At 44.3% G+C, this 1,047,042-nt stretch overlaps 1 protein-coding gene and 1 long non-coding RNA gene across 12 annotated transcripts; one reads left to right on the top strand and one right to left on the bottom strand.

The window, feature by feature from the left end:
• Window positions 1-169,608: 169,608 nt before the first annotated feature.
• On the bottom strand, window positions 169,609-836,505 carry LOC134339494 (adhesion G protein-coupled receptor L1-like). Of its 11 annotated transcripts, XM_063036065.1 has the most exons (27): window positions 835,598-836,505; window positions 750,814-750,878; window positions 624,186-624,340; window positions 445,762-445,975; window positions 371,636-371,745; window positions 317,600-318,400; window positions 294,964-295,260; window positions 294,286-294,389; window positions 290,714-290,899; window positions 289,767-289,805; window positions 288,575-288,758; window positions 284,621-284,743; window positions 273,746-273,951; window positions 263,701-263,874; window positions 251,739-251,948; window positions 238,768-238,988; window positions 234,612-234,678; window positions 233,661-233,752; window positions 228,898-228,900; window positions 218,049-218,090; window positions 206,673-206,699; window positions 193,372-193,540; window positions 186,957-187,085; window positions 185,166-185,262; window positions 179,501-179,629; window positions 176,283-176,300; window positions 169,609-175,348 (listed from the first exon to the last, which is right to left on the bottom strand). In XM_063036065.1, the coding sequence occupies exons 3-27, from the start codon at window positions 624,250-624,252 to the stop codon at window positions 174,609-174,611; spliced, it is 4,449 nt and encodes a 1,482-aa protein (XP_062892135.1). In that variant the 5' UTR covers window positions 624,253-624,340; window positions 750,814-750,878; window positions 835,598-836,505; the 3' UTR covers window positions 169,609-174,608. The 11 variants fall into 11 exon arrangements, with proteins under 11 accessions (XP_062892135.1, XP_062892124.1, XP_062892126.1 ...); XM_063036054.1 differs by lacking the exons at window positions 218,049-218,090; window positions 228,898-228,900 and having other exon boundaries at window positions 186,918-187,085; XM_063036056.1 differs by lacking the exons at window positions 218,049-218,090; window positions 228,898-228,900.
• Window positions 590,576-591,433, top strand: LOC134339282 (uncharacterized). The gene is made up of 3 exons (XR_010016373.1): window positions 590,576-590,682; window positions 591,179-591,264; window positions 591,373-591,433. It is a non-coding gene; the product is annotated as an uncharacterized LOC134339282 (long non-coding RNA).
• Window positions 836,506-1,047,042: the final 210,537 nt, after the last annotated feature.

The raw sequence follows: 1,047,042 nt of genomic DNA, 5'->3' as shown, positions 1-1,047,042 counted from the left end.
GGGAAAGGGGATGGATGAGGGGAAAGGGGGTGGATGAGGGGAAGGGGGTGAGGAGGGGTGGATGAGGGGAAGGGGTGGGGAGGGGTGGATGAGGGGAAGGGGGTGGGGAGGGGAAGGGGCGAGGGAGGGGTGGATGAGGGGAAGGGGCGAGGGAGGGGTGGATGAGGGGAAGGGGGAGCAAACGGAGGATTGGAAGTTGGCTGGGTGGGGGGGTGTGAGAAAGAGGTAGGTGGGTGTGTGGCTGGCAGGGATTAGGGAGGAGGCAAGGGAGGGAGTTTGGAAGAAGGGAGAGTGGGTGTGTGGAGAGGAGGGAGGGTGGGGCAGGTGATGGAGGGAGTGGTAGGGCGGCAGGAGATTGAGGGAGGGGTAGGGTGGGTGGGTAATGGAAGGAAGTTGAGTGGTTGTGGGAGGGAGAGTGAGGGTGGGTGATGATTGGGTGGGAAGGAGGGGAAATGATGTGTAGAGGAAGAGAGAGTGGCGTTTGGGAGAGAGGAGGTGTGGGTGAGAGGTTCTTAAATAAATATGAGTTTACTATGACTTTAGTGCTTTCCAAAGTATGATTCTAAAAGCTCTGGAATCTTCTTTATTCTGCGTTATTTGTAAAAGTGCTTTCTCATTGCTTAATGCGGTATTTGAACAATTGCTTTCTAACTGGTTAATTCTTACCTATAAATTTGAATGGAATTGCCCTTTATCTCAATGGATATAAAATAGTTAAACACCATGCAGCACCATCTTGATTTTCTTATTTCTTTATTTATCGAGATACGGTGGCAGAATGGGTCCTTCGGGTCACGCTGCCCAGCAATCCCCCGATTTAACCCCAGCCTAATCACGGGACAATTTACAGTGACCAATTAGCCTACCAACACATACGTCTTTGGACTGTGGGAGGAAACCGGAGGAACCAGAGGTGGTCACGGAGAGGATGCACAAGCTTCTTACAAGCAGTGGCGGGAATTGGTATTGTAAAGCGTTGCGCTAACCACAGTCTACTGTGCCACCTAATCTTAACTTTCTTGAGCACTCTCTATTCAAATTTCCTCTGTTCTACCAATTCTTAATAAAACGATCATGAAGCAACAAGATTTGTACCTCTTTCCTGGCTTCTAAAAGAATCTTGGTTCCAAAACATCAGAATCCAACACACATATGCTTGATCTTGGGGACAGCAGTACTGGTTTCATTTCCTTCACTCCACTTGTAACTGTTGCACCTTACAGTTGTGTGTTTTTAATACCATTTACAAAAATACTGGTGCCTAAATTGAGTGCTTGTTGTGCATTTTCTGAATTATGGACTAAGACTGGCGATGGGGTTGGGGGGGGGGGTGAAAGCAGACCAAGGAATACTCAGACTTCAGGGATGGGATTTTCCCTCTCAAGAGAGATTAGATGGTCTAGGTATGTATTTTCTGGAGTCTGTGAGGAATCCACACAGAAGCTGAGGTTAGCACTTAGATCAGCTATGATCACATCCAATGTTAGGGCAGGCTTGTGGGGCCTGGTAGTCATTTCCTGCTTCTGTTTTCTTGGATGTGGAGAGACTGCCAGCAACAGAATGACTCTTAATTATACAAGGAAGAAGTGCATGCCCTTCTAGGAGCTGTGTAAGCCCTTAGAAAAACACGTACAGGTTCCTGTTTTAAAGTCTCATCTGAAGGATTTCTATCATTAATCCATTCAGTTGACATTGTAGATTATGTGCTCATTAGAATTTGAAATTTAGAAATCAACAACAAGGAGGAAAGTAAGAAACTCAGTTAAATCAAGCACACCTGGGATATTGATTCTGAATTAATAGATCTGGACTACTGGAAGCTATTATTTCTGCAGCACAATCTTAATTCGCATTTTTTCAATTCCTAGGTGAGCACAGGGATCAGTGAATTGGGAGGGGGAGGGACAGTGGTGAAAGAATCTCAGGAGCTCGGTCCCCAGTGAGTGGCAAACACCTGGTAAGTATCAGAATTTCTGAAGAGTCAAATGGTGGGTTATCTGAGTTTTACTGTATGATGCAGGCCAGTTAAATAGGCAGAAGCCATTTATACAATGCAGGAGACCCTGTGTTATGACTGTTCAGGTAGGGGAAATTTCCCCTTAAGGAATTAAATTACTACCCAAAAAATCTGAGATGCAGAATAACATTTGGTCTTAGTGAATTTATGTGTGAAATACATTAAATGCTGTGGGGCAATAAGATTTGGGTATGGCATCACCATGTCAATCGGGTTTGCAGTCACAGCTGAGTCCCTCCTTTGCCATACTCCATCCAGTCCAAGGGCATGTAAACCACCACCTCAGTGCAGTGATGCCACTTTCTTCACCTACAGTATGGGGGGCATATTTGATGCATTGAATCATACAGAGTGCACAGTAGCCATAGCCAGCTCCTTAAAGTAATCCCTCGTACTTTGCTACACTTTCACTACTTCCTTCCAGTCGGGACATCTGAGGAGTCCATTTTTAGAAAATGGGGCTTCTCCCCCCACAATATTTGGAGACTCTGCTGCATCTCTATTTCTTTTTTTTTAATCCCCTTCCCCTCAGACAGAACAGCTGTTGTTTCCCCCTGTCCCATTTCTCTCTCCAGACCTACCCAGTTCCTCCTATTCCCGAGTTTCATTTTCTTTTCAGATTCCAGCATCGGCAGCCCTTTGTCGCCTCCGCCCTTACCCTCCCAGCTTCTGTCACAATTTCCATTCTTGCTTCCTCTATCTGCCTATCATCTCTCCACACAAGCGTCCACCCATCACATGCCTGCCCTTGCTCCACCCCTTCACTTCCTTATACTGAAACGTAGAGGGCAATAATGAGTATAAAGGGTGAAGGCTCTCGATCTGAGATGTCGACTGTCCATCTTGCTCCACCCTGGTTGCCGGACTCCTCAGTCCACTCAATATCTTGTTTGTTGCCACACTTTTCAGCATCAGCAGGTTGCTGTGTCTTCACCAATTGGCCACATCACCTGCTGAACTCCTACTCCACTTTGCTCCAATGAACCCTTGTGAAATCTTGTCCCTTTCCCTGATATTCCCACTTCTTAAACTCTTTCCTGATCTACGAGTCTTTCAGAGAAAATGCCTTGCAGGTGAGGCATGCAGCAGTGACTCATGGAGATGCAGGGTGTCGTTTGGAGACATCAATCACTCCTTTTCACCAACAAATGCTGTTTGACCCATTGACTGTCCAACAGTATTCTGTTGCCGATGGGGACTTGGGACTGCTTGTCTAGGATTCCCTGAAGGTTAATTTGCAGGTTGAGTCTGTGGCGAGGAAGGCAAATGCAATGTTAGCATTTATTTCAAGAGGACTAGAATATAAAAGCATGGATGTAATGTTGAAGCTTTATAAAGCACTGGTGAGGCCTCACGAGTATTGTGAGCTGTATCGGGTCCCTTATCTTAGAAAGGATATGCTGAAACCGGAGAGGGTTCAAAGGAGGTTCACAAAAATGATTCCAGGTTTGAACAGCTATTCATATGAAGAGTGTTCGATGGTTCTAGGCCTCTATTCACTAGAATTCAGAAGAATACCGGTGACCTCATTGAAATCTATCGAATGGTGAAAGGCCTTGATAGAGTGGATGTGGAGAGGATGTTTCCTATGGTGGGAGAGTGTAGGACCAGAGGACACAGCCTCAAAATAGAGGGGCATCCTTTTAGAGCAGCAATGACAAGGTTTTTTTTTGCCAGAGAATGGTAAATCTGTGGAATTCTTTACCACAGGCAGCTGTGGAGGCCAAGTCTGTATGTATATTTAAGGCAGAGGTTGATAGAGTCTTAATTGGTCAGAGCATGAAGGGATACATGGAGAAGGCAGGAAATCAGGGCTAAGAGGGAAAATGGATCAGCCATGATAAATTGGTGAAGCAGACTCGATGGTCCAAATAGCCTAATTCTGCTTCTATGTTTTCTGGTCTTATACGGCATGCAGAAGAACCACATTGCTGCATTAAAATGGGTTAAAAATATTGCAAGATGGCAGTTTTCCAGAAATGCAGTCCCTCCGTGACGTGGTGGTTGGCTGTTATATGCATTAAACTTGTCCCTGAATATTCCTGATAATATGGACTGTGCTCCAGTTCAAAGTGCAGGAACAAAGAAACCCATGTGTATTTATGCAAAACTCCATCAAAGGGCTTTCAACTGAGATAGTCATTAGTAAAACAAACAGAAACCTGGGGCTTGTAAATAGACACATTTAGTATAAAGGCAGGGAAGGTACATTGGAGTTAATTGGAGCGTGGCAAGAGCATCACCCAGATCTGGCCTCCAGGCATAGGGATAAATGTGGAGGCTCAGCAGGGATATGGGAGCATCTTAATAGAATGGATCAGGAATGATGCATTTTATCTGTAGGGAAACACTGGGTTTGTTTTCCTTCGAGCAATGGATTTTAACAGGAGACTTGATAGATCTGCTCAAAATTCTGACCAGTATGAGTGAAAGGAAGTCGTTCCATGGTTGGGGGCATCAGTTTAAGACTTTGGCAAAGCAGAACTCATGATCTTAAACTTGTGCACCTTTGGGGATGGTGGAAGCAGAATGAAGCTCTGCTTTTGGAGAGGAATTTGAGGGAATCAGTTACAGAGCCATGGGGGATTGGGATTACTGCACCAGGAGCCCTTTTGGATTAAGAGGTTTCCAACAAGTGAAAACATCTCTACATATACCCTGTCTAGTTCCCTTATATTTTAATAAGGTCAACCCTCATTCTTCTAAAACTCCAAGCAATACAGACCTAAACCATTTAACCTCATTGCATGTTTGGCACACTTACACCCATGACTGTATACTCTCTATGCCCATGACTGTGTCACCACCCTCAGCTCCAATCTGCTAATTAAATTTACAGATGATTAGATTAGATTAGATTATGAGGACACGCAGTCCTCTTTTATTGTCATTTAGTAATGCATGCATTAAGAATGTTCCTCCAGTGTGATATCACAGAAACACAAGACAGACCAAGACTGAAAAAACTGACAAAAACCACATAATTATAATACATAGTTACAACAGTGCAAAGCAATACCATAATTTTATAGAAGAACAGACCATGGGCACGGTAAAAAACGTCTCTAAGTCTCTCGAAAGTCCCTACTTCTCACGTAGATGGTAGCAGGAAGAAAACTCTCTGCCATGAGCTTCCAGCACCACAAATTTGCCAATGCAGCATCCTGGAAGCACCCAACCACAGTCCGACTCTCAGCCCGTTCGAAAACTTTGAGCCTCCAACCAGCCCTCCGACACCAAGCACCGTCTCTGCCAAGCGCTTCAACCCCGCCCCAGCCGCCAGCAACAGGCAAAGCTGAGGATTTGGGGCCTTCTCCTCCGGAGATTCTCGATCGCACAGTAGCAGCGGCAGCAAACCAGGCATTTCAGAAGTTTCTCCAGATGTTCCTCCGTGCTTCTCATGTCCATCTCCATCAAATCAGGATTGTGCACGGCCCCTATTTAACAAATACGATATCATTTCACCGGCGAGGCCGTGCGTGCTGTGTCGTGCCGCCATCTTCTCCTCCCACCACCCCCCCCGCATTGATTGGCCTTATCTCAAATAATAATGAGGCAGTCTACAGAGAAGAAGACATCGCCCTGACACAGTGGTGTCAAGAAAACAACCTCTTCCTCAATGTCGCAAAAACAAAGGAGCTGGTTGTGGACTGCAGGAGGAATGGAGACAGGCTCACCCCTATGGACATTAATGGATCTGGGGTTGAGAGGATGAACAGCTTCAAGTTCCTTGGCATCCACATCACTGAGGACCTCACTTGGTCTGTACATACCGGCTGTGTGGTGAAAAAGGCACAACAGTGCCTCTTTCACCTCAGACGGTTGAAGAAGCTCGGCATGAGTCCCCAAATCCTAAAGACTTTCTACAGGGGCACAATTGAGAGCATCCTGACTGGCTGTATCACTCCCTGGCATGGGAACTGTACTTCCCTCAATCGCAGGATTTTGCAGAGAGTGGTGTGGACAGCCCAGTGCATCTGTAGATGTGAACTTCCCACTATTCTGGACATTTACAGTGACAGGTGCGTAAAAAGATCACTGGGGACCTGAGTCACCCCAATCACAAATTGTTCCAGCTGCTATCAGCCAGGAAACGGTACCACAGCATAAAAGCAGAACCAACAGGCTTCAGGAAAGCTTTTTCCACCAGGCCAGCAGACTGACACAACTCATACTAACTCATGAGTTATACTGACTCATACTAACTCATACTGACACAATTGTATTTCTAAGCTATAATGACTGTTCTGTTGTATATCTTACTGTACATGCTATTTATTACAAATTACTATAACTTGCACATTGCACATTCAGAGGGAGACTTAACGCAAAGATATTTACTCCTCGTATATGTGAAGGATGTAAGAAATAAAGTCAATTCAATTATCTTCATTGGTCGGGATATTGAGTACAGCAGTTGGGGCATTATGTTACAACTGTAGAATGTAAGTGTTGACAAGGCCTCATCTGGAACATTTCAGGCATTTCTGATTGCCTTGTATAGAACAGTTTCATTAAACTGGAAAGAGATTTATATGGATGTTATCAGAACTGGAGAGTTTGTATTACATGGTGAAGCTGGACAGGCTACAACTTATTTCCCTGGAACATAGAAAATTAAGGGGTGATCTTAAGAGGTTTATAAAATCTCAAGGGAGATCGATAAGGTAAATAGTCACAATCCTTTCCCCAGGGAAGGAGAGCCCAAAACTAGAGAGCATAGTTTCAAAGTGAAAGGGGACCTGACGGACAACCTTTTCACACTGAGGATAGTGTGTATATTAAATGCCCTGCTTGAGGAAGTGGTAGAGGCAGGTACAATGATGACTTTGGAAGATACATGGATAGGAAAGATTTAGACTGATGTGGGCTAAATCCAGGCAAATGGGACTAGCTCAGTCAAACAGCTGGTTTGGCATGAACAAGATGGGCTGAAAAGCCTGCTTTCTATGCTGTTTTACTCCATGCCTCTTGATAAGTCAGATTGGAAAGTCCTTGCACCTTGGACTGTTAAATCATCAATCTGCTATACTATCGTTGTGGAAGTTCATGGCACAGAGAGGAAGCTGTTTGTGCAGCATGGTAGCATGGTGGTTAGCACAGCGCTTAACAGTACCAGAGACCGGGGTTCAATTCCCACCACTGCCAGTAAGGAGTTTATACATTCTCCCCGTGACTGCATGGGTTTTCTCCGGGTGCTCTGGCGTCATCCCACAGTCCAAAGACTTACCAGTTGGTAGGTTAATTGGTCATTGTAAATTGCCTGATGATTAGGCTAGGTTTAAATCGGGAGTTGCTGGGTGGCGTGACTCGAAGGGCCTATTCCACGCTGTATCTCAATAAATAAAAATAAAAAGCTAGACAACTAACTATGTTGATAATTAAATATTTAAGTGATGTTTGAGTAATCTTGTACATATACTGTATGATTAAGCATTCTTGTTCATTTAAATAATTCATTACAGGTTATATATAAAAAACGTTAATTGCGTATGTCATCACACTACCACTTGATACCTGCAGCCCTCGTTTAAAGTAAACACCAACTAGACCCTTATTCCCAGATTCTTGTGTCTTCATTGAATAAGTTTAAAGTTTTGAAGTTACAAAACATAACAATATGAACTTCTTAGATTAATGCCACATCACATTTCTTGACCTGTACTGTATAATTGTTTATCTAACCCAGTGGGTTGTTGTTATGTCTCCCACTCGCTGTGAAAAATGGGGGACACCTCCCTCTCCCTTGCGAAGGAGAGAGAGAACCTGTGGGTTGTTGAATTTCGGATGAAATGCAAAACTTTTGGGGTAACTTTGGTCTGTGTCTTTGCTAATGCTTAGCACGTGCTTGGGCTCAGTGATAGTACCAATGCACATTTTTTTTTGCTGGTTGGGGGAGGAGGGATCGTTGCTCGCTGCCTCTTACACGCAGGAGGGGGGAGCTGGGGGGGTTCTTTGGGGTTCTCGTATTTAACTGTTGTTCATTCTTTGGGGCACTTCTCTGTTTTCGTGGATGTTTGCGAAGAAAAAGCATTTCAGGATGCACATTGTATACATTTCTCTGACATTAAATTTGGCCTTTGAACCTTTGATATAATGGAGCGCACTCAGTAAGCGTACTACTTACACACTCGCATTTAAACACACACACACACACACACTGCCTTGCCATTCTGCTGTCACTGCGCTGAGTGAACTCTTTTCAATGTCTTCCCTGGTATATTCTCATAATGGGTCTTAAACTGAGCTGATACACTTGGGTTGGCTCTATAGTGCCTTTCCCACCATACAAGACGGAATATTCCATTTCTTTAGTAACGGGGATGTGTAAATGTGTATATATTGTTTGTATACTGTATTTAAGATACATTCTGTTTATTTTGTAATATGATTGCAACCATATTATGGGGGTGCTTCATATCCTTTCATGTTAACAAAGTTAACTTTGTTAATTATAGATGGTACATGCTAGTGCCTAATAAACAGGAATCATCACTCTCAGTAGGAGAGAGAGACAGAGAGATAGAAGTGGCCAGGAGTTCACGCTGGACAAAGTATGGAGCTGCTATTGTATGTTCTGGTAGAAATATTTTTATAAATATTGGCAGTTTTCAATATTTTCGTTAATTTCTGTAAGTTTGATTTTTGACAAAACCAATAAACACTCTTACACTAAGGTGCTAAGTGACTCCAGTCATTTTTTTTTAGTCATAACTCACGTATTTAACATACGGTGGTAGCAGTGGGTTGGCCAGTCGCAAGAGGAGCGTTTAACTTGGAGCGGAGTGGGATTGTGGTCCCAAGTCAGGAAACACCCGGAGGTGGGGAGTAAAGCTGATCCCTGGGAAACAGCGGAGACCTCAGAGGAGGAAAATCAGCATCCCAGAGCCAAACTCAGGCCGGAAGCAGAAGGGCCTTAAAGTGGCACCACCTCTGAACCCCCCCTCCCACCCCAGACAATCCGTTCAGAGACTTTTTGTCTGCCTGCCCAGCAGAGGAGAGATGATGCTTTTAGGAAAGAACTCCAAATCCTGCAATGCCATCTTATCAACAAGGTGACAATATTGTGAACTATCTCCTCAGGTTCGAGAGGATGTCCCGGACACGTCAATGGCCAGAGCCTGCTAGTGCCACTATTGACGGGTAAAGCTCTTGAATCCTATAATGCAATAGATGAAGAATAGTCCAAAAACTATCCTGCTTTGACGGAGGAGCAGTTGGGTAAATTTGATATCTCAGCAGAAACCTAAAGTCAATGCTTCAGTTCCAGTACTCTACCACCGGGGTTGTTACCCACTGAGGCGAATCATCACCTGGGAGTTCTCTGCTGCCGATGGATTTGACCAGGGTAGAGGTCCGTGTAGGAGACTGGTGAGGCCGTTGTTCTGGAGCAGCTGATGCAGGCTCTTACTCCACACACCAGAACATGGGTCCTAGAGCAAGAGTCAGCGGATGGTCTCACTACGGCCTGGCTTGCACTGCAGTACCTCAGCGCCTGAAAGAGGGCGCTATTACGGCCATCACTGCCAAGCAACAGATACTCTAACCTTCCAAGGGAATCTCAGGGTAACTCTGCAGAATTGGGGAGTGGGAGAAATGAGGCGGGGTTCTGAGTTGGATGATCAGCCATGATCATAATAAATGGCGGTGCAGGCTCGAAGGGCCGAATGGCCTACTCCTGCACCTATTTTCTATGTTTCTATAACCTTTGCTAGTTTTTTTAAAAGACTTTTATTTCCCACCACTGTCAGCAGCCAGGTCATAAGTTCTCTCAAGAGTTCAAAAGTACAAAGTAATTTTATTATCAAAGTATACGTATACTGTATACATTATACAATCTTGAGAGTTGTCTCGTAACAGGCAGCCATGGAACAAAGAAACCCAAAAGAGCCCATAGAAGACCTTTGAACACCCAATGTGCAGAAAAATACAATTCATTGCAAACAATTAATGCAAGCAAATAGCTTCCGAACTGAAGTCCACAGAGAGTCTGTCCCCAGACCGTTGGTTCAGAACAGAGTTGAGTAGTCACAAAGCAGTGAGCTGAACCAGCCAGTCCCTCGTATTAGGCCTGAAACCTTGACCTTTTCAATCTAGCCGGGCACCTAAATTGCAGTCCAAAGATCAGGTTCAGCCACTTCAAATGTGCTCTGGGGCCTGGACCCTGTTGTCTCGATTTGGCCTGAACCTGACCTTTCTGATTACCTGGTGCTTAAATCAATCGAAGGGATGTTACAGGCTATTGTTAGTGATAATCAGTTACCAGAAAAAGAGCGATTAACAAAGTATTTAGTAATTTTCCTCGTTTGATTAGCCACCAGCCAGAAGTCACTGAGGTTCACCAGCACCATTTTAAACTCGAAATTGGCAAGTTTGTGTTATGTATCAAGAGGGAGACCCTGATGATGGTGATAATGACTGTAATAATTGTGAGTATGGTCATGGAAAAAAGCAGAATGTGAGGAGAAAGAGCCTATGTTTATAGTAGTTAAAGTTAATGGAAAGCCTGTTAAAAAAAACTCTTTTAGATACTGCTAGCTCACTGTCATTAAGAAAAAATATGCCCTGATTTTGGTGTTGACTACAGTCACCAAACACCATGGTGACTGGAACTCTGAGCCACTGGCAGAGCTCACTATTGACCTGGATGACCATAAGTACTTGGTGAAAGTGGGGGTGCTAGAGAAGCTACCAGTTGACATGATTCTGGTGAGGGATTTGCCTGTTACAGGAGTTACTGAGGAAGGGAAATAGCCAATCACATCCATCTGTTAGTCCAGGAGTAGATCGTGCAGTTTTGTACTTTGGCATGACCCATGCTAAAACCAAAGCAATGGCCGGGCTACAATCTCTGCCTGATCTGGATGCCAGTCTGTGCGAGGGAGGAACCAATTGGCCTAGAAAGTCTCTCTCTCTCTCTCTCACACACACACACACACACACACACACACATATACACACTGTCACAGACACAATCACATACACCCACACTCACACAGAGGTACACACACTCACATACCCACACACACAGGCACCCACACACACATGCACTCACAGAGACAAACACACTCACACACACAGGCAAACACACTCACAGACACACACACACACACACACAGACAAACAGGCACACACACACACACACAGAGACATATATACACACACACATTCACAGTCACACACACACACACACACACACACACACACACACACACACACACACAAACTTAATGATCATCCTTCTGGCCCATCAAGCCACACCACCCCAACAACCTTCAATTGCCCTCTAATCTTTTTACCAGTTAACTTTAATTTACATTTCCTGATATACGTTCAGACAAACCCCTGTTCTTTAAACTAGTTAGCATGCATTTCCTTGCCTTGTTTGCCCTTCCCAGGTGCATCATCTCACACTACTAGTACCTCCAGCATTTTGTGTCTGTTGCTCTGGATGTCCAGCATCTGCAGAAGGTCATGTGTTCAACATTTGCTGCACCACTGCGAAGTTTCTTCGAGCTATACCTGCCCAGAAGAAGTTTAAATCTTCTCTCCGATGAGAGTTCAGTGAGACCCTCGCTGATTGCTCCCCTTCTGTGGTCTCTGCTACTCTTTGACTACAATCTCTTTGTCGCTCCCCTCTTACTCTCCTCACCTGCCTGTCACCTCCTTCTGGTGTGTCCCCCTCTTTCTCCCATGGTCCACTCTCTTCTCATATCAGATTCCTTCTTCTTCAGCCCTTTATCTCTTCCACCTATCACCTCCCAGCTTCTCACTTCATCTGCATCCCCACCCAACTGGTTCCACCAATCAGGTGGCTCTCCTGCACCACCCTCACCTTCTTTTTCTGGTTTCTCTTCCCATCCTTTCCAGTCCTGATGCGGAATCTCAACTTGAAAATTTGACTGCTTATTCCTCTCCATAGATGCTGCCTAACCCATGTGTGTTTGCTCTGGGTTTCCGGCATCTGCAGGATCTCTTGAGTTTAGATTTAATTCTTGTCAGCTACTTTGTACTCACTCAAACCAGTTCTGCATCAAACTGCCAATTTTCATGTCATTTGTAATCTACCAAACATGTGACAAATAAAACATATCTACTTATCGCCCTCAAATAAGTTCCAATCATTGATGTATACTCCAAAGACACTGGATGATTCACCTCTTCTTAGTTTGCCTTTCCAATTCCCTCTTTAAACAATAGTCCCATTGTTAGCAACACACATAAAAAATGCTGGTGAACGCAGCAGGCCAGGCAGCATCTCCCATTGTTATCCTGTTCACAGCCTTTGTATCTCCCCACCCCCCCACCGCCTACCCATCACTTGCAGCCAGACTGTTTTCAGAGCCCTACAAGGGACTCCATCAGGGCCTTTTGAGTGTTTACCCTCTCGAAAGACAGCCCGATGTTGGCCTTCAAGACAGAAATCAAAAGGTCGCCAAGTGCTGCAGGGATCCTCATTGCTGTAGCTTTACTCTCCCTTTTAAGTGGACATACAAGGCATTGAGTTCATCCGGGAGTGAAACATCACTGCCATTCATGATGTTAGGTTTCACTTTGTAGGAAGTAATGGTCTGCAAACCCTGCCAGAGTCAATGTTCATCTGATTCCGCCTCCAACCTCGTTTGGAATTGTTCCTTTGCTCTTGAGCTAGTCCTCCGCAAGTCATACCTGGGTTTCTTGTACAGACCTGGGTCGCTAGACTTGAATGCTGCAAAACTAGCTCTCAGCAGACTACGAACCTCCTGGTTCATCCACAGCTTTTGATTTGGGTATGTTCTTGTAGGCACAGACTCATCCACACCGGTTTTTAATGAAGTCTGTGACAGCTGTGGTGTACTCTTTCAGACTCAAAAGATGAATCCCTGAATACAGTCTATTCCACTGATTCAAAGCAGTCCTGTAAGTGGTCCAGTACCTCCCTTAGAACATAAGAAATAGGAGCCCATCAAGCCTGCTCCACCATTCAATAAGATCATGGCTGATCTGGCCATCGACTCATCTCCACCTACAGCTGGAGTCAAAAGTTTACATACACTTAGGTTGAAGTCATTAAAACTCATTGTTTAACCACTCCACAGATTTCATATTAGCAAACTATAGTTTTGGCAAGATGTTGAGGACATCTACTTTGTGTATGACACGAGTAATTTTTCCAACAATTGTTAACAGACAGATTATTTCATTTTTAATTGACTATATCACAATTCCAGTGGGTCAGAAGATTACAAACAAAATCAAAAGAAATCAGCCAAGATTTTTTTTTCTAAAAAAAAATTGTGGACCTCCACAAGTCTGGTTCCTCCTTAGGAGCAATTTGCAAATGCCTGAAGGTACCACGTTCATCTGTACAAACAATAGTACGCAAGTATAATCACCATGGGACCACACAGCCGTCATACCGCTCAGGAAGGAGATGCATTCTATCTCCTAGAGATGAACGTACTTTGGTGCGAAAAATGCAAATCAATCCCAGAACAACAGCAAAGGACCTTGTGAAGATGCTGGAGGAAACAGGTAGACAAGTATCTATATCCACAGTAAAACGAGTCCTATATCGACATAACCTGAAAGGCTGCTCAGCAAGGAAGAAGCCACTGCTCCAAAACCACCATAAAAAAGCCAGACTACAGTTTGCAACTGCACATAGGGACAAAGATCTTACTTTCTGGAGAAATGTCCTCTGGTCTGATGAAACAAAATTGAACTGTTTGGCCATAATGACCATCGTTATGTTTGGAGGAAAAAGGGTGAGGCTTGCAAGCCGAAGAACACCATCCCAATCAATAAGCATGGGGGAGGCAGCATCATGTTGTGGGGGTGCTTTGCTGCAGGAGGGACTGGTGCACTTCACAAAATAGATGGCATCATGAGGAAGGAAAATTATGTGGATATATTGAAGCAACATCTCAAGACATCAGCCAGGAAGTTAAAGCTCGGTCGCAAATGGCTCTTCCAAATGGACAATGACCCCAAGCATACCTCCAAAGTTGTGGCAAAATTGCTTAAGGACAACAAAGTCAAGGTATTGGAGCGGCCATCACAAAGCCCTGACCTCAATCCGATAGAAAATTTGTGGGCAGAACTGGAAAAGCGTGAGCGAGCAAGGAGGCCTACAAACCTAACTCAGTTCTGTCCGGAGGAATGGAACAAGATTCCAGCAACTTATCGTGAGAAGCTTGTGGAAGGCTACCCAAAATGTTTGACCCAGGTTAAACAACTTAAAGGCAATGTTACCAAATACTAACAAACTGTATGTAAACTTCCAACCCACTAGGAATGTGATGAAAGAAATAAAAGCTGAAATAAATCATTCTCTCTACTATTATTCTGATATTTCACATTCTTAAAATAAAGTAGTGATCCTAACTGACCTAAGACAGGGAATGTTTTCTAGGATTAAATGTCAGGAATTGTGAAAAACTGAGTTTAAGTGTATTTGGCTAAGGTGTATCTAAACTTCTGACTTCAACTGTGTCTGCCTTTTCCCGATAACACTTAATTCCCCTCCTACGCTACTATCCCTTTTCCATAACTTCTTGGTCCTCATGACTGGTGCTGCAGTGTTCTGTCTCTGTCCATACTCAGGGAGTAGAAGTACAGCCAGGTGATCAGACTTACCGAAGTGTGGGAATGGAATAGCGCGGTAAGCTCTCTTGATGGTGGCGTAACAGTGGTCCAGTGTGTTGGTTCCTCTGGCACTACAAATGATTCATTGGTAATAATTAGAGACCTTTTCAAGCTGGGCTGATTAAAATCCCCCAAAATGATGGGAAGGCATCAGTATATGCTGTTTCATGCCAGTTTATTGTGTTGCTGAGTTCATCCAGAGCCTATTTTACACTGGCCTGAGGTGGGAGATACACTGCTACCAAGATGATGGCTGAAATCTCCCGTGGCAGATAAAATGGACGACACTTGATCGTGAAGTGTTCCAGGTTGGGTGAGCAGCACTGGGACTGAACCACAGCGTTTGTACACCACGGGGAGTTGATCATAAAGCATACTCCACCTCCTCTGCCTTTGAAAGACTCAGCAGGCCTATCTTGGTGGTGTATTGTGAAACCATCAAGCTGTATCACTGCGTCCAGAAAGGCAGGGGGTAACCAAGATTCTGTGAAACAAAAAATGCAACAGCTTCCAATGTCCCTTTGGTACAGTGATCTTCGATCTTCAATTTTATTGAAGATCTTCGATTTTATTTAGCAGAGACTGTATATTTGCCAGTAAGGTGGTCGATATTGGGAGTGGAAGGCCAAGCTTCCTTAGATGAACTTTTAAATTAGAGTGGCATCGTCTCTTCTGCTGTCTGCACCAGTGACCAGAGACCATTTGATTTACATCGACTTTAAATACTGATAGATTTTTAAATCGCCTTAAAACGATATTACTAACTGTACAGACCTTAGATGTAGTTGAGGTTCTCAGCTGTAGCAGACTGAAATGGGAAACTGTTACACACAGCACCCCGCACGTATAGCACATATAAGATATCAGTAAAATACAGTCACACAAAATTGCAGCCACTTCAGTGGTGATGTCTGTTATCTGTCAAGTAAGGGACCGTGCACAATTCTGATTTGATGGAGACGGACGTGAGAGTACGGAGGAACATCTGGTAAACTTCTGAAATGCCCGCTTCGCGGCCGCTGCTACTGTGTGGTAACCGGAATCTCTGGAGCTGAAGGCCTCGAAATCCTCTACTTTGCTTGTTTCAGCGGCCGGGGCGAGGTCGAAGGCACTCGGCAGAGGATGGCACTCGGGAGGCTGTATCGGAGAGGCTAGTTGGAAGCTCGAAGTTTTCAGACGAATGGACTCAGTGTCGGCTGTGGTCAGCAGCTTCCAAGGCATCGGCAAGTTGACGGTGCCTGGAGGTTTATCGCAGGGAGATTCTCCTTTTTGCTGCTGCTATCGGGGACTCGGGGACTTTTGAGACTTTATTTACCGTGCCCATGGTTTGTTCTTCATCAAATTATGGGATCGCTTTGCACTGCTGTAACTATTCGTTATAATTATGTGGTTCTGTCAGTGTTAGTCTTTGATTTACCCTGTTTTCTGTGATATCACTCTGGAGAAACATTGTATCATTTCTTAGTGCATGTATGCATTTCTAAATGACAATTAAAAGAGGACTGAGTGTTCTCATAATCTAATTATAGTCCAAGACTTTGAGTCCATGAATATTGCAGCAGTGTGCAGTCAAACACAATATGGCTTGTCTTCTGCTGAGCGAACACTGGGGGGCAGCACCTACTCCAGCTTGAACACCGCACTGCACCATCTGCGGCATTCTGGTGGAGCACACCGACGCCAATGCCTCTCTCCTGGGTGGCTGTAAATAGGCGACACCGCGGCTTGAGGCCTAATCCTCACCATGACTGAGGCCATGCAACTCCCCTGCCACCTTCCAATAAATCACTACTTACTTTACTTTATTATCACCAAACAATTGATACTAGAGCGTACAATCATCACAGCGATATTTGATTCTGTGCTTTGTGCTCCCTGGAGTACAAATCGATAGTAAATAGTACAAATTTAAATTATGAATCACAAATAGAAAATTGAAAAGGGAAAGTAAGGTAGTGCACAAAAACCAAGAAGCAGGTCCGGATATTTGGAGGGTACAGCCCAGATCCGGGTCAGGATCCGTTCAGCAGTCTTATCACAGTTGGAAAGGAGCTGTTCCTAAATCTGGCTGTACGAGTCTTCAAGCTCCTGAGCCTTCTCCTGCAGAGAAGAGGGACGAAAAGTGTGTTGGCTGGGTGGGTCGTGTCCTTGTTTATCCTGGCAGCACTGCTCCGACAGCGTGCGGTGTAAAGTGAGTCCAAGGACGGAAGATTGGTTTGTGTGACGTGCTGGGCTGTGTTCACGATCCTCTGCAGCTTCTTCCGGTCTTGGACAGGAGAACTAAATCAATGGTCTATGTGTGTGCACACAACCCATTCTATCCTTCATCGAGGTTATTGTCCTTCATATGTACATGTATGCACAGGTGCAATGAAAAACTTGCACCCTGCAGCATCGTATTTTTATATTCACAAGAAAAACAGAAATTTAACATGTACACACTTTTCACTAAAAGAATGCAATTAGGACAAAATAGCAAAGTCAATTTTAGTGCAAAGTCATTGAAGTGGCAATAGTGTAGTGATTAGGGGTGTGCGGTCGGTTTAGGTGCTGAATGGATGAAGGGAAGCAGCTGTTCTTGAAGCTGATGGTGTAGGGCTTCAGGCTTCTGTACCTCCTGCTTGATAAGAGCTGCGTAAAGATGGCATGGCCCAGATTGTTGGGATCATTGATGATAGACGTTGCCTTCCTGTGGCAACACCTCCCGTAGATATTACTGATGCTGAGGTGGGAGGTGCCCGTGATGTATTGGGTTGAGTCCACTACTTTTTTCTCAGGTTCCTGTGCATCTGAAGTGCCCTACCAGACCATGCTGCGATCAATCAGGATACTTTCAACAGTATATTTGTTGGAGTTCGTTAGAGAGTTCAGTGACAAGCCATACCTCCTTAACAGCATTGTTAAAGACAGTGTGTGATTGCATCTGTGTGCTGGGTTAATTCCCAGGAGCTTAAAGCTGCTGACTCCACTGCCGTTCCCGCAATACAGACTGCTGCATTATTTGCCCCGCTTCCCCTTCCTGAAGCCCTTTAGTTTTATTGACATCGAGCTAAGGTTTAAACACCACTCAACAGGGTGCCCCTATCAGGCCTGACTCATCGCCACATGTGATGTGTCCAACAACAGCAGCAAATTTACATTTGGAACTGGAGCTGTGCATAGTCATGCAGTTACGTGTACAGAGAACAGAGCACACAGCCTTGAGGCGCACCTGTGTAGATGGCTAATGAGGAGACATTACCAATCCTCACTCGTTGAGGTCTGCCAAGGAAGAAGTCAACTATCTAGCTGTGGATGGAGATACAGAGGACCAGACTTGAAGCTTGATGAATGCTAAGTTGAACACCAAGTTGCAGTTGATGAAAAACAGGCTGATGTACGAGTTTCTGCTGCCCAGATGGTCCACAGCAGAGTGATTCAATTCCTACCAAGGAGTTTGTACGTTCTTCCTGTCACTACTAGGGTTCCCTCCAGGTGCTCTGGTTTCCTCTCTCATTCCAAAGGTGTACGGGTCAGTAAGCAGTGGGCATGCTATGTTGGCGCCAGAAGCATTTATGGGCTGCCCCAGCATGTCCCTGGACTGTGCTGGTCGTTGGCGCAAAATGACGCATTTCACTGTATTTTTAAATGTACGCGTACAGAATCACGCACCCAAGATGCTGGAGAAACTCAGATAAATATATCTAATCTAATCTGATCTGCTGTTGAACTGTTTTGGTGGTAGGCAGACTAAAGCAGATCCAGGTAATCTCTGAGGCAGAAGTTGATCTGCATCCTGAGTGGCCTCTCGAAACACTTCATTATGGTTGACTTAAGCACAATCAGACAGTCGTTATTGAGCAGGTGACCAAGCCTTTCATGGGCACATGCCTTTTCAGAACATCAGGCCACAGAAAGGAGACTGACTATGTCTGTAAAAACTCAGCAAGTTGGATCACACAGATTTTTAGTATTTGGGCAGGTATCAAACATGGACCAGATCTCATTTGTGGATTCACCCTCTCGGGGGATGCCTGATCGTTGCCCTCAGAGACAGATTAGAGGGTCATCTAGATATGTGGTGGGGGTGGGGGGAGGCTTGTGTGACTGTGTCATAGTTACCCCTATCACCGTGTGTATAAAGGATATTAAACTCACCCACAAGTGATGGGTCATTCCCGCTTATGCTAACTGATCTCACCTTGTCGGAAGTTATATTGTGCAATCGAGTGTCCACCAATGACTCCAGTTCAGTCTAGAACTACATGCAAGGTGCTGGAGAAACTCAGCAGGTCAGGCAGCCTCTACTCAAATGAATAAACTGTCCATGTTTCAGGCCGAGACCCTTTTTTCACGACTGGAACGGACGGGGAGAAGACTCCAGAATAAAAAAATTGGAGGGAGGGGAAGGAGGACAAGCTAGACACTGATAGATGAGGCCAGGTGGGTGGGAAACGTGAGGGGCCGGAGAAGAAGGGATCTGATTGGAGAAAAGGGTGGACCATGGGAGAAATGGAAGAAGTAGAAACACCAGTGGGGGGTGATAGCCAGGTGAGGAGAAAAGGTGAGCAGCTAGGGTGAGGAATAGAAGAAGAGCGAAAGGGGAGGGGAAAAAGATTACCGGAAGGAGAAACTGTTGTTCATGCCATCAGGTTAGAGGCTACCGAGATGGAATTCCCTCAACTGTGCAGAGAGTGGTGCGGACAGCCCAGCGCATCTGTAGATGTGAACTTCCCACTATCCAGGACATTTACAAAGACAGGTGTGTAAAAAGGGCCTGAAGGAGCATTGGGGACCTGAGTCACCCCAACCACAAACTGTTCCAGCTGCTACCATTCGGGAAACAATACCACAGTATAAACGCCAGGACCAACAGGCTCCGGGACAGCTTCTCCCACCAGGCCATCAGACTGATTAATTCACACTGATACAATGGTATTCCTATGTTATATTGACTGTCCTGTTGTACATACTATTTATTACAAATTACTATAAATTGCACATTGCACATTTAGACGGAGATGTAACGTAAAGGTTTTTACTCCTCATGTGTATGAAGGATGTAAGCAATAAAGTCAATTCAAATTCAATTCATATGAGGTGTTGCTCCTTCACCCTGAGTGTGGCCTCATCGTGGCAAAAGAGGAGGTCATGGACTGACATATGGGAATGGGAATCAGATTTAACATGGTTGGCCGCGGGGAAATTCTGCTTTTGGCGGATGGAGCGGAGGTTCTCCACGAAGCAAACCCCCTATTTATGCTGTGTCTCAGCAAGGTAGAGGAGGCTGCATCGGAAGCACCAGAAGCTTCACAGGTGAAGTGTTGCTTCAGCTGGAAGGACAGTTTGTGGCCCTGAATGGAGGTGAGGGAGGAAGTGAATAGGCAGGTCTAGCATTCCCGTCACTTGCAAAGTTCTCTGCCAGGAGGGACAAATGGGCAAGGGAATCAAGGAGGGAGTGATCCCTGCAGAAAATGGAGAGTGGGAGGGAGTTGGTAAAGATGTGTTTGGTGGTAGGGTCATGCTGAAGATGGTGGAAATCGTGGAGAATGATGTGTTAGATGCAGAGGCTCATGGGGTAGCAGGTGAAGACAAGAGGAACTCTATCCTTGAAGGTGATGGGGAGGTGGGTTGAGTGTCGAAATGGAGGAGGTGCAGTGAGGGGAGCATTAATGGTGGAGGAAGGGATACCTCTTACTTTGAAGAAGGAGGACATCTCTGAATTCCTGGAACGGAACGCCTCATCCCAGGAACCGATGTGGTGGTGCTGAAGGAACTGAGAAAAGGGAATAGCATTTTTACAGGAGGCAGGCGGGAAGAGGTATAGACAAGATAGGAATGGGTAGGTGTATAAAAGATGTCAGTAGACAGTTTGTCTCATAAGATAGAGCGAGAGAGAGATCGAGAAAGGGGGAAGAGGTGTCAGAAATGGACCAAGTGAATTTAGGGGAAGTCTATGCCTCCGTGCAGAATTTAAGCCTAGTATTGCCACTTTGCTTTCACAATAGCCTTCTGGAGGTCACACCTGGACACATGAGTATGTATTGTCAGCCCTGAAAGAAAAAGAAAAAGACCACACACGTTACCTAACGGCACCTTACATGTCCCCCGTAAAGCATACAAAATACCGGAGGAACTCACCAGGTCAAGGAACATCTAAGGAAATGAATAAACAGTTGACGTTTTGGGTGAAGACCCTTTTTCAGGACCGAGAGGGAAGTGGGGAGGTGCCTGAATGAAACGGTGGGGAGAGGGGAGAACAGGCTAGCTGGAAGGTGATGGGTGGGAAAGGTCTAGGGCTGGAGAAGAAAGAACCTGATAGGAGAGGAGAGTGGACCAAAGGAGAAAGGGGAAGAGGAGGGGGCCAGGGGAAAGTAATAGGCAGGTGTGAAGAAGTAAAAGGTCAGAGTGGGAAAGGGCTGGGGGGCGTGGATTTTGTTCACTGGAAGGAGAAATCGATATTCATATCATCAGGTTGGAGGAAATCCAGACAGAATATAAAGTGCTGCTGCTCCACCCTGAAGTGATCTCACCTTGGCACAAAAGGCAGATGCCTCCATCTCTGATTTAAGGGAGCATTTTGCACACTCTACACTCTGTCATCCTATACATGCCCTTTGTAATGCCACTGTAGAAACATATATAATGCCCGAGATTATCTCTAAATGCCCTTCAGTATCAGTCTCTGCCATCCCACGTACATCCTACACAATCAGCTTTCATCATCCATACATATTTATAGCATCATCTGACTCACGCATTGTATATCATCTTGCACACATTCTACACGATCTAAATTGCATATCCTTTGTTATGAGCGTCTGCCGTGCACTTCCCACACTGCAATCCTATGGTTTTCCTAAATACACTGAAATATCACCAAAGCCAAGCACCACACAAAAAAAAATATTTTTGGATCCGTCCTGAACATCAAAGAAATTTGGCCGATTAATTACTGGCTATGACAGGGTTAATCGTGTCAGATCATCCCTGCTGATTCCGTGTCGAGGGGGCATAAACTGAGGAGTTATCGCGAGAAAACAAAATGTCATGGGTTAAGGGTGAAAGGTAAAAAGTTTAAGGGGAACAAGAGGGGGGAACTTCCTCAGTCAGAGGCTGGTGAGAGCGTGGAACAAGCTGCCAGCACAAGAGGTGCATGCAAACTGGATTTCAGCGTTAAGGTTGGATAGGTACATGGATGGTAGGGGTATGGAGGGCTATGGTCCAGGTGCAGGTGGACAGGAACAGGCTGTTTAAATGGTTCAGCATGGACCAGATGGGCCAAAGGGCCCATGACTGTGTTGTACTTCCCTATGACCCAGTGACTCTAAGGTGTCCAGGGATGTTTTTCCAGCAGAGAAGTATTAAATCATAGTTTGCTTTTTGACTAGTGGAGGCAGGAATTATAACACTATTTGAATAAATTACTAAGAGAAAAAGAAAAAGAGCAAACTTGTATTTACATACGTCTGCCTCGAGTAAGTTGGAGCCAACAAGATAGTTCTGAAGTGCAGTAATTGGTCTAACGCAGAGAACGTGACAGCCAGTTTGCACAGAGCATACTCCCATATTCAGCACTGAGGTTAACCACCAGACAACCTGTTTTAGTAATGTTAGATATTGTCCAGGACTCCTCGGGAAACTCTCCTGGCCTCCTTCAAAATGGTGTCAGAGGATCTGTTATGTCCAGCTGAGGGGTAGAAGCAGTGCCCACTCTGCGGCGCCTCAGTCTTGGAGCAATTGCATAGGTGTTTTGCACAAGTCTCTGGAATATAAATCCAAGTTGAGTTTTTTGTCATATGCACTGGTACATGTATGCATAGATGCAATGAAGATACTTACTTGCAGTTACATCACAAGCACATTGCATCATTTAAAGAGCATTCATAAGAAAATACATAATTATAAATTATATACAATTTTCAAGAGTAAAACACAATAAGAACAATACAAAACTAAAGCGTCACAGACTAAATGCTGGAGGAACTCGGCAGGTCGAGCAGCATCCATGGAAAAGAATACACAATCAACATTTCAGGCCGAGGCCCTTCTTCGGGACTGGCAGTCAGGGCCAGGGAATTGAAAGTTACTGAGGAGATAGAGGGGATGAGAGGCGTCGCGGATGTAGGTGGGAAGGGACTGAACCAAGGGGGGTAGAATGGAATCGGGGTATGAGGACACGAGTTCAGTAGGGCTGGAACAGGCAGAGACAATAGGCCTGCCCGGACAGTCCGGTTTGTGGATTTTGAGTAGGAGAAGCGAGCAATGGAGGGTAAAGGATTATGAGTTTTGGTGGCAGAGGCTGGGAGTTCTCCAGAGTGGGTGAGGCCAGCGATGGTGCCTGAGACAGTTTTCTGATGGTGTGAAGTGCGATCCTCCTCGAGGGGTTGGTATGAGGAGGTGTCTGAGAGTTGTTGCCTGGCCTCAGCAAGGTGGAGCTCAGTGCACCACACTACAACAGCACTCCATTTGTCCGTGGGTTTGATGGGAAGGTTGGGACTGGTGCAGAGAGAGTGGAGAGCAGTGCGTTTGGAAGGGGTCAGGTTGGAGGAGGATAGAGGAGTGCTGAAATCGAGGTGGTTGATATCTCACCGGCAATTGGAGACAAGCAACCAACACTAAGCCCACTTTAGTGCAAAGTGTTTGGATTGGTCACGTTGCTAAACTGTATTGGTGATGAGGGTTTTGCAGGTTGGCCCATGAACCAAATAGTTGAAAGGAAATGGCTGTTCTTGAAGTTAGTGGCGTGGGACTTCAGGCTTCGGGCTTCTGTATCTTCTGCCCAATGGTAGCTGTGAAAAGATGGCATGGTCCCGATGGTGGGGACCTTTGATGACGGGTGTTGCTTTCTCAAGGTGGCACATCTTGTAGATACTACTGATGGTGAAAAGGAATGTGCCCGTGATGTGTTGATAGACTCCCTGCAGCTTCTTAGGTTCCTGTGTATTGGAATTGCCCTACCAGACCATGATGCAATCAGTCAGAATACTCTCAACAATACACCCACAATAGTTTGTTGAAGTGTCCACTGACAAGCCTCCTAAGAAAGTAAAGACTCTGGTACCTTTATGACCTGCACCTATGTGGGCACAGAACAAGTCATCTGATATGTTAACACCCCGAAATTCAGAACTGCTGACACTCTTAACCATTGATCACCTCCTTTCCCTTCCTGAAGTCAACAATAAGCTCTTTAGTTTTGCTAATGTTGACTCAGAGTTTGTTGTGGCACCAAGTCAATCGAGTGCCCTACCTGGCTTTGGCAGCCTTACTCATCGCCACATGTGATTTGTCCAGCAGCAGCAGTGAACCCAATCTTCAAAGATTCAAAGTACATTTATTATCAAAGTATGAGATTTGTCTTCCCCACAGAGTGTACAAAACAGAGAACCATGGAACCAACCCATTCAGAGAAAAAATAATCAAACATCAACCCCCCCTCCCCTCCCCACGTGAGAAAAGTTCATGCAAATGGTAACAAGAAAAACAAGCGAAAACGCAGAATATAGCACACAAAATCAAAAGAGGTACTTAGATTAGATTATGAGGACACTCAGTCCTCGTTTATTATCATTTAGAAGCTCATGCATGCATTAAGAAATGATACAATGTTCTCCAGAGTGATATCACAAAAAAAACAGGACAAACCAAAGACTAACACTGACAATACCGCATATTTATAATATAGTTACAGCAGTGCAAAGCAATACCATAATTTGATAAAGAGCAGACCATGGGAACGGTAAAAAACAGTCTCAAAGTTCCGATTGACTCCCAATGGTCCCCGATAGCAGGCTGCAGAAGGGAGAAACTCTCTCTGCCATAAACCACCAGGCACCGACAACTGTCGATGCATTGGAAGCACCCGACCACAGCCGACTCTCAGTCCATCTGAAAACTTCGAGCCTCCAACCAGCCCTTCGGCACCAAGCACCGAGCACCATCTCTGCCGAGCGTTTCGACCCCGTCCCGGCCGCCGAGCAACAAGCAAAGCTGAGGACTCGGGGCCTTCCCCTCCGGAGATTCTGGATCACACAGTAACAGCGGCAGCGAAACAGGCATTTCAGAAGTTTCTCCAGATGTTCCTCCATTCTCTCACGTCTGTCTCCATCAAATCAGGATTGTGCACGGCACCCTACCTGACAGATTATAGATATCATTCACCGGAGTGGCCCCCCAAGCTGCATCGCGCCGCCATCTTGTCCTCCTCCCAATTCGTTTCAGCTCAGTGCTCATTGTCTGTGGGTCGCTCCGATTCAAAAATCGCCCAGAAGTAGTAACGAAAAATCGAGCTGCCCGAACAGAACTGGAACTTGAACACATCATGACCTGAATTAGGGTCCAAATCTACAATCTGCGTCGATTACACCTTGCTCTGGCGTCGAGGGGGAGAGAGATCATTTGAGTGCAGGACCTTCCGCCGGAAGCATCAAGTGAGAGACCACCACACGCAGACATCGTCTCTAGCAGCTGTGAGCGAGAGGCTGGGAGACTTATGCCACATTTCTCCTGAATTTCTTTCTTCCCTGATTCCCTTTCCATAAGTTTTAATAGCAATTAAAGCCATTTGTGAAACTGATACAATTAAAAGGTAATTTAAATTATAAGCTGTAGTCCTTTTCGTCTATTGCTTCATTGGATATATCTAAATGAGAGGAGATAGATATCCACCTAAACCAAGAGCAAGCTTTGATCGATCGAAGCGCCAGGCCGATTTGGAAAGGTCGGGTACGGGCGAGACATGGCGGCAGAGTCCAGGTCTGGAGTGTAAAGAAACGACAGGGCCTGGGTCACTAAGTGAGGAATGACCCGAATTGTAACTGATTTAAAAGCTGGGCCAGGTGGATTGAAAAGGCAGAGTGTTGGGACCGGAGGCGATGGTCGGGCCGGTGTCTGGTCACTGCTCTGTGCCGTTTGCCCCTCTCTTCGCTGCACTAGGCTGTGGGCCTACTTCAGCTCTTCCGGGCTTCATATCTGCAAGCTCAGCACCATCTTGCTCCTCTGTGTGATGAACTGAGGCTGTGGGCCTGCTCCGGGCTTTGTGTCTATGGACCCACTTTCGTTCTGAATACTGTTGCTTGCTTTTGTCATTTGCACGATTTGTGTCTTTTTTTTTAACAATTCTTTTCTCTCTCCATGCATTGGGTGTGTGTTGGTCTTTTTTTAAAAGGTTCTTTTGGGTTTCTTGTTTTGTGGCTGCCTGTAAGGAGACAAATCTCAAGAAGCCATAGTTTGATAATAAATGTAATACTTTAGGCTCTCTAAGCAAAACCTGTGTGGGTGTCACCACTGAAGGTGGATTACACAATAAGGCAATAGGTTTTACAGTAAGGGAAATGTTGACCTCTGAATCTGCTGGGAGCCCACAGTCTGTTTTCTGGTAAGCATTAGCCCATCGCTGGGACAATCAAACCCTTTTACTGGGATTAGCCACAAAGTGTGTTAACTGAAAACAATCCAGGCTGCAGGAACCAAGTGTATTCTCTGCACTGAGGCCCAGTTCAATGGGCACTCTCACCTAGATCAGCACTTCGTCATTTCAAGTTTCACTCCAGAGACTGGAGCCCATAATCAAAGTGATTGCTGCCACTCAGTACTGAGGGAGTGCTGCACAGTGACAGCTCCCATCCTTCAGCTGAGGTGCCAAATTGTCTGCCCTCTCGGACGCATGTAGAAGACCCCCATGGTACTATTTTGGAAAGAAGTCCTGGTCAATTTTTTATACCTCGACCAACATCAGGAAAGAAACTGGTAATTTTGTTGATTGTTGTTTGTGGGGCCTTGCTGTGTTAAAATTGGCTGCAAAGTACTTTGGGATGTCCTGAGGTCATGAAAGGCATTATATAAATGTAAATCTCCCTTTCTTCACTGTTGGAGGTAGCTGCGCTGTACTTGTTTTCTAATTGCCTGACGCTGGCAGTAGGTGCCTGAGATAATAAAAACAACCTATTCCCCAGCACTAATATCTAACTTAATGAGCACTAAATGCATTAAAAAAATCATTAAAAATTTTAATTAACATTGAATTTGTATGCAACATGCTTGAGAGACATGGATTAATTTATTAGAAAAGAAAGTACTGAAGGCAGGAGTGTGAATAAGGGCAAGAGAACAAAAATGTTTTGAGCAGAGATCGAAGATCGTTAAAAATACATAGGCCTGTTTTACAAATGGCCTCTTCAAATTTACAGGATACCCTTACTGGATCTCCCAGCCCTGCCAGCAACCTACCAAGATTCAGTTCATCAATAGAAGTAACTGGTGTTGCTCTCAGCAAAACATTTTCAGCCCTTGCCGACCCTGAACAGAATGAATGCAGGATGCTGTTGTGCTGAGGAGTCATCCACAAATCATAAACACAAGAGACTGGAAATCCAGAAATGCTGGAGGAACTCAGCAGGTCAGGGAGCATCTAGAAATGAATAAACTGTCAGCGTTTCGGGCCGAGATCCTTCATCAGGACGGGATTTCTAGTGTCTTCCCCCTTCCTTTCCAGTCCTTATGAAGGGTCTCAGCCCGAAACGCCAACCGTTTATTCACTTCCATAGGTGCTGCCCGGCCTGCTGAGTTCCTCCAGCATGTGTTTCCCAATAAACACAGCAGCAAATATTTTGCTGTGGACAATAACCATGGAATTAATTGAAAACTATCTGGGAGCAGTCTTCCCAGTGGGTACATCTTGGGTGCACTGAGGGGAAATCCTTCCTGTTGGAACAACCCAACCTACCCATTACCTGTCCTTTATTCCTGGTTGGTGGATTATGGGATTCTCAGCAAGAGCAGAGGTGATCGAGTGATGTCAGTCAGCCTATTTACCACAGTGATAATAATGACTTAGATTGATTTTATCCAGATTATCTGTTTGTTATGATTCTCCACACCACCTTTTTTCTATGAAAGAAAAATTATTGAGAGAACATCCTTTAATTCTGTAATAAGTTCTGCTACTCAAGCTGCAAGTCATGGGGGGCTCTGTACATCTCTTTGCAACAGGAGGCCTGACTTCCTCATTGGCAAACAACACTCAGTACTGATCAGTAATAACATGTCCTCCTCACCATCAACACAGGCTCTACCACATAAGGCTGCGTGCTTAGCCTACTGTTCAACTCTCTTTATGCTCACAACTTTGTGGTTCAAAGATTCCATTTAATATCAGAGAATGTATACAGCATACATCCTAAAATTCTCACTCTCCACAGACATCCACGAAACAGAAGAAAAACCCCAAAGAATGAATGACAAAAAAAAGTAAGAACCCCCAAGACCCCTCCCCCTCTCATTCCAGCTGAAAGCGTCAGCACCCCCACCACCCTCCATGCAAGCAACAGCAAATCCCCCAAAGATCTACAGCCCATCAAAACCCAGTGTTCACCAAACAGTTCAACATGCCGCAGGCTCTCTCTCTCTCTCACTCACAAGGGGAGAGAGGCATCACTCCTTCCTAAGCACAGCTCCAATACCATTCACAAATTCACCAATAACACTGCCATTGTTGGCCGAATGATAGATGGTGATGGTGAGGAGGGAAATGGAGAATCTGACTGAGTGCTACCGGGATAACAAGCTAACACTCAGTGTCCGCAAAGCCAAAGAGCTCATCATTGACTTCAGAAAGGGGAAATCGTGTGAACAGGTGCCGATTCTCAACGTTGGGTCAGAGGTGGAAAGAGCAAGCAGCTTCAGGTCCTTTGGCATTAACATCTTGCATGACGTGTCCTGTGCCCAGCGCATTGTCTCAAAGAAGGCACGGCAGCATCTTGACTCTCCCAGAAGCTTCAGGAAATTTGGCATTTCACCGCAGACTGTAACGAGCCTGTACAAATGATACCATTGAAAGTATCCTTACAGGTTGCATCATGGCGTGGTATGGCAAAGGCCACACACAGGAACGCTGGAGGCTGCAGAGAGCGGTGGACGGAAACTGGTCCATCTCAAGCCCTCTGCACCACTGACAGCAGGCACTGCCTCAAGAAGGCAGCATCTATCATCAAGGGTTCCCACCGCTCACATTCATGTAGCTACCACAGGGCAGGAGGTAGAGATTCACCACCAGATTCAGGAATAGCCACTGTACTCTCCTTCAACCATTGGGCTCTTGAGCCGACCTGCACAAATCTAATTCCACCTCACGTAATAGAACTCTACGGACAACACTCACAACACGCTGGAGGAACTCAGCAGGTCAGGCAGCATCCGTGGAAAAGAACAGACAACGTTTCGGGCCGGAACCCTTCATCAGGACCTGCTGAGTTCCTCCAGCGCGTTGTGAGTGTTGCTTTGACCCCAGCATCTGCAGATTATTTTGTGTTTAGAACTCTACAGACCACCTCTTGCTCTAAGAGATGAATGGTCCTTTTTTCCCTTTTGCATTGATGTTTTATGTTGCAGTGCTCTTTTCCCCTCTTCAATGTTTGGTATAATTTATGTATAATTTATGATCTGTGTTGTCTGAGCCTGCATGCTGTTGTAAGTCAAGTTTTCATTATACCTCAACTGCATTGTACTTATGCACTTGGCGATAAATTCAACTTGACTCCTTCACTTTTTAAAGAGTCTCTGATGTTGGGGCAAATAAGAGTTGTCTATATAAGAGATTGACTGTTGCGAGTCCAGACACAGCTGCAACCTCCCTCCAACTTATCTTATGACAAAGAATTGTCAATAAAGAATTAAAGTTTGGAAATGTAGCATTGCCAACCCTATGTGAACCTGACTGAGGATTTCAAACACACGGCCAATTTAAAGAACAAGGTGCTGGTCACACATGGATGGGCAAATGAGAGGATCGAAGACAGAACACAGAACACAGCGCAGCATAGGATCAAACCCTTTGGCCCACAATGTCTGCATGATCGGTTTTGCTTCATTCCTTTTGTTTATATGTCTGACTAATTACCTTATAAATGTTGATATTCCACTACCAATCCTGGCACCCACCACCCTCTGTTATAAAAAAACTTGCCCTTGGCATCTCCCTTCTCTCTTCTGCTCTCACTTTAAAGCTACTTTTTCTAGTATTTGGAATTTTTAACTTGGGAAAGGGACTCTGATTGTGTCCCTCGTGATATTATAAACTTCTATTAGGTCTTGCCTCAGCCCCTGATGTCCCAGAGAATGTTGTCTTCACACGGTGAGCTTTGCATTTCCGCCAAGTAGCAATACAAATTCAGCCCTCATCCCTACCCTTGACCCTTTTGCTCACTATAACACCGAACCGACACTGGCCATTAATGCATGCACTTAATTCTTAGAAGTTTTGGCTGAAGCCAAGGAAGAAATTTCTACATCAACCCTGAAAAATTCCTGGTCTAGATCCCAGTGCTAGACAAATTGATCCTGCTGGGCAACCTCAAATCCTGGGGTGGGAAGCGATGTAATCCTCTGGCAGAAGTGATTGGCAAGGAAGGAGCAGAAATTCTACATCAGGGTCAACAGAGGCGTTGCAGCAGGATTTCAATGTCGAAGCTTTCAATGACCCAATAAAGTTGCAGTTTGCACACTGATAACCCAACCTTCAGCGGTTGCATACCCTCTACAATGAACGGACTGCTTAGAAATCCAAGCTGATTGGGTACTTGTGAAGAAACTCTTGGCTTTTAAACCAAGAGGAACCAACACTAGTTTGATGAGAAAAGCTGGGAGACTGAGGAGCTGATTCATCGTAAGTAAATGGTGGTCTCCACCGTCCTTCAAGGGGAAAGAACAGCTGCACAGGCACCTGAAGGGAGAGGTTTAGCAGAGAACACATGGCTTTCAGAACAGGTGGTGGATGACAAGAGTGTAACTCATTGACAGCTGTGACAGGCATGTGCTCTTCAGTGCTTTTGGGGCCCAAGGTCCCACCCCAGTGGCAGACAATAACAGAGGCAAATTTAGTAAGGTCAGCATCCACGGGTCGAGACAACAGAGACTTATGGAGAAGAGGAGTTCGGTGGGTAATAAAATGGACGAGTTCACGGCGCTAGCCAGGCGTCAGACAACATTTCGGGAGTGCAGTGTTATGTGTTTTACTGGAACAGGGCTGCACGAGGACATGCCCGATCAAAACTTTTCCATGGACGGCTGCCAGCCCATTCGGGCTGACCGGAAGTGCACTTGAGAGCGGTAAGTGTATAGGAGTTGGGTGCTTACTGTTCTGGTTAACAACGGATGGTGCAATCCGGGTCGTATTACGATCGAGGAACGTGTTTGGAGACTGGATATTGAACTTTTTGCTGTTGGACCCCGGCCATATTCCACCGAGATACAACACTGGGCGTCACGGGAGGTTGTTCCTGCCCGTGGCCATTGAACTTTGCAGCTCCTCCCGTGGAGGGTCAGACACCCTGAGCCAATAGGCTGGTCCTGGACTTATTTCCATCTGGCATAGTTTGCATTTTGTTGTTTGATTGTTTATGGTTTTTGTATTGCTATATTTATGCTCTATTTTTGGTTGGTGCGGCTGTAACGAAACCCTCGGGATCAATAATGTATATCTACCTATCTATCTATCTATCTATCTATCTAAGAGCTCTGCTACTCCAGATGTGAACTCCCTTGAATACATTCCATAGAAAGATACATCCCAGAGAAAGGATATTCAGGCCACCGAGCCTACCCATGCTGACTCTCAAAAACCTGTTTACACAAAACCTACTTTACTCCAATTTCTTGTACTCCCCACATTCTCACCAACTGCTTTGGGGGCTTTGGAGAGAGTTCACCAGGATGCTGCCTGCTTTAGAGGGCATGTGCTATCATGAGAGGCTGGATAAACTTGGGTTGTTTTCTCTGGAGCGGCAGAGGCTGAGAGGAGAGTTAATAGGGGTTTATAAGATTGTGAAAGGCTTAGATAGAGCAGACAGACACCATCTGTTTCCCAGGGTTGAAGTGTCTACTACCAGAGGACATGCATTGAAAGTAGGGAAGGGGGACAGTGAAGATTCAAGAGGTTTTTGTGAGTGGTAAGTGTTTTGTTCAGAGAGTGCCTGGAATGTGCTGCCTGGTAAGGTGGTAGAGGCAAATATATTAGAAAATTTTAAGGGATGTTTGGATAGGCACATGGATGTGAGGAAGATGGAGAAATATGGACATTGTGTAGCTAAGAGGGATTAGTGTCTGGATGTTTTAGATTTGCTTTTTAGCTGGTTTGGCACAACATTGTGGGCTGAATGGTCTGTTTTTGTGCTGTACTGTTCTATGTACCATGTCCGCAGATTCTACCACTCACCAAAAAATGAGGGGCAATTTAAAGTCACCAATAATCTGATCAACCCTCACGACTTTGGGATATGGAAGGAAGCTCAAGCACGTGGATTACAGACACGTGGTCACAGGGAGAACGTGCAAACTCCACACAGACAGCACCGGAGGTCAGGATTGAACCCGGGTCTCTGGCACCCCGATGCAGTGACTCTACAAGCTGCACCAATATGCCAGCCCTTTAATAAAGTCTTACCCAAAAACTGACCAAGAAGAAGTCAAAAAGAACCTATTCCATCTAAAGAAACAAGGCCTCGGCAGAAGACGGGGTAGCTACTGACAATCTAAAACTCAACACAGAATAATACAGCATAGTACAGGCCATTCAGCCCACAATGTTGTGCCAACTTTTTATCCTTCTTCGAGATCAATCTAACCCTTCCCTTCCACATAGCCCTCTATTTTCCTTTCATACATTGACTTTTTAAGAGTCTGTTACACTCAAAATGCTGGAGTAACTCAGCAAGTCGGGCAACATCAATGGGAGGGGAATAAACAGTGAATGGTTTGGGATGAGACCCTTCATCGGGACTGGAAAAGCCGGAGCAAGATGACAGAATGTTCTGGGAAGGGGAGGAGTATAAACTGGTGAGACTAGGCGAGGGGGATGAAGTAAGAAGTTGGGAGGTAATGGGGGGAAGAGGTAAAGAGCTGAAGATGAGGAATATGATAGGAGAGGACGGTGGAAATTGAAAGAAAGGGAAGGAGAAGGGGGCCGTAGAGGGAGGTGATAGGTACGCGAGGAAAAGACAGGGGAACCAGAAAGGAGAATGGAAAAAGAGAGAAGGGGGCGGGGGCCAAAATTACTGGAGGTTAGAGAAACTTCCATCTCCTTCTCTCTTTTTCCATCCCTCATTCTGGTTCTCTTCTCTTCCCACCTCCCATCACCTCCCTCTGGTGCCCCTCCTCCTTCGCTTTCTTCCATGGTCCACTCTTCTCTCCTATCTGATTGCCTCTTCTTCAGTCCTTTACCTCTTCCACCTATCACCTCCCAACTTCCTACTTCATTCTCCCCTCCCCTCCCCTAATCACCTACCTTCCCCCCTCCCTCACTTGGTTTCACCAATCACCTATCAGATTGTGCTCCTCTCGCTCTGCCCCAACTCCTTACTCTGATCTCTTCCCCCTTCCTTTCCAGTCCTGCTGAAAGGGTCCTGGCCAGAAAAATTGACTGTTTATTCCCCTCCATAGACACTGCCTGACTTGCTGAGTTCCTCCAGCATTCTGTGTATGTTACTTCAGATCTCCAGCATCTGCAGAACCTTGTGTCCTAAATCTTCCCAATCTGTCCATCTCTACCACCACCCCTGCAGAGCGTCCCATGCACTTACCACTCTCTATGTAAAAAAAACTACCTCTGATATTGCCACTGTACTTTCCAACAATCACCTAAAAATTATGCTGTCTAGTATTAGCCATTTCTGACCTGGGAAAAAGGTGCTGGCTTTCCACTCTGTCTATGCCTCTTAATCATTTTATACAATTCTGTCATTATCTTTCCCCAAATCCAGGCTTGCATTCCTTTGGCTCTTAGGCCAAACCAATTGAAATAGGCGCCATCTACAAACTTCTCAGAGCCAAAGAAACGCAAGCCGATAGAATTCAAGGGTCAACTGAAGGAGTAGCCAATCAGGACTGAGGCAAGCGAATGGGGGTCTATATAAATGCGAGCACACCCAGAGAGAAACACCAACAACTGCCCTTTGACGATATCACCTCGACTGGTGATGAGACGCCTGCAAGCTAACTACCAAGCTCAGCGAAGACCACAACGTCAAACGCCTCAACACAAGCCACATTATCCTAAATAAATGAAAGCTACCGATAGTGTTGAAAAAGTGCAATTTCTGACCTTCACTGCTCATAATCCATTTGCCCCTTCTCTTCAAAGCCCGGCAATTTAAATGGCCAGACTTCACTGCAGCTTAAAAAAAAACATTTTAAACACACTGAGAAGTGTAAAGAAATCAGTTCCGCAAAAAAAGAGGTAATTTTCCTGTGATTTCTTTAATTTAGACTGATTTATCACTTCCTGCAATTAATTAACAGCGACACTGAATTTATTCTTCCTGCAATTGCAGTTTTGTGCAATTTGTTTGCTGCCCATGAGATGGAGACAAAGATCCACCAGAAGAACAGGTAATTTCCAAAGCAACGCACACAAAATGCTGGACCGACCTCGGCAGGTCAAGTAGCATCTATGGAAATGAATAAACAGTTGAAGTGTTGGGCCGAGACTCTTCTTCAGGGCTGGAAAGATTTACCCACCTGGCTTCACCTATCACCTTCCAGCTATCCTCCTTCCCCTCCGCCCACCTTTTTATTCCGGCGCCTTCCCCTTCCTTCCCAGTCCTGAACAAGGAGTTCGGCCTGGAATGTCAAGTGTTCTATTTATTTCCATGGATGCTGCCTGACATGCTGAGTTCCTCCAGCATTTTGTGTGTGTTGCTCTGGACGTGCAGTATCTGAAGAATTTCTCGTGTTTGCCAGTAATTTCCTGTTTGGAACCTTAGTAACAGCAATTTTTTTTACATAGTTGCATCGTACATAATGCAGTGACGGGCATTTTAGCCCATTAGGTTCATAGAAGTTCTCTCTTATGCTTCACATCATTTAACAAGCCTATTTCATGAAATACAATCTAACATTTCCCTCCATGCTAATTAGAATCTTTGTCTCTCAGCTATCACGGAGCTGGAGTCAGCCAGTCTCATAAGCAAACATGAAGGCAGAGAATTGAGAGCAGTTTTTGGCCGTTTATACAAGAAAAAATGTGCCGGCATTGGAGAGGGCCCAGAGGAAGTTCACGAGAGTGATCCCGGGAATGAGAGGTTTAACATATGAGGGGCATTTGGTAGCTCTGGATCTGCACTTGCCGGAGTGGGACGATCTCATTGAAGCCCAATGAATATTGAAAGGTCTAGATAAAGTGGATGTGGAGAAGGTGTTTCGTATGGAGGAGGAGACAAGTGAAAGAGGGCACAGCCTCAGAATTGAGGGATGTCCATTTAGAACTGAGATGAGGAAAAAATTTCTTTAGTTAGCCAGAGGGTGGTGAATCTGTGGATTTTCTTGTCACAGAAGGCCAAGTCATTGGATATATTTAAGACAGAGGTTGTTAGGTTCTTGATTAATCAGGGCATTAAAGTTTACAGGGGGAAGGCAGCTAAATAGGGTTGAGATGGATATTAAATCAGCTATGATGGAATGGTGGAGCAGACTTGATGGGCCAAATGGCCTAATTCTGCTCCTATGTCTTATAGTCTTAGACGTCCTGGGCTGTGCAGATAGACGGAAACAATCTGAATGCACAGGAACGTAAGAAGCTGCAGAGTAGTAGACTCTGCCCCATCCATCACGGGCATATCCCTCCCCACCATCGGTAGTACCTACAGGAGATGCTGCCTCAGGAAGGCAACATCCAACATCAAAGGTCCCCACCATCCAGGCCTTAACGTCTTCCTGCAGTTACCATTCAGTTCTTGAACCAACCAGCAAAACCCTAATCACTACAGTTTAGCGCTACAGTGACCAATTTGATCATTTTGCAGTAAAATAGACTTTGTTCTGGTATTTTTATTATTATTTTGTTCTTTATTTTTATTGTCTGATATAGGAGGCAGGGTTGCAGAGAGTTGTACACTTAGTCAGCTCCATCATGGGCACTAGCTCCCATTGTATCCAAGGCACCTTCAAGGAGCAATGCCTCAAAATACAGCGTCCATTACTAACAACCTCCATTACCTAGGACATATCCTCTTCTCACTGCTACCATCAGGAAGAAGGTACAGAAGCTGGAAGGCACACACTCGGCGATTCAGGAACAGCTTCTTTCTCCCTGCTGTCCGATTTCTGAATGGACATTGAACCCACGAGCACCACCTCACTATTTTAAAAAAAATCTGTTTTTGCACTACTTATTTAATATACTGTATATGCTTACCGTAGTTCAAAGTTTTCCTTTCTCTATTATTATGTATTGTATTGTACTGCTGCTGCAAAGACAACAAATTTCAGGATGTGTGCTGGTGATATTAAACCTGATTCTGATTCTGATTCTAATCATGTTCCTTCTTGTAAAAATGTAATTTATATTTAATTTACATTATGTTTTTCGTGTGAGTGCGGCTTATATGATGCTGTGTGCCTGTGATGTTGCTGTGAGTAAATTTTCATTGCACCTGTGCATACGACAATAAGCTCCACTTTGACTTTGATATCACTGGGAAAACTGAAGCAGTCTGAAGTTCAAATTGATTGAGCTGCCTGTTAACGCCACTGGCAATGAAGGGTCTTCATCTCCGGCTGTGTGCAAAGCTTCCTTCAACATGTCAGAAGCTTCCTCTTGGTTTTCACTACTGTCAGTCATGCAAGTCCTGGGAGGAGACTCAGGAATACCGTTGCACTCAGATGTAAAAGGATTCTTCATTGCCGTCTCCACGACAGATTTTGTTTTACCAGTCAGGGTTGTTAGCCCTGAGCTGAGCCCCTGAACCTGGAGGACCAGTGGGCCACTCTTAGTCTGGCCTCTGGCCTTTGACCTGTTTGGCATGGGGGACCGTACCAAGAGCCAAAGCGCGAAGCCCTGACTCCAGCCGACGTCGCTCTCTGGGTCACTGGGGAACGCGAGGCTCCAAACCTAATGGCACAGTTGTGGTCCTCTTGGAGATTAAAGTCCAAAGTTCAAAGTATTATATATATATTATATATATTAACAAAGTATATTTACCACATACTGCCTTGAGATCCATCTTCTTGCAGACAGCCACGAAACAAAGAAACACAAGAAAATTGGTGAAAAACCCCACTCAACAAAGACCGGCAAACATCCCGTGTGCGAGAAAAGAACAAATTGTGCAAATAATTAAAAGAGTAAACACACTAATACACAGAACATGAACCACAGAGTCGCCGAAAGTGAGGCCACAGCCACAGAGTCATTTCAGCGATAAGGTGAGACGATGGCTCTTTGCCATTATTCTCAACAGCAATTGAAGATAGGTGGTAAACTCTTGGTCTTTTCAGTAACAAGACAGATCCTGTAAAAGAATAAATTAAAAAATAATCAATTACATAAATATCAGAAGGGGGAAAAGACAATTTGATTGATGGTTAAAATCATCCACAAGATTGTCAATTTTCCTTTTGGGAATGGAAGCTGGTGCGGTAAAAGACAAGAAAATGCAATGACAAGAAGCTTGCAGTAGGAAGTCCTGCAATGAAAGTCCAGGAAAGCAGACACTAAGAATTGACTACCTGGGTTAATAGCCTCTAGCCTGAATTTCTTCACCTGAATTAAGTCAAACGACTATAGAAGATTGTGGCAGTTTAAAAGGAAATTGCATTGTGTTTCCTGAAATGTTGGACTGAAGGAATGAGGAGCTGAATCCAGAACTGGCCGTGTCCTCAGGTTGTAATAATGCTCATGTTAAATTTCCCCAGTGGTGCATCTTTGTAACATTTTGAGAAGGCTCCTTTCAATTGAGCTTCATTGGCAGAAACTGACGAATGCACACCAGTGATGTAAATAAATGATTCACTAAGGTTCCTTAGAAAATCATTTTCAGTGATTTAAAATCAAGTTATTCACAGGTGGTGCTCTACACACTCTTATTAAAAATTTCATTTTCAACCGTATTTATAAAACTGTATTGAGTTATCATGTTTAAATACATCAATTATCTTTTATTGTGAGGAGAGAAAACAAATAATTCTCTCCTCTTACACTGACTGGTTTATCTGGCTCATGGAAAATGTTACATTTTTCACCCCTCTGCAAACTATTAACGGTGATGTAACTGTAACGAGTGCAGCATGTTGCACCGAAGAATAAATGTTTCACATTGCATAACAGTCTCAAAGACACATACTTGCCCTTGTCTTGCTCTGAGGTCACTTTGGCAGCCACCCTCTTGCTGGGAACCTTATTAACACACACGAATGCTGGAGGAACTCAGCAGGTTTGGTAGCATCTATGGAGATGAATAGATAATTAACCATAGAACCATAGAAACTACAGCACAGAAACAGGCCCTTTGGCCCTTCTTGGCTGTTTTTCTGCCTAGTCCCACTGACCTGCACACGGACCATATCCCTCCATACACCTCCCATCCATGTATCTGTCCAACTTATTCTTAAATGTTAAAAAAGAACCTGCATTTACCACCTCGTCTGGCAGCTCATTCCATACTCCCACCACTCTCTGTGTGAAGAAGCCCCCCCTAATGTTCCCTTTAAACTTTTCCCCCCTCACCCTTAACCCATGTCCTCTGGTTTTTTTCTCCCCTTGCCTCAGTGGAAAAAGCCTGCTTGCATTCATTCTATCTATACCCATCATAATTTTATCTACCTCTATCAAATCTCCCCACATTCTTCTACGCTCCAGGGAATAAAGTCCTAACCTATTCAACCTTTCTCTGTAACTGAGTTTCTCAAGTCCCGGCAACATCCTTGTAAACCTTCTCTGCACTCTTTCAACCTTATTTATATCCTTCCTGTAATTTGGTGACCAAAACTGAACACAATACTCCAGATTCAGCCTCACCAATGCCTTATACAACCTCATCATAACATTCCAGCTCTTATACTCAATACTTCGATTAATAAAGGCCAATGTACCAAAAGCTCTCTTTATGACCCTATCTACCTGTGACGACACTTTTAGGGAATTTTGTATCTGTATTCCCAGATCCCTCTGTTCCACTGCACTCCTCAGTGCCTTACCATTAACCCTGTATGTTCTACGTTGGTTTGTCCTTCCAACGTGCAATACCTCACACTTGTCAGTATTAAACTCCATCTGCCATTTTTCAGCCCATTTTTCCAGATGGTCCAAGTCCAAGGTTAACGTTGCAGGCTGACATCCTTCCTCAGTCCTGAAGAAGAGTCTCGGACCAAAACATTGACTATCTATTCATAGATGCTGCCTAGCCTACTGAGTTCCTCCAGCATCGGCAGAATTTCTCACGTGTGTGATCTTTCTTCCTTTCATCAGGTTCTCCAACAGGAAAATGAGGCCAGGTTTTCCACCTTCTTATTCTGGCATCTTCTCCCTTCCTTCTCAATCCTGAAGGAGGGTCTCAGACTGGAATATCAATGTGTTCATTTATTTCCATTGATGCTGCCTGATCTGCTGAGTTCCTCCAGCATTTTGTGTGTGTTGCTCCGGACTTCCGGCATCTGCAGACTCTCTTGTGTCCAGGTTTATAATGGCGGCAGAGAATCAAGAAGATTTCAAAGACTGCAGAGGGGAACTGACAAGGAAATGGGGAGCAAAAACAGGATATGGTTTAGTTATGACACAAAGCGAATAGTAAAAAATACTTTAATAATTGCATGCATAATAAAAAGAAATTAAAGAAAAGGAGGGTTTGATTTAGGACCTAAAGTGAACTAGTAAGCAAAACAGTACTTATTTTATTTTCTTTACTTACTCTTTGCTTACTAAACATTAAAAATAATGGGAAAGAGGGTAAACATTGTCCATTGAGCAGGGAAGAACTATCCAATCAGATAGGTCATTTGGTTTCTGTGTGAGTGGATTTGTTGGGTAGAGCAATGACTGAAGTGTGGGTCAAAGTCAAAGTCAAATTTATTGCTGTATGCACAGGTATACTACATGCAGGAGGCTTAGCTGCAGCAGTCTTACAGGAATACCACATCACATAAGCAGCATTCACAAAAAAAAATAAACACAATTTTCACAAGAAAGAACACAATTAAAGCAAAGTCAATTTTGGTGCAAGGAATCAAAGTGGTTATAATTTTGCAAAACCGTAGTGATTTGTGTTTTGCTGTCTGGAATAAGGAGCTGGTAAGGCATGTGATGAAGCCTCCAGCAACATTTCAAACCAGAATCATAAATAGGTTTAATATCACTGGCGTGTGACGTGAGATTTTGTGGCAGCAGTATATTGCAATACATAATAATAAACTATAAATTGCATTAAGAAGCACATATATATATATAAATGGATTAAATAATTAGTGCAAAAGGGGAACAAGAAAAGATAGTGAGGTAGTGGACATGGGTTCATTGTCCATTTAGAAATCAGATGGCGGAGGGGAAAAAGCTGCTCCTAAAATGTTGAGTGAGTGTCTTCAGGCTCCTTCATCTCCTCCTTGATGGTAGGAATGAAAAAAGGGCACGTCTTGGGTGAAGGGGGTCCCTTTAATGAAGGATGCCGCCGTTTTGAGGTGTTGCCTTTTGAATGTGCCCTTGATGCTGGGGAGGCCATTGCCCATGAAGAAGATGGCTGAGTATGCCTTTTGTGTCTTTGTCCTAGCTCTTCCATTCACAAATATCATGGTAAACTGCATCCCCTCTAACAGCAGGGCATCTCTTGGCTTGGATTATCATGTCTATCGGTGGTGCCTAGTCAACTCTGAGTATGTTTCTGGAGATTTCATCACATGCCTCCAACTAACCTATTCCCACACTCCCCTATTTGTCACCTTTCTACTCAAACTGCCTTGCATTTTTACAAAAATGTGAAACTAAGGCATCCTTTCCCTAATTTGTATGAATCTTCACTCAGTTGAACAGCCTTTCCACTATCACCAGTCAATATTGTTTTAAATTAAATTATACAAGGACAATTAAAAAATATATAACCTTTTTAAAAAACATCTTTCCCGTTATTCTCCCAGGAGATGCTTGCATTATTGTCCTGGAAACTACCTTTTAGTTCCTGTAGACTCCAGGCTAATCCTGGAGGCTTTCTAATCTTGGTTAGATCCGATTTTAATTTCCCGAAGGTTGGGTTGCATTCTGGCTGCTGTGACGGGAGCAAGTAGTCATTTTCCAATGCAACATGCACAGAATGCTGGAGGAACTCAGCAGGCTAGGCAGCATCTATGGAAAAGAGTAGACAGTCGACAGTTCAGGCCAAGACCCTTCTTCAGGACTGAGAAGGAAAGGGGAAGATGCCAAAATAAAAAATGTGGGGGGAGGGGGAGGAAGCTAGCTGGAAAGTGATAGGTGAAGTCAGGTGGGTGGGAAAGGTGAGGGCTGGAGAAGAAAGAATCTGACAGGAGAGGAGAGTTGACCATAAGAGAAAGGGAAGGAGAGTGGATCCAGCTGAGGAGTGAAAGGGGAATGGGCTGGGGAAGTTTGTTCACTGGAGGGAGAAATCAACATTCATGAATTCAGGTTGGAGGCTACCCAGATGGAACATAAAATGTTGCTTCTCCACCCTGAGAGTGGCCTTATCTTGGCACAAGGGGAGGCCATGGTTTGACACGTCAGCACGAGAATGGGAATTAGAATTAAATGTTTGGCCGCCAGAAAGTCCTGCTTGTGGCAGATGGTGCAGAGATGCTTGGCAAAGCAGTTCCCCAATTTTCGACAGGCCTCACCAATGCAGAGGAGGCTGTCTCGGGAGCACTGGACACATTAGATGACCCCAGCAGATTCACAGGTGAAGTGTTACTTCATTTTCCAACTAAAGAGTCATTAAATTGAACCATCAACTCTGTTTCTGTCACCACAGCTGCTGTCTTACCTGTTGTGGTGATTCCTAGCTTTACCTCATTGGTATCTTACTCATCACGTCCTCTGGGTGTTTCCTGACTGGTCGATAGTGCTGAGTTTTTAAAATCGATAGAGCTATTTTAGAGTAGCTGCACAAATCCCTCATGAGAGGTCTATAGTAAATGCAAAGTAAGTTGCCAAGAAAAGTAATGATCTACCAATAAATCATTTCAGTGATTCAAAAATTCAGCAATCTCAATTTTAATGTTTAAGAGATGTTTGGATAGGTACCTGGATGGGAGGGGTATGGAGGACTATCGTCCAGGTGCAGGCTGGTGGGACTAGGTAGATTAATGGTTCAGCATGGACTGGATGCGCCGAAGGGCCCCTTTCAGTGTTGTAGTTTTCCACGACTTTACACCTTCTGAACAGGTACGATCAGGTGCCCCATTCTGACTACAGGACTGAAGCCCAATGGGTGAAACAGTGATGCAGTTGGCAGAGACGTTGCCCATGTCCCAGCAACCAGGGTTTAAGCCTGACCTCCGGTTACTGTCCGGTGTGGAGTTTACATGTTCCGCCTTTGGCCGTGTGGGTTTCCCCTCCCACATCCCGAAGATGTGCACGTTGGTAGGTTTATTGGCCCATGGAAATGACTCTTAGCATGTCAGCAAGTGGCAGGGGTTGATGTGAACGTTGCAAGGAAAATTAATTGGGGAATGGGAATGCCTGTGAGCTGGCACAGACTTGGTTGGCTGGACGGCCTCCTTCTATGTTGTAAGGAATTATATAGAATTAAAAATAGAAATACACGGCAGGTAGCCGGCCACTGTAAAGAGAAGCAGAGTTAATATTTCCAGTCGATGACCTTTCATCAGATGATTAATCAGACCAGGGAACTGTTGTTGTTTGGCAGTGAATGTTGCCCGTACATACAGTGACATGCAAAAGTTGGGGCATCCTGGTCAAAATTTCTGTTACTGTGAATAGTTAAGTGAGTAGAAGATGAACTGATCTCGAAAAGTCATAAAGTTAAAGATGAAACATTCTTTTCAACATTTTAAGCAAGATTAGTGTATTATTTTTGTTTTGTACAATTTTAGAGTGAGAAAAAGGAAAGGAGCACCATGCAAATGTTTGGGCACCCAAAGAGATTTGAGCTCTCAGATAACTTTTACCAAGGTCTCAGACCTTAATTAGCTTGTTAGGGCTATGCCTTGTTTACAGTCATCGTTAAGAAAGGCTAGGTGATGCAAATTTCAAAGCTTTAGAAATACCCTGACTCCTCAAACCTTGTCCCAACAATCAGCAGCCATGGGCTCCTCTAAGCAGCTGCCTAGCACTCTGAAAATTAAAATAAATGATGCCCACGAAGCAGGAGAAGGCTATAAGAAGATAACAAAGCATTTTCAGGTAGCCGTTTCCTCAGTTCGTAATGTAATTAAGAAATGGCAGTTAACAGGAATGGTGGAGGTCAACTTTCCGAGAGAACTGTTCGTAGGATTGCGAGAAAGGCAAACCAAAATTCCTGTTTGACTGCAAAAGACCTTCAGGAAGATTTAGCAGACTTTGGAGTGGTGGTGCACTGTTCTACTGTGCAGCGACACCTGCACAAATATGACCTTCATGGAAGAGTCATCAGAAGAAAACCTTTCCTGCGTCCTCACCACAAAATTCAGTGTCATAAGTTTGCAAAGGAACATCTAAACAAGCCTGATGCAATTTGGAAACAAATCCTGTGGACTGATGAAGTTAAAATAGAACTTTTTGGCCGCAATGAGCAAAGGTATGTTTGGAGAAAAAAGGGTGTAGAATTTCATGAAAAGAACACCTCTCCAACTGTTAAGCAGGGGGGTGGATCGATCATGCTTTGGGCTTGTGTTGCAGCCAGTGGCAGGGGGAATATTTCACTGGTAGAAGGAAGAATGAATTCAATTAAATACCAGCAAACATCACACCGTCTGTAAAAAACGCTGAAGATGAAAAGAGGATGGCTTCTACAACAGGATAATGATCCTAAACACACCTCAAAATCCACAATGGATTACCTCAAGAGGCGCAAGCTGAAGGTTTTGCCATGGCCCTCACAGTCCCCTGACCTAAACATCATCGAGAATCTGTGGGTAGACCTCAAAAGAGCAGTGCATGCAAGATGGCCCAAGAATCTCACAGAACTAGAAGCTTTTTGCAAGGAAGAATGGGTGAAAATCTCCCAAGCAAGAATTGAAAGACTCTTAGCTGGCTACAGAGAATGTTTACAAGCTGTGATACTTGCCAAAGGGGGTGTTACTAAGTACTGACCATGCAGGGTACCCAAACTTTTGCTTTGGGCACTTTTTCTTTTTTGTTATTTTGAATCTGTAAAAGATGGAAGTAAAAAAGTAATCTTGCTTAAAATATTAAAGAAATGTGTCATCTTTAACTTTATGCCTTTTGGAAATCAGATCATCTTTTACTCGCTTAGCTATTCTCAGTAACAGAAATTTTGACCGGGGTGCCCAAACTTTTGCATGCCACTGTATAGGTAGCTCCAAAGTGATTGGTCCCGTTGCTCATCATGACCTCTAAACACTGGCAATGAAACCCAGTGCTGAGTGCCACTGTATATCAGATAGTCTCTGAGTTGTTTCATACGAATCTCTGTCAGCTGGAAGCAGCCCATTCACAAACTGAAAATTAAATTACCTGCAGATGCTGGAAGTCTGAGATAAAAACAGAACATGCTAGAAACACGCCTCGGGTTGGACAGCTTCCATCCCCGGTCAGTCTCTCTTCTCCCCCTCCCATTGGGTAGGAGGTACAGAAGATTGACAACACGTACCTCCAGGCTCTAGCCAGTTTCCATACTGGGGCTATCAGCCTCTTCATAGACCTCTCATATGCTAAAGGACGAACTCTTGATCTCTTAATCTACCTGGCTGTGGCCCTTTCTCTGTAACTGGGAGACTATATTGTGCATCCTGTTTTCTTTCTGACAATAGACAATAGGTGCAGGAGTAGTCCATTCAGCCCTTCGAACCAGCACCACCGTTCACTGTGATCATGGCTGATCATCCACAATCAGTACCCCTTTCCTGCCTTCTCCCCATATCCCTTCACTTCGCTGTATTTAAGGGCTCTATCTAACTCTTTTTTGAAAGAATCCAGAGAACTGGCCTCCACTGCCTTCTGAGGCAGAGCATTCCACAGAACCACAACCCTCTGTGTGAAAAAGTTTTTCCTCAACTCCGTTCTAAATTGTCTACCCCTTATTCTTAAACTGTGGCTTCTGGTTCTGCTACTGTGACATAACTGCGTATGCATGGCATGGTCTGTCTTGATGGCAGACAGAGAGAAAGCATATCTCTGTATTCCATCTGGCTCCATCATGACCCCTTCTGACAACTGCTTTGCCTGTGACCACCAGAAACCGCAGAGAGTTGTGGATGCCTCTCAGAAATCAGCTTACCCCCAGTGACTCTCCCGATACCTCTCACTGCCTCAGGTAACTTACGTACTTACTGTCCATTACACCGCTGGTGGTTAGGGCAGCAGCGAAGGTCCTCCAATCTCCGACTGCCCGTGTGGTTGCACGCAGATACAGAAGGGTTCTTCAGAACTGTTTCTGTAACAATTTTGTTTGACCAGTCAGGGTTGTTAGCCCTGAGCTGAACCCCCGAACCTGGAGGACCGATGGACCACACTTAGTCTGGCCTCTACCTTTTGACCTGTTTAGCATGGGTGACCCTACCAAGAGTCAAAGCATAAAGCCCTGACTCCAGCCGACATCACTCTCCGGGCCATTGAGGCACACAAACCTCTAAACTACGACAAGGTTATGCTCCCCTTGGAGGTGCCTGAATAAAGCAGCCAACATAATCAAAGACCACACCAACCCCGGACATACTCGTTTTTTCCCTCTCCCATCGGTTAGAAGATATAAAAACCTGAAAACATGCCCAGTCTCAAGGACAGCTTCTACCCCACTAATATCAGACTCCTGAGCAGATTGGCAGCATGTTGACCTAGTGGCTAGCGCAACGCTTTACAGTACCAGCAAACCGGGTTCAATTTCCGCTGTTGTCTGCAGGGAGTTTGTACGTTCTCCCTGTGACCGCGCGGGTTTCCTCCAGGTGCTCCGGTTTCCTCCTACAGTCCAAAGATGTACCAGTTGGTACTTTACTTGGTCTTTGTAAGTCATCCTGTAATTATGCTAGGATTAAAATCAGGAGATTGCTGGGTAGCACGGCTCAAGGGGCTGGAAGGGCTTGTTCCACACTGTATCTCAATAAAAAATAAAAATATATATATCTTGTATGATAAAATGGACATGGGCTGGTAATCTATCTCATTATAATTTTGTATTTTTAATTACAGTGTTTACACTGGACTTTTGTGGTAGTTCTCATTATTTCTCCTGTGATGTTATTGCTTCACCATATAAGCAATACATTGTGTAATGATCTGATCTGTGTGAACAGTATGCAAGACAAGCTTTTCTCTGTAGCTCACTATCTGTGACAACAATAAACCAATAAACACAACTCTGTTTCCCTGTTCATGGATGCTGCCTGAACTGCCAAGTGTTTCCAGCATTTTTGCTTTATTCTGGTTGTGACTTTTACTTTGATGAAGTTTGAGGTAGTTGCAGTCTGATACGACTGTGTGGTGCCGTCCAAATGGCTGGTCTTGAGGTAATAATTGGATGGGTGCCGATATAACCAGGGAAGGAGGAAAAAAGAAAGTAATTACGGTTCTGCAGGATGAAGTGCTGGAGAGGGAAGTCACTCATGAAGTTCGATCATTGAATCTCCTCGACAGGATCCAATGAAAACCGGATTCCCTGCTGCCCAAACGGACAGCGATTAGAGCCTTTCGGAACAATGCTCCCGCGTTGGCCAGGCAAGCTGGGAAGCTGTACGGGTGACGTCCACAGTCCAGGTTAATTCGGGACAGCTGCAAGTAGAGCCAAGTCAAATTAACTCACTGTTTCCTGTAGAGAGAAGCTCTCATTTCACACAGTGAGCTACTGAAGCATGCATCGCTTTGTTACTGAGAGGCTATCGTTGAAAAGGTTGTTGAAGAAGTATCGGAAAAGAGTGGCAAAGAAATAAGTTGAGGTAGTTTTAGCTTCACTGGTGTCCAGGTCAATGAAAAATAAATTTCCTCCCCCTTCCCTGTCCCCTTGCTTCTTCTCCTCACCTGCCTATCACCTCCCTCGGTGCACCTCCTTCCTCCCTTCCTCCCATGGTCCTCTCTCCTCTCCTATCAGATTGCTTCGTCTCCAGCCCTTTACCTTTCCCACCCACCTGCCTTCACCTGTCACCTTCTAGCTATCCCCCTCCCCCTGCAACCCCATCTTTTTATTCTAGCATTTTCCTTTGCAGTGCTGTAAAAGGGTCTTGGCCCGAAACATCGCAACACACATCAAAGTTGCTGGTGAACGCAGCAGGCCAGGCAGCATCTATTGGAAGAGGTACAGTCGACGTTTCGGGCCGAGACCCTTCGTCAGGACTAACTGAAGGAAGAGCTAGTAAGAGATTTGAAAGTGGGAAGGGGAGGGGGAGATCCAAAATGATAGGAGAAGACAGGAGGGGGAGGGATGGAGCCAAGAGCTGGGCAGGTGATTGGCAAAAGGGATATGAGAGGATCATGGGACAGGTGGCCTAGGGAGAAAGAAAAGGGGGAGGGGGGAAAAACCCAGAGGATGGGCAAAGGGTATAGTAAACAGCCGAAACATCGACTGTTTATTCATTTCCATAGATGCTGCCTGACCTGCCGAGTCCCTCTGGCATTTAGTGCGTGTCACTACGGATAACCTGTCTGCCACAGTGGTCTTTATGGAGCCTTGCTATGCATTCCCTTCATTACACCGGTGATTATGCTTCAAAGGATTCAACTGGATATTAATAATGTTTCAAACTTTAAAACATCTTTGGGCAACGCACAAAATGCTGGAGGAACTCAACAGGTCAGGTAGCATCTATGGAAGAGAGTCAACAGTTGAGACCCTTCTTCAGGACTGACGGCCCTTAAAATATCTTCCAGCATCTTATATCTAATGTTCCAGAGTGCAAGCTCTTTGATGTGCTGAGAAAGTCACCGTGATCTGAAGGAAGACAGACTATTCAGTCCTCACCTGTTAATTCAGAGAACATAGAACAGGCCCTTTGACTCACAACGTTGTGTCAACCATGATGCAAAATTGAACTACTGCCTTCTGCCTGTACATGATCCACTGCCTGCGTTGCTCCCTAAAATCTGCATCAGAATCAGGTTTAATATCACTGGCATACGTTGTGAAGTTTGCTAACTTTGCGGCAGCAGTACAATACAGTACACAATAGTAGAGGGGAAAAGACCATGCAAAAAAAATAGTGAGGTAGTGTTCATGGGTTCAATGTCCATTCAGAAATCAGATGGCAGAGGGGAAGAAGCTGTTCCTGAATCTTTGAGTGTGTGTGCTTTCCAGCTGCTCTACCTCCCCCCTGACCGTAATAAGGAGAAGGGGGCATGTCCTGAGTGGTGGGAGTCCTTAATGATGGACGCCACCTTTTTGAGGCACTGCTCCTTGAGGATGCCTCAAATGCTGTTATTGCATCTGTATCCATCAACCTTCCAGGCACCCACCAGTTTCTGTGTAAAAAGCTTCACCTCCACATCTCCTTTAAACTTTCTCACTTTAAAACTTTGACCCCCAGTATTCAACATTCCTGGCCCGGGATAAAGATTCTGAATGCCTACCCAATCTACGGCTCTCAGAACATCATAAGCTCCCATCCCTCAACCTCTGACACCCCAGAGAGAACAACTTAAGTTTTGTCCAACCTCTCCTTAAAGTTCATACTCTCTTATCCAGGCAGCTTCCTGGTAGACCTCTCTGCACCTTCTTCAAAGTATCTACATCCTTCCTGTAATGGGGTGACCAGAATTACATACAATATTCTGGGCGGGGGGGGGCGACCGAACTTTTATGCAACTTGACTTCCTGATTGATGAAACAAGCAAGATTCAAGATTCGGGTACCTTTATTATCAGAGAATGTATAAGTTATCCAACCTTGAGATTTGCTTGCTCACAGGTAGCCACAAAGTTGAAAAAACCCAATTAAAAAAAAAAAGACCAATACCCAACGTACGAGAGGGAAAAAACAAAACATGCAATCAATTGAAGCAAATGATGGCATTTTGAACCAAAACGGAGTCCTCAGATCTGAACCCCGGAGCAGCCCAAAGCCTCGCTTATCAGTTCATCATATTAGCAGGCACAGCAGCTGGGTAGTCTTCATAGCCTCAGGGCCATAGAGAGAGAAGTGACCATCGCGGAGAGTGAGCGAAATCAGCTCTCGCCCTGGATCCTGACGCCCTGTCTTTACAGTCAGTCTGGGCCAGCATTTAAACTGACCAAACAATGGGAAAACGAAAGGCTCTGCTGGTCTGGAGAGAGGAGTGAACAGGCAAGTTCAGTTCTACACTGCTGTGAAATCCGGGCTAAGTCCATTCAGCTGCTAAACCTTCCTGCCTAATACAGTTCCATCCATGTTTGCATTGACACAGCCATCTCTCAGCTTCAGTAGTGTTTGAAGTAGGCGGGGCACTTCCACGTTTTCACTGACCTTGGTACGCAGTCCGTCCGACGTCACTTCTCAATCCTTACCGCGTCTACCTCTGTAAGGATTTGTCCGCTTATCCCAGATTCCGGTCGCGTAGTGCAGTACGGGCGACCGGCGCTCAATTCCTGCCGCTGCTGTAGCGAGTTTGCACGTGCTCCCCGTGACCGCATGGGTGTCCTCTGGGTTCCTCCCCCAGTCCAAAGATGTACCGGTTGGTGGCTTAATTGGTCATTGTAAACCGTCCTGTGATTAGGTTAGGATTAAGTTGGGGGACTGTTGGGCGGCACGGTTCGTAGTGTGGAAGGGCCTGTTCCACGTTGTATCTCAACAAATAAATAAATGATTTCCCTCATGGCTTTTCTGTCTTCACTGCAGTATTAGCTTTTATTAATTTGCCATACCCCTGACGACTCTCACCAATTTTCACAGGTGCACCCTATCCAGATACATCACAGATTGGCATGGCAACAGCTCTTGCCAAGACCACAGGAAACTGCAGAGAGTTGTGAATGCAGTTCACTTCATCAGACACACCAGTCTCCCTCCACTGACCCTGACTTCACTTCCTGCAGACGCTCCCATTCCAGTCATTCTCTCTTCTCCCCACCTTCCATCGAGCAGGTCTGAATGTACAAAAGCGTGAGAGTGCATGCCACCAGATTGAAGGATATCTTCTATCCTGCTGCTGTCAGGCCATTGAATGCTAAAGATGAGTCCTTGATCTCTCAGTCTACCTTGTTATGGCCTTGCAATTGTTACGTAACCGGCAACAATGAATATCAACTGAGACAGGTTATATAAAAAAAACACGGATAAACATAAGGAAAAAAAAACAAATGAAAACTTTAACCAGAAGTTAACAGAAATGCAGCCGTTCACCAACTCGCCACTCGGCTCTGGTTCTTAAAACGTTAAATGCGAAAACAGTTCTGAAAGCGATACAGTCAGATATAGTTCTTAAAGCGATAACTTCGAAAGTCCAACAGATTTACACGTTCAATTGGGAGAGACTTCTCTGGAGAAGGATTTCTTCACAGACGCGACTTTCCTGCTGGTTCTGTCCACAGGATTCACAATACCGAAAATAAACAGTTTAAATCAAATTCCTTTAGAGAGAGAGACCTTTGCATGAACTCCATGCTCTTTTTGGCAAGAGTTATCCTCGATGCAGGTAGCTACTGCTCCAACAAAGACTCAGTAAGGTCGATCCTTTATTAAACTGCCAAACGATGCCGACTCCTCTCAATCCCTCGATCCTGTACTTCGATAAAATCTTCACTCTCCCTTCTACTGTTGGAATTGGGTAAATCAACACATCTAGCAAGAATTTCCAGTCCAATAATATGGTATCTTGCAACAGAACGCAACGCTCCGTTTTAAAAATGAAACTGCTTCACAAAAACAAACACGCAACAGGAACGGAGATACCGCACGTTCTACCTGGAAATCTACAAACTAAAAACCAACTCCATCACCTGGGTCGACCCTTAAATACTCCTGGTGCACATGTCATCACGTGACCTCACATCAGCGGGAAAATCACATCAGGTGACCTCCAAAAGACCAGTACATCATTCTCACAAAAAAAAACACAGATCTTGAGCATGTAACACAATGTATTTGACTCCCTGCACTCTGCGACTGCATTGCAGCTCAGTAAAACCCTGGATGGACCACACTCAGAATATTGTGTTCCGTTCCAGTTGCTTCCTTACAGGAAGGTCGTAGGAGCCTCAGAGATGGTGCCAGGGAGATTTACCAGGATGCTGGCTGGATTAGTGAGCATGTCTTACTGTATGTGGATAGGTTGGGCGAGCGGGGGCTTTTCTATCTGGAGTGAAGAAGGATGAGAGGTGACTTGATCGTGGTGTACAAGATGATCAGGGGCACAGGTCGACTGCAGTGCCAGAGACTTTTTCACAGAGTGGGAACGGCTAACACCAGGAAGCATAATTTTAAGGTGATTGGAGGAAAATATAGGAGGGGGGGTGTCAGAGGTAAGTTTTTTACACAGAGAGTGGTGAGTGCGTGGAACGTTCTGCCAGAGGTGCTGGCAGAAGCAGATACGTTTGGGGCATTTAATAAACCCACAAGGATGACAGAAAAACGGAGACCTGTGTAGGATGGAAAGATTAGATTGGTGTTATAGCAAAAGGTTTGCACAACATTGTGGGCCGAAGGGCCTGTACTGTACTAGTTTTCTATGTTCTATAATCTGCATTCTGATTTTTCTTGCACATACTGTATGTACGGAGTAATCTGACTGGTTGGCTGGATAGCCTCCATATCGTCAAGGAAAGGCGGCGTCCATCATTAAGGACCCCCACCGGCCAGGACATTCACTCGTCTCATTGCTACCATCAGGGAGGAGGTACAGAAGCCTGAAGGCATACACTCAGCTATTCAGGAACAGCTTCTTCCCCTCTGCCATCCAGCTTCCAACCCATGAACACTCCCTACTAGCTTTCTGTTTTTGTACTAATATTAATTTAACTATTTAATATACTGTACATACATTAGTGTGTGTGTGTGTGTGTGTGTGTGTGTGTGTGTGTGTGTGTGTGTGTGTGTGTGTGAGTGTGTGTGTGTGTGTGTGTGTGTATGTGTGTGTGTGTGTGCGCGCCCTTAACTCCTGATGGTGCCATCGGGGCACCGTCATGATGAGCTTTTGGTATGCTCATCGTACGGTGTGTCTAGGGCGTCTGAAACCTGGCGGAGCCCATCCCTCTCCAGGTTTTTTTTTTTACGAGGTCGAGTTGTTCGCTCAGCACTCAACCCAGACACGGATGGAGAGCGTGCAAGGGAGCCAGTCAGATTCGAACTTGGGACCTCTCGCCCCGAAGTCCAGCGTTAATGCCACTACGCCACCAGCCGGCTGGACATAGATTAATGTAGATACATATACTTCCTGCAGCTCAGCTTTTTCTATATTTATCATGTGCTGCATTGTACTGCTGCCATGAAGTTAACAAATGTCACGACATACGCCAGTGATATTAAACTAGGTTCTGATTCTGATTGTGAAATAAAAGCTGTTAGCTCAGTACTTGTGGTAATAATAAACCAATTTCTAATGCTGTAAATATCTGAAGAAATACAGAAAGTCAAAAAGGGTGTAAAATCAGCATCCAGATACACAGAAGCACACAGCAGAAATCTGACAAAACTCCTTCTGCGGTTGGATCCCCAGTAGAAGGCCGCATGTAATCAAACTGTTCCAACATTTGTATTCACTTCTTGATGAAGCTTTAATCACTGTCTTCATCAAAATGAATAATGATGTTCTGTGTGGCTGCTGGAGGCCTTATTTAATGGATTTTAGCTACCAGGATGGAATTATTGTTCTTGTAAATTCTTAATGAAGTTCACACATTTCTTGATATCCTTTAGATATTTTTCTTTGCATGTGGAATTATAACAGAGTTTGGGGGGGTAAACGACGAGGCTGGGTTGCACACTCGGATGCCATGACCTTGGATACAACAGGTGGAGGATCTGTGTGTGTTTAAACCACTAGAAAGATTTGATTGGTTTGGGAAAGAAAAATAATTTAATATGGTGGGTTGATGAAGAACAGAATCAGAATCAGGTTAATATCACTGGCATATTTTAAGCAATTTGTTGTTTTGTGGCAGCAGTACATCGCAATATATAATAATAAAATCTATACATTACAATAATTAAAAAAGTAAATTAAATCTAATTAAACATTCCTGATGAAGGGTCTTGGCCTGAGAAGTTGACTGTTTATTCCCATCCATAGATGCTGCCTGACCTGTTGAGCTCCTCCAGTACATTGTGTGATTTCTAGCATCTGCAGTACCCCGTGTCTTAAATTAAATAGTTAGTGCAAAAATAGAGCAAGAAAAAAGGGAAAAAAAATATTAGGTTAGATTATGAGGACGCTCAGTCCTCATTTATTGTCATTTAGAAATGCATGCACGCATTAAGAAATGATACAATGTTTCTCCAGAGTGATATCACAAAAAAGAGCAAGACAAACCAAAGACTAACACTGACAAGACCACATAATTATAACATATAGTTACAATAGTGCAAAGCAATACCGTAATTTGATAAAGAGGTGACCATGGGCATGGTAAAAAAAAGTCTCAAAGTTCCGATCGACTCCCGATGGTCCCCGATAGTAGGCGGCAGAAGGAGAAACTCTCCCTGCCATAAACCTCCAGGCACCGACAACTGTCGATGCATTGGAAGCACCGACCACAGCTGACTCTGAGCCCATCCGAAAGCCTCGAGCCTCCAACCAGCCCTTCGACACCGAGCACCGAGAACCATCTCTGCCGAGCGCTTCGACCCTGTCCCGGCCGCCGAGTAACAAGCAAAGCCGAGGACTCGGGGCCTTCCCCTCTGGAGATTCTGGATCACACAGTAACAGCGGCAGCGAAAAAGGCATTTCAGAATTTCCTCCAGATGTTCTTCCTTTCTCTCACATCTGTCTCCATCAAATCAGGATTGTGCACGGCACCCTACTTGACAGATTACAGATATCATTCACCGGAGTGGCCGTGCAAGCTGCGTATTGAAGTTCTGTAATGTCCATTCAGAAATCTGATGGCAGAGGAGAAGAAGCCGCCCCTCAAATGTTAAGTGTGTATCTCCTGTAGCTCCTTCTTGATGGTAGCAATGAGAAGAGAGCATGTCCTGGCTGATGGGAGCCTTTTTGAGGCATCACCTTTTGCAGATGTCCTCAATGTTGGGGAGGTTAGTGCCCACGGTGGAGCTGGCTGAGCTCGCAGCATTTTCTGATCCCTTGCAGTGGCCCCCTCCGTCCCAGATGGTGACGCAGCCAGTCAGAATGCTCTCCACAGTACAACTGTAGACATTTGTGAGAGGGCCTAATCTTGGAGACACGAGAGATGCCGGAATCTGAAACAATAAACAGTTTGCTGGAAGAGCTCAGTGGGGAAAGCAGCAACTACAGGGGAGGGAATTGTTAATGTTTTGGATTACGACTGATGCAGGTTTTTGACCTGTAACTTTGACACTTCCAGTCCTCTCACACCCCTGAATTCTTCTGGCATATAATTTAGGGCATATCTGATTGAAACGTATAAGATCCTAAAGGGATTGGACAGGCTAGATGCAGGAAGATTGTTCCCGATGTTGGGGAAGTCCAGAACGAGGGGTCACAGTTTGAGGATAGAGGGGAAGCCTTTTAGGACCGAGATTAGGAAAAACTTCTTCACACAGAGAGTGGTGAATCTGTGGAATTCTCTGCCACAGGAAACAGTTGAGGCCAGTTCATTGGCTATATTTAAGAGGGAGTTAGATATGGCCCTTGTGGCTACGGGGGTCAGGGGGTATGGAGGGAAGGCTGGGGCGGGGTTCTGAGTTGGATGATCAGCCATGATCATAATAAATGGCGGTGCAGGCTCGAAGGGCCGAATGGCCTACTCCTGCACCTATTTTCTATGTTTCTATAATCTTAGAATTCCTCCAAAAGGACCACAACATTGGTGGTTTGGAGGCTTGCGTGCTTCAATGACCTGAGGAACTACATTGGTTGGAATCAGGATCTTACACAAAATGCTGGAGGAACTCAGCAGGCCAGGCAGCATCTATGGAAATGAGAAAATAGTTGACGTTTCTGGCCGAGACCCTTCATCAGGACTGGAGAGAAAAGATAAGAAGTCAGAGTAAGAAGGTGGGGGGAGGGGAGGAAGGAATACAAGGTAGTGGGTGATAGGTGAAACTGGGAGAGGGAGAGGGGTGAAGTAAAGAGCTGGGAAGTCGATTGGTGAAAGAGATAAAGGACTGGAGAAGGGGGATTCTGATAGGAGAGGACTGAAGGCCTTGGAAGAAAGAGAAGGGGGGAGGGAGGTGATGGACAGGTAGGGAGATAAAGTGAGAGAGGGAAATGGGAATGGGGAATGGTGTAGGAGAGGGGTGCCACTTCTGGAAGTTCGAGAAATCGATGTTCCTGCCATCAGGTTGGAGGCTACCCTGACAGAATATAAGGTGTTGTTCCTCCAACCTGAGTGTGGCCTCATCTCGGCATTAGAGGAGTCCATGAACTTGCATGCCAGAATGGGAATGGGAAGTTGGATTAAAATGGGTGGCCACTGGGAGATCCTGCTTTTTCTGACGGACAGGGTGTAGGTGTTCAGCAAAGTGGTCTCCCAATCTACGTTGGGTCTCGTATACAGGAAGCCACAACAGGAGCACCGGATACAATGGATGATGCCAACAGACTCACGGACGAAGTGTCGCCTCACCTGGAAGGACTGTTTGGGGCCCCGAATGGTAGTGAGGGAGGAGGTGTAGCATTTGTTCCATTTGCATTCGTCCCCCCCCCATGATCTCCCTCCTGGCACTTACCCTTGCAAGCATTACAGGCAGTAAGTAAATAATCTTCTGCATGCGTGCTTTTATTTAATTGATCTGTAGTTGTGCACAGACGCAACAAATTGGCAACAAGTACGAATCTGAATGTCAGAAAATATCACGAATTGCACCAACAGTTGTGGCACAATTACGGGACGAAACAGCATGAGAAAGCCATCACAGATGCTAACAAGGACATGAGTGCGGTGCGTAGCAACAGTGAAAGATGCGCTGAATTTAAGTGAAAATATTGTGGCGGTGGCCTCAGTCGGGAAAGTTGATGAATTCGATAGCGCTAATGAAGACTGGGAGTCATATATCGAGAGGGTCGAACTGTATTGTAATGCGAACGATGTGGAGGAGCAAAAGAAAGCCCCTGCTGCTCTTAGCTTAGTGAGTACAAGGACGTACAGTCTCTTACGCAACCTAGTAACCCCGTAAGAGTCAGCAAGCAAGTCGTTCGATGAAATTATTACAATTTTACAAAATCATTTGAGTCCTAAACCGCTGGTAATAGCTGAGAGACTTAGATTTTACAAAAGGAACCAGTTGAAGCCACCCCCCCCCCGCGTGACGCTTTTATTTAATATATATGTAGGTGGGCACAGGCGTGGGCACGTGGCCAAGTGGTTAAGGCATTGGACTAGCGACCTGAAGGTCGTGAGTTCGAGCCCCAGCCGAGGCAACATGAGGCACTTAATCGCACATTGCTCTGCGACGACACCGGTGCCAAGCTGTATGGGTCCTAATGCCCTTCCCTTGGACAACATCGCTGTCATGGAGAGGGGAGACTTGCAGCATTGGCAACTGCTGGTCTTCCATACAGCCTTGCCCAGGCCTGCGCCCTGGAGAGTGGGGACTTTCCAGGCGCAGATCCATGGTCTCGCCAGACCAACAGATGCCTTTACTTCAGGTGGGCACAGACACAACAAGGTGAATCAAGGCAGTTCAGGAATCACCTTGCCTTGCAAAAGGCAGTAGAAATGTGGAGTCTCATTTACTGATATTGGCACAATTGGAACAAAGAGTGATGGATTTCTGACTGCTGTCAATGGGCATGGGGAAATAAAGTTGAGCCTCAGATCAGCAACAGTGTAATGGAATATCAGAATGGGACCAAGGGGCTGAATGCCTTTCTCCTGTCCTACATTTCTGTAAACAAAGCACCATTCTAGTCGCATTGTTAAATGCAGGAGCCTTCACTAGGGTTGAGTGACAGCCTCTGTTTCTGAGGGTGGTTCGGTTTTACCTTGGTTCAGATCCAGTGGGCCAGGAGCTTGTTTGAAGTTCCCACAGCTTCTGCTTGAATAGCATTGCTTCCTCTCCCTTCGGGTTTGGCCAGAGTTCTGTAACAAGGATGGCCTTGCTCTTGTTGTTTTTGATTGTTTGTCTCCTTTCTAATTTGTGCTGATTTATGTAAAAAAAAGGAGCACAGCAAATCTTTTGTATTATTATGGAAAGTATTGCTATCTGGCTATGAATAATGAAATTATAAACATGCTCTCGAGATGTCAGCCATAACTCGGTGTGTCACACTTGCAGCTCTCAGTCAGAAGGTCATGGGTTGTCGTCCCACTCCAGAGATTTAAGAACAAAATCTTGGTTGACATTTCAGCGCTGCGCTGAAGGAGTGCGACAGAATCTGAGATGAGATGTTAAACCAAAGTGCAGCCTGCTCACTGGGGTAGATCCTCTGATTACTGAGAGAGGAGGGGAGTTATCCCCAGGGTGTAGGACAGCATTTATTCCTCTACCAATGTCACAAAAACAGGCTATCTGTGCGTTATCATATGGTGATTTGGGGAGCTGGTACAGCATTGTAATGCTTATGTTACTAGACCTGCCAGAGAGAAGGCTAAACTGCAGACAAGGGTTCAAATCCCGCCGTGTGTCTTGTTAAGTTTAACTACCGTTCATTGAATAAATTCAGAAATTAAAAAAAATATATAAAATCTCAGTAATAGAACTAGTGGATTGCTGGAAGATACCTCCTTGTTTGCTAATGTATTTTAGGGAAGGAAATCTGTCAGCCATCCTTGCTGTGTCCAAAGTATTGCTGATTCTTAACTGTTCTCTGAAGGAGTCCAACAAGCTCAGCTTAAGGGCAAATACATGCTGACCTTCCTGGCAGTACCATTTTGAGAGAAAGAAAGCAGTTGATGCTGCATGTTGTAGGATGCCATACTGAGAATACTTCATTGACTGTAAAGCAGAGTGGGATGTCCAGAGACTGTGAAGAGCAAAGGGAAATGCTCTTGGATAGTTGTGTCCTGTTGACTCAGTTGGATATTTTTGGAAGAATACCAGGGAGATCTTGTCTTGTCCAACACTCCACACTTGCAAGAAGATAGTAAGTAGGAGCATCTAGCTGTGTGAGCCATCTAAGTCATTCAATCAGATTATGATGCATTGTCTTTGTCCGCTCCCAGAAATCTGACACTCTTTGTTTTGAATGAATTCAATGACGTAGCCACATGTTAAAGACTTCCAGATTCACTGCCCTTCAAGTAAAATAATTTCTCCTTATGACAGTCTAACATGTTCCACCCCTGTTCTGGGCTTTTCAGACTCCTTCTGTCCACACTACTGATCACTGCGCAAATGCTGAATGTCCTCAAGGTCATCTCTGGTGGTTTCTCATCTCTGAGCTCCCAGTCTCTCTTCACGTGGCAAGCCCACCATTCCAGGATCCAGCCTGGTGAGTCTTTCTTGCATTCCCTCTATGGCCTGTAGTCCCTTTTTTGTAGGTAAGGAGACCAAAACTACATAATATTCCAGATGTGCTCTCATCAAGGCCGAGCTACTCCTGAGCTCAAACATTCTTACAATAAAGGCGCCCATACCAATCGTCTTCCAAACTGCTTGCTGCACTTGCACGGAAACATTAACTGGTGAGTGCATAATGAAACTGAGGACCTTTTAACATCAACGTATCCCAATCTGTTATCACTTCAACAATTTTCTGTTCTTCTGTTTAGTACATGACTTTACATTTTTTGCACATCATGTTCCACCTGCCATGTTCTTAGCTTGTTTCTTTTCCCCTTTCTCACTGCCCAATAAGTGTTTGATGTTCTTTTTTTAATGGGTTCTTTTGGGGTTTATTTGTTTTGTGGCTGCATATAAGGAGATGGATTTCAAGGTTGTATAATCTATACATACTTTGATAATAAATGTACTTCGAACCCTCTTGATATCCTTCTTCTTACGCTCAATTCCACATCGTTTTGAGTAATCGACAAACCTGGTTCCTTCAGCCAAGTTGTTGGTCTCGATTGAACAGCTCAGGACCCGAGCACTAATCCCTGCTCCACCTCACTTGTAACACCATCTTTTCACACTCTTCTCTCTGTTAACCACTTGACAATCCATGGCAATATATTATCCCTCAATTCTGTGTACTCTGTCTTTCTTGACAAATTTCTTGTCTGGGACCTTGACAAAAGCTTCTTCAAACTTTCAGCAACCATATGCAGTTGCCTTCCCTTGTTTGTATTGCAGATCATATTCTCACTGGAGACACAAGAGAGACTGCAAATGCTGGAAAACTGGAACAACACACAAAATGCTTAAGGAACTCAGCAGGACATAAATCCGTGCCGGCTCTGCTCAGTTCCATTATTCATTTCAAAGTGTTTTCTTGATGCAGCATTCATTATAGATTCCAGAGTTGTTCCTTATCCTGATGTTAGGCTAATGGTCAGCCAATCTTCCAAAATTGGCTCTGAAGGTGATAATGGTGGTCAACTTTATCAAAACTTTTTTGGTATTTATAGAAAGTTTTACCAACCTGTCTAGTACCATTTTAACCATATTTTTCTTCCATATTCACCCTTGTTAGACTTGTTTGTCTAGTATATCTGCTGCTTTTTGTCATGCATTCTTCTGTGCTGACAGACATGAAGTACTTGTTTATTTTCTCTGCCAATTTTTATTCCCCAACAGAAGGTCTCCAATCTTTGTCTGTGAAGGTCCCCATTGACCTGTGACCCACTATCTAAGAAAAGACGTGCTAGCTTTTGGGGGAATCCAGAGGAGTCACACGAGAAAGGTCCCAGGAATGAAAGGGTTACATATGAGGAGTGTTTGATGGCTCTGGACCCATGCGCATTGAAGAATGAGGGGGAATCTCATTGAAACCTATCAAATATTGAAAGGCCTAGCTAGAGTAGATGTGGAAAGGATGTTTCCTATTGTGGTGGAGTCTAGGACCAGAGGAGACATCCACAGAAGGGCATCCATTTAGAATAGAAATAAGAATGAATTTCTATAACGAGAAGGAGGTGAATCTGTGGAATTCATTGTCACAGACGGCTGTGGAAGTCAAGTCATTTGTTTTATTTAAAGTGGAGGTTTATAGGTTCTTGATTAGTCAAAGCGTTGAAGGTTTTGGGGAGAAGATAGGAAAATATGCTGAGAGGGACAATAAATGATGGGATGGCAGAATAGACTCAATGGGCTGAATGGCCTAATTCTGCTCCTATGTCTTATGGAACCTAGGTAGCCTTTTCCTTTTTCCATTTCTATGGAGGCCCTTGCTTTCCCCTCCTCCTCCCACGTTATTCTCCTATCTTATCTTGTGTTTCTTTGTCGAGTTTTGACATACTCTTGCTGTTCTCAAACACCCCAGTTCTTGAGTTTACAGTTATTTTTGGCAACTTTGCAAGCATCTTCCTTTGATTTAATACTTAATTTCTCCTGTAACAGATGGGCCACATTTCCCATTGAGCTTTTGTGTTTTCTTTTGCAAGTTATTTCATACTTGCCCCTTACTGCACTTTTCCAATGACTCACTGCCATCTCGCACTTCTACATGGAAGGCACATGGGTCGCTGGCCTCTACTAGCTGGGGCATTGAATACAAAAACAGAGAGGTCATGCTAACTTTATGAAACTTTGGTTAGGCCTCAGGTGGAGTTACTGCATTCATTTTTGGGTACCACTCCATAAGGAAAGATATGACTGTAATGGGGAGGGTGCAGCAGAGATTCATCAGGATGTTACCTCGGGTGGAGCAGATTAGTTAAGTGGAGAAGCTGGGTCTCTAGAGCAGATAAAGTGATGTGTTAGAGATATATAAAATTATGAGTGTGTATAGATAGAGTTGACACCCATGTCAGAGGTAGATACATCTTGATAACATAAATCAAAATCAGAATCATATTTAATATCACCAGGATACGGTGTGATACTTGTTAACCTTGTGGCAGCAGTACAATACAATACTTGAGTAATGCCCTGGTTAAGATTTCCACTGCTATGCGGTGAGGTAGTTTATATTAGCAGTTTTCTGTAAAAGTAGTCTACCATGCTAGAAAGCCTGTTTTGGCTTTGGCTAAGATAAGGAGCCATGCTGTTCAAGTGAGGAATGTGCGTCAGGATTGTGGGATGTAAGAGAAGGTTCTAGAGAGCTGCGAGGAAGAGCTTTCTGAAGGACAGTGGTCTGGTTTGGGGTCTTTTGGCGAGAGCTGCGGAGCGGGGCACAAGGGAAGATGCTGCAGGAAGGAAGGTTCCCGCTGCAAGAATTGCTTTGTGTAGATGAATGGCTCCAAGGAGGAAGGGCCAGTATTCCTGAGAGAGAGAGAGCCAGTTTCCTTGAGATGGTCTCCGAGGGAAGTTTGAAAATGTGGCGGCTGTTTCCCCGCAAACTGTGGGTCCAGTGCGTGCGTAGGAGATACACCTCTGAATACTCCAGTATGAGCTCCACCCGTCGTGTGCACCTTGGATTCGGTCATAGAAACATAGAAACATAGAAAATAGGTGCAGGAGTAGGCCATTCAGCCCTTTGAGCCTGCACCGCCATTCAGTATGATCATTGCTGATCATCCAACTCAGAACCTTGTACCTGCCTTCTCTCCATACCCCCGATCCCTTTAGCCACAAGGGCCATATCTAACTCCCTCTTAAATATAGCCAATGTACTGGCCTCAACTGTTTCCTGTGGCAGAGAATTCCACAGATTCACCACTCTCTGTGTGAAGAAGTTTTTCCTCATCTCGGTCCTAAAAGGCTTTCCCTTTATCCTCAAACTGTGATCCCTCGTTCTGGACTTCCCCAACATTGGGAACAATCTTCCTGCATCTAGCCTGTCCAATCCCTTTAAAATTTTATACGTTTCAATAAGACCCCCCCTCAATCTTCTAAATTCCAGCGAAATCTTCGAAATTCCTTTTCTTTCCTTTTTCCTATTCACTGTTTGAGAAAGCTGAAATTGGCAAATATATTTTCTTTATAATTTTATACTTATACTTTATACTTTATACTTCATTGTCGCCAAACAATTGGTACTAGAACGTACAAACATCACAACGATATCTGATTCTGCGCTTCACACTCCCTGGATTACAAATATTAAGTATTAAAAATAGTTAAAATTAGTAAATATTAAAAATTTAAATTATAAATCATAAATAGAAAGTAGAAAAATGGGAAGTAAGGTAATGCGAAAAAACCGAGATGCAGGTCCGGATATTTGGAGGGTACGGCCCAGATCCGGGTCAGGATCCGTTCAGCAGTCTTATCACCATTGGAAAGAAGCTGTTCCCAAATCTGGCCATACGAGTCTTCAAGCTCCTGAACCTTCTCCCGGAGGGAAGAGGGACGAAAAGTGTGTTGGCTGGGTGGGTCGTGTCCTTGATTATCCTGGCAGCACTGCTCCGACAGCGTGTGGTGTAAAGTGAGTCCACGGACGGAAGATTGGTTTGTGTGATGTGCTGCGTTGTGTTCACGATCTTCTGCAGCTTCTTTCGGTCTTGGACAGGATAATTTCCATACCAGGTTGTGATGCACCCTAGAAGAATGCTTTCTAAGGTGCATCTATAAAAATTAGTGAGAGTTTTAGGGGACAGTTTTATGCGGTGTACAATCTTATTTCTTGCTGACTGAAAGTTGTGTATGGGCAGTATTTAAGCAGCATTCACTCAAATTGAGGTTCTGTTAATCCAAACATCCCAACTTCCCTGCTTGGCTGAACCCCAAATCATACTGACCCCTTCTCCCCACTGAGTCCCAAGGCTGTTAGCCGAGTTAGCCAGCAAGCCAGGTTTGCATATGAGCCTGTTGATAGGGTTACACATGATAATAGAAAGAAAAAGGAAACTGTGGATTACAGTAAGTATATATACTATGTGAAAAGTATTCACTCCACTTGGAAGTGTTCATGTTTTATTGTTTCACAACATTGAATCACAGTGGACATAATCTTGCTTTTTTGACACCGATCAACAGAAAAAGACTCTTTTGTGTCAAAGTGAAAACAGAACTCTACTAACTAATCTATATTAATTACAAATATAAAAGACAAAATAACTGATCGCATAAGCATTCACCCCCTTGAAGTCTGTATTTCATAGATGCACCTTTGGCAGCAATTACAGTCTTGAGTCTGTGTGGATAGGTCTCTATCAGATTTGCACATCTGGACACTGCAATTTTTCCCCTTTCTTCTTTACAAAACTGCTCAAGCAGTCAGATTGCATGGGGATCATGAGGGAACAACCCCTTTCAAGTCCAGCCAGAAATTCTCAATTGGATTGAGGTCTGGACTCTGGACTCTGGACTCTGACTTGCCCACTCCAGGACATTAACTTTATTGTTTTTAAGCCATTCCTGTGTAGCTTTGGCTTTATGCTTGGGGTCCCTGTGTTGCTGGAAAACAAATCTCTTCCCAAGTCGCAGTTCTCTTGCAGACTGCATCAGCATTTCCTCCAGGATTTCCCTGTATTTTGTTGCATTTATTTTACCCTCTACCTTCACAAGCCTCCCAGGGCCTGCTGCAGTGAAACATCCCCACAGCATGATGCAGCTACCACCATGCTTCATGGTAGAGATAGTGTGTTTTTGATGATATGCGGTGTTTGGCTTACACCAAACATAGAGTTTAGTTTGATGGCCGAAAAACTCAACTTTGGATTCATCAGACCATAGAACCTTCTTCCAGCTGACTTCAGAGTCTACCACATGCGTGCTGGCAAACTCTAGCCGAGATTTCATGAGAGTATTTTTCAACAGTGGCTTCCTCTTTGGCACTCTCCCATAAAGCAGTGACTGGTGAAGCACCCGGGCAACAGTTGTTGTATGTGCAGTCTCTCCCATCTCAGCCACTGAAGCTTCTGACTCCTCCAGAGTTGTCATAGGTCTCTTGGTGATCATGAAGGCAATCCTGAGTTCAGAAAATTAGGGAAGTTCCTTTTATCCCTATCATTCTCACCCAGAGAATGCCATGTGATGAAAGGATGGTCAGGACCCAAATACTGGAACATCCGAGGCAAGGATCGAGACATGGTATGAAACTGGAACTAGAATTGAGCACAAACAAAACGCTAGACAATATATCTAGTTGGGCTTACAACTGAGCACTGAGGCTCTGTCAGATGCTCTTTCAATACTCAATTCTTGGTACCCAAAACATGATTGCCAATTAGTGGGACAGTCCTGAACTCAGACAGCTATCCATACTCCGGAGAGTATGAGTGCCTAAACCCCACAAGCTGGTGCGGATGAGTGCGTCTTGTAACAGGACCCCCTCCCCTCCTGGTGGACCTGACTGCTCGAAGAGATGGTAATGGTAGTTGCGGATGAGCCCCGGACCCAAGATGTCTTTTTCAGGCGCCAGCACCTCTCCTCAGGTCCGGATCCTTCCCAGTCCATGAGGTGTTGCAAAACACCGCAAACAGTTTGTGACTTCAAAAGTCTTCTCACCGTGAAGACCTGTTCCCCATCGATAAAGCTGGGTGGCAGTGGGGCTGATGGTGGTGGGGCTAAGGGGCTGGTGAATTTAGAGATGTGGAAGGAGGGATTGACCTTCAGGGTCGTGGGGAGCTCAAGGTGTAAGCCACCAGGCTTACTTTCCTCAGGACCTTGACAATGCACGTGGGTGCCAACTTTCTAGACTCCACCCAGAGAGGGAACTCGTGGGTGGACACCCAGACCTGTTGACCAGGCTGCAAAGAGAGTCCCTGTCTTCTCCTTGGTTTCCTCCTTCTGAGTAGGGGCCAGCCAAATGCTTTAATCTCTTGTCCTTACCCATTTCTGCTTGCAGCATTGGGCAAGATCTTTGGCCACAGGAACCCAATCCTGGAAGAGTGGCGGAGGATAACCAAACTGACGCTCGAACGGTGACAGCCCATGCGACGTATGCTAAGGTGTTGTGGTGACCTCCACACACCTCAAATGGTCGTCAGGTCTTTCTGAGGCTGGGCATCTTGGGGTTCATTCCAGATCTTAGTTGCTGTGCTTCATTTGGACATTGGACTGCGGGTGAAACCCAGAGAAAAGGCATGCTGTTGTCCCAATCAGCTTACAAAATGCCCTCCAGCAATACAATGTGAATTGTGGATCACAATCCGTGACAAATTCCTTTGGGAATCCATAGATCCTGAAGACCTGGTCGTCTGTGCTACAGATGGTAGCTTATCTAAGGCAATGAACTTGTAGTCCTTCGAAAACTGATTGACAATTACCATGATGACAGTCTTCCCCTTGGGTGTTGGAAGACCTATGACAAAGTCCACGGAAATGTGTGCCTTTGGCATTCGGCCTGCAGATGACCTGTCTCCCTGCAGTAATAGCAGCAGCCTTGACTCCAGCGCCAGGACCTATCATTGGCAGAGTCCAGTGCAGCCGATTTGCGTGGGCTTGTCAGGATCTTGACCAAGAGAGTCAAGGTTGAAGTCTGATGTCGGAGAGTGGAATTTTGAAGCGTTGAGGCCGGGCTCGGGCTAACCCTCTTTAACCTCTTGATGTTGTCCCACTTTTGCTCTGCCAGATGATTATCCAGATGAATGGACTGGTTGATTCAAAGTCCTTTGCAGGTTCTCCCAAAGCGAGGGCATCCTCCAGCCATCTTGGAGTCTGTGGCAGTATAGAGTAGCCAAGGCCTCCCTGTTCCAGCGACTCTCTTGGGCCAAGGTCGGAAACTTGATAGTGTAGTCAGCCACTGACTGTCTGCCCTGTTGTATCTTCATTAGATGTTCTGAAGCTTGTCTTGTTTGAGTGGGGTGACGGAAGACCCTCCTCATGGCGGCTATGAGTTCCTCCGAATCCAAGCAAACTTCTGACCTGCCTTCCCAATGAATAGTGACCCAAGCCAGTGTTCTTCCAGTCAGAGGAGAGATACAGAAGGTCACCTCTCCACACTCCTTGGGGAATCTGGGATGGCTGGAGTTCATACACTAATGAGCATTGGTAAGGAAGCCTTGGCAGGAACCTGGGTCACCATAGAACTTCCTTGGAGTTGGAAGATGTACTGGCTCTGCAGCGTGACTAACAGGTTCACCCCAGCAACTCTGGCTTCTTTCTCATGAAAGCTGACACACAGCAACCTGGAGGTCGTGTATCTCCAGGTTCTGTCTGGAAATCCTCTCGCTATAGCTGGCCACAGCAGACGAAAGACTCCGATGGCCCACTGGGTCCATATTTGGCTCAATCGTATGGCGACGAGAGACCTTGACAAGGATGGTCTGGACCCAGATGCTGGAGTATCCGAAGCAAGGATCGAGACACAGCATAAAGCTGGAACGAGGACTGAGCACAAACAAAATGCTAGACAAGATCTCTAGGTGGGCTTACGATTGAGCACTGAGGCTCTGTTCAGGTGCTCTTTAAATACTCAATTCTCGCCGCCAATTAGCAGGATGGTCTGAAAGGGCCCCACACCAGCCATCCATACTCCAGAGAGTTGGAGCATCTAAACCCCGGAAGCTGGTGCGGTTGGGGGCATCTCATAACAGAGGATGGTAAGTACCTGGAATGCATTGTTTGAGAAGGTGATTGAAAGTGGCTGCTGACACTTCTCCTGGGCCAGGTGCTGGGAGGTGAGGTTAGTGTGGATGGCACCATGCGGCAGGGAAGGGACAAGCGGCCCATTTCCTCATTGTGCATCGCTAAGACCCTACAAAACAGAATTGTATTTGACGGACTCAATGGATCAGGCAGCAGCTATGGAACGAGGAACAGAGTTAACGTATCAGATCAATGGCCCTTCATCAAGAGTGGAATAGAGAGAAAACAAGTTGGTTCGTAGGCTGGATTTGGAATAAAAAGCATTAATACCAGCTGGTCAAAGAACACTGAGGCTGTCTACAAGAAGGGTCAGAGCCGTCTCTATTTCCTGAGGAGACTGAGGTCCTTTAACATCTGCCGGATGATGCCGAGGATGTTCTATGTGGTGGCCAGTGTGATCATGTTTGCTGTTGTGTGCTGGGGCAGCAGGCTGAGGGTAGCAGACACCAACAGAATCAACAAGCTCATTCATAAGGCCAGTGATGTTGTGGGGATGGAACTGGACTCTCTCACGGTGGTGTCTGAAAAGAGGATGCTGTCCAAGTTGCATGCCATCTTGGTCAATGTCTCCCATCCACTACATAATGTACTGGTTGGGCACAGGAGTACATTCAGCCAGAGACTCCAAGATGCAACACAGAGCATCATAGGAAGTCATTCCTGCCTGTGGCCATCGAACTTTACAACTCCTCCCTTGGAGGGTCAGACACCCTGAGCCAATAGGCTGGTCCTGGACTTATTTCCTGGCATAATTTACATATTACTATTTAACTATTTTGGTTTTATTACTATTTAATTATTTATGGTGCAACTGTAACGAAAACCAATTTCCCCCAGGATCAATAAAGTATGATTATGACTATGCCTATGACTATGATTAATGTAGAAAGGAGTGTAACTGTGTGTTTGATGGTTGGTGTGGACTCAGTGGCCCTCAGCCCTGTTCCCCTGCTGGATCTCTCAATTACTCTAAGAGACCAAGGCTGATTTTCAGAGCGCAATTTAACAACCAATGCATTGAATATTAAACCATGTGTGTTTCAGCTGGAGAATTCAAATGTGTGATAGTAACAAGCTGGTATACAATTAGATTAAATTCCAAATATCTGTTCCAGTACCCATTTCTTAAGTAGTTTTCCAGTTTTTCTAATTGCCAAACTATGTGTTTCTGCAGTTCTTGAAACAGCTCCAGATTAGGTGGATTTAGTAAATTCCCCTGTGCTTTGACAATAAACTTGATATGTTTCCATAAACACCTTCTTAAGCTTCCAGATTAATGACCTTTCTCGGGGATGATCTTATTTTCAAAGCTTCCCCTTGCACTGAATGCAGAAAGGCAGTTCTGCCAAATGGGGCTGAATAGAGAGAATGTCATCCTGTGCGTTGTGCGTTGGCCACAATCTCAAAAGATGGGGTTGGGTGTGTATGTCAGGAATAAAGAAAAAATTATTCATTCTGATCATAGTGAACCAGTGGAGTTCTCTACCAATTGCAGAATTTATTTAGTAAGAAGCCAGACAGATTTTTATACATTAAATTCATCACGAGGGAAGAGAGAGCGCGAATGAGACACTGAGACAAAACTTCAGCCAAGATTGTATTGAATTGTGGAGCAGCTTGAAAGACTGAATTGCCTGCTCCTTCTCCAATTTTTTTACAAAGTATTTTTGTTCGGGGTTGTGTCGGAAGCAATTACAGTTTCAAAAGGTCTTGGTCCAGGAGTTCAGCGGTTATTGAATCAAATTTAATTTATACTTCTTCAGTCAATGGGCCAAAGCTAAACTGTAATGTTGTGCCAATACCAAGAGAGACATGATAGACTGGGCTTGTTTTCCTTGGAGAAGAGGAGGCATATGCACTTTCTTATCATCGGAGAAGATATGGCATGTCCACAAGGATTCTGTCAAACTTCTACAGGTGCCCTGGATAAAGTATCCTAAAGGGCTCCATCTCAGTCCAGTGTAGCTGCTGCTCTGCTCTGGACTGACGGAACCTGCAGAGAGCAGTAAACACTGCCCAGTCTGTCACAGGCTCGCTGTTCCTTGCAGCCTGACCATTTTCACCGTGTGTTGCGTCAGTAAGGCTAACAGTATCAACGTGGATCAGAATCAGAATCAGAAACAGGTTTAATATCAGCAGCATATGTTGTTTCAGTGGCAGCAGTATGTTGCCATACATAATAATAAAACTGTGAATTACATTAAATATATATAAGTTAAGTCAGTTGTGCAAAATAAGTAGTGAGGTAGTGCTCATGGGTTCAATATCCGTTCAGAAATGAGGTGACAGAGGGGACGAAGCTGTTCCTGAATTGTTGAGTGTGTGCCTTCAGGCTTCTGTACCTCTTCCTCGATGGTAACAATGAGAACAGGGCAAGTCCTGGGAGATGGGGGCCCTTAATGATGGATGCCACCTTTTTGAGGCATCGCTCCTTTAAGATACCCTCTACCCTGGCCATTCCATTTTCTTTCTTCTACCTTCTAGGAGAAGGGAGAGGAGCTTGAAAGTCCAGACAAACCGATTCAAGAATAGTCTCTTCCCCACTGCTGTCAGACTTCTGAATCAATCACACATTCCTTTCCCGGCGGTGTTGGCATGTTCTCAACTCTTAGTTCTACCTCTCTTGATTACTCTGTTATTGTCTCTTTAACTTTTCTTTTTACGCAGCTTCAGATTGCACGTCTATCGTTGCACCATCACATTTAGCGCTTGTTGTTATTTCTGTTGCTAGTTACTTTGATCTTGTTGGGGCAACTGTAACGAAAATCAATTTCCCTCGGGATCAATAAAGTATGACTATGATTGTGACTATGACTTTGCTGTTCACTGTCAGCAAGCAAGGTACAGTATTTCATTGCACCCTGCTGTGTATTGACAATATACTCATCTAATCTAATCTGATCCAGGGCCGAAATGCTAATACAAGGGGGCATAATTTAAAGGTGATTGGAGGAAATTATAGGGGGCATGTCAGAGGTAAATTCTTTACCTAGAGAGTGGTGGGTGCATGGAACACCCTGCCAGGGGTGTTGGTAGAGGCAAATACATTAGGGCTATTTAAGGAACTTTGAGAGAGCACAAGGATGATAGAAAAATGGAGGGCTATGCAGGGAGGAAAGATTAGATTGGTGCTAGAACAGATTAAAAAACCAGCCCAACATTGTGTGCAAAATCAGATTCTAAGTATAAAAAATTCTGGGTACATAAAACTCTGAGAGGCATAGACAGGGTAGATAGGATGCAACTTTTCTTCAATGCAAGGTGCCATAGGTTGAGGGTAAAGGGGTAAGAGATTTAGAGGGGATCTGAGGGGGATTGTTTCACTCAGAACCTGAGTGGAATTCGGAGCTCACTGCCTAAGTGGATGGTAGAGACAGACACTCTCACAACATTAAATAAATATGGAAATGAGTACTTGAATCACCAAGGCAGAGCAGGCTACCGAACTAAATGTCTAATGTTGAAAATGGGGTTAGTATAGATGGGCACTTGATGATCAGAATGGAAATGATGGGCCAAAGGGCCTGTTTCTGTGCTGTATAAGAATGAGAAAATAACAGCAATATAATGCTAAAAGGTTGCAATAGTTTGATTAAGCCTTTTACTGCAATATCCTTGTATTAGTCGATGTAATTCGCTATTGATATGGAAAATCAGGTTAGGAGAGGTATGACACACGAGACTACAGATGCTGGAATCTAGAGCAAAGTAACTTAAACCATTGGAGGCACTCAATGAGTCAGGTAGCATCTGTCGAGAGAACGAAACTCCCCCTTCACTGATGCTGCTCGACCAACAGAGATCCCCCAGCAAAATATTGAACCGGGGGCAATATCTGGGAGGCCATTAAATTATTGTCGAAGCAAGCGGTGTCAACATTAAAAAAGATAATTTGCAGCATCCTGTGATCAGTTACGATGATCAATCTCCAAAAGTAACAGTTTTCGGGAGTCCACTTCGTAAACAATTCCGTTTTGAATTGAGCCGAGCAGAAGTTAGCAGACTCTGTAAGGAGGTCAGAAAAGTTAGCTTTCTGCAGCAAGTTTCACATCATTATGCTCAAATCTATCATGTTCCTGTAAACCTGAGATTAACATATACTTACTAAACCTAAAATGTTCTTCACTACAACCAAATGCCCAGGAGACTTAGTTCCGGGACGTGAGATATATCACTTTGTAGGATACTGTAGGTGCTTAGGTGGATCATAAACAGAGGTGAAGAACAGAAGGTTCAGCTCGGCTGATACAACCTGGTATTTTTATATTTAACCTTTAAACAGCCTGCAAGCTCGTGACTCCTGAATGTTACACCCTTATAACCTGTTTATTTACAGGAGATGCAACCTGGCTACAATTACAAAAATGCATCCAGGGTAAAATGCTGACAACTTGTAATTTACTGGGCTTTTACAACTATGGAGATAGAAATTTCTCCTATGTTCAATATACCCTTCTTCTCAACTTAACTGAATGGGATACTTGACAGTGTATATAGTGCATTAAGCTGCGGATGTCATTCCACAGAGTGCTGGTGAGGAATCTGTATTTGGTGTTTCACAATGCATTGTGCACAGTACGATGACCCTTGGTGTAGAAATTTTGGTCACTTGGCTGTCAACCTCCCCGTGAGATTTGAATGGATGAAATATTGTCAGCCTCCTGTTCTGCTCCCCTGTCCACGTCAACCCATTGACTTTAACTTCATTGCCTGTAACTTGAAGCTAATTTCTTGTCCCCTCTGTTTTGGGCTGAGCAGTAATCACAAACTGATTTTAGTGAACATGGGATCAAATTTTAAATCAGCAATACTGATTCCGCTAAAAGTTGTCATTGGAGAAAACAAAATAAAGTGAGGACACTCCCCGAATGCCTGACTTCAGACAGTCACACAAGATGACATTGTTAATCATCTTCCACAGCAGGGAAAACAATCTTAGAATTAAATATCTTGAATGGTGTGTATAATCTGACTGACCAGAATTTTGGTGACACACACAAAATGCTGGAGGAACCAATCAGGTCAGGCAGCAGGCATGGAAGTGAAGAAACAGTCGACGTTTTGGGCTGAGACCCTTCTTCAGGACCAGAAAGGAAAGGGGAGACCTGAGAACAAAAAGGTGAAGGGGTGGGGGGAGAAGGCTGACTAGAAGGTGACAGGTGAAGCCAGCTGGGTGGGGTAGGTAAAGGGCTGGAGATGAAGGAATCTGACAGGAGATGTGAGTGGACCACGGGAGAAAGGGAAGGAGGAGGGGAACTAATGGGAGGTGATAGGCAGGTTAGAAGCAGTAAGAGGCCAGAACAGGGAATAGAAGAGGAGATGGGGAAGGAAGCTTTTTTTTTACCAGGAGAAATCAATATTCATGCCTTCTGGCTACCCAGAGTATAAGGTGAGTTGCTCCTTCACCCTGAGGGTGGAGTTATCATGGCGCGCGCGCGTGCGCGCGCACACACACACACACACACACACACACACACACACACGCACACACACACACACACACACACACACACACACACACACTCACACACACACTCAACTGAACATCACTCCACTCCCTTTGCAATATTTGCTAATTTCTTTCCCAATTCCTGCTGAAACATTGTTTACATTTACATCATTTATTATTATATTGTAATTTGTCCTTTACTGTGCCTATCGTCTTGTTTATTAATTATTGTACTGTCTTGCACTGCTTTGTGCACTTTATGTAGTCCCGTGAAGGCCTAAAGTCTAATGTAGTTTTGTTTTGTTTCAGGTAGTCTAGTGTAGTTTTGTGTCGTTTCATGTAGTCTAGTGTAGTTTTGTGATGTTTCATGTAGTCTAGTGTAGTTTTGTGATGTTTCATGTAGTCTAGTGTAGTTTTGTGTTGTGTTATGTAGCACCATGGTCCTGGAGGATTGTTATTTCGTTTTTATTGTGTACTGTACCAGCAGTTATGGCCGAATTGACAATTAAAGCGACTTGACTTGACTTGACTTGACAAATGGAAGCCATGGACCAACATGTTGGAATCAGAATCAGAATTAAAGTCTTTGGCCATGTTTGGTGGATGAAGCTGAGGTGATCAATGAAGTGGTCCCCCAGTTTACGATGGGTCTCACATTGGAGAGCACTGGATACAATAGACGAGCCCTGTAAATTTGCAAGTGAAGTGTTGCCTCAACTGGAAGGACTATCTGGGGCCCCAAATGGAGATGAGGGAGGAGGTGAATGGGCAGGATGTAGCACTTTGGCTGTTTGCAGGGATACGTGATGGGAGGGAGGTTAGTGGGGAGAGATGAATGGACAAGAGAATCACAGAGGGAGCAATCCCGTGGAAGGCGGAGAGTAGGGGTGGGGAGATAAAGAGGAGTTTAGTGGTAAAATCCCTTTGGAGAGGACGGACTTGCGGAGAATGATGTGTTGGATGTGGAGACTGTTTGGGTGGTAGGTAATGACAAGAGCAACTCTTAAGGAGTGGGAAGATGGGATGAGTGGGGACGTCTGGGAAATGGAGGAGATGCTGGTGAGTAAGCATAACGGAATAGGTATTGGTATTGTAACATGTACTGAGATACTGTGAAAAGATTTTGTCTGTGTGCCATCCAGAATTGATTACATTGAGGAGTACAAAAGGGGAAAAACAATGTAACGTTGCTGTTAGAGAGAAAGTACAGAGCAGGTAGACAAGTAAAGTGCAAGGGCCATGATGGGCTTGAATGGGAGATCAAGAGATCAGGAATTCATCTTTTTAGTGTTTGAGGGGGTCGTTCAAGAGCAGTGGTTCCCAACTTGGAGTCCACGCATCCCTCGGTTACTGGTAGGGGTCCATGGCATTAAAAAAGATTGGGACCTTTATTTTAAAGTCTGATAACAGTGGGATAGAAACTGTTCATCCAGCCTGGTGGTCCGTATACTCAGGCATTTGTATCTGCTGCCTGGCAAGAGGAGGGACAAGAGAGAATCACTGGGATGGGAGGGGTCTTTGATTATGCTGGCTACTTTCCCAAGGCAGCAGGAAGTCTGAGTGGAATCAGCTGAGGATATTAGGCTTTTTTTAAAGGTTATGACAGGAACTATTTAATCGTCTCATTTCGTAAACTAATTTTATGAAAATTAGAATCAGAATCAGGCTTACTATTGCTGGCGCATGTCATGAAATGTGTAGTTTTGTGGCAGCAGTACAGTGCAAGGCAGAAGAGTTACCGTAAATTACAAAACATAACTAAACAGTTGTTGCTCCTTGTGGCGTGTTGGGTGGCAACCTTGCCATTTCTTTAGCATTTTTGTCTGTTTTTTTTACGAGACTGAACTGCTAGCTCGATGCTCAACCCAACGTCGATGGAAAGCATGCAAGGAGTCAGCCAGATTCAAACCCAAGGCCACTCACCTCAAAGTCTGATGTGGATGCTACTACCACTGGCTGGCTAACTAAATAGTGTAAAAGAGGAACAATGGAGTCATGTTCATGAGCTGTTCAGAAATCTGACACTGGAGGGGCAGAAGCTGTTCCTAAATCATTGAGAGTGTGCCTTCAAGCTTCTGTACCTCGTCCTTGATGGTAGTAATGAAAGGCATGAGACGCCAACTCAAGAAGATGTCTTTGATAGTGGGGAGGGTTCTGCCTGTGACTGAGTTGTGTTGAGTCGACGGTCCTTCACAGCCTCCCTACCAGGGAGTGACCAGTCAGAATGCTCACGATAGAGAAAGTTTATCTCTATTGGCTTTGCAACCAACTAAAAGTATGGTAGATACTTACAGTTGGTCCCAAAGCCAACAGAGGTGAACTTTTTGATAAGCTTGGGAACTTGGCTCCTCTTGTAAAATCAGAAGCGACAAGCCCTGGGTGTTATCCTTGATTCAAATTTGAATTTTAAATCCCACATAAAGAAAATGACTAGAACAGCATTTCTACATTGAAGAAATATTGCAAAGGTACCTCGGTTTCTGTCACGTAATAATGCTGAGAAACTAATTCACACCTTTATATCGAATAAACTAGATTACTGCAATGCACCTTTTACTGGCTTTCCAAAGCAAGCTATTGACAAACTTCAATTCATTCAGAGTGCTCCTGCTAGCGTTTTAAATAAAACCAGGATGAGAGAGCATATCACTCTCTTCCTAATTACTCTGCACTGGCTTCCTGCATCTTTTAGAATTGATTCTAAATTTCTCTGACTTGTTTTTAACACTCTCAATGGTGTGGGTTGGAGTACATCACAGAATTGCTGTCGTTTTATAATACTGATTGAACTCTCAGATCTTCTTCCACCAGTCTCTTAAACTTAAACAGTTTCTCTCAGAGGAAAATTGGCAGGTGTTACAAGAATTATCTCTTGTAATAATGATCGGGGAGGCACAGAGAGAATCTGTAATTACTGACAAGTACTTTTATTGTCTTAACGGAAGAACATGTGAACTTGCATGACCAAATACCTGTGTGAACACCTTCTAAGTTTTCCTGCCCTTCCATGAACAGTCAAAGAACAGAAAATATACCAGCTGAAAAGGAGTTTCTACTGCTGGCCACATGGTCCTCATCATCCCATTTTGAATCTTCACATGTCCTTGGGGCATTTCACATCCATGATGAGGAATTTCCTACCGAGTCATCACTGCAGCATACTTGATGTGTCTGCTTTTATATTTGTTCCTTACCAATTCAAATATTGCATTCCAGTGTCATTGGTTATAGGTCATGTGTATGACCTAACACCTTTTTATTGACTCTGCTCCAGGCCAGAATCCATTATTGCCCTCTTCCCAGCAAGTGAGAATCGGTAACTTATACTGTAGGTCTTTGTTCTCAATCGGCAACCAGCTTGAGTAATGCAGGGCAAATGCAGACCGTAGCAGTCACAAACCTGCATGTTATATCCAATCAAAAGAACAGCTCACTAATAGCTTCTTATTGGGAAAGTATCTCTAGTACAGCATCACCATGTCAACTTCAAAACACTGATGAAGACAAGCGACTTCAGCTCATAATCTGGAGAACATAAAATCCCTCCATTAAATGGCAGCCTCCATCTCCTTCCTCATGGCAAGAACAAAGGCAGTTGGTTTGTCTGTTTCCACTGTCCTTGATTCATTCCTAAACTGTGGAATTCAATACCTAATACTGTAAGGGATGGAGAGTCATTTGACAATTTTAAACATCAGCTCAAAACCCATTTATTTAACCTTGCTTTTAATTTACGTCTTTTTGTCTTTTATTTTCATGTTTGCACTTTATCCTATTGTAAAGCACTTTGACTTACATTGTTTGTATAAATAAGTTATTATTATCTGCAGAAATTTTTGTGAGTAAATATAGCAAATCTCCTCAAACTCCTAATGAGATAGAGCCACTGGAGTGACTTCCTTGAGATTGCATCAATGTTTTGGCCCCAGGATAGATACAGGAACTTGAAGCTACTCACCTTTTCCACCACTAGCCCCTCAGTGAAGACTGGTGCGTGTTCTGTCGACCTTCCCTTCTTGAAATCCACAATCAATTCCTTGGTCTTGCTGGCGTTGAGTCTGATGTTGTGACACCACTCAACCAGCTGATTCACCTCGCCTGTGTACGCCTCCGTGTCACCATCTGAGATTCTGCCAGTAACAGTGGTGTCATTGTCGGATTTAGAAGTGCTGCTGGAACTGTGTCTAGCCACAAGGTCGTGAGTGTAGAGGGAGCAGAGCAGTGGACCAAGCATGCATCCTTCAGGTGTTGGTGTTCTGAAGGGCCAATGCATCATTCACTTGTTGCAAGTAATTAGGAAGGCACATGCCTTCTATTGCTAAACAATTTGACAAAGACAAAAGTTAATTGTGTTTTAGCAGATCTATGCAGAATATTATGGAATATCGGTTTCCAATTTCAAGTTCCTGAGTGTCAATATCTCTGAGGACCTAACCTGGCCTGGCATATCGATGCAGCTACAAAGAAGGCACGACAGCGGCCATATTTCATTAGGAGCTCGGGAAGATTTAGTGCATCTCCAAAAACAGATGTACCGTGGAGAGCATTCTAACTGGCTGCATCACCATCTGGTATGAGGAGGTGGTGGGGGTGGGGTGGGTTACTGCCCAGGATCGAAATAAGCTGCAGAGAGTTATAAACTTAGTTAGCTCCATCACGGGCACTAGCCTCCATAGTAGCCAGGACATCTTCAAGACGCAATGCCTCAAAAAGGCCCATCACCCAGGACATGCCTTGTTCTCATGGCTACCATCAGAAAGGATCAGGTGAGATTCTCCGCCAGGTGAACACCAAGAATTTGGTGCATAATACCTCCAGAAAGGAGGTACAGAAGCCTGAAGGTACATACTCCAAGAATTCAGGAACAGCTTCTTCCCCTCTGCCATCTGATTTCTGAATGGACATTGAACCCATGAACACTACCTCACTACATTTTTTATTTTTATTTTTGCACTGCTTATTTAATTTAACTATTATATACACACATACACACACACACACACACACACACACACACACATATATATACACACACACATACATATATATACATATATACATACACACACACACACACACACACACACATATATATATATATATATATATATATACACATACACACACACTGACTGTAACTGGTGTTTTCTATATTATCATTGTACCGCTGCTGCAAAGTTAGCAGATTTCACGACATATGCCAGTGATATTAAACCTGATTCTGATTCTGATTCCTAACCCAAGGAAGGATATACCTATATCAGAGAGAATACAATAAAGGTTCACCTGAATGATTCCTGGGATGGTGTTGGAGTTGTCCCAAGTGAAGATTGGGCCTACATCAGAGATGTTATTGAAACACAGAAAATGTGTGTAGGCATTGACAGGTGCAAGGATAATGAATCTGCTGGCAGTAACATCTAGAATCAGGGGTCATAGTTCAAAATAAGTCCTGTCCATTCCTCTGAGGAGAAATGTCATGAGGATTTGAGACTCAAGATTCATTTATTATCAAAGAATGTATAAATTATAAAACTTTGAGATTTGCTTGCTCACAGGTAACAACAAAGCAAGAAACCCAATTTAAAAAAAGAAGAAAAATAAAGATCGAAGACCAACACTCGATGCACAAGAGAATGAAAAAAAGTGGGCGAGGATGGTGAATCTTCGCAGTCTCCTACCTAAAAGGGCAAATGTGACCAAGTTGCTGAGTATATTCAAGACTAATTCAGAAGCGAATGATGTTAGGAACTGAAGATAACTTGTGTGTCTTCACTAACAGCATTTGAATTGGTCTAATTGGTGCACAGACTCACTTACATTCAATTGTATTTGGTAGAATTGGAATGACTGGGGAAAATCATGTCCATAAATTTATGTGAAAATTGAGCAATTTTGCTAAGTTGATTTAGTTGGACTATGAAACATTATTCTATCAATATGGTTTCAGAAATGTAGAGGAGAATAGAAACCAACGAGTTGTATGAGCAGGATTATGACTTGCTTTCGTAGATGAAATCTGTAATTTTTAATAAATCCATTAAAAATATAGGCTTTAATATACCCAAGCATGATTAGTGTGGCAGTGGCCACTGCAGCCCTTAATCATTTAAAAAGTTTTGCTCAATCAAGGTGAGATTTAATTCTTTCCTGCAACTTCCCCAAGTCAGGAAAAATTTAAGATCTCCATATTTATTTCGTGTGGAATAGGCCTTTCAGGCCCTTTGACTCACACCGCCCAGCAATCGCCCAATTTATCCCTAGCCTAATCACGGGTCAGTTTACAATGACCAATTAACCTACCAGCCAGTACGCCTTTGGACTGTGGGAGGAAACTGGAGCACCCGGAGGAAACCCACGCAGTCACGGGGGGAGCGAATGAACTCCTTACAGGCAGGGGTGGGAACTGAACACAGGTTATCTGTACTGTAAAGCGTTGTGCTAACTACAACACCACCGTGCTGCCCCACGTTCAGTGTGGAAGAGTAGTTGAGGACCCCAGCGACCTTGACTGTGACAGGGAGTGCTAACCATGTTGGTTTGGAGGCGCAACTTGCTGATGATATAATCAGGATAGAGTTAATGCACTGATAGCTGAAATTAAATTAGAGAAGCAAAGTGAATTTGAAATTTCAGAATTCAGGGATGGATGGGTTCCCTTGAGTTAGCATTGAAATTGGAACAGCTAAGGGCATGGAAGTGCTTATTTACCAAATGAATGATGGTGATAGAAGACTTGCAGCATCGTTTAATCTCATAACGTTATAGCACTTTGGGGGAAGTTAGTTTTAGCTGCTGTTTTCATTGTGCAATCCCTAATGATTTCTTTTAATAGTGCTGCTGGCCACACAGAAGTGGCTTCAATCGCTTCCTCAGCTGCTGTTTGTTTGGAGTTTGCACATTCTCCCTGTGGCAGTGTGAGTTTCTCCTGGCTGCCTCGGTTTCCTGCCACGTCCCAAAGAGATGTGAGCTGGTCGAATATTTAGCCACTGTTAGTCACTCCTAGTGTAAGTTTGTGGCACCACCTGCGAGTTATTGATGAGAATGTAAAGAGATGAAGATCCATTTTAAACACAAGAGATTCTGCAGATGCTGGAAATCCAGGGCAATACGCACAGCTGATGAAGGGTCTTGCCTAAAATGTTAACTGTTTATTCCTTTCCGTAGATAGTCATAGTCATACTTTATTGATCCCGGGGGAAATTGGTTTTCGCTACAGTTGCACCATAAATAATAAATAGTAATATTACCATAAATAGTTAAATAGTAATATGTAAATTATGCCAGGAAATAAGTCCAGGACCAGCCTATTGGCTCAGGGTGTCTGACCCTTCAAGGGAGGAGCTGTAAAGTTTGATGGCCACAGGCAGGATGCTGCCTGACCTGCTGAGATCCCCCAATGTTTTGTGACAGCCACTTTTGGAAGGATCTGTAGGCTTTGGGGGGTGGTGGTGTGGGGTGCAGAAAAGTTTTACCAGGATGCACCCTAGATTAGAAAGTGTGTTTTATAGGAAGAGGTTAGACACATTTGGGCTGTTTTCTTGCATCAGCAGAGGCCCAAGGGGAGACCAGATTGAGGTTTATAAGATTATGAAAGACATAGATAGAGTATACAACGGGATCTTTTTTTTCTCAGGGTTGAAATGACGAATACGAGAGGGCACGGGTGAGAAGAAGAAAGTTCAAAGGAGATGTGAAGGGCAAGCGTTCTACACAGAGAGTTGTTGGTGCTGGGAATGTCTGGTGGTAGAGGCAAACAGAGTAAGAAGGCTTTTAGGTGCCGGAAATGAATAACTATGCAGAGAGTGGAAGGGATATGGCCACTGACCAGGCAGAAGTGATTAGTGGAGGGAAATGGCCAATTAGTATACAGAAGTGATTTGTTTAACTGGGTATTTGATTAGCTTAGTATAAAATCGTGGGCTGAAGGCCCTGTGGCTGTGCTGTACTGTTTCATGTTCTAATGACAGCTGGGATTAATGCAGGATTAGCGAGGAAGTGCGATTGATGTTTGGCAAGGACTCGATGGGCTGAAGGGCCTGTTTTTGTGCTGAGTGTTTCTGTGACTATGAACCTTGATGTCAGATGAGGATATACAAACAGGAAGCCTCTCCGACCTACCCTACCAATCCATGTCATTAGTTTTCTTCCTCCATCCCTTCACCACATTCCCTCATCACCAAATTAACCCCCTGCTTCTGTAAGTTCAGAGCTGTTAGAGAATACCCAGGATTTTTGATGGCGGGATGATGATGTGTTTCCAAGTTGGGATAGTATCTCAGACAAGAATTGCAAGTGTGGCCTTGCCATCTAACTTCTAAATGCCATGTGTTTGGGAGGTGCTGCAGAGGGCGCACTGATGAGATGCCACAGTGCATCTCGTAGGTAGCGCACGCAGCCAGCACAGAACACTGCTGGCGGAGGCACTGAACGTCCTCGGGTGATCCGGCACCAATTGTGCGTGCAGATTCCCTTGTCTTGGACAGGTGCACTAACTGCAGATGGACTGTCAGGACAAGGCCAAGTGCCTTTTGCATTCCCTTGTCCAGCTTTGGCTTTTGCTACCCAGCGTGTTCTGCTGTCATTGCTTGTTGTGTTCTGTGCTTTTTGCTGAACATGCTACATTGGTGCTGGAGAGTGTGGCAACACTTTTGGGCTGTCCCCAGCACATCCTTAAGATGTGTTGGTTGTTGGCATAAGTGATACATCTCACTGTAATGTATATTTCGACGTACATGTGATAAATAGATCTGAACCTAAATCCGGATCTAGTCACGACGATGCTTCTGAGTATCTTGTGATCTTGTGGCTGGTGGAGAATGAAGAACCCATCCAAACTACATCCTGTACCCTGTCTACCCAAGGACTTCTGAGAGGCCCTTAGCTGGGCATCAGCAGGTAGTTTCCTTGCCCACATTTATCTTGGGACTTCACTTGGTCCAGAGTTGATTTTGAGAATCCTTTCCTGAATGTCTCCCATAGAACTTCCAAGCCTGGTGGATCAGGACTGTGTTGGAAGTGTCCGAGACATTGACTGAAAAGTCTGCTTCTGTGGCCATGACTGTTGACCTATTGCTTGACTAATCTGTGGACACCTTTCCCAATTTAGACGGAGACCACAAGTTTTGAGAGGAACATTTTGCAGGAGTGATGGAGATGAGTCTGCTTTGAGCATTCACTGGTTTACCAGTCTATTAATAAAGCAGCTAACTAATCCTCCCACTGTGTGAGGCGTGATCTCGGCTGACGTTCCGGGTGAGCACTCAGGGAGAGATCTGCCAGTGGAAATGTTGCCTCAATGTCATCTGCTTCCTGGTGATGGGGCAATGAAAATCTCATGCTTAATGAAGGGAAGCTGGAAAGAGAATGGGTCTGTCAACAAAAGAGAGTGCTCAATTAAAGAGAAGTCTTGTCTGTTCCTCCCAGTTGAATATTAAAGGAAAACCCATTGGCATTATTAGAAGAGAAATGGAACATTCTTCCCTTTCGCTCAGGTCAATAATGCTCTCTGGAACAAATTATGTGGCCATTATCACCCTGCCATCAGAGACATGATACAACAGTCTGAAACATTGAAGAGAAAGGGAATGAAAATAATGTCTCCTCATTTACTGATGATCTAAACAGGCTGGAAATAAATTCTGGCTTCTTCCCCCTTCCTTTCAAGTGCGGTGAAGGGTCTTAGCCTGATACATTGACTCTTTATTCCTCTCCATAGATGCTGCTAGACCTGCTGAGTTCCTGCAGCATTTTGTGTGCGTTGCTCTGCAAAATAAATTGTGAGACAGAAACTGTTAACAAAGGAAAATGAGTAGTGAAAAGTTAACAGATGGTGCACGATCTGAGGAAATCTCTGGTTATCCACTTTGGGTGGAAGCATAGAAAAATATGGAGCATAATGTCCAAATATTGGTGTTTGAAGAGGTTTGCGTGTCTTCCCACAAGAAACAAAGATATTTAGCATGCAGGTAAAGTAAGTAATTAGGGAGCTCAGCATTTGTGCCAGATGGATGTAGTACGAAGATAGGAAAACTTCTTTCAGGTGCTAAGGGCTTTGATGAGGCACATCTGAAGCACCCTTCACTGCCTGTTCCCTTATTTAAGGAAGGATATACTTAGAAGCGGTGACAAAATGGATGTTGTTATGCATCTAGTGTGGTAGTGCAGTGAGTAGTGCTTGTCGCTCTCACTTTCTGCTTCCACCGCCGTCTATCAGTCTTGTGAAAAGGAGAGCTGAGTTTGTAAGTCTCTCCCTGCCGGTGCATAGCCAACAGCAAGTCTCATATAGTGCCTCCTCGTTGGCGACACACAGAAACTGAAATAGTTTTGGACTCAGGTTGGACTACAGAGGGCAGGGAGAATTTCTGACCCCTGCACACGTAGCATGCAGGCCCACCAGATTCCCAGCTATGGGTAAATAGCCCCACTGCCTTGTGGGCAGCCTCGGGAGAGGCGAAGGCTATGGGAGTAAACCCAGGCAACAAATCAGGAGTGGAGCCCTTAAGGCGGCTGGATGTCATTGAATATCCTTCCAGCATCTCCTGCAGCCAAATGTATTGCTTCATAAGCTTTCTTCTGGACTACACTGATGAGACCGAGAGGAAGGTCTTGACAATTGGGCATCTCAGGATCTCCATACCTTGCGCCCAGGCTTGTGATGATGATGATCATCACCCATTGTCCTTGAAGACAGACGGATGCCAACCAGCCACTTAGAAGCAGTGAAGATAAAGCGCAGGGATGAGGAGGATATCCTTTGAGAATCAATTGAATACATCTAGCCATGGGTTTAAATGAATGAGACATTAAAATATTGAGGGTTCTACAGAGTTACCTACAAAATAGATTGTGTGTGGGTCCTTGGTAGGGATATTTAGAATTTGGATAGATCCTTAATATGAAGGGGTTCATTTTTAGACTGAGGTTAGGAAGAATATCTTCACTCGTAGGGTTGTGGACCTTTGGAATTCTCACTCTTAGGGGGCCACAGTCGCTGAGTGACTTTGTCTTTTTGTGGCTGAGAGGGATGTTTTCTGTCTTCAAGAAAATTGAGGGAGGTAGGAATTGAGCAGCAAGTTGGAGTTGTGGCCAGTGATCAGACAGCCATGGTGTTGAACAGAGTAGCAGCTTCAATGTCAATACCGTTCCTTCGTCTAGATCTCTTACTGAAGGAAGGCTCTACCATCAGGGGAACCTTTACTTGGGATCTTGCTGTGTGAAAGCTGCCTTTCGCTTTGTAAGTTATGAATGGTCTAATGGTTTATGCTACATGTTTTTATAGTCACAGAAATGAGATTTGGCAGAAGGTGGAAACCTTGAGTAACAACACTGGAGAAACTCAGCAAGTCATTAAGCATCTATGGAGGGGAATAGACAATCGGTGTTTCAGACCGAGAGCCTCCTCTCCTTCTTCTGTTCCACATTCTTGTTGGGAACTTGTTTCACCTTTTTTAACTCCTGGAATTGCACATCACACACAAACTGCGATGACCCCAGAAAACATCCGACACAGTCAAGAAAACTCTCCAATGCCTCGACTTTCTGAAGAGGCTGAAGAGAGCTGAACTTTGCACATCCACACTCACATCCTTATATAGATCGCAGGAGAGAGCATCCTAACAGGCTGCATCACAGTTTCGTGCAGAAACAGCACTGTGGTGGGCAGAAAAGCTCTGCAATGGGTAGTTAAAACTGCCCATCGCACCACTGGCACAAGCCTACCCACCCTCAGGGACATACAGTACAGTGCAAAAGTCATAGGCACATGCAAAAAAACTTCTGTAAAGTGAAGGTGCTTTCAAAATAATGAAATAAGGTTTCTAAATATCAAAAAAAACTATAAAGATAAACAGTAAAAATCTAAATCAAATCAATATTTGGTGTGACCACCCCTTTCCTTTAAAACTGCATCAACCATCATGCAATTTTATAAGAAATTTGGCTGGTAGGTTGTTGCAAGCATCTTGGCGAACTTGCTACAGTTCTCCAGCAGACCTTGGCTGTCTTGCTCACTTCTGTCTCTCCAGGTAATCCCAGACAGCCTCAGTGATGTTGAGATCAGGGCTCTGTGGAGGCTATACCATCTGAAACCATATAAAAATTCTTGGGTCCTGAAGACATACTTACAGAAAGGTACCAGAAAAGGGCCAGTAACATCATAAAGGATCCCACACACTCTATACAGAGCTTGTAGCTCTCTAATGTGTATAAATTTATTGCGTTTTTTTGTGTTGCGTCAGATCCGAGTAACAATCATTTTGTTCTCCTTACACTTGTGAACAGGAAATGAAATCTTGAATTAAATTTAAGTTTTAATGCCTTTCTCTTGCTGGCTCAATATACAGTGTTGGTTGATGTAAAGAAATTGATTCATTATATATGCTGGTACTGAAATAGCTACAACCCCCATGTTCAGACCCCTCTCAACCCAAAACATTGACTGTTAACTTCCCATCATAGATGCTGCCTGACTAGTCGAGTTCCTCCAGCACTGTGTGCGTGTGTTGTTTTTGTAGTTTCTGGCTTGCCTCTCAGGTTCTAGAACTTTGTGAGCGACACCTTCTCATGTTTGTTATTTTGATAAGGAACACTGTGTGGCAGAAAAACATTCTGCTTCTCCACAAAATGGCATTTCTCATTGTGAGAAGAGTGACTTTTTCAATACTGAAGCACTGATTTATTCTCCACTGTTAGGGCACAGTTAGTGCAGTGAGAATGGCTCCCGGGGCAGTGTTTCATTCTGTGTATGAGATGTGGAGACCGCCAGCCTCCCGGATAACCAAAGCTGCACCATTCGCATCGAGCTGCAGCACCTCAGAGGACATGTGAAGGAACTGGGGCTGCAGCTCGATGATCTTTGGCTCATAGGAGAGACTGAGGAGCTACAGGAACGTAGTCACCCCTTGGCCACAGGAGGCAGGTAACTGGGCGACCGTCAGGAGAAGGAATGGAAATGGGCAGCCAGTGTAGGATACTCCTGTGGCCGTTCCCTTCAATAAAAAGTTTACCACTTTGGATACTGTTGAGGAGGACGAACTACTGGGGGGAGCTGCAACAACTGTGTCGCTGGGACTGTGGCTCAGAAGAGAAGAGAGGTGAAGAGGACTGCAGTAGTGATAGGAGATGCCATAGTTAGAGGAATAGAGAGAATATTCTGTAGACGTGATAATGGCATCAGCATGGTAAGTTGCCAAGTCTCGGATCGGGTCCATGGCATTCTCAAGGGGGAGGGTGAGCAGCCAGAAGTCTTGGTACATATTGGCACCAATGACATAGGTAGGAAAGGTGAGGAGGTCCTGAAGAGAGATTTTAGGGAGCTAGGTAGAAAGCTGAAACGCAGGAACTCCAGGGTAGTAATTTCCAGATTACTACCTGTGACGTGTGCCAGTGAGAGTGGTGAGTGCGTGGAATGGGCTACTGGTGATGGTGGTGGAAGCGGATACAATAGGGTCTTTTAAGAGACTTCTGGCTTGGTACATGGAGCTTAGAGAAATAGAGGGCTATGGGTAACCCTAGTAATTTCTAAGGCAGGGACATGTTCGGCACAACTTTGTGGGCCAAAGGGCCTGTATTGTAACGTAGGTTTTCTATGTTTCTATGTTTCTAATAAGGTGATTTGGCAGATGAATGCATGGATGAGGAACTGGCGCAGAAGGAAAGGTTCAGATTGCTGTATCATTGCGAAGGTACAAAAGGGATGGGTTACATCTGAACCCAAGGAGGACCAGTATCCATCCTTGTTAGAGCTATTTGGGAGGGTGTAAACTAATTTGGCAGGGGGATGGGAACTGGAACGATAGTGCTGAGGATGGGGTAGTCGGTTTACACACACAGGCAGTGTATAATGAGATTGCAAGCAAGGAGAAGATGATGATAGGGCAAAATAGCAGACGATGGGATGAGCTGCAATGTAAAATGGAGACAAAATCGAAAGGGGTGATGAATACAGGACTGAAGGTGTCATACTTGTATGCATGCAGTATACGGAATAAGGTACGCAGATGAACTTCTAGCACAGTTACAAATGGACGTGTGTGACATTGTGGGCATCACTGAGTTGTGGCTGAAAGAAGATTATAGCTGGGAGCTTGACATGCAAGGATACACATTACATTAAAAGGCAGGTAGCCTGAGGGGTTGGAGTGGCTCTGTTGGTAAAAAATGAAGTCATAGCATTAGAAAGAGGTGATATAGGATCAGAAGGTGTAGAATTGGTGTGGGCAGAGCTAAGAAACTGCAAGGTTAAAAAGACCCTCATGGAAGTTATATACAGACCTCTGAATAGTAGTACAATGTGATCTACAACTTACAATGGGAGATAGAAAATGCATATCAAAAAGGAAATGTTACAATAGTCATGGGGGATTTCAATATGAAGGTAGATTGGGAAAATCATGTTGGTGTTAGATCACACAAGTGGGAATTTGTAGAATGCTTATGGGATGGCTTTTTAGAACAGCACATGGTTGAGCCAATTCAGGTTTGGATGATGAATCAGCTATTCAGGTTTGGATGTTGTGCAATGAAACAGAATTGATTTGACAGCTTGAAGTAAAGGAACTCTTAAGATTCAGAGGATATGACAGAATTAATCCAGCAATTTGAGAAGAAGTAGCTAATGCCAGATGTATTAGTATTACAGTGGAGCAAAGAGAATTAAAGAGGCATGAGAGAGGAGTTGGCCAAAATTGTTTGGAAGGGGTCGCTGGCAGGGATGACGGCAGAACAACAATGGCTGGAATTTCTGGGAGCAATTCAAAAGGCAATAGAAAAGTATATCCCAAAAGAAGAAGTATTCGAAAGGCAGGATGTTGCAATGGTGGCTGACAAGAGAAATCAATTGGCTTAATTCTGCTCCTATTTCTTGTGGTCTTAATGCAGTCCATGTACCTTAATACGGTAATTGGGGTTTTAACAGTTGCACAGTGGGAAGATCAGTGAGAGTCCAGGAAAGGCCTGACCACCTTACAATTCCTGTCTGCGTTCTGTCATCCATCTACTGGAACAGTCAGAATGCCACTGGAATTTTAATCCATTAACAGAACCCATTGCCCAGACTGAGAATTGGATAGTATTCAAAGGGCTTGGTTCTCAGTGGGCTGGACACGAGGGATCGCGGCTATTTCAGTATCAGCATACGCAAAGAGTCAGCTCCTTTGTATCAGCCAGCTCTGTACACAGAGACGGCAGGGGGAAGGCAAGCAGTGGAACTGAAAAACAGCAAAACAAGTCCCCAGAACAGAAGAAGCAGGAGAAGGCCTTGACCCAATTACTTATTTAAAGCTTTTTTACAGTGAAGGATGGCAAGACAAAGACGGAATGCCTCTCAGACAGCGGAGAAACGATAATTTGCCTCCCACTGTGCGACAGCAAGCCAGTTCCAAATTCCAATGCTTGCTGGTTTCCCCCTCACCCTCTGAACTCTGACCTGCTGTCTCCAACCCCCACCTCCTCAACGCTGGGATTCATTCGCAGGGCCGTTACTGGGGGTTTGGGGACCGGTGGTGTTAAAGGCAGCATGACAGGGTAGCGTAGTGGTGAGCGTGACTCTATTAGAGCTTCAGGTGTCAGAGTTCAGAGTTCAGTCCTGGCATCTGTAAGGAGTTCGTACGCCCTCCGCGTGGGATGTGTGGGTTTCCTCCCAGAGACCACAGATGTACTGGTTAGTAGGTTAATTGGTCATTGTAAATTGTCCTGTGATTAATCTAGGATTAAATCGGGGGTTGCTGGTGCCACGGCTCGAAGGCTGGAGGGGCTTATACCATGCAGTATCTCTAAATAAATAAATAGGCTGGCTGCTGAGTGGCAAATGGATGAGAAAAATTATAACGTTAAATTTTGCAGGCTGTCAGTGTCCTGGGCGTGGCTCTATTACCATGAACAGAGACCTGCCCACCTCCCTGAAAGGGCTCGGTTGTGGCCGGCACGAGGACAAGTTAACGTTGGAAGTGGGGCAACTAGCAGAGCCATTGCAGGAGACCCAGGGTCGACACTGACTTCGGGTGCTCAGAATATAAAAATAGACTGTTGGTGCAAGAAATCCAGAATGAAAAAAAGGAGGTGCCAGAAATACTCAGCAAGTCAGGTTGTTGAATGTTGAATGAGAATCAAAATCAATACTGCAGGTCACAGACCCTTCATCAGAAGGGAAAATTAAATAAGAGGTGGAGGGAGAGGGAGATGTCTGGTGGTGTAAAACTGCAGAGATGGAGGGAGAGGGAGATGTCCCTGATGGTGTAAAACTGTAGTAATGGAGGGAGAGGGAGATATCCCTGATGGTGTAAAACTGCAGGGATGGAGGGAGAGGGAGATATCCCTGATGGTGTAAAACTGCAGGGATGGAGGGAGAGGGAAATGTCTGAGGGTGTAAAACTTCAGGGATGGAGGGAGAGAGAGATGTCTCTGATGATGTAAAACTGCAGGGATGCAGGGAGAGGGAGATGTCCCTGATGGTGTAAAACTGTAGTAATGGAGGGAGAGGGAGATATCCCTGATGGTGTAAAACTGCAGGGATGGAGGGAGAGGGAGATGTCTGAGGGTGTAAAACTGCAGGGATGGAGGGAGAGGGAGATGTCTCTGATGGTGTAAAACTGCAGGGATGGAGGGAGAGGGAGATGTCCCTGATGGTGTAAAACTTTGCTGGCAATGGGATAAGCTGTCAACCAGGTCACCTGGTTAATGAGTGACTGGGAGTAGTTATGGAGTGAGAATGTAGACAAAAGAACATGGGAGCTGCAAAATGCAGAGCAGGAGCCAGTCTGTGTGGAGTTTGCAGGTTCTCATTACATCAGTGTGGGTTTCCCTGAGCTGATTCACTTTCCTTCCACATCCTAAAGACGTGCAGGTTGTTCAGTTAATCAGCCACTATAAATTATTCCTTAATGAGTGGCTGAAGCCGGGACAAGCAGATAAAGTTCAAAGATTTGAAAGTACATTTGTTATCAAGGTATGTATACAGTATACAACCCTGAATTTCATCTTCCTCACAGACAGCCAAGAAACAAAGAAACACCATGGAATCCATTTAAAGAAAAACTTTGAACTCCCAATGTACAAAAAATAGCAATCATATTAATGGCAAAGATCACAGAATATAGTGTAGGTTTTCACAAATAAAATAGAGGAGGTGTCTTATATTTCAGAAAAGCTGTGGTAACTCATTTACTGAACACCAAAAAAGCTGAACTCAAAGCCTGCTGAAAACCTTTTACGTAATTCTGAACTAAATCGAGCCTGTGGATCTGAATCTCTGGAGCTTCGGGTGTAGGCCCAAAGCCTGAGACTCAGTCATCATATTAGCGGGGCAAATCTCTGTGAAGCTCACAGACGCAAAGCACAGCAGCTGGAGCAGAGAGAGGAGTGAACATTGTGTGGTTAGCGAACGGAATCAGCCTGACCATCGCCTCCGGTCCTGACACTCTGCTATTCCAGTCAATCTGGGCCGGCATTTAAATTGTCCAGACATAGACTGTGCCTCGCACTATGACCCGGGCCTCAGCGCAGCGATACGCTCTGGGCCTAGACATCGCTTGCCAGCCCAAAGCCGATCCTGACCCCTCCAATTTCGCTTGGCGATTAGGGCGATCCAACCTCGCACTTGGGTCAAGTGGGATGAGCTTTGAAACTCCCCCAGCTCGACTCCGCCTCACCGAATTGATCTCTCGAACTCTATCTCTGACAGAAACTGACACCATCTCCGTCTGCGACCCTGTCTCAAACACGTGACGCTTCAACTTTGCAAAGAACCAGCTCGGCCCATCCCCTGAATCTGCTTCACCTCCTCTCGCCGTTCCATTGTTTGCACTGATAGTTTCGCAGTTTACTTCAGAAAAGCTGTTATTAATAATGTTTTTAGTCAAATTTCTTGCATTTTGAACTACCAGTAAGGTGCTGCTTACCTTCAATAGTGACATCTTAAGCTGGAAACACTAAACCATAAAGTCACTGAAAGAGTCTAGGCACGTTGAGTTCAGTTCAATCTAGGGCTGCGTTGTTTGTTAACTGCACGCCAGTACATGGAAAGAATAAACATTGGGATTAATGGAGGATAGTTGTAAATGGATGGTTGATGGTTGACATAGACTATGGCCTCTAGGGCAGGGGTTCTTAATCTTTTGAATGTCACAGACCCCTTTGTCGGTCTGGTGAAGCTGATGGACCCCTTTGTCAGTCTGGTAAATCTACGGACCTCTTTGTCAGTCCAGTGAAGCCTATGAATCCCCTTGTCAGTCTGGTGAAGCTTATGGACCCCATTGTCAGTCTGGTGAAGCTTATGGACCCCATTGTCAGTCTGGTGAAGCCTATGGACCGCTTTGTCAGTCCGGTAAATCTATGAACCCCTTTGTTAGTCCAGTGAAGTCTATGGACCCTTCTCAGAATAATGTGTTTAAATATATAAAATGAAATGCATAGGATTGCAAAAGAAACCAATTTTTATGAAATACATTTATCAAATTATATAACAACAAATTTGTGATATAGTAATGTATGTGTTTCTTTATTAACACATTAAGTAACATGACCATACACTTAAAATATTGACAAGTTAAAATTAAATTTTAAAGACATATCAGTGTGAAGACTTGTTTTTTCGCTTGAATAAGAACATTAAACTGTGGGGTGGCTTTTGAAAAAGCAGCAAACATGTCATGTTGGACATCCAATCGATTTCAATTTTTTGTTTTAATGGATGCGTGTTGAAAATCCAAGGTTTGCAAAGATATGTTGTTGCCTACATTCATAATTGAAGGAAATGCTAAATTTCGGTGACAGCAGGGGTTCCTAACCTGGGTTCCACAGACACCTTGCTTAATGGTACTACTCCGTGGCATAATAAGTCTGGGAACCCCTGAGTTAGAAGTTAGTGAAAACAAAGATGTATTTTTCCCCATCCAAGTTCATGTGCTGCCGTCTACCTGCAAAGCCCAGGTTAAGAACTCCTGCTCTAGGGCTTATTCCCATACCCTCTCTCTCCATGATTCCGAATTTGATCAAGTTCGAGTTTATTGCCATTCACTGTACAACCAAACAAAACAAAGTTCCTCTGGATTGCAGCGTACCCACACAACATATATCATAGACAGCACCTAAACCACAAATATTATACTGTAAATAATAATAAAATACAATTCAAAATGAATGCAGTAAAGCCGCAGCACAGGTGAACTTTAAACAGTACAGTTAACAGCTCGCTGTCGTAGTGACGAGACCTCGGTGCTGGCAGGGTATCCATTAGTCTCACAGCCTGAAGGAAGAAGCTGTTACCCAGTCTGGCAGTCCTAGTCCTGGTGAGTCTGTACCTCCATCCTGATGGTAGTGAGTCAAAGGGATTGTGGGATGAGTGGTGGGGACCCTCGACAATGCTTTGGGTCCTGCATCTGCAGCACTCCTGGTAAATGTCACAGATAGGGGGTACTGTGTATTTACTATTTCAATAATACTTGAGTAATCTTGAATATACTGTATATATAGTTTAACTAAATATTCTTGTTCATTTAAATAATTAATTATGTGTTATATGTGAAAATATGTTAATTGCATGTGTCATCACGGTACCACGTGACACATGCGTGCCTTGCTTAAAGTAAACTCAAAGTTAGATTGGCATTTCATACTCCGTGTCTTCCTTTGAACTAGTTCAATGTTTTGAAGTTCCAGAACATGCGGGGGGAGACCCTGATGACCTCAGTACTGACGATGACTCCATAATGCAGGTGAATGTCTGTACATGTTGCTTCTCTGTTGCTGTATTGCCTGAGCCCAGTTTCCACAGCACAAACTCACCAGCTGGTAGTGAGGTGGTGAAGGAGAGGACCAGGCAGGACTTGTTAGGAGCCTTAAGCACACTCCCCCAGTAGCACTTCAGTGTAACATGGAGAGAGTGCTATAATTTCGGGAGTGTCATTCTTGTGGTAGGAGTTCATTTCGGACTGACAGACTGTTCCATGATGGCATTCAAAGAGGAATAGGACAACGCTTGGTTCGGAGCAGTGGTGAGTAGTTCGGTCTGATCACCTTGGTCATCTGCCGCCCACCAGTCAACATTTGAACATTTGGAGAAGCAGGTTGATTCATACAGTCATACAGAATGGAAACAGGCCCTTCAGTCCATCCTGATCAGACTAACCCTCATGCCCAATTGGCTGCGTTTGCATTATTTCCTCATATGCCTGTCTGAATGCTTCTTAAACGTAACAACTGAATCTGATTCCTTCACCTACTTTGGCAAAGTTTTCCGATGCCAACCACTCTCAACTCAGCTCTCAGATCCCCTTCCTCGCACCTTTACCCTCTGCCCTCTTGTATTGATAGCCTACCACTGGGAAAAGGTTCTGACTACCCACCGTACCTATTGCTCACATAATCACATACACCTCCTTAAGGTCTGCTTTCAGTTTCTTTCACTCCAGGGAAAAACAGCCCAGCATATCCAGTCGCTCCCCATAACTAACATCCTCTAGTCCAAACAACATCCTGCTCAATTGCTTCTATGCCCTCTCTAGTGCAATGTCTTTTCTATAGTGTGGTGAACAGCACTTCATGCAATACCCAGTGCTTTATAAAGTTGTGTCAGAATGTCCCATCTTTTATGTTCTCTGCCCCAGCCCATGTAGAAGGATAGGGCATCTGACGCCTTCACCAACCTATCTGTGTGTCACCACCGATTGTATCCTGATGGATTCTGGTGTGCACAGATCTGTGAGCTTTGTCACATTCAATACTTGCTTCAAAAGAACTTCACTGATTTTATAAAGTAGATATGGAAGGTCCTACATACTATAAATACTTTTATTGCTTTAAACAGCAAAGTAAGGCTGAAAAATGTGTCTATGATGAGACATTTCATGTAGATGCCTCTGGAACATCTTCCTTCTCTCGGAGCTTCCTCTCTACCATTTTTAATAGAGCTTTTGGCTGCACTTTGTCCATTTTCGATGCCTCTGCTCTCACCACCTGTCCTCCCTCTCCTCCGGAACAGGACAGGGGTAGTGTTCCCCTGGTTCTCACCTTCCACCCCATCAAGTTCCACATTCACAGATCATTTTCTGCAATTTCTGCCTCTGTCAAAGTGACTCCACCACCAGACACATCTTCCCCTTCCCTCCTCTCCCCTTTTGATGTTTTGCATTCTCCCTTTGTAACCCTCCGGTCCACTGTTCCATTCCTACTATGCACCTCCCTTCTTACAGCACTGGCCCTTTCACTGTATCCCTTCCCACCAGCCAGGGATCCAAGCAGTCCTTCCAGGTGAAGCAGTGATTCGTCTGCACTTCTTCCAATCCGGTGGTCTGCTTTCCTCGTTCTCAACGTGGTCTCTTTTGTACAGTAGAAACTACATGCAGAACAGGTGATTACTTTGTGGAATGCCAGCACTCAATCAAGTCAAATCAAGTTTATTCTCATCTAACTATATACGTGTATTGTATACTGTCATACGAGACAACGTTTCTCCAAGACCAGGGTGTCAAGCACAGTCGAACGTAACACACATTAACTTAGGAAAGTAAGAATTAAATCTACAAATGAATTATGCATAGATAAACAAAGTAAAGTGCATAAAAATGGTGAAACTATGTACAGGGAGGAGGGCAAACACCTACAGAGCTGGTGCAGTGATAACAACTTGATGCTTAATGTCACCAAAACCAAGGAGATGATCGTCGATTTCAGACGGTCTCAGCCTGAGCACACACCCCTCAGCATCAGCGTCTCCACAGTGGAGGAAGTGGAAAACATCAAGTTCCTTGGGGTGCAGATCTCGGACAATCTCACCTGGTCCAGGAACACCACTGGGATTGTGAAACGGGCCCAGCAGAGATTGCACTTTCTGAGGAAGCTTAAACAAGCATCACTCCCCACTGACATCTTAACTACATTCTACAGAGGCGTGGTTGAGAGTGTGCTGACCTTTTGCATCACAACCTGGTACTCCAGCTGCAGTGCTGTCGACAAAAAAGCCTTGCAGAGGGTGGTTAGGGGAGGAGAGAAGGTTATTGGGGTCTCCCTACCTTCTGTCCAAGACCTCTTTCAGAGTCGATGCCTCCAGAAGACACGGTACATCATTAAAGACCCCTCACTCCCTCTCCATGAACTGTTTGTTCTTCTGCCATCAGGCAAACGTTACAGGAGCATCAAAACTAAAACCACAAGGCTACTAAACAGCTTCCTCCCACAGGCAGTCAGACTGCTAAATAGCTGCTCCACCCGACTCTGCTTTGGACACTTCTAACTTGATTTTAACTGACATGTGGCTGTTGTGTTTTACTATTTATTGTTATGTTTATTATTTAGTGTTGCATTTGTTATGTTATGATTGCACTGCTCCTGGGAAACGCCGTCTCATTCTGCCCTGCAGAGCTGATGTACGGTTAGAATGACAATAAAGTTTTTTGAATCTTTTGAATCTTTGAATCTAAATTAAAGTTTGTAGAGCACAGAACATATTCACCAGCAGGGAGTTTCACACCACCTTATGGCCTGAGGGAAGAAGCTGTTTCCTATCCTGACCATTCTTGTTTTTATACGTCGGAGTCTCCTGTCTGATGGCAGAAAGTCAAAGGGAATGCCGGATGGATGGTTGGGATCCTTGAATATACTAAGAGCCCTGCGTATAGAGCGCTCCTGATAAATGTCCCCAGTGGATGGTAGGGGGACTGTTATGATTCTCTTGGCTGTTCTCACAGTCCTCCATGGAGGGACATCTCTGATCTTGCAGCTGATTTAATTCCTCAACCCACCCCAATTCTGGCCTGCCGGTCTGTGCCCTCCTGTACTGTTCCTATGAGGCCCAATGTCATCTTCCATCTGGGAATGCTGCAGTTGTTGGATCTGGAGATAATATTGTCCAGAAGTTTCTTTGGAAGTCAAGAATGAGGTGCATTTCTTTTGGTTGCAATCCTTCTGCACAGAGTCTTGTCATCTTCAGAAGTTTTCTGATGACTCTGCCATAGTTGGATGCATCAGCAACAGAGATGAGGCTGAGTACAGGGCTACGGTAGGAAACTTTGTCACATGGTGTGAGCAGAATTATCTGCAGCTTAATGTGAAAAAGACTAAGGAGCTGGTGGTAGACTTGAGGAGAGCTAAGGTACCGGTGACCCCTGTTTCCATCCAGGGGGTCAGTGTGGACATGGTGGAGGATTACAAATACCTGGGGATACGAATTGACAATAAACTGGACTGGTCAAAGAACACTGAGGCTGTCTACAAGAAGGGTCAGAGCCGTCTCTAATTCCTGAGGAGACTGAGGTCCTTTAACATCTGCCGGGCGATGCTGAGGATGTTCTACGAGTCTGTGGTGGCCAGTGCGATCATGTTTGCTGTTGTGTGCTGGGGCAGCAGGCTGAGGGTAGCAGACACCAACAGAATCAACAAACTCATTCGGAAGGCCAGTGATGTTGTGGGGATGGAACTGGACTCTCTCACGGTGGTGTCTGAAAAGAGGATGCTGTCTAAGTTGCATGCCATCTTGGACAATGTCTACATCCACTACATAATGTACTGGGTGGGCACAGGAGTACATTCAGCCAGAGACTCATTCCACCGAGATGCAGCACAGAGCGTCATAGGAAGTCATTCCTGCTTGTGGCCATCAAACTTTACAGCTCCTCCCTTGGAGGGTCAGACACCTTGAGCCAACAGGCTGGTCCTGGATTTATTTCATTGTTTACTGGCATAATTTACATATTACTATTTAACTATTTATGGTTCTATTACTATTTATTATTTATGGTGCAACTGTAACGAAAACCAATTTCCCCCGGGATCAATAAAGTATGACTATGACTATTTATGAGATATCCATCACAGAGAAACAACAGCGACTAACTCACTCCGCTGCAAGTAAGGTAGAACAAAGAACAAAAGAATCTTTCTTCATGGCTGTCTTTAAGTTGAAAATGAGCTCAAACCAGACACATAAAGAAATTTCTTTTGATAAGAACAGCCTATAAGACAGTTTGATTTTTATTGGCATGACATAGGCTTCCAGCCAAAGAAACTACAAAGAAAAAACATAACAGAACCATTTATGCTACAAGTTACTGAAAATCCACTGAACATTTACAGACAAACAGGTGACTATACAGACACAGATGCAAGCATAAAGAAAGTTAAACTACAAAGAAAATGACAATTTAGACCCTGACACAACACAGCCTTCAGTACTCAATACCGAACTGTACAACTTCAGGTAGCTTGATTCCGCCAGTCGTTCTCGCTGTAATTCATCTGTCACATTAGCTCGTCTTACTTGATTTACTTCTTTCTTCTTTTTTTTATTTTTCCCTTCTGGAATTGTCCACCCTGACCTACCAGATACGTTTTCCTGCTCTGCATTTCACAACTCTCACGTTTGTCAATGCAGACATAAGAGATCGAGCCGAAATATCAACTGTCCTTTTACTCCAAGCCCACAAATACCTCCAGCGTTCTGTGTGCGTTCACCAGCAACTTTGATGTGTGTTGCTTGAATTTCCAGCATCTGCAGAATTCCTTGTGTTTGCGATTTTAAATACCTCCAGATGTTTTTTCTCTTTTCTTTATGTCCTTTTATCTGTATTCTTGGCCTCTGAATGCTCCCTTTTACACATTGACCAGATACCTGAATCCCTAGGCGAAGCCGGTGTTATCCTACCCTGAGACATCACCCACCCTGCAGCTTAACTATTGCCCTGGAAAATGATCTTTTGTTTCTGTATCTCCAACTCAAAGTCTCCCTCCTGAATTCCCTCCACTTCTTCACTTTGCTTTTTCCACTAAAGGCACTCCTTAAAGCATCCTCCTTCGACCAATCTTTTTGTCATTTGCTGTAAGATGGAATTGTCAAATTTCTCGTAATCACTGCACCTTCTCCCCCTTTCCTCTTTTATCTCTTCCTTCCTGATCCACCAGCCCCCTGACTATATCTCTTTCCCTTTTCGCACTCTCTCCATCTGCTCATCACCCACACACTGGTTCCTCTCCCCACCTCCCTCCCTCTGCCCCACCTTCCTCTCCTATCAATTTTCATCACCTTCCGCCCTTCATCACCTGCGCCTGTTAGCTCCCAGTTTCCCACATAATTCCCACACTCCCCCTTCCCACCTGCCTATCACTCTCCGCAGCTGGATCCACCCATCACTTGCCAGATCTTGCTCCACCCCCTCCCTCCACATTTTATCCTGTCTCCCTACCTTTCAGCTCAGGTGAAGGATCTCAACCTAATACGTCGACTGCTCATTTTCCTCCACAGGTGCAGCCTGACCCCCGAATCCCTCCAGTGCTTTGTGATTCCAGGATCTGCATGCTCCTGATTCCAGGATCTGCAGTCTTCTGTGCCTCCACATCTCTTATGTAGTAACATTTCTGCGAGGGGCCTCGGAATATTTTTGCATTGTTAGAACTACCAGGGAAATGAAGTACAGGTTTTAGCTTTAAGATGAAATAATCCCTTATGGGTTTACACTCCCTCCCCCACCAAGACCTCTGCATTCCCCCCAGTTCTAGATGCTTAAAAATAGTCCTGTCTAATGACTCCATTGCTGACTGCCGTGATATCAGCTGCCTCCGTCTTGACATTTGGTAATTCCCTTCCTAAACCTTGATCACACCCTGCTCCTCTACCTTCAATCAAGACTGTAATGTATGGATCTATTTCTCTCAGAGCAATGACACCCCCCCACCCCCTTAGCAACACGTATTGATCTGTTGTCTGTGCACGTGCACTGTTCTGTCCCTCTCTCCCTCTCGCTGCAATGTGAATACACCATCTCCCACGTGTGTGTTTTTATTTAATTGATATGTAGTCGTGCACGGACACAACAAAGACCTCTCCTATTACAAGACCAGAAGACCAGAAGATATAGGAGCAGAATTAGACCATTTGGCTCATTGTGTCTGCTCCACCATTTCATCATGGCTAATCCAATCCTTTGCCTTCTCCCCATATCCCTTCATGCCCTGACCAATCAAGAATCTACCAGCCTCTGCCTTAAAATCACCCAATGACTTGGCCTCCATAGCTGCCTATGGCAATGAATTCCACAGATCCACCATTCTCTGGCTAAAGAAATTCCTCCTCATCTCCATTCTAAATGGAAGCCCCTCTATTCTGAGGCTGTGTCCTCGGGTCTTAGACTCCCCCACCAAAGTAAACAACCTCTCTGCATCCACTCTAATCGAGACCTTTCCACATTCGATAGATTTCTCCTTGTATGTTTTGATGTCAGTTTGCTAATGTTCCTGCAAAGTGCCTTGGGATGTTGGCACAGCAAAGAATCGCAGATATGCAGGGAAGTCAGATTTCTCAAAGGGTTTCCAGGAAGAGGAAGTCAGGTTGGGTTTGTTGTCATGTGCCCATGCACGCTGGGGTACAGGTGCTTGCAGTGGCACCATAGGCACTGAGGTACCGACACAAACATAAATCATACATATATTGTACAGCTGTGAAGATAAAGATTATGCAAAACAATACATTAGCACTAAAAAACACAATTAGATCCCAGGTAGTGCAAGAGGCAGTTTGTAGTGTTCCATTGCAGAGGTAGGATTCGAGTTGTCCAAGTTACAGAAATAACATGGAAAGATCTGAAAGCAATAAATGAGAATTTTAAAATGCTGTTTTATTGAGAAATAGATGGGATCTGGCAAATGGGGCTTAATAATAACTCAGCCAGTGCAATCCGAGCTCATGCAGGATGGTGCTTGACTGAGCAGAAATGGAAAACGAGATAGAAAGTGCTCTGTTTTGTGAGAGGGGTTATGATTCTCTCAGTTACACAGTTTGACTGTTGTCTGGGCTGCTCCATCACTGCCATCTCACAATGGGTTGTGATCTGAGAGTGATGCTCAGCAATCAAGGAGCCATCATTTCCATTCCCCTCAAGCGCTGAAATGTGTCTCAGTGCACTGACAATGGCTTGGATGTCGAATGTTTCTAGTCAAACCTGCCAGGGCAATGAAAAGGGGGAGCAAATTACAATCGTCCTCGTGCAAAGGAGCAGACGCTATCTTCATTCCAGGTCATACGTAAGGAGATGGCACTATGAATATAGGAACTTAGACACATTCAACAAGCTCTGTGCTGATCAGTATCTCAGCTGCATTTTACTCCAATCTACCCAACGTAGACTGGGAGACCGCTATACTGGACACCTACTAAAAGTGGGATCTCCCAGAGGCGACCCACTTCAATTCTACTTCCCATTCCCATTCCAACATGTTAGCTCGTAGCCTCCTCTACTCCCGTGATGAAGCCACACTCAGGATGGATTTGCAACACCTTAAATTCCGTTTGGATAGCCTTCAACCTGATGCCATGAATATCAATTTCTTGAACTTCTGGTAATTGACACCCCCCCCACCACCATTCCCCATTCCTGTTTCCCTCTCTCACCTTATCTCCCTACCTGCCCATCACCTCCCATGGTTCTCCTTCCCCTTCCCTTTCTTCCATGGCCTTCTGCCCTCTCCTATCAGATTCCACCTTCTCTAGCTCTTTATCTCTTTCACTAATCAACTTCCCAGCTCTTCCCTTCACCCCCACTCCCTCTCCCAGTTTCACCTATCACCTACCGCCTTGTACTTCTTCCTCCTCTCCCCCCACCTTCCTACTCTGACTTCCCCCCTTCTTTTCCAGTCCTGTAGAAGTGTCTCAGCCCGAAGCATAGACTGTTCACTGTTTCCCATAGACGCTGCCTGACCTGCTGAGTTCCTCCAGCATGTTGTGTGTATTGCTCCACCTTACCTTCCTAGATCTTTAACCCTGACACTCTTCACTTTTCTTCCTCAGTTGAACCCAACCAGCTTTTTTGCAGACTGGGGGAGAATGAAATGGTCTTGGGCAAGGTTTAATTGCTGCGGTTTGTGGCTTGGAGCCTACAGTTCACATTATGATAGGTTTCTGGTCTCACATCAAAGTTGCTGGTTAACGTAGCAGGCCAGGCAGCATCTCTAGGAAGAGGTACAGTCGACGTTTCAGGCCAAGACCCTTCGTCAGGACTCAGGACTCGTCCTGACGAAGGGTCTTGGCCCGAAACATCGACACTACCTCTTCCTAGAGATGCTGCCTGGCCTGCTACGTTAACCAGCAACTTTGATGTGTGTTGCTTGAATTTCCAGCATCTGCAGAATTCCTTGGCTTTGTGTTTCTGGTCTCTTCTGTTTTGGTGCTAATTTTGTGTAATTTTGATCAGGAGGAATGGCCCTGCGACCTGCACATAACGGAGACGCAGCACTGGGTCAGGCTGAACTGAACTGGACTGAATATATCTGGACTCTTTTAATAACTGTGTGGTTTAGTGTTGTATATTTTGTATTTTTGCCGTTTGCGTGATTTGTTCTTCTTTTGCACGTTGAGGATTTGATGATTTTCTCTGAAAGGGGTTCATGTCTTTTTTTGTTGCTGTATGAGGGAAGATGATTCTCAGGGTTGTATAATGCCTACACACTTTCATAATAAATGTACTTTGAACTTTGAGATGCGGTCTGGCCTTGGGTTATGTCCTCTTCTCACCCTGGACCAGGAGGGTCCAGTTTTAATGCTATTACTGCTTCCCTCTACGGACTCTAGCACATTCATAAAATATTGTGAATTCAATTTCTCCTAAAGGATCACTACATCTCACAGGAAACCAGAATTTACTTAAATATTTTCAATTACCATAGCTTGTTTACATTCCAGCACAGTGGAAGTTCAGGGCACCATGGCTGTTTATGATGTCCAAGTGCTGACCACAGTGTCTGCTGCCACAAATCACGTGCCCCAGAGGAATTATCATCGAAACATTCTGGGGTTACATCGGGGCAGCCCCTGGACTGCCAGGCCAGAATCTGAGCAGCCAAAGTACATCCACAATTCGCTCCAGCCACTGGTAATAATGCTGGTTGACTTGCAGGTTGAGTCGGTGGTGAGGAAGGCAAATGCAATGTCTGCATTCATTGCAAGAGAGTGAGAATTTAAAAGCGAAAGTGCAATGCTGAGGCATTATAAGGCATTGCTCAAGCTGTACTTGGAGTATTGTGAGTAGCTGTGGGCTCCTTATCGATGTGCTGCCATTGGCGAGGGTCCAGAGCAGATTGATGAGAATGATCCCCAGGAATGGAAGAGTTAACGTATGAGGAGTGTTTGATGGCTCTGAGCCTGTACTCATCGGCGTTTAGAAGATTGAGGGGCAATCCCAATGAAAGCGATCAAATATTGAAAGGCTGAAATGGAGCAGAAGTGAAGAAGATGTTTTCTATAGCGGCGGAGTCTAGGACCGGGGGCACAGGCTCAGAGTAGAACATCCATTTAGAACGGCAATGTGGAGGAACTTCTTTAGCCAGAGGGTGCTGAATCTGTGGAATTTGACTAGCACAGATGGTTGTGGAGGCCAAGTCACTGGGTATATTTAAAGCGGAGGTTGACAGGTACTTGGTTAGTAAAGATGTCGAAGGCCATGGGGAGAAGGCAGGAGAATGTGGCTGAGAGGGATAATAAATCATATCGGAATGGTGGAGCAGACTTGATGGGCTGGGTGGACTAATTCTGCCCCTGTGCCTTCTGGTTTTACGGATGTTACATTGTAGGGGTAGAGAATGCTGGTGAATAGTTCAGGGAGGGCATTAATTGAAAGGGAAATTAACTCGTTTTGTTTTGGATCCATGTTTATGAGTGAGTCTGCTCGGGGAAAGCCAAATGACTTTGGATTTAAGCTATTCAAAGTCTCCATCATTAGAATTTTCCCTCGTGCCACATTTGGATGTGTTGTAGATTGACCTTTTTTTTAAAAGCACCGTCAGAATGTAGAAGGTTAATTAGATAGACCTTGGTTTTGTTGTGGTGAGCATTTCAACATTCTTTTGAATTCAGGTATCTGCCACAGGCTGCCATCAAGACATTTCACTTAAAGCCAAGCTACCTATGTCATCTACTGTATCCAGTGCTCCTGGTATGGCCTCCTGTATATCCAGTGACACCTGATGTAGATTGGGAGACAACTTCACCAAGCACCTTTGCTCCATCCGCCACAAAAAAACAGGACGTCCCTTTTCCCCAGGGCAGAAATGGCTAACATGAGGGAGCATCGTTTTAAGGTGCTTGGGAAGTAGGTACAAAGAGGATGTCAGAGGTAAGTTTTTCACACAGAGAGTGTGGGTGCTTGGAATGTACTGCCAGCTTGAAGGTGGTGGAACCAGATACAATAGGGTCTTTTAAGCGACTCTTAGGTAGGTACATGGAGCTTAGGAAAATAGAGGGCTATGCTGTAGGGTAATTCTAGTCAGTTTCTAGAGTAGGTTACATGGTCGGCACAACATTGTGGGCCGAAGGGCCTGTAATGTCCTGTAGGTTTCTATGTTCTGTGAAGTTTATAGAGTAAGCAATGTTCGTGGTGATAATGAATACCACAGTAAATGCAGCGACCCGGGCCTGATTTGGCCTGTTGCTGACTCCCCCCCGCCGTTGCTGGAGCACCAGGTGGTTCTACCGTGAAGGCAATAACTTCCTTAAATTGTATGTCTTCTCCTGCCGAGCCCTGGTGGACGAGGTACCAGCCACTCATCTGTCAAATGCTCTTTTCAAAGTGCTTGGCGAGGAAGCAGCTAGCTGCCCTCGCAACGCTGTCTCTTTTTTTCTCGTCTGAAGATGCATTGCACTTCCTTTCTTACTAGTCCAAAAATAAAAGCCGAAAGCGAAATCACTTGAAGCAGCAGGCAAGCCATCTCCCCGAAGACTGCCAGAAGACGCAGTTGGCTCTTGAGGAGTAATTTCCAGCCGCCCTGCCTCCACATATTAAGATTCACTCAGCGTCAACAGGCGGCTAATTCTTCAGAGGCTAATTGGGATTATTGACAAAAGTGTCTGCAAATGGGGCCAGTGATAGAGGCAGGATCTGTCAGCCTCTGATAACAGACTGCCGGCTGAAGATGCAGAGCCAGGCAGGGGTGCGGGGGAGGTGATGGATGGAATCGATATCGGGCTGCGGAGTTACATCACCCGCCCTTCCTAACACACAGCGAGCGCCGGGAGCACCGTGCCGACAGGACCGAATTAGCAACGCTTGAGGGGCGAGCCTGTGATGACCTCGCCGTGTTGTGCCGGTTTGGAGGTTATTAAAGGCAGCTCCATCGATTCCTTGCTTCCTCCGTTTCAACTTGTTAGAAGTTCCAGGAGAGAAACTGCTGGAAACATTTGTAATGCTCTATTAAAATGCCCCGGCGTGCTGTTGCGTTTGGTCACCGGGCTCTGTCTTTTGATCTGAGAGATCTTCAGGGGCTACACTGATCCACCAACGCCCCTGATTTGAACATTTCTTATTATGATTATGTACCTTCGCATAAGACCCCCTGCACCCTAAGCTGGCAGAGACAAGAAAAGTCACTCAACAAGGACCTGACAACATTCACCCCACCCCCCACCCACAAAATTCAAAGAAAGTAACATTCAAGGTAAGTTTGTCATCAAGGTCATAATATACTACCCTGAAATTCATTTTCTTGTGGGTATTCACAGTAAATACAAAGGAAAACAATAGAGTCAATGAACAACGCAAAGGCGGCAGACAAAAAAGGCAATGTGCAGAGGACAACAATCTGTACATGTACAAAAAGAAAACAAAATAACAAATAAGTAAACAACACGCATTAAGAACATGAGATGAAGAGTCCTTGAGTGAGTCCAGAGGTTGTGGGGAAGGTCCAGTGTTGTTGGGGTGTGAAGTTATCCCTCAAACTGCCCCATCTCCGTGAAGACAGAGACCAGTCTCCTTCCTCGGAGAGTTAACAGCATTGCAGGGACCAAGCTCTCACCATCAACAGTTTGAGCGGTAATGTTAACTGGAATCTCAACTAGTTCAACTCAGTACATAGTTTGTCTACAAGAGCATGTTGGGTTGTGGTGGCTGTTCACATCAGGAGGAGGTAGAGGAAATATTATTATCTGATTGGATGAACTCAGCCTCAACAACACTTTGGAGACTTTATAGCATCTAACCATGCTGACACTACGCCCAACGCTTCTACTGCCTCAGCGGGCTAAGGACCATTTTTACAGATGTACCAGAGCAAGCATCCCATCTGGATGCACCACAGCTTGGCACGGCAACAGTTCTGCTCAAAACCACAAGAAATAACAGAGAGCTATAAACACAGCCCTGTCCAGCACATAAACCAGCCTCCCCTCTATCGACGCCGTCTACGCGCACATTTGCAGACAACATACGCTCTGTGGCCATTGTATTAGGCACCTCCTGACCCCAACAAAGTGGCTACTCATTGTATGTTCATGGTCTTCTGCTGCTGTAGCCCATCCACTTCAAGGTCTGACATGCTGTGTGTTCAGAGGTGCTCTTCTGCACACCACCGCCGTAATGTGCGGTTATCTGAGTTACTGTCATGTTCGTGTCAGTTTGAGCCAGTCTTGCTATTCTTCTCTGGCCTCTCTCATTGACAAGGCATTTTTGCCCATAGACAAGGCATTTTGTCCATAAATGCAAATGAGTCCAGCCACTCACTGGATTCTTTTTTTGTTTTTTGCACCATTCTCTGTAAACTCTAGAGGCTGTTGTGTGTGAAAATCCCAGGAGATCAGCAGTTTCTGAAATACTCAAACCACCCGGTCCCACACCAATAATCATTCCACGGTCAAAGTCACTTAGATCACAGTTCTTCCGCATTCTGATGTTTGGTCTGAACAACAACTAGGCACAGGTGCGTGTTTCAGCGGCCGGGGAGAGGTCGGAGGCGTTCAGCAGAGGATGGCGCTCAGGAGGCTGTATCAGAGAGGCTGGTCGGAAGCTTGGAGTTTTCGGACGGATGGACTCAGGGTCAGCTGGGGTCGGCTGCTTCCAAGGCATCGGCAAGTTGACGGTGCCTGGAGGTTTATGGCAGGGAGTTTCTCCCTTTTGTCGCCTGCTATCAGGGACTCGGGAGTCGATCGATGTGGGACTTTGAGACTTTTTTTTACTGTGCCTATGGTCTGTTCTTTATCAAATTATGGTATTGCTTTGCACTGCTGTAACTATATGTTATAATTATGTGGTTCTGTCAGTGTTAGTCTTTGGTCTGTCTTGTTTTCTGTGATATCACTCTGGAGAAACATTGTATCATTTCTTGATACATGTATGCATTTCTAAATGACAATAAAAGAGGACTGAGTGTCCTCATAATCTAAAAAAAAACGAGCCTCTTAACCATGTCTGTATGCTTTTACGCATTGAGTTGCTGTTACATGATATTTGCATTAATGAGCAGGTGTACAGCTGTACCGAATAAAATGACCACTGAGTGTAATCAAGAACCCCTTCCACTCTGGACATACCCACTCCAACCCACCCCCTCCATCCGACAGAAGATACAAACGTTTGAAAGCCCAGTCACCAGACTCCAGGAAAGCTTCTAACCCACCGTTATAAGATTTTTAATGGACCTCTCATATTCTGGAGATAAATTCTTGATCTCCCAATTCATCTCATAGTAGCCCTTGCACCTCATTTGCTTACCTGCACCACAGCTCCTCTGTGCAAGGCTGTATTCTGCATTTTGTTTTCTCTCTGCTGCCTCACGCACTTTGGAACATAAAACAGCACAGTACAGGAGCAGGCCATTCGGCTCAGCCTTACTAAAATCCATTTAGACAACATCCACTTCCCCAACCTCACCAACCTCACCAACCTTTCTTGTCACCTTTTCAAAAAACTCCATCAAGTTGGTAAGGCATGACCATCCCAGGACAAAGGCATGCTGGCTCGCCCTCATTAGGCCATGAGTCTCCAGATGCTCATATATCCTAATCTTAAGATGTTTCTCCAGCAATTTCCCTTCAACTGACGTGAGACTCACAGTCTATAGTTCCCAGGATCTTTCCTTGTCCCCTTCTTAAATCCAGGTACAACATTAGCCACTCACCAGTCCTCCAGGACCTCACCTGTGCCTAGAGAGGACACCAAGATATTGTTCAAGGTCCCAGCAATCTTGTCTCTGGCCTCCTTCAATAAGCTGGGGTAAATCCCATCAGGCCCTGTGGTAAATCCCATCAGGCCCATCTTAATACTCATCAGGAGGCCTAACACTTATGTATAGAAAGACTTGATTAGATGACAAACAAAAGCTTTCTGGGGGTTATATACACTGGAATTTAGAAGGATGAGAGGGGATCTGATTGAAACGTATAAGATTATTAAGGGATTGGACGTGCTAGAGGCAGGAAACATGTTCCCGATGTTGGGGGAGTCTAGAACCAGAGGCCACAGTTTAAGAATAAGGGGTAGACCATTTAGAACGGAGTTGAGGAAAAACTTTTTCACACAGAGGGTTGTGGTTCTGTGGAATGCTCTGCCTCAGAAGGCAGTGGAGACCAATTCTCTGGATTCTTTCAAAAAAGAGTTAGATGGAGCTCTTAAAGATAGCGGAGTCAAGGGATATGGGGAGAAGGCAGGAAAAGGGTACTGATTGTGGATGATCAGCCATGATCACAGTGAACGGTGGTGCTGGCTCGAAGGGCCGAATGGCCTACTCCTGCACCTATTGTCTATTGTCTTTCCACTGTATCAATATGTGACAATAATAAACCAATTGTTCAGGTAAACCAAAGCCAGAAGTAGTTGTTGGATTTGGACCCACTTTTCCATTTTAAACATCTACTCCTGAAGGCCCACGCCCTCTGTCACCACAGTATTCATTGTGAACCTTTTACAAAATGCATTGCAGCAATTGGCCATGACCTAGTCAAGTGGTGTATCAGAATACAAGTGCCTACAAATTCCTCTCTGATTGCAAGCTATTCTGATGTAGAAATGTTGTATGTATTGCCATAACTTTAAGGACAGTATAGTTGGGGAGGGGAGGGGAGTGGAGAATATTAGAGGTAGGTGTTTTGCAGAGAGAGGGGTGGGTGCATGGAACACGCTGCCAGAGGAGTTGGTAGAGGCAGATACATTAAGGACACTTAACAGACTCTTAGAGAAGCTCATGGATGAAAGAAAAATGAAGGGCCACGAGGGAGGGACGGGTTAGATTGATCTTAGAGAGTCGGCACAACATCATGGGCTGAAGGACCTGTCTGGTGCTGTTCATTGTCACGGGGCCAAAATCCTCCAGTCTTCGACTTCACCACACAGTGGAGTAAATGGGGTGCAGGAGTTTATGCTCCCACAGCCAATGGACTCACTTCCAAGGACTCTTCATCTCACATTCTCGACATTCATTGCTTAGTTACTTATGATTTTTTTTCTTTTTGTATTTGCTCAGCTTGATGTCTTCTGCACTGTGGTTGAATGCCCTGGTTGGGTGGTCTTTCATTGATTTTGTTATAGTTATTAGAAGGGAAGATGGCAGCACGACGCAGCTCGCAGCGGCCTCTCCGGTGTTGATGTCTGTTACTTGTCAAGTAGGGTGCCGTGCACAATCCTGATTTGATGGAGACGGACGTAAGTGTATGGAGGAACATCTGGTGAAACTTCTGAAATGCCCGCTTCGCTGCCGCTGCTGCTGTGTGATCCAGAATCTCCGGAGGAGAAGTCCCCGACTCCTCGGCTCTGCTTGTTGCTCGGCGTCCGGGGGCGGGGGGGGGGGTTGAAGCTGTTGGCAGAGGATGGTGCTCGGAGAGGTTGTGTCAGAGGGGCTGGTTGGAGACTTGAAGTTTTCGGATGGACTCAGAGTCCGCTGCGGTCGGGTGCGTCCAATGGTGCTGCATCGGCAAGCTGGCTGCGCTTGGAGGTTCGTGGCAGGGAGAGTTCCTCCCTTCTGCCACCTGCGTGGGATGATGAGTCTATCGGGACCTTGAGACTTTTTTTTACCGTGCCCATGGTCTGCTCTTTATCAAATTATGGTATTGTTGCACTGTTGTAGCTATATGTTATAATTATGTGGTTTTGTCAGTTTTAGTCTTGGTTTGTCCTGTGTTTTCTTGTGATATCATTCTGGAGGAATGTTGTATCCTTTTTTAATGCATGCATTTCTAAATGACAATAAACAAGGACTGAGTGTCCTCATAATCTATTCTCTAGATTTGTTGAGTCTGCCCACAAGAAAATGGATTTTAGGGTTGTTTATGGTGACATAAATGTACTTTGATAATAAAATCTACTTTGAATTTTGAACCTTGAAGAAGATAGGTTGGTATCACTTCCCAAGGGTAATTAGGGATAACCATTAAATGCTGCATTTACTAGCTGATTCCATGTTCCGTGACAGAGCAAAGCGGAGAGAATGGGACCCCTTAGATAATGCTTACAAGGACAATGTGCCGTTGAGGAAACTGGACGAGGTCTAATGTTGATTTGAGACAATAGTCTGACATCATTCCTTAGAGAAGTTGCATTTATGCAATATTAAGTCATAGAGGATAAAATCCAATGCTGCAGAATATTTGCCCTGTGGGCTGGATTCTCATTTCCAGTGTTGTTGGGTCACTAACAAAGAAGCTGTCCATTTATCTGAGTTTGCACACTACATCTGCTGTGCTCAGGTGTTAACTCATAGATCAATACATCAGCTCCGACTGAAGGCATTCCTGAGACCTCCTCACTGTTAATCCTTTTTGCCCATCTCCATAACAAGCAAATTTGTCCAAAGCAGATGAAGAAATAAAAGCTAATACAATGACAACTTTTGCAGGCATTCTGTTTATAAAGAAAGGCAATTTCACTTCTTCTCACCTGCCTGTTACATCCCCTGGGTCCCTTCCTCCTCCCCTTTCTCCCATTATCCACTCTCCTCTCCTATCAGATTCCTCCTTCTCCATCCCTCGACCTTTCCCACCCACCTGGCTTCACCTATCATCTTCCAGCTAGCCTCTTTCCCTCTTTCCCCTCCCCCACCATTTTATTCTGCTGTCTACCCCCCCCCCCACTTCCTTTTCAGTCCTGGGGAAGAGTCTCGGCCCGAAGTGTTGACTGTTTACTCTTTTCCATAGATGCTGCCTGACCTACTGAGTTCCTCCAGTGTTTTGTGTGTGTTACTCCATTTATAGAGCATCTTCAGCACAACAAGGTATTCCATGGAACTTTATGGGAGTTGTACCAACAAAAACCAACCAATGCTGAGGCATGTAAGCAGATGGTAGTACAGATAATTAAATGGCTGGATGAAGAGAGAAGAGACAGCAGATGCTGCAATCTGGAGCAATGCACAATTTGTTGGACATTTTAAAATTTCTTGGTATTATTATTTCGGAGGACCCATCCTGTGCCCAGCACATAAGTGCAATTATGAAGAGAAATTGACAGTGCCTCTACTTCCTTAAGAGCTTATGGAGACATCTGAAACTTTGACAAGTTTCTATAGATGTGTAGTGGAGAGTATATTGACTAGTTGCATCACAGCCTGGTATGGAAACACCGATGCCCTTGAATGGAAAATCCTACAAAAAGGGAATGGATCATGGGTAAAGCAACACCACCCGCCTCCCCCACAACCGTTGAGCACATCTAATTGAAATGCTGTCGCGGGAAAGCAAAGTCCGTCATCAGGGACTCACACCACCCAGGACACGCTCTCTTCTCACTGCTGCCATCAGGCAGAAGGTACCTGGACTCCCACCACTAGCTTTAGGAGCAGTTACTACCCTCAACCATCAGACTCTTGAACCAAAGGGGATAGTTTCATTTGCCCCAACATTGAAATGTTCCCACAACCAATGGACTCACATTCAAGGACTCTTCATCTCATGTTTTCTACATTAATTGTTTATTTATTTATTACTATTATTCGTTTCTTTTTGGATTTGCACAGTTTGTTGTCTTCTGCACTCTGGTTGAACCCAAGTTGAGCAGTCTTTCAATGATTCTGTTATGGTTATTATTCTATAGATTTATTGATTATGCCCATGAAAAAAATAATCTCAGGGTTGTATATGGTGACATATATGTATGGATAATAAAATTTACTTCGAACTTTGAGCCCAGCAGCATCTGTGGGAGGAAGGGAATTGTTGGCCTTTTGGGTCAAAACCCATTTCTCTTCCCAATGATTCTGACCCACTGAGTTACTCCTGCAGACAGTTTGTAGCTGGATGGCTTGGTAGGTTTTTAATTAATATCTTAAAGGAAGATAAAGATACTGAGAGATTTATACAGAGAGTTCTTCAGCCTAAGGTTCCTTCAACTGAAGAAACCTTCACAAAACCAACTGAAGGAATCTTCACAAAATACCCAGTAATATCTCTCTGGACAATATTTATTCCCGAAGCTTGACATTCTTCGTCTTCGAAGTTTACTTTGATTATGGTGATGTTTCTCTGACTTGGTACGGGTGTTCAGAACAGTTGGTTATTTTTAGTTACTATAATACTTTAATTTGCAACTTCTGTAAAGACGAATTAAATTAAAGTAGGTCATAAAAACAAGATGCAAATCTTCAAAAAGTCATGCTAACTTTACAATTTACTGTAGTGAATCTGGTCACCATAGTTACATCACTGACAAATGGGATTAGTTAATATTTCCTGAGCATTGTAAAGTGAAATGGATAAAAATATAAATTCTGCATGCCGCTCAAAGTTTTATTGATCAAATTAAATTAAAAAGCTTTTTCCCCCAGCAAAGCTTTAAGAGAAGTTTTTAGCTTTTACCAATTAAATAGAACTTGTCTTTTTGTTTAGTTTCATCTCTCAGTTCCCTGTCATATCTGTCATCTGGTCATTTTACTTTCCCTGGTGTTGTTTGTGGGAGCTTACTGTGTTCAATTTAGCAATCATTCTTTGAACATGAATAGCTATGAGTACATTTCAACAATGATCAATTGGCCATAAAGCATGTGGTGAATCTCTGAGACCAGGATAGGTCGTGCATCAGTTCAGATTCTTTCTCTCTGATCTTTCTCTTCATGATGTTTTAGAGCTGCAAGGAAGTAAAGAACATTCTTTGGGGGCACTCCTCTGTTTTCACGGATGGTTGTGAAGAAAAAGAGTTTCAGGATGTATATTGTATACATTTCTCTGACATTAAATGTACCTTTGAAACCTTTGGAAACTAACTTGGTCTACCCGGGTTATGTTGCACTGAATGGTGGAGTGTGGGACTAAATCTTATACTTTGCTTTCCCAGTGCAGGTCATATGGGAAATCCATTCAATTGCCATATAATGTCTTCACTGCATCTGAGCTTCCAGCATGAAATACTGTTGAGTACAGCTTACTCACAGAAAATGCAAAGTGCAACAATGGAACTCTAAACATTTTAAACAGTCACAGGTATGAAATAGCTTATGTTATCCATTGATATAACACGAGGACCAAAATTACATTGTATCATGTGGTTATCAATATTTATTATTATCTATAGTGGAGGTATAAAAGTAATGTTTAAGACATATGTGTATATATACAATTACATTCATAACTTGTGTGGCATAGATTGGCTTGAAGAAGGTTCTCTTCTCCTTTTTGTCCTATACCTATGTCTTATGCGCTCTCTCTCTCTCTCTCCTTGGGGCCTATTGGGTAGTTTTGTGCTGAGACAGATGGACTTTCGGGCTGTCATTGAGTTGTCCTCGAATGCAAGTCAGAATCAGAATCAGGTTTATTATCACCGGCATATGTCGTGAAATTTGTTAACTTAGCAGCAGCAGTTCAACGCAATACGTGATAACATAGAAAGAAAAATACTTTAAGAAAGCAAATCGATTACAGTAAGTATATATGTGTATATAGGATAGATTAAAAATAGTCCAAAAACAGAAATAATATATATAAAAAAGTGAGGTAAAATTCATGGATTTAATGTCCATTTAGAAATTGGATGGCAGATGGGAAGAAGCTGTTTCTGAATCACTGAGTGTGTGTCTTCAGATTTCCTATATCTCTTTCCTGACATTAACAGTGAGAAGAGGGCATGTCCTGGGTGATGGGGGTCCTTAATAATGAAATAATAATAAGAAGAATCGATAGCGATTATGGATTTTCAGTGGAGGATGAGAAGATCTCAATGAATGAATGAATGGATGATGGGGTTGCGCTGAGGAGGCCTAATCCATTCTTGCTCCTGCATCAAGTTCTTACATTCACCTGGTACCTTCCACAGCCTCAGAATACCCGGTTCTTTGTAGGAAATGGGTTAATTTGTGGTGCAAATCTTTGTTTTCATGGAAAAGCTGGGAAAAACTAATTTTCTCAAATCACAAATCTAGGCTTTTATCTTTATGTCCAAGTGGTTGAAGTAAAGTGTGTAGATTAGTCTGTAATTCCTGGTACCTCCAAGCAACTACATCGAGCCAGCATACCCCTCCTCTCCTACCTTTAGACAGGAGGCGGAAAAAACCAACTGGGATATTGTGAGTACCGATGGGGAGACTGGAATTATTTTCTTGGGGTAGATTTTGCAGGTGGGGGGGTGGGTTCAGCTGAGAAGCCCAAGCATGGCGAACAAAGGATCTATTTTCCCACTTCTCTTTGCCACAAAGGTTAGCAACTGGGGCATATGGTTTAAGGAACTTAGTGAAGACATGAGGTTGGGGAGATGAGAAATGAGTTACTTTTGCCCAGAGACTAGTGAGAGTGAGGAAGAAATCTTGGCATGCGTACAGAGCATCCAGTGAGCTCTTGTAAGTACCAACACTGTGAGGTGTGGCCTGAGAGTTGGAATCTGAAAATTGTTCTACTTTGGCCTGGCTTGGGCACAATGGGTCGATTAGCCTTCTCCGTGCATAACTGTCTGTTATTCAATGAAGTTATTCCATGTAATATGCGACACAAACCCTGTACCGAGTGCAGCCTGTGGGAGATTGGTCACTCCGTGCAATGAGCTCTGGGCCTACAGAGTCACCAACTTCCCAGATGATGGCCCAACTGCAAATCCTGCAAGGACATATCTTAGAAAGAGTCTGACACAGTAGAAATGAAGGTCTTTTGGCCCATTACGTCTTTGTCAGATAATCCAACTGGTCCTGCCTTCTAAAAGAAAATCGGGAAATGCTGGAAGCTCTTAGTGGGTCAGGCCTCCATCGGTGAGAAGTGAAATAGGATAACGTTTCATGTTGAAGACCATTTCTCAGAACTTTCTGTTCAGTTAATCTCACTCCCTGATTATATCATCTTCCCTCTGGGAGAGGCAACCGAATTTGTTTCCACCCCCCAATCATGCTGACAGTAACCTGGTGTACAGAAATAAATGCTCTTCATCTCACCTTTTGCTCACTTACCTGGCAACAATGATCTTAAATCAGTATTCACTGAACTCAATGCAACTCCCGTTGAATCCCCCCAAGCAACATCTGGAGATGCCACAGAGTGAGGGCAGCCATCCATCTTCATTCATCTCCGACTGTGACTTTGTCCATGTGTCTGGAGGAAGAATGGGTGACGCTGTGTTGTGAGGAGACTCGCTCCTCACTTTAACGTGGGGCAACAGTGATCCGCTTAGTATGTAGGCAATTTCCTCCTGGCATAGAGTCAACGATTCCTTGTCAATGCAGGATCTAGAGTCTTGTTAATCTCACATCAATTCTACCAGCGTATTCCTCCCAGTTGTCGCCAGCATGCAAGTGTGTGATAAAGTTCACAACTGGCTTCGCTCGATCCTTGGTTAATGACTCTCCTAGTTTTGTTACAGAAAGTTATAAAATGTTGGTATAATTGCCTCTCGAGGATTAGCCTCATTTCCAGACTTGCTAAGCGTATCGCAATCTGCTGAGATCTTGATTCAGTAGGAAACACAAGAAGGCTGTTAGAGGAAGGCCAAGAGAACTGCTCTGTGGTTTTGGTTATCTGACAGTTGTCCACATCACATACCCGTCAATAATGTGTTCATCAGAAGAGAATGCTATTGACCTTTCTTCACAATAATGACTTCATGATAATCAAATCCCACAAGTTTTCAATTGTAGTTGTACTCGTGAGAAATTTGGTTATTTTTAAAAATGTCACAATGCCTCTGATGATACAAATCCATGTGGGTATGTATTCAACAAGGCATCTCGCCAGTTAATGCCTTTCAACTTCTCATGATACAGAAGAAATATGATATTTTTCTGATAACGGGCATTGGTAAAGCTATAACTGCTCTGAATGACTTAGAAGGGCGCTAAAGGGACACCCAAGGAGTCTGCCAAGAGATCTTTAATTCATTTCAAAGGATTCAAATTCATATTTAAAGTACGTTTATTATCACATTTATTATCATCTGCTTACAGGCAGCTGCAAAGCAAGGAACCTGAAAGAACCCAATTAAGTAAAGACCAACACGCAAAGTGCATAGAAAGAGGTGAAAAACATAAATCATGCAAACGATAGAAGCGGGCAAAGGCATTCCGAACCAAGTTGCGTCCTGGGATGTGAATCCCGGAGCAGCTGCATTAGGCCCATCAGGATCTCAGTTCACCATATAGCGGGGCAAATCACTGCAAAGCTCGCAGACTCGAAGTGCATGGCAGCCGGAGCAGTCCCACAGCCTCAGCGCCGCGGAGAGGGGAGCGAACATCGTGGGAGAGCGAATGGAATTGGCCCAACCCTCGCCTCTGGTCCCCACACCCTGCCTTCCCAGTCTTTCTGGGCCAGTGTTTAAATTGTCCAAGCACTGGATCGTGCCGTGCACTAGGACCCAGGCATGCACTGATAGGCTTTGGGCCTCGGCCTTGCCACCCAAGCCTGAAGCCGGTCTCAACCTTCCCGAATCATCTTGGTGCTTAGGTCAATCCAGTTTTGCGCCCAGTTTAGGTGGGCGGGCATTGAAACCCCTCCGCCTCGACTCCTCCGAATCATTTGGTCCAACTCCATCCCTGACTCCGACACCGTTTCAAACACGTCTCTCTTCGACTTTGCCACGCACCAGCACAGCTCATCTTTCGAGTCAGCTTCGTCTTCGCTTAATTATTTATTCTTTTTTTTTTGCTAACTAGGTCCCACTGACAAAGCCGGCAACTGGGTAGGAATGGTGAGCTGCTTCAGTTTAAAGCACTGCAGCCTTTCTGCGGGACAGGAACTTTCGGGATTTAGGTGATGAAGGGTGGCAAAGCCGGAGGAGAACCTGAGGGTGGTGGTGTTTCCTTGCACCTACTGCCCTTGTCTGTCTTGGTGATGAGGCCACGGTTTTGGGAAGTGCAACTGGGTGAGTAGTTGGAGTCCATTTTGTGGATTAAGTCAGGGTTGTGAGGGTTGTAAGCCATCAGTCATTAGAAATAGGAGTGGGCCGTAGCCCCTCATTGTGGCTGGTCTCCTACCTGCACTATGCTCATATCCCTTAATGCACTGAATGTCCAGTAATCTAACCTCTACTTCGGGTAAATTTGACGATGATATTCCACTGTCCTCCAGGGCTGAGCAGTCCGAACATTCATGGTACACTACACAAAGGAAGTTGTCCTTATCTCACTTGTAACTGACCCACTCTTATTTTGACACCGTGAGAACCGCCGGTTCTAGACGCTGCATAGACTGCTCAGTCATTTCTCAAATGGCAAACCCACCATCCCAGGAAACAGCTCAGTGAATCGGTCCTGCAGTCTCACTTTGATAGGTGTATCCTCTTCCTTGGTAAGAAGACCTGATGTGCAAAATTCTCCAGAGTCTGATTTAACTTTAAGGCATCTTTACTCCTCTTTTTAAATCTTCTCGTAGCATACCACTTGCCCTCTTAATCACTTCTGCAGATGTTGTCTTTCGGTGACGTGCAGAAGGACATCTGACTATCGAGACGAGGTTGGACGGGAAGGGAGTTGATTCTGTGGTGTGAAGATGAGCGGGAGGCCACCGCATTGAAATGCCTGGGATGTTTTAAAAATTAGACTGTCTTCAGCCTAATGGTTTGATTGACAGGATGAAATCTACTCTGAGACTAGTGAGCAGTCATGAAATGTTACTGATGCTGAACAATGACAGGAGGACAAGGTAACGCTGAAACAAAGACGCATCAGAAAAAATAACATTAAAGAGAGGGGGCAGGGGAGCAGCCTTGGACTTCAGTGAGCCAGAATAAATTTGTAAACTGTTAATGACAAAACTCTCTGGTAAGCTTGCAGGCTTTTATGTGCGTAATTATTCTCAACACTAATGTTGTTAAGTGCTTTCAAGGCATTTCAATGTGAAGTGTATGTCAGGTAAATGCACTTTGCACTTTGGTAGTCCTAGTTCACAATTCTCTCAAGGTTAACTTGCAGGTTGAGTCAGTAGTAAGGGAAGCATAAACAGCATTAGTGGTGGCATTGAAAAAGCTGGAATACAAAAGCAAGGACGTAACACTGAAGCTTTATAAGGCATTGGTCAGATCACATATGGATTATCGTGAGCAACCCTGGACCCCATATCTGAGGAAGGATAGTGTCATACGTAGAAAAGTACAGCACTGAAAGAGGACTTTCAGCCCATCTAGTCCATGCTGAAACCACTTAAACTGCCTATCGACCTGTACCGGGACCATAGCCCTCCACACCTCTACAGTCCATCTACCTATCCAAACTTCACTTAAGCATTGAGATTGAGCTCGCCTGCTCCACTTGAGCTGAAAGCTCATTCCACACTCTTACGACCCCGGAATGAAGAAGTTTCCCCCATGTTCCCTGTAAACTTTTCACCTTTCACCCATTTGTGCCGGCCCTGGAGGGGATCCAATGGAATTTCACAAGAATGAGCCCAGGAATGAAAGGCTTACTGTACAAGGCGTGCCTGATATCTCTGGGCCTGTACTCGACGGAGTTCAGAAGGTTCATGTGGAATGAGTAGCCAGAGTTGGTGGTGGAGGCAGATATAGTACACTAAAAGCACTTGGTCAGAGAACAAGCAGAGAGATACCAGCATCATGCAGGCAAATGGATTTAGAATTTTTTTAGATAGGGATAACGTGGGCAGAAATGGCTTGTTTCTGTGTGTTATTGTTCTATGGCTATGATTCTGGGAGTATCTGAATTTAGAGCCTGAGTGCACTGGTGTGCTGGGACTTAGCCCTGACCCAGCAGGGGTGTGGGAATTGACTCTCGGCCCTGTAGGTGTGTTGGGATAGAAGAGTACAGCTCAGGAACAGGCCACTCGGCCCACAGTGTGGTGCCAAACCAGCTAAAAACTGAATCACAAACACCCAAACACTAACCCCTCCTACCTACACCATGTCCATATCCCTCCATCTTCCTCACATCCATGTGCCTATCCAAATGTCTCTTAAAAGCCTCCAATGTATTTGCCTCTACCACCGTACCAGGCAGCACATTCCCGGCATCCACCACACTCTGAGTGAAAAAAACTTACCCCTCACATCCCCTTCGAACCCACCCCCTCTCACCTTCAATTTATTGTTTCCGGTATGAGACATTTCCACCCTGGGAAACAGATACTCCCCGTCTACTCTATCTATGCCTCTCATAATCTTGTAAACCTCTATCAGATCTCCCTTCACCCTCCGCCTCTCCTGAGAAATCTATAAGACCGTAAGACATAGGAGCAGAATTAGGCCATTTGGCCCATCGAGTCTGCACCGCCAATCACGACGGGTCCTATTTTCCCCTCCCCTAAGATTATCCTGCCCCTCATGATAGCACACGCCCGCTAAACCAGGCAGCATCCTGGTAAACCAGTATGTCTCAGTAATAAGTGCTAACTTCAGCCCTGGAAACCAGTGGAGTGTGAGCTTCTGTTTGCATTGGAAAATATCTTCTGTGTATCAGCAGCGTCCGAGGGAGTGTTCGATTGAGCAGAGTATGAGCAATGAACATGCAACCCAGGACTCACAAGGTCTCTCAGTGTATTGTTAACGAGAGCATTTGATCTGAAAATCATTATAATGGCTTATAAAAGAAGAATTTCATGATGAATTTGTTCCCAGCCACTGACAAGAGGCTGGGGAGTTGATAGTTTTATTATCTCCCCATCCTTGGGCCAGTCGGCACTGAGATGAGACTGGTTATTTATTGAATCTGCAGTTCACATCTTCAAACTTCTGGCGCTTTGCAGGAATGATAAAGTACACCAGGGATAATCAAGGCTGGTAGAGGGTTTAAAAACGCAAACACGGGGAATTCTGCAGATGCTGGAAATTCAAGCAACACACATCAAAGTTGCTGGTGAACGCAGCAGGCCAGGCAGCATCTCTAGGAAGTGGTACAGTCGACGTTTCAGGCCGAGACCCTTCGTCAGGACTCAGGACTCGTCCTGACGAAGGGTCTCGGCCTGAAATGTCGACTGTACCTCTTCCTAGAGATGCTGCCTGGCCTGCTGCGTTCACCAGCAACTTTGGTGTGTGTTGGTAGAGGGTTTGCAGTCCCACCTCTGACGTTTGAGCAGAAGTTGTTGTGAAGATAGATTTATAGATTGTTGGGGGAAGTCCAGAACGAGGGGTCACAATTTGAGGATAAAGGGGAAGCCTTTTAGGACCGAGATTGGGAAAAACTTCTTCACACAGAGAGTGGTGAATCTGTGGAATTCTCTGCCACAGGAAACAGTTGAGGCCAGTTCATTGGCTATATTTAAGAGGGAGTTAGATATGGCCCTTGTGGCTAAAGGGATCAGGGGGTATGGAGGGAAGGCTGGTAAAGGGTTCTGAGTTGGAAGATCAGCCACGATCATACTGAATGGCGGTGCAGGCTCGAAGGGCCGAATGGCCTACTCCTGCACCTATTTTCTATGTTTCTATGTTTCTATATACGGTAGCTCACTTGGACATCAAGAGACTGGTGTCAATCGAAGGCTGAGGATATCCTGCCACTTTACCGCCATGGTTCGTGTTTCCTCCCGGACATTTGCGTGGTAGTGATGCTGAGATTCTTTGCCACATTCCGCCTGTGACACTGCACGAGCTGGTCCTCAATCAGGAATGGAGCACGGTGATGTTCCAAGGAGAATTGACTGCTGCTCAGACCAAAGATTTACTGCTCCACAGCGGGGAAGAGAAAGGACTGATTTAGAGCAGTCAGTGCTTTCCCTCAACTCATGGACTCTTCTATAATGTGTGCCTGAAGTGTCTCAGACCGAAAACTAAACCCGAGAAAGCCTGCAGACGCTAGAAATTCCAAGCAACACACATAAAATGCTGGAGGAACTCAGCAGGTCAGGCAGCATCTGTGGAAATGAATAAACAGTCAACATTTTGGGGTGAGACCCTTCTTCAGCGCTGAGAAGGAAAAGGGAAGACACCAGAATAAACAGACGGGGAGAGGAGAATGAGGCTAGCTGGAAGATGATAGGTGAAGTCTGGTGGGTGGGAAGGTAAAGGGCTGGCGGAGAATGGATTGATAGGAGAGGAGCGTGGACCATAGGAGAAAGAGAAGGAGGAGAGGTCGCGGGGGAAGTGACAGGCAGGTGAAAAGAGCTAAAAGGTCAGAGTGATGAATAGAGGAAGAGGGAGGATTTTTTTTACTGGAAGGAGAAATCAATATTCATGCCATCAGGTTGGAGGCTACCCAGATGGAATATTAGTGTTATGATATGCCCCCAACTGTGCCTGCTTCTGGAATTTTGGCGCTCTAACTCTCTGGAGTACGGACAGCTGGCGTGGCCCCTTTAAGGATTCAGGACCATCCCGCTAATTGTTTGTCATATTTTGGCGCCGGGATTTCAGTATTTAAGGAGCACTTGAACAGGTGTTCAGTGCTCAATCGTAAACTCGCTTGGATTATCACCCCAGCATCTTGTTTTGTACTCATAAGCTCCCTGATCAAATCCAGTTCATTACACAAACCTCAATTCAGAATAGTCTTTCCTCTAGAAGGCTCAACCAGGAGGTGCTCTAATAAAAACATCTCATTGGCATTCTATAAATTCTTTCTTGAGACCAGCACCATCTGATTTTCCTAATCTACCTGTATATTGAAATCCTCCATGGCTAATGAAACATTTCTCTTTTGACATGCATTTTCTTGCTCTTGTTGTAACTTGTAGCTCACCTCCTGGCTGCTGTTTGAAGGGCTGTATATAACTCCTATCAGGGTCTTTTTACCCTTGTGGTTTCTTAGCGCTACCCACAACGATTCTAATCCTTCCAATTCTATGCCACCTCCTTTTAAGGGTTTGATTTCATTTTTCACCAGCAGAGCCGTGCTGTCTTCCCCGCCTACGAGCCTTACCTTTCAATTCAATATGTATCCTTGGATGTTCCCAACTATGATCTTATTTCAGCACAACTCAGTGATGCACACAACGTCATACCTGTCAATCTCTAACTGTGCTCCAAGATCATCTCCCTTATTCTGCATACTGCATGCATTCCAATATAACACCCTCAGTCCTGTATTTGTCACCCTTTTAGATCTGGTCCCCATGTTACCCTACAACCTCAGTGGCTGGAAGTTCGATATCCAGAGAGCCAGCAATTGAATTGCCATTATCAGATCTACTGAGATACATTGAAAAGTTTTGCTTCCATGCCAGCCAGACACGTCATTCTGTATTTATGTGTTACAGGGTGGCATAAAATGAAAAAAATAACAAAGTGCAGAATATGCTGCAGTATTACAGAAAATGAGGAAGTGCAGTTCAGGTAGACAATGTGCAAGGCCATGGCAAGGTGGACTGAGAGATAAAGAGTTCATCATTTTTGTACAACAGATCCATTCTTGAGTATTATTACAGCAGGATAGAAGCTGCCCTTGAAGTGGTTAAATTTAGGATGCTGGTGGGTGCAAATTCAATAGTAACTTTTACAAAGGAACTGGATGAATATTAGAAACATAGAAATATAGAAAACCTACAGCACAATATTGGCCCTTCAGCTCACAAAGCTGTGCCGAACATGTCCTTACCTGAGAAATTACCTAGGGTTACCCGTAGCCTTCTATTTTCCTGAGCTCCATATACCTGTCCAGGAGTCTCTTAAAAGACCCTATTGTATCCTCCTCCACCATGGTCATCGGCAGCCCATTCCACGCACTCACCACTCTCTGCGAAAAAAACATACGCTAGACACCTCCTCTGTACCTACATCCAAGTACCTTAAAACTGTGCCCTCTCGTGCTAGCCATTTCAGCCCTGGGAAAAAGCCTCTGACTATCCACATGATCAATGCCTCTCATCATCTTATAACCTTTATTAGGTCACCTCTCATCCTCCATTGCTCCAAGAAAGAAAGGCCGAGTTCACTCAAACTATTCTCTCAAGGCATGCTCCCCAATCCAGGCAACATCCTTGTACATCTCCTCTGTACTCTTTCTATGGTTTCAACATCCTTCCTGTAGTCAGGCAACGAGAATTAAGCATAGTACTCCAAATGGCGTCCGACCAGGGTCCTATGTAGCTGCAACATTATGTCTCAGCTCCTAAGCTCAATCCCATGATTGATGAAGGCCAATGTACCGTATGCTTTCTTAACCACAGAGTCAACTTGCGCAACAGCTTTGAGTGTCCTATGGACTTGGACACCAAGATCCCTCTGATCCTCCACACTGCCAAGTGTCTTACCGTTAGTACTATATTCTGCCATCATATTTGACTTACCAAAATGAACCACCTCACACTTATCTGGGTTGAACTCCATCTGCCACTTCTCAGCCCAGTTTTGCATCCTATCAGTGTCCTGCTGTAACCTCTGACAGCCCTCCACACTATCCACAACACCCCCAACCTTTGTGTCATCAGCAGATTTACTAACCCATCCCTCCTCTTCTTCATCATTTATAAAAAATATGAAGAGTAGGGGTCCCAGAACAGATCCCTGAGGCACACCACTGGTTTCCAACCTCCATGCAGAATATGACCTGTCTACAACCATTCTTTGCCTTCTGTGGGCTAGCCAGTTCTGGATCCACAAAGTAATGTCCCCTTGGATCCCATGCCTCCTTACTTTCTCAATAAGCCTTGCATGGGGTACCTTATCAAGTGCCTTGCTATTTGAGGGAAGAAACAAAAAGATGTGGGGAATCAACACTGGTGCACCTCAAGGGTGTGTGCTTAGCCCACTATTCTACTCTCTCTACACCCATGACTGTGTGGCTAGACACAACTCAAATGCCAACTATAAATTTGTTGATGATACAGCCATTGTTGGCAGGACAAGAGGGCTTACGGGAGTGAAGTACACCAGCTAGTTGAGGGGTGTCGCAGCAATCACCTTGCACTCAACATCAGTAAGACCAAAGAACTGATTGTGGACTTCAGAAAGGGTAAGACAAGCAAACACACACCAGTCCTCATAGAAGGATCAGGTGGAGAGAGAGGGAGAGAGCAATTTCATGTTCCTGAGTGTCATTAACTCTGAGGACCTAATCTCGACCCAACATATAGATGCAGCTATAAAGAAGGCAAGACTGTGGCTGTATTTCATTAGGAGTTTGAGGAGATTTGGTTTGTCACCAAGAACACCCTCAAATTTCTACAGATGTACTGTGGAGGGCATTCTAACTGGCTGCATCACCCTCTGGTATGGAGGGCTACTGCACAGGATTGAAGTAAGCTGCAGAGAGTTGTAAAATTAGTCAGCTCTATCATGAGTACTATTCTCTGTAGTATCCAAGACACCTTCGAGGAGCAGTGCCTCAAAAAGGTGGCATTCATTATTAAGGGCCCCCACCACCCAGGACATGTCCTCTTCTCATTGCTACCATCAGGGAGGAGGTACAGAAGCCTGAAGACACACACTCATGATTCAGGAACAGCTTCTTCCCCTCTGCTCTCTGATTTCTGAATGGACATTGAACCCATGAACGCTAACTCTCTACTTTTTTATTTCAATTGTTTTTTGCACTACTTAATTTAGCTGTTTAATATATATGTTCATACTGTAATTCAGTTTTTTCTCTATTATTATGTATTGCTTGAACTGCTGCTGCAAAGTTAACAGATTTCATGACATTTGCTGGTGATATTAAACCTGATTCTGAATGGGCGGGCCTGTGGACATTTCCTCGGAGAAGCGTGCAGAGCTGAACGGGTGGATTGTCCCATGCTCGGCTATTGATTCTGCAACACCGCTGTTAATATAGTGCTGGTGATGAGTTTTTCTCTCCACTGGGAGCTAGTTAAAACTATTCAGACGTGGAAAATTGACTACTAGGAACTAGTTAATGATAGTGATCTGTGAAATTAGTTGCGATTAATTACATTGAGAGGACAAACGCAACCAATGTGGAATGAAAACAGCAGTGTCCAATATGGGAAACTGTGGCATCTGCAGCCCTCGAGTCAATAAAAGATGGAGCGAGAACGAGAGAGTAGGGAAGAGAGAAAGAAAGATGGAGACGGAGGAAGAGAGGGAGAATAAGAGAGAAATGGTGGGGGAGAGAGAGGAAGGGAGTAAATTAAGTGAGTGAAGGTGTGAGAGAGAGAGAGGTGCAACAGACAGAGGTCAATAAGGAGATAGTAGTTATCTCTGAGCAGGGTGAAGGACATCACAAGGAGAGAGGCTGCACAAATATAATGGACAGAGAGGGAACTTAGAGAGAAATGGAAGCAGAAGGGTGAGATAACAGAATAGACAGGAGGCAACAGATGAAGGAAAAAGAGAGAATAGTGAGAGGTAATAAAGGGAGTGTTCAGCACCGTTTACCAGCCTCTTGCCTGCTTCTACTGGGAGGAGGAGTCTGCGTGTGATAGTCTCTTGCTCATTGCTCCCAAGGGAAGACCCCTGCGTTTAAATGGTCTCTCTACTCTCTCTCTCTCCCTCCCTCCCCCCCCCCCTTCTCTCTTGATGCTGACGGAGGATGGTTCTGAAGTTATGGATCTGTGATTAATGGATTGGATTCTTTCAGTTTTACATTTTTATATTCTATGTTTCCGCCCTTTCTTTTTTGTGTTGTTTGCGTGATTTGTTTGTTTTTCTGCACCGGGGGGGGGGGGGGTTTGATGTTTTTGTTGCTGTTTGCACAATTTGTTTTTTTTTTCCCATGTGTGAGGGTAGGGGGTGAGGGGGGGTGGTTTGATGTTTTTCTTTGAAAGGCTTCCATGGTTTTTTCTTTGTTTTGTGGCTATCTGGAGAAGATGAATCTCAGAGATGTATACTGCATGCATAATTTGATAATTAATTGAACCTTGAACTTTGAAATGACAGCAAAGATAGAGATGAGGGGAGAGAAAGTGCATGATTGAGAATGGTGGATGGAGAGTATGAGGAGTCAAACGTTAATGCAAGGGAGGTGGAAAATAAAGGAAGGAGATAAATCAGTAACAGAGTCTCCTTATGACCCTGAATGAGATGGTGACTGGCCGAGAGAAGATTAGAGAGGGGAGGGTTCGGTGAAAGAGCCACCGGCAAAAAGCTGAGCAACAAATAAAGATGGGATGAGCAGAGGGAAAGAAGGAGTTAAAAATCAGGAGATTAAATATATAAATGAGTAGCTGGGAGCTGGGATTATAATAATTATAAAGTGTTTACACGAATATGAAGAGCAAGGTAGTGGAGCTTGAAGGTTGTGAATGGAATAAGACGGTGAATTAATCAGCTTAATAGAGAGGTTGAAGCCTGCGGGTGGCAGCGAGAGTCCCAGACAGCAGCATTTACGTTTGGATGGAATAATAATTGCCTGAGCACAGCAGCGCTGGAAAGATCGCTTACAGAACCACTGCTGATCTGAAGACATTTGGAAGTATTGGGGCTGCAATGGCAAAGGCAGGAGATTAATAACTGGGAATTCATAGACCTTGGGACTGGGGGAAGGAGGGGCTGTTTTCCTCTGAGGAATTAGTGCATGGGAAAGGGAATCAGCTAATTACCAGATACCTACAGTACAGTACAAAAGTCTTAAGCTCCCTAGATATTTTATATGGTTTCAACTGGCATAGCCTCCACAGAGCCCTGATCTCGACATCACTGAGGCTGTCTGGATTACGTGGAGAGACAGAAGCAAGCGAGACAGCCAGAGTCTGCAGAAGAACAGTGGCAAGATGCTTTGAACAGCCTATCAGCACAGTAGTGTATCTTTGAGAATTGATGCAGTTTTAAACGCAAAGGGGAGTCGCACCAAATATTGATTTGATTTAGTTTTTACTGTTTACTGCTCTTTATAGTAAATTTTTGATAGCAGAAACTTCTCATTTCATTATTTTAGAAAACACCTTTGCTTTACAGATTTTTTTTATGTGTGCCTAAGACTCTTGCACAGTAGTGCAATCACCCTAAATCAATCTCCTTTGTTGCCTCAATTCCGGTCCTCTGCTGAGAGGCTTCACACTGATCATCTTCCGTAAAGTTGAGCTCATCCAAAACTCTGTTGTCGTATCCTCACTCTTGCAAGATCTACTCTTCACCCTTGGGCTCACATTGGCTCTCTGGCCCAAAGCTATATCGCTGCTCTATAAAATTCTCATCTTTGACTTCTAATGTCCCCAGTACCTGGCATCCTCCACTCTTTACAACCTCTGATCTGCTCCACAATGACCCTTCAGACGTCCCTGACTTTATCACCATCGGCAGCTGAACCTCACTGCCCCAGCTCTGAATTCCCAATCTCCTCCTCCCTCACTGACTACACATTTATTTATTTATTGAGGTACAGCATGGAACAGGCCCTTCTGGCCCTTTGAGCCGTGCTAGCCAGCAACCCCAATTTAACCCTTTCCTAATCTTTGGATTGTGGGAGGAAATCGGAGCACCCGGACAAAACCCACGTGGTCACGGTGAAAACACACTAACTCCTTACAGGCCATGGTGGGAATTGAACTCAGCTTGCAGGTAGTGTAAAGTCCTGTGCTAACCACTATGCTACCGTGCCATCCCGATTTTTATATAGGAATGCCCTGAAACGTTTATGCAGGCTGTTCGGACAAGACGTACAGTAACTGCCTAACAGTCAGATTTCACTTGCCTTCGTGTGTTTTAGATCATTTTACTTTATTCATCATAACCGATCAGGGCCAAGCAATCAGGCTGAAGATGCCAAAAGGCAGGGGCTGATCTGTCTGCAGTGAGTAATTAATTATATTTTATATTTCTCCCCCAACAAAAATCATTTGTCACCTCTCTCTGCTTCTCCCTCCTTTGCTTCATCACTTCTTTCGCTTCATTCATTCTTTACAGCATCCCTTTGCTATCTTTCTCTCCTGTTACCTTTTCACTGTCATCCCATCTCTTTCTCTCCCTCGTTCTCTATGTCACCTACCTCCACTCTCTCCATCCCCCTCCCCTCTGCTATCTCCCACCTGTCCCGTCCCTGCCCTCTTACGTCCCGGTGATCTGTTCTCACTCACGTTCCATCAACTCCATCCTTCATCCTTGAATGGAGCTGAACAAATCAAGGGTTTAGCTGGACAAAGATGGAAATTATTAGTAGTTCCAATATTTCTTTAATAATATTGGACAAGAAAGGTTTTGTTTCCCGAATACTCTTAGGTGTACCTTATGGAGCTTGGGCTGCTGATCATGAAAATCACCATGAAATTTCCATATCACGCACCATTTTTTTAAAAATCACCTATGTTTGTTATTTATAACAAATATCCAGACCTGCCTCTCGGTTTTTTTTTGCACTACCTTACTTTCCCTTTTCTATTTTCTATTTATGATTTATAATTTAAAATTTTTAATATTTACTATCGATTTGTAATCCAGGAAGCGCGAAGCGCAGAATCAAATATCGCTGTGATGGTTGTACGCTCTAGTATCAATTTTTTGGCGACAATAAAGTAAAGTATTTCAATGCATAATTTATTGAAGGCAGAGTGGAGTAATGATGATGCTAAATGGCCACTCCTTTGCTTGCATCTTCGGAAACAGCTCTATTTCCATCTTTAATGTCTTTATTTTTCCCTTTCAGGGTTTTTTTGAAGACCCTGACCTGGAGTTACACACAGACTACGGTTCTTTGTGGGAATGAGACCCGCTCTCGGGGTTTCACAACCGGCCGTTGTTGATCGGCACGCCAAAGGCTCGGCCTAAGAGTCTGGCTCGGATTCAGAAGCCTAGGATCTCGGGGCTCTGGAGACGGGTGGATTGAGGGTCGGTGTCACAGCAGGAGACCCATGTGTCATCGGGGGAGTCGGAGTATCTGCGGTTGTGTGCCCAGTTTTTTGGGCACAGAGCTCAAAAGAAGCGATGTGGCAGACTGTTAACATCGTAAATCAATGAGTTGTTTGTTATGTCTCCCCACTCACTGGGAAAATGGAGACACCTCTTTCTCCCTTATTAGGAAGAGAGAGAACCTGTGGTATGTTGAATATCGGGTGAAATGTGAAGTCTTTGGGGTAACTGCAAGTCTGTGTCTTTGCTGTTGCTTTGCTCTCGCTTGAGTGCTCGGTGGTGGGTGCCAATGCTTTTTTTTGCTGGTGGGGGGAGGGGGAATTGTTGCTTCCTGCCATTTATGCGCGGGAAGCTTGGGGGAGGACTTTGGGGTTCTAACATTTAACTGTCTTTATTCTTTGGGGTACCCCTCTGTTTTTGTGGATGGTTGTGAATAAAAGCATTTCAGGATGTAATATTGTATATATTTCTCTGACATTAAATTGTACCTTTGAACCTTTGATAATTCGGAATAACTGATGCCATTTTGTTGGTCCACAAATCAAACAGTTCATCAATGACAGACAATTGGAAGAACTTCTACTGGGGCTAGAGAGCATCACACAAAAGGCATCCAAGGACGTTGTTGCAAATTTCATTGGCAGCTCCAGAGCACCAAGAGGACCATGACCTTCTCATAGGGTTTGGAGTCTTGTGTGTGTTAATACCAGAGAGCTTTGTTGGCTGGAGTCAGAGCTTTATGCTTTGGCTCTTGGTAGGGTCACCCATGCCAAACAGGTCAAAGTGTAGAGGCCAGACTAAGAGTGGTCCACCAGTCCTCCAGGTTCGGGGGTTCAGCTCAGGACTAACAACCATGGCTGGTAAAACAAAACTGTGACGGAAACAGCAATGATGAATCCTTCTACATCTGAGTGCGATGGTATTCCTGAGACTCCACCTGGGACTTGCATGACTGATAGTCATGAAAACCGAGCTACTGACGCAATGAAGGAAGTCTCGAACAACACCACAGATGGAGGACCTTTATTGCTGCCCTAGATGCCAGCGGCGAAATGGGCAGCAGGTATGTAGGTACGGAGCACTAAACTGCATGCAGCTGGTTGACAACATGCTTCAAGCATACAAAACTATGAGGTGCACCATGTCACTCAAGATTCACTTTCTGCATTCCCATTTAGACTTCTTCCCTGCAAATCCTGCTGCTGTCAGTGATGAGAACGGTGAAAGGTTTCACCGGGACATTGCAGTCATGAAGAAATGAAGAAATGGTATCAGGACAACAGGAATCCATCAATGCTGCCTGATTAGTGTTGGACACTTCAATGGGAAGCCTCAGACACTGAGAGCAAAAAAAAACATCAATAAAACATTTTTAGCTTAGTTGAACTATTGCAAAGCGTCAGCACCATTTTGCAATTAAACACAATATATTCAATAAAAGTTAGTTTCTTATTTCTCCAAATTCCTATGTGATACAAATAGTCCGAAATTATCTTTGTGTTCAGCTTCAAGCAGTCTATCATTAACAAAAAAAAATCTGATGAAAGAACATTTTCGAAGAAGTTTGTTGTCCAGTGTAATCCTTCTCCCCAGTTCAGAAGTTCTCTTGAGTATTAATTAAGGCTTGATCCATTCAAGATAGTTACAATAAGAAAGAGTACTTAGAAGCAATTCCTCTGGTGACGGGAAACAAAAATGTAATGTTAGATACGTTTTAGGCTATTTAATAGAAGAATTTTGAAGCATTTTCTCCGCACAGCAGAGAGTGGAAACTGGAAATCTTCCTCTTGATGACCAGTGGATGTTGAGAGGCAAAGTGCCTCTGCTTCTTCAGGAATCCGCGGAGATTCAGCATGTCATCAAAAACCTTGGTGAACTTCTCTAGATGTGTGGTGGGAAGTGTGCTGACTGGCTGCGTTATGGTCTGGTACAGAAACATCAATGCCTTGGAGTGGAAAATCCTACAGAAGGGAGTGGATTCAGCCCAGTACATCACAGGTAAAACTCCCCAACCATTGAGCACATCTACATGAAACGTTGTTGTAGAAAAGCAGCATCCATCATCAAAGATCCTCACGACCCAGGTCATGCTCTTTACTTGCTGCTGCTATCAGGTAGAAGGTACAGGTATCTCAGGACCCACAACACCAGGTTCAAGAACAGTTACTCCCCCTCAGCCATCAGGCTATTCAACAAAAGTTTGACGTCAGTGGTGGGTAAATTGATGTGAAGTACTCTTAGAGATGGTATATATAATTATCTGGATAGACAGGGTCTGATTAGGAACAGTCAACATGGATTTGTGCGTGGAAGGTCATGTTTGACAAATCTTACTGAATTTTTTGAAGAGGTTGCTAGGAAGGTTGACGAGGGTAAAGTGGTGGATGTTGTGTGTATGGACTTCAGTAAGGCCTTTGACAAGGTTCCACACGGAAGGTTAGTTAGGAAGATTCAATTGTTAGGTATTAATATTAACGTAGTAAAATGGATTCAACAGTGACTGGATGGGAGACTCCAGTGAGTAGTGGTGGATAACTGTTTGTCAGATCAGGCCAGTGACTAGTGGTGTGCCTCAGGGATCTGTACTGGGTCCAATGTTGTTTGTCATATACATTAATGATCTGGATGATGGGGTGGTAAATTGGATTTGTAAGTATGCAGATGATACTAAGATCAGTGGCGTTGTGGATAATGAAGTAGGCTTCCAAAGCTTGTGGAGAGATTTAGGCCAGTTAGAAGAGTGGGCCATTTGGCCCATTGTGTCCATGCGAGTTTCTCACAGAGAGATCTGTTTAGTCCCATTCCCTCACTCTGTCTAATTGGTTCTGTAAGTAATTTTTCTTGTGTCCCAGGCCCTGACTGATTCCATCCAACAGGCAATCAATGAATTCCTGAAGATAACTGCTGCCTGTGTTAAAACTGTTTCCTTGTGCTCTTGCTGGGTCCTGGACTATCCAGAAATGTCTCTCTTTGTCCTGTGTCTTGTATACTTCAATCAAATTCAATCTTTGCTCCAGGGAGGATATCTCCACTCTCTCCGGCCTAACACTGTAGCCTCGGAGGAATAGGTGAAACTATGAACTTACTTTGGTTTGGTCTATTGAAGACGGATAGAGATTGTGGAATGGTGGGTAGGATAGACCTTGCCTTTTTATCAAGAATCACTGAGAAAATATGGTCCAGAAACAAACTTTTCAACCCACTGAATCTGCACTGACTACACTCATTTCAGTTTTTATTCTCCCCACGTTCTCATTGACTACCCCCAGACTCTAACACTTTGGTCAAGATGGCACTGAGGTGCGGTGTCTGTTGAGGTCATGGCTCAAACTTGTTTTTTTTTAATTTTGTAGGGATGGCTTTGGGGCCAGAGAGGGCAGTAAAGAGTCTGGTTAGGATTTATGGACAGTGATGTTAGAGATCAGACCAGACTTCAGTCCTCTGCTTCATGTTCCAAGGCCAGCGACATGGATGTGCGACAAAGGGCATCTATGATCGGACGTCAGACTGGCAGATCAGTGTGGCCAAGGGATGTTGCCCCTGTAGGTCAGTTTGTCCTTGTCAGGTTCTTGGATCTGAGTTCTGTGCAGGCAGGAGGCGTGAGGGCCGGTGAACGCCGAGGTACGTGAGTCAGTGAGACCAGAGTTTGAAGGCTATTGTTCAGGGGGCTCATTCATTATCATTGGTCAGTCCTGGGGCTGATACCAATGACTGAAGCCTGAAGGTCAAACAGAAATCCAGGAGCCTTGGCCTGCGAGTCTCTACAGGTCCACCGAGGAAGCTGAAGCCCAATGTTTGTGAATCCGCGGGTCTGCTGGAGGCTGAAGACGCCTGTCCAGGGGTTGGAGGACGATGTGTGTTTTTGGGTGGCTGGGTCGGGGAGGAATGAGGGTTGTTTGTTTCGTTCCCATTCTGACATGTCAATCCATGGCCTCCCCTTGTGCCACGATGAGGCCACCCTCAGGGTGGAGGAGCGACACCTCATATTCCTTATATTCCATCTGGTTATCCTCCAAGCTGATGGTATGAATATCGATTTTACCTTCTGGTGTAGAAAACTTCCCCCCCACTCATTCCCCATTCTGATATTTACTTCTTCGCACCTGCCTGTTACTTCCCCTGGGTCCTCTCCTCCTTCCCTCTCCCCTACATTCCACTCTCCTCTCCTATCAGATTCCTTCTACTCAGCCCTTGGCCTTTCCCACCCACTGGGCTTCACCTTCCAGCCAGCCTCTTTCCCCTCCCCTCACCGTTTCATTCATGCGTCTCCCTCCCTTCCCTCCCAGTCCTGAAGGGTCACGGCCCGACACGTCGCCGGATTACTCTTTCTATCGATAGATGCCGTCTGACCTGCTGAGATCCTCCGGCATTTTGTGTGTGTTGATGAGGGCCGTTTTTGTTGCTTGTTGTGTTCTGTTTTGATGCGTTCCATTCTGTTCGTGCTGGCGCCGGAATTGTGCGTGGCGACACTCGCGGGCTGCCCCCATCACAGGGTCATGGTCATGTGCCCACCGTTTGCGCAAACGATGCCGAACGCTGAGTGTTTTGATGAGCGTGTGATAAGTGAATAGATCAGAATCCGACCCACACACTCTCGGTGCAATTGACAGCGGGGAATTCACTGACAGGGGAAAGGGTTAACAGGGAAAGAAGTTGAATCACACAAATGAAAAGACACAGAGAAAGTGAAGAACAACAAGCGTTACCTGCAACCGTGTTGCACATCCCTGCCTGGTCGCAACCCGGCAGTCTCCTCCCAACACGAACCATGAGAAACCTATTCCCCAAGTCCAACACTTTCAAGACTAATAAACGAGGGTGCTCATCGAAATTGAAAACATCGTCGCCTCCTTTAGTGCCGCCGTGACTTTACTCCCGGGTATCCTGGAGATTAATGCTCCTTTTCTGGAGACTCTGAAGACGTCTTGAAGGGTTGGGAGCTCTAACCTGAGTGTGGATTGCCCTGAGCCTGCGGAGTCCAGGGATGCGTTGATGAGGAGGCAGAGCGGGAAGAAAGTGTGGATAAAAATGTCTTCCATTATGTTTAATATTTTATTACACCCAGTGTAAACGAGTTTTGTAGCCACCGGGACTAGCATCCTATAAATTTATATCAAGTGATTTCTCCAGTTATTAGAAGGATGACATTGCTCCTGTGATTCAGCTTCAGGAGGACCATTAACATCTAAATCAGAAACTGCCCCAGCCTTGAATATTAAAAATCCCTTATATAACAAGGCGAGAGAGTGGGGAAGAAAAGAGCCCGGCACTTTGTGACATGAATTCAAAAACTGTGAAGCTTAACTAAATCAGTCAGAGTCGTGACTGTGCAAGGTTTGAACTTCATGCAGAAAACATTTTCTGGCAGGCTTCTCGGTGCTGCATGTTGACAGCTGCACCTCTAGATGTCAGGCATGGCCTGGCAGGAGGCTCTCCCGACTTGGTGGATGGGTGGTTCAGGCTCCTCTCCAGATATTTGGGCACAAAATTTGTATTTGTTGACATCCCATCATCTCATTCGTATCTCCACGGAGGACGCACAAAAGCACAGAAGCACACACTTAAAAATTTTGGAACAGCATCTGCCCCTCTGTGGTCAGATTTCTGGACACTAGCTACCCCATTATAAATTTTTTAAGGAATATTATTTATTTTTGTAATTTTTTGAATTCGTGCAATACAGCTGCCGCAACACAACAGGTTTCACACAAGAAAAGTCAGCGTTAACAAAACGAGCTCTAAGCAACTTCTTTGAAGGAGAGCGATTCACTCTTGCCCTGGTCAATATTTATAGCTCAGTCGCATCACATTGCTATTTGCTGTGTGGCTGCCATATTCCCTGCAATGAGCACCACCCAAAGATTGCAGCCATTTGGGACGTCAAGAGGAAAGGGGAGGGTGATTTCTCATAGGAGAGGAGGAGAGGGTGGTTTCTGATAGGAGAGGAGGGGAGGGTGGTTTCTGATAGGAGAGGAGAGGCAGGGTGGTTTATGAAAGGAGAGTAGGGGAGGGTGGTCTCTGATAGGAGAGGAGGGGGAGGATAGTCTGATAGGAGAGGAGGGGAGGGTGGTCTCTGATAGGAGAGGAGGGGCAGGGTGGTTTCTGAAAGGAGAGTAGGGGAGGGTGGTCTCTGATAGGAGAGGAGGGGGAGGATGGTCGGATAGAAGAGGAGGGGAGGGTGGTTTCTGATAGGAGAGGAGGGGAGGGTGGTTTCTGATAGGAGAGGAGGGGGTGGTCTGATAGAAGTGGAGGGGGGTGGTCTCTGATAGGAGAGGAGGGGAGGGTGGTTTCTGATAGGAGAGGAGGGGAGGGTGGTTTCTGATAAGAGAGGAGGGGGAGGGTCTCTGATAGGAGAGGAGGGGAGGGTGGTCTCTGATAGGAGAGGAGGGGAGGGTGGTTTCTGATAGGAGAGGGGGAGGGTCTCTGATAGGAGAGGAGGGGAGGGTGGTCTCTGATAGGAGAGGAGGGGAGGGTTGTTTCTGATAGGAGAGGGGGGAGGGTCTCTGATAGGAGAGGAAGGGAGGGTGGTCTCTGATAGGAGAGGAGGGGAGGGTGGTTTCTGAGGAGAGGGGGGAGGGTTTCTGATAGGAGAGGGGGGTGGTCTCTGATAGGAGAGGAGGGGAGGGTGGTTTCTGATAGGAGAGGAGGGGAAGGTGGTTTCTGATAGGAGAGGAGGGGAGGGTGGTTTCTGATAGGAGAGGGGGGAGGGTCTCTGATAGGAGAGGAGGGGAGGGTGGTCTCTGATAGGAGAGGAGGGGAGGGTGGTTTCTGATAGGAGAGGGGGGAGGGTCTCTGATAGGAGAGGAGGGGAGGGTGGTTTCTGATGGGGGAGGGTCTCTGATAGGAGAGGAGGGGAGGGTGGTCTCTGATAGGAGAGGAGGGGAGGGTGGTTTCTGATGGGGGAGGGTCTCTGATAGGAGAGGAGGGGAGGGTGGTCTCTGATAGGAGAGGAGGGGAGGGTTGTTTCTGATAGGAGAGGATGGGGAGGGTGTCTGATAGGAGAGGAGGGGGAGGATGGTCTGATAGGAGAGGAGGGGAGGGTTGTTTCTGATAGGAGAGGATGGGGAGGGTCTCTAATAGGAGAGGAGGGGGAGGATGGTCTGATAGGAGAGGAGGAGAGGGTGGTTTCTGATAAGAGAGGAGGGGGAGGGTCTCTGATAGGAGAGGAGAGGAGGGTGGTCTCTGATAGGAGAGGAGGGGAGGGTTGTTTCTGATAGGAGAGGATGGGGAGGGTGTCTGATAGGAGAGGAGTGGGAGGATGGTCTGATAGGAGAGGATGGGAAGGGTCTCTAATAGGAGAGGAGGTGGAGGATGGTCTGATTGGAGAGGAGGGGAGGATGTCTGATAGGAGAGGAGTGGGGAGCATGGTTTTGAAGGAGGCATTTGACTGTATTTTGGGTAGTTGAGAGTCCAGGGAACATTGAAGGCTGTACGTATGGAACTGGAAATTCTTTGTTGTCTTTACTGTTAGCCCACCTTCTCCCTCCCTTTCAGGTCAGATGCCGGATTTGACAGCTAACCGGCTGAGGGTCTCGAGGAACTGATTAACGTCAGCCATGGCAGCTGATGCATCTCAGTTCATGTTCGCTGCACAGTTTGTGGGTGCAGAATTCAACGCAGGGCATTGAGAAGCAGGAATATCACTCTCCGCTAACGCAAAGCAAGGCAGTCTGAAGGGTTCTCCACTAGAAAATAGAATGGGACATTGCTACAATTTATTTCCCACTGAGCCATTTTTCATTTTTAGATTGTAACTCGCCACCAATCAGTGGGGCAAATTTGCTGGTGAGTATCATAGCACCATTTGCAGTCAGTAAAGAATATTTTGCTTCCCACACAATTTTAAAATGTGCCCTTGCTACCTTTATGAAGGTAGAGCCATTTGTATTAACGAAGGACTTTATTTCCTTCACAGAGAGGAACGAGTGATGTCACTTCGACAGCACCGAACCTAACAGGCTGAGTGAGAGCCAGCACCTAACAAAGAGCATGTGACTTTGAATGTATGGCACCAGACATCTGATATTGAATATACGGTGAACATCAAGTATAAAACATTCCACACACTGAGGGGGAGGGGACAGTGGTTCTTGTTGTAGTGCGGAACCCGGAACCCAGACGGTCACGCACTCATAAACCATTAAGCACATATTCTGAATTGAACGGACCTGGAAAAGTGTCAGCCAGGCTCAGGCAGGCACTGCTGTTTGAGCTAATGGATCATTCTAAGACCCAGTTGGCTGACTTGGAGAAATCGAGCGGCTTTGGGCTGGGCAGCAAAATCTGGGTTTGGAGCGGGTCGCTGAGCAGTGTTCTCTAGGCCCAGAGCCTTTTGCTGCGCTTGGGTAGAGGTCCTAGTATGAGGTATAATAGACCGTTTGGACAATTTAAATTCTGGCCCAGATACACTGGCAAGACATCACTTGCTCTCCCGCGATGTTCTCTCCTCTCTCCATGGCGCCGAGGCTATGACGACTGTCCTGGCTGCTGTTCTCCGTGCCCACTAATATGATAAACTGAGAACAAGGCTTTGGGCCTACTCCAGGCTGCTGTGGGGTTCAGATCTAAGGACTCAGTTTGGTTTGGAATATTGTTGCTCGCTTTTATTGTTTGCATGATTTGTGTCCCCCCCTCCCCCCCACCGTCTCTGCGCATTGGGTGTTGGTCTTTTTTTAAAAATTGGGTTCTTTTGGGTTTTTTGCTTTGTGACTGCCTGTAAGCAAACAAATCTCAAGGTTTTATAACTTACCACAAACAAGAGAAAGTCTGCAGACACTGGAAATCCAACCAACACACACAAAATGCTGGAGGAACTTAGCAGGCCAGGCACCATCAATGGAAAAGAGTACAGCCGACGTTTCGGGTGGAGACCCTTCAGTGGGACTGATGGATCAGACGCTGCCTGGCCTGCTGAGTTCCTCCAGCACTTTGTGTGTGTCACTTGGATAACCTATAAACTTTGATAATAAATGTACTTCGAAACTTTGAAACAGGTTGTCGCCACCAGCACCCCTCCTGGCCCAGCCTACATGTGTTCCCTGCTCTGTGGCTGGTGCTTAATGCCTAGAGGTAAAGAGAGGTTAATTAATGCCCCATGCACTGAAAAGTAAAAACTTTGCACACATAATCTCCATTACCAGCAAAGCATTTGATATGCAATATCCTGTGTGGAAGTTCCACTGCTGACTATACTAAGGCGATCCTTTTTGATTATTAGGTATTGAAACTTTTTAAAGTTGCTTTTTATTTGGAGCTAAGGCAGAGTAACGGAGCCTTCCAGACCAATGAGCCCATGCCGCCAATTACACCCGTGTGACCATTGAACCATAGTCATAAGATACTACAGCACAGATACAAGCCCTCCAGCCCAATTGGTTTGTGCCCAACCATTAATTGACCTAGTCCCATTGACCTGCACCTGGATCATAGCCTTCCATGCTCCTGACATCCACGTGCCTATCGAACTTTTTCTAAAATACCAAAATCAAATTTGCGTCCGCCATTTGCGCCGGCAGCTCGTTCGACACTCTCACCTCCCTCTGAGTGAGGATGTTCCCCTTGTGGTCTGCTTAAATGTTTCACCTTTCACCCTTAACCCGTGACCTCTAGCTGTAGTCTCAATCATTTACCCTATCTAAGCACCTCATAATCTTGTATACCTCTATCAAATCTCCTCTCAATCTTCTAATTCTAGGGATATAAAGTCCTCACCTATTCAACTTTTCCCTATAATTCAAATCCCAGCAACATCCTTGTAAATTCCTCTGTACTCTTTCAATGTTATTTACATCCTTCCTGTAGATAGGGGATTTAAACTGCACACAGTACTCCAGATCAGACCTCACCAACATCTTAAACAACTTCAACATAACAACCTAACTCCTGTACTCAGTACATTGAGTTATGAAGGCCAATATGCCAAAAGCTTTCTTTGCGGCCCTATCTACCTGTGACACCACTATCAAGGAAATATTGATCAGTATTCCCAGACTCCTCTGCTCTACCGCACTCCTCAGTGCCTGCTCACTGTGTAAGGCCTACCCTGGATGATCCTCCCAACACCTCGCACTTGTCTGCCTTAAATACCATCCACGATTTTTCAGCCCATTTTCTCCAGCTGCTCCAGATCCCACTGCAAACTTTGATAGTCGCCCTCCCTGACCACTAACCTTGGTGTCATCTGCAGACCTGCTGATCCGGTTTACCACGCTATCATCCAGAACATTGATGGAGATGACAAAGAACAACAGACCCTGCACCGATCCCTGCGGTACACCACTAGTCATAGACCTCCAGTCAGAGAGGCAACCACCTACCACCACTCTGTCCAGTTTGACCCGCCACACACAAAGCCATGTTGACGATCCCTAATCAGTCTCTGTGTGTCCTAATACTTATATATCTGGTCCTTTGGAACACCTTCCAATAACCGTATTTAGACCCTATACACTATAATGAAGACCTGGAGTGAATTGCAAGGGAATAACTACAGCATCTCAGCTGAGCACCTGCCTTTGAGCACTTTACATCAAAGGTTAGTTATTGCAATACCGCCTACTCCCATTGACCTGCTCCAGGACCATAGCCCTCCATACCCCTATCGTCCATGGACCTATCCAAACTTCTCTCAAACGTTGAAATCAAGCTTGCATGCTCTACTTGGGCTGGCAGCTCGTTTCACACTCTCACGGCCCTCTGAGTGAAGATGTTTTCCCTCATGTTCCTCCTAAACTTCTTACCTTTTACTCAGTCCCACCCAACTTCAGTGGAAAAAGCCTGCTTGCATTTATCCTATCTATCTATACCCCTCATAATTTTGTATACCTCATCAAATTTTCTCTCAGTTTTCTATGTTCCAAGTAATGAAGTCCTTTCAATCTTACTGAACAGAGATGATCTGGGACCAGACATGTCAGAAATACAGTCTCTAACATCCAGCGTTGTATTCAACATCTGACAGTAGAGGCTCGTTGCTAAACTTCTGTTAACGCACAGGGACCACCAAGCAGTCAGAAAAGACTGAAGACAAGTTTGCTTTGAATGACTCCTTTGATGATATTGGCAAGAGTTCACGAACCTTTACGAGACGTTTGATGAATAATAGCAACTACTTGATTTGTACAGCATGGTTAATTTAGTAAAAAGTTCTAAGGCAAATGTTAGAAGCTAGACTGAACATGATTCAACAGAGAGTAAAGTGAGCAGCTTTACGATGGTCAAAGTAGGAGGTTTTCAGGGGTGCCTAAGAGGAGGGAAGATAGACAGAGAAGGTGGAAGAGGAGGAACCACAATCATGGGGTTTAAGCAGCTAAAGGAAAATCAGCAACAATAGCAGTGGTCGAATTGTGAAGGAGCAAGATTTTCACCGAATCCTAGCGTTATAGAGCATGAAAATAGACTTTTCAGCTCAACTGGTCCACGCTGACAGAGATATCAATCCAGTCACATTTACCCACATTTGCCCCATCCTTCAAATCCTTTTCCATCCCATGTACTGATCCAAATGTTTTTTTTGGAGTCAATTAATAAGGATGCGGTCTCGGGGTACTTGGAGGCACATGATAAAATAGGCCAAAGACAGTATGGTTTCATCAAGGGGAAATCTCGTCTGACAAATCTGTTGGAGTTCTTTGAAGAAATAAGCGGGACAGACAAAGGAGGATCAATTGTGTACTTTGATTCTCTGAAGACCTTTGACAAGGTGCCACACATGAGGCTGCTTAACAAGCTACGAGCCCGTGGTATTACAGGAAAGATTCTAGCATGGATAAAGCAGTGGCTGATTGGCAGGAGGCAAAGAGTGGGAATAAAGGCAGCCTTTTCTGGCTGGTTGCCGGTGACGAGTGGTGTTCCACAGGAGTCTGTATTGGGACCGTTCCTTTTTCCTTATATGTCAATTATTTAGAGATGGATTTGATGGCTTAGTTTCAAAGATTGCAGACAATATGAAGATAGGTTGAGGGGCAGGTAGCTTTGAGGAAGTAGGGAGGCTACAGAAGGACTTAGACAGATTAGGAGAATGGGCAATGAAATGGCAGATGGAATATAATGTTGGGAAGTGTACGGTCATGCACTTAGGTAGAAGAAATGAAAGGGTTGACTATTTTCTAAATGGAGAGAAAATACAAAACAAAACTGAGGCACAAAGGAACTTATAAGTCCTTGAGCAGGATTCCTTAAAGGTTAATTTGCAGGTTGAGTCTGTGGTGAGGAAGGCAAATGTAATGTTAGCATTCATTTCAAGAAGACTAGAATATAAAAGCAAGGATGTAATGTTGAGACTTTATAAAGCACTGGTGAGGCCTCACTTGGAGTACTCTGAGCAGATTTGGGCACCTTATCTTAGAAAGGATGTGCTGAAACTGGAGAGGGTTCAAAGGAGGTTCACAAAAATGTTTCCAAGATTGAATGCCTTGCCATAAGAAGAACGTTTGATGGCTCTGGGCCTGTATTCGCTGGAATTCAGAAGAATGAGGGGTGACCTCATTGAAACCTATTGAATGGTGAAAGGCCTTGATAGAGTGGATGTGGACAGGATGTCTCCTATGGTGGGAGAGTCTAAGACAGGAGGACACAGCCTCAGAATAGAGGGCGTCGTTTTAGAACGGAAAGGAGGAGGAATTTCTTTAGCCAGAGGGTGGTGAATCTGTGGAATTCTTTGCCACAGGCAGCTGTGGAGGCCAAGTCTTTATGTATATTTAAGGCAGAGGTTGATTGACTCTTGATTGGTCAGAGCATGAAGGGATACGTGGAGAAGTCAGGAGATTGGGGCTGAAAGGAAAATTGGATCAGCCATGAACAGACGCAATGGGCCAAATGGCCTAATTCTGCTCCTAAATCTGATGGTGTTATGGCCTTTTAAAAGCTGTTATTGTACCCGTCTTGAAAGCTTTCCCTGGCAGCTCATCCTACAGTATATATGTACCAACTCCTGGTAAAAAAGCATTTGTGCCTAATGTTCCTATTAAACCTTTTCCCTCTCACATTAAACCTTTGCCCCAACCCTGTATGTAACACTGACCTATGCGCCTTATGATTTTATACACCTTTAAAGATCTCCCTTCTATCTCCTATCTCTGGGCAAAATCCTAACTTGTGGATGAGGTGACCAGAGGCGTACAAGATGAGAGGAGGTATCTGATAAGGGGAAACAAGAGACAGATGATAAGGACAGGCAGCCCCCTTTCCCCAGGGTGACAATATAAGAGGACATACTTTTAAGGTGATTGGAGGAAAGTTTAGGGGGATGTCAGGGGTAAGTTTTTTACACAGAGGGTGGTGCATGCTTGGAAGTCATTGCCCGGGGTACTGGTGGAGCCAAATGCATAAAGGATGTTTAGAAGACTCTTCCGTAAATAGAGAGATGGATGAAAGAAAAATGGAGTGCTATGTGGGAGGGAAAAGTGAAGTGATCATGTAGGTTAAAAGGTCATCACAGCATTGTGGGCTGAAGGGCCTGTACGTTCTACGCCCTGTGTTCCGTCCATCCTCATTTCAGAGTCAGTGCGGTGCAGAAGTCTCAGGATCTGGAAAACTCAATACAAAGGCAGGGTGGGGTGACGACATAGAGGGATCTGAAAACAAAGAGAAGAATGTTACTCAGCCAGGAACTGGTGTAAGTCAGTAGGAACAGGACTGGGTTCTGGCCATAACCTCCCACCCTTTAATTCCTACTCTTTCCTGCCAGGGAGCTACCGGACTTGTATAGGGAAGGACATTATGATTGTCAGAGGCTCTGAGTTCCTGGGTGGACTCCACTCGGCACCCCTTCCTGACTCATCTCCCGCCAAGCTGAGAGCTCCTGCGAGCAGACATGATGATATTCTAATATCATTAAACAATTGTATTTGAACAGCTTGAGCTGTGACACTCTTTTGCTTTGAGAGCAGTTTGAATAGTTTAAGAGATGATGGATGCCTGGCTCCCAGTGGGCAGGATGAAGGAGAAACATCTTCCGCGCTGTAGCTCGAGAACAGGTAGTGAGCGCCTCTTGAGAACCGAGATGCCGACACCCTGAAAAACACAGAGACTGTTGCCGACTGATTCCCTGACAGGAAATCTGTAAAGGGTCAGGCTTCAGGCCTTGCCTGGGGAGAGCTGTCAAGGCATGTTTGAAAAACATAGACTGATAGGTAGGGCTTCACAGCGCCTCAGTATTTATGTTAGCAACAGCTCTGGGCCCAGCTGACATCTGGAAAGCCTGTCAAAGTAGGCCAGAGATGAAGTTACTCATCATGGAGCTGCTTCTGTGCAGAAACATAAACAAAAGGAAAGTTGCAGAAGTTACGTGTGCTGATGCACACAGGGAATTTTCCCTTTTATAAAACTTTTATACCTCTCTTGAGAAGTGAATGTACCAGGTGCCTTGGTAGCCTGCATGTGGGCTTTTCAACTATGGAAGTGAATTAGGTACTATCCATGCAATGGTTTTACCATCAGATGTTTAACTCAGAGCGTCTAGCGTCCTGTACACACAATGAGCACTTTTCCTGTGGTAAATTGTGGTAAATTGTGGTAAACTATCACCGCCAACAGTGAAGTGGCAAGCGAAGCTGAGGCTGACTTGAGGGTTGAGCCAGTGGGGTCGATGAAAAGTCGGAGCATGGCATGTTTGAGCAGAAGTGGTCAGAGCGAGGTTGAGTCATTGTTGAGACGGAGTCGGAGACAGAGTGAGTGACTCAGAGAGAAGCTTCGGAGACCATCCACCTAAAACGGGTGCGAGCTTGGACCAGTCTAAGCGCTGAGCTGATTCAGAAGGTCAAGTACGGCCTCGGGCTAGGCAGCGGGGTCTGGGTCCAGAGCGTATTTCTGCGGCGCAGTCCAAGTCCTAGTGCAGAGCACGACCCGGTGTTTGGCCATTTTAAACACGGGCCCAGGTAGACCCATAAGGCAGGGTTTCAGGACCAAAGGCAAGAATTAGGCCAATTCCGCTCGCTTGTCCATGATTCTTACGCCTCTCTCCGCGGCGCTGAGGCTGTGAGACTGCTATGGCCGCTACACACTTCATATCTGCAAGCTTTGCGGCAATTTGCGCAGCTGTGTGATAGATTGAGACTGAGGCAATGGGCCTACTCTGGCTGGTCCCCGTTCCAGGTCTATGGATTCAATTGGCTGTTGTTTGCATGATTTGTTTTTTTTTCTCTCTGTTCATTGGGGGTTGGTCTTTATTAAAAATTTGGTTCTTTGCTTTGAGGCTGCCTGTAAGTAGATGAATCTCAAGGTTGTATAATTTATACATTCTTTGATAATAAATATACTTTGATTTTTGAGTTCTGAATATTGAATGCCATATTTAATTATATGTTTCCAACACCATGTCAATATCATGTTTGATGCCATAGAACAACTCCATGAAAGTGCCTATACAGGTCGATATGGTGGCTAAGAAGGTTATGGAATGCTTGCTTTTATTAGTCGAGACACTGAGTTCAAACGTCAAGAGGTTATGGGGGAACTTTATAAAACTCTGGTTAGGCCACATCTGGAGTATTGTATACAGTTCTGGTCACCCCACTATAGGAAGGACGTTGAGGCTTTGGAGAGGTTGCTGAAAGGATTTACCAGGACGCTGCCTGTTTTACAGGGCATGTGCTAGCATGAGGGGCTGGACAAATTTGGGTCGTTTTCTTTGGAATGGTGGAGGTTGAGGAGTAATCTGTTAGAGGTTTGTAAGATTATGAGAGGCAGAGATAGAGTAGACAGGGATTATCCTTTTCCTAGGGTAGAAATGTCTCATATCAGAGGGCATGCATTGAAGGTGAGACGGGGAAGGTTCAAGTGGGATGTGAGGGGTAAGTTTTTTTAATCAGAGAGCGGTGGATGCCTGGTATGGAGGTAGAGGCAAATACATTAGAGGCTTTTTAGGCACAGGAACATGAGGAAGACGGAGGGATGTGGACATTGTATAGGTAGGAGGGATTAGTTTTGGGGGTTTCTTGATTTACTTTTTAGCTGGTCCGGCACAACACTGTGGGAAGGAGGGCCTGTTCCTGTGCTGTACCTTTCTATGTTCTAACATTTTAGAAATATTCAGGAGTTTGGAGGAACATGCAGAGGGGATGTCAGAGGTGGGTTTTTGACACACAGAATGGTGGGTACATGGAATGTGCTGCCAAAGGTGGTCGTAGAGGCAGATAGATTAGGGACATTTAAGGAATTCTTAGACAGGCAAATGGATGAAAGAAAAGAGGAGGGCTAAACGAGAGAGAACCACATTGATTGATTAATCTTGGAGGAGGTTAAAAGGTTTTCACAACATGATGGGCCAAAAGGCCTAACCTATTCTTTACAGCTCTATGTTCTAACTGTCAAAACTTATAAACGACATGCACAAGAGATTACTGATGCTGGAACCCAAGAAACACAAAAAATGCTGGGGGAACTATCGGTCAGAAAGCATCTATTGTTGTGGGGGAGGGGAATGGACTGTTGATATTTTGAGTAGAGATCCTTTATATCCTGATGAAGGAGTCACAGAGGCCAAGGTTTTAAAGCTTGCTGATTAGTAGTGAGGGGTTGAAGTATTAAATGCCGAGGAGTAATCTGCTGTGCAGGTGCTCCAAAACTCCAAAGCTGAGTGGAGAGCCCGTGAGAATGCATCTTGTATAGACCTTTTGCGGCAGTAGACAAATTGCAGTGGGTTCAGATCCCTGCTCAGGCAGCAGTTGCAGTAACTCTAGCCATGATCTCAGATCACTCCATAGCAGACATCCCACCCTGCAAAAACTCATTTCAGGGAGGTAGCGCCATCAATTTGCGGGAGACTTCCGGGAGAGGTGGGATGTCTGTAATAAAGTAGCTCCTTAGCAGCTGGCCAGCTAGTTTAAACAACGTTAGCTACGCTAATGAACGAATGACACCTGTTAAACTCACCTCAACATGTCTTTTACAGTCTTAACCCACCATGGGCAATAATGTTGCAAACAGTGCAGTGAGCAACATTGTCATTATTTTGACCCCTATTAGGCAGGGGTACACTTTAGTGTAGTCTGGGGTGATGTACGTTTTATATGTTTTTTGGAACACTCTACCATGGCGCGCTCGAGCTCGCTCTCTCTCGTGTTCGCTCACGCGCTCTCGCTTGCTCTCGCTCGCACTCTCTCTCATGGTCGCTCTCGCGCTCTCTCTTGCGTTCTCTCGCTCGCTCTCAAAAAAATTGATTTCCGTGATATTGTATATAATTTGCGGGCATCAGGGGGCCACTATTAATATGCGGGAGACTCCCGGAACTTCCGGGAGAGGTGGGATGTCTGCCATAGTAGGTGTGAGTACTACTAGGCCACAGCCACGAAGGAACTCACTCTGTTCTCTATGGGCAGTGGTATGATTACTGCCCTTTTGGTGCAGATTGAAACTTCTGACTGCAGCAGTGAGAAGTTGAAGATGTCAAAAGTTCAAAAGTTCAAAATTCAAAGTAATTTATTATCAAAGTACATGTATATATGTTACTATATACATGAGATTCATTTGCATGCAGCATTCACAGGGAGAGCAGAAATACAACAGAATTTTATGAAATACTATATATAAACAAAGGCTGACAAACACCAATGTGGAAAAGAAGACAAACTGCAAACTAAAATAACACTGAGATCATGGGCAACACACACAAAGTACTGGAGGATCTCAACAGGTCAGGCAGCGTCGATGGAAATGAATAAACAGTCGACATCTCAGGCCAAGACCCTTCTTAAGAACATGAGTTGTAAAGACTCCTTGGGAGTGAGTCTGTAGATTGTAGAATCAGTTCAGAGTAGAAACATAGAAACATAGAAAACCTACAGCACAATACAGGCCCTTCGGCCCACAAAGCTGTGCTGAACATGTCCGTACCTTAGAACTACCTAGGTTTACCCATAACCCTCTATTTTTCTAAGCTCCATGTAACCATCCAGGAGTCTCTTAAAACACCCTATCGTATCTGCCTCCACCATCGTCGCCAGCAGCCCATTCCAGGCACTCACCACACTCTGCGTAAAAAACTTACCCTTGACATCTCCTCTGTACCTGCTTCCAAGCACCTTAAAACTATGCCCTCTCATGCTAGCCATCTCAGCCCTGGGAAAAAGCCTCTGACTATCCACACGATCAATGCCTCTCATTATCTTGTACACCTCTATCAGGTCACCTCTCAGCCTCCATCGCTCCAAGGAGAAAAGGCCGAGTTCACTCAACCTATTCTCATAAGGCATGCTCCCCAATCCAGGCAACATCCTTGTAAATCCCCTCTGCACCCTTTCTATAGTTTTCACGTCCTTCCTGTAGTGAGGTGACCAGAACTGAGCACAGTACTCCAAGTGAGGTCTGACCAGGGTCCTATGTAGTTGCTACATTACCTCTCGGCTCTTAAACTCAATCCCACGATTGAGTGGTGAGAGAAGTTATCCACGCTGGTTTAGGAGCCAATCTGCTCCAATCTTAAATTTGCTGACGATACTATGCAGATTGGCCTAATCTTAAATAATAATGAGGCAACCTACAGAGAAAAGTCACCACCCTGACACAGTGGTATCAAGAAAACAACCTCTCCATCAGTTCGCAAAAACAAAGGAGCTGGTTGTGGACTACAGGAGGAATGGAGACAGGCTGACCCCTATTGACATCAATGGATCTGGGGTTGAGAGGATGGGCCGCTTTAAGTTCCTCGGCATCCACATCGCCAAGGATTGTACGTGGTCTGTATCTACCGGCTGTGTGGTGAAAAAGGCATAACAGCGCCTCGTTCACCTCAGACGGTTGAAGAAGTTAGGTGTGGGCCCCCAAATCCTAAAAACTTTCTATAGGGGCACAATTGAGAGCATCCTGACTGGCTGCATCACTGCCTGGTATGGGAACTGTACTCCTCTCAATCACAGGACTCTGCAGAGAGTGGTGCAGACAGCCCAGCACATCTGTAGATGTGAACTTCCACTATTCAGGTCATTTACAAAGGCAGGTGTGTAAAAAGGGCCTGAAGGAGCATTGGAGACCCAAGTCACCCCAACCACAAACTGTCCCAGCTGCTACCATCTGGGAGGTGGTACCACAGCATAAAAGCCAGGAGCAACAGGCTCCGGGACATCTTCTTCCACCAGGCCATCAGAATGATTAATTCATGCTGACACAACTGTATTTCTATGTTATATTGACTGTCCTGTTTTACATACTGTTCATTATAAATTACTATAAATTGCACATCGCACATTTAGACGGAGATGTTACGTAAAGATTTCTACTCCTCATGTAAATGAAGGATGCAAGGAATAAAGTCAATTCAATTCAGTTGATGGTTTGTGAAGTACAGGTCGACCTTCACTAATCCAGCACCACTGGGACCTGAGGAGTGCTGGATTAGTGAAAATGCCGAATTACAGAAGAATCACATTAAGCATAATCAGTGCCGGATTATCGAAGGAACAGGATTACAGGTAGTCGGATTAGTGAAGGTCGACCTGTAATAACTGTTCCTGAACCTGGTGGTGTGGGACCTAGGCCTGATGGTAGTAGCAAGAAGAAAGTATGGCCTCGATGGTGGGGTGTTTGATGGGGGATGCTGCTTTCTTGTGGCAGTGCATCGTTTAAATAGAACGTAGAACAGTACAGCACAGGAACAGGTCCTTCAGCCCACAATGTTGTGCTGAACCAATTAAATTAGTAATTACATGGCCAGCTAAACCAATCCCTTCTGCCTACACAACGCCCATATCTTTCCATTCATGTGCCTCCCTAAGTGTCTCTCAAAAGATGGTAGTGTTGAGTGCTGTATGATGATTCAACGGTGTATGCATCTTCACTGTCTGACCTGAGTGAAGAGACAAGGAAATGTTATCTGCTGTTGACCTGTTGGTAGGCGAAGTGGAGCAGATCCAGGTCACTCCTCAGGCAGGAGTTGATGTACATTGTACGCTACGCCTCGAAGCACTTCATCATGGTGAACATCACTGAAGCATGTAACCACGTTCTCCTTGAACACCGCTATGACTGATTCCTTTTTGAAGCAGGGTGGGACTGCTGAAACTAGAGGCTGAAGATGTCTGTAAACCCTCCATCCAGTTGATTAGCATGAGTCTTCAGTATTTGTCCAGGTACGTCGTTTGGACCAGGTAGATTCACCCTCCTGAAGCTCCTCTCGCAGTGAGTTCATAGGCTTATATAACAGGGGTCCCAGGTGCAGTGAGGCTTCATGAAGGTGCCTCCATGAATCTTGGAGAATGTACCAAAGGTTTTCAAGATGAAGAGTCTCAACCCAAAGTATCAACCGTCCATTTCCATCCGGAGATGCTGCCTGACCTGTTGAGTTCCTCCAATTCTTTTCGGGAACCTTGTGAACGACACAGGCTGAGGCTGATAGTTACAAGGCCTGGCACTTGAGAAGGTTTCCTGATTGGTATGGAGAGATTGATAAGCAGAGCACAGTTTGAACAAAGCCACAACTTCAGTATGATTTGCAAATGAAGGCTTGCATCTGGGGCTTTGTTGTATGAAATCAGTTTTGCAGGTTCAGTGAGTGGGGACAGAAGAGACTCACTACTGGTGAGTAAGTTAACTATTTACCTACAGGACCAGACAGACACTAAACGTTCAGTAAATCCTTCAAGTTACAAATACTTAACTAAAGTGTGCACTCGAAGCCTCTCTCTTTGTAGCACACTTCCACTGTTTCCATGGCACCAGTTGTGACACAGTCCGTTGGTGACCCAGGGTGAAAATAGACCGGGTACTTTTGGCACGTTAGATTTATACTCTACTGGCACGGTGATGTCATCAGCTGGCACTGTGGTGCCAAACAGCGGCCAGTGGAAGGGCTGCCACACTCCTTAAGCGGGCCAGTCCCTAGCTGGCATGGGAGAGCGGCTTTCGATGAACAGGTAACATTGACACTGACTGTAATGTTCCACCCCTTTGAACATGCAACATTGTGATATTTAGCCTGGAACTAGTATAACCCCTGCGGACGCCCCACTATGCTACACACAAATTGCAATGCCTTGTTACCCAGAATTATCAGCCCACCAGCTGCTACCTGGAGGTATAGAAGAATTTCTTTATCCAAAGGGTCTTGAATTCATTGTCACAGATGGCAGTGGAGGCCAAATCACTGGGTATATTCAAAGCAGAGGTTGGTAGGTTCTTGATTGGTCAGTGCATCAAAGGTTACGGGCAGAAGACAGAAGGATAGGGTTGTGAGTGACAATAAATCAGCCATGATGGAATGGTGAAGAAGACTTGATGGGCCAAATGGCCTAATTCTGCTCCTATGTTTTATGGTCTTATATCAGTGTAGCTCATCTGTAGATTGAAAGGTCAAAGGACGTCCCAATCCCAAAGTTTGAACCCATACTCCAGGCTGACATTCTCATGCCATCCTGTGAGGGAAGGTGGGAGGTGTATAGCACTGTGGTCATAGGCTAGCAGTGTGATCACAATGTGTCACAAACTCACAGTATAAACACTGTCACGGGCTGCAAAGTGGTGGAAATTGTGGCCGACAGACTAACTCTCCTCAAAAAGGTTCACCACTGCCCAGCTCTGGTTTTGCCAGGGCCATTCAATGCCAGATATAACCAAGCCATGGACTGGTGAGCTCATTTGTAGAGAGACAGAAGAGACTGCAGATGCTGGAATCTGAAGCAAAAAAAAAACAAATAACATGCTGGAAGAACTCAGTGGGTTGAGCAGTATCTGTGGGGGGAAGGGAACTGTCAATACTTTAGGTTGAAACCCGAGGTTAACCCAAGAACACTAGATTCTGGAATTGTTCCTGAGCACTGGAAAATTGCATATTCCATTCATTCTTTAACAAGGAGAGAGGCAAAAGATAGGACACTATAGGTCAGTTAACCTGATTTCAGTGGCTGGTAAGATGTTGGAGTCAATTATTAAGGCTGAAGTTTTGGGGTACATGGAGGCACATGTTAAGGTAGGCCAAAGTCAGCATGGCTTCCTTAAGGGGAAATCTTGCCTGACAAATCTGTTGGAATTCTTCGAGGAAACGACAGGCAGGTAGACAAGGGAAGAGTCCATAGATGCTGCTTGCATGAATTTTCAGAAGGCCTTTAACACGATGCAGCACATGGGGGCTGCTTAACAGGACAAGAGCCCATGATATTACGGGAAAGATACTAGCATGGATAGAGGATTGAGCCTAATCCATAGCAGGAGGCAAAGAGTGGGAATAGAGGAAGCTTCTTCTGTTGGCTGCTGGTGTTTTCAGGGTCAGTGTTGGGAATGCTTCTTTTCATGTTATACATGAATGATCTGGATGATGGAATTGATGGCTTTATAGTTAAGTTTTCAGATGATACAAATATAGGTGGAGGGGCAGATAGTGCTGAAAGAGCAAGGATGCAGAAAGATTCGGACAGATTAGGAGAATTGGCAAAAAGGTGGCAGATGGAATACCATGTAGGATAGTGTATGGTCATCCACTTTGGTAGAATGAATAAAGTGTGGACTATTTTACAAGCAGGGAACAAATTCAAAAATCTGAGGTGCAAAGGGACTTGGGAGTTCCCGTGCCGGATTCCCTAAAGGTTAACTTACAGGTTGAGTCGGTGGTACGAAAAGCAAATGAAATGTCAGCATTCATTTCAAAAGGATTAGGATATAAAAGCAAGGATGTAATGTTGAGGCTTTATAAGGCACTAGTCAGATTGCACTTGGAATATTGTGAGCAGTTTTGTGCCCATTATCTAAAAAAGGATGTGCTGGTATTGGAGAGGGTCTGGAGGAGGTTCACGAAGATGATCCCGGGGTTGAAAGGATTAATGTATAAGTTGCTGTTGATGGCTCTGGGCCTGTACTCGCTGGAGTTTAGAAGAATGAAGGGATTCACATCGAAACCTAATGAATAATGATAGGTCTATATAGAATAGATGTAGAAAGGATGTTTCCTGTGGTGGGGGGTCTAGGATCAGAGGGCACAGGCTCATAATGGAAGGACATCTCTTTAAAACAGATTTGAGGTGAAACGTCTTTCAGCAGAGAGTAGGGAATCTGTGGAATTCATTGCCACAGACAGCTGTGGAGGCCAGGTCATTGGGAATATTTGAAGTTTGATAGGTTCTTGATTAGTAAGGCCATCAAAGGTTACAGGGAGAAGGCAGGAGAATGGGATTGAGAAGGATAATAAATCGGTCTTGATGGATTGGTGGAGCAGACTCAATGGGCTGAATGGCCTAATTTTGTTCCTATGTCTTCTAGTATTATGGTACAAGTGGCAGTGCCAGATACAGATGAGTAGTGTGATCGGTGCTAGGTATAGGTTAATCAGTGCCAGGAAGAGGCAGTAGTGTAGACAGTGATGGGTGCAGGTGGGCATTGTGGAGAGTGCCAAGTACAAGTGGGCAGTGTGATCAGTTGGATGGTGTGGACAGTGCCAGGCATGCCAGGTATTGGTGGGCAGTGCCAGTACAGGTGGGAGTTATGAGCAATGCCTGGCATGGATTGGCATTGCCTGTCTACAACTGTCCAGGGACCTTGCTGTTGAATATAACTCTGGACACTGTAATCCAAAATAAAGCAGGAACATCTGTATCCAGAAGCACATCTAGACTTTTGGGAGTGAAGGCTCACCATTAGACAAGATTGGCCTGTGGCTGAGCAGATTACCTAGAGATCAATTCTGATCATTCTGTCTCTTTTGGCTGTCGAAGAATTCTCTGAAGCAGCAGCTGATGTAACAGGTCTTCCTGACAGCCATCACTGACTTTATGAAAGGAATCCAATTTTGTCACCTTGGGACAACCAAAAATATTCATGAGATGCACAGAGCCTGATCTCCTGTCTCCCTGCATGTTTATTAATTACTCCCAAACCTCTAAACTTATTAAACATCCACAAAGAGTTTTCTACAGACTGGTGGAATCACCACAGGAACTGCAGTTTGATGGGCCTGGTCCACTGAAAGCATTTGAGTGGCATTAAGTGTCAGGGCTTAGTGAGTTCAGGGTATTTATATCAGCTGTGGTGTACTGATGGATAGGACAGGGATGAGAGGCTGAATATTACCCTGCTGTTCCTATATCCTCGTGTGCTTCCCATCCAAATCACTGCTAACATATCTTAATTTGTGCTGAGTTCTGTTTGCCCAGCTCTTTGGGCTCACTGGTCCATATTGGAAAGTTCTGAGATAGAGACACAAGGGAATCTGGAGCAGAAGACAACCTGTGGGAGGAGCTCAGTGTGTCAGGCAGCGTCCGTAAAGGCAGGAAGGGTTGATGGTTTGTGGTCAGGTGGGGGATGGAAGGGGGAGATAGTAACAGAGACTGGGAGGGGATGGGTTGAGTCAACAAAGGGCTGCAGATGATGAAATCTGATAAGGAAGGAAAGTGAATATTGGAAGCAAATACGGGAAGGAGGTGGGAACACTTGGGAGGCTAATGGGTTAAGTGCGTGGGTGATGGGTAGGTGGAACCAGGTGGAAGAGGAGAAAGACATTGGGTAATGGGAGTTGGGCGAAGGTTGGGTTTGGAAAGAACAGGGGAAGATGTGGAAGGACTTGGGAGGATCAGAAGGAACAGATGGGGTACCTGAAATTGGAGAATTCAGGGCTCATTCCGTCATGAACATTGCAGTGTATGAGGTGTTATTCCTCTAGTTTGTCTTCAGCTTCATCCCGACCTCCTGAGGCTAAAGACAGATAGGTCAAAGTGGGAACGGTGAGGAGAAGTGAAATAGTTTATAACTTGGGGTTTGAGATGGTCACAGTAGGCAGAACTCCAAGGTATTTCTGTCACTTAAGATTCCTGCTTTTGTTTCTGTACCATTAACATCCTTGCCTTAAGCTATCAAATCCTAAGCCTGGAAGGACCTCCCTAAAAACCACTTGCCTAGAACGTCTTCTTCTGTCAGTGTTCCATTGACAAGTTCAGTGGCTTGGAAGGGAGGAAGAGAAGCTGAATGCATAGCCACTATTCTAACAAAAAGGGTTGAATTATTGGACACCAACTTGTCCATGTCTCATCGATACACTCTGCCTTTTTGCCCTGTTGTACTTGCCTGTTCTACTCCTATGTAGTCTACAAGTCAACTTTTGCCACTTCTGGAGGTGATCTGGGAGTTCAACTCTGTTAAGGTTGCTACATAGACATTCTTAATTCTTAATTCAGCAGCGCACAATCTGCTGGAGGAACTTAGCAGGTCAGCTGGCATCTATGGAGGGAAATGGACAGTTAACATGTCTGGTCAAGACTCTTCATCTGGATCTTTCATCGAAAGTATCGGAATGGTGTGTGAAGGAGATGTGCAGTGTAACCGCGAATGATTGTCTCTGATGTTTCTTGCAAGCGCAAGACCCTGTTGAACATTGATATGTAAGATGCGCCAGCCTGATTTCCTTGGTTGGTGGTGCAACAGGCGTCGGTGGAGCTGTGTGTGGCCTCGGTTGTAGTGAGAACCAGGCCTCAAGCCACAGGCTTGCCTGCTGCTGCGGTCCAGATGAGGAGATGTCGGAGGTGGTGTCGTCTGGCGTCCGTGCTCAGTTGGAGGCTGGTTTCATTGTCGGTGCTGCCCTCCAGTGTCCAATCAGTGGAATGACAAACTGGATTGCATGTGTGTGTTTGTCTCTGGACTGCTGGCAACAGTCTGCGGGACATGTCACTCAGGGTCTTGGGCTTTATATGTATTTTGCACGACTGTATGTGTGCTTGCTATCTTGAATGTGCTGTGTATGTTCTGCACCTTGGGCCCAGAGGAACACTGTTTCGTGCAGCTGTATTCATGTATGGTTGAATGATAATTAAATTTGAATTTGATTTGATTTGATTGCCCCTTTTCTCTCCAACAATGCTGCCTGACCTGCTGAGTTTCTCCAGCAGATTATCTGGTGCTTCAGATTCCAGCATCTGCAGTTTCTTGTGTCTTTCTGTTACTCACATTAATTTCCCTTTTGCAGAGTGGACCTGCTTCCGATGTGAGTTTGCTCCTTCTGGGTAGACAAGGAGGATAGACAGAGAATTAGTGGATGCTGTGTACTTAGGTTTTCAGAAGGCCTTTGACAAGGTGCCACACATGAGGCTGACTAACAAGGCAAGAGACCATGGTATTACATAGAAACATAGAAACATAGAAAATAGGTGCAGGAGTAGGCCATTCGGCCCTTCGAGCCTGCACCGCCATTTATTATGATCATGGCTGATCATCCAACTCAGAACCCCGCCCCAGCCTTCCCTCCATACCCCCTGACCCCTGTAGCCACAAGGGCCATATCTAACTCCCTCTTAAATATAGCCAATGAACTGGCCTCAACAGTTTCCTGTGGCAGAGAATTCCACAGATTCACCACTCTCTGTGTGAAGAAGTTTTTCCTAATCTCGGTCCTAAAAGGCTTCCCCTCTATCCTCAAACTGTGACCCCTCATTCTGGACTTCCCCAACATCGGGAACAATCTTCCTGCATCTAGCCTGTCCAATCCCTTTAGGATCTTATACGTTTCAATCAGATCCCCCCTCAATCTTCTAAATTCCAACGAGTACAAGCCCAGTTCATCCAGTCTTTCTTCATATGAAAGTCCTGCCATCCCAGGAATCAATCTGGTGAACCTTCTTTGTACTCCCTCTATGGCAAAGATGTCTTTCCTCAGATTAGGGGACCAAAACTGCACACAATACTCCAGGTGTGGTCTCACCAAGGCCTTGTACAACTGCAACTGTACTCGAATCCTCTCGCTATAAATGCCAGCATACCATTCGCCTTTTTCACCGCCTGCTGTACCTGCATGCCCACCTTCAATGACTGGTGTATAATGACACCCAGGTCTCGTTGCACCTCCCCTTTTCCTAATCGGCCACCATTCAGATAATAATCTGTTTTCCTATTTTTGCCACCAAAGTGGATAACTTCACATTTATCCACATTAAATTGCATCTGCCATGAGTTTGCCCACTCACCCAACCTATCCAAGTCACCCTGCATCCTCTTAGCATCCTTCTCACTGCTAACACTGCCACCCAGCTTCGTGTCATCCGCAAACTTGGAGATGCTGCATTTAATTCCCCCATCCAAGTCATTAATATATATTGTAAACAACTGGGGTCCCAGCACTGAGCCTTGCGATACCCCACTAGTCACCGCCTGCCATTCTGAAAAGGTCCCGTTTATTCCCACTCTTTGCTTTCTGTCTGCTAACCAATTCTCCACCCACACCAATACCTTACCCCCAATACCGTGTGCTTTAAGTTTGCACACTAATCTCCTGTGTGGGACCTTGTCAAAAGCCTTTTGAAAATCCAAATATACCACATCCACTGGTTCTCCCCTATCCACTCTACTAGTTACATCCTCAAAAAATTCTATGAGATTCGTCAGACATGATTTTCCTTTCACAAATCCATGCTGACTTTGTCTGATTACAGGAAAGATACTAGCCTTGATTGGCAGGAGGCAGAATGAGGATAAAGGGAGCCTTTTCTGATTGGCTACCGGTAACTAGTGGTCCATAACGGTCAGAGTTGGGGACTGCTTATTTTAACGTTGTATGTCAATGATCTGCCTGATGAATTGATGGGTTTACGGCCAAGATTGCGGACGATACAAAGATAGGTGGAAGGGTAGGTAGTGTTGAGGAAGCAGGGAGTCTGCAGAAGGACTTGGACAGATTAGGAGAACGGGCAAAGATATGGCAAATGCAATACAAAGTTGGGAAGTGTATGATCATGCACTTTTGTTGAAGGAATAAACGCATAGACTATTTTCTAAACATGGAGAAAATTCATAACTCTGAGGCACAGTCCTAATGCAGGATTCCCTAAAGGTTTATTTGCAGGTTGAGTCGGTGGTGGGGAAAGCAAATGAATTATGAGCTCTTATTTCCTGAGAATTATAATACAATGCAAGGATGTAATGCTGAGGGTTTATAAGGCACGCGTGAGCCCTCACTTAGAGCAGTCTTGGGCCCATTATTTAAGAAAGAATGGGCTGATATTCAAGAAGGTTCAGAGGAGGTTCACAAGAATGATTCCAGGAATGAAAGGCTTATCATAACTCATCATACGAGGAGCATTTGAGGGCTCAGGGCCTTTACTCACTGAAGTTTAGAAGAATGAATGGGTTCCCATTGAAACCTATTGAATACTGAAAGGTCTAGATAGAGTGGATGTGGAGAGGATGCTTCCTATGGTGGGGAAGTCTGAGACCAGAGGGCGCAGACTAAGAATAGAGAGACGTCTATTTAGAAAGGTGATAAGGAGGAATTTCTTTCACCAGAGGGTGGTGAATCTGTGGAATTTATTGCCACAAGGGCTGTGGAAGCCAAATCATTGGGTGTATTGAAAGTGGAGGTTGATATGTTCTTGATCAGACAGGGTGTGAAAGCTTATGGGGAGAAGTCAGGAGAATGGGATTGAGAGAGAAATGGATCAGTTCTGATAAAATGACAGGGCGGACTTGATAGGCTGAATAGACTAATTCTGTTCCTATATTTTATGGTCTTATGGGCCACGCGTTCAGCTTTGAAGCCAAAACTGATGCCCTCGGCCTCCTAGCCACAGCCATCTTCACCAGAGCTTGATGGGATCTTTAGTCATCTCTGCACATGGGGGGTGGGTGGAGGGAGAGATGAACCTTCACAGATATGGCATCTATTGGCCTGTCCATCCCTCTGGAGCACCACATTAGTTCATTTGTTTCTCATCTGCTGTCAAAACTGGGAGCCCAGAACGGCTGTCATGCTCCTGTACACTGAGGTTACCGAGCATGTAGTCTGAAGGGAATAAAGAAAGTTTGTTTAACATTACAGTTGAAATTCAGAGCCTCTGACAATGATACACTCTTTTGCAGCATCAGGATTCACCAAGCCTATGTCCTTTGAGACAACCAATGTAGATTACCTCCTGGACTATATGTGGCTTTTCTTCAGCCATTAAAAAAACTCTGACTGATCTTGTCCACACTGCGGTGTTGTGGTAAAAGATGGAAATGGACAGACACTGCCTTGCGTCGAGACCTTCATCAGCTGGAAGGAAGTCCACGTTACAGGTCTAGAGATCTGAAAAGGCATTAAGTTAGATAATTCCCCAGGGTTTGATCAATTGTAGCCTCAGATAATGTGGGAAGTCAGCCAAGAAATGGTGGGTTCCCTTGAGGAGATATTTGTCTCATCAATAGCCACGGGTGAAGAGGGCAGCTAACATTACATCTTTTTCCAAGAAAGGCTTCAAGGAAAAGATTGGACAATTAACTGGAGGGGATTCTGAGAGACAGGACCCGCCTGCATTTGGAAAGCCAAGGACTGATAACGGAGAGTCGAGTTAGCATGGCTTTGTGTGTGGGAAATCATATCTCATGAATTTACTTGAACTTTCCGAAGAGGTGATCAAGAAGATTGTAGAGGAAAGTGTGGCAGATGTTGTCTACATGGACTTTAGCAAGGCCTCTGACATGGTAGGATAGTTTGGAAAGCTAGATTCCAGGACGAGTTAGCTAGCTAGGTATGAAATCAGCTTGGCGGTGGGAGACAGAGGGTTGTTTTTCAAGCAGTGTACTAAAGGAGCAGGTGATGTGTCTGCTGTTGTTTATCATTTAGATTAACAATTTGGATGAGAATGTAGGTGGCACTTTAGTCAATTTTTGGATGACTCTAAACTTGGTGGCATAGTGGACAGTGAAGACGGTTACCCAAGATTACAATGGGATCTTAATCAATGGGATGAAGAATTGCAGGTAGAATTTAATTCAGATAAATCTGAAGTGCTGCATTTGGTGAGATAGGACCGCACTCACACAGTCAATGGTAGGTCCTTGTCGAGTGTCAAAGAACAGAGAGGGACGGGGATACAGACACGAGGATAGAGAGACCCAGGTAATTAATTCCTTCAGTGAGGTAGCATAGCTAGACAGGGTTGTGAAGAAGAAGGTGCTTGGCAGACTTGCCTTTTTTGGTCGGAATATTGAATACAATAGATAGGATGTCATGTTACAGCAGTAAGTCCATATCAGAACCAGAATCTGGTTTATTATTAATCGTGTGGTCCTGTTTACTCTTTTCCACAGATGCTGCAAGACCTGCTGAGTTCCTCCAGCATTTTGTGTGCGTGTTGCTTCAGGTTTATTATTGCAGCCATTGTCATGAGATCTGTTGTTTCGTGGCAGCAGTTACAGTGCAATACATGAAAATTATGGTGGTGCAGTGGTTAGCACAACGCTGTGCAGTAACAGCGACCTGGGATCAATTCCCACCGCTGCCTGTAAGGAGTGTGTACGTTCTCCCTGTGTTCGCGCGGGTTTCCTCCCACAGTCCAAAGACGTACTGGTTGGTAGGTTAATTGGTCGTTGCAAATTGTCCTGTGACAATTAGGCTAGGGTTAAATCGGAGGATTGCTGGTTGGTGTGGCTCGAAAGGGACGAAAGAGCTCCTTCCGCATTGTATCTCAATAAATAAATACAAATAAGTCAAAAGAGGAATACTGAGGTAGTGTTCATGAACTGTTCAGAAATCTGGTGGTGGAGGGGCAGAAGCTGTTTCTAAAACATTGGTTGTCAGTCTTCAGTCTCGTCTGTCTTCTCTGTGATGGAGGTAATGAAACCTTGATGGCTCTAACAAGTGTTGTGTATAGTTCTGATCACGCTGCTATAAGAAAATGGTCATTAAACTGCATATGGTGCAAACAATGTATTTATGAGGATGTTACCGAGACTGGAATCTCTGTTTTTGTGAGGCAGTGGCTCTACAAGCTGCCCCGTTCAGCTTTCGAAAGTCAAAGGAATACAAGCCAAGGTAATGCAGAGTCCTTGGTTTAACTTACTTGACCATACTTACTACTATGCCTCATCTTACACTTCATTTGTCAAACCGATAAATAGTAAAGATCACAGGTTTCCAAAAGCTGCAGGATTATTTTTTGAAAGATATCAGCCCAGCAAATAGGAATTAGTCTTCCAAAAGTTTTTTGGAGAGATCTTCTTATTGAAAAGTTAGATCTATAAATTGTTATACTGTATATTTCAGAGTTTTATTGGGAATGACTGTGTCCGAGTCATGGGAGTGGCTCATACATTAAAAATTAAAACAATGAAAATTATTTAAATTATGCAGAACACGTTAATATAATTAATCACAGCCCAGTTTTACTTTAACATCTATGGTTGAATAATATAGGAATTATTAACAAAACAGATCCTAATAAATTCTACAGTGGTTCTCTTTGAGATTGAGGGCCAAACTATTTATTCAAATACAAATCTTTGTACAGATGGTACTGCCAGAGAAGGATGCAGAACATATGGCCCTGTGGATGTGTTTTGGACTACATCCAGGCCAATAAATGATTTTCCCCAGGCCTCCCTGAAGACTCCAGCAGAACCCTGTTGGTAGGCGGTCTTACTGATCTACACACAGAAAGTTTACACCTCTTCGATTTTGGCAAGGTGCTTGGTTGTAGTTGGCAGCCTCTGTATATCTGCTGACTTGAACATCTCAGTAAACCCTTAATGCAAGCCGGTGGGCCTCCCTTAAAGAAACAATCAGCAGGCCAGACAGCATCTGCAGAGGGAGAGGCAGAGTTTGCGCTTCAAGTCAATAACCTTTCGTTGACTTAAAACTTTATTCTCCACTGATCATGCCTACCCTGCAAGCAGTTTTTGTAAAATAGTCCAGCTGGTTTTATAATTTTCTGTATTTATTTCAGATTTACAGCGGCTACAGAGTTGGAATCCCATGTTAATTGTGATGCTGGATGGAGACAGACGTGAGAGCACGCTGCTACTGTGTGGTAACCTGAATCACCGGAGCAGAAGGCCCCGAAATCCTTGGCTTTGCGTGTTACAGTGGCCGGGGCGAGGTCGAAGGTGCTCGGCAGAGGATGGCGCTCGGGAGGCTGTATCGGAGGCTCGAAGTTTTCGGACGGATGGACTCGGTGTCGGCTGTGGTCGGCTGCTTCCAAGGCATCGGCAAGTTGACAGTGCCTGGAGGCTTATGGCAGGGAGTTTCTCCCTTTTGCCACCACTATCGGGGACTCGGAGTCGATTGAATTGGGGACTTCTGAGACTTTATTTACCATGCCCATGGTTTGTTCTTCATCAAATTATGGTATTGCTTTGCACTGCTGTAACTATATGTTATAATTATGTGGTTCTGTCCGTGTTAGTCTTTGGTTTGTCCTGTTTTCTTTGATATCACTCCGGAGAAACATTGTATCATTTCTTAATGCATGTATGCATTCCTAAATGACAATAAAAGAGGACTGAGTGTTCTCATAATTTAAATAGCTGGTGAAGAATGAAGTTTGCTATACATAATGAAGTACAATCCTGCTATATGACGTATAGAGACCAAGTTTATGGGCTTACTCCAGCTGCTCTGGGATTCGGGTCTATGGACTCAATTTGGTTCGGAATGTTGTTGCTTCCTTTTATTGTTTGAATGATTTGTGTGTTGTTTTCTCTTTCTCCGCACATTGAGGTTGGTCTTTTTTTAGATTGGGTTCTTTCAGGTTTCTTGCTTTGTGGCTGCCTGTAAGCAGATCAATCTCAAGGTCGTGTAGTTTATACATACTGGATAATAAATGTACTTTGAATTTGAATTTTGACAACTACAAAAAAAATAGGCTTTGAAAAAGTGGAGTGAATAATGTTAACTAAACATAATTTGCAAAGAAAGGTTTTAAGTGTTAAATGATCGACATCTTAATATCCCTGAAGTGATAATGTTAGGTTCATAAACGCAGATTATTAGTAAGCCTCCTGGACTGGTAAGAGCTTTAAAAATGCTCTGTTCTAAATTAAGTTATCAAACACGTAAAAATAGATTTCATAGTTCACTGAACTTTAAGTAAATAAACCATTATTATCTTGTAATTTGGTTTCAATTTAAACATAAATGAAGCTGTTAATATACTTTGGCGTTGTGTCTTAATGTGTGTGACTAAAAGTAACGGTATATGTGTGATTAAAATACAACTTGTTTCATGTGAGTAGATGTTGGAAGGGATTTGCACTGGCAATGCCTCCCACCTGCAAAAATGTGGTGAGCCGCTGTGAATGGAGAACTTGCATGGATCCCCTTTCACAACTTCCGAAGCAATCCGGGAACACAGAACATAGAACAGTATGGACCCGTTGTCCCATGATGTTGTGCAGGCGTTTTATCCTCCTCCATGACTGATCTAACCTCTCCCTCCTACGTAGCCCACAACCCACAATCCTCCATTTTCCTTTCACCCATGTGCCTACCTGAGTGTGTCGTAAATGCCCCTAATGCATCTGTCTCTATCACCAGCCCCTGGCAGTGCATGGCAGGCATTTCTCACTTCCTGTGTAAAAATCTTGTCTCCGACATATCCCTCACCTTTAATAGATTTCCTCTGGTGTTAGCCATTGCTGCCCCGGGAGAAAATGCTGGCTGCCCACTTTATGCCAGAGCCAACTTATCGATGAAAGACGACGGGCCAGCACATTGAGACATCCGCAGAGGAAAGCTGCCGACTGCCACACTCCAGGTTACAGGAGTACGTACTAACGGACACAGTGAAGTCACCACAAGGGCTTGGCAGGGAAGGACCACAGTACAGGGTTCGTCCACTACTAAGCAGAGAGGGGCTGTGATGGGTGAGCTAGGGTTAAATGGGTGGGTTGGCGTGAAGTTGGTCTGGAAGGGATTGTTCTCTGCTTGTAACTCTAACTATGGTAGCGTAGCGGTAAGTGCAACACCATTACAGCTTGGGCCGTCAGTGTTCAGAGTTCAGTCCCAGCGTCCTCTTTAAGGAGTCTGTAGGCCTTCCCCAAGGAATGCGTAGGTTTTCTCCGGGTGCTTTGGTTTCCTCCCACAGTCCAAAGGTGTACTGGGTAGGTTCGGTGGTAATTGTAAATTGTCCCCTGATTAGGTTACGGTTAAATTGGGATTGTCGGGGGTTGCTGGCTCGGAAGGCAGTAAAGGTCTACTCTGTGCTGTATTACAAAGTAAATATATACATAGCTAGATAGATAAAACCTCTCTTAAGTGGCTTCCCTTGGTGAAACAGGCAGCCCGTGCTCTTCAGGGACAGTGGTGTCTGATTACTGCGGGAAGGTTAAATGGAAAAAGGTTATTTTCAAGACCGGCTTATGTTTGAATTTAACAATATTTAGGGCAGCTTGTTTGTCTGCACTATGTGCCGATAAGTCAGGTGCTCACAACCTGGGATGCAGTGTCATGGGCACAACACAGGTAGTAGGTTTCACTGCTCAGTGTGAGACTAAGGGGAGCGCACAATTTCCAGAATATCATGAAATGTATAAAAATTCACCATTCAACCCCCAGCCTCCACAGATGCTACCGGACCTGCTGAGTTCCTCCAGAATTTGCGTTTTGCTCCAGGTTCCGACATCTGTAGTCCCCTGTGTCTCCGTGAAATAAATTAAATAGGAAGCTTTAAAACACTCTCATTAAATGAAGGAGAATGTGAATTTGGAAGGTCACCACCAAATTCCAGCTGCTTCTATCAGATTCCTTCTTTTCCGGCACTTTGCCTCTACCAACTATCATCTCCCAGCTTCTCACATCATCCCACTAGCACCTCCCCGATTACAGTTCTTTCCAAAGGCACTTATTGAGAATTCCTGCATGAATACCCTCCAGAAATGCTATGGTCCTGCTGGATGGTTCCCAGTTTATAGAAACATAGAAACATAGAAAATAGGTGCAGGAGTAGACCATTCAGCCCTTCGAGCCTGCACCGCCATTCAGTACGATCATGGCTGATCATCCAACTCAGAACCCTGTACCTGCCTTCTCTCCATACCCCCTGATCCCTTTAGCCACAAGGGCCATATCTAACTCCCTCTTAAATATAGCTAATGAACTGGCCTCAACTGTTTCCTATGGCAGAGAATTCCACAGATTCACCACTCTCTGTGTGAAGAAGTTTTTCCTCATCTCGGTCCTAAAAGGCTTCCCCTTTATCCTCAAACTGTGACCCGTCGTTCTGGACTTCCCCAACATCGAGAACAATCTTCCTGCATCTAGCCTGTCCAATCCCTTTAGAATTTTATACGTTTCAATCAGGTGTGATTCTCAGTAACTGCAGCCTCAGTGGCTAGACAGGCTGAAGGAACTGACAGGCACAAGAACTGAGAACTTTTTATGCAGGTGGTGGGATAGCGCTGTACGAGGATAAAGGTCAGAGGACAGGCAAGGAAATGTGGAAGGTGTTGTATAGGGCAGCACTATGCAATAAGACACCTCAACCACTTGTCCATTCTGTGACCGGGAGGAGCCAGTGTACCACGTATACATGAAGTGTGAGAGGTTGTGTCCCCTGTTTGCACATCTGAAGGGGCTGCTCCTCAGTTTCTGGTTGTACCTCAGCCCCGAGCTCCTAATATATGGGCACCCAGCCCGGAAGGAGGCGGGCAGATCGTTAGATCTTCTGGTGGGCTTGCTCCTGGGCCCAGCCGCGATGGACATTCACGGGTTCAGATGGTAGACAGGCGAGGGCTCTTTTGTAGTTTTGCAAACAAATGGGAGGGAGGTGAAGGATTTACATTCACCAGTCAGAGCGTGAGCAGTATGTACTTGCTCTCCTGCTCCATTTCCAGGATCCTTGCCAGGGTCTTCCAATCTGCCTTCAGGCTGAACGGGATCAGTAAGACAGACGCAGCAGGGCAAGGATTCCCGGAGGGATTGCTGGCTCAGTGAGGCACTTCCACCCAGCTGGAAGGAGAGTAAAGGAAATCAGTGGGGCTGAAGTCAGAATGGGTGAGGACATTGGGTCTCTCTCCCCTGCTTGGGGTGGCACAGTGGTGTAGCGTTTCAGGCAATACTTCACAGTGCTGGCTGTAAGATCAGAGTTCAATTGCCATCACTGGCTGTAAGGAGTTTGTACGTTCTCCACGTAACCACGCGGGTTTCCTCCCACGTTCTAAAGATGCACGGTTGGGTTAGTGAGTTTGCCTGTACAATCCTCGCTGATTTGATTTGACGCAAATGCCGCATTTCGCTCTACGTTTCAACCTATGCGTGGCAAATAAAGCCCATTATTGGCGAGTCCGGGGGTCAGTACCGCAGGAACTAAGAAAATGCTGGAAGAACTCAATAGGTCAGGACACGTGAGTAGTCTCAAGTGGAGACACCAACTCTCCGTTTCCCTCCACAGCCACTGCCTGGCCCTCCGGGTTCCTACAGCCGTTTGTTGCTCCAAATTCCAGCCTCTGCACCCTCTTGTGTCTCCAGTTTGTCCAACAGTCTGATTGCCTCCTGGTTGATTTTACTGCCATTAGCACATTTTAAACATCCCAGATTAATTATATTTGGATTCCCAGCTGCCATATGAGTTAAACCCAGAATCAGGTTTTAAATCAGCGATCCATCCAAGTTTTTAATCTTTGATTAACCTTTGTGCTGCCGTATCTCGCGTGACCTGTTCACTTCTGGATTCGGACCAGCTGTCCGGGGGTTTGTCTGCTTGTTACTACCCTAACCATTTACTCTGTCAAGCACTGACAGTTCATGCTGAGTACTGGGAGTGACTGGGCCTGCCTGGACATCATTTGTTTTCTGCTGCTTGTTTGCTCAGAGACAAATGACAACACGAGACAGGAGATGGTCCATAAAGATCAGAGCCAATTCACGGCGTCAGAGGCCGTTTGGGCCATCGGATCGGTACTGCGTCCTGTGCTTTTGTGGTTCTGTGGGCAGTGCTCTAGCTGCCCACGTGGGAACGTATAACAGAGGTGTGTCCAAACGAAGAGTCGTAAGCAGGTTGGAGTTACATATCCCAGGGCTCTGTCTGAAGAGCAGCACCTTGGCCAAAACTTATCCCTGAACCAACATCATCGAAGGGAATTCTCCCACAACCGTTAGGCGTGTATTAATTGGTACCATGCCCACCCGATACCCCGTCCTTCCTTTCACTGTAAAGCAATGTGGGACATCCTTATGGTGTGGGAAGCCCTTGCTGGTGGTGTAGTAATTAACGTACTGGTGTTTCAGAGTCTTGAGTCATAACCTCACTGTGGCAGACAGCAACTTCAAATTCAGGTGAAGAACCAGAATTTGCAAAAATTATGCCAGTCCGAGTCATGATGACCAGAAGGAAAATCTACAAATATATTTAAGACAAGGTTGGATAGATTTTTGCATAGTAGGGGAATTAAGGGTTATGGGGAAAAGGCAGGTAGGTGGAGATGAGTCCATGGCCAGATCAGCCATGATCTTAGTGAATGGCAGAGCGGTTTTGACGGGCCAGATGGCCTGCTCCTGCTCTTATGTTCTTTTGTTCCGCAAGAATCTATCCAGTTCAATAACTATGCCCTATGTCTTATGTTCTAACTCCTGCAGGAAACAGGTCTGCATCAACACACAGAAAATGCTGGAGTAACTCCTCAGGTCAGGCAGCATCCCATGGAGGGTGATGAACAGTTAGTGTTTCAGGTGGACACCCTTCATCTGGACTGGAAAGAAAGAGGGCAGAGGCCAGGTTGGAAGGGCGGTGGTGGGGTGGGGAGAAGCAAGAGCTGGCAGGTAAAAGGTGAAGCCACATGAGGAGGGGAGGGCGAGGTGGGGAAGGGGCAAAGTAGGAATGATGTGAGAAACTGGGACGTGGTAGGTGGAAGTGGCAAAGGACTGGAGAAAAAACCTGATAGGAGATGAGATTTACCATCCTTACTTGATCTGGATCATTGGGAACTCCAGACCCTTGGAGCTGACGCTTACAACACCCTTTGAAGTGGTCTAGCTGGTCACTCTGCTTACACCCCACTGCAGCTTCTGACACAGAAAGAATAAACAGGAGGAGTGTTACCAACCTGTACCACAAATTTGAACATAGGCCTTTTTGCTCATCTCCTCCATGCTGACAAAGATGCCCATTTAAACCAGCCCCATTTCTGGTTTGATAGTAATGGTAGAGTGCCAGGTTAATTGGGTACACATTATAATGCTGATCATCTCTGCTGTTGATGATGGTACACAATGCCTCACGTGTGCCCAGTTCTGAGCTTCCAGATCTGTTTCCATTTAGCATGAGTGAGATGACACATAGCACGGTGGGTGCTGACCTTGTGTGCTTGTCTCCACGAGGACTATTCCATGGTCGTTCCTCTCATTGACAGATACACTTGCCACAGGGGGAGGTCCCTGGAACTACCTGCCACAGATCTAGCTCCTAGGTTTCTGCGCCAACTGGATCAGCGCTGCTGCTAACAATACTCTCTTGGTCATGGAACTGAAGTCCCCACCCAGAGAGTTCTGTGTCTTTTCTATTTCTCCCAAGGGATGCCCTTCAGCATCAGCTGGGGTAGGGCAGTGATCCTTGCCCCTTTTTGACAATACAATAAAATTTCATTGGGTCTTGAGTCCCTGTTGTGAAACCTCAGGGCCATTCCTACCTGCCTCTATCCCTCTGGAAGACACAGGCAACTGCAGTCCCCTAGAATTGGAAGCAACAAACAATCTGCTGGAGGAACTCAGTGGATCTGTGGGTGGAAAGGAACTATTCAGGTTTTATCTTGAAACCCTGTTTCACGTTGTCTGGTTTGTCCTATCCAATCTCCAAAGTCTTTATGACCTACACTTCACTCCTATACATGCCCTCCAAGTTCTGCTTTGAAAACTTTAAGCCCTCTCCTCTCAATGACAGCAAACAAAAGGGCTGGTCATTGACCTCAGGATGAGAGCAGCATATACACTCGTGTTTTACATCATTTACGCTGAAGTGGAGAAGGTTGCAAGTTTCAAGCTCCTAGGAGTAAAAAACTAGAATCATAGAGTTATAGAGTCATACAACGTGGAAACAGACCCTTAGGTTTAACTGGTCCATGCCAACCAAAATGCCCAATGCAAGCTAGTCCCATTTCCCACTGTTTGGCCCAATATTTTCTAAACCTTTCCTATCCATGTACCTGCTCAACCGTCTGTTAGAAGTTGTTTATTGTACCTGTCTGAAACACTTCCTCTGGCAGCTCAACCTACATAGATACCACCATTTGTATAAAGAAGTTGCCTCTCAATTCCCTCTTAAATCATTACCCTCTTACCCTAAACCTATGGCTACTAGTTTTGGGATGAAAAGACCGTGTGCATTCACCCTAACTATGATCCTCATAATTTTATACATCCCAAGCCCCTAATCCTGTACCCGATCCGCGTCTCCTCTCAGGCCTAAATATCCCTGGTCATCCAGGGTACCCTACTCCTACCAGCCTTCCCCTTCACTCTAACAAGATCATGCAGACCTTGAGCTCTCATTATCTCACCTTCAAAGTCCCCCACTTGTCTGTGGTCCCTTTGCTTGCAAATAACTTACTGTAATCAATTTCTGTAAGCCCTTCTCTCATACTATCAAATTTGTCTTGCTCCAATTTAGAACTTGAATCTATGGATCAGTTCTATCCCTTTTGATAATGATTTTAAAACTAATAGAACTCTGGTCAAAGTGCCTCCCCCCCATGTTACCTCAGACACATGCCCCACCCTATTACCCAAGAGTAGGTTGAGCATTTACTGTTCCCTAGTAGGGCCCTCTATATATTGCACAAGGAAAGTCTCTTGAATGCACTTCACAAATTCAGCCCCATCTAAACCCTTAACAGTATGGCCATCCTAGTCTATGTTAGGAAAGTCAAAATCTCCTACTATGACAACCCTATTACTCCTACAACCCGCACCATCTCCCTGCATATTTTTCTTTTAATTCCTGTTGATTTTTCAGGGGTCTATTGTGGGCATGTGGCCAAGTGGTTAGGGCATTGGACTAGCGACCTGAAGGTCATGAGTTCAAGCCCCAGCCGAGGGAACGTGTTGTGTCCTTGAGCAAGGCACTTAATCACACATTGCTTTGCGACGACACTGGTGCCAAGCTGTATGGGTCCTAATGCCCTTCCCTTGGACAACATCGGTGTCGTGGAGAGGGGAGACTTGCAGTATGGGCAACTGCTGGTCTTCCATACAACCTTGCCCAGGCCTGCGCCCTGGAGAGTGAAGACTTTCCAGGCGCAGATCCATGGTCTCGCAAGACTAACGGATTGTGGAAAAATGTGGATTCTTGCCTCACAATCTATCTCAAATTGACCTTCTACCTTACTGCCTACCATTACAACCCTCTGTCTGTAGCTGTATTCTTCGCATTCTCTTATTGTTATCCCTTGTACTGTCTCAGGTGTTGATGTGATGAAGGGATGGTGTGCTCTTTACTCTATACATGACAATAGTAAAAAAAATTACCAATTTACTTCCAAATCAGAGATAAGAGTGTGACCAATCCATCTAAAATTGTCAACATTTTAATCTTTCCTGTTTCCTGAGGAAGAAGAAAAACTTAGTCACATTTGTTTCCATGGCGAGGATCTCCTTTAGAATTTTCCAGCGGAGAGAGGTCTTGCCATCAAAGGTCCCAGAGATGATAGGAAGCACGAATTTTGTACGGAATATTTGCAATTTGTTTTTACTGAATTATCTGAAGGATAGTGTTTGGCTTTCATTGAGGATGTTGTTGGGTTTCTCTGCTTGCACTTTCCAAGGGAATGTGTGACATTTATATTTTCTCCATTTGGCTGCCAATCACAACAGCATCAGATGTTTTCTCAGGGCCAGCAATATTTGGCAGGGCGGTGGGTTCTCACCTTGGCTAATAGATCGTTGTTTATGAACTGATTTCAAAACACAATTTTGAATCTTGTACCAACTGACCAGAGTTTGACTCACTAAGGTCTGGGATGTGGTGTGGAGGTGTCCACACTCCCCTGGTGTTAGCTGAACGAGTTACCACAAATTCAGTTCACAACTGTAGACTCCCCAGAATAGAGTGTCCAGCATAGACCAACAAGTCTGTACTGTAGAGTCCTCAGTGTAATAGAATGCCCACACTCATTTTCCCACTGCAATATCCCCTTGGTAGGGTCTCTGCTGCAGTATCTTCTCTGATGTGGAATCCACAATATAGGATCCTCACTGTACAGTTTGAACCAGAGTTTCCTAACTGTAGGATCCCATTCTCAGTGGACTCCCCACTGTATCATCCTCGCTGCAGAATCTCTATCAGTCTCCTCAACCTGGAGACCAACATCAATACATCCTCTCTCTGCCGTGTCTTCATTGCTAGATTTCCCACTGTAGTAAAGGCACTGTGGTCTCCTCAGATTACTGCAGAAGCCTTGTAATAATATTCTGTCTGTGAATTCCCGACACATTGTAATATCATCGGCTTGGTGTCTGCTTGCTGCAACCCCACCTGTAGTCCCTGTGCTGTGACATCCTCGTGTTACAATCTCAACCACTGTAAAATTCTGGCAGACACACGTGGAGTAATCTCACTAAGAATGTCCACTGTTGAATCTGTGCTTTAGTATTCCGAGCCTGAACTTGTCTAATCTTTACTGTGAACCTCACTGCAGATAAATAACTTGTGTGTGTTGGTACGTTTGCATATGAAACTAAAATTGGTCGTGTTGTGGACAGTGGAGAAGACGTAGATCAGTTGCAGGTGCAGGCAATGACAGATGGAGTTTAACCCAGCCAAGGGTAGATGTTGCACTTTATCAAATATAAAGGGAAAATATTGAGTTAATAGCAGGACTTTTAATAGTGTTAATGTAGAGGGATTTTGTCCATATCCCCCAGAAATTGGCTATAAGTTGATAGTGTGGTAAAGAAGGCATATGACATGCTTTATTAGTTGAGGCATAGTGTTCAAGAGTTAGGATGTCAGAGCTTTATAAAACTTTGTTTAGGCTGCATCTGGTCACCCTACTTTAGGAAGGATATGGGGGCTTTAGAGAGGGTACCAAATCGGTTTAACAGGATGCTGCCTTGAGTAGAGGGATATGCTCTAAGGTGAGGATGGAAAATCTTGAGCTGTTTTCGCCGGAACAGTAGAAGCTGAGGAGAGACTGATAGAATGGTGGAAGGCAAAAGACAGGAAATTTTAGACCAGGTAGCCGGTCATCAAAGATTGGGACGATGTTGAACTTCAGAATTAAGAATTAGGGTTGGAAGCATTTCATAAGGTAAGATGAATTTCAGCATGCTTTCCTAAAGGGGAAATCTTGCTTGAAATTCATTGAGGAAATATCAGGCAGGATAGACAAAGGAGAGTCAGCGGATGTAGTTTACTTGAATTTTCAGAAGGCATTTAACAAGGCACTACACATGAGGTTGCTAAACCAGATAAGAGCTCATGGCATTAAAAGAATAATTGGACAGAAGATTTGTGGACTGGCAGGAGGCAAAAAGTGGGAACAAGGGGGGCTTTTTCTGGTTTGATGCTGGTGACCAGTGATTTTGGTGTTCAGATTGCCTTTTTAAATGTTATATGTCAATGACTCAGATGACGGAATTCATGGCTTTAGAGCTGTGCTGTCTGCCCAGTATGTAACTCATCATATTTCTCTGTCGTATCTTCCACAGCAACTTCTGCCCTATCTTCCTGCCTGTCTGTATTTATCGTACGCTCTTGCCCTCCACCTCACTGTGTGCCACACTGAGTTTATGCTGGATACAGAATTTGAAACTCACTAATACAGGTCACTAATACAGTTTCTGGATCTCCTCAGATTGACCCCGAGCCCCATGCATTGGTTCAAATGCAAGCAAGGGAAACCTTGTGCTGATTCCCAATTCTCGTCCACCCTCAGCTGATGAGTAAATACTTCATGTTGAACGATACTTGCCAGGAGCAGAGGAAGCTCTCTGGGTGGGAATTTCGAAGCTCATCACTGGAAGAATCTGGGTGGCCTCACTACAGGCCAAACTGGCTGAAACTTGAAGGACGTAGCTGTCGGATTTGGTCAGCAGCACAGTGACCGAACCAACAACAAGGATGCAACCGATTGACCGATAGATGTGGCAGTCTGAGACCACTGCAGCAGCATCTCCATTATGTTATGTGACACAATGATTATGTTAAATAGAATAGATACAGCCTGCAGCTCAGAACTTGCTTCTGTAGGTAGAACAGCAGAATTGTATTCCACCATAACATGCAACTTCATAGCCTGGCATTATCTTAGGCAAGGGTCCAACCCCTGTTAAATGGAACGAGATGCTAGAAACAGCACTGGCTGGTGGTTGTACTTATTGGAGCCCCTCAGTGTGATGGTGTGAAGGACAGAATTGACTCCACTGGTTATTGACAGGGTCTCAGTCATCAGTAAAACAGTTTTAACACCAACAATAGCTCTCTTAAGAGGTACAATGTCACGACAGTTGAGGTGTAACCTAAGGTCTATGCTCAAAAATCTTTAGTCCACAGCATCAGAAGTAGCACTCCTGGATTGGTCTGTTTTTATTGCAGATCTGCAGCATTTGTAGATTTTTGATATTCAAAATTAAAATACAGAGGGACTGTGTCTGCATTTGGTCTTTTGGCTAAATAATCCCTTGTTTTTAAAACACCTGTGAGTGAAGAAAGGTTACTTTAAAAAAAATAAACAGCTGATTCAGAAACAACTAGTTCCAATTATTTTTTTTTAATGAAAGTTGTACAATTGTAATGAGAGGGCCATCCTAGAACAGGTCACACTGAAGTACCAGGTCTGACATTCCATTATCACACATCCTGGACAGCGACACAGTGAGAAACCACAAGACTTGAGTGCCCAGCAGTTTAATTGGGGATGGCTACCCCTCACAACCCCACCTAGGGGTTCCCAACCTCGGGTCCACAGACCCCTCGGTTAATGTTAGGGGCCCATGGCATAAAAAAGGTTCGGGAACCCCTGACCCCACCTATTTCAGTAGTTACATTCCAAGCCCAAATGGCCTAAGGTCAAATGGAATCGCCACAGACTGGGACAAAGGAAACCACTGGTATGTACCCAGAACTAGGGGCGAAGCTGCAAGTGTAACAAACCCGGCAGCAAACGAGTAGAGTGGCAGGCCAGAACCAGAAAGCAATGGAAGACAGAATCACAGAATGATACATGGCAGGGAGGCCACTTAACCCATTGTCTCTACACTGAACCTTTCACAAAGTTAACCGGCCACTTCCACTACCCTGCTCTTTACCCACAAACTTGTCATATGTTTTGATTTAAGTCCAATTTTGGCAGTTACAATTGAATCTCTCCCACAACTCTTCAGTTGGCTAGTTTAAAGTTGCAACAGCTAATTGTGTGAGCAAGTGTTTCTTTAGCATCTATTTGATCAGTTGCCAATGATGGTAAAATTGCATCCTCTGGTGAATGAATGTCCCACCAGTAGAAAGTAAATCTATCAAACTTCTGATACATTGAAGTACCCCAATTAAATTTCCCTTCGGCTTTACAAACGCGTCCTCTCCGGCGTCTCCACAGTATGATGATTTGGGCGAGTTGCAATGAGGTGGATGTTACCAGGATTGAAGCAAGGTTCATACAGAGTTGACGGGGGAAAGATATGCAGTGCAGAGAGAAGTGAGGGGTGAAGTTGATGTTGGCATCAAAGAGACCATGAGTGGCATCTGAAAAGGATTCTTGCTCCAAATGTGTGCGTGTGTGTGTGTGTGTGTGTGTGTGTGTGTGTGTGTGTGTGTGTGCATGTGAGCACACATGCACAGTGTGGACGGTTGCAAGATTGTCTTACTATGGTCTTCCTGTTAGAGCCAGGCAATTTAGGAGTGAAAATCAGGAAGCACTTCCTCAAAGGATAGTAGGAATTTGGAACTCCCACCTTTGGTATGTTGGAGCTTTCCAGAGTGAGAGAGTGATGGGAAATGAAGCAAGGGTGTCTGACAGTAGATCATCCCAGATTCAACAGAACAGACGATGGGTTGAAATGGCCTCTTACATTCCTAGAAGGTTTAGAAGAATGAGTTGTTGTATCCTGAGTTCAAAAGCAAAGGGCAAATGGGTGGGGTCAAAGAATGGAATAACTTCTGGTTCTCTGTCTGTTGCCCATTTTCTGGGTACAACACTCCATCCCCCTTCCTACGGAGCGGGATGTGTCATAAGAACTGATAACACAATGGGTGGGCTCTCCCAGGAGAGCCAGTGCCGACTTGCCATGTGACAACCTGCTCATCTTGGGTTCAAGTGGATGGAGACAGATTTCCCCTTCCCTCCCCACCCAAACCCCCCAAAAAAATTGCATCTTAGGTCTGATCAAACATGGTAATTACCAGACTGTAGTCACATATACAACAACCAATATTTCCATTTTATATATTATTCTGTAGAATACATAATAAATAAACAGAAAATATATTAACCAGTTCATTGTCAGTGGACAGTCATTCGTTCCAATCACATTCAATATACATTAAATGCAATATATAGTATAAAAATCTGATTCTAAGCCAATATTTCAAATATTGCCTGGCCCTTTGTAATCTTACTTTATATTAAGTTAAGAATTAAAAGTATATAGAATCATTTAAAATGAAGGGTTTGCCACTTCTGCTTTTTTTTTGTTAAGAAGACCCTGTTAGTCAGCTAGGTTGTTTTTTTTTCCCTCATCATTGGCCAGGGGATCTCTGGGCTTTGAGGTAGTCTCCCCCTCCAATGTTTTGAGTCTGAGGTGGATTTGGAGTGTTTTAGTCTTATCTTGGAACTTGGACACTTGTTCCAGCACCAGTAGCTGTGTCTCACGTCATAGGAAGATACACACAACATTGTCCATGCCAGCTGAAGATTAACAAAGGTCACTTCCACTTCGGAGCTCTGGGTCCTTAGCTTGGCAGGTGACGGCTCTCTAGCTGCTCTCTCAGGCACTGTTCCATTGTGTCGTTTTTTGGCCAAGGCAGGATACAGGAAGAGGGAGGCCAGATGAGAACTGTAAGAAACACTGGTAGAAGACTGTGTTGAATTCTGGTTGCAGGAAGGATGTGATTGCACTGGAGAGAGTGCAGAAACTGGCTAAGCTGGGCAAAGGAGGCTGAAGGGATTGAACTGAAGGGGATCAGATTGGGGGAGTGCTGGACAGGGTGCAGAGGAAGGGCCAATTCCCTTTTGTGGTCACTCAGTAATGAGGGGATTGAGTTGACTGGTGGACAGATTGAGGAAAATTTTCAGCCAAACTCCAATTAGGGTGATGGGGTAGCTGGTTTCTGTGTGAGGGTCAATGACTTATGTCTGCTGCTTATCATTAGACCCAAGAGGTCATGAAGTTTAACGGAGTGTGTAAATGTGTGTGTGTGTATTATTTGTGAACAAGTGTATGTGTGAGATCTGGCTGGTGTGGCTGTACATGTGTGTCAGAACACGAATGTGTAAATCTGACTGATAACTAGCTGTGCACACAGGAATACTCTGTGTAAGAGCAGACATCAGCCTTGTGTGAAGCTATTTTATGGTAAGCTGGCTCTGATGCTGGCTGTGAATCAGTGGACACAAGAATAGTTCCCATATGTTATGATGCCTTTGTAGTCTGTGTTTTTCTGTGCTGTGGGAGTTTGTAATGATTCTAAGAACACCCTGACTGTCACACAAGGATAGTTGGCCTCTCCTTCAGGAACTGAATGGAACTGACCCTCAGCACTTAATAACAATGTGGTCCTGGTACAATGGGACTATGAAAGACCCCTTCCAATCGTGTGACTTTTCTCTAGGGCTCCACAACAAAGCTGGTCACGGAGGCTCCATACTAATGAGACAGAGCCACTCTCTGGGGCTCCACAACCAGAGTACAAAGCTGATGCTGGGAGTCCACCTCAAGCCTCAATGGATACTTGCAGACTGATTCCCATAGCTACATGATGAAGGAAAAGAGCTCAGATTTAATTGGCTGCCCAGTTATGGGCTAATGATGTGCATTCTTGCAACTTCTATCAGACCGATTGAAAGTGCTGTTAACAGACTGTGCGCGACACCCTTGTGTCTAAAGCTTATATTGGCATTTTTTTCTTTTTTTTTTGTTAAACACACACACACACACCATTGTAAAAGTCCCTCCTTTCTGAAGAGGGCAAAAGGCAACTTCTGAAGACTGAAGTCTGGTCTGCCTCCTTCTAAATACTCGGGGGACATGACGAGATTATAAAAGATTTTGTGCTCTGAGAACGCAAAAGATTTAAGAGGACATTGAACACTTTGTGTATATTTTTTTCTTTTAAAATTACACAGATTAACGATGGCCCACAACCACAAGAAAAGTGAGGTCCACCAATCGTCAAGAGCTTTTTGTCAAGTGGGAGTTTGACCTCTTTGTGTCAAAGGTCACTCCTTCACAACCTCCTGTGGATAATACATGTGCTATTGGAGATGGGAAACAACAACGCCACTCCTTAGATGTGCAACAGGGCCTGACCTCTGTCACCCAAGCAATGACGGGGTCGGCAAATGATTCCATCAGTCAGTGTGGCACACGTGAGGAGAGGAACTCAAAAGGAAAGCGAATGAAAACAAAACGTGGTTCTTTGCACGGAAGTTCATTTCTATTTACATCATCTTTGAGCTTTTGTGGACTGTGGCCTTTGGGGGAGTGGGGTCTGCCCTCCACTCTGCTTCACCCTCTGCCGCTGTTGACAGGCGGGAGGTTCGGCCCCTTGTGACAGCTGCCAGCTTACTTGCATCTTGATCTCCACCACCCAGACACCCCTGATGAGGAGGGAGAGGGCAGGCAGGCAGTATCATTGCCAGATAGGCCCAGGACATTTGTTCTTGCTGCCCTGCGAAACCCCTACGCTTTCTTCCCTCCGCCCTCTTGTCCTCCTCCTTCGCCATGAGGAGTGGGGGGAGGGCGGGGGTTGGGTATCTGAGATCCAGTGAGATGGCAGCACCAGCGATGGAGGCACGAGGGTCTTCCAACTGGAGTTTGGATCCAGACAGCTCTTGCGGCGAGAGGACCCCGCGTGTTGTGCCTAGATAGTTATCTGTTGGATCATCTACAGAGAGAGATCATAAAGCTGTGGTCCAGGCCTCTTCTGATGTAGTTTGGAGAATTTATCGCTTAAGACTCCAATAATCCCGCACACATCGTTAGCTGATGCTAAATGCCTGTTCCTGATTACACATCACAGCCAGCAGTGTTCCTGGCTGCATTACTTCTGCTGTTTGCTTTCCCCCCAAGGGCTGGTCAACTTCTTGGGAGTTTGAAAGCTGAGAGGCATCTTCAGTTTTAGCACTGAGTGTCTTGCCACTTTCAGCTGGCTTCTGAGTCACACCAAGATGTGAATGCAGGGACTGGCAATTTGCCCGTGATGGCAGGGTCGCTCCACTTCAACCCTTCCCCCCCTCACCACCACCACCTTTTCACTCCCACTGAAGCGCTGATGAATTCTCAGTCACCTTTAGTGGAACTAGGGATGATCCCAATTCACCCAGTTCCACCCGAGGTTGGGAGAAGTTGGCTGGAGGTAGTAGTTTATCTAACAGATGATCCCAAGGGTTAATACAGTCCAATACATCCAACAGCAAAGCAAGACCAGCAGCCCTGCTCCAACCAGGGTTGGTCCTCTGTACAAATCACAGCCCTATGTTACTGGCAGATCCAAGGGCACCCTCTACCCGGGTCCGTGAATTGCCCCCACCCCCCAATTTTCATTTCAGAGACTGGTTACCAGTTGCATTTGTCCGTCACCCTCCGACACGGCGCCATCCACGTCAACCGACACCACGTAGCCATCATTGCTGCCTCTCCTGGACTGGTAGTAGGCCTGTAGCTGGCTCCTAAACACCAGGTTGGGTCTGGTGCTGTAGTACATCTCGTCGTTGCCTTGGGATTGAGGGGCAGTCTCCCCCACTACCTCCGGGCTGCTGTCAGGGTAGGAAGAGTCTCTCAGGTTGGTCATGCTGGTGTAGAGGGAGTCTCTGTTTGGGGACTGGAGCTGGCCATCTAGCCCGTCCGTAATCTCAGCGGTGTAACTCTCTGACTCCTCCAGCTCGGGGTCGCTGTGGTAGAGCAGGGACTGGGCTCGCTGCAGGAGCAATGGTTCCTCCAGCGCCTTGTACATGAGCTCGATCTCAATGTTGTCTTCCTGGGTGAGGGAGGGGGCATCGGGGACGATGGCGTCATCCTCGCTGCTGGTGGCTCCCCCTCCGCCGCTGGCCGGTGCACCCTGCTCCCCAGGCAGGCTCTTGCCGCCGGGCCGCAGGTTGTTGTGGACCAGCTCGGAGATGATCATCTTCTCGAAGGCGGCGTCGCTGAGGTTGCGGCGGCAATCAGCCAGTGGGGTGCCTTCCGCGGCGAAGTCATTATTCCGGAAGGAGTAGCTGTTGTTGAAGTTGCCGTTCAGGGGGAGAGTGTCGACCGCGCACGGGTCCCTCGTCATGTTGACTGAGTGCTCTAGGACCAACCACAGACAGCCATTTGCTCAAAGCTGTGTTTAAGTCGCTCGATTGCCCCATTCACATTCACTCTCGCCTGGATTAGATCACCCCACCCTGGCCAACCACCTCCCCCACCCCCCACCCACAGAGAAGGGCTGCCGCTGACAGTGATAAACACAGTGCAGATATCTCCCTGCCACAACTTCAGAGGTCATAAGGGGAGTTCAGCTGAAGGGTCAGACACTGTAGAAGACTGCTTGTTAATGCTTTGATGCAAATCAGTTTTCAGTTGATGATCTCATCTTTACTGACTTAACCTCATCTAGATATTGCTCAATCTCTTTAACTTAACCTAGTCTAGTTCCGGGCCTGCATCTAACAGACATAACTTCGGTTAGTTAGCATTTTCTGACTGCTTTATTCTAACCAGGTGACTGCTCTCTCTTCGATTTAGCCTAGTCCAGTTAGTTTTCCAACTGACTCAATCTCGTGATTCTTCTCTCTATGACTGTACTCTGTCTAAGTGATGTATTAATGTATCCTTGCAATTGTCATCTTTCTGACCTAACCTGATCATCTGACTGACTTTATCATCCTTTGACTGTGGAGCCTCTGACTTCAGTGACGTAACCTAGTCCATTGATTGCCTTCTACCTGTCTGATTCCTCCATGCCCCTCTCTGCTAATCCGATTGAGTGGGGATATGTCAGAGAGATGATAACGTTTGTAAGGATTTGTGGCTGCAGTTTGGTATTTGCCTTGAGTTTGGCATCCAGCTTTGGTTTGTCATACGTAGTGTGTGACGCACAATAAACCGATTAAATAGGCAAAACTCAAGGCTGCTGAGGAGGCAAGCTAAAAAAGGGTAATTTTAAAAAACTAACAAATGTCTAAATTCACAGTGTGAAACATTTACATTCATCAAGGTAATGCAAGCTTAACTGGCGTACTTGTCTCTCTGTAGGTCCCTACATGGAAGCATGTGGAGAAATGAAGAGAAAGAGACAACAAGCATTGAGATAACAAAGTCACATTCAATCAGGCGTTTAATCAGAGCATTAATTGAAAATGTAAATATTTTTTAGCAGGAGGCACATGCTTATCACTGGTGATAATTGTTAATCATCAACACAGACAGTTTGAGTGCTACAACAGCCATTATTAATTACTTAGCTATTTGTCAATGTCCCAGCAATGTTAGGAACAGAGATTATTAATAACCATAGCCCGCTAGGGTCCTTGTTACACAGCAGGGGACTGCTGCCCACTGTAAGACTCTACAGCCTCAATAATCTTCCTTCTCACGGTTAAAGAGAGCATCTCTTTATTGAGCTACATGGATCTCTTATTGTGAATTGACGACTCCTGTTTCACACCCAGAGTTCCTCAAATTGCTTTCAGCTACGTCTGCAGGTTTCCTACTGGGCGATGTGGGGCAGTCAATTTATCCACAGAAAGAATTTATAAACAGTGATGAAGTATGTCTATGGCCTGATCACCTGTTCTGGCAATGTGGAGTGAGGAATAACCGAGACTTCACACAGGTCACCCCTTCACATCCAACTGGATGCAGCACTACTACCAAATTGAACAGTGGGATCAAGTGGGAGTTGGATCCGCAGTTCTCAGACTCAGTCTGACAAGCTTGAGCCCGAGGTCAAGTGGAAGCCAATTTGGAAGACCGTCTAACAGTGTTACAACAGTGTACGAGGCAGAGTGGGGATAAACATGACATGGCAATGAGAATTTTTTGAAAATGTATCTGTTTAAGGCAGGGGATCCCAACCTTTTTTTCTCATGCCATGGATCTCTACCATTAACCAAAGGGTCAGTGGACCCCAGTTTATGAACCCCTGGTTTAAGGGATGTGGGCATTGCAGGCTGAACCAGTATTTACTTGCCCATCCTCAGATGCCCTTGAGAATGTGACACTGAACTGCTGCAGGTCTTGAAGTGTGGGTGATACCCACAATGGTTTCAGGGAGAGAACTCCACAATTTTTGGGGCACCATGGTAGTGTAGTGGTTAGCGTGCTGCTATTACTGCCTGGGGCACGGGAGTTCAAATCCAGCGTCCTCTCTAAGAAGCCTACAAGTCCTTCCTGTGAATGTGTGGGCTTTCTCCAGGTGCTCTGGTTTCTTCCCACATTCCAAAGACGGATCGGTTAATAGGTTAATGAGATTGTAAATTGCCTGTGATTAGGCTAGGGTGTGGGCACATGGCCAAGTGGTTAAAGCATTGGACTAGCTACCAGAAGGTCGTGAGTTCGAGCCCCAGCTGAGGGAACGTGTTGTGTCCTTGAGCAAGGCACTTAATCACACATTGCCCTGCGACAACACTGGTGCCAAGCATACAAGCATGTGTGATTAGGACCCATACAGGGTCCTAATGCCCTTCCCTTGGACAACATTGGTGTCGTGGAGAGGGGAGACTTGCAGCATGGGCAGCTGCTGGTCTTCCATACAACCTTGCCCAGGCCTGCGCCCTGGAGAGTGAAGACTTTCCAGGTGCAGATCCATGGTCTTGGAAGACTAATGGATGCCTTTTAAATAGGGGGTTGACGGGCAGTGCAGCTCGTTGGACTGGAAATATCTCTAAATAAGTAAATAAAACTAAATAAATACATCTTGAACACAAGAGATTCTGCAGATGCTGGAGATCCAAAGCAACACACAGAAACTCAGCAGACCAGGCACCATTTATGGAACTGACTAAACATTTCGGACCAAAACCCTTCTTCATGATTCTGAAGGTAGAGGGAAGATGACAGAATAAAAGGGTGGGGCAGGAAGGGGAATGAGGCTACCTGGAAGGTGATAGCTGAAGCTAGGTGGGTGGGAAAGATCAAGGGCAGGAGAAGATGGAATCTGATGGGAGAGGAGAGTGGACCATTGGAGAAAGGGAAGGAGGAGGGGACTTGAGGTAAGTAATAGGCAGGTGAGAAGAGTTAAAAGGTCAGAGTAGGGAATAGAGAGTGGTGGTGGTGTGGGAGATGAGGGGGGGAGGAAATTTATTTACCGGAAAGAGATATTGATATTCATTCCATCAGGTTGGAGGCTACCCAGGTGGAATATAAGGTGTTCCTCCTCCACCCTGAGATAGGCCTCATTTTGACACAAGAGGAGGCCATGGACCGACACGTTGGAACAGGAAAGGGGAACTGGAATTAAGGTGTTTGGCCATCAACAAGTCCTGGTTGTGCTGGATGGTGCGAAGGTTTCTCAATGAAGTAGTCCGCTGATTTACTACGGATCTCACTGGTGTAGAGGAGGCTGCATCGGGAACACCAGACACAATAGACGACCCCAGCAGATTTGCAGGTGAAGTGTTGCCTCACCTGGAGGGACTGCCTGGGGCCCTGAATGGAGGCGAGGGAGGTCGTATGGGCAGGTGTAGCACTCAGGCTGATTTTGACCCAGTAAAGGTGAAGGCACAATGATATATTTCCATGTCAGCATGGTGTGCGGCATAGAGTGCGGCTTCCAGGTGGTGGTGTTCCCCATGTTGTTTCTGTCCTCGTTCCCCTAGCTGGAAGAGGTCTGGGAGATGAAAGGTGCTGACTGAGATGTCTTGGTTAGAATGGGGTTTCCCAATTCCAAGGTGTTGTTACATCCATTCATTATACGGCTGTAAGAATCTTCAAGCAGACAGCAGAAGGATGCCCACTCTATAGGAATGGTGGTTAACTTCTCAACCACTTTCTCAGGTAGACCATTCCATATACTGACTATTCTCTGGATGAAAAAGTTGCCCCTCAGGTTCCTATTAAATCTCTTCACTTCTCACCTTAAACCCATTTAGTTCTTGACACCTCAAACCCAGGAAAAAGACGGAATGAATTCATCCTCCCCTATACCCCCCATGATTTTATGCACTGCTACAAGATGACCTCTTATTCCTCATACTGCAATGAAGACAGTCCCAGCCTGCTCAATCTCTCTCCATACCCCAGTCTCTCAAATCCTTCATAGATCTCCCCTGCACGCTTTCCAGCTTAGGGACATCTTTGCTGTAGTAGGGGAACAAAAACTTAATACAATGCTATAAGTGTGGCCTCACCAACATCTTGTACTACTGCAACATGACACTCGTCAGCTTACACGATTCAGTTACACCTATGTGGCTGGGTGGTTGGGCTGTGAACAGGGACTAAAATTTCATTCCAAACCTGGAGAACTGAAGACTGTAGGCGAGGGAGCATTGTACCCAACAGATTCCGCCAGCAGTGTGTTGTAAGGGCTGGCACCGGATCGAGGCTGCAGAACAGGATTGGTCAGTAGATGATTACCCATCGTTCCTGTGAAGGGGAAAAAGAGATTAGACATCTTAGACAAGAGGAGGTAATGGTGGGTGCAATGATCAGCATCCAAACACCCACCTGAATGCAAACACATTGATTGCTTAAAATTGTAACCATGCTTTGACTTACAATTTTACAGGTTCATCCATCATTCTCTTTCAATAGATCTTAACTCCCCCTGTTTATCTGCTGTTCCCAAAGTCTCATCTTTGGGATTGCTTTTTATTAATCCTTTCTTGCAATACTTCACCACACATTAAATTTCAGCCAAAATCTATCCACGTTGAGCATTTCTTGTCTCAGCCTGCTTCAAGTCATTCAAAGTCTTTCCATTATTAATCAGGCTGTCTATTTTGGTGCTTTTTTTAATATAAATTTGAATGTTACCTTGGCTTTTTCAGTGTTTTCTTTAAATTGGCAGTGATCATTCTCAGCTCATAGGAGTAGATCGGTGATGGTTGAGTTGATGTTTTTTTAAAAAAATATAGACAATGGAATTATAAGCTCCACTATGGACAGTCTGCGAAAGTAAGTGGGTTGGGCATAGGGCTAGCAATCCCATTCCATAAAAAGCCCTCAGGTGAGTTACTGTTGGTGGCCAATGCCCCAGTAGGGGTGATGGACGTAAGTAAGTCATTAATGGGATTATACCTGGGCTGCCCTAAAAAGAAATATTTTTACTTGATATGGGCATGCCTGACAGTGTAGCATTTATTGTGCACCCTCAAGGTGGAGGGCGAGTCTTAGGCTTGAAGTACTGCCATTCTTCAGGTGACCATGCTGTTGGGGAAAGTGTTCAGGATTTCGGCCAAGTGATGATGAAGAACTGGTGACAAACATTAGCCTTAGAGTCCGCGTAGTGACTTCCAAGTGCACTGGAATGACAGTGGAGCTGAATGGGTTAATGGGATCTTGCCACATAGATGTCTTATAGTCATAGTCATAGTCATACTTTATTGATCCCAGGGGAAATTGGTTTTTGTTACAGTTGCACCATAAATAATAGTAATAAAACCATAAATAGTTAAATAGTAATATGTAAATTATGCCAGGAAATAAGTCCAGGACCAGCCTATTGGCTCAGGGTGTCTGACCCTCCAAGGGAGGAGTTGTAAAGTTTGATGGCCACAGGCAGGAATGACTTCCTATGACGCTCTGTGTTGCATCTCGGTGGAATGAGTCTCTGGCTGAATGTACTCCTGTGCCCAACCACTACATTATGTAGTGGATGGGAGACATTGTCCAAGATGGCATGCAACTTGGACAGCATCCTCTTTTCAGACACCACCGTCAGAGAGTCCAGTTCCATCCCCACAACATCACTGGCCTTACAAATGAGTTTGTTGATTCTGTTGGTGTCTGCTACCCTCAGCCTGCTGCCCCAACACACAACAGCAAATATGATAGCACTGGCCACCACAGACTCGTAGAACATCCTCAGCATTGTCCGACAGATGTTAAAGGACCTCAGTCTCCTCAGGAAATAGAGATGGCTCTGACCCTTCTTGTAGACAGCCTCAGTGTTCTTTGACCAGTTCAGTTTATTGTCAATTCGTATCCCCAGGTATTTGTAATCCTCCACCATGTCCACACTGACCCCCTGGATGGAAACAGGGGGTCCACTGAGTACAGAAGATTAAGGTGTAACCTTTAAGATGGTTAAGAGCTTTGTCATAGACATATAGTACAGAAACAGGCTCTTCCAACAACCAACTATTTATGCTCATCTTACTTTTTCCACCCAACATTCCCATGGATTCCCCCTGGATTTTTGCATCTTGCTTATGTTCTTGAAACAGTCTACAGTGGCAAACTGCATAATTCTGGGAGGTGGAAGGAGGCAGCACACAGAAGAAACCCACACATTCACAGAGAGAACACGTGTGTTTCCTCCCAACTCTGTGGTAAGAGTCAGAACAGAGATATACAATCTGATCTCCGCTGGTCAAGATTGCTATCATAAGGTACTTATTTCTATATTGTCTTACAACGTAGAGGGAAGTAATTTTGTACATCAAGTTCTCTTAGGCTCCTGGAATAATCCTCACCCCTCAATAATTTCCCCTGTGACCTAGTCACCCCACATTTACTTCCACAAAGGAACATAGAAACCCAGAGTTCTCCCCTATATATTTTGCAACTCAGGCCAATTTCAGAAAAGAGATCGTTACACTTATTAAGAGTTAAAATTGGATACAAAAGCTGAAGCCTCACTGATCTCCTTCTTTAAACTGAGAAGTGATCACTGCCAATTTAAACAAGAAAGTATAAGAATTTGAGGAAAGATTTTAGACTTGGGAATGGGGCACTGTCAAATTTTATAAAGAACTCCAAAGCAGTTCTGATTAATCTGCAGCCTGATTAATAAGGGTTGGAGGAGCAACACCTCATATTCCTTCTGGGCAGCCTCTAACCTGATGGAATGAACAACAATTTCTCCAACTTCTGGTAATTTCTACCCCGCCCCACCCAACTTCTCTCTTCCTCCATTCACCATCCTGGTTATTCTCTCACCCGTCCCCTCACCTGCCCGTCACCTCCTTCTGGTACCACCCCACTTCCCCTTCTTCCTTTTAGATTCCTTCCCTCTTCCTTTCCAGTTCCGTTCAAGGGTCTCATCCCTAAATGTCAACCGTGCATTCCCCTCTAGAAGCTACTGAGTTCTGAATTCCTCCATCATTTTGTCTGTGATAGTCAAGATTTCCAGCATCGACAGAGCCACTTGTGTTTATTAAGAGTTACAGACCTGAAGCAGTTGAAGATACAGACTAGTCTTGAATGGTAGGAAAGGTCTGAGGAGCTGAATGATTTTATGGAAACCTAAGACATTTATATTGGCCACTGATCACTGTAATTGAGTTGGTAGATCTAACAATTTAATGAGAAACATTTCCTTTTAAAGTTTCATGCCATGAGTAATGTGGTGCTTAAGTTACTGGGCTGAATCTCAGAGACATGGAACAAAGACATGTCAGAATTTCAATCCAAATTAATAAACAAACAGGGAATTTAAAACAAACATCAGAATTCTACTGGACTGTTGTAAAACCCTTTTATGCTCATTAAAATCCTTCAGGGAAGAATCACCACCAAGTTTAGTTTGTTTTATCTGGAGCGCTGGACGCTGAGGGGAGATCTGAAAGAGGTTTGTAAGATTAAGAGAGGCATAGTGTGGACGGGGTATATCTATTTAACAGGGATGAAATGTTTAGCACCAGGAGGACAAGCATGGAAGGTGGGAGGGGGTAGGTTCAAAGGAGATGCTTGGGGTAAGTTTCTTTAACTCAGAGAGACACGGATGCCTAAAGTGTGCTGCCTGGTATGGTGGTAGGGCAAGTACCTTAGATAGATAAATATTTTATTGATCCCAAAGGAAATTACGGTGTCAGAGTAGAATTACAAGTGCACAGATATATAAATATACCAATATGAGAAGAGAACTAGGAAAGAATAAAAAATAAGTTACCTCAAACAGTCTAACAGGAAGGAGTCATCACTTCCCTGGCTACAGGTTGACTCACTATAGAGCCTAATGGTTGATGGTATGAATGACCTCATATAACACACTTTGGAGCTGTGCAATTGTCTTAGTCTATGACTAAAAGTGCTCGTCTGTTCAGCCAAGGTGGCATGCAGAGGGTGAGAAACATTGTCCAGAATTGCCAGGATTTTCCATAGGTCCTTTGTTCTACCACAGCCGCAGTGTGTCCAGTTTGACTTCTACAACAGAGCGAGCCTTTCCAATCAGTTGATTGAGCCTGTTGGCATCACCCGTGTTGATGCCATTGCCAAAGCACACCACTGCATAGGAGATGGAAGGCGTACGGACATGGTGTAGGTAGGAGGGATTTGTGCTTGGTTGTTTTTGATTTGGTTTTTAACTAGTTCAGCATATCTTTGTGGGCTAAATGGCCTGTTTCTGTGCTATACTGTTCTATGTTCTATGCTTATTTGTCATTTTAATTCCTCAAATGAAAGTTAAATGATCTGCTGAACTGTTCAGTTCAGTGTCAAAGAGGGATGTGGAATAAATGCTGGCAGAGTCAGAGAGCACATCCCCAACATTTACCTCACATCAACAAGTCATTTATAGAGACTGTTAAGGAGCGCCGATTTAAAAAGGTTCAGGGTACGGATTTAGACGCCTCTGATTTGTTAACATGCATCAAAAAGGCAATGTCTGTCATCAAAGACCCCCACCATCCATGCCATTCTGTAGTGTAGTGGTTAGCACAACACTTTAGAGTACCAGTGACCTGGGTTCATTTCCCACTGCTGCCTGTAAGCAGTTTGTATGTTCTCCCCGTGACTGTGTGAGTTTCCTGTGTGTGCTCCGTCTTCCTCCCACAGTCCAAGGATGCACTGGTCGGTAGGTTATTTGGTCATTGTAAATTGTCCCCTGATTAGGCTAGGACTAAATTAGGGAATTGCCGGGCAGCATGGCTCAAAGGGCTGGAAGGGCTTATTTCACACCGCAGCCCAATAAATAAGTATGTAAACAAATAAATCTTTTTGCACCCACCATTAGACAGAAGCTACAGAAGTCCGGTCCTGCATCATAGAACACGCAACAGTACAGCACAGGAACAGGTCATTGGCAAACAGTGCTTTGCCAAACTAAATCAAGTACCCAATAAACTAATCTCATCTGCCTATACAATGTCCATATCTTCCATTTCCCACACAGTCACATTCCTGTCTAAGTGCTTCTCAATGTCCTATCATATGTGCATCCACCTCTACCCCTGGCCGTGGATTCCAGGCACCCACTGGTCTCTGTGCAAAGAAACATTTGCCCTGCACATCTCTTTTGAACTTACCCCTACTCAACATCAATGCAAGCCCTCCGGTATTAGATATTTCAACACTGGGAAAAGGTATAGCCCGTCTACTCTAACTAGGCCTCTCATGATCTTATGAGCCTCTATCAGATCTCCCCTCAGCCTTCTCTGCTCCAGAGAAAAAAACCCAAATTTGTCCAATCTCTCCTCATAACACATGCCCTCTAAACCAGGCAACATCCTGATAAACCTCTTCTGCACCCTCTCCAAAGCCTTTTCATCCTATGATGGGTGACAGAAATGAACACAAGATACTGATAAGAATATCACCAGGTTCAAGAACAGCTACTGCCCTTCGGTCATTTGGTTCTTGAAACAACCTGCATAACCGCAGTCATTACCTCATTATAGTAACACTAATGACCACTTTGTTCTAAGATGGACTTTTTTGTTATTGTGTCCTTTCTTGCATCATTTTGGATGATTTATGTTTATATTTTTCTTATGACCGTTGTGCTTCTAATACTGAGTGCCTGTGATGCTGCTGCGAACTTTTCATTGCACCTGTGCATGTACTATATGCTCGATCTTTGACTGCAAAAACTTACTTGTAGCAGCATCACGGGCACCACTGGGATGGGTCTAATGCCTTGTAGATGTCCTGTCTTCTCCATGACTGACTAATCACCAGCCCCACATATATAGGAACCCTGAAGCCCAACATGCAAGACCAGCTACCGTTGGATGATCACCTCGATTTAGGGTGGGAGTGCTGTTGAGGTCTCCCGCCATGAAGGAAGATTCTGACTGCTTCCGAACGGTATCATTCCACATTCTCCGGATCCGACTCTGCAAGTGGAGGTCAGAGTGTGTGTCAGCTGAAAGTGCAAAGTGCTGGCGGAGGGCAAAACACAACCACAGAAGACAAAGGTGTCGCAGGTCAACGATCCGCGTTACACAAACCGAGGAGGGACCCACTTCCACCCAGAAAACCCTGACTTCCACCGATAATGGAGATCGTGGACGGAGGAGCTGCACTGAACCTCCTGGGAAAATTTAGAGTGACAGCAGGATCTGCGAAGCTTTCCATATGTACGACAGAGCTGTTCATGACCATAAAGGCACAGAGGCCTTTACAACTGATGAAGTCCTCGGAAGTGCAGTCAACTTCCAGGACATTTGTCCACAGGCTAATTCAAAAACAACAAGGTGATAAAAAAAGATGGGCTGTGAAGTGTTAAAATTCTGGCCAGGACACCTGGGAGAACCTCCCATTTTTCCTCAAAATGATGCCCTTGGATTTTTACCATTAACTTGGAGTCTGCGGGGTTCCTGGTTTTATCTGAAGCTCCCCCCAATACCCCCCAAATAACATCGATGACTATTCAGCTGAGACTGATGCTCGAGTCCCTGGGGCAAGGACAGAAGTGATGACAGTAAACCATGGTTTACAGGCACGTGGTCAAATGCTTAACGCTCCTGGAATTATTTGCAGAACAAGCAGAGCAGGGAGCCGGAACAGAGACGGATTTGCACTGCTGAAGCGTGGAGAGGGGAAACAGGGACAAGACACATGACACGGTTTCTCAGACGATGGCTCCGGGAGTCTGCTTAACGAGAAAGCTAAGTTGGATGGAGGGCAGCTCCAGAAAGCGGTGTAACCCGGTCCGGTTGGGCCAAGCTGGAGGCCGTGAGCCCGAGATGGATAAGCACCATATGGTCCTCCCGTGTTCCTGCCCACCATCTCCAGGCTCAAAACTTAGGAGTTTCTTAGAGAAACGGAAAGAAGACTGGACCATCCACCCAGTATCAGTCCCAGGGCCGGACTGCCTCCCCAGTCACAGTCCCAGGCCTGGACCGCCTCCCCAATCACAGTCCCAGGGCCGAGGCACCTCCCCAGTCACAGTCCCAGAGCTGAATGATCCACCGATTAACAGTCGCGAGGCTGCACATTGCAGCCAATAACAGAGCAGGACTGCACTGCTGACCAAACCAGATGGAATTAGAGCACAAGGGTGGGTGGTCCATCGAAGTGGATGCTATCTGATGAGAAGAATCACCACCCCAGTGCTACTGTAGAACCTGTCTGTCAGTAATCCCGAGTTACTTCTCTACTGGTGTCAGTAGCCTGGTTGGAGATGGGTTTCATGGCTGGGGGGGGGGCGGTGGGGAAATTCAGAGGAAGGAATTGGGGTCAACACATGTTATTTGGGATTTGGTTCTGTGTGGGGAGATGTCATTGCTCATACACAAGGGACTATGGGCACGACATTGTTAGGGGATAGCTCTGGCTGCAGACAATTACCAACCAGCTGTGAAGGGGTGATAAGTAGGCTGAGAGCACGGGGGCGAGGTTAAACCCAGTCTCGTCAGTGATCCCGTCTCTGATGAAATGGATTCTTTAGGAAGATTTGTACCCACAGCCCGCTCACAGAAGATCCAATCGTCTGAGAAAACGGACAACCACACAACGTGGACTGGAGACAACCGTGTCAAACAATGACCTTTTCCGCCATCCTCCTGCTTGCTGCAGCATTCTGTACCTGAGTACCAGTGTAGTACCGGTTACTGTTCCGGATGGTGGAGGTCTTCAGGTTGCCGTGGGAGACTCCGGCCCCAGGGCGGCTGCAACAGTGGGCATGTCGCAAGCACTTGCTATATTCCTTGTGGACCTGTGGATGCAGTGGAGAGAGAGGGAGAGGTGACAGGGGCATAGCCAGCTGATACCACCACCGTGTTCCTCGGATAACTGTCCTCTCTTCATTGCTTGATCTGGGAATAGCACAGGGGGATTCAACATCCAGGATGTAAATGTTCCCCAGCTCCCTCTCTTTCCATTCTCACTGCTGCCTTTTTGCCTGACCAACTCTGCCTATAACTTTGAGCAATCACTCTTCAATGTTCTTGCCTTCATGGAGTTCAAACTGGATCTGGTGTTAGACTTTCTTCAGCTCCTTCCAGCCCACTTCCCTCAAACACTAGATCACTTCTTGTTCTTGGAAGTCCAAATCCACCTGGAGCCCCTTCCTCTAGTCTCGCATCTTCTTTTGACTACAGATGGCTCTCCCCCGCTTGAATCCACCCACTCTCAGCTTTCAGCCTGTGACTTTGCCTCTTATTCAGTGACAGCACCAAGCCTGGGAACTGGGACAATACCGTTGCGTTTCACACCAACCTCTAACTCACGGGGCAGAGCTGCAGCCCCCTGATCCCCTCCACGTTAATGGGCCTAGACCCTATTGCTGCACATCAGTCCTAATTACCCTGAAAATCACTGATCTGGCTTTGTCTGAATGCCCACATTCCCCCAACCACCTACAGTCAACTTCAACCTTCTGCCCTGGAGTCAACCCACCGCTGTAGCCTGTTCTTAATGCAGAGAACTTGTTTCTTCCTTAGCATCACAGCAAGTCGCTGGAGGAATATAACATGTCAGGTGGCATCTATGGAGGGAAATGGACAGTCGCATTTTGGGTCAAGACCCTTCATCTGGACTTGCTGAGTTCCTCCAGCACTTTTGTTAAATCTCTTCCTCCCTATACACACTGGGGCCAAGCTGGTCAGTGTTTAGACAAATTGCATAAATACATCCTGCAATCCCTTGAGTAAAAAGAATTAAAGGATTATTTCACTGAAATATTCAAGTTGATATAAAGCAGGGATCTGTGGATACCTTGGGTAAATGGTAGGATTCAATGGCATAAAAAATTGGGAACAACTGATATGAAGGAATTAATGACATGTACACAGATAGTTTACTAGTTCTCAGGAAAGAGCCCAGGAAAGAGTCTATGGAACTTCAAACAAGGAAAAACTATGAACATCTTCTGAAACAGCGACTGTGTCTGGGAGAGGGGCAACTAAAAATTCCAAAATGGTGGTTGATGGATTTTCATTCAAGTTTAGATGAAGAGGGACGTGGAACCAAAGGCAGAGAAGTAGAACTGACGTACAAGGTCTAAACAAATGCTGGAACTGGGGCAGGAGGCTGGTTCTGTTCATTTTGCTTGGAACGCAGAAGTGGAGTTTGGATGGGGTAGGGCTGAAGGGATGCGGTGGAGCTGGGGATCAGGGTGAGGTGGGGGATTGGGGTGAGGGTAGTGAGTGGGATTATCCAATACCACTTGATGTTTCTGCATACTGCCCCTCTGCCTCCTCTCTGGGTGGAAGGAGTGTATCTTGCTGCCTCCTCCAAAGATTTTGCAATCCCTGAGCTTCTGAAATGGGCCAGTGGTGAAAATTACTACTCGTGTAGCCCTCAGAGCCAGAGCTCTCTCAGACCGGTCACCTGGCACCTAGACTGCCTGCTGCCACTCTTCCAGCTCCTGGGTGTGACATCACACCTGTCCCCCAGCCCAATGGCTAGCATTTGAAGAAACCCGGCCACAGGTAGCCAGGAACGTTTTATCCTTGGAAGAGGAGAACGATTATTGGTGCAATGGAGGCACTTTATATTGGTGAGGGGCTGCTGGGGAGGCTGCAGAGCCATCTCTGTTCGCCATGTTAGTGGCATTTTTGCCAGTGCCGACTCACAGTCTGTGCAGTAAGTCCACCACCGGAGAGCCAGTGACCTGGGGTTCAAACCTGAACTCCATCTGGTGCCGCCTATGAGGTTTGTTCATCCTAAGTGTGGTCCTGTGGACTTCCTCCAGGTGCTCTGCTTTCCTTCCATATCCCAAGCATGTGCAGACTGGTAAGTCAATCGGCTGCTCTGTTGTCTCTAGTATGTGGGTGAGTGGCAGAACATGGCTGGTGTTGATGGGAATGTGGGGAGAGCAGTGATGATTGTAGGTTTAATGAAAATAGGTGGCTGGTAGTCAGTGTGAATTCAGTGTGCTTCCATGCTGTATCTCTCCATGACTCTTTCAGTCCCTTTTACTGTCTCGGTCTGAGCATCATTTGACACTTGTCAGCCTCACCTCCCTCATCCTCTCCTTATCCTTGACTATTCCAATGCTTCCAGCTGATCGACCACCCCTAGTATAGACGCCAGCTCATGCAGATCTCTGCGGTGTCCAAACTTGCACCATCCTGTTTAACCACCTCTGTTGACACACTGCTTCCCAGTTAAGTAATTCTTTGATTTCCAAATCCTCATTCTTCATTTCAAATACCTCCAGGTCGCTGTCCTCCCTTCCTCTGTGGACCCCTACAGTCTTGAAACTCGGGAATTTTGCTCTCTTGATTTGTAAGTACTACCCATGCCGCCAAGGTGCTGTGCTTGCAAATTCCTTCATTATCTCTCCTTGACCCTCAACCTTGCTCCTCCTTTAACATGCTCTTGGTTCAAGAGCTTCTTTAATGAGGCGCTCTTTGGTTTCCTAAGTCTTCCAACATGAAGGTTTAAAAAATGCAAGCTACGCCTACTGAAACATGACTCTGTGCAGTGATCACAGATGGTATCTCCTGATTCTGGGTGACAGGTAATGGTTAATGTTTCTTATAGACAATGGGCAGATTGCAGTTCGGTGTCTCCGTTTTATGCTCTTGCTCAAAGCCTTGGCCATCAGCAGAACATTACAAAAGTGACAAATGGAGCCTGCAGTAATATCAGCCATCCCTTTAGCTGAACACGTTGACCTTTAATGGTGGCCAATAAAGAGCATTTTCTCATTATGTGATGGACTGCTTCTGCTGCACCATCTGCTGCTGAGGGTACAGCCAGCATCCTACATCGCACTGAATGCCGATCAGTAACTGCTAGCTCTGCTATTCTAGATGGTGATAAATGGACCTAAGCTCTTCCTTTACAACAAGTGTCCTTACACTACACTCTGCACCCACTTACACTCTTTTGGACGCACATTTCTGATGCTGGAGTCGGCTTCATACTTGCTCACACTGTCCCCAGGCTTTCTACTAGTGCTCACTGTCTTTGGCTGCTCAGTTATTATCAATACCTCACCACCTATCACCTCCCAGCTTCTCACATTATTCCTTTCTCCCCCTTCCCCTGTGACCTGGATTCACCTATCACCTGCAGCTCGTGCTCCTCCCCCTACTCCCCATCTCCCTCCATCATATTTTCAGACCACTGCCCTCTTTCTTTCGTGCTTTCAGCCCGACAAATTGACTGTTCTTTTCCCCTCCATAGACTCTGCCTAACTTGCTGAGTTCCTCCAGCATTTTTGTGTGCTCCAGATCTCCAGCAACTGCAGTCTCTCGTGGCATCCTTGTCTCAGTTCTTTATTCCTTGATATCATCTTTCTTTCTGCAGTGTCACTGCCCAGAACTCACAGAGAATCATCAGTTTCACTGGTATCAAGTGTCCAAGAAACAGTTCAAAACCCGCACTTTGATTTTCACAAATTCACACCAGTAATGTGCAGTGTTAAACATATTTAATCAAGGAATGAGTTTAAATGCCTTGAGCCTGTTCACTTTCTCCCATCTGAAAGAGATGATGACTCTCAAACAAGTTCTCAGGCAATAAAATCCAATATACCACTTGCTTTCCTCACTGGCCACTGAACCTGTACATTAACTTTCTGATTTGTACTCAGGAAGACCGCGGTTTCTTGAACCAATAGCACCAGTATCTTTCACCATTTGATAAACAATCACTTTTTTTCCTGACAAAGAGGGTGACCCCTCATTGTCACAGAGACGCTAAGCTCCAAAGACAAGTGCTTTTTTATGGAAAGCTTACAGAAAGAAAAAAAAACTATTTGCAGCAACACACAAAAAGCTGGAAGAATTCGGCAGATCAAGCAATATCTATGAAGTGAAATGGACAGGAGATGATTTGGGTCAAGACTCTATTTGGACTGAAAGGTAAAGAGGAGACAGTCAGAATAAAAAGGAGAGGAGAATAATAATAAAAGTAACTTATTTGTAGAGCAGTTTTCATACAGACAATGTAGCTCAAACTGCTTTACAATGGGCTAAAGTGCAAACATGAAAATAAAATGCAATGTTAAATAAATAGGGTTTGAGCTGGCATTTAGAAGTATCAACTGGGTCTGCATCCCTTAGCGTTTTAGGTATTGAATTACACAGCTTAGGAGCGTAGTTCAAAAAAACCTGACCTGCCCATTATATTTTGAGGGAGATCCTTTAAATTTAAGAGACTTTCGGATGAAGACCTGAGAGCTTGAGCGGGATTATAAAGCAAAAATGGATCGTGATATACTTCAGTTAGGATGGGAGTGATATGTTCCCTCAGCTCTTCCTTCAGTTAGTCCTGACGAAGGGTCTCGGCCGGAAACGTCGACCGTACCTCTTCCTAGAGATGCTGCCTGGCCTGCTGCGTTCACCAGCAAATTTGATGTGTGTTGCTTGAATTTCCAGCATCTGCAGAATTCCTCGTGTTTATGTTCCCTCATCTTGGTTTTAATTAATAGTCCAGCAGCGATGATCTGAATGAGTTCAATAAAGTGGGCTGGAGCAAAGGCTGGCAGGTGGATCCAAGTGAGGATGACTGTTCGCCAGATGGAGGAAAGGAGAGTGGAGACAACGACACTGGTTGGGAAGTGATAGGTGAAAGTGACTAAGGGTGGCTTACGATGGAAGCTGAAAGATGGAGCATAGACTAAATGGAGGGAGGTGGATAGGGAAACCAGTAGGAGATAGGCAGATGACAGGGTGGGGGAGTGTCAGGAAAATCAGGTGGGGAGTGAAAGGAAGACAGAGGGGAAACAATTACTGGAAGGTGGAGAATTCGATCTTCATGCCGTCAGGTTGCACACTGCCCAGGTGGAATATGTGGCTGCTGTTCCTCTCGTTTGTGTTTGGCCTTAACCTGGCTGTGTAGGAATCCGAGGAGGAACATGTTGGTGTGGGAATGGGGAGAAAGTCTACCTAGCTTAATAAACATCTCCTGCAACTGATCATCCTCGCATTAGCATTTCCTTTCAGAGTGTGCCCTCTCTCGCTCTTACTCAGTTTCTTCTTAAAGACACTCACATTATCCTTGTGCCAATAACCTTCCACTTTCTTTTCCTGAAGGGAACACCACAGGGAATAGCATCAGTGGAACATCTTGGCGGTACACACAAATCATTTTCCTTCATGTGAAAGCGGCATCCATCATCAGAGATTCCCACCACCCAGGTCGCGCTCTCTCGCTGCTGCCAGCAGGTAGAAGGTACAAGAGCCTCAGGATTCGCACCACCAGGTTCAAGAACAGTTACTACCCCTCAACCATCAGGCTCTTGAGTAATAGGTGATAACTACACTTACTGGCCCTATCACTGAAATGTTCCTACAACCAATGATTTCACTTTAAGGACTCTATCTCATTATCTCATGCTCTCGTTTACTTATATTTATATTTATTGTCTTCTGCACTTTGGTTGATCTTGTTGTAGTCACTAGTCTATAGATGTGCTGAGTATTCCCAGAAGAAAATGAATCTCAGGGTTTATACAGTGACATATATGTAGTTTGATGATAAATTTACTTTGAACTATGAACTTTTTCGATGAGGTGCCAGTTGGTAGGTGAAAATTAATGGTTTAGAATCTCAGATGCTAGAGATTTGCTAACCAACTGGATGAAGGGAAATGGGTGAAAGTGGGTATATGTCATGGATCAACCATTGTACCTGAAACTGAACTAAGTCAAAAGGGCTGAAGGATATCTTACATTTCTTTACGACATGGAGGGAGGTAATATGGCTGTTTGGGTCTTTGCTGAAGCTCATTGCAATCCCCATCAATTCCAAGTATCTACAGCCTTTCAAATGCTCATTAACTCCCCTATAATTCTCCCATCACCCACCCACACAGTACGGACAATTAATAATAGCCAAATCACCAACTTGCACATCTTTGGGATGTGGGCCAAATCTGAAGCCCCTGAAATAAATCCTTCTGGTCCAGGGGAACATGAAAACTCCACACAGACAGTAACCAAGGTTAGGACTGAACCGGCAGTTGCAATTCCCTCATTCCTCTGTTCACTGGCAAAAGAGCTAGGTTCCGAAAATAAAATTCAGGACTTCGAAAAACTTCTTACTTTCTTTTGGAGAGCACAGTGAAAAATGAAGATGAACATTCCCTGGAAGGCATTGAAGGTGGTGAACAGGTAAGCCATCACCATGGACTCCTCGTTGATGAACATCAGGCCAAATGCCCAGGTGAGACCCAGAAGGAAAAGGAGAGCGATCGCACCCAACGCCCATGACCTAGGACACAGCAAGAAGCAGCAGTTAGTTTCCTCACTTGCAATTACAAGAAGTTTTTCCCATTAACCACAGTCTGCAATGGGGCAAGAAGGAAATGTTATTGTTTTGTCTGCACCACCTTTAAAGGTACTGGTTACAACTTCAGCTTGAACAGCAAAAAAAAAGATACTCGCTCACAAATGCTAAAACATTGCAGTCAGTGCCGATTTGAGTCCTGCTCAAAGAAGTCAAGTGTGCGGAAATGTCAAGAGTCCATTAGATCCAGGAAGATGATGTGGTGACGTGAATGGCTGTCGCTGGGGGCCAGGAAAAGTTCAGTGCAATTGTTAGGCTCTGCAGTAGTCAGGGAAACAGTCCCCATGGTCACACATACTATGGCTGCCACGGAGAGACGGAAAGGGGTGGCACTCCATGGCAGCCGCCATATTTACATCAGTGCGATACATGACCAAAGGGACGTTCTGTGCAGTAGGGGTGGGTGGGGCCAGGAAATCCACAGGCCATGATAAGAGCACGATTGGAGCTAACTTAATGTATTGAGTTCTCCAGGTGTGAGAACCCTCACCAGATATAGCAACGTCACAACAAGTTTAGAGATCTCAAAGTGCATCAAAGCTATACATCAAAATTATTCCTCTTAGACTCACACAAACCATACCACAGTCCACAATACAGCCATCCTCCATCCCCCCCACCCCCACACACACATACACCATTGACATTCTAACTATTTGGCCCCTGAGAGGTTAATTCCCCTCCATAGATGCTGCCTGACTTGCTGAGTTCCTCCACCATTTTGTGTGTGTGCTCAGATTTCCAGCACCTGCAGAATCTCCTGTTTGACCTTCCCCATATTCTTTATCTCTTCCATTGAGTCTCAACATAGAAGGAAGGGTGGGTGGGCATTTGCACTGGGGAGGGATTGAGTGCCAACGGCTCCCCAGGACTGGAGCTCAGTGAGGAGACAATCCAAACCCTTCCCTGTCGAATGCCTTCACCCCCGACTTCCCTGCCATGGACAGAGAAGTCATAAATGTATTTGGGGTAGAGCTTATGAGGAACGATGGCGCCTAACGGCAACTCCTTTGCTTGCACCTTCAGAAACAGCTCTATTTCTACCCTTAATATCTTTATTTTTTTCCTTTCAGGGTTCTGTTGAAGACCCTGACCTGGTGTTACACGCTGGCTTCGGTTCTTTGTGGGAATGGGACCGTTCTCGGGGTTCAATGACTGGCCGCTATGCGACATGCCAAGGGTTTGGCCTGAGAATCTTGTTCGTGTTGGGAAGCCTAAGATCTTGGAGCTCTGGAGACAGGCGGATCGAGGGTCGGTGTGACGGCGGAGACTCGTGTGATGTTGGGGAGGCCAGAAAATCTTTCGCTGTGGGCCCGAAGACCTGAGGTCTTTGCGATCTTCAGGCGCAGAGCTTGAAAAAAGCGACGAAATGGACTTTTAACATCGTAAACCAGCGGGTTGTTGTTATGTCTCCTGCTCGCTGTGAAAACGGGGAACACCTACCTCTCCCTTGCCAAGGAGAGAGAGAACCTGTGGGTTGTCAGATTCGGATGAAGTGCGAAGCTTTTGGGGTAACTTTAGTCTGTGTCTTTGCTATTGCTTAGCACACGTTTGGGCTTGGTGATAGTACCGACGCACGTTTATTTTCGCTGGTGGAGGCAGGGGGGATCATTGCTCGCTGCCGCTTACACGCGGGAGGGGGATCTGGGGGGGGACTTTGGGGCTCTCACGTTTAACTGTCGTTCATTCTTTGGGGCACTTCTCTGTTTTCGTGAAGGTTTCGCGAAGAAAAAGCATTTCAGGATATATATTGTATACATTTCTCTGACATTAAACTTGACCTTTGAACCTTTGAAACGTACAAGCTAACCTCAAACAGAAGTTGTATGAAAGCTGCCGGCTATGCTCCCTAACAATAGTGCTTCATGATTTCTACAATCTATCTGCATTGCCGAACATCATACATCTTCATTACTATGCAGTCACCTGCTACTTCACTGGTAAGGCGTCAGGCGAAGCTTCCAAATGCAAATCTTTGCTTATTTGCCCTTTCATTGTGTGAGGTCTCCCTGATAAGCAGGATACAGGGCAGGAAGAGATGGAGGACATGCAGTAAGTGGAGGAGCAGGAAACAATAGTGGTGAGAGAAGTGGCTGGCAATGGCAATATCATCCTTGTGGTTTACACATCACAGTGACACAGTGAAATGAGAAAACAGATTGATACATGCATGACACACAAAATGCTGGAGGAACTCAGCAGGTCAGGCAGCGTCTATGGAAATGAATAATCAACGTGCCGTGCTGAGATCCTCCGTCAGGACTGGAAGGGGGAAGACATCAGAATAAAAGGTGGGGGTGGGGGAGGGAAGGAAGATAGTCAGAAACCAGAAGGTTATAGGTGAAACCAGGCGGGTAGAAAAGGTAAAGGGCTGGTGGTGAAGGAATCTGATAGGCGAGGACAGTGGACCGTACGAGAAAGGGAAAGAGGAGGGGACCCAGGGGGAGGTGATACGCAGGTGAGTAGAAGTAAGAGGCCAGACTGGGGAACAGAGGAAGAAGAGAGGGTAGGTAATTTTTTTTTAAACTGGAAAGGAAAATCGATACTTGTGCCATCAGGTTGGAGGTTACCTAGACGCAATACGAGGTTTTGCTTCTCCACTCTGAGGGAGGCTGCTGATGCATGTTGCAGGGAGTGATAGTAGGCACTAGCCAGCTGATGCAAAGGGATTCTTGTGGGTGTGCTTACAATAGGATGGGTCTAGGCAATTGTACTGGCTCAAGTAACTCAGACGAAGATCATACATCGGCCGCCATTATGGCAAGGCAGAATACGGATACACATTGAGAGGGTTTGTGAACTCTCGGGCCTGGCTCACTAAATGAAGGGGATGACCAGGAAGATGGTGGGTTCTGTGTCCATTCCTTTCTGGAGGTTGTGTTGAGGCAGGAGACTGAGAACTCCATCCTGGAGATGACCTGTACTTCTTGTGCAAGGACTTGCTGGTAATCCCACTGCAAGTCATGCTCCAGTACTGGTGGCAAAACCTAAGGGAACCAACTCCTGTCTCACCTTGATCCAGTTGAGGCCTGGGCTCTGTAGCCTCAGATCCTTGGGAACAGAGATATTCCACCATGGAACAGCCTGGCAAGCTAACAGCGAAGGGAGCTAGCACTCACCAATTCTCCATGGGCATATGGAAGTAACCCGTGAACAGTTTGGGGGTGGCCAAGATCCAAGGTGTGGTAGCCATGAGAAGACTTCTCTTCTGCAGGAGCCACAGTTCTCTTTCGCAGGAGTGGACGTGTGTAAGATCCCTTATCCACCTCCTCACTGCCCCAGATGTGTGGAGGGAAGTGAAGGTGGGGGCACAGACCCATTTATTTGGGTTTATCAATGAACCTAGCCTTGGGTCAGGAGGTTACAACACAATAGGTGCAGGAAAAGGCTACTACACCTCACAAACTATCCGGCCATTCAATATGATCATGACTGATCTGGCCTACAACTCAATTCCTCCTCCTGCAAATTCCCCATCACACATAATCAACTGATCTTCCAAAAATTTATCTGTCTACTTCTCGAATTCCAGGGATTCACCACTCCCTTGTGAGAAGTTCCTATGGACCTGAGTTATAAATGACCGCCCTGTAATCTTGAAACTGTCTTTCATTCTAGATTCTCCTCCCGAGTCATTAAATCCTGATCATTAAATTTGCTGATGATACCACAGTGGTGGGGCTCATCAGCAAAAATGATAAAACAATATGCAGGGAGGAGGGCAAACACCTAGAGAGCTGGTGCAGTGATAACAACTTGATGCTTAATGTCACCAAAACCAAGGAGATGATCGTCGATTTCAGACGGTCTCAGCCTGAGCACACACCCCTCAGCATCAGTGGCTCCACAGTGGAGAGAGTGGAAAACATCAAGTTCCTTGGGGTGCAGATCTCGGACAATCTCACCTGGTCCAGGAACAGCACTGGGATTGTGAAATGGGCCCAGCAGAGATTGCACTTTCTGAGGAAGCTTAAACAAGCATCTCTCCCCACTAACATCTTAACTACATTCTACAGAGGTGTGGTTGAGAGTGTGCTGACCTTTTGCATCACAACCTGGTACTCCAGCTGCAGTGCTGTCGACAAAAAAGCCTTGCAGAGGGTGGTTAGGGGAGCAGAGAAGGTTATTGGGGTCTCCCTACCTTCTGTCCAAGACCTCTTTCAGAGTCGATGCCTCCAGAAGACACGGTACATCATTAAAGACCCCTCACACCCTCTCCATGAACTGTTCGTTCTCCTGCCATCAGGCAAACGTTACAGGAGCATCAAAACTAAAACCACAAGGCTACTAAACAGCTTCCTCCCACAGGCAGTCAGACTGCTAAATAGCTGCTCTACCTGACTCTGCTTTGGACACTTTTAACTTGCACTGGACACTTATAACTTGATTTTAACTGACATGTGGCTGTTGTGTTCTACTATTTATTGTCATGTTTATTATTTAGTGTTGCGTTTGTTATGTTATGATTGCACTGCTCCTGAGAAACGCTGTCTCATTCTGCTCTGCAGAGCTGATGTATGGTTAGAATGACAATAAAGTTTTTTGAATTTTGAATCTTGAATCTTTGAATCTACCCTGTTATGTTCACTCTAGATCTTAGATGTTTCAAAACAGTCATTATTTACTCTTCTAAACTTTGAAGAAAATAGATCTAATTTCCTTGGCTGCTTGTGATAGGATAAACCTCACATCACAGGAATTACATCAGTAAATCTCTTCTGTACTACCTCCAATGCTAGTATTTCCTTTCTTAAATAAGTGGACCAACACAATCTGTAGTACACCAGCTCTTACCCTACCAACAACCTGTACAGTTCGAACAATACTTCCCCCTTTTGAGACTCCAACATTATTACAGTAAAGATCAATAGTCCCATCATACTTACTGTACCTGCTCGCTAACATTCTGTGATATGTGAACAAGAACACCTCCATCCCTCCATACCTTGCGTATCTGCAACTTTCTCTTTTAATAATCTTGTTTTACATTCCTCTTACCAAAGTGTCTGACTTCACTTTTCCACATGAACTCCATTTGCCAGACTTCTGCCATCTCACTTATGCAATTGCAGGATCCTGGCATCCTGACCGTAACACGCCTTCCCACCTACAGTAATGTGCAAATGCCTTGGGCATATGTAAAAAAATTTTGTAAAGCAAAGATATTTTCAAAATTAATGAAAACTTTCTCATTATCAAAAAAATACTATGAAGAGCAGTAAACAGTAAAAAAAAAGAAATAAAATCATTATTTAGTGACCACCCTTTTGCCTTTAAATCTGCATCAGTTCTCTAAGATACAATGTTGTGCTGTCTTATAAGTAAATCGCTAGCAGATTGTTCCAAGCATCTTGGAGAACTTGCCACTGTTCTTCTGCAGACCTTGGCTGTCTCACTTGCTTCTGTCTGTCCAGGTAATCCCAGACAGCCTCAATGATGTTGAGATCGGGGCTCTGTGGAGGCTATACCATCTGAAACCATATAAAAATCCAGGGTGCCTAAGGCTTATGCACAGTGATGCATTTCCATGTCATTGGCAAACTTGAATACCTTACATTTTTCCTTCTCATCCAGGCCATTAATATAAACAGTAAATTATTGAGGATCAAGAACTGATCCTTGGGCACTTGACTAGTTACACCAATACTGCCTGAGAAAAGAACAGAAGAAAACAGAGAATGGACTCAGCTGAATACATCATGAGCATATCTGTCCCTACCATCAGGGACAACCAACTGCACAATCTTAAACCATTAGGTTAATGATATTATGGCCACCGAACCATTCTGCACAACTTTAAACCACTTGCTTAACAATGCTTTGACCACTTTGAACTAAAATGAATTTTTTTTTTGGTTTTATTTATTTACTTAGTGATACAGTACACAGTAGACCTTTCCTGCCTTCGAGCCTGCCACCGCCCCACAACCCTGACCATGGGACACTTTACAGTGACCAATTAACGTACTCAGTATGTCTTTGGATTGTGTGAGGAAACCGGACCACTAGGGAAAAACTTATGCTTCCCAATGGGGACTCCTTACAGAACGGTGCCAGAATTGTATTCCAAATTCCAGAACGCCCTGAGCTGCAATAGTATTGTGCTAACTGCTACGCGACATGGCGTGTTTTGTGTTCCTTCTTGTAAGTTTTGCATAATTTATGTTTAATGCATTTTCCTTGCGAATACTACTGCCATGATGCTATTGCCTATGATACTGTTGCAAGTTTTACCTGTGTATAAATGCAATTGTGCCCATGACAATAAACTTGACTTTGGCTTGTTTACTCTGCTTTTTCTGAGATGATCAATCTTCACTCCATGCCAGCATATGTCTATTTGCAATAACGGTGGACCGGTTTGAACATTGTCATATCGTCCATCCGCTGCTTGTCTGCTGACAGCATGGTGTTCACTATCTCAAAGTACTTCTCATCTGAACTTTTAGGGAATGGAAACCCTAAATGTGGATTATTCAAGCCATGTGATACAGCCAATAGCTGCCTGCATGTCTAGGAATCTCGTGCCCAGTGGAACACTGAAATCAAAGCTGTTCTTCTACGAGCACAGAACACTGGTGACTTCTCTGATCAGTAGTCAGATATATGGCAGAGCCTTGTGACTGGCTAGTCTAATGCAATGGTTAGTTATCAGGAGGTTGAGTGTCAATGAAGCCTTCACCTCCACAAGGTCATCTCTGTTGCTATACCTTCTGGAAAATTAATCCTGCAAAATTGTAGAGGCCGAGGCATGATGCATCAATTCTGAAGACTTGCTGCCATTGGAATCCTTGCTGATGGACATTTCCATTGCTCCTGTCTCAATGATTGAGTCACCGATGATGCCTATAGCCAAGCCTCCAGTTGAAAAGTATTTCTGGCAGTGTTCCCACTGAGGCAACTGTTGGGATAGTAACTCAACAGTTAAACTTGGCATCAAACACTCCCAGTTCGGCACCATCTGTAGATTATGGGAGGTGTGTGAGCATCCTGCAAGAAGTTCTGAAGTTGTCTTGTGGGCTCGCCCAACAAAATACTCCTAAAACTGCGAGTAAAACAAGAACAGTACATGTTGTATCAACCAACACACATCAAAGTTGCTGGTGAACGCAGCAGGCCAGGCAGCATCTCCGGGAAGAGGTACAGTCGACGTGTCAGGACGAAGGGTCTCGGCCTGAAATGTCGACTGTACCTCTTCCTAGAGATGCTGCCTGGCCTGCTGCGTTCACCAGCAACTTTGATGTGTGTTGCTTGAATTTCCAGCATCTGCAGAATTCCTGTTGAGTACATGTTGTATTCCTACTTCTTCCAAGACTGTTCCATAGCAGATATTGTCCGGATCTTTGAGAATTAATTTATGTCAAAGGGGCCTGAAACTTGTGTTGCATAATAAATATCATCAGTAGATGTGCCTCTGATCCTAATATTTATTCCAGGTGGCCCAATCCAATTTTTAGACACTGTCACAAGTTGCTAGAGGAACTCAGCAGGTCAAAGTTGAGTTGAGTAGGACATGTTGGAGTCCATTTGAAGGGACCCAAAATGTCGACTGTCCATTTCCCTCCCTAGACACTTCCTGACTTACTGAGTTCCTCCAGAATATTACGTGTTGCTCTTGATTCCCCTGTCTATAGTCTCTAGTGTTTCCTTCTAGGCAGTGATGTTGGTGTTGCATAAATAGTGATTTGATGACATAAATCCTTTGCTAAAATGCAAAGCAAAGCTAATTTCAGCACACAGAGGCTGACAGCATAACAAACTGAGCCAGAGCTGCTGCAGAAAATGGACAAAACAGCTTGCCACCTCTGGATATACAGCCTCATTGGCTGTTATAGCTCCTCAATACACCTTCAACAGCAAAGGAAAGGCTTGAGTCCAGACGGATTCAATAATCCTGATGGAGTGGCTACATGGAGAGGAATGGCCCAGTGAACAAGGGAGCACTTCCTCTGATAGGTAGGTAGGTATAAAATTATGGCCACCAATAGAGAGAGCAGTTTTTATTGTTGGATTGGACAACCCTAACTTCTCGAAATCAATGGACAGAAAGCAAAAATGTCTCATATACACCAGCAAATGTGTTTAGTCTTTTCCAAAAAAAAACTTTTATTGAGATGGCAACTTTAATTGGGTAGAACTTTCTCATGCATGGGAGCATTATCAAACAGTATCCCACACTGTCACACCGTAATATAAAAGTAGGTGACAGAAAGCTCAGTCAAGAATGAAAGGTTAATGCAGCAAATTGTGGAGAGATAGAAAGGTGGAAGGGGCTTATGGAGCAAAGCTAGTAGTGAGGGTGATAGATGGATAACAGATCAGAATGAAATAGCCGAGTCTCCAGCTAACAAAGCCACAGGTGAGTGTTACAGCAGTTGAGCTGAGACGGGAATACCGTGGAAGTATTACAAGGCAGCTTTGCTGACATTCTAAAAGCAGTGAAAGAAAACTGATGTTGGAGTGAAGTAATAACTGCCAATCTAAATTTTAATACAAATAATCCTGTTTTGCCAAGAGACGTGCTTAGATCTAGTTCTGCAGACTAAAATATTGCCATAGAGTGAAGAATTAATCTATCAACCTAACAAGGAAGCATTAGCTAGGTTAGATGGATGGTGTTTTTGATAGAGCAGTATATAGCTGAGATGTTAGATATACACTGACTCGCTCTTCTATCACTGATAGAATCTGCCCGCCTTTATCAGGCGTAATGAACAAGTACATTTGCATTCATATATTAACTGCACATGAAAACAGAAGAATTCCAGTTGCACAGGGCATGAAATGGCATAACCTTATCCCAATACTTGCACATTATAATATCACCTCCAAGTTGTGCATCATGCTGGTTCATTCCCTCACGGCCACACACCACACGTAGCAGCACTATGGGAACACCTTCAGCGCACAGACGGCAATGGTGTGAGTTGGATCACTCCCACCCTCCCCAGGGCTTCTGGACATGAGCACCGCATTCCAAATATGCCAATGATCCCACATCCTGAGGAAAGATATGGAACAAAATACTGGGCCCACACTCATTACATGGGTGCTGTGAACATTGGGGTTCATTGAACATAAGAAAAGATTACAGAAGCAAGTCATCTGTCTTTCAACTCACTCCTCCATATGGTTGACTTCAGCACCATTCCCCATACTACTATTTTCCCTTAGTACTAATTTTCCTCCAGTTCCCAATTTTTTATCTCCTTTCATCCACACCCTCTCCAACCCCTATCACCCATTTTCACCTATTTCCCCTACCCCCTCCTGTTTTCATCCATCTACCAGCCACCACACCCACCATCTCTCCCATCTGGTTCTAGTTCCATCTGCCCTTCACCTCTCCCCCTAATGGTTCTCATTATCACCTAACTGACCTATCGGATCACAGCACTAGTAGTTTATTACCCTGCCAGCTGTCTCCATCTTCTCTTCTCCACCCAACTCTATCTTCTCTTTCTTTTCCTGTCTCCATCCATCATCCTCCTGCCTCAGTCTCCCACCTCCACCCCTTTCCAACCCTACCTAGATCATCCTGCTCATTATGCTTCGTCCCTCCTTGGTCCACCTATCACCTGCTGAGCTGTCTCACTCCTGAGCTTCTCCTCTTTACACTACTTTCCCTCCCCATTTTCAGTTCTGATGCAGAGTTTCGATCTGAAATGTTAACAATTCCACCCCTGCAACAACCACCCCCAACTCCCTAACAGATGCCTTGACCCACTGAATTCCTGCAGCTGATTGTTGCTACAGATCCTAGTAAATTCAGTCTCTGGCGTCTCCAGGCACTTATCAATATCTCTTTTGAATTAATTTAAAGACTAGTTCTCCACAGTTCTCTGGGACAGAGAATCCCAAAGATTTGTCACATGAATAAACTTCTCATCTCAGCTTTGGATGCATTATCCTCATTCTAAGACTGTGGGCCTTAGCCTGAGGAAGCATTCTTGTCGGCTCATACAGGGACTGATCATCCAAGAACTCATCTGGTGAATCTTTACTGCATTGTTCTACACAAGTGCACCCTTGTGTAAAGAAAGAACAGGTTCTAAGCAGTTTGCTTTGCGATTCTTGGTCCTTCAGTTTCACATGGGATCAGTTATATAATCCAGCCAAATAACCTAAATTGAATTTAGGAGACGAGGGATAATGTTGCAGCTATATATGACCCTGATCAGACCCCACTTGCAGTACTGTGCTCAGTTCTGGTCGCCTCACTCCAGGAAGGATGTGGAAGCCATAGAAAGGGTGCAGAGGAGATCTACAAGGATGTTGCCTGGATTGGGGAGCATGCCTTATGAGAATAGGTTGAGTGAACTCGGCCTTTTCTCCTTGGAGCGACCGAGGATGAGAGGTGACCTGATAGAGGCGTATAAGATGATGAGAGGCATCGATCGAGTGGATAGTCAGAGGCTTTTTCCCAGGGCTGAAATGGCTGCCACAAGAGGACACAGGTTTAAGGTGCTGGGGAGTAGATACAGAGGAGATGGCAGGGGTAAGTTTTTTACTCAGAGAGTGGTGAGTGTGTGGAATGGGCTGCCGGCAACGGTGGCGGAGGTGGATACGATAAGGTCTTTTAAGAGACTTTTGGATAGGTACATGGAGCTTAGTGAAATAGAGGGCTATAGGTAAGCCTAGTAGTTTCTAAGGTAGGGATATGCTCGGCACAATTCTGTGGGCCGAAGGGCCTGTATTGTGCTGTAGGTTTTCTATGTTTCTATGTTCTAACCTGTTTTTGTTTTTCAGGGATGACTGGCGGCGTACTGTAACAGAGTTGTCCTTTCACAACGTCAGCATTTCATTCTGCCCTTCAGCCTGGTCACAACTGAGCTGGGAAAGAATGAACTGCAGTAGGTCAAGTAGCCTGTGGTGACCTCTCCAATCAATAAGATCACGCTTATCCCTAACATTAAGTTCCTTCATCTCCAAAAATATATCCGTCTTGGTCTTGAGGTACTAAATACTGATATATTTTTGGAGATGCATGAACTTAATCAGTCCTGATCTTGAATGTATCCACAGTCCTCTGAGGCAGGGAATTCTTAAGGTTTGCAATGCTCCTGAGAGAAGGAATTTCTCCACGCCACTGTCTAAAAGTGGCAACCAATCATCGCGAGACCATAATTTCTACTTCTAGAAGCTGCAACTGGGAAAAACCAACAGTCTCTCAGCTCATCGTTCATTTTCACCTTGATCAAGACACATAATACAACCTCTAACCATCCCAACAGCCAATCTTCTACCTAACCAATTGCACCATTTCCACTCAGCCAAATGTCCAACCACTACAGGACCACTGAACTATTGAACTAATCGTCCAGACAGACTACCCACACCCCCAACTCACTAAGGGTAGACCATCCTAGCACTCACACCAAAACCACAATGCCAGTTCAAGTATCCTGTGAATTCCCATCTATCACCTTTACTGATCTCCTGACCCGAAACCTTACTGAACTACCAGGCTTCTGACCTCTGTTGCTTCTCGGAGCTGAACTTCTCGATATCCTTTGTGTGTTGACGAAACATTTGAAGGAAAAGCCTTTCAGAGTGTGGAGCCCGTGCAGCGACGGATGATATCCAAAGTACATGATGTTTACCAGCTCTCAAACAAAGTTCTCATTGGCCAACCATGCACCTAGTCAGCAGCAACTTCTAGGAATCATTTATTTATTTATTGAGATACAGTGCGGAATCGGCCCTTCAAGCTGCACCACCCAGCAACTCCCGACTGAAATTAAGCCGAATCACAAGCCAATCTTACAATGACCAGTTAACCTATCAGCTGGTACGTCTTTGGACTGTGTGAAGAAATTGGAGAACTTGGAGGAGATCCATGCGGTCACCAGGAATTGAACCCAGGTTGCTGGTACTGTAGTGTATTGCTAACCAGTATGCTACTGTGCTGTCTCTGAAATTAAATCTTGTGGTACATATGCATCACTTACAGGTTGACAGGTCCTGCATGCCCAAGACAACTGATCCATACCAACTCTCTAGTAGATTTCAGACTGGCTAAGTATTTTGTTATTCATGCAGCAACCCAATATTCATTTACTTTATTTCTTTATGTTTACACTTTGAACAGAAGATTGTTTCAGAATCCAAGCAGACCCTTGAGCACAATGTGGATCCTGACATGACGGAAGGTTTCAGGGGCTCATTAGTAGTGTCAGGGAAGGGACAGTCACACACTCCAGTTCCTGTCCTCTGAAATTCAAGGTCACTGTTATGAGGTCACAGTGATGATTGTGATAACATAACAGGGTGGATGACAGTATTGCCTCAAGGCTTAGCTCATCTTTTTACCTTGGAAAGGTCAGTTCTTACCCTCTGCCCTTTCCTCTTGTACTGCAGTATCTGGAGTAGGAATTGGGTGACATAGCACTACAGAATCACAATACAGATCATCTTGTTCTTACATAAGATAAATAAGTTTCACTTTCCTGCTACTTCTCCAAACCTTTCCTTTTTTTAGTTATTTAACCTATCCCTTTTCAAAAGTTATGATCAAATGTGACGTAACTGCCCTTTCCAGGAGTCCATTCTGAATCACAGTGTCTCATCACCATCCCTGCTTCCTTTGGCAATTATTTGAATCTGATTTCTCTGATCAATAAACGCCCCCCCCCACCCCATTCCTAAAATGGATACAATTCCACCCCATCTACTTGACCAAAAACATGATTCTGAAGCTCTCTACAGAATCTTGCCTTCACGGTTTCCTCTCCCTCTTCATCTTGCATATACCTAATCTCCTTGATAACTGCAGTACTCCATTTACAGAAGCCAATCATTCCTGGAAATGCTCTCTTTTGTGGCCACTTTAAGAACTTAATATCCTTTCTAAAGCACGGGGAAGAGCTAGTTGCAATATATCTGCTGTGGTCATTCAGTATATTCTTATTCTATAGGGCCATTGTAACTTGTACATTAGGCCCATAATTAATCCCACATCATCAATATTACATGGGGAGGGGAAGAGGATTGAGAGCATTAGACAACAGGTGAGCATCGATTGCTCTAGGTTTGATACTGTAACACTAGATCTTACTTCAGAAATGGTTTGTCGTCCTCATATCTACAGAAGCAAAGAAAAGAGGTTCCATTAGAACAGGCACCATTGGCAGGAAATCATATCAACACTTGTACAATGACTCTGTGTAACCCAAGTTTAGTTGGACAGCATGAAACACCTGCTGCATTATGGCCATCTCTGGCAAACTCTATCAGGAGTAACTCTTCCTTATGATGAAGAAAGTTGCAGGAGTATTCAAAGGGTGTGACACCTTCAATTAGTGTCTATATTGTTGGCAATGGCACTTGCATTACTGGAAGATGTGAATGCATTATTTCTGCATATTTGGGGCAAATTTGTACCTCTGGAATTAGTACTTGGTCCTAAGGGCTCCTTTCTCTCAAGTACAAATGAAGATCATCTATTGGAGAGACTGATGATCAAATGGCTAGACATTACTGCATTGAAGCTGATTTTTCTGCTCATATGCATGCTGCTCTTCATAAAACGCTCCAACAACTCTTTTCGTTTCTGTCTTTATGTCTCCCTTGTAGTATAATCTGACATTCTCTTCCACAATACTGGGCTAATTCTCTAAACTGCTCCCTATGGCAGAGTTGCACATTCTCTGGTTCAAGAAGTTTCTTTTCTCTATATACATGCATCATCATGTGCAGTCTATCAAACCCTTCCAGAGTTCAATGAACCTTGATCAGATCACCCCCTCCCTCATTCCTGCTCAATCTTTCCTAACACCAACAAACTTCCAGTTCCGCTAAAACATTTTCAAGAAGTACATAAAAACACTGATTTAGAGTATTAATTTTAGAACTGTTAACACGACTCCAAATATATCCTGACATAATTGGACTTGGATTGTTTTCACTCAAGTGTCAGAGACTGAGGAGATGATATGATGGAAATATACAAAATTATACAAGGCATAGAGAGGGTAGCTGGTCAGTCTTTTCCCCAGGTGCATAGAAATGTCAAATACTAGAGAGCAAAGCTTTAAGATGAGAGGGGAAAAGGTTAAAGAAGATTTGTGAGGCAAGATATTTTCAGAGATAATGGTAGTACCTGGAATGTGAAGCCAAGGTAAGTGGTAGAAGCAGATATGATAGCAACATTTATGAGGCACTTAGACAGGTATGTGAGCAGTCAGGGAATGGAGGGATATAGACCATTAATGGGCAGATGGGATTAGCTTAAATTAGCATCTTGGTCGGCACAGACATGGTGGACAGAAAAGCCAGTTCTTGTGCTGTGATGTTCTACGTTCTGTGCCTGGAAGAGGAATAGCTGTGTGTGCTGTGATGAGGGTAGCTGGTATTACATCCCGAGGATGACCTTGTATGAGCATGGGACTGGCTGTACATGTGGGTTATGGACAGCTGATGTATTTTTCCATGAGGAAGTACTCTAGGAACTGTGTCAGAATTTACAAAGTGAATGCGGGCAGACAATACAGCTAAATTTTGATGTCCCTGGCTTGATTAGCCCCTCATCCTCTCAGTGCAATTATATCCTTCCAGAGCCTGTAATTCAGTTTTCAAGATGCACAACTTTGTGGAGGTGCCAGGATGCAAAGTACAAGAAATATCCAACCCTTCTGGGGATACATGAGAAGGAATCTTCTTTCCTTTCTTTGTTTTATTTTGAGATACAGCATGGAATATGCCATTTCGGTCCTTCGAGTCATGCCACCCAGCATCCCCCCCGATTTAACCTTAGCCTAATCGTGGGACAATTTACAATGACCAATTAGCCTACCAACTGGTAGGTCTTTGGACTGTGGGAGGAAACCGGAGCACCCAGAGGAAACCCACGCGGCCATTGACGGAGGGTACAAGTTCCATACAGGCAGCAGTGGGAATTGAACATGGGACGCTGGTACTATGTTGTGCTAACCACTATGCTACTGTGCTGCCCAAAGTCTCAAATAAAGTCTCTGGAACAGAATCCTTCTGGATTGAGTGGAGTACAGATTTTACATGTCTTGTTTGGTTCCTTGACATTGGCAGAGAGTAACATTGGTTGGGGACTGGAAGCAAACGTTGCTTATCAAGAGTCAGGCTAAAATATAATATCTTTGTGCACATTATAGAGCTATGCAGGATATGGGAGAAGATACCTACTCTGAAATTGCAGCTGGAAGCTATTTGGCTCACTGTTAACACATTGACTCATTTAGAGACCTTTGCAATTTGCCTCTCTCACTTGGTCTTTCTCATGGACTGATAAATATTCACTAAAGTTCCCCTATGGAAGTTATCATCGTATCGACTTCCAGCACCTGCTTACATAGTGTATTCCAGATCACAGCAACTTGTTGTGCAAAATACTGTGATCTTTCATCATTTTTGGCTCTCTTTAAGTGGTCCTAAAACCTCCTTAATCTACTCTCCTTGGAGAACAACCACCACATGACCATGTAACTCAAGACATGTATCATTGTTATCAGCTGAGCAAATCTCCTCAATGTTGCCTTTGAGGCTGCAACATACCCCCAAAATGTGGTACTCATACATGAGATGTGCAGTGATTTATAAAGGTTTATTGGAACCTGGCTGAGAATGATGTTTGAGAAATAATATGATCTTGGGCTTTGATCATTTTCAGCTGACAGTCCACCAGTTATAATGTCCCTGATGAAAATAGAAGCCACAGGATGGACAACTGAAGTTCACAGCTGTTGGAGACACACAATTTCCTGTGGTGCAGTGAGCTTGCTGGTACTCAGACTTAAGAGACCAGCAGATCACAAGATATAGGAGCAGAATTAGGCCATTTGGTCCAGCAAGCTTGTTCTGCCATTTCATCATGGCTGATCCATTTCTCCCCTCTCAGCCTCAATCTCCTGCCTTCTCCCTGTATCCCTTCGTGCCCTGATTAATCAAGAATCTACACAAAATGCTGGAGGAACTCAGCAGGCCAGGCAGCATCTAGGTTTCCTAGATACTGCCTGGCCTGGTGAGCTCCTCCACCATTTTGTGTGTGCTGCTCCGATTTCCAGCATCTGCAGATTTTCTCGTTTGTAGTCAGAATCTATCAAACTGTGCCTTAAATATACCCAATGATTTGGCCTCTACAGCTGCCTGTAGCAACAAAATCCACAGATTCACCATTCTCTGGCTGAAGAAATTCCTCTTCACCTCTGTCCTAAAAGGATCCCCTCTATTATGAGGCTGTGTCCTCTGGTCTTAGACTCTCCCACCATAGGAGGTATCCTCTCCCCACCTACTCTATCGAGGCCTTTCAACATTCGATAAGTTTCAATGAGGTCACCCCTCATTCTTCCGAATTTCAGTGAGTAGAGGCCCAGAGCCAACAAACGCTCTTCCTATGACAAGCCTTTCGATCTTGGAATCATTTTCATGAACCCCTTTCCAACCCTTTCCAATGTCAGCACATGTCTTCTCCCTTTCAGTTTTCTACAGTCTGAGACACAATGACCAGAGAAGACTGAATATGTGCTTTGTCTTTTGTGGCACCTGTTCCATTTTCAGGGAGTGCTGTCCAAAAGAGGAACATGTACAAAGTGCCGGAGTAATTCCAGACATTCCAGATGATCCGAAGTTGGAAATGAAAATGCTACCAAAGCACAATTGGAAAGCTATCATGTGAAAAAAGGGATCAATGTTACCCTCTATGTCTAATTTGTACTTCACCTGTCCCAGGAGAGTGTGATGTGACAGCATAAAGGAACTTTACTCTGGGTCTACACTGGCTATACTTGGGCTGGAAGTTTTCGATAGTTCAGGGTTGAGGAAGCTTTATCTTCTCTCTAATTCATGGGGTATCTGCCTCTAGGCAATATCTAATGGAAGGTAGGAAGGTAGAATTATGCTGTATATGTGTAGTTATGTCTGATGGGCTGGTGTTACAGCAGCTTCACTTTCTATCTAACCTGTGCTACCCATGTCTAGCTCTTAATACAAAAATTAAAATGATGCAAAGCAACATTTATTTAAAATGTTTTAATTATATAAGGGACAGAAAAATGCCCGACTTCAACAAATGAGGTAACCTTCCTATTTTTGTTGAAATATTGGACCAACCTCATTACTAATGGTGATATCATCGACTACAGCAGTTCACTTGTTTGATAGGGAACACTAATTTCACTAAAGACTAATTTTGGATGTGTGGTTTGATCATGTTAACTCTATTCTTTCAAGTTGAAGCTCTAATTTCTGAACTATGAATTCAAACTGAAACCTTGTAGCCAGTGTCTGCTCCACTTGATACTTAGATTTTCAGAAACTTTGACAAGGTGCCACATATGAGGTTGCTTAACATGATAAAAGCCTATGGTATTACAGGAAAAATACAAACATGGATAGAACATTGGCTGATTGGCAGAAGGCAAAGAGTGGGAATAACGGGAGCTGGTTGGCTGTCAGTGACCAGTGGTGTTCTGCAGGGGTTGGTGTTAAGGCCGCTTCTTTTAACATTACATGTCAATAACTAGGATGATGGAATTGATTGCTCTGTAGCCAAGTTTGCGGACGATACAAAGATAGCTGGAGGGGCAGGTAGTTTTGAGGAAGTAGGGAGGCTACAGAGGTACTTAAACAGATTAGAAGAATGGGCAAAGTGGCAGATGGAACACAGTGTTGGGAACTGTATGGTCATGCACTTTGGTAGAAGAAATAAAAGGGTAGACTATTTTCTAAATGGAGAGAAAATTCAAAGATCTGAGGTGCAAGGTCTTTGTGCAGGATTCCCTAAAGTTTAATTTGCAGTTTGAGTCATTGGTGAGGAAGCCAAATGCGATGTAAGCATTCATTTCAAATGGACTCACAGAGTATTGTGAGCAGTTTCAGATCCCTTATCTAAGAAGGGATGTGCTGACATTGGAGAGGGTTCAAAGGAGGTTCATGAAAATGATTTCGGGATTGAAATGCTTGTTATATGAGAAGAGCTTGATGGCTCAGTGCCTCTACTCACTGGAATTCAGAAGAATAAATGAGTGAAATACTTCAAATATCTAAACATTGTTGCTGCTAAAATCAACCTGCTTGCAACTGAGTCCCTATCACAACTCTGCATTAAAATTTATGCACTCATGAGGTTAATCTAACATTGTTCTCCAAGAAAAGGAACTGCTCAGGGCAGTTTTAATTGAGATGTTCAAAATGATGATTGGGTTTTTGAAGTGGCAATAAGGGAAAAATTGTTTCTACTGGCAAGAGGTTCAATACCCAGAGATAAATGAAAAAGAAAACAAGATTTTCAAACAATGTGTTATTAGGTGGGATGCACTGCTTCTAAAGGAGGCACAAACAGACTGAATTAGAATTTTCTAAGGAAATGGGGTAGATATCCTGAAAAGGACCAATTTACAGAATTATGGGAATGGAATGAATGGGAGAGGCATGCTATGTGGAATCATCTCTTTCGGTGATGTTTCATTCTTAGTGGTTTTTAGTGATTTCCCATTGCCTACAAATGCAAAGGGCCATTGGGTTACACAGACACATTTAGCACAGAAGATAGTGAAATATTTATAGTCAGCAGTAACTGCGTTGAGTGAAATGTTAGATTGCACATAAGCAGCTCAAACCTGGGGCTTCTTGCCAATGCACTCTTTAAGGCTTTTTGAAAAAAAATAACTTTTCTTTCCAATTTACTTTTTCACCACAAACCAGTTCAACCTTCACAGAAGCACTTGAAGCATGAGGACAAGTTAACCCCAAATACACTTCCCTAAAAACCTCAATCACACACACAACCAGGGAGGCCCACAGCTGGGGTGATGGGGTTATCATGTAAAAAGGCAGCTTAGCAGTCAGGGCACTGGCTCAAAGGTAGAATGATTTCAAATTCTATAATTATTAATGAATAATTACTGAACAACCTTATATAGGATGTTAACACCTTTTTCTTGTATAAAGAAATCTACAACTTGCTATTTTAGAGTTCAAACTGTATGATGTTAAAATTCTGTATGATGTTAAAGCTGTATGAGGGACTTAGATAAGGCCCTTGTGGCTAAAGGGATCAGGGGGTATGGAGAGAAGGCAGGTACAGAGTTCTGAGTTGGATGATCAGCCATGATCGTACTGAATGGCGGTGCGGGCTTGAAGGGCCGAATGGCCTACTCCTGCACCTATTTTCTATGTTTCTATGTTTCATGACCGACTTGAAAATAGCTTACTGTAAATGCCCAACTTGTTCACTGGTGTCTTGGGGATTCTTCTTACTTCATCCACCCACTCCCATTTAGTGACTCCAGTGCATTATGTGGCTATGCCCTTGGAGATGTCCCTGTTTGTTGGAACAATTAAGGATGGGGGGGGGGTGGAATAAGTGTGACTTGGTCTTTCTGCTGCTTGCACTGTGTTCCTTGCTCACTCTATATCTCCAAGTTGCTCCCTTATGCCTCTGCTTTCCTCTCTGTGATTTGATCAAGTCCATTAAACTGTTACATTGTGGGATCTCGCCTTGCTTGTGTGTAATGACCTGTGTTTACACATCCCAACCGGCATGCACTCACACACCAGCTCTCACTCTCAAATCACCTTTAACATAGTCTCCCAGTGGCTGGAAACTACATTCACCATGATCTCAAAATGGCTGTTGTCAGAAGGGACAATACCAGCAATTGAATGACAATATGATACAGTTGGTCTGTTTTGTCTGCAGAGCCGAAGTCTGGGATGGGTAAGAAGAGGACAGGGATGAGACAGTCTGCTGGACGGTGATACAAATATTCTCTGGATCAAAAGCTAAATCACACTGCTCACCACCTGCCAGGTCCTGACACAGATAAGGCAGCAACCACTCTGGAAGGCTTACAACCAGCTCTGGGAAATGGGTGGCTCTTGAACAAGAGGACATTACTTCAAGATAAGAGCTGGTTCTTAAAATAATTTTTTTTTTGCCTCAAAGGATTGTGAATCTCTTTCCTGAAGATGGTGGTGGCAGTATCGTTAGATATATTTAAGGTGGAGATTATTTTAAAAGAATAAGAAATTGAGGGTTGTGGGGAACTGGCACAGAAGAGGAGCTGTTAGATCAGCCATGATCATATTGAACGGTAGGGCAGGCTTGAGGGGACGAGTGGTTCACCAAAGCTCCCAAACCCTTAATTAGTTACATACATGAGATCTCATCAAACTCTGGAAGTCCCTTGCTGGTGTGTGTCTGTGGGAGGATGTACCAGGGGTTGGATTGTTGGTATGTCTGTGGGAGGATGTGCCAGGGGTTGGATTGTTGGTATGTCTGTGGGAGGATGTGCCAGGGGTTGGATTGTTGGTATGTCAGTGGGAGGATGTGCCAGGGGTTGGATTGTTGGTATGTCAGTGGGAGGATGTGCCAGGGGTTGGATTGTTGGTATGTCAATGGGAGGATGTGCTAGAGGTTGGATTGTTGGTATGTCAGTGGGAGGATGTGCTAGAGGTTGGATTGATGGTAGGTCAATGGGAGGAAGCACCAGGAGTTGGATTGTTGGTATGTCAGTGGGAGGATGTGCCACGGGTTGGATTGTTGGTATGTCTGTGGGAGGATGTGCTAGAGGTTGGATTGTTGGTATGTCTGTGGGAGGATGTGCCAGGGGTTGGATTGTTGGTAGGTCAATGGGAGGATGTGCCAGGGGTTGGATTGATGGTAGGTCAATGGGAGGAAGCACCAGGGGTTGGATTGTTGGTATGTCAGTGGGAGGATGTGCCAGGGGTTGGATTGTTGGTATGTCTGTGGGAGGATGTGCCAGGGGTTGGATTGTTGGTATGTCAGTGGGAGGATGTGCCAGGCATTGGATTGTTGGTACCGTACACCCAATGAGTACAAACTGCCAGGCAGAAACAGGTTTGAAATAGGTAGAAAGCAGGGCTCAAGCATGCTTCAGTCTTGCCAAGGAGTACATCTACTCATCACATGACAAATTAGGATTTCACACAGCAACATGAGGGGCTCTTCAAATAACACTCTCCTTAGTGGCCTTTAGTTAGCAAGGGGCTCTCTCCCCAAGGATTGATTAAGGTGAAGAACACAGATGCCTTTCTGGGCGAGTCCAAGAGGAATAAAGGAAATGAGAGATAGGGGAAGGCTCATATGGAGTATAACAATACCATCAAGCAAATGGAACAAATTACTGATTTCTGTGGTGTGAAATTCTGTGTAATTCTTTCAATTTCATCAACTTCTCCGTTTAAAAAGCCTTAAGGAATCCAGATAGCCCCAGATACATAACAAGCTTTCAAAGCAAAAAAAGCAGCCAGCTTTGCAATGATATAACAAGCCTTGTAAGATTTTTGTGAAACACATCCATGAGATGTTACAGTTTAGGGCAAGCACCAAATGCTTCATGTTCCTGTAATGTCCTTCTGCTCCAGTGATCTTCCTATATGAGCACTTTGTGTCCTCTACCAATGTTCAAAGAAAATCTGCACTAAAAATATAGGTTAGGAAACTTGAGCGAGTTCTGATAGGCCGAACTGGCTCAAGAGGATGATGTTCCTGTAGGTCCGTCTTGGAAGTTGCTCTCACACTTGTACATATATAGTCCACTGTAGGGAGTTCTTGCCTGACTGACTAAAAGTAAGAGGTTGAGACATTGGTCTCATCTGGAGCTGGTGTTAGCTACAGGATTGTTACTATGTGACAGGTGACTCTACATTGTGACAATTGACCAGAGGTGGAGAGGACAAATAAACTTTGTGCTGGAGAAGATGAAATAAAGCCTAACCTAGATCAACCAGGATGAGAACGGGGACACAAGTCCTGATGCAGCGTTTTAACCCAAAATATCGACAATTCCTTTCCTCCAATTGATGTTGCTTGACTTGCAGAGTTCTTCCAGAAGATTGCTCTTTTTTGAGAATTGGAATAGTCAAGCCAGTGATCTAAAAGTGGTGATGGAATTGGTTGCAAAAGTTTGGAGTTGTGTTTTGGCAGATGGCAATGACTTTAGTTCACTGAAGATAAAGCTGTCCAGGAACCATCAGGGACGAGTCAAGAGTAGAAATTGGGAAGGGATGGGTTGGGGGGGGGGTGCAATAATGAAGGATAAATCTTTGAATACTTTCCTAGTAATGGGATAAGAGTGGGATAAACAGGATTTGTTGGAATTCACTGGGATAAAATGGTAGATAAAAAAGTTTAGTCCTAATCAACTGTTACAGTAGAGTAATATGGAAGCCAGCTGTGGAAATGTGGAACTTGATGTGATGAACATATTTTAATGCTGATCGAATATCTTTAGCTAGTTTTACTAAAGTTAATGCCCTTTCCCCCAGTAAACATGGCTTTATCTCTCACCCATTGATTTCCCTTGATACTACCCCATCCTTCCTTCCCTCAAATACAAACATGATGTTCTTTACTGATCTGGCTTGAGCAAGTCAAGCACTATCCCAATTTCCTGGATAATAAGGATGAATAACTTAACTCAGGACAATTCCCCAAGGCATGAGGGAAGTAGACAGCTTCAGTTTCTGTTCTCCCCATCCATAGCCCCTTGTGTTCCATGATATTTTTAACAATGAGGCGCTCTGGGAATTCAGTCACTGAGGTGGAGATTCCAGTTTATATTGTTCCTTACCCACCAACCTCTTTACAGTTCAGTTCACTTTCCTTGCATTCATCACCTGTGGTTTCTTCATACTTCCCTAACAAGTTTATTCATCCACGAAAGCCTCCCTCTTCTTCAAATCAATTCCCTACCATTTCTCATCCTCTTGCCTTACAGATGGTACTCAGGCACAGGTTCCATCTCACTGAAAGTCCTTACCGAACCTGCCCCTCTTTCTAACTTTGGTCTGAATGCTCTGTGTCCCAGCAGTCTCCCATTACAATGCAGAGATCAGTTTTAACACAACTCTCACACGTTTATCCTCTGGGATGACAAAATAAGTAGATTCTTGATGAAGCCTTGAGTTTGCTTCCCATTCCATAGGATTAGGATTATGGCTGATCTCCAATGCCAGTTCATCTTCCTGGTCTCTTCCGGCTCACTTATCCTTAATCATCTTTCATAGAGTCAATTAGTTCCACATACCATTTTCCACAACTGTGAGTTGTTATCTTCTATGGTCTGGATCACCTTCTCACAACCTCTGAAGTGGTTGCTATCCTTTCACAGTATTCCAACACAGTCTACCATGGAACCAGTCTCATTTCTTACTGGCCCAAAGGAGCAATCACTGCTCCCACTCCTGTGATCACCACCAGAATCTGATCCACCCCTAACCCACCCCACCCCCATGTGATCTGCGTGCCTTATCTGGTAAGTTACTCCTGCAGGCACCTGCATTACGATGAGTCTTTCTGCCAACACAAGAACTAACTCCATGTGACTCCCAACCTGACCAGGTAATGAAGACACACAGTGGTACTGACTCTGTGATTCCCTGCCCTCGATCCAGACCCCACAAAGCCTTCACACATTTGGTTTTGAATCTATGAGACTTCCCCCAGACTCTGCAATGAACCCCTGACTCAGCATTGACCCTAAGTGATCCCTCCAAGATTTAGTACTGATACCATGGACAATGCCCTCCTAGTTACACTCTGTACTGATCCTGTAAGTTTAACTTCCATTGTACTAAGTGACCTGCAGGTGAAGAGATCCTTTGTGTTGCAATGTATATCCAAGCCTGGAGTGCCAGAAGCAGTAGATGCTGACTGCCGTTTTGAACTTGTATCAGTGGCCTTAGAGTCCTGAAGCACACCACCTACTGTTTGTGTTCAATATGCAGAGACTTTCTAGGTCAGATGGTGGATGGGCTAAGGGGGAACAATAATGACATTATGTACAAAGGCCCATTGCCTATTGCTTGCCTATTAAGCAAGGATCATGAAGCATATGGTTAGTTAATGACCTGGTGACCAGTAAACATTAACTTTTCATCAGAAATGCCAACACTACTAATTCCTTGTGTAAGAAACTCTGAGAACACGTAAGCATCTGAATGCAACACATTACCAACAGGAGAATTTGTTTCATGGAACATTCCCCTAAAGGATGTGTTAGGAACAGATTTACACACAATTCTGGATCCAGACTATAAGTTGTTAAGCTCCTGATTTTTGATAAACTCAAGTATCATTGGATTATGTGTCCAGGCCCCACGAAATCACATACAAGGCATCCTAAAATGCTCCATTATTGACGTGTGAGGCTGTCATTATCAAAGTGCGTCAGGCAGAGGGCTGGAAAACTGGAGAACAAAGACTTATATTCAGGCCAGAGGTGATTACAAATGTGAACAGAATCAGGTTTTAACTGGCCTCTTCCATAGGAAACATTTTTGTTTAAAGATGGCCACCGACGTAGCATACAGCATTGAAATGAACTTTTCTACACACACACGTCATGGATCCAGCTCTGTGTGTTAACCAACATTCCAGCGGATGGATAATGAGGAAGACAAGCTCTGAACTCAAAGCACTGGTTTGTTTTCTTACCCAGGCAAATCCATACTATAGTAGCCATCACATATGGGATAACTAGCAAGCATGAAAATTAATAGGAAAGGGGAACGGGAGAGAGAAAGAAGAAGGGTGATAAAGTTAACTCACTCTGAACATGCAGCATGCAGCAGCTTGGATAGGAGTTCACTTATCCACAAACCCCCCCCGTGTTACTTTCACACTTTAAACCGATGATCTGGTTACCCCGTAGCTGGGCCAGTGGATAAGTCACAAAGCAAATGGTCATAAGGCCCACTGGGCCCACGGAGTGGGCAGGTCTATGGGAAAGCCCAAGTGTCAGATCCATCAACAGCAACAAGTACTTGGACAGTGAGGGTCCTATGGCAGGTTTACGAATCAGTGAACAGGCGCAGGGCTAATGGTAGGCCCAAGGCCAACAAAAATCAATGGGATCTGGGCCAGAGTCAAGGCCTGTCATATAATATAGATCTAGGCACAAGTGTGAACCAGATAATTAACACCGGCAGAAGAAGCTGCTTTTAATTGATCATATTAACCAAAAAAAAAAAAAATCACATGATCCTTTATTCCGAATAGTAGTTCAAAATACTTATGGAAGACGTACAATTCTGATCAGCGATGTTAAATGAGTCAATTAAAATAGAGATGTCAATCCAGAACTCCTTATTTTCAATCTTAGTTCTCATCTTGTCATTCCATATTAGCTTTCCAGAACCCGGGGGGGAATGGTTAACACGTATCATTCAGCCCGATAAAATGGGTAACCCAAGTACTATGCCCTGCCTTTCAAAGCATCCCCCAGCCCAGGCTCTCTGAATTCCTTAGCCTGGCTAATCACAGAACTCTACATCTGGGACAAGGCTGTCCACATAAATTTATGGCACAGAAGGAAATCATTCACATCCAGGAATCATATGGGGTAGTGGTCCCCAACCATCAGGCCACGGACCGGTACCGGGGCGCAAAGCATGTGCTACCAGGCCGCGAGGAAACGATATGATTTGGCGATATGAAAGGATATAAGTCAGCTGCACCTTTCCTCATTCCCTGTCACGTACTGTTGAACTTGAACACCGCCACCCCCCCCCCCCGTCGGCCGGTCCGCAAGAATATTGTCAATATTAAACTGGTCCTCTGTGCAAAAGAGGTTGGGGACCCCTGATATGGGGTAATTCCAGCTCACTTCTCACATTCACTAACCAGCTGCTTTTCAGAAAGTCATGCATTCCTGCTTCCAACATTCTTAGGTTCTCTATCTTGCTCTGGGTGAAGATTTCCTTTAAATCTCCTGTCAGTGATCTTCTATTCACTTCACTGAATAGAAATAGGTCTGTAAACATTCCAGCCATCATGGACTTTACAGGTCTCACCAAATCTTCAAAGAAATGACCTACGCCATGTTGACATGCAAACTCTTGGCCCTCGTTCCAACCCTGGCTGAATGGGTCATCCTACAGCATGAACTGGAGTTCCTGCCATACATACCCAAGTCCTGGGCTGTCTACTGTAAATGAGTTGCCACTTATGTGTATCCTTCTGGGATTCTGTCTCCAAATACATTAGAACAACTTTCCTCCCTTCAGCACTTCGTCTACTAGTAGGCTGACCCATCCCAGCCTCATAGTACTCACCTTACTTCAGGCAATTGCAAAAAGACCAGACATACAAGGTTGGACAATCTATAATAGTCATTTAGTTGTTCCTCAATTATTTTTTAGGATAATCATGTGAAACATATATGTACTGTGTTGTGCAAAAGTCTTAGGCACCCTATTTTATGGTTTCAGAGGGTATGGCCTCCACAGAGCCTTGATCTCAACATCATCGAAGCTGTCTGGGATTACCTGGAGAGACAGAAACAAGCGAGACATCCAAAGTCTGCAGAACTCTGGACAGTTCTCCAAAATGCTTGGAACAACCTACCAACTGATTTTGTTGTAAAACTGCACAACAGTGCACCGAGGAGAACTGATGCAGTTTTAAAAGCAAAAGGTGGTCACACCAAATATTGAGTTAATTTTCTTACCATTTACTGCTCTTTATAGCATCTTTTTGATATTTAAAAGTTTCTCATTTCATTATTTTTGAAAGTATCTTCACTTTATAAACTTTTTTTTTACGTGTCCAAAACTGTTGCACAATATTGTTTAAAAAAAACAGTTGTTTCATGCCTCTCCGATCTTTCTCCCAAAAGTGTCCTGGAGATAATTGTTAATTTCCTAGATGATGCAGATCCATCAGAGAGCTCAGCACCTGGCTCTCCACTGCTAATACCAGGCATTTCATGTAGAGGTTTTCAGCTTGATATTGTTCTTCATCTCTCAAGTTGTAGCTGCACTCCCTCGTCCTGAAGCCACGGTTTACTTTCAAACAGCATTTAATTAAATGGTCCTATTACTTGCTATCCTGAGTTTACATGCTTTCCAACTGTGTTCTCCAGGGACGTTATAATCCATCTCTCCGTGCTACCAGGAGCCATTCCCTGCACCATTACTATAGACATTTACCTTCTGTCCTTTAGATTAGAACTGAATAAAATGCTAAATGTGTGACTGTATTGAATCTATACAGAACAATCTCTACCTTCTAGTTTCATCACAGATCATATCACTGTTGCCTTGACAGCTCTTCCTCTAGAATGGCTGTACCCCGGCACCCTGTCATGACCTCTTCAGGCCTTCGTGGCTTGCTGTAGAGCTTTGGGCTTCTGGGTTTCTTGAGTACCTGTATTTATTAGTTGTTAGAGCCGTAAGCCCAGGTACTTCCTGTTTGGTCTTGTCAGGATGATTAACTTTCCCAAGTTCTATGATTATTTAAAGGGGACTCTCATTGTGCTCTGTAATTGGGTTTGTGGAGAATTATTTGACTTGTAGTGTCACTCAGATGTGCCTCTGATGACCTGCTGTTATTGCCATGCCCAGCCACTTGTTTCCATCTCTTTATGGAGTGGGGGACTGCTGTTCTTCCGCTCCTGGGTTGAGTCACTGCCAGAGCTCACCGTGACAGAGTCTGCTGTCCTCCGTGCCTGGATTGAGTCGGTGCCAACGACCACCATGACAAAAAGAGTCTGCCGTTCCCCTACACTTTATTTTTAGCTGCTGCTTTATTTTGCACTTAATCAGTTTGCAATGCTTTGCACTGATCCTTGTTATCCTCTTCGTCCATTGTCCAGATCTTTCATACATTTCCTCAGCTCTTTCAATTGTTGATGCCATTGTCATGTCAACAATGGCCGTCAGTAGTTTTTCATTTCTGTTATATCTTATAATAGCACTAAAAGCCAAGTGCCTAAATCACTTCTCAGAACAATTCTTCCATTCTCATTCCCTCACTAATTTCCCTGTAAACAATTTTATCCCACATACCCATTGCTCTGTTCTCCGGCCACCCAATTTACAGTGGACAATTAACCCAACAAGAACCTGCCTGTTCTTGGGATGTGGGAAGAAACACGAGATTCTGGGGAAATCAAGGAAAACTAGATGAGGCACAGACTACACAATGAGCACCCAAACTCAGGATGTAACCCTGGTCTCTACAGCTGCTTAAGCAGTAGTGGTGACCATTCTAACTGATCATCGTGTTTATATCACCCCCTCTATAAAAATCCGTCTCCTGTCAAACTCATGCTCTCAGTGAACAGACCAATTTGCTGCTTCCTTACTGGCTGTTGCTTTGAATTGTTTCTTTTCCTCAGACAGTGGCACTTCCCTTTCAAACCCCTCACTCAGTCCAAATGAGGTAACTCTGAAGGACAGCACCAAGGCCTTGGAGATACTTGCCCCTTCAAGGTGGCCTGTCACTGAAACTGATAGAGTAAAGCTAGGAGATCCATGGGTATATGAACACAGGCAGTGTTGCAGCAGGTAAACAGCCTGGCCTGACCTGGAGTAAAGGGTCCAATTCAGCCACTGTATCCTTAGGGAAGACATTAAGATGCCACCGTAGAGTAATGGTTAATGCGATGCTATTACAGCTCAGGGTGTTTCAGAGTTTGGAATTCAATGCCAGTACTGTCTGTAAGGGGTGTGTATGTCCTCCGCGTGGAGTGCATGGATTTTCTCTGGGTGCTCTGGTTTCCTCCCACAATCCAAAGACGTACCGGGTAGATTAATTGCTCACTGTAAATTGCCCAGTGACAAGGTTAGGGTTGATTGGGTTTGTTGGAGGTTGCTTGAAGGGCTGGAAAGGCCTACACTGCATTGTATTGCTAAATAGGTAAAGACTGGCTGTGTACAAACTTACTTACAACACCATGAATGTCAACATTCCAATGTCCCTGAAGCAACAGGAGGGGGAATAGTCATAAAGAGCCTCAACGTGGAATCAGGTTCTTTAGTTCACAGAGTCAACATAACGCTGACCCACAAGATTCAAGATTTACACTCATCCTACCTTAACTCGCTTCATTCTGCCCACTTTCCCATTGACTCCCACATTCTACACACCAGGGACAATTTACAGCGGACAATTGAGCTACCAACTGGATATCCTTGGTAAGCAGGAGGAAACCTGAGCATCCAGAATGTGCAGCCTCTTATATATTGTAGACAGCAGCGGAGGTCAGGATTGAAACTGGGCCCTCTGGAGCCGTGTGGCAGTCAATCTGTGAGCTATTTCATTATGACTGATCAGCATATCCTGAGAAGAAAGGCTATCAGTAGTTTCAAAATCTATTAGCAAAGGAAAAGAGAGTGGACAGACATTACATGTGTGTTATACCTTTGAACAGCTGGACAGATTGAAGCCAATACAGAAATGTGGAATGACACCATATACAGCACAGAATACACTGTGAACCTCTGCTACACTCTTCTCCCTGGGGGCCTTCCCTAACCCATTCTTCAGTTTGCTCTCTGACCTTTAATATTGTTTGTTTTACCCCGGACGACTATCTCTGATATTTATTTGGTGTTTAACTGGACTATTATCAATTCTGTGGCTACAAAAGTCAAAGGCTGGGTGATCTATGCTGTAATTCACCTCTTGATTCCCCACAGCTTTTCCACTACCGAGGCTACGTGAATCGGGAGTGTGATGGAATACCATCCACTAGGCCGGATGAGCAAAGTACCGATAATATTTGAGAAGGGAACATGGCTGCTCACTTGACTGGCACACATTCCACCAGCTCTTCATTACGACAGAATGTACGCAAGAAACGAGGAGCCCCTCAAGCCTAACCTGCTATTCAATATGTTCCTGGCTGTTCTGTTCCAGACCTCATCTCCTCTGTGCCTGTTCCCCATACACCCCAAATCTCTATACCTTCAAAAATAATGTATCCACCTCCACCTTAAATACTGAGCTCACCTCCTCAACTCCTTATTCCAGTGCCTCTCCAGCGTTATATACAATCATCTGTCCTCTGCTCTTGCCCTTCTTGCAACTCCAGGACGGAGAAGGGAGCAGAAAAACAGAAACACCATCATACTTGCAAGATCCATTCCAAGACAAACACCATCCTGACTTACTGCTCCTTCACCACCACCGGGTGCAAAGTGAAGGACTTTTCATAGCCATTGGCACAGATGTGTATCGTAAGGTCTGAAGTGGTTTGAGAAAGGCACTCACAACTACCTTCAACCTAAGTATGGTTAGGCAATAAATCCTGACACTTCTCAGTAATGGTTCACAGTAACATGTGAGAAAGGGAGAGGCCAGCAGATGTCTAGAAAGAGAGCGGGCCAGATATGTTATACTGCAAACTCCTCTCTATCTATATGGCCAAGATGAAGGGTCTTGATCCAAAATGTCAATTTCCCTTCGTAGATGCTGCCTAACCTGCTGAATTCGTCCAGTGCCTTTGTGTGTTAACATCTTAGTACTACCCAGCTCAAAAAAAGCAATTAAACACATTAAATCCAAGCAAAAAAAAATTTGGTATTTTGTGATTTTCTTAAATTTGCTGATACGAGTTGTGCAAAACTTTAAGTGAGATTGAAAATTATAAATTTTTAAATCTTTTTCCTTTCTTGGCCTGTTCTGAAGCTCCTCACTTTACATCAGCAACTTGCAGGGTGACTGTGCCCAGGGAATAAGAATCATGAGCTAACGTTAGGTCAGCTGCTAAAAGCTCAGGCAAAGAAAAGAGGGAGTAGTTAGTGAGAAAGTGGAGAGTACGGAGAATGCGAGACAGTAAGATCAGCAACGTAAGATATACAGGGTTGATGAATAGCAGGGATTCTATCAAGATCATTTGTTAAACATTTGAACTGATTACCTTCTCTCATTGCTGGGCCTTTCTCTACCCAATCAATTAAAATGTCTTTAGCGTTCACCTAATATCAGGCCAATAGTATTGTGACTAACAAAGGTGCAGTGGGGAAACCCTCGTTCTACAAGAAAATTAGCCATAGATAGATGTGAAATAAACAAGGTGTGATTGAGACTCTGTGCAGCTAAGGGGTTAGAAAGGCAAATGGCCTTTGACTTTTATTGTAAGAGAGGTAGGGGGTGGTGTTTAGAAATAAAGGATAATTATTACAACTGTAGTGTGTTGGTAAGGTCAAACCTGGACAGTGTTTTGGCATCATTCTTTAAAAGAGAATATAATGTCATCGGAAACAATCCCATAAAGATTCAGAAGGCTTCTTCCTGAGATAATAGGTTGTCCTATCACCAATAAATGAGATTCACAAAAGAAATGAGATGCTTAGAAGAATGAGAGACGATCTTATTGAAACGTACAAGATCCTAAGGGGATTTGGCAAGGTAGATATTGAGATCTTTGCACCAATGGGAGAGTCTCAAACATAGGGATGGAGTTACAAGATTGGGATTGGTCAGTTAAAACCGAGTTTTATAGTAACTTTGTGCAGAGGGTGGGCAAATCTCTGGAATTAGATGTAGATTACCTGAAATTGAAAAGTTTCCCCTTTGGACTCAAAGAGATCAGCTCTGGCATTTCTCTGACCAGTACCAGAAGTTAGTAATCAATTTTTTCCAGTCCTGGCCAAATTTCAAAATGGAGTGAATGGAGGCTGAATAGGTGATCATTATGAGGCAAAAAAAAGCCTTCCCTTGTAACTTATCGTGGATTTTCAGTAATGTCTCGTAGGTGGGCTTAGTTAATGACTTCTGTCTCTTCTGTGAAACTTACCGAGCATCATAAAGGCCACTTTAAAACTTGTGCCATTGGAAGGTGATGGAGGGCAGACAGGATAAGAGCAAGGCTGTGAGAGGAGGTGGTGCAAAATTGGGAGGGTTAGGAGGAGGACAGAGGGAGAGGTGAGGGTAAAAAGAAGTCGAGGATGACGAGAACAAGGGATGGGAAGGAGAGTGGAGTGAGGGGAGAATGATGCTAAGGGTAGAAGTGTGGTGATGACTGTGCGAATAGATGGTGGGTTGAGGGTGATGGGGAGAGCAGGAGAGAGGAGAGGGAACACTGTAAGGGAGGGTTATAGGTGGGGAAAGCCAAGCTAATTCTACACTATGCTACACTTCATCGTAGTCATCTGGCTGAGCCTGTCCTATTTCAAGTCTACTCCTGGTTGTCTGCTGCAGAAGAGACTGAGAAAGGTGAAGATCTCCACAGTTTATATCTTCAGAAGTTAAGGTTGGTGAGCATGCAGGGAGAAGTTAATGAGGAACTATTTTCAGATGTAGGACAGAGATGGGAAAGGCTGGGCGAATGGAACCAATCTGCCTGCTGCAGTAGTGCTACCATCTCCTGGTAATGTCAAGTACTGCAGTTAGCTCATTTTATCCACACCCCCACCCCCCAGGGATGAACAATGATCTACCTCACTGTTCAAAGTCCAGCAATGGACAAAATGCTGCAGATCCAACCTTAAAATCCTCTGCTACCATGATCCTATGATCTTAAACCGTCTAATGGGCACATGGACGCATAAAGCCCTGATATACCCTGAATGGAGTCTGCAGACTCAATATCAAGTTTAGATTCAAGGTGCACCTGCAATAGCCCAAGGGTGGTCTCCATCTCAATTCGGAATTATTTTCTTGGGTTGGCCCGCATGTTAACTCTACATCTGTACCCACTGCTAAAAAACTAAATATTCATTAAGTTTTACATTTTTAATTTATCACCATCAGTTTCAAGGGGTCTCGGTTTTTTCCTGGATATTATTGTAAAACTCACCTTGGTTAATTTGATATCCCTTGCAGGTATCTGCTCATACTCCCTTCTTGTAGCCAATATTAAATGCTTGTCATTATTTGTACTTCTCTCCATGGGGATTTTGCATGTGTGCCTTTTGGTACACCTTTTCTTGTAGTTTATGTTCTTCCTTCTCCCTGTAGCTGCCCGTGCTTTTTTCTAACAAGATACATGTTGAATATTGGTTTTGTACACCCGACAATCTGTTGGTATGTTTGTCCATCAGCAGATTTGTCCAATTTACCTCACAACTTTCACTTTGTTGAAGCTAGCTCAAGCCATGTCACAGTGGATGTTCTGCTTTTGTGACATGTTGAATGCATTCACACTCTGATCATAATTAGTCAATCTTCAATCACTGAGCACATGGCTGCTCACTAAATCTGGATCGCTAATTACAAAATTTAAGAAGGACTGCCCCCAGTGTCTCCTTGCACAAATTGTTACAAAGATTAGCCTGTAGGAACAATTATTTAACTATTGGTTTATAGGATTTGGGACTTTTCTCAATGGCCCCCAAGAAGGTGGCAATGAGCCACCATCTTAATCCTCACCTGTCCTTCTAGTGATGGTGCTTCGACAGTTCTGAATGGTTCAGAGCTCCAGGATTTAGGTCCACTGACAGTGAAGGAGCAGTTATATATTTTCAAGGCAGGGAGGTGTATGGCTGATGGGGAACCTACAGGTGGTGATCTTTCTCCGTGTCTGTTGCTTGGCTTCCTCAGCGATAGAAGGGTTTCAAGGTGAAGGGGAGCACATTTTGTAGGTGGGACACACTACAGCCATGATGCATCAGTGATGAAGGGAGAGGGTGGCAGATCGGGTGCTAATCGAGTGAGCTGTGCTCTTCCAGATTTACTGAATGCTGCCCGTATTACAGTCAGCCAGAGTACGCGGAGTGTTTTCCATCACACACCTGGCTTGTACTTTCAAAAGGGCTTTGAAGAGTCAGAGGTGAAGCTCTTCCCTGCTTATCTGAGCTATGACATTTACCTGGTTACTTTGGATATGGGACTCCCAGGATGTTGATAATGGTGGACTCAGTGGCTGCTATTCAGTGACCAAGTGGCAGAGTTTCACTCTACTATACTAGAGATGTTCATTGCCTGACATTAGTGTGATGTGAATGGCATAATGTTATGAGCCAGAATATTGTCTGTGCCTTGACGTTCAATGTATTGAATATTGAACGTCAACACTTTTGTCCTTTCAACAGAAAGAGTCAATGGTGAAGCAGCTCGTTGGACCAAGGAAACTGCTTAAAGAACTTGCATGACCATGTCTAGGGGATGACAAGACTAGTCTCTTCCATAACCATCTTCGTTCCTCTGAGATATGATGCCAGTCAGAAGTGTTGTCCTCCTGATGCAGTGAATTCAGATCTACCAGCCCTCTGATCCCATAATACTGCTTTGCTGTCAAAAGTAGTCACTCTCACTTCTGAGTAACCATTTTAATTATTATGCCCATGCCCATTCAGTCATGTTGGTCAACGGTCTCCCCTTTTGCCACGATAAGGCTACTCTCAGGGTGAAGGAGCAACCCTTCATATTCCATTTAGGTAGCTGCCAACCTGAAGACATGAACATCAGCTTTTCCTGTTCCGTCCCTCTTCCCTCCTCTACTCTGGCCTCTTTCCTCTTCTCCTCACCAGCCTGTCACCTTCCCCTGCTTCCCTTCTTTTTTCCCTTTCTCCTTGGTTCACTCCTCTTTCCTATCAGATTCCTTCTTCTCCAGCCCTTTACCTTTCCCACCCACCTGGCTTCACCTATCATTTTCTAGCTAGAGTTTCTTCCCCTCACCTCACCCTTTTATTCTGGCATCATTTCCCTTTCCTTTCCAGTCTGGAAGAAGGATCTCAGCCCAAAATATTGACTGTTTATTCATTTCCATAGATGCTGCCTGAACTGCTAAGTTCCTCCAGCATTTTGAGTGCGTTGCTTAAGGAACATACATGGCAGGGCCTGGGGGATGACAAGAATAGTCTCCTGCAAAACCATCTTCGTTCCTGGTTGGAGTTGTTTTAATGTCAAAGTTAGTCACGCTTACTTCTGTTCAGTTGTTTTGTAATCAAGTCTAAATCGACAGCAGTGGATGGGCATGGTGAGTTCCTAGTACACTATCAACAGCACTTTCCTTCAAAATACTGAGATCAGAGTAAACAGGTAGAGTGGTGATTACTGATGTTTGCGCAAAGGACATACAGGGCAATATCCCATGACCTCAGGTAGATGCCAGTGGTTATAACTGCATAGGAACAGCCGATTCTGGAGTCCAAGTCTCTACACTACAACTGTGCTCATGTCTGGTTTCATAATCTTTGTTCTAGCCAGTGCTCTTGGCCATTCCCTGGAATCCATTTGGATGAAGAATGATTTCTGAGAGGATGGGATTCTAAAGAAGGAGCCAAAATGAATCAACCGCTAGGAACCAGGTAATGATAATTGTAACTATTTCAAGCTTCATTAATGCACTCAAGTTACACTCCTACAAAACAAGGACACGCATATAAGAATGCTGTTTCTAGATTACAGTTCGGCATTTAATGCTATTGTCCCACAGACCTTGGTGAACAAACTCCTATTCCTTGGTCTAAATGCACCATTGTATCCAAAATGTCTTGGGTTCAATCATCAACGAGTTTGGGTTGTTCCTGGAATCTCTGAGTCCAATTAGCTCCTTAGCTTGACACTACCCCTTAAGCCTGGACATGACAACACTGCACTGTACTATACCGACTTACTGGTTATGGAATCAACTTATTCTGCTTATTGTATACTGTTTGGCATTGAAAGATTTTTGTTTATCCGTTTCTGGGATCCGAATGTCACTGCAAAGCCATCATTTATTGCCTGACTTCAATTGTCCTTGAGGTGATGGCAGTGAGCTGTCTTTGACCATAAGACATAGGAGCAGAACTAGGCCACTTGGTAAATAGAGTTTGCTCGCAACCTCTTCTTAAGCCTCTGCAGACCATTTAGAAGTGCTGTCACGAAGGATATTCCAGACCCAGCGACAATTGAAGATCAGCAATATATTCCCAAATCAGCACAATGTGCAACGTGGAAGGGTATCTGCGGTTAGTGGTGTTTCCATGCATTTAATCTCTTGTCCATCTAGATGCTAAAGGTTTATCAGATGCTCTCGGTTGATACTTAATCTGCTATTAGGAAATGAGATAGGGTAGGCGACAGAAGTTTATGCTGGGGAACACTTTGCATCCAGCGATCACAATGCCATTAGTTTCAAAGTAAATATACAAAAAAGATAGGCCAGATTTGATGGTAGCAGAAAGGGTCTGACAAGTATGGATTGGGACAGGCTGTTTCAGGCAAAGATAAACTTGGTAAGCGGGAGGCCAAATTTTGAGAGTACAAAGCTTGTAAGTGCCTGTCAGAATAAAAGGTAAAGATAATAAGGGTGGGGAAGCTTGGTTTTCACAGCAGTACAGACAGGTAGGAACAAATGAGGAACTGTAGTATACTGTGTAAATCGTTTGCACAGCAGCCACTGTGTGCTGGTGGTGAAGGGTGGTTGATGGGGTGACAATCCACTGGGTTTCTTGGTTGTTGAGTTCCTTGAGGATAAGGTAGTACTAACTCAGGCAGGTGGAGAGCTGCACTCCTTGTGGATAATGGAAAATCACTGAGGTGTCAGAAGGAGACTCATTTGCTGCAGGATACTCAGCCTTTGACCTGCTCTGTGGCAACTTTATGTTGATGGTGGGCACAAAGTGCCACTGAATGTCAAGGGTAAATGCTTTGTCTCTCTCTTGTTGTCACCCTTGTGGTTTGAATGTTCTTGCCACTCTACCAGCTGATGTCTGAATGTTGACTAGTCAGTGGTGAAGCCATTTAGCCACTTCTGACGACAAGAGCCCGCTCAAACGACTTATCTGCTCCTGCTACTCTCAGAGCTTCCTCCAAGTATTGTTCAACATGAAGTATTTACTCATCAGCTGAGGGAGGACGAGAATTGGGAATCAGCACAAGGTTTCCCTTGCTTGTGTTTGAGCCAATGCATGGGGCTTGGGGTCAATCTGAGGAGATCCAGAAACTGTATTAGTGACTTGGATATTGTGTTTGGGGTAGAGTTTCAAATTCCGTATCCAGCATAAACTCAGTGTGGCACACAGTGAGGTGAAGGGCAACAGAGTACAATAAATACAGACAGGCAGGAAAACTGAGCAGAAGTTGCTGTGGAAGTTACTACAAAGAAATATGATGAGTTACAATTTGGGTAGACAGCACATTTCATAAGGGCCACAAAGCCATTAATTCCAACATCCAAATCATATAAAATGAAAAGAAGCATTCTGAACGCCAACTCCTTGGAACACCACTAGTCACCAGCATCCAACCAGAAAAAAAAACACCCTTTATTCCCACTTTTTGCCTCCTGTTAGTCAGCCAATCTTCTGCCCCTGCTAGTATCTTTCCTGGAACACCAAGGGCTCTTTTTTTTGTTTAACAGTCTCAGAGCTTTCCTTGCTTGTGTTTGACCCAAATTCCAGAAACCTTCATGAGGTCCAGAGCCAATCTGAACACCTCAAGGGTCAGGAACTGCGTTAGTGACTCGGATATTGGGGTTGGCCCAAAGTTTTCAACTTATTGTGGTACACAATGAGGTGGGCAGTAATAGGATACAACAAAGGCAGGAAGATTGGGTAGAAGTTACAGTGGAAGTTACTACAGACAGTTACTTCAGACATCCTGCGGATGATAAAACTGTTATTTTCCACATTATTTAATTAATTTAAATTTCCAGCTACAATGGAGGGATACAAACTCACATCTCCAGATCGTTCATGCAAGTCTCTGAATAATTATCAGCACAGTGTGATAACTAAAGAGCTATTTTGTGGTAGTTAAAAATTACTCCTTCAAGCTACCTGAAGTCCTCCATTTCATTCCTAGCTCCTGGAACCTCAGAAACAAAACATTTCCTGTATCTCTTTCTCCTGCCACTGGCCATGAGTACAGTACTGAGCTAATCATCCCTCTCCCTTGCTAATATCTATCCAAGCTAACCTGGAAAGTTCCTCAACCTGTTAACTGAAATGTAACATTTCACCTAGGTTCCCATTCTCATATCAGTGAATGTTATCAGCTCCGCTAATCCCATGGTATTATAGAGGTTAGCGATGGGGCATTCTGAGTTCAATTCTGGAGTCGTTCTGTGAGGAGTCTGCGCACGCCCTCCCCGTGGAGTGTACGGATTTTCCCTGAGTGCTCTGGTTTCCTCCCACAGTCCAAAGACATACTGGGTGGGTTCACTGGTCATTGTAAATTGCCCCGTGATTAGATTAGGGTTAATCAGGGTTGTAGGGCTGCTGGGGCAGCATGGCTTGAATGGCCTTTATGAGATACTCTGCGTCACTGATAATAAACCTGGTTCTGCAGTCAAAGGCAGATCACACAGATGGCATCCAAAATCAGGACTGACCCCAATTGCCTGGAGCAGTAAGGCAGACCCTCTACTAGCCATGCCCCTGTTTTGCCCCAGTCCCTGGTCGTCACTACATGGCATGTTTAATGCATACAACAAAAGAAATTGTACCGCCAGGTATGATCAGTTGAAGTAGGTCAGTTTACTCCACACTAAAATAGCACATACAATACACTCTCCTGTGACTGCACCAAATGGAGAGGCATAGTTGTGAAAGCAAAGGTACAAATGAACTTTGTATACTTGTCTTCACCATTCAGTCCTGGGTATCAGGCATTAGACAGCATTTGTCTCTTTGAATCGGTGACCCTACAAGAATAGTGCATCGTCTATAGGACAACTTTAGTTCATCATCCATTACTCTGTTTCAACAAGACCTGAGCTTTTAGGGAGTTAATATCGCGTTTGATGCACTGCTTCATCCAACATATCCTGAAATGGGCAGGGAATGGATCATTTAGTTTGTCAGCAGATGCGCTGAAGGGCCTGTTCCTGTCCTGTGCTGTTCTATGCTCTAACTGTGATGACCTGAGCAACAGACAGAGGGACTTCCATCGAACCTCATGTCTGTACATCCAGCGGGGAGAGGTGACAAGCAAAAGCAAAACCTGGAGTCCCATCACCGAGCCCTTGTACTACAATACAGTTAGATAGAAAATACCAGGGCTTTTTTTTTAACCTGGCAAAGATGCTCTGTGTTTGACATGTCACCAGATCATACCTAACTGTGTTGCATGTCACATGCCATTATAAGGACTGAGTGTGTTTTTTTCCACAGCTAGGCAACAGGTCTACCCTAGGTGAGATCCTGACTGTGGGCTAGCTTCCAGTAGTTCACAGGAGTTCTCAAACTTGAGAAGCAGAGACATCTGAACTAAGTTTCAAACATGTCCAGGCAGAGGTACAAGGTGGAGACAGCAGTTCCTTGGTCAGCAGCCAGCTGGCTCAGAGTGGAGGTCTATTCGTCTGAATGGATTTTCTTTCCATGCCCAGGACAAGCTTTGGCTAGTGAAAGGAACTGGCAAGTGTGGTTGGCAGATGTCAGCAACGTCAATGTCGGGGAGGAGGAACCCTGCAGTGCACATATGCAGCAGAGAACGGTGGATAAAATAAATGCAAGGGAAGAAATGCGATGCTGTGAGTCACAGGTATTTCAGAAAATAAAAAACTGAGAGTCTTGGAGGTCACAATGACCTTTGAAGCCCAAGAGCGGCCCAACTTTGAGAGGCAAACACAACCAAGAATATGTGAAGTATGTGGAACCTGTAGCTGAGAGCAGCCTCTGAGGAATTTCCAATGTAAATATGGTGCAATCCATAGGTCGGTACCTCCAATAACTGTTGCTTATGCCTCATTGCAAACCCCCAAGTTCATACAACTCCTAATGCAGAAGGCAAGGATAGCCCAGCTTTGCTGACAATCTACCTTCCTCTGGCCTCATGCCCAATCAACAGTCCTCCGCTTCAAGGACAAGAATATTCGTACATCATTATGAGTGGTTGAGGTCTGTGGACTCCCTTCTACCAGAGTTGGACTTCCCAGGAAGAAGACTGAAGAAAGGTGAGTCAGTCATCAGTGGGGTGGGGGGACGAATATTAGCTCTGGAGAAATACTTGGCCCTTGCTGTGAAATGCAAGATGCTTGGAAACCTTTCCTGCTTCATTAATGAGTAATGAGCTCTTGCAGTAAATCCTAGACCTGCCCTTTGCAATCTAGTATTTAATGGAATTCTGCCATTGTGCATTTCTCTGATCAGCACAAATAAAATCTCCCTCCACATTGCTCAATTCACCCAGCCAGTGGAACCTATGCATTCTTTTCCCAATTCAGGAGCCAACGACAATCTCCTTCCATTCACCCAAGCTACTAAGAATCAAGGACACGTTCTTCCTCTTAATAATTCTATGCTACATTCCCCCTTTTTAAAACAGCCTCCTTCTCCTCCATTCTTCCGCACTAAATCTCTTTTTCTTACCCACTCTTGATTCCTTTCACCCTACAACCCCACCTACCCTCCCAGACCCCGGCCACCTCACTGCCAGGAGGACACTTACTTGATGTTCTCCAGCCGGCTGGAGTCTGGTTTCAATGAACTGTTGCTCCGGACCATCTTGTGCAACGTGATCATGAGGAAGACCAGGTTCATCTGCAGGATGGAAACCACACCAAGTCATACTCGAATGGATCAATAATGCAATGAAAGAAGGTATAAAATCAGTGGAAGCACAACTACAGCAAGACCACATGTAGAGCAGAGTCTGCCTGGGTTTTATGTGTATTAACTGAGGAACCTTCAAAGAACATACAACACAGTCAGGAACTTGCTTTTAATAATTCTAAACCAAATCCTGCTCCATCTGCTGAATGATTTGGCAAGTTGAAATTGAATTTTAAAAAAAACCTACGTCACATCTTCTGGAATTTGGGGCTGGCTTCCTGATTACTATCCTTGGATCCAAGCCCTAAGGACAAGGTTGACACTCCAGTACAGTACTGAAGGAGTACTGTTGTAAGTACCCTTCGTATGTGGATTCCCAAATGATCTTCGGATATTCAATTATTTCACTTTGATGGATAAGAGCATTTCTCGTGTTCTGGACAATAATTCTTTCTGCAAACACCGCCACAAGCAGACTGCCAAGCAACATATCTCCAGCTGAGAATGGTGTGAAACTCAAAGATGAAAGGGGTTAATAGCATTGCCATGCATCTGGTTCTATTGTTTTTCCAAGTAATGGAGGTCATGGATTTGGGAAGTGTTGTTGAAGGAGCCTTGAAGCTATGTTGTAATGCAGCGTCGTGCTGCATCCTGTATATGGTCCACGCTACAATCAAGAAATCTCTACAGTGAAGGTAGGGGATATTCATATGACTAGATAACTTCAAATAAACATCCACACATTCAACAGGCAAGTATGAACACACAAACATACACAATAAAGGCTTATGAGTGAATTAACACAGATCCACTACGAAGCTGGCAAAGCACCATTATCCAAACTTACCATTATGACAAAGGACACAGGTCCAATGAAACTCCAGATGAAATAGTTGTCCACTCGCAGCCAGCATCTGTGTGTTTTGGAGGTGGGGTGGTGGGAGGATTGGATGATGAGAATTAGGAGGAACAAATGAAAAAAGTGGAGTGGAAAAGGAAAAAGGAATGGACATTGAGAGGAAAAGCATCGTGGAGATGATAAATAGGGGAGGAAAGCAGAGAGAAAGCATTAGCCCAGAGTGTTAGATGGAGTGAAACACAATGTTAGTGATAAATGTGCCACAGTCAGCCTCATTCACTGCCCCCTCATTGGTGATGGATACCCTGCCTTAAATATCAACTGTGACAGGGCGCAGAGGCATTTATCACTGAAATAAAACACTGAACCACAACTTAGCACTTGCCAATGGTCTGAAGCTTAGAGGGGAATATTACTCAGGAACTTGACTGGTTTAGTGCAAAGTACTAAATCCATAAGGCTGGGAGCTTTGTAGTTTAAACCAACCCCTCTGTAAACTAATCCAATCCAGAAAAAAAAACAACTACAGTTGCTGGAATAAAAACAGAAAATGCTGGAAACACTCGGCAGGTCAAGCAGCATCTGGGAGAGAGAACCAGATGTTTCAGGTTTCAGTTCTGAGATCCTCTGTGCCCATTTCAGTTCTGATATGACTGATTGGCACAGTAGGTTTGAGCTTCCCACTGCAAATTCACATGTATGTATAAATAACAGATTTAATTCCATCTGCATTTTAAAATTATGTATTTTTTCCTTACTTCATGCATTTTCACTGGAAGTTCCAGTCTCTGTGTGTATAATCGAAACAAAAGCCCGTTTCCCCTTTTGCCGATGCTACCTGACCTGCTGAGGGTTACCAACAATTTCTGTTTTTATGGCCTGTCTCAAGGCAATGCTGATTGGTATTCCTCCAAAACAAGACAATACTGCTCGCATGACTATTACCAAACAAAATCTGCTTCATGAAGATATTAGTACAGATGTTTAAAAGGGAAATTGAACATAAACGGTTTTAGGGGCTATATTATACAAAGAGACCAGGGAGACAGCTGAATATCTCTCTTTCCTTTTGTTCACTGTCTGGGATGTACAGTTTTCTATCACGTGGATACTCATTGACGGTATGTATCAGGATCAACCTTGCAGCTGAAGGGCAAAATAAAATCTTCCAATACACATTTAATGCACACCAATTACCCATGCTGTGCCTCCTTCACAAATATCTGCTCTGCTTAACAATTTTTGAAGCTTTATGGACAAAGCTATTTCAAAAGCTAAATATTACTGAAGTCCCCACAACACTTTCGCTGTTGCCATGGCAAACTGCAATCTTGACTATTATTGAAGGACAAATTTCATTCTGATAAGTGGCTGTTTTCAGTGATTTTCAAAAAGGGCCACAGACTGAATGATTATCAAAGTACCAAAACACTCTTTAAAGGAACATTTCTGAAAATCAGCAGGGTGCGAACAATCAGCTTCCGTTACATATATACAGACTGGAATACCTAGGAGAAATATATAAAATGAGGAGTGAATGTGTTATCTTGGAATGCAGATCAAATTAAATCTCTTCTTTGTTCAAAGTGTAGAATTAGGTGTAGGAGTAAGCTACTTGATCCCTTCAATCTGAACTAGATCCCCATCTCCTCTGATAGTAACCTCAAAACCTGCCCCCACATGGTACATAAAGAATCCACTTCTGCCTTAAAAACATTGAGATATTCAACTACCACTGCTCTTAAAGGAAGGTTAGATCCAAATACTCAAACCCCAAGAGAAATACAAATCTTACTTGTCCATTTTTTAAAAAATAGGTGACCTCATTGAAACAGTGATTCCTAATCCCACATTCTCCCATTAATGGAAATATGCTCCTTACATTCAAAGTTCAAATTTCGAAGTTTACTTATTAGCAAAATACCTATACTATACGTGTTGGCATGTGACCAAGTGGTTAAGGCATTCGTCTAGTGATTTGAAGGTTGCTAGTTCGAGCCTTGGCTGAGGCAGCGTGTCGTGACCTTGAGCAAGACACTTAACCACACATTGCTCTGCGACGACACCAGTGCCAAGCTGTATGGGTCCTAATGCCCTTCCCTCGGACAACATCGATGGCGCGGAGAGGGGAGACTTGCAGCATGGGCGATTGCAGGTCTTCCATACAACCTTGTCCAGGCCTGCGCCCTGGAAAACCTTCCGAGGTGCAAATCCATGGTCTCATGAGACTAACGGATGCCTATAAATACTATATACAAGCTTGAGATTTGTCTCCTTACAGGCAGCCACTAAACAACTAAACCCAACAGAACCCAATTTAAAAAAACTGTCGAACACCCAACGTGCAAAAAATCATGCAAACAATAAAAGTAAGCAAATAACATTCAGAACTGAAGTTCACAAAAGTAAGTCCACAGCTAGCATCCTCTTTCTTCAATCATGCATCTTATCTGGGTTACAAGCCTGATCTGTACAGCCTTTCCTCAATGGATGACCCACCTAATGCAGGTACTAGTCTCATTAGCCTTCTTTTGCCCTTCAATGAATTAACTTCATTAAAAAAGGAGACCAATTCTGAACACAACACTGCATACGGTCTCACTAATGCCCTGTACAACTGCAGCATAATCTGTCTACATTTTCAATTGCTTCACCAATAATCGATTTGCAGAAGATATGAAGACTACAGAAGTAAATGCCTGCTGATAACATTAAACACAGTGAAACATTCAATTTTTCTACAGCAAAATAGAGCGTCTCAGAGGGAATAGCCTTCAGGATGACCTGTAGGTGAAAGGTCAATTTTAAGGGTGAAATCAAGGGAACATGAACTTCCAGCGAAAGTAAGCAGAAGAAATTATTTTACGGATATGTTGGAGCAGGGATTGCTTTGTCACAGGAAGTGGCTGGGGACAAAACCCAATATTTGCTTCTCTTTCCAATTTGTTTATTTTTTTAAAAAAAACTGTACCCTCAATGCGTGAGGATTTTTAGCAAGGCTGTTTACTGTCATCCAGTCTGATCCTGCAGATAGTACTGGTCACTCTCCTGAACCACTGCCAGCAGTTTCATGCTCTGTGGCTCTGGTAATCATGAGGCTTGTTCAGATGGGTATGGGACAGGAGTTGAGTACAAGTTGGATGAGGTATGAATATACATCCTTTTCCCCAAAGTGCATTGGTGAATCATTTGGGAATGTGGAAGGCATTCAAATCTCTTCTCAAATCACCATTAAGGGATTTATATAGTGGATTATTAGTCCAGTAACAAAACAACTTCCTAATCGTACCCCAGTGTGAAAGAAACATTACCTTTTGGAAGTCCATAAGCTTTATTTAAACATAGTGCTGAATCAGAATATGATGATCACCACAATTGCTCTTGTGAGTTAAAACTGCTGGAATGGATCCAGAGTTTGATGGAAATATCTGAATAACGATCAAGGTCAGGATTTCAATCCATTATGTGGGAAGCAGAATAGGTTTCTTAAAAAACTGCTTTACATCACTGCAATAATTTCACAGTTCGTTGACACCTGACAGGAGATGAAGCTTTCTGCGATGTAATGGGATTGCTCAGATTTCACATCAAGGAAGCAGCAACCAACCCAATTGGTCAATATTAGTGTTTATACTCAACATCAGCCTCCTACCACACCCACACATACTCATTTACCCCAAAGTGCGCATCTTCTGATTCTGTTCTCCCTCTAGGTACCACTTCAATATATCTGCTGTTTACCTCAGTTGCAGCCAATTCCACATTACATTGCACCCTGGGTGAAAAAGAGGTTCCTCCCAAATTTCTTGTTAAATTTAGTGGTAACAACCTCATATGAAAAGCTTTCGTCTTTCAGATTCAGGTTCTTTCAAGACCTTTCATGCTGTCGAGGACTTTCTACAGGTCTTTGTTCTATCTTCTTTTCAATAGTAGTATCACTCTTCATAGTTTTCCTGATATATACCCAATACCAACTTTGTACTTATCCATTCCCAATTATTTATTTAATTAAATCTAATTACTTAATCATTGACAATCAATTCCTTCTATCATTCTGCTATGCATACAAATCCTATTTCTTTAACTACTTTGTGTCAGAATTTTCAACCTTTGATACAAAAACAGTTCATTCAATTTCACTTACGCCTTCTCAGTTCCATAGCTCCTGTAGTCTATTGCTGCTGAGATTCCCACCACCAGTGCTGGGAAGCAATAACCACAGAGGTAATAGTACTTCTTTCTGGAGTATTCGCTCTCAAAGACCTCAACAAGCATGAGGTAGAGATGGATGCCCTCAAGGCACATCCAGGAGAAGGCAGCCAGGAAGAAGAAATGGAGGAAGCCTGCAATTATTGGACACACCACCTGAAAAAAGAGAAACAAAGCAAGTGAAATTAGAACCTAGGATTGTGTGGAGGGGGGAATAGCAACTAACATTCAAATTAGGGGCAGGATTGAAGTATTTTAGGAAGAAATAGTAACTGGGAGTATGACTGACTTGAGTTGGAACACAGCTCCCTGACTGATATCAATATCTAGATTGGAAATGAAACCTGAACCAGTTAGAAATTGGGTTGAAGCTGAGATTTAGATAGGAAGTTTGTTGTGGATTTGAACTGGAGGTTGGGGAGTGCACTAGACCTGCCGTTGCACATGATCAGATGTGTCATATTATGAGATGTGTACAACAACAATGACAGCGATTAAAAATAATGATGACGGTATTTGTATTTCATTTATGCTAAAGCTTGGAGGGTGGCCCATTCTGAATTGTGTTTTGAAGAGCTTGAACATATTATGAAGTGGACTGGTGGCCCAAACTCATTTAAAATGAGATTAGTGCACTCTGATCCAAAAGCTTTCCAACTCCTAATCCCAGAAAGAACAAACATTCCCACCACCAGTGTTGGATGCACAATTGAAGAAGCACACAGATAAGACTTCATCCTTTAGTATACTTGCCAACTGGACAGAACACAATGCAACCTTCAGTAGACTGCACAGAAAGAGTCCATTTCACCTGATCAGCTGATGTTAACACTTATGTTGTGTTTGAATCTTTTTTCCATTTTCCTTATCTAATTAAAAAAAACCCTGTTCATATACTGACAACTTTCCATTAAATTGATCTGTACTGCTCCTAGATAATGAATTATATTTGAATTCCCTACATGTTTGTGTGTGAGCTCCATCTTATATTCATATTGCTTTTAGTCTTCCCCATAAGACTTCAGTAATTTTAAAGGAAGTCTGCCATGGATGGTCCATGCCTGGTTGCAAAAGATGGAGGGTTGGGCATGGGGCTAGCAACCCCATCCATCCTGTAAAAACCCAGAGCTGCAGATATGCCAACAGAACCTCTAAAGACCTAATCACTGGGAGAGGAAGGATCTTCGGCTTGCAGATGCAAGATGGTTTACAATTGGGTACAACTTGAAAGACTGGCCCAGGACAGAAGTATTGCCAAACACCCCGAACAGTACATGAGTCCAGAAGTCTTCTCACTGTGAAGAGCTGTTCCCTATCGACAAATCTTGGCAGTGGCAACACTGATGGTGGTGGGGCTAAGGGGCTGGTGCAGACAGGTTTTAATTTGGAAGTGTGGAAAGTGGGATTGATCCTAAGAGTCTTGGGGAGCTGCAAAGTGTAGGCTGCCAGGTTTACTTCCCTGAGAATCTTGAAGGGTCCAATGAACTTGGATGCCAATTTCCTAGACTCCACTTGGAGAGGCAAACTCTGAGTTGACAGGCAAACCTGCTGCCCAGGCTGCAAAACTTGTCCCTGTCTTCTCTTGTGGTTAGCCTTTACTTCAGCCTTCCGGTCGAAGCTAACAAAATCTCCCTTGCCCTAGTCCATCTCTCCTTGCAGTGGTGGGTGAGATCTTTGGCTGCAGAAACCTAACCTCGGCCTCCTGCTTAGGGAAGAGTGGTGGAGGATAGCTAAATTGGCATTCGAAAGGGAACATCTTGTGTGCTGAATGCCGTAAAGTGCGGTGGGCGACCTTTGCCACACCAAATAGTCGTTCCACTGGCCTGGTTTTTCAGAGGCCAGGCACCTTGGGGTACATTCCATTTCTTAGTTTACCAGCTCTGTCTGGCTGTTGGACTATGAGTGAAACCCAGAGGAAAGACTCGCTGTTGCCCCAATCAGTTTGCAAAATGCCCTCCAGAAATGTGATGCGAATTGTGAACCACATTATGACACCATGTCCACCAGAAAACGATGGATCTTGAAGACCTGGTGCAGGACAATTTCAGCTCTTCCCACCGCAGATGGTAGACTGTCCAAGGCGATGAATTTGCAGACCTTTGAAAAATGATTCACAATTACCATGATAACAGTCTTCCCGTTGGAAAGAGGAAGTCCTGTGACAAAGTCCACAGAGGTGTGAGCCCATGGTCTGTCCAGAACAGGCAGGGGGCGATGGAGCCCTTGAAATAGGGCATGGGACTCCTTGTCCCAGGCACACACCTCACATGCCTGCATGTACTGCTGACTTCTTTCATCATGCTGGGCCAGCAGTACCTCCTCTTGATAAACTCGAGTGTCCTGGCAATCCCTGGGTGAGCGGTAATTCTCGATGCGTGTCCCCGTTAGAGTACCTGGAACAGGATGGAACTTGGGTGACCAGCTGATTCAGAGGACCGTTCTCAGGAATCTCCCCTTGTGCTTGGGCACTGCGAACAAGAGTGTCAATTCCCCAATGAGCTGATGCTACCACCATGGCTTAGTGCAAAATGGTGGTAGGCTGCTCTTCTTGATCCGATTTGTCAAACTGACGGGATAAGGCATCTGATTCTTTGACCCCAGTCGAAACGTCAGGATGAAATGAAAGTGGTTAAAAAACTAAAACCACCTGACCTGCCTGGAACTCAGCCTCTTGATCTCCTGAATATAAGCCAGGTTCATGTGGTCTGTCCAAACGATAAAAGGGTTCTTGGCCACTCTAGCCAGTGATGCCATTCCTCCAAAGCTAGGAGGGAGGGAACGTCGACTCAGACTATGAGAGGCCTGCGTCGGGCATTTTCATGCCTTACAAGGCACAGATTGGAAGTCTGTGTGGGGCGCCACTCCTCGCACAGACACCAGAGAAATGTGTGGTTACGTGCCTTGCTCAAGGACACAAACACACTGCCACAGCTGAGGCTCGAACTAGCGACCTTCAGATCACTAGACGAATGCCTTAACCACTTGGCCACGTGCCCAACACAAAGCTAACTTAACCGCAAGAAGGTCTCAATTCCTGATGTTATAGTTCACCTTTGCCAGGGATATCTGCCTGGAAAAGAACGCACACGGGTGCAGTTCATAGTCCAAAGGTGTCCATTGAGACAACACTACAATGTCCAAAGCGTCCACGTCCACGATGAAGGGAAGGTCAGGGTTATGTGCAACCAGAATGGGAGCTGTTGTGAACCTCTGTTTGAGCACTGCAAAGGCAGCCTCTACTTTGGTAGTCCAAACAAAAAGGGTCTGTGGATTTCTTGGTTAGTGCCGACAGCCGAGTAGCCACGGAGCTGAATTTTTTGATGAACTTTCGGTAAAAGTTGGCAAATCCCAGTAATTGTTGGACTTGTTTCACACTGGATGATTGTGGCCAAATCTCTGACTACCTGCGCCTTACTAGTGTCCATCTTGAGCCAGCCATTAGAGGTGATGAAGCCCAAAACTGAAATGGTAGTTACGTGAAATTTGGACTTTTCTAGCTTGACGTAAAATACATGATGAAGAATCCTCTTTAGGATGTCGCTGGTGTGAGCAACGTGCTCCTCCATGGACTTCGAGAAAATTAGGATGTCGTTCAAGTAGACAAAGGCGTACTAATGGAGAACATGCTGGAGCACGTCACTTATAAAGGCCTGGAGAAATCCTGGCATGTTCACAAAGCCAAAGGGCATGACCAGGCACTCATAGTGCCCTGACAGCGTGTTGATTGCCATCTTCCACTTGTCACACTCCCTTATGCGAACCAGGTCAGAATCAGAATCAGGTTTATTGTCACTGGCATGTGACGTGAAATTTGTTAACTTAGCAGCAGCAGTTCAATGCAATACATAATCTAGCAGAGAGAAAAAAAAATAAATAAAACATAATAGTAAATAAACAAGTAAATCAATTACGTATATTGAATAGATTTTTTAAAATGTGCAAAAAACTGAAATACTGTATATTTAAAAAAATGAGGTAGTGTCCAAAGATTCAATGTCCATTTAGGAATTGGATGGCAGAGGGGAAGAAGCTGTTCCTGAATCGCTGAGGGTGTGCCTTCAGGCTTCTGTATCTCCTTCCCGATGGTAACAGTGAGGAAAGGGCATGCCCTGGGTGCTGGAGGTCCTTAATAATGGACGCTGCCTGTCTGTGACACCGCTCCCTAAATATGTCCTAGGTATTTTGTAGGCTAATACCCAAGATGGAGCTGACTAGATTTACAACCTTCTGCAGCTTCGTTCGGTTATGTGCAGTAGCCCCTCCATATCAGACGGGGATGCAGCCTGTCAGAATGCTCTCCACAGTACAACTATAGAAGTTTTTGAGTGTATTAAATCTCTTCAAACTCCTAATAAAGTATAGCTGCTGTACGCATATCACAAGTCTCGGTTTGAGAATACTCTTGTTGCTTGGAGAGTCTTGAGGGCTGTGTTCATGAGTGGAGGAGGGTAACGATTCTTGACTGTTATGTGATTCAGTCCTCTTTAATCAATGCACGGCTGCAGGCTCCTGTCCTTCTGCACAAGGAAGAAACCAGCACCGGCTGGAGAGGTAGTGGGCTAAATGAATCCCAGGGCAATAGCCTCCTTTATATACTCCTCCAGAGCATTTCTCTCTAGACCTGACACTGTGTGTAATTTACCCAGCGGAGGACAAGTACCAGGCAGTAGATCTATTGCACAGTCGTACGGTCAATGCGTGGAAGAGCCGAGGGCTTTCCCTTACCGATGATCTCTTCCAAATCCTTGTAGACAGAAGGGATTTCTGCCAGTTTGGGTGTTGCAATTACCTGCAACTCCTCCATAGTTCCACAAGAGTCTTTATTGAAAACAGAGGTCAAATCACAGTTCAATCCCTTGTCCAATCTCCTCAGACATTGGCAGTAATGGCAACAACTTTGACTCTGACGCCGGAACCTCTCATCGGCGGAGATTCTTATGTGGCCGATTTGCATGGTCTCGACAGAATCCTCAGTAGGCTGATACTGGCCTGGCTGTCAAGGAATTGCACAAGACCATCAACGCTGGAGACTGCACAACCAGAGCTGCCTTTATCGTCGCCGAAGTTTAATCAGCACATCCAGGTGAGCACTCGTGGAGATAACACACTTGACCACTGCTACACTCCCTTCCACAACACATACAAAGCTCTCCTTCGCCCAGTTTTTGGAAAATCAGATCACTCTTCGATCCTGCTTTGGCCGACGTACAGGCAGAAGCTGAAACAAGGGGCAGCCATAGTTTAAACCGCCCACCGTTGGTCCGACCAATCGGCCTCCATGCTGCAGGACTGCTTCGATGATATCAACTGGAACGTCTTCCATGATGAGGATGCCTCCGAGTTCACGGATGGAGTCACGTGCTTCATCCAGAAGTGCATCGATGATGTTGTCCCCCAGAAGGCGGTGAGGGTCTCCCTGAACTAGAAACCCTGGATCAACAGTTCCGCGCGAGCAGCACTTACTGTGTGACAGAGAGCTTACATTACCGGCAATCAGCTGGAGCTCAAGAAAAGCAGCTACGATCTGCGCAAAGCTATCAGGGCTAGAAACTATAAGACAGGGACAAGATTGAGTGAAGATTCACAATGAATAGCACACGTGACTTGTGGCGAGGGCTGCATGCCATCGCGGACTTCAAAGCCAAACGTTGTGGTGCTGCCAACATCGCGGCCTCTCCCCCAGATGAGCTCAATCGCTTTTACACTCGGTTCAATGTCACTAACTCTGAGCCTCCGAGGAAAGCCACCGCTACAACCTGCAACCTGGTCATCTCTGAGGTGAGGTACACAGATGTTTCCAACGAGTGGACCGTCGCAAGGCTGCGGGACCGGACGGCATCCCAGAGCGAGTACTCAGGATGTGCGCAGCACAACTGGCAGGTATATTTACAAACATTTTTAATCTCTCTCTCTCCCAGTGTAGAGTACCCTCCTGCTTCAAATTATCGACCATTGTCCCTGTACCAAAAAAGACTAAGGTAACATGTCTGAACGACTGGCGTCCTGTCGCACTCACCCCAATAATATGCAAATGCTTTGAGAGGCTGGTCAAGGATTACATTTGCAGCTTGCTACCACCCAGACTGAACCCCCTACAATTCGCCAACCAACACAACCGATCAGCAGATGACACAAGAGCCACTGCTCTACATACTGTCCTTACGCATCTGGAGAAGGATGCTTATGTGAGAATGCCGTTCCTGTACTACAACTCAGCATTCAACACCATAATTCCAAGCTCGACAAGAAGCTCAGAGACCTCGGCCCTGACCCTGCCTTATGCAGCTGGATCCTGGACTTCCTGTCAGATCACCGTCAGGTGGTAAGAGTGGGCTCCCTTACCTCCACCCCTCTGATTCTCAACACAGATGCCCCTCAGGGCTGTGCACCAAGCCTCCTCCTTTACTCCCTGTATACCCTTGACTGTGTCGCTGTTAGAGTGAATCTTTTTAGGCGGATGATTTGTTTACACTTAAATGACTTTGGCCACCAGACTTCTATTTGACAATGCGCTTCCTAAAAAGGTGTGAATACCAGATGCTTCTGGCACCGTAGTTTTGAAGACAGTATTATCTATACATTATAAATATTAATTGTCTTCTATGCTAGCACGGGAAATGCCAAATAAATGTATCGTAGACTTAACTCACATTCCTAAAGGCTGTGGATACCAACCCAGACATGTTGGCGTCGGAAGGAAAGGATGGTGTGATATTTTGTATGTAGCTTCAAGAGGAAGCATTGTCTATGCATTGTCTATAACTTTTTAAGTAGCGATTGCCTTTGTGTTTAGCATATAAATATCGAGCCCACGATGAGCTAGCAGACCTTTCTGCGGAAAGTGTCTCCGTCCGTATGATGCCTGCTGTACCTTGTTGTGTCGAATAAAGAAGCTGCTTTGTATCTACCAGTGACTCTGTCTCTCCAGTGATTTCATCCACGCTACTACAGTTGCCATCCACAGCTCTAATCTGCTAATTAAATTTGCCGACAACACTACACTGATTGGCCTTATCTCAAACAATAACAAGGTGGCCTACAGGGAAGAAGTCACCTCTCTGACACAGTGGTGTCAAGAAAACAACCTCTCCTTCAATGTCGCAAAAACAAAGGAGCTGTTTGTGGATTACAGGAGGAATGGAAACGGGCTAACCCCTATTGACATCAATAGATCTGGGGTTGAGAGGGTAAACAGCTTTAAGTTTCTCTGCATCCACATCACCGAGGACCTCACATGGTCTGTACACACCAGCTGTAAGATGAAAAAGGCACAACAACACCTCTTTCACCTCAGAAGGTTGAGGAAGTTAGGTATGGGCCCCCAAATCCTAAGAACTTTCTACAGGGGCACAATTGAGAGCATCCTGACTGACTGCAATACTGTCTGGTATGGGAACTGTACCTCCCTTAATCGCAGGATTCTGCAGAGACTGGTGCAGACAGCCCTGCGCATCTGTAGTTGTGAACTTCCCACGATTCAGGACATTTACAAAGACAGTTGTGAGAAAAGGGCCTGAAGGATCATTGGGGACTTTAGTCACCCCAAGCACAATCTCGTCCAGCTGCTACCATCCGGGAAACAGTACCGCAGCATAAAAATCAGGTCCAACAGGCTCCGGGACAGCTTCTTCCACCAGGCCATCAGACTGATTTGAGTACATTTTATGTTACATTGACTATTTATTTTTTATAAATTACTATGATTGCATATTGCACATTTAGACAGAGACGTAACATAAAGATTTTTACTCTTCATGTATGTGAAAAATGTAAGAAATAAAGTCAATTCAATTCAGTTGCTCTTTAAATACTTAATTCTTGGTGCCCAAAACATGATTGTCATTTAGTGGGACCGTCCTGACCCCTTAAAGGGGCCGTGCCAGCAAACCATACTCTGGAGAGTTCAAGCGTCTAAATCCTGGAAGCTAGCGTGGTTGGGAACATCTCGTAGATTATATTCCCATGTCTACTTTCAAAGAGGAAAGAGTCCCACCCTTGTAACTTCCTCTGAAAGGTCCAATGCTGCATTTCTGGTATAAATATAATAATCTTTTTTTAAAAACTTTCTGTCCAGTGTTTCTGCCCGTTTTATATTATGGAACTGTACATAATACTTCAAGTGCAAGCTAGCAAGCTTTAAAATCAGTTCAACTTCTCTAACTTTCAGTTTTACTCTGTAGCTCTTTGTGCTTGGCTTGCATTTACAAAAGATTTACTGTACTGTACCACTATTTTCCATGTTTGCCCATCTGCTTTTGAATCATATGTACATAATTAGAAAATAACAATCTAACTTGCTTACTCTATCAATACATTATGGTATCAAATTCATTTGCTATTTCTGCAAATTAATATTACGTGATCAGGGTCAGTTTTATGACATAGAAAAAGACTCTTAGGCCCATTGAGTCCACACCGACCGTTTACAATAGTCCAACGTTAATTCTTACACAATTTAGGATGCCCAATTAACCTACTAACCTGCATGTCTTCACCTGGAGGAAACCCATGTGGTCACAGGGCAGAGGTACAAACTCCATACAGACCGCACATGAGGTCAAAACTGTAAGATATTGGCTCTATTAGCCATACCCTTGTTGTATTCTTCCTCACCACTGACGGCCCTCCCAATTTTATGTCATCTGTAAATTTAGAATTTTTTTTATTCTGAAAGCCAAATCATTTTGAATGGGAACGATGGACCATTATCAGACTCAGTTTTCTATTTTTGGGTAAAAGGTAGTTGACCACTCTGCTTTTCTCTGAATGACAGCTTGTTAACCATTCTGTTACTCGTTCCCCATGTTTGAATTTATTGTTAATTCTGTGGCACTTTGTGAAAAGTAAATTGTTTTTATCCTCTGCACTAACCTAGTCTAATCTCTCAATTACATCCCCCCCCCCCGCCCTTTAGGAATTTACTCAGGTTGAACATGGAAAACTTCCTTTCGAAAGGCATGTAGGTTATTTATCATGAAGTATTTAGTTTCCAAATGATTTTATAATTTTATTGGAACCACTTTGATTATTTTTCATTTTATCTATGTTAAGTTGACCCCCAAGAACCAAGTGTGGCAAAACATTTCACCCTGACTAGCATTTAAATTGCTTTGTAGACCCGCAAGAGATGTTCTATCTTTCCACTTAAACATAGGTATTACATTAGCAATCCAATGTAACATCTTCTTTTCTAATGAATCATTGAATTTGTATAATAATGTCTCTGATTGAAATGCACAGATGTAACCTGTCCGATTACTGAGCTGAGTATTTATGTATTGGTTGGGTAATGTAACCCAGTGAAATGACACTCCATTAGTAACCCAGTCCACACACTCAAGTTAGGAAGTGAAATGCAGTAAATCTGTTCCTTTATATCGTAGCATCAAAAAATGACCTCGAAAGTTACTGAGCAGTTGAAAAAATCTAACTGGTTCATTACTGTGCTTCAGGGAACTTGCTGCCATAGCCTGCAAAGGTCTGCAAAGGAAATGGTGATTGTAAATGATATGAACAATTCATCCTCGGAAACAATCTAATGCTTCAAAACTATAATGCTCGGTACTCAGTATTGTATCTCAATGGTACTGAGAAATAGTTCTGATATCAGCCTTGGGGGTTTGCTGAATCTCGGTGAACAGTGGTGTTATTCACTTTTTGTTTAATACTTCATTTCTTTTAGACAGTCTTGTTCACAAAACACATTCACAATAGACATGGTATTAATTAATTGTTTAACTTTAACAGAACATTTATGATATATTTTTAATTGTGCTAGTTGAATTAATATTGTTGCCACAACATTATTAATGGCAGGGTGAAAGAGAAGTACCCAATAAGTGTAACTTTGACCAAAAAATGTGCTGGAGTTTTTGAATGTGTCCAAAGCAGAAGTTCTGCTCACTGATGTTTTTGACTGTCAGTCCTGGTTTGAATGCAGAGTAAACCTAATGTACTTCTAGCTTTCCTCTCTGCAGGATCTACAGCTGGGAATTATCTTCCGTCCGTGGACTCACTTTACACCGCACGCTGTCGGAGCAGGGCTGCCAGGATAATCAAGGTCACGACCCACCCAGCCAACAGACTTTTCGTCCCTCTTCCCTCCGGGAGAAGGTTCAGGAGCTTGAAGACTCGTACGGCCAGATTTGGGAACAGCTTCTTTCCAACTGTGATAAGACTGCTGAACGGATCCTGACCCGGATCTGGGCCGTACCCTCCAAATATCCGGATCTGCCTCTCGGTTTTTTTTGCGCTACCTTACTTCCCATTTTTCTATTTTCTATTTATGATTTACAATTTAAATGTTTAATATTTACTAATTTTAACTATTTTAAATATTTTAATGTTTAATATTTGTAATCCAGGGAGTGTGAAGCGCAGAATAAAATAAAATATCGCTGTGATGACTGTACGTTCTAGTAACAATTGAGTTACTTGACAATAAAGTATAAGTATCTTCAGTGATATTTGTCAACTTTCAATCATTGAGAACATTTAAAGTGATCAAATCTTCCCGAGCACTTTGCAGGGAGATTTATCAAATGAAATTTGACCCTGAGCCACAAAAGGTGTATCTCAATTTTATGGAAATTAACATTTAGATCTACAGTTGATGGAATGGTTAAGGAGTATGGTGCGCTGACCTTCATTAGTCAGGGGATTGAGTTCAAGAGTTGCGAGGTCACATTACAGTTCTATAAAGCTCTGGTTAGAGCACACTTGGAGCATTGTGTTCAATTCTGATTGTCTCATTGTAGGAAGGATGTGGAAGCTTTAGAGAAGGTTTACCAGGATGCTGCCTGGATTAGAGAACATGTCTTATGTGGAAAGATTGTGGGGCTAGAACTTTCCTTTTTGGCGTGAAAAAGGATGAGAGGTTACTTGATAGAGGTGTATAACAGGCATAGATAGAATGGACGGCCAACATAATTTTCCCAGGGCGGCAATGGCTAATACGAGGGAATAATTTTAAGGTGTTTGGAGGAAAGCACAGGAGATGTCAGAGGTAGTTTTTTTTTTAAAAACTGAGAGTGGTAAATGTATAGAATGCACTGCCAGGGTTGGTGATAGAGGCAGATACATTAGGGACATTTAAGAGACTCTTACATAGGCACATGGATGAAAGAAAAAATGAGGGTTATGTGAGAAGGAAATATTAGATTGATCTTGGAGTAGGTTAAAAGGCCAGCACAATATATTGAGCTGAAGTGCCTGTACCTCGCAGCACTGTTCTATGTTTTATGCATATTTTGATATTGCTATCAGCATAACCAATGCTAACTTATGCTAAGTGGTGGATGAATGGTGGAACTTGCGGACTGAACAGAAATCACCGATAAATAGATGTTTTGCATAGATATCCATTCTTCCTAACTAGCCTAGATTAATCTGATGAATCCTGTTAATCAGATGAAAATTTAGAACCCAAGATTCTCAATCAATCTAATTGTGGCTGACCCTATTTGTAGGCAGACTCATGGATCAGCCCCTACTACTGCTGAGCGTTCAATCTAAAATAGAAGCAGATGGCTGATTCTATTTTAATAACACCATCTTATTTTAAAATATTTCAGAATAAGATTTTTCTGTGTTTCTGCAGATTAAGGGAAGGTATTTCACATTCATACAGAGATTGTGTAAAACAGTACACTGTTACAACATACAGCATCCCATTTGCTGACTGTTCCCATTCCTCCAAATTTGGATCCAAGCAGGGAAGAATTCCTGTCGTACAAGGATGGTACAAAATGTTGCTTCTCATTAGTATGCAGGCAGATAACACACTAATTATAAGTGGCTACTCCAGAATTATTGGACAAGCTGTATACATCTGAAATCCAAGAGGTTGAACTGTTGTTTGTTCACCTCTCCTCCACAGATTGTAGAAGTTATTTAATATCCCGGGGATGTCTATGCAAGTTCCCTTGACTGACAAGAAATATCTTAGAAGTCATGGCTTGATGTTGTGACTAATGAAGATTTAATGATTTAGGTGTATTTATAGTAGACCCATTGCACTAGTTGTGACCACACAGGATTCAAGTCATCAGTTGTAACTACCTGATGAATTTGAAGAGAAATAGTGGTTACAATGTGGAAAGTAGCCACTGAGCCCCTCAAGTCTGTAAGAGTAAACATCTAATCCCACTCCCTGACACATTTGCTATAGGCATACAAACTCCTTCCAGTGCTTTTCAGTCCTGCCTCCATAGGTTACCACTAGGATGTCCCAAAACCTGATTGGGACTTGCTGTGTGAGAGGGATTTTCTTTGTGTTTAACTTCATCTGCTAATTATCTTAATTCCATGTTCCCTGGTTCTTGACCCTTTAGCCAATGGGAACAATTCCTCTTTATATGTTCCCTTTTTATAGCCTTCTGCATTTTAAGTACCTCTTCAGCCTTTACCCTTCCAATGAGAACAACCCATTTTTCCAGTCCCTAATGATCACCAAATCTCTCCTTATTGGAATAACCTTGGTGAAACTCTTCTACACACTCTAGAGCCTTTACATCCTTCCTAAAGTGTGACACTCAACTCTAACTGTAGATAAACCAGAAAAGGGTTTATCTCAGCTTCCTTGCCATTGCCTGTATTTATAAAGCCAAGGATCCCCAATGCTTCTTTAATCAAATTCAACAATTTACCCTCAGATCTCTTTCTGTGTGTTCAGTTAAAAAATTGTGCTCTTTTATTGACACTCTCTTCTCATCTTTGTTGCCAAAATATAACACTGCCATTCTTCAACATGGCAAATGGCATCTAAACCTTCAGCCTTTTTCTAACCTTTAACCTGTGTGACCCTGCCAATGAACTTTAGATCTCCACCTGCCGTTACCATTTTCCTTCATCTCACATCCTTATTATTCACTCTTTCCTCATTATCTGGGGAATGGCCATGCCCACCTGATATTGGGTTTTATTGATGCCGATTAGAAAGATGAGTTCAGCAATGAAGAGGTTGATGCAGAGGTTCTTGTGGATGGTGTTGCGATCGGTCTGAATCCCTCGAAGGAAGCAAAAGGTGGAGATGCAGATGGTGAGGCAGACCAGTGATATAACGATACCAACCCAGGTGATTACGGACAGCAGTAGTCTGTGCATTCGGTCTTCATACTGGTGGGAAAGCAGAAACTCAGTGAAAGAGGTTAGCATAGCGGTAAATAAAGCAGAAGTGGTAATGAGAGCTGGAGAGAGCCTGTGAGCCTAGACAAGTCCAGCCAAGGGTTTCTACTGCCCAAATCTCAAAAGAATCCCCTGATATTCCACTAGCCTGCCCCACAGTGAAACAAACAATATGCACTGGAAGAGAGGCGATTCACTAGTATCTGGCCCAACTAACCATCTCCCTCCCACTCCAAGACTCTACAGATCAAATGTAGATGCCCTGTCATTCTGACTACCATCAGTTACTTAGCAGAGCAAGAGGAATAAAGTTGTCTGAAAGCACCTGAGTCAGTACCTTACCAGCTAAGATATTTATTTTTTGAAATAATAGGGTCCCCTCCTTCACCATTTTAAATGCAGACAAGATGCTGCCTGACACACTGTCTTCCTGCAGTAATTTGTTTGTTGCTCTGCTTTTCATTTTGAGGAAACCTGGAAACTGTCAAACCTCATACTGCATCTTTATTATGTATTTTATTTTATCTCTTCAGAAACGGTGGTTATATACACCCAATGGGTGGGCCCAGGATCTACTTTCAGACTTCCCCAGTGACTGGGTTTGAAGAAACAATGTCCATGAGTCAAAGATTAACTTTGCATCAGCTCATATCCTGGACGATGGCAATCCCAAGGAAGCCAAAATTCCAAAGTGCTCTAGGAAGAGCAGTGGATGAAACCAAGAGAACAGTTCTACACAAGGAGAGGGATGGAAAAACTGATTTACATCCTTCCTCCTTCACTAAGATCAGTCCTGTTCATGACCCTCCTTATGTGGTCTCACCAAAGTCCATGAAACTAAAGACTGATCTCCCTAATTCTGAACTAATTTCACCCAGCGACAATAACATTCTTCCAATTTCCGAAATACTTGTTAATTCTGCCGAAGTCTTTTGTAAATCCTGCATATGTCAGATTGCTGCATATTCTTGACATACAACAGTTATTTTAAATGAAAAGAACTTGCCAAAATGGACAATTTCAAATGTCCTCTCATGATGCTCTATGTGCCAGATCTTTGTCCACTCAAACATAAATCTGACTTGTACAGCATGCTTGTTCCAAAATGATTTTTAACTCCCTGAAACTTTTGGAAATATATCCCTAGACAACTTAGTTGAGAATTAAATCGGAGCCAATTCTAAATCCCTACAAGAAACCTTTTGATTTTTGTCAACTCCTAGCTTGCCCTTCCTTCTTGTATTGGTGCTGAGCCATTATTAATTCTATAAAGCAATTTACCAAGGGAGCCAGCCTAGCCTGAGGCAAATCACTCATTTCCCTACCCACTTCCTATTGGTACAGCTATAATTGCTTTAAGAGTTGAAGTTAAATTTTGGTGTACACATGGGGACCAGTTGCAAGACCTTCATGACATCACAGGCCAGTGACTATAACCTGCCAAGCATTGAACTTCAGGAAATCAGCAGCAAGTTTGAGAGGCCACCATTTGCTGTTTGCTCTCAACTGCCCTATATTGCAAACAGCAAAAATCATGAAGTATTGGATATCTGAGACAGGAACAGGTTGGAAACTTGACCAATGAGAGACAAATGCTACAGAGACAGAGTGTCAAGATTGTGTCTTCCATCAGAACAGAAGGATCAAAATCTGAGCCTTTATTCTTCCATTCCGAAGAAGAGCAGCAATGGATATCACGTCTCCAATGAAGCTCAAACTGTTGTGTTGCTCACCCCGTCTTCCTACCATTTTAACACTGACATAGTTCCTCTTCATCTTACCTACCACCCCATGAGCCTCCTCATCATCCACCACAATTTCCACAATATCACTAAACATATCTTTACCCCCCCACCCCCGCTTTCCTCAGGAATCTCTCCCTCCGTGATTCCCCCGTCCTTCTCCGCTAATCTCTCTCCTGGTACTTATCCCTGCAAGCAGCCCAAGCACTTGACCTTTCATCTCCCCCCTCACCTCCATTCAGGGCCCCAAACAGTTCATCCAGATGAGGCAGCACTTCACCTGGGAATATGCTGGGGTCGTCTATTACATCCGGTGTTCCCGAAGTGGCCTCCTCTACATTGGTGAGACCCTACATTGGGGACCGCTTTGTCGAGCACCTCCACTCCATCTGCCAAAAGTGGAACTTCCTGGTGGCCAAACATTTTAATTCTGATTCCCTTTCTCTTCCAACATATTGGTCTATGGCCTCCTCTTGTGCCAAGATGAGACCACCTTCAGGGTAGCCTCCAACCTGATGGCATGAATATCAATTTCTTCTTCCACTAAAAAAAATCTCTCCCCCACCCCTTTTATTCTATTCCCCAATCTGGCCCCTTACATCTTCTCACCTGCCTACCACTGCTCCCTGGGTCCCCTCCTCCTTCCCTTTCTCCTACGGTCCACTCTCCTCTCCTATCAGTTGGCTTCTTCTCCAGCTTTTTACTTTCCAACCCACTTGGCTTCACGTATCACCTTCTAGCTAGCCTCCTTCCCCTCCCTCCACCTTTTTATTCTGGCATCTTTCCCTTTCTTCATCAGTCCTGAAGAAGGGTCTCAGCCCAAAACATCGGCTGCGTATTCATTTCCATAGATGCTGCCTGGCTTGCTGAGTTCTTCCCGCATTTTGTGTGTGCTACTTTGGATTTCCAGCATCTGAAGTCCTTTTTTGTGTTTCCTGCAAGTTTTCAGAAGGGGAGACAAATTCACTTCAGGACTTTTAAAGACATTCCCAAAACACTACTGAAGTGAGGGAACTGGTGAACTACATAGAATGCAGTAGCCAAAGAATGCCCTGCAGAGCTGAAAAATACTAGTCCGACTCTGCAGTACTTGTGATGTTGGTTGGGAAATTCTCTGCTATTCCTTGAAGTACCATCGTAGTTGTCAAAGAGTGTCAGGTCCTTCTGGGAGAGGGTCTCAGGATACACTACTAGAGGCTTCTCGCTGCTCAGTGCTCATTCTGCTTCAGGAGACACCTCTCAGGTGTGGTGGAACACCTTGCTCAGCTTTCCACATCGAGATAAAAAAAAAAGGCGGCTTCGGGCAACGTATCCCAAGGCCCCATCTCAGAAGGGCCTGGCATTTTTTGACAACATGATTTTTGAACTGTTTCTACATGTCTCCATTATACACACTTAAAATCTATTCAAATACAGATTACAAAAAAAAACATAAAAAATTAAAAATAACAAAATTCTAAAACTTTTTTTAGAACATAGAACATAGAACAGTACAGGCCCTTCAGCCCACAATGTTGTGCTGACCCTTAAACCCTGCCTCCCAAATATCCCCCCCCACCTTAAATTCCTCCATATACCTGTCTAGTAGTCTCTTAAATTTCACTAGTGTATCTGCCTCCACCACTGACTCAGGCAGTGCATTCCACGCACCAACCACTCTCTGAGTAAATATCCCCCTTGAACTTCCAACCCCTTACCTTAAAGCCATGTCCTCTTGTATTGAGCAGTGGTGCTCAAAGTAAAAGAAATCAAGATAGAGCAAAGAACTGAATTACCATGATCCACAGGTTGGGGAACACAAATGCAGGAGTTCACTATTTAGTTACCAGCTATCCCTGATGTAAAGCTGTGGGCTGGATGTAAAGGGCATTTTGACCTTCACTTCTGTCTAATCACTGTGGCGTGGAAAGCCAGTAAGGTTGATTTGGCCTCACCACTCGTCTCTCAGCTGGCACCTTTGATAGCTCACTGCTCCCTGAGTACTGCACTGCCAGTCAATTTAGATCATGTGCTCATATGAGGAGGAGAAGATCGCGGCGCGACGGCAGCGCACACGGCCACTTCAGTGGCGATGTCTGTTATCCGTCAAGTAGGGGACCGTGCACAATTCTGATTCGATGGAGATGGATGTGGGAGTTCGGGGGAACATCTGGAAAACTTCTGAAATGCCCGCTTCGCTGCTGCTGCTACTGTGTGGTAATCAGAATCTCCGGAGCAGAAGGCCCCTAAATCCTCGGCTTTGCTTGTTTTGCGGCCGGGGCGAGGTCGAAGGCTCTCGGTAGAGGATGGCGCTCGGGAGGCTGTATCGGAGAGGCTGGTCGGAAGCTCGAAGTTTTCGGATGGATGGACTCAGTGTCGGCTGGGGTTGGCTGCTTCCAAGGCATCGGCCAGTTGACGGTGCCTGGAGGTTTATGGCAGAGAGTTTCTCCCTTTTGCCGCCTGCTATCGGGGACTTGGGAGTCGATCAACTCGGGGACTTTTGAGACTTTATTTACCGTGCCCATGGTTTGTTCTTCATCAAATTATGGTATTGCTTTGCACTGCTGTAACTATATGTTTTAATTACGTGGTTCTGTCAGTGTTAGTCTTTGGCTTGTCCTGTTTTCGGTGATATCACTCCGGAGAAACATTGTATCATTTCTTAACGCATGTATGCATTTCTAAATGACAATAAAAGAGGACTGAGTGTTCTCATAATCTAATCTAATATTTTTAGATTGGGACTTGAGTCTAAACCTGACTCAGGTGCTACCAGTGAGCATCAAGCACCCTATTTTTGCACCCCAGCTGAGATCGGCAAATACTATACACGTTGCAGAACAAGCCGAAGATTTTCCTGCTCTGACCCAGGGTTACCATCAGATCTGTTATTAATATGCTGCCTCTTTGCACTTGAAACTTAGCTCCATGAAGAAGGCAATTTCAGAAATATCTGCTTTACTCATCTTAGTTATATCGCACTTGGATCCCTATGCTATTCTGGTCCAGAAGAACAGAACATTTTTCTTGAGTTCTGATGGACTGTTTTCAATTGTTAATGTTATTTCTTTCCACAGATGCTGTCCAACCTGTTGAGTGTTTCCAGAATGTTCTGCTTTTATCAGTATAGAGCAGCTCGGTTTTACAGAGCCTAGCATGCTGACAAAACCCTGGCTCCAGTCAATTAATAAGGGTGTAACTGGGGTACAGGGGTAGGATTTTAACGCTCAAGAATGGGTTGGTTTTAGAGGTTGGGTATGGTGTTGGCCATGGGCTTTAATCCATGAATAGCTAATAAATTGGACATGCAACATGAACCTTGTCGACCCAGATTTATCCTGGGTCCCTGTTGAGATTGCTGATTTAATTATATTCATCTCCTCATGAAGAATGACTTTTAAAAACCCTTTGAGATTTAATCCAGCGTGTATGGGTTTCACTGGAACTCCCCAGTGAAACTATTGGGAGAGGCACTGAATGGATGGTGAGATTTAAATAATGTAATCTCACTATAAATAATGTAGCTTCACACCTGTTCTCCAGAATAACTCTGGGAAAGGTTTTGTTCACAGGAACTGGCTCCTTCCTGTGTCAAATTTGGAGGAAGTTTCGTATGGATCAATGCTGAGGTTGCTGTTGCGCATCTGTATTTTTGGAAAGATTAAGAACGTAAATAACAGCAGTAGGCAGCAAATCAGATGTTCACACCTGCTCTCCCATTCAAATAGAGAATGGCTGATCTTCTACAAAAGCCCACGTTTCCGTATTAACATATCCTTTGATTTCATTATTTTTTAAAAATCTATTCATTCTGCGTGGGCAGACCAAATGTTGACACAATATTGTAGTCTCATCAAGACCCCATATAACTGCAGCAATTCGTATTGTACGATTGTACAGTTCCTTTTACATTGGAGGTCAATTTACCATTTGCTTTCCTAACTACATGGTGGGTGATCATGTGAAAAAAATTCTTTCACTCTCCTGACCTGTTGAGTATTACCAACGTTTCGCTTCCTGCAGTTGGGAGGTCTCAGCATGACATGATAGTGTAGTGGTTAGTACAATATAGTACAAACATCCCGGATTCAATTCCCTCCGCTGTCTATAAGGAGCTTGCACGTTCTCCCTGTGACCATGTGGGTTTCCTCTGGGTGCTCTGGTTTCCTCCCACAACCTAGAGACGTACTGTTTCGTAGGTTAATTGGTCACTGTAATTAGACTAGGGATAAATCAGGGGTTGCTGGGCAACACGGCTCAGAGGGCCAGAATGGCCTCTTCCGTGCTGTCTCTGAATGGATAAAAATAATTAAATCTCTAGAGTTATTGTGGGACTCAGAAGATTTGTCTGGGCAATATCAAGAGCCCCGGCTATTGACCTCATTGACAGAGGGTAAGGGGTTCATGACAGAGGAGCTGCTGATATCAGACACACTGTCAGCAGACCGACGGTCATTTCCCTGCTCGATCGTCAGGTCAGCTGGTGGCAGAACTTTGCAATTCCCTGGTGTCCAATGAATTGGTGTACAGCCACTCAGTAGCTGTCAGTGACCAAAGCTCTCAACTGTTATCCTTTACCCTCATTTAGCTGGAGAATCTGACAGGATTTCACAACCGGCCACACATAAATATACTGATATTCAATGCCTTGTCAGCTAATAGTACATTAACCTCAATACTGTATCATGTAGGACTGAAGTAATATTGTGCAGTGAAAGGTCAAGCAACTGATTTCCTTCTCTGGAAAGCATTAACGGATTGGTTAGCTCGACAGTCTGGCAGCTTTCATGCTTTGTTTCCTGTGGTCAGCTCACACATCACCTAATTTATTACATTCCATTTGACGCCGTGGTGGGATGTGATGGCAAAACACACAACTCCTGACATTGCCTGTAAGGGGTCTATACGTTCTCCCTGTGACCACGTGGGTTTCCTCCCACAGTCCAAGAGTGTACAGGTTGGTAGATTAATTGGTCATTGTGAACTGTTCCACGACTAGACTAGGGTTAGATCAGGGGATTGCTTGGAGGCGCGAATTGAAGGGCTGGAAGGGTCAACTCCAAGCTGTCGCTTGATAAATAAATAAGTAAATAAAGAAAGAAGGTGGACTTGCTTCTTTGGTGGGCTCCTAATGTGGCAGCGATTCAGAAGTTTCAATGACTTGATACTCCACACCAGTCACTGCCAAAGGAACCCACTACATGAGGTATGGGTGAAATACCTAGGATGCTGCCACCAGTCCCTTCATTCTGCTGCAAGCCACCTTATCGTTCCGTTCGCTCTTACAAATGGATTGGGTACTTGATGGTTGGCATGGACTGAGTAAGCCAAAGGAATTCTGGAAATCTGCCTTGATTGTTTCAGTGCAGTGCTTAACCCAAGAACGGTGCTGGTGGAGTCCAGCAACCACTCAATGGTGGCAAACAAAACAAAGAATATACAACTAACTGCTTTATCAATAACACTTTTTCTTGTTAAATTTATGGTAAACAACCACCGCAAACATTGGCGAGGTGAGTGAAAGTGAGGCTGAGTCACGGATTGATGTGTGTGGCTGCGAGGCGAAGTCGGGGCATATTTAAGCAAAGCGGGCGTGAGCAGAACAGGGCAAAGTTGGAACAGAGAACAGGTACCTTCCAGGCCCCTCCACCTGAACCGAGAGCAAGGTATGATCGATCTTGGTGCCAGGCCAATTTGGAAAGATCAGGTATCAGCTGAAAAATGGCAGCAGGGTCCAGGCCCAAAGCATATTGATGTGACAGGGCCCTGAATCCTAGTGAGCAGAATGACCCAATGTTTGGACGATTTAAACTATGGGCCAGATGGATTGACCAGGCAGGCTGTTAAGAGGCGAGAGTCGGGCCGGTTTTGCTTGCTGCTCTGCAAAGGCTGAAGCTGTGGCCTATTCCGGTTGCACCGGTATCTGTGTCTAAGGGCTCCACGACATCTACTCAACTCTGTGCTGAACTGAGCCTGATGCTGTGGCCTGCTTGAGCTTCATATTTATGGACTCACCTTTGTTCTAAACGCTATTTGCTTACTTTTATTGCTTGCATGATTTGTTTTTTTTGTCTCTGCACATTGGGTGTCCTCTTTTTTATGGGTTCTTTTGGGTTTCTGTGTTTTGTGGCTGCCTCTAAGGAGATGAATCTCAAGATTGTATAATGTATATGTACTTCGATAACAAATGTACTTTGAACTTTGGTCTATTGAGCATCCCAAATACAGAGAGGGTCTGGTGAAGACGTGGAGGAAGGGGAACAGTCGCATGCAGCAAACATCCATTCTGTAGCATGGGATATCCAGGATGCAAAGTTCAGTAAGTTTGCAAAGTTAGTTGCAAAGGTTCAGTAAGACTGTGGTTGATATCCAGATCAAATTCCAAATCCACTATATCAAAGCAACCTTGCCACTAATTCAAGGCTCACACCTCACAATCTAGGATTTTTCCCTTTTCGTTTTAAAAAGACACTTGTCATTTTTAAAACATTGACCTGGATTTAGCAGGAAAACACCTGCAGTTATCTGCAAAGCTGCAAACGTTATTTTGGAAGTCCTTGGTTGCAATGAGAATTGACATGTCCTGAAGTCACTTTATTTATTTATTTAATCTAGTAGCAGTTTGAAGTGACAGCTACAATTTGCTTTTGGGTAAGGCAGCTCATGAGTTATCATTTCAAACCAGCAGAAGCCATAACACAAATTATGAAACTCAATATATTAAACCTGGTGAACTGGCACCACAAAACAAATCACGAAAGCTGTTGGATTATCAAAGGGACCGGCTGACATCCTCAGGGGAACTACAACTTTTGTGGTGTGGTGGCACTCCAGTCATTTGCTGTGATTGATTCTGACCCCAGGATAGCAAACAACAGAACATGAATTTGAAACAGGTGTAGCCCATTCAGTTTCTCAAGTCTACTCTGTCATTTAATAAGATCATGGCTGATCTGATTAATAGTTTAACCCACACTCTCCTCAGTAATCCTTCACTCTCTTGCTTACCAAGTAATCATCTACCTCTACCTAACAAATATTCAAAGATTCCACTGCCTTTTCAAGAGTATGCCAAAGATTGAAAGAAAAAAGCAACACCTCATTTATGTTAAATATGCGATTCCCAATTGTTAAACAATGACCTCTATTTCTAAATTGTCTCACAAGAAATAGCCTCTCCAAATTCAAGATTGTTTAATGATATTTCCAGTACATAAGTATAAAGGAGAACAAAATAATTGCACTTCTCAGGATCTTATTTATTTCAATTAAGCCCCTGCTGAAACTTCTAAACTCCGAGGGATAGTCCTAGCCCTTTGAACTTCTCCCAGTTATTAATCAGTAAACGTTCTTAGAACTTGTATTCACAAATGGCTAGGAGTCCATTTGGAGACCAGCTGAATTTATGCAGACTATCTACTTATGCTGAACAATACCATCTACCTCAAACAAGAGAAAATCTACAGATGCTGGAAATCCAAGCAACACACACAAAATGCTGGAGGAACTCAGCAGGCCACACAGCACCTATGGATAAAAGTACAGTCGAAGTTTTGGGCCGAGACCTTTCGGCAGGACTATCTCCCTGATATTCAATTGTAATATATTCTGTCCCGCTTCCATTAATACCACTCTGAATCTTCCAGCATTTACGTAATAAGCAGCCATCAAATAACCTATCAGCCAGTATGTAATTGGGGCCCACGACAAAACCAGAGCCCCTGGAAGAAACCCATTCAGTCACAGGGAGTCCATGTATATGTTACACTGCCAGTGCCTGAGTTCAGGACCATACCCAGATCAATGGGCCTGTGAGACTGTGGCAATACCAACAGCACTATTGTGCTGCCTTGCATCCCTACACAGGGAGTCCAATAAGTGCATAATACTCCAGGTGTAGTCTCTCCAATGCATTACATAAATGAAACATCATTTCTCTAATTCTGTATTCAATCTATTTTAGAATAATACAGTTCATTGCCCACTAGCCTCCTTACTCAATGGTCAGCCATATCTTCCTCTCTTCTTTCAGCACTTTGAAGGGTTGGTTCCCTTTATGACTTACTGGCATGTTCTCTTATCCTTAAATTATCCATTACCCTATTGTACTGTATTTCTCAGGTACTCTGTTTACTCTTTGTTTAAAACATTTATTTATTTATTTACAAACGTTTGTAGATAAAGTGTGGAGTAGGTCCCTCTGGCCCTTCAAGTCCATGCTGCCCAACAACTCTGTTTAATCCTAGCCTAATCACAGGACAATTTATAATCAACCAACATGTCTTTGGACTGTGGGAGGAAACGAGAGCACCCAGAGGAAACCCATGCAATTACAGGAACCTACAAACTCTTTACAGACGGTGACGGGAATTGAACCCAGATCGCTGGTACTGTAAAGCATTACTACGCTACCATGCCGTAATATATCTTTTAAACTTCTGTAGCCTCCTTATGTTCTGTTCACAATTACCTTCCTGCTTAACAAGTATCTGCTGGGCAAACTAAATGGGTTGAGCAGCAGATGGTGGGGGTGGGAAGGGGGTGTACCTCCTCTCCCGGAAGTTCCGGGAGTCTCCTGCATATTGATAGCGGCTCCCTGATGCCCGGAAATGATATACAATATCCCGCAAATCGATTTTTTTGAGAGGGAGAGCGAGAGCGAGCATCCTGATTGGTCTCTCTTCGTGCTAAGTAGACCTGTCAGTTTTCTCTTTGGGCGGGCTTTACAGTCGACCTCAAGAATAATGACAGTGTTGCTCGTTGCACTGTTTGCAACAGTGACTTTTCTATTGCCCATGGTGGGTTAAAATGTAAAAGGCATGTTGAGGTGAGTTTAACAGGTGTCATTCGTTCATTAGCGTAGCTAACGTAATTTAAACCTGCTGGCTGGCTGCTAAGGAGCTACTCTATTGATGTCCTACGTGATGACGCCAAACTCCCTGTAGGGTTGCTTAAAGTTGTAATAGAATGAACATGATAATAAAATATAATATAATACATGTACATATTTTAATGTCACATTTCCTGCATATACCCAACTTGGCTTACAGATTAGGCAAAATCACTAAACAAAGTATTACATACACCCTTGGAGGTTGACCGGGGGCAGGCAGGTGGGGATATGGGGTTGCGGGGGGCAGGGGTGCTACCTCCCTGAAATGAGTTTTTGCAGGGTGGGATGTCTGTTTATATTAAATGTCAAAACTTGAGACCCCCACACTGATTCCTGTGGCATGCCATTTGTTATATCTTGCCAGCTGGTAAAAGACCCATTTGTGACCGCTCCCTTTTTCCTGTTCACCATCCAATCATCTGCCCATGCAAATATATTACTTCCTGTTCCCTAATCTTTCATTATCTGCAATGTCTTTGATGTGATACTTTAAATCTAAATACTTTACATCTACTGGTTTCATTCATCCATAGGACACTCCCTTTTCCAAAAAACTCCAATAATCAATCAAATATGATTTTCTTTTCTCAGAATTAAGTTGATTTTGCTTGATTACCTTGAAGTTTTCTAAGTGCCCTAATAACATCTTTAATAGTAGCTTCCAACATTTTCCCTATGATGAATGCCAAGCTCATTTACCTGTTGAATAATTACTTTCTAATCTCACGTTCATCTCATGCTCTCGATAATTATTGGTAATTTGTTATCCTTTTTTCTCTTTCGTTCTGTATTTGCAAGTTGGTTGCTAACCGCCCTGTTGTGTGTGGTCTTCGATTGATTCCATTGTGTTTCTTGTCTTCAATGTGATTGCCCGCAAGAAAATAAATCTTAGGGTTGTATATGGTAGCTTTGAACTTTGAATCTAATTACACTTTCCAAGAATTGATTAACATTAATACATCAACCGCCTCACTAAATACTTCTAAGACCTGAAAATATGGTCCACTGGAAACTTGTCAGCCAATAGCTCAAAAACTTTGTAAGCAGTCTTGCAAAGCTGCCCACATCAAAAGAAAACACATGCGAGAAAAGCAATACTCTGCAGTTCAAAAGTTATACAGCAACTTACCAAAATCTCCCTGTGAGCCATGAGCACCGCAAAATTGGTGAGGTGACTGCAGGCACAGGCGGTGTGAGTCTTGTTGCTTTCAATCAGTCGACAGCCTTGTGATGACCAAAATCCCATCATAGAACGCTCAGAGTAATTCCAGAAAGAACAGTTTGCGTTGAAGTGGTTTTCTGACTGAAAGACAATAGCATTTAAAACTCAGCAATTATAATTTCAGGTGCGGCTCAAACCCCCTCATCAACTTTTAGGTTTATTTTTCCCTTCCTGTTTAATCCTAGCATAGAATATAATTGCCTCCGATGCCTTTCCATCACTCTATTCCAGAACATTTCAAAGGTTTAACATCCTTTTGATATTAATCTCATTGTTTAAGTTTCCATTGTTGGAAACAACTTTTTTTTAATAATATGTTTTATAAGACTTGTAATTTTTAACATACTCATGTATTTTTCACACTTACTGACAGAAAACAGTATAGCAGGTAAACTAATGGTTTATCACTGTTATCATTTTTCATTGGTTACGTATCAGCACATTACCCACGTGATGTAATTGTTTTAATTATGTAGCATATGAAATTAATTCATTCCTATCTAAGGATTTTCTTTTTCTTATCCATAAAAGCGAAAGATCTTTCAGAAGAACCAGCTTGGCTTTCTTTTATTCTTTTGACTTACACCCCTTAACATTAATTGCCTTCTTAGCATCATTTCTCAGCTCTTTAATTAGTTTGCTTAGTAGTTGTATATTTGCTTGTAATCTAAAAGTAAACTGAAATCTTGGAATTAGGAGTGCTTGCCATTTTTAACTCCTGGAAGAGCCCTAATGATCAGACATTAAACAGAGATCTAACATCATGAACACCTTCACATTAAACAGATTCATAAAGAATCTTCTAACTTACTATCCCACAAAATGCCATAGGCTATAACCCCTCCCCGTTCACTCTTTCTATAGACTTAAAAGACGTTGGTGGCAAGAACAGGAAAACAGATTGTTATCTGAATGGTGGCCGATTAGGAAAAGGGGAGGTGCAAGGAGACCTGAGTGTCATTGTACACCAGTAATTGAAAGTGGGCATGCAGGTACAGCAGGCGGTGAAAAAGGCGAATGGTATGCTGGCATTCATAGCAAGAGGATTCGAGTACAGGAGCAGGGAGGTACTACTGCAGTTGTACAAGGCCTTGGTGAGACCACACCTGGAGTATTGTGTGCAGTTTTGGTCCCCTAATCTGAGGAAAGACATTCTTGCCACAGAGGGGGTACAAAGAAGGTTCACCAGGTTGATTCCTGGGATGGCAGGACTTTCATATGATGAAAGACTGGATCGACTAGGCTTATACTCTCTGGAATTTAGAAGACTGAGGGGGACCATATTGAAACATATAAAATCCTAAAGGGATTGGACGGGCCACATGCAGGAAGATTGTTCCCGATGTTGGGGAAGTCCAGAATGAGGTGTCACAGTTTGAGGATAAAGGGGAAGCCTTTTAGGACCGAGATGAGGAAAAACTTCTTCACACAGGGAGTGGTGAATCTGTGGAATTCTCTGCCACAGGAAACAGTTGAGGCCAGTTCATTGGCTATATTTAAGAGGGAGTTAGATAAGGCCCTTGTGGCTAAAGGGATCAGGAGGTATGGAGAGAAGACAGCTATAGGGTTCTGAGTTGGATGATCAGCCATGATCATACTGAATGGCGGTTGAGGCTCGAAGGGCCGAATGGCCTACTCCTGCACCTATTTTCTATGTTTCTTTGTTTCTCTCTAGAGAATTTCAATGGCTCGAGTACCATTGTGAGTGCTTGTAACGATAAGCTCAAGAGAGGATGACCTTGGTGACTGCAGGAAAGATCCTAAACAGTAGTGGATGGAATAACAGGTTCAGCAGAATTAGGATTTGGATGAGGGACAAAATTTGTTCAGGATACAAAGAATGCCCAGCTCTTCCAACAGTATCATAGAATTTTTCACATCTACCTGAGAGTAACAAAACAGGAGCTCTTTGGCCGATGTGAAGAGGTGTGGGCTGAACCTGTGATGTCTGTTTCTGAAGCGGGAATACTGCCAAAGCCAAATTAATATTGATGAACCAGGAGGGTGCAGAGAAACACTAGGAAACCAGTGCTCCCATTGCCTTGTTCAATAAAAGAAGTGAAAGGAAGAATCACATGGCGTGCATTTTTAGAGGATTAAATGTGTGCTAAGGGGAACACCAATGTCAAATCAGCACTCCCCCAGAGTGGTGAAATCTGGGACAGCCTTGCTTTAAGCATTCTTGTAACTTATGTACTATAAAAGACCTGTGTATTTCACACACAAATGCTGCTACTTGCCAGACTGGCATCAGCAAATTCACATGGAAATGGAGTATGCAAAAGGAGTCAGTGCCATTAAAATGATTTCTCCATGGTAGCCTCAGGGAGCCATGGAGAGAAGATCAAATGGAGCAGGGCATCATGAAAAGCAAGACAGATGGAGGGGAGGAAACGGGGTGGAAGAGGAGGGAACAACTTGAACATGGCTGCAGGTGGGAGTTGTAAACTACATTCATTAATTCACAGACATCCCTGTTTATAGAAAGGATCACTGGCAATGAATTTTACTAAATAAAAATTGTAGCAGTGATCTTCAACATGCAAAAACAATAATTCAGCATTGTGGAAGGGGAAACAATTTAAATTAAGGCGTCACTCCCTTTAGCCTTGTTGACCTGCATGCGATAATAATGGAGTTGTACATTGTGATCTTTTGATCCAATTTCTGCTGTTAAGGAAATAATACTCTGCACACATCCAAACCATGACGGAGAGGTGACACTGGGGTCAGGTAAATCGGGTCAGGAAGTGCCTAATTTACTGGAGGGCAGGACTTGAAGAAATGTCGGTACATGTGGGGGAAAAAAACGGTCTTGCATGCTGCTTATAAACCTGATAAATATATTGGACAATGGAACAATGTGAGATAATGTGCATTAATACCTACAGCAAGATAAAGTGCTTCAAAGCCAATTACGTTTGTGTCATCACTGTTTATATATATAAAAATGAAGCACCTAATAACTGTATTCTGAGAATCCGCAATCAACTACAACATCAATAACCAATGAATTTGCTTTATAGAAGCATAGAAACATAGAAAATAGGTGCAGGAGTAGGCCATTTGGCCCTTCGAGCCTGCACTGCCATTCAGTATGATCATGGCTGATCATCCAATTCAGAACCCTGTACCTGCCTTCTCTCCATACCCCCTGATCCCTTTAGCCACAAGGGCCTTATCTAACTCCCTCTTAAATATAGCCAATGAACTGGCCTCAACTGTTTCCTGTGGCAGAGAATTCCACAGATTCACCACTCTTTGTGTGAAGAAGTTTTTCCTCATCTCGGTCCTAAAAGGCTTCCCCTTTATCCTCAAACTGTGACCCCTCGTTCTGGACTTCCCCAACATCGGGAACAATCTTCCTGCATCTAGCCTGTCCAATCCCTTTAGGATTTTATACGTTTCAAATCAGATCCCCCTCAATCTTCTAAATTCCAGAGAGTATAAGCCTAGTCGATCCAGTCTTTCATCATATGAAAGTCCTGTCATCCCAGGAATCAATCTGGTGAACCTTCTTTGTACCCCCTCTGTGGCAAGAATGTCTTTCCTCAGATTAGGGGACCAAAACTGCACACAATACTCCAGGTGTGGTCTCACTAAGGCCTTGTACAACTGCAGTAGTACCTCCCTGCTCCTGTACTCGAATCCTCTTGCTATGAATGCCAGCATACCATTCGCCTTTTTCACCGCCTGCTGTACCTGCATGCCCACTTTCAATGACTGGTGTATAATGACACCCAGGTCGCGTTGCACCTCCCCTTTTCCTAATCGGCCACCATTCAGATAATAATCTGTTTTCCTCTTCTTGCCGCCAAAGTGGATAACCTCACTTTTATCCACATTAAATTGCATCTGCCATGAATTTGCCCTAACCTATCCAAATCACCCTGCATCCTCTTAGCATCCTCCTCACAGCTAACACTGCCACCCAGCTTCGTGTCATCCGCAAACTTAGAGCTGCTGCATGTAATTCCCTCGTTATTAGTATATTAATAATTAGTATAGTAAGTCATTAATATATATTGTAAAAAACTGGGGTCCTAGCACTGAGCCTTGCGGTACCCCACTAGTCACTGCCTGCCATTCTGAAAAGGTCCCGTTTATTCCCACTCTTTGCTTCCTGTCTGCCAACCAATTCTCTATCTACATCAATACCATACCCCCAATACTGTGTGCTTCAAGTTTGCACACTAATCTCCTGTGTGGGACCTTGTCAAAAGCCTTTTGAAAATCCAAATATACCACATCCACTGGTTCTCCCCTATCCACTCTACTAGTTACATCCTCAAAAAATTCTATGAGATTCGTCAGACATGATTTTCCTTTCACAAATCCATGCTGACTTTGTCCGATGATTTCACCGCTTTCCAAATATGCTGTTATCACGTCTTTGATAACCGACTCTAGCATTTTCCTCACCACCGATGTCAGGCTAACTAGTCTATAATTCCCCGGTTTCTCTCTCCCTTCTTTTTTTAAAAAGTGGGGTTACATTACCCACCCTCCAATCCTCAGGAACTAATCCAGAATCTAAAGAGTTTTGAAAAATTATCACTAATGCATCCACTATTTCTTGGGCTATTTCCTTAAGCACTCTGGGATGCAGACCATCTGGCCCTGGGGATTTATTTGCCTTTAATCCCTTCAATTTACCTAACACCACTTCCCTACTAACATGTATTTCCCTCAGTTCCTCCATCTCACTGGACCCTCAGTCCCCTACTATTTCCGGAAGATTATTTATGTCCTCCTTAGTGAAGACAGGACCAAAGTAGTTATTCAATTGTTCTGCCATGTCCTTGTTCCCCATGATCAATTCACCTGTTTCTGACTGTAAGGGTCCTACATTTGTCTTAATCAATCTTTTTCTTTTCACATATCTATAAAGGCTTTTACAGTCAGTTTTTATGTTCCCTGCCAGATTTCTCTCATAATCTTTTTTCCCTTTCCTAGTTAAGCCCTTTGTCCTCCTCTGCTGGACTCTGAATTTCTCCCAGTCCTCAGGTGTGCTGCTTTTTCTGGCTAATTTGTATGTTTCTTCTTTGGAATTGATACCATCCCTAATTTCCCTTGTCAACCACAGGTGCACTACCTTCCCTGGTTTATTCTTTTGCCAAACTGGGATGAACAATTGTTGTAATTGCCATTGCATCAACCCTTTAAGTATCATTTGCCAGTCTATCTTAGCTAATTCACATCTCATACCTTCAAAGTTACCCTTCTTTAAGTTCAGAACCTTTGTTTCTGTATTAACTATATCACTCTCCATCTTAATGAATTCCACCATATTATGGTCACTCTTACCCAAGGAGCCTCGCATGACAAGATTGTTAACTAACCCTTCCTCATTGCTCAATACCCAATCCAGAATGGCCTGCTCTCTAGTTGGTTCCTCGACATGTTGGTTCAGAAAACTATCCCGCATACATTCCAAGAAATCCTCTTCCTCAGCACCTTTACCAATTTGGTTCACCCAATCTATATGTAGATTGAAGCCACCCATTATAACTGCTGTTCCTTTACTGCACGCATTTCTAATTTCCTGTTTAATGCCATCCCCAACCTCACTACTACTGTCAGGTGGCCTGTACACAACTCCCACCAGCGTTTTCTGCCCCTTAGTGTTATGCAGCTCTACCCATATCGATTCTACATCCTCCCAGCTAATGTCCTTCCTTTCTATTGTGTTAATCTCCTCTCTAACCAGCAATGCCACCCCACCTCCTTTTCTTTCATGTCTATCCCTCCTGAATATTGAATATCCCTGAATGTTGAGCTCCCATCCTTGGTCATCCTGGAGCCATGTCTCTTTGATCCCAACTATATCATATTCATTAATAACTTATCTGCACATTCAATTCATCCACCTTGTTACGAATGCTCCTTGCATTGACACACAAAGCCTTCAAGCTTGCTTTTACAACACTCTTAGCCCTTATACAATTATGTTGAAAAGTGACCCATTTTGATTTTTGTCCTGGATTTGCCTGCCTGCCAGCCACTTTTACTTTTCATTTTACTACTTTTTGCTTCTACCCTCATTTTACACCCCTCTGTCTCTCTGCACTTGTTCCCATCCCCCTGCCACATTAGTTTAAATCCTCCTGAACAACAGTAGCAAACGCTCCCCCTAGGACATTGGTTCCAGTCCAGCCCAGGTGCAGACTGTCCTGTTTGTACCGGTCCCACCCCCTGTAGAACTGGTTCCAATGCCCCAGAAATTTGAATCCTTCCCCTTGCACCATTTTTGAAGCCACGTATTCATCTGAAATATCCTCCTACTTCTACTCTGACTAGCACGAGGCACTGGTAGTAATCCAGAGATTATTACCTTTGTGGTCCTACTTTTTAGTTTATCTCCTAACTCCCTAAATTCACCTTGTAGGACCTCATCCCATTTACCTATATCGTTGGTACCTATGTGCACCACGACCACTGGCTGTTCACCCTCCCACTCCAGAATATCCTGCAGCCGCTCAGAAACATCCTTGACCCTTGCACCAGGGAGGCAACATATACCCTCCTGGAGTCTCGTTTGCGGCCGCAGAAACGCCTATCTATTCCCCCTACAATCGAATCCCCTATCACTATAGCTCTCCCACTCCTTTTCCTTCCCTCCTGTGCCACAGAGCTACCCATGGTGCCATGAACTCAGCTGCTGCTGCCTCCCCGATGAGACATCTCCCCCAACAGTATCCAAAACAGTATATCTGTTTAATGTTGATAACATTAGGTTGATGGACATGCCCCGTGCTGGGACAACTGGGCAACTCCGGTCAGTTTTAACATTTGGCTAGGAGGGCACTTAGGTCCACCAGATCTGTCAACCCTGCCGGATCTTGTTTTAACTGAGATGAGGCATCTTTTTTTTGGGCACCACAGTAGTATTGTGGCTAGTGCAATACTGTTACAGCTCACGGTACTCCGGAGTTTGGAGTTCACTTCCGGTGCTGCTCTGTAAGGAGCATCTTCCCTGCGGTACATTTTCCCCGTGAAATTGTGGGTTTTCACAACACTCACAACACGCTGGAGGAACTCAGCAGGTCGGGCAGCATCCGTGGAAATGATCAGTCAACGTTTCGGGCCGGAACCCTTTGTCAGGACTCTGGGTTTTCCCCAGGTGCTCCAGTTTCCTCACACAGTCCAAAGATGCACGAGATAGGCTAACTGGTCATTGTAAATTGTCCCATGGTTAGATCAAGAGTCTAATGGGGTTGTGGGTTTGCTGGGGGTGTGTGGCTCAAAGGGCTGGAAGGGAAATATAATTTTCAGTACTATACAGAACAATCAGCCTCGATTGCATGCTTCAATGCCAGACTCAGATGAGTGTGCATCAACTGGAATAAACTGAAGTGTCACACAATACCTCAACATCATAATGGGCATTAACCCTTCACTTCACACTTACTTTAGTCACACACTGGAGATAAAGCAGCACAGAAAGAGATTGCATAGACTTCAAAACTCAAGTGTTGCAATATGTTAGATATTTGACAAAGAGATTTGACCTTGTTTCAATGTTGCACTGAGCTTGTACACCCAGAGATGCCTTTACCACTGCGGCATTAGTGGAATAGGTTTCCTAGCATAGGAGTGCTCTGTATATAAGAGCCCTCCCAGAGTTAGCAGTTTGTTGGCTCAAGTCTGGGTGTCACCTCTTGGACGAGACATTAAATTATGGCTCCATCTTTCTGTTCTCCCAATTATCATGCGGTCCACCAATAGCAAAACAAACAGATAAACTAGTGGCTGTCAAATTGTGTTAAATGGGATCGCGCTGTGCAAAACTGGGGGAAGAACAAGTTTGATCTTTCTGCTTTTATTATTCAAGTACAGCATTATTTCCACTAAGATAACACTGAGGCTACGTCCACACTAGACCGGATAAATCGGTAACGGAAGCTTTTACTCTTCGTTTTGACCCTCCATCCATACTGAAACGGCGTTTTCCTCCCCCTGAAAACGGAGCTTTTCTAAAATGCTTTCCAGAGTGTTTAAATCTGAAAACGCCGGTTGGGCGTTGCAGTGTGTACGGGGTAAACCTGTCGTCCTTTTCATCGGTGAAGAGACTATGGCTGTAGGAAACGTTTTCAGGGTGACCCCTCTGTGGGAGTGGGGAAGATGTTGGTGGGGCCACCCGGGGGGGTCTGTGTGTCCGTATGTGTAGTTATTGTAGTGGCTGTGAGGCTCGTATTGTGGTGGTGAAAGGTACTGGGGGGGAGCCATCATATTCCTCATCATTGCAAATCCCTCTGCAACAGAGTTAGTCAGTTTTTCAATGTTCGTCGTCAGCCAGGTCATACTGTCCGTGAACTCCCTGTCGGTTGCCTCCATACACTCCAGTATATGTTTTTTCAGTTTTAAGTCCTCCTGCGCGAGAGCCAACAGCTGCCCGTCGTTCGGCAATTTCCTTTTAAGTTTTTCTACTCTGTAACTGGACAAACGCGCACCAAGTATACCGTTTCCTCTTCATTTGTTTTCTGTGTGTCCTGTACATCCCCAGTAGGAGGAGATTCGCCCAAATACCCATTTTAATGTGGACGGAGGGCTTTTCAAAAATGCCTGGTGTGGACACCTATCATTTTTACGCGAAACTGGCGTTTTCAAAATTATCCTGAGGCTATGTCCACACTACGCCGGATAATTTTGAAAACGCCAGTTTCGAGTAAAAACGACAGGCGTCCACACTAAGCGCTTTTCAAAATATCTCCGTCCACATTAGGTGGATATTTGGGCGAATCTCCTCCTACTGGGCATGCGCAGGACACTCAGAAAACAAGCGAAGAGGAAACGGTATACTTGGTGCGTGTTTGTCCAGTTACAGAGTAGAAAAACTTTAAAGGAATTGCTCTTGGCTCTCGTGCAGGAGGACTTAAAACTAAAAAAAACAAGTACTGGAGCGTATGGAGGCAACCAACAAGGAGTTCACGGACAGTATGACCCAGCTGACGATGAACATTGAAAAACTGACTAACTCTGTTGCATTAATAAAGCACCTTGTTAAATGTATAAAACATCTGCATCAGCATTATCTTGTATTTCCATACAATGTTACATTAGGCTGTTACACATCTATTGTCAGAGAAATACTTGCATAAATAGGTGAACCACCTTCATACAAGCAAGGACAGAAAACAGGGCGAAGTGAGTATACTTATTCAGTAAGCTATGGGTCAAAGTATTTGGTGAGTACATTTCTAACCCTTCTGGCTTCAGTCTCGTCCGTCTGTTCTGAAATTGTTAGGTGGTGGCGTTCAAGAAAACAATGAACATCTGTTCCGGCACGTCATGACAGTGTTTTTAAATAGTCAAAAAAGCTCACTTTACAATTTAACTCTCACGCCGTTCACACTGACTGCGCGTCATAACAGCTTGTGCAGTACCAAGCAGAAGCAGAAAAAAGCATTGTTGTTGTGGTGTTGTCACGACAACGTTTTTAAATCTCTTCGTTTACCCCGTACACACTACGCTGGATATTAAGCATTTTCAGATTTATTCACTCTGGAGAGTGTTTTCGAAAATCTCCGTTTTCGGGGGCTGAAAACGCCGGCTCAGTGTGGACGGGTGGGCAAAACGAAGAGAAAAAGCTTCGTTTTCAAAATTATCCGGCGTAGTGTGGACGTACCCTGAGTGATGCACTTTGAAAGTAATTTATTGGCTGTATACAGTGTGAAAGGCACTATACAAATGCAAAATAAAACAATTAAATGGCTTTGAGAGCTTGCGAAATACATGACAATACAGAGTGGAAAATGTCCCACTAATCTCTGGGCCTGACCCGCTGGAATTCCACACTCCATGCCGGGCGAGAGCCAGAATCGATCACGGTGCTACTATTGTTTGAGATGGTCTGAGTGGAGTTGCTATGTGGCTGCCCCCCGTCTATCAGTGTTATAGGATTCTCTGGGTAGTGATTGAGAGTGGTGAGGTTCCAGCTCTTTATACCTACATCAAGGTGTTGCAGGGTGAATACAACTGGCTCCGTAAGGAAGACACGGCTTGATTCCTTGTTGATGGAGGCGGCGATGATCTGAGAGTTGACAACGATGGAGGTGCCCTGGCTGTTGATATCTGCTCCCATTCTCACTGTTGCATTCTCTGTCGACAGAAACTGGCCAAGGTTGTTGTAGAGAATTAATACCACCTTCACAACACCTGCAGGAAACACAACAGACTTCAGTAACACTCCACATTAACCGCATCAGAGTAGAATCAGTTTACTGAGGCTTACACAAGCCTTAGGACCTTTTACTCCTGTTTATGCAACATAGAGGGAGTTCTGACACTGCAGGGGCAGGCCAAATGAATGCATGTGCATTCAATGCATGCATCTGTCCCTCGAGCCTTGAAATAAATCATGGTGGATTCGTATTTTAATTCCATTTCTGCACCTCTGCATCACATCCTCTGATGTGTAAGCACAACAGAGTTCTACTACTCTCAGTTCTAACAGCTTTGCCTCTCATATTCCAATTGGGGAATATCTTTCTTTCTCATCCATATGAGTAAAAATGCTCTCTGACACAGCTAGTTAATGGCTTATCACCAACTTTAACCCTTTCTTCTGCACGCCCCAATCAGGGTGAAAACAGTTGCTCTCAATCAAATCTTGTTATAATGTTAATCACCTCCACTTGGGTCTAAAAGTACAATATTGCAGATGATCTATTATCAGATCTCTACTGCCACTCCGGTTGGAGGATCAACACCTCATATTCCTGACGAAGGGTCTCGGCCTGAAACGTCGACTGCGCCTCTTCCTATAGATGCTGCTTGGCCTGCTGCGTTCACCAGCAACTTTGATGTATGTTGCTTGAATTTCCAGCATCTGCAGAATTCCTGTTTACACCTCATATTCTGTCTGGGTAGCCAGCAACATGAAGGCCTGAATGTCAAATTCTCTAACTTCCAGTGATTTCCTCCACTTCCCCTTTTTCTCTCGTCCCATACAATATTCTGGCTCCCCTCTTGCCCTATCTCCTCACCTGCCCATCATCTCCTTTAGATGCCCCCCTTCCCTTTCTCCCATTGTCCATTCTCCTCTTACCAGATTCCTTCTTCTCTAATCATTTACCTCTTCCACATAATCTCCCAGCTTCTTACTTCATCACCCCCTCTCACCTACGTCTTTACCTTCACCTGGCCTTCCCCCATCAACTTCTAGGCTTGTACTCATTAACTACCAGTATCTCCAACATTCTGATTTTACCTTCGTTAGATTCTTCGATCTAGAGAGTTTCATAGGGTTGACCATGAGCTACCTTAACCCAGTTTTGAGGGAGTTGAAGTTGCCCACATGCCAATATTAAAAATGTTGGAGATACTGGTGGGTTAGGCAGCATCTGTAGAGAGAAAACCAGAATTAACATTTGAGTAGCACACACATAAAATGCTGGAGGAGCTGGTATTTCAGGCTGAGAACGGAAAGGAAGGGAGTGGAAATCGGACTGCTGGAAAATGATGCTGGAGAAGTGGTAATGGGGTCAAGGAAATGGCAGACGAACTGAATAGGCATTTTGCAACAGTCTTCACTGTGGAAGACGCCGGCAGAAAGGGTGGAAGTTCCAGGTGTCAGGGATCATGAAGTGTGTGAAGTTACCATTTCTATAGAGAAGGCTCTTGGGAAACTAAAGGGTTTGAAGGTAGATAAGTCACTTGGACCAGAATGTGCACACCCCAGGGTTCTGAAGGAGGTGGTTGAAGAAATTGTGGAGGCATTAGTAATGATTTTCCAAGAATCCTAGGGGGACCAATATCCTGGCAGGGAGATTAGCGAGGGCTACTGAGGTGACTTTAAACGAGAATGGTTGGGGTGTGGGAATCAAATTAAAGAGGCTAGGCGTGAGGAGGTTAGTTCACAACAGGGCGATGGGAACCAGTGCAGAGAGACAGAGGGGTGTAAAATGAGGGTAGAAGCAAAAAGTAGTAAGGTGAAAAGTAAAAGTGGCAGGCCGACAAATCCAGGGCAAGCATCAAAAAGGGCCACTTTTCAACATAATTGTATAAGGGCTAAGAGAGTTGTAAAAGAACGCCTGAAGGCTTTGTGTGTCAATGCAAGGAGCATTCGTAACAAGGTGGATGAATTAAAAGTGCAGATTGTTATTAATGAATATGATATAGTTGGGATCACAGAGACATGGCTCCAGGATGACCAAGGATGGGAGCTCAACATTCAGGGATATTCAATATTCAGGAGGGATAGACATGAAAGAAAAGGAGGTGGGGTGGTGTTGCTGGTTAGAGAGGAGATTAGCGCAATAGAAAGGAAGGACATAAGCCGGGAGGATGTGGAATCGATATGGGTAGAGCTGCATAACACTAAGGGGCAGAAAATGCTGGTGGGAGTTGTGTACAGGCCACCTAACACTAGTAGTGAGGTTGGGGATGGTATTAAACGGGAAATTAGAAATGTATGCAATAAAGGAACAGCAGTTATAATGGGTGACTTCAATCTACATATAGATTGGGTGAACCAAATTGGTAAGGGTGCTGAGGAAGAGGATTTCTTGGAATGTATGCGGGATGGTTTTTTGAACCAACATGTTGAGGAACCAACCAGAGACCAGGCTATTCTAGACTGGGTATTGAGCAATGAGGAAGGGTTAATTTACAATCTTGTCGTGAGAGGACCCTTGGGTAAGAGTGACCGTAATATGGTGGAATTCTTCATTAAGATGGAGAGTGACATAGTTAATTCAGAAACAAAGGTTCTGAACTTAAAGAAGGGTAACTTTGAAGGTATGAGACGTGAATTAGCTAAGATAGACTGGCAAATGACACTTAAAGGGTTGACGGTGGATGTACAATGGCAAGCATTTAAAGATCGCATGGATGAACTACAACAATTGTTCACCCCAGTTTGGCAAAAGAATAAATCAAGGAAGGTAGTGCACCCGTGGCTGACAAGGGAAATTAGGGATAGTATCAATTCCAAAGAAGAAGCATACAAATTAGCCAGAAAACGTGGCTCACCTGAGGACTGGGAGAAATTCAGAGTTCAGCAGAGTAGGACAAAGGGCTTAATTAGGAAGGGGAAAAAAGATTATGAGAGAAAACTGGCAGGGAACATAAAAACTGACTGTAAAAGCTTTTATAGATATGTGAAAAGAAAAAGATTGGTTAAGACAAATGTAGGTCCCCTACAGACAGAAACAGGTGAATTGATTATGGGGAGCAAGGACATGGCAGACCAATTGAATAATTACTTTGGTTCTGTCTTCACTAAGGAGGACATAAATAATCTTCTGGAAATAGTAGGGGACAGAGGGTCCAGTGAGATGGAGGAACTGAGGGAAATACGTGTTAGTAGGGAAGTGGTGTTAGGTAAATTGAAGGGATTAAAGGCAGATAAATCCCCAGGGTCAGATGGTCTGCATCCCAGATTGCTTAAGGAAGTAGCCCAAGAAATAGTGGATGCATTAGTGATAATTTTTCAAAACTCTTTAGATTCTGGACTAGTTCCTGAGGATTGGAGGGTGGCTAATGTAACCCCACTTTTTAAAAAAGGAGGGAGAGAGAAACCAGGGGATTATAGACCGGTTAGCCTAACATCGCTGGTGGGGAAACTGCTAGAGTCAGTTATCAAAGATGTGATAACAGCATATTTGGAAAGTGGTGAAATCATCGGACAAAGTCAGCATGGATTTGTGAAAGGAAAATCATGTCTGACGAATCTCACAGAATTTTTTGAGGATGTAACTAGTAGAGTGGATAGGGGAGAACCAGTGGATGTGGTATATTTGGATTTTCAAAAGGCTTTTGACAAGGTCCCATACAAGAGATTAGTGTGCAAACTTAAAGTACATGGTATGGGGGTAAGGTGTTGATGTGGATAGAGAATTGGTTGGCAGACAGGAAGCAAAGAGTTGGAATAAACGGGACCTTTTCAGAATGGCAGGCAGTGACTAGTGGGGTACCGCAAGGCTCAGTGCTGGGACCCCAGTTGTTTACAGTATACATTAATGACTTGGATGAGGGAATTAAATGCAGCATCTCCAAGTTTGCGGATGACACGAAGCTGGGCGGCCGTGTTAGCTGTGAGGAGGATGCTAAGAGGATGCAGGGTGACTTGGATAGGTTAGGTGAGTGGGCAAATTCATGGCAGATGCAATTTAATGTGGATAAATGTGAAGTTATCCACTTTGGTGGCAAAAATAGGAAAACAGGTTATTAACTGAATGGTAGCCGATTAGGAAACGGGGAGGTGCAACGCAACCTGGGTGTCATTATACACCAGTCATTGAAAGTGGGCATGCAGGTACAGCAGGCGGTGAAAAAGGCGAATGGCATGCTGGCATTCATAGCAAGAGGATTCGAGTACAGGAGCAGGGAGGTACTACTGCAGTTGTACAAGGCCTTGGTGAGACCACACCTGGAGTATTGTGTGCAGTTTTGGTCCCCAAATCTGAGGAAAGACATCTTTGCCATAGAGGGAGTACAAAGAAGGTTCACCAGATTGATTCCTGGGATGGCAGGACTTTCATATGATGAAAGACTGGATGAACTAGGCTTATACTCGTTGGAATTTAGAAGATTGAGGGGGGACCTGATTGAAACGTATAAAATCCTAAAGGGATTGGACAGGCTAGATGCAGGAAGATTGTTCCCGATGTTGGGGAAGTCCAGAACGAGGGGTCACAGTTTGAAGATAAAGGGGAAGCCTTTTAGGACCGAGATTAGGAAAAACTTCTTCACACAGAGAGTGGTGAATCTGTAGAATTCTCTGCCACAGGAAACAGTTGAGGCCAGTTCATTGGCTATATTTAAGAGGGAGTTAGATATGGCCCTTGTGGCTAAAGGGATCAGGGGGTATGGAGGGAAGGCTGGTACAGAGTTCTGAGTTGGATGATCAGCCATGATCATACTGAATGGCGGTGCAGGCTCGAAGGGCCGAATGGCCTACTCCTGCACCTATTTTCTATGTTTCTATGTTTCTATGTTTCTATGTAAGAATCACTAGATCCTGGAATGGTTCCGGAAGACTGGAAGATTGCAAATGTCACTCTACTCTTCAAGAAGGGAGAGAGGCAGAAGAAAGGAAACGATAGGGCAGTTAGTCTGACCACAGTGTTTGGGAAGATGTTGGAGTTGATCACTAAGGATGAGGTCTCAGGGTATTTGGAGACGCATGGTAAACTAGGCCATCGTCAGCATGGTTTCCTCAAGGGAAAATCTTGCCTGACAAATCTGGTTGAATTCTTTGAAGAAATAACAAGCAGGATAAACAAAGGAAAATGAGTTGATGTTGTGTACTTGGATTTTCAGAAGCCCTTTGACAAGGTGCCACACATGAGGCTGCTTAACAAGCTATGAGCCTATGGTATTACAGGAAAGACTCTAGCATGGATATAGCAGTGGCTGATTGGCAGACGGCAAAGAGTGGGAATAAGGGAGCCTTTTCTGGTTGGCTACTGGTGACTAGTGGTGTCCCACAGGGGCCTGAGTTGGGACCGATTCTTTTTACGTTACTTGCAAATGATTAGGATGTTGGAATTGATGACTTTGCTGCAAAATTTGCAGACGATATGAAGATAGGTGGAGGGCAGGTAGCTTTCAGGAAGTAGAGAGGCTACAGAAAGAAGACAGACTAGGAGAATGAGCAATGAAGTGGCAGGTGGAATACAGTGTCGGGATGTCATGATAGAAGAAGTGAAAGGGTAGACTATTTTCTAAATGGAGAGAAAATACAAAAATTGAGGCACAAAAGGGACTTGGGAGTCCCTGTGCAGGAATCCCTGATGATTAATTTGCAGGTTGAGTCTGTGGTGAGGAAGGCAAATGTGTTCTTAGCATTCATTTCAACAGAACTAGAATTTAAAACAAGGACATAATGTTGAGGCTTTATAAAGGACTGATGAGGCCTCACATGGGGTATTGTGAGCAGTTTTGGGCCCCTCATCTGTGAAAGGATTTGCTGACACAGGACAGGGTTCAAAAGAGGTTCATGTAAATGATTCTATGATTGAATGCCTTGTCTTGAATGGCCTGTATTCACTAGCATTTAGAAGAATGAGTGGTGACCTCATTGAAACCTATCGAATGGTGAAAAGCCTTGATAGAGTGGATGTGGAAAGGATATTTCCTACGGTGGGGGAGCCTAAGACCAGAGGACACAGCCTCAGAATAGTGGGGCGTCCTTTTGGAACGGAGATGAGGAGGAATTTCTTTAGCCAGATAGTAGTGAATACATATGTGAAATTCTTTGCTGCAGGCAGCTGTGGAGTCCAAGTCTTTATGTATATTTAAGGCAGAGATTGATAGATTCGTGATTGTTCAGTGCATGCAGGGAGAAGGCAGGAGGTTGGGGCTGAGAGGAAAATTGCATCAACCATGATGAAATGGCGGAGCAGACTCCAGGGACCAAATTCTGCTCCTATATCTTATGGTCTTTTGGAATACAGCCAAACGAAACAGCATTACTCCGGGGCCAAAGTACCAAAACACAGTATGAAAAGTCATGCACAGCACATTTAAGACAGCAGTAAAATACAGTCACACAAAAACAGAAGTCCTTGAAAGTAGCAGCAGTCTGCAGTCAAACACAATACATCGTGTCTTCTGCTACGCGAACACTTGAGGGCAAGATGGACCCCAGCATGGATGCAACCCAACACCACCTCCAGCACCCCGGTGGATCACACTGACTCTTGACACCTCTCTCCTGTGTAGTTGCAAATAGGCAACACCAGGGTTTGGGGCATAGCTCTCGCTACGACCGAGGCTATGTAGCTCCCCTACTGCCCACACCCACCGTTCGTCAATAAAACAGTGAATCAGACATTCCACTTGTCCAACGGGGTCTTGCGATCACAAGAAAAATGACTAAATTAATCCCTCTCTGCTAGAATGCACACCTCCTCGGTGGACTGACTCCTCTTTGCTGCAGGCAGCAGCACAGCCTTTACCAAGTCCAGCTCCTTCAATTTCCCTGCCAACGACCGACTGATGAGGTAGACATGCAGTATTTTAAGTTTTTAATGTCCAGCAGGGTCTCGTGATCGTAAAAACTACATTAAAAATGATAATAACACTTTTGGTTGGCCCCGTAGAAGTCGCTGCGTCCAAGCACGCCACCATCTTACTGTAAGTCATAATAGCACAGGATAGTAGCCAGGGTGTGAGTAAAATGGTACGCGATAGACAAGGGTTCTTTGACAGCCATCAAGAGGAGGGAAAGTTAGATAGACCAACTAAATACAGGCTTATCAGCCAAACATTAAAGATGGGTGAATTACTGGAATGTTAAGGGAGAACATAAATCAACATTTAGAAAGGCAATGGCTAATCAAGGACAGTCCACAACGATTTGTTAGAGTAGGTGATGTACAACTAACTTGATCGAAGGTGGTTAAAAAAAAAAGGTAAGTTAGTGAATCTGGCGGATTTGATGTGTCTTTAGGAAGTTGATCAAGAAAGTTTTTAAAAAAGCCCATGAAATTCTAGGGAAAGTGACAAGTTAGACTAAAAACTGTCCCAGTGAGCAAAGCAAAGGAGGTTGGAAGACGGGAGTTTTATTGACTGGAGAGCTGTATGTAATGGAGTTTTACAGTAGCAGTAATAGAAGTTTTGCTTTTTGTGATCATTGGGATACATCTGGACACTGAACGTTGTAAATGAAATGAACATTAGTAGTTTGAAGTAGGACAGGTTGGGTGAGCACAGAGTGACAAAGAGAATTATATCCACAGCGGTGTGATATAATGGATCTAAGGAAGGGAAGCAAGGAAAGGGAAGACATGATAAATGATCAGATGGTACAATATATAGATGAACACAGGGTTTGTGCATCTGTGCACAGATCACAGAAAGCAGTGAAATGGATAGGGAAGGTGATTTTAAGAAGGCATTTAGGACATTTACCATGCCAAGAAGGTTATGCTAGAATTGTGTAATACAACAGCAAGGCTACTGCTAGAAGTAATCGCTCCCCTTCCAATTATACAACATGAAAACTTAAGAAATAGGAGCAGGAGTTGGCCATCTGGCCTGTCAAGCCTGCTCCACCATTCAATAACATCTTGGCCGATCTGGCTACTTAACCATGTCTTAAATATGTTTATTAATGTGGCCTCTACTGCTTCACTGACAAAGCAAATTCCACAGGTTCACTGCTATCTGGGAGAAGTAGTTTCTCCTCATCTCTGTCCCAAATCTATCCCTGAACCTTGAGGCTCAGTCCCCTCAGTCTAGTCTCACTCATCAGGGGAAACAAATTTCCTGACTGTGTCTTATCTATCCCTTTCAATGGTTCTACCTAATATCAGAGAATGTATACAGTATACAACCTGAAATTCTTAATCTTCACAGATATCCATGGATCAGAAGAAAAACCCCAAAGAATGAATGACAGAAAAATGTTAGAGCTCTGAAGTCCCCCCCCACCCCTCCCAATATACAAGCAGCAGTAAAAGCATCAAGCCTCCCCCTCCCTCACCTGTTTCAGCAAAGAGCATCAGCCTCCCACCACCCACCATGCAAGGAATAGCAAAGATCCCAAAGAGACCATGATCTAAAGTCCATCAGAAATGACTGTTCAGCCTAACAGTTCAATATACCATAGGTTTTCTCTCACTAGCAAGGGAGAGAAAGCTATTGCTCCTGCCACAGCGAGAGGGAGATCAACAGCTCACTGTTTCGATGTTACAGTCTGCAGCCTCGCTTATTTTGACAGCAGCGCACACTGCTGTCTCGATGTTCAAATCTCCCGCGACACTTCGTTCAGCAACAGTGGTGTGGAACTGATTCGTCCGCAGGGCCGCACCCCGAAGGCACCCATCTTCCAGGTCGCTCCTGCAGCTATCGAAAATGCTAGACCGCTCGGCGAGTTCCAAGTGTGGAAACCCACTGCCGTGAAGAATCGCAGTCTGAGTGCAGCTATAGTTCACAGATCATAATTTTATATGCTTTAATAAGATCTCCTGAATTCTAGTGTGTATAGTCCCAGGTAACTCAATCTCTCCTCATAGGTTAACTCCTCATCTCCACAATCAATCTCCTTGGCACAGCCTCCAAAGATAGTATATCTTTTCTCAAACAAGTGGAACAGAACTGCAAGCAGGGCTCCAGGTGCAGCCTCACCAGCGCCCTGTGCAGTTGCAGCATAATTTTCTTGCTCTTAAATTCAATCACTCTACCAATGAAACCAACATTCCATTTACCTTCTTGATATCTAGTTGCACCTACAAACGAACCTTTTGCAATTCATGCGCAAGCACTCCCAAATCTCTCCACAAAATGGTACACTGCAGTCTTTCACCATTTAAATAATAAGCTGATCTTCCCTTTTTAGTTTCAAAATGGATGACCTTGCATTTGCCAGCATTGTACTCCCATCTGCCAGACCCTTGCTCGCTCACTTAACCTATCTATATGTCTCTGCAGACTCTCCGCATCCTCTGCGCAATTTGATCTTCCACTCAATTTAATGCCATCAGCAAACTTAGATACGCTACATTACATCCCCAGTTCCAAATCATGTATTGAGGGCAGTTGCATGACCAGCACTGACCCCCATGGCACTCTGCTCAGCACCGACTGCCAACCTGCAGAATACCCATTTATCCCAACTCTCTGCCTTCTATTGGTTAATCTATCCATGCTCCTACATTACCCCGAATTCCTTTCATCATTATATTATGGACAAGTCTTTTATGTGGCACTATATTGTGCTGCTGAGGGTTGCTAAGAATGATTACCACAAGAAAATGTTACGGAAACTAACCGGTTAGATTGGCTTTACTTCCTAGGAAACACCAAGGGGATGTTGAATATAAAGACATATGAGGCCAGGCAAGGTGAACAAGCCAGGAAGGAAATAGATTATTCCTTAACCTACAGAAAACAGAGGACAACTACAGCTAATCTGTACCCGTGCTCCAACTCTTTAATCTCCAGTGGTATTCTAGTGACAATCCCTTTGATAGAGGCAGACTACTGCCAGGAGCAGCCAGTTTGCTGGATCCACATAATCAACCATTGCTCTGTGACCTACTGAGCATTTTCAATATAATTTGTTCTGTGTGTGGGGCCATCAATGAGATATAATACAGTAGAGTTTTGGTGACGTTTCATGATTAACAGCCAGAGTTTAAGATGAAAGATTCTGAAACAAATTTAATTCCTACCAAGACAGCTGGACAGCTTAATGTACGTAATTAAATACATCTGAAAGGTGGAAAAGAAACTACTGGTCTCATGAAACCACCAGATCCTTGCATCAATCCAGTTGGTTCATCAGTGTCCTGAAGTGCGGAAAATTTGACCATTTCAATTGGTCTATCATTCTGTGACTCCAGACCCTCTACTATGTTTGGCTACTAACTAATTCTTAAACAATAAACATCAGCATTGCCAGCGATGTCCAAACCCCGAGTAAATTTTCCAGTTTGAGGAGAGCCAATTAGTTTGATTTGTGGTGGAAGCTGAACTCAGTTTAGTTTATATTCAGAATTCCAGTCGTGAGAGTGGAGAATGGAAGGAATTTTCACCATCAGCTTCAGCCTCTCGCCTAGAAAGTTTGTGAACTGAGGAAGTGTTACTCAGCGACGTGTTCTTAAGGCGCAGGCTCAAGCTGTCAAATTTGGAGGGACCCTTTAAAGCTTACAGGGACTCCATTAAGATCTAAGATAACCTACTGGATGCTTTTATGCAAAGAGACTACCCATATGGCTGAAGGTTTTCAACGCATGGTGGTGGGGGTGAGTGAAATTATGATACAGGGCAGGCTCCAAAAGAATAGGAAATGCTGGCTATTAAACTGACTGGTTTCTCACTCAGCACAAATAAGCAGCAAATAAAGTAACAGCTTAAAGATGCTCACACTTACCATTACGGCTGTTCTGCTTGATGGTATTCGGAGAGATATGGATAAAACTCTCTGTTAGATAACTGTGTGGAAACGTCACCTCCTTCACTTGTCCTTCAGTACTGAGGACGGACACTTCCAACACTAGGGAGAAAGGGAAGGAAAGATGAGAACTCTGAAAAGGTAGGGGGAAAGGGGGGGGGAGAGGGGAATAATGGGAGGGCTGGGAGGAGGGTGAAATGTAAAAAAGGAGAAATCCAGTAGCTGAATCCAAAACCAAGATGGTGAATGAAGGATACAATGACCCAGTCAACAGCGAGAACACGAGAAAGGCTGATACAATGCCTTCATGATTGGCAACTGAGGAGGGGCTATAAAAGGGAATGTTCCAGAATTTGGGCGGGGAGTGTGGAGGGGGAAACAGGGTACATAAAGATTTCAGAGCAAGATGCACAGAGATTAAATAGATAGTGTGAACAAGATGGTTAAAAGAAATTGTGCAAGATGCAAAGAAATGGCAAGGTTTTTGCTTCCTTTATCAAATGCACAATTCATAATCAGTCAAGTATCATATTCGCTGGAGCGCAGGTTAGGTGAGGTGTGAGCAGGGCTGGTGAAGGAAGGAGGCTATATCTGCAGATGGTGGAACAAAGTGTGTTTGCTTCTTTTATAAATTACTAATTCACAAATATTAAGTCACTGGTAAGGTCAGCATCCATATCCAATGTGGCTGTGACTTGCTTCTTGGAATCCACTAAAAATTTTCCCAACAGTATTAGGAAACAGATTGATATTGCATTTGATACAAATTGTTTGCTGGTCCATTTCAGAGCAGGTTAAAAGTCAACCACATTGCTGCAAGCCCACAATCACAAATAGTCCAGATTGAGTTAAGTGCATCCATCCATGAATCTGATGTGTTGGTGGGACAAAATACTTGTACATTAAAAATAAAAGTCTGCAGATGCTGAAAATCTGAAATATAAACATAAAAATGCTGGGAAAGACTCAGCAAGTCAGGTAGCATCCATGGAAAGAGAAATTGGGTTAATATTTCAAGTCCAAGACATTTCATCAGAATTGGGAAAGGGAGAAGACAACCTGGTTTATACTGCTGAGAAGATGGTAAAGAGATCAGTAGAAAAAGTCAACATCTCTGATAGGATTAATGCAACAGTTAGAACCTCATTATACTTCTTTGTGTTATGCGTTGTTAAGAGTAGAGCAGTGGGACATCCCTAGCAGCCTTTGTTATACCAATGGAAAAGTGAGCCAACAATCACAGGAGTATAATGGGCAGAAATGGCCAGTTCTGACACAAAGAAAGTCACCTAAAGTTGGGAGAATTTAAACAATGAGCCTGAAGGCCATAATACACCCACATGGAAGATGAGACGATGTACAGATAGATCAAAATGGGAGTGGGACGGAGAATTAAGGAGGCAACCTGAAGCTTAGAGTCACTCCCATGTATGCACTGCAGGCATTCCAAAAAGTGGTCACCCAATCTGTGTTTCTTTTTGACAATGTGAAGAAGACACATGATGAACACTGTGGGCACGTGGCCAAGTGGTTAAGGCATTGGACTAGTGACCTGAAGGTCAGAGTTCGAGCCCCAGTCGAGGCAACGTGTTGTGTCCTTGAGCAAGGCACTTAATTGCTCTGCGATGACACTGGTGCCAAGCTGTATGGGTCCTAATGCCCTTGCCTTGGACAACATCGGTGTCGTGGAGAGGGGAGACTTGCAGCATGGGCAACTGCTGGTCTTCCATACAACCTTGCCCAGGCCTGTGCCCTGGAGAGTGAAGACTTTCCAGGTGCAGATCTATAGTCTCGCAAGACTAACAGATGCCTTTACTTTACCTTACAGTACACTGGATTGGAGAAATTGTGCTACTTCATCTGGAAGTACTATTCTGTTTTGTTATGGAAAGTGACGGGATGCTGCAAATTCCATAATTGCATGGAAAAGGAGGAATCATTTGGTGGGGATGGAAGAGCAGAGCACTGATATGCAAAGGACGTGATCGCTTTGAAAAGCTGACAGAGGGATGTTAAGGGAATATGCGGTTAAAAAATATTACTGAAGCTGTCAAAAATTGTTAAGGATGATCTGCTGGAAATGGAACCTGGTGGACTGGAAGGTGAGGACCAAGTCAAGTCTGGAGGGGAGGGGATAAAATCAGTTGGCAGGGAAATGAATAAAATATGTTCATGGGTTCTGTCCACTATGGTAGAGGGGCATCCATGGTTCAGAAAAAACCCTGCATTACTACAGTGAGTCGTACCACAAGATAAAGTAACAGCACCTCATCCTCTGTCCACGTTTTGTATGCTAACTTACAAAAAACTTGTCTTCTCTATTTTTCGGATCTGACGAAAAGTCTTTAGGCACTAGTTCTGCTTCTCGTTCCAGCATTTTCTATTTTTATTTAGGAACTGTGTGTGAGCAATCTGCAGAGAGGGGCGTAGGGAGGAAAGAAATCTGACAGCAAGTCGAGTAACAGGTGACAGGAAAAGTGTGGCAGAATACGTAAGTAGGATTAGTTGGTCACTGGATGCTTTGGATGTCTTTAACTAGACTCGACGTAATCAGTGTGTTTGTTTACTTATCAAGTGAAGAGTCCATTCGGCCCTTCTATCTATAATAGCGACTGAGTGCAATCCTATTAGACTCACTCCTCTCCTCCTATCTTGCCTGTAGCCCATGCATCACCGCTCCTGCGCAAACATTAACTCCTTTGCTCTTTGCCACTAACTTACACCAAGAGGTGTAAGTTACACTAACCAATTGAACTGGCATTAGTTTGGGGGGATTTGAAGATAAGAGGCAAGAATTTCAAGTGACAATAACTAGCTCAAGGAGCTTGAGGAATAGATAATTTGACTTGGGCAAAAAGATCACAGAATATCCAATGAACAGGAATTGAGTTGAAATGATCTGGTATGCATGAAGGAAGAAGGGCATCTGGTAAGAGAAGCAGGGAAGAAGCAGCGAATGAGTAGTAGTTTTGGGTTTGAAATCGAACAAAAAGACAAGGTGATCAAAGTTTTCAAAGACATACTGACCCAGCAAACTTCCAGTGAATACAAAATAAACAATGGGAACTCCAAGAAAGGAAATTATAATCATAGTCATAGAATAGTACAGCACAGTACAGGCCCTTCAGCCCACAATGTTGTGCCGACCCTCAAACCTTGCCTCCCATATAAGCCTCCACCTTAAATTCCTGCATATACCTGTCTAGTAGTCTCTTAAACTTCACTAGTGTATCTGCCTCCACCACTGACTCAGGCAGTGCATTCCACGCACCAACCACTCTCTGAGTAAAAAAAACCTTCCTCTAATATCCCCCTTGAACTTCCCACCCCTTACCTTAAAGCCATGTCTTCTTGTATTGAGCAGTGGTGCCCTGTGGTGCCACTGTGGTACCGAACCATTTGAACTGCCTACTCCCCTCAACCTGCACCAGGACCATAGCCCTCCATACCCCTACCATCCACGTAACTCTTCAAACTTCTCTTCAACATTGAAATTGAGCTTTGTGCACCATTTCCGCTCGCAGTTTGTTCCACACCCTCACGCCTCTCTGAATGGAGAAATTTCCCCACAGGGTTCAAAGACTAGACAAGGGCAGAATAGTTCTGAAATACTGGGATAGTGCACTAACCTAAAGGGCCTATGTGTTAGGGTGTGGATTAACAGAGTCTTACTGAGCCATGGGGACTTCCAGTTAATAGCGTCTAGGCTGAAGGGTGAAAATGAATGATCATATAGGCTCAATGTCAGACAGAAAATTCAGGATTAGTGCCACACACTTTTATAGGGCTGCAAGAAACATCTAAATTGGAGCACGTTAGAAACACTTGGTGTGACAACAGAGTGAGGAAGTAGGTCAGATCCTTAAGACATCTAAATTCTGGGACACAGCACACTAAGAGCCTGGTGCTTTTGTGCATTTGGGGCATACTTACCAACGTTCTGGGTGGTGGCATTGACTCTTGCTGGCTCCTTCAGGTTGTCCGCCAGCAGGAATGCTCCCTCCTCCAAGATGTCCAGTAACATGGTTGCTGTATGAACCTGTTCTGTTGTGTTCATATCTTTCCAGGATTCCAGGGCCTCTGGTCTCAGGAGGTTATCCACAGTCTGTACCACAGCCTGAAACCAAACCACAGCTATCCTTAATAGAACTGGGTCACTAAATCTCCAGGAAAGCCTCTGAGATGGTGGCTAATCTCCAAGCTCGCTGTCACAAGTGAAACTGGAGAGAAAAATTGTGGGAGCATTGAAGAGATTTCTATTTACCATAAACATTTTTCAAAAGCTATAACACATTTGAGAGGATAATAAGTTGTTCAACAGAAAATTACACATTTTAGCTATTATGGGAAATGTAATGGTTATTTTGAACACATCAGCCTCTTACTAACAGTGGTGGAATAACGACAGGTAATTTGCTATGAGTGATATTGGCCAGGGCCCTGGAGACAACACTGTGTAAACATTGTTGTGGAGCCATTGATGCCCACTTGACAGGGCAGATGAGATTTTTGTTCAGTAACTTTTCAGAAGGAAGGCACCCCAGACAGTGCAGTGCCTCCTAAGCACAGCACTCAGATTTAAATTAAACTGGATTTTGAATTAAACTGTAAATGTGGAATTTTAACCCATAAATGACCTACACAAAGGTGACAATGCATTAAGCCTTTACAGGGCTCTGACATGTTTTTTTTCAGTTAAATAATGAAGTTCACTTTATAATTATGGAAACAAAGCCATAACTACAGGAGATCTGACTTTGGCTTTCCCATGGGAGGATGCTGGCACAGCCTGCATGTATTGGCCTAATTTATTCTGATCTCAGAAGGGCCTTTTTAAGTTATGTCCCTGAGCCGTAGAATGAGCTTCCATCCACCACCTTCTGACATTCAAAAAGAGTCATGATGACTTTTTACTGGAGAAGTGAAAATCAAAAAAAAGATACATTACTAGAAAGGCACAGGTTGTGGAAAGAACTAAGCTGAGATCTTCCACACAGTGATACAAGGATTTTTTGAAATAGTCTGTCCCGAGCCTTGTGGCCCATCAGGATGGTGCTTATGCTGGCCTCTGTAAATAAAAGGATTAATCAGGGCTGAACACTGACACAGTTGCACGCTCACGTACCTCGATGTATGCTCTGCAGGTCTTCTCCCGTCTTTGAATCTGTGCCCGTTCCATGCAGGCAGAGAAGGAACAGAATATACTTCATTAAACCACAGAAGCCACCCATCCTAATACTTGCAAGGCACAAGATCCCACTACAGAATAAAATAATACCTTGGAATGTTAACTTTGACCCGATTTTCTTCTAAATTTTCAGTTTTAAGGTCTGATTTGTTGTACTTAAAAAGAGGATCAATGGGAACAGGAGAAGGGTACTCAGTCCCTTAAATATTCCTATCCCACTTAACAGACCAAGATTGATCTGTACCTGATCCATTATCTACTTGTCAAACCTTGTATACCCTTTAACTGATACAAATCAATCTTAATCAAAGCATCAAATCGGCACAGTGCTTGGGGAGAAGACTTCTAGATTGCCACCACACTGTGTGGAAAAACTGATTCCTGGCAAGCCTGGAGTTATATTAATAGAAAGTGCTATCTTGTTTTGGGTTTAAATAAAATTCTTAGCCTACCGTTTTAAAGCCTTTAATCATCTTCCAATCTCAAACAGACACAACCGCAACTTCACCTCACCATAATCACACCCCAAACTTCAGGGTTATACTCATAAATCTGCACATCCTTAGCCAAGGTAGTGTGTTGAGATTAGGGATGTAGAGGGGTGCAGTGAGATGAAACGGGAGTGGGATAAGGGATGGGCATATAAAGTAGGATGAAGTAAGGAGTTAAGCCTACTAACACCCATTTTCCAACAAGGTCCTCAATGCTTTTTATCGCGACTACTTTTCATCCTGCCCCCTTTCTATACCCCTTCAACGCTTGCCTCTCTGATCCATTTTCTCTCTCTGTCCCGATTCATGTTCTCCACAGTCCTGAGCTATAGGACTTCAACATGCCCATTATCCCAGTTAGGACCAAAATCAATAAGGAGCAGTTATTCAAACCTTGCTGTAGCTGCGTCCTGCGGACTCATTCTCACTGGGTTTCAGAGCTTGCAGCTGAGCATCAAGGATATCCAATAGCTGCTCCATCAGTTTCACGGAAGAGCTGACGTCGCCTGCATAGATGGGCCCTCTGGTGTGTTGAGAAAGCTCTTGTGCGATATTACCTGCGTTCTCCCCACTCTTAATCTGCAGAGTAAATCAAAGTGGCCCAAGTCAGCAGAGGAATATCCAAGAGGCGCAAGATCACCGAACTCATACTGCATCTATGGAATTTCATAAACTAGCAGGCTCAGTAACTCTTAGCTTGTATCAGAGACTTGTGCTTGCCAACAGCTCTTGAACTCCCACTAGCTCAGGATCTCAATCCTGCAAGATTTTGAGGACTACGGAAGGAAATTCAATGGAATCCTTCAGTCAGAGTTGGCTTTGGTTCAATAACTTTCCTGATAATTATTTATGTCAATCATGTTGCAAAAAGAGGGAAAAAAAAATTAAGCTGGCCTTATAACAAGATTCTCTCAATGGACCAGCATTCTCAAGAAACAAGTTAAGCTGTTGATAATGTTAAGGCTAGCATGGAAGACCTTGCAACATGGCTACACTGATAACAGTATCTTACAGACTGCAAGAAAGTCACCCTCTGCTTTCTTTCGGTTTGTAATCTGCGTACTCTGTACTCTAACAGTGGATGCAATTTTATGGCAGTGCTCTGTTGACTACCCATTCTGCACTTCTCTATGTGGTGGTCTTCTCAGAACTCTGAAGTTGGTGACAGCAATGATGGAATTGTGGGATGTTGATGCAGTCATGTTCAAGGTCTATGATATGAAGGGGTTTGGTCCAGTTATATTGCTATACAGGTCTGAAGATGATTATAATTTAGTTAACAGTCCAATTCTCTATTCAGTGAGGGATTTGAGGCTAGGAAAAGCACTAAAGAATGAGTTGGGATGTATAATATTTGAAGCTTCATTACTAAATAGAGAATTAATACAAGTAAAGGAAAAGATTTGGGAAAGGGATAAAAAATGATAAAATTAAGTAAATAAGTACATAGGGATGGGATAATTATGTTTGGGGGCAGGAGCAAGCATGAACAAGTTAGGATATAAACACCTACAATGGTTGTTTCATAGGCTTACATACAACATTTTGGACCAGAAGAAATGGTCCAGAAGAGATTTATGGAAACTATTGTTACTATGTTTCTTAACAACTAATACCATTACTTAGCCTAATAGATTAGAATTACCACTGTACATAATTATCTATTTAAGTGTCTAATTTCCTTTTATATCATCTCAATGTGTACTTAAGAATGTATAAATAATTATACTTTTATACATATAAAAAAATGGAAAAGGTTATAAGTGTGGAAAAAGTACATGATACTTGTGAATTCCTTATCCAAATAAAAATAAAATTTAAAAAAAAGCTTCATTACTAGTGTGGTGGCATTTGACTTACGACCTCTCCTTTACTCAGGCAGTAGCAGTCACTGGGCTATCCTACTCTTCTGCAGATTAATCACACTTCAGTCTTCTTTCTTTAATTAACCGCATTTGAAAACGTTGGATGGAATTTGTGGTAAACTGCCCGCAGTTCTATATACATTCACCGTCATTTATCAAGAGGGGAATTTCCACAAAGCAATCCCTGAAGTTGTTGGGAATGTTTGCCAACAATTTCCCAACTGCACTCTCAGTGGGGCCATTGGAAGTTACACAATTCCCCTGCACCTACAGCTGTGAATTCACTTTCGATGAAGGAAACCGAATTTCTTCATTGATTAAGCAAAAAAAAAAATCATCTACAGTATTTGGACATGGACTGGCAATACTCAATTTACTGTCCACCCCTAGTTACCCCAGAATGTAGTTAAGACTCAACCACAGTGGTAAGTCTAGAGTTACATATGGTCAGGATGGTAAATTTCCTTTCCTCAAATACATTAAGAAACCAGATGGATTTTAAGAGCCATCTAGTGGCGTCATGGCCCCTATTACCAATTTTACTTTAAATTCCACATTTACCTAATGTCTAATTTAAATTGCCCATGGTGGGGTTGTTTTTTAGAATTTTGGTTTCATCACATAACTTCACTGCACTAGCACACATTTAGACATTTTTGATTGTTGGAATGTACCTGAATATTTGGCATTTTAGTCATAAATTCTAAACCTTTAAAAATAAATTTTCGAATTTGAACAGGCTTTTTTAAAATACAATTTTAGGATGCTTTGGTAAGTCGAAACATTCCAGTGGTTCGAGACTGAGAGCTGACTGAAGTGCAGTGACATGATTCAACTGCATAAAACTTTCTTAACGGTTATGCAAGTGTTGTTGGTTCTGTTATTTTTTTTCCAGAAGACACATGGTCTTGCTGTTGAGATGGATGAATCTCTGCAATGGATTCTCCTTGAGGAGGGTGTAAGGAAGTTAGTCAGTTGTGAATGTAGGCAGCAGATTGCTAGATACTTACTTTTGCCCATAATCAGCCTGGTTATATATTAATGCTTAAACCTAATTTTTAAATTCCTTTTTAAATACTAAAATCAACCTGCAGTAATGACACAAAATTACTCCATTAGTTTGCTGACATTTGGTGACTTGCGATTTCTAGCTGCAGTGTGTTTGGCAATTTGTATGTATCAGAACAACTTGGCCAGCTAACCTTCTCTATATTAATGTCATGACGTTTCCACCCCTTTGTAAGAACAGTCTGCACTCAGGCATGAACAATGCTAGTTACTCTGTCTGAGATAGCCACGTCCTCTTGGTCCTTCACCAATTAGTGATCTCAACCAATAAAAACCTATCCATCTGAATTTTGACATTTTTATTTGCCTATTTGGGGAAGAGAGTCGGTTATGCTTTGTAACTTCAAAACGTTAATTCAAAATGAAGATGGGAACCTGAAATGCAGGTGTAACTTTGTCTTTACTTTAAGCGAGGCACCTATTTCATGTAGTAGCATGATGATGCATGCAATTAATATATTTTACATATAATCCATAATGAGTTATTTAAACAAATATGAATGCTTAATCAGACAATATACACACACAGAAAATTACTCAAATATTATTGAAATATTAATTCACAACAGGGTCTAGTACTACTTTGGCTCAAGAGGTGTTTCCTTGTATCATTCATGAATGGCCTCATTCTAAATTTTAGAGTTGCCATATTTACACTGTACTCCCTGACTGGAAGGTAGGAGTTTACTAAATCCCCCATTATTTATTCCATCTACTCCAATAACCATCTAAATTACATAACCGCTTTGTGCTTTCACAGAGTGCAAGATCTGTTCATGCAAACCATGCTCATAATTTGAGCTGTTCAGCTCCAGTCTCGCTCTGATGAATTCACAAATAACACATCTTACTGAGGTAGAGGGAACACTAGACAAGGACAATTGGAGAATTATATAACTGTGCCCTAAACTCCCTGACTGCATTTTCCAGACTTTGAAGTGAAGACCATATTTATTCAGTGGTTTTAATTACTCAGCTACTAAGTTTAAGCATTTGTTGACCCCCTACATCTCTCTGCTCAGTTAGAATTACCTTCTGCGCTACTTGGTTTACCCAGGGCGAGGTGCAGTTGCTGAAGTCAGGTCCTCTTGGGTTCCAGAGTCCAAGTGAAACCACGCAGAGGTAGGAGGCTATACCTGCAACATAGAAATGCTTATAGTGGACACATCACAACTTCTTAGGGAGCTGTATAGAACCATTGACAACTTGGTGCTCACTTACTGAACTCCAGCCGATTAGTGGAGGCACTAAAACAAAAATTAAATCTTTGGCAATGAACGCCTAGTTGCATTTTTTGCCTGCTTCTAAACAGTTACTCAAACAACCGTACTTGCCCTTCTGCTGTGTTGATCAGATGTTTGAGGGGAAGCCCTTTCAACGAAACCGAGATGTATTGCTACGCTATATGTCATAGAGAGCGAGCACCAGAGGCATGGTACACTGGCGAAGGTGGGTTTGGTTAAGTTATGAAGATGGTGGATGATCTGTGTGGCAGGGCACGCTGTCAGGACTGGGGCACCTAGTGCCAATAAGCACAGGATTCAAGCACACTATGACAGGCAGTGCAGTGAAGGACAGTCATATGTATACTTGCATGTGCATTTAGACCAAAGATCAATTATTCATCAATAGATTTCTGAACATTAGCAGATCTAAGCAGCACCAAGCTATGCCATTCACTGTTCCAATTTACCAAAGTTGCTGGCTTACCTTTGGTCCCCTTGGGGCACGGACGCTCCACCAGAACTCCCTGCTGTGTCGATGGCCACTTTATTCCTCTGGTCTCCGTCGGTTCACAGTACCTCCGCGGCGAAGGCAGCTGGTTGGATAGAGGTGTCCGACTTGTGAAGGGGAATTTGGGAGTGACGGGGTGCTGCTCCGGGACCAGCTGGTTAATTGCCCCCACCGCGATGGTGGTGAGAGGGGCTTTCCTGGTGGTGGTTGTCGTGGTGACTGTGGTTGGCCTTGCTGCACCTGTGCTGCTTGTGGAAGCCATTGTGGCTTGTGCTACAGAAGAAACATTAATCATTTATTAGCTGTGAAACATCAGGTGAACGCACAGCAAAGAGATATTTTCATAACCCCTTTTACGGGATATGGGTATTACCTGCAAGGTTGGCATTTATTACCTATCCCTTATTGCTCGGAACATGGTGCAGAGCCATCTTTTTAAAGTTCATCTGGTGAAAGTGCTGCCAAAGTACTGATGGGTAAGGAATTTAATGTCTCATTCAAAGGCCGTTCCTCCAACAGTACAGCACTCACTTGAAAATACCTTGGAAAGGCATCTTACATAACTACTACCTTTACAAACAGCTCTATAAGCATTTTATTCTGAAGTCTATTATGAGAAGAGGCTACTAGGCAGACAGAGAAAAAGATTCAAGGATGTGCTGAAGGATTTCTAGAAATACAACATCGTTCTGACTTTCAGGAATCTCTACCTCATGGTCACTCAATGTAGAGAAGCAGCAGCATTATGGACTTTATCGAAAACCTGGAGGTCATGCATTGGCAATACACAGCAACCTGTGCAAGCAGGAGGAGACGTCCATCTGACAAATTACCCATGCACCTACACCTGCCACTTCCTGACCTACCCGAGAAACAGTCGGCAGCCCCACATTGGCCTAATTAGTCACCTTAGAACCCACTAAACTCACAGGTTATCCTCAATCAGTGAAGTATTTTTAACCCCTTCACGATCCTTCATGCATTACAGGCCCACAAGAAAAATCTTGAAAAGCCCACAAAAATCAGTGTGTAGCCTTGCTTGAATGAAATTAATCCCGATCTAGCAAGTTTGACTAAAGTTCTTCCTTCATTTATGAAAGTGAATCACTCCTAGAAAATTCTGAGAAGTGAAATTTTGAAATTAAGAGGACAATGTTGGTTTTTTGGCACAGTGCCATCTTACACCTGTAAAGCAGTCGTCAATTCATTCCTGTCAGTGATAGATTTTTTAAAATCAAAAGATGTAACCCAAAGAGTTAATGATTCAGAAGATCATGTTTGTAAATCAAGGACTTATTATTCTCTACCATGTTGACAGCTGAAATTCTCAGGTATGTTTAGAAAGCAACCACTGATAAATCCCAGAGTCTGCAAAAATCTTGAATTTTCATCCGTGCTGGAGCAGAGGACACTTTATTAAGCAGACTACTGATTACACAAGGCAAGAAAAAAGGAGTTGCCATTGGATCATGTTTCTTTTCTAATCGGAATTTGGCTAAACACTGGCACAAAAGATTGCTTTACATCCAGCAAATTTTCCTGATCTTTTGCGTCAAGTAATGTTAGAAGTGGTTCCACCCGCAAAATTAGTCATGCCTCCTAATATAATTCATCACCCTGGGGAGTATCTACTAATTCCCTCCATTTTGCTTTGATGCAAGGATACTTGTTGGCACATTTCAAAAGCTTTTGAATGTAGTTTAAAATGGATTACCAATCAGATTAGTGTGTAAAGTATCTAGAAACGGGTTTTCTGTTGTTTACATATTGTTTCCAGTTGTTTTAAATCAGAATACAGCTATGACTGGTGAAATTACTTATTTAGATTATAAACCAATTTTCTGCTGTTCTGCTGTACAATCTTTAAACATGTTAAATGCCATCCTTTAAAGTATAAAGACATTTCTTCCATCATGCTTTGTAGGCAGGTCCTGGGGATATTGTATTTTATGGATACATAAAGGAAGTTGAATGGCAACTTGCTGAGGAAACTCTTCTGCATATTAGAGCACTTTATTTATTTAGAGATACAGCACAGTACAGGCCCTCCCAGCCGTGTCATCCTGCAAACCACTGATATAACACTAGTTTAATCATGGCACAATTTACATGGACCAATTAACCTACTAGCCTTCAGACTGTGGTAGGGAACCACAGCACCCAGAGGAAATCCACGCACACACAGGAAGGAACAAATAAACTTGCTTACAGAGGATTCCAGAACTGAATTTCAAACTCCAATGTCCTGAGCTATAATAGTGTCACGCTAACTGCTACACTACCATGGCACCCGAAGAGCCAGACTTCTGACTATTTCCTTATTTGGAAATGAGGGGCAGAATTTCTCAATATGCTATAAACACGTCCTCACCATTCCTAAACCTCCACCGCTCATCTGTTTTAGATGCGGTACTGCCCAGAGGAAGAACTTCCAGGTGGCTTCTGAGACCGAAGGAGTTGGGATTCCAGACACAAGAGAAGTGAACACTAGAGGGTGGTTTAACCAAGGTTTAGAAGATGACGAAGAGTATGACTGTTAGATCACGCTTGGCTTTGATGGACACAGCATGAAATTTAGGTTGGAACTTAGTCTGCAAATTCCAGTTGCGCCCACCTAATGATTGAGAGCCAACCAAAGAAAAAAAATGTGTTTCATGTCAGAATAGAGCTCAACCTCATGCTCACAAAGCTTCATTCCTTCAGTCATCTGTTCTATTCTCACTACCCTCTGTTTCAGGTTGTCTGGTCCTTCCAACTCCAATCATTCCCTTTCTACATTTTTGACAATGTTACAGAGAGATTCTCAGTATGGTCTGATGACGATGCTGTTCAATACTGAATGAACAAGAAACCTTCATTCAAAATGCCTTTTCTCTTCCATCATTTTCAGAAATATTTGGTTGCTTCAAAAAATCTAAAAAATGTGTGAGCAGAATACAACAGAATATATGGAATGACATTAGTGTGACTAGAACAGAAATATGGCAATAGGCTTGAGACAATGAAATCTATGCAAAGGGACTGGACTAAGGTTAACAACAATGGTAAGGAATCTCCAGTGATGCATTCTGCTGGTCACCATAAATGAGCCATTACTCAGGGATACAGATATACTTATCAACTTAATTTCTGGTTCGGGCTGTCTAGTACCTGAAGTAGACTAGATGTTTAGAGGTGGAGAAGCTAGCCTTGCACAGCAGTAATTGAATCAACAAATGGCATCCAAACATGGGAGAATATGTATTTGTATCTACAGCTTTTTCATTTTAATTTTGTGTTTTTAGGTAGTTTTCCAGATTACTTCTCCTCAGGAAGAAACAGACAGCATCACCAATGAAAGAGAATATCTTCTGACAAATTTGGTGATAGATAGGACCGTCTGAGATGGTGAAATGGCAACAGATGTTCTACCCTTTGTCTTGCAGCACTGTAGGAGGGGTTGCAGCTGCAAAGACGACAAGAGTGGTCATCTCAATCCAGTCTGACAACATCTGATGATCAATCCCCAAACAGCTGCGAGATTCCGTCTAACCAGTCAACCATTGGGCTTGTATTAGAGATTAGAAATAAAATTCGGTGAACCTGAGAAGAACCTTCTCTTAACAGAATTCACCAACTTTACGCGGGATCAGTAGATGTACTTGATGGTCATATGGTGGTTAAAGGGCCTATGTGTGTAGGGCATGGTTCTATGAAGTTAGACACACAGAGCAGCTTAATCTCATTTAAACTGTGCCATTTCACACTATCAGGTAAATTACTTCAGTTTCATCCATCGTCCGCCTCCACCATCTCTGCTACCCAGACTAAGTTATTGCTCTTCTTCTTTGTTCTAATGAAAGGACCTGCACCTGAAATATTTACAGTTCCTCTTCACTGCTGTCTGACCTGCTGCGTTTGTCCAGCATTTTCTGTTTGTACTTCAAGAAAGCGCAGTGTTGAATTAAACTTAGAACGGATTTGCAGTTAGTTGATTTCATCCATGCCAGCTTTGTGGAACAGAAGAAAGAACATAACATGGGATACCAAAGCAAAGTCAAGCTGCCCAGGTTTTGTTCCAGCAGTTTTCCCCTCACATGTCATCAGGACTGCGATGAAGAAATGCAGGCAGATTCACACTGTGATTCTGTTGTAGTTAGTATTCTGTTATGGACTTATTGAGTATACCCGCAAGACAATGGACCTCAAGGTTGTATATGGTGACATACATGTACTTTGATAATAAAATTACTTTGAACATTGTGAAGACACTTCCACAAGGTATTTCCATATTAAATTAAAACATGACTGCTGTCTTGTATTCAAACAACAACTTTGATGTGAAATGCTAGCTGGAAGGAAAACTAAGGGAACTTGAAGATGCATAAGCAGGTCTAATTAATGTCACGTCTTTTAAGGGCTTTGCTACACCCCTCTGGAGTAGCTGGACAATAAAGACATCTATGTTAGAGCTTGACTGGTGGGGTGGAGATGCATCTCTACCAAAGGAGGTGTAAGGCACCCTTTCCCTCTGCTAGTCTACAGATCACGTTTGGGCAAGGTGTAGCACCTGGTTAGCCCCTCCACCCCTGCCCCCCTCGGATCAGGGTCACGTGAAGCCATTCGAGCAGGTGTTGGATGGTCATATCACTGGTGTACATCACGTCCTGATTATGCAACCACTGATGTCAGGCAGACAATCTCTGAAGAGTATTAATAATGGCTGGAGTCAACTGTCTTGTAGAGACGATGCCCAGAAGGTAATGGTAAACCATTTCTATAGAAAATTTTCCCAAGAAAAATCACGGTCAAGACAATGATTGCCCATATCATACATTTGAAATGGTACAGAATGAATGGAATGAATGAATGTTAGCGTATTGCATATTGATACAGCTCAGCCTTCAGTACCACAATTCCAAGCAAAACTCATCTCCAAACTCAGAGACCTGGGAGTCAAAATTTTCCTCTGCAACTGGATCCTGCAACTTCTTAATCAATAGACCACAGTTAGCAAAAATAGGCAATAACATGTCCAGCACAACTGTTCTTAACAATGGCACCCTACACGGCTGTGATATCATTCTACACTCTACTGATCGTGTACTTTTGACTGTGTGGCCAGATTCTGCTCTAACTCCAATTAAAAGTTTACAGATGATATCACTACAGTGGGCCATATCACAAATAACAATGATTCAGAGTACAGGAAGGAAATAGGGAGCATAGTAATGTAGTGTGTCATGACAACAATCTTTCCATCAATGTCTGCAAAATAAATGGTCACTGACTTCAGGAAGGGGAGGTGGGTGGTGCATGTGCTCTTATTTTCATCAACAGTTCTGAAATTAATAGGGCTCTCGGGGATAGAGCATTCTGAAGATTCACCAAAAAATCGAAGTACCTTTATTATCAAAGTATGTATGCAGTATACAACCCTGAATTTCATCTTCCCACCATCCTCTACATGAAGAACTACCTCTTTATCTGGACCTTAAATGGCCTCCTCTTATTGTATAATGGTGACCCTTGTTTTAGGCTCCACAATCAGTGGAAACAATCTCTTTGCATCCATCTTACTGAGCCATGTAAGAAATCTGTAAGTTTCAAAGAGATTTCTCATTCTTGTAAACTCTAGAGAATGCAGGATTAATATACTTAAAGAAAATGCTGAAATCTCCATAGATCAGGCAGCATTTGTAGAGAAAGAGCTGATACTCATAAGGGTGTTTCACCTGAAATCTTTCAGCATTTCCTGTTTTTATTTCAGCCTTTCAGCATCTGCAGTTTTTTTTTGTAATGTTCATGAAATATACTGGATTTTGTGGGGGGCGTGGATGTGAGAAAAAGGCAGCATGTTGGTAAAGAACTATTCAAATCCAAGGTGGACTTTTTCTAATGAATCCTTGAAGAATTAGGCAGAGCAGAGTTGGTATCTCGGGAAAACAGTGCCAGCCTGGAACATCATCCAAATTCAGGACATGTACGCACAATGTTCACGGTACAGGAATGATTGTTTATCTGAAGATAGATTATAAAATTATTTTTTATTCATTTGGCTGTCCCTTCCACAGCCTACAGTCCATGAACACTGTTCGCAACTCACTGGATTAGACAGCACAGAACTGCTCCTGCACTCTTATGACATGGAGGTGAAACCTTGAATTATTTAGCCATTAAATTCCACCTCTCTCAGGCAGCAATATACTGTAGTGAATTATTCATTCCATAGCTGGGGTTATTTTACTTCCAGTGAAGAGGCCTACATGCAACGGTTTTGCATTCTGAAGGCATTGCACTGCCAAAGCTCCATCTGTTTTAACCTTTTTTTGCTGGATGGTTGCCACAGTAACTGAAGGAACCTGATCACAGCCAAGTTCTATTCAAGAAAGTGACTGCTGTTAGCTCAGCAACCAGGTCCCAGCGAGGTCTGCTACATGTAGGGACTGCGATGGAAAATCTATCTTTCACCTGGTGCAAAGAATGTAGACTGCTTGATTGGCATTCTCTGTTGGGACTTAAACCAAAGTAACATCCACTCCATTATTGAAACGGTGAGGCTGGATGAACTATTTTCAAAGGAGGCATTGCATCAGTTCACCAAGCCAAACCTGATGCCATCTCCTCCTCACAAAACCCCCAAAGAAACCAGCGCTCGCAATCTCTCACCATCTCGTGTAAGATTCTGTCTTGAACACAAACCATCATGAATGCTGAGTGAAAGACCTGCAAAGCTTGTAAAAGTATCTTTGGTGAAAGGAACAAGCTCAGGGATTTTAGGGATAAGAGAGAGAGAGAAAGCATAGGAATCTGGAGGAGAACAGAGTGGAAAGATAGAGATTGGAAGGGAGGAAAAATGGGCAAAGGCAGATGGGAGGAAGGCAAGCAGGATCAGCAAGGGTAGGATGGGGTTACATGGAGAACAAAGGGAAGGATGGGAAGGGTAAGAGAGTGAAAGAACAGGATTAAAGAGGAAGGCAAAAAGTGAACAGTAGAACAGATAGAATAGGGGCAATGATTGAAGATGTGCAGAAAGATCTCAGAATCAGAATTAATATCACTGTCATATATTGTGAAACTTGTTTTGCTGCAGTAGTGCATTGCAATACATAATAAGTCATAAATTATAATAAGGAATATTGAGGTAGTGTACACGGGTTCTTTGTCCATTGAGAAATCTGATGGTGGAGGGGAAAAAGCTGTTCCTAAAATGTTGAGTGAGTGTCTTCAGACTCCTGTACCTCCTCCTTCATGCTAGAAATGAGAAGAGGGCATGACCTGGGTGATGGGTGTCCTTAATGATGGATGCTACCTCTTTGAGGCATTGCCTTTTGAAGATGTTCTTGCTGGGAAGGGCAGTGCCCGTGGCGGAGCTGGCTGAGTTTGCAACTCTCTGCAGCTTTTTCGGATCCTGTGCAATGGCCTCTCCATACCAGAAGGTGATACAACCAGTAAGAATGCTTTCTGCGGTACATCTGTAGGAAGTTACAAGATTCTTTGGTGGCATACCGCGTCTCCTCAAACTCCGACTGAAATATTGTTGCCGTTGTGCCTCCTTTGTAATTGCATCAATGTATTAGGTCCAGGGAAGATCTTCAGAGATGTAAACAACCCCAGGAACTTGAAACTGCTCACCGAGATGTGTGGAGAACTAGTAATGGACAATTAGTTGGAGTTTTGCCTAAACCCAAGGACCAATATTGAAAGCTGAAGAGGATCCACAACCATTTCTGTAGCATTGTGTAGAAGGACTTCTGAAATGCTATATGTGAACCCAGGAACATCTGCAATGCAGCTCTCAGCTGCACAGGTACTAGTACTATGGAAGCATCTTGCAAAGACTTAAACTACGACCTTACTATTCTTGGATCACAACACTGATGAATTTTGATGGCTGGGATAGATACTACTCACAGGTCAGTGGACTTATTGACTGAATGCCCCGTGTCAAGTCAAAACATCGTCTGCATTTCTATAATGCCTTTTACAACATCAGAGCATCCAAGTGCTTCACAGTCATTAAACAACCAATTAGGAAACATCCTTGTAATGACTAGTAATTACCTAGAGGGATGTTATTTCAAGAATAAATTTTGGGTGTCGTACCATCCTTTTTTCCCATAATATTAGCACAAGATCGACACAGTAGCAGAAAAGCCTCAAAACAGACACTGCATCTTAAAGAGAGTCCCTGCAAAGTACAGCACTTTCCCACTACTACAACAGGAGTGTCAGCTTGTATTGCATACTCAAATCCCTGGAGTTGGAATTATTGAGAAAAACAATATAACAATGTCTGTTAAGACCATTTGACTAGCAGTTCAGCTAATTGTAAGATCCCGGTGAAATTCTGAAACTGCAAAATTTACGTGCCTGAAGGGGGTAAAAAAAAAACAGAGTAAATTTGATAGCAGAGATCCAGATCTAAGAGAGGTCTTCAGGGAAGCAATCTGATTTACCCAGAATAAAACTAAATCTAAGGATGAGCTAAATGGGGATTCACTTAGTTTTGTTCATATTGCTTGAAGAATTAAAGTCAATCGGGCTGCCAGAATCACTTCTCCTGCTTAGTACCATTGAAAAGATTACATTTTAACTCTTCATCCAGAAGACTACAGTATTGACAATGCTTTCCTGCACTGAACAGGTAGCTACGTCCTGAAAGAGCTTGCTGAGTCACATTTGTGGAACAGAGGTTGCCAGATCTAAAGTATTTTCCTGTGGAATTCTCTGAAGATTGAATAAACGTCTAAGCTCAAAGTAAATTTATTATCCAAGCACATATGTATATATATCCACATACAAACCTGAGATTCATTTCCTTGTGGGCATTCACAGTACAAAGAAATACAATAGAATTTACAAGGATGTTGCCTGGATTGGAGAGCATGTCTTATGAGAATAGGTTGAGTGAACTCGGCCTTTTCTCTTTGGAGCGACAGAGGATAAGAGGTGACCTGATAGAGGTGTATAAGATAATGAGAGGCATTGATCGTGTGGATAGTCAGAGGCCTTTTCCCAGGGCTGAAATGGCTAGCATGAGAAGGCAAAGTTTTAAGGTGCTTGGAAGTAGGTACAGAGGAGATGTCAGGGGCAAGTTTTTTACGCAGAGAGTGGTGAGTGCGTGGAATGGGCTGCCGGCGGTGGTGGTGGAGGCATAAACGATAGGGTCTTTTAAGAGACTCCTAGATCGATACATGGAGCTTAGAAAAATAGAGGGCTATAGGTAACCCTAGGTAGTTCTAAGGGAGGGACATGTTTGGCACAGTTTTGTGGGCCGAAGGGCCTGTATTGTGCTATACGTTTTCTATGTTTCTATGTTTCTAAAGGGTGAGAAACAACTAATGTGCAAAAGAAAACAGACTGCAAATACATAAAAAATCACTGAATAAATAATACTGAGAACATGAGTTGTAGAGTCCTTGAAAATGAGTCTATGTTGTGGGGAGTGAAGTAATCCCCTCTAGTTCAGGAGCCTGATGGTTGAAGGGTAGTAACTGTTCCTGAAACTGGTGGTGTGGTACCCAAGCCTCCTGTACCTTCTTCCTGATGGTGACAGCAAGAAGAGAGCAGGGCATGGATGGTGGGGGTGCTTGATGATGGATGCTGTTTATTATGGCAGTGTTCCTTGTAGATGTGCTCAGCAGTGGGGAGGGTTTCTCCTGTGATGGACCTTTACCTAACAGGGTTCTATAAAATCAATTTTCTGTTTTGTTTCCCCTTTCACATCCAATTTCATTATTGTCTTTAAGGTCATGAATATAGAGAAGCTCAACTAGATTGTCTGCATCAACAGTGTGGCCTCAGGAGCAAACTGAGCGCACTGATGAGCTTCAAAACCATCAGCAAAGCTCAGGTCACAAGTAAATGTGACCTGAGATTTCTCATTTTCGAATGACTAAGAGGTAGGGACCTCGAATCGCATTTCAAAACTTCAGCGAATTGCAGAAAGAGAAAATAGGAGCAAGAGTAGGCCATTCAATTCTTCGTGCTTACTCCATTATTCAATACATTGATGGCTGATCCTCTATATTAATACCATATTCTTGTCTTCTTCCCATACCCTTGATGCCTTTTATGTCTAGAAATATATCGAAGCCTCTCCAAATATATTCCGGGACTTGGGAGTCTATGGCCTTCTGCGTTAGAGAATTAGACAGGTTTATCAACCTCAGTGAAGCAGTATCACATCTCAGTGCTAAATCTTCGGCCCTGTAACCTGAGATTGTGAATCCTTGTGCTAGATACCCCAGGGTGGGAAAACATCCTCCCTGCATCCAGTCTGTCGAGTCCTGTCAGAATTCAAATCTAAACTTCCAGATGACGTGATGTAGTGGTTAAGAAAATTTGAGGCCTGCGCTTCGTGCTTGCTGCTGCCTCATGGTTCTAACAACTGAGGTTCGATACAAACTCCAGTGTTCATTGTGTGGCATTTGATCAAGTGATTTTATAGGTTTCCCCACACATCCTCCATTTTCCTGCCACATCTCAAAACATGTTGGTTAGTATTGGTACATTATTGTCACACGTATGAAGGTACAATGAGAAGTTTGTCTAGCATGCTGAGCGTAAAGATCAAATCATTACACAGTGCATTGGGGTAGAACAGGGTCAAACAATAACAATACAGAATGCAGTGCAAAAGCTACAAAGAAAATGCAGTGCAGGTAAACAATAAAATCCAAGGCAGATAATGAGAAGATTTGGAGAGCTATCAGGATGCATCATGATTTGAAAAAGGATCTAGTGCTTTCCCGACATATATGACAAATAAACTCGTCTTGGGCTTCCTGCTGGTGACAGGTATTGATTTTAAGTGACGTTTTGATGACAAATTCTGCCATCTTCATCAAAGATGATGCCTGGACCTGTCTAGTCTGGTGGTATTTATAACCCCATCATTCGTCCCTTCTGATTGGTTAGTCCTCATCCAATCAGTTTTCCGCTGTCTCACCTGGTTTACAATCAAATTCCAGTTCTTACTTGGAGGAAGACCTTCGTCTTTGTTAAAACGCTTTTCTTCTAGTTTTATTTCAATGGCTTCCTTCACCAGGTGGTCTGAAAGTTTGTCATCAAAACGTCAGTTAAAATCAATACCTGTACCCATTGGAAGCCCAAGAAGAGTTTACTCACATCATGATTTGTTTGGCAACTGCTCTGAAAGTGACTGCAAGAAACTGTAAGGAGTTGTGGACACAGCTCATCACATCACAAAACCAGCCTCCCCTCTACTTCCTATTCCTATTCCAATATGTCAGTCCACGGCCTCCTCTACTGCTGTGATGAAGCTACACTCAGGTTGGAGGGAGCAACACTGTATATTCCGTCTGGGTAGACCCCCAACCTGATAGCATGAACATGGATTTCTCAAACTTCCAGTAATACGACCTCCCTCACCTTCACCATTCCCCATTCCCGTTTCCCTCTCTCACCTTAGCTCCTTACCTGCCCATCACCTCTCTCGGGTGCTCCTCCCCCTTCCCTTTTCTCATGGTCTTCTACTCCCTTCCCCATCCTCTAGCCCTTTATCTCTTTCACCAATCAAATTCCCAGCTCTTTGCTTCCCCATCCCTTCCTCCTGGTTTCACCCATTACCTGCTACCTTGTACTTCCTTCCCCCTCCCCCCACCTTCGTCCTCTGACTTCTCCCCTTCCTTTCCAGTCCTGAGAAAATGCCTCAGCCCATTCACTCTTTTCCATAGATGGTGCCTGGCCTGCTGAGTTCCTCCAGCAGTCTGTGTGTGCTGCTCCCCTCTATGAACTCTGTCTATGCTCCTTGCTGCCCCAGTAAAGCAGCCAGCATAATCAAAGACCCCACCCACCTTCGATATTGTTTCCTCTCTTCTCTCCCATTGGAAAGAAGATCCTGAAAACATGTACAACCAAGCTCAGGGACTGCTCCTATCCTGCTGTTATCAATCTTGGTAATTGGACTCTTGCACAGGAAGGTAGACTGACTACTGAAAATTACCCCTGGAGCTGGTGGGTTGCAAGGGAATCTGATGGAGTTAAAATGCATGTTGGAATGGTTTGCTGGGGGAAATAAAGGGGCTAGGGAAGGGGAAATAGGGAATGGGAATAATGAGAATGCCTTGAAAGCTACCATACACATGATATGGTGAACATATGACTTCCCTAGAGACTTGTGAGTCCTAGTGCAGGATTCCCTAAAGATTAACTTGCAGTTTGAGTTGGTAATAAGGAAGGCAAATGCAATGTTAATATTAGTTTTGAGAGGATTAGAATACAAATGCAAGGATGCAATGTTGGGGCTTTATAAAGCATTGATCAGACTGCATTTGGAGTATCATGAGCTGTTAAGGGGCCCATATCTGAGAAGGGACGAGCTGGCATTAGAGACAGTCCAGAGAAGGTTTACCGGAATGATCCCAGGAATGTAAGGTTTAATGGTCTGTGGTGCGTTTTATGGCCCTGGGTCTGTATTTGCTGGAGTTCAGAAGAATGAGGACGGATCTCATTGGAGTCTACGAATATTGAAAGGCCTGGATGGAGTCGACATGAAGAGGATGTTTCAATAGTGGGAGAGTCTATGTCTACAGGACACATTCTCAGAATTTAAGGACATCCCTTTAGAACAGAGATGAGGAGGAATTTCTTTAGCCAGAATGTGGTGAATCTGTGGAATTCATTGCCACGGGTGGCTGTGGATACATTGGGTACATTTAAAGCAGAGTTTGATAAGTTCTTGATTAGCAAGAGCATCAAAGGTTACAAGGAGAAGACAGAATAATGAGGTGAAGATGGAAAGTGAATCATCTAATGATCAAAGGTGATGCAGACTTGATGGGCCGAATAACCTCAAGTTGCTCCGATTTCTTATGACCATATAGTGTCTGTCATAAAAAATATAAAAATTCATGAAAATCCTTCCAATTCTACATTGCATTTAATACAAACCGAGTTGACCTAATCTCTCCTCATGCAGCAGCTTTAACATCATGAAAATCAGGCTGATAAAATATTTGATACATTTTGATTTGTCTCACATTTAGAAATTATTTCTAGGCTCATTATAGTTAGCTGGGAGAGCTGAAATACAATATGAACATTGAACTGTAAGACTTCAGATTACTTGCTTCCTGTGGCCCATCAGTGATCCTGCTTCAATTTTCCTCCTCTTCAATAACATAGCTATTTTATGGCTCTAATTTTCTAAGTTCATTTTTAAAATGGTGTCCAGAATGTACATTTTCCCTTTATTTTTGAGGCTTTGTCTTTGATGGATTGCCAGCTATTAAGGATCTGACTTCTGCATCTTTTGTGTTTTCTACCTCCAACGACCCATCCCACCATTTCACAGTCTTTATGATCTTTAAATCAGCATCTCTTTGTCTTACCATCCCCATTAACCTGCTGACTGGATGGATATATTTACAGTTTACCCCCATAGCACTCTGACCTCAGCAATATTCCTTATGTCCTACCCCTATCCTGTCTATATCTTAAAACCAACTTGTTTCCTCTCTGTAATCTTAACTCTGATTTTCTTTCTCCACAGACACTGCCTGACCTGCTGAGTAATTCCATCATAATTTGCTTTTATCCAAGGAATCATTCTGATGAATTGTTGTGACTCTCCTGCTAAATCAAGTATATAAGACCATAAGACCATAAGACAAAGGAGCAGAAGTCGGCCATTCGGCCCATCGAGTCTGCTCTGTCATTTTATCATGAGCTGATCCATTCTCCCATTTGTCCCACTCCCCCGCCTTCTCACCATAACCTTTGATGCCCTGGCTACTCAGATACCTATCAATCTCTGCCTTAAATACACCCAATGACTTGGCCTCCACTGCTGCCCGTGGCAACAACTTCCACAGATTCACCACCCTCTGACTAAAAAAATTTCTTCGCATTTCTGTTTTGAATGGGCGCCCTTCAATCCTTAAGTCATGCCCTCTCGTACTAGACTCCTTTTTTTTTCCGGTAAGGAGCCCAATACTGCACATGCCCCTTAATGTGGATTTTACCAAGGATTTATGTAATTGCAACACACACAAAGTGCTGGAGGAATTCAGCAGGCCAGGCAGCATCTACGGGAAAGAGTAAAAAGTCAATGTTTCCGGGCTGAGACCCTTCATCATCAAGTCAAGGTGGAAGAGAGAGCAACAACTGAAATTCCATCTTGGCATGAACATCAATTTCTGGAATTTCTGGTTATTGCCACTGCTCTCTCCTTCACAATTCCCCAATCCTGTTTCTTTGTCTCATGCTCCCAGTTTCACCTATCATCTGTCATCTGTCTTCCTCCACCCCAACCTTCTTACCCCTCCCTTTCCTTTCTAGTCCTGATGAGGGGTTTTGGCCTGAAACACTGACTGCTTACTGCTCCCCATAGATGCTGCCTGTCCTGTCGAGTTCCTCCAGCACTTTGTGTGTATTGCATTGGATTTCCAGCATTTGCAGGTTTGCTCGTGTTTATGTAATTGCAGTCAGACATCTTTACTCCTGTACTCAAATCCTCTCAAAATAAAGATAAACATATACATTTCACTTCCTAATTGCTGGCTAAGTAAAAAGAATGGAAGACAATTCAAACTTAACAATAACATTTTCATAGGACATGTTTACGATATATTTTGGTATTTATTCACAGGGTGTTGACATTGCTAGCAATGCCAGTGTTCATGGTTCATTCTCAATTGAGGCAACTACATTGGTTGGTCTGGACTCACATTCAGCAGGCCAGAAAAGGATTTATCTTCTGGGAAGGATGTTAAAGAACCAGCTAGGCCTTTATGATAATCTAGTAGTTTCATTGTCATTTGAGGTTATTAGCTTTCTCGTTCCAGATTTAATTACTTGAATTTACATTCAGTAGCTGCAGTTGTACAATCTAGATTTGTTTTGCTGCACCAATACTTCAGTTAGTCTTGATGAAGGGTCTCAGCCCGAAACGCTGACTGTACCTCTTCCTAGAGATGCTGCCTGGCCACCAGCAACTTTGATGTGTGTTACTTCAGGTCTATGTATGTTAGTCTAATAATTTAACCACTGTACTATCATATCGAAACAACTTATTATATTCAAGAGAACGCTAGCAATTCTTGCTCATCTTGAGCAATCCTTTATTTATCTATCCTACCATATACCTATAAGGTTCCGGACATCACCAGCAAGACCTGGATTTAGCGCTCACCCTTAACTGCCCTGAAGAATATGGGGGGTGAGCCCCCTTCTTGAACCACTGTAACCCTTCCAGTAAAGGTACTCCAAAAGAGCTGCTGGGACACCAAGGACTCAGACCCCATGGCATTGAAACTCAACATCAAATTTCCAAGTCAGGATTGGGTGCAAGTAGGAAAAAAACTGTAGATGGCGACATTGCTATGTGGTTGCTGCCCTGTTCTTCCCAGTGATAGACATTGGGAGTTTGGGAAATGCTGTTGGAACAGCCTGTGAAGAAAGTGCAGTTTGTTTTATAGATAGTATACAATGCAGCTACAAGCATACTGCTGGTGGAAGGAATGGCCGGTGGATGATTGGTGGGTGTTTGTCCTCGATGAGTGTTTTTGGAGCCATACCCAGAAAAGTGGACTGCATTGCAACAAGACCTTGACATGTGTCTTATACGTTGTAGAAAAGCTTTGGGGGCACCTGTTACAGAAATGCCCAGCCTCTGACCTAGTCTTGTAGCCATAATATGTGGACAGATAGTGTAGTTGAGTTCTGAGTCGAAGGCAAGCTTACTGATTGTGGGGTCCACTGAACATCAAAAATATTTCCTGACACTAGAACACAGAACAGAACAGCAGGGGAGTTGATTAAGGAGGTGAAGATGGCCGGGCATAGGACATTGTCCTGATGGATTCTTCTGGTGATGTCCTAGGCAGGAATGATTAGCCTCCAGCCATTGAAGTATCTTCCTATTGCGTCTTTTCTGGTTAGTGCCCCCTGACTTCAGATTTATCAGTGCTCCTTGATGCCACATTCAATCAAATGCCACCTTGTTATCAAGGGTAATCACTCCTCTCTGTAATTCAGTTCTGATTGTCCATGACTGGTCCAAGGCTTTGATGAGTTTTGGAGCTGAGTAGTCTTGGTAAAAAGTAAACTGAACATTGATGAGCGGGTTATTGGTTAATGAGTGCTGCCTGATTGCACTGTTAATGGTACTTTACATTATTTTGATGATCATTAAAAGTACATAGATTAAGTGATAATTAGTTTGGAGTTGTTCTACTTTCTGGTGAACGTCAAGGTTCCACATCATTGGGAAGCTGTCAGTGTTGGAGCAAATTGGTTAGAAGGACGACATTTCTATGGTGCAGTGTTCATTACTACAGTGGGGTTGCTGTCAGACCCCGAAGCTGTATCTGGGGATTGCCACTGTCTTCTGATGTCACATGGAATGAACTGAATTGGTCAAGGACTGGCTTCTGTGATGATCAGGGGTCTCAGAAGGAAGTCAGGATTCTGGGTCTCAGGAGGAAGCCAGGGTGAACCACTGTTCTCTGGCCGGAATGCTTCAGCCTTGTCTTCAACATTCATATGGCAGTGCTGCTACTGCTGAATATTATTGGCATTTCCCTCAATCTGATACGTTGTAGGACTGCTTGGCTCTGTCGACTGCACGGTGCTTAGCATACAAGTGGCCTCCTTTTGCAACCTCACCAGGCTGGCACTTCATTTTCGGACAAACCTGGTGCTGCCCCTGACATGCCCTAATTAAACCAGGTCTTATCTCTTGTCTTGACAACAATAGCAAAGTGGGACATATTGCTAGACCATAAGAGATTGAGGGGGTGTATATTCTTGTTATTATTGACACCTCGTGGATGCCCAGTATTGTGCTGCCTGGTTGGTTCTATGCCACTTATCATAACTGTGGCATCACACAACATGATGGAAGGTGTCTTCAATGTGAAGACTGGATTTGTCTCAACAGGACTATGTGGTCACTTTTACTAGGGCTTTCATTGACATATACAGTATACCTGCCACGGGTAGAATGGTGAGAACTAAGTCAGATAGATTCATCTATCATGTTGGTTTGCTCATGACCTGTCATAATCACACCCTGAACGCTATGTCCTTCAGGTCTCTGTTAGTTTAGTTAGTGCAGCTATACCCTTGGCAATGATCACTGAAATCACCTGCTTGGAGTACATTCTGTGTCCTTGTTATTTTCAGTACTTCGAAGTGTAATTTAACATGATTGAACACAGTTTCATCACTTTTTCAAGGAGGTGGTTCTTTTGTCCATATTTGATCTGATGCAAGATTTTACAGGGCCTGGAGTTAGTCCATGTTGAGAATTCTCAGCAATATTCCTCTGTATACCATTATTCCACCAGGTCTAGCAGGTCAATCCTGTTGATAGGGATGGGATGTACTGAAGAATTATGAAGGAGGAATCTTGTCTGGAAGGCATGATTCTCCAAGTATGACTGTGTAGGATTTTTGCTCAACTTGTCTGGACAGCTAACCTCACACTGGGTCCAGAAGAGGCTTACGAGAATGATACCAGGAATGGAAGGTCTAACATATGAGGAGTCTTTGCTCTGGGCCTGTCAAAGTTCAGCTGTCAGTGAGAGTGACTTTGCAAGGCTGACTGGGTTGTGAGAAACTTTACCCTATATGAATATGGTGCTGCGGTCAGTGCCAGGTGGTCAACCTGGTTTCATTCTTTTTCAGTATCATGGTTCAAATAGTGCCTTGAAATAACATTTACATGTGTGACTGTGTGCATGCGCGTTCACAAGTAGGCCAGACTGGGTAAGAGTGTTAGATTTTCTTCCTGGATGGACTGTTGTGAACGAGACGAGTTTTTATAACAATCTTCCAAATATTGTGATGATCAATAAGACTTATTTTCCTCTCACAACTTTCCGATCATTAATTAAATTTAGACTGCACAGCTACCATGGTGGGAGTTGAACTAAGGTTTCTGAGCTGTTAGACCAGGCATCTAGACTTAAGGTGTTTTTGTACACATTCATTTATCTAGATTGCTCTTACATTGGTAATTGGTAATTACTAATGCCCCAATTGTGATGATGAACAACGGTCTTGAAACTTCTGGTGAAGGTACTCCTATTGAGCTGCAGAATCTCAGAACTGGGCCCAGAACAATAAAGGAATAGTGATACATTTCCCAGTCAGACTGCTGAGTGACTTGGAGAGAACTCGCACTGGCGGCGTGCCTGTGCTCCTGCAGCCTCTCTAAGTTAGGAAGGTGTTGTCAGAGGAACTGAAGCAGAGTTTTCTGTACGTGCTACAACTGCAGCTACAATGTGCCAGTGAGAGATGGTGAATTTTCAAGAAAGTGGATGGGGAACCAGTCAAGCAGTCACTGCTTTTCCTGGACAGTGTTGAGCTGCTTGCTACCAGAGATGCCCTCAGTCAGCTAAATGGAGGTTATGCCATCATAATTCTGACTTCTGCCTTGTAGGTGGTCGAAAGACTTTGTGTCAGGGACATGCCAATTGCTGCAGAATGCACACTTCTGACTTACACAAAAAGCAACAGTATATACTTGGCTGGTCAAGTTTAGTTTCTGTTCAATGTCAACCACCAAGGTGTTGAATATGGGTCACATACAGATGGTAGCACCATTCCATATTAAGGGTAGGCATTTAGGTTCTCCCTTGTTGGTGATGGTCATGGCCTGGCACCTGAATGGTAACAATTCTGCTTTCCACTTGCCTGAATGTTATCCAAGTCTTTCTGTCGGACGATGTGTACTACTTCAGACCGTTCTCATAAAAAGATGAATTGTGCTGATGTAATGTCAATGAAGGAATGGTATTATACATTCAAGTCACGATGAAAAATGAGTTAAGCTGTAATAAAGAATCAAGGAGGCATTGTGTGAATTACGAAATGTCATACACAATGAATTCCAGTTAACTGGGGCACGTTGGGACCGGTACATTTTGGCCCAATTAAGCAGCTGTCCCAATTAGCTGAAGTTTCATAGAACTAGTTAAAAAAGGTATAAAAAAGACAAACTACCATTCAACTGAGTAACAGATTATGCCTTTGAATGAAATACAGAACAAGGTAGAACACTACCAATACCACTGGTGGTTGTCCGTCTTACTCAATGATAACAGGAAAGCTGTGCGGGAGAGTTTTTAAAGTGGAAAAGCCGTTGCACTGGGAAAGTTCCACTCTCTCGACCTCAGATGTCCAGATCCAATGGGACGAGTAGGCGTCCTGGTTGCGGTGGATGACCATGACTTCTTCGGTGCTTCGTCACGCTCCTCACTCTCCATGTAGCGTTGCAGAACTGCCTTCCTGGCTGTTGGATCTCACTGTAGATCCCATTTGCCTAGTCTGTCGGAGCTGGCTTCACATGCTAAGACATGCAAGTCCCTAACTCACTGGGTGAGACCCGTTGGTTATCCTAACCTGGTTTAGCCTGCCCGTCAAAGCGGTATACTGGGCTGTGGCCACTGTTGCATGTAATCAGCTACATGAAGCCATAGAATGAGTTGAGTGTCCAGTGGGGAACAAAGGGAACATTCTGGATGATTATTGATACCTTCAGATTTTTCGTAGTTCTTAACTTGTTGAAGTAGTGATTGTTTCATTTTCACTCTTGGCCATTTCTGGCATTTCCAAGTCTGAATGTTTAAAACCGCAGTGAGTAAAGCAGTTCCAAATTGTCTTGCTGCTAATTTCTCTCCAACTATCAGTGACAAAAATAACTGCTTTTTGAACACAAACACAAGCAACTGACACTATTTTAAAAACTGTTCACTCTAAGCATAGTGTAGTGTTTAACAATAATGTAGGTGCACATAACTGACTAATCTAGTTAGGACATATTAGACTGTCTCCTGCCCCAATCAAGTGGCATATTGTCCCAAATAAATGAAGGGAATCTTGGCTATTTTCACGATTTTATTTTATTCTTTAAGAGTTGTCCCAAATAAGCGGGTGCCCCACTTAACCGGAATCCGCGGTATATTTTATATAAGGCACCATGACGCTCCACAGTTTGTCTGTGAATTAAATAACTTTCACACAGTTGTTGTGGCCTGGATTTGGTGTGTGGAGGGTAGAATTCAAAACCCATGATAAGAAAAATCTCAACTGCAGTTTTCCTCCAAGCTATTTATGATTCTAAAGTAATTATTTTTTTCCTGGAGTGAAATATGATAGCAGCCATTTCTGGGTCACTGCACGTCGCTCTCGACCTGGCACTTCTGCATACGAGAGCCTGCAGCTTTGGGGAGATATGGGACACCACAACAACACTCCTTAAGTTCTCTCAACATAGTAATGGACTGAGATGCCAGAGACCTCATCTTTCACTGTTCTGGAACAGATTCCACCCTACCCCACTCTTAAAGAGTACTGCCCATGACTCCTGTTCCCCTCACCTCATAACACGCCACCTAGGCACAAAACAGGGTGATCCATCTCCCAAACTCTTTTCTACCATTACAGTCCACAATACAAGGCTCTGATTGCTCTCGCTAAAAATACCTGACCACAGTACAGGGCTTCAATCCCTATCTCTCCGCCATATCATAGAGCTCCAATCCCTCCCCCATTACGCCCCCTTTGCCACACTGCTGTGCTAGCTTCACTCGCTGGCAAAAGCATTTCTAGCCATCTAATCACTCCTATGCTAGTCATTGGGTCATTTCCCAGGAGAAAAATAAAACATACCACTTAATAAAACAGAAAGTGGTCCAAATATGTATTGTCAACCAAAAGCAAATTCTAAGACAATCTCACACCATCTTTCTATTCTCTGGCATCACCTATGTGAAGGAAGGTGATGCTTACAGTGCTATACAGCAGCTGATGTTCATTCTAATTAGGGAAATATTTAGGTTTGGTTCAAGTAACATCCATATTTTACAAATGTCATAGCATGGACAGCAAAAGGAGCTAGCCAGTGCCATTACCACAGTCAAACCGTTGAGAGCATACTCACCAACTGCATCTCAGTGTGGTATGGCAATTGTCCCGTATTGGACTGCAAAGCACTCCAGCGTGTGGTGAAAACTGCCCAGCGGATTATCCGTACCTAATTGCCCACCATTGAGAACATCTACCATAAATGCTGATTGGGCAGGGTGAAAAGCATTATCAAGGATGCATTTCACTCTAACCATGGAATTTTACTCTCCTCCCATCTGGTAGGCGCAACTGGAGCCTCCGCTCCCGCACCAGCAGGCACAGGAAGAGCTTCTTCCCTGAGGCTGTGACACTGCTGAACCTCACATCACAGCGCTAAGCAGTATTGCATCCATATTGTACTGTCTCAGTACTTTTATATTTGTGTGCTGCAGCACTTACTTTTCATTCACAGTTACTTTGTAAATAACACTATTCTTTGCATTTCTGGTCAGATGCTAAATGCATTTCATTGGCTTTGTATCTGTACTCAGCACAATGACAATAAAGTTGAATCTAACCTAATCTACTCTAATCTAAATCGCGTCTCATCCACATCCTGCAGAAGAGTAACCAATGGTGAAAACATTGAGTCAAGAGATAAACACCACAGTTCCAAGGTTGGGACATCTATAGTAAATGACTCATCCCCAAGTACATTCCGAGAGGAGAACAGTAAAGAAATTAAAACTAGAACATCTTCAATGAACAAATAGAAATGGGCCAACACTATGCAGTAAAACAGGATAAAATTGTTAATACAGGTGAGCCTGGTGTGACTCCCTACCATGGAGCTCCCACAAAACCTTAATAACTCATGGATTGGAGCAAAGGCTGCCTTCAAGGGCTGGTAATGGATGGGCTGGGTCAAGTGGTGCAGTCCTGAAAAGTGAGGTTTGGGATTTCCCCTCCAGCCAATGAAATGATTCTCACAAATGCTGTCAGTGACACATTTCCACACGCAGGGCCAGTGATGTTGTGGGGATGGAACTGGACTCTCTGATGGTGGTGTCTGAAAAGAGGATGCTGTCCAAGTTGCATGCCATCTTGGACAATGTCTCCCATCCATTACATAATGTACTGGGTGGGCACAGGAGTACATTCAGCCAGAGACTCATTCCACCGAGATGCAACACAGAGCGTCATAGGAAGTCATTCCTGCCTGTGGCCATCAAACTTTACGGCTCCTCCCTTGGAGGGTCAGACACCCTGAGCCAATAGGCTGGTCCTGGACTTATTTCCTGGCATAATTTACATATTACTATTTAACTATTTATAGTTTTATTACTATTTAATTATTTATGGTGCAACTGTAACGAAAACCAATTTCCCCCGGGATCAATAAAGTATGACTATGACTATGACTATTGTAATGAAGCTTTTGGCAGCGATCCCATTAACACTGTACTTTCTAGGCACATATGCCACACATTGAACAACTGTGAATGCATTGTATATTCAAAACTCTATTATAGATTTTTAGAAGATCATCTCAAGGAAGGTTAGAATTCTTCACAAGTTCCCTTTAACCATGGGGCCTCACTGGTAATTCATTCAATGCAACCAAAGGAGGAAAAAAGTCAAAATTATCAACCGGAGAGTTGAAAGGCGTGTAAGCCATCAAATTCCACACCACCACCCTAGTCCCAGTTGTAAACCAATGCAGCCCACAGTATGTCAATCCCAGCCAGAAAGCTGGCAAATCAGTGCAGCCCATGATATTAGCCCAGCCCCACTTGAGTTGCTGTCTTACCTATGGTTGGGTCGGGGGGTCCAAACTCCAGAGAGTATCTCAGCACGAAGCGGTTGTTCCAGACATAGAGCTGGTTGTCACGGGGGTTGTAGTCCACGGACGAGACGTACTGGTAGGGGTTGGGGAAGGCGATGGACACGGGCTCCTCGCGGTTGAGGTTGGTGTTGAAAGCGAAGTCGATCGTGTTGCCGATGACCTCGCTGTCATCGTCCTTGGACACGGAGCGCACAGCGTAGAGGACGCCACACACCATGAAGGCGTTGGAGGCCGAGCGTTTGTCGTACACCGTCTCCCAGGTGCCCTCAAAGCGCAGCGTGTACGGGTTGAGCTGACTCACCACCAGCTTGCCGTTGTTCTGCTCAGTGGCGTAGATGGCCCAGAGGCCGTTCTCATCCACTGCCAGGTCGATGTCAGTCTTGCCGCCCCAACGGTACGGCGATGTGTCGTGGTAGTTGGCGCCGCCAATGATCGCCTCGCCGCTCTTGATGCGCGTGCGCAGGTCGAACTTGACGACGTTGCGCGTGCGCTCCTTGTTGTAGAAGACGGCGCCATCGTAGACGACGAAGCCAGTGCCGTCGACACGGTGAGGCAGGTGATAGGTGGTGGTGGGGTGACCGGCCGTGTAGTCCTCCCATGAGCCGTACTCGGTCAGCGTGTCGGTGCGGTACGGGATCCAGGGCATGTAGTAGATGCGGTCGCCGGCCTGCAGTGGATCCTTGCACCAGGCGCCCGCCTCGTGCTCCGACTCGAAGACATTGGTGGGCTCGAAGATCTTGCGCAGGGTGCCGGGGCAGACGAAGACTGTGGAGCAGAATGGGATAGAGAGAGAAAGAGAGAGAGAGACAGAGCCGTCACTCTGATACCGCCGGCCGGGTAGGCAACCTGCACCATGTCCAACTCCCCCACCCCCACCCCGACCCCGGAACCGATCCAATCATGAGCTGGTATTCTGACCATTTGGGAGACGGGTTGTATAGCCCAGGACCTGCCACCGACCTGCTGCTGGGAAGGCCCGCTCAAGTTCCACCACCCACCCCTACAGCTTCTGGGAGAAGAGGGACATATATGTGAAATGGGAGGTGTGGGGGGGTGACCTGTTGTTGTATCTCCTCGGCTTGTTAACAAGACGATTCTACTCAACTTCATCATTCTGTGTGACCTCTGCTGGCCTCAACTCCCCAAATGTACCCGTTTCTCCTAACCCCAATCTTTCAAATATTTATCAAACTCCAACTTGCATGTGTGTAATAATCTGGCCTCCACCATCCTCAATGGCAGAAAATTCCAGAGATTCACTGCCTTTAGATATGACACTTCTACGCATCTCAGTTTTAAGTGAACAGTCTCTTATTTTGCAGTTGCGCATTAATGTTCGTGATTCTCCCGTTAGTGTAAATAACTCGACACCCACCCTGCCATGACCCTTTAGAATTGTCTGTGTTTAAGAAACTTAACCTCTCATAACCAGTTGGTTTTGCATGTATTCATAGTTCTTATATTTCCCGAGATTGAACATCACTGCCGGAGTTTGAGGCACCAATGTATCATTCTAATGGCCTTTGTTGAAATTAAGTCAAGTGGTGGGCGGGAGGGGGGGTGTAAGACTATTGTTGGCTTAATATTATCTGTCTTACAACACCTACTAAAGGTAATATGAACCCTATTATGTATAATAAAGCCATGTCATAAATGACTGGGAATCAAGTTTGAGAACCATTTTCTAATAGTTGATAGTCTAAGCAATACATAATTTTGGTTTTGGAATACAGCTTGGTGCTTGAGGGAGATGAAAAGGAAAATCGCCATCATCTTCTTCTCCTGATGTACATTCGATGATTTCTGTTGGAAATGAACCAGTGGAGTGGAGCATGTGTAGGGTTGGACTTGGCAGCATGCATATGTAAGATGCTGACACCTATTATCAAGTCTATATTTTCAAATGGCCATATCTTGTCTGCACTTATGGAACTGTACACCCTCAGAAAAGAGGCAGAAGGGAATAAAACCAAGAAAAAAAAGCCTAGAGTCCTTCGGTCTAACTACAAGTTAATGTATATTGGTCACAGCTGTGAATATAATCCCAGTTCTATGGCTCAGAGACAGAGGGGAGAGAAACAGAGTGACCCAGTGATTAGTGATTGAGAGAACCAGTAACACTGCATGAGAAAGAGAAATTCATTGACAGGGTACCGGAGAGATTCCTGGGACAGGAAGTAGAGAGATCCAGCAACGTAATTTTTCCACATCGGTGGGGTGACAGTAATAGGAAGACATTAATAAGCTTGGGGAATGAATGTATAATTCATAAAAGAATTTCAATATAAGTAACCATGATACATTTAGATATGAAGAACATGAAGGCCACATACTCCTTGGAAAAGTAACGTCTACATGAAGTATAAAAGCATCTTCCATTAACACACAGCCTTTATTGTGGTTAAAGTCTTCCAAACCACTTCATAGCAACTTCTTCAAATTAAATCTTACTGAACCACATAAGGTGAGCTGAGGACATGGGATGAAAGATTCAGTCAAAAAAAGATAGGTGTTAGGATGCATCTTGGAGCTATGGAGATGGAGAACCACAGGGCCTTGATAGCTGAGGAAGTATTGATCAATTTAAGGGACGCTCAGGAGGCTGGAATTGGAGGTGTACAGAGACTCTAAATTTGAAAGGCTGAACGAGAATTCAAGACGCTGTGTGGGGGTGGGTGGGAATACAAGGGCATTTATAAATAACGTGAGAATTTTAAAATTGAGACATTTAATGATGGGGATTAATAGTTATCTTCTTTATAAGCAGTAGTTTAGGATGGAGGACGTTTTGTGGGTTCTGCAAAGAGAAAGGGTGGTATGGAAACTGCAGAATCTTACACAAATGGGGCAGGAGGTGCACTCATAGGATGGGCACTTTGAATGAATGCACTTTTTTGTGTTTATGTAGGAAGTCTCTGCTAGTTAAGGTTTGGGATAGGATTTCAGTAGCAGATGAGCTTGGGCTGGGAAAAGCAAGTGAAGCTCCAGAGATGGAAATAGATAACATTTGTGATGACGCGGATAGATAGCCCTAAACGTCACCTGGTTACATGTGATGCCATTGTTGCAAACTCTAATTCAACCGCTTCAGTTAAGGGGTAAGGACAATTGCTTCTGAGTGGAGTTTGTGAGAGGATAAGACAGCACAGAATGACAATTCACTTCACTAACATTTAGAGGAAGGAAAATTTAATTCATCCAATTTTGGATGTTGGAGATGCAGTCTCACAGTTCAGAGATGGTGAAGGGGAGTATTCTCAGCCTACATGATAGATAATTGGAAGACTGAAAAGGATGGGTTAGATTGCTTTTAGAGTAGGTTAAAAGTTCAGTACAACAAGTGGGTTGAGGAGCCTTTAATGTGCTGTTATGTTCTATGTGGAACATTTTTGACAGCACGGAGTTGATGTAAAAGAAAGCATGCAGTACAGATCTTTGGGAAGCAGCAGAGATACTGATGTGACTGAAGAATAAAGAGATAGTGTCATTAATTCTATAGTTGTGACTGGATAGATGAGAATAGATAGGATACTTTGGTCCCTCCAAGCTTAATGGCAGTGGGGTAGGCTGGCGTCATTGAGTGCAGACAGATCAGGAAGGACAAGAAGAGTTATATTATTTTTGTCGCAATCACCAAGGATTTGTGAGGTAGCTAAATGTGACATGGCAGAAACCCGATTTGATGAATTCAACAAATTCTGTGGAAGATGGTTTATGGATTTGGCAGGCATTAACGCATTGAGTTGTGATGAAAGAGTGATTGGAAATGAAATAATAATTTAAAGGGATAATAGGGTCAAGGGTTGATTTTTGAGGAGGGGAACCTGACAAGATTTAAAAGAGGGAAGGGGGAGGGAGAGAACCTGAGGAGAGAGAACTGTTAACAATAACACACAAGCCAGGAAGGGAAATTGGCAGAGGAGCGGAGGAATCCAGGGTGCGCTTACACAAAAATCACTAAAAGAATCAAACAAAGCACTGGGATTCATTGCCAGAGGAATAGAACTGAAAAGTAGAGAAGTTATGTTAACCTTACATAGAGCCTTGATTGACCGCACTTGAAGTCTCCATATTATCAAAAAGACTCTGGAGAAAGTGCATAAATAATTTACTGAAATCATACCAGAACAGAAAGGTTCTACCTGTCAGGAAGGATTCAACAGGCTAGGGCTCATATCTAGAAAAAGATTAATAGGTGACTTGACAGACTTCTTTGAGATTATGAAAGGGTTCAAATTGTTTCAATATAGATAAGATGTTTTAACTCACCTTTGAGACCAGCACTGGGGAACCATAAATAGATAATAAATCCACTTTGGGAAAACATCGAGTGGGTAGAATATGGAACTGTAACCACAATGAGTGGTTGAAGCAACTGGAATTGATTCTTTTTAACAAGTGGACATATAAGTATGCTGGGGAAAAATAGTCAGACAAGTTGATGGAGTTAAATGAAGATGGGTTGGAGAAAGCTGGCGTGGAAAATAAACACTGGCATGTTTCATAATAACAGAAACAAAGTGATAGCATGATGGTGTCAGACAACAATAAGATAACTGATAAACATTGGCATAAATTGCTTGTAAAAGATCAATGGACATGTTGAAAAAACCAGTAATGTCCAGTTTTAAATCAAAAGGGCTTCATCTTTTATAATTTACCAACCAATTTCCAAAATTATCTTCATAACCTCCAGTTTCTTAATCATACAATAACATGATTGAGAAAAAAAGAAACCTTGACGGCACTCTTGCATTGGAAATATTTTAGTCATGAGGTTCCTGGTGAAGGCATCAGTGTTAAGGATAACTTTGAGGTGAGAATGTCATTGTAAAATGAGATAATATGAGTGTTTATCAATTGAAAAGGTTGGAGGAGAGAGGGTTATATGAGGGAAGAGGGTAAGTATTGGAGAGAATCTGAGTTCATTTTAAGGGAATAAAATAGTGGGGCAGAAGGTTGTGAGAATAAAAGGAATCATTTTGAGAGGGAGATTATTGAAGGGAGAGGATTATTGTGAAGGGGAAGGTTAGCTGTAGATTGGGCGATGAATATGAGGATCATTATGTTCAGAGAGATGTCTGCATGGGAAATCAGTGAGAGTATATATGTTTTATTTATTTCTTAATTTCCTTTGTACTAACTGTTTTGTCGACTCTAATCCACTCTGAAAAGAATCAATTACATTGGTGGGTTGGACAGTAAATCATACATTGGCCACATGATGTGAGAATGGTGAATTTGAGCCTTAGTGAACCTGATGGATTTCCATAGCAATCTGGTAATTTTGTGGGGGGGGGGGGGTCATTAATTTTAAGGTTGCATTTATCAGCTGAATTTAAACTCATGGCTGCCATGGTGGGATTTGAACTCTTGCCTATGGATTGTTAATCCAGGCCCCTGGATCTTTAATCTTTGAACTGAACAATAACCATTGTGGCACTAGAATATCCATCCAATGAGGGAGAGGATCATTCTGAAGAATGGTCAATGGAAAGAGAGAGAGTTGGTGTGAGGGGAGATGAGGGTGAACGTGAGTAGAAAAACCAGTGGGTTCAATGAGGTTAAAGGGTAACAACTGTGAGGAGAGAGGATTGGTGAGAATAGCCAGAACATGAGATCGTTGTAAAACTAGATGGCTACTGAGGAAAGAGCGTCACTGAGGTGATTGATGCGAGGATAGATGCTGGTGTGAGGAAATTGGCATTTGGATGAAGATAGATTGCTGTTATGTCTTTGAATTTTGCTCTTTGCTCCTTGAGGTTTAAGTCATTACCTATTTGAATGTTTTTACTTGCGTTGAGCTTGTCAACCCCATTTTAATTATAAAGAAAATAGATTTAAATATATAAAGTCTATGTAAAACTATTATAATAACTATTTCTGATACCTGAAATCATAGTTGCTGCCCCTTTTCAAGGTAAGAATATATCTCCTATGACCAGCAAATTTGTATACAGAATCCAAATAGGCTCTGATCTACAAGGCACATGGCAAGAATACAGACTTCTATATTTGTTTTTGTACTTCATCTTTACTATTAATTCATTTTTAGACTTCAATTATTCACCAGCAAGTCCAATATTCATTCCCTGTTTCTAATTGCTTTCATTTTCATTCAAGTAAGCAGCTTGATACTCCTTCAAGAGTGGCGGGAATTCAGAGTGGGGAAACAAGGATGAGCTAAATCTAGAAAAGGGCAATGATTTAATTTACAGTAAGGTGCAAGGGGATTACCTCTAAGAGGACTAGGACCTTGTTGTGGTTGAAAAAATGTGTAGCTCAACGGCCCGGAGACCTATGTTGGCTGGAGTTGGGGCTTTAGGCTTTGGCTGTTGGTAGGGTTGTCCATGCCAAACAGATCAAAGGGTGGAGGACAGACCAAGAGTATCCACTGGTCCTTGAGCTTCAGGGGTTCAGATCAGGGCTAAGAGTCCTGACTGGTCAAATAAAATTGGTAAAGAAACAGCAATGGAGAATCCTTCTACATCTGAATGTGACAGTATTCCTGAGACTCCATCTGGGATTTGCATGACTGACAGTAGTGAAAACCAAGGGAAAGCTACCGACATTAAGAAGGAAGGCCTGAACACTGCCAGAGATGGAGGACTTTCTTTGCTGTCCTAAATGTCAGTGCTGTAAAGGGCAGTAAGTAAGTAGGTAACAAGGGAATTAGTCTAATCTACTCATTTATAGGCATCGATGTATTTTTTTCTAGTTTTGCCTTAAAATGTCAAATTTTCGAATTGTTTATTTAGAATGTGTTTTTCAATTAAGTGTCTATTAGTGTAGCCAATGAACCACCGTAGGTTATGCCTGGTAACATGTTCAGAACCTTATTCAGCAGCTTGGATTGGCCAATAAATATATCCGTATTACAGATGGACATCCTGAAAATAAGTAAAAGATGAGTTTGCAGTTAGTATCTGAAAAAGCTTAGACATTCACCTTTTCCACTACCATTGTCCAAGGTTGTATTATGCTCTGCCCATTACAACCTCTACCTCCTTGTCAAGGCTTTAGACACCATCTCCAAAATCTTTGGCATCTGTTTGCCCTGAGACGTGGCAGAAGGAGAATGGAATGCATCACCTGCAAGTTTCCTTCAAACATACTAACTCTGCTGGGTTGGAAACTTATTGTTGTTTGTTATTTATCATGGGATCAAAATGCTGGAACTGTGCCTAACAACACTGTGGGGATCTTTCACAGGTGCTTGTATGGGCTGAAGAAAATTACCCCCACCAAGGGAAACTAGGGATGAGCAATAAATGTCAGCCTTGCCAGCAACAATCTCAAAATCTATAGATTCCAACTAGAATATATATAAATATCTTCCTGATCATTGCTGTTCCATTCAATATGACTCATTTTCTGTACTCCTATACTAATTAATTTATATTTCTCTACATTATTTGTTATTTTTGGCTCCAAGTGGCTAAAAAGATCAGAATCATTTTGAATATTTTACTTGCTCTGGCTCAGATTTGGCTTTAATTTGCCAATGTATAACAGTGCTCACATTCCATAAAATTTTATACCCAGAGCTATTTGGAGACACTGAAATCAGTTAAAGGCATGACGTGAATGTAGTTTATCCAGTTATTTCTGAAAGAAAATTATTCTCATGAAAACCCAATTCAAATCATTAAACTGGTCCTGCATTCCTGCACCGAAGTTCAATGCCAAGTTTTAGAGTATTCTCAATGTAGCATCGCACAGGCCAACATATTCTGCCCTGTACTCTCTATTTCCTGTTGTTGGGCCAAATTTCAATCAACATGCACTTCACCTCTTACTCTGTGCCCGCTTAGCCATTAATCACTGATGTGAAACCCTTTTGTTCTTCAAATGCAGATGGCATGCGCGAAGATGCGACTGCCAATTTGCAACTGGGCCAGTCTCTATTAACAGCTCAAAAATGATTGAGACTATTATCTTGTTCAATGGGTGAGCCTTGACGGTGAAGAGATCATTAGAGGAGGATGGTGGAGGTTGATTAGCTGCCTGGAACACTGCCCTCCCTGACGCCTGCCCTATCTTTACTATGGCTTTACAGTGGGGGAGAAAAAAGAAAGTATACATTTCTACATGCCTTTCAGAACCTCTGGACATCCCAATTGTTTTTACTTTAACAGAATTATTTTTGAGGTGTAACATAGGAAATAAATTTGCACACAGCAAGCGGCAATGAGGTAAATAACCAGATAATCTCTTTCTAAATATTGGCTGAAGGATGAGTATTGCCCATGATGACATGAAATCTCTTTTAAATAGTGGAATAGTATTTTTCACAACCACTTAAGAGGGCAGTTTAAAATTCCATGTGACAGGAGTCTGGTTCTGCACCTACATTCCCTGCTCAGGAACGGAACAATTAACCTTCATCTTCCGAAATGGAGATTACTTCCTATCTGACTGTGGCTGACATGTGTTCTCCATAAAAGGAAATACATTGGAACGTACTACAGGCATTCTGCTCAACAAATCCATCACTTTACGTAAGCTTCTTGCATCCTTAGTAACTCCATTAGCATAACTTTTTCCCTATATTTACTATTAAGTTTTCCTTAAAATACACCCATTCTCATCGCCACAACCATTCCATTGGTAATAAGTTTCACATTCTCAACGTTCACCGGATAGGAGAGTTTCTTTTGAGTTCTCAAATTATTCTGTGTGATTGCATGGTGGTTAGAGCTGCTGCATAGCTTCAGTGTTCTCAGTTCAAGCCTGACCTAGATGCTGACTGGGTACGTTTTTTTGCTTCTTGTGGTTGTGTCGGTTTTCTCTAGGTTCTTGGTTTCCACCCACATGCCAACGACTTGCTTGTAGGTTCATTGCAACATTCACAAAATGCTGGATGAACTCAGCAGGTCAGGTGGCATCTATGGAAATGAATAAACAGAAACACCAGAAAACCTACAGCACAGTACAGGCCCTTCGGCCCACAATGCTGTGCCGAACATGTACTTACTTTAGAAAATAGCCCTCTATTTTTCTAAGCTCCGTGTACCTATCCAGGAGTCTCTTAATAGACCCTATCGTCTCTGCCTCCACCACAGCCGCTGGCAGCCAATTCCACGCACTCACCACTCTCTGCATTTAAAAAAAACACCTAACTCCTGACACATCCTCTGTACCTATGTCCAAGCACCTTAAATAGCTGATGTTTCGGGCCAAGACCCTTCTTCAAGACTGGGAAAGACAGGGGAGAATGCCAGAATAAAAAGTTGGTGTTGGCGGGGTGGGGGTGGGGGGAGTGGAAGGCGGCGGGGTGGAAGGCGGCAGGTGAAGTCAGGTGGGTGGGAAAGGTCAAAGGGCTGGAGAAGAAGGAGGGGCACCAGTGGGAGGTGATAGGCAGCTGAGAAGAGGTAAAAGGTCAGAGTGGGGACTAGAGGAAGGGGGCTGTTCATTGTTGTTATGAATTATTCAGTGTTTAAATGGGCAGCAGGAGAATTGGGAGAGTGATAGGCATGTATGAAATACTGTAAATAGGGAATGGGATTCCTACAAACTGTCTTAGAGTCAGCGTGGACTTGAGACTGAACAGCTTCCTTTGTCGGAGTAGGTTTTTTTTGCAAAGAGTGGTGGGTTCTGTGCCAGGGGTGTTGATAGAGGCAGATACATCAGGGACATTTAAGAGACTTTCAGGAAGAAAGAAAAATGCAGGACTATATGGGAGGAAGAGTTATTTTGATGCTAGAATAGGATAAAGGGTTGGCACAATATCATGGGCCAAAGGGCCTGTACTGTGCTGTAGCTTTCTATGTTGCATGTCATGAGAAAAAAAAGGGGGGAAAACATGGTGTATTCATTTGCATTACATTAACAGTCCTCCGCCAATGTTCTTGCCCATTTTGTGCTATTAAAAGTGTTGTCCTTAGCTACTGAAAATGAATGTTTTTTTTCCAATCTATTGCCCTGGTCTTTGCGTTCTCAGTTATTGTGATGAAGTGCAATGGAAGTAGTCATCCCCCATACTTTCTTACTCTGCTCCAATTCATCGACAAGTACTTGGTGGAGTAGCGTACCTTCTTGTTTGGAATTCCATTCTCCTATCCTCACAACCAACTCTTAATTTTGTGTCCCTCTGATTATCCAGTGGAATTTATTTGCATGTGTTTGCGGGCTGCTCCTTTTCACTGAGTCGGGAAGACTCTATATTGTGGTAGCTTGTTCTGAAACAGGCAATGCTTTTACTTCATCCAAAGATATCCAATTTTTAGAAAATCTTTTTCATATTCTGAATGAAAACAAGGCAGTTTGATCATCTCAAAACTTTCTTTGGAGCTTGATTCACCAAACATTTACTTTTACTTTAAAACCATTATAGCTTCATTTTATACACTTCCTTAGCAGCATCTTTCAAAATAGAATGTACTAGATGGTGAGGAACATTACGAGCAAACAACAGCAGGAGCAAAATTAAAGGGATGTTTTTACTCTGTGCAATCTCTAATTATACACGGTTTTTAATATTGTGAATTATCCAGAAGCACTTCAGTAGAGCCTAATATAACACAGACCAGAAATATACTATTTGAATGTAAGTGTTCGTAGATGGTCAAGGAGGTGGGTTACAGAGAGCTTCTTAAAGGAAGGGGAACATGAGGTAGGTTAATATAGAATGTTATATCAAGAGAAGAGGGCTATCGAGAGATCAGGAAGGAATTTTCAAAATTCAGTCTAGCCCAGCTGAAAGTATAAACAGCAGCAGAGGAGTGATGAAAACTGGGGACAATCAAGCCAGAAATGGAAGAATAATGAGATATGAAAAGGATTGCATTACAGAGGGGATGGGGTGTTTCAAGAACAAGGATGATGATTTAAGGATGAGGCATTGCTGAACAGAAGTAATGTAGATCAGCTAGCATGGGATGATAGATGAATGGCACAGGATATGAGCCACAAACGTTTAGATCAGTCTCGCAGAATCGCTTCCCTTGAAGTATGAGTAGGTGGGTGAGATTATGGAATGGAAGTTAGTCATCTTGGATTTAAACATAAGGACAAAAAGATTATCCTGGCATCAGATAGAATGCCATGTTTGCAAACAGATTTTTTCATGTGAAATAGTCGCTGGGCATAAGATGGGAAAAATGAAACGGTGGCTGCGATGGTGGGGGAGGGGTAGTCATCAGAACACGAGGTGAAGAAAATCTCTTCCATCTTCCAAATAAGTATAAATTTATGTATTTCTGATATGCACAGAAAATGGTAGGACCTTAGGATTTACTGAGGTACTGGGGAACCTTTGCATACACATCCAAGAATATGAAACAAGCATGTATCCTGCATGCATTCTTAAAATGGGGTAGAGAATAGAAAATATTGGTTAGGCCACAGTTGGAGGATTGTGTACAGTTCTGATAGCCACAGTACAGTAATGATGTGATTACAGCTGAGAGAGTGCAGAGGGAATTCGCCAAGATGTTGTCTGGGATGGAGAGAAATAAACTGGCTAAGTTTTTTTTCTTTTTCCCCTTTGATTGGAAAAGACTGAAGGGGTGCCTGACTGATGTGGATAGAATTATGAAGAGCACAGATAGTGTAGATAGCATGAAACTTTTACCTAGCAGGTGCATCTATGAAAGGGGGGCTTTGGTTTAAAATAAGTGATAGGAAATTTGAAGAAGTTTGAGAATTTCCTATACGGAGGATGATTGAAATCGGAAACATGCTGCCTGATGATGTGATAGGGACAGATACTTCCACAAAATTAAACATTTAGAGAAGCATTTGAAAGGCCATGGCAAAAAAGAATGAGTTCTGGAGTTTGGGATTAGCATAGATAGCTATGTCAAACTGAATAACTAAAGAATTTTCAGAATGGAAGATAAAATGGATGGAGACGGACGTGAAAGCACAGAGGAACATCTGGAGAAATTTCTGAGACGCCCGTTCGCTGCTGTCGTTACTGTGTGGTCGGGAATCTTTCGGAGGGTAGGCCTCAAAATCCCCGGCCTTGCCTGCTTTTGGCGACGGAGAAGGAGGTTGAATCGTTTGGATAGAGATGGCGCTCAGTACTCGGTGTCGGAGAGCTGATCAGAGCTCGAAGTTTTCGGATGACTCAGAGTCAGATTGTGGTCGGCATGGCAGGGAGAGTTTTTCTTCCCTCTCCCGTCCGCGTGAGATGTGGGACATTTGAGAAACTTTGAACTTTACTGTGCTCATGGACTTCTTCATCAAGTTATGGTATTGCGCACTGTTGTATCTATATGTATAATTATGTGGTTTCGTCAGTTTTTTCAGTCTTGGTCTGTCCTGTGTTTTGTGATATCACACCGGAGGAAATATTGTATCATTTCTTAATGCATGCATTACTAAATGACAATAAAAGAGGACTGCGTGTCTTCATAATCATTTATTCTAAAATGGGTTTGAGAGAGACATGGGTGCGTTGTCATTGTGGGAAGCATGTGGATTGAGACAGTAAAATGCATCAATGAAATCTAGACTGGTATTCTGCTCCTTACCAAATTCCTGTCATTGTAATTGTATATTGCAATCATATTCCTTGGCTCTTCATCTGACTTAGTTTGTATTGTCTCCTCTCATGTACATTGAGGCTTAACTGCAACAACGTGGCCTCAAGTACTGCTTTCTTATATTCCCTAATGAAAGAAATCGCTTCCTAAATTTGCAGTTGTTGGTAATGGTCATGTTTGTGTTCTCTGGCACAGGACTTGCCTGCAAACAGAGGATGTACTTGCTACAAACCCACAGAATGTAGCAAATGATCTTAATAAACTAGATGTGCACTTCTCCAGGATTTCTTGATATCACGGAAGAGCAAACTCTGGCACTGATATATGTGGAAAGAGCTACTCCTCATTTTCCTCTGGGACATTAAAATCAACTGTCAGCCCTTCCCTTATCTCGAGGAAATGAGTACTACCCCTTTCAATTATTTGCTTCAGCTGCATCTACAAATTCAGGCAACGCTGCACAAATTTATGACGAGTGTTGCAATGGGTCATTGGTCATAATCTTTCAAGAATCGCTTGATTCTAGCATAGTCCGGGAGGACAGGAAGATTGCAGATGTCACTCCACTCTTTAAGAAGGGGGGAAGGCAAGGGTAGGGAAAGTGTTGGAATCTATTACTAAGGATGAGGTTTCATGGTACTTGGAGACTAATGACAAAATAAGTCAAAGTCAGCATGGTGTCTATAGAGGGAAATCCTGCCTGAGAAATCTGTTAGAGTTCTTCGAGGAAGTAACAAGCAGGGTGGACAAAGGAGAGGCAGTGAATGTCATTTACTTGGACTTGCAGAAGATGTTTGATAAGGTGTCACACATGAGGCTGCTTAGCAAGATAAAATCAAATGGCGTTACAGGAAAGATACTGACATGGATAATGGAATGGCTGACAGGCAGGAGGCAACAAATGGGAATAAAAGGGGCCTTCGCTGGTTGGCTGCCCGTGATTAGCGTTGTTCCTCAGGGGTCAGTATTGGGGCCACTACTTTTTGCATTGTTTGTCACTGATTTAGATAATGGATTGATGGCTTTGTGGCAAAGTTTGCGGATGATATGAAGATAGGTGGAGGGGTAGGTAGTGCTGAGGAAGCAAGGCAATTGCAGCAGGACTTAGATAAATTGGAAGAATGGGCAAAAAAGTGGCAGATGGAATACAGTGGGAAACGTATGAAAATGCATTTGGGTAAAAGGAATAATAGTGCGGACCGTTATCTAAATGGGGAAAAGGTTCAAACATCAAAGGTGCAGACGGACTTGAGAGTCCTTATGCAAGACTCCCAGTAGGCTAGTTTACAGGTTGAGTCTGTGGCAAAGAAGGCAAATGCAATGTTGGCATTTATTTCAGGAGGAATAGAATATACAAGCAAGGAGATAATGCTGAGCTTTACGAGACACCAGTCAGGCTGCACTTGGGATACTGTCAACAGTTTTGAGCCCATATCTTAGAATGGATGTGTTGTCATTGGAGAGAGTCCAGAGGAGGTTCACGAGGATGATTCCGGGAAGGAAGGGGTTAACACACGAGGAGCATTTGGCAGCTTTGGACCTGTACTCACTGGAATTTAGAAGAATGCGGGGGGCGGGGAGGTCTCATTGAAACCTACCAAATGTTGAAAGGAATACATAGGGTGTTTCCTATGACAGGGGAATCCAGAATCGAAGAGCACAGCCTCAAAACTGAGGGGCGACCCTTTAGAAGGGAGATAAGGAAGAATCTTTTAGCCAGAGAGCAGTAAATCTGTGGAATGATCTGTCACAGACTGCGGTGGAGTCCAAGTCCGTGCATATATTTAAGGCGGAAGTTGATTGTTTCCTGATCGGTCAGGGCATCAAAGGATATGGTGAGAAGGCAGGTGTAAGGTTAGTAAAGGAATATGGTTGTTCAAAGGTATAACTGGGGGTGGGGAGGTGGAGGGTGTTGGAGATAAAACTGAAGATGACTGAATCCCATCAGGATGTTAGTTTTGTCACTTGGTAAAATTTCATGCCATCATTTCACAATTTAGAGCAAGCAGAGTGCAAAATTGACATCTATTGTAGAAATTCTCCAGAGGTGTAAATTACTTCTGCCTCTCACCAAATGAAGTGCTGTGACATTCATTGAAGAGGTGTAGGAAACACCAAGGTTCTCTCGAACCCTGTATAGACTGGTACATAATGTATCTGTTCTGGTAGAAAGTCATCAATCCCAGACATTAACCCTGTTGTGTTTCCATAGGCGCTGCCTGAGCCTTTGGGTATTCTCAACATCTTCTGTTTACATTTCAGGTTTACAACATCCTGTGTATTTTTCTTTTGAGATACCTAAGTGTTGGTTTTGACATATTGCTGGGGATTTGAAACAGCGCAGGACTCTATTCAAACAGTTGGCGTCACAGCTGAATGAACCTTGTTGCTTGAGGAACAGGGAATAAACGTTTGAGGACAATCTGGCAGAATGGTCCAGGAGAATTGCTCATCATTTCACAGAAACTTGAGTTAAATCAAGAATCATTCTTACAGGTTGCGAACTGACTTTTGGCTAGTTTTTCCTGAGCAATGTACATAACAATTAGATTTTGAGATGCTGTTTACTTGCAGAGAAGATGATAATGGGGTTTTTTAAATTTCACATTTCAACTTTTTACTGTTAACTATGATTTTTAGAGGACATGGAATTGTGTATGAGTATGTAAATCAGATTAGCATTTTCTGACTAGACTTGCTATTGTTAGCACAGAAAAGGACTTGGAACACAAGGACCAGATGGGAATGCACTCAGGCACGAGCAGCATTTGGGAATGCATTTGGAGCCTATGATTCTCTGGGGAAAACGGGCTTGAAACAGAAATTAACAATTCTAGTTAGACTTGTTAGCTCTGTGAAGGCACTCAGAGCATGAGCACCATAAATACAACTGGGAAGACAGGAGAAGGGGGAAACAGAGATTCAGTAGGAAGTGTGCATTTGGAAAATGGATTGCCCAGGATAAGTACTTCAGTGCATGAGACAACCTTGCATTTAACAAGTAATAATGTGCACGAGCTTTCAACATTGGCATTTTACGGAAGCCTCGCAAACTTATGACAAGTCACCATAACATGACAGCTTCCAACAGATTCCCAATCAGAGTGTTAAAGGCTTTAATAGGGTTGTCAAAACTGATCTGATATAATCACACAGGTTCCCAACCATGTTGCCCCATATTTCTACAATTGGCTAACCACTTCCTATTTGCATTCTCACAAGAACATTTGGATAACAAAGCGACTCTTTATCAGCTAAATCGTGATTGGCAATGAAACAGTCCATCTTCTTCCTGTCCAATATTTTCATAACTTGCAAGCTATTTCATTCAAAGAATATTGAAAGGGAATATGATTGCCTTATCCAGAAGGCTATTCTTCAATTCTAGTGCAAGCCTAGAGAGAGGGCCATCAAGTTTGAATGTAGCTTAAACTCTGAAAAAGAAGTAGTTAAAATTACTTTATCATAGCTGTGATTCAATGGGCAGAACTCTTGAGTCTGAGGCTAAAAGTTTTAGGGTTAGAACCCTACTCCGAAGACTGGAGCACAAAATCTAATCTGATGCTTTAGAGCCATACTGATGCACTGATGCCTTTGGTTGTGATGCTAAGCCGAGACCTTGTCTTCTCTCCCTGACAAGCGCAATGTATTTCCCTCAATTAATATTTCCAGAGCAGAGGATCCAGGTGTAATCGTATTTCAGTTTGTCAGAGCTTACTGTGTGCAAATTATCATGATACATTTCCTGCACTGCGAAAGTGACTGAATTTTGAAAGTACTTCACTATCTGTCAAGCACTTTGGAATGAGCTGAAGATGTTAAAGGAGCTACAGTATATGAAATTCAAAGCTTATGATTTTAGATCCCTTGTGGCTGCTTTGAGTGGCAGTCGTGTAACTCACTCCCACCTGTTGCTTTATGAAGCCCAATAGACCCAGAGCATAAAGTGAGATGCAGATTGGAACAGATGAAGACCTCTTTTGAACAGTTGGATAGCATTGAAAGCTACATTTCCTTCTAATTCCTCTCCTTTTAAGTGACAGCTAAGATCAACCGTGATTACAATGAATCCCTTATTGTACCCCAGCTCACATCAAAACTAGTCAGAATATCACATCATGACTGCATCTCATGGCTGCACTGAGCACAAAGATACTACATCGTTTTTTTTTTTGTGTAAAGCTTTCTTTAAAAAATGGCATGTGACCACTTTAAACAAAATATCCTTAAGATAAAAGCACTAAATAAATAAATAAATTCAATCTTGCATCTGGTCCATCCAGTCAATGCACATGAAACTAAACAAAGAACTAAAATCATAGATAAAGAAAGATTACAGGTGTTGAAAAAAATAGAAAAAAGCAAGAGAGAGAGGAGCAGCGAGTGAGTTTGCCCAGGAAACCTGGTTGCTATGGGAAACATGAAAAAGGCGCTGGATAAAAATCAGGCAGATGGTATTTAAGGACACATTGAGGCACCCATGGGTGAGGAATATCCCTAAGGAGGTAAAACAACACATCCCGAATGAATTTTACACTTATTGATGTCCCCATGTTAGGTATGTGATACAGGCTAATGACTGCTAGTTACAGGTAGAGATAGAGTCAGAATTAATTTGTGGCTACACATGTGCCCCTGTTAGGGCCAGCACACCAGAGAAAGGGGAAAACGGAGTAAACAATTATATAGGTACAAAAACAAAGTGTTGGGGTTGGAACTGTGTATGTTATAGCTTTACCTTTTTGTTCCACTTCTATTTAAGCATCGGAAGAGAGAGAGTGAAAAGTGCAAGAAAAAAGAGAAAATAGATTAACATATTTTCGAGCACTGTAACCAGTGGAATAATTTTTCTGTTTTTTTTTAATGCTGACGATTCAACAAACCTGTCACAGAATAATGAAATTGTTTTGTTCTCGTTGAATATCCTTCTACTCCCAGAACTCAACAGCAATCTTGTGCAGAACTGATATTAGCAGCCAGCAGATTGTTACACAGTTTTAAGTAAGAGAAAGGGTTAGTAGGAGACCCGGAATCTCCACAGACTTGACAAGTCACATTTCACAATTCCTTGGAAAAATGATGACAAGATTGATTAAATGAGAACAGGTGGAATAACAGGGTCGCCAGAAAATGAGGCCTGAGTCATTACCTACTTTGACTGAATGAAACAAGAGGATCCATTAATCGAGGTTGCGTTTGTGCTGACCCAGTGTCCACAGGCAGAGCGCTGCATCTCACTTTACACTCTGCACCAACTCCAGTTAATCCTATTGGACTTCTGAGCAATCAATCACTCGGATAACTTAGCAACCAGGTAAATAGTGGGGGGAGGGTGCTTAGTGCTATTCTAACCATTAGCTGACCAGTTAAGGAGCTGATCTGTTTGATAGGATGCTACAGCATGCTTTGTGGGACATCTATAGGCATGGTGTTGGTTGATGTCAGCATCAATGCCTATTCTTAAATTCATGATGCTGTTCTGCGTTGACATTTGGGATGGCCCATTCATCATTTTCACACTTTAACTGTTTACTGTTTCATTGCCTCTCCAAACCATTCATAAAACCTTTGTAACCATTTTCACATGATCTAATTTATTATTATATATTGACTTGTGCCAACACAGACCCAATTATTAAAGTGAAAATATTTTTAATGCAGGTACTTCAAACTCAGCGGGCTGATGTAAAATCAATGTTGCCATAACAATTGCATGACATTGAGTCATCAGACCAACATTATGATCAGTGTAATGCACAGGAAATGTAATATATTAGAGAGTGAACATAAGTAATGAAATAGATAGTCTAACAGTCTGAATGGAGGACAATATAACATCGAAAGCAAAGGACAACTTGACAGTTAATGAAGAGAACAACTTAATGTGGAATCTAATGGACCGAAGGAGGTGGTTCTAATGGGACGAGTCAAATAAGTGATGGGAAAATGCAAAGGTAACGGCATTTCGTGAGAGTTTGGGTGTCTAGTTGAGAGCGTGAGAATAATCAAATAGACAATGGAGAAAATGTCCAATGTGGTTTAATCCCAAGAGCATCTAATTGGAGCACTTAATGGTATTGTGAGGTGGATGAATGGAAGGAGACAAATTAACAAAACGAAATGTCAAATGGGCAAAGTCTAATGAGCAATGGGCAAGTCCAATAAGAGATAACAGCTTGGGAGGAGCAACTGAAAAGGGCTTAATGGGTAATGGAAAGAGTGTATTACGTTATGCTTAGGAGAGTGAATCTAATGGACGATGGGAAGAATACTAATGGGATACGAGTCAAGAATCCAGTGGAAATTGCACAGAGAGTTTAATGAGTGGGATCTATGTGACAATATGAAGAATGCCTTACTGGAAACGGAAGGTGATTCCAATAGCATAGATGAAGGTGTTCCACGCTGAGACTATACAGGTGTAATTGGAAAAGAAATGCAGAGTCCATGAGGTGATGGAGAAGAGAGTGGAGTGGTGACCAATCTAGAAGTACTTTTGAGACTCTTGTCAGGTCCCTAACTGGTTGCTTGGTTACTCTGAATGATCTCAAGGAAATAATATATATAAAAATATATATACCTTTATGTGTTCTTTTTCCTGTTTTCTTTTGCAATGATGGGCAAGACAGGCATTTTGCAGTACAAAGATTTGAGGTCCAGTCATATAAACATAGTCAACACTGTAATACAATCCACATTGCTCTATATAATCATGATTTCTTGTGCTGTGATATCTTGTAACACTGCAGAAAACTGTGTGTGAACTGATGATTTGTACTATTCATCAATAGTGAATCATGAATATTGTTTATAATAATGTGCAGTACTTTATAACAGATTCCACTGTACAAAGAATAGACAATAAAAACAGTAATACATATGGGCATATGATAATGCATAATTTTGCAATCAACATTGCAATATTGACATTTAAATCATTCAAGAACACAAGTGTATAACCTATTGTTAATTGTTGTTTGCCCAATAAACAGATATATTTGAAACTTTTATTACATCTCTCACAATCCCAAATGTATTTATTCTTGTGAAATGCAGTTGAATTTACTTCACATGCACCAAAACAAGGAAAATGGCACAATGATCATGCAAAAAGAGGGAGAGAGAGAGAGAAAAAGAGGACTTGGAGTGAGAAACAGAACATTGCTATACCTGATAATGAGAAGAAGAGTGCTGAGATTTGGATATAACACACATGAAATTTCGTAGGAGTACAGGAGCCTTGGGTCCCACACCACCAGGTTCAGAAACAGTTATTACCCGACAACCATCAGGCTCCTGAACCAGTGTGGCTAACTTCACTCACCTCAACTCTGAACTGATCCCACAACCTACAGGTTCGCTTTCAACAACTTTATAACGCGTTCGTAGTATTATTTATTTTGTTTTTGCACTTCTTATTTTCTTTTGCACATCTTTATTTGTGTACAGCTTTTCATAAATTCTGTTGTACGTATTTTCTTTATTTTCCAGTAAATGCCTGCAAGAAAACTAATCTAAAAGGAGTATATAGTGACATACATATACTTTGGTAATAAATTTATTTTGACTTTTTCTAGTTAGCCAAAAGACATTTCTTCAAATACTACTGACAATTTAATCCTTACACGTGTAATGTCAGAAGTGCATAGGTAATGTAGATCAGCCTCAGGTTATGAACAGGTTTCTGCATTGATGCATGCATCATTGCGCCAAGGAAATGCGACCAACCTCAATACTAACTGCAATGTTCCAGATTACAAATGCCCAACAAAGATAAATAAGAATTTTAACCTTCCAGGATCCATAAGCAAATTGTGCTAAATTTGGATCGGTCTACCTAACATCAGTGGAATAACTGAATGAAGGGTATTTCTAGACAGAGGCTATAAACTCAATACCTAAGAGATTGTACCTGTTTATGAATGTAATGGGCAACTGGACTGAAGCAAACCTTATTAACTATTGGTGAATGGGACTGGAAAGACCCAGACATAATTATTCAGTTATAAATTCAGAACAATCCAAACTCACTATCTTGATGAACTGGACTGCAACTGTGCAAACTTGGTGCTTTGGACAAAGGTTAACATAGTCCAAAATGAATAGAACAGGAAAGTCTGCTGAGACTGTTCAGAACTCAGATAAATGGAGACTCGACAGCTTTTCAAAACATTGTTGATTTAGGTAAGGAACAAAATGTGACATTACTAACTTTGTCTACCACACTAAACTGGGATTGTGTATTTTGATGAGATGCAAACTAGTTTCAAGGTGCTTTGGACAGCTGGCATGCGCGTATGTGAGTACATGGAAGATGCAGTAGAATACGTATAAATATGTAATAATCCATTTTGGTAAATAAAAGTATAAGTTGAATAGTGATGGATCAAAAAATGTTGATTTTCAACATTAGAGAACAGAGTATACTTGTACATGAGTCACTTGAAGCAAGCAATGAAGAAGGGAAAGTTTAGGTTGGTCTTTATTATAGGAGGTTATGAATATACAGTACTGTGCAAAAGTCTTGGGCACTCAAATACATAACCAGGGTGTATTTGCAAACATGAAGTGGATAGCGAGTTTCTAAATCTAGTGGGTGGAAAGGATGTTGGGAATGGTAAGGGTCTAGCACAAGATGAGTGTGGGACAAGTGGTATAAAAGGAGTGTCAGGGTGGGGGTGGTGTGTTTGTAGACACACCCAGCCCTGAGATACCAGAAAAGATAATTTGATTCCAAACAATTAGTTTAATGATCATTACTGAATGTCTCTCTGGTGCTTCCCACTCCCTCTCCTCTCCCTCCCCCTTTTCAAAATCATGATCCCCATCTCCCTTCCACCTTTCCACTCTCAGTCCACGTTAGAGACCCGTATCAGAATCGGGTTTATCAGCACTCACATATGGCATGAAATTTGTGTTTTTATTTTGCAGCAGCAGTACAGTGCAAAACATACGTAAAATGACTGCAGTACTGTGCAGAAGACTGAAGCATCCTAGTGGTATACATGTGTCTAAGAATTTTGCACAATATTGTGGCAACAGAAATGTCTTACTTAGGACATTGTGTATAGTGTGGATTTCTTTAAACTACCAAAGATGGATTTTCCATCAGGTGATTGTTACAAAGTTTCACCATACTGATCCCTGGCATAGCAGGATGATTGTGTGAAAGACTGGGTGAAAGATTGGGTTAGTTAGTTTTGTATACAGTGGAATTTAGAAGGATAAAAGGAGATCTCATTGAAAAATGGGTGGCTTTGGAGATAGTGAGTGGCTAACATCTTCAATCTACAAACCTTTGGATCAGAGAATAGCATTTGTTGATCCCATTGTTTAAGAACAGAGGAAGAGAGAGTAAATATGTTGGCTTGATCCCACTGGTAAGGAAAATGCTGGGATCTATAATGTAATTATGGACCACTTTGAAAATAATAATTAGATTGAGCAGGACCAGCATGGATTTGTGAACAAAAAAACATATTTGATTAATTGCAACACACATAAAAATTGCTGGTGAATGCAGCAGGCCAGGCAGCATCTCTAGGAAGAGGAACAGTTGACGTTTCGGGCCCAGACCCTTCATCAAGACTAACTGAAAGATGAGCTAGTAAGAGATTTGAAAGTCGAAGGGGGAGGGGGAGATCCAAATGATAGCAGGATCTCCCAGTGGCCACACATTTTAATTCAACGTCCCATTCCCATTCTGATATGTCAATCCATGGCCTCCTCTACTGTCAAGATGAAGCCACACTCAGGTTGGCGGAACAATACCTTATATTCCGTCTGGGTAGCCTCCAACCTGATGGCATGAACATTGACTTCTCTAACTTCCGATAATGCCCACCTCCCCGTCGTACCCCATCCGTTATTTATTTATTTATTTATTTTATATATATTCTTATATATATTCTTTTTCTCTCTCTCCTTTGTCTACCTCTGTCCCTCTCACTATACTCCTTGCCCATCCTCTGGGTTCCCCCCCCCCTTTTCCTTCTCCCTGGGCCTCCTGTCCCATGATCCTCTCATATCCCTTTTGCCAATCACCTGTCCAGATCTTGGCTCCATCCTTCCCCCTCCTGTCTTCTCCTATCATTTTGGACCTCCCCCTCCCCCTCCCCCTCCCACTTTCAAATCTCTTACTATCTCTTCTTTCAAGTTAGTCCTGACGAAGGGTCTCGGCCCGAAACGTCAAATGTACCTCTTCCTAGAGATGCTGCCTGGCCTGCTGCGTTCACCAGCAACTTTTATGTGTGTTGCTTGAAATTCCAGCATCTGCAGATTTCCTCGTGTTTGTGTATTTGATTAATTGGGTGGAGGTCATTTAAGATGTGCCCGGAAAGGTTGCAGGGCAACTAGTTGGTGTGATGTACTTTTGTACTTTGCATGGTGTTTAGTGAGTGTCTACATGGGATGTTGGTCAGCAAGATTAAAGCACATGAAATAAAAGACTGGTTATTGGACAGAAAACAGAGTGGGAATAAATGAACTATTCTGATTAGTGCTGTACTGCAGGGACTGCTGTTTAGGCCGTGGCCTTTCACATCTATATGAAGGCAATGTGAAGGGTTAATTTACTTGCCAGTGGAAAGCTGCTTCTGCCATGCTGGTAGTTGATTAGCCCAATCGAGGGTGCAGCACCTTTTCACCATTGGTTGCCTTGCGTGCCATGGCACCAGTGTCCAGTTCCAGGCACTCCAGGGGTATGAGAATAGCACTGTGAGAAGCTCGTTCTCACTCCTTTGTCTCCAGGGGCTCCTCTTCAAACTGAGATCATGAATCATTGGTTAAGTATACTGCAGATGCAGGTGGGCCCACATGCACACTTAGACAACTATCTATTTGTTGAGTATTTAGTTTTGTAGTTGTGTAACTTGGGGAGACTTAAATGAAATACCTGTTGGATTAGAAGTGTTAAATTTTGAATGTTTAATGTTGTAGTTTTAATAACTTAGAGTGGCTTAGCTGAGGACTTGACTTGGGTGTTTTGTTGAATGTTTTACTGTTTGTCTGTAAGTAAATGGTTAATGTGCTTATTCCTAGTCTGCGTCTTTTGTCTCATTTACCAAATCTATTAACCTGCTTTCCCATAGCAATAAATGATTTGGCTGTGGAAATATCATCTTTACTAGTTTGCTGTGATATGAAATACGTGGGATTGTGATTATGGAGTAGGATGTAAACGTGTTTCATAGAGATGTGGCCAAGCAGAGTGAGTGAGAGATCATGGCAGATAGAATATAGGCATCCGTTAGTCTCATGACACCATGGATTTGAGCCTTGGAAGGTTTCCAGGGTGCAGGCCTGGGCAAGGTTGTATGGAAGACCAGCAGCTGCCCATGCTGCAAGTCTCCCCTCTCCACGCCACCGATGTTGTCCAAGAGAAGGGCACTAGGACCCACACAGCTTGGTATTGTCGCAGAGCAATGTGTGGTTAAGTGCCTTGCTCAAGGACACAACACACTGCCTCAGCTGAGGCTCAAACTAGCGACCTTCAGGTCACTAGACCGACGCCTTAACCACTTGGCCACGCACCTACACAGATGGAATATAATGTAAGAAAAATAGAGGGTTTCCCACTTTCATTTACAACAGAGAAGTATTTGTTAAAGAGAAATTGGTTTGATATTCAAAGGGCCTGCACACTAATGACTGAAGAAGAACAACCTACAGTGTATATAAAAAGTATTTACACCCCCTTGGAAGTTTTCATGTTTTATTGTTTTTACAGCACTGAATCATAGTGGATTTAATTTGGCTTTTTTGACACTGATCAACAGAAAAACACTCTTTTGCGTCAAAGTGAAAACAAATCTCTGCAAAGTGATCTAAATTAATTACAAATATAAAACTCAAAGTAATTGATTGCATTAGTATTCACCCCTTCAAGTCAGTATTTAGTAGATGCACCTTTGGCAGCAATTACAGTCCTGAGTCTGTGGATAGGTTTCTCTCAGCTTTGCACATCTGGGCGCTGCAATTTTTTCCCCCATTCTTCTTTACGAAACTGCTCAAGCTCTGGCAAATTGCATAGGGATCATGGGTGAACAGCCCTTTTCAAGTCCAGCCACAAATTCTCAATTGGATTGAGGTTTGGACTCTGACTTGGCCACTCCAGGACATTAGCTTTGTTTTTAAGCCATCCCTGTGCAGTTTTGGCTTTATGCTTGGTGTTATTGTCTTGCTGGAATACAAATCTCCCAAGGGCCAGTTCCTTCACAGACTGCATCAGGTTTTCCTTCCTTCGTTAAAACTCCCTTCCAGCTGACTTCAGAGTCTCCCAAATGCGTTCTGGCACACTCCAGCTGAGATTTCATGTGAGTTTTTTTCAACAGTGGCTTTCTCTTTGCCACTCTCCCATAAAACTGTGACTGGTAAAGCACCTGGACAATAGTTGTTGTATGTGCAGTCTCCCCCACCTCAGCCACTGAAGCTTGTAACTCTCCAGAGTTGTCATAGGTCTCTTGGTGGCCTCTCTCACTGGTCTCCTTCTTGCACAGTCACTCAGATTTTGAGGACGGCCTGCACTAGGCAGATTTACAGCTGTGCCATATTCTTTCCATTTCTTGATGACTGACTTAACTGTACTCCAAGGGATATTCAGTGATTTGGCAATTTTCATGTATCCATTTCCTGACTTGTGCTTTTCAATGACCTTTTCGCAGAGTTGTTTAGTGTTAATTTGTCTTCATGGTGTAATTTTTTGCCAGGATATACAGGTGTATTTTTACTACAGTTTGTTGAAACACCTTGACTGCACACGGTGATCTCCATTTAACTAATTATGTAACTTCCAAAACCAATAAGCTACACCAATGATGATTTGGTGTGTCATATTAAAGGGGGTGAATTCTTCTGCAATCAATTATTTTGGGTTTTATATTTGTGATTAATTTGGATCACTTTGTAGAGATCTGTTTTCATTTTCATTTTTGAAATCTTTTTTATTAATTATTATTAAAGAACAACAAAAAATACATTAAGATAATCAAGTCAATATGTCAATACGTACAATAAAGAATTAAACTAGCAAATAACTGATTAACAAAGCTAAGTAATATATCAATAATAATAAGAAAAAATAAAGTGTTAAGAATATATTTTTGAAAGAAAAAAGAGAGAAAAATAAAAGAACCCCTACTAACTAAGAGAAAAAAAACCCCTAACTAACCGCCCCCCCGCAAAAAAAACCCATTGGGAGCACAACCCTGGAGCTATATGTCATACAAGCTTCCATAAAAGAAAAACATCAATCCCTCAACTCAAATCCATTTAAACAAAAATCAGAAGGAAACCATATTAATTTACTCAAATCAGATGATATCACTATTATCAGAGATCTGTTTTCACTTCGACACGAAAGAGTCTTTTCTGTTTATCAGTGTAAAAAAAAGCCAAATTGAATCGACTGCGTTTTACTGTTGTAAAACAATAAAACATGAAAACTTTCAAGGGGGCTGAATACTTTTTATAGCCACTGTACAAGTGCTGTAAATGATTATCAGGGCAAATGATATGTTAGCCTTTATTACAAGATAATTTGAGTATAGGAGTAAGGAGTTTTTCCTGCACTTACTTAGGGCATTCATAAGACAGCCCTGGAGTTCTGTGTACATTCTTACTCTCCTTGCTTAAGGGATGTTTCTTGACATGGGACTGTGAAAATATACGAGACTCATTCCAGGGATAGTAGGTTTGCTGTATGAAACCAGACTGAGTAGAGTAGGACTGTAGTTTCTAGCATTTAGAAGAATGAATCTCTTCAAAACATACAACATTCCTAAAGAAGTTGTTAGATCTTGAAAGATGCTTCCCTGTTAACAGCTCTAGAATAAGGGGTCACAGCTAGAATAAGGGTTAATTATCTAGAACTGAGATGAAAAGACATGACTTCACTCAGGTGATGAGAAGCTGTTGAATTCTGCATCATAGAAGGCTATGGGAGGCAAGTCACTGAATATATTTGATAGATTTCTAAACAGAAAAAAACATTGCAGAGTGAATGAGAGATGAAGGGTCATCTCAAGCTCATAATGTTTCAGATTGAGACTGTACAAACTCAGGGCACTGAGCTACTGGACTGAGATTGTCCATTCTGCAGGCAATGGGTACCTCATAGCTTGACTGTGAAGTAAAGCTTCTTCTGTAATGTGCTATCAACAGGACAACTGCCTTAGAATTCAAAAGGAAATAAGCCTACTTCTATGGTGTGAAATCTAAACCTCCAGTGAAGGCACAATACAGGTTCACTAAGTAAAGCTTTTTCATGGTTACCTACCAATCACTTCTAGGGCAGGTATATCTTGGGTTAGGTACCGAGTGAAGTTTCTTCTAATTAATCCATGAAACCTACATTCAGGAGTAGGCGTGAGATCCAAACTTAGAATGGGTCCACGCTCTATCTCAAGTTCATTGACAGGAATATTTCTGACTTGCAAACCTGGACCAAGTGCAGTCCAAAGCTTCCCTTGGCTTGGGTCTCAGTTGGAGCTTTCTAATAATAGTTGCATCGTGCCAGACTTGGATGATAAGTTGAGGCCAGATACCAGAGTTCTGTTCTTTATTTAAAGATCCTTCAAGGTATTAGAACTTAGCAGTGTTACATTGCTACAGACTGAATTTCCCCCCTTCTTGATTTTGAAGACCTTGACTCTGGAGGAGTGTCCAATTGATGTAGTTGACAAATATTCAACTTATTGCAGTTATCAGGTCAGTGTCTTTATTTAAAGACAGAAGTAAGACCAAATATATGCTGCATAAAACATAACTTTGGATTTTTGCCTGTTGAACTACTGTATGTTGGAAAGATAAACAAAAAGGAATCACTTTGTCATCAGTCCTGACAAAGGGTCTCGGCCCGAAACGTCGACTGTGCCTCTTCCTATAGATGCTGCCTGGCCTGCTGTGTTCACCAGCAATTTTTATGCGTGTTGCTTGAAATTCCAGCATCTGCAGATTTCCTCGTGTTTGCGATATCTCTGTTCTTGGTGTGTTATTACTAGTTATTGCTATTATAAGTGTGCAATTACTATAATGGTTGTGTTGTCACACTGTTATGTATGTCACTATATCATTACGTGTTATCGCTTTTACAGGTTCGTTGTCTCATTATTAATAGTGATTTATTGTATTCCTGATGCATTATGACACAGTTACTGAAACATTACTGATGTATCATCATTACTGACATAATACGCATTATCAATGTTAGTAACACAGTGTTAGCAGTATTTCTTATGTCTTCACACCATTATTTTTGCGTCATTGTGTGTTAATGTTGTGTTCATCAACCTGTTACAGACAGGTGTGTTCACCATTAGTGGTATTATTGTTATAGTTGGGCTTTCACTATTATTGGTGAATTATCACTATCACTTTTACACGTTTCATATAGTTAATGGTGTATGTTAGCCCTGTTACAATGTCGATATATTTTATGCCAGAATGAGAAAGAGGAGAGAGCTGTGTTCGAACAATAATAAGCCTTGTTGAGTAACCAAAAGGGTTTCCTAGATGTGTCATCAAAGAAAATTTGGCACTGATTCAGAAGAGAGCAAGGTAGGTTATCTATTGGCTTCAAGTTCGGTTGAACAGATAAACTTGAGGGCGCATCATAATTATATCACTATTAATTATTTGTCATCACCCCATTGATAGTGTTTTACCACTACCTATGTTTTATTCTCACACTATTGTTGGTGCGTTATCACTTTTAACAGTGTTAGTTAACTTTTGTGCTTGAGCTGTTACTGTGAGGCTGTCTGTGATGTACAATCAGTATTATATAATTCACCACAGAATTGCTAATTGTTTTTCATTGTTGGTGCATTGCTGCTATTGGAGTCGTCTCTCTCACAGATTTGTTTTTATTATAACTGGAGTATTATACCATCACCAGTATCTTATCATGGTTACAGGTATGTATAGCGCTACTGATGATATGGTATCACTGTTAGAAGTGCAGGTCATATTGGTGGTGTGATCAGTATTGCTGCTAAGTTATCAGAGTGGTGGTATGTTACTACATTTTTGGTGTGTTATTTCATGAGTAGTGCATTATTGCATAATTAATGTTGTGTTGTCATCATTACCAGCGTCTTATTACATTCTTGTTAAAACACTATTGCACTGTTGTTGGGGCATTATCATATTATTGGGGTTTTATAGTGCTATTACTGATATATAATCATGCTGCTATTGGGAACAGTACCTATAAACTGAAATGATGCTGCTCAGCCATGGGAGAAAGATAACCTGGCAAACAATACGTAGTGACAGAAACATGGGCCAGAGACATATAGCAGAAGAGACGTGATGCAGTGGAGAGCTCGCCTTGTGGGGGAGGCATATTCCATTTCCCAGCATAATCCTAGTCCACTAGGACAAACACACACTAGTGATATGGAAAGGAAAGAGAGAAGTATTTGTACTTCAATTAAAGTGAAAGATCTATACAAATATGAGACAGGGAGTCTGCATTCTGTTTATTGCAGTAAAATATTAATTGTAATATTGATAAACTGCTAGTACATTTTGGCTTTGTTAAATTACATGGTGCACTTAGTGATATCGTGGTTGTGAAATCAATTCACAGCAATAAACCACTCAGCAGAGATCCCATTAGGAACTTCAGGTGGGGGTGGGGAAGAGGGAGGGTAGCAAGATTATCGAGTAAACTTGAAAGAGAGGGGAGATAGAGAAATGGAGGAAAAGTGAGAGTAAGAGGAGAGAAAATATCAGAGTGAGAAAGAGGAGAGAGCTGTGTTCGAACATCAATAACCCTTGTTGAATAACCAAAAGGGTTTCATAGACATGTGTCAGCAAACAAAATTTGGCACTGATTCAGAAGATAGAAAACATAGAAAACATAGAAAATAGGTGCAGGAGTAGGCCATTCGGCCCTTCGAGCCTGCACCGCCATTTATTATGATCATGGCTGATCATCCAACTCAGAACCCCACCCCAGCCTTCCCTCCATACCCCCTGATCCCTGTAGCCACAAGGGCCATATCTAACTCCCTCTTAAATATAGCCAATGAACTGGCCTCAACTGTTTCCTGTGGCAGAGAATTCCACAGATTCACCACTCTCTGTGTGAAGAAGTTTTTCCTAATCTCGGTCCTAAAAGGCTTCCCCTTTATCCTCAAACTGTGACTCCTTGTTCTGGACTTCCCCAACATCGGGAACAATCTTCCTGCATCTAGCCTGTCCAATCCCTTTAGGATTTTATACGTTTCAATCAGATCCCCCCTCAATCTTCTAAATTCCAATGAGTACAAGCCTAGTTCATTCAGTCTTTCTTCATATGAAAGTCCTGCCATCCCAGGAATCAATCTGGTGAACCTTCTTTGTACTCCCTCTGTGGCAAGGATGTCTTTCCTCAGATTAGGGGACCAAAACTGCACACAATACTCCAGGTGTGGTCTCACCAAGGCCTTGTACAACTGCAGTAGTACCTCCCTGCTCCTGTACTCGAATCCTCTCGCTATAAGTGCCAGCATACCATTCGCCTTTTTCACCGCCTGCTGTACCTGCATGCCCACTTTCAATGACTGGTGTATAATGACACCCAGGTCTCATTGCACCTCCCCTTTTCCTAATCGGCCACCATTCAGATAATAATCTGTTTTCCTATTTTTGCCACCAAAGTGGATAACTTCACATTTATCCACATTAAATTGCATCTGCCATGAATTTGCCCACTCACCCAACCTATCCAAGTCACCCTGCATCCTCTTAGCATCCTCCTCACAGCTAACACTGCCGCCCAGCTTCGTGTCATCCGCAAACTTGGAGATGCTGCATTTAATTCCCTCATCCAAGTCATTAATGTATACTGTAAACAACTGGGGTCCCAGCACTGAGCCTTGCGGTACCCCACTAGTCACCGCCTGCCATTCTGAAAAGGTCCCGTTTATTCCCACTCTTTGCTTCCTGTCTGCCAACCAATTCTCTATCCACATCAATACCTTACCCCCAATACCGTGTGCTTTAAGTTTGCACACTAACAAGGTAGGTTATCTATTGGCTTCAAGTTCAGTTGAAGAGATAAACTTGAGGGAGCATCATAACTTAGCCAGGCAGGGAGGTCCAGGGAGGGAATTCCAAAGCTTAGGATTCTGGCAGCTGAAAATGTCTGAGGATTTTGGATCATGTAGCCATTAAGTTTCATGCAGGTTGAGAAACAGAGAGAAAAATAAGTTATTTGTAGATGTTTGGGGCACAATCTGAACTGCTTTGCATTAAGGTGGCACGAGATTGGAGGGCGCAGCGGACACAGTAGAAGTATTCCCGTGCAAGTCCGGTGAAGAGCTTTAAAAAGCCAGTCTCCATAAAAGAGGGGCACTGTCTAGCGGAGCGGCCATCCTGGGAGCAGTTGTTGTCAAAGTGGTTTGAATCAGAGTGGTAAGGGTTTAGTTCAACAGGGCTTCGGCGAGAACAGGCGGAGGCAAGGTAAGTAGGTAAGTTCATTCCTTATTTATTTCATTTTACTTAACTCTTGAGAAAATAGGGGGTATGTCTACAGGGCCAGTGTTCTGTTCTGGGTGTCAGATGTGGGATCTCTGGGAGACTACCAGCCTTCCCAATGGCCACATCTGCATCAGGTGCATTGAGATGCTGCTCCTTAGAGACTGTGTTAAGAAACTGGAGCTGCAGCTCGATGACCTTCAGCTTGTAAGGGAAAGTGAAGAGGTGATAGACAGGAGCTACAGGGAGGTAGTCGCCCCGAGACTGCAGGAGACAGCTAAATGGATGACTGTCAAGCGAGGGAAGGGGAAACCTCAGATAGTGGAGAGCATCCCGTGGCCGTCCTTTTCAACAGTAAGTACTCCATCTGGACTACTGTTGTAGGGGACGACCTACCTGGGGAAGCAACAGTGGCCGTGCTGGAGGGAGGGTGAACAGCCAGAAATTATGGTACATATTGGTACCGATGACATGGGTAGAAAAGGAGAATAGTGAATCTGTGGAACGCTCTGCCAAAGGCTGCAGTGGAGGCCAAGTCCGTGGGTATACTTAAAGTGGAAGTTGATAGTTTCCTGACTGGTCAGGGCATCAAGGGTATGGTGAGAAGGCAGTTGTGTGGCATTGAGTGGGATCTGGGATCAACCATGATGGAATGTGAGGCAGACTTGATGAGCTGAGTGGCCTAATTCTGCTCCTATATCTTGTGGTCTAAGATCTGGATAAGGTAGGGAATTAATTTAGGAGACACCACCTACTCAAGAAAAGGGAGGTTGGAGATGAGGTGATATTAGAAGACAGAAGAATTTGCTATTTTGTATGGAGAGGGGAAAAGTCAATAAATGTTAAAGGGCCAATACTTGAAGGGAGGAAGTCTTTACCAAGTTCATTAATACAGTGCTCGGGATCAATCACTGGGGATTAAATGATCAATAATGTTATGTGAATCTGCTTGAGGGAGCAGGATAGAGAAAATTTACTAGCTTGAGATTAAAAAGGAGAGAAATGAAAGTTTGTACTTGGACTGGGGTAAACTTTAGAAGTTTGATTTAGTGGGCTAAATGGACGTAGCCAAAGTTAAAGGACAATCTACTGTCAAATATGAGATTTGTGCACCTTTGTTTGAGGTGAGGATGGGGATGGCTGAAAAATTTGCCTTGCAGTAGAGAAGACAAAAGCTAACTTTGGATTTTAAGATGCTCATGGAACAGTGAGCAGTTTTAGATGAGATTACGCGGTGATTATGTTTTATGCCAGATATGATGGTAAGTGTCTAAACCAGGTACAGAATCAGAAAATGTTGGCATGATCAGTGGGTCAGGCACAAGGTTAAATGTGAAACATTAACTCCATTCCTCTTTCCGCAGATGCTGCCTGGCCTACTGGAAATATATCTAGTTAGGTATTGGCCTGAAATGTTGACAGTTTACTTTTTTCCATAGATGCTACCTGACCTGCTAAGTCCCTCCAGCATTTTGTGTGTGTTGCTGTGGATCTCCAGCATCTGCAGACTTTCTTGTGTTTGTGATTTCTAGTAAGGATCTGTTTGTTTCTTGCAGAAGTGCTTTAGTGTCTAAAGGGCCAAAGGTAAAACAGTTGTGAATTAGGAGACAGTTGATAGAGAAGAGGTTTAGATAGGCATAATGACATGAGATGAAACAGACATTAAGAGAAGTGAGTGTGAGAATGCTTGAAAGAGGGGAAGGAGAAGCAAGGGATAGAGGAGAGGACGAACGAGGAAACAGGAAAAGGATATATCTGATACAAGGATATTTGTGACCTAACTCATGATGAATATCTGCAGGAAGTAGGCACATTATAGTAATCACATTTCCCTTGTCTTCCTTTGAAAACCTTTAAAATTGTTCTGGATGGACTGGAAGCAAAAGTAATTAGTTATGACAACAACAATCTGAGTATTTTCTCCAACGTAACTTTCAACAATGATAAGGGCATTGCTAAAATAATTGAAGTCGGGACATTTGTGTTTCACAGGCGCTGGTGAAATTTATCTCTGAATTTATTTTTATCTCGGTGTATTAGTTTGAAAGATGGGCAGAAATTGGATCAGTCGAGCTGGGTTGAGTGTGGGGAAAGACATTCTTTTCATTTGGAGATAAATGGACTTTGGGAGATGCCAAAGAGAGAGCAGATTTTGCTTATTTACAGCTGACTTGCAGAACTTGCATTGGTTCTGAACCTGCTCTTTCCTGTCTGAAGATGAAATGGATGCAGGGCTGGTTCATCAGACTTGAGAATGTCTGAGCGCAAGGTCTCTCCTTGTTATTCACTGGTTCATGTTTAACCTGGTGAGAAAACTGACAACGCTAAACAATTTTCTGCTACCAGCTTCTGTTCCATTCATCATTTCAGTTTCAACAGGTACATTTAATGTCAGAGAAATGTATACAATACACATCCTGAAATTCTTTTTCTTTGCAAACATCACTCATCCAGTTCACTGAATGCCAAATCAAGAGGGTCAGAAATCTAAACTGTTGTAAATGCAGAGGCTTTCATTATGAAGCGAGGATTGCCTTAACCTTTCTCTCTTACCCATTTGTGCTCGTGTTCATTTTGTTGGGTGGCGTCTTTGGGATATTGTTTTCCTAGCCAACATTTTTAGAGATAGTTATTTCATTGTGTTATTCTACAGGGGAAAGATGCACGTCTGTTATTTGCATGTTGAAAACTGAACGTTAAAGGCCATCCGATCGGGTCAAGCACAATACAGCAATTATACTTCCATTGTCACTCTGTGGGAATATTCTCCAGAATCAGGGAATAAACAAGGCTAGTCTCTCCTCTACTAACTTGAACATTTGTCCATGCATGGCAGAGTGAGAGATAGAATGGAAATGGTGTGAGAAAATGAATGAAAGGAGAGAGCGAGAAAAGATTGACAATCTTGCACTAAGGGAAAAAGGAGGGGCGATGGAGGGAAGGAATGTGGAAATAGCCTGACAGGAGAGGAAGGAGAGCAGACAATAACAATAGAAACATAAGTAACTGACATTCAGAGCATGGCTGTGATAGAGGGAAGCCACAGAGAAAAGATAAAGGATGGGACAGGTATACATGCATCTCTAAAAATAATCTTGATGTTAAGATTCAGAATTAGGATGGAGAGCAATTAGGAAGCTCATCCTGGTCTCAGCTCTGTTTATACAGTGCCAGATCTGCAATAGCAAAAAGTGATTATGCAGCTCCTTCTGGGGAGAAAGGTCACGTTAGTTCCTCCCAGACAGTGATGTGGAAACAGGGGATACAAGACAGAGCTGGAACAACTTGATAGAATCTGTGATTAATTCAGTAACAGTCCCTCTGCAGCATCAAAGACAAAAGGTTAGAGCTTGGCACTTTCTCCGAGAGCCAGGTTTGGTTCTCCTGCACCTTAACACCAACAAATCTTCGAACGTGTCATATTTTCATAATCCCGTCCTGCCACAGATGGGAGTGTACAGCAGTATGATGAATATGGTCTATAAATTTGGGCTTTTAAACAGGATTAAGAAAGTGGCCAGTACAGCAATTCGCCTCTTCTCTGTCACTGTTATTTTCACGTTGAAGTACATTGATCTTTCTAAGTCTTCTTGTCCCCAGTAATTCTTTAATAACCCTCCTTCTCTTCCTTCCTGCTCACATCTTGAATGCTCCTTTTGCATGCGTGGGTGAGATCCTCGATTCGAACAAATGCTTCTGTATACATCTACTCCCCTCTTTGTTACTCTGGGCCAAATGGTGCTGGTCACATCACAGCCAGGGCACATACTGCAAGGCCTGTCCTCCATCTCCACCTCCGCGCATGTGCTGCGCCCTTCAGCAACCAAGCTGAGCCACCTCTGTTTCCTCATTTATATACCCTGTCCTTCTGTAACAATGCTATGTGTTGGTGAAGTCCAGCTCTACCCTTTCTCTCGAGTTTCTTGTGAGTTGGTCATGGAGAGAGGGAGCACATGAAAACAGGCCCTACAGCCCACACCAACCCATTTGCATTAATCCCACCCCAACCCAATGTATTCCCCTTGCGTCTTAATCAGCTTCCTCCGAATTCTATCATTCTCCGACATCCTGGGGGCAATCTACTAGCCTGCCAACCAAAATGGCATTGGGATGTGGGAGTAAACTGGAGAACTAAGAGAATATGCACGTGAAAACTCCACAAAAACAGCAGCTGAGGTCAGGATTGAACCCATATGTCTGGAGCTGCAAGGTTACTTCTATCACTTGTGCTGCCCAAGTGGTTTAATCTGTCCCACTGGTTCCTAGTATAGCCAGTAACAAATTTTGTTTGTGTAATACAGCTTGGATAGTTTTGGTGCTACATAACTCCCAAGCTGTTATTTGTTTAAGGAACATCCATAAATAACATCAACAATATCAGATACCTCTGTTGGGCAGAGTGACAGGGAGAAATGGGAGTGCAGTTCACATGTAAATGCTGATCATTCTCTCTTAAGGAGCACCAGTGAGATGCCTAGGAAGTTTGTCTGATGTCAAGCCAGTCAAGTTGAATTTCGTTTAGTTAGAAGTAAACTTTCCTCATCTGTTTTCTCAGCTCCTGATCTAGCAACACCAGTTAAAAATTCTTACCCATGTCGTCAGATTCCATGGTCCTGTTCTCCCTATCTCTCCTCCAGTTCTCTGATCTTAAGATATATCTGGGACTTACAATGTTGACCTCTTAGGCGTTCTCAAATTTATCTACTCTCCTTCTGGGAGTGAAGCTTTGCTACTCAGTGATAAAGCTCTGGAATTGCTCCCTAAATCTGTCTGCTTCTCCACCTCTCGTCTGTTAAGACAATCCTTAAAATCTCCCTAAGCTTAAACCCTGCCTCCTAAGTTAACTTGCTGTCTGTACTATTTGCTGTTTTCCCAGTGATCAAAACCAAAGTCATAAATCTTTGACTGTAACCTGCAGTTTGCAAACTCCTCTAGCTGTCCAAGCTTTATGAGTGCATGATCACTGTTTCCCTTTAAGCACTGCACCAACCACGAGAGAGAGCTCTATAGAATGTGCTCCTTTAACCCATCTACCTTGCTGTCTCTTTTTTCAACTTATGAAAGTTCTTTAGATCTATCTCAAGGCTATTGTCTACTATCCTTTCTACCACTAATGCTTTGCTGTCCAATTTTCTATTTTAGTGTTGCTGACTTCTTTCCTGTATTGGTCAGAAACACTGAAATGGAAAAAAAAGCATTGCTAAATTAAAAGTATTGAATACCAGAGGTGGGATGTTACGTTGAAATTGTATAAGATGCTGGTGAGGGCTAATGTAGAGTACTGTGTGCAGTTTTGGTCACCTGCCTACAGGAAAGATGTAAATAAGGTTGAAGGAGTACAGAAAAAAATTTACAAAGATGTTGCCGGGTGGGGATGATCTGAGTTAGAACGGAAGATTGAATAGGTTAAGACTTTACTCATTGGAGCATAGAAAAATGAGAGGAAATTTGATGGAGGTATACAAAATTATGAGGGGTATAGATAGTATAAATGTGAGCAGCCTTTTTCCACTGAGGTTGGGTCATGGGTTAAGGGTGAAAGGTGAAAGGTTTAAAGGGAATTTGAGGGGAAACTTCAGAGGGCCGGGAAGTGTGGAATCAGCTGCCAGTGCAGGTGGAGCAATCACACTCGATTTCAACGTTTAAGAGAAGATGGACTGAAGGTGTTTAAGACTAGATGGGCTGAAATGCCTGTTTCTGCGCTGTACTTTTCTTTGACACTGTGACTCTATAAATATTGATCATCACTAGGGTGGTATAGCTGGTATTAATGCTTTTTCACAGTTCCAGTGACTGCATTGGATTTCCCTGGGTGTCTTATTTTCCACCTACATCCCAAAAATATTTGAATTGGCTGTTCTTAATTACCCCTAGTGTGTAGGTGATGGGTAGAATCTGGGGGAGTTGGTGGGAAAACAGGTTTTGTGTAATATTTTTTGATAGTGCAGAGTTGGAAGATCTGTTTTCATGCTGTGTTATTCAATGACTAGTGGGTAGAGGCCTTTTAATACCTTCTGGTATATCTGTATGGCTCTCTGGCATCTATTCCTCTCTGCACGTAGGATTGGCTACGTTCTTGGCTCTATCCACTTTTGAGAGTTGTGTTTCTATATACTCTTCTGTTATTTTTATCCCTTTCCCAGAGGCAATCTTCCATCCATCTTGCTTGCTAGTGAGGAATGTTTCACTAACTGCTGTCAATATTACTGCAGATGGAACAACTGGAACAGGAAGCAGGGTTCTGGATAGTTGCCCTCTCTGTGTTCTAATCAATCAAGGTCCACAGTAGAGATCTTCAGTGCCATCTCACTGATGGCTACGCCTTAAATTTCAGAATTCCCTCCTTTTCTGTCTTCCTTCTTTTGACACATAGCTGTTTTTAAACATAGAACATAGAACATAGACTAGTACAGCACAGTACAGGCCCTTCGGCCCACAATGTTGTGCCGACCCTCAAACCCTGCCTCCCATATAAGGCCCCACCTTAAATGCCTCCATATACCTGTCTAGTAGTCTCTTAAACTTCACTAGTGTATCTGCCTCCACCCACTGACTCAGGCAGTGCATTCCACGCACCAACCACTCTCTGAGTAAAAAATCTTCCTCTAATATCCCCCTTGAACTTCCCACCCCTCACCTTAAAGCCATGTCCTCTTGTATTGAGCAGTGGTGCCCTGCGGAAGAGGCACTGGCTATCCACTCTGTCTATTCCTCCTATTATCTTGTACACCTCTATCATGTCTCCTCTCATCCTCCTTCTCTCCAAAGAGTAAAGCCCTGGCTCCCTTAATCTCTGATCATAATGCATATTTTCTAAACCAGGCAGCATCCTGGTAAATCTCCTATGTACCCTTTCCAATGCTTCCACATCCTTCCTATAGTGAGGTGACCAGAACTGGATACAGTACTCCGAGTGTGGCCTAACCAGAGTTTTATAGAGCTGCATCATTACATCGCGACTCTTAAACTCTATCCCTCTACTTACGAAAGCTAACACCCCATAAGCTTGCTTAACTACCCTATCCACTTGTGAGGCAACTTTCAGGGATCTGTGGACATGTACCCCGAGATCCCTCTGCTCTTCCACACTACCGAGTATCCTGCCATTTACTTTGTACTCTGCCTTGGAGTTTGTCCTTCCAAAGTGTACCACCTCACACTTCTCCGGGTTGAACTCCATCTGCCACTTCTCAGCCCACTCCTGCATCCTATCAATGTCTCTCTGCAATCTTTGACAATCCTTTACACTATCTACAACACCACCAACCTTTGTGTCGTCTGCAAACTTGCCAACCCACCCTTCTACCCCCACATCCAGGTCGTTAATAAAAATCACGAAAAGTAGAGGTCCCAGAACAGATCCTTGTGGGACACCACTAGTCACAACCCTCCAATCTGAATGTACTCCCTCCACCACCACCCTCTGCCTTCTACAGGCAAGCCGATTCTGAATCCACCTGGCCAAACTTCCCTGGATCCCATGCCTTCTAACTTTCTGAATACGCCTTTTGGTCAAACCCTTGGTTACCTACCACTTTAGATTCACATTCTCTGTGATTTATTCTGTAAGCCACCTTGTTTATTTACAATGTTAATGATTTTTTTTTCTGAATGCAGCTTGGTATTCCTGCGCTTGTTGATATTGCACCGCTCCCCTGGAAAAATGATTGGGAGATGCACATAGAGTCGTGGAGCATGGAACCAGACCCATCATCCCCCTGACTCTGCTGAGCAGCAAACGCCTACTTGCACTAATCCTATTTTTTATTCTTCCTAGAGCCATATCAACTCCCTCTAAATTCTGCACTGCTTACAGCAGCCAACTAACATTCCAATCCACACATCTTTGAGATACAGGAGGACCTGAAGAAAACCACAGTGGTCAAAGTGAAAACAAGCAAGCTGCATATAGACAGCACCCAAGGGCAGGATTGAACCCAGGTTATAGGAGTGGTGATCTGTGCTACCATGCTGTCCACCCATTTTTAGACGGCTGCCAGCTGCCACCCATTCTTAATGCTCTCAGGTTAAGCTGTTAATAGTAACAAAGCCAGGTAGCACCCATTGAAAGCAAAGTAGCTTTAGCTAAAGATGCATTGAAGTGTTCCATTATCATTCACCAGGATCCCAAAGTGAGGCTTTTGCATGTACCCTAAACTTATTATTAAATATAATTTCTCACTTGCGCTTGGAAATGAATAGTTCAGGTCAGCTTTAGCAGTGGGACGTTCATAACAAAGGCAAAGTGTAAGATGGAGAAAGGAGTGGGCCTGGGGGTGGAGAGACAACTGATTGGTGCAAAGAAGCAGGGGTGGAACAGGTTAGTTTTCTATCATATGACAATAATGAGTCAAGAGCCTAGGACCAAGGCAAGATTATTGGGAGAGAAAGAACCGGGCTACAGAGAGAGATGGTAATGTATTGAGGTCATAAGGTTATTACTGGGGCAGCATTAGGATTGGTTAGGTGCAAATGTAATTTAAAATGAGGTGTTGAGTTTATAGGGAGCATGCTGGCATTAGTGGGGCTGAGGAGTGGGATGGTTGAGACAATACTGGGTAAGAGGCTTTGAGGAAGTCCTGATGAAGGGACTCGGCCGAAATGGCGACAGTTTACTCTTTTCCATAGATGCTGCCTGACCTGCTGAGTTCCTCCAGAATTTTCTGTGTTGCAAGAGGCTTTGAGGGACCAATTACAGGTTGCCAAGAAATTGGGTGGGTTCCATATGTCATGATATGCCAATATATATTACAAACTATTGGACAAGTTACTGTTAAGTTCTTTTTTTTGTCTTACAAGTCACAGATAAATTTGCTTGAAGTGTCTAGCAATGATTGCAGTGGCAATGAGCAAAATACCACCAAAAATGAGTTCACAAAATCCTTAAAAGTTACTGAAATGATAAATGATCCATTATCAGTGTCCTCTCTGTGGCCAGAATTGCCAGTATTGAGGCTTGACTTGGACTCATTTGGCCATAGTGGAGAAGCCACATCATTCACATGTCCAATACTGATCTCCCAAAGCAGAGACTCTAATTAATTAGAGTTCTTCCATGGGAAGATATTACCTGGTGGACAATGAATTAAGTGTTAAGAGGTTCATTGATACACCAACCCCAAGCTTCTCATAAGGCAGTCTCTCAGGACTGAGAATGACTTACTTCTACTCCAATTTTGTGGGGTCTGAGGTGCTGATGAGGTGATGTGGGAACTGCAGAACTTTTCACAGGTGGGGCAGGAGGTAACTGATTCAGGAGGGGCTGGGTGGGTAGTTTGTGAGGTAGTGCACTCCTGATTACACAAGCCCCCTGTGCACCCTGATACACATCCCAGGGTCCCTTATCATCCTGAATTTTCTCCACATTAGATGGCCATGGACCAGCCATTCCCTGGACTCGCCATTCCCTGGACTCAGGGGGAGATGTACCAATTCTTCAAGGAGAAAATTTGCACGTCCTTAAATCTTTGCCTTGGTCACAGAGCTAGTGAATTTCATGGCATATGCCTGTGATATTGAACTGATTCTGATTCTGACCTGGTAACCAAAATAAGAGTTTCTGTTTTGAGGATCTGGTGTCTGGCTTTGAACAACATGGCCTGCTCAACACAGTTGACTACAACCAGGGCCTCAGTGCTGGGCAAGTTGGCCTTGGACAGGAAAGTGACTTTGGTTCGACATCTTCTGGTGACCTTAAGAGGGATTTGTGGGGAAGAGTTTGGTGGTATTATTCCAGTCCTTAGAGATGCTTGTGATAGGTCGTATGCGTTTCAAACACATATAGGAGGGCAGGGACTGTTTCTTCCAGGTAGACCATGTGCCGGTCTCAGGTCTTGCATTTGAGATACCCATTTCTTCAATCAACCAAAGGCCCTGCTGGCGCATTGAAGACAGAGTGAATTTCACCGTCGATATCTGCCTTTGTCAAGAGTTTGCTGCCAGACATGGATGTGATCCATACTTTATAAAGTCTCACTGTGAATCTTTTTACTTTCTGAGCTAGTGAGGTGCGGCAGGAGCAGGTTGACAGAGACCTTTGGCTTGGCGAGGTTGTGTGTGAGGCTTATTCCCCCCTCCCCACCCTCACCGGCTTACTGCATGCAACAATAATTGCTTGGAACCTCCAAGCTGCCCACTGCCGAAATTAGAGGGGCTTGTCTTCTGGAGTGACATTCCCATGGTTGAGCAGTTTCCCATTAGTTCTTAAGACTACCTTAATTCTCATAGGAGGTTTGTTGGATGTTGAGAAGCAGCATGTTTGATGAGAAGGTTTAAAATAAGTTAGAGCAATAATGTGTCTGTATTGACAGTTGTCTTCGCCGAGGTTCACAATGTTGTCTATCCATTGGTTGGTTTCATGGCTTGCATGCCAATAAGGAGCAGACAGAGTAAAGATGGGTTGCTGTGGGCAGTGGACTTTGAAGAGTGCATTCCACAAGCCCTCCTGATTTAGTGAGATCAAAAATAGCTGGTGCTGCTCCCTCCCTACATTTTTCCTGAGAGTCATACAGTGAAGATTATGTCTACTGGGTCTCTGGAGAGACTGAATCCACACTCCCATTTGTGGAGCATCCACTTGGGGGAAGTGGATGAGAAGGACCTTGATGATGGCTCTTCCTATGACACGCAGTGGGGAGATCCCTCTGTCAATACCATAGTTGAAGATGCTGATGATCTCTAAGGTGCTCTGGCATATAGTCCTCTTCCCCCACGAAGCCATGAAGTTGTGACTGACATTCTTTGCCCTTGAGTGTTCAGATTTCAGCAGGGATGCCATTTGCTCCAAAAGCTTGTTATTTTTGAATTGGAATGTGGTCTTTGTTGGCCAGCAGTGACTGGAATACTGGCCAGAATAATTTGCTGTGGGATGGAATCAAGGATGGGGCTGTGATTTTCAAAGTGCTCATGCCAATGTTCATTGACAGCCTCTCTATATGTGGTGAGTGTACCCTGCGCTTAGCTCTTGGCAGACTGGTGCTTGCTTTAACAGAACTGGAGATTCCACATGCACCTTTACTGTTAGCAGGTCACTGAGCCTCTTTGACCTTCTCCATCCACCATCTGTACCTTGGGTCCTGCATTTTCTGCTGGACTTCTGTCCTCTGACCTATAGCCAATAAAACATTTTCTTTTCCATATTCATACTTAAAGTCCTCTTATAACACAAAGGTGGCCACTGTGCCCATCGATCTGTGTAGACTTTCAGAACTATACTATCCCCCCTCCCTGAAACCCATTCTCTGTCACATGCCTATCAATTCCTCCTGACTCTCCTGCATTCCACCTACACTAGTGATATTTACAGAAGCAAATTAACCTACAAACCAACATGCTGTTGGCATGGGGGAGAATACCATTGCACCCTGGGGAAACCTAGAGACAGGGGGGGGAATGTGTGAACTATATACAAACGGCACCAATTGAAAGGTCTATCTTGAGGAAAAGTGGAGTTTCCAGTGCAGGAGCTTCATACACTAGTGGTTTCTAGGCCTTGAAGTTTCCAGGCAGTTGTCGTTAAATCAGTCCTGATTCTCTACTCTAATCCCATTTATCTGCACCTGGTCTGTAGCCTTTTATAGTTTGGTTCTTTTAGGTGTTCCTCAGAATTCTTTTTTAATATTGTGAGAAGCTCTACCTCAACCAAGTCCACAAGCACTGTGTGCCAGATTCCAATCACTCTCTGTGTGAGAAAGATTGTTTTCAGATCCCCTCGAAACTACTTGTTCCCTTACCCTAAACCTGTGCTCTTGATATTTAGACACCTCTCTATTAAGAGAGATTTCCTATTATCTTCCGTATCTGTGCCTCTCATAATTTTGTCTATCTCAGTCATGTCCACGCTCAGTCTCTAGTTTTAGAACGCTACAGCACAGAAACAGATCCTTCAGCTCATCTAGTCTGTGCCAAACTATTATTCTGGTCAGAAAGGATCTTCCCCAACAAAGAATTGTTACTTAGCTTTGATTAGTCCATGTTTTCCTGCATTAACTCTGCTACTCAGTTTCTTCTCCCCACCCCCCCCCCACAGCTGCCTTACCACTGACAGTAGACTTAAAGTCCTATAATTATCCATCTTATTCCTGCTGTCCTTGTTGAATAAAGGAGTCACATTTTCTGCCCTCCACTCATCTGACATTCACCTGTGCTCCATCATTCCATTCAGGAAGGACACGTAAACCAAAGCTCTCACTTACTCCAAAGAAAACAAAACCAACATCTAGCCTCTCCTCAAAACTTAAGCATTTTATCCTAGACAACGTCCGTATCCATGCAGAATCTCCTCTGTGCTCTCTCCACTGCAATTATAACCTTCTTGTCTGATGAGCAGAACTATACACTGTAGACTTAACCAAAGTTTTATGAAGTTGTACAAGCACCGCCCTTCTCGTACCTCTTATGCCCTGGCTAAAGAAAGCTAGTATCCTGTATTACTTCTTCATTGCCTTATCTACCTGTACTGCCATCTTCAAGGCTCCCCGGACTTGTGCACCAAGGTCTCTCTGTTCCTCAGTACTCCAAAGGGACCTACCACTCATGGTATACACACTACCCTTTTTAGTCACATTGCACTATTTTAGAATGACATTCCATTTACCATTGCTCTTCCCATCTTACCAACCATTTAATTAGTGCCTATAGCATGTGGCCAAGTGGTTAAGGCATTCATCTAGCGATCTGAAGGTTGTGAGTTCGAGCCCCAGCCGAGGCAGCGTGTTGTGTCCTTGAGCAAGGCACTTAATCACACAGTGCTCTGCGGCGACACTGGTGCCAAGCTGTATGGGTCCTAATGCCCTTCCCTTGGACAACATTGGTGTCGTGGAGAGGGGAGACTTGCAGTATGGGCAACTGCTGGTCTTCCATACAACCTTGCCCAGGCCTGCGCCCTGGAGAATGAAGACTTTCCAGGTGCAGATCCATGGTCTCGCAAGACTAACGGATGCCTTTACTTTATAGCATAGTACATTCCACCTATCAACATGATCAAAAGCCTTCTCTCCTTCCTTGTCAGTCAAACCTTCACAGAAGGTTGTGTCTCTTCCCTCCCCAGCACTTAAGTTGCCCAGGTGGATTAGTTCTTCTCTCAGGATGTCAAACAGGGTCTCTTCCAGATTGGTCTAGCAGTCCTCCTTGGTTTCATCTCAATTCCCGGAATGGGCGTCAATGTACTGATTTCCGTGATTGAATCAAAGAGTCATAAAGTGTGTGTTGATTCTGCTGGAGACACCAGAGCAGCTCATTCCTGATGGTGAAGCTCACTCTCTGAGAGAAATATTCCTCTTCCAGTTTGTCCCTCCAGTAGAAGGTAGACCTATCACCTTGTACTCTGAGCTGGCCACCTCCTGCCGGACCTCAGGGTATGGCTGTCACTTTTGAAGTGTCTGTGTTCCTGAGCTGTGATAGCAGAGTAGAGTCCATCTCTGTCTCTGCAAGGATTGTCCACCAGGACCCTAACATTCCAGGCCCTGGGCCTCATAATGAGTGTAAGTTGTCTGTGTGTGGTTTTCTTTAACACAGTGTGACTTTAAGGAGCTGTGGCAAACTGGAAATCAATGGGCATCAAGGGGAAAACAGTCCAAATGTTAGAGTAGTACACAAAACATGATTGGGCATTGAGTTCCTCAGAGCATCCATCTGCAGTAGCTCCTTTGTGACAAAAGCTCAGATGAAGGAATATTCACTGAATGGTCGATTCTAGCTGTATTTCTCAGAAAATGAAGGTGAACATTCAGGCAAGGACTCATCAGTGGCAAAATACATTCTTGCAGTGACCATCTCCAACAAGTCTAGCTAGCTACTCTGGACATTCGGTGGCATTACAATCACCTGTTCCCTCTCAGACCTTACCCCAATCCACATCCTGGGATTGCTAATTAAAAACTCAATGGGCCTGTCCCACAGATAGTTTGGCTAGAAGAGAAGGCCAGGGGCTGGGTATTTTGCGGTGATTGACTCCAGGGTCTTTCCGCTGTCAGCACCGCACAAGTCAGGAGTGTGAACTAACACTCTCCACATACCTGGATGAGAGCAACTCCAACAATATTCAAGAAGCTGGACATGATCCAGATCCACCTGATTGTTAGCCTTCCATTTCCCTAAACCTTCATTCTCCGCTACTGTTGCACAGCGCCCGCAGTGTGAACTGCCCACAAGATGTACTGCAGTTACTCATGAGGTTACATCGAGAGCATCTCCCAAAGCCACAACCTCTGCCACAACGATCTTGCCGGTTTGTGCGAACACTGTGAAGTCAAAGGGGATAGCCGATGTTTCAGACTGAGTCCCTGTACTGGAACTTGGAAATGCAGGGCTGTTCCATCATTGCTGCTGGGTGTTATTCCTGGAACTTGCTCTGCATCAGTGGGAGAACCTTCACCGCTATGTCCGCGGTGGTTCAAGAAGGAAGTGCAACCTCACGTTCTCAAGGACAATGGGGGATAGGCAGTCATTACAGGCCTTGTCAGTGAAGCTCAAACACTAGCAAATCAATAAGGAAAATTTCAGTTCAAATCTTTCAATAACTACATTTAATGGTGTGACTAGTGAGCAGAATCTTCATGAATCGATAGACACAGCAATGACCAGCAGCCTGTCAGAACTTACTATCACAATTCTCCATTCTGCAGCAAGCACTCAATGTGTACCTTTAAGCAACTGGGGGAGTGGGGAGGGGTGTGTGGTGGTGGTGAAAGACTATGTCAAATGAAAAGCAGGCCAGGCACTAGTACTGGTGTGGTAAACCATATATATGTTGTAACTGGGTTAACTGTCTGGACACGGCCCTCTGCTGACTGCCCCTGTGGCTCCTCCCACAGATTCCTGTATAAAGGTGATTCCGCCTTGCCGCTCCCCCTCAGTCCGGGGGCAGACACTCACTGTGGAGGTTGAATTGTACAGCGAATAAAAGCCTTTCAGTATTTTACCCAACTTCAGTCTTTTGGAGTTATTGAAGGTACTTCAACTGGACTAATAGCTACATTGCTGTGAGCCAGACATGCTAACAATGTGAAATACTGTGGTCATAGATTAATTATTGCATTGGAACTGAGTTAAGTGTTTAAGTTTTTGACTGAGTAAATAACTACTAGGGCAAGATTACTAGTGTCATAGATAAGATTACTAGTACCGCGTATATCTGGGTAAAACTTTTGAGTGTTATTGAATTGATACACATATGTGCTAACTGGTTTGGAGGGATGAATGATTGTATAGGTAAGTATCCCTGTGTGCACACACCCATTCTGAAAATATCCTCCGTGCACACACCCATTCTGAAACTGGGGATAATATTAAATCAGTTCCCCTGGGATTATTCTCCTCATGTTCGTCAATTTCCACTGTACACTTCCAGCCTGCACTGGCTTCTGCTCTACCAGGCCTCCCATTTCCAACCTACTGTATATTCTTGTGCTTAAATCTCTTTGTAGCTTTACTCCTATCTATTTCTGCAACCGATCCCAGTTTTGCACCCCAACCCATTCAATATCCCCCAACTCGACTCAATAGACCCATGCCCAGTCTGATCTATTATGCTGAACACAAGCCTCTTCATTACAAGTACCTAGTCTACTGCAGCAATATTCCTCAATATCTTTTACCCTCAGTTCTCCAATTCTGTCTGCTTCAACTAAACTTTGATACTAGGGTCCAAACACTGAGTCTTCAAAACTTCAGACCTATTGTCACCACACAGACTGAGTGACAGAGAACATCCTAGTGGCCAACCTGCAGTCATGTAGGTTATCACACTTTTAATACTTTACAGTTACCTTTCTAAGACTAAGGGTCTGTACTCTGTTATCCCTTCAGGTAGCAAATTCCAGGCACTTCGAGCTAAATATTTACATCAGCTCACTTTTCAGCCATGGCCTAGCAGATGAACTGCTCTATTATTGACCTGTAATAAGATTCAAACCGATGCTGATTTGGATCTCTAGCTCCCCTTCCCCATAAATCAGCCATGATCAACTTCAACTGCATGGGCCCTATGTTCTAACAACTCTTCCTTGATTTCTTTCTCCCTCCATTTTCACTTCTTAAAAGGCTTACTTAAAATGTATTCACTTCAGGAAGGTTTGGAAGGATGTATTCACTTTTTCTTCGGCGGGAGAAGAGAGAGCAGCGCACCGTGCGTGCGCAGCCCTCCAGTGAAAAATGATATCGTATCCGTTAAATAGGGGCTGTGGACAATTCTGATTTGATGGAGACGGATGCGAAAGCACAGAGGAACATCTGGAGAAATTTCTGAAACACTCGTTCGCTGCTGTCATTCCTGCACGGTCGGGAATCTTCTGGAGGGAAGGCCTCAAAATCCCTGGCTTTGCCTGCTGTTGGCGACCGAGATTGAGGTGGAATCGGTCGGACAGAGATGGCGCTCAGTACTCGGTGTTGGAGAGCTGATTCGGAGGCTCGAAGTTTTCGGATGACTCAGAGACGGATTGTGGTCGGGCATGGCAGGGAGAGTTTTTCTTCCTTCTCCCATCTGTGTGAGATGTGGGACATTTGAGAGACTTTGAACTTTTTATTGTGCTCATGGACTTCTTCATCAAGTTATGGTATTGTTGCACTGTTGTAACTATATGTTATAATTATGTGGTTCTGTCAGTTTTTTCAGTCTTGGTCTGTCCTGTGTTTTGTGATATCACACCGGAGGAAATATTGTATCATTTCTTAATGCATGCATTACTAAATGACAATAAAAGAGGACTGCGTGTTGTCATAATCTAAAGGTGGACATTATCCAGGGGTTATTATCCTTGAGGCCGGGCTACTTCTCTGAACTGAGGAGATTTATGAAGCCATTTCAGAGGGCAGTTAAGAGTTGAGAGTCAACTATGTTTGTGGTTTTCAATTCACAGGAGGGTCAGACTGAATAGAAGTGATCATTTTTGTTCATCGAAGAACATTACTGAGCCAGATGTATGCAAAAATCCAGTGGATTTATGACATTTGTTGATGCCAGCACTTATTCTAGATTTCATTTAAATTTAGCAGTTTCTGTGATAAAGATTCAAACCCATGCTGATGGTCTGGAAACTTGACCACTTACTCAATTAATCCAGTAAATTAACCACTATTTTATTTTTCCGACTGGTAGCACACCTTTCCTAATATTCCCCTACTTCATCTCGTATTTTTTTAGTACAGTTCCAAAGTGTTTGGAGCTCGCAGCCCTGGCAGGCACTCGATACAATTATAGGTTTGTTGAGCTGCATTGTAACTCACTCTTACATGTCAGCTGAACAGCTAGGACTGCTGCAACCACAGGAGGTAAAGTGGTTTGCTCCCAACATAAAAACAAAGAACCTGCATTTATATAGTGCTTTTTGTGACCTCTGCTCCGCATCACTATTGTACTGGGGGAAACTGACACTGGTTTTCACGTAGTAATTCCTCACAAGCAGCAACACAATCGCAACCAGAGTTATAAAAGCGCTGATGAGGCCATTCAGCCCATCAAACCCACTTGTTTAGTAGCTGCTAGGATACACTTTTTGGCATTAATGCAGTGAAATCTTATACACCCACTGGAGGTCGCAATCTCCGGAGGGAAAGGCCCCAAATCCTCGACTTTGCCTATTGCCTGTTGCCAGGGCCGGGGTCAAAGCGCTCGGCAGAGATGGTGCTCGGAGCTCGGTGTCAGGAGGGCTGGTCGGAGGCTCGAAGTTTTCGGATGGACTCAGAGTCGGACTGTGGTCGGGTGCTTCCAGGATGTTGCATCAACAAGTTTGCAGCGCTGGAAGCTCATGGCAGGGAGAGTTTCTCCCTTCAACCATCTGCATGAGATGATGGGACTTTCGAGAGACTTTGAGACTTTTCTGTACCGTGCCCATGGTCTGTTCTTCATCAAATTACGGTATTGCTTTGCACTGTTGTAACTATATGTTATAATTATGTGGTTTTTGTCAGTTTTTCTTGGTTTGTCTTGTGTTTCTGTGATATCATTCTGGAGGAGCAAATTGTATCATTTCTTAATGCATGCATTACTAAATGACAATAAAAGAGGACTGCGTGTCCTCATAATCTAATTTATTCAAATTTAATACCTCACAGACCTCCACAGGACAGGCAGTGGCTGGATCATGTGCTGAAATCTCTGGGGTGGGGCTCAAACCCGCATCTCTCTTGCCTCAGGGTTATAAGTGTTCTCTAATAAGCCATGCCTGTTACTTTCATATCTCTGAGGACAGGGGCAATTCATAGCAGGCTAACTGAGTTTGCCTGCAGTTTGAGTCATGTGCAGGGGTAGTAGGTCCTTGTGGCTTCAAGGGGACAGCAGACGAAGCAGTGGAAAACCAGAAGACTTTCAAACCAGGAGCTGGCTTCCTTCTGTCACTGCTGGTTGGCCACAGTGAACCACCCAGTCTGGACCCTCCAGGGCAAATTATGGCTATCCAGATGAAAGTGACCAACAGACTTGATTTACCATTAAATTCAATGGAAATGCCAAGGAAGAGAGCTCTAACGTAGACTATCCCTTACAGTTACATCCTCAATGGGAAATGGGGGAAGAGATACAGTGCATTGAACCTGTTTCTTCACTCAGATTGGACCTTGCTTCAATTTAATTTACAACTATTGTCCCTCTGATACCTTTATCTACCCTTCAGCAAAATAATCTGCCAAATTCAGCATGAAGTCTGATTGCTCCCCTGCCCAGACTCCTCCACATTTCCTCTGCTCTCGCTCTGATGGAGGCCTTGCTACTTGTTCTAGACAAACATACAAGAAGAAATAGTCCCTCCATATCAACCATAACAAATCCCCTTAACATTTTAAACACCTCAATCAGAATACGTGGCATACAAAGGTGAGATCTGACATAATTCCTGCGTGTGAAAAATTTCTAAGATCCCTGCAACCCTGGTGTGTGGGGTAAGTATACCATCGTACTGCCTTGTTGTAAGAGTGTTGTTAGCGCCAGATCGAAGGCACAAAATACTGAAGAGGATAGTGGTGCAGCAGGTAGTTCTGCTGCCTCACAACATCCGGGATCTGGGTTCAATCCTGACTTTGCTGCTGTCTGTGGAGTTTGCCCATTCTCCCTGTGCCAGCAGGTTGCCTCCCACACCCCAAAAATGTGCGGCTTGGCTGGCTAGTTGGCTGCTGTAGTTTACGCACAATGTAGGTGGGTGCTTGGGAATCTGGGGGCAGAGCTGATGGCACATGAGAACGAACCTGTTACAGGAAAGCTTGGGGTAGTGGGTTGGATGGAATCCCTCTGAAAGGGGGCGTACACTCAGTGAGCCTCCTTTTATGTCGTAGGAAAATATGAAAACCAATTGAGATACCTTGACATTCGCCATCACAGGGAGAAAAATTGGGCCATTCTAGCCCTCGGTTAGTTCCCAGCTGATCTGCATCTTCATGCTACCTGTCCTTGGTTCCCTAACCTCTGATGGTCACATCCAATAAAGGTCGGTGAATTTTACTGTTGAAAGCTTCAACTGATTCTACATCCATTCACAACAGGGAAGGGAGGTCCATACTCCCAGTCTTGTGTGAAGGACCTCCTTGATACCAGCCTGACAACTTCTTCTTTCTCTGTTTCTTCAACTTATTGAACATCTTATTTACATTGACCTTTACATTTCTACAGTGAAGGTGTCTGGTTCTCCCAATGCCGTCTCCTCTACATTAGTGAGTTCTGTTGTAAACTGGGGGGACTGCTTCATTGAGCACCTCCGTACCATCTGCAATAAGCAGGACCTCCCATTGGTCAAATACTTTAATTCCAATTCCCTTTCCCATTCCGATGTGTCAATGCACGGCCTCCTCTTGTGCCAAGAAGAGATCACCCTCAGGGTGGAGGAGCAGCACCTCATATTTCGTCTGGGTACCCTCCAACCTGATGGTATGAATTTCAATTTCTCCCTCTGGTGAACCAAATTCCCCCCTGCCCCCCTCCTCTGTTCCCCATTCTGACCTTTTAATTCTTCTCATCTGCCTATTATTTTCACCTGGGACCCTTCCTTCCCTTTCTCCTATCTCCTGTCTGTTCTCTCCTATCAGATTCTTTCTTCTCCTGCCCTTGACCTTTCCCAACCACCTCGCCTTCCAGTTAGCCTCCTTCTCCTCCCCCCACCTTTTTATTCTGGTATCTCCCCACCTTCCCTCTCGGTCCTGAAGAAGGGTCTCAACCCGATAAGTCAAATGTTCACTCTTTTCCATGGATGCTGCCTGACCTGGTGAGTTCCTCCAGCATTTTGTGTGTATTGCAATGAAGGGAATATTTGTACAACCTTACAGCCTCAGTATTATTCTGGCAAATCTGTGTTATTGTCCCTTTTGGCTAAGGACCTGAATAGTGAGATCTATAATGATGGTGAAACCCTCAGTGCGTAAATCTACACACTGTGAAATCGATAGTAAATTCTGGAGATCTGTGGTTAAAAAACAAATTTGTCATCTGTGCTTCCCCCTTCCTCCATGAAGTGTGGTTTGCAGCCTTTATGGTCAAATCTTCAAAAATCCGTGAACTGATACAGATGTCATTCATTCACAATCTCTCCTTACATGAAAATAGCTCGACAGAGCTAACACGTCTTACACAAGGGATGAATGAAAGTATTTTTCTTTGTGCACCTAGCTGTACGTTTGCAGCAGCAGTGCAGGGCAGGATGGTAGCATAGTGTTTAGCACATCACTGTACAGTGAAGGTGACATGGGTTCAATTCCTGCTGTTGCCTGTAAGGAGTTTGTATGTTTTCCTGTGACTGTGTTTCCGCCAGATGCTCGTTTTTCTTCCAACAGTGCAAAGGCATACCAGTTGGTCATTGCAATTTGTCCTTTGCTTAGGCTAGGATTAAATTTGGGGGCGGGGGAGAATTGCTTTGCAGTGCAGCTCGAAGGGCCAGGAGGACCTATTCTGCACTGTATCTCAATAAAGATGTAAATAAAATAACTTTTCTACCCATAAATGACAATTTTATAAGAGTGGATTATAATTCCTTCACATTAGCAATTAGTGGTATTTAAGAGACATTTAGATAGACACACAAATAGGTGGGGGACGGAGGGTAATACCCAGGTATAGGCAGATGTGCAGGTTTTCATTTATTGAGATACAGCAGGAATAGGCCCTCCCAGTCCTTTGAGCCGTGCCGCCCAGCAATCCAAGCCAATTTAATCCTAGCCAATTCACAATGAGCAACTAACCTACCAACTGGTACACCTTTGGGCTGTGGGAGCAAACTGGAGCACCTGGAGGAACCTCACGCAGTCATGGAGAGAATGTACAAACTCCTTCTAGACAGCGGTGGGAAATGAACCCAGGTCATCTGGACTGTAATGTGCTAACCACTATGCTGTTCTAAATGGGTATCATTGTGGGCTGAAGGGTCTGTTTCTGTGCTATACTGTTCTATGTCAACTTAATTCTAACGTATTCAAATAAAATTATTCTCTAAATTTAAAACCTTTATGATTAATTTTCTATGAATATCCTAGTCTTTATTTTCGATAATGTAAATTGTACTTTTGCTGTTTATGAGAACTTCCCAACGTTCATCCGGCTAGATGTTATTACTTTTGCCAGATACCATGTATTCTATTGTCTGAGGCAAAGGCCATGGAAATCTACAGCTCTGGAATGGTCAGACCTTCCTGGGCACCATTCTTTAATCACTCCCTACTAGACACAAACTTAGAGCATGCTTTCTTTCCTGAGTTGCATTGAGTTGCAGTATTTAAGTGTGGTCTAGTTGGAACGTTGCACAAATTAGGCCAATGTTATATTCCAGTTCCCCTGAGATTTTTAGCAGTTAGAGCAGATAGATGGAAAACTGACAGCAGCTTACAATCAATCTTACTCCGTCAAGGACATGCTACCTAAATCTGAATCCTTCAGGTCATAATCTTTCCCTTCCTACAGTCACTGTTCGGGGAGGGGAGATGGAGTGAGAGTTTGATCAATCTAGTAGTTCTGAAGAGTGTACAATTAAAGTCTGTGGCTTTGTGTCCAACAGTGTTGGGTTGGGATAGGATGTGGATAAGCTTGTGGCATTTGGGGCTCCATCAAGTTTTGGCGAGGACTGGAGACAGTGCCTGCGTTGCACCAGAGATGGCCTGTTGACACGGGCACACTAATCCACCACATGGGATCCACAGCCTGAGCAATAGAGAATTAACACGCCCAGTGCTTGCAGAGTGCTGATCTCACTGAACGTCCTGACTGTAAACCAGACACAGGTGCAATAGGGTTGCACAGTATAGTTTAGACAATAAGGGATGCAGACCCGTGTCAGAATGTACTATGCAAATTTGGAATAAGGGGAAACAGAATATTCACTGGGGGGTGGGGAGTTGTGGTTGCAGACCCTCTCTCAGACTACACCATGCTAAGGGCTGATGGGAGACTCTCACTCGCTCGGGCTGCATCCCAAGGGCTGGGATAGAGGGGAGGAGGTGGGATGGAGAGTGCGGACCCTTGCTCTCTCAGCAGATTGCCCCGGATGCACGGGAGCCCTCCCGCACTCAGTCCCTACCAGACATGGGACTGGGTGGCACCAAGCACCACAGGTGCAGAGGTTACAAGGACTCTCAGTTTTACAGTACAGACAAACTCAAACACATGGTACTTTGATGCCCTCTTAAAGCAGCCGCCAACAGAGCCGGTGCTGTGCAGTCCTCTTCTCACTGCCCTGTGGGGAGAAAGGGAGAAGAACGAGGGAAGGTGCCTTGAAAAGAAGCTGTGAGCAGGGTTAGAAGGAAAGAGTTATTAGCACGCGCCAAGAAACACCAGTCAGTTTTCTCAGAACTTGGCAACAGGACTGTGGTTTGCTGGATTCAGTGCAGCTTTAGTGAGCATCTGCAAGGGAAGGCAGAGAGGACAGATGCATCGTGCTAAAACCAATTCAACAACAAGACCCGGCCAGGGGTGTCTGACCCGGCACCACCCGCTCCCTACGGCCTAGGGTGCTGCCTCCCTCCCCACCTACAGGTGCTCGTTTACTTGCTTGGGTGGTGCGGCTTTCCCACACAGCGGAAGCTCTTCAACAAAGGCAGTGACCAATGAAGTGAGAGAAAAATACGAATGGCTACTTACTGTAGGGGACGCACTCATATTGGATCTCCAGGTACTTGTAGGTTCCTGGGCAGGGGTCGGGGAAGACGTCGGAACCTGCTACCACCACACACTGCGTGCGATTGTTACACCTGTGCGAGAAACAGCGCCAGTTAACGATTGGCTGTGGATGTACTATGATGAATGACAAAGTTTTCCCAACAGTGCCAGAACAAGACTCCCCCTACACCTCCATATCAAATAATCCCAGGGAAGATACAGTATAAGCCAAAGTTAAGTTGACCTATTATGTAGTACAAACACTGAGTTACGAATATTCAACTTACGAAGCCCACCTGCAAATGAATGTGTAATAACATTATAGGAATATTCAAAAACCTCTTGTACGTACCTTCATTCGCTCCTACAAAAGGCAGAACTAGATTCCTGTCTCTCCACTTTTAGTAATGAGTCTTATCAGTGTTAAGTATTTATGATGCCACACATTACAATACTGTGATATTGAGAGATTTTTTTGTGTATTTTCCAACATACGGACAAAATCAATGTACAGCCATCTATAAAAATGGTACCTGATTTTTACTTGGGAATGGCCTGTACCACCAGGGTAGCAACACTAGATGTTAAATACAAAGTAAATCTACTTCCACACTGAAGAATCCCAGCAGCATTTAAATGAAACATCATGGGAAACTCCTATTCCAATGGGGCATCGTTCCAACAGTTTAATGCAGTGCTTCTCACTGCTCCTGTTTCAATGATCAGCCCGACATCACCGAGGCTCCCTGACTGAGGCCTGGATGGTGGAAGCTTTGCAATCCTTGCCTACCTCCCACTGGCTGAGCCGTAGGCCTCTGAGAGAAGGTTTAAAGACCACGATAAATCGAGGCTGCTCCAGTGGCAGTCCTGTGTCTCTGAACATTATACCTCAAAGGAAATCCCAAGTAATGAAGTGGCTAATGAGAGGGGGCATAGTTTTAAGGTAATTGGAGGAAAGTATAGGGAGATGTCAAAAGTAAGTTTTTTTACAGAGATGCACGGAAAGCACTGCCAGTAGAGGCAGGTACATTAGAGACATTTAAGAAACTGAAATAGGCACATGAATGATAAAAAAAATGGAGGGCTATGTAAGAGGGATAGGTTACAGTAGATTGATTTTAGAATAGAGTAAAAGGTCAGCACTTGGTGCGCCCCAGGGCCTGTACGGCACTGTATTGTTCTCTCTTCAGAAACCCTGCCACTCCAAATCGGACAAAAACACTTTGAGCACAGGAATTTACAAGGATCTGATCGGGAGGAAACTGGGTGCCGCAGCAGAGTAGCGGTTAGTGCAACACTATTACAGCTCAGGGCGTCAGAGTTCAATCCCATTGTCCGTTGTAGGAGTTTATATGTCCACCCCCGTGGAATGCGTGAGTTTCCTCTGGGTGCTTCAGGTTCCGCCCACATTCCAAATGTATACTGGTTAGTAGGCTAGGGTTAAGAATCAAGGGTTGTTGGTGACATGGCTTGAAGGACTGGAAGGGCCTATTCCACTCTCTATCTTTAAATAAATGAATTAATCAATGTAAGTAGCCGCTGAGCAGTTTTCCTCATGGTTACCTCGTTCCTACAAGCCACTTCTATCACCTTGTGGAACTGTAGGAGATGCAGCTCTGAAATTCCTGGGCTATAGTGCTCAGAGCAGAATCTGGTCATTCGTTTACTAGTGGGATCTACCTATGCATTGTTTTTTTATTTACATTATAACAGTAACTGAGAGGTGTATTATCCTGAGGAAGAGAAGGGTGCTACGCAATGTTGGTGATGCGATCTCTTGAATTCATCATCCTTACACTGTGACACTGAGCACCCTTTTACTGTGATTTGTCTGAATGCCAACATTACTGCTGAGATGTACTGCCTTGTGGTTAAAATGGGGGGTCCTCTGGCTGGGCATCAGGACTCTGAGACCCACAAAGACATTGGAATGCTGATAGTGGACCATTGGAAGAATGAAGTCGTTAAGAAGGAACATCTAGCAGCCAGCTTACTTGGGTAAGACTGATATGGGAATAGGAAGGGGTCATCTCATCTTGGAGGACACTTTACCATTCAGTTAATGTGTGGCATATACCTACCTTTATCTCAGATCCGTGAGCGCGTGGCCAAGTGGTTAAGGTCGTGAGTTCGAGCCCCGGCCGAGGCAGCGTGTTGTGTCCTTGAGCAAGGCACTTAATCACACATTGCTCTGCGACGACACCGGTGCCAAGCTGTATGGGTCCTAATGCCCTTCCCTTGGATGACATTGGTGTCGTGGAGAGGGGAGACTTGCAGCATGGGCAACTGCTGGTCTTCCATACAACCTTGCCCAGGCCTGCGCCCTGGAGAGTGAAGACTTTCCAGGCGCAGATCCATGGTCTCGCAAGACTAATGGATGCCTTTGATCTCAGATCCCCTGATATCCTCTGATTTAAGAAGAATTATTGCCTCATTCAGCAAAGAATCAGGGCTCTTGACCTGCCATGGCAACCACTGAACACCCATCTGCCCTCCAAATAACTGTCCATTCCATCTGCAATGAGACAGTTGCACTAAGGGTAATTTACAGTGGCCAGCGCAAGATCAGGATCAAACCCAGGTCACTGAAGGCCAGAATTAACATCACCATACAATCCAAATTCCAAGCAGGCTTTGCAGTAGAGTAGAAGTAATTCCTAATCATTCCTCAAGGTATTCGTGGTTTCAATATTTGTGGTATCTGCTAATCCCAGACTCCCGAACCTCAGAAATAGTTTCACCCAGCCAACGTCATCAGCTCCCTTTTAGCATAATTAAAACTTCAATCACCTCATCTCATAACTGTCAAAATTACAGAAAGTACAATTGCAGTTTCTATAATCGCTCCTTATCACAGACAGTTAGATGTACAGTGAGTAAGCAGGCTCTGTACGTGCAGACCTTTTTCCCACCTACACTGATCCAATTTGCCAACGTAAGGATTGTATCCCTTTAAGTCTTGCCTTCTTTAAATCTGTTTGTAAATACTTCTTAAGCATTGTAACGAAATCGACTCCATCACCTCCTCTGGCATCACATTCCAGATATCAACTTTGTTAAAAAAAGTACTCAAGTCTCCTTTAAAAAAACTCCCTCCTCTAACCTTAAACCTGTGTACAATTTGTTTTAATACCCCTCGCACTGGTAAAAGAATTTGACTATCTACCTTATCTATGACTTCTCTAATCCTATATACTCTATTAGGTCACCCCTCAGCTTTCTTCATGCCTGGCATAGCAAAACAGTCTATCAATCTTTCTCCTCAACTAAAGTCAGCACATCCTTCCTTAGATTAAGGGGCCCAAAGCTACTCAATACTCCAAATGAGGTAAATCATTGACACAAAAGGTATGTCAGATGCTGGAAATGTAGAGCAATACACATAATGTGCTGGAGGAGCTCAGCCAGTCAAGCACCATCTATGGATGGGAATAAACAGTCAACGTTTTGGACTGAGACCCTTCATCATGGTCCATATGAAGACATCCATAGATATTGCCTGACTGGCTGAGCTCCTCCAGAGACTATCTTTGCCCTCCTCGTCATTTGCAGAGGCGGAAATATGCCGCAGATCATAGGACACCAGAATGTCCTGAGGAACGTGAGACTTTGGGGACTATGTTTGCCGAACAAAGAAAATACCAGGACAGATAGTTAATTAAGCTCATTGAGAAGCTGTAAGAGATCACTTGAAAATAAGTTTTTGAAAGATTTCAGAAAGAAAATCAGAGTGGTAAGGAAGTATTACCAGCTTTAGACAAGGTAATACTCTTCCTGTTGACCACTGTCTTTTGGGGAAACTTAACACAAATAGAATTATCTTAACTACACAAGATTTTGATCGTACATATCTTTAAATGACTAAGTAATATACGTTGGAAGTCACAGTGCCACTGCCTCACATCATCAGGGACCTCGGTTCAATCCTGACCTTGAGTGGAGTCACATTCTCCTTGTGACCACATGGGCTTCTCCTGTGTGCTCTGATTTCCTCCCCCATCCCAAAGCCCGGTGGGTTAGTAAGCAACTTGGCTGTTTTAAACTGCCCATATTGTGTGGGTGAGTGGCAGGATCTGGGGCGGGGTAAGGATTGGTGTAAATATGGAGAGAATGTATAATAGGATTAAGGGATTTACTTACTTACTTTACTTTATTGTCGCCAAACAATTGACACAAGAGCGTACAATCATCAGCGATATTTGATTCTGCGTTTCGCGCTCCCTGGATTACAAATTCATAGTAAGTATTAAAAATTTAAATTATAAACCATAAATAGAAAAAGGAAAGTAAGGTAGTGCAAAAAAAGCCGAGAGGTAGGTCCGGCTATTTGGAGGGTACAGCCCAGATCCGGGTCAGGATCCATTCAGCAGTCTTATCACTGTTGGAAAGAAGCTGTTTCCAAATCTGGCCGTACGAGTCTTCAAGCTCCTGAACCTTCTACCGGAGGGAAGAGGGACGAAAAGTGTGTTGGCTGGGTGGGTCGTGTCCTTGATTATCCTGGCAGCACTGCTTCGACAGCGTGCGGTGTAAAGTGAGCCCACGGACGGAAGATTGGTTTGTGTGATGTGCTGCACTGTGTTCACGATCTTCTGCAGCTTCTTCCGGTCTTGGACAGGAGAACTTCCATACCAGGTTGTGATGCACCCTAGAAGAATGCTTTCTATGGTGCATCTATAACAATTAGTGAGGGTTTTGGGGGACAGGCCAAATTTCTTTAGCTTTAGCGTAAAATGGGTGGTTGGTAGAAAAGATTCAATGAGCTGAAGGGCTTGCTGGTGTATCTCTGTTAAAACAGGGAGCTTGTGTATCCACAGCATGATATAACAGGTAGATATAACCCGAGTCTTGAGGGCTGTTTTAGCATTCCTGTTACAGGAATATAGGAAAAGGAAGCAGGATTGGGCCATTTGGCTTCTCAAGCCTGCTTTCTCATTCAATCAGACCGTGGCTGATCTTGCATGGCGCCACAAAACACACCTTACATTCCCTCAGTGTAATCATACTCAAAAGAATTTAGAGGAAATTTAAGAGATCGTTGCAAGGGATGATTATATTTAGGAAGAGAGACAGACCTGGCTAACATCGTTTGGAACAAGGGAATATTTAACTGGGTTATAGAAGGTTATTAGATGTGTTGGCATGGTGAACATCTGTTTCTCTTGGCAAGGAAGTTGAAAGCTGGGGAGTGCAGGTTTAAGTTTAATGAGTAGATTAAGTAGAGGGGTGTTCAGGAGTAAAAAGATCATCCCAAGAGCAGTAGGTGATGAGGCTCAAACTCTCAGCACATTCAAAAGATAACCGGATAAACCCTTGAGCAGAGTCAATAGAAATGACAACGGAAGGGAGTATTAACTTAACAGTATGGACATGGTGGATTGAAAGCCTCCTTCTGTGCTACAAACTTCGAATTTATTTGGAATTCAGGCTGTGCAGATGGGCATTAGATGCAGCCTAACATTCTTAATCTGTAGACTCACTTCTTTTAATTCTCACCTCTGTGAGGTCTTGGTCTCAAAATCCGAAGAAGGGAAACCACAATGGATCCCCACTGGTCCTCACAACACCTCTGAGTAACTTTGTTTCTCCACCTCTCCATTGCATGAAGAATATAAAGGAGGGACAGATGGCTACATCTACAAATAGTCCTTGCACCAACCCTGATCCTTCCCCCCTGTGGACTCTGGTTATACTTCCCACTTCCTCAGGATAGCTGATGGCATATTCAAAGCCCCCACCCACCCCAGTCATTTTCTCTCCTCAACCCTCCCTTGCTCCCAGAAGCTTGAGAGCACATACCACCAGGTCCATGGACAGCTTCAATGCCACTCTTATGATTCTTCAATGGACTTCCTCTCCATGCTGTACACTACAACTGTAACACTATATTCTACATTCTGGTATTGTTTTGCCCTTTGTACTATCTCAATATACTAATGTTTGGAATGATCTGTCCGAATGACTTGCAAATCAAAATGTTTCACTGTATCTCAGTACACATAATAATAATAAACTCATTACCATTTCCTCCAAGAGGACCACAACCTTGTCATGGTTTGGAGGCTTGTGTGTCTTAATGATCCAGAGAACTGTGTTGGCTGGAGTCAGGGCTTTCTGCTTTGGCTCTTCGTAGAGTCACCCATGCCAATTAGATCAAAGAGTGGAGGACAGATTAAGGGTGATCTACTGGTCTTCCAAGTTCAAGGGTTCATGTCAGGGCTAACAACTCTGACTGGTAAAACTAAGTTGTTAAAACAACAATGAAGAATCCGTCTACATCTGTGTACAACTATGTTCCTGGGTCTCTACCTGGGACTTGCATGGCAGACGGTAGTACAAACTGGGAGGAAGCTAGTGGCATGATGAAGAAAGCCCTGGACACCACCAGAGATGGAGGACCTTCATTGCTGCCCTAAATGCCAGTGGCATAACAGGCAATAAGTATTACCAATTATCTTACTTCACCAGAGATATTTCAGTTGTCCTATGTACTCCTCCCCTTCGTCTCTGCAATCTAAAACTGTTTTTATTTTTTCTTTCCCAGTTATGACGAAGTGTTTTCAACCTGAAATTATAACACTTTACATTGGAAGTAAAAATAGAAAATGTTTGAGACACTCAGAAGATAGGCAGCATCTGTGGAGAGGGAAACTGACGACATTTTAAATGAGAGATCCTTTGTCAGAACTGGGAAAGGGAGAAATGAGTTAGTCTAGAAACCAGCAAAATGTGAGAAAAAGCAAGGGTATTTATCTGATAGTGTGAAGATGTGGCATTTGGGAGAATGTGCTGTGGTTGTGTGTTTTGTTCCTTTCTGGTTGTTTCATATCGGAACATGTTCAATGAGTGAAAAGGCAGGAAGGACGGTGGATGAAGATAATTCTGATATATTCCATCTATCTATTCTTCTATCCATCTATCTATTTATTGATCGAGATACAGCACAGAATAGGCCCTTCCAGCCTTTTGAGCTTCAGTGCCAGCAAGCTCCCAATTTAACTCTGGCCTAATCAAAGGACAACTTAGACAGGAAGAAGAAGCTTGTATAATGATTTTCATATATTTATATAATATCTGTTATAACTGTTGCTAACCAAAGATTAAAATACTTACCAGACCAGGCAGCATGTGTGGAACAAACAACAGAGTTAACATTTGGGGTGGATGACTGTACCTGTTCTCACTGATCTGAACTGTTAACTGTTTCTCTCCCCACAGATGCTGCTCGATCTGCTGAATATTTCCAGAACTTTTTGTATCCACAGTGCTTTGATATTTTTAAATTAAAGACCTTTGATGGCCTTTGGTCGGAGTATTCTGTGAATGGGAAGGAGGAGGAGGTAATGAAGAGATTTAGTTGGGGGTGACAAAGTAGTGAGACGGTGAAGATGGAGTGCAGGGCCCAAGATAGTTGAGGAATGATGCAGGGTGAGCAGAAGAGACAGGTGTGGGAAGAGTCTGTCTTGGGTGTAGTGGAGCTTGTCTGGGTTACTGACACCAGAGGCATTTAAACACAAGTGTAATTTAAAATACCTCTAGCTGCGTCGCAATTGAATATAAAGAGGTTCAACTGCATCTGAATCTTCATGTCTGCCACAGTGATCACAGTCAGGGGGATCTGATTGAAACGTGTAAGATCCTAAAGGGATTGGACAGGCTAGATGCAGGAAGATTGTTCCCGATGTTGGGGAAGTCCAGAACGAGGGGTCACAGTTTGAGGATAGAGGGGAAGCCTTTTAGGACCGAGATTAGGAAAAACTTCTTCACACAGAGAGTGGTGAATCTGTGGAATTCTCTGCCACAGGAAACAGTTGAGGCCAGTTCATTGGTTATATTTAAGAGGGAGTTAGATATGGCCCTTGTGGCTACGGGGGTCAGGGGGTATGGAGGGAAGGCTGGGGCGGGGTTCTGAGTTGGATGATCAGCCATGATCATAATAAATGGCGGTGCAGGCTCGAAGGGCCGAATGGCCTACTCCTGCACCTATTTTCTATGTTTCTATGTTAATACTGCAGGCATCTTCAGCAGCACTTGACATTTGAATCCACATTAAGGAGAAGTGTGAGTGTTGGGGTGGGGGAAGAGAGAGATAGGGGGAAAAAGATAAAGAAAGGAAGGGAGAGAAAGAGATGGAAAGAGAAAGATAAAGAAGGATGGGGAATGTGTAAGAGCTTCTCCATAAATTCAAGTACTTCCTATCCACGTAGGCATCTGAAGCTCAAATATACTTTTCAAGTCAAGTCAAGTCAAGTCAAGTCAAGCCACTTTTTATTATCATTTTGACCATAAATGCTGGTATAATACACAGTAAAAATGAGACAACATTTTTCAGGACCATGGTGCTACATGAACAATACAAAAACTGCACTGAACTATGTAAAACAACACAAAACTACACTAGACTACAGACCTACCCAGGACTGCATAAAGTGCACAAAACAGTGCAGGCATTACAATAAATAATAAACAAGACAATAGGCACAGTAGAGGGCAGTAGGTTGGTGTCAGTCCAGGCTCTGGGTATTGAAGAGTCTGGTGGCTTGGGGGAAGAAACTGTTACATAGTCTGGTCATGAGAGCCTGAATACTTTGGTGCCTTTTGCCAGATGGCAGCAGGGAGAAGAGTATGTATGAGAGATGTGTGGGGTACTTTTTGCTTTATGGACACAGCGTGTGGTGTAAATACCTGTAATTGCGGGAAGAGAGACCCTGATGATCTTCTCAGCTGACCTCACTATCCGCTGCAGGGTCTTGCGATCCGAGATGGTACAATTTCCAAACCAGGCAGTCCCCTAATTACTCACCTCCGATTATCTGACCCACTTTCTGAAAACCTCAGTTACTCGAGTGAGCCTGTCATTGTATCATAGCACAGATTTCCAATTGCACATTTCACTGAAGATCCACCTTGGAGGCTAACAATAAGATTATTTCTTTACTGAGGCCTCAGGCAAGCCAGGAATGCAGTGGTTTGGAGCTGTATAATGCATGAATGTGTGGGCCTTGACAAGTGGCTCAGAGTGAAATGTGAAGCTTTAGTAAACTCTGGCAGTCTACAGCTGTCAGCTGGTTGGCATGTCAGTAATTCCCAGGAGGCCAGATTTAAGTGGGAATCATTAAATATCCAAGATTTCCATGACATTAAGTACACAGGTAGAGTTCAGAGAGTTCTCAGGGAACACTAAGTGAACACGGGCTGAAGGACTATTGATGCACCACTCCCTTAGTGGTAGCCTGAGGGACCTGGCTCCATTGATGACTACTCAATAAGTTCTTCTTCAGCGGCGGTTCCTTAGGGATGAAGGTGATGTACTTCCACACCACTCAGAGTGGGGGACGTCTGTGCTTTTTGATTCCAGTATTTGATGAACACTAGTGACCAGACAGTCTCACAGATTGAGGTTCTGGATGAGTGATGAGAGGTCCAAAATATCTGGAGGCCATGTTCTGCTGTACAGCAACTGCACAACTCTCTTTCTGTCTCTCTCTGACACATACAAACACACACTCCAACCACACAAACATGCCATTGTCCTCTCCCCCAATGTCTTGCCCCTCCCTGCTTCTATACAATTCTAATTACCTCCTTACATCTCATCTCCCTATCCCTCTCAATCAATTCACCCTCTCCCCACACTTCCTCTCCCAGCTGGCCCTCTCAACTCCAGACCACCCTGTCTCCCAGCAACACTGCAATCTGAAGACTACAGCCTAACCACCCGACCTCTTTCCCAAAATCCTCAGGGGAACTGTAGAAATTGAAACAGTTAATGATTCAGGTTGATGACTTGCACCAAACATCACTGGGGTACAGTTACCATGCTGAAAAGGTCAAGGGGTTCAGGTGAGAAGAAATGTCTTCACTTTGAACTTACTGAGGCTTTGGAATTCTGTACCTAACAGTGCTATGACTGTCCTCAACCATCAGGCTCTTGAACCAGCATGGATAACTTCACTCATCCCAACACTGAACTGATTACACAAACTATGAGCAACACACATCAAAGTTGCTGGTGAACGCAGCAGGCCAGGCGGCATCTCTAGGAAGAGGTACAGTCGACGTTTCAGGCTGAGACCCTTCGTCAGGACTAGCACAAACTATGACACAAACTATGAACTCACTTTTAAGGACTCTATAACTCACATTCTCAATATTGGTTATTTATTTATTATTATTTTGCTTTCTTTTTGGTATTTGCACAACTTGTTGCCTTTTGAACATTGTTTGTCCGTCTTTGATACATGAAGTTTTTCATTGATTCTATTGTGTTTGTTTGCATTTGCTGTGAATGCCTGCAAGAAAATGAACTTTAGGGTTGTATATGGTGACACATATGTTCTTTGATAATAAATTTGCTTTGAAATTTGAACGGTGGGGCTCAGTCACTGACATTCAAGAAGAGGTTGATAAATCTTTTGATATTAAAGGAATAGAAAGATAAGGATTTAATATGAGAAAGTAATGCTAAGGTGAAAATTGTGCTAAATAATTGAATAGTGGAGTAGATGTGAGAGGTTTCTTGGCCTTGCTTCTGTCTCCTAGTATCTGCTGTTTATCTGTCCCTCTGTCTTTGTTTCACCTTTCTCTTCTTATTACACGAGAACATAACAACAGAAAGAGGCCATTCATCCATCAAATCCACACCAGTTCCCAGTACACCAATCCCAGCAGTCCCACTGGCCCACCTTCTCTCCGTCACCCTGCAGTCTATGGTCTCTCACCTGTCTGTCGGCTCTATCCTGCCGTCTGACCCTCCATCTATCTCCCTCAGCCTGTTTCCAATTAGTAATTGGTTTATTATTCTCCCATGAACCGAGATACAATGAGAAGCTTTTGTTTACATCGAGGTACAGTATCGTGCAAAAGCCTTAGACACATATATATAGCTAGGGTGCTGCAGACTCTTGCACTGTAATGTATTTGTAGACATAGAGCAGAGAACAAGTTTGTAAATCTGGCGGGAGAAAAGGACGCTGGGAATAGTGAGGGTGGAATGCTGCAGGAGGTGTGCGGGATAGGTGGCAGGGAAGGAGTGCTGGGGTCGGGGGGAGTTAGCTCGGGTGCAGCCCTGAGACACCAGGCAAAGTTATTTGATCCCAAACAATTTGTTTATTGGTCATTACAGAAAGTCTGGTGCTTCCCACTCCCGCCCCTCTCCCTGCCCCATTCCCACTCTCACTCCACAACAGAGACCCATATCAAAATAAGGTTTATAATCACTCACATAAGTCATGAAGTTTTTTTTTTGCGGCAGCAGTGCAGTTCGATACATCAAATTACTACAGCACTGTGCAAGAGTCTTGTGCTCCCTGGCTGTAGTACTGTAGTACAAAAGGAATACAAATCTGAATGCAGTATATAGTGTTACAGTTACAGAAGAAGGATAGACAATAAGGTGCAAGGGTTACGGCAAGCTAAGCTGAGGGATCAAGAGTTCATGTCTATTGTATAAGAGGTCTTTCCAGAGGTATAACAAGACAAAACCTGTCCTTGTGCCTACTGGTATTTGTTCTAATAGGTTCTCATGTTTCATGCCTCTGGGCTGCAGTTTAGAAGAATATGGGGAGAATCTCGTTGAAACCTATTGAATATTGAAAGGCCTGGATAGGGTGGACATGGAGAGGATGTTTCCTATACTTGGGTGAGTCTAGGACCAAAGGGCATAGCCTCCGAATACAAGTATGTCCCTTTAGAACAGAGATGAAGAGAAATTTGTTTCGGCAGAGGATGGTGAATAGATGGAATTCATTGCCACAGACAGCTGAGAAGAATGTCATTAGCTATATTTGAAGAGGAGGTTGATAGCTTCTTGACAAGTAAGGGCGTCAAAGGATACAGGGAAAATCAGTCACGACGAAATGGCAGAGCAGATTTCAAGGGGCGAATGGTCTAATTGTGCTCCTATATCTTATAATCTTACGGTCTAACCGCATTTTCCCCAATGGATCACTCTCTATTCCCTGGATTTCATGCCAGAGTTCCTCTATCTCTCCATGTCTCCCTTTGTCTATGGTCATTACAACAATGTAGATATAAGAGAAGGAGTTGGTCATACACGCTTCTCCTCCAAGCCTTGTCTGCTCCTCAGTGAAATCAAGGCTGAGTTGCTGCATTCACTTTGCCAGAAAGCTTGTTTCACACTATTTATTCCCAGCGGTGGTGAGTGTACTCAAGAGCTGAGGGTACATACTTTCCCAAAGGAGAATTCCTAGCTCTCTGAGGGAAGAGATCCCTCAATTCCGAACAATTCCTATTAATCTGAGGACAAACCTGAAAGTTATGAATCATTAGCGTTGACACATTAAGGAACTGCAAATGCAATTAATGTGCAAACTAATTAACAAATCAATTTCTCAATGTCTGCTCATTTTGGACAAATTAATTCAAAGGTTTTCAAATTGATTTCTAGATATTCACATGGATTTGGAAGTGCATCTATTGATAATTAAAGACATAGGTTGTAAATTAGTTTTACGTATTAAAATAATATGAAGTGATAAGTTTATGAATGAAAGCATGAATTAATTTGAAGCTGATGTGCGTGGAGCCTTGGGACCCAATGAGCGACTAGAATACTCTGATGGAGTTCAGTAGAGTCCAGGGTTAAATCCTCTTGCAGACTGAATTTCAGACAGTGCCTTCTCTTCCCAGATCACCCCTATTTCATTTGGTTATTTCCTCTCTCTCTTCTCATTCTCCTTTCCTACCCTGTCTCCTTTTCCTATTCTCTCTTTTATGGCCTTTTATCCTTTCCTCTCTCCCTCCTCCCTCTTTCACATCCCCCCTTCTCCCCCTCCCCTTTCTTCCCTCGTTTGCACTCCCCTATCTTGCTGTCACCGTAGCAGCCGATCGATCTGATAGCATCTCTGATTATATTCTGGGAACGAGAAAACATTTGACTCGCTCTATCAGTGAGCATCTTTCAAGATTTTCATGGATCATTTCTCATCTCTTCTACCCAGCTCGTGCCCTGGCTCTTTCAGGTCTTTTCTTTTGCAAGCAATCTGTTTATTTTCCATTGCTTTGTCAGGGCTCTCACACGCAGTTTTGTTCCATCTATCTAACCTGACAGTTACTCTTCTATCTCTCGGTTTACCTCTGCTCTAGTTGCCCAGCTCCTCCTGCTGTCGCTATCCATCTCAGAAAATGCAATATCATTAGGAGTCAACTAGATCATTCAGGTCAAAGCAGATGAAAATTCAATGCCGACATCACGTGGTCAGAAGACCGAAGTGAGAAAAGAAATTCTGGAAAACATGAGGACGAGAGGTGATACCTGGGATCAGAGAAAACAGCTGATGAGAATTTTAACTCCAGGTTGAGGGAAGGTTGGACTTTTTTGGAGGGACTTGTAAGTGTAAATGGATTGGTAACTGGTTTATTTTTGTCACAGGTAGCACGGTAGCTTAGTGGCTAGCTTTACAGTACCAACGACCCGGATTCAACTCCCGCCACTGTCTTTAAGGAGTTTGTACGTTCTCCCCATGACTGCGTGGGTTTCCTCTGGGTGCTCCGGTTTCTCCCCACAGTCCAAAAGACTTGCTGGTTGGTAGGTTAATTGGCCATTGTAAATTGTCCTGCAATTAATGTGAGGAGGGAGGAGAAGATGGCGGCGTGACGCAGCGCATGCGGCCGTTCCAAATGATATCGTATGTGTTAACTAGGGGCCGTGCACAATCATGATTTGATGGAGACAGCCGTGAGAAGCACGGAGGAACATCTGGAGAAACTTCTGAAATGCCCGCTTCGCTGCTGCTGCTACTGTGCGATCGAGAATCTCCGGAGGGAAAGGCCCCAAATCCTCGGCTTTGCCTATTGCCTGTTGCCAGGGCCGGGGTCGAAGTGCTTGGCAGAGATGGTGCTCAGTGCTCGGTGTCGGAGAGCTGGTCGGAGGCTTGGAATTTTCGGATGGACTCAGAGTCGGACTGTGGTCAGATGCTTCCAGGATGCTGCATCGGCAAGTTTGCGGTGCTGGAGGTTCACCGTCTGCGTGAGATGATGGGACTTTCGAGAGACTTTGAGACTTTTTACCGTGCCCATGGTCTGTTCTTTATCAAATTACGGTATTGCTTTGCACTGTTGTAACTATATGTTATAATTATGTGGTTTTTGTCAGTTCTTCAGTCAGTTTGCCATGTATTTCTGTGATATCATTCTGGAGAAACATTGTATCATATCCCAATGCATGCATTACTAAATGACAATAAAAGGGGACTGCGTGTCCTCATAATCTAATCTAATCTAATTAGGCTAGAATTAAATCATAGGATTGCTGGGCAGCGTGGCTGGAAGGGTCAGAAGAGCCTATTCCATGCTATGCCTCAATAAATAAATGCACTAAGATACAGTGAAAAGCTTTCTTGCATGTCATGCCATAAAAGTCTATCAAGGCAGCACAAAAGAAAACAAAAAGAGAATGCAGAATATAGTCGCAAACAACAGGAATTCTGCAGATGCTGGAAATTCAAGCAACACACATCAAAGTTGCTGGTGAACGCAGCAGGCCAGGCAGCATCTATAGGAAGAGGCGCAGTCGACGTTTCAGGCCGAGACCCTTCGTCAGGACTAACTGAAGGAAGAGTGAGTAAGGGATTTGAAAGCTGGAGGGGGAGGGGGAGATGCAAAATGATAGGAGAAGACAGGAGGGAGAGGGATAGAGCCGAGAGCTGGACAGGTGACTGGCAAAAGGGATACGAGAGGATCATGGGACAGGAGGTCCGGGAAGAAAGACAAGGGGGTGACCCAGAGGATGGGCAAGAGGTATATTCAGAGGGACAGAGGGAGAAAAAGGAGAGTGAGAGAAAGAATGTGTGCATAAAAATGAGTAACAGATGGGTTACGAGGGGGAGGTGGGGCCTAGCGGAAGTTAGAGAAGTCAATGTTCATACGAGGGGGAGGTGGGGCCTAGCGGAAGTTTGACTTCTCTAACTTCCGCTAGGCCCCACCTCCCCCTCGTACCCCATCTGTTACTCATTTTTATGCACACATTTCTTTCTCTCACTCTCCTTTTTCTCCCTCTGTCCCTCTGAATATACCTCTTGCCCATCCTCTGGGTCACCCCCCCCCGTCTTTCTTCCCGGACCTCCTGTCCCATGATCCTCTCGTATCCCCTTTTGCCAATCACCTGTCCAGCTCTCGGCACTATCCCTCCCCCTCCTGTCTTCTCCTATCATTTTGCATATCCCCCTCCCCCTCCAGCTTTCAAATCCCTTACTCACTCTTCCTTCAGTTAGTCCTGACGAAGGGTCTCGGCCTGAAACGTCGACTGCGCCTCTTCCTATAGATGCTGCCTGGCCTGCTGCGTTCACCAGCAACTTCGATGTGTGATGCAGAATATAGTGTTCCTGTTACAGAGAAAGTGTGGTGCAGGCAAACAAATGAAGTTCAAGTGACACAACAGCTGGTAGTCAATGACTTCCAGAGGTGACAGCAGGTGGAACTGCTACCTCACGATACCAGAGACCCAGGTTCAGTCCTGACCTGCGATGGGTGTTCTTCCTGTGACTGCAGGTGCTCCGATTTCCTCCCACATCCCAGTGTGTGGGTTGTTAGGTTAAATGGCCATTGTAAGTGGACCGTAGTTTGTGGGTGAGTGGTGGAAGCTGGGGGAGTTATTGGGATATCTATGTAGAATAAAATGGGATTATTGTAAGACTGTTGTGAATGGATGGTTGAAAGTTGGTCTGAACCTGATGGGCCAAAGAGTCTATTTCCACCTTTATTAGGAAGTCATACAATCAACAGAATCGTGCTGGGATAACTCAGCATTCCACTGCAGTCCTACATACCGGTCAGGAGCAGGATTAAGCCAGCTGGCTCCTTGACCCTACCTCATTGTTTAATAACGTCGTGACTGCAGCCTTAACTTACCACCTAAACCCAGTAATGTTTCGTTTCTGTTTATCAAGAAACAGCCACCTTCTTTAAAAATACAAAGATTTTGAAAATGCAAAAATTTAAAGAACTCCCCTCCACCCTCTGAGTAAGGGAGGTGCAAGGCCTCACCACCCTCTAAAGGTTTTGCCTCAGTTGTGTCCTAAATAGACGACCTGTTATTTTTAAACAATGACCCCTAGTTCTACCTCTTCTCCATCTCGCCAAGATCTTGTATCTTTCAATCTATTCCCCTCTCACTATTCTCAACTTTATCATCTACCTATCCTATCCCACCCTTACTTATAAGGCAACCTGCCCATTCATTCATCTGAACTGGAGTTTAAGAGAAAGTTGAATGACTTATTTTTTACCTTTTGCATTTTAACACCTTTATTAGCGATTTTACTGAATTTGTAATATCTAATTTTAATTCTTTGAAGCAATTTTGATTTTGTTTAGGTGTCTTTAAATATCTGGTTCCCCCATTTATGAAGGAAGGCAAGGCTCCAGTTTGAGTTGAGACCACTCCACCTAGTTCAAGAACAGCTACTTCCCTCCATCCATCCAGTTCTTGAACCAATAGGCACAATCTTAATCACTGGAAATTAGCAACACTTTGATCCTTTACACTACAATGGACTGTTTTTTTTTGTTCTAATTGAATCCTTTCTTTTAAAAATTGTATATAATTTATGTCTTTTTGGAAAACATCGCTTATTTGGTTAAACCTCAACCATCAGGCTCTTGAATCATTGGGGCTAAATTCATTCAACTTCACTCGTCACATTACTGAATTGTTCCCACAACCTATGGGCATACTTTCAAGGACTCTTCATCTCATGTTCTTAATATTATTACTTGTTATTATTATTGTTATTTATTTTTTGAAGTTGTGCAGTTTGTCATCTTTTGCACATTGGTTGTCCTGCTGTTAAGTGTGGCCCTTTATTCATTCTTTTGTCTTTCTTGAATTCACCAAGTATGCCCGCAAGGAAACGAAAGTCAGGTTTGTATATGGGGACATATATGTATTTTGATAATAAATTTACTTTGAACTTTGATGCTGTGTACCTGTGATGCAGCTGCAAGTAAGTTTTTTATGGCACTTATGCACATGACAATGAACCTAACTCTGACTTCTGTTGGTGCCTGCTGGTGTTTGGTTAGTGGGACTCTCTGAGGGATCTCCTTCTCCTTCACAAAACAAGCCACCCTCAACCACAAGGGATGGCCGCAAGCTCTTCCTTTGTGCCGCCTTGCTCATACATGCAGAAAGTCGGCTTGTTCAGACTACCACAGATACTACCACCAGGTGGCATGCTGAACCCGTCATATAGGGCACACTGCACGGAAAGAGATAGGTTGGCCACTGATTACGCTCAACTTGTATTAATTCCATTTGTACTCTTACCACACCTCCACCAACTCTCGCCTGATTCTACTCCTCACCTACACATTAGGGGTAACTCGCCCCAAAAACTCCTCGTTTATCTTGCAAGTGTCCAGAACAAATTCATGCAGTCACAGGAGACAATTGAGTCCTAAGCACCGAAAGACAGGTCAGCCTGTATGAGGAAGAAATGTGTTCCTTGACCACCTCATCCAGACCAATTGCGATGTTAATCTACGCTAATCACATTTGCCATATTAGACTCATCCCCTTCTCCTTCTCCCTATCCATGTACTGTCCAAGAACCTTTTAAATGTTGTAATTGTACCTGTCTCTAACACTTCCTCTGGCAGCTGGTTCCACATACTCACCAGACTCTTGCCCCTCAGATCTCCATTACGTTTCTCCCATTTACTTTAAACCTATGTCTTCTGGTTTTAAATTCCCTGATCCAACACAAAAGACTGACTATCTACCCTGTCAGATCACCCTTCAGCCTGCTATGTTCCAGTGAGGATAGACCCAGCCTATCCCAGCTCTCCTTATAAGGAAAGCCCGCCATTCCAGGCAACACATCAGTGTATATCTTCTCTATTCGTTTTAATGTGACCACGTTACCACATTTTTCAGGTAGTGGTGATCAGAACAGTGTATAATAATGCAATGTCCTAACCAATGTTTTGTACAGCTGCAATTTGCCATCCTAATCCTTGCACTCAATGCCTCAGCCTAAGAATGCAAGCATGTCGAAAGTCTTTCTCACTATCGTATCATAGACACAAGAGGTTCTCCAGATGCTGGAGATCTTGAGCAATACACATAAAATACTGAGGAAGACAGTGGGTCAGGCAGCGTTTAAGGAGGGGACATTTCATTAGGCTCTCATCTCAAATAACCAACTGTTTATTCCCTTCCACTGATGTAGGCAACAGTGACGTAGACTTGCTGACTTCCTCCAACATTTTGTGTGTATCACAACTCTTTGCACCTGTGTCGCCATTTACAGGGAGCCTGCACCCAATACTCCTGAGGTCCATGCCATACACTGTATATGCCCTGTTGGTGTTGGCTGTCCCACAGTGTATCACTTCATACTTGTCTGGATTAAGTTCTATCGCCATCGCTCTACTCAGCTTTCCAATTTATTGACCAAGGAAGACTTTGTCAAAAGAGATGCTAAAAATTGCGGCGCCATGGTAACATAGTGGTAAGCGCTATGCTATTATTCAGTTCCGGTACCATCCGTAAGGAGTTTGTACATTCTCCCCATGACCATGTGGTTTCCTCCAAGTGGTACGGTTCCCTCCCACAGTCCAAAGACATACTGGTTAGTAGGTAAATTGGTCATTGTAAACTGTCCATATTAGGCTAGGGTTGCTGGGCAGCACGGCTCATTGGGAAATAAACAAATTGTATGTGAACTAGGTGTAGCAACGTGATTTTTTCTTTTTTCCCCATATTTGTTACCTCCACAAAAAGAAAAAAATCACACTTGTGAGACATAATCTCCCTGCACAATTCCTAACTGCCTTTCCAAGTGAATGTAAATCCTATCTCTCACAATATTTTTTTCTCCCAATTATATCCCCACTGCTGATTAAAAGCCCACTGCTCTGCAGTTTCCTGGCTTATTCCTGCTATATTTTTGTATAAGAAGCAAAATTAACTATCATCCAGTCTCCCAGTACCTCACCCATGGGTAACAAAGGTATAGAAATATCCAGCAGAGCCCCAGAAATCTCCCCCCTTGCTTCCCAGAGCATCCTCGGAATAAGGGGTAGTATTTGGTGCTGTAATGTGGACTTTTAACTGGGATGAGCGTGGTCCATCACTCTAAGATACGACAAACATGCTTTTTTTCCACTGCTTTCCTCCCTTTCCCAGCTCTTGAGTCCTTCTCCCAGAGAACGAGAACTAAAAGCTAGAGGGCTTCTCTATAAGGCGAAAAGGAAACAAAATATTAAAAGGATCTGAGGGCATTTTTTTTCACTCATGATGAGTGTATAGAACAAAAAAATGGTTGAGGGAGGTACAATAGCAATATTTAAAAGAGACTTGCACCAAGGTACATGGGTAGGAAAGGTTTAGAGAAAAGTGGCCAAACATGGACGAATGGAACTAGCTTAGATGGGCATCTTGGTGAGCAGGAGTATGTTGGACTGAATGGCCTGTTTCCATGCTGTACCACTCTGAGACTCTTATCAGATCCCAGCTTCTCTGTTGCAGATTATGTGTCACAAGAACACGAGAAAATAAGTGCAGGAATAGGCCACATGGACTGGATGGAGTTTTCATGGAGTCTGAGATCTGAGGGCACAGCCTCAGAATAAAGAGGCTTCAGTCTGAGGGCTGAGGGTGGTGAATCTGAGTAATTTGATGGCCGTGGAGGCTATCATTGGGTATACTTACAGTAAAGCAGAGGTTGTTAGGTTCTTGATTAGTAAGGGTATCAAAGGTTACAGGGAGGTGGTGTGGTAAACCATATATATGTTGTAACTGGGTTAACTGTCTGGACACGCCCCTCTGCTGACTGCCCCTGTGGTTCCTCCCACAGAAGGTGTAAAGGTGTTTCGCCTTGCCCCTCCCCCTCAGCCCGGGGGCAGACACTCACCATGGAGGTCGTATTGTACAGCGAATAAAAGCCTTTCAGTATTTTACCCAACCTCAGCCTGTTGGAGTTATTGAAGGTGCTTCAGGTGGCAAAAGAATGGGATTGAAAAGTCAAACTAGACATGGTTGAATATTGGATTAGATGTAGTGGGCTGAAAGCCCTAATTCTGTTCCTATATCTTATTGTCTTATGCAGGGGCTCCCAACCTGAGCTTCACGGACACCTTGCTCAATAGTATTGGTCCCTGGCACAAAAAAGGTTGGGAACCCCTGGTTTTGTGGTTCCTTAAGTCTGCCCCAACATTCAATCTGATCATGGCTGACCTGTCCCAAGCCTCATCTTTTCTGTGAGTGCTCCCCACAGCCCTTAATTTCCCAAGCTTTCGTCAAATTTTCTCCCTCTTCCTTTAATGGCTGCACTGATTTTGCCTCCACGTCCCTCTGGTGTGCAGGATCCCAGGGATTCACCGCCCTGCAAAGTGGGGAGGATGTTTAGGGCAAGGAGCTCAGTCCACGTGAAGTTGCTGCTGAGACCTCGGTGCAGATTCTCTCTGACTCTGGGCAGAGACTCGCCACCGTGCTCATGTGCTAGGTTGTCTCTCCTTCCTGTGGCAGCTGCGCAGTTCCTCAGGGCGGTGTTCCCAGCTCTGTTACTGCCACTTAGGGACACTGTGGGTTGGCTGGGACAGCCGCTTAGGGATTGGGAGGGGAGGAAACCCTCCCCAGTTGAATTTGCACTAGATTGTTGTGTGGGTGTCTCCAACATGGAAACACCCACAGGCAACCCTCATCCCTTGCATCTACAAAGCATTTGTTTTTGTTGGTGCAGGTGGCAAAGGTAGACCTGGGGATTAGAGTTTCCATTTACAACATCATTGTTCTCAGTACACCAATTAGACAAGGGTTGAACCTGTTTTGATTGGATTTAAGGGGGCTGTGGCCCTTGCACTCACAGTCAACTCCACTCAAACTCAACACCCCAATTTCTTGATGCTAATTAATAAAAAGGGATGAGTGGAAGCCATGGGTCATGGTGTCGGGATAGGGAAAGGGGAGTGAGACACAGTGGAAGAGCAGGAATTTCAAATGAGGCAATTGGAGTTGATCAGGAACTGGCTGGACATGTGCGAATCACATTTGTTGGTGTCCTAGTCTGAAATTTTGGACTGTCGGCAGGATCCCACTCCAGGTCAATGTGGTTCAAACGCCCATACGTTCTACAGGGAATGACATTAGCCTTTGTGTCCTGCTGCAGGAATTACATCTGCATTACGGAACATGCACAGCTAGAAATGCTAGGATGAATTTCACAGTTTGAAGCACAGGAGGTTGGAACCAGGATTCACTCTGGGTTTAATCATTCTCCAACCATATGAGGCAGACTAAAGTCAGTGATGAGCCACCCAATTACAAGCCCTGCACTTGTACCTATACAAGGATTGTTTGATGGGACAAAGTAGAGGGAGCTTCACTCTGGCCCTAACACATGTCCGTAACCTGGGAGTGTTTGATGGGACAGAAGGAGCTTCATTCTATACTTAACACATGGCACTGCCCTGAGCGTGTCCTGATACGACAGAGTAAAGAGGGCACGTTATTTTACAGTATTCACCAGTGTGTATGTGATGGTGTGCTGTCTGGGAGACATTGCTGTGACTGCCACTGGAGGGTAGACGCTGATAATAAACAATCTTCACCCTCCCTCCCCTGGGCATCTTGCTCAGCTCTGCATATTGTCTCTGGCAGACAAACAACTTTTCCTTTTTACAGGAAGCTGCTGAAGCAACCATTGTGAGCAACTTGTTCCATTCTGTTCTGTGCCTGAGCACGAGGCTGAAGGTGGGAAGGATTTTATTCCCTGTTCTATTACTCTGCCCCCACAACACAAACAAACAGAGGACTTTCTCCACCTGCCACTGGGCTTTCTCTGCGTCAAGCGTTTTCATGTTGGAGGCACGCTTCCCTTCTCCCCGGTGATTAGATCATCCAGAGGGAATTGGGCTTCGGATTTAGTAACCTTACGTATCCCCCATTACCTCAGCTCCTTCTACTGTGACATGCTCTTCAGCAGAAGGAGGCGTTGTACATTCCAGCAGACAGTGTGGAATGAAACCTTGACCAAGAAAATCCCAGCCTAGTTTGGTTCAAACTTCATGTTAGAATCCATGTCATAATGATTTATCCCAGAGCATCTCCACTACTTGTTGGTTATCACAGTTCTGTACTATCTTACGGTGCTGAGCAAAAATCTTAGGTACATATACACAACGAGGGTGCCTAAGGCTTTTGCACAGTACTGTACCTTGTCCCAGGTCATGGATTTTGGGATCTGTACTGCAACAAAGATGAAGAATTGAAACAGATACGCATAGACTGATAGGTACGTAGAGAGGTGAACTGACACAGAGATACAGACATGCACATACATAAACACACAGGCACACATGCAGGGACACAAACAGACACACACACACACACACACACACACACACACACACACACACACACAACATAATTTCTTCAGCCAGAGAGTGATGAACCTGAGAAATTCATTGTCACATGCAGCTGTGGAGACCAAGACTTTTGGTATATCTCAGGCAGAGGTTGTTAGATTCTTGATTAGTCAAGGTATGAAGGGATACGGGGAGAAGGATCAACCATGATGAAATGGCAGAGCGCTCGATGGGCCAAATGGCTTAATTTTGCTCCTACATCTTATGGTCTTAGAAACGGATATCAAAATGTTACACTCTATCTCGATACCCATGACGGTAATAAATCAGTCCTGGTACTGGTAACCTGCCAGACCAGGGCTTCCCAACCTGGCGTCCATGGATCCCTTGCTTAATGCTGTTAGTCCACAGCATAAAACAGGTTGGGAAGCCGTGCTCCAGAGTGAACATGCTTTTGTTTCATATGCTGTATCACTTCCATCAAATCTTCTCTACTCCAAGAAGTGAGAAGTAAGAGCCCATTCTCTTTGCCTTCTCACTGAACAATCTTATTCCCCTCTGTTTTTTTAATGGATCTTACTGAATTTGCCATCACGTTACTTACATTAGAACAGCAACTCACACAAAATGCTGGAGGAACTCAACGGGCCAGGCAGCGCCAGTGGCAAAGGGTAGAAGATTAACGTTCCGGGCCGAGACCCTTCATCAGGACTGGATAGGAAGGGGAAAGGACTTCTCCCTGTCCTGATGAAGAGTTGCAGCCCAAAACATCAGTTTTTTTATTCTTTTCCATGGGTGCGGCCTGGCCTGCTGTGTTCCTCCAGCATTTTGTGTTTGTTGCTTTGGATATCCAGCCTCTGCAGATTTTCTCATGTTAGAACAGCAACTACTCTTCACAATACTTCCATTGTTCGCAAAGCCTTTGGGAACCTCATGAGACTGTGAAAAGCATTGGAGAGAGGCAAGGGCCACTGCCCTGGATATCGGGCTGTATAATCCTAAATATTTCACCATTACTGGATTGGACTTTTCCCAAGGTGAAACCTGATAACAACCAATCCCTGGGTGGTTTTGTCTCACTCCGGAAACTCCCTCAGGCACTGATGTGAGTTTGAGTGTTGGTCATTCCTGTGAGCAGTTGGCAACACTGCCCTGTATCTGGAGAGTAAGGCCCAGTCCAAGCATTTCTGCTCTGGCCACCTCCCTCAAAATTGAGTGCTGACTCCCCACCACCATTCTCCATCCCAAACCAACCCCTCCCCCAATCACATCTGATTACCCAATCGTCTAGTCCCAGCAAAGTTCAAAATTGAAAGTAAATTTATTTTCAAAGTACGTATATGTCACCATAATCAACCCTGAGATTAATTTTCTTGCAGACATACTCAGTAAATCCAAGAAACACAATAGAATCAATGAAAGACCACACCCAATGGGATGGAGAAACAATCAATATGTAAAAGACAACAAACTGGGCAAACACAAAAGAAAAATTATAATCAATAAACAATAAATATCGACAGCATGAAATGAAGAGTCCTTGAAAGTGAGTCTATAGATTGTATAACAGTTCATTGCTGGGGCAAGTGAAGTTATCCCTACTGATTGAAGAGCTGATGGTTGAGGGGAAATAACTTCCTGAACCTGGTCATGCAAGTCCTGAGGCTCCTGTACCTTCTTCCTGATGGCTGGAGTGAAAAGAGAGCATGGGTTGGATGGTGGGGTTCCTAGATGGTGGGTGCTGCTTTCCTGCGACAGTGCTCAGTGTAGATGTGGTCAGTGGTAGGGAGGGCTTTACCCATGATGGACAACAATAGACCATCCTCAGTTTCATTGCCCCTGACCCTAAAACCTGAATGACTCTGAAAGCCTGATCATCTCCAGTTCCAATCCATTAACAGCCCCATCTCCCAGTCCTACTAAACCAGGCCTCAGCCCAACCATAGATATTGACCTCCTCCCAAAATTTCTCTAGTTTTAAGTGTCTCCCCCACCCCCACCCCTCCTTCTATAACATCTGATCACCTTCACAGGTGAAACCACCCTTCACCCTCCTCAGTCACCTCCACAACTTAATCTTCCATAGTTTGACTTCTAACCTCTGCCACTCTCTCCCCCCGGGCCTTTCACACACTTTAACTTGTACATGTCAGTGCAACTGAGAGTGTATATGACCATTCAGGGGTGGAAGCTGAGTTTAGAAAGAAACATGCCAGGTCTTAAGAGGGCATGATGTTCAGGTCAGGTTGACATGGACTAAATGGCTAAAGGGCTCGTCTCTATATTGTAGTTTACTGTAATTTTATATTTCTATGAGAGGGAGAGACACAAACAAGAGGGATACAGTTACAAGGTGAGAGGGTGGTCATTTAAATCCATGTGAAGTTCTTCTTGCAGAAGGTAGTGAGTCTCTGGAATACTCTACCCCAGAGAGTTATGGAGGCTAGGTCACTGCGAGAATTTAAAGAGGAATTAAGGGCTCTGTGAAACTGCAACAGAGGCTGATCAGATGTGACCATGTTTAATTGTGGGGCAGGCTTGAGGGGGTGAATGGCCCACTCCCTTCCTACTTGCCTGTGACCTTGTGTTTTCAGTAGTGAACCCGTGGTAGGTGTGTGCAACAATCACATTGCACAATTTTATTAATTCTCCTCAGAAGGCACCCTGTCTGGATGCATCACAGCTTAGTGTGCTAGCTGGATAAGAAACTGCAGAGCTGAGGACACAGCTCGTCACATCACAGATTTCTACATTGCTCACTGCCTCAGAAAAGCATCCAGTACAACCAAAGACCGCACCCACCCCAGATATTCTCTATTCTCTCCATTGAGCGGAGATACAAAAGTCTTCCCTTTGGCACTTCCTTAATGAACTGAGCGGTGAAATAATCTGTATGGCTGGTACACAACACAGAAGTTTTCCACTGCACCTCAGTATAATGTGACAATAAACCAAATAATTAAATATTGCACAGCTATTACTCAGACGCTGCTCTTCCTAATGATGAAAGGAGTAAGCGGAGGGTCACAGTGATACCCCGAGGGCAGTGTTTTGGACTGGGAACCAGGAACACTGGGATAGGGTACCACTCTGTGGGACCTGGCATTCATACATACATAGCTTAATGTGAGAAGACTAAGGAGCTGGTGGTAGACCTGAGGAGAGCTAAGGTACCGGTGACCCCTATTTCCATCCAGGGAGTCTGTGTGGACATGGTGGAGGATTACAAATACCTGGGGATACGAATTGACAATAAACTGGACTGGTCAAAGAACACTGAGGCTGTCTACAAGAAGGGTCAGAGCCGTCTCTATTTCCTGAGGAGACCGAGGTCCTTTAACATCTGTCAGACAATGCTGAGGATGTTCTACGAGTCTGTGGTGGCCAGTGCTATCGTGTTTGCTGTTGTGTGCTGGGGCAGCAGGCTGAGGGTAGCAGACACCAACAGAATCAACAAACTCATTCGTAAGGCCAGTGATGTTATGGGGATGGAACTGGACTCTCTCACGGTGGTGTCCGAAAAGAGGATGCTGTCCAAGTTGCATGCCATCTTGGACAATGTCTCCCATCCACTACATAATGTACTGGGTGGGCACAGGAGTACATTCAGCCAGAGACTCATTCCACCGAGATGCAACACAGAGTGTCATAGGAAGTCATTCCTGCCTGTGGCCATCAAACTTTACAACTCCTCCCTTGGAGGGTCAGACACCCTGAGCCATTAGGCTGGTCCTGGACTTATTTCCTGGCATTATTTACATATTACTATTTAACTATTTATGGTTTTATTACTATTTATTATTTATGGTGCAACAGTAACGAAAACCAATTTCCCCCGGGATCAATAAAGTATGACTATGACTATGACTATGACTACAGCAGCATGTGATCAGACTGAAACTTTCCCACTGGTGGTCACAGAGTTACAGAGGATGAGCCAAGGTCAGGGTGTAACTACACACTTGGGCATTGCACTGACTTTGAGAGCTTTAGAGGAGAGAGAAGCCGAAGGGTTTTAATTTCAGAGTGTAGGGTCTGGTGGGATGAAAGCACTGTTAACTGGCGGTGGGGCTGGAGGTGGGGGAGGGCGCAGAGGGAAGTCTCTCACAGGCTGAATCTGGAAATGACTGGTGAGGTGGAATGAAGTGAGACCACGGAGGAAACTTGAGCTAAGAAAATCAGCTCTTAGCCAGAAATGTGGAGAGGGCCATGGAGAGATGGGGTGAAAGGGGACTTTGGACATAGAGACAGGGGGAGAGAGAAAAAGAGGACAGGGGGTGAGAGAGAGGTGAGGGAGACAGATCAAGAAAGATAATGTGTGACAGCACGGCTGTGAGTAAGAAAGAGGGATGAGACAGATAAAAGAATGAGAGAAAGAAAGTTAGAATGTGTGAGAGTGAGCTGGTGAGAAAAGAATGTGAGAGACATGGAGAGAGGGGTGATAGAAAGATGAGAGAGTGCATGTTTGGAGAGGTCAGGGTCAGAAACGTGTAAGAGACAGATGACAGACTATTGTGTGAGACAGAGAGGTGAGAAAGAGTGTGAAGGAGAGACAGGGTGGGTGGATGAGAGAATGAGAGGGAGGTAGTTAAAGGGACAAACTGGAAGGAAATGGGGAATTGAAAAGAAGAATCAGAGATTCTAGGGAGAGGCAGAAGGAATGTGTTTCATAAAGAAGGACAGTGTATAGGACTCGGTGATTTAGGTCATTCTTCCTCATTAAGTGAAGGGTTTATGTCGTTTCTACTACATGATCAAATTTCAGAATCAAATCCATTCAACATTTTAATTACAGTGTCTGGAAACTGGAAGCTCTCAGCCTCTGGTGTGGAGGTAATAGAATTCAGATTACACTCACTCTCTGCTGAGAGAGACACAGACATTTTACGTGCTTATAGCCTGCAGTGGATGGAACAGAGACATAAAGTATAGCAGCTCATTAGTACAGATTAACAATAAACCTCATTTACTTCGAGTGAGAACACTCCTGACAGGATTCATTATTCAGAATGGAGCTTCTGATCTGGTGATTCAGTGCCTTACTCACTGTGAAAACGTTTACTTTGTTTAGGCCCCCTGTTTATTCAGTGAAGGGAGGGTTACGTTTGGATTACCCTGCGGAATCCTTTCCTTACCATGCTATTACCCAACAATTAAAACTCACCTAAAAACAAGAGTGTTTTGTCACACGCACAGCTGGAACTCAATCAATTCCTGCCCTGCGAATGACAAATATTACCACATGAAGAGGTGTTGGATCTTTTGACTCAATACCTTTGTATTACAACGCAGTAGGGCCATTTGGTCCATCATATTCAAACAATCCACAGCAGAACGATTCTCAACCGCTGCTTGTAAGGGGTTTGTACATTCTCCCTGTGACCGTGTGGGTTTCCTCCGGGTGCCCCAGTTTCCTCCCAATGTGTGGTCAGTTAGTTGGTCACTGTAATTTGTCCTGTGATTACGCTCAGATTAAGTGGGGGGATTATTTGGTGGCATGGCTGTCATCAATGAGAACTGTTGACAATAACTTGAAGGGTAGGAAGGGCCTATTATACTCTGTATCTCGATAAATTAAAAAAAAATCCCATTAATCCCACACCCATCTCCTTATTTCCCTGTATTCCTACAACTTCTCATGTTGCATGACCATTAGCACCCCTTGGATTTTTTTTGCTATTAACCTACACTAAATTAAACTTTACTGACCAGCCGGTCAATCAACCTGCATGTCTGTGGGATGACGAAAGATCATCGACCAGTGAACACCCAAAGCAAAACACACGTGGTCACTGGAAGAACGTGAGAACTCCACGCAGACAGCACCAAAGGTTAGGATTGAACCTAGGTCACAGAGGCTGTGAGGGAGAAATGCCAACTCTCGCCACCACAGAGAAACCTAGAATATACACAGCGAAACACCAATACAGGGACAAGATCCAGACACAACTCTCCACCAGCTTATGGCAAGGTCTGCACACCATCGCAGACTTCAAAGCTAAATACAGTGGAGTTTCTAACATCACTGCCTCTCTACCAGACGAGCTAAATCTTTTTTACACCCGATTTAATGTGGCCAACACTGAACCCTGAGGTGAGCCCCTGAAGAGACCTGCAGTGTGGTCATCTCTGAGGCTGAAGAACGCAGGTGTTTCCAACAAGTGGGCAGTCGCAAGGCTGCAGGACTGGACGGTGTCCCAGGGTGCGTACTCAAGAGTGTGCGCGGCACAACTGGCAGGTGTGTTTACAGACATCTTAAATCTCTCCCTCTCCCAGTGTAGAGTGCCCTCCTGCTTCAAAACATCGACCATTGTTCCGGTACCTAAAAAGACCAAGGTAACATGTCTGAACGACTGGCGTCCTATTGCACTCACCTCAATAATAAGCAAATGCTGTGAGAGGCTGGTCAAGGACTACATCTTCAGCTTGCTACCACCCATAATGGACCCACTACAATTCACCTACCGACACAACCAATCGACAGATGACACAATAGCCACAACTCTACACACCATCCTTACACATCTGGAGAAGAAGGATGCCTATGTGAGAATGCTGTTCTTGGACTACAGTTCAGCATTCAATACCATAATTCCCTCTAGGCTCGACAAGAAGCTCAGAGACCTCGGCCCTCACCCTGCCTTGTGTAGTTGGATCCTGGACTTCCTGTCAGATCGCCAGCAGGTGGTAAGAGTGGGCTCCCTCACCTCTGCCCCTCTGACCTTCAACACAGGTGCCCCTCAGGACTGTGTCCTAAACCCCCTCCTTTACCCTCTGTATACCCATGACTGTGTTGCCACCCATAGCTCCAATCGGCAAATTAAATTTGCTGACCACACTACACTGATTGACCTAATCTCAAACAATAACGAGGTGGCCTACAGAGAAGACATCATCACCCTGACACAGTGGTGTCAAGAAAACAACCTCTCCCTCAATGTTGCAAAAACAAAGGAGCTGGTTGTGGATTACAGGAGGGATGGAGACAGGCTAACCCCTATTGACTTCAATGGACCTGGGGTTGAGAGAGTGAACAGTTTTAAGTTCCTCGGCATACACGTCACCGAGGATTTCACAATGTCTGTACATATCAGCTTTGTGGTAAAAAAGGCTCGGCCCGAAACGTTGACTGTACCTCTTCCTAGAGGTGCTGCCTGGCCTGCTGCGTTCACCAGCAACTTTGATGTGTGTTGCTTGAATTTCCAGCATCTGCAGAATTCCTCTTGTTTGCAGCACCTCTTTCACCTCAGATGGTTGAAGAAGTTTGGTACGGGCCCCCAGATTCTAAGAACTCTCTACAGGGGCACAATTGAGAGCATCCTGACTGGCTGCATCACTACCTGGTATGGGAACTGCACTTCCCTCAATCGCAGGACTCTGCAGAGAGTGGTGTGGACAGCCCAGCACATCTGTAGATGTGAACTTCCCACTATTCAGGACTATTACAAAGACAGGTGTGTGAAAAGGGACTGAAGGGACTCGAGTCACCCCAACCACAAACTGTTCCAGCTGCTACCATCCGGGAAAGGTACCGCAGCATAAAAGCCAGGACCAACAGGCTCCGGGACAGCTTCTTCCACCAGGACATCAGACTGATTAATTCATGCTGACGCAACTGTATTTCTATGTTATATTGACTGTCTTGTTGTATATACTATTTATTATAAATTACTATAAATTGCACATTTAGATGGAAACGTGACATAAAGATTTTTACTCCTCATGTATATGAAGGATGTCAGTAATAAAGTCGATTCACTTGAAACCCGAGCAGCATAACAAGGGCTCTGAAACTCAAGAAACCTCCCGAAGTCCCTGTAACTGGCATGTCACCGAAGACTCTAGCAAGTTTCTGCAAATGTATGATGTGGAGCATTCTGACTAGTTGCATCACTGCCTGGTATGGGGGCTCCAATGCATAGGACTGAACAAAATTTCAGAGGCAGCAAGCTCCATCATGGACACAGGCCTCCCCACCACTAAGGGGGGGGGGGGAATGTCCCTCCTCCCCCCACCACCAAGGATATCTTTAAAAGGTGGTGCTTCAAGAAGGCAGCATCCATCATCATGGCTCCTCACCACCTCTTCTCATTACTACCATCAGGGATGAGGGAAGGGGGTTTTAGGAAGAGCCTCTTCTCCACCACCATCAGATTTTTGAATGGTCCATGCACCCATGAACGCTACCTCTCTATTCCTCGTTTGCACTGGCTTATCTTTATTGTAACTTACAGTAATATTATCCTGTGTTGCCACAAAACAGCACGTGCCATGACCTAAACACAAGAGATTCTGCAGATGCTGGAAATCCAAAGCCACGCACACAAAACGCTGGAGGAACTCTGCAGGTCAGGCAGCATCCATGGAAATGAATAAGCAGCTGACATTCTGGGCCGAGATCCTTCTTCAGGACTGGAGAGGAAGGAGAAAGGCACCAGAATGAAAAGGTGGGGAGAGGGGATGGATAGAGGGTGATAGGTGAAGGTAAGGGACTAGAGAAGGAATCTGAAAGGAGATGAGATTGGACCATAGGAGAAAGGAAAAGAGGATTGGCACTGAAGAAGCTGCTGATATGCAGGTGAGAAGTGGTAAGGGGAAAGAGCGGGGAGTAAAAGAAGCGGCGGGGGGAAGGAAACATATGTCAATGATAATAAACTTGATTTTGATCCAATTAATCCGTTCTGTGGAGAGTTCTGAAGGGGTGAGGAGAGATCGAGAAGTGGAGCATTTCTGCGAAGCCCAGGGGTAACTAGAGGCTAAAGCTGTGGATTGAAGGGAGGAAGAAGCACAAAAGCTGGAGGCAGTGCCTGGGAGGTCACCAGTTGGTCAGGAAGCCAGGAGCGTAGGACGATCACAGAGGCATTTTATTCCTGGAGCCAGCAGCATGTCACAAAGGTGGTGAGAGTAACGTGGCGGTGGCAGGAGTGGGAAATGGGGATTTTATAGAGTTCAGGAGAATGTCGGAGGACATTGAAATTCAGTACAGAGACAGATAGCAGCATGAATGGATGACAGACATGGAAGTTCAAGATCTAACATTGAATTTAGTCTCACTGATGTCCATTCCCAGGTATTTCCGGCTCATTCACAATCTAATCAACTAGTGGTGTAGAGTTGGTGTCTTGGATGGAGGCTGACTCAAAGTGATGTCTCAACAGGTCAGCCTGTGATGAGGAACTGGCCCACAACCTGTAGTAGGTTCCTGGTCACTGACAGAGTGATTTAAAGAGTCATGGGGCATGCCATTACAGGAGGAGGAGATTTGTAGATGGAAAGGCATGTCCCACTGTGTAAGATGCAGCAGAAACCAATAATCCCAGAGCAGTGAATGGTCTTACTAAGGACACCAGAGCCTGAATGTGCCTGGTCTGTTTATGGATGTCTGAACCACTTGTACTTCAGATACATTTCAGTACACAGCCTTTTGGACCTGAAAGACTGCTCTCCTTATTTGAGGAAAGATATACAGTACTGGCTTTGGACACAGTAGAGGGGAAGTTTACCAGGTTGATTCCAGAGATGAGGGGTTAAACTATGAGGAAAGGTTGCGTTGCCTGGGACTATATTTGCTGGAATTCAGAGGAATGAGAGGCAATCTTGTGGAAACGTATTCAATTATGAAAGGGATAGGTAAGATCAAGGCAGGAAATTTGTTTGTGCAGGTGAATGAGACTAGAACTAGGGGATATAGCCTCAAGGATCAGGGAAATAGATTTAGGATGGAGATGAGAAACTGATTTTCCTAGACAGTAGTGCATCAATGGAATTTTCTGCCTAGGGAAATATACATTGTTGTTGAGTGTTGTCAATTCATTGTCGACTCATGGTGACCCTATAGATAGTGTATTGTCCATAGGATTTTTGTGGCAAGATATGGAAGTAGTTTGCCAGGCCTTTCTTCTGTGCAGAAACTGCTGCTGCCCAGGTTGGGACCTGGCTGGATTCAAACTCAGGATCATCTGCCTCAAAGTCCAGAGCTGATGCTACTACACCACCGGCCAGCCCTAAATATTCATTATATACAGTGTATATTTGTGGTCTTTTCATCTATTTCAAGGTCCAATGTGTCGTCTGTTCAGAGATGCTCTTCTTCTCACTTCGGTAACACATGGTTATTTGAGTTTCTTTCACCTTCCTGTCGGCTTGAACCAGTCTGGCTATTCTTATTAACAAGATGCTTAGGCACTTTCGACCACAGAAATGCCACTCACTGGAGGTTTTTTTCGTTTTTCGCACCGTTCTCTAAACTCTAGAGACTATTGTGCTTGAAAATCCCAAGAAATCCGCAGATTCTAAGATACTCAAACCATCCTGTCTGGCACCAAGAATTATTCCGCAGTCAAACTCACTTAGATCACATTTCTTCCCCATCCTGAAGTTTGGTCTGAACAACAACCGAAACTCTAGACATGTCTGCATTTTTTAATGCATGGAGTTGCTGCCACATGATTGGCTGATTAGATATTTACAATGAGCAGATGTACAGGTACCTAAAAAAGTGGACACTGAATGTGTTTAAGCCGAATTAGCTATGATTTTATTGAATGGCAGAGTAGGCTCTTATTTATGTTCTCATGAAGGGGTAAGTGTCCCACATAGAATGATTGGGTTGGGGGAGAATGTAATAATGTACACAGGGAAAGGATGTTTGGTCCTGAGTTCCTTCTGATTTGATAAGATCATGGCCATTTATTTGACTTAGCATCATTTTCCTACAGTAATTCCAACATTCTTTTATTCACTTAATAACCAAACAGCTGTCATCTTTATTTTGACTGAGCCTGTGGAGCAGAGAATCCCAATGATCCACCACTAGAAATCTTTCTTTCTCCCCTCCCTGGAATGGACAGTTCCTTAATTTGAGACAGCAACCCCTCAAACAGGGGAAAGAAATATTGTTCCTTCATCTACACTGCCAAATGTCTTATCCAGGACATGATATTAAAGCCGGAGATGAGGGGCGGATTGTGTAGGCCACCTGCTCGCAGCATTTCCTCGCAATGGGAAGTTGGGAGCTTCAAATGCCATATGTGACTTAAGAGAGGGTTCATCTCCGGGATGGATCCCCAACAAGCTGAGGTTGGATAGGGAGAGTAGAAGAGTGCAGGTGGTGAGGGACACAGGTAGGCTCTGGGAGATGACAAGTTTGAGCAGAAGTGTAGATACAGAAACGCAGCAGCTCCAGAGCCAACAAAGCAGTGCAGGTGTTGTGGTGGTCTTTGTCCCGGTCCGCTTCCCTCCCCGACTCCTATAACTCACAATGTCTTTGAGTCTTACTCCTCTCCCTGCTGCTTTGATTTGGGCTTCTGTTTCTACTCCCGCTGTAGCCTCTTTTCTTGTCTTCAGCCTACTGTTATTCCTTGTTCTCGTCCTTCTCCAGCTCCTACCTCTCCCCTCACTCTCCTGATCACCCTCCTCATGGCTATTCCTCTGGTCTCCACTTCCTCCTCCTCCTCTACCTTATCCTCATTCTCCTCTCCCTCCACTTTCTTCAACAACCCCTCCCCTTATTCCCCTCTGTCTTTTCCTCCTACCCCTTCTCTTGTTCTCTCCCTCCTCCTCCTCTTACACCTCCCCTTTTCTCCTCCTGCCGGTCTGCTGGAGTTCCTTTCCTTCCTCCCCCTTCCGCTGCCACTCTTGATCTTCTGATTCCTAATCCCATTCCTCTGTTCCTATGACACATTGCTTCTTGGCTGCTGTGTGACCTGACGTTGCACTGCTAATCCTTTGCCCTGCCCTGCTGTTCTGTGCTTCTGTAAGCTGCTTAATGTGTAAATCTCCATTCTGTTCACCAGATGTTCATTACATAACTAGATAAAAGGGCTGATACTAATCAGAACAGAGACCTTTACCCTTCACCATTCCGGATCAATCCTGTCCGACACATCCTGTGCTGTTACCCATGCAACCACAAAATGTGAGGTTCTAATCTGATCTTCCCTGGACATCAACCATCACCAACACTGCCAGGTCTGGAGCCATGGGCTGCATCTCAGCCTGGTATGACACCGTTCTGCTTTGGACTGAAGAAACTTGTAGAATAGTGAACGCTGCCCAGTCCATCACATTGACCCTTACTTACTATACTTATTGCCCATTACACCGCTGGGATTTGGGCAGCAATGAAGGTCCAAGGGATTCTTCATTGTTGTTTCTGTAACAATTTTGTTTACCAGCCAAGGTTGTTAGCCCTGTGCTGAACTCCCGAACCTGGAGGACTGGTGGACAACTCTTAGTCTGGACTCTACTCTTTGACCTGTTTGGCATGGGTGAGCCTACCAAGATCTAAAGCATAAATCCCTGACCCCAGCCGGCATAGCTCTCTGGTTATTGAGGCACGCAAGTCTTCAAACCATGACAAGGTCATAGTCCTTTTGGAGGATCACATTGCTCCATGCAGACCATTTTCAACAACTGTAGCATCAGGACAGCTAACAGTGTCATCAAGGTTGCCTGGCTATTCCCTTTACTCTCTTCTTCCTTCTAAGAGAGCTTGGAAAGCTGGACAGCCACTCACCTTTCACATCTCCTTCCTGGTGGACTGCCATGTCCTCAGACCCCTAATCTAACCTCTTCCATTATTGTCACTTTGGTTATTAGGATTTCTCTTTACACTATTGCATTTTGCATGACTATATCCTTCCATTGTTTTACACTTGTTGCAAATTTACCTCCCTGGTTAAAGAAATTCCTTCTCACCTCTGTTCTATTCTGAGGCTCTGCTCTCTGATCTTATGACTCTCCGGCTATTGGAAACATCCTCTCCGTGTCCACTCTATCTTGGCCTTTCAATATTTGGTAGTTTTCACTGAGAAACCCCTCATTCTTCCGAACTCCAGTAAGTACACGCCCAAAGTCCTCAATTGCTCCTCAAAGTTAACCCTTTCATTTCTGGGATCATTCTTGTAAATCTCTCCTGGACCCTCTTCAATTCAGCATATCCTTGTAACTGCTCACAACGCTCCAAATGTGGTCTGAGCAATGCCTTATAAAGTCTCAGCTTTACATCCTTGTTTTTATATTGTAGTGCTCTTGAAATGAATAGGAACATTGCATTTGCCGTCCTTACCACCAACTCAACTTGCTAGTTAACTCTTAGGGAATCCTGCAGAAGGACTCCCAAGCACCTTTACACATCAGATTTTGTAGTTTTTATAATATTGCTGTTATTATAAGAGCCTTCCCAACGTGTATGACAAATAAACTCTTCTCAGGCTTCCAGCTGGGTGCAGGTATCGATGATAATTGACGTTTCAATGACAAACTCTGCTATCTTCATCAGGAATTATGCCTAGGCATCTCGAATCTGGTGGTATTTGTATCTACTAAGTCCATTCCTCCTGATTGGTTAGTCCTCTTCCAATTAGGCTTCCACTCTCCCACCTTGTTTACAATCGAACTCCAATTCTTACTTAGAGTGAGACCTTCGTTTTTGTTAAAATTCTTTCCCTCTAGATTTGTTTCAATGGCCTCCTTTACCAGGCGAGGCAAGTCAGGAAATACAACAAACTATCCAAAGTACAGCCATTCCCACCACTGGACCCAGAAAGGATTGTCATCCATCAAACTGGGGAAAGCATCAACAAGGTGACTAGATCAGTCCTCACCAAGGGGCTAAAACTTGCTCTGGTCCTCTGAGCTCTACCTTGTTGGGACTACATCAGCAGAGTAGAGCAAGCAATCCAAAATCTACCACCAGATACCGCAGAGGAGGTAGGGATAGAGTTCTGCATGGCCCTCAAAAGAGCCACTTTGCTGAAACTGAACATTACAAAAGGACATTACAATTGAAAGCCTGAGAAGAATTTATTCTTGTTATTCTTTCCATGTGCATTGTCTACTTTGCGATCATATGGAGCAAGGAAATTCATTCCATTCTAGTGTATATTAAAATAACCTAAAATAACCTACTAACCCAGATAACAAACCTGCCACTTCTATGTCTTTCCATTTACTCCTGTCCCACATCTTGTTCCTATTACCACCACCCACCCCCCCCCGCCAGCTTGTCACCTCACAAGCTGCTAGCACACATTGATGAGACTGAAATTCCACAATTATTCCAGTTGATATATAAAGGAACAAAATACTCCTGCCAGGTATCAGACTGCCAGAGGGTACCTCAGTATTAGAACCTATATAAACAGTCGAAACTTTCTGCAGATGTACTGTGGAGAGCATTCTAATTGGCTACATCATGGTCTGGAATGGGGGAAGCTCCTGCACAGGATTGAAGAAAGCTGTGGAAAGTTGTAAACTTGGTCAGTTCCACCATGACCATTAGCCTCTGTAGTATCCAGGACTCTTCCAGACTCTCTTCAGCACCAACCGCATGGTCCAAGACTCAGCAATTCATCGCATCCCACAACAGCCTGAGAAAACAGAACCGGACAAGATTCCAACCTTAGAAGAGACAGTCAAGGCCATAGAGCAGCTGAAAAGTGGCAAGGCAGCGGGAGTTGATGGAATCCCACTTGAGATTTGGAAGCATGGGGGCCCAGCGTTACACAACAAACTCCACGAGTTCTTTGTCTGCTGCTGGGAACAAGGTAAACTACCACAGGACCTCCGTGATGTAGTCATCATCGCCCTGTAAAAGAACAAGGGGGAAAGTCCGACTGCTCCAATTACCGGGGGATAACTCTTCTCTCTATCACAGGGAAAATCCTCGCACAAGAGTACTCCTGAACAGACTGGTGCCCATCATTGCAGAAGAACACCTCCCAGAGAGCCAGTGTGGCTTCAGAGCCAACAGGAGCACCACTGACAAGGTATTTGTTCTCAGGCAGCTCCAAGAGGAATGTAGGAAACAGAACAAGGGATTGTGCGAGTCGTTTGTCAACCTTACCAAAGCGTTTGGTACCGTGAGCAGGGAAGGTCTGTGGTAAATCATGGAACGACTGGGATGCCCCCCAAAGTTCCTCAGCATGGTCATTCAGCTACATGAAGATCAGAGTGGCCAAGTCAGACACAACAACGACCTCTCAGAACCCTTCCCAATAGGCAACAGAGTAAAGCAAGGCTGCGTCCTCGCGCCCACCTCTTCACCATCTTCTTCAGCATGATGCTCGAAAGGGCCGCAGAAGACCTTGATGACGAGGACAGTGTCTTCATCCGATACCGCACCAATGGCAGCCTGTTCAACCTGAGGCGACTACAGTTCCACACCAAGACATTGGAGCAACAGATCCCAGAGCTACTCTTTGCAGACGATGCTGTCCTTGTTGCCCACACAGAAACAGCCCTGCAGCGTATAACATCCTGCTTCACAGAGGCTGCCGAGGGCTTCCGACTGGAAGTCAGCTTGAAGAAGACAGAAGTTCTCCATCAGCCCGCACCTCAGGAAGATTACCACCCTCCCCACATCAGCATCGGTGAGGTAGAGCTGAAGACAGTCCACCAGTTCAGCTACCTGGGGTGCACCATCTCGTCAGATGCCAAGATCGACAAGGAGATTGACAACAGACTGGCAAAGGCAAACAGCACATTCGGCAGGCTGTACAAAAGAGTCTGGAACAACAAGCATTTGAAGAAAGGCACAAAGATCAGCGTGTACAGAGCCGTTGTACTGACCACCCTCCTGTACGGCTCCGAGTTGTGGGTCACCTATCGTCACCACCTACGACTCCTTAAGTGTTTCCACCAGCGCTGCCTCCGCACCATCCTCAACATCCACTGGAGTGACCTCGTCACCAACTTCGAAGTCCTCAAACAGGCGGAGGTCACCAGCATCGAGGCCATGCTGTTGAAGACACAGCTGCGCTGGGCAGGGCACGTCTCCAGGATGGAGGATCATCACCTGCTCAAGATTGTGCTGTATGGCGAACTCTCCGCTGGCCACCGTGACAGAGGGGCACCGAAGAAGAGGTACAAGGACTCTCTGGGGAAATCCCTTGGTGCCTGTCACATTGACCATCGCCAATGGTCTAATCTAGCCTCTGATCGCGAGGCTTGGCGACACACCATTCACTGGTCTGTCTTCTCCTTTGAGCGCGCACGCAGGGCTGGCGTTGAGGACAAAAGGAGAAGGAGGAAGAACCGTGACACAGCAGTGCCAAACCCAGAACAGAATTTCCCTTGCAGCCACTCTGGCCAGGCCTGCCTGTCCCATATTGGCCTCATCAACCACCAGCAAGCCTGCAGAAGACGTGGGCAGCCCCCTTCCTAAATCTTCGTCTGCGAAGCCAAGCCATGAATGATCCAGGACATCTTCAATGAGCGATGCCTTAAAAGGCAGTATCCATCATTAAGGATCCCTGTTACCCAGGTCATGCTTTGTTTTCATTGCTACCATCAGGAAAGAGGTACAGAAGCCTGAAGGCACACACTTAGTCATTCAGGAACAGCTTGTTTCCTTCTGCATACAATTTCTGAATCGACATTGAACCCATGAACACTACCTCACTACTTTTTAAATTTTATTATTATTTCGGCGCTACTTATTAAATATAGTCCTCGTAGTGGCGCGTGGCCAAGTGGTTAAGGCGTCAGTCTAGTGATCTGAAGGTTGCTAGTTCAAGCCTCAGCTGAGGCAACATGTTGTGTCCTTGAGCAAGGCACTTAACCACACATTGCTCTGCGATGACACTGGTGCCAAGCTGTATGGGTCCTAATGCCCTTCCCTTGGACAACATCGGTGGCGTGGAGAGGGGAGACTTGCAGCATGGACAACTGCCGGTCTTCCATACAACCTTGCCCAGGCCTGCGCCCTGGAAACCTTCCAGGGTGCAAATCCATGGTCTCACGAGACCAACGGATGCCTATACATTTATATATACACACACATAATGTAATTCACAGTTTTTCCGATTATTATGTATTGCATTGTACTGCTGCCGCAAAGATGACAAATTTCACGACGTGTGCCAGTGATATTAAACCTGGTTCTGATTCTGACTCATTCTAGTTGGTACCATATGGCCTGTGTACAAGTGAGAGGATGGAAAGTAATGATTCATTCCCTGTAAGTGAACATTGTAAAATTTGCAGATGCTGGAAATCTGAAATAAAAACAGCAAATGCTGAACATAGTCTGCAGGTCAGGCAGCATCTTGTAAATTTTGTCCAAGGTGGAAGCAGGATCTTCAGCCCACTGAGTCCAACACCCACTTACTACCAATCCTACACTGATCCCATTTCATTTTCCTCATCCTACCACTGAACTACGCACTATGGGAAATTGACCTGCCAACTCACATGATCTTACGATGCAATGGGATCACTGGGGAACGTGTATAACTCCACACAGACAGTCCAGAGGTCAGGATCAAACCTGAGTCATTGAAGGGCAAGATAGCAGCTCTGCCACTGTGCTGCTGCACCCTCGGGAGGGTTCAAAGTTTCATTTATTATCAAAGTATGTATGCAGTATACAACTCTGAGATTTGTCTTCACCAGATAGCCACGAAACAAAGAAAACCATAGCGGTCATTCAAAGAAAAACATCAGACCCACCCCTGCACAAAAAAATTGTGCAAACGGCAACATTAAACCCCCCTCATGCAGAAAAATAAATCGTTCAAGTGGCACGGACATCCAAATCTCAACCCCTCTCCCCCAAACAAAAAAACTAACACATCTTGCCAAATGGCAACACAATCATCAACACCCCGCAAACGAAAAAGAAAATTGTGCAAATGGCATAAAGAATATCAAACCCCCTCACCACACAGAAAAACAAATCGGCGAGAACATCAAACCCCAACCCTGCCCCCCCCCCAACCCCACGTAAGAAAATCAGCATTTGCGTTTCAGGAGCAACAAATATCTGCTGGAGGAGCTAAGCAGGTTGGGAGCACCTGTGGGAGGAAAGGAATTGCCCATGTTCTTGGTTGAAATCCTGCAGGTAGTCCTGACTCGGGCTTTAAAATCTAAAATGTCACTAGCACCTTTCCCCCACAGATGTTGCAGGACTCACTGTGTTCCTCCAGCAGATTGTTTGTCCGAAAGATTCCAGATTCAGACCTCACCTGGAGTACTGTGTTCAGTTCTGGTCACTTCACTACAGGAAGGATGTGGATACTATAGAGAGCGTGCAGAGGAGATTTACAAGGATGTTGCCTGGATTAGAGGGAGTACCTTATGGGAATAGGTTGAGTGTACTTGGCCTTTTTTCCTTGGAGTGATGGAGGATGAGAGGTGACCTGATAGAGGTGTATAAGATGATGAGAGGCATTAATTGTGTGGATAGTCAGAGGCTTTTTCCCGGGGCTGAAATGGCTAACACGAGAGGATGGTTGGAAGTAGGTACAGAGGGGATGTCAGGGGTAAGTTTTTTACGCAGAGAGTGGTGAGTAAGTGGAATGGGCTGCTGGTGACTGTGGTGAAGGCGGATACAATAGGGTCTTATAAGAGGCTCCTGGATAGGTACATGGAGCTTAGTATAACAGAGGGCTATGGGTAACCCTAGCTAATTTCTAAAGTAAGCACATGTTCAGCACAGCATTGTGGGCCAAAGGGCCTGTATTGTGCTGTAGGTTCTCTATGTTTCTATTCCAACTCCTGCAGTCTCTTATGGCTCCATTAACACTTCAGGAGTTCTGATGAAGGGTCTGGAATCATTGCTTCTCCTTAGAAGCTGACTGAGCTAAGTATTTCCAGCATTTTATGATCTTATTTTCATCCAGTCTCAGATATCTGAAATGTGTTTTGGCATAAGTTCTTACGTATGTAATACACTATAGGTAAAGTAGGGCTTTTTGAACGATACATTCTGTGATTCTTGATTCAGATGTTACTCTTGTACAGTACTGAGTAACGAAAGGCAGTGAGACACTCTGGTAGTGAATATCTATGAACCATGCAGATGGTAAGTTGCTTTTGTTTTCAGGAAGACCGCTGTGAAAAATTAGGACAAACTGGTCATTGGGGGCTGATGCCAGTTAACACATAGGGTTAATGTATTCAAGGGAATGCAGAGAGCTGAGTCCAGAACTGTCCATGTTCTTGGATGAAATCCTGCAGGTAGTGCGGCAAAAAAAGGGAAAGGAAATAAAAATAAATTTGAATTTATAGCACCATTCATAACCTGAAGGTGCCTTGCGGCAAACAAAATATATTTGTAATGAAGGCGATATTGTAATGGGGATAGGCAGGCTGTTTTGTATATAAGCAACTTGCTAATAATGTCAGTGCTGTGATGATGAGATAATCCACTGTAGTAATGTTACCCCATGGATAAATTTTGGGGAGACAATGGAGGGAGCTCACCTGGTTGAGTTCAGAGAAGGTGCCTAGGGTGCAAGGACATGACTTGACACAGGCACCACATTGTGAAGTACATTCAGCGTGCATCAGATTTTGAATTGAAACCAAATTGAAGAGATTTTCCTCCTCACCTTGAGATGCATAACAGGATGCCCCAGGAATGATTTGAATCGAGATAATCAAACATGCTCTGGGATGCTGCTACTTAACATGATTAGGTGACATTAAAAAATGAGCTTTACTGCAGGTCCCGGGAAAGGCCAATGCTCAGGGGATTCAAGGCATTGTTATCACTGAATGCGCCAGAGGCAACATTAACCATCAGAAAAGGAAGATCAGCAGCAAATTAAAGAGTCTTGTTAATGTCGATGTAGAAATTATATCCTGGCTGTTTGTCAGGGAGGGTGGGCTGAAAACTCATTTGATTTGGTGTTGTTAGGTTACTAGACGACGTTACAAACATTAACATTGCTGGCTTTTTCTCTTCTTCCTTTCATCTCCTCCTGCTCTTTTCTCTGTCTACATAGACTCATAGAAAATTACAGCACAGAAACGGGCCCTTTGGCCCATCTAGTCCATGCCAAACCATTTAAAATGCCTACTCCCATCGACCTACACTGGGACCATAGCCTTCCATACCCCCTACCATCCATGTATCTATCCAGACTTTTCTTGTGTTGAAATTCAGCTCGCATTCACCATTTGTGCTGGCAGCTTGTTCCACACTTTCACAACCCTCTGAGTGAAGAAGGTTCCCCCTCATGTTCCCCTTAAGCTTTTCACCTTTCACCCTTAAACCATGACCTGTAGTTGTAGTCCCACACAAAGTCAATGGAAAAAGCCTGCTTGCATTTCCCCTATCTATACCCCTCATCATTTTATATAGCTCTATCAAATCTCCTCTCAATCTTCTCCATCTCTAGCTTCCTCCACCTCCTCTTCTTCCTTTCCGCTCCTATCCTGTTCCTGTTTTCTCTCCCTGATATTCAATATCCCTGCCTCTTCTTTTAGTCTTCTTGGAGTATTAAAGTCATTCAGGACAGGAACAAGCCCTTCAGCCCATCATAAACATGTTGACCATCAGGTACCCAACTATACTAATCCCATTTATCTGTACTTGGTCCATAGCCCTCTGTGTTTTGATAGTTCATGTGCATGTTTACTGTAGATACTACTCAAAGGACGTGAGAGCCTCTGCCTCCATCAGCACTCAAGCAGCACTTTCCTGATTCGAACCACCCTCTGGATGAAAAAAAAATCCCTTTTCAGTTCCTCCCTTAACTTGTACAGTATTCTAAACCCATGCCTTCTAGACTTAGAAACCTCTTCTACAGAGATATGTTTCCTACTCTCTAATCCATCCAAACCGCTCTTAATTTTGGCATTAGCAAAGACTGATATTTGACAGGAGCCTGTTCCTGTACTGTGTACGCACGTCCAGTTTTGTGTACCTCTGTCCAGTCCCCTCTCAGCCTCCCCCACTCCAAGGAAAGCACACCTCGTGAACATAGTCTCCATCTGCAATACTCCACCTCTTACGACATCCCTCTTCCTTGTCTTCCTCCTTCTTGCTCATTCTGTAGAGACCGACATTTAAAATTCGCCTAGGTGGATGAATGTTGGCAGTGGGCAGGAAGTGGAGGGGAAAATTGGGATAAATACATGGATGTGGTGTAGTTACAAAGGAACCATCGTGGGGAGAAACGCTCTGTGCCATTTACCTTATTGAGTCTGTTGGCTAACACCTCACTGGCAAGTTGATGAGGCTGATTTAAAGTTCTAGTCCAATGATCATTGGCCATTGGGTGGATTAATGGGTAATGATCCTACAGAAGCTAATGGTCCAAAGCATCACTGGAACAGAGCTTGGTGCTGGCAGTGAGAGAATATATTTCCAGCAATCAAATCAAAGTGGAATAAAAAGATTATATCAATAAAGTGGCCATAAAACTGATGGTTTGTTGTAAAAATGATTCCTGACTCTAATTTCAGTACTAGGGAAATTCTGGAAATAAGTGATTGATAACAGGGCACTTTGAAAATACTGACAGCACTGGCAGAGATTTTATGATATAGTAATTACATTTACAAATCTGTTAGAAACAGTTAGCGGGGATCCAGTGGATTTGATAAGTTTGGACTTGCAGAAGTTTTCAATTAGGAGCCACATAGGAGATCATCAACAAAATTGGAACACACAATATTGAAAATAACATGGAGAGGTGCAGTCATATAGCATGGAGTCTTACAGCACCAAATGAGGCCCTTCAACCCAGCACATCCTGGCCAGCCAAAATGACTTAAAGTAGTCCCTTTCGCCTACATTTGGCCCAAATCCCTCTAAACCCTTATCCATGTACCTCTCGAAATGTCTTTGAATTGTTGCAATTGCACCCACCTCTACCTCTTCCTCTCACAGCTCACCCACCTTCTGTATGAAGAAGTTTCCCTTCTGGTCCCCTTTAAACCTTCCCCCCCGACATTGAATCTATGCCTTCTAGCTTTAGACTCCCCAACCCTGGGGAAAACACCATGACGTTCACTTTACCTCTACCCCGATACAAATGGTAAACTGTTGCTGGATAATGGGACAAACATTTTACAGTAAGAAAGCTGAGTAGGTTTTTCCTAATTTTGCTGGAGTTTGAGGAAGAGAGGTTATCTCCGCTAGACACTATACTTTGAGAATAACCGGTAGGATAAATACCGGGAGATTATTTCCTCTAAGTAGCAAGCTTGGAACAAGCAGGATGAGTCAGAATAACCCATTCAGCGCTGAAGTGACAAGAAATTGCCTAATTAGGAGGGCTGTAGGTGTCATGCAATTGGCACCCCTGAGAAGTGTCGATGCTGTAGTGCAGGGGCGATGAACCTATAGCACATGGCTCAAGATAATACATGCAAAAACGTTGGCACATGGCCTGCAGAGCCACCCACGATTCTTTAAACCCACCTACAATAAAAATACATCATGATTATATCTACTGCAAATGAAGCAGAGAATTATTTTTACACCCTGTAAGCAGTGAGATGTTTTCACAGGAAATGTCTTACACCAGTTGGGTACCAGCCAGTCGATTTTCTGTGAGAACATGTGACATTGGATAATATGTTTTGAAATCCTCGCAGACCTGGTTTACGCACCAGTGGTTGGGTGGAGTTGTCCTCCGATCTTGGCAATATATATTTGTATATTTGGATTTTCAGAAGGCGCCACACATGAGGCTACTTAACAAGATAAGAGCCCATGGAATTACGGGAAAGTTACATACGTGGATAGAGCGTTGGCTGATTGGCAGGAAACAGACAGTGGGAATAAAGGGATCCTGTTCTGGTTGGCTGCCGGTTACCAGTGGTGTTCCACAGTGGTCCGTTTTGGGGCCGCTTCTTTTTACATTGTACATCAACGATTTGGATTATGGAATAGATGGCTTTGTGGCTAAGTTTGCTGACAATACGAAGATAGGTGGAGGGGCCGGTAGTGCTGAGGAAACAGAGAGTCTGCAGAGAGACTTAGATAGATTGGAAGAATGGGCAAAGAAGTGACAAGTGAAATACAATGTTGGAAAGTGTATGGTTATGCACTTTGGCAGAAGAAATAAACAGGCAGACTATTATTTAAGTGGGGAAAGAATTCAAAGTTCTGAGATGCAATGGGACTTGGGAGTCCTCGTACAGGATTCCCTTAAAGTTAACCTCCAGGTTGAGTCGGTAGAGAAGAAGGCGAATGCAATGTTGGCATTCATTTCTAGAGGAATAGAGTATAGGAGCAGGGATATGATGTTGAGGCTCTATAAGGCGCTGGTGAGACGTCATTTGGAGTACTGTGGGCAGTTTTGGTCTCCTTATTTAAGAAAGGATGTGCTGACGTTGGAGAGGGTACAGAGAAGATTCACTAGAATGATTCGGGAATGAGAGGGTTAACATATGAGGAACGTTTGTCCGCTCTTGGACTGTATTCCTTGGAGTTTAGAAGAATGAGGGGGGACCTCATAGAAACATTTCAAATGTTGAAAGGCATGGACAAAGTGGATGTGGCAAAGTTGTTTCCCATGATGGGGGAGTCTAGTACGAGAGGGCATGACTTAAGGATTGAAGGGCGCCCATTCAGAACAGAAATGCGAAGAAATTTTTTTAGTCAGAGGGTGGTGAATCTATGGAACTTGTTGCCACAGGCAGCAGTGGAGGCCAAGTCATTGGGTGTATTTAAGGCAGAGATTGATAAGTATCTGAGGAGCCAGGGCATCAAAGGTTATGGTGAGAAGGCGGGGGAGTGGGACTGAATGGGAGAATGGATCAGCTCATGATAAAATGGCGGAGCAGACTCAATGGGCCGAATGGCCGACTTCTGCTCCTTTGTCTTATGGTCTTATAGTCTAATCCATTTATACTATATAACGGCCAAGCATTCGGAGGACACAGCCCAAGTGAACAGTGATGTCTCCTCATACGGTAATGAAACGTTTTGCCAAGATCAGAGAACAACTCAACCCAACTATCACCGTCTGAGCTACACATTTTACAAGCTATTTCTGTACATATCAGTATTTGGACAGTAATTGGGCACAAGAACACCGCTGTTTATAAATGATGTTATTTTTCAATTTTTCTTAAAAGATTAATATTAATAATTTTTGAACAGACATTCAAAAATGCTTCAGTTATTTCAATTTGTCTCTTACAATTTTATTAATAGCAGAACAATGAATACACATAAATAAGCACGAGACTCATCTCATTTTTCTTTAAAAAGTGAATAATTATTGCTAGTAATTCATTAATCAATGATAATCCCTGCTCAAAATTACCATCGCGTGTGAGAGTTATTTAGAAGATAATCGCGAATTTGTGCACATGCTCTCAAAAAGGTTCCTCGTCCCTGTTAATGAGTTGCAGAATAATCGTATTATCAATCAGTTGTTGGATGAAGTTGAGATTCTAGAGGGAAGGGATCATTTCAGCATAAAGAGTAAACGTGTTAGCCTTATGAGTAAAGTTGCAGGCCTTGTTATTGAGGGCTGAGTAAGGCTGACATTGAGGCCAGGCCTGAAAGATCAGTTAATGGAAGAACGAAGAAAAGGGATGAATGTCATTTTTTGGTTGAAAGTCTGTAAAAGGTGGTGTGCTGCAGAGATCATTGTTGCTTATAATCAATATCAGTGATCTGGATGATGGGATCATGCGTAGTATATCCAAACTTGTTGATGATACAAAGCTGATGATATAAAATGTTAACTGTGAGGAGAATGTGGGGTGGGGTGTGAAGTGGTACAGACAGGCTGAGTCAATGGGCAGGAATTTCCTGTGGAAAATTGTTAAAGGCATCCTGCTTGCTGGAAAAAGAATTGGAAAGGCAGAATATTTTTGTAAATGGTGTGAGATTGAAACATATTGGTGTTCGCATGGACCTGAGTGGGAATCGCTGAAACTTGGCAGGCGGGTCAAACAAGCAGGACGAACGGCAAATAGTACTTTGGTTTTCATAACCTGAACATTTGAGTACAAGAGTATTATATATATATATATATATATATGTGTGAGATCGATACTTGTACTAGAGCGAGTGCATCAAATGTTCCAGGGATGGCAGATGTCATTTGAGTAGAAGATAAGCACAGAGGGCTTGTACTCTCCAGAGTTGAGAAGAGTAAGAGAACATCTCATTGAAACAAATAGTTTCTCCTGGGGCTCAGTGGGATGCTCCAAGCCCTGTGGGCATCCACTCTTTTGTATAACTGTCTGATCTCCCATTGCACATTAGGCTCTCACCACAACTGTTGAAGTTGGTTTGCCCACCTGCTCCGCTGTACAACCAGTGACTCCCATGACCTCACTGTACCACGCGCCCATTGTCCTGCTCCACAGTGATCTCCCACCTACCCTTCCACCCCAAAGTGTGCTGGGTTCATTCTGCGCCAATTCCCTCACTGTCTTGATACACTCAGATAAAGCCAACCACCATCCTCTACTTGTGCACTACCCGTTGTATATTGAGTGCTTGCCCACCGTGCATTTTTGGCAAGCTATGTACAAGCCCACCTAACCTGTGTATAATATGTCCCCTGCTGTATAATGTGTGCCTACCTGTCCTAGTCTATAATAAAACATATAGAAAAGCACAGCACAGGAACAGATCCTCAAGGAAAGATGGCTTCCGTCATCAACATTAAGAACCCCCATCTCCCAGGAAATGTCCTTTTCTCATTGGTACCCACAGGGAGAAGGTACAGGAGCCTGAAGGCACACATTCAGCAATTCAGGAATAGCTTCTGCCCTTCCGCTATCAGATTTCGGAATGTACATTGAACCCATGAACACACCTCACTACTTTTTTTTATTACTGTACCCTTTTTGCCCAACTTAATTAACTTTTAAAAAAATATATAATTCTTACTGTAATTTACAGTTTTTTATTATTATTTATTGCAATGCTGCTGCCTAACAATGAATTTTTCATCATATGCCTTTGATATTCATGTTGATTCCGTCAAACTAATTATTATGTCAAACTAAGTCAGTTAAACAAGAGATTGTGCAAATGATGGACACACAGAGCAACACACACAAAAATGCTGAAGGAACTCAGCAGGCCAGACACAACTAAGGAGGGGAGCATTTTGTGTGTAGTTTAGTAAACAAGTGCCTAGCTAAACTAATTACTTCTGGCTCACAATGTCCATATCTTCCATTTACTACTTATTCATGTGCCGACCTAAGGAGTTTCTTGAGCACCCTATTGTATTTGCCTCCAGCACCACCACTGACAGTGCGTTCCATGCACCCAACACTCTCTGTCTGCAGAACTTGCCCTGCACGACTCCTTTGAACTTACTTCCTCTCACCTTAAATGTAACTCCTCAGGCTTTAGAGATTTCAACCCTGGGAAAAAGATATTGGTGGTCTTCTCGTTACTTCTTCAAAAAACTCACTCAAGTTATTAAGTCATAACTTGTCTCACACGTGCTGACTGTCCCTGATTAGGCCATGATTTTCCCAATACTCATAAATCCTATCCCTAAGACTCTTCTCCTGTAACTTCTCTACTAGTGATGTGAGACTCACCAGTCAATAGTTTCCAGGATTATCCTTGTTTTCCTCCTTGAACAATAGAACAACATTTGCTACTCACCAGTCCTCCAGGACCTCTCCTGGAGCTGGAGAGGACATTAAAATATTGGACAAGGCTACAGAAATGTAATCTCTTGGCTCTCTTAACAACCTGGGTTATATCAGGCTTGGGGACTTATCCACCTTAAGGTTCTTTAAGAAACCCAAAACAACCTCCTTTTTCCTCCTCAGAATGCCTAGCATATCAGCACTAATCCCTATCCTCCATGTTCTTCTCCTCGGTAAATACTGATGCAAAGTACTCATTTAGGACATCAGCCACATTCTCTGCTTCTAAGCAAATGTCCCCCACTCTTTACTCTTGGGTGGTCCTACCCACTCCCCAGTTATCCTCATGCTCTTCATGTATGCATAGAATTCCTTGAGATTATCTTTAATCCTACTTGCCACTTACTTTTCACGGCTCCTCCTGGCTCTCCTATTTCCCTTCTTGATAATCCTGATGAGGTCCGTTTGACGTTCTCTTCCTAAACCTTACATACATTTCCTTTCACTTCTTGATAAAGTTAGTTTAAGCTAAGCAGGAGAAATTTGAGGGAAGATGTTGGGGGTAGACATTTATACACACGAGGTAGGTGTCACACAGAGGTAGGTGTCACACCTCTGTCACACAGAGGCGACAGCTCACAGATATCAGAGGTAGGTATTTTACACAGAGGGTGGTAGGTGGTTAGAATGCACTGCTGGGGATGGTGGTAGAGTCCGGTACAATGGAGGCATTGAAAAATAAGCTCTTAGATAGAAAAACATGGAGGGTTATAAACTGTGTAGGACGGTAGGGTTAGATTGATTGTGGACTAGGTCTACACTGGCCAGGACAACATTGTGGGCCAATGGATCCATACGCTACTATTCTATGTTCCATTTATTGTTGACTAAATTGTTGACCTTTCTCGACGTCCGAAGTTTCCCTGCTAAGTTCCTCCAGCATTTTGTGTGTTTTGCTTTGGGTTTCCAGCATCTGCAGATATCCTCGAGTTTGTTTGATCCTCTACTGTCACAGGTACCTCCACTGGCTGCAATGCTCCCCCACTGCCCTAATCTACAACCTATCACTCTTCCCTTGCTAAACATAGAGAACGTAGTCCTCTTGCTGAAGAGTTAATCCCTCTGGTACAACCTGCTCAACCTGTTACCCTCAGCCTGGTCACTGAGCTCTGCGGCTCACAGTACTGCACGCTGTAACCCCACCATGCCTGGTGAATGCTGTGCCCTTACCAGAGCTGGGACCTAATCAGCAACATTATCCATGTAATTATGAGGCACAGGGCAGGGACTCCATCAGCCCCTGTGGTAACTTCTAAAAACTAATTAGCTGAGAAAAGGTAGCAGAGTTTAAAGGCGAATTGTGTTGATCTGCAGAACGTGTTGCTTAATTAGTAACCAGCTCTCAGTCACTACTTCATGTTTCACTCTGCAGGCTACAGGATTGGAGTGATATTTATGCCATGTTTAATTATGCTCTTCCCATCGCAGTATTGTCACAAACTGGCAAGCTTCAAAGAGCAGCAACTTCACCAGATCTTATAATTCAGCGAGAGTACAGATTCGACCAAGCACAAGAATTGTTGTGCAGGCTAAATGTCATGTTTTTCTATAATGGAAAATGTAAGTCTAAGGTCGCCAATCACAGTCAGACAGATGAGAGGCGTCACCACAAGCTTTTCATCTGAACGGTTATTTGACTTGCAATCCACTGACACCGCTCCCTTCAGAGCTTTGGCGAGCTGTGCCCAACAATTTGAGAAACGGGTGTGGCAGGGAGCAGACGCTGGTGTAGCTGCCACATCTGTCTCAGGGGCTGGTGTGAAAGCTGACCTATAGCTTAATGCGGGACTACAGATGGTGTATAATGGGATAATTAGGTATAAAGATGTGAAAGCTGGTATTAACTGTACTATACCGCGAGGTGTCAAAGTACTCAAAAAATTGAAAATTCATAATGCATCGTTAAAGCGGCAGAGTGACACAGCTGGGGTACAGCCCCTCTCTCAGAGCATCAGAGGCCTGGGTTCGATACGGACCTAGGGTGCTGTCCGTGTGGAGTTTGTACATTTTCTATGCGGGCTTCCTCCCAATGTGTGTATAATACTCCGTGCAGTCTAATCAGTATTTGATAAAGTTGCAACATAACAGCCCAGCTCTTATATGACGTATAAAGACAAGCATACAAAATGCCTTCTTCACCTGTGTTGACACCTTCAGGGGAAGTATGGACTAGAACTACAAAGTGCCTCTGTTCATCCGACATTTCTCATCATTCACTTTTATTGTAATATGCTGGCTCTAAGCTCTTAACTTTTTTAAAAGATTTCCTACTTATCCGCTGCCATTTTACCAGCAGGCGTCTACGTTCACCAGGTTCTCTGCTACATTGATGAAATCAGCCTTTTCCCGAGATTTGGGGAAAGATCAGTCGAATCATGTGAGGCAGTTTTTTTTACTCAGACTGTGGTAGGCGCCTGGAACTGGTTGCCAGGGGTGAAGTGAAAGCAGAGACGATAGAGGTGTTTAAGAAGCTGTTCGTACTGAAGGAATGGAAGGAAATGGATTGTGTGCAGGCAGAAGAGACTTTGTTTAATCTCGTACTGGGTTCTGCACGGACAGCATGGGCTGAAGGGCCTGTTTCTATGCCCTGCTGTTCTGTATTCTTAATACCACAAAAAGAGAGTTGCAGGAGTAGGGAACCAGGTCCTTCGGTCTTTTACAGTGGTCGGGGAAAAATGGCAGCACTGAGATTAGTGACAGAGACTTGGGCTCCCAACTGTAGCACTGGGATAAGGGACAGAAACATCCGTGGGAAGAGGGATTGAGGACTGGGAACCATATGGGAGGAGGGACATGGACTGGGAACCAGAGTGGGAGGATAGAGAGAGGACTGGGAACCACAGTGGGAGGAGGGATAGAGGACTGGGAACCAGAGTGGGAGGAGGGATTGAGGACTGGGAATCACAGTGGGAGGAGGGATTGAGGACTGGGAACCATATGGGAGGAGGGATTGAGGACTGGGAACCATATGGGAGGAGGGACATGGACTGGGAACCAGAGTGGGAGGAGGGATTGAGGACTGGGAATCACAGTGGGAGGAGGGATTGAGGACTGGGAATCACAGTGGGAGGAGGGAATTGAGGACTGGAACCACACGGGAGGAGGGACTGAGGACTGGGAACCACAGTGGGAGGAGGGATAGAGGACTGGGACAACAGTGGGAGGATAGAGAGAGGACTGGGAACCACAGCGGGAGGAGGGACTGAGGACTGGGAACCACAGCGGGAGGAGGGACTGAGGACTGGGAACCACAGTGTGAGGAGGGATTGAGGACTGGGAACCAGAATGGGAGGAGGGACTGAGGACTGGGAACCACAGTGGGAGGAGGGACTGAGGACTGGGAACCACAGCGGGAGGAGGGATTGAGGACTGGGAACCAGAATGGGAGGAGGGACTGAGGACTGGGAACCACAGCGGGAGGAGGGATTGAGGACTGGGAACCAGAATGGGAGGAGGGACTGAGGACTGGGAACCACAGTAGGAGGAGGGATAGAGGACTGGGACAACAGTGGGAGGATAGATAGAGGACTGGGAACCACAGCGGGAGGAGGGATTGAGGATTGGGAACCACAGTGGCAGGTGGGGTCTGAGGATCAGGAACCAAAGTTCAAAGTAAATTTATTATCCAGGTACATTTATGTGACCATAGAGATTCATATTCTTGCGGGCCATACTCGATAAATCCATAATAATAACAACCATAATAGAATCAATGAAAGACCACACCATCTTGGGCATTCGACCAGTGTGACAATGAACTATAAAAAGAATGAATCAGAATCAGGTTTATTATCACCGCCATATGTCGTGAAATTGTTAACTTTGCAGCAGCAGTACAATGCAATACATGATAAATAAACAAAAAATGAATTACTGTAAGTATATATATGTATATTAAATAGTTAAATTAAGATAAGTAGTGCAAAAAAAAGAGTAACAAGAAGTAGTTGTGAGGTAGTTTTCATGGGTCCAATGCCCATTCAGAAATCGGATGGCAGAGGGGAAGAATCATTGAGTGTGTGCCTTCAGGCTCCTGTACCTCCTTCCTGATGGTAACAACGAGAAGAGGAGATGTCCTGGGTGTTGAGGGTCCTTGATGATGGAAGCCGTTTTTCTAAGGCACTGGTCCTTGAAGATGTCTTGGATAAGGAGGCTCGTACCTATGATGGAGCTAGTTGGTATATCTCACTCCTGTACATCCTGTCATCACCATCTGAGATTCTGCCAACAATCGTTGAATCATCAGCAAAGTTATAGATGGCATTTGTGCTGTGCTTAGCCACACAGCTATGGGTGTAGAGAGGGTAGAGCAGTGGATTAAGCACATGCCCCTGAGGTACACCAGTGTTGATTGTCAGCAAGGTGGAGATGTTACCAATCCGCACAGATTGCGGTCTTCCTGTTAGGAAGTCGAGGATCCAGTTGTAGAAGGAGGTACAGAGGCCCAGGTTCTGTAGCTGATTGATCAAGATAGTAGGCATGATGGTGTTAAACTCTCAGCTAGAGTCAATGAACAGCATCCTGACATAGGTATTTGTCTAGGTGATCAAAGGCTGCGTGGAGAGCATTGAGATCACGTCTGCTGTAGACCAATTGTGGCTATAGACAAATTGTAGTTGGTTCAGGTATATACCGAGGCAGAAGTTGATCTGGCCGTGGCCAACCTCTCAAAGCATTTCATCACCATAGATGTGAGTGCTACTGGCCGATAGTCATTAAGGCAGCTCACATTGCTCTTCTTGGGAACTGGTATAATCATTGTCTTTTGAATAATAATAATAATAATAATAAGAAGAAGAAGAAGAAGAAGAAGAAGAAGAAGAAGAAGAAGAAGAAATAATCAGCAATAAATATCAAGGTCATGAAATGAAGAGTCCTTGAAAGTGAGTCCATAGGTAGTTGGAACATTTCAATGATGTGGCAAGTGAAGTTGAGTGAAGTTATTCCCTTTGGTTCAAAAGCCTGATAGTTAAGGAGAATTAACTGTACCTGAACCTGGTGATGTGAGTCCTGAGGCTCCTGTACTTTCTTCCTGATAGCCATAGTGAGAAGAGAGCATGTCCTGACTATTAGGGGATCCCTGATGATGGATGCTGTTTTCCTGTGACAACGTTTCATGTAGATGTGTTCAATGATGGGAAGGGCTTTACCTGTGATGGACTGGGCTGTACCCACTATTTTTGTAGGATTTTCCATTCAAGGGCATTGGTGTTTCCATACCAGGCTATGATGCAGCCAGTCAAAATACTCTTCACCACATAGCTACAGAAGTTTGTCGAAGTTTTAGTTGTCATGCCAAATCTTTGCAAACTCCTAAGGGAGTAGAGGTGTAGCCATGCTTTCTTAGCAATTGCCCAAGACAGGCCCTCCGAAATAATAACACTGAGGAACTTAAAGTTACTGATCCTCTCCATCTCTGATCCTGCGATGAGGACTGGCTCAGGGACCTCCGGTTTCCTCTCCCTGAAGTCAGTAATCAGCTCCTCGGCCTTGCTGACATTGAGTAAGAGCTTGTTGATATGGCACCACTCAGCCAGATTTTTAATCTCCCTTCTATATGTTGATTGTTGCCACCTCTGATTCAGCCTATGACAGTGGTGTTGTCAGCAAACTTGAATGTGGCGTTGGAGCTGTGCTTAGCCACATAGTCATCAGTGTAAAGCAAGGAGAGCAGGGGGTCTAAGCACACAGCCTGTGGCACACCTGTGCTGACGGAGATTGTGGAGGAGATGTAGTTGCCAATGCAAACTGACTGGGGTCTACAAATGAAGAAGTCGAGGATCCAATTGCACAAGGATTTATTGAGTCCAAAGTCTTGAAGCTTATTGATTAGTTTTGGGGTGGGGGTTGGATAATGGTATTGAATGCTGAGCTCTGGTTGATAAAAGGCATCCTGATGCGTGCATTTTTACCGTGCAGATCTTCCATGGTTGAGTGAGGAGCCAGTGAGATGGCAGCTGCTGCGGACCTGTTGTTCTGGTAAGTAAATTGGACTGGATCCAAGTCGCTTCTGAGCTAGGAGTTGATATGTTTCAACACCAACCTCTCAAAACACTTCATCACTGTGGATATCCGGAGGAGGAGAAGATGGCGGCACGACGGCAGCGCACACGGCCACTTCGGTGGTGATGTCTGTTAAGTAGGGGACCGTGCACAATTCTGATTTGATGGAGACGGATGTGAGAGTACGGAGGAACATCTGGAAAACTTCTGAAATGCCCGCTTCGCTGCCGCTGCTACTGTGTGGTAACCGGAATCTCCGGAGCAGAAGGCCCTGAAATCCTCGGCTTTGCTTGTTTCAGCGGCCGGGGCGAGGTCGAAGGCGCTCGGCAGAGGATGGCGCTCGGGAGGCTGTATCGGAGAGGCTGGTCGGAAGCTCGAAGTTTTCGGACGGATGGACTCAGTGTCGGCTGTGGTCGGCTGCTTCCAAGGCATCGGCAAGTTGATGGTGCCTGGAGGTTTATGGCAGGGAGTTTCTCCCTTTTGCCGCCTGCTATCGGGGACTCGGGTGTCGATCGACTCGGGGACTTCTGAGACTTTATTTACCATGCCCATGATTTGCTCTTCATCAAATTATGGTATTGCTTTGCACTGCTGTAACTATATGTTATAATTATGTAGTTCTGTCAGTGTTAATCTTTGGTTTGTCCTGTTTTCTGTGATATCACTCCAGAGAAACATTGTATCATTTCTTAATGCATGTATGCATTTCTAAATGACAATAAAAGAGGGCTGAGTGTTCTCATAGTCTAATCTAATCTAATATAAATTCTACTGGACAATAATCCTTAAGGCAGGTTACCACATTATTCTTGAAACCTGCAGGTGGGTACCTCAGATTGCCAACGTGAGAGGTTAAAGATCTCAGTGAACACTCCAGCCAGTTGGTTGGTACAGGTTGTTAGTACTGTCACGTCAGCCTCAGAGACTGAAATCACAGGCTCAATGGGGGCTGTGGGAGCTTGTGACGGTTCACAGTGGAAAGAGGGATTGAGCGCTGGGAACCACAGTGGGAGAAGGGTCTATGGACGAGTAACCACAGTGGCATCGTAGCATATTGGCTAATGTAACAATTTACAGCATTTAAAGTTGAAAGTTATAGCATTATAAAAGTTTTAAACTTAGAGACGAATAATTCAATTGAATACATAGAATCATGGCGAAGTATTTAGAGAAGAGTACCGCACAGAAACAGGCCCTTCAGCCCACAGTGACACCTATTTAAACCAGTTTAGCGGTTAACACAATGCTTTACAGTACCAGTGACCTGGGTTCAATTCCCACTGCTGCTTGTAAGGAGTTTGTACGTTCTCCCCGTGACCACAAGGATTTCCTCCGGGTGCTCCAGTTTCCTCTCACATTCCAAAGATGGATTAGGGTTAGTAAGTTGAGGGCATGCTATGTTGGCGTTGGCAAGCATTAGCACACTTGCAAACTGCCCCCAGCGCATCTTCAGACCACGTTGAACATCGACACAAAGGGTGCCTTTCAGTGTTTCAATGTGCATGTGACAAATGAAGCTAATCTTTAAAATATTTAACAATGGAAAGGGGAGTGGGGCCACAGCAGTGGTTTGAGGGGCTCATGACTGGAGAATACCACAGCAGGAGTGGAGGTGGGGAAGGCAGGCTGCAGAATGGGGACGTGTCTACACATGCATGAAGACTGCCTGATGAAAATGCATCAACACAGGACAGCCATGCCACATTAATGTTCACAAGGTTCTCAATCTTTGTTCAGACAACAGATCTAATATAATGGGGAGAGAACGAAATAGGTTCAGATATCAACTTTCCACACTGTGTATCATTGCGAGGCGCAGTGACATTTGTTAAAGGAAGTGAAGATATCGTTAGGAATAAAAAAGATCGATTCCATTGTTTTCATCGCTCTGCCGTCCCTCGAGGCCTCACTGTAAAAGCAAACTGCAGCACGAAATGAATCGAAATTCCATTTCCAGTCATTCAGGGGCGAGTCATGCCTCAGAAAGCTGAACCAAACAAGACTGCTCCCGCAGGGACCCTCGAGCAGGCCTCTCCTCCACAGGTGTAGCTACCTCAGCCTTCCTGAACACCACTGCTCTCTCAACTGGAGCATCAAGGGGCTGAATATAACATGACCTCTCCTGGCACTCAATCTGTCTGACTCGCCTTCAATCCTCTGTGGACTCACTGTAGGCACTTGTTTTATGAGCTTCTCCCTGCTCAGCTGCAAAAGCAACCAAACTATAACATGTCCACGAGCGCTTCTGCCCACTGATGCTGCTGTGGATCTATCCCATGTGGGTGTGCTTTCACACATTTGCATATTACCTGATCCCTTTTTTGTGCTTCGGTAAGCAATTTGTAAGCGTGTTTCAGGTGTTTACGCAGTTGATGTTGGAGTTCACATGAGTGTGCGTGGGTGTGTTTTGTAGCATGTGTTAAAGTACATTTGGGATTAACTGCGTTGGGCCAATTGGTGCATTGCAGCCTTGAGTTCTACGTTCACACAAAATGGAATTAGTGCCATGTGGTATGGTGTGAGGATCTTAATAGGCTCATCTCCACATCTGCATGATAATATGGCCATTATCATCAAGAGTTATTACTTAATTACTGCCCATTACGCCACTGGCATTTAGGGCAGCAATGAAGGTCCTCCATCTCTGTCTGTATAGAAGGAATCTTCCTTGCTATTTCCATATCAATTGTTTTTTGACCAGTCAGGGTTGTTAGCCCTGAGCTCAATCCCCCAGCCTGGAGGACCGCTGGACCACTCTGAGTCTGACCTTTGCCCTTTCACTTGTTTGGCATGTGTGACCCTGCCAAAAGTCAAGGCACAAGGCCCTGACTCTAGTCAACATCACTCTCTGGGTCATTGAGGCACACAGGCCTCCAAACCCTCCGACAAGATTGTGGACCCCTTGGAGGATCAAGGGTCATTAACCCAAGAAAAATCATTATGAAATATCCTGCATAAAGCTTGCAAAGTCTGCAAAGTTAAATGACATTCAATCTAAATCAGAAAAAAACAGGCTCTTTGGCTCATCAGGACTATGCTGTTGTGTTAAAAGTCTGAGGGAATACTCTCCCAGTGTGCTAATTATGTTCATAAATCATGTTATATTTCTGTTCCTCCTGTACTTATCCTACTTCCCCAACACAAATTAATGCAACTCCCTCAGTCAAAGTGATAGCCTTACATTCTGACCACTCTCCACAATGGACTTAGTGTTGGTTCTAATTGTGTTCTTTCTTGTAAAAAATCTGTATAATTTATGTTCAATTTATGTTTTTCTTGTGAATGCTGCATATGTGACCTGGTTTCAATTACCGCCACTGCCTGTAAGGAGTTTGTACCTTCTCCCCATGACCCATGGTGCCCTAGTTCCCTCCCACGGTACAAAGATGTAGCAGTTGGTAGGTCAATTGGTCATTATAACCTGTCCTGTGATTAGGTTAGGATTAAATCGGGGCTTGTTGGGCAGCGTGGCTCAAAGGGATGGAAGAGTCTGTTCCACGCCTTATCTCAGTAAAATGTATGATGGTGTCTACCTGTGATGTTGTTGCAAGTAACATATTCATTGCATCTGTGGTCATGTGTATTTGTGCATATGGTAATAAATTCGACTTCGACTAAAACTTTTTTAATAAACTACCAATGTTGGACATCTGAAATAAAAACAAAAAAAAATACTGGAAGCACTCAGCAGGTCAGACGGAGATATAGAGTTATGGTACAGGTTGAAGGCCAAATTTTAATACAAGTTTAACAGAACTCCTTTGCTTTTCAATTCTGTTTCTCTAGAAACAAGCCCAGTGCTTCGCACTTTCATGGTTCTTCAAACCTTGTCACAGTTTTTAATAATTTGTGAATTCCTTTGCAACTATACCACAATTACACTTCTATTTTGCAAATCGTACCTTAGCACTGAATACCATTTCTGAGTTACGAACAGTGAATACTAAAAGTAGAACTTCCGAAGAAAGGTCATCTGTAAACATTATCTGTGCTTCCGGCTCTACAGGTGCTGTCTGACCTACTAAAAGTTTCCAGCATTTTCTTTCTTTTAATTTCAAATTTCCAGCATCTGCTAGATTTTATTTGCGACTTGATTGCTTTTAAATTAACATCCTTAGCACTTAAGCAACTTTGTAGCCCTTCAGCTTCCTTTCAATAAATGCTGTATCCAACTCTTGTTAAGCCCCACTGTTCGGGGAATTCAGAACAATGTGATGTTGTGAGTGAATAATGCACTGGAGCACAGAGCAAACAACACAAGCAATCAGCGGCTGCACCCTGCAACCAGTCAGTGGGAGAACAATGCACGAGGCCTGTGATTGATCAGTGACCAAACTGTTTGATATATCAATGTGTCAATGACGTGATTTCTCATTGTGCGCCTGGTGTGATCGATCTTCTGAGACCCGAAGGTAACAAAATGAAGAGCAACTAATTACTCTTCACTAACTAGTTGATGGCAGGCAATGCTGGTAAGCAAGCGTTTTCATCATGGATACTCAAGGAGAATGAGAATGTATATCCAAGGAGTGTCTATAAGTATTCACATTAATTTTAAAAAGGGGACCTGTGCTAACTAGACTCAATGATGTGTGAAAGGGAAACCCTTTGTCAAAAGATATATAATTAGGCATAATTATATATATTGGTTATATATCAAATCCTGGGTAGTTCGAAGTTCAAAGTAAATTTATTATCAAAGCATAGGCAAGCATCCGTTAGTCTCGTGAGACCATGGATTTGCGCCTTGGAAGGTTTCCAGGGCGCAGGCCTGGGCAAGGTTGTATGGAAGACCGGCAGTTGCCCATGCTGCAAGTCTCCCCTCTCCACACCACCGATGTTGTCCAAGGGAAGGGCACTAGGGCCGATACAGCTTGGCACCGGTGTCATCGCAGAGCAATGTGTGGTTAAGTGCCTTGCTCAAGGACACAACACGCTGCCTCAGCTGAGGCTCGAACTAGCAACCTTCAGATCACTAGACCAACGCCTTAACCACTTGGCCACGCGCTAACACATATACTTATCAAAGCATATACCTATTGCCATATACAACCCCGCGTGTCTTTTTTTGCAGGCATTCACAGTAAATGCATGAAACATAACAGAATCAAGATGGACCCAACTGGACGGACAAACAACAAACGTGCAAAAGACACGTGCAACTGCAAAAAGGTAGAGAAAAATAATGAATTATTAAGCAATAGGTATTGAGAACATGAGATGAAGAGACTTTGAAGGTGAGTCCATAGGTTGTTGGAGCAGTTCAATAAAGGTGGTGCTGAGTGAAGTTATCCCCTCTGGTTCAAGATCCTGATGGTTGAGGGATTAACACTGTTCCTGAACAGTTCAATAAATCACAAAATAAACACAAAAGGCAAGGACAGATCTGAGATTGTCATCAGACAATCACTATAGAAATACTTGGCAGAAAGCACAGCTGGGAATTTGGTGCATGTATGTGCACTGACCAAATGCTGGGTAATAAACTGGTTGCAGGGTTCTTTTATAATAAAATCAGGATTTAGGACATATGAGGCGAGAACTGGAGTTGGATATTTGGAATCAAGCCTGTTCCGCTGCTCGATAACATTGCAGCTAGTTTCCAATTTTCTACCCCTTTCCCCAAACCCTCGTCTCATCTACAGTCTGATAATCTCTCTGTGTTTTAGTACCCTGCACTCTGAAAAACCTCTGCCTGAAAATATTGCCTCCCAAGTCTCATTTAAACCTATCCCCTTTCACTTTTTACCTTTGTCTCTAGTTTTAGACTCTGCTATCCTGTTAAGAAAAAGACTGTGACTTATCTATGCTCCTCATGTATCTCTATAAAGTCACCCCTCAATCTTCTACACTCAAAGAAAATTATCTCAGCCTGTCCTGTTACTCTTCAAACCCTTCAATCTCAGGAACAACCTCGTGAATCGTTTCTTCACCCTTTCCAGCCTTCCTATAGCTAGGTGGCCAGAACTGCACACAATACTCCAAGTGAGATCCCACCACTAAGCACATCTTTCCCTCCCCCCCTCTCTTTGCATTCCGCAGGGATCGCTCCCTACACAACTCCCTTGTCCATTCGTCCCCCCCATCCCTCCCCACTGATCTCCCTCCTGGCACTTATCCGTGTAAGCGGAACAAGTGCTACACATGCCCTTACACTTCCTCCCTTACCACCATTCAGGGTCCCAAACAGTCCTTCCAGGTGAGGCATCACTTCACCTGTGAGTCGACTGGGGTGATATACTGCGTCCGGTGCTCCCGATGTGGCCTTTTATATATTGGCGAGACCCGACGCAGACTGGGAGACCGCTTTGCTGAACATCTACGCTCTGTCCGCCAGAGAAAGCAGGATCTCCCAGTGGCCACACATTTTAATTCCACATCCCATTCCCATTCTGACATGTCTATCCACGGCCTCCTCTACTGTAAAGATGAAGCCACACTCAGGTTGGAGGAACAACACCTTATATTCCGTCTGGGTAGCCTCCAACCTGATGGCATGAACATTGACTTCTCTAACTTCCGCTAGGCCCCACCTCCCCCTCGTACCCCATCTGTTACTCATTTTTATGCACACATTCTTTCTCTCACTCTCCTTTTTCTCCCTCTGTCCCTCTGAATATACCTCTTGCCCATCCTCTGGGTCACCACCCCCCCCATCTTTCTTCCTGGACCTCCTGTCCCATGATCCTCTCGTATCCCCTTTTGCCTATCACCTGTCCAGCTCTCGGCTCTATCCCTCCCCCTCCTGTCTTCTCCTATCATTTTGCATCTCCCCCTCCCCCTCCAGCTTTCAAATCCCTTACTCACTCTTCCTTCAGTTAGTCCTGACGAAGGGTCTCGGCCTGAAACGTCGACTGCGCCTCTTCCTATAGATGCTGCTTGGCCTGCTGCGTTCACCAGCAACTTTGATGTGTGTTGCTTGAATTTCCAGCATCTGCAGAATTCCTGTTGTTTGACTCCAAGTGAGATCTCACTAGTATATTGTATAGCAATGTAATGGCATCCTACCTGTTGTACTCACTGCTCTGACTGCTGAAGACAAGCAGGACAAACCTCTGCTTCACCACTCTGTCCACAGTTTATAAAATCTGTTCTCTGATTTTAGAATGTATCAAATACATGGCAAGGCAGGCTGGAGGGTGTGAATACTTATATCAAGTTTGATCATAACCAGAAAAATAATCAGCCTGGACTCAGATATCAAAAGAAAACATCAAAAATAGCTAATAATAATAAATTAAAGCAAATGGCAAACATCAAAGGGCAGAAATAGCTGGGAGAACGGGCAGGTAAATGGCAGATGCAGTTCTGTGACGGAAGGTGTGTGGTGTTGTATTCTGGACACACGCCTAAAACACAGACATCAGACCAAGAGAATGTAAAAATTGGCTGAAGACAGAGGATTTTAAGTTAGAAGCAAGTGGTAAGATCACCCCTGGAGTATTAGTCTCCTTATCTATGAAAGGATTTATTTGCCATAAAGGGAGTGCAGTGGAAGTTTACTCAACTGATCATTGGGAGCTGAAGACTGTTACATGAGGACAGATTGTTGATATTCATTAAAGCTAAGAAGCCGGGTTTCACTGAAATGTTACAAGTTTCTTTCAGAGCTTCAACCTGGATACAAGGAGGAAGTTTCTTCTAGCTGAGTGGTCTCAAGCAAGAGATTACAGGTGTGAGGCTACAGGGTAAGGGATACAGGTGAGGAGAACCCCCCACTGCGGAGGCCTGTGGAAGCTAAGATGCTGAACATATTTACGAAGGAGATGCGTAAATAAAATTCTTAGACACAAAAGGCATCAAAGTGTATGGAGAAACTAAGGGAATGAGATCCGTTTTCCTCCCACATCCCAAAGATGTGTGAGTTAGAAAGTTAACTGGCATCTGCAAATTGCCTCTGGTGTGACAGTGCATGGTAGAATCTGGGGGTGGGGGTAGAAGGTGGGCAGTTGATGAGAATATGGGGAGATTGTAAATGAGAGATCAGTCTAAATGGGAATTTGGGCCTCAAGCCTCTCAACCATTGAGCACACCTACATGAAATGCTGTCACAGGAAAGCTCCATCTATCATTAGGGACCATCACCACCCAGGGCATGGCCTCTTCTCACTGCTGCCATCAGGAAGAAGGTATAAGAGCCTCAGGACTCACAGGTTCAGGAACAGTTACTAACCCTTAAACATCAAGCTCTTGAACAAAGGGGATAATGACACTCAACTTCACTTATCCATCACTGAAATGTTCCCAAAACCAATGGACTCACTTTCAAGGACTTGTTCATGCTATTTATTGCTTATCTATTCACATTATTGCTTCTTCTTTTTGGATTTGCACAGTTTGCTGGCTTCTACACACTGGTTGAATGCCCTAGTTGGATGGTCTTCTGTTGATTCTATTGTAGTTATTATTCTGTAGGTTTGTTGAGTATGCCCACAAGAAAATGAATCTCAGGGTTGTATATGGTGACATATATGTACTTTAATAATAAAATTTACTTTGAACTTTGAAATGGAAAGACTTGTTGGGCTGAAGGTCTTGGCTCTTTCCATGTGTTAAGAAAAGGATGGATAACTTTAAAAGGAGTACCTTGTGAAATCATTCGATGTATGGGTCCTGGAAAGGTGGAGATGATGGGACCTCTACTAAGTAGGAACTATTCAGTGTTGCTTCACAGGTCCAGAGTCCTGCTTCCCAAATTTGATCCTGATCTTGGGTGCTAACTCATTGTGTTTGTACCTTCTTCCTGTGACTGTGTTGTGTTTCTGCTGGGTATCTGGTTTCCTCTCATACCTGCAGTAAGTTTCCCCCTCAGGAAAAAGAACCAAAAGCGGTGGGGATGGGGCATGTGAGAGAGAGAATAACTTGTAGTTTGACAGGAGAATGGGACTGACGGGATTGAAGTGGCGGGAGCTGCAATGGAGTTGATGGGCCAGTTGGCTCCCTTCCATGCTGCAATAAGGAAGAACAAGTAAGACTTTTATCCTAGAGGGTTCTGGAAAATATGCAGTGTTTGTCTCCTCACTTTCAGAAGGATGGAACATATGACAAGGAAATAGAATACTGAATAAGACCATAATACACAGAAGCAGAATTAGGCAATTTGTCAAAGTTCAAACAATCAATGTGCAAAAGAAGACCAGTTAGGAACATTAACAAAAAATGAAATAAGTAAATAAGTAGTACTAGGAACGTGAATTGTTTAGTCCTTGAAAGTGAGTCCATAGGTTGTGGAATTAGTTCAATGTTGAGATGGGTGAAGCTATCCATGCTGGTTCAGAAGACTGATAGTTGAAAGCTGCTTTGGCCGATTGAGTCTGCCCCATCATCTGATTATAGCCAATTTATTCCCCTCTCAACCTCATTCTCCTACTTTCTCTCCGTGCCCACTTCGCTGCCGCTGCTACTGTATGGTAACCAGAATCTCCGGAGCAGAAGGCCCCAAATCCTCGGCTTTGCTTGCTTCAGCGGCTGGGGCTAGGCCGAAGGCGCTCGGCAGAGGATGGCGCTCGGGAGGCTGTATCGGAGAAGCTGGTCGGAGGCTTGAAGTTTTCAGATGGATGGACTTGGTGTTGGCTGTGGTTGGCTGCTTCCAAGGCATCGGCAGTTGTCGGTGCCTTGGAGGTTTATGGCAGGGAGCTTTTCCCTTTTGCCACCTGCTATCAGGGACTCGGGAGTCGATCGGGACTTGAGACTTTTTTTTTACCGTGCCCATGGTCTGTTCTTTATCAAAATATGATATTGTTTTTGCACTGCTGTAACTATATGTTATAATTATGTGGTTCTGTCAGTGTTAGTCTTTGGTTTGTCCTGTTTTCTGTGATATCACTCTGGAGGAACATTGTATCATTTCTTAATGCATGTATGTATTTCTAAATGACAATAAAAGAGGACTGAGTGTTCTCACAATCTAACCTTTGACTCCCTTACTAATCAAGAACTTATCAACCTCTACTTTAAGTATACCTAATGACTTGGCCTCCACAGCCAACCATGGCAATGAATTCCACAGATTCATCAGCCTCTGGCTAAAAAATTTCCTCCTCATCTCTGTTATGAAGGGACGTACTGCTGTTCCGAGGCTGTGTCCTCTTGTCCTAGACACTTCAGCTATTGGAAACTTCTCTCCATGTCCACTTTATCTCGTCATTTAAATCGTCGATGGGTGCTATAACTGAGGTAGTACAACTAAGTGACTTGAGGTACATCCAAATTAATAACCATGAGTCCTGTACCCTTATCAGCTTCAAAAATTAACAAGGGGGTGGCAAAATTCAAATTTATCAACGGGGCCAGAAGAAGGATCGTAATCTTACGCAAGTGTAAAATACTGAAAAGTGTTGGAATATCACTCATCTTTTCACACAACGAGGTGACAGACACACTGATGCTAAGCACTTAAATATAAAAAACAAGAAATCTGCAAAGTAGGAGAGGGATCCAGAAGAAAGGGTACAATTTCTGAAACAGTGGGGTGGAGCGAGATTCAACAGTGCCTCTGTCTATCAGAATCAGAATCAGGTTTAATATCCTGGCATATGTGGTGAAAGTTGTTGACCTTGCAGTACAATGCAGTATGTGATAATACAGGGGAAAAAACTGACATACAGCAAGTATACAGTATATACAGTACGTGTATCAAATGGTTAAATTAAATAAACAGTGCAAAAACACATATTAAAAAAAAGTAATGAGGTAGTGTTCATGGATTTAGTGATCATTCAGAAAATGGATGGCAGGGGGAAAGAAGCTGTTCCTGAATCGCTGAACGTGTGTCTTCTTCCTGATGGTAACAGTGAGAAGAGGGTATGCCCTGGGTGGTGGGGTTCCTTAATGATGGATATTGCCCTTTTGAGGCATCACTCCTTGAAGGCGTCTTGGAAACTATGGATAGTACCCCTGATGGAGCTGACTAATTTTCCCTGCAGCTTACTTCGATCTTGGGCAGTAGCCTCCCCACTCCCACGCGATATCAGCCGGTGATGCAGCAGTGATTCGACCCATTCTCCCTGGAAGCTGCAGTGTGAAGAGTCTGTCTCCTTCTTTAGCCCAGGAAGCTCAAACATCTCACATACCGTCTGGATAATGTCCAACCTGACGGCATGAACATTGATTTCTCTAACTTCTGGAAATTTCTTCCTCCTCCCTGCTTCTCTCTTTCACAATTCCCCTTCCTGATTACCTTCTCACCCCTTCTCTTCTCCTCACCCGCCTATAATTTGCTCTGGTTCCTTTCAGCCTTCTTTTATTACATAGTTCACTATCTTCCATTAGATTCCTTCCTCTTCAGGCCTTTATCTCTCTCAGTGATTCCCTCCTGACTTCTCACTTCATTCCCCCCTCAACAACCATCTTCCTCCACACTTGGTCTCACCTCCTATCAGCCAGCTTGTACTCCTCCCCTCCTGACACTTTCTTATTCTGGCTTCTACCCCCTTCTTTTCAAGTCCTGGATAAAGGATCTTGGCCCCAAATATTAATTGATTATTCCCTTCCTTAGGTGCTGCCTGACTTCCTAAGTTCCTCCGGTATTTTGTGTGTGTCGCTCAAAGTTTCTAGCATCTGCAGAATCTTTTGTGTTTCAATTAGCCTCGATTAACCTTACAAACATCCCAAGAGGAAGTGGGTTTCGGAACATCTTGGCCCACTAGTGTTATTGATTGGATTCAACATCACTCAGACCACAGGTCATGTCACATCTGCAAAGCACCGCCAGCAGACGTTCCCAACCTGTTTAGTTGGCGCCAAGGTATAACGAATGGTCTGCACTGATTGATGCATTTTGTATTGATCTATTGGCAAGTTTTGCTCTGTTGATTGCACTTGAGGTTTAGCTCAGACAACATATTGATCAAAGCCCACGTATTACCACAGACGCTGAGGCTGTCAGACAACTTAGTTGGTCAGTACATCATCCTTCTTCTCAGATTGCTGGTATGGGTGGTTTGGAAGGCAAGAGGGGTGGTGAGGTTGTGAAGAGGGCTGAGGTGAAGATGGTGAGAGTGTGTGAGGAGGAAGGGGAAATGGGTGTGTGGAGAAGAAGGGAGGGCAGGGAGAAAATGGGAAAGAGGGGTGAAGGGTAAGAGACATGTTGGGATGGGGAAGGGTCTGGGTGGATGGGGGAGAGTTAAGATAGGAATGGAGACAGAAAGCAGGACAATGGAGAAAATGGGTGAGGTGGTGAAAGAAGGGGGGAGGAAAAGGGGATTGGAGAATAGGGGAAGGGATGGGGGATTTGGAATAGAGATAGAGCAATTGAAGGAGAGAGGGATAAGGGGAAGAGTGAAAGGTGAGGAAAGGAAGGAACAGGATAGGATATAATTGTGATCTGCTTTTTGCACCTGTTGGGATGTGTGGATGCTCCCTGAGCATGTCCTGAAGGGGAGCAACTGCATCGGAAATCTCATCTAAAGGCAGGCGAACTGGAAGTGATACAGTGAATCCGTATTCATGCTAAGTGGAAGTGTTTTGTGTGGAAAATCTTCACAGAGTGTAGGATGAAGAACTTGCACCTAAAATTGTTCACCATCTTCTAGTTCATATCACATTCTCCCTTAGAATCAACTGAAGAAATTCATGTAGACTAATACGGAGGTTGTCAGCACCTCAAGGCCAAACAAATTGCTGTTGGATAAGACCAGGGGTCCCCAACCTTTTTTGCACAGTGGACCGGTTTCATATTGATAATATTCTTGCGGACCGGCCGACCGGGGGGTGGGGGGTAACGGTTGCCAACGGACAAGAGTAGCAGGTCAAATACATTGTTTACCCCAAGAAAGACTACAATGACCATGAAGCCTTGCGCGGGTACCAGTGCGCATGCGCGTTCGTGCCGATTTCTTTTCCGCAAATTGTTTTTGGTGATTCTGTTCCGGGGGGGGGGTGTTAGTCATGACCTGAATATAGGTGATAAGTGGCTAATACACTCAATTTCGTTTCTAAAAGTGTTTATCTAACGAATTTAATATTAAATACACAGCGCATATGTTCCTCGCATGAATATAGCGATAAGTCAATTATCAGGGGAGGACAGGGGAGCTTGAAGTAAGTGTTGAACGAACTTCCAGTAGAAGTGGTAGAGGCAGGTTTGATATTATCATTTAAAGAAAAATTGGATAGGCATATGGACAGGAAAGGAATGGAGGGTTTTGGAATGAGTGCAGGTCAGTGGGACGAGGTGAGGGTAGTGTTCGGCACGGACTAGAAGGGCAGAGGTGTCCTGTATCCATGCTGTAATTGTTATATGGTTATATAAGTCACTTATAAGTCAATAGCATCATAACATTTTAAGTAACGTTTGGATATTAAACACGCAGCACATATTTTCCTTGTATGAACATATAAAATCATTGCAATGCACCAATATCGTTGAATCAGTGGGAGCCCTGGGCTGAATACTTGTTCTCCTGCAGCAAGACGGTCCTATCGAGGGGTGATGGGAGACAGCGATACTCGAATGGGTTCCTTATGTCCAGTCTATTCTGCAATTTAGTTTTCGTTGCATTCATAGCAAAGATATATGTTGGAAATGGAAGCAACGTTTTCAGTGCTTCCGTGTCTATCTCAGGATATGTAGCCTTGACTTTGATCCAGAATGCCGGCAGAGATGTTATGTCAAACATACTTTTCAACCCACCATCATCTGCAAGCTCGAGGAGTTGATCTCCTTCCTGCTCTGACATGGATGACGCATGCGTAATGCGCTCGCGTGCGTTCAAGCTCAACAGTGTCCGTGACAGGGAATGAGGAAAGGTGCAGCTGACTCATATCGCCAAATCGAATCGTTTCCTCGTGGCCTGGTAGCGCATGCCTTGCGGCCTGGTACCGGTCCGCAGCCCGGTGGTTGGGGACCGCTGGATAAGACCACAGTGTCTAGTCTGATATCGAATTTGTCACAGCCAGAGTTCCATCCTTCATATCAGACACAAAGAGTTGGGTTGCTCCCTCAGCTGAACATTAGATGATCTCTTGGCACTGTGCCCAAGATTTGCATTGGAGTTGTCCCTGGTGGACTGATCATTAGTTTACTTCTTAAACAACATTTCTAAACAGATTGTGCTGCCTGACCTGCTGAACATTTCCAGCAAGTTCTGCTTTATCTCCAGAGACCTCATCTGGTCATACTTCACTGCTGTTTTTGGGGACTTGCTTTGCTGATGTGTTTCCCAAAATCCAGAGAGCTCCCTGACAGTTGCCTCTTGTTCTGGTCTGGGGACAGATGCCCAGATGTTTGACCCAAAGGATTTGTTTCAAAGGCAAAATAGTGGAGAAAAATAGACTAGAATCCAGATAGGCAGTTCTTATACTGAGAGAAAAATCTGGTACATTGAGTGCTCTATGTCATTTCTTCTGCTTGACCGTCTATTTTTTCAAAGCAAAGTCACTGCCTCTTTAATTATTGTGCCTGTGCAAACTTCCATCCCTTACTTAAATTTAAATCATATTTCTGCCAACTCAGCACTTACCAGCACGATATCAGCATTAATTATATAAATAAGCAATGTGCTACAGTCCTCTCTCTTCTGTTATGCCACTGTACCATCGCAGTTCTGTTTCACAGAGCCCTTTGTCTCCAGTGCAGAGAACCTTCACAATCATCAACTACCTGTATTTCAATACAATGTTCTTGTAGATTCTATGGGTGTATGAATGGAAGGTTCCTCATCTGAAACATAACTGTTTCTCTCTCCACGGTTGCTGTATGACTTCATGAGTCTTTTTCCAGAATTTCATTTTTTATGTTTTATATTCTATCCCCTACGTGTAAGTCTAGCCTTCCAGGTTAAATCCCATCACTTTACCATTAACAACACACTGCACAGTTCCAGTAGCTTAACATGCTGTCAATTATTCCCATTAAAGACTGTTCAATTTGTCCTATCACAGAAATTCTATTTGTAATACACAGTCCTCCCACACCTTTCCTCTTAATGAAAAACTAACTTGTATCTCTCTCTTTCTCAGTTATGACAGAGGTTTTGTTATGAGTCATAGACTATTTCTCTCTCCACAGATGGCACCTGACCTGATGAGTTTTTCCAGGATTTTCAGTTTTTGTCTCAGGTTTTGAGCATCTGCAGATTTTTGCTTTTCATTTACTGCTAAGCTCAAATTTTCCCGGGATAAACTAGGACAGTAGCTTTTCTGAAGATCATGAATGTTGTATGTTAAGAAACTAACATAGCTGTATAAAATAATGAAGGGCATAGTTAAGGTGAGTACAGTTTTTTCCTAGGATTAGGGCATCAAAAACTAGAGGGAATACTGTAGGTTTAAGGTGCAAGGTGATTTAGTAGGAAACTGAGGGGCAACTTGTTTACCACAGTAGAATGAGTGGTCAGAGGAAGTTGTTGAGGCAGTTATAAGACCATAAGACATAGGAGCAGAATTACGCCATTCAGCCTGACATGGCTGCTCCGCCATTCCATCATGGCTGATCCCAGATTCCACTCAACCCCATACATCTGCCTTCTCACCATATCCTTTGATGCCCTGACTGATCAGGAAATGATCAACTTCCACCTTAAGTATACCCATGGACTTGGCCCCCACCACAGTCTGTGGCAGAGCGTTCCACAGATTCACTACTGTCCGGCTAAAAAAATTCCTCCTTGAATCCTTTCTAAAAGGTCGTCCCTCAATTTTGAGGTTGTTCCCTTTAGTTCTAAATACTCCCACCATAGGAAAGATCCTCTCCATATCCACCCAATCTAGTCCTTTCAACATTCGGCAGGTTTCAATGAGATACCCTGCATTCTTCTAAATTCCAGTGAGTACAGGCCCAAAGCTGCCAAAAGCTCCTCACATGTTAACCCCATCATTTCCAGAATCATCCTCGTAAACCTCCTCTGGACTCTCTTCAATGACAACACATCCTTTCTGAGATATGGGGCCCAAAACTGTTGACAATACTCCAAGCGTGGCCTTACTAGTATCTTATAAAGGCTCAGTATTATCTGCTTGCTTTTATATTCTATTCCCCTTAAAATAAATGCCAACATTGCATTTGCCTTCTTTACCACAGACTCAATCTGTAAATTAATCTGGACTTTGAAGTCCCTCTGCACCTCTGATGTTTGAACCTTCTCCCCATTTAGATAATGCACTATTGTTCCTTTTACTAAAATGCATTGTCATACATTTCCCAGCACTGGATTATTTTAATAACATTTAAAATGGACGGACAGGTAGTTGAATAGGAAAGATTTAGAGGGCAAAATGGGAATAGCCTAGATTGACATCTGGTTAGCATGGACCAGTTGAGATGAGGGGCCTGTTTCTCTGGTGTACGACTCAATGACTCCAACATCTCTTTTGAACGGAAAATGAAATATGACGCCTCGCAGTGTAATGATGGAGCAGTGTAGCAGGGATGGAGAGTACTCTATCTCTGGACGTGAGGGTGGATAATATTAAAAAAAGGCATAACTAAGGAAGCATAAAGGGAGCACTTGAAGGGTCATGAAGTCATGGTGCTCATGTTCAGCTATCGGAGAGTAAGGGATCGCATCTGTCTAACTGTGTGTGATGAAGTGAAGCAAGTTGTGGCAGTGAGGTACTAAGAGAGAAGTTATTGATTGCAGGAACTCTGAGGTGACCACAGGTTGAGAAGTAGACCAGTGAGACAAAGGAGTAAACTGGTCAGCGGACTCAGTCAGGGTGAGCTGTCTGAACAGCTCAGAGTTTCACAAGAGGCTGCCACAAACAAGAGTCTGAGGTAAAAGGCTCGGCACAAAGCATCACTATGCGGCCAATGTCGAGCGAGAAAAGTCCGCAGTTTTGGGGAAGGAATGCATGCTGTTTGCAGAACTGCGAAATGCTCTGAAGGCATGAGCAGATTAACCAGAGGGCCTCATTGCACTGTGCATAGAGCTCCAAAGTTGAGGAGATCTTCAGTTGGATGTCAACAGATACAGCTTTATTAATGCCAGTTCACTTGGGATCGCCAAAGCACATCAGGCAAGGTTGAAAATACTGATTTTAACATAGTACATAGAACACTACAATGCAGGAACAAGCCTATCAGCTCATCATATCTATGCCAACATGAAACCAAATTTAGCTAAATCTCTTCTGCCTGCACATGATCCATATCGCTCCATTCTCTGCATCTTCATGTGACCATCTAAAAGTCCCTTAAATGACGCTATTGCATCTGCATCCACCACCACCCCGGCAGCCTGCTCCAGGCATCTACCACTCTCTGCATAAAAAGCCTTGTCCCACACATCTCTCTCAAACCTTCCTTGTTCACCTCAAATGTATGTTATAATTGAAATTCTTGGAGACGCTATAGAACAGGGAATACAGTACAGTTCAGGAACGTGATATTATGAATATACCCTATCTCCTGTAAAAATTCTATTCCCTTTTCTCAGTTCCTTCGTCTCCACCGCACCTGTTCCCAGGATGAGTCTTACCTTTCCAGGAGATCAGAGATGTCCTCCTTCAAAGAAAAGAGTGTCCCTTCCTCCACCATTGATGCTGCCCTCATCTGCATAGCCTCCATTTCCCAGATATTTCTGTGCTCATCCCATCTTAACAGGGATAGAGCTCCTTTTGTCCTCACCTACCACTCCATGAACCTCCACATCCAACATATCATTTTCCACAACTGCCAGCACCATTAATGGGACCGTACCACCAAAACGCATCTTTACCTCTCTCCCACTCAGCTTTCCACAGGGATCGCTCACTCAGTGATTCCCTCGTCCTTTCATCCCTTCCCACTAATCTCCATCCAGTACATCCCTGCAAGTGCCAAAAGTGCTGCTACACTTGCTTCCTCACCTCCATGCAGGGCCACAACTAGTTCCTCCAGGTGAAGCAACACTTCACCTGTGAATCTTTTAGGGTCATCTATTGTATCTTGTGCTCACGATGTGGCCTCCTTTACACAGGTGATACCCAACGTAAATTTGGGGACTGCTTTGTCAAGCATTTCTCTTCCATTGCAAAAAGTGGGATTTGCTAGTTGCCAACCATTTTAATTCCTATCCATATTCTTGTTCTGGCATGTCAGTCCGTGGCCTCTTCTTCTGCCATGATGAGGCCACTCTCAGGTTGGAGGAGCAAAACTTCATACTCCATCTGGGTAGCCTCCAACCTGATGGCATGAACATCGATTTCTCCAATTTCAGGTTAATTTCTTCCCCCCCACCCCCACCTCACTATTCACGCTTCAATTCCGCACTTGGGCCTCTTATCTCTTCTCTTCACCTGCTTATCACCTCCCCCTTTTGCCCCTCCACCTTACCTTTCTCCCAGGGTTCACTCTCCTCTCCTTTCAGATTACTTTACTTTTTCCAGCTATCACCTCCCAGCTTCTCCCCCACCCACCTAGCTTCACCTATCACCTTCTACCTTGTCCTCCTTTCTTTCCCACCACCTTTTTCTGACCTCCTCCCCCTTCCTTCCCAATCCTGATGAAGTGCCTTGGCCCGGAACATTCACTGTTTATTCTTTTCCTTAGACGCTGCCTGGCCTGCTGAGTTCCTTCAGTATTTCCATAACACCATAAGGTATAGGAGCAGAATTAGGCCATTTCACTCATTGATTCCGCTCCGCCATTTCGTCATGGCTGATCCAATTTTCCCCTGCCTTCATGCCCTGACCAATCAAGAATCTATTGACCTCTGCTTTAAATATACATAAGGACTTGGCCTCCACAGCTGCCTGTGTCAAAGAATTCCACAGATTCACCACTTTCTGGCTAAGCAAATTTCTCCTCATCTCCGTTCTAAGAGGATGCCCTTCTACTCTGAGGCTGTGTCCTCTGGTCTGAGACTGTCCTACCATAGGAAACATCCTTTCCATGTCCACTCTGTCAAGGCCTTTCACCATTCCATTATTTCAATGAGGTCATCTCTAATTCTTCTGAACTCCAGTGAATACAGCCCCAGGGCCATCAGACACCCTTCAAATGACAAGTCATTCAAACCTGGAATCATGTTTGTGAACCCCCTTTGAACCCTCTCCAGTTTCAGCACATCCTTTCTAAGATAAGGGGCCCAAAACTGCACATAATACTCCAAGTGAGGCCTCACCAGTGCTTTATAAAATCTCAACATTACATACTTGCTTTTATATTCTAGTCCTCAATTTCATGTGTGTTGTCCTGCAGATAGCAATGTCTCTATTTATTTACTTCTGCAAGCAGCAATTTTAAGCTACCAACATTAATGCAGACCAGGTTAATAATATTGAAATAGGGACCATATAAAGTTGTTATGCATTTTGTATCATTCTGACTATCCCTGCTTCATCTGAGGTCTAGCTGTTTGGTCTGAAGCGAGATAGAACATCAAAAAACTTAATGCAACTGAAAAGGACTCAGCACAATGTTCTTGGGCCTCATTTATAGCCGGGCACGCGACCAGATCTTGCAACCACTGTCCTACCTTTGTGACATGATCTTGAAGGTGTCGGGAAGGTAACACTCGACGTTCTCCATCTGGAAGAGGTCGGCGTCGCAGATCTTGTTGTCAGTCCGCCCATAGTTGGCGCTCTCGATCATTATGACGTCGCTCCCCGGGCACCGCAGCTCGATGGGGTACCCTTCACACGCCAGCTCCCGGCGCATCAGACCAAATGGCAAGGCAGCCCGACTCAAACCTGGGGAGGAAGCAGAGAAAACACCTTGAGACCTTTAAAGCTCCTTGTAGCACCTGACTTTAGATCCTAATCAGGATCAGGTTTAATAACACCGGCATATGTCGTGAAATTTGTTGTTTCGTGGCAGCAGTACAATGCAGTGCATAATAATAAAAACTATAAATTACAATAGGGAGTATATATAAATCAAATAAGTAATGCAAAAAAGGGAAAAAAGACCATTCAGAATTGTCCATTCAGAAATCTGATGCCATAGGGGAAGAAGCTGTTCCTGAATTGTTGAGTGTATGTCTTCAGGCTCCTGTATCTCCTCCTTCACGGTAGCAATGAGAGGAGGGCATGTCCTGGGTGATCGGGATTCTTAATGATAGACGCAGCCTTTTTGAAGCATCGCCTTTTGCATCGCTGCGACCATATCTTGAGTTAGATATGGCCCTTGTAGCTAAAGGGATCAGGGGGTATGGAGAGAAGGCAGGTACAGGGTTCTGAGTTGGATGATCAGCCATGATCGTACTGAATGGTGGTGCAGGCTCGAAGGGCCGAATGGCCTACTCCTGCACCTATTTTCTATATTTCTATGTTTACCACACATACAGGTACCTTCAGTAGCACGAGAACATGTGCCACCAGGTTCAGTGACAGCTTCTCATCTAGTGTTATAAATCTCTTGCATGATAAAGATGAATCTTTCAATCTACCTCATCGTATTCCTTGCAATGTATTAGCTGCCTACATTGCACTTTCTCTGTAACTAACATATCCTGCACTCTGTTAGTGCTTTTTACTTTTCTACTACCTCACTGTACTTACTTATGGAATAATTTGACAGCACAGCATGCAAACAAAATATTTTCACTGTATTTCGGAACATATGACACTAATAAACTAATTACTGATAACCTTCCTGAGGAAAGGGAAGGTTGAGAGCTGATTTGGGAATACCAATGCACTGGATAACAAAACAAAAATAGAGCGTGGCTGGGACTATGAGCAGGCAGTTCATTTAATTGTGAATTATGATCTTAGATGATTTAAGAATAGCAGAATCTTAGATCATGGCTCACCCTTCATTTAAAACTAACCCATAGAAGCAAGATTTCAATGAAAGAGTGGAGAGTCTGTGGAACAAGGTCCTCAATGAGCAGCCAGCAAAAATTCATCCGAATATATATATTAGATAAAATTCTTTCAGAATGTAACATTTTAGTTTACAGTATATGGGCTGTCTCTGAGTAACAAATGGGTTTTGCTTTTTACAGAATCAGTAAGTTAGCTTGTGTCCATTAATTTGGAAAATACACAAAAATCATTCGATACGGTCAGACTCAGGGTAATTATCACAGAGATATGCCATGAAATGTCCGAGACGTAAAACAAATTAAGTTACAAATTTATTGACAATTTTTTTGCAAATCAGGAATAGTTAGGTGGCGTTCACAGACCGTTCAGGAATCTGATAGCAGAGGGGAAGAGGTTGTTTCTAAAACATTGAGTGTGTGTGTCTTCAGGCTCCTGTAGCTTCTCCCCGATGGTGGGAATCAGTATGATAACCATACCTTCTCAGTATTGTAATAAATGACATTACAAGCATATAAATAAGACTGATAAGAAAGGGCAATTACTGAAAGTGCGGAGGGAGAAGAAACTTAGCTCTGCCATTCATAGGAATAAAGATATGTTCGGACATCAGATCCTTGAATTTAATAATATGATGGGAGCTTGCTTGAATGTGGGGTGTCCGTAACCTGGAGACAGAACGTTTGATATATGTAAGTCAAAGTGGAGCCAGGCTGAAGGATTATGGGACCTTGGACTTAAGCAGATTTTCCAAGTGAACATCCATGAATTTCAGAGATTTGAGAGTTTTATAGCCCATCCAAATCTTTGTAGCCCAAGGGACTCTTTACAAAGAACTAAGAATTGTGTTCTGCATTTAATGAGTTGGTAAGCAACCTATCTTGAAAATCCATGGTTTTACCCATATTACCCTTGGTACCTTGAGCAGTCCCTTCGCTAATCAATAGGACTGAGGGTGTAACATAAAAAGAATATAGATCCTAGGACCTGAAACATTACATTGCTTTCTCCCTCACAGGTGCTGCCCGATCAGCTGAGAGTTCGGAAGCAGTAAACAAAATGCTGGAGAAACTTAGCAGGTCAGGAAGCATCTTTGGAGGGGAATGGAACAGCTGATGTTTGGAGTTGAGATCCTGCATGCTGAGAGTTCGAATTATTAACTGCAGAAATGGTGATTAAAAGTCCGAATATTAAACAGTTTGAAATTAGGAGAGAGTTGACAGAGAAGGCTGGACAGAGAGAAAAAATAAATGGAATGTAAAAGAAATCGGGACAAGCAAGCATGAGAGTGTGAGGAGAGACAAAAGATTTTCAGTCTTTTAGATTTTCATTGACTCTTGAATGTTCTAATGTTCTGAGCCAGAGACAAGGGTACTGCTAGTGTTGGTATAGTAACAGACGGAGGAAAATAGAAGCAGGGAATTATGCGGCAAAGAGTGTGTTGATGAAGTGCTGGGACAGAGATAGATGTAAAGACATTGAAAATCAATTAATTCACAGGTTGCATCATTAGCAATTTATGTGTTGTAGCTTCATCTGTACTTTAAGTGAGGTGCACACGCATCATGTGGTAGCGTGATGACGTATGAAATTTATATATTTATACATATAACCTGTAATGAATTATTTAATGCTTAATCAAACAATATTTTTTTTATTGAGCAGGTTACATGGTCGGCACAACATTGTGGGCCGAAGGGCCTGTAATGTGCTGTAAATTTCTATGTTCTATTGGTGTGGGCACGTGGCCAAGTGGTTAAGGCATTGGACTAGCTACCTGAAGGTCGTGAATTCGAGCCCCAGCCGAGGGAACGTGTTGTGTCTTTGAGCGTTGCTCTGCGACGACACTGGTGCCAAGCTGTATGGGTCCTAATGCCCTTCCCTTGGACAACATTGGTGTCGTGGAGAGGGGAGACTTGCAGCATGGGCAAACTGCTGGACTTCCGTACAACCTTGCCCAGGCCTGCGCCCTGGAGAGTGAAGACTTTCCAGGCGCAGATCCATGGTCTCACAAGACTAACGGATGCCTTTTTTTAATGTCCTATTGAGATACAGCGCGGAATCAGCCCTCACAGGCCTTTGAGTCGTGCCATCCAGTAACCCACTAATTTCACCCCAGCCTAATCACGGGACAATCTATTATGATCAATCAACCTACCAACGTCTTTGCTCTGTGGGAGGAAATCAGAGCACCCGGAGGAAACACACACGGTCACGTGGAGAATGTACAAACCCCTTACAGACAACAACAGGAACATATACAGGATTACTCACATAGTACTTAACTATTGAGTACACCACAAGCAACGAGGATTTATGTTGGTGGGTATTTTTAAAAAGAGGTTGACCAGTAAAAGCAATCACAAAACTGCTCTCTTGCAAATCCTGAGGCAGGAGGAGAAGAGACATCTTTTTTTAAGAGATACAGCATGGTAACAGACCAAATGAGCCCATGTCGCCCAATCTGGTAACAGTCACTCCACAACAGGACCAGTAAAAATCCTTCACTCTGCTCTTAGCTATGAAAAAGCATCTCCATGAATACAATAACCTGTTCCTCAGAGACTGTGCTTAATCGGTGCAGAACTGCAGAGGGCTTAGGAATGGCAGCGCTAGAATGAAGCAGGCCATGTGAAAATGAAAAATAAAAGTGTTCAGGAGACACTGACAAGTTCAATCAATCAGGCAGAGAGAGAGGAAAGATTTGCAATCTAAGGGCTGAACAGGCCCTGATGGATTGGAACAAGGAAACAAAGCAAGACGGGCCTGTGGCAAGGCTCAGATTAATGGGCCCCAGACACTGCCGGAACAGGCAGGCCTGGCTTAGCCTTTGGGTGGGAGGTGGGCCCAGACTGATCATAAACAGACCTGAAGCTAGCAGAGGGCCGGCTCCAGGTAGGGCAATGTGAAGCTGAGCACTGAGGCCTAAATCCTGGACCTTGATTTAAGCCTGTTGGTGATGTCGTTTGGCACTCAGATAGGGAATATCCAGAACATTTCAGAGATCTAAACAATATTTTCCTTTCATTTTGAAATGGAACATTGATTTTATGCTACGTTTTACCACATGCAATGAGTAGTTGGTACCGCTCAGTCTTTCGCAATTAATGCCTTATAACCTTCTTAATTTAGACAACTGATACACCCAACACCTCTACTTGTAACACTATATTACACCAGGCACACCTCCAGTGATATCGCCCAGACCCCTCACTGTCACAGTTTCACACCCTGCGCTCCTCACTTAACACTGACTCACTACACACTCCTCACTGTAACTGTTACATCCCACTACTCAGTACAACAATCTGATATTTGAATCTGAATTGAAATGATCTCTTACATCCTTCACATACACGAGGAGTAAAAATCTTTACGTCTCCGTCTAAATGTGCAACGTGCAATTTATAGTAACTTGCAATAAATAGTATGTGCAACAGGACAGTCAATATAGCATAGAAATACAATTGTATCAGCGTGAATTAATCAGTCTGATGGCCTGGTGGAAGAAGCTGTCCTGGAGTCTGTTGGTCCTGGCTTTAATGATGCGGTACCATTTCCCGGATGGTAGCAACTGGAACAGTTTGTGATTGGGGTGACTCGAGTCCCCAATGATACATCTTACCCTCATTGTCACACTCATATACTTCCCACCTGTGTGGGCATGTGGCCAAATGGTTAAGGCATTGGACTAGCGACCTGAAGGTCGTGAGTTTGAGCCCCAGCCGAGGGAACGTGTTGTGTCCTTGAGCGAGGCACTTAATCACACATTGCTCTGCGACGACACTGGTGCCAAGCTGTATGGGTCCTAATGCCCTTCCCTTGGACAACATCAGTGTCGTGGAGAGGGGAGACTTGCAGCATGGGCAACTGCTGGTCTTCCACACAACCTTGCCCAGGCCTGCGCCCTGGAAGACTTTCCAGGCGCAGATCCATGGTCTCGCAAGACTAACGGATGCCTTTATTTATTTATACCGCCCACCCTCACTGTAACTCAGATACCCCAACCCCTCACTGTAATGCTCATGTACCTCACAGCCCTCATTGTAATTGATACTCCCCACATCCTCACTGTAACACTGATACACTCCACACTCTTCAACGTACAAACAACATACCCCATACTGCTCCCTGTAACAAATCCTGCCAACCCCTTGGCCCACCCCACTCCATTGTCTGCTGTTTCATTCTCATTCCTCTCGATTGTGGGCAGTGACCATTGCTGAATGTTTGATGGCTCTCAGCTGACAACTCTCTTTGTTCCCTCACTGCTCCGTGCTGTGCTGAATTTCATTTCCACACATTGTTTTATGAAGTGTTTCCTCAACTTGAGAATGGGCTATTTCACGGATTTCCTCTCACCTAATGTATTTAGTAAGCATCCATCTCTGATTAAAAGGGAGGTCAGAGACCAAAACACAGTTTTGCTGAGTTAAACAAAATGATGATGGATCTTTCTGCGAGAACAGGAAGAATGGTGAGTCATTTTTTTTCCACACAAAGAGGCACCTTGGATGATGATCGGGAATCCTGCGAAAAATAGCTACAAGAGGTGGTGGATACAGCGCAGTCCATCACGGGGAAAGACTCTCCCCGCCGGTGAGCACATCTACAACGGGCACTGCCACAGCCCGATGGTTAGCTGATTTAAACGCTGGGCTGGGTGGACTGAAAAGACAGGGTTTCGGGACTGGAGGCAAGGGTTGGGCCTGCTCTGCTCGGCGCTCTCTGCAGCACTGATCCTGCTCTGGTCGCCCCAGGCTTCGTGTCTATGGACTCACTTTCATGCTGAATGCCATTGCTTGCACAATCTGTGCTTTTTCTCTCTCTGCGCTCTGGGTGTTAAGTCTTTTTTTAATGGGTTCTGGCAGGCTTCTTGTTTTGTGGCTGCCTGCAAGGAGGCAAATCTCAAAGTTGTATAATTTATATATACTTTGATAATAGATGTACTTTGAACTTTTGAACTTTGAAGCACCTCCACCATTCAATCCATGCTCCCTCTGTCTCCATCAGGAAGGAGGTGCAGGAGCCTAGGTCCCACACCACCAGGTTCAGGAGCTCTTCAACAATCAGTATCAGTGTATCAGTGTGGATAACTCCACTCACCTCAACGCTGAACTGATTCCACCACCTATGGACTCACTTCCAAAGACTCAACAACTCATGTTCTCAGTATTATTTATTTATTGTGGTTGAACAGTTTGCCTTCTTTTGCACGTTGATTTGTCAGTCTTTGCTTGTGTGTAGATTTTCACTGAATCTAATGTATTTCTTTGTCTACTGTGTATGCCTGCAAGGAAATTAATCTCAGGTTTGTATATGGTGGCATATACGTACTTTGATAACAAATTAACTTTGAACTTTGGAATGGTAGAAATTGAGGGGTAACTTTAGAGGTTAGCATCTGATTTGCATTTGTCCTTGTTTAAAGGCTGTGTGTGTATATACAGTATGTATCTGAGGGCACAAGGGAGAGGATGTGCCTCTATTTGTGTAAGCTGATAGACCCAGCATCAATATTTCACATGTATTCAACATTTTTAATACTGTGGAACGTCACAAGGAGCTTCATTAGAGCAAACAAAACTGAAACTAGAGATCACGATGCTTGGTCAAAGAGGTGGGTTTTAGGAAAATGAGGACATGTGAAGTCGGATCAGAAGTCAATCTTGATGAATCTCGAGTCTGCTTTGCTAATCAATGAGGCCAGTTTTGGTCGGATCTTGGCTCATCTTCATTTCCCTGCCTATTGTTCATATCTTTGGTCTGGATTATATTCAATAATTCAAAGTTCATAAGTCTCTGAAGTGAAGAATTCCAAATGGTTCACAGTCTCCTGCGAGAGGAATTTTTTCATGTCTCCACCTTAAATGGAAAACCTTGCACGCTGATATTATACTTTCCAGTCAAAATTTTCTTCTGAGGGGAAATATCAACCTTGTCAAATATGCTCAGAGTCTTATGTTTCAGTGAGAACACCTCCCGGACCTCTAAGCTTCAATATACACAGGCTCTCCAAATCAACCTTCACTCACAGGTTACTCCACCAGGAGTCAACGTGATGCTCCTCAGTGAGCAGCCTCCGATAAGGAGACCAGATCTGTGAGCAGTACTGCAGGCATGGTCTCACCAGTGCTCACCCTGTATGACTTACCAACAAGGCCAATGTTCCATTTACTTTTCTAATTACTTGATGCACCTGCATTCTGACTTTCTGTGTTTCATGTATGAGTGCTCATAGGGGCATAGAGTATTCAAATGAAACAAGCCATTCGGCCCAAATTACCCATGCTGGCCAAGTTTTCTACCTGAGCTAGTCCCATTTACCTGAGCTTGGCCCTTACCTTTCCAGTCCCTGTCTAAATGTCTTTTAAACACAGGAGACTTCTATAGCCGTCTTTCCATTTACACATTAGTTTTCTAGCCGTAACCTCATTTCTCCATATTATACACCCTTCCTTAACCCATGTGGGCACGTAGCCAAGTGGTTAAGGCATTCGACTAGCGACCCGAAGGTTGTGAGTTCGAGCCCCAGCCGAGGCAACATGTTGTGTCCTTGAGCAAGGCACTTAACCACACAGTGCTCTGCGACGACACTGGTGCCAAGCCGTATGGGTCCTCATGCCCTTCCCTTGGACAACATTGGTGTCGTGGAGAGGGGAGACTTGCGGCATGGGCAACTGCCGGTCTTCCATACAACCTTGCCCAGGCCTGCACCCTGGAGAGTGAAGACTTTCCAGGTGCAGATCCATGGTCTCACAAGACTAACGGATGCCTTAACCCATGTACCTGCAGACCTGCATCCCGTGCACAACTTCCTTTCCCAGCTTTCTCTGTTTGGTCAGACCATGTGGTCTGTAAACACTTGAGGTCCCTGTGGCACACCATTAGTTAGGTTTGCACCCCGATAAAGGTCCTTTATTAACATCACCTTGTCTGTGTGCATTAACCAGCCCTCTACCCCTGCGAATATATGACTCCTATCTCATGCATTCTTACTTGTGCAGTGGCTTTTTCTGTAGTGCTTTTTGTATGACCTTCATAAATCTAGAGGCTGTTTCCTAATCTAGCCTGCTTGTTAAGTCCAGAAAATATTTTTTTCCATTTTCCTTCATAAATCTATGTTTTCTGATTTTCAAAATGTGTCCCGCTCCTTGTTAAATAGTGGATCCCAACATTTTCAGAGGCTCAGGGAGGAGCTGATAAAATTATGAAAGGCAAAGATAGAGTAGCGTAGATTCCCTTTCCCAGGATAAAAATGTCAAGAAGTGGAGAAAAATGTATTTAAGATGAGTAGCCTTTGTCAAAGCTGGAGACCAACCACAGCCTCAGCCCAGATCACCAACAGGCTTGCTCGCCACAGCATCTGACTGGCATTTGAAAGTCAATCTTGGCAAGCAATTAAAGTTCCCTGACTTCATCGCATCATCATCCCTGAGGTCTGACGTGGTCAGTCTGTCAGAAACCTCAAAGCAGCTGTTCAAAGTAGAACTGACAATTCCTTGTGAAGACTAGATTGGGGAGGCATTTGAATGTAATACCAGGAGCTGGCAGAATAGCACTGAGATAGGGGTGGAGGGCACACTGTGGGCCTATAAAGGTGGGGTTTGGAGGTTTTGCTGGTTTATCGCTGTGCAGAATTTCCTCTCTCCTTGACATTATGGGGTCAGCAAAGCAAAGGGCAACCGGGATCGTCCCCACTGAATGAGCCACAAGATGGCTATGGATCACAGGGGTGACCGATGGACCAATGCTACTGCAAATCAAGTCAGGGCCTGATCAACCTTTCTTTTGAGAACATCCTTTGAGAATGTGGAAGTGAGCCAAAATAAGTTAAAAGGTTACAGTGGGAGGAAACCTGGAGACCAGCAGAAAGCAATGGTGGGATAATGTGAGCAGGGTATGTGGCAAGGGTCAGAGACAGAACAGCGTAGAGTATGTGCAGGTAGAGGAGGGGTAAAAGGCAGATGAAGGAGGGAGGTACCTGAGCATGGGAGTAAACAGACTGTGTAAAGGACATGCAAAGCTGAGGGCAACATCTTTTCAACTCATCAAAATCAATGGAAAACCAAAGCTCGTACATTGACAATGCCAGCACTAGGAGGGAAAAGTCTTTTTTGAATGAGAATGAGCACAGGTGTAGGGGAGGGGTTGCGATGCAGGGGTTTAAAATTTGCGGGCGCAGAGGTGTGTTGAGGATGGAGAGGTATTCCGTGATCTGCACCTTTGGCAAAATCTAAGCATAATCTTGATTTCAACAAGCCAATGCAAGAGTGAGGAGATTCTGTTGATGCGTTAGAGACAACCAGGTGATAGATTGCCTACAGGTGCCAGGGTCAAGGACGTCGTGGATCAGGACCATGGCATTCTAAACGGGGAGGCTGAACCACCAGAAGTCTTGTTACATATTGGCAGAAGTCTTGCTGCATATTGGCACCAATGACATAGGCAGGAAAGGTGAGGAAGTTCTGAAGAGAGATTTTAGGGAGCTAGGTAAAAGGTTGAAAGCAAGACCTCCAGAGTAGTAATCTCTAGATTACTACCGGTGTCACGTGTCATTGAGGGTAAGAAGAGAAACATTTTGCAGATAAATGTGTGGCTGAGGAACCGGTACAGGAACAGGGGTTCAGATTCCTGGATGATTGAGATCTCTTCTGGAGAAGGTACGACCTGTATAATAAGGATGGGATACACCTGAACTTGAGGGGGGACCAATATCCTTGCAGGCATGTTTGCTCGAGCTGTTTGGGAAGGTTTAAATTTATGTGGCCTGCGACTGGGACCGGAATGATAGGGCTGAGGATGGGCAGTTGATTTACAAACAGAGGCCGTGTGTAGTGAGACTGCTAGCAAGGAGAGGCTGAAATTGGGCAAAATTGCAGTCGATGGAATGAGTTGCAATGTAAAAGGGGGACAAAATCAAAAAGGGTGATGACTACAGAACTGAAGGTGTTACATTTGAATGCACACAGTATATGGAACAATGTAGATGAACTTGTAGCACAGTCAGTAATTGGCTTGTATGACATTGGGGGCATCACTGAGTTGTGGCTGAAAGAAGATTATAGTTGGGAACTTAAGATCCAAGGATACACATTATATTGAAAGGACAGGCAGGTAGGCAGAGGGGATGGGGTGGCTCTGTAGGTAAAAAATGGAATCAAATCCTTAGAAAGAGGTGAGAGAGGTTCAGAAGGTGTAGAATCATTGGGAGTAGAACTAAGAAACTTCAAGGGGAATAAGACCGTGATGGAGGTTATATACAGACCTCCGAACAGTAGCAAAGATGTTGGCTACAAATTACAATGGGAGATAGAAATGGCATGTCAAAAAGGCAATGTTACGATAGAGATGGGGATTTCAATATGCAGGTAGATTGGGAAAATCTGGTTGGTATTGGATCCCATGAAGGTGAACTTATAGAATGCCTACAAGATGGATTTTTAGAGCCTTCTGAATATCCAAGTATACAACTTCCACTGATTCTCTTTTGTCTATACTGCTTGTTATTTCTTCAGGGTCGAAGTGAATGAAATTGCCATTACTAGGGAGAAAGTGTAAAGGGACCTAAAAGTCTCGGTGCAGGTTTCCCTAAAGATTCATTTGCAGGTTGAGTTGGTGGCGAGGAGGGCAAATACAGTGTTAGTGTTCATTTTGAGAGGATTAGAATATGACAACAAGGATGTAATGTTGAGGCTTATAAGGCACTGGTAAGGCTTCACTTGGAGTATCGTGAACAGTTTTGTGCCCCTTACCTAAAAAGAATGAGCTGGCATTGGAGACGGTTCAAAGGAGGTTCAGGGAAATGATTCTGGGATTGAAAGGCTATCATATGAGGAGCATTTGATGATTCTGGGCCTGTACTCACTGGAATTTAGAAGAATGAGGGGGTATCTCTTTGAAACATATCAAATGTCGAAAGGCCTCGATAAAGTAGACGTGGAGAGGATTCTTCCTATGTTGGGGGGGGGGGTCTATGCCCAAAGAATAGAGGGACGTCCTTATCAGAACTGAAATGAGGAGGAATTTTCTTTAGCCAGAGAGTGGCAAATCTGTGGAATTCATTGCCACAGGTGGCTGGGGAGGGCAAGTCATTCATTATATTTAAGGCAGAGATTGATAGATTTTCATTAGTCAGGGCATGAAGGATTATGGGGAGAAGGCAGGAGTTTGGTGCTGAGGGGAAAATGGATTGCCTAAGATGAATTGCGGAGAAATGGCCTAACTCTGTTCCTATATCTTATGTCTTCCAGTCTTTTGGACTATTGTGCATGAAAATTCCAAGAGATCAGCAGTTTCTTTCTCTTGTACTTGCATAGTTTGTCGTCTTTTGCACACTGGTTGTTTGTCCATCCTGTTGGGTGCGTTCTTTCATTGGTTCTATCATGTTTCTTGTATGTAAGAAAATTAATCTCAGGGTTGTATGAGGCGATACATATGTACGTTGATAATAAACTTACTTCGAACTTCGAGTTTCTGAGATACTCAAACCACCCCATCTGGCAGCAACAATCATTTCACAGTCAAAGTCACTTAGACCATTCTATTTCTTCCCCATTCTGATGTTTGGTATGAACAACAACTGAACCTCTTGAGCATGCCTGCATGCTTTTATGCATTGACTTGCTGCCACGAATGGCTGATTAGATATTTGTATTAACGAGTAGGCATAAACCTGCATCTAATAAAGTGGCCATTGAATGTATATTGTGACATTGGGTTGAACACTGGAGATAGCTTTTCTGCTCTCTCATCCAAGAAGATTGTGACACAAGAGACTGCAGATGCCTCACCCCTTCCTCTCACCCTACACTGGCTAACTCCCCTTTATACTCTCAGACCCAATACCTTGACTATCACTTTGCCTCCACAGAAGCTGCTTGACCTCCAGTTGTTTACTTTTTGCTACTTACACTGTAAAGATTGATGTGTCTGTTACGCACAGCACTTTAAAGTTATGAATTATCCCTAAGCCTTGGCTGGAGTATTGTGCTTGCAACTTAGGAAAGATGTCAAGGCTTTTGAGAAGGTGCAGATGAGATTTTCCACTGATAGCACTGATGAGGAACCTTGTGTGAATGGAGAGGCTGCAGGAGTTTCAATGGAGCGGAGAAAGTTGATTTAACTCATCTTCAGATCTATACGGGAGTTTGACAGAATAAATAAGCAAAAGCCATTTCCACTGCCAGGAGGATCAGAAGCGAAAGGGCACAGATTTAAGATAACCAGTAAATAAAAAAAAAACAGAGGGAGATGAGGAGATTTCTTTTTATGCTTTGAGTTTTGTGGTCTGGACTGGTTGGTGTTAAGGTTATGGAAGTAGGTTCAATAATAAATTTCAGAAGGGAATTGGACAGATAGTTGAAATGGTAAAATCTGCACACTCTGCAATGTATAAATCCTTGAGTATTCCCAGATGTCAGGCTGGAACCAGCAAATGTATTTAAAATAAAACAGGAAAATAAACCGCAAAGCCCAGCAAAAGATTAAGGAAGGGGGCCTCATATTTTGTCCAGCCCCGTGATAATCTTCAATATTGAATTCAGCAACTTCAGATAATTAGTTTTTTCCCAACGTGTGTGATAATTTACCAGTTCTGATGAAAAGTCACTAATCTGTAATTAATTTGGATTTTCTTTCTCCTCAGAAGCTGCCTAACCTACCGGGTATTTCTAGTACTTCTTTATTTATGTTTTCCAGTATTTCGTATCTCGTACCTCTCTCCATGACTTCATTTGTTCTTCTCTATTTACACCTGCTGCAGCTGGGATTAACAGGACTTCCCCACTCTTTCTCGGCAAGTTATGCAATGACTCTCTCAACCTCTGTTTTATCACAGACATTCCCTTTGTTCTTCCATCCCTTCCCCTACTCTGCGGTTTAAAACCCAGATGATTTTTAACTTCATTGGTGCTAATACCATGAGATATTAACTTTGTGTGTCTTGACCTGAGTATCTTAACATTTTCTGCACTTATCTTCGGACTTTACTCCAAAATCGAACCCTACCCCAAAGAAAACACAGCAAAGATCATAAACCTGAATCACTATCTCCATTTCTCTCTCCTTAGATGCTACCTGACATGTGAATATCTCCTGTATCTAATTAAATGGCCACTAAGTACGTGTTCATGTTGCTGTAGCCCGACCACTTCAAGGTTCAATGTGGTCGTGCATTCAGAGATGCTCTTCTGCACACCACTGTTGTAAAGTGTGGTTATTTGAGTTACTGTCACCTTCCTGTCAACTTGAACCAGTCTGGCCATTCTCCTCTGACCTCTGTCATTAACAAGGATTTTTGCCCACAACACTGCCGCTCACCGGATGGTTTTTTGGTTTATTGCTCTACTCTTGATAAACTCCAGAGACTGTTGTGCGTGAAATCCTAGGAGATCAGCAGTTTCTGAGATACTCAAGCCACTCTGTCTGGCACCAACAGTCAAAGTCACTGAGATCACATTTCTTCCCCATTCTGACGTTGGTCTGAACAATAACTGAACCCCCGGACCATGCCTGCTCTAATGCACTGAGTTGTTGCCACGTGATGGGCTGATTAGATATTTACATTAACAAGCAGGTGTACAGGTGTACCTAATAAAATGGCAACTCAGTATATTTCTGTACTGATTCTCAATACAGAGTAATGCTTGTTCACCTCTTAAGTAGGTGCTACAGAACTGATATGGCCTTGCATCTCTTTTGACACATGGGCTGCAGGTGAACTGACGGGAGGCATAACATTCCCAGACCACTGAATAATGAACTACTATTTCAAAGGCTACAAGACTCTCATGGAGTATTAATATTAATGAGTATTTGAATGTCTGAATACCCTTTGCAATGGTCTGATTACTAAATCAGAATAACTGAGAGTCAGGCCCTTTAACCCACTAACTCTGCACTGTCTACGAAGCTCCCATTTTTACATTAATCCTGCACTAATCACTTATTCCCCCTGGTGTCCCATCAATCACTTACCTACATCCTGGTGGCAATTTCAAGTGGCCAGTTAACCTTCCAACAAATTGAGTTTGTCCGGCAATTGGTTTTCTTATGGTCCAGGTTACAGCATCAGCAGCCACTCATGCCAGTCAACCCACATGTCTTTGGGATGTGAGAATAAACTGGAGCATCTGGGAACGTGCAAACTCCGCATAGACAGCACCAGAAGTCAGGATTGAACCAGGGTCACTTAAGCTGTGAGGCAGCGGCTCTACCAACTGCAAGATTCTTTCACTTCAGAGCATTGGAGTTTCATCTTATTATTTGGAATATATTGGGAATGAACACATTGTCCAAACAGGTCGCTAGTGGCTGTTCAGAACAACATACAATAGAAGAGTACCACAAAAGAACAGACCCTTCAGTCCACAGTGTTGTGCCAAACTAATTAGGCTAATGACACTTAATTGCTTCTGTCAGTACACACATAAAGGCAAATTGGAGAGTATACAATATAGCAAAACTATTGGGAAGTTAGAGGATTGGGAAGCTTTTAAGAATCAACAGAAAGAAAAACAATAAAGGGAGAAAGGATGAAATATAAAGATCAGCCAGCCAAGAGATACCAAATTTTTTTCAGATACTTTATATAAAGAGAAAAAGATAGGCAAGAGTGGACATTAGGCTAGTGGAAAATGATGCTGGGGAGGTAGTAATGGGGAACGAGGAAATGGTGGATGAACGGATTAAGTATGTTGCATCACGCTTCATTGTGAAAGACACCAAAAGCATACCAGGAATTCGAGAACGTCAGGGGCAGAAGAACGTGTGGTCACTATTATTAAGGAGAAGATGCTTGGGAATATTTTCTAAATGGGGAAAAATTCAAAACTCAGAGGTGCAAAGGGACTTTGCGGTCCTATGCAGGACTTTCTAAAGATTAATTTGCAGGTTGAGTTGGTGGTAAGGAAGGAAAATGCCAGGTTAGCATTCATTTCAAGAGGATTAGAATATAAAAGCAAAGATGCAATGCTGAGAATTTATCGGGCATTGCTTAGACCATATTTGGAGTATTGTAAGTCATTTAGGGCCCATATCAGAGAAAGAAAGTGTTGGCTTTGGAGAGGTCCAGAGGAGATTCAGGAGAATCATCACGGGAATGAAAGGATTAATGTATGAGGAGCATCTGATGACTCTGGGCTTGTACTCGCTGGAGTTTAGAAGAATGGGGGGGGGGGGGTCAGAATCTCATTGAAAGCTACCAATTATTGAAAGACCTAGCTAGAGTACAGAAGGCAGGAGAATGGTGATGTGAGGGAAATTAGATCATCCATTATTGTATTGCAGAGCAGACGTGATATTCTGAATGGCTTAATTCTGTTCTTATGACCTTATGTGGCTTAAAAAGACCTTTATAAAGCTACTAGGCAGTTTCCTGACTTTTGGTCTCAAAGTACTGAATAGATCATAGAGTCATAGAGAAGCACAACACAGAAAGAGGCCTTTTGGGCCATCTTGTCCTTGCCAAAGCCATTTAAACTGCTTACTCCCATCAATCTGCATTGGGCCCAAAGCCCTCCATATCCCTACTATCCACGGACCTATCTGAACTTACCTTAAACATTGAGATAGAGCTTGCATGCACCACTTGTGCTGGCAGCTCATTTCACACTCTCATGGCCCTCTGAGTGAAAAGGTTTCCCCTCATGTTCCCCTTGCCATTCTGACCTTTCACCCTTAAGCCATGACCTCTGGTTGTAGTCTCACTCAGCCTCAGTGGGAAAAGCCTGCTTGCATTTATTCTATCTATACCGCTCATAATTTTGTATACCTTTAGTATTCAATATTTTTAGTTCAGTTGTAAGGTCACTAACCTGAAATGTTAGCTTATGTCTAGAATTGAACTACCACCTATAAATGTCTGCTGTCAGAGAATGGCCCTTGCATGCTTGGTTCAAGACCCTCTGCTGGGGAAGTCAGTTGTGCAAGGAGTAGGGTTTTTCCTTTCCATTATGTGTCACTGCAGGATGGAGACTAGTTAAGTCCAGCACCAAATGCAGGTACTGGGAGATTGCAGGGTATACAGTTCAGAATGTAGGTTAGGCTTGGGGTCCGGAAGTGAGAGGGTAATGAAACTTTCTCCAGCAGTGACCACTGGTGAGCGAAGGAACTCCAAATGCTCACTGGAGATGTGAAGAAGACTACAAATATCTACCAGAAGATGTGATGACTGCATTGTGGAGGGATGATGATCATAGGTCAGGTGTAGGGTTCAGTGATTGGGGATGGTGAGATAATGTTGGGTATCTAGGTGGGGTGCATGGTGGGTAAAGACTCTTGAGAGACAGCCCATCTGTTTCAGGTTCTTAGGAGTTTCCAAGCCCCCTCCAGATCTTCCTATTTCCTCCCACATTTCAAAGATGTACAGGTTAGTAGGTTAATTGCTCGCATAGCAGGCTCATTGGCCAGGGGGGTCTGCTACTGTGCTGTATCTTTAAATAAAAACACAGAAATAAATGGAAGTAAAGTTCCTTAAGGAGGTCCCCGTTAAGTTGCAGGGTGCACCCATACCCACTGTGGATTGATGCGCATCACTCACACTGCTCTGGTAGGATTGAAAGCAGTGACCGGACATAGTGCGGATCAGAAATCATGCATCCGCACACTGACTTGTACCAATGCTTTATACTTGATTGAAATTGAATTGCACAGACCACAGAACTGTGGCCCCCTGAGTGATTCAATCTGAGTCCGAGTTCCTTCTCCAACCTGCTCAGCAATTCCAACTTTTTCAATGCCCAGCATTTGCTATCTGCCAATATATTAATCTATATTCATTTGATAGCAACCTAGCACAAGATGCGTATTCATACTTTAGTCACAGAGCAATATATACTGTAATTATTTATTTTTATTTTTATTTAGAGCTACAGTGTGAAATAAGCCCTTTTGGCTCTTTCAGCCATGCTGCCCAGCAATCCTCTGATTTAACCCTAGCCTAATCATGGGACAATTTACAATGGCCAATTCACCTACCAACCAGTATGCCTTTGTGGGAGGAAACCGGAGCACCCGGAAGAAACCCACGCGGTCACGGGGAGAACATACCAACTCCTTAAAGGCAGCAGCAGGAATTGAACCCGGGTCAATCTGTACTGTAAAGCTTTATGCTAACCATTGTGCTACCTTGTACATGCAGTGTATAGAAAGGGCTTGAAGAGATTTGTATCAATACTTTGCTGGCCATAGTAAGAAAGGGTTCACTACCTTACTTGACTTGAGGTCAGCATCCAATAGTACAATGCATGGCTTTGCTTTGCTTTGGATATGAATTGATTCTGTTGATAATGGCACTGTGATTCCTCCAGGCAGTTCACAAAACTGCTTCTTTCACTTCTTTTATGTATTCTTTTTCTTTCAAATGTGGTAATTCTACTGCTGGAGCTGTGGTCTATGCTTTGGCGGTGTGTTTTTGGGCCAATTGAGTAATCTGGCGCTTTGCTGTTTCCGATGAGATTCCGCGAAGTTTCAAGCAAAGAGTGCAGCCTCGAGGCCCAGAAGCCTGGAGATGATGCGCATGCCACCAATCGACTCCTTTTCTTGCCGAATTCACCGACTGAAGTGTCGAGGAAGATTGAAATCGTCAAGACGAGAGCAGAACACGAGCGGGTGTTTTGTGCTGTACACCAGCCTCTCACTCGATGCTGCTGGAGGGAGGTGTTTGCGTGTGATGGTCCCTCTCTCTCTCTCTGCCTCACTCAATGCTGATGGAAAATTGTGCTGGAATCCTGGGTATTGAGCGAGGTTTAATTGACGCAGTTTGTAGATTGGACTCTGCAGAACACGTTATGATGTGTTTTTGGTTTCTGGTCACTCTTTTTATTGTTGCTATTTTGAGCAATTTTGATCGGGGCGCCTGCAAATAACGAACGACACAATGAACATAACTGGGCTGAACTGAATATGTCTGGACTCATTTGATTGCGTGTTTTGTGTCCTGTGTTTTTCACTCAATTTTTTTTTCTTTTTTGCTGTTTTGCTTTTTTTCTGTTTGCACGATTCATATTCTTGCACGTTGGGAGGGTGTGGTTGATGTTTTCCTTCGAATGGGTTCCAGCGTTTTCTTTGTTTCGTGACTGTCTGTGTGAAGATGAATCTCAGGGTTGTATACCGTGTTCGTACTCTGGTAATAAATGTACTTTGAATTTGCAGAGTTGCTGTCCCACCACTCCAGTGACCTGGATTTCATCCTGACCTCTGGTGCTGTCCATGTGGAATTTACACACTCTCCTTGCAAACATATGGGTTTCCTGTGGGTGCTCCAGCTCCCCCTCCCCACATCCCAGAGGATTAGTAGGTTAGTTGGCTGCTGTAAATTAACCCCTGGGTGGCTGTGAGGGGTAGAAGCGTGAGTTTGATAGGAATGCAGGGAGGATGAAATAGGATTTGAGTAAACGGCTATTTGATGTTCATATTGGGCTGAAAGAGCCTAAACTGTGCTGTTTGTTTTGGTGATTCATTCTGATACGGTTATAGTGAGAACAGTGCAGTTTGGTGTGGATGTGAGGGTCAAGGCTTGGTCATGAGCAGAGCGCGGTATACTGCACTACCATACGGCGGCATGGTAGCACAGTGCTTAGTACAACACCGTATAGTTCAAGTCACCTGGGTTCAATTCTGCCACTGCCTGTAAAGCTCGCAAGTTCTCCCCGTGACTGTTCGGGTTTCCTCCGGGTGTTCCAGTTGCCTCCCACGATCCGAAGACCTACCGGCTGGTAGGTTAATCAGCCATTGTAAATGTTCCCATGTTCAGGCTCAGAATAAATCCGGGGATTACTGGGCGGCGTGGCTCGAAGGGCCTATTCCGCACTGTGTCTCAATCAATCAATCAATAAATAAATAAATAAATAAAAGATAGCTGTCAGGCCACCCCCTTACTCTTCCACATGAAACTACAGAGCCAAACTGAACTGTGTCCAAGGCTAATACGTCTTCCTGAGGTTGGCTGGTTGGAAGGTCAGGTAGTTACCTTGGCCAAGGTGCAATATATGGCTGCGAATGGAATAAATGATATGATGGTTTCATTTTTTGAACTGCCGTCCCTTCTCTCCCAGGCCCAGCTCCAGAACCCTCTGAGATCTCCGCACAACATTCTAACCTGCCTCTTAACTGTTTTTCGTTTCTTATCAAAGCTATGCTATCAGCTGCCAGAACCCTTTGCTCTGGAATGCCCTTCCTACACCTTCCTTTCCATCAGTTTTCCTTTGGACCTTCTCTTTGAAGACTATCCCTTGGTCACTCGCCCTGGTATTTTTTGAGATCGGTCACTGTCAGATCTCGTTTGCCAGTCCGGTATCATTCTTGGAGCATTTCGATATGTACCTATGAGGATGTCCTATAAATGTAACAGGTGGTTGTTGTTGACTGTGTTGTTTTCCTGAGGATCTCCCAGTTTCCTCCCATATCCCAAAGGGTTAATGGACTGCTCTAAATTAACCTAGCGTGTAATGAGGGGCAAAATCTGGAGTGAGCTTAACAGGAATGCATGGTGATTGAAGTAGGCTTAAAGTAAATGGAGGCTTGGTGGTCAGCATGAACTCAATGGAGTGAAGAAAAAATTTTGTACTGTGTATTCTTAAGATTCGTTCTGACATGGTTATAGTGAGATGCAGGGCAGTTCAGTATGCAGGTAAATGTTAAGGCTTGATAGTGAGCAAATAGAGATGCAGAGTGAGCTGAGCAACAGTCTGGCTGGCTCTAGTATATCACCGTGTGGTATTGCAGGGCAGGGTAAAATATGGTTCCCATGGGAATGTAAATAAAGCATTCAATCCCTTGAATCAGCTCCAGAATCTACCCACCATAGCTTTGCATCTGGAAGTACTTAACTAATCTGGATATCCTTTACACAAAATAATCTGCAGATGCTGGGGTCAAAGCAACACTCACAACACGCTGGAGGAACTCAGCAGGTCGGGCAGCATCCGTGGAAAAGATCGGTCGACGATTCGGGCTGGAACCTTTCATCAGGAGGATGTCCTGACGAAGGGTTCCAGCCCGAAATCGTCGACCGATCTTTTCCACGGATGCTGCCCAACCTGCTGAGTTCCTGGATATCCTTTACTAGCCTGGATATCCTCAACTAATCTGGATAACCTTAACTAACCTGGACTTTCTTAATTAATCTGGAAATCTTTAACTAATCTGGAAGTCCTTAATTAATCTGGATATCCTCAAATAATAGAGTTACCTACGTACTTTAATTCTGAAAGCTCCAATTATTTCTGGCTTTCTACTATTTGCAGAATTTCAAGTGCCTTCAAGGGCTCCTTCTGCACAGATCATGCAAACATCATGGATAGGTGGAGGGAACAAACAAAACAGACTAATAAACGATAAACACAAGAGATTCTGCTGATGCTGGAAATCCAGAGCAACACACACACACACACACACACACACATACACACACACACACACACACACACACACACACACACACACACACACACACACACACACATGAAATGCTGGAGAGACTCAGCATCTGCACATTTTCTCTTGTTTGTTACTGAAATTGGTGTGTTATTTCTGGAATTTATGGAGACAACCCAAGCATCAACTATTCCTTTCTGCACACAACCTGCTGAGTTCCTCCAGCAGATTGCTTGATGCTGAAGTGGCTGCCTTCTGTATTCACCATTCTTTGTTCTTCCAAACACTGCTAGAATGGCCGTTTGATTTGCTTCTGTGACAGCCAGAGAGTGGCTGATTATAAGAGATACAAGTGCAATTCTGAAGGATGGAACAACCCCTCACCCAGATGAGACCATGGTGAGCAACTCAGATCCAATTCACAACCTCTGGTTCAGTGGATGGCATAAAGGGGAAATTTGCTCTCTGCGTTCCCTGCAAGTGAACACTACAGCACTTCTGCCTGCTTGTTTGGAACTCAGTCGTTACAACGAGCCAATTTTCAACCAAGTGGCTCAAATGAGGGGAACAAGCAATAAATCTGCAGTTACATAATAAAACCATTTAGATTTTTCACTTCTTTTGGACGATTAAAAGTTCCCTCTGTGACTAATTTGTCTTGAGTCGATTAGAGTTTTAATACTGAGGAAATGCACAGAAATAATTCAATCTCTGTCTCTATGTGCTTCAGCTAAACAAATGTTAATCCCTTCCCAAGTGAACCAGAAGTCCTCTCTCCAGTCCAACTGACTGTGAAGGCAGATAACAGGATTGATTAGCAGGTTATGTAGGCCGAAGAATGGCAAATGGATAAGTGTGAGGTCTTGGATTGTGGGAAGACAAATTGGGGTTGGACATTCATAGTCAATGATAGGGCTTTGAGGAGTTCTGTAGAACAGAGGGACCAAGGAGTACAAGTACATGGTTTCTTTCAAGTGGTGTTGCTAAGGTAATGAAGGAAGGGTTCAGCACGTAGGTCTTCAGCAGTTGGGGCATTGAGTGCTGGAGTTGGGATGTCATGTTGCAGTTGTAGACGACACTGGTGAAGCAGCATGTGGAACGCAGTGTTCAGTTTTGGTCACCTTGCTATATGAAAAATGTCCATTAAACTGGAAAGAGTGCAGTAAAAAGTTACAGGGATGTTGCTGGAGTTCGAGGTTGAGTAGATGGAGCTGTTTCCATTGAAGTGTAGAAGGAAGAGGGATGACCTTAGACAAGTGTATAACATCATGCGGATAATAAATAGGGTGATTGTACGCAGTCTTTTCCTCAGGATTAGGAAATCAAGAACTAGAGGGCATAAGTTTAGGGTGAGAGGGGAGAGATTTACTAGGTACCTGAGGGTTGGCTGTATATGGAATAAGTTGCCAAAGGAAGTGATTAAGGCAGCTACTTCAACAATATTTAAAATTTACTTGCACTGGTACATTGGATAGGAAAGTTTCAGAGGGATACGGGCCAAATGCAAGAAAATGGGAGCATCTCTAGAAAGAGGTACAGTCGACGTTTCAGGCCGAGACCCTTTGGTTAGTCCTGACGAAGTGTCTCGGCCTGAAACGTCGACTGTACCTCTTCCTAGAAATGCTGCCTGGTCTGCTGCATTCACCAGCAACTTTGATGTGTGTTGCTTGAATTTCCAGCATCTGCAGAATTCCTCTTGTTTGCAAGAAAATGGGACTGGTTTACATGGGAATCTTGATTGACATGGACCAGATGAGTTGTAGCACATGCTGTATGTCTCTATAACAACCTCTTCCATACAGACTCACCCTTCCCACTCAAAATACTCTTTCACCATTCGAATAGAGATGTCTCTTCTACAACTCAGACTCTCAATCAAACTGAACACTTCCCCCTACTCAACCAGAACCTCCCCCAACTCCAGGCATGATCATGGACTGCCATTTGATCTCTCCCCTCTCCTAATGAATGTCAACTCTCCAATAAGAAATGGAGGAACTGGGAATTTTATTCCCCTTTATCTTATACCTGTGACCTCAAGTCCTTGACCCCTCCACCATCTGGACCATTCTCCCACTGTCCACTCTGTGCAGACCCCTCACCATTCCACATACCTTCATCAAGTCATAGACAGAAACAGGCCCTTCTGCCAACTGGTCTATCTCAACTAAGTAGCCTACCTGACTAGTCCCATTTCCCCGTAACCTTTTAAACCCTTCCTATCCATGTACTTATCCAAATGTCTTCTGAATGTTGTCATTGTACCTGCCTCTACCAGATCTTCAGGCAGATCATTCCATATACCCACCACTTTATGTGTGAAAAGGTTGTCTTCATGTCCCTTTAAAATTTTTCCCCTCTCTCTTTAAATCTTTCCCCTCTCTCTTTAAATCTATGCCCCTCATATTCCATATTTCAAATCCTCCAGTCCTAGAAACTACCTTTGTATCCTCTCCAGTTCAGTCATCTATCCTCCAGCAGGGCAACCAAAACTCTATGCATTATGCCAGATGTGGCCTTACTAACATCTTGATTCCCACTGCTACAAGATTATTGACCTCTCGTATGATAAGACTCCTGACCTCACAATTTACCAAATGCCAAGGAACTCAGCAGATCAAGCAGCATCGATGGATAAAAATAAATAGTCAACATTTTAGTCCGAGACCCTTTGTCAGGATGTCAGCTGTTTATTCCTTTCCATAGATCAAGGCTGACCTGCTGAATTCCTCCAGCATGTTCTATGTGTTACTCTGGATTTCCAGCATCAGTAGAATTTCTTGTGTTTCTGACCTCACAATCTAACTTATCGGTAGAATATCTTATCGGTCAGGGCATCAAAGGATATGACAAGAAGGCAGGTGTATGGGGATGAGTGGGATCCAGGATCAGCCATGATGGAATGGCGGAGCAAACTCGATGGGCTGAATGGCCTAATCCTGCTCCTACGTCTTATGGCAGCGATCCCCAACCTCTGGGCTGCGGACCAGTACCGGGCCGTGAGGAAACGATAAGTCAGCTGCACCTTTCCTCATTCCCTGTCACACACTGTTGAACTTGAACATAGGGTTGCCAACTGTCCCGTATTTGCTGGGACATCCCGTATATTGGGCTAAATTGGTTTGTCCCGTATTTCCCCCGCTAAGTTAGAGCGTTTCTCTGAAACCTTTCGTGCCGAAATGGCGTAAAGTGAAGAAACAATTACCATTAATTTATATGGGAAAAATTTTTCAGCGTTCCCAGACCCCAAAAAAACCTAACAAATCATACCAAATAACACATAAAACCGAAAATAAATAATACTAACATATAGTAAAAGCAGGAATGATATGATAAATACACAGCCTATATAAAGTAGAAATGATGTATGTACAATATAGTCGGGAAGATGAAGGCAAAACCGATTTGTGGGAAAAAAATCGGCAAGTAAGCGCATGCGCACATGACATGCGCACGTCACGCATGCGCACACAAGTGCCCACGCAAGACTTCATGGTCAGGGTAGTCTTTATTGGGGTAAAGTGTCCCGGGATTTGACTGCTACTTTTGTCCCTTATTTAGGAGTGAGAAAGTTGGCAACCCTAACTGTAACAGACATGTTGAGGTCAGTTTAACCCTACTTGCACCCCCCCCCGCCCCCCGGTTGGCCGGTCCGCAAGAATATTGTCAATATTAAACTGCTCTACGGTGCAAAAAAGGGTTGGGGACCCCTGTCTTATGGTCTTCTCATGTCAAAGCACATTGTCTACCTGCACTGTGCTTTCTCTATAATGGTAACACTACATTCTGTTAGTACTTTTCCCTCGTCCTCCCTTGATGTACGGATGTGATGAAATGATCCGCATGGAAGACATACAAAACAAAGATTTACCGTGCCTTAGTACATATGACAACTAGAAACCGATACACCACTTTGTCCCACAGTCTCCCTTCAATCACCTCTTCTCCATAGAAAACAGCCCGAGCCTTTCACATCGATCTTGGTAAGTGTGACGAGAGACCTTGATGAGGATGGTGAGGACCCAGGTGCTGGAGTATCCAAGGCTAGGACCGAGTCATGGTCGGAGACTGAAACGAGAACTGAGCACTAAACAAGATCCTCGACGATAACCCACGTTGAGCTTATGATTGAGCACTGAACTTCCATTCAGGTGCTCTTTAAATACTGAAATCCTGCCGCCAAAACGTGGTAGCCACTTAGTGGGACAGTCATGAATCCTTAAAGGGGCCGCACCAGCTATCCATAACTCCGGAGTGTTAGCATTGACATTCCTGAAGTTGACGCATTTGGGTGCATATCATAACAGTAAATGTAGTCTGTCATATAGGAACCATTCTTGAAAGTGTTTTCACTAATGCCTCCAAGACCTTTATTAAATGTGGTGACTAGAACTCAAAGGTTGAAGTCCAGCGAGGAAACCCACAAGAGCCCATGTGATCAATGTGAGAACGTTGCTGGGGTTACATGAGCTACAGAGCTCCAGTAATGGCAAGACATACCCCTCTCATCACCCCTTCCAAGTCCGATAATCTATTAGAAGGAACAGCAGGGAAAGCAATACCTACTCCGAACCAGAAACCAACTCTTGCTGCTCAGGTCTGTGAGATGTGCAGCTTCACACCTCAGGTAGCTGTCAGTGAGAAGCAACTAAAAAGATTCTGCTAAAGAATTAAAATTCACAGCAAGTGGGTTCCCAAACGGTTGTGAATAATGTTTGATTCATCAATCAGCTCAGAACACGAACAGAATAGATTGTATGTCACAGAGTCTAAGCCATTATAAATAGTCACCAGGAACCCAACCAATATGCAGTCTGAGTGAGTGAGAATCAGTCAATTTCTCTCGCCACAGGTTAAATATTGACCATCATCAAACTAGGAAATGATAATTGATACCACTCATTTTTCTCTCCCCCTTCCTCACTATTTGCCTTTTTTCTCTCTGCTGACAACCTTGTTACCTGTGATGTCATTATCTGGTTGTATTTTTGTTAGAGTTATGAGAGACGTGGGCCATAAGACTATAAGATATAGGAGCAGAGTTAGGCCACTCGATCCATCGAGTCTGCTCCCCAGTCCATTATGGCTGATTTATTATCCCTCTCAATCCCATTCATTTGTCTTCTCCCTGAAACCTTTAATGCCTTGACTAACTCAGAATCTATTAACGTCTGCTTTAAATATGCTCACGCCTTGGTGTCCACAGGCATCCGTGGCAATGAATTTCAGAGATTCCCCACCCTCTGGCGAAAGAAATTCCTCCATATCTCTGTTCTAAATGGATGTCCCTCTATCCTGAGGCTGTTCCATCTGGTCTTAGATTCACCCACTATAGGAAACATCCTCTCCACATCAATTTGGCCTTTCAATATTCAATAAGATCCCTCCTCATTCTTCTAAATTCAAGTGAGTACAAGCCGAAAGTCATTAATGCATCCTCATACATTAACCCTTCTATTTCCAGAACCATTCTCGGGAACTGCCTCTGGATAATATAACTTTATATTTGCCTTCTGTATCATTGACTCATACTGCAAGTTTAACCTTTAGGGAACCCTACACAAGGACACCAAAGTCCCTTTGCACCTCTGATTTTTAAATTTTCTCCCTGTTTGACTATACACGTCTCAACACTATATTCCATCTGCCACTGCTTTGTGCATTCTTCCAATTTGTCCGAGTCCTTCTGCAGACACCCTGCTTCCTCAACACTACCTGCACCTCCACCTATCTTCGTATCGTCTGCAAACCTGGCCACAAAACCATCAATTCCATCATCCAAATTGATGATATATAATATAAATTGAAAAGAAGCGATCCCAATACTGACTCCTGCGGAACACTAATTGTCACCAGCAGCCAAATGGAGTAGGTCTGCTTTATTCCCACTCTTTGCCTCCTGCCAGTCAGCCAATCTTCTCTCCATGCCAGTATCGTTCCTGTAATACCATGGACTCTTATTTTGTTAAACAGCCTCATGTGAGGCAGCTTGCGAAGGGCCTTCTGAATGTCCAGGTAAGCGACGTTCATTGACTTTCATTTGTCTATCCTATGTGTTTCCTCAAAAAAGTTCCAACAAATTTGTCAGGCGAGATTTACCCTGAAGGAAACTATGCTGACTTTGGCCTACTTTATCATGTGCCTTCAAGGACCCTGAAGCCACGTCAATAATAATGGACTCCAACACCTTACCAACTACTGAAGCCAGGCTAACTGCCCTATGATTTCCTTTCTTCTGCCTCCCTCCCTTAAAGAATGGAGTGACATTTTCAATTTTCCAGTCTTCCGAACCATTCCAGAATCTTGAGATTCTTGAAAGATCACTACTAACACCTCCACAATCTCTGACACAGCGGTCATAATATTGCTAAACTTAAGTGGTTCGGGTTATGTCTATTGGTTCAAGAACCAAATGGCTGAAGGGAAGGAACTGTTCTTGAACCTGTTGGTGAGGGACTTCAGGCTTCCAAATTTGTTCCCATGGAGCTAAAGGATAGATATTCCAAGATTTAGACCAGGCAGTGATGAAGAAGTTTCTAAGTCAGTGCTCGAGGTTCAAGAACAACTCTTTCTCTTCAGCCATTTGGTTTCTGAACCAATAGACAAAACCCTAATCACTACAGTTGAGCAACTGTGATCACCTTGCACTGAAATGGACTTTGTGCTCTTTCTTGTAAATAATGTTGAGCCAAACTAATTAAACTAGTAATTAAACACATACCTAAACCACATCCCTCCTGCAGGAGAACTGAATGTTTGAGAAGGCAGTACACCACCACTTTGCTGAGAACATTTAAGGATGGGCAATAAATGTTGTTCTGGGTAGTGGTTCCTGCATTCCGTGCACAAGAAGATAAATTTAAAAAAAGCAACACATAAGGGTCCCCCGACCCAGGAGTGATCCCATGAGACGTGCCTGTCTGAATGAGCTCTGGGAACAGAATACTGGCCTGTGAAAAGCATTAGCCGGGCTCCGCAGCATGCGGTTTGGAGTTCAACTGCAGGAATGAAAGACTCCTATTGCTTTGCCATATGTGTGCAAGCTTCTGATCCCTCGTTTCACACTGAGCAAGTTTGTATTTTTGAAATGGAAAGAACCCAAGATTTTAAACCTCATCAGCACCAAAGAATAAGGCTGAAACGTACGGGGAGCTCAGGGTGTCTTCTGATTCAGAATCTGGTGCTCCAGGGCTCTGACACCCCCTCCTCTCGCCATCATGTACAATTGTGAAGCAACCTAGATTGTAACAGTATTAACAGAGAAAGTCCTGGGAGTACAGATAATCAGGTGACTAAAGGGAGTGATAGAAGTTAATTTAATCTGACGGTTATAAAACAAGCAAGCGTTAGAGAAACAAGCATTAGATGAAAGAAATTATGGTCAACTTATGGTTACACCAGTCATAGAATACTGTAATGGTTATGCTTTGTAACTTCAAAACATTAAATTAATTCAAAGAAAGACATGGGAGTCCGAAATGCAGGCGTAACTTCAACTTTACTTTAAGCGAGGTGCACACGTATCACCTGGTAGTGTGATGACGTACGCAATTAACGCAGTTTTACATAGAACTCGCATTTAATTATTTAAACGAGAATGCTTAATCAAGCTATATATATCTATTATATGTATATGTACATACTGTTTCATATATTATACAAGATTACTCAAATATTATTGAAATATTAAATACAGAACAGTAATCATTCTAGCCATATTGTGAAGATGTATGAGTATTGTCAGGACTTGAGGGACTGGGTTATAGTGAGAGGTTCAGCAGGCTAGAACCTTATTCACTGGAGCGTAGGGGAATGAGGGGTGATCTAATGAAGGTGTATAAAATCATGAGGGGTACAGATAGGGTGAGTGCAAACAGTTTTTATCCCAGGACTGTGGAATCAAGAACTAGAGAGACTAGGATTAAGATAAGAGAAAAAGGATTTAATGGAAATCTGAGGGGCTATCTTTTCACACAGAGGGTAGTGTGTATATAGAACAAAGTGTCAGAGGAAGTAGCTGAGGCAGCTGCAGTAACAACATTTAAAAGACATTTGGACAGGTACAGTACTGTGCAAATGTCTTAGACATGTATATATACTGACATTAGGGTGCCTACAACTTCTGCACAGTACTGTATTTGTCAACGTGGAGCAGAGAGCAAGTTTGCAAATTTGGTGGGAGCAATGCATGTTGGGAATGGAAAGGGTAGAGGGCCGCGGGAGGGGTGTAGAGTAGATGGCAGAGAAGCAGTGCGAGGGGTAGGGGGTGATGCAGGTACAGACACACCCAGCCCTGAGACACCAGGCAAGGTCACTTCATTCCAAACAACTGGCTTATTGATCATTACAGAATGTCTCTCTGGTGCTTTCCACTCCTTTCCTCTCCCTTCCCCTTTTCTCCCCTTCCTGACCCCCTTCCCACTCTCAGTCCAGAATAGAGACACACTTCACAGTCAGGTTTATCAGTACTCACATTATGTCATAAATTTGTTTTTTTTTGCAGCAGAAGTACAATGCAATACATAAAATTACTACAGTACTGTGCAAAAGTCTTAGGCACCTTAGCTATATCTATGTGCCTAATACTTTTGCACAGTGCTGTACATGGATAGGAAAGGGACAAATGCAGGCAAATGAGACTATCTTAGATGGTGATGGGCATCTGGGTTGGCACAGACAAGCTGGGCCAAACGGCATGTGTCCATGCTCTATGACTACAACAGAGGGGGAATGGAGGAAAATGCTGTGGAGATTCCCAGGAAAAACTGCATTATGCATGCACAGAGACAAGGATATGATCCTACCTTGTCATGGATGACCTGAGAAAATAGTCTATTGAAGTTTTAATGGACCTCTGAAAGTCTATAAAGCTCCACATTCTCCAGCAGGAAGGCTGAGGAGTTTCATGATGGGAGTTTTTTGCAACTATGGATGTAGAAATGGCAGAATTTAACCTGGCAAAATGCGGTGTTTCACTTTGGGAGATCAAATCTAATCGGACAATACAGAGTTACGGGCAAGACCCTTCACAGTTGATGTGCAGAGGGATCTCGGGATCCAAGTCCGTAGCTCCCTCAAAGTTATGCACAGGTTGATAGGGTGGTAAAGAACGAGTAGAGCACGCTTGCCTCTATGAGTTAAGGCACTGAGTTCAAGAGTCAAGAAGTTATGTTGCAGTTTGATAACAACTCTAGTTAGGCTGTATCTGGGGTATTGCATCCAGTTGTAGTTGCCCCAATACAGTGAGGATGATGAGGCTTCGGAGAGGTGTAGAAGAGCTTTACCAGGATGCTGCCTGGATTGGAGGGTGTATGCTGAAAGAAGCTGGACAAACTTGAGTCGTTTTCTCTGGAGTGCGAGAGGATGACAGGAGGCTGAAAGAGGTTTATAAAATTATGAGAAGCACAGACAAAATAGACAGTTGGTATCTTTCTCCCTAGGTCAAAATGTCTGATACTAGAGGGCATGATTTAGTAAATCCAAAGGAGATATACAGAGCAAATTTCTTACACAGAGAGTGGTGGGTACCTGAAATATGCTCCATGGATTGTGGTGGCAACAAATATGATATAAGTATTTAAGAGGCTCTTATGCAGTCTCATGAATGAAGAGATATGTACATTGTGTAGGTAGAAGGGATTAGTTAGGCATTTAATCAGTTCAGCATAACGATATGGGCCAAAGGGCATTCTGTGCTGTACTGTTCTATGCTATCTGATTTTTTTTAGTAATTCCATGGAGAAGATGAGGAGAAAATTGTTAAATAGTCATCTGGATGGTAGCTGCAAACACGTTATACGTTAGTGGCACTGTGTATTGCTGATAGAGTCCAGCACTAAACCACTGCCTTGTAGCATGCTCTTTGCCAGCAAATGGAATGATTTCGATGGTTTGGAAAGGCAGGTCCTAATTAGGTAAGCCAAATGAAGGCCATTGTTAGACGAATGAACCGCAGGAGCTGGGAATCCAGAACAAAATGGAAAGTGCTGGGGGTATTCAGCAAAATGGAAAGTGCTGTGGATATTCAGCAGGTCAGGCAGCATCTGTGGGTGGAGAAGCAGAGCTGACGTTTCGGTCAACGATTGAAATAGTGAGAAGACGAGAGTGGATTTAGGTTACAGGAGATGTGGAGAGAGCAGAGGGAATGTCTGTGACCGGGTGCAGAACTGCATTGTCAAAACAATTACTTCAAATAATAGCAGAGAGACAGAAGAGAAAAAAATTGAACTAGAAACGTCAAGTTAGATCTGTGAGAGAAAACAATGTATGGTGACCTGAAATTAAGTTCAATATTAGATCCTTTTGGATCCCAAGTGAAGATGAGGTGAGGTCCCTCAAGTTTATACTGAGCAGTGTTGGAGACCAAAGACAGAGGGGTCAGATTGGGAGAGGGACAGAGCTTTAAAGCTCTTTAAAGTTCATGGTCTTCAGACCTATTGACTGAATGGAAGTGCACTACAGGTGAGTTTCGTTTCTCCAGTAAGAGAGGGGACCATACTGTTGTCAGCTTGTAACCTTCACAGTTTTGGATAGACAGAGGACCTGACTGATGTAGACTCTACAAAGTGCATGTGGATTTATGAGGATGGGATGGGCAGGAATGGGGGGGTACAATGCCAAAGCCTCCTCACAACGCCGATTCAATCCCGGCTTCCGGTATCGGAGTCAGCACCTTCTCACATTGATTGTCATGGGGCAGTAAGGAAATACTTGGCTTTCAGAGACAGTGGGGGCACTCTGCAGAAGGAGCAGATTGAAGGTTGCCGGACCCCTCCCCTGTTGGCTCTGTTCATCACTAATAATGGCAAGCAGATTTCAGCTTCCTTGGAATCTCAAAGACCTCTGCACTATCATCTTGGAATTAAAAAGCCATAATCTGTGTTGTTTACTCTGCTCCTAATGATTTAATTACTGGGCTGGGTGACACAGCCTTGCTTCTGCCTGGCGGGAGGGAAACAGAACCGCAGCCCAGAGTCTTCACACTGTGTGCCAAGCTGCAGTCGATGCATTGGCAAACTGGATGGAAAATTATGCTCCAAATTGACGCAGTCACTGTCTTTCCTGGAGCAGTTGGTATCCTGGTAAACAGAGATTAAACTAGCAAGGGACCCTGCCTCATGACACTTTTTGGAATTCTGGGCTCCCCTCCCTGGGATAGTTCAGGAATGCTAAGCACCATGGGGAATGTATTCCCTTGTCCACCCTTGCTTGAGAAAATCTGTCCATCACTGACTGCACGAACCTCAAGAACAGCAGCATTAGCTCCTATTGTTGCACCAATCTAACTGAATGTAGCAGCCAAATTAACATATTCATAATGGGCCCTTACATGGTATGAATTATTCATGAACATTTAGCATATTCCACAAGTGCAGCTCACTGTAATGAACATTAGAGATCTTCAGCTAATTAGCATGCCTGGCAATATTTGTCTCCCATTGTACTGGTAATATTCACCTAATTACAACATTACGTGACCTCCATCTGTGAACAGGAACTTTTTAGAACAAAACTTCAACTAATCAGCCACCAGTTTGAATGACACAAGTTCATTACAAAGTTTCGTCCTGCGATGAGGGTGTCAACCGGGATGGTGACAGCTTCCATCCGGCCACTATCTCAGCTTGGTGCCAAGGAGCCTCCTACATTGACTCTTCTTTCATGAATTGCTGTGGTAATGAGAGAGTCTGTTGGGGAGGGAGTTTCCTGGATGGAAAGATACATCTCGAGGCAACGAAGGAAATGACATATATATTTCCAAGTTGGTTTGAGAATTAGAGAGGTCACCTCAAGGTTGTGGTGTTACCACACGTCGACTGTCCTTGTCCTTCTGGGTGAAAGAGACTGTGGGTCTGGGAGAATATGATGAGAGACCTAGGCGAGGATGATTAGGACCCAAATGCTGGAGCATCCGAGACTAGAATCGAGACTGAGACGAGGACAGGGCTCTAAACTAGATGCTAGACAGGAATCCAAAGCTGTGCTGACGATTGAGCAGTGAACCTCAGTTCAGGTGCTCTTTAACTATTAAAATCCTGGTGTCAAAACACGGCCGCCAATTAGCAGGCGGGCTTGAATCATTAAAGGGGCCATGCCAGCTATCCAGAGTGTCTAAGCCTCAGAAAGTGTCACGGTCGGGTGAGTATTGTAACAGGAGATGTCACCACCATAGAGTTGCTACATCAATGCTCTATGCAATGTACATTGCTGTCGTTGCATCCTGGAGGTTGCAGTGCTGTCATGTTATGATCACGCTGTGGTGTTGCATTTCCCTTTATTTCCTCTTTACGGACATTTCACATGGTTTCGAGCAGACTCCGTATTTCGGGTGAGGTGATAAAGAAGACTCAAGACAGCACAGGTACTGGAACCTGCAGCACTTAACAAAACACTGGAGGAACTCAGCAGGTAAGGCAGCAACTGCAGAGGCAGAAATTACACGTGAACGTATCGGATCAAGGCCCTGCCTCAGGACAAAGAGACATATAATAAAGAGAGCCACGTATTGTCATCAGCTCAGCAGCTGACGTGTGTTATTGGGCACTGTTATGTTTTGTAATGCCAAAGTATAAAACTAATTTAAAGAAAAGACATGGGGAGCCCAGGGATAAATGTATGTACTTTGTTTTTACTTGTAACGAGGTGCGCACGTATGACGTGGTGCATAATGACATATGTCAGTGACATACTTTTACATATAGCCCACAATGTATTATGTAAACAACAAAGAATACTTAATCAAACAATATATTTTCATTATTACTAAAATATTAAATACACAACAAGCACTAATAGAATGATGGAACCAATAGAATTTATGGTGGAGATTCGAATGGATGTGTGGGTGATTGAATGATGAGCCAAGCAGAATCAAATTTAATCTCATCGGCATATGTCCTGAAATCTGCTGCTTTGCGGTGGCAGTACATTGCAATTCATAGTAATAAAAACCATAAATTGCAATAAGTATATATAAAACATAAATATGTAGTGCAAAAAGAGAGGAGAAAAATACTGAGGAAGTGTTTGTGATTAATTGGCCATTCGGAAATCTGATGGCGGAGGGGACCCTGTCACATTGAGTGTGTGCCTTCAGACTCTTGTATCTTTTCCTTGATGGTAGCAATGAGAAGAGGGCATGTCCTGGGTGATGGGTATCCTAAGTGATGGATGCTTCCTGTTTGAGGCAATGACTTTTGAATGCCCATGATAGAGCTGGCGAGTTTACAACTTTCTCCAGCATTTTCCCATCCTGCGCAGTGGCTCCTCCATATCAGATGGTGATGCAACCAGTCGAATGCTCTGCACGGTACATCTGTCGACATTTACAGGTGTCTGTGGTGACGTTACCAATTCTTCTCACACTCCTGAAGAAATCTAGCTGCTGTTGTGCCTTCTTTGTAGTTGCATCAATACGTTTGTCCCACGACAGATCCTGAGAATTGCCTACACCCAGGAACTGAAATTGCACCCCCTTTCCACTTCTGATCCGTCGATGAGTACTGGTGTGTGTTCGCTCAACCTACCCTTCCTGAGGCTCACAATTAACTCTTCGGTCTTACTAACGCTGAGGGCAAGGCTGTTGTTGTGACACCACTCACCCGACAGGTCTGTCTTGCTCCAGCATGTCTCCTCCTCATCTGAAATTCTGCCAACAATAGTTGTGTCATTGACAAATTTATAGATGGCATTTGAGCTCTGCCCAGCCACACAGTCGTGGGTGTAGAGTGGTGGGCTAAGCACACCTCCAGTGTTGATTGGCAGCAATGTGGAGACGTTATTTCCAATCCACACAGACTATGGTCTCCCAGTGAGGAACTCAAGGACGCAGATGCAGAGGGAGGTACAGAGGCCCAGGCTGTGCAGCTTTTTGATTAGTAGTGAGGCCATGATTGTGTTGAATGCCAAGCTGAAAACGTTCAGCTTTCTTCTTTTGATTTTCCCCTGCGGAGTAATGAGATTTTGTTCTTCAACTCTGGAGTGTTGAGACCAGGACGTTATTTGTGATGATCATCTCAAACATAATACATACAAAGTAACCGTGTTTATCAGGTGATGCAGCTCATTACGGTCATTACGGACCCCAGTGAACATAACAGCAGGTGGACACAACCTTCATGCTGAACCACACAGACCATTTCCTCTACCTATCGACCTCATCAATCCTCTTCCTGTCTGTCTCATCCTGTTCTTCTCATGTGTCTGAGTTTCATCAGATGCCCAGTATTTGTTCTCAGCCTCCCACCCCCCTACCCGGGACCTTGTTTCTTCCCCCTCTCTCATCAGGCAGAAGATGCAAAAGCCCAAAAGCAAGTATCAGCAGGCTCAAAGACAATTTCTACCTCACTGCTGTCAGACTTTCAAATTTACCTCCTATTTGATAAGATGGACTCTTAACCTTCGATCTCATTATGATCCGGCACTTAATTGTTTCCCTGCACTGCACTTTTTCTGTAGCTGTTACACTTTATCAGCTGTCCATTGAACAGAACAAGTCCACAAAATGTGACGCAAAAATAGAGCTGACTGTCTTGATGTTCTGATCGCCAGAGTCACCCACTAGCAGTGACTCATTCAGTGGACGCAGCTAATACAGAGGGAGCCTCGCGTTCCAACCAGCTCTGTATATGTAAGAGTCTGTCAGGCAGTTCATTCAAAACTGGCACAAGGACATCAACTGCGCTAGTGCCGTGTGAAAACCTTGCATGACCTCTGCTAATTCACAGCCGTCGCGGGAGTTCAGATGTGGGAACGTAACGCCACCTGAGTGGAAGCTTCTCCATGGATTGTCACCTTGTCGTGGTGGAGAAGCTTGTGTGGTCCTGTGATCCCGAGAGTGATGCCGTCTGGAGCTATGCTCCTGGTAGGGTCACCCATGGCGGTAAGGTCGAGGGTGAGGTCCCTGACAAAGAACAATCCAACCAAGACCTCAACGGTGGAACAGGTGGTCGAAGTTACTTCGAACTCAACGGCTGTGAAGGCGGATGAAGGCTGCAACAAATCCATCAGCTCCAGTCGTCGTGGTTTCCATGCCATTGGAATCAGTTGGTTGATTTGTGAAATATCGTGTGCTGCTTGGAGTGCAACATCAAGTACACGTTAAACAAATACACGCCCAGGCGTCTTCGCTCTGTGGGCCACTTCTTCAGAACGAAGGCCATCATCCTCGACCTCGAGGGATAGCCATGACGACGACGAGGAGTGGAAGGTGCAGTGTGAAATCCTGCCGCTCCTTTCCCACTCAACATCCATTGCCCACTTCCCTTTCCCCCTCATTGTCTTTTTTCCCTCATGTATTTTCAATCAACTCTCTCCAATTTTTCCCTGTGGAACTCTCAGTCCTGGGGACAAGTGTGGGTTGGTGAGCTAATTGGCCACTGTAAGCCGTCCGGAGTGTGCAGGTGAGAGGCAGAACCTGGGTACAGTTGGTACAATGATGGAAAAACAAGAAGCTGGTGTGGGATTGGGGTGTATGGGAGGGCAATGGTAGGCACAAGCTCAATGGGCCAATGAGTCTGTTTCCTTGCTGTGTGAGTCGGTGACCATTCAGACATTTCTGCTGTGTAGAACCTTCTTCCAGAAAAGCTTAACAGGTGACCTGTCTTGCCTCATGATGTATGCTGGAGAGCATTGTGACTGTTTGTATCTCCATCTGACAAGAAGGTGCCAATGTACAGGGTCCAGAGGGTTGTTGACTCAGCTATTTCCATCGAGGGTACAAGCCTCCTCACCATCGAGGATGTTTTCAAAAGGTAGTGCCTCCAGGTGGGCATCTATCATTAAGGACCCTCGCAATCTGGGACATGCCCTTTTCTCATTACTACCATTGGTGAGGAGGTACAGGAACCTGAAGACCCACACTCAACATTTTCAGAGCAGCTTCTCCTCTGTTATCAGAATTCTGAACAGTCCACAAACCTATGGACATTCCTATATTTACTTCCTTGTAACCTGCTGTCTTTCATATCAAAGTTCAAAGTACATTTCTTATCAAAGCATGTAGACATTATACAAACTTGAGATTTGTTTCCTAACAGGAACAGAACCCATTAGAAAAAAAAGATTCCTGGGCCGGCTGGTGGCGCAATGAGATCAGCACTGGGTTCGAATCCAGTCGGGGCCGCTCCTGAGTACGCTTTCCATCTGTGCCGGGTTGAGTGTCGAGATCGCAACTCGACCTCGTAAAATAAAAGGGAAAAATACTGCGAAATGTCTGTGTGAGGGGTGGCAAGCCACACAGTCTCTCGCTCTCTCTCTCTCGCTTCGCGCCTTGTAAAGGCATGAAAAAGACATCGTCCCGCCAACATTGCACATGCACAGATGCATGCACACGGCAAAAAAAAAGGTAAAAAAAGATTCCACAGATGCTGGAAACCTAGAGCAATGCACACAATACACTTGACGAGCTCAGCAGGTCAGGCAGCATCTATGGATGGGAATAAACAGTCGACGTTTAGGGCTGTGACCCTTCAGCTGAATGTTCTCGGCCTGAAACGCCAACTGTCTATTTCCATCCACGGATGCTGCCTGACCTGCTGAGCTCCTCCAGTACGTTGTGTATTCCCATCAAAAAGTTTTAAAGTGCAAATGCGTGAGAGCAAATCCCAGAGATCTAACTTGCGGAATTAGCCTTTCAGCACATCTTTGGCACGTGGGAGGAAACCAGAGCACTCCGGGGAATCTCACACCATCATGGCGAGAACGTGTGAACTCCACATGGACAGTGCTGGAGGTCAGGATTGAAACTAGCCTATTAGAGCCCTGAGGAGGCAGAAGTACAGGTACCGACTGTGTGTCTCTGTAAAGTGGAGGCTGTGCTCTTCAGATTTAGTCAGGTTACTGGCGATCAGACCTTTGTTCTCATTCACTGATGCACTTCCTCCTTCCTTCTATAATGTATTCGCAGATATTCCCTCACATCGGTGGGGGGGAGGGTGGGTTCTGAATAGAAGCTATCACTGCCGTTGGGCCTCGTCCCCACTGAGCATTTCTCAGAGACTGTCGCACCTGCCCCAGAGCGCGGCTGCTGTTTGAAGCTGATTTCATTTGGAGCCCTCCAGATGCTGAGCGTGTCCTTTTGATCTAAAGGTCAAGACGTGCAGATTGCTGAAGAGAGCAGGGAGGCTAGAAAGTGGCAGCAAAAGGGGAGCGGGGCATGGAGAGAGCAAGTCAGGAAGGAGGTGGAGGGAAGAGAGGAGACAGGACAGAGGGAAAGGGGCAGAGAGGAAAGAGCTTATTGAATTCTGTGTCTGGTGTTCCCCATTAACTTCCTGCTACAGTATTTTGTGCAACTGTCTTGTTAACTGTATTCCATGTAACAGATGGGCTACAGTTTCTCTGGGTAAAGCTTCTATGCAAGCGTTCGGCAGCGAATCTACAGAACAGGCCGGTGTAATATTTTTGCAACAATATTCTATGTGACTGAATACAGTACTCAATGCAACTAAACTGTTTTCTGTGGGTATCCTAGAAACAGCATTCGGAGGAATATACAAACTACATTATCTCATATAATTGGTATTGCTTTCTTGGTGCTGTTTTCTGTGCAATGGCTTGGTACAGCATTCCAAATAATTGAAACAAAATTGTAGATGCTTGACAAAATAATGTGACGGTAGGTCGCACACCTGAAACGTGACTGTTTCTCTTCCCCTGGACCTGCTGAGTTTTTCAAGCACTTTCTGCTTTTGTAACTGTTTTTGTACAGTGTTCTGGAAGGAACAAGCTCAGTTCTGTCTTGGTGGAACAGTCTGTATAATAGATTGGGTACACCGTTCCACATACAGCCTTTGGAATGCCCTCATACAATTTTCTATGTAGCTTGTGCCAACTGATCTTGCTTGGTACAGTTTTCCATGGAACAAGCCTGATACAGTGTTCCATGACACAGCCTTGGTGCAATATACTCCTTTCCAGATTGACGAGTGGTCCAGGAACCCACAAATACTACCTCACTTTCCGCTTTTCACTATTTAATTATTTTATTTTTTACTCTAACTTACAGTAATTTTTATGCCTTGCTGCTGCCATACAACAAATTTCACAACTTGCGTCAGTCACGTCAGTCAGAGACGGCACGGTAGCACAGTAGTTAGCACAGCGCTTTACAGTCCCTGGTTCAATTCTCACCGCGGCCTGTAAGGAGTTTGTATGTTCTCTGTGTGACTGTGTGGGTTTCCTCCCACAGTCCAAAGATGTACCAGTTGGTAGGTTAATTGGTCATTGTAAATTGATTAGGCTAGGTTAAATTGGGGGATTTCTGGGCAGTGTGGCTCGAAGAGTTAGAAAGGCCAATTCCTGCCTGTACATCAAAAAGAAATAAATCTGATTCTAATTCTGAATCGGGTTATGAACAATAATCCAGATACATCATTCTACGCAACAGTCTGTGCGCCATAATATGTGGATCATCGGGGTCAGGACAGTTGCCTCTGCTTTCTGACTTTACTCCAACAGTATAGAAGGTTTACAACATAAAAGGGGACCACTTGTCCCATCCTATTTTGTGTGTGCCCTCACAAAATCATTCAGAACCTTCTCTAACCAGACATCCGGGAACAACCATGAGATCCACAATCTGCTGAGGGCCAGATTAGTGACATTTGGGTCTGGCGACCAAGTATAATACAAGAGGTTCGGGTACAATCTCCGGAAAGCCATCTCACATGCTAAGTTGCAATTCAGGACCAGACTTGAATCACTGAAGAATGCTCGATCGCCGAGGAAGGGCTTGAATGTTATCATCTCCTATAAAGTGAAACCAAGTGCCATAGGTGACAACATGGTTTCACTCCCAGATGAACCCAATGCCTTTTATGCCTGCTTTGACCGTCAAGCCATGAATTATGAATCCCCACAGCCCCTGATGATCCTGTGATTTCAGTCTCTTAGGCCAATGTGAGAGTAATCGTCAGGAGGGTGAACTCATGGAAAGCACTCAGCTCAGCTAGGATATATGACCAACTATTAAAGACCTGTGCTAATCAACTGGCTGGACTGTTCACCGATATCTTTAATCTCTCACTTTGGCAATCTGAGGTGCCCAGCTTCAGTTATTCCGGTGTCTTGTCCAGTAACACTTACATCCACAGCGATGAAGTGCTTTGAGAGATCGGGGATGAATTATATATCAACTCCTACCTGAAAAGCAGTGGATCTGCTACAGTTTGCCTACCATCACATCAAGTCAACAGCAGATGACACTTCATTGTCTCTTCATTCCACCCTGGAACAGCTGGACAGGATGCTCTTCGTTGACTACAGCTCACCATTCAGTACTATCATCCCTCAAAACAAATCAATAAGCTTCATAACCTGAGTCTCAACACCTTCTTGTGCAATTGGATCATCGATTTCCTCACTTGCAGTCCCCTGAGATTTCCAATTGGCAACAACATTTCCTCCATAATCTCCATCAGCACAGCTGTGTGCTAAGCCCCATGCTCTACTCACTTCACACTTATGACTGTGAGACGAGGCACAGCCGCAATGCCAGATGATGCCAATGACACCACTGTCGTTGCTCGAATCAAAGGTGGTGATGAATCAGCATATAGGAGGGAGATTGAAAATCTGGCTGAGTGATGCCACAACAACAACCTCTCACTCAACGTCAGCAAGACCAAGGGGCTGATTATTTTTTACTTATTGCATACAACATGGAATATGCCCTTCCTGCCCTTCGAGCCACATTGCCCAGTAATCCCCTATTTAATCCTAGCTTGTTCACGGGAAAATTTACGATGACCAATTACCTACCAATCGGTATGTCTTTGGACTGTGGGAGGAAAGCAAAGCGCCCAGAGGAAACCCACGCAGTCAAAGGGGCAACCTACAAACTCCTTACAGGCAGCTGCGAGATTGAACCCTGGTCGCTGGAACTGTAAAGCGTTGCGGTAACCACTGCGCTACTGATCATTGGCTTTAGGAGGAGGAAACTGGAGGACCGTGAGCCAATCCTCATCGAGGATCAGAGGTGGAGAGGGTCTGCAACTTTAAATTCCTTGGTGTTATCATTTCAGAGGACTTGGCCTCTTGCAATTATGAAGAAAGCATCCCCTTTATTTTCTTAGAAGTTTGTGAAGATTCAGCATGTCATCTTTCAAAAGTTGACAAACTTCAACAGATATGCTGTGGAGGTTATATTGACTGGTTGCATCATGGCCTGATATGAAAACACCAATGCCCTTGAATGGAAATGCCTACAAAAGTAGTGGAAACAGTCCAGACAATCATGGATAAAGCCCTTCCCACCACACAGAGCACTGTCGCTGGAAAGCAGCAGTTATCCTCAAGGATTCCCACCATCCAGGCCATACTCACTTCCCACTGCTGCCCTCAGGAAGGAGGTACAGAAGCCATAGCACCTTCACCACCAAGTTCAGGAACAGTTATCACTCCTCAATCATCAGGTTCTTGAACCAGAAGGGATAACTTCACTCAACTTCACTTGCTCCATCACTGAACTGTTCCCACAACCTGTGGTTTCACTTTTAAGGATTTTTTTATCTCGTGTTCTTGATATTTATTGCTTATTCAATTATTAATTATTTTTTTCTCAGCTGAAGCTGGTAAACCCAGAAGTATGGGCATAGCCAAGCACGAACATTTCACAATTGCTAAGAACTTTTGGACTATTCTAGTGGTGTTTAGTATTGTGGCTTTCTGAAGATTTACACAGATGTTGTTATGTAGCCTACTGCGCCATGGTCTGTTCTTATCAAATTACGGTATTGCTTTACACTGTTGTAACTATATGTTATAATTATGTGGTTTTTGTTAGTTTTTAAGTCCGTTTGTCATGTGTTCTTTGTGATATCATTCTGGAAAAACACTTTATCATTTCTTAATGCATGCATTACTAAATGACAATAAAAGGGGACTGCGTGTCCTCATAATCATAAATCACAATTGTTTAATGCTATTGTGTAGTGCCTTTGGGACGTCACTAGTTGTAAATATTACTATCAGGACAAGGTATACCCTGTTCATCTTCCATAGTCTTTAAATTTCCTCTTTTAATTCAGCATATTTCTGGTGTTTTTCACTTACTGTAAAGGCCATATCTATTAAGTAAGTCGTTTTTACTTGTTTATCCTGAATTATTATATCTGGATGGTTATTATGGATTGTCCTATTAGTAATAACAGATCAGTCATAATATAATTTTGTGGGACTCTAAAACTGGATCAGGCTTGTATTTATAGTAAGGCATGGCTTCTGTAATGAGTTTGTATTTTAAAGCAAAATTTTGATGAATGATGTTTGCCACTTGATTGTGCCTGTGCAAGTAATTGGATGGAGTTCAACTGCTGCAGAATCCTGTAATGTGCTGGATTGTTTCTTGTTTATTGTGTTGAATTTGTTGGTCTTTTACTATGTACTATTGATCATTTTTTGGGTTAACCACCTGGTCCTGTATTGCCACAAGGAACCCTTCTTCTTCATATTATTATTATTATTATTATTTCTTTTTTTTTCTTTCTTTTGTGTTGCACAGTTTGCTGTCTTTTGCACACTGGTTGTTTGTCCATTAAGTTATGGTCGGTCGTTCATCGATTCCAGTGTGTTCCTTGTATTTGCTGCGAATGTCCGCAAGGAAGTGAATCTCAGGGTTGTATGTGGTGACGCGTGTACTTTGATAATAAATTTACTTTGAACTTTGAACTTTTTGACCAATGCTTGTCGGCATCCATTCCTGCCATCCAGCAGTGTGTTGGCAGCCCTGTATATCATGGTTCTTTGAAAAGTCACGTGGGTAGTATTCAAGTGGGGTAAGAACCTCTGCCTTCAGCTGGCCCTTCTGGCAGAGAGTCTGAATTCTACTACTTTAGAGAGGACCTATCATCTCCTCTTTTCTCCTTTTAGCAACTACTTTAGCAAATACATTAGTTGGGCTTCCTACCCTACAGACCTCAGGTAGTCAGGACAACTGCTCCTCCCTTCCTATCACCCTTAACATAGGTTTCCCCAGGGTTGTGTGCTGAACCCTTTGCTGTACACTGCTCACGTGTGACTGTATGGCCAAACACCCAGCTAATCACGTTGTCAAACTCGCCAATGGCATCACCAGCAACAATGAGACGGCCTACAGAGAGGTGGTGAAAGAGCTCGAGGCCTGGTGCCAGGTGAATAACCTCTTCCTCACTGTCAACAAGATCAAGGAGATGGTTATCAACTTCAGAACTCACGTTACTCACGCCCCTCTTTGTACGGGCGGCACAGCAGTGGAAACTGTGAGCAGAATCAAACTTCTGGGAGCGCACATCTCACACAACCGCTCATACTCCCAAAACACATCCTACACAATCGGGAAAGCTCACCAATGCCTCAACTTTCTGAGGAAGCTGAAGAGAGCTGGACTATGCACATCTATACTCACATCATTTTACAGAATGCGGTAGAGAGCATCACTGCATAGTACAGAAAACGCACTGTGGCAGACAGGAAGGCTCTACAATGGGTAGCCAAAACTGTCTAACATAGCCTATGCACCATCAAGGACATATATACAGAAAGGTGTCGGACAAAGGTCAGTAACATCAGGAAGGATCTCACCCTCCTCATGGGTTGCTTGTCACAATTCCATCAGGGAGGAGGATACTTAGCATCCACAGCAGGACCACTGGCTCAAAAACAGTTTCTTTCCCCAAGCAGTAAGGCTGATCAACACCTCCACCCACTAACCCACCCCTCCACACCCCCAACCACTGTTACTTTATCCTTTTGTGTCAGAGCCAACCCATGTACAGACACTCCACTTTATGAGCACACAATCAATCTATTTATATAAGTTACTTAGGTATTTATATTTTTGTGCTTTTTTATTACTGTGTCCTTTATTTTATTGCCTTTTTTTGTGCTACATTAGATCCAGAGTAACAAACATTTCATTCCCCTTTATGTTTGTGTACTGGAAATGACATGAAACAATCTTGATTCTTGAATTTTCTTTAAGTCTCTGCGCCATGTTTTTTTGCTGAGGGAAGTGTGCTCCTTCCTGTTTGCTGACTACCATCAGTCTCCTTCAATGAAGAGCAGTCCCATCCTAATCCAGCTTTCCTCAAGGCTACGATTTTCCAGACCAGGCAGCATGCTTGCATATCCCCTCTCTCTGCATTGTTCTAGCGTAATCCCCTGTAGTGTGGGGAGCAGACTGTATGTGACAGATGAGCAAGGCTGAGTTGTTGTGTGTGGATCTGGTTCTACCTGCAAGCTTTTGTATACAATTCATTGGCTAATAAAGGGAATCATCAAACACAGCTCTCAAACCATTTCATCGACCAGTCATGCTACCTTTAAGGATCTGTGTACAATCCAAGATCTCCCTGTTTGCCCACTGTCCTGCCATCCATTATACATTGTCTTACCCTATAGCAACTTCTCAAATACCTTTTGAGTACGAAACTATCAACTGTCTGGACTACTATATCTTTCTGCAGTGAAATGCTTTCCTCTCATTTGACCGTCCTTCTTACAAAGTATTAAAATTGAAATGATTAACAGGTCCAACCAAGCAGAGTTCACTGCCAAGAAGGCCCACCAGCGCCTTTACTTCCTGAGAAAACTAAAGACATTTGGCCTGCCCCCTAAAACCCTCACTAATTTTTATAGATGCACCGTAGAAAGCATTCTTCTAAGGTGCATCACAACCTGGTATGGCAGTTGTCCTGTCCAAGACCGGAAGAAGCTGCAAAAGATCGTGAACACAGCGCAGCACATCACACAAACTAATCTTCCGTCCGTGGACTCACTTTACGCCACACGCTGTCGGATCAGTGCTGCCAGGATAATCAAGGACACGACCCACCCAGCCAACACACTTTTTGTCCCTCTTCCCTCCGGGAGAAGGCTCAGGAGCTTGAAGACTCGTACGGCCAGATTTGGGAACAGCTTCTTTCCAACTGTGATAAGACTGCTGAACGGATCCTGACCCGGATCTGGCCCGTACCCTCCAAATATCCGGACCTGCCTCTCAGTTTTTTTGCACTACCTTACTTTCCCTTTTCTAGTTATGATTTATAATTTAAATTTTTAATATTTACTAATTTTTACTATTTTTAATATTTTTGATATTTAATATTTGTAATCCAGGGAGTGGAAAGCGCAGAATCAAATATCGCTGTGATGATTGTATGTTCTAGTACCAATTGTTTGGTGACAATAAAGTATAAAGTATTCTTTTGCACTGAGTATGGTAGAAATCTGGAATGTGCTGCCTGTAGATGAGATAGAGGCAGGTTCTGCTGCAGCCTTCAGGAGGGAGATGGATTGTATAATGAGCAACGATTTTCAAGGGTGCATAGAAGAGGCCAGGTTTCCGGAGAGCTAGCACAGATATTATGGATTGAATGGCCTTATTCTGTGTTGCACGGTCTCTTTCTCTGAAGACCTCTGTGAATGCCCAGTGGCTGATTTAGCTTTAGGTGATCCGACCTAACATTTGGGTGAAACAGTGGCTCAGCAGGTCGAACAAGTACTTCACAGCTCTAGTGGCCAGGAAGAACAAGTGCCTCGCAAAAATTGTTCAATTCTGACTCCTGTTACAGTTACTATTCTATAGGTTTGATGAGTACACCCACAGGAAAATGAATCTCGAAGATTTGTATATGGTGACATATACAGTATGTACTTTGATAATAAAATTTACTTTGAACTTTGTCACTGCTTGTGTGGAGTTTGCAGTTCTCCCTGTGATGGCGTGCCTACCTCTGGCTTCCTCCCACATTCCAAGGCTGTGCTGGTGGGTGAATCGGCCGCTGTAAAGTCGTCCGAGCGCTGGAGAGCTGGGTAGAGCTGGTGGGCATTTGCGAGCTAAGGTTACAGGGAGTAAGTATAATCTCAGTGGAATGAATAGCCTCTTCCTCGGTTGGGAGAAAATAAATAACCTCTCCAAACCAGGTGCAAAATGCTGTCTGTAATCTCTCCGAAGAAGTGCTGTGAGGATTTTCAGCGGGTTAAAAATCGTAAATGTGTGATTGACGTTGGAGTCTATCTCTGCAGAGTAGAGCTTCTGACTTTTTTTTCCCCAGACACTGCACTTTAGGTTTATTACAATACTGCCTCCCATTGCCAAAGCCCTTCTCAATCACACTTGACAACTGAGCCTGAACCATGGGCACATCTCAGGTGAGCCTTTGTCAATGCGCTTTCAAAAAATCCTAGAGTTACATGTTCTGTATTACACTCATCTTTCAGCTTGTTTATCACTGGGTTTTGGAATTGGCTTATTGTTGTCACATGTACCAAGTACAGTGTAAAGCTTGTCTTGTACACTGCTCATACAGATCAAATCATTACTCAGTGCATTGAGCAGAATGCAGAATAAAATCTAAAAGCTACTGGAAGTGCAGTGCTGGTAAATGATAAAGTGCAAGTTCATAATGAAGTAGATTGTAAGGCCAAGAGTCCACCTTATCATACAGGAGTCCAGCAACAGTGGAATGGAATCTGTCCTTGACCCTGGGGTATGTGCTTTCAGGCTTTTGTACCTTCTGCTTGATGGGAGAGGGGAGAAGAGAGAATGTCTGGGGTAGGTGGGCCCTATCATGATGCCAGCTGTTTTACTGAGGTCGTGAGAGCTATAGACAGAGTCCACAGAGGGGAGACCGATTTTCCATAGGATTTTTATGTTTTATATTCTGGTCCCTCAGATGCGGTGGCTTGTCCTAAGGGCAGAGAATAGGTCCACACTGGCTGGAGTTTAGAAGAATGATAGATGATCCATATAAAATTCTAATGGGTCTGGACGGTAAAAGCTGCCATAGTCAGTGACATCCTCTTCACATGGACAATTACAAAGGTCAATTTTCACACAGCCAACTATTTGACAACAATCACGTTCTCCAGTTTGGTGACATTGGAGGGTGGATAAGTAATTACCAGGATGAGGGGAGGGGGGATGTCTCTTCTTAGAATTGGTTCCTTGGGTACTTCGCATCTACTTCAGAGAGCAGGAGGAGGCGTACTTAATATTTCATTCTAATAGCTGACTCTTCTGACACAACAGCTCTTCCTTTGTACGGCAGTGTGATTGACAATCTAGACTATATACTCAACATCCTGAACTTCACTAATGTGCTCAGAGATGAGATATTTTCTTTAAAAACACATAACTGGTGTCAGTCTTTTGATTTATTTCCATGTAAAAAGGTCTTTTTTTTTGCCCAAGTAGAATCAATGTAGCATTGAAATAAGTCACCGTCCCATTGTACACTTGCTAATAAATCACTTAATGAACGGAATCCACACAACTCTTGGTATCAGCTCCATTAGTGACCTTGCTTTTCATAGCTCTCCCAGCCCCATTCCCCCAAAGAGTGGAGTGTCATCTAAAACTTGGCTTCGTAGGAGCAGCTGGAGAAAGGTTGTCTCACTGACTGGAGACCTGTGACCAGTGTAGTGCCACAGGGATCACTGCTGTGTACGTTGTTGTTTATCATAGAGCATAAAACAGTAAAGCAGAGAAACAGGCCTTTTGGCCCACAATGTTGTGCCAAACCAGCTAAAAAGTAAATCACAATCCCCAGAAACTAATCATAATATTCATAAACCTCTATCTTCCTCACATTCATGTGCCTATCTTAACATCTCTTAAAAAAGCCTCTAATGTATTTGCCTCCACCACCATACCAGGAAGCAATTCCAGGCATTCATCACTCACTGAGTAAAAAACTTACCCTTCACAGCCCTTTGAACTTTCAATGCATGCCCTCTGATGTTAGACATTTCTACCCTAGGAATAAGATGCTTCCTGTCTAATCTGTCTGTGCCTCTCTTAATCTTATAAACCTCCATCAGATCTCCCTTCAGCCTTTGCCGCTCCACAGAAATCAACCCAAGTTTATCCAGCCTCTCATGATAGCACATGCCTTCGAATCCTGACAGCCTCCTGGTAGACCTCTTCTGTACCCTCTCCAAAGCCTCAATATCCTTCCTATAGTGGAGCAACTAGAACCATATGCAATACTCAAGGCGTGGCCTAACATGAGTTCTGTAAAGTTGAAACATAACCTCTTTAACTCAGTGCCTTGACTAACAAAAGCAAGCATTCCATAAGCCTTCTGAACCACTCTATCAACTTGTGTAGCCACTTTCATGGACCTATGAACTGGACCCCAAGATTTTTCTGCTCAGCAACACTGTTCAGGGTCTTGCCATCTTTCCCTACTAAGGTGCAACACCTCGCATTTATATGGGTTAAACTCCATTTGCTGTTTCTCTGCCCATATCTGCAATTGATCTGTGTCACGCAGTTATCTTTACTAGTCGTCTGCACTATCCACAACTCCACCAATCTAGGTATTATTCACAAATTTACTAACCCACACATCTACTTATCATCCAGGTCAATGTTAATGATTTAGGTGATAATGTGGTAAACTAGACCAAAAAATTTGTGGACGACATCAAGGCTGAAGGTGTAGTGTATAGCAAGGAAGGCTGTCAAAGCTTGTACTGTGATTTTGAGCAGCTCAGAAAATGAGCTAGAAAATATTAGATGGACTTTACTGCAGGCAAGTTTGCACTTTGGGAGCACAAACCAGGGTTCTACAGTCAATGCTGGAGGAAGTCAGCAGGTCAGCTGAAAGTGAATGAACAGACGACGTTTCAGTCCTGATGAAGGATCGAGGCTCAAAGCGTTGTCTTTTACTCATTTTCATAGATGTCGCCTGACTTGCTGAGTTCCTCCAACATTTTGTGTGTCTTGCACTGGATCTCCAGCATCTGCAGAATTTCTTGTGTTCGTGGCTATTTGGTGAATGGTAGGGCACTGAAATGTGTGGTAGAACAAAGGGACCTGACAGTACAGATCCCGAATTCCTTGAAAGCAGCGTCACATATAGATAGGGTTGTAGAGAGAGCAGGTGCAATTGTAACTCAAGAGAAGTTTATATAAATACATGGATGAGACAGATATACAGCAGAAGACTATTGGGCAGGTACAACTAGATGGGGCTATGCAGAAAGCCAAGTCAGCATGGAGCAGAGGGGTCGAAGGGCCAGTTTCTGTGGTTTAGTGCTCTGTGACTATAACTCTGGCATTTTGCCCATTGTGATTTCCATCCCCAGCAGCCATATCATGAGCTACCTCTGTAACTTCTTCTGTGAAATTCCCTCTCACCCTCCCCCTTCTTCATTACAAGCATCTTGAAGTCAATCGTTACTTGGTGAACCTTTGGGACCGAACTGCCAGCCTACATTTTGGGACCAAAGGTAGCATTTGACCCTGCAACCTTTGAACTCAAAGAGCACCGTGAACACATCCACAGCAAAAAAAAACCATCAAAGAAAACACCTGCTAACTGCAGATGAACATGCACAACATGCTAGTGGAACTTAGCAGGTTAGGCAGCGTCTCTGGCGATGAATAAAAAGTCAACATTTTCAGCCAAGACTCAACCTTACTGCAGGGTACAATATAGTGGTGGCACAATATTAAGTTACTGGACTGCTAATCCAGAAGCTTAGACTAATAATTATGTCTAAATAAAAACACAAGACATTATGCACCTCTGTCTATTTCCGTTCAACTCCAAAACAGGACATTCTGCAGGTGCTGGAAATCCAGAGTAACACACAAATGCAAGAGGAAATCTGCAGCTGAAGCAGTATCTATCGAGAGAATAGATAGTTGATGTTTCAGGCTAAGACCCTTCATCAGGGCTGGAGAGGAAGGCGGAAAGCCAGAATAAGAAGGTGGAGGGAAAGCAGTACAAGTAGAAAGTGATAGGTGAAACCAGGTGAGTGGGAGAGGGAGATGAACTGAGAAGCTGGGCAGTGAAAGATGCCAACCTTGTGTTGGGATCTGTCTCTTCATGTTCAGTGTTCTGTGTATGAGTCCCAGCCCTATGTCCTGTTCCCAAGGAGGGGTCCTGACTCTGTGTTATGTGTGTGAGTCCCGGCCTTACGTCCTGTTCCCAAGGAGGGGTCCCGGCTCTGTGTTCCGTGCTCCTGTCTCTTCTAGTCCAAGGCTCTGTGCTCCTGAAGGCCCTCGTCCAGTCCGTGCCTAGTCCAGACCTATCTGAGTCCTGTCCATGTGCCTTTACCTGTCCTTGTGTCTTGCCCTATGCAGGAGTTCCTCACCCAAGCCATGTCCAGTCCTGTAGCCTCATCTTGTCCTCACCTAGTTCTGGAGTCCGGGCCCGAGTCCAGTCCCAGGTTCTGGGTCCTTGCTCAGTCTCTGGCTCGGAGTCCATGCCCAAGCCTCGAAGTACCCAAGACCCAAGACCCCAGCCTCAAGCCTCAAGACCAAAACCCCAGCCTGCAGGCCTCAAGACCAAGACCCCAGCCTGCAGGCCTCAAGCCTCAAGATCCCACACCTGTCTCCAAGCCTCAAGCCTCAAGCCTCAAGACCGCAAGCCTGTCTCCAAGCCTTAAGCCTCAAGACCCCAACCTCCAGTCTGCAGTCATGTCATGTCCGAACCCGAGGCAAGACCCAGGTTCTAGGTCCTTGTCCAGTCTCTGGTTCGGGGTCCAAGCCCAAGTCTGCATTCTTGTCCCTGGTCCTTGTCTGTATCCTGTCACGTCCCTACTCTAGTCAAGTCCTGTTCCTTGTACTTCAGTGTCTGTGTCTTGCATTTGGGTCTGTTCCCAACGCCCCCTATTATGACAGGAAGTTCGTCAAAAGAATACCACCACACATGTGTTTTTCTGCTCTGTGAACACATTAGGTTATTGACTACAGCTCCATCTTTAATATATAATTCCAAGCAATCTCATCACCAAACTCCTGGAAGTCAACATCTGGATCCTCAGCTTCCTGACCAACGGACCACAGTCAGTAATAATAGGCAGCAACATCTTTGCCACTATTATTCTCAAAACCAGTGCTTTACAGGGGTGTATGGGGTGTCTAGGGAGGGGTAGCACCTCTGGTGGGGGGCCTGCCATGCCCTTTTTTAGGGCAGCTCGTCCACCTTTGGTCCCCACCTGGTACTCAGCTCTCACCTGTGGCTCCAAGTAACTGTAGCATGCGCAGCGACCACACCCCAGTAAACCGTCTCGGCAGACGGGCCAAACCAGGTGAAGGTAGCCGACGGGTCTGCGACCCTCGGTGAGGTAGGGGATTTGCCTGTCCCAGCGTGTGAAGTCTGGCCATGGCCGATTGAGTGGAAGAGACCAATTAATAGTCCAATGGTCAAGAAGGCAGGCCCGCAGGTGTTGTGGAGCGCTAAGAGCACGACAAGGCACTTAGACGTCCTGGTCATCCACTTCAAGAGGTGTTGGTCGGTTTAAACTCACCCGGCAGAAGGCAAAGGCAAACCACTGCTGTTACTTGCCATGAACATGATTTCCCAATATGTCAGAGGGAAATCGTCCGCCAACTGGAAATTCCAGATGCGACCTAACGACGACGAGTGCTCTACAAGGTTGTACCCTCAGCCCTCTACTCTACTCCCTGTGCATTCATGACTGTATGGCCAGATTCTGCTCTAACTCCATCAATAAGTCACAAGAGGTCCTGTATTAAATAAAAGATGAGTTTGAGTACAAGGAGGAGATAGAGAGCCATGGTGTCATGAGAACAATCTTTCACTCAATGTCAGCGAAACAAAGTGCTGCTCATTGACTTCAGGAAGAAGGGGTGCACACACTCCTGTCTTCATCAAAGTTGCTGAGGTTGAGAAGTTTGAGAGCTTCATCACCAATAGCCCAGCCTAGTCCAACCACACAGACGCCATGCAAAGACACTTCACCAATGCCTCTACTTCCTCAGGAAGCTAAATAAAGTTGCCGTGCCCGTTGGCCCTGAGGAATTTTTTTCTCTATGCGCCACAGAAAGCATCCTATCTGAAAACATCACGGGTTGGTATGGCAACTGGTCTGTCCAAGGCCATGAGAAACTGCAAAACAGTTGCGGAGACAGCCCAGTACATCACGGAAACCTCCACTCCATGGTCTCTGTTTATATTTCTCACTGCATTCGTGAAACAGTCAGCACAATCAAAGACCCCACTCATACCAGGCATTCTCTCTTCTCCCCCTCCCATTATGTAGAAGATACTAAAACCTGAAAGCACTAACTGCCAGGCTCAAGGATAGATTCTACCCCACTGTTATAAGACTACTGAATGTTTCTCTAGTACGATAAGGACTTTTGACCTCACTGTATACATCATTATTGTCTACCCACACTGTATTTTCCTCTATAACTATTGCACTTTATTCTGCATTCTGTTATTGTTTTCCCTTTTACTACCTCAAAGCATTGTATAATGCTTTGAACTGCATGATCAGTATGCAAGACAAGCTTTTCACTGTCTCTCACTTCATGTGATAACAATAAACCAATTCCAATTCCAATGCATTGCTGTTTGGTGTGGCAACTGCTCTGTCCAAGCATGTAAATAAAACTACAAAGGATTGTGTACACAGCTCAGCGCTTCTTGGAAACCTCCCCCACCATGGCTTTTGTCTCTACTTCTCGCTGCTTCAGTAAAGCAGCCAGCATAGACAAAGGCCTCACTCACCTCAGACATTCTATCTTCTCACCTCTCCCGTCGGGTAGAAGATACTAAAAACTGAAAGCACGGCTCAAGGACAGATCGTAGCTGCTGTAGAACGAGATGGACACTTGACCTCACAGTCTATCTCATTATGACCTTGCGCCTTATTGTCTATCTGCACTACACTCTCTCTGTAACTCTAACACTTCACTCTGCATTCCGTTATTTTACTTTGCACCGTCTCAAGGCACTGTTGTAATGAACTGATCAGTACGAACGGTATGCAAGACAAGTTTTCCACTGTACCTGGCTACATATGACAATAGTAAACCAATTTACCAATTTAACTGTAATTGTAAATAATTGGAATAACTTGACTTGTGACAAAAATGTTGATTAGAATGTTTTGCATTATGTACATTTTATCAGCAGAACGTAACTCATAATGAATAGAAAGTAAATGCTAGGCTTTCAACATCCAGACCTGGAAAAAAAAAGAATGAAACAAAGATGCTGTGTTTCAGGAAGGTTCTGCCGTCAAGCTGATGAAGCCCATCACCTTTTGGAAGCTCCACTCTCCAGAATGAAATCAGTAATTTTTTGTCAACTCTAAGGAGCAAATTGGTTGACAAGCAAATCACATTGTGGACCTCAATAGGTGTCAGATTAACACAATGGAATTTCCTTCGACTGTGAATTCTGTGAAGATGTAGTTCAGTAGAGCATCTGAGATTAGCTATGTTTTAAAACCTTGAGCACATACTCAACATTTGTTAATGATGATTATTTTGTGCTGCGAGTGAAGATATGACAATGGCTTCAAGTATTATTGTATTAGGACAGGACACATCGTGCCAAAAGAATAATCACAGCTTTGCTTCATCTTTTCTCCAAAGAGTGATGCAGCGACTTGGACCACAAAAGAGCAGCAGAGAAATGAGGATAATAATATGTTTTACAGCTGGTAGCCTTTGAAATTGCATGTCATTATTCTCCATGACTTTTTGCTGACTTTTCTATGTTTGCTCTTTGTTGGAGCAAGCTAAATTTGTCCTTTCAACCCTCCAAGCCTCATCTTCCCTTCTGTTTTACCAATTCAAATATTCCTCTGGCTTTCTCTTCAGAGAATTTAGCTGCATTATAGGAGTCCATATTCTGTGACAGTAATTTCTACCTCACCCTTGCAGGACTAATTATCATCGCCTTTCCTTGAAATTACATAGTGATCACATTATCCTAGCCCAAAATCCCTTCATTTATTCTTCCAGTGACAAACTGATGTTCCTTTTACTCACTTCCTAAGTGGCTATTTGACCTGTAAACCATACTAGCGGAATAAGCTTAGATCCCACATCACAGACCTGAATGAGTAATTATGGCTGACTGTACAACCCTTGAGCAAACAGTTCACAAGGTTTTAACCTGTATGAGTTACTTAGTGCATGGTAGCAGGAGGGACCATTTTATTGTAGAGATGTTGCAGATGTCTCCTTCTGATTGAGATGCACCTCTCCCATACAATAGCCCCATGAGTTATAGCAGTGCCAGTTTATTAAGGAACCAGCAAGGTCTGTCAAAAACTGCCCGTGCTTGTGCTCATATGGTCCCATTCACAGGAACTCTTCTGGATGAGTGATGTCCATCACACATTTACTGGTAATCCACTCTGTTGCTGTTATTGGGTGGTGTTGCTAAGTATGTGAACACAGAACAAAAGTAGTACACTTGACCCTTTGATCCTTACCTCTCCCATAGAACAGTCGATCTGATTACAATCTTAATTCTGCATCCAGCTACCTCCCAGTAACCTTCCATCTCTTATGTAGCAAGTAATGCTTCCACTTTCCCAAACATTCCCTCTATGCTTAAAGTTCAAAAAATCATTTCTGCTTATGATATTCTTTGAGAAGACAATACACCAGACTTTAAAAATTATATTTAAAATATGCACTACAAAGCTACAGGCACCAAAAATGGACCTCAGTGAAGCTGAGGTCATGCATAAAGGTACCTTCATAAATTGTCTCCACTGTAGATCACAAGGGCACTCCCTGAGGAAGGTGCATTTTACTTGCAGAGATTGCCTGGCCTCAATATTATTAGGGGACACTTTGGGTGCCTATAACTCCATACACTCGTCAACTCCAGTGCAATTTGTGTCTCAAATTCATCCCACATCTGTGAGAGAAGGGAGGGACTGGATACTTCCACAGTCCAAACCTCCCATTGACTATAGAACCATTAGTCATAGGAGCAGAATTTGGCTATTCAGCCTGCTGAGTCTGCTCAAACATTCAGTCATTGCTGATCTTTTAGACCTTATTTTCATATCTTCTCCCCTTTATCCTTAACACCTTTATCAATCAAACATCAAAGCTCAAAGTTCAAACTACATAAATTTATAACAAAGTACATACTGTATATGTCACCATATACAACCCTGAGGTTCATTTTCTTGTGGGCATACTCAATAAATCCAATAACTATTATAGTATCAAAGAAACACCGCACCAACAGGGTGGATAACTGGTGTGCAAAAGACAACAAACTGCAAATACAAAAAGGAAGAAAAACAGAAATAATAATGAAAATAATATAAATAAATAAGCAATAACTATTGAGAACATGAGATGAAGAGTCTGCGATACTGAGTCCATAGATTGTGGGAACAGTTCAACGATGGGGCAAGTGAGGTTGAGGGTTCCTCTGGCTCATGAGCCTGACGGTCGAGGGATAATAACGGTTCTTGAACCTGGTTTTGTGAGTCCTGAACTTCCTGTACCTTCTTCCTGATGGCAGCAGCATGAAGAGAGCATGATCTGGGTGGTGGGAGTTCCTGACGAATGCTGCTTTTCTGCAACAATGCTCCTTGTAGACGTAGTCGATGGTGAGGTGCTACCAATCCCTGCCTTAAATGCTGTACATCCACTCTCATGGCCTTCACAACCCTCTGGTAACAACTTCCACAGATTCACCACACTCTGGCTGAAGAAACTGCAGATATTTCCACGTGGAAGAGCTGGCTGTTTGCCACTGTTCCTCTGAAGAGGAAAAGATACCTTTTCTCGACAGACTTGGCAAGGTAACTTTGCTAAACTTTACAGCGTTGCCTTCACTGCAGCTCATTGGAACGAGACTGAGAGAGAATGTTCATCACCTTGGCAACTGCTCCTAATGCAACAACATTTATGTAGAACAAAATATCCCAAGCTGCTGCACAGGGGCATAATAAGACACATTTTGAGAAGAAGTCCTTTGCTCCCCAGAGTGCTGAGCCTCTGGCTGGTGTGGTACCCACTCTGTCTCTACCTATAGAAGAGCTGGAGCTCTCCCTGAGTGGGCAGGATCACGTTAGAAAGGAGGCAAGTGTCTTCAGAGATAGCACTTGGTTCACGTGATCTCCTGGACTGGTTCCATTACTTAAAGGGATTAGGAAGGAATTTCCTGCCAGTGGAAATTAAAATCTTTTATAAGTCTGAACATTCCTTAACCCTTTGTGTTCCAGGGAAAATAATCACAGCTCATCTTCCCAACTGGATATTCTCTGCCCTGGAGCCAAAGTAGAACTAAATCTCTGCATTCTTTCCCTGGACTTGCCATCCTTGCTGAAGTTAACGTTCAGAACTGGACATAATCGTACAGCTAAGATCTACTTAAATGCACTTGCACTAGTCCTCGCTTTTCCTTCTTAGAACATAGGGCGATAACAGGCCATTCCGTCCCAATTACACCTACGTGAACAATTAACCTATTAACTTGTATATCTTTGGAATGAGGGAGGAGAGGGAGCAGCGCACCGCGCATGCGCAGCCCTCCGGTGAAAAATGATATTGTATCCATTAAATAGGGGCCGTGGACAATTCTGATTTGATGGAGAGGGACGTGAAAGCATAGAGGAACATCTGGAGAAATTTCTGAAACGCACATTTGCTGCTGTCGTTACTGCGTGGTCGGGAATCTTCCGGAGGGTAGGCCTCAAAATCTCCGGCTTTGCCTGCTGTGGGCGACCGAGATCGAGGTCGAATCGATCGGACAGAGATGGCACTCAGTACTCGGTGTCGGAGAGCTGATTCGGAGGCTCGAAGTTTTCGGACTACTCAGAGACGGATTGTGGTCGGGCATGGCAGGGAGAGTTTTTCTTCCTTCTCCCGCCTGCGTGAGATGTGGGACATTTGAGAGACTTTGAACTTTTTACTGTGCTCATGGACTTCTTCATCAAGTTATGGTATTGTTGCACTGTTGTAACTATATGTTATAATTATGTGGTTTTGTCAGTTTTTTCAGTCTTGGTCTGTCTTGTGTTTTGTTACATCACACCAGAGGAAGTACTGTATCATTCCTTAATGCATGCATTACTAAATGACAATAAAAGAGGACTGCGTGTCTTCATAATCTAAATAAGAAAACCCTAAGGAAACACATACGGTCACAGGGAGAACACGCTAACTGCTTACAGACAGCAGAAGGAATTGAACTTGGCTCGTTGGTGCTGTAATAGCAATATATTAACTGCTAGGCTGCTGTGCAGGCCCAATCGCACTTGAGTCTGTCTGTTGTAATATACAATTTCACTGCGTGCTTGAACCCCTGGGTTTCTCTGTTTAGTACTGAGACAAAGTTTAGGCACATATACATAGCTAGGGTGTCTCAGATTTTTGCACAGTAATGTATTTGTCAACATGGAGCAGGGAGTGAGTTTGTAAATCTGGCAGGAGCATAGGATGTTGGGAATGATGAGGGTAAAGCACCCCGGGAAGGGTGTAGGACAGATGGTAGGGAAGGATTGCCAGGGAGGGGTGACGAGGGTGCAGACACACCCAGTCCTGAAACACTAGGTAAGGTAATCCAATTCCAAACAATTGGTTTATTGATCATTAAAGAATGTCTCTCTGACACTAAACTTTGGGGAGCGTGAAAGGGGAATGAACTCATCTGTCATACAGAAAATTCACCTGCTCACTAATCTACTCTGGTGGAGATCCTGATAGTTTGCCTTACGAGTGTTCAAAGCAATTCCAGTTCTTGAGAGAGTGGAGAGCTAAAAATTTACCATATTGCCTGGGATTGCTTCGTCAAGGTGACAAGCTGGCCAAGGAAACACACACAGTGCTGGAGGAACTCAGCAGGACAGGCAGTACTAATGGGAATAAACAAACAGTTGGTGTTTCCCGCCAAGACCCTTCTTCAGGACTGGAAAGGAAGGGGGGAAGACGGCAGAATAAAAAGGTGGGGGGAGGGGAAGGTTTGTCAAAAAGAGATAGGTGAAGCCAGGTGGGTGAGAAAGATAAGGACTGGAGATGAAGGAATCTGATAGGAGAGGAGAATGGGCCATAGGAAGTTGGGAAGGAGGAGGGGCACGGGGGGGGGAGGCGATAGAAGGTGAGAAGAGGTAAGAGGCACATGGGGAATAGAAGAGGGGAGGGGGAGCACTGAGGTTGGTGGCAGTGGTTGGGAGTTCTCCAGAGTCGATGAGGTCAGTGATGGTGTTGGAGATTTTTCTGATGGTCCGGAGTGGGTTCCTCTTCAAAGAGGAGGTGTCTGAGAGCTGCCATCTGACTTCAGGAAGGTAGAGGTCGGTCTGCCACACTACAACAGTGCCTCCTTTGCCTACAGGTTTGATGGTAAAGTTGGGAGTGGTGTGGAGAGAGTGGAGATCAGTGGGGGGGGGTGGTTAAGTTCGAGGAGGAGTGAAGAGTGCTCAAGTTGAGCCAGTTGATGTCTCACCAGCAATTAGAAATGAAAAGAGCTCTTTGCCAGGACAATTCCAGTTAGTAATTCTCCAGAGATGGAAACTATAGATGTGTATTTGGTAAGAATGTCTTCCTGGCTGGGCTTCTCACTACTGACCCACTCACGGGGATTAGTTTCTATTCATCAGACATCCAATTGGCACATCAAATTGGAAAGGAAGAAAACAAGAAGGAATAATAGTTAGCATGTGCATTCGGAAGGCCTTTGCAACCTCAGTGCTTTGCAAAGCATTAATGACTTGCAATTAATGACCAATTTACATGCAGTAAACTCCTGAAAATGGTAATGAAATAAACAAGCAGATCATCTGTGCTTGGCTGGTGATTGAGGGTTAAATGTTAGCTTGTGCTATGGGATCGTTCAGATTGACAGAAGACAGTACTTCCAGCATGAGAAGCAGTCCTTCAGCTCAACAAGTGGTTTCTGCTCAAGTCTCTGAATGGGATAACAGAACGTAAGCAATTTTCCTCAAAGTCTAACAAAGGCGTTAGAAAGAGCCTCAGGGGTCCTGTCACCTTGTTACGCGAGGAGAAGGGAATGTTGCAGGAGACTGCAAACCCTGACAAATACAGGCCAGTCCATCACAGTGTGAAACCATTCCCCCCATTGATCACATCTACATGGAGTGCAGCCCCAAGAAAGCGACATCCATCATCCAGGTCATGCCCTCTTCTTGCTACGACCATCAGGTGAGAGGTACAGGAGCCTTAGATTCCACACCACCAGGATTAGGAACAGTGATTACCCTAGAACCATCAGGCTCTCAAACCAGCATTGGTAACTTCAGTCACCACAACTCTCAACTGATTCTACAACCTACAGACTCATTTTCAAGGACCCTCTACAACTCATGTTCTCAGTATTATTTGTATCTGAGGTCCTTTAACATCTGCCGGACTCGAGGACAGTGAGAAAATGGTCGGAGGAGGTTTATGAGGCGCTCCAGGGTTGTTTTGAGGTGACAGACTGGCAGGCACTCTGTGAGCCACATGGAGAGGATATTGATGGGCTCACAGAGTGCATCACTGATTACATTAGCTTCTGTGTGGACTGCAATGTTCCGACAAGAACTGTCCTTTGTTATTCAAATAACAAGCCATGGGTGACAAAGGACATTAAGGACATCCTGAACGCTAAAAAGAGGGCGTTTAGAGATGGAAATAGGGAGGAGCTGAGGGCAATACAGAGTGACCTGAAAGCCAGGATCAGGGAGGCTAAAGACAGGTGCAGGAGGAAGCTTGAGTGGAAACTCCAGCAGAACAACATGAGAGAGGTCTGGAGGGGGATGAGGACCGGACCATCACTGGGTTCCGGCAAACCAGCAACAGAGGAGCAGAAGGCAGTGTGGACAAGGCCAATGAACTTAACCTGTTCTTTAACAGATTTGACAGTGTGGCCCCCGTCTATCCCACACATGAGCCATCTGTTGTCGGCCCCCAACCAACACATATTCCACTCTCCCCTCCTACCCCTCCTCACAGTCCCCCAGCATGCTCTCATGACTATACCTCTCCCCCACACAAAACCACCACGGTGGGCTTCACGGCTGAACAGGTGAGAAGACAGCTGAAATGTCTCAACCCAAGTAAGGCTGCAGGACCGGATGGTGTCAGTACCAGGGTGCTCAAAGCCTGAGCCCCTCAGCTATGTGGAGTACTTCGCCATGTATTCAACCTGAGCCCAAGGCTCCGGAGGGTTCCTGTACTGTGGAAGACGTCCTGCCTCGTCCCTGTGCCGAAGACGCCGCGCCCCAGCGGCCTCAATGACTACAGACCGGTGGCATTGACCTCCCACATCATGAAGACCCTGGAGAGACTTGTTCTGGAGCTGCTCCGGCCTATGGTCAGGCCACACTTAGATCCCCTTCAGTTCGCCTTCCAGCCCCGACTAGGAGTTGAGGATGCCATCGTCTACCTGCTGAACCGTGTCTACGCCCACCTGGACAAGCCAGCGAGCACTGTGAGGGTCATGTTTTTTGACTTCTCCAGTGCGTTGAACACCATCCGCCCTGCTCTACTGGGGGAGAAGCTGACAGCAATGCAGGTGGATGCTTCCCTGGTATCATGGATTCTTGATTACCTGACTGGCAGACCACAGTACGTGTGCTTGCAACACTGTGTGTCCGACAGAGTGATCAGCAGCACTGGGGCTCCACAGGGGATTGTTTTGTCTCCCTTCCTCTTCACCATTTATACCTCAGTCTTCAACTACTGCACAGAGTCTTGTCATCTTCAGAAGTTTTCGGATGACTCTGCCATAGTTGGATGCATCAGCAAGGGAGATGAGGTTGAGTACAGGGCTACAGTAGGAAACTTTGTCACATGGTGTGAGCAGAATTATCTGCAGCTTAATGTGAAAAAGACTAAGGAGCTGGTGGTAGACCTGAGGAGAGCTAAGGTACCGGTGACCCCTGTTTCCATCCAGGGGGTCAGTGTTGACGTGGTGGAGGATTACAATTACCTAGGGATACGAGTTGACAATAAACTGGACTGGTCAAAGAACACTGAGGCTGTCTACAAGAAGGGTCAGAGCCGTCTCTATTTCCTGAGGAGACTGAGGTCCTTTAACATCTGCCGGACAATGCTGAGGATGTTCTACGAGTCTGTGGTGGTCAGTGCTATCATGTTTGCTGTTGTGTGCTGGGGCAGCAGGCTGAGGGTGGCAGACACCAAGAGAGTCAACAAACTCATTCTTAAGGCCAGTGATGTTGAGGGGATGGAACTGGACTCTCTGACGGTGGTGTCTGAAAAGAGGATGTTGTCTAAGTTGCATGCCATCTTGGACAATGTCTCCCATCCACTACATAATGTACTGGGTGGGCACAGGAGTACATTCAGCCAGAGACTCATTCCACCGAGATGCAGCACTGAGCGTCACAAGAAGTCATTCCTGCCTATGGCCATCAAACTTTACAACTCCTCCCTTGGAGGGTCAGACACCCTGAGCCAATAGGCTGGTCCTGGACTTATTTCATAATTTACTGGCATAATTTACATATTACTATTTAACTATTTATGGTTCTATTATTATTTATTATTTATGGAGCAACTGTAACGAAAACCAATTTCCCCCGGGATTAATAAAGTATGACTATGACTATATTTGTAGTTTGTCTTCTTTTGCACAGTCTTTATGAATAGATATTTTTGGTAAAATTATATTGCATATCTTTCATTCTTGTAAATATCTGTAAGAAAATGAACCTCATTTTACTATATACTAAGATATGTCCTTCAATAATAAATTTACTTTGAGGAAGTATCCAGTGCTTTCTCGGTGTATGTGACACATAAGCTCTTCTCGGGTCTCCAGCCAGGTACAGGTTTACTTTGACTTTGGAGGTATATTTACTTAGAACAGTACAGCACAGGAGTCAGGCCCTTCCGTCCATCATGAATGTGCTGATCATGATATCAATTTAATTGATCCCATCCGTTTGCACTCGGTATACAATCCCTCCATTCTGTATCTGGATCATTTGTCTATTTCAGTGCCTCTTAAATGATGCTGTCGTATCTTCTTCCACCACCTCGGCTGCCAGCATATTCTAGCTACCTCCCACAATTGGTGTAACAAGTTTCCCTTGTAAGTCTCCTTTAAACATTCCCCCTCTCGCCTTAAAGCTAAGCCCTCCAGTTTTTGACATTTTCACCTTAGGAAAAACAAGTCTCTAATCACCTACCGTTTCTGCATCTCTCTTAAGTTTATATTTTTGTATCAGGTTGCCCCCTCGGTCTCTGAAGTTCTACAGAAAGGAACCCAAGTTTTTCCAGCCTCTCTTTATAACTCATGGTGTTTAATCTACGCAGCATCCTTCTGCACTTTCCCAAAAGCCTCCACATCCTTCCTGTATTTTGATGACCAGAAATGCACAGAGTATTGCTTAACCAAAGACTCATACAGTTGCAAAATGACTTCTTAACTTTTCTACTTTGTACCTCAAATAATGAAGGTAAGAATGCTGTATGCCTTTTTTTTTCAAACACCCTAACTACTAGCATGCCACTTTCTGGGAGCTATGTATAATGTTCCTATAGTGAACTATCATTTCAGGAAGAACATTTCAAAATCCCTCAAGGTGTCTTCAAGGAAGCAAAGTGAAACTCTCTTACATTCTGCAGGTACACAGTGCTTTCTGTTCTGAGGGTGGAGCTCCGCTGTAGAGGATCTCTACAGGAGGCTAACCTTGAACTTGCACTGTGCAATTTCAGTCAGGTCAAATTCCATTCCCACACTGGGATATGGGAGAAAATTGTAGTGCCCAGGGCTGGAGGTGGGTGGACTTCACATTGACACAAGGAAGTCGTGATTGAACCTGAAATCAACCATGAACATTTATTCCATTTATAATGGCGGTGTCCATTATTAAGGACTCCCATCACCCAGGACATGCCCTCTTCTCGTTGTTACTGTCGAGAAGGAGGTACAGAAGCCTCAACGCACACATTCAACAGCTTCTTCCCCTTTGCCATCTGATTTCTGAATGGACATTGAAACCATGAACACGACCTCGCTTTTTTAAAATTTCTGTTTTTGCACTATTTTTAATTTAAACAATTTAATATACATATATATACTTACTGTAATTGTTTTACTTATTTATTTTTTCTATATTATCATGTATGGCATTGTACTGCTGCTGCTAAGTTAACAAACTTCACAACATATGCCGGTGATATGATTCTGATTCTAATTCTGAACATTTCAACCACTAGTCAGCCTGGAGAAACCCTGAGATCTCAACCCTGTTGATCACCACGGGAGGTGTTGACAAACTCTGAAATGCTGCAGATTCATTAGGCTGCTAAGTTTAAGAAAACTGCAGAAGAGTTTAAGAAGAAAAAGTTGGCAACTCCATCGCATTCACGCGATCTTCTCCACTCCCAGTGCTGTACAATGGAAAGTTGGTGGCAGACAGGGCTAGCAACATGGCTGATGTTAGAATGGCAGTGAAAGCAGTCATGAATTGGACATTGGCTGTTCTTCCAGCCAATGAATAAATTTACCTCTCCTGGCATTTGTTTGGCATCCCCTCCAGATGAGCACAGTAGTACAGAAATGGGAACTGCTTGCTCAGAGTTCCAGTGACCCATCTTCAACCATGTCCATGTGAAGCCCCCCTCCAGCCCTGGGCAGTCCAGCTTTCTCTGATATCCCGAAGATGTGCAGGCCAGTCGTTCACTGGCTGTTGCAAATTGTTCTCCCTCCCCCCCCCCACCCCACCCACCAAGAGTGCAGTGAGTGGTGGGCAGGGAGAATTGATGGGAATGAAATGGGAGCAGTGTAACTGAGCCCTCTGAGAGGACCACAACCTTGTTGTACAGTCTGGAGGCTTGTGTGCCTCATTGAACAGGAGAGTGATGTTGGCTGGAGTCAGGGCTTTGAGCTTTGGCTCTTGGTAGAGCCCTTCATGCCAAACAGATCAAAGGATAGAGAACAGACTAAGGGTGGTCCACCGGTCCTCCAGCTTCAGGGGTTTCAGCTCAGGGCTAACAACACTGACTGGTTAAAAAACTATTGTTACGGAAACGGCAATGAAGAATCCTTGTATACAGACAGAGATGGAGGACCTTCATTGCTGCCCTAAACACCAGTGGTGTAATGGCAGTTAGTAAGTGTAAATGGGTGATTGATGGCTAGTGTAGACAAGAAGGGCCTGTTTCTGTGCTGTATGACTCTACGATTCTAATGTATAAAAGGAGTGCGGCTAACTCTAACTGTGGCCAAAGTAGTGTCCCCACAACATTCCTACATCTCCATTCCCACAGAATTTCCATCAGAAAAGTTACTGCTGAGCTCTGCCCATTACAATGTGTATTTCCCGAGACCCCTTTCACCAGCCAACACCCCAAGACGAGGACCTCTCCAGCAGTCGGTGTGGACAGACAGAGAATACGAAGGATATGGAGTGTATCAGAGGGGGTTAGAGCGGTAACTGGGTATAATAGAGGACCACGCTGAGGGTGTGCTGTACAGTGTATGATCTGGCGTGGATCAAGGTGTTATGTGGAGGATGTCAAGTCTCAGATTATCACAGTGGGGGTGTACGAGATGCACCAGAATGTTAAGGTTAGCACTGCAGGTATAACAAGGTGTTATAGTGAGGGCAAGAGGTGCAAAAATGTTACTGCATTAATTCAACATAATGAAACACGGAAATGCCAAAATCTTACAGTAAAGTGTTGTGGCTGTTACAGCGAAGGATATTACAGTGAGGGATACTTCAGTGAAGGAGATAGGATATATTAAAACATTGCAGTGTGGAAAGTGAGATATGTTAACATATACAACAGGAATTCTGCAGATGCTGGAAATTCAAGCAACACACATCAAAGTTGCTGGTGAACGCAGCAGGCCAGGCAGCATCTCTAGGAAGTGGTGCTGTCGACTTTTCAGGCCGAGACCCTTCGTCAGGACTAACTGAAGGAAGAGTGAGTAAGGGATTTGTAAGTTGGAGGGGGAGGGGGAGATCCAAAATGATAGGAGAAGACAGGAGGGGGAAGGGATGGAGCCAAGAGCTGGACAGGTGATAGGCAAAAGGGATACGAGAAGATCATGGGACAGGAGGTCCAGGAAGAAAGACAGGGGGGGGGGACCCAGAGGATGGGCAAGGGGTATAGTCAGAGGGACAGAGGGAGAAAAAGGAGAGTGAGAGAAAGAATGTGTGTATAAAAATAAGTAACAGATGGGGTACGAGGGGGAGGTGGGGCATTAGCGGAAGTTAGAGAAGTTGATGTTCATGCCATCAGGTTGGAGGCTACCCAGACGGAATATAAGGTGTTGTTCCTCCAACCTGAGTGTGGCTTCATCTTTACAGTAGAGGAGGCCGTGGATAGACATGTCAGAATGTGAATGGGATGTGGAATTAAAATGTGTGGCCACTGGAAGATCCTGCTTTCTCTGGCGGACAGAGCGTAGGTGTTCAGCAAAGCGGTCTCCCAGTCTGCGTTGGGTCTCGCCAATATATAAGAGGCCACATCGGGAGTACCGGACACAGTATATCACCCCAGCCGACTCACAGGTGAAGTGATGCCTCACCTGGAAGGACTGTTTGGGGCCCTGAATGGTGGTAAGGGAGGAAGTGTAAGGGCATGTGTAGCACTTGTTCCGCTTACACGGATAAGTGCCAGGAGGGAGATCAGTGGGGAGGGATGGGGGGGACGAATGGACAAGGGAGTCACGTAGGGAGCGATCCCTGCGGAATGCAGGGGGGGGGAGGGAAAGATGTGCTTAGTGGTGGGATTCCGTTGGAGGTGGCGGAAGTTACGGAGAATAATATGTTAACGTATTACAGTATGGGGTACATCAGAGTGTTAGAGTGTGGGGTATATCAGAGTGTAACAATGTGGGGATGGGGTATATTAGAGTGTTACAGTGTGGGGATGGGGTATATCGGAGTGTTACAGTGTGGGGATGGGGTATATTAGAGTGTTACAGTGTGGGGATGGGGTATATTAGAGTGTTACAGTGTGGGGATGGGGTATATCGGAGTGTTACAGTATGGGGATGGGGTATATCAGAGTGTAACATGTGGAGATGGGGTATATCAGAGTGTAACAATGTGGGGATGGGGTATATTAGAGTGTTACAGTGTGGGGATGGAGTATATCGGAGTGTTACAGTGTGGGGATGGGGTATATTAGAGTGTTACAGTGTGGGGATGGAGTATATCGGAGTGTTACAGTGTGGGGATGGGGTATATCAGAGTGTAACATGTGGAGATGGGGTATATCAGAGTGTAACAATGTGGGGATGGGGTATATTAGAGTGTTACAGTGTGGGGATGGGGTATATCAGAGTGTAACATGTGAAGATGGGGTGTATCGGAGTGTTACAGTGTGGGGATGGGGTATATTAGAGTGTTACAGTGTGGGGATGGGGTATATCGGAGTGTTACAGTATGGGGATGGGGTATATCAGAGTGTAACAATGTGGGGATGGGGTATATTAGAGTGTTACAGTGTGGGGATGGAGTATATAGGAGTGTTACAGTGTGGGGATGGGGTATATTAGAGTGTTACAGTGTGGGGATGGAGTATATCGGAGTGTTACAGTGTGGGGATGGGGTATATCAGAGTGTAACATGTGGAGATGGGGTATATCAGAGTGTAACAATGTGGGGATGGGGTATATTAGAGTGTTACAGTGTGGGGATGGGGTATATCGGAGTGTTACAGTGTGGGGATGGGGTATATCAGAGTGTAACATGTGGAGATGGGGTATATCAGAGTGTAACATGTGGGGATGGGGTATATTAGAGTGTTACAGTGTGGGGATGGGGTATATCGGAGTGTTACAGTGTGGAAATGGGGTATATTAGAGTGTTACAGTGTGGGGATGGGGTATATCGGAGTGTTACAGTGTGGGGATGGGGTATATTAGAGTGTTACAGTGTGGGGATGGGGTATATCGGAGTGTTACAGTGTGGGGATGGGGTATATCAGAGTGTAACATGTGGAGATGGGGTATATCAGAGTGTAACAATGTGGGGATGGGGTATATTAGAGTGTTACAGTGTGGGGATGGGGTATATCGGAGTGTTACAGTGTGGGGATGGGGTATATCAGAGTGTAACATGTGGAGATGGGGTATATCAGAGTGTAACATGTGGGGATGGGGTATATTAGAGTGTTACAGTGTGGGGATGGGGTATATCGGAGTGTTACAGTGTGGAAATGGGGTATATTAGAGTGTTACAGTGTGGGGATGGGGTATATCGGAGTGTTACAGTGTGGGGATGGGGTATATTAGAGTGTTACAGTGTGGGGATGGGGTATAACAGAGTGTTACAGTGTGGGGATTGGGTATATCAGAGTGTAACATGTGGAGATGGGGTATATCAGAGTGTAACAATGTGGGGATGGGGTATATCGGAGTGTTACAGTATGGGGATGGGGTATATGAGAGTGTGGTATAGTGGAGTAGATCAGTGTCTTACAATGTGGGTTATGGAGTATATCAGAGTGTTCAGTGTGGGGCATATCAGAATGCTACAGTGAGGGTTCAGGGGTAATTCAGAATGTTACAGTGAGGGTTCAGGGGTAATTCAGAATGTTACAGTGAGGGTACAAGGGTAATTCAGAATGTTACAGTGAGGGTTCAGGGGTAATTCAGAATGTTACAGTGAGGGTTCAGGGGTAATTCCGAATGCAGTGAGGGTTCAGGGGTAATTCAGAATGTGACAGTGAGGGTTCAGGGGTAATTCAGAATACAATGAGGGTTCAGGGGTAATTCAGAATGTGACAGTGAGGGTTCAGGGGTAATTCAGAATACAGTGAAGGTTCAGGGGTAATTCAGAATGTGACAGTGAGGGTTCAGGGGTAATTCAGAATACAGTGAAGGTTCAGGGGTAATTCAGAATGTGACAGTGAGGGTTCAGGGGTAATTCAGAATACTATATTGACTGGGGTGGGTAGACCAATAAAAGGTGAGCACGCTGTTGTCACATCCAACCTGTGTACGGTTAGTATATTAAAATGTCAGCTTGCTTGACAAGCAGCTCATTTATTCTGAACAGCGTGCGCGCCACAATTTAACGAATAATATTATCTGTTCATTCAACCGTCTGCACTCTTCAGGACAGAGAAGGATTGCAGGGTATATTTCAGTCCTGTCTCTTGGAATTAATGCATGAGATTTGACCAGTCTGTAATTGTCACTTAGGCTGATGCATCTCTGACAGGCAGTGAGACCATGTGTCTCCCTCGGACCAGTCACTGTGGCAGACTATGCCACGTGTCATGTGGACAGAGCAGCTCCGAGAAGGACTCGTGAGCAAGCTGAAGGGAAAGCGCACCTTTCTGCTCTTTTAAATTCCACACACAGCTGTCTTACCTTGATGAGGCTTCATTCATCATTTAAGACAAAGCTTTATTCACGTCTGACAAATCTGTCAGACAAAGTGTGTTGGAATAACACCGCTCACATTATGCGGTGCCTTGTCATGTCAAAAACTTCTCAAGGTGCTTAGCACAATGGATTACTTTGAGGTTTTGTGACTGTGCTTGGATTCAGCACCCATGCTTTACCAGAAACCAGGCACAGGACGTGTTGGAATGCTTTCTGACGAAGTAACATATCACCACTGTTTCTCTTTCCACGGGTGCAGCCTGACGCGACATTAAAGATTAGCTTCATTTGTCACAAGTACTTTGAAACGTCCAAACATATGTGTTCCGTTTGTGTCATTTGCCTCAACGACAAACACACAATTTGTTGAGGATGACCTGTAAGTGTCACCATGCTTATGACACCAACATAATTTGTTCTTTTCTAACCCAAACTCATATGTCTTTGGAATGTGGGAGGAAACTGGAGGAAACACACGGTCATGGGCCAAATGTGCAAACTCTTACAGAGAGCAGCGGAATTGAATCCCGATCTTACAGCAGTATTATACGAACCACTACGCTACCAGGCCGACCAGCATTTCCGGCATTTTCTGCTTATGCTTCAGATTTCGAAATTCAAAGTTCAACTACATTTATTATCAAAGTGTGTATACATTATACATCCTTGAGAGTCATCCCCTTACAGGGAGCTGCAAAAACAAAGAAACCCCAAAAGAACTCATTAAAAGAAAGACCATCTAACACTCGATGCACAGAAAGCGAGAGAAGAACAAATCGGGGAAACATTAAAAGTAAGCACATAGCTTCAGAAATGGAGTTTTATGAAAGACACAAACCCAGGCGTCAGTGCAATGAAGCCAAATTTCCAGTGTCTGCCATGGTTCGCTTTTCAATCCCTATTGAATCGACCCTACGTGGTTGCAGTTCCGCAGAGTGTTTGGTGAAAATTGAGTCTTGGCCTGCACACTAATAAAAACCCTGGTCTGCTCCTAAGTGATGTGGGATCTAAAACAGCCAACTTGCACCTCAAACGATGCTTTTGGATCAGATAGTGCGGGGTAATTCAACCACTTTGGAATCGTCCAAAACAAACGTGTTCAACCTTAGATATAACCCTCACTAATTTTTATAGATGCACTGTAGAAAGCATTCTTCTAGGGTGCATCACAACCTGGTATGGAAGTTGTCCTGTCCAAGACTGAAAGAAGCCGCAGGAGATCGTGAACACGGCGCAGCACATCACACAAACCAATCTTCCGTCCGTGGACTCACTTTACACCGCACGCTGTCGAAGCGGTGCTGCCAGGATAATCAAGGACATGACCCACCCAGCCAACACACTTTTCGTCCCTCTTCCCTCCGGGAGAAGGCTCAGGAGCTTGAAGACTCGTACGGCCAGATTTGGGAACAGCTTCTTTCCAACTGTGATAAGACTGCTGAATGGATCCTGACCCGGATCTGGGCTGTACCCTCCAAATATCCGAACCTGCCTCTCCGTTTTTTTGCACTACCTTACTTTCCATTTTTCTATTTTCTATTTATGATTTATAATTTAAATTTTTAATATTTACTATCGATTTACTATATTTAATATTTAATATTTGTAATCCAGGGAGTGGGAAGCGCAGAATCAAATATCGCTGTGATGATTATACGTTCTAGTACCAATTGTTCGGCGACAATAAAGTATAAAGTATATATACCTACCCCCAGATGTTCCCATTCTGGATGAGTCAGGACTGAAGTAACCAGCATAGATATACTTGTTAAACAGCGTCAGAACAACGGAGCTGGTGGAGCAGTTACCTCACACCTCTGGCAACCCAGGTTCAATACAGACCTCAGGTACTCTCTGTGTGGAGTTTGCATGCTCTTTGCGACTGTGTGAATTTCCTCTGGCTGCTCCGGTTTCCTCCCACAACTGCTGTAAATTTCCACCAGTGTGGGTGGGTGATAGGAGAATTGGGGTGTCGTTGATTGCCATGGGAGAGGAAATAGGTCACAGGGAAATATGAGTAGTCTGAGACTTGGAATAGACTGAATGGGTCTCATTCAATGTCATAAACTCTGAAAAAAAGAACAGAGCTGCCCAGTTCAGAAGTTTTCAACCCAGAAGCGCTCAAGCCAGAGGGAGAGAGCACAGGGGCACATTAACTCAGAAATGACTTTGTCTGCAATGGCTATCATGAGTTCCCAGTTCCCCATTTCGTTCCCACACTGACCTGTCTGTCCTCTGCCTTCTGCACTGCTGGGGTGAAGCCAAGTGAAATCTGTAAGAACATATTCCGACTGGGTAATCTACAACCCAATGGTATGAGTGTTGAATTCTCTATTTCGGGTGACTTGCATCTCCTCTCTTCCTTCCTCTCTCCTCACAGGTTGTCATGCCCCCCCTTCCTTCCAACTTCCCCTTCCCCAAAGCACCCATGCCCTACACCATTGCTATGCTGTTTCTTTCACCCCCCTCCACTGGTTCCGTCTGCCCACCATCTCTCCCTTATCTGAGTCCATAAGACATAGGACCAGAATTAAGCCATCTGGCCCATCGAGCCTGCTCCACTATTCCATCTTGGCTGATTTATTTTCCCTCTCAGCCCCATTCTCCTGCTTTCTCCCTGTAACCTTTGACACCCTTACTAATCAAGATCCTATCAACCACTTCTTTAAATCACTGCCTTATTGCCACCAAGTTCTTCCAGTAGTCTGTTTTGTTTTTGGTCTAGATACCAACATCTGCAGTCTCCTTTGCTTTCAACTCAGAATGACAACTGTCTCTGGGGTTACATGTCTTTGACAAAAACTCACCATTCCATGTTTTAACATTCCTTTCTTTCTTTATTTAATTCGTCATTGTACGAACAGTTGCTTCCGCTCCGCTATTAGATTTCTGAACCCGTGACCATTATCTCAGCAGGTCAGGCAGCATCTATGGAGGGGAATAAATGGTTGTCATCGCGAGGCAAGCCCCTTCATGAGCCCTGATGAAGAATCTCCGCCCAAAACAACGACCGTATATTGCCCTCCATTGATGCTGCCTGACCTGCTGAGCTCCTCCTGCGGTTCGTGCGTATTGCTCAATGCTTCCAATATCTGCAGAATCTCTCCGGACCATTCCTTATTCTTTCTTTGCACATTTATTAGTAACTTAGCGTAAATTTTATGTTGTGTACTGTACAGCTGCTGCAAAACCACAACATTTACAGCAGATATCGGTAATAATTAATCTGTTTCTGATTCAGATTCTCTGCACTTCCTGAATACCAGCCAGCTAGGTGAGGAGTGAGCTTCATGGCTGCTGGAAGACATTTTCAGCAGCCTCACCAACAGGAATCTGGGGAAGAGAAGCAGGTAGGACTGTGACCACCTTCAGAACAAAGAGCAGGCGCTTATGAGGAAAGGATAGTTATTCATGGTTAAAGAAGATGTTGCATGATGCTCCACAGGAAGGAAATAGAAACTGCAGATGTTAAAAATTCAAAATAAAAACATCAAAATCTGGAAAAACTCATCAAATCAGACCGTATCTGTGGAATGAGAAACAATTAACGTTTCTGTTCTAAGGCCCTTTTCAGACCTTGGAAAGGGAAGAACAGAAGAACTTGGAGCAGAGAAGGTGGAGGAGGGTATAGAGGTCCCTTTTTTGACAGGGTGAAATATATGGCTGTTTTAATGGGGACATGAAGCTCCTTTGTGTAATGTATTGCTAATATAGTCAAGGCTGTGTAATACTGCATAACATTAACACAGCTGTATCAGTGGGATCTTCACAATTTATATTAATGATTTAGATTTTGAAATCTAGACCACAATTTCTTAATTTATGGATGGTAAGAGATAGTGGGTGGTTTACAGGATAGTTAACAATGACTCCATTCCCAAGCCAAACATAACATTTTTATTGATACATTTGTCAAGTATTTTAATATTTGTTTTATGTTTCTTGATTCAATTTCATTGTTCTTCTTTGCTTTCCTAACTGTTTTATTGACTTCCTTCCTAATCCCTTCATATTCTCTCTGGCTATCCACGTCTCTGCGTTTTGTGTACTTGATGTCTGCCTCTTTCCTGACCTGCATAGTGGCTTTATCATTCATGGAGTCTCATCTTGTTCTTTCCTTTTAGCATTTTTTTTCCACTGAACTCTGTCGGATGTCATTTTAAATGCGTCTTTCCCCATTGTCTGGCGGAGAAAATAGCTTACCGCAGTAAACTAGGCTTTTGTTGAGAGCACTGCTGGTGTACAATGGCCTGTCTCGGCTTCTAATCGTGAATTACTGCATGGAGTTCTGGCTGCCAAGTTAAGGAATTGTATGGAGGCTTTGGAGAGGGTGCAAAAAAAAAGTTAATCAGGGTCAGAATCAGGATCAGAATCAGATTTAATATCACCAGCATATGTTGTGAAATTTTATTGGGTTTTTGGCAGCAGCATGATACAATATAGAATAATAGAAAAAAAACATGAATTGCAGTAAGCGTGTGTATATGTATGTAAAATAGTTAAATTAAGTAAGTATTGCAAAAATGGAAATAAAGAAGTAGCAAGGTAGTATTCATGAGTTCAGTATCTATTCTGATGACAGAGGGGAAGAAATTGTTCCTGAATTGTTGAGTATGTGCCTTCAGGCTCCTATACCTCCTTCCTGATGGTAGCAATGAGAACAAGGCATGACCTGGCTGATGGGAGTCCTTAATGATGGATGTTGCCTTTTGAGGCATGGCTCCTCGAAGGTGTCCCGTATACTATGGAGACCAGTGCCAGTGATGGAGCTGACTAAGTTTACAACTCTCTGCAGCTTACTTCAACCCTATGCAGTAGCCCCACCCCATACCAGACGGGTGATGCAGCCAGTTAGAGTGCTCTTCATGGTACAACTGAGACATACCAAGTTTCCTCAAACTCTTAATGAAATATAGCTGCTGTCATGTCTTCTTTGTAGCTGCATCGATATTTTGGGTCCACGTTAGATGCTCAGAGGCATTGACACCTTGGAATGCTATCTGGATTAGAGGCTGTCAGCTAGAAGAAGATGTAGTACAAACTTGGTTGGTTTTCTTTGAATCGTTAGATGCTGAGGGGAGTTCTGATGGAGGTTTATAAAATTAGAGATGCATAGTTAAGATAAATAGTCCCAGGTTGGAAATATCAAATAATAGAAGGCATGCATTTAATTCTGGGGGGAAACGAGGGGGTAAAATTGAAATTAAATGTGGGGTGTTGCAAACTTTTTCCACAGAACATGGTAAATGCCTGTAATAAGCTGCCAGGGAGGAAGCAAAGTCGAAGTATATTTACTATCAAGGTACATATACCTCACCATATTCAATCCTGAGATTCATTGTCTTGTGGGCATACACAGTAAACCCAAGTCACAACAGAATCAATGAAAGACCGCGCCCATCTGAATGGTCTAACAGCCAATGTACAAATGGCAGCCATCTGTGCAAATACAAAAGAAAAAAAAGGCAATAAGTAAGGAAACATGAGATGAAGAGATTTGAAAGTGGGTCCATAGGTTGTGTGAACAGTTCAGTGATGCAGCAGGTGAAGTTGAGCAAAGTCATTCCCTCTGGTTCTAGAGGGGATATAATGGTGTTAAAGAGGACTTTAGCCAGGCACATGAGTATGCTGGGAATGGAGGGGTATAGGTCACATGTAGGCAGAAGGGATTAGTTTAATTTGGCTTAATGTTTGGTACAGAGATCGTGGGCAGGAGGGTAGTAACGTTCAACCACACACAAAATACTGAAAGAACTCAGCAGGTTAGGCAGCACCTATGAATGGGAATAAACAGTTGAGATTTTAGGCTGAGACCATTCATCTGGACTGGAAAAGATGGGGGCAAAGGTCAGAATAAGAAGGTGGGGAAGGAAGAGATTAAGAGGGTGGGGAAGGAGGAGAATAAGAAAGTGGGGAAGAAGGAGGAGAAGAAGGAGGAGGGGAGAAGGAGAAGAAGGGGGGAGGAGTACAAGCTGGCAGCTGATGGAAGAGAGCTGGTGAGGGGGAAGGCAGGTGGGTGAGGGATGGAGGATGATGTAAGAAGCTGGGAGGTGACAGGTGGGAGAAGCAAAGTCAGAAGAAGGAACCCAATTGAAGAGGACAGTGGACCATGAAATAAAGGGAAAGATACGGGGAACCAGAGGGAGGCGATCGCAGGTCATGAAGACCGGGGAGGAGAAGGGTGAGAGTGTAACCAGAGTGGGGAAAGGAAAAACAAGAGGAGAGGGGCAAAGGTGAGTGATTTCTGGAAGATAGAGAGATTCAACAAGGCCTGTCTTATTCTGTGTTCAATGTCATATGTTCTAAGGAGCATAGAACATCCTGGCGATGAGGGATTGACTAGTGCAGAGAGACTGAGCATAGTAGCTCAAAGATCTTGTGATATCATTTTGATTATCTTAACTATAAAAATTATTTTGGTCTTAAGAATAAGAGGCGATTCCCTGAGATGTAAAATTCCTAAGGGGCTTGGCACTGTAAAACTGAGAATGTGTTTTCCCATGTTGGAATGACCTCAGTGGATATGACCTCAGGATATGGTCAGTCACTTGGGACTGAGATGAGTGGAAATTTCTTATCTTGGGGATGGGGAGGGGGCAAATCTATGAAATTTCTCTCACCCAGAACACCAAGGATGCTCGATGTTTTGTGAGCATCAAAGAGGAAGTGTAGAAGTTTTCTCTTTGCAGTGATTTATGTGCACAGTCTCTGTCTTGTTCACTTGTGGTCATAAATCCATGACCACAAGTGAACAAGACAGAGATTCGAAGATGGATAGGGTTCTTCATACATGGGGATTTGAGGGAGACAGCACCGGTGTGGGAGAGTGGTGCTGAGATAAAGGAACAGTTATGTTCATTTTGAAAGACAGATCTGGTTTGAAGGGATATAGTAAGTGTTCCTCTGTTCCTTTACAGCACCTGATTGTGTTCAACTAGTTAAAGTGCCAGACCAACTTTGTTATCAGATTCCACTACTGCATTTGCCTTTTGTTTTCTCTATATTTTGGCCATTTGGACACGAAGGGAATGGCACCGAACTTGCTGATGATAGTTTACCAGAAGTCCCAGCAAAATGCCAGAACACAGTAGGCCACAGAATAGTTTCAGACACAGGACAACCTCATAACAATAGAAGTGCATGCAAATATACAAGAGTAGTCATAGATGTGGGGAAAGAGTTACGTATCTCCAACTGGGCAGCTGGAGTTAAGAATCAGACCAACCCTGATCTAAGTGGTCATTTTATTAGGTACATCTGTACACCTGCTTGTTAATGCAAATATCTAATCAGCCAGTCATGTGGCAGCAACTCAATGCATAAAAGCATGCAGACATGGTCAAGAGGTCCTGTCATCAGGATAGGTAGAAATGTGATCTAAGTGACTTTAACTATGGAATGATTGTTGGTGTCAGTTGCGGTGGTTTGAGTATCCCAGAAACTTCTGATCTCCTGGGATTTTCACACACAGCAGTGTCTAGAATTTACAGAGAATGGTACAGAAAACTAAAAACATCCAGTGAACAGCAGTTCTGTGAAAACACCTTGTTAATGAGCGAGGTCAGAGGAAAATGGCCAGACTGGTTCAAGCTGACAAGAGGGCAACAGTAACTCAACAATGGTGTGCAGAAGAGCATCTCTGAATGCCAACACATCAAGCCTTGAAATGGATGGGCTACAGCAACAGAAGACCACAAACATATACTCAATTGCCACTTTATTAGGTACAGCAGGTACCTAATAAAGTGGCCACTGAGTGTATTCCAGAATTGGGTGTTAGGTGGAGGATGTGAACCTGAGTAGCCTCTTCTGATTTGTACATCCTTGTAGAAAGGACTGTCTGATTTCTTCTGGAGAGCAGGATGAAGAAGATATACTGTAGAGCTGCAGACATTTTTAAAATCAGGTTCGGAGTTGAGGAATCTAAATGGGGCCTTGGGTTTGTGTAGAGCCCACTGAATTACAAAGAATGGTGCTGAACAAGTATGATGAATCTATTAAGATGCAGTCTGGAAAATAATCAACAAGAAGGGATAGCCGTAGGAGTCATGTCACAAGGCAAAATGATTGGTTCCAGGATCAAAACCAAAGATGGGAGGAATTTCATTTACGAGGAGGCACTTGCAAAAATTGCAGATGCTTTCACTGGAGAGTTGGAATTTGTGAAACAGTTTGAAAGGGTAGGCAGTGAAAGATTACTTTGACTGTTAACAGGATTTGTATTGCAGGTATAGAAGGGGAAACCAAGAAAGAGCTTTCTCAATGCAGTATTCCACCAGTCTATGACTGCAAGTGCTCTTGTTGCCAATTCAACAGCTTTGAAGAGGAAGCAGGATAAATATATCAAGAATTTTCTTTTAACTGAAGGACTCTGGAGAACTGTGCCTGGGATTGATGAGTCTGCTCTGAGCAAAACATTGGGAGTGGAGGAAGTGTAGAAAGCTGATCAGAAAGTACGGTTCATCTTTCCTTTTTATTCCATGTTTTCGTATTTCCAGGAAAGATGAACATGGAATGTTGTTTATTGCAATGTTATGGCTTCTTCTTCAGGTCCCTTCCCGTGAGTATCTGGGCTTTCGAAGGCCCTGATTGAGTACCACAGTAAGTGTGCACATTAAGCTCACGTTTTATGAAGCCGTTAATCCATCATCAATCCAATGCAGCTGTGAGTAATTTGGTACTGTAATTGTGTGTACAAATTCTATTTTCGGTAAAGTGCCTGAATGCAATGCTTATAAAATGCTTTCCGTTGTCACAGCAGACTCCATTAGTTGTTTCAAGTCTGGCAAATACAACCCTTGTGCAATTGATCATCTTCCTGCAGGCACACTGTGTACCAATTGCACCTTCGACTGAGTTGAGCAGAAGCCAATAAAATCCTAGAACAAAGTTATGATCTGAAATGGACAACTTGTAAAGCTGGTGGAAGGAGAGGTAATAGCAATTTTCAAAAGAAACTCGGATAAATATTTGAGAAGGCAAAATGTTCGTGGCTGTGAGGAAAGTGCAGGGAAGTGGGACTAATTGGAGAGCACTTTCAAAGGGCCACCATAGGCACGTTCAGCCTTCACAAATTCCCTTGAGCTGTATCTGCCCTGATTCACTGGGGTGAAATTGTGGGCTCATACACAAACTTCTCAGGTATTGTGACAGCGGAGAAACTTCTAAAGAAATATTTTTTAACACAAGGTTTGTGTTTTGGAATGACTTGTTCCATCTGTTACTGCCAACTCTTCGTTACAGTTCCAGTCTTTGAAATGATGAAGGCCAAGCACGTTGCACTTTTGTGGTAGTTTCCCTTCCTGGGAGGTCTCATGCCTTGGGTATCTGGTAAGGTGCAGGCCTCGTTTAATAATTGTTGACACCATGTCAATGTAAACTTGTATTCTTACTCTTTTGTATCGAAGTCCACTCCCTCCCACCTGAGAATGCATCAAAAACGAATGTAAATCTGCCCAAGGTATGGAATACTCTCACATTACTCTTCTGTCATGTGATCGTTGTTCAAAGAAGAATTGTCCAAAACTATCTCAACTAGAGCAATTAAACTGCCCATGTCCTGTTTCACACCAGCAGTCTGAGATGTACGCAAAACTGATTTGACTTTTTACAAGCAAACATTGTACTTAACAGCTCCTTTTTTCTTGTGGTGCATGCCTTGCCTTCACATCATTTGGAAAATAGAATGCATTAAGTGACAGCTTGCCATTAATCATCACACTTTCTCAGCAGAACAGTTGTCTACTCCATTCTGTAGTGCATCAGCTACATTTTCAGGATAGTGGAGGTTTAGAACCCAGGCTGTGTCAGTAGCTTCTTTAAATGCACCCATTTGATTGCATATCTGTTCAGCCTTTAGCAACAGTTCCCTCAGAGCTGATAGATTGGATAAGACTTTGTCATGGCAATTTGCTGTAGCTGAAGATACATGTGACTTCTGATGCTGGAATCTAGTGCAACAAACAATCTGCAGGGAGAACTTGGCAGGTCAAGCAGCGTCTGCCGAAGGAAAGGGATTGTTGACTCTTAGGGTCAAAACTTTGCATCAGGAGCTGATGCAGGGCTTCAACCCAAACCATTGACAATTCCTTCCCCCACCCCTCAGCAAGGATGCTTAACTCATTTTTCCTCCGGCAGATTATTTGCTGCTTCCTGTAACTGAACACTTGGCAAAATGGAGTCACGAGAGGCTGAAGATAGTGGTATCCAGAGCTTCAGATGAAGTCAGGTGCAACCCAATGGGTCCGGCAGCAACCGTGAAGGGAAAAGGACAGCCAACATTTCAGGTGAATCCCTATATTTGACCTGTGGGTAGCACGATAATGTAGTGGTTAGCACAACACTTTACCGTACCAGCGACCTGGGTTCAATTCCCACCGCTGCCTGTAAGGAGCCTGTGAGCTCTCCCTGTGACCATGTGGGTTTCCTCCGGGTGCTCTGGTTTCCTCCCACGGTCCAGAAATTTACTGACTGGTAGGTTAATTGGTCATTGTAAATTGTCCCACGATTAGGCTCGGATTAAATCAGGGGATTGAGGGGTGGTGCGGCTCGAAGGGCCGGAAGAATCTATTCCGCGCCGTATCTCATTAAGAAAAAAACTCCTCACCCTGCAATTAGGACTGTCCATTTCCCTCCATAGATGCTGCCTGCCCTGCTGGGTTCTTTCAATGATTTGTTTGGTTTTGGCAAGCTCTTCATATGTTCCTGACACATCTCCTAGCTTGAAGTTCAAAGTTCTAAGTACATTTATTATCAAATTATACAACTCTGAGATTTTTCGGCTTACAGGCAGCCACAAAAGAAGAAAGAGTTTGATTTTTAAAAAAAAGACCAACACCCAATGCACAGAAAGAGAGGGGAAAAGCCGACAAGATCTAGCAAACAATAAAAACAAGCAATGGCGTTCAGAACAAGATTGAGTCGATAGACCCGGAGCGGGACCAGCCAGGGTAGGACCATAGCCCCAATCTCAGTTCATCACGAAGCGGCGCAAATAGCCGGGAAGCTCGCAGCGACGAAGCCAGGAGCAGCTGCAGCAGTCTCACAGCCTCAGCGCTGTGGAGAGAGGAGTAAACGTCATGGAAGGGTGAGCAGAATCAGCTCGAACCCTGCCTCTGATAAACACATTCCCCATGGTGTCACCAACATTACTGCTGTACTGCAAATTTGGCCTTGGGAACTTACAGTAAAGCCTTTTAGTGGTGTGTGATAGGACTGAATGTCTCCGATAAATTTACACTATCACATCATCTTCTGATATGATGGAAATCAATATATTTTTGGACACTGAATCAAGGGTTAGAGAGGCAATCGATGAGCCATGATCTTATTGGATAGCAGAGCAAAGGACTGAATGGCCTTCTCCCGCTTCTAATTCCTAGGTCCTTAACATCACTTTCCATTTGAAGAGTTTCATCATACTCTGGAGCAAATCCATCGAATGGAACCCAGCCGTTCAAAATATTAGAAGTGTTCCACTGAGTAGATTTAGTGAAATGATTTCTTCTGATAGGGAATCAAGAAAGAAGGAGTCAACAGATAATGTAAGTAACCAAGCATTACTTGTTGACATGATAGGTAGTAATTGTCTGAAAGAACCTTTATCAAGAGTTGGGGATATGGACCTTTTGAGATTGTGGTTGATAGATTTTCATTGGGGTAATGTACCTGGGGATAGCACTAAGGCAAAAGGATGGATGTGATTGTGGTGGAGGGAGCATAGAAGAGATTCACCAGGATGTTTAATCAAAGGGAGAGATTGGATACGCCGGGCCGGTTTTCCTAAGGAGCGAATGAGGCTCCATGAATACCTCACAGTGGTTTGTAAAATGATGAGAAGTACAGGAGGGGTTGATATTCAGAATATTTTTCCTATGGTAGCGGGTATCCAAAAGCTGAGAGGTAGAGTTAAAAAGGATGTGAGGAGAAACAGAGATTGCTTGATAATCTGGAACACACTGCCAGAGGCAGTGGTGGAATTGTCTGCAATTTCTGCATTGGAGAAGCATTTAAGCAGACATTTGCATAGGCAAGACAGATAGGGAACATTATGATATTATATACTAGATATGGAACTAATGCAGGCAAATGGGCTTCGTACAGAAGGGCAAAAAGGTCAGCATGGATGTAATGGGCTGAAGGGCCTGTTTCTGTGCTGTATAACTGAGTTTACATCTCTAGGCAGGTATAAAGTGGTTATAATTTAACAGAATTTAACAGAGAGGAGTTATATTTAACTTAATATAATTTAATTTTACTTTATATAGAGATATACTGTAATGCAGAACAGGCCCTTCCAGGCCATCAACCACGCCACCCAGTAACCTTCAGATTTAACCCTGGCCTAACAATGGGGCAATTTACAATGACCAATCAACCGACCAACTGGTGTATCTTTGGGCTGTGGGAGGAAACCAGAGCACCTGCAGGAGACCCACACACACATACAGTAAGAAGGTACAAATATTCTCAGAGAGTACGCCTGGAATTGGACTCTGAGCTCTGGCATCCAGAGCTATCATAGCTCCACTGTAATATGTTACCACCACATGGCATATCTACTCCCAAATGAGACCAGTGGAATAACTTTTAAAAGTCTGAATGCCAATAGAATCCTGGGGTTTGTATTACTTAGAAACAGGATCCATTGTGCTGTCAGCAACCCAAAGACAATCCAAATCATTGAAATATTTGCCTATTGCAAATTACTTCACTCTGGGAGTTTGGTTAAAAAAAAAATCTCCTGCAGATTACCTGTCATAGTTTCTGGATCCAGCAAATTCCCAGTTTACCATACCTTTGTCAACGTTTATTAATTACGCTGATTTTCCAGTTGCTTCTTTCAGTCTATTTAAATTCTATTTTTAACATTCATTATTTCTTTCGTATGTGTTCCTGGCAGAATATCAGTTAACCTAAAGGTATATGGAGGCAAAATCGAGGATAAAATATGGTTTCTGTGGTAATCTGAGTGCATTCTTTAGGAATTGTGATACTGTGCAGAATAGGCCCTTCTGGCCCTTCAAGCAATCCCTCAATTTAGAAACCATAGAAACCATAGAAACTACAGCACAGAAACAGGCCTTTTGGCCATTCTTGGCTGTGCCGAACCATTTTCTGCCTAGTCCCACTGACCTGCACACGGACCATATCCCTCCATACACCTCCCATCCATGTATCTGTCCAATTCATTCTTAAATGTTAAAAAAGAACCTGCATTTACCACCTCGTCTGGCAGCTCATTCCACATTCCCATTACTCTCTGTGTGAAGAAGCCCCCACAATGTTCCCTTTAAACTTTTCCCCCCTCACCCTTAACCCATGTCCTCTGGTTTTTTTCTCCCCTTGCCTCATTGGGAAAAGCCTGCTTGCATTCACTCTATCTATACCCATCATAATTTTATATACCTCTATTTAATTCTATCCTCGTCACAGGATAATTTACAATGACCAGTTAGCCTACCAACTGATATGTCTTTGGACTGTGGGACGATGAAGGAGCACCGGGAGGAAACCCATGCGGTCACAGGGAGAACGTGCAAACTACTTATAGGCAACGGCAGGAATTGAACCCAGGTCGCCTGTACTGTAAAGCATAGTGCAGACTACTACTCTACCAAGCTGGCCCCAAAATTGTTGGAATATTCAGACAGTTCGAGGCGACTGTAATAATGGGGCAGTATTCCAGGGAAGACAGTCAGGAAATCCAGCTTTAAGGGAAGCAGGATATATGGGCTGAGCCCAGATAATGAATAGGTTCCATTTTTACAGATATCCTCAAATCCATTTTGTCCATAAGTTAGTAAATACACAAAGATCACTCAATATGGTAATGACAACTCCACTGTCGCCGGCCGGTGGTGTAGTGGGATCTGCACTGGACTTCGAGGTGACTGGTCACGGGTTCGAATCCCAGCTGGCTCCTTGCACGCTTTATATCCGTGCAGTGTTGAGTGTCAGGCTGAGAACTTGGCCTCATAAAAAACAGTCCAAAGTGCTGAAGAAATGGCAAGGTTACAGCCTGATGCACCACAAGGTGCGGAAAGGAACACTCATTCGTTTCCACAGTTCTGTAATAAATAGTATCGAAATCACACTAGACTTGATAATAAAGAACACTCACTTACAGAGGAGAGTGAAAACAGCAAGAGAGAGGAAACTAATAGGAACAAATATATGTAGGCGGGACTTTTAAATCTAATAATATAACGGGAGCTCATCCATTTCTATAGTTGTCCAGAAGTTGAGCATTCATAAACGAAGAGTGGTGAAAGAAAACACTGGAAATACTCAGCAGGTCAGTGGCATCTCTGGAAAGTGAAACAGAGTTAGAATTTCAGGTCGGAGAAACATTAACTCTGCTTTTCATCCCACAGATGCAGACTGTCATGCTGAGTATTTCCAGCATTTTCTGTTTTTTATTTTAGTTTTCCCACATCTGCGGGTTTTTTTTTTGATTCTCATATACTTTGAGTATATTGAAGCACAAACAAAAGAAAATCTGCAGATGCTGGAAATCCGAGTAACACACACAAAATGCTGGAGGAACCCAGCAGGCCAGGCAGCATCTATGGAGAAAAGTACAGTTGACATTTCAGGTGGAAACACTTCAGCAGCACTGGCCTGCCGAGATCCTCCAGCATTTTGTGTGTGTTTGAGGTTATTGATGTCATTTGTGTTTAATTAGGTGTAAGATGTTAGGTACATTCCTGGGGATAATTTTCAGCACACAAGATGATAACCAGCTTTTCCACTGTAGTCAGTGAGCAATCCCATCCTTCAAGGCATCGAGCTGGTTAAAACTTTTGAGTTAAAAATCTGGAAAAGGAGGCCGTAAAATTGAAAACAGCTTCAAATGTAGAATATTAGCCCAGAACCAATTCACCATAAAATATTTCACTCAAGACACATCCAAGTAGAGACCAATAATGTGATTTTCACAGTATTTGTTCTCGCTGTACTTCAAGACTCTTGATAACTTGCCTCAGGAGAGTTTTTGGATTAATTACTATTCAGAGGAAGCTGCCACAAAAGAGTAGGAGGTGGCTGGTCATCCCCCTGAACTAATTCCACCAGTCAGTAAGATAACTGCTTCTCTTGTAAGTTAAATTCAGCTCACTGAAGGATGAAATTTCTCATAAAGTCAAAACAAAGAATAATGGAAATACTCAGTCAATCAAGCTGCTTCTGTGGGAAGAGAAATGGAGGCAATGTTTCAGGTCAAAGTTCCTTCTTAATAAACCATAGAACATAGAATACGACAGCACAGGAACAGGCCCTTCAACTCACAATGTTGTGCTCAACTAGCTAACAAGTATATCAAAAAAATCCAAAAACGAATCCCTCCTACTTGCACAATATCCATATCCCTCCATCTTCCTCACATCCATGTGCCTATCAAAATGTCTCTTAAAAGCCTCTAATGTATTTACCTCTACCACCGTACCAGGCAGCACATTCCAGGCATTAACCACTCCCTGAATCCTCTCCATGGATTGTCACCTTGTCGCGGTGGAGAAGCTTGTGTGGTCCTGTGATCCCGAGAGCAATGCCGCTTGGAGCTATGCTCCTGGTAGGGTCACCCATGGCGGTAAGGTCGAGGGTGAGGTCCCTGACAAAGAACAGTCCAACCAAGACCTCAACGGTGGAACAGGCGGACGAAGTTACTTTGAACCCAACGGCTGTGAAGGCGGATAAAGGCTGCAACAAATCCAACAGCTCCAATCGCCGTGGTTTCCATGCCATTGGAATCAGTTGGTTGATTTGTGAAGTATCGTGTGCTTCTTGGAGTGCAACATCAAGTACACGTTAAACAAATACACGCACGGGCATCTTCACTCTGTGGGCCACTTCTTCAGAATGAAGACCATCATCCTCAACCTCGAGGGATAGCCACGACGACGACTCCCTGAGTAAAAAACTTATCTCTCACATCCCCTTTGAACCTACCCCTTCTCACTTTCAATGCATGCCTTCTGGTATTAGATATTTCTATCCTGGGAAACTGCATGATGAAATTATCTTTCTCATAATCCATTGCTTGTGAATTATCTTTGACCTGAAACATCAGTTCACTTTCTCATCCTATTGTGACATGAAGAAAGTCTCTGGAGAGACACTGAAGTTGATGGATGTGGAAGTACTTTATTCGGCAAAAAAGAGCAACAGGCATCATATGAAGACACTCTTGAAAGAAGAGGCCTTATCAACCAAATATGACATGACATTTGTATATGCTAAAGATCAAAAGTAACAGCACAACAGTTCTATAGTTACAGTGTATCTACAATGCTTCCTTTGAATTACATACAGTTTTCAAACACCTCCTTCTTCACACCCACACTCCAGACAGCGGAAATGAATGTTAGTTCCCACAGACTCCATGCTGCATTCAATCTCACAGATGTTTTCATTTTAGGTTTCCAACAACTGCAGTTTTGTACTTGATTTTCACTTTCATTTCTTTATGACAGAGAAGCAAGTCATTTGGTCCATTGAGACTAACGCTGCCTTTCAGAGCACTTGTTTCTCTGCAACCTATTCTCTGCTACCTGCCCGTCAACACCCCACCAATACTCTGCCATGCCGTCACAAGGAGAACACTGACACTCCACCAGATAGTATACCCAAGGTCAGGGTCAAACCTGGGACACTGGAGCAGTGAGACAGGATTGCCAATTGCTGTGACACAGGACCCTCATCCCACAGTGTCCTGGGTACAAGGGTGCGTTGTTTCAGGTTCAGAGCACGGGTACCTTTCGATGTACTGGTGATACTGCTGACTTCCAGTGCCCACTCTTGGGGGAAGAAAGTCTGGTCTGAACAAAATGCCAGTTTAGTATGAACCATCTGACATCTGCTTCTTTACCATTTCATCAGCGAACCTGGAAAGGCCGTGAATGTGCCTGCTGGAATCTGACTGGAGCCTTAATGGTTAATGTAAGCTCAGGTCCTGTGATGTCCATGGGAGCATAAAATACGAGGGGTGATTGATAAGTTCGTGGCCTAAGGTAGAAGGAGTGAATTTTAGAAAACCTAGCACATTTATTTTTCAACATAGTCCCCTCCTACATTTACACACTTAGTCCAGCTGTTGTGGAGCATACGGATCTTGGACCTCCAGAAAGTGTCAGCGGATGGGTGATTGATAAGTTCGTGGTCTAAGGTAGAAGGAGACGAGTTATACAGTTCTCGTTACATGCACATGCAGGTCAACTCTTCGAGTGATTATGCAGAAAGTTTGAAGTTAATAACTCATCTCCTTCTACCTTAGGGCACGGACTTATCAATTACCCCTCGCATAAGTCTGAAGCATTTTAGTTACACACAGCCTTTCCAATGGTGTGGAACAGATTGACCAACTTAACAATTGCTAAAAACCATTTTAGAAAAAAAATTTGAAACTGGCATATAATATTTCCTTGGGACATTTACAGAAGTCCACAACAACTGGCAGCCCTATCCCACCCTCACCACCACCACTGTCTTTCTCTGAATCACCTGTCCGAGCAGAATTAGAGCACCTTCAGTTTCATCACCGGAGCCATCTGATCTCTTGACCTCTCAGTCAGAAGCAGTGATCAAAATGGAAGCGGTCTTTCTGGGATCCTCATTATAGAAAGGATTTGGAAGCTTCAGAGAGAGTACAGAGGAGATTTACCAGGATGCTGTGTGGATTAGAGACCATGTCTTATGAGGAAATGGGTGTGAGCTAACTTTTCTCTTTGGAGAGGAAGAAGAGAAGTGACTTCATAGAGGTGTAAAAGATGGTAAGAGGCCCTGATAGAGTGGACAACCAATGTCTTTTTCCGAGGGAAGAATTGGCAAATACAAAGGGCGTAGTTGTAAGATGTTTGGAGGAAAGTACAGTGGGGAATATCAGAGGTAGGTTATTCAAACTGAGAATGGTAGGTGCGAGGAACGCACTGCCAGGAATGGTGGTAGAGGTAGTTATATTAGGGACATTTAGAGGTAGTTATATTAGGGACATTTAAGAGACTCTTATATAGGCACACGGATGAAAGAAAAATGGAGTGTTGTGTGGAAGGGTAGGGTTATATTGATGTTGGAGTAGGTTAAAGGGTCAGCACAACATTGTGGGTCATAGGGCCTGCACTGTGCTGTACTCTTCTATGTTCTATGTTCCGTGTTCATCAGTGCAATTAGTTCTTCCTTCACAAACTCTACAAAAGTGCAATCCCCTGGAATTAGTATCAAGATTGTCCCATGAGTCTCTTGCGTCTGCCACTGACACTTGATGTGATGGTGGCAAGTGCAATTCTCCTCATCTATCTCGACTTGTCCGCAGCCTTTGATGCAGATCACCACACCACGAAGGTTCAGGATGCTTGACCCAGAGCAAAACATGAACTGTTGAAGATGCTCAGCAGGTCAAATAGCATCTGTGAGACAAAAAGTATCAACGTTTCACGTTGAAACCTTGAATCAGGACCGGGTGCAGTGTTTTGACCCAAACTTCTGACAGTTCTTCCCCCCCTACCCCCCGATGCCAGTCTACAGTGATGAAATGCTTTGAGAGGACTAGACCGACAGAAAGCTAAGAGAGATGGAGGTTTAGCATTACCTAACTTTAGATTTTATTATTGGGCTATTAATATTCGACATATGAAATTTTGGTTACTTGACCGGGACATACTATCTATTCCTAAATGGGTAGCATTGGAATTACAATCTGTTCAGGGTTATACACTTGGTTCTATTTTAGGTTCCTCTCTTCCTTTTGATTCGAAACGCCTTAAGCAGGTCTCTAACCCGATAGTTAAATATGCTTTGCGCATTTGGTTTCAATTCAGAAAATTTTTTGATCTTAATCAATTCGGGTTAGCGATTCCTATTTTAGGTAACATATTTTTTCCTCCCTCTTTTACGGATCGCGCTTTTCAAACTTGGAAGACTAAGGGTATTTTACGGTTTTTGGATTTATTTTTAGATGGTTCCCTTATGTCTTTTGAACAATTATCTAATAAATATAACTTATCAAGAATACATTTTTTTAGATATTTACAAGTTAGAAATTTCCTAAGTACTATACTTTCTTCCTTTCCAATGCTTCCTCCTATATATATTTTAGATTCGATAATTAACCTTAATCCATGTCAGAAAGGTGAATCGGTTATGATTTATAATATTATTATGAAACTTAGAAAAGCTCCATTTGATAAGATTAGGGTAGATTGGGAACAGGAATTGGGGCTTACCATTTCTGTGGATGATTGGGGGCAGATTTTACAATTAGTTAATACTTCCTCTATTTGTGCTAAACATTCCCTAATTCAATTTAAAGTGGTTCATAGAGCACATATGTCCAAAGATAAGTTAGCGCGTTTTTACTCGCATATTAATCCTTTCTGTGATAGATGTTCGGGGCAGATAGCCTCTTTAACTCATATGTTTTGGTCTTGCCCTACTTTGGAAACTTTTTGGAGAGATATTTTCAATATTATTTCTAAGGTATTAAATATAGATATCTCTCCTCACCCTATTACTGCTATCTTTGGACTACCTAAAATTTCTAGTAATCTTTCCCCTTCAGCCCGTAGAATGATTGCATTTCTTACTTTAATGGCGAAAAGATGTATTTTACAACATTGGAAAGAGCTTAATGCTCCAACTACCTTTTTTTGGTTTTCTCAGACGATTTTATGTTTGAATTTGGAGAAAATTAGAAGTAACCTTTATGATTCTTCATTTAAATTTGAACAGATTTGGGGACCTTTTATTCGATATTTTCATTTAATGTAATATTTACCCTTCTTGTTTTTTTTTCACTGTTTTAATGGAGGTCGGGATTGAGGACGTGATTTTAAGTTTAACTCTGTTTGGTTTCAAGTTAGCCCATTGCTTTGCCTTGCTTTTAGTTAGCTGCACGGTGGGTTTTTTTTTTGGGGTTTTTTTTTCTTTTTTTTCCATTGATATATATAAAATTTAGTATACTATTATGTTATCTTGGTTTCTTATGCTTAAATTACATTGTTTGTAGTATTTTCTTTTTGGTATTGTTATCTTTTGGAATTTTATTATACTTTAACATTGTATTAATGTTTATATGGCTTACCTTTTTTGTATACTTACTCAATAAAAAGATTTAAAAAGAAAAGAGAGGACTAGACCGAACTCCTGCCTCAGCAAGGACCTGGACCCATTGTAATTTGCCTATTGCCACAATTGGTCAATGGCAGATGCAATCTCAATGGCTCTCCATGCGGCTTTACACCACTTAGACAACACAAACACCTACGTCAGGATGTTGTTCATCCGTTGTAGCTCAGCATTTAATACCATCATTCCCACAGTCCTGATTGAGAAGTTGCAGAACCTGGGCCTCTGTACCTCCCTCTGCAATTGGATCCTTGACTTCCGAACCGGAAGACCACAATCTGTGCGGATTGGTGGTAACATATCCTCCTTGCTGACGATCAACACTGGTGCACCTCAGTGGTGTGTGCTTAGCCCATTGATTTATTCTCTATCCTCTATTCTCTGACTGTGTGGCTAGGCATAGCTCAAATACCATCTATAAATTTACTGCCGATACAACCATTGTTGGTAGAATCTCAGGTGGTGACGAGAGGGCGTACAGGAGTGAGATATGCCAACTAGTGGAGTGGTGTCGCAGCAACAACCTGGCACTCAACGTCATTAAGAGCTGAATGTGGACTTACAGAAGGGTAAGACGAAGGAATCAATCCTCATAGAGGGATCATAAGTGGAGAAAGTGAGCGTTTCAAGTTCCTGGGTGTCAAGGTCTCCGAGGACCTAACCTGGTCCCAACATATTGACGCAAACAACAGGAATTCTGCAGATGCTGGAAATTCAAGCAACACACATCAAAGTTGCTGGTGAATGCAGCAGGCCAAGCAGCATCTGTAGGAAGAGGTGCAGTCGACGTTTCAGGCCAAGACCTATCTCTCTTTGCCTTAAAACACATATCAATACTCTGCTTCCGACCATATTTGAAGAAAAGTGTTCCAAAGATACATGACCATTGAACAAAACTTATCTCTTTCCTAAATGGATGATGCCTTGTTCTTGCTTCTCCCACAAGAGACAACCTTTCCACCTTTACTGTGTCTTGTCCCCTCAGAATTTTGTACATCTCAATCCAGTCCCTTTCTACTCTTCCAAATTCCAGCAGATACAAGCCTGGTCCATCTAGCCCTTCCTCATAGGACAACAATCCCATCCCAATCAGCAGTCAAGTAACAACAACCTGCTTGAAGAGTCAGAGTCAGAATCAGAATCGGGTTTATTATCACCGGCATGTGATGTGAAATCTGTTAACTTAGTAGTAGTTCAATGCAATACATAATATAGACGGAAAAAAAAATAATATTAATAAATAAGTAAATCTTATTCATTATACGTATATTGAATAGATTAAAAATCGTGCAAAAAACAGAAATACTATGTATTAAAAAAAAGTGAGGTAGTGTCCAAGGGTTCAATGTCCATTTAGGAATTGGATGGCAGAGGGGAGGAAGCTGTTCCTAAATCACTGAGTGTGTGCCCTTAGGTTTCTGTACCTCCTACCTGTTGGTAACAGTGAGAACAGATCATACCATACGTGCTGGAGGTCCTTAATAATGGATGCTGTCTTTCTGAGACACCACTCCTTGAAGCTGTCCTGGGTACTTTGTAGGCTAGTACCCAAGATGGAGATGACTGAATTTACAACCTTCTACAGCTTCTTTCGGTCCTGTGCAGTAGCCCCTCCATTCCAGACAGTGATGCAGCCTGTCAGAATACTCTCCATGGTACATTTATAGAAGTTTTTGAGTGTATTTGTTGACATACCAAATCTCTTCAAACTCCTAATATAGCCACTGTCTTGCCTTCTTTATAACTGCATCAATATGTTGGGCAACACACATCAAAGTTGCTGGTGAACGCAGCAGGCCAGGCAGCACCTCTAGGAAGAGGTACAGTCGATGTTTCAGGCCGAGACCCTTCGTCAGGAGGGTCTCGGCCTGAAACGTCGACTGTACCTCTTCCTAGAGATGCTGCCTGGCCTGCTGCGTTCACCAGCAACTTTGATGTGTGTATTGATCTTGGAGCCAAGTTCACCAGCAATCAAAACATTAATGCTCAAAAAATAACGGAAAACTTCTGTCCCAAGACCAAGATCAAGTCCACGTCCTTGTCTGCCCACCTTGATCTTATTCAATGGTGGTGCAGTTTTGAGAGACTGAGAAACCTACTCATGCCCCTAGTTCAAATACAGTACATGGACCTCTCTCACCCATTCTTAAAGTCAAAGTCAAAGTAAAGTTTATAATCATATGCACACGTGTGCACAGGTGCAATAAAAACTTACTGCAGCAGCATCACAGACACCACATTCACAAGAAAAAGTATAAATTAATCATAAATTATGCAAGAAAGAACACAATTAAAACAAAAAAAAAATCCATTGCAGTGCAAAGAAAGAGCAAATTGGCTCTCAGTCTAACAATCTTTTTCCACATCCACACCTGTCTGTCTGGATCTCTGTGTTTCTGTAAGAGGAGAACACAGTGTCAATCATCGTGTAACACTGTCAACACCCAGATGACTCACCACTCACATCACTTCTAAATTGCCCCGCTGTTTATCTGACATCCTATACTAAGTGGCAGACCTTTTTCTCACTAACTTCGGGGAAGAGAGAAGTCACAGTGTTCAGACCTGGTCCCGAGCTCCACTTTCAGCTACAGACTTTTATCTCTTTGCTGCCAGCTATCTGAAAGTGAGCCAACCCATTTGCATCCTTGGTAACAAGTCTGCATCAAAATAAGCTGTGGACCTGATGATCGCGTCTTCAGCAGAACTGGCACTTTCCCCACCTCTGTAATGACCATCCTTTCTGCTGCTTCTCTGAACCTGCCTACTGTGAAGCTTCTCTCTGCAAACAGGGTCATTCAGAACTGTGCACTCTGTGTCCCAACTCATAATGAATCCTATTCACCTACCACCTTTCCCCACCACCCCAATTCAAACATTCTCAGCCTTAAACTTAAAACTCCAGAAAACTCCTTTAACCTAGTGCATGATTCTTTGAGGCGATGTGGGCCAGGGTCTGGACATAAGAGAAGATGATTGCATGAGAGGAGATCAAAGCCTCCCTGTAAATCAGGGAGTCCCAACCATATTTACGCCATGGACCACTATCCCCACACAAGTTGGGGCCCCCTGCTGTAAGTGGACATTGTCACTATCGTATTTAGGCTCTCATGCCGTGCTTTGGTTTTTTTTCCCCTTGTTATGTAAATGCAGGTTAGTGTTTCCATCAGAATCTGATCTCTGCCCACCTCTTGCCACTCGGAAGCATCCACCTGGGAAGTTGCTGTCTGTTGGCATGGTTTCACACACAAAGGACAGCTCCCAGTTGGGTGGAAGCCTAACCGACCAATGTATGCAATGGGGAGGTGATGCTCCTGGCTTCCTGTGCAGTGCGAAACGGAGACAAACGACAAAGACTGAGGGAAGGCTTGTGGCCCTCAGGTTTGGGAAGTGGGAGCTGAATTCTATTGTTCCCCCAGTGTGGGCGTAGACCGTGACGAACCTGCGCGCACTTGCTCTCACTGTAGGCAGTGTGCCAACTCTGTGCTGCCTGTTAATTTGCATGGCTGACGAGCACAAACAGCGTTTACTGCCCCAGTGGGTGGCTCAGGTTGGGGTTACCACTGTGCGTTGCTCGCACCACCTACGTTGGCCACTACCCCCACACAATGGAAAGGCACGGCAGAGCCGCACAGGTGCTATCAGGCATTCTGGAACCCAGTCTGACCTCAGGAACACTAAGTAAGGGTGGCAGTCATCTTTGTCTGACTAGTGTGCTGGAACCAACTCTGTCCAAAGCCTTCTTATTAACATAAATTGTACCATCAGCGTGGTTATGCTGTTCCCGTAACACTATTACAGCGTCAGCGATTGGGGTCCAATTCCCCCTCCATGCTTTCTCCCCGTGACCGTGTGGGTCTCCTCTAGGTGCTCTGGTTTCCTCCCACAGTCCAAAGGCCTGCGGGTTAGTAGGTTAATCAGTCACATTGTTGTAATGGGCGGCGTGAGCTCACTGGTCAAGAACGGTCTGCAAAAGGCTGTTTCTCTAAATAAATAAAATAAAGATCTTTGCACTTTATTGTTTTCCCACACTCCACTTTCTCTGCAGCTCTTACACTTTATTCTGCAATGTTATTGTTCTACCTCGATGCACTGTGTAATAGTTTAATCTGTATGAACGGTTTACAAGACAAGCTTTTCACTGTGTCTCAGTAAATTTGACAATAATAAACCAATTCCAATATCAAAACTAACAGCAAGGCTGCGGACAAAAGAGAGAAGACAACACAACACAATGAAAATACTTAGGTCAAAGCCTCTCTGTAAATGTCACCATCTCCTGCCTGGATCCACAGACTGATGAGTATTAGAAACCATTCTGGTTTGGCTCCAAAAATCTGCAGTTAATTACAGCAAAACAATGCCATGTTCTTCAGTCACTGGAGCAACCAGGCATTTGGCCCCTTTACGGATGGACCCAGTTCCTCCAGGGAATTGCGAATATGTTCTGGAACTGTGAGGGCTTGTGCCAAGGCCAGGGTCAGGTCAGCATACAGCCAAGATGAGGCAGAAACTGAGATTGTCAGAGAGAAGCCCCTCCTCATCCCTTGGTTACTGGATATGAGGCAGTATTGCTGCACATGGCACAGGTGTGGCCAAAACTCCATTCTTAGGCTGCTGCAGTCAATCAAGCTTTCTACTATCTCATCTACAGATCAAAAATAGATGGTGTCAACAGGGATACAAAGTATAAATCTCAAGCTGAATAGGGGAGATTATTTCCTGATGAGTATACAGAATACAGGTTGTGTGCCCACAATGTTGTGCCAACCCTTTAAACTAAAATCAATCTAACCCTTCCCTCCAACATAGTCCTCCATTTTTCTTGCATCCATGTACCTTTCTAAATGTCTCTAATGTATCTGTCTCTGCCACCACTCCCTGGCAGTGTGTTCCATGTACCCACCAGTCTCTGTGTAAAGTATCTAACGCTAACATCACCCTAATGCTTTCCTCCAAACACCTAATTGTAGCCATTTCAGCCCTGAGTAAAAGCTCACTCAATCTGGCCTCATCGTCTTCTACATGTCTACCATGTCAACTTTCAGCTTTCTTTGCTCCAAAGAGTAGAGTCCTAGCTTGCTCAACCTATCCTTAAAAGACACGATTCTAAGACAGGCAGTATCCTGGTAAATCTCCTCTGCACTCTCTGAAAGCTTCCACTTATTTTCTATAATGAGGTGAACAGGACTGAACATAATATTCCAAGTGTGGAGAACTTCTCATACAGATGATGTAGCTCAAAGTGCTTTACAATGGGACAAAATACAAACATGAAAATAAAAAAAATTAAAATTAAAATAAACATGAAAATAAAAGAGAAAAAGTTGCTCATTGAAAGAAAGGTTAAGTAAATGCTTTGGGCTGGTACTTAAAGGTATCAACTGAGTTGCCATCCATTATAGTTTTAGGCATGGAATTCCACAACAACTTTCAGGGATCAATGGATATGGCTCACAAGGTTCCTCTGTTCCTCCACAATGTTAGGAATCCTGCCATTAATCCTGTAATCTGCCTTCGAATTCGTCCTTTAAAAGTGAATCTCTTCACACTTTTCCAGATTGAACTCCATCTGCCACTGCTCAGCCCAGCTCTGCATCCTATCAATGTCCTGTTGTAACCCATGACAACCTTCTACACTATCCACAGCGCCACCGACCTTCGTATCATCTGCAAACTTATGAACCCATCCAAATCATTTGCCACTCTTTTCTGTGCTAAGCATATTGCTTCTCCCTGTTAGTTTCCTCTCACAATAACTCCTTGCCTGCTCTCCATCTTCCCCTGGTGCTCCCCTCCCCCTTTCTTTCTCCCTAGTCCTCCCATCCCATGATCCTCTCCCTTCTCCAGCCTTGTATCCCTTTTGCCAATCAACTTTCCAGCTCTTAGCTTCATCCCTCCCCCTCCTGTCTTCTTCTATCATATCGGATCTCCCCCTTCCACTCCCACTTTCAAATCTCTTGCTATCTCTTCTTTCAGTTAGTCCTGACGAAGGGTCTCAGCCCAAAACGTCGACTGTACTTTTTCCTATAGATGCTGCCTGGCCTGCTGCGTTCCACCAGCACTTTGTGTGTGTTGCTTGAATTTCCAGCATCTGCAGACTTCCTCGTGTTCACTCTCATCATTGTCAAATTTTTCTTTAACAACATGCAGATTTGTGCTCTTTTTAAAAATTCAACTTGACTTTATCTTTCTATCTTCCTTGTGCAGTCTACTTGTTTTTATCTGCCTGATGTGCTCTTTGTATATGTCCTACTTTGTTGCATTTTCTGGAAGTTTCACCTTTAATCTGCATTAGTCTGGTGTATGTGAGCCCCTGCCACAATGGTAAAACAATTTGTTCTGGCAGGCAGGTTTCTGTTTAGAAGATGCAATTTTGTACATGCCAACTTTCATTCCTGACTACAACTCACCTGCATCTCTGCCTGCAGTTTCCATTGATAGACAATTTCAGCTGCCCTTTTAAACGTGAGTTGTGCTTCAGTTAGGAGCTGTTTTTGAATGCTTTCTGGTAAGATTCCATGAACTGAATTATCTCTCAGTGCATCATTAAGGTCTCATGGTATTTGGAGGCACATGAGAAGATAAACCATAGTCAGCATAGTTTCCTCAAGGGGAGATCGTGCTTCATAAATCTGTTGGAATTCCTTGAAGAAATAACAAGCAGGATAGACAAAAGAGAATTGGTTGATGTTGTGTACTTGGATTTTCAGAAGGCTTTCGACAATGTGCCACACATGAGGCTGCTTAACAAGCCATGAACCCATGGTATTACAGGAAAGGTCTAGCATGTATAAGACACTGGCTGATTAGTAGGAGGCAAAGTGTGGAGATAAAAGGAGCCATTTCTGGTTGGCTGCAGGTGACTAGTGTTGTTCCACAGGGGTCTATGTTGGGAACGACTAATTTTACGTTTTATGTCATGATTTAGATGATGGAATCGATGGCTTTGTTGCAAAGTCTGCAGATAATATGAAGAAGGTGGAGGATCAGGTAGCTTTGAGGAAGTAGACAGGCTACAGAAGGACTTAGACAGATTAGGAGAATGGACAAAGACATGGCAGAAAAAATTCTTTTCAAGGTTGAGTGGAGCCCTGGGCGACACTAGAGGTCTCAGTAGCCAAGAAGGATGGGTCTGTCAGGATCTGAGGGGATTTTAAGGTCACCATCAACCCAGTCCTGAAAGTAGATCAATACCCTTTGCACACATTAGAGGATATGTTTGCAAACCTTTCTGGAGGGAAACACTTCAGTAAAGTGGACTTAGCTGAGGCCTAACTACAGTTGGGATGGAAGAAGAGTCCATGTTACTCACTGTAAATACCCACAAAAGGCTTTATTGCTGTAATGGGTTTATTTTTGGAGTAGCATCTGCACCTGCACTCTGGTAGCAAGCTAGGGACCAGGTGATGCAGGGCTGTCCAGGCACTCAGTGTTACCAGCATAACATCATCGTTACTGGTGAGGATGATAAGGGGCATCTCCAAAACGTGTTAAAAAGATTTGAAGATTATGATTCAGAGCACGATGCGACAAGTGTGAATTCTTTAAAGCAAGTATCGCTTACTGTGGTCACACCATTGACGTCAAAGCATTACACAATTGTGCTGAGAAAATTCAGGCAGCTGTTGCTGCCCCAAGGCTATAAGTGTGTCACAGCTGCAGTCCTATTTAGGATTTGTCAATTACTATAATGGCTTCCAGCCAAGCCTGGCGACTGTGCTCCACCCTTTGAACTCATTACTAAAGACTGGGAAGAAATGGCAATGGACAAAGCAATGTGAGGTGGCTTTCCAAAAGCAAATAAAATGGTGATATTGGACACATCATAATCCATTGTCCAGTGAAGCTTGCCTGTGCAGTCTTGTCACATGTTATGAGTGATGGAAGTGACCACCCCTTAGCCTTTGCATCGCACTCCCTTATCAACACAGAGAAAAATTATGCACAGTTTGACTGAGAGACTTTGAGTCGAGTTTGGGATGTAAAACATTTTACCCTGTACCTGTATGGGAGAGAGTTTACCCGCGTTACTGATCATCGACCACTGGTGTCCATTTCAATCCACAGGAGGCTGTTCCACTTACAGCGGCAGCACAAATGTAAAGATAGGCTCTGCTTCTTGGAGGACACAATTACAAGATCGAATTCACGAAACGACTAATTATGGAATGGTGATGGATTATCCCGTTTATCATTGGAAAAGTAATTATCTGAAATAGTTACAAAAGAGTACACTCCTCTTGACATATTCTCCCTTATGCAAATCGAAAGGCCCCCTTATTACATCAAAGATGATCCAAAGAGAAACCAGAAAAGACGCCACACTATCTCAGATCTCCATGGCAACCCAAAATAGCTGGAGTGTACAGCAGAAATTACACTTTTACCAACCTCGGGAAGAACTTGCATTTGACTGGGTTGCTTTATGTGTGGAATGAGAGTTGTTGTATCATCCAAATTGAGAGCTTAAGTGTAGGAGCAGCTACATGCTGGTCATCTAGGTGTGGTTAAAATGAAAATGTTTGCTCAAAGCTTTGTCTGGTGGCCTGGGATAGATCAGCAGGTTGAGCAGCTAGCCGTGCTCTGTTCGGGATGCCTACACGTCCAGAAGATGCCAAGAGCAATGCCCCCTCATCCCTGGAATGGTCTGCATTGCCCTGGCAGAGGATTCATGTGCATTTTGCTGGACCATTCATGGGCACAAATTTCTTCGTAGTAGTAGATGCAGCTACAAACTGGCCAGAAGTCTTCCCAATATCCTCCACTACAGACTCGCAAACTGTTGATGTGTTGAAAAGCCCCTTCTCAAGGACAGGTGCTCCAGAACACTTAGTCAGTGACAATGGACCACAGTTTGTTGTGGAACAGTGTCAGCCATTCCTGAAGGTGAATGAAATAAGATATATAAAATCTGCACTGTACCACCCAGCTACATACGGCTTGGAGGAAAGGTTTGTCCAGAGTCTAAAAAACACATTACGCTGATTCAGAACCTTGCTAATTTCCTCTTTGCATATCATAGTGTAGCACGCTCCACAACCAACAACTCACCAGTTCTGCTGTTTCTGGATCATCCATTGTGCTCTTGCTTGAATCTCCCCAAACCCCAGCTTAGGAGTATGCAGGACAAACAGCAGAGACAAACTGAGAGCTCCTCAAACAAGTTTTGATGTTTCTTTCCTGGCAAGGGGCTTCAGAGGTGATCAAAAGTGGGTACTTTGAAAGATTAAGGACAGAACTGGAACACTCACCTATAGAGTGGAGACTGCGTCTGGAGATGACACATTGATTTGTCGAGAGGGTAGAATTAATCGCTAGAGACGAATGGTGTCCAGAGATGTCAGAACCACTTCCTGCAGTCCAAGGGTCAACCCCTACACCACCACGCAGTAAGCCCCAGAACCTGAGATTGTGTCACAGCCACAAGTCTCACCTGCCAAGCAGAGTGATCCCCCTTGTCAGGAAAGACATTGCTCCACAAGAGTAAGGAATCCTCTGCAGGAATTAAATCTTCAGGCCTGAATGGGACAGTTTAAAATTGACTATGCTGTGGATGTCCATATATTAGTTGTATTATAGAGTATACTGTGTAAATAAGATGACTAGAGAGCAGTTCGTTACATATTTGAGTTGGGATTCATTCTATATTGAATTGGAATTTATAGCTAAGCAGGGAGGAGAGTAGTGTATTCAATATTTCAGTAATATTGTAAATATAGTGTTTGATTAAGCATTCTTTGGTGTTTATATAATTTATTTTGGGTTATATGTAAGAAATATGTGAATGTCATATGTCATTACGCCACTACATCATATGTGAGCGTCTCACTAAAAGAAATCCAAGGACACAAGTATTTCTGGCTCTCGTGTTTTTCTTTTGATTAGTTTTTGGAGTTAGAAAACATAATATGGGTTGTCATAAAATGCTCTATTCAATTGGTATCCCTTGTGGAAATGTCTGTGCAGAACATCTTTGACCACAAGACAATCATCTGCACAGGATGTCCTCAAGGCCCTGTTGAAAGATGCCAGTGGAAGAATAGCTCATCATCTGAATGTTCAAAAAGAAATCAAGCTCTTATTTGACTGATGGTGAGAGGATTATTCCTGTCAGATCCTTTGTGCTCAGCCCAAGGTTCAATCCCACCACACGTTACCCGAGAAACATCTGCAGCGTGGGTGAGACAGTTGTCCATCTTTTTCTGGAATGTAACTTTTCCTTGAAGCTATGGAAAGGGATGCAGTATTCTTCATTGGGGTTTATCCCGAACAGCTGTGCAAAAAAGACTTTGTGCTCCACAAACTAGATGCGCAATGAACTGACCACTGGTGGGTGATCATCAGAGTGAAATTTATACCCTAGTTGGCCCTCGACCTGCTATACCGTCAGTGCATGGAGCCCCTGGCACATTCCAGGATGGGTGGAATCTCTGTGCAGCAGCCACAGAGGCCCTGTGGGGAAATTCCCTGACTCCACTGGCACCATAAACTCCACCACAGGCACAACCTCCCCATCATCGAGGACATCATCAAAAGGTAATGCCTCAAGAAGACAGCATCCACCACGAAAAACCACCACCATCTTGGACATGCCCCCTTCTCATTGCCACCATAAAGGAAGAGGGACAGGAGCCTGAAGACCTACACATAATGTCTTACAGACAGTTTCTTTCCTGCTGACATCAGATTTCTTAATGGTCCATGAACACTGCCTCATTATACCTCTTCTGTACTATCTATTTTTCTATCTATCTATTCATTTATTGTAACTTATAGTAACTTGTTATGCCTGCACTGTACTGCTGCCACAAAACAATAAATTTCACAACTTATATCAGTGACAGTAAACCTGATTCTGATTCTGAAACCCGTCACTGGGGAAAAAAAATTGCTGTCAAGATGACACTAAATAAATATTGTGTTAATAGTGCTGTGTCATGAGCTGTAAAATATATTTGCATTTTTTATTAATAAGGTGCATTTTCAGGGGGAAAGAACTGCCAATGAGAGTAGCAGATGACAGACAGTGAGCTGGCAAATGTCTCTTGCTCCAGTTCGAAAGCACACAAACGTATAAAATATCCTGATGGTAGTGACCTTGACAGTAACACAGAGGCCATGTCCTGCTCAGAGGCCGGAACTGTTGCTTGGAATGACTGACATCGTGAAGTTCATGGGGCTCGCTCATATAGGACAACTGCACCCTGGACACACTGGTACAAGAGATCTTTAAGATGTTGGATATTTTTCAGCAATACACATAAAATGCTGGAAGTACTCGGCAGGTCAGGTGGCAATGACTGAGAAAAATGAACAGTCAATATTTTGGGTCGCAATCCTTCATCAGGACTGGAAAGGATGTGCCAGCGTAAGTAGATGGGCGGAGGGGAAAAAGTGCAAGCTGGCAGGTGATAGATGAGCCCAGGTGAGGTGGAGAAAGAGAATTATATGAAAAGCCAAGGTGCCTACCTTCTTATTCTGGCTTCTCTTCCCTTGGTTCCCAGTCCTGATGAAGGGTCTTAGTCCAAAGTGTTGACTGATAATTTCCTTCCACAGATGCTGGCTGCCCTGCTGATTTCCTCCAGCACTTTGTATCTGTTTCTCTGTTTACCCTGAACAAGTGCGTCTTCCTTCTGAAAGCCTCCTCCCCTCGCCCCTGGTCAGCTCAGCAAACCCCTGCTCATTCACCTGCCGAAGGAGAAGCGTCCACCCGGCTGTGCGGTCAACTTGTGAGCGGCGAAGTTGGGACGAGTCTCTCGGTAGCAGGGACACTGCAGCCCGCACACTCCTGCAGCTTCGCAGCACTTCCTCAGAGCTGAGGATGACTCGCTTCCCCCCTAGTTTGCGGTGAAACATCTCTGAAAGTACGCACACCACTCAGAAATGTTTTCTGTGCTCCCTTCTGAGTTACCACAGCCATTATTCCCACACCTTCTTAATCTCAGGGGCCTCAATGGCCCAGGGATTCAATCCCAGAAAATGTGGGGACCATTGGTTACACAGAGGAACAACATCTCCTCTGCCAACAGATTTCTCAACAGTTCATGAACCCATGATCACTACCTCACTATTCCTATTTTGCACTTTTTCTGTTCATTGATTTTTGTTATATTATTGCCACAAAATGACAAATTTCTTGACATGCGAACAGTGACAATAAACCTGATTCTGATTTGGATTCCCGTTCTTCCTTCTAAATCCCCAGGTCTTTGGTTTCACGGTCCCACTGAAATCACCAAAGCTTTGGTTTCTGCCCTTTTTCAACTAACCTGGGTCCCATTTCCTGTGCTCTCATTAAACTTACCAGGAACACTGAGAATTTTAACACATCACTGTGTAGAATCTAAAACAAAAGTGAGTTAAAATGTGTTGGGTTGTTACAGTAATAGTAACAACACCCAATGGTTCAGAAACTATGCAAATCCGGCATCACCGAAGTCAGAGTGTGCTGGATTATCGGAGTTTTACTTGTGGATAAGGCTTGGACAGAGTCTTATCCACAGTGGCAAGGAGTTCAAAGATGATTGAAGACCAGAAATTGCTTCACATACTTTGGACTGACACTAACCGACAGACACACACACACACACACACACACACAAACACAAATGTACACATATATTGTCCACAATCCCCCTCACACCCCCTGACTGTTCCTGTCCCTGTTTCAGCTCCCTCTTCTTCATACCCCCCTTCCACCCTGCTCCAAATGTTTCACACTCCCTTCCTTTCTCCCAAGATGCCAACCCCCAACCCCCCCCCACCGTTCCGCCGCCCTTTATCTGTCAGCTGCCTGTGTTCCCAATGGTGTGGCTGCTACCTCCCTGACCCACAGCCAGTTGCCCAGTCCAGGAGGATGTATCTCCCAATTCAATCGGCCGAGCTCCCCAAAGGTACCACAAGGGTCAGAATGCCCAGCATCAGGAAGGGTGCAACCATCTATCTTAGTGCTAACTGCGACCTTTAGAGAGTAACAAGCATTGATACAATCAGTGTAGGTTAATCCTGATGAAGGGTCATGATCAAAAATGTCGACTGTTCGTTATGTTAGCATGAGTCACGGTAGACTGAGGGGGGGTGGAATGGGGGTTAGATATTTGAAGATAATCTATATGCAGTTCAATTGTTGCTTTCATCAATTTTAGGTCTTTATGTGAGTTTAAAATCAGTGAGCACTCTCAACAATGTGACCCAAAAATAAGTGACATACTGCATCAATACCCCCCGCTAGCCAGGCGCACGCAATGGTGCAGCACAGGGACTATAACAAGTAAATCCCTTGTTGAGTATGCTGCCCACTCTAATTGTACACCAAATCCCCTGTGTGTTTCTCTAGTCTCGTGGAATGTAAATGATAAACACTCAGATGGCCCTGCCTAATTATAAACTGAAAAACACTGGTAGTACTTGAGGGACCTGGTATAGTTTATAATGCTTCCAATCTATTTCAAAATTATTTATGACATTACAAGTCCCGCTGCGCTGATCGTAAAGTCATACAATCATGCTGTACTGAAACAGGCCCTTCAGCCCATCAATTCTATGAAGGGTGTAGATAGGGTAAATACAAGCAGGCTCCTTCCACTGAGATTGGGTGGAACTACAACCAGAGGTCATAGGTTAAGGGTGAAGGGTTAGAAGTCTAAAGGGAACATGAGGGGAAACTTCTTCAGTCAGAGGGTGGTGAGAGTGTGGAATGAGCTGTTAGCACAAGCGGTGCATGCGAGCTCGATTTCAACGTTTAAGAAAGGTTTGGATAGATACATGGATGGTAGGGTTATGGAGGGCTATGGTCCTGGTGCAGGTCAATGGGAGTAGACAGTCTAAAGGTGTTGACATAGACTAGCTGGGCCGAAGGACCTGTTTCTGTGCTGTACTTCTCTATGACTCTAATTCCAGGCAGACCACTGAGGACTCCTCCGCACCTATCCCAGTTTGCTGTACTCTGCTCGTTGCCTTCTGTATCTTGATTCAAGATACTGCTTAAATCTTGTGTGAATCTCTGCCTCCACCATCCCCTCAGACACCTACAGATTCCATCAACTCTCTGCGTGAGAAAATATTTCCTCATATCCCTTCCTGCCACTTACCTTAAACCTATGGTTTTAGATTCCTCTGCGGTGGAGAACAGCATTTCAGTATCTATTCTGTTTTGTATGTAGTCCTGTTGATGCCTAAGTAAAGTGTACAGATTGACTCTATTCATGTAACAAAATGCCACAAACTCGAAATGCAGAGCACACAGACCCAAGGACAGCTCCTGTCCCACTGTTATCAGACTCTTCAACAGACATCTCATCCAGTCATGATGAACTCTTGATCTCCCAATCAATCCATCTCGCCATGGCCTTCCTACATTTTAGATACACTGTACTTTCTCTGGAAAAATGTAAAACACTGGCAGTGTTTTACAAATTGTCTCCACTTTCTTAGGAGTTTGCAAGGAGTCAATATGACATCCAAAACTTTGACAAACTTCTATAGATGGCGAATGGAGAAGATACTGACCAGCTGCATCACAGTGCCCTTGAATGGAAAATCCTACCAATAGTAGTGGATATGGCTGAGGCCATCATGAGTAAAGCTCTCATTCATTGGGCACAGATTGATTCTTGGCATGGCACGACTTTCATATGATGAAAGACTGGATCAGCTAGGCTTATACTCTCTGGAATTTAGAAGGTTGAGGGGGAATCTGATTGAAACGTATAAAATCCTAAAGGGATTGGACAGGCTAGATGCAGGAAGATTGTTCCCGATGTTGGGGAAGTCCAGAACGAGGGGTCACAGTTTGAGGATAAAGGGGAAGCCTTTTAAGACCGAGATGAGGAAAAACTTCTTCACACAGAGAGTGGTGAATCTGTGGAATTCTCTGTCACAGGAAATAGTTGAGGCCAGTTCATTGGCTATATTCAAGAGGGAGTTAGATATGGCCCTTGTGGTCAAAGGGATCAGGGGGTATGGAGAGAAGGCAGGTACAGGGTTCTGAGTTGGATGATCAGCCATGATCGTACTGAATGGCGGTGCAGGCTCGAAGGGCCGAATGGCCTTCTCCTGCACCTATTTTCCATGTTTCTATGTTTCTATCTACATGAAACGCTGTCGCAGGAAAGCAACATCAATTATTAAAAACCACCCAGGACATGCTCTCTTCTCACTGCTGCCATAAGGAAGAAAGTACAAGAGCCTCAGCACTCACACCACCAGGTACAGAACAGTTATTACCTCTCAACTATCATGTCTTGAACCAGGGGGGATAACGGCACTCAACTCCACATCCTATCGTTGAAATGTTCCCACAACCAAGGGACTCATTTCGAAGGACTCTTCACCTCATGATCTCGATATTTATTGCTTATTTATTTTTATTTCTTTCTTTTTGTATCTGCACAGTTTGCTGTCTTTTGAACACTGGTTTGAGTGCTCAAGTTGTTGTGGTCTTTCATTGATTCTGTTATGGTTATCATTCTATAGATTTATGGAATACGCCCACAAGAAAATGAATCTTACGGTTGTATATAGTGACATATATCGACTTCGTTAATAAATTTACTTTGGATTTTGAACCTTCTGTTTTCCTTCCATTGCCTTGATGTACGGAATGATCCAACTGGATGGTACACAAGTAAAACCGTTTCACTCCACCTCAGTACATTTTCAGTAACACACCAACCATCATTACTCGTATTACTTAGCGTGACGCTATTACAGCTCGGGGGTGTTGGAGTTTGGAGTTCAATTCTGGCGCCATTCCAAAGGAGTCTGCATGCGCCTTCCCCTTGGAAAACCTACTCTTTCCCCGGTGCTCTGGTTTCCTCCCACAGTCCTAAAGACGTACCTGGTAGGTTAACTGGTCATTGTAAATTGTCCCATGATTAGGACAGGGTTAAATTGGGGTTGGATGGTTGCGGGGTTGTGCGACTCAGAGGGCTGGAGGATCTGCTCTGCACTGTATAAATACTGTTCTTTCTGTGCTATGTTGTGGACACCAAGCTGGTCTTGTTTTCATAGATTTGCATACGACATGGAAGGAATCCATTTCAGCCCATCAAGTCCATGCTGCCTTGTGAGCTGTCTCTCTCTCTGCAGCATATTCCCCACACCTTCTCATCAGTTCCTCCCCGATTCCACCATTCCCCCATACATCAGGGGCCAATTAAGCCTACTGTAGGGCGAACCCAGAAGTTAGAGAAGTCTGCAAATCAAGGGCCCACTGGCATGTCTGGAAGTCGGGAGGACCAATGTCTGCGAGTCCGGGCCAGGGTCCAGAGGCTAGAGGCCTAAAGGTGGCCTGTCCTGAGGTCGGAGGCCTGCCTGTGTGTGTGAAAGAGGTAAATATGGATGGAAGGAAGGAAAAGGGACTTGCTTTGCTGTTGCAGTTACTATTCTTTCCTATCAGATAACCCCTCCTCCAGTCCTTCATCTCTTTTCCCAATCAACTTCCCAGCTCTTTACTTCACCCTCTTCCCCCTCTCCTGGTTTCACCTACCACCTACCACCTTGAACTTCTTCCTCCCCTCCCCCCACCTCCTTACTCAGACTTCTCCCCTTCCTTTCCGGTCCCGAAACATTGACTGTTCACTCTTTTCCATGGATGCTGCCCGGCCTGCTGAGTCCCCCCAGCATTTTATGTGTGCTGCTTTGGATATTCAGCATCTGCAGATCTGCTTTGTTCTGCTGTTGCTTGTGGTACTCGGCTGAACATTGTGGGCATGCTATGTTGGCGCCAGAATGTGTGGTGACACTGGCGGGCCGTCCCCAACACATCCCCTTTGTTGTGTTGGCTGTTAATGCAATCACACATTTCTCTGTACGTTCTATAAATAACAATAAATTAGTCTGATTCTGATCCTGCTCACCGATGTTACACTTGAGAATCTCAAAAAAAGGTCTGAAATTTGTGAAAAAAAACCTACAATTCAGCTGCACGTGAATTATCCTCCAATATCCTCACTCACCCTCATAACTCACTTTACCATTCTCCTCCATCAGGAGCTTGAGGAGATTTGGTATTTCACCAAAGACGCTCGCAAATTTCTGCAGGTGTACTGTGGAGTGCATTCTAACTGGCTGCATCACCGTCTGGTATGGTGGCGGGGTGGGGGGAGGCAACTGCTGAGGATCAGAGAGTTGTAAACCTATTCAGCTCCATCATGGGCACTGGTCTCTCAGGACATCTTCAAAGAGCGATGCCTCAGAAAAGCAGCGACCATCATTAAGGACCCCCACCACCCAGGTCACGCCTTGTTCTCATTGCGACCATCACAGAGGAGGTACAGAAGCCTGAAGGTACATGCTGAATGATTCAGGAACAGCTTCTCTCCTTCTACCATCCGATTCCTGAATGGACATTGAATTCATGAACACTACCTCACTACTTTTTTTTATTTCTATGTTTGCGCTACTTATTTAATTTAACAATCTAATATTTATACTTATTATAATTCGTGGTTCTTTTCTTTCCGTTATTATGTATTGTATTGCACTACTGCTGCACAGACCACAAGTTTTACGACATAGGGCCATGATTCCGATTCCTCTTTCTTTCACCCTAATCCTTGACTCATTCTTTCACCCCGATCACCGCTGCAAGTATGACCTGGGGTACTGGGACAGAACGGAGTGAATGTGAGACCACGGCTGTGAGGGAAGGGTGCATCAGAGAGGCCATAGGGGTCAACCCTATTGAAAAGTGTGGAGATGTTAAGGAGGGTATTGATAATTGGGCTATAGCCGTGGAGGGGAATCAATTGCAGCTGTTTCTGAGGGAATTGAATTCAGAATATTTACCAATGCAGCCAGGCTGCAGAGTAAACAGACTCTCCATCTCTGCTTCTGCAAACTCTCTCAATGATTTATTTAACTGTTTCTCCCACACACTCACTCGCAAGGTGGCTGCTTTTCAACCTTCTAAATTCTGAACATCCTTCCCCGGGATTTAGTGTGTAGGCCGAGGAGCTAAACAAAGCCTACAGTGAGCAACACGCCCGGCACTCCGCGGCAGTCTCACATGGGCCTCAGCTGCCCTTTCGCTTGCACCTTCTTCCTTCAATGCCATTCATACGCCTTCTCACAAGCACTCGGAGCTAAAATTGGAGTGTGGAGATTGGCCTTGACAAAGAGATCAGCGTAGCTCCATTACCCTTGCGGTCCGCCTGTCTCCTGCCCCATCTATTCAAACTTTGACCCTTGCAACATAACCGCACTCAAACTTGACACACTCTTGGGCTCCTTCATCCAATTTGAATGGCGTGTCTGTTGTCATCACAACTAATGACAGTATTCGCGTCTCTTTTACATGCATGATTTGCAGCTATTCCAGCCACATAGCGTTCTTCAGGCAACGTTTCTTCTACAATGCCCAGCTGAATTTTCTATTTATAACCGTGATTTACAACATTTGTCACAACAGTTAGTTTTGGCACACTTCACGCCAAGCTTTCGACTGGTTTATGCTCTGTACAATCACTCCCTTTCTGACTTTGACAGAAAGACGTGCCATTCACATATTTCTTAATCACGTTCCTAAGTGGTGCTTGATTGATTCTATTTTCCTCTCTGCACAGATCTACAGCTTGCCTGATTACCATTTCACACCAGCCTACTTAACTGGATTGCTTTGTCTAATGTAGGATCCAATGGCACCGTCTTCAATGAATCCCTAATACTTCACAAATCAGCTTGCTCTTTATTGATGGTTCTGTCATCTGGCTAAGGTGAGATTTCTGAGCATTCTTTTCCACTGACGAAATGTTCCACCTGATTTCTGCGTAACCAAACTGTGCTTTGCAAAGGATTGGATTTTATTTTGGGATTGTATCATTTCTTCAGTGTACTCAACCCGTACCAAATCCTTTCCTTCCTAAAAGCTGGAATCATCAGAAATACTTCATTCAATAATTTCTTATTGTCCCTTCCATCTGTTCCATCAGCTGCTGAATGCAATTACTGGCTAAAGCGTTTTCAGATCCCTACAAAATTTTCAGATGTCTTGAATCTCGGAGAAGGTGGCAATTTTAACCAACTTATTTCCCTGCTTCAGCTTCTGAGTTTAGCTGCCGCGCCAATACTCTTCTTTGTTTTCTGTGCTGATAGCTATCCTTAAATTCTTTTGAAGTTAGCTAGCAATCTGTCACTGGTAGGTAAAGGGGAAACAGCAGCTCAGGGTGTTGCAGTTTGGAGTTCATTTCTGACTTGCTCTGTAAGAAAGTTTGTGCATTCTTCCAGTGAGCACATGGGTTTCTTTGGGGGGCTACAGTCTCCTCCCTCCATGCCGAAAGATGTACCAGTTAGTAGGTTAATTGGTCATTGTAAATGGTCCTGTGATTCAGCTAGGGCTGCTGGGGTGGAAGGCCCACTTCTGCGCGGCATGTCTCAATAAATTAAAAAATAAAAACTTGCTGCTTGCAAGGTCCATTTCAGATGTTTGCTGCAGTCTGTGGCTCGGACAGCCCCTTTCACCCGGTTACAGAGAGACTGTAGACACTAGAAATCTGGAGCACCACACAAAAAGCTGGAGGAACTCAGCAGATCAAACAGCAGCGATGGAGGGGAATGGACAGTCCAGAAAGAGTCATAGCGGCAGAGCACACAACGGCACGGAAACAGGCCCTTGTGCTACCCAGACGGAATATAAGGTGTTGTTCCTCCAACCTCAGTGTGGCTTCATCTTTACAGTAGAGGAGGCCATGTTCCTCCAACCTGATGGCATGAACATTGACTTCTCTAACTTCCGCTAATGCCTCACCTCCTCCTCATATCCTATCCGTTATTTATTTACATACGCACATTCTTTCGCTCTCTCTCCTTTTTCTCCCTCTGTCCCCCTCACTATACCCCTTGCCTATCCTCTGTTTTTTTCTTTTTCTTCCCCTTTTCTTTCTCCCTAGGCCTCCTGTCCCATGATCCTCTGGTATCCCTTTTGTCAATCACCTGTCCAGCTCTTGGCTCCATCCCTCCTCCTCCTGTCCTCTCCTATCATTTCGGATCTCCCCCTCCCCCTCCCACTTTCAAATCTCTTACTAGCTCTTCTTTCAGTTAGTCCTGACGAAGGGGCTTGGCTGTACCTCTTCCTAGAGATGCTGCCTGGCCTGCTGCATTCACCAGCAACTTTGATGTGTGTTGCTTGAAATTCCAGCATCTGCAGATTTCCTTGTGTTTGCCTTGTGTATGCCAGTCTGATCTTCTGTCTAGTCGTATCAGCCTGTACCTGGACCTAGCACCCCAGGTTCATATTCCCATTCATGTATGATCCAAACTTTACTTATATGTTCCAATTGAACTCACATCTACCACTTCCACTGGCAGCTCATTCCACACTTGCACCGCACTCTGACTAAAGAAGTTCCCCTTCAGATTTCCTTTAAATATTTCAACTTTCTCCCTAAATCTATGATCTCTAGTTTAGTCTCACGCAAGGCCATAAGATATAGGAGCAGAATTAGGCCATCTGGCCCATCATGTCTGCTCCGCCATTTCATCATGGCTGATCCATTTTCTCTCTCAGCCCCAATCTCCTGCCTTCTCCCGGTATCCTTTCATGCCCTGACTAATCAATCTCTGCCTTAAATATACCAGATGACTTGGTCTCCACAGCTGCCTGTAGCAATGAATCCTTAGATTCATCACTCTGGCTAAAGAAATCCCTCCTCATCTCCATTCTAAAGGGGCGCTCTTATATTCTGAGGCTGTGTCCACTGTGTCTTAGACTACCCCCACCATAGGAAACAGCCTCTCCACATCCACTCGATCGAGGCCTTTCAACATTAGATAGCCTTCAATTAGGTCAGCCCTCATTCTTCTGAATTCCAGTGAGTACAGTCCAGAGCCATCAAATGCTCCTCATATGACAAGCCTTTCAATCCTGGAGTCATTTTCATGAACCTCCTTTGAACTCTCTCCAATATCAGCACATCCTTTCTGAGATAAGGAGCCCAAAACAGCTCACAATACTCCAAGTGAGGACTCACCAGTGCCTTATAAAGCCTCAACAGTACATCCTTGAGTTCATATTCTAGTCCTCTTGAAATGAATGCTAACATCACATTTACCTTCCTCACCACAGACTCAACTTGCAAATTAACTTTTAGGGAATCCTGCACAAGGACACCCAAGTCCCTTTGCATCTCAGATTTTTGAATTGTCTCTCCATTTTGAAAATAGGCTTTACTTTTATTTCATCCACCAAAGTGCTTGACGGCACTCTTCCCGACACTGTATTCCATCTCCTAATCTGTCTAAGTCCTTCTCTACTTCCTCGAAACTGCCCCTCCTCCTATCTTCATATTGTCTGCAAACTTGGCCACAAGCCGTCAATTCCATCATCCAAATTACTGGCATATAATGTAAAAAGAATCAGCCCCGACACAGAACTTGTGAAATACCACCAGTCACTGGCAACCAACCAGAAAAGGCCTCCTTTATTCCCCCTCTTTGCCTTCTGCCAATCAGCCAATGATCTATCCATGCAACAATCTTTCCTGTAATATCATGGCCTCTTAACATCTTAAGCAGCTTCATGAGTGGCACATTGTCAAAGATCTTCTGAAAATCCAAGTTCACAACATCAGCCGAACTCAAAAAAGTCCAGCAAATTTGTTAGGGATGATTTTCTCTTGAGGAAACCATGTTGACTATGGCCTATTTTATCATATGCATCCAAGAACCCCAAACTACATCCTTAGCAATTGATTCCAACATCTTCCCAACCACTGAGGTCAGACTAACTGGCCTATAATTTCCTTTCTTCTGCTTTTCTCCCTTCTTGAAGAGTGGAGTGATATTTACAATTTTCCAGTCCTCTGGAACCATGCCAGGATCAATTGATTCATGAAAGATCATTACTGATGCCTCCACAATTTCCTCAGCCACCTCTTTCAGAACCCTGGGGTGTACATCATTTGGACCAGGTGTTTCATCTACCTTCAGACCTTTCAGTTTCCCAAGAACCTTCTCCTTAGTAATGGCAATATCGCACCCTTCTGCCCCTGACACTCTTGAACTTCTGGCATACTGCTAGTGTCTTTCACTGTGAAGATGGATGCAAAATACTTAATCAGTTAGTCCACCATTTCCTCGTTCCCTGAGGGTCTCACTCTGGACAACAAGTGTCTCTTTTCCTCCACAGATGCCGCCTGACCTGCTGAGTTCCTCTAGCACGTTGTCTGTCACCCTGCTCACCTTGTGGTGTGACTTTTGGCATTTCCCGTCCTCAGTGAAGGGTTGCAGAACAAGCTTGAGGTGGTAAACCAAAGCTCTGTGCAATGTCAGGCATTGATTTTAAAATCTGCATGGGGATTATGCCCAAGAGCAACTAGTCATCTGTTGGGGCAACTCAGCAGTGTGAGCAGCATCGGTGTGGGAAAAGGAACTGTCAACATTGTGGGTTGACACCCTGCATCAGGACTGGTGTAGGGTTTCAGCCTGAAACTTCAACAGTTTCTTCCCCCACCCCCACCGATGCTGCCCGACTTGCTGAGTTCCTCCATCAGATTGTTTGCCTCTTCAGGTTTTTGCACCGCAGCCTCATGGATCTCAAAATTATGCCCAGGCTGTGCCCAGTGTCTATCCCATTGAGACAGACAACCATGTGTGGGAGCATGTTGTCTCGGAAGTGCCTGCCATGTTTCCTTCGTTACAATACTGATCACACTTCAGAAGAATGGAGAGACTCGAGAGACTGCAGATGCTTGGTTCTGGAGCAACAAACAAGAAGCTGAAGGAACTCAGCAGATCAGGCAGCATCTGTGGAGGGAAATGGACATGTGGCATTTCAGGTCAAGGCCCTGCACCTAAACACTGAAGAACCTCTTTGGCTATAAAGTGCTTGTGGATCCTCTGAGGTTGTGAAAAGCGTGATAAAAAGACAAGCTTTCTCTCACTGACTCAGCAGCTTTTTCCAGTAACATGAGAAAACCTGCTGGAAATCCAAAGCAACACACACAAGATGCTGGAGCAACTCTGCAGGCCAGGCAGCACCTGTGGAAAAGAGTAAACAATTGACATTTCGGGCTGAGACCCCTCACCAGGACTCTGACCTTGTTCCATTGCCGAATCTCACAGAGGCTCGGGTTCAATCCCAACCTCAGTCACTGTCTGTGGAGTCTGCATGTTCTCCCTGTGACCGTGTGGGTTTCCCCTGAGTTCTCCAATTTCCTCCCACATCTCAGAGACGTTTGGTTTGGTAGGTTAATTGGCCACATGTAAATTACCCTCAGTGTGTCAGTGAGTGGTGGGAGAATCAGAAGTTGTGAATTAGATCTTGAAGGATGGGATTGATGGGATTGGTCTGAGAGCTGGCACCAAGTTGATGCTCCGAATACTCTCCTAGACCATAAGGAAATATAGGAAGTCTAACCAGACAGGGTGTAGAAACATTGACAAAGATACCTCTGTAAATCCACATGTGCATCTAGAATTCCTGTTACATTGCTCATACCACACTCTCTTATCAGGAGTTTGTGAGGTGCAGGTGTAGCAAGTTACTGCGGGTATTATTCAGCAAGATGGTCAATAGGCTCGGGGTGGGAGGGGTGCCCTTCATACAGGGAGGAAATTAACTAAGATGAAACCTTCTTGTGAGGAGCAACCTCAAAAACAGGATGACACCAGAAATGTTCTCCTTTCAACTGAGAGCCGAGCCCCTACTAAATACCTTGGAGAAATCCTCCAAGGGTTTCATGACTACACTTGGCCGATTTGCAGACTCTGTCACCGAGGTCAAGGGAAGCAGCTCTGAGACCTGCTCTACCTCGCTGGATGCAATTAAAGTGCAGGTTGATAGGTTCATGATTAGTCAGGGCATCAAAGGTTACGGGGGAAAAGGTAGGAGAATAGGATTGAGAGGAATAATAAATCAGCAATGATGGAGAGGCAGGGAAGACTTGATGGGCTGAATGGTCTAATTCTACTGCTATGTCTTATGGTCTAACTCATGCACCGTTTTCACTCAGTTATCTGTCATCTCTTCCCTGTTGTGGCAGGAAAAATACTCCTAGCTACAGGCACTGTGGCGTCACCTTCCTTGTGCAGACAAGTCTACCACTTTCTTCTCCGGCTCACGGGGGCGGCAAATAAATGCTGGCCTTGACAGTGGCACCAGTTCTCGTGGAAAAACATTGAAAAATCTGGTGAAGCCTCTTTGATGAACAGCCTTCACCAGTTGTCCCCATATTGTCAGCTGCCGACAGCTTAACACCACACAGCAATTGTCATCTTTTCAATTACAGGTGTGAAGAGGTGGCGAGATGGTGAATGAGAGAATGAGGGGGAGAGAGAGAGGGATGACAGAGAGGTAGAAAGACAAGGGGCAAGAGAGAGGGGACGATAGGGAGATAGAGAGACTGGAGGCAAGAGTGAGAGGGCAAAAGGGAGGCAGAAAGACTGAGGGAGAGAGAAGGAGAAGGACATGGTGAGGGATAATGGAAGAATGTAGAGAGGAAGAGAGAGAGGCAAAGAGGGGAGAGACAGAGGCAGGGAGGGGAGAAGAGCAGAATGAGACAACGAGGAAGTGATGGGGAGAAAGAAAGGAGAGGGGGAGAAAGAGAAAGAGACAGACAGATACAGTGAGGGAGAATGATGCAGAGGATGAATGAGGACAGTTGGAGAAGAGGGAGAGTGTGTGAGAGAGAGAGACAGAAAATGAGGGAGGGAGAGAGAAAGTGGGAAAGAGACTACCAGAGAGAGGATGGATAATCAAGATGAAAGTAGAACACAGAATGCTACATCCATTTCTGCATGAAATCTTGGACAGACCTATCCACTTAGTTCAAACTCATCATTCTTTCCCCATGGCCCCGCAGATTCTCTCCTTTTCAGGGAAATGCTCTGTTCCTTCTTGAAGCTGCTGTTCAATCTGTTTCCAATAACAAACACATTTCCGCTCCTAACTTACCACATCTATACAAATTTCCATCACCTTCCTCACAATGTTTTTTCAACCCTTCACCTTAAATCTGAGTTCAAAGATCATAGACCATCCTGCCAATGGAATCCCTATCACCCTTCTCTCTCCTTATTTTCTCTATCAATCCCTCATAATTTTGACTCCTCTTTTCAACTTTCCCCTAACCTACTCCACGGTGAACAATCCAAACTTCTCCAGGATAGCATGTAAATGTTACTTGTTCCTGGAACCACACTGGTAAATCTCCTCTCACTATCAAACTAGCCCCATCTCCACACCTTGAAAAGCATGTAGGCTAGAACTAATATTAGTTCGCCAGACGAGATCTAATCAGTGTTTCAGAAAGGTTAAAAAAGATTTCAGCACATTTTTATTCAGTCTCCGATATATAAAGTCAAGTACCCTTTGCACCTTTACAAAAACTTACTCATTTTGTAGTAACACGCACAAAATCCTGAGAAACTCAGCATGTTAGGCAGCATCCACGGATAGTCGAGGTTTTGGGCCGAGACCCTTCAGCAGGACTGACTTGATCTGTTGAGCTGCCTGTCTTGCTGCGTTCCTCCTGTGGTTTTTTTTTGTGCATTGCTCTGGATTTCCAGAATCTGCAATTTTTCTTGTGTCTCATTTTGCAGTGGTCTCTTGGATGAGTTGTGTCAGCACCAGAAACAGGAGCAGGAGTAGGACACTCGGCCCCTCAACCCTGCCTCGCCATTCAATGTGATCATATCTGATCTCTGCCGGCCTCAGCTCCTCATTTGTGACAGTTCCCCACAGCCCTTGATTCCTTAATTTGTTTTCAATTTACATCTATCCAGTGATCTGCTCTCCACCACCCTCAAGGCAAAGAATTCCAGAGGTTCACCAGCTCTGTGGAAGGAAGTTTCTCCACACCTCTGTTCTTGCAATTTCTCTGTGCTTTAGCTTTTCACCCTTCTCATGGGTCAGGGTCACACGTGTACAGACACACACACACACTGACACATTCACATATACACACACACACACACACACACACACACACACACTGACACACACACTGACACATTCACATATTCGCACACATAGAGATGCATACTCACACACACACACACAGACACACACACACACATACACACACACACACACATTCAAAAAATACGCACAAATAGAGACGCATACTCACACACACACTCACAGACACACACACACACACACACACACACACAGACACACACACATACACACACAGACACAGACACACACACACACACACACACACACAGACACAGACACACACACACACACACACATCACACACACACACAAACACACACACAGACACACACACACACACACACACACAGACACACACCCACACCACACACACACACACAGACACACACATCACACACACACACACACACACACACACACACACTGACACACACATCACACACACACACACAGACACACACACACACACTGACACACACATCACACACACACACACACACACACATACACACACACACACACACTCACACACACATACACACAAACACACACACAAACACACACACACACACACACACACTGACACACACACACACACATTGACACATTCAAAAAATACGCACAAATAGAGACGCATACTCACACACAGCACACACAGAGACACACACACATTGACACATTCACATATACACACACATAGAGACACATACTCACACACACAAACACACACCACACACACACACACACTCACACCCCACACACACACACCACACACACATGCACACACGCGTACACACACAAACACCCCACACACTCTCAGACACACACACACATACACGTACACACGCACACCACACACACACATTGACACATTCACATATACGCACACATAGAGACGCATACTCACACACACAAACACACACCACACACACACACACACTCACACCCCCCACACACACACCACACACACATGCACGCACGCGTACACACACAAACACCCCACACACTCTCAGACACACACACACATACACGTACACACGCATACCACACACATGCGCACGCGCACACACACACACACGCATGCACGAGTATACATACACACACACACACACACACACACACACACACACACACACACACACACACGTACACACACCCAGACACACATACACACAAGCGCACATACTCTTGCATACTCACATGCATGGCATACCACTCACAAACGCACATACACATACAGACCTACGCACACATAAAGATACACATCCATTCTCTCACACAGAAAGCTGGCAGCAAATCTAATAAAGGCATGGAAAATCATGAAGAGTGAGAAGATATTAAGGAGGAGAATCTGTTTCCACGGGCAGGAAGATCAATATGAAGGAAATACAAATTGAAGCTGCCAATGATCAGTGGAAGATTGAGAGGGGAGATAAGGATAACACAGAGAATTGTAATGAACTGGACAGCATGGCTCTGAAGGCTGGTGAAGACACGAAAACAGATTCCACAGCAACTCTCCATAGCAAGTGGCAGATAGAAAGGAAAGTGGGTGGTGGATTCAGACCAGGCAAGTGGGATTTCAAAGGGCTTTAGTCACAATGGCCTCCTCTGGTCCTGCATCGTTCTGTATTGCATTTTACTTCTTTACAATACAGGAGGCCTCTTGTCCTCTCTCATGTTGTTGGAGCTCCCTGGATCAGACTCAGTGGGCCAAATGGCCTAATTCTGCTCCCATGTCTTATAGATGATAGGGGCACAGAGATAAACGACACGCCACTGATTAATCCACGCAAAAAATGATGGTGAATGCAGCAGGCCAGGCAGCATCTAAAGGAAGAGGTGCAGTTGACGTTTCGGGCCAGGACCCTTCGTCAGGACTAACTGAAAGAAGAGATAGTAAGACATTTAAAAGTGGGAGGAGGAGGGGGGAGATCCGAAATGATAGGAAAAGGGAGAGATCTCTTTGCTCTCCCTTCTCCAGCCTGGTATCCCTTTTGCCAATCAACTTCCCAGCTCTTAGACGCAAACAACAGGAATTCTGCAGATGCTGGAAATTCAAGCAACACACATCAAAGTTGCTGGTGAACGCAGCAGGCCAGGCAGCATCTCTAGGAAGAGGTACAGTCAACATTTCAGGCCAAGACATCTTCGTCAGGACTAACTCTAGGAAGAGGTACAGTCGACGTTTCAGACGAAGGGTCTCAGCCTGAAACGTTGACTGTACCTCTTCCTTTAGATGCTGCCTGGCCTGCTGCGTTCACCAGCATTTTTTGTGTGTGTTGTTTGAAGTTCAGACATCTGCAGATTTCCTCGTGACTGATTAACCCATTGAGTTGTGTAGCAGCGCCTCCACTTCCTAAAGAAATTGAGGCAAGCAAGGCTCTCCACACCACCCCCCACTCCCCGCCATTTTAACTGCATTTTACAGGAACACAACTGAGAGTGTCCTGACAAGTTGCATCTCCACCTGATATGGAAGCAGTCGAGCATCAGACCGGAACTCCCTATAAAAGACTATGAGAATGACTGTGAGGATCACAGGGGTCTCTCAGTCATCCATCGGGGACATTTATCAGGAGCACTGCGTACGCAGGGCCCCCAGTATTATTAAGCATCCCACCCATCCATCCAAAATCCTGTTTGACTTTCCACCATCAGGCAGGAGACTCTGATGCATAAAGACCAGAGTGGTGAGGATGGGAAACAATTTCTTCCCTCACACTATTAAGCTTCTGAATTCCCTGCTGCAGTGTATTCGAAGTGTCACTGGTCAGTCTGTTCTGTACCTCACAATATTTAATTTATGTGCTTTGGTTTGTTATTCATATGTGATCCACCAGTAGATTTTATTGTTGTTTTCATAAGTTATTGTGAGTTATATGTGTGATGTGTATTACTGTGCTTTATACTCTGGTTCTGAGAAATGTTATCTCGTTTCTTTATACATGATATGGGTATATATGTTATAGGTATATATGTGAGGAGGATGCTAAGAGGATGCAGAGTGACTTGGATAGGTTGGGTGAGTGGGCAAATTCATGGCAGATGCAATTTAATGTGGATAAATGTGAAGTTATCCACTTTGGTGGCAAAAATAGGAAAACAGATTATTATCTGAATGGTGGCCGATTAGGAAAAGGGGAGGTGCAACGAGACCTGGGTGTCATTATACACCAGTCATTGAAAGTGGGCATGCAGGTACAGCAGGCGGTGAAAAAGGCGAATGGTATGCTGGCATTTATAGCGAGAGGATTCGAGTACAGGAGCAGGGAGGTACTACTGCAGTTGTACAAGGCCTTGGTGAGACCACACCTGGAGTATTGTGTGCAGTTTTGGTCCCCTAATCTGAGGAAAGACATCCTTGCCATAGAGGGAGTACAAAGAAGGTTCACCAGATTGATTCCTGGGATGGCAGGACTTTCATATGAAGAAAGACTGGATGAACTGGGCTTGTACTCGTTGGAATTTAGAAGATTGAGGGGAGATCTGATTGAAACGTATAAAATCCTAAAGGGATTGGACAGGCTAGATGCAGGAAGATTGTTCCCGATGTTGGGGAAGTCCAGAACAAGGGGTCACAGTTTGAGGATAAAGGGGAAGCCTTTTAGGACCGAGATGAGGAAAAACTTCTTCACACAAAGAGTGGTGAATCTGTGGAATTCTCTGCCACAGGAAACAGTTGAGGCCAGTTCATTGGCTATATTTAAGAGGGAGTTAGATATGGCCCTTGTGGCTAAAGGGATCAGGGGGTATGGAGGGAAGGCTGGGGCGGGGTTCTAAGTTGGATGATCAGCCATGATCATAATAAATGGCGGTGCAGGCTCGAAGGGCCAAATGGCCTACTCCTGCACCTATTTTCTATGTTTCTATATACATGCACTTGTATGTTGTTAAATGACAATAAACTTGACTTGAGGCTTGAGACTTTAATCGTCAATTCCAGAGAAAATACCAGAATGCACCAGTGGGAGAGAATAAACAATGCAAAATCCGATTAAATGTAAATCAATATTTTGAACATGCACTAACACTAATAAAGAGTGGAGCATTTTTAAGTTTGTGCCCTGAGGGACTGCAGAGTTTATTGCACAGTTCCTCGCAATTCCTACCACTCTGCTGATGGGAGAATAAATATTCAGCATCGGGGAGCAGTTCTAAGTCCTGCTGGTCGACAATGCCTTGCGTCAGTGAACTCAGTGTCTGGGGTCTGACTGTCTATGTGCTCTGTCGGCGCTCTTTCATTGCAGGGTGACGGATCTGTGGAATTCACTGCCACAGACGGCAGCGGAGGTCAAGTCACTGGGTATACTTAAAGTGAAGGTTGACGGTTCTTGATTAGTAAGGGTGTCATGGGATACAAGAAGGCAGGAGAGTGGTGTTGAGAGGGATAGTAGATCCCCCATGATTAATGGCAGAGCAGACCCGATGGGCCAAATGGCCTAATTCTGCTCCTCTGTTTTTTGTTCTTGTGGGACGAAAAATGGACATCTGACTCTTTACCTCTCCAGTGGGAGCGGGTTTCTTTTTAGTTACTGAAAAAGGCAGGCGTCTTAGATCCTGTATTGACTATCAGGGCTTAAACAGACTGATATTAAAAATTGTTGCCGGCTGCCTTTAATAAATACAGCTTTTGATTTGCTGCAGACGTTCATTGAAAAAAAGCCATGGGACACTTGCCTTTGAGGGCTGTGAATTTAATTGTGCCTTGAATGCATGATCGAGACTCACAATTCTGTGTGGCACGGAGGAAGGTCTCTTTGCCATAGCGTTAAACCTCGGGCCCCTCTGCCCTCATGGGTGGATGCCACTGTACAGAAGCGAAGAACCCTCACCCCTCCCCACCTGTCAAAGTCTGACCACTAGTCCCCAGCAGAACACCGTGCGTTGTGTTTGGGTAAAATCCGGTATCAAAACAATGCTGTCCAAATTTTGATTCAGGTCTGCAATGGCTGTGGCTGCCCTTTCACCTTACTGGATTGTGTTCCAGCCGTTTTAATTTTATACTCAGAAAGATCTCTGTGGCCTGGTGTACCGATCAATATTTAGCTTTCAATCAATATTACTAAAACACATTCGGCATTCACTAAATTGTTGCTTGTGGATTCCAAATAAGCTGCTTTTTTTGCCAACATTGCGATGATGGCGAACACTATTTAAGAACTTGAGAGGCTGGGTATCCTGGGGGTATAGTTCACCTCCTGATACCTTGAAACCTCTTCACCATCTATAAAGTCAGGAGAGTTTAGGAATGCTCTCCACTTGGCTGGGTAAGTGCAGCTTGAACAGCTTTCAAAAGCTTTGACACCCTCAAGGATAAGGCAGAGTGTTTGATTGGCATTCTGTCCACCACTCCAAACATTCACTCTGATGTACTCTGGCTGCTCAGCGTAGCAATCTCAAAACGCACAGTGTTACCTGTCCAGGCTACACACCCCGAATCCTCATCCTCTAGCATCCAGAAAGACACCAAGAAAACCACACCTCTCATCGTCCTCATTTTGAAGTAAATTGCTGTTTCTACTTTGTCACTGGAACGTCACGACAAGCTGCCTCACTGCTTGGTACGGAAAATGCACTGCGGCAGACACGAAGGGCCTTCACGGGGTAGTCAAAACTGCCCAGTGAGTCAATGGCACTACCCAACCCACCGTCAAGGACACACATACAGAAAAGTGGCATAAAAGGGCCAGTAGCCTTATGAAGGATTTCACACGCCCTGCTCATAGACTGTATGTCCCACTCCCATCATGGAGGAGGCTACATAGCATCCACACCAGCACCACCAGACTCAAAAACAATTACTTTCCCCAAGCAGCAGGAACGATCAACATCTCCACCCACTAACTCCACCACGACTTTATTATTTCCCATCAATCACATTATTACAGCCTAACGTCAGCCAATGTACTAATAAGCTATCTTATATACAAGAGATAATCTGCAGATACTGGAAATCCGAGCAACATACACAAAATTCTGGAGGAGCTCAACAGGCCAGGCAGCATCTATGGAAAAAAAGTACAGTCGACGTTTCGGGACAAAACCCTTCGGTATTTATATTTATATTAAGTTTTTTTTTACTTATTATTGTGCTCTTTATATTTTGTGCTTTTTTATGCTGTATCTGATCCAGAGTAACAATTATTTCATTCTCCTTACACTCCTTACTGCCAGCCAGTGGTGTCAGCACTGGACTTTGAGGCGAATGGTTTGGGGTTCGAATCCAGCCAGCCCCTTGCACACTTTCTATCCGTGTTGAGTTGAGTGCTGAGTTGGCAACTCGGCCTTGTGAAAAACAGAGAAAATGCTAAGGAAACAGCAAAAATTGCCGCTCAATGCACCACAAGGCACGAAAAGGAACAACATCACTTGTGTACGGGAAACGACATTAAACAATGTTGAATCTATCTCTTGAATTTTGAACTTTCTCCCCAACACCACCATGGGAGCACCTTTACCAGAAGGACTGCAGCAGTTTGAGAGGGCAGCTTACCCCCACCTTCAGGGTAATTGGGGATGGGCAAGAAAGCCGGCCTTGCTAACAATCCCCAAAAGTGAATTAAGAAACTCTAATACAATGCCACCTTGAAGAGATGTGAAGAGCATTCTAGACACCCAAAGCTTTTCTCTTTCAGAAAGGGTGAAAGGTTTGTTCCTTCCATCTTCAGACTGCAATGTGGAGATTATCAGTAGAGCAGTGGTTAGGGTAATACTTTACAGTACCAGTGGTAAGATCGGGGTTCATTTCCCACCATTGTCCGTATGGAGATGGTGACCACATGGGTTTCCTCCGGGTGCTCCTCTTTCCTCCCGCATTCCAAAGACGTACACATTAGGGTTTGTAAGTTGTGGGCAAGTTATGCAGGCATTGGAAGCGTGGTGAAACTTGCCAGCTGCCCCTCGCACATCTCGTAGTGCGCTAGATGTGACGCATTTCACTGTACGTGACAAATAAAGTTAATCTTTATTTCAGATCAGATGATGAAAAAATCTTAGTCTCTTGCATATGATTCTGGTAATTAATGTTTGGAGTGCAGGGCTTTGCCTCTCACCCAGGGCTAGGAATAGAAACATGCAATATATAATTGTATTTATATCTCCCGTTTTGAGGAAAGGTATATTGGCTTTGGAGGTAGTACAGAGGAAGTTCACCAAGTTGATCTAGAAATGAGGGGCAATTCTGAGCAAGGTTGGAGGTGACATCAGATGCACGTCAACTCTGGCAGGGTTTGCAGGACATTACTTCCTACCAAGCAAAACCCAATAGCATGAATAGCAGCAATACTTTATTACCAGATGAGCTCAACGCCTTCCATGCCCACTTTGAAAGGGAGAATATACCCACAGCTGTAAAGTCCATGCTGCAGTTGGTGACCTTGTGATCTATGTCTTGGAGGCCGGTGCCAGGCTGTCTTTAAGGAGTGTGAACCCTCGCAAAGCAGCAGGACTGGTTGGAGTACCTGGTAAGGCTCTGAAAACTTGGCGGGAGTATTCAAGGACATTTTCGGCCTCTCACTACTATGGTCAGAAGTTCCCACCTGCTTCAAAAAGGCAACAATTATACAAGTGCCTAAGAAGAGTAGTGTGAGCTGCCTTAATGACTATCGCCCAGTAGCACTCATATCTATGGTGGTGAAATGCTTTGAGAAGTTGGTCGTGGCCAGAATCAACTCTTGCCTCAACAGGGACCAGGACCCACTGTAATTTGCCTATCACCTTCAATGGGGCTACAGTACATGCAATTTCAGGGGCTCTTCAGGTGGCCTTAGATCATCTGGACAATACAAACACTTATGTCAGGATGCTGTTTGTTGACTATAGCTCGGTGTTTCCCACAATCCTGATCAATAAGCTACAGAAACTAGGCCTCCATTCCTCCCTTGGCAATTGGATCCTAACTGGAAGATCACAAGCTGTGTAGATTGGTGATAATATCTCCTCCTTGCGGACAATCAACACAGGCACATCTCTGGGGTGTGTGCTTAGCCACTGCTCTATTCTTTCTATATGCATGACTGTGTGGCCAGCTATAGCTCAAATTCCATCTGTAAGTTTGCTGATGACAACAACCATTGTTGGTAGAATCTCAGATGGAGATGAGAGGGCGTACAGGAGTGAGACATACCAGCTAGTTGAGTGCTGTTGCAGTCAAAACCTTGCATTCAATTTCAGTAAGAGAAAGAGCTGATTGTGGACTTCAGGAAAGGTAAGACAAGGGAACACAAACCATTCCTCAATTTCAAGTTCCTGGATGTCAAGATCTCTGAGGATTTAACCTGGTTCCGACATATCGATACAGCTATAAAGAAGGTGAGACAGTGGCTATATCTCATTAGGAGTTTGAAAGCATTGGTTTGTCACCTAAAACTCTCAAAAATATCTATAAATATATCGTGGAGAGCATTCTGACAGGCTGCCTCAAAGTCTGGTATGGGGAGCTCCTGCACAGGACCAAAGGAAGCTACAGAAAGTTGAAAAATTAGTCAGCTCCATCTTGGGTAGTAGCCTCTGTAGTATCCAAGATATCTTCAAGGAGCAATACCTCAGAAAGGCAACGTCCATTATTAAGGACTCCATCACCCAGGGCATGCCCTCATCTCATTGTTACTATTGAGAAGGAGGTACAGAAGCATGAAGGCACACACTCAGCGATTCAGGAACAGGCTCTTCCCCTCTGCCATATGATTCCTAAATGGACATTGAACCCATGAACACTACCTCACTTTTTAAAAATATATATTATTTCTGTTTTTGCACTATTTTAATCTATTCAATATGGAGATATATATATATATCTATATATATATATACACTTATTGTAATTGATTTAGTTTTTTTCCTTTCTATATTATCATGTATTGCATTGCACTGCTGCTGCTAAGTTAACAAACTTCACGACATATGCCAGTGGTATTAAACCTGATTCTGATTCATAGCCTCAAGATTCAGGGGAACAGATTTAGGATGGAGATGAAGACAAACTGCTATAAACAGAAAGCAGTAAATCTGTGGAATTCTCCGTCCTGGGAAGCAGGAGGGGGTACCTCATTAAATATATTTAAGATACAATTAGTAGATTTTTGTGTAGCAGGGGAATTAAGGATTTTGGGAAAAAGACAGATTCCACGGTCAAATTAGTCATGATCTTATTGAATGGCGGACCAGGCTCAATGGGCCAGTTGCCAACTCCTGCTCCTATTTCTTATGTTCCCATGTTCTTATTGCTGAGAATTTGGATCTCATGTTTTTATTCTGTTGTCTTCCCGCTTTTTTTCCAGTCCTGATGAAGCGTCTCGGCCCAAAAATGTTGACCTAGAATTCCACTGCATCTTGTGTGTGCTGCTTTGGATTTCAGGTTTGCTTGTTTTGTTGTTTGCTGAGATTTTTGCACGCAGCTCTACAACTAAATCAGGTAGCCAGAAAGGTCACAAGCAAGTATCCACCTATTTTTGGGGGGGGGAGGGGATGGGGTGATGATGGTGTTGAAACATGGTGATGCTATTGTACTGGGAGGTGCTCGGGAAAGAGCATCAGTTTTTAACAGGAACCATCCCTACAGCAGCCTGGGCACAAAAGGGGGCCAAGAACCTATCAACCTTTGATTTAAATGTACTAAATGACTTGGCTTCCACAGCCATCTGTGGCAAGGAATTCCACAGATTCACCACCCTGTGGCTAAAGGAATTCATCCTCATCTCTGCTCTAACGAGATATCCTTCTATTCTGAGGCTGTGCCCTCTAGTCCTAGACTCTCACACTATTGGAAATATTATTTCCAAGCCCACTCTGTCTCTGCCTTTCAGTATCTGGTAGTTTTCAGTGAGATCCTGCTTCATTCTTCTAAATTCTCCCACCCATTTACACACTTTGAGGGGGAGCAGCAACTAACTGTGGACAGTTAACGCATTGATTTGCATTTTTGTGATGTAAGGGGAAACCGGAGCATTTGGGGGCCACCCATGTAGTTTCAGAGAGGACTTTGTGCAGATACTTCCAATATTAGGATCGAACTGATGCCCCTGGAACTGATCCATGATCTGAATCAACTCCAGTTTTTCTGCCTTCTCCTTGTAACCTTTGATATCCTTACTAATCAAGAATCTATCAATCTGTACTTTAAATACACTTATTAACTTGGACTCCACAACTGCCTGGGGCAACGAATTCCACAGATTTACCACCTTCAGACTTCAATAGTTCTTCATTGTCTCAGTTCTAGAGGTGCTTCCCTTTATTCTAAGGCTGTGCCCTTGGATCACAGACTCTCCTTTTAATGGAAGTATCCATATTTTCCGTGTTGTCCTGATCCAAGCCTTTCAGTATCCCTATTTTAATCCAGTCTTCTCTTGCACTTCAAAACTCCAAAGCCTAGCTTATCCAGCGCTTTCCCAGGGCACTGTCTAGTAATGGTAGAGGGAAACATGGTCATCACATTCCCAATACATGGATAATCTCTACATTCTACCCTTGTCTGCTGCCCCAGGCTCCCTAAGGGAATTCAGCCACAGGGAGTTTTGGATTGGATTTCTGGGTACTGTACCTTCTGCTTAACGTGCTTTCTCTCATTCAATACACAACGTACAGCCAGCTGGGAATGCAGAGGACTTCTGGAAGAAGGAGGCTCACAACTCACTGCACATCTCTTAGCACAGCCACTGCTGGGAGCAGGAACCACTGCCAACACATCATCTGTCACCTGGAGGTGAGCCTCGTCTCCCTAAACGGAGCTTGTGGTAAAATTAACAAACTGAGCTTGGCAAAAACATGTGAAATATTGATGACCAACTGCATGGAAGAACAGAAATAGAAAAAGGGCCATTTCTGGGCTGGTGCAGCTGCCGTCTCACAACTCCAGCAACTGTGGACTCTGGTGGAATTTGAATATTCTCCCTGTGACCATATGGGTTTCCTCTGACTGCTCCAGTTTCATCTCACGTCCCAAAAAGGTATTGTAGCAGTCCTTGCAATGCTTTACTGCACCAGCTTTAACATTGGGGTTCAGTTCCTGCCAGAGACTGTAAGGAGTTTGCACGTGACCGAAATAGATTTCCTCCTGCTACATACATCAAAGTTGCTGGTGAACGCAGCAGGCCAAGCAGCATCTATAGGAAGAGGCGCAGTCGACGTTTCAGGCCGAGACCCTTCGTCAGGACTAACTGAAGGAAGAGTGAGTAAGGGATTTGAAAGCTTCCTCCTGCTACTCTGGTTTCCTCCCACAGTCCAAAGAATACGCTCAGGTTACTGAGTTGTGAGGACGCTATGTTGACGCCAGAGCATGGCAACACTTCCATGCTGCCCAGCACAATCCTTGCTGGTTTGATTTGATGTCAGTTGCTCATGTCACTGTATGTATTGACACACATGCGACAAATGAAGCTAATCTCTAAAATCTCTTAAGGCGTTGGCACGTCGGGAGGTCACTGGTCAAGGTATCGCTCATCCTATATAGCTGAGGGTAGAAGCCGTGGGGGTGGGGTAGCTAATGGGAATGTGGGGAGAGTGGGGGGGCATTAGGGGAGGATTAGTCCAGTTAGCTGCTTGATGATCAAGGTGGACTTGATGGGCCAAAGGGCCTGTTTCTATGCCATATGACTTGATGAATTGAGGTGGTAAATCCGTGCGCAAACTAATTTTTATTCCTTCCGCATTCAGAAGCCTTGACCCACCAGACTTTGAAAATAGAATCATACGAATTCGGATCAAGAGGAGGCTCAGCCCTTCAAGCCTGTTCCACCGTTTGGAAAGATCATGGCTGATCTGATTGTGACCTCTGCACTCCCGTTTATCCCCAAAAATCTTTAATCTCTCTGAGCATCCACTACCACTACCTTAAAAATATCCAATCATTCTGCTTTCAACTGCCTCTTGAAGATGAGAGTTCCAAAGATTCATCACTTACTGAAAGAAAACAGTTCATCTCATTTCTGGCTTAAAATGAAGATAAAGGGCTGGAGAAGGGGAAGTCTAATAGGAGAGGACAGAAGACCATGGAAGAAGGGGAAGGGGAAGGAGCACCAGAGGGAGGTGATGGGCACATACTGAGGGAAACAAGAATGGTGAATGGTGAAGGGGGGGGGGCAATTATCGTATGTTCGAGAAATCAATGTTCATGCCTAGGTTGGAGGATACCTAGATGAAATATAAGGTGCTTCTCCAGCCCTTGTGTGGCCTCATCCTGGCAGTAGAGGAGGTCATGAACTAGCATGTGGAAATGGGAATGGGAAGTAGAATTGAGATGGGCCGCCTTCTGTTCTCTCCTATCAGATTCCCCGCTTCTCCAGCATTTTACCCCTTTCACCAATCAACTTTCCAACTCTTCACTTCACCCCTCCCCCCTCCTGGTTTCACCTATCACCTGCCATCTTGTACGTCTTCCTCTACTCCCCCCACCTTCTATTCTGACCTTTCCCCTTCCTTTCCAGTCTTGATGAAGTGTTTCAGCCCAAAACATCGATTGTTCCCATAGACACCGCCTGGCCTGCTCAGTTCCTCCAGCATTTTGTGTGTGTTGACCTCTGGACAGTGGCCTCTCGTCCTGGAATTTCTCAAAAGATGAAACATCCACTCTGTCAAGGCAGAGCATTGGCCTGCTCACAGGTGAAAATAGTCCACGAGCATTGGCTGCAGCTAATGAAGCTTCTGTTGTTCTTGTGTAAGAGAGATCATTAGTAATTGGTTTATTATTGTCACATGTACCAAGATATAGTGAAAAGCTTTGGCTTGGTTGCCGGTCGGATAGATCATTCGATACATAATGTGGTAGAAAGGGAAAAGCCATAACAGAATCTATCTTGCTATCTTGAGGCAAATTAAAGTGGATAAATCCCCAGGACCTGCCAGGGTATTCCCTCAGACCTTGAAGGAGACTAGTGTTGAAATTGCAGGGACCCTGGCAGATATATTTAAAATGTCGGTGTCTATGGGTGAGGTACCGGAGGATTGGAGAATGGTTCATGTTGTTCCGTTGTTTAAAAAAGGACTGAAAAGTAATCCGGGAAATTATAGGCTGGTAAGTTTGACGTCTGTAGTGGGTAAGTTATTGGAGGGAGTACTAAGAAACAGAATCTACAAGCATTTGGATAGACAGGTACTTATCAGGGAAAGTCAACATGGCTTTGTGCGTGGTAGGTCATGTTTGACCAATCTATTGGAGTTTTTCGAGGAGGTTACCAGGAAAGTGGATGAAAGGAAGGCAGTGGATGTTGTCTACATAGACTTCAGTAAGGCCTTTGACAAGGTCCCGCATGGGAGGTTAGTTAGGAAGATTCAGTCACTAGGTATACATGGAGAGGTGGTAAATTGGATTAGACGATGGCTCAATGGAAGAAGCCAAAGAGTGGTAGTAGAGGATTGCTTCTCAGAGTGGAGGCCTGTGACTAGTGGTGTGCCACAGGGATCAGTGCTGGGTCCATTGTTATTTGTCATCTATATCAATGATTTGGATGATAATGTGGTAAATTAGATCAGCAAATTTGCTGATACAAAGATTGGAGGTGTAGTGGACAGTGAGGAAGGTTTTCAAAGTTTGCAGAGGGATTTGGACCAGCTGGAAAAATGGGCTGAAAAATGGCAGATGGAGTTTAATACAGACAAGTGTGAAGCATTGCACTTTGGAAGGACAAACCAAGGTAGAACATACAGGGTTAATGGTAAGGCACTGAGGAGTGCAGTAGAACAGAGGGATCTGGGAATACAGATACAAAATTCCCTAAAAGTGGTGTCACAGGTAGATAGGCTCATAAAGAGAGCTTTTGGTACATTGGCCATTATTAATCAAAGTATTGAGTATGAGAGCTGGAATGTTATGATGAGGTTGTATAAGGCATTGGCGAGGCTGAATCTGGAGTATTGTGTTCAGTTTTGGTCACCAAATTACAGGAAGGATATTAATAAGGTTGAAAGAGTGCAGACAAGGTTTACAAGGATGTTGCCGGGACTTGAGAAACTCAGTTACAGAGAAAGGTTGAATAGGTTAGGACCTTATTCCCTGGAGTGTAGAAGAATGAAGGAAGGTTTGATAGAGGTATATAAGATTATGATGGGTAGTGATAGAGTGAATGCAAGCAGGTTTTTTCCACTGAGGCAAAGGGAGAAAAAAACCAGAGGACATGGGTTAAGGGTGAAGGGGGAAAAGTTTAAAGCGGGGGGGGGCTTCTTCACACAGAGAGTGGTGGGAGTGTGGAATGAGCTGCTAGACGAGGTGGTAAATGCAGGTTCTTTTTTAACATTTAAGAATAAATTGGACAGATACATGGATGGGAGGTGTATGGAGGGATATAGTCTGTGTGCAGGTCAGTGGGACTAGGCAGAAAATGGTTCGGCACAGCCAAGAAGGGCCAAGAGGCCTGTTTCTGAGCTGTAGTTTTTCTATGTTTCTATGTTTTCTATGAATACAGAATATAGTGTTACAGTTACAGAGAGAGTGCACTGCAGGTATATAATAGGGTGCAAGGACTATTATGAGTTATATTGAGAGATCAAGAGCTCGTCTATATTGTATATGAGATCTGTTTAAAGTCTTATAACAACAGCTGTCCTTGGGTCTGGGTTCCTTACAGTTGTCATAGCCGAGGTAGGTAGTGGAGAGGAGCTTCCACTACTTTTAAATGCGCTCAATGGCGTGCGTCTTAAAGAGCCTCTGACAACCAGGTCCAGGGGCGGCACGGTATCATGGTGGTTAGCACAATGCTTTACAGTACCAGCAACCCGACTTCCATTCCCACCGTTCTATGTAAGGAGTTTGTGTGTTCTCCCCATGACTGCGTGGGTTTCCCCTGGGTGCTCCGGTTTCCTCCCACAGTCCAAAGATGTACTGGTCAGTAGGTTAATTGGTCATTGTAAATTGTCCTGCGATTAGGCTAGGGTTAAATCAGGGGTTGCTGGGCGGCGTGGCTCAAAAGACTGGAAGGGCCTATTCTGCGCTGGAGTGGGGACTGCAGACGGGCATCACCAGCAGCGGTTTGAGGAGGCGGCTGAAGTAAGAGATTTGTTTTGAGTAAATCCTGTTTGCCTGGAAGTTCTCAAAAGCTTAAAATAAAGATTGATTGCAAAAGCAGCTGAATCCTGACACCATTGAACTCTGTGAAAATATTACTACAGGCACAGGCTTTACTCCAGCAAGTACAAAAATAGATGAAGAGATGATTGAAGGGAGAAGCATTTGGGTGTTTCAATGGCACTGTAATGCAAGTGTTGGCAGTTTTTGTTGAACTGCAGGGTCACCAACCAACCCATCACACTGTCTATCCTAGCCTTCGGCTGCCTCCTTCATCCAACACCTGTGTCTTACACAATTGTCAGCTGTGTGGTGCACAGCAGCCTGGGGCACCGTCCCTGTCCTGGGTTTAATTAGAGGTTGTTTCTGTCTTAGAGTCAGCCAAGACAGAAAGAAAAAACTGAGCCGAGAGAGAGAAACAGAGAGAGAGAGAGAGAGACGGAGAGAGAGAGGGGGGAGAGAGACAGAAGGGGGAGGGAGAGAGGGAGAAAGAGAGAGAGAGGAAGAGGGAGAAAGAGAGAGAGGGAGGGAAACAGAGAAAGACACTCAGAGACAGACAGACAGAGAGTCAGATGGACTGAGAGAACAGATAGACAGAAAGAAATAGAGACAGAAACAGAGGAAAGAGACTGAGGGAGAGACAAAGGAAAAGAAAGGAGATATGCTAGAGAAAGTGAAAGAATAAGAGACAGTGAAAGAGAGGGAGAGAAAAGGGGAGAATGGGGGCTTGAAATAGTGAACACACACCATCTTTTTAACAAGGGTTGTGCAATCAGAGCTAGAAGGCATACATTTAAGGTAAAAGGGAAGAGATTTAAGAGGAATTTGAGGGGCAACATTTTACGCAGAGGGTGGTATGTGTAGAATGATTTTCCAGAAGAAGTAGTTGAGGCAGGTACAAAATTATCATTTGAAACACCTGGCACGTACATGGATAGGAAATGTTGAGAAGGAAATGGGACAAATGGACTGGCTTGAATGGGTATCTTGGTCAAGGTGGACCAGTTGGGTAAAGGGCCTTAATCTTTGCTGTAGGCATCTATAACTCTATGAAAAAAGGAAGAGAAAGGGGAGGAGAGGGAGAGGGAGAGAGAGAACTTGAGAACAGAAGAGGACTTGTGGGAGTGAGACAGACAAAAGGAGGGAAAGAGAATGGGGTGGGGTAAGAAAATGAGTGGAGGGGAGGGCATGGATGGAAGTTGGAGTCAGTGAGAAAGCACAAAGAAAAAGTAGAGAGATGTAGTGAAAGGGAGGAACAGCGCAGCTGAAGACAGTAAGAAAGGAGGAAAAGAGAAATGAAAGCTGAGAGAGACAGAAGTCCTGAAATGTTGACTGTCTATTCCTTTCCATAGATGCTGCCTGATATGCTGAGTTCCGAGAGCATTTTGTGTGTGTTGCTCTGGATTTCCACCATCTGCAAATTTTCTCATGTTTATGATTTGCCAATATACTGCAAAGTCTCTCAGTCCTGAAGAAGGATCTCGGCATTTCCATAGATGCTGCCTGACCTGCTGACTTCTTCCAGCGTTGTGTGTGTGTGTGTGTGTGCTTGTTACTTAAGAATGGAAACAGAATGTGAAATAAAACAGAAAATGCTGGAAGCATTCAGCAGGTCAGGTAGTGTCCATGGGGAGAGATGCAGAGTTAACTTTCCAGCTTCATTCATTCTATTGAAAGGCTATTGACCTGAAACAATAACTCTGCCCCTTCTCCCAACATTTCCCACATCTGCTGTGCTTATTTCAGACTTCTACTGTCATTGAAAGAAGGAAGGAGAGAGGGAGAGAGAGAAAAATCAACAAAAACAGTGCAATTAAACTATTGGAAAAGAACGAAGGGTTGACTGGAGTTACCATGAGGTAGATAGGGGAGAGATTGGATATAAATGTGCCTAGTAGGCTTTGGGCTTACTCCAGCTGCTCTGGGATTCGGGTCTATAGACTCAATTTGGTTCAGAATGCTGTTGTTTGCTTTTATTGTTTGCATGACTGTTTTTTTCCCCTTTCTCTGCGCATTGGGTGTTAGTCCTTTTTTTAATTGGGTTATTTCAGGTTTCTTGCTTTTGGCTGCCTGTAACCAGACAAATTTCAAGGTTGTATAATTTATACATAATTTGATAACAAACGCACTTGGAATCTTTGAAATGGACCAAGGACTAGGAATTAAAGACAGAGGAAGGAAAAGAGAAAATAACAACAGGGAAAGAGATGGAATGAAAACAATTATCCAAGGAAAAGCTTGGAAAGAAGGTGCCCGAGTAAGGCTGATGGACAGACACTGTAAACTGGAGCAGGCTGATACGTGATAGACCATGGTAGTGCAGATGGTGGAACCATAGCCTCACAATGCCAGAGACCTAGGTTCAGTCCTGACCTACAATGCCATCTACACGTTTGACCACTTGCCATTCACAGAGAACATGTCAGGAGCTGTACTTCCAAAGGAGTTTGAGGAGATTTGGTATGATAACCCGGACCTCACCACCTGGGTGATACTACCATCGGGGAAGAGGTACCAGAGCTCAAAGACCCACGCTGGAGGTTTGGGGCAGCACCGTAGCGCAATTGCTTTACGGTGACAGCAATTCCCACCACTGCCTGTCAGGAGTTTGTATGTTCTGGGTTCAATCCCCACCACTGTCTGTAAGGAGTTTGTACGTCCTGCCCATCACCACATGGGCTTCCTCCATGCGCTCCTGTTTCGCCTATATTCCTGAGATGTATAGTTTAGTATGTTAATTAGTCACATGGGCTCATTGGGTCAGAAGGCCCTGTTACCGTGTTGTATCGCAAAATAAATTATATATATAAATGGTCCCCTTTACACTTGTGTGCTGGAAGTGACAATAAGCAATCTTGAAACTTGACTCTTCATTCGTGATGAGAAAGATAAGCCATCTGCTGTTATGAATCAGGGTTGTGTTGCAGTTACCATGTTGTATGTGTAAAATAAATAAATAAAGATATGTAAAAATGATCCTGGGAGAACTTGTTGTGTCCCTGACCAACTATCCCAAGAGGATAATCTGTGTAAAAATATGTTAAAAATGTGTAAAGATATGTACAAATGATCCTGGGAGGACTAGCTGTGTCCCTGACCAACTATCCCAAGGGGATAATCTGTGTAAAAATATATGAAAAATGGGTAAAGATATGAACAAATGATCCTGGGAGGACAAGCTGTGTCCCTGACCAATGATCTCAAAAGGATGATCTGTGACAGTGTTCTGGTCTGCTGAGAAGATTGGCCCTGACCCAATACCAGGATTTCAGGAACCCCATCACAGAATCCCAGGACCTTTGCCTGTGAGTCCTGCCACCAAACATTATACTCCCAGCTTATAGCAACACACACAAAGTGCTGGGGGGACTCAGCAGGCCAGGCAGCAGCTATGGAAAAGGGTAAACAGTCAAAGTTTCAAGCCGAGAGCCTTCATCAGGACTGGAAAGTGAGAGAAGAAATCAGAGTAGGAAGTTGGGGGGAGAGGAGGGAGGTGGTAAGTGGTAGGTGAAACTGGTAGATGGGGAGGAGGTGAAGTAAAAGCTGGGAAGTTGATTTGTGAAAGAGATAAAGGCTGGAAAAGGGGAAATCTGACAAGAGAGGACAGAAGGACATGGAAGAAAGGGAAGGGGAGGAGTTCCATGACCTTGTGATAACCCAGCTCATGTCATTGCAGATCCTATGGCAGTCAAAAGAATATTTTACAAAGTCCCAGTGAAGGCTTCTTCATATTTTTCATCCGGGGGAACCTATAACAGCTCTGTGCACTTATAATATCTTGCCTCTTCACTGCAGCAAGCAGAACTGTGCAGCAGGTTCTGACTGTGCCCAGAAGCTCAATCAATGATGTGTTATCTTGCAGAGAATCTTAAAGCAGAGAAAGCAGCCATTTGGCCTCTGCTTGCCCTTTGAAAGTACTGTCTGTTGCTTCCCGCACGCCTAACCCTGCAGATCAGATTTCTGTCAGTGCATTTAATTGTTCTAAGCAAGTTCACATGAAATCTGATTCTACATTCCTTTTTGGAAATGTGACCCAGATTTTTGCAACCTCAGTGTAAAAAAAATTCTCCTCACTTTGTGCCTGATTTTCTGGCCAATTATTTCAACTTATTTGGTTGCATTCAGTTGCCAGGGGAACAATTTCACCTTGTGTACTTTATCAAAACATATCATAATTTTGAACACCTTACTTTAGTCTGCTCTATAGTAGTGCATTTAGTCGAGTCGAGTATGACATTCTCCAAAGGGGTAGTCTTCAGATGGTCAATCTGTAGAGTTTAATCTGGGATGTTAGGGTGCATTCCGTTAATGGAGGACACCTGTGTGTGACTTTGTTTAACGTGAGGAGGCTGATGCACGGGCAGCCACCAGACGATCCTTGACAGATCAGCGTCAGGGTCCAGTAGGGGCCTGGAGGACAAGATGACTGGCGACTCTTCACTGCTGCAGATTTCCACTTTCACGGCCATTATGATGTGTTGTCATCTTCTGCCAGCTCCATCACTGAGTCTTGGTTGGATCGATCTGTCTGGAACCCACCCCCCCCACCTTGATTTTCCTGCCATAGATGACCCTACCAGAAGCTAAATGCCACATGGCTAAACTTCAGACAGAATAGATATCAGGAACTCACAAGCCTCTCCATGATGACAAAGTGATGATCTTTGGAGAAGAGAGACTGCTCTAGACCTGTTCTACTCTAAGGAGAACAACACCTAGTCCTTCCAGTCTCTCCACACATCTTTAGTTCCTTAACCCTAGACCCATCCCTGCTAGTGATATCGTGGCACAGATGTGTTTCAGCAATTTGAAAGTGCAGAGCTGTAAGAAGCTGCAGTGGACACAGCCCAATATTTCACAGGCACCTTCCTCCCCACCACGGAAAGTAACTACATAAGTTCAGTGGCGTTCAGACCTCATCAGCGATCGCTCCCAACAGAGGTCACTGGGACGACAACGGTCAGCAGCTGGGTCAGCTGCGTTTAGACCTGGCATGGTCACTCTTCTCTCTAAACTGTGATCCTATTATATTGTGGAGTAGGTTTAAAGGATCAAATGAACCACTCCAGTTCCTAATTTGTGTATTTACATTTTTGAAGTCTGGTGAGGTAAAGACCTCTGGAGGACTTACATGCAGAAAGCAGCAGATTTTACATGTGTGTGTGAGCACTTAACTCACTGAGTCATAGAGAAAGAGAGGGTCAGAGAAAGAGAAAGAGAAGAGAAAGAAGAGTGATAGAGAGGAGAAAGAGAAAGGGAGGAAGAGTGAGAGAGGAATAGAAGAGAATGAGAAAGAGAAAAAGAGGAGAGAGAAAGAAAGAGAAGGGAGAGGGGGGGAGAATGAGAGAGCAAGACAGAGAGAGAGAGGAGGCTTTTTGGCTCACCATGTCTGTTCTGATGACTGAGGATCTACTTACACTGCCCCTGCCTAAGTCCCACCTCATTTTCCCAACCTTCTCACCAGCTGCACTCCAAATTCCATCCCTCACCATTGTACAGCAACTAATGAAACTCCCAATCTGCATGTGCTCATAGGGGTAACGAGCAATCTCCACCCAATGTGAGGATCCGGGTCATTAGAGCTTTGTGGTAGCAATTCTGTTGTGCCACAATACTCCCAAGGAAGGCAATCGCAAATATTATAAAGTCGATAGAACAGTTTGCTGACTGATCTCACTGGGGTCCAAATCTCCATCAAGAAGAACACTATTTTAAGGAGAACATCTCGCCTTGGGAGCCTGAAACCAAGCTTGTGGGTTGAGGGCTCCCTTCGTCTTCGCTCAGAGCTGCCAACTTCGTAGGCGGCCGCGCTCCCATGACTCCTCTTCTCCCTCCTCCTTCAGTGTGGTGTGAACATCTCAGAGGTTCTATCCTGTGCCCAACACATTGATACAGTCTCACGGAAGGCACGCCAGTGACTCTACTTCACTAGGAGTTTGAGGAGATTTGGTGTTTAGTTATTTATTTAGCTATTTAGAGATAAGGAGCAGAATAGGCCCTTCTGGCCCTTCAAGCTTCACTACCCAGCAACCCCTGCTAACCCTGATTTAACTCTCATCTAATCACAAGACAATTTACGACCAATTAACCTACCTGGTACATCTTTGGACAGTAGCAGGAAACTGGAGACCTGGAGAAAACCCACGCACACCAGGGGGAGGTTGTACAGAGACTTCTTACAGAGAGCTCCGAACTCCAATACTCTGAGCTGTAATAGCGTCGTGGTAACCGCTATGCCACCGCGGCACCCAAATTTATATAGATGTACAGTGGAAAACTTTCTGACTGGGTATGGAGGCTCCAATGCATAGGATCGGTCGTAAGAGGCTGCGGAGGGTCATAGGCTCAGCCAGCACTATCATGGGCTTATCGCTATAACTGGGTAGCAGATACAGGAGACTAAAGACCCAGACTCGTCATTTTTAGAAAGATCTTTCTGCCCCCCGCTGTCAAATTCCTGAACTGTCCATGAACCCACGCACACACTACCTCATTATTCATCTTTTGGACTATTTATTTAATACATAACTTCTAACAATTTTTATGCCTTGCACTGTTCTGCTTTCCTGACGTACATCAGTGATAATATTCTGATTCTGATTCTGATCCGTCAGATACAGCTACATCCTCGGTGAAGTCAGATGCAAAGTGTTCACTAAGAACCCCTGTGGTGCTGTCAGTTTGCATGAGACACTTGCCTTTGTCTCCATAATCCATCCCATTTCCTTTTTTGATGTACACGCTTACTGAAGAGTTGTGAGTTTTCTTTCATATTTACCTTTAAACTTTCTATGCTCCTTTAACTCCTTTGCCCTTTTTGTTTGCTTTTTTAGGACTGGTTGCTGCTTTCTATATGTAGATTGGTCCTTTACTGACATTGTCTGTGACCGGCATTTCACAAAATCCTCCCTCCAGTCAAACCACACAGGACACCACTCCTCTCAACCCTTAATCTTAAAATTAAGGAAGAACATGAGAATCTTGGGGTCCATGCCTACAGATCTTACAAAGCTGCCGTGCAAGTTGATAGGCTGGTTAAGAAGGTGCACATTAGCTTTCATTAGTTGGATTGCGCTTAAGAGATGTGAGATAATGCTGCAGATCTTTCAAACTCTTGTGGACCACAGTTCTGATCACTTCATTATAGGAAGGATGTGGAAGCTTTGGAAAGGGTGCAGAGGAGTTTTACTAGGATACTGCCTGGATTAGAGAGCAGGCTTTATGAGGATAGATTGAGTGAACTAGGGCTTTTCTTTTTGAAACAAGGAATGATGAGAGGTGATGTGATAAAGGTGTACAATATGATAAAAGACATAGATTAAGTGGAAAGCCAGTGTCTTTTTCCCAGGGTAGAAATGGCTAATATGAGGGTGAATAATTTTAAGATGATTGGAGGAAATTATAGAGATGTCTGAGGTATTTTTTTTCACCCCGAGAGTAGTGGGTGCTTGGACGGCACTGCCAGGGTGGTGGTAGAGGCAGGTATATTAGGGACATTTAAAAGGCTCTTAGATAGGTCCATGGATGAAAGAAAAACGGAGGGTTATGTGGGAGAGAAGTATTAGATTGATCTTAGAGTAGGTTAATAGTTTGTCACTATATAATAGGCTGAAGGGCCTGAATTGTGCTTTACTGTTCCATTCTACTCCATTGACTGCCAGTCATCCAGCGAGCTGTGGCTTTGAAACCCTCTCTGCGGGAGACCTTGACTGTCATGCCACAGGGCTGGTGGAGGGCAAGAGTGAGCTAAACACAATAAAATATGTGCAGGTGTGGGTCACTCTGCCCCTCAAATTTCTCCCACTATTCAATAAGGTAGTGGCTGATCTATGCTGACTTCAACTCCTCTCTGTGCTTGTTCCACATAACCCTCAGTTCCCCCAGCTTCCAGTTATCTACACCTTAAATACACTTAATGAGCTGGTCTCCAACATCTTCTGGAGCAGAGAATTCCAGAGACTGACTAACCCCTAAGAGAAGGAATTTCTACACACCTCATTTTTAAACGACTGGCCCCTTCTTTTGCAAACATTCCTCCATGAATGCAATCTAACTTGTCTTCCACCGAGCAAATACTGGAGAGCAGCACAGATGCTTCTTCTGTTTGTCAATATCCAGCATCTGGACTATTTTGCTTTCAAGAAATGGATCAGACTTCTGTTGTAATATGCTGAGGGAGGAGGAAACAATATAGCCTCAGACAGAGCAGGAGCAAATCCAATGAAACTCACTGATGGGCTTTCAATGGGTGAATTAATGGATGCAGTAAGAAGGAATTGAATCCAGTCATTAGAAGTGGAGGATAAAGATTTCAACACCAAAGACAGAGTGAGTGCAGAATAACAGTGTGAACGGGCAAGGATATAGTTGGGTTGGAGGTGTCGGGAGCAGAGGAAGTTGCAGTTTTGGAGGTGTTACGAGCAGGGGAAGTTGCAGTGAGATTTAAGAGTGTTGAGGAAGTGGGCAGGAGGAGTGTTAAAACCACAACCAGAGGGTCTGTAGTTCACTGTAACTTCCTGTTTGAGCTTGGCAAAAGGCGTGCCACCTGTTCATGAGGGAGAACGTATCATAGTCCAACACATTTGCTGAGGAGCCAGACTGGCTCCAATAGATGTAACAAATTGTGTTTTTAAGCCGAGGAGCCAAGGCAGGAAACCAAGTCCAAAAATTGAGCTGCCAAAGATGAAAGGGAGAGCTACAGCTTGAAAACATATTGCTCCTGGGTTTCACTTTCACAGATGCCCTTTAGTTCATTTTGTCCATAAGCGGAAAGTACACAAAAATCAGAATATAAGGTGGTTGCTCCTCTAAGCTGAGTGTGGCCTCATCAGGGCAGTCGAGGATTATATCTCTCTGGGTAGCCTCCAACCTGATGGCATGAACATTGATTTCTCCATCTTCTAGTAATGGCTCTTCCCCCCTCACCATTCTCCATCCCCATTTCCCTCTTTCACCTTATCTCCTTACCTGCCCATCAACTCCCTTTGGTGCTCCCCCTCCCCTTCCCTTTCTTCCTTGGATTTCTGTCCTGTCCTATCAGATTCTCCCTTCTGTAGCCTTTTATCTCTAATTGACTTCCCAGCTCTTTACTCCACCACTTCCCCCCCCTTCCTGTCTCACCTATCACCGACTACGTTGTATTTCTTCCTCCCCTCCCTCCACCTTCTTACTCTGACTTCTCATCTTTTGTCTCCAGTTCTGATGAAGGGCCTCGGCCCAAAATGTCGACTGTTTACTCTTTTCCATAGAAGCTGCCTGGCCTGCCAAGTTCCACCAGCATTTTGTGTGTGCTGCTTGGATTTCCAGCATCTGCAGATCTTCGCTTGTTTGCGATTGTACGTTCAAAGTCCACTTTATTATCTACCTGCTGTACCTCTTCTGTTTCTGCAACCCATCAACTTCAAGGTTCGACATGTTGTGCATTCAGAGATGCTGTTCTGCACACCACTGTTGTAACGCATGGTTATTTGAGTTACTGTCACCTTCCTGTCAGTTTGAGTCAGTCTGACCATTCTCCTCTTGTTAACAAGGCATTTTCGCCAACAGAACTGCTATTCATTCGATTTTTTTTTTGTTTATCACATGATTCTCTATAAAATCTAGATGCTGTTTTGCATCCTGGGAGATCAGCAGTTTCTGAGATACTCAAACCACCCCATCTGGCACCAAAAGTCATTCCATGGTCAAAGTCACTTAGATCATATTTCTTCCTCATTCTGATGTTTGGTCTGAACAATAACAATAACAATAACAATAACAATAACCAAAACGGCTTGACCGTGTCTGCATGCTTTTATGCAGTGACCTGCTGCCACATGATTGGCTGATCAGATATTTGCATGAACAAGCAGGTGTACCTAATAAAGTGATCACTGGAGTATACGAGAAAGAGCGAGAAAGAGAGGGAGAGCTAGCTTAGACATTCGTATGAACACCAAACTTCTGAATTTTTATAGGAACGTTCATATCTACAGGTGTCCATGAATCAGAATTGAGAACCCAGAGCAGGTGAGCATGAATTCCTAGGTTTTTCTTTCCCAATTTAGTACTGCAAATCTTCTTTTAGCTTGTGTAGTTCTTTGTTCTATTATGCTCAAGTTTGAAAGCCCAAAATTGGGCTTTCAAACTTGATCATAATAGAGAAAAGAACTACACAAGCTTAGAGAAGATTCTGAGTGTCAAATTCTAATATCTCACATACTGTGTCTGTATCGTGAGTCCTGAGGTGTTGCTGATATTGTGATTCCAGCTATGTTTCCATTTGCAGGCATTCAAAACTCTCCCACTGGCTCTTCATTCTGTTCCCTCTGTTGTTCTTCGATTGCTTCTGTTTCCATGACTGCTGGAAGACGGAACGGGAACAAGGGATCTTTGGCCAGCTAATGAGTCAAATCATCACTGTTCATGATCTCACAGGTAGTGGGAGGGTGGTTCAGGATACAAAGTGGGACAGATGCTGCATCCACCCTGGGTATTGAGCAATCTACAGATTGTCTATCAAAGCCAGTATGATGGAAGTATATTTCAGCAGTCACTGCACAATGATTCTAGCGCCACCCACTTCATGACGAATGACTGGAAATGTAAATAGCATGTGTAACAGTTGCATCTCTCTGTTGGGACCTCTAGTACGACAAGATAAACTCTTGACTTCAAGAATTTGACAGTATGACAAATACAATAAACGCATGACTTAAATTAGTACAATATAATTTTTTACACCAATTATATATTACACCACAAAAATAAATAGATTAAATTCAAACTTATCTGATCAATACTTTCAGTGTAATCAAGAAATTAGTACTTTCTTACATTCTACTTGGTCTTGTTCCAAAGTTCAACCTTTTTGGATAAATTTAAGAGTTTTATTGGAAAAAATTACTGGAACTCAACTTCCACATAACCCTATATTATTTCTATTAGGTGATATTGAAGGGATAAAACCCAAACTTAAACTGAATAAATATCAGAAAGAATTTATAAAAATTGCATTGGCAGTAGCCAAGAAGGCTATAGCAGTTACTTGGAAATTGGATTCGTATTTAAGTATGGATCGTTGGAAGAATGAAATTTCTAGCTGTATTCCACTTGAAAAAATTACTTATAATTTAAGAGATAAATATGATACATTTTTGAATATTTGGCGCCCATATTTACAAAAGATAGGATGGCATATTTAGTTGCTCCGATGACAAAGATGTTGGTCCCTTGGGGAAAGTAATAAATAAGTATACTAAATTTATTTTGAATCCCATGGAGCATGTGGAAACTTTCCAATATCCAGGCAGTTCTTCTTTCTTCTTTTTTTTCCTTTTTTTTTTCAGGTAGGGGTATATATCGGGGGGAAGGGTTAAGGGGAGGGAGAAGGGGGGTTATTATCATTATATAGAAAACTCAGTAAAAATTATATTAAAAAAAGAATCCACCTCATTGAGATTTTACACTTTGTTGTTCATCTGCACTGCACTTTCTCTGTAGTTTTTATAATTCATTCTGCATTGTTTTTGTTTTACCTTGTTCTACCTTGTGTAATTATTTGATCCGTATCAACAATATGCAAGACAAGCTTTTCACTGTACCTCGTTACATGCGACAATAATAAATCAATATCTATACATTTATTTATATATTTATCAATATTCTTCCGGCCCTTTGAGCCGCGCTGCCCCAGCACCTCTACAACCCGCTTAATCCTAACCTAATTACAGGTCAATTTACTCATTGGCTTTTCATGTGACCTTGAATCACCTGGACAATACAAGTACCTATGTCAGGACGCTTTTGGTTGACTACAGCTCCGCGTTTAGCACCATCATTTCTAAAGTGCTGATCAAAAAGCTCCAGAGCCTGGGCCTCTGTACCTCCCTCTGCAACTGCATTCTCAGCTTCCTAACCAGAAGACCACAACCTGTGCGGATCAGAAACAACATCCCCACCTGGTTGACAATCAACACTGGCATACCTCAGGCATGTCTACTAAGCCCACTGCTCTATTCTGTCCACATGACTGCGTGGGTAGGCACAGCTCAAATGCCATCTATGAATTTGCTGATGACAGAATTTCAGAAGGTAACAAGAGGGTGTATAGGAGTAAGATATGTCAACTAGTTGAGTGGTGTTGCAGCAACCACCTAACACTCACCATCAGTAAGACCAGAGAACTGATTGTGGACGTCAGAAAGGGTGAGAGGGATCAGAGGTGGAAAGAGTGAGCAATTTCAATTTCCTGGGTGTTAATATCTCTGAGGATCAAACCTGGACCCAACTTATCAATGCAGCTACAAAGAAGGAACAACAGCGGCTATATTTCATTAGTGGCAAAAAAAAAGTTTGGTATTTCTCCAAAAATACTTGAAAATTTCTACACAGTTACCATGGAGAGCATTCTAACTGGCCACATCACCGTCTGGCATGGGGTGGGGTGTGACTGCACAGGGCTGAAGAAAGCTGAAGAGAGCTGTAAGCTTAGTCAGCTCCATCATGAACACTACCTCACTACCTTTTTTTGTTTTTATTTTTGCCCTATTTATTTAAATTAACTATTTTATATATAAATAGTCAACAAATTTCTTGACTATGCCAATGATATTAAACCTGCTTCTGATTCTGACAGTGACCAATTAACCTACCTGGTACGTCTTTGCACTGTGGGTGGAAACCCGAACATCCCGGGAAAACTCACGCATTCCATGGGGAAGATGCTCAGAGACTCCTTACAGAATTGCACTGGAATTGAACTCCGGTCTCCAACACGTCCTGTGCTTTAATAGTGTGGCGCTAACTGCTGCACTACTATGGCGCGAATAGTAGACAGGAGACTGGTCTACAGGCCCAGAGAGACTCTGCCCCAATCAACCATAGCCAGCAGCTACAGTATTCCACTTTTGCATGTTTTGCATTCATTAACAGAATGAGGACATCACTGACTTGGTTGACACAACCTGTCCATCATACATCCTGGAGGCATTTCAAACTAGATTGCTGGGTCTGGAATCACGTATGGACTAGGTTGTTTTAGAGAGGAGATCTCCTTCTCTGAAGGACAGCAACAAGCCATAAGGGTTAAGACAATCCAGTGGGTGCATGGTTATCATTACTGAGAATAGCCTTTTTTTATTCCAGTTTATTTAGTTATTGAGATACAGCACGCTATATGCCCTTCTGGTACTTCGAGCCACGCTGATCATCAATCCCCGAATTTAATCCTAGCCTAATCGTTGGAGAATTTATCATGACCAATTAACCTACCACTGGTATGTCTTTGGACTGTGGGAGGAAACCAGAGCACCTGGAAGAAACCCACGCAGTCATGGGGAGAACGTTCAAACTCCTTACTGGCAGACATGGGTAATGAACTGAATTGAAATTTCCAGCTGCCACATGGAATGCAAACCCACGTCTCTGGGTGCTCAGTGAAAATCAAACCCCACCGCAGAAGCTGGAACTCTGCAATGAACACAGAAAATGCTGGAAAACTCTCGTCTACTTTTAATGTTTCAAGTGGAGCATCAGAACTGAGAAAGTGCAAAGAAACGTGAAGCAGAGACACAGGGGACTGCAGATGTGGGAATCTGGAGCAACAGCACAAGATGCTGGAGTCAAGGTAACAGAGAAGGTAGAGGAGAAAAAAGAAAATGTCTGTATCACATCGTCGTTAAATGGGTGATTTAAGCTCATTTTGAAACTAGTCCATGAATATTGCTCAACCCTACAGGGTCAGGCACTTCTCTGTGTATTTGATGTTTGCATTTCTGATCTGACTGGTCTTCCTTCTCTGGCAAAACATTTGCCTCCCTCCCCACTCGTTTCTCATTGATCCCATGATTTATCTCCATTGTTTGCATCACATCTCCTGTCAAACACGTTCAGAATCAGAATCAGGTTTAGTATCACCAGCCTATGTCGTGAAATTTGTTAACTTTGCGGCAGCAGTACAATACAATATATGATAAATATAGAAAAAAACTGAATTACAGTAAGTATATATATATGTATGTATATTAAATAGTTAAATTAAAAATAGTGCAAAAACAGAAATAATAAAAAAAGTGAGGTAGTGTTCATGGGTTCAATGTCCATTCAGAAATCGGGTGGCAGAGGGGAAGAAGCTGTTCCTGAATCGCTGGATGTGTGTCTTCAGACTTCTGTACCTCTTTCCTTCCTGATGGTAATAATGAGAAGAGGGCATGTCCTGAGTGATTGGGTCCTTAATAATGGACACTGCCTTTTTGAGGCACCGCTCCTCGAAGGTGTCTCGGATTTTATGGAGGCTAGTGCCCATGATGGAGCTGAAACCTTAAAAGCACATTGGCTTGAAGTGTCTGCTCTGCACCTAAACAGTTAATACTGCCTCAGAGATGAAGAGAATTCATTAACCTTTCTGGCTGTCTCTCAATCCTCCGCTTTTAAATGGCTCTGAGTCCTTTGGATCAACTGCCTTTGAAGATGGCAGCATAATTAGGGAACAGAGAGACGGTAAAGGCAGCCTTGTGTGGTCTCGCACTTGATTGCAGCATCACTTCCCTTCGCTGTCAGAGCAAAGACAGAATGCCCTGACACGGACAACTGGAACAATGGGAGCTGTCTGCAGGGTACAGGACCCACCCAGCATCCATGCTCGGTGTGGAGAGCAGGTGTTGCTTGTTTAAGCAGCTAAGCTAAGAATCTTTTAGTCTCAGTTTTACCCTCACCCGTGGGATCATGGTCAAATCGATGAACTGCACAAAGGTCAGGGTGGTACAGTGAACAGCGGGGAGATCAGACTGTCCAGACCATGTACTGTGTACACGGCAAAGTGATCTGTACAGACCTTTGTGCCTTCAGTGCAGGTGGAAGTGAGTCCTGACTCCAATCAATGTTACAATTGGAGAAAGTAATGTATACAGACCCTATTGGTCAGCACAATTTCAGACCGGAGAGTGTACAGACCCTACAGCTCAATACAATTACAAACCATGGTATGTTCAGACTCAGTTGATGAGTACAATTACAGACCACAGTGTGTACAGACCCTATTGATCAGCACAATTACAAACCATAGTATAAACAGACCCTATTGATCAGTATGATTACAGATGACAGTGCATACAGACACTATTGATCAATATAATTACAGATCACAGTGTGTAGAGACCCTATTGACCAGTGCAATTACTGATCAAGTATATACAGACCCTATTGATCAGTACGATTACAGATCACAGTGTGTACAGACTCTATTGATCAGTACGGTTACAGATCACAGTGTGTACAGACTCTGTTGATCAGTACGATTACAGGCCCTAACAATCAGAACTATTGTAGACCGCAGTGTATATAGACCCTATTGATCAGTACAATTTGTGATCATGGTGTGCACAGGCTCTATTGATCAGTATAATTACAGATGGCAATGTGTTCTGTAGGGAGCAGTCACTCATGTGCCCTGAAGAGAGATGGATACTATGTGCCCAGTGGAGGCAGCACACAAAAAGAAGGCAGCATAATGATGTCCATCCTGATAACAAGCAACAAGTAAGAGCCAAGGGCTCCAATCCATGAGCACACAGTCAATTTTTGATTACTCTGGAGGAGCCATGGCAATTGGATCAGCACACTGATCCTTGGTGTGAGTGACTCTGTCACACTAACTCACCGGTGCTTGGCCCTGGCATTGGTTTTGGCAGTGGTTTATTCTTGATACCGTTACTGGTTCAATATTGTCACGTGTGCAGTCAGAAATATTTTCCTTGCATGCCACCCAGACAGCTTATTCCATACAAAGTAAGTTGTGATTGTAAAAGGGAAGGTATTGCAGAATATCGTGTTGCAGTTACAGAGAAAGTGAGCAGAGGCGGACAAACAGAGTGCAAAGATCACCACAGGGCAGACGGGGAGATCAAGCGTTCATCTTTTAGTGTATTAAAGGTCAGCAAGCTGGTGGAATCTCTGCTGTAACTGCGATTCATGAAGCTGGTCAGAAATGATTGTTTTTGAGGGATTTCTTGTTGGGAAATAATTGGCTGCAGTTGAGTGGACGGACAGCAGGAGTTATTAATAGCAGCAGTTCCGAATCAGCTGCTCCTACTAGAATGGTGCAGAGCACAGGGTGAGGACCACAGCTCTGTGAGGGAGCCCGTGTGCGCACTGACCATGGAACAATCCTGTGAACAGCAGCAAGTTTTCCAACAGGAGCCCCTCACAGGTGAATGTTATGGACACCGTGGCCCAAAGTCGGAAGTTACCCCGGCGCACGTGTCAACATCACTGGCTCAGCCCATGCCAGGAGAAAGCACAGAAGGTCGACAGCAATACCTGCAGTTGCCAGAGTGTTTCGGTCCCGCAGACTGATCCTAAGAGGGAGAAGGACTGCACTGTGTGGGAGGGGTTCATGGAAACAGCGGTGATGGGAGAGCGAGCAGGAATGGAGAGAAGCGGCCGCTAAATGGCCTCACTGACTCAGGGAATGAGTGAGTCAGCTCTGCTTGGCTTGACTCAGCCCCCAGTCATAGCAGCTTAGGCGGAGGGGTGTGGGGGGAGCAGGGGAGAAGACACACTGGAATTTCCTGTTCCCATCTGGCCATTAAATCTTTCCCCATCCATCCTAAAGGTCTCCCAAACACTTGCTTGTGTAGACAGGGTGTCTGTAAATCATGTGGCATAACTCTGTTCCTATGTTTTACGGTCTTATGTGTTCTCAGCTTGGAGCTGCTCATGGTAGTGGGATCTTGCTGCATTTGAATTAATTTCCAACTTCGACAGTGAAACTGATTGCAAGAGGGTACAGGTAACTATGATTCAAGTAATGAGATGGAAACGTGAGTCATCTTTGTCCTTCTGTGCTTCATTTTAACAGTAGCACATTAAATGACGAGATTATTGTGTTCATTTACAGATCATGTGCCAGAAATGATCAGCACGGCCAGAACTTAATGCCTGTTTTCAATTGCCATCTGGAACGGTTATGGTCATCTCTAATGAGGGTTGGATCAGGACTTTCAGAAATCAGACTCAACGACAACAAAGGAATGGTGGAAAATTTGCGGAATGGGGTGTTCCCGTGTTCCTAGTCCTGCAGGTAGTAGAGGCTACAGTTCTGAGAGGTGCCAGCATCCTGGGAGAGTTGCTGCAGTGCTGTCTGCAAGTGTGCAAACTGTCACCGTGAGGCACTGCTGGCAAACGTGGCTGGGAGCAGTGTGACAGGTCCTGCAAGGAAGCCGGTTCACACCGTCCATCAGTCAATCTGCTGCAGGAGCTCATCTGGTCTTTCAGCATCTGCAGCAGGAAAGGAATTGTTGATGTTTTGGATAAGGGTAAAAATCAACTTTATTTGCCTGATGGATTAGGAATTCGCTGTGGTGTGCTGGTCAGAGTGTGACATGCAACAAGAGCAACAACATTCAACAATTATAAAGAATAAAGAGTTATACATAAATAAAAAATGCTAACAAGCTAGAGGTTAATGAACAGATGTGGAATGAAATGTGCATCAGTACATAAATACCAGCATGTATCTACAATGTGAGCAACATTTTAAAAAAGTGGTTTAAAGTGTCTACAGTGACTGAGGTAATAGATCGAGAGGGGGTAGGGGAGCTAACTAGAATGGTTGATCAGATTAACTGCCTGGGAGAAGAAATTTTTAATATGGCGTGAAGGCTTTGTTTTAATAGCCCTATAGCGCTTTCCAGAAGGGAGTTTATGGAAAAGGCAATTTGCAGGGTGAGTAGGGTCCCAATGATTTTTCCTGCCCACTTCTTTGTCCTAGGCACGTACAAGTCTTGGATTGAAATCCTGGATCAACACTGTGTGTCTCAGACTGCACACATTAAACCAGCATGGTGGTGCAGCTGGTAGAAGCACAGCCTGGTAACGCCAGAGAATCAGGTCCAATCTCAACCTCCGGCACCACCCGCGTGGCACCAGCATGCGGTCACACAGAGAACGTACCAGGGGCTGTACTTCATTAAGACTTTGAGGAGATTTGTGTATCACCAAAGACTGTAACAACCATCATTAAAGACCCTCATCGGATAAATGTAGGTAGTAAATGTACCAAGAGGGAGAAGCTTCAGGAATCTGAAGACCCACAAGCAATGCCTTAGGAATAGCTGTTTCCCTTCTACCGTCAAATTTCTGAATGGTCCATGAACATATTCCATTTATTTATTTTTATTTTAACTTATAGTAAATTTTTTATGTATTGCATGTACTGCTGCCATGAAACAACAGATTTCACATATGCAGTATGTCTGTGATAAGCCTGATTCTGACTCTGATCCTGATTTCTCCAAGTGCTCTGGCTTCAAAGTACCTTTATTATCAAAGTCAGTATACAAGTCTGAGATTTGTCCTCCCACAAGCAGCCACAAAACAAATAAACACCACAGAACCAGTTGAAGAAAACATCAAACGTCCAACGCACAAAAAAAAAGAACGAATTGTGCAAACGGCAGAACGCGAGCGAACAACACACAGAATATCAAATGTCAAATCCAGGAGTCCAGGAGTATTCGGTTTACTTCAGTTCAGCACCGCAGCGCTAGTGCATAGCAGCCTGCAGGGCCGTTCTTCGACAAAGCTCCCAAGACCCCGATCAAACAGCTCAAATAACAGCAAAAAAAAGAGTAACCAGAATCCAGGAACAACTTTGGAGTTCCTCCTACAAACCCAGTGTGGTACACATTGGTTGTTAATTGCTACTGTAAATTCTCTCTGGTGTATCAGTGCGTGACAGAATCTGGACGATGTTGATGGGAGAATAAAATAGGATTAGTGTAAATGGGTGCCTGAGGGCTGGCACAAGCTCGGTGGGCTGAAGGGCCTGGCTCCATTCTCTGCAACTACAGCTGGATATAGTAGCAATAAGGCTGTGCAGGAATGTTCTGTGGAAGAACCTCTCACAGATATGATTCCCATCACACCTCATTGTCAGTGACAGAGGGGTCAGGCCTAAGAGCACTTCAGTATTCAGGTGTAATTAGTAGCCTCAGATTTCATTATGTTGGATTTAATGGGGATCAGATGACAGGCTGGACTGCAATGACACTTGAAAGAAATGATGGATAGAGTACCGCCACAGCTCTCTGCAAAGTAATGAATCACGGAGAAATGTAGTCCTGCTTGAGAAGAAGGCTAGTGGTTGTGTTTTTCACCATCAGAGGGTGCTGGTAAGTTGCACTGTACAGGCAGATTAACTCTTTCCTCACCTTCCTACTTCTCAGCCGCAGAGAAGAAAAGGATTTGCATTTATGGGCCGTAATGAACAGGAATAGGCCACTTGTCACCTTAAGCCTGTCCCACTGTACAAGGCTGACCTCAATCTCCACTACTCTGAACTGCTTCTTTGACTACAGAACCACTTTCAAGGTCTCCATGTTCTCAGTATTATGTTTTATTTGTACAGTTTGTCTTCTTTAGTACTTCGGTTGTTTATCAGTCTTGGCCTACACCGTTTTTCATGAATTCTATGGTATCTCTTTGCTTTTCCTGTTAATGCCTGCAAGAGAATGAATGGCAAGGTAGTATACAGTGAGAGACAGCATCTATGGAGGGAAGTGGGCACTTGATGTTTTGACGTTTTCAGGGCTGAAAGGAAGAGAGGAGATAGGCAGAATGAAAAGGTGGAGGAAAGAGGTGGCAGGTGATAGGTAGATCCACAGAGATCCACATGGAGAAGGTGAGAGTTGGAATAGTGACAGAAACTGCACTCGCCCCAGCCCAGTCACCTTAAGATCAAGGGTATTGTCCCAAAACGTTGACTGTTCATTTCCTTCCACGGATGCCACCTGATCCATAGAGTTTCCAAAGCCTTCAGTCCTCCAACCTTTCACTAATCTTTCATGTCCCAGGCTCCACCACAAACCTGTTTGGTAATTATTGAATCACTGGAAACTGAAGAGGCAGCATGTGTTATTCAGGATCAGGCGAACAGTTTCAAACTGCTGATAGATACTAGCCCAGACACCGGTGCAGTAAAACTCAGCGGGAGCTCGTGCAGCTCAGTGATTCTGCACTTCCACTCAGCAGTCTAGTTAATCTCACTCTATGCTTTCCTTGTATCACCACAATTTTCTCCTTCTAAAAGTATTTCGCCAATTGCCTTTTTACTAGCATGTTTGAGTCTGCACTTACTATCCTACCAGGCGGTGTGTGGCAGATCCCAAACACTCTTCATACTGAGAGGCTTCTCCTCCCCTTGTCTTTGATCCTCGGCTGTTCCCTCTAGAGCTGTCCCCCTTGGTTTCCAACCCTTCATCTGATGGGAGCAAGTGCCGGATCTGAATCCTTTATAAGATTCTAATACGGCGAACTGAATGGGAAAACTGGTCAGTGTGAACACTGTGACACTTCACCTGTGAGTCGGCTGGGGTGATATACTGCGTCCGGTGCTCCCGATGTCGCCTTCTATATATTGGCGAGACCCGACGCAGACTGGGAGACCGCTTTGCTGAACACCTACGCTCTGTCCGCCAGAGAAAGCAGGATCTGCCATACATTTTAATTCCACATCCCATTCCCATTCTGACATGTCTGTCCACGGTCTCCTCTACTGTAAAGATGAAGCCACACTCAGGTTGGAGGAACAACACCTTATATTCCGTCTGGGTAGCCTCCAACCTGATGGCATGAACATCGACTTCTCTAACTTCCGCTAATGCCCCACCTCCCCTTCGTACCTCATCCGTTATTTATTTTTATACACACATTCTTTCTCTCACTCTCCTTTTTCTCCCTCTGTCCCTCTGACTATACCTCTTGCCCATCCTCTGGGGTTCCCCCCCCTTGTCTTTCTCCCTGGGCCTCTTGTCCCATGATCCTCTCATATCCCTTTTGCCTATCACCTGTCCAGCTCTCGGCTCCATCCCTCCCCCTCCTGTCTTCTCCTATCATTTTGGATCTCCCCCTCCCCCTCACACTTTCAAATCTCTTACTAACTCTTCCTTCAGTTAGTCCCGTCGAAGGGTCTCGGCCTGAAACGTCGACTGTAACTCTTCCTAGAGATGCTGCCTGGCCTGCTGCGTTCACCAGCGACTTTGATGTGTGTTGCTTGAATTTCCAGCATCTGCAGAATTCCTGTTGTCAGTGTGAACACGTCAGGCTGAGGAGCCAGTTTCTGTTCCATACAACTACATCAAATCCCACTTTAGTTACCTGAGCGGTAAGGAAAGCAAACCCACCTTCCCTGACATTTCATCTCTGGGACCTTTAGTTAGTTCAAAGTATGGTTCTTCGCAAGTGGTGTGTTTTCGGACTCGCTGTGTAGCCTAGCCTTCCACAATCCCTATGAACGGCCTGGAAGATGTCTGAGCGGCCTTGTGGATGACCTGGTTCCTTGCCTATTTGCCTGAGTGAAGCATGTGGGAGACTGAGACATCAAAACAGAAGACAGTGTGTTTGCTAATCTCTGGTTGCTGTCAGAAGAAGGTCCCTGCATTCGAACAATCCTTCTCTCTTTTGGTGGAGAGTGAGAGCCCATCAGTCCTCAAAATGGGAGCCTTGGAGAAGCGACATAGAAGATTGTAATATTGGAACAGCGAGCTGCTGGTCTCTGCTCTCGTTGTTGCAGGAGTGACCTCTCTCTCCCTCTCAAAAGAGAGGGAGCCTGTCTGAGATACCGAAGTACTGGGTTATGGACTGTAGTTTTCATTGACTCTGGATCAAGGTCTCTTTAGGGGCTTTTGCTTTTGCTAGCATGGTGGGTGGTTGATGCTTTTGCTGGCATGGGTGGGATGGACAGGGGAGGTCAATGCTTTTGCTGGCATGGGTGGGATGGACAGGGGAGGTCAATGCTTTTGCTGGTGTGGGTGGGAGGGACGGAGGAGGTTGATGCTTTCGTTGGTGTGGGTGGGAGGGACAGGGGAGGTTGAAGCTTTCGCTAGTGCTTCTGTAAATGGTGGGGGAGGGGAGGGGCTTTGATATTTCTACCGTTCATTCTATGGGATCTCTTGTTTTGTGGATGTCTGTGAAGAATGTGAATTTCACATTGCAAACTCTATACATTCTCTCATATTAAAGGAACCTAATCTAATCTAGTGTCTTTGATGACCCCTCCTAAGTGAAAACATCCTTCCCAAATTGTAGGAGGCAGAAATGGATAACATATAGTCACAGAGCACAGAAATAGCTTTTTGCCCATCACATCCATGCTGACCATCACATACTCATCTACACTAATCTCATTAAACAGCTCTTGGTCCACAACTTTCTCTGCCTTGGCGATTCATATATTCATCTCTGCCTCCACCACCTCCTCAGGCATCCATTGTGCAAAGACTTTCAGGAGCTGAATCAGGTTAGTGGAATTTCCTTGCTTTGGTACTCTGTGCTGAAGAGGCAGGAACCTACAGGTTTTGTAAGTCAGTTATGAATAATTTCCCCATGCACTAATTCTGGAGGAGACCTGATGGACAGCATGGCCTAATTCTGCTCCAAAGTCTGTTTCTGAACCCCATGTAGAACTGTACCCACTTTTTATTCTTCTCAAAACATATCACCTTACACGTTCCCGCATTTACTGTTGATTGCTATATGCCAGCTCTTCACAGCAGTCCGTCTCTGGGTCCTCTTGCATTGTTCATTGCACTTCCAAATGTAATGTCACCTGGGAACTTTGCAACTGTACGTTGTACCTCTGAGTCCAGCTCAGTACTGCACCTTGAAAGGAACAATGGTCCCAGTATAGATCCCCAGAGTACACCACTGTAACTCACCCTTCGGAAATACTGCTACTCGCTTAGGTTCTTTCTGGTCTTTGAACAGTTTCATATTCATGCTGTCCCTGTAACTTTTATCCTTGGGCTTTAATTATGCTAATGTATCCAGTATCCTCCTTGTCGTAGGTTTCGGAAGCTTGCATGCCTCAATGACCCGGGGATATACGTTCTGCAGCCCTGGCACGAATGATGCATTTCACTGTACGTTTCAATGTTCATGTGACAAATACAGCTAATCTTTTAAATAGTTAAACCTCTAAATGGTCAGTATAGACTCAGTGGGGCGAAGGACCAGTTCTTGTGTTGTGACTGCTGCTTTATTTCCCATATGAACCTGTGTCCTCAGAGTCTATCAGCATGCCAGACCCAGACTTGATCACCTTGAAGGTGTGAAACCCTGTCCAGTGAACCAGCTACAGTCCTACACACTACCACCTCTCTCAGGCATTTGTGATTTGTGCGGATTGGCACTCACTCTGCCACGTCAAACCGTGGACCAAGAAATGCCTCTTAGAGATCCTGCCTGAATCCCTGGAGCCTGAAACAGTGGGAATGTGGTAGGTTGTGAACTGTTCAACAGGAAGCTCATCCTGTCAAATCTCCCCTTACTGTATGACAGAACCTCAACAATCAATGTCAATCAGGCCAAAAGCAGCCAATCAATGGCCTATGGTACTAATCAATGATTGGCAGATGTTCCTGAGATCCCTCCCACTGTGTAGCAAAGATGTCCTCCCAATTGTTGAGTTCGACATTGTGTTTCCTCCAAGAGGACCACAACCTTATTGTAGGATTTGGAGGTTTTTGTGCCCCTAAGACCTGGATTTATGTTTTGACTCTTGGTAGGGTCACCCATGCCGATCAGGTCAAAGGGTAGAGGCCAGACTAAGAGTAGGCCACTGGTCCTCCTGGCTCAGCGGTTCAGCTCAGGGCTAACAACACTGACTGTAAAACAAAATTGTTACGGAACCAGCAATGAAGAATCCTTCTACGTCTGAGTATGATGGAATTACTGAGTCTCCACCTGCATGACTGACAGTAGTGGAAACTGAGAGGAAGTTACTGACGTGATGAAGGAAGCCCTGAACACTGCCAGAGATGGCGGACCTTCATTGCTGCCCTAAGCACAAGCGGCGTGACGGGCAGTGAGTGAGTAAGTACATTGTGTTCACCTGCACACGTATGGAACCAGTGGGATTAGAAAAGTACGGGCAACACACATCAAAGTTGCTGGTGAACGCAGCAGGCCAGGCAGCATCTCTAGGAAGAGGTACAGTCGACGTTTCAGGCCGAGACCCTTCGTCAGGACTAACTGAAGGAAGAGTTAGTAAGAGATTTGAAAGTGGGAGGGGGAGGGGGAGATCCAAAATGATAGGAGAAGACAGGAGGGGGAGGGATGGAGCCAAGAGCTGGACAGGTGATTGGCAAAAGGGATATGAGAGGATCATGGGACAGGAGGTCCCGGGAGAAAGACAAGGGGGGGGAGGGGAACCAGAGGATGGGCAAGGGGTGTAGTCAGAGGGACAGAGGGAGAAAAAGGAGAGTCCCTCTGACTATACCCCTTGCCCATCCTCTGGGTTCCCCCCCTGTCTTTCTCCCCGGACCTCCTGTCCCATGATCCTCTCATATCCCCTTTGCCAATCACCTGTCCAGCTCTTGGCTCCATCCCTCCCCCTCCTGTCTTCTCCTATCATTTTGGATCTCCCCCTCCCCCTCCCACTTTCAAATCTCTTACTAACTCTTCCTTCAGTTAGTCCTGACGAGGGGTCTCGGCCTGAAACGTCAACTGTACCTCTTCCTAGAGATGCTGCCTGGCCTGCTGCGTTGGCCTGCTGCGTTCACCAGCAACTTTGATGTGTGTTGCTTGAATTTCCAGCATCTGCAGTATTCCTGTTGTTTGCGTTTTTAGAAAAGTACGGGTTCATTTACAGGAATGCAGCACACTGGTACTGTAAGCTCAGTGGGGGAGCTGGTAGAGCTGCCTTCTCACAGCACCAGTGACGCATGTTCAATCTGATACTGTCTGTGTGGATTTTACATGTTCTCCCTGGGTTTCTCCCAAATGTTATGGTTTCCCCCCACATGCCAAGGTTGGGGATTAACTGGGAACTGTGAATTCCCCCATTGTAAGTGAGTGGTGGAATCTGTGAGGAGTTTGTGAAATGTGACATTAACAAAGTGGTATTTGTGCAGTATTAGTGTAAGAGCCAGGTGGTTAGCATGGATTTGATGGGCTGAAAGGTCTGTTTCCATGCTGTTTGACTCATTGGCAAGATGTGCAAGGTAAAATGAGCAGACTCACCTTGCCAACTCTGATGAATGACAGCTTTGGTGTACTGTCAGACCACATTACATGCCAATATTGTTCCAAGAAATAGGGCACAGATATCCCACAATAGAGGGCAGCAGCAACATCAAACCCCTCTCAACAATATTAATATCTCCCAACTTCTGCACACTCCTTGAGTTGATCCCTAGTTCTCAGTGTCCATTAATTTCAGCTGGATATAAGAATGTCTCCTCTTGACACAAGGGGGTAAGACACAGACTTTCTTTTTAGCCCTGGCTCCTATCTCAATCCAAGACTTCTTTGCACCAGTGGTGGAAGAGGCATAACCTCGAGCCCCCACAGCTGATAATCCATAAGACCATAAGACATGGGAGCAGATGAAGGCTTTAAGGCCCTGCTCTGCCATTCTATCATGGCTGATTCATTATCCTTCTCCAAACCATTCTCTTGTCTTCTCCCCTTAGCCTTTTACAACATTACTCATCAAGAACCTATCAACCTCTGCTTTAAATATTCCAAATGACTTATCTCCCACATCCTGCTGTGGCAATGAATTCCACAGATTCACCAACCTCTGACTAAAGAAATTCCTCCTCATTTTTGATCTAAGAGAACGTCCTTCTAATGTGAGGTTGTGCCCTTTGGTCCTAGACTCCCCCGGTATAGGAAACATCCTCTCATGTCCACTCTACCTGGACCTTTCAATATTCTGTGTGTTTCAATGAGATCCCCCTCATTCCACTAAACTCAAGTGAGTACAGAATCAGAGCTATCAAAAGCCCTCACGTTAACCCTTTCATTCCCAGGATCATTCTTGTGAACTCCTTTGGACCCTCTCCAAAGTCAGAACATCCCTTCTTAGATACTGGGTTAGAACTGCTCACAATACTCTGATTTATGCCCTATAAAGCACATCCATATGAATGTGACAGGTGGAAGCAGCTGACACAAGCCCATCTTGAGTAGGAGAAAAAAAAATAAAGCAACAGGCAAGGAAGGGAGAGATGGACAATAACAAGGTTGCATAGCAACATTTAGTAGACACCAAACAGGTACATTGATCAGATTTAGACGGATCTGAGCCAAACATGGGCAAATAGGGCTAAACATAAGAGATTCTGCAGATGCCGGGAATCCAGAGCAACACACACAAAATATCAGAGGAACTCAGCAAGTTAGGTAGCATCTATGGAGAGGAATAAACAGTCTGAGATGCCTCATCGGGACTGGAATGAAGGGGGAAAGTGGACACAATAAGGTAGGGGTATCATAGATGATCGATGAGAGCAGGTGAGAGTAGATGTATGATAGATGAGAGCAGGTGAGAGGGAAGGTTGGTGAGTTTGGGAGGGGGAATGCAAAAGAAGAGGGAGTTGATAGGTGTTAAAGGTAAATGGCAGAAGGAGTGAGATAGATCAGCTAGTTGAGTGATGTCGCAGCAACAACCTTGCGCTCAGTGTCAGTAACACCAAGGAACTGATTGTGGAGTTCAGGAAAGGAAAATGGAGGGAACACACACCAGTCCTCATAGAGGGATCAAAGTGGAAAGGGTGAGCAGTTTTAAGCTTCTGGGTGTCAATATCTCTGAGGATCTTCCAGGCCCAACATATCGATGCAGTTATAAAGAAGACATGACAGCGGCTATATTTCATTAGGTGCTTGAGGAGATTTAGAATGTCACCAAAGACACTCACAAATTTCTATAGATATACTGCGGAGAGCATTCTAACTGGCTGCATCACCACCTGGTATGGAGGGGCCACTGCACTGGATTGGAAAAAGCTGCTGTAGGTTGTAAACCAGCCAACTCCATCATGGTCACTAACCTCCCCAGCATCCATCCAGGACACCTCAAAATGATGATGACTCAAAAAGGCAGCAGCCATCATTACGGACCCCCATCTGCAAGAACATGCCCTCTTCTCGTGGCTACCATCAAGGAGGAGGTACTGGAGCCTGAAGACACACACTCAGTGACTCAGGAACAGCCTTTTCCCCTCTGCCAGCAGATTTCTGAATGGACAATGAACCCATGATCACTACCTCAGTATTTTTCCCTCTCTTTTTGCACTGCTTATTTATTTATAATATATATTTCTTATTGCAATTTATAGTTTTTAATCACTGTGTACTGCACTGTCCTGCTGCCACAAAACAACAAATCTCACGCCATATGCCAGTGTTATTAAACCTGATTCTGATTCCGAAGAAGGCTTCTGAGAGCAGAGCGCAGTGGACAACCGGAGACAGGGAAGGAGGATGGATATCAAAGGGAGGTGATGGGCAGGTGAAGAGAAAAGAAGGGGTAAGACGGGAGCCAGAATGGGGAATGAAGAAAGAGAGAAGTGGATAAATTACCAGAAGTCAAAGAAAGTTTGAGAAGTTAGAGTCCATACCATCAGGATGGAGGCTACCCAGACGGAATATGAGGTGTTGCTCCTGCAACCTGTGAGTGGCCTCATCATGACAGTAGAGGAGGCCATGGACCGACATGTTGGCATGGGAATGAGAAGTTGAATTGAAATAGGTGCCGCTGGGAAATTCCACCTTTTGTGGCAGATGGAGTGAAGGTGCTCGACTAGCTTAGAAGGGCAACTTTGAAAACATGGATGAGTTGGGCTGAAGGGTCCCTTTGTGTGTTTTATAGGTATAGATTGGGTGAATGCATGCAGCCCCCCCCCCCCCAGGTTGGGCGAGATTAGAACTAGAGGTCATAGGTTCAGAGGTTAAGGGTGAAATATTTAAGGGGAATCTTGGGGTGGGGGGGAGACACCTCTTCACTCAGAGTGTGGTAGGAATGTGGAACAAGCTGCCAGTGGAAGTGGTAGAAGTGGGTTTAATTGCAACACTCAGAAGAAGTTTGCATAGCTACATGAATGAGAGGGGTAGCGAGGGCAATGGTCTGGGACTAGGCAGACCAGGCCAGCATGGCTAGAGGGCCTTCTGTGCTGTACTGCTCTATGCTTCTACGAAGAAAGATAGAATCATACAGCGGTGGTCTGGAGAGAGTGAAAAGAAGGAAAGGATGGAGTGAGCAGTGGCCGTATCAAGGAATATAGTATAGTGAGAGTGGTTACAAAGGACGCACAGTATTATAGTCATTTTATGTATTGCACTGTACTGATGCCACAAAAAACCCCAGAAATTTCATGACACATGTGAGTGATGATAAACTTGATTCTGATGTGGGTCCCTATTGTGAACTGAGAGTGGGAAGGGGGCAGGGGGAGGGGAATCATGGTTGGGACAAGTGGAAGGGAGAGGTAAGGGAGCAGGAAGCACCAGAGAGCCATTCTGTAATGATCGATAAACCAATTGTTTGGAATCAAATGACCTCGCTTCTGTCTCAGGGCTGGGTGTGTCTACACCCGCACCACCCCCTGCCACTGGCACTCATTCTCTGCCACCTGTCCCACACCCCTCCCGCGGTGCTCCGTCCTCTCTGTTCCCAACATCCTTTGCTCCCATCAGATTTACAAAGTCCGTGGTGACAAATATAGTACTGTCTAAAAGTCTTAGCCGTATATATATTTATATATACAGTATGTGCCTAAGACTTTTGCTCAGTACTGTTTGGAGACAAAGAGTGGGAGAGAGGGGCCGTGGATAATCAGAGTCCATAAGGACTAGACCGGCCAGAAAGACCATAGGTGATCCTTTAACTCAGAGATACTTTCCAGCACTAATGCCAGATCCTTCATTCTGTAAAGTCTAAAAATCTGTCAATGAAACAAACACAAAGTGCTGGAGGAGCTAAGCTGGCCCAGCAGCATCTATGAAGAGGAATGGACAGTCGACATTTGGTTTGGGTACACTCAGTGATGGAGTCTCCGCTGCCCTCTCAGCGGGATAGTTCTGTAGATTCATTGCTCTCTCAGTAAAAGATACAGAATTCTCTCAGGGCTTTACAGAATGATGGCATTCCCCTTGGCTGGGGTGTCTGCAATCAAGCTGTGCTCCATTCAGGAGAGAAATGAGCCATTTATCCATTTACATCTTCATCTTCCCACACTGTCTTTACCCTTTCACTTAATCTGTCTATACCCCCCAAAGTAAAAAAAAGACAAACTGCTGGAGGAAGTGAGCAGGCTGAGCACCATCTGTGGAAACAGAGGGCCACTTCTACCTTTACAGATGCTGCCCGACCCACCGAGTTCCTCCCACAGGTTGGTCAATGCTACAGTCTCCAATATCTGCCGTGCCCTGTGTCACATCGATCTCCCTGAAGCCTCCCCTTTTCCTCTGTATAAGTCACAGCTCTCCTGCTTTGAAATACCAGCCTACCTGTAAACTTTACCCTTGGGGAGTGACACAGTCGTGTACCAGTTAGCACAACACTATTCCAGAGCCAGAAGAACTTTGTACCTTCTCCCTGTAACCACGTGGGTTTACTCCGGGTGTTCCACTTTCCTCCCACAGCCCAAATTAGGTAGTAGGTTAATTGGCCACATGGGAGTATGGTAGTGCAGTGGTTCCCACGACGCTTTACAGTACAGGTGACCTGGTTTCAACTCCCGGCACTGCCTGTAAGGAGTTTGTGACCACATGGGTTTCCTCTGGGTTCTCCGGTTTCCCCCCTCAGTCCAAGAATGTGCTGTTTGGTGGGTTAATTGTAAATCAGGCTAGGTTTAAATCGGTGCTTGCTGGGCAGCACGGCTTGAAAGGCCAGAAGGGCCAACTCTGCACCACATCTCAATAAGTAAATAAATAAATGTGCAGCGTGGGCTCATCGGACCAGAAGGGCCTGTTACTGTGCTTTAACTCAAAATTTAAAAAAATGAAAACAAGATTTCCCTCGGTCACATTGTGTGGGAAGTGTGAGTGAGGAGTCAGTGGCAGCAGGCAGAGCCAGTGACTCGGGTTCGATTCCCACTCCAGGCACTGTCTGTGACCGTGTGGGTTTTCCCAGCCTCTCTGGTTTCCTCCCACATCCCAAAGACATGCAGATTGGTAGGTTAACTGGCTACTGTCAATTATCCCAGGGGAGAGGTGGAAAAGGGTGATGAGAGGAATGCGAGGGGAATGAAATAAAATGGAGTGCAAGCTGGTGTTTGATGATCTGCACGGGCTTGGTGAGCTAAAACAACACAACAAAATGCAGGAGGATGTCAGGAAGCATCTATGAAGCAGGTGCCTCTGCAGTCTCTGATAGTGGGAGAGGCTGGGACTAGAGGGCACACCCTCAAAACAGAGGGACATGCCTTTAAAACAGAGATGAGGAGGAATTTCTTTAGCTACAGGGTGGTGAATCTGTGCAATTCACTGCCACAGATGGCTGTGGCAACCAAGTCATTGGGTATATTTAAAGTGGAGTTTGATAGGTTGTTGGTTGGTAAGGGTGTCTGTCAGAGGTTACAGAGAGAAGGCAGGAGAATGGGCTTGCAAATCACAAACACCAGGAAGTCTGCAGCTGCTGGAAATTCAAAGTAATGCTTACAAAATGCTGGAGGAACTCAGCAGGTCAGGCAGCATTCATGAAAATGAATAAACAGTTGGCGAAAGGGTCTCGGCCCGAAACATCCACTATTTGTTCATTTCCATGGATGCTGCCTGACCTGCTGAGCCCCTCCAGCATTTTGTGCCTGTTGCTTAGGAGAATGGAGTTGAGAGGGATAGTAAATTAGCCTTCATGGAATAAGGGGGCGAAGACCTGACGGGCCGAATTGACGAATTCTGCTCTCATGTCTTATGGCCTCCTGCGCCTTGGCGAGCTGTGTTTCTATGCCCTGCCTTCCTATTGGCACAGAAAAGCGGGATCGGGTCAGGAGAGATCAAAACCGGATTGGAAAAGGGAGGAAGGCGGGGAGGGAAATCGGCGGCACTTGAGGAAGACGCCATTTTGAGCAGCAGTGTGTGGGGCCGGTGGGTTCTGGTTTTCACACTCCGCAGTTTCCCCTAGCCCGTACCAGCGGATTTTTTTATCCAGCATATTTAATTGGAAGACTGCTTGTGTGTGTTTTACCTTCCACAGCACAGATTAAATTAGCTCAGATTTACGGAAAACAGCGCCTGCTGCTTGCTGCATCCATCGGCCAATTAAGCGATTGAAACGGTGTAAATTTCACCAATGCAGTGAATATGGTAAACTGACAGCCGCGAAACGGCTCCATTGTCTTCTACAGAGGCAGCGATGACTCTCTCAGCACCTCCCCCGGTCCCATCGGGCTCGCAGGCTTGTCAGCAGATTAGAACTGGCAGGTATCATGTCACCCAGCAGTGTTTCACGGGGCAGTGTGAACAGGCGTAGGATCAGCCGATGTCACACTCGCCAGGAGCCCACTCGTTTAGGAAATGCTTAATGCTGTTATTGTTTAATCAGGCCAGGGAGATTTAGTGCGAAACAGCTCGACACCCGAGAAGCAGGCGAGCTTTGTGTTCGCACCAAGCTCGGGGCTGTCGCTTTCCAAAAATAATCATAGGAGGTGACCAGACTGAGGCCGTAACACATATTACCGCATAAATGGGGGCTTAAACAGTCGAAGTTTCTGCAGAGACCCTTTAGAGGGGAATAGAATTCAGAAATATCCCCGATGAGGGGTCTCTGCCCAAAAGGTCAATTCTTTATTTCCCTCTATAGATGCTTCCTGATTTCCTCCAGCATTTTTGTGTACATTCCTCAAGATTTCCAACGTCTGTAGAACCGCTTGTGTTTATGTATGCCTCTCTGGTCCCTGTATTACAGGAGGGAGGTGGAAGCTCCCAGGAAAGAGGACAGAGTAAGTATAGCAGGATGCTGCCTGGATTAGAGGGGATGAGCTGTAAGGGGTTGGACAGATCTGATCTGTTTTCTCTGGAGCGCCAGAGGCCCTGGGGAGACCTGACAGCAAACTGTGAGAGGCAGAGGAAGGGTAGGGTTGTTAAGTGCTGGAAGACACACATTTAAAGTGAGGGGGGAGGAGTGGAGTGAGGGAGTGGTGGGTGCTTGGAACCGGTTGCCAGGGCAGGTGGTGGAAGCAGGTAGGACAGTGGCATTTAAGAGGCTATTAGACACTTGGATATACAGGGAATGGAGCGAGGCGGATCCTGTATTCAGAGAAGAGTTCATTTAGTTTGGCCTCATGTTTGGTGTAGAGATCATAGACTGAAGGGCCTGGTTCTGTGCCATAAGACTGTAGGCCATTTGCCCCATCGTCTGATTTGCCATGGTTGATTTATTATCCCTCTCAACCCCATTCTCCTGCTTTCTCCCCATAACCTTAGTCATCCTTACTTATCAAGAACCTATCAAGGCCATACTGTTCTACGTTCGATGTTCCAAGTAAGGAAGGAATCCGTATAGTCTGTTGACTATATACTGACTTTCTGCAAGGTAGTTCTAGTTTGTCCCACTTCCCTGCCTCCCATAATAACCTTGTAAAATCAAAGTTCAAAATAAATTTTATTATCAAAGTACACACATATGTCACCACATAATCCCTGAGTTTCATTTTCCTGAGGGCACACTCAGCAAATCTGTAGAATAGTAACTACAACAAAATCAGTAAAAGATCAACCAGAGTGCAGAAGACAACAAACTGTGCAAATGCAAATATAAGTAAATAGCAATAAATAATGAGAACATGAGGTGAAGAGTCTTTAAAGTGAGATCATTGGTTCCCGTGACGGGGCAAGTGAGTACAGTTATTCCCTTTTATTCAAGAGGCTGAATGGTTGAGGGGCAGTAACTGTTCTTGAACCCGGTGGTGTGAGTCCTGAGGCTTTTGTACCTCCTACCTGATGGCAGCAGCGACCCAGGTGGTGAGGTTGTCTGATGATGGATGCTGCTTTCCTGCGAAAGCATTTCATGTAGATGTGCTTAGTGGTAGGGAGGGCTTCGCCTGTGATGTACTGGGCTGAATCCACTACCTTTTGTAGGATTTTCCATTCAAAGGCATTGGTGTTTCCATACCAGGCTGTGATGCAGCCAGTCAATAAACTACCTAAGTAAAGTTTGCCAATGTTCTTGATGTTATGCCGAATCTCCGAAGATTCCTGAGGAAGTTGAGGTGCTGCCATGTTTTCTTTTGCTCTTTAGGTGACTTTCCGACTGTTTTGACTGCTGCATTTGGCTCTGGGACAACACACTGGTGCAGCTGGTAAAGCTGCTGTCTGACAGTCACTCGATCCTGAACCCGGGTGCTCCGGGTTCCCACATCCTCCCTGTAACTGTGTGTGCTTCCCCTGGATGCTCCGGTTTCCTCCCTCGTCCCAAAAGCGTGTGTGTTGGCGGGTTAATTGGCTGCTGTAAATTCACCCAGGTGCATAGGTGAGTGATGGAGTCTGGGGAGGGGGTAATTGATGTGAGTGTAGGGGGTATAAAACAAATCAGCGAGTATGAACTGATCTGGCTTTGGTTCATATCAATGGTAGATCACTTTTTTTTTACCTTCGACAGCACAGATTAAATTAGCTCCGATTTATGATCTCTAGAAATTGCAAAGGTGCGGGGGCTGTTCCAGGGCTGGGTGCCAACTGCCTTGCACAGATAGGAGTTGGCGCCATTTGCCATGAAAAGGATGAAGGTTCAGGGGTGACACCAGAGAGGATTGTTCCGCAGAGCTGGACGATGGGAGTTCATGCCAAAGTCCTAGAATAGACGGGAGAGGGCAGGGGCTGTTTTCTTCCCCTAGTTGTTTAACCTTGTGTAAAATGTCTGGCCAGAGATGAAGAGGAAACCTGTGAATTGTGAATGATAGATTTCATCAGTTGCTAGGCGATTTGTGCAAGCTCATTGTTAGCGGCTTGCCCTCTGCAACCCCCTAAGAAGCTTTGTGAAAGGTTTTCATCTGTGCATTAGCAGCCCATCAGGCTCCCTGCATGAAGTCAGGCCTGGCTCAGGGGATGCAGACATCCTGACAATGCCAGCATTGATTGTCCATCCCTAATTGCCTCCGAGCTGTTAACCATCCTCCACAAAGAGGAGATCAATGATCCAACAACCTCTCCAGCTTGGAAGAGTATGTCTGAAATTTTTTAAATGTTAGCAGTTTTACTTCTATTTCCTGTGAAGCAACATACACAAAATGCTGGAGGAGCTCAGCAGGTCCAGCAGCATCTATGGAAATGGATAAACCGTTAATGTTTCGGGCTGAGACCCTTCTTCGGGTCTGAGAAGGAAGGGGAAGACGGCAGAATAAACTGGTGGGGGTTAGGGGAAGGAGGTGAGCAGGAAGGTGATGGGTAAAGCCAGGTGGGTAGGAGAGGTGAAGGTCTGGAGAAGAAGGAATCTGATAGGAGAGTGGACCAGAGGAGAAAGGGAAGGAGGAGGGGATCCAGGGCAAAGTGATAGGCAGGTGAGAAGAGATAAAAGACTGAGTGAGGAATAGAAGAGGAGGGGGAGGGAATTTGTTTTTTACTGGAAGGAGAAATTGATATTCATGCCATCAGGTTGGAGGTTTCCCAAACAGAATACAAAGTGTTGCTCCTCCACCCTGAGGGTGGCCTAATCTTGGCACAAGAAGTAGCCATGGACTGACATGTCGCAATGGGAATGGGAATTATAATGTTTGGCCATTGGGAAGTTCCGATTTTGACGAACAGAGCATAGATGCTCAACGAAGCTGTCCCCCTATTTATGATGGGTCTCACCAACGTAGAGGAGTCTGCATCAGGAGCACCGGACACAACAGACTCGCAGGTTTGCAGGTGAAGTGTTTCTCACCTGGATGGACTGTTTGCGGCCCCGAATGGAGGTGAGGGGGGAGGTGTATGAGCAGGTGTAGCACTTGGCAGCTTGCAGGGATAAGTGCCTGGAGGGAAATTACAGTGGGGAGAGATGAATGGACAAGGGAATCACAGAGGGAGCGACCCTTGCAGAAAGCAGAGAGGGATGCAGAGGTAAAGATATGTTTAGTGGTAGGATCTCTTTGGAGATGGTGGATGTAGTTCCTCTGATTGCTTCTTTCTTCACTTTGCAATATTAATTTGAATCTAATTCACATTATTTCCTTCTGTAGCATTTTGTCATTACCATATCCTCTAATGAAACAGAAGAGAATATTTGGCCCATTGAGTTTCTGATGGGCCATGGCCCAATCTCATTTCCACCACTAATTTCCCATGGAACTGACCTCCACCCATTTTCCCCAGATTCTAGTGCTCTCCCCCCACATTGGCGGTAACTTATAGAAGACAATTAATTTACCCACCTACAAGCCTTTAGGAAATGGGAGGGAACTGAAGCATCCAGGGGAAAGCCAAGCAATTACAGGAGAAGGTGAAAACTCCACCCAGACAGCGCTGAGGCTAGGATTGACCCTGGGTTGTGAGGTTGCAGCTTCATTTCTGTCCCCCTAATCCTCATTTGTTAAGGGGTCTGATGTTTATATGGGCCTTGGCATCACTATCCTGCACGCAAAGAGATAGGGCTGGGCTGTGCCTTCATCCGAATTTCCTTAGAGATGGCGCAATTGCTCTGCCATTGTGAGCTCATTGGCAAGGAGACTGCTGGCAACGGAGGCTTGGGATTTAGCACTGGGGATGGACTTTAGAAACTCCTAAGCCATTAGATATGCTAAATGTGTTACTTGTCTTTTGTCAAAGGCACCTTTGGGGAAAAGTAAACACTCATTATACACTGGAGCTTGGATGCTCTGTGTGACCCAGCACACTTAGCAACAGGCCAAAGCCCAGAGTCAACCGTGAAAATGTGTTTCATCCAGTTTCTCTGAATGGTAATTATTTTCATTCACCCTGTAAATCTCCGCCCCCGTGGCAACCCTGGGAGAACAAATGTACAGCAATTCACCACAGTGAAGCAAGAGCAACTGCAGAGATGATCCGGAAAGGGCCTGGATTACTTAAACAATAGGCTGGCGTCTTCCATTCTGCAAACACAATTAAATAAAACACGGCAGTGTCGCGAGCTGTTCCTCCTACATACACTCTCTGGTCAATGCGGGTATTGGCATAATTGGAAGCCAGGTGTGTGTGGTGTGTGTGTTATGCAGACTTGCCTGTGTGCATGCACTTAAAGATATAAAGATTAACTTTCTTTATCACATATACAGAGAAATACATCATTTTGCAACAACAAACAGCACAGTCTGGGGATGTGCTGGAGGCAGCCTGCAAGTGTCAATATACTTCCTATGGCAACATAGCACACCCGTGATTTACTAATCCGAACCATACATCTTCTTGAGGTGTGAGAGGAAACCAGAGGACTCAGAGGAAAACTACACGGTCACGTAAAGAACATACAGGCTCCTTACAGTGGCACGAATTGAACCCTGATCTTTCAATTGCAATCACTGTAAAGTGTTACCTCTGTGTTATTGTGAGAGTGTGTGTGTGTGTATTTGTATATTATGTATGTGTGTGCATGTTTGCGTGCGTATTTGTGTGAGTGTGTGGGTGTATGTGTGTGCATGTGAGAGTGTGTGCATTGTGTGTGTGCATGTGTGAGTGTGTGCATTGTGTGTGTGCGTGTGTGTGTGTGTGTGTGTGTGCGCGCACGTGCATATGCGGGAGTGTGCATATGAGTGTGTGTATGTGTGTCTGAGTCAGTGTAAGTGTATGGATGTGTGTGAATTTTTGGGGGTCTGTGAGTATTTATGTGTTTGCGAATGTGTGTCACTGCAAATGTATTTCTACGTGTTTGGTTTGTGTGTATCTACGTGTGTTTGTGCACATGCATGTGCGTGTATGCATGCGTGCTTTTGATTGCAAAGAGTTTCCTGGCCTCAAGCACCACTACACCAAACCCATTTTACCTGTCATACCCCCCACCCCCGTCAGCTCCCTGCACATCCACTGAACCTCCAGGCAACACCCACACCTGTGACAATATACAGAAGCCAAAGCAGATGGACAGGGTTCTTCTGCTATCTGGTAGTGTTATGCTCATGTCTCAGCATTTTCACACTTCCTCCCTGGGATTTAGTTGTGGCTCTGTCTCAGGGAAGATGGGTGTGTGTGTCTTCCTCCAGCGGAGAATTCGCCCCTTCATTTCCACCTCCACAGCTAACGGAGAGAAAATTGAAAAATCTGAGCCGCAGAGGGACTTGGGAGTTCTTGTGCAGGATTCCCTAAAGGTTAATTTGCAGCTTGTCAGTGGTGAGGAAGGCAAATGCAGTTAGCAATCATTTCAAGAGGACTAGAATATAAAGCAAGGATGTAATGTTGAGGCTTTATAAAACACTGGTGAGGCCTCACTTGGAGTATTGTGAGCTGTTTTGGGCCCCTTATCTAAGAAAGGATGTGCTGATATTGGAGAGGGTTCAAAGGAGGTTCATGAAAATGATTCCAGGATTGAAAGGCATGTCATATGAAGAGCATTTGATGGCTTTGGGATTCCACTCATTGGAATTTAGAAGAATGAGAGGTGATCTCATTGAAACCTTTCGAACGTTGATAGGCCTCAATAGAATAGATGTGGAGAGGATGTTAGGATGTTTCCTATGGTGGGAGAGTCTAAGACCAGAGGACACTGACTTGTGGTGTCTTTTTAGAACAGAGATGAGGAGTAATTTCTTTTGCCAGAGGGTGGTGAATCTGTGGAATTCCTTGCCACAGGTGGCTGTGGAGGCCAAGTCATTGGGTATATTTAAGGCAGAGGGTGATAAATTCTTGATTGGTCAGGGCATGAAGGGATACGGGGAGAAGGCAGGAGATTGGGATTGAGAGGGAAAATGGATCAGCCACGATGAAATAGTGGAGTAGACTCGATTGGCCAAATGGTCTAATTCTGCTCCTATGTCTTATTGTCTTAAAACTAATTCGTTTCACTTTCCCAGTTCAGGTGAAGGGTCTTGAGCCTGAAACATGAACCACTTCCACAGATGCAGTCGGACCCTCTGGGTGTTTCCACCATTTGCTGTTTTTAACCGTACTGATGTCAGTTTGAACAGGGCACTCTGGTACCACATTTACTCAGTATGCCTACTGTTTGTACATTGGTATGGGAGCGCAGAAATCTGTTAGCATGAGTACTATTGAATGCATTCATGATAGTGTGAATTTTAAATGTATTAGTGACTGTTTCAATGTGCATGCTCGGGAATTGTTGAGTGCAGGTGTAGATGTGTGAGTGTGTATGTCAGTGTGTGTACAATATATGAATGCATGTAAAGCAAGTATGCGTGTGTGCGAGCATGGCTGCAAGGGAATGATTGGGCGCGAGAGTGTGCGCAAGTACAAGCGATTATGAGCAATTGTTTGCAACACACACAAAATGCTGGAAGAACTCAACACATCAGGCAGCATCAATGGAAAGGAACAAACAGTCAACATTTTGGGTCCGGATCCTTCTTCTGGACTGAGAGGGAAGGGAGGAGATGCCTGAATAAGAAGTTGTGAGGAGGGTGGTGGGGAAAGAGGCTAGCTGGAAAGCACCAGGAGAAGACAGGTGGGTGGGAAAGGACCAGGGCTGGAGAAGAAAGAATCTGACAGGAGAGGCGAGTGGACAATAGGAGAAAGGGAAAGAGCAGGAGACAAAAGGAAAAAGGGAAGGAGGAGGGGAACAATAGAAGAAAGGGAAGGAGGAAAGGGACAATAGGAGAAAGAGAAGGAGGGAAGGGATAACAGGAGAAGGGGAAGGAGGGAAATTGTTTCTTTGTGTGTGTGTGTGTGTGTGTGAACATGAGTATACTGTATATTTTGACAGAGCAGCTGGTTTGGATTGTATATCTCATTTCACATTCTACCTGAGGCATGTGCTGAACTCATTGACTGATGGCCCCATCTGTTTAAGAACGTACTCGGCGATGAGGTTGCTCTGGGGTTCTGACGGCACATCCCTCACCCTCTGCCTGAACCACCGAGCAGGCACTGCTGCCAGCAGAGACTCGAAGCAGAGCTTATCCTCTTGGCAGTGTGTCCACTTTCTCCTGGTGCTGCCTCGTCTGATTAAATACCAATGAGAAGTTACATAAACCAGGTTTATACTCCCTGGAATTTAGGTACCAAAGTAAGGATTGATAAATACTGGCCCTGCCAGCAGCTGTTACTGGGCGAACCACCCAGAGGCTTAAGTTCAAATCCCACCTTGCTGGTTGGGGCAATTTGATGATCCCAGTGTGAAAGAAAAACTCTGACCATTGGTGAGTCACAGGGTCATGCAGTGTGGAACAGGCTCTTTGGCCCATCTGGTCCATGCTGACAAAGATTCTTTTGTTCCTTTTGCCCACTTTCCCTCCGAACCTTTCCTATCCACATTCCAGTCCAATTACATTTTAGATGTTACCTTTTGAAAGTAACCACTTCCTCCGGGGGAATAAGTTGCCCCTCAGGTTTCTTTTAAATTTCTCCCTTCTCACCAACCCTGTGAAAACGATTATGCACATTCACACCATCCATATCCCTCATAATCTTATGCACCTCCATAAGATCACTCATTGTTCACTTACATTGCAGTGAATCCTCCAGCTCTACAATTCTCATTCCCACTGGAAATGGTCCCTTCCCAACCCGTTCAGCCTCTTTCTCCATAACTTAGTCCCTCGAGTTCCCGGCAGCATCCTTGTACACCTCCTCAGCACCCTTTGCAGCTTGATGGCATCTGTCCTGGAGCAGGGCGACCGAAACTGAATATCGTTGACATGCAAATATCCTTCAAAATAGCCAAGTAAATCATTCGATTTGAGGGTAATGAGAGAAGAGGCAGCCAGCACCCAAATCCATCAATGTTAATGAACAAATAAAATGAAGCTAATTCCACTGATGGGGACTGGATTAGACCAGGGCTTTTTCAGGAGAAAAGCCAGGAAACACATCTGCATGTTGAGGGTGGAGGAACTGTCTTCCAGAAATGGTTGAGCTGCTAAGCCAGCTGTAATCAACGACTGTAATTTCTTTTTAACAAAAAGCATGAATTTATGGTTTTCAAGAAAAAAAATTAACCCTTGTGTGTATGATTTCATTGACCCTTTCTGGGAATGCATCAGTGGGCACAAGGACCTACACTTGGGTAAGGCAGAGGCACGGCTGGAGGATCCAGTCACCTGGTCACAACCTCCAGTGCTGGATGTGTGAGGTTGCTAATGCCTCCGGGTGCTCTGGTTTCCTCTCACGTCCCAAAGATGGTAGCAGAACAGTAGCCTAGTGGTTAACACAACACTTCATAGTGTAGGTGACCTGGGGTTCAATTCCCACCACTGCCTGTAAGGAGTTTGTACGTTCTCCCTGTAACCATATGGGTTTCCTCGGGGTGCTCCAGTTTCCTCCCACAGTCCAAAGACATACCAGTTGGTAGGTAGATGGTCATTGTAAATTCTCCTGTTATTAGGCTAGGGCTAAATTGGGGGATTGCTGGACGGTGTTTTGTGCTGTATCTCAATGAATAAATATATTGGGTGCTGTAAATTACCCCTGCGTGTAGGGAAAGGGCAAACCGGTCCAAGGGAATTGATGGGCATGTGAGAGTGAGCAGGTTACAGAGCCACAGGAAAACACGTGGACCGCATGTGTTTCTCTGGCTTCCTTAACCTAGAGGTATCATGGCATCTGATACCCCATTTTCAGCTGAGATCAAACCAGAGTGTCTTCTGGTCCATGGAGGTCCTTCGCATGCTGACTGGAGATAATCAGATGCAGGTTACTCCTTCTGCTTGCTGGGTGCCAACGTGACCACTCATTTGTTGGGGGGCAGGGAGATATACCTTGACCAGAGCGATTCTGGATTTCATTCCCTTTCCAAAGCTATCCTGGCCATTGATGGCTGTGCACTTAACCATGAATTTCTGCGGGGATCCAGGCTTCTGAGCTGATATGGAGGTAGGATAAGGCATGTTTCCTAGTTAATTAACAATTATTCAGCTGTTAGAGGAAGTTTGCTTTGTGATTACACACTCAGGTGATATGAAACAGTCTAACATGCTACAGTCCACCACCCCATCACCAACACCACTCGCACATCTCCAGTTCCCATCAGGAGAAACATAGCATGTCTAATCTTCTTTCAATACTTTTGTCTATTGGTTATGAAAAATATTGGAGCCGAAGTAAGGACTTGACTAGGTCAGGAAGCATCTAATTGGTTTGCAAATATCTCGTTGAATTTCTAATGGGCTGTGGGAATGAAGGACAGATTAAGTGACTGATGGCTGGAATTGGGCTAAGTGGTTAGCAAAGGGAGGTCATGTGATCAGTAAATCAAACCGGAACAGGTGACCCTTTGGGGTAGTCAAGTGAAACAAACTGAGGGAATATAAAGGTTCCCGGTGATTGAGGGAATTAAATGTTCTCCACGAAGGTTGTTAGAAAGAGCCAGGATCTACAGAATTTATAAATTAAAGCAGTCTCCAAGACCATGATCTTCACTGAAGAGGAAATCAGTGCTGGAAATGATTTACCACTGGTAATGTGAATCTCACTCAGTGTGATAAGTAATAGATGAACATGGGGTCTCTTAGTCTCTCATAAAATACTTCCAGAGCTGTAGAGCAGAAGGTAGATATGCTTTCAGACCTAGACTGGCACAGGAAAATGAGACTGGGACAGAGTGGAGGGGCCAGAGCCAAAGAGAGAAGACCCAGGGAAGAGAGGGGAGAGCAGGACCAGGGGATGAGGGAGGAGACAGTAGGGGGTGGGGAAGAGAAATGGAGATGGGGGGTGGAAGAGAGTAGAAGACCCTGGAAGAGACAGGAGATGAAAGGCAGAGAGGACAAACAGTGGGAAGAGAAACAGAGAGGATAGGGGAAGGACAGGGGAGGGACAGAGAGGAGATTCGGAACAGAGAGGAGACCCAAGAAAGAGAAAGAAGACACAGGGAAGAGAAGGAGATTGGGGCAGAGATAAGAGGCCAGTGGATGAACAAGGAGATCAGGAGGAGAAAGTTAAGGCCGCAGACAGAGAGGGAATGCTGGTAGAAAATGAGACTAGAGCAGAGAAAGGAGACCATATGCAGAGAAAGAAAAATGGGGGTAGAGGAGGGAAACCAGGAGGTGAGAGAGGAGACAAGGCAGGGAGCAAGGAGCAGGGAGAGTGATCATTTCCACTAACACTAACGGAGGGAGAGGATCTCTCATCATGACAAGATCTTAATTACGCTGAGAGCAACAACAGTGAGTGAGTCTGCTACCTCCATGGAACTTCAGGTCATTGAATGCACCAGACCTGTGGAGAGCAGAGCCACGCTGGAAGATAGCAGCATCGCCTGATCATTTATTTTCCTGCCAGTTAAGCCTGCCTTACAATTCCTTCGGCTCAATTAGCTGCTGTAATTGGCAGCAGACACCCATTTAAACCCAGTCACTTGGAAGAACCTCACCACAGGACAGAATGCACTGACAAGAGGATAGGAACAGGTGTGAGGACTTTGTGCCAGCCTTCCATACACTCTGTCCACTAGAAATTTCAAAGCATTGAATAGGCTATTGCAACTCATTAGATGTCAGGGAGGGCCAGTTGAACTCAACTCAGCCGGTGAACAGCACCATCCTGTCGCTGCGTGGCAGCCAAGCACCTACTTCTCACACTGACGACAGCTGCGGTCTCAAAGCAGTACAAGTTACTAGCGAAACCCAGTAAAACAAGAGAGGTTCTCAGTGTAACCCCTCCTCCACCACTCCATCTGTCCATCACCCACACCTTCCTTCCTGTGGTTCCCCTCTCCCCGTCTGCATCACCCCATTTCCCTTTGATTTCATTATCTGCCTTTCTTTCCGATCAGATCCCCTCATTGTCAACTCTCTCACCTCCAGCTATCTACCACTTTCTGCTCTTCCCTCCATCTCCCCTCCTCATCTCAATCTACCTATTCCTTCAGAATCAGCTTTATTATCACCGGCATATGTCATGAAATTTGTTAATTTAGCAGCAGCAGTTCAATGCAATACATAATATAGAAGGAAAAAAACCCAAAATAATAAATAAATCTATTACAGTATATTTAAACAACACACATAAAAATTGCTGGTGAACGCAGCAGGCCAGGCAGCATCTCTAGGAAGGGGTACAGTCGACGTTTTGGGCTGAGACCCTTTGTCAGGACTAACTGAAAGAAGAGCTAGTAAGAGAATTAAAAGTGGGAGGGGAAGGGGGAGATCCAAAATGATAGGAAAAGACAGGAGGGGGAGGGATGGAGCCAAGAGCTGGACAGTTGATTGGCAAATGGGATATGAGATGATCATGGGACAGGAGGCCCAGGGAGAAGGAAACAGGGGAGGGGGGAAGCCCAGAGGATGGGCAAGGAGTATAGTGAGAGGGACAGGGGGCGAAAAAGGAGAGAGAGAAAAAATATATATAATAATAAAAGATAAATAAATTACAGATGGGGTATAAAGGGGAGGTGGGGCATTAACAGAAGTTAGAGAAGTATACGTATATTGAATAGATTAAAAAATCATGCAAAAACCAGAAATAATATATATTAAAAAATTGAGGTTGTGTCCAAGGGTTCTTGCTAGCTCTTGTCCCACATCTTCCCTTCATCTCTTTATGCAGGCTGCCTCCCCTCTATCTTTCAGTCCAGTTGAAAGGTCTTGACCCAAAACATCAACTGTCCCATTCTCTCCACAGACGCTGCCTGACCCACTGAGTTCTTACAGCATCTTGGTGTCGCTCCAGATTCCAGCACCTGAGGCCTCCTGTTTCTGCAGATGTGGAAGTACTAAGCAGGATCAGTCTCTTCTCCACACAACAGAGGTAGCACAAGGAGAGACCACTCTGCCCATTAAGTTATTGCCGGCTTCTGCTATGGCCATACCAGCAGTTCCATTCCCCTGCTCACGACCATGCAAATACTTCTCTTCCCAACACTGATCTGACTCACTTGTGAAAGATAAACATAACGTCGTGTTTCTTGTGCATGAATCATGACGAGTTAACAAATGACACATTGACCTTTATTGCAAGAGCGTTAGAATTAAGAGACGGGAAAGTATAGTGTAACTGGGTGTTGGTGTGGCCACACCTGGGGAATACCATGCTCCACTTTCCTCTCAGTCCACTGTCACCTCTCAGCCTCTGTTGCTACTTTGCCCCTCTCCTCTACCATCTGCCTATCACCCCTCGTCACCTTGGTCCACCACCCCTTCCCTCCAACTTGTTAAACTACTATTTCCCCTCTATATTTCAGACCAGATTAAGGGTCACAATATTCTCTGTCCATTTCCCTCTGCATTCACTGCCTGATCTGTTGAGTTCCTCCAGCATCTTGCCTGCTGCTTCACCTCCAACATGTCATTTCTCCTGGAGTACTGTGAACTGACTCAAGATTCAAGAATTCAAGTGCAATTATTATCAAAGGATGTATAAATTATACAACCTTGAGATTTGCTTGCTCACAGGTAGCCACAAAGCAAGAAAATCGAAAGAACCCAATTAAAAAAATAAAAATAAAAATAAAAGACCAACTCTTGAAGCACAAGAGAAAGAAAAAAATACAAGTCATGTGAACAATTGAAGCAAACAACAGCATTCTGAACCAAAGGTGAGTCTTCAGATCTCAAGTCCAGAGCAGCCTGGAGTAGGCCCAAAGCCTCGCTTATCAGTTCATCATATTAGCAGGCATGGAACACAGCAGCTGGGGCAGTCTTCATAGCCTCAGCACCGTGGAGATGACCATCATGGAGAAGGAGTGAAATTGACTCTCTTCCTGACCTACACCCTGTCTTTTCAGTCTATCTGGGCCAACATTTAAATTGACTCAACGACAGAACAGCGAAAAGGCTCTGGTGCGCTGGAGAGATGAGCGAACAACATGGAGAGCGAGCAAAATCGCTTTCACCTCCAATCTGGTCCAGCATTTAAATTCTCTAAAGAGCACATTGTACCCTGCACTAGGATCCAGGCGCCACAGCTGTGAAAGGCCCCAGGCCTAGACCACACTGCCCAGCCACTTGCTTTGGGCCCAGATTTTGTCGCCCGAAGCCACTCTTAAGCTCTTCAAATCAGCTCAACACTCAGAGCAATCCAACCTTGCACCCGGGCTAGTTGAACGAGCACCAAATCTTCTCTGCCTGGGCCCCGACTTCTCCTTACAACGTACCTCAGAAAAAGTATTTTTAGTGATGTTTTTAGTCAGATTTCTTAGCTTTTTTAACTACCAGAATGCTGTCACACAAGTTCAGTAGCACCATCTTAACCAGAACTCTTTTGGTCTTCTCATGTAAAAAGTTTAATACTGGCATTGGTGGCCATCTGAAAGAGATTTACTGGGCTAACTCCTGAGACTACTGCAGACATCCCACCCTGCAAAAACTCATTTCAGAGAGGTAGCACCATCAATTTGCGGGAGACTCCTGGAACTTCCGGGAGAGGTGGGATGTCTGCAATAGAGTAGCTCCTTAGCAGCCAGCCAGCTAGTTTAAATAACGTTAGCTATGCTAATGAACGGATGACACCTGTTAAACTCACCTCAACATGTCTTTTACAGTCTTAACCCACCATGGGCAATAGAAAAGTCACTGTTGCAAACAGTGCAGCGAGCAACACTGTCATTATTTTTGACCCCTATTAGGCAGGGGTACACTTTAGTGTAGTCTGGGATGACGTACATTTTATATTTTCTTTTTTTGGAACACGCTGCCATGGTGTGCGCGCGCTCGCTCCCTCTCTCTCTCTCACGCTCTCGCTCTCTCGTGGTCGCTCTCTCGCTCTCACGCACTCTCTCTTGCTTTCTTTCTCTCTCGCGCTCGCTGGCTCTCAAAAAAATTGATTTCCAGGATATTGTATATAACTTGCGAGCATCAGGGAGCCACTATTAATATGCGGGAGGCTCCCAGAACTTCTGGGAGAGGTGGGATATCTTCTATTGGGCTAGCTTACCACGAGTAGCTAAGGAAATTAGATCTATATTCTTTGAAGTTTCGAAGTTTGAGAGGTGATCTAACTGAAACAAGTAAGATCACCTGGGGCTTAACATTCCACTTGTGGGAGGATCTTGAATATGGGAACGTAGGAGGTGTGCAGAAATCTCTTCTCACAGTGGATGGTGAATCTCCATCCCAGAGAGTTATACAGGCAAGATCATTCACGTATTTAAAGAGGGGAGTAGACAAGTTTTTAAGAGATCATGGGATTGAGGGCTAAGGTGAGCTGCCAGCAGTGTGAAATTGAGACCTGGGGACAGATCAGCCATGAACATATTGAATGATGGGGCAGGCAAAAGGGCTGAGGGACCTTTTCCTGCTCCTGTTTTGCCATGTGCTTACTGAAGGAGAACCATGGAAAGGTTTGCAGTCCAGGTCTTCCCTGTCCAGTCCTGTCGGAAATTCGGAAGCAACTTCCTTAGCATGGGAGTGCCGGGAATGTGGGGCATTCATTCAAGAGTTGGGTAAAGGTAAAAGCGAGAACACGGAGGGCAGGTTAGGTGATGACCAGGTGGGCTGAATGGCCTTTTTCTGAGACGTGGCTTTTATTGCTTTTGGCAAGAAATAAGGTGGGCAATATGATGGTAGATTCAGTGACCTTTGATCTTGAACTCCGGCGCTGTCTGTGTAGAGGTGTTACTGGGCACGTGAAAGAGAACGGGTTACAAGCAAATAAATGGACTAATGCAATTGCTGTGGGAGCAGACATAGACTCGATGGGCTGAATGGCCTCCTTCTGTGTTGCAATGAAAGATGAGGCTTATGAACCTGAAAGAGTGCTGACTCTGGGATTTACAGTTGTTTTCAGCTCTAGGGTAAGAACTCATCAAACGTCTGCCAAAGCCAACACAGACACAGCAATGCCAAAAGCTCTCTTAATATCATACTGGAATTTCACAGCAATCATGAGGTTATTACCTTTCTTCAAGGCAGCTTTGAGCACATCCTTGAACTTTCTCCTCAGTCCATCTGGTCATCTCCTCCCTGTAACAGAGCTGGGAAGAGAGTCTCTGTTTCAGGAGTCTGATATTATGTATGTGGATGGCTGCCCAGAGTGACGCTGGTTTGCCTCTCGTTCCAGTGAATGTGGGGGGAGGGGGCGCGGTCAGTGGCATGCTGCAGGTGGTCAAGTTATCTGAAGTTAAAGAGGGCAAGGATCACCACTGCCTTTGTGGCAGCCTCTACCAGGGTTGGAAATTGATTGTCACAGTCAGCGAGCTGAAAGCTGTCACGGGGCATGGGGCCAAGACCGTAAGAGTGACATTTGCATACACCTCCCACCCCTAAAGTCAATGGAGAACTTGTAAAGTATTGCAATATAACAGCCATTTGCACACAGCATGCTCCCAAAAACACCAAACTGGTAACGGCCATGATGCTAATGCAGGGGTTTGGGAAATGCCCGGCTTTTGATATATAAGAAGAACTTTTAACAACAGAAAGCACTGGAAACACTCGGTGGGCCAAGCTACACATATGGAGCATAGTACATAGAACAGTACAGCACAGAAACAGGCCCTTCGGCCCACAGTATCTGTGCTGACCATGACGTCCAACTAAACTGAACCTGCTTGCCTGCACATGATCCTGCATACTCATGTGGCAACCGAAATGCTTCTCAATCACCACTATTATGTTAGCTTCCACCACCACCTCTGGCCATGTGCTCCAGGCAGTTACTGCTTTATATATAAAAAAATACCCTTCAACATCCCCCTCGCACCTTAAAACCATGTCCTTAAGTATTTATCATTTCTACCTGGGAAAATGACTCTTTTTAAAAACTTCTATCAGGTCTCCTCTTCAGCTTCCAATTTTCCAGAGAAACAGTCCAGGTTTATTCAGCCAGTCCCAGTAGCTCATGCTCTCCAATCCAGGCAGCATCCTGGTGATACTCTTCTACCACCTCTCCAAAGCCTCCTCATCCTTCCTTCCTCTAACGGAACGCCACACAGTGTGGTGACAGGAGAAACCGAGTTAACAATTCAGGTCAAAGACCCATCTTCATGAAGTTCTGACAAGAAACTGTCCCTCTCTCTCCCTCTCTACAGACACAGCTTGACCCGTTTCCAGCATCGCTGTTTTCATGTCAGACTTCCACCATCTGCAGTTTACTTTTTGATTTTCTTGTAACCTTTTAGGATGTTCCGACATCGCGGACTGACTCTGCAATGGACTGTGAGGACTGCTGAGAGAATCATCTAACAGCACCCACCCACCCATCCAAGGCAGAGACAAGAGGTGCTGCATTCGCAGAGCCCCCAGAATTGTTAAGGACCCTTCCAGACTATCCCACAATCTCTTTGACCTCAGGCAGAAGGTACCACAGAATCAGAACAAGGACTTGGGCTGGGTAACAGCTTCTTCCCCCAGGCTGTGAGACTTTGGAACACCCTGCTGCCACCCAGTACACATTATTTATGACAGCCCCAGTAGCATTACACTGCTATACATTTAACTATATGTCCTATATGCACTTTATGTTAACATGTACATCTTCAGAATATAAAAACACAAACGCGAGGAAATCTGCAGATGCTGGAAATTCAAGCAACATACATAAAAAATGCTGGTGAACACAGCAGGCCAGGCAGCATCTATAGGAAGAGGTATAGTTGACGTTTTGGGCGGAGACCCTTCATCTCCCTCCCCTTCCCACTTTCAAATCTCTTACTATCTCTTCTTTCAGTTAGTCCTGACGAACCGTCTCGGCCCGAAACGTCGACTGTACCTCTTCCTATAGATGCTGCCTGGCCTGCTGTGTTCACCAGCAACTTTTATGTGTGTTGCATCTTCAGAATATATTTTTTATTATCTGTTAATATTATTGTGTTGATATTATTTTACGTTCTGTAGGTGATATTCTGTATGTACTGTGTTTTGGACCTTGGTCTCAGAGGAACGTTGTGTTTTTTTTAGTGGTACAACTGAATGACCATATATGACCTGAACTTGAACCTCAGATTAACAGCTCATCTGCAACAGGAGAGCAAGGAAATGAGAATAGGTGGCAGGGATCTCTCAGCACTGCACTGAAATATCTGCCTCGTGTTCATACAGGTCTCTAGAACTTGGCTTGCACCCACCATCTTCTGACACAGAGAGAGCTGCGGTGAGAACCGACAGCAGACACTTGATGTTTCCCACTGGCGACCGTGATCACGGTCTCATGCCTGAACCCAACACAAGAGATCTCTAAGCTCTAGGAATCAGCTTGCTACAGAAAGATAACTACGTTAAACCAAAATGTCAAACTACGTGGAGGTAATTAATTGCATGAGTTCATGGCTGAATCCGTTGACCACAGGCTAATGGCATAAACCTGATGCCTCACAAAATCCCATGCTATGCTAAACTCAGCCCTCCCCTGCATTCCCTGATCTCACTTACACCACTTTGTCTTGTGGGCAATACAATATCACATCACAGAATACGAAACAGGCTGTTATAAACTATCGCACCAATGACAAAAATTCCTGAAAGTGGCCATAGCCTCTGCATCTCCATCGCTGACAGCCTCATCTATGGATGGTTCTTACAACTGAAGAACATGGCTCATTCCAGACCAGTAACCACAGCCTTGGGCAAGGGCAATTCATGAGATTTTGTCTCATAGTTTGGGTGTCTAGGTGGAGCCATGCTCTGCAGATGTAGGAATAACACCATAGAAAACAATGAGATGAGTCCTCTTCACACACCCATTGTAAGGCACTAAACACCAGGTGGGCATGGGGATCAAGTGGTACATTGTGGACCACTTAGAGGATTCCCTCTGGAACCGGGCACTTTAGTGCCACACACTGCAAGACTGGTTGAGAGTGAGAGCCCCGATGTGTGACTTCGGAGCGGATCACAGACCACTCTCCAGTTTCTTGCGCATCCCACACATCCAGATGACAAACCAGCAGCACAGTACTGAGAGAAGGAAGAAGCTGGAACTGCTTCGCACATATTAGAACTTGTGCCTTACCTTCTGCAGGGCTTGAGCTGAGAACTGTAATCCAGCAAAGGCAGAGTGCCCACCAAAGGAAGCCCATTGTCGCTTGTCTGGTCCGTGTGCACCGCCCTGTCGTTGGCCAGTCTACAACGGGAAGGTTGCCGGTTTGGAAGCAGTGGTCCTCAAACCTGAGATGGAGAAGAGCAAGGATGAAAGGTTAGACTTCAACCAAAGGTCTTTCTTGTCTAAAGATAGCAGAGGATAGGTTGGTCTCAGCAAAAGGGAGAGATGTCTCTGAGCGCTGACACAGACGTCTTTCAGTAAAGCTGCAGGAGCAAGCAAAGAAACGTGTCTCGAACAAGGAAGCTGTAAACAGTACAACTGTTATACCCCTGCCAATCATCCGTCACAATACAGGGTGTAAACCACTGCTCGGTGGTCACACAAAGCATGCTCAGAATAAGCAAACTGAATTGAATAACAGTCACAAGGCAGTACTCGACGGAAACAGATTTAGTCAAGATTAGGAAGGACAGATGAAAATGAGAAATGTTATTCAGCCATCATAGTCACACATTGAAGAATTTAAAGATTATGTCCACATTTCATTATCTGATACTTGATTAAGACTGGGGTTTTTGTCTCTGTGCTGTAACACCAGAGCACTATTCTGAGGGTGGTTCACTCATGTAAAAAGTACAGCATCTGTATGGATTCACAGCCTATTGTAACTCAAGTTTCTTCAAAGTGAAAAGGCTATAAGTCAAAGGAGCAGAATTAGGCCATTCGTCCCATCGGGTCTGCTCCACCAGGCTGATTCTTGATTTCTCTCTCAGCCCCATTCTCCTGCTTTCTCCCCTATAACCTTTCCACACCCTGAATCGATCAACCTCTGCCTTAAATATTCCCAATGACTTAGATTCCACAGCTACCTGCAGCAATGTATTCCATAGATTTACCACCCTCTGGCTAAAGCAACTCCTCCTCATCTATGTTCTAAAAGACATCCCTCTATTATGAGGCTGTGTCCTCTGGTCCTAGTCTCTCCCTCTATAGGAAATATCCTTTCCACATCCATTCTATCTCAGTTTTTCAACATTTGATAGGTTTCAATTAGATTCCCCCTCATTCTTCTAAGTTCCAATGAGTACAGACCCAGAGCCATCAAACGCTCCTCATATGACAAACCTTTCAATCCCAGAATCATTTTCGTGAATTCCTTTGGATCCTCTGCAATGTCAGCACATAATTTCTCAGATAAGGGGCCCAAAACTGATCACAATACTCCAAGTGAGGTCTCACCAATGCCTTACCAATCCTCAACATTACAGCCTTGTTTTTATATCCTAGTTCTCTCCTAATGAATGCTACATCACATTTGCCTTCCTCACCACTGACTCAACCTGAGAGTTAACTTTTAGGGAATTCTACATGAGGACTCCGCTCTCAAGTTCCTTTGCACCTTGGATTTTCGAATTTTCTCCCCATTTTTAAAAATAGCAATGTTATTTCCTAGTTCTCCAAGAACTAGTGTAGGAGTCGTGTGTTTATTATGGTAACCAGTCACAGTATTGGGGGCGTGGTAAATGTGAAGGGAATAAGTTTCGTATTCATGCTTATTTCATGGCAGTTTGTAGCTTGGGACCACGGAGGTCATATCTTTGTTGACCACTGAGATAACGCTCAATAATGCTTAATTGTATGTTTGCTAATTGCTAATGAAGGATCAAAATAGGGAATTCGACTCTTTGGAGCAATCATCTGGGTGTGTCACTCAAGTATAACAACTCTGTCTGTGGTTGCAGGCTGGCGACAATGCTTGGCTTTGATATTAGATCAATTTTTGCCGCTACAACTAGGAAACAACATTGGTAGGAAATACAAGTGTTTCGCCGAGGATCGAAGGGACTGTTCCTTTGCTGAAACGTTCTTAATGTCAGTTCAGAATCATAAACAGGTCAATTATCACTAACTTTGATGTGTGAAATTTGCTATTGTGCAGCAGCTGCACAATGCAAAGACATAAAGTTGCTATAAATTGCAAAAATAAATAAATAGTGCAAAAAATAAAGAAATATCAAAATGTTCCTCAGTTCATAGACTGATCAAAAATCTGATGGCAGAGGGGAAGAATCTGTCCCTGAATCATTGAAATTGGGTCTTCAGGTTCCTGTTCTTCCTCTTTGATGGTGGTAATGAGAAGAGGGCTTGTGCTGGATGGCGAGAGAACTTAATGATGGATGGCACATCCTTGAGGCACGGCCTCTTGCAGATGTCTTCAATGGTGGGGAGGATGCTATCGCTCTGAGCCCAGGATTTATAGTTGCGATCTCAAACATCTTGGTTGTCGGATACTCTCAGCTGCTGTGGCTTAAATGTTTTCAAGAATGAAACAGGGTGCTGTTGCATTACGTTGGTTGGCTCTGGGGCAGTAGAATACTGGTACCCAGAGTACACTGAAATAACCATGTCACTAGATCTAGGCAGCCAAGAAGCAGAAAGTTACAGTTGGCAATTACTGTACAATGTGTTGGGGAAGTTTTCACACCTCTCTAGTGGGAATATAACACTGAGCATGAACTGTGCAGCAAGCTAGAAATCGCAAGTATTGACTGGAGTAAGAGTGGTGAAAAAAAAACATTATAAATGTTACATGTCATTTAAGTTAAATAAAAGTTCTTGCCAGGAATTGCTCTTGCTTGGATTTAAGTTCAGGGGAATCAAAAACTAAAGTGTATGGATTTAAGTTGAGGGGAAAGGATTTAAAAGGGACCGGTGGGGCAACTTCTTCATGCAGATCACGGTGAGTATATGGAATGAGCTGCCATAGGTAGAGGTGGGTACAATAACAACATTTAAAAGATATTTGGACTGGTACATGGATAGGAAAGGTTCAGCAGGATATGGGTCAAACGTGGGCGAATGGACTTGCTTAGATGGGAATCTTGGTCAACGCGGACAAGTTGGACAAATCGGGTCAAAGGGTCTGTTTCTATGCTGTATGACTCTATGACTCTCCACGGGTATCATGGGTAACACTAACATTTATTACCCAACCCTAGTCATCTTGACCAGATGAAGAAGAGTGAACCACAGGATCCACCTAGAGCAGGGATTCCCAACCATTTTTATGCCATGGACCCATACCATTAACCAAAGGGTTCATGGACTCCAGGTTCAGAGTCGTCTCTGGGTAATGACAGAAGTTTTCACTCCTGATGGTCCACCTGTAGGTCACATAGCTAACTCCAAAACATGACTTAGATCAGCTTTTTATTAAATTTCAGATTTATTTAGTTACTTCAATTTAAACTCCCTAAAGGGATTTGAACTCATTTTTCCCAATCAATGGTCTGGAAGTCTGACTGCTCCACCAGAAACTTAACCACTACACCCTGACCTTTCCAATGAAATAGAATCAAAGTGAAAAATTAACACTGATTCCCTCTTCACAGATGCTGCTCAGCTTGCTGGGTAATTGCAACAGTCTCTGATTCTGTATGTACTGCTTGGATACTTGAGAAGGTGCTACTGTTCAAGGAAGGTTGTCCTCTCATTAAAATCAAACAATGCTATATCCACAAACATTTTTTAAAAATCACCAAGACATATTGGTTTCAGCCTATAAATCCAGCCTAGCGGAATAATGATGAGAATAACAAGATTTCAAGAGACACAATGCCCCCAGTAGTGTACAAAGTTAGCACAAAGCTTTACAGTACCAGCGACCAATGTTCCCTATAAGGTGTGCGTGTGTGCATGCGTGCACACATCTCTTGCTACTAGTGCACAAAGGAATTTAAACTGCGCACAAAAGGCTGTCACCCTTAAATTTGTTGGCAAGTTCAGTATATTTCACAATCGTACACAATCATATTTTCTTTTCTGGTTCCTGGTGCGGACGGTGTTAACAACATGGAGTTTGCAATGATTTGTCTGCAGATTTTAGAACTAGCTTATTCATACTGCTTTTATTGAAGGAATTATAGATTCACTATGTTGAATGCCAAAGAAGTAAAGGGTGTGATGCACAAAAGAACGACTAATTCATTTGAAGCGGAATGGCTTAATGAAACAGTAGAAACTGCTACACCGAAAGCTCATGAGGTCAGGAAAGTACAGCTATGAGAAATATTTAATGTACAATACAGAATGTATTGTCATGATGCCAAAGTTGCTGGAGGATTTGAAAATAGGAAGAAGTGGAGTGATATTTGGAAACTTGACTTTTTAAAGTGTCATTTAGCATGCAAATCACATATGGATGGCGTGCAAAAGCTCTGGTGAGAAAATCCTTCATTTCCCGCTACTGGCCTGCTACGTATGTTTTGTGAGAGTGCAGATGAATGAGAGCGAAAATGATCAAAGCCAGAGGAGATCAAAGTCCTTATTGACGGTGTTTTACTAGCTGATAAAATGAATACCTATATATATATAAAATTCAGTGCACATGTGTTGCTGTCACCGGGCAAAAAAGTTGCAAAGCACAAGATTTTTGCACACGTTGGTCATTACAAATTAGAGGGAACCCAGGTTCAATTCCCGTTGCTGCCTGTACGTTCGCCCTGTCACCGTAAGGGTTTCCTTTGGTGCACTAGTTTTCTCCTACAGCTCAAGGACATACATGTTGTAAATTGTCCTGTGATTAGGCTAGGATTAAATTGGGGGATTGCTGGGCGGCCCGTCTCGAAGGGCCTGAAGGGCCTAATCCATGCTGAATCCCAATAAATAAATAAATAACAGCAGATTCTGGAAATCTGAAATAAGAACAGGAAATACTGGAAACACTCAGCACTGTGGAAAGAGAAACACCCTAGAGTTAATGTTTGAGATCAAAAGGTCCAAGACTCTGTTTCCCTTTGCTTTCGGATCTGAAATGTTAACTGTGCTTTTCTCCCCACAGATGCCGCTTGAGCTCCTGAGTGATACCAGCATTTTCCGTTTCATCCCTGCCCTTCAGGCGTACGTAAGCGATCCAAAGCCATGATGAAAGCATCTAATCAGCATGGCTCCGATCTGATCAAACTGACGATATTTCACTCTGACAGAAAAGGAGGCCATTCAGTCCATTACATTTATACAGACTCCTAATAGCAATCTTATTCCCCGACTTATTTCCCAGCCTGGCCTCTTACCTATTCTTATCTGCCTGACACCTCCCCCTGGGTCACCTCCTCCTTCCCTTTCTTACATAGTCCACTGTCCTCTCCTATCAGATTCCTTCCTCTCCAGCCCTTTATCTTTCCTACCCACCTGGCTTGACATCTATCGAGCCTCCTTCCCCTATCCTCACCTTTTTATTTTGGTGTCTTCCCCTTTCCTTTCCATTCTTGAAGAAGGGTCTTGCCCTGAAATGTGAACTGTTTACTCTTTTCCATAGAAGCTGCCTGACCTGCTGAGTTCCGCCAGCGTTTTGAATGTGTTGTTTTGGATTTCCAGCATCAGCAGACTGTCTCATGTTTATTATTTCCACAATGATCTCTTCTCTTTCACATGCCTAACTTCACCTCTCTGATTCTCCTGCCCACACCATAGATAATTTACAGTGGCCAATGAACCTACCCACCACCACGTCAGGTTCAGATTCAGATTTATGTATCACATGTAGATTGATAACTGATGCAACCTAGGGATCTGCTGGGGGCAGTCCATAAGTGTTGCTACACATTCCTTTGGCAACGTAACATGCCCACTACGCTCGGCAGGACAACACAGAGCACAACAGGCGACATAGCAAATACAAAAGAAGCCACTTTCCTACCTCACACACACACACACACACATAAAGGCATTCTTCCAACACCAGGACGGCCTACAGCCTCCAGTCTCCAGGCTTCATCCATCAGGCTTCAATGTCTGGGCTAGTGATCAGCCTTTGGGCACCAATCTTTACCACTGGCCCCTGGATTAGCCGATGACAGGACCCCGAACTCCAGGCTTGCCGACTGAACGGACCTCGTGCCTCCTGCTTGCATGGATGTCTGGTCACTGGCCTTCGAGCACCGGGTGGAGACCTGGGCTCTGGATGCCCTCTGTCACCCAATCGTGTCACTGGCCTTCAAGCACAGAGAGGAGGTCTGAACTGCGGATCTTCTTCATTACCCGTCCATCTCGCTAGGCTTTGAACACAGAACATGGAGCGCAGAACAGAGGCCTGACCTCAACCCCCACCAGATCACTATCTCTAAACCCTAACCTCAACTCTAACCATCTGTACGAATATAAACAATAACAACTATATCTAAGTCACAATTTCGACGGAGACCTCAGCTCGGTGCCATCTTTGTGATTAAGAGGAAACCTAAGAAGCTGGGTACAGTGTATTAAATATTTCAGCAATATTTGAGTAATTTTGTAAATATATTGTTTGGTTAAGCATTAGTTGTTTGCCCACATAATTCGTTATGGGTTAAATGTAAAAGTACATGAATGATATACGGAATTACATCATCACATCATATGTGAGTGCTTTGCTAAAGAATAACTCAGTGAATATGTTTTCCCAGCTCCTGTGTTTATCTTTCGATTAGTTTCTGAGTTACTAAACATAGTGGCAATGAGGAAATTTTAAAATGAACTAAAGGCGGCTACCTACCACAGTATGTTTTTTCTTCAGAAGGAGAATGAGATGGTAGGGTTAAGAAAAAGGCAGAAAATAGACAAAATTAGCAAGCAACAAATACGACCATGAGTTCATAAATAGTGAGTAGTAGGTGATAATAATTTAAAAAAAACAGGAATGGCAGGCTACATTGGAAAGATAGACGTGTTCAATTGCACAACAGATAACTGGATGATGAAAACTGAGGAAATTAAACATTATTTGAAGCAAATGAAATAGCCAATGAAAAACAAGTGCCAGAGTTGCTGAGTGTAATAGGTGGAAAAACACACAGTTTGCTTAGATGTTTAACTGATCCAACCAATCTAACTGAAATGTGCTTTGCTGATATTGTGAACGTAATTTGGGAACATTTAGAACTTAAGCCATTGCCGGTTGTAGAATTCTTTAGATTTTATAAGTGGAATCAAAAGGAAAAGGAGTCCATTTCAGCTTTGTGGAAACTTACAAGAAAGCATTCAAAAGCAGCTCCTAAATGAATCACAACTCACATTTAAAAGAGCAGATGAAATCACTATATCAATGGAAACAGCAGCCAGTGATGCAGTTGAGTTGCAGTCAGGAATGAAAGTGAGTGTGAACAAAAATGCAACATATAAGTAGAAACCTGCCTGGCCAAACAAATTCTGATACCACTCTGGCAGTACATACACCAGACCAATGGAGGCTTAAAGACAAAACTTCAAGAAAATGCAACAAAATATGACAGATATAAACAGCATGACAAAAAAAATGGACTGCACAGGGAAGAGAAAAAGGAAAAAAGGTCATTGCAAACGTATCAAAAATAAAAAGAGTACTGATCTGCATGCTGTTAATGAAAGATCTGATAATGATGAAAGTGACACACGACTGAGTAGCCTTGAGATTTATAATGTGAAAACTGACAAGAGACAAGCAATATGGCTTGCAACAGAAGTGAACAGCAAGTTAATTAAAATGGATTTGGACTCTAGCTTGGCTGTTTCATTCATTACACAAAATAACTTTGAATGACATTTTAAAGATACTGAACTGAAGCCAGCAGATATCTAACTAATACTGGAGAAATGGTAACTCCTGTGGGAATGGCATTTGTAACAGTGAAATACAATAACCAACAAGCCACATAGGGCTTGTATATGGTAAATATGCTGGGCTAGCATTGTGGGGCCGAGATTTGCTGAGGCAATTACAACTTGATTGGAGATCCATCCACTATTTTGCATGGCACATCCCGGTAATAGAGTCAACCGAAAGTGAATTAAGAAAGGTACTGGATGATGCCACAGCAGTGTTCAAGGATGGCATCAGAAATCTCAAACATATCAAGGGTAAAAGAGTGTTAACTGAAAAGGCTGTCTCCAAGTTTTACAAAGCCCATCCAGTTCCTTATGCCACCCGTGATAAAGTAGCCAGTGAGCTGGATCACATGGCGTCTAAAGGAATTCTTTCCAAGGTTGAGTGGAGCCCCTGGGCAACACCAGTGGTCCCAGTAGCCAAGAAGGATGGGTCTGTCAGGATCTGATTTTTAAGGTCACCATTAACTCAGTACTGAAAGTTGATCTGTTGTCCAGGATAGAGGATAACCAGGTAAAACTTTTGTGGGGAAAATAGTTCAGCAAAGAGGACTTAGTTGAGGCCTACCCCTGCAGATGGAGAATCAAGAAGAGTTCGAAGTGTTTCTCACCATAAACATGCACAAAGGGCTTTATCACTATAACAGGCTTATTTTTGGAGTAGTATCTGCAACTACGCTCTAGCAGAAATCTATGGACCAGGTTCTGCAAGAATGCCCAGCCACTCAGTGTTACCTGGATGACATCATTGTTACTGGTAAGGATGGTAAAGAACATCTCCAAAATCTCAAGACAGTGTTAAAAAGATTAGAAAATTATAGGCTTGGAGCATGATACAACAAATGTGAATTCTTTTAAACCAAGCATTATTTACTGATTGACACTCAAGGATTTCACAAGTGTGCCGAGAAAATTCAAGCAATGGGAGATACCCCAAGATTAAATGATGTGTCTGAGTTGTGGTCCTTTTTAGGATTACTGTAATCAGTTCCTGCCAAAGCTGGCTACTGTGCTCTACCCCTTGAACTCATCACTACAGATCAGAAGAAATGGCAGTGGACAAAGCAGTGTGAGGTTGCTTTCCAAATGCCAAAGGAAATGTTGACATCAGGCACTGTACTCACACATTATGATCCACATCGAGTGAAGCTTGCCTTATGGTAAAAGTGCAGTCATGTCACATGCTATGACTGATGCAAGCGAATGCCCCATAACCTTTACATCTGTTCCCTTACCACTGCAGAGCAAAATTGCTGCAGAATGTTTGGGAGACAATTTACCATCATTACTGATCATCAACCACTATTAACACAAATAAAATGCTTAAAGGGTCTCGGCCCAAAACATTGACTGTACTCTTTTCCACAGATGCTGCCTGGCCTGCTGAGTTCCTCCAGCATTTTGTGTGTGTCGCTTGGATTTCCAGTGCCTGCAGATTTTCTCTTGTTTGTGATCGACCCCAGTGTCCATTTTCCATCCACAGGAGGCTGTTCCACTAACATCAACAGCAATGATGCAGAGATGAGCTCTGTTTCTTGGAGGACACAATTATAAGATAGATTTCAAGATGACAATTAATCATGAAAATGCTGATCGATTGCACTGTTCACTCTTGGAAAAAGAAATACCTGAGAAAATTACATAAGGGAATTCTCCTCTTTAGCTATTCTCCCTAATGCAAATCAAAAGTCTCCCTATTACGGCAAAGGTGATCTAAGGGAAAACCAGGGAAGACCCCATACTGCCTCAAGTCTACACGACAACCCTAAATGGTTAGAATGTGCAGTAGAAGTTCCAGCTCCCCTATCTCTACCTGTGCCAGATGATCTTGCCCTTGACAGCATTCAACTTATGTGGGGATTGAGAGTTGTACCATCCAAGTTGAGAGTTGAAGTGTTGGAGGATCTACATGCCAGTCATCTAGGTATGGTCAAAATGAACGTGTTGGATTGGCGCTTTGTCTGGTGGCCTGGGGTAGGTCAGCAGATCGAACAGTTTTCCATGCACTGTTCAGGATGCCAACACATCCAGAAGATGTCAACAGCAGGGTCATCCGTCCCTGGAATGGCCTGTATTGTCCTGGCAGAAGGTTCATGTGGATCTTTCCGGACCATTCATGGGCACAAATATCTTGACAGCAGCGAATGCAGCTACAAAGTGGCTAGAAGTGTTCCCAATAGCCTCCACGACAGCCTCGCACATTATTGATGTGTTGAGAAATCTCTTCTCAAGGACTGGTGTTCCAGAACACTTGGTCAGTGACAAAGGGCCATGGTTTGTTGAGGACCAATTTCAGTCATTCCTGAAACTGAATGGAATAATATATAGTACATCTGCACCGTACCACCCAGCTACAAATGGCTTGGCGGAATATTTTGTCCAGAGTCTAAGGAATACACTGCAAGTAATGTCAGCAGACACACTTCACTAAAACACTGAATCAGAATCTCACCGATTTCCTCCTTGCATGTCGCAATGCAGTACATTCCACAACCAACAAATTACCAGCTATGGTGTTCCTGGGTTGTCCCTTGCACTCATGCTTGGATCTCCTCAAAACCAACCTCAGAAGGAGTATGCTGGATAAACTGCTGAGACAAATGGAGGGCTCCTCAAACAAGGAAGTTCGATGTTCCACTCCTGATAAGCAGTCCTGGCGAGGGACTGCAGAGGTGATGAAAAGTGGGTACAGTACTTGGAAAGATTGAGAAAGCTTGGAGACAGTGCGAAAGGGAGGATAGGCAGGTGATAGAGAAGGGAAATTATAGGCCAGTGAGTCTTATTTCAGTGGTTGGTAAGTTGATGGAGAAGATCCTGAGAGGCAGGATTTATGAATATTTGGAGAGGCGTAATATGATTAGGAATAGTCAGCATGGCTTTGTCAAAGCTAGGTCGTGCCTTACAAGCCTGATTGAATCTTTTGAGGATGTGACTAAACACATTGATGAAGGTAGAGCCGTAGATGTAGTGGTCAGGAGCTTGAAGACTTGTACGGCCAGATTTGGGAACAGCTTCTTTCCAACTGTGATAAGACTGCTGAACGGATCTTGACCCGCACCTGGGCCATACCCTCCAAATATTTGGGCCTGCCTCTGGGTTTTTTTGCACTACCTTACTTTCCCTTTTCTATTTTCTATTTATGATTTATAATTTAATTTAAATTTTTAATATATACTATTGATTTGTATTCCAGGGAGCACGAAGAGCAGAATCAAATATCGCTATGATGATTGTACACTCTAGTATCAATTGTTTGGTGACAATAAAGTATAAAGTATATGGATTTCAGCAAGGCATTTGATAAGGTACCCCATGCAAGGCTTATTGAGAAAATAAGGAGGCATGGGATCCAAGGGTACATTGCTTTGTGGATCCAGAAGTGGCTTGCCCACAGAAGGCAAAGTGTGGTTTTAGATGGGTCATATTCTGCAAGGAAGTTGGTGACCAGTGGTGTGCCTCAGGGAGCTGTTCTGGGACCCCTACTCTTTGTGATTTTTAAACATGACCTGGATGAGGAAGTGGAAGGATTGGTTAGTAAATCTGCTGATGACACAACGATTGGGGTGTTGTGGATAGTATGGAGGGCTGTCAGAGGTTACAGCGGGGCATCGATAGGATGCAAAAGTGGGATGAGAAGTGGTGGATGGAGTTCAACCCAGATAAGTGTGAGGTGGTTCATTTTGGTAGGTCAAATCTGATGGCAGAATATAGTATTAATGATAAGACTCTTGGCAGTATGGAGGATCAGAAGGATCTTGGGGTCCGAATTCATAGGACACTCAAAGCTGCTGCGCAGGTTGACTCTGTGGTTAAGAAGACATACGGCGCATTGGCCTTCATCAATTGTGGGATTAAGTTTAAGAACCAAGAGGTAATGTTGCAGCTATATAGGACCCTGGTCAGACCCCACTTGGAGTACTGTGCTCAGTTCCGGTCACCTCTGTACAGAAAGGACGTGGAAACCATAGAAAGGGTGCAGAGGAGATTTACAAGGATGTTGCCTGCATTGGGGAGCATGCCTTATGAGAATAGGTTGAGTGAATTCGGCCTTTTCTCCTTGGAGCGACGGAGGATGAGAGGTGACCTGATAGAGGTGTACAAGATGATGAGAGGCATTGATCGTGTGGATAGTCAGAGGCTTTTCCCAAGGACTGAAATGGCTAGCACGAGAGGGCATAGTTTTAAGGTGCTTGGAAGTAGGTACAGAGGAGATGTCAGGAGTAAGTGACACAGAGACTGGTGAGTGCATGGAATGGGCTGCCGGTGGTGGTGGTGGAGGCGAAAATGATAGAATTTTTTAAGAGACTCCTGGATGGCTGCTTGGAGCTTAGCAAAACAGAGGGCTATGGGTAAAGCCTAGATAGTTTTAAGGTAGGGACATGTTTGGCACAGCTTTGTGGTCCGAAGGGCCTGTATTGTGCTGTAGGTTTTCTATGGTTCTATTAAATACAGAACTGGACCATTCTCCTGAACAGTGGAGATTGTGTCTGATACCACTTGCAAATGACACATCAACCGGTTGAGGAGAGCAGAGTCAGTTGTTAAATAAGAAAGGTGTATAGAGCTGGCAGAGCCACTTCCTGTAGTCCAAAGGCCAATTCCTCCAACCACCATGGAGGAAGCCCCAGCCACAAAACTCACCCGGCAAGCAGAGTGACTTCCTTTGTCAGGACAGTCATTATCCCACAAGAGTAAGAAATCCTCCACAGTGATTCAATCTTTAGGCCTTAATGGGATAACTTAAAATTTACTATGCTGTGAATGTTCATATAGCAGTTTATTACATAGTATACTATATATATATATATATATATATATATATATATATACATACAGATATACAACACACACACACACACACACACACACACACACACACACACACACAAACACACACACTTCTTCGGTTGTCCATCGAAATCCAATGCTGACATCCACTCCTTTAACGGTGAGATCTTTGATGACTATACAGTCCTATCCTGGACCCACAAGCTCTATTGCAGGTATTGCAGGTGGGACATGTATATGTAGTAGTGGTGGCAACTATGGCTGCATTTCTCCTGGCTCTCTTCTGCTGTCTTCTGGTTGTTCTTTACATCTCCAGAATACGAACCCCACCCCTAACACAGCTGTCGCCAAGTGTTACGGTCAGCAGCAACCTCCTCCAGGTCCTCGGGTCTGATCTCGCACTTCCCTAAAGAATTCTTCATCTGATCCTTATAGCGCTTCTTTGGCCTTCCAGCTGAGTGTCGACCATGATGTAGCTGGCCGTACAACACTCTGCGGGGTAGCCGACATGGGGGCATCCTTATCATGTGCCCCAGCCACTGCAGCTGATGCTGGGTGATCATGGCCTCAATACCCTTGCAGTTGGTCTTTACAAGTATTTCAGTGTGAGGCACCCGCTCACGCCAGGTAATTCCCGGGATGCGCTGGAGGCAACTTATGTGGAAGCGCTCCAAGGACTTGATATGATAGCTGCAGGTTACCCAAGCTTCACAGCTATAAAGGAGGGTGGTGACACAGACCGCTTGGTATATGGCGACCTTTGTGGAGGGATGAAGGCTGCTGTTCTGAAAGACTCTACGCCGAAGTCTCCCAAAGGCAGCTGATGGCTGTTTAATGTGGCTCTGGATGTCGTTGTCAATGCCGCTATCCTCAGAGAGAATGCTCCCCAGATATTTGAAAGATGGCACTACTGACAGCTTTTCATCACCAACAGTGAAGGCAGGTAGAGTGGGTGGGACACTGGTACTCCATTGGCAAACCACTTCTGTCTTGGTGGTATTGACAGTCAGCCCCATCCTGCTGTACGCTCTCCCGGGCACAGCAAGGACAGTCTGAAGATCCTCCGGAGTATGGGCCACAAGAGCACAGTTGTCTGCATACTGCAGCTCCAGGACCCGCTCTCTACTGAGTTTGGTGGTTGCGCGGAGCCTCCTGATGTCAAAGAGGTTGCCATCTAATCTGACGTCCACTGCCACACCGCTGCTGTCCTCAGTCTCGTTGTGGGGAAGCTTGGTAACACACGAGAGGAAGATGTTAAAGAGCACTGACACTAGTACACACCCCTGCCTCACCCCTGTGCGTACAAGGAAGGGCTCAGACTCTTGTCCTCCTATGGTCACCCGAGCAATCACCCCATCGTGGAACTGGCGGAAGATGTTAACAAATTTATTGGGACAGCCAAACCTAAGGAGGACATCCCATAAGAGTACATATATATATATATACACACACATACATACATACATACATACATACATACAGTAGATAGGTGACTAGAGAGCGATACATTATATATGTTTTGAGTGGAGTTGCATTCTATATTGAGTTGGAGTTTATAGCTAAGCAGGGAGGAGTGTTGTGTATTTAATATTTCAGTAATATGGTAAATCTATTGTTTGATTAAGTATTCTTTGTTTCTTTACATTTCACTACAGGTTATATGCAAAAGTACGCGAATGGCATCCGTCATCACACCACCACGTCTTAGGTGAGGGCTTCATGAAAGAAAAACTAAGTGGCCTCGTTTTCCTGGCTCCTGTGTTTTCTTTTTGATTAGTTTCCGGAGTTCTGAAACAATTACACTGGGGAAAAGTTATGAGATCCCAGGGCCAACGTGCAAACTCCAGATTGATACAACACGAGGACAAACCGAGACTGCTGGCACATTGGGACAGCAGCACGACGGGTAGCCCCACATTACTATCTGTGCCAGCTCACTGTGGACAAAGTGGCTCCAGATTCTCTACGTTAAAGCAGTGACCGCCCTTCTAAAATGGAAGTAATATCATTTCCTGAGGCCATGTAAGCTTGTAACAGCAAGCTGTGCCTTACTCCATCCCAGGACATCTAAACTTGGTGCAATAGACAATGGGTGATCTTTCTTATCAGGTCCCATTGCAATGCATGGACAGGGCTGAGGGAAGCTCTCAAAAAGAAACACGCAGCATACCGTGGCCGTATCAAAAGGTAAATGAGTGACACTGCAAAGTGACAGATAGACACATGGTGCATATTGAATCACCTCTGCATTTAACAAAATTACTCAGTATAAGATGTTGACGTGGGCATTCAGTCATTGCACAAGGAAAGATAATTGCATCCCTGCAGGTATGCTGGGAGCTCTGAGACTGAAGAGGGGCTGGAGACTAGGTTAAAGAACAGCCATTGCTCACTTCCACAGAACATTCTTTAAAGAGAGAACGAGCAGGACATGTGGGAGTGTGATGTCCAGTGGATCTAGGGCTCAGGGATGAATCAGCTGCTGACGCTCGAAATCAGGCATGAAGAGGGAAGCATGTCCTCAGCACGCCCCAGCCATCGCTTCCTTAGAACAATTCTAAAATCCCAGCAGAAGCACAGATCTCCCGTGCTCGGTAATAGCTCACTTTTAAGCCAGTGGGGGCCTTCACAGACTCAGGTACTTAAAAAACATCTTTTGAAAGCAGACAGGCCTTGAATCATGGCTGAGAAACTCTGCCCAGGGCCATGGCTGCTGTTGTGGTGTGGATAATTTAAAACCCAGAGAGCACACCGCAGGGTGGGCAGTTATTGATCTGTACCCAAGATGTAATTGTGTGCTCTCATGTTACAGGACAAATAATGCAGTATTAAAAGAAAAGCACCTGGGTTTTACAGGCAGGACAGCACAACACTGTGATGTATCCAATAGGTTGTCACGTGTGGCTGCAGCAAGAACACAGACAACAGCATTTTCGAGAAGAATGTACAATCCTGCAGGATGAATGATTGACTAGTTGATCAACCACAATGGAGAGAAGGTGGCGTCGACCTGCACTGTTTATGTGACATTATTACAGGGAAGCAGAAAATGGGGGGATGCAGCAAATCAGAATGAACAGGCGCCAGAGCGTGTGTGTCACAGGGAGTGCATCGGGGGAGGGTTTGCAGTACAGTGTATCAGAGAGACGGTGTGTGGTACAGTGTGCAAGGGAGAGGGTGTGTGGTACAGTGTGCAAGGGAGAGTGTGTGTGATACAGTGTATCAGAGAGAGGGTGTGTGGTACAGTGTATCAGAGAGAGAGAATGTGTGCTATAGTGTATCAGAGAGAGGTGTGTGGTACAGTGTATCAGAGAGAGGGCATTTGGTACAGTGTATCAGAGAGAGAGTGTGTAGTACAGTGTTTCAGAAACAGGGTGCGTGGTACAGTGTGTCAGAGAGAGTGTTTGGTACAGTCTATCAGTGAAGATGTGTAACACAGTGTATCAGAGAGAGGGCGTTTGGTACAGTGTATCAGAGAGAGAGTGTGTAGTACAGTGTTTCAGAGACAGGATGTGTGGTACAGTGTGTCAGAGAGAGTGTTTGGTACAGTCTATCAGTGAAGGTGTGTAACACAGTGTATCAGAGGGTGTGTAACACAGTGTATCAGAGAGATGGCGTTTGGTACAGTGTATCAGTGAGTGTGTGGTACAGTGTATCAGAGAGAGAGAATGTGTGGTACAGTGTATCAGAGAGAGGTGTGTGGTACAGTGTTTCAGAGACAGGGTGTGTGGTACAGTGTGTCAGAGAGAGTGTTTGGTACAGTCTATCAGTGAAGGTGTGTAACACAGTGTATCAGGGAGAGGGTGTTTGGTACAGTGTATCAGGGAGAGGGTGTTTGGTACAGTGTATCAGGGAGAGGTGTTTGGTACAGTGTATCAGAGAGAGGTGTGTGGTACAGTGTTTCAGGGAGTGGGTGTGTGGCGTAATGTTTCAGGGAGACAATGGATCATGATGATGGGGCATGGGTCTGAAGGTCAGGGTAATGGGTTATTGGGTCAGGGGTGATGGGGTGAGGTCAGCAGGTCAAGGTGATGTGTTGTGTGTCAGTGTGTCAGGATTATGGGTGAGTGGGTCAGGGGTGATGGGATGTGTGTCAGTGTGTCAGGATTATGGGTGAGTGGGTCAGGGATGATGGGATGTGTGTCAGTGTGTCAGGATTATGGGTGAGTGGGTCAGGGGTGATGGGATATGTGTCAGTGTGTCAGGATCATGGGTGAGTGGGTCAGAGGTGATGGGACGTGTGTCAGTGTGTCAGGATTATGGGTGAGTGGGTCAGGGGTGATGGGACGTGTATCAGGGAGAAAGAATCTCAGGCAAAGTTTGCTGCTTCATTCCTGGCTCAGCAGTGGTTGATGTTTGAACTGTTTGACTCTGTTGCCTATTCCCTGTATGCTTTTACTCTGCATTTCCATCAGTGAGGTGAACCTAAGTAAAACTTTGTTGAAAGAGATCCGAAGAAGGGTCTCAGCCAAAAATGTCAGCTGTTTATCACTTCCATAGACGTTGCCCGACCTGCTGAGTTCTTCCAGAATTTTTTGTGTTACTTGGCTGAAGATTGTTGTGTTTCTCCATCACCACAGACTGAATATGGTTAATACAGGGTGGGGAGTGAGGACAATCCTCTTCTCCCGACCCACTGACCCTCAGCCCATCACCCCGACCCCTCCCTACCAACATCCCTGACCCAGTGACCCTCAGCCCATCACCCCTGACCCACTAAACCTCAATACCATCATCCATGACCCAGTGACCCTCAGCCCATCACCCCTGACCCACTGACCCTCACTACCATCATCCCTGATCCAGTGACCCTCAGCCCATCACCCCTGACCCACTAAACCTCAATACCATCATCCCTGATCCAGTGACCCTCAGCCCATCACCCCTGACCCCTCTCTACCATCATCCCTGACCCAGTGACCCTCAGCCCATCACCCCTGACCGATTGACCCCCACTCCATCACGCTTGACACGCTGTCCCTCACCCTACCACCCCTGACCCAGTGACACTCACCTCAACACTCCTGATGCACTGTCTCTTATCCTATCACCCCTGACCCATTGACCCACACCCCACCTTCTGACTTACTGACACACACCCCATCACCCCTGACCCACTGACCCTCGCTACCATCATCCCTGACCTAGTAACCCTCACGCCATCACTCCTGACCCACTGGCCCTCACTCAGTCACCCCTGACCCAGTGACCTGCACCCCATTACCCATGATCCACTGAGCCTCACTCCATTACCCTCATTCTGCTACAGGAACCTGTGCAGTGAATAGGATGAGGAGCTGATATTCCCTACGGGTGCAGCGGCCGTTGGCAATGTTTGATGGCTGGGGAGAGACACGGTTCAATGCATTTCTCAGGCATAAAATAACAGGGCTCAGAGTGTAAACTTCCTGCCTAGCTGAGTTAGCAAAGCTGCCAGTTTCAATGAGTCTGCAAAGAAACAGAAAGACTTGAAACAACACACACACACACACACACACAAAATGCTGGAGGAACTCAACAGTTCGGGCAGTATTTATGGGAATGAATAAACAGTTGATGTTTTGGGATGAGACCCTTCTTCAGGACCGGAAAGGAGGGGAAAGATCCCAGAATCTGAAGACTCTCTTGTGCTTAGTTCATTGAGTGACCTCAGGTCTTGAACCAATAGCAGTGTGAGCTCTGTCTTACTGTCCAAAGTACACTGGACTGCACGTAGCATCTGTTTTATTGCTACAACTTGGGAACTTTGCAATATTTCACAAACAAACGTGTAACTCTGGAGCTGGGTCTGCAAGCACTATTCAATGGGCGAGACCTTTAAAGTGTTCGGAGACTCCTTCAGAATTCCTGCTCGACAAATTCCACAGCTGAATTGTATCGGGGTTGAAGAGGATGCAGTACTGCAGTGTGACAGACAGGGTGTCTCACCGTCACTCCTGTGGAACATGATGTGATACGCGAGGTGGTGTAGGACATCACACACTGGGGCGATGGGTATCAGGGACAGAGTACATGGGAGTGGAGGGGTGGCAGCATATTAGGGAGACAGAACACACTGATGCGTGCATTGAAGAGGGAGATGAGATATGCACCAGTGAACCAGTGATATGGAATGGGCTGGAGGGTAACTGAGAGAGTTTGATGTGGGGGTGAGATCCAGCACAGTGTATCAGGGATCAGGACGATGGGATGTGAATCAGTGGATCATGATGATCGGGTTGGGTCAGAGGGTCAGGGTGATGGGTCAGTGGGTCAGGGGTGATGGGTGAGCTTCAGCGGGTTGTGGGTCAGAGGGTCAGCATTTGGGTTAGTGGGTCAGGGAGAAAGAAGCTAGGGAGGAGTTTGTTGCAAGCACCATTCAATGAGCAAGATCTTCAAAGTGTTCAGAGACTCTTTCCATATTCCCATTAGACAAGTTCCATGGGTGAGTATGTCAGAAGGCTAAATGCAAAGCCTAAATTATAGTGAGACCAGCTCTGAACTAAATGGCACAGACAATGGCAAAGCGGGAATGAAATCAGCCAACAACATGGCACCTCAGCTCCTCAAACAGGTAACAGCAAAATAGGCGACACTGCAAATGAAACACAGTCTTACCTTCAGGTTAGAAGAGTCTGTCATTAAAACACTTCACATCACCACAGGTACCTCAACACTGAGGCTGCCCCAAGTGTTCCAATCATATCATCTCAGCACAAACCTCTCATCGCTCAAGTTCAATGACACACTATGGATGCCAACATGACACCTCTTATGAATTTTCAGAATTCAAAATCTGGAGAGGGTCCAGAGGAGGTTCACAAGTAGGGGAGGATGGAGTGGGGGGGGGGCTTCGGGGCTTCAATGTTCTATCGTTCATTCTTTTGCATTTCTTGTTTTGTGGATGTCTGTGAAGAGTATGAATTTCAAGTTGTATACTATATACATTCATGGATATGAAATGAACTTTTGAAAGGGTTAAAATTTGAGGAGCTTTTGATTGCTCTAGGCCTGCACTTGTTGGAGTTTACAATAATTGTGGGGGGGGGGGAACCTCAGTGAAACCTATTGAATATTGAAAGACCCAGATAAACTGGACATGGAGAGGATGCTTCCAGTCATGGGAGAGTGTAAGACCACAGGGCACAGCCTCAGAATAGAGGGACGTTCATTTAGAACAGAGTTGAGGATGAGTTTATTCAGCTAGAGGGTAGTGAGCCCTAATGTGGCTGTAGAAGACAAGTCATTGATTTAAACCAGAGTTTGATACGTTCTTGATTAGTAAGGGTGTCAAAGGTAAGGGTGAAGAAGGCAGGAAAATGTGGTTGAGAGGGATAATAGAACAGCCATGATGGAATGGCAGAGTGGACTTGATGGGCCAAATGGTCCAATTGTTCTCCTGGGACTAATGGTCCTAACATTGAATTTTTAGGTGATCGAATGTAGACAAGTGCTTGGTGATAGAGTGGGATTGTGGCTGTGTGGGGCTGGCTTGCAGGTCAGTGCTGCTCTTTAATTCTCCAATACTTTTTGCACATTGCCACCTTCTCAGGGGAAGCAGTGACAGTGTGACCTGGGTTCTGCTGAACCTGTGATGGTTAACGTGGTCAATATGCAGATGCAGCAGCCTGTGATTAGATGCACCAAGCAGGATGCAGCAATGGTTTCTTACCGTCCATCGGGAGACAGGCAGCAGGCAGAGTGGCTGCCAGAGGACCTGGGAGATCGAGATGCCATTGACTTATTGACCTGTGTGAGGTGGACATTGTGGAACGAGGTGGCTGTGTAACGGAAGCTGTCCTTTACCATTTGAAGGATCACCACACTCATCTAATGGACGTGTTCTGGAGAGCTTCCTCTCCACTCAATCACCAGTCAGATGGCACCAGGGCATAGATGGAGCTGAAGTCTAGACTCTGAGGCTGGTACTTCAGATGACGAGGCACATTAGGTTCTGAAGATGTTGGAGGTCTACAAAATACTTGGTGGAACTGAACAAGTCAAGCAGCATCTATGGAGGGGAATAAGCAGAAGCAGTCATTATTTTGGGCTAAGACAGTCCTGATGAGGGGACTTGGCCCAACACGTCGACTGTTTATTCCCATCTGTAGATGCTGCCTGACCTACTGAGTTCCTCCAGCTACTGCCTTTCTCCCTGCCACTGCTCTAACCTTTTCTTTTTTTTTTTCACTCCCACATCTCAATGTTGTCCAGATTGGTGGGTTAAATGACCGTTGTAAACTGCGCCCCATCGTGTGGACGAGTGATAGAATCGGCGGGCTGTTGAGGGGAACATGGAGAGGATGAGATGGGATCAGTGCTGTTTAATTGTAAGTGGATGGCTGAAGGTCGGCACTCAGTTGATGGGTCCAAAGGCCTGTTTCTGTACTGGATTTCTCTATGAGTCAAGCTCCCTCATGTTGGGCTCTAGGTCTGAGCTAACCTGGTACTCAGGCAGGTGAACATATAAGCAACACTCTTTACAGTTAATAATTTCTGATTTAACACATCAAATCTATGCTAGCTCCTGCTTTGGCTGGTGGATAGACCTCTATGTTCGAATGATGTCTCTCTCTTTCCATGATGTCGGATGATGTTACTGAGGTTCTGTGTTTATGGATTGGACTACTATCATGTTTATGGACTTTTTCAGTCTTATAGTTTTTATACTCTGTATTTCACGCATACTTTCGCGTTTAGTTGTGCAAGGGGAGGGTTTTGGGGGGGTTGATGTTTTTGTTGACTTCTGTTAGTTTTTTAGTGTGGGGGAGGGGGGGCTTAGTGGGGCAATGTTCTTATTGTGTTTTGTGCAGGCAGGGGGGCTTGGGGGCTGTTATTGATTGAGTTGCCGTTCTTTTTTGTGCAGGGGGGGGTTGCTGTGGGTTTGATGTTTCTTTTTCAATGACTTCCATGGTTTTTCTTCATTTCGTGGCTACCTGGACAAGGCGAGTCTCAGAGTTGTATACAGCATACATACTTTGATAATAAATGAACTTTTGAACCTTTGAATCTCATTCCACCCAAGTATATTCTCCGGAATTGATTCTGTTGACCTTTCCATCAATCCTACAACTCAGTTACAGATTGGGGTCAATTTACAATGGCCACGTAACCTCCCAACTTAAACACGACTGGAGACCGAGCACCCAGGAGAAGCCCATGCTTTCAAAGAGAGAACGTGCAAACTCCACATACCCAGCATCAGAGGCTAGGATTGAACTTGAGTCTCTGGATCTGTGAGCCAGGGCTCCATCCACTGTGCCACTGTGCCACTCCGTTAACCTTTAACCTTCCTTTGTAAGGTGGCTGCATTGTGAGCGTTACGGACTTGGGATGATGCATTTTTGTACCCTCTCCGAACTTCTTCTCTGCACCTCTCCCCCCCCTCAAAAAAAAATTGATGATAGTGCCGACTATTTGGTGCACTGACCAAACACATTCCAATGCCTCCTAGGACTGGGGCATTTCTTTTGGAATACAGTACTTTGTCCTTGCCAGGAGCAAATGTGCTGAATCTGGAGATTAGACAGGAATAGCCAAGGACAAAGAAAAAGTCAGTGAGCACATTGAATCTCCCACCACATAACCCTCTGTATAACCACCTCACCTAGAAAATTATCCCATGAATTCTGTTCACAGAGTTGGTGTATCTCTGGAACTCTCTTCCTCAGAATGTTGAGGAGGGCTGGGTCACTGCGGGCATTTAAAGAGCCCCCAGATCAATTGTTGATAGGTCGGGGAGCCCTGGGCTACAGGAAACTAATACAGAAGAGGAGATGAAGCTTCAAGTACATCAATCATGATCAGCTTGAATGGTGGGCAAGGGTTTAAGGGACTGAGTGGCTACTCCTGACTTTGGTTTTTTGTGTTGTAAAAACCTATGCTCTTGCTCCAAACATTTCCCATTCCCTGGGTAAAGGGTCCTCTTTCAATATTTGTTTCCAAATGTAATGACCGTTGACCACCAACCTCACGTTCTCCCATTTTCAGCCTTGTTAATGTTAGGTCTGCAGCATCTGGCAGCTGGCATACAGTGCTTCCTCGATCAACACCTTCCAGATAGTCCACAAAACTGTTTCTTTCACTTCTTTTACATCTGCTTTTCATCTTAAATGTGTTTCTGGAACTATTAGAGCATGCTGCAAGTTACAGTCTGGAGATCGATTGAGTGATCTATCTTTTTGCCGCCTCCAGGAAGATTTCAGGGATCACTCGAATGGCCTCGAGGCGAAGAAACTTAGAGATGGGGTGTGAGTTGATTCTCGACTCCGTTTCATGGATTAAAGCACCCATTAATTGCCAATTAAAGCTTTGAGGAAGATCGAAACATCGAGGCAAATGCGGAAGATGAGCAAGGGCCAGCGCAGACTGCCTGCTTTTGATCGCTGCTGGAATGGATCTCTGCTGCAGGAGTAAGATTCTGCATGACAGCCTATTGCTCCCTGTTGCCGCAGGCTAGGCCTCTGTGTTTGAGTAACACCTCTCTCTCTTAATGCTGTCGGAGGATGTTACCGAGGTTCAGCATTTATGGGTAGGACAATGGACCGTAGATCTTTTCAGTCTTTTGGTTTTAATATTATGTTCTCTCCCATTCTTTCTCATTGGTGTGTTTTGTTCTTTTTTGTGCAGGGGAGGGGAGTTTGGGGGGGGGGTAGATGCTCATGTTGCCGTACCCTTCTGTGCATGGGGTGGGGTTGGGTTTGACCTCCATGGTTTTCTTTGTTTCATGGCTATCTGGAGAAGACGAAACTCGGAGTTGTATGCTGCTTAGCTACTTCGATAATAAATGAACCTTTGAACCCTTGAACCTTTGAACAAAAGTAAATGCTGTTCCATGTGAACAGCAGCCACATCAGACCAACACCATGTGCAGATTCCCTACCAAGACACACACTGTCCTGATTTGGAGGTAATTAACCATTCCTTAAACATCACTGTCTCTAAATCTTGCCTCTCCTCAACGGCAGTATGAGAGCATCTTTGCCAAAAGATCAAATCAGGTTTATGATCATATGCACAAGTGCACAGGTACAATGAAAACATTGCTTGAATCAGAGACTACAGCATTTCAAGACAGCTTACTACCACCTTCTCAACGACATTCAGGGATAGGCAATAAATGTTAGCCTTACCGGCAATGAACCACCGGTAGATTAGTCTAGATTCCAAAACTAAATATACAAACTTCCACCACCCGCTCTCAAGAGTAGAGCAGAAAAAATGTAACATTACTAACATTCACGCCATCTCCCTGCCTCCGAAGCAGAAAGGTTGAGACTGAACTTGATTCCAGCAGGGACTTAGTGAATGGGAACCAGAGCACTGGTTTGGATTACTGGATCAATATCCAATGGGAGCACATACGTCTAATGAAAAACATCTCCCCATTACAGGAAAATCCTAAAGCGGGTCATTGCCTTGGTAAAAAGCAGATCCTCTGAAAATGAAGACTTTATGGAGGCTAAAGGAACACGGTCTCTGCTCTTTGGCCAGGTAAATTGATCAGCCACTGAGTTGGATGATCAGCCATGGCCTACTCCTGCACCTATTTTCTATGTTTCTATGTTTTTCTATGTAAAGAACTGACGAATTTCATTTTATTCCATCATGATGCTGTTCTCTGCATCCTCCCCAATGTTATTTTTGAAACAGCCTGCTGTTCATCATCACTGTAAATTATGCACATCCCTACTGAAGATTATTTGATGGAGACTGCAGATGCAACAAACAATCTGCTAGAAGAACTCAATGGGTCAGGCAGCACCTGTGGAAGGAAAGGAATTGTCGGTGTTTTAGGATGAAATCTTCATAAGATCAGTTGACTTGATGCTGTATTAAATTGAATAGTAATCAAATGTAATAATCAAAAAATGCTGGAAGAGCTCAGCAGGTCAGAAAGTCTCTGTGGAAAGAGAAACAGTGTTTGACCAGGGGTTGCAGGACCAAAACATCAACAGTTTTCCTTTCCGCAGATGCTGACCAACTTGCGGAGTTCTTCCAGCATTTCCTGTTTTTGTTTCAGATTTCCAGCATATTCAGATTTTGATTTTCATTATCTGTTGCCGTTGGTCGACCTAGTTTAAAATCCTTTCTCTGCAATCATCATTGTGTCGAAATTGATGAGCTGCTGTCAATCCCTGGTGACTCCTGTCTCATTCTATTTTCTTCATTGTTAAGACTAAAATGCTCCTAACACATACTTCATGCTTATCTCCATATTAAATTTAATTTGTCTAATTGCATAACTGATCTGAATCAATTGCACATCATTAACTGTAGACTCAGTCCCACTGGTGCTCCCTGTTTTACAGTCATTCATGAAGGTAATGTCCACAGTGGGCTTTTGTTGTGCCTTTGTATCAAGAGAACTCCCATGCTGTTGCTTTCCCTTCCTCATTTAAAATGATGGTTTAGGTTCCTCTCTGTTGCCAGCTGCCACTTCTATCCCACCCTGGTAGTGACCTCAGGGTACAGCCCTTGATCCTAACTGTTGCCTCTTCTCTTCTGATCCTACCCTATGGACCCTGCTCTTGTGCTGCTCCCTTCCCTGTACTGTCTGACCCCTGAGGACTGTGCTCACCCACTTGAGATGCTGAAATTTGGAAGCAAGTGTAGAAAATAAAGGAAACACCCAGCAGGTCAGGCAGCATACATGGAGAGGGAAGCATAGTTAATGTTTAAAGGTTGAAGGCCCTTTGTCAGAACCTTCCACTTCCTGACTCTCACATACCACATCCTGACTGACTCCTGTAGCATTCTGCTCTCCTGCACCATCGTGACACTGGTCCAGGGATACTGCCTCTTCCTATGTGGTTCCAATGTCCGCCCACCTGTCCCACCCTGACAGATTGTCCTCTCCCCCTTCCACCAGCCTGCAGCTGACTCCTGGGGTAGAGACCATTCCCTACCTTGACTGTGACCCAGAGGTGGTGCCTCCCTGCATTCCCCCTTCATGCTCAGTTTCCACTCTCTCATGCCTTTACCAAGTCCATGACTGATAACTGGTTTAGTACTGTCACATGTATCGAGATGCTGTCAAAGACCTTATTCTGCATTACTATTAAACAGAGAATTCCAAAACATCACTACGACTAGGTAGTACAGGGGAAAATCAATATCAGAATGCAGAATATCGTGTTACAGATACAGAGGAGGTGCAGTGCAGGTGAACAGCAAGGTGAAAGGACCACAGTGAGGTAGATTAGGAGATTGGGTTCATCCCTATCATACAGGAGACCACTGAAGTGAGCGCTCGGTGGGATTAAGTTGTCCATGAGCTTGGTGATGCATGATTTTCTCTGATGAAAGTGCTTTTCTCTGAGACCCTAACATGGACCCAACGTATGGATGCAGATCTATAAGGAAGGCAAGACAGTGGCTATATTTCATTAGGAGGTTGAGGAGACTTGGCTTGTCACCAAAAACGTTTGGCAAATTTCTACAGACGTACTGTGGAGAGCATTCGAACTGGCTGCATCACTGTCTAGTATGGGGGGGGGGTGGGCTACTGCATAGGATTGAAGTAAGCTGCAGAAAGCTGTAAAATTAGTCAGCTCCATCATGGGCATTAAACTCCATAGTATCCAGGACATCTTCAAGGAATGGTGCTTCAAAAAGACAGCGTCCATCATTAAGGACCCCCGTCACCCAGGCCATGCCCTCTTCTCATTGCTACCATCAGGAAGGAGGTACAGGAGCCTGAAGATACACACTCAGTGATTCAGGAACAGCTTCTTCCCCTCTGCCATCCGATTTCTGAATGGACATCAAACCCATGAACTCTACCTCGCTACAAATTTCACGACATATGCCGGTGATTTTAAACCCGATTCTGATTCTTAACTCATTCAAAGGTTCAAAGGTTCATTTATTATCAAAGTATACAGCTCTGAAATACTTCTTCTCCAGGTAGCCACGAAACCAAGAAAGGAGAGAACGCGTTCTTGTGACTCTGCTAATCCTTGTCCAACAGATTCATAGTTTATGATCTTGAAACCTACTGCACATATCATAGTTATAGAGTCACAGAGAAGTACAGCACAGAAGCAGTCTCCCCAGCGCATCTCGTCCGGGCTGAAAGCATTTAAACTGCCCATTCCCATTGACCTGCTTTGGGACAATCCTTGATGTTCACGTCACTTAATTGTCATTTAAATAACATCACCAGGTGAAGGGTTTATATTTCACCTTCCACAGTTCACACACGTGGGAGTAGGCCATTTGGCCCTGTGAGTCTGCTGGGAGGGGAAATCAGCCATTGAGTTCACTGAGGCCACAGCAACTGGCATCTATGCATCTGCACTAATCCTACATTAATCCAGATTCTTTATTCTTCCCATTTTCTCATCAAGACACTCCAGGTTCTACCACTGACAGATACACTAGGGCAATGAATCAACAGACCTGCACACCTTTGGGATGTGGGAGAAAACTAGAGCACCCAGGTGCTCACAGGCAGAATATTAAACTCTATGTAGTCAGCACAAGAAGTCAGGATTGGATCTAGGTCCCTGGAGGTTATAGGTCAACCTCTAATATGATGACAGATTTTCTACCCCAGACATCAGTGGATCTTCTGCACCATTTCCCTCCACTCACCAATTCCCCTCTTTCCCTGCCTCCTCTTTAAACAGGTTGTTGTGGGTGACCTAACATGAGATAGAAATAGTGATCTAATCAATAACACAAGCGATTCTTCAGATCCTGGAAGTCTTGAACAACACACAAACAAAACGCTGGAGGCACTCAGGCAGCAGGAAGGGTAGAAGCAGTTGATGTCTGAGCTGAAACTTTCATCAGGATTGAAAAGGAGGGGGCAGAAGCTAGAATAAGAAGGTGGGTCAGGGGAAGGAGACCGAGCTGGCAGGTGATAGGTGAGACCAGGTGAGGGGGAAAGCAGGGGAGGGAGAATGGAGTGAGAAGCTGGGAGGTGATAGGTGGAAGTGGCAATTTAATAGGAAAGGACAGTGGACCATGGAGAAAAAAGGGGAGGAGCAAAGGAACCAGAGGAACGTGACAGACAAATGAGGACAAGAGAAAGGTGAGAGGATTACCAGAAAGGGGAATGCAAAAAGAGAAGCCGAGTGGGGAGGGGAAGAGGAGTAATTATTGTAAGTTGGAGATATTGATGTTCACGCCATCAGGTTGGTGGCTACCCTGAAGAATTATGAGGTGATGCATCTAAACTTGAGTTTTGCCTCATCGTGACAGATGTGTCAGAATAGGAATTGGAAGTCGAATTGAAATGTGTAGCATATTTGTTGAGCAACTTCACTCTGCCTGCCACAAAAAGGCAGGACTCCCGGAGGCCTGTGTGTTGAGATCTCTGGAGAGGGACTTTAACCTGCAACCATCTGATATCAGACAGGGGCATTACCAACCAAGCTAACTCAACACCTGAACACAGTGAGGGTGAAAGGTGCAAAGTGTCTCACAGAAGCTGCCCTATCTCAGTAACTTCATTCATTCCTTCAACACCAAAATCTTTGTATTCCTTCAACTCTGGCCCCTTGTGAACCTCATAGTCCACCTGCTTCTCTATTAGGAGACGCACTTTCAAAATGCCAAATACTTACCCTTACTTTTTATATATTGAGACAACGCGGAATAGGATCTTCCAGCCCTTCAAGGTCACACCACCCAGCAACCCCTGATTTAAACTTAACCTAATCATGAGACTATTTACAATGAGCAACTAGCCTACCACCCTGTATGCCTTTGGAATGTGGGAGGAAGCCCGAGTGCCCAGAGGAATTCCACGCGATTACGGGGAGAACGTACAAATTCCTTACAGGTAGCGGTGGGAATTGAACACAGGTTGCCTGTGTACTGTAAAGTTTTGCACTATGCTACCATGTCACCCCTTATTAAAGATGCCCTGGATAGAAATGATTATCCGTCCATTATCCAGAGGGCTGTTATATAATCACATGCAAATTGATTGCCATATTACTTACACTGCAAAAATGACAATACTTTAATCACCAGTTTATTGGATATAATGTGCTTTGGGATATTCTAAGATTGTGAAATGTTCCAAAATGCCAAGCCTTTTTTACAGGTTTACATTGACTGCATACTCTTTTCCATAGCACAGACAGCCAGTGTTGTGATGTCATGTGAGGGAACAGCAGCACAGAAGGCACGTTATTGGACTAGGAATCAAGACCTCGGATTGATGCTAGTCCACGTCAGTGACGATTTGCTACCCAGCACTGGTAGTTTCTACAGGAGGCACTGACTGAAGAAGACAACATCTCCACCCTCCAAGCCTTACAATTTTCTTGCAGCTAGCATCGGACAGGAGATACAGAGGCCTGAAGACCCCTGTCACCAGGTTCAAGAAGTGAACTACTGAAAGGAAGTAGGTTTTCTCGAACCAATTGACACCCTAATCAATACATCAGGTTAGCAATGCTGCAATTGACCGATTACTCGACCTTCCGGTAATTGTTCTCACCCTCTTCTTTTCCATTCCTGTTTCCTGTTTCCCTCTCTCACCTTGTCACTTTACCTACCTATCACTCCCCCCACCCCTCTGGTGTTCCTCTTCCTTCCCCTTCTTTCATGGTCTTCTGTCCTTTCCTATCAGATTCCCCCTTCTCGTGCCCTTTATCTCTTTCACCAATCAACTTCCCAGCTCTTTAATTCACCCTCTCCCGATTTCACCTATCACCTACCACCTTGTATTTCTTCCCCCCTCCCCCCCCACCTTCCTACGCAGACTTCTCCCCATCCTTTCCAGTCCTGAGGAAGGGTCTCGACCCGAAACATTGACTGATTACTCTTTTCCATAGATTCTCCCTGGCCTGCTGAGTTCCTCCAGCATTTTGTGTGAGTTGCTTTGGATTTCCAACATCTGCAGATTTTCTCATGTTTGTGCTACAATTGATATTGATTTTTTGTCCTAATTCTATTCTTTCTTGTATAATTTATGTTTTTCTTATGAACACTATGTGCCTGTGGTGCTGAAATAAGTTTTTCATTGTGCCTGGACAATAAACTTGACTTTGTCTTTAATGTTAAAAAATACCCTCGGAGAAGGGAATCTGCCGCCTTCACGTGGACTGGCCCACAGGTGACATCAGGACGACAGTAACACGGTTGCATTTTAAAATGGCTTAGCAATCTTCTTCCTTGCAGCACCTCATGATAAAAACATAATGAATAAAACACGAGAGATTCTGCAGGTGCTGGAAGTCTTGAGCAACACACAAACAAAATGCTGGAGGATCTCAGTAAGTCAGGCAGTATCAATGGAGAGGAATGAAGAGTTGATGTTTTGGGCAGAGATTCAACCTTACATGAGTATTCATGAAAACAGCCAACCGAGACACTGTTACTCCAGGGTCAAGGGGCAAAACACAGTACCAACAGTCACACACAGCATAAAGTACACATAGCATGTATAAGATAGAAAGATACAGCCACTCAGAAAAAGAGACCGAATTTAAGCCATCCAACACCACTGAAATCAGCAGACGACCACAACAGAGCTCGTCTTCTGCCGAGCGAACACTAGGGATGCGTGGGGGATGGGGCAGCACCAAATTCAGCCTGGACGTCACACTACATCGCCCTTGGTGGAGTGCACCGGATCCAACATCCCTCTCTGGCAGCTGTAAACAGGCAACACCATTGCTTGATGCCTAGTCATAATCCTCCATATATGCTGCCTAACTTGCTGAGTTCCTCCAGAGTTTTCTGTGGGCTACGTAATGATTAAATTTGTGGCAGCACAGCAGCGTAGCGGTTAGCACAACACTTTTACAGTACAGGTGACCCGGGTTCAATTCCTGCCACTGCCTGTAAGGAGTTTGTATGTTCTCCCCGTGACCGCATGGGTTTCCTCTGGGTGCTCAGGTTTCCTCCCACCATCCAAAGCCATACAGTTAGGTAGGATAATTGGTCATTGTAAATTGTCCTGTAATTACGCTAGGGTTAAATTGGAGGATTGCTGGGCAGCATGGCTCAAAGGGCCAGAAGGGCCTATTCCACAATGTATCACAATAAAAATAAAAATAAAGCTGTCTGTAACAATCTGGAACTGCCCTAGGCATTGGTCAGAGTAAAGGCCCACGTAGGCAAGCCTCCCTCCCTCAGCACAGTTTGTTAGTGCAGAACAGGAATGGGTCTACTACTGTGCTAGACTCTGACATGCTGCTCAGCCAGAGCGAATGGGCCTGGCAGATTACACTCTCCTTCTCCTCTGAAGTTTCATGGTTCCAACAGAACGGAAAACCCCAGCTAACTGGCACCACTTGCCCTCCTGAACTGCTGAACCAAAGGCAGAAGGGACCGAGAGCTTACCCTGCGGAAGAGCCTTACTTCATTGCCCATCACCGAGAACTGCTTTATGGCACCATCACTGGGTAGCCCAGACAAAGCTGCCATATTGGGACTGTGGTGGTTGGCGAGAAAGCAAAAACCGAGGGATAAAACTTCTTTCAATAAAGAATATTTTTATAAAGATACTGTCTGACATGCTGAATTGCTGCAGAATTTTGTATGTGCTGCTCAAGATCTTCAACATCTGCAGAATCTCTGGTGTCTATAGAACTATTGCATTGGTCTCCCCTCTAGTTTGCAATATAGCTGTCAGAATATTAGTGGGGGGGGGGGAACCACACATCCTTGAGGAGATAAAGCCTTGGCTCCATTCTGAAGATAACCCACATCAGATCGTGCAGCATGGAGTCTTTGAGTTATTGATCTATTGTTAAATTTTTAATTTTCTCTTTATTTTAGAGATACTGTATTGTAAACTGAAATATTAGGTGGCGGGGTGGAGGTACCTCTCTACCAAAGGAGGTGTATCTCCGCTAGCCCGCAGGTCACCCTTGGGCAAGGTGTAGCACCTGCTTAGCCCCAGATCGGGGACATGTGAAGCCACGGGGAGCAGGTGGTGGATGGTCGTGTGAGCAGCTGGTGCATATCAGAAGTCCCTGTTATGTGAACATGGAAGCCAGGCAGGCAACCTCTGAAGAGTATTGGCAGTGGCTGGGGGTCACCCATCTTGTAAAGACACTACCCAGAAACAGACAATGGCAAAGCACTTCTGTAGAAACATTTGCCAAGAACAATCAATCAGGGTCAAAAGACCATGATCGTCTATGTCATATGTCATGGCACATGATAATGATGACTGAAAAGCATGGTAACAGGCCCTTCTGGCCCAACAAGCCCATGCTGCCTAATTACACCCGCGTGACCAATTAGCTTACTATATGGCACGTCTTTGGAAGGTGGGAGGAAACCAGAGCACTTGGAGGAAACCCACACAGGCATGGGGAGAACGTATGAACTCCTTACAGGCAGCGGGGTGACTGAACTTGGGTCGCTGGAAGAGTGGGAGACTGGTCGCATGGCACCGAACACCATTTTGTTTTCCGTTCTCGGCCTCAACAATTTCAGTCGTGCTTGACGCTGTAACCAGCGTGGAGGAATGAAGCCGAACACCGGTTCGATTTCCGCAGCATGAGCCCCCAGTGACGGCTGTCTCGACCGTGTCTGAACTCACGAGAGTCTAGATCGCCAAATCCCCCCAGGAGTTCACAAAAACTCCAGTACATTTAGTCGGCTCAAAAGTACTTCCCTCAAAGAGAAATTACAGGCTGGCGGTCTGCAGCGATCTCAGTTCAAAAGAAGTGTATCTGCTAGAGTATCTAGTAGTTTTGAGAAATGCCTGCAAAACGTCGCCATTGGTTACCAGCGCCATCTTGAGCTCACCCAGCCCTCATCCACAATCCTTGGTTGTCCTTGAGGGCTCTGCAGCACAGAAGGCAATCATCAGCCAACAACTGATTCCTCAAGATAGGAAGAAATAACTGAGATCACTTTAGGTCTGGGCAACATTGCCACAGGTGGCACCAGTGGTTGAACTGCTCTGGTGAAGTTACAAGCCTGGCACTGACACTGCCCAGTTGCATCCTGCCCAAAACAGAGGACCGACTGAATCTGGCTAGCTCCTGCCCCATCTGTCCACTGTCAATCATCAGCAGTGTGACTGAGGGGCGGGACTGTGAGGCAGCACTTCCTATGAATCTCCTCACCGATTCCCAGTCGGGGTTCTAGCAGGACCCCCCAACTCTCAACCCCAGAAGCACATGGACAACTGAGTGGATTCTAGAGGCGAGTTGTGACTGATTGACCTCGCAACCAAAACTGCATTTGATTGCATGGGATCTAGGAAGGCTGGTATAACTGAAGGCAGTTATAACAAAAGGAAGATCTCTTCATTGGCAAAAAGGAAGGTGCTTCTTGTCATATGAGGCAATGAGCTCCCACACAGAGGTTTGTTGAGGCACTGTGAATACAGGTACGTTCACTAATTCCTGCACATTATCCAGAAACATTCATGATCCTTCAGACTGGATACTATCAGACCATGCTGTCATGCCAAAACTCCTGAAATCCGAAATTTCACTAGGAGTTTGCGGAGATTTGGTTTGTCACCAAAGACACTTGCAAATGTCTATGGATGTACCATGGAGAGCATTCCAACTGGCTGCATCACCGTCTGATACGGGGAGGGGGGGGGCGGTGGGATTACTGCCCAGGATCAATGTAAACTGTAGAGGGTTGTAAAATTAGTCAGCATCCTAGGACATCTTCAAGCAGCAATGCCTCAGAAAGGCAGCATCCATCATTGTCACCCAGAACATGCCTTGTTCTCATCCTTACCATCAGGAAGGAGGTATAGATGCCTGAAGACATGCACTCAATGATTCAGGAATGGCTTCTTCCCCTCTACCACATGATTTCTGAATGGACATTGAACCCAGGAACACTACCTCACTACTTTTTTTTTCACTATATATATATAGCTACTGTAATTCTCTTTCTTGTTATGTGTTATTATGCATTGCATTGTACTGCTGCCACAAAGACAACACATTTCATGACATATGCTGGTCATTCTGATAATGATTTGGAAATAGTTTGCATTTTTTAAGGCACATTCATGCCAGACAACAAGCACCTCCGACAAGAAAGAGACCGACTACTTCCCCTTGACATTCAATAGCAACAGCAACATGGGAGCCCCCAATGCCAATGTCGAGGAGTATATCGTTGAGCAGAAATACCAATGTACCATCTAAATGAATACACTGGCTGCCAGTGTGAAAACCCTTCCATTGTCTTCGGTAACGCCAAGACAAGATTAAACTGCTCTCACCGGGAAAAGTGAAACTCACACAGATCTACAGAAACCCAACAGGCAGAACTACCTGTTGTTCACAGCCATTTTCTGTATCTTTCTACTATCAAGGAGGTGTACGGCACAGCATTTCTAAAAACAATGTTCCTATCCTGCACGGAAACACCAATGCCTGCAGGTTGCTCTTCATGTCACACGACATACTCATTTAAAATGGTACTAACCTTTCCTAGGTGTCATTGGGCCAAAGTCCTGAGTCAAACTTGTAAGTGAACAACTTCACCCGAAAAATCTGCATTTCAAGGTGGTTGCCACCACCTTCTTGCAGGCAAAATATGACAGCTTTGTGTTGCTATACGTGGGTTATGACCAAAGAAAAGATGGCTGGAGTCGCTTAGCACTTCTGTGCAAGTTTGTTTATTCGGTGTATCAAAAAAAATCCAACTTACAAACACTAGCGAAAATAGCGAAAAGAAAACTAGCAATATTTACCAAAAGACATCTACCAGAATACGCAATAAATGCTGCAGCTCCATGATACCTTGTCCAATGTTAAATCCTGGCAGCTCGATGTCTCTCTCCCCTACTGAGGGTGATCAGCTCCAATTCTTTTAGGCACCATGACATACCCACAAAATTATCTGAAGACTACACAAGAATTAGAATGTGATGCACCCCACAATGGAGTTACAACCATATTACAAAATAAACAATACCATCTACTTTAAGTACAGTATACAAACAACATATACACATCATTTAAGCATGCCCATTAGTAACGAAATGGAGTATTCCACTGTGTGTGGCAGGAAAGGCACCATAAAGCCAAATCTATTAAAAGGATATACTGGGGGGTGGGGGGAGATATTGAAGTGTATATACTCAGTACAGAGAGCAGAATGACAAGGCAATGTTAGAGTGTGTGTGTGTATGTGTAAACCATAGGCCATAAGATATAGGAGCAGAATTGGACAACTCGGCTCATCAAGTCTGCTGCACCATTTCATCATGGCTTATTCACTTCCCTTTGAACCCCATTCTCCTGCCTTCTTCCCTGAATGTTTCACATCACGACTGGTCAAGAACATATCAACTTCTGCCATACATGCACCCATTAGCCTGGTCTCCACAGCCGCCTGCGGCAATGAATTTAACAGATTTACCACCCTCTGGCTAAAGAAATTCCACCTCATCTCTGTTCTAAATGATGTCCCTCAACTTTGAGGCCATGCCCTCTGGTCTGAGGCTACTCCAACAAAGGAAATGTCATCTTCACATCCACTCTATCTTGGCTTTCCATCTTTCGATAAGGTTCAATGAGATCCCCCCTCATTCTTCTAAATTCCAGCGAGTACGGACCCAGAGTTTTCAAACGCTGTTTATATTTTAACCCTTTCATTCCCAGAATCATTCTTGTGAACCTCCGCTGAACCGTCTCCAATATCTGCACATTCTTTCTGAAATAAGGAGCCCAAATCTGCTCATATAATCCAAGTGAGGCCTCCCCAGTGGCATATATAGCCTCAGCATTACATCCTTGCTTTTATATTTTAGTCCTCTTGAAGAAATGTTAACATTGCATTCGCCTTGCTCAGCATTGATTCAACATGCAAATTAACCTTTAGGGAATCCTGCGTGAGAACTCCCAAGTCCCCTTGCATCTCAGTTTTCTGAATTTTCTCCACATTTAGAAAATAGTCTACACTTTTATTCATTCTACCAAAGTGCATGGCCATACACTTCCCGACACTGTATTCAATCTTTCTTTCTTTCTCCCTAGGCCTCCCGTCCCATGATCCTCTCATATTCTTTTTGCCAATCAACTTTCCAGATCCCTCCCCCTCCTGTCTCCTCCTATCATTTGGGATCTCCCCCTCCCCCTCCCACTTTCAAATCTCCTACTAGCTGTTCTTTCAGTTAGTCCTGACGAAGGGTCTCGGCCCGAAACGTTGACTGTACCTCTTCCTATAGACTCTGCTTGGCCTGCTGCATTCACCAGCAACTTTATGTGTGTCGCCTGAAATTCCAGCATCTGCAGATTTCCTCGTGTTTGTGTGATTGTATTCCATCTGTCACTTCTTTGCCCATGTAAACGTGGATGTGTATGGTGTGCACTTTCTGAGCGCTCTCTGTCATATTTTGCCAACGACATGCCCTGAGAGAACTGGCTGTGGCAATTTTGTTCCTGTCAAATGCTTTAATTCTGTCATGTTACACTTTTTTGGAGATACTCCCTAGCTGTGTTTGTTTATTGTTACATATAAGTTTTGTTCCACTTGCTAGTTTTAGTGTCTTAATGACCTGATGGCTGTTTAACCTTGTTTATTCTTCGGGTTCTCCTGAGAGTTCTCCCCTTATCAGTTTCTTTAAGTGAATCTTTCAACAGTCAAAGTGGCCTTTGCTAAAGCTCTATGTTGAACTTACCAAGGGATGTCGGTATTTAAATCTTCATTTTGTTTGGCATTTAATCATGGCCACGGTATTTCTTGATAAGAAGACCCAGTTAAAATTAGGAGCTTCAGGAGAGATGTGACAATAGAAACGAGATACAGTAAGCAAAATTACACCTTGGAAGTCTCATTCATAGGTTCTGAACTCTCATGCAATCCTCAGGAATTGGAAAATCAATTTCCTGCTGCCAGTAAAACTTGGAGCAGTTCAAAAATAATCAGTTGTTCTGGACACCACCATTTAATGTTGCTGGGAAAATTCCTGGCTAATGTAGGCAGAGTGTCTTGTGAGAAAACCACTGGGAATTGCTAACTAGGGCTTCACATAATCTTACTGAGAAGCAATGCTTCAAACCGACGAGTCACGCCAGGTCAAACACGTGGTGTTGGAGCTGGGGAGGAGGCATCTCCTCTTTAATGCAGCAAGGTCGCTTTCAAAGTTCAAATTAAATTTATTATCGAAGCATGTACAGTATATGTCACTATATACTACCCTGAGGTTCATTTTCTTGCAGCTATTCACAGTGACACAAAGAAATAGAATATAATCAGTGAAAAACTACACACACACACAGACCAACAAACAAACAACCTCAAAAAGAAGAGAAACTGTTCACGTACAAATAAATACACACATAAACAAATAAATAAAACAGATAGCATGAGTATAGAGTCCTTGATAGTGAGTCCATAGGCTGTGGAATCTGTTTCAAGTTGAGGTTATCCACGCTGGCTCAGGAACCTGATGGTTGAAGGGTATTAACTGTTCCTGATCCTGGTGGTGTGGAACACACATCTCCTGCACTCCTTCCCAATGGCCGCAGCAAGAAGACAGCAAGGCCTGGATGGCAAGGGTCCTTGATGGTAGGTGCTGCTTTCTTGTGTCAGTACCCCTTGTCGGTGTGCTCGGTGGTGGTGAGGGCCAGCACTCTGGACTGCCCTTGTAATTGGGACAAAGAACCAGGAGCAGATTATTCAGCCCCTCCCTATCCATTTTTCTGCTTGAGCGGTTGTAAGCTGGTTGGTCTCCCAACTCCATCCTCCCATCTTTGATTTCCAAATCCCTGAGAATCCATGTCTGACAAAAGTGCATACTGACACGAGAGGCAGCGAGTGTGGGGCTGATGCAGGAGTTTAGACATGAAATATTGACAGTTGCTGTCTCCCCACAGTTGCTGCTCAACCTGCTGAGTTCCTCCAGTTTGTTGCTCCAAATGATGATGTTAATCTTGGTCTTGAAATTCTCAATTGATCCTAAGTCACAGATGGAGGTGAACACTTCCGCCCCCTTTTGTGTGAAGTAGTTAACCCCCTAAAATTGCTAAACTCTAATTGCTGAGGCTATCTCTAATGAACTGTCTATTTAACCTCCATCTGTGTGTAAGTCCTAAAGATGTTCTATCAATAACAATTATTGGCTTCAATAATTGTTCTGGTAACCCCTTATAAACACACGTCCAGGCCATGCTCTCTTCTCGCTGCTGCCATTGGGAAGGAGATACAGGAACCTTAGGTCCCACACCACCAGGTTCAGGAAGAGTTATTCCTTTCAACCATCCTGATCCAGTGTGGACAACCTCAACTCACAACCTATGGACTCACTATGGACTTTGCATTCCACTGCTTAATCATACACATATAGGTTAATCACAAGCAATGGTTCCTTTGGGGAATGCAGAGAGGAGAATGGAGTGAGTGAATCCATGCTAGTTATGCTTGTCTTGGTTAGCCCTTTTGCTTCCCACAGTGGCTTGTGAGGTCTGCAGAAATGGATGGCTTATTATCTTGTTCCTTTTGCTCTGAAGTTGATTAGTGTTCTTTGACCAGCTCCATTCTGGAAGTTCCTTGCTAGGTACCCTGGTTGCTGGAAGACAAAGCAAGTTCTGTATGTCCTCATTCACTGCATTCACTACAGTCACCTTGCAACTAATCTTCCCTCTCCTTTGGTCTATCTCCCTGGCCCATGGTACTATTGTAGGGCAGGTTAATCCTGCAGGTATCTTCAAATCTAAAACTTCCTTCAGCATTTTCAGGAAGACTCTCCCTGGACTGTCCAGCCCTGATTATTCTTCATAGGCCCGATATTTACGCTCTACAAAGTCTATGGCAGGTCCATTGGTTCTCTAAACCACTGCCATTATCATTCAGAATTAGAAGCAGGTTTAATGTGTTGTGAAAATTGTATTGTGGCAGCAGTACAGAGCAAATCATAAAAATCCTACCAATTAGGGACAGGAAATATGTATTAAACATAAATTAAATAGATATTACGAAAAGGGAGCAAAAATAGTGAGGTAGTGTTCATGAGTTGGCTCATTGTTCATTCAGAAACCTGATGGAAGAGGGGAAGAAGCTGTTCCTGAAACATTGCATGTGTGTCTTCGGGCTCCTGTACCTCCTGTGATGGTAGTAATAAGAAGAGAGCATATCCTGGGTGATGGGGACACTTAATGATGGATAATGCTTTTTTGAGGCATCACCTTTTAAAGATGTCCTCAATGCTGGTGTGTGGCCTATGATGGGCATGACTGAGTCTGCAACCATCTGTAGCTTTGTTTGATCCTGTGCAATGGCCCCTCCATACCAGACAGTGGTACAGTTAGAATGCTGTCCATGATATATCTTTAGAAATTTATGAGAGTCTTTGGTGACATACCAAATCTCCTCAAACTCCTAATGAAATATAGCCGCTGGTGTGTCTTCTTCATAATTGCAAAAATATGTTGGGCCCAGGATAGTTCTTCAGATAACAGTCAGAATTCACCCAGGAACTTGAAACTGCCCACACTTCCTTCGAAGTGTGTTCCCATGGCTTGCCCTTCACTATCAATTCTTTAGTCTTACTGACATTGAGTGCAAGGTTGTTGTTATGACAAATTCAACCAACTGATCTATCTCACTCCCCTAGGTCTCTTTGTTACTAAATTCTGCTAACTATAGTTGTATTATTGATAAATTTATAAATAGCGTTTCAGCTGTGCCTACCCGCATTGTCACGAATGCAGACACAGTACAGCAGTGGGCTAAGCACACATCTTTGTGGTGTGAAAGTGTTGACTGTCAGCGAGGAGGAGATGTTATTTCTGATTCACACTGACTGCGGTCTCCCAGTGAAGAAGTCAAGGATCAGTTGCAGAGGGAGGTACTTAGGCCAAGGTTTTGAAGCTTGGCTATTCAAACAGGGGGGATGATTGTGTTCAACATCAAACTTTAATCAATAAGCAGCAGCCTGATGTAGTCATTGTTCTTGCTTCCCCCGAGTTGCTGCCTCACTTCTCCTATAAACCGATGCTACCAGCATTACCTTCAGGTACCTATGTGTCTTGCCACACTCTCTAAGCCATACTGTCCCACATATTCCTCGGGCAGTTGACTCCCAAAAGGGATTGTATCAACACTGAATTGGGAGTGAGTCAGCAGGTAAAGAGAATGCTGGAAGGCCTCATCATATGCCAATCCTTCAAAGTGCCTTTCCCATGGTCCAACTTGCTAGAGGGCTGTCTCCAGGGCTGCCTCTTGTCAGAGTCAGGATTACTAACGAAGACTCCACAAATGACATCATCAAACTCAATGGTCAACCAATGAGGTCGACTTAAAGTGAGTGGTAAACATTCTTTCATTTTATATTCAAAGCTCAAAGTAAATATATTATCAAATTACATTTATGTTACCATATACTATCTCAAGATTCATTTTCTTGCAGGCATTTACAGCATGAAAATACATCAGAAATTTACAGAAAGCTATAGATAAACAAAGACTAATGTACAAAAGAAAACAGACTGTGCAAATAAAAACAAATTGGGAACATGAGTTGTAACGTTCATATGAAAGCACCCTCCCAACCATCTCCAAATCATAGTGCAGCTGTCAGAGAATATTGGAAATGTTCAGCTGGATCATAAACACTAGAAAGTCTGCAGATGCTGGAAATCCAAAGTAATGCACACAAAATGCCAGAGGGACTCAGCAGGTCAGGAAGCATCTACGGAAAGGAATAAACGGTCGATGTTTTGGGACGAGACCGGTTCTTCTTGAATATGTTCCTTGCACAAATTGTCTATTTTACTAAATAAGTGTAAAAAGTTAAGTTGAGAGAGAAAGTGGAAGATCCAAGAAAGCCATCAATAATTGTCAGATCTGCTCCAATGACCCTTGGAGAGAAAATGGAAGATGGCGACGGTTCCCAAGAGCAAGTAAGTTTAAGCAAAAATGAAATAGAAGCTTCTTCAAGCCATGAATGTTTTAGATAGAAAAACGTATGGAGAAATAGTTTTCTTTAGCTGGAGGGCATTAAATAAATTGTCAAAAGACCCAAAGAGATGAATGATGGGAATGCTCTGTTTGGTGAGTTCTGATCAGTGATGCCTTGCCCGTACAGTGTTGGAAAAAAATAGGAACAATTTTTAATGGGTTACAGTTGCATAATAGATAATTTTTTAGAATATAGAGGTCAAGGCCATTGATCTAGAGACAAGTTCAAATCCCACCTAGGCACTTGGGGATTTTAAATTCAAGCAATCGAACCTGGAACTGAACAAAAATCGAGTCTTGGTAATTATGATCACGAAGCTAGTGGGTGGTCATAAAAGCCCCATATGGTTCACTACTGCCCTTCTGGGAGGTACTATATGTGCAGTCCTTACGTGGTTGGACTGATATGTGACTCCAGGTGATTAAACTGTTTGACCCTTACAGCTTCCATAGTTCAGGGCAACTCCGGGGTGCGGCAGGTAGAACCACTGTCTCAGAGTCCCAGCAATGCGGGTTCAATCCTGACCTCTGGTGCTGTCTGCGTGGAGTTTGCACGTTCTCCCTGAAACCAGATAGATTTATCCCAGGTGCTCCAATTTCCTCCCACACTCCAAAGACATGCAGGTTGGAGGGTTCATTAGCCACTCTTACTTGCCTCCAGTGTGTAGGTGAGGGAAGAATCTGGGGGTAGAGGGGAATACAGGGAGAACAGATTGGAATTGGAGTAAATGGGTGCTTGATAGTTGGTGTGGAGGACCTGTTTCAAGCCTAGTAGGACTGTAAATTTTTTAAAAGACTGTGTACTTGAAGGGAGCAGGGATCACTGAGGAAGCATCAGAACACATAAGTTTTTGTGTGGTTCTTTCCTAAGCTCTGGCCCAGGGTCATGATGCTGTAAGGTTCTGTGACCTCAAGGTGACTGGGAGCAAGGGATGTGATGCAACAGCAGGACACTTTGCAGGAACTCTAATCAACAGTGCCCATAGATTTATTTACTGAGCAGATTTGTGTTCTAATATTTATGACAGAAGCCCTCGGAGAGTTTGGTGGTGCTGCCCTGATTGATGCTGCATCGCTGTGTACTGAGCTGTAATTCAGGACCCCTCTCGAGTGTCCCGGTGGAGAATTAATATTTCAAAAGCTTTTTAAGAGCTCTTGTATATCAACTTAGCACTTCCTAAGAGCATGTTCCAAAGCATGTTACAGCCAGCAAGTTATCTCAGAACTTACCTTAACTTATCCTTTGGACATTGAACTGGCAGCTCATCAGGTCATACATGAGTGACGGGATAAACAAAATTATCTCCTTTCAAAGCCTTGTTCACTTCACGGGAGATTTCATCTTTATACAGAGAGCTAATAGCTTCAGTTCTGAGATCCTTTGCCAGATCCTTCTGAACAATGGCCTTGGGCCAGAAATGATATCAGTTTCTTCCTCCATAAACGCTGCCTGACCTGCTGAGTGTTTCTAGCATTTTAATTTCAGATCCCCAGCTTCCACATGTTTTGTTTTGGATTTCTATAAGAACTGCATCTGATCAGGCTGGTATGTTAGAATGTAGAATCTAAAAGTCCCTTCTGTCCCTTTGTCCCACAATGCCTGCAGCAAGGTCATGGCAAAATTGAACTAGACCTCTTCTGCCTGTACATGATCCATATCCCTCATTTGTTGCATCTGCATGTGTTACCTAATAGCCTCGTAAACAGCATAATCGTATTTGTTTCCACCACCTATTCCAGGCCTCCCACTGTCTTTGTAAAATCTCCCCCACATAACTCTCTTAAACATAACCCCTCTCACCTTAAATACGTGTTCTCTGGTATTTGACAGTTTTATCCTGGGAAAAAAAAATTCTGACTGTCTATCCATGCCTCTCATTATATTCTAAACTTCTATCCGTGTCCCCTCAGCCTCTGATGTTTCAGAGAAAACCACGAAAAATGGCCCAATTCTGCTCCGATATCTTATGGTCCTACAGCAGCGGACGTCAGGATTGAACTCAGGCTGCAGGAACTGCGAGGCAGTGGCTCGACCAGCCGCACTTCCGCGCCACCTTCAACTGAGGAGCCTGCAGGGGTCAAACACTTCAGTGAGCCTGAAGGCTAAAGCATGTAGGGACCGGAAATGTCCTTCCCAAAAGGGAGCGTTGGGGCAGGATATGGTGGATCCAGGTGAGGAAGGGTGATCGGCAGATGCAGGGAGGTGAAGGAGGAAAGGGTAGAAACCTGCCAGCTCTTGCCCTACCCTTCAGCTTTATGTACCGGTTGTCTCCCATTTCCTCCCTCAGTGCAGATGAAGGGTAATCGATCAGAAATATTGCCTGTCCATTCCCCTCCACATAGGCTGCCCGACCCGCTTGAGTTCCTCCAGCTGTGATGCTTTTTGACGGGAATGGAAATGTCTCAGCTCCCACCACACTGCACTTGTGGTGCATGTTTGTTCCGACAGCACCTCAAGGATCTCCAGAAACTGATTTTGTGAAGCCAGGTGAATGGTGGCGATGGGGAAGTCTGGCCCTGGGAACGCTGCCCAAGCTGCAACATTGCATAGAACACCCCCTTCCCAAGCACTCCCATGAACGATGCTGAAAGTCTTTGAGAAAAGCTGGGAATTTTCTAGCACTAAATAAATGAGGGAAACATGGAAAAAGTAAAAGAAAATCCGTATCCCAGTGTTCAAACTCATTGCCTTTTTAGAGGCATTGAAAAGGAACAATTTACAAGGGAGATCACAGTAAACATTCTGTACTCAGGACACAATGTATCTTGAATAATCTCCCTAAATTAAAGAGAATCTTAGTGGACCAAATCTTATTTTACGTGGCAACAGGCATTGAAAATCAATTGGCTGAACATCTCACTATTGAATCCTACTGTGCAGTATGCCAGTGGGTTATATGCTTCCTGTTCAATCCTGTTCTACGCAATGTCTCCCTTTCTCTGGAGGGCACATACGTCTGTGAAAGATTCCATATTTTTCAATTGTGATGATACAGAGATTAGCACGGACTCTATGTAAATCCTTTCTCTTCCTTTCTACGGCAGCAACACAGTCATTGTTAAATACAGCACAGCCATTACAACTGTGTGAAGAGTATTCACAATACACCACAGGAGGGCCTTGACAATGAAAAGCCTGGCTGAGCTACTGAGCTGCATCTGGATCCGAGCTCCTCCATGCACAAACTCACTTGGACAAGGCACCAGAGCTTAGCAGTCCTGCTGCAACTCAAAAAAGTAACAGTTTCTTTCACCCCCCACTCCCAGCAGATGCTGCTCAACCCACTGAACTCCTCCAACAATAGACAATAGATGCAGGAGTAGGCCATTCAGCCCTTCGAGCCAGCACCACTATTCACTGCAATCATGGCTGATCATCCACAATCAGTACCCTTTTCCTGCCTTCTCCCCATATCCCTTCACTCCGCTATCTTTAGGAGCTCTATCTAACTCTTTCTTGAAAGAATCCGGAGAATTGGCCTCCACTGCCTTCTGAGGCAGAGCATTCCACAGATCCACAACCCTCTGCGTGAAAAAGTTTTTCCTCAACTCCGTTCTAAATGGTGTACCCCTTATTCTTAAACTGTGGCCTCTGGTTCTGGACTCCCCCAACATCAGGAACATGTTTCCTGCCTCTAGCGTGTCCAATCCCTTAGTAATCTTATATTAAGGTAGCTTGATGCTACAGATTCCAGCATCTGCAGTCCTTTGTGTCTCTGCAGGAGCCTAGCTCTTGACCAGCTGAAGCTCTCCCCTGAGCAAGAACTAATGTCTCTAGGTGGGGAAATGTCAAGGAAGGCTTGGGGTGGGTAGTGGGGGAGGGGGCACATAACATATAGGTCTTTCTAAGGATTAATAGTTAAATACAGGTCCAATTTTCAGCCCTATTACTCTAAACCCCAGAGCTAGGCTACGTTAAAACACGACTTAAGCACAAGAGATCTGACAGTTGCTGGGAATCCAGAGCAACCAATGCAAAATGCTGGAGGAACTCAGAAGGTCAAGCAGAATGATGGATGGGTATAAGCAGTCAATGTTTTGGGCTGGTACTCTTCATTAAGATTCCAAAGTACAGACTACTAAAAAACTATATAACAACAGGCACTACAACAGGTCTGTCTGGTTAAACAAATTCCACCTCCCCACCTCTTTCTTCATTCCCCACTCTGACCTTTTACCTCTGACTCCCCCCTAGGTCCCCTCCACCTTCCCTTTCTCCTATGGTCTACTCCACTCTCCAAGTAGATTTTTTCTTCCCCAGCCCTTGAACTTTCCACCCACCTGATTACGGAGTTGAGGAAAAACTTTTTCACCCAGAGAGTGGTGGATATATGGAATGCTCTGCCCCAGGAGGCTGTGGAGGCCAAGTCTCTGGATGCTTTCAAGAAAGAGATGAATAGAGCTCTTAAAGATAGCGGAATCAAAGGTTATGGGGATAATGCAGGAACTGGATACTGACAGTGGATGATCAGCCATGATCACAGTGAATGGCGGTGCTGGCTAGAAGGGCTGAATGGCCTACTCCTGCACCTATTGTCTATTGTCTAATTGCTTTCTAGCTAGCTTGTGTTCCTTCCCCTCCCCCTACCTTTTTATTCTGGCATCTTTCCCCCTTCCTTTTCAGTCCTGATGAAGGGTATTGGTCCGAAATGTTGACTGTTTATTCATCTTCATAGATGCTGCCTGAGCTGCTGAGTTACTCCAGCATTTTGTGTGTGTTACTTTTGGATTTTCAGCTTCTGCGGACGTTCTCCTGTCTATGATTTACTCCAAGAAACTACTAAATAAACAAAAATGCTAAAGATTGCACCACAAGGTGGCTTTCTCAAGTTCATCTGTGAAACAGTTTGAATTCTTCTTTTTAATGTCTCTTCTTTCCTTTTTGATGTGGTTGGGGTCCCGTCGGAGTCCATGATCCTCAGCTGTACTCAGACTGCGGTTCTTCACAGGGGTGGGTTCCTACTCTCGGAGCTTGCCGAGTGGCCTAGTGTTTTCCCATAGCTCCAGAAGTGGCCTGGAAGATACGCGGCATTGTGCAGCTCTGCGGATGACCCGATTCCTCGCCAGTGTTGCCGAAGTATCGCGGGAGATCAGAACATCGGGCCAGCGCGTGCGGCTGTCGGAGGCCTTTGCACTCGAGCATTCGCTTTCTCTCTCTCTCGGTGGTGCGGGGCGAGAGGTTGGGGGAACTGGAATAAGCGACACTGCAGATTGTAACATTGAAAAAGAGAGCTGTTGTTTTCCCCTCTCGCTGCGGCAAGAGCAATATCTCTCCCTCGTTAGTGAGGGAGGGCCTGTGGCGTATTGAACTGTTGGGATGAACTGCGGCTTTTGATGGACTCTTTGCCTCTGCTTGCATGGCAGGTGGTGGGAGTCTGATGCTTTCTGCTAGTACAAGTAGGAGTGGAGGGGATCTGATGCTTTCTGCTGGTACAAGCGGTGGTGGGACTCTGATGCTTTCTGCTGGTACAACTGGTGGTGGAGGGGATCTGATGCTTTCTGCTGGTACAACTGGTGGTGGAGGAGATCTGATGCTTTCTGCTGGTACAACTGGTGGTGGAGGGGATCTGATGCTTTCTGCTGGTACAAGTGGTGGTGGAGGAGATCTGATGCTTTCTGCTGGTACAAGTGGTGGTGGAGGAGATCTGATGCTTTCTGCTGGTACCAGTGGGAGTGGAGGGGATCTGATGCTTTCTGCTGGTACCAGTGGGAGTGGAGCAGATCTGATGCTTTCTGCTGGTACCAGTGGGAGTGGAGGGGATCTGATGCTTTCTGCTGGTACAACTGGTGGTGGAGGAGATCTGATGCTTTCTGCTGGTACAACTGGTGGTGGAGGGGATCTGATGCTTTCTGCTGGTACAAGTGGTGGTGGAGGAGATCTGATGCTTTCTGCTGGTACCAGTGGGAGTGGAGGGGATCTGATGCTTTCTGCTGGTACCAGTGGGAGTGGAGCAGATCTGATGCTTTCTGCTGGTACCAGTGGGAGTGGAGGGGATCTGATGCTTTCTGCTGGTACCAGTGGGAGTGGAGGGGATCTGATGCTTTCTGCTGGTACCAGTGGGAGTGGAGGGGATCTGATGCTTTCTGCTGGTACCAGTGGGAGTGGAGGGGATCTGATGCTTTCTGCTGGTACCAGTGGGAGTGGAGGAGATCTGATGCTTTCTGCTGGTACAAGTGGTTTCAGGCTATACACTGTATACATTCTGTGATATTAAATGGAACCGTTGAACCACTGAAATGCTACAAACTGCAATAAACAAAGTGCATGGCGGCAGCTTTTCTACTCTTAACAACCTTGCATAACTTAGAACTCTGAATACTTTTATGCTCCCATGATTTTAGCTCTAACTCTTTCTAAATGGTGTTGCCCCTTGTCAGTGCAGAATGATCAACCTGTTTGTAGTTTCGCACTGTGGCAATCAGTCGATGCACCCACCTTCGAATTTGGTTGTCCCTTTTGTGCACAGTTATTCCTGGGCACCTTCACCTAATTAGGCCTGTATCATCAATTTCACAGGAAGGTTATGTTGATGGGGAAAGCTTCATGTGACATCAATGGCTGAGATTGAAATCTTTGAATCCTTGCTGTCATGACAACACATAAATGCATATGCATAATCTCTGAGAACATAACTGAACTTGATGTAACCAGTTTTCTCAGGAATTCAGATTGGATGCTTGGTGTGTGGTCTGAAGACACTGCTCCTGTCAACAGGTAGGCAGTCGGCTGAATCACAATGAGCAGAACTAATGCCTTCAATACTCATCACCGAAGCTGGTACCAGACTCTGGGACTCTGGACTCTGCACATATCCAGAGTTAGGAAATGGCCTCTGATCTCTTCTCCTCACCTGCTTATCATCTCCTTCCACTGCCCCTCCTCCTCTCCTTTCTCCCATGGTCCACTCTCCTCTCCTATCAGATTCTTTCTTTTTCAGTGCTTTTCCTAATCCAATTATCACCTCCCAGCTTTGTGCTTCAACCCCATTCCCCCATGCACCTGGCTTCACCTTTAGCTTGTCCTCCTTCCCCTCGCCCCACTGTACTCTGGCATCTTCCCCCTTCCTTTCCAGTCTTGATGAAGGGTTTTAGCCCAAAATATCAACTGTTTATTCATTTCCATAGACGCTGCCTGACCTGCTGAGTTCCTGCAGCATTTTGTGTATGTTGATTTGGACTTACAGCATCTGCAGAATCCCTTGTGTTTATGAAACCTTATCATCTGAAACTTTAACTGAATTAACATTAAGTCCATAAGCTAACTTAAGAATCTATTACACAGAGCTGCCCTGAGCAACTCTTTCCATCCCAGGTCTCCAATACAAAGGGGAGGAGACCTTGGCACCTCTCTCTCTCATAGTCCCAAAACTTGACTATTCTTTCTCCATGTGTGCTACCTGACCTGCTGTGTTTTTCTGGCATTTTCTGATTAATGAGAGTCTGGGACTCACTCAGAGATTCAGAGAGCCAAGCCTACACTACTGTCCCAATGGAGCCCAGCGCAGGGATCCAGTCTGCCCAGGATTCTCAGCATGGGAAACCTCTTTCATCCTTCTCCTGGGCTGCACTGTTGCCTGATCTAAGGTATCATTGATTTTGACATGGGACTAAGCTAAAGATTTGGAGGCCAGTGGAAAACTAAGTTTTGTCTTCCCAATTTTGCTTCAGATTAATTTTTTAAAAAAATTCTCTTGAAATTCATTTAATTAACATGAAAACAAAGATAAAGAGATATTAAAATTAAACTGTGTTGCCAACTTTTTAATAGTTTATATTAGATAGGTTATATTTACTTCTCAATGTTAAAGGCATTTACGGGTGTGCAAAGGGTGGGGCAAGGGTTTCGGGGCTTTCATTCATTCTATGGGTTCTCTTGTTTCGTGGATGTCTGTGAAGAGTATGAATTTCAGGTTGTATACTGTATACATTCTCTGGTATTAACTGAATCTAAATGAACCTAAAAATAAATGAGCTGTTAAGATCATTCACTGCTCTGATGCAAGACAAATCCCTGTCCCTGCTTCTCCCTCTGTTAAAAGTTATCAGGGGCAATTGGACCTGAGGGCAAGTGAGAGAGGTCCTGACTGCATCCACAATCACAGGAAGACAGTATGGAAGGAGGACGTTCAGTCAAGCTCGATTTAGGAGAGTGCCTGATGGTTCCGGCCCCTCTCTGTTTAACGTTGCATCTTCCCTCCTTTCAGACGTGGATACTGTTCCCTCTTGAACGTTACAACAAAATTGACTTCACTGCTATCTCTGGCAGTGCACACCAGAAAATGAAATACTCAGTCGTGAGCCTTGTTACTTTTAATTCCCCGGTCTTTTCACCTTTATTCTCATTCTTTTGCTTCTTTGCCATTTTGCCAACGAGAACAATTTTCTCACTCTCCTTATTCCCCCTTATGACAATAAATATGTCAATCGGATCCTCTCACAAACTTTCCCACTCAATCCTTGCAACCCAAGTTCCTCATCCCTGAAACCATTTTGATTTCTCTTCTGTACTATTTTTAAAATCTTTATAGCTTCCCTGAAGGTGATATGATAAATGGCTATTTGACTATTTGGAAATCCTGACAGTCCAACATCTGAATTGTTCGGGCCCCTGTCCCATTCTCCCTGTAACATACGGGAACCCCTGTTCCCATGCTCCCTAGAACACATGGGGGCCTGTTCCCATGCTTCCAATAACATACGAGGACCCCTGTTCCCATGTGAGCCAAATATGGTGATTGATTTACAGACCTTCCTGTGAAGTACACATGTGTTAGCACTGGATTATAAAATTCTAATTACACTTGTAATTCAGCTCATAAACACTTTGGAGAGGAGTTCTACAAAGTGAATTATTACAACATGGAACACAGAACTGAAATTGATGGAGACCACATGACTTTGGAAAAGGGGTGGACTAAGTCACAGAGTTGTGTCGCAAGAAACAGGACCTTTAGCCACTGAGGTCACATTGGTTATTGGGCACCCTGATATACTAATTTAATCTTATTACTCTTGCCAGTGTCCACTGGGATTCTGTGACCCAACTACACATAGGTCAATTTACAATTAACCTGTCATGGGAGGTCTCTGGGAAGAATGTGCAGACAGGCAGTAGAATGGGTCAGATTCAATCTTGGGTGTGTTGTGGTGTATTAAATTTAGTAAAAATATTAGGTGACAGTCTAAACAATTCCAAGTGGCGCTTTAACTTTTTGTGAGGTGTCTGTACAAGTTGAACACTGTAGGTTTGTTAGATGTTTGCTAATAGCGGCTGTATTAAAATTGAAACGTATAAAATCCTAAAGGGATTGGACAGGCTAGATGCAGGAAGATTGTTCCTGATGTTGGGGAAGTCCAGAACAAGGGGTCACAGTTTGAGGATAAAGGGGAAGCCTTTTAGGACCGAGATTAGGAAAAACTTCTTCACACAGAGAGTGGTGAATCTGTGGAATTCTATGCCACAGGAAGCAGTTGAGGCCAGTTCATTGGCTATATTTAAGAGGGAGTTAGATATGGCCCTTGTGGCTACAGGGATCAGGGGGTATGGAGGGAAGGCTGGTGCAGGGTTCTGAGTTGGATGATCAGCCATGATCATAATAAATGGCGGTGCAGGCTCGAAGGGCCAAAGGGCCTACTCCTGCACCTATGTTTCTATGTTTCTATGTATTCTTTCTTGACCTCAAGGCACCAGTGGCACAAGGACAAAAGACCAAATAGTTTACTGTATCTCTCTCCGTGTGGATTGGGCCCCTATTTATTGAGGTACCTTTTGCTCAGTTCTTGGGGCTTCACCAAGACTGGGAGGTCATGATTACCTCTGCCTAGAGTCGACCCAGGGTGATTTCACCAGTTGGAGTTCAGAGCTCCCCCGACAATAGCAACAATCAAGTGGAGACTACGAATCATGACCCCTGATGTCTTTGTAACTTACTATATAGTATTTAGTGTGGTTTATTTGTGCTTTCTGTTTTATGATAATAAATCAGGCTGAAGATACCTTGCTGTGCCTGTACACTTCCTACCACCTTTCCTGGGCACTCAAATCACTTTAGGTCTTTTGGGTCTGATCAACCCAGCCACACTGGGTCACTTAAGCTGTGAGTAAGTGGAGAAATAGGAGAGTCATTATGACACCCAGCTCATAGAGATGCAAAGTATGCTGTGTTGCAGGGAAAAGCCAGCACATAATGCAGTAATACTTAATCCTTTGTTATGGCACAAATAAGGCCATTCAGATCCCCAGATCCACGCAAGATTTTATCAGTCTAGTGTCCTTCTACTTAGTTCCATGTACCTCCTCAACCTATTCCCTCTCATTCACTGTCATACTTCCTTTTGATTCCTTTGGCAGTAACCTACTCAAGGATAACGTACAGCAGCTAATTAACCTACAAATCCATACCTCGTAGGGACGAGGGAGCACCACAGAGCACTGCGGGGTCACAGGGTGAATGTGCAATCATCCTGCAGACACAACACCCAAGGTCAGGATCAAACCCGGCTCTCCAGGCAAGTGAGAACAATTGGGTCATGCTTTCAAAGAACCCGATATGAAGAATAACCGACCGGGTGAAGAATTGGAGGCAACGGGCAGTTGGGCTAAGGGAGTAGACCAGACAGGTTACATCCCTGAGAATGCAACCCTGAATTCAACATTTTCAGATAACCAGCCACTCCAGTTTGTCAGAACAGTTCTGGATACATTCAAGTTCTGGATTCTTGATTCTTTAAGGGTTTAGGGGTTATGGGGAGAAGGAAGGAAAAGGGGATTGTAAAACGATCACCCATGACTGAATGGTAGTGCAGGATGGGTTAATTCTGCTCCATTACCATATGGTCTTACAGTTCCTGGAAACTATCGTCAACTTGCAATATTAATTGTGCTTATCTCCTTCCACAGATTGATCTGATATGCTGCATATTTCCATTTTTTTCAGATTTCCAGCAACTTCTGCGTTTCATATCTCAGTTCTAGTATTTTTGTTTTATCTTTCTCCTCTAACCTTATTAATCTCCTTCTATTACATCCCCTCCAGACAACTGAAGGGAGATTTAACAAACTTTAAGCTGCTTCAGACCGGGCGTGTTGTAGAGTCACAGAATGATGCAGCACAGAAACACACTCTTCAGCCCACCAAGTCCACAAAAACCATCAACCACCCATTTACACTAATCTTACATTAATTCCATTGTTTGGTTCTCCTCACTTTCTTATCAACTCAGATTACAGTCAAGTCAAGTTTATTTTCATTTAACTATGTACATGTATACCGTCAAACGAGACAACGTTTCTCTGGACCAGGTTGTAAAGCACAGTAGTACTGATAACGCACATATAACACGCAATAACTTAGGAAAGTAAGAATTAAATCTACAAATAAATTATGATAAACAAAGTAAAGAGCATAAATTCAATATTGTAGGGTACAGTACACATTATCTGGTGACACTTCGAATGCGATGCGTCAGGGAGTTCAGAAGCCTAATGACCTGGGGGAAGAAATTATGTCTCTTTCTGACCATTCTTGTCTTCCTGCATTGGAGACTCCAGCCCGAGGATGCTGGGTGGATGGGTGGGATCCTTGATAATACTAAGGGCCCTGCGTACGCAGCTCTCATCATAAATGTTCTTGATGGATGGCAAGGAGATCCCTACGATTCTCTCGGCAATTCTCACAGTCCTTTGTAGGGACTTCTAATCCTACGTTCTTCTCCTCGCACACCAGCTGGAGTTGTAACTTGTCAGGACGCTTTCAATGGCACTCCTGTAAAAAGCCTACACCAACACTTTAGTGGGTACCTCCTGTTCTGAATAAAGTAGCCACTGAGTGTATGTTTGTGGTCTTCTGCTCTTGCAGCCTATTCACTTCAAGCTTCGATGTGTTGTACATTCAAACATGCTCTTCTGCATACCACTGTTGTTACATGTGAGCTTATTTGAGTTATTGTCACCTTCCTGTCAGCTTGAACCTGTCTAGCCATTCTGCTCAAACCTCTCTCATTAACGAGGCATTTTTGTGCCACAGAACTGCTGCTCATCGGATGTTTTTGTTTATTGTACCATTCTCTGTAAACTCTAGAGATTGTTGTGTGTGAAAATCCCAGGAGATCAGCAATTTCTGAGATACTCAAACCACCCTGCCTGACACCAACAGTAACTCCATTGTTAAAGTCACTTAGATCACATATCTTCCCTCATTCTGATGTATGGTGTGAACAGCAACCGAACCTCTTGACCATGTCAGCATGCTTTTATGCATTGAGTTGCTGCCACATGATTGGCTGATTAGATATTTGAATTGACGAGCAGGAATACGGGTGTCCCTAATAAAGTGGCCTACAATTGTATACATAAAGAGTGGTTTACAGTGACCAATTAACCTATCAAATTGCACATCTTTGGAAAGTAGGATGAAACTTGCATGAACACAGAGAGAAAGGGGAGAAATCCCTTCCCACCACTCGCTGCCCACAACAGATGCTGCTCGACAAGCTGAGTTCCTCCGGTAGCTCGTTTGTAACCCAGTCTCACAAACTGATGTATTTTTCATTGGCATGTGTCAAACAGGAGCCACCACCGCCCAAATGCACGGTGTCATCCTCGAGTTAAAATAGTAACAGTCTGACTTCTCAATTCTTCGAGCAGAAGATGGATGGCATTTACAAACCTTGGCCTTTCTTGAGCATTCCCCACTCTCCCTGTTAACTAATACCAGAGGGGTTCACGCACAATTATTCCCACACATATATGCATCTCTGGCAACTTAAAACTTATGAAAGAGCTATGAACTGTTTGGATGTTTCCTTTTCTTTTTCATACTTTCACGTTGGATTAGATCAGTACCGGGTGCCTCAGTATCTGGGTTATGACTAAAGCTCTCTTAGCAATTGTAACAACAGCAACTGTCCCTCATCTGATGCTTATTACAGCGACATTATGTCAAACAAAGGACAATTTAATTATGTGGGTCTCTGTTTTGCATAACAAATGCAGAGAAAGCCACTTAGTTTTTAGACAGAACATTATTACCTGGCCTCATTTTAGCCACAAGATTAAAGGCTGGTATCTAGTTAGCAGAGGTCCTCACGCTTTTACTGAGGACCATAAGGCATAGGAATACAATCAGGCTATTCAGCCATTGCTTCTGCTCCACCATTCTACTACAGCTGATTGATTTTCCCACTCAACCCAATTTTCTTTCTTTCTTTATTTGGTAATAGAGTGGGGAGAAGGCCCTTCTGGCCCTTCGAGCCATGCCACCCCAGCAATCTCACAACCCCGATTAACCCCAACCTAATCACAGGGCAATTTACAAAGACCAATTAATCCTTGGACTGTGGGGGGAAACCAGAGCACCCAGGAAAATCCACACATTTCACGGGCAGGACACGTAGAAGCTCCTGAGAGCATAGCGCCAGAATTGAACTCTGAACTCTGGAATGCTCTACTGTACTAGTATTGCGTTCACCCTTACTAATCAAGACCCTATCAACTACTTTAGATATATTCAATGACTTGTCCTCCACAGCCATCTGTGACAATAAATTCCACAGATTCACCACACTATTTTCTAGAGGGACATCCTTGTATTCCGAAGTTGTGCCCTCCGGTCCTAGACAGTCCCATTATTGGAAACATCCTCTCCACGTCCACACTGTCTAAGCCTTTCAATATTCAATGTTTCAGTGAGATTCCCCCCTCATTCTTCTAAACTCCAATGAGAACAAGCCCAGAGTCACCAAACATTCCTCATATGTTAACCTGGAACTTGGAGGATATGAATCGGGTCTTTGTCACTTGCTTATTCAGAGGTGAAAGAAACACACTTGACAAAGTGGCGATTGATCTCAGTAAGAGCTTTAATAGCTGCCCCTTCACCATCTACAGACTAAAATGCAGAACTTCAGTGAATTTCTTCAGCAACGCTTGTCAAAATCTTGAGCTTTCCCTCTGCGAGGGGCAGGGCAGAAAGTACCTCAGAGTCACACACATCCTCATTTGGACATCAGTCAGCAATGCTCCTGGATGAGAAATTTAGATTTTCCTATCTCACACCTCTGGATAATACAACGGCACTGTAGGTAGAGCTGTGGTATCATAACTCCTGTGAGTCCGGTTTAATCCTGATCCCTGGTTCTGTCTGTAGGGAGTTTGCCTCTTTTTCATGTGGGGTTTCTCCCATGCGCTAAAGCTTGCTGATGGGAATGTGGGGAGACTAAAATCCATTAAGGTAACATTGGCATGAATGGGTGGCTCATTGTTGATGCTGACTTAGTGAAGTGAAGGGATTGTTTCTGCGCCGTGTCTCTCTGCGACCTTTGTGGTTTGTTTGAGATATTCATGTACCAGACCACATGCATTCGATTTTTTTTCAGAGATGTCAGCTGAAGGATATGTATTAGCAGTGAGACCAGGGAGAACTCCCCTGCTCCCCTTCAAATAGGTGCCCCTTGGGTTCTTTTAACACTAAGGTGGAAAGCAGTGGTTACCTCAGATTACCATTGCATGTAATAATTGGGATCTCCAAAAGTACTGCATTCCCTTGGGGCTGCAAAACCGTGCCAGCCTGGGTCAGAGTATCACAGCACAGAAACAGCCCATTCAGCCTGGTTAGGGCACATTCTGGAGTTAGGGTATTCAGCAAATACTAATTTCACCAGCAACCCATCTTCAGACATGAATGTGGATTGTAGATTGAATTTAAAAAGCAGCCCCGAACAATAGTTTTCCTGGAGCTGTGCGCTGGAGTTGACTGCAAACCAGATGATGCTGATTAACATAAACACGAGGAATTCTGCAGATGCTGGAAATTCAAGCAACACGCATCAAAGTTGCTGGTGAGCGCAGGAGGCCAGGCAGCATCTCTAGGAAGAGGTACAGTCGACGTTTCAGGCCGAGACCCTTCGTCAAGACTAACTGGAAGAAGAGTCTCGGCCTGAAACGTCGACTGTACCTCTTCCTAGGGATGCTGCCTGGCCTGCTGCGTTCACCAGAAACTTTAATGTGCGATGCTGATTAACATTAATTTTGGGTGTCTGGAGTGTGGGTGCGAAGAAAGAGGTGTGTGAAAACTATATGTAACTCAAAGGAAACATTATAGATACATTGTAACTATAGAATTGTCTTTTGATCTTTAGCACGTAAAAATGTCAGTTAATATTGGGTTGAGGATGCATCTTTCTCCAAGAGTGTCTCAATATGAAGCCTACTGCTCATTTTTGATCTATATCCTCCAGCTTCAGTGTCTTTTTCGTGACTTTGTTCACGTTTCAACACAGCCCACTATACTCATGCTGAACATTAGGCAACCGTCAGTGTTAATCCTATTTACCAGCACTTGGACAGAGTCATGGAGTAGTAGAAACTTCAATTCAGTCCAACCAGTCTTTGCCAATGTTATTCTGCCTAGTCTCATCCACGTGCACTTAGATCATACACTTCCCATCTATATCCTTGTCCAAATCTCTCTTAAGAATTGAAATTGAACTCACATCCACTCCATTCATCTCACACCCTCACCATCTTCTGAGTGAAGAAGCTCCCCCATGTAGTCTACAGCTTTCCAATTGTGTTGGGCACGTGGCCAAGTGGTTAAGGCGTTCATCTAGTGACTTGAAGGTCGCTGGTTCGAGCCTCAGCTGTGGCAGCGTGTTTGTGCCCTTGAGCAAGGCACTTAACCACAGATTGCTCTAGTGTCTGTGCAAGGAGTGACGCCCACACAGACTTCCAATCAGCGCATTGTAAGGCATGAAAATGCCCGACGCAGGCCTCTCATGGTCTGAGTCGACGTTCTCCCTCCCCTCCCCTTCCAATTCTGGAGGTTCTCAAGTACTGGTCTAAATCAATCTTACATCTTTTGGGAGTCTCTTTGTCCACCAGCTTATTGGGCAGTGGCTTCTGGATACTAACCACCCTTTTGAAAAATGTTCTACTCAGATTCCCCAGCATCTCAACCCCACTTCCCTAAACACGTGCCCTCTAATGCGCTTGAGTTTTTGACGTGAGCTCAGAAGGAAGAATCCAAGCAACAAACTAAGCTGTTCAACGCAACGGGCATCATTTTTACACAAGGCAAACTGCGCAAAGCCACAGTTTGTCATTGTCCCGCTTCTCAAACCTAACCTGATAACCTCAAAGAGCATCTGCAGCCCTTGTCCAGTTTACTCTACAACCTGGTTAACTCAGGTTACATCAGGGTTCCATTCCTGTGAATGGTTTGTAACCTGGACAGCTTTCAAGTCTAGAAATGCCATCATGAACTGAGTTCCCTTATTCCAGCGATTGCCCGCAGCTTCACAGCAGCTGGCACTTCTGCCCACCAGTGTCCAAGAAACTCACTCCTATGCTCATAGGTAAGTCGGGCATTTGAAAGCTGAGGAGGAGCTGTACGTGGTGACATTGTGGGCAAGCTGCTGAATAAGCAGCCAGAATTCTAAACAGACACAAGGGCTTCCGGCGTCTGGAGCCATAAGCCATCTGATGGAGGAACTCAGTGGGCCAGGCAGCGTCTGTAAGGGAAACAGAATTGTTGACACTTCATGATGAAACCATGTATAAAAGGACTGACCTGTTGTAACGGACTCGTAGTTCATCAGTTTTAATACAGGGTTTCAATCCAAAGCGTTGACAATTCCTCTCCTCCCTCAGAGACAGTTTGACCCATTGAGTTAGAACATAGAACAGTCCATTGTCTCCTCCGTCTTCAAGGCAGCAACCATCATTCCAGTGCCAAAGAAGGTGACAGTAGCCTGTCTAAATGACTATTGTTCAGAAGCATTAGCATCAACCATTATGAAATTCTTTGAGTGGGTGCTCATGGAGCACATTAAAGCCTTACTCCTGGCTACACTGGATCTTTTCCAGTTTGCTTATTGCTTGAATCGATCCATTGACGATACCATGGCCTCAGATCTCCACTCTGTCTTGTCCCACCTGGAAAACGAGGTTTTATATCCCAGGATACTGCTTATAGATTTCATTCAGCGTTCAACACTATCATACCCCAGAAACTAGTGGGGAAGCTGTCCTTACTAGGTCTCAACACCTCCCTCTGTAACTGGACAGGAAGGCCACAGTCAGTCTGGGTGGGCAGCAACGTCTCTAGTCCCATTATGCTATTACCTAGTCCCATTATCCAGTCAGCATGCTGACACATGACTATGTCACAGGGTTCAGCTCAAACTGTGTCATCAAGTTTAACAGTGGTTGGCCTCATCAACAATGATGACAGAAATTATTGTGGACTTCAGGAAGGTGCAGATGAACCATCCTCCCCTGCACATACATGGCTCCATAGAGAGAGTTACACGCATCAAGTTCCTGGGAGTTCACATCATGAATGACCTCACCTGGTCCCTCAACATCACCTCCCTGAATAAGAAGGCACAGCAGCGCCTCCACTTCCTAAGGGGATTGAGGCAAATGAGGCTCCCCCCACCCCCATCTTAACTAAATTTTAATGGAGCACCATTGAGAGCATCCTGACAAGTAGGACCTTCATCTGATATGGTAGCAGCTAAGCATCGGTCCGGAGGTCCGTGCAAAGGACTGTGCGAGCGGCCAAGAGGATCACAGATACATCAGGGACATTTATCAGGTTTAAAGCAACACTCACAACAAGCTGGAGGAACTCAGCAGGTCGGGCAGCATCCGTGGAAACAATCAGTCAACGTTTCGAGCCGGAACCCTTCGTCAGGACTGTAGGGGGAAGGGGCAGAGGCCCTATAAAGAAGGTGGGGGGAGGATGGGAAGGAGAAGGCTGGTAGGTTCCAGGTGAAAAACCAGTAAGGGGAAAGATAAAGGGGTGTGGGAGGGGAAGCAGGGAGGGGATAGGCAGGAAAGGTGAAGAAGGAATAGGGGAAAACACAATGGGCAGTAGAAGGAGGCGGAACCAAGAGGGAGGCGGTAGGCAGCTGGGGGAGGGGGCAGAGTGACATAGGGATAGGGGAAGGGAGGGGGAGGGAATTACCGGAAGTTGGAGAATTCTATGTTCATACCAAATCATTTATCAGGATTGCTGTGTACGCAGGGCTCATAATATTTTCAAGGATCCCATCCATCCATCTAGTACCTTCTTTGACTTTCTACCATCAGGCAGGAGAGTCTGATGCATAAAAACAAGAACGATCAGGATGGGAAACAGTTTCTACCCTCAGGCGTTCGAGGCATCACTGGTTAATTCGTTCTGTACCCTAGAAAATTTAATTTATGCACTTTAGTTTGTATATTTATGCTTATTTCATTTGTAGATTTAATTCTTACTTTCCTAGTTGTGTGTTAGATGTGTGTTATGTGTATCACTGTGCTCTACACCCTGGTTTGGGGAAACATTGTTTTGTTTGATGCTATACATGCATATAGTTAAATAACTTGATTTGAGAGGAGACTTGAGAACATAGGACAGTATATCACAGTATAAGCCCTACAGTCTTCAGATATTGGGCTAACCCTTCCCTCCTACAGTCAATAACTTTCTGATTTCTTTACATCTTTGGACCTAACTCAGAGTCCCTTAAATGCTCTTGTTGTATCAGTTCTAACATCACCCCTGGTAATGCCACTTTGTGTAAAACAACCTACCTCTGACATCTCCCCTAACCTTTCCTACAGTCACTCGATGTCTCCAGCATTGGCCACTGCTACCCTGGGAAAATGGTGTTGGCTGTCCACTCCTTCAATGCCTGTCATAATCTTAAACATCTCTGTTAAGTCACCTCTCATTCTTCTTCGCTCCAGAGAGAAAAACTCTAGCTCACCCAACCTTTGTCTGTGAGACATGATCGGCAATCCAGCCAGTAATATTGGTCATTCTCCTCTGTACCTTCTCTAAAACTTCCACATCCTTCATGTAATGAGGTGAGAAAAGAACACAACACTCTAAGGCCACACACTCAGAATGCTGGAGGAACTCAGCAGGCCAGGCAGCATCTAAGGAAAAGAGTAAACAGTCGACGTTTCAGGCTGAGACCCTTCTTTAGGACTAGAAAGGAAGAGAAGAAATCTGGGTAAGAAGGCATGGGGAAGGGGAGGAAGAAGTACAAGGCGGCAGGTGATAGGGGAATCCGGGAGTTTAAGTGTGGTCTAATCAGAGATAAAAGAGTTGCAACATTACTTTGTACCTCAATTCCCCAGCTAACAAAAGGTTGGTGTAAACACCCTTCAGGTTCAATCTTCCAAAATGTATCACTTCACACTTTCTTTAATCATCTGCTTCTCCATCCAGCTCTGCATCCTATTGTAACCTTATGACAACCTTCTACACAATCCACAATATCACCAACTACAAACTTATTAACGCACCCTTCTACTTCCTCATCCAAATCATTTATAAAACTCATAAAAAGCAGGGTCCCAAACTAGGTCCCCATGGAGCCATGAACTGCAGGTAGGACATGCTACATCTACACCACCCTCTGCCTTCTGCGGGCAAAACAATTTCTAATCTATGCCACCATTTCCATGGATGCCATACACCTGACCTTTTGGTGAGCCTACCATGAGCAAACCCATCAAACACCTTACAAAAATACATAGACACCACATCCACTGCTTTACCTTCATCAATTAGTTTTGTCATCTCCTTGAAAAGCTCAATTAGGCACATAATGCACAACCTGCCCTCACAAAGCCATGCTGACTACCTTTAATAAGTCTGTTTCTCCAAATGCTTGTAAATCCTGTTCCTGAGAATTCTCTCCATTAGTTTGCCCACCGCTGTCATAGGACTCACCGGTATATAATTCCCAGGATTATGCCTATTATCTTTCTTGAATAATGGAACAAGATTTGCTATGCTCCGATCCTCAGCCCAGGGAGAACACGAAGATTGCCATTACTACTCCAGTAATCTCTTCCCATTTCCCAGAGCAACCTGTGGCATCTCCCATATGGTCCTGGGGAGTTATCAAATCCTATGTTTTTCAGAAGTGTCAACACTACCACTTCCAGCAAATCCTTGCTGAGACAGAATTCTAGACTATTGATCCAGGGACCCATATCCAAGTCCCATCAACACCACTGGGGATTTAAAATTGATGTAATCAAATAAATTTGCAATTAGCAGAATATAGTAACAGCAAACATGAAACCTATGGGAATCTTGATAGAAGTCCATTAATGTACTTCAGAGAAGAAATTGAGCATCCTTCTCATCTAGTGAATGTGCAACTCCAGACTGATCACTGTGGTTAACTATTAACCAGCTAGTGTAGTATATTAGGGATGAACAACACATGCTGGCCTCACCAGCAATGGCCTTATCTTGTGATCAAATAAATTTAAAATCTATCCTTGGTCCCCCTTTGTAACCTTCACTTTGGATTCCTTATCCTCAGCTCCCTGGATACCTACTTACTTAAAATCAAATAAAAGGTTATTTGTGATAACTATTTGTCCGGCAAGTTTTCTTGTTCTGACTTCCCACTGCTTCTCTAAGGAACCCGTGTGCTTTCCATCGCTGTACATTAAAGCTAAAAGATTTCTGGTTTTCCTCAGTGTCACGATTAGCACCTTCTCCGAATCTCTTGGAACACAAATCCATTCACAATACGAGTCCTGCCTAATGCTGGCATGAACGTCAAATTAGCTCTGCAGTAAATTGCCTCTGCAAATGGATGTGTTGATGCAATGATTACTGTGCACGTATAACTCCATGTGGACATGATAATGTACAAAATAGGCCATTCAGCCCATAATGACAATGACAGTGCTTTGAAAGTGCTACGCAATGAGTCCTCTCTGTGAATACCTTTTCAAGCATTTTATTTAATTCCTTTTATACGTCCATGTTAAAATTGCCCCATCATCATTTCGGATCACAGGGCCTGCAAACTTTAGGTTCTGATGGCTGAAATGTTAAACCGTGACCGCACCTCACCTTTCAGGTGATCACAGATGCCAGCTACTCTGTTTGTAAGTAGGTTCACTGATCAGCAAGGAACTCTCAACCCAAAACTACTCACCCAGATCGCACAAGCTGATGGATATAATTTGCACAAAAGTGATTGCATTTAAGAAGTAATTATTTGGCTGAAAAATTCCTTGGGATGTGATGAGGGTGTGAAAGAAAGCTTCATGTTCGGCCTTTTTAATCATTCTCCTTGACTCTGCTGGTTGCTTTTGGGGAATTGCTCCATCTACTCCAGAAAAAGCCTCAATTCCCACTGATCTCTCCTCATGACATGACTAACTTGACAGAACAGCAGCTAATGCCCACTGCTGATCATGTCTGCTGTGAGAAGGCCCATGTTTGTAGGTAGATGGGGTACCAATCAATCAGGCTATGGTACCCTGCGTGGTATTGTGCTGGATCCGAACTACTACTATACCTCTGTCCGTGGGAGGTATTCCGTTGCCTTCCTGACTTGTGAATTGTAAATGGTGGAGAACGCTGGGGATTCAATGCGCCACAGGATAACCATCCACTGCATTACAGTTTTTGTATATTGGGGTGACAAGATCATGATCAACGTGATCCTCAAGATATTCAGTGATGAAGATAAATGGTTGGACTCTTCTTTCTCTTGTTGGAGATGTTTATTTCCAGCATCTTCACAAGTCCAAATCTAAGCTACTTACAAGTTACAATTTCAGGCTAATGAATGACTTCTAACAAAAGGTGATTAACTTTATACTTTAAATCTGCTTCTCTTTTCATATATGCTACCTGACCTGCTGAGTAGCACTTTCTGTTTCAATTTCAGATTTCTAGCATCCGGGGTGTTTGTTTCACTAAATGGCTTCATGTTGGTGGGTACATAATGTATCTAACATCATCAGACTTGTGGACACAAAGTGCTCCAGCATAATATCTGTGGCACAGAACGTACTTTTATATCGGACTGGTGACATAGAAAATATCTAGCATCAGGGGACAGATAGGCTCAGGGAGACAGGATTGTAAGCAGTTAAGTTGATTGCCTTCATCAACCGCAGCCGTCTTCTATTGTACAAAGTATCAGCCTAGCCAGTAGGTCTGACCTTGCTCACCAACACATCACTCCACCAGTACCCACCCACTCCAACCAATTCCCATTGACTTATTCCAAATAATTTCGCACAAGGTTAAAGTGTGCATTGATGCTGAAGACAAATTTCTGGAATTGAGGTCTTCTGTCTATGTTTGGTCCAAAGCTGTGGTAAAGGCTGGAGCTTAGTTATTCTGGCAGGTGTTGGTTGAGCACCAGAGTGCAGGTTATTTTTAAGTGATTTGAGATCATCCTGATGACAGCCTCTCACATTACGTTGCTAATGATTGACAGCAGATTGTTTGGGTTAGATGAATCCTGATTTTTGTAGACAAGCATTCCAGGACAATTTTCCCCATGATTGGATACGTATCCATTCTGTAATTGTTCAGGGGCACAATATGTCCTGGAATCCAAACCTTCAGAACTATAAGTGGGATGCTGTCTGGTTCCTTGGTCTTTGCTGTATCTCGTGCTGTCAGCTGTCTCTTGCTATGTCAAGGACCAAAGTGGATTGGTTGAAGGCTGGCTTCAGTGATGGACATGGCCAATATGTCTTGACACTTTGAGCTACAGATGTCTGCAGACACATAAACTTTCTCTTTTGCACAAGTGCTAGCTTCTACCGTGCAGGGAACCTCCACTTCCTTAATTTTCTCTGTTGTTTTTGACTGGGCTACAGAGTTTTGATCCAATTTGTTGGCTGTGAGCTTATTTAGCTGGATGTTTCCCTCCTGTTCGCCACACATTGTAGCTCTACATCATCTTTAGGTATACTTGTGGTTCCTCCACTTCTAGATATCTCACTGAAACAGGCTTTAGTCCCTTGCTTGACTATTATAACACACAGAGAGATATGGCTGGCCATTTTAGTGCCTCCAGACTCCTGTTTTGATGTGCACAAGGACAAGAGCTCGCAACAGAAGGCAGTCTCCCAGTAAACAGTAGGGTCTAACCCAAAATGCTGCAAAAGTCAGAACACACAGTATGTTCAGTTCTTAAAGGTACGCTTACATTCATATACACTTCTAATCGACACGAACTATCAACTATTCACATACATGGAATTATATAGTTAACTGCACACATCAATATCCATTGTAAAGCCAACTAACCAGAAAATCATGGTTACCTTGTTCTCCGAAGCCTTCAGTGCAAGGTACACTCAATACTTCTAAAATGTCTACTCTGGGCACCAATACTTCCAGTGGATCCCATCTCCAGAGAAGCCTTATACACACCAGGTCTTATGTAAAGACTTCTGTCGACAACATCCACTGCCCACAGCCAGACAAGTGGACAGACTTCACCGACAGTCCCAGTAGTGTCAACCCTGTGAGTCTATGATCCTTGACAGACGTCCTTGGTACACTCCCGAATCTTTGAAGATATATTCTTTGTTAAATACACACAATGTGCTAGAGGAGCTCAGCAGGTCAGGCAGTGTCTATGGATTGGGAATAAACAGTCGAAGTTTCGGGCCAAGACCTGATGAAGGGTCTCAGCCCGAAACGTTGACTGTTTTTCCCCAACCACAGATGCTGTCTGACCTGCTGAGCTGCTCCAGCACATCTTGTGTATTGCTCGAGATTTCCAGCATCTGCAGTACCTCTTTGTTAACACCACCATTTCCCAAAGTTATAGAGTCATAGAGAAGTACAGCACAGAAACAGGCCCTTCAGCCCACCCAGTCAATGTAAAACCATTTAGACAGCCAACGTCCATCGATCTGCACCATAACTATAGCCCTCCATACTCCTACTATCCATGTACCTATCCAAACTTCTTTTAAACATTGAAATTAAGCTCACATGTACCACTTATACTAGCAGCTCATTCCACACTCTCACGACCCTCTGAGTGAAGAAATCTCCCCTCTTGTTCCCCTTAAGCTTCTCACCTTTCACTCTTAACCCATGACCTTGTAGTTGCTCCTAACCTCAGCGAAAAAAGCCTGCTTGCATTTACTGTATCTATACCCCTTATAACTTTGTATACCTCTATCAAATCTCCTCTCAATCTTCTACATTCTAAAGAATACAGTGCTAACCTATTCAATCTTTCCTTATAAATCAGGTCCTCCAGACCCGGTAACATCCTTATGAATTTTCTTTGTACCCTTTCAACCTTGTTTACATCTTTCCTGAAGGTTAAGGTGACCAAAACAGCACAAGTTTCTGTAATGTAATTGTCTGCTTCGTTGTGTGAAAATTAGTGGACATTATTGACCTTGCCTAAATGGTAAACCTTGCAAACACTAAATTGTTTAACTGAATCTCAATACAGGGGCAAATAACTCTTATCCACTGCTACACTGATCACAATTATAACAGAATATTCAGAGTTTTGGAATTACTTTCACTTTGCAATTCAATCCTCTCTTAAAGCATCCAACTTGACGTGTGCTTGAACCATGTTTAACCGCCTGGCTCTCTTTCAGCCCAGGCTTCATATCTGGGACGTTAATAGTTCATCACTTCCCATGCTTTGATTCCACACTGGGAAGAACTGTCTATATTCACTGCTCTCGCATACCCTTTTGAGCCTTCTCTCAATATTCCAGATAGCTGCAGAGCTGATATCAAACTAGCATTCGGCAATTTTGAGCTACAGTCCATGACCCTGGTCCAACAGTGCACCTCCGAACCAGTAAACCGCTCAGGCAGGGCCGGTGCATCAAAGCATGGTGACTCCTGGAGCTTGGTACTACTCAAGGCTTCTAAACCCTTATTTCCCATGTGCCAGTGGCCATCGGTGTTACGGTCATGGACGTGGCTGGGCCAGTGAATAATCATACTGACTGGAGCAGTAGATATGGATACTGTCCAGGGTAATTAATCTGGACACAGACTGGACCAGTGGTTATGGACACAGACTGGGGCTGTGATTATGGACACAGACTGGGGCAGTGGTTATGGACACAGACTCGGGCAGTGGTTATGGACACAGACTAAACCAGTGGTTATGGACACAGACTGGACCAGTGGTTATGGACATAGACTGGACCAGTGGTTATGGACACAGACTGGGGCAGTGATTATGGACACAGACTAAACCAGTGGTTATGGGCACAGACTGGGGCAGTGGTTATGGACACAGACTGGACCGGTGATTATGGACACAGACTGGACCGGTGATTATGGACACAGACTGGGGCAGTGATTATGGACACAGACTGGACCAGTGATTATGGACACAGACTGGACCAGTGGTTATGGACACAGACTGGGGCAGTGATTACGGACACAGACTGGACCAGTGATTACGGACACAGACTGGACCAGTGGTTATGCACACAGACTGGACCAGTGGTTATGGACACAGACTGGGGCAGTGATTATGGACACAGACTGGACCGGTGATTATGGACACAGACTGGACCAGTGGTTATGGACACAGAATGGACCAGTGGTTATGGACACAGACTGGACCGGTGGTTATGGACATAAACTAGGGTTGTGGTTATGGACACAGACTAGGGTTGTGGTTATGGACAGGCGGTTATGTTGACACATTACTACAATATATTGTTACAACATACTGTTTTGATATGTTACTCCATATATTCTATGGGCCGCAAAGCAGCACAGTGGTCAGTGAAACACTATTCCAGCACCAGCTATCTGGGTTTAGTTCCACTGCTGTCTGCAATGAGTTTGAACATTCTCCCCATGACTGTGTGGGTTTCCTCGAGGTGATCCATGTTCCTCTCACATTCCAAAGATGAATGGGTTCACAGGTTAACTTATCACATAATACAGGCGACGGGGGCTCAATGGTCTGCAAGAACTGTTACTGTGCTCTATCTCTGAATAAAATAATAATTATTATGATATGTTATTCCTAAATATTATGCTGATATACCATTATGACATATTATGTCCTACGTATGACTCGTTTCTCCACGTAAGTGTCTTATATTCCTTGTTGCTTGTCCTCAGATGTTTACTGACCTTGTTTACCTTCATTAAATCTCAGAGGAGTTTTGGTTGTTGCAAAGGATGGACTAATTTTCAGCGCTGACTCTCCCTGTATGCCTCACGCTGGCGAATCTCGGCCCAGTGTGCAATAGCAGAAGTGCACTCTGCAGTCAGAAACACTCTATCTCTCTCACTCTCTCTCTTTCTCCCTCATTGAAATGATGCATGTAAGGACTGCAGTGGGAAAAAAAAAATTCAAAACAGAGTCATGGGATAGTCTCGTGTCCTCAGGTTCGTCGACTGTCTGAAGAGAATGGGTTAGGTTTCAGGAGAGAAAAAAAATGACCTTATTAGGAGCGAGCGAAGATCTTTATTCTGCTGATCAATTACTGGGCATTTAGGGGACAACAGAAACTAACAAGAGGTGCTATTAATAACCAGACAATTCAGGCAGGCTCAGGACAAGCACAGAGATCAGACTGCTGTAAACTCAACTATTCAATAAACAATGCTCTCGCCATCACTAATCGGCAGGTTGTCAAGTGTGATCAGACAACACCATGAGGTATCAGCAACACATTGGTCATGAAGTGAATAAAATCAGACCCGAATAAGGACATCAATTACAGGGAGAGGCCACCCGCTGCAAAGCACAGAGGCTGAGTGCAGAATACAGAAAGAGGCAGCAAGATGAGCACACTGCCAGGCGCGGCAAAGCACTGCAGAGCCGGAATACGGAGCAGCTAAGTAAAGGCAGTTTGCGGCAAGCAAGCCCTTCTCCTGAATGCAGAGATCCAGCGCATTCCCCCCAAAAAAAATACACCCAGCACAGTGCTGACAGCTGTTCCAGAACAGACACAGCAAAATACTAGTGACTGCAGCAAGATACGGGCAGAGACAGCAGTACACACTTAGCGACAGCAGAACCCATACTACTGCAGAAAACAGAGAACTGCGGCAGAATGGAGACAGATATGTCAGAGCACAGGCAACTGTAGCACAAAGACCTCTTTTGTAAACAGGATGCTATTAAGAGATAAGCTCTTGCGGAATGCAGGCAGGCTTGGCTGGAGTCATAGCGTCATAGAAAAGTACTGCACAGTGCCAGGCCCTTCAGCCCATCTAGTCCATGCCCAACCATTTGAACTGCCTACTCCCATTGACTTGCACCAGGACCATAGCCCTCCATACCCCTACCATCCATGTACCTATCCAAGCTTCTCTTAAACGTTGAAGTTGAGCTTGCATGCACCACGTACTGGAAACTCGTTCCACACTCTCACGACCCTCTGAGTGAAGAAGTTCCCCCTCATGTTCCCCCGAAACTTTCACCCTTAAATCATGACATCTAGTAGTTGTCTCATCCAACCTCAGTGGAAGAAGCCTGCTTGCATTTACCCCAGCTAAACCCTTCATAATTTTATATACCTCTATCAAATCTCCTCTTGATCTTTTACATTCCAAGGAATAAAATCCTAATCTATTCAATCTTTCCTTATAGCTCTGGTCCTCCAGACCTGCAACATCCTTGTAAATTTCCTCTCTATTCTTTCAACTTTATTTACATGTTTCCTGTATGTAGGTGACCTAATCTGCACCGACACTCCAAATTATGCCTCACCAACGTCTTATACAACTTCAACTGAATATTCCATCTGCTGTACTCAATACTTTGATTTATGAAGGCTACTGTGCCATAAACTTTCTTTATAACCCTATCTACCTGTGACACCACTTTCAATGAATTATAGACCTGTATTCCCAGTTCCCTTTGTTCTACAGACCTCCTCAGTGCCTTAACATTCACTGTGTAAGACCTGTGTAAAATGTATCTTGGTTGGTCCTACCAAAGTGCAACACCTCACAATTGTCTGCGTTAAATTCCATCTGCCATCTTTCAGCCCATGTTTCCAGCTGGTCCAGATCTCTACCATACAGTAAGTTACCTGCAACAACACAGGGAATAGTCCAACATTGGTTCCCATATTCTGGCTAAAGACATGATCTGCACCATATTATATCCCCTGTTAACCACATCAGACTTTGCATTTTCTGGCAGGTGATGCGAGACTCTCTGCTTCAACACCAAGGCAACAGTTCATCAAGTCTGGCGTTCAAAAAATCAGGCGATACAGTAGTTTGAGGGAGTCATGAGGAAGAGTCTGCACTGGCTAGAATTGCCACCTGCACAAAAAAAATAGCTGCGTTTGTTGAAGGGGGAATTATCACAGGACCTGGAGATCTTCTGTGCGATGTCCTCCACTCATTTACCTTAAGAAGCTGCATCCCCATCTGTTCACCTTTGAAGTGGGGGTGTTCGCCACTGATCGTTTAGTTCTCACCTTGTGGCAACCATGGCCCCATCCTATCACAGAATATAAGACTGGAACTCATAGACACAAGAGATTCTGCAGCTGCTGGAAATCTTCAACAACACACTCAAAATGCTGAAGGAAGCACGTAGCATTCATGAAGGGTAATAAACAGTCGACAATACAGCCGAGTCCTGATGGGCCTCAGTCTGTAACATTGACTGTTTCTTCCCCTCCGTAGATGCTGCCTGACCTGCTGAGTTCCTCCAGCATTTTGTGTGTGTTGCATTGGGGTTCAGAGACACAAGGATGTAATGTTGAGGTTTTATAAAGCACTGGTGAGGCCTCATTTGGAGTACTGTGAGTAGTTTATCTAAGAAAGGATGTGTTGACATTGGGTTCAAAAGAGGTTGACAAAAATGATTCTGGGATTGAAAGGCTTATTATATGAAGAGAGTTTGATGGCTCTGAGCCTGTATTCACTAGAATTCAGAAGAATGAAGGGTGACCTGCTTGAATCCTATCAAATGGTGAAAGGCCTCAATAGAGTGGATGTGGAGAGGATTTTCCTATGGTGGGGAAGTCTAGGAGAAGAGGACATAGCCTCAGAATAGAGGGGCGACCTTTTAGAATGGAACTGAGTAGGAATTTCTTTAGCCAGAGAGTGGTGAGCTTGTGGAATTCATTGCCACAGGCAGCTGTGGAGGCCAGGTCATTAGGTATCTTTAAGGCAGGGGTTGATAGATTCTAGATTAGTCAGGGCTTGAAGGGATACGGGGAGAAGGCAGGAGGTTCAGCTGAGAGGGAAAATGGATCAGCCATGATGAAGTGGCAGAGCCGACTCGATGTGTTGAATGGCCCAATTCTGCTCCTATGTCTTATGGTCTTCTGGTCTTATGGACTCCCTGCAGTACTGCACATGTGAATACAGGAACTATTTGCACAATTCAGGCATAGACTGCAGATAGAAAAAGTTCTACAGAGTGCATTGCCCCAGTGCAGAATGCTGACACCTCTGCCGAATAAAGAGATATATTCAGGAAGACTTGTATTTACTGCAGAAATCAACATTAGCCGCTGTGCTTCTGCCGTGAATATAGATGTGATTTGCCGGGTGAAGGAAGATAATGCAAGTTACGCACCTCGTGCAGAATACAGATGCCATTGCAGAAAATTGGTTGTATTGGACACTCTTAGAATAGACAAATTGAATCAAGATTACTGGAGCCTATGGGGAACAGAGGGCAACTACTGCAGAAAAAGATGCATGTAGCACACAACATTTTCATGCCGCCAAATGCACAATGCAGGCAGGCCTTGAGATAAATTGATACCAACCGCAGAATGCAGACGCACACTGAATACAGTCGCTTGCTGCAGAATACACTTATCACGCATGGCAGCTAACTGCTCGAGAATAAGAAGATCTCATTCATTCCGCAGAACACGGACACACATTGCAGGATAAAGTGGCTGATTCAGAGAATACATATACCTACTGCCGGGTGAAGACGTTAATGTGAAAATGGCCAGAACATATATTTAGTGGCCGATTTATGGTACCACCTGTGTTTAATAAAGTGGCCGCTGAGCGTATGCTTGTGGTCTTCTGCTGCTGTCGCCCAAGCACTTCCGGGTTTGACATGTTGTGTTCTCAGAGATGCTCTTCTGTATATCACTGTTGTAACGCGTGGTCATTTGATTTACTGTGGCCTTCCAGTCAGCTGGAATCAGTCTGGTTATTTTCCTCAGATCCCGCTCATTAACTAGGCATTTTCACCCACAGTACTGCCACTCACTAGTTCTTTTATGATTCTTACACCACCCTCTGTAAACCCTAGAGACCGCTGCACAAGAAAATTCCAGGGAAACGGCAGTTCTGAGATACTCAAACCACCCTAACAGGCACCAAAAATCATTCCAAGGTCAAAGTCACATAGATCTCTTAGGTAACAATGGCAGAACAAAAGAATGGCAGGCGAACTAGAAGTATTTTGAGTTGGTCTTCTCTGTGCGAGACATTAGCAGAATGTCAGAACTTCAAGAGTGTCAGGGAGCAGGAGCAAGACTATTTGCTATCACTAAACAGAAGGTGCTTGGGAAGCTGAAAGGTCTGATGGTAGTTAAGTCAACTGGACCAGACGGTCTACACCCCAGGGTTCTGAAAGAGGTGGCTGAAGAGATTGAGGACACATTAGTAACGATCTTTCAAGAATCACTAGATCCCGGAATAGTTCTGGAGGACTGGAAAATTGCAAATGTCACTCAACTCTTTAAGAAGCGGGGGAGGCAGAAGAAAGGAAATTATTGGCCAGTTAGCCTAACTCCAGTGGTTGGGTAGATGTTGGAATCCATTATTAATAATGAGATTTCAGGGTATTTGGAGACACATGATAAAATAGGCCAAAGTCAGCATGATTTCCTTGAGGGGAAATCTCCCTGACAAATATGTTAGTATTCTTTGAGGAAATAACAGGCAGGATAGACAAGGAAAAGTTAATGGATGTTGTCCACTTGGATTTTCAGTAGGCCTTTGACAAGGTGCCACATATGAGGCTGCTTAGCAAGATAAGAGCCCATGGTATTACAGGAAAGGTACTAGCAAGGATAGAAGATTGGCTGACTGGTAGGATGCAAAGAAATTGTGACTCGTGGTGCACCGTAGGGGTTAGTGTTGGGACTGCTTCCTTTTATGTTGGATGTCAATGAGTTGGATGATGGAACTGATGGCTTTGTGGCCATGTTTGTGGATGATATGAAGGTAGATGGAGGGGTAGATAGTGTTGAGGAAGCCGGACATCTGCAGAAGGATTTGAACAGGTTGCAAGAATGGGCAAAGAAGGGGCAAGTGGAATCGAATGTTGGGAAGTGTAGGATCTTGCACTTTGGTAGAAGGAATGAAAGCATAGACCACTTTCTAAACAGGGAGAAAATTCAAAAATCAGAGGTGCTGAGGGGCTTGAGAGTTCTTGTGCAAGAATCCCAATACATTATCGGGCAGGTTGAGTGGGTGGTAAGGAAGGTAAATGTAATGTTAGCATTCATTTCAAAAGGACTAGAATTTAAGGGCAAATATGTAATACTGAGGCTTTATAAGACACTAGTCATACTTCACTGGGTGTATTGCGGGCAGTTTTGGGCACTGGAGATTTCCAGAGGAGGTTCATAAGGATCTTGTCAATTACTGAAAGGCCTTGTTAGAGTGGAAACGATATTTCCTATAAGTGGAGGAATCTAGGGCACAACCTCAGAAAATACAGATGTCCATTTACAACAAAGACGATGAGGAATTTCTTTAGCCAGAGGGGGGTGAATCTGTGGAATAATGATGGCTATGGAGGCCAAGTCATTGGGTATATTTAAATTGGGTTGATATGTTCTTGATTAGTCAGGGCGTCAAAGGTTATGGAGAGATGGCAAGAGAATGGGGTTGAGAGGGAAGATAAATCAACCATGATGGAATGGTGGAGCAGTCTCACTGGGCCGAATGGCCTAATTCTAAAACTATGTCATATAGTCTTCCCCATTCTGATCTTTGGTCTGAACACCATCTGAACTTCTTCACCATGCTGTTATGCATTGAGTTGCTGCACATGAGTGGCTGAGTAGATCTTTGCATTAACGAGCGGGTGTACAGATGTACCTAATGAAGTGGTCACTGAGTGCATTTAAGTACTGTATTCAGCAGAATACTGGCTAGAGGAAGTAGAAAACCATTGATTGATTAATTAGAGTAGGATGTAGTTACCTACTTAGAATACATTTATCAATTGCAGAGCATGACCAGCTATTGAAGAATATGGTCACCTATAGGAGTACACAGTTACTGACCACACTAAACAGGCACAGTTTGTGTGGCTAGTGATGGTATCCCCAAGCACGTGACCATATCTTACAGTAGGTGGCCATATTGTATGATGGGTGACCATATCCTACAATGATTGGCAGTATATTAGTAGTACGTTCACTCAAGTCGAGTATGATTTTCTCAAAAGGGCTTGTCTTCAGGTGGCCCTAGAGTCTGCTCCGAGATCCACATATTGTGGTGAAGTGTGGGCAAGATTAAGCAGCAGATGTGGTTGATAGTTGTTCAAACTCTCCTTTCTTTTTTACATTCAAGAAAAGATCCAGTGCCCTGCATATCTTGGCAAAGGCATTCAGGATACATTTGCAGTCTTCTTCAGAGTGTACTGTGATGGTGTTATCAACTATATACTAAAGCTCCACAATAGTGGTGGCACTGACCTTGTCATTGGCCTTGAACTGGTTGAGGTTGAAAAGTCTGCTGTCCAATCTGTACACAATCAGGATTCCTTGTGGCAGATCTTGGCCAATGAGTTGAAGTATGGCAGCAATAAAGATGACAAATGGGTTGGGTGCAATGATGCAGCCCTGTTTCACTCCTGTCTTGACAGTGAAGGGTTCGCATTCAGCACCACTATTGCTGAGTACTGTGGCTGACATGCCATCATGCAGTAGCCTCAGTATTTGTAAGTACAATGGTTGGTATCCTGCAGTGGGTGACCATATTCTGCTGTAGCTGATTATAAACTAGTGTGTTCAAATCCTAGAGTGGGTGACTAAATTCTACAGTGGGTGATCATATCCTTCATCAGTTCACATCCTACAGTAGATGACCATTTCCTACAAATAGATGACCATATCCTACTGTAGATACCCATATTCTACATTTCGGTGACCAGCTCCTACATAGGTGACCATATCTCACTGTAGATAACTATATCCTACAAATAGATGACCATCTCCTATATAGGTGACCATTTCCTACAAATAGATGACAATATCTTACTGTAGATACCCATATTCTACAATTAAATGACCATCTCCTACATAGGTGACCATATCCTACATAGGTGACCATATCTCACTGTAGATAACTATATTCTACAAATAGATGACCATCTCCTATATAGGTGACCATTTCCTACAAATAGATGATCATATCTTAGTATAGATACCCATATTCTACAAATAGATGAACATATTGTTCATAGGTGACCATATCCTACTGTGGGTAACCATATTCTAAAAATAGATGACCATCTCCTGCAGTGAGTGACTATATTCGACAATGGTTGTCACATCCTACTGTGGGTAACCATATTACATAGAAACCTACAGCACAATACAGGCCCTTTGGCCCACAATGCTGTGCCGAACATGTACATACTTAGAAATTACCTAGGATTACCAATAGCCCTCTATTTTTCTAAGCTCTATGTACCTATCCAGGAGTCTCTTAAAAGACCCTATCGCATCTGCCTCCACCACCGTTGCCAGCAGCCCACTCCACGCACTCACCACTCTCGGTGTAAAAAAAAGCTCCTCTGTACCTACTTCCAAGCACCCTAAAACTGTGCCCTCTCATGTTAGCCATTTCATCCCTGGGATAAAACCTCTGACTATCCACATGATCAATGCCTCTCATCATCTTGTACACCTCTATCAGGTCACCTTTCATCCCCCACTGCTCCAAGGAGAAAAGGCCGAGTTCACTCAACCTATTCTCATAAGGCATGCTCCCCAATCCAGGCAACATCCTTGTAAATCTCCTCTGCACCCTTTCTATGGTTCCACATTCTTCCTGTAGTGAGGTGACCAGAACTGAACACAGTACTTCAACTGAGGTCTGACCAGGGTCCTATAAAGCTGTAACATTACCTCTCGGCTCTTGAACTCAATCCCATGATTGATGAAGGCCAATGCACCATATGCCTTCTCAACCACACAGTCAACCTGCACAGCAGCTTTGAGTGTCCTATAGACTCGGACCCCAAGATCCCTCTGATCCTAAACACGGCCAAGAGTCTTATCATTAATGCTATGTTCTGCCATCACATTTGATCTACCAAAATGAACCACCTCACACTTTTCTGGGTTGAACTCCATCTGCCACTTCTCAGTCCAGTTTTGCATCCTATCGATGCCCCGCTGTAACCTCTGACAGCCCTCCACACTATGCGCAACACCCCCAACCTTTGAGTCATCAGCAAATTTACTAACCCATCCTCCACTTCGTCATCATCTACAAATAGATGACCATATCCTACAATAGGTGACCATATCGTACATAGGTGACCTTATCCTACAGCGGGTGACTATACCGAACAGCAGTTGTCCCATTCTAAAGTGGATGTCCAGTTATTACAGTAGGTGGTCACATCCTAAAGTAGGTAAAGAAAGTTACAACAGAACATAGGTATTACGGAATGGTAATGCCCGCTATAGAAAACAGATGTACATTGCGGAAGGAAGACACCTAGGATAGAATAGAATCACATTAAGTTCCAGAAGCCAATGCGGTATAAAAATACATTCTGCAGAATGCAGATAATTGCTTCAAGCTGTCAAGTGCAGACTCTTTGAACACATTGCAGGTAGGCACAGTACAGAACAGAAACCCACTGTGGAATGCAGGCTCCAGTATAATGCAGGTAATTGCACCAGGATGCAGATGTCAGAATACCGATACTAATGTACAGCTCAGATACTGCAGAATTCAGGCATCCACTGCAGAGCATGATCATCGCAGAATGCAGTGAATGGTTGCAAAATACAGGGACTGAATGTACAGCACCAACATGTACTGTCACATACAGGCGTGTAATGTATCCCTACTGCTGCAGTATACAGGGACAGCTCGCACAACACCAAAATCTACTGCAGTACACAGGAAATGCCAACGTAGTAAATTGTGGCAGGAAATGATTATCTGAATACACTAAACAAATGAAAAGATGCAGCGGATTAAAAGCAAATACCTTCTGTAGATTCAAGCCCCCTCTGCCGATTACATATAGCTGCTGAACATTGCTGCCCAGTGTGGACAAAAGTAACACATCCACCACAAAAAAAAACAAAGGCATAATGCAGGGGACTGTAGGACACATTACAGTGGGTTAATAAAGGGCAATGTCCAGGGCAGAGGCAGTTATGTAAGTATAATCACTGATTGAAGATATTACAATTACTGCCAAGTACAGAATACACAGTGAATACAAGAGCTGACTGCAGATTACTAAGAGTAATTGTATTGTCACCCACTGCACAATGGAGACCCAGTGCCCAGTATGTTACAGCAGGGAAGACTGCAAAGAGGCACCCAATGCAGATTACTGACAGCCACCATTTAACACTCAAACCTCGACTTCCATTATACAAAAAAAACACATTAACAGCAATATATAGGCAGCTTCTGCAGGAAAGGGAATTTTTCACAAGAATAGGTTCCTAGTACGGGAGTCTGCATCTTCACAGGATTCTACTGCAAACATGCAGAATGGAGATGGCTGCTGCAGAGACAGGAAGGGGCTGCAGGGTACAGGCACCTTAATGCAAGCTGCAGTATATAGGCCCTTGATGTGGAATGCAGAGAACCCTGCCACCTGTTACCAGAGATATTTGACGAGGAACATCATGTGGAGGGTATTTAAAGACCAGCTGCAGAGTACAGGACAGGTATGTTCTGGTCAGATGGAAGGACAAGGGATGGCAAGGTAAGAGAACCTTGGATGTCGAGACAGGTGATGAATCGAGTCAAGAAGAGAAAGTAAAGATATATAAAGCTTAGGAAGCTGCAATCAAACAGAGCCCTTGAGAAGCCAGAAAGTTGCTTAAGAAGGCAACTTGGAAAGCCTGGAGGGGCCATGAGGTGGCCTTGGCAAGTAGGGTTGACAAGAATCCCGAGGTATTCTATACATACAGTGCATCAAGAGCAAGAGAGAACTAGAGAGAAGGTAGGGTCACTCAAGGATAAAGGAGGTGGGGGGGGGAGCATTTGTAAATCAGTGGCAAGGAAGGTACTGGAGAGAATTCTTAGGATAGGATTTATGAGTATTTGGAAAACAATGGCCTAATTAAGGAGAGTCAACATGGCTTTGTGCGGAGCAAGTCACGTCTTACTAACTTGATTGAGTTTTTTGATGGGGTTATGAGGGGTATGGATGAAGGCAGAGCTGTGGATGTTGTCTACATGGATTTTAGTAAGACATTTAACAAGATCCCCCATGGAAGACTCATCCAGCTGATTAAGATACATGGGATCAATGGTGAATTGAGCATTTGGATTCACAACTGGTTCGCCCATAGAAGATAGTAGTTGAAAGGACTTATCTAGACGGAGGTCTGTGAATAGTAGTGTTCCACAGGGATCTGTGCTGGAACCTCTACTGTTTGTGATGTACATAAATGACCTGGATGAAAATGTAGATGGGTGGGTTAGTAAGGTTGCAGATTGCTGTTGTGAACAACGTAGAAGACTGGCAAAGAATACAGCGGGATATGGATCAATTGAAGATATGGGTGGGGAAATGGCAGATGGAGTTTAGCCCGGCCAAGTGTGAAGTGTTGCACGTTGGTAGGTCAAATGTAAAGAGACGGTGCACTGTTAAGGGCAAGACTTTTAACAGTGTTAATGAACAGAGGGATCTTGGGTGCTAAGTTCATAGCTCCTTGAAAGTGGCTACATATGTTGATAGGGTCGAGGCAATGAGTTCAAACGTCAGGAAGTTACGTCGCCGCTTTATGAAACTCTAGTTAGGCCACATGTGGAGTATTGCATTCAGTTCCGGTTGTGCCATTATGGAAGGATGTTGGAGCTTTGGAGAGGTTGCTGAAGATGTTTGCCAGGATTAAAGGACATGTGCTATAATAAAAGGTTGAACAAATTTGAGTTATTTTCTCTGGAGGCTGAGAGGCGATCTGATAGGTTATGAGGGGCCTGGATGGAGTAGATTGACAGTATTTTTTTTCACAGGGTTGAAATGTCTAATACCAATGGGTATGCCAGAGGGGGGTACTTTCAAAGGAGGTGTGAGGGGCAAGTTTTTTTACACAGAGAGTGGAGGGCGCCTGGAATGTGCTGCCTGGGGTGGTAGTAGAGGCAGAAACATTAGAGACTTTAGATTGGCATACGAATGTGAGGAAAGTGGAAGGATATGGACATAGTGTTGCCATAAGGGATCAGTTTAGTTGGCCACTTGATTTCTAATTTAATTGGTTCAGCACAATATTGTGACTGAAGGCTTGCACTGGTCTATGTTCTATGTTCTTATATATTTCTGCCCGATGGAAGAGGGGGAAAGGACCTCTGCAGTACATGAGTACGTTGGCAAAACAAAGCAGAATATGAACACCTATTGCACAGCGCAAGGAATTCAGCTACTGCAATGCACAGTGTAAAGCACATCGGCCCACTGCAGAACGGTAGTTATCACCCAAGGTGGGGCAACCTATTGCAGAATGCAATGGTCTGTGCAGAATGAATATACCCAGAACACTGAAAACAATGTAAACCTAATAGAGAGCACACAGTGGTCATAAAGCCAGCACCTTCGAAGACTCTGCCCACCCTGGACATCTTCTCTTCTCCCCTCTCCCACTGGGAAGAAGATAGAGAAACCTTAAAGCGTGTACTACCAGGTTCAAGGACTGCTTCCACCACACTGTTATCATACTCTGGAACAATAAGATGGGTTCTTGACCTCACAATCTACCTCATTACCACCTTGCACTTTATTGTTTTCCTACACTGTACCTTTTCTGCAGCTTGTTCACTTTATTCTGCACTGTTATTGTTTTACCTTGTTCTAACACAATGAGCCGGCTGGTGGTGTAGTGGCATCAGCACTGGACTTCAAGGCAGACGGTCCTGAGTTCAAATCCAGCAGGGTCCCGACCTGGGCAACAGCAGTATCTGCGCGGAAGAAAGGTCTGGCAATCTACTTCCGTATCTCGCCATGAAAACCCTATGGACCCTATGGTCCATGAGGTCCCTGAGGTCACGAAGAGTCGGACTCGACTAAACAACGGAACAACAATAAAAGACACAATCCACTGTGTACAGGATGCAGGACAAGCTTTTCACTGTATATTGGTACATGTGACAATAATAAACCAATTTCAATACCAAGTAAAAAATCTCATCAGAAAAAGTGGAGAACTCAGACACTAAACCATACTGCACACTCTCTGGAGAGTTGCAGCCCCGTCTACAACATAGCTTCCACTTTATGCAGACAACTAACACCAGGCACATATACATTGTGGGTCAAAACTGCTAGATCATAGACAACTACTGCAGAACAGATGATGGTCAGGGACACTGACTGCATTTGCAGACACTTACTGTATGAACAGTACCGCTGCAAGTACAATGTGTCCTCTTCAAACTTCAGGCTAATAAAGGTTTCCATTTTATTCACTCCTGGGATGAGGGCATCATAGGCAAGTTCTTTACCCTGATCTTCCCTAGGGAATTGTCTTACAGTGAGCTGGGTTAAGGAGTTCCAGGACTTAGACCTAGCAATGACTTTTCTTCAAGTTGAGCTGGTGTGTGACAGAAGGGACTTGCAGGTAATGACATATCCATAGCTCTGATGCCTTTGCTCTTCTTGCCAATAGAGCCTGTGAGTGTGGGAAGTGCAGTCAGACTGGCCTTGGTGACTAACTGTGGTGCATTTTTGTTTATGAGAAGTATAGATAGAGTAAATGTAAGCAGGCTTTTTCCACTGATGTTGGACGGGATTACAACTAGACGTTGTAGGTTAAGAGTGAAAGGTGAGAAGTTTAAAGGGAACATGAGGGGAAACTTCCTGTGAGAGTGTGGGATGAGTTGCCAGCACAAGTGGTACATGTGAGACTGATTTCAATAAGAGAAGTTTGAAGAGATACATGAATGGTAGGGGTATGGAGGTCTATGGTCCTGGTCGATGGGAGGAGGCAGGTTAAATGGTTGTGGCATGGACTAGAAGGGCCAAGGGGTCTGTTTCTGTGCTGTACTTCTCTATGACTCTGTGATACACACTATAGATAGCCAAGGCAGGGCAGAGGTGGAGGGACCAAGTAGATTAGTGGAGTGGATGTCAGTCATGGTGGTTGCTTTATCCCGGGTGGCTGGACATCTTACGTATGTTTGGGTCTCCACTGACCCATACAAATATATTCCTTTCCATATTCAAATACACTGAGGATCATGGAATGGCTCCAGGGTATCTGTAGGGGAGTAATTCAGTTCAGGATAGCCTGTCTTTGACTTCCTCTTTCAGCCACAGTAATTATAAACTCCACAAGGGTGGACAGATAGACAGACTGACCTGATCACTGTGGTGTAATTGCTACTTGCCTTCATACAAGCCCTTGAGCAGGAATGCCTGCCTTCATTTGCTGAGTAATTGTTAATGAAAGGAACATTATGCAGTCGTCAGCAAGCAACCGTCTTCCGGCGTTATAGAAGGAAGGCTTCTGATGAAGCCTAGTGCATTACCCTGAGGAAATCCTTTCCTGCGGCTGAGATGATTGACCTCAAATAACAAGAGCCATTTTCCTATAAGTTAGATATGACAAGTGTTTTCCCCTGAACGGCCATTAACTTTAGTCTTACCCAGTGCTGTGTAATGTCTGATTTCCATGATCATCAATTCCACCTCCCCTTTGTAATTCAGTTATGATTGGATCAAGGCTATGATGAGGCATATACAGCTGTGGTCACGGTGAAACCCAGAATGAATATCACAAGACAGCACTGTCAGTGGTACCTTCCGTTTGTTGTTGATTGAATGTGGTCTGCTGGTGTGCTAACAAGCTGGACTGGATTTGTCCTGCTTTTGTGAAAATTGCCTGAAGGCATGCTGGAGGCAGAGGCTCTCACAATGTCTGAGGAATATCCAGATGAGAACTTCAATTGCCGGCAGAGAATTCTGCAACTCAAGTGCTGATAAACGGGGCTCTACGGACGGGTAGTAATGTTGGCATGAACAACTTGTTTCTGTACTGTATGGCTCTGACTCTTGGAAACAACTGGACAATTTTCTGGTTATCAGTTACTACCAGTGTTGTAGTTGTACAGGAACCATTTGGCCGGTGTCACAGCTAGTCTGGAGCACAGGTCTTCAGTACTAAAGCTGGGATGTTTCTCACTCTCATGGACTTTACTGCTCTTAAGTAGTTTCTTGATATCACCCGGAATGAGAAGCTGGCTGGCGTCTCTGAACCTGGGTCGGAAGCTGAGGCTGATCGAGCACTACACCCCTCAGACTGAAGATGCGTATGAAAGTTTCAGCTTGCCTTTGACACTCCTACACTGGGCTGTGAGGTCACTGAGGACTTCATGTTCCTGGTGCCTCCTCCTCCTGCTCTTTACATTGTGCAAAGTCTGAGAGATCGGACAAGTTTGAACTGAGCAGTGGGATTGCTTTGCTCCCTCTCTCTCTGTCTATATCCTCCTTTTTCTGTTTCGTTGGCATGGAGTTCTGCTTCATGGGCTTTACTCCAGACTGAACTAGGACTGATCCTCTGGCTTGACAATAACAGGGTGGGGGCGTGGGGGGCGGAGAAACACCAGTCTGTGAGGTGATAGATTGCAGTGCAGTACTATAATACAGTTCTGTAAACACGAGGAAATCTGCAGATGCTGGAAATTCAAGCAACACACACAAAAATTGCTGGTGAACGCAGCAGGCCAGACAGCATCTATAGGAAGAGGTACAGTTGATGTTTCAGGCCGAGACCCTTCATCAGGCCTAACTGAAAGAAGAGATAGTAAGAGATTTCCCACTCCGACTTTCAAATCTCTTACTATCTCTTCTTTCAGTTAGTCCTGGCGAAGGGTCTCGGCCCGAAACGTCAACTGTACCTCTTCCTATAGATGCTGCCTGGCCTGCTGTGTCCACCAGCATTTTTCATACAGTTCTGTAGCTGGCATTGGTCCTTAGTTCTTCATAGAACGAGAACTACCCAGGTTAGTATATGGTTCCGTTCCTGAGAATCCAAGCAGTTAGTAAGCCGGTGCAGAGCAGTGACAGGAGAGTAAGCAGGCTGAGAAGCTTGGCCTCACTGACTCAGGGAGTGATAAGTGAGTCTGTTCAATGCTCCTGGCTCTGCTCAGCTCCAGACAGCCCCTGATTGGGGATGGGGGCAGGGGGGTTGCAGATAATCATTGTTAGCAGGGGGCAACAGCGATGTTGAGTTGTGGGGTGAAAGGCAGGTAGAAATGCCCCATCCCCACCCAGCCTAAGATGCCTGCAGCTGCAAAGTAGATGGTAAATCCATCTCTATCTATTCCATCAGTCTCCTGATTTCTACTTCTTGCGTACAGGGTGTCCATGAGTTGGGCGTTTTCAACCCAGAGTGGACAGGCGGGGTTGGGAGTGGGGTGGAGGGGAGGGGAACTGTATCTAGTTTAAAGCTGTTATGTGCTTCTGTGTTTATCCTATCTATCAGACAACACAGTGCGGAATATAACCAATTTCCCCCGGGATCAATAAAGTATGACTATGACTATATCTTCAGTGTGAAAGTGACCGTCTTTACTGGGCCTATGTGGTGGTCACATCCACCAATCCTGTCCCGAACGGAGGCATTTTTAGAGGGATGAGGTGAGGTGAATTGACTTGCCACGGACCCAGTGTGGACACAGTGTCTTTCAGCACTTGGCCATCTTGCCAGTAATGGACATTGAAGTCATAACCTGATGGCACGAACATCGATTTCTCCTTCGGTAATTTTCTCCCCTTCAGCTTCCCTCTTCTTTTATTCCCTACTCTGGCCTCTTACCTCTTCTCCTCACCTGCCTATCACCTCACCTAGGTGCTACTCTTTTTCCCTTTCTCCCGTGGCCTGATCTCCTCTCCTATCAGATTCCTTCTTCTCCAGCCCTTTACCTTTCCACCCACCTGCCTTCTCCTATCACCTTTTAGCTAGTCCTCCTTTCCCTCCCCCTGCCTTTTCATTCTGAAATCTTCCCATTTCCCATCTGGTCCTGAAGACGGGTCTAGGCCTGCAGTGTTGTTCATTTATTAATTTCTATAGATGCTGCCAGGCCTGCTGAATTCCTCGAGCATTTTGTGTGCGTTGCTATGGACATCAAGGTACCCCATCTAGGGTTATAAATGTGTCTATCAGACTCTTGTTTCTTTCAAGTGTTGTTGAACAAGGAAGATATATGATTCAGCAGCTGAAGGTAATAATCACCAAGGAGGTTTCAGTGACACTGTTTGACACGATGTCATTGGTTTTTATATGGTCTAGACTTATTGGGGAGGACTCCCAGGAACATTCCTTTCTGGTTGTATGTCAGTGAGCCCCCACCTCTAATGGGCCTCTCATACCAAAGGTGTGCTGGGCATCGCTGTGGAAATAAATCTGACGGTAGTGACATTATAATGTGGCTATTCTTATAATTTAACACCACATACAATATTTGAGTTAGAATTAACACCTTCCTTTCAAGTTTCTGTCATGTTGTTGCATGTGGAATTTATCTGCCTTCCAGAAGCACCCAAGTTCCACCCATCTTACACTGGTGACGAGGATGGGAAAAGTTTGAAAGCGGAAGCAAAGCACAGAACTGTACACTGGCCTCCCTGCAGAATCAGCAGAAGGTGAGGCCTGAGGGGAGAAACGCCCCTCTATCAGTTCTGTGGTAGGTTTTGTTGTGGAGAGAGAGGGGGGGAGTGAGAGAGAGAGAAAGAGGGAGGGAGAGGGAGAGGGAGAGAGGGTAAGAGAAAGAGGGAAAGAGGGTAAGAGAAAGGAAGAGAGGGAGGGAGAGAAGGTAGAAGGAAGGAAAGAGGGAGAGATAGCGAGAGGGGAAAGGAGGGACAGAGAGGGATAGATAGAGATATAGACTACAGGTCGATGCTTTGACTGAGTGACAGTGCCCATTGTTCAAGTTGCACCAACTGACTTCTGAAGCAAAATTAAAATGTGGAAGACAGCGAGAGTGTAATGAGTGAAGCAAACTGAAGCTACGAGTCCTAGCAAAGGAGGTTAGACTTCTCTGGCATCTTTTGGGTAGATAAGGCAACTCAAGCACAAGCTTCATAGATGCCCTGGATTAAAACAAAACACTCACATGGATAGAATGGAGCCGCTTCTCAAGATCAGTAACACTGCTGAGATGGAAGATGGGGTGAGAACATGTGGGTATTGACTGCTGCGGTAGGGAACGTGAGAAAGAAATATTACATAGAGAAATATATCAGACACTCACGGGCCACAGAAAGCTACTCTATAGATACCCTGATTGAACATACAGTCCAGAGGCTGGAGGAACAATTCAACCTACAGCCACTAGACGTAGTGAAGAGCTACAACTTTGTTACACATAGTCGTAAACTGGGAGAAATAATGTGGTTCCATTGTAACACTCAAAGGCTATCAAGGCTGGGTGAGCTTCTGGATTGTGCACTTAGAACATGCTCTAAGAGGTGAAAGAATCTAGATGAAGCTCAATAAAACATTTCGCTTGATATATCCTGGAGTACTTTGACTCTTATAGAGATGGCAGCCAAGAATACCTAACAATTATGTCCTTGACGTTAATGCTATCCTGCAGTCCAAAGCTTTGGTCCAGAAATGAAAAGATTGTCATGTGACCACAAAGAGTTTGGGTCACTGCCAACAGTCACTCCCTGTGCAGCAGCTTAGAGAGTTCAAGAATTCCTCATGACAAAGAAAGAGTGTGTAGTGGTAGTCACTTGTAAGGTGAACCACAGCAGGCTGAGAAGCAGTCTTGAAAGCAATACCATCACAGAAAGAAAATGTTTCTTATTAAAAAGTCACTAAAAGGGAAGTACAATTGCTGCAGCTGAAACAGAATTTAGATTCTACGGATCAGAACGACCAGCCACCATACTGCGTGACAGCAGGGCCGCCAGGTGGAAGTTCTGATTGACGGAAGGTTCACAAGAATGCAGATTCGCACTAGGCTGCTAAAGTACTTCATTATGGAAAAGGATGTACAGTGTATGACGAGTAGTTCGGTCAACTGTTGTACATTTAGCAAAGAACAAGGTGTAAGTAATCTTGGGACAAACGCAGCACATGGTATTGTGACGATGACTGGCTCCTCGTTACCCAGACTTGAAAGCCATGGCATGAGGCAACCGATGACATGGTTCGGTCCATCACAGGTAGGGACCTTCCCACCGTTGAGCACATCTACTCAAAGTGTTGTCGCAGGAAAGCAGCATGAATCATCAGGGACCCCCGCCATACGGGTCACGCTATCTTCTCACTGCTGCCATCAGGAAGAAGATACAGAGCCTCAGGATTCACACCACCAGGTTCAAGGACAGTTACGACTCTTTAGCCATCAGGCTCATGAACCAGAGAGGATAAATTCACTCAACTTCACTTGCCCCATCATTAAAATGTTCCCACAACCAATGGACTCACTTTCAAGGTCTCTTCACCTCATGTTGTTGATATATTGTTAATTTATTTATTATTATTTCTTTCTTTTTTTTATTTGCACAGTTTGTTATCTTTTGCATATTGGTTGAACACCCAAGTTGGTGCAGTCTTTCAATGATTCTATTATAGTTACCATTTTGTTATGGATTTAGTGAGTACACTCACAAGAAAATGAATTTCAGTGTTGTATATTGTAAACCATATGCACGTTGATAATAAATTTACTTTGAACTTAAAGATTGGTTAACAAGATTGGAAACTTATTGGACCAAAGCATTTGCAGCTCAGTTGAATGATCTTGAGAATGCACGAGCATTCCTAGTAACAGCCAATGAGATTATTCAAGCAATTCAGTGAAATGAACTATAGCAGGTCGATGCACAGAAGGTGGGAAAGTCGATAAATGTGTCAAGAAGCTTTATAGTTATTCTGTGGTTATCTGTTGAATTACCAACTGATAAAGTGTAACTAACATGGATAAATGTTCTCAGGTAAGGAATTGTGGGAGAGCTATATGCCAGAGACTCTTTATTTGTCATTATAAAGGTTTCTGTTGAGAGTGAGAAGTAGTGACAAAATGTTGATAAGTAGTTGGATGAAGTCATCAATGCAGTCCAACGTCACCTAAGCTACCATTATACCTCGGAAATGCTGGAGATGACCTTTCCAAGAGTTCCATTGCAATGTTTTGTCCAAAGAGAAACAGCTATTCCTTTGTGCTCATACGCGAGAAGGACTAAAAAGTCAGATGTAGGCACGTAAACTATAAGGGAGTAATCCAATGAAGAAAGAGTTATCGAGCCATACAGCATGGAAACAGGCCATTCAGCCCAGCTGGTCCATGCTGGCAAACATAGTCCCACTTGTGAATCTTTGCTACTCACGTGATACCAGCAGAGTTATGGCCAACACTGACCTTGATTCACATTGATAGATTTGGGGTTTTATTCACAATGGTGGCCAATGTTTATTGATTTTGCTGTACAAAGTCAAGAGGTTGCAGGTTTGTCACAAGCAAGTACCCAGCTAAGGGACAAAACTGACTGAAGGAGCCAGTCAGCAGACCACATTGTAACGACTGTGCGTAACCATTGGAAGGGTGGACAGGAGCTTTCTCCAAGGTGGAGAACACTGTGATGCTTCTAAACCCTGTAACTGTGATAATAGGACTTAGCCTCACTTTAGCTGTGCCCAGGCTGCCAATAATCTGCAGAGAGATTTGTGCAAGTCTGAAAGAATCCCTGAAAGATCAAGTGTTTCAAAATAATGAAAAATAGGTTGGCTAATTGCTTGTTTAAATACCCTATGAGTTTACCACTGACTTCACTCTGGCAGAGTTGTTACTGCATCACTATCATAGCGCAGGGTCAATCGTAGTGCAAACTAATAGGTGAGTGTAGAGAGAGGAAACAAATGAAGCAAAAGGGAATTTTTTCAAGGAAAAGATAAACAACTTTGATTTGCTGAGCCAGTTGGAGTCATCAGTCCACTGAGTAAATAAGAAATTCAGCAAATATGAAGTAATCTGAATCCATCATCTATAAAGGTATTTAGTTAATATCAGAAACCATGTCAGATATATCCGTGCAGATCAAATTATCAGAACAAGAATCACATCAAAAGTTATGTAGGATCACGAGCCTATTCTGAAAATTGATGCAAAATCAGCAACGGTTTAAGAGTTGTAGAGCAGCGGTGAGCCAAGTCAAGAGGTCACCAGTTTCTCAGGTTCAAAAATCTGTTAAAAGTGAGTACACAATGGAGGAGCTAGAGAGACGAAAGAAGCTGATCAACAGTCTGCATCTGTAAAGATGGTGTTGACAGAGGTTATCTTCAAAGAGGAGAATGGAGTTGTGTATGAAACTCCTGTACCCAGTTGCTGCTGGAGACACAACACTGCCACACTCACATTGTATCCACGGTCCAGCTTGGGGTATGTTACATTACCCCAGGGCTGTGGTGGGACATTGGCTGACAGCAATGATTATGCCAGCCTGCTCCATATCTAGACTACGGGATAGCTCTTCTAACTTAGAAAGCATCGGGATGTTCCTGAGGAAGCCTTTACAAGGTCAACTAAGCTGACAGCAAGGGTATTGCCCAAAGTTGATGTTGCGGTTAATGCCAATTGGTGGTCTGATTTTGTAGTTGTGTTTTAATACAGCAATATTTAAATCAACTGGATGGCTTGCAAAATTATTTCTGAGGACAGTCAAGTCTCACCAACTGTTGTCACTCAAGGCAGGAATGGCAGATCCAGTCAGTGGAGAGTGAATCATCCAATGGAGGGTGAGTCGTACAATAGGGGGAGTGTCGTCCAACAGAGAGTGAGTCATCAAACAGAGAATGAGTCATCAAATATTGAATGAGTCATCAGAGAGTGAGTCATTGTACAGAGAGTGAGGCATTGAACAGTAAGTGAGGCACTGTACAGAGAGTGAATCATCGAACAGAGAGCGCGTCATCAGAGAGCGAGTCATTCAGGGGAGAGTGAATTGTTGAACATGGAGAGAGTCCTTCTTGCCACTGGATTAAGACCCCATTCCATAACAGCTGGTGCACAGCAACAACTCTGCCTTAATAGAAAACTTATAAATTCATTTTCTGCTCCACCATACAGTTGGAAGCTGAAATGTCAGGACCCTCATAGACAATCCTACATACCTGCACACCACTACACTATCTCAGCCTGGGAATGCCAACAGTGACAGCTCCATCCGTAGTGAGGCAGTTTGGGCAGGAGGTGGCCAGATCAGAGAAAGAACAAGGTGGCAGGTCCACCTTGCCCTGGTGGGACACATCGGAAGTGGAACACAAAGCGATATTTCAGCATCAGTAATGAGCTGCTCTGATAAATCAGCAACTTTGACTATGGAACTGGTGAATGCCTCATGATCCTTCGATTCACTACAGAACAGGACAACATGCCATAGTGCAGACATGCCAACCCTGGCAGTTTCAGATGAAGTCAAGGAGGATTTCTCCACTGACCCTGGAAATACCCGGGTCAACATCCCATAGCGAGACAAACTGGGTGACTACAATGCCAGGGTAGCAAGGGATGCAATCATTGGTAAAGGCATGATTGGCAACAAAGGAGTGGGGCAGGCTAACTCTAACAGAATTCTTCACAGAACACAGAACGCAGAACAGTACAGCACAGTACAAGCCCTTCTGCCCACAATATTGTGCCAAGCTTTTAACCAACTCCAGGAACAATCTAACCCTTCCTTCCCTCATAGACACCTACTTTTCTTTCATCCATGTGTCTACCTTCTGTCTAAGAGTCTTTTAAATGTCCCTAATGTATCTGTCTCTACCACCTCTCCTGGCAGCGTGTTCCATGCACTTACCACAGTCTGTGTAAAATACTTACCTCTGACATTCACCTATACTTTCCTCCAATCACCTTCAAAGTATGTCCTCTTGTACCAGCCATTACAACCCTGGGAAAAAGGCACTCACTGTCCACTCTAACTATGTGTCTTACAATCTTATAGACTTCTCTGAAGTCTCCTCTCATCCTTCTTCATTCCAAAGAGAAAAACCCCAGCTCACTCAACCATTCCTCATAAGACACGTTCTCTTATCCAGGCAGCATCTTAATAAATCTCCACTGCACCCTCCCCAAAGCCTCTAATTTCTTCCTATAATGAGGTGACCAGAACTGAACACAATATTCCAAATGTGGTCTAACTAGAATGAGATAGAGCTGTAACCTTACTTCACAACTCTTGAACTCAATCTCCCAACTAATGAAGGCCAACACACCATATGCCTTGTTAACTATCAAGATGTGCAGCAACTTTGAGGGGTCTATGGACTTAGATCCCAATGTTCCTATGTTCCTCCACACCACTAAGGATCCTGCCGTTCGCCTTGACCTCTGCCTTCAAGTTTGACCTTCCAGAGTGTATCACTTCAAACTTATCTGGATTGAATTCCATATGCCACTTCTCAGCCCAGCTCTGCATCTTGTTGACGTCCTGTTGTAACTAATGACAATTGTCTACACTACCTCAACACCACCAACCTCTGTGTCACCTGCAAACTTACTAACCTTCTGCTCCACTTGCTCATCCAAGTCCTTTATAAAAATCCCAGAAAGCAGGTGGCCCAGAACAGATTCCTTCACGTGACCAAATAGAGCAGGCTCATCATAATGAACGTCCTGTCCTTTCAGAGGAATACTCACCTTTCTTGAAATTGCTGTGGTTGCAGAATCTCTGAGAATTCCTGCTAGATGCTCTCCTTCTTAGAGGTGGATGAGTTAAGTGCCTACAGTGATTACATTCCTGAAACATGGTTGCCCTGTCCTGAGGAGCTGAGCTGCAGTTCGCTGATAATGCTCTCCTCTTTCCATTTTGAGGCACACTGACCCTTCCATGGAAACAAGTGGAGAATGGGCCTTACGGTCAACATCTACAAGGCAAAGGGCCCCCCACTAACCTATCCCTGCAGGAACATACAGCACGATAAGGACCACAGAAAGTGTGGACCATTTCCTATTTCTTGGGAGCCACCACTTGCAAAATCAGACATTGATGATGGAACTCACCTAGTTGATTGAGAAAATAACTGTTTGATGATTAAGATCTCAGACCTGGCAGGAGTCTCATGGTCTACAAGCCATCAGTGATTCCTGGAGTCACTGAAGCTTCTGAGTCCTGGACCTAGACCAGGCGTCTCAAGGCATAGGAGGGATATTACCAAGTCTTCCTCTGCAAAATCCTTGAAGTGCACCGGAATGACAGATGAACCAGCGACAGTCTTCGTTCCGCATCAACATCGATAGCACTGAGCCACTCTTTGGTTACTTCCCTGGCATTCCTGCACCAGCCTCAAAACAGGCACTCCACTCCCACTAACTCATAGGAATCTCTAAACTCAAAGTGAAGGAGCATTTGAGATGGCGTTGAGCTCTTTGAGTCCGTTATTGGGAGCCCTTCATAAGTGGTGGAAGGAACACAAATTTCCCAGCTGCTGCTCTGTCTCTGTGTGTGTGTGTGTGTGTGGGGCAAGCTTCCATGTCAAGTACCAAAGCCTCATAAAATTTGTCCAGCAACGTGGAGGAAGTGAATTTGCTCCATCGTTGTGTGTTTTGGGATCCAGCCTGGGTCCAAAATGTGTATCATAGCTCAGAGGAGAGCTATCACTATTGGAGATTCAATGGGTGACCCTACACCCATGTGCACATTGTCTGGTGCCCAGGGTACCCTCACTGTAAGGTTTCTCCTCTTCCCAGGCTGCCAGCTGTCAGCCACATAGGGAAAAGCACAAATCACCTCCCAGACGATGACCAGCAGTGTGCCACACCACTAGGTAAACATGCACATCGCTGGGCTACATCACCTGGATTACACCAAACCCAGGTGAATGTTAACCCCAGATCAGCAGCCAGGTATACAGTACATTACCTGCAGATGTTCTTGTTGCGTGGTATCAACAACAAAGCCTGCATTTATGTAACAGTTAGAAAACTCCTACAAAAACTGGCATAGCCTAGTTGCAAGGCCTGACAACGCAAAGCCCAACACAGACTGGCAGAGCAATGATAAAACAGTCCAGTCAGTACACAATATCCAACAGCAAAGTGCAATACACTCAGGCATTTGTTATGAAGTTGCACGAGACAATTGGGTGATTTTCAGCTTCACAGTAATGTGCTCTCAAAAGAGAACATCAATTTTATTCCATCTTTGGAATGTTATGAGCCTTGGCTGCATATCTGTCCCTACCCATGTCAATACCACTTAAGAGGAAACATAAGAACAGTACAGCACTGGCTTTGGAGGCGGGGCAGAGGAGGTTCACCAGGTTGATTCCAGAGATGAGGGGATTAGACTATGAGGAGGGATTGAGTTGGCTGGGACTGTACTCACTGGAATTCAGAAGAATGGGAGAAGCTCTTATGGAAACATATAAAATTATGAAAGGGATAGATAAGATAGAGGCAGGAAAGTTGTTTCCATTGGTAGGTGAGACTAGAACTAGAGGATATAGCCTCAAGATTCAGGGGAGTAGATTTAGGATGGAGTTGAGGAGGAACTGCTTTTCCCAAAGAGTGGTGAATCTGTGGAATTCTCTGCCCAATGAAGCAGCGGAGGCTTCCTCAGTAAATATATTGAAGACAAGGTTGGATAGATTTTTGCACAGTAGGGGATTAAGGGTTATGGGGAAAAGGCAGGTAGGTGGAGATGAGTCAATGGCCAGATCAGCCATGATCTTATTGAATGGTGGAGTAGGCTCGACGGGTCAGATGACCTACTCCTGCTCCTAATTCCTATGTTCTTATGTTAGCACTGAAACGGACCTTTTAGCCCATAATGTTGTGCCGAACCAGCTAAAAAGCATATCAAAAACACCCAAACACAAAGCCCTCCTACCTACACCATGTCCATATCCCTCCATCTTCCTTACATCCATGTGCCTATCCAAACGTTTCTTAAAAGCCATGAGTGTATTTGCCTCTACCACCATACCAGGCAGTGCATTCCAGGCATCGACCACTCTCTGAGTGAAAAAACTTACCCCTCACATCCCCCTTGACCTACCACCTCTCGCTTTCAATGCATGCCTTCTGGTATTAGACATTTTAACTCTGGGCAATAGATACACCTTCCACTTTATCTATGCCTCTCATAATCTTGTAAACCTCTATCAGATCTCCCCTTAGCCTCCGACACTCCACAGAAAACAACCCGATAGCACATGCACTGTAAACCAAGCAGCATGCTGGTAAACCCCTTCTGCACCCTCTCCAAGCCTCCAAATCCTTCCTATAGTGGGATGACCAGAACTGTATGAGATATTCCAGATGTGGCCTACGCAGAGTTTTATAAAGTTACAACATATCCTTCTGACTTTTGAACCCAATGCTTCAACTAATAAAAGCAAGCATCCCATTGGCCTTCTTAACCACCGTATTGACCAATGTAGCCACTGGCAAGGAGCTCTGAACTTGGATGGCAAGATCTCTCTGCTCAGCATCACTGATAAGGACCTTGCTCTTTACGGTGTACTGTTTCCTTTCATTTGCCCTATTGAGGTGAAACACCTCCCATATATCTGGGTTGGTGTGCACCAGTTAGGCTGGTGGGCCTGTGCTCATGCTGTGTAGTAGCTAGCACAAGGCTTTATAGTACAGGCAACCGAGGTTCAATTCCCACCATTGCCTGTAAGGAGTTTGTACGCTCTCTCTGTAACCACGTGGGTTTCCTTCGGGTACTCTGGTTTCCTCCCACAGGTCAAAGATGCACCAGTTGGTAGGTTAATTGGTCTTTGTAAATTGCCCTGTGTTTAGGCTGGGGGTGGGATTAAATTGGGGGATTGCTGGGCGGGATGGCTCAAAGGCCCAGAAGGACCTAGATCACACTAAATCTCAATAAGTAACTAAATATTAACCATTATGAGTGTTGGCGCGTGGCCAAGTGGTTAAAGCGTTCATCTAGTGATTTGAAGGTCGCTAGTTCAAGCCTTGGCTGAGGCAGTGTGTTGTGTCCTTGAGCAAGGCACTTAACCACACATTGCTCTGCGACGACACTGGTGCCAAGCTGCATTGGCCCTAGTGCCCTTCCCTTGGACAACATCAGTGGTGTGGAGAGGAGAGACTTGCAGCATGGGCAACTGCTGGTCTTCCATACAACCTTGCCCAGGCCTGCGCCCTGGAAACTTTCCAAGGTGCAAATCCATGGTCTCATGAGACTAACGGATGCCTATAAACTCATTATGAGATTAGCAATGTGACAACGGAGAACACATCTTCACAATAGATACACTGCAGAGTCAAAGAATCATACATCACAGAAACAGGGCATTCGGCCCAATACCAACCATTTTACCCATCAACATTAAATCCCATTAGGACCACATCCTTCTATACCTTGTCTATTTAAGTGTTGTCTAAATGCCTCTTAAACATAGCACCTTATTCCACAGTGTCCTCCAGCAGTGAGTTCCTGATATCAACCACAGTATGTAAAAAAAACCCACAGATCCACTTTAAAGCTCTTTTCTCTCTTCTTAAACCTCTGCTTTCTTGCTTTTGATACACATACCCTGGGAAAAAGAAGATTTTGACTTCCTACTCCTATTGTACTTCTAATAATTTTCTCTACCTCTATCAAGCCACCCCTCAGCCTCCTTCGCTCCAGAGAAAACAAACACAACCTATCCAATCTCTCCTTTAGTGCTGACAACTCTTACATTATTAAGTGCGATGTTTAACCGGGTTTTCAGCTATTGTTTGTACCGCAACCTACAATTCTGATTAACAAACACTCCGCAATCGCCTTCAAAGGAACAAATTGTTCACAGTTGGATTTGCTGCAGTTTCTACACATGGATCACAAAGAAAGGAAGCTATATCTCTCCTGGATGTTTTCCTGATGATGTACACAGTGATTACGCATCGGTTCAGCAGAAGTAAATCATCTATAGCTTTGACAGACGTAAAGTCATATGTTCCTTTCCAGAGACTAGGTACAAAACCTTGGCTCTGTGTAATGACCTATGCAAAATCAAGTGCCATAGTCCCCATTGAAGGAGCTTTCTTTCATATCAAATATTAGACCACAGACATTAGCCATGCCCCAGTTACACTCACATTACGATATTGGGCAGAACATGCATGCCCGATGCCAGGATTCCCAACCAGGCATTCAATTCTGAGCTCTTCATGAGAGGAGATCAACAGGTGGACAGAAGAACAGATGTGAGATGGTTCTGACAGCTTCCTTGAGCTGTAAAGTCCCCACTGATTCCGGGGACTGATCCGCATGGCCACCCAAAGTGGAGAAGGCATATTCGGGATCAGACTGAGAACCTCAAACGCAATGATGGAACCACAAGAAACCCCATGTAATCAGTGGGAGAAACACACCAGTTCACTGAACGCACACCATCTCATGCTCCATACCATGGCTACAGCTACTTACACCCCTACAGTGAAAGCCAGTCACCCTCTTCGTGAAGGATTGCCGAACAAAATAACTGTAACGCTTCCCAGGTTGAGGTGTTGCAGAGGTGCTCCTGAACATATGAGCGTATGGGTTAGAAGTTGGCCTTGCAACCCCTGGAACCTGCTCCCCACTTCAGCAAGATCATGCCTGATCTTCTTTCTCAGCACCATTGTCCTGGTCTATCTCCATAATCTCTTTCAAGCACAAAAGCTGCAGATGCTGGCACTTCGAAATATCAAAAAAATAACAACAGAAACACTCAGCAGGTCAAGCAGAGTACAAAACAGTCATAGTTTCATATTTGATAATTTTTCTTCATCTGTTCTGATCAAGGAGCATTGACCTGCAACATCAGTTCTCTTTCTTTCTCCACACCTTTGCCTCTACACCTCCTTGTGGAATTGGATCCTCAACTTCCCAGTCGGTTAGTATTAGCAACATCATCTCCCCCACAAGATCCAACAGCACAGGTGCTGTGTGCTTAGCCCCAGCTCAACTCGCTTTATGCTTACAACTATGAGACCAAGCACAGCTCCGATACCTATTTAAGTTTGCACCACTCTCACTGACCAAATCAAATGTGGTGATGAATCAAGATATAGCAGCGAGAGGGAAAATCTGATTGAATGGTGCCACAACAATAACCTCTTACTCAATGTCAGCAAAACCAAAGAGACCACAGGAGGAGGAAACTAAAGGTCCACGAGCCAGTCCTCGTCAGAGCTTCAGAGGTAGGGAGGGTTAGCACCTTTATATTCCTCTGCATTATGATTTATGGATCCAGAACATAAGTGCCATTATGAAGAAGGCATGGCAGTGCCACTACTTTTTAGATTATGAAGACACGTAGTCCTCTTTTATTGTCATTTAGTAATGCATGCATTAAGAAATGATACAATATTCCTCCAGTGTGATATCACAAAACACAGGACAAACCAAGACTAAAAAAACTGACAAAACTACATAATTATAACTTATAGTTACAACAGTGCACAATATCATAACTTGATGAAGAAATCCGTGAGCGCAGTAAAGTTCAAAATTTCTCAAATGTCCCATATCTCACGCAGACAGGAGAAGGAAGAACTCTCCCTGCCATGCTGACCACAATCCGACTCTGAGTCATCCGAAAACTTCGAGCTCTGATCAGCTCTCTGACACCGAGTACTGAGCGCCATCTCTGTCCGAGCGATTCGACCTCTTTCTTGGTCGCCAAAAGCAGGCAAGGCCGGGGATTTTGAGGCCTACCCTCCGAAAGATTCCCGACCGCGCAGTAATGACAGCAGCGAACGAGCATTTCAGAAATTTCTCCAGATGTTCCTCTGTGCTTTCACGTCCATTCTCCATCAAATCAGAATTGCCCACAGCCCCTATTTAACAGATATGACATCATTTTTCACAGGAGAGCTGCGCTGCCGAAGATTCAACATATCATCTAAAACTTTGACAAATTTCTATAAATGTGAGATAGAAAGTATATATTGGTTGCATCATGGCCTGATATGAAAACACCAATGACATTGAACTGAAAAGCCTACAAAAAGTAGTGGATACGGCCCAGTCCATCACGGGTAAAGCCCTCCCAACCATTGAGCAGATCTACAAGGAATGCTGTCACAGGAAAGCAGCATCCATCACCAGGGCGGCCTACCGCCAAGGCCATGCTCTATTCTCACTGAAGCCATCAGGAAGAAGGTATGGACATCTCAGGACCCACACCACCAGGTTCAGGAACAATTATTACCTCTTAACCATTAGGTTCTTGAACCAGAGAGGATAACTTCATTCACTGCAACACTGAACTGTTCGCATAATTTATGGATTCACTTTCAAGGACTCTTCATCTCATGTTCTCAATATTTATTGCTTATTATCTATTTATTATTATTATTTCATTTGTTTTTTTGTATTTGCAGTTACTTATCTTTTGCACATTAGTTGTCTGTCTTGCGTGTGGTTTTTCATTGACGCTAGTGTGTTTCTTTGCATCTACCGTGAATATCGGCAAGAAAACAAACTTAGGGTAGTACATGGTGACAAATATTTACTTTGATGATAAATTTATTTTGAACTTTGAACTTTTGAACTGATGCTGCCTGACCTACTGAGTGCTTCTAGCGTTTTCTGTTTTCACCCGTGTCTCTGGATTCCTTTAATGTCCAGAAATATATCGACCTCGCTTTGAATCTGAGTTCCAACAGCTCTTTCAGGTAGAGATATTCCAAAGGTTCACCACCCTCTGGGTGAAGAAATCTCTCCTCATCTCAGTCCTAATGATTCAGTCCTTTTTCCGAAGGATGTGACCCCTGGTTTTAGACTGCTCAGCTGACAGAAACATCCTTTACTTTGTTGACCTTTCAGTACCTTATCCCTTATGTAACATGTGGCCAGCATTAAATTGCACAGTGGCAGTCTGATGTACATGAAACGGTATTCTGTTTCTAAGAATGGTGACCTGCATGCTTCAAAGAAATCTTTGAACATTCTTTGGAACTTGCTAAGAATGTGTTATGTGCTTTCATTTCCCTTCCTTCCCCCCTTCTACTTCACCTTTTGGCTCTTTGGGACACCACTGAGCATGTCTAGGTTGCTATATAAAATGCACATTCATTCACTCCTGCTTATTGCTGTGAGACTCTCACAGCTATGATTGCTTTTGTTATGACCCAGAATGATGTTGGAAGTATTTTGGGCAGGAGAATTTGATTGCTACTTCCATCTCATGCTGCTGACACTATGAGTTTGGAGACCTGACTCAGGTAGCTACATAAATTGGACCTGTATTCATTGGTATCTGGATGAGAAATCTTGCTGAAAGATATACATAAGGTTCTGAAGGGGTGTGAGAAGGTGGCTACTGAGTTATTTTCACTAGTAGGAGTCTACCAAATGAGGGGACATAGGTACAAGATTAGGGGACAGTGATCTGAAACGGAGATGGTTAGGACCTTCTTCACGCAGAAGGTGGCAAGTATTTGGAAGTCTCTACCACAAAGGATTGTGGGGATTGGGTCATCATACTTAAAGAAAATAGGATACATTTTTTAAAGATCAGGAAATTGAGAGTTATTGGCGCTGGCAGATGAGATTAAGGCCTAGGGCAGATCAGCCACGGCCAGGCTGAATGATGGGGCAAGCTCGAGGGGCTGAGTGACCTTCTCTTGCTCCTGTTTTCTTCTGTTCTTCTAACTCCCTAACAATGAGTTGCAGTGGTAAAGCGTTGGAACAGGGGCTCAGATACTAACCATAGGTGGGAGGAAATGGAGTGATCACACAGGATGTCAGAAAGCTTTAACAATTCCAAAGGTATAACAAATCACGTAAAGTAAGAGTCAGCAGTGTGGGGGTTTAGAGATGGAATTACAAACAGTAGGAAGGTGAAACCTCACCCTGTGATGTTGAAGGATAGCTGAGCAGTGTCTGGAGTTGACAGTGTAGATGCAGGGAGATGCTTTAGGGCTTCACGATGCCCGAGACTGCTTCAAAGCCCAGCAAGTCAATTGAAACTGCAGACAATATTGGAAAAAAATGGTCAATCTGCATGCAGCAAGATCCCATAAATATGGATGCGGCTCAGTGGTGCAGCGAAGGGTGTTTAACTCCAGTGACTGGGTCAGGGGGAGTTGGTGAGCAGGAGAGAGAGAGAATGGATTACAGAAAATGAGAGGGAGAATACGCCTGATGGAATATCTCTGACAAGCTACATAGATGTGATAGGCTGAATGGACTCGTTGTGTAAGTAGAAATATAATTAGATGACCTACTTTAGTGCTGATAATTAGAAGAAATTTAGAGGGCATTTAGGCAACGGAGTAACTTCCTATATAAGGCAAATGATTTTAATGCTTGAGATAACTGACAGCTTGTACAAAGGGCTGGTGGGTGAGTGAAATTGGGAAATAGACACCGTTAGCTGTAACATTTTATTACAGATTTAGTGATTGCTATTTTACCTTTCCCACTCTGCCCTTCCTGAGCTGAGCTGATGGTCTCCCTCTGATCTCTTCACAGAGACATGTCCTTCCACAGACACTGGCTGCGCAAGGAACCTGCATTTGAGATGGCAACATTCTCATCTTCCATAGAGACCAGAACTGGGCAGGGAACCTGTGTTTGAGATGTCAATGTTCTCACCTTCCATGGACAGTGGGACTGGGCAGGGAACCTGTGTTTGAGATGTCAATGTTCTCACCTTCCATGGACAGTGCGACTGGGCAGGGAACCTGTGTTTGAGATGTCAATGTTTTCACCTTCCATGGACAGTGGGACTGGGCAGGGAACCTGTGTTTGAGATGTCAATGTTCTCACCTTCCATGGACAGTGGGACTGGGCAGGGAACCTGTGTTTGAGATGGCAACATTTTCAGCTCCATGTCAGGAAGACATAGCTTCACACCAGAAAATTCAGCCTGAAACCCTGCTGCCTCTCTGATACAGAAAAGAGCGGGTGCTGTACTGACAGGTTTATCATCTTGGAGTTGGGAAACTAAACGGAAGTTCTCATTCTTCCCTGGTGAATGGGTCCACTAATGTGCTCAAAAGAACTGAAAATGTTCTCCAGAACCTGTATGAAATATTACTTCTTAAATCAAATTCAGTGGAAGCTGATTATTAGCTTTATAAGGCATCATTAGCTGGTTAGCTTGGCAAAACACGGTGGGCTGAATGGCCTGTGCTTTATGGCGTTCTAGATATTGGCGCTAGAAGTGTGACAACACTTGCGGCCTGCCCCCAGCACAATCCGAGGACTGTGACAGTCATTGACGCAAAATGACAATTGCCACGGTATTTTAGGTGTTCTGAGGTTCAGTACACGTGACAAATACAAGCTAATCTTCCCCATTTGTCGGGTATGAAGTCTTGCGGTGTCACCTGAGCCACTGGATGATCTCGCTCAGAACTGGAGTAGGCCGTTCAGTCCCTAAAGTCTGCGGGGCCATTCAGCAAGATCCTGACTGATCAACCGTGACACCGTTTCCCTGACTGGCTCTTGATTCCTCTAATAATACAAGCAACGGGCAGGTTGCGTTCCTCGAAAACAGAGGCGCTGAGGCGATTTCCCGTAACGTGAAGTCACGGCATCTGCATACTCGTCGAGAAATATGAGTCGAAAATAAACTGGTACATTAATTCTGACAGAGTAAATTTTTATTCCATTCCACAGTTTCTTTTTGTTAGTGATATATGGAAAGATGCAGTATACTGCAGTACTGCCGGGTCTCGTCTGTACTGAGGAATCTGCCGATCTTTGTTTTGAATGGACTCAGGGACTGGGTCTTCAAAGCCGTTGGGGTGGGGTGGGGGGATAGGGGGAGACAAGATATTTCCAAAGATTCAATGTGACAAAATCTCTTCTCGGCTCAGCGGCGGACCCATTATTCTAAGACTGCGATCCCTGGTTCTAGACTGCTCAGCCTGTCGAGCTCTCTGAGTCGTATGTCTCAATTACAGCAATCACTACACTACAAAAAAAAACATTCCATTGACTGTAAAACGACTTTGGAACATTATTATCGGCACTAAATAAAAGAAAGGCAGGTGAGGATGAAAGTCTACCCCCGTGGTCTGTTCAAGCAGGGCTGTCAGGAACTATTAAGCCACGCATAAAACACGACTGCGAAACAAACTGTTGCAGAATTTATCGACCTGTTCCGTATTATAGCTCAGGCCCGCGATCAGTGTGTATTAATTATGTATTTTAAAATGATGGAGGAACAACTCTGAGTTATAAATAGTGGCTGGGTTCCAGCCAGGAGCTCCCAGGGTTGCGACAACACGGATAGGATTACAGGGCTGAGAAGTGATTTCATTCCCCGCATCTCTCTGCGTAATGGCGCACGCTTCAGAGACTGTTTTTAAAACACTGTTCAATCTCAGAACAAAAAAAAAGCATGCTCACAGGAGGAATACAGACACCAGAGTGTGAAATGCTGGAATCTGGCGCTAACACAAAATGCTGGAGGAACCCAGCGGAAATGGACAGCTGCCATTTTGGTTGGAGAACCTTCATATGGACTGAATGAAGTCTGTCAATTGAAATGTAATGTAGATTGTTCATTCCCTTCCATACTGGCTGAGCCCACTGACTTCCTCCAGCTTTTTTTTGTGTGTCTGATCAGGAATGACTGCAAACTTCCTGATACAGAAACATTCACATCATTGGTACAGGCAAGTAGTTGGCACTGGGTGGCTTCAGGTACTGGAGGAGTGCTGAATTGTCACCAGTACTCAAAACACTAGAGGCATTTGCATTGGGTGAAAAACATCCCCATGGTACCACCCAGAAGAAGGGAAGGGGTGTTTACTGATTAGTGAGTCTGTGGGTGTGTAACACACACCACAATTGTGGCTTTCCCAGTGTAACACACTGAGTGAGTGTGCATGTGGTTGGCCGAGGGAGTAAGCAACTCAGAAGCTGGGACTGCAAAACTGATCAGGAGACAATGGCAAGCAGCGAGACTGGAGGCAGACTGGACCTGAATCACGGCTGCCAGAGGTGACCATCCAATATTGCCGCAGTTCCTATGTTTCCTGAGGCAGACGTTGGCAGGTTCACATCCCCACCATTCCACAAGAAGGAGTCCTGCTCTAGCCACCGTCTGCTACAGATGGGCTGAAATGTCCACCTGCTGTCTGAGGTGTGTGGCACCAATCAAAGAGCGGGGGAATCTAATCCAGGGTCCTGGACAATATTTATGCCTCAAGCAAACCCACTGAAAGAGATCATCTGTTCATTCTCACCCTGCTGTTACTGGTGGCTTACTCTGCACAGATTGATTGGCATGTCCCCTGTTCTACCAGAGCAACCACTCTCCATTGTGCATCATGGAACATTCTGGGAAGTTCGGAGGTTGCAAATTTTCTTTCAAACAGTCTAAGAATGAATAATTACTTTTTATCTTTACTTACTCCATTGCATTAAAAATAATATTAATAGAAAATAACTTCAGAAAACTAGATCTGAGATAGAAAACATAATTAATTTGTGAAATATGAAGATAAGCTAGTCAGTCTTCATTGTGGAAGATACTAGCAGAGTGCCAAAAATTCGAGGCTTTCAGGGGGCAGAAGTGAGTGTTGTTGCTATTACTAAGGAGAAGATGCTTGGGAAGATTGAAGATCTGAAGGTAGTTAAGTGACGATGAGATGACTACACCCCAGGGTTTTGAAAGAGGTAACTGAAGAGATCACGGAAGCATTAGTACTAATCTTTCAAGAATCACAATGTTCTGGAACAGTTCCAGAGGACTAGAAAATTGCATATGTCATTCCACTCTTTAAGCAGGGAAGGAGGCAGAATCAAAAATGATATAGGTCAGTCAGCTTGACATCAGTGGTTGGGAAGATGTTGGAGTCCATTATTAAGGATGAAGTTTCGGGTTACTTGGAGGCGCATGATAAAGTAGGCCAAATTCCACATTGTGTCCTTTTGGGGAAATCTTGCCTGACAATTCTGTTGGAATTCTTGGAGGAAATAACAGGCAGGATAAACAAAGGAGAGTCAGTGGATGTTGTTTACTTGGTTCATAAGGCACTGCACATAAGGCTGCTTAACAAAGTAAGAGCTCAAGGTATTAAAGGAAAGATACTAGCATGGATAGAAGATTGACTGACTGGCAGGAGACAAAGAGTGGAAATAAAGGGGGTCTATTCTGGTTGACTGCCAGAGGCCAGAGACTAGTGGTGTTACACAGAGATTGGTATTGGGACTGCTCCTTTTCACATTTATGCCAATGATTGATGGAACTGATCGCTTTTTAGCCAAGTTTGCAGACGATACAAAGATAGGTGGAGGGGCCGGTAGTGTCGAGGAAGCAGGGAGCCTGCAGAAGGACCTGGACAGATTGGGAGAATGGTCAAAGAAGTGGGAAATGGAATACCATGTAGGGAAGTGTATTTGCACTTTGGTTGAAGGAATAAAGGTGGAGACTATTTTCTAAGCTGGGAGAAAATTCAAAAATCAGAGGTGCATAGGGACTTGGGAGTCCTTATGCAGAATTCCCTAAATGTTAATTTGCAGGTTGTGCTGGTGGCAAAGAAGGCAAATGCAATGTGAGCATTCATTTTCAGAGGACTAGAATATAAAAGCAAGATGTAAGGCATTGGTCAAACCACACGTGGAGTATTGTGAGCGGTTTTGGACTCCTATCGAAGAAAAAAATGTGCTGCCATGGGAGAAGGTCCAGAGCAGGTACACGAGAATGAAAAGGTTAACATCTGAGGAGCATTTGATGGCTCTGGGCCTGTACTTGCTGGAGTTTAGAAGAATGAGGGAGGTATATCATTGAAACCTGTGATATAATGAAAGGCCTAGATAGAGTGGATGTAGAGAGGTTGTTTCCTCTAGTTAGTGAGTCTAGGACCAGAGGTCACAGTTTCAGAATAGAGGGATGTCCATTTAAAACAGAGATGAGAAGGAATTTATTTAGCCAAAGGTTGGTGAATGTGTGCAATTCATTGTCATGGATGGCTGTGGAGGGCATTTAAGTATATTTAAGTATTTAAGTATATTTAAGCATTTAAGTATATTTAAGTATTTGAGTATATTTAAAGTGGAGTTACAGTATATAGGTTCTGGTTAGTCAGGGTGTCAAAGGTTAGAAGGAGAAGGCGGGAGAATGGAGTTGAGAGGGATAGTAAATCAGTCATGATGGAATGGCGGAGCAGACATGATGGGCTGAATGGCCTAATTCCGCTCCTTTGTCTTTTGGTCTTATGGTCTCCATGACCTGGATCAATATGTTGACGTCGTGTGGAGGCCTGTGTGCTTCAAGGACTCCATCAGGGGATGTCGACTCAGGGCCACCCATGTTGGAACAGCTATGGACCAGAGATTCGCACCTGCCCCTCCTGGGCCACACTTCAATTAATAGTGTGACTGCCATATGAAACAACAACGTGGTCTTCTCTTAAAGATGGATCCCTGTGCGTTTAAATTTGAAAAATCATACTCAGTGATATTTAATACTGTTGTGTGCTTCCTTGTGCACTCAGACTTTGAAACCACTTCACTGTCTGTAACACATGGTTCAGAGCTTTCTGAGATCATAAGAGGTAAGATGGAAGCACGAGTTTGCCTAAGTGTAGCAGACAGTGGCAAGCAATGAGATGAGATGCAGATTGGACCTGAATCCCAGCGGCCGGAGCTGACTGCCCAGTTCTCAGCACCACACCACAGTGGCTGCCTACCATAGTTGGATGGACTCCTGTTTCCTGAGGCAGAAGTTGGCAGGTTCACATCCCCACCATTCCACAAGAAGGAGTCCTTCTCAAGCCACCGTCTGCTGCAGATGGCCTGAAGCCCCACCTGCTGTCAGAGGTACGTAGCACCAATCAAAGAGCGGGGGAATCTAATCCAGGGTCCCGGACAATATTTATGCCTCAAGCAAACCCACTGAAAGAAATCATCTGTTCATTGTTACCCTGCTGTTACTGGTGGCTTACTCTGCGCAGATTGATTGGCATGTCCCCTGTTTCACCAGAGCAACCACTCTCCATTCTACATCACGGGGAAAAAGGATTCTGGGATGTTCAGAGGTTGCAAATTTTCTTTCAAACAGTCCAAAAATACATAATTACTTTTTATCTTTACATTGATGTGTTCAATGCCATTTCTTTAAAATTGATATTATCAGAAAATTACTTCATGAAATATTTGTATCATATAAAATTCTGCTTCTCATTTTTTTTTTGCCAGTGACAATGTGAGGACTAATTCTATTCCAAAGATAAAGACCACATAGAGTTGTGAAGTCTGAACCTGGATGAAATTTAGATGAAGGAACTGGACAAAACAATTATAGTTATTGCCAAGGACAATGGACTGAAGGAAGAGGGAGATACTGGTGGGGAATATCTCTGAGTGAGGATAGCAATGGTTGGAATGAGGCAGGAGATAACTGGTTGGGCAACTCTTTGCCCAGGACCGCAAGGAATTGCAGAGTGTGGACCAACTCAGTCCACCATGAAAGCTATGCTCCCCACTGTTGTCTCTGTCTACACTTCCCACTGACTCAGGAAAGCAGCTAGCATAATCAGAATCCCCTCCCAAGCTGGACATTACCCCTTTAGGTAGAAGGTACAAAAGCTTGATAATGTGTACATGAGAACAGCCTCTATCTCACTATTTACAAATTAATGTCTTTATATGATAAAGATGAACTCTCGACCTCACCATGCCCCTGAGATCTTACTGACTACCTGCACGGCATTTTCTCTGTAAGTGTAACATGGCATTCGGCTATTTTTCTTCCATTTGTACTATCTCACTGTACTATCCTGCAATGACCTGTATGTAAAACAAAAATTTTCACTGTATCCTAGTACAGTCCTGAAGAAGGGTCTCGGCCTGAAACGTCGACTGTTTATTCCCATCCATAGATGCTGCCTGATCTGCTCAGCTCGTCAAGCGCATTGTGTCTAAGGCTCAAAATTTCCAGCATCTGCAGTACATCTTGTGTCTATTATGATTTTTTTTTCTTTTGTATTTGCACATTGGTTGCCTGTGTGTTCTGTTAGGTATGGTCTTTCAATGAATCTATTGTGTTTCTTGGATTTACTGCATATTCCTGCAAGAAAGATACCCTTTCTCAGGATAGTATGTGATGATATATATGTACTTTGATAATAAATTTACTTTGAACTTTGAACAACTACTGCTTATTGAGTAATATCAATGTGTACTCAGAGTGAATGTATTCTTTACTATCAATGTGGGCCCTTGTGCATTCAAATTGTAAAAGTCACACTTAGTGAATTTCACTGCTTGTGGGTGCTTCCTTCTGAACCCACCCTTTGTGAATTCTAAAGCCAGTTTATTGTCTATAAAATGTGGCTCCGAGTTTTCTGAGATTACAAGAGGTGGAATGGAAACACTAGCTTGAATCAATGCAGAAGAAACTGGAGAGCAGCTAAATCAGAAAGAGTCTGGCCCTGAATCCTGGGTGCTAGTTCAGATCTACTCAATGTATCTACAAACCACGAATCATTGATTAGGACATGCAGATTGGTCTGCATATTAGAGCTCTACAATTCTCACTATTTAGGCAACATGCTTCCTTTTTCCTCTCCTGCCAAAATCATCAATTTACCAGATTATCTGTGTGCCATTTGATTGATTTTACCCCATTCATTTAACTTTCCTCTATCCCTTTTCAAAGGTTACAATCCTACCCAGGGAAACACCGGAGACTGCAGGTGAATGTCCAAAGTTCAAAGTAAATTTATTATCGAAGTATATATATGTCATCATATCCAACCCTGAGATTCATTTTCTTGTGGACAGACTCAATAAATCCACAATAGAATAATAACCATAATAGAATCAATGGAATACAGCACCAACTTGGGTGTTAAACTAGTATGCAAAAGATAACAACTGTGCAAATATAAAAAGAAAGAAATAATAACAAATAAAAATAAATATCAAGACCATAAGATGAAGAGTCCTTGAAAGTGAGTCCATAGTTTGTGAGAACATTTCAGTGAAGCAAATGAAGCTGAGTGAAGTTATCCACTTTGGTTCAAGAGCCTGATGGTTGATTGGGAGGTGATGATGGATGCTGCTTTCCTGTGACAATGCTTTGTGTGGACATGCTGTTGAAATGCAGCATATTCTTTTCTTCAGAAGGGGAGAGAGAGAGAGTTTTCGTTAAAAAGTACAATATGTATTTCTTTAGAAGGGGACAGAGACGATTGAATTAAAAATAAGGCAGAGAAAGAAGAAATTCATGTATGAGTGCTGGGTGATAATGATAAACAACAAAAAACAGAAATGGTTCTCCACATGGAAATATACAGAAGTATTTTGAAGCAAATTAAATAGCTAATGAAAAGCAAATGCCAGTGTTACTGAATGTAATAGGTGGAAAGGCATACAGTTTGCTTCCATGTTCAACTGGTTCTACAAAACCAACCGAAATGAGCTTTGCTGATAACATGGAAGGAATGCAGCACTGATTTGAACTAAAGCCTGTAGATCGCAGAATGCTTTAGGTTTCATAAGCAAAATCAAAAGGAAGGGGAGTCTATTTTAGCTTGCAGGACTGAATTGAAGAAATTGTCTGACCATTGCTAGTTCAATGGGTTTAATCATGTACTGATCAACCATTTAGTTTGTGGAATATTACAAGAAAGCATTCAAAAAGAGCTCCTAACTGAAGCACAACTCACATTATAAAGAGCAGTTGAAATTGCTGTATCAATGAAAACCACAGACAAGAGACACAACTGAGTTGCAGTCAAGAATGAACGCGAGTGTGAACAAAATTGCAACCTCTAAACAGAAACCTGCCTGCCCAAACAAATTGTGTTACTGTTGTGGTAGGGGCTCACATACACCAGACCAAGTTAAGGACGAGACTTGTGAAAATGTAACAAAGTAGGACACATACAAAGAGCATGTCGAGCTGCCAAAAATAAATAGACTGCACAGAAACGAGTCGAAGATAAAAAGTCAAATTTCAAAAGTATCAAAGATAAAAATAGCCTTAATCTGCATTGTGATGAGATTGACACAGGACTGGGTAGCCTTTGGACTTATGTTGTGAAAACTAACAACAGACAAGCAACATGACTTACATCAGAAGTGAACGGCAAATTAATTAAAATGGAATCGGACACTGGCTCGGTTGTTTCATTCCACAAACTGAATTCAAATGTTATCTGAAAGACACCGAACTAAAGCCTGCGGATACCCAACTAAGAATATATACTGGAGAAAAGATAACTCCTATGGGAATGATATCCCTAACAGCGAAATACAACAACCAACAAGCCACATTAGGCTTCTATCTGGTAAAAACAGGAGGGGCTGTGATTGCCCGAGACAACTACAACTTGATTGGAGACCCATTCACCCAGATGCAGCACTGAGCATCATAGGAAGTCATTCCTGCCTGTGGCCATCAAACTTTACAACTCCTCCCTTGGAGGGTCAGACATCCTGAGCCAATAGGCAGGTCCTGGACATTTCATAATTTACTGGCATAATTTACATATTACTATTTAACTATTTATGGTTCTATTACTATTTATTATTTATGGAGCAACTGTAATGAAAACTAGTTTCCCCTGGGATTAATAAAGTATGACTATGACTATGACATTTGCATGCCAAATGCCCCAATATAGAGTCAACTGAAAGTGAATTAAGAAAGGTACCGGATGATGCCACGATAGTGTTCATGGATGGCACTGGAAAACTCAAACATATTCCAAAATTTAAAACACATTTATTATCAAAGAATGCATAAGTTATGCAACTTGAAATTTGTCTGCTTACAGGCAGCCACAAAGCAAGAACCTCGAATAACCTAATTTTAAAAAACACCAAAAACCACTGTGTAGAGAAAGAGAAGAAACACACACATCACGCAAATAAAAGCAAGCCAACAGCATCCCGAACCAGACTGAGTCCCAGATCCACTCCTGGAGCAGCCAGAGTAGGCCCAAATAAAGCCTCGGCCCCTCAGTTCACAGCCTTGGTGCAGCGGAGAAAGGAATGAATCAGCCCGACCCGAGCCTGCAGTCCCGACACTCGGGCTTCCAGCCTATCTGTGCCGGCATTTAGATTGTCCAAGCAGCGAGCAGTGCCTCGTTTTAGGACCCGGATCCTGGTGCCCCGATATGCCTGGTCCACCCTGCCTGAAGCCATTCTTTATCTCACCAAATCAGCTCGGCGCTTGGAGCAATCCACCCTCGCACTCGGGTTAGGCGGACAGGCATCGAAACTCCTCCGTATCGACTCCTCTGCAAATTACTCACTCCATCTCCGACAGCGATACCAACTCCTTCTGCGACCCCGGCGGCTCAAACACGTTGCACCTCGCAATGCCCCAGTACAGGTCATCCCCCGAGCCAGCCTTGCTTCGGCCTGCCTCCTCACTATCTGCGGCAATAGTTCACCACAATTTGCTTCAAGAAAGGTGTTATAAATAATGCTTTCAGTCAATTCTCTTGCCTTATGATTTACCAGTAGGCTGTCACACATCTTTGGTAGCGCCATCTTAAACCGAAAATCAAGGTAAAGTAGTGTTAAAATGAAACGTCACACTCAAGTTTTACGAAGCCCATCTGGTTCCTTATACCATTGGTAACAAAATAGCCAGTGAGCTAGATTGTATGGAGGATGAATGAATTCTCTCCATGGGCACAAACCTGTTGGTAGTAGTGGATGCAGCTACAACGTGGCCAGAAGTGTTCCCAATAACCTCCACCACAGCCTCGCACACTCGGGATAGGTTCAGCATCCTCTTCTCAAGGCCGAGTGTTCTGGAACATTCAGTCAGTGACAATGGACCACAGTTTGTTGTGAAACCTGTGTCAGCTATTCCTGATTATTAATGGAATAAGACATACTTCATCTGCACTATACCAGCCAGCTACAAATGGCCTCGGCAGAGAGGTTTGTCCTGAGTTTAAGGAACCCATTGCAAGCAGTGTCAGCAGTATACACTACACTGACACGGAAACAGCAGCTTGACAATTTCCTCCCTGCACATCGCAATGCAGCACACTCCACAACACAACGCATTCCCAGGTTTGTCCCCGTGATCACGCTTGGATCTCCTCAAGCCCAATTGTCAGAACCGAAGGAGTATGCAGGACAAACAGCTGAGGCAACGTAAGGACTCTTCAAACAAGGAGGCTCGATGTTTTCACTCCTGGAGAAGTAGTCCTTGTGAGGGATTACGGAGGTGGTCTAAAGAGAGCACTTTGAAAAATTAAGGACAGAACAGGACCACTCTCCTACACACTGGAGACTGTGCCTGATGTCATTTGGAGATGACATATCGATCAGTTGAGGAGAGCAGTATCAATTGTTAGAGAAGAAAGCTGTCCAGAGCTGTTCAGAACCTCTTCCTGCAGTCCTGCAATCACCATGGAGGAGGCCCCAGAGCCTGAGAATGCTTCACAGCCACAAGTTTCAGAGTGACCCTCCCCCTTGTCAGGAAAAACATTATCCCACAAAAGTAAGAAATCCTCCACAGTGATTACATCTTTAGGCCTGAAAGAGAAAATTAAAAATTTACTAGACTGTGGGATGTTGAGACAACAGAGACTTTTGGAGAAGAAGGGATCGGTGGGTAACACCGTTTCGGTTGACCGGAAGTGCACTGAGAACGGTAAGCATAAAGGAATTGGGTGCTTACTGTTCTGGCTAACAACGGACGGTGCAATCCGGGGTATATTACGATCGAGGAACATGTTTGCAGACTGGATATTGAACTTTTTACTGTTGGACTTCGGCCACATTCCACCGAGATACAACACTTGGCGGCACGGGAGGTCGTTCCTGCCTGTGGCCATCGAATGTGCAGCTCCTCCCGTGGAGGGTCAGACACCCTGAGCCAATAGAATGGTCTTGGACTTATTTTCCATCTGGCATAGTTTGCATTTTGGTGTTTGATTGTTGGGGTTTTTTGTATTGCTGTATTTACGCTCTATTCTTGGTTGGTGCGGCTGTAACGAAACCAAATTTCACTCGGGATTAATAAAGTATAACTATCTATCTATCTATCTATCTATGCCTATGTAGTAGTCATAGTCGTTGTATCATAAAATATACTGTTTACTTGATACCATAGCAGGGAGGAGTGTAGTGCATATAATATTTCACTAAGACTGTAAATATATATTATTTAATTCAGCACTCTTTGTTTACATAATTCATTATGGGTTATATGCACGAAGTACGTGAATAGCATACATCATTACAACACCAGGCCATAAGTGAGCGCCTCACCAAAGTAAAATGTTCATCCTGGCTCCCATGGTTTCCTTTTGATCAGTTTTGAGAGTTATAAAACAGAATATTTTGAAAAGCTGAATGTAATTAAACCCAATCGAGCTGCTTGGTGAGAAGTAAATCGTTTTGGCAAACTGGCTGTCACACAGCAGGAAAAGAGTGAATCTCTGGGTTGTTTTCAGGCTGCAGGGATGTAACAGTTGGAGTAACCAAGGGACCGATTCTTGACTCTCAACTTACTTTAAGGGCCCAGAGAGGGACAAAATGTAAAGTTTCCAGGTTTGCCAATGGCATGAATATTAGTTAATGGGAATACTGTGATGAGGTTATTGTGATTCTGCGATGGGATAACGATAGGTTGAGTGATTGGTCAAAAACCTGGCAAATGGAGTTTAATATGGGGATGTGTGAGGTAAGACAATTCCATAAATGGAATCAAAAGACAGGGATTATTTTCTAAATAGAGAGAGACTGTGGGCGAGTGAAGGTCAGAGCGATGAGTGTTCTTGTGCTTGAATCACAGTATGTTAGTAGGCAGGTCCAACAAGTAGGCAAGAAGGCAAACGATACATTGATTTGTTACAGTTGTACAGGTATCGGTAAGGCTATATCCGGAATACTGCACACCGCTTCGATCCTTATAAGAAGGATATAATTCCATTGGCAGCAGTCCTAAGCAGATTCACCCAACAGTTGTCCTTTCAAGAGAGCCCAGGCATTGTGTGTGTATACCTTGAAACTTTGAACATTCTAAACACTTAAGGGAGTTGACAGGGAAGATGCTGAGATGTTTCAACCAGCGGGGGTTAGAAGCTGGATCAATGGGGGTACTTAAAGATGAACTAGATAAATATTTGATAGATCAAGGAACAGGAGGTTATGGAGAAAAGGCACAGAAGAAGAAACGTGGCCAGCATAGATCTGCCATGATCATATTGAATGTTGGAGAAGGCTTGGGGGACCACAGGTAGTCTAACACCTGCTCCTGCCTTCTTCTGTTCTTGTGCTTTCAGTTCCCGGTTTACAGCTATTTCTGGGATCCTCTGCAGTAAAGGCTGATGTAAAGCACAATTTTAATTCGTCTTTCATTTTCCTAATTTCTATTATTAATTCCCTAGACTCATCTTTTATATAACCAATGCTCACTTTGCTAACATTTTTTAAGTACTTGCAGAAAGTCTTATTTTCTGTTCATATACTTCTGTCTGGCTTTATCTCATAATCTCTCTTTCCTTCCTGAATAGCCTTTCAGCATTGTTTCCTTTTTATATATAATTTGGCCAATTTTCTGACCAGCAACTTGCCTTTGTGCAAAAACATGCTTTGTCTTTAAGTCTGGAGCTATCTTAAACTTTGAAGTAACCCATGGATGGTAGGTCTTTCACTTCGAATTTTTGCTTGTGAGTGGGACATAGAGTATATTTTCTGTGGACTCTGCAATTAAGTCAGTTCTCCCTGAAAATTCCCAGTTCAGCAGGATTCCCGATTTTCGTTGCTCCACGGTTGATGACCATGTCTGCAGCTTTCCTCTCTCTGTCCCTTTATATATCTCCCACCTCCCTTAAGGCACTTCTTGGAAGCTATCACTTTGAGAAAACTTCTGGTCATTGACCCTATAATCTCCTTATGTGGCTCATTGTCACATTTTATTTCACGTCACTTCTGTGTTGCCTTGGAGATATTTTACTTCATTGAAAGTGCTGTATAAACACAAGCTGTCAAAGTGCTTCTTTTGGGACTCACATTTACTTTTGATAATTTCTCTCCTTTCTACATGGCTTTAAGTGTTCCTGCAATTCATTTTAATACAACGTACATGCTTATCTGATGTTCTATTTCCTTGGTCACATTTTGCCAACTGTGACAAGTTTCCCAATCCTTGAACATACTGTTCGGATTTATCAAAAGATCTCATTCAGACATTGGAATTAATTACATTTAAACAAGAACAGGTTCCACAATTATCTCCTCTAAAAAAAATACTGTATTTAATGTGTGGTGGTTTCAAAGTTTAATTCATTTAAATTGATAAGATGAAGGATAGGGAGGGACTTAAATTAAATTTCAATCTCTGAATGTCCCAGAGCTAATGAAGAGTTTTACATGTCATTATGTGGTAGAACATTTCCCCTAAGTAACTTGATAAAATACCCCAAAGAAAAATAAACAAATTTATACTGCTGATTTTATATATTTATTGACCATGAAATCACTAAAATTTTGATTGGCAGATGGCATTCAGGGCTTCAGTTTAAAATTCCATTCAAAATGAAGCATTGGCAACAGTGAAACTTGTCTTCAGCACTGTTGCGTCCTCTGGGGTTTTATACTGAGGACTTTGCTGTGAGTCCTTAATTAATGGCTTTCTGATTCAGAGGCAATGGTGTTTCCCCGTGAGACACTGAAGGACTTACAGAAGGAAGGTGTTGAATTCTCAAGCTCCCGGGAGGCTGCACCAAACCAATGCAAGGGATCGAGAGACTGCAAATTACATTTGGCACAAGTTATGGTTCCACAATTGTTTTTGTTCCTGGTTGACCATGACCACAAAACTATCCACAACAAGTTTTTGATCATCTTCTAGGCTTTTACACTCATTGGACATTTGGAGGTTAGACTTTTCCAGCTGAGGTTTATTTGCTCTTTCTATTTATATCTGGACTAGCAACTTGGTTTTGTCAGTCCGCCCTTGCCTTTTTCTTATTTGATTTGTGTATTTCCTGCAGCTGGGCATGTCTCAGGAGGCCAAACTATACACATGTCCCACACTTAACAACACACTACACAGAGAGACAAGCATAACTGTCCCTTCAATGTCTACATTAATTGATCTGACAACAGATATTCCTTTTGTTCCACTCTTGCCCTCCCTTGCCTTTCCTGTCACCCAGACCAATGCTTTCTTTCATTCTCTCCAACCTGAATCATCAACCGCTTCTCTTCCACAGATGCCTGCTGAGTTTTCTCCGCATTTTCTGTTTTTGTTTCAGACTTGTGGGATTTGGCTGTTATTTTAGTAATACTAATCACTTTAAGCTGCTCACTTTGACAGTATTTGGATGTCCCACAATTTCTGGAATGTGCTGTGTTCACTACCATGAAGACAGAAAAGTATATGGTTAAGCTCTCAGCCATTCCCCCGTGACTCTTTATGGTTTTTTAATCTTACTTTTCCATATGGCTTGGGGGTTTTGGGTTTGACATTCTAGCTGCTGATTTCCGTGTGGGTAATCTGTCAGCTTTTGTGTGATGGAGGGGGTGGGAGGTTGTGGTTTGCGAGCTTTGTTTCATTTTCTTTTTCATACGGGGAGGGGGGAGGGCTTGATGTTTTTTTCTTTTCTTTCAACAAATATGGTTTCATGGTTCTTCTGTATTTCATGGCTATCTGGAGAAGACAAATATCAGATGTATTGTACATGCATACTTTGACAATAAACTGAATCTTTGACCTTTGAAACACACTTACAACCTTTTCATATTTTTTCCAGCTTATCTCAAACACTCTGGGTTTGACCATACTCTGCTGATACTGAAAACTTTGTCCAACTTTAATATTATCTTCTTCTGTTAACATTGCCAGCCATTTTGATTAATCATATATATCCTGCACTTCTCTAATTACACATGACTTCTCTAATTACACATGATTGTATTAGTTTTCCAGTGGAATTTTATTCTTCAGGAGAATGCATTCTTGTTGAGAATACAGAATTACTTCATTGAATATTTTCTATTGCTTACCTGCTTTAATAATTATTCCATTTTTAAACTTATTTCTCAGTCCATCTTAGCCAACCCCTCCCTCAAATATTGCGTAGGCAAGATTTAAATTTAAATTGCTGAATTTGTGATTTAACCCATCCACACTTAAAATAAAATTCATTTATATCACATTATGATCACTCTTCCCCAGAGGATCCATCACTTTAATGAAAATTACCTCTGCCTCATTAGATTATGTCAGATCTAAAACTGCTGGTTCCCTAGTTCGTTTCTTGTTGAGTGCATTCCATAAATTTCTAATCAAAGCCAGTTTTATTTTTCTAGTCTATCAAAACATATCCAGTATTATTGATGGTTTCTCAATCCACAGATGCTGCTTGGCCTATTCAATGTTACCACCATGCTCTATTATAATTTATTGTGGTACCCATATTAGTTTCTGTCCAACACAATGATTATTATTATTGAGTCGACAAACAATTTCAGTCTCTGCCCTCTGCCTTTGACAAACTGATTGTTTTTCCTTTAGTATTTTACCTCATGTTTTATTTACCAGCCAATTCCTTTCTCATTTTGTCTGCCTTTTTGGTTCTATTCTTTTTTTCAGCTTGCATCTGTGAGGTTATTTTTATCTATGCTCAGTCCATGTTTTCTATTGATTTGCTTTCTTCGAATTAACATATGTTCAACGCTGGTCTCGGGCACACCTTGAACTTTTTCTCACCAATGTGTCCATATACAGATACAGAATGAGGAGCTGTGGGAATACAGTGATCAGGTTGCAGACCACTTGTGTCAAGTGACTTCCGACTCTGTGCTGTTTACAGAGAAAGCCACCTCTGCTAACATTACTTGTAAACATAAACCTCCAACTGCTTGTAGGTTTCAGCCGAAGATGCTTGATAATAGTACTTCCTTTCAGGTATTTAAACATTTGAATATGTTTGGTAATGTTTGTTAATATTTTAAAAACTCTTTAGGGTATATTTGTGCTTATTTAACCCTTAAGACATAGGAGCAAATTAGGCCTTTCGGCTCATCAATTCTACTCTACCATTTGATCATGATTGATTTATTATCCTTATGAAACCCATTCTCCTGCCATCTCTCAATAATCTTTGAAGCCCATATCAAACCCTGCTTTAAATATAAACAATTACTTGACCCCCCACAACCGTCTGTAACAACTAATTCCACAGATTCACCACTCCCTGGCTGAGAAAATTCCATCTCCTTTTGCAGACACAACTAACACAAAGGTTTGGAGCCTTTCAGTTAGTTGCATCTGCAAAATGTCTGTGGTGCTATCCCTCATGGACAAACAGGAATTAGGGTGATTTATTCTTTGGAGAAGACATTACTTTCATTGTCGATTCCCACTTTCCCTTGAGCAGGTGGTGGTTCCTCTTTGACCACTGTGGTTACTTATGCAGACCCACACTGATGCCAGGTGGGGGTCTTTAGTATTACCCAGTGATGATGAAGGGAGGGTGATAGATGTCAAATCAAGGCAGTATATGCATTGAGGGAACTTAATGGTGCTACTACTTCTATGCCCAAGGACAACTTCTTCATCTCAGGAATCAACCTACTAAATCTTTGATTTGCCACCAGTGTTAGATTCTCCAACCTTATATAGGGAGAACAAAACTCTATGCTGTAGCTCCATTGTGGGTTCACCAATGCCCTATACTTCAATCCTCCATGCTTCTTGCAAAAAAGGGTTTACGATACTTTTACCTTCTTGCTGCACCTGCATGTAAAAGTGTTTTGTGCCTTTTGTGCAAAGACACCCAGATCTTCCAAGCAGGGTTCTTAAATTACTCACAGAAAGAGGATAACAAGCCCATAAGGTCCATGCCAGATCCCATCAGAGCAATTCCTCAGCCCCATTCACCAGAAGCCCTGTAAATGATTCTGTCTCTCATATACCAAGCAACTCTCCTCTAGCTACCACCTACATGAAGGCTATGTTACAGCAGCCCCCTCCAAAGGCACTCTCCATCCTGACTTGGAAACATATCGCCGTTCCTTCGCTGTCGCTGGGTCAAAATCATGGAATTCCCTCCCTAACAGCACTGTGGGTGTACCTACACCTCAGGGACTGCAGCGGTTCAAGAAGGCAGCTCATCACCACCTTCCCAAGGGTAACTAGGGTTGGGCACTAAATGCTGGCTTAGCTGGTGATACCCACATCCTGTAAAAAAAATTACCGGTAAGTAAGATATATGAGGAAACCAGAGCCCCTTGAGGAAGCCCTCATGGTTACAGGGGGACATGCAAACTCTACATGGATATCACCCAAGGTCAGGGTCAAACCCAGGTTGCTGGAACTGAGTGGAAGCTCCTCCAGCTGCATCGCTGGTTCTTTTTCAACTTCTTCCCTCTCTTTACTGCCTCTTCTCTCCTTCTCAATGACACCTATACTTCCTTCATTAAATGTCCTTTTGTCACTTCCTTCCTTAACTCCAGATTAAGGAGTCTTGAATCACCATTAAATTGTCTATGGGCTCAGTGCAATTAAGTCCCTGATGGTTGTACGTAGGTGGTGGCTTGACAGACCTGTTTCTGTCCTCTGGGAATATACTGTACAATGTGACCCGAATTCACTTGCTCTTCTGTTTGTGATCTTTAATGAGATTAGTTAATGTAGACGCAGTCGTCATGGTCGGCATAACCATTGTTAAGAAGGACCTATTCTTGTGCCGTACTGTTCTAGGTTCCGTATAAGATACTTTGAGTGGAAAATTGCAGGAAAAATATTATCAGAGCACATTACAAGATGTCCTGCTCCAGGAACATTTGGTCTGATGACTGTGTCAATGAATCAACTAGAGCAAACACCAATTTTCTGCTGTAAAAGCTGGTTGTCCAGTTGTGCCGATAACGACTGGAATCATTGTGGAACACCGTGCATGTTATGTTTCGTACATTAGGCACACTTTCATTGAAAGTATCCAAGTCTGCCAGTCTAGACCAACATTAAATGCTGTCCCTTTCGTATCACAATAAACTGCAGCTGCTGCTTCGTGTTGACAGAAAGAAATAGATATCTGGCAAATGGAACAGATGTGAGTGGGTTTTAAAAGCTTTAAATTGAATCAAATCAATGTTAATTCCACAGAAAGTAAAATGACATGCAGCATCAGAGTCAGCTGAAGGCTCAGCACCCGAAATCAAACAACATTCTTGATGTTACACCCAATCTTCTGTCAGTGGGTTTCCTATTGACAATTGTAACCGCTGGTGTTTGGACGCCGCTCAAGTAAACTAATCTGCACCGGCAAACAATGTGTAACCTGTGTCAGAGACACCAAAACACGCCTACGGAGTTATCCCGCCGGCTTCATTCTGTGTTAGTAAAACCAGATCACAAGGGTGTGACCAAGGCTCCCCAAGCCCCAACCTTCTCCACCGCCGAGGCCGTCTTCGGGTGCTGGTACCTCAAGCAGGTGGTATCTATCATTAAAGACCCTCACCACTCAGGACATGCCCTCTTCTCATTACCCCCATCGGGAGGAGGTACAGGAGCCTGAAGAAACACACTCAGTAATTTAGGATTCGGCCCTTCCCTTCTACCATCAGATTTTGTGAACTCATGAACTTGTATCCAAGCGACACCACCTCGTTATTCCTTTTATGCATTATTTGTGTATTTCAGTGATTGATAGGAATTTTATATCTTTGCACTGTACCACTGCCTAAAATCAACACATTTTACAACATCTAAGTTAATGATAACAAACCTGATTCCGATCCTGATCTGAAATTTATAAAGCAGTAACAATAAAATTACGCCATGGTGGTGGTCAGCAAGGGCAGTACAGCGTCACGGTTAGCACAGCGCTTTGCAGTACCGGTGACCCAGGTCCAGTTCCCACCACTGTCAGCAAGAAGTTTGTACGTTCTCCTCGTGACCGTGTGGGCGCTCCAGTTTCCTCGCACAGTCCAAAGATGTACCAGTTGGTAGGTTAATTGGTCATTGTAAATTGTCCTGTGATTAGGCTAGGGTTGGGGTTTGCTGGGCAGAGCAGCTTGAAGGGCTGGAGACCCTTTCCCACACTGTATATCAATTGTGACAGGAATACACACAGATAAGATGTTAGCTGTCCTGTGTGATCAGCAGTTGGTCCGCCACCTGTCTTCAGGAGAGAGCGAGATAAGGAAAACAATGGAGCAGCATTTGGAGATGTGTAATGAAGGGGAAGGAGAGCTGTCAAGAGCGGCTCCCCCTTTGAACCCTGAACTGTTTGAAGTGATGGACAAGCGATACCCCAGCAGGGGGATAAAAAGGGACAGGTTTGCTAAGGCAGGACACACGACACCCGAGGTAACGAGACCCTGGAAGCGGTGCGCCTCTCACAAGTCGGTGGAAAGCTTTTGGACGGCTGATCGCGGGATCAAGCCATAAACGCACAGGGTGGAAAGGCACGATCAGCGGGAACCTGGTGTGTGTCCACCCTTGCCTGGGTGCCAGGTTCAGCGCAGAGAAACGGTCGTGTCTGGAAACGGAGGGGTCACGGTCGGTGACCTCAGATGACATCACAAAGGGCTCGCACGAAAGCTGACTGCGAAGGTCTGTGTGTGGAAGCTGTTTTGAATATTCATTCATTTTGCTCTCTCTCCTCCCCCCCCACACTGTCCATCTCCCACGGCAGCGATTACTGCGAACTGAACTGAACTTTGCGTCATTTTGAAACTGGTCATTTACCCCAGACAACGATAGAGCTTGATTGATCCTGTTATCTTAATTCTGTGTACATGTATGTTTATCATTGCTGAACTGTTGCATTCATTATCCTTTTAATTAGAGTACTGTGTTGCTTGTTTCTTTAATAAAACTTTCTTAGTTCTAGTAATCCAGACTCCAACTGAGTGATCCATTTCTGCTGGTTTGGCAACCCAGTTACGGGGTACGTAACACAATCAATCAGTCAATAACTAAATAAATGAGCAAGGAACTAAATAAATAAGTAAACAAGTAAATAAGTAAATGAGTATGTAAATAAATAAATGCCTGAATGAACAGATGAATAAAAATAGTGCAAACAAAAAGAAAGGAATACTGAAGTCATGTTCACGAGTTCACAGAACCTTCAGAAGTCTGATGCTGGAGGGGAAGCAGCTCTTCCAAAATCATTAGGCGTGTGTCTTCCATCTCCTGCACCTCCTTCCTGATGGTGGTAACGAGAACAGGGCATGTCCCAGAGGGTAAGGGCTCTTACGACAGATGCTGCCTTCGTGAGGCACTGCCTCTTGGAGATGTCCTCGATAGTGGGGAGATGGCACAGGCTGAATCTACACCCAATTCATTGACAATAAATCTGATTCTGATTCAGATGAGGAAGGTTGTGTCAAAAGTTTGATCAAAACTGGCAAAGGGACCTTGACCTGATGCATTAACTCTGTTCTTTTGCTAAGGATGCTCCCTGACTGGCTGAGTGTTTTCATCATTTTGCTTTCATTTTGATCAAAGACATGTTTTGATAAGGTTTAAAAGAAACAGAGAGTCCTAAAGGGGTTTCAGAAAATTGCAGGATTTTAGCACTACAAAGCACAGAGTGAGGTCACTTGTTCCATCCTGACCATGCTGACTCTTTAGAAAAACTATCCTTTGCAAGTGCCTTTCGTCATAGCCTTGCAAAAATTTGCCTCCACGGATGTATCCAATTCCCTTTTGAAAGTTATTAAATCTGCTTTGACTTGCCTTTCAGGCAGAAGATTCTGGGTCTTAACAATGTGCTGTGTTTAAAAAGTACAACAATCTCCTAGTGCCTCTGGCTATTTTCCCAATTACCTTCAAGATTAAAGCAGAGACTACAGCCACCTGGAGCCAACACTGGGGAGATATGTTGCATGGATTGCAATCACCGCAGAAGTATCTCCGCTCCCCACTAACATCAGGGGACACACTTAAATTAGGAGTGCCCTACCACTGACTAATCAAGCAGCAACTTTCAACAATCATTTTTCCACATCTTTCCTAACTTCCTTCGATGTCCCTGGACACCTCTCGCCCCGGATGCTGAAGTGTACAATCGAGTTGTGGCAGCACTGTCAGCAGGATCGATTTAAGACCTTGTGAAATCTAATGGCATCAGTTCACAAACGCGGGCACGGAGAACACAAGCTGATGACCGGCTAACTGCCCTTCCTCCGCAGGGACGTCTCCTTGTAAAGGGTAGTGAACCTTTTAGAAACCTGGGAGCGTTGTGAGCACTTAAACAGACGCTGATATTGGAGGTGAAGGGTTACCAGCACAGAAACGGAGATGGGGTCTGGGGCAGATCAGCCATGATCTTATTGAAAGGCGGGGATATTTGAGGGGCTGAATGGCCTTCTCCTGCTTCTCTTCATGCATTCTTCGCCTGATGATCTGGTGCACCAGTGTGCTGACCACTAAACTGGAAGATGTATAGGTGTATAGGGCCAGACAAGGATCAGATTCAGAATCAGGTTTATTTTCACTGACTTAGTGTATGTCATGAAAATGGTTGCTTTGTAACAGCAGTAGGGTGCAACACAGAACATTACTATAAGTTACACTAAGAAATATATAAGAAAAATAATTAAGTAGTGCAAAAGGAGAGTAAAAAGTAAGGAAGTATTCACGGTCAATTCAGGAATGTAACAGCAGAAGTGACAAAGCTGATTTTAAAACATTGAGTGTGTATCTTCAGACTCCTATACCTCATCCATGATGGTATCAATGAGAAGACAGCATGTCCTTGATGGTGAGGGTCCTTAATGATGAATGCAGGATTGTTGTGACATTGCCTGTTGAAGATGTCCTTGATGGTGGGGCAGCTTGTGCCCATGATGAAGCTAGCTGATTTTTCAACCCTCGGCAGCCTTTTCTGAACTTGTACATTGGCACCTCTGTGCCAGACAGAACCTAAAACGCCTGCTTCGCTGCTGCTGCTACCGTGTGGTCCAGAATCTCTGGAGGGGAAGACCCCGAGTCCTCGGCTTTGCTTGTTGCTCGGCGGCCGGGGCGGGGTCGAAGCACTCGGCAGAGGATGGTGCTTGGAGAGGCTGTGTAGGAGGGGCTGGTCGGAGGCTCGAAGTTTTCGGACGGACTCAAAGTCCGCTGCGGTCGGGTGCTTCCAATGGTGCTGCATCGGCAAGTTGGTGGCGCTTGGAGGTTCATGGCAGGGAGAGTTTCTTCCTTCTACCGTCTGCGTGAGATGATGAGGCTATCGGGACTTTGAGACTTCTTTTGCCATGTCCATGATCTGCTCTTATCAAATTCTAGTATTGCTTTGCATTGTTGTAACTATATGTTATAATTATGTGGTTTTTGTCAGTTTTAGTCTTGGTTTGTCCTATGTTTCTTGTGATATCATTCTGGAGGAACATTGTATCATTTTTTAATGCATGCATTTCTAAGTGACAATAAACGAGGACTGAGTGTCCTCATAATCTAATCTAATCAGATTTAATATCACCGGTATATGTCATGAAACTTGTTAACTTAGCAGCAGCAGAACAATGCAATACATGATAAACATAGAGAAAAAAGTGAATTACTGTAAGTATATATATATATATATATATCTATTAAATAGTTCAATTAGATAAGTAGTGCAAAAAAAAACAGAATTACAAAAAAATAGTGCAGTAGTGCTCATGGGTTTCAATGTCCATTTAGTAATCGGATTTCAGTGGGAAGAAGCTGTTCTTGAATCACTGAGTGTGTGCCTTTGGGTTTCTGTACCTCCTTCCCGATGATAACAATGAAGATAATGAATCCTGGTGGTGGGGATTCATAATGGATGCTGCTTTCTTAAGGCACCACTCCTTAAAGATGTCTTGGACACTCCAGAGGCTGGTACTCATGATGCAGCTGACCAATTTTACAAGTTTCTGCAACCTACTTCGATCTTGTGCAGCACCCACCCCCATTCCACACGGTGGTCCAGCCAGTCTGAATGCTCTCCACAGTCCATCTGTCCAAGATTTTGAGTGTTTTAGGTAACAAAACCAATCTTCTCAAACTCCTAATGAAATGTAGCCACTGTCTTGCCTTCGTTATAGTTGCATCATGTTGTGACCAGGTTAGGTCCTCAGAGATATTGACACCCACTAACTTGAAATTGCTCACTCTCTCCAGCAGTAACCAGTAAATATGCTCTTCATGGTACATCTGTAAAATTTGTTAGTGTTTGGTGACATACCAAATTTAGCTAGGGAAAACTGCAGTATTCGCTGCTGAGAATGGTTCAGTAACATCACTCCAGCAGAAAGGGGAGAGGGAACTCCAATGAAGAGAGAACTTCCGTCACCTTACCAATCCAGAATTAGAATCAGTTCTAATACCACTGGCATATGTCATGATAGCTGTTGTTTTGCAGTAGCAGTATTTTGCAAGACATAGTGTTTAAAAAAACTGCAAATTACAGTAAGTAAATATATAAAAGTTAAATTAAAGTAATAGTGCAAAAGGGATGGAAAAAATCATGAGGTACTGTTCATGGATTCATTGTCCATTCAGAGATCTGATAGCAGAGGGGAAAACCTGTTCCTGAAACGTTGGATGTGCGTCTTCAAGCTCCTTGATGGTAGCAAGGAGAATAGAACATGCCCTAGGTGATGGGGGTCCACAATGATGGATGCCACCTTTGTGAGGCATCATCTCTCAATGCTGGGGAGGCTGAGTTTACAACTTTCTGCAGCTGTTTCCAATCCTGTGCAGTGGCCCCACCGTACTGGATGATGATGCAACCAGTTAGTCTCCGTGGTACACCTGTTGAAACTTGCGTGACATTCCACGTCTCTTCAAACTCCTGAAGAAATATACAGCAGCTGCTGCTGTGCCTTCTTTGTAATTGCATCAATATGTTGGACCCAGGATAGATCTTCAGCGCTATTGATATCTAGGAACCGGAACTGCTCACCCTTTCCACGGCTGATCCCTCAATGAGGACTGCGGTGTATCCCTTCGTCTTTCTCTTCCTGAAGTCCACAATCTTACTGGCACAGTGCAAGGTTGTTGTTGTGATACCATTCAACCAGCTGATCTTTCTCCCTCCAGTGCTCATCCTCATCACCATCTGAAACTCTGCCAACCGTAGTTGTGTCATCAGTTGTGTTTGAGCTGTGCCTGGCCACACAGTCGCGGGTGTAGAGCGAATAGAGTAGTGGGCTAGGCACGCATCCTTGAGATGCGCCAGTGTTGACTGTCAGCAAGGAGATGTTATTTCCAATTCACACAGACAGTGGTTTCCCAATGACGAAGTCAAGGTTCTAGTTGCAGAAGGAGGTACAGAGGCCCAGGTGTTGGAGCTTATTGATTAGACCTGAGGGTTTGATTGTGTTGAACGCTGATCCACAGGTGGCAGATATATCTACAAAGACATTGTTGGCAAAGGTGACGATCGCACAGTCCTTGTGGAGGTCTGGTCACACCCTCACACAGAAGCTAGTCCTCATCACATTCAGAGTGTTAAATGGGATAGATTTAGAACAGATGAAGCAGCTCGAAGCCCGGCAACCACAGGATGCTGTGGGCCATCGGCAGGACTGGAGTTTATTTACAGTACTTGTTGAGATATTGTGTGGAATAGGCCTTCCAGCCCTTCAAGCTGCACCACCCAGCAATTCCCCGACTTAATCCCAGCCTAATCACAGGACCAATTAATCTACCAACTAGAATGTCCTTGGACTGTGGGAGGAAACCGGAACTCCTGGAGGAAACCCACGTGGTCACGGGGCAAATGTACAAGTACCCCACAGGCAGCAGTGGGAATTGAACCCGGGTCGCTGGTACTGTAAAGCGTTGTGCTAACCACCGGACTGCCGTTGTATTCCACCACAAGCTAGAGTCAAACGGCCAAGAAAATAAAACTCCTAGCAGCAGAGCAAACTCAATCTTATCACCACTCGGGTCTAACAAAGTCATTGGTAGCTACAGAAGAGTTGCGAACTGCAATACCAAGTGCCTCGTAACCACCTGCTCACTGATAAGCTCAGTTTGGGCATTCGATGCTCAGCCGGGACCACCTGATGTATGACCTTGTTACAAACTTTGTTTCAATGTGGACAAAGGGGGAGAATTCCAGAACAGAGGTGAAATTGAAGCCAATGCGATTCAGACAAGCAAACTCCTCCGCTGGAAGACAACGCAGGAAAGTCCTGTTGATCAGTATATCACAGTAGGAATTCCACCGAACAGACAAAACTGCAGTGAACTCCCTTCAATCATTACATCAGATATTTGCCTCTGATTCAAGTTACAATTTATATTTAAAATTTTACATTTAAGGAGTCTGTACATTCCCCAATTGATGGCATAAGTTTCCACCCTCAAACTGAAGACGTACGGTTGGGGGTAGTGAGGTGTGGGCATAGAATATTGGTCCCCAACATGACCCTCGGATATTGTTGGTCATTGGCACAAAACCACACATTTCACAGGATGCTTCAATGGACATGCAACAAATAAAGCTAGTCTTTACATCTTTAAATATTTACAACGTGTTCCAAGCCCATTGCAGTAAGTGACATCCTTCATCATTTGCACATGCCCCAGCAAGTGACCATCTTCAACAAAAGACAGTCCAGTCACCTCTGCTTGTTTCTCAGTGGGATTTTTATCGGGTCTCCAGCAACAACATCCTGGAGAATTTGGGAGAGGGGGAGCAAGTCAGTACAAGACGACCTCAGAACTGATCTGTCTTCCAAAAGTTTCCTGTCCCAATCAAGTGGCATGGTGTCCCAAATAAACAAAGGGAATCCCAGCTACTTTCTCGGTTAGTTTTTGTTCTTTAAAAGTTGTCTCAAATAAATGCTGCCCCAATTAACTAATGGCCCAGTTAATCAAAATCCACTGTGTGTGTGTGTAATTTTATTATCAAAGTATATATCTGTCATCATATACAACCCTAAGATTCATTTTGTTGCAGAAATACTCAATAAATACAATAACCATAATAGAATCAATGAACGGCCAGTGTGCAAAAGACAATAAACTGTGCAAATACAAAAATAAAGAAATAATAATCATTATAAGTAAACAATAAATATCAAGAACATGAGATGAAGAGTCCTTGAAAGTGAGTCTATAGGTTGTGAGAAGATTTCAGTGAGGGGCAAGTGAAGTTATCCCCTTTGGTTTAAGAACCTGATGTTTGAGAGTAAATAACTCTTTCTGAACCTGGTAATGTGAGTCCTGAGGCTCCTGTACTTTCTTCCTGATGGCAACAGCAAGAAGAGAGCATGAACTGGGTAATGGGGGTTCCTGATGATGGATGCTGCTTTCCTGCACGACGCTCTGTTCAGATGTGCTCAGTAGTGGGGTGGGCTTTACCAGCGATGGACTGGGCTTTATCTACTTCTTATGTATGGAGTGCTTGCCTTTATCAGTTGGGGGATTGACTGAAAGCTTCAGGAAGTTATGTTGCAGTTTTATAAAACTCTGGTTAGGTCACATCTGCAGTTTGGGTACCACATTATAGGAAAAACAGGGAGGTGATAAAGAGGATGCAGAAGAGGTTTACCAGGAGGCTTTCTGAATTAGAGGGCATGTGCTATTAGGAAAGGCTGGACAAATGTCGGTTGGTTTCTCTGGAGAAGTCGAAGCTGAGGGAAGACCTGATAGAAGCTTCTAAGCTAAGTAGACAGCGTAGACAACTAGTACTTTTCACAGGGTCGAAATGTATAACAGTAGAGGGCATACACTGAGGCTGAGAAGTAGCAAGTTCAAAGGAGATGGGCGGGCAAGTTTTTTTTTGTAAACGCAGAGTGTGGTAGATGCCTGGAAATTGCTCCCAGGACTGGTAGTGGGGGCAAATGTGATAGGGACATTTAAGCGGCTCTTAGATAGAAACATGAATAGGCAGAGAGTGGAGGGATAGAAACTTCTGCAGTCAGAAGGGATTAGTTTAGTTAGGTGTTTAATTACTAGTGGGTGGCATGGTAGTGTAGTGATTAGCATAACACTTCACACCGCCGGTGATCGGGTTCAATTCCCAGTGCTGTCTGTATTGAGCTTTTTTAACTCTCCCTGTGATTGTGTAGGTTTCCTCTGGGTGCTCCAGTTTCCTCCCACATTCTAACACGGTACAGCTTAGTAAATTGTGGGCATACTATGTTGCCAATGGAAACACGGCAATGCTTGTGGGTTGCCCACAGTACATCCTTAGACTGTGCTGGCTGTTAACGCAAGCGACACATTTCACTGCATGCTCTGATATATTTCTGACAGATAGAGCTAATCTTTCTTTTTACCCTTTAGTTATCTTTTTGGGCTTTTTCCACTGAGATTGAGTGAGATTAAGGATTAAGGGTGAAAGGTGAAATATTTAAGGGGAACATCTTCACTCAGAGGGTGGTGAGGGTGTGCAAGTGGTAGAAGAGATTTTGATTTCAGTGCTAAAGAGAAGTTTGGATAGGTACATGGATGGGAGGTGTACGGTCCGGGTGCAGGTTAATGGGACTAGGCAGGTCTGGCATGGACTAGATGGGTTGAACAGCCTGCTACTGTGTTGTAGTTTTCCATGACTCTAAGTAGTTCAGCACGACATTATGGCCCATAGGGTTTGTTCCTATGCTGTACAGTTCTATGTCCTTCGTACCTGAGCGAAAGCAGCAGACTAAAGTGATGACTAAATGGGGATATATGCAGTTTGATTGAGGGGTAGGATAAAGGGGGTGATGTCAGGAAGATGAGTGGACAGTGGTGATGGGGGAGAATAGGATTGCATGTTGGGGTGTAACAGGGAGGCAGCGAGTGGGCTGATGATGGGGGGGGCAGGGAGTTTTTTTCTTCTTCTTGCGCATTACACGCCTGGGCGATCATGGCTCTCCACATCGAACAATCCCTCGCAGCGTCAATGATATCTATTAGATCTGTTAGTTCTTTCACAGTGTCCATATATTTTCTCCTTTGCCTTCCTCTTCCGCGTTTCCCAGGCATACAGCCTTGTAATGTAAGGCATTCTGTTTCTCCCTTTCTGATGACATGGCCCAGGAATTTAAGTTTCCTCTCATTTAATGTTCTTATTAAAGATATTTTTGTATGGGCACGTTGGAGTACTGTCTCATTAACCCTATCTCTATATGATATTTTCAGCATTCTTCTAAGAAAGCACATTTCTGTTGCTTCTAAGTGTCTTTGGAGTCACAATGTCAAAATCTGCTGTACAAGGCTCTGTGCCACTCTGTTGCTTGTTAACATTCCGAGAGAAATACAAATTCAATGAACAGGTTCATTTCCCACATCACACAGAACAGCTCCCTATAATTTGCATTTTTTTTTGGGTGCAGAAGCAATTCATATCAGTCTGGATATGAGAATATCTAGGGCTGGCTTCAAATTTACTTTACTTTGGAGGCTGTGCATATAACATTCCAAAATCTGCCAACACGTCTTTTATTTCCGGTTGTATTTTGTATATGTAGATACAGCCATAAGGTCCTTTGTCCTCCTCTATTTCATGCACACACGTCCACAAAAACAGGGAAATACACACTGACATCTGCAGCAAAAAGAACCAAAATCAATTCCTACCTCCATCTGCACACTCCCCTGAGTCCTTTAATGCATCTCCCTTCGCATCCACATTGTGAATAAAACTGGAAAAGAAGAAGGTGCGGACAGAGTGACTCCTTGCAGAGACTCACTTTACAAGACAGCTCTATCAAACATAATCAAACTCATTACCAGCTTGCGCAAGGCCTGTTAACTGCTGAACTCTGTCCTAGATTGGGTGTACGCCACCTTAGACAGGCTCACTTAGGACGTTTCTTTTCAATTCCCAGCTGCCAATTGGTGTGCGATGTCTTACAGTCAGGGATTGCATTATGCTGGACATTACCTCAAAGCACTGTGAAAGTATGAACAGGATGCAAAAAAAGCTTTGAACTGTACCTCGGCACAGGTGACCAAATATGGACTCCATTGTTCATAGCAACTTCACTCGTGCATATAGCCCTATATTGACTTCTAGTCCTTGGATTTAAATCACTTCATAGTTTCACACTTCTGCCATCTCGGTACGTCCTTCAGCCTTATAACCTCCAGCTTTAGCCTCTCGTCTGCTTCTTCAGCTATCAAATCCAAAGCTTCAGATCTCATCTCCTAATTCTCCCCAGACCTCTCTCCTCTGTTATGATTCTCTGTGATGCATGTAAATGACATCATCACGAGGCAGAATAATGACATCATACGTGTGATTAAGCAACACACATCAAAGTTGCTGGTGAACGCAGCAGACCAGGCAGCATCTCTAGGAAGAGGTGCAGTCGACGTTTCAAGCCAAGACCCTTCATCAGGACTAACTGAAGGAAGAGTGAGTAAGGGATTTGAAAGTTGGAGGGGGAGGGGGAGATCCGAAATGATAGGAAAAGACAGGAGGGGGAGGGATGGAGCCAAGAGCTGGACAGGTGATAGGCAAAAGGGGATACGAGAGGATCATGGGACAGGAGGTCCGGGAAGAAAGACGGGGGGGGGGTGACCCAGAGGATGGGCAAGAGGTATATTCAGAGGGACAGAGGGAGAAAGAGGTGAGAGAAAGAATGTGTGCATAAAAATAAGTAACAGATGGGGTACAAGGGGGAGGTGGGGCCTTAGCAGAAGTTAGAGAAGTCGATGTTCATGCCATCAGGTTGGAGGCTACCCAGACGGAATATAAGGTGTTGTTCCTCCAACCTGGGTGTGGCTTCATCTTTACAGTAGAGGAGGCCGTGGATAGACATGTCAGAATGGGAATGGGATGTGGAATTAAAATGTGTGGCCACTGGGAGATCCTGCTTTCTCTGGCGGACAGAGCGTAGATGTTCAGCAAAGCGGTCTCCCAGTCTGCGTCAGGTCTCGCCAATATATAAAAGGCCACATCGGGAGCACCAGACGCAGTATATCACCCCAGCCGTCTCACAGGTGAAGTGTCGCCTCACCTGGAAGGACTGTTTGGGGCCCTGAATGGTGGTAAGGGAGGAAGTGTAAGGGCATGTGTAGCACTTGTTCCGCTTACACGGATAAGTGCCAGGAGGGAGATCAGTGGGGAGGGATGGGGGGGACGAATGGACAAGGGAGTTGCGTAGGGAGCGATCCCTGTGGAATGCAGAGAGAGGGGGGGAGGGAAAGATGTGCTTAAAGGTGGGATCCCGTTGGAGGTGGCGGAAGTTATGGAGAATAATATGTTGGACCTGGAGGCTGGTGGGGTGGTAGGTGATTAAGCATGTGTGTCTGGACATGTTCTGAAATTGCTAGTTCAGGTATTGACCAGTACTATTAGACTGGGTGATAGACCATCTCCAACACATTGTACATCCCCTCAAGCTCATCTTTCTCCCCAAGCTTGTTGCTAACCCACTGATAAGTGTGTGTTCTAGTTGCCAACTATGTCTGATGACAAAGCTGTGATAAACTATGGAATATCTTAAACAAACCATTGAAAAACAATATAAGAGCAGATTTAGGCCATTCACCCCATCGAATTCACTCTGCCATTCAATCGAAACAGTTTGCCAATAGCAGAATTGCCAACGGTGATGAAGAGGGTGTACAGGAGCGAGACAGATCAGCTGGTTGAGTGGTGTCGCAACAACAACCTTGCTCTCAACATCAGTAAGACCAAGGAATTGTTTGTGGACTTCAGGAAATGGGAAGTTGAGGAAATACACACCCGTCCTCATCAAGGGAGTAACAGTGGAAAGGAGCAGCTTCAAGTTCTTGGGTGTCAGCATCTCTGAAGATCTATTCTGGGCCCAACGTATTGATGCAATTCCAAAGAAAGCGCGAGAGCAGCTATATTTCATTAGGAGTTTGAGGGGATTTGGTATGCCACCAAAGGCACGCACAAATTTCTACAGATGTACCATGGAGGGCATTCTAATTGGTTGCATCACCATGTGGTATGGAGGGGCTACCAAATGGATCAGAAAACTGCAGAAAGTTACAAACTCAGGCACCTCCCATCATGGGCAACAGCTTCCCCAGCAGTGAGGACATCTTCAAAATGTGGTGCCTTAATGATGACAGCATTGATGATAATAAGGATCCCCATCACCTGGGATGTGCCCTCTTCTCATTGCTACTGTGAAGGAGCAGGTACATGAGCCTGAAGACACACACTCCATGTTTTAGGAACAGCTCCTTCCCAATAGACCATAAGAAATAGGAGCAGAATTAGGCCATTTGGCCCATCGAGTCTGCTTTGCCATTTTATCATGGCTGATCCATTTTTTCCTCTAAGCCTCAATCTGCTGCCTTCCCTCTGGATCACTTCATACCCTGACCAATCAAAAATCCATCAACCTCTGCCTTAAATATACATAAAGACTTGGCCTCCACAGCTGCCTGTGGCAACAAATTCCACAGATTCACCACTCTCTGGCTAAAGATCCCCCTCTACTATCAGATTTTTGAATGGACACTACCTCACTTTTTTTTGTTCTCCTTTTGCACTAATTTCATTTATATATACTGTATGTATGTATACGTACAAACACACATGTGCGCACACACACATGCATATACACACACACACACACACATATTTCTTATTGTAATTTATAGTTTTTATTATTATGTATTGCAATGTACAGCTGCTGCAAAACAACAAATTTCACAGCATATGCCAGTGATAGTCAACCCGATTTTGATCCTGATTTTAACCCCATTCTGCAGTCTTTCCCTTGGAACCGTCAACCCTCTTTACCAATCCAGAGCCTATCAATCTCTGTCTTAAACATTCTCAATGAGCGAGCTTTCTCAGACCTCTGTGGCAACAAATTCCACAGATTCACCACACTCTGGCTAAAGAAATTTCTCCTCATCACAGTTTTAAAGGACACTCTTCAGTTCTAAGTCGGCGCCCTTGGATCTTAATATCTTCAACTGATGTCCACTCTATCCAGGTCTGTTAATGTTCAGTTGGTTTTAATGAGATACCCATCATCCTTCTCAACTCCTTTAAGTACAGGCCTACAGACACAAATTCTCTTCATATGCTTAGCCTTTCAGTCATGGGATCTGTCTTACAAGAATGATCCCAGAAAGCACATCTTTCCTTAGATACCTAGTCCAGACTTGTTCACAATATTCCATTGCAGTCTGACCAATGTCTTGTATAACTTCAGCAGTACCTCCTTGCTTTTATTTTCTACTCCTCATGAAATGAATGATACTTTGCATTTGCCTTCTTTACGAATGACTCCACCTTAGGTTATTAAGCATGCAAGTTTCAGGAATGTTTCCAGGTTTACGGGGATTTGGTTTTCATCTTGAACTTGAGTTTTGTGTGTTTCTACCAAGTGCTATTGTTTCCTTTCAAACCCCAAGCACATGCTGACTGGCTAATGGGTTTCTATAAATTACCCCTTGGGGGAGGCAAATGGCCAAAGAAGATGAGAGAGAAATTCTTTGAGGAAACAACAGGCAGGATAGACAAAGGAGAGTCAGTGGAGGTTGCTTACTTGGATTTTCAGAAGGCCTTTGACAGGATGCTGCATTGAGGCTGCTAAACAAGATAACAGACCCTGACATTACAGGAAGGTCGGCTGACTGGCAGGAGGCAAAGAGTGGAAATAAAGGGGTCCTTTTCGTGCTTGCTGCCTGTGATTAGTGGTGTTCTGTAGGAATTGGTGTTGGGACCACTTCTTTTCACATTATATGTTAATGATCTGGATGATGAAATTGATGACTGTGGCCAAATTTGTGGATGATACAAAGACTGATGGAGGGGTAGGTAATGTTGAGGAAGCAAAAGGATTTGAACAGATTAGTAGAATGGACAAAGAAGTGGCAGATGGAATACTGTGTAGGGAAGTGTTTTGTCATGCACTTTGGTAGAAAGAATAAAGGCACAGACTATTTTCTAAACAGGCAGAAAATTCAGAAAGCGGAGGTGCAAGGGGAATTGGGTGTCTTAGTGCAGTCTTCCCTAAAGGTTAACTTACAGGTTGAGTCGGTAGTAAGGAAGGCAAATGCAATGTTAGCTTTCATTTTGAGAGGGCTATAGTATAAAGGCAAGGATGTAACATTGAGGCTTTATAAGGCATTGGTCAGACCGCACTTGGAGTATTGTGAGCAGTTTTGGGCCCCTTATCTCAGAAAGGCTGTGTTGACATTGGAGAGGGTCCAGAGGAGGTTCACCAGAATGATCTCGACAAACGAAGGGGTTAATGTACGAGGAGCGTTTGATGGCTCTGAGGCTGTACTCACTGGAGTTTGGAAGAGTGAGGAGGGATCTCATTGAATCCTATAGTATACTGAAAGGCCCAAATGTGGAGAAGATGTTTCCTATAGTAGGAGAGTCTAGGAACAGAGGGTACAGCCTCACAATACAAGGACATCCCTTTAGAACAGAGATGAGAAGGAATATCTTTAACTGCAGGGTGATGAATCTGTGGAAATAATTGGCACGGATGGCTGTAAAGGCCAAGGCATTGCATATATCTAAAGCAGAGCTTGATAGGTTCTTAATTAGTAAAGGCATTAAAGGTTATGGGGAGAAGGCACGATAATGGAGTTGAGATGGGCAATAAATTAGCGATGATGGAATGGTGGAGTAGACTCGATGGGCCAAATGGCCTAATTCTGCTCCAATGTCTTATGGTCTTGTGTCGATCATGAGGCACTGATTGGCCATCTTGCTTTTGACCCCTTTGAACCCAATTCTGGACATAAAGCAGAAGTCGAATATGGTGGACAAAGGAAAGGTTTACCTGTATAGTATTGGAGATGGTGGATCAAGGTACACAGGTTGATCGGAGGAGATGCAGTTGTTTACAGGCTAATGGGAGTTTTTAAAGGGTAGATAATATTCCAATTGGTGTAAATGAAGAACCTATTGAAGGTTTGACAATCAGAGGGCACAGCCTTCTACGATGACACAAGAGAAAATCTTTACTCATAGAGTGGCTCGAACTTAGAATGTGCTGTTTGAAATATTTCTCGAAGTTGGATAAATAATTGAAATGAAAGGAGATGGGAAAGGAACAGGGTAATAGGACATTCTGTTAAAGAGCTGGGAAGGACTTGATGGGTGCGTTCATCATCTGCTGCACTTGACTACTCTAGCCTCCGTTAGCTGAACCCCTTACTTTTCTAGATGACCGGTCAGAGTGTGTAGTGTGTTAGTTAAAGTGCAGGAGGACACTGAGAGTACATCATAGGATCATGGAATAATCTCTCTCTCTCTCTCACACACACACACACACACACACACACACACACACACACACACATATATATATATACACACAGTCCATTCAGACTATCATATTTATTCAGGCTCTTTATGGGGCCATCCCAATTTTCCCATTAATCTCAGTCCCAAACCCAATACAACACTGAAGTGAGTAAGACACACAAAATGCTGGAGGAACTCAGCAAGTCAGGCAGCATCTCTGGAGGGAATCAGAATCAGGTTTAATATCACTGGCACATGTTGTGAAATATGTTGTTTTGCAGAAGCAATACATTGTTATGCATGCAGAAAAAATCTCTGACTACAATAAGAAATATCTTGGTGGTTAAATAAGAAGTGCTAAAAGAAAGCAAAAGAGTAAAAGAGAGCGACATATTGTACATAGGTTCATTGTCTATTCAGAAATCAAATGATGGTGGGAGAAAGCTGTTTCTAAGACATTGGGTGTGTGTCTTCAAGCTCTACCTCCTCGATGGTAGCAATGAGAAGAGAGCATGACCCAGCGTGATGGGGTCCTTAATGACAGATGCCACCTTTTTGAGGCATCACCTTCAGAAGATGCCCTTGGTTCTGGGGAGGCTAGTGCCCACGATGGAGATGGCTGAGTTTGCAATTTCTGCAGCTTTTTATGATCCTGTGCTGTGGCCTCTCCATACCAGTTAGAATGGTTTCTATGGTACACCTGTAGAAACTTGTGAGAACGTTTGGTGACATACCAAACTCCGCTCAAACTCTAATGAAATATACCAAAGCTGCTGCCATGACTTCCTTGGAAATTGTTTCAATATGTAGGGCCCAGGATAGATCTTCATACATGTTGACACCCGGGAACTTGAAGCTGCTCTCCACTTCTGCTGCTGGTCGCCTGACAAGGACTTGACGAGGTTTCCCTTCCTGAAGTTCACAATCAATTACTCGGTCTTAATGATGTTGAGTGCAAGGTTATTGCACTCAAAGTTGCCCCAAATGGATTGACGTTTTGCGGCAACATTATGTCCAGATGAAGGTTTCGGCCTGAAACGTTGACTTTTCATCTGGACATAATGTTGCCGCAAAACGTCAATCCATTTGGGGCAACTTTGAGTGCAATAACCTTGCACTCAACATCATTAAGACCGAGTAATTGATTGTGAACTTCAGGAAGGGAAACCTCGTCAAGTCCTTGTCAGGCGACCAGCAGCAGAAGTGGAGAGCAGCTTCAAGTTCCCGGGTGTCAACATGTATTTCTCTTCATAGATGCTGCCTGGCTTGCTGAGTGTTTTGTTTCTGTCGCACAGGATTTCCAGCACCTGCAGAATCTGGTGCTTCTGCAGCATTGAAGTTCAGAGGGTGGATTCAGTCAAGTCTAGTTCCTCCCCACTACTGCAGACACAAGAAATTGCGGATGCTGGAACCTAGGGTCTGGTATCTGATGTCCTGATGCAGGGTTTCAACCCAAAACATTGAAAGTTCCTTTCCTGCCACCGATGCTGCCTGACCTGTTGAGTTCTTCTAGCAGATCGTTTGCTGCTCTTCACGACTAGTTCCAGTTCTCAATTCCTGGCGTTGCGGGTAGTTCCGTCAAGGTTCGATAAGTTGGTGCAGACTCCTTTCTGCCAGGTGTTCATTTCACCCAGCATTTGGACATCTGTCAGCCTGTCTCAACCAGCTGTGGCACGCTGATGCAGTACCTTCAAAGCTCTGGTGACCCAAGTTTAGTCCTTGACCACCAGTGTTACCTGTGAGGACTTCTAATGACCAAATGAATTTCCCCTGGGGGCTCTGGTTTCCTGCCCTTAGTGTGTATGTGAGTGATGGATTCTCAATGATGTTGATGGGATATCATGGGAATTAAGTCTTCAGGACAATCCACGGAGAAATGGTAAACTCCGTCCCCAGTTGAGTAAGGGCTGCTGGTTAGCGAGAGGTAAACTATACAGTGAGTTGAGTAATGGGCTGGCACAGATTGAACAGGATGAATGGCCTCATTTTATGTCATAAAGAAACATGGAAATGATGAGTCAGCAACTTAAAAAATCTGTTTCTATTAACACAATGAGAAACGATTGATTTTGCTTTACAGAAGCCAAGTATTATAAAGCACTTGCCTGGATCCAGGAAGAAGGTGATATATGATGAACTTTCTCTGCTAAAACTAAGCAACTTTATCATTCTTATGGCACCAAGCTGAAAGCAACAAGCACAAACAGCAGCCTTTCACATTGCTCATCTTGTTGCCACAACAAATCCTCCACCTGTGTATACTCACTGTCAAATTTATAAATGGAAATTTCTCCATTCATGATGTGAATGGGAACCTCTTAACGTAAACACTTGAATCAAAACTTTCTGATCCCGATGCCATCTCCAATCAATACCCACTTCAAAAAGTCCTTGAGTTTGCACACAAGCTAATTTGGATATGGGAGAGTAAATACTTCCTTACATGAGTTCTGTCAGGCCGCTAAAATATTCCTTGATAAATCTAAGACTGGTTTTAAACCGTTGAATTCATACAGCTTAAAATGGATTTGTCCTTCAGAAACAGAGCTTTTTCTCTCAAAAGTTTGTTCTCAATGCATGTAAAAAAGCCAATTTCAAATAATGCAAAAATCACTTAATTACAGACTACATTGGTGAGGTTTGGTCTGTTCCTGTCTGGAGTAAAGTATACTACTGCAATAACTGCAGAGAGGGTGTTGGGGGAGTATAAGGGAGGAAAAAGTTGGGGGGGGTGTGGTCAGATTTTGTGTGCATGTGTGTATTCATCAAAGTATATGTATATGTGGTCAGAGTGGGCATGCACATGTTTACACGTGTGTGAATGTGCATCAATTTACATGTGGCCGCAGAGTGGCATGCACAGATATGTGCATGCACGTGCTATGTGTACAGTATGTGTGCAAATGGGTGCAAATATTTTATATGTGTCCATGTCCACATACGTTAGTAGGCCAAGGTAGCAGACACAAAATGCAGGCGGAACTCAGTCGGTCAGGCAGCATCTATGGAAATGAACAGAGAGTCGATGTTTCAGGCTGGAGCGTTCTTCAGGACTCATATGCATGCCAAGTGTGTTGGCAAGCGCTTATTTCCAGTCATCTTGGACCCCCCCCGCCACCTCCTTGCCACCAGACCAAGACCTTCACTGTCTACATATCCTTCCCTTGTCTTTGCACCTAGAATGAGAGTCTATAAATTTATATACATATACTGGCAAGGTGATTAATACAAGCTCATGGCCTGGCCAGGTTTAGAAGCAGATTGTCACCAGTGTGACTTTTTTTTAAAACTAGTTCAACAGATTACACAAGTTCAATTGGCGTAGATGGTATTTAGATGGTTTTGACTGACCCACACTGAATCAAAGACAGTGCATCTGCAAGAATGCTCTTGCCTTTTGGACTTCTATCATCTGTTCCCGTGGGTGCTGTGGACCCTCTCGTTGGCCGGAGGTTGTCATTATACAATTCCTGCTTCCATTATAAATGAGGAGATTATAAAAAATAGATATAAAACTAAGGTCAGAGTATTTGACTGTAAAATGGAGATGAATTTACATCTGTGCTCCTAGTCTAACTATGTCAATGCTCTCTACTTGATTCTGAGGACAATATTGGATCCCAATTTCCTGCATATAAGTCCACAGGACACTGTCTGGTATATTCATATTTTTATTGAAATCCCAAGGTGAAGCATTAAAGGTGGCAGTGTGGAGATGATGGGGAGAGAAGACAAGGCGAAGTCAAGTAAATTAATCTTAGTAGCCTCCAGTTGAAAAGGGAATGACCCCATGGCTTTGAAGTCTTGAATGAATTGGCAGGTGGCCATATTGCAGTGAAGAGGGGTACAGGGTGTTGGGTGGCACAGAGAACCAGGTTCAGTCCTGGCCTTGCGTGCTGTCTGCGTGGAGTTCGATCTTCTTTCTGTGAGTATGTGAGTTTACCTGGCCGCTCAGGGTTCCTCCCACACCCCAAAGGCACGCAAGATGGCTTCTCTAACTGCAACTAGTGTGTCAGCAAGAGTTGGGGCTCTGAAGGGAGTTGATGAGATTGCAGAGAGAGTTAAAAAAACAGGGTTAATGTGACTCACATCAAGGTTGCTGGTGAATTCAGCAGGCCAGGCAGCATCTCTAGGAAGAGGTACAGTCGACGTTTCGGGCTGAGACCCTTCGTCAGGGCTAACTGAAAGAAGATCTAGTAAGAGATTTGAAAGTGGGAAGGGGAAGGGGAAGAGCCAAAATGATAGGAGAAGACAGGAGGGGGAGGGATGGAGCCAAGAGCTGGACAGTAGATTGGCAAAAGGGATATGAGAGGATCATGGGACAGGAGGCCCAGGGAGAAAGAAAAGGGGGAGGGGGGAAAACCCAGAGGATGGGCAAGGGGTATAGTTAGAGGGACAGAGGGAGAAAAATGAGAGAGAGAGAAAGAATGTGTGTATATAAATAAATAACGGATGGGGTACGAGGGGAGGGTGGGGCATTAGCGGAAGTTTGAGAAGTCAATGTTCATGCCATCAGGTTGGAGGCTACCCAGACGGAATATAAGGTGTTGTTCCTCCAACCTGAGTGTGGCTTCATCTTTACAGTAGAGGAGGCCGAGGATAGACATGTCAGAATGGGAATGGGACGTGGAATTAAAATGTGTGGCCGTATGGTTGATGGTCGGCAATAGACTCAGGACCGAAGGTCCTCTTTCCATTCTGTATGTCTCTATGACAGGAACAGGGAGGCACAGTGACTTAGATATAAGTGCTTGCAGCCGAGCTGTGACTATCTCCTTATGAGGGAGCCACTGTACAGGATGGAAGTAAACTGCAGAGTGTTGCAAAAGCAGTCAGCTCCATCATGGCTACTTGAGCAGTATCCAGGACACCTTCAGGGAGCGGCGTCTCAAAAAGTGACGTCCATTATTCAGGACTCTCACCTGCCAGGACATGCCCTCTTCTCATTGTTACCATCATGAAGGAGGTACAGGAGCCTCAGTGATACAGGAACAGCTTCTTCCCCTCTGCCATCCGATTTCTGAATGGACATTGAGCCCATGAACACGAGCTCTCTTTATATTTCTGTTTTTGCACTACTTATTTAATTTAACTATTTGAGATATATATATATATATATATATAATTTTTTTCTATACTATCAAGTATTGCATTGTACTGCTGCTGCAAAGTTAACAAATTTCACAACATACGCCGGTGATATTAAACCAGATTCTGGTTCTGATCACAGAATAATCCAGAAAATCGATGGCATCCGAGATCCCTCAACCCATTTAATGTACCGTTGTGGGGAGGGTTGGCATTCCACCTTCGCTGTTCCCCGATAATGAGCCACCATTTCAGTGCTGAGATTATGAAAAGAGGGTTAATATTGAAGAGAAGAGCTGAGATTCACATTGAAGCTAATCATGTATTCAGGAGCATCAGTATCACAGGAGCAGGTAATAATTTACACCAACTCACTTGTGTGGGAGTGAACTACAAAAGCATCAGAGAGTTAGAACAGGCAAAGGGCACCCGGTCACATCACAAGCTCTGGACATTTATGAAATCCAACAGATCCCCCTGGTGTTTTATAACAAATAAACCAGTCACCCAATCAATCAGTAACTGACACTCTTTTTTATAATTAAACAACCAACCAGTAACTATTGGAGCAACACACACAAAATGCTGGAGGAACTCTGCAAATTAGGTGGCATCTATGGGAAGAAAGAAATAGTTGACATTTTAGGCCAAGACTCTTCCTCAGGATTAAGACGTCGACGATTATTCCTGTCCATGGATTGCTGAGTTCTCCCAGCACTTTGTGTGCTTTGCTCTGGATTTCCAGCATCTGCAGAATCTTTCGAGTTTGTAACTATCAGAGCCCATGTCAACCAGTCATCAGCACATCACTATCAATAGACCGCACACCAAATCACCAATCTACGGACCACAACTGGTAATTAACAGGCTGCACTTAACTAGTAATTAACAGACCTCACACACATAACCAGTGGTTAACAAGCAGTAAATCCATTCAGTTATTAACAAACTACACTCTAAATCATTGATCAACAGACCCCGAACCTAATTCATACCAAAATGACCATGTGCTCAATCAATAATCATCACACTTTGCCTCAAATAGATCAATAAAGACCGCATCCTGATTGAGTAAGCAATCCCATCCACTTAATAACAAAATGCCTACCAACACATTCAGTATCAAATCAACAGATTAACCAAACATTTCATAACTATTAGATCACCCAGCTATCCATCAACCTAAATTGTAAGCTATCGCGACCCACCTACTCAAAGTTCAAAATACATTTATTATCGAAGTATGTGAACATTATACAACCTTGAGATTCGTCCCTTTACAGGCAGCCACAAAATAAAGAAATGCACCCCCCCCGCCAAAGAACACATTAAAGCTGGCCATCAGACACACAATGTGCAGAGAGAGAGAGAGAAAGAAAGCAAATCATGCACAAAATAAAATAGCTTCAGAACTGGAGTTTTACGAAACACTCGAAGCCTGGCATTACTGCAGGGGGTGTAGGCAACAGCCACAGTCCGTCGCACTGAATTTCAGCAACTTGCCATGACCAGGCCTCCCCTACGCCTCCATCACTGCTTGTCTCAGCTTACCAAGACTCCGACAACTTGGAGAAACCACTCATTTATTCAAAAGCCATCAGACCAGTCATCCATTAATGATCAGTCAGTACAGGCATCCAGTAACTAGCGAAGTGGAGCTTTGCTATTCAGTTTTCTATTCCTATTGAGCAAAGAGGAAGGGTTAATTAGCAATCTTGTCGTGAGAGGCCCCTTGGGTAAGAGTGACCACAACATGGTAGAATTCTTCATTAAGATGGAGAGTGACATAGTTAATTCAGAAACAAAGGTTCTGAACTTAAAGAAGGGTAACTTTGAAGGTATGAGACGTGAATTAGCTAATTTAGACTGGCAAATGATACTTAAAGGGTTGACGGTGGATATGCAATGGTAAGCATTTAAAGGTTGCATGGATGAACTACAACAATTGTTCATCCCAGTTTGGCTAAAGAATAAATCAGGGAAGGTAGTGCACCCGTGGCTGACAAGAGAAATTAGGGATAGTATCAATTCCAAAGAAGAAGCATACAAATTAGCCAGAAAAACCGGCTCACCTGAGGACTGGGAGAAATTCAGAGTCCAGCAGAGGAGGACAAAGGGCTTAATTAGGAAAGGGAAAAAAGGATTATGAGAGAAAATTGGCAGGGAATATAAAAATTGACTGTAAAAGCTTTTATAGATATGTGAAAAGAAAAAGATTGGTTAAGACAAATGTAGACAAATGTAAGAAAAAAGAAACCAGAGGACATGGGTTAAGGGTGAGGGGAGAAAAGTTTAAAGAGAACATTAGGGGGGGCTTCTTCACACAGAGAGTGCTGGGAATATGGAATGAGCTGCCAGATGAGGTGGTAAATGCGGGTTCTTTTTTTAACATTTAAGAATAAATTGGACAGATACATGGATGGGAGGCGTATGGAGGGATATGGTCCATGTGCAGGTCAGCGGGACTAGGCAGAAAATGGTTCGGCACAGCCAAGAAGGGCCAAAAGGCCTGTTTCTGTTCTGTAGTTTTCTATGGTTCTATGGTTCTATGGTAGGTCCCCTACAGACAAAAACAGGTGAATTGATTATGGGGAACAAGGACATGGCAGAATAATTGAATAACAACTTTGGTTCTGTCTTCACTAAGGAGGACATAAATAATCTTCCGGAAATAGTAGGGAACAGAGGGTCTAGTGAGATGGAAGAACTGAGGGAAATACATGTTAGTAGGGAAGTGGTGTTAGGTAAATTGAAGGGATTAAAGGCAGATAAATCCCCAGGGCCAGATGGTCTGCATCCCAGAGTGCTTAAGGAAGTAGCCCAAGAAATAGTGGATGCATTAGTGATAATTTTTCAAAACTCTTTAGATTCTGGACTAGGTCCTGAGGATTGGAGGGTGGCTAATGTAAGCCCACTTTTTAAAAAAGGAGGGAGAGAGAAACCAGGGAATTATAGACCGGTTAGCCTAACATCGGTGATGGGGAAAATGCCAGAGTCAGTTATCAAAGATGTGATAACAGCACATTTGGAAAGTGGTGAAATTGTCGGACAAAGTCAACGTGGATTTGTGAAAGGAAAATCATGTCTGACGAATCTCATAGAATTTTTTTGAGGCTGTAACTAGTAGAGTGGATAGGGGAGAACCAGTGGATGTGGTATATTTGGATTTTCAAAAGGCTTTTGACAAGGTCCCACACAGGAGATTAGTGTGCAAACTTAAAGCACACGGCATTGGGGGTAAGGTATTGATATGGATAGAGAATTGGTTGGCAGACAGGAAGCAAAGAGTGGGAATAAATGGGACCTTTTCAGAATGGCAGGAAGTGACTAGTTGGGTACCGCAAGGCTCAGTGCTGTGACCCCAGTTGTTTACAATATATATTAATGACTTAGATGAGGAATTAAATGCAGCATCTCCAAGTTTGCGGATGACACGAAGCTGGGTGGCAGTGTTAGCTGTGAGGAGGATACTAAGAGGATGCAGGGTGACTTGGATAGGTTGGGTGAGTGGGCAAATTCATGGCAGATGCAATTTAATGTGGATAAAAGTGAGGTTATCCACTTTGGTGGCAAAAACAGGAAAACAGATTATTATCTGAATGGTGGCCAATTAAGAAAAGGGGAGGTGCAACGAGACCTGGGTGTCATTATACACCAGTCATTGAAAGTGGGCATGCAGGTACAGCAGGCGGTGAAAAAGGCGAATGGTATGCTGGCATTCATAGCAAGAGGATTCGAGTACAGAAGCAAGGAGGTACTACTGCAGTTGTACAAGGCCTTGGTGAGACCACACCTGGAGTATTGTGTGCGGTTTTGGTCCCCTAATCTGAGGAAAGACATTCTTTCCATAGAGGGAGTACAAAGAAGGTTCACCAGATTGATTCCTGGGATGGCAGGACTTTCATATGATGAAAGACTGGATCGACTAGACTTGTACTCATTGGAATTTAGAAGATTGAGGGGGGATCTTATTGAAATGTATAAAATCCTAAGGGGATTGGACAGGCTAGATGCAGGAAGATTGTTCCCGATGTTGGGGAAGTCCAGAACGAGGGGTCACAATTTGAGGATAAAGGGGAAGCCTTTTAAGACCAAGATTAGGAAAAACTTCTTCACACAGAGAGTGGTGAATCTGTGGAATTCTCTGCCACAGGAAACAGTTGAGGCCAGTCCACTGGCTATATTTAAGAGGGAGTTAGATATGGCCCTTGTGGCTAAAGGGATAAGGGGGCATGGAGGGAAGGCTGGTACAGGGTTCTGAGATGGATGGTCAGCCATGATCATACCGAATGGCGGTGCAGGCTCGAAGGGCTGAATGGCCTACTCCTGCACCTATTTTCTATGTTTCTATGTATCTAACAGGCACTTTTCACTCATTCTGTCTGACCATTCCCATCAACAGTGCTTTGAATCTGCTCCAATCTATTAATGTATTGCCAAGAAAGAAGGCACAGATTGTTAGATTATTCATGGAGATTTTTGAACTATTTAATACCATCATATACGATCCATCTGACAACAATTTCATATATATATAATATTTTTCTTATTGTAACTTATAGTATACTTTATATATTGCATTGTACTGCTACCCCAAAACAATAAATTTCACAGCATATGTCAATGATAGTAAACTTAATCCTGCTCCATTCAATACTGATCAGGCATTAACAAATATATTTATTAATCAGCAGAACCTTTCAATTCAAGAACTACACATACAAAATGCTGGAGGAACTCAGCAGGTCAGGCAGCATCAATGGAAAAGTATAAACAATCTACGTTTCAGGACAAGAACTTTCTTCATGACATTAACAGACATTAGACCCAGAATTAGAATCAGGTTTAACATCACCGGCATATGTCAAGAAATTTGTTAACTTTACCGCTGCCATAAAGCAATACATGATAAATAAATATAGAGAAAAAAATTGTGTTACATTAAGTATATACAAGTCTAGTTAAGTTAAAGTAGTGACCAAAACAGAAGTAAAAATAAGGTAGTGAGGTGCTGTTCAGGGGTTGAATGTCCATTTAGAAATCAGATGGAAAAGAGGAAAAAGCTATTCCTGAATCACTGAGCGTGTGTCTTCAGGCTTCTGTACCTCCTTCCTAACAGTACCAACGATAAGTGGGGATCCCTACTGATGGACATTGCTTTCCTAAGGCACTGCTCTTTGAAGGTGTCTTGAATGCTATGGAGGTTGCTGCCCATGATGGTGCTGACTGATTTTACAGGTTTCTGCAACTTATCTCAATCTTGTGCGGTAGCACACCACCCCCACCCCCATTCCAGACAGTGATGCTCTCCACGGTGCATCTGTAGAAATTTTCAAGCGTTTAAGTTGACAAACCAAATCTCTTCAAACCCCTAATGAAATATAGCTGCTCTCTTGCCTTCTTTGTAGCGGTATTGATATGTTGTGTCCAGGTTTAGTTCTGAGACATTAAGAAACGTCGACTGTTTACTCTGTTCCCTAGATGCTGCCTGGCCTGCAGAGTTCCTCCAGTGTTTTGTGTGTGTTGCTTTGGATTTCCAGCAACCGCAGACTCCCTTGTGTTTGTAATTCAAAAACTAGCTGTGTGGCAAGGCACACAGCACCATTAGCACCAACTGGTTACCGGAACTGGCAGGTACCAAGTTAAGGGAATAGATAAATATGGACAAACGCAGAGCTATTGTGGCTTGCATGTAAAATGGTTGCGTGCTCCTGTTAGATGAACAGGTACTCCTGACTGAACATTCTTTAATGCGTCCCTGATTTGTCACATAGGGAGAAAGACAGGAATATAAGTTGTTTTTCCCTTGTTAAGGCCCCATCTTTCATTGGTATAAATCCATGGCAGGGGATTGTTTTGCAAATCCTTTCGCTCCCATTAGTGTGATTTAATCTTTGCCTGACTTCCAGCTGGTGTACAATAGCAACACAGGCACAAAATGCTGGGGGAAATCAGCAAGTCAGCTAGCATCCATGGAAATGAATAAACAGTTTCAGACCGAGGCCCTTTTTCAGGACTGAGAAGGAAGGCCGAAGACGTCAGTATGAAAAGGTGGGGGGAAGGGGAAGGAGGACAGCCAGAAGATGAGAGGTGAAGCCGGGTGGGCTGGAAAGGTGAAGGGCTGGACAGGAAGGAATCTGACAGGAGAGGAGAGTGGACTCTAGGAGAAAGGGAAGGAGAAGGGGACCCAGGGGTAGGGGGGTAGGTGATAGGCAGCTGAGAAGAGGTAACGGGCCAGAGTAGGAAATAGAAGAGTTGGGGGGCAGGGGGGAGAGAGCAAATTTTCTTTTTACCAGAATGAAAAATCGATATTCATGCCATCTGGTTGGAGGCTACCCAGACAGAATACAATGTGTTGCTCCTCCACCCTAAGGGTGACCTCATCTAGGCTCAAGAGGAGGCCATGGACTGACATGCTGGAATGGGAATGGGGATCGGTGTTAAAATGTCGGCCACCGGGAAGTTCCACTTTTGGCGGGTGGAGCGGATGATTAGTTCCCACTCCAGCGAATCAATACTGTATGTGTCGGTACACCTCTTGCTCATATTACATGCATGTCATGCACCCCCTCCCCCTAGTTCCACTGGGGATAAACCAGTGATGTGCCTCCACCCCCCCCCACCGGGGATAAACTAGTGATGTATCTCCACCCCCTCAGCCAATCACAGCTTCTCCTGAACACACTTATTGGTATTCTTCGTCTTCATTCCCTGACTGCGAATGGGCACAACCTTCGTGAAGCTCTTCTCTCTGCGAGTCAGGCAGACGTAAGAGAGGCACTGCAATTTAAACCTTTGGCCAGCTTCCATTCTGTGCGAGAAACGGCAGCAGAGATCGTGTGCCTTTGGCTCCTTGAGCTCATCCAATCGATACCAGGACGGCTCCTCGAACAGCTCCAACCTACAGACCGTGTCCCGTAACACGCCTTGTTCAAAATCCATTGAGTCAAGAAATGCATGGCGACTGATGACACACAGCCTGCTTTGGAGGGACAGAGCTCCATGGATTCACTGTGCCGAGCTGATAAGTTCTAGTCCCAGTCCCTCCGTTCAGGAACACCGAGTCAGACCGAAGAATGACCACCCCCCCAGCCGTGCTTCTGAGGTCTCCAGTAATTTAAAGCTGACCTCAACGGCACTGCAAGCAACAGCCAGGAGAACGAAAATTCATGGTGGATTGAAATAAAAGATGGAGCTTTTTTTGTCACCTTTAAGAGTCTTGGAGTCACACTGCATGGGAACCGGCCCTTCAGCTATCAAATCTGTACTGACCATCAACCACTCACTGTTACACCAATCCTAACCCAAACCCTTTTTATTCTCCCAACATTCACATCACCTCCCTCAGATGGGCATTTACAGTGGCCAACCAACCTACCAACCGGTACGTCTTTGGGATGAAGGAGGGCACTGGAGACCCTGGGGGAAACACATGCCATTACAGGGAGATCCCCACACAAACGGCACCGGGGTCGGGACTGGACTTGGGTCTCTTGTGCCGTAAGGTGGCAGCTCTACCAGCCGCTCCACTGGGTCACTCACATTTGGTTGGACCTGTGACATGAGGAAAAGTTGGAATCACAGCCGTACATAACTTGTGAGCGTGTGTGTGTGTGTGTGTGTGTGTGCACATGTGTGTGTGCGTGTGTGTTTGTGTTTTGCATGTTTTTTATGTGCAGTTTTGTGTGCATGTGCTTGTGCATACATGCATGTATGTATGCGTGTATGTGCATTCATTTTGCATATTTTCGAGTGCTTGTGTTTTGCATGTGTTTTGTTAGTGTGCGTGTGCGTGTGTGTGTGTGTGTGTGTGTGTGTGTGTGTGTGTGTCTAGAACACTGAGAGGGGAGTGAGTCAGTCAATTCGCTGAACACATTCTAGCCTTCAGCTGCATCATGGCTTGTCACTAGCTCAATATCACTTGTTCCACTCTCACCTCTTGATGCCCGTAACCGACAAATACCTCCGAATTTTACTCCTAAAAACTCCAAAAAATAATACTGAGCCTATTCCAGAATTCTACTACCATTTGCTTTCCTCCCTTTCCAGATTTGGATCTACGACTGAACCCACCAGAGGGAATATATTCACTTCGCTATCACATCAAAGATCCTTTTTATTTCTAAGCTTTTCCATTAGGTCAACCTGTAGTGCTTTAACTCAAAGGATACAAACCAGATTCGTTTGATACGTCCTTATTATTTAGATGCTCATCCTCTGTTATCATTCAAGTGTAACAGCACTGTGTAATCTCCAAAGCAAATGCAACCTTGCTGAAGTGTGGTCCTCGGAATTAAACAAGAAAAGTGCAGAGAGAGCCAGATCAAAGCAATGGAAAACTGAAACGTAAAACCTTCACATTTGAATTCCAGCTTTCCAATATACAGCTTCTGCTACATGTATCTCCAGTTCCATAATCTATCTTCAAAATCATTAATATGTGTGCTGAAAGACTGAGCCTCTGATACAGATCCCCGCAGAACATTAACTGTCACATCTTGCCAGCTAGAGTAGAACCCCTTTATTGCTGTACTCTACCTTCACCCTGCTTACGAATTACCCACCCCTGCTACAAATGACAGGCAATACAGGCAAGAGGAAAACAATGGTTGGAAAATGGACACAAAACAAATCTGACTGTGTTTAATGGTATATTCCAAAAGTTTTAAACCAGGGTAAATAAGGTGGAAGAGTTGAGGTCATTGCTGGAATCAGTTGATCCTTTTTATAAGATAATGGTTGAATTAATGCAAGACTAAAATCATAGTTTTTTACTGACATAATTTGAATTTTTCACAGTATGGTGGTTCTTTCCCACATATTGGTAGAAGTCAGTATAGCAGTTAGCTATATCTTTTAGTTTTTCCTCGGCTAAGTATTAGCACAATATACACAAATTATAATTGTTTTAATTATGTAGCCTATTAACTGGATTATTTTTATCTGAAGGATTTCTGTTACCTCGAGTGTAAAGGTGATGGATTTTTCAAAGGCTCCATCTTCATCTTGAAGCAACACACACAAAACGCTGGAGGAACTCAGCAGGCCAGGCAGCATCTATGGAAGAGAGTAAACCCTCAGCAATGAAGGTTCTCGGCCCAAAATGTTGACTATACTCTCTTCCACAGATGCTGCCTGGCCTGCTGAGTTCCTCCAGCATTTTGTGTGTGTTGCTTGGATTTCCAGCATCTGCAGATTTTCGTAAACTCAAAATAATCTGCAGATGCTGGGATCAAAATCTGCAGATTTTCTCTTGTTTGGGATCTTTATATTGAATTTTCTTTTATTGAATCTCTGGCTTTGCTTCTCAGTTCCTCAAGTGCTCTGTATCTTTGATTAAACTTTAAAATGAACGAATGTGAAAATCAAAGTTTCTCACTCGTTCCTGAACTCCTAAAAGAACCCAGGGATCGAAAATAAACAAGATCCGACAGCACGCACAATATATGCATTAGCGAGACATTACTTGCAGAGATTTAGGACCTGAAAGTTTGATTCCAGGACTATAGCTAGATTCATTAAAGATACTTTCACCGCTGCATCCGAGGAGACAGAAACAGTTTGCATTTCAGGCTGATAAACCCTCAGAGTTAACGCTTCATGTGCGATGAAAGGTCATGGCCCTGAAACAATAATGCTGCTCTCTCTCCCCAGATGCTGCCTGAACTTTTGGGTACTTGCAGCATGTTCTGTCGTTAATTTCAGATTACTGTAATTTTTTTCTTCGCTTTTTGAGAATGGATGTTATGTTAGTCGGATGATGCGGGCTGAACTAGAGAAAAATAGAAGCAATCACACAGTGGGGAGTAGATATAAACCTCCAAACAATCCAGGAGAGACAGAAGTGTAAATTTATGAGAACATTTCTGATAAATGCAAAAGCATTTTGGCGGTAATAGCTCGATGGTAGAATAATCTGACTGCTAACTGGGATACACTCACTAGAGGATATTTTGATAGCCTTGAAATACCAATTTGCATTCAGAAGATCTTCTGTTTTGCCACTGTATAACAAATCCACCTATGGGAGAGACATAGTGGCTGTAATATTTGGGGTTCATTCTGGATTTAGATTTAGGGAAGAAAGGCAAAGGAGGGGTGTGGTGCAATAATGATTAGCGAGGTCTGTCAACACTTCTTGCGGTCTCAGTAAAGTAACAAATAGAAAGACCTCCTCCCTGCCTCAGGACATTCCTCTTCTCCAAAAGCTGGAAAAAACAGAGCACAGCTTCCATCCCATGAAATGAACTCTTTGCCTCTCAGTTGACATTTGCTTATTTATTGGGATACCGTGCTGAATAGGCTCTTCCAGCCCTTCGAGCCAGCCCAGCAATCCCCCGATTTAACCCCAGCCTAACCATGGGACAATTCACAATGCCCAATTGACCTACCAGGCAGTACATCTTTGGACTGTGGGAGGAAACCAGAGCACCTGGGGGAAACCCACACAGTCACATGGGGAGAACATACAAACTCCTTACTGGCAGAATTGAGCCCAGTTCATTGGTACTATAAAGCACTGTGCTAACCACTACGCTACCATTTTAGTCTCGCACCTTATTGCTTATTTGCACTGCGCGCTTGTTACATTTTATTTGGCATTCTGCCGTGCTTTTCCCTTAATACACCGAGGTGCTGAAATGATTTGTGTGGATAGCATGCAAAACAAAGCATTTCACTGTAATTCGGTGCATGTGACAATAATAAACTAATGCACCAATTTAGATTGAGCATCGTTAGAGAAAAGGATGAAAATAAAGTTGTGAGTGTGAAGACCATTTTTACCTGATGGAAATTTTTTAAAAAAAGAACCCTGCAGATGTGGAAAATCTGAAATAAAATCAAAAATGCTGGGCATGCTCAGAAGGGAGAAAATAGATTGGTGATTCAGACTGGAGTTCTTGAGAATGACAACTATTTGCCAGTTCCGACCAAGGTTTTCAACTTGAAGCACTGTCTCTTTTTCTCTCTCCATAGATGCTGCTTGACTTGACAAGTGTTTCCAGCATTTTATGTTTTTATTTTGATGAATTAGCAAAAGTGAAGTGGAAACATGCCTATGAATTGAGCTAATAAAGGTATGTGTCAGTAAATACACGTTCTTTCTGTGCCCAACTGGTCAATATTACAGCAAACAAATTTTTTCAAAAGTGCTGCTTCCTCAGAATTTTTTTATTTTTGATAGACTGGTTGAAGCTTACCACAATAATTTCAGATGACTTGTATCACTTAGGAATTTGGAGAAATAAGAAATTAACTTTTATTGAATATGATGTGCTTAATTGCATAACGACGCTGATGCTATGAAATAGTTCAACGAAGCTAAAGATGTTCTGTTGATGATTTTCATTTGTACTTAGTGTCTAAGGCGTCTCGTTTAAGTGTCCAACAATAATCAGGCAGCATTGATGGATTCTAGTTGCCCTGATACAGTTTCTCCATGACCGCAATGTCCCGGTGAAACTTTTCACCATGCTCGTCACTGACACTGTCAAATTTTACAGGGAAGAAGTCTAAGTGGGAATACAGAAATGAATCTTTAGTGACATGTTGCACTTCATGGTTTTGTATGCTTGAAGTATGTTGTCAACCAGCAATTTGGTGCTCTGTAGTTGCCAAGAAACTTTTCAACAACATCCTTGAATGCCTTCCATGTGATTTTCTCTGGTCACACAAGAAGTTCTTCAAATTGCCTGTCATTAATGACCTATGTGACTTGTGGATCATCAAAAGTACCTTCCTTAATCTTGGCATCAGTTATTCTGGGAAACATCTGTCTCAAATATCAAAGTCCTTCACGGAAATTTATGGCCTTTCTAAATCCTGTCTGCTGTGCAGCATCTGCCCTGCCTAAGTATGCTCCGGTATCCCGGAACAAGATAGAAAACTTTTCAGTTTACATTGTGGGCAACATTTTAATTGACCTGAAATAACAGATGCAGGTGATTTTTAAAAATGGTACGTGATAGGGAAATTTCATGGTGATTTTCATGATCAGCAGCCCATGATCCGTGAGATACACCCAAAAGTATTTAGGGAGCAAAATCTTTGTTGTCCAGTGTTATTAATGGATAATCCTTGTAACAAGTGTACAATACAAGACATGAAAAATGGAGTATTGAAAATAAGTGAGAACTGAAGAAAGGAAATCTCAAAAAATATGTTTCAAATACTTGGAATTATTGCTTGGAATGCATTGACAGAGGTGGTAGTGGCAGCCAATGTAATAGAGAAGTTTAAAATCGTCTTAGATAGGTGGATGGATATACAGAGAATGGAGAGGCACGGATGTTGTGTAGGTAGAAAGAATTTGTTTAGTCAGGCATTTAATTACATGTTTAATTGGTTTGGTACAACTCTGTGGGTTGAAGGGTCTGCCCCGCACTGCTCTGGGATCTAAATACATAAGCAAACTCAGAATGAAGGAATGAATAGGGTTTATTGAGGAAGAATACATCCACATGCATGTGCGGAGGTGAAAGATGTGGTTAAGTCTTTTCATGAATACTATGAGACTGTCTTCACAGGAGGGAGGGATGATGTTGACTTTTTAATTAAGGAGGACAAGTGTGAAACACAGGATAAAATAAGCAGAATAAAAGAGGAAATATGAAGGTGTATTTTTATTTTTGAAAGTGGATTAATTACCAGGCAAGTAGAAACATATCTCACATTGTATTAAATCTGATTAGGTAAATGTTGACTGCAGAATATAGTGCTGTCACAATCATTTCTGAAGCATTCGCAAATTGCTTCATTTCTTGGGAAGATGAATGTTCTGTTTCCTCTCTTTTCCTTCCCACCAGATCATCATTCTCCAGCAGTAGGATTAATCTTCTTATTGATTCTGAATGGGAGGGAGAGTGGGTAGTTGAATGACTCAGTGGAGGCAGGAGCAGAACAGTGTAAAGGTGCTTACGAATTACGGAATGCTGAAAGCAACGTCAGAGTTACTTACTCCAAATGTTCCTTACATTTTCTGCAGATCACAGCTCAAGAAGTACTTCTTCAGCCGCAAAGTGCTTTGGGATATCATGAAGTTGCAATGGAAATGTCAATCCTCCTCCCTTTTTCACTTTGCAGACTTTCTCGCAAGGTTAAAGCCTTGGATGTCTCCATCCAATGTCAATGGTTCCTGGAGGTCAGCACTACAGGAGACAAATCACTTAGATCAGGTTTTTTCCCCATTCTGTTGTTTGGGCTGAACAACAACTGAACCTCTTGACCTTGTCTGCATGCTTTTATGCATTGAGTTGCTGATTAGATATTTGCATTAAAGAGCAGGTGTGCAGGTATACCTAATGAAGTGGCCATTAAGTGTGTAGCTTGTGTAGTTTCAAGCTGGGATCTCTCTCTATATCACTGGTCATAAATAGGAGGAATATTCATGAAGAGCGTTTGTGTGAAGTTGACACCACAAGTGACATTTCCAACACCAGACTAATTGTATCACACCTATTTTGTTGGTCCAATATTTTGTCACATTAGGGACTAGGACACTTCAGGCACTGCTTATAGTTCTTCAAAGTGAATTCTCTCACCTCAGGGGGCGGTGAAGTGACACAGAATTTCTGTTGCTATTTCACAGCTCCAGGGACCCAGACTTGATCCTGACCTCTGGGGCTGTGTAGAGATTACACGTTCTCTCTATGACAGCATGGATTTTCCCTGCTGCATCCCAAAGACCGCTTCACCGAGCACCTTTACTCCATCCAGCAGAAAGAGCGAAATCTCCTGGTGGTCACCCATTTCAATTCTACTTCCCATTCCAACATTTCAGTCCATGGCCTCTTCTACTGCTGTGATGAGACCACATTCAGGCTGCATGTGCAACACCTTATATTCCATCTGGGTAGTCTCCAAGCTTAATGGCATAAACATCGATTTCTTGAACTTCCGGTAACTGCCCACCCCTTCTCCTTCACCATTCTTCTTTCCCTCTGACACCTTCTTTTCTTACCTTCCCATCACTTCCCCCCAGTGTTCCTTCACTTCCCTTTCTTCCATGGTCTTCTGTCCTCTCCTATCAGATTCCCCCTTCTCCAGCCCTTTATCCCTTTCACCAATCAACTTCCCACCTCTTTACCTCACCCCTCCCTCTCTCCTGGTTTCACCTATCACCTGCCATCTTGTACTTCTTCCTCCCATTCCCCACCTTCTTATTTTGACTTCTTCCCCGTTTCCTTTCCAGTCCTGATGAAGGGTCTCGGCCCAAACTGTTGATTGTTTGCTCTTTTCCATAGAAGCTACCTGACCTGCTGAGTTCCTCCAGCATTTTGTGTGTGTTACTTCTGGTTTCCAGCATCTGCAGATTTTCTTGTGTTTGTGCTCTATGGTCAATTGTCCGCTTTACTTACCCCTATCATGGGCAAGTGAGAAAGGAATCAAGGGGGATTTGCTGGGCATATGTAACAGAGGATAAGGGTGCTGAAGGATGTTGCCTGGGTTGGAGTGTTCCAATCGAGAGTTGATATCGGTTAGGATGCGTTTATTTTTCTTAGCAAACAGGAGGCTGAGGGACTCAAAGCAAGTCTACAAAATGATAGAGGGATATAGGTTGTGTTGACAGCGAGAAATCTTTCCCCATAACGAATATGACAGAGGTGCACAAGATGATCAGAGGCACAGATAGAAAGAATATCTTGTTCCCTGGGCACCAAAGGTGAATATGAAAGAGCATACTTTTAAAGTGATTGGCAGAAACTCATTGGCAGAGACTCAGAGCTAGTGTTTTTACATAGAGAGTGTTATTTTTAATTGTTTGATTGATTGAGATACAGTGTAGAATACGCCCTTCCTGCTCTTCGAACTGTACATTAAGTAACACCCTCCACCGATGTAATCCTAGCATAGATACAGGACAATTTACAATGGCCAATTAACGTAACAACCAGTACGTCTTTGGAGTGTGGGAGGAAACCGGAGCACCCGGGGGAAACCCACAAGGTCTTGGGGAGAACATACAAACTTCTTACAAACAGCGGCAGGGTAGGTGCGTGGAACACGTTGCCGGGGTGGTGATAGAGGCAGGTCCATTAGGGACATCTAAGAGACTCATAGGCACATGGAGGAATATGTGGGAGGGAAAGATTAGGTTGATCTTGAAGTAGGTTAAAAGGGTGGCACAATGAAAGGGCCTGGGTAAGCAGATGAACGGCCAAGGTATGGAAGGATACAGACTATGTTCTGGCAGGTATGATTAGTATGACGGTCAGCTTAGAAATGATAGACCGAGGGCCCGTTTTATGCTGATTGACCATTTTGGTTCAAGGAAATAAGGGAACCAAAATGGAACGTATATAATTACTCTCTGGGAACCAACATGGAGCCAGTGGGTTGAATACTCTCCTTGTGTGTTGTTACAGAATCACAGAATAGGTACAACATCCAGCTCACTGCATCCACAACAGCTCAGTACCCAAAGCAATAAGATAAATATTAAAATATAAAATATAGTGCAGCAAGCACATATTTTATATGTGCTGGTTAGGGAGCTGGTTAGTCCTATTATGATAACATTAGTTGATGGTGAAGAAGACCATGGATGTTTTTAACTACCTGACCTTACATTGGCAAGTTTTAGAGAACTTCATAGGACATGAGTTCTTAAGGATATAACACTGGACCTGTTACCACCATTCCTTTCTCCTACTCTGAAGGCTGGTGATTCAAACCAAAACACATAATCCAGCCTCAAAATTGTATAACATCACTTGTTTCTAACTTGCTCACACTTCCCGGCAATTAACAGATTTCCAAATGACTACGGACAAATAAGCCCATAAAACTATTTCAGTATATCTGGCCAATGCTGTAGATTGCCCCTGGAATTATTTAGTTCTCAGTCATAACTTAAAGCAGCAGGATAGAATCAGTTGGTGATTCAGAGAGACAAGTATTCACTCCACGTACTACCGTCCAGATAGCGTGAGTGACAAGGCACCCTATTCCATGGAAAACGCTGTGACCCAATGGCAAGGACATGACTGTTGTTGGACTCACACTATACTAACTGACTGCTCCTTCATTCTGCAGCATCTGAGACTTGCTTGGGAAAACTGTTGGCAATTCATCGACATGGAGGAAGGTTGGATTTTTTGAGGTGAGAGGCTTACAGCAGAGAAGGAAGCTAGTTCGCCCAATGTGCTATAGCAAGCAATGGAAGATGACATTGCATAGGAATAATCTTGCTGTGGGTGGTAGATCAAAACTGCCCAGGACAAGTGGAGTGAGATATTTGCTCCACAGAGATGTATGAAGATGAAAGGTGCCAGAATCTAGTGATGATTCTAGTTCTTTTGATTTCCAGTGTGATTCCAGGGGCAGCCAGGGAGCAGTCGAGTCTGGGTTTCCTGCTGCATGTCAGGAGGAATCCTTTCTGCCAGACTATAAGTTTGAGAACATGTACCACCAGGCTCAAGGACAGCTCAAGGAGGAGTTCACGGCACTAGCCAGGCATCAGAGAACATTTCGGGAGTGCAGTGTTATGTGTTTTACTGGAACGGGGCTGCACGAGGACATACCCGATCAAATCTTTTCCATGGACGGCTTCCAGATCATTCGGGCTGACCGGAAGTGCACTGAGAGCGGTAAGCGTAAAGGAGTTGGGTGCTTACTGTTCTGGTTAACAACGGATGGTGCAATCCGGGTCATATTACGATCGAGGAACGTGTTTGTAGACCGGATATTGAACTTTTTGCTGTCGGACTCCGGCCATATTCCACCGAGATACAACACTGGGCGTCACGGGAGGTTGTTCCTGCCTGTGGCCATTGAACTTTGCAGCTCCTCCCGTGGAGGGTCAGACACCCTGAGCCAATAGGCTGGTCCTGGACTTATTTCCATCTGGCATAGTTTGCATTTTGTTGTTTGATTGTTTGTGGTTTTTGTATTGCTATATTTATGCTCTATTCTTGGTTGGTGCGGCTGTAACGAAACCCAATTTCCCTCGGGATCAATAAAGTATATCTATCTATCTAACTATCTATTATATCCCACTGTTGCAAGAATCTTCAACAGACCTCTTGTACAATAAAGGTGATTTTGATTGACCTCATTGTTGTCCTTGCACTTACTCTGTAACTATACCCTGCCTTCTGTTATTGGCTTTCCCTTTGTATTACCTGGACGTAACTACACTTGGAATGATCTGTCTGAATGGTGTGCGAAATTAAGTTTTTCATTGAATGGGAAATAATAGACAACTATCAGACCCAGCTCTCTAAACCAAGCCTGGCCAGAGGCACAACAACTCTTCACTAGTGCTTCTTGGCACCCTGATCTCTGTGCTGGGCACAGCCAGATCCCCTGCCTTCCCTGCCAGGTCTGAGCTGAGCCGAGAGTTCCAACAGTGTAACAGTCTAAACAAAACTCCGGATCCGGAGTACTAAGGTTCTGAATACTAAAGCAAGAACAGAAGAGCCCCAAGAACTCAATCTGTCAGGGGGCTATCCGTGGAAAGAGAAACCAGCGAACATTTCAGGTCAGTGACCCCTCCTCAGAGTTCCTTCTTAATCCCTAATCCAAATTTTGGCTAAAGTCGGGTATGCCCATACTAAAGCCAGATTCAGATCTCTACACCAGGCTTACCTCAAGCCCAAACCTTTCCCTAGTGGATTGGCTCCATAATCACCTCGATACTGAAGCACAGCAATAAATGATATCTTTCTAAAGGCAGGACACACGCAGCATGTGAGAACAGTACTACAGTGGTTGGTCAACGGAAGCATTAATGACCAAAATCTCTGTGCTGGGAAGGGAAATGATTCATGCAGAATAAATCCAATATTTCATTTCTATAACAAGCTGCATAATACAAATAGCCTTGTATGTTACTCAATTCCTTTTCTATTCAAGCAGATAATTACTTATTTAACAAATAATTACCTGATCTGACTTATTAATTACTCAGATTAAGTTATGCTGTACGAAGTCTCAAAAAAAAAAGTCAAAGTTTAATCCTGTTCCAACCCAGTGCTCAACAAAATAGGGGCTGGGCACTTTTAACAACATCTCAGTGATTAACCGCACAGCACACACACACACACACACACACACACACACACACACACACATGCACACACACGTGCACGCAAACACAAGTGCACATGCACACACCCACACTCAACTCACACATGCACATATAGACACCTACACAATGTATGCATATACAAACACACAGACTTGCACAGACACCCATGCACACAGACACACACACACACACACACACACACACACACACAAATTGCACCACAGCTTGAGTGCAAAAATACATGGATATATATTAACTATGCATGCAAGTTTGAGTGCTGACCCGTGTGTGTAGACATACATGCACAGAAGCTCACACATAAATACAAACACAAAAACACACACCAGTACAAACCACATAAACACAAGTACATTCACATGCAGCGTCATATGCATTCTAACACAAGCACATGTTATGGGAGAGAGCTGCCAGATAAAAACAATTCAATTGCAAATTCATGAAACCTGGTTCACACTCGCTACTTAGTGACGAGTCTGAATATTCTGCGAACAAGGTCACGATCATTCCTGTTGGACGCCCCTTTGGGTTAAGGTGGGGAAGGAGGCTACTGTTGCCCTGTGACTGTGCACTATGTGAGAGGCAGTATCAGTTGAAAATAAATATGTTTAATTCTTTTAAAATTTCTCAGTGTTACCCTCTTTAGAATAGGGCACTGAGAATTCTCCCGCTAACGATAATTTTCCCAGTTTTCCCTTCCTGAAGTCCACAACCTTTTCCTCTGGTTACAGTCATATCAGCCACCATCCTATTGAATGATGCAGTACGTGTGAGGGGCTGAATGGCCAACTTTTGCTCCAAGCCTGGAAGGTAGCTCCTCAGCTGTACCACATTTAATACTGCAATGAAACTTCAGCCTGGATTTTGTGCCTGCGTTTCTGAAGTGAGGAGAAACCCACGATCTTCTCGTTCAGAGGTAAGTTAGGCATGATCCACTGTGCCTGCTTTTGGTTCCCACGTTCCATTTTGTTCCACTTTTCCTGACATCTCAGGACCCTTTAGAAAACGGCTGCATATCCAAGACTGATACTGAGAGAAATTGTGAGTGTTTTGAAAGACAGGGACAAACTGGGACAGGCACCATGGATTTACTGAGAACAAATTATGCTGAACTAATTTAATCCAATTTCTTGAGGGAATCCCCAAGTGCATTGGTAAAGGGAATGTCATGACTGCTGTACAGAATGCATTTGACAAGATGCCTCACAAGAGACTTGTTATGAAAATTAAGTCACGCAGAAGGGAAGACAGCTAAAGCGAACATTTGGGGCTCATGAAATGTTCAAAGAACCGCACTGTTGGGAGTCCTTTTGCTTCTTGTCTCTTCATAGGGTCGGCACAGGAGAAATGAAACAGAGTACTATATGTAAGGAAGAACGCACGTCAACAGAGAGTGGACAAAGTGAGGACCTGCTGCGGTTCAACGCATTAAAATCTGGAGAAAGAAAATGAAGAATGAAAGGGGAGAATCTTAGAAGTGACGGAAGAGAACTTTGGTTGAAGCATTTGTGCAACTGTGCTGGTGAAATGTGGTGCCGTGTGTAACACTGAGAAGCCAAATGGAAGTAGAAACAGCATAGAAACAAGCCCTTTGGCCCATTGTGCCTGCACTGCCTATCAACCACCCACCGAACCGACAATATCTCCTTTCTTATATTCTCCCCACATTCCCTTCAACTCCCCCCAGGTTCTACAAATCACCCACACATTTACACAATTAACATTTAATGGAATAGCCCACACGATTTTGGGATGTGGGAGAAAACTGGAACACTGAAAAAAACACACACGGTCACGAGCAAGACATGCAAACTCCACACAGACAGCACGCAAGGTCAGGACTGAACCCAGATCTCTGCATCTACTTAATTTATTTTTTTTTATCTTATTGAGATACAGCACAGGATAGGCCTTTCTGGCCCTTTGAGCTGAGAGAAACCACCCAGCAACCCCCTAATCACAGGACGATGTATAATGACTAGTTAACCTACCAACTAGCACGTCTTTTGGACTGTGGGAGGAAACTGGAGCACCCAGAGGAAACCCACGTGGTCACGGGGAGAACGTACAAACTCCTTAGAAACAGCACTGAGAATTGAACTCAGGTCGCTGGTACTGTAAAGCGTTGCGCTAACCACTACGCTAATGTGCGACCCTATGAGGCAACTGCGTTGACAGCTGTACTGCTATATCACCATAATTCTGAGCATTACGTCTGCAAGGCAAAAGTTCCCCAGAAATTTAATCTTGTTGAAAGTTGAGATGATTTTAAAGATAAATAAAGGCTGAAAAGTTGCTGAGTGTAATTTTCTTAGAGCTAAGTCCGTGTTGTAGGTCGGCCTAATGCTGCTTGTGAAAGTCACACAAAGAATGAGATCTCTGGTTGTCAGGTTCACAGAGAAGCATTGCTGGGCCAGTAGCCTTGGCACTGTGCTCCCTGCTGAGGTGTTGCAGGCTTTCATGGCTGCCCTACCAAGTGCAGTCTTTGGGGCAGGAACAGGAAAGGTAGAGGAGAAATCTATTGAAGACTTCCAAATTAATCCAAATAAAATGCTGCGAATTTGCAATAGGAAGGCTGTCCCCAGGTTGTAACCCCTGACACACAATGAGCTCCTTTAAATTCAAAAGTTCAGCACACATACGGTACATACTGTTCGTTCCTACATACAACAGAACAAGTTTCTTTTCTCCCTCCACTTGTAGTGTTTGTTATTGGTCTTTGTGTTTTTTGATGCTGTTCACTGTAATACTCTGGAGGCGTGGTCACATTATTTTTGTGTATTTTCTGACTTATTTATTGTTGAGATTTAGCACGGAATAGGTCCTTCCGGCCCTTCGAGCCACACCGCACAGCAATCGCCAATTTTTTTAAATCCTAGCCTAATCACAGGAAAATTTACAATGACCAATTAGCCTGCCAACAGGGAGGAAACCCACATGGTCACAGGGAGAATGTACAAACTCCTTAAAGGCAGAGGTGGGAATTGAACCTGGGTCGCCTGTACAGTAAAGCGTCGTGTCCAACACCATGCTACTGTGCCACACACTGTATCATACCGAACTGCACCATGGACAAAATCAGCTTCTTGACTGGTAACAAATGGACACTGTTCATTAACCAGGGATGGCAGCCTGTAAACAAAAAACACTCAGCAAGTCAGGCAGCATCTGCAGAGAGAGAAACAGAGTTAATTCTTAATGAGAAATCTTTCACCTGAAACATTAACTCTGTTGCTCTTTCCACAGATTTTCTTTTACCTTTTTTCTCCCTTTCCAAAACTGGTTTATTTACTGATTACAGCATCACATCAGTACAATACAACAGACTATTTACAGTTAACGGTTTCATATTATACCACAGCCATCTCTGCCCTGAACACACTAAAGCCACTGCGGTGCCGATAATTCCCCCCTGTAACAATGGATACTGTGCGTTCCTTCTTTCGGGGCATGTCCATGGATACAATCCCAGAAAAGGGGAAGGCAATCAGCTTGGATTGAATCCTTGACTACCTGCTGCTTGGTCCAGTGAATGACCAACTTGCCCAGGTCTCATTTCACAGATGTGCAGTACTGTGCAAAAGTCTTAAGCACATTTATATAGCTAGGGTGCATAGCACTGTGGCAATTTTATATTTTGCACTGTACTGCTTCCACAAAAAAAAATTGATGACGTATGTTTGTGACGATAACTGATTCTGATGTGGGTCTCTGTTGTGGACTAAGCGTGGGAAGGGAGCAGAGAGAGGGGGATCATGGTTGGGAAAATGGGAAGGGAGAGCGAGGGAGCGGAAGCACCAGATGATCAATAAACCGATTTTTTGGAATCAAATTACCTTGCCTGGCGTCTCAAGGCTGGGTGTGCCTTCACCTGCACCAACCCCAGCCCCTGGCACTCCTTCTCTGCCACCTGTCCCACCGCCCTCCCGCTGCGCTCCACCCTCGCTATTCCCAACATCCTTTGCTCCTGCCAGATTTGCAATCCCGCTGTCCACTCCATGTTGATAAATACAGTCCTGTGCAAAAGTCTTACGCACCCTAGCTACGTACAATATACGTGCCTGAAACTTTTGCACAGGACTGTATTCCTGACCTGATGGAAGTCTCCTAAATTTCCTCATTGTGCTTAAAAGTAATAGCTTTTAGAAGGTAAACAGTGAGACGATGGACGAGCCAGTGACAAGGGAACATTGACTAAAATGGGACCAAAGGTGGTAAGTTAGAAGTAATGCATTCAGATACATTAGACTCCAGGACATCTTCAAGGAGCGATGTCTCTAAAAGGTGGCATTCATCTTTAAGGACCCCATGCATTGAAGGTGAGAGGGAATAGGTTCAAGGGGGATGTGAGGAGCAAGTTTTTTACTCAGAGAGTGGTGGATGCCAGGAATGTGCTGCCTGGTATGGTGGTAGAGGCAAATATATTGGAGGCCTTTGAAGGTGAGAGGGTGTGGGTTCAAATGGGATACGAAGGGTAAGTTTTTTACGAAAAGAGTGGTGGATGCCTGGTATGGTGTTAGAGGCAAATATATTAGAGGCTTTTAAGGGACGTTTGGTTAGGCACATGGATGTCAAGAAGGTGGAGGGATATAGATGTTGCGTAGGTAGGAGGGATTAGTGTTTGGGAATTTTAATTTGCTTTTTCACTGGATTGGCACAACATCGTGGGCTGAATGGCCTGTTCCTGTGCTGTACTGTTCTATGTCTATGACAGCTTGTCTCTTTCACCTTTCATTTGTATTGCACCCTTAAGGCAAAAAGCTAGTTTTTGGGCATAATTGGTCTAAACCCTGATTCTGCTACAAAATTTGGGGCAGCATGGTAGCGCAGTGGTTAACACAACATTTTACAGAACAGACGATCTGGGTTCAGTTCCCGCTGCTGCCGGTAAGGAATTTATACGTTCTCCCCGTGGTTTCCTCCAGGTGCCCTGATTTCCTCCCACTGGCCAAAGATACAATAGTCGGTAAATTAATTAGTCATTGTAAATTGTCCCGTGACTAGGCTAGGTTTAAATCGGGGGATTGCTGGGCAGCTTCGCTCAAAGGGCCCAAATGGCCTATTTCAGGCTGTATCTCAATAAAATAAAACTTAAAATATAGCCGCCATCAATCGATTTATTTGGTATTGGCTTATCATTGTCACATAGCAAGAAAGAGCGAAAGGTTGATCTTCCATACTGTTCATACAGATCAAATCATTGCCCAGTGCATTGAGCTAGAGTAAGGTAAACCAGTAACAATGCAGACTTAAGTTAAAAAACAACTGCTGTGCAGGTAAACGATAAAGTGCAAGATCAAAATGAAGTAGATCATGAGACCAAGAGCCCATTTTATCATATAAGAGGTCTGTTTAAGAATTTGATGACAGTGGGATAGAAGCTTGTCGTACGCCTGGTGGTATGTGCTTTCAGGAATTTGATTCTTCTGCCCGATAGTTGGGGGGGGAGGGGGAGGGAAGAACAGATAATACCTGGGTGGGGTGGGTCTTTGATCATGCTGTCTGCTTTACTGAGGCAGTGAGAAACACAGACAGTGTCCATCACTTTCCCTTCCTTCATCATCTCATTGCTAGTGCGTTGTTACAGCCTGCCACCATTTCCCCGGCACACTCCCCCAGCTTTGCTCCCTTGCCCGACCCCAAGATGCACTGGGGACCAGCACTGTTATGATACAAGGACCGTGGCGGACAACTCGCGCCAAGGGCCCCACAGGTACGAGGGCAATAATGTTCCCTGAAGGAAAAAGACTGAGTAGAACCTCCTGTTCTCCTTCAAGTAGTGCCATGGGATCTCGAACGGGACCTGAGAGGCTGGAGGGAGGCATGGATCACAGATATCCAGTGAGAGGTCAGGCAAGATTGCATACCCAAATGCCTAGAATAGGACAGAGGCTCAATATCCTTGCTCAGAAACAGAATCATAACGCTGTACAGCACAGAAACCGGCCCTTCAGCTCATCATATCCATGCTGACTTTGTCTGTCTAGACTATGTAATTGGTTTATTATTGTCATATATACCGGGATGTGGTGAAAAGCTTTTGTTTGCGTGTCATTTTACAAATAAGTACATCAATCTAGTACAACAGGAAAAAGAATCTTATTCCATTTTCTCACATTAGGACCATATCCTTCTGTGCCTTCCCTATTTAAGTGTCTAAAAGCCTCTTAAGCAAAGTATCTGTATCTAGTTAATTTATTTTATTTATTGAGATACATCACGGTACAGGCTCCTCCGGCCTAGCAACCCCGGATTTAACCCTAGTCTAATCAAGGGACAATTCGCAATGACCAATTAACCTACCAGTCGGCGCATCTTTGGACTGTGGGAGGAAACCGGAGCACCTGGAGGAAACCCATGCGGTCATGGGGAGAACGTACAAACTCCTTGCAGGCAGGGGCAGGAATTGAACCTGGGTCACTGGTGCTGTTGTGATAACCTCTATGCTACCGGCCACACCTCTTCTAGATGTACACTCCAGTCTGCAGCCATTCGTTGTGTAAAATATAGCTCCCTTTAAAACTCCTTCCTCTCATCCTAAACTTAGCCCTCTATTTTTAACACTCTTACCATGAGAAAAAACTGTTCAGGTATAGAGTTATCGGGGGATGAAGCACACAGAAAGAAGCCTTTGGGCCCACTGAGTCTGCATCAACCATCTATTATATCTATGCCTCCCGTAACCTTATATATACTCTGTTGGATGACCCCTCAGTCTCTTTCAATCTAGGAAAAACAAAATAAAAGCAACAAGTGTGGGAATTACTCAGCAGTTCAGGCGGCACCTGTGGAGACAGGTACAGTCGATGTTCCAGGTACTATCATGTTCGGCAGAACTGGGAAGGAGAGAAAAGTGTCTGGTTTAAGCTTCAGAGAGGGATGGATAGGACAGAGAGTATTTCTGATAGTGAGGTATCACGGTTACCCAGGAAATTCCGATGTTCATGGATACCTGGTTAACAGATTAATGGCTAATGGAGAATTAGAATTCTGATGAAGGGCCATCAAACTGAAATGTTGACTCCGTTTCTCGTTCCACAGATGCTGCCTGACCTGCTGAGTGTTTTCAGCATTTTCTGCTTTTACTTCAGATATCCAGCATCTGCAGGATTTGAACGTTCGTTCTGATTGGTACATGTCAGAATGACTCACTGAGCCACGGCTAACCTGACAGTTCACATGGGCACAAGTTCCATATACCAATTATGCTTTAGGTAAAGATTCGCACTTCGGAGAACCCATCACAATACCCTAAAGGCCAGTGTGAGCGACATAATTTTGAAGTGGAGTCAACATTGGAGTGAAGTCAGAGAGACAATTTGTGCAAGTGATATACCAGTTACCAGATAATCTTCTGAGGGGTACATACCTTTTTTCTCAAGGGGGTGACAAAGGTGATCTAAGAAAGTAGAGCAGTGGATGTTGTCTACATAAATCTCACTGAGGCATTTGGCAAGATCCCTCGCAAGAAGTTCACCCTGAAGATTAAGACGCAAAGGATCTATGATCTCTTGGCTGTTTGGATTTAGAACAGGTTGCTCAGTAAAGACAAGAGGGTAACGGTTGATGGTAACAGTTTTATTCTGTTGTGGGTCTCTTAGATGGGCCAAAAATGGAGGGATATGGACCACGTGCAGGCAGGAAGATTAGGTGCAAATAGCTTAAATAGTTTGGCACACCATCAATGGGCCAATGGACCCATTCCAGTGATGTACTATGCTACGTTTTTGAACACTGGGGATTATATCCTTGCCCTTGTTCAAAATAGAACCACTATATCTTAGAACTCACCCCGAGAACAGAAAGAGCTCAGTTTACAATTTTGTTTAAGTAGAAGCACCTCGAGCAGGACAGCACTCCCACAGAACTGCACCACCGAGGTGTTTAGAATAAAACTGGAACTGAGTTCCTAACCCACCCACAAATTAAGACTGCTGCAAATGCATGGCTCGGAAGGCAGACATAGTTGTACAACTTCTCCAAAACTTCTTACTAAATCCAACAGTGGTTATTCAACACACATGTTCCCTGGTTTTCAACTCCCTATCAATGGAAACATCTTGGCTTAAGAAATGAGGCCTATTCTCTTCCTAGGCACCAAACCTTTGGTATTTAAAATGTTAACTAACCAATTTCCCTAAACGTTTATCCATATAGGACAATTATACATGTTAAAAAATAGAACTGTGAATTTTGCAGATCATAGTCAGCATCCTATCCAGATACATCACACCTTGATATGCCAATTGTGCTTTCCAAGGCCGCAAGAAACTACAGAGTTATGGACACAGCTCAGTCCATCCTGGAAACTTGCCTCTCTTTTATGGTCTCTGCTGAGGCTTCTTGCTGCCTTGAGAAAGCAGCCAACATAATCCTAGTTTTCCTCCACCCAGGACATTGTCTCTCACCTCTCTGATTGGGCATAAGATATAAAAGCTTGTCAACTTGAACAACCACACTCAAGAACATCTACCAGGTTGTCTTAAGCCTCCCGAACAACCTCCAGCATGATAACGATGAACTATCTTGTCGTAGTCCTCACACCTTAACTGCAATTCTCTACATTGCACTCCGTATAACTCAAACACCACATTGTGCATTTTATTATTACTTTTCCCTTTGTACCTTGATGTACCAATGTTTTGAAGGGATCTGTATGGATGGCATGCAGAACAAAGTTTTTCACTGTACCCTGGTATGTAAGTTCAATAGTAAACCAATTACGTCTTAGCTCAAACCTGCTGCATTATTCTTGTGCTGGTAACTTGCATCAGTGCTGAGCTGTTTGTAGAGCTTGCAACAATTACATTGTTTCTGAGCTTGTAAGTGATACAAATGATGCTTATCGCCAAGCTATTTGCAACTGTTGTGTTGGTGCTTCCTGTAGAGATTGCAACTGATGCATTATTGTTGAGCTCATACCTGCAGCAGTATTGCCAAGCAGTTTTTAAGATCATGCAACTGCTATGTTAGTACTGTACCAGGATCGTAACTGAAGCATTATTGCTCAGCTGAGTCCAGAGTTTGCCAGGGATGCACTGTTGCTGAACCGAATCCAGAGGTTGCTTGCAAGGGCATATACATTATTGCTGAGCCAAGTCCACAGCTTGATTATTGCTGAGCTAGGAGAACAATCAGACATTTCCTCATAGACACAAGAGATTCTGCCGATGCTGGAAATTCAGAGTAACACACATTCAACCGGAAAAACTCAACAAGTCATGATGAAGGGTCTTGGCCAAAAACATCAACTATCTATTCCTCTCCATAGATGGTGCCTGACCTGCTGAATTCCTCCAACATTTTGTGGGTATCGTTTAATGTCAACTACAGGCATGCTGCAGAAAATATTGTTGTGAGAACTCTCAGGGGAAAGACCTGCAAGAATGTGGCAGCCTTGCCAACGTGCCACGTGATTCAATGCCCTGATCACAGCCAGCCTTGCCACTACAAGGAGTGGACTAATCAACCTGGTGGACACTTGCAATGCTGAGCTGCAAGGCCTGCATCAGACTGGCGATGGTTCTACACATGCAGTACATGTTGAAGAATAATTCTGGCAGAGGCTTTGAGTGAACTTTTTAATACTCAGCTCTATAATAACCTGTCGTGAGCTTTGCCCCTTCTTTAGTTGAGGTAGTATTTGCATATAATTGCGCTAATTCACCCCAGTAATCGTTGACGCAGCCATGTGCAAGTTTTGACACCGTCTAATGCCAGGAGCAGATGGGAACCTCACATGGATGTGCCTGTCTAATTTTCCATTAGGTGTTCAACTACCTGTAAATGACCACTAGGTCGATCTTACCCATGGCAAATCGCTTCAAGAATGTTAAAAAAAACGTGCATTTTCCAAGCACCTGTCTCTCAGCCTGTGTCTAGAACTGGAGTTGAGACACTGTGGGCAAGAAAGAGAATGGGAAGAGAGAGAGAGAGAGAAAGTCAAAGTTCAAACCTGAATGAGAAGCAAAGAAATAGGACATTGAAATGGACAGGGAGGTGGGAGAGGAGATAACTAAAACAGAAGGGCTGAGATGTTCAGAAGGCAAGTAGGACATAAAGAGAACCAGAAAATGGGAACAAATCTACCATAGGCAATATTATGATAGGTACATTGGATTTAATAATTGAGATTTATCAATTAGGTCCGATGCATTGCTGTAGATTTCATCACATAACTTGGACTCATATTTCCCTACCCCACACTTTCATCACTGGTCACATACATGTCACTGTAATCTGTGCTCCCCGGCCAATGGAAAAGCAGTGCCACCCAAAATGAATGGCTGTAGGCAAAAAAATCCATCCTCCAATCCCTGGAAATTATATAATTAGGGAAAAATATTCAAAGAAAATTGCTTTTGGAACAAATGTTTTATTGCTTGAGGACCTTTCTCCCTGGTCTAACCTCACTCCAGTGTTCTGAGGAGTCTTCTAATTTCCAGAGACTGTGGAAGATTGGCAACCCTCCACCTAGCTTCTGTTGTAAGCAGACAATGTTGGTATAATTGGTCTCTTGTGTGGTCTGTTCGTGTTCAGACACTCTCCAGTCTGCTCTCTTGTGTGAATCACAGATCATTGATCAATATAATTACACATTCCTGACACAGTTTCCTCACACGCTATGTCACTCTGTCCCAGAACAGACAACTTGCTCCTTTCACTAGCCCCTGAACCTGCCTGAGCACAATTCGGCTAATTGTGAATGGCACGCTGATCCAGATACTCAAGGTATTACTCTACCTGTAAATGTCTTGGGCGTCAGAGACCAACCAGTGTGTAGCTTCACACCCAATGATATGGGGTTGTCTTCTTAACTTCCCTGCTCCCTGGACCTGCTATTTCTCTCCACCTCAATTCTGATGTGAAGAGTCCTTCATCTGAAACGTTGACTGTTTCACTTTGCACAAATGCTCAGTATTTCCAGCATCTTCCATTTTCTCTTTTTGGTTCACGTTGGCCCGCTTTTCCTCATCCCATTTGAGTAAGCCCTGCATGTTAGGCCGGCCCCATTAGGTTAGTAGGTCATTGTAAATTGTCCTGTGGCTAGGCTAGCATTAAATCAATGGGTTGCTGGAAGGGAAAAGAAAAAAAGAGAGAAAGAAAGAAAGAGAGAAAGAAAGAGAGAGAGAAAGAAAGAGAGAAAGAAAGGGAGAGAGAAAGAGAGAAAGAGAGAAAGAAAGGAAGAAAGAAAAAATAAATAAGAAACAATGCACTACACAGGCCCAATAACTTAATGTGTTGATACTTAAGCCATTTTGATTCATCTTTTTGCAGACTTTCTCTTTGTTCTACAAATCTCTCTTCCATCCTACAAAAATCCTACTTGCTGTTCTTTTCCCAGTTCTGACAGAGGGCCCTGGAACCAAAACATTGTCAGTTTCTCTCTCCACAGATGCTGCCTGATCAGCTGTTTCTTTTTTTTTCCCTCTCGAGCATATCCTGCTGTTATTTCAGATTTTGAATAACTATAGGTTTTTCGATTTTCACTTTCTGTCATCGTGGCAGGTGCGGAGGGCAAGCAAGCTTTCAGCACCGTCTACCAGCCCCTTGCTTGCTACTCCCAAGGGAAGGTCCTTGCGTTCGACTGACCTCTCCCTCTCTCTCTCTCTCTCTACGATGTCGGAGGATGGTGCCAGAGCAAGGTTAAATCAATGTGGTTTACAGATTGAACGCTAATTCAGGTTGATAATGTGTTCTGGTTCTGGCTGGTTTTTTGTTGCTATTTTTGGGTGATTTTTTTTTTTGAATCAGGGTGGCCTGCAGAAGATGAACACTGAGCTGAACTGAAATGTACTTTTTTAATTTTGTGTTTTATATTCTGTGTTTTCGCTCGTTTTGTTTTTGTGCAGTTTACAGTGATTTTTTTGCATGTGGGGGAAGGGGGGGGCATAGACATTTTCCTTTGAACGGGTTGGTTCCATGGCTCTTTGTTTCATGGCTGTCTGTGGGAAGATGAATCTCAGGGTTGTATCCTGCATCTATACTTTGATAATAAATGTACTTGGAATCCTATCTACAAACCAGCAGCCACTCCCCTCACTACAGGCAGGTTAGGATACAGGGATAATGAGTGACAAGGAGATGATGGGGAATTAACTGGGACCATGTGCACTGGAACATGATCAACTCTTCCTTGTTTATTGTCTTACAACATACCGTAGAAAGAGACCTCTCGGCCCGTCAATTCTATGCTAGCTCCCTGTGCATTCAGAGGGAGCCCCACACAGACAGTGCCAGAAGCGGGGGTTGAATCTGGGTCTCCAGCCCGATGAGGCAGCAGCTCTATCTGCCACGTTCACCACCAAGGCAAAGCAAACCGATCCATGCTCCCGGACTCTGGAATCCCTTTCCTCAACCACCACTCCTCCTCATCTAGTAAACCCCTTCAAATCTGCCTCTCTTGGTGAACTTTCCTGACACACTGTACGACGCAAAAGCTTTAAGGCGCTTACATACATTTTGCACACAGTACTGGATTTGACAACCTGGAGCGGAGAGCGAGTTTGTAAATCTGGCGGGGGCAAAGGATGTTGAGAATGGCAAGGGTGGAGCACCATGGGAGGGGTGTGGGACAGGTGGCAGAGAAAGAGTGCCAGGGACGGGGGGGGGGGGGTTAATGTGGCATAGGTGCAGATACACCGAGCACTGAGACACCACACAAGGTCATTTGATTCCAAACAGAATGTCTCTCTGGTGCTTCCTACTCTCTCCCCTCTCCCTGCCCCCTTCCCACTCTCAGTCCACAGTAGAGACCCATATCAGAATCAGGTTTATCATCACTCATAAATATGATGACATTTGTTTTTTTTTGAGCAGCATCAGTACAGTGCAATATGTAAAATTACTAAAGTACCTGCAAAAGACTTAGGCACCCTTGCTATATATATATATATATATATATATATATATATATATATTTAAGATTTTTGCTCAGAACTGTAAGGGTGTGTGTTTGATGACATGCTTGCAAGGAACCTTGAGAGATTTTAAAGCAGACAGCCACAAACATGGCTGCACGAAGGGCAGAAGCATTCCCTCTCTGCACATCCACAGCAAACCCAGAAGTCCAAAATACAAACAGAAAATGCTGGAAATACTCAGCAGATCAGGCCACATCCAGAAGAGAAACAGAGCCAACACTTCCAGCTCGAAGGCCATTCCATTCCACAGGTGCTGGCTGACCTGCATTTTCTGGTTTCATTTTATATTTCAGCATCAACAGTTTGCTGTTTTTTTTAATTTCCATTTTTCAGAAGTCCCCCACAAAAGCATTGCCAAGTGCCCTCCCCCATGCACATTCCCCCTTACATTTCAGTCCCACATGTTGGATGTCTGTACCATTAACCTACTGCTTCATGCTCCCTGTAAGCTCTCCCATTCCACCCGCGTCCACTCTTGTAACCAGAGTGTTCACTTCTGTGTGTCCCATCCTTCTTAATCAGTCGAACGACATGTGCAACTTTCCAGTTCTCGAGAACCATTCCAGAATCTAGCAATTCTTGGAAAAAATCATTACTAATGCCTCCACAATCTCTTCAGCTACCTAGCGTGATAGAGTTCTGAAAGATGTGGCTGAAGAGATTGCGGAGGCATTAGTGACGAACTTTAAGGAATCACTAGATTCTGAGAACTGGATAATTGCAATTGTCACTCAACTCGTTATTAAGGGCAGGAGGTAGAAAAAAGGAAATAGGCCAGTTAGCCTGACTTCAGTAGTTGGAAAGATGTTAGGATCTATTTTGGTTTTGGGGTACTTGGAAGCACATGATAAAGTAGACCCAATTCAGCAGGGCTTCCTTGAGGGAAAATCTTGCTTGACAAATCTGTTGGAGTTGATTAAGGAAATAACAGGCAGGATAGACAGTTGGTGGATGTTGTTTATTTGCATTTTCAGAAGGTCTTTGACAAGGTGCCACACATGGCGCTGCTTAACAAGATAAGAGCTCATGGTATTACAGGAAAGGTAGCAGAATGGATAGAAGGTTGGCTGATTGGCAGGAGGCAAAGAGTGGGTGTCAAGGGATCCTTTTCTGGTTGGCTGCCAATGACTCATGGTGTGCCACAGGGTTCAGTGTTGAGACAGCTTCTTTTCACATTGTACGTCAATGATTTGGATGAAGGAACTGATGGCTTTGTGGACAAGTTTGTGAACGATATGAAGATGGGTGGAGGGGCAGGTAGTGTTGAGGAAGGTGAGTGGCTGCAGAAAGACTTAGACAGATTGAAGGAATGGGCAAAGAAGTGGCAGATGGAACATAGTTTTGGGCAGTGTATGGTCATACATTTTGGTCAATGGAATAAAGGTATGGACTGTTTTCTAAATGGGGAAACAAATTCAAAAATCATGGGTGCACTAGGACTTGGGAGTCCTCATGCAGGATTCTCTTGAAGGTTAATTTGCATGTTGAGTCGGTGGTGAGGAAGGCAAATGCAATGTTGGCATTCATTTCTAGAGGACTAGATAGATAGATAGGTACGTTATTGATCCCAAAGGAAATTACAGTGTCACAGTCGCATTATAAGTGCACAGATATACAAATATTAGAAGAGAAGTAAGAAAGAATAAAAAATACGTTATCTTGGATATACTAGAATACAAGTGCAAGGATGTGATGCTGAGGCTTTGTAAGGCATTGACTAGGCTTGAAGTCTTCTGAGCAGTTTTGTGCCCCTTATCTATGAAAAGATGTGCTAGTATTGGAGCAGGTCCAGAGGAGGTTCACGAGAATGATGCCAAGAGTGAAGGGTTAACATATGAGGAGCATTTGATAGCTTTGGTTCTGTGCTTGCTGGGGTTTAAAAGAATGAGTGGGGGATTTCATTGAAACCTATTGAATATTGAAAGGCCTGGACAAAGTGGATGTGCAGGGGATGTTTCCTACAGCGAGAGTCTTGGACCGGAAGGTATACCCTCAGAATTGAAGGATGTCCAGTGGAATTTATTGCCCATGGAGACCAAGACATTGGGTATATTTAAGGTGGAGCTTGATTAAGTTCTTGATTAATCATGGTGTCAAAGATTATGGGGAGAAAGCAGGAGAATGGGGTTGAGAGTGATGATAATTAGCTATGATAGAATGGCAGAGCAGACTCGATGGCCTGAATGGCCTAATTCTACTCCTAAGTGTTATGGACTTATGGTCATATCTTGCTAATTTGCCCTCCAGAATCAAATCTGACCTCATTTGTAACCTCTGACCTTCCTCCTGTAATGATATGACCCCTCATGTTAAAAATGGTGTCCATTTGTGCTACACGGTTAAAAGGTCAGCGCAATGTGATGGGCTGAAGGGCCTGTACTATACTGCAGTGTTCTATGTTCTAAAAGCACTCCTGCTCCTGAAACCTGGGCCTTCTCCTTTCACCAGAATGCCCCTTCCTATATATCAGTGTCGCTCTTCCTGTGACTAGTGTATCGACATCATTGGCATCGTTATTGGTTTATTAATGTCACTTGTACAGTGAAAAGCTTGCCTTGCACACAGTTTATGCAGATCAATCATTACATGGTGCATTGAGCTAAAATAAAAGAATAATAATGCAGATTAAAGTGTAAAAGCTATTGAAAAAGTGCAGTGCATGTGAACAGTAAAGTGCAAGATCATAACGAGGTACGTTGTGAGGTCAATCTCATCATTCAACAGGTCCATTCAAGAACCAAGATAACAACGGGATAGGAGTTGTCGTTGAAACTGCTTCAAAATCCTTTAAACGCAAACAACAGGAATTCTGCAGATGCTGGAAATTCAAGCAACATACATCAAAGTTGCTGGTGAACGCAGCAGGCCAAGCAGCATCTATAGGAAGAGGCGCAGTCGACGTTTCAGGCCGAGACCCTTCGTCAGGACAGTCCTGACGAAGGGTCTCGGCCTGAAACGTCGACTGCGCCTCTTCCTATAGATGCTGCTTGGCCTGCTGCGTTCACCAGCAACTTTGATGTATGTTGCTCAAAATCCTTTCAGGCTTTTGTATCTTCTTCCAAATGGGAGAAAAGAGAAGTGAGGATGTCCAGAGTGGGTGGGATTATTGATTATGCTGGCTACTTTACCGAGACACTGAGAAGTATAGACAGAGTCCATAGAGGGGATACTGGAGACACTAACATAACCTCTGCTTCCCTCATATAAATTGTTACCTGTCCCGTGAGCACCTCGGGAATATGACGTAATTGTCTTATGCTATTGGAATGAGGTAATGGTTTCGTGCCATTGGAATGAGGTAATTGTCTTGTGATAGTGGGGTTGATGTGATGTCACATGATGGCATGTTCCAACTGGTATATAAGGGGAAACCGCAGTTGTTGCGTAGTTCATTTTGCTGGTACGCCATCGGAGAAGAAGAAAGAGTGAGAGTGAAGAATCCCCAGCTCCGAACGAACCCCAAAAAGATTGAGGTAAACCAGCGGCATTGAGCGCATTACGGGTGTGACTGACATTTGGAATTGTCCGTACATGGCACGCACGTTTTGTTAACCCTGACATGGTTTGGGTATTGTGTGATGATCACTTTGTCGAAAGGTCAGTTACTTTGAGAATTCGTATTCTGCGTCATAACTCCGGATAAGGCTTTTCGGCTGGGAGCTGCGCCAGCAGTGACATCTTTATTTCGGGCACTGTTCCAAAGCTGGTTTGAGAAGTCTCTCCTTTCGAATATTTCATGAATCATTTGGACTTATTAAATTACCACCTTAAGACTGTGCTTAAATAAGATCTGTTAAAAATCGTCTTTAAGTTTGACTGTTTGATAACTATAGAAGCATACCACTGTTAACATCCGTTTAAGTTAGTTGTTCATTTACTGTTCCATATTTATTTGAGTAGAGGTTAATAAATGTCGTTGTTTATTTTATAAAAACTTGACTCAAATTCATCTCTGTTGCTGCTGGTTTATAACAAAATACAGTGCTGCTATATAACCAATATCTATCCCCTGGAAATGACAGGGCTTCCCCCACTTTCATATAATCAGACTGCTAATTACAGTGGACAGTGATGCCCATGTAAGCACTGTGAGGCTCCTCGAACTAGTGTCTAAACCCTTATAACCAGTGTTCCCCTCTTCCCATCGTGTGACCCCTCCAATATTCATTTGAAGAGAGTGGTTAAAATAATAGTGAGAGTATTCTTGTCAGCAATTAGCTGCTGAGACACTTATTCCTCTGGTGCCTTGGATGTAATAGCATCAAGAGCTCCATTGGCTGAGGCAATGCCAGCAGCTGCCACACCAGTGTCACTTACATCTGCATAACGAAGGACACAACTCGTCCTAAATGAGAATGCTTTTCAGCAGCACAAGTGTGTTCAAAATCATTTATAACAGAAACAATGTCCAAGAAAATATTGAAAATTATAACCAATATAAATAAAATTATACTTTTCTGTAAAATTGCACTGTGCTGCCTGTCCAAATTAATTATCTTAAATGATAATGGATGTCACCAGTCCTGCTTGACTGTAGCCTGGATGCGAAAAGCAGGATCCTGTGACCTTTGAATCTCACACATGTCCTCAATGACTCATGAGAAGTTTCTGCCCCCTATGGGTGAGACTCGCACTTCTCAGGGTTAATTGAAAGAGGAGTCAGGGATAGCTGGCTGTGGGTCATGGGCTAAGAGTGTGTTGCTGAGACAGGAATGAATTGCTTCCCACTTTAGGAGAGGCAGCTAGACACTGAACCAGATGACACAGTAGACAATGGGGTAATGATCGCTGGTCACAGAACATAATGCAGTAGCTAGAACCTGAAGCAACATACAAGGTATTGGAGATACACCATTGGGCAGGAGGTACAAAAGCCTGAAGTCCCACAATACTAGGTTCAAGAACAGCTACTTCCCTCAACTGTTGGATTCTTGAACCAACCTGCACAGAAGTACCATACAGCAACACTATGATCACTTTGATCACTTGGCCCTCCAGTTCTTGGACTCTTTTTTTTTCCGTTCTAGTTATGCTCTTTATTGTAAAAAAAAATGCATTATCTGTTGGTGTCATCTATCATGTCCGGTGCTTCTGATGTGGCCTCCTCTACATTGGTGAGACCTGTTATAAATTGGGGGATCACTTTGTCAAGCACCTCCTCCGCCACAAGTGTGACTTCCCGGTGCCAAACATATCTGATTCTCATTCCCGTTCCAACGTGTCGATCCATGGCCTCTCCCGTGCCAAGATGAGGCCAATCTCAGGATGGAGGAGCAACACCTCATATTCCTTCTGCATACCCTCCAACCTGATGGTATGAATATCGATTTCTCATTCTGGTAAACAAATTCCCCCCATCCCCCTATTACCCACTCTGAATATTTATTTCTTCTCATCTACCTATTACTTCCCTTCCTTCTATGTTTCACTCTCCTCTCCTATCAGATTCTTTCTACTCCATCCTTTGACCTTTCCCACCACATGGCTCCACCTATCACTTTCCAGCTAGCCTCCTTCCCGTCCGACACCTTTTTATTTTGGCATCTTCCCCTTTCCTTCTCAGTCCTGAAGAAGAGTCTACCCTGAAACTTCGACTGTTTATTCTTCTCCATGGATGCTTTCTGACCTGTTGACTTCCTCCAGCATTTGGTACGTGCTGCTTTGGATTTCCAGCATCTGCAAACTTTCTTGCGGTTGTATAATCTATATTTAACTTATGATTTAGAAAGATAGAAACATAGAAAACCTACAGCACAATACAGGCCCTTCGGCCCACAAAACTGTGCCAAACATGTCCTTACCTTTGAAATTACCTAGGGTTACCCACAGCCCTCTATTGTTCTAAGCTCCATGTACCTATCCAGGAGATGTGGTGCATCTAGATGTGGTACATTCCCTAGTGAATGTGGTGCATCTGATGCAATGTATCTTTGATATAGTTGCAACGTACATGCTGGTCCATGAAAGCACCTGATTATTGCAAGCACCCACGTGGGTCACTCAAGGAATGTGCTGTCCTTCCTCAGTCAGGACTCTATGTGACTTCAGACCCCTGACTGCCTCCGTCGATTAGGAATGGACAGTAAATGCTGGTCTTGCCAGCAACACTTCCACAAACAAGAAACTGAGATATCCCTTGGTTAAAGGGCTGAATGGTTTCATCTTGTGTATACAACAGAGGCCTCCTCCTAGCTCAGAGTATCACTGTGCTTGGGAAGAGGCCATTTGGCCCTTTGTTCCCATGGGCTTCCCTTCAATACTCTTATCCAACAGGCTCCCTTCCTCCAACCAATTGTTTTCAATGTCAGTATCCTTCCCTTTATAAACAGATAGGGAACGGTTCCCAGATATCTGCAGGCCAGTCTGTGGGGTGTCCCATAAATGGGAAGAAAGAATATCAAAAAGTGATGATGGGCTGTCCCTGGAGATCGGCAAGAATGTCGGCTAAATAGCATTCCTTACAATCTGGTGCAGGCAAAGACTCTGAGAGTTGGAGACGGCCTCCACACCCCATGACCAGGTGATGCCAGGAACTGACAGAGCAAGGGTGCTCCCAAGAGGCTTGGGACTTTCACGTCTATTTAAACCAGTTCTGGGACACAAGAGTGCGTCAGCGCTGCAGTAGTACTGCCTCAGTCACAGGAACTGTGGTTCATTGTGAAGCTCGGAGACACTGAGGGTCCACACAGCAGGAACCCGTAGATGCCCACCCTCCTCAGATGTTGGAAGGAGCACTGCTCACAGTAAAGTCGCTCAAGGTCACACGATGCATAGCTCATGGCAGTCCCAACATCTGGACCCCAGCTGGACCTCAGCTGTGATTCACTGACAGTAACACTCACCTAGGAATCAGCAGGTCATGAGTTCAATTCCCACTCCAGAGACTTGAGTACGAAGCCTGGCCTGAACCTCCAGTTCAGTACTGATGAGGTGCTGCCCAGCGAAATGTACCTTCTTTACATCTGAAAGGTCGCCTGCCCTCTCTAGATAGACAAGAACCTATTTTGAAGAGCAGTGCAGTTTTCTTCAGTGGTCCTTGCCCACATCTTCTGGACAACATTTTGATGCTTTGTGGGAGCTTGTGTGCATTAAGTGGCAAACATGCTTCCTATATCTGAAGTAGTACTTCATTGGCTGCAAGGTGCCTTGGAACATCTCAGGGCTGGGCAGGTTTGTTTGTTCTTTCACTTTTGGCCTTGGTTTATTATTGTCCTCAGCAATTGTCCAAAAGCCCAGGGAGAAGGCCGCTACCACTGGTGCCCATGACCAGGTGCTGAAGGAAGTGGCAGAAAGTATCTCCTCGGCCACGAACAACAGTAGGCACCTCTGCCAACCCAGGATGCCCTTAGCTTTTGACCAGCATGCTTGCTCACCACGGCGTCTGACTGGCAACTGGGAGTCAATCTTGGCCAGCAACTAAAGTTCCCTGACTTCATTGTATCATGAGGCCTGAGGCTTGACATAGTCAGTCTGTCAGAAACCTTGAAGCAGGTGGTCATGGTAGAACTGACAGCGCCTTGGCAAGACTAGAGTGAGGAGGCGTTTGAGCCCAAGAAACCCAAATACCAGGAGCTGGTAGAGCAGTGCGGATAAAGGGAGGGAGGGCACAATGCAAGCCTATAGAGGGGGGTGTAGAGCTTTTGCTGGCTGCTGACTCTGCAGAACTACTCTCTCCTTGGCATTACGGGGGCTGCAAAGAAAAGAGCCGTTGGGACCGTCCCAGAGGCTGCTATGTAAGCCTCCAGATGTCTTTGGATCAAGAGGTGTGACCTGTGGACCAATGCCGCTGGGACGCAAAGCACGGCCTGATCAACCCCGGCTGGGTCACCTGGCGAGAATGTCTGATGTTGAAAGACCTGAAACACTTGATGACCCCAGGTTACATCACTGATGATGTGTCCTGTCACATTCTAGGATGTATCTCAGCATCACATTACTAAGATACACAGAGAAGTTTGCCTTGCATACTGTTCATACAGATCAAATCATTACACAGTGCATTGAGCTGGAATAAGGTAAAACAATAACAATGCAGAATAAAGTGCAAAAGATACCAAAAAAGTGTAATGCAGGTAAATGATAAAATGCAAGATCATAACAAGGTAGATTGTGAGGCCAAGAGTCTCTTATATTACAAAAGGTCTTTGCTCAAGAATCGAATAACAGTCGGGTGGAAGCTGTCCTTGAGCCTATTGGTATGTGCTTTCGGGCTTTCGTATCTTAGGTCCAATGGGAGAGAGGAGAAGAGAGAGTGCACAGGGTGGGTAGTGTCTTTAATTATACCATAATTTCATACAGGCAAAAAGCAAAGAAGACTGCACACTAAATAATTCACAACATAAACAATGAAAAGCAGACGGGCCGCTGAATAGCCAGTGCAGCGTAAACCAATATGGGGGGTAAAACACCAGGTACTGACACTTCACTGAACCAATCAGTCGACACTAGGTTCGGAGCTGATGCCATTCCCGAAGCCAGTCTGTGCACTTAATGAAACAAGCACCACAGAACCCAAACCAAACCCCGTTCAGAGCCACGGACACAAGGAGACCCACACTCAACGTTTCAGGAACAGCGTCTTCCCCTCCGCCATCAGGTTTCTGAATGGACAATGAACCCATGAACACTACCTTACGCTTCTGCTCTCTTTTTGCACGACTTATTTACTTTGTTATATATATTATAATTTGTAGCATCTTTTATGTTTTGCACTGTACTGCTGCTGCAAGATAACAAACCTCACCACATATGTCAGAGATAACAAACCTGAGTCCGTTTCTGAGAGTCTCTGCACGTGCTCTCAGCCCGAGACGTCGACTGTTTATTGGTGTTCCCTGAGCTGTACACAAAAGATGTTCCTCCAGCATCTTGTGTGTGTCACTGCTCTGAGCCCCGTGGACAACTCTGAACCCAGCTTACGTACCAGCATCAGAGCTATTCGCCAGAGCATGGGCACCAAAGTCACTGTGCAAATACGAACCCGACTAAACCCAGCAGCAAACCTTTATTGGACCCAGCATTACAGAAGTACAAATGGGCCTCTAGGAAGGATAGGCTTGAAGGGAAGCAAGAGTTCACATTTCAGTTTCCACCAGCTCCCACCCCCACAGATGCTGGCCGGCCTGCTTGATATTTTCACCATTTTCTGGTTTTAGGTTTCCAGCGTCTGCAGCTCTTTTACTGATTTTCTGCAGGGATAGGCTGTGCTGAGGGAGGGTTCAATGCAGAGCCTCCTGAGTCAGGATCTAGAGAGAGGTTTCCAACCTGTGGTCCACGGACCCCTTGCTTAATGGTATTATCAGTCCATGGCATAACGAAGGATGGGAACCCCTGATTTAGAGGGATACAGGCTAAAGATGGGTAGATGAGACTAGCTTAGATGGGAATCTTGATCAGCATGAACCAGTTGGGCAGAAAAGCTGGTTTCCCTGTTGTTTAACCCTAACACTCTCATGATGCTGCGACTGAGGGACAAACTACGAGGCTGCTTGCCCTGACCAGGGATGTGTGCCTTCGAAAGCCGAGGGATAGTTTAATTGCAGTGTTTGAAAAGGATTTGATGGGGCCAATATAACTTCACACCGGAATCAGGCACAATGCGCGGGAGCATACACAGGCCAAACACCAAGCCAGCCTGAGGCATCTCGCAGCCTTCCTGTGGGCCCTCAATCAGCAGATGCAAAGCTTAACGTTAACTTCAAGTACGCTGGATATGAGAGCCAACCGTCTGGACATGAGTGGTTTGTCTATTTTCTGCATAGTTTAGTGGTGGGAGAGCTGCACAGTGATCCTATTAGAGCTCTCAACACCCGAGACTCGCTGCTGGTTTGCAAAGAAAGGAACACTGGGGCTGTGGCACCTCTACAGGGCACTGTGAGATCATCTGCCTCCTAAAAATAGAACCTCCTCCCGTAAGTAAATCCCCAGGACTCATTCAGAATCAGCAGCGTGGCATATAATTGCTAACTGCTGTGATTTATCAATGCATTGGAGTCACAATGAGGGGAGGGGTGTGATTTTAACATGCTGTGCTCCCGGGTATTTAGCTGAAAGAAGCAAAGGGGAGAAGGATTCGTTCACTGTCAACATAGATAGCAGGGGGAGTATGGTGATGCAGCCAGCATAACTGATGCCCCTTTGCTCTAGAGATCTGGGATCGATCCTGACCTCGGGTGCCATGACCATCACTCCGTGACCATGTGGGTTTCCTCTGGGTGCTCTGGTTTCCTCCCAACGACGTGGGGTTGGTAGGTCAAATTGGCAAGTTGCTCTGAGATGCATCTGAGGAGAGCTGATAGGAATACGGGCAGAAAAGCTTACAGGGAAATAACTGGGAGAGTAGGAATGATAGGAGCCAGAACAGGCTGGATGGGCTGAATGGTCTCACACATGAACACGTGTAACAGCTGAAGGTGACTGGAGGGGCTGGATGCTTAGCCTGTCCTTGACACTGCCTCAAAGGCATTATTGAACCATGCAAGGGCTTGCAAGGCAGTGTCAATTCGAGGAGCAGCACAGTAGTGTAGTGGTTAGCACAATGCTTTGTAGTACCAGTAAACAGGGTTCAATTCCCACTGCTGCCTGTAAGGGGTTTGTACGTTCTCCCCGTGACCATGTGGGTTTCCTCCGAGTGCTCTGATCTCCTCCTACAGTCCAAGGACATGCTGGTTGGTAGGTTAATTGGTCATTGCAAATTGTCTCGTCATTAGGCTAGGGTTAAACTGGGAGATTGCTGGGCGGCGTGGCTGAACGAACTGAAGGGGCCTATTCCACACTGCACTCACTAAATAAACAATAAATTGATGTCACACGCTCACCAAGAGGTAGCATAATATGTGCATAAAATGTAACCTCCGGAGCCTGGTTCTCAATGGAAGACTCTGTTAGCATATTGAACCGGACACAATCTCGCTGGCGGGATCGGGTCCGTAGAGAGAGCCGCAGGCACCCGAGGAACCAACGCTCACAGCAACCCATACCTAGGGATTCACTCAGCGGCGATCACTCAGCCACCTGGTTGGCCGGGACCCAGCGGAGACTAGCGGCCAGCGCGACAGCCAACCAATCAGAGCAACGAGTTGGGCTAATATAAAAGTCAGTGCTCGGCAGAAACTACACTCAATTGCACACTGGCGACGTCATCTCAACTGCTGACGAAACGCTCGCGACCTAACCTCCAGGCTTGGCGAACAACCCTACAAACAAGTGGCTTTCAACCAGCTGGGATTTGAAGCAAGCTTCATTTCTGGAGTTTGTACATTGAGAAATTCACCTTGGAGGTGAGCACAGCAAAGATTGATCACAACAGCCTTGTGATCAACAAATGTGTGAAGCTTCACAGACAGGGCATACCTTCCCTTGAGTACAGACGATTAAGGTGTGACCTAAATGTATAAGATGATTAAAATATGTGTAAGGTGGATGAGGGGATAGGGAAGTCTAGGACCTCGGGATATAATCAGGCTATTTAAAGCATGTTCATTTAGGACTGCGACAGCCTGAAGACTTTGTGTTGGACACAAAATGGAAAAAAAAGACAAAAATACTCTCCTCAGCAGAGATAATGATTCAGGTCAAGGACTCGTCATTAAAACTCTGATGAATGGTCTTCTATTCAAGGGTCTTCCACCTGAAACATTAACCCTGTCTCTTCCTCCACAGATGCTGCCTGACCTTCCGAGTGTCTCCATTTTTTCTATATTTCACTTTTTCAGCATCTGCGGGTTTTTTCTTTTTTTTTAGCTGGAATTTGAGGCTTTCAGAGGCAAGAGATCTTGATCAGTTCGAGTTTCCATAGCTGAGACAAATATTTGTTGAATTAGCTCATCAGGAATTAGAGAAAATAAGTGAGTTATATTACACAGTGGTCCCCAATCTCCAGGCCGCGAAGCATGCAGGTGTGCAGCGGTAGCCCGAACACACCCAGCACATCTTTAAGAAAGAAGCCAAAATAAACAAGCTAATTAATTAGGTGCCGCCCAGCACGTAAATGTTGGCCCAGATCAGAGGCGTGCATTCGGCAATCACCTCTGATCTGGGCCGATATTTACGTGCTGGGCGGCACCTAATTAATTAGCTTGTTTATTTGGGCTTTTTTCTTAAGGATGTGCTGAGTGCGTTCCGGCTACCGCTGCACACCTGCATGCTTCGCGGCCCAGTATCGGTCCGCGGCCCGGAGGTTGGGGACCACTGATTACCCATATACCTGTGAGACTTGAAAGTCCTCTTCCTGATCTTACTTTCCTAAAAAGGTACGTTGCTGAGGAAGCACTAGTGAATTGACAAGCTCTTGCCTGGATCTACTTCTTAAGTAGGCCTAATACTGAATCTTGGCTAAGTTCCTTTTCAAAGATAAGTGCTTCTCTTCTGTTGCTAAATGGCTCCCAGAAAGAAGGGCAATTTCTTCAGCTGACATTCGCAGACAGTTTTCTTTCTCCTTCTCAAAGTGTGAGACTTCGAGGGGACCTTTCACGCTGCTGGCATTGGATACAGTCCACAGAGTCATCTGCTGCTGAGAAACCCACAGGAATGCAAGAGGGCACTGTGCTAGGGAGAAAAATCCTGAGGGAATAGATTGCTGTGCTGTCGGAAAAGGAACTGCCTCACCGTCTCCTGCTGACAAAGCAGAATACTTCTGCATATAATATATTGCCTCAGGAACAAGTCAAACAGAATTATTAAGGGCAAGAATAGGACATTCGGCCCCTCAAGTCTGCTGATCCACTCAATCCGTTGATGCAGTGCCCGATATGCTGTGAAGATACTCAACAACGGGGACGGTGCTGCTGTTGCCTGGTGGCATGCAGCAAGCAGTTTGTGGACAATGAAGTCTGACAATCACCAGGGTGATCAGGGCAGACCATCAGTCGAGGGGTCAACACTGGTCAGAGCTGCTCAGCTCCACCAGGTTCACAAGTAAGTGAACTTCCACTGAAACATAAACCCCCAGCCCCTCTTCCAGACTCATTCCCCAGGAGGTGAAGGCCACCATCTATTCCCACCCGAGTCACCTATGCACAGTAACACTTGCTTGCAGCCATTAATAAATGCACAGATGAAGAGTGAACCTTATCAGCAATCGGCTAGAGCTAGCCATACCAAAGTATCCACTACGGGCACAGTACAGAGTCACAGAGCAACACAACACAGTTACAGTCTCTTCAGCCCAAGCACTCTATGCAAACCACAGTGCCCTCTAAGCTCGTCACAGTTTCCTGCCCATATTCCACCAAGTCCCACCCCTCCATAAACCTATCCGAGTGCATCTTAAATGCTTCTCCCTCGCTGCTGCCGGAGGTAGGAGTCTGAGTGCGACGGTCTCTCACTCGCTGCTCGTGAGGGAAGGTCCCTACGCTCAAATGGTCTTTCTCCCTTGATGCTGTCGGAGGATGGTACCGAAGTTCGGATCTGCGCTTTCTGGATTGGACTGAAGTTCATTTGGACTCTTTCGGCTTTACGCTATTATATTCTGTGTTTCTGCTCATTCTTTCTCGTTAACTCTCGCGTGATTTGTTGTTTTTCTTTGCGCGGAGGGATTGATGTTCCTGTTGCCGTTTGCATGACATTGTTACGCGCTGGGCTGGTTTGATATTCTTGTTGCCATTTGTGTGATTTTTTTTTGCGCGTTGGTGGGGAGATTGGTGTTTATCTTTGAATGGCTTCCACAGTTTTCTTTGTCTCATGGTTGTCTGGAGAGGATGAATCTTAGAATTGTATACTGCACACATACTTCGATAAAAATTGAACCTTCATACTACCGAACCTGCCTCAGCCACTTCCTCTGGCAGCTCATTCCTTGTCCTCAGCACCCTTTGTATGTAAAGGTTGATCCACCTGTCCCACTTTTTAATCTTTCCCCTCTCAGCCTAACCCACCCTCTTTGTTTTTTTTCCTCCCTTCATCTGGGAAAAAAAGACTCATGATTTTACACACCTCTATAAAGTCACCTCTCAACCTCCTATGCTCCGAGGAATGTTCTGCCCAACCTCTGCCTATAACTCAGGCTCTTGAGTCTGGGCAACATGACTATTTATTGTCCCCCACAAATGGAAACGTCTCTCTCCGAATCTCGAATTAGAACCTGTCCTAACTTTACCCAACTCCCCGATCTTTTCTTATGAAGAGACCCAGACCCGGAATGAATCTGTTCACATTTCTGGAATCATCCTAGCAATTCTCTCTACCTGTTCTCATCCCCCTGTGTTCTTTCGTACTTTGTGTGAGTGAAGGACCATTTCACTATCTGGTGATGTAATGCATCAGGCACTGCCTGCCTCATCCGTGGAGACTGCAGTTTCCAAATCAGCATCATCCATCACCCCAAAATCCACAGAATTTGAGAGAAAGCAAGCCAGTCTCAATCCTGAGAGACTTCATAAGAAAATCCATTTTTACACTCACCTGACCTACATGAAGTATTAGAGTAATGTGTCCACGGTGGCCACCAACGTTCATAGAAATGTTCAAAGGTTCATTTATTATCAAAGTATTTATGAAGTATACACCTCTGAGATTCGTCTTCTCCAGATAGCCACAAAACAAAGAAGAAACCATGGAAGTGAGTTCAGAGACAAACAGCCAAATTCGTCCTCCGCACAAAAAGGAACAGCAATGTAATCATCAAACCCCAAACCCCTGCATGAAACGCAACAGGAACATTGACCCCCAAATCCCCCTACCCCACGCAAAAGAAAATGAGAAAATGGGCGAAAACACAAAATATATAAAAATGCAGAAAAGAGTCCATAGTCCAAATCTGTATCCATATTCATATCTATAAATGCAAAAAAATCTCGGTAACATCCTCCAGGCACAGCAGCAGGCCACATAGGCTCCCCTGTCTGGCAGCACAGCGATCCCACCAATGATCAGAAGGCAGGCAGTCGATGCTCAACCTCTGCATTCGCCTCGATCTTTCGGTCTCCCTCATCGCCTTAATGGTCAAACAATGGAAACTTTAATCAGCAAAATAGAATTGAACACTGGCTCGCACCCAGTCCCTCAGCCTCCTTGCCTCGAGGCCCATGCTCACTGCCTCCCTGAATCATCTTGGAGACAGAAAAGTGCTGGATCACCCAAATGATCTTCAAACTGCAAATTGCAGGCATCAATAGTTCCATAAACACATTCAAGATGAAAAACAGTTGTAAAAGAAGTGAAATGAATAGTTATGTGATGTATTCAGAAGATGTTGACTGAGGGAGTGTTGTAGGCAGACGCCATCTCGACCAGAAGTCTTCTCTGCTTTGGTAACTAACAAGGCTCATTGTAGGGTACCATGGCGACCACAAAGGCTCTTGGTTGAGTACCATGGTAACCACCAGAGCTCATGGATGGGTACCATGGTGACCACAAAACCCCATGGCACAGCAAGATGAAAGGTGCCCAAAGAAGAGCAGTCACATAACAAAGTTGATCATTCAAAGTCGTGAGCTGGTGGGGGACTGGAGTTTAGCTAATGTTGTTCTGTTGTTTAACAAAGGTTCTAAGAAAAAGCCAGGAAATTATAAACTGGTGAGCCTGACCTTAACAGAGGGTGTGCTACAGGAAGGTATTCCAAGGAACTGGATATATAAGTACTTGGATAGACAGGGACTTATTAGGGATGGTCAACATGGCTTTGTTTGTGGTAGGTCAAGTCAAACCTATCTATTGAGATTTTCAAGGAAGTTACCAGGGAAGTTGAAGAAGGCACATCTGGGACGTTTCTACAAGGATTTTAGCAAGGTCTTTGCCAAGGTCCAGCATGGGAAGTTGTTCAAGAAGGCCCAGTCACTGGATGAGGTAGGATGAGGTAGTAAACTAGATTCAACACTGGCTTTGTGGGAGAAGCCACAGAGTGGTAGTAGATGGTTGCCTCTCTGACTGGAGGTCGCTGACCAGTGGTGTGCCCCGGGGACTGGTACTGGGTCCATTGTTGCTTGTCACCTACTTCAACAATCTGGATGATAATGTGGTAAATTGGATCAGCAAATCTGTGGATGACTTCAAAACTTGGGGTGCAGTGGACAACGGGGAAGACTATCAAAGCTGGCAGGTGGTATCTGGATCAACTGGAAAAATGGCAGGCGAGATTTAATGCAGACAAGTATGAAGTGTTGCACTTTGCGAGGACAAACCAGGGTGGGACATACACGGTAGGTAGTAAAGCATTGAGGAGCGCAGTAGAACGGGGGATCGGCGAATACAATTCCTTGCATGTGACATCACAGGTGTATAGGGTCGCAAGAAAAGCTTCTGGCACAGAGGCCTTCATATATCAGGGCACTGAGTACAGGAATTGGGATGTTATGTTACAGGAAGTTGCATAAGATGTTGGAGATGCCTAATTTGAAGTATTGTGTGTAGTTTTGATCACCTACTTACCGGAAAGATGTCAATAAGATTAAAAGAGTGCAGAGAAAATTTACAAGTACGCTGCCAGGACTTGAGTTGAACAGGAAAGGTTGAATAGGTTAGGACTTTTAATTCCTAGAGTGTAGAGGAATGACAGAAGATTTGATAGAGGTATACAAGATTATGAGGGGTGTAGATAGGGTAAATACAAGCAGGCTTGTCCCACTGAGGTTAGGTGAAACAAGAACTAGAAGTCATGGGTTGAGGGTGAAAGAGGAACATGAGGGGGAACTTCGTCACTGAGAGGGTGGTGAGAGTGAGGATTGAGCTGCCAGTGGAAGTGGTGGATATGGGTCCGATTTCAATGTTTAAGAGAAGTTTGGATAGGATCATGGATGGGAAGGGTTTGGAAGGCTGTGGTCCAGGTGAAGGTTGATGGGACTGCGCAGATTAATACTTCGGCACGCAGTAGATGGGCTGAAGGCCCTGTTTCTTCCTTGCAGTTTTCAATGACTCTAAAGTCACTGAGCTAGGAGAGGAGGATGGGAGCACGTTCTACCAGTTAAGCCATACAGTGAGAATGCAGTGTGCAGCTTCTTATAGGAAAGGGGGAAAGCCAGAACCTCAGTGAGGAGGGAGAATGTCGTGCCCTCTAGAGCACTGATAGTCAGTCTCTGCTGCAGATGCTTGTCAAAAGTAAACAGCTGTGAGTTCAGAATTTGGCAGAGTGGGACTGATCCTTCCAGGATTAGGCAGCACAACCTAATCCAAAGCAGAATGGCAAAGACACTTAATCGATGCCAGGGAAGGTAATCTCCAGAAATTAAATATGGATTTCTGCACCCCATTGCAGTGACTGCTTGTAGCCCTCACAAGATTCAGAGAGCTCCGCTTGTAATAACACAACAGTCAATGGGTACTGACCCATAGCTACCTGACACACAGGGTGGACAACCTGTGAACTGACCATCTTCATGTAACTGTCCCCGACACACAGGGTGGACAACCTGTGAACTGACCATCATCACGTAGCTGTCCCCTGACACACAGGGTGGACAACCTGTGAACTGACCATCGTCACGTAGCTGTCCCCTGACACACAGGGTGGACAACCTGTGAACTGACCATCTTCATGTAACTGTCCCCGACACACAGGGTGGACAGCCTGTGAACTGACCATCTTCATGTAACTGTCCCCGACACACAGGGTGGACAGCCTGCGAACTGACCATCATCACTTAGCTGTCCCCTGACACACAGGGTGGACAACCTGTGAACTGACCATCGTCATGTAACTGTCCTGACACACAAGGTGGACAGCCTGTGAACTGACCATCAATACATAACCATCCAACACTCTACTCACGGTGAATATTCACAATACATTTTGTACACACGTCTGCCTTTTAACATTGTGCAGCGATATAGAATCTTTGTCTCTTAACAGATAAAGGCTGAAAGACTCCGGCTAATTGAAAATAAATATTTGTTCCGGTGAAAGCGATAGCCTCCAATCTGAGGGCATGAACATTGATTTCTCTTTCCAGTAATTTTTTTCCTCCTCCTTCCCTCTTCTTCTATTCCCCACTTGGGCCTGTTATCTCTTCTCCTCATCTGCCTATCAGCTCTCCCTAGTACTCCTCCTTCTTCCCTTTCCCCACGGTTCACTCTCCAATCAGATTCCTTCTTCTCCAGACCTCTGTCTTTTTCAGCTCAGCTTCTTACTTCATTCTCCCTCTACCACCCACCAGGCTTCACCTTTCACCTTCTAGCTAGTCCTGCTTCTCCTCCACGCCACCCCACCCCACCACCACCTTTTTATTCTGACGACATCCCCCTTCCTTCCCAGTCCTGAAAGAGGGTCTGGGCCCAAAACGTCGACTGTTTATTCATTTCTGTAGATGCTGCCTGACCTGCTGAGTTCCCCCAGCATTCTGCACGTGTTGCTCTGGATGTCGAGCAGCTGCAGAACGTCTTGTGTTTAGAAAATGATAGAAGCACTCAGGAGCTCAGGCAGCATCTACGGTGCACGAAGCTGATGAAGGGTCAGCACAGAAACAAGCTCTTCACCTCACCTAGTCTGTGCCGAACCACTTTAAAATGCCTACTCACATCGACTTGCACCAGGCCCACAACCTTCCATACCCCTACCATCCACGCACCTATCCAAACTTCTCTAAAATATTGAAATCGAGCTTGCACGCACCACTTGCACTGGCAGCTCATTCCATACAATCACGACCCTCTGAGTGAAGAAGTTTCTCCTCATGTTCCCCTTAATCTTTTCATCTTTCACCCTCTAGTTGTAGTCTTTGACCTTGTTTCTTCTTGCACAGATTACAAATGGCCTGCTTCCCACCATTTTCTGATTTCATTATGATGGATCCTGCCTTTTAGGCTGGAGAGGCTGGAATGTAAAGGGTGGAAGTTTTAGTTTTGGGGTGTCCTGGGCCACACCTCAATGGCTGTATTCATGGCCTTTTTCAAAGTTCAAAGTTCAACATAAATTTATTATCAAAGTACGTATAAGTTACTATATGCTACCTTGAGATTCTTTTTTTAAAATGGACAAAATAATAGAATTAACAATAATCTATACATAAACAGACAGATACCAAAACACCCAATGTGCAAAAGAAGGCAGAGTGTACAAATAAATGAAGGTTACTGAGAATATGAGTTATAAGGAGCCTGGGATGGGGTGGGGAATGGTGTGAGAAGTGCAGGGACTCAAGAGAGTGCTGTGCAGATCCACCATAAATAGGAGTGGGTTTGACAGGGTTAAGTAATGAAAACTTGATAGTAAAAACAAACTGTCTGCTCCTTCAGGGCAGAAACTTGTGAGAGTGAACCGGCTGAGATAATAGACCAGGAGGATGAATGGCGGGGGGGATTTAATGGGAACGGGTAGTTGGAGGTCGGTGGGGGGGAATTATTACACTCATGGGACGCCCAGCAAGGGTGCCACCTTCAAATCAGGGTGTGCTGTTCAGCGGAGATTTTCTGCATCAAACTTGGGTTTAGCTAACGGGTTTAGGGTGGAACTTTAGGAGACCCTTTCCACCTAGAATGTGACTGGAATCTGGAACCTGGAACACACTACATGAGGGCTGGGACAGGTAGGGACTCTCACAATATTTATAATGTAGCCAGGTGGATCACTGACTAACCAAGTCCGCAGAAGGCAATGGACCAGCAGACGGGTACTGGATGGCCAGCATGGACGTGGTGGGCTGAAGGGACTTTATGACTCTATAAAGTGCAAAGACATGCAGAACTCTCCGTCCAAAACTCAGACAATGTTGACAGCTCATTGGAGCTTTCAACAGATTAGGCATGAAGATCTTTCAACGTACAGTCAGCCTCCAATAACCCAGTACCCCCGGGACCTTGGTGGTGCCAGGCTGTCTGATTTTCCAGACTATTGGATGTTATTAATCATCTCTCAACAAACTCTTAATTCATTTTTTGAAGGATTTTACACAAGTGTGCTGATAAATTGTCTGGTGAACTTGCTGAGTGGAAAGCGGTCACCGGAACCAGGGTCCCAGCGTTTCTCAGAGGACTGCAGGAATAAGCATCCGGTGGGCCAAATGCTGACCTTTCAGGACTTCCAAGTAATGGGATAGTGGACCAGGAAGCGCGGTTGAATCATTCCACAGCAACATGCATTTCCACAGCACCCCTCACAGAGTGAGACATATTAATGTTTCACATCGCTGTAACAAGGTGACGATGTTTTGCTCTGATTGGGGTGACAGGGTCATGGTGGGCCGAACTAATTCATGAACCATGTGAGATGTGGGAAGAGGTGACCAAATGCTCGATCCAGATTATTGGGTTTTTTTGTTGTGAGGAGAGTCAGGAATTCCAGTTTGTGGGTACTTCCCTGCTTCCATATAAGAACACCATTCGGCCCATTGTGTCTATGCCAGCTCTCAGAGCAATCCCACTACCCTGTACATTTTTCCTCTGACCGATTCTCCAACCTTCCCACCAACTCCTCCCACTCACTCACAGGCTAGCAACAGCTTACAGCGGCCGGTTAACCTACCAACCGGTTCACAGAGATAAAGAAGGACGAAGCAGAGAGAAGGGCTGCTAAAATGCGATGAGCAAAAGACCTGAACTGAGTGGGGCGAATTGTGGAGCTGGAGGTGATGTGGCAAGGGGGCGGAGGGAATCTTAAATGCAAAATGCAAACAAGTTATGCAAGGGCAGGGAGTTGAAGGACCCTCCATAATTCACAGGGCAATCAATGCGGGCCACTGGATACGCACAGCTAGTGTAACTGGTGAAAAGAGCTGAGACAGGGACAGTCAGGGAGGGAGAGGATCCTGTCACAGGCAAGCGCCACTTCCAATACCAATTACCTGTGCGAATTGTGTGCTTGAAGTCCCTTGTTTTCTCCATTTGATACCTAATCCTTGGCAGCCTCTCTCTCTCACCGTCCCTCCCACCCAGCCCGCCCCCTTCTGTCCGCCTCTCTCCCGTCGTTCACTCGGGATGTCAGTGCTGAAACACCTTCTCGTATCAGTATGGCAGGAACATAGAACCTTCTCATTTACAAAGCAAGGGGGAAACAGTACCAGGCAGAGGGGAAAACAGCCTTTCATGCAAAACATGCGCGGCTGTGCAGAAGGTTAAAGACGATTCATTATCTATTTGCTGCTCACAGGAAAGATCAAGCAGAATGTGCACCCCTCATCCTGCAGTACTTAAAAACCAAGAGAGCTGGATGAAGGAAGACTCCTCCCAGCAGCTCGACAGCGGAATGAGCTGATCTCTGAAATTCCAACAGACGGGACCCGGCTGTGAACAAACAATTCAATGAGTTAAAATCTGCTGTTTGCGTTGACGCCGGAGCCAATGCCATTCGCTGGACCGCTCTGCCCCTAGTGGTGAGCGAGGTTGCTGCAGCAGCTACTCGGCGCTGACCGAAGTTCTGATTGAGGTGCTTGTCTAACGGCTTGGCTGCAAGTTTTCATGAGATTTTTTTTCACCATTCTCACAACCAAACCTCCCATTCTGAAGTCTTGCTATCCTCTTATTCTTCTGACAACCCTCAGGGCTTCAGGGTACACAAAGGGAGCGCTGCAAAAGGACTCAATGAACAACAGTAGAACTGTGTCAATATAATATAGAGAGTTAATCAGTGATTGAATGAAATATCCGCAATACAGTGGAATTGGGGATATCACATAGCAACACTGTAACCAAGAGTAGTTGCATACAAGTGAACATCACACAGGAACACTGTAACTAGGAGGACCAGGGTACAGGTGAACATCACACAGCAACACTGTAACTAGGAGGACCAGGGTACAGGTGAACATCACACAGCAACACTGTAACTAGGAGGACCAGGGTACAGGTGAACATCACACAGCAACACTGTAACTAGGAGGAACAGGGTACAGGTGAACATCACACAGCAACACTGTAACTAGGAGGACCAGGGTACAGGTGAACATCACACAGCAACACTGTAACTAGGAGGAACAGGGTACAGGTGAACATCACACTAACACTAACCAGGAGGAACAGGGTATGGGTGAATATCACATAGCAACATTGTAACTAGGAGGAACTGGGTACACGTGACTATCAGAAAGTAACACTGTACCTAGGAGAAATAGGGTACAGGTGAATATCACACAGTAACACTATAACCAATAGGAACAGGGCACAGGTGAATATCACACATCAATACTGTAACTAGGAGGAACAGGGTACAGGTGAATTTCACACAGTAACACTGTAACCAGGAGGACGTCAACTGGAATGTCTTCCATGATGAAGATGTCTCTGGGTTCAAGGATTGAGTCGTGCTTTGACGATGTTGTCCCCCAGAAATCGGCCAGGGTCTTCCGAACCAGAAACCCTGGATCAATAGTTCCGTGCGAGCAGCACTTACTGCGTGACATATAGCTTATATTGCCGGCAATCAGCTGGAGCTCAAGAAAAGCAGCTAAGATCTGTGCAAAGCTATCAGGGCTATGAAACAACAATACAGCGACAAAGCTGAGTCACGATTCACAACTAATAGCACGCATGACTCGTGGTGAGGGTTGCAAACCATCACAGACCTCCTAACTCTGAGCCTCCGAGGAAAGCCACCACTACAACCTGCAACCTGGTCATCTCCGAGGCTGAGGTACGCAGATGTTTCCAACGAGTGGACAGTCGTTAGGCTGCGGGACCGGACGGCATTCCGGGGCGAGTACTCAGGATGTGTCCAGCACAACTGGCAGGTGTGTTTACTGACATTTTTAATCTCTCCCTCTCCCAGTATAGAGTGTCCTCCTGCTTCAAATTATCCACCATTGTCCCTGTACCAAAAAAGACCAAGGTAACATGCCTGAACAACTGGCGTCCTGTCGCACTCACAGCAATAATAAGCAAATGCTTTGAGAGGCTGGTTAAGGATTACATCTGCAGCTTGCTGCCACCCAGACTGGAACCCCTACAATTCACCTACCGACACAACCAATGACGCAATAGTCACAGCTCTACATACTGTCCTTATACACCTGGAGAAGAAAGATGCTTATGTGAAAATGCTGTTCTTGGACTACAGTTCAGCATTCAACACCATAATTCTATCCAGGCTTGGCAGCAACCTCAGAGACCTCGGCTTTGACCCTGCCTTGTGTAGCTGGATCCTGGACTTCTTGTCAGATTGCTGGCAGGTGATGAGAGTGGGCTCCCTCTGACTCGCAACACAGGAGCCCCTCAGGGCTGCGTACTGAGTCCCCTCCCTTACCCCCTGTATACCCATGACTGTGTCACCACCCACAGATCCAATCTGCTAATTAAGTTTGCCAACAACACCAAATTGATTGGCCTAATCTCAAACAATAACGAGGTGGCCTACAGGGAAGAAGTCATCTCTCTGACACAATATTGTCAAGAAAACAACTGTTCCCTCAATGTTGCAAAAACAAAGGAGCTGGTTGTGGACTACAGGAGGAATGGAGTCAAGCTAACCCCTATTGACACCAATGGACCTGGGGTTGAGAGGGTAAACAGCTTTAAGTTCCTCAACATACACATCACCAAGGACCTCACATGCTCTGAACACACTGGGTGTGTGGTGAAAAAGGCACAACAGCGCCTCTTTCACCTCAGATGGCTGAGAAAGTTTGTTATGGGCTCCCAAATCCTGGGGCACAATTGAGAGCATCCTGACTGGCTGCATCACTGCCTAGTATGGGAACTGTACCCCCCTTAATCGCAGGACTCTGCCGAGATGGTACAGACAGTCCAGCACATCTGTAGTTGTGAACTTCCTATGATTCAGGACATTTACAAAGACAGGTGTGAGAAAAGGGCCTAAAGGATCATTGGGGACCCGAGTCACCCCAACCACAAACTATTCCAGCTGCTACCATCTGGGAAACGGTACCGCAGCATAAAAGCCAGGACCAACAGGCTCTGGGACAGCTTCTTCCACCAGGCCATCAGACTGATTAACTCACGCTGATTTGAGTGTATTTCTGTGTCACATTGGCTGTTCTATTTATTATCAGTTACTATGATTGTATATTGCATATTTAGACAGAGACATAACAAAAAGATTTTTACTCCTCATGTATGTGAAAGATGTAAGAAATAAAGTCAATTCAGTTCAGTTCAATTCAATTCAACATGGTACAGGTGAATATCACACCGTAACACTGTAACCAGGAAGAATTGGATACAGGTGAATATTATGGGTGAAGGATTGATTATAACTTAATAACACACCGTAACAATATAACCAGGAGGGCTGTCTACAGGTGATTATCACCCAGTGACACTGTAACCCCAAGGGACTGGAAAGGTGTATAGGGGAATGTTACACAGTGACATTGTAACACAAGGCACTCAGTAGCAGTGAATGCCATGGAAACAGAGAAACGCAAGGGATTGGAAGCTGGCAGACATCAAACAACATCTGGGGAAAGGGTCAGATGTATGTAAATACTACAAGCTGACAGGGCGACTGAGAATAGGGGTTACTATCACATACTGAATGCCAAGAGATCGGAAGTAATGGGAAACAGTACAAAGGGACAGATTATCTGGCTGATGCCATATTCGGGTAAATATCAAACCATGACAGTATCAAGTGGAAGATGATGATATATCTCCTAATGATCAGTATATCCATCTGACAGAGTAATAAGTTAACTCAGAAAAATTGTGCCAAGCTATTTACTAACTCCTAAGAGTTTTGTGGACCTCACCGACACAGGTCTCTGGCATCCATGTCAAATGTATTAAACTAAATAAGAGAGCAGCGAATGTGTTGCTGGTTCAAATTTTTTGGAGTATACAATAGAGGGAAAGAGCAGCTGCTGCCAGAGTCATCAGTACAGAACTGTGTGTAAGGTCCACCTATGGGGTAGGATCAGTTAAAGCAAGTACCACAACTCGACGGGTCCCCCAGCGAGAAGGTCAGCTACACAGTCCTACTGCCGAACATTGTCCCTGTCGAGCTCCCATTTTCCCAACCTCCAACAACTGGAATTCATGCATATCTCTGCTATGCTACCTTGCACAGAGACACATTTACACTCATAGCCAGCAATCTGCACCAGATTCAAAAATCAAAGTAAATTTATTATCACCGGAGGCAACCCTGCGATTCATTTTTCGCAGTAAATACAAGAAACACGCTAGAATCAATGAAAGACCACACCCAACAGGACAGACAACAGCCAGTATGCAAAATAATAAACAAACTGTGCAAACACAAAAAGAAAGAGAAAAAAATAGAAATAATAGGAATAAATAAATAAGTAATAAATATTGCGAACACAAGATGAAGAGTCTAGTTCAGTGGGAACATTTCAGTAACAGGTTGAGTGAAGTTATTCAGCAATTCATCTGGAGATATGCATACTTCTTTATCCTTGCACTGTACTGCTGCCACAAAACAACAACATCCTGTACACAGTGATAATAAACCCAAGTCTGAATATATGGCTGGTCCCAGGTAACCCTCAGCATGTTGTCAGCAGAGGAATAAGGGATGGGAATGCCAAGGATGTGATAGTCTCCAGAGCCTCCCTCCAATTTTGCAGCTAGATGCTCTGCCGTGCTCATGCCCAGTCACCCTTTGCTAGTGCAGGACCCTTCCCCCTCTAATTCTAACTCACCAGGGTGCTGGATGCAATATTCCCTTAGCCACATGCTGATCACCTGCACTGATGGATGGTTCAGCTCCAAAGCTCACCCAGTCACTCCCCTGAAGCACCTCAAACTGCTTAACCAGGTTGAAGTCCATACACAAATACAAGTCATCGATCGGTTGATTGACGAACTGTGGAACAGGCTTTTCCAGCCCAGCGAGCTGCACCACCCAGCAATCCCCTGGATAAACCCTAGCCTAATCACTGGAAAATTTATAATGACCAATCAACCTATTAACTTTTATAAAATTTATAATGACCAATCAACCTATTAACTTTTATAACATTTATAATGACCAATCAACCTATTAACTTTTATAAAATTTATAATGACCAATCAACCTATTAACTTTGGACTGTGGGAAGAAACTGGAGCACCTGGAGGAAGCTCACATGTTCACGTTCAAACTCCTCACAAAAACCACTGGAACTGAATTCTGATCTCTGACCTCACAAGCTCTAAAAGCATCACTCTAACCACTATGCTCATTAGAGCATTGCATTCCCTTTGGTTAATCTGCAGTACAACTAATGAATACAATTTAAGATGTTTTAATTTTGTTTTCTAAAGAATGGATTTGGGTGAACACAGGCAACCATCAGACAGGTAATAGCAGAAAGAAGCTTGAACTAGAGTAGCTTCAGACCAATTGATTCATAATTTGCCATAGCATTAATCATGTTTTTTTAAATTGTTATCCAAATTCCTTGTCCCATGTTTTAAACATTTCATCATTTATTAATTTTCCAGGATTTGGGTATCACTGGCCACATGAACTCTGAACTGGTGGTGGTTAGACACCTTCTCAGACTGCTGTGGCGAAATGGAGAAATGGTCAGCATGAGTGGGATGGACTGAATGGCCTGTTTGCCTGATGTATTACTCTATGACTATGAGTAGGAGGTCATCTTGGGCAAGAGGCGGGGGTGGTGGGGAGGTTTGAATGAATGGTCAAGAGACACAGTGAGGGAGGAAGGGAGAATGGGTGAAGTCTGAACTGGTAAAGACTGGAATATACAAAGTGTCAACAAATTGTGAGTCAGATGAGGAGATTAGGTGGGACTGGGATCAAGAGAACAGTCAGGGGATCTGATAGTGGAAATCGAGGAGAAGCTGGTCCAGGGTTAGACTGAGAGGAAGCAGGAAGCTGGGGGAAGTAGAGAAAGTGAACGTATCGTGTGACCAATCCCATATCCTGGACCAAAAGAGCATTGAGGTCCAAGTTCAAGTCTATTGTTTATTTGGGGTGGGGAAGATTCAGTAAAGAAGAAAACAATTAATTATTTTGTATTCTCCAGGAAGACCCTGGATCTGTAGTGACTTTGGCAGAGGAAAGTGAGGCCCGGGCTCTTGGATGTGGATAGGGCCTCTTGAGGGGTTGTATCAAAAACCTATCTACTCCACTTAGATGGAACTGTGAAACTGGAGGCCACAGAAAGAGCAAGACAGTTTGGAGAGATTCGGATATCAGTGAAAACTGTGTTTCATAGATGATGACCAGATAAATCAAAAGCTCCAAAAAATGTGGAAGACAGAGTTGCTGGATGTTGGACACATTAATTCTAATACATCAGTTCTGGTGATAAGGAGATGCCAGGGCCTACATGGTGATCAGGAGGGTCATTTCTAGAAAAAACAAAATGACGGTAAATGAAAAGGAGGAGGCGTCAAGGAATTTAAAAGGAGGTGCAAGGTGTGGAGGGGTACTGGAGCAGCGAGTAAAGAGACAATGTTACATTTTTATAAGGACCACTCTGGTGACACTTGAATAATGCAGCAAGGGATTAACAATACCAGTGAAAGCCAGAATACTAATGGTATCCTCTACACCTGGTGTGGGTGGGGAGAAGCGTGCTGAAAGCAGCAGAAAGATGGGTGGGAACTGCCCCACTACTGCAGGCATTGGTGAGGGCCGAGAAAGGGACGGACAGCAGGCTGGTCAGGTAAGATCTCAACGGCAGTGTAGATATTAATGGGTTACATCGGCGGGGAACTGCAACGACACTTATGCAAGTAGTCCTTGCATATTAATATTGTGTACAGTTCTGGTCCCTTATTTAGATATTTTAGAGATACAGCATGATAATGGGCCCTTCCGGCCCAAAGAGTCTATGTGGCCCAATTACAACCTCGTGACCAATTAACCTACTAACCCATATCTACTTGGACTGTTGGAGAAAACTGGAACACTTAAAGGTCACAATGGAATCGAACGCAGGTCAATGGTACTGTAATAGTGTTACATTAACTGCTACACCAACATGCCATCCATCTACAAGAAAGGCATCAATAAGCCTGAGTAAGTGCAGAAAAAGAACTTGACAAGAATGTTGCCAGGACCTGAGTTATAGGGCAAGGTTGAATAGGTTTAAGACTTTGTTCACTGTAGCATAGGAGAATGAGGGAAGATCCTATAGAGATAAACAAAATTATGAGGGGTATAGGTAGGGCGAATGCATGCAGGCTGGGTAAGACCAGAAATGGAGGTTAAGTGAAATATTTATGGGGAATATGAGGAGAAACTTCACTCTGAGGGTGGTGAGCTGCCAGTGGTTGTGGTGGATGTGGGTGCAATTGTAACACTTAAGGGAAGTTTGGATAAGTACATCAATGGGGGGCGGGGGTGGAGGGCTATGGTTCGGATGCAAGTAGATGGGACTAGGCAGAAGATCAGGCTGGCATGGAGTAGATGGGCCAAAGGGCCTGTTTCTGTTGCGTAGCGCTCCCTAACTGTGTAATATCCATCTATGTCAGAGTTGTTGCACTATATCCCAGATACTTGTCTATCACCTGATGGAATGTGAGGTTTTCCAAGCTTTGGCATTCAGCTCTGAAATACTAAACATAAATGGGTACACTTCCTATTGCTTATTATAGCCAAAGAGTGCTAACTAGTTCTTTCATTCCCATTGTAAAGGCGCTGCTAGCAACACATTAACTGTGATGCTTATTTATGGAAGGTAGAGTGCAGACAATATTGGTATTTACTGTTCAGGACCTCAGTAACGTTGACACACTCAGCACAAATCTCTAATGGTAAACCGAGTTGACCGGGGCCAGATGACATCAGTCCTGCCTGGGACTCCCTGAGCATGTGGCAAAGCAATGGATGTGCTAACTCTGATGTGCCTGTGTCAGCAGTGGGGACAGGAGATGGTAATTCCAGAAGAGGGAATTAGACTCTGATCAGCTCTCTGTGATTTATTAATTATTTCTAAAGAATAATTTTTTTTTATTGAGGCCCTTCCTGTCCTTCGAGCCACGCTGACCAGCAATCCCCTAATATAACCCTAGCCTATCATGGGACAATTTACAACGACCAATTAACCTACCAACCGGTACGTTTTCGGACTGTGGGAGGAAACCGGAGCACCTGAAGGAAACCTACACTGTCATGGAGAGAACGTACAAACTCCCCACAGTGGTAGGAATTGAACCTGGATCACCTGTACTGCTAACCACTACACTACCGTGTACCAGATAGTGAAACTGGGCCCCTCAGTCTCCTAGGAAGAGCTGAGTTTCTGCCGATCAGCAATCATGACTTTAGCATAAGCCCCTGTCCTCATAAATTGCAGTGGAATGTGGGAGAGCATAGGAACTTCCCTTCAAAGTATGGCAGGCAAACCTACAGCACGCAGCATTCCAGTCAGGCCAATGGGTTTTTCACAGACCCATCCTTCTTCATTAAACCGACTCAGCACAACATTTTCTTCCTCCCTTTCATCAACAGAGATTAAAGGCAAAACATCTGTCAGCCAGGATGCTTCACCCACATTAGTCTTTGATTATTTCAGTAATCAATGGAAGTAGAGGTGAAAGGTTGATATTGCCACAGAGGATGTTTACAGTCAGATGTGCAATGATGGACCAGGATTAAGGGGCTGAGTGGCCTGTCCCCAACTCTCGATTCTCGTGTTGATTTACTGACGCACAGCCGACGCACAATCCGCTAGCTTGAACATCTCAAAGTGCGTAACCTTGGCCAATTTGCAAAGCAGATTGTTGGTAGCACTCAAGGTACGTGAATAGTACAAATCAACCCCTGTTGTGGTATACCAATGGGAGAAAATGAAGCAAGGAAGTGGGTTTAAATCTGAAGAGAACATGACAGGTGCAGAGAGAAGAAAGGAATGCCTTTTCCAAGTGCCCAGGATATAGAGCCGTGTCGAGGTGGGGTTGGCACATCAGGAAGGAAAGCTGAAAAGAGTAGTGGTAAAGAGAAATGATAGATAGAGGCCATGCAATTCCTCATGCACGTCACATAGTATTGAACCCAAAGCTGTCCGACATTAAAGCGCAGTCAAAAGCACTGTCAGGGGAAGGTTTTCAGGAACGTTTCAAAGGAGGGATGGGATGAGGAGTTGAGTGAAAGAGCAGAAAGAGAGATGGAAGAGTGAAAGAGAGACACAGAGGTAAGGAGAGGGAAAGAAATGGTGGTGAAAGAGAACGAAAGACAAACAGACAGGTAGATAAACAGGCTGAGAGCATTAGGCAGGTAGCATATTCAAAAGCTTATGCCCAGAAAGAGCTAAGTATGTGGTATTCCAACAATGTAGAGCCTGAGGACTGTGGAAATGCCGAAGTCTTTGACCTGGAGGAGGTCAAGGTCATGGGGAGGGTGAGACCTGGGGGGGGGGGTGCGAAACAATTGTGTTTTAAGTTCAAACTTCTGAAAGGCCAATTGATCCATAACCTTTAGGGTGGAGAATTTCAGAATGTTATTAGCATTAACTTGTACATACGCTCCTCTGAAACACCCAGTTCCTATTTTTCCTATTTTAATTGTGTTCCCTTGAACGTGACGCACCACAACAGCAGAAGGTTTCTCTTCGTCTTCCTTATACAATGCTTTTGCATTTGACCTCACCGATATGACATGGCTCCCTGTGGAGCTATTGGCCATTGCAAATCTGGGAAACAGATAACCCTCTCAGAATCTAACTAACTGTCTGATATCACCTCGCTGGTCTTCCACAATGTGGTCACAGATGCTCAGTCCTCCATAAGACATAGAAGCACAATGGGGCCATTCAGCCCATTGAGTCTGCTCTGCTATTCCATCATGGCTGATTTATTATCCCTCATAATCTCAATCTCCTGCCTTCCCGTAACCTTTGACACCTTTACTCATCAACCTTCGCTTTAAATATACACAATGATTTTGGCTTCCACAGCTCTCTCTGGTCCTCCCCTCATTCTCTGTTAAGTTGGTCCTGAATCTCGCACTCCTTGCTAGTACACCGCACATGAAACAAGGTTCATCTCATTCCTGCAGAATCAGGTGGAATTTAAAGGTGCAGCTCATGAATGTGTCAGCTCTGTTGCAGAAACCAACACAGGTTTTCTTACCTCCCATTTACACCAAACCTACATTAATCTATTTTCTCCCCCTCATTCCCATCAGCTCCTGCCCCACCAAATTATACCACTTACCCACCTGCTAATGGACAACTGAAGGCAGCCATTTCACCTACCGACCTGCAAGTCTTTTGGGATGTGGGCAGGAAAAGGAGCAATTGGAGGAAACGCTCACGATCATACTCCCGAGTTCAGGACTGAACCTGGGTGTCCGACACTGGGAGCCCCTGTGTCACTGTGCCAGCCCTGGACAGGGGCATCACTGGCACCACCTTGTTCACCCTGCCATGGGCCTAAAACGACTTTAACATAGACCGCTGATGATAATGGTATCACTGCATAACGTACACGCTGCCCGAGTTGAAGTCAATGGACAGGGAATGGGATGCTTAAATCAAGAAGGCAATTCGACATGGTCTGTTTCACTTCATCAATAAAACATACGATCCATACTGGCTTGCTCTGAACAAGCTGGTGCCTTGTTTTTGACATTAAAACAGTGACTATACTTGGAAAGCTACCTCATGGGCTGCAAAACATTTGGTGTCGTCCGAACGTTTTCAACTCACGTTCTCAGTATTCTTTTTTATTTGCATGGTTTGTCATCGTTTCCACATTGGTTGTTTGTCAGTTTTTCACAAATTCTAATTTTTTTTTTATATACCTGGAAATGCCTGCAAGAAAATGAATCTCGAGGTCACATAGGGGAACATACGTTCAGTGGCCATTTTATTAGGTATTTTCTGTGCCCAATAAAGTCACCGCTGAGTGTATATCCATGGTCTTCTGCTGCTGTAGCACATCCACTTCAAGTTTCAATTGTTGAGCATTCAGAGATGTTCTTCTGCCTATCACCGTTTTAACGCATGGTTATTTGAGTTACTGTCAGCTTGAACCAGTCTGGCCATTCTCCTCTGACCTCTCATTAACAAGGTGTTTTCACCCACAGAATCGCTGCTCACTGGATTTTCTGTTACATTTTTTGTGCCATTCTCTGTAATTTCTAGAGACGGTTGTGAGTGAAAATCCCGGGAGATCGGCAGTTTCTGTGATACTCAAACCACCCTGTCTGGCACCAACAATCATTCAACAGTTAAAGTCACATTTCTTCCACCTTATGACATTTGTCCTGAACAACAACTGAACCTCTTGACCAGGTCTGCACGCTTTTATGCATTGAGTTACTGCCGTATGATTAGCTGATTAGATATTTGCATTAACGAGCAGGTGTACAGGTGTATCTAGTAACGTGACTGCTGCCTATATAATAATAAATAGATAATAAATTTACTTTGGTAATAAGTTAGTTGATAATTTTATTAATAAATTTACTTGATTTTGACATCATCCTAAATTTTCATGAAACTATCAATGCAAGGCATATGCTAGTAAAACTGTTTGACTCTTTGAAGGTCAGTTACTGTTTGTTTTGCATCAGTATAGATATCATTTCACTGAAATGAAGAGAGGCTGTAATTATCTTCCTATTGAGGCTGTGATAGAGTGGGCAACAAACTACAGAGAGCCTAGTAAGGCTCCGCAGCCGGGCTAGTGTTTTAATAAAAAGCCCGGTTACTCCAATGTTTCCACAAGTAGTGACAAACACAATGAGTCAATTCGACTAATTTTTTTTTTCTCAATTGCTAAATGCAGAGCCAGTGGGGGGAAAAAATCAAAATATTGTCAAAGCTTTAGAAGTCGGAACCAACCACTAAGATTGCAGGAGACGCTTGGCCTAATTTAAACATCCACGGATGTGCCAAATGGGTTGTATCAGAGTGAATAAAACAAGGGAAAAGGGCACTTCATGTTTTGGGTTGAGATTCTTTATCTGCACTGAACCTGAGTCCACATCCTGAGCCTTAACCCAAAACATTTACTGTCCATTCCCCTCCCTGGATGCTGACTGACCTGTTGAGTTCCTCCGGTGCTCTGTGTGTAGTTCCAGGTTTCGGAATCTGTGGTTTCAGGTGGCCGAAGCAACACACACAAAGTGCTGGAGGAACTCAGCGGGTCAGGCAGCATCTATGGACAAGAGTAAAAAGTGCTCAAATTTCGAGCTGAAAACCTTCATTGGGACTTTCCCCGTGGCTGCGTCAGAATGTGAACTTGGCATTCTCCCTTTTCAGTGAAACTTCGTAGAGGGGAAATTAGGACGGGGTGTCAGAATATTCATCTGGTTTTTCGCTAATGGTGAAATTCCAATAATCCCTGCAGGCAGAATCTGTGAGGAGGAGGGAAAAAGTTAACCTGTATTATCCTCTCTCTCTCTCTCTCCACACAGCCTGCCTGTTTCCCATGTTTTACGCGCTTTATTACCAAACTTAATTTGGTGATTTTGTCAAGACTCGTGAAATAAAATGCAGCCCATAAAAAATGACAACTACCCATATATTTCAATTTATTGGTTTTGTCTTTAACAAAAATTGATCAGGTCAGGCCACAGCTATTAATGTACATATCTCCATTTCCACAAAACCAGGCAACATTAGACCAGTGAATATTGCTGACCCAAGGATGAGGCTTTACATGGTCTGTGTGCACAGTGCTTCCCACTTCTTTTTATCCCCCCACAGGATCCCTGCACCAGCGACCCTTTCTCACTGCTGATAGGGGTACCAGTCTTGGTGGAATAGAGTGAGTGTGGGGGGAGTGGTGGGAAGACGGAGCTTACGTGAAGGATGATGGTGGAGAATTTGTTTTTAAAGACATGGTAGGCAATATCAGGCAGTATCCCAGAAATGGATACCATCAAACCATCATAACAATATCATCCCATGTTTCCTCCAGGCTGATCAACAGCTCCATCCATTAATCCACCATGCCAACCCCCACCATCAATGCATACACATCATCAAGCATCATTTCAAGTTCTTAAATCAGTCTATGTATATCAAACCATAAAGTATAGGAGCAGAATTAGGCCATTTGGCCCATCGAGTCTGCTCTGCCATTTCATCATGGCTGATCCAATTTCCCTCTCAGCCCCAGTCTCCTGCCTTCTCCCTGTATCTCTTCATACCCTGACCAATCAAGAATCTATCAACCGCTGCCTTAAATATATCCAATGGCTTGGTCTCCACAGCCACCCGTGGCAACAAATTTCACAGATTCGCCACTCTCTGGCTAAAGAAATAATTTCTCCTCATCTCTGTTCTAAATGGACGTCCTTCTATTCTGAGGCTGTGTCTTCTGGTCCTAGACTCCCTCACCCTAGGAAGCATCTTCTCCGCATCCAATCTATCGAGGTCTTCCAACATTCAATAGGCTTTGGTGAGGTCACGCCTCATTTTTCTGAATTCCAGAGAGTACAGGCCCAGAGCCATCGAACACCCCTCATGTGTCAAATCACAGCAATCTGTGCATTGCTGTTTTTTAATAGGATTGCTTTTATTTGAATTTATTTTATTGTGTTTTTCATGCTCATTGTGTTTTTTTATGCTGCATCGGGTCCAGAGTAACAATCATTTTGTTCTCCTTTACAATAGTATACCGAAGAATAATAACAAGCAATCTTGAATCTTAAAAACAAGCTACAGGAGAAACCCAGTGGGTTAAGCAAAATCTGTGGAAACAGAGATAGCCGACATTTTGTGTGGAGATTCTGCATCGGTCCTGATGAAGTCAAGCATTCCTCTGCCTCCACAGATGCTGCTCAGCCTGCTGAGTTCCTCCAGCAGTTTGCTTTTAACAGGCTGATCTTTTCAAGATTGCTTGATAGATTGACCCAGGTCTGGGAGTCAGCCTGGTGCTGCCCACACATTCCCTGAATTCGCAGTCGTGTCTTTCGGCTAAAGGCTGGATGAAGTGCAGGAAGCTAGCAGGTTCTATGAAGATAGGATAATGGTTTAATGCTCTGTCCCATGTTCCACAGTCACGGCCTGCCCTGCTAGGTGTGGGAGATGAATGGAAGACACACCACATAATGCCAGCTCCTATGAATTGGACACAAGATCATCTGAGAGAGGTCTTGTCCTCTGCCTGAATAGAGGTACTGCTGCCTATTCCAACAGATGAGCTGGAGCCTGCTTGGAAGGGCGAGGATCTGGGTCTGTCCCCACTTCCCAACCTGTCCATCAAACAATGCATCATCCTGACTTGGAAATTAGTATATTCCCATCTCTTCAAGATCACTGAAACTCCCCTCACCTTCACAGTCAATTAGGGATAGGTAAAAAGTGCTGGCAGTGATGCTCGTACTCCATGAATTAATGTAGAATCATAGAGTTATACAGCACAGAAAGAGGCCCCCCCACAGCCCAACTCATCTATACCAACCAAGATGCCCACCTAAGCCAGTCCCATTTGCATGTAGTAGTAGTTACGGCCTGTTACGCCGCTGGTGTTTAGGGCAGCAATGAAAGTCCGCCAACTCTGTCTGTCCTTGGCCATCTGCTCTATTCTGCCCCAGCTGTGGTTCAGCATCCTAATTTCTGCATCCACGGTACGGTACCAAGTTGCCTTTGGTCTTCTGCATTTCTTCCACCCTTCAGGGTTCAGTGGAGTGCTGTCTCGATGATGGGGTTGCACTCTTCGCATCATGTGCCCAATCCATCTCCGGTGTTTCCTCATGATAATTGTGGCCGCGTCCTCTTGGCGGCACTGGAGGAGTAGCGTGTGGTGGGAGATCTGGGCCAGAAAGTACGGAGAATCTTCCGGAGGTTCGTGATGTGGAATGACGACAGCCTGGCAAGGTCACTCTCTGTCACGCGTCAGCGTTCTGACCCGTAATCGAGTGTGGACAGAACACAGCTCTGGTCCAGCTTCACCTTGCTTGCTTGGTCCCCTTACGGTGCTCATTGATCTGCAGATGTTTCTCCCTTTGCTGAGTCTGCACTAGACGTCATCCTTGGTCCCGTCATCCTGTCAAATGATGCTGTTCAGCTAGGTAGGTCTGCCAATGGGGGGTACCCAGCTCCCATTTGCATATATCAGGTCCATATCCCTCTAACCCTTTCCTATCCACATATCTGTCCAAATGTCTTTTAAACATTGTTATTGTTTCTGCATCAACCACTTCCACGGCAGCTCCTTCCAGATGTACCGTACCCTCAGAAGTTGTCTCTTAGGTCCTGGTTAAATCTTTCCCCTCTCACCTTAAGCCTATACCTTGTAATTCTTGAAACCATAACCCTGGAGAAAAAGACTGCATTAATTCACATCAATTGTTCTTTTTGTTTAGGTTCTAATCCTTAGGGTTCTTCCAGGAGTCAAGAATGGCGAGCTGTTCTAATTCCGAGATTTCCGAGAGTACAAACAAATACAAAGCAAACTAAATAAAGAGCTGAGAAACAGTGCTAAGGGGTGAATAGTCAAAAGAATAAAGGTGTCACTTCTAAAAAATCTAACACTTTTATGCAAAAGATAAGAGAAGTTCCTTAGATAGGATTAAGTTAGTTAATAGGCTGCATAATTGAAACAATTACATCACATGGGTAATGTGCAAATACTTAGCCAATGAAAAATGAGAAATTCACCATATCTATGCCCCTCATGATCTTATACGTCTCTATAATATCACTCCTCAGTCTCCTATGCTCGTAAGGAATAAAGTCCTAGCCTGCCCAACCATTCCTTATAACTCTCGAGTCCTGACAACATTCTCGTAGAACTCTTTTAAGCCTTTCCAGCTTAATGACGTCCTCCCTGTAACAGGGCAACCAAAACTGTACACAGTGCAACTCCTGATGCAGCTTTGCCTTAACCCAATGTAGATATTCCATCCCCTGACCGAAGGAGAGCAACAAACCGTCAGTCTTTACATCCTGATAGCAGTTGAGCTCATCCTGAGAGATTGCAGAAGGGAATATATATCTTCCGTCATTTTTCAAACAAACACCTCAAATGCCTCTGGGGAAAATCTGGGAGAGAGGGATAGATTGAAATCTCTGGTAGCAACGATCGGATCGTGCAGACAGGAATGCGATAGAGCTGAGGACTAATAACAGACTGAACTACTGTAAGCTTTACATGATGGGTAACTGGGGGTAAAGGCTCTGACATTTCTTGGTCACAGCCTAAGCTGTGTTCCCATACAGAGCTCTCTACAACAGATCTGGCCATTTGATGGAAATCTACCATCTTGAGAAGAGCATATACTGACAGCACAGCACTGGTGTTTATTGGGATGTTGGGATTAATTTAATCATTGGATATCTGAGTATTTTTGTTCAATACCCTAACAGCACAGTCTACCACTCATCTAATTGATTGTGACACATAGGAGGTCCCCCTCACAGCCGCCTTTCATTGTTCCTTGATCACAGACACAATTTGACATTCATTGCAAACGGGAAGTGAGGAAAAGTCACGGGTTTGTGCAGATGTTTTCCGAGAGAAAACGTGTGTTTAGAAAGCTGCAGTGTTCAGGGAACTGTGCAGGGGCACAGAGAGCTGGAGAAAGGGAGAAGGAGTTGCAGAGTAGAGGTGGGGATAAAGAGAGAGGGACCGGCAGCATCAGATGGAGAGAGTGACAGAGACGCACGGAGATACAGAGAGACAGAAGGCGGGCAAGGGGGAGGAACAGACAGAAAGCAGGCCAGAAGGAGGACAGATAAAATCTGAGCGAGGAAAGTTGAGACACGGAGAAGGGGTAGATGGTCAAGTAAAGGGAGAGAGAGAGAATGAATGAAAGGGTTCAGGAGGGTGAAAAGAGATAGCGAAGTAAGAAGAGGGAGGGAGAGGCAGAGAGGAGAGGAATATAGAGGAGTAAGTACAGAGAGAGAGAGAGACAAAGACAGAGGCATACACACACATACAGACAGAGAGAGAGAGAGAGAGCGATAGACAGATTCAAAGAGAGAGACACACAGACACGGAGAGAGACGGGGAGACAAACAGAGAAAGAGAAAGAAACAGACAAAAATAGAAGCATACACACAGACACAGAGCGAGAGACAAAGCATGTGAGAGAGACAGAGAGTAAGGGAGAGACAGACACAGGAAGAGAGAGAGAGAAACACATACATAAACACATTGACTGCGTCTGAGCTACAGATAAGCAAAGAGTTGGTGAGAGGGACAGGAAGAATCGAAGGCAATAGATATCGTATTAGGGAGAGGAAAAGGGATAAGGGACAGGAATGGGATATAGAACTGCAATACGCATGAGAAAAATAGACCCTAATGCAACAGAAACACGCGCTCACACTCGCGCACACACACTTGGAGGCAGAGAGGGAGGTAGAGGTAAACAGCAGATTCACATATAGCTACACAAAAAGCCTGAAAGAATCACAGAGACAGACTGGGAAACAAAGACATTGCAATAAAGACAAAGGGATAGAGTCCAAAAGAGGAATACAAACAGAAAGAATCATGAACTATGTATTTTGGAGAGAGGCACACATTTTTTTTAAGAAGTTACTAAAAGGTAAGGAGTGGAATGTTACAGAGGAGGATGCAGAGAGTAGATTGATAGAGAAAGAGACACTGGGAGAAAAACAACATGTATCACACCAAGACCGATTGAATTGTAATACTTGGGAATAAATTACATACATATCTCCCTAGCTGCCTCTAAATATATATTATAATCTATATATATGTGTACACACAAACAGTTTGACAAATGCACACATTTCTTCAGTCTGACTAGCCTTTGCTTTCCATTGCCAAAATACCCAGACCTTCAGTCAATGCAATATAAACAATCATTTGAATGCGCTCGATGTTCTGGCTTCTTTACTGAACACCACATGGAGAAAAAACACTTAATTCCAACACCGCACCATTTCAGGGGTGCATGGGGCGTACTTCAGGACGTGCGGCAGTGATGGAGAGAACGAGGCACAGTGAGAGAGATACAATGAATGAAGAGGTGCCTTGCCAGCTCTGAGGCAAGACCGTGAAATCTGTGAAAGATACGAAAAGCAACGAGGAAAGTATGGCAAGGGGGGAAGCATAGCATATTGACTTCAGAGAGCAAAGCAAATCGACGGAGAGATAAAGAATCGAGCAGATATGCGCGCGAGAGAGAACACACACACACACTAAACCCTGGCACATATACACGAACAAATAAGTTGTGTGAGCACACGCAGATGCACACACAAACATACAACCACGCACACACATGTACAGGACCTAAGTACATATACACACGCACACAAGGCAAGCACAAAAACACACAGAACACCCTGCGTATGTGCATTTTCAATCCAAACACACAGAGACATATATCCACAAATTTCTTATGCACTTAACATTCATGTAATGTGCATACACATCGCACGCACACATGTATGAAGCGTGTGTAAATTTACACCACACAAGCACACATGGTGGACAAGGAAGAGATGAAGCGCTAAAGGTAGAGAAAGAGAAAGGGAGGCAGATAACAAGATCAAGAAGATATGGTGAAAATGGAGGGTAATGAGGAGAGAGCACAGAGAATCAGCAACTGCAAACTGGTAGTGAATATAAATATTACAGAGAGGATGTGAATAAGTGAAACTGTCAAAATACAGAAAGCAAATCCCTGCACAGCTGCAAGGTTTCCCTGTCACGGTGTACCTGACCATTCTCACCACTAACCGTTCTCAGTGCTTCTTAACCAAATGACTGCTCATATATCACTGTATCCTGTCTGAAGGAGAAAGGGTGGTAATGGAAGAAGTGACAGTCGGCAGAATCTGCAGAGAACAGAGACCTGGCCCCCAAGCCTCTCACCTGAAACGCTTCACAGGGTTTGGAAGCCACCGGTCTACTACATTCCTTAGCCTACCTTAATCTACGACAGTGCCTTCTTCATCTTGAGCATAAAATGGCCGATGTGAGATGCATTTAGGGTGGGTGGGTAGGATTCGAATGGGAGCCAATCCTTCTCTCACCCAATCCCCAAAGAGACCGCTGGGTAGAGACTGGGCTTACTGGCTGGAATTGCTCAAACACCGAGCCACAGGTAGCAACCCATCTGAAATGTTCCTTCCCTCATGCAAGGACACCGAGGACGATTGCACCTTCTCTATGAACGACCAGCTGAAATTAGTCAACACAGCTCCGAAAACCGGGAACTGCCTGTTCTAGAGAGCGCGCTGGAAGGAGTGCGCCGTTTAATCAGCTATGGTCGCCCGCGCACATCTCTGCGTAATGACACAGTTGCCGATTTATGGCAACACAGTTGTGTTACTCTTTTTAAATGAGGAAACAAAAGGAAAAGACAAAATCGCAGAATGAAAAGAGGCCAGTGAAACAAAAAATAAGATGGGGAGGTTGAACTTGTTCTTGCAATCTACATCTCAGACCAGGTGCCTACGGTGTGGACGGAAGCTCCTTCAGAAGAGTCGATGAATCTTCCCAGTATTGATAGAGCTCAGCATGAAGCCGAGATCGGCCTCTCGATCCCAGCACCAGTGCCAATACCGCACTTCTGAACAGATCACACGCAGTCTGCTCTAAGCCCTTGCAGTTCTGACGCAGGCTGTGCTTGTGCAGACTCCGAAAATGCTGTGTCCAGTGGGGCCAAGCAGGGGCTGGAGGGGGAGAGAGGGCAAGTGTTGGGGGAGAGTGGGGTGGGGAAAACAAAAAGGGAGAACCTTTTAACACAAAAACATGATGCCAATGTTGAGCCAGGAATGGGGGGGGGGGTGCAAGATTTCCTTCAGAAGTGCAGCCTTGTTCTTTGAAGGACAAAACCAGGCTCTTCTAGCTTCTGAGCACTTCGTCAACAAGGCAAGGGCGGACACTGTGATACCCGTCTCCACTCTCCCCACCAGACCCTTGCTTGGCTCCGGTACCATCTGAGACCACAACCACAGTGGGGAAGTGAAGACTACAAGCCTAAGTACGGCGCCCAGAATGGCACAGATGTCAGTTGTCATGGCTGCCATGACTAAGCTCCCTCGGAGAGCCACTCTCCAAGGACTGTTGCGTTGAAGGATGGAAAGCTGATAGTTTGGGCATTGCCCAAATGGGCTCATTATCACCTCTTTAAAAACTGATTTTTTTTTCCCCCCCTATATCCTCATTTCCTTTCCACTGCCCCTTTTAATCTGGAATCTTTCTGCTCTCCAAGACTATGGACAAATAACGCTGGGCACTGCTGAGAGAGCCAACGATAAAGATCTCGCAGAATTTGAAGTTTGAGCACACAAATAATTGCTCTAAAGTGCCTGGTTTAAACAAATGGCAGAGGGAGTTTAGAATTGGGGGGGGGGTGTTGCAGACCTGCATTGCAATTTACAAGCCATTGTTTCTGATGCATCTCATCCTGCTACAGATCCCAAAGTCTCAGCTGCACTTTTAGACATGAATCCATTCATCAAAACAAATACCACAAAACAGCAGCATAAGCACCAACAATATTTCTCCTTGAACAGCGTACTCAGAATAAAATGAAAATATGGCAGCAAAGTGGAAATGGCCAGTGAGAATCTCATTCTTAGGACAATCTATCACAACCAATTATACAGGACACTGTTTTAATATTTAATCTGTGGCTCTCAAAACACACAGGTGGCAAGCCCTTTAATAACTGGGCTATCCACCTAGTGGGCAAACACATTTGGACCCATCATTTTCAGCAGTACCTTCATTTTCACTTCCTCCCGCCCCAAATCCGATACAAACGCTGTTGCAATATTTAAACAGTTCTTGGACTGCTATTGTGAATGTGAACAGCCCTGTGTGTCACATTAAGTGTAAGACTGTGGGAGGATGTGCGCATCTGCCGAATATACCTCACTACACCGTAGCATGTCAATAATTGTACAGATTCATTTCCTCCTGCAAACACATCTTTGAGGGGGGATAAAAATGTATAAATATTTATCGTGTTAATGTTGCAGCCGGGATGACAGCAACCTCACTGCAAGGAATGAATTAGCTGCAATCATTTGAGGTACAACACACACACACACACACACACACACAACACATACTCACACAGGTTTGACACCAATCACCATAAGGCTTTGCTATGTGTCGATTGCAAGAGTGATTTTACCAGGGTAAAGCTTACCTAATCAGCCCGCCGCTGATTGTAACGAAGGGGAAAGGGGTGTTAAGCGGTCAGGCCAACGTCACTTCAGCCACAGAGGCCGAGGGAGACCGGCACAGGTGCCCTAGCATCAGTCATCCTAGGTGATGCATCCTGTCTGCCGATCCCGTGAGTGGATCCAACGCAAACAGGGCGCTTTCTGCTTCTCCCTACCCGCTCGGAGCCAGCTGCCCCGGGTCCCGGCCGTCCCCCCACACCCCCACTCAGCCCGCCTCACCCACCCTCTCCCCGGGCGGCCGGGGCCGGCATCGTCTGCCCAACCATTGCGGATTTTCCGCAATCGTTCGCATTGTTTACCCGTGGGTTTTTTTTAAACACACACATACTGTATATCTGAGGAAAATGCGGTCCGATTGCGGATTGTTTTCGTTTTCTTTTCCTCTACGGAGACCCCCACCCCTTTCACACTGGTAACTCTCTCGCCTCAAGGGTCTCTCGTCCTTCCCCCATCCCCTCCCTCGAGGTCAGTCTCTCTGTGGTCACTCTCCGGCCATAGATCACTACCCCCTCACTCCTCGATCACTCTGCCCCTCACCATCGGCCAAACCCCCTTCGTTCTCCGAACACTCTGTCCCTCACTACCGGCCAAACCCCTCACTCCCCGACCACTCTGCCCCTTACCACCGGCCAAACCCTCCCCGAATACTCTGTCCCTCACTACCGGCCACCCACCTTCACTCCCCGGTCACTCTGCTCCACGCTACCAATCACCACCCGTCCCCTCACCAGACCACTCTTCCCCCACCACTTGTCACTCCCCTCCCCCTTCACCACAGATCACTGTCACCGTTCCCCTCACCCCACCATTAATCACTCTCCGGCCACTCTCATTCCTCACCATCCGTCACTATCCCTCAACCCCACCGATATACACACACACACACACACACACCTCACCCCAGTCACTCTTCCCGCTTACTGACCATTCGGACCTCAGTAGGACTGGTCACTCTCCCTGGGCCAGTTATTCCCTCACTCACTCTCCCACCCATTCTCAAACACTCAGCAGCCATTTCCCCCCTCCTCCCTCTCACTGCCCCAGCTCTCTCCCTCTTACCCATTCCTGCTCTCCTTCGACCCCCATGTCCCCTCCTCCTCTCACCATCCCTTCTGCCCCTCGCTCCGTCCCCGGTTCCCCACCGCTCCCCTCCCTCTCCCCCACCCCATCCCCCCGCGCATTCTTCCGACCCCCTCCCTCTGCCCCCCCCCCCCAGCTCCCTCACCTGCTCTCTCCGGGCACCAGGATCAAGACGCTCCGAATCCGCCGCAGCTCCGCGCCGCTGGCATGACAAGGACGAAATCCAGCCGCTGGGATCTCTTCAGTATTTCAATAGAAACCTGGTAACGTTCCGCTTTTCCCCCCTCTCTCCTCTCCTTCTCTGCCGTATATATATATATATATATATATATATATATATAATGTGTGTCAGTGTGTGAGTGAGGGAGGAGGCTTGGAAATCCCGATCTTCACTCAAAAATACAACGATCAGTCTCAGAGCTCCGCTGTTCCGCGACTTCCCATCCGGATACTGCAGCTCCGTTACCCGTTCTCAGACAGTGAAAGGCCAGCGCGGGAACCTTGACGCGAAAGGTTTCATCCTCTTGCTGCCGGTAGATTTTTCCCCCTTTTTCTTTCTCTCTCTCTCTCTCCTTTTTTTTTAAAAAAATCCACTGGGTCTCCCCTGAATTACACAAGACAGATGCTTAATGCTGGTAGGTGTGTGTGTGTGTGTGTGTGTGTGTGTGTGTGTGTGTGTGTGTGTGTGTGTGTGTGTGTGTGTGTGTGTGTGTGTGTGTGTGTGTGTGTGTGTGTATGTATGTATGTGTGTGTGAGAGAGAGAGAGAGAGAGAGAGAGAGATGGAGAGAGAGAGAGAGAGAGAGAGAGACAGACAGACAGGGGATGACAGTGAGAAAGGGAGGGAGAGAGGGAAGGAGCCTGAGAGACGGTCTCTCATACAGACATACGCGCACACACACAAATACACACACACACATACATACACACACACACACACACACACACACTCACTCACTCACTCACTCACTCTCACACAGAGGGGGAAAGACAGAGAGGGAGATACACGGCGCTACGGGGCTGCAAATAGCGACAGCCCCGCTCTCCACCTCCACTGAAATACACCAGCGCCAGCGATCTGGTGGTTTGAAAATCTGGCATGTCGCTCCCGCTGAAGCAGGAGGCACAACCAACCTTACCGGGATATAGGGGTGGAAGGAAGAAGGAAAGCCTGGCATGGACTTCGTCGTGCCGGAATCGCTTAGCAACAGATAATCCCGCTTGCATTTATGTGGCGCCTTTAACAAGCACGTATACCGAGATACAGTGAACAGCTTTTGGTAGTGTGCTATCCAGGTAGTAAAGTATGGAAAAAAAACAATGCAGAATATAGAGTTACAGTTACGTAGAAAGTGCAGAGTAGATAAACAAATAAAGTGCAACGGTCATTAGGGTATCCAGAGTTCATCTTCTGCATTATTAATGTTTCCCCTCTATACTGCCTGGATATACTGATGTTTGGAATGATCTGTCTGGATGGCAGCCAAACAAAAGCTTTCACTGCATGTCCTTACATGTGACAATAATAACTCAATCACTAATCTTCAGTGTAACACACACAGAATGCTGGAGAAACTCAGCAGGTCAGGCAGCATCTATGACAAGGAATAAAGAGTGGGCATTTTGAGCTCCGAGCCTTCATTGGGACTTTCAGTACCAATCTTTAGTGTATGGGGGGGGGGGTCTATACAGCAGTCTGATAAAAGCTGGCCTTCAGTCTGGTGGTACATGCTGTTAAGTGTCTGCAACACACATCAAAGTTGCTGGTGAACGCAGCAGGCCAGGCAACATCTCTAGGAAGAGGTACAGTCGACGTTTCAGGCAGAAGCCCTTCGTCAGGACTAACTGAAAGAAGAGCTAGTGAGAGATTTGAAAGTGGGAGGGGGAGGGGGAGATCCAAAGTGATAGGAGAAGACAGGAGGGGGAGGGACGGAGCCAAGAGCACCTCTTCCTAGAGATGCTGCCTGGCCTGCTGTGTTCACCCACAACCTTGATGTGTGTTGTTTAAATTTCCAGCATCTGCAGAATTCCTCGTGTTTGCGCTGTTAAGTGTCTGTTTCTTTTATTCTATGGTAGAGTGAGTAACTGGGGTGGGAAGAGTCCTTGATTATGCGGGCTGCTTTCTCATGGCAGCAGGAAGTGCAAGACAGCAGAGCCAGAGGGGAGGATGGTTTGGGTGATCGACCAGGCTGCATTCACACCTTTGTAATTTCTTGCGACTTTGGTTAGCACAGTTGCCATACCAAACTGTGAAGCCCTGCATAGGATACACATACAGTGGGGGGAGGGGGAGGAACAATCTGTCGGAGGAACTCCTCTGGTCAGGCAGCATCTGTGGAGGCAAACGGATGGTTGATATTTCAGGAGGTGAGCATCAATTCTGATGATGTTCCACCATCCCTCTGCCCCCACAGTCGCTGAGATCTTGCAGACCTCTGTTTTCAGATTCCAGCCTCTGCCGTCACTTGTGCCTACGTACAAAACAGATGAAGGAGATGGCCATCTGCCCCCTCATCCTTGCTCCGACTTTCAACAAAGGCTTGTACCTCAGTGCCACTTTCACTCCACAAACCCTCTTTCCTTAACGTTCAAGTATCTATAGATCTCTACCATGGTGTCCTCAGTGGCTGAGTCACCACAGTGCTTTTGGGTAGACAATTCTAATGATCCAATACCCTCAGAGTGAAGAAATTCTTCTTCATCTTAGTCCTAGACCCAGCCCCTTACATTGAGCTGTGACCCTGGTTCTGGACGCCCCAACACCACATCCACCCCACCAGAGCCGGATGAAAGACATAAAAGATCAAAATCACAATTGGATTTATTACCACTGACGTATCTTGCAAAATTTGCTGTTTTGCGGCAGTAGTACCATGCAAGACATAAAAAAATATTGTAAGTAACTAAATAAACAGACAAATAAACAAGCAAAAAAAAAACAATCATATAAATAGATGGATACATAGATAAATAGTGCAAAAGGGGAATTGAGAGTTAGTGTTCATGGGTTCATTAATCTGATGTCAAAAGGGAAGAAGGTTTTCCTAAAATCATAGGTCTTCAGGCTCCTGTACCTTCTCCCCAATGATAGTAATTAGAAGGCGGCATATTCTAGATGATGAAGCTCCTTAATGATGGATACTGCCTTCTGGAAGCATTGCTTTTTGAAGATGTCCTATTTTCTTCTGCTCTTGTGTATATGTACTTCAAAGTGCAAAGTTCAAAGTTCAAAGTAAATGTATTGTCTAAGTAGTTCCAACAGTCTGTTATGAAGTGGTCGTTCTGTGTCCTACAGACCTACATAGAAAGCAGTTGACAGTGCTAGATGGTGATGTTGAGCAAGGGACATTATTGGCCGAAACAATGGGAATAATTTATCTACTTTTATTTCAGAAAATACTGTGGGTTTTTTTGCATGTTCCTTATTGATTGATTTGGAACCTGGCACTTTCCTAGGAGGAGGTTTACCCCAGTGCTTGCTGAAGAGTCAACCTAGGCTTTTCCATTTCAGAGTCAGGAAAAAAAACATGATTTTATGATTCAGAGGTGAGAGTGTCAACCCCCTGAGCCACGATTGACTCATAGTTGACACAATTATAAAAGGTAGAAAATCATCACAGCAGAACTTAATTGCTGATCTATCATACTCATTTATGAAAGTACAGGATCTATTTATCGAGAATAATTAGGATTGATTCTGAATGTTATGATTGTTGTGTCTTACACAACCACAAGAAAAGCTGATTCTTTTCAAGAAAATCTCTTGGACTGTTTGGTCATTACAGAAAAGATTTATTTAATTTCATGCACTGTTTCAGTATCAAGCACACAACACAGATTGAGCTTAAATTAGGTACAGAGAAAGGCTGCCTCTGCGCTCTTCCATCAAACTCTTCCAATGCAAGGACAGTACAGGTTAGATACAGAGTAAAGCTGTCTGTAAGGAGTTTGTATGTTCTCCCCTAATCGCTTGGGTGTCCTCCAGGGGCTCCAGTTTCCTCCCTCATTCCAAAGGTCTACTGTTCAGTAGGTTAACTGGTCATTGTAATGTTGGCCAGAAGGAACTAGTCTATAGATCAGTGGATTCAGATGAATCAAGGACAGGGGAAGCAGACAAATCAATTGTCTTTGTTTCCCTCATTTTGTGGACTCTGAACTGATTCTTCCTCTGGGACAATCAGATCAGAGTAATTGAACGTGTGACACAAGGAGCTTCAGACATTGATCTGCTAAACCTGAGGCCATTCTCAGATGAGTAGCTAGTTATTATGTAAAGAGCCAGCCCTACCAAAGAAACAATCTGTAATCTCATTAGACTCAGTGTCTGGGTCACCTAGTTTGACTGTTTTGGACCAGTCAGAATTGAAATGAACAAATACACAAGGCTGGGGGGAGGTAGAAATATAGAACATTAGCTATAACCCTGGACTAGAGCCAGTAAGATGATGACCCAGGCAAGTCAGGTAACCTTGATCCAATGGGATGGAGATCCATCAGTTCAACTGATGAGGAACACTATAAGAGTCCAGAGCTCCTAATACATAATGGAGATGACTTGGTGGGAGGTTCACTATCGTGGATGTGAGTGCCCCATGGACATGTAGAGATTCGAAACAAGACTGTGAGGAACACGTGGCCAGCAGCAGAAACTTCTTTTTAAATGGTATTATAATTTCTATTCTTTAACTGTTCATGGAAGCTCAGGAAAACTTAGTGGGTGTGCATGCAGGTACTTGGTTGGGGTAGTTCACACGTTCTTCTGTTGAGACAATAAAGGTACTTGTCCGTAATTACAGATTCTCTCTGTGCCTCCCTGATCATTATTACATGGGGTGATCCTTGTAACAGAATTGACATTCCTGTTGTGGTCTTGAGTTTAAGCTTCTGTTTTGTCAGTAGGAGATTCGATCTGAACCACATGGGTGAGAAACAGAGAGATCTGGGGCTGGGTAGTTTGTTAGTACAGTCCCACGATGAAGAATTCAGGGAATTGAGCAAGACTGGTGGACTTGGATTGTTTTGATTGGAGGGATTCCTCTAGAAGTATGCATTGGGGAAATGGCCACAAATGAGGAGTATGCCGGAGACTTCAGCAGTGAAGGTGGCAAAATTCTATTGATCCAAAGATATTTATCTTAAGATCAGTAAATTGTCCCGTGATTAGACTAGGGTCAAATCAGGGATTGCTGGGCGGCATAGCTCGAAGGGCCTATTCCATGCTGTATCTCAATAAATAAACAAACAAATAAGTAAATAAATAACATTCCCTCTGCTCTTCCTTATCAAGCACTTCCAATGCAGGGATAGCATAGATTATACAGTTGAAGTCAGAAGTTTACATACACCTTAGCCAAATACATTTGAACTCAGTTGTTTCACAATTCCTGACATTTAATCCTAGAAAGCATTCCCTGTCTTAGGTCAGTTAGGATCACTACTTTATTTCAAGAATGTGAAATTATTTCAGAATAATAGTAGAGGGAATGATTTGTTTCAGCTTTTATTTCTTTCATCACTTTCCCAGTGGGTCAGAAGTTTACATACACTTTGTTAGTATTTGGTAGCATTGCCTTTAAATTGTTTAACTTGGGTCAAACATTTTGGATAGCCTTCCACAAGCTTCTCACAGTAAGTCGCTGGAATTTTGTTCCATTCCTCCAGACAGAACTGGTGTAACTGAGTCAGGTTTGTAGATCTCCTTGCTCACACACACTTTTTCAGTTCTGCCCACAAATTTTCTATCAGATTGAGATCAGGGCTTTGTGATGGCCACTCCAATACCTTAACTTTGTTGTCCTTAAGCAATTTTGCCACAACTTTGGAGGTATGCCTGGGTTATTGTCCATTTGGAAGACCCATTTGCGACCCAGCTTTAACTTCCTGGCTGATGTCTTGAGATGTTGCTTTACTATATCCACATAATTTTCCTTCCTCATGATGCCATCTATTTTGTGAAGTGCACCAGTCCCTCCTGCAGCAAAGCACCCCCACAACATGATGCTGCCACCCCCATGCTTCACGGTTGGGATGGTGTTCTTCGGCTTGCAAGCCTCACCCTTTTTCCTCCAAACATAACGATGGTCATTATGGCCAAACAGTTCAATTTTTGTTTCATCAGACCAGAGAACATTTCTCCATAAAGTAAGATCTTTGTCCCCATGTGCATTTGCAAACTGTAGTCTGGCTTTTTTATGGCAGTTTCGGAGCAGTGGCTTCTCCCTTGTTGAGCAGCCTTTCAGGTTATGTCGATATAGGACTCATTTTACTGTGGATGTAGATACTTGTCTACCTGTTTCCTCCAGCATCTTCACAAAGTCCTTTGCTGTTGTTCTGGGATTGATTTGCACTTTTTGCGCCAAAGTACGTTCATCTCTGGGAGTCAGAATGCGTCTCCTTCCTGAGCGGTATGACGACTGCGTGGTCCTATGGTGTTTATACTTGTGTAATTGTCACAATGGCGGGGCGTTGGGAGCAAGGGTGGACCCAAATGCAAGACATATCTTGTGAGGTTACTTAGATTTAGTTTATTGTTCGATACCAGGATAGCAAAGCAGGAGCAGGAAATAGCAAACTGGACAAGGATTCAGGACTACGACTAGGCTGGGACTAGGGGTCTGGGCTTGGACTCAGAATTGGCTTGTAGAACTAGAGGAGACATGAAGAGGCTAGGGTATGGACTCCGAGCCTGAGACTGGGCAAGGACCCAGTACCTGGGTCTTGCCTCGGGCTTGGACCCCAGAACCAGGCATGGACATGACATGGGCTAGGGAGAGGAGGAACATGGAAAACAGAGCCTCGGTCTTGGGGGAGCAGGTACATGGAACCATGGACACATACACAGAACAGAGAGCCAGGACCCCTTCTTGGGTACAGGACATAGGGCCGGGTCTCATGACCCTCCGCGGGGCAACAGCAAGATGGCCTGACTTACTCCACGGAGGGGAGGATAAGACAAGACAGAACATGATCCCCCGTGGGGCAATGGCAAGATGGCCTGACCTACCCCATGGAGGCGACGACAAGACAAGACATGACTCCCCGCGAGGCAACGGCAAGACGGCCAGACTTACCCCCACGGAGGCGAGGACCAGACAAGACAAAACATGACCCCCCCCCGCGGAGCAACGGCAAGACGGCCTGACTTACCCCATGGAGGCGAGGACAAGACAAGACAAGACCAACATGAATTAACACCAGACAGTACTATTTAGCTCCGGCGATGGAACTAGACTGAAGTGCAGGCGGGGGCTGCAGACGAGGGCTAGAGGCGAGAGGGGCAGAGAAGGGATTTAGACAAGGGGGTAGGACAGGAATCACAGACCGTCAGGGCCAGGACTTGACTCAGAACTGGGAAGCCGCCAGGGAAAGGACTTGACTCGGTGCTAGAATGCTGCCAGGACCAGGACTTGACTTGGTGCTGGAATGCCGCCGGAGCCAGGACTTGACTTGGTGCTAGAATGCTGCCGGAGCCAGGACTTGACTTGGCGCCTCCGGGTAGTGGCGAGCTCTCGACTCGGCCCGGGAACAGAAGACAGCGGTTCTTGATTCCCTCCGGCGGGTTAACTGACAGACCCACCTTGATGAGGAAACTTTGCAGGCTTACTTCGGCAAGGTAACTGAACAGGGTTGCTCTGGTGAGGAAGGGTGAATTACTGGCACTCGCTTCGGCAGAGACTAGGCTTGCACCCGCCAGATGACATCGGTACACCGTACCTTGGATGACTTTGCAGACGATCCTGCACCAAACGGCTGAAAGCCGGAGACTATAAACTACCGGTTCAGCCGAGCGTTAATTGCCTCTAATCACCAAAGTCGAGGGACACGGGAAAACGGAATCAACGGTCCAGATCATAACATAAACAAGGTAAATTTAAAGGGACCCCGATCCGGACCATGACAGTAATATTGTTTGTACAGATGAATGTGGTACCTTCAGGTGTTTGGAAATTGCTCCCAAGGATGAACCAGACTTTACATCTTTTTCTGACGTCAATCCGATAGAAAATTTGTGGGCAGAACTGAAAAAGCATGTGCGAGCAAGGAGGCCTACAAACCTGACTCAGTTACACCAGTTCACCTGTCTGGAGGAATGGAACAAAATTCCAGCAACTTACCGTGAGAAGCTTGTGGAAGGCTGCCCAAAACGTTTGACCCAAGTTAAATAGTTTAAAGGCAACGCTACCAAATACTAACAAAGTGTATGTAAACTTCTGACCCGTTGGGAATGTGATGAAAGAAATAAAAGCTGAAATAAGTCATTCTCTCTACTATTATTCTGGTATTTCACATTCTTAAAATAAAGTAGTGATCCTAGCTGACCTAAGACAGGGAATGTTTTCTAGGATTAAATGTCAGGAGTTGTGAAAAACTGAGTTTAAATGTTTTTGGCTAAGGTGTATGTAAACTTATGACTTCAACTGTATCTGAAGGAAAGTTCTGTGCACACTGCCCATTAAACATTTCCAGTGAAGGACAACATAGGTTAGATACAGAATAAAGGTCCTGCCACACTCTTCCATCCAGCCTTCTCAAAACAGCACAACATGCATTCAATACAGAGTAAACCTTCCTTTGCATTACCTCTTCAAATAATACCAAGGCAGGCATAACACCCTGTTGAGCTCTCTGTATGCTTATCCACCAAGCACTCCTAGGGTTGGTGCAACATATGTCAGAGGCAGAATATAGTGCCCGCTACAGATTGTGCCTCAGCCCAGAATTTACAAGAGGGTGTCTTTGGCAAGTTTTGAACTCTAAGTTTGATATGATAAGTTTTGAACTCTCGTCCAACTCTATTCTCCGAGTGGAAAGGTAATGTCACTTAGGGCAGGTTTGTAGAGTGTTTCAATGTTCACTGAAAATTCTGTTGAGAACAGTGAAGCTTGTTGGATATTGAACCATTTTAGCCAGGCAGTAGTGGGGAATTTCATTCCATCTGTCTGAGTTTGAACCCACACTGTAGAGATGAAAGACGAGTTCTCAACCAGCTGTAGGATCCAATCAGAGAGAAACAATGAAATTAATTGATGTTGGTAAACAGCAACACTCGACGGAGGTAGAAATTATTTGTATCACATTGGAACTGCATCGTTTTGGGATTATGAAGAAGAGTTAAAAAGGCTGGTTAAGGAAAATCATTTCCTTTAAATGACTTGCATAATATAATTCTAATGCAGAACTGAAGGAGGACTGTTGGAAGAGATGACTTTGCAATGTCTGCCCAAGGCCCAATCTACTCCCCAACTGGATGTAAAATATCAAGTAATATTGTCTGAAGAAAGGTTAAGGAGTTTCTTAAGATATCTTGCACTAAATATTACCTCAGGCAATACTGAAAACCACAGGCTGCCCCCAGGCTGCGGCAAGTTGCATTCCGAGTAAGCTGTCCACACCGTAACTTTTGGCAATGCAATAGTGCCTTACCTGTGCATAATCCAGAAATACGAGATGAAAAAAATTTTGGAATTGGATTTATAATTGGTTGATTATTGGCTTGACAACATTAAACAGTACATAGAACTAGAATAAAGTGAAACAATAACAATGCAGAATAAAATGTAAAACCTACCGAAAAAGTGCAGTGCAGGTAAATCATAAAGTGCAAGATCATAATGAAGTAGATTGTGAGGCCAAGATTTCATCTTGTCGTACCAGTGGTCCATTTAAGATTCTGATAACGGCGGGCTAGAAGCTGTCCTTGAGGCTGGCAGTGCATGCTTTCAGGCTTGATGGGAGCAAAGAGAAGTGAGAATGACTAGGGTGGGTGGGATCTTTTGTCATGCTGAGTGTTCTACTGAGGCAGTGAGAAATATAGGCAGAGTCCATTGGTGGGTTCCTAGGACGTCCTGAGTTGTGCCAACAATCCTCTGCAATTTGTTGAGGTCTCATGCTGATCAGTTGCTGTATTGCATCCTGACAGAATGCTTTCTATGGTGCATCAATAAAAATTGGTAGGAATCAATCTGGATATGCTGAATTTCACTACACAGTGCAGAAGGGTAGAAGAAGGTAAAACAATAACAGTGCAGAATAAAATGTAAAAGCTACAAAACAGGTAGATTGTGAGGTCAAGAATCCATCTTATCATACAAGAGGTTCCTTCAAGAGTCCATTAACAGTGAGATAGAATGTATCCTTGAGCTTGGTTCAATTGTGTACCTTTTTCATGTAAATTTTAGAAACAATAATTAATATTCTGTATCCAGATTTTTTTGGCAGTGACTTGTGAATTCCACAAGGGTGAACAGCAGTAATGAGAGGTTGCCTGTGGGATCTCATTCTGCTGACATTGTCAGTTGTCAATTTCCTCCATTAGGACAGTGGCTACACTTCCAAAGTGCTCCATTGGCTGTGAGGTGTTATGAAGTCATGAGTGACGCCTCAGAAAAATAAACCCTGTCTCTGTTTTGTTTTGTGACTGCGGTTTGTGGATTAGACTCTGTAGTTCACGTTATGATGTGTCACACAGAAAGGGAGCCAACACATAGAAATATGTACCCCAGTCCTAGAGTTTGAAATTGGTCTTTCAGCCCACTGTTGACGTACCCATTTACTCAAATCCCATCAAGTTCTGCCACTCACCTATATACACATGGACATGAGGCACTGGAGGTGAGTCAGCTGCTCTACCAGTTCACCACTGGGCTGTATTTAAAGTAACATTGGAGTGCTATTTGCTATTTATAAAATTAGGTCCTATTCTGCCAAAGTACAATGGCCAATTAACCTACCAACCAACACATCTTCATGATGTGAGAGGAAGGCAGAGCATGGTGTGCGGGCCGTTAACGCAAACGACTCATTTCACTGTACGTTTCGACGTGCCTGTGATAAATAATTCTGACCCTGATTCTGATCAATGAGGAGAACATTCAGACTCCTGGAAGTTAGGATTGAACCAAGGATGCTAGGACTGTGAGACTGCGGCTCTATCGGCTGCATTACTGTGATGTACCTAATGTGACATCTCATCCTATACTCTGCTTCCAAAGCAAAGCCGATGGAGCTTTATATCTGAAGCCAAATTTTGTTGCTATGTAGATGCAGAGCTGTCCCTTGATTCTTTAAAACTCCATCCATAATAAATAGATTCATAATGATTATTTTTTGCTCCAAATGAAGCAGTGAATGATTTTTTTTTAAACCTGTAACCCATAATTTTACAACTTATTGTTGCTAATTCATTAATCAATGGTGATTGCTTTTCAAAATTACCATGGCATATAAGAGAAATTTATAGAAAATCATCACCATTTTGGGCATACACCTTCAGAAATGTTCACTGCCCCGGCTTAGAAATTGAGGACGGTGTCTAACCCAAAGTTCTTCTGCCTCTACATCCTATCGATGTGCTGAGATATTATTTCCCGAGGTTTCCACGCCATGTTACTTTGCTCAAGTTGAGGGGCGGGGAGGATGGCGGTGCGACGCAGCGTGCACGGCCGCTCCGAAATGATACCGTGTTTGTTAAATAGGGGCCGTGCACTATCCTGATTTGATGGAGACAGACGTGAGAAGCACGGAGGAACATCTGGAGAAACCTCTGAAATGCCCGCTTCGCTGCCGCTGCTACTGTGTGATCCGAAATCTCCGGAGGGGAAGGCCCCAAATCCTCGGCTTTGCCTATTGCCTGTTGCCGGGGCAGGGGTCAAAGTGCTCGGCAGAGATGGTGCTCGGTGCTCGGTGTCAGAGGGCTGGTCAGAGACTCGAAGTTTTTGGACGGACTCAAGAGTCGGCTGTGGTCGGGTGCTTCCAGGGTGCTGCATCGGCAAGTTTGCAGCGATGGAAGCTCATGGCAGGGAGAGTTTCTCCCTTCTACCGTCTGCGTGAGATGATGGGACTTTCGAGAGACTTTGAGACTTTTTTTTTACCGTGCCCATGGTGTGTTCTTCATCAAATTACGGTATTGCTTTGCACTGTTGTAACTATATGTTATAATTATGTGGTTTTTCTCAGCTTTTTTTAGTCGTGGTTTGTCTTGTGTTCCTGTGATATCATTCTGGAGGAACGTTGTATCATTTCTTAATGCATGCAATACTAAAAGACAATAAAAGAGGACTGCGTGTCCTCATAATCTAAAGAAAAGTTCATAAAAGTGAAAGTAACAACTCATGTATGGATTCATTAAAATAAATGTACAGGAGAACATGGAAAATTAAGTAAACTTGACATTGCATTGTTTGATTTCCTTTGTGGGTTCAGCCCTCCCCATTGTCTGGAACTGCCACCATCCCGTCTAACACAAAATCCTGCTCAGTCTTCACTGAGATCTCATTGGATCACAGATCTCCAAACTCGAAATTTGCTCTTCCCTTATCGTCCCCCCGCCATCTCTTCTCCCACAAGTTGTTGCAGCCTCAGAACCAGCCTCGTTCCTCTACCTCTGGCTCCTGATGTGATGCTTTCCACTGGTTTCATAGCTGCTGTAAGAATAGAAGACTACCTTAGCTGCACTTTCTCTGTAACTGTAATTCTATATTCTGCAAATTGGCATTGCTTTTCCCTTGTACAGCATCAATGTACTTGTATTTGGAATGATCCCTCTAGAATTTATCAGCGTATCTCACAACTAAACCAATTATCCCATTAGCAGCAATAACCTATGAAGACCTTCAAACTTCCCCCTCCTTTCTTCTTTTTAATTCACTTTTGGGATCCATCTGAGTGATGTGCAGCTAGACCATTTACACTGGACAGTGGCACAGCTGGTAGACCTGCTCTTGTGACTTGTCTACTATCCTAATCTCCAGTGCTGTCTATATAGAGTTGGTAAGGCCAAATCTGGAGTATTGTGTACAGTTCTGGTCACTGAATTATAGGAAAGATGTCAATAAAATTGAGAGAGTATGGAGGAAATTTACTAAAATGTTGCCTGGGTTTCATCTCCTAAGTTACAGAGAAAGGTTGAACAAGTTGGGTCTTCATTCTTTGCAGCGTAGAAGGTTGAGGGAGGACTTGATAGAGGTGTTTAAAATTATGAGCGGGATTGATAGAGTTGACGTGGATAGGCTTTTTCCATTGAGAATGGGGGAGATTCATACAAGAAGACATGAGTTGAGAGTTAAAGGGCAAAAGTTTAGGGGTAACATGAGGGGGAACTTCTTTACTCAGAGAGTGGTAGTTGTGTGGAACAAGCTTCCAGCAGAAGTGGTTGAGGCAGGTTCGATGCTGTCGTTTAAAGTTAAATTGGATAGATATATGGACGGGAAAGGAATGGAGGGTTATGAGCTGAGTGCAGGTCGGTGGGACTAGGTGAGAGTAAGAGTTTGGTAGGGACTAGAAGGGCCGAGATGGCCTGTTTCCGTGCTGTAATTGTTATATGGTTATATGGTGATACAGGTTCCCCTCATATATCCCAAAGCCGTGCAACTTTATAGATCAAATGATCATTGTAAATAGAGAGCTGCATGTAGCTGAACTGTAGAACCCAGGGAACCAATGGGATTGTAGGCAGAAAATGGGATGATTGATCGTCACTCTGAACATGGTAGGCCAAAGGGTGAACTTCCATGTGGTATGACTCTTTCAGTCGACATTTGAGAGTCAACCACAGTGGTAGGTGGCTTGGAGCCACACCTTTGCTGGACTAGATAAGCATGGTAAATTTCCCTGATTATTAATCAGACCTCCAGATTACTCAATGTAAACTACAATACAGCAGTTGTCAAAAATCTGAAAGAAAAAATATAGACACTGGAAACACACAGCGGATCAAGCAGCATCTGTGGGAAAGGAACCAGAGTTAATACTTCAGAGTGAAGATCCTTCAATAGAGCTTGGAAACAAGTTGAAACTTTCTCTCTTTCCCTATTCTGCTCTAAGATTTTCTGCCCCAGGTGTTAGCTCTGTTTTCCTTTCCACAGATACTGTGCGTCTTCTGCGTTACCACTCTGATAACCCAACCATCCTATCCATTAAATAATTAACCATTCTAATTCTTTAATCAACTTCACTGCTTCACCCTCTGTGCTTCACTTCATTATTGTGAGTGATCTGACTGTTTCTCAACCATCCCACTGCAAGGAGTAATCACCCAGAACCCAAGAGCTAATAGATTTCAATCTTGATTCAGTGCCTAAGCAAACATTGTCCTCTGGATGAGGCTCAAAAATTCACAGTCCTTTCCATTTGGGCCCACTTTAGAGTCATGAAGTCATAAAGTTGTGCGATGGCTATCTATGTTCATCCTATTTGTGTGATGGCTATCTATGCTCATCCTATTTGCCCACATTAAGTCACTATCCCTCTAGACCTTCCCTATCCAAGTAACTGTCCAAATGACTTTGAAGCATTGCAATTGTCACTGTCCCTACCACTTCCTCTGGCAGATATACACACACACACATACTCTGTGAAGATGTTTGCCTTCAGACTCTCTTTAAATTTCCCCCCTCTCATCTGGTTTTAGGCTCCCCCATCCTACGAAAAAAAGATTCTGACTATCTACCTTATATACGACCTCCATCATTTTATCAGACTCTATAAGGTAACCCTTCAGCCTCTGACTTCCCAGTGAGGTTAAATCCAGCCTATCCAATCTCTCCTGATAACAAGCACCTTCCTCTGAAGACTAGCCTCTGCTGTACTGGGGAACAGCTTCGCAATATTTGCCCTGTCAACCATGTAATGCACTTTAGTCACAACACGTTCTTCTAAACTGCAGAGAAGTCTGCATCGCAAGAGGTCCTTCTGCACTACAATGTCTTCCTTAAACCACCACCCACCTTTCCTCACCTAAGACCCTCCTAAGATCTCCCCCCTTTGGCTTTCAGGGCAAAGACCTAATGAATTGGCCACTGACTGTACAGTATGTTTGCGATTTTCTGCTGCTGTAGCTTATCCACTTCAAGGTTTGATGAATTGTGCACTCAGAGGTGTTCCTCTGTATATCACTGTTGCAATGCGTGGTTATTTGAGCTTCTGTCGCCTTCCTGTCAGCCTGAACAAGCCTGGCCATTCTCCTCTGACCTCTCTTATTAATAAGGCATTTTCATCCACAGAACTGACCCTCACTGGATGTCTTTTTGTTTCTCACACCATTCTAAGTAAACTCTCAAGACTGTTGTGGGTGAAAATCCCAGGGGATCAGCTATTTCTGAGACTCATAATACCCGTCTGGCACCAACAATTATTCCATAGCTAAGATAAGATTTAGCTAAGATAGACCGGCAAATGACACTTAAAGGATTGACGGTGGATATGCAATGGCAAGCATTTAAAAATTGTTCATCCCAGTTTGGCAAAAGAATAAATCAAGGAAGGTATTGCACCCATGGTTGACAAGAGAAATTAGGGATAGTATCAATTCCAAAGAGGAAGCATACAAATTAGCCAGAAAAAGTGGCTCACCTGAGGACTGGGAGAAATTCAGAGTTCAGCAGAGGAGGACAAAGGGCTTAATTAGGAAGGGGAAAAAAGATTATGAGAGAAAACTGGCAGGGAACATAAAAACTGACTGTAAAAGCTTCTATAGATATGTAAAAAGGAAAAGACTGGTAAAGACAAATGTAGGTCCCCTACAGACAGAAACAGGTGAATTGATTATGGGGAGCAAGGACATGGCAGACCAATTGAATAACTACTTTGGTTCTGCCTTCACTAAGGAGGACATAAATAATCTTCCAGAAATAGTAGGGAACAGAGGGTCTAGTGAGATGGAGGAACTGAGCGAAACACATGTTAGTAGGGAAGTGGTGTTAGGTAAATTGAAGGGATTAAAGGCAGATAAATCCCCAGGGCCAGATGGTCTGCATCCTAGAGTGCTTAAGGAAGTAGCCCAAGAAATAGTGGATGCATTAGAGATAATTTTTCAAAACTCGTTAGATTCTGTACTAGTTCCTGAGGATTGGAGGGTGGCTAATGTAACCCCTTTTTTTAAAAAAGGAGGGAGAGAGAAACCAGGGAATTATAGACCGGTTAGCCTAACGTCGGTGGTGGGGAAACTGCTGGAGTCAGTTATCAAAGATGTGATAACAGCACATTTGGAAAGCGGTGAAATCATCGGACAAAGTCAGCATGGATTTGTGAAAGGAAAATCATGTCTGACGAATCTCATAGAATTTTTTGAGGATGTAACTAGTAGAGTGGATAGGGGAGAACCAGTGGATGTGGTATATTTGGATTTTCAAAAGGCTTTTGACAAGGTCCCACACAGGAGATTAGTGTGCAAACTTAAAGCACACGGTATTGGGGGTAAGGTATTGATGTGGATAGAGAATTGGTTAGCAGACAGGAAGCAAAGAGTGGGAATAAACGGGACCTATTCAGAATGGCAGGCAGTGACTAGTGGGGTACCGCAAGGCTTAGTGCTTGGACCCCAGTTGTTTACAATATATATTAATGACTTGGATGAGGGAATTAAATGCAGCATCTCCAAGTTTGCGGATGACACGAAGCTGGGTGGCAGTGTTAGCTATGAGGGGGATGCTAAGAGGATGCAGGGTAACTTGGATAGGTTAGGTGAGTGGACAAATTCATGGCAGATGCAATTTAATGTGGATAAATGTGAAGTTATCCACTTTGGTGGCAAAAATAGGAAAACAGATTATTATCTGAATGGTGGCCGATTAGGAAAAGGGGAGGTGCAGCGAGACCTGGGTGTCATTATACACCAGTCATTGAAAGTGGGCATGCAGGTACAGCAGGCGGTGAAAAAGGCGAATGGTATGCTGGCATTTATAGCGAGAGGATTCGAGTACAGGAGCAGGAAGGTACTACTGCAGTTGTACAAGGCCTTGGTGAGACCACACCTGGAGTATTGTGTGCAGTTTTGGTCCCCTAATCTGAGGAAAGACATCCTTGCCATAGAGGGAGTACAAAGAAGGTTCACCAGATTGATTCCTGGGTTGGCAGGACTTTCATATGAAGAAAGACTGGATGAACTGGGCTTGTACTCGTTGGAATTTAGAAGATTGAGGGGGGATCTGATTGAAACGTATAAAATCCTAAAGGGATTGGACAGGCTAGATGCAGGAAGATAGTTCCCGATGTTGGGGAAGTCCAGAACGAGGGGTCACAGTTTGAGGATAAGGGGGAAACCTTTTAGGACTGAGATTAGGAAAAACTTCTTCACACAGAGAGTGGTGAATCTGTGGAATTCTCTGCCACAGGAAACAGTTGAGGCCAGTTCATTGGCTATATTTAAGAGGGAGTTAGATATGGCCCTTGTGGCTACGGGGATCAGGGGGTATGGAGGGAAAGCTGGTGCAGGGTTCTGAGTTGGATGATCAGCCATGATCGTAATGAATGGCGGTGCAGGCTCGAAGGGCCGAATGGCCTACTCCTGCACCTATTTTCTATGTTTCTATGTTTCATAGTTAAAGTCATTTAGATCACATTTCTTCCCCATTCTGATGTTTGACTATGTCTGTATGCTGTGCTGCATGAAGTTGCCGCGACATGAATGGCTGATTAGGTATCTACGTTAAAAAGCGGAGTACAGGTGTACCTAATAAAGTGGGCACTGGGTGTATAAATTCAAGCTGATGTCAGAATCAGAATCCTTTATTATCGCCAAGTACGTGGACACATACAGGGAATTTGATGCCAGTTTCCCTGAGCTTTCGCTGTACAGAATCATGAACTATATACAATGAGATAAACCTGTGTATGTACAGGTGGACTTGGTTATAATAGACTAAAATTCAAGTGTTCGTAAGACTGATGGCATATGGAAAGAAACTGTTCTTGTACCTATTTGTCCTGGTATACAGTGATCTAAAGTGCCTACCAGAAGGAAGGATTTGGAACAGGTGATGTCCAGGGTGTGATGGGTCTACAAAGATGCTGCTTGCTCGCTTCCTGACTCTAGATGCATATAAGTAAGCATCCCAAAGAGTGCCAACTCCATCAATGATTTTGCATTTACATCAGTGAATGGCTCAGATATGAAGCTCTCCCCACCATTGAGCACATCTACTTGGAGCATTGTCTCAGGAAAGCAGCATCCACCACCCATGCATGCTCTCTTCTTGCTGCTGCTGTTGGGAGGAAGGTACAGGAACCTCAGGACTCACACCACCAGGTTCAGGAACAGTCATTACTCTTCAACCATCAGGCTCTTGAGTCAAAGGGGATAACTTCAATCAACTTCACTTGCCCCATCATTGAAATGTCCTTACAACCTATGGACTCACTTTAAAGTATTCTTCATCTTATATTCTCGATGATTATTGCTTATTTATTTATTATTCTTATTTCTTTCTTTTTGTATTTTTGCAAAATTTGTTGTCATTTGCACACTGGTTGACTGCCCAAGTTGGTGTGATCTTCCATTGATTCTATTATGGTTATTATTCTATTATGGATTTACAAGAAAATAAATCTCAGGATTGTATATGGTGACATATATGTACCTTAATAACAGGTTTACTTTGAACTTTGAATGAGGAAGATCCAAGCATGAGCAAAAGTCTTAAAGAGAAAGCTTCTTTGGAACTGGTGGTGAGTGAAGGAATGCTGGTTGGTTCAACATCAGTTTTTGCTGCTCTTCTTGAGATGGTGCTGAAAGAATGTTAATAACCATTTGAACACATCAGGTCTCAAATTTCCTTATCTCCACTCTTTAAAGAATGGAGCCTACCCTTAGTATTGAATGTCGGGCTGAATAAGCAGGACCTGAAACAATAAGAAGAAAATGCCTAAAATGCTCAACATGGTATCTGTGGGGACAAAAAGAGCGTTATGGTTTTATTTTCTTTACTAAATCTGTATGTATTTCAAGCATTTTGTTTTCACTAAGTATTTCCATTGCTTTGCAGCTCCGAGAGTGTAATTTGAAGTTGCAACCTCCTCAACCAGGGGTTCCCAAACTGAGATTCACAGATTCCTTGGGTAATGGTAGGGGATCATGGCATAAAAAAGGTTGGGAGACCCTTTTCTAAACCAAGTTGCTTGGAGGTACCTCCCTGTGCTGGCTGCTATTTTGTACCCACTATTACTATTTCCACTTGAAAGATGTGGATATGAAATTCAGCTTGCTCATTGTTATAAAGGGAGAAGCAGTGAAATAGGAACACTTCTAACCCACCTAAAAGTGGAAGTTTCTGTACCAACGATCCGGATTCAATCCTGATCTCTGGTGTTGGCCATGTGGATTTTTCATGCTCTTCCTGTCATTGTGTGGGTTTCCCCTGAGAACTTTGCTTCCTTCCACATCCCAAAGGTTTGGAGGTTAATTGCCCTCTGTACAGTGTGTAGGTGAGTGGTGGAATCGGACGGGGCGGGGTGGCGGTGTGCATGGTGGGAAGATTTGTTAAGAATTTGAAAATGGGATTCATGTATGATCAATGTAAGATGGTCAGCACAGAGCTGAAAGACTGAAGGGCCTCTATGTCATAGAGTCAAAGCACCACAGGACAGAAACAGGCCCATCAGCCCATTTAGTCCGTTGGCCCAGTTTTCTGCCCAGTCCCATCTAGCTGCACCTGGACCGTGGCCATCTATGCCTTTCCCATCTATGCAAACTTCTCTTAAATGTTACAATTGAACACTCATCTATCACTTCCATCGGCAGCTCATTCCATACTCACAATGCCCATTGAGTGAAGAGGCTCCCTTTAAATATTTCACCTTTCAACATAAACCTATGACCTCTAATTCTAGTCTCACCCAATGAGGGGAAAATACCTCCATTAATTCACCCTCTCTATACCCCTCATAATTCTGTATAGCTCTATAAGATCTCGCACTCTCCTGAGCTCCAAGGAATAAAGTCCTGACCTATTTAACCTATATCTGTAAGTCAGGTCCTCAAGTCCCAGCAACATCCATGTAAACCTTTTCTACTCTCTTTCAAGCTTATTGATATCTTTCCTGTGGATAGGTGACCAGACACCAATGTCTTATACAACTTCAGCATAACACCCCAACTCCTGTACTCAGTATCCTGATTTCTGAAGGCCAATGTGCAAAAAGCTCTCATTACGACCTTATTTACCCGTGATGCCACTTTCAAGGAACGATGGACCTGTATTCCCTGACCCCTCTGTCTCTATGTCTCCACGTGCTGGGTTTAGCTCGGGCAGTGTTGATAGGCTTTCCCACATCTGGGTTAAGAGACAGATGAGAGCAGATGGAGGGACATGGATACCAAAAAGAACTGCATAGTGAAGTGGGCTATTTGAAACATAACCTGACGGGGTTCAATCCCCCTGCCACCGTGCAGTACCATTTTCCAATTTCATATGCAAGATAACTGGTAGAGCTCTTTCTTACCCATTAATGTGGCTGTAAGCAGATGATTCAGCAAAGACAATAGACAATAGGTGCAGGAGTAGGCCATTCGGCCCTTCGAGCCAGCACCGCCATTCACTGTGATCATGGCTGATCATCTACAATCAGTATCCAATTCCTGCCTTATCCCCATAACCTTTGATTCCGCTATCTTTAAGAGCTCTATCCATCTCTTTCTTGAAAGCATCCAGAGACTTGGCCTCCACAGCCTTCTGGGCAGAGCATTCCATACATCCACCATTCTCTGGGTGAAAAAGTTTTTCCTCAACTCCATTCTAAATAGCCTACCCCTTATTCTTAAACTGTGGCCTCTGGTTCTGGACTCACCCATCAGCGGGAACATGCTTCCTGCCTCCAGCGTGTCCAATCCCTTAATAATCTTATATGTTTCAATAAGATCCCCTCTCAGCCTTCTAAATTCCAGAGTATACAAGCCCAGTCGCTCCAATCTTTTGACATATGACAGTCCTGCCATCCTGGGAATTAACCTTGTGAACCTATGCTGCACTCCCTCGACAGCAAGAATGTCCTTCCTCAAATTTGGAGACCAAAACTGCACACAGTATTCCAGATGTGGTCTTACCAGGGCCCTGTACAGCTTCAGAAGGACCTCTCTGCTCTTATACTCAATTCCCCTTGTTATGAAGGCCAGCATGCAGTTAGCTTTCTTCACTGCCTGCTGTACTTGCATGCTTACTTTCAGGGAACAAATATTTGCAGTACACATACTTGGTGCATTTACACACAAGTTTTGGGGGCAGTACTTTCCACTTTAGTCTCCTCTAGCTTCTCTTAAATATATCAAAGTATATTAATGGCACCAAGACAAAGGAACACAGAGATTTATATATAGCAAACTCATTACACTGGCATGGTTAGGAAGCAGCCAGTTCAGGCATTATAACAAGGGTGGTCCTGGAACCACAAGCTGATTTCTTGAGTGACCATTTATCGCAGGTCTTAGTAGAGTAGTCAGTATGAGTATACAAAGAAGCTAAAATACATGTAGGACATCAGGTTTTCCCCAGTATTCAATATGACCATGATTGATCTGTTATGGCCTCTCCTGTTGCAGTTCTTCAGCGATCTCAACCCCTTGAATTTTTGAATACTTACCCATTCCTGCCTTAAGTATATCTAATGATCTGGTAACTACCACCCTTTGGGGCAGAGAATTCGGAGCTTCTGACAGAAACAGTTTCTCTGTACCTCAGTTTTAAATGACTGGTCCCTTATTGTGCAAGCACCAGAGATGCTGCAGAGGCTGGAAATCTAGAGCAGAACACAAAAATTCTGAAGGAACTCAGCAAGTCAGGCAGCGCCAGTGGAGGGCAATAAACAGCTGATGTTTCGGGCCGACACCCTTCTTCAGGAGTGTAAAGGAAGGGACCAGAAGCCAGAATAAGAAGCGGGTGCAGGTGGAGGAGGACTACAAGGTGATAGGTCAGAGCTGGTGAGGAGCAAAGTCAGTGGGGGAGGGGAAGAAGTAAGAAGCTGGGAAGGGATTGATGGAAAAGGTAAAAGGATAAAGAAGAAGGTGTCTGTTAATAGGGGACAATGGAACATCACTATCTGGTATGGAGGGGCCACTGCACAGGATTGGAAAAAGCTGAAGGGAGTTGAAAACTCAGCCAGTTCCATCACGGGCATTAGCATCCCCAGCATCCAGGACAGCTTCAAAAGGTGATGACTCAAAAAGGCACCATCCATTGTCAAGGATGCCCATCTCCCAGGACATGCCCTCTTCTCATTGCTGTCATTAACAAGGAGAGACAGGAGACCCAACGTTTCTGGAACAGCTTCTTCCCCTCCGCCACCAGATTTCTGAATGGACAATGAACTCATGAACACTACCTCAGTATTTTTCCCTCTCTTTTTCAAAGATTCAAAGTACATTTATTATCAAAGTATGTGTACAGCATACAACCCTGAAATTCGTCTTCCCCGCAGACAGCAACAAAACAGAGAACCACGGAACCAGCTTGTTCAAAGTAAAACATCTAACTCCTCCTCGCCATGCACAAAAAAACGTGCGAACTTCAACCAAAAAAAAGAGCGAAAACACAGAATGTAAAACACAAAATTAAGAGGCATATTTCAATTCAGTTCAGAATATGCATTACTTATTTAATTTATTTCTTTATATGTACTTATTGTAATGTATAGTTTTTATCATTATATATTTGTAATGTACTGCTGTAATGTAATGTTGATATGCCAGTGATATTAAATGTGATTCTGATTCTGAAGGAGGTGTTGGGAATGTGAGGAGAAGAGATTGGGTTAGAGGGTATTATTTGCATGATATTATTATTGTGTACTTGTGTCCCCTCATCTGTGATTCTCCCACAAGTGAAAACATCCCATCAGTTACAGTGTCGGGCCTCCTTAGGAACTTCTATCTGTGAATATCGTCATCCCTCATCCATCTAAACTCCAAGGAGTATAGACTCAAGAAAGAGAATTGGCATTAATTTTCTCACATCTCAGCCCCATGTGGGATACTGTTGACAGACCAAGCATGCTCTTGTTATATTCACTGCGGGAGTAACATACAGGAGACAGCAATAATTCGGAAAGCTTGCCTGGTTTGCTGCTGTCCCACTGAAAGTCTATCGGATAACTGCCTTCCACCACACTAACATACTGCTGGCTTTACATTGTCTGTTAAGTTGCTATTTATTGCTGGTAGATTTAACATTATTATATTGTTAACTTATTGTTCACTTGCTGGATTTAACTTCTGTCGCTGGCAATTGATTGATTTTTTGGACATTAGAGGAATCGAGGGATATGGGGTTAATGCAAATAGGTGGTACTTTAGGTGAAAGATCAGTTATGATCTTATTATAAAGTGCTGTTGTTTTTTTTCTGTGCTAATGTTCTTGATAACTTCTTAAGCAGTCGGTGTGGGCTGGAGGCTGATGATGGATGGAACTGTGAACTAAGCTGAGAGGCTCTTAAACATCTTATATCCTGTTGGTTCTCTTCTCCGCTCATTACCCTGCTGCTTTTTTATTACTTTGCTGGTTCCCTAATACTCACTGGTTCCTTATTTCTCTGTTGGTTCTCTGTTACCCTGCTGGTACACAATGTTTCTCGTGGATTGTCACCTCGTCATGATGGAGAGGCTTGTGAGTTTCTGAGATCCCAAAGTTAATGCCATCTGGGGCTTAGCTCCTGGAAGGGTCACGCATGGTGGGTAAGGTCAAGGGGGAGGTTCTGGAAAGTGACTCACGATTCAAAGTGCATTTATTATCAAAGTATGAATGCAGTAATCAAAACGAAGAAACACCATAGAATCTGTTCAAGGAAAACATCATGCTCCTAATGTGCAAAAAAAACCCAAGTAAAACAAATGGTAAAAGCAAGCAAATAATGCACAGATATTAAGCATCAAACCACAGAGTCCTTGAAACAGTCTGGGAAAGTTTAGTACAGTTCAGTTCAATTTACTGCTGTGTCGTTCATTGACTGCAGACTGCAAAGCCAGTCCGCCCTGATCAAAATAGTGTAAAAATAGCAAACAAAATTAGTAACCAGACACCCAACCAATGAAGCAATCCAACCAAGACCTCAATGGTGGAGCTAAGACCACAACGTCAGTGAAGGCGGAGGAAGGCCTTGTACTCCATGCCACTGGACCCTAAACACCAATCTGTCAGAGTCTGTGTGGAGTCTGCCCATGTATCAACCTTCCTACATCAAACAAAGTCACACACAGGCACTCTCCAACCCTTTAAGAGAACAGCACTCTCGACTCGAGTGATCGCACAAAAAAAGGTACACAATCCTGCTTTCTCTGTCCGCCAGAGAAAGCAGGATCTCCCAGTGGTCACACATTTTAATTCCACGTCCCATTCCCATTCTGACATGTCTATCCACGGCCTCCTCTACTGTAAAGATGAAGCCACTCTCAGGTTGGAGGAACAACACCCTATATTCCGTCTGGGTAGCCTCCAACCTGATGGCATGAACATTGACTTCTCAAACTTCCACTAATGCCCCACCTCCCCCTCGTACCCCATCCGTTATTTATTTATATACACACACTCTTTTTCTCTCTTTCCTTTTTCTCCCTCTGTTCCTCTCACTATACCCCTTGCCCATCCTCTGGGTTTTTTTCCCCCTCCCCCTTTTCTTTCCAATCAACATCAATCATCCCTCCCCATCCTGTCTTCTCCTATCATTTCGGATCTCCCCCTCCCACTTTCAGATCTCTTACTAGCTCTTCCTTCAGTTAGTCCTGACGAAGGGTCTCGGCCCAAAACATCGACTGTACCTCTTCCTAGAGATGCTGCCTGGACCTGCTGCGTTCACCAGCAACTTTTATGTGTGTGCTTGGTACACAATGACCCTGCTGGCGGTCTATTTCTCTGCTGGTTTGAGATTTAATCTGCTGCTTCTCTATTTCCACATCAATCATGTTACTTATTCAGCATCAACTTCCCCTAAATTAGATATTTTTTAGGTGCCTCCTATGATTCCATGGCAGACATGCCTCTGAATTAGAAGCTTGTGAGCATAAAATTCAGACAGGATTTGAGGGCGGGATTGAAGCACTGCTTTTTAAATGAAATATTAAACCAAGCGTCCATCTGACCTCTTAATTGATGTTGAAGATCTTACTGTGGCAATTTGAAGAGGCAGTCTGGTCTCCCTGGTTTTCTGCCCATTGTTTCGTCCACAGCCAACACCTGAAATAGATTATCTGGTCATTATCACATTGGCGATAGCAATATCTGAATGATTAATGAGTTCAGAAGATATTCCTCAGTGTGCTGTTTTATTTTGGAAGTTATAATATCAGAACTTGTTGAAGTAGTGGAGAGGAGGATAGCATAATAAAGTAGAAATGGTGCATTATAACACTAGAAAGGGTCTTTGCAAAGTTCAAGGTTCAAAGTCAAGTTTATTGTCATGGGCACAATTACATGGATGCACAGGTGAAGTGACAGACTGACAGAAGCATCACAGGTACATCACATTATATAAGCAGCATTCACAAGAAAAATGAACAGAATTTTTTACAGGAAAGAACACAGAGGAAAACGTCTATTGCAGGGCAAAATGATCATAGTTTTGCTAAACTGTAGTGATGAGAGTTTTATTGTTTGGTTTAAAAACTAAATACAAGAGACTCTGCAGATGCTGAAAATCCAGAGCAACACATACATAATGCAGGAGGAATTCAGCAGGTCAGGGAGCACAGCATCTATTGTGGGGTTTAAGCAATTGATGTTTCGGCCGAGACCCTTCATCATTGGAAATGAAGAGGGAGGAAATCAGAATAAGAAGGTGGGCGGAGGGGGAAGGAGTACAAGCTGGAAGGTGATAAGTGAAGCCAGGTGATGGGGAAGATCCCCTGTTTCCATCCAGGGGGTCAGTGTGGACATGGTGGAGGATTACAAATACCTGGGGATACGAATTGACAATAAACTGGGCTGGTCAAAGAACACTGAGGCTGTCTACAAGAAGGGTCAGAGCTGTCTCTACTTCCTGAGGAGACTGAGGTCCTTTAACATCTGCCGGACGATGCTGAGGATGTTCTACGAGTCTGTGGTGGTCAGTGCTATCATGTTTGCTGTGGTGTGCTGGGGCAGCAGGCTGAGGGTAGCAGACACCAACAGAATCAACAAACTCATTTGTAAGGCCAGTGATGTTGTGGGGATGGAACTGGACTCTCTCACGGTGGTGTCTGAAAAGAGGATGCTGTCCAAGTTGCATGCCATCTCGGACAATGTCTCCCATCCACTACATAATGTATTTGTTGGGCACAGGAGTACATTCAGTCAGAGACTCATTCCACCGAGATGCAACACAGAGCGTCATAGGAAGTCATTCCTGCCTGTGGCCATCAAACTTTACAACTCCTCCCTTGGAGGGTCAGACCCTGAGCCAATAGGCTGGTCCTGGACTTATTTCCTGGCATAATTTACATATTACTATTTAACTATTTATGGTTTTATTACTATTTAATTATTTATGGTGCAACTGTAATGAAAACCAATTTCCCCCAGGATCAATAAAGAATGACTATGACTATGACTAAGTAGGAAGTTGGTAGGTGATGGGTGGGAAAGGTAAAGGACTGAAGAAGAAGGAAGATGATAGGAGAGGAGTGTGGACCATGGAAGAAAGGGAAGGAGGATGGGCACTGGAGGAAGGTGATAGGCAGGTGAGGAGGAGAGGGGAGCCAGAATGAGAGATGGGAAAAGAGCCAAGGGGGAGCGGAGAGAACTTAACAAAAATTTGAAAAATTGACGTACGTGCCATCAAGTTGGAGGCTACCCAGAAGGAAGATGAGGTACTGCTTCTCCAGCCTGAGAGTGGCCTCATTGTGGCAACTGTATGCTTGAAGGGAAGTAGCTGCTCTTGAAGCAGGTGCTGTGGGCCTTCAGACTTGATGGCATGGTCTGGATACAGGAGGGCCAACCAAGCCAGATTCCACAGCGAATAAAATTTGACCCTGAATCACACAAGAAGAGACTAGAAAGGATGAATAATTCCCTGATTTGAGAAGGGGCTTAAAGGAAGGAGAGAAGGATAGAGATGAGGCAATCAAACACCCAGAAAGTTCATGGTCCACAACGTTCCCACTGTCCAACTTTAGGACATGGAAGAGATGACCCAATGCATTGTCTCCTATTATTGGAGAACAGTGTTGTACAGCAGGGTCAGGTTGGGAGAGGATCTTTGTCCTGTGGACATTACGTGTAAGGCTCATTTTTTTTGTGTAGCATGGGTGGATGTTGGCACAGCTGATAGATCTGCTGCCTCATGGTCCCCGTGACCCAGATTTAGTCCTTACCTTTGACATGGTCCATCTGGTGTGTGTTACTGCCGATTATGCCGCTGACGTTTAGGGCTGCGATGAAGGTCCTCCATCTCTGGCTTCCTTCATCATGTCAGTAGCTTCCTCTCGGTTTTCTCTACGGTCAGTCATGCAAGTCCCGGGTGGAGACTCAGGAATACCGTCGCACTCAGATGTAGAAGGAGCCTTCATTGTAACAGATCTGTTTGACCAGTCAGGGGTGTTAGCCCTGAGCTGAACTCCCGAACCTGGAGGACCGGTGCACCATTCTTAGTCTGTCCTCTACCCTTTGACCTGTTTGGCATGGGTGACCCTACCAAGAACCAAAGCACAAGGCCCAGATTCCAGCCAGTATAGGTCTCCAAGTGATTGAGGCACGCAAGCATACAAACCATGACAAGCTGGTGTTCCTCTCGGAGGACTGACCTATGGATTGGTCAGTTTATTGATGGCATAGCAGAGTGATGGGAGAATCGGGGTTGAGTTTGATAGACAAGTGGGACAGAGTAGCTTACAGAAATAGGTGGAGGAACGAGATAATACTGAGAGCTCAGAGGGATTGACGGCCTTCTACATCAGGAAGAAATATAATGAGCAAAATAATGAATGAAAATAGCTAGAAGCTTCCCTTCTGAAAGTGTATACACCCAGGCTCAACCAGCAAGTTTGGGATGATTGAAATTCTCTTCTAGAGTACAAAACAATCAAAAGGATGGACCTCATCTTACATGGGGAGAGCCAACACTCAGTGAAGGCAGGCATAATTGTCTTCAGTGCACCTTCGGCCAAATGAGGGAAAGAAGTGTTTGCTGATCTGGGTCAAAGTGCAAGCACAAAGCCCTGACTCTACTAGACAGCAGTGATCCTTTAACTAAATTTGAAATTATTATAACCATCGTCACTTAAATGTAAGTGCTCCCCCACTGACACATCGTCCACTCACCCGGCCTCATTTCCGGAGGAAATTGAGTGGAGCCCCTCTCTATAGCGCCATCTACATATCGCTACAGAAAGTTTTCCCTGACGCACTTAGCAGATTTCACCCCGTCTACTTCCTTAGCTCTAAGGCACTCCTAATCAATATTTGGGAAGTTGAAGTCACCTGCTATTGCAATCCTGTGCTCCTACACCTATCTGTGAGTTCTCTGCACATTTGCCTCTCCTATTCCCACTGACTATTGTAATAAAACCCCATCAAAGTGATCACCCCTTTCTTATTTCTAATTTCTACCCTTATGCCTTCCCCAGATGTTGCTCCCAGAATATCTTTATGTACTGCTGTGACATTTTCCCTGAACAGTCGTCCAACTCCTCCTCCTGTCTTGCCTCCACCTCTGTCACATCGATACCCCAGAACACTGAGCTGTGAGGCTTGCCCATCCCTCAAACATATGTCCATAAGTGCCATGTACCCACCCAGGCTCTGAGTTCATCTGCTGTACCCGGAAGACTTCCTGCATTACAGTAAATGCAGCGTAGCCTATCCAACATAGCAGATTCCTCCTGTGGAGGCACTCCACCGAGTACCATTTCTACCTCCGACATTAGTACAGGATTCAAAGTAAGACCTTATCTTGACTTGCTACCACTCAGCTTCCTTGTCAAAGTCTTACTTATGAACGTCTCTGCACTTGGACCTCAAAATAACCCTTTCACAAAATGTTAATTTGTCTCCCTTTTAAACTCTGTTCTCAACAATGGGCTTATTATCACTGTGGAGGTTGCACCAACACCATCTCTGCAATATCTTCCAAATTCACTAGCAGGATATGTCAACCATCACAAGTGTCTCCCCCCCCCCCACCCCCCACCCTCGTCGGCTTAATGCTTTCAACAACAAATCACTAATTACATTCTGCCTCCATTGCTTTCATGACCATTGCCAGACTCCCTAAACTGGAGTTGGCAGCTCAGTCAAGGTAGGAGATTATTGAGACGACAGAAGTTTTTTAAGCCTCTTTGGGAGTCCACATGGACTGGATGGAATCCATTATCTGCGATTGGTCCAAATGGGTAAGGAACCTCTGGGTTTGTGCTAAGAACCCTGCATCTCCTTCAGAGTACACAAAAGTTCAGCACAAATGGTGAAAGTAATATACTGTGCCATCTCCCAAACCACACACCCACCAGTCCTAGCAAATGCTTCCTGCTCCATCTGTGGAAGAGACCACAGTTGCCACGTCAGCCTCTTCAGTCACGTCAGAACCCGCAGATGTGGAATGGGGAATGTGAGCTTCCTGGCAAGTCAAGAGATACAACCTATCAAACACCAAAGGAGCAATCAAGGGTCATAATTAGAAAAGTTCTGTTATTCTGGAAGTTTCTGACTTGAAAGAGATTACAGAAAGGGATGAAATTGTGGAGGAATTTGAAGCCAAGATCAAATCAAGAAAATCAAGAATGCCACCTTTAAAATTAAGGTGTCACAGGTCTGGGCTCCATTGAATTAAGGCTAAGCTGGATCTGATGCAAAGTAGGAGATGTGTTGGGCTTGAATTGTTAACCTGTAGAAATAAATAAGGGGCGTCCATGGAGAGGCAGCTCACTCACCTTTACTCCCTATCAAACTCTCAGCTCTCATTCGTGGCTCCGCGCAACTGCTTGCATGCAATAGCGGTTATACGCAGGTACACTGGTTCAACAGGCAGGCTAAACCAGATAACAGTACCCAGCAACCTCATACCCTGGTGAGATAGGGACATGCCTGTCCCAGCATGCAAAGTCAACTCCGGCAGACTGGACAGATGAGATCAACAGTAAGATCAGGTGGCTGGGAAGGTGGTACTTCAATGCTCCATAGGGAGCCAAGGGCATGACAAGACTCAGAATGCGTCACGCCCATCCACTGCAGTCAAGGAAAACCCCCGTGTGTGATGCTTGATTGTACCACTAGACCCAGACTTATGAAGTCGAGAGAGTGGAACTGCCTCAGTGCAATGACTTTTCCGTTTTAAAAACTCTCCCCCACAGGTTTCCTGTCATCATCAGACACGATGGACAACATTCACCAGGAATAAATAAAAACATCCCTGAAGGCAAACCTGCAAAATTGTTTTTAAAAATGTTGTCACGAATAGAACACCCCACAAGCAATAAATGTCACCCAGGCAGAATTTACATTTTCATTCACTTTGCTTGGGAGTGCTACATGCTGCTTTCAAAATTCAGACACAGACGCTGACCAATTCCTTCATTAGTGGGGTGTGCCGGTGAGTGGGGAGATTGGGTGAAAAGAATCTAGGTGCTAAAGCAGAGGGAGTAGGGTAGGGAGGTAGTGTTGCAAGGGCACAAATTAAAAGGTGTTTGTCAATGCAGGAAAGGAAATATTTTTATTCAAGAGATAATGAAGGCAAAAAAACCTGAGCCAGTTTGCAATTATTATCACTGATTTTAATTTAATCGAGCTTTGGCAGACCAGAAACTGATGTGGCTCTTGAGTTTACTCCAATAACTGGAAATACCTGATTTTATTAAACACTAATAAAGACTCAAAGCCCCCAAACTGGAGTAGAAATAAAGCAGAGTCTTAGATGTGCCCAACAATATAAATGTGCTTTGAGGATTCACACTGTTAATAGCAACAGATATTATTTCTCAGTTATGCTCTTCCAAACATTTAACTATCAGCTCTTGCCTTGATTCAATGATTTTCCCCTTGATAAACAGCACTAAGGAATTAGACCCATCATCGTTGTAGCTTGATCCTTTGCAGAGTGTCTGGGTGAATTATATTTCTCCATCACTAATGGTCCTTGGGTCTACAGTGGATATAAATGTCCTTTAATGAGGTTTGCAACATACTGGGCTTAATAGATTCACTGGTGACATGGTGAAGTGCTATGATCCAATATATCTGAATTCTCAGGAAGCTGTTTCTAATGTCTGAAGCCTCCTAATCACTTGCTGGGCTGCAGGTTGAGGTAAATAATTAGATACTTGTAATTACATCCAGAACTAGAGTCATGCAGACATATAGCAAAGAAATGGGTCCTCCAGCCTACAGTGCCAACTGATTTTCCCATCTACGCTAATCCCATTGGCCTGAGTTGAGATCCTATATTTCCACCCAGGTGCCTTTCTAAATGCTACTTAAATATGGTGGACCAGAGACGGCAGATACTGGAAACCAGAACAACAATCTTCTGGATGATCTCAGCAGGTTCAAATGCTTCAACTTATTATCAGAAAATGTATACAGTGTACAACCTGAATTTCTTACTCTTCACAGACATTTATGAAACAAGAAACCACACAGAATGAATGATAGAAACATCAGAACCCCAAAGTCCTTGCACAAGCAAGAATTCAACAAGAGTGTGGCCTGAAATATCAAAAGTTTGTTGCCTCCTGTAGTTGCTGCCTGACCTGCTGAATTCTTCCAGCAGATTGTTTGTTGGACTAGTGTGTTCTATTTTTTTACTGCCTTCTGCAGCATTGTTTCTGATTGCATAATTAGTTAATAATTGAGAAAAAGGAGGGTATGCATGAAGCTATGTCAAACATTGGAAATATTTTGGGTGATGTGTAGATCCTTGCTTTGGCCTCAGCCGAAGAAATTTGATTGCATTTAATTATGTTTTTGCTGGAGTAGTCAGCCTTTATTAGTCATCTCTAATTACCCTTGTGAAGGTGATGATGAGGCACCTTCTTAAACCACTTCAGTCTGTCTGGTGAAAGTGCTGCTGGGGAGGGAGCTCCAGGATTTGGACTCAGTGGTGATGAAGGACTGGTGATAGATTTTCAGATTGGAAGGTGTGCAATTCAGATGGGAGACTGAAGGGGGCGGTGTTCCCATGCTTCTGCTGTCCTTGTCATAGAATGACATAAGATGGAAGCAGGCCATTCATCCCAACTTATCCATGCCAATCAAGATGTCAAAGTCAAGCTTATTGTTGTATGTATTCACAAATGCTATGAAAATCTTACAACAGCATCAGAGGCACATAGCATCAATAATCAGCATTCACAAGAAAAACAAATTATATACAATGTTTACAACTTTCTTAATGCCCATTACACCTCTAGCATTTAGGGCAGCAATGAAGGTCCTCCCACGTCTTGTAATGTTCTGGGCTTCCTTCATCACGTCAGTAAATTCCTCTTGATTTTCACTACTCTCAGTTACGAATGGAGACTCAGGAATACTGTCACACTCAGATGCAGAAGGACTCTTCTTTGCTGTTTCAGTAACAATTTTCTTTTACCGGTCAGGGTTGTTAGACCTGAGCTGAATCGCTGAACCTCGAAAACCGGTGGACCATTCTTAGTCTGGCCTCTACCCTTTGACCTTTTCGGCATGGGTGACCCTGCCAAGAGCCAAAGCATAAAGTCCTGACTCCAACCAACATAGCTCTCTCAGCTTTGAAGAAAAATAAGTCTCCAAACCATGACAAGTTTGTGGTCCTCTTGGAGGAATGTTTACAAGAAAGACCACAATTAGAATATAAAAGTGAAGCCCATCCAAGCTATTTGCATTTGCCTCATTTTGCCCATGTCCCTCTAAACCTTTCCAATCTTTGTAATTGGAACTGGTGATAGATTGTCCAAGTACCTTTTAGAGGTTGTTAATGCACCTGCGTCAATCACCTCCTCTGGCAGCTTATTCCATACACCGACTTCCTTCTGGATGAAAAAATTTGCCCCTCAGATACCTTCCCCTCTCATTCTAAACACATGCCCCCTAGTTCTCGATTTCCAATGCTGGGGAAAATATTGCCCGCATTCACACTATTGATGGTGCTCATAGTTTACTCCTGTCTCCTGTGCTCCAAGGAATAAGGTGCCATTCTGCTCTACCCCTCTCCATAACTTAGCCCTCTGAGCCCTGGCAACAACCTCATAAACTTCCTTAGTAGATCAGTTTGTCAGGGTCATCTGCTGTATTCGGTGCTCCTGCTGCAGCCTTCTCTACATCAGTGAGACCTGATGTAGATGAGGAGACCACTTTGTCTATCACCTTCACTCCTTCCACATAAAAGGCAGGATTTCCTGGTCACCATTCATTTCAACTTCCCATTCCCAGTCTGACACGTTTGTCTTACTGCCACGATGTGACCGCACTCAGGTTGGAGGAGCAACACCTGATATTCCATCTGGGTAACCTCCAATCTGATGGCATGAATATCGATTTCTCTAAATTCTGGTAATTTTTCCCCCTCCTCCTTCTCTCTCCTTCTACATTGCCCATTCTGGATCCCTTCTCAACGCTTCTCTTCTACCTTCCTGCCCATCACCTCCCTTCTCCTTCCATTTCTTCCATGGTCCACTCTCCTAGAGTCATGGCGTCAAGGCACACTAAAGTAAAGAAACAGGCCCTTCAGCCCATCTAGTCTGTGCTGAACAATAAATCTGCCTGGTCTCATGGACCTGCACATAGACCACAACCATCCATATAGCTTCCATTCATGTATCTATTCAAATTTCTCTTAAATGTTGAAATTGAACCCACATCCATCATTTGCACTTGCAGCTCATTCCATCCTCTCACCACCACCTGAGTGAAAATGTTTCCACATATGTTCCCCTTAAACATTTCACCTTTCACCCTTAACCCATGACCTCTAGTTGTAGTGTCATCCAGCCTCAGTGGAAAAAGCTTGCTTGCATTTACTTTACCTATACCACTCTTAATTTTTTTTATACCTCTATCAAATCTCCCATCGATCTTCTACGTTCTAGGGAATAAAGTCCTAACTTATTCAGCTTTTCCCTATAACTCAGGTCCTCAAGCCCTGGCAACGTCCTTGTAAACTTTCTCTTCACTGTTTCAATGTATTTACATCCTTCCTGTAGCTAGGTGACCAAAACTGCAGACAATACTCCAAATTAGAGCTCACCAATGTTTTATACAAATTCAACATTACAGCCCAACTCCTGTACTCAATACATTAATTTATGAAGGTCAAAAGCCAAATGCCTTCTTTACAACCCTATCTAGTTGCAACATCGTCTTCAAAGAACTTTGGATCTACATTGCCAGATCCCTCTGTTCTTTCTCACTCCATAGTGCCCTACTGCTGATCGTGTAAAACCTACCCTGGTTGGTCATTCCAAAGTGCAACATCTCACACTTGTCTGCATTGAATTTCATCTGCTATTTTTCAGCTTATACTTCGAGCTGGTCCAGATCCCACTGCAACCTTTGATAATCTCCCTCACTGTCCACTTCACCCCCAATCTTCGTGTCATCTGCAAATTTGCTGATCCGGTTAACTACATTGTCATCCAGATCATTGATATAGGTGACAAACAACAATGGATCCAGCAGTGATCCCTGCGGCACATCACTAGTCACAGACCTCTAGTCAGAGAGGCAACCATCTTCTATCACTCTTTTTGGCTTCTCTGCGAAGCCAATGTCTAATCTAATTTATTGTCTCATCTTGAATGCCGAGTGACTGATCCTTCTTAACCAACCTCCCATGTACTTGTCAAAGGCCTTGCTAAAGTCCATATGGACAATATGGCCTGCCTCGCCTTCATCAACTTTCCTGGTAGCTTCCTTGAAATGCTGTATAGGATTTGATAGACGTGACCTATTATGCACAAAGCCATGTTGACTATCCCTTATCAGACCCTGCCTGTCCTCTTATCAGATTGCTTCTTTTTCAGCCCTGTACCTCTTCCACCTATCACCTCCCAACTTCTTCATCACTCCTCCCTCACCCACCCAGCTTCCCTCTCATTTGGTCTCACCAATCACCAGCCACCTCTCCCTCCCAGTACCCCCCACCCTGGATCCTTATTCTTGCTTCTTCATCCTTATTTTCCCGACCTGAACCCATATTCCCCTCCACAGATTCTACCTGACTTGCTGAGCTCCTCCAGCATTTTGTGGTGTGTTGAGCAATGTACGAATTGTGGCTTCAGCAACTTGTTAGCGGAGGTTGAAGGTTGAGTCAGAATGATCTCAACATCAAAAGTGTCAGGTTGTGCTGCTGACTGGTGAAACTTAAATAAGCAAGCAGCAGACAGACAAGACGCAGAGAAAGATTTACAGAAGAATTAACGTAGAAGGACAGGCTCCACAGACAAGCCTTGTATTCCCTTGAGTGTGGGAGGTTAAGGTGTAATCTAATTGAGCTGTTAAAGATGATTAAAGTTGATAGGATAGATAGAAAGAAACTATCTCCTCTGGCAGGGAGTTCAGTTCAAGCTTACAGAACCTTCAAACCTGAAATTGGAGTTTGGGCGAGGAGGTGTCAGATATCACTTCCAGGCAACAGAATTGATAGAGGCAAACACAAGGAAATCTGCAGATGCTGGAATTTTAAGCAACACACGTAAAATGCTGATGGAACGCAGCAGGCCAGGCAGCATCTCTAGGAAGAGGTACAGTCAACGTTTTGGGCCGAGACCCTTCATCAGGACTAACTGAAAGAAGAGATAGTAAGAGATTTCAAAGTTGAAACCAGAGTTGATAGAGGAACTGCCTCAGAGATCCATGTTCAGTCCTGACCTCTGGTGCTGCCCATGTTTAGTCCGGTTGTGATCATGTGATTTTTTTTCTAGTTGCTCTGCTTTCCCCTCACATCCAAAGATGTGGAGGGTGTTGGGTTCATTGGTTGTTGTGAGTTGCCCCTGGTGCATAGATGAGTGGTAGAACTGGAAGGGGAATTGTTGGGAATGTAATGAGAGTCAATGAGCATAAATTGGTGGTTGATGGTCAGCATGGACACAAGTGGGGGGGGGGGTGAAAGGCCTATTTGTATTTCCATGAGATGAAGATCTTTGTCTGTCAGTCCCAGGTGGTATCTGCCACGTTAAAAGAAGCAAGCATCTGCACCTTCCACTCCTGAAATTGAACACCTGGGCCTAGAGTGGCAAAATCCTTGTGAACAGCCCCAACACTGACAGACCTGAATATCCCTCCACTAACTCAAGCTGGGAACTCAGACGCACCCTGAATGATGAGGTGTTATGTAACTCAGAGGATATATGGTGGTGGCTACGTCTTCATCTGGAAGGACATATTGGAAGAGGACTGTCACCAGGAGTGAACTCTGCTGTCAGTATGGCACTCCCCTGCCATGTGAGCATCTCATGATCCTCTGGCTCTCTGAGATACAGAGCCAGCAGAACACCCTAAATCCCCAGTTGTTATCGTGATTATCTTCCAGAAAGGAGTCAAGTCTGCTTTTGGTATCTACAAAGGGGTATACTTGCTGCATGCCCTAGGGACCTCATTGGCAGAGATATCTTCAGATTGCAATTCCATAAGTTGGAGTGTGGATTCTGTTCATATACAGACAGATATCGGCAGCATGAGGAACACAGGGAACAGAGCCAGCCACTGTGCTTGATTATATCTGATGTCAGAGGACAAGTGTGATGGATCCGATTCCCTGGGCAACTATCTTAGATGGCTTGATTACTTCAACAAAGATAACAATTAGCTACCGAAGCAACACACACAAAATGTTGGAGGAGCTCAGCAGACTAGGCAGCAGCTATGGAAAAGACTAAACAGTCGATGTTTCAGTTCAGGATCCTTCATCAGGTCAGGAAAGAAAGTCGACGTTTTGGTCTTGGCTCCAAATGTCGACTGTTTACTCTTTTCCATAGACGCTGCCTGACCTGCTGAGTTCCTCCAGCATTTTGAGTCCGTTGCTTTGGATTTCCAGCATCTGCAGATTTTCTCATGTGTGTGAATCAGCTTCTGAAAATGGGCAGAGGGAAGTTCAAGGTCTAGGACCAGGTGTGAAGAGATAGTCCCAAGATAGACCTTGGGAATGGGACATCCTTCTCAATTCTGACTGTGCCAGAATTACACCTTCCATGTGACCTATGATGGGATGCAAGCTGCGATCTAAAGCAATGGGTTTGAAACGGATGTAATCTCAGTGCAGTGTCATAAAAGGCTGTTTCACAATCCTAACACATCCTCAATGGCGTGCCTCACTTCCAGAGATTCCCACTGTAGAGGAGCTACAGGACTCAGAGGAAACTGACCAACCAATATCTCCTACACTTTAGGATCAAGGTCATTCCACCCTCAACCCCAGGCTGAATGCAAAGTTGCAGTCTTGGAGGTCAAGTACGTCATCAACAACAGAACATATGCATGGATTGGACTTACACTGAGCATCCTTACAACAAACATCCTCTACAACCTACCCCACTTTTACACTCCCTCTGACAGCAATGAACCACAATGAAGACCTGGAGTCCTTCCTCTGTTTTGGGATCCAGCTCTCAGTGGTTTCCGGCTTGGTCGCCGGCCACTCAACCATGGTTTTCAGTCGGGCACCGGACACTCGGAGAGATTCGGCGGGGGCCGGGCGCACGGCACTCGGTCGGGGGCCGTGGTCAAGTAGTTGGCAACTTGGCCGGCTCCCCCACCGGAATTAGTCTGGTGAGGAGGGTGTGAGGACACCCAGCAGGACTAAAAACAACAAGACCTGACAAAGGGCGGATGAGCTCCTTGTGAGCCAACGGCCATCTTCCGTGGAAGAGATTAAAGCCTCACCACGTATCTACGAATCGTATGCTATGCACCTAGTTAGAAGAGACATGATGAACTTGGGCACTGCACCGTGTGCCTGGACCTGCCTAAGGCGTCTGTCTAAGGAAGGGCCGAGCTCGAAGAAGCGGCCACGGCTGGAGGCCGACACGGCCCCGGGCTCGAGTCTGGTAGGGCAGCGGCGGGCGGTGCCAAGGCGGCCAGCGAGAACAAACTGGAGGAGAGGCCTGTACTCGGTGTTGTCGCAAGATTGAAGAAGATGGAGGTACATAGCCGTCAACCCCAGATTGGGACAGCACTGACTGACTGACTGACTGAGATAAGATGAACGGTTACAGTCTTTTCCCCAGTGTGACAGAGTTTAAGACTAAAGGGCGTAGGTTTAAGGAGGGGAGAAAGATTTCAAGGAAATCTGAGGGGACCTCAAGGGAAGAAGGGAGAGGGTGATGGGTAAGTGGAATGAGCTGCCAGAGGGAGGTTATAATTACTATGTTTGAAAGACATTTAGACAGGACATGGAGAGGGAAAGTTTAGAGGGATACGGGCTAAATGTAGGCAAATGGGATTACTTCAAGGTAGGCATGTTAGTCAGTATGGATGAATTAGACTGAAGGTTCGACTTCTGTGCTGTATGACTTTGTAACTCTGTAAGAATTGGGACATCCTGTTACAACTTTACAAAACACTAGTTAGACCTCACTGAAGGTATTGTCTACAGTATGGTCCCCATGCTATAGAAAGGTTGTGTTTGTACAGAACCGGAGGACTGTAGTTACAGAACATAGAACATGGAAGAATACAGTGCAGAAACAGTCCCTTCAGCCTTCGAAATCTGTGCCAACCATGACCCTAATTTAAACTAATGACTTCTGCTTGTACAAGAGTCTATATCCCTCTGCTGCCTGTTTAAGTGCCTATTTAAATGCCTCGTAAATGCTACTATTATATCTGCTTTCACCACCTCCATTGGCATCTGGTTACTGGTACCAAGCATTCTCTGTGTAAAAAGCATGCCTTGCACTCTCCTCTAAACTTTCTATTCCTCACCTTAAATCTATGCTGTCTTGTGTTTGATTCTATCTACCCTACCCTATTTACACTATCTGTCCTATCATATTTACACTAGCCTATCTATGACTCTCATAATTTCATATATACAGTACTTCAATCAGGTTGACCTTCAGATTCCAACAATCCAGAGAAAACAATACAAATTTGTCCAACCTCTCCTTATAGCTAATCTTCTCTAATCCAAGTAACACCCCAGTGAACCTCTTCTGCACACTTTCCAAAGTCCTCACATCTTTCCTGTTAAACAGTGGTCAGACCTGCACAAAATACTCCAATGTAGCTTTAACATAAAAGAGGTGTGAAACAGGAACACCTCTTTTCCCCTTATTAGGGAGAGAGGGAGCCTGTGGTATGTCAAATTACCGGGTAAACGAGTAGTCTTTGGGGTGCTACAAGTCTGTGTCTTTATTGATGCTTTGCTCCACACTTGAGTTCTTGGTGGAGGGTGCAGATGCTTTTTGCTGGCGGGGGTGGGGTCATTGCTTTGCTGCTGCTTAAGCATGGGAGGGGGGAGCGGGGGGGCTTTGAGATTCTAACATTTAACTGTCAGCCATTCTTTGGGGCACTCCTCTGTTTTCGTGGGTGTTTGCGAAGAAAAAGAATTTCAGGATGTATATTGTATGCATTTCTCTGACCTTAAATGTACCTATTGAAACAAGTTTTAGACAACTGCAACATGACTTCAACAGGAATTCTGCAGATGCTGGAAATTCAAGCAACACACATCAAAGTTGCTGGTGAACGCAGCAGGCCAGGCAGCATCTCTAGGAAGAGGTGCAGTCGACATTTCAGGCCGAGACCCTTCGTCAGGACTAACTGAAGGAAGAGTGAGTAAGGGATTTGAAAGTTGGAGGGGGAGGGGGAGATCCAAAATGATAGGAGAAGACAGGAGGGGGAGGGATGGAGCCAAGAGCTGGACAGGTGATTGGCAAAAGGGATACGAGAGGATCATGGGACAGGAGGTCCGGGAAGAAAGACAGGGGGGGGGACCCAGAAGATGGGCAAGGGGTATAGTCAGAGGGACAGAGGGAGAAAAAGGAGAGTGAGAGAAAGAATGTGTGTATAAAAATAAGTAAAAGATGGGGTAGGAGGGGGAGGTGGGGCGTTAGCGGAAGTTAGAGAAGTCGATGTTCATGCCATCAGGTTGGAGGCTACCCAAAAGGAATATAAGGTGTTGTTCATCCAACCTGAGTGTGGCTTCATCTTTACAGTAGAGGAGGCCGTGGTAGACATGTCAGAATGGGAATGGGATGTGGAATTAAAATGTGTGACCACTGGGAGATCCTGCTTTCTCTGGCGGACAGTGTGTAGGTGTTCAGCAAAGCGGTCTCACAGTCTGCGTCGGGTCTCGCCAATATATAAAAGGCCACGTTGGGAGCACCGGACGCAGTATATCACCTCAGCCGACTCACAGGTGAAGTGTCGCCTCACCTGGAAGGACTGTCTGGGGCCCTGAATGGTGGTAAGGGTGGCCACACTCAGATAACCCATCCTAGTAACGGAGGCAAAGGCCTCCAGTTAGATGCCAGTTGGGTACATTGCATTATCCTGACAGTGATGGTATTCTTGAAAGTATCATTCAGGTAGATAGAGAGAATTCACACTTCCAACTCATTTCTTCCAGAGGTCGTGGGTGGCCTAGAGATTGTGTTGAGTTCTGCACTACTATGGCATGAGCTCAGCTGGACAATATAGTCATCCTGTAATGCACCCCACACAATACTGGGTCACAGAGAAGGGCAAGATGCAAACCTTGACTCTGACAGGGACCAGCAATTCAAGAAGAGTGCATTTAAAATATCCAAGTGAACCTCATTGTAAGAAAGCAGGACACCCATTTAAACAATCCAAAGTAGACCAAAAGCAGGTATTCCACTCACCTCTGACTATATTTATTGGCATAGGGCCAATTATCTGATGTCAGGCACACAGATGACTCAGAAAACAAAAAGACCTGAATGTAATGAGGGTCTCAGTGCTGGGGATGCTGGCCTGGAAAAAGACACTGGTTTATTTATCATCTCAGTGGTGTTGGAGGACTTTGTGGCTACTATGTTTTGAACTTTGACTCATGAAGTGAGTACAAGAAAGACAGAGGAGAAGGTTCAAGAGTGTTCTCAGATCCTCTTTGAGAAACATCTGACACCATCACAGAGTCCCAAGAACCCTTGGCCATGACTGCTCAAAGAAGAGTTTTGGAAGCCACTGAGAAGTCCATGCATTGGGAGCACAAAGAAGCCCAATGTAAGCCAAGGAAGAGGCTTACAAACTGCCGATCCACTTTTCCCATCAGACACCCAGGGCCCAATCTATAGACCCAGGGCCCAATCTATAGAATCCCTGTAGTTTTCCACAATGACCTCTTGGTCATCAAGGAACTCATGGAACTTGGGTGGAATTCAGAGTGACTGCCTGAGAAGTTGAAGAAGGAAAGAAAGAATGCAAAGAAGGAGAAGAAGAAAGGGAAGAGGAAGAATAAGTTGGGGTTGGTTGTGAACATCCCTCCATACAGTGTTAGACAATGAATGCATGGATGGGCGACTGCATCATCAAGTCTTGTAGGATTATGAGCTCTGTGCATCTACACACGAGCTTTTTACTATCTGATCTACTCTGACAAAACCAATAAATTTAATTCATTAGTTTTTCAATTTATTTATCTTATTTTATGAGGTTTGTAAAATTGTAAAATCAAATCTTGTTTCATTCTGCAACAGATGATTTATATATTTAGCTAATTGATTAGGAACATCCTTCAGCAAACACCCCCACCCCCCGCCCCAGCAGTAGAGAACCTTGGTTAAGCTATCCATCCTGCTCAATCACAATTCTCTAACCCACTGGGTTTCTCCAACACCTTGTGTGTTACTACGCAACATCATTCCCCACTCTCCTCCAGACCTACACCCCAGACTGACTGCAGAGCTGCAGTCCCGAATCCTCTTCACCAGACTCCTTGCCTGAAGAACGCTTCCTGAATCACAGCGTATGTTCTTTTCATCTGATGGCACAGTGGATATTATCTTTACAGTGCAAAACGTCAAAGGAAAATGTAGGGAGCAGCGCAACTAATTGGCCTTCTTTGACTTCAATAAACCATGAAAGGGGACAATGAAATACCGAACAGGCCATCTTCAGGAAGTCTCCATGACACTAACCAAATGCCTATAACAACTTCAATGAAGACCATGTCACATCTCTAACATTTCTCTGCCTTTCTTGCTGCCATATTACATCGCTTCTCCAAAATACATTTGGTGGAAGTAACACTAATCTTTAAAACAAACAGGAAACTGTTCAACTAGTGGTGACCACACTCCAGAACTAAGGTCACCATTACCTCCGTGTCAAGCTGCAGTACAGAGAAGATAAACTCTTGATCTCTCAATCTATCTCATCATGGCCCTGGCACTTTCCTCCCCGTTCCCTCTTTTTCCATTTCCCATTCTGGCTCTCCTTTTAACCCTTCTCTTCTCCTCACCTGCCCAACATCTCTCTCAGGTGTCCTTCCACTTCTCCCTTGGTCCACTTTCCTCTCCTATCAGGCTCGTACTTCTTCAGCGCGTTACGTTTTCCATCCATTACCTCCGATTCTCACTTCAGCCGCTCTCCTCCACCCATCTTTTCCACTCCCAGCCGTCTACGTTCCCCCTTACAGGCTTCACCTAACATCTTCCAGCTTGCACGCTTTCCCTTCCCCCCCACACACCTTCTCATTCTGGCTTCTACCTTCTTCTTTTCATTCCTGATGAAGGGCCTTGGCTTGAAACATTGACTCTTCATTCCTTTCCATAGATGCTGGATGACCTACTAAGTTCCTCCAACATCTGTGCATGTTGCTCTTGCATTGTATTGTCTACCTGCACTGCACTTTCTCTGTAACTGCAACAGTATATTCTACGTTCTCTCTTTGTACCGCCTGGATGTGCTTACACATGGAATAGCCTGTCTGAGTAACAAGCAGACAGAAGCTTTTCACCGTAGGTCAGTAGGTGCGCCAATAAAAGGACTCTCATCAACTAGACCATGCTTGTGTTTGCACACACTTAAAAGGATGAGAGGCAAGACATTGTCAGCTTATTCAAAGAAGCATGTAAGCAGACAGGCCTTACAACTGGGCCCTCCACCACTTTGTTCCCCATTGTACTACACTGCCCTCTAATAATAGCGGTTCACGTTAACACCCTGTAGAACGCAAAGCCCTTCACGTATCTCGGGAGCTGTCATTCACCAGGTTCACTTTCAGCATCAATGCTCTGCCTTTGGTCAATTGACTGGAAGGGGCGTTTGAAGATTGAGGCCAGCAGGAACTGGAGTTGATGCAGGGTCTCGACCTCAAACATCGGCAATTCATTCCCCACTGATGCTGCTCAACCTGCTGAGTTCTTCTAGCCGTTTGTTTGAAGATCAAGACCCAAGATTTTCTGTGTGCCTGGCAACTCGCTATGTGCAGCTCCAATGAGTATCATTAAATATTCCCGTTTAGGACTACTACAGCTGAAATCTGCAGTCAACTTATTTAATTTCATGCGTATATATGTACACATACTTACGCAATTTGTATTTTTTACTATTAGGTATTGCAATACGCTGCTGCCACAGTCTTCACTCAGTCCAAAGATGTACCAGTTAGTCGGTTAGTAGGTCACTGTCAATTGTTCCATGATCAGGCTAGCATTAATTTGTTGGTTTGCTGGGTGACGCGAGCTCGAAGGGCCGTAAGTCCTGTTCCATGCCTTATCTCTGAATAAATAAAATAAAATATAATACCAAAACTGGTATTTGAGGCAATGGGAAAATGGCAACAATTATGAGGCCAAAATGATCTCCAGGAAAGATAAAGAAAACACTGGCAGTGCCGTCTCCCAGGCCAACACTGCCAATATTGAGGACCGATTTGCTCACATATCCAATTCAATTCTCTCAAAATTGAAGTTCTATCCTTCGCTAAGAAGAATTAGCAAGCAGACAGAAGAAAACATTCAAAAATGTGCTGGGGGACTCCTTGAAGAAGTGCAACATCCCCACCGAGTCCTGGAAATCCCTGGACGACGACTGCTAAGTGGAGAAGGAACACTCGAGCTGGTACTGTGAATCTGGAGTCCATGCATTGGGAGCGTACACAAGCAGCAGATGGAATGGACTACCTCACCAACTACTACCCATCACACTCCTCCTGGAAGACCCTGTGGTTTCTACATTGGCTTCATCAGAATTCACAGAACCTGAAGAGAAGAAGTCTAACTCCATTTGTATGGCATTAGGGTCGGCATTGACACTGTGGGCTGTTATGCTGTACTGTTCTTTAATATGCCTAGCCACCGCCTCTAGTCTTAATGTTTATCAGTGATTTAAAAAAATTTTTAAACTCAATATGTGATATCAAAACTGTCATCTCTGTGATGTCTAAGCAACAAGTCCAAGCATACATTGAAATACAAAGAATCACTGTAGCTTGCTTGGGTCCGCTTTATCAGAGGGGGATTGCAACAAATCAGTGAAATGGGTGTGTTTGTGAATTCAAATATCCCCAGTGCTGTGTAGCGGGAGGTTGGACAGCATGTGAAAGAACCTGGATTCAGAGAGGCCTGAGTGCACATATTCATGGAGTGTTTTACGCTCTGACTGTGACAGGTATAGAAATGTTGCCTTGATGGATTTAATCTGCGTCTCTACTTAGGAAAGTGCTGCATGTGGAATTTACTGCGTCATCTGTATCAGTCTGCACAACAACTGTATGCTGTGCTATATTCCGTTCGGAACCTACCTGCATTTAAGTAGCCCCTGTAAGATGGCACAACTTTGTGTGGACAGGATTTGACACTGAGCTACAAGCAGAGATGTTGGGGCAGTTGAATGCAAACCTCAGTTGATGTGTTGGTCTGTGTCTTAAGCAGAGAAAAGAGAAAGAGAGGCATAAAAGCTTTGGTTGGAATTGCAAGGGTTTCAGCCTCAGTTGCCAACGGTGTCGCTGTATCAGTTTATTGACTAATTCGTTCAATTGATTAAAACAAATATGGTGCCAAGCTGTGGTCTCTGTCAAAGTTGCAGCTCAGGTTTAGCTGTTTTTGAGTCTATTTTAGGTTTGTCAGGATGATTTTTGGGGACAGAGCAGAGGGTTAGGGAGTCAAGTTAGAGTTTAGGGACAGGGATGTGGGGGAATTAGAGGATAGGACAAAGTCTAAGCCTCTGCTCTATGTTTGAAGGCCAGTGACATGGATGTGGTTAGAAGTCTGGGCCAGCAGACCAGAGAGGATGGTCAAGGTCCCCTCTTCAGTGATTCTGGAGCTTGTCCTCATTCAGGGACTTCATTCACTGTCATCAGTGAGTCCTGAGGTTGCTACCAAAAAGTGAGCCCTGGAGATCAATTGGAAGTGCAGATTGAAGCCTGAAGGTCAGATGGAAGTCCAGTAGTCAAGCGCCAATATCTGCAAACTTTGTGAGTCCACTGGCGAAGCTGAAGGCCCTGTGTCCGTGAATCCTTGAGTCTGCTGGAGGCTGAAGGCTAAAGAGGGCCTGTCCTGGGGCCAGAGGACTCTGTATGTGTGCAGGTGGGTGGTGGGAAGGAGGAGCAGGGCGGGTTTCACCTCTGTTGCTCTTTTGCTTGGTATATTCTGTTTTGTTGTGTTCAGTGCTGTTCTGCTGAGCATTGTGGCCATGCTGTGTTGCCGACGGAGTGTGTGGTGACACTCGTGGGCTGCCCCCAGCATATCCTCGGGTAGGATGGTTGTTAATACAAACAACACATTTCACTGCATGTGATAAATACATCTACATTTAATCTGTCTGTGGGGAGTGGGGAGGCAAGTGAAGCTGGAGATGTGCAAGAGTGCAGAGGAGCTTAGAGACCTTGCAAGGACTGTTCATGTAACGACATTAGGATGTGCAGGATATGTATCCAAAGAGGATGAAATGTATTTACAAGACAGTAAGGTATTTCTGATATTTCCTTAAGATGCAGATGGAGACTGTTCAACTGCTAAGTCTGTGCCAGCTCTTAGAGCAACCCTAGTAAACCCTGCAACCTATTCTCTCTCACATGCCTGTTTACTCACCCACCACCCACCTACATGAGGGATCCATTTATGGGGGTCTATTAACCCAACAACCGGACTGAGCACCATGGGGAAGGGTTTATTCCTGCTTTGGGACATGGCAGTAAACCTTTTCCGAAGGTGCTCCAACTTGAAGCTCCAACTCTCTCATTATTCTGTTATTGTCATTTGAACATTCCTTTTTATCACTACTTCAGATTGCAGTCTCTGTCTTTGCACTGTTCTGCTGTTTTATTGTACTATAATTATGTGAGCTTCACATGGGCAAAGAGTTTATTTATTTATTCTGATATAGCGCGGAATAAATCCCCCAATTTAACCCCAGCCTAACTTACAATGAACAATTAACCTGCAAACCGGTACGTCTTTGGACTGTGGGAGGAAACCAGGGAGCCTGGAGGAAACCCACGCGATCATGGAGAGAAGGTACAAACTCCTTGCGGGCTACGGCGGGAATCCAACACAGGTCGCTGGTACTGTAAAGTGTTATGCTAACCACTACGCTACAGTGCCACCCGGTAAATGCACCCTGGCGCATATGATGCTGAGCTAAGCTGATCTAATCAGAAACTGGTGCATCCAGTGTCAGAGTCACTGTCAGAATGTGCAAACTCCACTCAGATCAGAAGCAGGCCTGGGTTCACATGCACCACCTTCAGCACACCCCATGTCTGTATGTTGTCTCTACATATGCAAGTCTAGGCTCCTGATGCAGACCCAGATGTTGTGAAGCTCACGTTGTCTGAAAAGCAGGCATATTGCAGAACTCAGCTATCAAATAGGATCACAATAGGAATACCCACTTGGAAACAGGGGAGACAGCATATTCCATGGTTGGAGATAGCTTACAGGAGGGCTGGCATAGGTTACAGATTGTAGAGAAAGGTAAAGCCAGAGGGCGATAGGAATCCTGAGGGAATCCAGTAAAGGTCACCAGGGCAGGGTGGGTTGGTGCAAGTTCAGATGAAGTTTTGGATTAACCCAGTAATTGAGGATGGATGATATGTGGCCAACCAAGGGAATGTGGGGAGAGACAGGATGGCATGCATGAAAGGTGATTTCAGTCAGTGGCAGATGAGTCACGATGGGACGGAGGTGCTGCAGTGTAAGGAGCAACTGTGGTGACAGTGTGGATCTATGTTCAGGAGATTATCTTGGGGTCAAACCTGACAGTTCCAGATGGTCTGGTTCATCCTGGTACACTTACCATTGAGTGGATACGGGAGGTTTGGACGATAGGGAAGAGGATACTTTGGAAGGCAGCTCTGGAATTGCCTGTGTTCAGTAGGAAGAAATTTCCGTTCATCCAGTGGTATACGTAGGATAAACTGGAGATGGAGAGGACATTAAAAGAAGATGCGGTGGTTTAACTTGGGGCTGCAGTATACATGTGGAAGCTAGTGGTGTGTCTTTCGATCTTATTGTTGAAGGCAAGCAGATAAAAAGTTGGGAGAGGTGAGGGTGGTCAGGGGTAGATCCTTGGGAGACTATGCTAGAGTCTGGACATTCTCTTTCTGGTGCAGAGGTAAAGGTATTCACAGGCTTAGGAGGAGATGGCGTGGTGTTAACCTCTGTATCACAGGCTGCATGGTGACCAAGAGTGATGAGGAGGGTCACAAGACTCTCCCCTCTCTGCCTATTTCCGTTCACCTGATCAACTAATCCTGCTGCCTTCCACCCACTACTCCAGATGGCTCACTCTAAGCAATTCATTTCAAACGTCGCTGTCCATACGTTACACTTCACAACAAAGGGGCTTGGGAATTGCTGGATGAGAAATCATACAACTACTTCATCAGTTAGCATTCTGCTAATTGCATGATGCAATAATAATGAGGTTCTTGACTAATCCTTGCAATCAATCTCTATCAATTAAACCATAAAGGAGTCTGTCAGGAGACCAGGAGAACCTGAGTGGTGGAGAGCTTAGGTCTAAATTTTAATTTCTCCTTAAAAAAACTAGTCATCATACAGCACATCTCAAAGTGCTCATATACTTAATGTTTAAGTGATAATTTTTAAGAGTCATATCAAGTGTAACATATAATCAATCAATATAATGCACTTCTACTGTCTCCCATTTACTGATCACTTGTTCTCGAGGATAATATTTCCGTCGTGTGTAAAAAAAATTACTGCTGGAGGAACTCAGAAGTTCAGGCAGCATCTGAGGAGTGACACACACAAACTGCTGGAGGAACGCAGCAGTTCAGGCAGCATCTGAGGAGGGACATGCACTAAATGCTGGAGGAATGCAGGAGCTCAGGCAGCATCTATGGAAAAGAGTACAGTTGACAATTTGGGTGGAGACCCTTCATGCAGTCCTAATGAAGGATCTCGGCCTGAAATGTCGACTGTCTGCTCTTTTTCATGGATGCTGCCTGAGCTGCTGAGCTCCCCCAGCAGTTTGTGAAAGTTGCTTTGAATTTTCAGCATCTGCAGATTTTCTTGTTTTTATGATTCACTTATCCACTGCAAAGTCTCTTCAAGGGACGCCCATCCGGAAGAAGTTTAAATCTTCCCTTCAACAGGAGTTCAGTGAAACCCTCTCTCACTACTCCCCCTCCGCTGCCCTCTGGCTCTTTGACCATGTGCTCACCCAGAGCAGCTACCACAACCACGTGTTCTTCCTGGGAACTTGTCTTTTCCGTATTCCTGCGCCACATGAATTACCAGATCTGTTTTCATGTTTCTCAATTCAGACCCACCGAGGACTCCAAGCCTGCATATTCGATTGACTGCTTCTCCCTCTGCATTCTATGCGCTACCCTTTCTGCCATGATGAGATATCTGGTGGCCCTGTCCCAGTCACTGCCACAGCTCTGGGACTCTCTCTCCTTTGCCTGCAATGAATGTCTCCGATACTTTTTCCTCTCCTGGATCCATGTTCTTCACCCTCCTCAAATCCAGCAAGGATCGGAAGATTGCCCGTCTCCAGACCACAGATCCCACCTCCAACTCCAGCGGCCCTGGACACCCCAAGACTGCGAACCTTGCTGCCTCCCTCTTGGAACTCAATACCATCGGATGAGTCTCTCCAAATTCATCCATTCAGAAGCCCAATTCTACGCTGTCAATACCAGTTCCTACGACCCTGGATACCTTCAAACTGCAAATTGCGTGACTGCGAACTCCAGCTGCTTCCTGGGCCTTGCCTACCGGAACCCTAGTCTCTCCTTCACCCACCTCCACTCTGCAATCATGTGTCTCTCAGGCCTCACCGACAGCTCCTGGGTCCTCAGATCCTCCACCTTCCCTCAACACCCCGACCCTCCCCTCTTCTCAGATGCTACCGACCCTCTTCCCCCTTCTGATCCTGGCTGTCAGCCATGCTGGGATTTCACAATTCCTTCCAACCTTCCTCTCTCTGAGGCAGAACGTTCTGTCCTCAGTAAGGGCCTCACGTTTGTCCCGCTGTGCATGCACCTCAGTGAGTTCTGCACCCGTCATAATGCAGAGCTCTTCTTCCGTCACCTCTGTCTCCGTGCCTGCTTCTTCGACAACGACTCTTCAGCCCACACCAATACCCCTTCTCCCATCTTCAGCCCTCCTCCTCTTCATGGATCCCCTGCTCTGGTCTTCTGCCAGCTCAGGATCTTTTTATTGCTAATGGCCATTTTTTTTTACAGTCCTGATGAAGGGTCTCAGCCTGCAACTTCAGCTGTTTGCTCTTTTCCATAGATGCTGCCTGGCCTACTGAGTTCCTCCAGCATTTTGTGTGTGCTGCTTTAGATTTCCACAATCTACAGATTTTCTCATATCTGTGGAGGGAAGTGGACGGTCAGCATTTTGGATCGAGGTACTGCAACTTGCCCTTCACCCTGTAGTTAGCTTTGAAATTTTCTTCATGTGGAATACTGAAATCACAGAAATCACTAAGATTACTTTCCAGTGAGAATATGCCTGATTTCCCAATTATTCCCACAATCAGAACTTCCATCCCCTCCTTTACTCTGAATGCCCTGTGCCGATATTATGATTCAGATGCTGGACCCAGGCACTGCAGTTTCTAAATGTCATGTTTGTAATCTCATCACACTCAAGAATATACCACATTTCATATTATAAATATATATATATATAATCAGTCTGAGCTACAGTCAGAAACATACAAGCTTTCTATATCCAGTGAGCTAGGATTAACCTTTCCCTTTGTCTGCTTAGGAACAAGTTAAGATTTTGACTTAACTCCATATAGTTAACTCCCCAGGTTGCCACAGTTTTCTGTTTGAGAAAACTGATGGCAAGTGGGAAATGAACAACAACAGCATGTGGGAGGGGGTCACTGAAATAGCAGGGACAGGACAGAAAGCAGGCGCAGGAATAGTGGTCACCAATTGGCCTCACTGACTCGGTGAGAGTGTTTTCTTGGCTCTCCTAGTTTCTGCTCAGCTCCACCCACCCTCCGACTTGTGGCCTGGGAGGGTGGAGACAGAAGATTCCCACGTGAAAGGAGACGCCTGCAGCCCCAGGAGCGGCCGATAAATCTATCTCACCGGCATCCCAAATACACTTTGGGAAGTACAAGGTGTCTATGAGCAGAATGGTTGTACCTTGTGGTGGACCTTTATAGACAGGGCTGTAGGGTAATGTAATTGGTGGAAATGAACATAGTTCACAACCACTGATATTGAGTTGGGGTTTTGCTTCAAGAGGTTGGTTTGATGTGATGAGGTAATTACGTAAAGGGTTTTTAGTGCATTGTGTGTTCAGCTTTTTGGTGTTCAATAAACGAGTTGCACGGCTTTTCTGAAACTTAAAGCACCTCCACCGTTTTAATTGTGAGAACCTACACTGGTGACCCCGAAGATCTAAGGTGATTCCAGAGTTATTGAACACGTCGACCAACACAGTCAATTTGAACCTGCTGCAGTTTTGGGAGCAAAAATTCCATTGCTTGGTTCGTACAACGGAGGTCAATTTGCACTGCAAGAAATCTCTGCCAACAACATCAAAAACTCCTATGTGGAAGCATCGCTCAGCAACTCCATGACTGCGAGAGTGGTGAGTCTACTAGAACACCCGCCAGAACACGATAAGTACTGATCACTGAAAACTCACCTTTTACAGATTTTTGGACTATCGGAGTCTGAGTATGCCAAACAGTTACTCTCCTTGCTCGGACTCGGTGATGGTAAGCCTTTGGAGATAATGGACCACATGCTCTTTCCAGGGAAATCGCCATCTTTGTTTTATTTTTAAAGAACGCTTCATGAAATGATCAAGTTTGTAAAGCCCTCAGTAATGCACCAGTGAAGGACTATAGGGAGCTTGCTGAAATGGCTGATAGTCTACACTCAGCTAGGCAGTGGTGCATCATTCCTTCTCCTTTCTCTACCTCAATAAGCCCGATCAGCAAGGCCCCCAATGTAAGGATGTCCGTGCCTGGGAAAAGATGTCAGGCCTGTGCTTTTACCATGCTTGTTTTGGTAGGAAGGCCAGAATGTGCCTTGCAACTTTGACAGTGTCAGCGCATGGTCTGTGAACACAGTGAGTTCCAGCTGCCAGGGTTGTCTTCTGTTCATTTCAGACACCCTTTCAGGGCAACGCTTCCTGTGTGACATGGCCGCTCAAGTGAGTGTGCTGCCAGCATCACCAATTGATGGGAAGGCAAACAGACGAAACCTCACTGGAGGCCACCAGTGGCAGCAGGATCCAGACTCACAGGAAACGACAGGTGATCTCTGCTTCAGTGGGTGATTTTACACATGGGACTTTGTTCTGGCTAAAGTGACTAGACTTTTGCTTAGACAGGTTTCCTGTGCACCCAATGACTGTTGGTCAATCTCAAGAACTGCCAGCTTGTGGATAGCAAGGACTTTGGGTCATTACCCTGCTCCCCCAGTAAGTTCCCCACAATGACTGTCAAATGCACGTACCATCGCATGTGAGTTTACTTGACTGCTGGGTGAATTCCCAGACCTCACCAAGCCCACATGCTCCGTGACAGTAACAACACATGGGGTCAAGTACCGTATTTCCATAGTTGTTCTGCCAGTCCACTGTCGACTGGAGTGTGAAAAGCTGGCAACTGCAAAGGCTGAGTTTTCCAACATGGAAGGACTTGCCATTGCATGCAGGTTGAATAGTCCCTTGGCTTTGCCCCTCCAAATGGTCCTCAGGCCCAAGGGTGGTTCCCACCCATGTGGCAATTACCAACCCCTTAACATGATCACCACACCCGATCACTACCCGGTCTCACACATCCAAGACTTTTCTGCACGTTTAGCAGGAAAGTCAATTTTTTCAAAAGTCAGTTTAGTTTAGTTAGAGGCTACCATCAGGTGCCTGTCTGCTTGGAGGACGTTCCATGAACAGCAGTGATAACCCCATTTGGCCTCTTTGAGTTCCTACGCATGTCATTTGCCTGAAAAATACAGCACAGACTTTCCAACGGCTGATGGACTCGGTATTAAAAGAGTTAGATTTTCTTTTTTGTTTACCTGGATAATATACTTGTCACCAGTGCATCCAAATCCAAACTTGTATCCCACCTCCGCACACTCTTCGAGCGCTGAAGCCAACACGGGTTGATTATTAACCCTGCTAGATGCCAGTTTGGGTTGTCAACCTTTGACTTTCTTGGCCATCACATCTCCACAGAAGGTGCGAAACCCATCCCATCAAAAGTGGCCACTATTATGGATTTCCGCCGCCCCGCACTACGAAAAACTACAGGAGTTTTTAAGCATGGTGAATTTCTATCACCGCTTCACATGAGCTACTGAACTTATGTTTCCCCTGTATAGTGTGTTTAAAGGCAATACCTCTGATCAAGTGCTTGACTGCTCAGCAAACATGACCAGGGCATGTGATGTTACCATGCAAGCTCTTTCTAACACAACCTTACTGGTGCACCTGCTCTCCAATGCACCCATAGCCATTACTACTGACACTTCAGACTATGCTATGGGTGATGCGCACGAGCAGCTGGTCAGAGGCGTGTGACAGCTGCTTGCCTTCTTCAGCTGCCAGCTCTGTCCCCTCAGAAAGGAAGAACAGCCATTTCACAGCATTCTTTGACCACAATTCCCTCATGCATGTAATGGCCAAAATATCAGACCCTTGGTCTGCACGGCAGCAATGCCACCTGGCCTACATATCAGAGTTCACAACTGACATACAAAACGTCAAAGGGAATAATAATGTGTGGCCGATTGCCTCTCATGACCACCGTTGGGGCCGTACACATAGGGGTTGACTATGCCGGCATGGCGGCCGACCAAGCTACTAATCTAGAAGTCTAGGCCTACAGAACAGCAGTCATGGGCCTGCGGTTGGCTGACATCGTTTGGGGAATCGGGGGTGTCTCTTCTGTGCAATATCTCAATTGGTCACCCTTGCCCCAGAGTCCCTGCACACTGGATGTAGACTGTATCTGACTCCAAAAATGGCCTCTTGCATCCGGGCCGGAACTCCTCACAGAGACTGGTTCCACTAAGGTTTGTGTGGCCCAACCTTCAAAAGGACGTGTGTGATTGGTCTGTGGCCTGTGCAGAGTGCCTGCAGGCAAAACTTAACCATCATGTTCAGACACCATTGGTACCTTCTGAGGTCCCTGAGCAACAATTTGGCCACGTCAATGTGCACCTTGTTGGTCCTCTTCCCCGCCCCATGGTTTCACGCATCTCCTAACCATGGTGGACTGTGCCACCAGGTATCCTAGTATCGGTGATGGCCACAGAGATGACTCGGGCATTCATCAGCATCTGGGTTGCTTCATTTGGCACCCTATCTGACCGCAGTCCCCAGTTCCTATCAAACCTCTGGGCTGCGATGGCCCAGAACCTCGGTGTTAGGCTACTTCACGCCACCGCGTGTCACCAGCAGTCCAGAGGCCTCTGTGAGCATTTTCACCACTCCTTATAGGCTGCTCTGAGGACTTCCCTGACTGAAGAGTGCTGTCATGATCGTCTCCCATGGGTCCTGCTGGGGCTCGGAACAGCTCCAGAAGAGGACCTGCAGACGTCCGTGACTGAGTTGCTATACGGGCATCCGTTACGAGTGCCAGGTGATTTAATTCCTGATGCCACGACCACCTGGTTACCTTCTCAACAGTGTTCCACCCTCTTCAGTAAATTTAATTCCTTTGCACCTATTCCTACCTCCCAATGTGGCGCTCAGTGCTCGTGGGTTCTTGTTGACCTATGTTCCTCCATGTTGGTGCACATCATGGCGGATGAAAATAAATGAGGTGGAATGTAGGCCCCCTTACGATGGCCCATTTCATGCTTTGGAACGGGGAGAAAAGACTTTTATCATGGATAAGAGGGCTAAACCTGAACTTATTTTGTTAGATCACCATAAACCGGCCCACCAAGATTTGGAGGATTCCACTACCATGACCCTGCCGTCACGACATGACCATGAGCGTGCCAATACATCTCTGGACGAGCCAGAGACACCTACCTGCTTTTCCTCCATCGTTGGAAAACTGGATCCCAACCGAGCGGCTTATCCAAGCTCTGGACAGGCTCACAATGCTGGTTTTAGTGAATTCTGGGCGTGGGAAGGGCCGGCGGCCAGTAATGTCATTGGTGGAAACGTACATAATTCACAGCCGCCGACACTTTAAGGGGCTGGTCTGACGTGATGAGGTAATTACGTGAAGGGTTTTGAGCGTGTTTTGAGTTGTTCTCCGGTGTTCAATAAATCATTTGCTCCGCTTGCCGCGGCTTTTCTGAAATACAAAACGCCGGAGGTGTTTTATTTGCCTAAAACTACAGCCCTTTCCCTGTGGGTCCGCCATGTTAAACAGGTAGAAGAAGGTCACGTTCCTGCCTCACTGCCAGGAACTGGCACATAATTTGGGCTGACAATTCAGAGTGGTACTGTGGGAAATGTCTAGAGAATTGCTGACATTGCCCAGAGAGGCTACACACAGTGCTCTCAAGCAGATGTTACACCCTTTTGTTACATTGTGGAATAGGTCTTTCTGGCCCTTTGAGCCATGCCGTCCAACAATGCCATCAATTTAAATTGAGTCTAATCACGGGGCAATTTACAACGACCAATTAACTTACAATCCGGTACGCCTTTGGACTGCCGGAGGAAACCGGAGGACCCGGAGGAAACCCACGCGGTCATGGGGAGAACGTACAAACTCCTTACAGCCAGTGGTGGGAAATGAACCTGGGTCTCTGGCATTGTACAGCGTTGTGCTAACCACTGTGCTACCGTGCTGCAATAGCGATGGATCATGGGTTTTCCCCTTTCCTCAATCCTCATCATAAAAAAAAGAATATCTGGCTATCTAAACAATAACCATTTAGAGCGTAGAACATAGGACAGTACAGCACAAGAAAGGCACTTCAGCTCATGATGTTTTACTGAACTAATTAAACCAATAATTTCCAGTTAATCTAATCACCTTTCCCCGCACAGTGACCATATCTCTCCATTCTCTGCTTTTGTGGGAGGTTGTTGTGTGCACAATGCTTCTTAAATTATAACAGTCAGGAATCATTTGGCTGTGAAAGTATTTAAGGGATCATAAAAGATCCAAATTATCAATCATCCCATCAAGTCTACTCTGGCTGTTCCAGCAATCCTACTAATCCTATTCCCCCACATTTCCCTCCATCCTATTCGATCTCGCATGCCCGCCAGCTTTCTCCCGGTTCTCCTACCACCCGCCTACAGCATAATCATCTGTTAATCAGGCAGCCTACCTGATTGTCTTCAGGGGTGAAACCAAAGCATTTGGTTGAAACTGGCACGGTGATAAGGAGAGCATGCAAACTCCTAACAAACAGCACTGGAGGGCAGGAATGAACCCAATACTCTGGGATACTTGGAGCATGACACAGTAATGTTCATTTGGCCATATCCTGCTAACTTATTGTCCTTTGGTGGGGCATGGTTTATTCTGCTCATTATTCTTCCATTGTGATTGGTTAACTCAGAAACTGCAGCTGATTTTCTCATTGGTTAGCCGCCTGGAGCCAATTTCAGACATCCCGGGTATAAAATAGCACAAGGCAGGGGCTTTCTCTCTCTTCCTTTGTTTAAGGCAAGCAGTTCACATACCCATTGGGTGGTGCTTGTCCATCGTCGGCGTCGATTGGCGCTTGATTTGGATTTAAGTGAGGGAGAGTTGCGTAGCGTCAGCCTCATTATCTCTTCCCAGTTCCCATCTGGATCCAGTGGCAAGACAGAGTTGAGATGGCTGGAGATGGGACTAGGGGCAGTGGATGACCAGGACGTCTTCTGTGCCTTGTCCTGCTCTACACGTTCCACGACGCTTGCAGAGACTGCCGTCTTGACCGTTGGTTTAGCTGGCTTGTCGAAGCCGTTGCCTAGGGTGTGGTCGCTGTCGCATGCAAACAGCTACGGGGAGCCACAGTTGAGAGCTGAGTGCCAGGTGGGGACCAAAGGTGGACAAACCGCCTTGAAAAGGACGCGACATGTTCCCCCACCCCTCCCTGACACCCCATACACCCCACCCTTTGGGAAGGTATGCTCTGCGCATGATTTTAACTAAGTATGTTTGTTGAATATTTAACTTTTTAGTACCCATAACTCGGGAGATGTAAATGTTTGGTCGAATTTTTATTGTTAGTAAGTAAAAGATTAATATATTTATTTGCAATCAGTGTTTTTTGTCTCATTCGCTAGACCCGCAAATCTGATTCAACATTACACTTCTATAAATGTGCTCCACAATTAACCTGACCCTTCTCTCCCACGCAGCCCATAACTTTCCATTTTTCTTTACATTAGCTCTTACAATAACTCGACTTGCATTAATCCACATGCATTATTAAAGAATAGCTTATACTATACAGTACAGGAGAGAAAGCACATAACATAATAAAAATAGGAGCAAGAGTATGCCAGTTGACCCTTCAAGCATGTCCCCCTATTCAATATAATCATGACTGATCTATGCCAGTCTCAATTCCTCCTCTTTTTCAGATCCCCAAAGACTTCAGTTCCTCAATCTTTCAAAAATTCCTCTACTTCCACTTGAAATATTTTTAATGATTCTGTCTCCACAACACTCTAAAGCAGCGAATTCCAGAATTTATTAATTCCACTGTCTGCAAAATGACATCTCTGCTCACCTTCATTTTAGGTAACAGGCCTCTTATCTTGCACATCCGCAGTTCCTTTCTGTAAAGGATTGCCTTTATTGCACCCTTACTGCACATCGATGGATATTGGCATACCCAGTTTGCAGTATTTAACCCACACAAAATGCAGGAGGAACTCAGCAGGTCAGGCAGCATCTATGGAAATGAATAAAGTGTCAGCGTTTCAGGCCGAGATCCTTCATCAGGTCTTTGCCCAAAATGTCAACACTTTGCTCCTCTGCATAGATGCTGTACGACTGGTCGAGTTCTTTCAGCATTTTATGTGTATTACTCCAGATTTCCAGCACCTGCAGAATTTCCTTTTTATGATTTTTGTAGTATTTAACCATTAGGTTGTCTATTTGTCCTCCCTGCACTAGGGGGCACAGTTGCTCAGCGTCATGCAGTTAGTTCCTCTATTGCTTTGGGTAATAGTGCAGATCTTTTTTTAAAAATATATTTTAATCTAAATCATATTGTTCTTAACTTTCCTCCTGTTCTTTAAGGTTCCATACTCTGACAGTATCCTGAAAATTTCAGTCATGACCACTCCATTTTCAGCCACCTGCCTTTATTAAGCCAAGCACCGCTGAACCTCCCTCTCTTGGGTTTACGTTCAGTCCAAGGCAGCCTGTCGACCCTCCCTCTTTCTCCTGCTCTGCACTGCAGGTACAAGCAAGGTGCTTACACATTGGTAACAAATGCTGCATTTATTGGCATGGTCTGGTTAGTACTGAACAATTTTAGGGCCTTTACTGTGTCAATAAGATTGAGAGAGAGTGTTAGAAGGTCATAGACCATGGAGGGAGGACCTTTGGCTTATACTATCAAGCACCCATCCATACTAATCCTACAATCATTGATAAGTTACAACTCTGCAATTCAAGTTCCTTAGGTTTTCTGCTTACTGCTTTTTTCACTATTTATGTAATTTGATCAAGGTGCTTCAGAGTGGAACTGACTCTGCAGCTGTGGCCTACAACCAATGGCACAGCACTGAACTGATTCCACAGCTCTGGCCTGCAGCTATCGGGCTCCTGGCCTGGCTTCGCTCGCCTCAGCGGCTTGGTGGCTGTGGACTCACTTTTGGGGACTTGGCAGTTAACGTGATTTGTTTACTTGTTGGTTGGTTGCACGATTTGCTCTTTTTCCTCACACCGGGAATTTGATGGTCCTGTTGTGTGGAGTTTTCTCTCTGATGACTATGATGACGTCGACTCAGGCCTGAGAGGCCAGTGTTGGGCATTTTCATGCCTTACGAGGCGCAAAACGAGAGACCATGTGGCGCACAACTCCTCGAACAGACATTTCACAGTACAGTATGTTTCCTTTTTTTATTTTACAAGGTCGAGTTGTGAGCTCAACACTCAATCCGGCACAGATGGAAAGCGTACTCGGGAGCGGCCCGACTGGATTCGAACCTGGGAACCTCCGTTCCGGAGTCCGGCGCTGACATCACTGCGCCACCAGCTGACTGTTTTTTCTTTAGCAGGGTTCTATTGTGTTTCTTCCTTTTGTGGGTGCTTTCAAGGAGACGAATCTCAAGGTTGTATACTGTATACACACTTTGATAATAAATGTACTTTGAATTTCGAAGGTCTACATTCAATGCTCTCCAGACTCACCAAGAGCAGATCTGGGCTGGTTTTCCGTGGAGCAGAGAAGGTTGAGGGGAGATCTGATTGGGGTGTCAAAATTATGAGAGGCATAATAGGGTAGCTGCTCTGTCCAGTCACCAACCACTTAAATTCCACTCCCCATTCCACTCCCCATTCTCCATGGCCTCCTCTACTGCCACAGTGCGACCACTCTCAGGTTGGAGGAGCAATGCCTGATACAGTATTGTGTCTGAGGTAGCCTCCAACCTGACATCATGAGCAATGATTTCTCCAGTGTCAGATAATTTCTACCCCTTCCCCTTCCCTCCATTTCCATTCCCCATTCTTACCCCTTCTCTTCTTCTCACTTGCCTATCACCTTCCTCGGGTGCCCCTCGTCCCTCCCTTTCTCTCATGGTCCACTCTCCTCTCCTATCATATTCCTTCTTCTTCAGTCCTTTGCCATTTCCACTTATCACTTCCCAGCTTCCCACTTTATTCCCTTCCCCTCATCTGGCTTCACCTATCACCTGCCAGGTTGTACTCTTTCCCCTCCCCACCTCTCATTCTGCCTTCTTCCCCCTTCCTTTCTAGTCTTGATGAAAAGTCTCACTCTAAAACATTGGCTCTTCATCCTTTCCAAGGGCAGTGTCTGACCTGCTGAGTTGCTCCAGCATTTTAGAAACATAAAAAACCTACAGCACAATACAGGCCCTTTGGCCCACAAAGCCGTGCCGAACATGTCCTTACCTGAGAAATTCTCTATTTTTCTGAGTTCCATATACCTGTCCAGGAGTCTCTTAAAAGACTTTATTGTATCTGCCTCCACCACTGTCGCCAGCAGCCCATTTCACGCTCTCACACTCTCTGTGTAAAAAAACTTAGCCCTGACATCTCCTCTGTACCTACTTCCAAGCACCTTAAATCTGTGCCCTCTCATGTTAGCCATATCAGCCCTGGGAAAAAGCCTCTGACTATCCACACGATCAATGCCCCTCATCATCTTATACACCTCTATCAGGTCACCTCTCATCCTCCGACACTCCAAGGAGATAAGGCCGAATTCACTCAACCTGTTCTCATAAGGCATGCTCCCCAATCCAGCCAACATCCTTGTAAATCTCCTCTGCACCCTTTCTATGGTTTCCACATGCTTCCTATAGTGAGGCAACCAGAACTGAGCAGAGTACTCTAAGTGGGATCTGAACAGGGTCCTATATAGCTGCAACAATCCGTTTACAGTACGGCTGGGTACAACCAATCCTCTGTGAGGTGACTTTGCAGATGAGGATACAGTTGCAGGGACACTGGACATACTTCTTCCCCACTGAGGCATTCTTTATGGTCATGGCTTCGTTTCAGACGCCACACTGGATGATGTGCTATTGCATCTCGCCTTCCACGTTGATGAGGGACTGGCAGACCTGGCAGTTGATCATTGGGGTGCTGCCGCTCTCAGGGCTGGTCATCGGGGAGTATGGCGGGGGGGTCCTTGCCGGGCAGGAGTGTGGGGCCTGTAGCCGGTGTCTTGGGGGACTCCGCGAAACCCGCGGGCTTCGAGAGTTGCGCAAAGGGCGGAGTGGGGAGTCTGGTGAACCGAGGGCTGGGGGCCCGGGGCCAAGGCCGAGACCTGGCTGCCCTGATCCAACCCTCTGCTGGGCAGCAGCAGCGATCGCTCCCCGCTCCCAGCCGTGGCGGCTGGCGTATATTTTGTGTGTGTTACGTTAATGGTAAAAAACCTTTCCCCATTGCAGAAGTGTCTAAGACCAGAAGAAATAGGTTTAAGGTGAGGAATAAAGATTTGGAGGGGATTTGAGGAAGTTTTTCTCAACCAAAGAGTGGTTGGTTTTTGGAACACACTACTTCAGGGGGGTGATGGAAGGAGAGATTCCCACTATATTTAAAACTATCTGGAAGAGTTCAAGTCCACGGCAGTATAGTGGTTAGCACAACGCTTTAAAGTACCAGTGACCTAGATTCAATTCACACCGCTGCCTGTAAGGAGTTTGTACGTTCTCCCTGTAAACATGTGGGTTTCCTCTGGGTACCTGTTTTCTCCCATGGTCCAAAGAGGTACTGGTTGGTAGGTTAACTGGTCATTGTAATTTGTCCCATAGTTAGGCTAGGATTAATTCTGGTGATTGCTGGCTGGTGTGGTTTGAAGAGCCGGAAGGGCCTATTCCTGTTATGACACCTACCCCACTGTACCAGCCTCCAGGGTTTAGACACCTGAACTCTCCAGAATACGGATAGCTCTGGTGTGACCCCTTTAAAGATTCAGGCCAGGATTTTAATATTTAAAGAGCACCTGAACTGAGGTTCAGTGTTCAATCGTCAGCTCAACTTTGGATTTTTGTCTAGCGTCTAGTTTAGAACCCTGTCTTCATTTCAGTCTCGTATCGTGTCTCAGTTCTAGTCTTGGTACTTGGGTTCTAACCATCCTCGCCTAGGTCCCTGGTCACAATCAATCAATCAGTAAAAAGAATCACCCAGTCACAGAAGGCTATGGACCAAGCCTTAGTAAATAGGATTTATGTAGATGGCAATTAGTGGTTGGCATCGACATTGTGGGCCACAGGGCCTATTTCTACCCTTTATGACAGCAGGAGCCCTTTAAACAGATATTGGTGAATGAATCCATGCTCAGTAAATCTTTCATTTTAATTAATATAACACCCTTGCTGTTTGAATTACCAGTACTTTCCTGCATCTCAGAGTGAGAGGCAGGTGAAATTAAAAGCATTTATAAAAATGTAATAGATTGCTTTCAATCATTTTTGCTAATACCAGAATTTTGATTTCCAGGTTTTTTTTTTAACAGATCTTTGAAAATGGTCATGGTGGGATTTGAACGCTTGCATTCAGGGCCCAGTAATTTAATCACTTTTTGGCCAGAACCCGGGCTGTTAATTTGCCCATTGCTTTAGATGAATGATCAGTAGTTTGTCTATGAAACATAGCAAGCTTTGCCTTCTATTTATTGGCTCGTGAGTAGAAAAACCACTCAATTTATTTAGAATTTTTTTTCTTAGTGTATCTCCCCCCACCCTCTCAGATTTTGAAGGCCAAGAGGCAACCAATACTCTTGCTGTCCTTAAAATCATGGTTTAGGAAAGACAGCAGTAAACTGTCCATGATTGCTTGTTTGTACCTACCTGGGTATGAGCCAAAGAGGGCATGGTGTCACCTGTTTCCAACCCTATATCCAGTCTTGTTTCCTGTCCAGATCTAGATCCTTTTTTCCAGCTTCCCGTGCCCACACTAACCTCCTACAAAGCCCCAGATATCCAACACAGCCTCATGCTGTTCCATCTTTCCCACTAGTTTACCCGAAAACCATTCTACCTATATTCCCACCAACTCCCCCAGATTCTGCCACTTACCAACACATCAGAGACATTTGACGTTGTGGTTTTCGCTGAGCTTGGCAATTAGCTTGCAGACATCTCATCACCAGTCAAGGTGACATCCTCAGTGGGCAGTTGTTGGTGTTTCTCTCTGGGATTGCTCCTGTCTGTATAGGTCTCTGTTTGCTTGCCTTGTTCCTGATTGCCTACCCCTTCAGTTGGTCTTTGACTTCTATTGGCTTGTGTTTCTTTGGCTCTTAGGGGTTGGTAGATGGCTTCTATTTCAATATGTTTGTTTACAGAGTTATCAAGGGTACTTATGAAGGGGTAGCTAATTGAGCTAAGTAGGTAGCCAATCAGACAACGGCTAGTGAAGGCGGGGGGCTATTTAAATGTGAGCATTCCCAGAGAGAAACACCAATGACTGTGCACCGAGGTAGTGAAATGTCTGCAAGCTAATTGCTGAACTCGGTAAGCACTGCAACATCAAGCACCTCAACATGAGCTACGAACACTCATCATAAACGTTACAGGCAATTTACAGTGGCCAATTAAACAACCTACCTGCGTGTCTTTTCATATGTGGGGGGAAAATGAGCACCCTAGTGGAAGCTAATGCAGACACATAGGAACTGCATACAGAGAAGACTGGAGCTCTGGACCAAACCTGGATCCCTGGAATTGTAAGGCAGCAGCCCTTCCACTGCCCCCTACCTCCTGCAGGAGACCTGATGGGCCACACCCAAAGTGCCATATTTCTAGGCTGAGATGGTGCTGCATTGGATTGAATGACACTGTCCAAATTCATGCCCTAAGATTATGCAGTGAGTGTACAGCAATGTATATGAGTCAAGAACCAACACTGGAGTGGTTCAGTGAAGGATTTCACACCAACAGATTCTTATACAGAGCTGAATCTCAAACATATTCTTACAGGATCACACTGTACTCCACAATGCCTGGCTCTGCCCTCCAGGCCACTGGCATGGGAGTTTTGGTAGGGCTCCTGTTCCACTTTGCTGGACAGTGTCAGCTAGTTCAGTCGCTAGCACACTAAGCAATCCAACAACTGAAAGGAAAATGGGTTAACGAGTGAAAATTATTAATCCCATCCAGAGAAAAGTAAAACTGATGTATAATTGACCTGGATAAAAATGTAGGTGGGCAGGTTAGTAACTTTGCAGATGATACCAAGATTGGTGGCGTTGTGGATAGTTTAGAAGACTGGTAAAGAATACACCGCAATATAGATCAGTTGCAAGTATGGGCAGAGAAAAGGCAGATGGAGTTTAACCCAGATAAATGTGAGGTGTTGCGCCTCAGTAGGACAATTTCAAGGAGACAGTACACAGTTAAGGGCAAGACCCCTAAATGTGTTGCTGAGCAGAGAGATCTGGAGCTTCAAGTTCATAGCTCCGTGAAAGAAGCCACACTGGTCGATAAAGTGATTAGGAAGGCTTATGGAATGCATGCTTTTATTAGTTGAGGCATTGAGTTCAAAAGTCAGGAGCTTATGTTGCAACTTTATCGAACTCTGGTTAGGTCATCAAGGGTATTGCATATGGTTCTGGTCGCTCCACTATAGGAAGGACGTCGAGGCTTTGGAGAGGGTGCAGAAGAGGTTTGCTAGGATGCTGCCTGGTTTAGAGGGCATGTGCTATCATGAGAGGCTGGACAAACTGGGGCTGGTTGCTAAGGAGTGGTGGGATCTGAGGGGAGATCTGATAGAGGCTTATAAGATCATGAGAAGCATAGCTAGAGTAGACAGGGAGTTTCTATTTCCCAGGGTGAAAATGTCTAATACTAGAGGGCAAGCATTGAAGGTGAGAAGGGGAAGGTTCAAAGGGGATGTGAGGGGCAGGTTTTTTTACTCAGAGAGGGGTAGATGCCTGGAATGCGCTGCCTGGTAAGGTGGTAGAGGCAAGTACATTAGAGGCTTTTAGGTGATGTTTAGATTGGCACATGAATGTGAAGAAGATGGACGGATATGGATATCATGTAGGTAGGAGGGATTAGTGTTTGGGTATTTTTAAAATTTACTTTTAGCTAGTTTGGCACAACATTGTGGGCTGGGGGGCCTGTCCAGTGCTATACTGTTCTATGTCCTATTTCTATGATGTGAGATGCAACCTTTGGGGGAGGAAACGGACATCTTGTGAGCAGATTCTTGCAATCAAAAAATATAAGGCCTGTTAATGCAGGTGAATAGAAAATAACTTGTACTCTTAACTGCCTCAGGGCTTCTCAAAGTTCTTTTCAGGCAAGAAGAATGATTCAAAAGTGTAGTCAGCGTTGTCAAGTTAAAAAGATGACAGGTAAGCCATGTGCAGGTGATTGTACAGCAACAAAGTATTATGACCAGATCATGTGTGAGAGTTCGTCATGTTAAGGGAAAGGGCAACATTGGCCGGCCAGATATCCCCTCCTCCTTTGTTCATCCATACCCCAACGTATCTGAACGACAGCTCCTGCGACATTGCAACACTGCCTCTGCACTGGGAGAGGCAGCTGAGGCTGGACAGTCAGTTCTGTGGAGCGTTGTGAGTCAGAGTTTACCCCATGCTCCACAGGCATAGTGCTGTCAAAACATTCTCACAGGCTGATACCTTTGTTGTAGAATTAAATTCAATTAATACAAGTGAGTTAATGGTTATCTGAGAAGAGAGCTGTCACTCGAATGTTCACAGTGCTTCGAGACAAATGTTGCAAGCTTGCTTTTGAGATTCTAATCTGCAGAATGAAATCCAACTGCTGGGAAGGCTGGAATCAGATATGAATCTGCTCTGGCAGCCACAGGTGACACTCCACTCTCGAAATGCTGAATTACCGAGGACGTCAGATGATGGCCTCACCAGAGGATTTTCAACTTGAGACAACGGGAGGGGTTTAGGGATCAACTTACCTGCCAGAGACAGTGCAGTCAATGTGAACAACCCTAAACAGCCCTTTTGTTCAGTGTGAGTGGAATGTGAGAGACTGATTGACCAAGGAGTTGCTCAGGTCTATTAGCATTACCACCATGCCACAGATTCTGCTTTCGAAAATCCCATAAGGATTCAAAACTTTAATTACCAGGCTTACAGACATTGTGACTGTGTTTCCTAGTGTGACAGCAAGCTAGTCCTGATATTTTTTGCCTTAGTGTAGCAGTCTCTACTGGTGTGAGGAAAGTTCTTGCAGATGTCTGACTGCAGCACTGCTGTTGCAGCCCTTGATGATAATCCTTAATGAGATAAACTACAATACAAGCACCACTCTTCCAGCCACTGGGAAGTATTGCTAGTGGATGATAGGAACAGGATTTGGAGAATAGCACCATGTGGTCAGAATGACTTGGAACAGGTTGGTGAAGAATTGCATTCACATGAGGCATGCTCTTTATGCTAGAGCAGCAGAAGGCATTTTGGAGCTACAAACAATGATTCCAGTCAGAAGGTTCATAGGCAAGTTCTTGTGCAGCATTACCACAAACTGAGGCCTCAGACTGAATGTTACTGAAAGGTTCAAACATGTCACCTGCATTCATAAGCAGAGTGCCACCCATCTGCACAGCTCTCCCCTCTCTGGTAGCACAGTGATCCCACTAGTGATCAAAAGGCAGTCTCTCTTCTCCGGCAATGAGCAATCAAAAGACAGGAAGCTTTCACATTGGTCTTGATGTTTCAATCTCCCTCGTCGCTTTAATCAGCGAACAATGGAAGCTTTAATCTGCGAAATGGAGTCAAACATCAGCTCGTGACCTGTCCTGCAGCCTTCCTGCCATGAGGTTCTGTCTCTGTCTCCCTGAATCCTCTCAGAGATGGCAGAGTGCAGAAACACCAAAACGATCTCCAAACCGCTAATCACAGGTTCCAACGGTTCCAGAATCAAATTCAAGAATTGTGAAACAAATGTAAAAGGCAGAAAAGACGTGAAATATCTGGTTTCTTGGTCTATCCAGTAAATGTCGACCAGGGGAGTGTTGTACGCAGGTGCCATCTTGGTGGTCAGAGAGGTAAAGGGTGGAAAAAGAAGGAATCTGGGAGGAGAGGAGAGTGAACTGTGAGGGAAAGGAAAGGAAGAGGGTCACCAGCGAAGCAAAAACGGGACTGGAAAAAGACAGAAGGGGAGGGAGGAGAAATTACCAGGTTAGAAAAATCAATGTTCAAACCATCCATGTTAGAGACTACCCAGATGGAATATGAGGCGTTGCTCCTTGACCTGAGAGTTGAATTGAATTGAATTGACTTTATTACTTATTTCCTTCATATATACAAGGGGTAAAAATTTTTATGTTAGGTCTCCACCTAAATGTGCAATGTGCAATTTATAGTAATTTATAATAAATAGTATATACAATAGGACAGTAACATGATGGTTGAATATGAATAGTCAATATAACATAGGAATACAGTTGTGTCAGCACGAATTAAGCAGTCAGATGGCCTGGTGGAAGAAGATTTCCTGGAGCCTGCTGTTCCTGGCTTTTATGCTGTGGTACCATTTCCCACATGGTCGCAACTGGAATAGATTGTGGTTGGGTGGGGTGACTTGGGTCCCCAATGATCCTTCGGGTCCTTTTTACATACCTGCCTTGGTAAATGTCCTGAATAGTGGGAAGTTCACATCTACAGATGTGCTGGGCTGTCTGCACCACTCTCTGCAGAGTCCTGCGATTGAGCGAAGTACATTTCCCATACCAGGCATGATGCAGCCAGTCAGGATGCTCTCAGTTGTGCCCTTATAGAAAGTTCTAAGGATTTGAGGGCCATACCAAACTTCTTTAACAGTCTGAGATGAAAGAGGTGCTGTTGTGCTTTTTTCACCACACAGCCGGTATGTACAGACCACATGAGATCCTTAGCGATGTTTATGCCGAGGAACTTAAAGCTGTTCACCCTCTCAACCCCAGATCCATTGATGTCAATAGGGGTCAGCCTATCTCCATTCCTCCTGTAGTCCACAACCAGCTCCTTTGTTTTTGCGACATTGAGGGAGAGGTTGTTTCCTTGACACCACTGTGTCAGAGAGACAACTTCTTCTCTGTAGGCTACCTCATTATTATTTGAGATAAGGCCAATCAGTGTAGTGTTGTCAGCAAATTTAATTAGCAGATTGGAGTAATGGGTGGTGATACAGTCATCGGTATACAGAGAGTAAGGAGGGGGTTTAGGACATAGCCCTGAGGGGCACCTGTGTTGAGGATCAGAGGGGCAGAGGTGATTGGGCCCATTCTTACCACCTGCCAATGATCTGACAGGAAGTCCAGGATCCAGCTACACTAGGCAGGGTGAAGGCTGAGGTCTCTGGGCTTCTTGTTGATTCTGAAGGGAATTATGGTGTTGGATGCTGAACTGTAGTCCAAGAACAGCATTCTCACATAAGCATCCTTCTTCTCCAGATGTGTAAGAACAGTGTGTAGAGCAGCGGCTATTGTGAATTGTAGGGGGTCCAGTTTGGGTGGTAGCATGCTGCAGATTTAGTCCTTGACCAGCCTCTCAAAGCATTTGCTTTTTATTGATACACACAAAATGCTGGTGGAACGCAGCAGGCCAGGCAGCATCTATAGGAAGAAGTACAGTTGATGCTTCGGGTCAAGACCCTTGGCTATACTTCTTCCTATGGATGCTGCCTGGCCTGCTGCGTTCTACCAGCATTTTGTGTGTGTTGCTTGAATTTCCAGCATCTGCAGATTTCCTCATGTTTGTTTGCTTATTATTGAGATGAGTGCGACAGGACGCCAGTCCTTCAGACACGTTACCTCGGTCTTTTTAGGTACTGGAACAATGGTCGATGTTTTGAAGCAGGAGGGCACTCTACACTGGGAGAGGTAGAGATTAAAAATGTCAGTAAACACACCTGCCTGTTGTGCCGCGCACACTCTTGAGTACGCACCCTGGGATGTCGTCTGGTCCCGCAGCCTCGCGACTGTCCACTCGTCGGAAACACCTGCATACTTCGGCCTCAGAGATGACCAAGCTGCAGGTTGCATCATTTGCAGGCCTCTTCAGGGGCCCAGTGTTGATAACACTGGATCAAGCATTAAAAAGCATTTAGCTCGTCTGGGAGAGAGTCAGCGATTTTGTAAACTCCACTGTGTTTAGCTTTGAAGTCTGTGATGGTGTGCATACCTTGCCATAAGCTGTGTATGTTGTTGGTGGAAAATTGAGTCTGAATCTTGTCCCTGTATTGTTGTTTCACTGCCTTGATGACTTTGCATAGATCGTAGCTGCATTTCCTGAGCTCCTGCTGATTACCGGCAACATAAGCTCATTGTGGCAGTAGAGGAGGCTGTGGACTGACAGGTTGGAACGGGATTATGAGATGCTGCTCCTCCAACTGGAGACTGTCTTCATCGTGGCAGCTATGAGCTGTTGCTTCTTCACCCTTCTTTTCCAGTTCTGATGTATGGTCTCGGCCCAAAACTGATTGTTTATTCCTCTCCATAGTTGCGGCCCGACCTTCTGAGATCCTGCAGCACTTTCTACGTGCTGTAGGTCAGAAATGAGTGAAGGAGCCAGAGAGAGAGAGACACCTGACAGAAGAGGTGTTGCCCAACAGTTTCCCACCTTTTTCAGCTCGCACCTCCCTTAAAGGGTCACAGTGTAATACAACTTGCAGTAATCTTAGGCTGTAGACCAATGATAATGGGATTAGTGCAGATAGATGCTTGTTAATTTGTAATAACATAAGAAACAGGAGCAGGAGTAGGCCATCTGGCCCACCGACCCTGCTCCGCCATTGAATAAGATCATGACTGATCTGGCCATGGACTCATCTCCACCTACCTGCCTTTTCCCCATGTAACATGCTGTGAGGTTTCACTGCTAAGGCTAATGTAATGGCTTCTATGTAATGTTCCACTGTTAAGGTAATGGTTTCTCTGTAGCAGCAATGTTTGGGTTATGACTAGAGATAACGGGACTTTGGAATGCTATCCAATGGGAGAAATGTTGTTCTTTCTTTTGTGTCAGGGAGCCAGGTTTTTCACGGTCTTTCGTTGGGGAGCGATGGAGAGAGAGGACGCGAATAGAGGGAGTCGGAAGACCACCGGATGGAGTGGACTGCGGAGCGAGGGTCCGAAGCACCGGCTGCGCTTGGAGGTCGATGAGAACAAATGAACGAACAGTGAGTTCCAATGATACGCAATAGACTGTCTCATGAGGACGGGCCCTTTTCATTTTTTTGTTTCTTTACTAACCATATAGTCAAATTAAGAATTATAAAGTTCAATCATTTAATTGCATATGGGGTACTGTTGGATATTTTGCGATGGGGATTTGTGACTGGGCAATACATTACACAGCATCCACACAAACAAGGTTTCTCAATTTGGTGGGGCCAGAAGTTGTTTTCCCCTAGACGAACACCTGCTGGCCAGGCCGGAGGGTTACACCCATAACCCCTAATCCCCCTACTATGCAAAAATCTATCCAACCTTGTCTTTAATATATTTACTGAGGTAGTCTCCACTGCTTCATTGGGCAGAGATTTCCACAGATTCACCACTCTCTGGGAAAAGCAGTTCCTCCTCATCTCCGTCCTAAATCGACTCCCCTGAATAATAGGTTTGTTATTGCCACATGCATCGAGATACAGTGAAAACCTTTGTTAGGATCGTTTTATCCTATCATTACTTCAGTGTGATACAAAAGGGAAACAATAACAGAGTGCAGAACATTGAGTTACAGTTACAGAGAAAGGGCAGTGCAGATAGACAATGAGGTGCAAGGCCATGACAAGGTAGATGTGAAGATGCAAGGCCATATTACCATGTTACTGTACAGGAAACCCATTCAATAGTCTGGAAACAGTGGGATAGAAGGTGTCCTTGTCTCTGGTGGCACCTGCTTTCAGTCATTTATACTCTCCGTACGATGGGAAGGTGGGAAAGAAGAGAGAATGTCGAAGGTGGGTGGGGTCTTTGATAATGCTGGCTACTTTTCCGTGATCGTGAGAAAAGCAGGCAGAGTCCGTGGAGGAGCAGCTGGTTTCCACGAGGTGCTGAGCAGCATCCAGACCTCCGCAAGTTCTGACAGTCGGGCAGAGCAGGTGTCAAATGAAGCCAAGATGGATCTGAATAGGATGTGTTCTTTGCTGCATCAATAAAAGTTGGTGAGGATCAAAGGGGACAGGCCAAATTTCCTTAGCCTCCAGCGGAACTAGAGGTGTCGGTGTGCTTTCCTGGCCACGGCATCTACATGATTGTTCGAGGACATGATATTGGTACATAATAGTCTGCATGGACACAGTGGGCCTGTTTCTCTGCTGTATGAAATAAATGCTTTTAAAATAAACCTACAAGGGCCATAAGGGAAGAGCCACAGTTTAAAACCCTTCTGCCACACCAGATAAATGAATTGAAATTTGTGTTAAAACCTCATGAACTATTTACTTTTTGTAACTGAATGATAACTGGCGGTAATGTGCTCATGTATAGTGACAGAATAATTTCGTTCATTACGAAAATATTGACTCGAAAGTTCTGCAATTAGTTTTGAATATTTCAACGAATTGAGCATATTTTGAAATGAGACAGGAGTCTTGGACCTAACGTGGGTAAATGAGGTTATATGGATGGGCAAGGAAGCCAGCCTGGACATGCTGGGCCAAGGTCCCCCCTGTGCAGAAATGGGCAGAGAGACGAGTATGGGCAGTATTAAATACAGGGTGTGGAGAGAGTATAAAAACAAATTTCAGTTTAAAGAAGGCAAAAGAGTGAGGGAATATCAACCTAGTCAGTGATGTAAGACTGCAAGATATAGGAGCAGAATGAGATCGTTTGGTCCATCATGTCTGCTCCGCCATTTCATCATGCTGATCCAACTTTCCTCTCAGCCCCAACCTCCAGCCTTCTCCTCGTATCCCTTCATGCCCTGGCCAATCAAATACCTATAAACCTCTGCTTTAAATATGCATAAAGACTTGGCCTCCAAAGCTGAAGAATTCCGCAGATTCACCTTTTCATGGCTGCACGGCCATCGTAGCATAACAAGTTTCAAGAGCAGAGACTGTGGCACAGATGGAGGATGCTTACGTTGCAGGTTTGTGAATAGAACTGAAACAATCTGGAGACATCTATTTATTTAGAGATACAGCATGGAATAGTGCCTTCTACAAACCGTGCCACTCAGCAATCCCCAACTTTAATCCTAACCAAAACATGGGACAATTTACAATGACCAATTAACCTACCAACCAGTACATCTTTGGACTGTGGGAGGAAACTGGAGCACCTGGAGGAAACCCACACGGTCGCGGGGAGAACGTACGAACTCCTTACAGGCAGCAGTGGGAATTGAACCTGGGTCGCTGGTACTGTAAAGTGTTTTGCTAACCACTACGCTACTGGGCTGCCCCAAATTATTTAGGGTATTTAAGATGATTAAAGGACATGCTAGGATCAAATTGTTGAACATAGGTGTCAGAAAGAGGTGATTCAGCCTATTCTCATAACTTTGAGCCAGTCTCATTCTCTCAGTGTGTCCTGTGAACCTAGCCCTCAAATGTCCATCCAATTCCCCTTTCATTCCACTGATCTGAAATCAAATTTACCTGCTTCCCACAATGAGATTCAAGCTTCACCTCTTTGCTTCGAAGGTAAATTCATATACTGCCATGAGATTCATTTTCATGCAGGCACTTATAGAGGAAAAAAAGAAACATAATAGAATTTTATGAAAAACTATACACATACAGATAAATATTAATGTGCAAAGAAGAAAGACTACAAATAAAAATCATACTGAGAACGTGTTTTAAAGTGGTTGGAACTGCAGACCAACACATACAAAATTCTGGAGCTGATAGTGGGGAGAGATAAAGGACTGAGAAAAAAGGAATCTGATAGGAAAGGGCGGGTGGACCATGGGAGAAAGGGGAGGAGGGGACCCAAAGAAGGTGATAGGCAGGTGAGAAGGAGAGAAGAGGTAAGAGGGGAGTCAGAGTGAGGTGTTGCTCCTACAACCTGATAAAAGCCTCATTGTGATGGTACAAGAGGCCATGAACTCGGAATGGGAGTGGAGATTGGAGTTAAAATTCTTGGCCACTGGGAAATCTCGCTTCCTGCGAATGGAGTGAAGGTGCTTGACAAAGCGGTTCCCAATCTTGCTTTGGGTCTCACCAATATACAGGAGGCATTATTGGGGGCATCGGGTACAGCAGATGACTTTAACAGATTCACAGGTAAATTGTTGCCCCGCTTGGAAGGACTTTTTGGAGCCCTGAATGGAGGTGAGGGAGGAGGTGTTTGAGCAGGTATGGCATTTCCTCCTCTTGCAGAGATAAGTGTCAGGAGGGAGATTAGTGGGGAGGGACAAATCATCAAGGGAATCATAGAGAGAGTGACCTCTGTGGAAAATAGATCGTAGGGAGGTAAAGATGTGTTCGTTCCCATTGAAAATGGTGGAATTTGCAGAGAATGATGTGCTGGACGTGAAGGCTCAGGGGGTGGTTGGTAACTTTTGTGTGCACTGCTTGGATTTCCAGCATCTGCAGCTTTTCTCTTGTTTGCTCAGAATGCACTCCAGTTCACTGCTGCAGAAATTTGCTGGTCTTCGGCGATGTGTCAAAGCTCCATTGTTGTGCCACGGCAGGAGGCCACTCAACCTATCAGGTACGTGAAGTTTCTCAAAGGCGGCAAGGTAGTGCAGCTAGTCGAGTTGTTGCTTCAAGGGCCCCACAAACTAGGTTCAAACTTGACCAGCAGCCTCTCTGTGTGGAGTCTGCACATCCTCCCTGTGAGGGCATGTTTCCACTGGGCGTGCTTCTTTCCTCTCATACCCCAAATATACATGGAGGAGTTGGTGGGTTAACTGACTGCCGTAAAGTCCCCCTCGTCTGTGGGTGAACGATAGAATCTGTGGGGGAGTCCATTGAAATGCCAGGAGAACAAAATGGGATGAGTACAAATGTGTGGTTGGTGGTCAGCAGAGATTTGATGGGCTAATGTGTTGCATGTTGCCATGACGGGGTGGTTCAGTGGAGTAGTGGTTAGCACAACGCTTTACAGTACAGGTGACATGGGTTCAATTCCCGCCGCTGCCTGTAAGGAGTTTGTATGTTCTCCCCATGACTGTGTGGGTTTCCTCCGGGTGCTCCCATTTCCTCCTAGTTAGCAGGTTAATTTGTCATTGTAAATTGTCCCGTAATTAGGCTAGGATTAAATCGGGGATTGCTGGCTGGTGAGTTTGGAAAGGCCAGAAGGGCCTATTCGGCACTATATCTCAATAAACAATAAATAAATAAATGAATTAAGGAAAAATCTAATCACTCTCCCCCTTGGTTCCTGGTTCTTGGTTCTTGATCCTCCAAAATACTCCGCATGGAATTTAAACTGGAGGTGGTGGAGGGTGAGCTTAAGAAGGAGATTTTTGAAGAAGAGAAGCTGCCTTACTATCTCTTTATTCAATTAGTCCTGATGAAGGGTCTCGGCCTGAAACATCGACTGTACCTCTTCCTATAGATGCTGCCTGGCCTGCTGCCTTCACCAGCAATTTTTATATGTGTTGCTTGAAATTCCAGCATCTGCAGATTTCCTCGTGTTTGCCTTAAATTTAATTGGGTTTGGTTGTGTGGCTGTGTAAGAATTAAGATTATTCCATCAACATACATCAAAGTTGCTGGTGAACGCAGCAGGCCAAGCAGCATCTATAGGAAGAGGCGCAGTCGACGTTTCAGGCCGAGACCCTTCGTCAGGACTAACTGAAGGAAGAGTGAGTAAGGGATTTGAAAGCTGGAGGGGGAGGGGGAGATGCAAAATGATAGGAGAAGACAGGATGGGGAGGGATAGAGCCGAGAGCTGGACAGGTGATAGGCAAAAGGGGATACGAGAGGATCATGGGACAGGAGGCCTAGGGAGAAAGACGGGGGGGGGTGACCCAGAGGATGGGCAAGAGGTATATTCAGAGGGACAGAGGGAGAAAAAGGAGAGTGAGAGAAAGAATGTGTGCATAAAAAGGAGTAACAGCTGGGGTACGAGGGGGAGGTGGGGCCTAGCGGAAGTTAGAGAAGTCAATGTTCATGCCATCAGGTTGGAGGCTACCCAGACGGAATATAAGGTGTTGTTCCTCCAACCTGAGTGTGGCTTCATCTTTACAGTAGAGGAGGCCGTGGATAGACATGTCAGAATGGGAATGGGATGTGGAATTAAAATGTGTGGCCACTGGGAGATCCTGCTTTCTCTGGCGGACAGAGCGTAGATGTTCAGCAAAGCGGTCTCCCGGTCTGCGTCGGGTCTCACCAATATATAAAAGGCCACATCGGGAGCACCGGACGCAGTATATCACCCCAGTCGACTCACAGGTGAAGTGATGCCTCACCTGGAAGGACTGTTTGGGGCCCTGAATGGTGGTAAGGGAGGAAGTGTAAGGGCATGTGTAGCACTTGTTCCGCTTACACGGATAAGTGCCAGGAGGGAGATCAGTGGGGAGGGATGGGGGAGACGAATGGACAAGGGAGTTGTGTAGGGAGCGATCCCTGCGGAATGCAGAGAGAGGGGGGAGGGAAAGATGTGCTTAGTGGTGGGATCCCGTTGGAGGTGGCGGAAGTTACGGAGAATAATATGTTGGACCCGGAGGCTGGTGGGGTGGTAGGTGAGGACCAGGGGAACCCTATTCCTAGTGGGGTGGTGGGAGGATGGAGTGAGAGCAGATGTACGTGAAATGGAGGAGATGCGTTTAAGAGCAGAGTTGATAGTGGAGGAAGGGAAGCCCCTTTCTTTAAAAAATGAAGACATCTCCCTCGTCCTAGAATGAAAAGCCTCATCCTGAGAGCAGATGCGGCGGAGACGGAGGAATTGCGAGAAGGGGATGGCGTTTTTGCAAGAGACAGGGTGAGAAGAGGAATAGTCCAGATAGCTGTGAGAGTCAGTAGGCTTATAGTAGATATCAGTGGATAAGCTGTCTCCAGAGACAGAGACAGAAAGATCTAGAAAGGGGAGGGAGGTGTCGGAAATAGACCAGGTAAACTTGAGGGCAGGGTGAAAGTTGGAGACAAAGTTAATAAAGTCAACGAGTTCTGCATGCGTGCAGGAAGCAGCGCCAATGCAGTCGTCGATATAGCGAAGGAAAAGTGGGGGACAGATACCAGAATAGGCACGGAACATAGATTGTTCCACAAACCCAACAAAAAGGCAGGCATAGCTAGGACCCATACGGGTGCCCATAGCTACACCTTTAGTTTGGAGGAAATGGGAGGAGCAAAAGGAGAAATTATTAAGAGTAAGGACTAATTCCGCTAGACGGAGCAGAGTGGTGGTAGAGGGGAACTGATTAGGTCTGGAATCTAAAAAGAAGCGTAGAGCTTTGAGACCTTCCTGATGGGGGATGGAAGTATATAAGGACTGGACATTATTCCATGCTTTAATTATGCAGGGGAAAAATGAATTGCTGTACACATCTGACTTGGTAGTTAGTGTTTCAAATTGAGCTGAGTGCCCACGTCTGCCCCTAATAGGTTTGGCTTTGATGAGGAATTGGTAGTCTATGTCGAGTTGACCATTTAACATTTTGTAAGAACAGGTCAGGCGATGTGCTTCGCGTCTATCTTGGAGAGAGTTCCACTTTAGTGAATTTAAAAGTTGAGTACCACTCGCTTCTCTCTCATAGGTAATTGTGACAAATCGGGCTGCCTGTCTTTGGACTCGCTCGATGGAAGTAGTGTTTTTGTTTGTGTATGGGTCCCATGCAGCAACTGCATTTTCCAAACGTGGTCTCACAATTGTGAGGTACAACTTCTCCTTAACTGAAGCTGAACAATGATGAAAATTGCGTCTCAAAAAATTTAGGACTCCTGTTGCATTCACTGTTGCATGATGCGTCTGAATATTCCAGCGTAGATCATTCTGGATTTTGATACCAAGATACCTGGTATGTTTGGTTTCTTCAAGGGTGACGTCTAGGATTTTATATGATGTTTTACCTGGTTTTCTCTTCCTGGTGACACGCATGGTTTCTCATTTGGCAGGATTGAATTGCATGCCCCATTGTTGAGACCACTCAACCATACTATCAAGATCTTTTTGGAGAGCATCTTCATTATCAGTTGACTTAATTGGCCGGTATATCAAACAATCATCAGCAAGAAGTCTGGTTGTGCTTGTGACTTTTTTGTGGATGTCATTAATGTAAAGTATAAACAAATGTGGGCCCTGCACTGTACCCTGGGGTAGACTACTTAACACTGGATGCCATTTAGAACTTCTTCCATTCGCGCACACACGTTGAAGACGTTTTGTCAAGAAACTGGAAATCCATCTTTTACTATTGGAGAGAACACCATAGAAGTCGAGCTTCCTAAGTAATCTTTGGTGGGGAATAACATCAAATGCTTTGGAGAAGTCGAGCACTACTAAATCATTGATGACATTGTTATCAAAATTCTTGGCCGGGTCACTTATTGTCAGGATAAGCTGAGACTCGCATGATCTATGCTTCCTAAAAGCATGCTGGTTGTCAGCAAGAATATTGTGTCTGCTAAGGTACCTCATCAGATTGCTGTCAATTATATGCTCCAGGAGTTTACAGCAAGTGCTTGTTAAAGAAATAGGACGATAATTTGCTGGGTTGGTGGGTTGACCCTTCTGAAAGAGAGGAGTGATGTTGGCCTTTCTCCAATCCAGGGGAAGATCACCTGAGTCGAGCGACTGCTGGAAAATGAAATGCAGAGTAGGAGCTAGTGCTTCAGCTGCGATCTTAAGGGCTTGATTCTGAATCTGGTCTGGCCCAATAGCTTTTTTTTCATAGTACAGCACAGTGCAGGCCCTTCAGCCCACAATGTTGTGCCGACCCTCAAACCCTGCCTCCCATATAAGCCCCCACCTTAAATTCCTCCGTATACCTGTCTAGTAGTCTCTTAAACTTCACTAGTGTATCTGCCTCCACCACTGACTCAGGCAGTGCATTCCACGCACCAACCACTCTCTGAGTAAAAAACCTTCCTCTAATATCCCCCTTGAACTTCCCACCCCTTACCTTAAAGCCATGTCCTCTTGTATTGAGCAGTGGTGTCCTGGGGAAGAGGCGCTGGCTGTCCACTCTATCTATTCCTCTTATTATCTTGTACACCTCTATCATGTCTCCTCTCATCCTCCTTCTCTCCAAAGAGTAAAGCCCTAGCTCCCTTAATCTCTGATCATAATCCATGCTCTCTAAATCAGGCAGCATCCTGGTAAATCTCCTCTGTACCCTTTACAATGCTTCCACATCCTTCCTATAGTGAGGCGACCAGAACTGGACACAGTATTCCAAGTGTGCACTAACCAGAGTTTTATAGAGCTGCATCATTACATCGTGACTCTTAAACTCTATCCCTCGACTTATGAAAACTAACACCCCATAAGCTTTCTTAACTACCCTTTCCACCTGTGAGGCAACTTCCAGGGATCTGTGGACATGTACCCCCAGATCCCTCAGCTCCTCCACACTACCAAGTATCCTGCCATTTACTTTGTACTCTGCCTTGGAGTTTATCCTTCCAAAGTGTACCACCTCACACTTCTCCGGGTTGAACTCTATCTGCCACTTCTTAGCCCATTCCTGCATCCTATCAATGTCTCTCTGCAATCTTTGACAATCCTCGGATTGATATTGAGCAGTAATTTTTTGACACCTTCAACCTCAATTTCGTTAGGAGGCATATCAGTATACGGGCTGGGCGGTAGATCAGGAAAAGATGAAGGTTCACCATCTTCCCGGGTAAGAACATTTTGAAAATTGGTTTGCAAGAGCTTCAGCTTTCTCCTGGTCCTCAGTGATCAGTTAGTTGTTCACCTTTGAGCATCTGGGCACCAATGTTGTCTGTCTGTCTGGATTTCACATATCTCCAAAAATCCTTGGGATGCTCTCCCTCAAGAATTGAAGAAACACATTGTTTATGAGCTCTGCTAATGGTATGGTCGACTTGTTTTCACACTCTGGTGAATTTGTCCCAATCCAGTCTTGTACCACTTTTTTTGGCACGGATGTAAAATTTCCCTTTCTTACTACAGAGATGTTTGAATTTCACTGAAAACCAAGAAGAACGCATATGGCCCTTAATAAATTTATGAGGAACATGATTCGTAACAATATCATTTAGTGAGTCTCTCAGCCACACTCAGTTGTCTTCAACAGATCTTTTGTCTGGTTGTAAGTTAAAGAAGTCTCTCCCAAGTTGTTTTGCTAAGTCCTTGAACTCCTCAACACAAAATAATCTGCAGATGCTGTTGTCAAAGGAACACTCACAATGCGCGGGAGGAACTCAGCAGGTCAGCCAGCATCAGTTGAAAAGATTAGTCGACGTTTCGGGCCGAAACCCTTCGTCAAGACTGAAGGAAGAACTTTGGGGAGGGTTTGAAGAATGCTGGTAGTTGAAAAAAACAGTAATTTGAAAGACAAAGGGGTGGGGGAGGGGAAGCAGGGAGGTGATTGGCAGGAGAACAATAGTAGAAGGAGGCGGAACTATGAGGGACGTGATGTGAAATAGGGATAGAGGAAGGGAGGGGGAGGGAATTACCGGAAGTTGGAGAATTCTATGTTCATACCAAAGGGCTGGAGACTACCTAGATGGTATATGAGGTGTTGCTCCTCCAATCTGAGTTTAGCCTCATCATGGCAGTAGAGGAGGCCATGTATGGACATATCTGAATGGGAATGGGAAGCAGAGTTGAAGCGGGTGGCTACTGGGAGATCCTGTCTGCTACTACTACTACTGCGCATTGTTCTCTTGCCAATCACCTCCCTGCTTCCCCTCCCCCACCCCTTTGTCTTTCAAATTACTGTTTTTTTCAACTAACAGCATTCTTCAAACCCTTCCCAAAGTTCTTCCTTCAGTCCTGACGAAGGGTTTCGGCCCGAAACGTCGACTAATCTTTTCAACTGATGCTGACTGACCTGCTGAGTTCCTCCAGTGCATTGTGAGTGTTCCTTGAACTCCTCACTGTTCACCTTTCTCCAAGACGGAATTTTACGAGGTGGTTTAGGGGGAACTTTAATCTTTGTGTGCAGTTTTGCTTGAATAATAAAATGATCACTGATTCCAGCACTGGGTGAAACCTCCAAAATTAAATCTGGATGTGAAGTCAGCAATAAATCAAAAGTATTTTCGGCACCACCTGTATCATCACATCTGGTAGGAATAGTAACTTTCTGAGACAGATGATTTTTCAGAACCAAATCAGCCAGGGCTTCCTGAAGAGCACCTTTTGGTTCACGTTGTGTGCCGTCAGTCCAATCTACATCTGGGACATTAAAATCACCCCCCAGGATAATAAACAGAGAACGCGACGAGGCGTTTATTTTGGAAGTGCTTGATTCAAGGTCTAAAAGAGGCCCGGACTTAGCATCAGGTGGACAGTAAAAACTCCCGATCTGCACCATTTGCCCCTGAAGTGTAGCTTGACGCCAAATTTGCTCAGAGTCGCTGCCTAAATCAGTATTAGATTAGATTAGATTATGAGGACTCGCAGTCCTCTTTTATTGTCATTTAGTAATGCATGCATTAAGAAATGATACAATACTCCTCCGGTGTGATATCACAGAAACACAGGACACCAAGACTGAAAAACTGACAAAAACCACATAATTAAAACATATAGTTACAACAGTGCAAGCAATACCGTAACTTGATGAAGAACAGGCCATGGGCACAGTAAGAAAAGTTCAAAGTCTCTCGAAAGTCCCACATCTCACGCAGATGGGAGAAGGAAGAAAACTCTCCCTGCCATGCCTGACCACAGTCTGACTCTGAGTCATTGAGAAACTTCAAGCACCGAGCACCATCTCTGCCGAGTGCTTCGACTCCAGCCCCGGCTTCCAGCAGCAGGCAAAGCCGAGGATTTGGGGCCTTCCCCTCCGGAGATTCTCGATCGCACAGTAGCAGCAGCAGCGAACCGGGCATTTCAGAAGTTTCTCCAGATGTTCCTCCATGCTCCTCACGGCTGTCTCCATCAAATCAGAATTGTGCACGGCATCTATTTAACAAATACGATATCATTTCACTGGAGAGGCTACGCACGCTGCGTCACGCTGCCATCTTCTCCTCCCGCCCTATAGTATAGTTCACATCAATAAAAACACCGCCTCCTTGAGAGTTTCTGTCCTTTCGAAAAATTTGAAAATGAGGAGGGAATATCTCAGCAGATTTAATTGAAGGATCAAGCCAAGATTCAGTCCCGATTAAAACGTCAGGATTTTCGGTTTCAAGAAATGAATTAATCACAGCCGACTTTCCTTTTATACTGCCGCAATTAATGATAGCAATTTTAATCCCATTACTTTTACTAATAATTCTTCTTATATCCCAATATTCTGCATCCCATTCCCTCTCAGACAAACCCATCAAGTTCCGTTTGACTGTCCCACCACTTACCAATGCTGAAGGTAATTCACAGCAGAAGGTCATTCTACCAGAAGTAACAGTGTGTGGGAGGAAACTAGAGCACCCAGCAGAGCCAAGGACCAGATCATCACAGAGCTAGAGGGGATGAATGGTTTCCTGCTGTTCCCATGGTAATGAAACTGCCAAGTACCGACATCACAATTGCATTTGAGTGATGGGTGTGTAAAAGCTCAAAGCATTCAAGTTAACATTGGAGAGTGTTAGTAATTAGTAGCTGTGGAGATGTGTGATATAATAGCAGAAAAAGGAAATGGCACTCAGCTTTAGAGAGGACTTGGAATATTATTTTCAGTAATGATTATAATTATGATTATAAAGAATACTTTTGCTCTCACTTATATTCAGTTGTTTTTAACTAAAGCTGTATTAGTGATACTGACTAATGCAGCCTCACTTCATTACCACTACCCCCCCACCCACTTGAACACCATCATCCCTGTTCTCTCATGGTAGCAAATAGATCACACACCAAACCAGGCCTGGCTAAGCCTTATACAATGTCCTGCTCACAGCTTCCAGTTATTCCGAAGCAGCTGATAAAGGACTTCTGGGTCGCGCCTGCGGTTGTGAGTCTGGAAGCACACTGGACTGTACGTGCACAGCAAGATCTCAACACGGATTATTGAGCAGGTGTAGCCCCCCCGGCCAGCCTCAGGGTTGCTCGGCTCGCTGTCGTCCAGGGAAACAGCCCTCGGCCCCGCCAAACTGGGTAATTAGTTTGTGCGGATGCTGTGTGATGTAGCCCGCCCCGCCCAAATAGCAGACAATACACCAGATACGATTAAACGATTTACAGTTTATAGATATTACTGGAACTATATAATTAATAGAGAATAAAATATAAAAGGCGCCACACTTATCAAAGTTCAATCTCTTTGTGCACAAACAGTTGGAGCTCAGGACCCTTCTTCTTCACCCTGTGACCCCTCGGACCACCTCGACTGGCTGCCTGGGACCAACAATGGTGCTCAACCAGACGCTCCACCCGAGTCCGTCTCCATCTCCTCTCCTTGCTGAACACCCCGCTCGGGATCCGACCCCATTAGCGGACTCACAGCACCTGGTCCATCCACTGCCTCTCTCTCACGCCTTCTGCCCCGAAACCCCGTGCATACAATATCTTACAGACACACCAAAAGCATAACAACTATCGCAATTGGTTCATTCGTCCTCTTATCAATAGATAATCCAAAACTAACTGCTAGCGGGAAGGACTTTCTCAGCAGTTAACATAACAAAGAAGCTCTTTCAATTATAACATAACAAAGAAGCCATTTTAATTAGACTACGCAGTGACATAAAAAAAAGAAACCCCTTACAAAGGCTATGTTGCTGAGACCTAGAAGTAAACAACCGAAAGTGCAGGAAATCTGAAATGAAATCTAAATTTCGGAAATAGACACAGGAGCATGAGAAAATAGCAGTGGTATTTGGTTACTCGGCCTCTCAAGTCTGCCCCATCATCTAATACAATCAAGGTGCCAGCCTTAACTCCTCTCTTTGATAGTTACCCGTAACTCCCCACTCATCAATCATTCAGATAACTATTTATCTTTCTCCATCTTAAATATATAGAACATAAAAACATAGAAATCTACAGCACGTTACAGGCCCTTCGGCCCACAATGTTGTGCCAACCATGTAACTACTCTAGAAACTACTTAGAATTTCCCTACCGCACAGCCCTCTATTTTTCTAAACTCAATGTACCTATCTAAGAGTCTCTTAAAAGACCCTATTGTATCCACCTCTACCACTGTTGCTGGCAGTGCATTCTACACACCCACCACTCTGTGTGAAAATTTTACCCCTGACATCCCCCTTGTACCTACTTCCAAGCACCTTAAAACTATGTCCCCTTCTGTTATCCATTTCAGCCCGAGGAAAAAGCTTCTGGCTATCCACACGATCAATGTCTCTCATCATCTTATACGTCTTTAACAGGTCACCTCTCATCCTCCGTCACTCCAAGGAGAAAAGGCCAAGTTCACTCAAACTATTCTCATAAGACATGCTCTCCAATCCAGGCAACATCTAATGATATCTAATGATTTGGCCTTTACCATGCTCAGGGACAGAGAATTATAGGAATTCACTTCCCCTTGAGTGAGGAAATTTCTACGTACCTCACTTTTAAATGTCTAGCCTCTTACAGTTGTGATTGTGAAAACACATACCTAGTCAAGTCTCCTTAGGATATTATATGTTAAAATAAGATAACTCCTCAGTCTTTAAACTCCAAGTGTTACAAACCTAGACTATTCAAACTCTTTTTGTAGGACAACCTTCCCCATCACAGGAACTAGTCAGGTGAATCTTCTTTGTACACTCTTCGAAGTTACGACAGTATAATCATAAACATGAGAAATTCTGCAGAAAAAGCATCTCAGCCCGAAACATCAATTGTTTGTTTATTTCCATGGATGCTGCCTGACCTGCTGAGTCCCTCCGGCATTTTGTGTGCGTGTTACTACTGTATATCTTTTTTTTTAGTTAAGGAGACCAAAACTGCAAATAGTATTCCAGGTGTAGCCTCAACAGCACCCTGTACAATGCCAGAAAACCTCCGTTTTTATACTCCATCACCTTTGCAATGAAGGTCAAAATGCTGTGGAATTCTGTGTTCAGTTTTGGTTTCCTTACTGAAAACAAATATAGTAACTTTGGAGAGAGAACAAAGATTCAACAGACCGATGGTTGAACCTGCCTGCCAACATTTTGTGATTCATGCACTAGAACATCAGGATCCCTTTGAACTTGACTCACTTGCAGCCCCTTTCCATTTAGATAATAACCTGCCTTTTGAGTTCTCGGATATCATGTCTTTTGTGCTCTGTACACTTCCCCACAGTAAACTCCATTTGCCATTCTTTTGCCACTTGGCCAATCTACCTATGCCCGGTTGCAGAATCACTGTATCATGGTGTCCTTTCAAACTAATTTGGAATCATTGGCAAATTTGGAGCTCTTACTTACTGCTCCTTCATTCGGGTCATTAATGTGAATAGTGAACAGCAATGGGCCAATAACCTGTCACGTTTTGTAATTTCAAAACGTTAAACTCATTCAAAGGAAGACACGGGAGTCCGAAATGTGCACCTACTTCGTGTTTACCTTAAGCGCAGCACAGGACTGGCCAGCCTTAATACTGACAATGTGAAAACTAGCAATAGACAACATATGCCTTGAAAAAGATAGATCAAGAGTCCCTTCACCACAGGGAGAGTGTGAAAACTCTTCATCTATGAGATGGCAGGTGGCGCTGTACAAGGGCTCTGCTGGCAAAGCTGAAGATAGCAACAACCCTGAAAAGATACTGAAACGGGTGCAGGCAGCTACTACAGTACTGTTCCACTTGGAGCAGACAGAGCATTCTTTCAAGTCCAAGAAGAAGGTTTGGTATAAACTCAAAATACTCTGCAGATGCTGGGGTCAAAGCAACACTCACAACACGCTGGAGGAACTCAGCAGCTCGGGCAGCATCCGTGGAAATGATCATTCGACGTTTCGGGCCGGAACCCTTCGTCAGGACTGTAGAGGGAAGGGGCAGAGGCTCTATAAAGAAGGTGGGGGGAGGGTGGGAAGGAGAAGGCTGGTAGGTTCCAGGTGAAAAACCAGTAAGGGGAAAGATCAAAGGGTGGGGGAGGGGAAGCAGGGAGGGGATAGGCAGGAAAGCTGAAGAAGGAATAGGGGAAAGCACAATGGGTAGTAGAAGGAGGCAGAACCATGAGGGAGGTGATAGGCAGCTGGGGGAGGGGGCAGAGTGAAATAGAGATAGGGGAAGGGAGGGGGAGGGAATTACTGGAAGTTGGAGAATTCAATGTTCATACCAAGGGGCTGGAGACTACCTAGACGGTATATGAGGTGTTGCTCCTCCAGCCTGAGTTTAGCCTCATCATGGTAGTAGAGGAGACCATGTATGGACATATCTGAATGGGAATGGGAAGCAGAGTTGAAGTGGGTGGCTACCGGGAGATCCAGTCTGTTGTGGCAGATGGAGCGGAGGTGCTCGATGAAGCGGTCCCCCAATCTGCGTCGGGTTTCACCGATGTAGAGGAGGCCGCACCGGGAGCACCGGATGCAATAGATGACCCCAACAGACTCACAAGTGAAGTGTTGCCTCACCTGGAAGGACTGTTTGGGGCCCTGAATGGTGGTGAGAGAGGAGGTGTAGGGACAGGTGTAGCACTTATGCTTGCAGGGTTAAGTGCCGGATGGGAGATCTATGGGGAGGGACATGTGGACCAGGGAGTCACGGAGGGAACGATCCCTGTGGAAAGCGGAGAAGGGTAGAGAGGGAAAGATGTGCTTAATGCTGGGGTCCTGTTGAAGGTGGCGGAAGTTGTGGAGGATAATGTGCTGGATCTGGAGGCTGGTGGGGTGGTAGGTGAGGACAAGGGGAACTCTGTCCCTGCTGTGGTGACGGGAGGATGGGGTGAGGGCTGAAGTGCAGGAAATGGAGGAGATGCGGGTGAGGGCATCATTGATGACGGCAGAAGGAAAACCAGAATCCTTAGAGAAAAAGGACATTTGAGATGTCCTGGAACGGAAAGTCTCATCCTGGGAGCAGATGTGGCGGAGAAGGAGGAACTGGGAATAGGGAGTAGCATTTTTATATGTGGCGGGGTGGGAAAGGGTATAAACTGTTATCCAAGTGACACAGGACACCTGCGGTCGCATGTTTCCGCCTGACCCCTTTTTATAACTTGCCAAAGTGTGCCTCACTTAAAGTACACATGAGGTTAGACTCACATTTCAGACTCCCGAGTCTTTCATTGAATTAGTTTATGTTTTGAAGTTACAAAACATAACAAAACTGATTTCTATGGTACTTCATTAGTCGCCTCCTCACTGTCTGAAAATAATCTATTCGTTCTAACCTTCTAATTTCTATGACACAACCAGTTTTCCATCCCTTCTAGCATACTTCCTCCAAATCCATGGGCTTCTAATATTTGTACCAGCCTCTTATATGGCTGTGAATAAGCTTCAGAAGTGTAAATACACTACCCCTACAGGTTCCCTCTATCAATCTCTTCTTCACTTCCTCCAAGGATTTGAGGATTTTTTTACAAACGCAATTCACCTTCTACGTTGACGAGGTTTAATTTATTAGGCCTTCCTAAATGATCAGCTACGTCCTTTTTGATCTTAGCATTTTTCCAACAAGAGCCATCAAACTGGTCTGTAGTTTCCTGCCCTCTGCATTTCTCCTTCTTTGAACAAGAATGTCATACTGAATGTTGTCAATCTTCCAGCGCCCTCCTAGCATTCAGCAAGTTATGAAAATTTTGAGCAAATATGGCTACAGTCTCTACACTTTAAAATCCCAGTGTCCGATCCTTTGGGTTGAGATGACTTGTCCATCTTTAGCTGCGTTCCTCCAGCATTTTGTGTGTTGCCCACCTTTAGCTTGCTGAGTTCCTCCAATACTTTAATCCTTGTAATTGGATTTTGTTTTTTTTTTGTAAATTCTATGATGTTATTTAAAATGAGTCCATCTGACATCTTAGGGATAATAATGGAGTAGCGACCACAATATAATAGAATTATATTACCACTGTGAAGACTGATGCAGAGCACGTATTCAACATATTTGCGAGCCTCACTCTCTGGATACCACATTTACCATCGCTGCCCTTTTCTGATTCGTAAACTCACCCTAGACTGGTCTACCACGAGCTATTGCCATTTTGTATACCATAGTCTTCTATGTAGCATTATCCTTTGCTTCCTTTGGTTGTGCCTCTTTCTCACAGAAACCCTTTTATTCTGATTGTGATAAACATTTGTTGAGCTTGCTCGTACAATTAGATGGACTCTTGACCTCACAGTCTACCTTGTGATGTTCTCGCAGCTTGCTGTCTACCGCCAGTGCACTGTCTCTACATTCTGTTATTACTTTATCTATTCTACCTCTGTGGGCACATGGCCAAGTGGTTAAGGCATTGGACTAGCGATCTGAAGGTTGTCAGTTCGATCCCCAGCCGAGGCAGCATATTGTGTCCTTGAGCAAGGCATCTAACCACACAGTGCTCTGCGACAGCACTGGTGCCAAGCTGTATTGGCCCTTGCCTTTTCCTTGGACAACATCGGTGTCGTGGAGAGGGGAGACTTGCAGCATGGGCAACTACCGGTCTTCCATACAACCTTGCCCAGGCCTGCACCCTGGAGAGTGAAGACCATGGTCTCGCATGACTAACGGATGCATTTAATTCTACCTCAATGCACTGTATTGACAGCAGGAACTGTTTGTTTGAACAATCTGTATGAACAGCATGCAGGACAAGCTTTTCACTGTACCCGGCAAAGGTATTGCAAAGGAAGGTACATATGACAATAATAAACCAATTAGTTACTTACTGCTTGTTACACCACTGACATTTAGGGCAGCAAAGAAGATCCTCCATCTCTGTCTGTTTAGAAGGCTTCTTCATTGCTATTTCTGTAAGAGTTGGGTTTTGACCAGTCAGGGTCATTAGCCTTGGGCTGAGCCCCTGAACCTGCAGGGCCAGTGGACCACTCTCGCTCTGGCCTCTACCCTTTGACCTGTTTGGTATGGGTGACCATACCAAGAGTCAAAGTACAAAGCCTTGACTCAAGCCTCCAAACCTTATGATAAGTTTGTGGTCCTCTTGGAGGAGTATACCAATACCATTATACTGTATGCCAGCTATTTCAATATCTGCCACTGTTCCTTCACTGACCTGTCTCTTAGCTTGTTTACCGAGTCCAGCTTAGGCAAAGCCATTATAATTGTCCTTACTTAAATTGAAGACATTAAATTTGACCAAATGTGTTTATCCTCAAACCTGACTTGGAATTCTATTATATTGTGGTTGCTACTCCACAAGGGATCTTTAACCACAAGATCCCTATTAATCCTTCCTCATGGCACAAGACCAATCGAATGTAACCCATTCTTGTGGTGGCTCCACAAAAGCATTCCTGATGCATTCCACAAACTCTTCCTTTACGATACCTTTCCCAGTATGTTTTATTCAAACCATTTTGAAGATTAAAATCTTCCTTGATAATTGCAGTTTCCTTCGAACATGCGCCTAATATTTTCCTATCTAATTGATAGAACTGGACAACAAAGATGTTGCTTCCTGAATACTGTACCTTTAGGTATTCTTGGGTAAGTTTTCTGGATTTTGGGCTGCCTATATTTGTTATTTCAACTCATAATTCAAGTTAGAATAACTGATGCCAAGATTAAGGAAGGCATTTTTGTTGGTCCCCAAATAAAACAGGTCATCAATTGCAGACAATTTGAAGAATTTCTGGTGGGTCCAGAGAAAATCACATGGAAGGCATCCAAGGGCATTGTCGAAAATTTTCTTGGCAACCACAGAGGTCCAAACTACATGCAAATGGTTAACAACAAGCTTCAAGCATACAAAACTATGAGGTGCAACATGTCTCTAAAAATCCATTTTCTGCATTCCCATTTAGATTTCTTCCCTGTAAATCTTGGGCTGTCAGTGATGAGCAGGGTGAAAGGTTTCATCAGGACATGGAGAAACGGTATCAGGGTAACTGGAATCTCTCAATACTGGCTGATTATTGTTGGAGACTTCAGCAAGAAGCCTCAGACACTGAGTACAAATGAAAATCATCAACAAAATATTTTTAGCTTAGTTGAACTATTGCAAAGCATCAGCACCATTATGCAATTAACTGCACTATATTGAATAAAAGTTAATTTCTTGTTTCTCCGAATTCCTACGTGATACAAAGAGTCTAAGATTATATTTGTGTTCAGCTTCAAGTGGTGTATCATAAACAAAAACAAAAAATTCTGAGGATGCAACACTTTCAAAAAAAATTGTTCATTCTAGGCAGCATCGATAGGAAGAGGTACAGTAGACGTTTCGGGCCGAGACCCTTCGTCAGGACTAACTGAAAGAAGAGATAGTAAGAGATTTGAAAGTGGGAGGGGGAGGGGAAGATCTGAAATGATAGAAGAAGACAGGAGGGGGAGGGATGGAGCCAAGAGCTGGACAGTTCATTGGCAAAAGGGATATGAGAGGATCATGGGACAGGAGGCCTAGGGAGAAAGAAAGGGGGAGGGGGGAATCCCAGAGGATGGGCAAGGAGTATAGTGAGAGGGACAGAGGGAGAAAAAGGAGAGAGAGAAAAAATAAATTATAACAAATAAATAAATAATGGATGGGTTACGAAGGTGAGGTGGGTACTTAACAGAAGTTAGAGAAGTCAATGTTCATGCCATCAGGTTGGAGGCTACCCAGGTGGAATATGAGGTGTTGCTTCTCTAACCTGAGTGTGGCTTCATCTTGATAGTAGAGGAGGCCATGGATAGACATGTCAGAATGGGAATGGGACGTGGAATTAAAATGTGTGGCCACTGGGAGATCCTACTTTCTCCGGCGGACAGAGTGTAGATGTTCAGCAAAGCGATCTCCCAGTCTGCGTCGGGTCTCACCAATATATAAAAGGCCACATCGAGAGCACCGGACGCAGTATATCACCCCAGGCGACTCACAGGTGAAGTGTCGCCTCAACTGGAAGGACTGTCTGGGGCCCTGAATGGTGGTAAGGGAGGAAGTGTAAGGGCATGTGTAGCGCTTGTTCTGCTTACACGGATAAGTGCCAGGAGGGAGATCAGTGGGAAGGGATGGGGGGGGACGAATGGACAAGGGAGTTGCGTAGGGAGCGATCCCTGCGGAAAGCAGAGAGAGGGGAGGAGGGAAAGATGTGCTTAGTGGTGGAATCCCATTGGAGGTGGCAGAAATTATGGACAATTATATGTTGGACCCGGAGGCTGGTGGGGTGGTAGATGAGGAGAAGGGGAACCCTATTCCTAGTGGGGTGGTGGGAGGATGGGTGAGAACAGATGTGCGTGAAATGGGAGAGATGCGTTTGACAGCAGAGTGATATATATTGGTGAGACCCGATGCAGGCTGGGAGACCGTTTTGCTGAACACCTATGTTCTGTCCACCAGAGAATGCAGGATCTCCCAGTGGCCATACATTTTAATTCCACGTCCCACTCCCATTTTGATATGTCTATCCATGACCTCCTCTACTGTAAAGATGAAGCCACACTCAGGTTGGAGGAACAACCCCTTATATTCCGTCTAGGTAGCCACCAACCTGATGGCACGGACATTGACTTCTCTAATTTCTGTTAATGTCGCACCTCCCCTTCGTACCCCATCCATTATTTATTTATTTGTTTGTTTGTTTGTTTATTTATTATTTATTCCCCCCTCTCTCTCTCTCTTTCTCTCTCCTTTTTCTCCCTCTGTCCCTCTCACTATACTCCTTGCCCATCCTCTGGGCTTCCCCCCTCCCCCTTTCTTTCTCCCTCGACCTCCTATCCCATGATCCTCTCATATCCCCTTTTGCCAATCAACTGTCCAGGTCTTGGCTCCATCCCTCCCACTCCTGTCTTCTCCTATCATTTCGGATCTCCCCCTCCCCCTCCCACTTTCAAATCTCTTACTATCTCTTCTTTCAGTTAGTCCTGACGAAGGGTCGCGGCCCGAAACGTCGACTGTACCTCTTCCTATAGATGCTGCCTGACCTGCTGCATTCACCAGCATTTTTTATGTGCGTTGCTTGAAACTCCAGCATCTGCAGATTTCCTCGTGGTTGTCCATTCTAAATGGTTTATTATTATCTCATGTACCTGGATACAGTGAAAAACTTGTTTTGCATACCATCCATACAAAATGATTTCATAACAACAGTACACTAAGGTAACATAAAGGGAAATGCAATAACAGAATGTAGAATATAGCATTACAGTTACAGGGAGTACGATGCAGGTAGGCATTAGGGTGCAAGCTCATGGCGAGTTAGATTGTGAGGTCAAGAGTCCAATTTATCATGCCACAGGTCCATCCAATAGAGCATTGAATATGGGATAGGAGCTGTCTTGGACCTCAAGGCCTCCACACTCTGACGTACTGAGTGGTCACATTTTGGGGCCTAGGGACTCCTCTCCCTCATGTCTTCCTTCCCCTGCTATTCATAATTTCAACCCAAGCTAATTCTGCATCTCTATCCATTGCCTTTATTTCAGCCTTGGTCAGGGACCTTCCTTGATTAACAAAGCCACCCCACCTCCTTTCCCCTTTGCCCTGTTCTTCTAGAGAACTGGACAACCTGGACTACTGAGCACCTAATACTGGTCATCGTGCAACCACACTTCTGTAATGGCTACGATTTCATACCCTACTCTTGCTATTTATGCTGTCAGCTAATCAACCTTGTTGCAAATGTTACTTGTTTTCAAATAATGAAAACTGAGCTTGAAGTTTTTACATTTATTTACTATCTGGATTTGTTTTATTCCTATCATACTCTGACTGCCAATTCTCCCCTCACTGTCATGTGTCACTGCTATTTCATTTCCTCCTGATTTATTAAATCTTCTGTTCTTGGAACCCTCCCACCTTCTGGTTCGTTTAAGACTCTAAGTAAGGCGGTGAACGTTACAGTATGATGATTTCTCATCAGAACCGTTTCACTGGCCTTAAGCATTAACTTGGTTTCACTCCCCACAGATACTGACCGACGTGATGAATAATTCTGTTATTATCTGTTTTAATTGATGAGGCTGTTCCATCTGGGGTTCTGATCAATGGTAATCTCCAGGATGGAGGAGTCAGCAGCAGCTATACAGTTAAATATCTATGGAAGGTGGTTAAGCTCCCTTGTAGAGATTTGAATTTTCTCATGTTCCCGCCCAGTTATCACCTCAAGCCTAAATCTTGTCTTGGTCTTGCTGTCTTCAGATGTGGATTACTTCGTTATTTGGAGAGTTGAAGTGAACATTGTGTATTTATCAGCAGGTTTCTGCTGGAGAAACTTAATGGGTCGAGCGGTATCTGTGAGCGGAAAGAAACTATTGATGTTTTGGATTAAAACAGTGACAATTCCTTTCCTTCCACAGATGCTGCTCAATCCGCCAAAGTTTCTCCAGCAGATTGCTTGCTGCTCCAGATTCCAGCATCTGCAGTGCCTTTTCCGTCCATTGTGCAATCGTCAGTAAGCATCCCCACTTCTATTGAGGCAGCCGAGGATACCTGGGGCAAGGACATCAGCACTGAGGAACTCCTGCAATGTTCTGAAACAGGGCTCCAATAACCACGACCACCATTCCTTCCTGGAATTTGTGTGTGCAGTCACTGGAAAAGAGTTAATGTGATTTCCACTGACGGCTTTTACTGGGGACATATTGATCCCACAGCTGGTTAAAGCAACATCTGTGGAGGGAAAATGTGTAGGCGGATGTTTCAGGTTGAGGATCTGCATTAGGACAGGTGGGGAAGAGGAAGGATTGCCAGTATATAACAGAAGGGAAAAGGTTGAGACAGAGGCTGGTGGGCGACTGGTGCTTGTAGATGGGGAGGGGTCAATGATTCCATCCACTCATCATTCCCTATCCATCTGGTTCCACCTCAAAATCAGAATCCGGTTGAGTGGTGCCACAACAACAACCTCTCAATCAGTGTGAGCAAAACTAAAGAGATGGTTATTGACTACAGGAGGAAGAAATTGGGAGTCCATGACCCAATGCTCATTAGAGGATTGGAGGCGGAGAGAGTCAGCAACTTTAAATTCTAGGACGTTATCATATCAGAGGATCTGTCCTGGGAGCGACACGTAAATGCCATTTCAAAGAAAGCACAGCAGCGTCTCTACTTTCTTATAAGTTTGCATCAATTCAGCAAAGTTAGCTAAAACTCTGACAAACCTATACAGATGCACAGTAGGGAGTATCTTGACTGACTGCAGCATGATCTGCTATGGAAACACCAATGCCCAGGAATGGAAAAGTGGTACACATCACAGGAAAAGCACTCCCAACCATTGAGTACACCTACGAAGAAAGCAGCATCCATCATCAAGGAACTCCACCATGTTTTCTTCTCACTGTTATCATCATGAAGGAGGTACAGGAGCCTTACTACCAGGTTCAGGAAGCAATGTCTTGTAAAGCCCTACCAGAGTTTTCGTACCTTCACTGTTGCCTTCAACCTCGTTTGAAGTTGTCTCTTCACTCTTGAAGTAGCCCTTTGCAAATCATACCTGGTTTTCTGGTACAGATCTGGGTTGCCAGACTTGAATGCCATAGAACTAGCCTTCAGCAGATGACGTACCTCTTGGTTCATCCATGGCTTTTGGTTTAGAAATGTACAGTAGGTCTTTGTAGGCACACAGGTTTTAATGAAGTTGCTAACAACTGCAGCATACTCATCCAGATTTGAAGATGAATCCCTGATTACAGTCCAGTCCAGTGATTCAAAGTGGAACTCTGGCAGGGTCTGCAAGACATTACTTCCGACAAAGTGAAACCCAATAGCGTGAATGGCAGCGATGCTGCACTTCCAGATGAACTCAATGCCTTCTATGCACGCTTTGAAAGGAAGAATATAACTACAGCTGTGAAGATCCCTGCTGCACCTGATGACCCTGTGATCGCTGTCTCAGAGGCTGATGTTAGGCTGTCTTTAAAGAGGGTGAACCCTCGCAAGGCTGAAGGTCCCGATGGAGTACCTGGTAAGGCTCTGAAAACCTGTGGCAACTAACTGGCGGGAGTATTCAAGGACATTTTCAACCACTCACTGCTACGGGCGAAAGTTCCCATTGGCTTCAAAAAGGCAACAATTATACCAGTGCCTAAGAAGAATAATGTGAGCTGCCTTAATGTCTATTGTTTGGTAGCACTCACATCTACAGTGATGAAAAGCTTTGAGAGGTTGGTCATGACTAGACTGAACTCCTGCCTCAGCAAGGACCTGGACCCATTGCAATTTGCTTATTTTTGTATCGGTCAACAGCATTGCATAGGTACAATCTTAATGGCTCTTCACATGGCCTTAGATCACCAGGACAATACAAACACCTATGTAAAGATGCTGTTCATCGACTATAGCTCAGCATTTAATACCATCATTTCTACAATCCTGATTGAGAAGTTACAGAACCTGGGCCTTTGTACCTCCCTCTGCAATTGGATCCTTAACTTCCTAACTGGGAGGCCAAACCTGTGTGGATTGGTGATAACATCTCCTCCTTGCTGACCATCAACACTGGTGCACTTCAGGAGTGTGTGCTTAGTCCACTGCCCTACTCTCTCTATACCCCTGTGTGGCTAGGCATAGTGTTCTAAATTTAGTCAGCTCCATCTTGGGCACTAGCCTACAAAGTACCCAGGACAACTTTAGGGAGCGGTGTCTCAGAAAGACAGTGTCCATTATTAAGGACCTTCAGCACCCAGGGCATGCCCTTTTCTCACTGTTACCATCAGGTAGGAGGTACAGAAGCCTGAAGGCACACACTCAGTGATTCAGGAACGGCTTCTTCCCCTCTGCCATCCGATTCCTAAATGGTCATTGAATCTTTGGACACTACCTCACTTTTTAAATATATACTATTTCTGTTTTTTGCACGATTTTTAATCTATTCAATATACATATACTATAACTGATTTACTTATTTATTTATTATTATCATTATTACTTTTCTTCTTCTTCGATACTATGTATTGCATTGAACTGCTGCTGCTGCTAAGTTAACAAATTCACAACACATGCCGGTGATAATAAACCTGATTCTGAGTTCAGGAATAATCTATTATTTATTTCATTTATTTAGCAACTCAGGACAGGACCTCTGATCCTTCTGATCTCTGCACCACCCTGCAACTCCTGACAGCTCCCGATTTAACCCTAATCTCACCTACTACCAATTAACCTGCTAACTTGTAAGACTTTGGACTGGGAGAGGGAACTGGAGCTCCCTGAGGAAACCTCCTCATTCCAAGGAGAGGGGGTACAGACTCCTGACGGAGAACACAGGGACTGAACTCTGATGCCCCAGGTTGTAGTAGTGTCGTGCTAACTGTGATGCTACTGTGCTAATACCATATTATAACCCTTCATGTTCCTGAACCAGTATGGACATCTTCACTCACTCCAGCACTGAACTGAGCACTGAACACAATCTTTGGTCTCATTTGCAAGGACTCTGAAACTCAACTCCCCAGTTAAATTTATTTATTATTACTCTTTCTTGCTTTTTGTATTTGGACAATTTGCCAGCCTTTCTTTGTGTGTAATTTTTCATTGATTCTATTGTACTTCTTTGTTCTACTGCAAGAAAATAAATCTCGGGGTAGTATTTAGTGGCACATACTATACATACTTTGATAATAAAATTTACTTAATACTTTGAAGAATCAGAATCAGGTTTATTATTATGACTTAATTGACATGAAATCTGTCGTTTTGTGGAGGCAGTGCAGCATAAAGACATAACAATACCATAAATTTCAACATAAGTAAATAGTGAAAAAGGGGATAATTAAGTAGTTTTCACGCGTTCACAGACAATGGGGGGGGGCGGGTCGGTGAAGAAGCTATTTCTAAATCTTTGAATATGTGTCTTCAGGCTCTTCTATCTGCTCCCGAATATTAGTATTGTAATGAGAAGGGGCATATGCTGCATGATAAGGATCCTTAATGATGGATACTGCCTCTTGAAAATGTCTTTGATGGTGGAGATGGTTAATTCTACAATCCTCTGCAGCCTCCCAATCCTGTGCATTGTGCATTGGAGCCTACCGCGGTCCACTTCCCTATGTCTGCAGGCTTTGTTTCTTCCTTCGCAGGGTGGCAGAGTGGCACAGCTGACAGGGTTGCTACCTCACTGCTCCAGGGACCTGGGTTCAATCCTGACCTCAGCTGCTAACTGGGAGGACATTGCCCCTGTTGCTGGGATAGAATCAAAGAGTCAGTCTGTATGGAAGCAGGGCCTCTGGCTCAGCTCATTCATGCTGACTGTGTTGCCCGGCTACAACTCATCTCACCTGTCCATATTGGGCCCGTAGCCCTCCAAACCTCTCCCATGCATGTACCTATCTAGCTGGCTCGAAAGATTCCTCTTGGGAGGAAACCGGGTTGGGTTGGACGGTTAATTGCCAGGGGTATACTAGTGAGTGGCAAGAAAACCAGGGAAGAAAGGAACTCTGTGAAAGAATTTCTTGCGGATAAGTAGGAGGAAGAATGGGACTGATGTGCTAGCATAAACCTGATAGGCTGAAGGTCTCCTTATGTGTCAGAAGAAAACATGAGAAATAAATGTATGAGAAGCATTGAGTAAATAAATGATATTGGTTCTATTAAAGGTATCCGTTAGTCATGGATCTGTGCCTGGAAAGTCTTCACTCTCCAGGGCGCAGGCCTGGGCAAGGTTGTATGGAAGACCATGCTGCAAGTCTCCCCTCTCCACGACACCGATGTTGTCCAGGGAAGGACATTAGGACCCATACAGCTTGGCACCAGTGTCGTCGCAGAGCAATGTGTGATTAAGTGCCTTGCTCAAGGACACAACACGTTGTCTCAGCTGGGGCTCGAACTCACAACCTTCAGGTTGCTAATCCAATGCCTTAACCACTTGACCACATGCCCACATTGGTTCTATATGGACTTGCTAATGGGTAAAAAGGTTGAGTAGCTTGGGCTTCTCTCCTTGGAGCAAAGGTGGATCAGGGGCGACTTGGTAGAGGTGCATAAGATTATAAGAGGAATAGTGGAGTGAACAGCAATTTACTTTCTCCCAGGGCAGCAAGGTTTAATATCAGAAGACATCCTTTTAAGGTGAGTGGTGGAATGCTGAGGAGTGACGTCAGAGGTTGGTTTTTATACAGAGAACGGTAGATGCCAGCAGTGGTGGTAGAGAATGACACATTAGTGACATTTAAGGAGGCCTTAGATAGGCAACATGGATGGAAGAAAACTGGAGGGTTATAGCATCTGTAGGAGGAAAGTGTTATATTGATCATGGAGTAGGTTAAAAGGCTGACACAACATCATAGGCTGAAGGGCCCATACTGTGGTATACTGTTCTATACAGAGACATAGAAAAGTACTGCACAGAACCAGGCCTTCACTCGTCTAGTCCATGCTGAACCATTTAAACTGCCTACTCCCATCGACATGGGACCATAGCCCCCCCATACCCCTACCATCCATGTACCTACCCAAACTTCTCTTAAATGTTGCAGTTGTGCTCACGTGCACCACTTGCACTGGGAGCTCATTCCACACTCTCATGACTCTCTGAGTGAAGAAGTTTCCCTTAGTGCATCTCTTAAACTTCCCACCTTTCACCCTTAAACCATGACCTCTAGTTTTAGCCCCACCCAGCTTCAATAGAAAAAAGCCTGCTTGCGCTTATCCTATCTATACCCCTCATAAAATCGTATCTCTCAATCCAATCTCCCCTTAATCTTCTACGTTCCAAGGAATAAAGTCCTAACCTATTCAATCTTTCCTTATAACTCCCAGTCCCGCTGCATGCTTATTATAAAGACCAATTAACCTACTAATCGGTATGTCTTTGAACTGGGGGAAGAAACTGGAGCACTCAGAGAAATCCATCCAGTCACGGGGAGAACATACAAATTCCTTGCAGGCAGTGGCGGGAATTGAACGCAGGTCGCCTGTACTGTAAAGCGCTCTATGTTCTATGTTCTAGTTTGGCTCAATAATGAGTCATTATTAAGGATGGAGTAATGACTGAGAGTTCTGGTTATTATGGTGCAGGTAGAAGCTATAACAGCAAAGAGCACAGAGGTTGGGGAGCATAGTAGAGTTACTGCTTTACAGCCCCAGAGACACAGGTTCCGTCCTGACCTCTGTCGTTGTCTGTGTGGTGTTTGCACGCTCTCCCTGCGGCCGTGTGTGTTTCGTTCACTTTCTTCCCACCCCCCAATTGTCCACCTTGAGTTATTCCTAATGCATAAGTGGGCGGTAGGATCTGAGGTGAGTTGATAAGATTGTATAGAGACAGTAAAATAGGACTGATGTAGGATTAGTGAAACAACATGTTTGATGATCGCTATGGACTCTGTAGATTTCTTTTTAGTGAGTTGATGAGTTCAACCCACTGAATATTTCAGTGCTATCTCTCCCTTATTTGTCTCCACATTCCTGCAGATTCTTCCCTGTCAAAAGCTTATTCAATTTCCTTTCAAAAACCAGGATTTAATCTGCCGTCTATCAGGCAACACATTGTAAGCACTTGCTGAGTGGAAGCAGGTTTTCCTCAAGTTCCTTCTGTTCCTCTTGGCAGCTTATGCAGTCTGCATGTGAAGTATGGGCTAGCACAGAGAGATCTGGCTGTGCCTGCCTATTGGTAATTATACAGAAGAAATTATCATTGATTAGTAGAAAGACTGAGACTTTTGCATTCATATTGAGCATCAAATGGCACATAAAATAGATTATATATCAATTATTACGCAAAATAAATTGCTATTGACCGTTGAGTGGAATTTGCTACAGAAGAGCTCCCTCCATTGTCAGAAAAAGTTCTGCTTTGTTCAGGATTAATTGAGACTAAATAACCTGTCTTTAAATCTTTGTCTCACTTCATTTAATGAAACCCTCTGACCTCCCACCCTGAATTAAACAAAATTCAGAACCTAATCACTAATCTGAAACTCAATAAGGGCTGAGCGTTGTGTGCCAGTGATCTTTGATGGTGAATTGAACATTTGATTTGTTGGTTATTGATTTGATTGTCTGCATTGTTCCATTGTACCGTGAATTGATGTTGATACAATTAGAAATATTTTATCCTTTCAGATACACTTAACTTGAATCAGAGTCTCTGTTAGGCCTTATGTGAAGTGAAATTTGTTACAGTACCGTGCAAAGGATATATATTTACTATAAAATACAAAATAAGTAACTGGTGCAAAAACTAGCCACAATGAGGTATTGTTTGTGGGTTTATGGACCTTTTAGAGAACTGATGGTGGAGGGGAGGGGAAACAGCTGTTTCTGAATCACTGAGTGTGCTCTCCAGGCTAATTTGGAGGGAATTTTTCACTCAATGAGTGGAAGGATAGTTGGGTTGTTTATTTTTCATTTGAACCTTCTACGTACTCAGGGAATTAAACTTGAGTTCTAATATCTAGAACAGGCTTCACCTATTACCTTCTAGCTTGTAGTCCTTCCCCTCTCTTCAGTCTCAGCCTGAAATGTCGACTCTTTATTCCTCTTCATAGATGCTGCCTGACCTGCTGAGTTCCTCCAGCATTTTGTGTGTGTTACTCTATTATCTAGAATGTAGCTTGTGTGGCACAGTATGCAGTGTCTGATTTCAATAATAACTTCGTCATTGAAAATTGATGACCAAGTATCGTGCAGTCGTTGTGGACCTACTGAGCTTTGGACATGTTCTCATTGTGCGGTATATTAGATGTCTGACAGAACGGAGTTCAGGGCTCCACTTGCTTATGTTTCAAATGCTACTAGAAGATCATCAGCTTTGAGAAAGGCACCCTTTGGTCTGCCTGGAACTCAGCTCAGCAAAATGTCCATGAGGGAATGCCGAGTCCAGTAGAGGATGTCCTTCAAACAACAGAAGGCTGCGTCAGTCCAGGGGACCACAGTGGTGCTATGTACAATAGAAGAAAAGATGTGCTAACACTTCTGAATGTGTTGACCAAGTGGCACGTAACGCAATGGTTAGCACAACGCTTTACAGTACAGGTGACCCTGGTTCTATTCCAGCCGTTGTTTGTAAGGAGTTTGTACATTCTCCCCGTGACTGTGTGGGATTCCTCCGGGTGCTCCAGTTTCCTCCCACAGTTCAAAGCTGTACGAGCTAGTAGGCTAATCCGTCATTGTAATTTGTCCCGTTATTAGGCTAGGATTGAATTGGGGGATTGCTGGGCGGTCCAGCTCAAAGGGCATATTCCGTGCTGCAGCTAAACAAATAAGTTAATAAATAATGCAATAAATTTAGCACTTTGTTTATTTCGTTGTTTGTAATGGAAAAGGCTTCTGAAAGGAAATAAAAATAAGTAGATGTTTGGCACATTCTCTGGGCTACAATGCCGGTGCAGGGCTAACTCAGCATGACTTGAAGGGGTTCTTCCTAAGCAGGGTGGCTTCTCCAGGTCCAAACTGCATTTTGTACAGTGTCAGCTGACAAGAATGATGAAGTAACCAGCGGCCGGGAGGATAGGAGATGTCATGACTTCACCTCCACAGTCTGGAGTGGACGTCATTGCACAGAAGGTCACCTCTGTTTCTGCAGATTTTGCAAATCTAACGCTTTTAATAAAGCTGGTCATCAGAGAGACTCTGGCATAATGTGTTGACCCTGAAGTCTCTCTGCTGTTGGATTCTCTGCATGATTTCCATGGCTCCTCTCCTGCGATCCTTGACCCACCTTGAGTCTCCAGGCACACCTATTTCCAGCCTTCAATGTCATAGAGTCACAGAGAGTCATAATGTCTTTGACCATTTCGGCATAGATACAGGCTCTTTGGCCAAACATGTCCATATTGACGACAGTATTGACCCAGCTAGTCCCAAGTTCCCAAGTTCAGTCCATATCTCTCTAAGGCTCGCCCTTCCATGTACCTGTCCATGAGCTTCTTAAATGATGCTATTGTACTTATCTCAACTGGTTCTTCTGGCACCTCATTCCACGTACTCACCACCATCTGCATGAAAAAGTTGCCCCTCAGGTCCCTTTCAAATCTTTTCCCTCTCACCCTAAGTATATGACCTAGGGTTCAGAGACAGGGATGTGGGGTAATTAAAGGACTGACTGGAGTTTAAGCCTCTGCTCCACCTTCGAAAGCCAGCAACCGACTGGCATTCAAGGCCCAACTTTCAGGGTCCTGTCACTGATGGGTCAGGTGTTGGAGGTCTGGAGTATGGGCCCTTATCCAGGGTTCTCATCCATCATCACCTGCGAGTTTTGGGTCGACACCGAAGATCGAAGCCCCAGGTTGATTGGAAGTCTGGATCGAAGCTGCAGGTTGATTGGTGGTCTAGATCGAAGCCCCAAGTTGATTGGAGGTCTGATTCAAGTTGATTGGCGGTCCAGCTCAAAGCCTCAAGTTGATTGGAGGTCCAGATCGAAGCTCCAAGTTGATTGGAGGTCTGGATTGAAGCTCCAAGTTGATTGGAGGTTTGCATCAAAGCCTCAAGTTGATCAGAGGTCCAGATCAAAGCTCAAGTTGATTGTATGTCCGGAGGTCAGAGGCAGCCTGCCTTGGGGTTAGAGGACTGTGTATTTGTGTGGGTGTGTGGGAGGGAGGGAGCAATAGGGCTTGTTTCACTGTTGTTGCTTTGTTGCTTGGTATGTTCTGCTATGTGGTCTTCTGTGTTGTTCTGCTGAGATCTGTGGCCTTGCTATGCTGATGGTGGAATGTGTGGTGACACTTGCGGGCTTTCCCCAGCACAACGTGGGGTGTGTTGGTTGACGTATTTCTCTTTATCTTTCAATGTACATGTGATAAATCTGAACCTGAATCTTAGTTTCCTTCTGCATCCATTTGGCCCTGGCAACTTACCCACCCCCGCCTTAATATTTTTTAAGATGCCGAACACCTTTCCCCTTTCAATATCTATATGCCCTAGAATATCAAGATAACACTCTCTGATCTCACCATCACCCGTATCCCTCTCCTTGGTGAATACCCATACCAATGTAAAGTACGCATTAAGAACCCCCCCTCACTTCTCTGGCTCCATGCATAAATCCATTTCTTTGATCTTAAGTGGACACCGCCCCCCTTCCCTTCTTACACTCTTTCTCCTATTGTTGTTCAGTCATCTAACTGAATCCAATTCATAGGATTTTCATGGCAAGGTACGGAAGTAGATTGCCAGACCTTTCTGCAGCACAGATACTGCTGCTGCCCAGGTTGGGACCCGGCTGGATTTGAACTCTGGACCATGTGCCTTGAAGTCCAGTGCTGATGCCACTACACCACCAGCCGGTCCTCTTTCTCCTAATGTCCATGTGAAATGCCACTGGATTCTCCTTAATCTTACTTGCCAAGAAGAACTCATTGTCCCTTTTAGCTCTTCCAATTTTGTATTTAAGTTCCTTCTTCTTTATTTATATTCTTTAAGGGTTTTGTCTGATTTCATCTTCCTAAACCTTACTTTGAATAAACTTACGATATCCTTTGTTATTTAAGGTTCCAAACCTTGTTGTCCTTATCTTTCAACCTTGCAGGAACTGCTGGTCTTTAATCAACTGACTCCCATGTGTCAAAAGTAGGCTTACCATCAAACAGCCTCTCCCAGGCTCATTTCTCCAGTTCCTGCCAAAAGCTGTTGTAATTAGCCTCTCCCCAGTTTAGTACTTTCTTATTCATAGTGCAGTATATTCAACATTACAGTAATATTGTAAATATACTGTGTGATTAAGCATTCTTTGTCTGTTTACATAATTCATAGGTTATATGTAAGAAGTATGTAAATGACATATGTCATTATGTCATCTTGTCATATGTGAGTGCCTCACTAAAAGGAAAAGCAAGCAGGCAAATTATATACAATTCCAGTGTTCCCCTTTGAATTAGTCTCTGGATTTACAAAATGTGATGTTTTAAAACAACCCTGAGATGACCACCACTGTTAAAATGCAGCATGTTTTTCTTTGGCAGGGGAGAGAGAGAGAGAGAGAGAGAGCGAGAGAGAGAGAGAGAGAGAGAGAGAGCGAGAGAGAGAGAGCGAGAGAGAGAGAGCAAGAGAGAGAGAGAGAGAGAGAGATGTTCAAGTAAAAAAAGCACAGCATGTTTTTCTTTGGAAGCAGAGAAAGGCATTGGAGTTGAAAAGAAAAGGCAGAAAACAGGAAATTAACAAGCAGCGTGTACGCCACAGGTTCATACAGTGAGTACTGGGTGATAATAACAATAATATTTTTAAAAAAGAGCAGTAATGGCTGGCTACGGCAGAAATATAGATATGTTTAATTGCACAACAGATAACTGGATAATCTATGAAGATGAATTGAGCAGTATTTTGAAGCAAGTGAAATAGCCGATGAAAATAAGTGCCAGTATTACTGAGTGCAGTGTTTATTTATTTAGTTATTTTATTTTTATTTTTTTCTCTTCTATATTATGTATCACATTGAACTGCTGCTGCTGCTAAAGTTAACAAATTTCACAACACATGCCAGTGATAATAAACCTGATTCTGATTCTGATTCTGCGTGCAGTAGGGGGAAAGCATACAGTTTAACTGGTCCAATCAAAACAGCTGAAACAAGTTTTGCTGATATTGTGAATGTAACACAGGAACATTTTGAATCAAAACTGTTGTTGATTGCGGAACATGTTCCGCTCCATAAGTGGAATCAAAAGGAAGGGGATTCCATTTCAGATAATGTGGCTGACTGAATTGAAGAAATTGTCCAAGCATTGTCAGTTCAGTGATGTGCTTAACAAAACACTGAGAGATCACTTAGTTTGTTAAATCTTACAAGAAATCATTCAAAAAATGGTTCCTAACTGAAGCACAACTCACATTTTAAAGAGCAGTTGAAATCACTGCATCAATGGAAACATCAGCCAGAGACACAATTGAGTTACAGTTAGGAATGAAGGTGAGTGTGAATGAAATTGCAACATATAAACAAAAGCCTGCCTGGCTGACGGATAAAAAAAACAGAAAACAGGTGAAATTAACAAGCAGTGTATATGCCAAAGATTCATAAACATTGAGTACTGGCTGATAATAATAGTTAATTAAAATAAAAAGCAGTAATGGCGCTACATCAGAAAGATAGACACGTTTGATTGAGCAACCGATAAATGGAGGAACATGCCTAGCCAAATAATAAAATACTTTATACATTATACTTTATTGTCACCAAACAATTGATACTAGAGCGTACAATCATCACAGCAATATTTGATTCTGCGCTTTGCGCACCCTGGAGTACAAATAGATAGTAAATATTAAAAATTAAAATTATAAATTATAAATAGAAATTAGAAAAGGGAAAGTAAGGTAGTGCAAAAAAACCAAGAGGCAGGTCCAGATATTTGGAGGGTATGGCCCAGATCCGGGTCAGGTTCGGTTCAGCAGTCTTATCACAGTTGGAAAGAAGCTGTTCCCAAATCTGGCCGTATGAGTCTTCAAGCTCCTGAGCCTTCTCCTGGAGGGAAGAGGGATGAAAAGTGTGTCGACTGCGTGGTAAAATTGTGTTACCCTTGTGGCAAAGGGTCACGCACATCAGACCAATGCAGATTTAAAGGCAAAAACTTGCAAAAAACTGCAACAAAGTAGGACACATATAAAGAGCATGTCAGGCAGATAAAAATAATTGGACTGCACAGGGAAGAGTCAAAGATAAGAAGTCAAGTTGCATTTTCAAAAAGAGCACTAATCTGCATGCTGTTGTTGAAAAATTTGATAATGATGAGAGTGATACAGGACTGAGTAGCCTTGAGATTTACAATGGGAAAACTGCCAAGGCACAAGCAATATAGCTTACACCAGAAGTGAGCAACAAACTAATTAAAATGGAATTGAAAACCGGCTTGCGTGTTTCAGACATTCCACAAAATGAGCTTGAATGGCATTTCCAAGATACTGAACTAAAGTCTGGAGATGTCCACCTAAGACCGTATACTGGAGAAAAAGTAGTTCCTGTGGGAATAACATTCAATAACAGTGAAGTACAACCAACAAGGCACATTGGATTGTAAGTGGGAAAAACAGAAGGGGCAGCATTGTGGGGTCATGAGTGGCTGAGAGAACTACAACTTGACTGGCGATCTATCCACTATTTGCATGTCACATCCCCTGTAATAGAGTCAACCAAAAGTAGATTAAGAAAGGTACTGGATGATGCCAAAGCAGTGTTTAAAGATGGCATTGGAAAACTCAAACTTATCAAAGGTAAAATAGTGTTAAATAAAAAAAGCCACACTAAGTTTTGAAAATCCCATCCGGTTCCTGATACTATCCGTGATAAAGTAGCCAGTGAGCTAGGTCGCATGGAGGCTGAAGGAATTCTTTCCAGGGTTGAATGGAGCAGCACCAGTGAACTCAGAAGCCAAGAAGGATGGATTTGTCAGGATCTGTCATGATTTTAACGTCACTATCAAACAAGTACTGAAAGTAGATCAATACCCTCTGCCCAGGAAAGAGGATATTTTTGCAAACCTTTCTGGAGGGAAACACTCCAGCTCAGTGGACTGAGCTGAGGCCTAAGTACAGATGGAGATGGAGGAAGAGTCCAAAGTGTTTCTCACTATAAACACATAGAAATGGCTTTATCACCATAATAGTCTTATTTTTGGAGTAGCATCGCCACCAGTACTCTGACAAAAATCTATGGACTAGATGCTGCAAGGCTGCCCAGACACTGGATGACTTCAGTGTTACTGATGAGGGTGACAAGGAACATCTCCTAAATCTCACAACTGTGTTATAATTACGGTCTCAGAGCACAATGCATCAAGTGTGAATTCTTTACACCAAGCTTCACTTACTGTGGTCACTCCCTTGACACACAAGTGTGCTGAGAAAAATTAAGCAGGGGTAGATACTCCAAGGCAAAGGATGTTTCACAGTTGTGGTCCTTTTCATGATTTGTCAATTACCATAACAGGTTCCTGCCAAACCTGGCTCCTCTGCTCCAGCCCTTGAACTCATTACAACAGACTGACAAGAAATTGCAATGGACAAAGTAATGTGAGCTGGCTTTGCAAAAGGCAAAGGAAATAGTGATGGCATACACTGCACTCACAGCTTATGATCCATATCTACCAGTGAAGCCTCACCTTACAGTATAAGTCCTGTCATGTCACATGTTACGAGTGATAGAGGTGAACATACCATAGCATTTGCATCATGTTCCCTTACTGCTGCAGAGAAAAACATTTGCTCAGATTGATTGAGAGGCCTTTAATCTGGTTTGGGGTGCAAAATATTTCAACCAATACTTGTATGGGAGAGAGTTTACCCTCATTACTGTTCATTAACCACTCGTGTCCATTTTCAATCCACAGAAGGATAAACTCTTCTTGGGCTTCCAGCCAGGTTCAGCTATTGATTATAACTGATGTTTCAATGACAAACTCTGCTATTTCATCAGGGCTGACGCCTGGGCATTTCTAGTCCAGTGACTGTTATACCCCCGTTGTCCATCCCTCCTGGTTGGTCAGTCCTCATCCAATCATGTTTCTGCTCTTCCACCTTGTTTACAAATGAAACCCAGTTCTTACTTAGAGTGAGACCTTCTTCTTTGTTAAAATTCATTTCCTCTAGTTTTATTTCAATGACTTCCCTCACCAAGCGGTCCCAAAAGACATTGGCTCTAAGTAAGAACTGGAATTCAATTGTAAGTAAGGTGGGAGAGTGGAAACCTGTTTGGATGAGGACTAACCAATCAGGAGGGACGGACTATGGGAATACAAATACCACCATATTAGACAGGCCCAGGTATCGTTCCTGACAAAGGTGGCAGAGTTTGTTATCAAAACGTTGATTATAATTGATACTTGTACCTGGCTGGAAGCCCGAGAAGCATTTATTCATCACGTATGTTGGGAAGGCACTAGGTCCTTTCTCACAGACGGGTGTTCCACCAACAGCAGCAGCACAAATACAGAGATGGACTCTGGTTCTTGGAGGACACAATTATAAGATTGAATTCAAGAGGACAACTAAACAGAGAAATACTGATGGATTGCTCTGTTTACTTTTGGAAAAGGAAATACCTGAAACATGTACAAAGAAGGACACTCCTCTTGACAAATTCTTCCTGATACAAATCAACATATTCCTTATTAGAGCAGAGATGATCCAAAAGGAAACTAGAAAAGACCCCGATCTATCTCAAGTCTACATGGAAACCCAAAATGGCTGGAACGTTGAGCAGAAATTCCAGTATCCCTCATTTTTACCAGCACTGGGGTGAATGCGCCCTTGACAGTAGATGTCTTATGTGGGAATTGAGAGTTGTCATACCATAGAAGCTGAGAGCTAAAGTTTTGGAGAAGCTACATGTCTGTCATCTAGGTATGGTTAAAATGAAAGAGTTGTCTTGAAGCTTTGACTCATGGCCTGGGATAAGTCATCTGATTGAGCAGCTTGCTATGCACTGTTTGGGATGTCAAAAAGTCCAGAAGATGCCAACAGCAGCGTCTCTCCATCCCTGGGAATGGACTGAATTGCCCCGGTAGAGTATTCACGTGTATTTTGCTGAACCAGTAGTGGACGCAGCTACAAAATGACCAGAACTGTTCCCAATAGCCTCTACTACAGCCTCACTCACTGTTGACGTGTTGAGAAGCCTCTTCTCAAGGCTGGTGTTCCAGAACACTTAGTGACAATGCACTACAGTTTGCTGCGGAACAGTTCCAGTCATTCCTAAAAGTGAGTGGAGTAAGAAATATTACATCTGCACCGTACCGCCCAGCTACAAGTGACTTGGAGGAAAGGTTTGTCCAGAATCTATAGAACGGACTGCGAACAATGTCAGCAGAACGCACTACACTGACACTGAATCAGAAGCTCCCCAATTTCCTCCTTGCATATCGAAATGCGCGCACTCCTCAACCAACAACTCAGCAGCTATGCTATTCCTTGGTTGTCCCTTGTGTTCATGCTTGGATCTCCTCAAACCCACTTCCAGAAGGAGTATGAGGACAAACAGCTGAGGTATATTACGGGCTCCTCAAACAGAGGTTTGATGTTTCACCCCTGGACAAGCAGTCCTGGCCAGGGACTATAGAACCGAACAAAAGTGGGTACTTTGAAAGATTAAGGATAGAACTGGAAGGGCCGGCTGGTGGTGCAATGACATCAGCGCCAGACTCGGGAACGGAGGTTCCTGGGTTCGAATCCAGTCGGGGCTGCTCCCGAGTATGCTTTTCATCCGTGCTGGGTTGAGTGTTGAGATCGGGACTCGACCTCGTAAAATAAAGGGAAAAAATACTGCGAAATGGCTGTGTGAGGAGTGGTGTGCCACACAGTCTCTCTCTCGCTCCGCGCCTTGTAGAGGCGTGAAAAAGACATCTTCCCGCCAACATCGCGCGCACGCTTGGACGCACACAAGCACATGGAGACATACACTCACAGACGCACACACATGCACGCACGCCAAAAAAAAGGATAGAACTGGACCACTCTCTTACACAGCGGAGGTTGTGTCTGGTGTCATCTGAGCATGATGCTTCAATCATTTGAGGAGAGTGAGTCAATTGTTCGTGAAGAAAGGTGTCAGAACCACACACTGCAGTCCCAGAGTCAACTCCTAACATCTCCATGGAGGAGGCCTCTGAACCTAAGATTGTTTCACAGCTACAAATCTCACCTGTTAAGCAGAGTGACTTCTCCGCCTCCCCCGTCAGAGGAAAACATATATACAGAATATATATGTAAGATGATCGAGAGCAATACGTTACGTATGTGAATTGAGATACTTCCTATTCTGAGCTGGGGATTATAGCCAAGCAGAGAGGAGTGTCGTGTAACACACAGAAAATGCTGACGGAACTTAGCAGGGCAGGCAGCATATATGGAAAAGAGTAAACAGTCGACGTTTTGGGCCGAGATCATTCATCAGAATTGGAGAAAATTGTGAAGTCAGAGTATGAAGATGGGGGCGGGCGGGAAGAAGTACAAGGTAGTAGGTGGTAGGTGAAACCGGGAGAAGAGGAGAGGTGAAGTAAAGAGCTGGGAAGTCAATTGGTGAAAGGGATAAAGGGCTGAAGAAGCGGGAATCTGATAGGAGAGGACAGAACAGCATGGAAGAAAGGGAAGGGGGAGGAGCGCAAGAAACAGTTGATGGACTGGTAAGGAGATAAAGTGAGAGAGGGAAATGAAAATGGGAATTGGTGAAGGGGAAGAGGGGCACTTACCGGAAGTTCAAGAAATTGATGTTCATGCATGTTCATCAACAGGTTGGAGGCTATTGTGACAGAATATAAGGTGTTGCTCCTTGAACCTGAGTATGGCCTCATCACAGCAGTTAAGGAGACCATGGACTGATGTGTCGGGATGGGAATGAAATGTAGAATTGAAATGGGTGGCCACTGGAAGATCCTGCCTTTTCTGGTCTCACCAATATACAGGAGGCCACACCAGGAGCCAGTATACAGGATACAGTATATGACCCCAGCAGACTCCCAGGTAAAGTGTCGCCTCACCTGGAAAGGCTTTTTGGGGTCCTGAATGGTAGTGAGGGAGGAGGTGTAGGGGAAGCTGTGGCTTTTGAGTATAGTGTATTCTATATTTCAGTAATATTATAAATGTATGGTTTGATTAAATATTCATTGTTTGTTTATATCATTCATTATGGGTTAAATGTAAAAGTATCTGAATGGCTTACGTCATTATACCACCATATAATATGAGAGCACCTCACTAACAGAAAATGTAGACAAAATATTCTATATAACATAAAAAGAAGCACTCCCAGCATAGACCCCAGCGGAGTACCACTACTGGCAGCCAACCAGAAAAGAATTCCAAGGACTCATAGTACACTTATTATCAAAGTATATATGCAGTATACAACTCTGTGATTCTTCTTTCCCACAGACAACATCGAAACAAAGAAGAACCAATGAGTAGGAATAAAAGTTTCCTTTATTCCCTCCCTTTGTCTCCTGCCAGTCGGCTAATGCTTTATTCATGCTACTATCTATCCTGTGATACCATGGGCACTTAACTTGTTAAGCAGCGTCACATGTGGCACCTTAGCAAAGGCCATTGTAGATCCAAGTACACAACATACAGAGATTTATATATCTGAAGAAACATTTGGTATCCTTTTTAACATTGTTAGCTAGCTTACCTTTGTATTCCATCTTTTCCTTTTTTTTAGGACTTTTTTAGTTGACTTCTACTGGTTTTTAAAGGCTTCTCAATCCTCGAACTTCCCACTAATTTTTGCTGTATTATACGTTCTCTCTTTACCGTTTATGGTGGCTTTGACTTCTCTTGTCAGCTACGGTTGCATCATCTTGCCTTTAGAATGCTTCTTCTTTTTGGGCTGTATCTTTCCCGCGCCTACCAAATTTTTCCCAGAAATTGCAGCTATTTCTGTTCTCTGCTGGTGTTCTCTGCCAGTCAATTTTGGCCAGCTCCTCTCTCATGCCTCTGTAATTCCCCTTACTCCACTGTAATACTAATACTCCTGACTTTAGCTTCTCCTTCTCAAATTTCAGGGTGGATGCTATCGTATTATGATCACTGGTCCCAAAGTGTTCCTCTACCTTAAGCTCTCTAATCAATTCCAGTTCATTGCACAACACCCAATCCGGAATAGCTGATCTTTTAGTGGGCTTAAATACAAGCTGCTCTAAAAACCCATCTTGTAGGCATTCTACAAATTACCCCTCCTGAGATCCAGCACTGATCTGATTTTCCAAATCTAACTGCATTTTGAAATCCACCACGATTATCATAACATTGCCCTTTTGGCATGCGTTCTCTATCTCTCATTGTAATTTGTAAACCACATCTTTACTACTGTTTGGGGGTCTGTATATATCACCCATCATGGTAGTTTTACCCTTGCAGTTTCTTAGCTCTACCCACAATGATTCTACACTTCTGATCTTATATTACCTCTTTCTAAAGATTTGATTTAATTTATTACCAACAGAGTCATCCCATGCCCCTCCCCGTCTACCTGTCTGCCCTTTCAAAACAATGTGTATCCTTGGACATTAAGCTCCCAGCTATAATCTTCTTTCAGCTATGATTCAGTGATATCCGCAACGTCATAAATGCTAATCTGTAACTGTGCAACAAGTTCATCTACCTTATTCTGTATATTGCATGCATTCAAGTAAATATGCCTTCAGTCCTGTATGCACCCTTTTTGATTTTGATTTTGTCCCCCTTTTATATTGCAACTCAGCATTGTGTCCCCCTTTTACATTGCCACTCAGCACGTTGACTGCAATTTTGCCCTATCATCAGCCTGTCTTTGTTAGCAGTCTCACTACACACAGATGGACTTGTAAAATATCCTTAGCCCTATCACTCCGGTTCCCACCCCCCTTGCCAAATTAGCTTAAACACTTCTGGCACATTGTCCTTCATAAATCAACATATTGAGTTCAGGAGATGGGATGTTATGTTGAAGTTGTATGAGATGTTGGTGAGGCTCAATTTGGAGTATTGTGGGCAGTTTTGGTCAGCTACCTACAGGAAAGATGTAAATGAGGTTGAAAGAGTGCAGAGAAAATTTACAAGGATGTTGTTGGGTCTGGAGGACCTGAGTTATAAGGAAAGATTAAATAGGTTAGGACTTTATTCCTCAGAGCTTAGAAGATTGAGAGGAGATTTGATAGAGGTATACATGGTTATGAGGGGTATAGGTAGAGCTAATGTAAGCAGGATTTTTCCACTGAGTTTGGGTGGGATTACAGCTGGAGGCCATGGGTTAAGGGTGAAAGGTGAGAAGTTTAATGGGATATGAGGGGAAACTTCTTCACACAGGGAGTCGTGAGAGTGTGGAATAAGCTCCCAGTGCAAGTGGTGCATGCCAGCTTGATTTCAACATTTAAGAGAAGTTCGGATAGGCACATAGGACAATGGGGGGTTGTAGTACTGCAGGTCAATGGGGGTAAGCAGTTTAAATGGATTGTGGCATGGAATAGATGGGCCGAATGGCCTGTTTCTGTGCTGTACTTCTCTATGAGTGTCTGTCTCCCGAATAGCTCCAACAAACCCACCCACAAGGATATTGGTCACCCGCAGATTCAGGTGTACAGTTTTTACCTTCCCCACAAGAGATCCCAATGATCCAGAAATCTGAAACACTGCACCCTGCACCCTGCACCAGTTCCTCATGCCACACACTCATCTGCCAGATCATTCTATTCTGACCCTCACCATTGCAACAATCCAGAGAAAAGAAATACTGGAGATCTTGCTTTTCAGCATTCTACCTCACTCCCTAAAATCTCCCTTCAGGACCGCCTCACTTTTCCTATCTATATCATTGATACCAATATGTTCCGAGACTTCTAGCTGCTCATCCCTCCCCACCTTAGAATGTCATGGACCAAATCCAAGACATCTCGGACCCTGGCACTAGGGAGGCAACAAACCATCTGAGTGTCTCTATCGCGTCCACTGAATCTCATTTCTGTTCCTCTAACTATGGAATCTCAGATCACTATTACAGTCCTCCTCACCTCTTTTCTCTTCTGAGCCACAGCGCCAGACTCTATGCCCGAGTCCCGGGTTCTGCAAGCTACCCCCAGGTAGGTTGTCCCCCTCAATGGTATCCAAAGTGGTACGCTTATTATTGAGGGAAATGGCTACAGAGGTACTCTACACTGGCCTTCCCTGTCTTTTCCTGACTGTCACCCAGTTACCTGCCTCCTGAAACCTAGGGTTGACTACCTCCCTGTAGATCCCATCTATCCTTTCTTCATTTTCCTGTACAAGCTGAATGGGATCAAGCTGCAGCTTCAGGTTCACAATATATTCTCTGAGGAGCCACAGCTCGGTGCAGATGTGGTTATCGAGGAGGCTGGAGGTCTCCCCAGGACTGCCACATCTCACGCAAAGAGCACAACACTGCCCCTGGAGCCATTCTCACTGCACTCACTGTGCCCTGGCAGACAAGGAATGAAGGATAAAGGTGAAGAAGAGAAAACTTTATCACATACCTACTTTGTCCAATCTTGATCTCACCAAAGCCTGAAGACCCTCCAACACTGGCCCACTTGCACAGTGGCCGCTCTGCTTGCCCCTTACCTAATTTTTATTTTATCTTTTCTAATGAATCCCATTCACTGATTGGGTGCAGACCAACTCCAAGAACTGCTGCAAAGCGCTGCCTTTTTTAAATCTCCAATTGGGGACCTAAGTGGATTAGAGGTGGTTAGGGAGACTGTAGTGTGATCAGCTACAGGGGAGAGCTGCTCCAGGCTGAAGGTCTTCGATATTGCTGCTCTTCCATATCTACCCACTGTAATAACCCTGTTTTACATTTATCCATCACCTGCCTACATGTCCGTCCTCCAGATGTCTATTGGGGGTGGAAGGGCGGGTCACAGCTCAAGTATAACACCATCACAATGATCACAACTTTCTTCATCTTGAATTCTACCCAGCTGGTCTCACTCAACTGGTTGACAGTCACGTCTCTTCTTAGTGGAGCCATAACATAGTTCCAGATCAACAGTTCACCTCCTTCAGCTGATGAAAGAATTCAATAGGAAGGGATTGGCCCCATCGGACGATGTGCAGTGCAGGTAGAGAAGGGGTGAATCAACTGCAAAGCAAAAACTGCAGATACTGGAAATTTGAAACTAGTCAGGATATGCTGGAAATATTCAGCAGGTCAGGTAGCATCTGTGGAGAGGGAAAAAGCTGACATTTCCAGTCTGTGATCTCTCTGAACGAGTAAGATGTGTTCTCTTATTATTAACATCAGGGAGACCCACATTCAATGATTCAGCATCTTCCCTCTTCCTTCTGTTTTCTGAATCCATTATCACTACATCATCATTTTTTGTACTCTTTATTTGTTTTTTGGAATTTATCGTGATTTTGTTTGCAAAGCAACACATTTAACATCATATAAGTCAGCGACAATAAACCTATTTCTGAGGTTACTATGGGAATAAATTAGGGATAGAATTTTTATGCAGTGGATTTGGTCGCTGTGGAAAAGGTGTGGGTGAGGTGGGCTCGAACAGGAATGAGACGGGCAATGGAATTTCACAGCTCAGAAAAGAATTGAAAGCTGTTCAATTTATGGGGATTCTCAGAGTAATAGAAGAGTTTAGTCCTTTAAGGTACTCTATATCCTGTTTGGATTGACAGCAATGTGTCTGGCACTTGTTCAGCATGAGCATATTTCATTCAGTTTCTTCGGATGTCAGAAGACTCATTTCAGAAATGTGTAAATTTCAGCCTGTTATGTTAGTCCGGGTGCGTGCCACTCATTCTGAAATTTTCTTATTATTGCTTTGTACTTCACTTGTTTGTTTGACTTCATCATTTTAACTTGGCAAGACCAAGGCTGCACATTGATCAGTAAGATCGAGGCAGGCTTTAGCCTGCCATCATTTCACTGACCTTTTATCAAATGTTGAGACATTCGCTGACAACACTGTCTGGAGTTGTCAACCTGTCTCCCAATAATATTCCAAGGTTCAATTCAAATGCAATTTCCACTGATTAGTGGTTTTAGCAAGCTGATGGGCTCAGAATATAAGTGGCTTGTTTATCTTGTGTCTTTTTTTTAATGCCTATCCTCCCTGACTCTTGAAGAGCAAGAGTGAGAAGCCTTTCTGCACTAATGGAAGTACAATCCTTTATCAGTCCATCTCCCGGATCTTCCCCAAGAAATCAATTCTGAAGGAGCAGAGAGAAGTTGCTCAAAAATACTTCTTCCACTCTGCAGCCTTTGAAAGCACTGACAACGATGGTGATGCTGGTCACTTTGTCAGGCTCATGCGCACAGGTAGGGAAGGCAGCCAGTGATCAGAGACACGTGAGACTGCGGATACCAGGATCCGGAGCAACGTACAATCCGCTGGAGGAACTCGGCAGGTTGAGTACCATCTGGGGAAGGAAAGGAATTGTTGACGTTTCCGGTCTAAACCCTGCGACTGGAGAGAGGAGATGGCTGTATGAAGGGGAGAAGGGGAGTGGTGAGAAAGGACTCTGAGGTGATTTGTGCACTGAGGAGGAGGGGAGGGTAAGATGACAGGCAGGTAGAGTTAGGTAGCGGAGGAGAGAGTGGTTGAAATTGGAAGACTGGGGCAGGTGAACAGTAGATGGAGGGAGAAAAAGGAAGAGAAGGAAAAGGTGGGGAGATAGGGGACAGCTTCTGGAGGGAGATAAGCAGGGATGCAAAGCACTACCAGTGTTAAATTCAGATAAGTAGAGGACATGAGTATGGATACAATTAGGGGAGAGATAAATAGTATTTTGAATCAGATTGGGGGCAGTGGGGTAAATCTATGTGTGAAAGGATGGATACAACCAAGAGGGTGAGGGGCACAAAGGTGAGTGAAGGGGGTTTGGGGTACGTGTGGAAAAGGGAACAATAAAAGGAAGACTGGAGGGGAATCAGAAGGGGGGGTTGAGGGAAATAAAGGGGGAGGTACTGGAGTGGGAATTTTCCAACTAACATCGGAAAATTCAGGTTCGAGTTAAGGATCATTTTATTCTGCACATGTATATCACCAAATGAAACGTGGACAACTTACGCACGCAATACACAAGGTGATATTACCACAACTAAACTAACAAATTCAAAAGTAAACAGTATAACACTATTGCAGCTTCCGGTTTAAGGTGGCGCTGGTGATCCATGGCAAAAACAGAACAAAGAAGAGGTGCAGGCGAGAAATGGTCGAGGAAAGCAGAGGTGGAGGCGCAGGGAAGGCATGGTCGAGGAAAGCGGAGGCGAACAGTGGTGGAGGTGGAGGCGCAGGGAAGGCATGGTCAGGGCAAGCGGGACAGAGTTGCATGCCCCCGAGAGCAAGGGAGGACCCACTGTCTGATTTATTACAGGGCCGAATTGGAAAGTTCTGCACTGAGCTGAGGCTGTGGTCTGCTCCAGCTGCAGTGATGCTTAGCTTTGTGCCTTTCGTAAAACCTCAGTTCTGAAGCTATTTGCTTATTTTTATTGTTCGTACAATTTGTTTTTTCCCTTCTATCTGCACGTTGAGTGCTTGCCAGTCTTTTTTTTAATGGCCGCTTTCAAGGTTTCTTTGTTTTATGGCTGCCTGTAAGGAGACAAATTTATAATGTATACATGCTTTCATAATAAATGTACTTTGACCTTTGGACTACTGACGCTTAATATTCATGCCATTGGGTTGTAAATTACCCAGGCAGAACATAAGCTGTTGTTCAGAGACACAGGAGATTCTGCTGATGCTGGAAATCTTGAACAACACACAGAAAATGCTGTAGGAACTCAGCAGATATGGCAGAATCTATGGAGGGAAATGGACAGTCTTTAGGCTGAGACCCTTCAAGATCTGCCTGAAATATTGATTGTTAATTTCACTCCACAGATGCTGCCGAACCTGTTGAGTTCCTCCAGGATTTTGCGTGTGTGTTGTATAATGAATTGCTCCTCCAATTTGCAATGATTAAATCTGATTTTCATTGAAACAGAACAAGTTTACTACAGCTCTTTCATTCACTTTCTGGATCCCCTTCCTCTTATGCAGGTAAATTCCATTGCTCAGGCAAATGGAGAGTGCTTCAGGTCTCGAAAATCAGAAAGGAAACAGAGGTATGGGTCTTTGAATTATTTACCCCGATAGACCTCGAGCAAACTAACAGATACATAACGGCAAAACTTCAGTAGGACAAATGAGAAACTGTTCCACCAACAGCAATTGCTGTCAAGAACCGAGGTCATTAGAACCACAGGAGTCAGAGCCTCAGGGCAAGGAAGCAGGATCCTCAGACCAACTCATCCATGCTGACTGTGTTGCGCAGTGAGCTAATCCTATCTGCCCACACTTGGCCCATAGGACTTGAGCTACAGTAAGCAGATGACATTTCTACCTTGAAGAAACTCTATGGCGTCATTGACTAGTTCACTGAAGCACAGAGGGGGATGGAGTTGACACTCAACATCCCACAAGGTCAAGGTCTGACCCTGCTGCCTATTGACAATGAGCTAGTAAACTGATAAATTAGTTTACTTTATTTAGAGATACAGCACAGTTCCAGGACCTTGCAGCCCAACGAGCCCCCATCCACCCAATTACACACATGCGACCAATTAACCTACTGACTCGTATGTCTTTAGAATGAGGGAGGAAACCCATTCATTCACAGGGAGAATGTACGAACAGACAGTGGAGGAATTGAACTTGATTAGCTGGACCTGTAGTACTGTTGCCCCAACTGGTACCGTGCCGTGCCACCTCACAACATTTTATTATCGTGGCATATCCTGAGGTAGAGTGGAAAACTTGTTCTAAATGTCATCCATGCAGGTCATTTCACGACAACAGTGCACTGAGGCAGTGCAAGGCAAAACAATCACAGAGACTGTCATAAAGCGTTACCGTAACAACACGCATACACTGCAGGTAGACAGTAATATACAAGGCTCATGATGAGGTAGATTGTGAGATTAATGAAGGGCAGTAATAAAGGCCCTCCATCTCCGGAAGTGTTCAGGGCTTCCTTCAGCATGTCAGCAACTCTTTTTCACTACTGTCAGTCACACAGGTCCCGGAGGAGTCTCAGGAATACCATCGCACCCAGATGTAGGAAGATTTTTTATTGCTGTTTCTGTAACAATTTTGTTAGCCCTGAGCTGAACCCCTGAACCTGGAGGACTGGTGGACCACTCTTAATCTGGCCTCTACCCTTTGACCTGTTTGACATGGGTGATCGTACCAAGAGCCAAGACATAAAGCCCTGACTCTAGCAAACACAGCTCTCCGGGTAACTGAGACACGTAGGCCTTCAAACCACGACAAGGTTGTGGTCCTCTTAGAGGCGAATGGGAGTGGTAGAAGAGCGAATATCTGAGGTGGTTGGAGTCTCACAGTGAGACCCTGAAAACAGTGAACACCACCCCACCTCCCCCCACATTGTAGGAGCCCCCTAGCCAAAGACAAGCATCAATGCAAAAATCCATAATAATCTTCAATGCATCACATGGACTTCGGTAAATTGAAAAAAGTTATTTAAAGACCAAGACCTCAGATGGTGTAAACCTCATGGTCTACCAGGCAGTGATCCCTGTCCTCTGACATGCATCTGAGGATTGTCATCACAAGGCATTGGAAAGATATCACCAAAAATATAACAGCATGATCCTCTAAATTCACCAGAAAGACAAAGGAACCGATGTTTGCATCCTCTCATTGGCCGATGTCCCCAGCAATGAAGTCCTAGTTATACTCTGATGGCTTCACAGAGTAGGTCAAGGCATTAGCCTGCCCAAAATCAATTTCCAAAAACAGTCACTCCATTGCAGGCTCTGGCATAGGAGGAGATTACCAAGTTCAAGGATGTCCTTAAAGCTTCCTTGATTAAATGCAACCTCCTTACCCACTCCTTGAGAATCTGACCACTCAGATTCCTCAATGTCAGTAAGACCAAAGAACTGATTGTGGCCTTCAGAAAGGGTAAGACAAGGGAACACACACCAATCCTCATTGAGGGATCAGAAGTGGAGAGAGTGAGAGAGCAACTTCAAGTTCCTGGGTGTCAAGATCTTGGAGGACCTATCATGGACCCATCATATTGATGCAGCTATAAAGAACGTAAGACAATTGGCTGTATTTCATTGGGAGTTTAACGGGATTTAGTATGTCACCAAACACACTTATAAATTTCTGCATTCTAACTGAATGTGTCACTGTCTGGTATTCAGGGGTAGGGGGCTACTGTACAGGATCAAAGTAAGCTGCAGAGAGTTGTAAAATTAGTCAGCTCCATCATAGACACTAGTCTCCATCGTATCCAGGGCAGAACATCTTCAAAGAGTGGTCCCTCAGAAAAGTGGCATTCATCATTCAGGACCTCCACCACCCAGAACGTGCCCTCTTCTCATTGCTACCGTCAGGGAGGAGGTACAGAAGCCTGAAGATGCACATGCATCAATTCAGGAACAGATTCTTCCTCTCTGCCAGCTAATTTCTGAGTGGACATTGAACCCATGAACATTACCTCATATATATATATATATATACATACACACTCATACACACACACATGGGGGGGGGGTGATTGATAAGTTCGTGGCCTAAGGTAGGCAGAGTCAATTTTAGAAAACTTAGCACATTTATTTTTCAACATAGTCCCCTCCTACATGTACACACTTAGTCCAGCGGTCGTGGAGCATACGGATCCCTTCTTTGTAGAAGTGGTCCACAGCAGGGGGGATTGATAAATTCGTGGCCTACTCTAGAAGGAGGTGAGTTACGAACTTCAAACTTTCTGCATTATCACTCAAAGAGTTGAACTGCACGTGCATGTAACGAGAACGTCTTGGACCTCCAGGTGGTCCACAGCAGGGGTGATTGATAAGTTCATGGCCTAAGGTAGAAGGAGATGAGTTATACACCTCGTTACATGCACGTGCAGTTCAACTTTTGAGTGAAAATGCAGAAAGTTTGAAGTTTCTCCTCATCTCCTTCTACCGTAGGCCACGAACTTATCAATCACTCCTGCTGGGGACCACTTCTGGAGTTCCAAGACGCTGACGTCTACAAAGAAGGGATCCGTATGCTCCACGACTGCTGGGCTAAGTGTGTAAATGTAGCAAAAAATAAACGTGCTTGGTTTTCTAAAATTGACTCCTTCTACCCTAGTCCATGAACTTATCAATCACCCCTCATGCGCGCGCGCGTGTGTGCGTGTGTATGTGTGTGTGTGTGTGTGTGTGTGTGTGTGTGTGTGTGTATGTATATATATCTATATATAGATAGATACTTATTGTAATCCATAGCTTTTCTTCTCTCTATTATTATATATTGTATTGTACTGCTGCCACAAAGTTAACAAATTTCACGACATACGGCGGTGGTATTAAACCTGATTCTGATTCAGAGTGGAGAAGGAACATTTGTGATAGGATTGAGAACCTTGAGTCTGTGCATTGAGAACACACAGTGATGGCAGAAGTCACCTCATGTCTCAACTGTAGAAGAGTCTACACTTCCCTCATTGCCTTGTCAGTCACCCCAGGACACATAGATCTGGAATGGAAGTTTTCCGTGATTAGATTATGAAGACACGCAGTCCTCTTTTATTGTCATTTAGTAATGAGGAACAATCTAAGAAAATCTGACTAAGTGGAAACAATATAAAAGATTATCCGTTATCAAACTGAGGTTTGGTGCAGACTTGAATGATTGTATAACCTACAGTACTCCTGCTTCCAATTCTCCTTCAGATCTACTTACAGAGAAATCTGATGAAGATATGAAACTTGCCTCTCCCAAACCAACTTCATGACAAAAGTGCAACCAAGCTTCAGTTCATCAACTGAGCAACAGTGACAGATTTGAATCCTTTGAACATCCCACTGTAATAAGACTACTGAATGGTTGCCTACTATGATAAAATGGTCTCAACTTCACAATCTAACTCATTATGGCTTTGCACTTTATGCCAACCTGCACTACACTTGCTCTGTGGCTGTTGCATTTTATTCTGCATTGTTTTACTGTTTTATCTTGTTCTACCTCAAGGTGCTGTGTAATGAATAGATCTGTATGAACAGTATGCAGGACAAGGTATTTATTGTACCTCGGTACATGTGACAATAATAAACCAACTCCAATTCCAATTCAATTTAATTTTACATCTCCACAAGGCAATAATTCATATTCATCCATTCGTGAGAGGCATCCCAAACCAAGATGGCCACCACTTTAGACCTTCCTCACTTGGGCCACTCAATGTCCAAAACATCCTATTTATACCACTGTTGGTTCCTGGCAGCCCAGGCACCCCGCAGATATATTTCTCAAAGAACTCATCTCTGCCGTAAGTACATCACTCATCTTCCAGAATTTTATGGATTATTCTTAAAGACTCTTATAATTGTGATAAAACCCGTAATATTGCCACAAGGGACAGCACAGTTGGTGCAGGCAGTAGCATCATTGCCTCCTGGTACAGTAACAAGGGTTTATTCCTTGCCTCTGGTGCTATTTCAGTGTAATTTTCATGTTTTCCCTGTGACTGCATGGGTTTCCTTTATTGTTCCGGTTTCCTCTCTCATCCTAAAGACGTGCAATTGGTAGGTTAATTTGACACTCTAAAGTGTTGCCAGTGTGTAGGTTAGTGGTAAAATTGGGGAAGTTGATGGGAATCTGGGGAGAATAAAATGGAGTGAATGTGGGATTGTTGTAAATTGGTGCTTGATGATTAGCATTGACTTGATGGGCTGAAGGGCCTGTTTCCATGCTGTATCTCTCTGTAACTCAGTGGAGGATCACCTTCCCGAGTTCTGTTCTAAAGATGGATCTACATGAGGAACACAAACACTTCCATATATAGTTCAGTAGTTTTATTGTTGTCCCCTTGAGACGGAAGGACCTTGTGGTTTCTAAAACCAATGAGAGTCAAAACCATTCAGGAAATTAGCTTGCACCAGGTTCAGATCACTCAGTGGGAGCCCCCTCAGGGCCAACTCCCCCTCACACAGGTGGAATGCTTTGGCTAAGACATGCATCTGACTCGTCCTGACAGTGATGAGCTTGAGTTTGACAGGATGCTGTGAAAGTGTAGAGCGTAGACAGGAGTATTTGCAAATCTAAAGAAAACTTTCAAAGTCTGAAGTAGATAATTCCCTGTTACATCGACATTCTCCGATAGAACATGCTTGAACACAGAGTTATGTTTACATGCTGAGTACATAGCTTGTCACAGCACAGCAGAATTGTGTTGACTGCCAGTTAAAATCTTCTACTTCTCAGTTTCAGATAACTTGTCAAAAGGTTTCTTTGAAAAATATAGCTTTGGTCATATCGATGGCTAGAATGTCTGACTCATTTCTAACCAATTAGAAAGAGCTTTCTAAAAGACACAAGTGGTACTGCGGATGCTGGAAACTACTCCAGTTAACTCCCACATCCCAAAGACGTGCGGCATTGAGGACTTTGAATTACTTCCTTTGTAAAGGAGTCGATGGGTTTGAGAGGGAACCTTCTTCTCCTTTTCCCCAAGGGTTGCTAGTGGATCTGTTTACTTTGGAGTTTAGACGAATGAGGAGCGATCTTACAAAGCATATTCCCAATGTCTTCTGGTATAGTCCACTCTCTTCTTCTAGAACACGCCTTCCTCTCCAGCCCTTTAACTTTCCTACCCACCGGGCTTCACCTGTCACCCTCTGGCTATCCTCCTTCCCCTATTCCCACCTCTTTATTCTGGCATCTTCACCCTTCCTTTCCAGTCCTAAAGAAGGATCTCAGTCCAAAATGTCAACTGTTTATTCATTTTCATAGATGCTGGCTGATCTGCTGAGCTCCTCCAGCAATTTTGTATGTTGCTTTGGATTTCCAGCGTCTGCAGAATTTCTCGTGTTTAAGAACATAACTGGTCCCATCTTAGCTTTAACACCTCTCTTCCCAAATCACTTGACTCCCTTACGGTCCAAATGTCTAACAGTTGCACCTTGAATATATTTAACGGGTCCACCTCCACCATTCTCCAGAATAGATAACTCTTAAGGAGTCTTGGTTAAAGTGATTCTTCCTTCAATCTGAAACAGTTCCCCAGTTCTAGGTACCCCCCCCCCCACTAGTGGAAACACCCTCTCTGCATTCACAACATCAACCCCTCTCAGAATGTTATATTACGTTACCTCACAGCTCTCTAAATTCCGATGAGTATTGGCCCACTTTTCAACCCCTCATCTTACATGATACCCTTTCATCTCGGAATCAAACCAATGAAACTTCTCTCCAATGTCTCAAATTCTCAAGATGTACTTCACTCAAATATAGAGACACATGCAGCATGCAGTAATCTGGGTGTCACCTCATCACTCTTTAATTGATTTGCACCAGACCATCTTTGTTCTTATATTCCACACCTCTAGCAAGAAAGGCCAGCATTTCATACCTTCCTCATTATTAGTTAAACAGAACTTCCTTTTTCTCAAGTACGAGGTACCCAGAACCCTTTGTACCTCAATATTTTATAGTTTTACTCCTTTGGCATAATACCTGCTTATTCGTTCTTCTTTCCAAACTGGATAACATCACCTTTCTCATTTATACCCCTTCCACCTCCTTCTTGCCCACTCACATCTCTATGCCTTTTTCTTGTGTTCTCCTCACCACTTGCTAACACACTTATCTTTGTATCACTAGCAAATTTGCCTACAGCACGTCTAGTCCCTTCGCTTAAGCTTCCGATGTATTTTCGAAACAGCTTTGGTCCAGCCCTGATCCCTGGGACACCCCACAAGCTGCTGATCACCAGCCCAAAATGACCTATTTATCCCACCTGTCCGTTAAAAGAAATCTCCTGTCCATGCCAATAATATACCCTTATCACATACACCAACCTCTTTCGTGGCACCTTATTGGGTTTGGTTGTGGTTTATTACTGCTACGTGTCACAAATTACGCTGAAAAGCTTGTCCTGCATACTGTTCATACAAATCAAATCATTACGCAGTGCATTGAACAAGAAAAAGGTAAAACAATAATAATGCCGAATAAAGTGTAAAAGCCACCAGAAAAGTGCAGTGCAGATGAAAGATAAAGTGCAATATCGCAATGAGTTAGATTGTGAGGCCAAGAATTAATCTACTGAATGCCTTCTGAAAATCTAAGTATAACACATCTACTGGATTCCCTTGATCCACCCTATTCTTAAAACATTCCATCAAATTTGCCACAATTCCACATTCATTGCGTCCACTCACTTGTCTTATGAGTTTCTGTATCTTGCCATTATCTTAGTGGATAACTGCATTTTCTAAGCATAATGCTAGGCTAAGGGGCTTGTTATTTCCTACTTTCAATCTCCCTCCTTTTTTAAATAGTGGTATTACATTTGTGATTCTCCAGTCATCTAGGATCTCTCCAGAATCCAGGGAGTTTTGATGGATTGCAACCAACACATACTCCAGCTCTGCAGCCTCTTCAGGTAACATCCTAGGATGCAGGACATCATATCCATGGGACCAGTCAGCCTTTATTCCACTGGTTTGTTAAGTAATTCTTCCTTTATCGATAGAGAGTGAGGTTCCTGCCTCCCTACAGCAGGTTTGTCATTCACTATTGAAGTTCAAAGTTCAAAGTGCATTTACTATCAAAGTATGTATACATTATACAACCCTGAGGTTCATCTCCTTGCAGGCAGCCACATTAGGATAATTCTCGAATTCTTTCTATGCCTTCTCCTGTACAACCGCATCCTTCCTATAGTGTGGCAATCTGAACTGCACAGGATATTCCAAGAGCAGTGTAACCAGTGATTTGTAAAGTTGCTGCATCTCATTCCAGTTCTTAGATTCTTTCTCTGACCTATGAAGACAAATATGCCAAGCGCCTTCTTCACCACTCTAATGACCTGTGTTCCCACTTTCTGAGAACTATGAACTTGAATCCAAGTTTCTCTGTTCATCAACATCCCTTAATTCCTTAATATTTACCATATACGTCCAAACCTTATTTGACTTCCCAAAACGCATCAGAATCAAAATTGCGTTTGTTGTTTTATACACAAGTACATGCATGCACAGATACAATGAAAAACTTGCTGCAGCAACACAGCCACACTGCCTTCACAAGCAAAACATGACTTTTACAAATACTGTGCAGTACTGTGCAAAAGACTTAGGCACCCGCTCCCTCCCTCCCTCTCTCTCGCTTTCTCTGCCCCCCACTCTCTGTATGTATAATATATATATGTATATATATATTTTTTTACACATAACCTGCAGATCTGACACAGAAGGTAATGTAATTCCAGACTATTAGCTTATTGATCACTACAGAATGTCCCTCTGGTTCTTCCCACTTCCTTCCCTCTCCCTTCCCATTTTCCCAACCATGATTCCCCTCTCCCTGCCACCTTCCCACTCTCAGTCCACAATAGAGACCCATAATCAGAATCAGGTTTATCATCACTCACATATGCCATGAAATTTGTGGCAGCAGTACAGTGCAATACATAAAATTACTACAGTAATGTGCATATGTCTTAATCCTATATTTAATTTCGCACAGCATTGTACAAGAATGAGCACAACTCGAACAATAAGCCCTTTGTCGTACAAAGTGGATGTGGTGTAACTATAGCAGCTGAATAATCGAATCTCCAAGGTAGAGAAGGATACAGATCAAGTGCTAGGAAATGGGATCAGTATAGTTTGGTACCGGATAGTTGACTTTATGGGGTGAAGGGCCTATTCCTGCAACATAATACTCTATCATTCTATGACATTGCAATGCGCTAACCCATTGTATGGAGTTATGTAATGCTTGAGTGGCAACAGTATTGCATTGAGCTGCATGGTTGCAGAGTAATACATTGCAATACACACAAAATGCCGGAGGAACTTAACAGGTTCAATAGTTCAATTTAATATCAGGGAACGGATACAGCATACAACCTGAAATTCTTACTCTTTGCAGGCATTCACGAAACAGAACAAAATGAAAGAATGAATGACAGAAAGCATTAGAAGACCAAACCTACCCTCCCCTGTCCCATGCACCAGCAGAAGCAAAAACATCAACCCTCTCCCTCCCCCCCCCACTTGCTCCAGCAAAGCCATCAGCTCTCCCCCACCACCCACCATGCAAGCAACAGCAAAGCTCTCCAGAGACCATGATCTAGGCTCTGTCACGAACACTGGTCCATTCCAACACTTCGACACCTCAGACAGGCTCTCTCTCCAGCAAGGGAGAGAGAGAGAAATATCATTCCAGTCTATTCATCTATGGAAATGAATAAGCAGTCGAGGTTTCGGGCTGGGACCCTTCTTCAGGACTGAGAAGGAAGGGGGAAGATGCCTGAATAAAAAGTTAGGGAGGAAGGAGAAAGAGGCTAGCTAGAAGGTGATGGGTGAAGCCAAGTGGGTGGGAAAGGGCAGTCCTGGAGAACGGTCTCGGCCCAAAATGCAAACTGTTTACTCAGATGCTGCCTGACCTTCTGAGTTCCTCCAGTATTTAGCGTGTGTTGCTTTGGATTTCCAGCACCTGCAGAATTTCTCATATTTAGACTGATACATTGCTCCATTAAGCTGCAGGGTTGCTCTGATCTACACTGTTGCAGTGAACACTGACGTTCCAATGAGATGTTTTGTTGCATATTCTTCATGCTTAGATAACATAGAAGGAGGTGACTCAACACCTTGAGTCTATGTTGGCTTTCACCATACCCAGGCCCCCTTGTTTAAGCTGCAAACTTTACCCCCACTACACATATCTATTGACGTTCCACACCACCTACTACACCATGGACAATCCATAGTGGCTAATTAACTCAATGTCCAGCACACCTTTGGGATGCGGAAGAAAACCAGAGCATCTGGTGGAAACTCTTGTCTTCACAGGGGGAAATACAAAAGCCACACAGACAGCACTGGAGGTCAAGATTGAATCAGGGTACCTGGAGCGCGAGAGCGCAGAGGCAGCAGCACTGTGTCACTGTGTCAAGCTGTTGCTGAGAGACACTTGGGCAATGTAGGAGACTGCCTGTCAAGTTCACCATGAATGGGTCCCGAAAGAAACTGGGTCAAGTCTTGGCAGGAGCTTGCAGCAGAGAATCAAAGAAACCGACTGTGAGGGTTATCTAGCCCCTTGGGGACACAGGAGACCGCAGATGCTAGAATCTGAGGCAACAAGAAATGCCGGAAGAACTCTGTGGGTCAGGCAGCATCTGTGGAGGGAAATGGACAATTGAGACCCTTCATCTGGATTCAAAGTACCCAACAGGTTGCTATGAGGCCATTTTTCTCTTCCTGACCAGCTCAGGTTATTCTGGAGATAATGCTTCCAGCATATTTCAAAGTTCAAACTTCCAAGTAAATTTATTATCAAAGCACATATATATCACCAGACATTCATTTTCTTGTAGGCATTCACAGTGCAATAAAAACAATAGAATCAATGAAAGACTGCACCCTGTGGGATGGATAACAACCAACACAAAAACATTCCATGCCCTCCACCTCTTCAATAACTTTCAGATCCCCGGTCCCGACCGCTTCATTTTCAGTATGAATGTCCAATCCTTATACACTTCCATTCCCCATCAAGAAGGCCTCAAAGTCCTCCGCTACTTTCTAGACAATAGACCTCACCAGTTCCCCACCACCACTACCCTTCTCCAGTTGTTAGAACTGGTACTCACACTTAATAACTTCTCTTTTGGCTCTTCCCACTTTCTTCAGACCAAGGGTGTAGCTATGGGCACTCACATGGGCCCCAGCTATGCCTGCCTCTTCGTTGGTTATGTGGAACAGTCTATGCTCCAAACCTATACTGGTAGTTCTCCCCAACTTTTCCTTCACTACATTGACGACTGCATTGGTGCTGCTTCCTGCACCCATGCTGAGCTCGTCAATTTCATCAACTTTACTTCAAACTTCCACCCAGCCCTCAAGTTCACTTGGTCCATCTCGAACACTTCTCTCTCCTTTCTCGATCTCACGGTCTCCATCTCTGGAGACAGACTGTCCACTGACATCTTCTATAAGCCCACTGACTCTCATAGCTACCTCGACTATACCTCTTTCCACCCTCCTACATGCAAAAATGCCATTCCCTATTCCTAGTTCCTCCGTCTCCACCGCATGTGCTCCCAGGATGAGGCTTTCCATTCCGGGACATCTCAAATGTACTCTTTCTTTAAGGATCGTGGTTTCCCTTCTGCCGTCATCAATGATGCCCTTACCCGCATCTCCTCCATTTCCCGCACTTTGGCCCTCACCTCATCCTCCCGTCACCACAATAGGGACGGAGTTCCCCTTGTCCTCACCTACCACCCCACCAGCCTCCGGATCCAGCACATTATCCTCCGCAACTTCCGCCACCTTCAACAGGACCCCACCACTAAACACATCTTTCCCTCTCCACCCCTCTCCGCTTTCCACAGGGATCGCTCCCTCCGCGATTCCTTTATCCACATGTCCCTCCCCACGGATCTCCCACCCGGCACTTATCCCTGTAAGCCTAAGTGCTACACCTGTCCCTACATCTCCTCTCTTGCCACTATTCATGGTCCCAAACAGTCCTTCCAGGTGAGACAACACTTCACTTGTGAGTCTGTTGGGGTCATCTATTGCATCCGGTGCTCCCGGTGCGGCCTCCTCTACATCGGTGAAACCCAATGCAGATTGGGGGACCACTTTGTTGAGCACCTCCGCTCCGTCCACCACAACAGACAGGATCTCCTGGTTGCCACCCACTTCAATTCTGCTTCCCATTCCCATTCGGATATGTCCATACATGGCCTCTTCTACTGCCATGATGAGGCTAAAGTCAGGTTGGAGGAGCAACACCTCATATACCGTCTGGGTAGTCTCCAGCCCCTTGGTATGAACATTGAATTCTCCAACTTCCAGTAATTCCCTCCCCCTCCCTTCCCCTATCCCAGTTTCACTCTGCCCGCTCCTCCAGCTGCCTATCACCTCCCTCACAGTTCCGCCTCCTTCTACTACCCATTGTGCTTTTCCCTATTCCTTCTTCACCTTTCCTGCCTATCCTCTCCCTGCTTCCCCTCCCCCACCCTTTTATCTTTCCCCTTACTGGTTTTTCACCTGGCACCTACCAGCCTTCTCCTTCCCACCCTCCCCCCACCTTCTTTATAGGGCCTCTGCCCCCTCCCTCTTCAGTCCTGATGAAGGTTCCGGCCAGAAACGTTGACTGGCCGTTTCCACAGATGCTGCCCGACCTGCTGAGTTCCTCCAACTTGTTGTGAGTGTTGCTTTGACCCCAGCATCTGCAGAGTATTTTGTGTTCATGAAAAAGACAAAAAACCGTGCAAATAAAGAGAGAAAATAATAATAAACAAATAAGTAATAAATCTCAAGAATCTAAGATAAAATGTTCTTGAAAATGAGTATGTAGGTTGTGGGAACATTTCAGTGTTGGGGCAAATGAAGTTGCATGAAGTTATCTCCTTTGATTCAAGAGCCAGATGGTTGAAGGCTAATGACTGTTCCTGAACCAGATGATGTGAGTCCTGAGGCTCCTGTAGCTTCTTCCTGATGGCAGCAGTGAGAAGAGAACATGGCCTGGGTTTTCTTGGCGTTTTGGCATTCTTAATGCCATTGGATTGGTTGATCAGAATCAGGTTTACTATTATGACATATGCTGAGAAATTTGTTGTTGTGTGGCAGCAGCCTAGTGCAAGACATTAAAAATGCCATTGGTTAGAAACTAAATAAATTCTGCAAAAGAAGAACAGTAAGGTGAAGTTCATGAATTCGTGAACTATTCAGAAATCTGAGAGTCGAGGGGAATAGGGGGTTCTTAAAATATTGATTGTGGGTCTTCAGCCTCTTGTACCTCTTCCCTAAGGGTAGTAACAAGAAGGCGGCACTTCCTGAATTATGAGGGTCCTTAGTGATGGGTGTTGCCTCTTGAAGGTGGGCAGGATTGTGCCTGTGATGGAACTGGCTGAAGCTGCAACGCTCTGTAACTTCCTTCGATTCTCTGCATCGGAGCCTTCGATCCTCTGCATCGGAGCCTTCGGTTCTCTGCATTGGAGCCTTCGATCCTCTGCATTGGAGCCTTCAATCCTGTGCATTGGAGCCTCCAGACCAGGTGGTGATGCAACCGGTCAGAATGCTCTCCACCATACACCTTCAGAAATTAGTAAGAGTTGTTGGTGGCATACAGATCTCCTCAAACTCCTAATGAAGTAGAGTCAGCATCTTCATGAGTATGTCAATGTGTTGGGCTCAGGACAGATACTCCAAGATGCTGATGCTGAACATGAGGTTGCAGTAATACCACCCATCCAACTAACCTACCTCACTCCTGTAAGCCTTCAAATCACCATCTCAAGTTTCACGGTAACGGCGGTGACATCTGAAAATTTATAGATGCCTTTAATCTGTGGTTGGCCGCACGTCACGAGTGTAGAAAATGTAGAGCAGTGGACTAAGCACGCATCCTAAACATTCGCTGTTGCTGATTGTCAACAAGGAGGAGGTGTTTTTTTTTAACAATCTACATGACTGTGGCCTCCTGATAAGAAAGTTGAGGATCCATTTTCAGATCTTACATGGAGTAACACCAGAAGGAACCCAAGGATCCCACAGAGAGATCAACAGCCAATGGCAGGTGATAAACCTCGTTATGTCCTAGTGCCTATCACTAATACCTTTAGTGTCCATGTTGCACTGTACAATCAAAACATATTTAAAACAATCCCCAGCATCTGCAGATCTTCTCTTGTTTGTGATATGGTTGTAGGTGCTTAGAATTCAGTTGAATTCCTGGCAACCCAAGAGTTAACTCTTTTTAATTTTTTTTTATGAAAGCAGGAAGAAATTCAACTTTATTTTATATCCTTTACAAAAGCAAAGTCAAAGGGTTAACCTACTGGATTCATGCGATAACAGAGGGGACAACAAGGATGAGTTAGCCAGGTTAATCCTGAACTTTAATGAATGATAAACAGTCCACAATGTTCGGGCAGTGCTGAGGGAATGATATGTTTGAAGGATGGGTGGGTGTGATTATGTGCGTAGCACTTGCATTGTAATGGATGTAAAACTAAGTTTAAATGCAATGCTTTTGAAAGTTGGGAAATGCAAAACCTGATTATGGTAACCTGAGATCAGGAGAGCTTTTCAGAGACACTGAATGGCTGCTGGAGCGGTTTGCAGATTACATGCATAGAACGCCACGCTCCACACACACTTACTCCCCCTCCTCCCCTGCAGCAAAAGCAGCAACAATTTCTCTACCTTTCTGCTTTGAAATGAGGTGACTTTCAGTGTGAGTGGAAACTTCTCCAGCCAGAGGATGGCGGGACTTCATTACTTTTTTCCCAACTGAATTATTACCCAACAATGTGACTTGGATTTGTGGATATTAGGGGAATCAAAAGCTAGGGTTTTCTGCGGGAAAGTGGTACTGGGGTCAAAGATCAGGCATAATACTGCGGTCATTTTCCTACGGCATGGAAGCAGTGTGCAAGACCAACCTTTCACTGTAGCTCACTATATGTGACAATGATAAATCAATTCTGTTCTAATTCCAATTCCAACTCTATTTCAAATCAAGTCCAATTCCAACTCCACTTCAATTCAATTCCAATTCCAATAACTTCTGCTGACCAGGAAGAAAAGTTGGAGCTTTTTGCTCTTACTGTACCGAGCCTGGTTATTTCAGTTTGCCAGTGTTATGTCAGGGTTGTGGCAGGGATGGGTGGGGGAAATGTCTAGGGGGGAAAGGTGTGCCTAGGGCTGATGGATGGCCCTCAGTGTTAATGGGGAGGATTGGTGAATCAGCATATAGAGATTCCCTTTCTTCCATGGTCCACTCTCTTCTCCGATTAGATTTCTTCTTCTTCAGCCCTTTACCTCATCCACCCATTACCTCCCAGCTTTATACTTTGTCTCCAGCTCCATCATCCTTTCCTTCCCCCTCAACCAGTCTCATCAATCACCTGCCAGCTTGTATTACTTCCCATCCCTCCACCTTATTCTGGCTACTGTCCTCTTCCTTTCAATCCTAATGAGGGGTCTCAACCTGAAACATTGACCTTTTATTCCCCTTCTTAGATGCAGCCTGAATTGGCTGAGATCCTTCAGTGTTTTTTTTTAGTCGCTCAAACGTTTTACTGTCTGCAGAGTCTCTTGTGTTGATGGGTCAGCTGGTCGCAAAGTCTCCTGATACTACCGGATAATGTGATACAGAAGATGAGCTTGGGGAAAATCATCCAAGGTCATCTTGAATAGTGGGGAAGTATCAAGAGGCTAAGTAGCCTACTCCTGCTCTGATTTCCTTACATTCTTTGTTTGTTCTCTCTATCGTGTCTTGACATTGTTTTGTTAGTATCTTCCCTTACTCTACGCACCCCAATTACCCATCTTCCAGAAGATTTCAGCAGCTCATCCCCAAACAACCCACAGAGCACTGGAGGACCTTTGTGCGTTGCATGAGGAGTATCTTTGGGCAGTCCAATATTTTGGTTCGAAACCCTTCATCTGTACTGAAAGAAGGGAGATAGGCTGTATGGATCAACAGAGGGAGGAGGTGTAGCCAGTACTGGCAGGTGATAGGTGGAGCCAGGTGTGGAGGGGTGATAGGCAGATGGCGGAGGCGAGAGTAGAAATAGTGACGGAAGCTGGGAGGTGACTAAGGGTTGAAAACGATGGAATCGGATAGGACAGAAAAGTGGAGAGATCACGAAAATGGCACAGAGTGGACCCAGTGGGAGGTTTGTGTATGTGGTTGATGAGTAGACGGTGTGTGTGGAGGAGAGGAATGAAACTGGGTGATGGGGCACAGGGGTGTGTGCAGAAAGAACTGGGTAGATCAGGAGGAGTGAGAAAAGCGACAGAGGGGAGCAGTTTTCCTGAAACTGGAGAATTTAACGTTCATGTCATCAAGATGTAGACTACCTAAATGGATTATGAAACCTGCTGCTCTCGCATGCGTTTACCTTACCCAGATGATTCCCATGGCATCACCATTTAAAGGCTATTCCTCTCCCCTTGAAACATTTTAAACTATGTTGTTTTCTCTCTTTCCCTGTTTTGACGAGATAACGAGGTTGATACACTTATGGAAGATGGAGAATTGAAGTCTATTTGCAACAAGCTTGTAATATTACAGTCTATTTTCCAGAGTAGGGTCTGAAGCTGGAGGGAACAAATTTAAAGTGAGAGGGAGACGAATGGAAAAGAACTTGAGGCTTAACTTTTCCACAAAAGCTGGTGGGTAAGTAGGACGAACTGCCAGAGGAAGTGGTAAGGGCAGGTACAATTACAATGATGAAAAGATACGTAGACAGGTAGATGGATAGAAAAGGTTTAGGAGGATATGGGCCAAATGCAGGACTAGCTCAGGTAGGCAACTAGGTCAACATGACATACTGGTCTGAAGGACCTGTTTGCCTTTTCTGTAACTCTCTGAGGCTTAGGGTAGGGAAGCCATGGTTAGATTGGATGACTGGGCAGTTTGCAGAGGTGGGGGTGGGTCTTCTCCCAGTTTGGGCAGATCTACTCCTGTATGATGATCTTGTCCTTTATTTTAATCTGGAACATTCCCTCCACAGATGCTGCCTGATCTGCAGAGTGCTTCCAGCAGTTTCTGATTTTTATTCCAGATTAACAGCATCTTCCTTTTTTTTCCAAATTTTCAGCAATGTTCTTCATCAGTTCGGGGTCTGACAAGGAAGCCGCATCTTTCACTGTCCATGCAGAGAGGTCTGTGCTGAGGTACATGCGACTGAGTCACCAAATCTACCAGTGGTCACTTAGTTCCAATGTCCCACTTGCCAATTCCTGCATTTTTCCCTGAGTGTGGCTTGTCTTACCTATTAACTCTGTTGGGAAGTTTATTTATCAATTAAGAAGGCAAGTAAGAGGTGCCTGTGTTGGAGTGGGATTGGGGTCATATACAGTCCAGACTGACAAAACTATGACTTATTTTTTATATGACAACCCGGCAATATTTTTACTAATGTTATTCTTTTATTTTCTTTTTTTATCCTCAAAATTTAATTCACGTTTTTAGTCCATTTGGTGCGAACTGACATTAGCAATCCAACAACAGGACAACTACCCTACTCTTCTGGAAACCTGATTTGCTCTGAATTCAGAAGCCAAGCAAATTTGGGGCTGAGTTCTCATTGAGCACAAAGGCACTTGAAAAGGATTGGTGCAGCTGCTGAGTGTCACCTGGTCTCTCGGTAATGGTACATAGACCAGTAGAAAAAAGATCGGGTCCTTCGCTCTACAATATCTGTGCCGACCACAATACTGTGCATCATCCTAGACCTGGTCCATATCCCTCAATTCACCTGCCTGTCTAAATCCCTCTTAAGCATCACTGTCACATCTACTACTACTGAATAAAACATGCACGAGTCGTTTTATGTGCTTAACAAAAGCCCCAGCCCTTTACTTCCATTACGAACAAGCCAAAAGCAGTCACCTTACACAGACGTCATTATGTCAGACACCGTCTCTTAAAGTGAACACAACAACCCAATGCTGGTGCTTGTGAATTATGCAGAGCAGTTTCTGTTATGAACAAAATGTGTCATCTGTCACCCATTACATTACCCTGTGCTAACATTCTCCCTCCCAGCACAGTCCAGGCACCTATCACTCTCAATGTAAAAAAAAATCTTGCCACATAAACCTCCTCCATTCATTTTAAACCCACGTTCTTGAGTCCTTAGCATTTCCATTTTTGGAAAAAAAGACTACTTACGCCTCTCATAATTTTATATGCTTCTGTCAGGTCAACCATCAGCCTGGTGCTCCAGAGAAACCCATCCAAGTTTGTCCAACTGTGCATTGTAGCTAATAGTCAGTAATCTAGGCAACTGCTTCTGCACTTTCTCCAAAGTCTTCATATCCTTCTTGAAATGTAGTGACCAGAACTGCACATAATATTCCCAAATTTTGCCTATTTTTTATACAGTTGCAACATGTCTTCCTGATCTTTATACGGAACACCCTGATGAATGAAAGCTAGTATACGATATACTACCTTCATCTGTCCCGAAGAAGGGTCTTGACCTGAAATGTCGACTGTTTACTCTTTTCCATAGATGTTGCCTGGTCTGCTGAGCTCCTCCAGCATTTTGTGTGTGATGCTTGGATTCCCAGCATCTGCAGACTTTCTCTTGTATGTAGTATACCATATGTCTTCTTTACCATCTTGTGCTGCCACGTTCAGGGAGCTACGGACTTGAAATCCAAGATCTCACAATACATCACTGCTTCTAAAGGCCCTGCCATTTATTGTACAGTATAACTTTTAAGTCTGACCTCCCAAAGTGCAGCTCCTCACAGTTGTACCATCCAACCATATACCTATTGATGTTGCATTATATACAGTTAGAGAGACCTCAAAACTGACTTTGATTTGAGTTGAAGGAGTTGTCAACTGAAGAGAGGCTGAGCTGGATGCGCTGGTACTCATTGTGGTTTAGAAGACTGAGGGGTGATATGACTGAAGTGTATAAGATTCTGAAGGGAATTGGCAAGATGGTTGCAGAGAGGATGTTTCCCCCAGCGAGGGTATCTAGAAGTAGGGGCATCATTTCAAAGGTTCCACGGGGAAGACGGAGATGAGGAGGAAATTCTTCTCTCGTGATATTGTGACACTTTGGGCTTCTTTTCAATCTCCCAGATTGTGCTGGAGGTGGAGTCTTTACACATCTTCAAGATGGAGATGGACAGAAATGGGGAACAATCTCAGTGAAATAAACTACAAAGTCCTCTGGTACAGAAAAAGAACATAAACGTTGTGTGGAAACCAAGATGGTATCAGCATGGCCTTTCTGAATGGTAGAGCAGTGCCGAGGGGACAAATGGCCTACTCCTGCTCTTGCTTTCGATGCACTTACGTATCAACCAAATTATGGGTATAGGCAACTTTCACACCCAGCTTCATGTCTCTGGCTGGCAGATGCTTGCAAGTTTAAACCTCTCTCCAGAGACCCCGGGGACAACACAGTGGCAAAGATGGTGGAGCTGCAGCCTTACAACCCCAGTGACCCCTGTTTAATCCTGACAATGGGTACTGCCTTTCCTGACCACGGGGGACTTTCCTCATTCTGCCTGTGACCTGTGTGGTTTCCCCTGGGTCTCCGATTTCCTGCCACCTGCCAAAGATGTGCAGATTGTAAGGTCAATGGCTTCCTGATGTGTAGGTAAGTTGTAGAGGGGGGTTTACTGGGACTGTGGGGTGAATAAAATGGGAAACATGAGAAAGTCTGCAGATACTTGGAACTTAGGAGCATAAATTGGGAACAGATGTTCTCAGGAAAATGTATGGAAGAAATATGGCAAATGTTCAGGGGATATTTGCATGGAGTTCTGCATAGGTATGTTCCAATGAGACAGGGAAAGGATGGTAGGGTACAGGAACCGTGGTGTACAAAGGCTGTTGTAAACCTATTTAAGAAGAAAAGAAAAGCTCATGAGATCCAGAACATTATAAGTCGAGCAGGAAGGAGTTTAAGGAAGAAATTAGGAGAGCCAGAAGGGGCCATGAGAAGGCCTTGGCAGACAGGATTAAGGAAAACCCCAAGGCATTCTATAAGTATGTGCAGACAAAGAGGATAAGATGTGAGAGAATAGGACCAATCAAGTGTGACAGTGGAGAAGTGTGTATGGAACCGCAGGAGATAGCAGAGGTACTTAATGAGTACTTAGCTTCAGTATTCACTATGGAAAATGATCTTGGCAATTGTAGGAATGATTTACAGAGGACTGAAAAGCTTGAGCATGTAGATATTAAGAAAGAGGATTTGCTGGAGCTTTTGGAAAGCATCAAGTTGGATAAGTCACTGGGACCGATGAGATGTACCCCAGGCTACTGTGGGAGGCAAGGAAGGAGATTTCTGAGCCTCTGGCGATGATCTTTGCATCATCAATGGGGTTGAGAGAAGTTCCGGAGGATTGGAGGGTTGTGGATGTTGTTCCCTTATTTAAGAAAGGGAGTAGAGATAGCCTAGGAAATTATAGACCACTGAGTCTTACTTCAGTGGTTGGTAAGTTGATGGAGAAGATCCTGATCAGCATGGCTTTGTGAAAGACAGGTCGTGCCTTACAAGCCTGATTGAATTTTTTGAGGATGTGACTAAACACATTGATGAAGGGAGAACAGTAGATGTAGTGTATATGGATTTTAGCAAGGCATTTGACAAGGTATCCCATGCAAGGCTTATTGACAGAGTAAGGAGGCATGGGATCCAAGGGGACATTGCTCTGTGGATCCAGAACTGGCTTGCCCACAGAAGGCAAAGAGTGGTTGTAGGTGGGTCATATTCTGCATGGAGGTTGGTGACCAGTGGTATACCTCATGGATCTGTTCTGAGACCCCTACTCTTGCTGATTTTTATAAATGACCTGGATGAAGAAGTGGAGGGATGGGTTAGTATATTTGCTGATGACACAAAGGTTAGAGGTGCTGTGAATAGTGTGGAGGGCTGTCAGAGGTTACAGTGGGATATTGATTGGATCAAAACTGGGCTGAGAAGTGGCAGATGGAATTCAACCCAGATAAATGTGAGGTGGTTCATTTTGGTAGGTCAAATATGATTATATAGGTCGGTGGGACTAGGTGAGAGTAAGAGTTCGGCACGGACCAGAAGGGCTGAGGTAGCCTGTTTCCATGCTGTAATTGTTATATGGTTATATGGTTAACAGAATATAGTATTAATGGTAAGACTCTTGGCAGTGTGGAGGATCAGAGAGATCTTGGTGTCCAAGTCCATAGGACACTCAAAGTTGCTGCGAAGGTTGACCCTGTTGTTAAGAAACCATATGGTGCATTGGCCTTCATCAATTGTGGGACTGCGTTTAGGAGCTGAGAGGTAATGTTGCAGCTATATAGGACCCTGGTCAGACCCCACTTGGAGAACTGTGCTCAGTTCTGGTCACCTCACTATAGGAAGGATGTGGAAACCATAGAAAGGGTGCAGAGGAGATTTACAATGTCGCCTGGATTGGGGAGCATGCCTTATGAGAATAGGATGAGCGAACTCGGCCTTTTCTCCTTGGAGCGACAGAGGATGAGAGGTGACCTGATAGAGGTGTATAAGATGATGAGAGGCATTGATCATGCGAAAAGTCAGAGGTTTTTCCCCAGAACTGAAATGGCTAACATAAGAGGACACAATTTTAAGGTACTTGGAAGTCAGTACAGAGGCGATGTCAGGGGTAATTTTTTTACGCGGAGAGTGGTGAGTGTGTGGAATGGGCTGCCGGTGACAGTGGTGGGGGCTGGACAGGTACATGGAGCTCTGAAAAATAGAGGGCTATGGGTAACCCTCGGTAGTTTCTAAGGTTGGGATATGTTCGGCACAGCTTTGTGGGCTGAAGGGCCTGCATTGTGTTGTAGGTTTTCTATGTTTCTATGTTTCTATACTGGAAGTCCAGGTCAATATACATAACATGCAGGGGGATCTCGGTAGGCCAGGCAGCATCTATGGAAATGAGTAGGCATTTCGGGCCGAGATCCTTCTTCAGGACTGGGAGGGAAGAGCCTGAATTAAAAGGTTGGGGGGAGGAGAGAGAGGTTAGCTGGAAGGTGATAGGTGAAGCCAGGTGGGTGAGGAAGTCATTTTATTGTCATTTAACTGTATACATCTAGTATAAAACATATATAACTTTATTGGACAATGTTTCTCCGAATCAGGGTGTAAAGCACAGTAGCACACATAACGCACATTACACATGATAATTTATGAAGGTACGGATAAAATCTGCAGATGAATCAATCATAAATACCAAACTAAATTGTTGAAGTGTAAAGGACTGGGGAAGGACTCTTATAGGAGAGGACAGTGGACAATAGGAGAAAGGAAGGAGGGAACCCAGGGTGAAGTGATAGACGTGTGAGAAGTAGTAAAAGGTCAGAGTGGGGAATACAGGAAGGTGGGGTGAAGGGGGGTGAATTTTGTTCACTGGAAGGGGAAATCAATATCCAGGTGGCATGTAAGGTGCTGCTCGTCTGCCCTGAGGGTGGCCCCATCTTGGCACAAGAGGAGGCCACGGACTGGCACGCCGGAATTGGAATGGGAATCAGAATTAAAGTAGTTAGCCGCCAGGAAATCCTGCTCATAGGAAATGGTGTGGAGGTGCTCAACGAAGAGCTCCCACAATTTACAACGGGTCTCACCAATGTAGAGGAGGCCGCGTCGGGAGCTCCAGATACGATTGACGGCCCCAGCAGATCCGCAGGTGAAGTGTTGCCTCACCTGGAAGGATTGACCGGGACCCTGAATGGAGGAGAGGGAGGAGGTGAATGGGCAGGAGTTGCATTCAGAATGGTTGAAGTACGTGCTCACTGATTGGCACAAACATCATTGGCAAAATGCCTGTTTCTCACACGTATGACTCTACGGTGAGTCAGTACTACAACAGCCCGCTGAGGGATGCTGAACAGGCCGAGGTGCTATCTTTTAGGTGTTAAGGCTGAAATACATCTGTTCTCTCTGGAGCCACTTATCATTAAAGGAACAGTTCTCACATCCCTACCTTTCAATCCGGCATCACCACTGCAGATTATCTGACCCTGGTTTGCTTGAGGGACGCCCCGTTCCCCCACATGCAGATACCCTTCCTTAGATGTAAAAGGAAATGCTGGGATTGTGAAATCTACAAGATCCGTACCAAAGCTATCTTAAAATCAGATGAAGAAATCTCATTCAGGATATGAATGGCTGCACCGTCATATAGAGAGCAGAATTTTTCCTAAGTGCTGCGGTAGAGAAAAACGACACCCCGGGATTGGGAGTTCGTAATGTTTCTCCCAAAATCTGTACAACTTCAGAAACAGAATTCCATTTACTGCAGTGGAAATACTCAATTTAAAAAGTTAGACAGGTGTGAAAAGACTTTGTGTCACAGCTATGCCTGAGAATTATTAAATAGTGAATGTGTATGACATTGCTTGTTTCATGTGACAGAACTTCAGTGAGGTTTTAAGTACAGTTTTGGCTCAGGCTGGGGACTGAGGTTATTGTGTGTGTTAAAGTGATTATTACAGTGCTGAAGTAACTGTTTGCTTCTGGTGCAAGTGGGTGATATTGATGCTGAACCTGACGTGGGAGAGAGATAACCCTGCTCCACTGTAGCCCACCTCCCTGTTTCTTTCCTCTCCTCCATCTGCCCATCACCCACGCACTCCTCTCAATGGTTTTCCCCCACCCTCTGTTCCCTTCTGCCCTCCACACTTCCCTCACTTGCTTCCAAGGTCCACCCTTCCCCTCCTATCAGATTCCACCATTGCAGCCCTTTGTCACCTCCCAGTCCCTGCTACTATTCCCACTTCCCCTCCTTCCTCTGCCTCCTCACTTGGATCCACCTGCCACCTGCCAGGCCTTGCTCCACCTCTTTATACTGCCTTTCTCCCCTCTATCTTTCAGTCCAGCTGATAGGTCTCCTCCTGAAACATTTCCCCCCACAGATGCTGCCTGACCTGCTGAGTTCCTTGGCAGCTGGTTTTCTCCTCTTTATTCCAGCATCTGTCTCTCCATAGGTGTAGCATTTGTGATAATAAAGGGATGGGGTCAGCATCAGCCCTAACCTTTTGCCAAGAGTGAGGAAGCCAAAGCCAGGCTATTTTTCACCCTTTCATTTTGCTCTGAGATAACCTCATTGCTTTTCATGCTCTCTTTGACGAACAGAACTTGGAAGCACCCCCACTTGCATAAACCTCCGCAGCCTCGGACAACCCTGAGGTTTCAGTGTCCGAGGTCAACGTGAGAGCATCTTTCAGGAGGATGAACCCATGGAAAGTAACCGGCCCAGACGGTGTACCTGGCTGAGAACTGAAAACCTGCCTAATCAATTGGTTGGAATGCTTACGGGCGTCTTCAGTCTCTCACTTCGGCAGTCTGAGGTACCCACCTACTACAAGCAGGCTTCAATCGTACGGGTCCCTAAGAAGAACATGGTAATCTGACTCGATGACTGTCAATCAGTAGCACTTCCTTCCACTGTGATGAAATGCTTTAGTGTGTGATGAGAAATTGCTGCATGCTTGTTCTTGCAGAAACATGGCTCCAGGACAATGCACCATCAATCTACAGGCCGGACTCTCAGGGACTTAGGCTATATTAGATTTTTTTAATATATTGTATGTCTTTCTGCTGTAGTAACCATACTTGCTCTATGTGCTGTGTGCTGTGTCCTGTTGGTACTGCATTTTTCACCTTGGCCTTAGAGGAATGCTGTTTCATTTAGCTGTGCTCGTGTATATGTGTGTGGTTGAAAGACAATTACACTTGAAGTTAAACTTGAACTTGAACATAATCATCCTGTCATAACCAGCTCCAAGACCTAGGCCTCCCATATTTCCCTGTGCAAGTGAATCACTGATTTCCTCACTTGCAGACCCCAGTCAGTTCAGATTGGCAACCGCATCTCCTCCACAATCTCCATCAGCAGAGATGAACTACAAGGCTATGTGATTAGCCCCCTGATCTGCTCACTTTACCCTTATGGCTATGAGGCTAAGTACAACTCCAATGCCATAGCTAGATTTGCTGACTGTTGCTAGCCGAATCAAATTAACATATAGGATAATCTGGTTGACTGGTGCCACAATAATTACCTGAGACCAGTCTTTACAAAGTAAGTATGGTGGCACCTCTACTTTCTTAGATGTTTGCGTAGATTTGACATGTCAGCAAAAATGTTGCTAATCTTCTATTTGTGCACGGTGGACAGTATCCTGACTGGCTACTTCATCGCCTGGTATGGAAACACCAATACCCAGGAAAGGAGAAGTCTACAGAAAGTGGTGGATAAAAGCCCAGTCCATCACAGGCCAAGGCTTCCCAGCCTTGAGCACATTTACAACAAGAACTGCCACAAGAAAACAGCACCCATCATCAAGGAACCCACCATCCAGACCGTGGTTTCTACCTTCAGGCAAGTGGTACAGGAGCTCTAGGTCCCACGGCATCTGTTCAAGGAACAATTATTACCCTACAACCATTCGGCTTCTAAACCGGCCGCTGACCTTGGCTCTGAGCTGGTTGCACAACCTATAGACTCATTTTCAAGGACTCTGCAAGTTAAGTTCTCAGGATTTACTTATTTTTGATCTGCACAGACTGTCTTCTTTTGCACATTTGCTGTTTGTCAATCTTTGTTTATGTACAGTTTTTTTCATAAATGCTATTGAATTAATTTTTTTCCCTTGTGAGCACCCACAAGAAAATGAATCCCAATGCAGCATATGGTGACATATGCAATGTGCTCTGACAATAAATTTACTTTGACTTTATAATTAGACGACAAAGCTCAAACCGAATTCCCCTTATTTATTTATTTGTTGAGACACACTGTGACCCTTTCAGCCCTTTGAGCCATGCTGCCCAGAATCCCGATTTAACCCTAGCCTAATTACGGGACAGTTTACATTGACCGATTGACCTGTCAACAGGTATGTCTTTGGACTGTGGGAGGAAACCAGAGAGCTGAGAGGAACCCCACATGGTCACGGGTAGAACGTACAAGCTCCTTACAGACAGCGGTGGGAATTGAACCCAAGTTGCTGGTACCATAAAGCGTTGTGCTAACCTTTACACTGCCACATTAAGTCATCCAGTCTCATCTTAACAGAAATATGCACTTTGTTCCATCTTCCCCCTCCCCAACTCCTTTATTACCTCAAACTAACATGTTTTGCCAATTTCCTAGTTCTGATGAAGCACCTTGGACCAAAAATTCCAACTGTTTCTCACTCCACAGATGCTGCCTGACCTAAGTGTTTCCAGCACTTTCAAATCAAATTTAATTATCATTCAGACCATACGTAGACAATAGACAATAGGCAATAGGTGCAGGAGTAGGCCATTCGGCCCTTTGAGCCAGCACCGCCATTCACTGTGATCATGGCTGATCATCCACAATCAGTATCCAGTTCCTGCCTTATCCCCATAACCTTTGATTCCGCTATCTTTAAGAGCTCTATCCATCTCTTCCTTGAAAGCATCCCGAGACTTGGCCTCCACAGCGTTCTGGGGCAGAGCATTCCATATATCCACCACTCTCTGGGTGAAAAAGTTTTTCCTCAACTCCGTTCTAAATGGCCTACCCCTTATTCTTAAACTGTGGCCTCTGGTTCTGGACTCACCCATCAGCGGGAACATGCTTCCTGCCTCTAGCATGTCCAATCCCTTAATAATCTTATATGTTTCAGTAAGATCCCCTCACAGCCTTCTAAATTCTAGAGTATACAAGCCCAGTAGCTCCAATCTTTCGACATATGACAGTCCCGCCATCCCGGGAATTAACCTTGTGAACCTACGCTGCACTCCCTCAATAGCAAGAATGTCCTTCCTCAAATTTGGAGACCAAAACTGCACACAGTACTCCAGGTGTGGTCTCACCAGGGCCCTGTACAGCTGCAGAAGGACTTCTTTGCTCTTATACTCAATTCCCCTTGTTATGAAGGCCAGCATGCCATTAGCTTTCTTCACTGCCTGCTGTACTTGCATGCTTGCTTTCAGTGACTGATGTACAAGAACACCTAGATCTTGTTGTACTTCCCCTTTTCCTAACTTGACTCCATTTAGATAATAATCTGCCTTCCCATTCTTACCACCAAAGTGGATAACCTCACATTTATCCACATTAAACTGCATCTGCCATGCATCTGCCCACTCACCCAGCCTGTCCAAGTCACCCTGCATTCTCATAACATCCCTCTCACATTTCATACTGCCACCCAGCTTTGCGTCATCGGCAAGTTGGCTAATGTTACTTTTAATTTCCTCATCTGAATCATTAATATATATTGTAAACAGCTGCGGTCCCAGCACTGAACCCTGTGGTACCCCACAAGTCACCGCGTGCCATTCTGAAAGGGACACGTTAATCATTATTCTTTGTTTTCTGTCAGCCAGCCAATTTTCAATCCATGTCAGTACTCTGCCCCCAATACCATGTGTCCTAATTTTGCCCACTAATCTCCTATGTGGGACTTTATCAAAGGCTTTCTGAAAGTCCAGGTACACTACATCCATTGGCTCTCCCTTGTCCATTTTCATAGTTACATCCTCAAAAAATTCCAGAAGATTAGTCAAGCACGATTTCCCCTTCGTAAATCCATGCTGACTCGGATCGATCCTGTTTCTGCTATCCAGATGTGTCGTGATTTCATCTTTTATAATTGACTCCAGCATCTTTCCCACCACCGACGTCAGGCTAACATGGATACATGGATACAGTCGAAAGAGTGTTCCTCTGGGGCCCAAGTGCATAACATACATTCAGAATAATGTTAGAGAAAAAAAACATACTTTGTTACATAAGAAGAGACATAAATAACCCAAGTCCCTGAGCAACACGCAAATTGATGGTACAGCACCCGGCAATCCAGCCTGTCCTTCCACCTGGCGAACACTGGAGAGAAGCACTGATGGGAGATTCCAGCTGCCAGCTGAGCAGAGATTCCACGTTAAACCACCTCCAGTGTTGTCTCACCTGGACTGCAGTAGCAGGCAAGCCCACTTGTGGTCTTGTCCTCGCTACAACCGAGGCCATGCTGCTGCCGTGTCGCCTTTCTCTCCACCGAACAAGGGAAACAGGCCTGCAGCATCTCACTTGCTTTTATTTCTGCTTTCTGTTTTTATTAGTAATTTTGTACAGACTGTTTAAATTTAGCACATTTTTCACACCTCACCAGTGTTTCAGAGAATCAAGTGATAGCACAGAACAAGAAGGCCATTTTTGTTCTGAGGAATCCTGATGAAGGGTCTCAGCCTGAAACGTCGACTGTTTACTCTTTTCCATAGATGCTGCCTGGCCTGCTGAGTTCTTCCAGTATTTTGTATGCGTTGCATTCTTCCCAACTGGTTTCTTCTGGTCCTTGTAAAAAAGTCATGTTGCCTCTAAATCGTTTGTAATCACTTTAAATCAGAGGCCTCTGACTGCTTACCCTTTGATACAAGTTCCACTTTCTTCCACTTCCTGTTCTTTTCACCTCCATCAGCTCTCCCTCAGAGGAGGATCCCAGCTCCTCCTGGATTTCCACTTCCATTATCCCTGGACCCATCCCAGTAACTGTCACCATCTTTCAAGAAGAGTGACTTCAGGAAGTGGGGCAATACAATTGCTCCGGTCTATATTGATAATATTGAGGTTGAGAGGTTTGAGAGTGGAGATCAGCAACAGCCTGTCCTGGTCCAACCATGTAGACATCACAGTGACTCTACTTCCTCAGAAGGCTAAATAAATTTCATAGGTCCCTGTTGACCCTCACCAATTTTTAGCGATGCACCAAAGAAACCATCATATCCGGATGCATAATGGCTTGGTATGGCGACGCTCTGCATGTGACAGGAAGAAACTGTAGAGTGTTGTGGACACAGCTCAGCACATCATGGAAACCAGCCTCTCCTTCATGGACTCTGTCTATACTTCTTGTGCCTCAGTGAAGCAGCCAGTATAATTGAAAGTCGCACCCAGCTGGGGCATTCACTCTTCTTCCACCAGGCAGAAGATAAAAAAGCCTGAAAGCATGTACCATCAAGTTGAAGGATAGCCTCCACCTCATAGTCATAAGAGTGTGGATTCCTCACTTCATAACCCACCTTGTTGTGCTATTAAACCTTATTTTCTGCCTGCACTGTACTTTCTCTTTAACTGATGCACTTTTTTTTTACCTCATTGTTATTGTTTTATCTTATTTTACCCCAGAACCTTCCTAAATCTTCGTCCGCGAAGCCAAGCCATGATGATGATGATGATGATTCTACCTCAATGCACTGTGTAATGTTCTGACCCATATAAACAGTATGCAAGGCAAGCTTTTCACACGTAACAATAATAAACCAACTTCAATTGCAATTCCAGTACCAGCTCCTTCAAGCCTTATCTTTAGATGCTGTGCCTAGAATGGGAGTTTTTGTTCTATCTGGTGCTGAGCTAGTGTTTCATTTAGGCTAAGAATAACTAACCTGAAATTCTGAAGACAAGAGTAACTAAAGATTCTGGAACCTGGAGCAAAAGTTGCCAGCTTTGGGTTTGAGACCTGTCTCAGTCCTGAAGTAGGGTATCAAACCTAAAACATTGACCATTCCATTACTGCACCACCAATGCTGCTTGATCTACTGAGCTCCTCCAGAAGAATGATTACTTTTCTAGATTTTTCTCGTTTACCTTTACTGCAGCACAGGATCTCATTGGCGTTATTAACTCTTTCACTAATCTGATCTCTTACAGAGTGGCAGAATCACACAAATGTGAAACAGGCCCTTCGGCCCATCCTGTCTTGGCTGACTCCCAAACAACTATTTGCACGAGTCCCATTTACTATTACCTCTTCCATAGCCTTGTAGGCCTCAACAATTCAAGTGTCTTTTTATGCTTAAGTGTTGTGAGAATCTCTGTCTCCACCACCTTCTCAGCCAGTACGTTCCAGATTGCAACCCTCCCAGGATAAAAGAAGTTCTTCCTCTGATCCGCTGTAAACCTAGAGCATCGGAGTTAAATCTCTGACCTGTGGTTTTAGACACATCAGCTTTTTCCTCACTATCTACCCTTCCAATGTCCCTCAAAATTTTAAATCTGTCAATCAAATCTGCCCTCAGCCTCCTCCATTTTAAGGGAACCCAATCCAGCCTATCCAGTTTCCTCAAAAGTAAAACGCCCAATCCCAGCTAACCCCTGTGGGTCTCATCTGCACCCTCTCCTGTGCAGACGAGATCCTGTCCTTTGTGTATCACTACCTTCGGTCCTGTGCTGAACCCATTTTAAAATGGTACTCACACAATGGCGGAACTTGGCAAGTCAAGCAGCATTTACGGAGGGGGAACTAACAGCCAACATTTTGGACTGGAAAGGAGGGGGTTAGAAGCGAGAGTCAGAAGATGGGGAGGGGTGGAGGAGAATGAGTACAAGCTAGCAGCTGGTAGGTGAGATCAGGTGAAGGAGGTGGTGGGGATGGGGTAAAACCTCGGAGGGAGGCAACACCTCATATTCTGTCTGGTTAGCATGAACATCAAATTTCTAAAACCTCCAGTAATTTCTCCTCCTCCCTCTTTCTCTATTTCCCACCCCCATCCCAGTAATGTTTTCACCCCTTCTCTTCTTACCTGCTCATCACCTCTCTCTGGTTCCTCACCTCCTCCCTTTCTTCCACGGTCCACTGAGCTCTCCTATCAGATTCCTTCTTCTTCATCCTTTTACCTCTTCCATTTATCACCTCCAGCTTCTTACTTCATCCCTTCTCCAGACACAGCCATCTACCTCCTCGGCTAGTTTCACCTGTCACTTGCCAACTTGCACACCTCCCACCTTCTTATTCCAGCTTCTGCCTCTTTCCCTTCTGGTCCTCATGAAGGCCTGAAACATCAACTGTTTATTCCCCCGCTATAGATTCTGCCTGATTTGCTGAGTTCCTCCAGCCTTCTGTGTGTGTTGCTCAGGATTGCCAGCATCTGGAGAATTTCTTGTGCTTAAGACTGCAGTCAATCTGCTCGTTCATTCTGCTGAGGTTTACCACCTCCCACTTCACTGTGTTGCTGTTGGAGACTCTGTACATGTGTCACTAGAGCGACTGCACCGTGATACATCAGCAATGTGCGCAGATCCTAAAGAACGACGCCACCTGCACAAGCAGCATAAAGTGCGGACTGGCAGATTGGTCAGGCTGGGCTTGTTCTCCCCGAAGAGAAGGAAGCTGAGGGGTGACTTGACAGAGGTAGATACAGCCACAATCTGAAATGCATACATAGGATAGATGGTCAGAAACATCGCCTGATGTCAAAAATCAGACAGTAAGTGTAAGAGACATGTATCTGTTTTCTATCTGCATTGTTTCTGTGTTGGCGTTTACTGTTTAATGGTAACTTGTCGAATTAGTAGAGTCGTGGTAAAAGCAAAGGGAATAAGTTACATATTCTTGCTTATTTCGTGGCAGTTGGGACTGGTGGAGGTCATTTGTTGACTGCAGAGTTGACCGCCCAATAATGCTTTTCAAGTACGCAGGACTGGTCAGCAACTGTCAGCAGGCTGGATGGAGAGCGAGGTGTCTCCCAGCGGAGGTTGGTTGTAGGGGATTCGTAGCCCATTCTTTAGTTAGAGCCTTCAGCATTCTGGGCATCGAGGGGGAGAGGAAGAGGAGAGCCATCCGCAGTACCACCGATGCGGCAGAGAGGGCCTTAAGATGGCTGTGGCTCAAAAGAGGGGAGCCATGGAGTCATAAGTAGCTAGCCATCTGGACACAAGCTGGGGTCTGATCAGCCCCGGCTGGGTCACCTGGAGGAGGTTGTATGATGTTGAAAGTCCCGAAACACCCGATGATTCCAGGAACATCACTGACGATGTGTCCAGAAGCAACAATAGATGTATGTACACAGCTGTGTTTGCTAATTGCTAATAAAGGATCAAATAAAAGGGTTCAGCTCTTGGAGCAATCATTGGAACTGTGGGCGTGTCACGCAAGTACAGTCGCAGGCAAGCGGCAATTGTTTTGCTTTGATTTCGGATTAGTTTTACCGCTACAGGGAAGAATGGCTTCTTTTGTTCTGTGCTATCCTTCAATTCTTTGAAACATTGGAGAGGTGTGGCAAGGATGTTGGATTTAAGCAGACAGCTCGAAATTGCTAATGGAAGTGTTGGAAACGCTCAGGCTAATCAGCTATTTTGATGCACTCTCTAAACGTTAGCCTTTCATTTCACAGACGCAGAGTGATAATTTTACCTAAAGAGCAAGAAGTGCCCATGGTTCTGTTGCAGAACAAGCCAATCCATTCGATTGAATCAAAACATGGTAATGTACCTCATGGTCCTTCTGACCACTCCTGTTCAGGTTAGTCTAGCTGGCAGAAAGGTCATTATGGATGTGATGGGCCGCAAGAATCTACGTCTCTATTCAATTCCTCAATGCACAGTTTTTTAGAATTTGCAGAGGGGAGTTGCCTATTCTGCACAGTAGTAGGATCACAAAACCTTCAGGGATAGGAAAATCCTGCCACTTCAGCAGGAGGTGACCCTGTAGTCCTGCGGACTTCTACTGAGAAAACAGACGTCATGATTTTGGGAAGCAGTTACAGATGGGGTCTAGTTTGCTCATTCATCAAAGGTGCAACCACCTGAACTGATATTGGATCTGCAGCAGCCTAATGGTGTGGAACCACTCCCTTTCCTGTTTTTTATATTTTTACATTAAAGTCCCCACAAAAAAGACTGGTAGGGCATGACTTGGATAGAAGGCATCCGTTAGTCTTGCGAGACCATGGATCTGCACCTGGAAAGTCTTCACTCTCCAGGGCGCAGGCCTGGGCAAGGTTGTATGGAAGACCAGCAGTTGCCCTTGCTGCAAATCTCCCCTCTCCACAACACCAATGCTAGCATTAGGACCCATACAGCTTGGCACCAGTGTCATCACAGAACAATGTGTGATTAAGTGCCTTGCTCAAGGACACAACATGTTGCCTCGGCTGGGGCTCAAACTCACGACCTTCAGGTCGCTAGTCCAATGCCTTAACCACTTGGCCACGTGCCCGCCCATGACTTGGATAAGGAGTGTCCTAAAAGGAAAGGGGCGGAGAGATCCTCAGAAGGAATTCCAGTGTCCAGCCACCAGAAGTGCATTGAAATTGGAGCAATGCAAGGGGGCAGGAGATCTCAGTGGATTGTGGACGAGCAACATCTTCCAAGATTAGCGAGAGACTGGAAAGCTAAGAATTTCAACGGTGGGACTCGGTTGGAGTGGGAATGTGGGTTGACAGGTGAACAGGGCTGGGTCTGAGTTGGGGCATGGAAACAAAAGCAAATTGCAAATCGAAGGTGAGAAGTTGGTCAGGGGAGTGGTGGCATTGCCAAGTCACGAATGAAGAAACCTGGAGGAGAGGATTTCAGCAGAGGTTAGCAGAGCTGGACAGTGGCATCCTGGATGCAGGTTCTCAATACTGACATGATACACCGAGCCACCTCCATCACCAGACCAGCACAGGTTGCCAGGCAGGAGAGTTTCTCCGTTACCAGGGGCAGATTTAATTCAAAGCAGCTCCAAAGAGTGAGGAATTAACCTAGTCCTGACGAAGGGTCTCGACCCGAAACGTCGACTGTACTTCTTCCTATAGATACTGCCTGGCCTGCTGCATTCCACTAGCATTTTGTGTGTGCTGCTTGAATTTCCAGTATCTGCAGATTCTCTTGTGTTTGAGGAATTAGCCACGTCTACTTCAATAAGCAAACGCTGGAGGAGTTAATTCTCTTCTTACAGCTGACCTCAGAAATGGTGAGAAAGACAAGTCTGCGCAGGTGCATGGGCGTCAGCGGTTTAGACCGGCAGGAAGAGTTTAAAAAGAAGACAGCTTTACAGAGCGGGAATCAGAGGAGTGGCTGATGGAGTAGGGGAGGGAACGTCGAGGGGAGGGGAGGGAGGACGGAGTAGAGGGAATCAGAATAGGAGGGCTTTGGTGATAACAGGTTGAGGCGAGGTAAGTTACTTGTGAAAAATAGGAACAGGAAGTATGTCTGTGAGGCCGGTGTTCTGTACTGGGTGTTGGGTGTGAGATGTTTGGGAGAATCCCAGCCTCCCGGATGGCCACATCTGTGCCAGGTGCGTCGAGCTGCAGCTTCTTAGGGACTGAGTTAGGGAATTGAAGGTGCAACTCGATGACCTTTGTCTGATCAGGGAAAGTGAGGAGGTGATAGAGGCAAGCAGTCACACCAGGGCCTCAGGAGACAAATAAGTGAGTAACAGTCAGGAGAGGGAAGGGCAAGAGTCAGATACTAGAGAGTACCCCTTTGGCTGTCCCCCTTAACAATTAGTATTCCTGTTTGAGTACTGTTGGGGGAGGCGATGGCCTACCTGGGGAAGGCAACAGTGGTCGCGCCTCTGGCACAGAGTCTGGCCCTATAGCTCAGAAGGGTAGGGACAGGAAGAGGATGGCAGCAGTGATAGGGGACTCTATAGTTAGGGAGTCAGACAGGCAATTCTGTGGATGCAGGAAAGAAACACGGATGGTAGTTTGCCTCCCAGGTGCCAGCGTCCGTGATGTTCCTCATTGCGTCCACGATATCCTGAAGAGGGAAGGAGAACAGCCAGAGGTCGGGGTACATATTTGTACCAATGATATAGGTAGGAAAAGGGAGAAGGTCCTGAAAACAGACTACAGGGAATTAGGAAGGAAGTTGAGAAGCAGGACAACAAAGGTAGTAATCTCGGGATTACTGCGACAGTGAGTATAGGAATAATGTGGAGGATAAATGTGTGGCTGAGGGATTGGAGCAGAGGGCAGGGATTCAGATTTCTGGTTCATTGGGACCTCTTTTGGGGCAGGAATGACCTCTACTAAAAGGACTGGTTGCACTTGAATCTAAGGGGGACCAATATCCTGGCAGGGAGGTTTGTTAAGGCTGTTGGGGAGAGTTTAAACTAGAATCGCTGGGAGGTGGGAACCAAACTGAAGAGATGGAGGAAGGGGTGGTTGGCTCACAAATCGAAAAAGCTTGTGGACAGTGTGAGAGGGAAGATAGGCAGGTGATAGAGAAGGGATACGCTCAGACTGATACTTTGAGATCTGTCTATTTTAATGCAAGGAGTATCGAGAACAAAGCGGATGAGCTGAGAGCGTGGATCAGTACTTGGAGCTATGATGTTGTGGCCATTACAGAGACTTGGATGGCTCGGGGGCAGGAATGGTTACTTCGAGTGCCAGGCTTTAGATGTTCCACAAAGGACAGAGAGGGAAGCAAAAGAGGTGGGGCATGGCACTGCTGATCAGAGATAGTGTCACGGCTGTAGAAAAGGAGGAAGTCATGGAGGGATTGCTGTGGAAGTTAGAAACAGGAAGGGGTCAATAACTTTACTGGGTGTTTTTTATAGACCACCTAATAGTAACAGGGACATTGAGGAGCAGATAGGGAGGCAGATTCTGGAAAGATGCAATAAAAACTGAGTTGTCATGGTGAGAGATTTTAATTTCCACAATATTGATTGGCATCTCCCTAAAACAAGGGGTTTAGATGGGGTGGAGTTTGTTAGGTGTGTTCAGGAAGGTATCCTGATACAATATGTAGATAAACCTACAAGAGGAGAAACTGTACTTGATCTGATATTGGGAAATGAACCTGGTCAGGTGTCAGATCTCTCAGTGGGAGAGCATTTTGGAGATAGTGATCACAATTCTATCTCCTTTACCATAGCATTGGAGAGAGATAGGAACAGACAAGTTAGGGAAACGTTCAATTGGAGTAAGGGGAAATATGAGGCTATCAGGTAGGAACTTGGAAACGTAAATTGGGAACAGATGTTCTCAGGGAAATGTATGGCAGAAATATGGCAAATGTTCAGCAGATATTTGCGTGGTTTTCTGCATAGGTACGTTCCAATGAGACGGAAAGGATGGTAGGGTACAGGAACCATGCTGCACAAAGTCTGTTGAAAATCTTGTCAAGAAGAAAAGAAAAGCTTATGAAAGGTTCAAAAAATTAGGTAATGATAGAGATCTAGGAGATTATAAGGCTAGCAGGAAGGAGCTTAAGAATGAAATTAGAAGAGCAAGAAGCGGCCATGAGAAGGCCTTGGCGAGCAGGATTAAAGAAAACCCCAAGGCATTCTACAAGTATGTGAAGAGCAAGAGGTTAAGACGTGAGAGAATATGACCAATCAAGTGTGACAGTGGAAAAGATTGTATGGAACCGGAGGAGATAGTGGAGGTACTTAATGAATAATTTGCTTCATTATTCACTACAGAACAGGACCTTGGCGATTGTAGAGATGACTTACAGTGGACTGAAAAGCTTAAACATATAGACTTTAAGAAAGAAGATGTGCTGGAGCTTTTGGAGGGCATCAAGTTGGATAAGTCACCGGGACCAGACGAGATATACCCTAAGCTACTTGGGAAGCAAGGGAGGAAATGGTTGAGCCTCTAGCAATGATCTTTGCACCATCAATAGGGAGCGGAGAGGTTTGGAGGATTGGAGGGTTGCAGATGTTGTTCCCTTATTCAAGAAAGGGAGTAGAGATAGCCCAGGAAATTGTAGACCAGTGAGTCTTCAGTGGTTGGTAAGTTGATGGAGAAGATCCTGAGAGGCAGGATTTATGAACTTTTGGAGAGGCAAAATATGATTAAGAATAGTCAGCATGGCTTTGTCAAAGGCAGGTCATGCCTTACAAGCCTGATTGAATGTTTTGAGGATGTGACTAAACATCATTGATAAAGGAAGAGCAGTAGATGTAGTGTATATGGATTTCAGCAAGGCAGTTGATAAGGTGCCCAATGCAAGGCTTGTTGAGAAAGTAAGGAGGCATGGGATCCAAAGGGACCTAGCTTTGTGGATCCAGAATTGGCTTTCCTACAGAAGCAAAGAGTGGTTGTAGATGGGTCCTATTCTGCATGGAGATTGGTGACCAGTGGTGTGCCTCAGGGATCTGTTCTGGAACCCCATCTCTTCATGACTTTTATAAATGACCTGGATGAGGAAATGGAGAGATGGGTTAGTAAGTTTGCTGATGACACAAAGGTTGGCGGTGTTGTGGATAGTGTGGAGGGCTGTCAGAGGCTACAGCAGGGCATCGATAGGATGCAAAACTGGGCTGAGAAGAGGCAGATGGTGTTCAACCCAGATAAGTGTGAGCTGGTTCATTTTGGTAGGTCAAATATGATGGCAGAATATAGTATTAATGGTAAGATTCTTGTCAGTGTGGAGGATTAGAGGGATCTTGGGGTCCATGTCCATAGGACACTCAAAGATGCTGCACAGGTTGACTGTGTGGTTAAGAAGGCATATGGTGCATTGGCCTTCATTAACTGTGGGATTGAGTTCAAGAGCTGAGAGGTAATGTTACAGCTGTATAGGACCCTGGTCAGTTTTCACTTGGAGTACTGTGCTCAGTTCTGATCACCTCACTACAGGAAGGATGTGGAAACTATAGGAAGGATGCAGAGGAGATTTACAAGGATGTTGCCTGGATTGGGGAGCATGCCTTAGGAGAATACATGGAGTGAACTTGGCCTTTTCTCCTTGGAGTGACAGAGGATGAGAGGTGATCTGATAGAGGTGTATAAGATGATGAGAGGCATTGATCATGTGGATAGGCAGAGGCTTTTTCCCAGCGCTGAAATAGCTAACATGAGAGGGCACAGTTTTAAGGTGCTTGAAAATAGGTGCAGAGGAGATGTCAGGGGTAAGTTTTTTTACGTATAGAGTGGTGAGTGTGTAGAATGGGCTGCCAGCTACTGTGGTGGAGGTGGATACAATAAGGTCTTTTAAGAGACTTTTGGATAGGTTCATGGAGCTTAGAAAAATAGATGGCTATGGGTAACTCTAGGTAATTTCTGAAGTAAATACATGTTCAGCACAGCATTGTAGGTCGAAGGGCCTGTATTGTGCTGTAGGTTTTCTATGTTTCTATTTTCCAATTTACATTATCCTGTTTTGGTTCAACTAAATGGATTACCTTCTTTGTCTTTGCTCTGTAATAGCAACACAAACACTCATTATTCTTTGAGTAAAATTACTACTTACAATGTCAGTGGGAAAAAAGGCTAATGTTAAGATAATGCATCAAAAGAACTTCAAGTTTTCCCGGAACACTATTACTGCCAAAAAAGCAGATAAACAGAAAGTGAAGGAAATGCTTAGCAGGTCAGGCAGCATCTGTGGAGAGAGAAACAGAGCTAACATTTCAGATTCAAGATCATTCACCAGCTCTAATGAAATGTCTCTGTCCTAAAATGTTAGCTCTGTTTCTCTCTTCACAGATATTGCCAGACCAGCGGAGTAGTCCCTGCATCTTGTGTGCTTACTTACACTTCCAGTGTCTCCAGTGCTTTGATTTTCATCCGCCAACCAGGTAACTTCTACAGTGTAGTTACCATTGTAAACGTAGCAGCCAATTTGTGCACAGCAAGCTCCTGCATTTAGGGATAACCAGTTAATCAATTTCTACTGACGTTGGCTGAAGTATAGGTGAGGAATTCTCTGCTGCTCTTTAGCGGAGTCATGGGATCTTGTTGTTCTGCCTGAATGTGAAGGTGGGGTCTGTTGGAGCCTCTTCTGGGCATGGTGTTCTCACAGTGCTATTCAGTGGTATCAGCCTAGACTGCCGAACACTTGAAAGGGGATCTAAATCTACAATTGTTTGGTTTCCAAGGAATGTGGGCCAGCCACTGAGCCACAGCTGGTGAAAGTGATGCCTTTTACATCTTATACAGGGAGCAGGAAACCAATCATTCCACCAAACAATAAAAGGCAGAGAGTCGGGTTAAATGGGCATTGCTCTGGTGGCAGTCAGTGGCGACTCGAGTGCTGTGGGGGCCAATACTTGGTCTGCAAACCTTCACTATATACATTAAAATTTTAAAGAGGGAATCTTAGAGCATACAGTGTCTAAGTTTGCTGATTAACAATTACCTGAGTGGAAACACAAACTTTGCAGTGGATGTGGAGAGTCTGTACAGAGATATAGATAGGATAAATGAATGGGCAAGGATCTGACAGATGGAGTACAGTTGTCAATAAATGTGTGGTTATCCACTTTGGAAAGTAAAAAAGAAGATCAGATTATTATTTAAATGGTGAAACATTGCAGCATGCTGTAGTGCAGAGAGACTTGAGAGTGCTTGTGTATGAATCACAGAAGACTGGCTTGCAAGCACAGACAGTTATCATGGAACATTGGTCTTCATTGCGAGAGGGATTGAATTTAAAAGCAGGGACCCATACAGGTACCCGTGTCGCCACACCTGGAGGACCGCATGCATTTCTGGTCTCTTTACTTGAGGAAGGATATACTGGTTTTGGGGATGATGCAGAGGAGGTTTACAAGATTGATTCCAGAGATTAAAAGGTTAAAGTAAGGGGAGAGATTGAGTCATTTGGGAGTATACTCACCGAAATTTAGAAGAATCAGAGTGGATTGTATAGAAAAATATAAAATTATGAGAGGTGTAGATAAGATAAAGGCGGGATAATCGTTTTCACTGGTAAGCAAGATTAGAGTTCGGGGATAGCCTCAGGATTCAGGGGAACAGATTTAGGACAGAGGTGAGGAGAAGTTATTTTTCCTGAGAGTAATGTATCTGTGAAATTCTCTGTCCGGGGAAGCAGTAGAAGCTACCTCACTAAATACACTTAAGCCACAGTTAGATAAACTTTTGCGTACCAGGGGAATTGAGAGTGATGTGGAAAAGGTAGGTAGGTGGAGCTGAGCCCATGGACGTGTCAGCCATGCACCATTAATCCTCAAGCCATGCCACTTAGAAACTTGTGCTCTATATTTTGGTGTCAGTATGTTTTTCTGCTGTCGTAGCTGTACGTGCTACCTGCGCCTTGTACTGTGTGCTGTGTGTCACTGTTGGCACAGTGTTTTATTCCTTGCTCTGGGGGAACACTGTTTCATTTGGTTGTAAACATGTTGAATGACAATTAAACTTGATCTTATTGAATGATGGAGCAGTCTTGATGGGCCAGATGGCCAACTCCTACTCCTGTTTCTTATGTTCTTAGTCTACGCTAACATTTGCACACTATTTCATCCTCCTCCCACCATTCCTCCTATCACTGTGACCCTCTATCCTTTGCCTTCCCCTTCCCCCTGTCCCCCCTCTCTTAAATTCCGCTGCACTTTCTACCTCAACCATTCCCAGTGGGAGTGAGTTCCACTTTCTCTCCACTCCTGGGATAAAGCTTCGCCTGATTTCCCTATCTTGATTCTAAGTTAGGATGTAGCCTTCTCTTTGGTGTCCTCTTGGTTATACACTAAGCTTTCAAGTGCTATACTTTATTTATACCATTAACGATTCTGAAGGTGCAAGGGAAATCTGGAGCAATGCTCAGGAGTGCTGGAGGAACTCAATGGATCAGGCAGCACCTATGCAGGGAAATGGATGGTCATCATATTGAGTCAGGACCCTTCCTGGTGACCCTTCTTGACTCTTAAGGCCACTAAGAAAGATCTCAACTAGAAAAATCAACTGCCCATTTCTCTGCATACAATAGATGCTGCCAGACACACTGAGTTTGTGCGTTGCATGAAGTATTCTGTTCCTGACACTTTATCTGGATTCTGTGAGTCTATACAACTAGGAGCAGGATTCCCATCTCTCACCTTAATTCTTCAGCCAGTGGAACAGTCCCTAAAAAGACCTGCTCTTGAATTGATTGTTGAACTTTAACAGACTGTTGAATTTCCTAAGGGAAAGCCAGAGACAGCCTGCTTATAGACTCTCACCCACAAGCTCCTCAAATGCTCTGTACACATGAGGCAAATAAGGACTCAGGGAAATGAATGAGCGAGGTTGCTTTTAATTTTAGAAGGTACTACGTGCACAGTTTTTGATCACCGTGTTTTCATACTTGGTCAGGAAGGGCTGCATGTAGGATTCTAGTCCTGCGCTGTGCTGCAAAATGTATTTTCTCAATTGAATGAAAGGAACTAATTTAATCGCTGATGCAGCAGTCTCTCTCCACATGTTAAAATGTGAGTTCTGGTGGATGTTGAATCAATAACAAATTTCCTTGAAGGAGCATGATGACGTGGCTGGGGGTGCTGGTTTCCTTTGTCATCAGCAGCCACAATCTATCACACGGGGAGGGTACAGATGATGATCTACGTACACAAGGTCACAGGAAAGGACCAGGAATGGAATAATGTCTCCTCTTAGGACAAAAATTCAGAAGACACACAGTGGCATTGGACTAGACCAAGATGATACCAAGATCTAAGGTGATGAATTGCATGGAGAGCTACATATTCTGCCGAAGGAGAAGCTGAGTTAATCCTACTCCATCGTGTCACTTTTTTACAGACAATCTCCTTCTTCCACTCATTGCCTTTCTCTACTTTATCTTCTACTTAGACTGTAAAACATTGCCCATACTTCCTCAGAAATTTCACCTGTCTTCTTTGACTCTCTCCAATTTTTACTGATACACCATAGAAAGCATCCTATCTGGAAACATCACAGGCTGGTATGGCCATTGACCGTGAGAAGCTGCAGAGAGCTGTGGGCACAGCTCAGCACATCACAGAAACCAGTTTCCCCTCCATGAATTCTGCCCGCCCGTCCAGCTGCCCTGAGAAAGCAGCCAACGTAGTCAAAGATCCCACCCTCCCAGACGTTCTCTCTTCACCCACTCCCCCACTTCACCCCTCATCAGTCAGGAGATTCAGTAGCCTGAAAGCACTTATCACCATGCTTAAAGACAGTTCTATCTAACAGTTAAAAGACTATTGAATAGTCTCCCAGTATGATAAAATAGACTCTTGACCTCATAATCTACCTCATGATGACTTTGCACCGTACTCTCTGCCTGCACTGCACCTTATGTGTAACGGTGACACTTGTTATGCTTTTCCCTTGTACTGACTCAATGTAATGAAAAGATCCATATGGTGGCACACAAAACAAAGTTTTTCCCTGTACCTTGGTATATATGACAACACTAAACAAATTTTCCAATTTAACTTCCTTTCACTTTTTCTTTGATGAAGGAACTGATCTGTGATATTGATTTTCCTTCCCACAGATGCTGCTTGACTTACTGGGTTCTTCCGTCATTTCTGGTTTGGCTTCAGCTTCCAGCATTTTCAACTCAGTTAATGGTTCAAATCCAGCAACCCTTCAACAGAACTATGAAAAAATACATATGAAAGGCAGTTTTACTTTTTAATCTGTCATCCTTTATCTGATGAAAGGTGCTTAACCTCAAGTTCAAGATTATTTTTGTCATGAGCATGTAAAATGCTATGAAAATTAGCTTTAATCATCAGCAGCATGCTATGTAACAAGACATAAGTTAACAAACATTATACATACCTAGCTGACACATGAACTCTGCCTCTCTTTCCACATATGCTGCCCGACTTGCTGAGTGTTTCTGTGTTTTCTGCTTTATTTCTGGTTTCTGGCATGTTTGGGTGATTTGACTGAAATAGTCTAGGTCTGCGTACTCTTGAGAAGAGAAGATGAAGAGCATGAGTAGATTTGTTAGGCTGTGGGAGGAAATTTACTCCTTCTGACAGGGGTGATTGCATATCACTGCATGACATCATAAATAACTCTGACATTAATAATATCATGGTGATACCATAAAGGACCTCTTGACCTGGTGTCCAATGAAATTATGAAACTTCCTCCTCAGCAAGTTAAAGTAACATGCCGTCTGGAGTATCAGCTTCTGATAAGTCACTAGAACCTACAGAGTCAAGATGGACAAAGCCACCCACTTAGCATTAGAATGGCACTGCTTTAAGGTATGTCATAAAACCAGGCAATTAATCTGCACCACTTTGGAAAGTGGGAGGAAATTGCAGCACTTGGAGCAAACTCATATGGTTACAGGGAGAATGTGTAAACTCCACAGAGACAGCACCTGGTGTTGGGATTCAACCTGGGTCACTGGGACTGGGAGATGTGCCATTGTATTAGTAAACTGGGAGAAGTTGTATGTACTTTGGAATCTCACTGCTGCAAAATGGGATGCAACCAAAAGAGATAGTGGAGGAAATGTCTCAGAGTACAGATGTCCTTGGTCCAGAAGAAGAGAATGTGCTGGTGTCAATCTAAAGATAGGAAATGAATAACAACAGAAGAGTGGAAACACTCGACAGGTCGGGCAGCATCTGTAGGAAGAGAAACAAGAGTTTCAGAACTAGCTGACCTGCTGAATGCTTCCTCCATTTTCAACCTTTATTTCAGATTTACAGCATCTGCAGATTGTTGCTTTGGTCATTGGCAGGGTGTGCCGAGGATAGTCAAACCAGCCATAGATTTTCATTCTCTAAAACTCATTAAAACTTATTTTATGGATCATTAAGTATACATTTATCAATGAAGCAGCATATTAAAAAGCTAGAAGAACTCAGTGGGTCAGGCAGCACCTGTAGAAAGAAATGGACAGTCAATGTGTCAGGTCGAGACCTTTCCTCTGATCTCCAGTAGAAATGAAGGTTTAGCTTCAGAAGAGAATTGATGTTCAGAGATTAAGGGAGCTAGGGCTTTACTCTTTGGAGAGAAGGAGGATGAGAGGAGACATAATAGAGGTGTACAAATAATAAGAGGAATAGATAGAGTGGATAGCCAGCGCCTCTTCCCCAGGGCACCACTGCTTAATACAAGAGGACATGGCTTTAAGGTAAGGGGTGGGAAGTTCAAGGGGGATATTAGAGGAAGGTTTTTTACTCAGAGAGTGGCTGGTGCGTGGAATGCACTGCCTGAATCAGTGGTGGAGGCAGATACGCTAGTGAAGTTTAAGAGACTACTGGACAGGTATATGGAGGAATCTAAGGTGGGGGCTTATATGGGAGGCAGGGTTTGAGGGTCGGCACAACATTGTGGACTGTACTGTGCTGTACTATTCTATGTTCTATGTTACCTGAGTGATCCATGGTGATTGTCCCTGACCTCTCAGCCTGATGAAAAAGATGCGGGTTGGTGGATGTAAACTTCCTCACGTCAAAGAGTGTGTGTGGTTTGAAGATTGGCCAGTATGGATGAACGGAAGCCAAGTTTGACAAGGCACAATCTCTCCCACCATTAACTGGTAGTGTAACATCTGTGAAATGTTGTAAATTATAGCAATAGATTGTGTTGATGTGATGTGGACAAATAAACCTGAACTTCACAATGCAGGATCAGGAGGAATCGCGGCTTGTAAAATCCAACATGCTGAAACCATTTGTCTTCAAGAAGCCTGGAATAGCCCGAGAAGGTTGACGACATTGCTCTGGGTGGGATGTCTAGCTTAGCAAGGTGATAGACAGGATGGTGAAGGAGGCTGATCGTGCAACCTGTGGAAGCCGCAATGTGAAGTTCACCAATGTAAATATTTGAAGGAAACTGCGTAGGAAGGAACTCATGAAGATTATTAAATTTGCTCAAGGTGCAAGCATGGCTAAGAAGCATGTGATGAACTTCATGTAGAAGCAGGTGGAGGCAAAGATAGTGAAATAACCAGAAGCAAAGATGTTAATATACTGTACGCACCAGAGTTCCGCGATGTAATCACAATGGAAAGCAAACAAAGCAGGGAAAGATTAGAAAATTAATTTCTGTTTGATCGAGAATGTTTAAAATTTTGTCACAAACCATCATACCAAGGAACCAAGATAGGTGCTTTATACTGTGGAAGCAACAACATCACACACTGGAACTGAGGTGGGACTGCTTCTGCTGAATCTGTGGGGAGGCCTAAAATAAGAACTATTCCAGGCGGTTGGAACATTCTAGGCTTCCTGAAGATGAATAGATCCAGCATGTTAGATTTTACAAGTTGTTATTACCCCTGATCCGGCATTGTGAAGTTCAGCATTTTTAGCCAAAGAATGGTAAATCCGTGGAATGCCCTGCCACAGATTGCAGTTGAGTCCGAGTTCCTGGGTATATTTAAAGCAGAAGTTGATAGATTCCTAATAGGTCGGGGCATCTAGGAATATGGTGAGAGGGCAGATGTATGGAGTTGAATGGGACCTGGGATCAGCCATGATGAAATGGTACAGCAGATTCGATGGACTGAATGGCCTAATTCCATTCCTATGTCTTATGGTCTTATAGTCTAAGAAGTGACAGAAAAAAAATCCTAGAAGTTGTAAACAGCACCAAAGGTTTGGCTCTAAGGCAGCTGACCCATACTGAGCACATGAATAATAGAGAACAAAAGAATGGCAACATTATGTGAAAATGAGCCAATTGTTAAGATGTTGCAATATTCCTTGCTTGAAAGTTTGTCCCGGGACATGTGTTTCTTATCCAGCTATTCACTGCAGTTGGTTAGTCCTCCGGGCAGGGATTAAGCAGAGAGGGCCTATGCTCTGTAGAGTTAAGAAGAATGAGAAGGGATCTCATTGAAACATTGGTAACTTGGTGAAGCAGTGTACAGAGAAGGAACTTTCAACGTAAGAGAATCTGCAGATGCTTGAAATTCAGAGCCACACAAGCAAAATGCTGGAGGGTCTCAGCAGGTCAAGTAGCACCTATGGAGAGGAATAAATAGTCGACATTTCGGACTGAGACCCTTCTTCAGGGCTGGAAAGGAAGGGTGAAGAAGCTAGATCAAGAAGCTGGAGTGAGGGGAATTGTGCATTTGGTATTTGAATTGAATTGAACTGACTTTATTTCTTACATCCTTTACAGGCATGAGGAGTTAAAATCTTTACATCTCCATCTAAATGTGCAATGTGCAATTTATAGCAATTTGTAATAAATAGTATGTACAATAGGACAGTCAATATAACACAGAAATACAACTGTATCAGAATTGCATCAGTGTGAATTAATTAGTCTGATGGCCTGGTGGAAGAAGCTGTCCCAGAGCCTGTTGGTCCTGACTTTTATACTGCGGTACCATTTCCCAGATGATAGCAGCTAGATTTATGTAATCTTATATATATATATATAGTTTTTTTGATCATTTAAATAATTAATTATGGATTCTATGTAAAAATACGTTAATTGCATACGTCATCATGCTACCAGGTGATGCATACACACCTCACTTGAAGTAAAGATGAAGCTACAAACACATTCTTGGATGCTGTGGTCTTCATTGAATTAGTCTAATGTTTTGAAGTTACAAACCATAACATTGGCGATGAGGTAGCTTTAAAAAAAACCCAAAACAGCTACTGACTTGTTAAAGTGGAGTGAGACTTTTGAACCAAAAATGAATACTACTAGGAATGGTCAGACTTAAATGAAACAGCCAGCACATGCAGAGCCACCAAGTTAAAAGAAAAGGCCATAAACGGAAGAATTCAGGGTTCATAAACAGCGAGTATGGGGTGATAATAATCATTAAAAATGTCAGAAATGGCTGACTACATTGGAAAGAATGGTGAGTTTGATTAGTCAATGGGTAATTGGCTCATGTATACTGAGCTATTGGAACAGTATTTTGAAACAAATGAAATAGCCAATGAGCAGCGAGTAGCAATTTTGCTAATTCATTGGGTTTAAAGCAGACATTTTGTTTCAAAGTTTGACTGCTCCAACTAAATCATCAGAAATGAGCTTTCTTGATATTGTCAAAGTAACAGAGGAACATTTAGAACCAAAGTCATTGTTGATTTCAGAATGTTTTAGGCCTCATAAACAGAATCGAAGGAAGGTGAATGTCAGCGTATTGGCTAAATTGAAGAGATTGTCAGTTTGATAGTGGGCTTAATGATGCACTAAGAGATTGTTTAGTTTGTGGAATCTTACAGTATTCAAAAATGGCTCCTAACTCAAGCTAAATTTAAATTCAAAAGAATAATTGAAATTGCTGTTTCAATGGAAACCGGAAATGGATATATCGGTGAGACCCGACTGGAGTCCGCTTTGCCAAGCGCCTACGCTCCATCCGCTAGAAAAAGCAGGATCTCCCAGTGGCCATCCATTTTAATTCCACTTCCTATTCCCATTCCGACATGTCAGTCTACTGCTGTGATGAGGCCACACTCAGATTGCAGGAGCAGCACGTTACGTTCCAGCTGGGTAGCCTCCAACCTGATGGCATGAACATTGATTTCTTGAACTTCCGGTAATGTCCCCCCCCTTCACCATTCCTGTCACAAGCCCCGTGACGGGTTGAAAAGGACCAGCAGAAATAGAACGCACCTGGAGTCTGGTTTACCATAAATTAAAACTATATTTATTACTACTACGAATTAGTATCATGAAACCGAATAATACAATACAGGTTATAAACTATTTTATATATATCTGTAAATGTGTGTTGGATACAAAAAAAAATAGTCCAGGAGGTAGATATCTGTCTTATGGTGTCAGGTAAGTTTAAGCAGGTCAGTTCACTTTGTGTTGCGTCGAGTTGAATTAATGGAGAGAGAGAGAGTTAATTGAGTTGATGTTCAAGTTGGCAGCTTTAGTTGTTCTTGCTTCCGAAGTCTTCAGAGTCACTTGGTGTGACCCCCACACAGACACAGATGGACAGAGCCCCTTCTAGGGAACAGTCTACTCACCCACGGCACAGGGTTCACCACCAGCAGACCCACACAGGCAAGCTCTTACCTGCACTGGTAATCACGGGTCGAAATTAATCGGTCCGTCGCCTCCACCCTTGCGGTGGTCTTAAACTCCACCAGTGGTTTCTCGGGTAGCTTCCGCAGTTCCCTCATGTCGTGCCTCCTCTGCCGTTATCAGACCGAAGGATCAACTTTTTATAATCCAACCAAAATTCCAGCGTCCGTTAGCTCAACCGCTCTGAGCTGTTACGGGTCTCAGCTCGCGCCGTACTCTCTCTCTCTTAATTGCCTCCTTGTTCATTAGACTGCTGAACTTTCTAGCAGTTTCTCACCTGCGTGACAATTCCTCATTTCCATTTCCCTCTCTCACCTTATCTCCTTACCTCCCTCTGGTGCTCCTCCCCCTTTTCTTTCTTTCATGCCCTTTCGTCCCCTCCTATCAGACTCCCCCTTCTCCAGTCCTGTGTCTCTTCCACCAATCAACTTCCCAGATCTTTAAATCACCCCTCCTGGCTTCACCTGTGTTTCTTCTACCTCCCTCCCCCACCCTCAACCTTCTTATCTGACTCCTCATCTTTTTTTCTCCCGTCCTGCTGAATGTTCTCAACCTGAAATGTCAACTGTACTCTATTCCACAGGTGCTGCCTGGCATGCTGAATTCCTCCAGCAATTTGGGTGTGTTGCTAGGACTTCCAGCATCTGCAGATTTTCTCTTGTTTGTGATTGGACTACCTCTCAACAATCAGTCTCTTGAAAAAAGGGGATAACTACACTCATTCTATTTCTGGTGTTCCCACAAATGATGGTCTCTCTTTAAGGACCCTTTATCTTGTTGCTTAATACTTGTTATTTATTGGTATTTATTTGTATCAGCACTTGCACAGTTTGTTGTTCATTGATCCTGTTTACAGTTACTGTTCTATAGATTTGCTAACTATGCCCGTAGGAAAAAGAATATCTGAGTTGTATGTGGTGACATATATGCACTCTGATAACAAATTCACTTCACCTGCCAGTGATAATAAACCTGATTCAGATTCCGGTTCTTACTTTGAATTTTGAACTTTGGAACTTTGAAAAATCTGGTAACGGTGAGGGTGATACGGAATTGTGTAGCCTTGAGATTTAGAGTGTGAAAATTAACAATAGGCAAGTAATATGGTTTATGCCAGAAGTGAACAGCAGATTAGTTAATTTGGAATTATACACTGGCTCAGCAGTTTCAGTTATTCCACAAAATGAGTTTGAATGGCATTTCAAAGATACCAAACTGAAGCCATCAGATATCCAGCTAAGAACCTATACTGAAGAAAAGATAACTCCTGTGGGAATGACATTCATTACAGTGAAATACAACAGCCAACAAGGCACATTGAACTTGTACGTGGTAAAAACAGGAGGATCAGTATTGTGGAGATGCGAGTGGCTGAGACAACTACAACTTAATTAGACATCCATACACAATTTGCATGTCACATCCACTGCAATGAACCCAACTGAAAACAAATAAAGAAATGTGCTGGATGACGCCACAGCTTCGTTCATATCGAAAACCATGAACCGTTGTTCAACAGAGGACGAAAGGTGTTGTCACCAACCTCTGTGCCTCTGGTTGGAAAGCATATTGGACCAAGGAAGAACTGTGCTGCTCAGGGGAAGTATGAAGGTTACAAAAGCAGTGGTTTGACAACAACAGTTATTGTAAGCAACATATCTGAGAAAGCTCTCTGGCATTTGTATGACAGTGCCACTTAAATATGATACGCAGTTGTATGCAGTTGCAAAGCAGAAATTGAACACAATGCAAAGTAATGCTTCCAAAGCAAAAAGCATACATTTCTATTTTGCTCAGAAATACCAAGTGATAGCATATTTTAAACACTTTTATTTTCAGCATTTTCTGCCTAACATATCAGAAGCTCTAAGGTAGTTACTTACAAAATATAGCTTAGTTTTAAGCTGGTGGAGAGTTCAAGGAGCTTCAGGAAAGATGCAAGCATTTGGCTTTTGTGAGTATAAAGAACTAGAATCTACCCTGCATGCATGAAGGTTATTGCTTGAACTTTGTGGGAGACAAACACTGCTTGTAAAAGTAGATGCAAACACTAAAGCCTAGTTGGATGAATGGAAGACCAAAAAGAAAGGAGTCAATGGAAATACGAAAACAGAGGATTCGTCGCATGGTGCTGTGGATGCAGAAACCAAGACGAGAGAGCAGATTGTTAAGGGAGCAAAGGAAGGATTAATAAGAGAATATTCCAGTGAACCAAATGGACCTCCTCAAGATCGAAATGCACGAACTGGAAGAAGGAAAAGGAGGGAAAGGATAGACAGAAAGAATGTGAACGAGAAAGCGAATAGTGTGAAAGAGAGAAGGAATGTGAGAAACAAAAGAGAAAGGATTGAAGTAGATCCTGAGAGAGGAAAGGAGAAGAAAGGTGTCCAGAGATGTCAGAGCCACTTCCTGCAGTCTTAGAGTCAACTCTTACAACCACCATAGAGAAGACCCTAGAACCTGAGGGTGTTTCACAGCCATGTCTCACCTGCCATGCGGAGTAATTCCTCTTGTCGGCAAAGTCACAAGATAAGAAATGCTCCACAGCAATTAAATCTTTAGGCCTGAATTTAAAATTTACTATGCTGTGGATATCTATATATAGTCATTGTATTATATTGTATATTGTATATATAGCTGAGATGCATCCTATATTTAGTTTTATAGCTAAGCAGGGAGGAGCATTGTGCATTTAATATTTGAGTAATCTTGTATGTATACTTGATTTAAATATTCTTGTTTGTTTCAATAATTAATTATGGATTATATGTAAAAATAGGTTCATTGCATACATCATCACACAATGGTGTGATACATGCACACTTTGTTTAAAGACTAAGCTACATCCACATTCTTGGATTCCCATGGTGTTCATTGAATTACTTGAATGTTATGAAGTTACAAAAGATGACAAGAATGAGTAGGTGATAGGTGATAGATAACAGACTGGTAGGTGATAGGTGAAACCAGATGGCAGGGAAGGTGTGTAGGTGGGTAACAAAGTGAGAAGCAGAGTGGTGATGGGTGGAAAAGGTACAGGGCTGAAGAATCTGATGGGACAGCAGAGTGAACTATGAGAGAAAGGGAAGGTGGAGTGACTTCAGGGGAAGGTGATGAGGTGATTGGCAGGTGAGTAGAAGTGAAGGGGTAAGAGGGGAGCCAAAATGGGGAATGGAACAAGATAGAAGGAGGGAGGGTGTAGAGGTTACTGGAAGTTGCAGAAATTAATGTTCATGCCATCAGGTCGGAAGCTACCCAGACAGAACAAGAGGCGTTGCTTCCCTATACTGAGAATGACCATAGAGGAGGCTGTGCTAGATTGGAATTGTTGGAATGGGAATGGGAAGTGGAATTGTAATGGATGGCCACTGGGAAATTCCACCTTGTTGGAGCTGGGGTGCAGATGCTAAACGTTGTTTTGCATGCCATTCCTGCAGGTCACTCAAAGAAACAATGCATTGCGGTTGAACAAGGTTAAAGTATAACATAGAGCAGAACAAATGCCACATTTACAATATGCAGTGTCGGTAGACAATAAGGTACAAGGTCATAATGAGGGAGATTGTGAAGTCAGGGTTCATCTTATCATATAGTGTACCATTCAATAATGATATAGCAACTGTCCATGATCCTGGTGGTATATGCTTTCAGGCCTTTGTATCTTTTACGCAATAGCAGTGGAGAGAAGAGAAAATTTCCAGACTGGGTGGGGTCTTTAAGCTCTGATGCTCTCTATGGTGCTTTGATAGACATTGGTGAGGATCAAAGGGAGCATGCCAAATCTCTTATAGACATAGAAGTTTGTATGGGATTTGAAACAGAAAATGTTGAGCTGATGTTTCCCTTGGTTAGGGAGTCTAGAGACAGGGGTCACTGATTCAAAATAACATGTTGACCAGTCACTGCTGAGACGAGAGGAAATTTCTTCATTCAGAATGTAGCAAATCTTTGGAAGTCTCAATATGGGAGATCAGTGGGGGCTCAGCCACCGCGTGTACTCGGGACGGAGAACCATAGATCTTTAGATATTAAGGGAATCAAGGCTATTTGCTTAGTGCAGGAGAGTGACTCTAAGGTCAAGGGTTAGTCATGGTCTTACTGAATGGTGCAGTAGGAGATAGTGGCTGAATGTCCTTCTGCTTCTATTTCTGAAGTTCCACAATGGTTAACCCTCTATAGCTTTGATTTTGATTTTTGGATAATGCAGGGACTTTAACGACAACTTGCCTTTTAACAATAGTGAGTTAAATTAGTTAACTTTTTCTTTCCTCTATGTGTACATCCAATGGCCATTTTATTTGGTACACCTGTATACCTGCACGTTAATGCAAATCAGCCAATCATGCGGCAGCAACTCAATGCATATAAAACATGCAGGCACGGTCAAGAGATTCAGCTGCTGTTGAGACCAAACATCAGAAAGAGAATGAAATGTGATCTAAGTGACTTTGACCGTGGAACGATTGTTGGTGCCAGACGTGGTGGTATGAATATCTCAGAAACTGCTGGTATCAGAGGATTTACACCCACAACAGTCTCTAGGAATTACAGAGAATGGTGTGAAAAACAAAAGAAAACACTCAGTGAGCTGCAGTTCTGTGGGAGAAATGACTTGTTAATGAGAGAGGTCAAAGGAGAGTTACAAGACTGGTTCAAGCTGACAGGAAGGCGACAGTAAATCAAATGACCAGGTGTTGCAACAGAGATATGCTATGCAGAAGAACATTTCTGAGCACACAACACTTAAAGCCTTGTAGTGCATGGGCTAGAGCAGCAGAAGACCACAAATATACACTTAGTGACCACTTTATCTGGTACAGTAGGTACACTGAATGTATAATTTATGAAATACACAATTTCACTGAACATTCAAATTCACAATCTATGAACATATTAATATTGGGATTCTGTGCCCTTTAAAGTGATCAATGTTTCTACATTGGGTGAGTGTGTGGAAGTATATATATCTGGAGCATTTTTTCATAGATAAAGACACAGTTGTGATGAATTATGTTACATTTACAGTGTTGTGTCCAGCTTGACATCAACTGAGCTCTTCAAGGTACTTTGTTTTAATTGGATCACAGCCAGAAATAGCCAGTTTAATTTAAAATGTGAGATCTCATTTAGAATTTAATTTGGGTGTTCACTAATACATTCTTTAATTCACTTACCTGAAATCTGTGACTGTATTTTAGTTTGACTGGCTCAGGGTACCAAAGGAAAGGTTTGACCTAGAGGGGAGAGGCTTTTCAGCCCATTTTACTTCTGCTGGTCCAAACGGGAGTTATCCTTCCTTAAAGGATTGGGTAAATAGGTAACTTGCCAATAAAAAGCCCACATTAAATATGAAGAAGGTTTCTGCTTTCCATTATGCTTCAGACAATGAGTTTGAAGTCCCCACCACCCCCTAAATGAAAATATATTTCTCATTTTCTCTCTATTGCTTTTCCTTAATGTGAAATACTTTCTCTTCAGTATATTCAGTATTTTGCAGTCATATGAAATGCCCGAAGAAATAAAGAAAATAATCTACGGTTTTTATTGAAAACATGTGCTTTTTTGCTTTAGCTGTTCTTTTTTATGTTTCTTTTAATAAAATATTGATTTGAATTAAATTGTGGAACCAACAACATGAAATACTGGGTAATATTATAAATTGTGTTCCAGGCGGTGATTGTGGATGCAAATCATAACTTAGGTGTTAAAAATCACAAGCTCAAAATTTCTTAACAGTTTAGTGAATTAAAATTTGGGGGGCATTTGTGAAGATTCTGCTTATTTAATCATCTTGCCTGTACTAGAAAATTTTAAATTAGACAAACTCTTGAAAAACTCCTAAACATTATAAAAATAATCATAGTTTAATTTAAAATATTGCCATCTGTAAGGAGAATTGCAAAAAGATAACCATTACGATTTCACCTGCACTAATTCCCATAGAAAAATATTCTCCATGTTTTACAAAGTACAAAGATCCTTTAAAAGAAAAAAATAAATTAAATGCATGACAAAATACACATTCAATAAGGTCCTGTCAGTGAGGTGGGGAAATTTAGAATCCAGACTGATGGTGATCAATGTTCCCATTTTACGAACTGGGTGTAACACACACACACTTGGTTCATTGTTAGGATATGAAGATCACTGGAAATGTCAGTTCTCCATTCCTAATTAGCCTCAGCCAAGGGTCAACTATACGTGAATGTCAATCCATGCAATGGCGGCAAGTCCTTTCCTGAGGGAAATTGGTGAACTCTATGAGATTTTGCAATGATTCATTATTTTGTGCTAGGTGACTTGAAGCTTATTCCATGAAGGTACAACTGAAGACCAGATTTATCTACCTGAATTTATATTTAAATTTATCGAATGCCATAATGAGATATGAACCAATACCTCTGGTTAACCACTACAGTTCTCACCTAATCTCTCATCTTCAGGTATAGCAGGACTTCAAAAGCATGCTTAGTTTGCTGGTCCGTTACACTCACTGGGTTAACACATCAGTTGGTGACCAAGCCTGCATAGTAATATTGGATCTCACTATGATCGGACTTTAATATTTTTGTCACCTCCTCCAAAGTCCCTTCATGGAGGTGGTGGGAAATAAATAGCCTCTGGGATGAGAGCAAGTGTCAACACACAGTCACAAACCTCGAGAGTGTTTGGTACGATCAGGATTAGTCCTCTCAGGTGCTGAGCAGGGGCCTGAGCAGGGGAAGCTCTAGTGGCAGGTACAATCATAATGCTTCCAAGATAGGCTCATGGATAGAAAAACATATGGGTAAAATTCAGGCAGATGGGGTTAAATCAGATAGAGCAATGGTTGACATCAAGCAGTTGGGCCAAGAGACTTACGAGGGGTGATTGATAAGTTCGTGGCCTAAGGTAGAAGGAGTCAATTTTAGAAAACTTAGCACATTTATTTTTCAACCTAGTCCCCTTCTACATTTACACACTTAGTCCAGCGGTCATGGAGCATACGGATCCCTTCTTTGTAGAAGTCGGCGTCTTGGACCTCCAGAAAGTGGTCCACCGCAGGGGTGATTAATAAGTTTGTGGCCTACGGCAGAAAGAGATGAGTTATACAGCTCTCGTTACGTGCACGTGCAGTTCAACTCTTTGAGTGATTATGCAGAAAGTTTGAAGTTACTAACTCATCGCCTTCTACCTTAGGCCACAAACTTATCAATCACCCCTGCTGTGGACACTTTCTGGAGGTCCAAGATGCCGCCTTCGACAAAGAAGGGATCCGTATGCTCCACGACCGCTGGACTAAGTGTGTAAATGTAGGAGGGGACTATGTTGAAAAATAAATGTGCTAGGTTTTCTAAAAATGACTCCTTCTACCTCAGGCCACAAACTTATCAATCACCCCTCATATATTAGTGCTGTATAATTTGGTAAATTGGTTTATTATTGTTACACATATCGAGGTATAGTGAGAAACTTGTCTTGCATACTGTTCCTAATGATCAAATTAATACATAGTGCATTGAGGTAACACAAGGGAAAACAAAACCAGAATGCAGAATAAATGTAACAGTTATAGAGAACGTGCAGAAGAGGTAGACAATAAAGCACGAGGACATAATGAGGCGAAGAGTCTATCTAGTTAGAGCAGGGAACTATTCAATAGTCTTAAACAGTAGGAAAGATGCTGTCCTTGAGCCTGGTGGTATGTGTCTTTCTGCGTTTGTATCTTCTGCCCAATGGTCGTACACGTTAGCTTGTGTTCTCAGATAACAAGGGGTCTTGTAAAAGAAAGTGGAAACCTCAGATTGAAGCAGGGAGAGTTTAGAGAATGTCTGTAAATACTGTATCTCCATCAGCTGTTTTATGCTAGATTCAAGGACGTGGCCAGACACAACACTCAGGCTAGATGCTTTCTGCAGGTTCACTCTCCAGAAGACCGATTTCTGTCTGCAGTAGTTACTGTGGGTTCAGCCGCACTGGACTGGGTGGTGATATTTCATTCCCGTTCTGTTCAAAGTGAGCATAGAATGTGTTAAGTTCATTTGAAAAGCTGTGCTGGCATTCATAAGCCCTGTCACAATTGTCTCAGATGGCTCAATTTTGGACAGGTGTTGTCCCTTGGCATCCCTTATAGGTTTGTAGAGGACATATTTAGATATTTTGTGAAGTTCAGGGTCATCTGATTTGAGCATTGCTACCCTGGACTTCAGTAGGGTGTGGATCTCGCAATTCATCCATGGCTTCGGATTTGGAAACACCCAGCTTGTCCTCTTTGCTACACATTCCTCAACACACTTACTGATAAAGTCCATGGCAGTTGTGACATCCTCAACTAGACAAGCTGCTGAGCCTTTGAACATGGTCCAGTCTACAAATAGTCACGTAGAAGCTGCTTTCTTTCCTGATGAAAGAGCTCACCCAAAATGTTGACTGTTTATTCCCCTCCATAGATGCTGTCTGACTTGTGTTCTTCCAGCATTTTGTGTGCGTGGCACAGAAGCCTACAGACCAGCATTGCACAACTTCCTATACTGAATCTTCTTATTTCCACAAAACCATAAAGCCATATGATATTGGAGTAGAATTGGACCATCTGAACCAAATTGGACCAAAGTGTGGGTGAGGGGTGGCTCGGTAGGCTTTGCTGATGATTGTATAGTAATGGTCAAGGGTGCTAGGGTCCTGTTTGGACAGGAGACATGCTGGTCATATTTTCATAACACACTCTTGAAGTAGGTCTGGTTGAAGTCCCTGGTAATGATGATTCAATGGCACTTCGGTAAATCAGCCCAACCAGTTGTGCACCTTCTCCCTGCATACAAAAGAGAAACAAAGCAGGTGGCTGTGGAAGCCAAGTCACTGGGTATGTTTAAGACAGAGGTTGATTATATTCTTGATTAGCCAGGGCATGAAGGGATACAGGGAGAAGGCAGGAGATTGGGACTGAGAGGGAAAATGGATCAGCCATGATGAAATGGCAGAGCAGATTTGATGGGCTACATGGCCTAATTCTGCTCCTATATCCTATGGTTCTATGTAGGCACAGGTGCAATGAGAAACTTACTTCCAGCAGTATCTCAGGCACATTAGATTAGTAGAATATTAGATTAGATTATGAGGACATGCAGTCCTCTTTTATTGTCATTTAGTAATGTATGCGTTAAGAAATGATACAATATTCCTCCGGTGTGCCATCACAGAAACACAGGACAGACCAAGACTGAAAAACTGAGAAAAACCACATAATTATTACATATAGTTACAACAGTGCAAGCAATACCATAATTTGATGAAGAACAGGCCATGGGCACGGTAAAAAAAGTTCAAAGTCTCTCGAATGTCCCACATCTCATGCAGACGGGAGAAGGAAGAAAACTCTCCCTGCCATGCTCAACCACAGTCCGACTCTGAGTCGTCCGAAAACTTCGAGCCTCCGACCAGCCCTCCGACACCGAGTACCGAGTATCATCTCTGCCGAGCGCTTCGACCCCAACCCCAGCCGCCAGCAGCAGGCAAAGCCAAGGATTTGGGGCCTTCCCCTCCGGAGATTCTCGATCGCACAGTAGCAGCGGCAGCGAACCGGGCATTTCAGAAGTTTCTCCAGATGCTCCTCCATGCTCCTCACGTCTGTCTCCATCAAATCAGAATTGTGCACGGCATCCTACTTACAAATACGGTATAATTTCACCGGAGAGCTGTGCGCACAGCATTATACAAACTACATTCTCCAGAAAAATATCAATTAAACACAAATAAAACACATTTTTACAAGAAAGAATACAATTAAAACAGAAAAATAATCAAATTCAGTGCAAAGAGATCAATGAATTCATAGTGTTGCTAAACTCCAGTGGTTAGCATTGTGTCAGCTGGTTCAAGAACTGAATGACTGAAGGGAAGGAACTGTTCTTGAACCAGGTGTTGTGGAACTTCAGGCTTCTGCACCTCCTTCCTGATGAGAAGGCAGCATGGTCTGGGTGGTGGGGATATCTGATGAAGGATGTTGCTTCTTTGAGACGGTGCCTCCTGGTGAAACCACCGATGGTGGTGAGGGATGTGCCCGTGATGTTCGGCCAGGGTTCCACAGTTAGTCTTGCTGGACCATAACCCATGCAATGCTTAGGATCTCACTGAGAACAACTTGTCAGCTTTGCACTGTGCCCCATAATGGAAAGATCTGGTGAGTTCCGGATTTAATTAATGTGCTGCATTTAACCTCCTAGCAGCAGTGGCGACTTCTGGACCCATATCTCTGTTATGTTAAACCATGATACTGGCAAAGTAACTTAACCATTGTGATACTATACCCTGTAGTGCAATTACTGAGTGGAAAAATTAATAATGACAAATATTACTAAATTTAAATTTCTTAGCCTTAAGTGGATAGTCTTCCCACAGCGATAGAAGGAAACTATAAATTGACAGATCAGTCCCTTGGGTCCTTAAGCTCGCTATCTTCTTTAGATCATAGTTGATGAGAGTTTTCTGAAACTACATGGAAGTTAATATATAGTAACAAAAAATCCTGCAGGTTTATGAATTTTGCACTTGCTGGCAGAAATCAAACATTAAAGAATGGTGACAAGACTGATAAAGGATTTGTTACTCAGAGGACTTCAGAGAGCCACTGAGGGTTGTAAGTTGTTCTCTGTGAGAGTTCCAGACAGGAAACAGGCCTGGAATTTAACGCAGTTATGAAATATTTGTTAACATGAATTCTGGATGTTTTCTTCAGAAAATGCAAAAACAAATGTGTAATTGGGGACATAAATTGTAATCAGCATCTGACAGCAATGTTCTCTTGAACACAAACTGCTCGTGTGGGGTTTTACTCTTTTCTCAAATACCTGTGTGTCACTGTGTGTGATGATGTTTATCTTTTAAATCAGATTTATCAGCAGAAGTCTTTGCATCTTTACCCTTTGATGGACTGCATGTTCATATCACATAGAAAGAGTGTCCATTAACATATCTGACCTGTCTTTATGACTTGAGAGGGAGCCAGTTCACTAGGGAGGAGAGTCCATGTGGTGACAGGGAGAAGGTGCAAACTCTACATTAATGATATTTGAAATCAGAATTGAACCTGCATTGTTGGAGCTATGAGACAGGGGTGCTCTCTACTGCACCAATATACCACTTCAGCTTTATAGCCAACAGATTTTACCTAATATTCATGTTCTAATAAGGAATGGGGAAGATATGGAACTTAGATATGATCAACTTGGTTGAATAACAGAACAGACATGATGGGTTGAATGGCCTCCTTGTCTTTCTCACAAGACCCAAATATATACACGCAGTATTGTCACAACTTTAAGCTTCAGTGTACAGCCAAGGCATGGAGTTTATCTGAATCCCACACCAATTCTCCACCGCATCAACCTTCTGCTGGGTTTGGAATGCCTTTTCAGGTTGGAGAGTCATATCCTGACATTCCACCTCCCCAACTAATAGCCACATTTCCTGCTGTTTAATTCCAGAAGACACATTGACCTCCTTTTACCCTGAGCTATGACTCAATGCCAGACGTCTGGTGGTTCCCATTCCATTGGGTATAAGAGACTGCAATTATACAATAATAATTGTTTTGAGAAGGAATACTCTTCAGTTCTAAGCACAGAGAAAAATAGCTTTAAATCTCTCTATGATAATTCAATTCCATTCATTACAGACTAGTAAGTGCTAATTTGGCTCAGTTTCTAGTTCTCTTATTCCTGAGTTAGAAGAATGTGGATTCAGGTTCCAATCTGGAGACTTTAGCACATAATCTCAGATGTCACTTCAGTGCGGAAGTAGGCAGGGTTTCACTGTTAGAGTGGTAGTGTTGTTAGTGCAGAAACCTTCCACCATATCCAAGCTGACTTTTTTTGCCCACAGTAGGACCCTCTATCCCTCTATGCCTTATCTATTTATCTGTCCACCTGAATGCATCTTAACTGCTATATAAATACACACAATGTGTTGGAGGAGCTCTGCTAGTCAGACAGCATCTATAGATGGGATTAAGCCGTCAACGTTTTGGGCTGAGACCCTTCATCAGGACAGGCTTTAAATGCTATAACTGTTATTTGATTCTACTACCTCCTCTGGCAGTATGTTCAGATATCAACAATTCTCTGCACAAAAATCTTATCCCTCAGTTCCACTTTTAGACTTCTGCACATATAGCCCTTTCGTTTTAGCTAGCTGTTTGATGGGGGAGTGGGATTTTGACTACCTTCCCCATCTCTGCATCTCATTATCCTATATGCACTTCTATCAAGTCAACCTCCAAACTCCTTCCCCCTCGGAAATACAAGCCCAGTCCACCCAATCTCTCCCCATAACTAAAGCCCTCCAACCAGGCATTCACCATTACCCAGGCAATCTCCTCTGCACCCCCTCCACTGCAATTACATCCTTCCTGTAGTGCGGTGACCCGACTGCTCACGTTATTCTAAGTGTGGCCTAAACAATGTTTTGTAAATTTGTAAAATTATGTCCTATTTCTTATAGTCTATGCCCTGAGCTTAGACGAGGGAATTAAATTAAATGCAGCATCTCCAAGTTTGCGGAGGACACGAAGCTAAGCGACAGTGTTAGTTGTGGGGAGGATGCTAAGAGGATGCAGGGTGACTTGGATAGGTTGGGTGAGTGGGCAAATTCATGGCAGATGCAATTTAATGTGGATAAATGTGAAGTTATCCACTTTGGTGGCAAAAACAGGAAAACAGATTATTATCTGAATGGTGGCCGATTAGGAAAAGGGGAGGTGCAACGAGACCTGGGTGTCATTATACACCAGTCATTGAAAGTGGGCATGCAGGTACAGCAGGCGGTGAAAAAGGCGAATGGTATGCTGGCATTCATAGCAAGAGGATTCGGGTACAGGAGCGGGGAGGTACTACTGCAGTTGTACAAGGCCTTGGTGAGACCACACCTGGAGTGTGCAGTTTTGATCCCCTAATCTGAGGAAAGACATCCTTGCCATAGAGGGAGTACAAAGAAGGTTCACCAGATTGATTCCTGGGATGGAAGGACTTTCATATGATGAAAGACTGGATCGACTAGGCTTATACTCTCTGGAATTTAGAAGATTGAGGGGGGATCTTATTGAAACGTATAAAATCCTAGATGCAGGAAGATTGTTCCCGTTGTTGGGGAAGTCCAGAACGAGGGGTCACAGTTTGAGGATAAAGGGGAAGCCTTTTAGGACCGAGATGAGGAAAAACTTCTTCACACAGAGAGTGGTGAATCTGTGGAATTCTCTACCACAGGAAACAGTTGAGGCCAGTTCATTGGCTATATTTAAGAGGGAGTTAGATATGGCCCTTGTGGCTAAAGGGATCAGGGGGTATGGAGAGAAGGCAGGTACAGGGTTCTGAGTTGGATGATCAGCCATGATCATACTGAATGGCGGTGCAGGCTCGAAGGGCCGAATGGCCTACTCCTGCACCTGTTTTCTATGTTTCTATGTTTTGATGAGCTATGAAGGAAAACATTTCGTATGTCTTCTTCACCACTTGTCTACCCACATTAACATTTCAGAATCAGAATCAGAATCAGATTTAATATCTCCGACGTGTGTCATGAAATTTGCTGTTTTTGTGGCAGTGGTGCAATGCAATACATATTAATACCAGAAAAAAACATGAATTACAGTAAGTATATAACATATATAAAATCGGTAAATTAAATAAGTAGTGCAACAATAAAAATCAAGGGATTGGACACGCTGGAGGCAGGAAGCATGTTCCCGCTGATGGGTGAGTCCAGAACCAGAGGCCGCAGTTTAAGAATTAGGGGTAGGCCATTTAGAACGGAGTTTAGGAAAAACTTTTTCACCCAGAGAGTGGTGGATATATGGAATGCTCTGCCCCAGGAAGCTGTGGAGGTCAAGTCTCTGGATACTTTCAAGAAAGAGATGGATAGAGCTCTTAAAGATAGCGGAATCAAAGGTTATGGGGATAAGGCAGGAACTGGATACTGATTGTGGATGATCAGCCATGATCACAGTGAATGGCAGTCCTGGCTCGAAGGGCCGAATGGCCTACTCCTGCACCTATTGTCTATTGTCTATTGTCTATTTAAAAGTAGAGTGGTAGTGCTCATGGGATTAATGCCCATTCCGAAATCGGATGGCAGAGGGGAAGACACTGTTCTTGACTTCAGGTTTTGGTGCCTCCTTCCTGTTGGTAGCAATAAAATCAAGGCATGACATGGGTGATGGGTGTCCTTAATGATGAATGCTGCCTTTCTGAGGCTTCGCTCCATTGTAAGAATTACCTCTTACCACGATGATTAGTGAGGCACAGAGAGATCTGTATTTACTGACAAGTACTTTTTTGTTTAAAGTAACAAGTACGTGAATTCATACACCAAATGCCTTGTGTGCACACCCACTAAGTATCCCTGACTTTCCTGTATAGTCAAAGAATAGGAAAGGTATTACCCGGGCAAAGGAGTCTACACTGGCCAGGTGTTCGTCACAGTCCTGGTTCACCTCACCACGTGTTTCACACAGGGTCCCTCATGCTTGTATCTGCGGTGGTTATTCTTCAAAGTTACCACACAAAGCATCCACTTTTATATGCATTCTTTATCAATTCGAATATTGCATTCCAGTGTCATTGGCCACAGGTCATGTGCCTGCCCTTTTATTGGCTCTGCTCCAAGCCAGCATCCATTTATTGCCCTCTTCCCATCGGGCGACAGTCGATAATTTATGGCTCTTTCTTCTCAATCAGCAACGAGCTCAAATCACTCCAACCAGGCACCGACCCCAACATTCACACACCTGCATGTTATATCCAACCAAAGAACATCTCACAAATAACTTCTTATTTGGAAATGATCTCCAGTCCCTCAGATTATCTGAAGTATCATTGTGCCTTCTTTAAAACATCGATCAAGCCCAGCATATCAAGCTCACAAAATGGAGAATAGAGTGTCTTCACAAAATGGCAGCCTCCATCCCCAAGCATGTGGCGAGAACAAAGACAATTAGTCTGTCTGCTTCCACTGTTCTTGATTCATTTGAATTCACTGATTTGCAGACTGTCGTTCTTTCTGGCCAACAGCTCCGAGAAGATGTCCTTTATACGTCAAGGTTAGTGCCCATGATGGAGCGGACTAAATTTACAACTCTCTGCAGTTTATTTCGATCCTGTGCAGTTAACCCCCCCCCCCCCGCCTCCACATATCAGACGGTGATGCAGCCAGTTAGAATGCTCTCCACGGTACATCTGTAGAAATTTGTGAGTGTCTTTGGTGACGTACCAAATCTAATGCAATACAGCCAGGGTCACACCTATTTTGTATGTTGGGCCTGGGATAGATTATCAGAGATACTGACACCCAGGAACTTGAAACTGCTCACACTCTCCACTTCTGATCCCTCTGTGACGACTGGTGTATGTCCCCCATCTTACTCTTTCTGAAGTCCACAATCAGTTCTTTGGTCTTACTGACATTGAGTGCAAGGTTGTTGCTGTGGCACCACTCAAGCAGCTGAGAAAGCTATGGATTTAAACCCTTCTGTCTTCCTGTTCATTAACGTTGCTTCATGGCTTACCTTTTACTTTGTACGCCCTACCTATACCAGACTTCCCAATATGTCTCTCTTCACACTCATTGAGATTAAGTTCATTCTGCCAATGTTCCACCCGACCCTGCAACTGATCTGGATCTAGCTGTAGCCTTGGACAATATTCCCCATGACTCACGACACCACAAATTCCTGGCCCATCCGCAGACTCGCAAATCATGCCTGTTACATTGTGCAAAAAGCGGTTTGCAGTACCAGTTCCTAGGGTACACACAGACTTCCAATCAGGAATACGATCTTCCGCTACTACCTCATCCTCCTTCCACCAAGCCGGTTTTGAATCCAGTTAGCCAGCTTGCCTTTGATTCCATGTCCTTTAACCTTCCGGATCACTATGTGTGACTTTATCAAATACTTTCTGAAAATCCATATAGGCACCAGCTACTACCCTGGCCTAATCAATCTCCTTTGCTACCTCCTCCAGAATGAAATTTTTGGATAGTCTGCCTTAAAACGAGATTGTGCTTATTGGGTGGACGAACTGTAAAGAACAGAACCTTCTCATCACTGGAAAACTTTTCTCTATTTGTTGGTGATTGTTGCTGTCTACAAATTGGCTGCTCTTGTAAACTGAAGAGGGAAAGGATTTACCATGTAACCAGTGGTTAGAACTTGAAATGGTTTGGGTGTCATGGGCAGAGCAGAGGAAGTAAGTCCAGATTTGGTCTTTATTGGGTCACGCTGTAACTATGTGGAAGGAAAACATTTACTGTGCTGTTGTGGTGGGACAAGATGGATTGATATTGTATTGAGTCAACGTCTGTTGGGCAGAATTGCCTTCTTTATTCTGTAACCCAGATCAACTCTGTTTTAGAGTAATATTTCAAAAATAATTATTTGCCAATAGCTCCACACTGCCATAGGATCCAATAAAATTACTCAGGCTTCTTCTACTGAGATTTATGGATATGTAGACTTCATCCCTTCAATTTGTTCAACATTCAAAGTTCAAAATTCAAAGTAAATTTATTGTCAAAGTACTTATATGTTATTAAATGCTACCTTGAGATTCATTTTCTTGCAGGTACTTACAGGAAAAAAGAAATACGATACAAAAACTATACATGAACAGACAAAGACTAGTAAACAACTAATGTGCAAAAGAAGCCAAATTATGCAAATAAAAATAATACCGAGACCATGAGTTGTAAGGAGTCCTTGAATGTGAATGTGTAGGCTGTAGAATCGGTTCAGAGTGCTGGTAAGTGAAGTTTTCCACACCGGTTCAGGAGCCTGACGATTGAAGAGTGATTACTGTTGCTGAACCTGGTGGTGTGGGACATAAGGCTTCTGTGCCTCCTGCCTGATGATAGAAGCAAGAAGAGAGCCTGGCCTGGATGGTAGAGGTCCTTGATGATGGATGTTACTTTCTTGTGGCAGCGCTCAGTGGTGGGGAGAACTTTGCCTGGGCTGCGTCCACCATTTTCTGTACCTTTCTCCATTCCTGGGCATTGGTGTTTCCACACCAGGCCATGATGCAACCAGTTAGGATATTCTCTACTGTTCATCTATAGAAGTTTGTCAAAGTTTTGGTGTCATGCTGAATCTATGGAAACTTCTAAGGAAGTAGAGGTGCTGTTGTGCTTCCATTTTGATGGCACTTATGAGGCCCTCTGATATGTTAATGCCAAAGAAGTTAAAGCTACTGACCTTCACTACCTCAGATCCCCTAATGAATACTGGCTCCTGGACCTCCAGCCTTCTTCCTCCTATGGTCGACAATCAGCTCTTTGCTTTTGCTGACGTTGAGTGAGAGGTTGTTGCTGGAGCACCGCTCAGCGGAATTTTTAGTCTCCCTCATATATGCTGATGCAGCCAGCAACAGTGGTGTCATCAGCAAACTTAGTACCTTGTTGGAGCTGTACTTAGCCACAGAACCATAAGTTAAAGAAGTGAGTAGAGTAGGGGGTTAAGCACACAGTCCTGCTTTCTTATATGTGCCCTGTGCTGTGTATGACTGCTAGTACTGTGTTTTGCCCCTCGGCCTCGGAGGAATGCTATTTTGTTTGGCTGTATTCATGGGTGTTCATGTATAGTTGAATGGTAATTAAACTTGAACTTGATATCTCTGATCGGGTAAAACCTAATGTACATATTAGGTCTGTTTTCTAAATGATGGGGGAATGGCACAGCCCAGCCACTTCAGCTATATGAATACAAGCAACTGAGGGAAAATGGTAACAGGTGGAAATATCCAGTTCTAACACAGACAGAAAGAAAGAATGAGCTACAGATGTTAAAAGTCTGAAATAAAACAAGAAACGCTGGGAATCACTCAAATGTATTAAAGAAGGTAAAGATTAACTCCTCCATCTCCATCGCCTTTGCTTGAACCATGAGGCATTGCACACAGGTCGAAAAATGTTCTTCTGAATTTGGAGAATTGCCATTGAATCCGGAAGACTGAAACGGGCTCAGATGGAAACCAAGTGCCAACCTTAAACTTGTTGTAACAGTGCATAAGGGCCAATGACTGGATGTGTCAGAGTGGGAGGAGGGGGAGGATTAAGCAGGAAGCTCATGGTCACTCCTGCGGACTGAGCTCTGCCCAGTGATCACATGATCTGTGGTTGGCTTCTCCAGTGTCAGAGGAGGCCACATTTTGAAGACTGAATACTGTACACTGGATAGGAAGAAGTGGAAATTAATCGCTCCTTCACCTGGAAAGACTATTTGGGTCTGTGGTTGGTGAGAATGGAAGCTTCATGGGAAAGTGTCATAAGATGGAGAATGGTTTCTGGGATAAATGTGAGGACCATTTGCTTGTGAAGAGGGCAATCATTTTAAGATGACTGAAAGCAGGGAGCTGGTATCTGGTGATGGAGCCTTGTTGGAGTGGGAGAATGACGAATGATGTTCCATAATTGCAGACGCTGATGGCAAGGAAGGTGAAGCTGGAGAACTCTGGTCCTGCTTTGCGAGGGAGGGGAAGGGGTGGAAGCGGAGGAGGGAGACAAATGAAATTCTGTTATGGTAGAGAGGAGCCATTGTTCAGGTAGAAGGAACCTTTGTAATCACCTGTGTGCAATGCCTCATGATTGAAGTGGAGATGATGGGGATGGATGAACTTAAGCTATACTTCTGTTCTACATGAAAATCAGAAAGAAAATCAGTTTTATAATCACTGACGTGTCATATTTGTTGTTTTGTGGCAGCTATACAGTACAAGACATAAAAATTACTATGTTGCATAAATAACTAAATAGTGTAAACGACAAATAATGACAGTTTTCATGGTTTCGTGAATCAATCATAAATCTGATGGTGAAGGGGAAGAAACTTTTCTTTAAATGTTAAATATGGGTCTTCAGACTACTGAACCTCCTCTCCAATGGTGGTAAACATGAAAGGGGTATGCCCTGGATGATGAGGGTCTTCAATGATGGATGGCATCCTCTTGAGTCACTGCCTTTTGAAACATCCTCGGTGGCAGGGTAGCTTGTGCCCGTGATGGAGCTGGCTGAATCTACAGCCACCTGCAACCTCTTGCAATGCTCTGCATTAGAGGGTCCATACTAGGCTGTGGGACAACTGGTCAAAACACTCTCCACTATACGCCTGTTGAAATTTTCAAGGGTCTTCGATGAGACACCAGATCTTCTCAAACTCTTAATGAAGTAGAGTCTTCTTTGTGTTTGCATCTATGTGTTGGGCCCAGGATAGATCTGTTGATGTGCTGGGCACAGGAACTTTAAGATACTCATCCTTTCCATCACTGATCCTTTAACGAGGACTGGTGTGCGCTCGCCTAAACCGTTCCCAGCATTTCACATTTTAATTTCAGATATTTGACCCCTGCAGTTGATGAATGCCATTTATGTTTCTACTTTTTTTTACCAATTCTGAGTTGCTAATGTGCAGTCAGGATGATTGTTGTGTCTCATGTTTTACCTCAGTGTCACTTTAATGCACTATCCCATTTCCCTTGATTTTCTTTACTATCTTAAATAATAGTTTACATATACTTCTGAACGTTTTAAGCTAACTTCAAAGGATTGAAAGTGTATCTATCATCAAAGTATGTATGCAGTATATAAACGTGAGATTCTTCGTCTTCACAGACAACCACAAAGCGAAGAAAAATATGGAACCAGATCAAAGAAACCTCCCCCCCCAAAAAAAAGACAAATTGCACAAGAAGCAAATAGAACATTAATCCACCACCCTCCCCCAACCAGGCAAAAATAAAACAAATTGCACAAACAGTAACAAGAAAGAATGAGCAAAACCGCAGAATATAAAACACAAAATCAAGGAGTCCATATTTAGTTCAGCTCAGTGTTCACTATCTGCCAGCTGCCCTGATTCTAAATCACCCAAAATAGCAACAGAAACAGGAGCAACCATAAACCAGAAAACACATCAAAATGTGAACTACAGCTCAATCCACAAACTGCGTCGAGTCAATAGTTCCTAAATAGTTCCAACTATCAGAAACATTAAAAAAAAACTGAAAAGGCCTTTCATTGTCTGGAATAACCTCTCCCCGTTTGAGTACCCCTTAGGTGTGGTAGGTGGACTTTGGGCTTGGGGTTAGCTAGCCTGGCCCTCCACATCTGAAACAGGGGTTTCAAAGACCAGACCAGGAAAACTCAGCCCATTCTAGTGGTTTTTTTTCTTTGCATGCTTCTGATTGTTTTGTAACTTTGGGTCTTTTATAAACTTCAGAGTCATAGCATCATGCGCATGCATACAGGGTCCTGAGAAAACATCCAGCACCTAGTTAGACATAGAACAGTACAGCACAGTACAGACCTTTTGACCTATTGTGCTGACCAATATAGACCTACTCCATGATAAATTTAGCCCTTCCCTTCTACGTAGTTCAATAACCTCATTTTTTCTTCCATCCTTTTGCGTATATAAGGGTTTCTTAAATGCCTCTATTGTATCAGCTTCTACCAGCACCTCCAGCAGTGTGTTCTAGTCAACCACCACTCCCTGTGTTAAAAAATACCTCTGTCGTCTCTCCTATACTTTCCTCCACTGACCTTAAAAAGGATGTTTACTATCATGTCATCTCTCATTCTCCTTCTCACTAAAGAGAAAATGTTTAATTGTCCCAATCTTTGTTAAAAATGTTTTCTAATCCAGGCAGCATCCTGGTATATTCCTTCTGCACCTTCTCTAAAGCTTCTCCATCTTCCTATATTGTGGCCACAAAAGCTGAACTCAGTATTCTAAGTGTCAGTCCCCATTAGTGGTACAGTTTGGAGAAGGACGGTAACTTTAAATTCCTTTGTGTCATTGTATCAGAGAATCTGTCATGGAACCAGCATGTAAATACTAGCATAAAGGAAGCATAGCTGTGCCTCTACTTTCTTAGAAATTCATGTAAATTTGGCATGTCAGCTAAAACTTTGACAAACTTTTATAGATGCACAGCGGAGAGTATCCTAACCGCTTACATCATAGCTTGGTAGTGAAAAAGCAATGCCCAAAGATGGAAAAGCCTACAAAAAAATGATGGATGCAGCCCAGCCTATCACAGGAAAACCCTCCCCAACATTGAGTACATCTACAAGGAGATCTGTCAAAAGAAGACAGCATCCGTCATCAAGGACCACCACCAACCAGGCAATGCTCTCTTCTTGATGCAGCCATCAAGAATAAGGTGCAGGAATGGCTATCACCCCGCAACTATCAGGCTCCTGGACTAGTGTGGATAAAATCACTCAGCTCAACGCCGACTAATTCCACAACCTGTGGACTTTCAAGGAATCTGCAATTCAGTATTTGTTATCTATCTATTTATTTATTTATTTATTTATTTTTGTTTAATATTTTTGTATAGTTTGTCTTTTTTTGCACATTGGTTATTTGTCAGTCTTCGTGTGTAGCTTTCCATTGATTCTACTGTGTTTCTTTGTTCTATTCTGAATGCCTGCAAGAAAATGAATCTCAGGGTGGTATATGGTGATGTATACGCACTTTAATAGAGAATTTATTTTGAATTTTGATTTAAGTGTGGTCTCATCAGAGTCACCGGGATTTAAACTAATCCCAGTTTGTTTCCCCACACTCCCATCAGCTTGACCAAGGTTCTACCACTCTCCTACATAGTAGGTGCAGCTTACGGAGGCCGGTTAAGCCCACCAACCTGGTGGGAACCCACAATGCACAGGAAGAAGATGCAAACTTCATATGAGTCATGCTGAAGGTCAAGGCTCAGCCTGGGTTAGTTATAAATTATGAGGTAATTATAATTGTTGCTTTCCATTGCTTGTTTAATTTTGATGGACCAGCTGAAACAACCATTGATAACCTCCCAAGCAATGTGGAGATCACAAGTGGACCTCTGGAACTGGATGTGGTACAGGGGTGCGGCTGGTACGACCACAGTCTTGCAGCTCCCGCAAGCCAGCTTCATTCTCGACCTCCAGTACTGTCTGTGTGGAGTTTGCATGCTCTGCTTGTAACAGTCCTGATTTTCAACCACCTCAAGGATGAGCTACTGGTTTAACTGGATGCTGTAATTTACCCCCTTGTGTAGGTGAGAGGCAGCCGAATCAAGGACGGGCTTGATGATCTTGGGAGTGAGAGTTGGATGTGGAGAAATAAGTAGAGGGAATCGGCCTGATGGCAGCACAGACAGAATGGGCCAAATGGCCTCATTCTATGTTGTAAGAAAACATAAAAGTACATGCTCTAATCAGGGGCAGGTCATAGGTAAGTGTGGGCTACTACACTGCTGTGGAGATTATTATAGATAATTGTTCCAGAGAGCCTGAGCAGGGGTTTCTGTCAATGCCTTTCACAAATTTAGGGTTTCCCAACCTTGAGCACTCTGATAATGTGCCAATTAATTCACTTGGTGATGCTGGTTGAGAGATGAACACACAATCAGCGTAAATGTGTACTTGACGGTTGATGTTGTTTCAGTAGGTGGAAAGATTCGTTTGTGTGCTCTGTCACTTGAAGACTCTGGATAATTTTGGCCAGGTGTTTTTAGAAAATCCTCATTTCCTCCTTCTTTGAATAGTAAAGTGAGATCTTTTACTTGCATCAGAGATGGTTGGTGATGCCTCTAGTACTGGGCAGGGCTTAAATCTTGTATTATGATCTCAGTGCATGACCGTCTGATCCTTATATGATAGCATCTAAGCCATATCTTACACTGACTGAACTTCCAGCTTTTCTTACTACCTGTGCCTGCTACAGAGAAAGGAATGTCTTCATATCAGTCAATAAGCTAGTCAAAACACTGTTAGAGGGGTGGGTTTTAGGCAGGTTTTGATTGTTGTGCCTTAAACGATATCTTGCACAGGGTTTTTCATAGCACCTTACCTAGCAGCCCGTAAACATCTTAGACAGTGCCAACATATGGTATCACCTACATGGTAGTTTGCAAAACTCTTTGCATGATGTTATTTACGAGGGTGGTAATTCAAAGTTTTGAGGTTCAGGTGTTAGGTTGCAGATATCAGTACAAATAGAGGGTGTTTGACAGGCAGACAGGCAGAGCAGCAAAGGAGCTGCTAAACACATTGATATAAGCTGCACAGGCAGTACTGTGCAAAAGTCTTCCGCACATATGCATTGCTAGGGTGCCTCAGATTTTTACACAGTACTGTAGTAATTTTATGTATTGAAATTTAATGCTGCTGCAAAAGAAAACAAATTTCGTAACATATGTGAGTGATGATAGTTCTGATTTTGATCTGGGTCACCACTGAGGACCAAGAGTAGGAAAGGGACACGGAGAGGGGAATTCTGGTTGGGAAAAGGGGAAGGGAGAGGAGAGGGGTGGGTGCAGGAAGCACCAGAGAGACATTCTGTAGTGATCAATAAACCAATTGCTTGGAGTCAAATGACCTTGCCTGGTGTCTCAGGGCTGGGTGTGCCTACATCCTCGCCACTCCCCACCTCTGGCATTCCTTCTCTGCCACCTGCTTTTCCACATGTTCCTGTGGTGCTCCACCCTCGCCATTCCCAACATCCTATGCTCCCACCAGATATACAATCTCATTCTCTGATCCATGTTGAAAAATACAGTACTGTGCAAAAGTCTTAGGCACCCTAGCTATATTCTGTATATGTGCCGAAGACTTTAGCACCTTTTCAAAATCTTTTCTTCGTTTCCTTCCTTTGCTGCAGTAGAACATGTCAGCAGCACTAATACTCTTCAATGCATTAGGAAGCTCAGAAATGTTTAAATGTGTATGAGTAATGCAAAAATCAGAATCAGGTTTAATATCACGACCATAAGTCATGAAATTTGTTGTTATCGCCAGCAGTACATTGCAATACATAATAAGAAAAACTGTAAATTATGGTAAGAAGTATATCTATATAAATATTTTAAAAAGTTAAATTAAATAAGTAAACAAAGCGAAAAACAGAGTAGTTCATGGGTTCAATGTCCATTTATAAATCTGATGGTAGAAGGGAAGAAGCTCTTCCTGAATCGTTGGGTGTGTGCCTTCAGGCTCCTGTACCTCCACCCTGAAGGTAGCAATGCAAAGAGGGAATATTTGCGGTGATGGGGGTCCTTAATGATGGACGCCACCTTTTTGACACATCACTCTTTAAAGATGTCCTTGGTGTTGGTGAGGCTACGGTCCATGATGGAGCTGACTGAGTTCACAACTTTTTCACTCTAAGTAAGAACTAGAATTCGATTGTAAACAAGGTGGGACAGCAGACTGTGATTGGATGAGGACTAACCAATCAGGCGAGATGGACGATAAGGGTATAAATACCACCGCACCAGACATGCCCAATCATCATCCATGATGAAGTTGGTAGAGCTTCTCATCGAAACGTTGGTTAAAATTGATACCTGTACCTGGCTGGAAGCCCGAGGAGAGTTTACTTCTGCAGCTTATTTCTATCCTGTGCAGTGGCAAACCACATCCCCCTTTACTTGACAGTGATGCAGCCAGTTAGAATGCTCTCCACAGTACATCTGTAGAAATTTGCGGGTGTCTTTGGTGACCAACCAAATTTCCTCAAACTCCTAATGATATATAACTGCTGTTGTGCCTTCTTTGTAACTGCATCGATAGCTACGGATCCAGGATAGATGTTCAGAAATGTTGACAGCCAAGAACTTGAAACTGCCCACTCTGTCCACTTCTGATTCCTTTATGAAGTCTGGTGTGTGTATCCCCTCATCTTACCCTTTCTGTAGTCTGCAATCCGCTCTTTAGTCTTACTGACACTGAGTGCAAGGTTGTTGCCGTAACACACACAAATAGCTGATATATCTCACCCCGTACGTCCTCTTGTCACCATCTGAAATTCTGCCAAGGATATTGTGTCATCCGCAATTTATGGATGGCATTTGAGCTGTCCCTATCTACCCCGTCATGGGTGCAGAAAGACTAGAGCAGAGTGCTAAGCACACATCCTTGAGGTGCACCAGTGTCGACTATCAGCAAGCAGGAGATTTTTTTCTGATCCACGCGGATGGTGGTCTCCAATGAGGAAGTGAAGTCAAGGATCCAATTGCAGAGGGAGGTACAGAGGCCCAACTTTTGGAGCTTGTTGATCAGACCTCCAGGACTCATTGTGTTAAACGCTGAGCTATAGTCAAATGAACAGCAGCCTGACATAAGTATTAGTATTGTCAAGGTGATCTAAAGCTGCATGAAGAACCAATGGAATCGTATCCACTATTTTGGCAATAGGTAAATTGTAGTAGATCCAGGTCCTTGGTGAGGTAGGAGATGATTCTAGCCATATCTAACCTCTCAAAGCACATTATTGCCATAGAGGTGAGTGCCACTGGACAGTAATCGTTAAGGCAGTGCACTCTCCTCTTCTTGAGCACCGGTATGATTGCTGCCCTTTCGAAACAGTTGGGAACTTCTGACTGTAACAATGAGAGTTTGAAATTGTCTTTGAACACACCCACCAGTTGGTTGGCACAGGTTTTCAGAGACCTACCAGAGTATCAGAGTATACACCATCAAGGCCTGTTGCCTTGCAATGGTTCACCCTCCTGAAAGACATACTAATGTCATCCTGTGAGATCATAGGGTCCCCGGTGCTGCAGGGATCCTCATAGCTTTTATTCTCCCTTTTAAAGTGAGCATCAAGGTCGTTAAACTCATCTGGGATTGAAGCATCCCTGCCATTCATGATGTTAGGTTTCACTTTGTAGGAAATAATGACTTGCAAACCCTGCCAGAGTTAATTGACCTGCATCCGATTCCACATCTAACCTTGATCAGAATTGTTCCTTTGCTCTTGAGATAGCCCTCTGTAAGTTGCGCCTGGCCTTTCCTTTTTAGTCCTGGATCACCAGACTTGAATGCCACAGATCTAGGCCCCAGCAGACAATGAATATCCTGGCTCATCCATAGCTTTGTATTTGGGTATGTCCAGTAAGTTCTCATAAGCACACACTCATCCACACAGGTTTTAATAAAGTCAGTACCAATTGTGGTGTGCTCACTCAGACTCGAAGAAGAATCCCTGAATACTGTCCAGTCCATTAGCTTAAAGCAGTGTAAGTGCCCCTGTATCTCCCTTGTCCATGCTTTCACTGGTGTCATGGCCTTCAGTCTCTGTACTCAGGGAGTACAGCCAGGTGATCAGACTTTCCAAGTGTGGGCGTGGGAAAGCACTGTAAGTGCTCTTGATGGCAGTATAACTGTGGTACAGTGTGTTGGCTCCTTTGGTTTCGCAAGTGATATGTTGGTGATTATTATTTAGAGACTTTTTCAAGCTGGCCTGCTTAAAATCTCCCAGAATGATGGGGAAGTCATCAGGACGCTCTGTTTCATGACAGTTGATTATGTCACTCAATTCATCTAGAGCCTGTTTGACATGGCGCTGAGGGGGGATGTACATTGGTACCAAGCTGATGACTGAAAACCCCTGTAGCAGGTACACTGGAGGACACTTGATCGTAAGATGTTCCAGGTCAGGTGAGCAGAAACGTGACAGAAATATCATGTTTGTACACCACAAGGAGTTAATCATAACGCATACTCCACTACCTCTGCCTTTGAAAGCCTCAGCAGTCCTATCTTGGTGATGAATTGTGAAGCCAGCAAGCTGTATCACTGTGTCCAGAATGGCAGGGGATATTCACGTCTCCGTAAAACAAAAAAAAACACAACATTCCCTAATGTCCCTCTGGTACAGCAATTAAACCTGTTTCTGTTGTATTTACTGCAAATGGCAAAGAACCATAATTTTAATGAGGAAAATACTGCTGTGGTTAATTGTAGTCAGCTCTGTTCCCTAATAATTAGAGTAATTGGTGTTTTAGTCAACACTGTTGAAGTACAGCTGAGTTCAACCATATGTGGAAAATACGTACGCGATGGTATAATTACTGTAAATGTTATGTGACAGACAGTCCTCGAGATGTGAGACCAAGGTCCATAGTACTGGGTTAAAAGAGAAGGAACTGATCCCAGGCTTGGGATGTTAAGTGTGGGACAAGTTTGCTGGAACATTGATGACATAACTGAATTCATGCGAGATATCAGATTACCTGTCAAGGTAGAAAAATCCACTGATGTAGAATCATCAAATGAGGTTTACAGAGTTTGCCAACGTGAGAAGAATACCGAAAATAAAGATGAAAAAGTAGTCATTGCAAGTAAACACACACACTAAATTGTACACTGCCTTTGCAGTGGCTCACACAGAACCTCACAGGATACTTTGCTTCACACCTGGTGCCCTGCATTGTCTTTCACACAGCACATTATGCAGCTCCTTGCATTGTTCCTTGCTTAGTTGTACACAGGATCTTACTTAATTCATTGATCAGCTCTTCCAGTTATACTTGCATTCCTTGTTCAGAGCTCTGCTGAGGTTCTTGCAGAACGCCTGTTAATGACTCAAGTTGCACTTTGCACCACACACCCAAGAAGGCTAATGGCATGTTGGCCTTCATAACAAGGGGAGTTGAGTATAGGAGCAAAGAGGTCCTTCTGCAGTTGTACAGGGCCCTGGTGAGACCACACCTGGAGTATTGTGTGCAGTTTTGGTCTCCAAATTTGAGGAAGGACATTCTTGCTATTGAGGGAGTGCAGTGTAGGTTCACAAGGTTAATTCTCGGGATGGTGGGACTGTCATATGCTGAAAGATTGGAGCGACTGGTCTTGTATACACTGGAATTTAGAAGGATGAGAGGGGATCTGATTGAAACATATAAGATTATTAAGGGATTGGACATGCTAGAGGCAGGGAACATGTTCCCGATGTTGGGGGAATCCAGAACCAAAGGACACAATTTGAGAATAAGGGGCAGGCTATTTACAATGGAATTGAGGAAAAACTTTTTTACCCAGAGAGATGTGGATCTGTGGAATGCTCTGCCTCAGAAGGCAGTGGAGGCCAAGTCTCTGGATGCTTTCAAGAAAGAGTTAGATAGAGCTCTTAATGATAGCAGAGTCATGGGATATGGGGAGAAGGCAGGAACGGGGTACTGATTATGAATGATCAGCCATGATCACAGTGAATGGCGGTGCTGGCTCGAAGGGCCGAATAGCCTACTCCTGCACCTATTGTCTATTGTCTATTCTCACACAATGCTGGTGGAATGTGGCAGGCCAGGCAACATCCATAGGAAGAAGCACAGTCGGCGTTTCAGGCCGAGACCCTTCGTCAGGACTAACTGAAAGGAGAGATAGTAAGAGATTTAAAAGTGGGAGGGGGAGGGGGAGATCCGAAATGATAGGAGAAGACAGGAGGGGGAGGGATAGAGCTAAAAGCTAAAAAGTTGATTGGCAAAAGGGATACAAGGCTGGAGAAGGGAGAGGAACATGGGATGGGAGGCCTGGGGAGAAAGAAAGGGGGAGGGGAGCACCAGAGGAAGATGGAGAGCAGGCAACGAGTAATTTTAATTCCACGTCCCATTCCCATTCTGATATGTCTATCCATAGCCTCCTCTACTGTTAAGATGAAGCCACACTCAGGTTGGAGGAACAAAACCTTATATTCCGTCTGGGTAGCCTCCAACCTGATGGCATGAACATTGACTCTCTAACTTCCATTAATGCCCCTCCTCCCGTTCTTACCCCATCCCTTATTTATTTATTTGTTTGTTTGTTTGTTTGTTTAATTATTTATTTATCTATCCTTTTTTTCTTTCTCTCTCTTTTTTTTCTCTATGTCCCTCTCACAATTACTCCTTGCCTGCTCTCCATCTTCCTCTGATGCTCCCCTCCCCCTTTCTTTCTCATTAGGCCTCCTGTCCCATGATCCTCACCCTTCTCCAGCCTTGTATCCCTTTTGCCAATCAACTTTCTAGCTCTTAGCTCTATCCCTCCCCTTCTTGTCTTCTCCTATCATTTCGGATCTCCCCCTCCCTCTCCCACTTTCAAATCCTTACTATCGCTTCTTTCAGTTAGTCTTGACAAAGGGTCTCAGCCTGAAACGTCGACTGTGCTTCTTCCTATGGATGCTGCCTGGCTTGCTGCGTTCACCAGCATTTTGTGTGTGTTGCTTGAATTTCCAGCATCTGCAGATTTCCTTGTGTTTGCACTGTGCACAGTACCTTATGCTGTGCTTGAAATAGTGTCTTGTACAGTGTATTTTCCTGGAACAATTTTAACAACTCCCATCGTGCCTAGCATAATGTTTTTATATACCATCTTACTAAGTACTATTCAGCACCTTGGATAGTTCTTTATGCAGTCGCGAATAGTGTTCAGCACCTTGGATAGTTCCTCGTGCAGTCTCAAGTACAGTAGTGCCACACATCGCACCTTCATCTCATTTTGCATAGAGCCCTAGATGGGGTCCATGTTATAGTCTCAATAGATGCTTTGCTTAGCATTGTACTTTAACTAGCACCTTTCAAGTGCCTTACAGAGTATTTTCTTCAGTGTGTTGCAAATCATATTACCCTTTAGAATCACATATTATGTCTGGAGTGATCTGTCTCAATGGCACACAAAAGCTTTTCACCGTATCTTGGTACACGTGACAATAATGAACTAATACCTTACAATGCATTTCACACAGTAGCTTGTATTCCAACTAGTTTAGTGCTCTTTCAGGTACTGTCTGTAATGCAAAGGATAACATCTTACATGATGTCTTGAATACTACCACGTATAGTACAGGACCCTACTTGGAGCTTTACATATATCAAAGCCAAAGTTGAGTTTATTGGGTTTATTCACCTCACTATAGGAAGGATGTGGAAGCATTGGAAAGGGTACAGAGGAGATTTACCAGGATGCTGCCTGGTTTAGAAAGTATGCATTATGATCAGAGATTAAGGGAGCTAGGGCTTTATTCTTTGGAGAGAAGGAGAATGAGAGGAGACATGATAGAGGTGTACAAGATAATAGGAGGAATAGATAGAGTGGATAGCCAGGGCCTCTTCTCCAGGGCACCACTGCTCAATACAAGAGGACATGGCTTTAAGGTAAGGGGTGGGAAGTTCAAGGGGGATATTAGAGGAAAGTTTTTTACTCAGAGAGTGGTTGGTGCGTGGAATGCACTGCGTGAGTCAGTAGTGGAGGCAGATACACTAGTGAAGTTTAAGAGACTACTGAACAGGTATATGGAGGAATTTAAGGTGGGGGCTTATATGGGAGGCAGGGTTTGAGGGTCGGCACAACATTGTGGGCTGAAGGGCCTGTACTGTGCTGTACTATTCTATGTTCTATCTATGTTCTATTGTCATGTGCACAAGTGGAATGAAAAACTTACACACAGCAGCATCATAGGTATATAGAATCAGATCAACGGCTTTCACAAGGAGAAAAACATGAATTAAACATAAATTATGTACATATTTTTACAAGAAAGAATCAAGTGGAACAAAAAGAAGTCCACTGTAGTTCAGAGTGATCTAAGTGGTACAGTGTTGCTATACTGGATTAATGATTAGAGCTTTACTGGTTAATTCAAGAACTGAATGGTTGAAGGGAAGGAGCTATTTCTGAAACAGGTGGTGTGGGACTTGAAACTCTGTACCTCCTGCTGATGGTAGCTACAAGAACAGGGCATGGCCCAGATGGTGTGGATCTTTGATGAAGGATGCTGCTTTCTCAAGGAGCACCTCCTGTAGATACTAGCGATGTTGGGAAGGGATGTGTCTGTGATGTAGAGCACTTTTCCTGGTACCTTTTAAAAGACATTGCTTGTGTGCTAAAAAGCATCTAGCACAGTGATTTACCTAATTCCTTGCATTATGCCATGTATAGTCTCCTACTCTGGCTGATGTTTGAGGTTATACAGTGTGGAGAGAAATGCAGCCTGTTATCTAGTGTGATCTATGATGGGATTATAATGACAAAGTGAGTTCCTTTTGTGGTAGCAGACCAAGAACCGTGGGTGTTCAATTATTTGCTACAATAGTTTAGGGAGAAGTGTTATAAAAGGATCAAATGGCTTTGTAAAGACCATAAAAAATGGTTCCAGCATTCAATAAAGTGATGATTGATCCTATTACCTCAGTTGCATAGAATATAGAACACAGAGGAGGAACAAGTCCTTCTGTATACCATGTACGATAAAGATGAATTCTTGATCTCTTGCTCTATTTCGTCATAACCCTCAAACCTTATTGTCTACTTTCACTGCACTTTAACTGTGACTATAACACTATATTATGCATTCTGTTTGCTTTTTCTTTCATATTAACTCAATGAACATATTTGGAATGCCTTGCACGGATAGCATACTAAACAAATCTTTTCAATGTACCTTGGTAGAGTGTATGTGATAATAATAAACCAATTACCAATCAAGTCCATGCCAGCCATGATGCCAAATTAAACTAATCCCACTGCCTTCACATGGTCCAACTTCCAGGTTGAGTCAGTGTTAATGAAGGCAAATGCAATGTTAGCATTCATTTCAAGAGGACTAAAAAAGGATGTAACACTGAGGCCTTATGTAGCATTGTTCAGATCGTTAAACATGAGAACATACTTGGAGTATTATGAGTAGTTTTGGGCCCCTTATTTAAGAAAGAATATGTTAGCTTTGGACAGAATCCAGAGGAGCTTCACCAGATGATCCCAGGAAGGAAGGGTTAATGGGTCTGGGCCTGGACTTGGAGTTTAGAAAATGAGGGGGGAGCTCATTGAAACCTGTTGAATATTTGATGGTTTGGACAGAGTGGATGTGGAGAGGGTGTTTCCTATAGTGGGGGCATCTGGGGCCCCAGGGTACGGTTTCAAAATAGAGGAAGATCCATTTAGAACAGAGATGAGGAAAAATTTCTTTAGCCCGAGGGTGGTGAATCTGAGGAGTATTGCCACAGATGGCTGTGCAGATCAAGTAATTGGGTATATTGAAGGTGGAGGTTGATAGGTTCTTGATTAAATGGGGTGTCAAAAGTTACTGAGAAAAGGCAGGAGAATGGGGTTGAGGGGGAAAATAAATCAATGATGAAATGGTGGAACGGACTTGATGGGCCAACTAGACTAATTCTGCTCCTATGTCTTATGGCCTTGTGGTCTGAAGCTGCCTTTTCCTCTTTTGCACTATTAATTTGTTTGTTTGTTTGTTATCTATCTCTTTACTGTAACTACTAGTATTTTTTTGGCTTGCACTGTACTACGGCCACAAAACAACGGACTTCACAACGTACACCACCACATACAGTTAGTGGCCATTCTATTAGGTACAGTTGTATAACTGATTGTTAGTGCAAATATCTAGTTAGCCAATCATGTGGCAGCAGCTCAATGCATAAAAGCATGCAGACATGGTCAAGAGATTCAGTTGTTGTTCAGACCAAACCTCAAAGTAGGAAAGAAACGTGATGCAAGCGACAGTGACTGTGGAACAACTGTTGGTGCTGGATGGGATGGATTGAGTATCATAGAAACTGCTGATCTCCTGGGATTTTCATACATAAATATTTCTAGATTTTACAGAGAATAGTGTGAAAAACCAAAAAAAAAAATCCAGTGAGCAGCAGTTCTGAGGGCAAAAATGCTTCGTTAATGAGTGAGGTCAGCAAAGAGTGCCGGACTGGTTCAAGCTGACAGGAAGGTGACAATAACTCAAATAAACAAGTGTCATAACAGTGATATGCAGAAGAGCATCTCTGAATGTCCAAACCTGAAGTGGATGGGCTACTGCAGCAGCAGATCTCGAGCACACACTTAGCAGCCACTTTACCCTAATAAAGTGGCCACTGAGTGTATGTTAGTGATAATAAACTTGATTCTGTTTTCTTTTGACATTCTTTTGAATGAATTCTGTATCTTCACTACTTGTAGTCTGTGGAATCATTTAGAAAAAATGAAATAACAAGCAATCTGGTAGAAGAACAGTGGGTTCAGCAGCACCTGCTGGGGGAGGTGGGTGTTGGTGGGGTGGTTGGTAAGAAAATGTTAATGTTTTGAATCAAAACCCTGCTTTAGGACAGTTTGCATCTGCAATATCTTGTACCTCCAAAATCAATGGAATTTTGAAAGGTTATGGGCAGTACATCTATAACCTTCATTGACATTATCTTCAAAGCCTTCAGATGTAGATCACCAGAACAATGGATTTATCGCCTTTCAATCTCATGCATCATTCCAGTTCATTTAAGATTAAAGATAATATTTTAGCTTTATTTGTCATATATACTTTAGGCCATACCAATGAAATGCATCATTTGCATCAAAGCAAATATGCGAGGATTATGCTGAGGGCAGCCGACAAGTGGCCATGTTTCTGGCATCAACATAGCATGCCCACAACTTATTACCACTAACCATACGTCTTTGGTATTTTACTAGATCTTCATTTTTATTGTGGATCTGATGTTCTTCACAGATTCCCTAACTTCCATACAAATAATATTTGTTTAATTTCTCTGTTACTTTCTTCCTCCACCCCCAAACTACTTCCTCCTGCCTCTGTGTGTTAGAGATCCACTTTACCTGATATTTCCTTTCTTTCACATCTCAAGGAGATTTTGCACTTTGTGTTTATACTCCTTACTATAATGCTCTAATTTCAATTTACCCTTTTCATATCAATTTCTTAATTTTCCTTTGCTGATATCTGATCTTCTTTCCCAATGTCAGACAGTAAATATTATGAACGATTCTCTTTGCAATATACTTTTGCAACATGCCTTGATGAAGCAGGTTCACAGTCTCCATCAGAAGGAGTAAATCCACCTCTCTAACATCAATGGCTCTTCATTCTCGGAGTAACAGTGGTTCCATTTTCACGCTGGCTGGATAAGAACTTCCATAAGAGTTTTGCCAAGGTTCGACGTCAGAAACTGTACAAAAGATTTGCTCACGGGAGTCAGGGTACCTTGGCAAGTGGATTCCAGGTTTGCTTGCTCACACAGAGTGTGCTGAGAATTAGAACCTTTTCTTTTGTTTAAAGAGTAACACTCAAATAGGCAGATAGGGTTGGACATAGCACAGTATTTGGACTTTCTTTCCTTCAACTTGCACAAATGTCAATACATTTATTCTGTTGTGTAAGTTACATATAATTAATGTTAATGTAATTTATATTTGTCACCTCTGTAATATAGTATGTTGCTGCTTCTAGAAGCTAATTGTCATTGGATTTATCACCCTGGGTGTGTATGCCCACTGCAATGAACTTGAACTGAACAGTGAACTTGAAGTTAAATTTATCAGGAAATGTAGAGGAGGCTTGACCCAAAAGCAGAGCAGCAGAGATGATTCAGCAATGATTGATAACTTTAATAACAGACTTCAAAAATAAAAAGCTACGAGGGGCCACGAAACAAGGGAGTACAGACACTGAACACCACAGGCGACAAGGCGACTGAAAGCTAGGAGCAAGCGGCTGAGGGTGGCTGGTTCAACTGGCGAACAAGGACTGTGGATGAGAGCTGGGTTTAAAAAAGCTGAAGGTGGTGCGTTGGAAACAAGTGACAGAATCAGAATCAGGCTGAAACGAGAATATTTAATTGTGCCCATTGAGAGTTCTGCTGCCACTCAAGGCACCCCGGAATCTTTGCTGTATTCCTGTTTGCTGGGTGGAGACTGGGAGGAGACTGCATGTGCAGGCCTGACAGGCCCCTCCTACACCTGGCACCTGACAACCCAGCACGATGTGGGTGGGTCTGGTGCGTCTTCTCAATGAGCAATGCATCCAAGGTGAAACCGGATGACCTGTCCTCTAGGCTAAACTCTTCCCAGTCAACCAGGTACTGCACACTCCTGTCCACGATTAAGTGAACCCATCAACCAGTGAACTGTGTACTCTGGACCATCTTCTCCCATCCTGAGGTGCAGGCTCAGGTGGGCTGAGTCGTCCATGGACCACAGGCTGGAAGGTAGGCGTGATCATCAGGAATGGTGGCAGCTGGAGACAGTGAGTGACTGGATTGATGCGAAGGAGTCAGTGAATCAGTGCAAGAACTTGAAGGAGTCCATATGCAGGGGCAGATCACGGATGGACAGCCAGGTATATTCCCCAGGCCAGGGTAGTCTGAATAGGTACTGCCAGTGGTTGGCAGCTAGGAAGGTTCTCTGTGCCCTCTTCCTTGCATTCCAGTGATGGCAAACCAGGACCCTGGTGGATGGGACCTCCACCGATGTTTCCTCTGTGGGGAACAATGGGGGTTGGTGGTCATGAATCATTTCAAAGTGTGACATACCCATGAGAGAGGAGGCATGTAAATTGTGAGACCACTTGCTAAAGAGCAGATAATTCTTCCATGTGGAAGAGTTGGAGGCAGCAAAGAAACTTCTCCATTTGTTGATTGGCTCTCTCTGGCTGACCATGGGTCTGCCGATGATAGCCAGAAGGCAGACTCACTGAGGTGCGGAGGAGGGAGCAGGAGGCTCGCCAGAAGCAGGAGACAAATTGTAGGACCAGGTCTGATCTGAGGGATACCATGGATGCGAACTACATGTTGGAGAACCAGGTCCACCGTCTCGGTAGCTGATGGAAATTTGGGGAGAGCAAGGAAATGAGCCACCTTGGAGAAGCATTCCACCGCTGCCATGATCCATGATCGCCCTGGCACTATCTGATATAGATCTGCAGTCATGGCAGGTCACCAGAACTGGTATTACAGAAAATCCAGTCTGGCGTTACCTGGATGGCTGAAGAGGGGTGAAGAGTGGAGTGCCCGGGAGTGCACTGCCACTGGAATGTAAATTCAATTGTCAGGCGTGTCGGCTAGAGCAGGCTGGTGCTGTAAGGTCAGGTGGATCTGGTTTTCAAGATCCCACACAATCAGGGAGAGGATTTGAGAGGATAGAATGGTGGGCTGAGTCAAACTGTCATGACAAGATGTCCGCCTTTGGAACTGGGTCAGTAGGAGATGGTGAAGTGGAATTGCTCATAGAAGAGGGCCCAACGAGCTTGACATGGATTCAGTTGGTGGGTGTGTTGTATGGATTTGAGATCCTGGTGGTCAGTCCAGATCAGGACGGGCTCAGTGTTTCCCATCAGCCAATGTTTCCATTTCTCCAATAGCGAGTAGCTCTCTGTCTCCAACTCCATAACAGCATTGTGTAGAGTTGAAGCTGCATGAGGAGAAGGCACCAGTGTGTGTCTTCCCACTTGGTCCTTCCTGTGAGAGGAGGCCTATGTCAGATGTGCCCTTCTCTACCGTAAAAGGTCCCGAGGGGTTTGGATGGTGGAGAAGGAGAGTGGTGGTGAAGTGCCTCTTGAGCTCCTTGAAAGTGTGGTCCATGGCAGCAGACCAGATTATCCGTGAGGTAGGCGATTTGGTGAGGAGCAGTGATTTGGCCGTAGTTTCTGATCAAACAACGGTAGAAGTTGAAGAAGCCCAAAAAGTACGGTGGGTGTTACAGTGAATGGGCTCAGCACCATTCAACAATGGGAGGCACCTTCTCTGAACCCATGGTTATGCCTTGGGGTGAAAGGACATAACCTAAGAAGGAAATGACTGGGGTGTGGAACTGGCATTTCTCTCATTTGCACTACAGTTGGTTTTCGAGGAGATGCTGAAAGACTGAATGGATGTGACAGATGTGGTCTTAGGGGTCCTTGGAGAAGAGGAGGATGCTCTCAAGATAGAAGAACGCATACTTGTGTAGGTATATCAGAGGATTTCGTTAATGAAAATTTGGAAATGGCTGGACTGTTGGAAAGTCCAAAACACATCACCAAACACTTATAGTGAACAGCGGGTGTTATAAATGCCATCTTCCATTCAACCCCCTGATGGGTATGGATCAGGTTGTATGCACTCTGTAGATCCAGTTTGGTGAAGATTGGGGTCCCGTAGAGTGTTTCAAATGCACTCTTCATCAAGGACAGAGGGTAGCAGTTCTTAATGTAAGTTTTTGAGTCCACAGTATTCAATAGGGATGGACACCCCTATCTTTCTTTAAGACAAAGAAGAATCTTGCACCGGCTGGGGACTGGGATGGTCAAATGAAGACATGCTGTAGTGCTTTCGTGAGTAGTCATTCATGGTTTGGGTCTCAGGATAGAGAAGGGAGTTCAGACGACCTTGGGGAGGGGTGGTGCCTGGGAGGGGATCAATCGCACAGTTGTGTCATCCGTGAGGTGGAAGGGTGCTGGTTTCCATTTTACTGAAGGCCACGGTATCCCTGTGGGAGTTTAGTGAGGTTGAGGGTTTTTCTGTGTCGCCACGGATTTATGGGGTGAGGTCAGCTAGGGTTGCAGGCAAGGTGGGCGAGCTGGTGGGTCCCCGGTTCTGCAGTGAACCAGATAACCAGGCAAAGTGACCCAGGGATAACACAAGTCGAGCAGGAGGAAATAGATGGACTTGCTGTGCTCTCCAGTGCTCATATGTACAGGTTGTGTGTGCGCTCCGATTATCCCAGACCCCTAGGGGCATCTGTCAGTGATGTGGAAGGTGTGAGAGATATGTCTGATAAGGAGTCAAAGCTTCACACAGAAGGTCTAGTCCTGAAAGCTGCCTGCCGCACTGGAATCCAACTGAGCCACTTGTGTGTGTAGGGCCATCGGGGTGTGGAGGATGACAGAGAGTGTGAGTTGGGCTATGGTGCTGCAATGAGAGCCTGGGGGGGACCTCCCTGAATAGAAAGTCCCTCGTCTACAGCGGGTGATGCTGTTTTCCAGACGCAGTGAGCACTCGGTGCATGGGTGATCAGCTGCTCCGCGGTATGTGCACAAGTTGTTTTGTCACTTGCTCTCACACTTTTTGAAACTTCAGGGAACTCTCCCCAACTTTATGGGTTGTGGAGGCATTGCTAACGAGGGTACTATAGCCTGAAATGGTTCTGGGAAAGGGACTGGGATTCTTGCTGATATCTGGGGTGGCGGGGGAGGTTGAGGTCATTCCATAAGGCCAGAGTGATGATCCTTTCAAGATCAGTGGGCATTTCTTGGGTAGACAGCTCTTCTCTCAAGCACTCTGAGAAGTCTTGATAGTAATGGGCCAACAGTGCTTCTGCATTTCAGCTGCACTCCACCGCAACGGTCCCGAATTCCCTAATCCAGCACTGATCATGAGGCAGGCAAAGTTTCTGATCAACTGCCTCCCATCCACTTCCTGGATAGTCGGAATCCCGGTACTTCTCAACGGTGAAATCCTCTTATGAGTTCTAAATAGGGGTCTTATCATCCCAGTTATGTGACAGCCCAGGTCAGAACTTGCCCAGTCAAGAGAGAGATGCCGAAGGCAACCTTGGCTTGGTCCGTAATATACAGAGATAGCTGGAGCTCGAAGTGTAAGACGCATTGGGCCAGGAAGTTATGACATTGGGTTGGGCATCTGTCATAGCATTGGGGCACCAGAATCCACAGCTCTGAGGGAGGAGGCTGACTAGTGCAGGGTTGCTGTATTGAGACACAGTTGGGTGAGAGTGGTGAGCCGATGATTAATAGTTTCTTGCTGCTTCTGGATTGTGTGCTCATGTTGATCGATGACTTCCTTCAGGCAAGCAAACCCTATTGGATTAATTGCTGGTTTCCCATCCTGTCAGGAAATGTAGAGGAGGCTTGATCAAAAACTAGAACAGTGATGATTCAGTGGTAAATGAAAAATTTAATAATTGACTGCAAAAGTAATAAAGCACAAGGGGTCACAAAACAAGAGAGAACAGGTACTAAACATGACAAGGTAGCAAGGTAGCTGAAGATCCGGAACAACTTGTTGAGGCTGGCTGGTTCGATGTGGATTAGAACTGGGTTTAAACAGGCTGCACGTGATGAGTTGGAAGGGAGTGGCTGGTGAATCTTGGTAGCTAGATGGAGATTGGGAGGTGTCTGCCTGACAAAACTTCAGAAAAGTGTTGGAGAGATGTTTGCTTGGAGATTGTGTGCAGTTTTGGTCCCCAAATCTGAGGAAAGACATCCTTGCCATAGAGGGAGTACAAAGAAGGTTCACCAGATTGATTCCTGGGATGGCAGGACTTTCATATGATGAAAGACTGGATCGACTAGGCTTATACTCGTTGGAATTTAGAAGATTGAAGGGGGGTCTTATTGAAACGTATAAGATCCTAAAGGGATTGGACAGGCTAGATGCAGGAAGATTGTTCCCGATGTTGAGGAAGTCCAGAACGAGGGGTCACAGTTTGAGGATAAAGGGGAAGCCTTTTAGGACTGAGATTAGGAAAAACTTCTTCACACAGAGAGTGGTGAATCTGTGGAATTCTCTGCCACAGGAAACAGTTGAGGCCAGTTCATTGGCTATATTTAAGAGGGAGTTGGATATGGCCCTTGTGGCTAAAGGGATCGGGGGTATAGAGAGAAGGCAGGTACAGGGTTCTGAGTTGGATGATCAGCCATGATCATACTGAATGGTGGTGCAGGCTCGAAGGGCCGAATGGCCTACCCCAGCACCTATTTTCTATGTTTCTATCTTTGAAGAACTAAAAAATGGTAGGTAGTTTGTGATCTGGAGGCTGCATACCAAGGTCTGTCCAAGTGTACAAAGATTCTTTATTGAGAGCAGGCCACTCAGCAGCAGAGAGAGGGAGATTGGTGGTGGAGGTGGGAAGAATCTTCACTCAGTTTCACTCATCTCAACACTGAACTGTTCTCATAACGTATGGACCAACTTTCAAGGTCTCTTCTTCTCAGGTTCTCAATATTTATTGCATATTTATTATTACTAATAATAATGATAATTCTTTCTCAGCTCAAGCTGGTAAAACCTGAGGTGTGGGCATAGCCAAACACACTCATTTCTCAATCGTTATGAACTCTCGGACAATTTAGTATTGTAGCTTTTTGAAGATTTATATAGATATTACAGTGTAGCCCTAATAGATTAATGCTATTGTGTTGTGACTTTGTGATGATACCAGTTGTAGAGATTACTACTGGGACAGTGTATACCCTGTTCATTTTCCAATGTCTTTCAATTTCCTCTTTTAATTCAGCATATTTCTGGTATTTTTCACTTATTGATTTCTGTATGGTGTGTGTGTTTGAAATGGCTATATCTATTAAACAAGTTGTTCTTGCTTGTTTATCCTATATTATTATATCCAGATGGTTATTATGGATTGTCCAAACTGTAATAACTGATCAGTCATAATATAAATTGTGGTATCCTGACTCTAAAACTGGATCAGGTTTGCATTTATAGTAGAGTATGATTTAATTTGTGGGCTCGTATTTTAAAGCAAGATTTTGACTAATGATGATTGCCACTTAATTGTGCTTGTGTAAGTAATCAGATTGCGTTAAACTGCTACAGGATCCTGTAATGTGTTGGATTGCTTCTGTTTTTTCTTGGCATTTTCTACACTTATCATTTTGAATTTGTTATTTTTATTATGTACTTTTGATAAATATTTGATAATTTATTATTATTATTAGTTTGTCTTTTTTAATTTGAACAGTTTGTTATATTTTGCTCATTGGTTGTTTTTCCATCTTGTGTCTGTTTTTTCGTCGATTCTATTGTATTTTTTTCATATTTACAGTGAATGCCTGCAAGAAAATGAATCTCAGGATAGTACATGGTGACAGATATCTATTTCGGTAATAAATTTACTTTGAACTTTGGTGTGTGGTGAACGCCCAGCAGTGTTTGGAGTGTGAATCAGAAGTGGATGACTGCGGTCTAAACAGGGTCTTTGTTTGGCTTTCAAGAGGGTATCATGGCACCATCGTCTGAAATTATTTATTCTTCCATTCACACTCAAACTGTTCCTAGATGGTGAATATCTTCCACCTTTAATCTTACTTACTCTGTCTTAGAAAGAGAGGCCATTCAGCCCATGCCAGATCCCAGTGGTGCTATCCTCTCAGCCCCAATCCCTCTCTCCTTATTTCCCATTTCTCTGCAATTTATTCTCTCTCACAACTTATTTTTTCTTTGATTCTTTTGCCTGTTACACTTGAGACAATTAAGAGTGACCAATTCATGAACACGCTCATCTCTGGGTTGTGGGAAGGAATCTGGAGCAGCCGAAGGAGACTCAGGGAGACGTTGAAGACTCCACTTGGACAACAGCAGATATCAAGATTGAACCGGTGTCTCTGGAACAGTGAGCCAACACCTCCTACCAGTTGCAATACTGTGGTGCTCTGATGAAAATTTCCTTCCTTGTTTATGTAGCGGGGCCAGAGCAGCCTTCCACATGCAGTGACAAAAGCTTTCCTTCTCTCTCCACATACGCTGTGTGATCTGCTGAGCATTTACGGCAGGATTTATTTCACGTTGACCCCCAGGAATTGAAATCACCCACGAGCTTTTCTTCCTCCATAATTATCCCGTGATCTCATATGTATTGTGACATAGAGGTCGGATAATACTGCACATGTACTGATAACCCATCAACTGCCAGGAAACTAATCAGTAGTTTTGATGATGTAATGTATTTGAATATTCAATTAATTGAGTCACTGATTCACAGAGTATTTTGGTGTCAAAAAAGAAATGAGTTCATACATCACTGTCAGAGGCACACAGAGCGGAGGGCATTGATCCAACTGGCATCTCCTGACGATGAACAGAAAGGATGAACATTTCCCTCGCACTGAGACGGTGAGGGAGTGATCTTGCTCTCTGACCCGACAGTCTCTATATTAACACAGGACAGGAAGGTCACACAGACTGGGCGTTCTGGGTGGTACCTAGATATAGGAGAGGGGCAGAAAAACGAATGCGGTATTTCAACTTGAACGCGAGAGTGTTGCCTTCCTTAACCGGAGAGGGTTGTGTGAGTGCCTTCACATGCCGAGAGGGCTGTGTGCCTCGCCACGCCCAGAGAAGGCAAAGTGTGCGTTATTTTACATTCACAGATGGTGTGCATCCATGCATTTGTGTATGTGTGTGTGGTACAGTCCAGTGCCTTCTTGTTGATCCAGTTCCAGCAGCTTATCTGGGGAGCACAGAGCCTCTTTCTACACAGCCCCCACCTTCGTTCACTGATGCCTCTCAGAAACTTGTCCTTCCTAACACTGGCAACTGGGAGATAAAATCCAGTTTTCTGCATGGCTGCAGCTGAATCAGTGTTTCCAGTACCAAGAGAGTGCCGCATTGTCACAGGCAAGACCTTGAGACGAGATACTGAAAGGTTCTGCCAATGTTATGGTTAGAATCTTCTCACTCAATCAATATTGCTAGAAAATCTGGCTGTTTTCACATTTATGTCTGTGTGAGGTTGCGGTGTGAGAGTGTAACTATACTTCAAAAGTATTGGCTAATCTTTAGCCTCTTCACTCTCTTACTAATCTTTGTATCCATTAGTTCGAGAATCAATCATTCAGCCTTAAATATGTACAGCCCTCTGGTGCAGTGAATTTGAATGATTCATGAGCCTTGGGTGAAGAAATGTCTCCTCATCTTCATCCTAAATATGCAGTTCCTGATCACGAGATAATACCCCTTCGGACTTTCAACATGGGGAAGAACAGCAATCCTCTTAATTCCTCTCAAAGTGTAATAGTTTTCAATGAGGTGTTTTAAACATCATTGAAGAGAGTTTCCACCTGGTCAAATTTTTCTCAAACCATGGTCTATGTAAGTCCTGAGTTAACCCAGTGAATCTGCTCTGTACTAATTCCCGACGTTTACATTGCAGGCTTCCCGCTGGTGTGGTCCAGATGTGGGTGGATTTGGAGTAGATGCTGGTTAAGCTGGAGGAGAGAAAGAATAGAATGGATTTGCCTGGTGGCTGAGCTCAACATTGGACTCAATGAGCTGGTATTGACAGAACTTCCATCTCTGTGGCTGTGGTGTGTGCCATCTGCACTTACTCACCATAGCCAGCCTGACAATGTCGAGTCTCACCTCAGGGTGGAGAAGTCTAAAAACAAAGGGTATACGTTTAAAGGAAGAAGGGAAATCTTTAAAAGATTCCGATTCTGATTCTGAATCAAGTTTACTTCAATCCCAGTCTTCTGTGGTCTCTGCACTCAATATGGAAGGGAGAGGTGGGATGATTTGTTTTGGGGGACCTCTTCGTCAACCTAATACTAAACTTGGCCAAGGTTGCACCCATGCAGTAAGTCTTGGCTACAGGCTGTCTGATCTATGGAAAAGAGTAAACAATTGACGTTTTTGGCCGAGACCTTTCATCAGGAATCATGTATCATATATACTCAGGAGTCCTGATGAAGGGTCTCGGCCCAAAACATGGACTATTTATTCTTTTCTATAGATGCTGCCTGGCCTGATGAGTTCTTCCAGCATTTTGTGTGTGTTGCTTTGGAGTTCTGGCATCTGCAGTTTTTCTCATGTTTGTGAGGCTGTCTGATCTAACTTGCTTGCCCTTCTTCCAAGGATACATCTGCTGTGTGTTTAATATTTAAGTAATATTTGAATAATCTTGTAAATATAACGGTTGATTAAGCATTCCCCTTCGTTTAAATATTTAATTACGTGTTATATGTATAAATGTGTGAATTGCATACTTCTACACAGTACCACGTGATGCATGTGTAGCTCGTTTAAAGTAAACACTAAGTTAGACCCACATTCCTGGACTCCTGCATCTTCTTTGGAATTAGCTTAATGCTTTAAAGTTACAAATCATAACATTAGCGATGTGCTATTTTTAAAACAAACCCGAGATAGCTATCAACTTGTTGAAGCACAGCAAGATGTCTGGACTGAAAAAAAAATGAAGTGAGGAACGGCAAGTAGGATATACACTCGGCATGTGCAGACTTTCGAGTTAAAAAAAGGGCAGGAAGTGGAGGAGTTCATGGGTTGATATAGAGTGAGTACAGGGTGATAATAATCATAAAAAAAAGCAGAAATGGCTGGCTGTGTTGGAAAAATTGAAATGTTTGATTACACAAAAGATAACTGGAATATATATACTGAGTTAATTCAACAATATCTTAAAGTACATGAAATAGCTAATGAGAAATGAGTACCAATGGTGGTTCGTGCATTGGGTTTAAAGGTCTGCCCTTCCAATCAAACCAACAGAAATGAGCATTGCTGCTATTGTAAAAGTAACAGAAGCAAAGGCATTATTGATTGCAGAACAATTTAGATTTCATAAACAGAATCAAAAGGAAGGGGAGTCCTCTTCAGTGTATGTGGCTGAATTGAAGCGATTGTTTGAACATTGTCAGTTCGGTAATGAGCTTAATGATGCACTGAGATTGTTTAGTTTGTGGGATCTTACAAGAAACCACTCAAAAACAGCTCCTAACAGAAGCACAACTTACATTTAAAAGAGCAGTTGAAATTGCTGTTTCAGTAGAAACTGTAGACAGAGATTCAATTTGAGTTGCAGTTGGAAATGAAAGTGAGCATGAACAAAGTTGCTAAATCTAAACAGAAACCAGCCTGGCTGAAGAAATCACATTACTGTTGTGGCAGAGGCACATATTCACCAAATAAACGCAGGTTTAAAGGTGAAACTTGCAAAAATGCTACGAAGTAGGACACACATAAAGAGCATGTTGGGCAGACAGAAATAAATGGACTGCACAGGGAAGAGAAAAAGCCAAAAAGTCAAGTTGGAGTTATATGCATGCTGTTGATGAAAAATCTGATACTGGTGAGAGAGACACAGGACTGTGTAGCCTTGAGATTTTCAGTGTGAAAATTAACAATAGACAAGCAATATGGCTTGGGAATAAAGGGATCCTATTCTGGCTGGCTGCCGGCTACCAGTGGAGTTCCACGGGGGTCGGTGTTGGGACTGCTGCTTTTTACGATGTATGTCAATGATTTGGAATTTGGGATTAATGGATTTGAGGCTAAATTTGCCGATGATACAACGATAGGTGGAGGAGCGGGTAGTGTTCAGGAAACAGAGAGGCTGCAGGCAGAGTTAGTTTTAGGGGACTGGGCAAAGAAGTGGCAAATAAAATACAATGTTGGAAAGTGTATGGTCAAGCACTTTGGTGGAAGAAATAAATGGGCAGACTATTATTTAGATGGGGAGAGAATTCAAAATGCAGAGATGCAAAGAGACTTGGGAGTCCTTGTGCAGGATACCCTCCAGGTTGAGTTGGTGGTGAAAAAGGCAAACGCAGAACAGAGGTGTGATGTTGAGGCTCTATAAGGCACTCGTGAGACCACCCTTGGAGTATTGTGTGCAGTTTTGGGTTCCTTATTTTAGAAAGGATTAATGACTTTGTCTGGCTGGTGGTGCAGTGACATCAGCACTGGACTCCGGAGTGAAGGTTCCCGGGTTCGAACCCAGTCCGGCCGCTCCCGGGCACGCTTTCCATCCGTGCCGGGCTGAGTGTCGAGCTCGCAACTCGGCCTCTTTAAAAAGAAAGACTGCGCTGTGAGAAGGACGTTGGGGACCACTCACAGAATCTATCCTCCAAGACAACCACTTGAAAAGTGGTCGCCAAGGCTCTGGCAGAGAAAAAAAAAAATGACTTTGGAGAGGGTTCAGAGAAGATTCACGAGAATGATTCCAGGAATGAAAGGGTTACCATATGAGGAACATCTGGCAGCTCTTGTGCTGTACTCCCTGAAGTTCAAGAAAATGAGGGGGGAATCACATAGAAACATCCTAAATGTTAAAAGGCCTGAACAGATTAGATATGACAAAGTTATTTCCCATGGTAGGAGAGTCTAGGACAAGAGGGCATGACTTCAGGATTGAAGGACGTCCATTTAGAACAGAGATGTGGAGAAATTAGCTCAGTCAGAGGGTGGTAAATCTGTGGAATTTGTTGCCATGAGCGGCTGTGGAGGCCAAGTCATTAGGTGTATTTAAGGCAGAGATAGATAGGTTCTTGATTAGCCAGGGCATCAAAGGGTATGGGGTGCAAGCAGGGGAGTAGGGATGACTGAAGAATTGGATCTGCCCGTGATTGAATGGCAGAGCTGACTCGATGGGCCGAATGGCCTACTTCTGTTCCTATATCTTATGGCCTTAAGGTCTCATGGCTTGCTCCAGAACTGAACGGCAAATTAATTAAAATTGAATTAGACACGGGTTCAACCTGTTTCAGTCATTTCAGAAAATGAGTCGAACGGCATTTCAAAGATACTAAACTGAAGCCTGCAGATATTCAACTAAGAACTTATACTGGAGGAAAAAATAATTCCTGTGGGAATGTCATTGGAAACAGTGAAATACAGCAACCAACAAGCCACATTGTGCATGTGTGAGATTAAAAAATAGGAGGAACAGTGTTGTGGGGTGTAAGTGTTAGAGGCAATTGCGCATGGAGATCTATGCACAATTTTCATGCCACATTCCCTGAAATGAAGCCAACTGAAAGTGATTACTAAATGTACTAGATAATGCCAGGACTATCTCCATGCTGTACACCATGAACTGTTCCCCGATAGAAGGCAAACAGGTGATGGTGCCACCCTCTGTGCCTCTGTTTGGAAAGCATATTGGACCGAGGAAGGACCATGCTGCTCAGAAGAATCGTGAAAGTAATGAAAGCAGTGGTCCGACTACAACAGTTTTTGTAGGCGACATACCTGAGAAAGCTTCTGATGTGTTAATCAGGCAGTTACTTGCAAAATGTAGTTTGGTTATATGCAGAAGAAATTTCAAGGAGCTTCAAGATAGTTGCAAGCATTCAGCTTTTGTGAGTATGAAGAACCAGAATCTACTCTGTATGCATGAAGGTTATTGAATGAACTTCAGCTGTGAGACAAAAATCTGATCGGAAAAGCAAATGCAAACACCAAAGCCCAGATGGATGAATGGAAAGCCGAAAAGAAAGGAGTCGATGGAGATACGACAACAGAAGATTCGTCAGATGATGTTGTGGATGAGGAAACCAAGAGGAAAGATCAGATCGCAAAGGCAGCAATATAAGGATTAATAAGAGAATACTCCAGTGAACTCAATGGACTTTCCCAAGATCAAGATACACGAATGAGAAGGAAAAGGAAGGAGGAAGGTGGCTAACACCATCAGTCTCAGGGTCAACTCCTACAACCACCATGCAGAAGGCCACAGAACCCGAGATTATTTCACAGCCACAAGTCTGCCCTGGCAAGACCAATGTCTCCGCATGAAGATGTGGTGTAGATGGGACTGAAATTTGGGTTCAGAATTTAGGTTGGAACCAGAATAGCAGAGAAAAATGGAGCACAAGAGAGTAGGAGCAGGAGTAGGCCACTTGGCTCCTTAAGTCTGCTCCACCATTCAATATAATCTGATTCATACTGGCCTCAACTCTTCTTCTGTGCCCGTTCCACCTAACTTTTAATTCCACGATTTTTCAAACATTTATCTACCCTTCTCTTTAAATGCCTCAGACTCTCCAGAGATTCAGCATTCTCTGTTGGAAGTATCCTCAACCCGGTTAGGTGACAGGCCTAATTCTGTCTCATTTCAGAGTGGGTCTGAATCATTCCATTGTCTTAGTTCAAAGAAGATATTTTGCCCGACCATTTCATTCCTCAACCTACCATTGCGGTAACAGATTATTTGTGCATCTCCACTTTGTTTCTCATAGAGGCTTGATGTGCACCAAACTGGTCATCCCTCTTTGAACTAGTTGGCCTACCTCACCTCCTTATCTCCTCGACAGCCCTCCTGCTAGCAAGTACCCACCCTGCAACTTCTCCCAGGTTGGCTCTCCATCCACCCATTCCAGTCCTGACTCATTTGCCCACTTCCACTCCATCTCACACTCGTCCTGCTCCCACTTTCTCCTTGAAAGTCAGTGCTGTTCCCTCTCATATACTGAAAGGAATTGAAACCATAGTCTCTGAGTGCAAAATATTTGCAACAGTTCCCACTCCTTTCAGACATTGTCTATTTTGATGTTGTTAAAGGGTTTGCTGTACTAAGTGGAAAAGAGCACCGGCTTGATTCCAGTTACGCCTCACCGACTTCCCAATGTTCTACAATGTTCATCCTTGTGCCCCGTTGTCAAGTAAAGCAGTGATAACAAATAATGTTCAATGGGCAGAGGGTTTGAAGCTCCTATCAGTACTTCTTTGTGTTATGTTTTGTAACTTCAAAACACTAAACTAATTCAAAAGGAGTCCGAAAGCATGTGTGTAACTTTGAATTTTACTTTAAGCGAGGCACTGACGTATCACGTGGCAGCGTAACGATGTATTTTTACATATAACCCAGAATTAATTATTTACATGAACAAGAATACTTAATCAAACTATATATATATATACACACACACACGATTGCTCAAGTATTACTGAAATATTAAATACTCAACACTTTGAAGGGCCAGTGTCTGATTTAGTATTTCCGAATTCTATGCAAGATAGCCTCCAAATTTACCTTTACTTTGGTCCACGGTCCACGGGTACCCAACCGCTTTTGTACTATGGACCACTGCCATTAACTGAGGGGTCTGTGAACCTCGGATGGGAACCCCTGCTCTAGTCACCTGGAGCTTAGATGATGAAAATCAAAATGAAAACAGCAGATGCCGGTTATCTGCAACAAAAACAGAAAATGGTGGAAATGCTCAACAGATCAAGTAGCATCTGTGCGTGACAAGAGACCTTGCTGAGGATGGTGAAGGCCCAAGTGCTCGAGTGTCCGAGACTAGAATCAAGACACAATATGAGACTGAAATGAGTATAGAGCTCTAGTTGCTAGACGCAAATCTGAAATAGAGCTGATGATTGAGCACCAAGCCTCAGGTCACATGCTCTTTAAACAGTTAAAATTCTGGCGCCAAAACGTAGCCGCCAATAGGGCAGGCCTGAATCATTAAAGGGGCAGAACCAGCTATCCATATTCCAGACAGTCGGAGCGTGTAAACTCCGAAAACTGGTGTCGTCGTGTGTGCATCGTAACACTGTGGAAAGCTAAATCAATTTAATATTTTACTGGAACTGCTATAGGATCCTTGATTAATTAAGGACATAAACATCAAATAATTAAAATACTGCAGATCTGAGATCTGAAATAAAATCAGAAACTTTTGGTACTATTCATCAGGTCAGTCAGCAGCATCCGTGAAGAGAGAAAGACAGAGTTAATGTTCGATGTCCCTGCTGTGGGAAAATGTTCAAAGGTTCAAAGGTTCATTTTTGTCAAAGTATGCATGCACAATACAACTCTGATATGCATCTTCTCCAGATATCCACGAGATATAGAAAAAACACAGGAGTCATTAGAAAAAAACAACAACCCCCCCACCCCCCTTCCCGCCCCCCGCATCCCATCACTTTTACCACACAAAAAACTAACAGGTCCCCATACAAAAAACAGCAGCTAGAGCATCAAAGACCCCAAACCCCCAACCTCATCCCTTGCAAAAAAAGTAACAATAACATTAAATCCCCAACCCGGTCCCTTGCAAAAAAAGTGACAATAACATTAAACCCCCGACCCCATCCCTTGCAAACAAAAACAGCGACAGTCACATCAATCCCCAAGTCCCCTCTCTCACACACACAAACTAACAGATCTCTCGCACAGCAAAACTAACAAGAACACCAGAGCCCAAATCCCCAACCCCTCCCTCGCACAAAAACTAACATATCGCCCACCCAGAACCCCAACCCACCAACTGACAACAAGGAAGAAATCACAGAAAGCAGAAGGAAACCAATATAAACTGCAGTTCAATAATCACCTAAATCTTAGAACTTTGAAAATATCTTCCCATCAGAATTGAGGAGAGTTGCTGCTGGAACTCAGTCCTCCTGAGTGACCGTGGCCCCACACCCCGTCTCTGGTCTTCTCCACGAGGCAGCTCCCGCTCTCGATCTTCTCCAGGGACAGCAGAGTGCTAGATCATCTGATCAAACTCCAAACTGCACATCACAGGCTCCAACAGTTTGAGAAACACCATCAAGACAAGAAGACATGCAGAAGTCAAAATAATTGGAGAGATTGGCTTAATGGAAGATGTTGCCCGAGGAATCGTTGTTTGC

This window comes from Mobula hypostoma, chromosome 29 (genome assembly GCF_963921235.1).
Source record: "Mobula hypostoma chromosome 29, sMobHyp1.1, whole genome shotgun sequence".
Lineage (NCBI taxonomy): Eukaryota > Metazoa > Chordata > Chondrichthyes > Myliobatiformes > Myliobatidae > Mobula > Mobula hypostoma.
This window is presented reverse-complemented; position numbering and strand designations above follow the sequence as displayed.

Coding starts and splice junctions, on each gene's coding strand:
- LOC134339494 (XM_063036065.1), bottom strand. CDS start 624,252: ATGGGCTTCCTTTGGTGGGCACTCTGCCTTTGCTGGATTACAGTTCTC. Junction 371,746..445,761: donor TTCAAGATCATGTCACAAAG/GTAGGACAGTGG, acceptor TTTCTCGCACAG/GTGTAACAATCGCACGCAGT. Junction 251,949..263,700: donor TGGCTCACAGGGAGATTTTG/GTAAGTTGCTGT, acceptor CTTTCCCACCAG/TATGAAGACCGAATGCACAG.